The 1,153,433-nt window shown below is 44.8% G+C and overlaps 4 protein-coding genes and 1 long non-coding RNA gene across 15 annotated transcripts; 2 read left to right on the top strand and 3 right to left on the bottom strand.

The window, feature by feature from the left end:
• Nucleotides 1-65,560: 65,560 nt before the first annotated feature.
• Nucleotides 65,561-83,284, bottom strand: TM2D3 (TM2 domain containing 3). Its single transcript, XM_073652945.1, has 6 exons — nt 83,159-83,284; nt 79,629-79,721; nt 68,608-68,765; nt 68,216-68,396; nt 67,326-67,401; nt 65,561-65,934 (listed from the first exon to the last, which is right to left on the bottom strand). The coding sequence occupies exons 1-6, from the start codon at nt 83,235-83,237 to the stop codon at nt 65,769-65,771; spliced, it is 753 nt and encodes a 250-aa protein (XP_073509046.1). The 5' UTR covers nt 83,238-83,284; the 3' UTR covers nt 65,561-65,768.
• A 211-nt stretch (nt 83,285-83,495) lies between these two features.
• Nucleotides 83,496-171,727, top strand: LOC141167286 (uncharacterized). Its single transcript, XM_073654715.1, is given in 25 exon segments — nt 83,496-83,532; nt 88,365-89,024; nt 89,115-90,400; nt 92,310-93,521; nt 96,450-96,989; nt 98,550-99,327; nt 123,788-123,867; nt 124,764-124,899; nt 124,935-125,110; nt 126,401-126,451; nt 128,642-129,058; nt 131,940-132,401; nt 135,036-135,086; nt 137,621-137,878; nt 141,117-141,614; nt 143,971-144,101; nt 144,103-144,472; nt 145,926-146,037; nt 146,727-146,791; nt 149,160-149,271; nt 149,693-149,757; nt 151,895-152,167; nt 153,998-154,123; nt 156,665-156,992; nt 171,531-171,727. Coding segments are annotated over 25 exon segments (8,421 nt in total).
• A 5,313-nt stretch (nt 171,728-177,040) lies between these two features.
• Nucleotides 177,041-238,811, bottom strand: LOC141166347 (threonine--tRNA ligase 1, cytoplasmic-like). Its single transcript, XM_073652944.1, has 23 exons — nt 238,153-238,811; nt 224,352-224,435; nt 222,392-222,562; nt 222,122-222,298; nt 221,560-221,644; nt 220,392-220,438; nt 210,077-210,267; nt 201,460-201,583; nt 199,961-200,082; nt 199,664-199,781; nt 197,825-197,889; nt 196,444-196,522; nt 195,666-195,812; nt 195,205-195,303; nt 192,490-192,656; nt 189,798-189,960; nt 189,527-189,664; nt 189,345-189,422; nt 189,118-189,218; nt 188,746-188,850; nt 187,185-187,257; nt 185,003-185,117; nt 177,041-179,488 (listed from the first exon to the last, which is right to left on the bottom strand). The coding sequence occupies exons 1-23, from the start codon at nt 238,711-238,713 to the stop codon at nt 179,340-179,342; spliced, it is 3,159 nt and encodes a 1,052-aa protein (XP_073509045.1). The 5' UTR covers nt 238,714-238,811; the 3' UTR covers nt 177,041-179,339.
• A 202,191-nt stretch (nt 238,812-441,002) lies between these two features.
• TJP1 (tight junction protein 1) lies at nt 441,003-927,081 on the top strand. Of its 11 annotated transcripts, none has more exons than XM_073652936.1 (30): nt 441,003-441,156; nt 516,569-516,701; nt 832,533-832,589; nt 871,456-871,580; nt 880,127-880,229; nt 880,576-880,855; nt 882,349-882,452; nt 885,199-885,367; nt 887,604-887,748; nt 890,452-890,594; nt 893,017-893,122; nt 893,253-893,403; nt 893,766-893,874; nt 899,086-899,305; nt 899,838-900,022; nt 900,974-901,069; nt 902,392-902,474; nt 905,662-905,872; nt 907,110-907,210; nt 907,662-908,006; nt 909,749-909,997; nt 910,527-911,381; nt 912,706-912,800; nt 913,450-913,674; nt 917,568-917,618; nt 918,543-918,694; nt 918,866-919,334; nt 919,791-920,008; nt 920,118-920,201; nt 925,355-927,081. In XM_073652936.1, exons 1-30 carry the CDS (start codon nt 441,062-441,064, stop codon nt 925,447-925,449), a joined length of 5,454 nt encoding a protein of 1,817 aa, XP_073509037.1. In that variant the 5' UTR covers nt 441,003-441,061; the 3' UTR covers nt 925,450-927,081. The 11 variants fall into 11 exon arrangements, with proteins under 11 accessions (XP_073509037.1, XP_073509034.1, XP_073509033.1 ...); XM_073652933.1 differs by having other exon boundaries at nt 920,118-920,222; XM_073652932.1 differs by having other exon boundaries at nt 920,118-920,261.
• LOC141166345 (uncharacterized) lies at nt 761,279-798,546 on the bottom strand. Its single transcript, XR_012251283.1, has 3 exons — nt 798,460-798,546; nt 784,000-784,219; nt 761,279-761,553 (listed from the first exon to the last, which is right to left on the bottom strand). It is a non-coding gene; the product is annotated as an uncharacterized lncRNA (long non-coding RNA).
• Nucleotides 927,082-1,153,433: the final 226,352 nt, after the last annotated feature.

Below are 1,153,433 nucleotides of genomic sequence, written 5' to 3'. Positions count from 1 at the left end.
ACCCTGACGGCCAGCCCCCCTCTCCCAATACTGGTGCCTGTCCGCTGGTGGGTCGAGCGAGCCCCCCTGTGGTGGAGGCAGCTCTAAGCTTTTTAATTTAAATTGTCTCTCTAATTTGAATGAATACACTTTAAATCCATTTACAAGGATCTATTGGAGGGCAAGTCTCATGCCAGCAGCCGCGGTAATTCCAGCTCCAGTAGCGTCCACTAAAGCTGCTGCAGTTAAAAAGCTTTTATAAGGATCGAGCTCGGCTGTCCACCGCAAGGCATCCTACTGCCAGTCCCAGCCCCTATGCCTTGGGGTGCCTCCTGATGCTCTTCACTAAGTATCCCATGGTCCCGAAGCATTTCCTTTGAAAAAATTAAGTGTCTAAACTACAGGTGGTGTAGCTTGCTTAACAGCCGGGATAATCCGCTGACTAGCAGACACTGCTACTAGGCACAAAGTATTTCCTGGGCTAGATGCAGTTAAAAATTTGTAATTAGATACTCTCGTTGGATGCTGAGAAAGCATTCCATAGAGTCTCCTGGCACGCCATATATGATTCTCTTAAAAAGCTTGGGGTAGGGGTCTAGGGGACCCTTTTATAGCCAAAATCACGGCCCTGTATCGCAATACGTCACCTAGGCTGAAGATAAATGGAACTGTAGCACCCTGAGGGCTCGGTTGCTACAGACGTATTGCACCTCACCCAGAGGTGTGATATCTCACTCTCAGGTAAGGATGGAGTGTGGATCAGGACCCGACACCTGCATGCATTACACCACATTGCCGTGGGGCAGGGCGACCAATATGCCCCTGAGATGGGCACGACAGTCCCTGTCCCTGGCTGGAGTGGGGGGAGGGAACACTGAGGAAGGGGAACCCTGTAGTGCAGGAGCAGGGAGGAAGCAGTTCCTGGGTGCATTGAGAAGGGAGTATAAAAGGTGGGCACCATCTTAGTTCAGTACAGAGAAGTCTGAGCAGAAGTGGCAGGGAGCAGGGGCTCTGCATGAGCTCTGCTCCGGAGGCGGGCCTAGTAACAGAGGCCCAGGCCTGGAAGAGGGAGAAGGAAGGAAGAGGAGCGGAGAAGGCTCCAGGAACGAGGAATGAAGGGATCCCAGGGGTGCGGACGGGCGAGTCGCCACCGCACGCCCGAATCCACCTGCGTGGAGGGGTCAGGCCAAAGGGGGAGACCGGTCCCCGAACTAGTGGAGGCAGGAAACGACCCTCAGCTAGAAACCGGAGGCTCTGACATTTTATGTGGCGCAGCCCCTCGCTACACCCGCTAGGAAGGCACCACATAGGGTCAGGGAAACTGGCGCCAAGTTTACCAAGAGGAGGCCCGAGGCAGCCGGACAGAAGTGTTGGTAAGAAAGGCCAGACAAAGGACACACAAAGGGGGTCCTGTGAAGTGCTCCAAAGTTATCTGGGAGTTGTCTGAGCCCCTCACCTGGTGAGCACAGTACGACTTGGGCAGCCGTTACCTGCAGACGTGGTCTGGATAATAAGAACTGTGAGTAAAGGCCCTGGACTGCATCACTGACTCCGTGTCGTTACTGCTGCTGCCCTGCACCATCACCCCCATCCTCCGCATACACTGCCCTGAGGCTATACTCCTCCCGTGGGGAGTTATGCTACGCTCTGCTGCACCCACAACACCAGCCTCAGCGGTCTGCCCTGTAGCGGCGGTTCACTCTGACCGCAATCCACGGGTGGCGTAGTCGGACATTTAAACATCAAAACCACATAAATAGTTCCGCCACTGGTTTGACCGCCCTGAGCCACGGAACCGGGTCGCCGCCACGAAGACTACAACCACCAGCATCCACCAAAAAGGGTCCGGCTCCGGGTGTCCCAAGGCCCAGGGGGTGCGTCAGAACATTTTCATCACCTTTCACAATCACCAATGGGACAAGGCAGGGATGTCCTCTGTCCCCTCTCTTATACATCCTAGTGACGGAGCACCTGCTCTCATCAATTCGCCATAACCCCAATATTAGGTGGATTGAGGTGGGAGGCACCGAGTACAAGTGCTCTCTATTTGCTGATGATGTCCTAGTATATATCACTCAATCACATATATCCATCCCTGCTGTTATGGCTGAAATAGATCACTTTGTTACATGGTAAAATTTTAAAATCAATGCAGCGAAGTCTGAGGCCCTCGATGTCTCCCTCCCCAAATCCATATAGGATTCCATCCAGTCCAACTTTCCCTTTGCCTGGCCCTCACAGGGTATCAAATACTTAGGAATTCCTATTCATAGAGACCTCTCCCATCTATGTTATCTTAATTTTGGGCCCTTTATTGAACAACTCCATACAGACCACGGTTGGCAAGTTAGAACTGTAAGATTCACTACGTGAACCACTGGTGTTTTGTGGAAAAGCACATGTACACTGCGTTCCAAATTATTATGCAAAAAGTGTTTAGGAGTGATAAGGGAAGAATTTGTTTGTTTGTCAGTTAAACTCATTGATGGTGATGTGTGTCAGGGCTCTTTATATCACTGTAAGCAATTGCAGACACCTGTGCTAATTAGTTTGGCAGGTGTGTCCAATGAAAGGCAAGACTACTTAAGAAGGCTCTCTCACATTATTAAGCAGCCTACATTTTCTGCCAAAATGGGAAAGAAAAAGGATGTGTCGGCTGCTGAGAAGCAACAAATTGTGGAGTGTTTAGGTCAAGGCATGACTACAATCAACATTGTGCGATGATCAGGATGAAGTGTCTTGGCAATCAAGAAGTATGTAGCTGATTCACAGTACACACGTGTGCGTGCTGATAAGGGCAAATTGAGGACTCTTTCCTACAGGCAATTACGTCAGCTTAAAAGAGCAGCGGCAAGAAAGCCTTGTCATAGCAGCAGACAAGTTTTTGAAGCTGCTGGTGCCTCCAACGTCCCCCGAACAACAAGATGCAGGGTCCTTCAGAGGTTTGCAGCTGTGCATACGCCATCCTGTCGACCTCCTCTATCCACTTCACACAAGCAGAAACGGCTCCAGTGGGCCAAACATTACATGAAGACTGATTTCAAAACTGTTTTGTTCACGGATGAGTGCCGTGCAGCGCTCGATGGTCCAGATGGATGGAGTGGAGGATGGCTGGTTGATGGACACCCCACGCAAACACGGCTACAGCGCCAACAAGGAAGAGGTGGAGTAATGTTTTGGGCTGGAATCATGGGGAGAGAGATTGTCGGCCCCTTTAGGATCCCTGAAGGCGCTAAAGATGAACTCCATAATGTATGTGGATTTTCTCAAACAGCACTTCCTGCCATGGTTCAAGAAGGAGAACCGTGTATTTCACAGCAAGATCATTTTTCTGCATGATAATGCACCATCTCATGCTGCACATAAAACATCTGCATCTCTGGCTGATATGGGCATAAAAGGGGACAAACTTATGGTGTGACCCCCATGCTCCCCTGACCTCTACCCCATTCAGAACCTTTGGAGCATCATTAAAAGGAGTGTCTATGATGGCGGGAGGCAGTTCACATCTAAGCAACAGCTCTGGGAGGGTATTCTGTCCTCATGCAAAACAATTGAAGCAGAAACCATCCAAAACCTGACAAATTCAATGGACGAGAGAGTTCAGAAGCTCCTTTCGAACAAGGGGTCCTATGTGAAAATGTAACATCACCTACAATAAAGTTTTGAGTTGAAAACTGTTTGATTTCAGTTTCTAACAACCTGCTAATGCTTATAATTTCAAAAATGACCATTTTTTTGGTCTTTATTAAAATGAAAAGGTTGATCGAAAAGTTTGGGGGATCTAAGAGTGTGGCAACCCAGTAGTCATGATTACTTCGAATTCTGACAATATGAGAGTCATGCTGCAGGTAGTGCAGCAAGAAGGCACTTATGTGTCTTGCGCATCTCGGAGCCCCAAAATTATTTTCCGGGCTAGATGCAGCTAAAAATTATTTTTAATTTTAAATCTGGTGGAGCTTATTATAGATGGCCTAATAGGATCAGTGCTGCACACTGCTACAAAGCCCAAATTATTTTCCAGTCAAGATACAGATAAACATGCTTAGTAATTTGAAAGCTTAAAACGGTTGGTAGGGTGATTTTAACCAATCATCAAGCTTTTACTCTCCCCAGGATGACACAGGGGTAGAAAAGTCGTTTCGGATCCATGATTTGTTCATCTTTATGAACGTGAGTCTGTCTACATTATCAGTGGAGAGCCGCGTGCGCTTATCTGTCAGCACACCACCAGCAGCGCTGAACACACGTTCAGACAGAACGCTGGCTGCGGGGCATGACAAGATCTCCAAGGCGTAAGTGGCTAGCTCCGGCCATTTATCCAGATTGGAAGCCCAAAAAGAGCAAGGGTCCAGTGACACAGTCGTGGCTTCAATGTTTACTTGGAGATACTCCTGTACCATCGTCTCTAGGCGTTGACTATGTGTCAGACTTCTTGTCTCCTGTGGCCTTGCAAAGGATGGGCTAAAAAAGTGGTGAAATGATTCCGCAAAATTGATGTTACCAGCAGATACTGTGGTTCTGTTACGGTTTGAGTGCTGAACACTTGACGGTCCCACGGTTGGCAAGTTGGAACTGTGAGATTCACTACGTGCACCACTGGTATTTTGTGGAAAAGCACATGTAAGATTCTGCAACAGTCTCTGCTGATACTCCTGCATGCGTGCATCCCTTTCTATGGCAGGAATAATTTCTGCAAATTTACTTTTGTACCGGGGATCTAACAGTGTGGCAACCCAGTAGTCAGGATTATTTCTAATTCTCACAATTCGAGGGTCATGTTGCAGGTAGTGCAGCAAGAAGGCACTCATGTGTGTTGCGCATCCAGGAGCACCAAGTCCCTGTTGTGTTGGTGGCGAGGTAACAATCATGCTTCCTTCCTCTGTCCTCTCCCCCCAACCTCGCACAACAGAAATGTGATCAAGGTCTCCCTCATCTGATGAGTCTTCCATCAGTTCGTCCTCCACTTCTTCCTGGGCTCCTGCACCTTCCTCACTAGTTTGGCTGCTACCATGCGCCCTGGTAAAACCATCTCCCCCACCCTCACATGCCTGCCGCCTTGGTGCTGCCGACCGTCTGGACCTTGCAGATGTTAGCCCTTCCGCATACAACTCCTCCTCCTCTACTTCCTCCACCTCCTCTTGTGCCACCACCTGACTCCGAATTCTGTTTAACATGTGCTCCAGCATGTAAATCACCGGAATAGTCATGCTGATAATGGCATCGTCAGCACTAAACATCTTCGTCGCCATTTCAAAACTGTGCAGAAGGGTGCATAGGTCCCTGATCTGAGACCACTCCTCCAGCGTGATTTGCCCCACCTCTGAATCTCGTTGGCCCAGGCTATACGTCAGAACGTATTGCACCAGGGCTTGTCGGTGCTGCCACAGTCGCTGCAACATGTGCAGAGTTGAATTCCACCAGGTAGGCACATCGCATTTTAGCCGGTGAAGTGGCAGGCCCAACGACTTCTGTAGAGATGTAAGTCGCTGAGCTGCGGGATGCGAACGGCAGAAGTGAGCACACAGCGACCGTGCCCTCTGCAGAAGGCCATCTAGTCTGGGATAGTGGGCTAAAAATTGCTGGACAACCAGGTTCAACACGTGAGCCATACAAGGCACGTGTGTGACATTGCCCCGGCGAAGGGCCGCACCCAGGTTTGCAGCATTGTCGCACACGGCCTTCCCTGGTTTCAGGTCCAGTGGAGACAACCATTCATGAAATTGGTTCTCCAGAGCTGACCACAACTCCTCAGCTGTGTGACTCACATTTCCCAGACATTTCAAAGTAAAAACCGCCTGATGACGTTGAGCCCTACTGCCAGCATAGTAAGGAGGTGTGCAGGATCCCTTCTGCGCAGTTAGAAAGCTTGTGGCATGACCAAACAGGCTTTGGGTGCAGGTGGAAGACCGAGAGGAGGTTGAGGAGGCAGAAGCAGTGGAGGAACTTTGACATAAAGAGGATTGACGCACAACTCGTGGGGACGGCAAGACTTGGACAGCAGCCCCTTGTCCTGCTGTCACCATAGTTACCCAGTGCCCAGTCAGCGACATGTAACGCCCCTGTCCATGCCTACTCGTCCAAGTGTCTGTGGTGAAATGCACCCTGTCACACACAGAGTTTCTCAAAGAAGCGGTGATGTTGTGTGCGACATGCTGGTGGAGCGCAGGCACACCTTTCTTTGAGAAGTAGTGCCGACTGGGCATCTGGTACTGGGGCACTGCGACGGAGATAAGGTCTCGAAAATCCTCTGTGTCCACCAGGCGGAAAGGCAGCATTTCTGTAGCCAAGAGCTTGCAGATGGTGAAATTCAACCTCTTAGCTTTCTCATGGCTAGGAGGAAATTGTCTTTTACTTGTCCACATCTGAGGGACCGAGGGCTGGCTATTGTGCTTAGACGGGGTTGATAAGGGTGTCCCCGGCAAACTGCCGGTCTGTGAGGAAGATGCAGGCGGACATGTTAGGTTGCCTTGATCCAAAGGTGGTGCTATCGATGTCGGACAGCGCTCAACACCAGCTGGTGTTACCACCTCCAAAGAAAATGATGACCTGCCAATCACGCTGGCTGTTGCGGGTAAAGAGGTGGCAGGTCTGCGCCCCAAAACAGGTGTGACTGCTGTCCCCCCAGTCACAGAGGATGAAGAGGCCGCGGATGCACAAGATATGGCAGACGGTGGTTGGCCCGGCCGGCTAGGCCGCATTGTAGCACACTGAGCTTCCCACTGCAACTTATGCTTCATGTCCATGTGCCGGTTCATGCATGAAGTACTCAAACTATGTATTTTTTGGCCTCTACTTAGCTTTTGCTGACAAATGTTACAGATAACACGAGTTGGGTCATCTTTATCGATCTGAAAAAATGCCCAGGCTATGCAAGGCTTAGCACCCATGCGACCTGAAGAGCCACCACGACTTGTGGTGAGAGGCAGAGTTGTGTTTGAGGATGCAGTTGTTGACGTGCTTCCAGTACTACGTCTCTGTCCAGGAAGGCGCAACCTGACCTCGTCGTCACTAGCATCTTCCTCCACCTCCTCTGCTGACCTCATCTCTTGGCTGACTGTGGGTTGACAGTAAGTGGGATCTCCAACCTCATCATCATCACCCTGTGTGTTATCACACCCGTCGTCCTCAGAGCCAACCTGTTCCTGCCCTGACAAAAAACTAAAGTTGTCGCTCCAATCAGGTATTTGAGTCTTATCATCGTCTTCCTCATTGTCTCCACCAACAGGAGTTACAGTTTGGGAATGAGGGTCTACATTATGGTCAGAACCTTCTGCGTCTGGTCCTGGATCCGACTCATAAAGATTCTGGGCATCAGTGCAGATCATTTCCTCGTCTGGATTCACAGAAGCGCTGGAGTCGACCTCTGATTCCCAGGCTATAGTATGAGTAAACAGCTCTGCAGACTCAACCATCTGTTCTACCTCATACTCAGACGGGCAGCTGGAGATTTGGGAGCTGTGAGGAAGCAAGTGCGATTTGGGTGACACCTTTGAGGACTGGAGTATTTGTGATGTTGAAGTTGATGTGGAGGAGAGCCCACTTAAAGGAGCACTTGATATCCGTTGAAGCACCTGCTGTTTTTGTGCCTCATCTGGAATTTGTAGCGATTGGCGTGGCCGTAAGAAAGGGATCTTATCACATTGTCCGCTAAAAGAAGTAGACATTTTAGTTTGGCTGGAAGATGGTCTTTCTTCTGCAGATGTTACTGTTGCTTTAACACCTACCCCACGGACACAACCTTTTTTCCCCTTCCCAACACGCCTATTCCCCTTTCCACCAGCAGCAGGCCTTTTTCCACTCATTTTGGTGGTTAACTAATTCACAACTCTGGAGTTGTTTGCACAAAAAAACAATGGATGGTAACCGAGCAGAGCTGAGTGGCCAAACTGTGGTATTAGGCCAAAACTATTGGCTGGGTTAGATGCAGAAAAAAATTATATTCAATTTGCAACCTGATGGAGGTCAGTATAGATGGACTAATACAACAAGTCCCACACACAGCTAGAAGCCCAATATTTTTTCAGAGGTAGATGCAGAAAAAAATATATTCAGTTTGCAACCTGATGGAGGTCAGTATAGATGGACTAATACAACAAGTCCCACACACAGCTAGAAGCCCAATATTTTTTCAGAGGTAGATGCAGAAAAAAATATATTCAGTTTGCAACCTGATGGAGGTCAGTATAGATGGACTAATACAACAAGTCCCACACACAGCTAGAAGCCCAATATTTTTTCAGAGGTAGATGCAGAAAAAAATATATTCAGTTTGCAACCTGATGGAGGTCAGTATAGATGGACTAATACAACAAGTCCCACACACAGCTAGAAGCCCAAATATTTTTTCAGAGGTACTGTAGATGCAGATAAAAATTATTTTGAATTTGCAACCTGATGGAGGTCAGTATAGATGGACTAATAGAGAAAGTCCGACACACTGTTAGAAGGCCAAATATTTTTTCAGAGCTAGATGCAGAAAAAAATTATATTCAGTTTGCAACCTGATGGAGGTCTGTATAGATGGATTAATAGAACAAGACCCACACACAGCTAGAAGCCCAATATTTTTTCAGAGGTAGATGCAGAAAAAAATATATTCAGTTTGCAACCTGATGGAGGTCAGTATAGATGGACTAATACAACAAGTCCCACACACAGATAGAAGCCCAAATATTTTTTTCAGAGGTACTGTAGATGCAGATAAAAATTATTTTGAATTTGCAACCTGATGGAGGTCAGTATAGATGGACTAATAGAGAAAGTCCGACACACTGCTAGAAGGCCAAATATTTTTTCAGAGGTACTGTAGATGCAGATAAAAATTATTTTTAATTTGCAACCTGATGGAGGTCAGTATAGATGGACTAATAGAGAAAGTCCGACACACTACTAGAAGGCCAAATATTTTTTCAGAGCTAGATGCAGAAAAAAATTATATTCAGTTTGCAACCTGATGGAGGTCAGTATAGATGGACTAATACAACAAGTCCCACACACAGCTAGAAGCCCAATATTTTTTCAGAGGTAGATGCAGAAAAAAATATATTCAGTTTGCAACCTGATGGAGGTCAGTATAGATGGACTAATACAACAAGTCCCACACACAGCTAGAAGCCCAATATTTTTTCAGAGGTAGATGCAGAAAAAAATATATTCAGTTTGCAACCTGATGGAGGTCAGTATAGATGGACTAATACAACAAGTCCCACACACAGCTAGAAGCCCAATATTTTTTCAGAGGTAGATGCAGAAAAAAATATATTCAGTTTGCAACCTGATGGAGGTCAGTATAGATGGACTAATACAACAAGTCCCACACACAGCTAGAAGCCCAAATATTTTTTCAGAGGTACTGTAGATGCAGATAAAAATTATTTTGAATTTGCAACCTGATGGAGGTCAGTATAGATGGACTAATAGAGAAAGTCCGACACACTGTTCGAAGGCCAAATATTTTTTCAGAGCTAGATGCAGAAAAAAATTATATTCAGTTTGCAACCTGATGGAGGTCTGTATAGATGGATTAATAGAACAAGACCCACACACAGCTAGAAGCCCAATATTTTTTCAGAGGTAGATGCAGAAAAAAATATATTCAGTTTGCAACTTGATGGAGGTCAGTATAGATGGACTAATACAACAAGTCCCACACACAGCTAGAAGCCCAAATATTTTTTTCAGAGGTACTGTAGATGCAGATAAAAATTATTTTGAATTTGCAACCTGATGGAGGTCAGTATAGATGGACTAATAGAGAAAGTCCGACACACTGCTAGAAGGCCAAATATTTTTTCAGAGGTACTGTAGATGCAGATAAAAATTATTTTTAATTTGCAACCTGATGGAGGTCAGTATAGATGGACTAATAGAGAAAGTCCGACACACTACTAGAAGGCCAAATATTTTTTCAGAGCTAGATGCAGAAAAAAATTATATTCAGTTTGCAACCTGATGGAGGTCAGTATAGATGGACTAATACAACAAGTCCCACACACAGCTAGAAGCCCAATATTTTTTCAGAGGTAGATGCAGAAAAAAATATATTCAGTTTGCAACCTGATGGAGATCAGTATAGATGGACTAATACAACAAGTCCCACACACAGCTAGAAGCCCAATATTTTTTCAGAGGTAGATGCAGAAAAAAATATATTCAGTTTGCAACCTGATGGAGGTCAGTATAGATGGATTAATAGAACAAGACCCACACACAGCTAGAAGCCCAAATATTTTTTCAGAGGTACCGTAGATGCAGATAAAAATTATTTTGAATTTGCAACCTGATGGAGGTCAGTATAGATGGACTAATAGAGAAAGTCCGACACACTGCTAGAAGGCCAAATATTTTTTCAGAGCTAGATGCAGAAAAAAATTATATTCAGTTTGCAACCTGATGGAGGTCTGTATAGATGGACTAATACAACAAGTCCCACACACAGCTAGAAGCCCAAATATTTTTTCAGAGGTACTGTAGATGCAGATAAAAATTATTTTGAATTTGCAACCTGATGGAGGTCAGTATAGATGGACTAATAGAGAAAGTCCGACACACTGCTAGAAGGCCAAATATTTTTTCAGAGGTACTGTAGATGCAGATAAAAATTATTTTTAATTTGCAACCTGATGGAGGTCAGTATAGATGGACTAATAGAGAAAGTCCGACACACTACTAGAAGGCCAAATATTTTTTCAGAGCTAGATGCAGAAAAAAATTATATTCAGTTTGCAACCTGATGGAGGTCAGTATAGATGGACTAATACAACAAGTCCCACACACAGCTAGAAGCCCAATATTTTTTCAGAGGTAGATGCAGAAAAAAATATATTCAGTTTGCAACCTGATGGAGGTCAGTATAGATGGACTAATACAACAAGTCCCACACACAGCTAGAAGCCCAAATATTTTTTCAGAGGTACTGTAGATGCAGATAAAAATTATTTTGAATTTGCAACCTGATGGAGGTCAGTATAGATGGACTAATAGAGAAAGTCCGACACACTGCTAGAAGGCCAAATATTTTTTCAGAGCTAGATGCAGAAAAAAATTAGATTCAGTTTGCAACCTGATGGAGGTCAGTATAGATGGACTAATAGAATGATGCTATGCCCAAAAGATTTTACTTCACTAGGTGCAGTAAAAAAATTGGTATTCTATACACAGGTGGTATATCTTGCAACACAGATAGGCTACTCCACTGACTAACACACTCTGCAATAGGCCAAAAAGGATTAGCTTTGCTAGATTCAGCCAAATGCTGTGAAAAAACTTGCACAGCACTGGCACAGACCTGCCTGGCAAAAACTGATAGGAACTGATGTAACCTAGTCCTGAAAAGGACTCCAATTACAATTAGTCTTTACTCCCACAACCTATCTATTTAAGAGCACAGACCTGCCTGATAAAAGTCGTAGGAAATGCTGTAACCTAGTCCTTAAAAGGACTGCAATCACAACTATTCCCTACTCCCAAGCTATCTGTATATTTGTGCGAAAATTGGCTTGAAATTAACAAGGTATAGCGCACACAGCAACAGCGGTGCCGTCTAACACGCAGCTGCAGCAGTGAGAAAATGGTGGCGACGGGGAAAATGGCTTGGTCTTATAGGGCAAGGACATGTGACATACACTGCCAATCACACATGCCCTTGCTTGTGTGAAAAAAAGCACTTCGCTCCGTGTGTGCGCTGCTGATAGGCTGACAGATTGCACCTCCCCACTGTAAATGCGGGAAAGAGAAAAAAAAATGGAGATCTTCATTGTTCCTGCAGAGATCCATCCCCTGCCCCCCCACCCCGCTGTACACTCAAACTGCGTATTAACATTAATTTTCATCATTACTGAGAAAAAATCCAGTTATGATTTTGGTGCACGAACAGTTATCGAACATAACCTCGAACAGCCGAATTTTTCTCAAATTGTTCGTGTTCGCCGAACGGCTCGAACACCGCCCAAAACAGCTCGAATTTGAGATTGGCGAACAGTTCGAGTAGAACAACCCTCATCTCTAGAGAAGACTTCATGAGAGCAAATTTAGAGGGTTCACCACAAGGGGAAAACCATTAATGAGCCTTAAAAATAGAAAGGCCACATTAGACTTTGCAAAAAAATATAAACAAGCCATTCCAGCTCTGGAAAATCATTCTTTGGACAGATGAAATTAAGATAAAACTGTGTCAGAATGATGGGAAGAAGAAAGTAAGGAGAAGGCTTGTAACAGCTCATGATCACCAGCACACCACATCCTCTGTATAACATGGTGGAGTCAGTGTGATGGCACGAGCATGCATGGCTCCTAATGGCACTGGGTCCCTAGTGTTTATTGATGATGTGACTGAAGACAGAAGCAGCCAGATGGATTCTGAAGTGCAGCAAAGTTGATTGGACAGAGCTTCACAGATGGACAGTGACCCAAAACATACTGCAAAAGCAACGCAGGAGAATTTTAAGGTAAAAAAGTGGACTATCCTGCAATGGCTGAGTCAATCACCAGATCTCAATCCCATCGAGCAGCATTTCACATGCATAAGACAAAACTTAAAGCAGAAAGAGCCACAAATAAGAAAAAACTGAAGTCTGCTGCAGTAAAGGCCTGGCAAAGCATCACAAAGGAGGAAACCTAGTGTTTGGTGATGTCCATGGCTTCCAGACTTCCAGCAATCATTGCCTGCAAAGGATTCTCCACAAAGTATTAAAAAATGAACGTTTTATAGTAAAGTTAATTTGTCCAATTACTTTTAAGCCCCTGAATGAGGAGGCTTTGTAGGAAAATGGTTGCAATTCCAAAACGTTTTATAGGATATTTTTGTTCAAGCCCCTTAATTAAACCTGAAAGTCTACACTTCAATTGCATCTCAGTTGTTTCATTTTCAATAAAAAATAGTGTCATGTAGAGCCCAAATCACAAAGATTCGGTCACTGTTCAAATGTTTCTGGAGCTAACTGTATATGCACTTTATTTGCTGACTGAGTATATTCAGCACCTGTATTGTGCTCCAATCCTGGGTGATATGTGTGGACCTCCTGACTTTTCTAGAAGTAAAATCATCAGTAGGGGGACAATCGGCAGAGCCCCACACACATCAGAATGTCGGTTGATCTCGTCAGGTTCGGACGACATTAATGTGTACAGTATAATGGCTAATAGCCTTTACAGAGGAATCTGGCGTTATTGGTCAGTCTTTTTTTCCTTTTTGTGGGGTGGGGGTTTAGGCAGGGATTTAGGGGGACTAGATTTTTCCATTAACAGAATTAATATGATCATTTTAAAATAAGGCATTTTATCCCTGAAAATGGCTTGCTAGGAGTCACATAGGAGGAGTTGCTTTAGTGATAATTGCAGTGTCCATACCACAAATACTTCCCCTCCAACCTAACTGATGTCTTTGAGGCCTGAGTACGTAATCTCCCGCCTGCGGCATCGGCTTCGGGGGCCGCTGGAACAAGTCTGAGATGACGTCAGTTAAGCTGGAGTAGCTATTGATTACATGTTAGCATGTCTATTAATGTTTTACATTTGTTTTAAATTGCAGATGAATGTAAAGACAACAAGCAAAATGCCATGTGCCTGTAAGTAAGATACTGTCCCAAAACAAAAGAAACATTTCTGGTGAGTCCCAAATTGAATAAAATCCGCAGTTTATTTCAAATAATTTAAAAGATCATACAAGCTGGGAATACATCTCCTACGCGTTTCTGGCAAAAAGCCCTTATTCGCTGAGATACAGATTCCTTATGATACATGGTATAAAAACAAATGGTAACCAACCGTTGATCAATGAACACATATGTTAACAATCAATCACATATGAGGATAATTTGCATAGTCACAAGACTAAATCCCAAGGAACCACTCAAATCGCTATAATTTAATATAAATAAAGAGTATCATTCCTATAGTTCATACCGTTAGGGTATTTTGTATCAAGTTTAATGATCCAAAATAATTCTCTTACCAGGAGTTTCTTCCTCCTATCCCCTCCTCTAATAGAAAGATCCACTTTTTCTAACCCATAAAATGAAAAATTATTTAATTCCCCTTTATGTCTCTCTACAAAATGTTTACATACTCCTGAATAGGATGCATTTTTATTTTTGATGTTAGTAACATGTTCTGCCATCCTTTTCTGTAATTTACGTATTGTGCAGCCAATGTATTTCATTTTACATTCTTTGCAGAAAATGCAATACACGACATAGTTTGTATTACAATTAATAAATCTTTTAATATCATTGGCTGCATACATTTTTTGAGTTTGCAGTGTGTACTGACACATTGTGCATTTAGAACATGCACATTTAAAAAAATCTTTGCAACCAGGTTTCTTTATCGCTTTTTTGTGGCACATATAGACTTGGGGAAAGAGTAGCACCTATTGATCTCCCTTTTCTCGGCACACATACTAATCCATTTTTCACAATTTTGTTTAAGTCCCGATCTTGAAATAATATAGGGACATATCTGTTTATAATGTTTTTTACTTCCGGAAATTTGCAACTATATGGGGTACTAAAAATAATTTTATTTTCCATATTATTAGGTTTAGTTGTTATTGGTTTTTGGTTGTTGTTAATACCATCACTCCTATTAGTTAAATGAGTATTTCTTATAAGAACTTTTTTAATTGCTGAATCAATTTGTTTTTTCTTATATCCCCTTTCCATCAATCTAGCTGTCGCTACCTCTGCTTGTGACGCGCCCCCTGGGCCATGTTGTTAGGGATACCCGGAGCCGGATCAGATGGGGGTTGTAGTCTCCGAGTGGCTGTGACCCGGTCCGTGCCCAGGGTGTCAAACTCAGTGTGCGGCAGTCCTTATAGATGTTATTAGTGTCGACTACGCCACCCGTTGATTTGCGGTCAAAAGGCCGCCGCTGCAAGATGGTCCGCTGAGGCTGGTGGTGTGTGTGCAGCTGCGGTAGTATAACCCCCAACGGGAGGGGTATAGCCTCAGGGGGTCAGATGTAGAGGATGGTGGTTGTGAAGGTGCAGGATGAATCAGCAAGAAGACTCAGAGTCGGGCTGTGCAGTTCAGGGGTTTTTACTTACGGGTGTTCTTATGGTCACTCTGGCCTGAAGCGACCACCCGAGCCGTGCTGCGTCCACCAGGTCCTGGACTCGGCTAACCCCCAGGCAGTTCTGGAGCGTGGTCCTGAGCTCCTGTCTGACTTTCCCTCTCTTCTGGCCGTTCTCACCAGGGATCCACCTATGTCCGGCTCCCTCGGGTCTCTTGGTGGGTACACCTCCTCTGGGTTCCCTGACCCTATACTTGGTCTGCCTTCCTGGTGGATTTGGTGAGGGTCGTGGCAGATCCTGCCCACGACCTCCGGTCTCTGGCTAAGGTGTGCTTTTCTCTCTGCCAGCTTGGGATCCGGTACCCTAGGTGCCAACTCTTCACCCTCTGATCTAATTTTGGGTTCTTGGAGTTCCCTCTTGTTTTCTCTGGGTCCTTCAGACTCCTCTCTCTCTCTTGGCCTTGGAGCTGGGCCCAGCCGGAACCACAACTTCCTGTCAGCCCTTCTGGCTGAGCTTCTCTGCTCTGCTCCTCAGGTTACACTCTGACAGACTGACTCACTCTACAAAGACCCTGTCCTAAGATGGTGCCCACCTTATATACTCCCTCTATGTGTGAGCTCAGGTGACCAGCACCCAATGAGCTCCTAGCTTTACCCAGGCTGCTCCCCCTATCTGCCCCTACACTACTGGGATGTTCCACCCCCCTCCCACTCCAGCCAGGAACAGACACTGTCGTACCTGCACATTTCTCTAGTGGGAGTACCATCGGTCTGTTCCCCGGAAATGGGATGTGTGTAGTGCATGCAGCTAACTGAGCTCAGTTCCACACTCCATCCTTACCCGGGAGTGGAATACCACACCTCTGGCTTGAGGCGTAATACCCCTGTAGCAGCCGAGTCCTCAGGGTGCTACATTCCCCCCTGGTAAATCACAGCACGTCCTCGGGCTGTAAGAGAACAAAAACATCCACAAACATACAATTTTTTTTATAAACATCATAAACATATAAAACAATATATATATATTATAAAACTTTTCATATAAAACTCTTCATTGGAAACATTCTTGTTCCTCCGGCCACGGTGCAACTTGTGACCGGGTAAAGTGCGACAGTCTCTTTTGGAAGAAAACAGTTTCCTATAAAACCGGTAGGGGGCGCTTTAGGAAGCGCAACTATATACAAGGGAAATATGGCCGCTCTCAGTCCTCGGCCAGGTATTAGGGAGGATTGACCGCTCTCAGTCCTCGGTCAGTGGGAATAGGGACACACGGGTTTCAGTTCAATTTGCTGGTCCCAACGGGGACTATATTTTAACTAGCAGCAGTAACAGTTCTTATACCCTGACGGGTAACTATGTACAGTCTCTCTCTACCGTACTTCAACGACGGCGTCCTCCTGCTCCTTCTTTAGATTCTTCAGACCCGTCCGGGTCCTCTTGCTCCTCCTCACACCGCAGCTCCTCCTCCGTCAGGCGATGCACATGGAGGGCGTAGGGTCCTTTGGCACACTTGTGCCGGGTGAAGGTGACCTCGTCCCCTACGTACAGGTCACGACCTCTGTGTCCCTCCGGCAGATGGCTTTCTACGTCTCTGCGGGTCACAAAGACGTCGCCGGGGGTATGATGGTCTCTAATGAAGCCCCACCCATGCTGCATGTTGAATTTTATCACAGTCCCGGTGGCACGGGGACCATGAGCTGCACGGGGTTTCCTCCTGGTCCGGCTCTTCTGCTCCGCGCTCCTTATCTGCATTTGCTGTTCCCGGACCCGCCTCTCTCTCCGCTCCTTCTCGAAGACCTCGAGCTGCTGCCGGCAGCATTCTGCACGCTCCGCTGCGGCCGCCCGAGTCTCCTGAGTGAACCCCATGAGGTCTTCTCCGGTGGGGTCCCACTCGAACTGGATCTCCTCCAGTGGGGGCGAGGTCCTCCTTACGGGCTTCGGAGCCGGAATCAGGGGCTTGCACATGGGCCTTGCTCTCTGGAGTTCCAGCTGAATGTACTCCTGGGGCCATATGAAGGGCTGCCCATCCGGGCACGTATGCTGGGCAAATAGATTTTCACCCAGGTGCGGCACTCTAGATGTTGAGGGCACGTTGATGGTAGCGGCGCCCGGGTTAACCAGGCCTTGCGACCAGGCCTGGGGCACCTTAAAGGCAAAGGGCACCGTAAGAACGGCGGCGCCCTGGGTTATTCGGCCCTGCGACCAGGCCGGTGGCTCCGCGGAGGTAGGGGGCGCTGTTGGAATAGCGGCGCCCGGGGGTACTAGGCCTTGCGACCAGGCCGGTGGTATTTCCTGCTTTGCCGCGCTCAGGGTCGAAGCGCGTGACGTCACAGGGGTCGCGGCCGCGGCTTCCGGTTGAGGCCTAGTCTGCGGCGGTGACGATGCAGCGACGGGCACGGCAGGGGGAATTTCGGGCTCTGCGACGGGGAGCTGGGGCAGGCACGCGGTTTCCCGGCTCGGGGTAGAGACGTCCCCTTTACCTGCCTCCGTCCGTTCAGCTCCCTTCTCGGCGCCGTCTCCTGCCTTCATTCCTCCTGCGCCATCCTCAGAGGCGGTCTGTCTCCTCGTCTCGGGTGGCGTGCTCCGCTGACGGGTGCCGGTCTGCTGGGCCATCTCTCGGCTCCACTCCGCCAACGTCTCCCGCTGCACCCGGGCCATCCTCCGTGCGAGGCCCTCCAGCGCGGTCTGTGCACACTCCCGGTCTCGGGGGAGCTGTGCTAGGATCTCCAGCAGGCCTTCTGGAGTGGCGACCTGCAACAGGCTCCTGACCACTGGGTCGGTGCTGCCTGACTCTCCCTCCATCTCCGGGTAGGCTCTCTCTGGACTCTCTTCCAGACGTCTTGTCTCCGGGTGCGCTCTCTCCAGACTGCTCCAGGCGACACCCATCTTCGTTCTCTTGTTCCGTCTCCGCCCACATCGAGGGTGGTCCCGGGGCAACTTTGTGATTGTCAGTTCCAGGGGCAGTTCTCTTACGCTGATGGACACTTCCAGCATCACAGTCTCTGTTGGTGGGCGCGGTTTCCGCTTTTGGCGCCATTCTTCGACCTGGCCCACGATGGGAGGTGACCTCTTGCCACCCTCTGGCACGCCCATAATGGCGTCTGCTCTTCCAAGGCGGGAAATCTTCTGGAAATGGCGGGAAAAAGCTGCAGATGGCGGGCAACCGGCGGGAAACGATCCGTGATGGCGTCCCATGGCGGGGACCCTCTGGAACCGGCGGGAGACTTCTTTTTGAGGTAAATGTGGACTTTCTTCAGGCACGCAGTACCCGGTGGTTGCGGGCACGTAATCCTGCCGACTACGCCAAAGTTGATGCGCCCCCTGGGCCATGTTGTTAGGGATACCCGGAGCCGGATCAGATGGGGGTTGTAGTCTCCGAGTGGCTGTGACCCGGTCCGTGCCCAGGGTGTCAAACTCAGTGTGCGGCAGTCCTTATAGATGTTATCAGTGTCGACTACGCCACCCGTTGATTTGCGGTCAAAAGGCCGCCGCTGCAAGATGGTCCGCTGAGGCTGGTGGTGTGTGTGCAGCTGCGGTAGTATAACCCCCAACGGGAGGGGTATAGCCTCAGGGGGTCAGATGTAGAGGATGGTGGTTGTGAAGGTGCAGGATGAATCAGCAAGAAGACTCAGAGTCGGGCTGTGCAGTTCAGGGGTTTTTACTTACGGGTGTTCTTATGGTCACTCTGGCCTGAAGCGACCACCCGAGCCGTGCTGCGTCCACCAGGTCCTGGACTCGGCTAACCCCCAGGCAGTTCTGGAGCGTGGTCCTGAGCTCCTGTCTGACTTTCCCTCTCTTCTGGCCGTTCTCACCAGGGATCCACCTATGTCCGGCTCCCTCGGGTCTCTTGGTGGGTACACCTCCTCTGGGTTCCCTGACCCTATACTTGGTCTGCCTTCCTGGTGGATTTGGTGAGGGTCGTGGCAGATCCTGCCCACGACCTCCGGTCTCTGGCTAAGGTGTGCTTTTCTCTCTGCCAGCTTGGGATCCGGTACCCTAGGTGCCAACTCTTCACCCTCTGATCTAATTTTGGGTTCTTGGAGTTCCCTCTTGTTTTCTCTGGGTCCTTCAGACTCCTCTCTCTCTCTTGGCCTTGGAGCTGGGCCCAGCCGGAACCACAACTCCCTGTCAGCCCTTCTGGCTGAGCTTCTCTGCTCTGCTCCTCAGGTTACACTCTGACAGACTGACTCACTCTACAAAGACCCTGTCCTAAGATGGTGCCCACCTTATATACTCCCTCTATGTGTGAGCTCAGGTGACCAGCACCCAATGAGCTCCTAGCTTTACCCAGGCTGCTCCCCCTATCTGCCCCTACACTACTGGGATGTTCCACCCCCCTCCCACTCCAGCCAGGGACAGACACTGTCGTACCTGCACATTTCTCTAGTGGGAGTACCATCGGTCTGTTCCCCGGAAATGGGATGTGTGTAGTGCATGCAGCTAACTGAGCTCAGTTCCACACTCCATCCTTACCCGGGAGTGGAATACCACACCTCTGGCTTGAGGCGTAATACCCCTGTAGCAGCCGAGTCCTCAGGGTGCTACACTTGTTCATTAAATAGTGTAATATCAGAGCTGTTTCTTTAGATTCCATTTAATTCACCATAGGGGATTGAATTCACAGTATGTGCGGGATGGCAGCCTTCTGCTCTAAGTGCAGTGTTCCCACTAATAGGTTTTCTATAGTTATAGCGATATATAACCCTTTGTTGTTTTACATCCCCCATGAGAAACAAGTTAAAAAAAATGATTTTATCCTCCGGTTCAGTATAAGTAAATTTTAAATTAACATCATTGGTATTGATATAATATAAAAAATATGGGATTTTTCCCACTTCCCCTGCCCATATTACTAAAACATTGTCCAAATATCTAACATACAATACAATGTCATTTTTTAAATGATTTTTATCTGTGAAAATAATGTTTTCTTCCCAGCATGATACAAAAAGTACGGCTAAAGATGGAGAGGAACATGAGACCATTGGGCAACCTTTAATTTGGAAATAATATTCTTCATTGAACATAAAAAAATTATCCTCAAGGAGATATTCAGTGCTCCGGATAATAATTTCCTTTGTTTCGTCCGTATACCCACTATATTTTTGTAGGTGATGGAACACAGCAGTTAATGCTAAATTATGCGGAATAGATGAAAATAAATTTACTACATCACATGACAGAAATTTAGATTTTTCAGACCATTTTACATTTTTCATATAATCAGTTACTGATGACGTATCCTTTAGGTAACCCGGTGTTCTGGGAATTAATGGCTGTAGATGAAAATCTACCCATCGACTTAAACGTTCATTCAGAGAAGAGATACTCGATATAATGGGGCGTAAGGGTGTAGGAAATTCTAATTTGTGGGTTTTTGGAAGCCCATGAAAAATTGGTGTTATAGGGTTATCAGATATAATATTACAACTTATTTTTTTAGTAAACACCCCATTTTCTCTCCATCTTCAACCGGTTTGCTTAGGATTTTTCTGCATGGTTCTGTAGGATTGCTGTAAGTGTTTTGTGTACAGAGTTCTTCTACTGGATTGATGAAGCTGCACGTTTCTGAGCCATTGCTGTCTGTTAGGGAATTGGATGTTCAGCACTTATTCACATCTCCTCCATTATATAAGTGAAGCTTCACAAAGAGTTAACACGGCCGTGGAGTTAAGGTGCACTTCTACTTATGTAAAGGAATTCCGGTTGTGATATTATTTTTGGGCTTTGTCTCCCGAGTGCAGAACATAATTCCCTGCTCTGCGACTGGTACTGGTTATGACAGCAGGTCTCCAGTGTCCCCCTGCGTGCGGTGCACTGGACCCCCAATCTGGTCTGACACTACAGACTGCTGGGGGCTAAACGGCCGTCTCACTCCATCCCAGTTCTCCCTAAATACCATCGGCTCAGCCAAGCATATGCTGCTCTCAAAGGGGCAAGGGAAATAGGCTACTTATAAAAACCTCTGACGGTAACTTATCTAAGGCCACGTTCAGTATTTGATCAGTATTTTACATCAGTATTTATAAGCCAAAGCCAGGATTGGAACAATCAGAGGAAAAGTATAATAGAAACACGTCACCACTTCTGTATTTATCACCCACTCCTGGTTTTGACTTACAAATACTGATGTAAAATACTGACCAAATACTGAACGTGTGAACGTGGCCTATAAGGGATGTTGTCACCATCTTCATGTATGGCTTATCCACGGGATATAAACTGACACACCCGACAAATGAATTCTTCATATAGAAACATTTTTATTAAATAAAGTGGAAAAATGCAGTCCAGGAAGGATATATACAAAAAGTAGATAACTTTCTGTGCATATTGCTAGCTTAAACGGACATTGCTGTAGATCCCAGGAGAAACTGGTACATGCTGAGACACTGCAAGGAGGAACAGGACGCCGGCACACCTGTGCATGGGATATTCCACATGTGTGATAGATGCGTTTCCCACCATCTTAGGAATGGGGCCTGCTTGCATGGTCTTTGGGACTTCAGCATATTGCCTTCAGTGCTGGAGACCGGCCCTCCAGCATCAGCTTTTTGAGTGAGGCTCAGTAGCTTGTCTGTGTATATACAATACTTTACAAAAGTTTTAGGTGTGGAAAAAAAATGTTGCCAAGTGAGAATGCTTCCAAAAATAAAAGTGTTAATAGTTTTCATTTTCTTTGCTGATAAAAATAAAATGAATGAATAAAACGAAAATCTAAATCAGATCAATATTTGGTGTGACCAGCTCCAAACTTGCAAGGACCCTCTACCAAGCTTTACTTTGCCTGCAGACACTCATCATTGTGCTCCAGCCTTTTGGTGACAAACTGTCTTCTGTAACAGCCAAATATTTCACATTTTGACTTATCAGTCCAGAGCACCTGCTGACATTTTTCTGCACCCTAATTCCTATATTTTCATACATAGTTGAGTCACTTGGTCTTCTTTCCATGTGGAAGGTATGGCTTTTTGGACACAGTTTTTCCATGAACTGCATTTTTGGCCAGTCCTCTCTGAACAGATGGTGGGTGTAGCTGGGTCCCACTACTTGCTGCTATATCTGAGCTGATGGCAGTGATGAACATCCTTTGATTTTGAAGGGAAGTAATCATGATGTGTCTTTCATCTGCTGCAACTGAAACAGACGAAACTGTCTGCCACAACCTCACCTTTTCTAGAACAGTTTGGCTGTTCCTCACCCAGTTTTAAGTCTCCTGCACAGAAATTTCTTTCAGTAATTGGCTGCTTCGACCTACATATGAAACAATGATCATTATCACCTGTTTGGTATAATTGGTTTTTCATTCACCTTACAAAATCTCTGACTTTGTCTTCAAAACAACAAATTCTTCTAGTTACAGTTGAACAAAGGGTGGTATTTTTATCCATTTATTATGTATTTTAGTCTGGTTTTATAATTAATTAGTAAATTATTCTTTTCATGTAAACAGCTTCAATTCCAATTAGAAAATACAAGATGAGCGTGAAAACACTGTCACCTTATTTATTGAGCCCATTTTACACACCAGAAGATCCCATGTCCGAATGTAAGGGGCCAGACGATACATGGATAACCGTATCTGGGTGAGCTATGTTGTATTTTTTTTCCTCCCATTTTATAGGACTATGCAATAAATGAGTGTGAGATATGTTTGGTGATGCTAGCCATACCATCCATTGTCCATCACTACAAGTTCCAATACACTATAGTAATGAAGTTGATAGATACATCAGGAGTATAATCTGTATGGGTATGCCAAGCACATTCCTGTGCGAGAAGGTAAACTGCAGGCGAATGTCAGAGAAACGTATTAACCCCTTCACGACCTTGGATGTAATAGTATATTGAAGGTTGTGTCCCTCCCTCCGGCACTGAGCCCGCATCTTTCCCTGCACATGACAGCTGATTTGATCAGGTGACATGTGCCTCTAACAGCTGAGGGTGGACTCGCGATCTACCTGCAGCTGTTAACATGTTAAATGCTGCTGTCAATCACTGAGAAGCAGAAGCAAGTCTTAACACACACCCATCGCCACCCCTGTCACATGATCGCGGGGCGCAGATGGGTTGTCATTACAGCCGGGGGGTCTGCAGAAGATGATGATTTATGCAACACATAGCAGGCTTCAGCCCTGCTATGTGTAGCACAAGTGATTGGTTGATCACAGCTTCAAGTCTCCTAAGCGGACAATTGAAGCAAGTAAAAAGTAAACAAAAAATGATCTTAATAATATTAAAAAAAATAAATAAATAAATATAAACGTTGAAATCACCCCCCCCTTTTGTCCCATTTAAAATAAAAAAAACAACACATTTATTATCACTGCATTTAAACATGTCCACTCTATCAAAATATAAGATAAATTACCGTATATACTCGAGTATAAACCGACCCGAGTATAAGCCGAGGTACCTAATTTTACCACAAAAAACTGGGAAAACGTATTGACTCGAGTATAAGCCGAGGGTGGGAAAAGCAGCAGCTACTGGTAAATGTCCCCATCCTGGTACGCATTGCTCCCTCATCCCCAATCCTGTTATGTATGGCCCCCTCACCCCAATCCTGGTATGCATGGCCCCCTCATGCCCAATCCTGGCATGTATGTCCCCATCATCCCCAATCCTGGTATGTATGGCCCCCTCATCCCAATCCCATCACTGCACGCATAAAAAAATAAACACTTATTCTCACCTTCCTTCCTCACCTCTGCTCCAGCGCTGCGTCCTGTTCTGCTGCAGCAGCTTATGTCGGCATCTGAGCAGCGCATGACGTCACTGCCATGCGCTCTCAGATGCTGATGTGAGCTGCCAGCATATTCACTCCTCTCCACGCCGGGACTATGGGCGTGGAGAAGAGTGAATATACATTCTCTTTAGTAGCGGGCACTGTGAGCAGGAGCCGCGACTCAACGCTTCTCTGTGCCCGCTACTAAAGAGAATGAATATTCATTCTTCTCTACGCCCATGTGAGTGGAGAAGAGGAAATATTCATTTCCCTTTAGCAGCGGGCACACGTGGTAGCTGCAGCAGCCGGCTACTGCGTGTGCCCCGCTCCTCCGCAGCCGCAACCCCTTTAACCCCCCCCACTATCCACCAACGGAATTTCTTTATAATTGAGTATATACCCTAGTATAAGCCGAGCGGTGCTTTTTCAGCACAAAAAATGTGCTGAAAAACTCGACTTATACTCGAGTATATACGGTAATCCGATCGAGAAAAATATAAAAACGCCAGAATTATGTTTTTTTTCGGTTGTTGCAACATTGCAATAAAATGCAATAACAATCGATCAAAAGATCATCTCTACACCAAAATGGTAATAAATACATCAGCTCGGCATGCAACAAATAAGCCCTCACCCATCCCTAGATCCTGAAACATGGAGACGCTATGGGTCTCAGAAAATGGCGCTATTTTTTTTTTCTCACAAATTTTGGACTTTTTTTCACCACTTAAATAAAAAAGAACTTAGTGGCAGGTCAGTTTTAGCATTCAGTGAAAAATGGTATTTAAAAACAAAAGAAAAAAAAAGCAATTTTGGAATTGCACTTTTTTTGCAATTTCACCGCACTTGGAATTTTTTCTCCGTTTTACAGTACTATATATGGTGAAATCAATGGTGTCGTTCAAAGTACAACTTGTACTGCAAAAAAAAAAGCCCTCACATGGCCATATTGACGGAAAAATAAAAATGAGTTATGTCTCTGGGAAGAAGGGGAGCAAAAAACAAAAATGCAAAAACAAGCAAGAGTTAAAGAAAAAAATGCTTTAAAAAAAGGGTTGGATGATTTCCTCAGTACACATAAGATTGTGGGTTATAGATAATTTATAATTTAGTGACAAAAAAATCTGTAATTGGCGGAGAAAGGTTGAACTTGATGGACCCAGGTCTTTTTTCAGCCTATGTAACTATGTAGTCAGATGGCAGCCGGTCTGTTATCTACCTCCAGGTGTTAGGATAGTCTTTATACATGTAATAGCATTATGATCAATGCCTTAAGCACATTACAAGGCAGGAGCGAATTGTCGGCACTCCGTGTGTTGGGGAGAAAACATGGGACTTCTGTGGTTCTATATTACGAATATGTACAAACTGTATCATGACTGTTATAGGAACGGAAGTCATCGTATATTAACATGGCCGTCTGCAGAAGGCCTGAATGGTTATCTTGTCTTTTCTTTTATTACATCTTCTGCTTATACCATTAATTTTTAGATTTTGTAAATACTCTGCCAGCCGCCTCCTAAAAATATTTGGCAACATAGGAAAATTAATCAAACATGTGGTAAGTATGATTTTCCTGTCTTCTTCGAGTCTATTTCCTGAAGATCACCTTCAATGGGGCAAAGAAAATGAAAAAAATGAAACAATACATTATTATAACTAAATTGACGACTATTCCAATTATTTATCAATTCATTTGTAATGTATTTTTTCATTTATTGATTTCCCTTCTTTCCTAGGGGAAACTTTTTTAAGGGAAATGTGTTTTGCTTACTATGGCTTAGACTGGTGAGAACTTTCCCAGCACATATTTTGCAGCTTATTGCCATATAAGGTTTTTTTAATTTAATATATGGAGAACACTGGGCGGTAATCTGTGTGATTTCCTGGGCCTTAGGCCGCACTCAGACGGCCCTTGTGCTGCCAAAGTTAATGAGCCATATTAGGACTTGACTTAAACAATAGGTAATTTTGTAAAAAGAAAACCCCGAAAACATTTAAACTGTTATTAAATATATATCACTTTATAAATATTTGTTTTCCTATATGATAGATGCTAAACCATGAAAATATAATGCACCTAAAATGCAGCACAAAGGAGGAAGCTGAAAAAGCCCAAAGGCAAAATGGCAATATATTTTGCCCATTTCTCAAGCTTCGAGTAGAGTCCAGTAATGAGGTATCTGTTCTTCTCCTACTAGTTTTCACACACAGATACTAATGTATATAAAACAGGTGCAGCAATGGAGGGTCGAGATGGATGGAAAATAAGTAGGTCAAAAGGGACACTGCTTAGCCACACCAAGGGTGCACCGAGCACCTGTGCTTGGTTTGAACAGTTATTTTATCCTGACAAACTCCGTTTTAACTTCAGAAGACAGATGCAGTACCAGACATGGCGACATATAGACTTGCTGGGTAAGTTACTGCAGTGAATAGGCCCTGTGCTCCAGCAATATATGATGTCCTTTTGTCTTGCTGTTGCCCCCCAATTTAAGGATTTTGTAAAACCGCAGAAAACCCTTTTTAAGTCTTTATTAATCTGTAGGGTTACTGTGAAGCAACCTTGGTAACTGCAGAAAGGTTTTGACATGAGAGCTGTGAATGCCATGTTGAATATAACTCCAATTCCATAAGTCACTAGATCTAAGGGGTCTTTCCTATGTCAGCCTTTTGTGGCCGAGATGAGAATAGTTCTGTCTAGGCTCCAGCCACTGGAAGTGTAGCTACGTAGACGGCCAAAAACAGCTGAGCTACAGGTTCTTCTTGAACTCATTTTCACATATAGATACTGATCTCCTATATAAAACAAGTGAAGCACTGGACGGAGATAGGTGGGAATGTGCACTGAACTGCTCGGTGACGCCAAGGGTGCTCCGAATGCCTGTGCTTGGTTTGAACAGTAACTATTTATTTCTACATTTGTAGTCTTTCTGTAGCTCTACTTCCAGTGATCGGAGACAGAATGCAGCTATTTTATCTCGACCATAAAAGGCTGAGATAGGAATAACCTTCTAATGAAGGGATGTTGGTCTGTAATGTGTATCATCATTGTATTTATTGCTGATCTTCTTTACAGTCTGGACTTTAGATTAACCTATTGCGATCTTGCTTTCAGAGTATAATGCCTGAAGAAGAGCCTGTGTTGTTACAAGATCCAACAGAAAAGGACCACGATCGTATATTAAGCGTGCGCCCAACTCGACCAGGAAGAGTCATCTTAAAAGCGCTTCGGGCCGCTACTAGGCCATACCAGGTATCTTTCCCACTGAGCAGGCTCTTCATCTTTGATGGTTGCTGTCCACTATTTCCACCCATTGACCAGACCAGCCAACTTTGCATAGCGTTAGCAGTCAGGACCACCACAGTGTTTCCTGCCTCAGAGCAGTTAGACTTAGTATTTCTCTCCTCTGCAGCACACAGCTTACCAATACATTGAGTAAGTAGAGGACGCTTGTATCCCATTATAATGGAATCATAGAAAAGTATTATCTGAATCAAGTCCAGCGGTCGGCGCTCATAGCAAGTGAGCAACTCTGCTACACACAGGCAATCTTCTCATTGCCTGTGCGTAGTACAGGAGATCTGACAAGTGCTGCTTGTAGTCTCCCATGGAGACTATTGAAGCATGCAATAAGTATAAAAAAAAAAGGTTTTTAAAAATATAAAAAAATATAAAAGTTTAAATCATCCCCCTTTCGACCCATTCAAAATAAAACAGTAAAAAAAAAAAACTACACAAACACATATTTGGTATTGCCACATTCGGAATCGCCCGATCTATCAATATAAAAAAATTTAATCCGATCGCTAAATGGCGTAACGAGAAAAAAATTCTAAATGCTAGAATTACGTTTTTTTTGGTCGCCACAATATTGAAATAAAATGCAATAACGGGTGATCAAAACATCAGATCTATACCAAAATGGTATCAATAAAAATGTCAGCTCAGCACACAAAAAATAAGCCCTCACCGGGCTCCAGATCACGAAAAATGGAGACACTACGGGTCTCAGAAAATGGCACCACTTTTTTTTTTTTTTAAGCAAACTCTGGATTTTTTTTTCACCACTTAAAGAAAAGAGAACCTATACATGTTTGGTATCTATGAACTCGTAATGACCTGGAGAATGTTAATGGCAGGTCAGTTTTAGCATTCAGTGAACGTGGTTAAAAAAACAACTGTGGAATTGCACTTTTTTGCAATTTAACCGCACTTTGAATTTTTTCCCCATTTTCCAGTACACGATATGGTAAAACCAGTGATGTCGTTCTAAAGTACAGCATGTCCTGCAAAAAATAAGCCCTCACACGGCCATATTGACCAAAAAAAAAAAAAGTTATGGCTCTGGGAAGAAGGGGAGCAAAAAATGAAAACGCAAAAACAGAAAATGTTCCGGTCATGAAGGGGTTAAAGATCATAATATTGGGAAAAGAAGTCAACTTTTTTTTTTTAGAAAGAACATACAGTATAACAAAAACCTGACTTAAAGAATGGGTCATTTTCTGATAGAAATATGAATTTTGGTTTTGAGTAATATTTTTCTCAATGTTTGATTGTTCTTGCTGTATTGAAATTAAATTAGGCTCTGCTGCTCATCCAGTCACTGATCACATCACTTCCGTATCCTCAATAGCATTTATGTGGGGTTTTTTTTGGTGGGGAGGGGGTATGGTATGGAATATCAGAATGTCTACAAAAAGTATTTTGAGATCAGTAGAGCTCTGCAGTTAAATGCTCGCTCCAGTTCTGCTTTTGCTTTATCTATGAAATGTTAAAAAGGCCAGGTGTAAAACATCTGTACCAAATAATACTGGAATGAATTATAAAAATGCTTAAAAAAGAAAATCTGCTAAAACAGAAACCTTTTTTTCTTGCAGGACATAGAAAACATCAAGTACCCAGCATCTGAACCATACAAGTGGCTAAGAAGATCTGTGAGAAGTGGTATAAAGCGGCAGTAACACCAACACTCAAAAAGGTTTAAGAAACAATTCTTTATCTTTGTATTTTCCATTAATAAATAAATAGTCAACTTCACATATAATGTTAAAAAAGTGCCTCACACTGTGAGGGACATAGGAATAGACAATACTTGACGCATAGCATCTTTATAAAGACTCTGGTGGTTACTTTAATGCAATGGTGATAACAATAAGAGTGTATAGCTGGTCTCAATGCCTGGCAAATAATATATAGCAACATTGTAAAGGGTGTAATTTCCACCAGATAAAGTTAGCAGATGTAGAGCAGGTCTAATATTCCTCCACCCCAGCGCGCGTTTTGTATCACTTCCTCAGGGGGCATTTCAGGGAGGGGGCGCAGGTACATTAGATAGATAGAGATAACCATTGATGGCATCGATTGTGAACATGTGATTAGACTGGAAGTAGGGCTAACTGCCATAAGAGCATATGTGGTGTATGTGGCGCATGAAGCCCCAAGACCGCCCCCAACATGTGACTTCCGATTTCTGGCCAGTGAACCACAAACAGGCAGCATTGTCAGGGTAACTGCCTGTACACATGCTTAATCCTCAGTATGGGGCAAATGAACAAAAAACATGTATCATCACCAGTGATAAAAAGCAGATCCACTGGATAAATATACTGCCACATAAGGTCAATGTCTATAGGAAAACATTTCAATAAGGGGATCGTTATCACTACTGCAAGGATCAAAGTTGGGGTATATTATGGAGAAAATCTGCACTAGCCACAATGTAAATGCATAAGAATTTGTCATCTCATAATTTGTCATACAGCATAAAATAAAGAATAAAAAGTAAAAAAATAAACCTCCTACATTAAAACATATTTCTTCACTAAGGTGTTAAAATAATAATATTGGTAATAATATAATATTTATCGATCACAGATAATATTTCTAATATGCAAAAATGCCTGGAATACCCAACCCAAAGGACGTCTATTATTTCAAACAATGACAATTATTCTATGTGATAAGACAAATATGTGTCTCATAGTGCAAAGGGCAAAAAAATTGCTATTATCTTAGACATTAATCATAATTAGTGATACTGTGAATAATTATTATTATTATTAAATATTTATATAGCGCCATTAGGTTCCATGGCGCTTTACAAGTGTAGGGGCAGACAAGGACACGAACATGAAACATCAAACGAGGCGCACTGGTACAGTAGGGCAGGGGGTCCTGTCCATGAGGGCTCACAGTCTATAGGGGGTGGGTGGGGAGACAGGAGGAAGGGGAGAGGAGAGGGTGAGATGGTGTAGCGGATGGGTCTCAGTGTGGGCTGTAGGCCTAAAGGAAGACGTGGGTCTTTAGGTTTTTCTTGAAGGTTCCCAGGGTAGGGGAGTGTCGGATGTGATGGGGGAGAGAGTTCAAGAGTATGGCGGATGCACGAGAGAAGTCTTGTAGGCGGTTGTGGGAGGAGGAAATGAGAGGGGAGAAGAGGAGAAGTTCTTGAGAGGAGCGAAGATCGGGGGGACATATCTGGAAACCAGGTCGGAGATGTAGGGAGGGGACAGGTTATGTATGGCCTTGTATGTTAGGGTTAGGGTTTTGAACCGTGATCTCAGGGCAATGGGGAGCCAGTGAAGGGCTTGGCAGAGGGGGGAGGCGGGGTGAAACGGGGAAATAGGTGGATGAGTCCGGCAGCGGAATTGAGGATGGTGCGGAGAGGTGCGAGGGAGGAAGCGGGGAGGCCAGTGAGCAGGGGGTTGCAGTAGTCGAGACGGGAGATGATGAGGGCCTGGATAAGCGTTTTTGCTGAGTCCTGGTCAAGGAACGAGCGGATTCGGGCAATGTTCCTCAGTTGGAGTCGGCAGGCGGTGGCGAGGGCTTCGATGTGGGGCTTGAAGGAGAGGGAGGAGTCGAGGATTACCCCGAGGCACTTGGCGTGGGAGACGGGTGAGAGGGTGCAGTCGTTGATTGTGATGGATAAGTTGTGGAGCTGGGGAGAGCGGTTGGGGGGGAAGACAATTATCTCGGTGTTGTCCATGTTGAGTTTGAGGAATCGGGCGGAGAAGAAGGATGAGATGGCGGATAGGCATTGGGGAATTTTGGATAGTAGGGCAGAAATGTCGGGGCCAGACAGATAGAGCTGGGTGTCGTCAGCGTAGAGGTGGTATTGGAGGCCGTGGGATTCGATGAGTTTTCCCAGGCCGAGGGTGTATGCGGAGAAGAGTAGTGGTCCCAGGACTGAGCCTTGGGGAACTCCAACAGAGAGGGGGTGGGGTGAGGATGAGGTGTGGGAGTGGGTGACTCTCAAAGTCTGGTCCGTTAGGTAGGAGGAGATCCATGAGAGGGCTAGGTCAGTGATGCCAAGGGATTCTAGGATGTGGAGTAGGAGGGGGTGGTCGACTGTGTCGAAGGCGGCGGAGAGGTCGAGAAGAAGGAGGACGGAGTAGTGTCGCTTGCTCTTGGCGGTCAGTAGGTCGTTGGTGACTTTAGTTAGGGCTGTTTCGGTGGAGTGGTGGGGTCGGAAACCGGATTGAAGGCGGTCGAGGAGGGAGGAGGAGGAGAGTTGGGAGGACAGCTCAGCATGAACATGCTGTTCAAGTAATTTTGAGGCAAAAGGGAGGAGAGATATCGGGCGGTAGTTGGAGACTATTGCAGGGTCAAGGGAGGGTTTTTTGAGGATGGGTGTGATTGTGGCATGCTTGAAGGATGATGGGAAAGTGCCAGAATTAAGTGATAGGTTGAAAAGATGGGTTAGGCGGGGATGAGGTCAGTGGTGAGGTTAGGGATGAGGTGGGAGGGGAGGGGGTCGAGGGCACAGGTGGTGAGGTGTGAGTGAGCTAGCAGAGAGGAGAGGAGGTCGTCTGTCATGGGGAGAAACTACATTTGGGTGAGGGGGGTTGGGCGGTGGGGGTGGGGGGCCGAGCGGCTTGTAGATCGAAGCTTTGTCTGACTTTGTCAATCTTGTCCTTGAAGAAGGTGGCGAAGTCGTCGGCTGAGATGAGGGGCGAGGGGGGGTGCAGGGGGACGGAGTAGAGCGTTGAAGGTACTGAAAAGTTGCTTGGGGTTGCGGGATAGGGCGGTTATTAGGGAAGAGAAGTGGTCTTGTTTTGCATTCGTGAGAGCAGTCTTGAAGGTGGTGAGGGACTGTTTGAACAGGGTGAGGTGTTCAGCGGAGTGGGATTTCTTCCATTTCCGCTCAGCCACTCTAGATGTCTGCCGAAGTTTTTTCGTGAGGGGCGTTAGCCAGGGTTGTCTGTGTTCACGGGTTGTGATGTGTGAGAGCGTGGCAGCTTGGTCGAGGGCTGTGGTGAGGGTGGTGTTGTTGAGGGTGGCGGCGGCGTCGTCCTGAGAAGAAGCTAGGCCGGAGAGAGGGAGGAGGGAGGAGGAGAGTGAGTGGAAATCGATGAGTTTGAGGTTTCTAGGGGGTGGGAGAGTGTGCGGGGAGGGGCGATCAGAGAGGGGGGGGAGAGGGAGGAGAAGGTCAGTAGGTTGTGGTCAGATAGGGGGGAGAGGTGAGTTTTCGAGGTCAGCGAGGGAACAGAGGCGGGTGAAGACAAGGTCCAGTGTGTCATAAGTAAAAAGATATAAATATCTACGATATGGCTGGACAGAATATCAGGCCCTATTAGGTCCAGCATAAGTAAGAATAATGAAGGTATTCAAGCTATGAAGTCCAAAAAGAGAACCCCACAGATACGCAAAAAAACAAGGTATATCTCACCAAATGCCCATATAGCAATATAGACGGTGATTATACCTATATCTGTGTATACCCATAGACAAAACCAGCCATTATTAAATGGTAAATAAGTATACAATCAAATAGAGCTATGAGGGGCCTTCTATTATCATCCAGGCACTCAATCCTCATAAAACATGGAAACATCTCACCCGGGGTCTTTTTATATATATCTGCTCCCCCTTTACATTCCAGGTGATGAGTTAATCCATGGAACATCCCAAGCCGAGGTATACCTCACCAAATACCCATATAGCAATATATACGGTGATCATACCTATATCTGCATATACCCATAGACATAACAAGCCATTATTAAATGGTAGGTATGTATACAGAAATAGAACTATGAGGAGCCTTTTATTACCATCCAGGCATTTAAATCCTCATAGAACATGGAAACATCTCACCCGGGGTCTTTTTATGTCTGCTCCCCCTTTACATTATAGGTGATCAGTTTGTCCACGGAACATCCCGACGCGTTTCAATTCTTCATCAGGGGTATATAGTTCCTCTTCATTAAGGGTATATCATTCCTCATTCCTGCATTGGTTCCTTAATCATATCCTAATGCCTCAAGTGGGTACACATTATGCCCTGCTTTATATGCGTGCGTTAAGCCGCGCTCCTTCATAATTACCGCGCTGACCGTGACGTGTTTCCGGTCCCAGAATACCACACTGCCGGAAGTAAACATCACGCGTTACCATGGGCATGGAACGCACTTCCGGTCCCAGAATACCCCGTTACCGGAAGTCAACGTCACGCGTTCCCATGGATATGGAACGCAAGCGTGCTGCTAGGAAACACGCATCACCTTACCAATACGTGGTGCCGCCTCACGCCATGCTGGAACCCACAGGTTCCTCCCCCATGCGATCCAGCAATCATATTAAGTGGGATAAAGGATTTTCAACAGCGGGAAAAGGCCACCCTCCGTTGTCCACATCTCTATCAAAACAAATACCCCAAATAATAATAATGTGTAAGAAGGCTCTATCTGTTAGTCACCAGAAAAACTGCCTAATTGTCTAAGTAAACACGTACAGTTCTCTCCATAAATTTATACAAATAGATCATGGATTAAAAAGGTTTTTATCCAGATAGAAAAGACCATATAAGTGCAATGCTTCGGTATGTTACATGGGGGTTCCCGTGGGACAAATAGTTACAAAGAATAATATATTAATCAATCACCAAAGCCACAGCGGACCTCTCAAGAGAAACAGAAGAAAAAGGGGGGAGGCCCTAATGAAACAACTATAGTGATAACTAGTCTGCTTACCCTACCTACGTGGAGGTTGGCACCCTACAAATCCTGCGCAAATGGCGCCCCCACTCTACGGTGGCTTTCCCTATCTATTTAACCCTATTCTGTCCCTATTCTGGAAGGAATGGGGCAAAGGAAAGAATCTCATTCATACCAAGTGGGGTAGTGGTGCCCAGGGTAAAGATCCAACGAGTTTCCTTTTGTAAAATGCGTAAATCCCAGTTTCCTCCTCTTATCGAAGGTGTCACCTTTTCAATGCCCATAAATTTAATGACATTGGCATCCCCCTGGTGCATAGTGTTTACATGATTCGCTATTGGGGTATCTTTCTTGTTTTTTATATCACGTAAGTGTTCTAAAATCCTTTTCTTAAACTCCCTTCGTGTCTTCCCAATATATTCCAATTTGCATATACAAGTCGCTTTGTATATCACTCCCTTCGATCGACAATTTATGAGTTCCCTAATCTTGAACTCCCTCCCCTTGACAAAGCTCCTGAAAGTATTACCCTGGGTCATGGCAGAACATGCCTTGCAGTTATTACACCGATAGCAGCCAGAAACCCCTCGATCCAACCATGTGGGACTACGCTCAGACATAAAATGACTATGGATGAGACGATCCCTAAGGGACCTCCCTCTACGATAGGTAATTTGTGGTTGTGAGGCCAACTTATCTCCAACGTCCTCATCCATACGAAGGATACCCCAATGTTTCTTAAAAATCTGTTTGACCTGTTGAGATTTATTACAGAATCGTGTTATGAATCTAATTGTAGACTCTTCTTGATGTTTGGCTTTTGGAACCAATAGCTCACTTCTCTCTCTCACCAAAGACTCTCTATAGGCCTGATTCAGAACCTTTTTAGGGTATCCTCTATCTAGAAATCTGTTTCTCAAGTCCCAAGCTTGTCTTTCATAGTCATTAACATCAGAGCAATTCCTCCTGAGCCTTAAAAATTGACCCTTTGGGATACCTCTCTTGAGTGGGACTGGATGATTGCTTTCCCATCTCAGGAGGGTATTAGTTGCTGTTGGTTTTCTATAGGTTTCTGTCCTTAATTCGCCATTAGCCTCTCTGTGAACCAAAACATCTAAAAAGGCCAATTTTGTTCTAGTCACTTCCGATGTAAATAGTAGACCAATCGGGTTGTCATTAAGTCTTGCGACGAATTCACGGAAACTATCCGGTGTTCCGTTCCATATCACAAAAACATCGTCAATAAATCGCAGCCACATGACAACCCCGTTGGCTAGGTCACACTCATTAAAAACCATGGTTTCTTCCCACCAGCCCAGGAGCAAATTAGCATAAGAGGGAGCACATGGGCTCCCCATTGCTGTGCCCCTGAGCTGGTGGAAATATTCCCCATCGAACGTGAAGACGTTGTTATTGAGACAAAATTCAAGGAGTTTCAAGGTGAACTCATTATGTATAGTGAATTGTCTACCCCTTGATCTTAGGTAGTAGTCAACGGCTCTTAAACCAAATTCATGGGGGATCGAGGAGTATAAGGCTTCTACATCCACACTCCCCAAAATCATGTCTTGCTCCAATACAACACCCTCGAGTTTCCTCAAGAGGTCCGCTGTGTCACGCACATACGAATTTAAAGCTATCACAAATGGTCTCAGAATTTTATCAATATATGTGCCTGCCTTATGTGTGAGGCTGTTAATTCCAGACACAATGGGTCTTGCTTTTAGTGGTTCCAGACCTTTATGGACTTTAGGAAGACCATAAAAAGTCGCTGTGATCGGGTAGGCTGGGACCAAATAGTCCTTTTCATTTTTATCAATCACTTTGTTAATGAAACCTTCCTGTACCAACTCCCTGAGTTTGTTATGTAAATCCTTAGTTGGGTTATGTGATAGTCTCCGATAACCCTCCTTCTGTTCGAGTAACCCCAAACACATTGCACGATAATGGTCAGTATCCATGATGACTAAATTCCCGCCTTTGTCAGACGGTTTTATTACAATATTTTTGTCCCCTTCCAATCTCAGCAAACATTCCATTTCCCCCTTAGATAGATTATGGCTTCGATCGTTTCTACCGTATTCAAGGTCAACCAAGTCTTTTGTCACTAGATTTAAAAATACGTCTATAGAGCAAATGTCACCAGATGATGGTGGTATCTTCTGACTCCTATTCTTTAAGGCCGTAAATGGGCCTTTTCCATCAATATTGGGGTTTAAATCTCCCAGGTGGTACAGAAGTCTAACGTCCTCCAGTAGATCTTCTTCAATCCCCAGTCCCACTCAAGAGAGGTATCCCAAAGGGTCAATTTTTAAGGCTCAGGAGGAATTGCTCTGATGTTAATGACTATGAAAGACAAGCTTGGGACTTGAGAAACAGATTTCTAGATAGAGGATACCCTAAAAAGGTTCTGAATCAGGCCTATAGAGAGTCTTTGGTGAGAGAGAGAAGTGAGCTATTGGTTCCAAAAGCCAAACATCAAGAAGAGTCTACAATTAGATTCATAACACGATTCTGTAATAAATCTCAACAGGTCAAACAGATTTTTAAGAAACATTGGGGTATCCTTCGTATGGATGAGGACGTTGGAGATAAGTTGGCCTCACAACCACAAATTACCTATCGTAGAGGGAGGTCCCTTAGGGATCGTCTCGTCCATAGTCATTTTATGTCTGAGCGTAGTCCCACATGGTTGGATCGAGGGGTTTCTGGCTGCTATCGGTGTAATAACTGCAAGGCATGTTCTGCCATGACCCAGGGTAATACTTTCAGGAGCTTTGTCAAGGGGAGGGAGTTCAAGATTAGGGAACTCATAAATTGTCGATCGAAGGGAGTGATATACAAAGCGACTTGTATATGCAAATTGGAATATATTGGGAAGACACGAAGGGAGTTTAAGAAAAGGATTTTAGAACACTTACGTGATATAAAAAACAAGAAAGATACCCCAATAGCGAATCATGTAAACACTATGCACCAGGGGGATGCCAATGTCATTAAATTTATGGGCATTGAAAAGGTGACACCTTCGATAAGAGGAGGAAACTGGGATTTACGCATTTTACAAAAGGAAACTCGTTGGATCTTTACCCTGGGCACCACTACCCCACTTGGTATGAATGAGATTCTTTCCTTTGCCCCATTCCTTCCAGAATAGGGACAGAATAGGGTTAAATAGATAGGGAAAGCCACCGTAGAGTGGGGGCGCCATTTGCGCAGGATTTGTAGGGTGCCAACCTCCACGTAGGTAGGGTAAGCAGACTAGTTATCACTATAGTTGTTTCATTAGGGCCTCCCCCCTTTTTCTTCTGTTTCTCTTGAGAGGTCCGCTGTGGCTTTGGTGATTGATTAATATATTATTCTTTGTAACTATTTGTCCCACGGGAACCCCCATGTAACATACCGAAGCATTGCACTTATATGGTCTTTTCTATCTGGATAAAAACCTTTTTAATCCATGATCTATTTGTATAAATTTATGGAGAGAACTGTACGTGTTTACTTAGACAATTAGGCAGTTTTTCTGGTGACTAACAGATAGAGCCTTCTTACACATTATTATTATTTGGGGTATTTGTTTTGATAGAGATGTGGACAACGGAGGGTGGCCTTTTCCCGCTGTTGAAAATCCTTTATCCCACTTAATATGATTGCTGGATCGCATGGGGGAGGAACCTGTGGGTTCCAGCATGGCGTGAGGCGGCACCACGTATTGGTAAGGTGATGCGTGTTAACTAGCAGCACGCTTGCGTTCCATATCCATGGGAACGCGTGACGTTGACTTCCGGTAACGGGGTATTCTGGGACCGGAAGTGCGTTCCATGCCCATGGTAACGCGTGATGTTTACTTCCGGCAGTGTGGTATTCTGGGACCGGAAACACGTCACGGTCAGCGCGGTAATTATGAAGGAGCGCGGCTTAACGCACGCATATAAAGCAGGGCATAATGTGTACCCACTTGAGGCATTAGGATATGATTAAGGAACCAATGCAGGAATGAGGAATGATATACCCTTAATGAAGAGGAACTATATACCCCTGATGAAGAATTAAAACGCGTCAGGATGTTCCGTGGACAAACTGATCACCTATAATGTAAAGGGGGAGCAGACATAAAAAGACCCCGGGTGAGATGTTTCCATGTTCTATGAGGATTTAAATGCCTGGATGGTAATAGAAGGCTCCTCATAGTTCTATTTCTGTATACATACCTACCATTTAATAATGGCTTGTTATGTCTATGGGTATATGCAGATATAGGTATGATCACCGTATATATTGCTATATGGGTATTTGGTGAGGTATACCTCGGCTTGGTATGTTCCATGGATTAACTCATCACCTGGAATGTAAAGGGGGAGCAGATATATATAAAAAGACCCCGGGTGAGATGTTTCCATGTTTTATGAGGATTGAGTGCCTGGATGATAATAGAAGGCCCCTCATAGCTCTATTTGATTGTATACTTATTTACCATTTAATAATGGCTGGTTTTGTCTATGGGTATACACAGATATAGGTATAATCACCGTCTATATTGCTATATGGGCATTTGGTGAGATATACCTTGTTTTTTTGCGTATCTGTGGGGTTCTCTTTTTGGACTTCATAGCTTGAATACCTTCATTATTCTTACTTATGCTGGACCTAATAGGACCTGATATTCTGTCCAGCCATATCGTAGATATTTATATCTTTTTACTTATGATACACCATATGGGCATCATGTTATAAATTTCTTTTTAGACTTATCATTAATAAAAGTTATATTTTATGTACTTATTTGCTATATCTAGTTGATATCTTCATAATAAGTCTTTTGGTCTCTGCTGGAGTATATAAGGTCCAGTGTGTGACCATCGGTGTGTGTGGCGGATGAGGTCTATTGGGAGAGACCGAGGGAGGAGGATAGGAATAGGAGTCTAGAGGCGGCGGTGCAGGGGGTGTCAACAGGGATATTGAAGTCACCCATGTTGATGGTGGGGATGTCAGAGGAGAGGAGGTGGAGGAGCCAGGTTGTGAAGTAGTCAAAGAAAGAGGAGGGGGATCCTGGGGGACGGTAGATAACTGCCAGTTGTAGGTTGCAAGGGGAGAAGATGCGCACGGAATGTGCCTCGAAGGAGGCGAGGGTGTAGGAGGGGGGCGGCGTAATCGGGATGAAGGAGCACGTGTTGGCCAGGATTAGGCCGACGCCTCCACCGCGGGTGTTGTTGGGGCGTTGGGTGTGGGAAAATGTAAGTCAACCGTAGGAGAGGGCGGCCGGGGAGGTTGTGTCAGAGGGGGTGAGCCAGGTTTCCGTGATGCCGAGGAAGGAGAGTTTTTTGGAGATGAACAGGTCGTGGATGTATGGAAGTTTATTGCAGACCGAGTGGGCGTTCCAGAGGGCGCCCGGAAGGGAGACTGGGGAAGCAGGGGCGGGAGGGATGGGTCTGAGGTTGTTGAGGTTACGGGGGTTGGTTGTATGTCGTTGGAGTGGGGGGGGGTGTGATGGGGTGGGCCAGGATTAGGGGAGATGTCACCCGCAATTAGGAGGAGCAGGTAGAGGGTGAGAAGGTGGGGCAGGAGAGCTTGCTTGGCGGGCGTGTTTGTTTGGAGATGGAGGGTTGAAAGTGGAGGAACAGTTCAGAGGAGAGGGTGAGGTGAGTAGGTAGGATGGAGGGAGAGATGAGCATTTCATTACTGGGAGGAGTGATGAGTGGGGTGGGGGTAGTAGGAAGTGGAGAAGGATGGGAGTGAGGGTGAGAAGAAGCGGGAACATTGCAGGGGTGAGTAGTGGGCGAGAGGTGACAGGGGTAGGAGGCAGCCCGGGAGCGATGTAGGTGGGGTGAGTCCTAGTGGGGGACAGGTGGCCACATGTGAGGTGCTGCTGGGGGATAGGATGCGATCAGGGATGGGGAGCAGTTCGGGGGAGAGGTACAAACAGCCGGGGTAGAGATGAAGGTGAAGTAGCCGGGGGGAGATGCAGCAGCCGTGGACGAGGTGATGGAGCCTAGATGAGAGGGTGCGGCAGGGGATAGGATGATACGGCAGGGATGGGGTGATGCGGCAGGGATGGGATGAAGCAGCCGGAGATGAGGTGATGCAGCAGCGATGAGATGAAACATCCGGAGATGAGGTGATGCAGTAGGGGTGAGATGGTGCAGTCAGAGATGATGTGATGTGATGTAGCCGGGGTGAGGTGATGCAGCCGAGATGAGAGGAGGCAGCGGAGGATGAAGTGAAGCAGCCAATGATGGGAAGATGCAGCCGAGGATGGGAAGATGCGGCCGAGGATGGAAAGATGCAACCAAGGATGGGATGATGCAGCCGAGGTTGGGATGATGCAGCCGAGGGAGGGATGATGCGGCCGAGGATGAGATGAGGTGGCCGAGGATGGGATGAGGCAGCCGAGGATGGGATGATGCAGCCGAGGATGGGATGATGCAGCCGAGGATGGGATGATGCAGCCGAGGATGGGATGATGCAGCCGAGGATGGGATGGTGCAGCCGAGGATGAGATGATGCAGCCGAGGATCGGATGATGCAGCCGAGGATGGGATGATGCAGCCGAGGATCGGATGATGCAGCCGAGGATGGGATGGTGCATGTGGTGCAGCCAAGGATAGGATGATGCAGCCGGGAGCAGGATGATGCAGCCAGGGGCTCAGAAGTGGCTGGCAGGGTCAGGGGCAGGTAGCAGGGTGGGAGGCAGGATGAGAGGCGGCCAGGAGGGTCAGAGGCGGCCAGCAGGGTCAGAGGTGGCCAGCAGGGTCAGAGGCGGCCAGCAGGGTCAGAGGCAGCCAGAGGGGGTTCGTTGCGGACGGGGGGCCGGGTGCGGTGGGGAGTCAGGTGCGGTCGGGTCCTGTGAAGCTGAGGGCCCAGTTCATTCAGGGGTACGTTGCCCATAAGGGCCTGAACCTGCAGATGGGCCAGGTGTAGCTGAGGGCCCAGCGCGGTCGGGGGGCACAGTGCGGTCAGGGCCAGCGCAAGCAGGTGCAGCCAGGGGCCAGGTGTAGCTGGGGCCCAATATAGTCTGGGGTACGGTGCAGTCAGGGCCGGCATAGACAGGTGCGGCCAGATGTGGCTGAGGGCCCGGTGCGGCCTGGGGTACAGACCAGACGGTCTTGGCTGCGGCGTGGGCAGCTGTGGGGCACCGGGTCGGGGCGGGCCAGTATGGGGGTCCGCTGCACAGTCGATAGGCTGGGAGCTGCAGTGGGGCAGTGGGCTCCACGCTAGGCCGGGGCCGATAGAGGCACCGAAGGCGGCGCCGCCAGTTGCCGCACAGCCCACGGCCCCGCACCGCTGTGGGAGGTCCCGAGGGCAGCGCTGGCCGCTCCACTTGGTCCTCAGCTGGGTATGCTGCGGTGGACCCCGTGGGAGCACCGATTGCCCTCCACGGCCCACAGCTCTGTAGCACCGCGGGGGGCCAGGAACAGGTACGGGAGCCCAGGAGGGGGCAGGCCAGGCCGCGGTCGGGCGTGCAGCAATGTCGGGATGTGGAGGACGGTGACGGCGGCACCGCACTTACTGGTGGTCCAGGCGGTGAAGAGCCACACGGACGTCCAGGGCTGCAGCAGTGAGGATGAGCGCCGCAGCCTTTGTGGGACCGTGCCAAGAGCGCTGGAGGCACCTGGGTGCGGGCGGTGTTGGGGACGCAGGCCCAGGTGAGGAGCCGCAGGGCACGGCCGCTGGCTACACACAAGCAGGCCGGCCAGAGGATCTGGTAGGTGGCCCAGATGTTCGGAGGGTGCCCGGGGGTGGTGTAGGTGAGGATGGTAGTGTGTAGGGAGGACGGGCGAGCTTGGATGCGGTGGATGGTGTCCAAGTGCCTGGAGCCTCCCTACGTGCGACCATCACCCCCGGCGGCCCTAAGAACTGAGAATAGACACCAACGCCATTATTCATAAAATTGGAATATGGCTTTATCGAAAGTGAGAAGAGAACATAAGTGCATAAACAATGAAGACATCGGACCCAAGTGATAAAAGTGTTATGGCAACCAATCATACGTGGTAGACATATATAGTGCCATACCATACATATCAAAATGCATGACTGGTAAAATAGTGATATGCAAAACACTCATCAATGGGGACCAGAAAAAGAGAATATGTGTACAAGGGTGTGTGATTGCTTATCAAAGTGAGAGCATTATCCCACCAGTGAAAGTGGTTATACGGTATTGTTATCACACCCGTGAGTTTACATGAGGACATTTGAAATATTAATCCGAGCTCTTCTCTTAGTCATATACACAAGCATCCTCAGCTCAAGATTTTTCAGAGCTAATTTAGCCTAAGTATATAGTCCTAAAGGAGATGTTACCGCCAATATAAATAGATATTATAACACCCCATCTATATTATATTATATTACATTAAGACCCGTATGTAAATGGCATCATAATTGATCCCCAGGACATTCGATGGCAGTAGTAAATAAAGTCCCGGCAGACTGTTGTTGTAATCAGACATATCAAAATAATATGTCTTTTCTTTTGTGTGTAGATATCACAAAAGCATCCTCCGCCAGTCAGAGTTCACCAATCACCAGGTAAGTCCATTACCGGCCAAATGTCACATATATCAACTACACAAAGAAAAGCTAGATAAGTGAAGTGAGATAAGAAAAATTAAACATGATGGAAAACAATCCCCCCCAGATACTGAAACAATTTAAAAAAATGCACTGAATCCAAAATTTTCATGAAGCCCACTAGGTACAACTGTATTTAATCTAGAGATCCATTTGCTCTCTACTAGTGCAAGCATTTTGCAATTCCCTCCCCGGGACCCATAGATACAAGATCAATACCTTCTATTTAAAGAATGCTGGAGTTGCTCTGATGATGTTGATTACAGCACCACTCCAGGGTTTGTTTTATTGCACCGCTGGAGTGCTGCTTTACATATAATTCCCCCCACCCCCTATCTCATTCTCACCTGCCACCGCCTTCATCCTTTTTCACTGTCGCTCCGGTTGGTATCCGGCGAAAAGTGACCTACTGACAGCTCCAGTGTTTCATGGAGCGGCGCAGAGGTCATTTTCAATGCAAGTCTATGAGGGCCTCATTCTGGCCTCGTTCTGGCCCTCATAGACTTGCATTCAGCTCTTGTGATGTAGCTTCTGACTTTTGGACAGTCAGAAGCTGCGCTCACAAGATGGCGCTGCGGAAGCAAAGTGGTGCCGAAATATAGGGAAGACGCCGGAGGGTGAGTGTATGACCGGGGGCAGGAGGCTTACATTGAAAGCACCTCTCCAGCACTTAAAAAAAGCAAACAGCTGGAGTGGTGCCTTAAAGTGTCTTGTTGGGTTTGAAGTTCTGTCACATCCTCATCTGTTTTCTTCTTTTCAATATCCCTCTCGTGTTCTCTGGCTCGAATTCTTAATCTCTTCATGGTTAGTCCTATGTAGATATTTTTGCACGGACACTCCACATAATATATCGCTCCTCTGATGCACAGCTCAGATGATATCTCATAGGACAGGTCTTTGCTCCATTGGAATTTTTTAAATCCTATCAGATATCACATTACTTGTTCATCAAAAGGAGTGATATACAGTATTATTCCGAGTGTCGGTGCAAAAAATCAGACTAACCCCGAGGGAATTCAGAATTCAACCCAGAGAACACGTGAGGGATATTTAAAAGGGGAAACCAGCGTAGGATGTGACACCTTAAAACCCAACAAGACACTTTAATCATCATCAGAGTAACTCCAGCCTTCTTAAAATAAAAGGTATTGATCTTGTATCTGTGGGTCCCAGGGGATTTAAAAAAAAGGCTTGCACAAGTAGAGAGCAACTGGATCTCTAGATTAAATACAGTTGTACCTAATGGGCTTCATGAAAATTTTGGCTTCAGTGCATTTTTGTAAATTATGTCTTGGTATCTGGGGTTGGGGAATTTTTTCTATCATGTTTAATTTTTCCTGTTGAACTTTAATTTCACTTACCTATCTTTTCTCTCTTTACTTGATATTTGTGACATTTGGCCGGTAATGGACTTACCTGATGGTTGGTGAACTCTGGAGTGATGGATGCGCCCCGGATTGGGAGGTCTGTCCTTCCTGGTGTCCGACTGGCGGAGGATGCTTTTGTGATATCTACGCACAAAAGAAAAGACGTATTATTTTGATATGTCTGATTACAACAGTCTGCCAGGACTTTATTTACTACTGCCATCGAATGTCCTGGGGATCAATTATGATGCCATTTACATATGGGTCTTAATGTAATATAATATAGATGGGGTGTTATAATATCTATTTATATTGGCGGTAACATCTTCTTTAGGACTATATACTTAGGCTAACCAGCTCTGAAATATCTTGAGCTGAGGATGCTTGTGTATATGAGTAAGAGAAGAGCTCGGATTAATATTACAAATGTCCTCATGTAAACTCACGGGTGTGATAACAATACCGTATAACCACTTTCACTGGTGGGATAATGCTCTCACTTTGATAAGCAATCACCCACCCTTGTACACATATTCTCTTTTTCTGGTCCCCATTAATGAGTCTTTTGCATATCACTATTTTACAAGTCATGCATTTTGATATGTATGGTATGGCACTATATATGTCTACCACGTATGATTGGTTGCCATAACACTTTTATCACTTGGGTCCGATGTCTTCATTGTTTATGCTCTTATGTTCTCTTCTCACTTTCGATAAAGCCATATTGCTGTTTTATGAATAATGGCGTTGGTGTCTATTCTCTTATTTGCACCTTATTCACAGTATCACTAATTATGATTAATGTCTAAGGTAATAGCACATTTTTTTGCCCTTTGCACTATGAGACACATCTTTGTCTTATCACATAGAATAATTGTCATTGTTTGAAATAATAGACGTCCTTTGGGTTGGGTATTCCAGGCATTTTTGCATATTAGAAATATTATATGTGATCTATAAATATTATATTATTACCAATATTATTATTTTAACACCTTAGTGAAGAAATATGTTTTAATGTAGGAGGTTTATGTTTTTACTTTTTATTCTTTATTTTATGTTGTATGACAAATTATGAGATGACAAATTCTTGGGCGTTTACATTGTGGCTAGTGCAGATTTTCTCCATAATATACCCCAACTTTGATCCTTGCAGTAGTGATAACGATCCCCTTATTGAAATGTTGCCTTTCAGGCACCTATAGACATTGATCTTACGTGGCAGTATATTTATCTAGTGGATCTGCTTTTCATCACTGCTGATGATAGATGTTTTTTGTTCATTTGCCCCATACTGAGGATTAAGCACCTGTATAATAATGAATTTTCTACATTCCATTTTGTTTCTATAAATACAATCAATATAGCGCAATCCAATCGCGCTCACTTTGGTAGTGCACATGCGCCTTCATTATACCCCCCTAGACTCTTGCCGTTCTCAGCAATAGTACCAGCTGACACGCACCGTCATCTGTGCAGGGAGTTACCCTGACAATGCTGCCTGTTTGCGGTTCACTGGAAGTCACCTATTGGGGCGGTCTTGGGGCCTCATGCGCCACATACACCACATGTGCTCTTACGTCATTTAGCCCTACTTCCAGTCAAATCACATGTCCACATCCGACGCCATCATTGGCTATCCCTATCTATTTAATGTACCAGAGTCCCCCACCTTGACACGCCACCCAAGAAAGTGAGATGAAACGCGTGTCGGGGTGGAGGGACATTGGACCTTCTCTGCATCTGCTAACTTTACCTGGAAGGTAATGACACACTTTACAATGTTAGTAAAATCATAAACGGCACTCAAGTATGGTCTGATGAGATGCCGGAGTAGGGGTCTAATCTGGGTATATGGTAGCAGTAAAACTTGGCAATCAGTAGACAAAAGAAGTGAATTTATTTACAATAGGTCAGTTTGAAGAAACAGGTTATAACGTTTCAGTCCTACATGGACCTTTATCAGATAAATGCTGTGGTGTCATAATGGGATGTGAGCATGTGATCTTTACAAATGCCAGTTGAGAACACACGGACTGGGTCAGCTGAACAGGTACAAGGTGTCTGCGCTGCAATAATGTCACTAAATTACCATTAGGAAGGTGCTTCCACTATAGCATTTATCTGATGAAGGTCCATGTAGCACCGAAACGTCATCATAAGCTGTTTCTTCGGACTGATCTATTGTAAATAAATAAACATCCTTTGGTGCGCTGCCTGCTGAGTGACGAGTTTTACTGCTACCCTTTACAATATAGCTGTATATTCTTTGACCGACATTGAGACCAGCTATACACTCCTATTATTATCATCATTACATTAAGGTAACCATTACATTAAGGGTCTTTATGATGCATACTAGCACTAAAAACACCCAAGTATTGTCCTATGCTGAGAGTAGGAGGTCTATTCCTATGTCCCTCACAGACCCTCTAATTATTATCAGCATTACATTAAGGTAACCACCAGGGTCTTTATGATGCATAACAACATTAAAAACACCCAAGTATTGTCCTATGGTGAGAGCAGCAGGTCTATTCCTATGTCCCTCACAGTGTGAGGCACCTTTCTAACCTTATATGTAGAGTTGTCTATTTATTTATTAATGAAAAATACAAAGATAAAGAATTGCTTCTTGAACCTTATCTGAGTGTTAGCCTGGTCACATTGATTTCCTGTTTCCTATACGGTGACAATAAAAATATACAATAAATATTTACAAAAACATATCATGATGATTTATATAGTATTAAGCTGCCAAACTATTGAATAACCTTTTAACTTATTTATATTTTAACCAATTCTTACATGAACTTTGTACAACAAAGAACCAAAGTCAGTTTTCAACAAACGAAGCGGTACACGACTGTCCCTTTATTATTTATTTATTTATTTTACTCACTTATATAGCGCCATTAATTCCACAGAGCTTTACAGACATTATGCGCACTGTCCCCACTGGGGCTCACAATCTAAATTCCCTATCAGTATGTCTTTGGAGTGTGGGAGGAAACCCACGCAAACACGGGGAGAACATACAAACTCCTTGTTAGGAAATCTATTGCAGACAAATCGGGTGAAGCCATTACAAGCATACCAAGGAATATTCCCTCTTGCAGCAGACATCTCAGAGATAAGTGCCTGGGACATTTTGTCAAATCATTATTGCTAAAAGATATGTTCTGTTGTCAGCCTTATTTACTAAAACTGACTGTATTTACTCAATGGATATTTCCAGATGATGTGTATGGAAATAATGTAATTGTGTAATCTACCTGTACATAAAATCAAGGCTGAGGTCACCACCTCAGCCAGCATGGAGACCCACACACCGGCAAGCTATGGGGCCCGTGAGTCAGGGGGGAGCCCGGTGCACTAGGCTCCCACCCCCCCCATGCTTTACACTGTTTGCCTTACTTACCTCTCCCCATTCCCCACAGCTCCGGTGTCTTCCGCGTCTTCTGACTCTGATTTCTCAAGGCAGAGGGCGCAATGACATCACTATAGTACGCCCTCTGTGCCGAGCAGTGCAGAGAGACAGAAGATGCTGAGGAGTCCGGAGATGTGGCCAGGGAGGAGAGGTAAGTATTTTATTTTATTTTTTTATGTATGGAGCATTATATGGGTCCCAGTATTCTGTGCGGAGCAATATATGGAGTCCATTATTCTGTACAGAGCATTATATGGGGTCCATTATTCTGTATGGAGCATTATATGGGGTCCATTTTTCTGTATGGAGCATTATATGGGGTCCATTATTCTATATGGAGCAATATATGGGGCTCATTATACTGTATGGAGGACTATACTGTCCAGTATAAAAATTAAGACTTTTGAATCCCCCCCAGGGCACGCACTGTGCGCTGTGAGGACTCGCCAGTTTCTGAGATATTGTAGAATGTACAATAGCTATCACTCATGTAATGTAAGAAGTACGTGAAATCTTTGGATTGTACTGTACCTATATTTCTCTGCCATATCGTGCATCATGAATCGCGGTACGTGTGTAAGGAGCCCACTAAGAGACTTTTGCCTGAGGCCCACGAAAACTTCGAGCCGGCCCTGCATATCAGTAATGCTACATTAGCAACATCTAATATATATAATCGTCTTATCCCGTCTGTCTGTCCAGGAAATCCCGCATCGCTGATTGGTCCGGCCGCGGCCAATCAGCGACGCGGGATTTCAGAAAAGGATGTCGGCCGTTAGCGGCTCATCTGCCGCATGGAGGTCAGCGGCGATGCAGACGGGAGATGACCGGCGCCAGCCGGTCATCTCCCGACTGCTCGCAGCAGAACTACCCCGACCAGCGGCGCCGCTGACCTCCATTCGGTCGGGATACTTCTGATGCGAGCAGCCGGTCATCTCCCGGCTGCTCGCAGCAGAAGTACCCGCACAGGCAGCGCCACTCCCCGGTCCTCACTAATACGATTCGCTGATTGGCGCCAACTTTAAACACCGCTCTGCTGATTGGTCGCGACCGCCAGCCGCGACCAATCAGTGATTTTAGCACCAAATATAAACATGCTCTCCACTCCTCACTAACAGGGTTCGCTGATTGGTTGCGGCCGCCAGCCGCGACCAATCAGCGATATTGGCACCAAATTTAAACACCGCTCTGCTGATTGGTCACGACAGCCGGCCGCGACCAATCAGCGATTTTGGCGCAGCAGAAGTACCCCGACCGGTGGCGGCGCTGACCTCCATGAGGCTACCGTCGGGAGATCAGCGGCTAGGGCCGCTGATCTCCCGAAGACAAGTGTGAAAGGAGGACCGGGGAGCGGCGCCGCCGGTCGGGATACTTCTGCTGCGAGCAGCCGCTCATCTCCCGACTGCTCGCAGCGGAAGTACTCGCACGGGCAGCGCCGCTCCCCGGTCCTCACTAATACGGTTTGCCGGCCGCGACCAATCAGCGATATTGGCACCAAATTTAAACACCGCTTTACTGATTGGTCGCGGTCACCAGCTGCGACCAATCAGCGATTTTGGCGCCAAATTTAAACACCGCTCTGCTGATTGTGCCCGGTCGGCCGCATACATATTCTAGAATACCCGATGCGTTAGAATCAGGCCACCATCTAGTACATCCCATAAGGGCTGATTTAGACAGGCTAGTAAGATCATTTTGGTGGGAGAGATGCTTTTAAAGCACACCTGTCAGCAGGACTGTGCTCAGTAAACTACATACACTGTCAGATGGGTGACATTACATTGATTAACATGATACCTTTGTTGATTAAATCCGTCCTGTGGTTCTTGTGTAATCTTTACTTTCAGTTTGGAAATAATGATATGCTCGTGCTTCGGGGTGGCCTGTGGGGGGACACTCTCTGGAACTCTGATTACTTATTCATATGTATGCTCTTATGACAGCTCACTGATCGTTCACTGACCTGCCTCCTATTTTTCCTAGCCCCGCACTGCTAGATGCATTATGTAAAATAGGAGGCAGGCCAGTGAAGGCATAGTGAACTGTCATAAGAGCATACACATGTATATGTAAGCAGAGCACCAGATAGAGCGCTGCCCCAAAGCATGAGAATATCATTATCTCCAAACTGAAAGTAAAGATTACACAAGAACCACAGGGCGGATTTCATCAACCAAGGTATCATTTTAATCAGTGTAATGTCGCCCACCTGACAGTGTATGTAGTTTACTGAACACAATCCTGCTGACAAGTGCGCTTTAAGCTTACTCAAAGGGATCTTTCGGCTTTAGGCCACAAGTCTGCAGTCACTCTGACTGCAGACTTGTGAATCCTCACAATGCATGCTGTGAGGATTCTCCTGTGTCGGAAGTGGAGGGCGCAAGTATATGATTTGAACACGTGCTCACATGCTGACTAGATGCTGCTGAAGGGAAGAAATACACTAGTGACGAGTATACCCAAAATAAATGTCCCAATTTTTATTCATTAAAAAGACAACACATACAAAGCCATAAAATCATTTAAAATCAAAGATAAAACGCATCATGGTTATCCACTATAATAAAGTAAAAAGATGGGGCAAATGCTGATACACAATAAACAGTCATGCAGACCAACATATAGTATATATAAAAGTATGACTGCACAGCCAGCTATAAATATATAGATACAACATATTGTGACATGCAGAAGTAGTGCTATTTCTTCAAAAGCATCCAACAACTATAAGGGTTAACACAGTCACAGGAGACAGGGAGTGGTTAGTAGAGCCCCAGGGGGATTGTGGGGGAGTTGTTTACTGTTCTGGCTGGAGCCTAGAGAAAGGTGGCATGTTATCTGTATCTGACAGAAGGCAACTGAACAGGATTCAGATCAGGAAAGTAAACACAGGTCAGATAAACTCCCTGAACTAGCAGTGCAGAGTATTATCGAGCAGGAAGATAAGGACTTTTTCCATGCAGGATAAAGAATGCTGTGTACTAGTGAAGGAAAAGCCTGCTGTTTATGCATAGAAGTGTGCTGCCAAGAGATCTAATCTATGCTGAATTATGCTACTGAAGAGACTGACATTACTGTGCTTGCTTTATGAGACTGTACTGTAATGAAGATTGTTGCTGTAATATCCCTGAATTGCACTGGCCGTGCTTCAGATTAAATTCCACTGTGAAACTGTTAAAAAGACTCTTGTCAGATGTGTCTGGTCAGCAACTGACTCTATCGTGTGCCTGAGGGAAGCTGCAGCCTATTTTTGCCCTGAGTAACGGTTCCCCCAGGATTCCAACGAATTCATGGAACCCGTCTCGCCCTATCGATGTGCATGTAACAATATGCTGAAATGTCTATAATATAGAAATAGGGCAAAAGCATGAAACTACTCACCAAAGTATGAAACTCTAACAACCTCCCAAGCCAAAAATAAAGACCTACACATGTGCGGGAACTGAGTGTGTAGTAGTCATTACAGATCCCAGAAACAGGCATGTAGAAGTGGAAAACCTTACTAAAGCAGGCATGAGGATGACATTCCCATGTAAAAGTCCCACAATGCCAATGAAAAAGGTTAAACATGGTAAGAGAATAGCAAAAGAAGGGAGACTAGTAGTGAAATGTGAGAAACAGCGTTCAACGCGTATCGCTGTGTGTCACAGCTTCATCAGGGGACGTGAGTGGACTCAACAGGCAATAAATAGATAACCACAATGTCAAAAATTAGGTTTATCACTCCCAAAATCAAATATTTAACACAATACTAAAAGACATCCAGTCATGGGTAAAAAGGAGTATAGACAGAAAACATTTAAAAACATCATGTTTTATTACATCCAAAATTAATAACAAGTTTAAAATAAACAGGAGAATGCTTATAGCTGATCAGGGACTCATTACACGAGCCTGTATATTCCACCAAATGCTGATCATGGACACATCTATTATGCTGACAGAAAAAGATAATGAACATCCCAGGGGCAGACCTACCGCCCGTGCAGCCCGTTCATTGAACGGGGTACCCCGAGGGAGAGGGGGCCCCTCCAGCCTCCAGCAGGGCCGCCATCAGGGCATGACTGTCCTGACTCCAGTATAGGGCCCGACCGGTCGGGGCCCCCTCGGAGCCCCGTTGGGGCCCCCCTCTTGTGCGTCTCCTCATGGGGCCCCCGCAGAGCCGGTGTCAGCACCCGGGCAAATGCCGGGGCGCTGAGCAGGCGGGGGAGGGGCCTCACCGTCGGGCACCTATGGGACCCGTGAGCAGAGGAGAGCGCTGTCAGCGCCCGCTCCCCCCCCGCTTGCTCAGGGCCCCGGCACCCGGCACAATACTTACCCTTCCCCGTGCCTCCGCAGCAGCTCCTGCATCCTCCGCGGCTGCTGCACTGTGACGTCTCAGGTCAGAGGGCGCAGTGACGTCTTTACGCCGCGCTCTCTCCTGAGCCATAACAACGCAGAGCGGGATGAGGCCGGCGATGCTGAGAAGTCCGGAGCAGCGGCAGCAGGTGAGACGTGAGGTGAGTATTGGATTTTTTTTTTTATTGTATGGAGGCCTGTGGGAGTATAAGGGAGGGGGTTGAGGTGTGGGTGCGTGACATCCTGCATGGGGCATTATAAGGGGGGGTGACATCCTGCATGGGGCATTATAAGGGGTGGGGAGTGACATCCTGCATGGGGCATTATAAGGGGGGATGACATCCTGCATGGGGCATTATAAGGGGTGGGGGTGTGTGTGACATCCTGCATGGGGCATTATAAGGGGTGGGGTGTGTGACATCCTGCATGGGGCATTATGGGGGGGGTGACATCCTGTATGGGGCATTATAAGGTGGGGGGGTGACATCCTGCATGGGGAATTATAAGGGGGGAGTGACATCCTGCATGGGGCATTATAAGGGAGGGGGGGTGACATCCTGCATGGGGCATTATAAGGGGGGGTGACATCCTGCATGGGGCATTATAAGGGAGGGGGGTGTGACATCCTGCATGGGGCATTATAAGGGGGGGTGACATCCTGCATAGGGCATTATAAGGGAGGGGGGGTGTGACATCCTGCATGGGGCATTATAAGGGAGGGGGGTGTGTGTGACATCCTGCATGGGGCATTATAAGGGAGGAGTGTGTGTGTGACATCCTGCATGGGACATTATAAGGGAGGGGGGTGTGTGTGGCAACCTGCATGGGGCATTATAAGGAGGGGGGGTGACATCCTGCATGGGGTATTATAAGGGAGGTGGGTGTGTGACATCCTGTATGGGGCATTAAAAGGGAGGGGTGTGTGTGTGACATCCTGCATGGGGCATTATAAGGGAGGGGGGGTGACATCCCGCATGGGGCATTATAAGGGAGGGGGGGTGACATCCTGAATGGGGCATTATAAGGAAGGGGTGTATGTGTCATCCTGCATGGGCCATTATAAGGGGGGGTGACATCCTATATGGGGGGGAACAGCCTGCATGGGGCATTATGTGGGGGGATCAGCCTGCGTGGGGCATTATGTGGGGGGAACAGCCTGTGTGGGGCATTATGTGTGGGGAACAGCCTTCATGGAGCGTTATATGGAGGCCAGTATTCTCTATAGAGCATTATATGGGGGCCAGTATCCTGCATGGAGCGTTATATGGGGGCCAGTATCCTGCATGGAGCGTTATATGGGGGTCAGTATTCTGTATGGAGCGTTATATGAGGGCCAGTATTCTGTATGGAGCATTTTATGGGGGCCAGTATTCTGTATGGAGCATTATATGGGAGCCAGTATTCTGTATGGAGCGTTATATGGGGGCCAGTATTCTGTATGGAGCGTTATATGGGGGCCAGTATTCTGTATGGAGCATTTTATGGGGGCCAGTATTCTGTATGGAGCATTATATGGGGGCCAGTATTCTGTATGGAGCGTTATATGGGGGCCAGTATTCTGTATGGAGCGTTATATGGGGGCCAGTATTCTGTATGGAGCATTTTATGGGGGCCAGTATTCTGTATGGAGCATTATATGGGAGCCAGTATTCAGTATGGAGCGTTATATTGGGGCCAGTATTCTGTATGGAGCGTTATATGAGGGCCAGTATTCTGTATGGAGCATTTTATGGGGGCCAGTATTCTGTATGGAGCATTATATGGGGGCCAGTATTCTGTATGGAGCGGTATATGGGGGCCAGTATTCTGTATGGAGCGTTATATGGGGGCCAGTATTCTGTATGGAGCATTATATGGGGGGCCAGTATCCTGGATGGAGCGTTATATGGGGGCCAGTATCCTGTATGGAGCGTTATATGGGGACCAGTATCCTGTATGGAGCATTTTATGGGGGCCAGTATTCTGTATGGAGCATTTTATGGGGGCCGTTCTCCGTATGGAGCATTTTATGGGGGCCAGTATACTGTGTGGAGCGATTCGCTGGTTTCTGAGCTATTGTGGAATTTACAAAAGATATCACTATGTAAGAAGTGAAATCTTTGCATTGTACTATATATATATTTCTCTGCGGTATCTGTGCATCATGAATCATGGTATGTGTTAAAGGGGCCCACTGATACTCTTTCGCCCGGTAGCAGGGCAGCGCTGCCGCGGCAGCGCCTTCATGATTCCCCTGACTTCCGGTCATGTGACGGCGCCGTCACATGGCCGGAAGTCAGGAGAACCTGGTGGCAGCGACGTGGACGAGTGCCAGGATTCTGCAGGGATCGCATGGGGGTAAGTATAACAAGTTTTATTTTTTTTAATACAATTAATTAACTAGCAGTGGGGGGGAATCAGAGAATCATGGGGGGATGAGAGATGCACGGGGGGGTGAGATGCACATGGGGTGATGACAGATGCATGGGGGGGATGAGAGATGCACGGGGGGGATGAGATGCACGGGGGGGATGAGATGCATGGGTGGGAAGAGATGCACGGGGTGATGAGATGCACGGGGGAGGGGATGAGAGCTGCACATGGGGGGGTGAGAGCTGCACATGGGGGATGAGAGCTGCACATGGGGGGGATGAGAGCTGCACATGGGGGGGATGACAGCTGCACCTGGGGGGAATGAGAGATGCACGGGGGGGATGAGATGCACATGGGGGGATGAGAGATGCACATGGGGGTGTGAGAGATGCACATGGGGGGGTTATGTTTACTTAACTTTGTTGCCCTATGACGGGCAGGGGGGGGGCCCAAAAATTTCTTGCACAGGGGCCCACTACAGTCTGTGTCCGCCCCTGACACTGTATATATGGAGACTATGTGGAGCTCACACTGTATATATGTAGGTTATGTGGGGTACTTATACTGTATATAGGAGCCTATGTGGATGGCTTATACTGTATATAAGAGGCTATGTGAGGACTCATATTGTATATAAAGAGGCTATGTGAGGGCTCATACTGCATATAGGGGGCTATGTCGGGGCTCACACTGTATATATAGAGCCTATGTGGGGCTCATGCTATATATAGGAGGCTATGTGGGGCCTCATACTGAATGTAGGAGTGTAGGAGGCTATATGAGGGCTCCTACTGAATGTAGGAGGCTATGTGGGGGTTCATACTGTGTGTAGGAGCCTAAGTGGGGGCTTATACTGTGTATAGGAGACTATGTGGGGCTCATGCTGTATATAGAAGGCTACATGGGTCTCACACTATATGTAGGGAGTATGTGTATGTGTGGGCTCCCGCTATATATATGGAGGCTATGTGGTGCTCATGGTGTATATGGGAAGCTATGTGGGGCTCATTCTGTAAATACGAGGCTCTATGGGGCTCACACACTATATAGAAGGCTATGTGGGGCTCACATTGTATTTATGGAGGCTATGTCGGGGCTCATATTGTATATGGGAGGCTATGTGGGGGCTCATACTGAATGTAGGAGGCTATGTGGGTGTTAGAAGCCTTTCTCTGTCAGTTCGCTTGGTCCTTCTGGGACCTCTAGTATCTTTTTGTCAGTTTGTCTTTTTGTGTTCTGCAACAATTTCTCTGTTTAGGAGATGTCCCATTTTTGTCCCAGTCCTTAGTTCTTTTAGGGACCCCTCACCTTATGCTATAGGTCTTCGTTCAGACTAGCCGAGGACTAAGGCGGGTCTGTTCGCTAGGAACAGGCAGCCCGCTATATCGTAGGCATTCAGCTTAGTCTTACTGTAGGGACAGCTTTCCCATATCTTTCCTTAGTACTTGTTGCAGATCAGTATGGTTTCCGTCCAGGTTTGGCTCAACACTTGCAAGGATTGTCTCTGGAGGTGGCCAAGCTACAGCAACACGTGAGTAGCTGTTCTGGAGCGCATTTTGTGGACCCCAAGGTAGGACTGCCTGATGTTTTTTATGGTAAACAGCAAGATTTTTTTTTCCTTTAAAAATGCTTGTTTGTTATGTTTTCGTTTGAGACCAAGGTCCTCTGGGAATGAATCACAGCGCATTGGTTTTATTATGTCACTTTTGCACAATGAACCACAGGGGTGGGCTTTTTTCTCTCCAACCTAATGATTCATGCTTAAGGTCGGTAGAAGAATTTTTTTCTGCTATGGGGCTATTATATGACGATCCTGATAGAATCTCATCTGCTGAGGCAGAACTCAGGCGTTTGAATCAGGGGTCAGGTGATGTTGAAAATTATTGCACACACTTCAGAAGATGGGCTTCAGAAGTCAGATGGAATGATCCTGCTTTGAAATGTCTATTTCTTGCTGGTCTGAGTGAAAGGGTTAAGGATCTACTAATTGCATTCCCTGCACCTGAGATTCTGCACGATGCCATGCAATTAGCTGTTCGTGTGGACAGGAGGCTGAGGTTCAGGCTGAATGAGGTAAAGACTCCTGTTATGTCAGGTCCTAGTCACCAGAAAATCTTCTCAGATGGCGGAGAACCGATGGAGGTTGGGGCGATGTCACTCCGCTTTCAGGAAAGAGACCGGAGGTTCGCTGAGGGATTGTGTCTTTATTGTGGTAAAGCTGACCATTTGATTAAGTATTGTGAGCTTCGTTTAAGTAAAGTAAAAAAAAGGTCAGGTACGCCCGTATTGCTTGTTTACGCTCTGCAGGAGTATTTCTTTCTGGGAGTACTACTTTGCAGGAAGATTTGATTGAATTTCAGGTATTTGTGGATTGTGGTTCAACACTTAATGTGATTGATAAAGGGTTTTTGGAAAAACTTAACTTGAAATCCGAACCTTTGTCATCACCTATTTCTGTGATTGCAATTGATAACACTCCCTTGAAATGTATTACTCACAAGGTTGCTGCATTTCCCCTCACTATCTCACTATCAATGGAGTTCACCAAGAAATTTTGGACTTGGTTGTATTGGATAATTTACCCTCTCCGGTCGTTCTAGGTTTGCCTTGGTTAAAACTGCACAATCCTTTACTGGACAGGTCTACTAATGTGATTAAGTCTTGGAGTCCGAAGTGCTATGATAAATGTTGTAATGGTCACATTGCGGCTGTGGAAAAAGGGGAATTACCGGTACCTATTCAAGATTTTTGGAGGGTTTTTTCGGAGGAGGAGTTGCAAGTTTTACCTCCTCATAGGGATTATCATTGCGCCATTGAGTTTGTTCCGGGAGCTACTCTTCCCTTATTTAATCTGACTATCTCTGAAAGAAAGGCCTTGGAGGAATACATCCAGACTAGCCTGGCTGCTGGTCACATTAGACCTTCCAAGTCGCCTGTGGCTGTTGGATTTTTCTTTGTTAAAAAAAAGGACAGGGGTTTACGACTATGTCTGGATTTTCGTGAAATTAATAAGATTACCGTATGCAATTCCTACCCATTGCCGTTAATTCCTGACTTGTTTAACCAGTTAGTGGGGGCCAAGTGGTTCTCTATCTCTAAAATTGATCTCCGGGGGTCATACAATTTGTTACGAGTGAAGGAGGGTGATGAACGGAAAACTGCTTTTAACACTCCGGTAGGTCATTTTGAGAATCTGGTGATGCCTTTTGGTCTTACCAATGCACCTGCATTTTTTCAGAACCTTATTAATGACATCCTGAGACCTTTGATTGGTACGATTGTGGTTGTGTATTTTGATAACATTTTGATTTATTCACCAGATCTGGAGTCCCATAGGCAGAGTGTACGTGAAGTTTTGCAGTTATTGAGTGATAATTCACTCTTTGCTAAGCTGGAGAAATGTGAGTTCACTGTGCAGAAAATTAGTTTTTTGGGCTACATTGTCTCCAACGAGGGCTTTGAGATGGACCCTGTGAAGGTTCAGGCTGTGCAGGAATGGCCTAGGCCTATTGGTTTGAAATCTATACAGAGATTTTTGGATTTTGCCAATTATTACAGGAATTTCATTAAGAATTTTTCTGTAATTGTTAAGCCTCTAACCGATCTCACCATGAAAGGTGCGAAAACGGTCCAGTGGACTACTGAGGCCATTGAAGCGTTTAAGTGTCTCAAAGATAGGTTCAGTTCTGCCCCTATCCTTATGCAGCCTGATGAGACCAAGCCTTTTTTGGTCGAGTTCGATGCTTCATCGGTGGGGGTTGGAGCAGTTTTGTCTCAGGATAACAGGGATGGAGTACATCCTTGTGCCTTCTTTTCGAAAAAAATTTCAGAAACCGAACTGAATTATGATGTTGGAAATCGGGAGTTGCTGGTTATTAAACTCGCGTATGAACATTGGCTTAATTTTTTGGAAGGCGCTAGATTTCCTATTCAGGTTTTCACAGATCATAAGAATTTGATCTATTTGGATGCTGCCAAGCGCTTGAATACCCGTCAAGCTAGGTGGGCATTTTTTTTTTCTCGGCTTCATTTTTCTGTTACCTATATTCCTGGTACTAAGAATGTTAAAGCCGATGCTTTATCTCGCAGTTTCTCTCCTACGGTCGGTGCCGAGGAAGAGGAGAGAATTTTACAGAAAGGAGTTGTGGTGGCGGCATTGGACTCCGTTTTGGAGGATGGGATTCTGAAAGCTCAAGATGATGCCCCATCTAACACTCCCCATGGGAGGTTGGTCGTGCCTAGAACCTTTAGGAGAGATTTGTTTGTGGAGTGTCATGAGTCTCGGTTGGCAGGTCATCCAGGAATTTCTGAGACTAAGAGACTTATCAGTCGCAGTTTTTGGTGGCCTGGATGGCAGAAAGAAGTCATCAAGTGGGTGCGTCAATGTACTGTGTGTGCTAGGTCAAAGGCTTCACATACTCCTTCTGCGGGGTTGCTTTGCCCTCTGGAGGTTCCTAGTGCGCCTTGGACGCATCTCACAATGGATTTTTATTACTGATCTTCCTGTGTCCGAGGGTTTTACTGTCATCTGGGTGGTTGTGGACCATTTTAGTAAGATGTGTCATTTGGTTCCATTCATTAAGTTGCCCTGCGCCAAGACACTCGCTAAGGCGTTTGTTAAGGAGATTGTCAAGCTTCATGGCGTTCCCACGGATATTGTTTCTGATAGAGGACCTCAGTTTGTGGCTCGCTTTTTGTGACAGGTTGGGAGTCGATTTGTCATTTTCATCTGGGTATCATCCTGAGTCTAATGGACAGACTGAAAGAAAGAACTAGGATGTAGAACAGTTTTTACGTTGCTTTGTGGCGGACAATCAAGAGGTGTGGTCTGAGTTTCTTCCTCTCGCAGAATTTGCTCTTAACAATCATACATCCTCTTCTGCTGGGTGTTCTCCTTTTTTTTGTTGTACAGGGAGATATCCGTCTTTTGGTTTGTTCTCCAAATTGGGGTCGGCGGTGCCGGAGCAGAATTTTTCCGGTGATTTGGAGAGAGTTTGGACTAATGTACGTTGCAACCTTCAAGAGGCTAACAAGAAGTCCAAGAAGTATTTTGACAGGAAACGTAAGGAGGTTTTGTTTACTGTAGGTGACATGGTTTGGTTGTCCTCAAAGAACCGGCGGTTGAGGATTCCCTCAAAAAAACTGGGTCCTAAGTTTGTGGGTTCATTTAAAGTGCTTCAGGTTGTTAACCCGTCTGCTGTTAGGTTGGATGTCCCTACTTCCTGGAAGATTAATCCTGTGTTTCATGTTTCCTTGTTGAAAAAGGCTGATGTATCAGATAGGGATGCCACTGTCACAGTTCCTCCTGTGGTGGAAGACAGCGAATATGAAATTTCTCGTATCTTGAATTCTAGATGGCATAGAGGGAGATTACAGTATCTTGTCTCCAGGAAGGGTTTCGGTCCCAAAGACAACTCCTGGGTAAGGACGGATGATGTCTCTGCTCCTAGGCTTGTGAAAGCTTTCCACAAGAGGTTTCCGGATAAGCCTAGGCCTGGAGGATCCTCATAAAAGAGGGGGTACTGTTAGAACCCTCCTGTTTGTTTTTTCCATCTTGCGTTTCGCGGTCACGTGACAATCTGCCTTTATATTCCAGCTCCGCCCTTTTGGCTGTGCTGGACTTCAGTGTTTGACTGTTTCACTAGCCATGTGCATCTGTGCCTATCTCTGTCAGTTAGCTTGGTCCTTCTGGGACCTCTAGTACCTTTTTGTTAGTTTGTCTTTTTGTGTTCTGCAACAACTTCTCTGTTTAGGAGGTGTCCCATTTTTGTCCCAGACCTTAGTTCTTTTAGGGACCCCTCCCCTTATGCTATAGGTTTCAATCAGACTAGCTGAGGACTAAGGCGGGTCTGTTCGCTAGGAACAGGCAACCCGCTATATCGTAGGGATTCAGCTTGGTCTTACTGTAGAGACAGCTTTCCCCTATCTTTCCTTAGTACTTATTGCAGATCATAACAGTGGGGGCTTATACTGTATATAGGAGGCTATGTGAGGGCTCATACTTTATATAGGGTGCTATGCTGGGGCTCATATTGTATATAGGATGCAATGAGGGCTCATACTATATATTGGGGGCTGTGTGTGAGCTCTTACGGTATAGATGTATGCAGTAGCCCTCTTCTCCTTCTGATACAATATGACCACAGGTAATATTTATCCATTGTGATGTTTATCCATTATAGCATTGTTCTACTGCATGTCAATTCATATAGCAATACTGGGGTGAAGGGTTTGTTTATCCATTTAGAACGCTATTAGATAGATTACTGTATTATCATAATATATATGTTACAAGTCATTTGGTTCAGGCATGTTTTTCTGGCCTAGATTAGCCAAGAGTTAAATGTATGTCTGTTATAACATTGCCAATACATATGACCCACATTATATTACATAACTCTACGTGCCCCACCATATGAACTGTCTATAGGGTTACAGTTTGTGTTTTCTGTATTCTGCCTGCATAATATGCTGATTATATGGACAACTGGCAACAAATTGTCCTTTTTATCGATTTTGGTGTTTTGTATCTTAAATAAAATTATTCTATATTAAAATATTGTGGATCATATGCTCCTTCATAGTCTCTATAGGCTTACATGTATCTTTTTGAAAGGATCTTTTTTCTTTATTTTTTTGAGGAAAAATACACTGCTCAAAAAAATAAAGGGAACACTCAAATAACACATCTTAGATCTGAATGAATGAAATATTCTCATTGAATACTTTGTTCTGTGCAAAGTTGAATGTGCTGACAATAAAATCACACAAAAATCATCAATGGAAATCAAATTTATTAACCAATGGAGGCCTGGATTTGGAGTCACCCCCAAAATTAGTGGAAAAACACACTACAGGCTGATCCAACTTTGCTGTAATGTCCTTAAAACAAGTCAAAATGAGGCTCAGTATTGTGTGTGGCCTCCACGTGCCTGTATGACCTCCCTACAACGCCTGGGCATGCTCCTGATGAGGTTGAAGATGGTCTCCTGTGGGATCTCCTCCCAGACCTGGACTAAAGCATCCGCCAACTCCTGGACAGTCTGTGGTGCAACGTGATGTGGGTGGATGGCGCCAGACATGATGTCCCAGATGTGCTCAATCGGATTCAGGTTTGGGGAACGTGCGGGCCAGTCCATAGCTTCAATGCCTTCATCTTGCAGGAACTGCTGACACACTCCAGCCACATGAGGTCTGGCATTGTCCTGCATTAGGAGGAACCCAGGGCCAACCGCACCAGCATATGGTCTCACAAGGGGTCTGAGGATCTCATCTCGGTACCTAATGGCAGTCAGGCTACCTCTGGCGAGCACATGGAGGGCTGTGCGGCCCTCCAAAGAAATGCCACCCCACACCATTACTGACCCACTGCCAAACTGGTCATGCTGAAGGATGTTGCAGGCAGCAGATCGCTCTCCACTGCGTCTCCAGACTCTGTCATGCCTGTCACATGTGCTCAGTGTGAACCTGCTTTCATCCGTGAAGAGCTCATGGCGCCAATGGCGATTTTGCCAATCCTGGTTTTCTGTGGCAAATGCCAAGCGTCCTGCACGGTGTTGGGCTGTGAGCACAAACCCCATCTGTGGACGTCGGGTCCTCATACGACCCTCACAGAGTCGGTTTCTAACCGTTTGTGCAGACACATGCACATTTGTGGCCTGCTGGAGGTCATTTTGCAGGGTTCTGGCAGTGCTCCTCCTGTTCCTTCTTGCACAAAGGCGGAGGTAGCGGTCCTGCTGCTGGGTTGTTGCCCTCCTACGACCCCCTCCACATCTCCTGGTGTACCGGCCTGTCTCCTGGTAGCACCTCCAGCCTCTGGACATTACGCTGACAGACACAGCAAACCTTCTTGCCACAGCTCGCATTGATGTGCCATCTTGGATGAGCTGCACTACCTGAGCAACTTCTGTGGGTTGTAGAATCCGTCTCATGCTACCACGAGTGTGAAAGCACAACCAACATTCAAAAGTGACCAAAACATCAGCCAGAAAGCATTGGTACTGAGATGTGGTCTGTGGCCCCCACCTGCAGAACCACTCCTTTATTGAGTGTGTCTTGATAATTGCCAATAATTTCCATCTATTGTCTATTCTATTTGCACAACAGCATGTGAAATTGATTGTCAATCAGTGTTGCTTCCTAAGTAGACAGCTTGGTGTTCCCTTTATTTTTTTGAGCATTGTACATATAGTGTACAACAAGTGAAAGAATGCCTGCACTACCTACCTTGCATGCGCGCATTATATTATATATATATATATATATACACATATACACACACACACATATATATATATATATATATATATATACACACATATATATATATATATATATATATATATATATACGCAGTACAGACCAAAAGTTTGGACACACCTCATTTAAAAATTTTTCTGTATTTTCATGACTATGAAAATTGTACATTCACACTGAAGGCATCAAAACTATGTGGAATTATATACTTAACAAAAAAGTGTGAAACAACTGAAAATATGTCTTATATTCTACAGTCATGGCCAAAAGTATTGAGAATGAGACAAATAGTAATTTTTCCAAAGTTTACTGCTTCATTTTTTGTAATGGCAATTTGCATATACTCCTGAATGTCAAAGAGTGATCAGCTTAACAGCAATTACTGTACTTGCAAAGTCAATATTTGCCCAGAAAATGAACTTTAACCCCCAAAACACATTTCAACATCATTGCAGTCTTGCCTTAAAAGGAGCAGCTAACATCGTTTTAGTGATTGATCCATTAACACAGGTGTGGGTGTTGATGAGGACAGGGCTGGCGATCAATCAGTCATGATTAAGTAAGAATGACATCAATGGACACTTTAAAAGGAGGCTGGTTCTTGGTATCATTGTTTCTCTTCAGTTAACCATGGTTATCTCTAAAGAAACACGTGCAGCCATCATTGCACTGCACAAAAATGGCCTAACAGGGAAGAGTATCGCAGCTACAAAGATTGCACCTCTGTCAACAATCTATCGCATCATCAAGAACTTCAAAGAGAGAGCTTCCATTGTTGTCAAAAAGGCTCCAGGGCGCCCAAGAAAGACCAGCAAGCGCCAGGACCGTATCTTAAAACTGTTTCAGCTGCGGGATCGGACTACCAGCGGTGCCGAGCTTGCTCAGGAATGGCAGCAGGCTGGTGTGAGTGCTTCTGCACGCACTGTGAGGCGGAGACTCTTTGAGCAAGGGCTGGTTTCAAGGAGGGCAGCAAAGAAGCCACTTCTCTCCAGAAAAAACATCAGGGACCGACTGATATTCTGCAAAAGGTACAGGGAGTGGACTGCTGAGGACTGGGGCAAAGTCATTTTCTCTGATGAATCCCCTTTTCGATTGTTTGGGACATCTGGAAAACAGCTTATTCGGAGAAGAGGTGAGCGCTACCACCAGTCTTGTCTCATGCCAACTGTAAAGCATCCTGAAACCATTCATGTGTGGGGTTGCTTCTCAGCCAAGGGAATCGGCTCACTCACAGTCTTGCCTAAAAACACAGCCATGAATAAAGAATGGTACCAGAATGTCCTCCAAGAGCAACTTCTCCCAACCGTCCAAGAGCAGTTTGGCGCCCAACAATGCCTTTTCCAGCATGATGGAGCACCTTGCCATAAAGCAAAGGTGATAACTAAATGGCTCATGGAACAAAACAGAGATTTTGGGTCCATGGCCTGGAAACTCCCCAGATCTTAATCCCATTGAGAACTTGTGGTCAATCATCAAGAGACGGGTGGACAAACAAAAACCAACAAATTCTGGCAAAATGCAAGCATTGATTATGCAAGAATGGACTGCTATCAGTCAGGATTTGGTCCAAAAGTTGATTGAGAGCATGCCAGGGAGAATTACAGAGGTCTTGAAGAAGAAGGGGCTACACTGCAAATATTGACTTGCTGCATTAACTCATTCTGTCAATATAACCTATTGGTACTCATAATATGATTGCAATTATATTTCTGTATGTGATATAAACATCAGACAAACACTAATAAAAACCAGAGGCCAGCAGATCATGTGAAAATACAATTTTGGTGTCATTCTCAAAACTTTTGGCCATGACTGTAGGTTCTTCAAAGTAGCCACCTTTTGCTTTGATGACTGCTTTGCATACTCTAGGCATTCTCTTGATGAGCTTCAAGTGGTAGTCACCGGAAATGGTTTTCACTTCACAGCCTCTCAGCTGCATAGCAGAAGTGTCTGGGTCTCCTAGGATCCAGCGTTGTTATAACTTCTTATTAGGGTGCAGTCAGACGAGCATATAAAACGGACCAAGATCAGAACGCCATAATCAGACTGGCTAGAGCAGGATATCTGCATAAAAATACATGAAGGCACTTTTTTCCGATATCAGTCTGATTTACACTGAGTACTGACTGACCGACCCCTATGTGTTACACAGCACTTGTTCAGCATTGTGTATACAATGATGTTCTTTGCCTTCTCTATGGGTAGTCTGGCTGTGTCTGAGAGCAGGCTCCTCGCTGCCGCAGCTGCACATTTGGATATGGCTATTCTACTATGCAACGATGTTTTAGAATGTCACTTGTAAGTACAGCACAAACAACCTGAAAGTTAAACACTTTTCATGTCAGGGGGAAACAGAAGTGGTTAAAAATATTCTCCATTTTAGAAAATGTACTGGTTATATTGTACTGGTTACTGCTTATTACTAGGAATCTCTAAGGTTATGTTCATACATTATGTTTTTTTCAAGCAAATTTATGTAAAATAAAAGCTGATATTACAGTACCAGCCAAAGAAATGAATTTTCAGAAATCTAATGCACATAACACACAGGTTTTTTTTTCCTGACTAAACTGAAAAACTGCTGAGTTTTTCCAAACTGCAGCATGTAACACTTCTTTCAGCATTTGTTCACACATAAAAAAGCAAAGATGCAGGTTTCAGGTTGTGCTGTGTTTTTAGTATTAAAAAAGCAGGTATAGCAATATGCAAAACATTTATTTTTGTGATTTTCCCAAGTTTAAACCACAATGTCTTTGTATTGTCACCTGAGGGCAGTTATAATAATAGTAAAGTTTAATTAAATTTGTGTAATTAATGTGTAAAGTAAACAATTGAACAATGCTTGAGCAACTCAATGGCTGACCAAAGTGTGAAAGTAAACAGTGTCCTACAAACTCAATGCACTGTCAATGTATTAAGTAAACTATTCCTGACCAATCCACCTCCTGGCACTGCTACATTTGTAATGTGTATTTTTCATGAACATATGTGGCCTGTGTTCATGCGGCTATGGAGGAAGCAAAGATGAACTTTGGAATCCTTAAAAACGCAGCAAAACCTGCTTTTTGCAAGCATCTTTTTTACTGCCAAAAGAGCAGGTTTTGCCTGCAGGAAAAAACGCAACATGTGAACATAGCCTAAGTGTTACGCTGCAACTGTCCACTTAGGGCATCAGAGAGTGTATAGCTTGAGGAAACCAAACTATCAGAAGCAAACCAGAAGGCAGGGAAGCTTCTGAAATAAGAACACGAGACAAACCCTTTAAGATGTTTAACATAGTGCTCATACACTAGAAATAGGGTACAAATGCAGTGTTTGGGGCCTCACTTTGTTTCCCCTTGCACGCTTAAACAACCTAGGGGTTAGTACGGCTGTCCCCTTTACCTGAACAAGAGAAATACAGCTCACCCCCTACTGGTGGAAACAGGCATCAGACTTCTTGTATGAGGGCAGAGCCCCAAACATTGTAAAGAAAAAAATTCCCATGTATACAGAAAACGTCCCAAATCATACATGCAGGTGTTTTCTCAGAAAGAACACTATGATGGTTTGTATATTACAGTATAGCAGAATTACACCATGCAAAAAAAACACCTTTTTTTCATAGAAAATAAAACAATGAAACTATACAATAAAGATTACAGTGAGGGATAAAATTGTTTGAGAAAGCCAACCTTAGGAAAAGGCAGATTTAGTACAGATACTGTACATTACAGAAAATATACAAACAGAACAAGCAGAAGCTCAAAAGTTCTGAAAAGCCAAGGCTTGTTCTCCTGGTGTCAGAGCTCCATTAGATATATAGTGACCCATCGGCTGGTCCTACATATCCCACACAGATTAAAAACACATCAATCAGTGTCCAAATTCCAAGTCCTCCAAAACTGAAGAGCTTTCCGAGTCCTTCTCTCCACTGGCCCAAGTAAAACCGGTCAGCCCCAAAGCCTCCGAGAGTGATGCTGGAAGGAGAGAACAAAGATATTACACCCCAGACACTAAGGATTCAAAATGTCAATATTCATCTAATAGAAATTGTATAAAGAATGCTGACGGATGCAGAGTTTCTCATATGCCTTGCATTGCGGTGTCTGGCGAGGAACCAGGGTCAATTTGACAGGGAACCTGCTGCATGACCATGTCAGTGCAAGCAGAAAGAAGCATCTCTCAAGTAACTGCTATAAGAACATTTTATGAATTAATCAGAGCTCGATACCTCTATCAGTCCCATAGACATGGGAGTGGAAGGTTGCATGCCTGACCACAGTCAATTCAAAGGGGATAGGGGCATTATAGTAATTGGTGATGGGTCCAATGATCATACATTTTTCACCCGCCCTTTGGCCAACCCCAGCTCTGTGACAGCACCTCTGTATTAATGCAAGATGTAGCGCACCCTTGTCTGCAGTATGGGAGCACAGTATGCTAGCATAGAAGGAAAATAGTGCACTGCAGCCGTCACTCTTATATTGGTACTGCACCAGGGTCTACTATCAGCCAACAAGCATAATACGCTTGACAGGTCACTATTCCATGCCAGTGGACAGAAGCCCTATGAACCACTATCTACCTGCCGGCACCTCCCTCTCCTCTTGATTAGCCAGTCTGATGCGATGTCATCGTTGTGGTGTGACTTATGCACTATGATGTGCAAGGCCAGATAATCAAAAGAGGAGCTGAGGATGCTCAAAAGGTATAAGGTGGTTACCAGGGCTCCTGTACTAAAGCTATGGAACAGTAACCTGGCTGCTGGACCAGGGTCCTACAAATCGATTCGCTCATCTCTAACAGCTGCTGCATTTGTGGTCCACAACACTAAATATTGTTACCAAAAATGGCCCCAGAGGAAATGACTCAAACTTTCACTTTGGAAAAGAAGCTCCTTCGTTCCCTTGCAATCCCACACTTTAGTATAAAATTGATGGAGATGACCCAGAATCTGTGTACTAAAAGAGTTCACAGTATGTTTATGTCCATTCCATTTTACAGACACTGGTCCTCATATGGGGGCATCATATTACAGCAGGTTTATTAACAACTTGGAAATCAGAAGAACAAATCTTTGGTCTCATAGAAAAAGGTTAGGACTGAAATGGGAAAATCTCTCATTAGGAGCATGTGAGGAATTGAATATGCGAGGAAGACAAAACGCCTGGCTAGAATGGGCTTGGGAACAGTGATCCAGAACTCGAGGAGCAGTACACCTTGTCCTGGTCTATGCTCTTGCCTTCGTTTCGTCGCTTCCCTTATATGTACCTATGAGCTGACACACTAAGTTCCTGTCTAAAGCGTATGGCTTACTAGTTTCTTGCTCTACACCTTGATAAAATGAATGTACGGTAGCAAGCCTTACCTGAGAGTCAGGGCAGTGGACCACTTGTAGCCTCCCGTCCAATTACAGTACAGCATCTTGAGAAACACACGGTTACCTGCAGGTTACAGAGTTCCCAATTATTAGAGAATTGTCAAAATACTAAAAAAATATGTTACATAATCTCTTCCATAAAGTCTCTACATATCTTATTTAGCTGGTTCTCAGAAATTCTGCTTTCCAACACAAGAAATGCACTAATTCAATTATAGCGCCCACATAGGCAGATGCTCTCATGTTCAGGCCCTGTCATTACTATAATGTAATTTATGATATTTCCGTCTGAATCTAATATCCTGCTATCTATAGCAGATACAAAGGCTATGTTTAGGTCTCAGATTGACACATCAAGCCCATCGGCTCCCTGCGATCGCATTGCAGAATCTAATGGGGTGACAGAGGAACTCAGCTTTAAGGAGCTAACAAAGTAACTGCAGACACCAACATTGCTCACTCCCTGTGGTTGTGTCTGTGCTAACGGCAGGGAATAAACAGAGGGAGCCACGAGAGAATGTTCTCGGGTGGGAGATGAGTATTGTGAAAAGGCAGTACATTGACAGAAGCAGTTATTCTTTTGGCAACATTCACCAAATATAGGCACTACGAGGAAGCCGAACCCTGCCATTGGTAGCGTGTTTAAGCTGTATATTAGAGTAAACTGTATGCCGCCACAAATGAAGATAACTCAGATTAGATCAGGGCAAGGAACATAAAGTCACAATCAGCACTGTAAAACTTGTGCCTATTACTGATAGACTAGGCTGACAATAGGAGCAGGTCATGTTGGTTGCCGAGTACCTATCTCAGCACAGCAGCTTCTGACAGAAGTAACAGACATAGCTAGGACAATGCATCTCATTGCAGACACGTACCTAAGCAGTGGACGTGGTCCCTTACAGTACACGTGGCATTAAACCGCTGCCGAGGACAGGATACAGTCATGCAAATACTAGAATTGGATTTGCTACACTCATACTCCGATGGAGGGAGCTGCCAGCAAAACTGACAAGTCATGTTCAAGGTGAAGTTTTCTTGTCGTTGATGATTGTCATCCTGCATATAAAAGAAAAAAATGAGATTGCTTTATTTCTATTTATTGAGAAAACTCCTCAATATCACAGCCATCTTTAGTAGATAAAGATGCAGGCTCAGTTTCCGAGCCCACATCAAAGGAATGGAGCTGGTATATGACGTAACTATACGTGATAAGTGGAGAAGGGGTCATATATAACAATGAGAGTGCAGATTCAGGCCATTCACTTACCACACACATCACCTGAGGCTTGGCCTTACAGTCATAAGTGACAGGTTTGCCATAGATACAAGAGTGATTTGTGTTACAGGTCATACAGTCAGCTGGGAGTTTGCTGCAGAGCCCATTGCTGGGACATTTGGATAAGTAGTCAGGTGTGGCTGTGGTTTCTGAAATAAAATAACATTTCTTAAAATTATTTACAATGTAACAATAACTAATGCGTATCATCTGAATAAAACTTGTGAGGCACAAGTGAATTATTTAGGCCCCTTTAGGTCCAATTAGCCAGTATTGATTTGCTCTACCCTAAAGAGAATCTGATGCCAAAATTGACCCCATTGGATATGTGGAAGCGTTCCAGAGTTATATTAAATTATACTTGCATTTCCCTACACTCCATGGCTGTGTGCCCACGATGCGTTTTTTAAGCGGCAAAAACACTGCAGAAACGCTTGAAAAAAGGATGGTAGAAGGCCTGCCATGTTCCCCAATGATAATCCGCATGTGCTGTGCACATGCTGTGGAAATTTCTGCTGCGGATTATCATTACGGAAAAAAACGCAGCACTACCAATTATTTCGTGGAAGTGCTGCGTTTTCGCCGCCATTGACTTGCATTAGAACGCATGGATTACGCATCACTTCATCTGTAGATGCGCATTCCATGCGTTTCAATGTGTGGATGGTACCCCGGTGTGGAGGACAGGAGACTCTCCTCCGGACCCGGGTACCACAGAACCTGTAAAGATAAGAATAAAATAAAAAATAAATATTATACTTACCTTCTGGCGGCCCCCGATCCGCTCCTCCTCGCATGCCGGCTGTTCGTGATGTACCGAAGGACCTGCGCTGACGTCATAGTCATGTGACGGGTCACGCAACGCTGACGTCGGCAGGTCCTTCAGTGTACCGCTGCCGGGACGGTGAAGCAAGACAGAATGGGCCATCAGAGGCTAAGTATAGATTTATTTTTTTATTTTTTGACATTCTCTCGGGTCACACTATATAAATCCATGCTGTTTGCATGGATTTATATAGTGTGACCAAGTTGACAAGCACTTTCCAAGTGATGCTAAAATCGCTTGGAAAGCGCTTGTCAACCCGCATGCGGAAATGCAAGTGAAGAACGCTTCACATCCGCATGTCCCTGGCAGGAAAACGCATGTACAATCCGCATGTACAATCCGCATGGGTATTTTTTCTGCCAGGGAGATGCAGAAACGCTCAGGAAAAAATCCGGAGCATTTCTGCATCGTGGGCACATAGCCTATAACCTGCGGCCCACAGTGTTCAGTGTGACAGGTCCCTTTAAACAGAAATTTCTAAGTACACAGACACATGAGGATAGAAAACCATGTTGACCTGTTTCTGGGGATTACAGTGGGGGAAAAAAAGTATTTATTCAGCCACCAATTGTTCAAGTTCTCCCACTTAAAAAGATGAGAGAGGCCAGTAATTGACATCATAGGTAGACCTCAATTATGAGAGACAAAATGTGATTTTCAGGATTTGTTTTCTAATAGTCTGATTTGGAAAGAAATATTTTTCAAATTTTGGTGGAAAAGAAGTATTTGGTCAATTACAAACAAGCAAGATTTCTGGCTCTCACAGACCTGTAACTTCTTCTTTAAGAGACTCCTCTGCCCGCCACTCATTAGCTGTAGTACTGGCACCTGTTTGAACTTGTTATCAGTATATACACGACACCTGTCCGCAACCTCAAACAGTCACACTCCACTATGGTGAAGACCAAAGAGCTGTTGAAGGACACCAGAAACAATTGTAGCCCTGCATCGGGCTGGGAAGACTGAATCTGCAATAAGCAAGCAGCTTGGTGTGAAGAAATCAACTGTGGGAGCAATAATTAGAAAATGTAAGACATACAAGACCACTGATAATCTCCTTCGATCTGGGGCTCCACACAAGATCTCACCCCGTGGGGTCAAAATGATCTCAAGAACGGTGAGCAAAAATCCTAGAACCACACGGAGGGACCTAGTGAATGACCTGCAGAGAGCTGGGACCAACGTTACACAGGCTACCATAAGTAACACACTACGCCGCAAGGGACTCCGACGTGCCCCCCTGCTTAAAGAAGTTGTTCACTACTTTAGTTCTCCCCCCCACCACCCCAATTTATACCCCCGGGGCCCCTAAGATTTATTGTAAATACCTTCTGTTGCTGATAATGGCTGTAAGCGGTGCTATCGGTGGCCGCTCACAGGCATCACGTGACCCCCTGCTGACGTCACAACAAGTGAGGCGTGACTCAGCGCTGGGGTCCCCGCGGTGGCTGTTGGGTTGTGGGCGGGGTTACCCCCCGCGTCTGTCTGTAAACAAAACAAATGACAAACTACGAACAAACACTAATAATTAACAACTAATATTGCAACAAACTCGTAGAGACTACATTATAAGATGCAATGTAATATACCAGTCTCCTTCCCTAGATATAAAAGACATATTAATACTGTGAGATCGCAGTGCAGCCAAGACAGCATGGTGAGAAAAAGATCCTACTGGAAGAATGAGACGAGCCCCTGCATGATTATATGATCAGAACATGATACGTCTTCAACGCACCATAGTCACTCGATTGGATGACAGAAGGAGGAGGCGTACAAGAGGTGGTACCCACTCACGCTGGTTTAGCCGCCAGATGCGGCCGGCAACCCTGCCGATAAGTTTATTACAAAACTATTGTACTATCATACCAAAACAGATCATAGACTGTGAGCCCCTGATGATCATGACAGTCTCATACAAGAATGATAGAAAGTACTAAGGACTATTAGAGATGATTAGCCAGGCTACCTCAATATAAAACTCCTAGATCAGGAGAAACAAGCACCGCACCTGTATATGGCAGCCGGACTATAAAGCCGTTCTGAAGATAATAGCACAGGACATATTCATTTTACTATTACTAATGCCATTATCAGACTGCAGACTCACAATGAGGTGAAATGAGATGGCAGAACTTCTAATAGCCAGAGGCTAAACTGAAAAGGGAGTTATAAATATAAACAAAAAGATACCCCTTTGAATTTTGACTAATCCCTGGCCTCCCAACAATACAATATATATTAATGGGAAGCCGGTGAGATAAATTAAAATCATACACAATAGTCCTATGTTTAGGATAATTTTAGGAAATTTGTCACTTAAAAAATCTTTTTTAAAAATATTGAATATAAGTTATTTTTTATATTTTATTCCAATTGGATTTGACTGTGAAATACTGAGAAAGAATTCTGAGTTGTATCTAAAAAACACCATACCTACTGTGAAGCATGAGGGTGGCAACAACATGCTTTGGGGCTGTTTCTCTGCCAAGGGACCAGGACGACTGATCCGTGTACATGAAAGAATGAATGGGGCCTTGTATCGTGAGATTTTGAGTGTAAACTTCCTTCCATCAGCAAGGGCATTGAAGATGAAACGTGGCTGGGTCTTTCAGCGTGACAATGATCCCAAGCACAGTGCCAGGGCAACAAAGGAGTGGCTTCTTAAGAAGCATTTCAAGGTCCCGGAGTGGCCTAGCCAGTCTCCAGATCTAAACCCTATAGAAAACCTTTGGAGGGAGTTGAAAGTCCGTGTTGCCCAGCGACAGCCCCAAAACCTCACTGCTCTAGAGGAGATCTGCATGGAGGAATGGGCCAACATACGAGCAACAGTGTGTGCCAACCTTGTGAAGATTTACAGAAAACGTTTGACCTCTGTCATTGCCAACAAAGGATATATAACAAAGTATTGAGATGTACTTTTGTAATTGACCAAATACTTATTTTTCACCAAATTTTGAAAAAAGTATTTAGTCAGCCACCAATTTTGCAAGTTCTCCCACTTAAAAAGATGAGAGAGGCCTGTAATTGACATCATAGGTAGACCTCAATTATGAGACAAAATGAGAAAACAAATCCTGAAAATCACATTGTCTGATTTGGAAAATATTTTTTTTCCCCACTGTATATGTGGAGCCCTTTATTGCCTGATGACCATATACGCTTTTTGATCAGGTACAAGGAATACTTGATATATTACTACAATAGGCCCCAGAGGAGATCACATGCACAGTAAATGGCAAGCCTTTTTCTTGGACATTAGCCTTCAGTTTGGTTGTTAAATGAATCACGATATAAAAAAATTTTGCTGTAGAGAATGACTGATAGGTGAAGAGGATTGTTTGCATGGTCTTGCATCTCAAAGTTAAAACTGTTTTTGGTGCATGTAACAAACTACTATGTCCAGGAACTGTCCCAGTTGTCATGCTCTCTAACTTAAGCTCTTTTTCAGTGGTTGGGTCCTTTTCATCAGCATTCTGCCAGCACTATAGCTGCTGGAATTTGCCTTCCCTCACTTTCCAATGTCATGTAAACGCTGCAGCTAATCAGCAGCTGCTGATCAGTTAAAGCCTTCAGTGACCGAGTGAGTCAAAGTATTCCTTAGGCCGGTTTCACACATCCGCATATTTCCGGTACTGAAAAAAACAGTACCGGAGAAATCTGTGTCAGTGTACACCTGTGTGGCACACATGTGGCAACCATGTGTCGCATCAGGAACACATGTACCGGTGCCTGGGAATCAGTGGCACAGTGAGCTCTGTTCCCAAGCACTGGGTGCTGAACGCTGCTCTCATCATTGTCCCCTACTTGTGCTGCAATCAGCATCAGCAGGGGACAATGTTGAGAGTAGTAATGTCTGCTCCCTCTGTCTCCAAGTGTAAAAATAAGAATAAAGTAAGAAAATCCATATACTCATCTGTCCTAAGTGTTCCCTGCTGTAATCCACCTGACCGCTCACGCCGAGAATGACTCACTCCAGCGAGCGGCCCCAGAGCTCCGCTCAGTGAGCGGTGTCCTGTCACTCACTGAGCTCAGCGCAGCTTCGGGGCTCGCTCGCAGCAGCGTGTCATTCTTCCCGGCTCCATGAGCGATCGCATGGATTACTTAAGGATAGGTGAGTATAAGGATTTTTTTATTTTATTCTTATTTTTACAGTTGAAGACAGCAAGAGCAGACTAATACTCTCATCATTATCCCCTGCTGATTGCAGCGCCGGCAGGGAACGATCATGAGGGCAGCGTTCAGGGAACGATCATGAGGGCAGCGTTCAGGGAACGATCATGAGGGCAGCGTTCAGGGAACGATCATGAGGGCAGCGTTCAGGGAACGATCATGAGGGCAGCGTTCAGGGAACGATCATGAGGGCAGCGTTCAGGGAACGATCATGAGGGCAGCGTTCAGGGAACGATCATGAGGGCAGCGTTCAGGGAACGATCATGAGGGCAGCGTTCAGGGAACGATCATGAGGGCAGCGTTCAGCACCCGATACTTGGGAACAGCGCTAACTGTACACTGATTCCCAGGCGCTGGTACGTGTCACATGGATAACACGTGGATGTCATCAGTGTGGGATGACACTTTGACCACTTACTCTCCTTAAACTATGTTTCTGTTAGCTCTCACTTTTTCCTCTATAGTCCTCCACTTTCTAATAACCCCTCAAATCCCTACACCAAGTAAGAAACTCATCATCTCTCCCTCTATCCTCCCCATTCATCTCACCTCCTCCTCCAAATTATTCCTCAACATTCAATCCTGGATCTCCAAACACAGACAGCCACCTCATGCTCTCTCTTGCTCCCACCTGCTAACACTTTCTCTGCTCCTCCTCACTGCTGGAGATATCTCTCCAAATCCTGGTCCTCCTCGCCATATCCCCACAGTTACTTCTACCTCCTATCCACGACCTTCCTCAAACTGTCGCAACCCTTCTAACCTCATACCCATCCAACTAATACCCACCTCCTCAGCTATACTAACAGGAGCTCTATGGAACGCTCGCTCTGTCTGCAACAAACTTTCCTTCATCCACGATCTTTTCATTACAAACAAACTCTCCTTCCTCGCCATCACCGAAACCTGGCTCACCCCCTCTGACACAGCCTCCCCAGCTGCCCTTTCATATGGCGGATTCCACCTTTCCCACACCCCCCGCCCCAATGGCAAACATGGTGGAGGCGTAGGTTTCCTCCTATCAGAACTCTGCGCTTTCACCAAAATCCCACTGCCACCCTCCGTTACACTCCCCTCTTTTGAGGTGCACTGTGTGCGCATCTATTCCCCCTCCAACCTCCAACTGGCCGTCGTTTACCGACCCCCAGGGCAAGCCACCACCTTCTTAGACCATTTCACTACCTGGCTGCTTCACTTCCTTTCCACTGACATCCCCACTATCATAATGGGTGACTTCAACATCCCCATTGACACTCCCCACTCGTCTGTCTCTAAGCTCCTATCCCTCACTTCCTCCTTTGGACTCACTCAATGGTCTTCCACACCCACCCACAAAGATGGCCACACACTGGACCTCATCTTCACCCGCCTCTGTTCCCTATCTAACCTCTCTAACTCACCCCTCCCTCTCTCTGACCATAACCTCCTCACATTCTCTACCCTCTCCTCTCCGGGTGCACAATCCCCACTCCACAAACTCACACACCCTCGCAGAAATCTCAAACACCTTGACCTACACTCTCTCTCTGAATCCCTCCTTCCTCTCACAGACATAAATTCCTTGCACGATGCAGACGTTGCTGCTGCTTCATATAACACCACAATAGCTGCAGCTCTAGACCTCGCCCCTCTCACACACACCACACCTCGCACATTCAACAGGCAACCCTGGCACACTAAACTTACCAAAGAACTGCGCCGGGCCTCCAGGGTTGCGGAGCGGAGATGGAAAAGGTCTCACTCCATCGAGCACTTCATCGCATTCAAGCAATCCCTCACTAATTTCAAGTCCGCACTCACTACAGCAAAACAAACCTACTTCTCATCTCTCATATCCTCCCTATCTCACAACCCTAAACAGCTATTTAACACTTTCAACTCTCTCCTTCGTCCCCCAGCACCTCCTCCCTCTTCTCTCATCTCAGCCGACGACTTTGCCTCATTCTTCAAACAGAAGATTGACACCATCAGACAAAACTTTGGCCTAAAGTCCACACAACCCCTCCTCATATCTACTCAACCCTCCTCCTCCAAACCCCTCTTCTCCACCGTTACAGAAGGTCAAGTCTCCTCTTTACTCCCCAAATCACACCTCACCACCTGCGAACTTGACCCAATCCCATCCCACCTCATCACTAACCTCACCTCAGTCTTCATCCCAACCCTAACCCACCTCTTCAATCTATCACTAACAACCGGAGTCTTCCCCTCATGTTTCAAACATGCCGCAATCACACCCATCCTCAAAAAGCCCTCCCTTGACCCTTCCTCTCTGACCAGCTACCGCCCCATATCACTCCTCCCCTTTGCCTCAAAACTTCTAGAACAACATGTCCACCTTGAACTGTCCTCCCACCTCTCCTCCTGCTCCCTCTTCGACCGTCTACAATCTGGCTTCCGACCGCATCACTCGACTGAAACTGCCCTGACCAAAGTCACCAACGACCTACTAAATGCCAAATCCAAGCGACACTACTCCATCCTCCTCCTTCTGGACCTGTCATCTGCCTTTGACACAGTGGACCATTCCCTCATCTCTTGGCATCACGGACTTGGCTCTATCTTGGATCTCCTCATACTTAACAGACAGGACATTCAGCGTCTCCCACTCACGCACCACCTCCTCATCTCGCCCCCTATCTGTCGGTGTCCCCCAAGGTTCAGTTCTAGGACCTCTGCTCTTCTCCATCTACACCTTCGGCCTGGGACAGCTCATAGAGTCTCACGGCTTTCAGTATCACCTCTATGCTGACGACACACAGATCTACCTCTCTGGACCCGATATCTCCTCCCTACTAACCAGAATCCCACAATGTCTGTCCGCCATCTCATCCTTCTTCTCCGACAGGTTTCTAAAACTCAACATGGATAAAACAGAGTTCATCATCTTTCCACCCTCTCATTCACATCCCCCATCCGACCTATCCATCAACGTCAATGGCTGTTCACTCTCCCCAGTCCCACAAGCTCGCTGCCTTGGGGTAACCCTGGACTCTGATCTCTCCTTCAAGCCACATATTCAAGCCCTTTCCACCTCCTGCCGACTCCAACTCAAAAACATCTCCCGGATCCGTGCATTCCTCAGCAAAGACTCTGCAAAAACACTAGTGCATGCCCTCATCATATCCCGCCTCGACTACTGCAACCTCCTGCTCCGTGGCATCCCTTCCAACACTCTTGCACCTCTCCAATCTATCCTAAACTCTGCTGCTCGACTAATCCACCTGTCCCCCCGCTATTCCCCGGCCTCTCCTCTCTGTCAATCCCTTCACTGGCTCCCTATTGCCCAGAGAATTCAGTTCAAAACTCTAACCATGGCATACAAAGCCATCCACAACCTGTCTCCCCCATACATCTGTGACCTAGTCTCCCGGTACTTACCTGCACGCAACCTCCGATCCTCACAAGATCTCCTGCTCTACTCCCCTCTTATCTCCTCCTCCCACAATCGTATACAAGATTTCTCCCGTGCTTCCCCCCTACTCTGGAACTCTCTAACCCAACATATCAGACTCTCGCCGACCGTGGAAACCTTCAAAAGGAACCTGAAGACCCACCTCTTCCGACAAGCCTACAACCTGCAGTAAACACCACTGCACGACCAGCTCTACCCTCACCTACTGTATCCTCACCCATCCCTTGTAGACTGTGAGCCCTCGCGGGCAGGGTCCTCGCTCCTCCTGTACCAGTCGCTGACTTGTTTTGTTAAGATTATGTAAATGCTTTTGTTATGTATATCCCTATCACATGTAAAGCGCCATGGAATAAATGGCGCTATAATAATAAATAATAATAATAATAATAATGTTTTGTGGCTCATGCAGTGGGTAAAAATGGACACGTCAGCACGTTTTGCCCATGTACACACGGTCTGTGAAAACACACTGACATGTGCATAGACCCATTCATGTGAATGAGTCTACGTGTGTCAGTGTCTCCAGTACGTGTGGAAACGGTCACCACACAAACCAGACACACTAACATGTAAAAGAGGCCTTAGTCTAAAAAAAACAAAACACACAACCAATTCACATCCAGAAAATCAGATGCTGTAACAAAATACAGAATAGACTAGTGCATGCAGCATTTTTCTTTCATTTGAACATTCAGTCAGTGTAAAGAAAAGAATCGGGGCCAAACATTTAGATCAAGAAGGGGTTGTCCTAGTAGTGGACAACCCCATTAAAGTAAGCCCTAAGAATCACATCAGAAAATGCATCATTTTATTATTGAGCCATGTTGCAATTCCTGATATGGCACCTGGTCTGTGGTAGCACTGTTTTCTACAAAAAAGTGAAAAGAGCAATTGGCATTTTATGCATCAGTCAGAGTTCTAACTTTCAGACCCCACAAATCAGACACTCACAGCATATACTGAATTACAGGTACTTCTCACAAAATTAGAATATAAAAAAAAAAGGATTTCAGTTCTTCAAAAGAAAAGTGAAACTCGTATTATATAGAGTCATTACAAACAGAGTGATCTATTTCAAGTGTTTATTTCTGTTAATGTTGATGATTATGGCTTACAGCCAATGAAAACACAAAAGTCATTATCTCAGTAAAGTAGAATAATTAACAAAAAACACTTGCAAAGGCTTCCTAAGAATTTAAAAAGGTCCTTTAGTCTGTTTCAGTAGGCTCCACAATCATAAGGAAGACTGCTGACTTGACAAATGTCCAGAAGGCAGTCATTGACACACTCCACAAGGAGGGTAAGACACAAAAGGTTATTACTAAAGAAGCTGGCTGCTAACAGCATGCTGTATCCAAGCATATTAATGGAAAGTTGAGTGGAAGGAAAAAGTGTGGTAGAAAAAGGGACAACTGGGATAACTGCAGCCTTGAAAGGATTGTTATGAAAAGGCCATTCAAAAATTTGGGGGAGATTCACAAGGAGTGGACTGCTGCTGGAGTCATTGCTTCAAGAACCATCACACACAGACGTATCCAGGACATGGGCTACAAGTGTCGCATTCCTTGTGTCAAGCCACTCATGACCAATAGACAACGCCAGAAGCATCTTACGTGGGCCAAGGAGAAAAAACGATCTGGACGGTTGCTCAGTGGTCCAAGGTGATATTTTCAGATGAAAGTAAATTTTGCATTTCATTTGGAAATCAAGGTCCCAGAGTCTGGAGGAAGAGTGGAGAGGCACACAATCCAAGCTACTTGAGGTCTAGTGTGAAGTTTCCACAACCAGTGATGGATTGGGGAGCCATGTCATCTGCTGGTGTAGATCCACTGTGTTTTATCAAGACCAAATTCAGCGCAGTCGTCTACCAGGAAATTTTAGAGCACTTCATGCTTCCCTCTGCCGACAAGCTTTTTGGAGATGGAAATTTCATTCTCCAGCAGGACTTGGCACCTGTCCACACTGCCAAAAGTACCAATACCTGGTTTAAAAACAACAGTATCACTGTGCTTGATTGGCCAGCAAACTCGCCTGACCTTAACCCCATAGAGGATCTATGGGGTATTGTCAAGAGGAAGATGAGAGACACCAGACCCAACAATGCAGACGAGCTGAAGGCTGCTATCAAAGCAACCTGGGCTTCCATAACACGTCAGCAGTGCCACAAGCTGATCGCCTCCATGCCACGCTGCATTGATGCAGTAATTGATGCAAAAGGAGCCCCGACCAAGTATTGAGTGCATTTACTGAACATACATTTCAGTAGGCCAACATTTCGGATTTTAAAAACATTTTTCAAGCTGTTGTTATAAAGTATTCTAATTTACTGAGATAGTGACTTTTGTGTCTTCATTGGCTGTAAGCCATAATCATCAACATTAACAGAAATAAACACATGAAATAGATCACTCTGCTTGTAATGACTCTATATAATATATGAGTTTCACTTTTTGCATTGAAGAACTGAAATAAAATTAACTTTTTGATGATATTCTAATTTTTTGAGAAGCACCTGTAGATAGCCCACTGAAGGGTTTCCTTGCTTGTTTTATTTTTAATAGATAAAAATTAAACAGCATCAAAACTGAAAATAATTACCAACTACTTTGATGCTTGGGATCATAGTGGAAGATGGAAGTTGGTCTTTTACAACTTGTGCTGCTGCTTTAAATTGCTCAAAACTCATAGAACCTGGGGAAAGAATGACAGATGATTATTAATATACAAAAGAGAATAAAATACGATCACTAACAGACAGTATGGAAAGATTTAAGGCATCAAACCCAGTCCCCAAAGCTCAAAGGGAATTTGTCACAAGGTTTTAGCCATCTAACCTGAGAGTAGCATGATGTAAAGACAGTTTTATCAGCAGTAGATTATCATAAGACAACTAGTAAACCTGTTGCCATGTACCAGGAGTACTCCAGATTCATGAGCTCTATATAACCCCACTCCCACCACTGATTCGCAGCTTTCTGCCTATGCGCAGTGTACATAGACAGCTGTAAATCAGTGGTGTGGACAGGGTTATATAGCACTCAGCATTCAGTGATTTATCAAAATGACAGCAAGCAGCCAAAGTGTTACCTAGTAATCAGGGTCTCTGCACCTACATCATGCTTCTCTTAGATGGGGTAGCGAATACCTGGTGACAGATTCCCTTTAAAGGGCAACTTAATATTTAATATTTTTATGCACTTTAATTGCCTGTAGATCAGTGGGGTTCCAAATACTGAGGACCCCACACATTGCTCAAATACAGCTGAGAAGTGAGCAACTTCGGAGGTAGAAGTACACAGCCTATGACTTCCCACTGAATTCACTCTGCCGTGCGCTCCTGCCACCTGAGCTGCTCACTTCTCAGCCATCTTCTGAGCAATAGGTGAGGGTCTCAGGAGCTTGAACCTCCACTGAACAGCAGGCAAGTAAAGTGTGTAAAAAAACTATACAATAACTGTTACGCGTTTAGTAATAATTTAGTAGTAAATACACCCATTAGCCATAATACTAAAGCTTAATTGTGCAGCTCCGTCTCTAGCTGCCAAAAAACTGCTGACTCCTAAAGGAATATTCTCTAAATGTGTCCTGTTCCTACCCCATGCTGTATCTCGCAGTGGCAGAAATTTAATGGAAAGCCATGTACTTGTATGGTCTTGCATAGTACGGCTCAGGAGCTGAGCCTGCGCCGTTCACAGTAAGAGCCAGCTGTAATATATAGCTTGCCTTTCCATGCAACTGCTGGGACTTGTGATAGCTCCAATCCGGGGAATTTTACTGCTTAGATGCCGTGATTACTATTGACCGTGGCATCTAAGTGGTTAGACAGATGAGGGGGCTCTGCAGCCCCATCAGCCACTCACATCTGTTCAGGTGCTGGGTGTGGATGGGCTGGTGCTTCGATAGTATCCTGACAGCAGGTATAACTCACTGCACTACATAAGGCATAGAGTGCAATATGTAAGTGAAGAAATGATCGTACATACAAGTGCTGGAACTAAGGCTATGATCACAGTTTTATTTTTCTTTGAATTTTGGCAAATGTCCTGTGCTGAAATCCAGCATAAAACCTCACCCCAATCCCAAATAAACCAACTTGCATTATGAATCGCATCAGGTTGATACAGACAAAAACAACCCTACTAAAAAGGGCTAATCAGCAAATAAACAAGGCGCAGTGTACACTGTAAATCTACAGCATAGATCCAGGATTTATACTCTGTACCAGTCTAGCCATCATAATTCAGGTTACAGTAGCACAGATACTTGCATATGCCCATTTCATTAGCCTCATATATCACACACCTTGACGGATGTCTTTATCATCGATCATCTTGTGACATTCACCTTAACAGTTAGTGGTCTTATAGGCTTTTAAATTGTGTCCTTGTTTTACTTAGATGCATGCATTTTTGGCTGCAAAGCATTTTTTTGCAATAGGGACTCATTAGAAATGTGGAACCACTTGGCTTCTATAGCCTCTATGTGGCACTGTATAAAGCAGATAACATTGATCTGTCATTTTGACAGCACGGTCTGTGCCCCACACATCTTTGCCTAAAAAAAAATCTCCTAAGACAATTTCTGACTACATCAAAAGGTGAATTTTCAAATAGTCATTAATAAGCTTAGAAAACAAGGGGTACAGGCCCTGCCATCAGTACGAACTGTCAGATTCAGTGTTAACGCCTTACATGTACGGAGCACGTCAGGTGTGGAAGAATTGAGCGGGCTCAGGAGCTGAGACCAAAGAATACCCAAATGATGCTGACTGTGAAAGCAGCATTTCTGGCATGTAGTCTGAGGGTACGCACCCCTCGATGCCCCATCCCACCTCGCAACATGATCATGGGGTGCATATGGCAGCCAGGAGCCTTCCGAAGCCCTGTGCCTGACATGACTATGCTCCTGTGAAGCCCAGCTCCAGGAGGCCATACATTGGACAAGTGATCAGATGATCGCAGGTTCAATCTCCCTGAGGGGGATTTAGAAAAAAAAAAAGTGACAAATATAAAAAAAAGTTGTTAAAATTGTAATGATCCTTTGTTTCAATAAATAAAAATATATAACAAAAAATAAACAATTAGTATTGCTACGTCTGTAAAAGTGTAATCTATCACAATGTAAAAATATTTAAAGTGAGTACAAAAAAAAAATCTGAAGGCTAAAACTTCCGGTTTAAAAATGTAATAAAAGGTGATCAAAACATTGTGTGCGCTCCAAAATAGTATGACTAAAAACAGAGCCCTCACACGGCTAAATAAACAAGAGATTTTTTTTTCTTTTTTCTTTTAGAAATCAAATTTGGGAATTTTTCTTAACCCAAAACAAAAAAAACAACAACACTACATAAGTTTGGTTTTTCTGGAATTGTAATGGCAAGGAGAATCATGATGCCTGTTCTTTTTTTATTTATCACAAAAAGAAAGCCACAAAATCAAAACCCCCAAAATAAACTGTAAAATGGCCTTTTTTCCTTTTGCCCACCACAATTTTACCAGATTTATAATTTTCTTTCTGCAAAAAGGCTGTTATATGGTTATGTAGGTGGAAAGATAGCAATATGGATCTTGCAAAAAGTGTGAAAAAAAATGGCTGTGGCAGGAAGGGGTTAACCCATTGTGCAGCCAGCCATGTACTGTGATACATAGAGGCTGTAAAAGACAAACACAAAAATGTTAAAGACACATGTATACTGCAAAAACACACTGCAGCCAAAAAACATGTATTTAAGTAAAAAAAAAAACACCACAATAACCCTTTAAAGGGCAGGTCCACTAATTGGGTGACTACCTCCAATCCTGATGACAGTTTAGCAATACCAGATCAGCAGTGTGGGCCATCAATATGTAGTGGAGCTCCCCTCAATGTTATGGCTGCTCTGCCACATATGCAAATGAGGCACAGTAATGGGTGCGGTCACTACCCCTCTCCATGTTACAGCCTCAGGCACGTCACTCCCCATCTTTTATGTCAGCATCATCTTCCTTTACTCTGCACCAGTGACAGAGACCAACAGTGCTGACATCACACCGGTCTCACAGGGGTTATTATATCAGTGTGAGTGTGTGAACGATCACCACAGCAGCAGTCACACAAGACACCAGGGACATGTCAGCCCTACCACTCACCACGACCGGAGAACACATAGAGCTGCGACAGGAACAAGACTACACGGACCAGCCGCTTCAGTGGTGACAACGCCGCCATGTTTCTCTGTGCAGCACAACCTCCTCTGCACTGCGCAGGCGCCGCAAAGTGCAGACGTTCTACCCTGCGTTCCAAGTCTCACTGTCAGAGCTAGCTACGCCCACACATCCTAGTACGCGTTGTGATTGGTCGATTCGGCCTCATCCATAGCGGCAACTCTAGTCTCTGCCACCACTACAGCGCATGTGTCATTGCATTGGGGTGGGATCTCATCGTCTGCAGCAGCAGGGCAGATCATAGGATAATATATGTCTACATATGGTTCTATTCATTTCCGTGGTGTCTGTGAATATTGGTAACTATGGCAGGAGAGTGGCACCCAGCATTTCATATTAGATGATATACAGATCTGACATAAAGGGAGAGTCAATTAAAAACAAGAGATCCTTGCTGATCGTTGTGTAGCTGACTGACACTTTGGGACTGGTGCAGGTATCACAGGAGACACTGGGGCTGGTGCAGGCATCACAGGAGACACAGGGGCTGGTGCAGGTATCACAGGAGACACTGGGGCTGGTGCAGGCATCACAGGAGACACGGGCTGGTGCAGGCATCACAGGAGACACTGGGGCTGGTGCAGGCATCACAGGAGACACTGGGGCTGGTGCAGGCATCACAGGAGACACTGGGGCTGGTGCAGGCATCACAGGAGACACTGAGGCTGGTGCAAGTATCACAGGAGACACTGGGGCTGGTGCAGGAGACACAGGGGCTGGTGCAGGCATCACAGGAGACACTGGGGTTGGTGCAGGCATCACAGGAGACACTGGGGATGGTGCAGGCATCACAGGAGACACAGGGGCTGGTGCAGGCATCACAGGAGACACTGGGGCTGGTGCAGGCATCACAGGAGGCACGGGCTGGTGCAGGTATCACAGGAGACACTGGGGCTGGTGCAGGTATCACAGGAGGCACCGGGGCTCGTGCAGGTATCACAGGAGACACTGGGGCTGGTGCAGGCATCACAGGAGACACTGGGGCTGGTGCAGGTATCACAGGAGACACTGGGGCTGGTGCAGGTATCACAGGAGACACGGGCTGGTGCAGGTATCACAGAAGACACTGAGGCTGGTGCAGGTATCACAGGAGGCACCGGGGCTGGTGCAGGTATCACAGGAGACACTGGGGCTGGTGCAGGCATCACAGGAGACACTGGGGCTGGTGCAGGTATCACAGGAGACACAGGGGCTGGTGCAGGCATCACAGGAGACACCGGGGCTGGTGCAGGCATCACAGGAGACACTGGGGCTGGTGCAGGCATCACAGGAGACACTGGGGCTGGTGCAGGCATCACAGGAGACACTGGGGCTGGTGCAGGCATCACAGGAGACACTGGGGCTGGTGCAGGCATCACAGGAGACACCGGGGCTGGTGCAGGCATCACAGGAGACACCGGGGCTGGTGCAGGCATCACAGGAGACACCGGGGCTGGTGCAGGTATCACAGGAGACATCGGGGCTGGTGCAGGTATCACAGGAGACACCGGGGCTGGTGCAGGTATCACAGGAGACACCGGGGCTGGTGCAGGTATCACAGGAGACACCGGGGCTGGTGCAGGCATCACAGGAGACACTGGGGCTGGTGCAGGCATCACAGGAGACACAGGGGCTGGTGCAGGTATCACAGGAGACACAGGGGCTGGTGCAGGTATCACAGGAGGCACCGGGGCTGGTGCAGGCATCACAGGAGACACAGGGGCTGGTGCAGGTATCACAGGAGGCACCGGGGCTGGTGCAGGCATCACAGGAGACACTGGGGCTGGTGCAGGTATCACAGGAGACACTGGGGCTGGTGCAGGCATCACAGGAGACACAGGGGCTGGTGCAGGCATCACAGGAGACACAGGGGCTGGTGCAGGTATCACAAGAGACACAGGGGCTGGTGCAGGTATCACAGGAGGCACCGGGGCTGGTGCAGGCATCACAGGAGGCACCGGGGCTGGTGCAGGCATCACAGGAGACACTGGGGCTGGTGCAGGCATCACAGGAGACACTGGGGCTGGTGCAGGTATCACAGGAGACACTGGGGCTGGTGCAGGCATCACAGGAGACACTGGAGCTGGTGCAGGCATCACAGGAGACACAGGGGCTGGTGCAGGCATCACAGGAGGCACCGGGGCTGGTGCAGGCATCACAGGAGACACTGGGGCTGGTGCAGGTATCACAGGAGACACTGGGGCTGGTGCAGGCATCACAGGAGACACTGGGGCTGGTGCAGGCATCACAGGAGACACTGGGGCTGGTGCAGGCATCACAGGAGACACTGGGGCTGGTGCAGGCATCACAGGAGACACTGGGGCTGGTGCAGGCATCACAGGAGACACTGGGGCTGGTGCAGGCATCACAGGAGACACAGGGGCTGGTGCAGGCATCACAGGAGGCACCGGGGCTGCTGCAGGCATCACAGGAGACACCGGGGCTGGTGCAGGTATCACAGGAGACACCGGGGCTGGTGCAGGTATCACAGGAGGCACCGGGGCTGGTGCAGGCATCACAGGAGGCACCGGGGCTGGTGCAGGCATCACAGGAGACACCGGGGCTGGTGCAGGCATCACAGGAGACACAGGGGCTGGTGCAGGTATCACAGGAGACACTGGGGCTGGTGCAGGCATCACAGGAGACACAGGGGCTGGTGCAGGTATCACAGGAGGCACCGGGGCTGGTGCAGGCATCACAGGAGACACAGGGGCTGGTGCAGGTATCACAGGAGGCACCGGGGCTGGTGCAGGCATCACAGGAGACACCGGGGCTGGTGCAGGTATCACAGGAGACACCGGGGCTGGTGCAGGTATCACAGGAGACACTGGGGCTGGTGCAGGCATCACAGGAGACACAGGGGCTGGTGCAGGTATCACAGGAGACACTGGGGCTGGTGCAGGCATCACAGGAGACACAGGGGCTGGTGCAGGTATCACAGGAGACACCGGGGCTGGTGCAGGCATCACAGGAGACACAGGGGCTGGTGCAGGTATCACAGGAGACACTGGGGCTGGTGCAGGCATCACAGGAGACACAGGGGCTGGTGCAGGTATCACAGGAGGCACCGGGGCTGGTGCAGGCATCACAGGAGACACAGGGGCTGGTGCAGGCATCACAGGAGGCACCGGGGCTGGTGCAGGCATCACAGGAGGCACCGGGGCTGGTGCAGGCATCACAGGAGACACCGGGGCTGGTGCAGGTATCACAGGAGACACTGGGGCTGGTGCAGGCATCACAGGAGACACAGGGGCTGGTGCAGGTATCACAGGAGACACTGGGGCTGGTGCAGGCATCACAGGAGACACAGCGGCTGGTGCAGGTATCACAGGAGGCACCGGGGCTGGTGCAGGCATCACAGGAGACATCGGGGCTGGTGCAGGCATCACAGGAGACACTGGGGCTGGTGCAGGCATCACAGGAGACACTGGGGCTGGTGCAGGTATCACAGGAGACACTGGGGCTGGTGCAGGCATCACAGGAGACACTGGAGCTGGTGCAGGCATCACAGGAGACACAGGGGCTGGTGCAGGTATCACAGGAGGCACCGGGGCTGGTGCAGGCATCACAGGAGACACCGGGGCTGGTGCAGGTATCACAGGAGACACTGGGGCTGGTGCAGGCATCACAGGAGACACTGCGGCTGGTGCAGGCATCACAGGAGACACTGGGGCTGGTGCAGGCATCACAGGAGACACTGGGGCTGGTGCAGGTATCACAGGAGACACTGGGGCTGGTGCAGGCATCACAGGAGACACTGGGGCTGGTGCAGGCATCACAGGAGACACAGGGGCTGGTGCAGGTATCACAGGAGGCACCGGGGCTGGTGCAGGCATCACAGGAGACACCGGGGCTGGTGCAGGTATCACAGGAGACACCGGGGCTGGTGCAGGTATCACAGGAGGCACCGGGGCTGGTGCAGGCATCACAGGAGACACTGGGGCTGGTGCAGGCATCACAGGAGACACTGGGGCTGGTGCAGGCATCACAGGAGACACAGGGGCTGGTGCAGGCATCACAGGAGACACTGGGGCTGGTGCAGGCATCACAGGAGACACAGGGGCTGGTGCAGGTATCACAGGAGGCACTGGGGCTGGTGCAGGCATCACAGGAGACACTGGGGCTGGTGCAGGCATCACAGGAGACACTGGAGCTGGTGCAGGCATCACAGGAGACACAGGGGCTGGTGCAGGTATCACAGGAGGCACCGGGGCTGGTGCAGGCATCACAGGAGACACTGGGGCTGGTGCAGGTATCACAGGAGACACTGGGGCTGGTGCAGGTATCACAGGAGACACTGGGGCTGGTGCAGGCATCACAGGAGACACTGGGGCTGGTGCAGGCATCACAGGAGACACAGGGGCTGGTGCAGGTATCACAGGAGACACTGGGGCTGGTGCAGGCATCACAGGAGACACTGGGGCTGGTGCAGGCATCACAGGAGACACAGGGGCTGGTGCAGGCATCACAGGAGGCACCGGGGCTGCTGCAGGCATCACAGGAGACACTGGAGCTGGTGCAGGCATCACAGGAGACACAGGGGCTGGTGCAGGTATCACAGGAGACACTGGGGCTGGTGCAGGCATCACAGGAGACACTGGGGCTGGTGCAGGCATCACAGGAGACACTGGGGCTGGTGCAGGCATCACAGGAGACACTGGGGCTGGTGCAGGTATCACAGGAGACACTGGGGCTGGTGCAGGCATCACAGGAGACACTGGGGCTGGTGCAGGCATCACAGGAGACACAGGGGCTGGTGCAGGTATCACAGGAGGCACCGGGGCTGCTGCAGGCATCACAGGAGACACCGGGGCTGGTGCAGGTATCACAGGAGACACCGGGGCTGGTGCAGGTATCACAGGAGACACCGGGGCTGGTGCAGGCATCACAGGAGACACCGGGGCTGGTGCAGGTATCACAGGAGACACCGGGGCTGGTGCAGGTATCACAGGAGACACTGGGGCTGGTGCAGGTATCACAGGAGACACTGGGGCTGGTGCAGGCATCACAGGAGACACTGGGGCTGGTGCAGGCATCACAGGAGACACTGGGGCTGGTGCAGGCATCACAGGAGACACTGGGGCTGGTGCAGGCATCACAGGAGACACTGGGGCTGGTGCAGGCATCACAGAAGACACTGGGGCTGGTGCAGGCATCACAGGAGACACAGGGGCTGGTGCAGGTATCACAGGAGGCACCGGGGCTGCTGCAGGCATCACAGGAGACACTGGGGCTGGTGCAGGTATCACAGGAGACACTGGGGCTGGTGCAGGTATCACAGGAGGCACCGGGGCTGGTGCAGGCATCACAGGAGACACTGGGGCTGGTGCAGGCATCACAGGAGACACAGGGGCTGGTGCAGGTATCACAGGAGACACTGGGGCTGGTGCAGGCATCACAGGAGACACAGGGGCTGGTGCAGGTATCACAGGAGGCACCGGGGCTGGTGCAGGCATCACAGGAGACACCGGGGCTGGTGCAGGCATCACAGGAGACACTGGGGCTGGTGCAGGCATCACAGGAGACACTGGGGCTGGTGCAGGTATCACAGGAGACACTGGGGCTGGTGCAGGCATCACAGGAGACACTGGAGCTGGTGCAGGCATCACAGGAGACACAGGGGCTGGTGCAGGTATCACAGGAGGCACCGGGGCTGGTGCAGGCATCACAGGAGACACTGGGGCTGGTGCAGGTATCACAGGAGACACTGGGGCTGGTGCAGGTATCACAGGAGACACTGGGGCTGGTGCAGGCATCACAGGAGACACTGGGGCTGGTGCAGGCATCACAGGAGACACTGGGGCTGGTGCAGGTATCACAGGAGACACTGGGGCTGGTGCAGGCATCACAGGAGACACCGGGGCTGGTGCAGGCATCACAGGAGACACCGGGGCTGGTGCAGGTATCACAGGAGGCACCGGGGCTGCTGCAGGCATCACAGGAGACACTGGGGCTGGTGCAGGTATCACAGGAGACACTGGGGCTGGTGCAGGTATCACAGGAGACACTGGGGCTGGTGCAGGCATCACAGGAGACACTGGAGCTGGTGCAGGCATCACAGGAGACACTGGAGCTGGTGCAGGCATCACAGGAGACACAGGGGCTGGTGCAGGTATCACAGGAGGCACCGGGGCTGGTGCAGGCATCACAGGAGACACTGGGGCTGGTGCAGGTATCACAGGAGATACTGGGGCTGGTGCAGGTATCACAGGAGACACTGGGGCTGGTGCAGGCATCACAGGAGACACTGGGGCTGGTGCAGGCATCACAGGAGACACTGGGGCTGGTGCAGGTATCACAGGAGACACTGGGGCTGGTGCAGGCATCACAGGAGACACTGGGGCTGGTGCAGGCATCACAGGAGACACAGGGGCTGGTGCAGGTATCACAGGAGGCACCGGGGCTGCTGCAGGCATCACAGGAGACACTGGGGCTGGTGCAGGTATCACAGGAGACACTGGGGCTGGTGCATGTATCACAGGAGACACCGGGGCTGGTGCAGGTATCACAGGAGACACCGGGGCTGGTGCAGGTATCACAGGAGACACCGGGGCTGGTGCAGGTATCACAGGAGACACAAGGGCTGGTGCAGGTATCACAGGAGGCACCGGGGCTGGTGCAGGCATCACAGAAGACACCGGGGCTGGTGCAGGTATCACAGGAGACACTGGGGCTGGTGCAGGCATCACAGGAGACACTGGGGCTGGTGCAGGTATCACAGGAGACACTGGGGCTGGTGCAGGTATCACAGGAGACACTGGGGCTGGTGCAGGTATCACAGGAGACACTGGGGCTGGTGCAGGCATCACAGGAGACACCGGGGCTGGTGCAGGCATCACAGGAGACACTGGGGCTGGTGCAGGTATCACAGGAGACACTGGGGCTGGTGCAGGCATCACAGGAGACACTGAGGCTGGTGCAGGTATCACAGGAGACACTGGGGCTGGTGCAGGTATCACAGGAGATACTGGGGCTGGTGCAGGTATCACAGGAGACACTGGGGCTGGTGCAGGCATCACAGGAGACACTGGGGCTGGTGCAGGCATCACAGGAGACACTGGGGCTGGTGCAGGTATCACAGGAGACACTGGGGCTGGTGCAGGCATCACAGGAGACACTGGGGCTGGTGCAGGCATCACAGGAGACACAGGGGCTGGTGCAGGTATCACAGGAGGCACCGGGGCTGCTGCAGGCATCACAGGAGACACTGGGGCTGGTGCAGGTATCACAGGAGACACTGGGGCTGGTGCATGTATCACAGGAGACACTGGGGCTGGTGCAGGTATCACAGGAGACACCGGGGCTGGTGCAGGTATCACAGGAGACACCGGGGCTGGTGCAGGTATCACAGGAGACACAAGGGCTGGTGCAGGTATCACAGGAGGCACCGGGGCTGGTGCAGGCATCACAGAAGACACCGGGGCTGGTGCAGGTATCACAGGAGACACTGGGGCTGGTGCAGGCATCACAGGAGACACTGGGGCTGGTGCAGGTATCACAGGAGACACTGGGGCTGGTGCAGGTATCACAGGAGACACTGGGGCTGGTGCAGGTATCACAGGAGACACTGGGGCTGGTGCAGGCATCACAGGAGACACCGGGGCTGGTGCAGGTATCACAGGAGACACTGGGGCTGGTGCAGGCATCACAGGAGACACTGGGGCTGGTGCAGGTATCACAGGAGACACCGGGGCTGGTGCAGGCATCACAGGAGACACTGGGGCTGGTGCAGGTATCACAGGAGACACTGGGGCTGGTGCAGGTATCACAGGAGACACTGGGGCTGGTGCAGGTATCACAGGAGACACTGGGGCTGGTGCAGGTATCACAGGAGACACTGGGGCTGGTGCAGGGATCACAGGAGACACTGGGGCTGGTGCAGGCATCACAGGAGACACTGCGGCTGGTGCAGGCATCACAGGAGACACTGGGGCTGGTGCAGGCATCACAGGAGACACTGGGGCTGGTGCAGGTATCACAGGAGACACTGGGGCTGGTGCAGGCATCACAGGAGACACTGGGGCTGGTGCAGGCATCACAGGAGACACAGGGGCTGGTGCAGGCATCACAGGAGACACAGGGGCTGGTGCAGGTATCACAGGAGGCACCGGGGCTGGTGCAGGCATCACAGGAGACACCGGGGCTGGTGCAGGTATCACAGGAGACACTGGGGCTGGTGCAGGTATCACAGGAGGCACCGGGGCTGGTGCAGGCATCACAGGAGACACTGGGGCTGGTGCAGGTATCACAGGAGACACTGGGGCTGGTGCAGGCATCACAGGAGACACAGGGGCTGGTGCAGGCATCACAGGAGACACTGGGGCTGGTGCAGGCATCTGGTGCAGGTATCACAGGAGACACTGGGGCTGGTGCAGGCATCACAGGAGACACTGGAGCTGGTGCAGGCATCACAGGAGACACAGGGGCTGGTGCAGGTATCACAGGAGGCACCGGGGCTGGTGCAGGCATCACAGGAGACACTGGGGCTGGTGCAGGTATCACAGGAGACACTGGGGCTGGTGCAGGTATCACAGGAGACACTGGGGCTGGTGCAGGCATCACAGGAGACACTGGGGCTGGTGCAGGCATCACAGGAGACACAGGGGCTGGTGCAGGTATCACAGGAGACACTGGGGCTGGTGCAGGCATCACAGGAGACACTGGGGCTGGTGCAGGTATCACAGGAGACACTGGGGCTGGTGCAGGTATCACAGGAGACACTGGGGCTGGTGCAGGCATCACAGGAGACACTGGGGCTGGTGCAGGCATCACAGGAGACACTGGGGCTGGTGCAGGTATCACAGGAGACACTGGGGCTGGTGCAGGCATCACAGGAGACACTGGGGCTGGTGCAGGCATCACAGGAGACACAGGGGCTGGTGCAGGTATCACAGGAGGCACCGGGGCTGCTGCAGGCATCACAGGAGACACCGGGGCTGGTGCAGGTATCACAGGAGACACCGGGGCTGGTGCAGGTATCACAGGAGACACCGGGGCTGGTGCAGGCATCACAGGAGACACCGGGGCTGGTGCAGGTATCACAGGAGACACCGGGGCTCGTGCAGGTATCACAGGAGACACTGGGGCTGGTGCAGGTATCACAGGAGACACTGGGGCTGGTGCAGGCATCACAGGAGACACTGGGGCTGGTGCAGGCATCACAGGAGACACTGGGGCTGGTGCAGGCATCACAGGAGACACTGGGGCTGGTGCAGGCATCACAGGAGACACTGGGGCTGGTGCAGGTATCACAGGAGACACTGGGGCTGGTGCAGGCATCACAGGAGACACTGGGGCTGGTGCAGGCATCACAGGAGACACAGGGGCTGGTGCAGGTATCACAGGAGGCACCGGGGCTGCTGCAGGCATCACAGGAGACACCGGGGCTGGTGAAGGTATCACAGGAGACACCGGGGCTGGTGCAGGTATCACAGGAGACACCGGGGCTGGTGCAGGCATCACAGGAGACACCGGGGCTGGTGCAGGTATCACAGGAGACACCGGGGCTCGTGCAGGTATCACAGGAGACACTGGGGCTGGTGCAGGTATCACAGGAGACACTGGGGCTGGTGCAGGCATCACAGGAGACACTGGGGCTGGTGCAGGCATCACAGGAGACACTGGGGCTGGTGCAGGCATCACAGGAGACACTGGGGCTGGTGCAGGCATCACAGGAGACACTGGGGCTGGTGCAGGCATCACAGGAGACACAGGGGCTGGTGCAGGTATCACAGGAGGCACAGGGGCTGCTGCAGGTATCACAGGAGGCACAGGGGCTGCTGCAGGCATCACAGGAGACACCGGGGCTGGTGCAGGTATCACAGGAGACACCGGGGCTGGTGCAGGTATCACAGGAGGCACCGGGGCTGGTGCAGGCATCACAGGAGACACTGGGGCTGGTGCAGGTATCACAGGAGACACTGGGGCTGGTGCAGGCATCACAGGAGACACAGGGGCTGGTGCAGGTATCACAGGATACACTGGGGCTGGTGCAGGCATCACAGGAGACACAGGGGCTGGTGCAGGTATCACAGGAGGCACCGGGGCTGGTGCAGGCATCACAGGAGACACCGGGGCTGGTGCAGGTATCACAGGAGACACTGGGGCTGGTGCAGGCATCACAGGAGACACTGGGGCTGGTGCAGGTATCACAGGAGACACTGGGGCTGGTGCAGGCATCACAGGAGACACTGGAGCTGGTGCAGGCATCACAGGAGACACAGGGGCTGGTGCAGGTATCACAGGAGGCACCGGGGCTGGTGCAGGCATCACAGGAGACACTGGGGCTGGTGCAGGTATCACAGGAGACACTGGGGCTGGTGCAGGTATCACAGGAGACACTGGGGCTGGTGCAGGCATCACAGGAGACACTGGGGCTGGTGCAGGCATCACAGGAGACACTGGGGCTGGTGCAGGTATCACAGGAGACACTGGGGCTGGTGCAGGCATCACAGGAGACACTGGGGCTGGTGCAGGCATCACAGGAGACACAGGGGCTGGTGCAGGTATCACAGGAGGCACCGGGGCTGCTGCAGGCATCACAGGAGACACTGGGGCTGGTGCAGGTATCACAGGAGACACTGGGGCTGGTGCAGGTATCACAGGAGACACTGGGGCTGGTGCAGGCATCACAGGAGACACCGGGGCTGGTGCAGGTATCACAGGAGACACCGGGGCTGGTGCAGGTATCACAGGAGACACTGGGGCTGGTGCAGGTATCACAGGAGACACTGGGGCTGGTGCAGGCATCACAGGAGACACTGGGGCTGGTGCAGGCATCACAGGAGACACTAGGGCTGGTGCAGGCATCACAGGAGACACTGGGGCTGGTGCAGGCATCACAGGAGACACTGGGGCTGGTGCAGGCATCACAGGAGACACTGGGGCTGGTGCAGGCATCACAGGAGACACAGGGGCTGGTGCAGGTATCACAGGAGGCACCGGGGCTGCTGCAGGCATCACAGGAGACACTGGGGCTGGTGCAGGTATCACAGGAGACACTGGGGCTGGTGCAGGTATCACAGGAGGCACCGGGGCTGGTGCAGGCATCACAGGAGACACTGGGGCTGGTGCAGGTATCACAGGAGACACTGGGGCTGGTGCAGGCATCACAGGAGACACAGGGGCTGGTGCAGGTATCACAGGAGACACTGGGGCTGGTGCAGGCATCACAGGAGACACAGGGGCTGGTGCAGGTATCACAGGAGGCACCGGGGCTTGTGCAGGCATCACAGGAGACACCGGGGCTGGTGCAGGTATCACAGGAGACACTGGGGCTGGTGCAGGCATCACAGGAGACACTGGGGCTGGTGCAGGTATCACAGGAGACACTGGGGCTGGTGCAGGCATCACAGGAGACACTGGAGCTGGTGCAGGCATCACAGGAGACACAGGGGCTTGTGCAGGTATCACAGGAGGCACCGCGGCTGGTGCAGGCATCACAGGAGACACTGGGGCTGGTGCAGGTATCACAGGAGACACTGGGGCTGGTGCAGGTATCACAGGAGACACTGGGGCTGGTGCAGGCATCACAGGAGACACTGGGGCTGGTGCAGGCATCACAGGAGACACTGGGGCTGGTGCAGGTATCACAGGAGACACTGGGGCTGGTGCAGGCATCACAGGAGACACTGGGGCTGGTGCAGGCATCACAGGAGACACAGGGGCTGGTGCAGGTATCACAGGATTCACCGGGGCTGCTGCAGGCATCACAGGAGACACTGGGGCTGGTGCAGGTATCACAGGAGACACTGGGGCTGGTGCAGGTATCACAGGAGACACTGGGGCTGGTGCAGGCATCACAGGAGACACTGGAGCTGGTGCAGGCATCACAGGAGACACTGGAGCTGGTGCAGGCATCACAGGAGACACAGGGGCTGGTGCAGGTATCACAGGAGGCACCGGGGCTGGTGCAGGCATCACAGGAGACACTGGGGCTGGTGCAGGTATCACAGGAGATACTGGGGCTGGTGCAGGTATCACAGGAGACACTGGGGCTGGTGCAGGCATCACAGGAGACACTGGGGCTGGTGCAGGCATCACAGGAGACACTGGGGCTGGTGCAGGTATCACAGGAGACACTGGGGCTGGTGCAGGCATCACAGGAGACACTGGGGCTGGTGCAGGCATCACAGGAGACACAGGGGCTGGTGCAGGTATCACAGGAGGCACCGGGGCTGCTGCAGGCATCACAGGAGACACTGGGGCTGGTGCAGGTATCACAGGAGACACTGGGGCTGGTGCATGTATCACAGGAGACACTGGGGCTGGTGCAGGTATCACAGGAGACACCGGGGCTGGTGCAGGTATCACAGGAGACACCGGGGCTGGTGCAGGTATCACAGGAGACACAAGGGCTGGTGCAGGTATCACAGGAGGCACCGGGGCTGGTGCAGGCATCACAGAAGACACCGGGGCTGGTGCAGGTATCACAGGAGACACTGGGGCTGGTGCAGGCATCACAGTAGACACTGGGGCTGGTGCAGGTATCACAGGAGACACTGGGGCTGGTGCAGGCATCACAGGAGACACTGGAGCTGGTGCAGGCATCACAGGAGACACAGGGGCTGGTGCAGGTATCACAGGAGGCACCGGGGCTGGTGCAGGCATCACAGGAGACACTGGGGCTGGTGCAGGTATCACAGGAGACACTGGGGCTGGTGCAGGTATCACAGGAGACACTGGGGCTGGTGCAGGCATCACAGGAGACACTGGGGCTGGTGCAGGTATCACAGGAGACACTGGGGCTGGTGCAGGCATCACAGGAGACACTGGGGCTGGTGCAGGCATCACAGGAGACACAGGGGCTGGTGCAGGTATCACAGGAGGCACCGGGGCTGCTGCAGGCATCACAGGAGACACTGGGGCTGGTGCAGGTATTACAGGAGACACTGGGGCTGGTGCAGGTATCACAGGAGACACTGGGGCTGGTGCAGGCATCACAGGAGACACTGGAGCTGGTGCAGACATCACAGGAGACACAGGGGCTGGTGCAGGTATCACAGGAGGCACCGGGGCTGGTGCAGGCATCACAGGAGACACTGGGGCTGGTGCAGGTATCACAGGAGACACTGGGGCTGGTGCAGGTATCACAGGAGACACTGGGGCTGGTGCAGGCATCACAGGAGACACTGGGGCTGGTGCAGGCATCACAGGAGACACTGGGGCTGGTGCAGGTATCACAGGAGACACTGGGGCTGGTGCAGGCATCACAGGAGACACTGGGGCTGGTGCAGGCATCACAGGAGACACAGGGGCTGGTGCAGGTATCACAGGAGGCACTGGGGCTGCTGCAGGCATCACAGGAGACACTGGGGCTGGTGCAGGTATCACAGGAGACACTGGGGCTGGTGCAGGTATCACAGGAGACACTGGGGCTGGTGCAGGCATCACAGGAGACACCGGGGCTGGTGCAGGTATCACAGGAGACACCGGGGCTCGTGCAGGTATCACAGGAGACACTGGGGCTGGTGCAGGTATCACAGGAGACACTGGGGCTGGTGCAGGCATCACAGGAGACACTGGGGCTGGTGCAGGCATCACAGGAGACACTGGGGCTGGTGCAGGCATCACAGGAGACACTGGGGCTGGTGCAGGCATCACAGGAGACACTGGGGCTGGTGCAGGCATCACAGGAGACACAGGGGCTGGTGCAGGTATCACAGGAGGCACAGGGGCTGCTGCAGGTATCACAGGAGGCACAGGGGCTGCTGCAGGCATCACAGGAGACACCGGGGCTGGTGCAGGTATCACAGGAGACACCGGGGCTGGTGCAGGTATCACAGGAGGCACCGGGGCTGGTGCAGGCATCACAGGAGACACTGGGGCTGGTGCAGGTATCACAGGAGACACTGGGGCTGGTGCAGGCATCACAGGAGACACAGGGGCTGGTGCAGGTATCACAGGAGACACTGGGGCTGGTGCAGGCATCACAGGAGACACAGGGGCTGGTGCAGGTATCACAGGAGGCACCGGGGCTGGTGCAGGCATCACAGGAGACACCGGGGCTGGTGCAGGTATCACAGGAGACACTGGGGCTGGTGCAGGCATCACAGGAGACACTGGGGCTGGTGCAGGTATCACAGGAGACACTGGGGCTGGTGCAGGCATCACAGGAGACACTGGAGCTGGTGCAGGCATCACAGGAGACACAGGGGCTGGTGCAGGTATCACAGGAGGCACCGGGGCTGGTGCAGGCATCACAGGAGACACTGGGGCTGGTGCAGGTATCACAGGAGACACTGGGGCTGGTGCAGGTATCACAGGAGACACTGGGGCTGGTGCAGGCATCACAGGAGACACTGGGGCTGGTGCAGGCATCACAGGAGACACTGGGGCTGGTGCAGGTATCACAGGAGACACTGGGGCTGGTGCAGGCATCACAGGAGACACTGGGGCTGGTGCAGGCATCACAGGAGACACAGGGGCTGGTGCAGGTATCACAGGAGGCACCGGGGCTGCTGCAGGCATCACAGGAGACACTGGGGCTGGTGCAGGTATCACAGGAGACACTGGGGCTGGTGCAGGTATCACAGGAGACACTGGGGCTGGTGCAGGCATCACAGGAGACACCGGGGCTGGTGCAGGTATCACAGGAGACACCGGGGCTGGTGCAGGTATCACAGGAGACACTGGGGCTGGTGCAGGTATCACAGGAGACACTGGGGCTGGTGCAGGCATCACAGGAGACACTGGGGCTGGTGCAGGCATCACAGGAGACACTAGGGCTGGTGCAGGCATCACAGGAGACACTGGGGCTGGTGCAGGCATCACAGGAGACACTGGGGCTGGTGCAGGCATCACAGGAGACACTGGGGCTGGTGCAGGCATCACAGGAGACACAGGGGCTGGTGCAGGTATCACAGGAGGCACCGGGGCTGCTGCAGGCATCACAGGAGACACTGGGGCTGGTGCAGGTATCACAGGAGACACTGGGGCTGGTGCAGGTATCACAGGAGGCACCGGGGCTGGTGCAGGCATCACAGGAGACACTGGGGCTGGTGCAGGTATCACAGGAGACACAGGGGCTGGTGCAGGTATCACAGGAGACACTGGGGCTGGTGCAGGCATCACAGGAGACACAGGGGCTGGTGCAGGTATCACAGGAGGCACCGGGGCTTGTGCAGGCATCACAGGAGACACCGGGGCTGGTGCAGGTATCACAGGAGACACTGGGGCTGGTGCAGGCATCACAGGAGACACTGGGGCTGGTGCAGGTATCACAGGAGACACTGGGGCTGGTGCAGGCATCACAGGAGACACTGGAGCTGGTGCAGGCATCACAGGAGACACAGGGGCTTGTGCAGGTATCACAGGAGGCACCGCGGCTGGTGCAGGCATCACAGGAGACACTGGGGCTGGTGCAGGTATCACAGGAGACACTGGGGCTGGTGCAGGTATCACAGGAGACACTGGGGCTGGTGCAGGCATCACAGGAGACACTGGGGCTGGTGCAGGCATCACAGGAGACACTGGGGCTGGTGCAGGTATCACAGGAGACACTGGGGCTGGTGCAGGCATCACAGGAGACACTGGGGCTGGTGCAGGCATCACAGGAGACACAGGGGCTGGTGCAGGTATCACAGGATTCACCGGGGCTGCTGCAGGCATCACAGGAGACACTGGGGCTGGTGCAGGTATCACAGGAGACACTGGGGCTGGTGCAGGTATCACAGGAGACACTGGGGCTGGTGCAGGCATCACAGGAGACACTGGAGCTGGTGCAGGCATCACAGGAGACACTGGAGCTGGTGCAGGCATCACAGGAGACACAGGGGCTGGTGCAGGTATCACAGGAGGCACCGGGGCTGGTGCAGGCATCACAGGAGACACTGGGGCTGGTGCAGGTATCACAGGAGATACTGGGGCTGGTGCAGGTATCACAGGAGACACTGGGGCTGGTGCAGGCATCACAGGAGACACTGGGGCTGGTGCAGGCATCACAGGAGACACTGGGGCTGGTGCAGGTATCACAGGAGACACTGGGGCTGGTGCAGGCATCACAGGAGACACTGGGGCTGGTGCAGGCATCACAGGAGACACAGGGGCTGGTGCAGGTATCACAGGAGGCACCGGGGCTGCTGCAGGCATCACAGGAGACACTGGGGCTGGTGCAGGTATCACAGGAGACACTGGGGCTGGTGCATGTATCACAGGAGACACTGGGGCTGGTGCAGGTATCACAGGAGACACCGGGGCTGGTGCAGGTATCACAGGAGACACCGGGGCTGGTGCAGGTATCACAGGAGACACAAGGGCTGGTGCAGGTATCACAGGAGGCACCGGGGCTGGTGCAGGCATCACAGAAGACACCGGGGCTGGTGCAGGTATCACAGGAGACACTGGGGCTGGTGCAGGCATCACAGTAGACACTGGGGCTGGTGCAGGTATCACAGGAGACACTGGGGCTGGTGCAGGCATCACAGGAGACACTGGAGCTGGTGCAGGCATCACAGGAGACACAGGGGCTGGTGCAGGTATCACAGGAGGCACCGGGGCTGGTGCAGGCATCACAGGAGACACTGGGGCTGGTGCAGGTATCACAGGAGACACTGGGGCTGGTGCAGGTATCACAGGAGACACTGGGGCTGGTGCAGGCATCACAGGAGACACTGGGGCTGGTGCAGGTATCACAGGAGACACTGGGGCTGGTGCAGGCATCACAGGAGACACTGGGGCTGGTGCAGGCATCACAGGAGACACAGGGGCTGGTGCAGGTATCACAGGAGGCACCGGGGCTGCTGCAGGCATCACAGGAGACACTGGGGCTGGTGCAGGTATCACAGGAGACACTGGGGCTGGTGCAGGTATCACAGGAGACACTGGGGCTGGTGCAGGCATCACAGGAGACACTGGAGCTGGTGCAGACATCACAGGAGACACAGGGGCTGGTGCAGGTATCACAGGAGGCACCGGGGCTGGTGCAGGCATCACAGGAGACACTGGGGCTGGTGCAGGTATCACAGGAGACACTGAGGCTGGTGCAGGTATCACAGGAGACACTGGGGCTGGTGCAGGCATCACAGGAGACACTGGGGCTGGTGCAGGCATCACAGGAGACACTGGGGCTGGTGCAGGTATCACAGGAGACACTGGGGCTGGTGCAGGCATCACAGGAGACACTGGGGCTGGTGCAGGCATCACAGGAGACACAGGGGCTGGTGCAGGTATCACAGGAGGCACTGGGGCTGCTGCAGGCATCACAGGAGACACTGGGGCTGGTGCAGGTATCACAGGAGACACTGGGGCTGGTGCAGGTATCACAGGAGACACTGGGGCTGGTGCAGGTATCACAGGAGACACCGGGGCTGGTGCAGGCATCACAGGAGACACCGGGGCTGGTGCAGGTATCACAGGAGACACCGGGGCTGGTGCAGGTATCACAGGAGACACTGGGGCTGGTGCAGGTATCACAGGAGACACTGGGGCTGGTGCAGGTATCACAGGAGACACTGGGGCTGGTGCAGGCATCACAGGAGACACCGGGGCTGGTGCAGGTATCACAGGAGACACTGGGGCTGGTGCAGGCATCACAGGAGACACTGGGGCTGGTGCAGGTATCACAGGAGACACCGAGGCTGGTGCAGGCATCACAGGAGACACCGGGGCTGGTGCAGGTATCACAGGAGGCACTGGGGCTGGTGCAGGTATCACAGGAGACACCGGGGCTGGTGCAGGTATCACAGGAGACACTGGGGCTGGTGCACGCATCACAGGAGACACCGGGGCTGGTGCAGGTATCACAGGAGACACTGGGGCTGGTGCAGGCATCACAGGAGACACTGGGGCTGGTGCAGGTATCACAGGAGACACTGGGGCTGGTGCAGGCATCACAGGAGACACCGGGGCTGGTGCAGGTATCACAGGAGACACTGGGGCTGGTGCAGGTATCACAGGAGACACCGGGGCTGGTGCAGGTATCACAGGAGACACAGGGGCTGGTGCAGGTATCACAGGAGACACCGGGGCTGGTGCAGGTATCACAGGAGACACCGGGGCTGGTGCAGGTATCACAGGAGACACAGGGGCTGGTGCAGGTATCACAGGAGACACCGGGGCTGGTGCAGGCATCACAGGAGACACAGGGCCTGGTGCAGGTATCACAGGAGACACCGGGGCTGGTGCAGGTATCACAGGAGACACCGGGGCTGGTGTTGGTATCACAGGAGACACCGGGGCTGGTGCAGGTATGACAGGAGACACCGGGGCTGGTGCAGGTATCACTGGAGACACCGGGGCTGGTGCAGGTATCAGAGGAGATACTGGGGCTGGTGCAGGTATCACAGGAGATACTGGGGCTGGTGCAGGCATCACAGGAGACACTGGGGCTGGTGCAGGTATCACCGGAGACACTGGGGCTGATGGCATCACAGGGGCTGGTGCAGGTGTCACAGGAGACACCGGGGCTGGTGCAGGCATCACAGGAGACACTGGGGCTGGTACATGTATCACAGGAGACACCGGGGCTGGTGATGGTATCACAGGAGACACCGGGGCTGGTGCAGGTTTCACAGGAGACACCGGGGCTGGTGCAGGTATCACAGGAGACACCGGGGCTGGTGCAGGTATCACAGGAGACACCGTGGCTGGTGCATGTATCACAGGAGACACCGGGGCTGGTGCAGGTATCACAGGAGACACGAGGGCTGGTGCAGGTATCACATGAGACACGGGTGCTGGTGCAGGTATCACAGGAGACACCGGGGCTGGTGCAGGTATCACAGGAGACATCGGGGCTGGTGCAGGTATCACAGGAGACACGGGCTGGTGCAGGCATCACAGGAGACACAGGGGCTGGTGCAGGTATCACAGGAGACACAGGGGCTGGTGCAGGTATCACAGGAGACACAGGGGCTGGTGCAGGTATCACAGGAGACACCGGGGCTGGTGCAGGTATCACAGGGGCTGGTGCTGGTATCACAGGAGCTGGTGCAGGTATCACAGGAGACACAGGGGCTGGTGCAGGTATCACAGGAGACACCGGGGCTGGTGCAGGTATCACAGGAGATACTGGGGCTGGTGCAGGTATCACAGGAGACACCGGGGCTGGTGCAGGTATCACAGGAGACACCGGGGCTGGTGCAGGTATCACAGGAGACACCGGGGCTGGTGCAGGCATCACAGGAAAAACTGGGGCTGGCGCAGGTATCACAGGAGACACTGGGGCTGGTGTAGGCATCACAGGAGACACAGGGGCTGGTGCAGGTATCACAGGAGACACCGGGGCTGGTGCAGGCATCACAGGAGACACTGGGGCTGGTGCAGGTATTACAGGAGACACTGGAGCTGGTGCAGGCATCACAGGTCTCCAACTGACTTTTCTCACTCCAACTGACTTTTCTAACCCCCGCCTCCGGGCTCCAATTTAAAGGGGAAGCTCCCCTGAAACCGGGTTAGAGCTCTGGTCTGGAGCCAGAAAAAGTGTTGGATGCTGGTGTTGCCTGAGAAGGGGACCCCTCCTTGCTTCCAGGCACGGCATCACCCCCTGTAAGGGAGGCAATGCCAATGTGGCAACCGGACTCCTGGGGTGCCACATTCCCTCCTAGTTAAATTCAGTACTCCCGGACTGAGGACACCTTTAGAGTTAAACAATTAACAACAATAACGATTTTTATTACAAAAAATTTACTAAGTCTCAAAAAGGCAAAAATTACAGAACAACAAAAAATCAAACAAAAATTGGGAGCAGTCATTCCTGCACTTATTCTTTATGCCGCTATCCGGGAATTGTCTTTTTCCGGGTACCTGAAGGTTGGTTGGTGGCAACCACCTTAACCCACTTCGTGTATCGTTCCTGGGCGTGGCTTCAGGGCACTCTGTCGGTGGGCCTGGTTTTCGGCCACGCCTGCGGTTTATTTTCAAGGCTAACAATTTACTTTACTCAATATTGTTCTGACCACATCTAGTCCTGTGGTCCATTTGTCCATAAATATAATAACTATATACACTCACGATTGCTTAAAAGTTCTTACAGGAAGTCTCTGTAGGCTCTCATGCTTAACGGTTGCAATTATATACTATACACTATTATCTTATTACACCTTAGTCCCTATAACGGGCAGGGAGCTGACCTCTGGTACTACAGGTTGATCTACGCAGTACAGTTATTGCTAATGACCTACCCGGGTCTCTAGTGTCTACCGCTGGTGTGGTGGATGCACTATTCACTACGCTACTTGTGACCTACGTAGTACTGGTATACCAGATTGCCTTCTGAGAAATCCTAAACTCACCATGGGACTGACAAATTCACCGCTAGCAGGGGGTAGATTCACTCGTTCCACTGTGGTTGTGGCATCTGTTGCTGGGGCCGTCTGGTCTCTCAGCTGTTCTAGAGTCTCTGCGGCTTCTGGTAAGGCTACTTGGGGAAAGGTCAGAACAGGTACCACGATTGCTTGGTTCACCTGCGTCCAAGACCGGGGAAATTCTCCAAGGATGGTTTGGACCGTCGCTTCTACCTTTTCTGTGTGCTGGAGGCTGTTTTGGTTTTCCTCTTGGTGTCTCAATTGATCAGGGCATATCTTTAGGTGGTCTCTTGAGACTGCCGCCGAAGTCTCTGCTCCATCTTTACTGATGAGGCATACCTTGGTGTTGTCAAAATTTGAAGGTAAGATGGTGTATGGCTCAACCTCCCACTGATCGACTAATTTGTGAACTCGTCTCTTCCTTTTGAGTACCTGTTCTCCAGATGACAAGGAAACTGCAGGTGCGTGCTGATTATAAGTTCTTTCCTGCCTCTGTCTCGCCTGGGACAAACTTCTCTCCACACATTCTTGCACGTTGCGGTATTATTGCTGCCGCTCCATATACCAGTCTGCATCTGGTGATGTCGTCTCAGGTGTTAAAACTCCCATGTCTAAGTCAATGGGTAACTCGCCAGGTCTTGCCCTCATCAGGTAGGCGGGTGTAGAGTTGGTGGAGTTCACCGGGATGTGGTTATATAGGTCTACCAAATCTGGTAACTTCTCTGGCCACAGGCTTCGCTCTACAAGGGGCAGCGTCTTCTATTACTACCTGGTTCATTTTCTCGCATAACCTGTTGGTCTGGGGATGATAAAGCGTCGTCCTTATTTTCTTGCAGCCGTACAAGTTACAGAATTCCTGAAACACTTCTGCTTCAAAGGCTGTGCCTTGGTCAGTAAGCACTCGTTCAGGGTAACCGTGTGGGCGACAAAAGTGTTGTTGAAATGCATTGGCTGCCATCTTAGCCGTCTGATCCTTCACTGGCACTATTACCAGGAACCGGGAGTAGTGGTCTACTATGGTGAGAGCGTAGACATAGTCTGACCGGCTTGGGGCTAGCTTCACGTGGTCCAAAGCTACCAGTTCAAGTGGTTGTTTGGTGACTATTGGCTGCAGGGGAGCCCTCTGGCTATCACGGTCTTTCCGTCTCAGGTTGCATGGACCACATTCTTGACACCATCTCTCGATTGCTTTCCTCATGCCAACCCTGTAGAATCGCTCACGTAGCAGGACTTCCAACTTCTTCCACCCGAAATGTCCTGCTCCATCGTGGTACGCCTCTAAGACCATTGGCGCATCCCGCTTTGGGACTACCACCTGCCAGACCAGTTTGTGTGTACGGGAGTTGAGGCTTCTCCGACACAGCTTTCCCTCGTAGATGAACAGCTTGATGTTCTCCTTCCACAACTGTTGGGTCTCCTGTGGAGCATCTGGACCAGGGTGCGAGTCAGCTTGTGTCAGCAACTCCTTTACTAGGTGGACAGCCGGGTCGCTATCCTGCGTCTCTGCCCATTCATGGTGGGGCAATGGGTTAAACGTGGCCTCTCTGTTGGCGGAGCGCTTGTCCCACACACAGTGGGAGCACTGGGTCACCCCATGACGATGGAAAGCCGTTAACTCTATCTCCTCCAGCTCTTCCGGGTCTTCTCCCCCATCTGGCAAGTCGGGCATCCTGGACAGCGCATCAGCATTAGCGTTTTTATGCCTGCCCGATACATGATGGTAAACTCATAGTTGGACAGCTGGGCTATCAATCGCTGCTCCAGCGCACCTAGCTTCGCCTTTTCAAGGTGGGTCAGCAGATTATTGTCTGTGAAAATGGTAAACTTCACTGAAGCCAGGTAGTGTTTGAAGCACTCCGTTACAGCCCAGACTATGGCTAGAAACTCCAACTTAAAGGAACTATAGTTGTTGGGGTTCCTTTCCGTGGGACAGAGCTTCCTGCTGGCATAGGCAATCATTCTCTCTCTGCCTTGCTGTACCTGGGACAGCACTGCTCCCAATCCCACGTTGCTGGCATCTGTATAGAGTATAAAGGGTTGGCCATAGTCGGGGTACGCCAGGACTTCGTCTCTCGTAAGAGCTACCGTCAGCCGAGTGAAGGATTCTTCTTCTTTTTTACCCCACTTGAACGGAGGATTTGGGTTCTTGGCCTTCTTGGACTGGCTCACTAAGAGGTCCTGCATTGGTGCCGCTATCTTGGTGAAACCCTTGATGAATCTCCTGTAGTAGCCTACCAGCCCGAGGAACTGCCGTACTTCCTTGATAGTGGAGGGTCTTGGCCAGTCCTTGATCACGGTGACTTTTTCAGGGTCTGGTCCTACACCTTCGGCGCTTACCACATGGCCTAGCTACTGCACCTTGGGCTTCAACATGTGGCACTTGGACGGCTTTACTTTCAGGCCAAAACCGGATAAGGCCTCGAACACCTCGGCCTGGTGCTCCAGGTGGTCTTCGTACGTCTTTGAGTAGACGATTACATCGTCCAGGTGCAACAGAATGGTTTCGAAGTTTTTGTGTCATAGGCAACACTCCATTAACTGCTGAAATGTTCCCGGGGCGTTGTAGAGCCCAAATGGCATGCAGTTGAACTCGCAGAGGCCCATTGGTGTCGTAAACGCAGTCTTCTCTCTGTCCGCCTCTGCCACGGGAACCTGCCAATACCCACTGGTGAGATCTAAAGTGGAGAAATAATTAGCGGATCTCAGTACAGCTAATGATTCCTCAATTCTGGGTAATGGGTAGGCGTCCTTATGTGTAATGCGGTTAATCAGCCTATAATCAACGCACATCCTCATTGTATCATCTTTCTTTCTAACGAGGACTAATGGAGCTGCCCAGGGGCTACAACTATCTCTAATCACCCCAGCCTCCTTCATCTCCCGTAACATTCCCTTGGCACATTGATAGTGAGTTGGGGGTAGAGGCCGATGCCTCTCTTTAATGGGTGGATGATCTCCTGTGGGGATATGATGTTGGACCCCTTTTACCTGCCCAAAGTCTAGTGGCTGTTTGCTAAAGACTCGCTCATATTCTTGGACCACCCAGTACACCCCATGCTTTTGGTGCGAAGGGGTGGAGTCAGTGCCTACTTGTAGCTTCTGACATCAATCCTCCATCTGCCCCTTGGAGCCATTGTCCTCCGCCTGTTCGGACGGAGGCAAGGGTTCCACTGTCTTTATTGCGTTGTTACTGACAGTGAACAGCTTAGCAAGGGTGGCATACCGGGGAAAACGGACCTCTTTTCCCCCACAATTCAGGATGCGTATCGGTACTCTCCCCTTGCGGACATCGACTACCTCCCTGGGCGTCAAGATGGTGAGCCTACTATCAGAGTACATGGGTTCTACCAGGGCCTGATAATCTTGACCCCTGAGACCTATTGCTGCCTGACACCATATTAACATTTCACTCCTAGGGAGTATTGCAATGGGGAATGGATCACTCACTCTGACACTGCCGACTTCTCCACCAGACAGCTCTACCTGTTGTCTCTGCATCAGGGCTTTGATCTTGCTGCTGACTAGAACTGGCAGTTTCTGCGACCTGTTGCAACAAAACAATCATTTCCCCAAGACAATTCCCTATCACATTGGTGCCTAAGGTTATCATAGGATGGCTTTCTCGACGATCAATATCTACAATAATCAACCCTTGTGATGCCAATTCTACTTGGCCAACCTTTATGGTCACCTCTTTATACCCCACCTGAGGCAAGGGCTGACCATTGCTGGCAAAGATGTTAAAGTGTTCATCTGGACTGCGGGTAATGTCTGAATCAGCCCAGTACCGTTTAAAAAGGATATATGGCATCGTTGTCACCTGGGAACCGGTGTCCAGTAACACGTTCACCGGGATGCCATCAAGCACGACAGGCAGGACCGGTCGTCCTCCCACGTACTTGTCTCGCCAGCTTTGTGGGCCTGGTCATCTTACTCCTGGGGGTCGACCCTCTGCCCCAGGGGTTGCTCGTTTAAATCGCAGAATCTTGCAATGTGCCCCGCCTTTTGACAGCAGCGGCAGATGGGTTGTCCGTTCTGGTCATAGCGTTCGCTGTCTCTCCCTCTGGTCAGTGGAATTCTTCTCTGCCGTTGCCACGGGACATCATCTGGACTGGAAGCCAGCTGGATCCTTTCCTTTGGAGACACTTGCATGGCCTGCACGGTTTTGGTTAGTGTAGCCACACATTTGGTCAGCTCTTGGACCTTAAGGCGTAGGTCTGCAGAGGGGTCATTATCTAGGGTCTGCGCGGCAGCCTCCATAGGTGCCAGGGAAAAGGACGCCGCCTACTGGTGGTATGTGATAGCTGGGCGCAGGAGGGGTGCAGTGCCACTTGGGGTTGATTCTCGCAGCACCCGGATGGCCCAGTCTTTAAATTGCACAAAGTCTAGATCAGGATTTTGCAGAGCCATAATGCGCTGCTGTGTCCGGTGAGCGTTAGACAGGAGCCCCATAATAAACTGTTTGGTTAGCAATCTGTCCTCAGAGCGCCTCCTGCAGGTTTAGAGCATAGTCTCGTACACTGTCCTGCACCCTTTGCTTACACCCATTTTAATCTCCGCTGCTGTGCGGGTGTCAAAGGTATCCTTCAACCTGGCCAGAATTTGCTTAACAGTTCTTTTGTCCCAGCCCGGCCAAGACTTCACCTCCCTCTGGGCTGCACCGATTAGCTGGCCTATAAGGATGCTGACTTTTTGCTTCTCAGACAGGGGGTACACTTCGAACAAACTATGCAGTCTCTCCTCAAATTCGCTCAGGGTGTGCGACTCCCCTGAGTACTGAGGCAAAGACGCCGCCCCTGGGATATACAGCATGGAAAGGCTAGGTCCTGGGTTTCTGCTGGCGTACCAGTCTGCTGCTCTGCAGGCAAGAGGGATCGCTTACCCGGCGGTTCCGGATCGGGGCCTCCTGCTTCCCCCCGGCTGACGTCAAATGATGCGATTATACAGTTCAACAAAGTCTATGGCACACAGAACCCGGTTATACTGGGCTACGACAATCCTGTTCGTTACGCCAAAAATGACGCGCCCTATAGGACCGTGGGGTACTCGCCACCGGGTCAGTCGGTTCCTTGGGATTGTGACGGGTTCGGAGCCCTAGGCGGTCAATAAAAAGGACAATTTATTTAGGGGAAAAGTTTTGTGATGTCACTAGTGGTATATGGCTATAGATGGCCACCGCTGCTGAAAGAGAACACTGGGGCCATTGGTGACGCAGCTGGGATGGATTTGCTCCCCATTGGTAGAGCGGGGCCCCAGGGCTACCAGTACGGTTTATGTAGGGGATTGTGGATGTTGGGGTGCAGGACTAAGGGTGCAGATAATGACCAGACGACACAAGAATGACGGTTTCCTCTACCTTTACTTGATGTTTGATGGTGCAGACCGGGGCACTGGTAACAGAAGGTAATGGAGGTCCAGGCAGCCTAGAAGCAATTTGGGATCCACCTCGCCAGGTGGGGTTGTAGGCCTTCCTTCTGCGCTGTCCTCTTTGGCCCTGCTGCCTAAAACTATGCTGCGGCCCTCTTTCCTGAGTGATCATTAAATCCTAGCCCGTATGGCAGGCAGCTCGAGCCTTTTACAGGCGTCGCTCCTTCGTGGCGGTTCCGGGCTCTAGTATGCTGCTGAGCCGCCGGGTGTTTGGTGGGGCCAGGAGACCTGCAGTCTCCTGCCCTCTGGATTTAGCTGCCGGGACTTCAGTACCGGAGCAACAACGGACTCCGGTGTCCAGTTTCTGGCGCTTTTCTCTGGGGTGAGCTTGGTCACAGCTCCCCTCCCCAAGTTCTCCCTTGTCTTTCTCTCGCTCTCCTCCGTCTCCAACTGACTTTTCCCACTCCAACTGACTTTTCTAACCTCTGCCTCCGGGCCCCAATTTAAAGGGGAAGCTCCCCTAAAACCAGGTTAGAGCTCCCCCTTCTGGTCTGGAGCCAGGAAAAGTGTTGGATGCTGGTGTTACCTGTTAAGGTGACCCCTCCCTCCTTGCTTCCAGGCATGGCATCACCCCCTGAGAGCGAGGCAATGCCAATGTGGCAACCGGACTCCTGGGATGCCACATCGGCATCACAGGAGAAACTGGGGCTGGTGCAGGCATCACAGGAGACACTGGGGCTGGTGCAGGCATCACAGGAGACACTGGGGCTGGTGCAGGCATCACAGGAGACATTGAGGCTGGTGCAGGCATCACAGGAGACACCGGCGCTGGTGCAGGTATCACAGGAGACACCGGGACTGGTGCAGGTATCACAGGAGATTTCGGGACTGGTGCAGGTATCACAGGAGACTCTGGGGCTGCTGTAGGCATCACAGGAGACACGGGCTGGTGCAGGTATCACAGGAGACACTGGGGCTTCTGTATGCATCACAGGAGACTCTGGGGCTGGTGCAGGTTTCACAGGAGATTCTGGGGATGGTGCAGGTTTTACAGGAGACACTGGGGATGGTGCAGGTTTTACAGGAGACACTGGGGCTGGTGCAGGCATCACAGGAGACACGGGCTGGTGCAGGTATCACAGGAGACACTGATGCTGGTGCCGGTATCACAGGAGACACTGGGGCTGGTGGAGGTATAACAGGAGACACTGGGGCTGGTGCAGGTATCACAGGAGACGCTGGGGCTGCTGTAGGCATCACAGGAGACTCTGGGGCTGGTGCAGGTTTCACAGGAGACTCTGGGGATGGTGCAGGTATCACAGGAGACACTGGGGCTGGTGCAGGCATCACAGGAGACACGGGCTGGTGCAGGTATCACAGGAGACACTGAGGCTGGTGCAGGTATCACAGGAGACACTGGGGCTGGTGGAGGTATCACAGGAGACACTGCGGCTGGTGGAGGTATCACAGGAGATGCTGGGACTGCAGTAGGCATCACTGGAGACTCTGGGGCTGGTGCAGGTGTAGCACCCTGAGGACTCGGCTGCTACAGGGGTATTGCACCTCAAACCAGAGGTGTGGTATTCCACTCCCGGGTAAGGATGGAGTGTGGGACTGAGCTCAGCTAGCTGCATGCACTACACTCATCCCATTTCCGGGGGACAGATCAACGGTACTCCCACCAGATAGATGTGCAGGTACGACAGCGTCTGTCCCTGGCTGGAGTGGGAGGGGGGGAGGAACCTCCCAGTAGTGTAGGGGCAGATAGGGGAGGGACTCTGGGCATAGAGGTAGAAGCCCATTGGGTGCTAGTCACCTGGGCTCACACATAGAGGGAGTATATATGGTGGGCACCATCTAGAGACAGGGAGAGTCAGAGGGAGAGTTCAGCCAGGAGGGCTGACAGGGAGCTGTGGCTCCGGCTGGGCCCAGCTCCAGGGCCAGGCCTGTAGTGGAGAGGAGGAGGAAGAAAGGCCCAGAGACGCAGGACAAGAGGGAACCCTGAGATCCCACAAGTTAACGGGTGAAGGGTTGGCAGATCAGGGTACCGGATCCCAAACTGGTGGAGGCTAATGATCCTCAGGCAGGAACCGGAGGTCGTGGTCAAGTTTTGGCACGACCCTCACCACATCCACCAGGAAGGCACACCACGAATAGGGTCAGGAAAGCCAGAGAAGGTTTTACCACCAAGAGGCCCGAGGGAGCCGGACAAAGGTGGATCCCTGGTGGGAACGGCCAGAAGGAAGGAAGAGAGGGGAGCTCAGGACCACGCTCTGGACTGCCTGGGAGTTGGCTGAGTCCCACACCTGGTGGACGCAGCACGGCTCGGGTGGTCACTCAAGGCCGGAGTGACCAGAGCAACACCTGTGAGTAAAAACCCTGAAACTGCATCGCATGTCTCTGAGCTTCCTTGCTGCACCATCACAACCACCATCTTCCACATCTGCTGCCCTGAGGCCATACCCCTCCCGTTGGGGGTTATACCATCCTTGCTGCACAATCCTACCACCGGCCTCAGCGGTCTGCTCTGCAGCGGCGGCCTCCTAGCCGCAATCAACGGGTGGCGTAGTCGACACTTAAACAACATCTACAAAGACTGCCACACACGTAGTTTGACCACCCTGGGCACGGACCAGGTCACCGCCACAAGGACTACTACCCCTATCCAGATCCGGCTCCGGGTGTCCCTTGAACATGGCCCAGGGGGCGCGTCAACTTTGGCGTAGTCGGCAGGATTACATGCCCGCAACCACCGGGTACTGCGTGCCTGAAGAAAAGTTCATATTTACCGTAAGAAGAAGTCTCCCGCCGGTTCCGGAGGGTCCCCGCCATCGGACGCCATCTCGGGTCGTTTCCCGCCGTTTGCCCGCCATCTGCAGCCTTTTCCCGCCATCCACGGAGTTTCCCGCCATTAGGAGACGATTCCCGCCATCTGAGACGATTTCCCGCCCTGGCAGAGCGGACGCCATTATGGGCGTGCCAGAGGGTGGCAAGAGACCACCTCCCATCGTGGGCCTGGTCCCAGAAGAGCGCCAAAAGCGGAGACCGCCCCCACCAGCAGAGACTGCAATGATAGAGATGTCCATCAGAGCGAGGGGTCTGCCCCTGGAACTGACAATCACCAAGTGGCCCCGGGACCACCCTCAGGATGGGCAGATACAGAACAAAACCAAGAAGATGGGTGCAGCCTGGAGGAGTCTGGAGAGATCGCACCCGGAGATGGAGGGAGAGTCAGGCAGCACCGACCCTCTGGTCAGGAGCCTGTTGCAGGCCGCCACCCCAGAAGGCCTGGTGGAGATCCTGGCACAGCTCCCCAAAGATCGGGAGCATGCACAGACCGCGCTGGAGAGCTTGGCCCGGAAGATGGCCCGAGTGCAGCAAGAAGTGCTGACAGAGTGGAGCAGAGAAATGGCCCTGCAGGCTGGAACCCGCCAGCAAAGGACGCCACCCGGGACGAGGAGTCTGTCTGCCTCTGAGGATGGTGCAGGAGGGACGAAGGCCGGAGACGACGCCGTGGAAGGAGCTGAAGAGATGGAAGCAGGTAAAGGGGACGTCACCACCCCAAGCCTAGTAGCCGTAAGCCTGCCCCAGCTCCCCGTCGCAGAGCCCGAAATCCCACCGACCGTGCCCGTTGCTGCACCGCCACCGCTCCGAACTAGGCCTCAAGCGGCAGGAGCCGCGGCCACGCCCCCTGTGACGTCACGCACCTTAACCCTGAGCGCGGCCAAGCAGGAAACGCCACCGACCTGGTCGCAAGGCCGAGTGCCCCCGGGCGCCGCCGTCTCCACAGTGCCCTTCACCTTTAAAGTGCCACCGGCCTGGTCGCAAGGCCTGGTGAATCCGGGCGCCGCTACCACCACCGCGCCCTCGACCTCCACAGTGCTGCCCCTAGGCGAAGACCTATTTGCGCAACATACTTGCCCGGATGGGCAGCCCTATGAGTGGCCACCGGAATACCTCAATCCCCGATTCCGGAAGGAATGGCCCCTGTGTGAGCCCCTGATCCCGGCACCCGCCAAGATCACCCCACTCCCGTTGGAGGAGGCGCAGTTCGCATGGGACCCCACCAGTGAAAACCTCATGGGGTTCACCCAAGAGACCCGGGCGGCCGCAGCCCAGCGTGCGGAGTGCTGCCGACAACAACTGGAGGTCTTCAACAAAGAACGGCGAGAGAGGCGGATCCGCGAGGAGCGGCTGCAGGTCCAGAGCGCGGAGCAGAAAAGCCGGACCCGGAGAAACCCCTGTGCAGCCCACGGTCCCCGCGCCACCGGGACTGTAATCAAGTTCCAACTGGAGCACGGTTGGGGCTTTATCAGGGATCACAAAACCCCCGGCGACGTCTTTGTTACCCGCAGGGATGTCGAGTCCTATCTGCCAGAGGGACACCGGGGACGTGACCTTTACCTGGGTGACGAGGTCACCTTCACCCGGCATCAGTGTGCAAAAGGACCATACGCCCTTCATGTGCACCGGCTGACGGAGGAAGAGCTGCGGTATGAGGAGGAACAAGAGGACCCGGACGGGTCTGAAGACTATCCTCAGGAGGAGACAAGGAGAAGACACCGCTACTGAAGGGAAGTAGCATAAACAAAAGAGCTGTATATAGTTACCCGTTGGGGTATGAGAACTGTTACAAGAACTGTTATGTGAATTGCTGCTAAGTGAAGTGTGGTCCCCGTTGGGACTAGCGTGAACTGTTACCTGTGTGCCCCTATCCCTAACCAGGCTGAGGACTGTGAGCAGCCATTCCTATCCCTAACCAGGCTGAGGACTGTGAGCAGCCATTCCTATCCCTGACCAGGCTGAGGACTGTGAGCAGCCATCCCTTATCCCCACTGGCCGAGGACTGAGAGCGGCCATACCCTGTAAATAGTTGCGCTTCCTAAGGCGCCCCCTACCGGTTTTATAGGAGAACTGCTGTTTTCTTCCAGTGACTGTTGCACTTTACCCGGTCACAAGTTGCACCGTGGCCGGAAGAACAAGAACGATTTATATAAAAGAGTTTTATATTGAAAGTTTATACTGCTAAAATGTTAATATAAGAAATTACCTGTAACGTTATATTTTCTGATAATGTTTTTTATAATGTTTTATATGTTAGTGTATGTTTTAAAAAAAGTTTGTATGTTTTGGTATGTTTTACTTTTTTTTTACAGCCCGAGGACGTGCTGTGATTTACCAGGGGGGAATGTAGCACCCTGAGGACTCGGCTGCTACAGGGGTATTGCACCTCAAACCAGAGGTGTGGTATTCCACTCCCGGGTAAGGATGGAGTGTGGGACTGAGCTCAGCTAGCTGCATGCACTACACTCATCCCATTTCCGGGGGACAGATCAACGGTACTCCCACCAGAAGATAGATGTGCAGGTACGACAGCGTCTGTCCCTGGCTGGAGTGGGAGGGGGGGAGGAACATCCCAGTAGTGTAGGGGCAGATAGGGGAGGGACTCTGGGCATAGAGGTAGGAGCCCATTGGGTGCTAGTCACCTGGGCTCACACATAGAGGGAGTATATATGGTGGGCACCATCTAGAGACAGGGAGAGTCAGAGGGAGAGTTCAGCCAGGAGGGCTGACAGGGAGCTGTGGCTCCGGCTGGGCCCAGCTCCAGGGCCAGGCCTGTAGTGGAGAGGAGGAGGAAGAAAGGCCCAGAGACGCAGGACAAGAGGGAACCCTGAGATCCCACAAGTTAACGGGTGAAGGGTTGGCAGATCAGGGTACCGGATCCCAAACTGGTGGAGGCTAATGATCCTCAGCCAGGAACCGGAGGTCGTGGTCAAGTTTTGGCACGACCCTCACCACATCCACCAGGAAGGAACACCACGAATAGGGTCAGGAAAGCCAGAGAAGGTTTTACCACCAAGAGGCCCGAGGGAGCCGGACAAAGGTGGATCCCTGGTGGGAACGGCCAGAAGGAAGGAAGAGAGGGGAGCTCAGGACCACGCTCTGGACTGCCTGGGAGTTGGCCGAGTCCCACACCTGGTGGACGCAGCACGGCTCGGGTGGTCACTCAAGGCCGGAGTGACCAGAGCAACACCTGTGAGTAAAAACCCTGAAACTGCATCGCATGTCTCTGAGCTTCCTTGCTGCACCATCACAACCACCATCTTCCACATCTGCTGCCCTGAGGCCATACCCCTCCCGTTGGAGGTTATACCATCTTTGCTGCACAATCCTACCACCGGCCTCAGCGGTCTGCTCTGCAGCGGCGGCCTCCTAGCCGCAATCAACGGGTGGCGTAGTCGACACTTAAACAACATCTACAAAGACTGCCACACACGTAGTTTGACCACCCTGGGCACGGACCGGGTCACCGCCACAAGGACTACTACCCCTATCCAGATCCGGCTTCGGGTGTCCCTTGAACATGGCCCAGGGGGCGCGTCACAGGTTTCACAGGAGACTCTGGGGATGGTGCAGGTATCACAGGAGACGCTGGGGCTGGTGCAGGCATCACAGGAGACACGGGCTGGTGCAGGTATCACAGGAGACATAGGCTGGTGCAGGCATCACAGGAGACACGGGCTGGTGCAGGTATCAACAGGAGACGCTGGGGCTGCTGTAGGCATCACAGGAGACTCTGGGGCTGGTGCAGGTTTCACAGGAGACTCTGGGGATGGTGCAGGTATCACAGGAGACACTGGGGCTGGTACAGGCATCACAGGAGACACGGGCTGGTGCAGGTATCACAGGAGATACTGAGGCTGGTGCAGGTATCACAGGAGACACGGGCTGGTGGAGGTATCACAGGAGATCCTGGGGCTGGTGCAGGTATCACAGGAGACGCTGGGGCTGCTGTAGACATCACAGGAGACTCTAGGGCTGGTGCAGGTTTCACAGGAGACTCTGGGGATGGTGCAGGTATCACAGGAGACACTGGGGCTGGTGCAGGCATCACAGGAGACACGGGCTGGTGCAGGTATCACAGGAGACACTGGGGCTGGTGCAGGTATCACAGGAGACACTGGTGCTGGTGCAGGCATCACAGGAGACACTGGGGCTGGTGCAGGCATCACAGGAGACACTGGGGTTGGTACAGGCATCACAGGAGACACGGGCTGGTGCAGGCATCACAGGAGACACTGGGGCTGGTGCAGGCATCACAGGAGACACTGGGGCTGGTGCAGGCATCACAGGAGACACTGGGGCTGGTGCAGGCATCACAGGAGACACTGGGGCTGGTGCAGGCATCACAGGAGACACTGGGGCTGGTGCAGGCATCACAGGAGACACTGGGGCTGGTGCAGGCATCACAGGAGACACTGGGGCTGGTGCAGGCATCACAGGAGACACTGGGGCTGGTGCAGGTATCACAGGAGACACTGGGGCTGGTGCAGGCATCACAGGAGACCCTGGAGCTGGTGCAGGCATCACAGGAGACACCGGGGCTGGTGCAGGCATCACAGGAGACACCGGTGCTGGTGCAGGTATCACTGGAGACACCGGGGCTGGTGCAGGTATAACAGGAGACACCGGGGCTGGTGCAGAAATCACAGGAGACACCGGGACTGGTGCAGGTATCACAGGAGACTCCGGGACTGGTGCAGGTAGCACAGGAGATTCTGGGGCTGGTGCAGGCATCACAGGACACACTGGAGCTGGTGCAGGCATCACAGGAGACACTGTGGCTGGTGCAGGCATCACAGGAGACACTGTGGCTGGTGCAGGCATCACAGGAGACCCTGGAGCTGGTGCAGGCATCACAGGAGACACTGGGGCTGGTGCAGGCATCACAGGAGACACGGGCTGGTGCAGGTATCACAGGAGACACTGAGGCTGGTGCAGGTATCACAGGAGACACTGGGGCTGGTGCAGGCATCACAGGAGACACGGGCTGGTGCAGGTATCACAGGAGATGCTGGGGCTGCTGTAGGCATCACAGGAGACTCTGGGGCTGGTGCAGGTTTCAGAGGAGACTCTGGGGATGGTGCAGGTATCACAGGAGACACTGGGGCTGGTATAGGCATCACAGGAGACACGGCTGGTGCAGGTATCACAGAAGACACTGAGGCTGGTGCAGGTATCACTGGAGACACTGGAGCTGGTGGAGGTATAACAGGAGACACTGGGGCTGGTGCAGGTATCACAGGAGATGCTGGGGCTGCTGTAGGCATCACAGGAGACTCCGGGGCTGGTGCAGGTTTCACAGGAGACTCTGGGGATGGTGCAGGTATCACAGGAGACACTGGGGCTGGTGAAGCCATCACAGGAGACACGGGCTGGTGCAGGTATCACAGGAGACACTGAGGCTGGTGCAGGTATCACAGGAGACTCCGGGACTGGTGCAGGTAGCACAGGAGATTCTGGGGCTGGTGCAGGCATCACAGGACACACTGGGGCTGGTGCAGGCATCACAGGAGACACTGTGGCTGGTGCAGGCATCACAGGAGACACGGGCTGGTGCAGGTATCACAGGAGACACTGAGGCTGGTGCAGGTATCACAGGAGACACTGCGGCTGGTGCAGGCATCACAGGAGACACGGGCTGGTGCAGGTATCACAGGAGATGCTGGGGCTTCTGTAGGCATCACAGGAGACTCTGGGGCTGGTGCAGGTTTCAGAGGAGACTCTGGGGATGGTGCAGGTATCACAGGAGACACTGGGGCTGGTACAGGCATCACAGGAGACACGGGCTGGTGCAGGTATCACAGAAGACACTGAGGCTGGTGCAGGTATCACTGGAGACACTGGGGCTGGTGGAGGTATAACAGGAGACACTGGGGCTGGTGCAGGTATCACAGGAGATGCTGGGGCTGCTGTAGGCATCACAGGAGACTCCGGGGCTGGTGCAGGTTTCACAGGAACTCTGGGGATGGTGCAGGTATCACAGGAGTCACTGGGGCTGGTGAAGCCATCACAGGAGACACGGGCTGGTGCAGGTATCACAGGAGACACTGTGGCTGGTGCAGGCATCACAGGAGACACTGGGGCTGGTGCAGGCATCACAGGAGACACTGTGGCTGGTGCAGGCATCACAGGAGACCCTGGAGCTGGTGCAGGCATCACAGGAGACACTGGGGCTGTTGCAGGCATCACAGGAGACACGGGCTGGTGCAGGTATCACAGGAGACACTGAGGCTGGTGCAGGAATCACAGGAGACACTGGGACTGGTGCAGGTATCACAGGAGATGCTGGGGCTGCTGTAGGCATCACAGGAGACTCTGGGGCTGGTGCAGGTTTCAGAGGAGACTCTGGGGATGGTGCAGGTATCACAGGAGACACTGGGGCTGGTATAGGCATCACAGGAGACACGGCTGGTGCAGGTATCACAGAAGACACTGACCCTGGTGCAGGTATCACTGGAGACACTGGAGCTGGTGGAGGTATAACAGGAGACACTGGGGCTGGTGCAGGTATCACAGGAGATGCTGGGGCTGCTGTAGGCATCACAGGAGACTCCGGGGCTGGTGCAGGTTTCACAGGAGACTCTGGGGATGGTGCAGGTATCACAGGAGACACTGGGGCTGGTGAAGCCATCACAGGAGACACGGGCTGGTGCAGGTATCACAGGAGACACTGAGGCTGGTGCAGGTATCACAGGAGACTCCGGGACTGGTGCAGGTAGCACAGGAGATTCTGGGGCTGGTGCAGGCATCACAGGACACACTGGGGCTGGTGCAGGCATCACAGGAGACACTGTGGCTGGTGCAGGCATCACAGGAGACACTGTGGCTGGTGCAGGCATCACAGGAGACCCTGGAGCTGGTGCAGGCATCACAGGAGACACTGGGGCTGGTGCAGGTATCACAGGAGATGCTGGGGCTGCTGTAGGCATCACAGGAGACTCCGGGGCTGGTGCAGGTTTCACAGGAGACTCTGGGGATGGTGCAGGTATCACAGGAGACACTGGGGCTGGTGAAGCCATCACAGGAGACACGGGCTGGTGCAGGTATCACAGGAGACACTGAGGCTGGTGCAGGTATCACAGGAGACTCCGGGACTGGTGCAGGTAGCACAGGAGATTCTGGGGCTGGTGCAGGCATCACAGGACACACTGGGGCTGGTGCAGGCATCACAGGAGACACTGTGGCTGGTGCAGGCATCACAGGAGACACTGTGGCTGGTGTAGGCATCACAGGAGACCCTGGAGCTGGTGCAGGCATCACAGGAGACACTGGGGCTGGTGCAGGCATCACAGGAGACACGGGCTGGTGCAGGTATCACAGGAGACACTGAGGCTGGTGCAGGTATCACAGGAGACACTGGGGCTGGTGCAGGCATCACAGGAGACACGGGCTGGTGCAGGTATCACAGGAGATGCTGGGGCTTCTGTAGGCATCACAGGAGACTCTGAGGCTGGTGCAGGTTTCAGAGGAGACTCTGGGGATGGTGCAGGTATCACAGGAGACACTGGGGCTGGTACAGGCATCACAGGAGACACGGGCTGGTGCAGGTATCACAGAAGACACTGAGGCTGGTGCAGGTATCACTGGAGACACTGGGGCTGGTGGAGGTATAACAGGAGACACGGGGGCTGGTGCAGGTATCACAGGAGATGCTGGGGCTGCTGTAGGCATCACAGGAGACTCCGGGGCTGGTGCAGGTTTCACAGGAGACTCTGGGGATGGTGCAGGTATCACAGGAGTCACTGGGGCTGGTGAAGCCATCACAGGAGACACGGGCTGGTGCAGGTATCACAGGAGACACTGTGGCTGGTGCAGGCATCACAGGAGACACTGGGGCTGGTGCAGGCATCACAGGAGACACTGTGGCTGGTGCAGGCATCACAGGAGACCCTGGAGCTGGTGCAGGCATCACAGGAGACACTGGGGCTGTTGCAGGCATCACAGGAGACACGGGCTGGTGCAGGTATCACAGGAGACACTGAGGCTGGTGCAGGAATCACAGGAGACACTGGGGCTGGTACAGGCATCACAGGAGACACGGGCTGGTGCAGGTATCACAGAAGACACTGAGGCTGGTGCAGGTATCACTGGAGACACTGGGGCTGGTGGAGGTATAACAGGAGACACTGGGGCTGGTGCAGGTATCACAGGAGATGCTGGGGCTGCTGTAGGCATCACAGGAGACTCCGGGGCTGGTGCAGGTTTCACAGGAACTCTGGGGATGGTGCAGGTATCACAGGAGTCACTGGGGCTGGTGAAGCCATCACAGGAGACACGGGCTGGTGCAGGTATCACAGGAGACACTGTGGCTGGTGCAGGCATCACAGGAGACACTGGGGCTGGTGCAGGCATCACAGGAGACACTGTGGCTGGTGCAGGCATCACAGGAGACCCTGGAGCTGGTGCAGGCATCACAGGAGACACTGGGGCTGTTGCAGGCATCACAGGAGACACGGGCTGGTGCAGGTATCACAGGAGACACTGAGGCTGGTGCAGGAATCACAGGAGACACTGGGACTGGTGCAGGTATCACAGGAGATGCTGGGGCTGCTGTAGGCATCACAGGAGACTCTGGGGCTGGTGCAGGTTTCAGAGGAGACTCTGGGGATGGTGCAGGTATCACAGGAGACACTGGGGCTGGTATAGGCATCACAGGAGACACGGCTGGTGCAGGTATCACAGAAGACACTGACCCTGGTGCAGGTATCACTGGAGACACTGGAGCTGGTGGAGGTATAACAGGAGACACTGGGGCTGGTGCAGGTATCACAGGAGATGCTGGGGCTGCTGTAGGCATCACAGGAGACTCCGGGGCTGGTGCAGGTTTCACAGGAGACTCTGGGGATGGTGCAGGTATCACAGGAGACACTGGGGCTGGTGAAGCCATCACAGGAGACACGGGCTGGTGCAGGTATCACAGGAGACACTGAGGCTGGTGCAGGTATCACAGGAGACTCCGGGACTGGTGCAGGTAGCACAGGAGATTCTGGGGCTGGTGCAGGCATCACAGGATACACTGGGGCTGGTGCAGGCATCACAGGAGACACTGTGGCTGGTGCAGGCATCACAGCAGACACTGTGGCTGGTGCAGGCATCACAGGAGACCCTGGAGCTGGTGCAGGCATCACAGGAGACACTGGGGCTGGTGCAGGTATCACAGGAGATGCTGGGGCTGCTGTAGGCATCACAGGAGACTCCGGGGCTGGTGCAGGTTTCACAGGAGACTCTGGGGATGGTGCAGGTATCACAGGAGACACTGGGGCTGGTGAAGCCATCACAGGAGACACGGGCTGGTGCAGGTATCACAGGAGACACTGAGGCTGGTGCAGGTATCACAGGAGACTCCGGGACTGGTGCAGGTAGCACAGGAGATTCTGGGGCTGGTGCAGGCATCACAGGACACACTGGGGCTGGTGCAGGCATCACAGGAGACACTGTGGCTGGTGCAGGCATCACAGGAGACACTGTGGCTGGTGCAGGCATCACAGGAGACCCTGGAGCTGGTGCAGGCATCACAGGAGACACTGGGGCTGGTGCAGGCATCACAGGAGACACGGGCTGGTGCAGGTATCACAGGAGACACTGAGGCTGGTGCAGGTATCACAGGAGACACTGGGGCTGGTGCAGGCATCACAGGAGACACGGGCTGGTGCAGGTATCACAGGAGATGCTTGGGCTTCTGTAGGCATCACAGGAGACTCTGGGGCTGGTGCAGGTTTCAGAGGAGACTCTGGGGATGGTGCAGGTATCACAGGAGACACTGGGGCTGGTACAGGCATCACAGGAGACACGGGCTGGTGCAGGTATCACAGAAGACACTGAGGCTGGTGCAGGTATCACTGGAGACACTGGGGCTGGTGGAGGTATAACAGGAGACACTGGGGCTGGTGCAGGTATCACAGGAGATGCTGGGGCTGCTGTAGGCATCACAGGAGACTCCGGGGCTGGTGCAGGTTTCACAGGAGACTCTGGGGATGGTGCAGGTATCACAGGAGTCACTGGGGCTGGTGAAGCCATCACAGGAGACACGGGCTGGTGCAGGTATCACAGGAGACACTGTGGCTGGTGCAGGCATCACAGGAGACACTGGGGCTGGTGCAGGCATCACAGGAGACACTGTGGCTGGTGCAGGCATCACAGGAGACCCTGGAGCTGGTGCAGGCATCACAGGAGACACTGGGGCTGTTGCAGGCATCACAGGAGACACGGGCTGGTGCAGGTATCACAGGAGACACTGAGGCTGGTGCAGGAATCACAGGAGACACTGGGACTGGTGCAGGCATCACAGGAGGCACGGGCTGGTGCAGGTATCACAGGAGACGCTGGGGCTGGTGTAGGCATCACAGGAGACTCCGGGGCTGGTGCAGGTTTCACAGGAGACTCTGGGGATGGTGCAGGTGTCACAGGAGACACTGGGGCTGGTGAAGCCATCACAGGAGACACGGGCTGGTGCAGATATCACAGGAGACACTGAGGCTGGTGCAGGTATCATAGGAGACACTGTGGCTGGTGCAGGCATCACAGGAGACACTGTGGCTGCTGCAGGTTTCAGAGGAGACTCTGGGGATGGTGCAGGTATCACAGGAGACACTGGGGCTGGTACAGGCATCACAGGAGACACGGGCTGGTGCAGGTATCACAGAAGACACTGAGGCTGGTGCAGGTATCACTGGAGACACTGGGGCTGGTGGAGGTATAACAGGAGACACTGGGGCTGGTGCCGGTATCACAGGAGATGCTGGGGCTGCTGTAGGCATCACAGGAGACTCCGGGGCTTGTGCAGGTTTCACAGGAGACTCTGGGGATGGTGCAGGAGTCACAGTAGACACTGGGGCTGGTGAAGCCATCACAGGAGACACGGGCTGGTGCAGGTATCACAGGAGACACTGAGGCTGGTGCAGGTATCACAGGAGACACTGTGGCTGGTGCAGGCATCACAGGAGACACTGTGGCTGGTGCAGGTATCACAGGAGACACTGTGGCTGGTGCAGGCATCACAGGAGACACTGGGGCTGGTGCAGGCATCACAGGAGACACTGGGGCTGGTGCAGGCATCACAGGAGACACTGGGGCTGGTGCAGGCATCACAGGAGACACTGGGGCTGGTGCAGGCATCACAGGAGACACTGGGGCTGGTGTAGGCATCACAGGAGACACTGGGGCTGGTGCAGGCATCACAGGAGACACTGGGGCTGGTGCAGGCATCACAGGAGACACTGGGGCTGGTGCAGGCATCACAGGAGACACTGGGGCTGGTGCAGGCATCACAGGAGACCCTGGAGCTGGTGCAGGCATCACAGAAGACACTGGGGCTGGTGCAGGCATCATAGGAGACACCGGGACTGGTGCAGGTATCACTGGAGACACCGGGGCTGGTGCAGGTATCACAGGAGACACCGGGGCTGGTGCAGGTATCACAGGAGACACCGGGACTGGTGCAGGTATCACAGGAGACTCCGAGACTGGTGCAGGTATTACAGGAGACTCTTGGGCTGCTGCAGGTATCACAGGACACACTGGGGCTGGTGCAGGCATCACAGGAGACCCTGTGGCTGGTGCAGGCATCACAGGAGACGCTGGGGCTGGTGCAGGCATCACAGGAGACACTGGGGCTGGTGCAGGCATCACAGGAGACACGGGCTGGTGCAGGTATCACAGGAGACACGGGCTGGTGCAGGTATCACAGGAGACACTGGGGTTGGTGCAGGCATCACAGGAGACACGGGCTGGTGCAGGTATCACAGGAGATGCTGGGGCTGCTGTAGGCATCACAGGAGTCTCTGGGGCTGGTGCAGGTTTCACAGGAGACACTGGGGCTGGTACAGGCATCACAGGTGGCACGGGCTGGTGCAGGTATCACAGGAGACACAGAGGCTGGTGCAGGTATAATAGGAGACACTGGGGCTGGTGCAGGTATCACAGGAGACACTGGGGCTGTTGGAGGTATAACAGGAGACTCTGGGGCTGCTGTAGGCATCACAGAAGACTCCGGGGCTGGTGCAGGTTTCACAGGAGACTCTGGGGATGGTGCAGGTATCACAGGAGACACTGGGGCTGGTGAAGCCATCACAGGAGACACGGGCTGGTGCAGGTATCACAGGAGGCACTGAGGCTGGTGCAGGTATCACAGGAGACACTGGGGCTGGTGGAGGTATAACAGGAGACACTGGGGCTGGTGCAGGTATCACAGGAGATGCTGGGGCTGCTGTAGGCATCACAGGAGACTCTGGGGCTGGTTTCATAGGAGACTCTGGGGATGGTGCAGGTATCACAGGAGACACTGGGGCTGGTGCAGGCATCACAGGAGATACAGGCTGGAGCAGGTATCACAGGAGCCACTGAGGCTGGTGCAGGTATCACAAGAGACACTGGGGCTGGTGGAGATATCACAGGAGACGCTGGGACTGCTGTAGGCATCACAGGAGACTCTGGGGCTGGTGTATGTTTCACAGGAGACTCTGAGGATGGTGCAGGTATCACAGGAGACACTGGGGCTGGTGCAGGCATCACAGGAGACACGGGCTGGTGCAGGTATCACAGGAGACACAGGCTGGTGCAGGCATCACAAGAGACACGGGCTGGTGCAGGTATCACAGGAGACGCTGGGGCTGCTGTAGGCATCACAGGAGACTCTGGGGCTGGTGCAGGTTTCACAGGAGACTCTGGGGATGGTGCAGGTATCACAGGAGACACTGGGGCTGGTACAGGCATCACAGGAGGCACGGGCTGGTGCAGGTATCACAGGAGACACAGAGGCTGGTGCAGGTATCACAGGAGACACTGGGGCTGGTGCAGGTATCACAGGAGACACCGGGGCTGGTGCAGGTATAACAGGAGACTCTGGGGCTGCTGTAGGCATCACAGGAGACTCTGGGGCTGGTGTAGGTTTCACAGGAGACTCTGGGGATGGTGCAGGTATCACAGGAGACACTGGGGCTGGTGCAGGCATTACAGGAGACACGGGCTGGTGCAGGTATCACAGGAGACACAGGCTGGTGCAGGTATCACAGGAGACACTGGAGCTGGTGCAGGCATCACAGGAGACACGGGCTGGTGCAGGTATCACAGGAGACACTGGGGCTGGTGCAGGCATCACAGGAGACACTGGGGCTGGTGCAGGCATCACAGGAGACACTGGGGCTGGTGCAGGCATCACAGGAGACACTGGGACTGGTGCAGGCATCACAGGAGACACTGAGGTTGGTGCAGGCATCACAGGAGACAATGGGGCTGGTGCAGGAATCACAGGAGACACTGGGGCTGTGCAGGCATCAGAGGAGACACTGGGGCTGGTGCAGGCATCACAGGAGACACTGGGGCTGGTGCAGGCATCACAGGAGACCCTGGAGCTGGTGCAGGCATCACAGGAGACACCGGGGCTGGTGCAGGCATCACAGGAGACACCGGTATTGGTGCAGGTATCACTGGAGACACCGGGGCTGGTGCAGGTATAACAGGAGACACCGGGGCTGGTGCAGAAATCACAGGAGACACCGGGACTGGTGCAGGTATCACAGGAGACTCCGGGACTGGTGCAGGTAGCACAGGAGATTCTGGGGCTGGTGCAGGCATCAAAGGGCACACTGGGGCTGGTGCAGGCATCACAGGAGACACTGTGGCTGGTGCAGGCATCACAGGAGACCCTGGAGCTGGTGCAGGCATCACAGGAGTCACTGGGGCTGGTGCAGGCATCACAGGAGACACGGGCTGGTGCAGGTATCACAGGAGACACTGAGGCTGGTGCAGGTATCACAGGAGACACTGGGGCTGGTGCAGGCATCACAGGAGACACTGTGGCTGGTGCAGGCATCACAGGAGACCCTGGAGCTGGTGCAGGCATCACAGGAGTCACTGGGGCTGGTGCAGGCATCACAGGAGACACGGGCTGGTGCAGGTATCACAGGAGACACTGAGGCTGGTGCAGGTATCACAGGAGACACTGGGACTGGTGCAGGCATCACAGGAGACACGGGCTGGTGCAGGTATCACAGGAGACGCTGGGGCTGGTGTAGGCATCACAGGAGACTCCGGGGCTGGTGCAGGTTTCACAGGAGACTCTGGGGATGGTGCAGGAGTCACAGGAGACACTGGGGCTGGTGAAGCCATCACAGGAGACACGGGCTGGTGCAGATATCACAGGAGACACTGAGGCTGGTGCAGGTATCATAGGAGACACTGTGGCTGGTGCAGGCATCACAGGAGACACTGTGGCTGGTGCAGGTTTCAGAGGAGACTCTGGGGATGGTGCAGGTATCACAGGAGACACTGGGGCTGGTACAGGCATCACAGGAGACACGGGCTGGTGCAGGTATCACAGAAGAAACTGAGGCTGGTGCAGGTATCACTGGAGACACTGGGGCTGGTGGAGGTATAACAGGAGACACTGGGGCTGGTGCAGGTATCACAGGAGATGCTGGGGCTGCTGTAGGCATCAGAGGAGACTCCGGGGCTGGTGAAGGTTTCACAGGAGACTCTGGGGATGGTGCAGGAGTCACAGGAGACACTGGGGCTGGTGAAGCCATCACAGGAGACACGGGCTGGTGCAGGTATCACAGGAGACACTGAGGCTGGTGCAGGTATCACAGGAGACACTGTGGCTGGTGCAGGCATCACAGGAGACACTGTGGCTGGTGCAGGTATCACAGGAGACACTGTGGCTGGTGCAGGCATCACAGGAGACACTGGGGCTGGTGCAGGCATCACAGGAGACACTGGGGCTGGTGCAGGCATCACAGGAGACACTGGGGCTGGTGCAGGCATCACAGGAGACACTGGGGCTGGTGCAGGCATCACAGGAGACACTGGTGCTGGTGCAGGCATCACAGGAGACACTGGGGCTGGTGCAGGCATCACAGGAGACACTGGGGCTGGTGCAGGCATCACAGGAGACACTGGGGCTGGTGCAGGCATCACAGGAGACACTGGGGCTGGTGCAGGCATCACAGGAGACCCTGGAGCTGGTGCAGGCATCACAGAAGACACTGGGGCTGGTGCAGGCATGATAGGAGACACCGGGACTGGTGCAGGTATCACTGGAGACACCGGGGCTGGTGCAGGTATCACAGGAGACACCGGGGCTGGTGCAGGTTTCACAGGAGACACCGGGACTGGTGCAGGTATCACAGGAGACTCCGAGACTGGTGCAGGTATTACAGGAGACTCTGGGGCTGCTGCAGGTATCACAGAACACACTGGGGCTGGTGCAGGCATCACAGGAGACACTGTGGCTGGTGAAGGCATCACAGGAGACGCTGGGGCTGGTGCAGGCATCACAGGAGACCCTGGAGCTGGTGCAGGCATCACAGGAGACACTGGGGCTGGTGCAGGCATCACAGGAGACATGGGCTGGTGCAGGTATCACAGGAGACACGGGCTGGTGCAGGTATCACAGGAGACACTGAGGCTGGTGCAGATATCACAGGAGACACTGGGGCTGGTGCAGGCATCACAGGAGACACGGGCTGGTGCAGGTATCACAGGAGACGCTGGGGCTGCTGTAGGCATCACAGGAGTCTCTGGGGCTGGTGCAGGTTTCACAGGAGACTCTGGGGATGGTGCAGGTATCACAGGAGACACTGGGGCTGGTACAGGCATCACAGGAGGCACGGGCTGGTGCAGGTATCACAGGAGACACAGAGGCTGGTGCAGGTATCACAGGAGACACTGGGGCTGGTGCAGGTATCACAGGAGACACTGGGGCTGTTGGAGGTATAACAGGAGACTCTGGGGCTGGTGCAGGTTTCACAGGAGACTCTGTGGATGGTGCAGGTATCACAGGAGACACTGGGGCTGCTGAAGCCATCACAGGAGACACGGGCTGGTGCAGGTATCACAGGAGGCACTGAGGCTGGTGCAGGTATCACAGGAGGCACTGAGGCTGGTGCAGGTATCACAGGAGACACTGGGGCTGGTGGAGGTATAACAGGAGACACTGGGGCTGGTGCAGGTATCACAGGAGATGCTGGAGCTGCTGTAGGCATCACAGGAGACTCTGGGGCTGGTTTCACAGGAGACTCTGGGGATGGTGCAGGTATCACAGGAGACACTGGAGCTGGTGCAGGCATCACAGGAGACACAGGCTGGAGCAGGTATCACAGGAGCCACTGAGGCTGGTGCAGGTATCACAAGAGACACTGAGGCTGGTGGAGATATCACAGGAGATGCTGGGACTGCTGTAGGCATCACAGGAGACTCTGGGGCTGGTGTATGTTTCACAGGAGACTCTGGGGATGGTGCAGGTATCACAGGAGACACTGGGGCTGGTGCAGGCATCACAGGAGACACGGGCTGGTGCACGTATCACAGGAGACACAGGCTGGTGCAGGCATCACAAGAGACACGGGCTGGTGCAGGTATCACAGGAGACGCTGGGGCTGCTGTAGGCATCACAGGAGACTCTGGGGCTGGTGCAGGTTTCACAGGAGAATCTGGGGATGGTGCAGGTATCACAGGAGACACTGGGGCTGGTACAGGCATCACAGGAGGCACGGGCTGGTGCAGGTATCACAGGAGACACTGGGGCTGGTGCAGGTATCACAGGAGACACCGGGCTGGTGGAGGTATAACAGGAGACTCTGGGGCTGCTGTAGGCATCACAGGAGACTCTGGGGCTGGTGTAGGTTTCACAGGAGATTCTGGGGATGGTGCAGGTATCACAGGAGACACTGGGGCTGCTGCAGGCATTACAGGATACACGGGCTGGTGCAGGTATCACAGGAGACACTGAGGCTGGTGCAGGTATCACAGTAGACACTGGAGCTGGTGCAGGCATCACAGGAGACACGGGCTGGTGCAGGTATCACAGGAGACACTGGCGCTGGTGCAGGCATCACAGGAGACACTGGGGCTGGTGCAGGCATCACAGGAGACACTGGGGCTGGTGCAGGCATCACAGGAGACACGGGCTGGTGCAGGCATCACAGGAGACACTGGGGCTGGTGCAGGCATCACAGGAGACACTGGGGCTGGTGCAGGCATCACAGGAGACACTGGGGCTGGTGCAGGCATCACAGGAGACACTGGGGCTGGTGCAGGCATCACAGGAGACACTGGGGCTGGTGCAGGTATCACAGGAGACACTGGGGCTGGTGCAGGCATCACAGGAGACATTGGGGCTGGTGCAGGCATCACAGGAGACACTGGGGCTGGTGCAGGCATCACAGGAGACACTGGGGCTGGTGCAGGCATCACAGGAGACCCTGGAGCTGGTGCAGGCATCACAGGAGACACCGGGGCTGGTGCAGGCATCACAGGAGACACCGGTGCTGGTGCAGGTATCACTGGAGACACCGGGGCTGGTGCAGGTATAACAGGAGACACCGGGACTGGTGCAGGTATCACAGGAGACTCCGGGACTGGTGCAGGTAGCACAGGAGATTCTGGGGCTGGTGCAGTCATCACAGGACACACTGGGGCTGGTGCAGGCATCACAGGAGATACTGTGGCTGGTGCAGGCATCACAAGAGACACTGTGGCTGGTGCAGGCATCACAGGAGACCCTGGAGCTGGTGCAGGCATCACAGGAGACACTGGGGCTGGTGCAGGCATCACAGGAGACACGGGCTGGTGAAGGTATCACAGGAGACACTGAGGCTGGTGCAGGTATCACAGGAGACACTGGGGCTGGTACAGTTATCACAGGAGGCACGGGCTGGTGCAGGTATCACAGGAGACACTGGGGCTGGTGCAGGCATCACAGGAGACACCGGGGCTGGTGGAGGTATAACAGGAGACTCTGGGGCTGCTGTAGGCATCACAGGAGACTCTGGGGCTGGTGTAGGTTTCACAGGAGACTCTGGGGATTGTGCAGGTATCACAGGAGACACTGGGGCTGCTGCAGGCATTACAGGAGACACGGGCTGGTGCAGGTATCACAGGAGACACTGAGGCTGGTGCAGGTATCACAGGAGACACGGGCTGGTGCAGGCATCACAGGAGACCCTGGAGCTGGTGCAGGCATCACAGGAGACACTGGGGCTGGTGCAGGCATCACAGGAGACACGGGCTGGTGCAGGTATCACAGGAGACACTGAGGCTGGTGCAGGTATCACAGGAGACACTGGGGCTGGTGCAGGCATCACAGGAGACACGGGCTGGTGCAGGTATCACAGGAGATGCTGGGGCTGGTGCAGGCATCACAGGAGACTCTGGGGCTGGTGCAGGTTTCAGAGGAGACTCTGGGGATGGTGCAGGTATCACAGGAGACACTGGGGCTGGTATAGGCATCACAGGAGACACGGCTGGTGCAGGTATCACAGAAGAAACTGAGGCTGGTGCAGGTATCACTGGAGACACTGGAGCTGGTGGAGGTATAACAGGAGACACTGGGGCTGGTGCAGGTATCACAGGAGATGCTGGGGCTGCTGTAGGCATCACAGGAGACTCCGGGGCTGGTGCAGGTTTCACAGGAGACTCTGGGGATGGTGCAGGTATCACAGGAGACACTGGGGCTGGTGAAGCCATCACAGGAGACACGGGCTGGTGCAGGTATCACAGGAGACACTGAGGCTGGTGCAGGTATCACAGGAGACTCCGGGACTGGTGCAGGTAGCACAGGAGATTCTGGGGCTGGTGCAGGCATCACAGGACACACTGGGGCTGGTGCAGGCATCACAGGAGACACTGTGGCTGGTGCAGGCATCACAGGAGACACTGTGGCTGGTGCAGGCATCACAGGAGACCCTGGAGCTGGAGCAGGCATCACAGGAGACACTGGGGCTGGTGCAGGCATCACAGGAGACACGGGCTGGTGCAGGTATCACAGGAGACACTGAGGCTGGTGCAGGTATCACAGGAGACACTGGGGCTGGTGCAGGCATCACAGGAGACACGGGCTGGTGCAGGTATCACAGGAGATGCTGGGGCTTCTGTAGGCATCACAGGAGACTCTGGGGCTGGTGCAGGTTTCAGAGGAGACTCTGGGGATGGTGCAGGTATCACAGGAGACACTGGGGCTGGTACAGGCATCACAGGAGACACGGGCTGGTGCAGGTATCACAGAAGACACTGAGGCTGATGCAGGTATCACTGGAGACACTGGGGCTGGTGGAGGTATAACAGGAGACACTGGGGCTGGTGCAGGTATCACAGGAGATGCTGGGGCTGCTGTAGGCATCACAGGAGACTCCAGGGCTGGTGCAGGTTTCACAGGAGACTCTGGGGATGGTGCAGGTATCACAGGAGTCACTGGGGCTGGTGAAGCCATCACAGGAGACACGGGCTGGTGCAGGTATCACAGGAGACACTGTGGCTGGTGCAGGCATCACAGGAGACACTGGGGCTGGTGCAGGCATCACAGGAGACACTGTGGCTGGTGCAGGCATCACAGGAGACCCTGGAGCTGGTGCAGGCATCACAGGAGACACTGGGGCTGGTGCAGGCATCACAGGAGACACGGGCTGGTGCAGGTATCACAGGAGACACTGAGGCTGGTGCAGGTATCACAGGAGACACTGGGACTGGTGCAGGCATCACAGGAGACACGGGCTGGTGCAGGTATCACAGGAGACGCTGGGGCTGGTGTAGGCATCACAGGAGACTCCGGGGCTGGTGCAGGTTTCACAGGAGACTCTGGGGATGGTGCAGGTGTCACAGGAGACACTGGGGCTGGTGAAGCCATCACAGGAGACACGGGCTGGTGCAGATATCACAGGAGACACTGAGGCTGGTGCAGGTATCATAGGAGACACTGTGGCTGGTGCAGGCATCACAGGAGACACTGTGGCTGGTGCAGGTTTCAGAGGAGACTCTGGGGATGGTGCAGGTATCACAGGAGACACTGGGGCTGGTACAGGCATCACAGGAGACACGGGCTGGTGCAGGTATCACAGAAGACACTGAGGCTGGTGCAGGTATCACTGGAGACACTGGGGCTGGTGGAGGTATAACAGGAGACACTGGGGCTGGTGCAGGTATCACAGGAGATGCTGGGGCTGCTGTAGGCATCACAGGAGACTCCGGGGCTGGTGCAGGTTTCACAGGAGACTCTGGGGATGGTGCAGGAGTCACAGGAGACACTGGGGCTGGTGAAGCCATCACAGGAGACACGGGCTGGTGCAGGTATCACAGGAGACACTGAGGCTGGTGCAGGTATCACAGGAGACACTGTGGCTGGTGCAGGCATCACAGGAGACACTGTGGATGGTGCAGGTATCACAGGAGACACTGTGGCTGGTGCAGGCATCACAGGAGACACTGGGGCTGGTGCAGGCATCACAGGAGACACTGGGACTGGTGCAGGCATCACAGGAGACACTGGGGCTGGTGCAGGCATCACAGGAGACACTGGGGCTGGTGCAGGCATCACAGGAGACACTGGCGCTGGTGCAGGCATCACAGGAGACACTGGGGCTGGTGCAGGCATCACAGGAGACACTGGGGCTGGTGCAGGCATCACAGGAGACACTAGGGCTGGTGCAGGCATCACAGGAGACACTGGGGCTGGTGCAGGCATCACAGGAGACCCTGGAGCTGGTGCAGGCATCACAGAAGACACTGGGGCTGGTGCAGGCATCATAGGAGACACCGGGACTGGTGCAGGTATCACTGGAGACACCGGGGCTGGTGCAGGTATCACAGGAGACACCGGGGCTGGTGCAGGTTTCACAGGAGACACCGGGACTGGTGCAGGTATCACAGGAGACTCCGAGACTGGTGCAGGTATTACAGGAGACTCTGGGGCTGCTGCAGGTATCACAGAACACACTGGGGCTGGTGCAGGCATCACAGGAGACACTGTGGCTGGTGAAGGCATTACAGGAGACGCTGGGGCTGGTGCAGGCATCACAGGAGACCCTGGAGCTGGTGCAGGCATCACAGGAGACACTGGGGCTGGTGCAGGCATCACAGGAGACACGGGCTGGTGCAGGTATCACAGGAGACACGGGCTGGTGCAGGTATCACAGGAGACACTGAGGCTGGTGCAGGTATCACAGGAGACACTGGGGCTGGTGCAGGCATCACAGGAGACACGGGCTGGTGCAGGTATCACAGGAGACGCTGGGGCTGCTGTAGGCATCACAGGAGTCTCTGGGGCTGGTGCAGGTTTCACAGGAGACTCTGGGGATGGTGCAGGTATCACAGGAGACACTGGGGCTGGTACAGGCATCACAGGAGGCACGGGCTGGTGCAGGTATCACAGGAGACACAGAGGCTGGTGCAGGTATCACAGGAGACACTGGGGCTGGTGCAGGTATCACAGGAGACACTGGGGCTGTTGGAGGTATAACAGGAGACTCTGGGGCTGGTGCAGGTTTCACAGGAGACTCTGTGGATGGTGCAGGTATCACAGGAGACACTGGGGCTGGTGAAGCCATCACAGGAGACACGGGCTGGTGCAGGTATCACAGGAGGCACTGAGGCTGGTGCAGGTATCACAGGAGGCACTGAGGCTGGTGCAGGTATAACAGGAGACACTGGGGCTGGTGGAGGTATAACAGGAGACACTGGGGCTGGTGCAGGTATCACAGGAGATGCTGGGGCTGCTGTAGGCATCACAGGAGACTCTGGGGCTGGTTTCACAGGAGACTATGGGGATGGTGCAGGTATCAGAGGAGACACTGGGGCTGGTGCAGGCATCACAGGAGACACAGTCTGGAGCAGGTATCACAGGAGCCACTGAGGCTGGTGCAGGTATCACAAGAGACACTGAGGCTGGTGGAGATATCACAGGAGACGCTGGGACTGCTGTAGGCATCACAGGAGACTCTGGGGCTGGTGTATGTTTCACAGGAGACTCTGGGGATGGTGCAGGTATCACAGGAGACACTGGGGCTGGTGCAGGCATCACAGGAGACACGGGCTGGTGCACGTATCACAGGAGACACAGGCTGGTGCAGGCATCACAAGAGACACGGGCTGGTGCAGGTATCACAGGAGACACTGGGGCTGCTGTAGGCATCACAGGAGACTCTGAGGCTGGTGCAGGTTTCACAGGAGAATCTGGGGATGGTGCAGGTATCACAGGAGACACTGGGGCTGGTACAGGCATCACAGGAGGCACGGGCTGGTGCAGGTATCACAGGAGACACTGGGGCTGGTGCAGGTATCACAGGAGACACCGGGGCTGGTGGAGGTATAACAGGAGACTCTGGGGCTGCTGTAGGCATCACAGGAGACTCTGGGGCTGGTGTAGGTTTCACAGGAGACTCTGGGCATGGTGCAGGTATCACAGGAGACACTGGGGCTGCTGCAGGCATTACAGGAGACACGGGCTGGTGCAGGTATCACAGGAGACACTGAGGCTGGTGCAGGTATCACAGGAGACACTGGAGCTGGTGCAGGCATCACAGGAGACACGGGCTGGTGCAGGTATCACAGGAGACACTGGCGCTGGTGCAGGCATCACAGGAGACACTGGGGCTGGTGCAGGCATCACAGGAGACACGGGCTGGTGCAGGTATCACAGGAGACACTGGGGCTGGTGCAGGTATCACAGGAGACACTGGTGCTGGTGCAGGCATCACAGGAGACACTGGGGCTGGTGCAGGCATCACAGGAGACACGGGCTGGTGCAGGTATCACAGGAGACACTGAGGCTGGTGCAGGTATCACAGGAGACACTGGGACTGGTGCAGGCATCACAGGAGACACGGGCTGGTGCAGGTATCACAGGAGACGCTGGGGCTGGTGTAGGCATCACAGGAGACTCCGGGGCTGGTGCAGGTTTCACAGGAGACTCTGGGGATGGTGCAGGTGTCACAGGAGACACTGGGGCTGGTGAAGCCATCACAGGAGACACGGGCTGGTGCAGATATCACAGGAGACACTGAGGCTGGTGCAGGTATCATAGGAGACACTGTGGCTGGTGCAGGCATCACAGGAGACACTGTGGCTGGTGCAGGTTTCAGAGGAGACTCTGGGGATGGTGCAGGTATCACAGGAGACACTGGGGCTGGTACAGGCATCACAGGAGACACGGGCTGGTGCAGGTATCACAGAAGACACTGAGGCTGGTGCAGGTATCACTGGAGACACTGGGGCTGGTGGAGGTATAACAGGAGACACTGGGGCTGGTGCAGGTATCACAGGAGATGCTGGGGCTGCTGTAGGCATCACAGGAGACTCCGGGGCTGGTGCAGGTTTCACAGGAGACTCTGGGGATGGTGCAGGAGTCACAGGAGACACTGGGGCTGGTGAAGCCATCACAGGAGACACGGGCTGGTGCAGGTATCACAGGAGACACTGAGGCTGGTGCAGGTATCACAGGAGACACTGTGGCTGGTGCAGGCATCACAGGAGACACTGTGGATGGTGCAGGTATCACAGGAGACACTGTGGCTGGTGCAGGCATCACAGGAGACACTGGGGCTGGTGCAGGCATCACAGGAGACACTGGGGCTGGTGCAGGCATCACAGGAGACACTGGGGCTGGTGCAGGCATCACAGGAGACACTGGGGCTGGTGCAGGCATCACAGGAGACACTGGCGCTGGTGCAGGCATCACAGGAGACACTGGGGCTGGTGCAGGCATCACAGGAGACACTGGGGCTGGTGCAGGCATCACAGGAGACACTAGGGCTGGTGCAGGCATCACAGGAGACACTGGGGCTGGTGCAGGCATCACAGGAGACCCTGGAGCTGGTGCAGGCATCACAGAAGACACTGGGGCTGGTGCAGGCATCATAGGAGACACCGGGACTGGTGCAGGTATCACTGGAGACACCGGGGCTGGTGCAGGTATCACAGGAGACACCGGGGCTGGTGCAGGTTTCACAGGAGACACCGGGACTGGTGCAGGTATCACAGGAGACTCCGAGACTGGTGCAGGTATTACAGGAGACTCTGGGGCTGCTGCAGGTATCACAGAACACACTGGGGCTGGTGCAGGCATCACAGGAGACACTGTGGCTGGTGAAGGCATTACAGGAGACGCTGGGGCTGGTGCAGGCATCACAGGAGACCCTGGAGCTGGTGCAGGCATCACAGGAGACACTGGGGCTGGTGCAGGCATCACAGGAGACACGGGCTGGTGCAGGTATCACAGGAGACACGGGCTGGTGCAGGTATCACAGGAGACACTGAGGCTGGTGCAGGTATCACAGGAGACACTGGGGCTGGTGCAGGCATCACAGGAGACACGGGCTGGTGCAGGTATCACAGGAGACGCTGGGGCTGCTGTAGGCATCACAGGAGTCTCTGGGGCTGGTGCAGGTTTCACAGGAGACTCTGGGGATGGTGCAGGTATCACAGGAGACACTGGGGCTGGTACAGGCATCACAGGAGGCACGGGCTGGTGCAGGTATCACAGGAGACACAGAGGCTGGTGCAGGTATCACAGGAGACACTGGGGCTGGTGCAGGTATCACAGGAGACACTGGGGCTGTTGGAGGTATAACAGGAGACTCTGGGGCTGGTGCAGGTTTCACAGGAGACTCTGTGGATGGTGCAGGTATCACAGGAGACACTGGGGCTGGTGAAGCCATCACAGGAGACACGGGCTGGTGCAGGTATCACAGGAGGCACTGAGGCTGGTGCAGGTATCACAGGAGGCACTGAGGCTGGTGCAGGTATCACAGGAGACACTGGGGCTGGTGGAGGTATAACAGGAGACACTGGGGCTGGTGCAGGTATCACAGGAGATGCTGGGGCTGCTGTAGGCATCACAGGAGACTCTGGGGCTGGTTTCACAGGAGACTATGGGGATGGTGCAGGTATCAGAGGAGACACTGGGGCTGGTGCAGGCATCACAGGAGACACAGTCTGGAGCAGGTATCACAGGAGCCACTGAGGCTGGTGCAGGTATCACAAGAGACACTGAGGCTGGTGGAGATATCACAGGAGACGCTGGGACTGCTGTAGGCATCACAGGAGACTCTGGGGCTGGTGTATGTTTCACAGGAGACTCTGGGGATGGTGCAGGTATCACAGGAGACACTGGGGCTGGTGCAGGCATCACAGGAGACACGGGCTGGTGCACGTATCACAGGAGACACAGGCTGGTGCAGGCATCACAAGAGACACGGGCTGGTGCAGGTATCACAGGAGACGCTGGGGCTGCTGTAGGCATCACAGGAGACTCTGAGGCTGGTGCAGGTTTCACAGGAGAATCTGGGGATGGTGCAGGTATCACAGGAGACACTGGGGCTGGTACAGGCATCACAGGAGGCACGGGCTGGTGCAGGTATCACAGGAGACACTGGGGCTGGTGCAGGTATCACAGGAGACACCGGGGCTGGTGGAGGTATAACAGGAGACTCTGGGGCTGCTGTAGGCATCACAGGAGACTCTGGGGCTGGTGTAGGTTTCACAGGAGACTCTGGGCATGGTGCAGGTATCACAGGAGACACTGGGGCTGCTGCAGGCATTACAGGAGACACGGGCTGGTGCAGGTATCACAGGAGACACTGAGGCTGGTGCAGGTATCACAGGAGACACTGGAGCTGGTGCAGGCATCACAGGAGACACGGGCTGGTGCAGGTATCACAGGAGACACTGGCGCTGGTGCAGGCATCACAGGAGACACTGGGGCTGGTGCAGGCATCACAGGAGACACGGGCTGGTGCAGGTATCACAGGAGACACTGGGGCTGGTGCAGGTATCACAGGAGACACTGGTGCTGGTGCAGGCATCACAGGAGACACTGGGGCTGGTGCAGGCATCACAGGAGACACTGGGGTTGGTGCAGGCATCACAGGAGACACGGGCTGGTGCAGGCATCACAGGAGACACTGGGGCTGGTGCAGGCATCACAGGAGACACTGGGGCTGGTGCAGGCATCACAGGAGACACTGGGGCTGGTGCAGGCATCACAGGAGACACTGGGGCTGGTGCAGGCATCACAGGAGACACTGGGGCTGGTGCAGGCATCACAGGAGACACTGGGGCTGGTGCAGGCATCACAGGAGACATTGGGGCTGGTGCAGGCATCACAGGAGACACTGGGGCTGGTGCAGGCATCACAGGAGACACTGGGGCTGGTGCAGGCATCACAGGAGACACTGGGGCTGGTGCAGGCATCACAGGAGACGCTGGAGCTGGTGCAGGCATCACAGGAGACACCGGGGCTGGTGCAGGCATCACAGGAGACACCGGTGCTGGTGCAGGTATCACTGGAGACACCGGGGCTGGTGCAGGTATAACAGGAGACACCGGGGCTGGTGCAGAAATCACAGGAGACACCGGGACTGGTGCAGAAATCACAGGAGACACCGGGACTGGTGCAGGTATCACAGGAGACTCCGGGACTGGTGCAGGTAGCACAGGAGATTCTGGGGCTGGTGCAGGCATCACAGGAGACACGGGCTGGTGCAGGTATCACAGGAGACACTGAGGCTGGTGCAGGTATCACAGGAGACACTGGGACTGGTGCAGGCATCACAGGAGACACGGGCTGGTGCAGGTATCACAGGAGACGCTGGGGCTGGTGTAGGCATCACAGGAGACTCCGGGGCTGGTGCAGGTTTCACAGGAGACTCTGGGGATGGTGCAGGTGTCACAGGAGACACTGGGGCTGGTGAAGCCATCACAGGAGACACGGGCTGGTGCAGATATCACAGGAGACACTGAGGCTGGTGCAGGTATCATAGGAGACACTGTGGCTGGTGCAGGCATCACAGGAGACACTGTGGCTGGTGCAGGTTTCAGAGGAGACTCTGGGGATGGTGCAGGTATCACAGGAGACACTGGGGCTGGTACAGGCATCACAGGAGACACGGGCTGGTGCAGGTATCACAGAAGACACTGAGGCTGGTGCAGGTATCACTGGAGACACTGGGGCTGGTGGAGGTATAACAGGAGACACTGGGGCTGGTGCAGGTATCACAGGAGATGCTGGGGCTGCTGTAGGCATCACAGGAGACTCCGGGGCTGGTGCAGGTTTCACAGGAGACTCTGGGGATGGTGCAGGAGTCACAGGAGACACTGGGGCTGGTGAAGCCATCACAGGAGACACGGGCTGGTGCAGGTATCACAGGAGACACTGAGGCTGGTGCAGGTATCACAGGAGACACTGTGGCTGGTGCAGGCATCACAGGAGACACTGTGGATGGTGCAGGTATCACAGGAGACACTGTGGCTGGTGCAGGCATCACAGGAGACACTGGGGCTGGTGCAGGCATCACAGGAGACACTGGGGCTGGTGCAGGCATCACAGGAGACACTGGGGCTGGTGCAGGCATCACAGGAGACACTGGGGCTGGTGCAGGCATCACAGGAGACACTGGCGCTGGTGCAGGCATCACAGGAGACACTGGGGCTGGTGCAGGCATCACAGGAGACACTGGGGCTGGTGCAGGCATCACAGGAGACACTAGGGCTGGTGCAGGCATCACAGGAGACACTGGGGCTGGTGCAGGCATCACAGGAGACCCTGGAGCTGGTGCAGGCATCACAGAAGACACTGGGGCTGGTGCAGGCATCATAGGAGACACCGGGACTGGTGCAGGTATCACTGGAGACACCGGGGCTGGTGCAGGTATCACAGGAGACACCGGGGCTGGTGCAGGTTTCACAGGAGACACCGGGACTGGTGCAGGTATCACAGGAGACTCCGAGACTGGTGCAGGTATTACAGGAGACTCTGGGGCTGCTGCAGGTATCACAGAACACACTGGGGCTGGTGCAGGCATCACAGGAGACACTGTGGCTGGTGAAGGCATTACAGGAGACGCTGGGGCTGGTGCAGGCATCACAGGAGACCCTGGAGCTGGTGCAGGCATCACAGGAGACACTGGGGCTGGTGCAGGCATCACAGGAGACACGGGCTGGTGCAGGTATCACAGGAGACACGGGCTGGTGCAGGTATCACAGGAGACACTGAGGCTGGTGCAGGTATCACAGGAGACACTGGGGCTGGTGCAGGCATCACAGGAGACACGGGCTGGTGCAGGTATCACAGGAGACGCTGGGGCTGCTGTAGGCATCACAGGAGTCTCTGGGGCTGGTGCAGGTTTCACAGGAGACTCTGGGGATGGTGCAGGTATCACAGGAGACACTGGGGCTGGTACAGGCATCACAGGAGGCACGGGCTGGTGCAGGTATCACAGGAGACACAGAGGCTGGTGCAGGTATCACAGGAGACACTGGGGCTGGTGCAGGTATCACAGGAGACACTGGGGCTGTTGGAGGTATAACAGGAGACTCTGGGGCTGGTGCAGGTTTCACAGGAGACTCTGTGGATGGTGCAGGTATCACAGGAGACACTGGGGCTGGTGAAGCCATCACAGGAGACACGGGCTGGTGCAGGTATCACAGGAGGCACTGAGGCTGGTGCAGGTATCACAGGAGGCACTGAGGCTGGTGCAGGTATCACAGGAGACACTGGGGCTGGTGGAGGTATAACAGGAGACACTGGGGCTGGTGCAGGTATCACAGGAGATGCTGGGGCTGCTGTAGGCATCACAGGAGACTCTGGGGCTGGTTTCACAGGAGACTATGGGGATGGTGCAGGTATCAGAGGAGACACTGGGGCTGGTGCAGGCATCACAGGAGACACAGTCTGGAGCAGGTATCACAGGAGCCACTGAGGCTGGTGCAGGTATCACAAGAGACACTGAGGCTGGTGGAGATATCACAGGAGACGCTGGGACTGCTGTAGGCATCACAGGAGACTCTGGGGCTGGTGTATGTTTCACAGGAGACTCTGGGGATGGTGCAGGTATCACAGGAGACACTGGGGCTGGTGCAGGCATCACAGGAGACACGGGCTGGTGCACGTATCACAGGAGACACAGGCTGGTGCAGGCATCACAAGAGACACGGGCTGGTGCAGGTATCACAGGAGACGCTGGGGCTGCTGTAGGCATCACAGGAGACTCTGAGGCTGGTGCAGGTTTCACAGGAGAATCTGGGGATGGTGCAGGTATCACAGGAGACACTGGGGCTGGTACAGGCATCACAGGAGGCACGGGCTGGTGCAGGTATCACAGGAGACACTGGGGCTGGTGCAGGTATCACAGGAGACACCGGGGCTGGTGGAGGTATAACAGGAGACTCTGGGGCTGCTGTAGGCATCACAGGAGACTCTGGGGCTGGTGTAGGTTTCACAGGAGACTCTGGGCATGGTGCAGGTATCACAGGAGACACTGGGGCTGCTGCAGGCATTACAGGAGACACGGGCTGGTGCAGGTATCGCAGGAGACACTGAGGCTGGTGCAGGTATCACAGGAGACACTGGAGCTGGTGCAGGCATCACAGGAGACACGGGCTGGTGCAGGTATCACAGGAGACACTGGCGCTGGTGCAGGCATCACAGGAGACACTGGGGCTGGTGCAGGCATCACAGGAGACACGGGCTGGTGCAGGTATCACAGGAGACACTGGGGCTGGTGCAGGTATCACAGGAGACACTGGTGCTGGTGCAGGCATCACAGGAGACACTGGGGCTGGTGCAGGCATCACAGGAGACACTGGGGTTGGTGCAGGCATCACAGGAGACACGGGCTGGTGCAGGCATCACAGGAGACACTGGGGCTGGTGCAGGCATCACAGGAGACACTGGGGCTGGTGCAGGCATCACAGGAGACACTGGGGCTGGTGCAGGCATCACAGGAGACACTGGGGCTGGTGCAGGCATCACAGGAGACACTGGGGCTGGTGCAGGCATCACAGGAGACACTGGGGCTGGTGCAGGCATCACAGGAGACATTGGGGCTGGTGCAGGCATCACAGGAGACACTGGGGCTGGTGCAGGCATCACAGGAGACACTGGGGCTGGTGCAGGCATCACAGGAGACACTGGGGCTGGTGCAGGCATCACAGGAGACGCTGGAGCTGGTGCAGGCATCACAGGAGACACCGGGGCTGGTGCAGGCATCACAGGAGACACCGGTGCTGGTGCAGGTATCACTGGAGACACCGGGGCTGGTGCAGGTATAACAGGAGACACCGGGGCTGGTGCAGAAATCACAGGAGACACCGGGACTGGTGCAGAAATCACAGGAGACACCGGGACTGGTGCAGGTATCACAGGAGACTCCGGGACTGGTGCAGGTAGCACAGGAGATTCTGGGGCTGGTGCAGACATCACAGGACACACTGGGGCTGGTGCAGGCATCACAGGAGACACTGTGGCTGGTGCAGGCATCACAGGAGACAATGTGGCTGGTGCAGGCATCACAGGAGACCCTGGAGCTGGCGCAGGCATCACAGGAGACACTGGGGCTGGTGCAGGCATCACAGGAGACACGGGCTGGTGCAGGTATCACAGGAGACACTGAGGCTGGTGCAGGTATCACAGGAGACACTGGGGCTGGTGCAGGCATCACAGGAGACACGGGCTGGTGCAGGTATCACAGGAGATGCTGGGGCTGCTGTAGGCATCACAGGAGACTCTGGGGCTGGTGCAGGTTTCAGAGGAGACTCTGGGGATGGTGCAGGTATCACAGGAGACACTGGGGCTGGTATAGGCATCACAGGAGACACGGCTGGTGCAGGTATCACAGAAGACACTGAGGCTGGTGCAGGTATCACTGGAGACACTGGAGCTGGTGGAGGTATAACAGGAGACACTGGGGCTGGTGCAGGTATCACAGGAGATGCTGGGGCTGCTGTAGGCATCACAGGAGACTCCGGGGCTGGTGCAGGTTTCACAGGAGACTCTGGGGATGGTGCAGGTATCACAGGAGACACTGGGGCTGGTGAAGCCATCACAGGAGACACGGGCTGGTGCAGGTATCACAGGAGACACTGAGGCTGGTGCAGGTATCACAGGAGACTCCGGGACTGGTGCAGGTAGCACAGGAGATTCTGGGGCTGGTGCAGGCATCACAGGACACACTGGGGCTGGTGCAGGCATCACAGGAGACACTGTGGCTGGTGCAGGCATCACAGGAGACACTGTGGCTGGTGCAGGCATCACAGGAGACCCTGGAGCTGGTGCAGGCATCACAGGAGACACTGGGGCTGGTGCAGGCATCACAGGAGACACGGGCTGGTGCAGGTATCACAGGAGACACTGAGGCTGGTGCAGGTATCACAGGAGACACTGGGGCTGGTGCAGGCATCACAGGAGACACGGGCTGGTGCAGGTATCACAGGAGATGCTGGGGCTTCTGTAGGCATCACAGGAGACTCTGGGGCTGGTGCAGGTTTCAGAGGAGACTCTGGGGATGGTGCAGGTATCACAGGAGACACTGGGGCTGGTACAGGCATCACAGGAGACATGGGCTGGTGCAGGTATCACAGAAGACACTGAGGCTGGTGCAGGTATCACTGGAGACACTGGGGCTGGTGGAGGTATAACAGGAGACACTGGGGCTGGTGCAGGTATCACAGGAGATGCTGGGGCTGCTGTAGGCATCAAAGGAGACTCCGGGGCTGGTGCAGGTTTCACAGGAGACTCTGGGGATGGTGCAGGTATCACAGGAGTCACTGGGGCTGGTGAAGCCATCACAGGAGACACGGGCTGGTGCAGGTATCACAGGAGACACTGTGGCTGGTGCAGGCATCACAGGAGACACTGGGACTGGTGCAGGCATCACAGGAGACACTGTGGCTGGTGCAGGCATCACAGGAGACCCTGGAGCTGGTGCAGGCATCACAGGAGACACTGGGGCTGTTGCAGGCATCACAGGAGACACGGGCTGGTGCAGGTATCACAGGAGACACTGAGGCTGGTGCAGGAATCACAGGAGACACTGGGACTGGTGCAGGTATCACAGGAGATGCTGGGGCTGCTGTAGGCATCACAGGAGACTCTGGGGCTGGTGCAGGTTTCAGAGGAGACTCTGGGGATGGTGCAGGTATCACAGGAGACACTGGGGCTGGTATAGGCATCACAGGAGACACGGCTGGTGCAGGTATCACAAGAGACACGGGCTGGTGCAGGTATCACAGGAGACGCTGGGGCTGCTGTAGGCATGACAGGAGACTCTGAGGCTGGTGCAGGTTTCACAGGAGAATCTGGGGATGGTGCAGGTATCACAGGAGACACTGGGGCTGGTACAGGCATCACAGGAGGCACGGGCTGGTGCAGGTATCACAGGAGACACTGGGGCTGGTGCAGGTATCACAGGAGACACCGGGGCTGGTGGAGGTATAACAGGAGACTCTGGGGCTGCTGTAGGCATCACAGGAGACTCTGGGGCTGGTGTAGGTTTCACAGGAGACTCTGGGGATGGTGCAGGTATCACAGGAGACACTGGGGCTGCTGCAGGCATTACAGGAGACACGGGCTGGTGCAGGTATCACAGGAGACACTGAGGCTGGTGCAGGTATCACTGGAGACACTGGAGCTGGTGCAGGCATCACAGGAGACACGGGCTGGTGCAGGTATCACAGGAGACACTGGCGCTGGTGCAGGCATCACAGGAGACACTGGGGCTGGTGCAGGCATCACAGGAGACACGGGCTGGTGCAGGTATCACAGGAGACACTGGGGCTGGTGCAGGTATCACAGGAGACACTGGTGCTGGTGCAGGCATCACAGGAGACACTGGGGCTGGTGCAGGCATCACAGGAGACACTGGGGTTGGTGCAGGCATCACAGGAGACACGGGCTGGTGCAGGCATCACAGGAGACACTGGGGCTGGTGCAGGCATCACAGGAGACACTGGGGCTGGTGCAGGCATCACAGGAGACACTGGGGCTGGTGCAGGCATCACAGGAGACACTGGGGCTGGTGCAGGCATCACAGGAGACACTGGGGCTGGTGCAGGCATCACAGGAGACACTGGGGCTGGTGCAGGCATCACAGGAGACATTGGAGCTGGTGCAGGCATCACAGGAGACACTGGGGCTGGTGCAGGCATCACAGGAGACACTGGGGCTGGTGCAGGCATCACAGGAGACACTGGGGCTGGTGCAGGCATCACAGGAGACGCTGGAGCTGGTGCAGGCATCACAGGAGACACCGGGGCTGGTGCAGGCATCACAGGAGACACCGGTGCTGGTGCAGGTATCACTGGAGACACCGGGGCTGGTGCAGGTATAACAGGAGACACCGGGGCTGGTGCAGAAATCACATGAGACACCGGGACTGGTGCAGGTATCACAGGAGACTCCGGGACTGGTGCAGGTAGCACAGGAGATTCTGGGGCTGGTGCAGGCATCACAGGACGCACTGGGGCTGGTGCAGGCATCACAGGAGACACTGTGGCTGGTGCAGGCATCACAGGAGACACTGTGGCTGGTGCAGGCATCACAGGAGACCCTGGAGCTGGTGCAGGCACCACAGGAGACACTGGGGCTGGTGCAGGCATCACAGGAGACACGGGCTGGTGCAGGTATCACAGGAGACACTGAGGCTGGTGCAGGTATCACAGGAGACACTGGGGCTGGTGCAGGCATCACAGGAGACACGGGCTGGTGCAGGTATCACAGGAGATGCTGGGGCTGCTGTAGGCATCACAGGAGACTCTGGGGCTGGTGCAGGTTTCAGAGGAGACTCTGGGAATGGTGCAGGTATCACAGGAGACACTGGGGCTGGTATAGGCATCACAGGAGACACGGCTGGTGCAGGTATCACAGAAGACACTGAGGCTGGTGCAGGTATCACAGGAGACACTGGAGCTGGTGGAGGTATAACAGGAGACACTGGGGCTGGTGCAGGTATCACAGGAGATGCTGGGGCTGCTGTAGGCATCACAGGAGACTCCGGGGCTGGTGCAGGTTTCACAGGAGACTCTGGGGATGGTGCAGGTATCACAGGAGACACTGGGGCTGGTGAAGCCATCACAGGAGACACGGGCTGGTGCAGGTATCACAGGAGACACTGAGGCTGGTGCAGGTATCACAGGAGACTCCGGGACTGGTGCAGGTAGCACAGGAGATTCTGGGGCTGGTGCAGGCATCACAGGACACACTGGGGCTGGTGCAGGCATCACAGGAGACACTGTGGCTGGTGCAGGCATCACAGGAGACACTGTGGCTGGTGCAGGCATCACAGGAGACCCTGGAGCTGGTGCAGGCATCACAGGAGACACTGGGGCTGGTGCAGGCATCACAGGAGACACGGGCTGGTGCAGGTATCACAGGAGACACTGAGGCTGGTGCAGGTATCACAGGAGACACTGGGGCTGGTGCAGGCATCACAGGAGACACGGGCTGGTGCAGGTACCACAGGAGATGCTGGGGCTTCTGTAGGCATCACAGGAGACTCTGGGGCTGGTGCAGGTTTCAGAGGAGACTCTGGGGATGGTGCAGGTATCACAGGAGACACTGGGGCTGGTACAGGCATCACAGGAGACACGGGCTGGTGCAGGTATCACAGAAGACACTGAGGCTGGTGCAGGTATCACTGGAGACACTGGGGCTGGTGGAGGTATAACAGGAGACACTGGGGCTGGTGCAGGTATCACAGGAGATGCTGGGGCTGCTGTAGGCATCAAAGGAGACTCCGGGGCTGGTGCAGGTTTCACAGGAGACTCTGGGGATGGTGCAGGTATCACAGGAGTCACTGGGGCTGGTGAAGCCATCACAGGAGACACGGGCTGGTGCCGGTATCACAGGAGACACTGTGGCTGGTGCAGGCATCACAGGAGACACTGGGACTGGTGCAGGCATCACAGGAGACACTGTGGCTGGTGCAGGCATCACAGGAGACCCTGGAGCTGGTGCAGGCATCACAGGAGACACTGGGGCTGTTGCAGGCATCACAGGAGACACGGGCTGGTGCAGGTATCACAGGAGACACTGAGGCTGGTGCAGGAATCACAGGAGACACTGGGACTGGTGCAGGTATCACAGGAGATGCTGGGGCTGCTGTAGGCATCACAGGAGACTCTGGGGCTGGTGCAGGTTTCAGAGGAGACTCTGGGGATGGTGCAGGTATCACAGGAGACACTGGGGCTGGTATAGGCATCACAGGAGACACGGCTGGTGCAGGTATCACAGAAGACACTGACCCTGGTGCAGGTATCACTGGAGACACTGGAGCTGGTGGAGGTATAACAGGAGACACTGGGGCTGGTGCAGGTATCACAGGAGATGCTGGGGCTGCTGTAGGCATCACAGGAGACTCCGGGGCTGGTGCAGGTTTCACAGGAGACTCTGGGGATGGTGCAGGTATCACAGGAGACACTGGGGCTGGTGAAGCCATCACAGGAGACACGGGCTGGTGCAGGTATCACAGGAGACACTGAGGCTGGTGCAGGTATCACAGGAGACTCCGGGACTGGTGCAGGTAGCACAGGAGATTCTGGGGCTGGTGCAGGCATCACAGGACACACTGGGGCTGGTGCAGGCATCACAGGAGACACTGTGGCTGGTGCAGGCATCACAGGAGACACTGTGGCTGGTGCAGGCATCACAGGAGACCCTGGAGCTGGTGCAGGCATCACAGGAGACAGTGGGGCTGGTGCAGGCATCACAGGAGACACGGGCTGGTGCAGGTATCACAGGAGACACTGAGGCTGGTGCAGGTATCACAGGAGACACTGGGGCTGGTGCAGGCATCACAGGAGACACGGGCTGGTGCAGGTATCACAGGAGATGCTGGGGCTTCTGTAGGCATCACAGGAGACTCTGGGGCTGGTGCAGGTTTCAGAGGAGACTCTGGGGATGGTGCAGATATCACAGGAGACACTGGGGCTGGTACAGGCATCACAGGAGACACGGGCTGGTGCAGGTATCACAGAAGACACTGAGGCTGGTGCAGGTATCACTGGAGACACTGGGGCTGGTGGAGGTATAACAGGAGACACTGGGGCTGGTGCAGGTATCACAGGAGATGCTGGGGCTGCTGTAGGCATCACAGGAGACTCCGGGGCTGGTGCAGGTTTCACAGGAGACTCTGGGGATGGTGCAGGTATCACAGGAGTCACTGGGGCTGGTGAAGCCATCACAGGAGACACGGGCTGGTGCAGGTATCACAGGAGACACTGTGGCTGGTGCAGGCATCACAGGAGACACTGGGGCTGGTGCAGGCATCACAGGAGACACTGTGGCTGGTGCAGGCATCACAGGAGACCCTGGAGCTGGTGCAGGCATCACAGGAGACACTGGGGCTGTTGCAGGCATCACAGGAGACACGGGCTGGTGCAGGTATCACAGGAGACACTGAGGCTGGTGCAGGAATCACAGGAGACACTGGGACTGGTGCAGGCATCACAGGAGGCACGGGCTGGTGCAGGTATCACAGGAGACGCTGGGGCTGGTGTAGGCATCACAGGAGACTCCGGGGCTGGTGCAGGTATCACTGGAGACACCGGGGCTGGTGCAGGTATAACAGGAGACACCGGGGCTGGTGCAGAAATCACATGAGACACCGGGACTGGTGCAGGTATCACAGGAGACTCCGGGACTGGTGCAGGTAGCACAGGAGATTCTGGGGCTGGTGCAGGCATCACAGGACGCACTGGGGCTGGTGCAGGCATCACAGGAGACACTGTGGCTGGTGCAGGCATCACAGGAGACACTGTGGCTGGTGCAGGCATCACAGGAGACCCTGGAGCTGGTGCAGGCACCACAGGAGACACTGGGGCTGGTGCAGGCATCACAGGAGACACGGGCTGGTGCAGGTATCACAGGAGACACTGAGGCTGGTGCAGGTATCACAGGAGACACTGGGGCTGGTGCAGGCATCACAGGAGACACGGGCTGGTGCAGGTATCACAGGAGATGCTGGGGCTGCTGTAGGCATCACAGGAGACTCTGGGGCTGGTGCAGGTTTCAGAGGAGACTCTGGGAATGGTGCAGGTATCACAGGAGACACTGGGGCTGGTATAGGCATCACAGGAGACACGGCTGGTGCAGGTATCACAGAAGACACTGAGGCTGGTGCAGGTATCACAGGAGACACTGGAGCTGGTGGAGGTATAACAGGAGACACTGGGGCTGGTGCAGGTATCACAGGAGATGCTGGGGCTGCTGTAGGCATCACAGGAGACTCCGGGGCTGGTGCAGGTTTCACAGGAGACTCTGGGGATGGTGCAGGTATCACAGGAGACACTGGGGCTGGTGAAGCCATCACAGGAGACACGGGCTGGTGCAGGTATCACAGGAGACACTGAGGCTGGTGCAGGTATCACAGGAGACTCCGGGACTGGTGCAGGTAGCACAGGAGATTCTGGGGCTGGTGCAGGCATCACAGGACACACTGGGGCTGGTGCAGGCATCACAGGAGACACTGTGGCTGGTGCAGGCATCACAGGAGACACTGTGGCTGGTGCAGGCATCACAGGAGACCCTGGAGCTGGTGCAGGCATCACAGGAGACACTGGGGCTGGTGCAGGCATCACAGGAGACACGGGCTGGTGCAGGTATCACAGGAGACACTGAGGCTGGTGCAGGTATCACAGGAGACACTGGGGCTGGTGCAGGCATCACAGGAGACACGGGCTGGTGCAGGTATCACAGGAGATGCTGGGGCTTCTGTAGGCATCACAGGAGACTCTGGGGCTGGTGCAGGTTTCAGAGGAGACTCTGGGGATGGTGCAGGTATCACAGGAGACACTGGGGCTGGTACAGGCATCACAGGAGACACGGGCTGGTGCAGGTATCACAGAAGACACTGAGGCTGGTGCAGGTATCACTGGAGACACTGGGGCTGGTGGAGGTATAACAGGAGACACTGGGGCTGGTGCAGGTATCACAGGAGATGCTGGGGCTGCTGTAGGCATCAAAGGAGACTCCGGGGCTGGTGCAGGTTTCACAGGAGACTCTGGGGATGGTGCAGGTATCACAGGAGTCACTGGGGCTGGTGAAGCCATCACAGGAGACACGGGCTGGTGCCGGTATCACAGGAGACACTGTGGCTGGTGCAGGCATCACAGGAGACACTGGGACTGGTGCAGGCATCACAGGAGACACTGTGGCTGGTGCAGGCATCACAGGAGACCCTGGAGCTGGTGCAGGCATCACAGGAGACACTGGGGCTGTTGCAGGCATCACAGGAGACACGGGCTGGTGCAGGTATCACAGGAGACACTGAGGCTGGTGCAGGAATCACAGGAGACACTGGGACTGGTGCAGGTATCACAGGAGATGCTGGGGCTGCTGTAGGCATCACAGGAGACTCTGGGGCTGGTGCAGGTTTCAGAGGAGACTCTGGGGATGGTGCAGGTATCACAGGAGACACTGGGGCTGGTATAGGCATCACAGGAGACACGGCTGGTGCAGGTATCACAGAAGACACTGACCCTGGTGCAGGTATCACTGGAGACACTGGAGCTGGTGGAGGTATAACAGGAGACACTGGGGCTGGTGCAGGTATCACAGGAGATGCTGGGGCTGCTGTAGGCATCACAGGAGACTCCGGGGCTGGTGCAGGTTTCACAGGAGACTCTGGGGATGGTGCAGGTATCACAGGAGACACTGGGGCTGGTGAAGCCATCACAGGAGACACGGGCTGGTGCAGGTATCACAGGAGACACTGAGGCTGGTGCAGGTATCACAGGAGACTCCGGGACTGGTGCAGGTAGCACAGGAGATTCTGGGGCTGGTGCAGGCATCACAGGACACACTGGGGCTGGTGCAGGCATCACAGGAGACACTGTGGCTGGTGCAGGCATCACAGGAGACACTGTGGCTGGTGCAGGCATCACAGGAGACCCTGGAGCTGGTGCAGGCATCACAGGAGACAGTGGGGCTGGTGCAGGCATCACAGGAGACACGGGCTGGTGCAGGTATCACAGGAGACACTGAGGCTGGTGCAGGTATCACAGGAGACACTGGGGCTGGTGCAGGCATCACAGGAGACACGGGCTGGTGCAGGTATCACAGGAGATGCTGGGGCTTCTGTAGGCATCACAGGAGACTCTGGGGCTGGTGCAGGTTTCAGAGGAGACTCTGGGGATGGTGCAGATATCACAGGAGACACTGGGGCTGGTACAGGCATCACAGGAGACACGGGCTGGTGCAGGTATCACAGAAGACACTGAGGCTGGTGCAGGTATCACTGGAGACACTGGGGCTGGTGGAGGTATAACAGGAGACACTGGGGCTGGTGCAGGTATCACAGGAGATGCTGGGGCTGCTGTAGGCATCACAGGAGACTCCGGGGCTGGTGCAGGTTTCACAGGAGACTCTGGGGATGGTGCAGGTATCACAGGAGTCACTGGGGCTGGTGAAGCCATCACAGGAGACACGGGCTGGTGCAGGTATCACAGGAGACACTGTGGCTGGTGCAGGCATCACAGGAGACACTGGGGCTGGTGCAGGCATCACAGGAGACACTGTGGCTGGTGCAGGCATCACAGGAGACCCTGGAGCTGGTGCAGGCATCACAGGAGACACTGGGGCTGTTGCAGGCATCACAGGAGACACGGGCTGGTGCAGGTATCACAGGAGACACTGAGGCTGGTGCAGGAATCACAGGAGACACTGGGACTGGTGCAGGCATCACAGGAGGCACGGGCTGGTGCAGGTATCACAGGAGACGCTGGGGCTGGTGTAGGCATCACAGGAGACTCCGGGGCTGGTGCAGGTTTCACAGGAGACTCTGGGGATGGTGCAGGTGTCACAAGAGACACTGGGGCTGGTGAAGCCATCACAGGAGACACGGGCTGGTGCAGATATCACAGGAGACACTGAGGCTGGTGCAGGTATCATAGGAGACACTGTGGCTGGTGCAGGCATCACAGGAGACACTGTGGCTGGTGCAGGTTTCAGAGGAGACTCTGGGGATGGTGCAGGTATCACAGGAGACACTGGGGCTGGTACAGGCATCACAGGAGACACGGGCTGGTGCAGGTATCACAGAAGACACTGAGGCTGGTGCAGGTATCACTGGAGACACTGGGGCTGGTGGAGGTATAACAGGATACACTGGGGCTGGTGCAGGTATCACAGGAGATGCTGGGGCTGCTGTAGGCATCACAGGAGACTCCGGGGCTTGTGCAGGTTTCACAGGAGACTCTGGGGATGGTGCAGGAGTCACAGTAGACACTGGGGCTGGTGAAGCCATCACAGGAGACACGGGCTGGTGCAGGTATCACAGGAGACACTGAGGCTGGTGCAGGTATGACAGGAGACACTGTGGCTGGTGCAGGCATCACAGGAGACACTGTGGCTGGTGCAGGTATCACAGGAGACACTGTGGCTGGTGCAGGTATCACAGGAGACACTGTGGCTGGTGCAGGCATCACAGGAGACACTGGGGCTGGTGCAAGCATCACAGGAGACACTGGGGCTGGTGCAGGCATCACAGGAGACACTGGGGCTGGTGCAGGCATCACAGGAGACACTGGGGCTGGTGCAGGCATCACAGGAGACACTGGGGCTGGTGTAGGCATCACAGGAGACACTGGGGCTGGTGCAGGCATCACAGGAGACACTGGGGCTGGTGCAGGCATCACAGGAGACACTGGGGCTGGTGCAGGCATCACAGGAGACACTGGGGCTGGTGCAGGCATCACAGGAGACCCTGGAGCTGGTGCAGGCATCACAGAAGACACTGGGGCTGGTGCAGGCATCATAGGAGACACCGGGACTGGTGCAGGTATCACTGGAGACACCGGGGCTGGTGCAGGTATCACAGGAGACACCGGGGCTGGTGCAGGCATCACAGGAGACACCGGGACTGGTGCAGGTATCACAGGAGACTCCGAGACTGGTGCAGGTATTACAGGAGACTCTTGGGCTGCTGCAGGTATCACAGGACACACTGGGGCTGGTGCAGGCATTACAGGAGACACTGTGGCTGGTGCAGGCATCACAGGAGATGCTGGCGCTGGTGCAAGCATCACAGGAGACACTGGGGCTGGTGCAGGCATCACAGGAGACACGGGCTGGTGCAGGTATCACAGGAGACACGGGCTGGTGCAGGTATCACAGGAGACACTGGGGCTGGTGCAGGCATCACAGGAGACACGGGCTGGTGCAGGTATCACAGGAGACGCTGGGGCTGCTGTAGGCATCACAGGAGTCTCTGGGGCTGGTGCAGGTTTCACAGGAGACACTGGGGCTGGTACAGGCATCACAGGAGGCACGGGCTGGTGCAGGTATCACAGGAGACACAGAGGCTGGTGCAGGTATCATAGGAGACACTGGGGCTGGTGCAGGTATCACAGGAGACACTGGGGCTGTTGGAGGTATAACAGGAGACTCTGGGGCTGCTGTAGGCATCACAGAAGACTCCGGGGCTGGTGCAGGTTTCACAGGAGACTCTGGGGATGGTGCAGGTATCACAGGAGACACTGGGGCTGGTGAAGCCATCACAGGAGACACGGGCTGGTGCAGGTATCACAGGAGGCACTGAGGCTGGTGCAGGTATCACAGGAGACACTGGGGCTGGTGGAGGTATAACAGGAGACACTGGGGCTGGTGCAGGTATCACAGGAGATGCTGGGGCTGCTGTAGGCATCACAGGAGACTCTGGGGCTGGTTTCACAGGAGACTCTGGGGATGGTGCAGGTATCACAGGAGACACTGGGGCTGGTGCAGGCATCACACGAGATACAGGCTGGAGCAGGTATCACAGGAGCCACTGAGGCTGGTGCAGGTATCACAAGAGACACTGGGGCTGGTGGAGTTATCACAGGAGACGATGGGACTGCTGTAGGCATCACAGGAGACTCTGGGGCTGGTGTATGTTTCACAGGAGACTCTGAGGATGGTGCAGGTATCACAGGAGACACTGGGGCTGGTGCAGGCATCACAGGAGACACGGGCTGGTGCAGGTATCACAGGAAACACAGGCTGGTGCAGGCATCACAAGAGACATGGGCTGGTGCAGGTATCACAGGAGACGCTGGGGCTGCTGTAGGCATCACAGGAGACTCTGGGGCTGGTGCAGGTTTCACAGGAGACTCTGGGGATGGTGCAGGTATCACAGGAGACACTGGGGCTGGTACAGGCATCACAGGAGGCACGGGCTGGTGCAGGTATCACAGGAGACACAGAGGCTGGTGCAGGTATCACAGGAGACACTGGGGCTGGTGCAGGTATCACAGGAGACACCGGGGCTGGTGCAGGTATAACAGGAGACTCTGGGGCTGCTGTAGGCATCACAGGAGACTCTGGGGCTGGTGTAGGTTTCACAGGAGACTCTGGGGATGGTGCAGGTATCACAGGAGACACTGGGGCTGGTGCAGGCATTACAGGAGACACGGGCTGGTGCAGGTATCACAGGAGACACAGGCTGGTGCAGGTATCACAGGAGACACTGGAGCTGGTGCAGGCATCACAGGAGACACGGGCTGGTGCAGGTATCACAGGAGACACTGGGGCTGGTGCAGGCATCACAGGAGACACTGGGGCTGGTGCAGGCATCACAGGAGACACTGGGGCTGGTGCAGGCATCACAGGAGACACTGGGACTGGTGCAGGCATCACAGGAGACACTGGGGTTGGTGCAGGCATCACAGGAGACACTGGGGCTGGTGCAGGCATCACAGGAGACACTGGGGCTGTGCAGGCATCAGAGGAGACACTGGGGCTGGTGCAGGCATCACAGGAGACACTGGGGCTGGTGCAGGCATCACAGGAGACCCTGGAGCTGGTGCAGGCATCACAGGAGACACCGGGGCAGGTGCAGGCATCACAGGAGACACCGGTGTTGGTGCAGGTATCACTGGAGACACCGGGGCTGGTGCAGGTATAACAGGAGACACCGGGGCTGGTGCAGAAATCACAGGAGACACCGGGACTGGTGCAGGTATCACAGGAGACTCCGGGACTGGTGCAGGTAGCACAGGAGATTCTGGGGCTGGTGCAGGCATCAAAGGACACACTGGGGCTGGTGCAGGCATCACAGGAGACACTGTGGCTGGTGCAGGCATCACAGGAGACCCTGGAGCTGGTGCAGGCATCACAGGAGTCACTGGGGCTGGTGCAGGCATCACAGGAGACACGGGCTGGTGCAGGTATCACAGGAGACACTGAGGCTGGTGCAGGTATCACAGGAGACACTGGGGCTGGTGCAGGCATCACAGGAGACACGGGCTGGTGCAGGTATCACAGGAGATGCTGGGGCTGCTGTAGGCATCACAGGAGACTCTGGGGCTGGTGCAGGTTGCAGAGGAGACTCTGGGGATGGTGCAGGTATCACAGGAGACACTGGGGCTGGTATAGGCATCACAGGAGACACGGCTGGTGCAGGTATCACAGAAGACACTGAGGCTGGTGCAGGTATCACTGGAGACACTGGGACTGGTGGAGGTATAACAGGAGACACTGTGGCTGGTGCAGGTATCACAGGAGATGCTGGGGCTGCTGTAGGCATCACAGGAGACTCCGGGGCTGGTGCAGGTTTCACAGGAGACTCTGGGGATGGTGCAGGTATCACAGGAGACACTGGGGCTGGTGAAGCCATCACAGGAGACACGGGCTGGTGCAGGTATCACAGGAGACACTGAGGCTGGTGCAGGTATCACAGGAGACTCCGGGACTGGTGCAGGTAGCACAGGAGATTCTGGGGCTGGTGCAGGCATCACAGGACACACTGCGGCTGGTGCAGGCATCACAGGAGACACTGTGGCTGGTGCAGGCATCACAGGAGACACTGTGGCTGGTGCAGGCATCACAGGAGACCCTGGAGCTGGTGCAGGCATCACAGGAGACACTGGGGCTGGTGCAGGCATCACAGGAGACACGGGCTGGTGCAGGTATCACAGGAGACACTGAGGCTGGTGCAGGTATCACAGGAGACACTGGGGCTGGTGCAGGCATCACAGGAGACACGGGCTGGTGCAGGTATCACAGGAGATGCTGGGGCTGCTGTAGGCATCACAGGAGACTCTGGGGCTGGTGCAGGTTTCAGAGGAGACTCTGGGGATGGTGCAGGTATCACAGGAGACACTGGGGCTGGTACAGGCATCACAGGAGACACGGGCTGGTGCAGGTATCACAGAAGACACTGAGGCTGGTGCAGGTATCACTGGAGACACTGGGGCTGGTGGAGGTATAACAGGAGACACTGGGGCTGGTGCAGGTATCACAGGAGATGCTGGGGCTGCTGTAGGCATCACAGGAGACTCCGGGGCTGGTGCAGGTTTCACAGGAGACTCTGGGGATGGTGCAGGTATCACAGGAGACACTGGGGCTGGTGAAGCCATCACAGGAGGCACGGGCTGGTGCAGGTATCACAGGAGACACTGTGGCTGGTGCAGGCATCACAGGAGACACTGGGGCTGGTGCAGGCATCACAGGAGACACTGTGGCTGGTGCAGGCATCACAGGAGACCCTGGAGCTGGTGCAGGCATCACAGGAGACACTGGATCTGTTGCAGGCATCACAGGAGACACGGGCTGGTGCAGGTATCACAGGAGACACTGAGGCTGGTGCAGGTATCACAGGAGACACTGGGACTGGTGCAGGCATCACAGGAGACACGGGCTGGTGCAGGTATCACAGGAGACGCTGGGGCTGGTGTAGGCATCACAGGAGACTCCGGGGCTGGTGCAGGTTTCACAGGAGACTCTGGGGATGGTGCAGGAGTCACAGGAGACACTGGGGCTGGTGAAGCCATCACAGGAGACACGGGCTGGTGCAGGTATCACAGGAGACACTGAGGCTGGTGCAGGTATCACAGGAGACACTGTGGCTGGTGCAGGCATCACAGGAGACACTGTGGCTGGTGCAGGTTTCAGAGGAGACTCTGGGGATGGTGCAGGTATCACAGGAGACACTGGGGCTGGTACAGGCATCACAGGAGACACGGGCTGGTGCAGGTATCACAGAAGACACTGAGGCTGGTGCAGGTATCACTGGAAACACTGGGGCTGGTGGAGGTATAACAGGAGACACTGGGGCTGGTGCAGGTATCACAGGAGATGCTGGGGCTGCTGTAGGCATCACAGGAGACTCTGGGGCTGGTGCAGGTTTCACAGGAGACTCTGGGGATGGTGCAGGAGTCACAGGAGACACTGGGGCTGGTGAAGCCATCACAGGAGACACGGGCTGGTGCAGGTATCACAGGAGACACTGAGGCTGGTGCAGGTATCACAGGAGACACTGTGGCTGGTGCAGGCATCACAGGAGACACTGTGGCTGGTGCAGGTATCACAGGATACACTGTGGCTGGTGCAGGCATCACAGGAGACACTGGGGCTGGTGCAGGCATCACAGAAGACACTGGGGCTGGTGCAGGCATCACAGGAGACACTGGGGCTGGTGCAGGCATCACAGGAGACACTGGGGCTGGTGCAGGCATCACGGGAGACACTGGGGCTGGTGCAGGCATCACAGGAGACACTGGGGCTGGTGCAGGCATCACAGGAGACACTGGGGCTGGTGCAGGCATCACAGGAGACACTGGGGCTGGTGCAGGCATCACAGGAGACACTGGGGCTGGTGCAGGCATCACAGGAGACCCTGGAGCTGGTGCAGGCATCACAGAAGACACTGGGGCTGGTGCAGGCATCATAGGAGACACCGGGACTGGTGCAGGTATCACTGGAGACACCGGGGCTGGTGCAGGTATCACAGGAGACACCGGGGCTGGTGCAGGTTTCACAGGAGACACCGGGACTGGTGCAGGTATCACAGGAGACTCCGAGACTGGTGCAGGTATTACAGGAGACTCTGGGGCTGGTGCAGGCATCACAGGAGACACTGGGGCTGGTGCAGGCATCACAGGAGACACAGGCTGGTGCAGGTATCACAGGAGACACGGGCTGGTGCAGGTATCACAGGAGACACCGAGGCTGGTGCAGGTATCACAGGAGACACTGGGGCTGGTGCAGGCATCACAGGAGACACGGGCTGGTGCAGGTATCACAGGAGACGCTGGGGCTGCTGTAGGCATCACAGGAGTCTCTGGGGCTGGTTCAGGTTTCACAGGAGACTCTGGGGATGGTGCAGGTATCACAGGAGACACTGGGGCTGGTACAGGCATCACAGGAGGCACGGGCTGGTGCAGGTATCACAGGAGACACAGAGGCTGGTGCAGGTATCACAGGAGACACTGGGGCTGGTGCAGGTATCACAGGAGACACTGGGGCTGTTGGAGGTATAACAGGAGACTCTGGGGCTGGTGCAGGTTTCACAGGAGACTCTGTGGATTGTGCAGGTATCACAGGAGACACTGGGGCTGGTGAAGCCATCACAGGAGACACGGGCTGGTGCAGGTATCACAGGAGGCACTGAGGCTGGTGCAGGTATCACAGGAGGCACTGAGGCTGGTGCAGGTATCACAGGAGACACTGGGGCTGGTACAGGCATCACAGGAGACACGGGCTGGTGCAGGTATCACAGAAGACACTGAGGCTGGTGCAGGTATCACTGGAGACACTGGGGCTGGTGGAGGTATAACAGGAGACACTGGGGCTGGTGCAGGTATCACAGGAGATGCTGGGGCTGCTGTAGGCATCAAAGGAGACTCCGGGGCTGGTGCAGGTTTCACAGGAGACTCTGGGGATGGTGCAGGTATCACAGGAGTCACTGGGGCTGGTGAAGCCATCACAGGAGACACGGGCTGGTGCCGGTATCACAGGAGACACTGTGGCTGGTGCAGGCATCACAGGAGACACTGGGACTGGTGCAGGCATCACAGGAGACACTGTGGCTGGTGCAGGCATCACAGGAGACCCTGGAGCTGGTGCAGGCATCACAGGAGACACTGGGGCTGTTGCAGGCATCACAGGAGACACGGGCTGGTGCAGGTATCACAGGAGACACTGAGGCTGGTGCAGGAATCACAGGAGACACTGGGACTGGTGCAGGTATCACAGGAGATGCTGGGGCTGCTGTAGGCATCACAGGAGACTCTGGGGCTGGTGCAGGTTTCAGAGGAGACTCTGGGGATGGTGCAGGTATCACAGGAGACACTGGGGCTGGTATAGGCATCACAGGAGACACGGCTGGTGCAGGTATCACAGAAGACACTGACCCTGGTGCAGGTATCACTGGAGACACTGGAGCTGGTGGAGGTATAACAGGAGACACTGGGGCTGGTGCAGGTATCACAGGAGATGCTGGGGCTGCTGTAGGCATCACAGGAGACTCCGGGGCTGGTGCAGGTTTCACAGGAGACTCTGGGGATGGTGCAGGTATCACAGGAGACACTGGGGCTGGTGAAGCCATCACAGGAGACACGGGCTGGTGCAGGTATCACAGGAGACACTGAGGCTGGTGCAGGTATCACAGGAGACTCCGGGACTGGTGCAGGTAGCACAGGAGATTCTGGGGCTGGTGCAGGCATCACAGGACACACTGGGGCTGGTGCAGGCATCACAGGAGACACTGTGGCTGGTGCAGGCATCACAGGAGACACTGTGGCTGGTGCAGGCATCACAGGAGACCCTGGAGCTGGTGCAGGCATCACAGGAGACAGTGGGGCTGGTGCAGGCATCACAGGAGACACGGGCTGGTGCAGGTATCACAGGAGACACTGAGGCTGGTGCAGGTATCACAGGAGACACTGGGGCTGGTGCAGGCATCACAGGAGACACGGGCTGGTGCAGGTATCACAGGAGATGCTGGGGCTTCTGTAGGCATCACAGGAGACTCTGGGGCTGGTGCAGGTTTCAGAGGAGACTCTGGGGATGGTGCAGATATCACAGGAGACACTGGGGCTGGTACAGGCATCACAGGAGACACGGGCTGGTGCAGGTATCACAGAAGACACTGAGGCTGGTGCAGGTATCACTGGAGACACTGGGGCTGGTGGAGGTATAACAGGAGACACTGGGGCTGGTGCAGGTATCACAGGAGATGCTGGGGCTGCTGTAGGCATCACAGGAGACTCCGGGGCTGGTGCAGGTTTCACAGGAGACTCTGGGGATGGTGCAGGTATCACAGGAGTCACTGGGGCTGGTGAAGCCATCACAGGAGACACGGGCTGGTGCAGGTATCACAGGAGACACTGTGGCTGGTGCAGGCATCACAGGAGACACTGGGGCTGGTGCAGGCATCACAGGAGACACTGTGGCTGGTGCAGGCATCACAGGAGACCCTGGAGCTGGTGCAGGCATCACAGGAGACACTGGGGCTGTTGCAGGCATCACAGGAGACACGGGCTGGTGCAGGTATCACAGGAGACACTGAGGCTGGTGCAGGAATCACAGGAGACACTGGGACTGGTGCAGGCATCACAGGAGGCACGGGCTGGTGCAGGTATCACAGGAGACGCTGGGGCTGGTGTAGGCATCACAGGAGACTCCGGGGCTGGTGCAGGTTTCACAGGAGACTCTGGGGATGGTGCAGGTGTCACAAGAGACACTGGGGCTGGTGAAGCCATCACAGGAGACACGGGCTGGTGCAGATATCACAGGAGACACTGAGGCTGGTGCAGGTATCATAGGAGACACTGTGGCTGGTGCAGGCATCACAGGAGACACTGTGGCTGGTGCAGGTTTCAGAGGAGACTCTGGGGATGGTGCAGGTATCACAGGAGACACTGGGGCTGGTACAGGCATCACAGGAGACACGGGCTGGTGCAGGTATCACAGAAGACACTGAGGCTGGTGCAGGTATCACTGGAGACACTGGGGCTGGTGGAGGTATAACAGGATACACTGGGGCTGGTGCAGGTATCACAGGAGATGCTGGGGCTGCTGTAGGCATCACAGGAGACTCCGGGGCTTGTGCAGGTTTCACAGGAGACTCTGGGGATGGTGCAGGAGTCACAGTAGACACTGGGGCTGGTGAAGCCATCACAGGAGACACGGGCTGGTGCAGGTATCACAGGAGACACTGAGGCTGGTGCAGGTATGACAGGAGACACTGTGGCTGGTGCAGGCATCACAGGAGACACTGTGGCTGGTGCAGGTATCACAGGAGACACTGTGGCTGGTGCAGGTATCACAGGAGACACTGTGGCTGGTGCAGGCATCACAGGAGACACTGGGGCTGGTGCAAGCATCACAGGAGACACTGGGGCTGGTGCAGGCATCACAGGAGACACTGGGGCTGGTGCAGGCATCACAGGAGACACTGGGGCTGGTGCAGGCATCACAGGAGACACTGGGGCTGGTGTAGGCATCACAGGAGACACTGGGGCTGGTGCAGGCATCACAGGAGACACTGGGGCTGGTGCAGGCATCACAGGAGACACTGGGGCTGGTGCAGGCATCACAGGAGACACTGGGGCTGGTGCAGGCATCACAGGAGACCCTGGAGCTGGTGCAGGCATCACAGAAGACACTGGGGCTGGTGCAGGCATCATAGGAGACACCGGGACTGGTGCAGGTATCACTGGAGACACCGGGGCTGGTGCAGGTATCACAGGAGACACCGGGGCTGGTGCAGGCATCACAGGAGACACCGGGACTGGTGCAGGTATCACAGGAGACTCCGAGACTGGTGCAGGTATTACAGGAGACTCTTGGGCTGCTGCAGGTATCACAGGACACACTGGGGCTGGTGCAGGCATTACAGGAGACACTGTGGCTGGTGCAGGCATCACAGGAGATGCTGGCGCTGGTGCAAGCATCACAGGAGACACTGGGGCTGGTGCAGGCATCACAGGAGACACGGGCTGGTGCAGGTATCACAGGAGACACGGGCTGGTGCAGGTATCACAGGAGACACTGGGGCTGGTGCAGGCATCACAGGAGACACGGGCTGGTGCAGGTATCACAGGAGACGCTGGGGCTGCTGTAGGCATCACAGGAGTCTCTGGGGCTGGTGCAGGTTTCACAGGAGACACTGGGGCTGGTACAGGCATCACAGGAGGCACGGGCTGGTGCAGGTATCACAGGAGACACAGAGGCTGGTGCAGGTATCATAGGAGACACTGGGGCTGGTGCAGGTATCACAGGAGACACTGGGGCTGTTGGAGGTATAACAGGAGACTCTGGGGCTGCTGTAGGCATCACAGAAGACTCCGGGGCTGGTGCAGGTTTCACAGGAGACTCTGGGGATGGTGCAGGTATCACAGGAGACACTGGGGCTGGTGAAGCCATCACAGGAGACACGGGCTGGTGCAGGTATCACAGGAGGCACTGAGGCTGGTGCAGGTATCACAGGAGACACTGGGGCTGGTGGAGGTATAACAGGAGACACTGGGGCTGGTGCAGGTATCACAGGAGATGCTGGGGCTGCTGTAGGCATCACAGGAGACTCTGGGGCTGGTTTCACAGGAGACTCTGGGGATGGTGCAGGTATCACAGGAGACACTGGGGCTGGTGCAGGCATCACACGAGATACAGGCTGGAGCAGGTATCACAGGAGCCACTGAGGCTGGTGCAGGTATCACAAGAGACACTGGGGCTGGTGGAGTTATCACAGGAGACGATGGGACTGCTGTAGGCATCACAGGAGACTCTGGGGCTGGTGTATGTTTCACAGGAGACTCTGAGGATGGTGCAGGTATCACAGGAGACACTGGGGCTGGTGCAGGCATCACAGGAGACACGGGCTGGTGCAGGTATCACAGGAAACACAGGCTGGTGCAGGCATCACAAGAGACATGGGCTGGTGCAGGTATCACAGGAGACGCTGGGGCTGCTGTAGGCATCACAGGAGACTCTGGGGCTGGTGCAGGTTTCACAGGAGACTCTGGGGATGGTGCAGGTATCACAGGAGACACTGGGGCTGGTACAGGCATCACAGGAGGCACGGGCTGGTGCAGGTATCACAGGAGACACAGAGGCTGGTGCAGGTATCACAGGAGACACTGGGGCTGGTGCAGGTATCACAGGAGACACCGGGGCTGGTGCAGGTATAACAGGAGACTCTGGGGCTGCTGTAGGCATCACAGGAGACTCTGGGGCTGGTGTAGGTTTCACAGGAGACTCTGGGGATGGTGCAGGTATCACAGGAGACACTGGGGCTGGTGCAGGCATTACAGGAGACACGGGCTGGTGCAGGTATCACAGGAGACACAGGCTGGTGCAGGTATCACAGGAGACACTGGAGCTGGTGCAGGCATCACAGGAGACACGGGCTGGTGCAGGTATCACAGGAGACACTGGGGCTGGTGCAGGCATCACAGGAGACACTGGGGCTGGTGCAGGCATCACAGGAGACACTGGGGCTGGTGCAGGCATCACAGGAGACACTGGGACTGGTGCAGGCATCACAGGAGACACTGGGGTTGGTGCAGGCATCACAGGAGACACTGGGGCTGGTGCAGGCATCACAGGAGACACTGGGGCTGTGCAGGCATCAGAGGAGACACTGGGGCTGGTGCAGGCATCACAGGAGACACTGGGGCTGGTGCAGGCATCACAGGAGACCCTGGAGCTGGTGCAGGCATCACAGGAGACACCGGGGCAGGTGCAGGCATCACAGGAGACACCGGTGTTGGTGCAGGTATCACTGGAGACACCGGGGCTGGTGCAGGTATAACAGGAGACACCGGGGCTGGTGCAGAAATCACAGGAGACACCGGGACTGGTGCAGGTATCACAGGAGACTCCGGGACTGGTGCAGGTAGCACAGGAGATTCTGGGGCTGGTGCAGGCATCAAAGGACACACTGGGGCTGGTGCAGGCATCACAGGAGACACTGTGGCTGGTGCAGGCATCACAGGAGACCCTGGAGCTGGTGCAGGCATCACAGGAGTCACTGGGGCTGGTGCAGGCATCACAGGAGACACGGGCTGGTGCAGGTATCACAGGAGACACTGAGGCTGGTGCAGGTATCACAGGAGACACTGGGGCTGGTGCAGGCATCACAGGAGACACGGGCTGGTGCAGGTATCACAGGAGATGCTGGGGCTGCTGTAGGCATCACAGGAGACTCTGGGGCTGGTGCAGGTTGCAGAGGAGACTCTGGGGATGGTGCAGGTATCACAGGAGACACTGGGGCTGGTATAGGCATCACAGGAGACACGGCTGGTGCAGGTATCACAGAAGACACTGAGGCTGGTGCAGGTATCACTGGAGACACTGGGACTGGTGGAGGTATAACAGGAGACACTGTGGCTGGTGCAGGTATCACAGGAGATGCTGGGGCTGCTGTAGGCATCACAGGAGACTCCGGGGCTGGTGCAGGTTTCACAGGAGACTCTGGGGATGGTGCAGGTATCACAGGAGACACTGGGGCTGGTGAAGCCATCACAGGAGACACGGGCTGGTGCAGGTATCACAGGAGACACTGAGGCTGGTGCAGGTATCACAGGAGACTCCGGGACTGGTGCAGGTAGCACAGGAGATTCTGGGGCTGGTGCAGGCATCACAGGACACACTGCGGCTGGTGCAGGCATCACAGGAGACACTGTGGCTGGTGCAGGCATCACAGGAGACACTGTGGCTGGTGCAGGCATCACAGGAGACCCTGGAGCTGGTGCAGGCATCACAGGAGACACTGGGGCTGGTGCAGGCATCACAGGAGACACGGGCTGGTGCAGGTATCACAGGAGACACTGAGGCTGGTGCAGGTATCACAGGAGACACTGGGGCTGGTGCAGGCATCACAGGAGACACGGGCTGGTGCAGGTATCACAGGAGATGCTGGGGCTGCTGTAGGCATCACAGGAGACTCTGGGGCTGGTGCAGGTTTCAGAGGAGACTCTGGGGATGGTGCAGGTATCACAGGAGACACTGGGGCTGGTACAGGCATCACAGGAGACACGGGCTGGTGCAGGTATCACAGAAGACACTGAGGCTGGTGCAGGTATCACTGGAGACACTGGGGCTGGTGGAGGTATAACAGGAGACACTGGGGCTGGTGCAGGTATCACAGGAGATGCTGGGGCTGCTGTAGGCATCACAGGAGACTCCGGGGCTGGTGCAGGTTTCACAGGAGACTCTGGGGATGGTGCAGGTATCACAGGAGACACTGGGGCTGGTGAAGCCATCACAGGAGGCACGGGCTGGTGCAGGTATCACAGGAGACACTGTGGCTGGTGCAGGCATCACAGGAGACACTGGGGCTGGTGCAGGCATCACAGGAGACACTGTGGCTGGTGCAGGCATCACAGGAGACCCTGGAGCTGGTGCAGGCATCACAGGAGACACTGGATCTGTTGCAGGCATCACAGGAGACACGGGCTGGTGCAGGTATCACAGGAGACACTGAGGCTGGTGCAGGTATCACAGGAGACACTGGGACTGGTGCAGGCATCACAGGAGACACGGGCTGGTGCAGGTATCACAGGAGACGCTGGGGCTGGTGTAGGCATCACAGGAGACTCCGGGGCTGGTGCAGGTTTCACAGGAGACTCTGGGGATGGTGCAGGAGTCACAGGAGACACTGGGGCTGGTGAAGCCATCACAGGAGACACGGGCTGGTGCAGGTATCACAGGAGACACTGAGGCTGGTGCAGGTATCACAGGAGACACTGTGGCTGGTGCAGGCATCACAGGAGACACTGTGGCTGGTGCAGGTTTCAGAGGAGACTCTGGGGATGGTGCAGGTATCACAGGAGACACTGGGGCTGGTACAGGCATCACAGGAGACACGGGCTGGTGCAGGTATCACAGAAGACACTGAGGCTGGTGCAGGTATCACTGGAAACACTGGGGCTGGTGGAGGTATAACAGGAGACACTGGGGCTGGTGCAGGTATCACAGGAGATGCTGGGGCTGCTGTAGGCATCACAGGAGACTCTGGGGCTGGTGCAGGTTTCACAGGAGACTCTGGGGATGGTGCAGGAGTCACAGGAGACACTGGGGCTGGTGAAGCCATCACAGGAGACACGGGCTGGTGCAGGTATCACAGGAGACACTGAGGCTGGTGCAGGTATCACAGGAGACACTGTGGCTGGTGCAGGCATCACAGGAGACACTGTGGCTGGTGCAGGTATCACAGGATACACTGTGGCTGGTGCAGGCATCACAGGAGACACTGGGGCTGGTGCAGGCATCACAGAAGACACTGGGGCTGGTGCAGGCATCACAGGAGACACTGGGGCTGGTGCAGGCATCACAGGAGACACTGGGGCTGGTGCAGGCATCACGGGAGACACTGGGGCTGGTGCAGGCATCACAGGAGACACTGGGGCTGGTGCAGGCATCACAGGAGACACTGGGGCTGGTGCAGGCATCACAGGAGACACTGGGGCTGGTGCAGGCATCACAGGAGACACTGGGGCTGGTGCAGGCATCACAGGAGACCCTGGAGCTGGTGCAGGCATCACAGAAGACACTGGGGCTGGTGCAGGCATCATAGGAGACACCGGGACTGGTGCAGGTATCACTGGAGACACCGGGGCTGGTGCAGGTATCACAGGAGACACCGGGGCTGGTGCAGGTTTCACAGGAGACACCGGGACTGGTGCAGGTATCACAGGAGACTCCGAGACTGGTGCAGGTATTACAGGAGACTCTGGGGCTGGTGCAGGCATCACAGGAGACACTGGGGCTGGTGCAGGCATCACAGGAGACACAGGCTGGTGCAGGTATCACAGGAGACACGGGCTGGTGCAGGTATCACAGGAGACACCGAGGCTGGTGCAGGTATCACAGGAGACACTGGGGCTGGTGCAGGCATCACAGGAGACACGGGCTGGTGCAGGTATCACAGGAGACGCTGGGGCTGCTGTAGGCATCACAGGAGTCTCTGGGGCTGGTTCAGGTTTCACAGGAGACTCTGGGGATGGTGCAGGTATCACAGGAGACACTGGGGCTGGTACAGGCATCACAGGAGGCACGGGCTGGTGCAGGTATCACAGGAGACACAGAGGCTGGTGCAGGTATCACAGGAGACACTGGGGCTGGTGCAGGTATCACAGGAGACACTGGGGCTGTTGGAGGTATAACAGGAGACTCTGGGGCTGGTGCAGGTTTCACAGGAGACTCTGTGGATTGTGCAGGTATCACAGGAGACACTGGGGCTGGTGAAGCCATCACAGGAGACACGGGCTGGTGCAGGTATCACAGGAGGCACTGAGGCTGGTGCAGGTATCACAGGAGGCACTGAGGCTGGTGCAGGTATCACAGGAGACACTGGGGCTGGTGGAGGTATAACAGGAGACACTGGGGCTGGTGCAGGTATCACAGGAGATGCTGGGGCTGCTGTAGGCATCACAGGAGACTCTGGGGCTGGTTTCACAGGAGACTCTGGGGATGGTGCAGGTATCACAGGAGACACTGGGGCTGGTGCAGGCATCACAGGAGACACAGGCTGGAGCAGGTATCACAGGAGCCACTGAGGCTGGTGCAGGTATCACAAGAGACACTGAGGCTGGTGGAGATATCACAGGAGACGCTGGGACTGCTGTAGGCATCACAGGAGACTCTGGGGCTGGTGTATGTTTCACAGGAGACTCTGGGGATGGTGCAGGTATCACAGGAGACACTGGGGCTGGTGCAGGCATCACAGGAGACACGGGCTGGTGCACGTATCACAGGAGACACAGGCTGGTGCAGGCATCACAAGAGACACGGGCTGGTGCAGGTATCACAGGAGACGCTGGGGCTGCTGTAGGCATCACAGGAGACTCTGGAGCTGGTGCAGGTTTCACAGGAGAATCTGGGGATGGTGCAGGTATCACAGGAGACACTGGGGCTGGTACAGGCATCACAGGAGGCACGGGCTGGTGCAGGTATCGCAGGAGACACTGGGGCTGGTGCAGGTATCACAGGAGACACCGGGGCTGGTGGAGGTATAACAGGAGACTCTGGGGCTGCTGTAGGCATCACAGGAGACTCTGGGGCTGGTGTAGGTTTCACAGGAGACTCTGGGGATGGTGCAGGTATCACAGGAGACACTGGGGCTGCTGCAGGCATTACAGGAGACACGGGCTGGTGCAGGTATCACAGGAGACACTGAGGCTGGTGCAGGTATCACAGGAGACACTGGAGCTGGTGCAGGCATCACAGGAGACACGGGCTGGTGCAGGTATCACAGGAGACACTGGCGCTGGTGCAGGCATCACAGGAGACACTGGGGCTGGTGCAGGCATCACAGGAGACACTGGGACTGGTGCAGGCATCACAGGAGACACTGGGGCTGGTGCAGGCATCACAGGAGACACTGGGGCTGGTGCAGGCATCACAGGAGACACTGGGGCTGGTGCAGGCATCACAGGAGACACTGGGGCTGGTGCAGGCATCACAGTAGACACTGGGGCTGGTGCAGGCATCACAGGAGACCCTGGAGCTGGTGCAGGCATCACAGGAGACACTGGGGCTGGTGCAGGCATCACAGGAGACACCGGTGCTGGTGCAGGTATCACTGGAGACACCGGGGCTGGTGCAGGTATCAATGGAGACACCGGGGCTGGTGCAGGTATCACAGGAGACACCAGGGCTGGTGCAGGTATCTCAGGAGACACCGGGACTGGTGCTGGTATCACAGGAGACTCCGGGACTGGTGCAGGTATCACAGAAGACACTGGGGCTGGTGCAGGCATCACAGGAGACACGGGCTGGTGCAGGTATCACAGGAGACGCTGGGGCTGCTGTAGGCATCTCAGGAGACTCTGGGGCTGGTGCAGGTTTCACAGGAGACTCTGGGGATGGTGCAGGTATCACAGGAGACACTGGGGCTGGTACAGGCATCACAGGAGGCACGGGCTGGTGCAGGTATCACAGGAGACACTGGGGCTGGTATCACAGGAGACACTGGGGCTGTTGGAGGTATAACAGGAGCCTCTGGGGCTGGTGCAGGCATCACAGGAGACACTGGGGCTGGTGCAGGCATCACAGGAGACACTGGGGCTGGTGCAGGCATCACAGGAGACACTGGGGCTGGTGCAGGCATCACAGGAGACCCTGGAGCTGGTGCAGGCATCACAGGAGACACTGGGTTGGTGCAGGCATCACAGGAGACACCGGTGCTGGTGCAGGTATCACTGGAGACACCGGGGCTGGTGCAGGTATCAATGGAGACACCGGGGCTGGTGCAGGTATCACAGGAGACACCAGGGCTGGTGCAGGTATCTCAGGAGACACCGGGACTGGTGCTGTTATCACAGGAGACTCCGGGACTGGTGCAGGTATCACAGGAGACACTGGGGCTGGTGCAGGCATCACAGGAGACACGGGCTGGTGCAGGTATCACAGGAGACGCTGGGGCTGCTGTAGGCATCTCAGGAGACTCTGGGGCTGGTGCAGGTTTCACAGGAGACTCTGGGGATGGTGCAGGTATCACAGGAGACACTGGGGCTGGTACAGGCATCACAGGAGGCACGGGGTGGTGCAGGTATCACAGGAGACACTGAGGCTGGTGCAGGTATCACAGGAGACACTGGGGCTGGTGGAGGTACAACAGGAGACACTGGGGCTTGTGCAGGTATCACAGGAGACGCTGGGGCTGCTGTAGGCATCACAGGAGACTCCGGGGCTGGTGCAAGTTCCACAGGAGACTCTGGGGATGGTGCAGGTATCACAGGAGACACTGGGGTTGGTGCAGGCATCACAGGAGACACGGGCTGGTGCAGGTATCACAGGAGACACTGAGGCTGGTGCAGGTTTCACAGGAGACACTGGGGCTGGTGGAGGTATAACAGGAGACACTGGGGCTGGTGCAGGTATCACAGGAGACGCTGGGGCTGCTGTAGGCATCACTGGAGACTCTGGGGCTGGTGCAGGTTTCACAGGAGCCACTGGGGATGGTGCAGGTATCACAGGAGACACTGGGGCTGGTGCAGGCATCACAGGAGACATGGGCTGGTGCAGGTATCACAGGAGACACTAAGGCTGGTGCAGGTATCACAGGAGACACTAAGGCTGGTGCAGGTATCACAGGAGACACTGGGGCTGGTGGAGGTATCACAGGAGATGCTGGGACTGCTGTAGGCATCACAGGATACTCTGGGGCTGGTGCAGGTTTCACAGGAGACTCTGGGGATGGTGCAGGTATCATAGGAGACACTGGGGCTGGTGCAGGCATCACAGGAGACACGGGCTGGTGCAGGTATCACAGGAGACACAGGCTGGTGCAGGCATCACAGGAGACGCTGGGGCTGCTGTAGGCATCACAGGAGACTCTGGGGCTGGTGCAGGTTTCACAGGAGACTCTGGGGATGGTGCAGGTATCACAGGAGACTCTGGGGCTGGTGCAGGTTTCACAGGAGACACTGGGGCTGGTGCAGGCAACACAGGAGACACTGGGGCTGTTGCAGGCATCACAGGAGACACTGGGGCTGGTGCAGGTATCACAGGAGACACTGGGGCTGGTGCAGGCATCACAGGAGACACAGGGGCTGGTGCAGGCATCACAGGAGACACTGGGACTGGTGTACGCATCAGAGGAGACACGGAGTCTTAGGACGTAATCCTTCATTGTATGCGCCGCAGTGTCTAGTAGTGAACACTGCATATTGGCAGTGCAAGAGGAAATTAAAGGGCCGACAGAACAGGGCTGTCAGCCCGAGCCCTGCAGCAGAGGCGTATCTAGATTTTTTTCCAACACCAGGGACAAGAAATCAGTTTGCCCCCCTCCCATGCAGTTTGAGTAGTCATATGACCGCTCATTCATATGCGATTTGCGCACTTAGTCACATGCTGTTCCTAATTCTGTCAATGGAAAACTACAGCTCCTGCTTCATTGAGAGAAGCAGGAAGAAAAGCTAGTTCTCACGTGACCGTAAGAAAATTGCAAATGAGTGGAGTGGCCATGTGTTAACTGCTGAAACCAGCAAGTAGAGCTGAATCCTGACAGTGAGTATATTACACGCTGTTAGGATTGGGCATGCTACAGTGCTTAATTTTATAATTAAAGGACTTGTCCAGGATTCTCGGTTTGTGATGAAAGTCTGCAGTCACTTCAGGTGACTGCAGGCTTCTGAATTATTACAGCGCGTGCACTGCACACTTTTAGAATTCTCCTGTGCGGAGACAAGAGTGGAGGGTCATGTGAGCGCAATTATGCAATTTGCATAGTTCCGGTCACAGACCGTATGGATGTAAATTGCATACCTGTGGTTTTGTGACCTCCCATTCTCATTGCCGGGACCAGAGGATCCTTACAGCGTGCAGTGCGCACGCTTTGGAATTCAGAAGTCTGCAGTCATATAGAGTGAGTGCAGACTTCTGAACTTAGACAACCTGTTTAATGCTTCTAACATAAAAAAAAACATAGCAACCATTAATTTGTCAGATAGCACAACACTTTATTAATATAGTCATGTATCACTTAATCTGATAAGTTATGGATTTGTACATGAGTGCAGGATTAGAACCAATAAGAGCACCAGAATACATCACTAGAACCACCAGCAGTACAGAAATACATCACAAGAACCAGCAGCAGTACACAAATACAAAACCAGAACCACCATCACCAGTACAGAAACATCACCAGAAACATAATCAGTACAGAAATACATCATCAGAACCACCAGCAGTACAAAAAAATATCAGTAGAACTCGTCATGGGAATACCGCGACAGAGAGGGGCCAGAAGATTGCAGCGTCTAGTCACACAAAATCCTGCACTGCTTCACCATCCTATTAAAGAGTGCAGGTTTTCATTTTCTGTCATTGCAGTTGATCTTCTGGAGCTCTCCATCCTGAATTGCCTCAGCTGTTTTGTTGTTGGCCACTCCCCTCTACTATATCTGCTGGTCACTGGCACTTGAGAATTACCAGTGATGGTTCTTACTTCCTGGTTAGGTGTTGGAGGAGAAATTCAGTGTTTTGAGTAGGTGGTTGGAGAGTTGTTCAGGAAATTTTTGCATGGAGCTGATTTGCATGTTTATCCTTATCTCCTATTTGGTTTCTCCAATCTATCCCTCCCATATGTTCCACTCTGTTGTTTTTTGAGTATATTTGTATGATTGTAGTTTTCTTTCATCCCTGTTTACCCTCGTCTGTCTGGTTAGTGTAATCCTATACACTTCCGCCTCACACCTCCCTGGGTATGGGAGGGAACAGATTATGTTTAAGATAGGAACATAGCAAGGTACGTGACCCCGGCGTCTCCACCTTCAGGGGTAATCCGAGACAGGGATAGGCTAGTTCGAGGGATCACATAGGTATCACTTTTGCCATGTGACATAATCTCCGATCATGTTGGAAAATGCATTGTTCATCACTAAATTGCTACGCGGACGTTAGGAGAAGTTGCTCTTGGAGGATGTTTAGATTCCATTCTTTATTCATGGCAGTGTTCTTAGGCAAAATTGTGAGTGAGCACTCCTTTGTATGAAAAGCAACCCCACATATGAACCCCACATAGTCTCAGGATGTTTTTCTGACACAGGACTCATGGTAGTGCTCACCTTTTCTTCTCTGGACAATCATTCTTCCTGATGTTCCAAACAATCTGAAGGGTGCCTGATCAGAGAAAATAGCTTTACACAATCCTCTGTCAGTCTGTCCTTGAGGTTTTTCTTTGAGAAAGTGGCTTTGTTGTTGCCCTTCTTTGACAACTCTAGAATTATTTGCTACCATGAGTCCTGTGTCATGCCAACAATAAAGCACGATGAAACTATTCATGTGTGGGGTTGCTTTACATCCATGGAGTGAGCACACTCAAAATTTTGGCTAAGGATTTGGCCCAAAAGCTGATATCCACCATGCCAGGGAGACTTGCAGACACTTTGAAAAACAAAGGACAACACAGTAAATATTGAGTCTTTGCAAAAACTTGATGTATTTATCAACAAAAGATTAAAAACTTATGAAATGTTTATAATTATACGTCAGTAACCTTGGATACATTTGATAAAAAAAAGACATACTGAAGCTGCATACTTTGTGAAAAATCAAAATGTCAGTCTTGAAACTTTTGGCCACGACTGTACTATGTATAGAAATTTCTCATATCAACTTGAGGTACATGGAGAGGCCTACTACAACCATGTACACCACAGGACGTAATGCCGTTGTGTGCAGTAGGCCTGAATTTGGCATTCTATCACACTTTTCTTTTCAAATGAGTCATGGTGTACTGGTGTACTGTACACAACACATTTTATGGTGGTTGAATATATATTTGAAAACCTCTTCCAAAAACTGACCCTTGATGAACTGAGGAGAAAAATGGCACCTTCTGTGCTGATCTGTACTTGTATGGTACATTATTTCCTAAAGTAGGATCATATATGAAGTGGGTTTTTTTTCCTGTGCCTTTTGCCTCATATGCTATAAAGAATATAATTGATAGTTATTGCATTGATGTCCACCGTGGCTATTATTTATAATCAGCCACAAAGTGTTGCAGTTTTCCATGATGTTGAGTTACTTCAGAAAACTGTATACAAGCATACCTAGAGGAATTGATGTTTTGAAGTCAGTCCGATCACACGAAATATTGATTTGACTTATATTTCTCTTTTGTTCACTTTGCATTTTATTAATTGTTAAAGGTAAATTAGTAATGCTTCAATTTTTGAAAGCATTCTTACTTTGAAGCATTTTTCCACCCCTTTCCAAAACTTTTGCACAGTACTTATACAACCCCTGGCAAAAATTATGGAATCACCGGGCTCAGAGGATGTTGATTCAGTTGTTTAATGTTGTTGAAAAAAAGCAGATCACAGACATGGCACAAAACTAAAGTCATTTCAAATGGCAACTTTAGGGCTTTAAGAAACACTAAAAGAAATCAAGATTAAAAATGTGGTATTCAGTAAGGGTAATTTTTTTCAGACCAAGCAGAGGGAAAAAATTATGGACTCATGAAAAACAAACACACAAAAGAACACTCCAATACATCACTAGTATTTTGTTGCACCACCCCTCTTGCTTTAATAACAGCTTGCAGTCTCTGAGGCATGGACTTAATGAGTGACAAACAGTACTCTTCATCAATCTCTGATTGCTGTTGCCAGATCAGCTTGCAGGTTGGAGCCTTATCATGTACCATTTTCTTCAACTTCCACCAAAGATTTTCAATTGGATGGAGATCCGGACTATTTGCAGGCCATTACATTGACCTTATGTGTCTTCTTTCAAGGAATGTTTTCAAAGTTTTTGCTCTATGGCAGGATGCATTATCATCTTGAAAAATGATGTCATCATCCCCAAATATCCTTTCAATTGATGGGACAAGAAAACTGTCCAAAATATCAATGTAAACTTGGCCATTTATTGAAGATGTAATGACAACCATCTCCCCAGTGCCTTTACCTGACAAGCAGCCCCATATCATCAATGACTGTGGAAATTTGCATGTTCTCTTCATGCAGTCATCTTTATAAATCTCATTGGAACGGCACCAAACAAAAGTTCCAGTATCATCACCTTGCCCAATGCAGATTCGCGATTCATCACTGAATATGACTTTCATCCAGTCATCCACAGTCCACGATTGCTTTTCCTTAGCCCATTGTAACCTTGTTTTTTTCTGTTTAGGTGTTAATCATGGCTTATGTTTAGCTTTTCTGTATGTAAATCCCATTTCCTTTAGGCGGTTTCTTACAGTTCGGTCACAGACATTGACTCCAGTTTCCTCCCATTCGTTCCTCGTGTTTTGTTGCGCATTTCCTGTTTTGGAGACATATTGCTTTAAGTTTCCGGTCTTGACGCTTTGATGTCTTCCTTGGTCTACCAGTATGTTTGCCTTTAACAACCTTCTCATGTTGTTTGTATTTGGTCCAGATTTTAGACACAACTGACTGAACCAACATCTTTTGCAACATTGCGTGATGATTTACCTTCTTTTAAGAGTTTGATAATCCTCTCCTTTGTTTCAATTGACATCTTTCGTGTTGGAGCCATGATTCATGTCAGTCCATTTGGTACAACAGCTCTCCAAGGTGTGATCACTCCTTTTTAGATGAAGACTAACGAGCAGATCTAATTTGATGCAGGTGTTAGTTTTGGAAATGAAAATTTACAGGGTTATTACATAATTTTTTTCCTCAGAATTGAGTGATTCCATAATTTTTTCCCTTTGCTTGGTCTGAAAAAAATTATCCTTACTGAGTACCACATTTTTAATCTTGATTTCTTTTAGTGTTTCTTAAAGCCCTTAAGTTGCCATTTGAAATGACTTTAGTTTTGTGCCATGTCTGTGATCTGCTGTTTTTCAACAACATTAAACAACTGAATGAACATCCTCTGAGCCCAGTGATTCCATAATTTTTGCCAGGGGTTGTTATATAAAATGTGTACAGAGATCACATGGTCTTGTCAGATTCAAAGATTAGCACTTCGTGATCCATCCTGTAATGCAAGTGACATCACTTACCAGGCATAAGGCATCAAACAGGTTCTACACAGACCATCAGAAGGCATTTGCATGATGTGAAGACCTGAGATTGTGGGTTTTAATAATCACTTCGGCAGGTTAACGATGTAACAATATATTTTATTCCTTACATCCATGGTAATACAGCAATCCAGGTAAATGTACAAAATACAATTGTCTCAATCCACAAGATCCCCTCCCCGGGGCGGTAGTTCCTCTGCCTTTGCACCAAGTGATACTCACTGTCCCCCAACCTTTGGTTAGCCCACAGATTTTGTATCTCCAGCCAGTATAGTGTGTAGTCACAGTCCACAATCCTCCATATGACAGATAAAACGATAGAAGCACAGGTATCCAGTATCAACAGTGCCTTAAGAAAGTTCATCAAATCCAGACGACAGATCCCACAACTGTAGCACATTTATCCAGCCCAGTTGGCAGCCGATCTCTACTTCATAAGCCATCGATCCATTCATGGTCCAGGTCCTCAGACTGGATCCTATCCCTTCGACGACATACCACCAACTCTCCACTAAACCCCCTCAATGGGCAAAATTGCTCTCATATCTTCCCTCACCCCGCAAGGCTAAGTGTGCATTATTGGAGGTATTTTTCTCAGGTCGAACCCATGACCTAGTTCGGCATGTGAGACTCCCTGTGGTGACGGCTCCGCTGGATCTACTTTCAACACTCACACAATGGGCATAGTCACTGTTTGAACAATGGTTAGAGGCTCCTGAGATACTAATGAGATTACTGGAATGCTGGACACTTTACAAGTGAAATTATGGACGAGCAAGCAGAACAATAAAACACAGCAAGAAATCACTAATAAAACACAAGATCGATGAAAATTGGTGCTCCGTGCTGGAAGTCTTTAGTAAATGGGCAGTTCCTCACATATGACATTGGGGGCTATGGGCCAGCTGTCCTGCTACACGTGTTCCATTGACCCTACACCACTGATCTCAAAAGTTATCATGGTGTAGAGAAAAACAGCAATGGATTCTATAATGGAGGCCTATCCTCTTTAACCTTAAGCCCTGCTTTTGTCTTGGATGTGATGATAACCAGAGACTGGTCTGGTGACCACGAGAGCAATGTCATGAAAAGTCTTTCACACGGGAACATAAAAGTGGCCCAGGAACAATTTTTTAAACAAAAATGCAAGGCCACGTTTCTCCTGCTATTATGAACTGCCTGCGTGGCCTAAACATGCTAAACAATGAACGGAAGCATCTTCGGAGTAGGTCTCACATTGAGCACATCTGGGACATCATTAGTCAGCAATTTGCAAAAGTAGCTGCCAGCAGCAGATCTTGATGATTTGCATGCTCAAGTGCATTCAGCGTTGCAGGATATGCCTGACAACCATTAATAGCCTCATTGATAGCAGCCAAGGTGTGTAAATTTGTGTATTTCTGTACATAGCACACACTAGATACTGAATAAACCGAGAGATTTTGAAAATGTTGCTTCTATTGTTTCATCATTTGCAGGTCTATAGATCCTGTGATTTCCATAATTCCACAACGTTTTCTTCTTGGAATTGCAATTTCAATGTTGAGGAGTGTATTTACACAGATGTGGGATTCATTCAGGTCTTCCCAGTTTGGCCAAACCAGATTAAATCACAGCCGGTTTACCAAAACATGAAGATTTGGCCCTATCTGGTCCTCTTTTATATTGAGTGAGGAGACAGCAACGTTTCTGAATGCCATCTCCTCACTGAATAGAGGGAATGACAGACGGACAGCATACCGCAGGCGAAAAGCAGAGTATGGAGTCATCAGAGCAACGGTTCAGACATGTGATGTTTCCTGCAGAGTGATACCTACTTACAGTGGGGAAAATAAGTGTTTGATACACTGCCGATTTTGTACGTTTTCCCACCGACAAAGAATGGAGAGGTCTGTAATTTTTATCATAGGTACACAGTGAGAGACAGAATCTAAAAATAAAAACCAGAAAATTACATTGCATGATTTTTAATTAATTAAATAGCATTTTATTGCATGTAATAAGTATTTGATTAACAAGTAAGAATTCTGGCTCTCACACACCTGTCAGTTTTTCTTTAAGAAGCCTCCTACACTGCACTCATTACCTGTATTAATTGCACCTGTTTGAACTTGTTACCTGTATAAAAGACACCTGTCCACACACTCAATCACACTCCAACCTCTCCATCATAGCTAAGGACACCGGGGACAAAATTGTAGACCAGCACAAACCTGGAATGGGCTACAGGACAATAGGCAAGCATCTTGGTGAGAAGGAAACTGTTGACACAATTAGAATGGAAGAAACACAAGATGACTGTCAATCTTCCTTGATCTGGGGCTTCTGCATTAAAGGGCCCCATACACAAATAGCTGATCATTCATCCTGTAGCTATCTTTCCCAACTTTATTAAAGAGTCACAACCACTGGCACCGACTTATCACACCAAGACCAAAAGAATCAGCAGTATGATTGAACATTACAAATCCTTATCGCTGGCAAAGACTGCCAAAATTGGCGGGTTCAGATGACGTTCATCATCTAATGTGTATGGTGCTTTAATGGATCAGTGACAGTTGTTGGGCTCTATCAATTCTTTCCTCAATCCATGTAAATACTTTTATGCCCAAAAATGACAAGTATTGTTGGAGTGATACTTTTATTGGCAAACCAGAAAAATAAAAAATACGCAAGCTTTCAGAGCGCAGAGGCTCCCTCTTCAGGCAATATTACAAATGCATTAATAAGACAAAAAGGCACAACATTTAAGAGATTTTACAGCAAGACATTTGTTCATGAGGTGTAAGGAGTGATGCCTCCTAATAAGTCAAAGAGATCAAATGTAGGGTTTTTAGTTGCAAGTGGCAAGTCTGTGGGAATGTTTAATCATCTGGGGACCATCTGGTGGAGATGTGAATTGAATCCATGTAGTGAGTCATAAAGCCAGGAGTTAGATTGAGTCCTGTTGTCAAGGAATTGAACATTCTTATCAATTTGAATTCCCAAATTTTTCCTCTGTCGTCCTTGAAATTACCTTTACACAGACCAATGTTATAAAATTCTGTGACGCACCAATGCATTCAAGATGCTCACTACACACCAAAATTAATTCCTTGAAGAGTATAGTTTCCAAAATAGGGTCAGTTTTCAGAAAAAAAACAAAACAGTGGCATGAGATTTCTATAAATCCCATCCACTTTGCAAGAACTGTAGAACGCTGCATTTTTGACACAGCTAAAATACATCGTAGGCACAGAGCCTAAAGGGGTAGAAGACTGCTGGAAGCCACCAGACAGTCATGATGATATCAGTGGAGACAGTCTAGTAATATCCAAAGGATATAGGCACAGCTAACGTGTACGTTCCTGCAAATGAGATGCCTCAGTGCTAGCATCTGAGAAAAGCCATTATAAGACAACCTAACACTAAACCAATAAAAACTGCTCAGTTAAGTACTGAAATGTCCCATAGGATGCAGGAGTTAGGCAGCACAAAACAGGGAAACCCAATATACATTTCAGACTATGGAAGCGTTAGGTTGCAAATTTGCAAGATTTAATAGTCTTTGCCAATTTGTTACAAAAGGTAGAAATCTGTATTTAACCCCTTAATGACCAGCAAATTTTTATTCTTTGCTTCAGCTTTTGAGCAGCCATACCTTTTTTAAATTCATGTTTTTGTTTTATGTGGGACAAATTGTATAATCTTTTTGTGCGGTTTGGGGTAAATACAAAGTACTGTGTAAATTATATAGCACCGGGGCAGAGCAAAGTACTGCAGTGAGCATGAGCCGGGAATAGTCAAAGAGCCCTGGCGCATGCGCACTACAGTACTTTATTCTACCCTCACCAGGACAGAGAAGTACGCCTGCGCAGGAGCACGATGTCAGGGACCCTGTGTGGATGACGTAGGTACGCTCATCCACACGAAGCAAGAAGGACGACCGCATCACAAAAAGAAAGACGAGCGACACCCCTCGGACCGGATCACCCTGCAGGTGAGTATAATGAAAGCTGTTTTTCTTGTTTTGAAGGCCGGATCAGGGGCTTATATACAACATAATAGAATGCTGTACATCAGGGCTGAAAGGTGGTGGCCGTATCTCATATCGGTGAAACCTGGTGACAGGTTCCTTTTAATAGGTGTAGTTTGTTGTATATGTGGGAAAAAAAAATCAGATTACTACTTTTTTCATGGAGGAAACTATATATGTTTAATTACCCTTAAACAATTTCTTGCAGATATTTTAAATAATTAAATTGGTTTTTCCATACATAATTCGATTGCCAAAAATCTGTGAAACATACTGAAAAAAAAAAAAAAAGTACAATACAGAAAATAAATAAATAACTGAGGCATCAATAAGACCCCAGTTACAGGGGAAAACAGACCCTACTGTGCACCACACCACTAGCAGAGCTGATCTACGCTCAGCAGCTCTGTCAGGCAGAGACCCAGCAATCAGGTGATCGCCAAGTCCTATAAGAGTATAAGCGCTGCCAATGCTTCTGTACATTACATAGCGCTCACCGAGTGCAATGCAGCTGGTGAAATAGAAAACAGAAGCGGTAATAAACTGCTTCGATCACATCCTCCGGGTCCCTGGCTATATCTGACAGATGGGACAAGACCTGTTCCGAGATTGCGGGAGTTTTAACCGTGCACCATAAATTTACAATAGCACTGGGTATTGGCCAGAACAAAGCACCGTAACTTTAGGCTTGATTAAGCCTGCACAAGCAAATAGGCGATTATGGCTCCGTACTATGAGGTTAAGGGACTTTGTCTTATCTTTATTGCCGATCATTCTCACAACAGAAGTAATTGACACATTACCCCTATTCAGACTTAATAATTTAATAAAGGTTTTCTCTTTATTTGCATTTTGTTTTTTCACAGTGGCCACAATATCTTCCATTTTTAAAGATAGTAGATCTTTCTTCAGAATTCTTCTTCTGCATTTTTACTGTGCACCTTTTTTAATCTGGTAAGCTTTTCTACAGCGGAGGCTATAGACACTTCTCCGTGCACCTTGTTGTCTCGAGTCCGCACATTAACCGCGTTGTTCGCCTTCTCCTTCTCGCCAACCACTAGATGAACAGAGTTTACATGTTAACCATATATCCGTTCATTCACGGACTAATGTAGATTCATATGACAAGCTTTAAAAATCAAGAACAAAGACAGTTTCATTGCAACAACCTACACGTTTTGTTAAAAAAACAAAAAAACATTTTACAGGAGATGATCCCCAAAGTACCATTGTCATAGCATTTTGTTTTTATCTTTACATAAAATGTCCTACTAGAATTAAACTTTCATAGAGAACAAAAGTAACGGCTTTTGTTTAGAATTTTAGGTAAGAAAAAAAAAAAAAACACAGTAAGAAAATGTATATGTATTTCTTATATACTGCATGTGTTACACGCACGCCACTAGGTTCAGATAGGGGCGAGACAGGTTACATGAATTCTTTGGAATCCTGGGGGAACCGTTACTCAGGGCGACCATAGACCATGTGCTGCAACTTCTCTCAGGCACACAGGGGTATTGACCCTCAGGCACAGACATGTACGTTGTTTCACTTGCTGAAAAGACACACTTGACAAGAGTCCTCAAACGGTAGAACAGTAGCATTTAATAAGAAGCCGCACAGCCAGTGCAAGTTAAGTCTTATGAGCAACAGGCTCCAGTGACAAACAGTACAGTTTCCTTAGCAGCACAGCAGTTCAGTGTCTTCCCAGTAGTACAGGACAGCACAGTTTTAATGCAATGGCACATTAATGTACACAGCATTCTTTACAGCACAGTGAGATGGAGGAGGGGGGGAGGGTTTGCTGAGGGAGATGATCCCTGTGACACCATTTCTTCTAGTCCTTATCTTTCTGCCTGACAATACTCTGCACTGCTAGTTCAGGAACACTACCTGACCTGTGCTTAGCTTCACTCCTGACTTGAATCCTTTTCACTTGCAGGGGCGCTTCTGTGATATACAGATCATGCACACACCACCTTTCTCTTGGCTCCAGCCAGACAGTAAACAGCTTCCCCAAAATCCCCCTCCCTGGGGCTCTGCTAAAACACTCCCTGTCTCTTGTGATTGTGTTAACCCCTCTAGTTGCTGGATGCTTTTAAAGCACCTCTCTGGAGGGACTAGAATACCCAGAGAGGTTGTCAAAATTAGGCCTATTTACGTTGGAAAAGAGAAGGCTTAGGGGAGACCTCATAAACATGTATAAATACATCAGGGGGCAGTACAGAGATCTCTCCCATGACCTGTTTATACCAAGGATGGTGACAAAGACGAGGGGGCACACTATGCGTCTGGAGGAAAGGAGGTTCCTGCACCAGCATAGAAGGGGATTCTTTACGGTCAGAGCCGTGAGACTCTGGAACTCTCTGGGAGAGGAAGTGGTGATGTCCAACTCACTTAATGAGTTCAAGAGGCCTGGACGCCTTTCTTGAGAACAATAAAATTACATCTTATGCTTAGTGATAGTTAATTAATCCAGGGATTTAACCCCTTAACAAAATTTGACGTACTAATACGCTTCTGTGCCCTGGGACTTAAGAGCCAGACCCGTATTAGTAAATCATGGCGATCGCGCGCGCACACAGGCTGTGCGGGCGCAATCGCCGCCGGGTGTCAGCTGATTGTCACAGCTGACACCCGATACTATGTGCAGGGAGCGGTCCTGCACCGCTCCCAGCACATTAACCCCCGCGATGCTGCGATCGAAGTCGATCGCAGCATTGCGGGGGCAAGGGGAGGTGATCGCAGATACTCACCTCCTCTTCCGGCTTCCAGCGCTGTCTGCAAAGGCTTCCCGGGTGTTGCCCTGACGACCCGATGTCGTCATGACAACATCCGGGTCAGCAGACAGCAGGAAGATTGTTTGGACATGCGCAGTGCATCTCCAAACAATCTTCTCCCTTTCCAGCGCTGACAGCCTGCATGGCACAGGGATGGTGCTGCATTCCTGTGCCATGCAGGCGATCAGAATAAAAAAAGTGAAAGTCCCACAGTGGGACAAAGTAAAAAAGTATATAAACTTTCAGAAAGTGGAAAAAAAAAAAAAAAAAAATAATAATCCACCAAAAATAAAACTATAATGTACCCATCAATAAATATTATTATAAAAAAAACAATAAAAGTACACATATTTGGCATCGCCGCGTCCGGAACAACCTGATCTATAAAACTGTCCCACTAGTTAACCCCTTCAGTGAACACGGTAAAAAAAAAAAAAAAACGCAGCAAAAAACAATGCTTTATCACCATACCGCCAAACAAAAAATGGATTAACACACGATCAAAAAGACAAATCTAAATAAAAATGGTACCGCTGAAAACGTCATCTCGTCCCGCAAAAAACAAGCTGCCATACAGCTCCATCAGCCGAAAAATAAAAAAGTTATAGCTCTCAGAATAAAGCTATGCTAAAAAATAATTTTTTCTATAAAATTGCTTTTATTATGTAAAAGTGCAAAACATAGAAAAACGATATAAATGTGGTACCGCTGTAAACGTACTGACCCGAAGAATAAAGCTGCCTTATCAATTTTACCACACGCGGAACAGAATAAAAAAAAAAAAAAAAAAAAACAATTCCTGAATTGTTGGTTTTTGTTTATTCTGCCTCCCAAAAATCGGAATAGAAAGCGATCAAAAAATGGCACCAATAACAACGTCAACTCATCCCGCAAAGCACGAGCCGTCACATGACTGTCTGCCAAAATCTGGAAAAATTATAGCTCTCAAAATATGGCGATGCAAAAACTAGATTTTACAAAAAATGCGTCTTTTAGTGTGTGACAGCTGTCAGTCATAAAAACCCCATATGATTCTGGTATTGCTGTAATCGCACCGACCCGAAGAATAAAGTAGTCTAATCACTTATACCGCACGAGGAACGGCGTCAAAAATAAACTCTTGGGTTAGGATTGGGCTAGGGTTAGGGTTGTGCTACCGTTAGGGCTGGGGTTGGGGTTAGGATTGTGATGGGGTTGGGATTTTTTTTCAAAAGTAAGAAAAAAAGATGACGATATGGCGACTAGTGTGGAGCGCAAGTGCTCGCTACTTGAGTTTGCATCGGGTGCTCTGGTATGCATAGAGTATCGTGGTTATTTGAGTGACATGCTCGAGTCTCTGCCCCATATGCTTCGCGGCCAAAAAAACTTAGCAGGGATTGCCTGCCATGCACGAGCGATACCCGCATGTTTTTTTTTGGGTGTCTAATAACCGTGAAACATGCGGAGCAGATACTCGAGCATGTCACTCGAGCACACGCTGTACATGGTGCATACCTGAGTACCCGATGCAAACTCAAGTAGCGAGCACTTGCGCTCAAGACTAATGACAACTTATTCAATATGATGACCTAATGTAAACAAATTCTGTGTCGTACCTCTGGGTTCAAAATGTTCACTATACACCTTAATAAAATCCTTGAGGGGTAGTTTCCAAAATGGGGTCACCTGTGGGGGAGCTCCACTGTTTAGGCACATCACGGGCTCTCCAAACGCGACATGGTGTCCGCTAACAAATTGAATGGAAAATCGGCTCAAATTGTTAGCGGACGCCATGTTGCCTTTGGAGAGCCCCTGCATGCCCAAACATTGGAGCTCCCCCACAAGTGACCCCATTTTGAAAACTAGACCCCCCAAGGCACCTATCTAGATGCATAGTGAGCACTTGGAACCCCCAGGTGCTTCACAAATTGATTCATAAGAATGAAAAAGTGTTTTTTTTTTTCACTTTTTAATTTTTTTTAATCAATTTGTGAAGCACCTGGGGGTTCCAAGTGCTCACTATGCATCTAGATAGGTGCCTTGGGGAGTCTAGTTTCCAAAATGGGGTCACTTGTGGGGGAGCTCCAATGTTTGGGCACACAGGGGCTCTCCAAACGCAACATGGTGTCCGCTAACAATTTGAGCCGATTTTCCATTCAATTTGTTAGCGGATACCATGTTGCATTTGGAGAGTCCCTGTGTGCCCAAACAGTGGAACTCCCCCACAAGTGACCCCATTTGGGAAACTAGACCCCCCAAGGCACCCATCTAGATGCATAGTGAGCACTTGGAACCCCCAGGTGCTTCACAAATTGATTCATAAAAATGAAAAAGTGTTTTTTTTTTCACTTTTTAATTTTTTTGAATCAATTTGTGAAGCACCTGGAGGTTCCAAGTGCTCACTATGCATCTAGATAGGTGCCTTGGGGAGTCTAGTTTCCAAAATAGGGTCACTTGTGGGGGAGCTCCAATGTTTGGGCACACAGGGGCTCTCCAAACACAACATGGCGTCCGCTAATTATTCAAGCAAATTTTACAATCAAAAAGCCAAATGGCGCTCCTTCCCTTCAGAGTCCTGCCGTGCGCCCAAACAGTGTTTTTTCCCCACATATTGGGTATCTGCGTGCCCAGGGGAAATTGCACAACAAATTTTGGGGTCCATTTTTTCTTGTTACCCCTGTGAAAATAAAAAAAATTGGGTCTAAAGTAACATTTTTGTGAAAAAAGTTAAATGTTCATTTTTTTCTTCCACATTCAAAAAATTCCTGTTAAGCACCTGAAGGGTTAATAAAGTTCTTGAATGTGGTTTTGAGCACCTAGAGGGGTGCAGTTTTTAGAATGGTGTCACTTTTGGGTATTTTCTGTCATAAAGACCTCTCAAAGTGACTTCAAATGTGATGTGGTCCCTAAAAAAATGGTTTTGTAAATTTTGTTGGAGAAATGAGAAATCGCTGGTCAACTTTTAACCCTTATAGCTCCCTAAGAAAAAAAAATTTTGGTTCCAAAATTGTGGTGATGTAAAGTAGACATGTGGGAAATGTTATTTATTAACTCTTTTGTGTGACATATCTCTCTGATTTAAGGGCATAAAAATTAAAATTTTGAAAATTGCAAAATTTTCACCAAATTTCCGTTTTTTTCACAAATAAACGCAAGTGATATCAAAGAAATTTTACCACAATCATGAAGTACAATATGTCACAAAAAAACAATCTCAGAATCAGGGGGATCCGTTGAAGCGTTCCAGAGTAATTACCTCATAAAGTGACAGTGGTCAGAATTGTAAAAATTGGCCTGGTCATTAACGTGCAAACCACCCTAGGGGCTTAAAGGGGTTAATCTGACTGCCAGATTGGAGTCGGGAAGTGAATTTTTCCTCAATGATGTAAATTGGCCTATACCGCATGGTTTTTTTTTGCCTTCCCCTGGATCAACGCTGCGGAATAGCTGCAGTGCACAAGAAATAGGCTGAACTGGATGGACGCTTGTCTTTTTTCAGCCTTATAAACTATGTAACTATGTAACAGCGCTACTTCTGCAAGTCACACATGTTTTGATACCAATACAGAGTTACGTTGCCTTGTTAAAAAAAGAAATAAATAGCTTTATTCTGTACCTCCAGCGCTGCTTCTCTGCCGATTATCTGGACATTGTTTACACGGCTTCTGGGTTCAAGTCACATCTACAGCACGGGACTGCTGCAGTAAATCATGGTGCACAGTGGTCTCATGCTGTCGGTCATGCTGTTACAGGCCTACTTCGCTTTACCACGTAATGCATACAGTCTAGCAAAATGAATGATCTGAACTTACCAAATATAAAATTGTACTGAGCCAGTTGTGCATTTCTTATCTTCTTATTCAATGTGCAACTATTATCTAAGTCCACATCCGCCATAAAACCAACATCGAAAAATCCTTTGCACACCTGGAATTACAGTCAATAGTAATAGTTAATATTACTGGGCACTAATGATCATTATCAATCAATATCAATCAATATCAATCAATATCATCTGACCATCGGTGCTAGAGAAGGATATATCAAATACATTTTGCTACATATTTTCTATTAAAACAAAGGAGGACAATCGTTATAGACTTTAGAAGACACTTGGATTTTTTTATTTTTTTTTCGAGCGTCATAGCATGACAACACATTCATACATATAAAGACATGTTCTATATTGGCTCTCTGGGTTTGTCCAGCCATGTATTTTCCCACCTTGATGTAATCATATGTAAAAAACGTGAGATGTTTCAGTATACTTTTATCACAATGCCAAAATACAGTATGCCGGCACTGACGAGCTTTGCTGTGTGGTCCTGAGAGCTGATGTCCAAAGAGTCTGCAACTAACTAAATGTTTTTTCCCCTGTGTCTAAAATACTCTTCTTTGTAAATAATTCTATGAAATTATATATTTGAAGAAGTAAATTGTTGGTAATTTCTTATGACACATCAGATGTGATTAATAGCTACTGGGAAACTTCATTGATTATTTTTGTACATTTTCTGACTTGACAGACAGATTTCTATTGCTCGAAAGGATCAACATAAATACAATCATTATGGCTAGATACACCAATTATCAGCCAAATTATCTGGAAATAATTTCCAATTTTAAGATATTAGGTTATTTTTCGGTAACTAAACCGAAAAAAAATTAACTGGATTATAAGTTGGTATGCATGCAAAATAGGAACATGTTCACACTGGCCACCAAACAGACAAAATCCAAGACAAACAAAATAATGGGTTTTATTTTTCAGTAACTGTAAAACTGCAATCAGCATCCAAGACAAAATTATAGAAGGGATTACTGGGAAAAGCCATGTTTAGAGCCAAGTCACTATATGATAGCAGCTTCACCTACGAACATTTAACAACTGCCCAACTAATAAATGTTAGGTCACTGGAGATCTGATCTGTACTGATTGGTAGATCAAGAGACCCAGTTCGACTTCCCAATAATGTGTCTGCAGTGGGGAGATTGTGTTGACAATGTGTAATAACACTGCTATGATGGGTAGGCAACCAGGCAAGCACCACTGTAGGTTAGGCCGGTTTGAAACGCCCGTATATTCGAGTCCTGTTTGGCCGAGTGTGTCACACATGTGGCAACAGTGTGCCGCATCAGGATCACACGGATCGGCGCCTGGGAATCAGCGCTATAGTTAACTCTGTTCCCAAGTGCTAAACACTGCCCTCATTATGGCTCCCTGCCGGCGCTGTGATCAGCACCAGCAGGGACACTGATGAGGGTAGTAGTGTCTGCTCCCGCAGTGTCCACCTGTATAAAAAGAAGGATAAAATAAAAAAATCCATATACTCACCTATTCTAAGTGTCCCTTGCTGTAATCCATGAGACCAATCAGCAGAGGAGCCGAAGAGAATGAAATGCTGCAGCGAATGGCCCAGGAGCGGAGTCCTGTCACTCACTGAGCGCAGCTCCGGAACCGTTTGCTGCAGCGCTTCATTCTCTCCAGCAGACACTACTACCCTCATCACTGTCCCTGCTGGTGCTGATCGCAGTGCCGGTAGGGAATCATGATGAGGGCAGCATTCAGCAGCGGCACTTGGGAACAGCGCTAACTGTACACTGATTCCCAGGCGCCAGTACGTTTCGCATGGATGGCATTTGTGTGCGGTACTTGTTTACATGGACCCATTGACTCAAATGGGTCCGTGTGATTTGTGCTGTTGTCCAAAAACGGACATATCTCTCTGTGTGGAGCACATGGACACACGGTCTGTGAAAACACTGAGACGAGCACAGACCCATTCATTTGAATGGGTCTACATCTGTCAGTGTCTCCGGTACAAGTGGAAACTGTCACCACACATACTGGAGATACTGATGTGTGAAAGAGCCCTTAGTCTGTACGGTAGTTATTGTTGGTTTTGTGTATAGGACTTCTTTGCGAGTTTGTTGCCTGCTAGATATACATCTGATTTCAGAATATTTATATTCATAGCTTGTTCATATACATACCTGATGGGCATAGTCTTCACAACTTGGTCCAACAGGGACTACCATGACTTGTCGTGGTGAAAGCCAAAATGGCCTAGTGCAAAAAGAACAAATCATTACTTTGCTTCATACATTTACAGGAATTGTCATGATTTTAGTTTGGAAGCCACTTGGATGGTTGTAAGTCAACTATAGAAGTCATACTCAATTTACCAATCCTCCGACACGTCTCAATCACCTGCCGGGCCCTGTATTTCCCACTTCAGCAACGACAACGCAACAAACAATATAGGGTTGCTACAGCTAGTCACTAGCCACCAGAATAGCAAGTGTTTGGTTGCAGTGGTCATATGCTAGTATCGGGACTCCATCACTGGAGAAGAAAATACAGAGACCAGGAGGCACCAGAGCTCAGGTGCATGGGGAAAAAAATACAGGCAGTTTTATTGCAGTTCAAGAAATTAACATGCAGGTTTTTTTAATTGTGATTTTTCGTATTGCAAAAAAGAAAAGTGTCTGTGCCCAAGGCCTTTATGTAGCGGAGTGGTTTTGCAAAAGGAATACAAATCCATCAAAGCTCCTGACAAGTCTCTGTGCTCACCTTCACCCACCCCTCGCTGGATTGTAAGGGCTTGGGCAGACGGCCGTAATAATCGGACGAGTGCTATACGTTGTTTTGATGGATAGCACTTAACCCCATGTTATTCTATGGGGCTGTGCACATGTCCAATTTTTTCCTCAGACACTGTTAGAGGAAGAAAAAAAAAAAAAAAAAAAAAAAAAAAAAAAAATCGCAATATACCACAGTTTGATCCGATATTCGGATCACACATGACCGTACAAGTCCACGCGTTTGAAAATCAAACTGCACTCAGACAACATCTGCGTGCAGTCTGATTTCTGCAGCCTCACAGAATGGAGAAGATGGAGACATTTTTTTTTACATCTTCTCCTCATATGAGAGAATTGGAGCACACTATGATCACACTTGCAAGATTTGCATGTGAGAGAATCTAAGGTCATCTGCACCTACCCTTAGGCATCATCCAGTCATCAGTGATTTATCTTATGAATCCAGCATTGAGCAGGGAGTTGGACCAGATGACCCCGGAGGTCCCTTCCAACTCTACCTTTCTATGTATGCAAAAAATAGTCTGAGTTTTATCAGAGATTTTGATCTGATTTTCATCAGTGCTTGTCAATGTCTTTTTTTTCCACGGTAAAATATTGCATTCGCGACCTTGATCCATGACTCCGATCAAAAATCTCACAAGTCTCCATGATTTTGTGTGGACAACTCATTGCGCAAAAATAGAGGAAATGTGAACAGCCTCATAGAACAGGTATCTATTATAGCCCATCAGTGAAAATCACAGGTAAAACTAGTATGTGAGTAACTGATGTCTGAATGCACCCTTAAGGCAACATTTAGCAAAACCACATTGACAGTATCTGTATCCAGACAGAGAAGAGCCAAAAAATTGGTAACATTATATAAATGAAAAAATAAAAATTAAACTTGTAGTACACTAATACACCAGGTTTTTATTTATATTCTCAGAGAAATTTAAAGATATCATACCACTTTCCTCCATAATTTTCACAAAGAATTGCTATCATCCGTTCCACGGATCCTAAGATGGCACGGTGAATGATGACAGGTCTGATCTTGTCATCTCCATCTTTGCTGCAGCAGAAAAAGAACAAAATCAAAACACAGAAACTCAGATCCATCCAGTGAATTTGTAAGGCTCTGTTCACATCTGTGTGTGGGAGTCTCCAGCTCAGATTCTGAGACCATGTCCTGTGTCTGTCTTCAGGCAGATTGCCAAACTCATCATTTTCACAGTTTTAATCCTATGACCGAGCTTATTGGAGGTAAAGAACAGATGTGAACATGTAGGTTTATAGCACAAATGTAAATAGTATACCAGAATAAAAAAAATACTTTTACCTTACATATGTTAAATTAAACCGTGTTGGGAGTTGGAAATCGAGCTGTATAGTTGCACACTGGTGGTATCTTCCAATGGCATCTCTGATGTTAATATCAATCTGCAATATAAGATTCAATGTAGGATTAAATTGTCCATGTGATTTAAAAGGTTGCCACAAATTAAGGAAGAAATATATTATACTGGTAAGAAACTCTACAGCAGAAATGGCCGACTCGATACTTGCCTTTGGGCCATAGAAAGCACCATCTCCTGGGTTCAATTTCCAGGGTTGTCCAAAGTTATTGAGACTGTTCTCCAGTTGCTGGAAATGGGAGAAAAAAATATATATAAAGAGAATTTCATATGGATTACCTTTCATGAACAATAAATGTGAATACCGGTAGTGACGATAACAATTAGAAATACCTTTTCAGCCTGATTCCACATCTCAATTTCTCCGAGGTAGTTGTCAGGTCTGGTTGAAAGGTGGAGTTGGAAAGTAAATCCAAACACCTCATATACCGACTGCAGGAACTGTAGGCATCCCTTCATCTCTTCTTCTATCTAGGAAGTCAGGTATTAATACTAGTATGACTGTCACTTCATTCAGGGCATGTTTGAGCGGAGCACATATTTCTATTTTCTTGATATGATACATACTTTTAATATGTGCATTACAGTCTGATCTCATTCTTACCTGTTCCATTGTGCAAAAAATGTGTGCATCATCTTGCTGAAAGCGCCTAACTCTGGTCAGGCCACTTAATGCCCCAGATAGCTCATTACGATGTAAAACACCAAAGTCTGCAAAGCGCAAAGGCAATTCTCTCCATGAGCGAGGACGATGCCCAAACATGAGACTGCAAGAGGAAACATCAATGACGAACCACAGGCAAAATACTACAAAAACGTATTATCTAGATATAGGTTTCCAGCCGAGAAGTTTATGTATCTATTTCTGCTACTTATATAACTCCAACAGATACTGTTGATGTGTGCTAGGGTTGTATAATGGGGCTGAAGAGCTTGGCCCACTCCATACATGGCGGGTGTCGGCAGTATTACACAGCTGATGCCCTCAAGTAACTGCTGTTCTGAGCTAACTCTGATCACAGAGGTTTTTATCTCTTAAGTGGGGAACATGCACACGACGAATTTCAGGTGGATATGCCCCATAACCCGCCTCAATAAACGTAAAAATGAGAGAACAGATGTATTGCAAAGTAGAAATAACTTGATGTTGTAGCAGAGCCAGGTAGGACTGTGATAAATCCTACCACTTCAGATATTGATTAGATGCACCTAACTAGATTTTTCCTAGAACCAGGGCCTGTGTTCACTAAGTGTGTCAGTCTGCTGGATGGAGCAGAGTCGAGTGTGCTGCTGATGAGTGACCAGCGAAAATGTGAGCTGTAACAGAGAGACATGCCGGGGTCTCTCTGGGTGCACACTGCATGGGTCAGCTGGGAAGGCTGAGCAGTCTGTGTGCTGGGGCTGCAGGGAACTGTGTGGAGGTTGAAAACCTGTTCAGTGTGAACTATGCTTGAGGTTGAATACTTCTATTTGGCACTGGAGCTCAGGCTTTAGGAAATATAGAGATTGGTGGGATCGGGCATTTTTTGTGTGTAAACTTTGCTCCAAGAGAAAGGACTGTAATCTGCTCGGGTGAGCCCGCACCGATATATATGTGCCTGCTAAATTAACTTATTTGCTGTGATACCTTTGTGCCGAGAAGCAATAAAACTGCACAATTGGACACAACCACATTTCCTGAGTGAACGATACCTAATGCCTACCTGAGAGGGAAACTCTACACTGTGTATATGTTCAGTCTTTCCAATCTTATCTGCTTCAGATTTTGACCGAAAACACGCCAAAAAAGATGCTTCAGAAAAAAATCACTACTACTTCCTGTAGCAAAACTCATTGGTGTCTAAAAGACATTGTGTGCACTTACTTTAGGTACTGCAGTTGCTATTGAGTCTGGCAACTAAAGGTGTTAAATGGGGGAGCACTTCATCACCCCAATGCCTCCCATGATGGGGTCGCTGGGTGCCAATAGGTTGTCATGGCATTCAGGCTCTGCCTACTTTGTACTCCTATTAAGTGCTCACTGCTACTCACATGACTGAATAAAAAATGAATAGTTACTGTTACTCTCAGGTGGGGCATGAAAGAAATAAAAGCGAATAAATGAAAAATGGCTACATCTTCAAAGGGATCAACACAAACATGCCAGTTGAACAGAAAGCCAGGTCATTATTTTAAGTGCAGTTTTGTGCCATTTTTTGTGGGGGGTTTTTCTACGCAGATTTGTCCGAAAAGTAAAGTGAATGAGAATCCTGAAGCCTCATGTACACGTTGCTTATTTTTCCTTGCAGATTTGGTGCAGATTTAAATCTGCAGCATGTCAATTCTTTTAGCGTTTTTTTGCTGCCGATTTCGCTTATACTAATGAGCGGGAAAAAATCAGCAACAAAAACGTATGTAAAAAAAAAGGAGGAAAATATACGCCTGTTTTTCCTGCCAAGAGATGCAGAAATGGTACAGAAATTTCTCCTACAAATACTTAATGTGTGAACAGAACCTTAGAGGAAACCAGAGTACCAAGCGTAAACCCACACAAACACAACTTTTAATGAATAGAGGCTTCTGCTATTATTCCTCTTTTCATCACTATATAATGTTTGCATGACTTCTAAACGATGTAAAGAACAATTACCAACAGAGTTTAATGGGACCTCCAATACATGTGGCTTCCGCCTATTTATAAATCTGAGGTATCTTACTCCAGCGGGCTTTTTGCTCTTAACAGCTGTGTAAAATGGCAGTACTGATAAATTCCCCTCATACAGCCCAATTCAAAGATTTTACGCTAGTATTCAAATGTAAAAAGCTTTGAAAAGTCGCACAATTTTGGCGCAATTTGAGGCTGCGCTAAAAATGATGCAACATTTGCTGTTCTCGAGCTATTTTCACCCAGCTCTGACAAAGTGGGTGAAGGTACGGTGGGACTGGGGTGTGGTGATCGCTGTTCGTCAAAGTCATGATGAGCGGTGAGTTTGCTACACCTCAAAATGACTCTAGCTAGGACTCAAGTAAGATTTGTGGCGCGATGCACACAGAGGTGTTCGGCACTTGTCAGATTGCTCTTCTTCATGAATCAGGAGAGTGACTCCAGACCATCACATCAAGACCGGTGTGAACAACGTCAGTCTTGATGTATCGGGTCCATAGTGGTTACAGTATATGTGTTGTGTACATTTTTCTGTATCTTGTTCACTTCACATGTAGATATACATGTATGCTACACACAAATAGTCAAATACTATGTGATCTAAACAGACAACAGAACTTTGATACTGTATTCACAGGAAAATTAAACTCACCAATGTCCAGGACAGTTCATAGGTTTCAGTGCAAACATTTCTTTTTCAACCTCAAAGGAGAACATGTTCTCACTGTAATGCTGCCAGTGACCAGACGCTTCCCATAACTTGCTATTGTAGATGTTAGGTGTTGCTACTTCTGTAAAATGTCTCAGCTGGTACTCCTCCTGTAACAGCAGTACATTGTAGCCATTAATAGACATGCACTGTACCCATAAACTTTCTGTAAGTGTGTCCTAAGCTTTCATGTCCGTAAGAATTCTATGCTATGATCTTTACTAAGGGATGAAGAAACTAAGTGAACATTTCACTAGTACTTCACTTAAAGCACTCTAGCCTTTTTCTATTTCAGCGCTGGAGTGCTGTTACTAATAGTCTCTGCACCTAACCTTCTACTTACCTGCCATCTTCAGCCCTTTCCGGCATCCCCCCGGCCACACACCACCATTTTGTGACTGCAACTTCTGCCTGACCAGAAGTCAGAGGTAATGGTCACAAGCTCTCAGCTGAGGTCACTTCTCAATGCAAGTCTATGAGAGCCAGAACAAGGTTCTCATAGACTTGCATTGAGAAGTGACCTCAGGCCGCCCAGCAAACACTGGAGCGATCCAGCAGGTTACAACCTGCTGGTGACTGATGAAGATGGAAACAGGTAAGTATAAGAGGAAACAAGTAAGTATAAGACTAAGTGCATGGATCTTACATTAGTAACACCACTCCAACACGGCTGTGAAGACCTGGGGTCTTCCATGGGCGTAACACTACTCAGACAACACAAGGTGATGGTAAAACAGCGTGGCAATACTTTACTGAACCACAAAGCGGACAATAAACATATAGAACAGACCCAGCTAATACCCAAGATGGTACAATATTACACAGTCTCACCCTTAAGCAGGCCCACCTGGGATAGAACAGCTGAGACTTTGGAGACTTCCAGGGCTGACTACCTCAACAAGTGGCCCCCCGCTTCTGGTGGGCTCCCACGGAGAGAAGGTCGCGGCAAGCTTAGGAAGCTAGCAGTCCATCAAGGTACAAGGCCAGGAGAACAGAGGGTTCCAACCTGGCCTCTCCGAGAGATTCCATGTAGCCAGATAACCGGCAGGTCCCAATCTGGCTTCTCCGAATGTCTCCGTGGGATGCAGGCGACCGGTGGGTCCCTCCTGGCAACCCAAACAACATATCAATGGGGCCAGGTGACTTATTTGTCCCAACCCTGGTCTCCCCAAAATGTATCCATGTCTCTCTGATGGTTAATGGAGCAGACCCGAATCTTTCCAGTCAGGGCCATACCCTTAGCCTAGAATCATATAGAATCAAATCTATGTCTCTTTGGGTAATGCCATCTACTGTCCTGAAGGAGGTCTCTCATTCTCCTTGTAAAGTCTTTCTGATGCTCCTTGATTCTGCTTCCCAAGTCTGACAGCTACAAAAACTCATGTCCCTTCTGCTTCTCTGGGCACAGCCCCCTGAATGGCGGAACTCCTCTCACCACCCCCCACCCCCCCGCCAAAGAAAACAACAACTAAGTTTGCAACAGTGGAGGTATCCTTTTCAGGTCGACCACATCACCTGTGTCTACATGTCAGACTCCCTGTCGTGAAAGCTTTGCCCCATCTTCTTTCAACACTTACACGATATTTGAACAATGGTTAGAGACTCCTGAGATACTAATGAGATTAGTGGAATGCTGGACACTTTACAAGCTAAATTAGTGTACATAAACTGATGAGAAAGCAGAACATTAATAAAACACAGCCAGCAATCTCTAATAAAACACAATACTGTATTTCTCTTGGATTAACAAATCTAATTGTCTGGCTTATTAAGATTTTGAAGTTGTATCGTCACAACGCCCATAAAAAAAAAGCTGGAGTGCTGCTTTAAATGGATTGCAGTTATGTCACATACGTGGTTGGTGCATTAAAAGCCAAAGTAACCTCTTGACATGCAGTACACACCAACATACCCATGCACCACTAAAAAAAAAAAAAAAAAAAGTTTTAGGCATGGTAAGACAGGATTCTGCAAGCACCCAAAATGTATTGCTAATTATGATTGACTGCACTGTCATATCTCGGGGTAGACATATTGAATGTATACATGTATGCCAGTGTTCTATCTTACTGCATATCAGCATCAACGCCGAGCCTAACGACTGGCTGCAGTGGTCACATGCCATGCAGTAATAATGTCACTGCTGCAGTCTGACAAAGACTAGTAGAAGCAGTAAAGAGGCATTGCATTTTTACATGGAGCAAACAGATAGTGCTCAAATCTTTGTGGGGAATTGCTGCAAGTTTTAGTACTTAGTGAAAACACTAGACTTAACATTCCATTCATAGCATATTTTTGCTAGTCTGCACCATATCAATAAGCACAGACCCCCTGCCTCCTAATCACAATGGTCAACAGGGTGCTGCCTGCTTTGGCTTGACTGTATATATTTTCACATCTATTAATTCTGCTGATGCCAGTGCCACACACAAAAGGAGGAAGCACCATTACAACAGGTGGGGTCTTGGTTCTTGTACAGCCATCAGTGACATCTTTGCACATTTATCAGATATACAAAAGGTGTGCATATCCTTTAATCACCATGCTAAGTGACAGAGGAGACGGAGATGTGTCTTCATCTTTAACCACATTACACATTTTATGCTTTTTTTGGTTACAGAAAATATAACTTAAAATAACTCCAAACGCTGCTCTAACCTTGATAAAGTCAATCAGCGTGTTATAGATATAAGCCCCCCGGGGTAAAAAGAAGCAGCTCCCTGGGCTCAGCTCATGGAAAAAGAACAGCTCTTGGTCCTGAAAGCAAAGGAAAATGCACCATTAGAAGATGGTAACATTTAATAAGCAAAGGTCATTTTATGAACACATTATGTAATTCTGCATATTTCTGCCTGTATTACTATGTATAAAAAAAATTGTATTGTACATGTAAGCTGATCCTCACATAGCCCCCTCATAATCAGGAGACACTTGTGTAATAGATGAAAACTAGGAAATTGCTCACAATGTGTACTTATGCTTTATATTTGTGGGTTTTGTTTGCAGCAAACCTGATCTATTTTACTATATGTATTTATCTACAAACCAATACATAAAACATGCTACAACTACCATGTCCTTTCACGGAGTTTCCACTTCTTAATAAGAGAAATACACACCTTTCCAATCTTTCTATGATCTCTGTTCTTAGCTTCTTCCTGGAATTTCTCCCACTCCTTCATTAGCTTATTATCAGGAAAGGAAATCCCATATATCCTCTGCAATGTTTCCATGTCAGCTTTCCCTTCCCAATACGTAGAAGAATTCTACAAGATTATAGTAAGATGGTAATGAAAAACTATCACATAATATAGAATAAGATATTTAGATTTGAGTCTGCAGTTATCAATCAACCAGATATGGGCAGAAGTACTTAAATGTATAGACAAAGGAGAGGTCCCTGTGGAGTTAAAGGGGTTTTCCAGTGCCGTCCACATCGGAAGTGAGCAGAGCTGATGACGTCACGACTTGCAAACCAGCAGAGATAAATGTATGATCAGCAGGTGGCAGGTGTTGTGCACATGTCCTATCCTTTAGCATAAGACATGTGCATGATACCTGCCGATCTTGCACGTCTTGGCAGGCGAGCAGGTTTGTTACGTCATTAGCACTGAAGTGAGCTCCAGATAACCACCTTAATGGCTATGTACACATTCACACAGCTGGGTTTTCTGTTGCTTCTGCCATAGATCAGAAAGCACATTATTCCTGTGTGTGTTGTCTCACAGCAGGCGGGGGTGAAAGCCTTTACATAAATTATAAACTAATCAGTCAGGTGAATGATATTAGCAGTAACACTACAAGCAGCAGAAAGGAGAGAGAAAAATATAATTGTAAAAAAAATATATATAATCTGCACATATGATGCAAAAACCTATATCAAGCCTCATGATGTACCTTGTATATTTTCATGGCTTTAATCTTCCCTGTGTGCCGCACATGGGGTCCTCTACACAGGTCAATGAGAGGACCACACCTAGGTGAGAACAGAGGGAATTAGGGATTGCCTAGTGAGAGACAACAGTAACGTACAGCAAACTATTGTGGATGAGATGACAAAGTTTAATAGAAAGATTATTTTCTTGTAAAAAGACAAAAAAACTAAAAAGGAGCTTCTTCCCGCCCGCTGCCCTGGATTGACAGGTCTCTTTCTATACTTGCATGTAGGCATACACCTGTCAATCCAGGTCAGCGGACGGGAAGAAGCTGCCGGGGACCCGCTGTCTGATTTATCTTCAACGCAGCTCAGTCATCAGCATCTATTAAAAGTATGTTAGTCTCTGAAATGATGCAGTATTTCAGAGAAACATACATTGCTGTGATCATACAGCCAGTGCCTGATACATGCTGCCCATGGATTGCGTAGCATGTAAGAGCTGACAGGTTCCCTATAGGGCAGGTACAGATGACCATATGTTCTTCATCTGAGAAAAACAGTCCAATTAAGCCAATTACACTCAGATCACAGTGGGATCTGTTTTTCTTGGATATGGAGAATGAAAAAAAAAAAAATGACAGTTTCTTCATTCAGTCTGTCCATGAAAATCAGACCATAGTCTGACGTCATCCGAGTGCGGTCCGGTGTCTTGCACGGACCCATAGTCATGAATGGGCAAGTGCCATCTGATTACCGGAGGTGCATGCTGCCATTTTTTTAAAGGGAAAAGAAAAAAATAAATAAATACTGGAAGTGCACTGCCTCATTGAATAACATTGGTCCGAGAGCAAGCCGATGTTTTCACAAATCGCACACGGACTGAAACTACGGTTGTCTGTGCGAGCCCTTAAACATAAATGTTAAGAATGCAGAAGCGGCTCTCTGATTCGTGATGCAGGCTGCATGAATCAGTTGACAGGTTCACTTTAAATTTGGAGGAAAGCAGTAATTTTTTGTATTTACTGAAAATAAAAACCTAGACACCCATAGGGGATGCAATAAATCAATGTAAAAGAGGAATTTCTGACTTTATTCAATGAAACTATGATGCAAAAAGCTTATAGGAAAGAAATCAAACATCTTCTGGCATCTGAGATTCTAAAATGAATCATCTCCATATATTTCATACATCCTTCATATCTGCTAATAATCACATCCACACATATTGGCACTGGCTATTCCAGCCTTGTGTGATCTGAACATCATCTGCCTTATACATGGCTGTCCCTACAGCACTATTAGCTTGCTCTTCTGTGAATAGTGGGAATACAACCAGTGTCTATATAAAGCTACTGGGAGCTGTAAGGTCTGTGGCTCCAGTAACAATGCGCTTTCACCTACCTGTATACTGTAGTGGTCGGCGTATCGACTTTTTCATTTAAGATTCGGCACTTAAATTTGTTGTACTAAACAAGAGAAAAAAAAAAAAGTTAAATATGACAATCAACAATGAAATGATAATAATTAGTACCAGCAAAAACTGGGGATAGGTGGGGTTTACATTCAACCAGATTCCATTTATCGTATTTAGAAGTTTTGTTGTTTTTTTGTTTTTTTTTAAATGATCCATTTGCTTTGGGCGATTCTGTCTGCAAATATTTTTAAAATAGAGATCTACAGTACAACAAGAGAACTTGGTGCATTAGAAGCCATATATCATTGCATTTGTGCTCACAATTTTTCAACATTTTCTACCTACTCTAAACCTATTAATGTTTTATGCCATTTAACAAAATATTTTTACGGCTCTTAAAAAATGTTGTGAAGAGAGCACGTAGTTAACCATTTGTGGTGAAGTACAACATATTTAGGAATTCATTGCTACAGGAACGTTGAAAAAAAAAGATGCATATTCTAGCGAAGTCGCTGAAACGTTATTATCATTATATACCACGAGATTGAATGCACTTATAATCACTTTACTTACTGCTAGACCCTGATGACTCAAAGCAGTGACAGATTGTTGATGAAGCACGTAGGGCTGACTCTCTAAGATGCCGATATCTGCTATGGATCTTAGTATGATTGGTGTCCACTACGATTAGTGGTCACTGAGGGAGAGTCCATTGGGACTAAAAGGATCACTCTAAGTCCATTGTGACCAATAAAATCAGTGACCTTATAGGGTGCTAAGATCTGATGACATCACTTGGTACCCACATCAACAAGTGGCTACTATTAATATCTAAGTAGTGATGTGAAGTATTGATCCCTCAATAGACAATTAGAATCAGCAAAAAATCTATTTGCTGTCACAGATTAACAGCAACAATAAGGGTGGTTAGTTTATATATTTATCTTGCCCTTTGAGAGAAAATATGTATATAATTTGGCGTTGGTTTGTGTCTGTGGTTTTAATATAAATAAATATTAAAAGTTATATTTTATGTATTACCCCAATTGGATTTGACAGTGAATAAAGTAACTAATTATTGGAGATGCTTCCATATCAATATACTGTGAAAATTAAGTATAAATCACTGTGTACTTACAATTGCTCATTTTGCTTTTCTACCCAGTTAATTATTCTCTCCATGTAGAAACAGGAAGTCTCATTTCCACACATAAAACATTCCCCTCTTCACCTCCTGCCCCAGCTGTTTCCCCTCCTTCCCCCTGCCAATAACTGTTGCAGTGACAAATGACTTATACAGGGAAAATTGACCTCCTGTTTCTACCTAGAGGTTAGAAGGATTCAGCTAGTCTGTTTTTAATCACCTGAAGTCATAGACCTAATGGAAAAGAGAAGAATTAGCTGGGCAGAAAAGCAAAATGAGCAATTGTAAGCACACAGTACAATATAATATGATGACTGAAATATATTAAGAGGATAAAAACTTTGATGGGAGGAGTGCTTCTTTAATGAATCTGTGCGGTATGAATGCATATTATAGCACTCTATAGCAATCTATAAGCCCATAGTATTTTTCAGTGTACTCCCAGTTTCATAAGAATGTCTTTTCTCACAAATTAATCCAAGTGGGAAAAGATACATATATAATAATAATTATGCTCTTATTACAGGATTGTACAAAATAAAAATATTGTGGCAAATGGATTGCCCATGTCCCTGCAAAACAGACCCATAGGGACTCCATATGCCATTATACAAGTAAATGCAGTACACTGGCAATTACAAATTATGCTGTGCGCCATCCATACGTCTCCAGTCCACTTTACCTTAAACATTTCCAGGAGCAGCTCTTTACTGACTTCCAGCCTTTCAAAAGGCTGCTTCTCCTTAATGATGCTTTTACACATATTCTCCAAGACAGGAAACTCATTGCTAGACACCCCTCTACTCACAAACATATACAGGGTTAATCGCGATTAAAATGACTTTTTTTAGCAAATCTTTATAAGGTAATATGTGGCATAGTTACTGATATTTTTTTTACATAAGTTACAGTAATGTGCTCTCTATACCAGTAAGTCAAAATTTCCCATATATTGTACAATTGTAGAGAAATTAGTTACCTTTCTTCTAAGTACATATCATAATAGAAGCCATTTTCGATAGGCGGACCGTAGCACAAGCAGCCTCCATAGTAGTTCTCCATGGTCTCCCCTAGAATATGGGCACTAGAGTGCCAGTAAACCTGCAGGTTTGCAAGAAACATGTAGTTAGAAAAGCTTCCAATAACTAGGAGAGCTGACACGCTCTGAGCTCACAAGCCGCTGAAGCCTTTCTGGATTTTGCAGAGGATTTTCATGGGAGAAGCCAAAGAGCCCCCTATTCCATCCATCACTAATGTTCCATTCACTAGCATTGTACTGCACTCCTGGGGGCAATTGGGGGGCTTTAATTCTACATTGAATAACTAAAAACAAATTATGTAAAAGGCAAACTTAGCCCCAAAAAACATTTTTTGCACAATCATGGGTCACAGGCCAATGAGTAAATAGCAGGAGAATCTGTGCCGCTGTTGAAAACAATAAGGTTATAGAAAAGGGGTGCACAACCTGTACCCCGGGGACCATAAGCATCCAGCAATGCCATTCTGTGTGGCCCCCCAACCATCAGGTCACATACACAATTGCCTGTTTGGCAGCTTCAATGTAGTTCCCATATAAAAGAAGAGGGGTGGTACTTGGCCATCTTTGTCTCCTCCATAAATATTTGGAGAATGGCATCCCTTGACCTTTGTTTGGCCAGGAAAGTGTATAAGCTCTACAGGTGGGCATCAATGCACATATTCCTCTCCACTGTAGTTTATGGCAGCTGAGTTTACAATGCAGAGCCACGTGCACTTACCTTCTCTCTGGAACGCTAACTAGGTGAACAGGAACCCCAATTCTTCCCAAATGCACAGGTTTCACTGGCTTTTATCCATTAGGCATTTAAGGCATTCACTTTTACTATGCCAGAAATGTCTCAGATGGTAATACCCCTATAAGTTTTATTACAGCCCTTGAGAATGATTCAATAGGACAATATGGCCAAAAAATTGTACATGCCTGTTCCAGAGTATAGTCCATTTGCAATAACACAAACTTGCAATAATTTAAAGGGAACCTATCACCAAGTTTTTCCCATATTTCCTACGGCCACCACCTTTCAGTGCCACCTGACATTTTAAAATGCTGTATATATGAAACTAATTCGCCCTGCAAGGCAAAAAATGGACGCCTGCACAGGAGCACAATGCTGTATACTGTGTGGATGACGTAGGATGCGTCATCCACACGAAACAGAAGTAGGACGGCAAGAAGAGAGGAGGCACCAAATGAAAGACCAGTGATGCCCATCGGAACGGATCGCCCCGCAGGCAAGTATAATAAAATGTGTTTTTTTTTTTTCGCTTTGCAGTGTGAATTGGAGTAACATATACTGCATTTTAGAATGCAGTCACATGGGGCTGAAAAGTAGTGGCCGTAGGTTATATGGGAAAAACCTGATGACAGGTTCCCTTTAACAATGTCTTTTTTTTTTATTTATTTATTTTAACACTACTGTATATTGATCTGCAACTTACAGCTTGAGCCTCTTCTCTGTCAAATGTCATCAATTCTAAAGTGCAGTCTCCTTCTAGCGGTCGATCGAGATCCCAGAGCTCAGCATTTACCTTGGCTATAACAGTATTGTCTGCCAATCCACGACTGAAAGACAAGAAGATTTCACTGGTGTGCTACTGTCAGGGTAAAAGAGAATATATATATTTGTAACTTTTATATTTTTGTAACTTTTATACGCTTTTTTGCTAATGTACTAACCACCATTTTGTGTCATATAACAATAAGCTTTCCTTGCTACGTAATTACTCAAATCGAAACTTAAACTAAGACATTTCCAGTGTTGCCAAGACATTTCAGAGAAACGAAACAAGATTATAAGCTGACGGCTGCAATATCTGCCCAGAGACTGAGATAAGGAGATGTGGACCAATCAGGAGTGGCCAGACACTGGACTTTCATTGTTTAACCCGCCCCGGACAACCCCTTTTCCCTCCCATTATGTAGTGTATTTAGATTTGTGTATGTAAAAATAAACGCAGAACAATGCTGAGGAGGTTGACTGTAGTAGTCTTCTGAGCATGCTCTGAGCTTGAACCAGCTTGTTGTCTGACTCATTCTTTGAATGGTTGACCCATGCTCATAGTTTGAATTTGGAGTGACTGGAGGACGAGTGGAATGTCATCACGACCCCCACAAATGGCGCTCAACGTGCGGCGTGGCTAGCGGTACGCCGCCCTCCCGGACCCATATTGCTGACTTCCCTGGTGGTGACCGCGGTGGCTGAATTTGAGGCCTGATCAACCTCCATCGAACACGGTAAGTTGAGATGTATTTTATATGTCTCACTTGCCTGTGTGTCAGCCGCAGCAGTTCCTGTTGGGATTGTCAGGTTGGATCTGGGTGGGTGACCGGTCGAGTGGTGAGACCTTGGGCGTCCCGCACCACGTCCTGAACCAGCAAGTGTTAAAACGAGTGACGTCGCATGCCTGCGCGTGCTCGTGTGCACACCACCTCCTCCTCCCCCGGTCACTGTACTTTTCTTAGATAGCTGCCTCCCGTAACTGATAGTCAAGGTTACAAAGCATTCCTGAATTGTAGTGTAAGGGAGAAAGAATCTGTGACGAATTGAGGTGTGCTCTTCGTCTAACACAGAGACTGCTGTTAAGTCAAGGTTAGGAAACAGTGTATCGAGGTGTCTCTACACTGTCGGGTGGTACCGTGGTAGGAAAGCAGATAGATTGAGGTGTCTCTCTATCTAAACAGTGTATCGAGGTGTCTCTACACTGTCGGGTGGTACCGTGGTAGGAAAGGAGATAGATCGAGGCGTCTCTCTATCTCATCAGTGTATCGAGGTGTCTCTACACTGACGGGTGGTGACCTGTAGTCAGGGTGCCGTGGTGAGTCGCACTGTAAAGTCGCCATTCAAGGCTAGGAAAGGAGTTAGATTGAGGTGTCTCTCTATCTCAACAGTGTATCGAGGTGTCTCTACACTGAGGAGTGGCGACCTGTCGGCTGCACCAGTGATCTGAGTCGCGACAGATCATTGCATTCTATAAGAAAATGTTGTGTATATTCAAATTTGAAAGATTTCGTAAGTTGCGGAATGCTGCTGTAGGAGTTAAGCCAATTAGTGGAGTTACAGGAAGGCAAGAAGGCAAGAAGAATGTTAGGAATTTGTAGAATATGATAAGCTTATGAATGTGTTACACAGAAGTTGGGAAAGTTGGGTGAGGATTTCTGCAAGCACATTTTAGAGTAGATGATGCAGGGGGGGGACAGAGAATGCCGAGCCTTTGTTCGGATACATGAAAGCTACAGAATGTGATTTGTTATGTGACCCTAAATTGGCCGTAACCCCGTTGATGCCTGTCACTACACCGAGCCTTCAGCCACCGCCCTATAATGGTGCCAACAACAAATCACCGGAGGGGTGGACGTGTCGGGTGTGTGGAGAGCAAAACCCACTCTGGGCGGGCCGCCCATGGCACGATGCCCAGCCTGCCCCCAAGAACAATCCCACCCCCACTCCCCCCTCCTCCCTCCAACGGCCATCTTACTACACCTTTTCCTGCCTCCAAGAATAATCCCACTTCCATTTTAACTCCTCCCTCCCACGGCCATCTTGCTACACCTCTTACTTGTTGTGGGAGGCCCGGAAAGCCCCAATCCAGCCTATATCCACTACTAGATCCGTCCGGTGCATATTACCAGCCACCAGCACAGGTGGAAAAGCCCGTAGTCCCAGAGCACCCATCTGAAACTAATGTGATACCCTCTGCTCCAGTCCACGATGCTGAGACGCTTCCCCTGTTTCCTATGGGAGTCACCCACAACCCTGGGGATATCCTCCTCAACCCCCCCCAGAATTTCAGGCCAGACTGCTCTCCCTCCGCCAACATACTGTTACTCAAGACGATACGGAGCCAGATGAGGGATGGGCTCAAGATACTCCAGCCCCCCCCCCTTTACCCCATACGTTTCCTATGGCATCCTCCGCCCCACATTCATTGCCCATACTCCGGCCCTTGCTCCAAGCAACTGCTGAAAGAGCACCACCCCCCCAGCCCCTCAGAAGTCTGGGACCCCTGCCGCTCCCGGAACCTAGTAGACCCATCAGGACACCCTGTCACTCTGTCAATAGGCTATGGTGACATCCTTACATATCGGGTGGGGGCCATAGCCAACCCTGCAAACACCTGTATGAGCCATGTTGGAGGATTGGTTCGTAAAATTGCCCTTGCTGCTGGTTCTACTCTGGCTGCAGAATGCCAGGCTCACTTAGCCGAAAATGGAGAGCTTTCAAAAGGCCATGGTTTCCACAAAAGCAGGATCCCTTAGTACGTATGAATCCGGCCTAGAATACATGAAACAGTTAAAAGCCTGGGCTCAGGATCGCTTGTCAGATCAAGCTGGGTCTGTACAAGATGTTCAACAAGACCCTGATGAATCTGTGGAAAGATATGCTGCAAGACTCAGCATGCATTTTGAGGATCTTGGATACAGTCCTCACGTCAAGATGCAGGCCGCCCTGTTGGTTCAGGCCCTAGTAGATGGCCTACAAGACGCTCTCAGAGATGAAGTCCTGAGAGTACGGCCCGAGATTCGTTCTTCTTCTTTCAACGACGCGGTGGATATCGTTAAAGCTTTCCAAAAAGCCATGCTAAAAATGGAAAAGGATACTAAGCCAAGGAAGAAAGCCGCTCCTGCCATGCTATATCAAGCTCAAGAAAGCTACCCACCCCCTGGCAACCAACATGGAATCAAGTGGGTAATGGTTAAAGGCACAGGTGATGATACTCCTCCCACATATAGAAAACAAGACAGAAGAGATGACAAGGGATCATCTAGAAACAGGAGACAATCTCGTGATTCTGAAGGACGAATGTTGTGTTGGGAGTGTGGTAGCCTTGACCACATCCTCAGAGACTGTCACTTTACAGGTGGACACTGGGGCGGCCACATCTGTCATTTCCTCTGCACAGCTCCCTCCTTCTGTATCCCTATCACCGGATACCCTCACCTGTGTTGGGGTGGAAGGCCAACATATTTCCTCTCCACCCACAGTCCCTGTGTCTGCAGGACCGTTCACCGGAGTACTCACAAGATTCTTGGTCTCTGAAACTTGTCCTGTCAATCTGTTGGGAACCGATCTCTTAGAGCGAATGAAGGCAACAATTACCTTCGGAAACCATGGTATGGAGCTTCTTTTGCGGGACCCTCATTCCGAACAAGGGACTGAAGACCACTGTGTTTTTAAAGCCTTCCCTCTCATGATGATAACCATACAACCTCACAGTTCCCTCACTCTCTGTGGTCCAGTGGGCCAGAGGACGTCGGCCTCCTGCAGGTTCCCCCGGTCCGAGTACACCTCAAGCCTGGACACAGGTATCCACGGTTGCCACAATACCCCCTCAAGGCTGCACAAGAACAAAGCTTGGGTACCCAAATCGTTTCCCTCCTGGAATCAGGAGTCCTTGTCAGATGTGTATCTCCATGCAATACACCCCTCTTTCCTGTAAAAAAGAAAACCGTTCCGGGAGAGTCTCCAAGATACCAGTTGGTTCAGGATCTCAGAGCCGTCAATGCAGCTACCATTTTAGAAACTCCAGTGGTACCCAACCCAAACACCCTTTTGTCTCAGGTGCCTCCAACGGCCACCTTGTTTACGGTGTTAGATCTGGCCAACGCCTTCTTCAGTATACCCTTACATGAAGATTCGTGGTTTCTTTCTGCCTTCACCTTTCAAGGAGCACAGCTTATATGGACCAGGACTCCGCAAAGAGCCCAGAACTCTCCTAACCAATTCACTCATTCTATGAAGTCTATTCTGGAGCCATGGGTTCAAGAGAACCCTCAGGTCACCCTTCTACGGTATGTGGATGATCTTTTACTCTGTGGCACTGAAGAAAATTTGCCAGAGATGTCAGAATCCCTTCTCTGGTTTCTTCACTCAGCTAACTGTAAAGTCTCGAAAGGCGAAGTCCAATGGTGTCTGCCCAAGGTCATTTTCCTCGGACATTGTATATCACAAGGTGCTAGACATCTGACTGAAGAAAGAAAGCAAGCGATCATGGATATCACCTTCCCAACCACCTATTCCGCTATGCAGACTTTCCTTGGCCTCATCACTTACTGCAGGCAATGGATCCCTGATGCCTCAAAGCTCATGCAACCTCTGTACGACTGTCTCAAGAATGAAGGCTCAGTTTGGCTTCATGCTGAAGATCCACGTGTTTCTCATCAACACAGACTATGTTTTGACCGCCTTAAACAGGCTGTTGTCTCTGCCCCGGCCTTGGGCTTACTAGACTATACTCAGCCATTTCATCTTTTTGCCTCGGAATCGGAAGGTCATGCCTCTGGAGTTCTAGCACAACGCTATGATCATAAGTATCGGCCTTTAGGCTACTACTCAGCCCGCCTGGACCCTGTCGCCCGAACTGCCCCCATGTGCCTTAAGGCGGTCCACGCTGCTCACATCCTCCTTGACAAGTCAGCTGATATCGTCCTTGGACATGATCTAGTTATACAGGCCGGTCATGATCTCTCAGCTGTTCTGCAACAAACATTTCCGAAACATCTCACCAACCAAAGACACCTGCGTCTGCAGTGTTCCCTATTGTTGCCCTCCAATATAACATTTACCAGATGTCTGACTATCAATCCTGCCACTTTGCTTCCACCTTCTAGGGGGGAAGGTGAAGAGGGTGAAGGTCCATTGGTGGAACCTCATGATTGTATAAAAATTTTGCAGGAAGAGACTTCTGCTCCAGAGAATATGGTGGCACATCCGCTCGCAGACCCTCAAGGGAAGTTCCACACGGGATATGCTGTCACAACAGACCTAACAGTCCTCAAGGCTGAAGCTCTACCACCATACATGTCTGCACAAGAAGCTGAACTTGTGGCTTTCACAGAGGCCTGCCACCTGGCAGCAGGAACAAAGGCGAATATATATATATATATACCGATTCCAGGTATGGACATGGAATTTGCAACGATTTTGGACTTTTGTGGAAGTCTAGAGGATTCATCACAGCTGCAGGTACACCAGTGAAACATGCCTCATGGATTAAGGCCCTAATGAAGGCCCTGGAACTACCCATTCAGGTTGCTGTTATGAAGGTCAAGGCTCATGGAAGACTAGAATCCAGAGAAGCCAGGGGCAACCACCTAGCTGACCAAGCAGCCAAGACTGCAGCAGTGGAGAATGTGTCATCAAAGTGGCAGGAAAAGGAAGAAGAGATAGGAGAAACCCTGCAAACCGTAGCTGTGGCGCTCACTAGAGCAAGAGCCAAAGAACAGCCGGCGGAAGACCATACAAGTCCAGCGGAGACACGAGTGGAATCCAGGGGGGTCAGGATGCCTAAAGAAAAATTGTGTGAGGAACAAAGGAAGACCCCCCACTGAAGAAGTCAAGCAATGGAAAGCGGCAGGAGCCGTGCTGGCAGGTCGCAAAGATTCAAAGGTCAACTCGACTCTTTACCAAGTGGATGGGAAGCCTTGCTTGCCTAGACGCATGTACTCAGCTGTGGCAGCATGGGCTCACGGGCCTACACACAGAGGAAAGAATCAAGCCTTGGCATGTATCAAGAAACTGTATTTTGCACCCGGAATCTCTTCCACTGTGACTGCGTACTCAAAATCCTGCTCTGTCTGCGCTACCTGCAACCCAACGTGTATGGCACGGGTCCCTCTCCAACACCTGGCTAAACCAGACTACCCTTGGCAGAGAATACAAGTCGACCATATCCAAATGCCTAAAGCAAGAAAATAGGAGTACGTTTTGGTAGCCGTGGATATGTTCTCAGCCTGGCCCGAGGCCTACCCGGTCGTCAACATGACTGCTAAAGTCACAGCCAGGAAACTGATCACCGAAATTGCCTGCAGATTTGGAGTTCCCCAAGTCATAGAATCGGATCAAGGACCAGCTTTCACAGCAAATATCTACGAAGAACTCTGGAACATGTTGGGAACAGATTTGGGCCTCCACACTCCATACCATCCTGCCAGTTCAGGCAAAGTGGAGAGAATGAATTCCACCCTCAAGACCCAGCTCTTGAAAATGACCTAAGATCATCCCCTCCCCTGGCCCGACCTACTCCCCATAGTATTGTATTATATCACACACACTCCTCAGGCCAAACATGGGCTGACTCCCTATAAAATTTTGTTTGGGACCCCACCCAAGATAGAAGAGATTAGGCCCCAAGAGTTGTCTGAAACACATGATAGAGTGGTAAAATTTGTGATTGTTTTGTCTAGAGAATTGACTAACACCCGCTCTCCAGTATCTGCTTCTCTCCCAGAATCTACAGGTGATGCAGTACATGATTTCACCCCAGGCGATCTAGTGTATGTGAAGAAGTTTGTCCGGAAAGACTGCCTCCAGCCGCGGTTCGAGGGACCGTACACTGTGCTTCTCACCACCCCGACGGCTCTGAAGCTTGAGGGCAAGAGCACCTGGATTCACGGCTCCCACTGCAAGAGAGACAGAACGAGTCTATAAAAGATGACTACCTTCTTCTATATCCTTTCCATATGCTTACTGTCTGTCCCAGGGTGGACAGCTACCACACAGGGGTAGATAGCTCCTTTTTCTCAAGTTGGTTGGGAGGGCTCAAGGGATTCTTCCAACAAGTTTGTCTAGTAATGGGAGGTCTACTAGTATTGGGCCTGGTGGTCCTGTGCTGCACAGTCCCCTTATATAGAGAAATATACTCCTTTGAACAAGCCTGACCAGCCCCCCCATGACAAAGTCCAATTGAGAGATTCAGTTTAGGATCAGTTGGGAGAACTCCATGTGTCACCCAGGATAGGGCTCAATTGTCTGGGGGCGTCCCATAAGGGGGCAGCTTCTAAGATGATTGGGTGAAGAAATCCACCTCCCCTCTCCCCACACATGGACAGTCTCAAAGGACCCGAAGCAAAGGAAAGCTTAGTGTTTAGGGGGGAATGTCAGGGTAAAAGAGAATATATATATTTGTAACTTTTATATTTTTGTAACTTTTATACGCTTTTTTGCTAATGTACTAACCACCATTTTGTGTCATATAACAATAAGCTTTCCTTGCTACGTAATTACTCAAATCGAAACTTAAACTAAGACATTTCCAGTGTTGCCAAGACATTTCAGAGAAACGAAACAAGATTATAAGCTGACGGCTGCAATATCTGCCCAGAGACTGAGATAAGGAGATGTGGACCAATCAGGAGTGGCCAGACACTGGACTTTCATTGTTTAACCCGCCCCGGACAACCCCTTTTCCCTCCCATTATGTAGTGTATTTAGATTTGTGTATGTAAAAATAAACGCAGAACAATGCTGAGGAGGTTGACTGTAGTAGTCTTCTGAGCATGCTCTGAGCTTGAACCAGCTTGTTGTCTGACTCATTCTTTGAATGGTTGACCCATGCTCATAGTTTGAATTTGGAGTGACTGGAGGACGAGTGGAATGTCATCACGACCCCCACACTACTATACAGCTACTAAACTGTATGTAATGCGCATTTACCAAGTGAACGAACTGAAGGACTTCATTATATACCATGATAATGGTTGTATAAGCAGAGTACAAATTGTGAACATCTTTACTTTCATTGCCGCCAAATAAATTTTTTACCTTAGGTAGAGAGCTTGTAAAAAATTCTGTGTCTTGTGCACTGCTCAACTATAAACAGCTCAAAATGGCCCTGTCACTAGATTTTTCAATCTAAACAGCATACATTTTTATACAGATGTCTTTACACCTAAAGAGGCTGGTGTACTTACTTTGAAAAGTCATGTCAGAATGGCTGTATAATCAGGCTTTTAAAATGACCAGTTTAGGAGTCCAGGTAAAGAGTGAGAGAGCTGATGAATCCAAGCTTATTCAGACTTCGCCCACCCAGCCTGACTAGCTGCTGCAGCTTGTACTGAGCATTGGGAGATTTGAGCAGAAGGTGGAAATTGAGCTAAATATTTATAAAAGATTATACAGCCACTCTAAAATGGATTTGTTTATTTATTTTTTTACAATAAGTACACCAGCCTTATCAGGTGTATAAGATCACTTTAGTATTGTATGCAATTCATACTGTGAAATCTGTTACATATCTACTTAAAAAATAATAATTAAAAAAATAAATAAATGGTTACCTTATTTCAGAAGCTACTTCAAATGGGGTTGTTCTCCAGGACTGTCCATCAATGGTCTTTCCATCAGGCAAAATGATTTTAATAGGCTTGCTTTGTTTTGCAGCTCGGTCTGCGATTAAAGCATCATGTTCCCTTTTCAAAATTTCATAGATTTCAAGACGATCCTTGATAAATTCCGGGGATGGAATAGGCTGTACACAAAAGTCATAAATCAGCAGGACACACACATATATATATATATATATATATATATATATATATAAAAATAAAGAATATATATATAGTACAATTTACTAAGTGCACAGAAGATGAAATTTTGTGATTGACGAAAATGTAAGTGAACTTAAGACTTCAAAGAAAGTACAAGCAAAGAAACAGCATTCTGCTCAAATATTCAAGCGGTAAGTTGGAATTATTTCAATTAATGAAGTGGTTTAGGGAATTCAGTAGTCTAATGCTGGATTTGTAATACCCCAACTGTTTGTGCGCAGGCTGCTTGATAATCAGTTTTGATCTTCATATGAAGAAAAGAAACAAAAAATAAAATCAGCCGAACAAAAGAACATATGAAAATATATATTTATTATAAACTTAATTTTAATGGGTCTTTTTCGGATAACAAACTCCCTTTACTTAAGATTTGGGAAAAGAAATTCCTAAAAGGGAAAACCACTTTATACAGAAACAATGATTAGAATTTCTGAACCCATAAATCACAAACCCAAAAGATTAAATTTTAGGTCAGTAGCATGAAATATGAACACAATTAAATATAATTATATATATGTATATATTAATGAAGGCTCTGTTCAAATCTGGTGCAATACTCTGCCAGATTTGTCAGACTACAGTAACCTGGCTGTTGGGTGAAGTCCAGGTTTCCTTGTAAAGACAGACTGAATTTCCAATGGAGAATACAGACAGAGGTTCTGACACAGGTGTGAACAGAGCCTTCACTACAGCACATCAATGCAAATACCATGCACATGCAGTCGGCCACTGACAAACTCACTGGTATGCAATGATCATATCCCTCAGTCACTGCTCCAAAATAAAAAGGTGAGCAACAAATTAAGGCAATGAGGTTTATAATACGGAGCATTAAGATGAACAGTGTGAACTACGCCATATTGTTTTGTGGATTGCCCAGTTATGATGCTGTAGATTATATTCTATCCTCATCTTCTACTAATCTTTTATATGAATTTGAAAACAATGGGTGTACCCTAGAGCAACATTATTAATTGATCAGAAGATATGAACCTATAATGTTACATGTAAGGTTGGTATTTTAGCAAGCAAAAACTATCAGTTATCATATATGGCCAGCTATAGTTACCCAGAACTGGATGGTAGAGTATGGCTATACACTGACAGCTGTTGGATGAACAATAGTTATATTTTTGGACTCGGTCACACACATGAATGCTTGGTAATAAGACGGTATTAGCCACCCCTGGTGATTTATCTCCCAGAGAACAAAAGGATTGGGCATGTTACAATCCAACTGCCTGATCCTCATTCTTCCCCGACAAATGTAATCAGGGAAGAGTCAAGAAGCGCCCCTGAAAAGTATTAGATGGCTGAATCCTTCAATCATGTTTCAGAGTTAGACATTAGCAAATCTCTGACCATTTGCCTTAATTTTTTTGTGCCGGACATCAAAAAAAAAAAAAAAAACTCCAAACACGTATACTGCATATAGATGATGATCTCAGTCTGTAGTGAAATGCAGGTGTGCAAGAAGAATGTAGTTAATGTAATTCTGACTACAATTTATGAAAAGCTGCCATATAACATGCATCTCGTAACATAGATATATAGGCATAACACTATGCAAAAAGAAGGAAATCAGGGACACAAAAATTGTTTCTAAATGTTTGTGTGTGGAAAAGCTGCACAAAGTCCAGAAAACACTAAAAAGGCAACAGACAAAAAATACATGACATCTTTAAAAGGTTTCCAGATGTTCATCAGGAGTATACATTATTGGTGTAGATTCTATACTAGCCACATTGTGTTTAGTTGCATGCATTAATAAATAAAATAAAATTTAAAAAAATAAATCCACTCAGCAGCATGAACAAAAACACTAAGGCCAGGACTAAAATAAAGAAAATTGCAAAAAAAAGTAAAGATCCCCTAATGTAATACTGTAGAAAGGAAGGAGGATGCGTCTTCTCATCCAACGCTACATCATCAAGTTCAAAAGGCAATTAGTACAGTCTTTGTATTGTACTAGTGTATTCTGCGATTTTTGGCACTTAGACCATTGGTCTGTGTGGAAAATCAGCCAAGTGCTATAATGGGTGCATGTGCTCTCCGTGTACGGTTGGTGGGGCACACGGACAGCACACGTCCATATAATAAGCTCGCCCTTTTGGAACTAGTCAGGATGAAACTTCATGGCTCCCGGACCAATGACATCTTGTGACTAGTGTTGAGCATTCCGATACTGAAATATCGGGTATCGGCCGATATTCACTGTATCGGAATTCCGATACTTAATTCCGATACTTTTATAATATCGAATACCGGAATCGGAAGTTCCCATAATGCCTGCGCTCTGCAGTGTCTCTGAAGGATGACAAGCTGGATGGCAGCGCTCAGCTGCGATCCAGCTTGTCATCAGAATGCCATCCCAGCGTGGGAGAATTCTCCTGATTGTTTAAAAGCCGGCGCGCGGTAAAAAGCCGCCGGCTTTTAAACAATCACGCAGCCCCATACTGCTTCCCCGCAGCCTCCCACCCCGATCCTCCGCTCCCCTCGCCACCTCCCATCCCGATCGTAAATTAGGACCGGGCGGGGAGCGCAGCACCAAGGAGCGAAGGACCCGGGCGGGGAAGCCGGCAGTGAAAAGACTTCACCGCCGGCTTTCCCGTTCTGTGCTGCGCTTTCCCGCCGGTTATTTCAAATGAACAGCTGAGGTATCAGGTGATGCCGATCAGCTGTTCATTTGAAGTAGCCGCGGTGCCCTCAGAGGGTTCATGTGAGTTCATGCTTCACTGCATGAACTCACATCAACTTTCCCACGGCCGCACAGGTCAGCCTCACCTCCCGGACCCGTCATGATTAGTGTGTGCGGGGTGTGTGTGCGGGTGTGTGTGTGTGCGGGTGTGTGTGCGGGGTGTGTGTGTGCGGGTGTGTGTGTGTGTGCGGGGTGTGTGTGTGTGTGCGGGGTGTGTGTGTGCGGGGTGTGTGTGCGGGTGTGTGTGCGGGGTGTGTGTGTGCGGGTGTGTGTGTGCGGGCAGACATAGGCCGATGTGACACTACTACTCCCATCGGCCTATGTCTGTCCCCCGTCCACTCCTGCCAGCAGGATCAGCTCGATGGGAGCAGTAGTTCCCATCAGCCTGATCCTGCTATTTAAATTGCCCTACTGTGTCCCCAATAAATGTTAAATACATGTCATTGGTGGCCAGTGGTTACCTAAAAGAAATTAGTTCATACATTACCTGTCCCCGCCGATCGCCACCTAAAATAAAGTAAAAAATAAAAAACTACACCTATACTCACCAAGACACCTAATTCCCCGAAGCCATCGATCTCCTGTAATAAAATATAAAATAATAAACCACAACCTTATCCTTACCCCTCCGTAGTAGTCCACGAGTGTCCCACGAAGATCTCCAGTTCAGAGCAGCCACATAGAATGTGACCGCTCTGAACCGCTGCCGCCGCTAGAATGACGGGGCCGTAAGGGTTCACCAGAGTTCAGGCAGCGCTGCTCCGGTTAGCTCCTTTACGGCACTGCTGTATCGTGAGAAATTCCCACGGTACAGCACTGCCGTAAAGGAGGTCTCCGGAGCTGCGCTGCCTGAATGCACTCCGGTGACCTCAGTCAGTGGCTCCCGCTGCCGGGAGCGGACGTGTTCCCGGCAGCGTGAGCTTACAGCAGCCATGCACAGCTGTCACCATCTCCAGATGTGACAGCTGTGCATGGGAGATCAGCGCAGGAACGTGGACAGGTAACTATTTTTTTTTTAGTAAACTAAGAATTAAATAAAATGGTGTTTTATTTCAAATAAATTATTTTTTTCTGGGTGTAGTGTGTTTTTTCTTTTTAACACTTTGTAGGTTAGTAATGGGGGTGTCATATAGACGGCCATCATTACTAACCTGGGCTTCATGGCAGCTGGCGCTGACATGAACCCCACCACTATTACCCCCTGCCACCGCACCAGGGCAGCGTGGAAGAGCGAGGCTAAGTGCCAGAATTGGCGCATCCTATGGATGCGCCATTTCTGGGGCGGCTGACGGCTGGTGTTTCTAGCCTGGGAGGGGGCCAATATTCATGGCACCCTTCCTGAGCTATTAATATCAGCCCCCAGCTGTCTGCCTAGCCTTTGCTAGCTATTAAAATAGAGGGGACCCCACGTCATTTTTTTTTGGGGGGTCCCCCATTTTAATAGCTAGTAAAGGCTAGGTATTCAGCTGGGGGCTGATATTAGTAGCCTGGGAAGCTCCGTGGGTTTTACCCCCTTCCCAGGCTTCAAACATCTGCCCCAGCCGTCTGCTTAACCTCCGCTAGAGACTAAAATTATGGGGGATCCCACGCCATTTTTTTTTTAAATAAATCCTTTATTTTAACACTAAATGACATTTGAGGACTTAATAAAGATGCAGTCCCTAAATTATTATTTATTTTTTAATAAATTTTTCCCAAAACTTTTGACGTGGGCTTCGCCATATTTTTGTATGCCAGCCAGGTACAGCATCCAGCTTCTATGAACGCGCCATTTTCCGGGGCGGCCGCGGACTGCAATTTTCAGCGGGGGGGGGGAGGGCAAAAAGCTTGGGCCTCCCTGCGCTGCAGATTCCATCCCCCAGCTGCCTAGTTGTACCTGGCTGGACACAAAAATAGGGAGAAGCTCCACGTTTTTTTTTTTTTAATTATTTCATGAAATTCATGGAATAATTAAGAAAAAAAGGGCTTCCCTATATTGTTGTGTCCGGCTAGGTACAAATAGGCAGCTGGTGGTTGGGGGCAGCCCGTTCCTGCCTGCTGTACCTGGCTGGACACAAATATAGTGTGAAGCCCCACGTCAATTTTTTTTTAATTATTTCAGGAAATTCATGAAATAATTAAAAAAAAATTATGTGGGGCTTCGCCCTATAATTGTGTCCAGCCAGGTACAGCAGGCAGGAACGGGCTGCCCCCAACCACCAGCTGCCTATTTGTACCTAGCCGGACACAACAATATAGGGAAGCCCTTTTTTTCTGAATTATTCCATGAATTTCATGAAATAATTAAAAAAAAAAATGTGTGGCGCTTCGCCCTATTTTTGTGTCCAGCCAGGTACAACTAGGCAGCTGGGGGCTGGAATCTGCAGCGCAGGGAGACCCAAGCTTTCTGGGTCCCACCCGCTGCAAATTGCAGTCCGCAGCCGCCCCGGAAAATGGCGCGTTCATAGAAGCGCCATCTTCTGGCGCTGTACCCAACTCATCCAGGGCCCTGGTGCGGTGGCTCACTGGGTAATAAAGGGGTTAAGGCCAGCTTGGCATTATCAGCTGGCCCTAAGCCCGAAATTCATGGGGTCACGCCAATATTAGACATGACCGCCATGAATTTCTAGTAAAGTATTTAAAAAAAACACAAACACCCAGAAAAAAGTCCTTTAATTGAAATAAAGACACAATTCTTTATTGTTCTAAATTAAACCATACTTACCGCCACACCCATTCCAGCTGAAGCCAACGATCTCCTGCAATAAAAGTAAAATAATAAAGCAACCTCATCCTTACCTTTCCATGGTTCCCAGGACAGCTTCAGCTCTGCTACATCGAGATGACAGGCTGGACCGCAGCAGAACGCTGCCATCCAGCCTGTCATCCCGCGGACACTGAGAAGCGCAGGCATGCTTGCGCTCCTCAGTGTCTTTCTGTGACGTCATCCAGATGAGCCGAGGTCATGTCCAATGAACTCAGCTCACCTCATGCACGTCACTGACAGCGTGGGAAAATTCTCCTGCACTCAGCGCTTCAGCGTGAGAATTCTCCCACGCTGTCAGTGACGTGCATGAGGTGCGCCGAGTTCATGGGACATGACCTCACCTCATGCACGTCACTGACAGCGTGGGAAAATTCTCACGCTGAAGCGCTGAGTGCAGGAGAATTCTCCCACGCTGTCAGTGACGTACATGAGGTGAGCCGAGTTCATTGTCGGCTCATCTGGATGCCGTCACAGCCAGACACTGAGGAGTGGAAGTATGCCTGCGCTTCTCAGTGTCTGCGGGATGACAGGCTGGATGGCAGCGTTCTGCTGCGGTCCAGCCTGTCATCTCGATGTAGCAGAGCTGGAGCCGTCGTGGGAGCCATGGAAAGGTAAGGATGAGGTTGCTTTATTATTTTTCTTTTATTGCAGGAGATCGTTGGCTTCAGCTGGAATGGGCGTGATGGTAAGTATGGTTTAATTTAGAACAATAAAGAATTGTGTGTTTATTTCAATTAAAGGACTTTTTTCTGGGTGTTTGTGTTTTTTTTAAATACTTTACTAGAAATTCATGGTGGTCATGTCTAATATTGGCGTGACCCCATGAATTTCGGGCTTAGGGCCAGCTGATAATGCCAAGCTGGCCTTAACCCCTTTATTACCCAGTGAGCCACCGCATCAGGGCCCTGGATGAGTTGGGTACAGCGCCAGAAGATGGCGCTTCTATGAACGCGCCATTTTCCGGGGCGGCTGCGGACTGCAATTTGCAGCGGGTGGGGCCCAGAAAGCTTGGGCCTCCCTGCGCTGCAGATTCCAGCCCCCAGCTGCCTAGTTGTACCTGGCTGGACACAAAAATAGGGCGAAGCTCCACGTTTTTTTTTTTTTAAATTCATGAAATTCATGGAATAATTCAGAAAAAAAGGGCTTCCCTATATTGTTGTGTCCGGCTAGGTACAAATAGGCTGCTGGTGGTTGGGGGCAGCCCGTTCCTGCCTGCTGTACCTGACTGGACACAAATATAGGGCGAAGCCCCACATCAATTTTTTTAAATTATTTCATGAATTTCCTGAAATGATTTAAAAAAAATTGACGTGGGGCTTCGCACTATATTTGTGTCCAGCCAGGTACAGCAGGCAGGAACGGGCTGCCCCCAACCACCAGCTGCCTATTTGTACCTGGTTGGACACAACAATATAGGGAAGCCCTTTTTTTCTTAATTATTTCATGAATTTCATGAAATAATTAAAAAAAAAAAATACGTGAAGCTTCTCCCTATTTTTGTGTCCAGCCAGGTACAACTAGGCAGCTGGGGGATGGAATCTGCAGCGCAGGGAGGCCCAAGCTTTCTGCCCCCCCCCCTCCCCCCGCTGAAAATTGCAGTGCGCAGCCACCCCGGAAAATGGCGCGTTCATAGAAGCTGGATGCTGTACCTGGCTGGCATACAAAAATATGGCGAAGCCCACGTCAAAAGTTTTGGGAAAAATTAATTAAAAAATAAATAATAATTTAGGGACTGCATCTTTATTAACTCCTCAAATGTCATTTAGTGTTAAAATAAAGGACTTATTTTAAAAAAAATTGACGTGGGGCTTCGCACTATATTTGTGTCCAGCCAGGTACAGCAGGCAGGAACGGGCTGCCCCCAACCACCAGCTGCCTATTTGTACCTGGTTGGACACAACAATATAGGGAAGCCCTTTTTTTCTTAATTATTCCATGAATTTCATGAAATAATTTTAAAAAAAAATGCGTGGGGCTTCGCCCTATTTTTGTGCCCAGCCAGATACAACTAGGCAGCTGGGGGCTGGAATCCGCAGCGCAGGGAGACCCAAGCTTTCTGGGCCACCCCCGCTGCAAATTGCAGTCCGCAGCCGCCCCAGAAAATGGCGCGTTCATAGAAGCGCCATCTTCTGGCGCTGTACCCAACTCATCCAGGGCCCTGGTGCGGTGGCTCACTGGGTAATAAAGGGGTTAAGGCCAGCTTGGCATTATCAGCTGGCCCTAAGCCCAAAATTCATGGGGTCACGCCAATATTAGACATGACCACCATGAATTTCTAGTAAAGTATTTAAAAAAACACAACACCCAGAAAAAAGTCCTTTAATTGAAATAAACACACAATTCTTTATTGTTCTAAATTAAACCATACTTACCACCACGCCCATTCCAGCTGAAGCCAACGATCTCCTGCAATAAAAGTAAAATAATAAAGCAACCTCATCCTTACCTTTCCATGGCTCCCACGACAGCTTCAGCTCTGCTACATCGAGATGACAGGCTGGACCGCAGCAGAACGCTGCCATCCATCCTGTCATCCCGCAGACACTGAGAAGCGCAGGCATACTTCCACTCCTCAGTGTCTGGCTGTGACGGCATCCAGATGAGCCGAGGTCATGTCCAATGAACTCCGCTCACTTCATGTACGTCACTGACAGCGTGGGAAAATTCTCCTGCACTCAGCACTTCAGCGTGAGAATTTTCCCACGCTGTCAGTGACGTGCATGAGGTGAGCTGAGTTCATTGGACATGACCTCACCTCATGTATGTCACTGACAGCGTGGGAGAATTCTCACGCTGAAGCGCTGAGTGCAGGAGAATTTTCCCACGCTGTCAGTGACGTGCATGAGGTGAGCTGAGTTCATTGGACATGAACTCGGCTCATCTGGATGACGTCACAGAGAGACACTGAGGAGCGCAAGCATGCCTGCGCTTCTCAGTGTCTGCGGGATGACAGGCTGGATGGCAGCTTTCTGCTGCGGTCCAGCCTGTCATCTCGATGTAGCAGAGCTGGAGCTGTCCTGGGAACCATCGAAAGGTAAGGATGAGGTTGCTTTATTATTTTTCTTTTATTGCAGGAGATCGTTGGCTTCAGCTGGAATGGGCGTGATGGTAAGTATGGTTTAATTTAGAACAATAAAGAATTGTGTCTTTATTTCAATTAAAGGACTTTACTCTGGGTGTTTGTGTTTTCTTTTAACTTTGACTATGGGGTTAGTAATGGGGGTGTCTTATAGACGCCTCTCCATTACTAACCTGGGCTTGATGTCAGCTGGCATTATAAGCTGACATCAACCCCAACCCTATTACCCCCTGCCACCGCACCAGGGCAGCGTGGAAGAGCGAGGCTAAGTGCCAGAATTGGCGCATCCTATGGATGCGCCATTTCTGGGGCGGCTGACGGCTGGTGTTTCTAGCCTGGGAGGGGGCCAATATTCATGGCACCCTTCCTGGGCTATTAATATCAGCCCCCAGCTGTCTGCCTAGCCTGTGCTAGCTATTAAATTAGGGGGGACCCCACGTCATTTTTTTGGGGGGGTCCCCCATTTTAATAGCTAGTAAAGGCTAGGTATTCAGCTGGGGGCTGATATTAGTAGCCTGGGAAGCTCCGTGGGTATTACCCCCTTCCCAGGCTTCAAACATTTGCCCCAGCTGTCTGCTTAACCTCCGCTAGAGCCTAAAATTAAGGGGAACCCCACGCCAATTTTTTTTTAAATAAATCCTTTATTTTAACACTAAATGACAAGTACAGTAATCAACACTGTCACTGTACTTCATATATATGTGACTGACATGTTTCTATCTATCTAATCTATGTGTGATTCTCTATTCCTTCTATTCTAAATTGTCGGGTACAGATGCTGAATTGCCGGCCGGCTTTCTTAAAGAGACGGTGCATGAAAACACTATTATTTTTTTAAATAAATCCTTTACACTAAATGACAAGTTCTGTAAGCAACACTGTCACTGTACTTCTTATATATGTGACTGACATGTTTCTATCTATCTAATCTATGTGTGAAGCTCTATTCTGTCTGTTATAAATTGTCGGGTACAGATGCTGAATTGCCGGCCGGCTTTTTTAAAGAGACGGTGCACGAAAACACTAATATTTTTTTTAATAAATCCTTTACACTAAATGACAAGTACAGTAAGCAACACTGTCACTGTACTTCATATATATGTGACTGACATGTTTCTATCTATCTAATCTATGTGTGAAGCTCTATTCTTTCTGTTGTAAATTGTCGGGTACCGGTGAATGCCGCTGATGAATTGCCGGCTTTTCATGTCATTCTACATTATTCTTAGTTGTTTTACTTCATGTAGAATTAACCTACAAGGAAAGAAAGGGTTTATTTTCATTCCGATATTTGTGTCCCATTGACTTGCATTGGTTTCCGGTATCGGAATCGGCGATATCCGATACTTTTTGGGTATCGGCCCGATCCAATCCGATACGATATTTCCTGATATCGGAAGGTATCGCTCAACACTACTTGTGACATGTTTCTTCAACACATTGGCTAATTTATTATAATATAGTTCTCCTGTAGACGGCAAAGATGATTGAGTACAGAAAAATTGTTATCAGAATTACTCACTTCCACTTTCCCTTTTTTCCGTTCAGTTGGATTCTTGATCAAGGAACCTGAGCAAAAAAGAAACATTTTTGGTAAAGATATGAATGCGTTGCTAGGATCTTCTCCAAACTATACAATTAAAGGCATTAGCTCATAAAGGGTTTCACTCATTGAATAAAAACATGAAGGTCCCTGAAAGCAAGCAGAGATCTCATAAATAGCAACTAATTCTTACTATATAGTGGAAACAGACAATCCCTTAGCAGGCTAATACTATAGTAGATTATTAATCATTTTAGATATATTCTATGCAAAAGTTTTTAATAGATCCTGCTAGTAACATTGTGTTTTACAGAGGCATCTACTTCTGGCCCTTAGCTCCAGCGGGACAGCAACCATTTTTGTCCCCCTTTTTTTATGTCACTAGACCGCTGAGACCTATGACTGGCTGCAGCAGACAAGTGACTGGAAGAGCGCCTCTAATGACGAACCATTCAGGTCACTCAACTGCTGCAGACAATCATGGGCCTCTGCCATCTGGCGACGTAACAGTTATTTTCCTGGTTAACTATGGGAACAGGCAGCACAGGAGCCGGGGCGGGTGGTGGGGGGTTGGTTAGGCCTCATTCAGACATCTGTTTATTTTTCTCTTATGCTAAGTGAACAAAAGAAAATAAATTTTTTGGATCAGATTTTTATTACGGTCAATTTTTTTCCACCAATGTTTCATCAGTCTTTTTTTTGTATGCAAGAAAAACTGATAGCAAACAGTCAGAGAGAAGCACACGTCAGTCAGGCGACTCATGGATGGCATCAGTCAGCTGTCAAAGTTTTTCACGGACCCCCCCATACACTTGAATGTGCTAACCAACCAAAAATCGTTCAATCGGTCCACAAAATAACAGAGCAGGTGAGGGTGCATTATTTTATTTTTTTACCCATCCTTTGCTTCTGTCATTTTTTTTTTTTAAATTGGTCAAACCCTATTATGTCTATAGGCGACAGGAATATCAGAGTTTTTTTTTTAATGTGGCTACAGAAATGGAATAACTGTGGATAAAAAGGTACCCGAAAACTCTGGAACAACTTATCTGATGAAGAACACAGATCAGGTCTGATCAGTGTTTTCCAGAGGCAGTTATTAACAGAAGGAATCTTCATTACTAGTAATAGCAGTCTTGTGACTTACCCCCCGAGTGGGACTTTCTTTTTGTCTGTTCTTTGGGGTTGCCTTGTAATCCTCTCTTCAGTAATAGTAAATAGGGGTCAGGGGACTAGAAGGGATGAAAATATTGTTTTTGTAATTCAGCTCATATCTTTTAACAGCACAGTGATACAACAGTAATACTATATCCTACAGAAAGAAAGAAAGAAAAAATGGATGTGTAAAAGCATTTGGTGTGCACTATGATGTCTTCTGAGGGATATGAATTTAAAAAAAACAAAAACTATGTGAATGAGCCTAAAAATCCTGAGCAGTGCCTACTGAAGATTTCCAGCAACTTTGGATGAATGGTTGTAGTTATGGTTATAGTTATGTTATGACTAGTACAGGTGTGGTTGAAACTCGTCAGTATGCTGTAATTTTTACTACTACAGATCACATAAAAATTCATATCAAGCTTTTCTCATTGGCAGTTATGCGTGTAGCATCATGCTGGTCTCATTTCTGCATTGACATATGGCTTTACTGAATGATAAATGGAGTAGAGATTTGTTATGTACAGCAGATGACATGACCGCGTACTTACTGGGTCCTGGAATAAGACCGTCCATGAGGCGTCAGATGACTTGAACCTGCTTTCCTCACATAGTTCCAGCCATGTGGGTAAATTTTGGTCACTGACTGATTCATTGTGGCTGCTTGCCTCCCTTATTTTCTCCAGTCTTTTCAATATAATGGTTGAAGCCGGTTCCTTTAGGTCTTCCTGAGATCCCAACAGTGGAATCAAACAATAAATGAAGCAGCAAAGCAAACAAAAAGAAACGTCACACTTAAACACGTTCTTACCATCTCATACCTCTAGTGGGAAGATGACTTTCCAAGGTCTTTGCATAGTGTCCAGATATTCCCTTCGGTGAATGAGCTGAAAGGAGTTGGGTTGTCCACTTTTTGCACTTGATGAAGACTTTGGTGCTGTATAGTGATGCCAGTCTGATCCTCCTTCATGGCCATTTATCATTCTTTCCGGCTACATAGTCATGGTGCAAAAGATTAAAAATGGTTGCGAAGCAATCTCCATTATCTAGATTTTTTTTTTTTTTTTTTTACCTACTATGAATTTGCTCATGGAAGGAATTTTACAAATGTGAACGCTGGTAAAATAATATAGCAATTACTAATTAATAGTTTCTGAGCGTTTTACAAGCTGACTCAAATAAGAAGCCACAACTGCACAGCTAGCACCAGATGCACGCCTAAAATATCACACATGAGGCAGTTCAGGCCACTGGTTTATGGTCAACTGAATCAAAGGCAAAATGACTTTATTGTTCTATGAGGCTAAGTGCAGACCGCGCTAGTTGCTAAAGTTGGCCACAGTGTGGATCAGTCCACCGTAGGGACCCATTGCAAAAATACGATACAGTATCAGCAAAGTGGATGACGATAATCTTATCCAAAGTGAGGGAGAAAAAAAAATAATAAGTGTGGAAATTGCAAAATGTTGCAGATTTAAATATGTAAATTCTTTTATTGCAGACTATAGAGTTCAATGGGTGACGCAAAATCTGCAACAATCCCACCATAATTTGCAATAGAGTTTAAATAAAAAAATGTAAAAAAAAAAAAATGCTCACCTTCCCTGGTAACTGCTGCCTCTCCTCTGCCGGTCTCTGTAGGTAACATGGTGCTCAATTATAACATCCTGCCAGTCACAGGATGCAGCGGGCACATGAGATTAGAAGTCATCAAAGGGTGCTGGGCTGCAGAGTGGCATAGCACCAGGTAACATAACAGGGTTAGTGGCTAGTGTTTTTTTTTTATTTTAATATGCTTGAGCTGCCATCCATGGCTATAACTATAACAATACTCTCTCGATTTACGAACGGATACCAGACATCTATGCCTAGTATGAATAGGTGATTGATGCCAAAATATTCAACAATTTCTGGCATTCGGCTCAAAGGCATTTTCACAATAGATCTTCAGGAGCGCAGCACTCGCCGGTCTCCTGACAGATGGGGATGAAGGGAGTGTAAGAGAGGGCTCCTGATGTACTCAGCCGTTGTCCTGAACTGCGCACTCTCCGATAATGTAAGAGGCAGATTTGCATCTGCAATGTCAGAGAGGCGGGGGGCAAAGAAGATGCTCGGGTCCAGCAATACAGCCAGCATCGAAGAAATGCTTACAGATCCTGCCCTCCTTGACTAGGAAACCAGCCTCCTCTGACACTGCAGCAGAAGCCGGTAACCTCGGAAAAAAGCATTAAAAAATTAAACTTTTAAAGGTTTTTTTCCCCTTTATTTGAAAACAAAGGCTTTTTAAGAAGAAATAAATAAAGTTTTCTTTTGGAGTGATTTCTCTAATAATAATATTTTTTTTTTTTTTTATAGGTGAGGGTTGGAGATTTCATCAAGCCAAATGCTTCTTAAAAAGAACATCCACTGTACGGACTAACTGATCAGTAGGTGTTCAGCTCGCCTGGAGAACTCCTGTTAGCAGCTGTAGAAAAGTTTTATCTGCCCATGTATTTTATGGTATTACTCGGTGTCCAAAGGCTGACTGTGTAACACAAGGACGTGCCAGATCCATGGCTCACTCATAACCCATGGTATCAACTCCTGTCCATATAAGATGACCACATTAAAGTGAGTCAGCATTGAATTTAGAACTTAATAAATGAAAGTGAACAGGGAGATTAACTAATTTTTTAACATGTTAAAAGGAAATTAAATCCCAAGCAATACGGCACGACATGCTGAAGTTCTCACACACATGCCAGCTATACCCGAGGGAAAATGCCGTGAGAAGATACCCACCTGCAGCTTCTGCTCAGCACTTTCCTTGCTGGCCTTCTTTTCCTTCTTTTTGCTCTGAGAAACTGCTTGTTGCATCACATGTTCCTATAATAGAAGGCAGAATTTAGTACATTAATGACCTTTGCTCATGGATGAGCATTTACAGCTGTTCATGAAGAGGGAAAGTGTTCAATAGGATTAGTGATGAGCGGACACGTGGAAATTTGTGTTTTGGTATTCGATCAAACTTTAGTCCAAAGTTACCAGGACGGTACCCGAACCCCATTGAAATCAATGGCGACCCGAACTTTGGAGCTGGAAAATCTCTCTCTCTTCCAGAAGTCTGTGTTTAGCACCCCTAGTGTCCAGTACTAACCCTGAAGTTTACAGCTCGGGTTCGCTCATCCCCAAGTAGGACGTAGCCATTTATCAGCATTCTGGAGAATGTGATTAAAGCCACACCAAAATCTGGGACAAAGTCTACGCATTTTACATATAGATTTTGATGCGGCTTTGGTTGGATATTTCCCCCCCTACATGTAAATGATACAAAGGCAGCGTATCTGAAAACCTACAACATTCCCCAAATCTGTTGTTTGTACGTGGGGTTCATTATGACCCCATTCACTTACATTACACTTTACGTCTCCGTATGAGCGGTCATGGTCATGAATATTAGGCTGCAACAAACACTTAGAAGCTGTCTTAGGGCAGAGAAAGACTGCCGTATTACTTGTGCGAGGATCGCATAGCACTTAGACTGGCTGGCACCTCTCCTGACCTGAACATGACAGCGTGATGTATTTTTATGCAGCGGTCATGCTCAGGTCAGGAGAGCAGACAGCCATTGCGAGGTTTACGATGTGATCCTCGCACAAAAAATAAGGCCGTCTGTCTCCGCCCATAGTGTAAAACACAAATCTAAGAATCCTAAAATTTATACTGTTAAAAATAAAATGTCATCCCTTTAAAAGGTAGTAAATTAAAATTGTGTTAGCACATGGTCCAGAGTTGTTAGTTGTGCTCACTTTATAGTGTTGTGATGGCACAACCATATTCCCTCTGATTATGGGAAATTTGTGAAAAGATTGTTGGGCTGATCTTACCTCCTTCTTCTACACCCAAGGGTCAATAAGACGGAGTAAGGAACAGTGGATATTAAAAAAAAAAAAAAAAAAAAGAACTCAACGGCCAGGGATCATTGATTATCATTACAATAGCCAATAAAATAACGGTAGATAACCTCTGTGGTGTTTTTTTTACTTACTCAGGTCTTATGGACCCTTGGGCGTAGAAGAAGCAGGTCAGATCAGCTCAACAATCTTTTCCAGTATCGATTCTTTCATAGGGTTATCAATACATTTTTCTGCACTATTAGGTCTTGTAAAGAATGTGAATTATTTAGATATGCTGAGAATTTTCAGTTCCATCACATTGAACACTCTACTAAGGTTGTGGGTTAGAGTTACTGAAATCTCATCCACGTGCTGCGGAGAAAATCTGCAGTGTATATTGACCGATGCATCACAATTTACTGACCACAGGTTCCACCTTTTGCACATTTGAAAAAGCGCAGTAAAATTTCAAGCAGATTTTGCAACTGTGTGATGTACCCCTACTATAAGTCCTTTAATATACTTTGTATTCCATCTGCAGACGGGGCTGAAAAGTTGTAGGTGTCTAATGCATTTGGGTAAATAAAACCACTGTTCACACAGAATTTATGGAGAGCTGCTTCTACCTCTTTACTTCAGTCAATTATTTTTGGGACTCGAGTCTACCTTATTCGGAGCTTGCAACCACCTGCAAAAGGTACTTCTAGTACTGCTTTATCTACTTGAATTATATGCCATCTAGATACTAGATCAGTGGTCCCCAACCTTTCTTACCTTGAGAGCCACATTCAGCTCTGAGAGATGGTCGTGAGCCACATACAGTGACCCCTATCCCCACTGTAGTGACACCCAGAGCCCCCATTATTGGTTTAATGACAGCCAAAGCTTCCAAAAAGGACCTTTTGACCCCCTCTCTTTATAGACATTATACTTACACCCGGGGTTTTGTACTGAACACATCAAGGGTGTAATAGAAAGCTAACAAATCAGGATGCAACCGTCCTTAAAACTGACCGGTGCATGGTGGTGGTGTAGTTCATTCATACTTCAACGGAGCACTGCTAGACTTTCATAGCCTCCTTCTACCAATCACAACAAAGGATTCAGCGTGTTAAAATACCAACGTATCCAATATACACATCGGGTTGACATGTGGTGTAATGTTTATATGCAGTAGACTTAAAATTAAAAATACTAAAAGTTTAATTTATTTTACTCACTTATACAACACCATCATATTCCACAGCACTTTACAGTCATCATCATCACTGTCCCCATCGGGGCTTACAATCTACATCCCCTATCAGTATGTCTTTGTAATGTAAGAGGAAACTGGAGATCCCGGAGGAAACCCACGCAAACACAGTTGTTTCGGATGCTTGAAAAGCAAAAAAAAAAAAAAAAAACATGTCCGGCATACATGCAAGCTATCCATAGATAGACAGGAGGGACAAATCCACTTCACATAGGTAGAGTTATGCCACGTTCACACGTTCAGTATTTGTAAGCTAAAACCAGGAGTGGGTGATAAATACAGAAGTGGCGACGTGTTTCTATTATACTTTTCCTCTGATTGTTCCACTCCTGGTTTTGGCTTACAAATACTGATGTAAAATACTGACCAAATACTGAATGTGTGATTGTGGCCTTAGTGAAAAATTAGCTCAGCAGCTGAAGTCTATGAACCCATGTTCAGCTAACCTTCTGTACACGAGGAGTGCAGCGCTCGGTTGAGAACTTCTGCTTCTTTTTTTCAGTGACCACGGGGTCACCAAGCATCTTGTACCACAGCACGGTGGCTCAGTGTTTAGCATTGCAGCCTTGCAGTGCTGGAGTTCTGAGTTCAAACCCCACCAAGGACAACATCTGCAAGGAGTTTGTATGTTCTCCCCGTGTTTGTGTGGGTTTCCTCCGGGTTCTCCGGTTTAAGCCAAAATACAAAATACATGCTGAAAGTGAATGTAGATTGTGAGCCCCAATAGGGACAGCGTCTGGAAGGATTTTTTGTAATGTGCAGTTCCTCTTTAACCATGTTTTACAAGGCTGAAGGCTGTGTACAGTGCAATGTAGATTCAGAGCAGAACATCCATATTCAGCTACTGAGCAATGTAACACGCAAGAGACGTATCGGCAATAACTTTCTTTTATTCATGCCAAAAGCAGTTTTTACTTTATTATATAGCATTTCTCACCACATTTTTCCTAAAAGTTTAATATTTGGTGAACAGAGCTTACTATTATTCCTCATGTTATACATTAGCAAACTGTATGAAGGAAAATCCCCAAATTTCCCAGAATTTACAAGCAAAATCCATAAGATAATGGAATTAATGGGAACCCCCCGCCCATGCCCAGTAAACAAATAAGTACAAAGAATCTGTACTCAGAAAGAATGGAGCCTATGAATGGCAATATCTCATGTGACAGCGAGGTGTCCGCCATCTGTGTGCTCAGGCTTTCATTTAGTGGTCGGTGTATTAGTATATCCCTTTGGCACAGTAAGCATGCCACCCTGCATTGATGTAGACACATCGCACACTGCCCCCTAAGGACCAAAGCTACAGATAGTACTGTATTCCCATTAATAATGTATGCCAAAGTAGTAAAGTGTTCCAGTTTTCACCAGTAATGCAGCAGGCACAGATAGTACTGCCCCTCCAAGTGTTATAACGATATCTGCAGACTCCTCACGGTTTCCCATGTTTCCTTGTAATCACAAAGGTAGATAGTACTGCATTCCTGCACTTTACTAATGGGTAAAACATGAATTAAGTATGCACAGATAGTACTGCATTCCTGCACTTTACTAATGGGTAAAACATGAATTAAGTATGCACAGATAGTACTGCGTTCTTGTTTCTCGCAGTAATGTAATAGGCACTAATAATACCCATCTAAAAGTTCCTGTTTGGTCTGCGGTGTCTGGGGACTCGACTCTGCAAAAAGTTACTGACAGAAGTCAGAAAGAGAAAATTATGACAGCAAGACTCCATTTTACATTACCATAAGTAAGAGCAGAAGATTACATATCTAACAACTGGCAGAATTGGAAGGGGAGTCCGATTTCTTCAAGATTCCCATCAATAGTGACTAGAAGCTACATCTGTTATTTATTCCATTACTGTACAATAAGACGTACATTTTGTAGGAACAGCTATAATAAGCTTGTATGCTGGAGCACAAATATGGCAGAATATTGGCAGCAGAAAGGGCATTAATCATTGGGCGCCATTCAAAATGTAATCTTATCCCTGGTGAGTACTGCCAGGCAGTCGCTGGTACACTTAGCACACGGCTGCATTATCCATAATGCGGAGGAAATAGTCATCAGAAACTGCTCATTTATAGGCAGTGATCCTCCTTCCTAGACTGAGACCAGCAGGCCTGCACCAGGGTCAGTCTGCCATGGCAGCCATGTGTGCTGCGCTCCGTGAGCCAAGAAACCCGAAGCCTCAAAAGCAGCAGGAGAAACTGGCTCCTTTGTTGTCCAACACATTTCCAGCCATGGTTCCTGTCTAATCCATATGTAGACTGTTCCTTGAAGCATGGCATGTGCACATACTATGACCAATCTCATTTTAATAGTATATTCATTTGTATGCTATAGCAAATTAAAAAAACATGCATATTTTTATGTGACAGAATAGTGGCAATTAATGCTGCACAATTTAGCACTCTGTGAGAGGTTGAGGGGCAATACAGTAAGGCCATGTGCACACGTTAAGTGTCTGGTCAGTTTTTTTCTTCAGTATTTGTAAGCTAAAATCAGGAGAGGAACAATCAGAGGAAAAGTATAATAGAAACACGTCACCACTTCTGTATTTATCACCCACTCCTGGTTTAGGCTTAAAAATACTGATGTGAAATACTCAAAACATTCAACGTATGAACGTGGCTTTATACACACACACAGTAGATACAGTTCTCCAAATACATCACATTGTGCAGTCTAGGCACTCCACCACTAGGTATAAGTGAAATGGCATAAAGAAATCTGTCCGCTTGATCGCTACAATTTACAGTGAGCACGGAAAGTATTCAGACTCCTTTAAATTTTTCACTCTTTGTTTCATTGCAGCCATTTGTTAAATTCTAAAAAGTTCAGTTGTTCTTGTGTAATCTTTAGCTTCAGTTTGGAGATAATGATATGCACGTGGTTCGGGGCAGCCTGTGGGGGGCGCTCTATCGGGTGCTCTGCTTACATATTCATCTGTATGCTCTTATGACAGCTCACTGACCTGCCTCCTATTTTACATAATGCATCTAGTAGTGGGGGGGCTAGGTAAAATAGGAGGCAGGTCAGTGAAGGCACAGAAAGCTGTCATAAGAGCATACAGATGAACATGTAAGCAAAGCACCAGATAGAGCCCCCCCACAGGCATATCATAATCTCCAAACTGAAGCTAAAGATTACACAAGAACCACTGGATGGATTTCATCAACCAAGGTATCATATTAATCAGTGTAATGTCACCCTCCTGACAGTGTATATGGTTTACTGAGCACAATCCTGCTGACAGGTACGCTTTAACTCTGTCCTAGGACATGACCTCTTTAAATGCGAAGTATCAAGCTTCAGTCTGACTTGCTTTGTATGCAGGATGGATATTATACTCTACCCAAAATTAAAGGGTATATCCCATAATGTTGCAGCCAACCATGTCTCCCACCAGAAGTTTGACGGTATGTTAGCACAGTTCAGGTAAATCCAATTTCTAATTTCCTTTTGTTGAATTATGAGCTGATCCTCACATTTTGGCTGCGGATGTGCAGTTTCTACCCCAGCGTTAGCCCCCATCACTTGTGCTTTGCTTTACTGCGTGTAATCTGTGGTAATAAAATAGCAGGCACTTATTTCTGTGGCAGAAGTCTTTCCACCACAAATCCTTGGGAAGCAGAGTGTATTGGACGTCAGCACCGGAGAATTGTCAATTTTGAATCCAAACTCCTGATTCTTTTGTCCTTTCGGTAGACAAGCTGCCACCATGAATGGCTGATAGAGGTTACTCCACTCACCCCATAGTGAGCCAATTGTTCATATGTATGGGGGAGTCGAGAGAGACCGCTGTCAAACAAGCATTCTGGCGACAGCCATCTACAATGATGTGAAGGCACCTCAAAAGTGTGAGTGGCATAATGGGCACATTTGCAGGAGAGTCTTCAGGTGTTGTACAGTTGTAACCAGATCACCCATCTTCCTGGTCGCATACACCAATTTTAAACCTTTAGTAGGAAATTGGCTACATTAATGAAGACACCCTCTAAAAATTTAAAAAAAAAGAGAGGGTAACCATGCCACGAGAGAGATACCCTGGGAAGCTGCTAAGATCAAGCAAACACTTCCTCACATTTTTTATTTGCTATTTCACAAAGGTTTCCGGCATGCCTAACATTTGGAGGTTTTTTTTATGCCCTTCCATTTCAAAGTTACTGTATGCCCCCCGATATTAAAGGAGCAAATTTTCCTTTCTACCACAGAACGTCTGTCATAAGGGAGAAAAATTAAAACTCCCACACAGAGGCTCTCAACCCACTTGGTTGAAGGCAATATGTTCATCTTTATTACTAGAGGGCATAACTTTGGAACAGAGGGGCACAAAAAAAGGTAAGAAAAACTGATCAGCGGCAACTGGAGGAAGTGCCGGGGTTAAATAAAAAAACTCAGAGAAAGGTCTTCCTCTGATCCTGTGTAATAATGAAATTCTATGTACTAACTTGATATCGTCTTGTGCAATTATCAGCATGAGGACAACCCTTACTGTTTAAGAGTCAAGATATCAAGGAAAGTATAGTAATAATTGCAGAGAATTAAGAAGACAATGTAATAAAGTATCCCTGCTTAGGTGACCTTACAATCTGCACACTTAAAGGGGTAGAAAGATGACAAAGTGGTGAGGAAATGTGCACAATAACAACATTGGGGTGAAGAACATCTCATTTCATGTGATGAAGGACAGTTTTTGTATGGAGCATTTGTTTAGAGAAGACAGAGTTCTGGCGGATAAGAGGGAAATTCCAGAGAATAGATGCAGCATGAGAGAAATCCTGAGGGCAAGTATGTGGAGAAGTGATCAGAGAGGAAGACAGAAGATCATGTGCTGGAAGGAGCCTCCATAGGTGAGATAACCTAAAGATTTGGGAAGAGATGTAAAAGTGTGTCGCAAGATGAGGGGTCTTTTTATGCTAACACCAGAATATTCAATGTAAAAGATGCAGCTGAAGAAAACTAAGAAGATGGAAAGGAAGGGAAAGTCATGCCACAGAACTAGCAGATTGGAGCAGTGTAACCTGGGAACAATGAGGCAGTAGTCGAAATGAGGAGAACTGAGGAGAACATGCACTAGTAGTTTTATTAAAGGGAACCTATCACCAGATTTTCCTCAAACTAAAAGCCATACCATTAAACCCTATTGCACAGCAGTCCAGCAACGTGTGTTTAACCCCCAGTTTCCCCTCAGATCAAAGAAAATACCTTTTATAATTCTCTTGCACTGTATGATAATCGTCACAGTCCGATGAGCATCGCTGGTCTGCGCTTGACGACTCCTCTCTCCACGCAAAAACCGGCCTTCCCTCTGATGGATGTGGGTGATGTCTCCTAATCATCCACCTAATGCTGCAAATCTTGAGCCTGTGTAATTGAAGCACAGACCTGCTTTGCCCTGAGGGAGCTGATGACCCGTAGGTGAAGCTGGCGAATGTGCATTACAAGTCTTTGCTCTGCCCTCAAAGCAGCAAGGCTAGTTACTGCGGGAAGAGGAGGCACTGAGCGCAGACCAGCAATGCCCATCGGACAGGACGGCAGCGATTAGCATAAAGTGCAGGAGCTTTATAAAGGGCATTTTCTTTAATCTGCGGGGAAAAGGGAGGCTTATATACATGTGGCTGAACTTCTAAGAGGGCGTAAATGTTAGTTTATCTGGGGAAAACCTGGTGACTATTTCCCTTTAAGCCATGCAGGAGAGAGTAGATGCAAGCGAGATCCATGTTACTATAACCAGGATGTCAGGACAGGAGCAAAAAAAAAAAAAAACTTCTAGAAGCTAAGAGATAAACGGGCAGATTTGTTTCAGAAATTAGCGGTTAAAGGGAAGAGATCACCAGAAAATTACCTATTGTTTAAATCAGGATTTAGTGATAGTTTAGTTTTTTCATATCTTGATCTTTATTAAAAAATAAAAAAAAAAATAATACTCTTGCATTTTTCACACTGGCCACTGGGGCCATTTGTAATCTCATACATAAAGTCCTTTCAGGAAGAGTTTACAGGAGTTGTCTTATCATCAGAGGCAGGATTACACTGACAGGTAACACCTCCATACACATCTGGTAACACAGGATCCACCAATCACAATAGCCAATGGCACCTACTTCCTCCTCTCTTCACAAAGACCTTTGTACATGCTCATTAGGTGCTTTAGTAAAAAAGATAGGGTCTAAGTCTGCTCATTGTGGCTAATGTTTATGTAGACTTCCTTAAAGGGATTGTCTACTACTTGGACAACCCCTTCTGAATCTCCATTTCCCCAAATACAATAATAACACCTATATTCACCTCCAATGCCGGCGCCATTTCAGTAGTCTCAGGTGACATTATGTAATCCCAGCGGCCATTTCACTCTCCCATCCAAATCAGACATCCAGAGGAAGCGAGAGAGCAGCCACAGCTCTAACTTCCTCCAGATGTCAGTTATGTCCAAAGGAGGGAAGAGTGAAGTGGCCGCAGGCATCGTGTGACATGTCACGCAAGGTCCAGGAGAACCGGTGCCAACACCGCTGCAACGGCGCCAGTATTGGACGCGAGTATAAGTGCTATTTTACTTGGGAGAAACATAGGGATTGAGAAGAGGTTTTCCGAGTAGTTGACAACCCCTTTAAACAAGAAGTTAAGAGTTTAAAAAAGCCTCAGTGGTTAGTGTGAAAATTGCAAAATTCTAATTTTTTAATACAGATTGTGATATACAGTCATGGCCCGAAAGTGTTGGCACCCCTGAAGTTGTTCCAGAAAATGAAGTATTTCTCCCAGAAAATTATTGCAATTACACATTTTGTTATACATGTTTATTTCCTCTATGTGTATAGGAACAAAATAAAAAAAAGAATAAAAAAAAAACAACACACACACCACACAAAAAAAGGGCAAATTGGACATAATTTCACACACAACCCCAAAAATGGGCTGGACAAAATTGTCAGCACCCTCAACAATCAATCACTTCCTATAATGAGCAACAAGCTTCTTACACCTCTGAATTGGAATTTTGGACCACTCTTCTTTTGCAAGCTGCTCCAGGTCTCTCATATTTGAAGGATGCCTTATCCCAACAGCAATTTTAAGATCTCTCCACAGGTGTTCAATGGGATTTAGATCCAGACTCATTGCTGGCCACTTCAGAACTCTCCAGCGCTTTGTTTCCACCCATTTATGGGGGCTTCTTGGAGTATGTTTGGGGTCATTGTACCTATGATGCAAACCCAGCTTTCTGACACTAGGCTCTACATTGCGTCCCAAAAGGATTTGGTAGTCTTCAGATTGCATGATGCCTTGCACACAGTCAAGGCACCCAGTGCCAGAGGCAGCAAAATAACCCCAAAACATCTTTGAATCTCCACCATATTTGACTGTATGTACTGTGTTCTTTTCTTTGTAGGCCTCATTCTATTTTCGGTAAACAGTAGAATGATGTGCTTTACCAGAAAGTTGCATTTTGGTCTCATATGTCCAGAGCAAGTTCTCTCAGAAGGATTTTGGCTTGGTCACTTACATTTTAGCAAACTGCAGTCTAGCTTTTTTTTTTCTATGTCTGTGTTTCAGCAGCGGGGTCCTCCTGGGTCTCATTTCATTCAAATATTGACGGACAGTTTGCGCTGACACTGATGCACCCTCCGCTTGCAGGACAGCTTGATTTTTTTTTGTAACTGCATTGGGGCTGCTTATCCACCATCTGGACTATCCTGCATAGGTTGTAAACTTCTTGATTATGTTGCTTACCGTGGACAAAAGAGCATCAAGATCTCTTGATATGGACTTATAACCTTGAGATTGTTGATACTTTTCAACAATTTTGGTTCTCAAGTCCTCAGACAGTTGTCTTCTCTTTCTGCTTAGTGTGGCACACACAGACACACAATGCAAAGGTTAAGTCAACTTCTCCCCTTTTTATCTGGTTTCATGTGTGATTTTCATATTGCCCACAACTGTTATTCATCACAGGTGAGTTTGAACGAGCATCACATGCTTAAAACTAAGTTGTTTGCCAACAATTTTGTCCACCCCTTTTTTGGGGTGTTATGTGAAATGATATCCAATCTGCCTTTTTTTCTCTGTTTTTTTCTGTTGTTCCAATACACACAAAGGAAATAAGCATGTGTAACTGCAATAATTTTCTGTTAGAAATATTTACATTTCTGGAACAATTTCAAGGGTGCCAACACCTTCGGACATGAGTGTGTTATATATATATATATATATATATATATATATATATATATATATATATATATATATATATATATATATATATATATATATATATATATATATATATATATATATATATATATATATATTACACACACTGCAAAAAAAAAAAAGAATGTAAATTATATTTAACACAAAAGCGTGATTTAATTATTAAGTCACTTCATGTTGATAGCTTCCCTTTAAAGTGTCCAAATAATGGTTCTACCACTATTCCTCCTGACACCCCAAACTCATGCACACTCGGCCAAGCGCACGTCTTTTTAATAGGCAAAGTGAAGTAAGCTGCTGCCCTACCCCAGTGGTGACTACAAACTGTATATTCCGCGGAAACAAAAATATTGGGAATGGTCATTCAATGTGCTTCTTTTCCTAGACATTATCAGTCAAGAAACAGTCTGTAGGTCCCCATACACATCAGATAGTGGGCCTGTCCTGCCAAAATGGTCAGGGTCATCTGACAATAACCTAATGTGTATGGGGGCTTGTATAGATCCTTGCTGCATTGAAAGGGGTTGTGAACTAGTTAGCACCTGCCTTACTCTTCTGCTCTCCAGACTAAAACTTGAAAAAGGAAACTTTTTTCCCTCAATACATTGAGCATATACCAGTCATATGATCCCTGCTATCAGCTTTTCCTGGGCTGTCTGTGGCGTCTTAGTGATGTCCTGCTCCGGTAGCTGTGCTGTATTCCGCTGACATGGGACTAGTCTGTGGCTTGTGAATACAACATGCCCTACACTGCAGGATTTGCAGCCACATTGTGAGAATGGAATTATACATCATTCACTACAGTGTGCCATCTGGCTGCCACCATACATTGTACATACAACAGCCCAAAAACTGTCCAGCACCTCCGAACAGAATAAGGCAAGTGTGAACAGGTGCAAGCTGTCATGACAGCACAATATACAAAGAAAAGACTACAGCGGCCTCTGTAAGCGCTAAGATGTATAAAAGCACTGAATATATGAAATATTAACTGCATTACTGCTATATAGAATATACTTATAAAAATGAAGGTACTTTTTTAAAGTGAAAGGTTCCCTTTAAATTAGTAGGCTTATAGGCCAGGAAAGGCAGGTTTGATAAGTATTAGGTTTAGGGTCCCATCAAAGAAAGCTCACCTTGCGGTGGCTGCTGAGCTCACAAGAATTGGCCAATTTAGATGCTAAGTGCCTTCATTTTTATAAATACAGGTGCTTCTCACTAAATTAGAATATCATCAAGAAGTTCATTTATTTCAGTTCTTCAATATAAAAAGTGAAACTCATTATATAGAGTCATTACAGAGTGATCTATTTCAAGTGTTTCTTTCTGTTAATGTTGATGATTATGGCTTACAGCCAGTGAAACCACAAAAGTCATTATCTCAATAAATTAGAATAAATTAACAAAAAACACCTGCAAAGGCTTCCTAAGCGTTTAAAAAGGTCCCTTAGTCTGTTTCAGTAGGCTCCACAATCATGGGGAAGACTGCTGACTTGACAGATGTTCAGAAGGCAGTCATTGACATACTCCACAAGATCACAGAGTTCCAATTTTAATTTGGAAATCAAGGTTCCAGAGTCTGAAGGAAGAGTGGAGAGGCACACAATCCAAGCTGCTTCAGGTCTTGTGTGAAGTTTCCACAATCAGTGATGGTTTGGGGAGCTATGTCATCTGCTGGTGTAGGTCCACTGTGTTTTATCAAGACCAAATTCAGCGCAACCATCTACCAGGAAATTTTAGAGCACTTCGTGCTTCCCTCTGCCGACAAGCTTTTTGGAGATGGAAATATCATTCTCCAGCAGGACTTGGCACCTGTCCACACTGCCAAAAGTACCAATACCTGGTTTAAAAACAACAGTATCACTGTGCTTGATTGGCCAGAAAACTCGCCTGACCTTAACCCCATAGAGAATCTATGGGGTATTGTCATGAGATGAGAGACACCAGACCCAACAATGCAGACGAGCTGAAGGCTGCTATCAAAGCCACCTGGGCTTCCATAACACCTCAGCAGTGCCACAGGCTGATCGCCTCCATGCCACGCCGCATTGATGCAGTAATTGATGCAAAAGGAGCCCCGACCAAGTATTGAGTGCATTACTGAACATACATTTCAGTAGGCCAACATTTCGGATTTTAAAAACATTTTTCAAGCTGTTATAAAGTATTCTAATTTACTGAGATAATGACTTTTGTGTTTTCATTGGCTGTAAGCTATAATCATCAATATTAACAGAAATAAACACTTGAAATAGATCAGTTTGTAATGACTATATAATATGAGTTTCACTTTTTTTTTTTATTGAAGAACTGAAATAAATTAATTTTGATGGTATTCTAATTTAGTGAGATGAACCTGTATCTATAATATAATCAGGGATGTGTCCGTCTGTCCGAAGCCTCTATAGACTGACCAGGCGCAATGCGCCTGTATAGCCTGGCCGCAGACAGAACGAAACATCCACATCCCAAACAGGGATGAGGAGTGTGGCACCAGAGATTGCAGTATGCGTAGGCACTAAGAGCGATATCTGGCACCACTTTAATGAAGACATATTTGCAGAGTGTCTTCAACAAAATGGCGCCGGACAGCGAATGCTCGTACTCCGGCGCCATTTTGTTGAGTAAGCTCTGCCCATTTGTCTTCAATAAAATGGCACCAAATATCACGCTAGGCACAAGTGCTGATTCCGGCGCCATTTTAGCAAAATAACGCAAGCAACAAGCTGCAGGAGAGCGATAGAAAGGGGAGTAAGAGTGTGGGGGTTTTTTTTTGGTTTTTTTAAGGGATAGGAGAGCCTCTGCCAGGGAAAGGGGGACCAGGGAGAGGGGAGCCTATACCAGGATAGAGGACTTTATATCAGGATAGGCGAGCATATACCAATAAAAATGCTTGCCACCTGGGCGTAGAACGGGTTCAATAGCTAGTACTCTATATAGCAGTAATGCAGTCCATATTTCATATATTCTATGTTTGCACATCTTAGCACTTACACAGGCGGCTGTATTCTCTTGGTTGTATATTATACATAGGTATTGCTGAAAATATTGCCTGGGCACCATCTCCGTGACACTGATATCAGCCCCCGTTCTCATATGCTGCCCATTTACTGGGTGACACTGCCTGCATTATATGCCAGTACTGAATGGCAGCATTGTATGTCAGGGTTAGTGCTAGGTAGGAAGCATGGGAACGCTATGCCCTCACACACAGAGCAGGCAGCCATGGCCTCACCTGCTCGCCCTCCGTCCTCGGCGGCCTGGCCCGGCTCTCCTGCAGCCGCCCCTGCTCGGCCTCCGTCCTCGGCGGCCTGGCCCGGCTCTCCTGCAGCCGCCCCTGCTCGGCCTCCGTCCTCGGCGGCCTGGCCCGGCTCTCCTGCAGCCGCCCCTGCTCGGCCTCCGTCCTCGGCGGCCTGGCCCGGCTCTCCTGCAGCCGCCCCTGCTCGGCCTCCGTCCTCGGCGGCCTGGCCCGGCTCTCCTGCAGCCGCCCCTGCTCGGCCTCCGTCCTCGGCGGCCTGGCCCGGCTCTCCTGCAGCCGCCCCTGCTCGGCCTCCGTCCTCGGCGGCCTGGCCCGGCTCTCCTGCAGCCGCCCCTGCTCGGCCTCCAGGCTGCGCTGCAGATGGGATATGCGGTACTTGAGCTTCTCGTTCTCGGCTCTCAGCTGCTCCAGCTCCGGGCCCGGCTTCTCCTGCACGGTGCCCTGCGTGCCCAGGTCCACGAGGCGGCCGATCTCATCGCTCAGCCGCCGGATCTCCTTCTCCTGTATTGTCAGGCGATCTGCAATCTGGGCAGCCATGATCCTTCCCTTGTGGACGGAGAGCGATAGGGACAGCTGTAGGCCTGACACTGACTGCAGGAAGCGACGCTCTGCAGCGACTGGCGCGATGCTCTGCCGTGCTAGTCCGTAATGTGCTGTAAATGGTTAATAATGTGCACTGCCACAATGCATTCAGCAGCACCACAGTGCTACACAATGGCTGCCATCCTGCAGAGGGGCATTTATAATGAGCGCAGCACAGCTACATTTTGCGGTGGGTTTCTAGGACTCATTTTTTTTCTGGTGGCACCAAACCTGCACCATTGTATGACTAGTTATATCACACAAAGTAATTAATAACATTTCCCACATGTTTACTTCACATCAGCAGCAATTTTTAAACATTTTTTTGTTAGGAAGTTATAAGGGTTAAAAAATTTTGTAACTAAATTTTACAATGCCATTTTTTTTTAGGGATCACATCAGGCTTGAAGTGACTTTGAGGGGTCTATATGACAGAATATCCCCAAAAGTGACACCATTCTAAAAACTGCACCCCTCATGGTGCTCAAAACCACATTCAAGAAGTTTATTAACCCTTCAGGTGCTACACAGGAATTAATCCAATGTGGAAGGAAAAAAAATGAAAATTTAACTTTTTACTATCAAAATATTGATTTGGCCCCAAATTTAGCATTTTCAAAAGGGTAACCTGAGTACGCCGATACTACATATGTGGGGAAAGCTACTGTTTGGGCGCACGGCAGGGCTCAGAAGGGAAGGAGCACCCTTTAACTTTTGGAAAGCAAAATTGGCTAGAATAGATAGTGGATGCCAAGTCGCGTTTGGAGAGCCCCTGATGTGCCTAAACAGTGGAAACCCCCCACAAGTGACCCCATTTTGGAAACTAGACCCCTCAAGGAACTTATCTAAATGTGTGGTGAGCACCCTGAACCCCAGGTGCTTCACATAATTTTATAACGTAGAGCCGTGAAAATAAAAAAATCACATTATTCCCACAAAAATGTTGCTTAAGCCCCAAATTATTCATTTTCATAAGGATAACAGGAGAAAATGGACTATACAATTTGTTTGGGCGCACGGCAAGGCTCGAAAGGGAAGGAGCACCATTTGAATTCTGGGGCGCAATTTTGGCCGAAACAGACTGCGGACACCAAGTCACATTTGAAGAGCACATGACATGCCAAAACAGCAGAAACTCCCATAATTTACCCTATTTTGGAAACTACACCTCTTGAGGAATTCATCTTGGGGTGTAGTGAGCATTTTTAACCCTCAAGCGATTCACAGAATTGTATAACATTGGGCTGAGGCAATAAAATGTTACTTTGGCCCCAAGTTTTCAATTTACAAAAGGGATAATGGGAGAAAATGGACCATGAAATATGTTGCGCAATTTCTCCTGAGTGCGCCAATTCCTCATATGTGGTTGAAAACTACTTTTGAGGCTCAGTGCAGAGCTCAGAAGGGAAGGAGTGCCATATTGGAGTTCCGATTTTGCTGAAATGGTTTGAGGGTGCCATGTCACATTGGTAGAGCCCCTGAGGTGCCAGAGCACAGCAGAACCCCCCCATCCATGACCTGACCCTATTTTACAAGCTACACCTCTTAATTCAATAAATTCTTATAAGGATGCAGTCAGCATATTGACACCAGAGGTGTGTCACAGAATTTTATACCATTGGATAGTGAAGAAAAAATAATTAATTTTTTTCCACAAAAATTTTATTTTAGACCCAGATTTTACATTGTCACACAGGGAAATGGGTAAAAATGGCACCAAAATTTGTCACACGATTCCTGCTAAACCCCATATGTGTCTGCACAGTACTGCTTAGCCTCACCGCTATTTAACTTTTGTAGAACAAATTAGAATAGTTTGCAGACTCCATATACAAAGCCCCTAAGTTCCAGAAGAACAAAATCACCCCTCAAGTGACCCCATTTTGGAAATTACACTCCACTGGGATTTTATCTACAGATGTAGTGACGATTTTGACTCAATGTGTGTTTTCGAGAAACAAGCAGCAGTGGACATTGCTGAGTAAAATGGCAAATCTGCCATTGTAGTTCCCGTACGTAGTAGTGCCCAGTACACTGTGCCCACCTTGTGCTTCTGGATAAATGCAACTGTAAATTAGCCAGGCTCTCATCGCTACAGAATTGCCAAACATGTGGATGCTAAATATGGTTTAGGCACACTGTGGGGCTCAGAACGGAGGGGGGCATTTGGGAGTTAAGAATTTGCTGGATTTCTTTTGGGGTACGAGGAGCCATAACGCTTTTCCAGAGCCTTTGTGCTACCAGTAACGTGGCAGGCCCATATATTTCCGTTAGCACATTACTGACCTGAGTGGGGACTTGCTTTTTTTATGGATTGAGTTGAAGCTTTTGTTGGGAACATTTTACATCACATTTGGAATCACATTTATCCTGCACTGTACGCTGAGCACTTACTTTGGGGTTTCCATCTAAATCTCCAAGTGACAGGATTCAGATGAAACCTCCGAGGGATTCACTCTCTATAATGAACTTGAAGAGGAAGCCAGGGTTGTCCTAGTAGTGGAAAACCCCTTTAATTTGGTCACCGCTAGTGACGAGCGAACGTGCTCGAATAAGGGATTAACCGAGCATGCTGGGGTGCTAACTGAGTATCTTCAGCGTGCTCGAAAAATAGGTTTGAGTCACTGCAGCTGCATGTCTCGCAGCTGTTCAACAGCCGCAACACATGCATGGATTGACCAACAAACAGGCAATCCATGCATGTATTGCAGTGATAAATGCAGGTGCGGAGACTCTAACCTATTTTTCGAGCATGCCGAAGATAATCTGTTAGCACCCGAGCATGCCCGTATAAACCCTTATCCGAGCATGTTCGCTCATCACTAGTCACCACTCACCACCCATCACTGCAGCCGGAATATTCTCATGGTACTCTCTCGGTACTGATGTCATCGCTCGACACACCATACGGATGTAGCAGACTTGAGGATCGTCATGGGACCTCCATATTTTGGAATTACGGCAGACAGGTGAGTATATCTTTGATTCCTATAGGAATAAGTGGCTAAAAGAGGGTCGCAGAGTGTTTTTTTCAATTAAAGGACTTTTCTCAGGGTGTCTTTATTTTACTTTTTACTACGGGGTTAGTAATGGGGGTGTCTGATAGACACCTCCTAATTACTTACCCCTGGGCTTGATGTCAGCGGACATAAAACAGATGACATCAACCACAAAACTATTCCCCCCCTTGTCAACGCACCAGGGCAAGTGGGAAGAACCAAGGCTAAGAGTCAGAATTGGTTCATCTAATGGATGCACTTTTTCTGGGTCGGCAGAGGGCTGGTGTTATCAGTGTGGGAGTTGGCCAATATCCATGGTCCTTTCCCAGCCTATCAATATCAGCCCGCCGCTGTCTGTTTAGCCTTTGCTGGTTACTAAAAATAGGGGGGACCCTACATCATTTTCTTTTTGGATCCCCCCCTTTTTAATAACCAGTAAAGGCTATGCAGACAACTGTGGGCTGATATTAACCCCTTTCTGATGTCGGGCGTAATAATACGTATCTGCACCCTGGGCCTATTGGACCAGATACCTATTATTACACCTTGGCGATTTTCACAGCTGACACCCTGTACTATGTGCCAGGAGCGGTGCCGCACCACTCCTGGCACATTAACCCCCGAAATGCTGCGATCAAAGTCGATCTCAGCATTCCAGGGGCAAGGGGAGGTAAGCACGCGCCTCTTACCTTGTTTCTGGGGTCCCGCTCTGTGTCTGCTGAGTTCTGTTCGTTGCTATGATGACCCGATGTCGTCATGATGACATCCGGATCACCAGGCAGCAGGAATTTACTTTGATCATGTGCAGTGCGCAATCAAAGTAACTTGTGCTTGTGCAGCGCTGACAGGCTGCATAGCATAGAGATGCTGCTGCATCTCTATTCTGTGCAAGCTATCAGCCTGCAAAAAGTGAAAGTCCCATAGTGGGACAAAATGTAAAAGTAAAAAACAGTGTCAGAAAGTGAAGAAAACTAAAAAAATAAAAAATAAAATATTTTTTAAAAAATGAAAAAATAATCAAAAAAAAATAAAAAACAGTACCCGTAAATAAATATTATTATGGAAAAAAAAAACACAAACCAATAAAAGTACACATATTTGATATCGCCGTGTCCAGAACGACCTGACCCATAAAACTGTCCCACTAGTTAACCCCTTTAGTGAACACGGTAAAAAACTAAAAATAAAAAACAATGCTTTATCATCATACAGTCAAACAAAAAATGGAATAAAACGCAATCAAAAAGACAAATGAAAATGGTACCACTGATAATGTCATCTTGTTCCGCAAAAAAAGAAGCCGCCATACGGCTCCATCAGCCGAAAAATAAAAGTTATTGCTCTCAGAATAAAGCGATACAAAAAAAAATCCTTTTTTTCTATAAAATAGTTTTTATTGTGTAAAAGTGCCAAAGCTTCAAAAAAACTATACAAATGTGGTACCACTGTAAACATACTGAACTGAAGCATAAAGCTGCCTTATCAATTTTACCACACGCGGAACGGCGTAAAAAAAAACAAAAAGAACAAATCCTGAATTAGGTTGTTTTTGTTTATTGTGCCTCCCAAAAATAGGAATAGAAAGTGATCAAACAATGTCATGTGCCCGAAAATGGTACCTATAAAAACGTCAACTCGTCCCGCAAAAAACAAGCCATCACATGACTCTGTCGGCCGAAATATGGAAAAATAATTGCAAAAACTAGTCTTTGCAAAAAAAAGTGTCTTTTAGTGTGTGACAACTGCCAAACATAAAAACCCGATATGAATATGGTATTGTGGTAATCGCACCGACCCGAAGAATAAAGTCGTCTAATCACTTATACCGCATGAGGAGCGGCGTAAAAAATAAACTCTAGGGTTAGGGTCGTGCTAGGGCTAGGATTGTGCTAGGGTTACGGTTGTGCTAGGGTTAGGATTGGTTTAGTGTTGTGCTAGGGTTAGGGTTGTGTTAGGGCTGAGCTAGGGTTAGGGTTGGGGTAGTATTAGAGTTGGGGTTAAGATTTTTCAAAAGTAAAGAAAAAAAATGATGACAATACGGTGACTAGTGTTGAGTGCAAGTGCTTGCTACTTGAGTTTGCATCAGGTGCTCGGGTATGCACCAAGTATCGTGTTCTCCTGAATCAGAACTTGCTGTTCTCCTGAATCAGCCCTTATCTGTCCTCTCCCTCACCCAATTACCGCTGGTCACAGGTGTCGGCTGGTGAGAGAACTACTCTCTTCAGCATACAACCGATCTTGCTGATAGCATCGAGATCATGCGAGGCTGATGAGAGTGTTCATCAGCCGGCGCCTGTGCAATAAATAAACAATAATAAAAATAAAATGGCATGGGTTTTCCTTCTATTTTTGATAACCAGCGCAGGCAAAACCAACAGCTGCTGTTAGCGTTATCTTAGCAAGTTAATGTAACAGAGTCTATCCCCCAGCCTGTACATACTGTAATCAGGCCTACATTAGCATTTTCTGTCCTGCATCTGGTGGGGCATGTGTGTCTTTGTTCCTTTCTGTAGGGGGCCTCCCTAATGCACAACCCTTCAGACCAGCTGGAGACTGGGCTTCTAGAAGCTTCTTCATCCTTTGAGCTACCTGCAGTAAATGTTTAAGGGGCTTGGGTGTGAGTATCTCTGCCCAACCAGGGGGCTGATCCCAAGAGAGTGAGAACAATAAGCAGGGTCAGACTGGGGTGCCTAGGGCCCACAAGGGGAATTGACTCTAGGGGCCCATACTACAGCTACCATAAATGGTTTTATTACTTGTTAATTTTTTGGCCTCTCTCACTAAAATGTGTGCCTTTTAGCAAACTATACAGTATGGAAAAGAACTGTAATGTGCACTGCACTATATCAAAGTGTTTTTTGTTGAAATGGAAGAAACACAAGATGACTGTCAATCTTTCTCAGTCTGGGGCTCTATGCAAGATCTCCCCTCATGGGGTAAGAATGATTCTGATAAAGGTCAGGAATAAGCCAAGAACTACACAGGAGGACCTGGTCAATGACCTGAAGGGAGCTTGTGGCACCCCAGGGGTCTGGTTACCACAGTAATAGAAATATTACGTCTGGGAGCAAGTGGGGGGTTTCCTGGTCAGGAGCCTTTAAGCATGCAACACCTCCTGCCCAGACCTGGGAGGGGAGGAATCTGCCCTTATAAACTGGGTCTAGGGCGGGGTTAGGACAGAACAAGCAGACACAGGGAAAGAAACAGCAGGAGCTCTGTAGGAGCAGGAGCTGAGACCAGGGGCTGGAACTGAGCAGAGCTCGCCCTGGCAAAAGAATCTAAATACCGGAGTCCGAGGCTGCAAGGATCTTCAAATCCAGCAGCAGAACCCAGCCGGCAGGGGATTCCAGGTCCTCTGGCCATAGAAGCCCGGAGGCTCAGTCACAAGCAAGGGACCAGCACCGCCATCGAGGAGCGGAGGCTAACAGAAGGCCCCAAGTCACCAGCCATACGGGTGAGCACTACACGGTACACTCAGGGACGTGGGCTACTACCACTCACAGCAAGGTAGCCAGGAAGAGTGCAGATAGACGGGGAGGCCTACAACTCCACCTGGCCAGGGAAACTCCTGCTTGCTCGCAGACTGACCAGGCCCCTTATGCTAGCCAGTACTCCCGGGAGGTTCTGCCTTAATATCATCAGTAAAGACCCTGAACTGCACTGCAAAGACTCTGAGTCGTTCCTGCTTTCTCACCGCATACCGCACTACTAGTACTGGGACGCCCGTGCACCATCACTCCCATCATCCACATTCCCTGCCCTGAGGCCATACTCTTCCCGTGGGGAGTTATCCCATCTTTAGCTGCGCACACCACACCAGCCTCAGCGGACTGCCTCGCAGCGGCGGTACACCCTGACCGCAATCCACGGGTGGCGTAGTCGGACATTAAACCACAAAAACCCTATAAAGACTGCCACTGGTTTGACCACCCTGAGCCACGGGACCGGGTCGCCGCCACGGAGACTACAACCCCCAGAGACCCGGCTCCGGGTATCCCACACACGTGTACACTCGGCCCAGGGGGCGCGTCAAGCTGGGACCACAATCTCAAACATTAGCATTAGTAACAACTTACGCCATCACAGATTAAAATGCTCCATACCAGCATATGTCCAGGCCCATTTGAAGTTTGCCAATGACCATCTGGATGATCCAGAGGATGCATGGGAGAAGGTTGTGTGATCAGATGAGACCAAAATAGAACTTTTTGGTTTCAGCTCCACTCACTGTGTTTGGAGGAAGAAGAAGGATGAGTACAACCCCAAGAACACTGTCCCAACCGTGAAGCATGGTGGGAGAAACATCATTCTTTGGGAGTGCTTTTCCACAAAGGAGACTGGGCGACTGCACCATATTGAAGGGAGGATGGATGGGGTCATGTATCGCGAGATTTTGGCCAACAACCTCCTTCCCTCAGTAAGAGCATTGAAAATGGGTCATGGCTGGGTCTTCCAGCATGACAAAGACCCGAAACGCACAGCCAGGGCAACTGAGGAGTGGCTCCAAAAGAAACATTTCAAGGTCCCGGAGTGGCATAGCCAGTCTCCTGACCTGAACCCAATAGAAAATCTTTAGAGGGAGCTGAAGCCAATGTTGCCCAGCGACAGCCCCGAAACCTGAAAGTTGTGGAGAAGATCTGTATGGAGGAGAGGGCCAAAATCCCTGCTGCAGTGTGAGCAAACTTGGTCAGGAACGACAGGAAATTACCTCTGTAATTGCAAACAAAGGTTTCTGGACCAAATATTAAGTTCTTTTTTTCTACTGTATCAAATACTTATTCCATGCAATAAAATTCAAATTAGTTATGTAAAATCATACAATGTGATTTTCTGGATTTTTTTAGATTCTGTCAATCACAGGTGAAGTGTACCTACAATAAAAATTACAGACCTCTCCATTCTTTGTAGGTGGGAAAATTTGCAAAATTGGCAGTGGATAAAATACTTATTTTCCCCACTGTATAATGCCGGATGCATTATATACAATGTTATGAATCAGAGTGAAATCCTTCAAGTGTACTGGACGTCTCTTTAGGCTATGGCCCCACTATCAGTATTTGGTCAGTATTTTTCCTCAGTATTTGTAAGCCAAAACCAGGTGAGGAACAATCAGAGAAAAAGTATAATAGAAACAAGTCACCAATTCTGCATTTTTGACTCACTCCTGGTTTTGGCTTACAAATGCTGAGGAAAAATACTGACCAAATACTGATAGTGGGGCCATAGCCTTATTAAAGGGATTCTATCAGCACATAATGACTGTTCAAACCAAATACAGGCACTTGTTGCGTCATGCCAGTCATTTATATACACCTTCCCACCTGCTGGTTTCCACCTATCTCCATCCTTCTCTGGCTCTATTAAGTAAGAGCTGTCAATCAAATTAGAGGGGGGAGGGGATTGAGGGTAAACAAGCAGGTGGGAAGGTGTATATAAATCATTGGTCACGCCGTGAACCACTCAGCGGTGGGACTTCAGAATAGTCATTTGTACTGACTTAAATGGTAACTTGTCACTTTGATCAACACTATCTGCAGATATAGGGTTAATCTGCAGGTAAATAGGGTTTAAAGCCTGGTTAGCCAGCTTATTGGAAAAGTGAGTGAGAAAGGAAAAGTGAGAGGTATTGATGCTATCCACATTGGTGTTAAAAAACTCCTCGCTCAGTGTGAGACTAGGTGGATTCCAACTTTGAATACTATGAGTCCTACAGGATTAAATGAATCCTTGAGTTTTAATTCCTTTTTGTAGCTATATGACTACCACACTGCCCTCCATTTTTAATAGCTGATTTTTATTTCTATTTTAACTGTTTTTTTCTTGTGTTTGTAGTTCGCTGACTAGTAGTGTCCCTACTTGGACCTCCTTTTCATTCCTTCCCTTCAAAATGTCATGCATCTTGGATCAAGAAGTGAAACACTGTAACATCCCTGGCGGCGTGCTGGCATGGCTTACCACCTCCCACCATGCAAGACCGCCATCTTACCTATCAATCCAGGCTGCACACTTTGCTCCAGTACCTGCTGTGTCTCTTGTCTGATTGCTTAGGGCGGCGGCGCAGTTACTGCCTGATTCTTATAGTTACTGTGTGCCCACGCCTAATACCTCCCCAGCCTATTGCTATGAGTCACTGGATACTTAAACTCCCTCCTCCCTGTAGGGGGTGCCTGAGCAACACTTTCATTCAGTGTGTTCCTTGCAACTGAGTTGCCAGGTCCTGTCCTGTATCTTGTCTGTTCCGCTCCTGGGGGCTGTATACCCAGGCCTGTTACCTGTATCTGTGACTTCTAATCTGTCTCCGCCACCCTGGGGGCTGAGTTCCCAGGCTTGTTCCTGTATCTTGTTCCTGGTTCAGTTCCTGTCTGAACTGTGTCCTAGCCCGTTACCTGTTTGTCTCTATGTCCGAACCGTCCCTTTTCCTGCAGTGTCTGAACCTGCACCTAACTCCAACTCGTTGTCTCTGAACTTCTGTTTGTGAGTTTTGTGTACACTCGCTACTTCATTGTAAGTACCTTGTGTGTATCTGGTTCTGCTTGTTCACCGCACCTGCGGTTTTGCTCTGCTCTGCTTGTTCACCGCACCTGCGGTTTCGCTCTGCTCTGCTTGTTCACCGCACCTGCGGTTTTGCTCTGCTCTGCTTGTTCTCCGCACCTGCGGTTTTGCTCTGCTCTGCTTGTCCACCGCCCCTGCGGTTTTGCTCCACTCTGCTTGTCCACCGCACCGGCGGTTTCGCTATGCTCCGCTCTGCTTGTTCACGCACCGGTAGTTTCGCTCTGCTCTGCTTGTTCACCGCAACTGCGGTTTCGCTCTGCTCTGCTTGTTCACCGCACCTGCGGTTTCGCTTTGCTCTGCTTGTTTACCGCACCTACGGTTTCGCTCTGCTCTGGTAGTTCACCGCATCTGCGGTTTCTCTCTGCCCTGCTTGTTCACTGCACCTGCGGGTTTTTCTCTGCTCTGCTTGTTTACTGCACCTGCGGTGCCCACCTGTCTGCATACCAGCCATGCTTGCCAATACCCACCTGTCTATATGCCAGTCTAACCTGCCTGTTCCTGCATTCCCCGGTGTGGGTCAACAGCTGTGACCGGGTTCTGTCCTGGAGTAGCACCTGGTCCCTCTGCTCGGTTCCTCCCTGGTTCACGGAGTCGACTGAGCCGCCGTGTGACCTTGGTCGGACCGGGTTAATACTTAGTCACGCCCCTCCAGGCACTTCTCGGTTCATGTTCCAGTGGGATCACTAACCACGCTCATGCCAGTCAGTCCGGGCGCGAGCTTAACAAACACCACAGATTACTTATATTATTATTGCTTGAATTATCTTAAAGATGTGTCTAATAACCTACCATTTTTGGTGTATCCATTATTGTATTATCTGACTTTCATGTTATATTCTATACATTTGTGTGCACATAATTCTCTGTATTTCTTTTATGTCTCTCCCTGGGATCGATGTGTGCATGGGCGCATCGCCTTCCTGTGTCCCCGGGCATCCCACGGCGTCTCTATGTTGTTCTCCAGCCTTTGCTGCACTCCCTGACATGCGCAGTAGCAGCTTGACGGTCGGGCGGTGCTTTGGGTGACGCGGGTGGCGTGGCGCACATGCGGCGCCCCCCCGATCCCATTAGTGGAGGCGGGTCACGTGATCACAATCTAGTGACCGTCACTGTGGATACTTAAAGGTCCTGGAAGGTACCACTGTTACCAACCCCCCTTAAGAAAGTTAATGACTTAAAATAGCAAAACGTGCGATGGTCACTTTATTATTTTTCTGGTAACAGACTTAGCTGACTTTAGAAATGGCTAAAGAGTCTGGTTCCTTAAACTGTACTATAATCATGTGATGTAAATTTGTAGATCATTTTTACTTTGCGGACCACTGTGTCATTTCACCCTGGAACCTCACCTATGCCCAGCAGCATGTGACCTTATACTTGGATATAGTGAACTCACCAGTGTTTGTTATCTGTCTGTCTTTTTTGCACAAACTCCTTTATATTTACTAATTAAGTTTTGTATCGAATAAAATGTATCCCTTTATTTTAAAACTTCAAGTAGTTCTCCATTCTATAAATACACAAACATATACTGATTCACATAAACATACACAAATATTAAGGGGGCGTGGCCTGCTTGCAGCTTCTAGTAGCAGCCCCCTGATGATAATGGCTCCTTCACAGGGCTACTAGCAGGGAGTAGGCCACGCCCCTGACATGCCCCCTCTCCTCAGGCTGGCTGTTCCTTACAGGGGGGAGCAGCACCTAGTGTATGATGTAATGACCCAGACGGGAGGGGGGAGCAGTGAATGAGCAGATTCTGTCACACGGAATTACAAGGGTTAAAAAAGATCATATAAATGCACTGACCATCTCATTTTTATAGTGTATGAGTGCAGAGACACTACAAATTTTTTTATCTCCCCGGAGTACCCCTTTAATGTTTAAGGGGGTGGGGTGGGAGTATTTATGCCCAACCAGGGGGCTGATCCCAAGAGAGGGAGAACGATAAGCTACATGTTTGTTTGTTTTTAAGTTAATGCTGTGTCGAGTGAAGGGAGAGGATCTGCTGCTGCGGCCAGTATATGGACTATTGGAGATTGAGGATCAGTTGCCACATGGCATCATAATGTCTTGCCCACTCTGCTTGAGGAACTAGTCTAAGGCTATGTGCCCACGATGCAGAAATGCTCTGGATTTTTTCCTGAGCGTTTCTGCATCTCCCTGGCAGAAAAACCGCATGCAGATTGTACATGCGGATTGTACATGCGTTTTTCCTGCCAGGGACATGCGGATGTGAAGCGTTCTTCACATGCATTTCCGCATGCGGTTTGTCAAGCGCTTTCCAAGCGATTTTAGCATCACTTGGAAAGTGCTTGACAACTTGGTCACACTATATAAATTCGTGCAACCGGCATGGATTTATATAGTGTGACCGAAAGAATGGTAAAAAAATAAATCTATACTTACCTTCTGATGGCTCCCGGAGTCTTGCTTCTCTCCGTCCTGGCTTGCCAGCAGCTCGCGGTACACTCCACTGAAGGACCTGCCGTCACATGACTATGACATCAGCGCAGGTCCTTCAGTCCAACGCAAGTTGCCGGCAAGTGAGGACAAGGAGACCGGGGGCCATCAGAAGGTAAATATAATATTTACTAGATGGTGGCCCGATTCTAACGCATCAGGTATTCTAGAATATGTATGCGGCCGACCGGGCGTGACTAATCAGCGAAGCAGTGTTTAAATGGGTTGTGCATTACTTTAAATTAAGCCCCCAATGTATCCCCCTAGGGCCGCTGATCTCCCGACGGCAAGTGTGAAGGGAGGATTGGGGAGCGGCGCCGCCTAAGCTGCTGGTCGGGGTACTTCTGCTGCGAGCTAGCGCCGGTCATCTCCCGGCTGCATCGCCGCTGACCTACGTGCGGCAGATGAGCCTCTAACGGCCGCCATTTTGTTCTGAAATCCCGTGTCGCTGATTGGCCGCGGCCGGACCAATCAGCGACGCGGGATTTCCTGGACGGACAGACAGACGGGATAAGCCGATTAAATAGTAGATTTTTTACTTTATTCTTTTTCTTACAGGTTCTATGGTACCCGGGTCCAGAGGAGAGTCTCCTGTCCTCCACACCCGGGTACCATCCGCACATTGGAACGCTTGGATTCCGCATGTACAGATGCAGTGATGCAGAATCCATGCGTTCCAATGCAAGTCAATGGCGGCGAAAACACAGCACTTCCGCTAAATAAATGGTAGTGCTGCGTATTTTTCCGCAATGATAATCCACAGCAGAAATTTATGCATCATGGGCACACAGCATAAAGCCTATTCTTGTATTTTCCTTTGGTTACTGGGTGGTGCCCCTGGATTTGCCCTTTTGCAAGGCCACCTTGCAGAACCTAAGGAACCATATCTACATTTGGTGTTATATTCTCCCAGTCCCACAAAGGTTATTGCATTGTTCACCGGCCTGCTGTCCCTGCCTGCTCTGTCATGCACCCCATCACAGTTATCAAAAATAAAGTAGTCCCCACGCCATTTTTTTTTAAATTTATTTGAATAAATAATGTAAAAAATGGCATGGGGTCCTCCCCATTTTTGACAACCAGCCAAGCTGAAGCAGACAGCTAGGGGCTGTTATTCTCATACCAGGAATTGGCCATGGATATTGGCCCTCCCCAGCCTAAAAACTGCAGCCCGCATTTTCCCCAGAAAAGGAGCATCTATTGGATGCATCAATTCTGGCGCTTTGCCTGGCTTCTCCCACTTGCTCTGATGTGGTGGCAATTGGGTTAATATTTGTGCGGTTGATGTCAGCTTTATATTGTCAGCTGACATCAAGCCCATAGGTTAGTAATGGAGAGGAGTTAATAAGATTCCCCCATTACTAACTCCAAAGTCAAATGTAATAAAAACACAGCCAGAGTAAAGTCCTTTAATTGAAATAAAAACACAGACTCTGCTATTTGAAAGAAACACTCCCCACCTTCTTTCACCTATTTATTAATGTAAAATTAAAAATAATAAAACACCATATTCCTCACCTGTCTAACGACAATCCATTTGTCCCACAATGAGTCCAGCTCTGCTTCATCTGGATTTCATGGTTGATCGGTATAGGGGAAAGGGTCAGGGACAGCATGAGCCTGTGTGTTTTGAAATGCAAGGACTGAATTTAAGTCCCGGTCCATCCCTGCATACAATGTACGCCTTAAAACTGAAACAAAAAATAAAATGGCGGAATTGTTCTTTTTTTCCCTATTTCATTCCACTTGGGGAAAAAAAATAATTTTTCAATATAATGTATGGTAAATTTAATTGGAACATTCAAAACTACAATTCTTTCTGCAAAACAAAAAAAGCCATCTTATGGCTATATTGAAGGAAAAATAGAAAAAAGTTATGGCTCTTGAAAGAAAGAAGTGATTAAAAAAACACAGAAACAAAAATGAAAAATTCCCCGAGATTGAAGAGGTAAAGGTAAAGCTCAGCCGATTAAGAAGTCTGACGTGCCCAACAGGTTGTCAATAATGTTCTCCAGACTAGTTCTGCCTTCATCTATGCCTTCCATTTGCTTTGTGATTTGCCTGCTAAGTTCTCTGTGCTACTAAGTACAGTAATATCGGAATCACATCCTGTTGGTCAGCACATAGCTAGATTTGCTCTACAGGTCAGCTGACGGTCAACATAAGAATGCAAAAGAAAAAGGTCAAGTGACATAAAGCTATTATCTTCTTCCCCTACACACTGCTGCCATCAATGTGACCAGATGGTATGTGGTGTTAAGGAAAAACTACAGATGTTTCCTAGACCTGACATCTGTCACTTAGGAGAAATAACATATAGACTATCCCTGTTGATGGATTACTAATGGCAGAATAATTCTTGTAGGATTGTAATAATCTCTATTGTTAATCCTGTTTCATTAAGTAGAAGCATTTCAGGGCTTTATAGCACCAGGAAAACAAGTTTCATGAGATTTCCAATTACTGAAAGGCTGGTAATGCCCTGTGGTCAATACCGTGACAACCTCTAGAAATGGTGCCTATGTTTATCCATATGTACCGTACGCGTCATGTGTTAAAGCTAGTATTAATGCTAAAGAAAGAAATGTATTTTCCATTATAGAAATTAATGGGTATAGGTTCTCATTGATGTTTTTCTATTTTCCTATTCAAATTGATTTTCTATTATATTGGAAGAAAGCATAAAACACACAGATATATAATGGTTTTCAGTTATAATGATGCATTGTTTTGTCATTTACACCATGTCACCAGGTTGACCGCTAATAACCTTTTGCGGCTTTTTATCGCTCCCATCGATTCTTCTGTTCTATTATCTGGAGGCTGTGGTATGTACTTCTGATAAATCCTTCACATTATGGTTTAGTACATTTTTTTTGACTGGGACTTTGGCAAATATCAACAATTCTTCTGAACAAGCTGTCATATTAATTTCTTGAGGTTACACCCTTTAGGATAAATAATAATGCAAGCAAAGAAGGGTTAAAAGAGCTCACTGATTCTGTGTGTGCAAAAAAACGAGGCTCTCCGACTACCGCGTATCATTCAAGAACAATGGAAAAAAAGAAAACCTACACTAGATCCTTATGCAAATAGAAATGTATATTCACATATTGGAAATGCTTCAAGCGATAAAGCACTAGTCATAGAAAGTTGGTACATTCACCATATGTTCAAGAATGTCCCAACATCAATATATTTTCCATAGGAATCAAGAGCAAACAAATAGCGTTGCCAGCTTGGTAGTTAACATGGTCACACGCACTCCTGCCACGATTTGGGGGGACCATTACCATTCTCAAGCATGTGTATGGTAATGCCTTTTATACATAAAGAACCAAGTTCTTACAATACAGAACTAACCACTTATATTAGCTTCAAAAAAACAATATATTACAGAAATGCAAAATAAAAAAATACATATTAACTACAATATAAGGGGTAATGTTTCTCCTTGTGTAGAGTGACAAGCCAAGCCTGACATGTCAGAGTGAGGAGACTTATATGCCATGCATGCTCCTCTGGGAAATTAAGTATGCAAATTGACTCTTCAGAAATGAAGAGGACAAGAACTCTAGTGCCACCTATTGGAAGTAGCAATCCTACAAGTCAATATTGACCCTTTAATGAGCATTGCCATATAATTTAGGATAAAAGCCAAACCATAATCTCAATTTGCAGACACAGTATTTCAGGGTGTTGCCCCTCCTCAGTGCAAAGTATGAGAACTGATTTGGCTAGGTGAAAGTCTTAAGACTGGGATCTAAGGGGTAATGTTTCTCCTTGTTGAAAGTGACAAGCCAGGCCTTGCATTTTTGTGAGGCAAAACATTTCACTGCCTGTTTATAAACACAATGTTTTACCTCAAAGAAAGAATCAGTTGCAATCCCCTGCTGTCCTGTCTGTATACTCTTTTGCTCCCCCTCATCCCCAGGAGCTGTGGTATGATCAGACCATGTTCCTGTACGATCAGACACAGTCATTACACAGTACACAGCAGGGGCACATTTATAAGATTATCTCAGCACAGGAACATTTTATTTAAACACATCCAATTGTGAAACTTATTATTCAAAGATATATTGATTAAAATGTTGATTAAAATCAACTTTGTTTGTGGGAAAACCCCTTTAACTTCAGTAGAACAAACAGCGGAAATGGGAAAGAGGGGGGTAGGAGAGAGGCAGTAGTAGGAGAGAGGGGGGTCTTTCCTGCCCAGCACTTCTATATCCCCTCTTTGACCCTTCCTCATTTTCCTTACCCAATGATATTAACCCCTTAACAACATTAGACGTACTAATACGCGTCTGTGCCCTGGGACTTAAGACCCAGACCCGTATTAGTACGTCATCGCGATCGCGCGCGCACACAAGCTGTGCGGGCGCGATCGCCGCCGGGTGTCAGCTGATTGTCACAGCTGACACCCGGTACTATGTGCAGGGAGCAGTCCCGCACCGCTCCCAGCACATTAACCCCCGCAATGCTGCGATCGAAGTCGATCGCAGCATTGCGGTGGCAAGGGGAGGTGATCGCAGATACTCACCTCCTCTTCCGGCCTCCAGCGCTGTCTGCCGTGGCTTCCAGGATGTTGGCATGACGACCCGATGTCGTCATGACAACATCCGGGTCACCAGACAGCAGGAAGATTTTTTGGACATGCGCAGTGCATCTCCAAACTATCTTCTCCCTGCCCAGCGCTGACAGCCTGCACGGCACAGGGATGGTGCTCCATTCCTATGCCATGCAGGCGATCAGAATAAAAAAAGTGAAAGTCTCAGAGTGGGACAGAGTAAAAAAGTGTAAAAACTGTCAGAAAGTGAAAAAAAAAAAAAAAAATTGTAAAAATATTTAAAAAAAAACTAAAAAAAATAATCCACCAAAAATAAAAATATAATGTAACCATCAATAAATATTATTATAAAAAAAAAAAAAAAAAACAATAAAAGTACACATATTTGGTATCGCCGCGTCCAGAACAACCTGACCTATAAAACTGTCCAACTAGTTAACCCCTTCAGTGAACACGGTAAAAAAAAAAAAAAAAAACTAAGCAAAAACAATGCTTTATCATCATACCGCCAAACAAAGAATGGAATAACACGCGATCAAAAAGACGAATATAAATAAAAATGGTACCGCTGAAAACGTCATCTCGTCCCGCAAAAAACAAGCCACCATACAGCTCCATCAGCCGAAAAATAAAAAAGTTATAGCTCTCAGAATAAAGCTATGCTAAAAAATAATTTTTTTCTATTAAATAGCTTTTATTATGTAAAAGTGCAAAACATAGAAAAACTATATAAATGTGGTACCGCTGTAAACGTACTGACCCAAAGAATAAAGCTGCCTTATCAATTTTACCGCACGCAGAGCAGAATAAAAATAAAACAAAAAAAACAATTCCTGAATTGTTGGTTTTTGTTTATTCTGCCTCCCAAAAATCAGAATAGAAAGCGATCAAAAAATGTCACGTGCCTGAAAATGGCACCAATAACAACGTCAACTCATCCCGCAAAAAACAAGCCGTCACATGACTGTCTGCCAAAATCTGGAAAAATTATAGCTCTCAAAATATGGTGATGCAAAAACTAGATTTTACAAAAAATGCGTCTTTTAGTGTGTGACAGCTGTCAGTCATAAAAACCCCATATGATTCTGGTATCACTGTAATCGCACCGACCCGAAGAATAAAGTCGTCTAATCACTTATACCGCACGAGGAATGGCGTAAAAAATAAACTCTCGGGTTAGGGTTGGGCTAGGGTTAGGGCTAGGGTTAGGGCTGGGTTTGGGGTTAGGATTATGATGGGGTTGGGATTTTTTTCAAAAGTAAGAAAAAAAGATGACGATATGGCGACTAGTGTTGAGCGCAAGTGCTCGCTACTTGAGTTTGCATCGGGTGACATGCTCAATTTGTTAGCGGACACCATGTCGCGTTTGGAGAGCCCCTGTGTGTCTAAACATTGGAGATCCCCCACAAGTGACCCCATTTTGGAAACTAGACCCCCCAAGGCACCTATATAGATGCATTGTGAGCACTTGGAACTCCCAGGTGCTTCACAAATTGATTCGTAAAAATGAAAAAGTGAAAAAAAAAACTTTTTCATTTTTACGAATCAATTTGTGAAGCACCTGGGGGTTCCAAGTGCTCACTATGCATCTAGATAGGTGCCTTGGGGGGTCTAGTTTCCAAAATGGGGTCACTTGAGGGGGAGCTCCAATGTTTAGACACACAGGGGCTCTCCAAACGCAACATGGCGTCCGCTAACAATTTGAGCCGATTTTCCATTCAATTTGTTAGCGGACACCATGTTGCATTTGGAGAGTCCCTGTGTGCCTAAACATTGGAGCTCCCCCACAAGTGACCCCATTTTGGAAACTAGATTAAAAAAGTCAATAAAGACTAAGTAACTGTTAGTTATACAATATAGTCCTCCATACAGTATTATGGGCACCACATAGTCCTCCATACAGTGTTATGGGCACCACATAGTCCTCCATACAGTGTTATGGGCCCCATATATTGCTCCATACAGAATAATGACTACACATAGTCCTTAATACAGTATTATGAACCCCATATATAGAGGATACTGGCCCCCATATAACGCTCCATAGAGGATACTGGCCCCCATATAACGCTCCATAAAGGATACTGGCCCCCATATAATGCTCCATACAGAATACTGGCCCCCACATAATGCCCCATGCAGGATGTCATCCCTCCCCCCCCATATAATGCCCCATGCAGGATGTCATCATCCCCTCCATATAATGCCCCATGCAGGATGTCATCACCCCCCCATATAATGCCCCATGCAGGATGTCACCCCCCATATAATGCCCCATGCAGGATGTCATCACCTCCTTAATGCCCAATGCAGGATGTCATCACCCCCCCATATAATGCCCCATGCAGGATGTCACCTCTCCCCCCCATATAATGCCCCATGCGGGATGTCACCTCTCCCCCATATAATGACCCATGCAGGATGTCACCTCTCCCCCCAATATAATGCCCCATGCAGGATGTCACCCCCCCCCCCATATAATGCCCCATGCAGGATGTCACCTCTCCCCTCCATATAATGCCCCATGCAGGATGTCACCTCTCCCCCCCATATAATGTCCCATGCAGGATTTCACCACTGGCCCCCATATAATGCCCCATGCAGGATATCACCTCTGTACCCCATATAATGCCCCATACAGGATGTCATCCCTCCCCCTCCATATAATGCCCCATGCAGGATGTCACCCCCCCATATAATGCCCCATGCAGGATGACATCACCCCCCCACATAATGCCCCATGCAGGATGTCATCACCCCCCACATATAATGCCCCATGCAGGATGTCACCTCTCCCCCCATATAATGCCCCATGCAGGATGTCATCACCCTCCCCCCATATAATGCCCCATGCAGGATGTCATCACCCCCCATATAATGGCCCATGCAGGATGTCACCCCCCATATAATGCCACATGCAGGATATCATCACCCCCCCATATAATGCCCCATGCAGGATGTCACCTCCCCACCCATATAATGTCCTATGCAGGATGTCATCACCCCCCCCCCATATAATGCCCCATGCCTCCATACATATATTAAAAAAAATCAAATACTCACCTCACTTCCTCTCACCTGCTGCCGCTGCTCAGCTCTGGGCTCCAGCGTCGCTGGCGTCTTCCCGCTCTGCGCTGTGACGGCTCAGGAGAGAGTGCAGTGTAAAGACGTCATTGTGCCCTCTGACCTGAGACGTAACAGTGCAGCAGCCGCAGAAGAGACAGGACCTGCTGTATTGTGCTGCCGGCTGCCGGAGCCCTGAGCAAGCGGGGGTGGTGGGCGCAAGCGCTGGCACCGGCACCGCACCGCTCACGGGTCCCATAGCACGCCGGGGTGCCCGACGGTGAGTGAGCCCCCCCGCCTGCTCAGGGTCCCGGCACTTGCCCTGGTGTGTCGGGTGCTGACGCCGACCCTGGTTTTGGCCGTAAAGCCACCCAGTCACTTAAGACAGTATCAATAAAAGTAGTCCTTCAAGTTACAATTGCCTAAATCTAATTTTTCTATAACGTACAATGGTTGATTGCAATTTGATTTCAAATTTTACATACTATGCCACTGGCTGTTCGTCAGCATGGGAAAATCAAGTAAAGAATTAACAAAGCAAATAAAGGAAACAGTATCAGGATGCAGTAAATCCCCTTTATAAAGATGGAGGCGACACAGGTGCAAAATACTGATCAGACAACCACTCACAACCTACCTATTCATGGACAGAGTGATTGCTTTGTATTAAAATTGCACACAAAAAAGGCTTGTATAGGGCACAAGTCACACACATGTATTGCACAGTGTCTGACTTACAGCCTATTAGTGACACCCATACTATTAGGTTAGGCGGGCTGCCCAGCACTATAAAAGTGCACCCCATGAGGACAGACATCCTAGTTTACAAGGCCAACATTGATGTGCTTGGCTGCACCCTGCAAAAAAGTATAATGTGCAAAATATATATATATAATATATATGAGGTATTGGTGGATATTTTGGCCAAAATATGCAAATTCTTAATTGCCATTTTACTGATAAAACCCCTGTATTTCTGACGTGCAAGCACTGATGGGCTGTTTTGTGTAACCGCTACAGTACAGAACACTACATGGTCTGTACTTCTGTTCTTGCTTCTCCTTACCTTTACTTTTTTGGAACACTATGGACCCAATTCATCAAGACTGGCGTTTTGTATGCTAGTCTCGATGGAGAGTGGTCTGGAGTAAGATGAACCAAATTCATTATGAGGTGTGTGACTCACAAGAAATGTACTCCAAATGCTATACACAGCAAGAAATGTGCTAGTTCTTTCGTAATTTAGGCTATGTGCCCACGATGTAGAAATGCTCCGGATTTTTCCTGAGCGTTTGTGCATCTCCCTGGCAGAAAAAAAACGCATGCGGATTGTACATGCGTTTTTTCTGCCAGGGACCAGCGGATGTGAAGCGTTCTTCACATGCATTTCCACATGCGGGTTGACAAGCTCTTTCCAAGCGATTTTAGCATCACTTGGAAAGTGCTTGTCAACTTGGTCACACTATATAAATCCATGCAAACGGCATGGATTTATATACAGTAGTGTGACCCGAGAGAATGTAAAAAAATAAAAAATAAATCTATACTTACCTTCCGATGGCCCCAGGAGTCTTGCTTCGCTCGGTGCTGACTGCCGGCAGATCGCGGTACACTGAAGGACCTGCTGACGTCAGCGTCGCGTGACCCATCACATGACTATGACGTCAGCGCAGGTCCTCCAGTCCATCGCAATTTGCCGGCAAGGGAGGAGGAGCGCACCGCGGGCCATCGGAAGGTAAGTATAACATTTATTTTTTATTTTATTTTATTTTTTTTACAGGTTCTATGGTACCCGGGTCTGGAGGAGAGTCTCCTGTCCTCTAGACCTGGGTACCATCCGCACATTGGAACGCATGGAATGCGCATCTACATATGCAGTGATGCGTACGTAATCCATGCGTTTCAATGCAAGTCAATGGCGGCGAAAACGCAGCCCTTCCGCAAAATAATTGGTAGTGCTGCGTTTTTTTCCGAAATGATAATCCGCAGCGGAAATTTCCGCAGCATGTGCACAGCACATGCGGATTATCATTGGCCTTCTACCATGCATTTTTTAAGCGTTTCTGCAGCATTTTTGCCGCTGCGGAAACGCTTAAAAAGCGCATCGTGGGCACACAGCCTTAATCCACTTTTGTAGCACGAATTTTGATGAATTTGCAGGACTTGCTCAGCCATGCCCCCTCCCGCCCAAGCATCGCTCACTTTTCAAAACTATGTCGGAGTTGGCCAGCACCGGCATAAAAACACCAAGAATTGCACTAAAATTTTGCGAAATTTCAAGCAGTTTTACACTATTATAAACAGTTTAATGAACCGACCTCTATGTTTTTTGTACTATGTTATTGATTATGGGAGACTTAAAAGTGATGACCCCTTTGAAAAATTATCACTAAAAAAAATAATTCTGCAGTTACTCAACTTCTTGGGGTCCAGTGCTGCTCTTCATCAGTACTCCAATGATTGTGTCAATGTCAAGTCAACTGCCCTGCAGCCAATCACTGAGCTCAGCAGCCCAGCCAATGAAAGAGGCACTGAGCTCAGTGATTGGCTGTAGAATTGTCGATATGATGTCATGGATGCAGCCTGTGCACAATCACCAAAGCAGGGTCAATAAGCAGCGCTGGACCCCAAGAGGTTTAGTAACAGACCAGTTTGCTTTTTTTGTTTTACCTCCTTGAGCCTCTGGAGTAATAATCTATGAAAGGGAGCAACTCCTTTAATATACAGTATTATCAAAATATAGGAATGTAGTATACAATATACAAAACTTCCAGAAAACTTTTTTTATTTAAATGTATGATTGATACTAACATTTTTAGGTCTAAAGTTTATGTTTGCAAGCTATGCCCATTGGCTTTAGTGTTTTGAGGACCTTTCACCAAATTTTTTCATATTGGACTGGACACAAGATGTAATAGTGGCTGCAGAGCGGAATAAAACATTTTCTTTTTTTTTTATTTCACCTCTACATTGCAGAGATATTTGAAATATTTTGCATCTAATGAGTTAACTTTAGTTCCTCCAGTGATAACACCCACTTCAACTTAACTAAAGTTAACTCATTAGGTGCCAAATACTTTGATGGCTAATATCTGCAACAGAAAGGCAAAATTAAAAAAAAAAAAGTTTAATTCTACTTTAGAGCCACTATTACATCTTGTGCCTAGTTCAACAGGAAAAATTTGGTGAAAGGTCCTAAAATACCATTTTTTTTAATAGAATGTAAAAAAAATCTTGTGGTCTCCATCATGATTTTTTTTTTAATCTATTCATTAATTGTTTATAAAGCATATAAAAGAGTTTTGCCTTAGGGTTCAGAAGACGATAGCATTTGTAAGGAACTTATTAGTGTCAAGTAATCCTCTTAAGTAACTGCACGCAGTAAACCTGTGTGCCGCCTGGCCTGGAGAAGGCCTTCCCCGTAGCAGAAGAATTACATTAATTACTGGAGCAGAATGCAGTTACGTTCCTTCTCCTTACATTATGTGCATACTACATCATGAGGATCACTGTCTGGAACATGCAGCATTGGAATTCCACATCTTCCGGTGTAAACTCAAGATGCTGGGTAGGTCTGCTAAGTCTTGGTTTTACAACAGTGCATGCCTGGTAAAAAGAGAGGATGAAGATGGGAAGAAATGGCCTTCAGTCATTCTGAATAATCACAGAGAGAAGATACTTGTGGAGTTGGATGTGAATAAAGTTCTGTCCTATCTAGTCTGTGAAAAAGTTTTCTCTTTGGATGAGTACAGAGACGTTCTTTCTTATGAAAACAGTAAGAAAAGAGCTGAAGTTTTCCTCGATAAACTTGCTGTCAAAGGTCCTTGTGCATTTTGTGCATTTTGTTCCATTTTGGAGGAGATTTCACCTCATTTGCTGTCAGGTTTAATTCGAGATTGTCAAGGTAAGACTACAAATGCACCAACAAATATTCATATTGCACTATGTATTTACCTAGCTACTAGTTCAATTTCAACGTCACATGGAGCAGCTTGTATTATTATATTATTATTTGTTATTTCTAAGCAGCCCCTAATCTAATAGGTTATTTCTGTGCCATTCACTGCTGAGGCAGGTGTATGTAGACCTGACATCATCGCTGCCGCTCACCTCCCCATGCAGCACCAGTAAAACCTTTTAAATACTTTACAAACAGGTAATAATATTTTTTCCTATCGCTTACATACTGATAACATATGTCACAGTGCTGCAGAGAGATATTGTCACTATTCACTAGAGATGAGCGGTGTTTGACTCGAACTGTTCGCCAATCTCAAATTCGAGCTGTTTTGGGCGGTGTTCGAGTCGTTCGACGAACATGAACGATTTGCAAAAAATTCGGCTGTTCGAGGTTATGTTCGATATCTGTTCATGCACCAAAAGCGTAACTGGATTTTTTCACAGTAATACTGTTATTAGTGATGAGCGAGCATGCTCGCCACTGCTTGGTACTCGCCCAAGCATCTCAGTACTCGAGATGCTCGGGCGGGAGCTCGGGTCCCTGTCCTGCATATTTGGCTCTATTTAGAGCACCAATCATGCAGGGATTGTCTGCCACTCACTGTAATGTCACAGCCATGATGGTTGTGGCATTACAGTGATTGCCCAAATCGATGGGAACAGTGCTCACAGTGAAACATGAAAAGCCGGCAATTCAGCAGCGCATACACCGGTACCCGACAATTTAGAACAGAAAGAATAGAGCATCACACATAGATTAGATAGATAGAAACATATCAGTCACATATATATGAAGTACAGTGACAGTGTTGCTTACTGTACTTGTCATTTAGTGTTAAAATAAAGGATTTATTTAAAAAAAAATTGGCGTGGGGTTCCCCGTAATTTTAGTCTCTAGCGGAGGTTAAGCAGACAGCTGGGGCAGATGTTTGAAGCCTGGGAAGGGGGTAATACCCACGGAGCTTCCCAGGCTACTAATATCAGCCCCCAGCTGAATACTTAGGCTTTACTATTAAAATGGGGGACCCCAAAAAAAAATGACGTGGGGTCCCCCCTATTTTAATAGCTAGCAAAGGCTAGGCAGACAGCTGGGGGCTGATATTAATAGCCCAGGAAGGGTGCCATGAATATTGGCCCCCTCCCAGGCTAGAAACACCAGCCGTCAGCAGCCCCAGAAATGGCGCATCTATAGGATGCGCCAATTCTGGCACTTAGCCTCGCTCTTCCCACTGCCCTGTAGTGGTGGCAGTGGGGTAATAGGCCTGGAGTTGATATCAGCTTATAATGCCAGCTGACATCAAGCCCAGGTTAGTAATGGAGAGGCGTCTATAAGACACCTCCATTACTAACCCCATAGTCAAAGTTAAAAAAAACACAAACGCCCAGAATAAAGTCATTTAATTGAAATAAAGACACATTCTTTTAATGTTCTAAATTAAACCATACTTACCGTCACACCCATTCCAGCTGAAGCCAATGTCTTTTGCAATAAAAGTAAAATAATAAACCAACCTCATCCTTACCTTTCCATGGTTCCCAGGACGGCTTCAGCTCTGCTACATTGACATGACAGGCTGGACCGCAGCAGAACGCTGCCATCCAGCTTGCCATGCCGCAGACACTGAGAAGCGCAGGCATGCTTGCGCTCCTCAGTGTCTGGCTGTGACGGCATCCAGATGAGCCGAGTTCATGTCCAATGAACTCAGCTCACCTCATGCACGTCACTGACAGCGTGAGAGAATTCTCCTGCGCATGCGGTGCCGGAAAATGACGTCACCGCTTGAGCAGGAGAATTTTCCCACGCTTGGACGGCATTGAGATGGCAGGCTGGACGGTAGCAGAACGCTGCCATCCAGCATGCCATCCTTCAGAAACACTGCGGAGCGCAGGCAATATCTTTGAAGGATGACTATGACTGTGGGGTTAGTAATGGGGGTGTCTTATAGACGCCTCTCCATTACTAACCTGGGCTTGATGTCAGCTGGCATTATAAGCTGACATCAACCCCAGCCCTATTACCCCACTGCCACCGCTACAGGGCAGTGGGAAGAGCGAGGCTAAGGGCCAGAATTGGCGCATCCTATGGATACGCCATTTCTGGGGCGGCTGACGGCTGGTGTTTCTAGCCTGGGAGGGGGCCAATATTCATGGCACCCTTCCTGGGCTATTAATATCAGCCCCCAGCTGTCAACCTAGCCTTTGCTAGCTATTAAAATAAGGGGGACCCCACGTCATTTTTTTGGGGGTCCCCCATTTTAATTTCTAGTAAAGGCTAGGTATTCAGCTGGGGGCTGATATTAGTAGCCTGGGAAGCTCCGTGGGTATTATCCCCTTACCAGGCTTCAAACATCTGCCTCTGCCGTCCGCTTAACCTCCGCTAGAGATTAAAATTACGGGGAACCCAACGCCAATTTTTTTTTTTAATAAATCCTTTATTTTAACACTAAATGACAAGAACAGTAACCAACACTGTCACTGTACTTATTATATATGTGACTGACATGTTTCTATCTATCTAATCTATGTTTGATGCTCTATTCTTTCTGTTCTAAATTGTCGGGTACCGATGTATGCCGCTGCTGAATTGCCGGCTGTTTTTTTTTAAAGAGACGGGTGCATGAAAACACTAATGCTCTATTCTATTCTATTCTGAGCAGTTCGTCAGCTTTTGGACACCTTTGAAGGTGTTTTATATGTGTTTTCTACAGTATGTGTTTCTATGTGTTTTTGTTTGCCTGCCATTGGTTTTAACGGTGTTCGACGCTGTTCGACCGTGTTAGACGAACCGTTCGACGAACATGCTGGTGTTCGACGAACAGAACCGAACCCGAACACTAGGGGGGTGGCTCAACACTACTATTCACATTCATTTCTGTCCCAATCAGGGCTAATATTCTAGTTTACCTATCTCAGACATACACCTAATAGGGTCAATTTTATAAGAAGCCAATTAAATATACAGAAATATCAGACACTGCGGACAATATATTATTCGGCAATCATAACAAAGGCCAATAGAGTCATATTATAGTCCTTAGAGTCTTAAAGATGTTGCTCTGTAAGGGGTTATTCTCATCTTTTATCTTCAGGAGCCAACTGTTTCTCTGTCGTCTCGGCTTCCTGCTGGCCAGGGACCGTGCGCTCTTGAAGATTGACCATGTGAACCAGCGGCATAGTTAAGCTGCTGCTTCTGTTCCAAACTATGCTCTCTCCAATGCTGCTCGCAGAGGGAGGTTTGCATCTGCAGAATCGGAGGAACACCGTAAGAGCAATGAAGCTCTATGGACCCAGCAATCTGACCAGTTTCAGACCAGTGCTTTCAAGCCTTTGCTTCTTGCCTAAAAGACTGACCACCTCTCATAGACTGCAAATGTGGCCGGTAAACTAGGCAATGAGCAGAAAAATATAGAGGTGAATTGCAAAATTTCTTGTTTTTACAAGCACTTTGTAATTTTACCCATTTATGAAAATGAAATAACCATTTTTACGTGACTAATCTCTAACCATAAGGTATCATAGAGAGGTACTGTATACCCTATTTTAAATTTATATCTATAAGCCATAGCAGAAAGCCGCTAGTAAACAGCTCACACTCTGGCTGGAAACTGGTCATTCATGTGAATTGCATCCATGTCATAGTGCAAAAACTTCTGTTGGAGAAATGTATGGCTGCCTGAATTGTTCCCTGGGAAAACAAGCTGTTTGGATGTAGAAGGTTGGACTTTACTTATTTTTGCAGGTAACATTAATTACAAGACACAGCAGGTTTTTGGTTCATCTGGTGCCACAGGTCAATGGCCATGTACCAGAGCAAACCACCTGGCAGTTAAGGGAGGGTGCTGCTGGGTGGGAAATACAGGTGAGGCTAAGATGCTAGAAGTGCATCATCATGCCCCGATGCATTTTCAGCCACAACTTCAAAACATGATTTCTTGCTCCTTGAGCAGTATTTTAGGGTCATAAAGACATCAATTGGCTTTTTTTTTTAAAGAGCTACACAATCATACTAATAGTTGGGGGGAAGAAGTAAAAGTTTTAGAGAGGTTCCCTTTAATGAGTCAAGTAAAATGCTGCAGTTATGTACATTAGAAGACAGGTGGCGATGTCGTCTTTAAGTTTCTACAGTGTTCTTCTATTTATATATCTGAGAAAATGTAAAGAAATTCTGTCATTAAAAGGGGCTGTGTGATCTAATTACAGGAATAAAATTTCAGAGTGCTTGTAAAAACAAAGAAAATCCTCTCCTTTCTCATAAAAAGAATGATTTTCAATTCTGTAGTGTACTGCTCATTGCCAATGTTGATGACTTCCTAGGCAAGGAGAAATTGTGCTTGTAAGCTGTTTAATATATCAGTCATGGTCGAAAGTGTTGGAACCCTTGAAATTGCTCCAGAAAATGAAGTATTTCTCCCAGAAAATTATTGCAATTACACGTTTTGTTATACACATGTTTATTTCCTTTGTGTGTATTGGAACAATACAAAATAAAATAGAAAAAAAGCCAAAGTGGACATAATTTCACACTAAACCCCAAAATGGGCCAGATAAAATTGTTGGCATCCTCAACTTAATATTTGGTTGCTGTAACGGGTCTGGGAGGCGGAACCTCTGAGCTACTATACAAGGGGGCGGTCCTTGTAAGGGAGCGGGTGGCGACCAGGGAAGACGGGCTGGAAGTCTCAGCAGGTGAACGGGACAGTCTCTGAGAGAACGGGACAGTCTCTGAGTGAACGGGCTGGAGGTCACGGCAAGTGACCGGGGCAGTCTCTAGGTATAGGGTTGGTACGACCTGTGGCGGCTGAAGATAGACGTGAGCTCCCAGGTGAGCAGGCGAGAGTCTCTGGATGAACGGGTGGTCACAGCATGTGACGGCGGAGCCTCCAGGAAGACCAGCGGACAGGCGACAGATGAGCGCTCCCAGGTGAGCGGGCAGAAGTCTCTGGACAGGCGGGTGGTCACAGCACGTGACGGCAGAGCCTCCGGGTAGGCAAGCAGACAGGTAGCAGATGAGCGCACCCAGGTGAGCGGGCAGGAGTCACTGGACAGGCAGGTGGTCACAGCACGTGACGGCGGAGCCTCCAGGTAGGCTAGCAGGCAGGTAGCAGATGTGCGCTCCCAGGTGAGCGGGCAAGCTGGTCCATAGACAGACTGACAGGAGTTGGAAGGCAGACCGTCGGACCTCAGGCAAGCAGGCAGGTAGCTGATGTGCGCTCCCAGGTGAGCGGGCAGGCTGGTCCTTAGACAGACTGACAGGATTAGTAAGGCAGACCGTCGGACCTCAGACTAGCAGGCAGGTAGCAAGTAATCAGGCAGGAATCTGGCAGGTAACTGGCAGGTAACTGGCAACGGTATTTCTCTACCAGGGACTGTGAGATAAGATTCCCGGCTGCTCCAGAGTCAAGTTGGGCTAGTTCGAAATAACGGTTCTCCCTGTAGACGATTGAAACTGACAACAGCAGGGATGGAGAGGATTTATTCTTGTCTAGGTGGACCTCTCTGAGCGAACCTAGACACAGGCGTTTCCCGACCTCTCCGGGCAGGCACGGATCCGGTGCTCCTTACTGCCACAGTAGAAGCAGGTCCCCTCGGCACGGCGTAAGTCCTGACGGGTCTTGACCATCTTGGTCTGGTCGACCTGCATAGGCTCAGGAGAGTGTACCTGGTAAGAGACAGAAGGAGTGACGGGTTTCTGAAAAGTAGGAGCTAGACGTGGTAATCTCCTCTCACGGGTGACCTCTCTGGCACGCTCCTGGAACCGTAGGTCAATCCGGGTGGCAAGAGTTATTAAATCATCGAGAGTGGTAGGAATGTCCCGACCGGCAAGCTCATCTTTAATACGGCCGGACAGACCCTCCCAGAAGACGGAAACCAGAGCGTCGTTATCCCAAGCCAGCTCCGAGGCAAGGGTACGGAACCGTATGGCATATTGGCCCACGGTGAGACTTTCCTGACGGAGGCGTAGCAGAGATGATGCGGATGAGGTCTTCCGTCCGGGTTCGTCGAAGACTTTCCGGAAAGCCGTGAGAAAAGCAGGCAAGTTGGATACCAGGGGGTCTCCTCTCTCCCATAGAGGATTTAGCCAGGCCAGGGCCTCCCCGGTGAGATGGGACATGATGAATGCAATTTTGGCCCGGTCGGAGTTAAACTGGTGAGATAATAGTTCAAAGTGCATGGTGCACTGATTTATGAAGCCCCGAGCCTGGGCGGAGTCGCCTCCGAAGCGAGGAGGTGCAGAAAGCCGAGGTCCGGGGTAAGATACCATGGCATTAGTGGGCAGTGGAGCTGCCGGATTGCGAGACATGGCACTGGCGGAGGTTGCTGGTGGAGCAGTCAGAGTGTCCAGGCGAGTATTGACATTCCGCAGGTGACCCAGAATGGACTCCTGTTGGGACCTTTGACGGGACAGTTCATGACACAGGTCCGAGAGCGAGGGAGCTTGGGTGCCACCGGGTTCCATGGCCCGAGCAAACTGTAACGGGTCTGGGAGGCGGAACCTCTGAGCTACTATACAAGGGGGCAGTCCTTGTAAGGGAGCGGGTGGCGACCAGGGAAGACGGGCTGGAAGTCTCAGCAGGTGAACGGGACAGTCTCTGAGAGAACGGGACAGTCTCTGAGTGAACGGGCTGGAGGTCACGGCAAGTGACCGGGGCAGTCTCTAGGTATAGGGTTGGTACGACCTGTGGCGGCTGAAGATAGACGTGAGCTCCCAGGTGAGCAGGCGAGAGTCTCTGGATGAACGGGTGGTCACAGCATGTGACGGCGGAGCCTCCAGGAAGACCAGCGGATAGGCGACAGATGAGCGCTCCCAGGTGAGCGGGCAGAAGTCTCTGGACAGGCGGGTGGTCACAGCACGTGACGGCAGAGCCTCCGGGTAGGCAAGCAGACAGGTAGCAGATGAGCGTTCCCAGGTGAGCGGGCAGGAGTCACTGGACAGGCAGGTGGTCACAGCACGTGACGGCGGAGCCTCCAGGTAGGCTAGCAGGCAGGTAGCAGATGTGCGCTCCCAGGTGAGCGGGCAAGCTGGTCCATAGACAGACTGACAGGAGTTGGAAGGCAGACCGTCGGACCTCAGGCAAGCAGGCAGGTAGCTGATGTGCGCTCCCAGGTGAGCGGGCAGGCTGGTCCTTAGACAGACTGACAGGATTAGTAAGGCAGACCGTCGGACCTCAGACTAGCAGGCAGGTAGCAAGTAATCAGGCAGGAATCTGGCAGGTAACTGGCAGGTAACTGGCAACGGGACCTGAGGGCTGAAGCACAGGTGAGACACAGGTGCAAACAACATTGCTCGGGCACCTCCATTTTGGAGGAGGTGACTTATATATGGTAAAGTCCTCCGGCCATTGGCCGGGGACTCCTTAGGACGGCGCGCGCGGCCCCTTTAAGAGGGAGGGAGAGCGCGCGCGCCCTAAGCACAGTGGCCGGGAAGGAGCGCGCGCTGCCAGCAGAGCGGGAGAGGGACGCCGGGCACGGAGCAGAGCGGTGAGGGGAACAGCGTCCCTGCCTAGCAGAGGGCAGGGACGCCGGCACTACAGTTGCACACCCTTTGGAATAAATAACTGCAATCAATCGCTTCTTATAACCATTAACAAGCTGTTTACACCTCTCAACTGGAATTTTGGACCACTCTTCTTTTGCAAACTGCTACAGCTCTCTCATATTTGAAGGATGCCTTCTCCTAGCAGTAATTTTAAGATTTCTCCAAAGGTGTTCAATTGGATTTAGATCTGAACTCATTGCTGGCCACTTCAGAACTCTCCAGCGCTTTGTTTCCATCCATTTTTGGGTGCTTCTTGAAGTACATTTGAGGTCATTGTCCTGCTGGGAGACCCATGACCTAGGACGCAAACCCAACTTTCTGACACTGAGCACTACGTTGCGACCCAAAATCCTTTGGTAATCTTCAGATTTCACGATGCCTTGCACACAGTAAAGGCACCCAGTGCCAAAGGAAGCAAGACAACCCCAAACCATCTTTGAGCCTCCACCATATTTGATTGTAGGTACTGTGTTCTTTCTTTGTAGGCCTCATTTAATTTTCGGTAAACAGTAGAATGATGTGCTTTACCAAAAAGCTCTATCTTGGTCTTGTCTGTCCACAGGATGCTTTCCTAGAAGGATTTTGGTTTACTCGCATACATTTTGGCAAATTGAAGTCTACCTTTTTTATGTCCCTGTGTCAGCAGTGGGGTCCTCCTGGGTCTCCTGCCATAGAGTTTAATTTTGATGGAAAGTTTGCACTGACACCGATGCACCCTGAGCCTGCTGGACAGCTTGAATTTTTTGGGGAACTTGATTGGGGCTGCTTATCCACCATCCGGCCTATCCTGTGTTGCAACCTTTCATAAATTTTTCTCCACCTCCAGGGAGATTAGCTATAGTGCCATGGGTTGTAAACGTCTTGACTTTGTCGTGCCCCGTGGACAAAGGAACAACAAGATCTCTGGAGATGAACTTGTAACCTTGAGATTGTTGATATTTTTCAATAATTTTGGTTCTCAAGTCCTCAGACAGTCCTCTTCTCTTTCTGTTCTCCATGCTTCTGTGGCACACACATACACACAATGCAAAGATTGAGTCAATTTCTCCCCATTTTATCTGGTTTTAGGTGTGATTTTCATATTGCCCATACTTGGGGTGCTGGGGTGTGCACGCGTCTTCTTGTGCAAAGTGGCTTCGGAGAGAAGTGGCAGTTATTTCAGAGGCCATGACTAACATTCGTCTTCTTCTTCTCTTCCCACAGGTATATGCTCTGCATAATTCCCCTGCTCCTATGTATGCTGTCTGCTAATGCTCTGCTGACCCGTCTCTCTGGTATATGCTCTGCATAATTCCCCTGCTCCTATGTATGCTGTCTGCTAATGCTCTGCTGACCCGTCTCTCTGGTATATGCTCTGCATAATTCCCCTGCTTCATCTGTCCCACTCCAATCAATATTCACATATGTTTCTTCTTTCCCCACTATATACCTTATCTGATTTTTTGAGGTGTTAAACTGCAGAGACTTGTGTCCTGGCTCTGTCTTTGATCACCCAGCCATCTCCTGTTCAAATGACCAGCTGTTAATTTATCCACAAGCCGTTCCCACAATGCCCTACACCTGATATAGTTTAATGTGGCCTATATATTTAGACTCTCTGTAAGGGGTGCACGCGTGCTGGGGTGTGCACGCGTCTTCTTGTGCAAAGTGGCTTCGGAGAGAAGTGGCAGTTATTTCAGAGGCAGTTAGTCAGGGCAGGAGTCAGGTAACAAACACTTTGACCACTTACTCTCTTTTAACTATGTTTCTGTTAGCTCTCACTTTTTCCTCTATAGTCCTCCACTTTCTAATAACCCCTCAAATCCCTACACCAAGTAAGAAACTCATCATCTCTCCCTCTATCCTCCCCATTCATCTCACCTCCTCCTCCAAATTATTCCTCAACATTCAATCCTGGATCTCCAAACACAGACAGCCACCTCATGCTCTCTCTTGCTCCCACCTGCTAACACTTTCTCTGCTCCTCCTCGCTGCTGGAGATATCTCTCCAAATCCTGGTCCTCCTCGCCATATCCTCACAGCTACTTCTACCTCCTATCCACGACCTTCCTCAAACTGTCGCAACCCTTCTAACCTCATACCCATCCAACTAATACCCACCTCCTCAGCTATACTAACAGGAGCTCTATGGAACGCTCGCTCTGTCTGCAACAAACTTTCCTTCATCCACGATCTTTTCATTACAAACAAACTCTCCTTCCTCGCCATCACTGAAACCTGGCTCACCCCCTCTGACACAGCCTCCCCAGCTGCCCTTTCATATGGCGGATTCCACCTTTCCCACACCCCCCGCCCCAATGGCAAACATGGTGGAGGCGTAGGTTTCCTCCTATCGGAACTCTGCGCTTTCACCAAAATCCCACTGCCACCCTCCGTTACACTCCCCTCTTTTGAGGTGCACTGTGTGCGCATCTATTCCCCCTCCAACCTCCAACTGGCCGTCGTTTACCGACCCCCAGGGCAAGCCACCACCTTCTTAGACCATTTCACTACCTGGCTGCTTCACTTCCTTTCCACTGACATCCCCACTATCATAATGGGTGACTTCAACATCCCCATTGACACTCCCCACTCGTCTGTCTCTAAGCTCCTATCCCTCACCTCCTCCTTTGGACTCACTCAATGGTCTTCCACACCCACCCACAAAGATGGCCACACACTGGACCTCATCTTCACCCGCCTCTGTTCCCTATCTAACCTCTCTAACTCACCACTCCCTCTCTCTGACCATAACCTCCTCACATTCTCTACCCTCCCCTCTCCGGGTGCACAATCCCCACTCCACAAACTCACACACCCTCGCAGAAATCTCAAACACCTTGACCTACACTCTCTCTCTGAATCCCTCCTTCCTCTCACAGACATAAATTCCTTGCACGATGCAGACGTTGCTGCTGCTTCATATAACACCACAATAGCTGCAGCTCTAGACTCGATCGCCCCTCTCACACACACCACACCTCGCACATTCAACAGGCAACCCTGGCACACTAAACTTACCAAAGAACTGCGCCGGGCCTCCAGGGTTGCGGAGCGGAGATGGAAAAGGTCTCACTCCATCGAGCACTTCATCGCATTCAAGCAATCCCTCACTAATTTCAAGTCCGCACTCACTACAGCAAAACAAACCTACTTCTCATCTCTCATATCCTCCCTATCTCACAACCCTAAACAGCTATTTAACACTTTCAACTCTCTCCTTCTTCCCCAGCACCTCCTCCCTCTTCTCTCATCTCAGCCGACGACTTTGCCTCATTCTTCAAACAGAAGATTGACACCATCAGACAAAACTTTGGCCTAAAGTCCACACAACCCCTCCTCATATCTACTCAACCCTCCTCCTCCAAACCCCACTTCTCCACCATTACAGAAGGTCAAGTCTCCTCTTTACTCTCCAAATCACACCTCACCACCTGCGAACTTGACCCAATCCCATCCCACCTCATCACTAACCTCACCTCAGTCTTCATCCCAACCCTAACCCACCTCTTCAATCTATCACTAACAACCGGAGTCTTCCCCTCATGTTTCAAACATGCCGCAATCACACCCATCCTCAAAAAGCCCTCCCTTGACCCTTCCTCTCTGACCAGCTACCGCCCCATATCACTTCTCCCCTTTGCCTCAAAACTTCTAGAACAACATGTCCACCTTGAACTGTCCTCCCACCTCTCCTCCTGCTCCCTCTTCGACCGTCTACAATCTGGCTTCCGACCGCATCACTCGACTGAAACTGCCCTGACCAAAGTCACCAACGACCTACTAAATGCCAAATCCAAGCGACACTACTCCATCCTCCTCCTTCTGGACCTGTCATCTGCCTTTGACACAGTGGACCATTCCCTCTTACTCCAGATTCTCTCATCTCTTGGCATCACGGACTTGGCTCTATCTTGGATCTCCTCATACTTAACAGACAGGACATTCAGCGTCTCCCACTCACGCACCACCTCCTCATCTCGCCCCCTATCTGTCGGTGTCCCCCAAGGTTCAGTTCTAGGACCCCTGCTCTTCTCCATCTACACCTTCGGCCTGGGACAGCTCATAGAGTCTCACGGCTTTCAGTATCACCTCTATGCTGACGACACACAGATCTACCTCTCTGGACCCGATATCTCCTCCCTACTAACCAGAATCCCACAATGTCTGTCCGCCATCTCATCCTTCTTCTCCGACAGGTTTCTAAAACTTAACATGGATAAAACAGAGTTCATCATCTTTCCACCCTCTCATTCACATCCCCCATCCGACCTATCCATCAACGTCAATGGCTGTTCACTCTCCCCAGTCCCACAAGCTCGCTGCCTTGGGGTAACCCTGGACTCTGATCTCTCCTTCAAGCCACATATTCAAGCCCTTTCCACCTCCTGCCAACTCCAACTCAAAAACATCTCCCGGATCCGTGCATTCCTCAGCAAAGACTCTGCAAAAACACTAGTGCATGCCCTCATCATATCCCGCCTCGACTACTGCAACCTCCTGCTCCGTGGCATCCCTTCCAACACTCTTGCACCTCTCCAATCTATCCTAAACTCTGCTGCTCGACTAATCCACCTGTCCCCCCGCTATTCCCCGGCCTCTCCTCTCTGTCAATCCCTTCACTGGCTCCCTATTGCCCAGAGAATTCAGTTCAAAACTCTAACCCTGGCATACAAAGCCATCCATAACCTGTCTCCTCCATACATCTGTGACCTAGTCTCCCGGTAATTACCTGCACGCAACCTCCGATCCTCACAAGATCTCCTGCTCTACTCCCCTCTTATCTCCTCCTCCCACACTCGTATACAAGATTTCTCCCGTGCTTCCCCCCTACTCTGGAACTCTCTACCCCAACATATCAGACTCTCGCCGACCGTGGAAACCTTCAAAAGGAACCTGAAGACCCACCTCTTCCGACAAGCCTACAACCTGCAGTAAACACCACTGCACGACCAGCTCTACCCTCACCTACTGTATCCTCACCCATCCCTCGTAGACTGTGAGCCCTCGCGGGCAGGGTCCTCGCTCCTCCTGTACCAGTCGCTGACTCGTTTTGTTAAGATTATGTAAATGCTTTTGTTATGTATATCCCTATCACATGTAAAGCGCCATGGAATAAATGGCGCTATAATAATAAATAATAATAATAAATAATAATAATAATAATAATACTTGGTACTTGCCACAGGTGAGTTTGAACGAGCATCACATGCTTGAAACAAAGTTGTTTACCCACAATTTTGGAAAGTTGCCAACAATTGTGTCGGGCCGTTTTTTGGGGTTTAGTGTGAGATTATGTCCAATTTGCCTTTTTATCTTTTTTGTGTTTTTCCAATACACATTAAGGAAATAAACATGTGTATAACAAAACGTGTAATTGCAATAATTTTTGGGAAGAAATACTTCATTTTTGGAACAATTTCAAAACACTTTCAGCTATGACTGTAGATTGCAAACACGTCTCTGAAGCAGGTCGGATCTCTGGAGCCAGTCAGCTTAAGGCTGTGTGCCCACGATGCGTTTTTTAAGCGTTTCCGGAGCGGCAATTCCGCTGCAGAAATGCTTAAAAACCACTTGGTAGAAGGTCTCCCATGTTCCCCAATGATAATCCGCATGTGCTGTGCACATGCTGCGGAAATTTCCGCTGCGGATAATCATTGCGGAAAAAAACGCAGCACTACCAATTATTTTGTGGAAGCGCTGCGTTTTCGCCGCCATTGACTTGCATTGGAATGCATGGATTCCGTATCACTGCATCTGCAGATGCGGAATCCAAGCGTTTCAATGTGCGGATGGTACCCGGGTCTGGAGAGGAGGAGACTCTCCTCCGAACCCTGGTACCATAGACCCTGTAAAAAAAAGAATAAAATAAAAAATAAACATTATACTTACCTTCTGATTGCCCCCGGAGTCCTTGTCTCTGCTTGCCGACAGATCGCGGTGGACTCAAGGACCTGCCATGACGTCGTTTAGTCATGTGATGGGTCACGCGACCCCTAACGTCGGCAGGTCCTTTCAGTATACCGCGAGCTGCCAGCAAGCAGACACAAGCACACCGCGGGCCATCAGAAGGTAAGTATATATTTATTTTTTATTTCATACCATTCTTTACTGTCACACTATATAAATTCATGCCGTTTGCATGGATTTATATAGTGTGACCAAGTTGTCAAGCACTTTCCAAGTGATGCTAAGATCGCCTGGAAAGCGCTTGTCAACCCGCATGTGGAAATGCATGTGAAGAACGCTTCACATCCGCTTGTCCCTGGCAGGAAAACGCATGTACAATCCGCATGTACAATCCGCATGTACAATCCGCATGTGTTTTTTCTGCCAGGGAGATGCAGAAACGCTCAGGAAAAATCCGTAGCATTTCTGCATCGCGGGCACATAGCCTAAGTGTCCATGCAATCTTCCAGTGCTGCAATGACAAAGTTGCCTTTCTTTGCTGCATTGTAGAGCAGGCAATTTGTGTCAACCAATATTACTATATCCGCTGTATTGGGGCTAGATAGACATTTAATGAAACATCTATGTATAGCAGCAGTAAGAAGTGGACATACTACATGTGCAACCAGATCAGCTGCACACGGTTCCAAAGAAGAGGGAGCCTCATCTTCCTCGGTATTTTAACCTAGAACCTTTAGCATGGCAAGCAGGAGCATTTGCAGTGAATCACAGGCATCACTGCTAAGTAGAGGAGAATTTTCTCTGCCTAAAGATTTAAATGGTATTCTTCTTCATTGCAGGTATAATGTTCAACCCCAATTCTGAAAAAGTTGTGACGCTGTGTATCATGAATGCGATGATTTGGAAATCTCTTATAGTCATATTTTATTCACAACAGAATATAGAACACATATCAGAAGTTGAAAGTTAGACATGTTTCCATTTCATTTAAAAAAAATAACCCATTTAACAATTGATAGAAATGAGTGGATCTTTTGAAATTCGATTTCATCAACTTTGCCATATTTTCCCTCCAAATTTGTTACTTGGCAAATAAATTTGCAAAAATCTTAATACTGGAAAGCTTGTAATTGCTCAAAAACTACATGTGGGGCTATAGCTTACACTGTATAGGAGAGAGAGAAGACCCTTCTGACCATAAGAGCTTACCCTTTACAGGAGAAAGAAAGAGAGGACCCTGCTGACCAAATGAGCTTACACACTACAGGAGTAAGAGACTTACCCAGTGACTCTGGAGATGGAAAATGATACTGCTGTACAAACTGTGCTCCATTGGTAACTTGTGATCTGTGGTGGCCCAGGTACTGACTACCACTGCACTAGGTACAGTATAATAGTCCATAAGATGTCATAGCTGCAGGGCATTATGGGGAGGCCCACACTGCAATGCAAAAGTACTTTAACCTGCTCTCTGAAGCTTCAACAATGTGGTAAATGGTGCCAGTCAAGTTTTTTTGTGACCGCAAATTGAATCTCAAAATGTTCTAATTCGTGTGAAACTGCAAATTTCAGGAAATTTGACTAGAACTTAATCCTCCGAGGATAGATCTGCTCATCTCTAGAAATTGATAGTTCAGAACATTGGATATTAACCTAAATTTTGTATATTTAAAAAAAAATTACAGTTATAAAAATAATGATGGCAGTAACACAACTCAAAACAGTTGGGGCAGGGCCATGTCTACCATTGTGTAGCACCGCCTCTTCTTTTTACAGCAGTCTGTAAAAAGCAGAGCCAGGGGAGCTGTTACAGCCACCGTGCTGTATTCTCAGAGCGGTGACTGAATCCGCGCCGGTGCCGCCCCCTTGACTGAAGCCAAATGCTGCCAGGGAGAATAAAGTTAATTTTCTCCCCGCAGCGTTCAGCTAAGTGCAGGCACCGGACACGTTAGTAACCTGCAAATTAACACCATATCTATAGGTTAATAGCATTTTTGCTGGTGACAGGCATTCTTTAAATATTATACTCTTGTTTCAGTAATTAATTTGTAAACCTGCCTGAAAAAGGAGTCTCTGTGCTCTGAAAGCTTGCAAATATATTTTTTCTGGTTAGCCAATGAAGGTATCATTCCAGGAATACTTTTCTCATTTTTGGGCATAAAAGTATTTACATCGATTTTTCTGGCTGACATGGTAACTCAGTATCATTTTTTTATTGTACATCATAAATTTTGCTAATAAACCTATTTTGAAATGAGGGTTGAATGATTTTGATTGCAAGTGTATGTACATAGAAGCATGGCTATACAGTGGCATGTAAAAGTTTGGGCACCCCTGGTCAAAATTATTGTTATTGTGAACAGTTAAGCAAGTTGAAGATTAAATGATCTCTAAAAGGCCTAAAGTTAAAGATATCACATTTCCTTTGTATTTTAGGCAAAAAATATATATATTGTCATTTGTTACATTTTAAATTTCAAAATTTCAGTGAGAGCTACTCATAGGATTGCTAGAGAGACAAATCAGAACCCCCGCTTGACTACAAAAGACCTTCAGAAAGATTTAGCAGACGCTGGAGTTGTGGTACATTGTTCTACTGTTCAGAGACACCTGCAAAAATATGGCCTTCATGGAAGAGTCATCAGAATAAAAACTCTCCTGCGTCTTCACAATAAAATTCAGCATCAGAAGTTTGCAAAAGGACATCTAAACAAGTCTAATGCATTTTGGAAACAAGTCCTGTAAACTGATGAGGTTAAAATATAACTTTTTGGTCACACTGATTAAAGGTATGTGTGGAGAAAATAAGGGCATAGAATTTCAGGAAAAGAACATCTTGCCAACCATTAACCATGTGGGTGAATCAATCATGCTTTGGGGTTGTTTTGCAGTAAATGGCATGGGGAATATTTCAAGGGTAGAGGAAAGAATGGATTCAAAGAAATTTTAACAAATTCTTGATGCAGAAATAACACAATTTGTAAAAAAGCTGAAGTTGAAAAGTTGATCGCTTCTACAAATGGATAATGATCCTAAACACACATCAAAATCCACAATAGACTATCTCAAAAGGCACAAGCTGAAGGTTTTACAATGGCCCTCACAGTCCCCTGATCTGAACATCATTGAAGCGGGAGGGGTGAGCACTAAGTCAGCCCCACTACCAACTAAAGTACACACAGGGAAAACAAACACGGAAGTACACTTAGCTCCAAGATGACACCGGAGAAAGCACGGCAACAATCCACGAAAGAACTCCAGGGTAATTCTAGCCGTCTACTAGAATCCCAAGCCTGAAGAGATATACACGTTATCACTAGTGATGAGCGAGCATGCTCGCCACTGCTCGGTACTCGCCCGAGCATCTCAGTACTCGAGATGCTCGGAGCTCACCGAGTACTTGCGCGATGCTCGGGCGGGAGCTCGGGTCCCCGGCCTGCATGTTTGGCGCTATTTAGAGCACCAATCATGCAGGGATTGTCTGCCACTCACTGTAATGTCACAGCCATGGTGGTTGTGGCATTACACTGATTGCACTAAATGACAAGTACAGTAATCAACACTATCACTGTACTTATTATATATGTGACTGACATGTTTCTATCTATCTAATCTATGTGTGATGCTCTATTCTTTGTGTTCTAAATTGTCGGGTACCGGTGTATGCCGCTGTTGAATTGCCGGCCGGCTTTTTTAAAGAGACGAGTGCATGAAAATCGGAGGGCACTTGTGTGTTCCAAGTGCCCTACTATGTTTTTCATGCACCCTCCTATATACCCTGCCTGCCTGTCTGCCTATATATTCTGCCTGCCTGACGTTTAATTGAGCACTGTTCCCATCGATTTGGGCAATTTTTGACCTTCTGCAGACCGCCGGGGGGGACCACCAGAAAAATGCTCGAGTTTCCCATAGACTTACATTGGGCTCGTTGCTCGGGTCGAGTACCCGAGTGTTCCAATGTGCTCGACCCGAACTTCGTGCACCCGAGCATTTTAGTGCTCGCTCATCACTAGTTATCACCAACAACTCTCTGAGCAATCTGAATATATTTAAGGACACAGCAAGGAAATGCTGAATAACAGCAGAAAAGTGAGGATAGATCAGGGTCCTAAAGGGAAACAGAGGAATCATAAAAGAATCAGGGAGATGTTTGTAAGGCCAAACGCAGCCACCGTCTACAGCTGGACACCGTATGACTGTCTGTCAACCTTGACACGCCCCAGGAATTTCACAGAACTGGAAGAATTTTCCAAGAAATAATGGATGAAAATCCCTCAAACAAGAATTGAAAGACTCTTAGCTGGCTACAAAAAGCGTTTACAAGCTGTGATACTTGCAGAAGGGGGTGCTACTAGGTACTAACCGGGTGCCCAAACTTACGCATCGGACCATTTTCCTTTTTGTAATTTTTAAAATGTAAAAGATGAAAAAAATATATATATATATGTATATATATACTGTATATATGTATATATGTATATATATATATATATATATATATATATATATATATATATATATTGCCTAAAATACAAAGTAAATGTGCCATCTTTATCTTTAGGCCTTTTAGAGATCATTTCATCTTCAAATTGATTAACTGTTCACAATAACAGTAATTTTGACCAGGGGTGTCCAAACTTTTAAATGCCACTGTACATATACTACATTTTCTTAGCATTTTTTATGCAAACACATTTTCTGGTGAAGTAAATACATTGGATATTGAATATTTATCAAGTATTTATACATTATTTTTTTGTTTAGTCTCTGTGCACATGGCAGTATTACTGATTAATGGAGACATACATTTTGTGCTAAGAGTGGCATCTTGTCCTGATCTCTCAGGACAGGATTCAATCTAATCCTCGGCACTAAATATATACCTCCAGCAATACAGCTGTGTGCAGGGAGCCTAAGACCATTTGCACATGGATTTGAGAATGTATAATAGGAAGTTTTGTACCTCTTTCATATTTTAGAACTTCTCTTGATTTTGATTTACAAATACTAATACAACATCAAAAGCAATGACAGGTGCACATTTACAATTTTTCAACTATCATAGAATGTAATTAGAAATAGTTACATCACACCACAATCATCTAGTGTAAAGCCAGCTTTAGATTGTAAGCCCCAGTCCCATTCAGTCCTGGTTGTAATCAGTCCAATTCTGAATAGTAAACCAAAGCTGATGGGAGAAACTGAGCTAATGTATATAGGAGAAACTGAACTAATGTCTCCTAAAGGTAATATGCTGCCTTTTCATGTTTATAGGTTATTAGTATTTTTACAGATGACTAATGAAAACTTTCTGTTTCTGAAACAGTTAGACTAAATGACGTCCTCATTAGTCTCCATAGATACTAACAAAGTAGTAATGAAGACATTTTTATATCTTGAAACCTGAGTTTAGTAACCATAGAAATTCCAAGTAAGTTGAAAGATGTGGGCAGTAAACATAATATGAAAGTACAATCCTGTATATGAGAAATAAGACATGAATATAATGTGAATATGATAGGATCTATAAAATGCACTATATAGTTTTATGTAAGAAATATGTTACTGCTGTTATGTATACAGTAACACGTACTAGGTTTTTATGGCAGAATTATTTTTTAATTGAGTAGTTTAAAGCTATAGACATATTGAATTTATTGAACATACTTATATGGTCAGACCAAGCATTTCTTTACCAAACCCATAAAATGTCCTTTCCCTTTCTAATAACTACTCTGAAGCTAGACATGCAGGTCAATTGAGGAATATGCTTGGCAGCTGACATCGACTTTCTTTGACACAATCTGCTTTGCTGGATGTTTGTAGGGTGTAGTTGGTGGAAATTCTTGGAAAGTATGTAATGAAGAACAACAGCCAAGGTCCCAAATGAAGATATAAAATAATCAATAATTTGTCATTTTAAGCATGCAATTCTTATGCAGACCAAGGACCTTTACAAACCAACCATGGAATCAGTAGTGCATGGCCAGCTTTACCCCTTCCTTGAGCCTAGCATGGGGTTAAATTCTTCATCCCATAATAATCAGTCAGAACTGTTCTGGCAGAGATTACTTAACTTTTCTGCTCATGCAATGATTGCAACAACTCAATTATAGCATTACATTATTGAGCAGCTAAAATATCCATGGAACCCTGTCTCCTGGAAATGGGAACAACACGTATCCAACTAATCATGAATGTCTGTGAGATGTTCCCTCAAGTATGACTTGGTTACAAGCCTCTTAAATTCTAAATCTGTTTAAAGTATCTAATTATTTGATGCTGTATGAGGCTTTTTAATTTAGATTAGTTGATTTAAATGAACTATTTATCTAATTACTGTGCATGAATTTTTCATTTTTTATGTGGTGACTTGATTTGCTGATAAGATTTCATACATTTTATGAATTGCATTAAAGTGTTACAAGAAAAAATAAATACATATAAAAATAGGCAATAAAGTCAGTAAGTAACCATATGAAAAAGGTAGTGACACGTCTGACCGGTGATATGTCAAGGACTATAGTTGTATGCTGATGCAGAAGTTACTCTTGAATTATTCTTGGACTTGGAATACGAGGTCACTTGGCGAGACATGACAACATCATGTATGTCACATCTCTTTCAGTGCCTTTTCTGTTCTTTACATTCTTTATTGGTATACTCTGAGGCTTTCGAATAAAAATAACATTCAGATCAAGCACTTCACTTTGTTTAATCACATCTCTCGCTTGGCTATTCATATTCAATCTGACATTAATTTACCCTGGTGTCACAATGATTTCATAAAAGGTTTTTTTATATACAGCTTGAGCAGCTGAACACAAAGCAATCAGTACCATGTACTATCTTTAGAGCTCGCATCACATCAAAGAGCTCAAACCCTTTAGATGCTTTACAGATTATACAGATCAAACCTCTTGTTCACCAGATCAGATGCACAAAGGTCTACCTGACTTCTTGGCTGAAGAGAAGATGAGGCCTGCCTCTGAGCTACCGGAGCGTGAGCAGAACCAGAACAATGACCTGGACTGGAACTCTTTTGGGGAAGACGAGATGCAAGAATCATTTGAGGAGTACAGGTATTAATACATTTTTCATATTTCAAAAACTGTTACACCATTTTCTGTATGTGAACATAGGGTGTGCTGGTGCTGGCTTGTGTACATGATTCTGTATTATTGATGGAGTTATCTTACATATGCAATCTAAAAAATTCAGTAAAACCCATATATTTCAACAAACTTAAAGAGGCCAGCTGAAGCAAAAACTTCTGGGACCTAAGTCATTATATATCATTAGTAGACGGGCACTTTACGTTCCCCCATTCATCCAGGTGGCCCACTAGCATTGAATTCAGCAGATTCTCAATTGAGACTTTAAGAAGTTTATTAATATCTATGAGCAATGTAGTACAATTGTTATACCTAATAACTTATATTATTAGGTAGAACCAACATTTTTGAAGATGTTTAAACGTTTTGGTATCAAAAATCTAAAAAAAATCAAATCATTTTTTGCCCTATGAAAGTTTTGAAGATATTGCTCAATGAATGAAATTGTTCCATATTGATCTATGAGTGGGCAGCATCTCCAATCTGTGTTGCATGAAGGAAGAGCAGGCAGGTCATTTCATTTGTCATTTTTTATGAACAGAGGTTAGGGCTAAAGTATTGCTCTTATTAGACAATGTTTATTTTCATTAATGTTCCTTTTATTTTGCAATTTTTTTGTACATCTGCACATATTATGTGATATGTCCACCTACTAAGCAGTTTGTATAAGGTTCTCAAGCAGGTTTTAATAAATCCAAAAAAAGATAAACATTTTTTTCCAGCCTGAACTCAATTTTTTTAGCATGGGAATTTAGAATAAATTATTATATGAAATTAATAAAATGGTTGACAGTCACAAATGTTTGAAATCATTATTAATTTATGTCCTAGAATCTATAGGGCAAATCTAAGAAATGTTCTCCCAATCCAATCAGTGTTACAATATTTGATACTCTATTAGTAAAGAATCATTCACTAGCCAATATCTGCAAAGATGAAAATTATGTGAAAAATAGTTTTTACTGATGTAAATATTGTTTAGATGAGTTTTCACATATTTTTTTCACTCATACAATATCTGATTGAAAGCTATGACTGTATGTGGTTACAACTCATACAACCCACGGTGCAAAGGGTATAAATATAGTTGGGAGAGAGCCACACCAGTACTGTGATAAAATCACATGTAAATATATGTATTTTGACATTAGGCCATTTGATATACAGTTTCGACTTTCTATTTTTTCCCCACTCTAAATGTATCCTACTTGCCACATGTCTATGTACTACTACCTAATTAAATAAAGTTAAAAATATAATTCTCTGAAGGCAAATACCTATTGATGTGTGAAAATATGGGTCATGGGTTTAGGCCAAAAAGTCTCTATTTTCACCTTAAAAGTCTTTTAATAGTTTACACTATACAATTGTAATAATGATCTTTAAAAGGTAGAAATGTTTATAAACCGTCAGTATATACAAGTAATAAATCCCGTTCGGAATGAAGTGTGTAGTACCTAAGACCGGGGTGATTTCCCAGTGCGGCTGACCTGTGAGGACGCGGAGCCACTTGGTTATCGGATGGCAGTATAGGTCGCTCAGCACTTTTTTATGCTGTGGCAAACGGGATTATTGTCCAGTTATATAAACTGTAAACAAATATTCAATTCATTTTTCACCTTCAATTGGGACACACAAAATATTTCATCCCTCCTTTGAGGATTACAAAAAGTCTCGATGATTAACTATGCTCTCATGGCAAAGTCATTAAACAGCAGTTATTCTCACTACAAAGTCAATATCTAGATGCTGGCAGTTAGAAAATTCTGCTATGTACTTCCCTTCAGGATGATGATAAATGAAGCTGACTAACCTCTCATGAAATGTTTGGCTTCATCCCTCATAGGCGCATGAAAGGTCTGGAGCATCATGTAAACTCCTCTAATCACAAATTAGCAACACTTTCCCTTCTCTTTGGTCTCAGTTCTGTCACTGTTACACTTAGCGCAGATTATATGCTCTATCTTTACTTCTTAAATCTCTAATTCTGTTTCAAACTCTAAAGAACACAAATGTAATTAGATAGAAACATTGGCAGATCAAGACACAGTAGTAGATGTTGTGCTCAGTCCTTGGCATTGTGTAACAATGTCTCCTATCATAGTATTACGTATTATATACATTATTATATTCAAGTTCTCTGTTTCATTAATCTCGTAAAAAAAATTAAAGATGTTATTCCCATCTCCACAGATATGATAGTGCTTGTAAAATAAGCACTTTTGCAATTTTCTGTGTTCTTAAAATTTGCCTCCTTTGCTTAGATATTAACAATTTTATTTTCTTTGGTTACAGTTGGTTGCCTAGGAGACCGACCACTGCCACAGTCTAGCTCGTAAGCACTGCATTGAAACTGACCGGAATTGGAGCCAATAATGCACTCAAGCGATCCTGGTCAGCTTCAAAGCAGCGCATGGAAGCTCAAAAGAAAAGAGCTTGTAAGCACTGCATATGTTTGACCAGCAGTGATAGTCAGTCTCCTAAGCAATAAGCTATAAACAAATAAAAGCAAAATTCTGAAGAATATCTGCAGATTTTAATAAACATTACCCCTTTAATGAAAAATCATGTACATGTATGTAATTGTGGGGGTGCCTGTGTGTGGAGAGTGTTCATTACATAGCCAGCATTGATGTGTAAAGTACCCAGGGCAGTAGCTATAGGCAAGCTGCTGCTCCATAACGCCTTGGCACCCCACAAATAAATCGTGTCCCAGTCCATATGTGTTCTGCTGTGAAGTTTGCTTTGCATTCACTTGTAGGCTAGAGACCTCCGCTGCATCCAATTCCTTGGTTCCAGGATCAGCAGCATACACATCAGGGGACACCCGGTTCATTTTAACAAGTTCAACTTTACTGAACAGTTCAAGCACATCAGTCTTTAACACGCAGTATATCGGGCACAGCACCCTCCATTTGTTGTTCCATGAACACAGCAGATTTCAAACATTTGCTTATGTTCAGCTCGGACTGTCCCTACTTTAACAACTCGTGTTAGCCATAGGGACTCCCCGTCCGGCACCACAGTATTCCTGAGATCAGCAACGTTTCCCTCACATGGTTCCCCGTCTGGCTTCCTCTGTGTGAAAGGGATTAAGGCACACTCTCCAGTGCCTAATTTGGTCCATAGTCTCCGAACAATACAGGAAGGTCCACAGGAAATTTGGTACAACCTCATGCTGCCAGAACGACTTGTCCTCCACGTGCCTCCAGCCCACTGCAGCTTCAACTAGAACTTGACACGAACCTCACAGTTACTCTAACTGACTAAAACAGGAAATGCATCCCCTTTTTACTTGTCCTTGTCCCCAGCCCATCCTGGACTGGTCCAAAATATTTAACTATATCTTATACTATTCCTATCACTTACACACTAATGGGCCTACAACTGCCAATCTGCCCTAATGTGCCTAAGTACTAACCTATATTCTATACTCTCACTACTCCTGAGTGTACCAGTTACCTTAGGCGTTACCTTGCAGTACCCACACAGCAGCATCAGTACTATGACAATGTGCATTAATTACATTATACTCTACATATTTTAAATTTCACAATAAAACGCAATAAAACCGCATGTCAATATTCACACTACGCAGTTTGTTGTCTTCAGGTGCAGGAACACAAAATTCTAAGTTACACCCTTACACATATCTAACAGCAGTGGCCAGAGCTGAGCTTCAATCATTGCTGTTAACCATTTAGATGCCATTGTCAATCTCTGACAGTGGCATTTAAATGTCGCAATTGCCTGTGCAATCTGGGAAAATGGCAACACAAACCAAATATATTCATTCTTTTTAACAAAGTTTTGATTATTTTTTCACTACTTAAAAAAATTAAGTTTGGTATTGCCGTAATTGAATTGACCAGGAGAATTATACTTCTACATAAATTTTACAGAACAATGAATGCCTTAAAGAAAAAAACCCCAAAACAATTGCAGAATTGATTTTTTTCGACTCAACAGCACTTGGAATTTTTTCCCCTTTTTCAGTACATAATTTGGTAAAATTAATGGTATCATTCAAATCTGCAACTTATCCTGCAATAAAACAAGCCCTGATATGGCTAAGTTGATGGGAAAAAAATGTTATAGCCCTTGGAAGACAGTGAGGAAAAAATGAAAGCGCAAAAATAAAAAATTGCCCAATCTTTAAGAAATTAAACTAAAGTATATTCAGTAGCCTAAACAGAATAATACCATATCTGATGGGTAATTACGGATAAAACATGAAAAGATACAGTACTTACATGCAAAAACTATTAGTAAAAAGAATATCTAAGTGTTATGTACAGTAGATTGGAGAAACAGTGCCGTTAAGTGCAGCGTCTATGATAGAGAGTGAGATTGTTGATAGATACATGGCAAGAATTGAGAAACTGGTATGAGGGACTGTGTGAAACAACACACTGTTGGTGTGGTACCTGTACAGGAGTACAGGGACATGTGCAAAAATAATACACAAATTGTTCTGTGTTTCATTACTTTTCTTTATTGTACAGTTGCTACACAGCTGTCTTCACTCCAGGGCCAAGCTCTCGTCTATTTCCCTATGGATACCGCCCTTTGCTGTGCTCTACATTGGGTTTCATAACTTGCTCAGTGTACCTCATTGACATCATCCTCCCTACCCTTTTAAGATTGACTTAGACACTTATGTGGTGTTCGAGTATTCAGTCAGTGTTATGCCCATTTGCGATTTGTCGTGGAGTTTTGCCACTATCCAGTTCCTTCAGCTGCAGCTCGGTGGTTTCTTCTGTGTCCTGCTCCATTTGTTTGCTTGCTGTCCAGCATAGCTTACTGTTGTGCCATCGCTCTTGGACCGTGAGTTCACCCTTACCTGCGGCTTACTGGATCCATCTCATAAGGTGAGCCCTAAAATAAGTGTTTTAGAATTGTCATTTCTATGACTGTTGAAACCAATAAACAAAGGTAGATGTACTAAAACTGTCTAATGTTTAGTGTAATATTAGATTAGACAGTATTAAAATGTGCCAAATTTACCTTAATGGCTCATGCTGCATAAATGTGTCACATCTTTTGGCTGTATAGTCTAAGTATATACCACTAATTAGTTGTCTCATTTTGTATTGAATTATACTAAAATTTTGGTGCAGTGTCACATCTAAAGACATGCCCTCTTTTATATGAATTCACACCCAGTTATCTGTAAGACACACTCCCTCTCATGTCATCACTATTTTATTTACTACCCTGGACTACCAGGAATGTCATGACTATTTTATATACTTCCCTGGACTACTAGGCATGTCATGAGTATTTTATATACTTCCCTGGACTACTAGGCATGTCATGAGTATTTTATATACTTCCCTGGACTACTAGGCATGCCATGAGTATTTTATATACTTCCCTGGACTACTAGGCATGCCATGAGTATTTTATTTACTACCCTGGACTACTAGGCATGTCATGACTATTTTATATACTTCCCTGGACTACTAGGCATGCCATGAGTATTTTATATACTTCCCTGGACTACTAGGCATGTCATGAGTATTTTATATACTTCCCTGGACTACTAGGCATGCCATGAGTATTTTATATACTTCCCTGGACTACTAGGCATGTCATGAGTATTTTATATACTTCCCTGGACTACTAGGCATGCCATGAGTATTTTATTTACTACCCTGGACTACCAGGAATGTCATGACTATTTTATATACTTCCCTGGACTACTAGGCATGCCATGAGTATTTTATATACTTCCCTGGACTACTAGGCATGTCATGAGTATTTTATATACTTCCCTGGACTACTAGGCATGTGATGAGTATTTTATATACTTTCCTGGACTACTAGGCATGCCATGAGTATTTTATATACTTCCCTGGACTACTAGGCATGTCATGAGTATTTTATATACTTCCCTGGACTACTAGGCATGTCATGAGTATTTTATATACTTCCCTGGACTACTAGGCATGTCATGAGTATTTTATATACTTCCCTGGACTACTAGGCATGTGATGAGTATTTTATATACTTCCCTGGACTACTAGGCATGTGATGAGTATTTTATATACTTTCCTGGACTACTAGGCATGCCATGAGTATTTTATATACTTCCCTGGACTACTAGGCATGTCATGAGTATTTTATATACTTCCCTGGACTACTAGGCATGTGATGAGTATTTTATATACTTCCCTGGACTACTAGGCATGTCATGAGTATTTTATATACTTCCCTGGACTACTAGGCATGTGATGAGTATTTTATATACTTCCCTGGACTACTAGGCATGTCATGAGTATTTTATATACTTCCCTGGACTACTAGGCATGTCATGACAATGTTATTTACTAAAAGGGTTGATGTGAAAAATATGAATAAAGTTTATTTAATTACACACAGGCAATCCACTGTATGTATAGTGTCGTTTCGGCTAGTCGTTTGGCCTTCATCAGTACAGATTGCGACAGAGTGTGATAAATGGTACGAAGGAGATTCAATGCTTGCAGCACTAAAGGGATAAGCACCACAGTGCTACGCCCATAGCACAGATTTTGTTGCAATCTGTTCTGATGAAAGTCAAATGACTGTCTGAAACATCACTGTACAGTATATACAGTGAGTTGCCTGTGTGTATTTAAATATACTTTATTCATGTTTTTCACATCAACCCTTGGAGTGCCAAGTCTATGACTTTTATTATATTTGTAGTGGAATCCTACTTGAGCACCCACCTATTTTATTTACTACCCTGGACTACTAGGCATGCCATGACTATTTTATTTACTACCCTGGACTACTAGGCATGCAATGACTATTTTATTTACTACCCTGGAGGACTACACTACCAAGAATGTCATGATCATTTTATTTACAAACCTGGACTACTTTGAATGTTGTAGCTTGGATTTGAGTAAAACATATTACTCTGTTTATGTATGAGTATATGTCATTTGCTGGTACGCTGGTGGAAGGGGTCCATCCATTGTTTATGCGCCATGGAAAAAGGGTAGATTAATTTCCTCTGGTAGACCCAAGGAACTACTCGAACACTGTGCCATGAACTAGTGATTGTCTACTGCATGTTATTAGGCTACCCTTTGTGGGTTTATCCCTCAGGTAATATCTACCTTCTATGCCAGCACTTTTTGGATATTGATATTTTGGTAGAAGTAATTAGTAATCAGTGGATTTGTTCTATAATTTTTCTAAATAATTTAATTTTTGCAGATACTTATGTTCCTATTTAAATAGATTTTCTTATAGTCAACCAGACACATCAAAGAAGAATGTGAGTCTGTTTTGACACAGAAAACCAATGTTTTCAGTCCATTATTACTGAATGTTTTGAACAAGCCTTTGAGCATTTCACCAGGCACTGAACAAGTTAATGTTCCCAATGTAAGAGGCTTGTCAAGAAATCACACTTTCTTTCCTGGAAACACATTTGCTTTTTGAAGAACAGGTTATCAACAAATTACATTAGGGACCTGCGAGAAGTACATGAAGAGAGATACGAAAGGTTGGACGTTCTCATATATTTTTTAGGCTCGTACAGTGGGAATTCGCAGAAACCAATCTGTTTGAAGTCAGAAAAGCTGCTTGTAAAATGAAGCCCATAGTAGTTCTCTGTTGTGTCCAATAAATGATATCACCTGTTCCGCACACTGCATGTCTTCAAGGTATAAATCCCTACAAAAAGACAAAATTGAGTTACTAAAGTCTTTTTTGAAGTGTGTTCTTTTTCTTTCTTATTGTTAGTGTTAAGCTATAAGTGGAGGGAATCAATGAATTTTCCACACTTCTAGCCGAGACTGCTGGAAGACAATTTTTAAAGTAGAATTTCTACATCTATCCACAGCTTGATATTAAGCTTCAGTGCTGGTGAATTCTGCAGAATTGTATGTGGTTGTTAACATTACTTCCTTTTGCAATATCAAAGTAGAATGCTGAAAATTACTATCGAGTTGGTTTTCCATGATTGGAATAATATAAAATATTACTAGTTTTCCTGTCTCTAACCGAGTACCACACACCCTGCTTTCCATCACTTTTGATAAAAAAATTGGAGGTGTTTTAGTAATTTCACAATAGGATAACAGCTGTAGCAAAGCCTAATTTGTCACCTAACTTTTTGGTGCAACATTGTTTGCGCATTAAGATAATTCCATTGCAGGGTGGTAATTTCTCCCCTTACTCTCCCCAGTTATATGATGACTGTTCTGTCTGCTGTGTCCCCACTGTTGTACCCAATGTATTCTGTGTATATGCTGTGTATGTGGTGGGGTATCCAAACTTTGCTAGTGTTGGTGCAAAAATACTTTAGGGCTGATTCACTAAGGCCACGTGCACACGTTGAGTATTTGGTGAGTTTTTTAATCTAAGTATTTGTAAGCCAAAACCAGGATTCGAACAAAGTATAATAGAAACACGTCACCACTTCTGCATTTCTCACCCACTCCAGGTTTTGGCTTACAAATACTTAGATAAAAAAACTCACCAAATACTCAACATGTGAATGTGTCCTAAGACTCGCATTGTACACAACAGTCTAAGACCACATGCACACATTGAGTATTTGGTGACTTTTTACCTCTGTATTTGTAAGCCAAAACCATGAGTGGATGAAAAATGCTGAAGCGGTGACGTGTTTATATTATACTTTTCCTCTGATTGTTCCACTCCTGATTTTGCCTTACAAATACTGAGGGAAAAAAATCACCAAATACTCAACGTGTGCACATGGCCTAAAGCGACATTATCACAATGAGCTTTTGGTAAGTTTTTGATGTTGCAGACTTTCTGCACCATTCCAGCACCCATTAAGTAAAACAGGTTACTTGCATTTTTTCTAAAATACTGAGCGTAAAACACTCACCACAAACACCTTGAAACGTAGCCTAAAGAAGGGGCGTTGTGGATTAAGATGTACTTAATTCATTAACAGTCGCACATCTATTAACGAATTAGGCACATCTTAGAACTGATATATGCCTCCGTCAGAGATGTACTCAAGTCAGGGACTGAAGTACATTTATGGCTTAAGTTACACCACTAATGAGGCATAACTTTTCATGAATTAGATGGGTAGATGTAGCCACGCCCCATCCTGCTCACGCTCCTCCCATTATTTGGTGACTACTGTGAAAATGCCAAAATTTACTAACTTTTTGTTCAACTTTCAAGTTGTGCAACTTACAAGTTGTGCAAAATGTTTGTAACTTAACATGTTTTACAACAGAATTCTGGCATAAGCCTCTTAATGGCTCAGCCTCATAGTCTCCAGCCATCAATTCAAGTCCACACAGGATCCTATATATACTTTGGGCCAATGAGATCATCATTACGAGTGCGGAGCAATACCGTGTAGTGCTAGTGGTATCTGCTAAAAGTGTGCTGTTCAGCCATCATGAGATAAGATGGTGGCTGAAGGCAGAGACATTTTGAGTCTGTGTGTTGTCCTGAAAGCACACATCATAGTATAAGTTTGAGGGGGTGAAGGTAGAATCATTGTAGGTTGGTAGGAAGACCACTCCAAAAGACTCCTCAAAAAACTCCATGTGCACTTACTCTAATTTTCTCTTGTAAACCTAAGATAAAACAAAGCATCAGGCAAGTTGGATTTCAACATGTGCAAAACTTTGTAGACCTGCTTCAGGCTTTTTGTATTCTCAGATCATTCTTATTGGCCAAACAGCTCACTATTTTGTGCCATCTTGGCTAATAAGAGAATGAACCTGTTTCTGTAATGTGCCGCCATTCTATAGGGCAACATATTCAGGGGACAGATCTACTTTAAAGCCATGTTCACACGGCAGTATTTTGGTCAGTATTTCACATCAGTATTTGTAAGCCAAAACCAGGAGTGGGTGGAAAATACAGAAGTGGTGACATTTTTCTGTTATACTTTTCCTCTGATTGTTCCTCTCCAGGGGGTCGCTTACAAATACTGATGTGAAATACTGAGCAACATTCTGCTGTGTGAATGTACAGTGACATGTAAAAGTTTGGGCACCCTGATCAAATTTACTGTTCTTGTGAACACTTAAGCAAGTTGCGAATGAAATTATCTCTAAAAATCTTAAAGTTAAAGATGACACCATTCCTTTATATTTTAGGCAAAAAATATATATATGTTGTAATTTTTTTTTTTCATTTTAAAAATGATAAAAAGGAAAACTGGCAGATGCAAACGTTTGGGCACCATTGGAGATTTGTGTGCTCAGATAACTTTGACCACGGTTTCAGTCCTTAATTAGCCTGTTAGGGTTATGGCTTGTTCATTATCTTCATGTCAAAACACAGCAGCCATGGGTTCTTCTAAGCAGCTGCCTAGCACTCTGAAAATGAAAATGATGGAGGCCCACAAAGCAGGAGAAGGCTATAAGAAGATAGCACAGGGTTTTCAAGTTGCCCTTTCCTCAATTTGAAATGTAATTAAGAAATGGCAGTTACCAGGAACAGTAGAGTGTCTTTCTGAAAGGTTGAAAGATGCCTTGGCAGTATATGAAACCCCTCGGAGGCTACTATGTCGTTGGCCATACGTCTTGATAGACGTCTTCGGGATAGATGGGTGAGACCACCTTCTCCGGGGCCTTCTTGTCAAGGTTATGTACCTCTGCTGGGGGAGCGGTCTGTTGGTGAACCAGTACTGGGGGAGGTGGAGGAACCCATGCAGTTAGGGGTGTCTTTACATCATACATTTCCCTGGAGATTCGCAAGAAAAAGATGTATGTATGTTTTTTTGGTGGGAAAAAGGGACATTTTATTGGGACCTGTCCTTACATTCCAAAACAAAAGTAGACTCGATTAACTAGAGAGCAAAACGGAGAAAATCTCTGTGTTTGTTGACAGTGGAGCCGGAGTCAGCATGATTGATGCTGAGTTTGTGAAAACTCATGGTCTTGCTTGCTGTACTTTAGCTAAGCCTATTTCCATCTTTGCCATCGACTGGGCGCCACTTGCACAGAAAGCATTTACTCAGATTGTACATAATGTAAAACTGAGGGTGGAGTCGGTTCATTGTGAAATAATCCCTTGCTATGTCCTGGACAGTCTTCCCACCGCAATTGTTTTGGGTCTTCCCTGGCTGGTGAAGCATAATCCGTTTGTAGATTAGCAATTGGCAAACCGGGGAGATTATTGAATGGGGACATTACTGCCATGAGAACTGTCTAGATATTTCCCTTGCTACAGTATCTACGGAAATATTACCTGCCCACCTGTCTGGTTTTGAGGATGTTTTTTCTGAGAGGGGGTGTCTGGATTTACCTCCTCATCATGCATATGACTGTCCTCATAGGCGGATTATAATGAGGGCAATCTGGGCTACCGCCCGGGGCCCGAGGCTCCGAGGGGGCCCCATGAATTGCCCCCATTATAATTCGCAATCCCATGTATTTTTTTGGTCACCGCCACGGGCCAGCGGCCGCAGGCAACTTGAATTATGCTGAGCCCACCCTGCCGCATGACGTTAGGCAGAGCGGATCAAGCATACACAGCGCCGGCGGGCGCGTCAATTTAAAAGTAAGGTGCCCGCTCACGCCGTGCAGCCATTCCTAGCCGGCCGCCTCGGCCGTATGTTGTCATGATCGCGCACCGACGCTGGGCCCGCCCTGCCTCATGATGTCAGGCAGAGCAGGAATAGCCCGGCCTCCAGGATGTGTGAGCCAGGAGCGGGGGGTGTGCAGGGGGAAACCCGCCAGAGGCTGGCGCCGTACAGTTCCCTGAGAGGTAGGTGTGCACTGTGGTGTCAGCATGCTGCGGCTTGTAGTGCGCTCTGTCTTACACCTTCACTTGCTTTTACTTTTGGTGTCACGTGATCTGAGGTGTCTGGATCTCTGCTTGTGGGAAGATAATGGAAGCAGTCATTAATTGCACCTGAGCGCAGGTGGTGTCTATGCACTGAGAGCCGCAGAGGTCTCACACAATGGATGCAGCTGACACTGACAGGGGGGTACTTTATTATCTCTGCTTAATAAGAAAAAGTGACATTTTTGCAAGAATCTCACAATACGATTTTTTTTCCTTTCCTATTTTCGGTGCCGATTTCTTTGTTATTTGCAATGAAAATGCAAAACTATTCCCACCTGTGTGCTGTGCCAAGAAGTGTTGTCATAGGATCTCTACAGTGTATTGTATGGCCCGTGTGTGTATCTATCAGATCCGGCCTCCCCGGAGCAGCAGAGCGCACACGCAGCCGCCTTGCACTGCCGGCGCCAGGAGATGGGGGAAACGATCAGGCATGCTGGGGAGCAACATGTCCGAGTGATGGCTGTGTGTGGTCACTAAGGCTGGAGCTACACAGGGATGTGTAAGGTGCAGGCATGACTCCAATCTCTTGCATCGCACTGTGAGCCCACTGATCCGTTTCATGGTCACAATTTTATTTATTTTATTTGCATGTTTTTAAAACACAAACAAATTTCAAACAAACAATTATTGTGCTACAAAATTAAAGGGATCCTGTCATCAGAAATAACGCTATTAACCTGCATATATAATGGTTATATGGCAGGCTAACAGCGTTATTATGCTGCCCTGCAGCTGAATGCAGAGGGGAGAAAATTAACTGTATTCTCCTCACCAGTATTCGGTTTCAGTCATGGGGGCGGGACTGTGTCGGTTCGGTCACCACTCTGAGTATACAGAGCGTCCCCTGTAACTGCGCCCCCGGCCCACTGACATTGGCTCTACATTGAGACCGGCTGTCAGTCAGGGCTGGGGTTACATCGGCCGCTCTGTATTCTCAAAGCAATGACTGAACCGGTGCCGGGCCAGACCCCATGAGTGAAACTGAATGCTCCCCCATCCCAGTGTATGCTCCCCCATACCGGTGTATGCTCCCCCATCCTGGCCCACCATCCTGATACATGCTCCCTCATTTTGCCTGTTCTGCTGTTCCTCCAGTGAGGCTGTAGGAGTGTGGCGCCAAAATTGGCGCCTGAGCGTAGCGTGATCTCCGGCACCATTTTGTTGAAGACAAATTTGCACACAGTGTCTTCAGCAAAATGGCGCCAGAGATCAAGGTATGTGTCCTAATGGTGCCAGAGATGGCAGTATGCGGTTAGCGCTTAGGCATACCGCGATCTTCGGCATCACAATCCTTTATCCTCGTCCTCACCTGTAATGGCTGATGTGTTCTTCTGTCTCTGGCCAGTCTGCGCAGGCACATTGTGTGCATAATCTATGGAGACGGACACATCTCTGATTATATTATAGATATCAGTCATGTATTCTCATATAGACTGTACAGGGCCATACCTAGGGGAAGAGGAGGGGCATGTGACCTGGGTGCAACCATCAGGGGGGTGCCTTTGGGCCACCTCATGCTGTGGTCAGAGGTGTCTCCCAGGCAGCTGCATTTTGCCGCCCCCAGAGTGGGATTCGACCATTCTCTGAACTGGCTGTGGAACCGACAGTCGATCAGAGAAGGGAGCTATGTGCGGACTCATATTGTATATAGGAAGCTATGTATGGGCTCATATTGTATATATGGAGGCTATGTGGGTGCTCATATTGTGTATATATGGAGGCTATGTGGGTGCTCATATTGTGTATATATGGAGGCTATGTGTAGGCTCATATTGTATATATGGAGGCTATGTGGGGGCTCATATTGTATATATGGAGGCTATGTGGAGGCTCATATTGTACATATGGAGGCTATGTGGGTGCTCATATTGTGTATGTATGGAGGCTATGTGGGTGCTCATATTGTATATATGGAGGCTATGTGGGGGCTCATATTGTATATATGGAGGCTATGTGGAGGCTCATATTGTATATATGAAGGCTATGTACGAGCTCATATTGTATATAAGGAGCTATGTACAGGCTCATATTGTATATAAGGAGCTATGTACGGGCTCATATTGTATATAGGGGGCTATGTGCGGGCTCATATCGTATATAAGGAGCTATGTGCGGGCTCATACTGTATATAGGAGGCTATGTGGGGGCTCATACTTTATGTAGGTGGCAGTGTGTAGGCTCATACTGTATCTAGGGGCTATGTGGGTCTCATACTGTATCTAGGGAACTATGTGGGGGCTCATACTGTATATAGGAGGCTATTTGTGGGCTCATTCTGTTTATAAGGAGCTATGTGGGGCTCATACTGTATATAGGAGGCTATTTGGGGCTCATACTGTATATAGGGAGCTTTATGGGGCTTATAATGTGCATAGGGAGTTATATGGGGACTCATACTGTATATAGGGGGATGTCAGCATACTTAATTCTGCTCAATATTAAGTCATACAATTAATATAATTTTTTTATTATTTTGTTAATATTAATATTGAGCAAAATTAATTTCAGCCTATTGGTTCGGTCTCCACAACAGTCATGGTCTCTCATGTGGCCCGTCGGGAACATTAATCTCCCACACCTGCTCTATTATATATAGTGCTATGTTATGTAGAGGGTTGTACGTAATGGAAAAAAATTTCCATCATTTTCCGTCTAGAGATGTGATCAGAGCATCTGTGTGTTACTCACATGACCTGTCACATGATCAATAAAAGAGGATCATGTGACATGTCAAGTGATACATCGGGTACCTGGAGGGGGGCCCATGTCTTCTAAACTGCCTGGGGCCCTGACTACTCTTAATCCACCCCTGACTGTCCTATTAACCTGATCCCCAAAGCTAAACTACCGAAGTCCAGACAGTACAATCTTTCTGGCCCTGAGAGACAAGCCATTAAGGAATTCATTGCGGAAAGTCTGGAGAAGGGACACATTAGGCCTTCATCTTCGTCTGTGGTGGCAGGGTTCTTCTTTGTGAAGAAAAAAGATGGCGGTCTACGTCCCTGTTTAGATTTCCGGGAATTAAATCAAATTACCATCTGAGATCCATATCCTCTTCCTGTGATTCCTGATTTGTTCAGCCAGGTTGTAGGCGCTAAGGTATTCTCCAAGTTGGGTTTAAGGGGAGCCTACAATCTGGTTAGAATCAGAGAAGGGGACGAATGGAAAACAGCATTTAATACCCAGGGCATTTTGAGAGTCTGGTTACGCCTTTCGATTTGACCAATGCACCTGCGGTAATCCAGCATTTCATAAATGATATTTTCCATCATTTGGTGCGCAGGTTTGTGGTGGTCTATTTGGATGATATTTTGGTTTACTCACCTGATTTTGAGACACATCGAGGGCATGTTAAACAGGGGCTCCAGATATTAAGGGATAACAAACTTTATGCCAAACTAGAAAAATGTGTTTTCGCTGTTTAGGAGGTCCAGTTTTTGGGGTACTTATTGTCAGCTTCAGGTTTTCGGATGAAGGTGTTGGAGGCTCATGGGGACTCTCCTGCCTCCTGTCCTTCAGCAAGGTTTTTTGTACCATCTAATCTGCGCCGCAAAGTAATTAAGGAAAATCATAACTCTGTGCTTGCTGGTCATCGAGGTGGTTAGGCAACCGCGAACCTCCTCTCTCGTCGTTTTTGGTGGCTGGGGTTGCATCGGGATGTGATTGAACTCGTATCTGCTGTAGCATTTGTGCATGTTCTAAGGTTTCACATACCCCATCCGTCTGATACTCTTCTTCTGCTACCTATCCCTACTAGGCCATGGACACACTTGTCCATGGATTTTATTACTGACCTACCGGTTTATGCAGGCAAAACTGTGGTTTTGGTGGTTGTAGATAGGTTCACTAAAAAGGTTCACTTTATCACATTACCTGCACTTCCAAATGCCAAGACACTTGCTCAGGTGTTCATAAATGAGATCGAGAAGCTTCACGGGGTTCCCTCCGATATGGTGTCAGATTGGAGGACCCTGTTTGTTTCCAAGTTCTGGAAGGCATTCTGTTCTCGACTGGGGGTGCAGCTGTCCTTTTCCTCTGCCTTCACCCTCAGTCGAATGGACAGACCGAGCACGTCAATCAGAATTTGGAGACCTACCTCAGGTGTTTCGTCTCCAAAAATCATGAGGATTGGGCATCTTACTTACCCCTGGCAGAATTTGCCATTAATAATCATCGTCAAGAATCCACGGGCAGGTCACCGTTCTTTGGTGCATACAGTTACCCTCCATAGTTTGGTACCTTTAGTGGGGGAGGAGCTTCGGGAGTTCCTGAAGAGGAACTTTTTGCTTCGTTGCTTTCCTCGGTGTGGCGGTGGTTCTGCGTAAATTAAAGATCATGGGAGACAGGTATAAATGCATGGCTGACAGAAAAAACTTATCAGGTCTGGACCTGAATGTGAATGACTTTGTGTGGTTGTCTACCAGTAATATAGGGTTTAAAGTTCCTTCTTGGAAGCTGGGACCTAGATTTATTGGTTCCTATAAAATAACCACCATCATTAACCCAGCAGCATTTCATCTTGAGCTTCCTCATGCCCCTAAGGTCCACAATGTTTTCCATAGGTCCTTACTCAAGAAGTATGTGGAACATCTTGAGCCCTCACCTCTACCGCCACCCCCAGTAGTAGTTGATGGTAATCTGGAGTTTCAGATTTCGAGAATTGTAGATTCATGTCTCCAACGTCATTCTCTGCAATGCTTGGTGCTCTGAAAGGGTTATGGTCCAGAGGAGAGGATGTGGGTTTCAGCATCAGAGGTGAACGCTCCCAGGTTGGTTCGTTCATTTCACACCTCTTATCCCGAGAAACCTGGTCCTGAGTGTCCGGAGGCCACTAGTAGAGGGGGATACTGTCATAGGTGTGACAGATGTGACAGACAGTCGCCCTGCAGTTGGTTACAGAAGATCTCTTCGTTTGGCATTACAAACACCTTCTTAGCTGTTTCACTCTAGAATCCAGCGGCTACCTCCCTTCTGCTAATTGACACCCTGGCCTGGGTGTTTAAATAGTTTCACTTTGTAGCAGGAAGGGGCCGTTGACACTCACATGTTTCCTTGTGAATGCTTGGAGCTCTCAGACTGCTATCTTCCTCTGTGGTGCTAGGAGGACGCTTGGAGTTATCTCTCTGAAGTTGGCTAAAGCTAAGCTACTTTCCTCAGTGTCTGTCTCCCTTGTTGTCTTTAGCCGTCAGTGGGGATTGACTAGTGCTCATCCCCCCTTCCCTATGCAGGGCCAAGCGCTAGGCAAATACAGGGTTTTGGTTCGCGTGCGGCGATTGGTGAGGAACCAATACAGGGACATTATTGGAGACAGGGTGATATCAGATCAGCCTAGGAGGTCTCCACTTTCCCCTTTCTCTAGAGTATGAGCTCCCTTTCCCCCTTCCCTTTGTGTTGCATTTTGTTTTTCATACACCTTGCAGGACATAGAGGTCAAGATAAGGTCTGGAAGACGAAGCTAAATTTTAGTGAGAGCTGCTCATAGGATTGCTAGAGGCAAATCAGAACCCCGCTTGACAGCAAAATACCTTCAGAAATATTTAGCAGACTCTGGAGTTGTGGTACATTGTTCTACTGTTCAGAGACACCTGCACAAATATGGCCTTCATGAAAGAGTCATCAGAAGAAAACCTCTCCTGCATTTTTACCATAAAATTCAGCATCAGAAGTATGCAAAAAAAACATCTAAACAAGTCTAATGCATTTTGAAAACAAGTCCTGTGGACTGATGAGGTTAAAATAGAAATATTTGGCTACAATGATCAAAGGTATGTGTGGAGAAAAAAAGGCACAGAATTTCAGGAAAAGAACATCTCTTGCACTGATGAGGGCCAACAGTCTGAAACACCGTGTCTGCAAATTGAGATTCTGATTTGGCTTTTATCCTAAGTCATATTGCACGACTTGTTAAAGGGTTGATTGTGACTTGTAGGTTTGCTGCTTCCAATAGGTGGTGCTATAGAGTTCAAGTCCTCTTTATCTCTGAAGAGGCAATTTGCATATGAAATTTCAACAAATTCTTGATGCAAACATAACATCAGCTATAAAAAAGCTGAAGTTAAAGAGGATGGCTTCTACAAATGGATAATGATCCTAAACACATGTCAAAATCCACAATAGACCACCTCAAAAGGCGCAAGCTAAAGATTTAACAATTGCCATCACAGTCCCCTGATCTGAACATCATTGAAAATATGTGGCTAGACTTCAAAATAGCAGTGCATGCAAGACGACCAAGGAATCTCACAGAACTGGATGAATTTTCCAAGGAAGAATGGATGAAATTCCTTCAAACGAGAATTGAAAGACTATTGGCTGGCTACAAAAATCATTTACAAGCTGTGATACTTTCAAAAGGGGGTATATTGGGTAATAGCCATGCATGGTGCCCAAACTTTTGAATTGGCCCATTTTCCTTTTTTTAATTTTTAAAATGTAATTTGTTTATTTTTTTTGCCTCAAATACAAAGGAAATGTGTCATCTTTAACTGTAGACATCATTTCATCTTCAACTTGCTTAACTGTTCACAATAACAGTAATTCGACCAGGAGTGTCAAAACTTTTACATGCCACAGTAGCCTAACAATGATAATTTGATAATAAGTGGACAAAAAAGTTTCAATCCGCCATCGGAAAAAAAGTTTTATTTCCATCACAATTAAAATTCTGAATAAAAGAATTAGAAACACATATGACCGCCTTATCTGTTTTGAATTCTTATGAGTCCTTAAAGGGGATTTCCCATGAATGAAAGTTCATTTTAATCAATAGATTACTATTATTTATTTATGTAGCACCATTGATTCGATGGTGCTGTACATAAGAAGGTGTTACATACAAAATACAGATATCACTTACAGTAAATGACTAACAATGCCAGACTGGTACAGAGGGAAGAGAACCCTGCCCTTGCGGGCTTACAATCTACAGGATGGGGAGGGAGACAGTAGGTTGGGGGGTTGCAGCAGCTCTGGTGGTGGTGATGCGGCAGCGTGGTCATTGCAGGTTGTAAGATTTCTTGAAGAGATGGGTTTTCAGGTTCTGTCTGAAGGATCCGAATGTGGCGGATAACCGGACGTGTTGAGGCACAGGATTCCAGAAGATGGGGGATATTTGAGAGATGTCTTGGAGGCGATTGGGTGAGGAACGAATAAGTGTGGAGGAGAGGAGGTGGTCGTGGGAGGACTGGAGATTACATGAGGGAGTATATTGGGAGATTAGTTCTGAGATGTACAGAGGAGAAACGTTATGGATGGCTTTGTAGGTCAGTGTTAGTAGTTTGAACTGGATACTCTGGGCAATTGGGAGCCAGTGAAGAGATTTGCAAAGGAGGGTAGCAGAGGAGTAGCGAGGAGAGAGATGAACTAGGTGGGCAGCAGAGTTAAAAACAGACTGGAGAGGTGCGAGAGTGTTAGCAGGTAGCCCACAGAGGAGGATATTGCAGTAGTCGAGGTGGGAGATAATGAGGGCATGAACAACCAGTTTAGTAGATTGAGGATTGAGGAAAGGACGGATTCTGGAAATATTTTTGAGCTGGAAGTGACAGGAGGTGGTGAGGACTTGGATGTGTAGTTTGAAGGACAGAGCAGAGTCGAGGGTTACACCGAGGCAGCGGATTTCTGGTACAGGGGAAAGAGTGATGCCATTTATTGAGATAGATAGATCAGATGGGGAAGATATACGAGATGGAGGAAAAAAGATAAGTTCAGATTTGTCCACATTGAGTTTGAGGAAGCGAGAGGAGAAGAAGGAGGATATGTCTGATAGATACGATGGGATTCTGGACCCCAGAGAGGTCTGGGCCAGAGAGGTAGATCTGAGTGTCATCGGCACACAGGTGGTACTGGAAATCATGGGACTTTATGAGCTGTCCCAGGCCAAGTGTATAGATGGAGGGGTCCTAGGACGGAGCCTTGAGGAACTCCAACAGAGAGAGGGCGGGATGAGGAGGTAGTATGGGAGTGGGAGACGCTAAATGTGCGGTTAGAAAGGTATGAGGAGATCCAGGATAGGGCAAAGTCTTTGTCATCAAAGGAAGAGAATATCTGTAGTAGGAGGCAGTGGTCAACTGTGTCAAAGGCAGAGGACTGGTTTAGAAGGAGGAGTATGGAGAATTGTCTGTTAGCTTTGGCTGTAAGTAAGTCATTAGTGATTTTGGTCAGGGTAGTTTCGGTGGAATGGTAGGGACGGAAGCCAGATTGTTGGTTGTCGAAGAGAGAGTTAGATGAGAGGAGAGTTCAGCGTGAACATGTTGCTCAAGGAGTTTGGAGGCGATTGGGAGCAGCAATATGGGCCGAGAGCTGGGCAAAGCAATTGGGTCGAGGGATGGCTTTTTGAGGATGGGGGTGATTGTGGCATGTTTGAAAGCAGAGGGTAAGGTACCAGAAGTTAGTGATAGGTTGTAGATATGGGTTAGGGATGGGATGAGAGTGGTGTGATTTGAAGAGGACACATATGTCTGCCTGTTTTTAAACAATATTTTACGTCAAAGAAAGAATCAGCTGCGATCCTCTGCGGAAATGTCTATATACTCTCTTTTGCTTCCTCCACTGGCCAGGAGATGTGGTTTGAACAGACCATGTTCCTGCATGGTTGGACGCGGCCATTACACAGTACACAGCAGGGGAACATTTATAAGATTATCTCAGCACAGGAACATTTTATTTAAATACATTCATCTACTGATTAAAAATAACTTTTATTCGTGGGAAAATCCCCTTTAACCCCATAGCGCTCAATGACGGACACTGCACAGCATGGGCGAATGTAAGTTACCGCTCCTTGCCGTGCAGTGTCCGTCATAGCTTCGAACTGGCACAGCGTGTAAACACCCTGTGCCAGTTCAGTGCCGACAGCTGTCTGTGACAGCTGAGCGGCACGAGAAGGGGTGCAGGGACCCATGCCGTCGGTCCCTGCAACCAGATCGCTGCGATCGGTCAGATTTGTTTGTTATGTCGCCCAAAGATCGCAGTAAGGCTCGGCGCACATGTAACCCGCGCTCTGCGCTGAGCTCTTACATCGAGGTTTCCATGTAAATCTCTGAAATACGTGATTCAGACGGAAACCCATGACGGAAGAGTCTCTGTAATGAGACAGATGGAGACACTGTGGACGCCGTAGGACCTATGATCCTGCGGTGTCCATCTTTTCAGGCGTAAATAAAAGCACGGTCCGCCATAGTTTTGTGCACCTCTGAAAAGAAGGATAACGCTGAACAGAGGCCAGACGGAGTCCAGAGTAACTCTGCTGTCTCATCTCATTATAGTGAATGGATCCCTCAGGAGTTTCATCTGAATCACGTCATTCGGAGATTTAGATGGAAACCCCAAAGTAAGTTCTCAGCGTAGAGCGCCGGATAAATGTGATCTAAAATGTTATGTAAAATGTTCCCAATAAAAGCTTCACATAAAAGCCCCCACTCAGGTCTGTCATGTGTTAATGGAAATATAGGGGGCTTCCACGTTACGGGTAGTACAAAGGCTCTGGAAAAGCAACATGGCTCCTCGCCCCCCAAAAGAAATTCAGCAAATTCTGCGCTCTCAAATTCACAATCCCCCCTCCCTTCTGAGCACCGCAGTGTGTCTAATCCACATTTAGTGTCCACATGTTTGGCAGAGGTATAATTTCCAAAATGGGGTCACTTGAGGGGAGATTCTGCTCTTCTAGCACTTAGGGGCTCTGTATATGGGGTACGCAAACTATTCTAGGAAAATCTGTGCTCCAGGAGGCAAATAGCGCTCCATCCCTCCCGAGTGTCGTGGTATGGCTAAGCAGTACTGTACAGCCACATATGAGATATTGCCACATTCAGCAGAAACTATGGGACAAGTTTTGGTGCCATTTTTATCCATTATCCAGTGTGAAAGTGTCAAATCTGGGGCTAAAACAAAATGTTTGCGGTAAAAATGTAATTATTTTTTGCTCATTGCCCAATGGAATCAATGCACCCCTAGATAAATTCATTGAGAGGTGTAGTTTGTAAAATGGGGTCACTTATGGGGGGGTTCTGCTGTTCTGGCACCTCCGGGGCTCTCCCAATGGGTCATGGCACCCTCAAACCATAACAGTAAAATCTGTACTATAATATGGCGCTCTTTCCATTCTGACCTTTACACTGTGCCTCAAAAGTAGTTGCCAATTACATGTAGGGTATTGGCGTGCTCAGGAGAAATTGCACAACAAAGTGAGAGGTCAATTTTCTCCTGTTACCCTTGTGAAAATTTTTGTGATTTTTTTTTTTTTAATTTTCACGGCTCTACGTTATAAACTTCTGAGAAGCACCTGGGGGTTCAAAGTGCTCACCACACATCTAGATAAGTTCATTGGGGGGTCTAGTTTCCAAAATGGGGTCACTTGTGGGGGGTTTCTGCTGTTTAGGCACATCAGGGGCTCCCCAAACACGACATGGCGTCCGCTAATTATTCAAGCAAAGTTTGAATTCAAAAAATCAAATGGCGCTCCCCTTCCGAACCCTGCCGTGCGCCCAAACAGTGAATTTCTGCCACATATAGGGTATCAGCGTGCTCAGGAGAAATTGCACAACAACTTTTGGCGTCCATTTTCTCCTGTTACCCTTGTGAAAATAAAAAATTGGGGGCTAAAAGAACATTTTTATGATTTTTTTTTTTCACGTCTCTGTTATAAACTTCTTTGAAACACATTGGGGTTCAAAGTGCTCATCACACATCTAGATAAGTTCATTGAGGGGTCTAGTTTCCAAAATGGGGTCACTTGTGGGGGGTTTCCACTGTTTAGGCACATCAGGGGCTCTCCAAACGCAACATGGCGTTTGCTGATTATTCCAGCAAATTTTGAATTCAAAAAGTCAAATGGCGCTCCTTCACTTCCAAACCCTGCCGTGCGCCCAAACAGTAGTTTTCTGTCACATATTTGGTATCAGCGTGTTCAGGAGAAATTGCACAATACATTTTGGGGTCCATTTATATCTGTTATCCTTGTGAAAATAAAAAAAAATTGGTCTAAATTTAATATTTTGTGAAAAAAAGTTAAATGTTAATTTTTTTCTTCCTCATTGCTTCAGTTCCTGTGAAGCACCTGAAGGGTTAATAAACTTCTTGAATGTAGTTTTGAGGGGTGCAGTTTTTAGAATGGTGTCTATATGACAGAAAATACCCAAAAGTGACACCTCAAAGTGACTTCAAATGTGATGTGGTCCCTAAAAAAAATGGTTTTGTAAATTTTGTTGGAAAAATGAGAAATCGCTGGTCAACTTTTAACCCTTATAGCTTCCTAACAAAAAAAAATGTTGGTTCCAAAATTGTGCTGATGTAAAGTAGATATGTGGGAAATGTTATTTATTAATTATTTTGTGTGACATATCTCTCTGATTTCAGGGCATAACAATTCAAAGTTTGAAATTTGCAAAATTTTAAAAATTTTCGCCAAATTTCTGTTTATTTTACAAATAAACGCAAGTCATATCAAATAAATTTTACCACTACCATGAAGTACAATATGTCACGAAAAAACGATCTAAAAATCAGGGGATCCATTGAAGCATTCCAGAGGTTTTACCGCATAAAGTGCCCGTGATCAGAATTGAAAAAATTGGCCCGGTCATTAACGTACAAAGTGGCTCGGTCCTTAAGGGGTTAAAGAGTAACCGTCATTTTTGTTTTAATTTTATAAATCAACAGTGCATATGAAAGTAAGAAACTTTGTAATACAGTACAGTAAAGTTTGGACACACCTTCTCATTTAAAGATTGTTTTGTATTTTCATGACTATGAAAATTGTACATTCACACTGAAGGCATCAAAACTATGAATTAACACATGTAGAATTATATACTTAAAAAACTGTGAAACAACTGAAAATATGTCTTATATTCTAGGTTCTTCAAAGTAGCCACCTTTTGCTTTGATGACTGCTTTGCACACTCTTGGCATTCTCTTGATGAGCTTCAAGTGTTAGTCACCGGAAATGGTTTTCACTTCACAGGTGTGCCCTGTCAGGTTTAATAAGTGGGATTTCTTGCCTTATAAATGGGGTTGGGACCATCAGTTGTGCTGTGCAGAAGTCTGGTGGATACACAGCTGATAGTCCTACTGAATAGACTGTTAGAATTTGTATTATGGCAAGAAAAAAGCAGCTAAGTAAAGAAAAACGAGTGGCCATCATTACTTTAAGAAATGAAGGCCAGTCAGTCTGAAAAATTGGGAAAACTTTGAAAGTGTCCTTAATTGCAATTGCAAAAACCATCAAGCACTCCAAAGAAACTGGCTCACATGAGGACCGCCCCAGGAAAGGAAGACCAAGAGTCACCTCTGCTTCTGAGGATAAGTTTATCCGAGTCACCAGCCTCAGAAATCGCAGGTTAACAGCAGCTCAGATTAGAAACCAGGTCAATGCCACACAGAGTTTTAGCAGCAGACACATCTCTTCAACAACTGTTAATAGGAGACTTTGTGCAGCAGGCCTTCATGATAAAATAGCTGCTAGGAAACCACTGCTAAGGACAGACAACAAGCAGAAGAGACTTGTTTGGGCTAAAGAACACAAGGAATGGACATTAGACCAGTGGAAATCTGTGCTTTGGTCTGATGAGTCCAAATTTGAGATCTTTGATTGCAACCACCGTGTCTTTGTGCGACGCAGAACAGGTGAATTGATGGACTCTACATGCCTGGTTCCCACCGTGAAGCATGGAGGAGGAGGTGTGATGGTGTGGGGGTGCTTTGCTGGTGACATTGTTGGGGATTTATTCAAAATTGAAGGCATACTGAACCAGCATGGCTACCATAGCATCTTGCAGCGGCATGCTATTCCATCCGGTTTGCATTTAGTTGGACCATCATTTATTTTTCAACAGGACAATGACCCCAAACACACCTCCAGGCTGTGTAAGGGCTATTTGACCAAGAAGGAGAGTGATGGGGTGCTCCGCCAGATGACCTGGCCTCCACAGTCACCAGACCTGAACCCAATCGAGATGGTTTGGGGTGAGCTGGACCGCAGAGTGAAGGCAAAAGGGCCAACAAGTGCTAAGCATCTCTGGAAACTCCTTCAAGATTGTTGGAAGACCATTTCCGGTGACTACCACTTGAAGCTCATCAAGAGAATGCCAAGAGTGTGCAAAGCAGTCATCAAAGCAAAAGGTTGCTACTTTGAAGAACCTAGAGTATAAGACATATTTTCAGTTGTTTCACACTTTTTTGTTAAGTATATAATTCCACATGTGTTAATTCATAGTTTTGATGCCTTCAGTGTGAATGTATAATTTTCATAGTCATGAAAATATAGAAAAATCTTTAAATGAGAAGGTGTGTCCAAACTTTTGGTCTGTACTGTATATCTATCGGGGAAATTTGCTTCTTTCTCCTCCTGGACTGATTATTCATTCTCTAAATTCTCAATTTACAGGTAAAATCTGCATTCAGTGAAGACAGATTTTCCCATAACTGAGATGGGAGACTGTAATTGCTGCTGATGAAATTCTAATGAGAGGGAATAGGAATGATGGGCTAGAGACAGAGTTCCTCCATCCTTCTCCCCCACCCTTCTACATAGGAAATGGCAGTTTGATAAGATTCTATCTCAATAAAATCTGTCTTCACTGAATACTGATTTTACTCATGAATTTAAAATGTTTAATATGAATGATCAGCTCAGGAGCATAAATAAGTAGATTTATCTAAGATATATATTACAAAGTTTCTTATTTTCATATGTACTATTGATTTATGAAATAAAAATTAAAATAACAGTTACTCTCTAATCGTGACTAAGGACTCACATAACAGTTCAAAATGTGGGAGCTGGTCATTCTTTTAAACAGCATACAGCATTTTCAATAAAATATATATTTTTTTTTCAATGGGTGCCGGATTGCAGCTTTTTTGTCCACTTTTTATTATTTTCTCACGGAGACCTTCTCGGAGCATTGTTGGATGGATGATACCTTGTATTTCTCTTTGTTACAATGAGCTGAAAATTTACTTGTTTATGGATAATTTGGCAAGGCCTGGGGTAGATTTTTCATAGGAAGAATTCTTAGAAATGCTGAAATCCTAGTGTGCTAAAAATCTATGTGTGGAAAAAATATTGCTTTACAGGATACGTACAGTAAAACCAAATGTATACACACCGAGGGCTGAGGAGAAGATAACATGTCTGACAATTACAGAGGTCGGATAAACATTGTGTCCAGATTTTCCTGCAGGTTATGTCAGGAAAGCTAAATTATTACTTTGCAAAGAATGAAATATGACTCAACCAAATCTCAGCTCCAGGCTTTAAATTGATGGGAGAATCTTACAGTACATTTAGATTGATGGAAGTTGTGAGCAACAGCCGCGATAATCCCCATAATAATCAGAAAGTTGCTGTGAGAATGTCATCCTGGTATCAGAGCCTTTGTGGCGTGATGTCCTGCTGCCATCTGTGAATAGATGGATGGGTCTCCGTGGAACAAAGCTTTAGTTGTATCTGAATATTGTCTGGTTCTTCAACTATTTTAAAGTTTTACTTGTAGTTAGACATACAGCCACAATGGGCGGATGTATTCATTGTGCTATCAGCACAGCTTTGTGAAATTTGTCCAGTTGATGTAAGTCACACGTTCAAAAAGTTATGCTAATTTGAAATAATTTTGGTGCAGCCATCGTTGAATACTTCTCTCTGATGCATCTTTTTCATGTTGCAATTTTTTTCATTACTATTGGATATGTCACTTGCGCCCCAGTAGGTTTTCTCATTGTGGCGGTCCGTCTTGCTATGGGCTGTACGGAATGGGATCACTGGCTGAAGAAAAATGACATGTTATCAGTGACTCACACTTCTAGAGTGATAGGTAAATGGGCTTAATAAGCAGATCTAATGGCTGCAACATCACTACCACATTGCATCTCACAAGTCCATAAGCCACTCCATCAAATGTGACTTTCTAGTCGGAGCAAAGTATACAAATTCTAATTTAGGAAAATAACATTTTGTCTTTATTTTGAAGATGATCTATAACCAGATCTACCTATACAATCTGTATACATCATAAAATAGATTACTCAGCCTTGATGAACATGGTGTACTTACTTTGCAAGTCCATCTTAGAATGACTTTCTGAGCTCATAATTTTATGATTCCAGCTATTCGCTGCTTATAAGTCCAAGTTTATTCTGACTGCACATTCTATCTCCTCTCCCTGTCCTCCTTCTGCTCCTGCAATCTTGTGCATGCTCAGTAGAAGCTGCAGTCTATAGCACTACAGTATGAAAAGCCACCAGTCTTCCAGCAGCACTACTAGTTTCTAACACCATCTGCTGCATGAACCATGTTCACCAGGAGTAACTCTGCAGTGTGTACATTATACAGTGGGTACAGAAAGTATTCAGACCCCTTTAAATTTTTCACTCTTTGTTTTATTGCAGCCATTTGGTAAATTCTAAAAAGTTCATTTTTTTCTCATTAAAGTACACTATGCACCCCATCTTAATTGAAAAAAAAACAGAAATGTAGAAATTTTTTGCAAATTTATTAAAAAAGAAAAACTAAAATATCACATGGTCATAAGTATTCAGACTCTTTGCTCAGCATTGAGTAGAAGCACCCTTTTGAGCTAGTACAGCCATGAGTCTTCCTGGGAATGATGCCACAAGTTTTTCACACCTGGATTTGGGGATCCTTTGCCATTCTTCCTTGCAGATCATCTCCAGTTCCGTCAGGTTGGATGGTGAACGTTGGTGGACAGCCATTTTCAGGTCTCTCCTGAGATGCTCAATTGGGTTTAGGTCATGGCTCTGGCTGGGCCAGTCAAGAAGGGTCACAGAGTTGTTCTGAAGCCACTCCTTTGCTATTTTAGCTGTGTGCTTAGGGTCATTGTCTTGTTGGAAGGTAAACCCTGGGCCAAGTCTGAGGTCCAGAGCACTCTGGAAGAGGTTTTCATCCAGGATATCTGTGTACTTGGCCATATTCATGGTTCCTTCAATTGCAACCGGTCATCCTGTCCCTGCAGCTGAAAAACACTCCCATAGCATGATGCTACCATTCTTGGAATTGTATTAGGCAGGTGATGAGCAGTGCCTGGTTTTCTCCACACATACCGCTTAGAATTATCACCAAAAAGTTCTATCTTCGTCTCATCAGACCAGAGAATCTTATTTCTCATAGTCTGGGAGTCCTTCATGTGTTTTTGAGCAAACTCTATGCGGGCTTTCATATGTCTTGCACTGAGGAGAGGCTTCCGTTGGGCCACTCTGCCATAAAGGTCCGACTGGCCTTCTCCCTTTAGCCCTTCTGCTCCACGGGAGGTTTCTGGCCTCCCTGAGCTCGCCATCTCCCTAGTGCATCTCTGGAGCTCAGCCACAGTGATCTTGGGGTTCTTCTTTACCTCTCTCACCAAGGCTCTTCTCCCACGATTGCTCAGTTTGGCTGGACGGCAAGGTCTAGGAAGACTTCAGATGGTCCCAAACTTCTTCCATTTAAGGATTATGGAGGCCACTGTGCTCTAAGGAACCTTGAGTAATGCAGAATTTTTTTTGTAAACTGGGGCAGATCTTTGCCTTGCCACAATTCTGTCTCTGAGCTCCTTGGGCAGTTCCTTTGAGCTCATGATTCTCATTTGGTCCGAAATGCACTGTGAGCTGTGAGGTCTTATATAGACAGGTGTGTGCCTTTCCAAATCAAGTCCTATCAGTTTAATTAAACACAGCTGGACTCCAATGAAGGAGTAGAACCATCTCAAGGAGGATCACAAGGAAATGGACAGCATGTGACTTAAATATGAGTGTCTGAGCAAAGAGTCTGAATACTTATGACCATTTGATATTTCAGTTTTTCTTTTTTAATATATTTGCAAAAATTTCTACATTTCTGTGTTTTTTTTCAGTCAAGATGGGGTGCAGAGTGTACTTTAATGAGAAAAAATGAACTTTTTAGAAATTACCAAATGGCTGCAATGAAACAAAGTGTGAAAAATTTAAAGGGGTCTGAATACTTTCCGTACCCACTGTATCTGTACTAAAACATGGTAGATCTGCCCAGACTTCAGGAAGGTCTTGACAATCATAATGCTAGGGGATGGTAGGGAGGAGATAAAACAGAATCTTTTTGAAGCATAACCTATTTTACCATCCCCTTAACATAATTTACATATTTGCTGGGAAAACATGAATTTAATATTTTTAGAGGGCAGACAAGTGTTTTAGAAACTTGACACTATGATTGTAACAGATCTGCTTTAATCTCTTCACAACCTTTGATGTACTTGTACGTCAAAGGTTGTGTCCCTGCCTTTGATGCAGGCTCACACGCTGATCCCACATCTTTCCCCGCACATGATTGCTGATTAAATTAGTCGTTATGTGCCTTTAACAGCCACGGGCAGAACAGAGCTCCTCCCACTGTTAACTTGTTAAATCCTGCTATCAATCTCTGACAGCGGCATTTAACATGCGCTGGCTAGGGGGGCGCGTCATTCCACCCGTTCATCAGCATTACCATGTCGTGATCCCGGGATGCCGATGGGTTGCCATGATAGCCAGGGATCTGCTGATGACCCCTGTGCCTGCCATTACGACACTCCTGTGAACATTGACCCGTGGCTGGCGTTCATAGGATATCATGATTTAAAATATACACTGATGCACTGGCAAGTATAGCACAAGTGATCAGAAGATCGCAGCTTTAATATTAAATAGAGTAAAAAGTGAAAAAAAGTTTTACAAAATATGAAAAATATAAAAAATCACAAAAGTTCAAATCACCCCCCTTTTGCCCCATTAAAATTTAAACAATTAAAACACATTAAAATACACATATTTCATATCTCTGTGTTCATAAAAGTCTAATCTATTAAAATATAAAATAAATTAATGAGATTGGTAAGCAGCGAACAAGAAAAAAATCAAAACGCCATAATTGCATTTTTTTGGCTGCCGCAACATTGCAATAACATGCAATAAGAGGCAATCAAAACATTGTATCTAACCAAAAATGGCATCAGTAAAAAAGTCTGCTCAGGGCGCAAAACAAAGCCCTCACACAGCCCCATATCCTGAAAATGAAAACGTTGCGGGTCTCTGAGAATGAGGACACAAGCAAAATTTATTTTCTTACAAATTTCCGATTTTTTTTCACCACTTAAATGAAAAAAATATACATATTTGGTATCTGCGTAATTGTACTGACCTGGAGAATCATATTTCCAAGTTAGTTTTACCGTATAGTAAACATGGTAAATAAAATAAACAAAAATAATTGTGGAATTGCACTATTTTTTTGCAATTTCAACGCATTTTTTTCCCAATTCCAGTGCATCACGTGATAAAATTAATGATATCATTCAAAAGTACAACTCTTCCCACAAAAAAACAAGCCCTCATAAGGCTATATTGACAGAAAAGATAAAAAAGTTCTGGCTCTTTGAAGAAGGGGGGGGGGGAAATTGCAAGGTCGTGAAGGGGTTAAAGAGAACTTTTCACCAATTTTAGCATGTTAACTGGCCACACCATGATATAATGGCTACAGAACTTCATAGGGCAATGTCTTTATATTTAATGTTTTATCTTTGTTGTGGAGATATTGCCTTGTAAAGTTTAGATTAGAATTTTCGCTTACAACAAGGGGGTAGAGATTCCTCTTTTGGAGCACTGACTTTTTCACCTGCATGATGTTGACCATAATCATCAGCAGGAGGCATCATACAGAAAAAACACACACCCCCAGAGAATGTCAGACCCAGCTTTGAGACATTTAATGACACACAGTCCTGCACTCCTCACTGATCTCACTGTTGGCTTCTATTGCAGCAGGGGAGGGTAGTAGAGCAGAGCTGTGTGTCATTACAAATACCTCCTACATATGCAGCTCTCATATCAGGGCACTGTTACCTCTCCTCTACTTTTCCTCTACCCACACTGACAGTACCATGAGATGAGAGCTTCAGATGCAGAGGTGTTTGTATTGACACTCGGCTGTGCTCTAGTCCACTTTCTTGCTTGTAATTACAGTAGATTCTTGTAGTAAGATCAGTGAGGATAGCACTGTGTCATTACATGTGTCATATAGAGATAGCCAGGTCGGATATTCTCTGGGGGCATGTTTTTTGATGTCATGTAGGAGAAAAAGTCAATGCCTGCAGAAAAGAATCTCTGCTAAAAATACCTTGGTCTTAGTAAAAATTGGAATCTAAATGTTACAAACCAATATCTCTGCAAACAAGATGAGAAACTAAACAATAATAAATAATAAAAAAAGTTGCTTTATTCAGCTCTGCAGCCACTATTACATGATGTGACCAGTTTAACCCCTTAGTGACCACCAATGCTACTTAAAACTTACTTAAGATACAAGGGAATAGCATACTTTGATGGGTGAAAGCTGTACACTATAGCTGACCCCCTGCTGCATCAGTCATGTTCGGTGTTGGCACCGATCATGACCGTTTAAACCCTTAGATGCTTCTGTCAATAGTGACTACGGCATCTAGATGGTTAACAGAGTGTTGGGGCCCTTTGACCCCATTGGCACACTGAAATCATGATTTTGTGGTCCTGATGGGTGCCATGGCAATTCACGGCCAAATAATATCCTTAGGTTCTGCTGGCTATAGTGACCTATTCAGAAGTTAGCAACATTTAGGTGGTAAAATAACATTTTTCTTCCATCATGCCATTTTGCATTAATTCTTAAAAAGCACATGAAGAGTTAATAAACTATATGTTGCAGGGTGCTGTTTTTAAAATGGTATCACTTTGTTTTTTTTTTCCAATATATAAGTCCCCAAAGTCACTTCAAAACTGAACAGGTCCCTAAAAAAAAATAAACTTGTACATTTTCTTGAAAAAATATAAAATTACTGCTACAATTTTAAAGCTTCCAACATCCTAACAAAATAAAAGAACATTTTACAGATGGTTCTGATGTAAGGCCGACGTGAGGGAGAGGTTATTTATTAACTATTTTGTGTGGTATGACTATCTGGATTTGAAAATTGCAAATTTTTAGAATTTTTTGTCAAATATCTGATATTTTTATAAATAAATGCAAAACATAGCGACTAGTGATAAGCGAGCATGCTCATTACTCGAGATTTGCGAGCATGCTTGGGTGTTTTCCGAGTATCTTCAGCGTGCTCGGGTGTTATGTTTTAGTCATTTGCGACTGTAAAATTTTCATTGCACAAATCAATTAAACTGTCATATTTCATAAATGTCTGCACTGATATTTATGGGGTAAATTGAACTAATTTGTCTAAACCGTGATGCAATGGTAAAAACGTATGTCACACAGCTAAAACACTATTCTGGCTTAAAAAGTATAAAAAAAAATAAATAAATATAATCCAGTGACTATTTTCCTATCATACAAATTCAAAGCCTTCTGTCACATAGCTACATTAATGTTCTTGCTTTTCATTATTTTTGGAACCTGTCCCCAAAATATTTAATGACCAGTATCACCTGCTTCTTTCTATCATAGGCCATTGTCCATTGTGGGAGGTTTTATGCCTACGACATAAACAGCATGTTCACAACAAAGTATGTGAGGGCCAAATTTCTAATACTTCTGCATCATTTGTATACATTTTTGCAATCTGCTCCAACTTCTATTGCAATTCTCTAAAACACGCACAAATTGGAAAAATGCTGCAAAGAAGATGCTTTAAAAAAATATAAGTGTTAATAGCTTATTTTTATCAATAAACCCAATGTAAATTGAATGATAAAAAGAGAAACCAAATCGATATTTGGTATGGCCAATGCCTTCAAAACAGCACAATTTTTCTAGTTGCACTTGCACAATGTCAGGGATTTTGTAGCATTCTACACAAGTGAATGAGTAGCCAATTATACCAAGCTGTGAATGTATGTATGCATGTATGACAGTGTATATTATCCCAAGCTTGTTTATAATAAATAAAACTATGCTTGCACTTATGTCTTTATACCAGAAGATGGCAGTGTTTGCAAAAAATCCAAAAATGATGGTCGCACACTAGGTATATATCCACAGTGTATATATTTACAATGTATGAATGTTTACTGTGTAACTTAAACTGTTATGCTGTGTATGTATACTGTGTGTAAGTGAAAGCTCTGTCATGCAAAGAAGAAGCCAAATATCAACATAATCCAGAAATGTCTTCTCTGGGTCATTTATAATGGACTGAAGCAAAATAGAAAACTGTTCTGTGGTCAGATGAATGAAAATGCAAAATTATTTATGGAAGCCACAGACGCTGTCCAAGAGGAGAGGGACCGTCCAGTTATCAGCTGCATGGGCAGCTTACACATCTCTAAAAGCACCATCAAAGCTGAGAATTATATAGAGATTTTAGAACAGCATACGCTCCCACCCAGACAATGTCTATTTCAGGGCAGGATTTGTATATTTCAGCAAGACAATACTAAACCACACACTGCATCCATCACGACTACATGGCTTCTCAGAAGAGCTTGGGTTATGAATTGGCCGCCTGTAGTCCAGACCTTTCACCAACAGAAAACATTTGGCACATTATGAAACGAAAAATCCGGCAAAGACCCCGGACCCACCACCGGCACTGAGAACGGATGATCACTGGGAGTGCCGTGTGTCAGATCACCACTAATCTGATATTGATGACCTTTCCTTTGATGACCTATAAGAGTAGTGGAGCAACCCTTTAAATAATTTGAATGATTCAGCCTATGGAGATTTATGTTGAGTCAGTTGAGCCGCAGGAGTGTACTGTGGCCATAATAGGTGTTCTAAGGGATAAAGGTTCTCCTTGTGTAGAGTGCCAAATGGACGCAGGGAAACTTATAGGCCATGCAGTGCTCCCCTGGGAATTGAAATATGGAAGCAGCTGCTTCACAGAGGAAAAGGATAGGATCCCTAGTGCCATAATGGCATGCTAATAACTATAAGGCCATGGCCCCACTATCAGTATTTGGTCAGTATTCGGTCAGTATTTTTTCTCAGGAGTGGAAGCCAAAACCAGGAGTGGGTGATAAATGCAGAATTGGTGACTTGTTTCTATTATACCTTTCCTCTGATTGTTCCTCACCTGGTTTTGGCTCCCACTCTTGAGCAAAAATACTGACCGAATACTGATAGTGGGGCCGTGGCCTCATACGCATGCTAAAATGCAGCCATATTATGGTCATATGAAAGCAACCTAAATTAGCAGAGACAGAGCTAACAAACATTTGTAACTATTATTATGCTACATGCATATCATATAAGTTTCTTCACCAATACAAATGATAAGTAGCTGAAATATAGATATGTTTTAAAGTTATTTTTTCACAGTTCATATAGCACAGTGTTGTGTGTTTTTTGATGCAGATTTTGTGCTTGATTTTTAACTTTTTATAACTATAGACAGGAGTGAATCTAAAATAGAGGAAAAGTTTAGACTAAACACTGATACTACATTTTCCATTTACCTCTTGTTTAGAAGAAATACAAACCCATCAAAAATTGATAAAAATACAATGTGTGAATCTATTCTAATTTGTATAATATGATATATTCTGCACCCCTCTTACCTCTACTCAAAAAATAAAACAATAAAGAATACAAATTTTCAACTCCTGATAAAAATGGTGCATTTAAACCATGAAGAAATGCAGGGATATCATTTAAGCTCTTGGGCCCTAATGCAAACTCTAAAACAGAGTTTTGGAAAATTTTTACAATAACTCGTGTTACTTATTGCACTGGTTTACCAATGTGAAACAGAGGTTCTATGGAAATAAAGCTTTGTATTATATCAGAATTACCTGTATGGTCACTGCGCATGTGCGGGGGCCGCTCGTCACTGTGCACGCTCAGGAGCCACTCGTCACTGTGCACGCCCAGGAGCCACTCGTCACTGCGCACGCCCAGGAGCCGCTCGTCACTGCGCACGCCCAGGAGCCGCTCGTCACTGCGGACGCCTGGGAGCCAATCGTCACTGTGCAAGCGCGGCGACACTTGGCTTTACAATACACATTGCGCAAGCGTGGGTGACAGCATACAGAGCACAAGCGCGGGACCACAACAAGCCTATTCATGTGACGGCAAACCGGCGACAATTCAAATTGAGTGGGTGGGGACAAACCGGACTGAATAAAGAAAGGAACACCCCTATGACTAAACGAGCAAGATACAAGTATATAAAGTGATTTTCACAAAAAATTATAGCGCCGATTTTAATGTAAAAAGCATGTTAGTGATGCACATTGCATCACTAACAACAACCTGGGGGCAATTTACATGCTCAAACTGACATGACAGGTTCCCTTTAAGTGTAGACAAAAATATTAAGAAAAATAAGCAGACTGTCTACTATTGGGTTTGTCAGGATTGCATCATTTTTATTCTAATTATTGCTTTCTTGGGTGGGTTCACTCAATCAGACATGAATAATATACTTTCATTTACTTTGAAACATCAAGTAGTTGAATGGACATGGGAATAACTAACACTTTTATGGGTATTGGTAGTAGTAGACCAATGAAAACTGTAGTGAGATTACATTATGACAATATTACCATTCAAAGTATTAATTATACAAAGATGATAGAAAGGATCAGTCACCAGCATCTGTTGATGGTTTTTAGGTAGCAACAGCAAATGTTAATCCATTGCATAAAGTAGACTGAAAAGGAACATAAAGTAAGTCAAAATAGCCATGCCCCATGTGCATACTTTAAGAGGACCTGTTAAAAGGTCAAAAGTGACCAGCTTCTGCTGTTATTTTATACTGCTGTTCCCCTGAATATTCTGTTTTCTGTTTCTTTTAAATCTGTCATATGGTCTCAGATATATGGGCCTTTTTATTTAGTGCTATTTTCATGGACTTTCCAAGGAGGTGTGGCTTACAGGATTCTCTGGGGCGTGTCATTAGGCTGCTCTACAAGCCACGCCCACATGGTAAAGATCATAAAAATTTGCACTAAATAAAGAAGCTCACATCTCTGGAACTGTATGGCGGATTTAAAAAGAACTAAAACTGGAATACTCAGGAGACCCGCGAGAATAAATTAAGAGCAAAAGCTGGCCACTTTTGTCCTGGTAACACAACACAGTATATTCCTTGATTCAATGATCCCACCCCATTCTAGCCTCCCTGAAAGCTGCTACTTCTACACTTTGGTATAACACATGCTCATATGACTCAAATACGAGAGGCTTTGCAGATCTTTTGGGGGGAATTTTAAGGAAGCAGGAGATAGAATTTCCCTTTCCATTTTCCAGTCCTGTGCTCTTAGATCTTTGTTGCATGTTAGCCTCGGATAGCGTGCAATGTCAGTCTTACGTATAAAGTAATAATGTAGACTCAGTAACGTTGGTAGCGCCTGACAGTTCAAACGAAACACACTGTCATTCAACCTGACATGTTCCTACACTACGTGTGCATGTACGCAGCAGAAGATCAGTGTGAAACCCTTCCTGAACTAGGCCTGTGATTGCATTTACTGTTCTGTGTATTTAAATCCAGATTTAATCCTCTTTACAGTCTAGTAATGCTATTTCCAATGACAACATCTTAACGGTAAATGCTTTAATTGAAGGAGATGGTGCGCAAGGTAATCGGTTTGGTGTCCAGCGCCTACCATATTGCTGCCTTGTTGTGGATCTATAAAAACATCATTTAATCATTCTGATCAGATGATTCTCTTATGTTCACTGCATATTATTAAATATATTATTTAAAATATTTGCAAATGATCGTAATCAGCCAGGACCAGGGTTACAGACACTCACAATTAATATAGATGCAAGTTCTAGACTTGGCATCCACATTTAATTCATACAGGGTGGGCCATTTATATGGATACACCTAAATTAAATAGGAACGGTTGGTGATATCAACTTCCTGTTTGTGACACATTAGTATATGTGAGGGGGAAAACTTTTCCAGATGGGTGGTGACCATGGCTGCTATTTTGAAGTCGGCCATTTTGGATCCAACTTTATTTTTTGCAATGGGAAGAGGGTCATGTGACACATCAAACTTATTGAGAATTTCATAAGAAAAACAATGGTGTGATTGCTTTTAACATAACTTTATTCTTTCATGAGTTTTTTACAAGTTTATGACCACTTATAAAATGTGTTCAAAGTGCTGACCATTGTGTTGGATTGTCAATGCAACCCTCTTCTCCCACTCTTGACACACTGATAGGAACACTGCATAAGAAATACTAGCACAGGCTTCGAGTATCCGTTGTTTCAGATGCAGCACATCTTGTATCTTGATGGTATGGTGTTGTATATGGGGTACAAAGATAGTGGGGCCATTCTTCATCAATGGAAACCTCAATGCCACTGGATATCTGAAATTGCTACATGATGATGTGTTGCCCTCTTTATGCACTGAAGATGGCACGTTCCCTGAGTTTTTCCAACAAGATGGTGCACCACTGTTACGCTCACGCCCGGACTGTTTGGCGTCAGCGTGGTTAGTGGACCCACTGGGCCACGAACCGAGGAGTGCCTGGAGGGGTGTGACTAGGGACCTCGCCAGATCCGACCACGGACGCACGGCGGCTTAATCAACTCCGTGGTCTGAGGAGGGACATGGGAGGTGTCCCAGGTGCTACTCCAGGTCAGACCCCAGTCACAGCTGTTGACCTACACCAGGGAATGCAGGAACGGGCAGGTTTGGCTGGTATGCAGACAGGCAGGTACTGGCAGGCACGGCTGGTATGCAGACAGGCGGGTACTGGCAGGCACAGCTAGTATGCAGACAAGCCGGTACTGGCAGGCAGGTAAACAGGCTGGATAGGGACCAGTACAGACTGGGATACAGGAACAGAGCCGCAGGTGCGGAGGGGAAGCGGAGCAGGACAGAGCAGAGCAGAACCGTAGGTGCGGAGGGCAAGCGGAGCAGGGCAGAGCAGAGCCGCAGGTGCGGAGGGCAAGTAGTGCAGGACAGAGCAGAGCCGCAGGTGCAGAAAGGAAGCAGAGTAGGGCAGAGCAGAGCCGCAGGTGCGGAGGGCAAGCGGAGCAGGGCAGAGCCGCAGGTGCGGAGGGCAAGCGGAGGAGGGCAGAGCAGAGCCGCAGGTGTGGAGGGCAAGCGGAGCAGGGCAGAGCAGACCTGCAGGTGCGGAGGGCAAGCGGAGCAGGGCAGAGCCACAGGTGCGGAGTTCAAGTGGAGCAGGGCAGCGCAGAGCCGCAGGTGCGGAAAGTAAGCGGAGCAGGGCAGAGCAGAGCTGCAGGTGCGAAGGGCAAGCGGAGCAGGGAAGAGCCGCAGGTGCGGAGGGCAAGCGGAGGAGGACAGAGCAGAGCCGCAGGTGTGGAGGGCAAGCGGAGCGGGGCAGAGCAGATCTGCAGGTGCGGAGGGCAAGCGGAGCAGGGCAGAGCCACAGGTGCGGAGTTCAAGTGGAGCAGGGCAGCGCAGAGCCGCAGGTGCGGAAAGGAAGCCGAGCAGGGCAGAGCAGAGCCGCAGGTGTGGAGGGCAAGCGGAGCAGGGCAGAACAGAACAGCGGGTGCGGAGGGCAAGTGGAGCATGGCAGAGCCGCAGTTGCGGAGGGCAAGCGGAGCAGGGCAGAGCAGAGCCGCAGGTGCGGAGGGGAAGCGGAGCAGGGCAGAGCAGTGCCGCAGGAGCGGACAGACAGGACAGGGCTCTGTTCACATGGAACAGACGGGGACCGGGAACCACAGGAAGATAGACAGAACACATGAGGTAGATACGGAGGCAGGGAAACGGGACAAGCAGAACCAGATACACACAAAGTACTTGCTATGAAGTAGCGAGTGGACACAAAACTCACAAACAGAAGTACAGAGACAACAAGTAGGAGTTAGGTACTGGTTCAGACACTGCAGGAAAAGGGAAGGATCGGACATAGAGATAAACAGGTAAAGGGCTAGGACACAGTTCAGACAGGAACTGACACAGATACGAGATACAGGAACGAGCCTGGGCATTCAGCCCCCAGGGTGGCGGAAATAGACTACAAGTCACAGATACAGGTAATGGGCCTGGGTACTCAGCCCCCAGGGTGGCAGAAACAGGCAAGATTCAGGAAAGGACCTGGCAACTCACAGATGCACAAAACACACTGTAAGAAAGTGATGCTCAGGCACCTCCCACTGGGTGGAGGAGGTTTAAGTATCCAGTGACTCACAGCAATAGGCTGGGGACGCATTAGGACTGCGCACACTGTAACTTTAAGAATTAGGAAGCTCCAGCGCCGCCGCACTAAAAGAGCAGACAAGAGACAAACACACAGCAAATAAAGGAGCATAGTGTGCAGCCTGGACTGGTAGGTAAGTTGGCGGTCTTGCATGGTGGGAGATGGTAAGTCATGCCAGCACGCTACCAGGGATGTTACAACCACCACATTATGGGTGTCAGGTCCGAGCATTCCTACATGAACAGTTTCCTGGAAAGTGGATTGGTCGTCGTAGGCCAGTTGAATGGCCATCAAGGTCTCCCGATCTGACCCCCTTAGACTTTTATCCTTGGGGTCATCTGAAGGCAATTGTCTATGCTGTGAAGATACAAGATGTGCAGCATCTGAAACAACGGATACTGGAAGCTTGTGCTAGCATTTCTTCTGCGGTGTTGCTATCAGTGTGTCAAGAGTGGGAGAAGAGGGTTGCATTGACAATCCAACACAATGGGCAGCACTTTGAACACATTTAATAAGTGGTCATAAACTTGTAAAAAATTCATGAAAGAATAAAGTTATGTTAAAACCAAGCACACCATTGTTTTTCTTATGAAATTCTCAATAAGTTTGATGTGTCACATGACCCTCTTCCTATTGAAAAAAATAAAGTTGGATCCAAAAAGTGTATCCATATAAATGGCCCACCCTGTACATTTATGGCATCTTAAGCAGCTATGTTATCAGTGTTGGATGGGAATGCCACTTTAATGTTTTGAAGGACCACCTTTATACTAGTCACCTCTACTGTTCAGGAGGAAAAATGGGGACATTATCTCTCTTTTCTTTTTGAGTTTTTTTTGTATCCCTTTAGTGTTGGTTACCTTCTTAATTATCAGAAATATTTTAGTTATGCTATTATGTAAATTTGTATCAGAAAATATTGTGCGATAAAAGATAATTAAAAATAAAGATGAACTCTTAGAAAAACAAAGTTCTCAGTTTATTTTTAACTAAATATTAACAATTGTAGTTGCAATTCTACAGCATGTGTACTTTATCAATGTATGAATTCAACAGGAATCCATTTATTATCTATAGTGTTTTATATATTGTAAGGTGGCTAATGGTCTTGTAATAGATGGGAGGCATGTATCGCAGAGATGGCTGGTCTCTGGGATGTAACCCGTGTATTTTCTTTAGTGCACGCATGCACCAAGAGGGTTAATTGATGCACCTGGGAGCCGGGGTACGAGTTGGTAGGAGAGATGGGCGGATCCAGCAACCCACATACCTCACCTCTGGGTGTGGTTAACAGCCTATAAAATGGAGGCTGTTTGTTTGGCACATGGTCTGTGTGCTTGGAGGGAGTGTATATTTTGCCTCCAGACCAAGCCAGGACACTGGACGCTACACCAGCCTGTGTGACCACAGCGCTGGCCATCCAGAGACTTTGCTATAAGGACTGTTATCTTTGTTTTGCCTGCACTAAAGGCTGTTTTGTTTGCATTTTCCTTTTGAATGGTTTATGAAGCCAATAAACCACTATGGACATTTAAAGGAATATGCCTCCTGTTTGCCTCACATCGCACCTGAGTGAGTACCATCCCTACAATTGGTGTTAGACGTGCGGGCAGCGTTCCCAGCAGAGACATGTGATCTGCTGGAGGTGCCACGGCCCAGGCCATATAGCCGCCCATTGTCCCCTGACCCCCGAGCAGATGGAGTGCAGCATAGGACGCCGTTGTTCCTATTATGCGTATCCAGTCGTGTCCACCCAGCGAGGTGCCACAAGCATGTCCTGTGAAAGTGAACGGGTGGCGGGTAACAGCACTGCTAGACCCTTCTGAGGGCCACTCTTCCCCTCCAACTGATCCCGGGGAAAAAAGTTGGCGTACGGTGCATTCATGGTGATGCTAAGGACTATCCGATGGCTAGAGTGGACATTGAAACAGCCCACGGTGCCGAGTCCCACGAGGTCAGCGTCGTTCAGGACTTGTTGCACCCTATCATTATAGGCCGGGACTTTTGTTTATTTTGGGATCTGTGGGGGAAGGGTTCATGGTTCACTGGTGCTGTTGAGAAGCCAGGTAACCCTGAAGAGGTATCACCACACCCAGAATCAGACGGGTTTCCATTTTGTGTTTTTGTGGTGGATGAGGAGGTAGTGTCCCCTGAACCTGACATTCCAGAGTTAGGTCGAGGAAACATGGTGGTCAGCAGCACTTAGTGCAAGGGACGCACTTTCATAATCCTCAAGGAAGCCACTCGAGGAAATATCAGCATACAAAAGTGAAAGACAGCGTCCATGCCAGGGTGTTCAATTGCAAAAGAGGTGTTTATTTCGCCATCCCAAAACACACAACGTTTTGACCCTGTGTGGGTCTTTGTCAAGTATAGGTGAGAATACAAGGGGCCATCCTTATGTAGTGTGGTTCACAATACCTCACCAATCATTGCAAAGGTTCAACCCCCACATCATTAATGATTAGTTAATTAGGATATAGTACAAAAAACATAGATCCATACATTAACACAGAGGTTATTTTAAATACGACATCCATAAAATATAATCTTACTCAAAAACAAATCTATTAGACCATTATCTACATATGTATTGTATCTCAGTTCACCTATCAGGCTTGGCATTGCGATATCTAAGCAACCACCCACCAATCACTTCATATGGGGTCATAAATATGGTGGTTCTCCAGACCAATCACCATAGGTGTATGGATAGGCAACAAAGGAGTATGTCCACAAGCATCTGCATGAACTCTAATCGGATCACACCAGAAGGACCTGCCACATCACAGGAAAGCGATCACATGACCGCACCCATGTGACCTGTGATCCCATCATATTTGCACAAACAGCGTACATTATTGGTCTAAATGCACATTTTATTGCTAGAATAACCCCATTATGTATGTATACCTCTCCTAACCCCCACATTATATATTTCCTGTCTAGTGGTTGAAGGTGCCAAGCCCCATGGCTTTAGACAGACGGGGGAGGTATGTAAGGTAGCTAATGGTCTTGTGGGAGGTATGTATCCCAGAGATGGCTGGTCTCTGGGATGTAACCCTGTGTATTTTCTCGAGTGCACACATGCACTAAGAGGGTTAATTGGTGCAGCTGGGAGCCGGGGTACGGGTTGCTAGGAGAGATGGGCGGGTCCAGCAACCCACATACCTCACTTCTGGGTATGGTTAACAGTCTATAAAATGGAGGCTGTTTGTTTGGCACATTGTCTGTGTGCTTGGAGGGAGTGTATGTTTTGCCTCCAGACCAAGCCAGGCCACTGGACACTACACCAGCCTGTGTGACCACAGCGCTGGCCATCCATAGACTTTGCTATAATGATTGGTATCTTTGTTTTTGCTGGCACTAAAGGCTGTTGTGTTTGCATTTTCCTTTTGAAAGGTTTCTGAAGACAATAAACCACTATGGACATTTAAAGGAACATGCCTCCTGTTTGCCTCAAACTGAACCTGAGTGAGTACCATCCCTACAGTGTATATATATATATATATATATATATATATATATATATATATATATATAGTATATACATACAGAATATACAGTACAGACCAAAAGTTTGGACACACCTTCTCATTTAAAGATTTTCCTGTATTTTCATGACTATGAAAATTCTACATTCACACTGAAGACATCAAAACTATGAATTAACACTTGTGGAATTATTATAAAATGTAGACTCTACATGCCTGGTTCCCACCGTGAAGCATGGAGGAGGAGGTGTGATGGTGTGGGGGTGCTTTGCTGGTGACACTGTTGGGGATTTATTAAAATTTGAAGGCATACTGAACCAGCATGGCTACCACAGCATCTTGCAGCGGCATGCTATTCCATCCGGTTTGCGTTTAGTTGGACCATCATTTATTTTTCAGCAGGACAATCACCCCAAACACACCTCCAGGATGTGTAAGGGCTATTTGACCAAGAAGGAGAGTGATGGGGTGCTATGCCAGATGACCTGGCCTCCACAGTCACCAGACCTGAACCCAATCGAGATGGTTTGGGGTGAGCTGGACCGCAGAGTGAAGGCAAAAGGGCCAACAAGTGCTAAGCATCTCTGGGAACTCCTTCAAGATTGTTGGAAGACCATTTCTCGTGACTACCTCTTGAAGCTCATCAAGAGAATGCCAAGAGTGTGCAAAGCAGTCATCAAAGCAAAAGGTGGCTACTTAGAAGAACCTAGAATATAAGACATATTTTCAGTTGTTTCACACTTTTTTGTTAAGTATATAATTCCACGTGTGTTAATTCATAGTTTTGATGCCTTCAGTGTGAATGTACAATTTTCATAGTCATGAAAATACAGAAAAATCTTTAAATGAGAAGGTGTGTCCAAACTTTTGGTCTATACTGTATATATATATATATATATTTAAAATAAAAATAAATATATATATATATAATGAATTCTTGTTGTATGTTCCAAACAACTGAACCAATCTGCAGCAAATTTGCCACAAAGTTAAATCAGGAGCTTCCAAAGCTTTGACTCTCCAGGACCTACCATTCTCTACATTTAAAAAAAAAAATGGAATAGAAAAGCAAATATTCATTTACATCTGCTTGGGACACCATCATAATGATGTAAAGCTTCTGCTCGTAACAACTCATCTGTGTTGGCTTCATATTAGTAGGAATACGAAGGTACGAATAACAAACAGTTAAACCAAATAGACCCGTGCAAAGCCGGTTAATTCTACTAAAATACATATATATATATAGAGAGAGAGATAGAGAGATATATAGATATATATAGATAGATAGATAGATATAGATATATGTAGATAGATAGATATACATATACATATATATATACAGTATATATATACTGTGATATATGTGAGGGGAGATATGTTTCACTGTGGCTACTAGCTTTAGTGAACTAAACCTACAAATTTCCTCCAGCATGTTATGTGTTGGGAGTTAAACCACCATTTTAAAAGGGAGTGCTTTTTTGTGAATGATATTGGGAAAGGCGGGAGGTCATTCACCATATCTCCACCTCTAGGTGTGGCTGGGCAAGTTAAATGCTCAGTCACTGTTTTTTTTCTCTGTTGTGAGTTTGGAGAGGTAAGTTTCCAGACTGTGTGGAACTTCAGCTCAGGAGGAGCTGAAGTGTGTTGCAACTGAAGCGGGCAAACCCCGCATGGATAAGGACTGTGCTATTGTTTATATTTTGTTTTACCATTATGCCAGCAAGGCCGTGTTTTAGTTTGTGGAACCTGCAGTGCTTTATGCCGTTTAAATAAACCTGCAGATGAAAACCGTTCCTGTGTTTACTTCTGGAAGCATTCGAGTGAGTCGTTTAACCACAATGCACGTATATATGACGCTGTTTGACGCTGCCTTTTTATGCTTGAACAGCATCATAGTGGGATGAAAGTACATGCCCACAGATCTGAACAAAATGAAACGCCCAATTGCGCTGTATCTCCACAACGGAGTGGAGAAAATACCTAATACATTTTTGCCTACATTTCTGCTACTGTATACAGGTATGTACATACTATAAAGTCAAAATTTATGAAAGATACTCTTTATGTACTAAGGTGAATGACCAGGAAAGGTCAGAATATCCGATTTACCTTTTCCATCACAAGAGCTCACAACTTTGCTTGATGGTTCCTGCACATACTCTGATGAGTTTTTAAAAATATCTGGGTCTTAACAATGCCTTCCAGATGGGGTCATTTGGATGTGCAAAACGTATGCTTGAGCCAGGATACAAGCCAACAATAAAGATCCAGGGCCACATATTTTAAATATATTAGTAGCAAACAATGTTTTTAACCACACACACAAATAACAAACAGTTAACCAAAATACACCAGTGTGAATGCGGGTAATTCTGCTCGTAGCTTATATTAATTATCTCTTCACGGTCTGTTAATTATACTATGCTTTATTTTAGAGATTTCATACTTGCATAACTCAGTAATATAATTATAAACAACATAATTAAAACATAGGCTCCCCAGCAATAATGCGGAATAAGCATATTCCACGTAATGTATGCCGCGGATGACAGGAAAAGTGCAGTGTTTGCTCTTGACATTTATTTGGTTTATTGTGCATAATTGAAGGAAATAATTGTTTTGCTCCAAATAAAAACAGCTCTAAGATAAAACCCAAAGTGATTGTTTTTCTTCCTTGATATCGCAGCCAGGACAGCATGCTGTGTCTCAGGAAGCTTTGCACATATAAGAATTAATAGAAGTCTGCTCAGAGACAGAGGTTTAACAGGAAGATCACCAAGAGACAACGCACTAAATTAAAAAAGGCCAAGTTCTAAGAGGTTGTCAAAGTCTTATCTCTGAAAGTCACCTGTGTCTGCCAGAGATTGGGAAAACAAGCTTTAAATTGAGAGACTTGGGTATCTCTTAATCTTAAACTGTCAAATTAGGATCAAAGTTTTTAAAAAGTTCCCAGAGACTTGAAAGTAAATACCATAATTTCTTCCCCTTTTGCAGGTTTTTTTTAGCTTTAATTCAGCATTTTAGACAGTAGCTGGATAAGAAACTCAACAGTTATATGGTACACAGGGCTGGCATTAGGGCACCCCCTTCGAGGCCCCAGCCTTTACAGCAGAAACTGTATTGATAATATATAGCAGTTCTACATTATCAGGGCAGTTTCCAATGTTGATAGTGCATAGGAACCTTTGGTGAAAGTGCATCGGGACTCCATGGGGAGTCTAGAAGAACTTAATAGGTGGAGACAGACTGATAAGTCGTCAATAGTGTGTGTAAATGTATGTGTGTATGTATGTACTCTATGTATACATGTGTGTGCTGTGTATGCATGTGTGTGTATGTGCTTTATGTATGTATGTGTCTGTACATATGTGCTCTGTGCATACATGTGTCTGCATACAGTACAGACCAAAAGTTTGGACACACCTTCTCATTTAAAGATTTTTCTGTATTTTCATGACTATGAAAATTGTACATTCACACTGAAGGCATCAAAACTATGAATTAACACACGTGGAATTATATACTTAACAAAAAAGTGTGAAACAACTGAAAATATGTCTTATATTCTAGGTTCTTCAAAGTAGCCACCTTTTGCTTTGATGACTGCTTTGCACATTCTTGGCATTCTCTTGATGAGCTTCAAGAGGTAGTCATCAGAAATGGTCTTCCAACAATCTTGAAGGAGTTCCCGGAGATGCTTAGCATTTGTTGGCCCTTTTGCCTTCACTCTGCGGTCCAGCTCACCCTATACCATCTCGATTGGGTTCAGGTCTGGTGATTGTGGAGGCCAGGTATTCTGGCGTAGCACCCCATCACTTTCCTTCTTGGTCAAATAGCCCTTACACAGCCTGGAGGTGTGTTTGGGGTCATTGTCCTGTTGAAAAATAAATGATGGTCCAACTAAACGCAAACCGGATGGAATAGCATGCCGCTGCAAGATGCTGTGGTAGCCATGCTGGTTCAGTATGCCTTCAATTTTGAATAAATCCCCAACAGTGTCACCAGCAAAGCACCCCCACACCATCACACCTCCTCCTCCATGCTTCACCGTGGGAACCAGGCATGTAGAGTCCATCCGTTCACCTTTTCTGCGTCGCACAAAGACACGGTGGTTGGAACCAAAGATCTCAAATTTGGACTCATCAGATTTCCACTGGTCTAATGTCCATTCCTTGTGTTCTTTAGCCCAAACAAGTCTCTTCTGCTTGTTGCCTGTCCTTAGCAGTGGTTTCCTAGCAGCTATTTTACCATGAAGGCCTGCTGCACAAAGTCTCCTCTTAACAGTTGTTGTAGAGATGTGTCTGCTGCAAGAACTCTGTGTGGCATTGACCTGGTCTCTAATCTGAGCTGCTGTTAACCTGCGATTTCTGAGGCTGGTGACTCGGATAAACTTATCCTCAGAAGCAGAGGTGACTCTTGGTCTTCCTTTCCCTGGGGCGGTCCTCATGTGAGCCAGTTTCTTTGTAGCGTTTGATGGTTTTTGCAACTGCACTTGGGGACACTTTCAAAGTTTGCCCAATTTTTCAGACTGACTGACCTTCATTTCTTAAAGTAATGATGGCCACTCATTTTTCTTTACTTAGCTGCATTTTTCTTGCCATAATACAAATTCTAACAGTCTATTCAGTAGGACTATCAGCTGTGTATCCACCTGACTTCTGCACAACACAACTGATGGTCCCAACCCCATTTATAATCCAATAAATCCCACTTATTAAACCTGACTGGGCACACCTGTGAAGTGAAAACCATTTCAGGTGACTAACTCTTCAAGCTCATCAAGAGAATGCCAAGAGTGTGCAAAGCAGTCATCAAAGAAAAAGGTGGCTACTTTGAAGAACCTAGAATATAAGACATATTTTCAGTTGTTTCACACTTTTTTGTTAAGTATATAATTCCACATGTGTTAATTCATAGTTTTGATGCCTTCAGTGTGAATGTACAATTTTCAAAGTCATGAAAATACAGAAAAATCTTTATATGAGAAGGTGTGTCCAAACTTTTGGTCTGTACTGTATATGTGCTCAGTGTATAAATACAGCTGATTGAAAAAAATTCGGACTATAAGACGCACCGGACCATAAGACGCACCTAGGTTTTAGAGGAGGAAAATAGAAAAAAAAAGTTAAGCAAAAAATGTGGTCATGATGCCCTGTTAAGGGGGAGGGGGTCTGCTGCTGACACTGTTATAGGGGTAATGTCCCTAATTCTGTTAACATCCCCCATTCTGGTATATATGGCCCCTTCCTTCCTGTTATACGTGGCCCTCATCCCCATCCTGATATGCATGGCACCCCAATCCCCCATCCTGGTATGCATGGCCCCCTCAACCTTCATCCCAGTATGTATAGCCCCCTTCATCCCAGTATGTATGGCCCCCTTCATCCCTGTATGTATAGCCCCCCTCATCCTGGTATGTATGGCCCCCTTCATCCCTTTTTGTATGGCCCCCCTCATGCCTCATCCCTTTATGTATGGCCCCCCTCATGCCTCATCCCTGTATGTATGGCCTCCTTCATCCTTGTATGCATGGCCCCCTCATCCTGGTATGCATGGCCCCCTTCATCCCTGTATGTATGGCCCCCTCATCCTGATATGCTTGGCACCCCCTGATCACCATCACGCTGCACAGAAAAAATAAATACTCATACTCACCTCCTCTCTCCTCCAGCGCTGTGTCACACTCTGTGCCGGAATAGTCACTGCTCCCCACGCCTGGACTTCGTGTGTGGGGATCAGTGACCATTCATTCTCCTTAATAGCATGCACACTTTAGCCGCAGCGTGGCTCCTGCTGCACTCAGCTGTCAGTGTGCCTGCTATTAAAGGCCATGAATATTCACCACACCCATGGGAGTGGTGAATATTCATGGCCTTTAATAGCGGGCACGCTGACAGCCGAGCGCAGCCGGAGCCGCGCTGCGGCTACAGCGTGTGCACTATTGGGGAGAACGAATGGTCACTGCTCCCCACGCACGCAGTCCCGGCTTGGGGAGCAGTGACTATTCCGGCACAGAGTGTGACAGTGCTGGAGGAGAGCGGAGGTGAGTATGAAAGTTTATTTTTTTCTGTGCAGCGTGAGGAGGATCAGGGGGTGCCAAGCATACCTGGATGAGGGGGCCATACACCCAATGATGAAGGGGGCCATGCATACCAAGATGAGGGGGCCATGCATACCGGGATGAGGGGTGCCATACATATAGGGTGCCATACTTACCAGGAGCCGCGCTGCAGGCACTGTGTGCCGGTTATTAAGGAAAATTAATATTCACTGCAGTGAATATTGATTTTCTTTAGTAGCAGGCACAGTGTAGGCTGCAGCAGGCGGCTGCTACCTCCTGTGTACCGCTACTCCGCCACTGTCCCTTCAACAACATAACCCACCACCAACAGCCATAGTATTTTATGTATGTCGGACTATAAGACGCACCCTCCACTTTCCTCCAAAATTTTGGAGGAAAAAAGTGCGTCTTATAGTCCGAAAAATACGGTAGTTACATGTATTTATATAGTTACATAGGTTGAATAAAGACCTAGGTCCATCAAATTCAACCTTCCTCCACCAATTGTACAAATGTCACCAATTTTCTATGTTAATATATTTCTAAAGGTGCTATTGACATGAAATTTTCACCAGATGTCAGTAACAACCCATCCAATCCAAATAGGCAAATATATGAAATTATAGATATCCATAAATTAAATTAGGTGTAATATCGTGAAATGACACAGGGAAAGCATATTGAACACATGAAGAAAGAAATGTGCAAAAAGCCATGGAAAGTCATGACACCACCTGAAACCTATCAGTAATTAGAAAGCAATCCTGCCACTTAGTGAAAAATAATATCATCTAGTTCATCTGATGGCTTATAAAAAGGTGTCTCATTACCAAGATGCCACACAAGAAATATCTCATGATGGGTAAAACCAGTTAGCTGTCTTAAGATATTCGCAACCTAATTGTTGCAAAACATACTGATAGCATTACTTATAGAAGAATTTCTAAACTACTGAAAGCTCCAGTGAGCACTGTTGGGGCCATAATCTGTGTACCACCGGCATCCCTGTGTGATTCCCATCCTCCTTTCCCCCGGCAGGGACGTGAACTCACTCACCGTCCTGGCCCTCAGGCCACACTTCCTTCAGCTGCTGCAGTTTCCCAGGGTCTGCACATGTCTGGCAGATCCCCGAGCACTGCGCTTAGAGCATGTGCCCTGGTCTCTTGCGGAGGCAGCGCACACTATCCTAAAGTGTCCACAGCCTATAGATGGGAGACACTTGCTATTTAAGGCTCCTCCACCTGTTGAGAGGTGCCTGAGCAATGTGTTCTATCTGCTTGTTTTCACACTTGCTAGTTGTCAAGTCCCCTGTCTGTTCTTGTGTACCTGCATGTACCAGCCTGTACCTGCCTGTCCCTTTCTATATACCAGCCATACCTGCTTACACCTGCCATGCCTTTCTATATACCAGCCATACCTGCCCGCACCTGCTTTGCCTTTCTGTATACCAGCCGTGCCTGCCAGCACCAGCTGTGCCTTCCTGTAAACCAGCCGTAACTTCCCGTATCTGCCATGCCTTACTGTATACTAGCTGCGCCTGACCGCACCAACCGTGTCTATCTGTATACCAGCCAAGTCGGCCAGTATCTGTCGAGTGCCTGTCTGTGCCTGCTGTGTCATCCATTCTAGGTCCTTCCAGCTTCCTACCCCTATGGGGGTCAGCTGCCGTGTGTCTGAGGTCTGTCCAGGAGTAGCACCTGGCGTCAATCTGGAGTCAAGTCTATCCACACCACCAGGGGTCTAGCAAAGAGTCAGGTGTTCGCCTAGTGACACCCCTTCAGGCTCTCCTCTGGTTCCATTACCATGTGCGTTACAATCTGGAAGTGGAAAGAACTTAATTTAACAATAAACCAGCCATGACCAGGTACTCCCTGGAAGATTTCAGACAGAGGAGTGAAAAGAATTGTCAGGAGAGTTGTCCAAGGGCCAAGGACCACCTGTGGAGAGCCACAGAAAGACATGGAATCAGCAGGTACAATTGTTTCAAAGAAATCTCCATGGCCTGTATGCACTCTCACCAAGCAAGACTCCAAAAAGCATGTTCAAGAGCATTTAAAGTTTGCTCAATAACATTTAGACAAGCCTGTGAAATACTAGTAGAATATAGTATGTTCAGATGAGACTAAAATTGAACTCTTTGGATGCCATAATACACACCATGTTTGGAGGCTAAAAGGCTCTGCATATCACCCCAAAAACACCATACCAACAGTGAAGGTTGGAGGTGGGAACATCATGATGTGGGGCTGTTTTTTAGCATACGGTACTGGCAAACTTCATGTGTTTGAAGGAAGGATGAATGGACAAATGTACAGAGACATTCTTGATAAAAATCTGCTGCCATCTACCAGGACGATGAAGATGAAATGGGGAAGGACATTTCAGCAAGACAATGATCCCAAACACACAGTCATGGAAACTCTCAAGTGGTTTCAGAGAAAGAAAATAAAACTGCTAGAATGGCCCAGTCAATCACCTGATCTGAATGCAATAGAAAATTTATGGAATGAAGTAAAGCTCAGAGTTCATAGAAGAAGCCCGCGGAACCTTCAGGATTTGAAGAGTGTTTGTGTGGTAGAATGGGCTGAAATCACACCTGAGCAATGCATGCGACTAGTTTCTCCATACCGGAGTGATCTTGAAGCTGTTATCACCAACAAACGCTTTGGTACGAAGTATTACATAAATTTCCGTAAGCGTGTTCAATACTTTTTCCCTGTGTCACTTTTCATTATTACACATAATTTAATTTATAGACATCTTTGGTTTGATTTCTTTGGCTGTGTGGATTGGATGGGTTGTCACAGCTGGTGAGAATTTCATGTCAACAGCACATTTAAAGATATATTTACTTAGAAAATTGGAGACGAGTAAAGTTCAAGTAGAGTTCAATTCCACTCGAATTCGCTCATCTCTAGTGTGAATGCATGTGCTCTGTGTAAACGTGTATGTCTGTGTGTAAGCGTGTGTAAAATGTTATGGCTATCAAAATGCAATTATGAAAAAATTAAATATCTGCATCCTTAATGGGATTGTCTAACACTTTTTTATCTTAAAAATGGACCCATGGTGGTAGAAGATAAAAAAAACATATACTTATATCTTGAGCTCCCGCTGTTACTCAGTATTGCAGCTGATACTCGTTGCTGATCTCTTAACTTACTCATCTAGCCAAAGATTTCACATGACATCATCATTCTCTCTTGGCTCAGTGATCAAGGTTAGTGAGTAAAGCTGATTTTGTTATTGTTAAACGGGGCTATTAAATGGACAATTAAATTCTAAATGTCACCAACCCCTTTAAAAAAAAAACCCCGAAACTGTATCCCTAATGGGTGAAGATAGTTTCTGATCTCATATTTTGAGTTACACTCATATTGAGTTTACCCTCCATTCTGATCACATTTTTTTAAAGGTTTTCAAATTTTAAGGAGGCTACAACTGATTCTGAGGAGGAAGAAATAAAGTTTGTTGTAGAGTTGAGCAAAAAACTTTGCAGGACCTTGGATCAGTGGTCACATCCGTACTTCATGGTCGCTGGGCTACAGCCCTGTGAACCCTCTTCTTCCTGCCAGCATTCCCGATGTCTTTTCTGATTAGTAGGCATCATTACATCGTGTAGGGTTTACTAATCAGAAGAGGCGCTGGGGATGCTGGAATTTTGTAGGAGGTTTCCAGTGCTCTGATTTGACAACCATTATTGATGTAGCCCCTGGTCCAGAAACTTGCTACTCTTTTTGCTTAACTCTATTCACTTAATTTATTCATGAATTTCAAGGAGGAATACCAGAAGAAGTACACAAGTCAGTATTTTTTTTTTTAAAAAAAAAGCTGTTCCAGATCATGAAGAATACAAGGATTCACTAAAACAGATATGTCCAAAGTGCTGAAAAGTCCTCTATAAACATACTAAGTTGGTTTGCCAAAAACACCCAAAAGAGTAGATGCAACAATGTTTCTTAGATGTAGGCATACCGGCATTGTTTTTTGAAACAGAAGATGCTTCAGTAAATCGTCAGCGGTGTTTACCATGAAATGTCTTTGATGAAGTCTTTTCTGAAGTCTTTTGCAGTGCGTTTGTTTGTTTTTTAAATTCCATATATAACATAATGGCGGCTTCCAAGCCCCCAGAAGAATGCACCGGTCACTTCTTTTAGCCGCTTCTTGCCTTTTAAAGCCTGAAGCGGATACAACATGAAAGAAAACCTATCATAAGCTACCTTTTCTTAACCTACCTTTGCCGTTATTATCCTTGACTATATACACTGCTCAAAAAAATAAAGGGAACACTCAAATAACACATCCTAGATCTGAATGAATGAAATATTCTCATTGAATACTTTGTTCTGTACAAAGTTGAATGTGATGACAACAAAATCACACAAAAAACATCAATGGAAATCAAATTTATTAACCAATGGAGGCCTGGATTTGGAGTCATCCCCAAAATTAAAGTGGAAAAACACACTACAGGCTGATCCAACTTTGATGTAATGTCCTTAAAACAAGTCAAAATGAGGCTCAATATTGTGTGTGGCCTCCACGTGCCTGTATGACCTCCCTACAATGACTGGCCATGCTCCTGATGAGGTTGCGGATGGTCTCCTGTAGGATCTCCTCCCAGACCTGGACTAAAGCATCCGCCAACTCCTGGACAGTCTGTGGTGCAACGTGACGTTAGTGGATGGAACTAGACATGATGTCCCAGATGTGCTCAATCGGATTCAGGTCTGGGGAACGGGCGGGCCAGACCATAGCGTCAATGCTTTCATCTTGCAGGAACTGCTAACACACTACAGCCACATGCGGTCTGGAATTGTCCTGCATTAGCAGGAACCCAGGGCCAACCGCACCAGCATATGGTCTCACAAGGGGTCTGAGGATCTCATCTCGGTACGTAATGGCAGTCAGGCTACCTCTGGTGAGCACATGGAGGGCTGTGCGGCCCTCCAAAGAAATGCCACCCCACACCATTACTGATCCACTGCCAAACCGGTCATGCTGAAGGATGTTGCAGGCAGCAGATAGCTCTCCACGGCGTCTCCAGACTCTGTCACGTCTGTCATATGTGCTCAGTGTGAACCTGCTTTCATCTGTGAAGAGCACAGGGCGCCAGTGGCAACTTTGTCAATCCTGGTGTTCTGTGGCAAATGCCAAGTGTCCTGCACAGTGTTGGGCTGTGAGCACAACCCCCATCTGTGGACGTCGGGCCCTCATACTACCCTCATGGAGTCGGTTTCTAACCGTTTGTGCAGACACATGCACATTTGTGGCCTGCTGGAGGTCATTTTGCAGGGCTCTGGCAGTGCTCCTCCTATTCCTCCTTGCACAAATGGTGGAGGTAGCGGTCCTGCTGCTGGGTTGTTGCCCTCCTTTGGCCCCAATGCTACAATGTTTCTTAGATGTAGGCATACCGGCATTGTTTTTTGAAACAGAAGACGCTTCAGTAAATTGTCAGCGGTGTTTACCATGAAATGTCTTTGATGAAGTCTTTTCTGAAGTCTTTTGCAGTGGGTTTGTTTGTTTTTTAAATTCCATATATAACATAATGGCGGCTTCCAAGCCGCCAGAAGAATGCACCGGTCACTTCTTTTAGCCGCTTCTTGCCATTTAAAGCCTGAAGCGGATAAAAGAAGTGACAAAAGACGGAACATATGCACAGCAAGTCGTTTTGACTTTGCTGTGAATATGTTCATTCTTTTAAGTATTTATTTTATTAGCGCGTTTTCAGTCAGATTCCAGGCAGAATCTGCTTGAAAAAGACGTGGTATGCACATTCTCTCATTGATGTATTCCCCCATAAAAATATTACACATACGTGCATTGGGATTGCCAATGTATATCTAGAAACTGTGTCTCCCATAAATGTAAGCACATTACAATTTGCTCTGCTATAAATAAGCAGATGTGGGTTTCAGCAGTCATAACAAATAACCTCACTGTATCCAGAGATAACCTCACATATGCTCCCGGCATTTCAAGGAACACATAATGTATGCACAAGCCACTAGCATAAATTAATCTTTACCGTTTTCTGACTTGGGGAGAGACGTGTAACAGACATTCTCCTCAATATGCGGATTATTACAGTTCAGTGAATGAAGCCAAAATCTCAGCAAATCACGGATTTCAGGGTATCCGTGATAATCTTTAAATATATATATATATATATATATATATATATATATATATATATATAGTCAAAAAAGGATAATAAGGGCAAAGGTAGGTTAAGAAAAAGGTAGTGGTTAATAGATTTTCTTTCATGTATAACTTAAAGCAGGAGTCTCACATAAATATGTTTTCTGATAGATCTAGGACAGCAAATCCCTTCTGGACATCCATCTCCAAAATTATACTGTTATATAAAAAAGAAAGAAACAGTTGTTGGTTTTCTACTGTAACTGTTGAATCATGGGACTGCTGACTCAGAGACTGCATATGTTCTGGAGATGTGCTACAGCCAGGCGTCGGGGCATTTCATTGTTCTGTCTGGCTGTATGCTACTTAAAGTCGAGCATACATATTATTGGAAACAATGTATAGCAGTGAGATGTATTCAATCTGACTTGTATCCGCTCACTAACTATGGCGGCAGTTAGTAAACAAAGCAATAAAATGTTCACTGCGGAGGAAAATAATCCTGCAAAGAGCATATTCAATGAGCTAGAAAATTGCTCCTTCTTTTAAGACTTTGTTGTGTTATGGTTTAGAGATGTCGTTTTGCTGACCCAAGACTGCGTTCTTAGAACAGGAGGCAAAAGTATTGTAATTTCAAGTCAAAAATTCAACTGAAAATAGAACAACTGTAACAAATCCATGAACTCAACGCGACCTTCCACCGTCAGACTTGACTCTATCCACTCTGCTTAACAGGGCCAGCAGCTACCTGGCATTTACCGTACATCTTCTATGCAGGGATCCTTCCGTCACTGCAGGGAACCCTTAGATTCAGAGAAGTTTCTAACCATTGGAGCGAACTGAGGGATTAAACCTAACAAGTTGGGTCATATCAGGGACAATTACAATAAAAAGAGAAGACAAATCCAAATGTGTAAACATGGGTCCAGGAGCTGAATGAAAGTAAGTCTAGATTCACACATATTTGGTGTGTATCTTACATGCAGATTTCTAAACTGAAATACACGGAATGTCTGCATCTAAAATCCGTACATATTTCTCCACTTATTCAAGCATTTTTCTGGGCATTTCTTGTTGCACAAACACACTGTGACAAAGTCACTGGTAAAGTGATAGAGGGAAGATATGTTTCACAGAGGCTATTAGCTTCCGTGAATTGAAATCATAAAGTTTGCTCCAGCATGTTATTTGCTGAGAGGGTTAAACCTCAATAGTAACAGGGAGTGTTTTTTTGTGAATGGCCATTGTGAAGGGTGGGAGAGCAGTCACCATATCTGCACCTCAGGGTGTGGTCTGAGGGGGTTTAAATATTCAGCCTGCAGAGGCATTCAGGGTTCAGTAGGTCTGGAGAGAGGAACTACAGACATGCTTTTGTGGAGCTAGCCTGAACCACGTGGATTTGCTGAACACTGAGCAGGCGGATCCCTGCTGCCACAAAGACTGTGCTTTTGTGTTACCATTTTGTTTTGGTTTTCCAGTTTTGCCCAGCGGGCTGTATTTTCTTTTATGGACTCAGTGTTGGTTTATGCTACATTTTAATAAACCAACCAGAAGTTTTAAAGAGACAGCGTACCTGTGTCTATTTCTGTGTGCAGCTGAGTGAGCGATCTACCACAACACCTAGATTGCAACAAAACAATTCAAGGCCCGTGGTTTAAACTGCATATTTAGGGTCCTTCTTTAAGTTAAAAGGTAAATAATGCAACAATAAGGTGAAACTTCTACACAGAAATTTACATACTACATATTTAAAGAACGCAACAAAACACATTATATTATAGGGTTGTGCAGAGATACAAGCTGAATACAGGGCAGAGTGAGAAAACAACACGACACTGTCCACTCTGCGCATGCTCAAATTGTACGGTGAAGACAGGAAAAGCTTGCAAGGAGAATTTCAAGTTGACTTACTGCGCATGCTTGACCATCAAATGAAGAACTACTAGGGATACTGTCCAGAAGCAACAAAATGTAACTAGGCAGTAAGGATGGCGTCATTTGGAGGTGTTGTTACATTAAGATATTTTAATACCTTCTGCTACCCTTTCAGGACTTTTAGCAGCATTTTATTGCAGCTTACAATACTAGTATTTTCTAACTCAAGTGAGAAAGAAGGACTGTTCATGATACAGCCCACTGCTACAGCCTTTCCATTCAGTCTGTTTAGTACATTCAGGCATTCCAAACTATGTATATGTGCATGTAGCTCTTTCAAAGACAAATCCATCAATACCTTTACATGATCAGTCCATTCTTCCATCATTGAGAAATCAGAGTTTGAATTGATATGCAAATAAGGCTGAAGTGATTTTGTCGCTTTGAAGCCTTTGTCACTCCAGCTCTATTGCCCGCCCAGCACTGCCTTATCCTGTTCCTTAGCTATGTGACTTCAAACAAAGGAGTTGTCGGTCAAGTTGGCATTGGGTGGGGAATGGAGCTGAGAAGAGCAGAGGCTTGGGAAAAGCTAACACAGGCTGAAAGCACTTTAACCTCATATGCATATCGATTCAAACTCTGATTTCTCAGTATGGGGGTGATGAAATCCTGCCGACAGATTCCCTTTAAAGAAACAGAAATTCTTTTGTCAATAGTGCCCAAAGATATTGTCCCTTGCATGTCAGAAGAGCTGCATGCTAGCATCACTATCTTTATAAAGTTTTGTAGATTGTTGTAGTTTTACAATAGCTGGAGAGCCAGAGGTTGGAGTCTTGCAGACCACTAATAGTTAAAGTTAACCCATAAACGCATGGACTTTTTTATTTTTATTTGAATGGTCCTCAGTGATGGGGTGTAATGCCGTTGGTGCATCAAGAATCCAGCTGTAATCTATGGGACAACCTGGTAGCACCTGCTTCTTTTCCTTGAAATACGATCATTAATGAAACAAAACATTACAAAATACCTTTTGAATAGACTGTCCTCATATTGCACAGACGTATATGCACTTTAAGAGCAAGAGAAAATTGCTCTTTCAGACAGAGCCAGACAGAGCTTCAGGTCATGGCAGTGGAACAACTGAAAGCAGGCTGCTTTGGTTTTGTGATTGTTTAACAAGCAATCACTTGATTTTGTGTGAGGACAGGCGTTTCAGGGAATAATATGTAAAACCCATACAAGGCTTTACTTACACAAAAATACACAAATACTGCATGTGTTTAGAGGCTACAGACACCCTGCATGGAAAAAAACCAATGTACATATGTTAGTGCTTTCCTTTTGTTAATAAAATTGCATTATGTTTCAGTCGGCAATCTTTATTTCTCCATTTATTTTTAGACACCCTTATGTCCTTTGCAGACATTGCAGTGAGTTGCAAGTTGTATTGCAGCTAAAGGAAAAGCAATTGTATTTAAAGCATTTGACATAGTGAGTTAAAGAGCTTGCGAGTGATTTATTCCTGTTTGATTTAGCTTGAGTGTGACTTGTGATTTAGTATCCTGGGATTCAGGGAGTTTACAAGACAGTCACTTGTACTAATTCACTGTTTGTATTTACTAGTTTATATTCTGGTGTTTTTGTAATCCCCATTAGGAAAATGTGCTCCATTATTGACAATGCCATCCAGTGTACATCTTGTCACATGTGTGAAATCCTTGAACAGTCGCTGAGGGTGCATACTGCTGTGCGAGATGTGTGGACTTTGTACATTTGGAAGTCCAGGTTCTGGATCTAAATGAACAGCTTGCACTGAGATCCACAGGTAATATGTAAAGGCGTTCCCTGCTCGCTAAGCAGGTGCTCGCTGAGATAGATGTGGTGGAGAATCATAGTATCGAGCGGCAGGACAGAGAGGCAGTTAGCTGGGTGACAATTAGAAGGCGGGGTAGAGGGAAGAGAATCAGGGTGGCTAATCCTGATCTGAAACAGAAAAAAACACAGAGGCGCTCTATGTGTGAATCAGCTGGGAGGTGCAGAAACCTCAGCGGGGTGGAAATTGCTCACTTGGGATAGTTTTTCTAACCATGCACAACACTGGATCAAATTTGGACTGGAAGCATCCCAGAATCCTACACCGACCGACTGTCGCAATTGAAAGGCAAGGAACCAAAGGATAATTCAAGAAGGAAGAAGAAATGCATTTTCTCAGGGGGCGTGCTACAGAGGATGACAAACCAGATGGTAAGATTTTTCTTATTATTTTCTAATGGATCGTCCCAGAAACACGTTGTCTTGTTACTATTAGAAAATAATAAAAAATCTTACCATCTGGCTCGTCTTCCTCTGTGGCAGCGCCTAGAGAAACCGCATTTCTCTTGTGGGAGTGTCTGTCATCAGTAATATAAACTGGAAGTGAGGTCTGTGTGTACCAAGATACTGTTTATTTCTACCATTTTAGCCTTCATTTATTTCCTCTTTACATGCTTTCCTCTTGATCTACAACCCGTTTTCTCTTCCCTCCCCAAGACTGTAGATACTTTTTCCCATCCCCATGCTGTGGAGATCTGTGTACAACCCCATCATCTGCTCTATTGCTATTTCTAACACTGAGAGCAGGGGTTGTGACAAATTTCTAACATTTTTGCAGAGCACTTAGCTACACAAATGACTTACAGGCAGCAAATTAACAATACCTGTTCGAAGTTGTACATAGCCTTAAAGCATACCATGAGTTACTAGTTTAGAGAATTAATAGGAAACTAGTCATGCTGGGTACGATAGTTCATTTATGACTACTTACTGAAGCAGGGGATTTAGAAAACTCTCCTGCATGGGATATGCAACCTCAGCGCAGTCGAATATATATTAAACAATAGTAATTTTTTACATAAAAAAATATTTTCTTAATAAATACTGTTGTATGCAAAAGAGCAAAATGATTTGGTATGAACACAAAAAGAATGTTATGTAACACAGAACAAAGCAAGATTCCCCATCGGCATTATATATGCAGAGAATGTACTGGAGAAAATGGTTTACCAGACATCACTCTCACTCTAATCCTCAGTACATTTATTTATCACCTCTGAAGACAGCCTCTATTTCGATGAATATGTTTAACACTGTTTAAAGAAGTCACAATTTCTTACTTTTTAATCAATTTAGCCTTTGGAGTTTTCTGAAGAAACACCCTCCTGTGAAATCCTAAATACTTAAAGGGTTGTTTACTGCTGAACTGCATTGTTAAAGGGGTTTTCCCAGACTATTACTATGTGTATAGAGCAGGCAGAGGCGCTGTTAACCAATAAATGCTGCTGTAAGTCTCTGACAGCGTCATTTAAGTGGTGAGAGCATGGTAGCGCATCAAGTGATTGAGAGATACAGATGGGCTGCCATGTCAGTCAACGGCTTGTTGATAGCACCAATGACTGCCATCTTATTACTCCTGTGAAGCTTATCCTTTGACTGGGCTTCACAGGAGAACTTATTATTTTCTTTATGCTGCAGTACTGAAATATTGCAATATATAAAACAAGAAATCAAGCTATTGCAGATCCCCTGATGGGGACTGAACAATACAGTGAAAATGAACAAGAACACAGAGTATAGGAGCGGATCTGCTGCACCCAGCAGAGGCCGCAACACATTGAATTGAGCTGCGTAGTGTATCTCTATTTAAAGGGGTTCTCCCAGATATGTAATAAAATAAATAATTCACATTTTACTAAACATTTTTCTAAATATCTTTACTTAGCAAAAAGGTAGGCTTTATCTAATGCAGTCTGTCAGGATTTTAAAGATGCCAAATAGAGAAAGGAGAAATGGGTTTTCTGCGCTGTTTGTGAGGATCCAAATGAAGATACCAAGAGACAGATAACATATTAATGCGGTTAATTTTCAACGCGTTTCGAAGTCATCCAACTTTTTCATCAGGAAAAAAACATAATAATCTTTCCTGATGAAGAAGTCAGATGACTTTGAAATGAGCTGAAAGTAAACCGTATTAACACGTTATCTGTCTTGTAGTATCTTCGTTTCGATCCTCACCAACAGCACAGAAAACCCATTTCTCCATTTGACACTATATCAGTTATCCATGCTGTGGGACTGCAGCAGTTGGTCTTTCATGCTGGAAGACCCAGCCACGACCCATCTTCAATGCTCTTACTGAGGGACGGAGGTTGTTGGCCAAAATCTCATGACCCCATCCATCCTCCCTTCAATATAGTGCAGTCATCCTGTCCCCTTTGCAGAAAAGCACCCCCAAAGTATGATGTTTCTCCCACCATGTTTAACGGTTGGGATGGTGTTCTTGGAGTTGTACTCATCCTTCTTCTTCCTCCAAATAGGTTTGGATTTCTTTTTCTCTTAATAATAAAGACCTTCATTTAAAAACTGTAATTTGTGTTTACTTGTGTTATCTTTGTCTAATATTTAAATTTGTTTTGTGATCTGAAACAAGTACACAATTGTATATAAGGGAGATATATATCACATATTATTACACGAAACTACTTATTTCATAATCGCAATTCAGTCCAAAAGGTTCTAGTGACTGTAATCTGTGAATCTAGAACATCTCACTTTTTTTAGGAGTTGAATTCGGTTTCCCCGTCTCCTTGGTTGATATACTTGTTCTAGTAACTGAAATCGCAATTTTGAGTTGTTATGTTTGCATTTATCAAAATGAAACAGCACTGTTAATAGTGCATTTTTTTGTCGAATAATATATGTGTTTAGACAATCTTACTTTCATTTTCAATGTGAACTCCCCCACGTAAATAAAACCGCAAGGACATTTGGGAATATAAACAACAAAATTACAGTCACAAGTATAAAAATTGGAATTTTGTAGGATGATGAAAATATTCTCCTGTAATGACACTTGAACTGTGTACACAATTTAAGCAAGGGAATGTACCCATTTTTGGGATTCTCAAAAATCTCTGGACTGTCTTTTTATTACTGCCTATATCTGCACATATTATGGTAATTTGTCCCTGATGTTCTCTGGTCTACCATAAGATATCAATGGGGATAATTGAAATTTGATGATACTGGGATAGGATCGAGTACGCGTGTTCCAGTGTTTCCTTAAAATATTTTGAATCAGATGTGACCATGGATGATATTTATTAACAAATACCATTCTTCTCTCATTACGTATTTCGGTGAAATTAATTTTACCCCTGTCCTGTTCTAATTTCTCTGGATACCCCCGGTTTTTAAATTTCATCTAACCTGAAATCTAATTTTTCTGCATCTGTCAATATGAACCCTTTGGTATTGTGAGTGGGGTAGAAATCTCTTTAAATGTAAAAGGATGGTTACTCGAATAATGTAGTACATTTTTTCTATCAGTGGATTTTCTGAACAAAGCCGTGATGAGGGTATTATCACTGTTTTTTAATACTATTGTGTCCCAAAAAAATTTTTTCTTCAGTACTATAATTGACAATAAATTTAAATTTTGTCCAAACTGAGTTGATATGTTGTACAAAATAATGTATAGTCTGAATGTCACACCTCCATATGCTAAAACTATCCTCTATAAAATGGTGCCAAAAGATACAATGGTTTTGAAATAGTGGATTACTGCATATGAATTCCTTCTCAAACCATGCCATGTACGTATTAGCGTATGGAGGTGCGACATTCGAGCTCATCACGGTACCACTGTTTATAGATTTCTTGAAACATGAAATAATTTTCATTTTACACTAATGCTAACAACTCTAGAAAAAAAGTATTTTTGTAATTTTGTGTAGTCTTTAGTATTTAATAGTCATTCCATGGCTCTTATGTCTTTAGAATGTTCCATAGATGTGTAAAGATTACACTTGTCTAGCATGACTAGCAAACTGTCTGAAACCATTGTAATATATTTTATCTCATTTAAGAAAATGAGATTTGTCAAATTAAAATGAGGGGGCTGATTTAATTAAGGGAGTAAACACCTTTTCAAGGAGAATAGACGGAGACGATAATATGGAATCCATTGAAGCCACTATGGGTCTACCTAGAGGGTTTTGGAATGTCTTGTGCACCTTTGTTAAGACATAACATACAGGTGTGATAAAGTGTTTGTCAAAAAAAGTATTCGTTTTGGTATCAAGAAGGTTAATTTGTGCGATATAGACAACTGGGGATAATTTTTTAATTTTTCATATATTTCTCTTTTTGATAGTTGAGAGTTAATTTTTTACACAGTCAACTTTATCCATAACAACCAAAAAGTTAAATTTTTAAAATTAAGGATTTATCTTTTAAAATAGGATTCAAAGCTGATCTTTCTTTATTTTGTAAATTGTTATCTGCGAAAAACTCCCCCCACCCTTTTCATTTTTTGTAAAGTGTCTCTAATATCCCTATCAACTAAATTCACATAAGTTTCTGTGGGATCATATATTTTAGGTGGAATACACAAACATTTTGTCTTTAAACCCAATTCAGACTCAAAGTTTGATCGGTGTTAACTGTGGTAAGATGTTTGCAAATTGACATCAAATCCAAAATAATCAAAGCCAGTAGTCGGGTAAAAAAAAGTCCTTTAGAAATACGTTCATTTGGTCTGAATTCAATATTTTAGATGATAAATTAAGGACTAACGATTCATTGATATCGGAGATCTATTGGAGCTTTGGCTTTTCCAATGATGACATCCCGCTCACCAGGTGTTTCCCTTGGATTTCTGCATCTCCTTCCTAAAAATAGGAGATCTTGGGAAAGCATCAAATTTGCTCCCAGAACCAGAAGACTAGGATCCTGTGCAAGGTATACTGCGATATGTGGATGGTTTGGCAGTTCTTCGGGAATCTTGCCATCGATATACTTTATTCTTTAAATAATCCTCAGTGCACCGGATAAATTTCAGTCTTTTTTTTTTAATGTCTTTCTTGAGTTCATTTATTTCTGATTTACCCTGCACCACTTCATGTACTCCTCACAACTTACATATACCACCCTGATGCACTCTACACAACTTACATATGCCACCACATTATAAATTCACATGCTAGTAAAATACACCCCTAAATCATTTGCAAACTGGGGTCACTTGTGGGGGGTTTCCACTGTTTAGGCACATCAGGGGCTCTCTAAACATGACATAACGTCCACAGACCATTCCAGCAAAGTCTGGGCTCCAAAACGTCACTTCTTCATTTCGGAGCTCGGCAGTGTGTCCAAACAGTAGTTTCCCACCACATATGGGAAATTAGCGTACTCAGGAGAAAATTCACAAATTTTGGGGTCCATTTTCTCCTGCTACCCTTGTGAAATTGAAAAACTTTGGGGCTAAAGCAACATTTTTTTGTGGGCAAAAAATCTAATTTTTTCATTTTCACGGTTCAACGTTGTAAAATTCTGCAAAGCACCTGTGGGTGCAATTATTAACTATATTGATCAATATACAGTATATTAAAAAGATGAGAAAAGTAGATTGAAAATGCAAGATAATAAATGAAGATGGAGTAAATTAATAGTATATTGCCAAAGACCAATAGATAAGTAAATCTGAGAATTCATTTAAGAAAAAAAGAAAGAATTAAAATTGGACCGAAATGGGTAATATACAGACCTGCCTGCATGATGAGGCTTTTTTGATGCCCGTCAATCACACCAACATGAGACTATAGAAGCAGCAACTGTCCGATCGCCTCTGCTACATAGAGGTGATCAGCAGATCACCTCTATGTAGCAGAAATGCTCCTGTGCTATGAGCGCCGACCACTAGGTGGCGCTCATAGCAATCTTTACATGACAACCACTGGGGTCTGCTGCAGACCCAGGGTTGTCATGCCCACACATCGGTGACCCGCGATCACGTGACAGGGTCACCGATGGGCAGGGTAAGTGACGCGCTTCTGGCGCAGCGCTGTTAAATGCCGCTGTCAGAGGTTGACAGCGGCATTTAACATGTTAACAGCCGTGGGTGGATCGCGATTCCACCCCCGGCTGTTGCGGGCACATGTAAGCTGTAATAATCAGCTGACATGTGCTCTGTTCAGTGTGGGCTCACCGCCGGAGCCCGCGCTGAACAGGGGGTGACAGCCTGGTGCGTAGTAATACGCCACAGGCTGTAAAGGAGTTTAAAAAAAATTTGGCACTGGCATCCCCCAACTCAGGGGCCCTATAGTGGCTGCAGGGTCCAGGTACTTCAATGGGACAGGCCATTGCTGTTAATGCTGCAAAAAACAAGCTCTCATAAGGTTACACTGACCGAAAAATAAAAATGGTTTAGCTTTTAGAGTTTAATTGGAAAAAAGTCAGGCTCTGAAATTGCAATATATGTGCTGTCGTGTTTTCAGGGGAGAGAGCGGAGAAAATGAAAATATCCTTACAGCATAAACCAGTCTATACATCACTGTTCGTATTCTGACTGTGATTTGCAGATACATAAAACACGTATAAGTCTGTGGAAAAAGACTTACTGCACCGTAATATGAACTCATAGGTATCCTGTGTGCCATCGAACAGGATCAGCATATACAGTTATATGAAAAAGTTTGGGCACCTCACCAGAAAAGTGACATTAATATTTAGTAGATCCTCCTTTTGCAAAAATAACAGCCTCTAGTCGCTTCCTGTAGCTTTTAATGATTTCCTGGATCCTGGATGAAGGTATTTTTGACCATTCCTCTTTACAAAACAATTCCAGTTCAGTTAAGTTTGATGGTTGCCGAGCATGGACAGCCCTCTTCAAATGATCCCACAGATGTTCAATGATATTCAGGTCTGGGGACTGGGATGGCCATTCCAGAACATTGTAATTGTTCCTCTGCATGAATACCTTATGTAGATTTGGAGCGGTGTTTAGGATCATTGTCTTGCTGAAAGATCCATCCCCTGCGTAACTTCAACTTTATCACTGATTCTTGAACATTATTGTCAAGAATCTGCTGATACTGAGTGGAATCCATGCGTCCCTCAACTTTAACAAGATTCCCGGTGCCGGCATTGGCCACACAGCCTCAAAGTATGATGGAACCTCCACCAAATTTTACTGTGGGTAGCAAGTGTTTTTCTTGGAATGCTGTGTTTTTTTGCCGCCATGCATAACGCCTTTTTGTATGACCAAACAACTCAATCTTGGTTTCATCAGTCCACAGGACCTTCTACCAAAAAGAAATTGGCTTCTCCAAATGTGCTTTTGCATACCTCAGCCGACTCTGTTTGTGGCGTGCTTGCAGAAACGGCTTCTTTCGCATCACTCTCCCATACAGCTTCTCCTTGTGTAAAGTGCGTTGTATAGTTGACCGATGCACAGTGACACCATCTGCAGCAAGTTGATGCTGCAGCTCTCTGGAGGTGGTCTGAGGATTGTCCTTGACTGATCTCACCATTCTTCTTCTCTGCCTTTCTGATGTTTTTCTTGGCCTGCCGCTTCTGGCCTTAACAAGAACTGTCCCTGTGTTCTTCCATTTCCTTACTATGTTCCTCACAGTGGAAACTGACAGGTTAAATCTCTGAGACAGCTTTTTGTATCCTTCCCCTGAACAACTATGTTGAATAATCTTTGTTTTCAGATCATTTGACAGTTGTTTTGAGGACCCCATGATGCCACTCTTCAGAGGAGATTCAAACAGGAGAACAACTTGCAAGTGGCCACTTTAAGTAGCTTTTCTGATGATTGCATACACCTGGCTATAAAGTTCAAAGCTCAATGAGGTTACAAAACCAAAAAAAGTGCTTTAGTAAGTCAGTAAAAAGTAGGTAGGAGTATTTAAAACAAGAAAATGATAAGGGTGCCCATACTTATGCACCTGTCAAATTTTGTTTGAATGCAGATTGCACATTTTCTGTTAGTACAGAAACTTTACTGTGTCCAACAGTTATTACATATATCAAACTGAAATAGCTGTTGCAAAAACACCAATTTTTATAAAAAATTAAGCTTAAGATTAATAGGGGTGCCCAAACTTTTTCATATAACTGTACAGGGTTGATGCAGAGAAATAGTTCTGCTTAGCACATTGTGCACAATAGTTTCTTTACTGCTATGTAGTATATAACTGATTTAATTAATGTGCTAAAGGAAAAAAAACAGATTTTGTATTATATGTGAAAGCTTTTTATAACTGTTAACTATGTTTATTAATATACAATAATTCCTGGAATTAATTTACTTTATTAAGTCTTCTACTCAGTTACTCTTTTGTAGCCGGAGGCCACCTAAGGAGGCAAAGGCTTCTGGCACACAATATATACAGCATGACTCATAGCTATAAGATGAATAGTTGTGTAATGCAGCATTAAATGTCACTGAGTGGGTGCAACCTTGATTAGTGGAAGGGACCAAACCACCTCCAACCTTGTATTTAGGAATGTGCTACACCTGAGAAAATCTACAGTGCCATTGTAAAAGCTATGTGCTGTAAGAAAACAGTTAAAAGGAAAGTTTTTTCTAACCAATTAAAGGAAATCTGCCAGCAGGTTTTTGCTATTTAATCTGAGGGCAACACGGGGAAGGGGCTGAGACACTGATTTCAGCGATGTGTCACTTATTAAGCTGCGTGTTGCTCTTTTAATACAATGAGTGTTTTATCAGCAGGAGATTATCACTGCCCCGACAACATCCTGGTCTAACCATGTTACTGTCAATATGCAATGTACACAGAAAGCTGCTAATCAGGGGTGTGGCGGGGTGAGCTTTCTGAGCCTTGCTACATCTAAAAACTCTGCTTGTGTCACAACTGCTGCACCCAGTAAACTAAGTGATACATCGCTGGAATTAGGGTCTCTTTTCCTATATTATGCTGCTCTCAGATGAGGTAGCAAAAACCTGCCGACAGATTCCCTTTAAATCAGATAATGAATTTTTTTTTTCATCTGTTTTCATTTTTCAACTGTAGATTTATTTACTTATTTTTTTGTACATGATTATGAAGGGAAGCCATTTTGTCTAACCTGCTGTTTACAACATTTAGAAATATGCTTCGCAGAACCAACCATAGGAAACAATTGATGTTCTTTGGAGTACAGAAGTCATTGTGCGGAGAGGTGAAGGGAGTGAGCTGTGACCTCTATCAATTCAAATTTTTTTGCTGCCTGAGGTAAAAAGTAAAATGGCCACTACCCCAAAAAAAATCATTAGTAAGAAATCCACATGAAATAAAATCTCATATTGTCCTTCTATAGCATAAATATATAGCATGAAATCCAACACACAAATACATACCGACAGTGAATAAATGCACGCGTAAAAATATTCCAGTAGTTAATAAACTCCATAGATAATTATTGTGAGGAGGACTATATTCATGGTAGCCGGGCAGCTATTAATAGGGCTTCCATGGACAGGTTTAGTGCTAGCCACTCAGTCTACCAAGTCCCAGGGGTTGTCTTGGCTTTAACCTTTTCAGAGATTTAGGCTGAACCCAATCTTTAATGGCTTGGACCTTATGGTGATCCATAGAGACACTTTTTGCAGATATGGTATACCCTAAAATGTTTACTTCTTGAACGTGAAACACATATTTATCAAGTTTTTAAAATAAGGAATTGTCTCTGAATCTTTGAAGAATATGTAGGATGTGTAACTCCTAATTAGGCAGAAAAAAAACAATATATTATCAAGACATACAAGCGTATATTGACCACTTATAGATCAGAACATGTCATTAACAACATTTTAAAAAACATTGGAGGAGTTACTTAGCCCATAAAGGCATTAGCAGACACTCAGTGACCACCCTCTGGGGTGATAAATGCTGTCTTCCCCTCATCCCTTCCATAATAGGGATCAAGTTATATGCCCCCTGATATCCAGTTTGGTGAACTACTGGGTCTCCAACAGTTACTGTAATTATAGAGATCAGTGATGAGCGGCAGAGGATACTGATTCTTTACTGTAATTTTCCTAAGCTTCTGGTAGTCAATAAATAGTCTTAAAGAATCATCTTGTTATCAGCAAAATCAAAAGTTGTTCCAACTGTTGACATGGAAAGTCTGATGTATCTCCTTTGCAGACTGTTTACTATATAATCTTTCATGGCCTGGTGTTCTGGGCCCCAAAGACAATGTCCCTGATTTATCAAGACTAGCTTTTTTAACGCCAGTTTTGGTGACTTGGTGGTGTGGTGTGTGAGGCTTGATTCATTGAGAGGTGTATGACTCAATAAATTAGTCCTCAAGGCCCACCAACAGGCCATTTTTTCAGGATTTCCTTAGTGTTGCTCAGGTGATTATTAGATCACCTGCACAGGCAATAATTCCATCACCTGTGCAATACTAAGGAAATCCTAATAATATGACATGTTGGTGGGCCTTGAGGACTGGAGTTGGGGAACATTGGTTTAAGGAACGCCATCGCTTGTCATAAAGCTGACAAGGGAGGGAGTCGCCACACCTTGCCAAACCCCCGTCTCACCCCTGGCCTAAAAAACTTTTCTCTGAGCTTGGTGAAAAAGTTAAAAGCCTCACATTGCACAAAAATTTTGTGACTTTTCAAAACTTTTTATGCCAGTTTTCTTTTGTACGAGCATTTATGAATTGGAACTTAAGTACACTGCTCAAAAAAATAAAGGGAACACTTAAACAACAGAATATAACTCCAAGTAAATCAAACTTCTGTGAAATGAAACTGTCCACTTAGGAAGCAACACTGATTGACAATCAATTTCACATGCTGTTGTGCAAATGGAATAGACAATAGATGGAAATGATTGGCAATTATTAAGACACCCTCAATAAAGGAGTGGTTCTGCAGGTGGGGACCACAGACCACATCTCAATACCAATGCTTTCTGACTGATGTTTTGGTCACTTTTGAATGTTGGTTGTGCTTTCACACTCGTGGTAGCATGAGACGGACTCTACAACTTACAGAAGTTGCTCAGATAGTGCAGCTCATCCAGGATGGCAAATCAATGCGAGCGGTGGCAAGAAGGTTTGCTGTGTCTGTCAGCGTAGTGTCCAGAGGCTGGAGGTGCTACCAGGAGACAGGCCAGTATGTGTCACCCTGACCTGGATGCCACAAGTGTAATTAAAGCTGTGTCTGAGAGCAAGGGGGAGGTTCTCTAGTCAGGGGAACATTAGCATGCAATGCCTCCTGTCTCAGGCCAGTAGGGGGAGCTGGCTGCCCCTATAAAAGCTGGTACTGAGGGCAGGGTTAGAGAGAACTGGATTGCCTGTCTTAGCACTGAGACGTGTCCCAGAGTGGAGCAGGGACAGAAAGTTGTGTTGCACCTAAGAGGCAGTGTGGCAGGAGGAGAGCCACAAGCCAGAGACAAGAGGCAAAGAGAGCCTGTCTTGGCAGAGAAAAGACTTAAGTTTACCAGACTTTGGTGTCTGAGGCTGGAAGGATTCCACATCCCCCAGCAGAGAACCAGTCCGCAAGGGACTGTATATTCCTTGGCCTAAGAAGCCTGGAGGCCCTGCCACAACCGAAGGGACCAGTAAAGCCGTACAAGGCTGGGAGCAGAAAGGAACCCACGTCGCAGGCCATACAGGCGAGAAAACACGGAAAGCTCGGAAACGTGGGCTGTTACCATATCAGGAGGAGATAGCCAGAAGGAGCGCAGAAAGCACGGTAGGCCTACACCCTCACCCTGACCAGGGCCAATTTCCCCGTTGCTCTCAGACATCTAGGTCCCCTCCTAGCCGGGACTGTTTGTGGGTCAGTTTACCTGTTCTAGTAAAGACCCTGGACTGCAACCTGTTGTCTGTGTGCTCCTTGCTCCTCCAGCACTACCAGCACTGGGACTCTCACTACCATCACTCCCACCATCCACTATACTGCCCTGGGGCCGCACTCCTCCCGTGGGGAGTCACACTACCCTAGCTGCACACCTCATCAGCCCCAGCGGTCTGCATGCAGCGGCGGTTCCTAATAACCGCAATCCACGGGTGGCGTAGTCGGACATAATTAATAACACATAACGGACTACCACTGGCCTGACCACCCTGAGCCACGGAACCGGGTTGCCACTACTGCTCCCATCGTTCCCCCTATTGCCCGGATCCGAGTACCCCACGGCCCAGGGGGCCAGTCAAGTACACCAGGAGACGTGGAAGGGGCCGTAGGAGGGCAACAACCCAGCAGCAGGACCGCTACCTTCGCCTTTGTGCAAGGAGAAACAGGAGGAGCAATGCCAGAGCCCTGCAAAATGACCTCCAGCAGGCCACAAATGTGCATGTGTCTGCACAAACGATTAGAAACCAACTCCATGAGGGTGGTATGAGGGCCCGACGTCCACAGACGGGGGTTATGCTCACAGCCCAACACCGTGCAGGATGCTTGGCATTTTCCACAGAACACCAGGATTGGCAAATTTGCCACTGGAGCCCTGTGCTCTTCACAGATGAAAGCAGGTTCACACTGAGCACATGTGACACATGGAGACGCCATGTAGAGCGATCTGCTGCCTGCAACATCCTTCAGCATGACCGGTTTGGCAGTGGGTCAGTAATGGTGTGGGGTGACATTTCTTTGGAGGGCCGCAAAGCCCTCCATGTGCTCGCCAGGGGTAGCCTGACTGCCATTAGGTACCGAGATGAGATCCTCAGACCATTTGTGAGACCATATGCTGGTGCGGTTGGCCCTGGGTTTCTCCTAATGCAGGACAATTTCAGACCTCATGTGGCTGGAATGTATCAGCAGTTCCTGCCAGATGAAGGCATTGAAGCTATGGACAGGCCCGCCCATTCCCAAGACCTGAATCTGATTGAGCACATCTGGGACATCATGTCTCGCTCCATCCACCAATGTGACGTTGCACCACAGACTGTTCAGGATTTCGCGGATGCTTTAGTCCAGGTCTGGGAGGAGATTCCACAGGAGACCATCCGCAACCTCATCAGGAGCATGCCCAGGCGTTGTAGGGAGGTCATACAGGCACGTGGAGGCCACACACAATACTGAGCCTCATTTTGACTTGTTTTAAGGACATTACATCAAAGTTGGATCAGCCTGTAGTGTAACATAGTAACATAGTAACATAGTTTTTAAGGTTGAAGGAAGACTAAGTCCATCTAGTTCAACCCATAGCCTAACATGTTGATCCAGAGGAAGGCAAAAAAAAACCATGTGGCAAAATCTAAGCTCCACATTGGGGAAAAAAATTCCTTCCCGACTCCATACGACAATCAGACTAGTTCCCTGGATCAACGCCCTATCAAGGAATCAAGTATTTATAACCTGTAATATTATACTTTTCAAGAAAGGCATCCATGCCCTTCTTAAATTTTAACAGTGAATCACTCATTACAACATCATGCGGCAGAGAGTTCCATAGTCTCACTGCTCTTACAGTAAAGAATCCCCGTCTGTGATTATGATTAAACCTTCTTTCCTCCAGACGTAGAAGATGCCCCCTTGTCCCCGTCTCAGGCCTCAGAGTAAAAAGATCAGTAGAAAGGTCTTTGTACTGTCCCCTCATATACTTGTACATAGTAATAAGATCACCCCTAAGCCTTCTTTTTTCCACAGTAAATAACCCCAAGTGTAATAACCCGTCTTGGTATTGCAGACCCCCCAGTCCTCTAATAACCTTGGTCGCTCTTCTCTGCACCCGCTCTAGTTCAGCTGTGTCTTTCTTATACACCGGAGACCAGAACTGTACACAGTATTCTAAGTGTGGTCGCACTAATGACTTGTATAGAGGTAAAATTCTGTTCTCCTCATGAGCATCTATGCCTCTTTTAATGCATCCCATTATTTAATTTGCCTTTGTAGCAGCAGCCTGACACTGGCCACTAAACGTGAGCTTGTCGTCCACCAATACACCCAGGTCTTTTTCAGTTACAGTTTTGCCCAGTGTTTTACAATTAAGCATATAATTATACATTTTATTTCCTCTGCCCAAGTGCATTACCTTACATTTATCCCCACTAAAGCTCATTTGCCATTTATCAGCCCAAGCTTCTAGTTTACATAGATCCTCCTGTAATATAAAATTGTCCTCCTCTGTATTGATTACCCTGCAGAGTTTAGTGTCATCTGCAAATATTGAAATATTACTCTGTATGCCCCCTACAAGGTCATTAATAAATATGTTAAAAAGAAGCGGGCCCAATACTGACCCCTGTGGTACCCCACTGTTAACTGAGACCCAGTCTGAGTGTTTTCCATTAATAACCACCCTTTGTTTCCTATCACTGAGCCAATTCTTAACCCACATACATATATTTTCCCCTATCCCCATTGTTCTCATTTTATGTATCAACCTTTTGTGTGGAACCGTATCAAAGCTTTTTCAAAGTCCATATACACAACATCCACTGCATTTCCTTGGTCCAGTCCAGAACTTGCCTCCTCATAAAAACTGATCAGATTAGTTTGACAGGAACGGTCCCTCGTAAACCCATGTTGATATTGGGTCATGAGGCTATTCTTCTTCAGATATTCTATTATAGCATCTCTTAGGAAACCCTCCAGGATTTTACCCACAGTAGAGGTTAAGCTTACTGGCCTATAATTTCCAAGTTCCGTTTTTGTCCCCTTTTTGAATATTGGCACCACATTTGCTATACGCCAGTCATGTGGTACAGACCCTGTTATTATGGAATCTTTAAAGATTAAAAATAATGGTCTATCTATGATATTACTTAATTCCTGCAGTACTCGCGGGTGTTTTGCCACTTTAATTTTGGGGGTGACTCCAAATCCAGGCCCCCATTGGTTAATAAATTTGATTTCCATTGATGATTTTTGTGTGATTTTGTTGTCAGCACATTCAACTTTGTACAGAACAAAGTATTCAATGAGAATATTTCATTCATTCAGATCTAGGATGTGTTATTTGAGTGTTCCCTTTATTTTTTTGAGCAGTGCATTTTATCCTTGGGGAGACAGGAGTTAGGTACCAGATTAATGGGACAATTATACAGTACAGACCAAAAGTTTGGACACACCTTCTCATTTAAAGATTTTTCTGTATTTTCATGACTATGAAAATTGTACATTCACACTGAAGGCATCAAAACTATGAATTTACACATGTGGAATTATATGCTTAACAAAAAAGTGTGAAACAACTGAAAATATGTCTTATATTCTAGGTTCTTCAAAGTAGTCACCTTTTGCTTTGATGACTGCTTTGCACAATCTTGGCATTCTCTTGATGAGTTTCAAGAGATAGTCACCGGAAATGGTTTTCACTTCACAGGTGTGCCCTGTCAGGTTTAATAAGTGGGATTTCTTGCCTTATAAATGGGGTTGGGACCATCAGTTGTGTTGTGCAGAAGTCAGGTGGATACACAGCTGATAGTCCTACTGAAAAGACTGTTAGAATTTGTATTATGGCAAGAAAAAAGCAGCTAAGTAACGAAAAACGAGTGGCCATCATTACTTTAAGAAAAATGAAGGTCAGTCAGTCCGAAAAATTGGGAAAACTTTGAATGTGTCCCCAAATGCAGTTGCAAAAACCATCGAGCGTTACAAAGAAACTGGCTCACATGAGGACCGCCCCAGGAAAGAAAGACCAAGAGTCACCTCTGCTTCTGAGGATAAGTTTATCCAAGTCACCAGCCTCAGAAATCGCAGGTTAACAGCAGCTCAGATTAGAGACCAGGTCAATGCCACACACAGTTCTAGAAGCAGACACATCTCTACAACAACTGTTAAGAGGAGACTTTGTTCAGCAGGCCTTCATGGTTAAATAGCTGCTAGGAAACCACTGCTAAGGACAGGCAACAAGCAGAAGAGACTTGTTTGGACTAAAGAACACAAGGAATGGACATTAGACCAGTGTAAATCTGTGCTTTGGTCTGATGAGTCCAAATTTGAGATCTTTGGTTCCAACCACCGTGTCTTTGTGCGACTCAGAAAAGGTGAACGGATGGACTCTACATGCCTGGTTCCCATCGTGAAGCATGGAGGAGGAGGTGTGATGGTGTGGGGGTGCTTTGCTGTGACACTGTTGGGGATTTATTCAAAATTGAAGGCATACTGAACTAGCATGGCTACCACAGCATCTTGCAGCGGCATGCTATTCCATCCGGTTTGCGTTTAGTTGGACCATCATTTATTTTTCAACAGGACAATGACCCCAAACACACCTCCAGGCTGTGTAAGGGCTATTTGACCAAGAGGGAGAGTGATGGGGGGCTACGCCAGATGACCTGTCCTCCACAGTCACCAGACCTGAACCCAATCGAGATGGTTTGGGGTGAGCTGGACCGCAGAGTGAAGGCAAAAGGGCCAACAAGTACTAAGCATCTCTGGGAACTCCTTCAAGATTGTTGGAAGACCATTTCCGATGACTACCTCTTGAAGCTCATCAAGAGAATGCCAAGAATGTGCAAAGCAGTCATCAAAGCAAAAGTTACAGTAGCTACTTTGAAGAGCCTAGAATATAAGACATATTTTCAGTTGTTTCACACTTTTTTGTTAAGTATATAATTCCACATGTGTTAATTCATAGTTTTGATGCCTTCAGTGTGAATGTACAATTTTCATAGTCATGAAAATGCAGAAAAATCTATAAATGAGAAGGTGTGTCCAAACTTTGGGTCTGTACTATACATTCTATGTGGTGGTAATTTTTCAGCTTCTGACACAGAAAAAAAACATCAGCAACATTTTCAAATATTTCAGGTACTGTAAACCAATGGGTAAGGTTTAGCCGAGTTCACAAATAAAGACATACATTTCTTCTGACACTCAGGATTCCAGCCTAAAATATCACTCGGGGTTATGTTTATGTAACCAAGGCATGCCCAATACCACAGCCACAGATAGATTTTCAAGAGCAAAAAACTAAATGGATTAACTACATAGGGTACAAACAAGCAGGGACACCTCCTTAGTGAACCCTGAATGAATAGTATATTATAGGGCAGTGACTTTCATAAGAAAACATTAACCAAGCTCTTTAGGCACTTTGGCATCAACAACATTTGCAGCGCAACTGCAATCACAAAAGGCTTCAAGCCACACAGATTTTTCTGGCAAGATAAACAAGCAGGGAGCAATACATTTTCAGAATCGTAAGAAAATACCTGTACCTGTTAGGAGTCTGAAGTATAGGCAACAACTTTTCCTAAAAGTAAAAAACTGTTGGTAGCCCAGGTTCGGAAAGTGTTGCTGGTCTTGAACCAACTGGATCAAGCTCAGCTTTTGATCAACTGTTGTTTGCAGTTGATTCCAAGTTTTGGGCTAGTTATTCGGTCATTAAGGCACTGTTCATGCTAGCCTTGCAACTCTTAATAGGGCTTCCACGCACAATCTTAGTGCTGACCACTCAGTCTACCAGATCCTGGGGTTGCCTTTGTCTTCATCTTTTAACAGGGATGTTGACTTGTACAAGGGCCTATGGGTTTTGACCATGGAGTAGGCTGGTGTCCGATGGAGGAAGCTGGTGGGAAGAAAGGTAGTCATATACTCATGACTACAAAACACGAAACCGCTAAGCTCAGTAATTGGCTTCAGCAGTCACATGCGCTGTACATGTAATGTCACCCTGTAGCCTGTCAACAAAAGCAGGAAAGGCGTCTTGGAGCAGGGAAGGGTGGGTAAGAGCTGAATATAATATTTTAACTTTAACAAGCATTAAAAAAATGATTTCGTGAAAACCCTTGAAAATATATACAATTGTTGAATATGTAATGATATGTATATGTACATAGCACATATACATTTATACATATATTATATACAGTACAGACCAAAAGTTTGGACACACCTTCTCATTTAAAGATTTTTCTGTATTTTCATGACTATGAAAATTGTACATTCACACTGAAGGCATCAAAACTATGAATTAACACATGTGGAGTTATATACTTAGAAAAAAAGTGTGAAACAACTGAAAATATGTCTTATATTCTAGGTTCTTCAAAGTAGCCACCTTTTGCTTTGATGACTGCTTTGCACACTCTTGGCATTCTCTTGATGAGCTTCAAGAGGTAGTCACCAGAAATGGTCCAACAATGTTGAAGGAGTTCCCAGAGATGCTTAGCACTTGTTGGCCCTTTTGCCTTCACTCTGCGGTCCAGCTCACCCCAAACCATCTCGATTGGGTTCAGGTCTGGTGACTGTGGAGGCCATGTCATCTGGTGTAGCACCCCATCACTCTCCCTCTTGGTCAAATAGCCCTTACACAGCCTGGAGGTGTGTTTGGGGTCATTGTCCTGTTGAAAAATAAATGATGGTCCACCTAAACGCAAACCGGATGGAATAGCATGCCGCTGCAAGATGCTGTGGTAGCCATGCTGGTTCAGTATGCCTTCAATTTTGAATAAATCCCCAACAGTGTCACCAGCAAAGCACCCCCACACCATCACACCTCCTCCTCCATGCTTCACGATGGGAACCAGGCATGTAGAGTCCATCCGTTCACCTTTTCTGCGTCGCACAAAGACACGGTGGTTGGATCCAAAGATCTCAAATTTGGACTCATCAGACCAAAGCACAGATTTACACTGGTCTAATGTCCATTCCTTGTGTTCTTTAGCAGGGACACCTGCTAAAGCCCAAACAAGTCTCTTCTGCTTGTTGCCTGTCCTTAGCAGTGGTTTCCTAGCAGCTATTTTACCATGAAGGCCTGCTGCATAAAGTCTCCCCTTAACAGTTGTTGTAGAGATGTGTCTGCTGCTACAACTCTGTGTGGCATTGACCTGGTCTCTAATCTGAGCTGCTGTTAACCTGCGATTTCTGAGGCTGGTGACTCGGATAAACTTATCCTCAGAAGCAGAGGTGACTCTTGGTCTTCCTTTCCTGGGGCGGTCCTCATGTGAGCCAGTTTCTTTGCAGCGCTTGATGTTTTTTGCAACTGCACTTGGGGACACTTTCAAAGTTTTCCCAATTTTTCGCACTGACTGACCTTCATTTCTTAAAGTAATGATGGCCATTCGTTTTTCTTTACTTAGCTGCTTTTTTCTTGCCATAATACAAATTCTAACAGTCTATTCATTAGGACTATCAACTGTGTATCCAACAGACTTCTGCACAACACAACTGATGGTCCCAACCATATTTATAAGGCAAGAAATCCCACTTATTAAACCTGACAGGGCACACCTGTGAAGTGAAAACCATTTCCGGTGACTACCTCTTGAAGCTCATCAAGAGAATGCCAAGAGTGTGCAAAGCAGTCATCAAAGCAAAAGGTGGCTACTTTGAAGAACCTAGAATATAAGACATATTTTCAGTTGTTTCACACTTTTTTGTTAAGCATATAATTCCACATGTGTTAATTCATAGTTTTGATGCCTTCAGTGTGAATGTACAATTTTCATAGTCATGAAAATACAGAAAAATCTTTAAATGAGAAGGTGTGTCCAAACTTTTGGTCTGTACTGTACATGTGCACATTACACACATACTATACAATAAATGCTACTTACATAAACATCATATAAACACACATATATACAGTGAAGATCAAAAGGGTAACAATGTTTTGTACTTTTGACTTTCAAGCTCCATATATCACCATCCACTACTCTTTGATCGTGAGACTAGCATCATTTTATAGATAATCATATTGGCTTTCTCATGCATAAATTTGACTTGCAACTACAGGTGCATCTCACTAAATTAGAATATCATGAAAAAGTTAATTTATTTCAGTTCTTCAATACAAAAAGTGAAACTCATATATTATATAGAGTCATTACAAACAGAGTGATCTATTTCAAGTGTTTCTTTCTGTTAATGTTGATGATTATGGCTTACAGCCAATAAAAACACAAAAGTCATTATCTCAGTAAATTAGAATACTTTATAACAACAGCTTGAAAAATGTTTTTAAAATCCGAAATGTTGGCCTACTGAAATGTATGTTCAGTAAATGCACTCAATACTTGGTCGGGGCTCTTTTTGCATCAATTACTGCATCAATGAGGTGTGGCATGGAGGCGATCAGCCTGTGGCACTGCTGAGGTGTTATGGAAGCCCAGGTTGCTTTGATAGCAGCCTTCCGCTCGTCTGCATTGTTGGGTCTGGTGTCTCTCATCTTCCTCTTGACAATACCCCATAGATTCTCTATGGGGTTAAGGTCAGGCGGTTAAGGTCAGCAGATGACATGGCTCCCCAAACCATCACTGATTGTGGAAACTTCACACTAGACCTCAAGCAGTTGGATTGTGTGCCTCTCCACTCTTCCTCCAGACTCTGGGACCTTGATTTCCAAATGAACTGCAAAATTTACTTTGCATTTACTTAGTGTCAATGACTGCCTTCTGGACATCTGTCAAGTCAGCAGTCTTCCCCATGATTGTGGAGCCTACTGAAACAGACTAAGGGACCTTTTAAACACGTAGGAAGCCTTTGCAGGTGTTTTTTGTTAATTATTCTTATTTACTGAGTTAATGACTTTTGTGTTTTCATTGGCTGTAAGCCATAATCATCAACATTAACAGAAATAAATACTTGAAATAGATCACTATTTGTAATGACTCTATATAATATGAGTTTAATTTTTATTATTTTGTTAGTATTTTGTAAATCAACCATTGGCTTTCAACACTGCCTGAATCCTTCTGAACATGCTCTTGATCAGATTCAAGCATGCCTCGACCGAAATTTGAACATGTCTTCTACATGTTCCCAGAGTTGGTGCATACTAGTCCATTCACTTGGGTATATATATAGATTTTCTTCAACTCTACCCACAAGTGTTCAATTGGGTTGAGGTGTGGGGACTGTGGGGGACAATCCAGCACCTCTACTTCATTGTCATTGAACCATTTCTTCGCCAATCTCGACGTATGCTTTGGGTCATTTTCCTGCTGGAACACTATGTTATCCTTTTCATACCCATAGTACTCGAGTGTACGAAGTACTTCATCTTGTAGGATACTCACATATGCGTTGCATGGTCCTTGCATGGATGTCTGTGATCTCACCATTACGAAGCAAACGAGCCACCTCCACTGCCGTGTTTGTCACACCAGAACTAGTAGACCTTGTGATGAGCCGACTTGTTGACTCCAATATTTTGCCTGGACGTCCACCTCTTGGTTTTTGAATGGATGCACTGACTTCATTTCATATTCTACCAACTCTCAAGGCACTCACATTATGCAGTTTGGCAATTTTCTTGGCCAAGATACAGCTATTGTGAGCTGGATGATGCTGTTTCTTCTTCTGTCTTGTTTTTTTATCACCCAGGTTTCGCATCTGTGTTACCACAGAAAAGACCAAACTATTTACAAGCCATGTCTTTGTCACCAGTGAAATGTTCCTCGATTTGAAGACCTTGTCCAATGACTTCATTGTTGACTTGCCCATAGCTATTCTCCTAATGACTTCCGGTGTTATCACTGCATCTTGAGTTATCATCGATCCGAGTAGGTTGAAGTCCTTTACAACTTCCAGTTCGTCACCATCCATCTCAAATGTGTCTTGGTCGTACCTGGCAGTAGTCAGTATCTTCTTTGTATTGAATAGTAGTCCCATGTTCGAGATTTTCATCTTTACACTCTGTAATACATCCTTTATACAATCTATGCTTGTTATGTTATGTGTACGATTCGATTTTTTCGTAAACACCCATAGACTCGAATGGGTGAATCTCATCCAAGACTCAGAAGAAAATAGTGCGTGCTACGACTTTTTTCTCAATGACAGTCTGTCCGATTGAAACATTGTTCATTTGAACAGCACTATTGAATAACATGGGTCAGTGTACTATCCGACCAAAAATCCGACAGCACATGTTTAACTTATACGCTCCTCTGCATGAGCCCTTATGCTGACAAGTAATCTATTAGACCCCTTCCTGTCAAAATCCATGCTGAGGCTAAGGTTGCCTTTACCAGCAGCATCTGAGGGGTTGATCAGCTCATAGTTCATATCATCGTAGTTATCTCCAATGCCAGCTGTTAGAATGGGATGTATAATACCACCAACTCGCCCTGCGGATGGCTCAAGCTGAGAATATATACAGCAGATGTTCGAATAGAGTTAATTTATCCCATCCTAAGGTTTTACATTATACTCTAAGGCCTCATTTAGACGTTCGTTTTTCATGTATGTGTTCTAGCCATGGTTTCTGCAGATGGAATAGATAGAACACATTATAGTCTATGTGGCTGCCACACTGACCAAACACTGATGAAACTCAGACCCAAGCACTGGACCCTCTTATCTAAAGCTTACCCAGTGATCCCTGCCTTTACAACCCCAGCACTTATGTGCACAAAAGCGCACCGAACTTCAAAGATAAAATCATCAGGGCAGACGTAGGGAGCTCACGGACAACCGCCACACAACGCCTACTTAGTGTTAGAACCCTCCTGTTTGTTTTTTTCCTATTTTGTGGTCACGTGACCTGCTGCCTATTTATTCCAGCTCCACCTTTCTGGCTTTGCTGGACTTCAGTGTTACTTTGACTCTTAATCTAGCCAGGTGCTTTGTACCTATCTCTATAGTTTGCTTGGTCCTTGGACCTCTAAGTATTTTTGTCTGTTTGTCTTTTTGCTCCGCTACAACTTCTGCTAGGAGGTGTCCAATTTTGTCCCAGTCCTTAGTACTTTTAGGGACCCCTCCTTTATATCTATAGGTCTGCGCTCAGACTAGCTGAAGACAAAGGCGGGTCTGTTCACAAGGAACAGGTTGCCCGCTGCATCATAGGGTATCAGCTTAGTCCTATTGTAGGGACAGTTTTCCTATCTTTCCTTAGTTCTTGTAGCAGATCATAACACTTAGCTCTCGCCACCACGGCACCTTTCCATGCCTGAGCTGCACAGCGTGTTCTAATATCATTAATTCAGACACCATCACACACCAAAGAACAGTAAAGAGTTACCCCATCAAGGGATTCTTCACTTGTGACTCCAGTTTCATGATTTACGTGGTCAAATGTCCATGTGGTCGCCTCTATTTGGACGATACCATACAACACATAAGGGACCGCATAGCGAGCCACAAATCAACTATCCACTGCGGCAAAAACTGGCTTCCATTACCAGACCATTTCACCAAGGCCAAACATACTGTGGCTCAACTCCGTTTTCAAGTGATAGAACATGTGGCGAGACCCAGACGGGGGGGGGGGGGTGTCACATTCAACTATTCAAACAGCGCGAGTCATATTGGATATACACCCTACAGACCCTTTCCCCCAAAGGATTAAATAGAGAAATAGATTGGAGCCATTAACCCACTAACCTATCCTTTTTCTCCAACAGACTCACTGAATCCACTTGTCTCCATAGGTGAGTTTCCTCCCCACCCCCTTGCCCCAGACAATATACTACTCCACAACATATGTACAGTACTAATCCCACTATCAATCCCTCACCCTCAACTACCATGTTGATACAATGATCCACATTAACTTTAACTTCTCCTTCCTAATTCCCCTTGCTGCCACATGCTCTCCGGAACTCCCTGATTGCTGTTCACAACAGTGGTGCCCCGGCTTGCTTTCTCTATCTGTTCCCCTGACAACCCCTAATTTACCATACATGGCAAACCGCAATGCACGCATGTGCTGCCTGAGGACCGCTCTGTTTATCATCTCCTTGACAATCTCCTAAACCCTTCATCCAATTTTAATGTGGATACCCTCAAATGAAAGCTGAAAGTCTGAACTTCAACTGCATCTGAATTGTTTTGTTTAAAATTCATTGTGGTAATGTCTACAACCAAAATTAGAAAAATGTTGTCTCTGTCCAAATATATATGGACCTAACTGTATGTACTAGCTATTGAGCCCGTTCTACGCCCGGGTGGCAAGCATTTTTATTGGTATATGGTCTCCCATGCTGGTATGTGCTGCCCCCATCCTGGTATTTGTACTGCCCCCATCCTGGTATTTGTGCTCCCCAATCCTGTTCCCCCATCCTGTTATGTGCTGCCCTCATCCCTATCCTGGTATGCATGGCACCCCTCACCCCCAATCCTGGTACGCATGGCACCCCTCACCCTCAATCCTGGTACGCATGGCACCCCCACCCTCAATCCTGGTACGCATGTCACCCCTCACCCTCAATCCTGGTATGCATGGCACCTCTCACCACTAATCCTGGTATGCATGGCACCCCTCATCTCTATCCTGGTATGCATGGGCCCCTCATCCCCAATCCTGGTATGCATGGTACCCCTCATCCCCAATCCTCGTATTCATGGCACCCCCCATCCCCTATCCTGGTATGCATGGCACTCCTCATCCCCCAATCCTGGTATGCATGGTACCCCTCATCCCCCAATCCTGGTATGCATGGTACCCCTCATCCCCCAATGCTGGTAAGCATGGTACCCCTCATCCCCCAATCCTGGTATGTATGGTACCCCTCATCCCCCAATCCTGGTATGCATGGTACCCCTCATCCCCCAATCCTGGTATGCATGGCCCCCCTCATCCCTCAATCCTGGTATGCATGGTCCCCTCAGCCCCTCAATCCTGGTATGTGTGGCCCCCTCATCCCTCAATCCTGGTATGTATGGTACCCCTCATCCCCCAATCCTGGTATGTGTGGCCCCCTCATCCCCCAATCTTGGTATGTGTGGCCCCCTCATCCACTAATCCTGGTATGTGTGGCCCCCTCACCTCCGAATCCTGGTATGCATGGTACGCCTCTGCACACATACAAAAAAAATAAACACTTATACTCACCTTTCTTCCATGTGCTCCAGCGCTGCTGTGTCCTGCTCTGCCGGAGGGGGAGTGCGGCGCCATTTTGCTGAAGACACACTGCAAATGTGTCTTCAGTAAAATGGCCGTGGATAGCGCTATGCACATGCGCCGATTCCGACGCCTTCACTCTGCCCCCGGTCTCTGGCCAGAAGAGAGGCGCCGCGGCAACGCTCCTCCAGGTCAAGTAAGTATGTATGTATGGTGCCGGAGATCGCGGTATGCGTTCAGTGTCTATGCATACCGTGATCTCCGGCACCATACACACTCCTCTTACCTGTAACGGCTTCTTCTGTCTGGAGCCAGACTGCGCGTCGCACATACCCAGTCTATAGAGGCTCCAGATAGATGGACGCTAGGCAGGTTATATTATAGATATATGTGGTTATGTTTTTTATCCCACATACCCACTATTTTTCTCGACTCTCTCTCTCCCTTTTCCAACTCACCCTTCTCCCCTTCTCTCCCCTTTTCCCTCACCCTACTAATATTTCCCCCCCCTACCCTTTGTTTTCCTTGTCATGACTCCATAATCACCTGGAATTGTATATATTACATGTAAAAAAATTGCGTTTGTTCTTATTCTACCTCTCTTTTACAGTAGCGACCTAATGAATAAGGCCCAGTTAAAGGCCGAAACGTCTACTGTCGCCTTCACCTTTTTGATTTGGTTTATTGCCTGTTAACCCCTTTACAGCCTGTGCCGTATTAGTATGTACAGACTGTAATCCCCCGGTTCAGTGAGGGCTCCGGCTGTGAGCCCGCACATGTCAGCTGATTATTACAGCTGACATGTGCCCGCAACAGCCGCGGGTGGAATCGCGATCCACCCGCGGCTGTTAACATGTTAAATGCCGCTGTCAATCTCGTCCTAAGCCCCGCCCATCGGCGACCCCGACACTTAAGATATTTTCCCAGGATTAGTATTTGGGGAGTTTTTGATGTTTTAGAAAAAAAAGTTTGGGTCCAGCTCCTGGATAAAATTCAAATGCTTTATTTAAACAATCTAAAATAGCATGGCACTAGGCATGAGTAAAGGCAAGATAAGAGAAAGCGTCGCGTTTAAACCACAATGCGGTCTTAGTCTGAGCCAGTCTCTCCACAAACACAGGTTAAATATACAAATGAACCAATAATGAACAGTTAAAAATATCACAAAATAAAAAAGCAACAGGTCTTCAAGAACATTCCCTAATTCCCCAATATATAGCAAAAATTATCCAGATCAAAAAACATGTATATAACAAGAAACCGCGCTAAGGAGAAAATATGACTAATATGCACTCAGTAATAAAACATAATTTCATTGCGTTTGTTTAATCCTGCAGGAGATCTAGTCGCCAATTTATAGATCCAAAATGCTTCACGAGTGAGGAGGCATCTCCTCATGTCTTCTACACGAAAGGGTTGATTGACCCTCTCAATACCAAAAGCCAGAAAAAAAGAAGCGGTACGTTGATGACATACAATAAAATGTTTAGCTGCCGATGAGACATTGCCCTAAGTATTTTTAGTGTTAGAAATATCATACAAATGTTCAGATACACGAACCTTAAATTTTTGGGAAGTACATCTTATGTAAGTCTTTAGACATGTTATACATCGTATTGCAGAGATGACATTTTGAGAATTGGAATTAATAAAATGTTTGATATTGAAAACATTAGAATCACAATTGGTTTTAGTGTTGATCGCATATGTAAAGATTTGACACTGTTTCCTGCCACACCTAAAAAACACCTTTTCAATTTAACCATGTAACTTGGGGCTTAGTGGATAAACATACACTGTGTTCCAAATTATTATGCAAATAATATTTTCTCAGATTTTCCTAAATTACCTATATGAGTTGCAGTCATTGTAATTTTCCAGTCAAATAACTATTAGAGTACAACTGAAAGGTTTTTGTACAAACTGCCTATGATAACAGTATATTTTTTAAAAAATAAAAAATTCAAACTGCACTCAAAATGCATGTTCCAAATTATTATGCACAGCAGAGTTTTCAACCTTTTCATTTTAATAAAGAACAAAAAAATGGTCATTTTTTAAATTATAAGCATTAGCAGGTTATTACAAACTGAAATCAAACAGTTTTCAACTCAAAACTTTATTCTAGATGATGTTACATTTGCACATAGGACCCCTTGTTTGAAAGGAGCTTCTGAACTCTCTCGTCCATTGAATTTGTCAGGTTTTGGATGGTTTCTGCTTCAATTGTTTTGCATGAGGACAGAATACCCTCCCAGAGCTATTGCTTAGATGTGAACTGCCTCCCGCCATCATAGACACTACTTTTGATGATGCTCCAGAGGTTCTCAATGGGGTTGAGGTCAGGGGACCATGGGTGCCACGCCATAAGTTTGTCCCCTTTTATGCCCATAGCAGCCAGAGATGCAGATGTGTTATGTGCAGCATGAGACGGGGCATTATCATGCATGAAAATGATCTTGCTGCGGAATGCACGGTTCTTCTTCTTGAACCATGGAAGGAAGTGCTGTTTGAGAAACTCAACATACATTATTGAGTTCATCTTTACCCCTTCAGGGATCCTAAAAGGGCCGACAATCTCTCTCCCCATGATTCCAGCCTAAAACATTACTCCACCTCCTCCTTGTTAGCGCTGTAGCCGTGTTTGCATGGGGTGTCCATCAACCAGCCATCCTCCACGCCATCCATTGGGGCATCGAGATCATTTCATGCATGATAATGCCCCGTCTCATGCTGCACATAACACATCTGCATCTCTGGCTGCTATGGGCATAAAAGGGGACAAACTTATGGTGTGGCACCCATGCTCCCCGGACCTCAACCCCATTGAGAACCTCTGGAGCATCATCAAAAGGAGTGTCTATGATGGCGGGAGGCAGTTCACATCTAAGCAACAGCTCTGGGAGGATATTCTGTCCTCATGCAAAACAATTAAAGCAGAAACCATCCAAAACCTGACAAATTCAATGGACGCGAGAGTTCAGAAGCTCCTTTCGAACAAGAGGTCCTATGTGCAAATGTAACATCACCTAGAATAAAGTTTTGAGTTGAAAACTGTTTGATTTCAGTTTGTAATAACCTGCTAATGCTTATAATTTCAAAAATGACCATTTTTTTGTTCTTTATTAAAATGAAAAGGTTGAAAACTCTGCTGTGCATAATAATTTGGAACATGCATTTTGAGTGCAGTTTGAGCTTTTTATTTTTTTTAAAATATTCTGTTATCATAGGCAGTTTGTACAAAAACCTTTCAATTGTACTCTAATAGTTATTTGACTGGAAAATTACAATGACTGCAATTCATATAGGTAATTTGGGAAAATCTGAGAAAATATTATTTGCATAATAATTTGTAACACAATGTAGCCTTGGAGGCAACATATTGCTGAATGTCAATGCTCGTCTGGCTATAAAATTGTATCCAGATTCTAACATCATACCTAGGATGTGATCTTCATTAAGAATAGGTAGGATTTTTTTAATTATACTTTTGATGTTATTAAATTGTGGGCTATATTGTAAAGAACTAAAAGGTTTATCAAAAAATGCCCACTGTTTATTTGAATTTTTATGTTTTTTATCCCATTATTAAATCCTCTCATTTTTCATGATGGACTATCATGGAAGTTCTACTTAACATTCATCCAGCATTCCATCTCTTGCATAACTTATTACCCGAACGGATAAATTCTTCATGTAATTGATCTGTATTGCTGTAGCTCCTTTTAATCCTCATAAACTCACCAACAGGAATTGACCTGATGGGGTGTTTTGGATTGCTGCTATTTGCAGGCAGAATTGTGTTCCCTGTCAAGGGTTTCATGTATGTTGAAGTACAGATCATGCTGCCATGTTCACCTGACAATTTGAGATCCAAAAATGAAATTTGAGAGGAATGAAAATAATGAGTGAATTTTATAAATGTGTTAGGCTGTGTGCCCACGATGTGTTTTTTAAGCGTTTCCGCAGCGGCAAAAACGCTGCAGAAACGCTTAAAAAACGCATGGTAGAAGGCCTGCCATGTCCCCCAATGATAATCCGCATGTGCTGTGCACATGCTGCGGAAATTTCCGCTGCGGATTATCATTGTGGAAAAAAACGCAGCACTACCAATTATTTTGCGGAAGTGCTGCATTTTTGCGGCCATTGACTTGCATTAGAACGCATGAATTACGCATCACTGTATATGTAGATGCGCATTCCATGCATTCTAATGTGCGGATGGTACCCGGGTGTAGAGGAGAGGAGACTCTTATCCAGACCCAGGTACCATAGAACCTGTAAAAAAAAGAATAAAATAAAAAATATATGTTCTATTTACCTTCTGACTGCCCCCGCTGCGCTTGTCCTCCCATGCCGGCAGATCGCGGTGGACTGAAGGACCTGCGCTGACGTCATAGTCATGTGACGGGTCACGAGACGCTGACGTCGGCAGGTCCTTCAGTGTACGCGACTGCCGGCAGCCGGGACAGTGAAGCAAGACTGCGGGGCCATCGGAAGGTAAGTATTCATTTATTTTTTTATTTTACACTGTGTGCAGAATTATTAGACAAGTTGTATTTTAGAGGATTATTTTTATTATTGATCAAAATCTATGTTCTCAATCAACCCAAAATACTCATAAATATCCAAGCTTAATATTTTTGGAAGTTGCAATGGGTTTTTTTTAGATTTGGCTATCTTAGGAGGATATCTGTTTGTGCAGGTAACTATTACTGTGCAGAATTATTAGGCAACTTAATAAAAACCAAATATAATCCTATCTCACTTGTTTATTTTCACCAGGTAAACCAATATCAGTGCACAAAATTTAGAAATAAACATTTCTGACATGCAAAAACAAAAACCAAAACAATTAGTGATCAATATAGCCACCTTTCTTTATGATGACACTCAACAGCCTTCCATCCACAGATTCTGTCAGTTGCTTGATCTGTTTTCGATCAACACTGCGTGCAGCAGCCACCACAGCCTCCCAGACACTGTTCCGAGAGGTGTACTGTTTTCCTTCCCTGTAGATCTCACATTTTATGATGGACCACAGGTTCTCTATGGGGTTCAGATCAGGTGAACAAGGGGGCCATGCCATTATTTTTTCTTCTTTTACACCTTTACTGGCCAGCCACGCTGTGGAGTAGTTGGATGCATGTGATGGAGCATTGTCCTGCATGAAAATCATGTTTTTCTTGAACGATACCAACTTCTTCCTGTACCCCTGCTTGAAGAAGTTGTCTTCCAGAAACTGGCAGTAGGTCTGGGAGTTGAGCTTCACTTCATCCTCAACACGAAAAGGTCCCACAAGTTCATCTTTGATGATACCAACCCATACCAGTACCCCACCTCCACCTTGCTGGCGTTTGAGTCGGAGTGGAGCTCTCTGCCCTTTATTGATCCAGACTCTGGCCCATCCATCTGGCCCATCAAGAGTCACTCTCATTTCATCAGTCCATAAAACCTTTGAAAAATCAGTCTTAAGATACTTCTTGGCCCATTCTTGATGTTTTATTTTATGTTTCTTGTTCAAAGGTGGTCGTTTTTCAGCCTTCCTTACCTTGGCCATGTCCCTGAGTATCGCACACCTTGTGCTTTTTGATACTCCAGTAACGTTGTAGCTCCGAAATATGGCAAAACTGGTGGCGAATGGCATCTTGGCAGCTTCACGCTTGATTTTCCTCAATTCATGGGCAGTTTTTTGCACCTTTTTTTGGCCAACACGCTTCTTGCGACCCCGTTGGCTATTTGCCATGAATCGCTTGATTGTTCGGTGATCACGCTTCAAAAGTTTGGAAATTTCAAGACTGCTGCATCCCTCTGCAAGACATCTCACAATTTTGGACTTTTCAGAGCCCGTCAAATCTCTCTTCTGACCCATTTTGCCAATGGAAAGGAAGTTGGCTAATAATTAAGCACACATTATATAGAGTGTTGATGTCATTAGTCAATACCCCTCCTCATTATAGAGATGCACATCACCAGATTTACTTAATTGGTAGTTGGCTCTCAAGCCTATGCAGCTTGGAGTAGGACAACATGTATAAAAAGTATCAAAGTGATCAAAATACGCATTTGCCTAATAATTCTGCACGCGGTGTAAGCATTCTTTTACGGTCACACTATATAAATCCATGGTGTTTGCATGGATTTATATAGTGTGACCAAGTTGACAAGCACTTTCCAAGTGATGCTAAAATCTCTTGGAAAGCGCTTGACAACCCGCATGCGGAAATGATTATGAAGAACACTTCACTTCCGCATGTCACTGGCAGGAAAACGCATGTACAATCCGCATGCGTTTTTTTCTGCCAGGGAGATGCAGAAACGCTCAGGAAAAAATCCTGAACATTTCTGCATCGTGAGCACATAGCCTTAGTGTTGACATAATCCATAAATTTCAGTATGGTAGATACATTGACTGTCCATATAAACAACATATCATTGATGTATCTGCCATACCAATGAATGAAATGAGCAAAAGGATTAGATGTGGTAAAAATACAATTACTTTCCCAAAATGCCATGACCAAATTGGCCAAAGAAGATGAATATCTCGCACCCATGGGAACTCCCTACATTGGAAAAAAAATTGGCGATCAAAAGAGAAAAAATTGTGGGTCATCAAAAAATGTGTCACCTGTAAAATATACTGTGGTAAATCAACAGAGTAACGAGCATAATTTTTAAGGTGAAATTCCAAGGCTCGCATGGCAGCATCATGTGGTATGGATATATATAGTGATATTACATCACAGCATGTAGAATTTGTTGACCAAGATTTATTAGAGAAATGTTCCAGTATGTCCCTGAGATCTCTGATATAACCTGGAATACTCTGGACCATCGGCTGTAACAGTGAGTCCAGCCACTCACATAGATGCTCATTAATGGATCCAATTCCAGAGACATTGGGTATCAAGGGGGGTGGGTATGTTACTTTTTCGATGGAGTTTTTGATGTTGCAGATTTTATGCAGCTCAGCATTTCTGCACCTATTTGATAAATTATGATACTTGCTTTTTTTTTCATTATTTTTTACATGCATTTTTATTGTGTTTTTGATGTTGCAGTTTTAGCTCTTTTTGGTATGTCATGCATTGAATAGAGCTGCTTTTCTTTTCATACGTCCCGGTATTTGGCTTTGACAAAACTCTATTCATACAGTCATGTGTGGTTTACATGTGTTTTACTGCAGAAGAAGCGCATTAAAAACACATTTTTTTTCCTGTTGATTTTCCGCATCTAATTCAATTGTATGGGGAAAATACAAACATAAAACTCTGCGTTCCCGATAGAGAAATTGACATGTTGAAGATTTCAAACATGCACCACAGGTCAGTTTCTGCAGCATAAAAAATGCACAGTGGGCATGAGATCTCTATAAATCCCATCCACTGAGCTAGAACTATAAGTCACTGCATTATTTGTGCAGTAAAAATATGCATTGTCAAAAATTCACCAAAAACTTCTTGTGGGAACTTAACCTAAGGGTTCATTCACACTAGCGTATATCATCCGATGATTCTCTCATGCGCGAGAATCGGATGCTGTATGCAAATGACCCTCGGCTCAAACTCTGCTGTGAGTGTGATCCGAGTATCAATTACTGTGATCCGATTCTCTCGCATGTGAGAATCTGATCACAGGCAAGGCGAAGATGAAGAACATAATTTCTCCATCTTCTCCATTGTGTAAGTCGGCGTATATCGTACTGCACTCGGATGGCAGTCTGATGGTTTGCATACACCCATGGACTTAAATGGGTGAGTGCCGTCTGATATACACTGCCAATAGGCAGCATGCAGCGATTTTTTTTTCTCATGCAGAGCCGGCATGAGAAAAAAAACCCTAGTCCGCACTGCTCCATAGTATAACATTTGAGCGAGTGCATCTGATGTTTCATCGGATAGAACTCGTCCGAGTTATACGCTGGCTACTTGCCAGTGTGAGCGAACCCTTAGGGTGTTGGGGTCATTATGAACTAGTATGCATTAGCGCAGGTACAGATGAGCGTATTTTCCAGCTGAGAGGAATCCGACAAAACATTGGAGCTCACTTGGACCAATGTTAGTCTACGGTGCTGTGCATATGCCTGATTTTTTTCTCGGACGCGGACTATCAGAGGAAAAAAATGCTGCATGCCCAATTTAGATCCAATATTCAGATCACACTCGGCCATGCAAGTGCAGTCTGATTTTTGAGCACTGACAGAGTGAAGAAGATGGATACATTTTTCTCCCCATCTTCTCCTTGTCCTTGAGAATTGGAGTACACTGTGATCAAACTCTGATAAGAGTTTGATCAGAGTAACATTTGCATGATCGATCCGATTTTCTTGGATGAGAAAATCTGCGGCCTTCTGCACCTGCCCTCACTATGAATTAGTGGCAACTGAATTTTTTTTTATCAAAAAACATAGGTTTGGAGAAGGGCAGAGGCTGAGGTTGGGAGGTGCACTTTAATCAGCAAGACAGCGAGGTGTGAACTTTTAACAGGTGCTCAGAGAACAGGTACAGAGACAGTCAGAGTGCTTAAGATATATGCACAATTCCCTATATGCTTTATAGGATCTAAAACTGTATGGAGATCTTACCTTTTGCACCTGATTGATGAATTTCAGCATCATGCCACTGTAGCAAAGTATTTTTGTGCCAATGTAATGCTGCCTGCCCCCAGAGTAGTGGGCAGCAATTAGTTGCACGATTGTTGGGAGTTGCAAATGGAAGTTTGGGAAGCAGTTTCAGATGCACTGAGTCATCTCAGCCTTCTGTTTGGCGTCTATATAATATATTGACATATAAGCAACTGAGAAAACAATGAATAAGATGTGTTCGCCAATGGGGGAAATGAAGGATACGCTTGATCAATGGTGGTATTCTATTTCTATATTTATTTATTTGTATCCTGTGTTTTCTCTCCCCGTTACATTTATTTGTAATCTTGTAATCTTGCCTGTGGTGATAATTGAAAGATTACTCGAAAGGGATCTCTACAGGACATGAAGTGTCAGTCTATTATAAGGCTCAGAGGCCAGACTGAAAAACTGCACAAATTACACGGTTTCTTTTTTTAAATATGGATGGTAAAGTGGAAAATTACAAAAAAAAAATTTGCAACAATTTACAAAGAATTATGAAAACAATGGGTAATTCTCTAAAGACACATTACCTTTATTAATGATGTGAAAATTGGAAAGGATGTGTAGGAATATAATAAAGATAAGGATTTGTGGCAAGATTATATGAATAAGGATAATGCAGACAATTTTCATGAAGAGGTCAGGGCTATATTCTTTGAAGGGAAAAGTGAATATAGAGTGTTTAATAAATCAATGAACTCGACTGAATGTATCAGCGGTTTTCAGCGCTTGCTGTGGAAACCCTTTGTGCTTAGTGTACTGAAAAATACAGTGGGGGTTAGCAACCAAAGAAACATGAAGGGCAATATCTAAAAACTGGTATTTCTAGTACAATGTTTAAACCAGGAATATTGAACTGTGCTGCTTCTGCGGAGGAATATAGTAGTGTGTATAAGGAATATGTCATACACAGGAGACCTCCTGTGGAAACTATTTGCTTTGTACCTTTTTATTTCTTAAAGAAAAATGTCTTTAAAGAATGTGTCCCACAAAGCAAAGTGCTAATTACATTATTCTTAAATGAAAAGGGTTAATATATATATATATATATATATATATATATATATATATATATATATATATATATACATACAGTACAGACCAAAAGTTTGGACACACCTTCTCATTTAAAGATTTTTCTGTATTTTCATGACTATGAAAATTGTACATTCACACTGAAGGCATCAAAACTATGAATCAACACATGTGGAATTATATACTTAACAAAAAAGCGTGAAACAACTGAAAATATGTCTTATATTTTAGGTTCTTCAAAGTAGCCACCTTTTGCTTTGATGACTGCTTTGCACACTCTTGGCATTCTCTTGATGAGCTTCAAGAGGTAGTCACCGGAAATGGTCTTCCAACAATCTTGAAGGAGTTCCCAGAGATGCTTAGCACTTGTTGGACCTTTTGCCTTCACTTTGCAGTCCAGCTCACCCCAAACCATCTCGATTGGGTTCAGGTCCGGTGACTGTGGAGGACAGGTCATCTGGCGTAGCACCCCATCACTCTCCTTCTTGGTCAAATAGCCCTTACGCAGCCTGGAGGTGTGTTTGGGGTCATTGTCCTGTTGAAAAATAAATGATGGTCCAACTAAACGCAAACTGGATGGAATAGCATGCCGCTGCAAGATGCTGTGGTAGCCATGCTGGTTCAGTATGCCTTCAATTTTGAATAAATCCCCAACAGTGTCACCAGAAAAGCACCCCCACACCATCACACCTCCTCCTCCATGCTTCACGGTGGGAACCAGGCATGTGGAGTCCACCCGTTCACCTTTTCTGCGTCGCACAAAGACACGGTGGTTGGAACCAAAGATCTCAAATTTGGACTCATCAGACCAAAGCACAGATTTCCACTGGTCTAATGTCCATTCCTTGTGTTCTTTAGCCCAAACAAGTCTCTTCTGCTTGTTGCCTGTCCTTAGCAGTGGTTTCCTAGCAGCTATTTTACCATGAAGGCCTGCTGCACAAAGTCTCCTCTTAACAGTTGTTGAAGAGATGTGTCTGCTGCTAGAACTCTGTGTGGCATTGACCTGGTCTCTAATCTGAGCTGCTGTTAACCTGCGATTTCTGAAGCTGGTGACTCGGATAAACTTATCCTCAGAAGCAGAGGTGACTCTTGGTCTTCCTTTCCTGGGGTGGTCCTTATGTGAGCCAGTTTCTTTGTAGCGCTTGATGGTTTTTGCAACTCCACTTGGGGACACTTTCAAAGTTTGCTCAATTTTTCGGACTGACTGACCTTCATTTATTAAAGTAATGATGACCACTCATTTTTCTTTACTTAGCTGCTTTTTTCTTGCCATAATACAAATTCTAACAGTCTATTCAGTAGGACTATCAGCTGTGTATCAAACAGACTTCTGCACAACACAACTGATGGTCCCAACCCCATTTATAAGGCAAGAAATCCCACTTGATAAACCTGACAGGGCACACCTGTGAAGTTAAAACCATTTCCGGTGACTACCTCTTGAAGCTCATCAAGAGAATGCCAAGAGTGTGCAAAGCAGTCATCAAAGCAAAAGGTGGCTACTTTGAAGAACCTAGAATATAAGACATATTTTCAGTTGTTTCACACTTTTTTGTTAAGTATATAATTCCACATGTGTTAATTCATAGTTTTGATGCCTTCAGTGTGAATGTACAATTTTCAAAGTCATGAAAATACAGAAAAATCTTTAAATGAGAAGGGGTGTCCAAACTTTTGTTCTGTACTGTATATATATAGATCATAGTGAACATGGATGTGCAGATAGAAACAGACTTATTTCACATCTGGAGTGACACTCAATTTATGCTGCAGATTTTCTCCATAGCATGTGGATATTTTTTTTTTATTTCTTCCATAACACTGCTAGTGTAATACTTTGCTAATACTTCATTTTTGCACATACCCTAAGACTTTGAAAACAGCAGGTAATTGCATAAACAAAATGTTGCAAAAAGTGAAAAAAACATTAAAATGCTTGCAAAAATTGGCATTAAATAAAAGTGTTTTAGTATGCTAAAAAAACTCTTGCTTATATGTGACCATCTCTTTAAAGGGGATCTGCCACCACTTAATCTGAGAGCAGCCTAATTTAGAGACAGAGACTCTAATTCCAGCGGTGTCACTTTATGGGCAGCTCACTGTTTTGATAAAATCACTGGTTTATCAGCAGGAGGTTATAACCAGAGGACTAGTAAACCTGCTGCCGGGTAGTCCTCCACAGTCATGAGCTCGGCATAACTCAACTCCCACCACTGATGTGCAGCTTTCTGCCTATGCAGTGTACACAGAACTCTGCCAATCAGTGGTGTGGGTGGTGTTATACAGAGCTCAGCATTTAGAGAACTGGTAGATCTGCAAAGCAAAGAAAAACTGATTTTATCAACTGGAACAACTGCATTTTGGCATGATTCACACAAGGTGTAGCGATCCCGAAATTAGGGTCTTCTTTTCTTAGTATATCTGTCATCCATTTTTGTCACATGCAAAACAAATAAATGATGTAGGTTTTCCAGGTTTCTTCTAGCAGCCACTTAGCAAAAACAAGGCAGCACATAGATGCCATAATTATCGTGTCATTTTTTTCACTGACCCATTTATTTGAAAAGACGACTTCTGTTCCCAAAGCAGACCAGAGTAGGACATGTCTGTTTTTTTTAATATCTCCAATCAGTCAGCAAAAAAAATTAACATGTGAATAAACTCTAAGACGTTTCTTAATAAATCAGGAGTGTCTGAAAAGCAGCATGTGCCTCACTACTAATCTTATTCCAATTCGGGACTGGAGTAAGAATTCTGGTATAAGGTACACTACAGCTTGTCATGAATTAGGCGAGTTCTGGCATCATGCCTCCATCGCACCTTAGTGTTGCCCATTTTGAGCTGCTCAAAAATGAAAATGCCAAAAGTCGCAAAATTTTGCACATCACTGCTTTGTGCAAAAACGTTGTGAGTTTACAAAGTGATTTACACCAGAATTCTGGCATAATCACTCTGATGAATCAGGGCCATAGAATATAGTGTATTAATGTGCTATCAGTGAAAAACAGCACACATGCGAGAAAAATAAATATGTGAATAAGACCTAAAAAAGACAAAGTCTTGCACAGAGTCACATATGTTTCTTCCACTTTGTTTTAGAAATGTTTGTTTTATGTTATGAAGTATTCCTTCTAGAGGAACACAAATCTGTAAGACAATATCCATAGGAAGATGACAACTTGTTCTCTGTCAGATGCATATTAAATCTAGCAGAAAAAAAAACCTCTCTATAACTCTATATAAAGGTAAAGGTATGTAAAAGTATAAAAGTTCCTAAAGAAGTCTGAGACATAACTCTGATTAGGTGAAGATCAGTCCTTCCTTTTTATGTCTTTCTTCAGCAATGGTTTCTTTCTTGGCCTTCGCCCATAAAGCTCTGCTTGGTTTAGTGTGCCGTGTATGGTACTTGTTGAAACCTGTTCCAGGTTGGCCTTCAGGTCTTTGGACGTTTGACGTGGTATTTTTTCCACCATTCGCGCCAACCTTTGAAGACATCTCTTGTCAATTTTCCTCTTTCCTCCACGTCCAGAGAGGTTTTTCATGGTTCCATGCTTGGCAAACTTCTTAATAACATTGCACACTGTTGAAACTGGGATACCAAGGTCTTTGGAGATGGCCTTATACCCTTTGGAAGTCTTGTGTTTGCTAATAATAGAAGTTCTGATGTCCTCAGACAGCAAATTTGTCTTCATCATTGTGACAAAGGAACAGGGTCAACCGTGTGGCTTTTAAAAACAGTGAAGTCATCATTCATTGGCTAATTCATGTCACATGGACACCGCCAATTAATCACAGGAGAATCTCTTTTGTGATTTACCATAGGCAAGTCAAAATGTTTTTCCATACTAAATTAATGTAAAGGGTGCAAATACCAGTGTCACAGCAACCTTCAGGATTTTCGATTTTTCCCTGCCATTGTTTTTGGTTTTTAATTATTATTTATCATTTGCTCTTTTGTATTTAACACGAGTGCTCTACTCAAAAAAAACTGTTTCATTTGATTCATTTTTTTCAGGAGATATTCCACATTATGTACTTAAACTTCATGGGTGCCAATAACGATGAGCATGACTGTAGATACAGGAACCGAACAGAGCTTATTACATTGATACGGGAGCAGAATTGAGTTTACTACATCAATACAGGAACAAAACTGAGCTTACTACATAGATATAGGAAAAGCACCAAGTTTAGTGCATACATACAACAACAGAACAGACCCTACTACATAGATACGGGAACAGAATAGAGATTACTACATATGAGAACAGAATGGAGCTTGGTACATAGATATGGGAACAGAATGGAGCTTACTCCATAGATATGGGAACAGAACGGAGCTTATTACATAGTTACAGGATTAGAAACAAGCTTCCTTCAAAGATACAGGAACATAACCAATCTTACTACATAGATACGGGAACAGAATCAAGCTTACTTCAAAGATCTGGGAACAGAGCCAAATTTACTACATAAATTCCAGAGCAGAACCCAGTTTACTGCATCAATATGGGAACAGAACTGAGCTTACTACATAGATGCGAGAACAGTCTTAGGAAATTCCATTCTTTTTTTAAACCTGTAATCGTATTACAGATATTAGAATATACTGCAATATCATAGTATTGCAGTACATAGTGAAATAGATATTTTCCCAGGAGCCCCAATCTCAGGCTGGGCTTCATGGAAGGAACAACATGGCAGCAATGGGGGCCTGCTATGGCAACCAATCAGCAACCCGGGAACCTGTCATGGGTGTGGGTTGGTGAGCTCATGCACCGGCCATTGTGCTATTTAAATACCACTGTCAGTGATTAACAGTGGCATTTAAATAGTTAAACAGCAGGAACTGAGGCAAGCTCTAATTGCTGCTGTTACAGCGGCTCACAGCCAGCATCTGCAGGGTATAGGTGGACTCAGCTCCTGAACCCACTCCATGCATACCCTGTCTGTGAAGTATAGTTACACCATTGTGCACTAAATGGGTACATTTCACTTGTCTGTTCCTAAAACTGGAAAGACAAATAGGATTTCCTAACAAAGATGTGAAAAACCCGTTACAGATTTATTAACCCCTTTAGAGCCCAGCAATTTTTTTGTTTTGCGCTTTTGTTTTTTCCACCCCTTATTTCAAGAGCCAGAACTTTTTTATTTTTGTGTGTGTGCATGTCTGTGTATTGTATGTGAACAGGTATGCGTATTTGTGCTTGTCTGTGTACTGTATATGTACGTGTGTGTGCATTCCTGTGTATTGTATGTGTGCAGGTCTGCGTGTGTGTATCTCTGTGTATGAGTGCATTTTGTATACTGTATGTGTGCATATGTGTATGTGTAAGTGTGCAGGTTTGTCTATTGTATGTGCACACGTCTGCTTGTGTGTGCACATGTCTGTGTGCCGTGTGTGTGCATGTTTGCGTAAATGAGCATATCTGTTTATTGCATGTCTGCATGTGTGTGCATGTCTGTGTGTTTGCATGTCAATTTATTGTATGTGTACAGGTCTGCGTGTGTGTGCATGTCTCCGTGTGCATGTCTGCGTTCATGTCTGTGTATTGTATGTGCGTATGTATGTGAATGTCTGCGCATTGTATGTGTGCATGTCTGTGTCTTGTGTGTGTGCATGTTTGTATCGTATGTACATGTCTGAATGTGTGCATGTCTGGATACTACATATGTGTATCTTGAATAGTCTGTATGTTTGTAAGATGAGTGTATGTAATAGTGTATTGTGGTGTGTAACAACATTCATATGTTTGGGGCGCATTTACTCAATCTATAAGGGCTCCTTCACATCTGTGTTGGTGAATTCCATTTGTCTTTCCAAGTTTAGGAACAGACAAATGAAATTAATCCCTGTCATGATGCTGTTGTCTGATAACCCAGCATAAGGGGCTCCTACCCTGTCCCTAACGCTAGGGGTGCCCTTGCTACCCTAATCCCCAGGTTACTTCTGGTGAACGTGATGGTGAAAATGCTGGGGCCACGTACCTTGCTGTACTCCTGAATCAGCCCTTATCTGTCCCCTCAACCCCCAGGGAAGTGGGGAGGAATAGTGTATGTAAATACACAAACCAGACAAACAAGTAAAGGACGTACAGGGATAAATGAAAACACCAAACATACAAAATATGCACTCACGGACAACAGAGGGAAACACCAAAGGGATTAGGAGGGTAAACAAAAATAGAAGAGGAAGGTACTATGCACACAGCCAATACACCAAACAACAGTCACAGAACAACTCTTCTTAAATGCCTCTACCGAACATCGAATCCTCCACTCCTCACCAGGCAATACAAGACATAACACTGCCAATCCAGATTGCCAGAGCAGAGACTATATGGGAGAGGGGAGTGGCTGATACTGCACAGCTAAGAACTTCCAAGAAGGAAGCTACAGAGACTCAAGGCTGAACAGTTTAACTCCTGCACTGCTGAAATAAACCATAACCATTTAATAAGAGGGAGAAGTACTTCTATTCAATGCAGGAGTAAGTTAACTCAGATGCTGCGGTCTTCTGGCTCCTCTGTCATGGTAAACCCGTGACAATCCCTTTGCACATCTTGATATAACTATGTCACCATAGGTATGTGTCTGTAAGAATCGGGTTCAGAAGCTGAGCCCTCTCCATATTGGGCAGATGTTGGTTGTGATACATACTTGTAGCTGGTTTCTGCCTATAAGTGCAGTGATCAGAGCTCGCCTTGATTGCTGCTGTTTTAAGTATTTAAATGCCCTTGTCAATCACTAACAGTGACATTTAGATGGCCGGTACATGCACTCACCTGCTCCCTTCAGTCCCACTGTGATGTAGTTTTGTGTTGCTGATGGGTTGGCATGTGTTGCAGCCATGTTGGTTGTTCTATGAAGCTCCTTGGAAAATGTCACAATCAAAGTTCTGTGTCATTGTTACAGCATTACTGCAACGGCACCTTGCACTGACCCTATGGCAGGATGCAAGTTGTAGCAAGGAAAATAAAACGTGATGCTTTTTTTTCCAGTAAGCCGGCTAACCAGGCTTTAAATGCTATTTACCTGCAGATTAGCCGTATATCTGCAGATACTTGCCGATTCTTGAGGTGACAGGTTCCGTTTAAAGAGGTGTCCAGTACACTTGTAGGATTAACATTGTGTAATGTACTATTAGGACTCGGCTGTTTGCACACTCTCTGTGCTCATCACATTACCGATCCATATGCAATTTGCATAATTTTCATAGAGACCATCACATGACATCCTGCTTTCTTTTCTGCTTCTTTCATTGTTTCAGTTGACAAAAGCAGAAGAGAAAGAGGTTGGCATGTGATTGTAAGTAGGCAAACTGTATATGGAGTGGTAATATGAAGAGTGCAGAGAGTATGTGAACAGTCGTATCCTAAAACTAAATCAGAATATATTTTTTGAGGGTGAAAAAAAAAGTTTTCAAAAGGTTTTTTTTTTTTTAAAAATGGTGTTGAAAAGGGCCTTTGCTATATAACTTTTGCTTAGTGTTCCGTTTTTGTCACAACACTACTTTCTGTTTGATAAATTAGGCAAAACTATGAGAATAATTTGCAATTTCCAATCCACAGACTTTTTATTCTGTTATAATGTTCTGTTCCCACATCTCTGTAGTAAGCTTGTTTTTGCTCGTGTATCTATGTAAGTTCAATTCTTATACTGTATCTATGTAGTAAGCTCGGTTCTGTACCAATACATATGTACTAAGCTTGGTTCTGTTGCCATATCTATGTAGTAATCTTGGTTCTGGTACATATCTATGCAGTAAGCTTGGTTTTGTTCCCGTCTCCATGTAGTAACCTTGGCTCTGTTCTTGTATCTATGTACTAAGCTCGGTTCTGTTCCCGTCTCTATGTACTAAGCTTGGATCCGTTCAAGTTAATATGTAGTAAGCTCGGTTCTGTATCTATGTAATAAGCTCAGTTCTTTTCCCATATGTATGTAGTAAGCTCCATTCTGTTCCCAGATCTATTTACAAGCCATCGTTAATTTTAAAGCTTGTTACCTCTGCTGCATTAATGCAGCAGCCAGAGATAAGCAGGCTAAAGTTGAGCCACCTCAACTCGAGGGCCATTGCTTTGTTATTGCCCCCGAGGCCAAAATTTGCCAGCCAGCCCCTGATACAATGGCTGATGGCGGAGGAACATGTGATCAGACCTGTCCATCATGCCCAAAGGGAGAGTATAGTCTATAATTGCAGATTTAGCATGCTGTAAGACTTTTATGTGGACCCCTAGAAAAAACTCTCATAAATGCCCACATTGAAATGCATTACCACTGTATTCTGATATCTATCCTAAACATGAGAACTTCAAGCTAAACGGGTCTTCTAGAAAAATTTGTCACAAGACTCCTATTACATATCATTTATAGTACAGACCTGGTTAAATTTCCAACCTATCATTATCCTATAGGTACAGTACATCCTTGGCCACATGCATGAGCCTTTACCATGGAGCTTTAATAATGAGCTCCAGCTTTTTTTGGTGAATTTATACAAACCATTTGATCCTATTCACTGAACACACTAATCTGAAAGTAAAAATATAATTATTTTAGATAGATGATATTCACAATTCATACATTTATAACCGATCAGCTATTATTTTAATTTCAATAGAAATAAAATGTCACTTTCAATTTTTTGACTACTGTACATCAATCCCTGTGAATTGTGCTCCCACAAGGCTGCTGCAGGCATTAGGGAACAAGCATCAATCAATTAAGTGGGTAGGCAAATAATATTAATTTGTTACCGTGCTCTTAGTAACCATGAGGGTGCTGCTAATGTGCTCCTGATAGCTCGGTGTATGTGAACACAATTAAAATGTCATTAAAATTGCTCAGGGCAAAGTTCTTCAGTCCGGAATGCCAACATATAGGATGTAAAGTTTAATAACATAAACCCTGTGGGAATAAAAATGGACTCCAAGACCACTGCTGTGGAATGTATGGTCATTGCATTAGTGCCCATATATAATGAAGGACATTTAAGACAGCAGAGGTTTTGGGAGACTTATAAGTCTTTATTCTAGTATTACTTTATGATGAGAGCACATATATCCATCACACTTTACAGTATGCACTGGGGGAATATTTATTCATTCTGGTGTGGTGTGTAAGCTGTATGGCAGTATTTTTTACTTTGTGGCGTGATATTAACATTCATCAATGCAGTAAATTCTTTCTTGATGAATGTGGTGCAGGCTACAAACACATGCCATTGTTTTCTATCCAATCTGGCATTGTTTTACAACACTTTGCTAATAAGACTTTCACTCAACCTAATGGACCTAGTCATAACTGTCAAAAACGGTACAATGGTTTCTGAAAAAAATCAGTCAGCTCAAAAACCAGATCTCTCAATGGATCAATGACAGAATGCTCAAATTTTGGCATCCTCTCTAGGGAATGAAAATGCATGCATGGCCTGGAGGCACAGGCTAGTCTGCAACATGGCATCAAGATTGTCCCAATGGAGTTTAGATCCCCACCTCTAGTATCCCAATGTGGCACCCCAGGGGTCTGGTTTCCAGAGTAACAGCAATGTTATGTCTGAGAGCAGGTGGGAGGTCTCTTGGTCAGGGATCCTGTGCATGCCACACCTCCTGCCCAGTCCTGGGAGGGGAAGAACTTCCCCTATATAAACCTAGGGCTGAGGCAGGGTTAGTGAGTAGAGAAGAAGTAGAGACAGAGAAGCAGATATAGGAAAAGAACATCAGGAGCTCTGTGGGAGCAGTGCTACAAGGAGTCAGGGGCTGGCAGCTGCAGAGCTCGCCCTGACTGAGAAGTTATCACCGGACCCGGAGTCCAAGGCTGTGGGGACTAACTCCTATCCAACAGCAGAAACCGACCGGCAGGGGACTGCAGGTCCTCTGGCCCAGAAACCCGAAGGCACGGTCACACGTGTGGGACCAGCACCGCCGTCGTGGAGCGGAAGCTACTAGAAGGCCCCGAGTCACCGGCCATACGGGTGAGCACCACACGGTACACTCAGGGACGTGGGCTACTTATACCCGCCTCTAGCAAGGTAGCCAGAAGAGTATCGTTAGTTTGGGAGGCCTACAACTCCGCCTGGCCAGGGGAGATCCCATCTGCTCAAAGACTGACCAGGCCCCAATCGCTAGCCAGTACTCCGGGAGGGTCTATCTTTGTCACCAGTAAAGACCCTGAACTACACCGTACCGTCTCCGAGTGGTTCCTGCTACCCCCATCATCCACGTCGGCTGCCCTGAGGCCATACCCCTCCCGTTGGGGGTTATACTATCACGCTGCACAATCCTACCACCGGCCTCAGCGGTCTGCCCTGCAGCAGCAGCTCCTTAGCTGTACTCAACGGGTGGCATAGTCGTCCAACATCTACCGCTAATACAGCGCCACTTAGTCTGACTCCCTGGGCACGGACCGGATCACCGCCACGAGACTACAACCCTCAAAAGATCCGGCTCCGGGTAAGCTCCCGCGTGCGCAACGCAGCGCGACACAGGCCCAGGGGCGCGTCAACTTTTGGCGTAGTCGGCAGGATTTCGAGCCCGCAACCACCGGGTACTGCGTGCCTGAAAAAGACTGTTCAAACTTACCTGTGGTGAAGATTCCCGCCATCCGGCGCCATCTTCCGCTTCCTTCCCGCCATCGGTGGAGTTTTCCCGCCATCTTCAGCCTTCTTCCCGCCATACGTGGAGTTTTCCCGCCATTGGACGCCATCTTGAGGACGCCGCGCGGGAAGAAGAGGGGCGTGGACTCCGAAAGCGCGCGAGAACTGAAGCCCCGCCTCACGTCCGGACGTTGCGTAAGGTCCTGGAAGGAGCCCAGCAGACGCCGACGTCACAGGAGCGCGACGGAAGGTCCTCAACCCTGACGATCCACTGCGGAGCCGCGGCCTACGGAAGAGGATCATCGCAAGGTAGGCCACGGTCCACTAGGGGGGAGAAGGATGCCGGATACGGAGGAGAGCTTCACCGCTTCAACCCCCGCCAGCGCCACCGCTGTTGCGGTCATGCCTTTCACCATGCCCTATATCCCGGGGGCAGCCTGGCTACCCCAGTACTCAGGGGAGTCACATACCCTGCATGACTTTAGAGAAAAGCTGGATAGCCTCTTCCAGGTGTACCCCCTCACAGAGGAGCAAAAAGTGAGCATCCTGGTGGCCCAATTAACCGGGGCAGCCCAAAGGGAGGTAAAGTCCTGGCCACCTGGGGGGAGGACTGTCGCAGGGATACTAACCCGGCTGAGGGACACCTTTGATACCCGCACCTCAGCCGAGATCAAGCTTAGATTCTACGGGTGCAAACAGCGGGCACATGAGAGTATAAGGGACTATGCCATGAACCTACAAGAGGCCCTGAGAGCCATTAAGCAGACCGACCCTGACGGCGTGGGAGACGAGGACAGGCTGTTGACTGAACAATTTATAGAGGGTTTATATTGCAATGCCCACCGAACCGAGTTGCGGGCAATGGCCTTACAGGACCCTCATCTGGGATTTGCACAGTTCAAGGACAGAGCCATCCGGGTGCTTCGAGAACCGGCACCAGGTGGCGTTGTGACCCCCAGACGCCCCACTACCACTTACCACCAGGAGGCGGCGCCCTTGTCGGCAGGGCCTGTGGGAGCTGATGCGCAGGCTTTGAACAATGACCCGGCTCCAGACCTGCACCATCAGGTCCAAGAGCTAGCTAAAAGCGTTGCTGCACTAACCCGAACTGTGCAGTCTTTACAGGTTTCCACTCCAGGGAAGATCTAGCTGGCATCCGGACCGGAGGACATCCCGTGGCGTCGACCAAGGAGGACCCCACCGGCCAGAGGAAGACCCAGCGACCGATACAACGAGGACGGACGACCCATCTGCCGCCGCTGCAATCAACCCGGACATATGGCAAGGTACTGTCCTTTAAACTGGCATAACCTGGGGTAGAGGGCCAACCCCCAGGAAAAAGATCACCAGGCCCATCGAACTGGCGCGACAAATATGTGGGAGGACGTCCAGTCTTACCCGTGGTACTGGATGGCATTCCTATGAGTGCCCTACTGGACACCGGGTCACAGGTCACCACCATCCCGTACGTGCTCTTCAAGCAGTACTGGAATGACTCGGATATCACCCGCTACCCTGACGACGACTTGAGTATCATCGCCAGCAATGGTCAGCCCGTGCCACAGATTGGATTTAAAGAGGTGACCATTAAAATCGGTAGAGTCGAACTGGCAGCACAGGGACTGATCATTGTAGACATTGACAAACACGAGAGTCACCCAAAGATAACTCTAGGAACTAATGTAATTGAAAATTGTCTTGCAGAGGTGATTTTCCTTTTACAGCAGGTTGCCAAGAACGCCAGCTCTGGCCAGCAGCGAGTGCTCCAGAAAGAGATCCGGGCACTGATGCGACGGCAACAGCTAGAACTCTCCGGTGGTGAGATTGGTAGCGTGCGAATGTGTGACCCTTTCCCTATTGCCATGCCCCCGAAAAGTGAAATGATGATTTGGTGCCGGGCAGCTATTGGTCTGAGAGGTAGAGATTACCAGGCAATGGTAGAACCAGTTTACTCAGACAGTAGGCCCACCATTTTGACAGCACAGGGGGTGGTCAATGTACGCCATGGGAGGGTGCCCGTTCGCATAATAAATATCGGGAAGAGGGAAGTGTACCTGCCCCGGTATGCCACGCTAGCCAAATTGTATACCATCAATCAAGATTCCATACAGTCCGTAGAACCCTTGCCTCCATCTTCCCCGGAGGAAGGTAACGGCTCTCAGAAAACAATGGAGGACTGGTGTCAGCAACTACATTTGGGTACTGACTCCACTCCCTCACACCAGAAACAGGGAGTCTATCGGGTGGTTCAAGAGTACGAGAGAGTGTTTAGTAAACACCCGTTAGACTTCGGGCGAGTCAAGGGGGTAGAACACCGCATCCCCACGGGAGACCATCCTCCCATAAAAGAGAGGTATCGACCCGTACCCCCTGCACACTACCAACACGCCAAGGGGATGCTTAGAGACATGAAGGAGGCTGGGGTGATCAGGGATAGCTGTAGCCCCTGGGCAGCTCCACTAGTCTTAGTCAAAAAGAAAGACAACACCATGAGGATGTGTGTAGATTACCGGAAAATCAACCGTATCACACATAAGGATGCGTACCCCTTACCAAGGATAGAGGAGTCTTTGGCTGCTTTAAGATCTGCTAACTTCTTCTCTACCTTGGATCTCACTAGTGGGTACTGGCAGGTTCCTGTAGCAGAGGCGGACCGGGAGAAGACCGCATTCACCACCCCGATGGGACTTAGCGAGTTTACCTGCATGCCGTTCGGACTCTGCAATGCACCAGGAACCTTCCAACGATTAATGGAGTGCTGTCTGGGCCACAGAAACTTCGAGACGGTCCTGTTGTACCTGGACGATGTCATCGTATATTCCAAGACGTATGAGGACCACCTGAAACACCTGGCGGAAGTGTTCGAAGCTCTGGCAAGCTACGGCCTAAAGGTGAAACCCTCCAAGTGTCACCTCCTGAAACCAAAGGTGCAGTACCTGGGACACGTGGTGAGCGCTGATGGAGTGGCTCCCGACCCTGATAAGATCACCGCAATTAAGGAATGGCCAAGTCCCTCCAGTGTAAAGGAAGTGCGGCAGTTCCTCGGGTTGGTAGGCTATTACCGCAGATTCATCCCCGGTTTCACCAAAAAGGCAGCTCCTATGCAGGACCTCCTGATAGGCCAGTCCCGGAAGGCCAAGAACCAGAAGCCACCCTTCAGATGGGAGAAGTTAGAAGAAGAGTCCTTCCGCCAGCTGAAGATGGCCCTCACGGGGGATGAAATCCTGGCGTACCCTGATTACAGCCAGCCCTTTATCCTCTACACCGACGCAAGTAACATCGGGCTAGGAGCCGTACTGTCCCAGATCCAGCAGGGGAAAGAACGAGTAATCGCTTACGCCAGCCGAAAACTGCGACCCACCGAAAGAAACCCTGAGAATTACAGCTCATTTAAGCTAGAGTTCCTGGCAGTGGTGTGGGCAGTCACCGAATGCTTTAAGCACTACCTCGCTTCTTCCCGGTTCACCGTGTACATGGATAACAACCCGTTGACACACCTGGACACGGCAAGACTCGGTGCCCTAGAGCAGAGATGGATGGCCCGTCTGTCCAACTACGAGTTCACAATCAAATACCGGGCAGGACGCTCCAATACCAACGCGGACGCCCTGTCCAGGATGCCAAACCTACCGGACGTAGGAGAAGATCCAGAGGGACTGGAAGAAGTCGAACTAATCTGGCAAGTAGTGGTGCCATGGAGAGACGCAGCCATGGTGATGGAAGCATACCACGACGGGGCTGGACACTTCGGATGGAAGAAGCTGGAGTTCCTGCTGCGTGGGCGGTTCCACTGGGTAGGCATGAGGGGAACCATCGAGAGGTGGTGCAGAGACTGTGGCCCGTGCAACCTAAGAAGGAAGGACCGTGCCAGCCAGAAGACTCCCCTGCAGTCCATCGTCACCCGGCAGCCGTTGGAACTGGTAGCCTTGGATCATGTAAAACTGACCCCAAGCAGAAGTGGCTACGTCTACGCGTTAACCATTGTGGATCATTACTCCCGGTTCTTGGTTGTCGTCCCCGTTAAGGACTTAACGGCTCAAACAGCAGCTAGAGCCTTCCAGCAGCACTTCTGCCGTCCACACGGGTACCCGGACCAGTGCTGACGGACCAGGGACCTGCCTTTGAAGCGGAGGTCTTCCAGGAATTCTGCAATCTGTATGGCTGCCGGAAGATAAGGACGACACCCTATCATCCGCAAACTAATGGACTTTGTGAGAAAATGAACCAGGTGGTAATGGATCTCCTGAAAACGTTGCCCCTGGAAGAACGCAGTCTGTGGCCTGAGAAGCTGCCCGATCTGGTGGACCTATACAACCACATCCCGGTCGGTTCCACCAACTGTACCCCGGCTTACCTAATGAGGGCGAGACCTGGTAAGTTACCTGTTGACCTGGAAATGGGAGTCCTGACACCCGAGGACACTTCACCAGAAGCAGACTGGGACACAGAGAGGCAGCAGCAGTACTGGAAAGTACAGGAGAGCGTGGAGCGAAGTCTCTGTCAGGCTAGGGAAAGACAAGAGAAAACTTACAACCAGTATGCTCCCGCTGTTCCCCTGGTACCCGGAGAGCAGGTCTTGAAGAGGAAAAGACGGCTCCACAAGTTGGACGACCAGTGGGAGAAGGACCCGTACACCGTACTGCCCTCAAGCCACGAGAACCCGAAAGTCTGTACCATCAGTAAAGACGGAGGGGAGACCATAGCCATTGTATCCCGGGATCACCTGAAGAAGAGTCCTGAACAGCTACGGAACCCTGAAGAGGAACAAGAAGACCATCGACCCGTAGAGGAAAGGGAAGATATGGTTAGTACTGTGCTTGGAGACTTCCCTCGGTCCTGGACTCAAGTCAATGGTGCAGTTGTGGTACCCGTCCTCACGTTCCTCCAACCAGCATCCCAAGTGCCTACGGAGCAACAGGTAGAGCTGGAAGAGCAGCCGGTCCAGGAGGCAGAAGACTCCACACAAGCAGAACAGGAGGATCAACCCTCTGCTTATAGTGAGCCTGCCGTACCCCTAGTGAGCAAAAGAGCCGGTAGACAGCTGCCCAGTTTACCCTTGACAGCTCCTACACCCTGTAGTTCAGGGCTAGACAGTCAGCTCCGTAGGTCTACTAGGGCCACTAGAGGCCAGTTACCCGCACGTTGGAGGATTTGAAGTGTATAAATTGTTTTATTCGTGGTTACCTGTTTTTCTTGTTGCTTGTGTATAATTATGTGTTTCTAGTTATTTATAGGAGTCCTTGGTGGATTTACCGGGAATCCTTGTACATGGTTGGAGCGTAACCCAGGAATGGACTAAAGACTGTTAAGGACTCGGGGCAGGACAGACCCCTACCTGGTTACGTCTCCCTGTTTTGGTGAAATGGACACCTTTGTTTTCTTCAAAGACTGCACCCGGTTGCGGACACGCCGTAACCATCTTTATGTGTTTTTCTTATTGTATTATTATTGTTTATACCTTGTTATGTTTTTCTAAAAATATGTTTAGTCCCGGAGTACTAAATTTCACTAGGGGGGAATGTGGCACCCCAGGGGTCTGGTTTCCAGAGTAACAGCAATGTTATGTCTGAGAGCAGGTGGGAGGTCTCTTGGTCAGGGATCCTGTGCATGCCACACCTCCTGCCCAGTCCTGGGAGGGGAAGAACTTCCCCTATATAAACCTAGAGCTGAGGCAGGGTTAGTGAGTAGAGAAGAAGTAGAGACAGAGAAGCAGATATAGGAAAAGAACATCAGGAGCTCTGTGGGAGCAGTGCTACAAGGAGTCAGGGGCTGGCAGCTGCAGAGCTCGCCCTGACTGAGAAGTTATCACCGGACCCGGAGTCCGAGGCTGTGGGGACTAACTCCTATCCAAGAGCAGAAACCGACCGGCAGGGGACTGCAGGTCCTCTGGCCCAGAAACCCGAAGGCACGGTCACACGTGTGGGACCAGCACCGCCGTCGTGGAGCGGAAGCTACTAGAAGGCCCCGAGTCACCGGCCATACGGGTGAGCACCAGACGGTACACTCAGGGACGTGGGCTACTTATACCCGCCTCTAGCAAGGTAGCCAGAAGAGTATCGTTAGTTTGGGAGGCCTACAACTCCGCCTGGCCAGTGGAGATCCCATCTGCTCAAAGACTGACCAGGCCCCAATCGCTAGCCAGTACTCCGGGAGGGTCTATCTTTGTCACCAGTAAAGACCCTGAACTACACCGTACCGTCTCCGAGTGGTTCCTGCTACCCCCATCATCCACGTCGGCTGCCCTGAGGCCATACCCCTCCCGTTGGGGGTTATACTATCACGCTGCACAATCCTACCACCGGCCTCAGTGGTCTGCCCTGCAGCAGCAGCTCCTTAGCTGTACTCAACGGGTGGCGTAGTCGTCCAACATCTACCGCTAATACAGCGCCACTTAGTCTGACTCCCTGGGCACGGACCGGATCACCGCCACGAGACTACAACCCTCAAAAGATCCGGCTCCGGGTAAGCTCCCGCGTGCGCAACGCAGCGCGACACAGGCCCAGGGGCGCGTCACCAACATGACTAGACAAGCCTTATATGTTAGTGCTGACTCTTTCTCTACTTATACATACAAAAAGAAGTCCGCCAAACAGTGTGTAGAGTTTACTAATAGATGTTCATGCAAAGACCCCACCTAGGAAAGGAGTGCAGTGGTCCCTTGAACATTGATGAACTCTTCTCTACACAGTTCCACTTCCTATGAGTATAGGCCAAGATAAAAGTCTCTTCCTAAGACTATTATCATCCAATGATGCTTGATGTGGATGGTGGTCTTATTCATAATAATAATAATAATAATAATTAATCTTTATTTATATAGCGCCAACATATTCCGCAGCGCTTTACAAATCAGAGGTTCATATACAAAAGTCATAAGTAACATAGCTAAAGATAATACAATAATTAAAGCAAAAATAATGACGACCCTGCTGGTAAGAGCTTACAGTCTATAATGAGGTGGGGGTGACACAAAGTACAGGGACTTATTTACAATGATGGTCCAGCCATCTTGAGGGGATGAGGGGTAGATAAAGGCTGCATGAGCTCGTCACCAGCCAGTATCTGTAGTGCTTTTGGGTGCGGTGGAGTTTGGAGGAGACTTATGATTGGAGAAATAATGAATGGTCTATGAAAAAATAAAAAGGAGTTTGATTAGGGAATGTGATAGGCTGCCCTAAACAGGTGTGTTTTTAGGGAGCGCCTAACACTGTGTAAATTGTGGTTCATCCTAATTTCTTGGGGTAGAGCATTCCATAAACTAGGTGCAGCTCGGGAGAAGTCTTGGAGCCGGGAGTGGGAGGTACAGATTATTCATCATGTTATAAAGCAAAACAGGAGTCATCCAACTAGGGGTTTACTACAATTGATGTTTCAGATTTCATGGAGGCCATTTTTCACTAGAAGAGCCTGTTATGATTCCTTGACCCAACCTCATGGGAGGCTGACAAAGTTCTTGGCACAATCTATTTTTGTGATCCTCCTTGACTTGACATTCATGCAATGACCATAGTAACATAGTTTTTTTTTTTTTAATATAAATAGTATAATATAAGTTATTTAATATGCTACATCCTTGACTATTCTCTTTCTGTTAAAACTAATCATTTTGCATTAATTTCAACTTTTTTTTTTACTTCTTTTTTCATAACAACCAATACATCTCAGGATAGAGCATTTTCCCTTCTGCATCGAAATTGCTTTTACCACTGGAGTGCTACCAGTTTGCATTTTTTGCTAGTGCTATATCATTAACCCATGGCTGGACATAATACACTGCTCAAAAAAATAAATGGAACAATCAAATAACACATACTAGATCTGAATGAATGAAATATTCTCATTTAATACTTTGTTCTGTACAAAGTTGAATGTGCTGACAAAAAAATCACACAAAAATCATCAATGGAAATCAAATTTATTAACCAATGGAGGCCTGGATTTCGAGTCACCCTCAAAATTAAAGTGGTAAAACACACTACAGGCTGATCCAACTTTGATGCAATGTCCGTAAAACAAGTCAAAATGAGGCTCAGTATTGTGTGTGGCCTCCACGTGTCTGTATGACCTCCCTACAACGCCTGGGCATGCTCCTGATGAGGTTGCGTATGGTCTCCTGTGGGATCTCCTCCCAGACCTGGACTAAAGCATCCGCCAACTCCTGGACAGTCTGTGGTGGATGAAGAGAGACATGATGTCCCAGATGTGCTCAATCGGATTCAGGTCTGGGGAACAGGCGGGCCAGACCATAGCTTCAATGCCTTCATCTTGCAGTCACTGCTGACACACTCCAGCCACATGAGGTCTGGCATTGTCTTGCATTAGGAGGAACCCAGGGCCAACCGCACCAGCATATGGTCTCACAAGGGGTCTGAGGATCTCATCTCGGTACCTAATGGCAGTCAGGCTACCTCTGGCGAGCACATGGGAGGGCTGTGCGGCTTTCCAAAGAAATGCCACCCCACACCATTACTGACCCACTGCCATACCAGTCATGCTTAAGGATGTTGCAGGCAGCAGATCGCTCTACACTGCGTCTCCAGACTCTGTCACGTCTGTCACATGTGCTCAGTGTGAACCTGCTTTCATCTGTGAAGAGCACAGGGTGCCAGTGTCGACTTTGCCAATCCTGGTGTTCTGTGGCAAATGCCAAGCGTCCTGCACGGTGTTGGGCTATGAGCACAACCCACATCTGTGGACGTCGGGCCCTCATACCACCCTCATGGAGTCGGTTTCTAACCGTTTGTGCAGATACATGCACATTTGTGGCCTGCTGGAGGTCATTTTGCAGGGCTCTGGCAGTGCTCCTCCTGTTCCTCCTTGCACAAAGGCGGAGGTAGCGGTCCTGCTGCTGGGTTGTTGCCCTCATACGGCCCCCTCCACGTCTCCTGGTGTACTGGCCTGTCTCCTGGTAGCGCCTCCAGCCTCTGGACACTACGCTGACAGACACAGCAAATCTTCTTGCCACAGCTCGCATTGATGTGCCATCCTGGATGAGCTGCACTACCTGAGCAACTTCTTTGGGTTGTAGAGTCAGTCTCATGCTACCACGAGTGTGAAAGCACAACCAACATTCAAAAGTGACCAAAACATCAGCCAGAAAACATTGGTACTGAGATGTGGTCTGTGGTCCCCACCTGCAGAACCACTCCTTTATTGAGGGTGTCTTGATAATTGCCAATAATTTCCATCTATTGTCTATTCTATTTGCTGTTGTCCTTTATGTTTCAAATCTTTTATTTTAAAACAGTGACAATATACTGTAGGTGTTTCCTATTTGGTATAAATGGATCTTCTCAATAAATTTAAATGTTTTGTTTTGTACTAGCTTTTTGTACTCACTTATATAGCACCATTAATTTACACAGAGCTTTACAGACATTATCATCACTGTACCCATTGGGGCTTACAATCTAGATTCCTGAGTTGTCCTGGGTTCAAATCCCACAAGGACAACATCTGCAAGGATGATGTATGTTCTCCCCTTGTTTTCATGGGTTTCCTCTGGGTTCTCCGGTTTCTCTCCCACAAAGACACAGAGGAAACCCATGAAAACAAGGGGAGAACATACATAATCCTTTCAGATGTTGTCCTTGGTGGGATTTGAACCCAGGACCCCAGCACTACAAGGCTGCAATGCTAAACACTGAGCCACCATGATGCCCATGTAATTCTTTATATATACTATTTTATTTTCTCATATATTTTGTAGCATAAATGTGAAAAAAATGAAAATAAGAATAATAAAAATCATAAGAAGACTTTATTGCACTATAGCAACTAAAAACCAAACAACACTTTAGACTATGTGATAGACAAGTACCTTTGACATGCAGGCACACAATTGTAGACTATAAAACTCAACCGGCCAGACCTGTATGGATATATGTGTAAAGAAAAAAATATATCCCACAATATATTCTGGTTGTAATCACAGATGTTTACTCAAGTCATGAATTGTGCAACCGAGATCTGTGCTGTGTAGTATGACATTAAATTATCAGACACAGAATCCTTGTAATGAATTACTATCTCAATTCATTAACCTTTTCTGTTTATTCTAATTATAATTTAAACCCATCATTACATAAACCTTTTAACAAAAACAATGCAAGTCTTGGATGTGTATAATTTATCACAGTAAATGAAGAACATTGAGAGTGGCAGGTGGAAATTTACAATGGATTAGTTAGAGCATATAATATGGAAATACTTAGTGACCAAATTATTTACATGGTTTATTATATATTCAAAAAGCTATTTACTGGCCATAAAAAGTTTAGCATTGTTGTAAAATTAAACAAATATGTGTTAAAATTTTGCCTGTTCATTACTTAGTAAAATGTGTTATTTCCTATATTGATGAGTTACATAAATCCTCTGTGCTTTACCAATAGACTGCTTATCCATGGAGTCACTTACTAAAAAAATCCCCTCAAACTCTTAAAGTTTATTGAATCTTTTAGTATAGAATAGTGCATGCCATATTAATATTAAGTAAAAGTAACCCATGGAACATATTGACACGTTAACCCTATTATAGACAAATCAAGAGTATATAGTGACCTAGTAAAGCATGTCAAGCTAAAGGGACTAAAAGGGGACAACACATCATAAATACATAGGCACACAAAATGAAGGAACGATGAGAGATAGTCCAGAATATTATCCAAAAGTTAGAATATTTTCTTAAAGAATAAAATACATATACAGGGCAGGGGGAATGGGACATTTATCCACATGTGAGGACAACTGTGAAAAAACAGGGGCGTGCAGTACCGGAGCAGTAATAATAGTGTACAGTACAGACCAAAAGTTTGGACACACCTTCTTATTTAAAGATTTTTCTGTATTTTCATGTCTTTGAAAATTGTACATTCACACTGAAGACATCAAAACTGTGAATTAACACATGTGGAATTATATACTTAACAAAAAAGTGTGAAACAACTGAAAATATGTCTTATATTCTAGGTTCTTCAAGTAGCCACCTTTTGCTTTGATGACTGTTTTGCACACTTTTGGTCTGTACTGTACATTCATGAATAATTGGAAATGTCATACAGTATATACTAATGCAATAGGTATAAAGAAAATGTCATATCATATAAACAATCATGCTATTAACCCTTTCGCAACCCTGGGATTTTCCATTTTTGCATTTTCGTTTTTTGCTCCCCTTGTTCCCAGAGCCATAGCGTTTTTATTTTTTGGTCAATATGGCCGTGTGAGGGCTTATTTTTTGCGGGATGAGTTGTACTTTTGAACGACATTACTGGTTTTACCATATCGTGTACGGGAAAACGGGAAAAAAATTTCAAGTGCGGTGAAATTGCAAAAAAAGTGCAATACCACAGATGTTTTTTGACAATTTTTTTTACCACGTTCTCTGAATGCTACAACTGACCTGCCATTATTATTCTCCAGGTCATTACGAGTTCGTAGACACCAAACACATAAAGGTTCTTTTTTATTTAAGTGGTGAAAAAAAATTCCACAGTTTGCTAAAAAAAAAAATGGCACCATTTTCCAAGACCCGTAGCGTCTCCAATTTTCGTGATCTGGGGCCGGGTGAGGGCTTACTTTTTGCGCGCCGAGCTGAAGTTTTTATTGATACCATTTTGGAGTAGATTTGATGTTTTGATCGCCCGTTATTGCATTTTATTGCAATTTTGCGGCGACCAAAAAACGTAATTCTGGCGTTAAGAATTTTTTTTCTCGTTAAGCCGTTTACCGATCGGATTCTTTTTTTATATTGATTGGGTGATTCTGAATGCGGCGATACCAAATATGTGTATGTGTTTTTTTATTTTTATTTTATTTTGAATGGGGCGAAAGGGGGGTGATTTAAACTTTTATATTTTTTATATTTTTGAAATATTTTTAAAACCATTTTTTTTTTCACTTTTTGCTTGCTTCTATAGTCTCCATAGGAGACTAGAAGCAGCACTTGTCTGATCGCCTCTGCTACATACAGGGGCCGAGTAGATCCCCTGTATGCAGCAGGAATGCTCCTGTGCTATGAGCGCCGACCACTAGGTGGCGCTCATAACGATCAGCTCATGACAACCACTGGAGTCTGCTGCAGACCCAGGGTTGTCAAGACCACCCATCGGTGACCCGCGATCACGTGACGGGGTCACCGATGGGCGGGGTAAGTGATGCGCTTCCGGCGCGGTGATGCTAAATGCCGCTGTCAGAGATTGACAGCGGCATTTAACATGTTAACAGCCGCGAGTGGATCGCGATTCCACCCGCGGCTGTTGCGGGCACATGTCAGCTGTAATAATCAGCTGACATGTGCCCGGTTCAGTGCGGGCTCAGCGCCGGAGCCCTCACTGAATCGGGGTTACAGCCTGGTGCCTACTAATACGTCCCAGACTGTAAAGGGGTTAAAGCAGCATGTAAATCCAAGAATGCATATGTAGCCATATATCATATTGTAATTGTGCTGTTAAGCCCAGCCAAAGCCATGATGAATTACCTCCCCGACGCGCGTTTCAGACCAGCCTTCATCACGGGCAGACGCGTGGACTGTGGGAGCTCCTGCATTTGATGTTAAAGGTAATTCATCATGGCTTTGGCTGGGCGTAACAGCACAGCTACAATATGATATATGGCTACATATGGATTTACTTACTGCTTTAATAGCAGGATTGTTTATATGATATGACATTTTCTTTATACCTATTGGATTAGTACATATGACATATCCAATTAATTCTGTATGTATACTACTATTACTGCTCCAGTACTGCGCGCCCGTTTGTTCACAGTTGTCCTCACACGTGGATACATGTCTCATTCCCCCTGCCCTGTATATGTATTTTATTATCTAATAAAATTTTCTAACTTTTGGATAATATTTTGGACTATTTTTCTTCTTTCCTTCATTTTGTATGACATAATAATATTAAGTAGGAGGTATACAGCTGTACAGTAGGTGGCATGCTCTGTACATGTCTTGATTGGTGCCTCTTGAGTCAGTAATGACAAAGCCATGGTCAGAAAAGCCATGGTGACTGTTTTGCTTACACAACACCACTGTTCTTCTTTGCTTGTGATGTGCAACTCCATCCACAGGGTCAGGAACCCATAGGGTGAGTAATATCACTATGCCAGAACCTTAGGATATGTGCCCACGATGCAGAAATGAAGCAGAAAATTTCTGCAGCATTTCTGCATCTCCCTGGCAGAAAAAACGCATGCAGATTGTGAATGCGTTTTTCCTGCAGAATACATGCGGATCCACATGCGGATTCACATGCGTTTCCGCATGCAGATTGACAAGCGCTTTCCAGGCGATAGCATCACTTGGAAAGTGCTTGACAACTAGGTCACACTGTATAAATCCATGCAAACGGCATGGATTTATACAGTGTGAACCGTAAAAATAAAATAAAATAAAGCTATACTCACTCCTGATGCCCCGGCGTGGCTGCAGCGCTCGTTCCTGTCTGGTTTCCGGCTGCCAGCATATCGCGAGACAGAGCGGTGAAGGGCCTGCGGTCACATGACTGTGACGTCACCGAAGGTCCTTCAGCGATGCCGGCATGCAGAGAAGCCTTCGGAAAGGTGAGTATAAACTTTATTTATTATTTTATTCCTTTTTTACAGGTAGAATGGTACCCAGGTCTGGATGAGAGTCTTCTCTCCTCCAGACTTGGGTACCATCCGCACATTGAAACGCATATAGAATCCGCTTGTCAAATGTACAGACGCGCATTCTATGCGTCTCAATGCAAGTCAATGGCGGCCATTCCGCTGCGCTTCCGCAAAATTAAATGACATGCTGCGGATTTTTGTACGCAGCATAAACGCTGCGGAAAAATCCGCAGCATGTGCATAGAACATGCGGAATCCCCTTGGGGACCATGGGGTGCGGATTACCTCGCGTTTCACAAGCGTTTACGCTGCGGAAATTCCGCAGCATAAACGCTTGAAAAACGCTACGTGGGCACGCAGCCTTAAAAGGAATTTACTAGGACGTTCCCTGATTGTATTTCTCTGGACTTTCAATGATTGAGCTGGCTTACCTGACTTTAATTGACTTTGGATTTTGCATGTACAAACCCCAGCCCGACCTTCTGCTGATATTGAATTTCAACCTGATGTCACTTGCAGTTACTGACCTGAATCTGCTCTTATTATCCAGGGCAGCCTCCTGCACTACTTAAGTCACTTATATAACAGTTCAGATGGAAGACATAACTCCTGAAACTGCAGCAATGACTGCATCAAAGTTGTCTCACGGAAACAACCTAAATGGTGAGGAAAGACAAGTTATTAGCAAAGGATGGGGCAGTTGAGGTAGTAGGCAGGAAGAAGGAAGGACCATTTTCCTAAAAAGCAAAAAGCATGGAACAAATATAAAAAAGTCAAAAGTGTCCATGCAAAAAGTGAGCAACTATAGCGTAACATAGTTATCCTGACGGAATCTAGGGTTGTCTCTACTTGTGAGCCACACAATAGAAACCTAGCCTGAGCTGGCAGAAAAGAGATGTGGCTCATGTGAAAAGTGCACAGCTGTCCAACCAGTCAGATTGCCAGGTACTGGAATAACTAGTGCACTACTGACAGTAGTTGTGCATTTCTTTCTCAACAGAGGTCGATACGTTTTATTTCTCTTCTGGAAGATTGGTTTGTCCAATGCTAATTCCTTATGGTAAAATTCCATTTTCTCACAGTCAAGAAAACTATTCTTGCATGAAAGAAACAGTCAGTGCCTTTGAAAGAATTAAAATTATTCTTTGGCATCATATGTCCATGCAGGCTGGACAAAATCAAGTTATACTCACAATCTTTGGGGGTTTCAGCTCTCTGGTAGCCGCATAGATACACACAGGCACAGGGTTTTTATATCAAAACAGAATAAAGCTTATTGTCCTTCATACACTTTACAGCTCCAAAATGAAAACAGCCTTTGTCCAGAACAGATGTACAGTGGTGGCCAAAAGTATTGGCACCCCTGCAATTCTGTCAGATAAAACTCAGTTTCTTCCTGAAAATGATTGCAATCACAAATTCTTTGGTATTATTATCTTCATTTAATTTGCTTGCAAGGAAAAAACACAAAAGAGAATGAAGCAAAAATCAAATCATTGATCATTTCACACAAAACTCCAAAAATGGGCCAGACAAAAGTATTGGCACCCTCAGCCTAATACTTGGTTGCACAACCTTTAGCCAAAATAACTGCGAACAACCGCTTCCGGTAACCATCAATGAGTTTCTTACAATGCTCTGCTGGAATTGTAGACCATTCTTCTTTGGCAAACTGCTCCAGGTCCCTGATATTTCAAGGGTGCCTTCTCCAAACTGCCATTTTGAGATCTCTCCACAGGTGTTCTATGAGATTCAGGTCTGGACTCATTGCTGGCCACCTTAGAAGTCTCCAGTGCTTTCTCTCAAACCATTTTATAGTGCTTTTGGAAGTGTGTTTTGGGTCATTGCCCTGCTGGAAGACCCATGACCTCTGAGGGAGACCCAGCTTTCTCACACTGGGCCCTACATTATGCTGCAAAATTTGTTGGTAGTCTTCAGACTCCATAATGCCATGCACACGGTCAAGCAGTCCAGTGCCAGAGGCAGTAAAGCAACCCCAAAACATTAGGGAACCTCCGCCATGTTTGACTGTAGGGGCCGTGTTCTTTTCTTTGAATGCCTCTTTTTTTTTCCTGTACACTCTATGTTGATGCTTTTTCCAAAAAAGCTCTACTTTTGTCTCATCTGATCAGAGAACATTCTTCCAAAACGTTTTAGGCTTTCTCAGGTAAGTTTTGGCAAACTCCAGCCTGGCTTTTTTATGTCTCGGGGTAAGAAGTGGGGTCTTCTTGGGTATCCTACCATTCATTCAGACGCCGACGGATAGTACGGCTTGACACTGTTGCAGGGCAGCTTGAACTTGTTTGGATGTTAGTCGAGGTTCTTTATCCACCATCCGCACAATCTTGCGTTGAAATAGTCAATTTTTCTTTTCTGTCCACATCTAGGGAGGTTAGCCACAGTGCCATGGGCTTTAAACTTCTTGATGACACTGCGCACGGAAGACACAGGAACATTCAGGTCTTTGGAGATGGACTTGTAGCCTTGAGATTGCTCATGCTTCCTCACAATTTGGTTTCTCAAGTCCTCAGACAGTTCTTTGGTCTTCTTTCTTTTCTCCATGCTCAATGTGGTACACACAAGGACACAGGACAGAGGTTGAGTCAACTTTAATCCATGTTAACTGGCTGCAAGTGTGATTTAGTTATTGCCAACACCTGTTAGGTGCCACAGGTAAGTTACAGGTGCTGTTAATTACACGAATTAGAGAAGCATCACATGATTTTTCAAACAGTGCCAATACTTTTGTCCACCCCCTTTTTTAGGTTTGGTGTGGAATTATATCCAATTTGGCTTTAGGACAATTCTTTTTGTGTTTTTTCATTGAAGACAAATTAAATGAAGATAATAATACCAAAGAATTTGTGATTGCAATCATTTTCAGGAAGAAACTGAGTATTATCTGACAGAATTGCAGGGGTGCCAATCCTTTTGGCCACCACTGTATAACAAAATAGTCCTTTTTTTAGCACAAACAAATATCAAAACAGTCCTTTTTTCAGTACAAATTAATATCAAAACAGCCCTTTCTCTGGGTAAGGCAAAGTAAATCAAACGGTCTCACCAACTTGGTATTACAGGAACCTCTCAGGCTGCAGTACAGACTATCCGATAGCTCTGTCTTTCTCCAGCCTCAGCCCACCGCTACCTGAGCTATACCAGGTGCATTATTTTAGGCAAGTAAGACCCAGATTGGAGTATGGAAGCGACCTTTCCCACCCAGGCTCTTTTGATCGCTCCTATATCCCAGAACCAAAATCCAGTCAAAAATAAAACCATCTCAGTAACACATACGTGCCATCCAGAACCTTACCTCCCGCTTTCTTATACCACTTATAAACTCAAATTTCTTCCTTCTTTATCCATTTACAACCAGCGCTGAGTTGGTTAATTACTCAGTTGTAGTTTTCTACTGTACATTTGTAACTTTGACAAAAACATTTTTTAAACTAGAATTGCAGTTTTCTGGTACTTTAAGAGACTCTACATAACACCACTGCCTGCGTACCTGCTTGGCGTCCCATCCCCCACCATTTAGGGACACCGATGTACTCACCACACCAGGCCGTGCAGTGAGTTCCTGGTCCTCTGCTTGCTGTGCATGTTTCCTGGCTGCATGCTTAGGGTGGGTGCGCGTGCACTTTCTGATTCTTAACCCCTTAACAACCTTGGGTTTTTCTGTTTTTGCGTTTTCATTTTTTGCTCCCCTTCTTCCCAGAGCCATAGCCTTTTTATTTTTTGGTCAATTTGGCCATGTGAGGGCTTTTTTTTTTGCGGGACGAGTTGTACCTTTAAATGCCATGACTGGTTTTATCATATGATGGAGTGGAAAACTGGAAAAAAATTCCAAGTGCGGTGAAATTGCAAAAAAAATGCAATTCCACGGTTGTTGGTTTTTTTTTTACCACGTTCACTGAATGCTAAAACTAACCTGCAATTATGATTCTCCAGGTCGTTACGAGTTTGTAGACGCCAAACATGTATAGGTTCTTTTTTATTTAAGTGGTGAAAAAAATGAGCTGACGTTTTTATTGATACCATTTTGGGCAGATGTGATGTTTTGATCTCCCGTTATTGCATTTTATTGCAATGTTGCGACAACCAAAAAAAACGTAATTCTGGCGTTTAGAATTTTTTACTTGTTACGCCATTTACCGATCGGATTAATTATTTTTTTTATTTTGATAGATCGGGCAATTCTTAATGCGGCAATACCGAATATGTGTATTTTTTTTTAATTATTTTATTTTGAATGGGGTGAAAGGGGGGTGATTTAAACGTTTATACATTTTTTTATATTTTTAGGCTAAGTGCCCACGATGCAGAAATGCTGCAGATTTTTTCCGCATTTCCCTGGCAGGAAAAATGCATGCGGATTTTGCATGCGTTTTTCCTGCCAGGTAGAAGCGTTTGTCAAGCGTTTTTGCATGCATCTCTGCATGCGGGTTATCAAGCGATTTTAGCATCACTTGGAAAGTGCTTGAAAACTTGGTCACACTATATAAATCCATGCAACCGGCATGGATTTATATAGTGTGACCAAGTTAATAGTTAAAAAAAAGAATAAAAATGGTAAAAAATAATAAAAAAAACCATTATACTCACCTTCCGATGTCCCCCGATCTTTTCTCCGGTGTGTCCGGTTTCTTGTACGGCTCGCGGTGGTGTAAAAGGACCTTTCATGACGTCATTTAGTCATGTGACAAGTCACGCCACTGCTGACGTCAGCAGTCGCTTGACCTGCCACATGACTAAATGACGTCATGCAAGGTCCTTTTACACCATAGCGAGCTGCCGGGAAGCCAGGACGCATCATACAGGAGACCGGGGGACATCGGAAGGTGAGTATAATGTATATATTTTATTTTAATTCTTTTTTTTTACAGGTACTATGGTACCTGGGTCTGGAGGAGAGTCTCCTCTTCTCCAGACCCGGGTACCATCCGCACATTGACTCGCTCAATATCCGCATGTGCACATGTAGTCATGAGGATATTAAGCCATTCAATGCAAGTCAATGGCGGCAATTACGCGGCAAAATGAATGTTAAGACCCGGACCTTCAGGAGGGGAATGCATGGCATTATTATGCATTGTTTTCCTCTCCTGAAAGGGTTAATGTGGCTGGAGTGGTTTCCCGCCATGCTGGGGATTGGTTCAGGTAGCCAGCCTATCAGTGAGGTGTCGCAGGGGGAAGACTACTTCTTCCCTATGCAACAGCTGCTGATAGGGTCCTAATATTTATTAAACATTGGTGGTGCAGGGTATTAAAGATGGCAGCGCCTGAGGAGAGTGTCAGTCCTCAGACGCTGCTCATCTAGTGCTTCTGCCCCGCCACCCTCCCTACATATATGTTTATATTCGTCACGGCCTTGGAGTTAGTCGATCAGGAGACTGAATGGACACCAGGTTGGTAAGGTAAACGGGCTTGAGCTTATGGCTAAGCTGCGGTGTTATAAGAGTTTTATTAAAGTTATGGTTTTTAAGTATAAGAATTTTTAATAAAGGCCGTGGCCATAAATTCTTCCAACCAAATCTGCGTATGTCATGTTTATTGAGTGTGGTAAATAATAGGTTTTTTGAAAGTAGGCTAATATGCAGTATAATGCCATGAACATGCTGTGTATTTTTCCGCAATGATAATCCGCAGCGGAAATTTCCACAGCATGTGCACAGCACATGCGGATTATCATTGGGGACCATTTGGCACATATTACCAAGCAGTTTTTAAGCGTTTCGCTGTGGAAATTCTGCAGCAAAAATGGTTGAAAAACGCATAGTGGGCACGCAGACTTAAAAACATTATTTTTACACTTTCTGCTTGCTTCTATAGTCTCCATAGGAGACTAGAAGCAGCAGTTTTCTGATTGCTTCTACTGCATACAGGTGATGAGCAGATCACCTATATACAGTAGAAATGCTCATGTGCTGAGCGCCGACCACTAGGTGGCGATCATAGCAAGCGAGACATGACAACCACAGGGCTCTGCTGCAGACCCCGGGTTGTCATGCTGACCCATCGGTGATCAGCGATCACGTGACGGGGCGGGGCTAATTCCGCACTTCTGGCATGGCGCTGTTAGATGCACTGTCAGAGATTGACAGCGGCATTTAACAGCCGCGGGTGAATCGCGATTCCACCCGCAGCTGTTGCGGGCACATTTTAGCTGTAAGAAACAGCTGACATGTGCCCTGTTCAGTGTGGGCTCAGCGCCGGAGCTCTCACTGAACCGGAGGTGATAGCCTAGGGCATACTAATACTCCCTAGGCTTTAAAGGAGTTAAAGAAACAGAGCTCGCATTCCTAATGTGTCCCCAGCCTATTTCTGGAAGGCACTTGGTACTTATGGCCCCTCCACTTGTTGGGAGGTGACTGAGTAACATTCTCTTTCAGTGTGTTTGTGCAACTACTGAGTTGCCAGGTCCTTTACTGTTTCTGTCCCTGTTTCCCTGGGTTTGTATGCCCAGGCCTGAACCCTGAATCTGTACGTGTGTCTGATCTAGTCTGAGTCCGCCACCCTGGGGGCTGTATTTCCATGCTTGAATCCTGAACCTGTGTCTGTTATTTGTCTGAATTAGGACCTATTCCTAAACCTCTTTATATCTGTGTCTGGATCTTTCCCTAACCTCCTGTGACTGTCCCAGCACCTATCTCTAAAACCTGCAGTGTCTGAACTATTACCTATCTCAAAACCTGCAGTGTCTGAACCAATAGATATCTCTAATCTGTTATCTCTGTCCAAAATTAGTGAGTTATGTGTACACTTGCTATTAGTGATGAGCGAGAATACTCGTTTAACCCTTTAACCGACCATGCTTGGGTGCTTTCCGAGTATCTTTGACGTGCTTGTATATTATGTTCGAGTCCCTGCGTCTGCATGATTTATGGCTGTTAGGCAGCCTCAACACATGTGAGGATTCCTAACAGGCAATCCCTGCATCTGTTGAGGCTGCCCAACGGCCATAAATCATGCAGACGCAGGGACTCGAACATAATATACGATCACGTTGAAGATACTCGGTAAGCACCTGAGCATGCTCGGTTAAAGGGTTGAATGAGCATGCTCGCTCATCACTACTTGCTACTTCATAGTAAGTACCCTGTGTGAATTTGGCTCTGTCTGTCCCGTGCCCCTGTCCTTGTATTGGTCTTGTGTGACCTTGTTCCAGTCTGTCCTGTCTGTACCTATCCTTGTATGTGTCCTGTATGAACCTGACAGTCTGTTCTATGTGAACCTGCTCCTGTCTCTCCTGTGGGAACCTGCAGTTCCCTATCTATCCGCCATTGCAGTTCCGTACCTGTCCGCATATGCGTTTCCGTACTTGTCTGCATTTGCGGTTCCGTACCTGTCGCACCTGCGGTTCCCAGCCTGTCCGCACCTGCAGACTGAAACCTCTCATGCCAGTAACTTAGTTCTCCAGAAGTGTTCCTATCCATTCAGTCTGGACTGGGTCCTACTGTTTCCTGTATTCCAATTGTACCTGCCTGTGACCCAGCTGTTCCTGAAGCTGTTCCTGTCTGTCCAGTCTGAACTGGACCCTACCCATGTCTATATATCAGCCGTGTCCGCCAGTACCTGCTTGTATATCAGCCATGCCCACCAGCAGTCTGAGCGCCAGCGTAACACTCTGCATACCAAAAGATTAATTGAAAGCATAACCATTTGAAAACCATTTTACAAAAAAATAAAATATACATTTTAATTACTGTACAGTGGGGAAAAAAATTATTTAGTCAGCCGCCAATTGTGCAAGTTCTCCCACTTAAAAATATGAGAGAGGCCTGTAATTGACATCATAGTTAGACCTCAACTATGAGAGACAAAATGAGAAAACAAATCCTAAAAATCACATTGTCTGATTTGGAAAGAATTTTTTTTTCAAATTTTGGTGGAAAATAAGTATTTGGTCAATTACAAACAAGCAAGATTTCTGGCTCTCACAGATCTGTAACTTCTTCTCTAAGAGGCTCCTCTGTCCTCCACTCATTACCTGTAGTACTGGCACCTGTTTGAACTTGTTATCAGTATAAAACACACCTGCCTGCAACCTCAAACAGTCACACTCCAAACTCTACTATGGTGAAGACCAAAGAGCTGTCGAAGGACACCAGAAACAAATTGTAGCCCTGCACCAGGCTGGGAAGACTGAATCTGCAATAGGCAAGCAGATTGGTGTGAATAAATCAACTATGGGAGCAATAATTAGAAAATGGAAGACCACCGATAATCTCCCTCGATATGGGGCTCCACACAGGATCTCACCCCATGGGGTCAAAATGATCTTGAGAACGGTGAGCAAAAATCCCAGAACCCCACGGGGGGACCTAGTGAATGACCGGCAGAGAGCTGGGACCAACATTACACAGGCTACCATCCGTAACACACTACGAAGCCAGGGACTCAGAACCTGCAGTGCCAGACGTGTCCCCCTGCTTAAGCCATTACATGTCCGGTCCCATCTGAAGTTTGCTAGAGAGCATTTGGATGATCCAGAAGAGTACTGGGAGAATGTCATATGGTCAGATGAAATCAAAGTAGAACTGTTTGGTAGAAACACAACACAACTCGGCGTGTTTGAAGGAGAAAGAATGCTGAGTGCATCCAAAAAACACCATACCTACTGTGAAGCATGGGGGTGGCAACATCATGCTTTGGGGCTGTTTCTCTGCCAAGGGACCATGACGACTGATCCGAAAGAATGAATGGGGCCATGTATCGTGAGATTTTGAGTGCAAACTTCCTTCCATCAGCAAGGGCATTGAAGATGAAACGTGGCTGGGTCTTTCAGCATGACAATGATCGCATGCACACCACCAGGGCAACGAAGAAGTGGCTTCATAAGAAGCATTTCAAGGTCCTGGAGTGGCCTAGCCAGTCTCCAGATCTAAACCCTATAGAAAACCTTTGGCGGTGTTGCCCAGTGACAGCTCCAAAACATCACTGCTCTAGAGGAGATCTGCATGGAGGAATGGGCCAACATACCTGCAAGTGTGTGCCAACCTTGTGAAGACTTACAGAAAACGTTTGACCTCTGTCATTGCCAACAAAGGATATATAACAAAGTATTGAGATGAACTTTTGTAATTGACTAAACACTTATTTTCCACCAAAATGTGAAAAAAAATTCTTTCCAAATCAGACAATGTGATTTTCAGGATTTGTTTTCTCATTTTGTATCTCATAGTTGAGGTCTACCTATGATGTTAATTACAGGCCTCTCTCGTCTTTTTAAGTGGGAGAACTTGCACAATTGGTAGCTGACTAAATACTTTTTTTCTCCCACTGTATATGCCCTTAGTGAAACTCTCCCTAATTTTTTCTCTCTATTTAAATGTAATATTTTTTTTTTTTTTGTGTTAAGATTTAAAAACAACAGATATTACAGATGGCGGAATGTGGACACAAAGATGTCACTACTTCAGCCATTTTTACTACATGTGTCAAAACTCTTTTTTTTGTTTTTCATTAAAGTGCTGAGTTTAGAGCAAAACATTCAGTTATTTCAGGCTTTAGGCATTGTCCAGATTTTTCTGGGTCAAATAGAAGAAATTGTAAAATTTTCACTTGAAAATCTAAAAATTATGCTACCTGTTCCTTGTTTTAAATAAATACTATGAACATTAACTTGAATCAGTTAAATTGCGATCTTTTGTATAATGGGCCCTAGTTAGGTAGCTTGTTATATCTTTCTATGCCGGACCCTTATCTTTCACTGAACCTACTGTAAATAAAGCATAGGGCTGTAGAGATCCATACTCTCCCATATCTTTATTATAGTCTGTGTTTGGACTTCGCCTGATATTTTAAGGTTTCAGAATTTATAGTGACATCATGGTTGATGCTATCCCAAGTAGGGCTGTAGTGGTGACCTCACAAGTAATGACAACCCCATAAATTGAATATTGAGATTCATACCTGTCAGACAGCCACAGTGGAATCACCTACCTCGTGGCTCTCAATCAAAGGGTTCTGCAAATGAGCCGGGAATAGATGTAACGTCTGCAGTTTTTGTTGAAAATAAAAAACTAACCTTTTTGTTCCAAACAAAATACCAAATATCTAATCTAATCACATTGTTTATTGCATATAGTGCCGAGCATGCAATGTTTGCTATATAGGTTACACTACAAGAAAACTTAAGAAAAGAATAGCCAAACATTTCCAATATCAACGGCACCAATCATGGCTGCTCAGGAGCAGCAAAACACTTCATTGTCACACATAAGGGAGATTTGTCCAATTTTTCCTTTATGGAATAGAAAGAGTTACCAGCCCGACGAGGGGTGGGAAGTGGCAGAAGCGACTAGCGTTACATGAGGCTTTTTGGATTTTAACATTAGATACCAAATACTCTCACTGCATGAACTATAAAAAGATCTGTTTTATATTTATTAGGTGTAGCCTTTGTTTAGTTTTGTATGTAATTTTCTTGTATGTCAATCACGGTAATGGTATTTGCTGAAATATTTGTATGGTAATCGTGGTATTTGCCTTTGCCAAAAAGGTTTCTCCTTTGGACGAACACAGCTGGTATTTTCATAATGTCATTAATTTGCTTAGTTGGGATTGATTCCCTATCCACATATATATCCATTCATTTGCCTCAATGTAATATCCTATGATTAAGGGTGTCTTAATATGACAGAAACGCGTCAGGCTCTGAGCAGTGGCGTACCGCCAATGGTGGCCGACCACGCGACCGCTGCGGTCCGGCGGCTGTGCTGACAGTGCTGTATGCCTTTAATTAAATGTAAGCGACGCCCGCCGGCCGCCGTATACCTTCCTCTAATCTTCTTCCTTTCTGGTTCCTGGTCTGCCGCCGGCTGAATGCTCTGGCTGGATTTGCATAAGAACGTCACGCCTCCTGGCTGACCTAGCTTTCCAGCCAGAGAGCAGCAGTGTGCAGGGCCCGGGCCGGAAGCAGGAACTCAGCACATGAGGGTGTGCACATCCATTCTGTGTGGACGGAGAGAGAGAGAGAGAGACGGTGAGCAGGGACGGCAGTGTGTATTTTTTTTTTTAATGTGTCCCCTCACTGTGCTGGCGCTGCACTTTGCTGACTCCTGAGGGTGGAGGGATTGTGGGTGCTCTGTGGAGGATGCTGCGGGCTTGTGGGTGCTCTGGGGGGATGCTGCGGGCTTGTGGGTGCTCTGGGGGGGATGCTGTGGGCTTGTGGGAGCTCTGTGTGGGGCCCAGGAGGCATGAGGCATTACATGGGGTCCAGCCTGCGTATGGCATTACATGGGGCATTACAAGGGGACCAGGCAGTATTCTCTAAGGTGCATTATATGGGATCCAGTATTTTGTATGGAGCATTATATGGGGCTCAAAATACTGTATGGAGGACTATGTGGTGTCCATAATATTGTATGGAGGACTTAGTGGTGCCATAACACTGTATGGAGGACTATATTGTCCGGTCTGCACTGTGCGCTGTGAGGATTCACCGGTTTCTGAGCTATTGTAGAATTTACAATAGATATCACTCATGACATGTAAGAAGTCAGTGACATTTTTGGCATTGTACTATATCTATAATTTCTCTGCGGTATCTGTGCATCATGAATTGTTGGATGTGTTAAAGGGGCCACTGAGACTCTTTCGCCCGGGGCCCATGAAAACCTGGAGGAGGGAGCATCATGTGACACTCCCTCTCCCATCATTCCTCCTCTGCGTCTGACGCAGCAGCATGATGACGTGCCACGCTCTGTCAGACAGTGGAGCTGGCAGCTGCTGAGGTGATGACAGAGACGCGCTGCAGAGACTGAAGCAGCGGGGAACGAGGAGCGGTAAGTATATATTTATTTTTAAATCAGTGTGTACTGATAATACTGGAGGACTGGGGCTGCATTTTACCCTATGGGGGGCTGCATTATACTGCGTACAGGACCATGGGGTAATGCATTATACTGTGTGGAGGACCATGGCGAGTGTCTTCTACTGTGTGGCGGACCATGGCGGAGTGTCTTCTACTGTGTGGAGGACCATGGCGGAGTGTCTTCTACTGTGTGGAGGACCACGGGGGAGTGCATTGTACTGTGTGGAGGACCACGGGGGAGTGCATTGTACTGTGTGGAGGACCACGGGGGAGTGCATTGTACTGTGTGGAGGACCACGGGGGAGTGCATTGTACTGTGTGGAGGACCACGGGGGAGTGCATTGTACTGTGTGGAGGACCACGGGGGAGTGCACTGTACCGTGTGGAGGACCACGGGGGAGTGCATTGTACTGTGTGGAGTGTGGGGCAGTTGGGAGATCATACTGTGTTGTGGTCACCATACTTTACCCTGGGAGTTGAGGTGGGGTACAGTAGGGACATTATACTGCGCATGTGGAGGAATTCACCATGTTTGGGGGACACTTTTGTTGGTATCACACTTTATGGGCAATGAAAAAGGGATCTAGGACTTCAGCAGGAGGAAAATTACTATGTAAAGGCTGGAAGGTTGTGAGATCTGCTCTTCTGTGACCCCAACAATTATTTACATTTTTAAATTATTTTTTTTTTTTTTTGGGGGGGGGGGGGGGGCAATTAGAACTTCTGCTATGGGGCCCCATGATTCCTATGTACGCCCCTGGCTCTGAGATTTATGTTTTTAACCGTTTTTTAACAAATCTAATAAAAAACTATTTTTATACCTGGATGGTCGTGCTGGAAATTACCCTTTCACCTTCTTCTAGTTCTCTGGTATACGAGTCCCAGTTCCGGGGGAAATTTATCCTTCCGTTAGCAGCTCCTACTACCTCTCTACACCCGTCGATCAAATGATCACTGGGTCCGGAGAAGGAAGCGCTGTCAGCACCTACCATATACTGTGTACAGAATGCTTGATCAGTATTGTGTAAACAATGATCGGGAAAGCAGAAAAGGTAGTAAACCACCTCTGCCTTCTCTATGGGGAATTTGGCTGTGTCAGACAACCGGTACCCAGTTCCCACAGCCATATTATTTTGTGCAGCTGCAGTACTATGCAATGACATTTACAATTTCACTGCAGAGAATAATGCGGACCACCTGGATGTTTATAGTCTACAAGTGGTCCTGAATTAGTTAAAGGGTGTAATAATAATAATAATAATGCTAGCAAATACTTCCAACTAGAAATGTAATATAGTTTTTCTGATTCGCTATGTCTCTTTCCTCATGTGCAGGGCATTGCAGGACCTTAGGTATCCATGGTTACGACCACTAACAACTAGCTAACTGTCATTACATCAGTGGTCGTAACCATGGATACCTAAGGTCCTGCAATGCCTGCACATGAGGAAAGAGACATAGCGAATCAGAAGAACTATACTATATTTCTAATTGAGGTATTTGCTAATATTATTAATATTAAACCTACTACATGTTAGGATAGGATCTTAGAGATGGGAATACCCCTTTAAAAAGTTCCATAGTGGGTATTGATTCCTATGACCTGTGCTGCTAGGTAATATGTCTAGATATTACATGCTTATTATTATACCGACTAGTATTCTTTTTATTTCCTTTAAGATCATCCACCTAGTATATCTAGTGTTTGTCAGTAGAAGTTTAATATGCAAATTGCCTCTTCAGGGAGAAAGAGGACTTGAACTCTATAGCGCCACCTATTGGAAGTAGCAATCCTACAAGTCACAATCAACCCTTTAATGAGTCGTGCAATATGACTTAAGATAAAAGCCAAATCAGAATCTCAATTTGCAGACACGGTGTTTTGGGCTTTTGTAGATTGTGAGCCCTCGCGGGCAGGGTCCTCTCTCCTCCTGTACCAGTCGCGGATTTGTTTTTGTTCAAATTTTTATACTTGCTGTTTGCTATGTATACCCCTTTTAAACATGTAAAGCACCATGGACTTAATGGCGCTATAATAATAAATAATAATAATAATCGGCCCTCGTCAGTGCAAAGTATGAGAACTGATTTGGCTAGGTAGTAGAAGTGGCACCGATTTTTAGTGGCTGGCCTGCACAATAGTAGGAATTACATTGATACCTGTGTACAACAAGATCAGAGAGTGTGACTGAATAGCTCAGCTCCTGACTATCAGTACTATACACATTAGGAGCACATTCTAGAAGGGACTAAAAGAAATCCATAGGGGCAACATAACAAGCATGTAACAGCAAAATCTAGACACAAGAATATTACAATGACTTAAATTTTATGTAAACTAATCATTATTTGTGAGATGAATTTAATAAACCAATTAGGAGGAAATGGTGTGATTGACCAAAAGAACACTAGGGGGTGCTACAAGTATGTAACAGCCAAATCTGGACACAGGAGCATGAAAACGTGTTATGCTTTGTGTGAATTAATCATTATTTGTGGGATAACCCCATTAACAAAATTTTTTGTGGAGGAGGAATATTTGGGAGTGTAGGAAAGCTGTGCTCTTTATCCTTGTATTTCACTACATATAGACACATATAACTGTGATCTTTTAGCCACGGGACAGTATTTCCCTTGTACCTTTCCATTCCAAGAATTATTCTGATCTTATAATGACGTCATGGGTATCTATGGCAACTTGACAGACAATTCAGTTGGATTTCACAAATCCATTCCAACACTGTTACCGCTTACAAGTTCCAAAAGTATCTGATTTACAAAGGTGCTTTCACATTGCGTTCAGTGGCCCCGTCGTGGGAATCGGGCGTATGCACTGACGGGCCATGTACTATAATGGTGCTGACAGAATGAACGTGAGCTCTGATGTGCATCATTTTTGGGTGTGTACACCTGCTGGAGGCGGACACTCAGATGTATTAGACTGCGTCTGGGTGTCCGCCTCCAGTAGGCGAATACACCCGAAAATGATGCACATCAGAGCTTACGTTCACTCTGTCAGCACCATTATAGTACATGGCCCCGTCAGTGCATACGCCCGAATCCCGCGACGGGGTCATTGAATGGGTTCTTAAATACAATGTGAAAGCACCCTAAGAGTTTTAGAGTATTAGCAGTCAAGGCGGATTTATAATTTGGTCCCCATGTAATAAGAAGCAGTGATATCACTGGCGAGCCCTTGCAGGATGTGCCATTAATGAGGAGAGATTGCCATCTTCTGGACAGCCTAATAGTCAAAATCAAGCGGAACAAATGGGAAAGACTTGGGATCATAAATTGCTCTTATCTGATTATTGGCCCCAAGCTAGATATAATAGCTAATTTCCAATCACTTAGATTATCACATAATCTTCCAAAAGAGGAATTATATAATGTTTTAGAATTTAAGAAATATATTAGAAACAAACTCTCTCTCCCATTATCCCTCCCTATCCCTATTTAACCCCTTTACAACCCAAGGTGGTTTGCACGTTAATGACCAGGCCAATTTTTACAATTCTGACCACTGTCACTTTATGAGGTAATTACTCTGGAACGCTTCAACGGATCCCCCTGATTCGGAGATTGTTTTTTTCGTGACATATTGTACTTCATGATAGTGGTAAAATTTCTTAGATATCACTTGCGTTTATTTGTGAAAAAAAATGGAAATTTAGCGAAAATTTTGAAAATTTTGCAATTTTCAAAATTTGAATTTTTATGCCCTTAAATCAGAGAGATATGTCACACAAAATAGTTAATAAATAACATTTCCCACATGTCTACTTTACATCAGCACAATTTTGGAACCAACATTTTTTTTTATTGGGGAGCTATAAGGGTTAAAAGTTGACCAGCGATTTCTCATTTTTCCAACAAAATTTACAAAACCATTTTTTTAGGGACCACATGTTATTTAAAGTCACTTTGAGGGGTCTTTATGACAGAAAATACCCCAAAGTGACACCATTCTAAAAACTGCACCCCTCAAGGTGCTCAAAACCACATTCAAGAACTTTATTAACCCTTCAGGTGCTTCACAGGAATTTTTGGAATGTGGAAGAAAAAAATGAACCTTTAAATTTTTTCACAAAAATGTTAATTTAGACCCTATTTTTTTTATTTTCGCAGGGGTAACAGGAAAAAATGGACCCCAAAATTTGTTGTGCAATTTCTCCTGAGTAAGCAGATACCCGATATGTGGGGGAAAAACACTGTTTGGGCACACGGCAGGGTTCGGAAGGGAAGGAGCGCCATTTGACTTTTTGAATGTAAAATTTGCTTGAATAATTAGCGGACGCCATGTTGCATTTGGGGAGCCCCTGATGTGCCTAAACAGTGGAAACCACCCACAAGTGACACCATTTTGGAAACTAGACCCCTCAGGGAACTTATCTAGATGTGTGGTGAGCACCTTGAACCCCCAGGTGCTTCACAGAAGTTTATAACATTGAGCCGTAAAAATAAAATTTTCACATTTTTCCCACAAAAATGTTTTTCAGCCCCCACTTTTGCATTTTCATAAGGGTAACAGGAGAAATTGCACTATGCAGTTTGTTGTGCAATTTCTCCTTAGTAAGCAGATACCCCATATGTGGGGGAAAACCACTGTTTGGGCGCGTGGCAGGGTTCGGAAGGGAAGGAGCGCCATTTGACTTTTTGATTGTAAAATTTGCTTGAATAATTAGCGGATGTGCCTAAACAGTGGAAACCCCCCACAAGTGACACCATTTGGGAAACTAGACCCCTCAGGGAACTTATCTAGATGTGTGGTGAGCACCTTGAACCCCCAGGTGCTTCACAGAAGTTTATAACATTGAGCCGTAAAAATAAAATTTTCACATTTTTCCCACAAAAATGTTTTTCAGCCCCCACTTTTGCATTTTCATAAGGGTAACAGGAGAAATTGCACCATGCAGTTTGTTGTGCAATTTCTCCTGAGTAAGCAGATACCCCATATGTGGGGGAAAACCACTGTTTTGGCGCACGGCAGGGTTCGGAATGGAAGGAGCGCCATTTGACTTTTTGAATGTAATATTTGCTTGAATAATTAGCGGACGCCATGTTGCATTTGGGGAGCCCCTGATGTGCCTAAACAGTGGAAACCCCCCACAAGTGACACCATTTTGGAAACTAGATCCCTCAGGGAACTTATCTAGATGTGTGGTGAGCACCTTGAACCCCAAAGTCCTTTACAGAAGTTTATAACAAGGAGCCGTGAAAATAAAAAAATCTAACTTTTTCCACAAAAATGATGTTTTAGCCCTAATTTTTTTATTTTCACAAGGGTAACAGGAGAAAATGGACCCCAAAAACTTTTGTGCAATTTCTCCTGAGTACGCCAATACCCTATATGTGAGGAAAATACAGTGTTTGGGCGCACGGCAGAGTTCAGAAGGGAAGGAGCACTGTGTGACTTTTTGAACGCAAAATCGACTGGAATCGAGAGAAGACGCCATGTTGCGTTTGGAGAGCCCCTGATGTGCCTAAATAGTTGAAACCCCCCACAAGTGACCCCCATTTTGGAAACTACACCCCTCAAGGATTTTTTCAAGGGGTATAGTGAACATTTTGAACCCAGAGGTACGACACAGAATTTGATAACATTAGGTCATCATATTGAATAAGTTGTCATTAGTCTTGAGCGCAAGTGCTCGCTACTTGAGTTTGCATCGGGTACTCAGGTATGCACCATGTATCACGGGTGCTCAAGTGAAATGCTCGAGTCCCCGCCCGCATGTTTGACGGTTATTAGACACCCCCAAAAAAACATGCGGGGATCGCTTGTGCATGGCAGGCAATCCCCGCAAGTTTTTTTTGGCCGCGAAGCATTATGGGGTGGAGACTCGAGCACCAGCGATACTCAATGCATACCCGAGCACCCGATGCCAACTCAAGTAGCCATATCGTCATCTTTTTTTTTTTCTTTTTTTTTTACTTTTGAAAAAAAAACAACCCCAACCCTAACCCTACCCTAGCCCAAACCTGACCCCAACCCTAACATTAGAACAACCCTAACCCCAACCCCAAACCCAGCCATAGCGTTTATTTTTTACGCCGTTCCTAGTGCGGTGTAAGTGATTAGACGACCTTATTCTTCGGGTCGGTGCGACTACAGAGATACCAGAATGATATCGGCTTTTTATGATTGACAGCTGTCACACACTAAGAGACACATATTTTGTAAAATCTAGTTTTTGCATCGCCATATTTTGAGAGCTATAATTTTTCCATATTTTGGCCGACAGAGTCATGTGACAGCTTGTTTTATGCCGGATGAGTTGACGTTTTTATTGGTGCCATTTTCAGGCACGTGACATTTTTTTGATCGCTTTCTATTACAGCTTTTGGGAGGCAGAATAAACAAAAACCAACAATTCAGGAATTGTTTTTTTAAAAAATTTTTTTATTCTACTCCGCGTGTGCTAAAATTGATAAGGTAGCTTTATTCTTCGGGTCAGTACGTTTACAACGGTACCACATTTATATCGTTTTTCTATGTTTTGGCGCTTTTACACAATAAAAGCTATTTTATAGAAAAAATTATTTTTTGCATCGCTTTATTCTGAGAGCTATAACTTTTGTATTTTTCGGATGATGGAGCTGTATGGCGGCTTGTTTTTTGCGGGACAAGATGACGTTTTCAGCGGTACCATTTTTATTTATATTTGTCTTTTTGATTGCGTGTTATTCCATTTTTTGTTTGACGGTATGATGATAAAGCATTGTTTTTTGCTTAGTTTTTTTTTTTTTTAACCATGTTCACTGAAGGGGTTAACTAGTGTTAACTTTTATGGATCAGGTCGTTACGGACGCGGCGATACCAAATATGTGTACTTTTATTGTTTTATTTTTTTCATAATAATATTTATTGATGTGTACATTATATTTTTATTTTTGGTGGATTATTATTATTTTTTTTTTTATATTTTTACAATTTTTTTTTTTTTTTCACTTTCTGAGAGTTTTTTTTTACTTTTTTACTTTGTCCCACTGTGGGACTTTCACTTTTTTTTATTCTGATCGCCTGCATAGCATAGGGATGGAGCACCATCCCTGTGCTATGCAGGCAGTCAGCGCTGCACAGTGAGAAGACTGCTTGGTCATGCACTGCACATAACCAAACAATCTTCCTGCTGTCTGGTGACCCGGATGTTGTCATGACGACATTGGGTCGTCATGGCAACACCCGGGAAGCCGCGGCAGACAGCGCTGGAGGCCGGAAGAGGAGGTGAGTATACCGATCACCTCCCCTTAGCCACCGCAATGCTGCGATCGACTTCGATCGCAGCATTGCGGGGGTTAATGTGCCGGGAGCGGTGCGGGACTGCTCCCTACACATAGTACCGGGTGTCAGCTGTGACAATCAGCTGACACCCGGCGGCGATCGCTCCCGCACAGCCTGTGTGTGCGCGCGTGATCGCTATGACGTACTAATACGCGTCAGGCTCTTAAGTCCCAGGGCACAGACGCGTATTAGTACGTCATGGGCTTTAAAGGCGTTAACTCCGATGTATCCTTTGAGAAGTCAAATCACATGATAAAATGGGAAAAAGATTTGAACATACATTTTGTTCCAGAAAAATGGGAAAAAGCGAATGAATTGACTTATAAATCTAATATTAACGGTACTCTGCAAGAAAACTACTTTAAGATCCTGAACCGCTGGTATTTCCCTCCCGTCAGACTTAAAGTTTTTGCAGAACAATCAGACCTATGCTGGAGAAATTGTGGACAAAGAGGTAACCTCATACATATATTTTGGACATGCCCAAAAGTCATATTGCTCTGGAAAGAAATCTTTCAACTGTTGAAGGAACTCGATAATTCTTTGGAAGAAATCCCTCCACATCTTTATCTCTTATCTCTGGATGCAAATTTAATTCCTAAAGAAATTAGATATATTGCATTACATATATTTGCTACCACGAAGTCTCTCATAGCCTCAAAGTGGAAATCCATAGATCCCCCTTCTCTTCCTGAGATTATCGAAAAAATTTAAACTCATAATTCGTTTGAATTATCTCATGCCCTAAGGAATACGTTATTAAAGAGTTATTACTCCAGATGGTCCTCTTGGAACACAATTTTTCCTCCAGGTAAGAAGAGCCCGTTCATATAAACATATTTGTATTTCTTTGTCAGATTTTACATTTTTAAATTAGAATTGCTGAATAATACTTTCTACTGTTCATCCATGGTTTAACAATACTTAGATGATCTGTTGCTATGTCTTTCCTTTTATTTTTCCTTCCCCTCCCCTAATCTTCCTTCTTCTTTCTCTTCCCTTATTAACCTGATCTTATTTCTTTTCTATTATTTACTTTCCCTTTATACCTTTACTCCCCCACTTTTCCCATAACTGATTTCTTTCTTATCCCTTCCTTTCTTTCCCTCCCTCCATTACCCTTGATTTTCCACATTACAATCTTCACTCCCCTTGTGAAGTTTACATTCATATTTGGAAATGGATATGTATATGTACATATTATTATCCATTATTATCTCACCCCTTATATTGTAAAAAATCCCTAAATTAAAAGAGCTAAAAAAAAAATCAAGGGGAACCAAATTGTGGTGGAAGATTTGCAGGGGAGAGACGTTGTGTGCTGGACCTGATCAGGTGACCCAGAGGAAAGACTTCCTTGATATAAAAGCCATGCCTGCCAGATTGCAGTGGGCTTTGGACACCAAGAGAGCACAAGATGCAGATGTGCACAGAAGACGCTGCAGCCAGAGTGACAGGCCGCAGTAGAAAGCGTGTGCCATCAGGGTGCTGGCTGCTTGCAGACAAGGTCCAGACAACACCCGGTGAAACTCAGAGTCCAGACTGCGCCGGTCAAGACCAGGACCTACACCCTACACCGGTCAAGCATTGGTGACCAGATGTCGCTTATCAGGAGCCAAGGCAAAGTCCTTTCTGCCCCAGGCCCAAGAGACTTCCACCGATGGTCAAACCGAGATCTGTGAGGAGACTGTGCCAGGAGAGGCACGCCTGCGATTGCGGAGACAACGCGAGTGAGCAGGGCCGTCACTTCTAGCTATAATCTACAGTACCGGGGTCGGCTAGGATTAGAACAACAGGTTGGGAGGGGGCAGGTTGGTGTGTGGGAGACTCAACATGCTTTAATAGACTACGTCAGAGAGAGACTTGCGGCCTAGTGGGAAAACCAGGTGACCCTCGCTAGGGCCAGAGCTGCAGAAGGAACTTGAATGGTGACTCCCACGAATGGGTGCACCACCCTTGTTAAAGTGACATTAATGTTATATAGTGAAAGACTTTATTTGATATTTCAGGCTTATGGTTATTCGTTTCATTGTTTATTTGCCTAGTTACTATTGCATTTAAACAGAATTATATCGATCACTGACTGTTGTTGTCTTGTGTTGCGTTGCATCCAGACACCTGCATTACACCCACTAAGCCACCGCCTCTCTGCTGCCAGCTAATGCAGTTTGCTTTTATGATTCCACACACTATTCACTAATTAACATTTTGGAATAACATTCGTAAACAGCAAATTATTCATAAAATATAACAAAAATTCTAAAAAATAATAAATTGGGTCCTCGATGTCAGACCCTAACCTATCAGATAATATTCCCTCAGGGACTAAAATAGTTTGTGTCTTTAGGACAGGCAATGTATTTTGTTTTTCTTCTCTGCAATTTTAAAATCATAACTTTTGTTATTTTTCTGTCCACGAAGTTGTATGAAGGCATGCGTTTTTTTGAATGAGTTGCATATTTAATTGAAGAATTTTGGTTTATATATAATGTTTTGCATAACTTAGTATCATTGTTTAATGTTTTGGGAGGTAATATAAAAACAGCAATCCCCCATTGTAATTATTATTATTTTTTTAAGTAAAAAAAAAAAGAATTTGTGTTTTCACATTCCAAAACCCATAACTTTTATATTTTTCTGAAGATAGAGCTGTGTGTTGTATTTTGAGGTCTGGATTGGCGCCCTCATCCCAAATCCTGGTATGCATGGCACACCTCATCCCCAAACCTGGTATGCATGGCACCCTCATCTCCAATCCTGGTATGCATGGCACCCTCATCCCAAATCCTGGTATGTATGGTCCCCTCATCCCCAATCCTGGTATGCATGGTCCCCTCATCCCCAATCCTGGTATGCATGGCCCCCTCATCCCCAATTCTGGTATGCATGGCCCCCTCATCCCTAATCCTGGTATGCATAGCCCCCTCATCACCATTCCTGGTAAGGATGGCCCCCCATCACTGCACACGCAAAAAAAATAAACACTTCTACTCACCTTCCGTCCAAATGCGCTCACAGCTGATCTCCGGGTGAGACAATCCCTCACCCTGCACTCACAGCTGATCTCCGGGTGAGACAATCCCTCACCCTGCACTCACAGCTGATCTCCAGGTGAGACAACCCCTTATCCTGCACTCACAGCTGATCTCTGGGTGAGGTCATCTGCTTCACACACTTGTAAGCACCATAGCAGAGAGATGCAGAGAGATGCAGAGAGACACTATCCCTGCTTACAAGTCTGTGAAGTAGATGATCTCACCCAGAGATCAGCTGTGAGCGTAGGGGGAGGGGGTGTCTCACCTGGAGATCAGTTGTGAGAGCAGGGGGAGGGGGTGAATCACAGCACGGAGCCTTGTGACAGAGCATACATTGTGCACGATGGGGGTGGGGAACTCTTATGACAGGAACTGCGCAAACTCAACCAGCTGATCACCCACTACCAGGACGTAATGGAAAAATGCCAAGGGGTGCCAGAGAGCAGAATTCAAAAAATAAAAGCTTGCTATCTTTTGAATGAAGCATAATTTTGAATCACTATAAATTACAAAACTATTTATTTCCACCTTTTCTGGTTGGTTAACTGTATTCTTTATGGTGGCACAACCCCTTTAAGTAGAAAAAGTTCTGACTTTTTATAACTACTTTATTTATAGTACAATGCAAATGTTTTAAGCAGGTGTGGAAAAAATGCTGAAAAGTAAGAAAGCTTTCAATAGTAGCACTGGCCATTTCTTTTTAGCAATTCTAACAAAATGAATGAAAAGAGAAATCTAAATCAAATCAATTTAGTGTGACATAATCCTGTTTATAATTCTGCAAAATCCCTGACTTTCTGCAAGTGTACCTAGAAGAATTGATGGTTTTTTAAAGGAAAAGGGTGGTCAATAGAGTTAGGAAGGGTGACTCGTGGGACTCCGGTCCATCAGCAAGTTCAATGCTCTGTGACATCTGGATGGGAGCTCTAACTTTCCAGGATCCTCTGTGCAGCTTTTGATTAGCTGGCGCGACATCATCTGAGCGTTATGTTGCAATGATGACATTGTGCCATGCCCAGCTAATCAATGGTTGTGTCTGGGACGCTGCAAGGTAAGAGGTTGACAGATCTCCCGTCCAGCGGACTCAGATTCCGATCTGGCAGTTGGGCGGAATCCCACAATTCGATCTGCCAAACTCTATTAACCACCCTTTGCCGTTAAAACAGCATAAATTCTTCTAAATACACTTGGAGTCAGGGATTTTGTAGGATTATAGTCAGGCTTATGAGTAACTAGTAACTAATTATACCAAACAGGTGATAATCAGCACTTTCATAAGTAGGTGGAAATACAGTCATTAAGAAAAAAAGAAACAGCTGTGAAGAAGGCTTAAAATTGAGTGAGGAACAGCTAAACCCTGCAAGGTGAAGTTGTGGAAGACAGTTTCATATCACAGGTCATACATCATGGCAAGACTGATGTTACGGATCCGGGTGGTGGAACCTCTGTGCTGCGGTGCAAGGAGGGACCAGAGGGGCGTAACTAGGTATCAACTCAGACTGACCAAGGTCACACGGTGGCTCAATCGACTCCATGAACCAGGGAAGGACCGAGCAGAGGGACCAGGTGCTACTCTGGACCAGTCCTTGTATGAGAGCACGTGACTCCCACGGGTCAGAAGGCAGGGACTGCCCTTTACAGCAGATGAGCACGGCAGGCAGGCCGACGGGTGATCCGGGAAGACGGACTGGCAGACACCACGGCTAACTGGCAGGAGCCTCCAGGTAGGCTGGCTGGTAGGCACGGCAGGTAACTGGTACGTTCTCCGGGTAGGCAGGCGAGCCTGGCCCATAGACAGACTGGCGGGTTTGGACCGTAGGCAGACCGTCAAGCTGGAGAGTGTACTTGGCTGGCGGAGACAGGTGGTCAGGCTGGCGGACTGGACTGGTAGTCAGGCTGGTGGACTGGACCGGTAGTCAGGCTGGCGGACTGGACTGGTAGTCAGGCTGGCGGACGGGACAGGTAGTCAGGCTGGCGGACTGGATGTCAGGCTGGCAGACTGGACTGGTAGTCAGGCTGGCGGACAGGACTGGTAGTCAGGCTGGCGGACGGGACTGGTAGTCAGACTAGCAGCGGGACCTGAGGGCTGAAGCAGAGTTAGAACACAGAGCTACAACCTTGCACGGGCACCTCCATTTTGGAGGAGGTGCCTTTTATATGAGAGGTCCTCCGGCCATTGGCCGGGGACTCCTTAGGACGGCGCGCGGCCCCTTTAAGAGGGAGGGAGCGCGCACGCCCTAAGCACGGTGCTTGGGGAGCTGCGAGCGCCAGCAGCAGCAGGAGGGCCGGAAGACGCCGGGCCAGGAGGGCGGCAGTAAGGGGGACGGCGTCTCTGCCTGTCAGGGGGCAGAGACGCCAATGCTACATTACCCCCCCCCTTTACGCCCCCTCTTTTTCACGCCTGAAATTTTTTTTAAGAAGAAGCGGGGCGTGGATGTTCTCCTTGGGTTCCCAAGTTCTCTCCTCTGGGCCAAACCCCTTCCAATCAACCAGAAAAAAGGTTTTTCCTCTTACCCTCTTGTTGGCCAGAATGTTCTCTACCTCATAGATGTCCTCAGCGGAGACCGGAGCTGGGGAGGTACCGGGATCGTTGGAAAAAGGATTAAGGACAACCGGTTTGAGGAGAGATACGTGGAAGGAGTTGGGAATCCGTAAGGTGGCCGGGAGTTTTAACTTGTAGGCCACTGGATTGATTTGCTTGAGGGCTTCAAATGGACAGATGAACCGTGGACCCAACTTATAGGAGGGTATTTTGAGACGAACATGTTTGGAGGAGAGCCAAACCTTGTCTCCCGGAAGGAATTGAGGCGGATCCAGACGTCTCTTATCAGCATGTCTCTTCATCCGGTCGGAGGATTGAAGAAGTGCGGATCTAGTGTCCTCCCAAATGGTGGAAAATTCGCTGACCAGAGACTCCGCGGCAGGATTGTCCACTGAAGGGGAGATGGGAAACGGAATCTGGGGATGTTGACCGTAAACCACAAAGAACGGGGACTTGGAAGAAGATTCGCTCTCATGGTTATTATAGGAGAACTCGGCCCATGGTAGGAGCTCTACCCAATCGGTATGGTGAGCGTTGACGAAGTGCCGGAGGAAGCTGGTAAGGATCTGGTTGATACGTTCCACTTGGCCATTGGACTGAGGATGATAAGCAGAGGAGAAATCCAGGGGGACATCCAACAGCTTACACGTAGCTCTCCAGAAGCGCAAAGTGAACAGGACCCCTCGATCAGACACATTGTGGAGGGGTAGGCCGTGGAGACGAAAGATGTGATGGATGAAGTCCTTAGCCAGCACAGATGCAGACGGGAGACCAGGCAGAGGGATAAAGTGGGCCATTTTAGAAAAGCGGTCAGCGACCACCCAAATGACAGTACAACCGGCAGAAACAGGGAGATCAGTAATAAAGTCCATAGCAATGTGTTACCACGGGGCAGCAGGTACGGGAAGAGGCAGGAGACGGCCGGCTCGAAGATGTCTGGGAACCTTGTTGCGGGCACAGGATGAACAGGCCGTGACGAAGTCTACAACATCCTTGTGCAGAGAAGGCCACCAGTAATGCCGGGTAATGAGCAGGAAGGTCTTCCTCTGGCCAGCATGGCCGGCTAGTTTAGATGAATGACCCCAGTGAAGAACCTTCTTACGATCCGGAACCGCTACAAATGTCTTACCGGGTGGGAGACGAGACAGGTCCAAGGGAGTCACATTCATCACTTTGGAGGGATTGATGACATGCATAGGCTCCTCCTCTTGATCGGAAGACAGGAAGGATCGGGACAAAGCATCAGCTTTAACGTTCTTGTCCGCAGGGCGGTAATGTAGGGTAAAGTTGAAACGGGCGAAGAACAAAGACCACTGGGCCTGACGCGGATTGAGTCTTTGGGCATTTTGTAGATATGCCAGGTTTTTGTGGTCAGTGTAGATGACCACCGGGTGCAGAGCCCCCTCAAGCAGGTAACACCACTCCTCCAGCGCCAATTTGATGGCTAGCAGTTCTCGGTCTCCTATGGAATAGTTGCGCTCGGACGAGGAGAAGAGCTTGGAGAAGAAGCCGCAGGTTACCATTCTCCCGGACGGAGATTTCTGGGTGAGCACTGCTCCGGCTCCGGAAGAGGAAGCATCAACTACCAGAAAGAACTGTTTGTTGCAATCCGGATGGTGCAGCACTGGGGCAGAAGAGAAGGCTTGTTTTAAGGAGAGGAAGGCCTCCTCCGCTTCAGACGTCCATTCCTTAGGATTAGCACCCTTACAGGTGAGCGCAGAGATGGGTGCAGTCCGGGAAGAGAAATGCAGGATGAAGAGGAGGTAATAGTTAGCGAAGCCCAGGAATCGCTGAATCGCCTTCAACTCCTCAAGTCGGGGCCACTTTAAGACTGCAGAGACCTTCTTGGGGTCCATCCGTAGATCAGTCTTAGAGATAATATAGCCCAGGAACGGAAGAGAGGTCTGCTCGAAGAGGCATTTCTCAAATTTTGCTTATAGGTGATTCTGCCTGAGCCTAAGCAGGACCTGACGAACATCCTTCCGGTGTGTGGGTAGATCCGGAGAGAAGACCAAGATGTCGTCCAGGTACACCACCACGCATGAATATAAGAGGTCACGGAAGATGTCATTAGCTAGTTCTTGAAAGACGGCTGGAGCATTACAGAGGCCGAAGGGCATCAACTGGTATTCATAGTGGCCGTCCCGGGTATTGAATGCCATCTTCCACTCATCTCCTTGGCGGATCTGGACCAAGTTATACGCCCCACGAAGATTGAGCTTGGTAAAGATCTTCGCGCCTTTAAGGCGGTCGAACAGCTCTGAGATGAGTGGCAGGTGGTATTTATTTTTTTATTTTTGATAGTAATCTGGTTAAGTCCCCTATAATCGATACAGGACCGTAGTGAACCGTCTTTCTTTTTTACGAAGAAGAATCCAGCTCCAGCCGGGGAGGTAGATTTCTGGATGAATCCCCTAGCCAGATTTTCTTCGATGTACTCCGACATGGCCCGGGTTTCGGCCAGCGACAAGGGGTATATACGCCCACGGGGTGGAGTGGCACCTGGTACCAGGTCGATAGGGCAATCATATGGCCTATGAGGTGGCAGTGTCTCTGCTTCCTTCTTGTCGAAGACATCTGCATAGGACCAGTAAGGTGCCGGTAGACCAGGTAAATTAGCCGAAGTAGACGGAGGTCGAGCCGGGCGAACCGGAACCAGGCAGGTTTCATGGCAATCCTGCCCCCAACGGAGCACCTCACCGGATCGCCAATTCAGAACGGGTTCATGTCGCTGTAGCCAGGGTAGACCTAGCAAAAGGGAGTGAGAGAGTCCGGATAGCACATGGAAGGAGATCCTCTCCGAGTGCAGCATTCCCACCTGAAGGGTTACAGGCTCTGTGACGAGCAAGATGGTCACCGGAAGGAGCCTTCCATCCACGGAAGCGACTGCCAATGGTTCAGACAGAGGTTTGGTGGGAATCTGATACTTCTCTACAAGGGACTGAGAAATGAGATTCCCAGCGGCTCCGGAATCCAGGTGGACGGTTTCAAAGAAGCGGTTCTCTCCACAGGAAATAGAAACGGATAGAGTCAAGAACGGAAAGGATTTATTCTTGCCTAGGATGACCTCTCCGAGTGGTCCTAGACACTGGAGTTTCCCAGCTTCTCCGGGCAGGAACGGATCAGATGCTCCTTACTACCACAGTAGAAACAGCTCTCCTCGGCACGGCGTGTTTCTTGGCGAGACTTGACCATCTTGGTCTGGTCGATCTGCATGGGTTCGGGCGAGCATGCCTGGGGAGTTGCTGGTTGGGAGGCAGGTTTCTGGAAAACAGGAGCAAGACGAGGAAATCTTCTCTCCCGGGTAGTCTCCTTAGCTCGTTCCAGGAAACGGATGTCAATCCGGGTAGCTAGTGACACCAGGTCATCCAGGGTGGTAGGAATGTCCCGGCAAGCTAGCTCGTCCTTGATCCGTCCGGAGAGACCCTCCCAGAAGGTGGACACCAGGGCCTCATTGTTCCAGGCAAGCTCAGAAGCGAGGGTACGGAACTGTATGGCATACTGGCCCACGGTGAGACTCCCTTGGTAGAGACGGAGCAATGAGGAGGCAGTAGAAGTCCTTCGTCCGGGCTCATCGAAGACCTTCCGGAAGGCAGTGAGGAAAGCTGGAAGATCGGACACATGGGATCCCCTCTCTCCCATAGAGGGTTTAGCCATGCCAATGCCTCCCCGGTGAGGTGAGACATGATGAACGCCACCTTGGCCCGGTCGGAGGGAAACTGATGTGCCAGTAGTTCAAACTGCAGCGTGCAGTTCAGAAAACCCCGATATAAGACGGGGTCACCCCCAAAACGAGGAGGCGCAGAAAGCCGGGGTCCTGAGCTGGATGCCGTGGCACTGGTAGGCAGAGGCGCCGCCGGAGCGAGTGTCGCTCGGCTCGAGGCGGACACAGGTGGGACAGACAGCGTGTCCAGGCAAGAGTTGACACACCGCAGGTAGGTCAGGATGGGTTCCTGTTGGGATATCTGACGAGAAACCTCCTGGTACAGGTCAGCAAACGAAGGAGCCTGGGGGCCACCGGGTTCCATGGCCCGTGCAAACTGTTACGGGCCATGGAACCCCATTGAGAACCTCTGGAGCATCATCAAAAGGAGTGTCTATGATGGCGGGAGGCAGTTCACATCTAAGCAACAGCTCTGGGAGGATATTCTGTCCTCATGCAAAACAATTAAAGCAGAAACCATCCAAAACCTGACAAATTCAATGGACGAGAGAGTTCAGAAGCTCCTTTCGAACAAGGGGTCCTATGTGCAAATGTAACATCACTTAGAATAAAGTTTTGAGTTGAAAACTGTTTGATTTAAGTTTGTAATAACCTGCTAATGCTTATAATTTCAAAAATGACCATTTTTTTGCTCTTTATTAAAATGAAAAGGTTGAAAACTCAGCTGTGCATAATAATTTGGAACATGCATTTTGAGTGCAGTTTGAGTTTTTTATTTTTTTAAAAATATACTGTTATCATAGGCAGTTTGTACAAAAACCTTTCAATTGTACTCTAATAGTTATTTGACTGGAAAATTACAATGACTGCAATTCATATAGGTAATTTGGGAAAATCTGAGAAAATATTATTTGCATAATAATTTGGAACACAGTGTAGTTATACTGCATCAGTAAGGTCTCTCCTAGGCAAAGGTTTCAAAGCAGACTGGGGTTCCAAGATGTGCTGCTCAAGATCTTTTGAAGACGCACCAAGAAATGGACAATGTTAAGAACCAAAGCAGGGGAGGACACTGACAGCTTGGGGCCCCTGTGCAAGAAATGTGTCTGGGCCCCCCTCCCTTCCTGGCACGCCACTTATGATTAGGGCAATCTGGCAATGGGACCCCCGGAGCCTTTGGCTACGTGAAATAGGCCAGGTTGCCCTCATTACTGCCCTGCAAGCAGGGGCGTACATAGAAATTACAGGCCCCATAGCAAAAGTTTTATTTGGGCCTCCCCACATGTCTAAAAATTATTTATATTTTTTCACCGAGATGGAGATATACCGTATTTTTCGGAGTATAAGACGCACCGGACCATAAGACGCACCTAGGTTTTAGAGAAGGAAAATAGAAAAAAAAATGTAAGACAAAAATGTGGTCATGATGCCATGTTAAGGGGGAGGGGATCTGCTGCTGACACTGTTATAGGGGTAATGTCCCCCAATTCTGTTAATATTCCCCATTGTGGTATATCTGGCCCCCCTTCTTCCTGTAATATGTGGCTCTCATCCCCATTCTGATATGCATGGCACCCCAATCCACCATCCTGGTATGCATGGAAATCCAATCCCCCATCCTGGTATGCATGGCCCCCTCATCCCTCTTCCTGGTATGTAAGGCACCCTTCATCCTGTTATGTATGGCCCCCCTCACACCCATCCTGGTATGTATGGCACTCTTCATTCCCTGTGTGTATGGCCCCACTCATCCTGGTATGTATGGCACCCTTCATCCCTGTATGTATGGCCCCCCTCATGCCTCATCCCTGTACGTATGGCCCCCCTCATGCCTCATCCCTGTATGAATGGCCCCCTCATCCTTCATCCCTGTATGTATGGCCCCCCTCATCCTGGTATGTCTGGCCCCCTTCATCCCTGTATGTATGACCCCCCTCATGCCTCATCCCTGTATGTATGGCCCCCCTCATCCCAGTAAGTATGGCCCCACTCATCCTTATATGCATGGCCCCCTTCATCCCTGTATGTATGGCCCCCTCATCCTGGTATGCTTGGCACCCCCTGATCCCCGTCGCACTGCACTGAAAAAAATAAACAATCATACTCACCTCCTCTCTCCTCCAGCGGTGTTCCGCTCTGTGTCAGTATAGTCACTGCTACCCATGCCAGGACTGCATGCGTGGGGAGCAGTGACAATTTATTCTCCCTAATAGCGTGCACGCTGTAGCCGCAGCGCGGCTCCTACTGCGCTCGGTGGACAGAGTGCCCGCTACTAAAGCCCATGAATATTCACCACACCCATGGGAGTGGTGAATATTCATGGCCTTTAATAGAGAGCACACTGACAGCCGAGGGCCGCAGGAGCTGCGCTGTGGGTACAATAAACCAGACAATGTGAACTGAGGTCTAAGATGGCAGACATACAAGAAACAGAGGCATGTTCACACTAGCAAAAAAGAAGCAAGACAAAAATATATCTCATACCCTACCATAATTATATATAAATGTAAAGCAAAATTGCATAATAAATATAGGGTACTTAGTGAACTATTTTTGATCAAAAAAAGTATACAAGCCGTCCCACCAGCGGCAAGGTGACCCTAAATTGGGACGGTACCTATACTGCCTATATTAAAAACCTTACTGTATATCAAAGTTGAAGTAATGCATATAAAAGGGTAGACAAATAGGACCGGGTCCCAACTCCTGACCACCTAGGCCCGTGGTAAGCTACATATATACCAATCAGCTCAACAAAGGGCATGCCACACCCTTAAATTGCACAGAATGCAAACAAGTCAAAAAACCAGACAATGTGAACTGAGGTCTAAGATGGCAGACATACAAGAAACAGAGGCATGTTCACACTAGCAAAAAAGAAGCAAGACAAAAATATATCTCATACCCTACCATAATTATATATAAATGTAAAGCAAAATTGCATAATAAATATAGGGTACTTAGTGAACTATTTTTGATCAAAAAAAGTATACAAGCCGTCCCACCAGCGGCAAGGTGACCCTAAATTGGGACGCTATTAAGGAGAATGAGTTTTTTTTTTTTTTTGTGCAGTGTGACGGGGATCAGGGGGTGCGAAGCATACCAGGATGAGGGGACCATACATACAGGGATGAAGGGTGCCAATACATACCAGGATGAGGGGGGGCATACATACAGCGATGAAGGGTGCCATACTCACCAGGAGCCGCGCTGTGGGCACAGTGTGCCGGTTATCCCCATGGGCGTGGGGAGCAGTGAATATTCATTTTCTTTAGTAACGGGCACAGTGTAGGCTGCAGCAGGTGGCTGTTACCTCCTGTGCCCCGCTACTCCGCCACTGTCGCTTCCCCCACAGCCACAGTATTTATGTATATCGGACAATAAGACACACCCCCAACTTTCCTCCAAAAAGGTGAGTCTTATAGTCCGAGAAATACGGTATATACTGTGTGTATATATATACAGGTGCATTTCACTAAATTAGAATATCATCAAAAAGTTAATTTATTTCAGTTCTTCAATACAAAAAGTGAAACTCATATTATATAGACTCATTACAAACAGAGTGATCTATTTCAAGTGTTTATTTCTATTAATGTTTATGATTATGGCTTACAGCCAATGAAAGCACAACAGTCATTATCTCAGTAAATTAAACAAATTAACAAAAAACACCTGCAAAGGCTTTTTAAGCGTTTAAAAAGGTCCCTTAGTCTGTTTCAGTAGGCTCCACAATCATGCGGAAGACTGCTGACTTGACAGATGTACAGAAGGCAGTCATTGACACACTCCACAAGGTCCCAGAGTTCCAATTTTCATTTGGAAATCAAGGTCCCACAGTCTGGAGGAAGAGTGGGGAGGTACACAATCCAAGCTGCTTGAGGTCTAGTGTGAAGTTTCCACAAACAGTGATGGTTTGGGGAGCCATGTCATCTGCTGGTGTAGGTCCACTGTGTTTTATCAAGACCAAAGTCAGCGCAGCCGTCTACCAGGAAATTTTAGAGCACTTCATGCTTCCCTCTGCCGACAAGCTTTTTAGAGATGGAAATTTAATTCTCCAGCAGGACTTGGCACCTGTCCACACTGACAAAAGTACCAATACCTGGTTTAAAAACAACAGTATCACTGTGCTTGATTGGCCAGCAAACTCGCCTGGCCTTAGCCTTATAGAGAATCTATGGAGTATTGTCAAGAGGAAGATGAGAGACACCAGACCCAACAATGCAGATGAGCTGAAGGCTGCTATCAAATCAACCTGGGCTTCCATAACACGTCAGCAGTGCCACAGGTTGATCGCCTCCATGCCACGCCGCATTGATGCAGTAATTGATGCAAAAGGAGCCCCGACCAAGTATTGAGTGCATTTACTGAACATACATTTCAGTAGGCCAACATTTCGGATTTTAAAAACATTTTCAAGCTGTTGTTATAAAGTATTCTAATTTACTGAGATAATGACTTTTGTGTTTTCATTGGCTATAAGCCATAATCATCAACATTAACAGAAATAAACATTAGAAATAGATCACTCTGTTTGTAATGACTCTATATAATATATGAGTTTCATTTTTTGTATTGAAGAACTGAAATAAATTAATTTTTGATGATATTCTAATTTAGTGAGATGCACCAGTATATATTACTAGCTATTGAGCCCGTTCTACACTCGGGTGGCGAGCATTTTTATTGGTATATGGTCTCCCATGCTGGTATGTGCTGCCCCCATCCTGGTATTTGTGCTGCCCCCATCCTGGTATTTGTGCTCCCCAATCCTGTGCTGCCCTCATCCCTATCCTGGTATGCATGGAACCCCTCACCCTCAATCCTGGTACTCATGGCACCCCTCACCTTCAATCCTGGTATGCATGGTACCCCTCATCCCTATCCTGGTATACATGGTACCCCTCATCCCTATCCTGGTATACATGGTACCCCTCATCCGAATCCTTAGTTGCATGGCCCCCACAGATCCCTATCCTGGTATGCATGGTACCCCTCATCCCCCAATCCTGGTATGCATGGTACCCCTCATCCCCCAATCCTGGTATGCATTGTACCCCTCATCCCCCAATCCTGGTATGCATGGTACCCCTCATCCCCCAATCCTGGTATGCATGGTACCCCTCACCCCTGGTATGCATGGTACCCCTCAATCCTGATATGCATGGCACCCCTCTTCCCGCCAATCCTGGTATGCATGGCACCCCTCATTCCCAATCCTGGTATGCATGGCACCCCACCATCCCCAATCCTGGTATGCATGGCATCCCCCATCCCCAATCCTGGTATGCATGGAACCCCTCATTTCAAATCTGGTATACATGACACCCCTCATCCCAATCCTCGTATGCATGGCACCCCATCTCTCATCCTGGTATGCATGGCACCCCTCATCCCAAATTTGATATACATGGCACCCCTCATCCCAATCCTGGTATATATGGCACCCCTCAACCCCAATCCTGTAAATGTGTCTTCAGTAAAGTGGTGCCGGATAGCGCTATGCGCATTCGCCGATTCCGACGCCTTCACTCTGCCCCCGCTCTCCAGCCAGAAGAGAGGCGCCGCGGCAACGCTCCTCCTGGTCAGGTAAGTATGTAAGTATGGCGCCGGAGATCGTGGTATGCGTTCAGTGTCTATGTATACCGCGATCTCCGGCGCCATACACTCCTCTTCCCTGTAACGGCTCCATGCGTTCTTCTGTCTGGAGCCAGACTGCGCATCGCGCATGCGCAGTCTATAGAGTCTTCAGATAGAGGGACACTTGGACGATTATATTATAGACTAGATGGTGGCCCGATTCTAACGCATCGGGTATTCTAGAATATGTATGCGGCCGACCGGGCGCAATCAGCAGAGCGGTATTTAAATTTGGCGCCAATAATGGTGATTGGTCACGGCCACGACCAATCAGCAGAGCGGTGTTTAAATGTGGCGCCAATAATGCTGATTATTCGTGACCGGTAACCGCGACCAATCAGCATAGCGGTGTTTAAATTTGGCGGCAATATTGCTGATTGGTCGCGGCCGGCCACCGCGACCAATCAGCGAAGCGGTGTTTAAATTTGGCGCCAATATCGCTGATTGGTCACGGCCGGTGGTTGCGACTAATCAGCAGAGTGAGGTTTCAATTTGGCGCCAATACTGCTGATTGGTCGCGGCCGGCGACCGTGACCAATCAGCACAGTGGTGTTTAAATGTGTCTGCAAGATCGGTGATTGGTCGCGGCGAGAGATCGCAGTGTGGGTTGCTGCCTGCCTGCAAGGGCCTCTCTCCACCTTCGGGACCCGGTGCAGTTGCACCCGCTGCATCGGCGGTATGTCCGCCCCTGGACCAGAGACACAGTGGTCAGCCAAGATACTTTAGTGCTGCCGATGAAGGACATATCATGGTTACTCCCTTACGATATTGGTTCCAGCAGTGTCATCAGCTAAGAGCTGGCAGCAACCAGTGGGACCCAATTCATCTACTTTTCGGAGAAGTCTGGCCAGAAGTGGTCTTCATGGTAGAATTGCAGCCAAAAAGCCATACTTTTGTCATGGAAGCTAGGCCAAGTGACTCAACTATGTATGAAAACGAGGAAGAAGGAAGGAATCCGGCACAACCATCCAACGTTAAAATCCAGTAACATTCATAAACTGGATTTTAACGTTTAATGGTTGTACCGGATGCCTACCTTCCTCCTCCTCTTCATGGCTGTGCCTCACCAGCAGAAGCGACACCCTCCACGTGTATCTCCATCCTGCAGTAATCATTGATTACTTCACAGCGTGGTGAGCTCCATCCATTTTCCCCTTTTTTTTTTATCTATGTATGAAAACATAGGAACTGGGTGCAGAAAAATATCAGCAGGTGCTCTGGACTGATGAGTCAAAATTTGAAATATCTGACAGTAACAGAAAGCGTTTGTTCACTGAAGAGCTGGAGAGTGATAAAATAATGAGTATCTGCAGGCAACAGTGAAGCATGGTGGAGGTTCCTTGCAAGTTTGGGGTTGCATTTCAGCAAATAGACTTGGTGATTTGCTCAGGATGAATGCTACAAAACAATGGAAATACTTATACATAATAAAATATCATCAGGAAGGTGTCTTATTGGCTCCAAATTTATTCTGTAGCAGAACTACAACCTCAAACATAGAGCCAATGTCATTAAGGACTATCTTCTGCGTAAAGAGAAACAAGAAGTCCTGGAAGTGAGGATACAACACCCACAGTGATGTTGAGTCTTGATCTCAACATCATTGAGTCTGTCTGGTATTACATGAAGAGACAGAAGGATTTGCACAAGCCTACATCCATAAAAGATCTGTGGTTAGTTCTCCATGATGTTTGGAACAACCTACCTGTCAAGTTTCTTAAAAAACTGTGTGCACTTGTACCCAGAAGAATTGATGCTGTTTTGAAGGCCAAGGGCTGTCACACCAAATCTTGATTTAGTTTAGATTTCTTTTTTGCTCATTCACTTTGCATTCTATTAATTGCTAAAAGTATACTATTTACACTTCTGAGAAAAAGTTCTGACACACAAATTTTAGTATTCTATTTGAGGTCTTTTAAATCTTTTAGTCAGATGTTTCTATTGTGTACTAAATGACAATGTTAAGCAATTCAAAAGTGTTTATAATTGCATTCATTTATCCAAAGACTCAGTATTTACAGTAATAACCATACTTTTTCAAGACTTCTGCAGATCTCCCTTCCATGCTTAATATCAGCTTCTCGGCTAAATTCTGCCTCATGAGAACTCATTATTATTGCCTATTCAATGCCGGGAATGTATCACAATTGCTGTGTCTTTGTTTTTGAGGACTGACCACAAGTTCTCAATGGAATTGAGAACTAGGAAATTTCCTGACCATGGACCCAAAATTTCAATGTTTTGTTCACCAAGCCACCTAGTTATCACTTTTGCCTTGTGATATGGTGCTCCATCATGCTGGTAAAAGCATTGTTCATTACCAAATATCTCCTGGATCATTGGGAGAAGTTGCTCTTTTTTCCTTCCTTGATGAATATTACATTGGTCCTGCTAAGGAATTCTGTTGCGTTGTAGCATAATGTACGGTAGCCGGAGTTCTTTTCTCTTCCTTCCAGATACAGTAACAGCTCGGTGTTAAATTGATTTGGTTGTCCAGCCAGTAGGATGGCCATTTCTCCAAAATGTTCCAAGAGCTGTTTTTCAATATGACGCCAAGGTGCACATTGTTCGTGCTACTCTGAGCAGCCTGCATGGGCTAAACGTATTACCATGCCGGCAGCGTCTCTGGACGTGTCTCCGATCGAGCACGTATGGGACTTCATTGGCTGGGGATTGCAAAAGGAGCTGCCAGCAGTGGATCTTCATGATTTACATGACCGAGTGCATTCAGCGTGGCAGGATATTCCTCAGGCAACCATTAGTAGTCTCTCAAAACTGAATAAATGGAGATGGCTTGACTATTTAGTTTCTATGTCTATCAATCCATCCTGTCATTCCCATAATTCCATGACTTACTTCTTGGTGCTGCATTTTCATTGTTGAAGTGTGTGTACACTATCTGCCTCACTACAGACACAGAGGTCAGGCACTTCTCACTACTAATAACAGATCCATGTCTAAGATTTAATCCCATCATGTTCTGGCCTCCTTCTTCATCCCCACTTCTCCAGGACACTCAATTCTTTACCTTCCTATTGCTCCACTGCATTCACCTCAGCTGGTGCAGCTCTTCTCACATTGTCAGTCTAGCCGCTGCCTCTGCTCTCAGCTGATGTCTGTCCTCCTTTTCCTATAGCTGCTGCCTCTGCTCTCGGCTGATGTCTGTCCTCCTTTTCCTATAGCTGCTGCCTCTGCTCTCGGCTGATGTCTGTCCTCCTTTTCCTATAGCTGCTGGCCCTGCTCTCGGCTGATGTCTGTCCTCCTTTTCCTATAGCCGCTGCCTCTGCTCTCAGCTGATGTCTGTCCTCCTTTTCCTATAGCCGCTTCCTCTGCTCTCAGCTGATGTCTGTCCTCCTTTTCCTATAGCTGCTGCCTCTGCTCTCGGCTGATGTCTGTCCTCCTTTTCCTATAGCTGCTGGCCCTGCTCTCGGCTGATGTCTGTCCTCCTTTTCCTATAGCCGCTGCCTCTGCTCTCAGCTGATGTCTGTCCTCCTTTTCCTATAGCCGCTGCCTCTGCTCTCAGCTGATGTCTGTCCTCCTTTTCCTATAGCTGCTGCCTCTGCTCTCAGCTGATGTCTGTCCTCCTTTTCCTATAGCCGCTGCTTCTGCTCTTGGCTAATGTCTGTCCTCCTTTTCCTATAGCTGCTGCCTCTGCTCTTGGCTGATGTCTGTCCTCCTTTTCCTATAGCTGCTGCCTCTGCTCTCAGCTGATGTCTGTCCTTTTCCTATAGCTGCTGCCTCTGCTCTCAGCTGATGTCTGTCCTCCTTTTCCTATAGCCGCTGCCTCTGCTCTCAGCTGATGTCTGTCCTTTTCCTATAGCTGCTGCCTCTGCTCTTGGCTGATGTCTGTCCTCCTTTTCCTATAGCTGCTGCCTCTGCTCTCAGCTGATGTCTGTCCTTTTCCTATAGCTGCTGCCTCTGCTCTCAGCTGATGTCTGTCCTCCTTTTCCTATAGCTGCTGGCCCTGCTCTCGGCTGATGTCTGTCCTCCTTTCCCTGCAGTCGCTGCCTCTGCTCTCGACTGATGTCTGTCTTCCTTTTCCTATAGCCGCTTCCTCTGCTCTCAGCTGATGTCTGTCCTCCTTTTCCTATTGCTGCTGCCTCTGCTCTCGGCTGATGTCTGTCCTCCTTTTCCTATAGCTGCTGGCCCTGCTCTCGGCTGATGTCTGTCCTCCTTTCCCTGCAGCCGCTGCCTCTGCTCTTGGCTGATGTCTGTCTTCCTTTTCCTATAGCCGCTTCCTCTGCTCTCAGCTGATGTCTGTCCTCCTTTTCCTATAGCTGCTGCCTCTGCTCTCGGCTGATGTCTGTCTTCCTTTTCCTATAGCCGCTTCCTCTGCTCTTGGCTGATGTCTGTCCTCCTTTTCCTATAGCTGCTGCCTCTGCTCTCAGCTGATGTCCGTCTTCCTTTCCCTATAGCCGCTTCCTCTGCTCTCGGCTCATGTCTGTGCTCCTTTTCCTATAGTCGCTACCTCTGTCTCGGCTGATGTCTCTCCTCACTCTATAGCTGATCTCTTTTCTCTGCCCCCTGTAGCTATTGTCTCTGCTCTCAGCTGATGTCTCTGCTATCAGGTGATGTCTCTCCTCTTCCCTCTGAAGCTGCTGTGCTGCTCTCAACTGATGTTTGCTTTGAGCTGCTGTCTCTCCTATTTCCCCTGTAGCTGCTGTCTCTGCTCTGAGCTGGTCTCTGCTCTCAGCTGATGTCTCTCCTGTGCGCCCTGTAGCTGCTGTCTCTGCCCTGTATCTGCTGTCTCTACTCTGAGCTGCAGTCTCTGCCCCTGCAGCTGCTGTCTCTGCTCAGCCTCTGTACTTGCTGTCTCTACTCTGAACTGCTCTCTCTGCCCCTGTAGCTGCTGTCTCTGCTCTGAGCTGCTGTCTCTGCCCCTGTAGCTACTGTCTCTGCCCCTGTAGCTACTGTCTCTGCACTGAGCTGCTGTCTCTGCCACTGTAGCTGCTGTCTCTGCCCCTGTAGTTGCTGTCTCAGCCCCTGTAGCTGCTGTCATCTGCCTCTGTAGCTGCTGTCATCTGCCCCTGTAGCTGCTATCTTTGCTTTGCCCCTGTAGCTGGGTCTCTGCTCTGAGCTGCTGTCTCTGCTCTGCCCCTGTAGCTGCTGTCATCTGCCCCTGTAGCTGCTGTCTCTGCCCTGAGCTGCTGTCTCTGCTCTGCCCTTGCAGCTGGGTCTCTGCCCCTGTAGCTGCTGTCTCTGCTCTGCCCCTGTAGCTGCTGTCTCTGCCCCTGTAGCTGCTGTCATTTGCCCCTGTAGCTGCTGTCATCTGCCCCTGTAGCTGCTATCTCTGCTCTGCCCCTGTAGTTGGGTCTCTGCCCCTGTAGCTGCTGTCTCTGCCCCTGTAGCTGCTGTCTCTGCTCTCAGCTGCTATCTCTGCTCTGCCCCTGTAGCTGAGTATCTGCTCTGCCCCTGTAGCTGCTGTCTTTGCCCCTGTAGCTGGGTCTCTGCTCTGAGCTGCTATCTCTGCTCTGCCCCTGTAGCTGGGTCTGTGCTCTGCCCCTGTAGCTGCTGTCTTTGCCCCTGTAGCTGGGTCTCTGCTCTGAGCCGCTGTCTCTGCTCTGCCCCTGTAGCTGCTGTCTCTGCCCCTGTAGCTGGGTCTCTGCCCCTGTAGCTGCTGTCTCTGCTCTGCCCCTGTAGCTGCTGTCTCTGATCTGAGCTGCTGTCTCTGCTCTGCCCCTGTAGCTGCTGTCTCTGCCCCTGTAGCCGCTGTCCTCTTTGCCCCTGTAGCTGCTGTCTCTGCTCTCAGCTGCTATCTCTGCTCTGCCCCTGTAGCTGAGTCTCTGCTCTGCCCCTGTAGCTGGGTCTCTGCTCTGAGCTACTATCTCTGCTCTGCCCCTGTAGCTGGATCTCGGCTCTGCCCCTGTAGCTGCTGTCTTTGCCCCTGTAGCTGGGTCTCTGCTCCCAGCTGTTGTCTCTGCCCCTGTACCTACTGTCTCTGCCCCTGTAGCTGGGTCTCTGCCCCTGTAGCTGCTGTCTCTGATCTGAGCTGCTGTCTCTGATCTGAGCGGCTGTCTCAGCTCCAGTAGCTGGGTCTCTGCTCTGCCCCTGTAGCTGCTGTCTCTGCCCCTGTAGCTGGGTCTCTGCTCTGCCCCTGTAGCTGCTGTCTCTGCCCCTGTAGCTGGGTCTTTGCTCTGCCCCTGTAGCTGCTGTCTCTGCCCCTGTAGCTGGGTCTCTGCTCTGCCCCTGTAGCTGCTGTCTCTGCCCCTGTAGCTGGGTCTCTGCTCAGAGCTGCTGTCTCTGCCCCTGTAGCTGCTGTCTCTGCCCCTGTAGCTGCTGTCTCTGCCCCTGTAGCTGGGTCTCAGCTCTGAGCTGCTGTCTCTGCTCCTGTAGCTGGGTCTCTGCTCTCAGCTGCTGTCTCTGCTCCTGTAGCTGGGTCTCTGCTCTGAGCTGCTGTCTCTGCCCCTGTAGCTGCTGTCTTTGCCCCTGTAGCTGCTGTCTCTGCCCCTGTAGCTGCTGTCGTTGCCCCTGTAGCTGGGTCTCTGCTCCTGTAGCTGGGTCTCTGCTCTGAGCTGCTGTCTCTGCTCCTGTAGCTGGGTCTCTGCTCTCAGCTGCTGTCTCTCCTCCTGTAGCTGGGTCTCTGCTCTGAGCTGCTGTCTCTGCTCCTGTAGCTGGGTCTCTGCTCTGAGCTGCTGTCTCTCCTCCTGTAGCTGGGTCTCTGCTCTGAGCTGCTGTCTCTGCTCCTGTAGCTGGGTCTCTGCTCTCAGCTGCTGTCTCTGCTCCTGTAGCTGGGTCTCTGCTCTCAGCTGCTGTCTCTGCTCCTGTAGCTGGGTCTCTGCTCTCAGCTGCTGTCTCTGCCCTGCTCGGCAGCCCTGGTCACGTGGGGTGCTGCCATCCAGCCCGTGCCGCTGTCTCTGCTGGATCTTTGGGTGGTATCATCTAATTGCTTAATCTGCTTCTCGCCCGCAGCCGCCCTGCCCCCTCCCGTGCTCTCTGCCGCGATGCCAGGGAGAGGGGACCAGGATGCGCCGCTAATTTGGACGTGATCACTGCGAGGTGTTTGCAGCCACAACCTGATTAGACCTAAACCAACAGCGGGATTAATGGGACGCTATTCTAGGTGCTAATAGGATTGCTGGGCTCCAGTGACAGAGCAGAGGAGGGAGGGAGGCAGAGACTGAGCAGAGGGAAGAAGGATGGCGCTGCCACCTCGAGCTGTCAATGTTATCTCTATGTGCCGCTCACAAATGGTGCTCTGCTGACAAGACACGCCGAGGACACAGCCCGGGAGAGGGAGGGCGACAGCGGGTCACAGGGCAGGACGGCAGATGCCCGGGAAGCCCAATTTCATGATCGCATGCAGAGGTGTGAGGGGGGGCATCGGAGGGGCGATACAAGGGGGGAGGCAAAATGAAATACCAGAAATACCTGACTGTGCTGCAGATGGCGATCGGAGTGACTCCATCCAACAGGGGCAACATCCTACCTATTAAGAGGAAGCTGTGGTGAGTACCGACCTGTCATGGCTGTGGTGACGGTGCATGCTCCTTTACCGGGCGACATGTGTGCTCAGCGTGCTGCAATGTGGGCTGCTCGGTACCGCACACCCGGCAGACATATGGCGGGGCCAGTGATTGGCGCACAGATGGGCACGGTACCTATCTATGGCTGCCGTGTCTGCATGGCCGGTGCATTGTCCCCAGCATGTATAACAGAGGCTGCTGAGGGAGCCCGGCAATGCTGCGCCTGCTGCGGAGTCTGTGCGCCATGCCGGCTGGGCAGACACCGAATATGGGTGCTGTGTCGTTATATACGGAGAATGGGTGCTGTGTCGTGATATACGGCGATTGGGTGCTGTGACATAAGGTGTGGTGATACACTGTATACACGGCGTGTGGTGATACACTGTATATACGGCGTGTGGTGATACACTGTATACACGGCGTGTGGTGATACACTGTATATACGGCGTGTGGTGATACACTGTATACACGGCGTGTGGTGATACACTGTATACACTGCGTGTGGTGATACACTGTATATACGGCGTGTGGTGATACACTGTATATACGGCGTGTGGTGATACACTGTATACACGGCGTGTGGTGATACACTGTATACACGGCGTGTGGTGATACACTGTATATACGGCGTGTGGTGATACACTGTATACACGGCGTGTGGTGATACACTGTATATACGGCGTGTGGTGATACACTGTATATACGGCGTGTGGTGATACACTGTATACACGGCGTGTGGTGATACACTGTATATACGGCGTGTGGTGATACACTGTATATACGGCGTGTGGTGATACACTGTATACACGGCGTGTGGTGATACACTGTATATACGGCGTGTGGTGATACACTGTATACACGGCGTGTGGTGATACACTGTATACACGGCGTGTGGTGATACACTGTATACACGGCGTGTGGTGAAACACTGTATACACGGCGTGTGGTGATACACTGTATACACGGCGTGTGGTGATACACTGTATATACGGCGTGTGGTGATACACTGTATACACGGCGTGTGGTGATACACTGTATACACGGCGTGTGGTGATACACTGTATACACGGCGTGTGGTGATACACTGTATACACGGCGTGTGGTGATACACTGTATACACGGCGTGTGGTGATACACTGTATACACGGCGTGTGGTGATACACTGTATACACGGCGTGTGGTGAAACACTGTATACACGGCGTGTGGTGATACACTGTATACACTGCGTGTGGTGATACACTGTATACACGGCGTGTGGTGAAACACTGTATACACGGCGTGTGGTGATACACTGTATACACGGCGTGTGGTGATACACTGTATACACTGCGTGTGGTGATACACTGTATACACGGCGTGTGGTGATACACTGTATACACGGCGTGTGGTGATACACTGTATACACTGCGTGTGGTGATACACTGTATACACGGCGTGTGGTGATACACTGTATACACGGCGTGTGGTGATACACTGTATACACGGCGTGTGGTGAAACACTGTATACACGGCGTGTGGTGATACACTGTATACACGGCGTGTGGTGATACACTGTATACACGGCGTGTGGTGATACACTGTATACACGGCGTGTGGTGATACACTGTATACACGGCGTGTGGTGAAACACTGTATACACGGCGTGTGGTGATACACTGTATACACGGCGTGTGGTGAAACACTGTATACACGGCGTGTGGTGATACACTGTATACACTGCGTGTGGTGATACACTGTATACACGGCGTGTGGTGAAACACTGTATACACGGCGTGTGGTGATACACTGTATACACGGCGTGTGGTGATACACTGTATACACTGCGTGTGGTGATACACTGTATACACGGCGTGTGGTGATACACTGTATACACGGCGTGTGGTGATACACTGTATACACGGCGTGTGGTGATACACTGTATACACTGCGTGTGGTGATACACTGTATACACGGCGTGTGGTGAAACACTGTATACACGGCGTGTGGTGATACACTGTATACACGGCGTGTGGTGATACACTGTATACACGGCGTGTGGTGAAACACTGTATATACGGCGTGTGGTGATACACTGTATACACGGCGTGTGGTGATACACTGTATATACGGCGTGTGGTGATACACTGTATACACGGCGTGTGGTGATACACTGTATACACGGCGTGTGGTGATACACTGTATACACGGCGTGTGGTGATACACTGTATACACCGCGTGTGGTGAAACACTGTATATACGGCGTGTGGTGATACACTGTATACACGGCGTGTGGTGATACACTGTATATACGGCGTGTGGTGATACACTGTATACACGGCGTGTGGTGATACACTGTATACACGGCGTGTGGTGATACACTGTATACACGGCGTGTGGTGAAACACTGTATATACGGCGTGTGGTGATACACTGTATACACGGCGTGTGGTGATACACTGTATACACGGCGTGTGGTGATACCCTGTATACACGGCGTGTGGTGATACACTGTATACACGGCGTGTGGTGATACACTGTATACACGGCGTGTGGTGATACACTGTATATACGGCGTGTGGTGATACACTGTATACACGGCGTGTGGTGATACACTGTATATACGGCGTGTGGTGATACACTGTATACACGGCGTGTGGTGATACACTGTATACACGGCGTGTGGTGATACACTGTATATACGGCGTGTGGTGATACACTGTATACACGGCGTGTGGTGATACACTGTATATACGGCGTGTGGTGATACACTGTATACACGGCGTGTGGTGATACACTGTATATATGGCGTGTGGTGATACACTGTATATACGGCGTGTGGTGATACACTGTATACACGGCGTGTGGTGATACACTGTATATACGGCGTGTGGTGATACACTGTATACACGGCGTGTGGCGATACACTGTATATACGGTGTGTGGTGATACACTGTATATATGGTGTGGTGATACACTGTATATATGGTGTGGTGATATACTGTATATACGGTGTGTGATGATATACTCTATGTATGGTGTGTAGTGACACACTGTATATATGGTGTGTAGTGATACACTGTATATATGGTGTGTGGTGATATACTGTATATATGGTGTGTGGTGATACACTGTATATACGGTGTGTGGTGATATACTGTATACAACGGGTGAAATAAGTATTGAACTATTTAGTATATATATTTCTAAAGGTGCTATTGACATGAGATTCTCATCAGATGTCGGTAACAACTCATCCAAACCACACAGGCAAAGAAATCAAAGAAATGACGCAGGGAAAAAGTATTGAACACGTTTACTGAAATTTAATTAATTACTTCGTACAACAGCCTTTGTTGGTGATGACAGCTTCAAGACAGCTTCTATATGGAAAAACTAGTCGCATGCATTGCTCAGGTGTGATTTTGGCCCATTCTTCCACACAAACACTCTTCAAGTCCTGAAGGTCCGGTGGGCTCCTTCTTTGAACTCTGAGCTTTAGTTCCTTCCATAAATTGTCTATTGGATTCAGGTCCGGTGATTGGCTGGGCTATTCTAGCAGCTTTATTCTCTGTTCTGAAACCAATTGAGAGTTTCCTTGACTGTGTGTTTGGGATCATTGTCTTGCTGAAATGTCCACCCTTGTTTTATCTTCATCATTTTGGTAGATGGCAGCAGATTTATATCAAGAAAGTCTCTGTACATTTGTCCATTCATCTTTCCTTCAATCACATGAAGTTTGCCAGTACCGTATGCTGAAAAACAGCCTCACATCATGACGTTCCCACCTCCAAACTTCATTGTTGGTGTGGTGTTTTGGGGGTGATCTGCAGTGCCTATTGGCCTCCAAACATGTTGTGTATTATGGCATCAAAAGAGTTCAATTTTGGTCTCATCTGACCAGACTATATTCTCCCAGTATTACACAGGCTTGTCTAAATGTTGTTGAGCACATTTTAAACATGCTTGAACATGGTTTTTGTTCAGCAATGGAGTCTTGCGTGGTGAGCGTGCATACAGGCCATGGAGGTTGAGTGCATTACTAAGGCTGAGGTCACACGAGCGTATAAAAAATCGGTACCATTCTCATCCAGAAAGTGGTACGTTTTTCACTCGGCAGGTATTAATCTTTTACAGCATCATGTACTGTTTCCCATCTTCCAGAATTGTAATGTATCCATAAAAATTGGATGCCGCACTGATGGTCTGTATGGTATCCGTTTTTTTTGTCGCGCTCAACAAGAGAAATCACAGCATATTGCGATTTTTTTCACAGACAGATTCTGTCAGTGAAAAAAAATCGGTTATCAGCACTACCTTATTAAATAACATGGGTCAGTGTGCTAGCCAATAAAAATTAAGATAGCACTCATCTGAGTTATACTCTTGTGTGAGCAAGCCCTTATAGTTTTTTCTTGAAATGATTGTATCTGCTGATTCCAGGTCTTTCTGTAGTTCTCCACGGGTGGTCCTTAGCTCTTAGACAATTCATCTGATAATCCTTTTGACTGTCTGAAATCTTGCAGAGGGAGAACCTGGTCGTGGCTGGTTTATGGTGAATGTTCTTTCCTCTTCCAGGTTATAGCCCCAACAGTGCTCACTGGAACCTTCAGTAGTTTAGAAATTCTTCTGTAACCAATGCCCTCAGTATGTTTTGCAACAATAAGGTTGCAAAGTTCTTGAGACAGCTCACTGGTTTTACCCATTATGAGATGTTTTTTAGTGTGGCACCTTGTTACTGAGACACCGTTTTATAGGCCATCAGTTGAACCATCTAATATATTTTTCTCTTAAGTGTCAGGATTGCTTTTAATTACTGATAGATTTCACCTTGTGTCATGACTTTCCATGGCTTTTTGCACCTCTCTTTCTTCATATGTTCAATACTTTTTCCCTGTGTCATTTCAGTGGGCACTTCTGGCAATTCATTTGCCAGTGGATGCCTATCCATGATGCCTCTGCAGAGACGTGACTTATTTGCGCATGCACAATACACCCACTGTCATCATCTGGCAGTATAAGACTACTTATGATATCTGTGCTGGAATGCTAATTACCAGTAATTAAGTATCTTATGCCATACTATTTATGTGAGGATTACCTCCTTATTCTCTATGTCTTTCCCCTGATGAATCTGCCATGAGCAGCGATATGCATGGGGTTTGTCTCCACTGACATCCTTATTTCTATTGCTCTTCAAGTCTTTTGGATTCCATATTATGGGTTTGATTTTCTCTAGACTACTTAGTTAAGCTTATTGATCATTGGTTGTCTGGTGAATATTCTGCCATGCTGAATGCACTTGGGCACACAAATCATCAAGATCCATTGCTGGCAGCTCCCTTTCCAATTGCCAATTAATAACATCCCAGATGTGCTCGATGGGAGACTAGTCCAGAGAAACTGTAGGCCATCGTGACATATTTAGGCCACGCAAGCTGCTCAGAGTAGCACGAGCATCAAGCCACCTGGTGTGTTCGTGTTGAAAAACAGCTCATGAGACACTTTTTAGAAATGGCTGTGCCACTGGTTCCTAGACCAATTAAATGTAACGCCGAGCCATTATTGAATGATGGAATGAAGACTGGAGGGTTCAACTACCGTACATTATGCTGCCCCCAAACATAATCCAAGGAGAAAGACCAGGGTGACATTCCAATGTGAAGGCCTCTTCATTGTGTTGCCATCATGGTTCTTTCAGGTTCAAAGAATGATGCACAGTGATCCATTCTGTACTACAAGTGATATTAGACATCACATACCAAGCCTAAGGTGTCAAACAGTGTCTATACAAACCATCAGAGGGCATTTGCATGAAATTGGGCTACAAGCCAGACATCCAGCTACAGATGTTCCTTTGACCTCACACCACCACTCTCAAAGGGTATCATGATGCAAAGCAAGACGGCAATGTAGGCTGGAATGGAGGTCTATCCTCTTTAGTCAATGAGTTTGGAGACCATGTGGGCAATGCCATGAAGGACAGATTTTGGTTTTCACAAAGTTTACTTTTATGGATCAATACATCAAGCTCATGCAAAGACTCAATATTTACAGTCCTTTGCAGTCCAGTCTCTGTACTTCCTGCAGAATGTAAGTCTGTCCGTGGTGTTTTTATGGGATAGAAGTGGCTTCTTTGCTGCACTTCTTGATACCAGGCTAGTCTCCAAAAGTCTTTGCCTCACCATGCGTGTAGATGCACTGACACTTATTTGCTGCCACTCCTGAGCAAGCTCTGCACTGATGTTACACCGATCCCGTAGCAGCATCCTTTTTAGTAGACGGTTCTGGAACTTAATGGACTTTATTGGGTGCTTTGAAATCTTCTTCAAAGCAATTGAACCTCCCTCCTTGAAGTTCTTGATGATCCAATAAATAGTTGTCACGCAAGAAGTGGGAAAGACTTAGTGCAACACAAAGGTAAGGGGGAAAGGGAGCCCAGACTCTAGGGAAAGGGGGAAGTGGAGACCTCCTAGGTTGATCTAGCGTCACCCTGTCTCCCCTAACGTCCCTGTATTGGCTCCTAACTAGTGTTGAGCGAGTATGTTCTGTTAACCCTTTCGGCGAGTATGCTCGGGCCGAGCTCCGAATATTTACAGCTGCTCGGTGATATGTTTGAATCGCTCCCGTGTGCATGATTTGCAACTGTTTGACAGCTTTATTACATGTGAGGAATGTCTATTTCTTTCACATTCCTCACATGTAATAAAGCTGTCAAACAGTTGCAAATCATACACACGGGAGCGATTCAACCATATCACCGAGCAGCTGTAAATACTCGGAGCTCGCCCGAGCATACTCGGAACAGAACATACTCGCTCAACACTACTCCTAACCAATCGTCGAACGCATACCTCGCCCTGTCTTTCCCTGGCGTATGGCTAAGGCTAGGGAATGGAGGAGATGAGCATTAATTGATCTCCACTAAACACTATAGACAACAGGGGTAGACAAACAGGGGGAAATTGCTTAGCTTTAGACGAACTCCAGACAATTGCGTACACGGCCTCAAGCTCCAGAGAGGACGAAGTACTGCACTTGCTAAAGCTTTCACAAGTAGTAATTAATATCGCCGGCACCTCCCTCTGAAAAACAGATATTTATACACCCAGACAGGGTGTTAATTAGCCAGAGGGAGGTAGCCGCTGGGTCCTAGAGACTACCTCTAAGAAGATGTCTGTAATGCCAAATGTAGAGATCTCCTGCAACCAACTGCAGGGCGACTGTCTGTCACCTCTGACACACCCGTGACAATAGTTGATTTAGGGGCAATCTTACAAGCATAATGATTGCAATTTTTTCCAATTCATCTGATCACTTTTCATAACACTCTAGAGTTATGGCAAATTGCCACTATAAAAACTGAAGCACCAAACTTTATGAAAACAACATTTTTGCTGAGCTGCATTTACACTGAAAGATTATCATGAGCATTCTGAATAATTTCTCAGTGTAAACAGGCTTCCAATCACCCAATGAATTAACAAAACACTCTTTCATTTGGTGAAATTATATTTTGCGCAGTGCAAAAGATCATTGTTCTCAGCGGTACATATTCCTCTATAAACAGGACTTTTTTCTACCAACAACAATGGCAAAATATGTGCACTTCACTGTTTACTACAGAATGCTCAGTGCGAATTGTCTTCTGTCGTCTGCCTGTGTGGCTATTAAACAACTAACGATCGATAAAGGTTTAACAATCGGCAATCGTTAGTGTCACTATGTAAATGGACCCTTAGTCTCAGATCTTTCAGACGAGTTTATACTGTAGTAATGTATGCTGTGTGTATGGTGGTGTACAACAGTAATGTATGCTGTGTGTGTGTGGTGGTGTACTATAGTAATATCTGCTTGTGTGGGGTAGTGTATTGTTGTAGTATATGTTGTGTCTGGTGTCCTGTAGTAATGTATGCTGTGTGTGGTGTATTGTACTTATATATGCTGTGTGTGGTGGTGTACTGTATAGTGTGTGGTGCTACACAGTAGTAATGTACACTGTGCATGGTGGTGTGCTGTAGTAATGTATGCTGTGTGTGTGCTGTACTGTAGTAGTGTATGTTGTGTGGTGTACTGTAGTAATATATGCTGTGTGCTGTAATGTATCCTGTGTGGTGGTTTAATGTATGCTATGTATTGTGTTGCAGTTTAGTAATGTGTGGTGGTGTACTATAGTATTGTATGCAGTGTGGTGGTGTGATGTAGTAGTATATGCTGTTTGGTAATGTAGTGTACCTTAGTAGTGTATGCTGTGTGGTGGTGTACTATAGTAATGTATGCCGTGTTTGGTGTACTGTAGTAGTAATGTATGCTGTGTGTGATGTATTGTAGTAGTAATGTATGGTGGTGTACTGTAGTAATGTATGTTGTGTTGGTGTACTGTAGTAGTGTATGCTGTGTGGTGTACTTTAGTAGTGTATTCTGTGTGGTGTACTTTTATAGTGTACTCTGTGTGGTGTACTGTAGTACTGTATGCTGTGTGTAGTGGTGTACCGTAGTAATGTATACCTCGTGTAGTGGTGTACCCTAGTAATGTATGCTGTGTGTAGTGGTGTATCCTAGTAATGTATGCTGTGTGTGTTGGTGTACTGTAGGATTGCTTGCTGTATGTGGTGTGCTCTAGTAATGTATGCTGTGTGTGGTGTATACTGTAGTAATATATGCTGTGTGCTGTACTGTAGTTATGTATAATGTAGTAGCGTATGCTGTGTGTGGTGTACTGTAGTATATGCTGTGTGTAGTGTATTGTAGTAGTGTATGTTGTGTGGTGTACTGTAGTAGTGTATGCTGTGTGGTGTACGGTATACTGTGTGCTGTACTGTAGTAGTAATGTATGCTGTGTGTGGTGTACTGTAGTAATGTATGCTGTGGTGTACTGTAGTAATGTATGCTGTGTGGTGTACTGTAGTAGTAATGTATGCTGTGTGTGGTGTACTGTAGTAATGTATGCTATGTGGTGTACTGTAGTAGTGTATGCTGTGTGTGGTGTACTGTAGTAATGTATGCTGTGTGGTGTACTGTAGTAATGTATGCTGTGTGGTGTACTGTAGTAGTGTATGCTGTGTGTGCTGTACTGTAGTAGTGTATGCTGTATGTGGTGTACTGTAGTAATGTATGCTGTGTGGTGTACTGTAGTAATGTATACTGTGTGGTGTACTGTATAGTGATGTATGCTGTGTGTGGTGTTGTACTGTATAGTGATGTATGCTGTGTGTGGTGTTGTACTGTATAGTGATGTATGTTGTGTGTGGTGGTGTACTGTATAGTAATGTATGCCGTGTGTGGTGTTGTACTGTATAGTAATATATGTTGTGTGTGGTGTTGTACTGTATAGTGATGTATGCTGTGTGTGGTGTTGTACGGTATAGTGATGTATGCTGTGTGTTGTGTTGTACTGTATAGTGATGTATGCTGTGTGTGGTGTTGTACTGTATAGTGATGTATGCTGTGTGTGGTGTTGTACGGTATAGTTATGTATGCTGTGTGTTGTGTTGTACTGTATAGTAATGTATGCTGTGTGTGGTGTTGTACTGTATAGTAATGTATGCTGTGTGTGGTGTTGTACGGTATAGTGATGTATGCTGTGTGTGGTGTTGTACGGTATAGTGATGTATGCTGTGTGTGGTGTTGTACTGTATAGTGATGTATGCTGTGTGTGGTGTTGTACTGTATAGTAATGTATGTTGTGTGTGGTGTTGTACTGTATAGTAATGTATGCTGTGTGTGGTGTTGTACTGTATAGTAATATATGCTGTGTGTGGTGTTGTACTGTATAGTGATGTATGCTGTGTGTGGTGTTGTACTGTATAGTGATGTTTGCTGTGTGTGGTGTTGTACGGTATAGTGATGTATGCTGTGTGTGGTGTTGTACTGTATAGTAATGTATGCTGTGTGTGTTGGTGTACTGTAGGATTGCTTGCTGTATGTGGTGTGCTCTAGTAATGTATGCTGTGTGTGGTGTATACTGTAGTAATATATGCTGTGTGCTGTACTGTAGTTATGTATAATGTAGTAGCGTATGCTGTGTGTGGTGTACTGTAGTATATGCTGTGTGTAGTGTATTGTAGTAATGTATGTTGTGTGGTGTACTGTAGTAGTGTATGCTGTGTGGTGTACGGTATACTGTGTGCTGTACTGTAGTAGTAATGTATGCTGTGTGTGGTGTACTGTAGTAATGTATGCTGTGGTGTACTGTAGTAAAGTATGCTGTGTGGTGTACTGTAGTAGTAATGTATGCTGTGTGGTGTACTGTAGTAATGTATGCTATGTGGTGTACTGTAGTAGTGTATGCTGTGTGTACTGTACTGTAGTAGTGTATGCTGTATGTGGTGTACTGTAGTAATGTATGCTGTGTGGTGTACTGTAGTAGTGTATGCTGTGTGGTGTACTGTAGTAGTGTATGCTGTATGTGGTGTACTGTAGTAATGTATGCTGTGTGGTGTACTGTAGTAATGTATACTGTGTGGTGTACTGTATAGTGATGTATGCTGTGTGTGGTGTTGTACTGTATAGTGATGTATGCCGTGTGTGGTGTTGTACTGTATAGTAATATATGTTGTGTGTGGTGTTGTACTGTATAGTGATGTATGCTGTGTGTGGTGTTGTACGGTATAGTGATGTATGCTGTGTGTTGTGTTGTACTGTATAGTGATGTATGCTGTGTGTGGTGTTGTACTGTATAGTGATGTATGCTGTGTGTGGTGTACTATAGTAATGTATGCTGTGTGTGGTGTTGTACTGTATAGTAATGTATGCTGTGTGTGGTGTTGTACGGTATAGTGATGTATGCTGTGTGTGGTGTTGTACGGTATAGTGATGTATGCTGTGTGTGGTATTGTACTGTATAGTGATGTATGCTGTGTGTGGTGTTGTACTGTATAGTAATGTATGTTGTGTGTGGTGTTGTACTGTATAGTAATGTATGCTGTGTGTGTTGGTGTACTGTAGGATTGCTTGCTGTATGTGGTGTGCTCTAGTAATGTATGCTGTGTGTGGTGTATACTGTAGTAATATATGCTGTGTGCTGTACTGTAGTTATGTATAATGTAGTAGCGTATGCTGTGTGTGGTGTACTGTAGTATATGCTGTGTGTAGTGTATTGTAGTAATGTATGTTGTGTGGTGTACTGTAGTAGTGTATGCTGTGTGGTGTACGGTATACTGTGTGCTGTACTGTAGTAGTAATGTATGCTGTGTGTGGTGTACTGTAGTAATGTATGCTGTGGTGTACTGTAGTAAAGTATGCTGTGTGGTGTACTGTAGTAATGTATGCTGTGGTGTACTGTAGTAAAGTATGCTGTGTGGTGTACTGTAGTAGTAATGTATGCTGTGTGGTGTACTGTAGTAATGTATGCTATGTGGTGTACTGTAGTAGTGTATGCTGTGTGTACTGTACTGTAGTAGTGTATGCTGTATGTGGTGTACTGTAGTAATGTATGCTGTGTGCTGTACTGTAGTAGTGTATGCTGTGTGTGGTGTACTGTAGTAATGTATGCTGTGTGGTGTACTGTAGTAATGTATGCTGTGTGGTGTACTGTAGTAGTGTATGCTGTGTGTGCTGTACTGTAGTAGTGTATGCTGTATGTGGTGTACTGTAGTAATGTATGCTGTGTGGTGTACTGTAGTAATGTATACTGTGTGGTGTACTGTATAGTGATGTATGCTGTGTGTGGTGTTGTACTGTATAGTGATGTATGCTGTGTGTGGTGTTGTACTGTATAGTGATGTATGTTGTGTGTGGTGGTGTACTGTATAGTAATGTATGCCGTGTGTGGTGTTGTACTGTATAGTAATATATGTTGTGTGTGGTGTTGTACTGTATAGTGATGTATGCTGTGTGTGGTGTTGTACGGTATAGTGATGTATGCTGTGTGTTGTGTTGTACTGTATAGTGATGTATGCTGTGTGTGGTGTTGTACTGTATAGTGATGTATGCTGTGTGTGGTGTTGTACGGTATAGTGATGTATGCTGTGTGTTGTGTTGTACTGTATAGTAATGTATGCTGTGTGTGGTGTTGTACTGTATAGTAATGTATGCTGTGTGTGGTGTTGTACGGTATAGTTATGTATGCTGTGTGTGGTGTTGTACGGTATAGTGATGTATGCTGTGTGTGGTGTTGTACTGTATAGTAATGTATACTGTGTGGTGTACTGTATAGTGATGTATGCTGTGTGTGGTGTTGTACTGTACAGTGATGTATGCCGTGTGTGGTGTTGTACTGTATAGTAATATATGTTGTGTGTGGTGTTGTACTGTATAGTGATGTATGCTGTGTGGTGTACTGTATAGTGATGTATGCTGTGTGTGGTGTTGTACTGTATAGTGATGTATGCCGTGTGTGGTGTTGTACTGTATAGTAATATATGTTGTGTGTGGTGTTGTACTGTATAGTGATGTATGCTGTGTGTGGTGTTGTACGGTATAGTGATATATGCTGTGTGTTGTGTTGTACTGTATAGTGATGTATGCTGTGTGTGGTGTTGTACTGTATAGTGATGTATGCTGTGTGTGGTGTACTATAGTAATGTATGCTGTGTGTGGTGTTGTACTGTATAGTAATGTATGCTGTGTGTGGTGTTGTACGGTATAGTGATGTATGCTGTGTGTGGTGTTGTACGGTATAGTGATGTATGCTGTGTGTGGTATTGTACTGTATAGTGATGTATGCTGTGTGTGGTGTTGTACTGTATAGTAATGTATGCTGTGTGTGGTGTTGTACTGTATAGTAATATATGCTGTGTGTGGTGTTGTACTGTATAGTGATGTATGCTGTGTGTGGTGTTGTACGGTATAGTGATGTATGCTGTGTGTGGTGTTGTACTGTATAGTAATGTATGCTGTGTGTGGTGTACTATAGTAATGTGTGCGGTGTTGTAATGTATGCTGTGTGTGGTGTTGTACTGTATAGTGATGTATGCTGTGTGTGGTGTTGTACTGTATAGTGATGTATGCTGTGTGTTGTGTTGTACTGTATAGTAATGTATATTGTGTGTGGTGTTGTACTGTATAGTAATGTATGCTGTGTGTGGTGTTGTACTGTATAGTAATGTATGCTCTGAGTGGTGTTGTACTGTATAGTGATGTATGCTGTGTGTGGTGTTGTACGGTATAGTGATGTATGCTGTGTGTGGTGTTGTACGGTATAGTGATGTATGCTGTGTGTGGTGTTGTACTGTATAGTAATGTATGCTGTGTGTGGTGTTGTACTGTATAGTGATGTATGCTGTGTGTGGTGTTGTACTGTATAGTGATGTATGCTGTGTGTGGTGTTGTACTGTATAGTGATGTATGCTGTGTGTGGTGTACTGTATAGTAATGTATGCTGTGTGTGGTGTTGTACTGTATAGTAATGTATGCTGTGTGTGATGTTGTACTGTATAGTTATGTATGCTGTGTGTGGTGTTGTACTGTATAGTAATGTATGTTGTGTGTGGTGTTGTACTGTATAGTAATGTATGCTGTGTGTGGTGTTGTACTGTATAGTAATATATGCTGTGTGTGGTGTTGTACTGTATAGTGATGTATGCTGTGTATGGTGTTGTACTGTATAGTAATGTATGCTGTGTGTGGTGTTGTACTGTATAGTGATGTATGCTGTGTGTGGTGTTGTACTGTATAGTGATGTATGCTGTGTGCGGTGTTGTACTGTATAGTAATGTATGCTGTGTGTGGTGTTGTAAGGTTTAGTGATGTATGCTGTGTGTGGTGTTGTACTGTATAGTGATGTATGCTGTGTGTGGTGTTGTACGGTATAGTGATGTTTGCTGTGTGTGGTGTTGTACTGTATAGTGATGTATGCTGTGTGTGGTGTTGTACTGTATAGTGATGTATGCTGTGTGTGGTGTTGTACGGTATAGTGATGTTTGCTGTGTGTGGTGTTGTACTGTATAGTGATGTATGCTGTGTGTGGTGTTGTACTGTATAGTGATGTATGCTGTGTGTGGTGTTGTACAGTATAGTGATGTTTGCTGTGTGTGGTGTTGTACTGTATAGTGATGTATGCTGTGTGTGGTGTACTATAGTAATGTATGTTGTGTGTGGTGTTGTACTGTATAGTAATGTATGCTGTGTGTGGTGTTGTACGGTATAGTGATGTTTGCTGTGTGTGGTGTTGTACTGTATAGTAATGTATGCTGTGTGTGGTGTTGTACGGTATAGTGGTGTTTGCTGTGTGTGGTGTTGTACGGTATAGTAATGTTTGCTGTGTGTGGTGTTGTACTGTATAGTGATGTATGCTGTGTGTGGTGTTGTACTGTATAGTGATGTATGCTGTGTGTGGTGTTGTACTGTATAGTAATGTATGCTGTGTGTGGTGTTGTACTGTATAGTAATGTTTGCTGTGTGTGGTGTTGTACTGTATAGTAATGTATGCTGTGTGTGGTGGTGTACTGTATAGTGATGTATGCTGTGTGTGGTGTTGTACTGTATAGTGATGTATGCTGTGTGTGGTGTTGTACTGTATAGTGATGTATGCTGTGTGTGGTGTTGTACTGTATAGTAATGTATGCTGTGTGTGGTGTTGTACGGTATAGTAATGTTTGCTGTGTGTGGTGTTGTACTGTATAGTGATGTATGCTGTGTGTGGTGTTGTACTGTATAGTGATGTATGCTGTGTGTGGTGTTGTACTGTATAGTAATGTATGCTGTGTGTGGTGTTGTACTGTATAGTGATGTATGCTGTGTGTGGTGTTGTACTGTATAGTGATGTATGCTGTGTGTGGTGTTGTACAGTATAGTGATGTTTGCTGTGTGTGGTGTTGTACTGTATAGTGATGTATGCTGTGTGTGGTGTACTATAGTAATGTATGTTGTGTGTGGTGTTGTACTGTATAGTAATGTATGCTGTGTGTGGTGTTGTACGGTATAGTGATGTTTGCTGTGTGTGGTGTTGTACTGTATAGTAATGTATACTGTGTGTGGTGTTGTACGGTATAGTGATGTTTGCTGTGTGTGGTGTTGTACGGTATAGTAATGTTTGCTGTGTGTGGTGTTGTACGGTATAGTGATGTATGCTGTGTGTGGTGTTGTACTGTATAGTGATGTATGCTGTGTGTTGTGTACTGTAGTAATGTATGCTGTGTGTGGTGTTGTACTGTATAGTAATGTATGCTGTGTGTGGTGTTGTACTGTATAGTAATGTATGCTGTGTGTGGTGTTGTACTGTATAGTGATGTATGCTGTGTGTGGTGTTGTACTGTATAGTGATGTATGCTGTGTGTGGTGTACTATAGTAATGTATGCTGTGTTGTACTGTATAGTAATGTATGCTGTGTGTGGTGTTGTACGGTATAGTAATGTATGCTGTGTGTGGTGTTGTACGGTATAGTGATGTATGCTGTGTGTGGTGTTGTACGGTATAGTGATGTATGCTGTGTGTGGTGTTGTACTGTATAGTGATGTATGCTGTGTGTGGTGTACTATAGTAATGTATGTTGTGTGTGGTGTTGTACTGTATAGTAATGTATGCTGTGTGTGGTGTTGTACTGTATAGTAATGTATGCTGTGTGTGGTGTTGTACTGTATAGTGATGTATGCTGTGTGTGGTGTTGTACTGTATAGTGATGTATGCTGTGTGTGGTGTACTATAGTAATGTATGCTGTGTTGTACTGTATAGTAATGTATGCTGTGTGTGGTGTTGTACGGTATAGTGATGTATGCTGTGTGTGGTGTTGTACGGTATAGTGATGTATGCTGTGTGTGGTGTTGTACTGTATAGTGATGTATGCTGTGTGTGGTGTACTATAGTAATGTATGTTGTGTGTGGTGTTGTACTGTATAGTAATGTATGCTGTGTGTGGTGTTGTACGGTATAGTGATGTATGCTGTGTGTGGTGTTGTACTGTATAGTAATGTATGCTGTGTGTGGTGTTGTACTGTATAGTAATGTATGCTGTGTGTGGTGTTGTACGGTATAGTGATGTATGCTGTGTGTGGTGTTGTACTGTATAGTAATGTATGCTGTGTGTGGTGTTGTACGGTATAGTGATGTATGCTGTGTGTGGTGTTGTACTGTATAGTAATGTATGCTGTGTGTGGTGTTGTACTGTATAGTGATGTATGCTGTGTGTGGTGTTGTACTGTATAGTGATGTATGCTGTGTGTGGTGTTGTACTGTATAGTGATGTATGCTGTGTGTGGTGTTGTACTGTATAGTGATGTATGCTGTGTGTGGTGTTGTACTGTATAGTAATGTATGCTGTGTGTGGTGTTGTACTGTATAGTGATGTATGCTGTGTGTGGTGTTGTACGGTATAGTGATGTATGCTGTGTGTGGTGTTGTACTGTATAGTGATGTATGCTGTGTGTGGTGTACTATAGTAATGTATGTTGTGTGTGGTGTTGTACTGTATAGTAATGTATGCTGTGTGTGGTGTACTATAGTAATGTATGCTGTGTTGTACTGTATAGTAATGTTTGCTGTGTGTGGTGGTGTACTGTATAGTAATGTATGCTGTGTGTGGTGTTGTACGGTATAGTAATGTATGCTGTGTGTGGTGTTGTACGGTATAGTGATGTATGCTGTGTGTGGTGGTGTACTGTATAGTGATGTATGCTGTGTGTGGTGTTATACTGTATAGTGATGTATGCTGTGTGTGGTGTTGTCCTGTATAGTGATGTATGCTGTGTGTGGTGTTGTACGGTATAGTGATGTATGCTGTGTGTGGTGTTGTACTGTATAGTGATGTATGCTGTGTGTGGTGTTGTACTGTATAGTGATGTATGCTGTGTGTGGTGTTGTACTGTATAGTAATGTATGCTGTGTGTGGTGTTGTACTGTATAGTAATGTATGCTGTGTGTGGTGTTGTACTGTATAGTGATGTATGCTGTGTGTGGTGTTGTACTGTATAGTGATGTATGCTGTGTGTGGTGTTGTACTGTATAGTGATGTATGCTGTGTGTGGTGTTGTACTGTATAGTAATGTATGCTGTGTGTGGTGTTGTACTGTATAGTAATGTATGCTGTGTGTGGTGTTGTACTGTATAGTAATGTATGCTGTGTGTGGTGTTCTACTGTATAGTAATGTATGCTGTGTGTGGTGTTCTACTGTATAGTGATGTATGCTGTGTGTGGTGTTGTACTGTATAGTGATGTATGCTGTGTGTGGTGTTGTACTGTATAGTGATATATGCTGTGTGTGGTGTTGTACGGTATAGTGATGTATGCTGTGTGTGGTGTTGTACTGTATAGTAATGTATGCTGTGTGTGGTGTTGTACTGTATAGTGATGTATGCTGTGTGTGGTGTACTGTATAGTGATGTATGCTGTGTGTGGTGTTGTACTGTATAGTGATGTATGCTGTGTGTGGTGTTGTACTGTATAGTAATGTATGCTGTGTGTGGTGTTGTACTGTATAGTAATGTATGCTGTGTGTGGTGTTGTACTGTATAGTAATGTATGCTGTGTGTGGTGTTGTACTGTATAGTGATGTATGCTGTGTGTGGTGTTGTACTGTATAGTGATGTATGCTGTGTGTGGTGTACTATAGTAATGTATGCTGTGTTGTACTGTATAGTAATGTATGCTGTGTGTGGTGTTGTACGGTATAGTGATGTATGCTGTGTGTGGTGTTGTACGGTATAGTGATGTATGCTGTGTGTGGTGTTGTACTGTATAGTGATGTATGCTGTGTGTGGTGTACTATAGTAATGTATGTTGTGTATGGTGTTGTACTGTATAGTAATGTATGCTGTGTGTGGTGTTGTACGGTATAGTGATGTATGCTGTGTGTGGTGTTGTACGGTATAGTGATGTTTGCTGTGTGTGGTGTTGTACTGTATAGTAATGTATGCTGTGTGTGGTGTTGTACGGTATAGTGATGTTTGCTGTGTGTGGTGTTGTACGGTATAGTAATGTTTGCTGTGTGTGGTGTTGTACTGTATAGTGATGTATGCTGTGTGTGGTGTTGTACTGTATAGTAATGTATGTTGTGTGTGGTGTTGTACTGTATAGTGATGTATGCTGTGTGTGGTGTTATACTGTATAGTGATGTATGCTGTGTGTAGTGTTGTCCTGTATAGTGATGTATGCTGTGTGTGGTGTTGTACTGTATAGTGATGTATGCTGTGTGTGGTGTTGTACTGTATAGTGATGTATGCTGTGTGTGGTGTTGTACTGTATAGTGATGTATGCTGTGCGTGGTGTTGTACTGTATAGTAATGTATGCTGTGTGTGGTGTTGTACTGTATAGTAATGTATGCTGTGTGTGGTGTTGTACTGTATAGTGATGTATGCTGTGTGTGGTGTTGTACTGTATAGTGATGTATGCTGTGTGTGGTGTTGTACTGTATAGTAATGTATGCTGTGTGTGGTGTTGTACTGTATAGTAATGTATGCTGTGTGTGGTGTTGTACTGTATAGTGATGTATGCTGTGTGTGGTGTTCTACTGTATAGTAATGTATGCTGTGTGTGGTGTTGTACTGTATAGTGATGTATGCTGTGTGTGGTGTTGTACGGTATAGTGATGTATGCTGTGTGTGGTGTACTGTATAGTGATGTATGCTGTGTGTGGTGTTGTACGGTATAGTGATGTATGCTGTGTGTGGTGTTGTACTGTATAGTGATGTATGCTGTGTGTCGTGTACTATAGTAATGTATGCTGTGTGTGGTGTTGTACTGTATAGTAATGTATGCTGTGTGTGGTGTTGTACTGTATAGTGATGTATGCTGTGTGTGGTGTTGTACTGTATAGTGATGTATGCTGTGTGTGGTGTACTATAGTAATGTATGCTGTGTTGTACTGTATAGTAATGTATGCTGTGTGTGGTGTTGTACGGTATAGTGATGTATGCTGTGTGTGGTGTTGTACGGTATAGTGATGTATGCTGTGTGTGGTGTTGTACTGTATAGTGATGTATGCTGTGTGTGGTGTTGTACTGTATAGTGATGTATGCTGTGTGTGGTGGTGTACTGTATAGTAATGTATGCTGTGTGTGGTGTTGTACTGTATAGTGATATATGCTGTGTGTGGTGTTGTACTGTATAGTGATGTATGCTGTGTGTGGTGTTGTACTGTATAGTGATATATGCTGTGTGTGGTGTTGTACTGTATAGTGATGTATGCTGTGTGTGGTGTTGTACTGTATAGTGATGTATGCTGTGTGTGGTGTTGTACTGTATAGTGATATATGCTGTGTGTGGTGTTGTACTGTATAGTGATGTATGCTGTGTGTGGTGTTGTACTGTATAGTGATGTATGCTGTGTGTGGTGTTGTACTGTATAGTGATGTATGCTGTGTGTGGTGTTGTACGGTATAGTGATGTATGCTGTGTGTGGTGTTGTACTGTATAGTGATGTATGCTGTGTGTGGTGTTGTACTGTATAGTGATATATGCTGTGTGTGGTGTTGTACTGTATAGTGATGTATGCTGTGTGTGGTGTTGTACTGTATAGTGATGTATGTTGTGTGTGGTGTTGTACGGTATAGTGATGTATGCTGTGTGTAGTGTTGTACTGTATAGTAATGTATGCTGTGTGTGGTGTTGTACTGTATAGTGATGTATGCTGTGTGTGGTGTTGTACTGTATAGTGATGTATGCTGTGTGTGGTGTTGTACTGTATAGTGATGTATGCTCTGTGTGGTGTTGTACTGTATAGTGATGTATGCTGTGTGTGGTGTTGTACGGTATAGTGATGTATGCTGTGTGTGGTGTTGTACTGTATAGTAATGTATGCTGTCTGTGGTGTACTGTATAGTGATGTATGCTGTGTGTGGTGGTGTACTGTATAGTAATGTATGCTGTGTGTGGTGTTGTACTGTATAGTAATGTATGCTGTGTGTGGTGTTGTACGGTATAGTGATGTATGCTGTGTGTGGTGTTGTACGGTATAGTAATGTATGCTGTGTGTGGTGTTGTACTGTATAGTAATGTATTCTGTGTGTGGTGTTGTACTGTATAGTGATGTATGCTGTGTGTGGTGGTGTACTGTATAGTGATGTATGCTGTGTGTGGTGTTGTACTGTATAGTGATGTATGCTGTGTGTGGTGTTGTACTGTATAGTGATGTATGCTGTGTGTGGTGTTGTACGGTATAGTGATGTATGCTATGTGTGGTGGTGTACTGTATAGTGATGTATGCTGTGTGTGGTGGTGTACTGTATAGTGATGTATGCTGTGTGTGATGTTGTACTGTATAGTGATGTATGCTGTGTGTGGTGGTGTACTGTATAGTGATGTATGCTGTGTGTGGTGTTGTACTGTATAGTGATGTATGCTGTGTGTGGTGTACTGTATAGTGATGTATGCTGTGTGTGGTGTTGTACTGTATAGTAATGTATGCTGTGTGTGGTGTTGTACTGTATAGTAATGTATGTTGTGTGTGGTGTTGTACTGTATAGTGATGTATGCTGTGTGTGGTGTTGTACTGTATAGTGATGTATGCTGTGTGTGGTGTTGTACTGTATAGTGATGTATGCTGTGTGTGGTGTTGTACTGTATAGTGATGTATGCTGTGTGTGGTGTTGTACGGTATAGTGATGTATGCTGTGTGTGGTGTTGTACTGTATAGTGATGTATGCTGTGTGTGGTGTTGTACGGTATAGTGATGTATGCTGTGTGTGGTGTTGTACGGTATAGTGATGTATGCTGTGTGTGGTGTTGTACTGTATAGTAATGTATGCTGTGAGTGGTGTTGTACTGTATAGTGATGTATGCTGTGTGTGGTGTTGTACGGTATAGTGATGTATGCTGTGTGTGGTGTTGTACTGTATAGTAATGTATGCTGTGTGTGGTTTTGTACTGTATAGTAATGTATGCTGTGTGTGGTGTTGTACTGTATAGTAATGTATGCTGTGTGTGGTGTTGTACTGTATAGTGATGTATGCTGTGTGTGGTGTTGTACTGTATAGTAATGTATGCTGTGTGTGGTGTTGTACGGTATAGTGATGTATGCTGTGTGTGGTGTTGTACTGTATAGTAATGTATGCTGTGTGTGGTGTTGTACTGTATAGTGATGTATGCTGTGCGTGGTGTTGTACGGTATAGTGATGTATGCTGTGTGTGGTGTTGTACTGTATAGTAATGTATGCTGTGTGTGGTGTTGTACTGTATAGTAATGTATGCTGTGTGTGGTGTTGTACTGTATAGTAATGTATGCTGTGTGTGGTGTTGTACTGTATAGTAATGTATGCTGTGTGTGGTGTACTGTATAGTAATGTATGCTGTGTGTGGTGGTGTACTGTATAGTGATGTATGCTGTGTGTGGTGTTGTACTGTATAGTAATGTATGCTGTGTGTGGTGTTGTACTGTATAGTAATGTATGCTGTGTGTGGTGTTGTACGGTATAGTGATGTATGCTGTGTGTGGTGTTGTACTGTATAGTAATGTATGCTGTGTGTGGTGTACTGTATAGTAATGTATGCTGTGTGTGGTGGTGTACTGTATAGTGATGTATGCTGTGTGTGGTGTTGTACTGTATAGTAATGTATGCTCTGTGTGGTGTTGTACTGTATAGTGATGTATGCTGTGTGTGGTGTTGTACTGTATAGTAATGTATGCTGTGTGTGTTGTACTGTATAGTGATGTATGCTGTGTGTGGTGTTGTACGGTATAGTGATGTATGCTGTGTGTGGTGTTGTACGGTATAGTGATGTATGCTGTGTGTGGTGTTGTACTGTATAGTGATGTATGCTGTGTGTGGTGTTGTCCTGTATAGTGATGTATGCTGTGTGTGGTGGTGTACTGTATAGTGATGTATGCTGTGTGTGGTGTTGTACTGTATAGTAATGTATGCTGTGTGTGGTGTTGTACTGTATAGTAATGTATGCTGTGTGTGGTGTTGTACTGTATAGTAATGTATGCTGTGTGTGGTGTTGTACTGTATAGTGATGTATGCTGTGAGTGGTGTTGTACTGTATAGTGTTGTTTGCTGTGTGTGGTGTTGTACTGTATAGTGATGTATGCTGTGTGTGGTGTTGTACTGTATAGTGATGTATGCTGTGTGTGGTGTTGTACTGTATAGTAATGTATATTGTGTGTGGTGGTGTACTATATAGTAATGTATGCTGTGTGTGGTGTTGTACTGTATCGTGATGTATGCTGTGTGTGGTGTTGTACTGTATAGTGATGTATGCTGTGTGTGGTGTTGTACTGTATAGTGATGTATGCTGTGTGTGGTGGTGTACTGTATAGTGATGTATGCTGTGTGTGGTGGTGTACTGTATAGTAATGTATGCTGTGTGTGGTGTTGTACGGTATAGTGATGTATGCTGTGTGTGGTGTTGTACTGTATAGTGATATATGCTGTGTGTGGTGTTGTACTGTATAGTGATGTATGCTGTGTGTGGTGTTGTACTGTATAGTGATGTATGCTGTGTGTGGTGGTGTACTGTATAGTAATGTATGCTGTGTGTGGTGTTGTACTGTATAGTGATGTATGCTGTGTGTGGTGTTGTACTGTATAGTGATGTATGCTGTGTGTGGTGGTGTACTGTATAGTGATGTATGCTGTGTGTGGTGTTGTACGGTATAGTGATGTATGCTGTGTGTGGTGTTGTACTGTATAGTGATATATGCTGTGTGTGGTGGTGTACGGTATAGTGATGTATGCTGTGTGTGGTGTTGTACTGTATAGTGATGTATGCTGTGTGTGGTGTTGTACGGTATAGTGATGTATGCTGTGTGCGGTGTTGTACTGTATAGTGATGTATGCTGTGTGCGGTGTTGTACTGTATAGTGATGTATGTTGTGTGTGGTGTTGTACTGTATAGTAATGTATGCTGTGTGTGGTGGTGTACTGTATAGTAATGTATGCTGTGTGTGGTGGTGTACTGTATAGTAATGTATGCTGTGTGTGGTGGTGTACTGTATAGTAATGTATGCTGTGTGTGGTGTTGTACTGTATAGTAATGTATGCTGTGTGTGGTGGTGTACTGTATAGTAATGTATGCTGTGTGTGGTGGTGTACTGTATAGTAATGTATGCTGTGTGTGGTGGTGTACTGTATAGTGATGTATGCTGTGTGTGGTGTTGTACTGTATAGTAATGTATCCTGTGTGTGGTGTTGTACTGTATAGTAATGTATGCTGTGTGTGGTGTTGTACTGTATAGTGATGTATGCTGTGTGTGGTGTTGTACTGTATAGTAATGTATGCTGTGTGTGGTGTTGTACTGTATAGTAATGTATGCTGTGTGTGGTGTTGTACTGTATAGTAATGTATGCTGTGTGTGGTGTTGTACGGTATAGTGATGTATGCTGTGTGTGGTGTTGTACTGTATAGTGATGTATGCTGTGTGTGGTGATGTACGATATAGTGATGTATGCTGTGTGTGGTGTTGTACTGTATAGTGATGTATGCTTTGTGTGGTGTTGTACTGTATAGTGATGTATGCTGTGTGTGGTGTACTATAGTAATGTATGCTGTGTTGTACTGTATAGTAATGTATGCTGTGTGTGGTGTTGTACGGTATAGTGATGTATGCTGTGTGTGGTGTTGTACGGTATAGTGATGTATGCTGTGTGTGGTGTTGTACTGTATAGTGATGTATGCTGTGTGTGGTGTACTATAGTAATGTATGCTGTGTGTGGTGTTGTACTGTATAGTAAAGTATGCTGTGTGTGGTGTTGTACTGTATAGTGATGTATGCTGTGTGTGGTGTTGTACTGTATAGTGATGTATGCTGTGTGTGATGTTGTACTGTATAGTGATGTATGCTGTGTGTGGTGTTGTACGGTATAGTGATGTATGCTGTGTGTGGTGTTGTACTGTATAGTGATTTATGCTGTGTGTGGTGTTGTACGGTATAGTGATGTATGCTGTGTGTGGTGTTGTACTGTATAGTAATGTATGCTGTGTGTGGTGTTGTACTGTATAGTAATGTATGCTGTGTGTGGTGTTGTACTGTATAGTGATGTATGCTGTGTGTGGTGGTGTACTGTATAGTAATGTATGCTGTGTGTGGTGGTGTACGGTATAGTGATGTATGCTGTGTGCGGTGTTGTACTGTATAGTGATGTATGCTGTGTGCGGTGTTGTACTGTATAGTGATGTATGTTGTGTGTGGTGTTGTACTGTATAGTAATGTATGCTGTGTGTGGTGGTGTACTGTATAGTAATGTATGCTGTGTGTGGTGGTGTACTGTATAGTGATGTATGCTGTGTGTGGTGGTGTACTGTATAGTAATGTATGCTGTGTGTGGTGTTGTACTGTATAGTGATGTATGCTGTGTGTGGTGTTGTACGGTATAGTGATGTATGCTGTGTGTGGTATTGTACTGTATAGTGATGTATGCTGTGTGTGGTGTTGTACGGTATAGTGATGTATGCTGTGTGTGGTGTTGTACTGTATAGTAATGTATGCTGTGTGTGGTGTTGTACTGTATAGTAATGTATGCTGTGTGTGGTGTTGTACTGTATAGTGATGTATGCTGTGTGTGGTGTTGTACGGTATAGTGATGTATGCTGTGTGTGGTGTTGTACGGTATAGTGATGTATGCTGTGTGTGGTGGTGTACTGTATAGTGATGTATGCTGTGTGTGGTGTTGTACTGTATAGTAATGTATGCTGTGTGTGGTGTTGTACTGTATAGTGATGTATGCTGTGTGTGGTGTTGTACGGTATAGTGATGTATGCTGTGTGTGGTGTTGTACGGTATAGTGATGTATGCTGTGTGTGGTGGTGTACTGTATAGTGATGTATGCTGTGTGTGGTGTTGTACTGTATAGTAATGTATGCTGTGTGTGGTGTTGTACTGTATAGTAATGTATGCTGTGTGTGGTGTTGTACTGTATAGTGATGTATGCTGTGTGTGGTGTTGTACTGTATAGTGATGTATGCTGTGTGTGGTGTTGTACTGTATAGTAATGTATGCTGTGTGTGGTGTTGTACTGTATAGTGATGTATGCTGTGTGTGGTGTTGTACTGTATAGTGATGTATGCTGTGTGTGGTGTTGTACTGTATAGTAATGTATGCTGTGTGTGGTGTTGTACTGTATAGTGATGTATGCTGTGTGTGGTGTTGTACTGTATAGTAATGTATGCTGTGTGTGGTGTTGTACTGTATAGTGATGTATGCTGTGTGTGGTGTTGTACTGTATAGTGATGTATGCTGTGTGTGGTGTTGTACTGTATAGTGATGTATGCTGTGAGTGGTGTTGTACTGTATCGTGATGTATGCTGTGTGTGGTGTTGTACTGTATAGTGATGTATGCTGTGTGTGGTGTTGTACTATATAGTGATGTATGCTGTGTGTGGTGTTGTACTGTATAGTAATGTATGCTGTGTGTGGTGTTGTACTGTATAGTGATGTATGCTGTGTGTGGTGTTGTACTGTATAGTGATGTATGCTGTGTGTGGTGTACTATAGTAATGTATGCTGTGTGTGGTGTTGTACTGTATAGTAATGTATGCTGTGTGTGGTGTTGTACTGTATAGTGATGTATGCTGTGTGTGGTGTTGTACTGTATAGTGATGTATGCTGTGTGTGGTGTACTATAGTAATGTATGCTGTGTTGTACTGTATAGTAATGTATGCTGTGTGTGGTGTTGTACGGTATAGTGATGTATGCTGTGTGTGGTGTTGTACGGTATAGTGATGTATGCTGTGTGTGGTGTTGTACTGTATAGTGATGTATGCTGTGTGTGGTGTTGTACTGTATAGTGATGTATGCTGTGTGTGGTGTTGTACTGTATAGTGATGTATGCTGTGTGTGGTGTTGTACGGTATAGTGATGTATGCTGTGTGTGGTGTTGTACTGTATAGTGATGTATGCTGTGTGTGGTGTTGTACGGTATAGTGATGTATGCTGTGTGTGGTGTTGTACTGTATAGTAATGTATGCTGTGTGTGGTGTTGTACTGTATAGTAATGTATGCTGTGTGTGGTGTTGTACTGTATAGTAATGTATGCTGTGTGTGGTGGTGTACGGTATAGTGATGTATGCTGTGTGCGGTGTTGTACTGTATAGTGATGTATGCTGTGTGCGGTGTTGTACTGTATAGTGATGTATGTTGTGTGTGGTGTTGTACTGTATAGTAATGTATGCTGTGTGTGGTGGTGTACTGTATAGTAATGTATGCTGTGTGTGGTGGTGTACTGTATAGTAATGTATGCTGTGTGTGGTGGTGTACTGTATAGTGATGTATGCTGTGTGTGGTGGTGTACTGTATAGTAATGTATGCTGTGTGTGGTGTTGTACTGTATAGTGATGTATGCTGTGTGTGGTGTTGTACGGTATAGTGATGTATGCTGTGTGTGGTGTTGTACTGTATAGTGATGTATGCTGTGTGTGGTGTTGTACTGTATAGTGATGTATGCTGTGTGTGGTGTTGTACGGTATAGTGATGTATGCTGTGTGTGGTGTTGTACGGTATAGTGATGTATGCTGTGTGTGGTGGTGTACTGTATAGTGATGTATGCTGTGTGTGGTGTTGTACTGTATAGTAATGTATGCTGTGTGTGGTGTTGTACTGTATAGTAATGTATGCTGTGTGTGGTGTTGTACTGTATAGTGATGTATGCTGTGTGTGGTGTTGTACTGTATAGTGATGTATGCTGTGTGTGGTGGTGTACTGTATAGTGATATATGCTGTGTGTGGTGGTGTACTGTATAGTAATGTATGCTGTGTGTGGTGTTGTACTGTATAGTAATGTATGCTGTGTGTGGTGTTGTACTGTATAGTGATGTATGCTGTGTGTGGTGGTGTACTGTATAGTGATATATGCTGTGTGTGGTGTTGTACTGTATAGTAATGTATGCTGTGTGTGGTGTTGTACTGTATAGTAATGTATGCTGTGTGTGGTGTTGTACTGTATAGTGATGTATGCTGTGTGTGGTGTTGTACTGTATAGTGATGTATGCTGTGTGTGGTGTTGTACTGTATAGTAATGTATGCTGTGTGTGGTGTTGTACTGTATAGTGATGTATGCTGTGTGTGGTGTTGTACTGTATAGTGATGTATGCTGTGTGTGGTGTTGTACTGTATAGTAATGTATGCTGTGTGTGGTGTTGTACTGTATAGTAATGTATGCTGTGTGTGGTGTTGTACTGTATAGTGATGTATGCTGTGTGTGGTGTTGTACTGTATAGTGATGTATGCTGTGTGTGGTGTTGTACTGTATCGTGATGTATGCTGTGAGTGGTGTTGTACTGTATCGTGATGGATGCTGTGTGTGGTGTTGTACTGTATAGTGATGTATGCTGTGTGTGGTGTTGTACTATATAGTGATGTATGCTGTGTGTGGTGTTGTACTGTATAGTAATGTATGCTGTGTGTGGTGTTGTACTGTATAGTGATGTATGCTGTGTGTGGTGTTGTACGGTATAGTGATGTATGCTGTGAGTGGTGTTGTACTGTATAGTGATGTATGCTGTGTGTGGTGTTGTACGGTATAGTGATGTATGCTGTGTGTGGTGTTGTACTGTATAGTGATGTATGCTGTGTGTGGTGTTGTACTGTATAGTGATGTATGCTGTGTGTGGTGTTGTACTGTATAGTGATGTATGCTGTGTGTGGTGTTGTACTGTATAGTAATGTATGCTGTGTGTGGTGTTGTACTGTATAGTGTTGTATGCTGTGTGTGGTGTTGTACTGTATAGTAATGTATGCTGTGTGTGGTGTTGTACTGTATAGTGATGTATGCTGTGTGTGGTGTTGTACTGTATAGTGATGTATGCTGTGTGTGGTGTTGTACTGTATAGTAATGTATGCTGTGTGTGGTGTTGTACTGTATAGTGATGTATGCTGTGTGTGGTGTTGTACTGTATAGTGATGTATGCTGTGTGTGGTGTTGTACTGTATAGTGATGTATGCTGTGAGTGGTGTTGTACTGTATCGTGATGTATGCTGTGTGTGGTGTTGTACTGTATAGTGATGTATGCTGTGTGTGGTGTTGTACTATATAGTGATGTATGCTGTGTGTGGTGTTGTACTGTATAGTAATGTATGCTGTGTGTGGTGTTGTACTGTATAGTGATGTATGCTGTGTGTGGTGTTGTACTGTATAGTGATGTATGCTGTGTGTGGTGTACTATAGTAATGTATGCTGTGTGTGGTGTTGTACTGTATAGTAATGTATGCTGTGTGTGGTGTTGTACTGTATAGTGATGTATGCTGTGTGTGGTGTTGTACTGTATAGTGATGTATGCTGTGTGTGGTGTACTATAGTAATGTATGCTGTGTTGTACTGTATAGTAATGTATGCTGTGTGTGGTGTTGTACGGTATAGTGATGTATGCTGTGTGTGGTGTTGTACGGTATAGTGATGTATGCTGTGTGTGGTGTTGTACTGTATAGTGATGTATGCTGTGTGTGGTGTTGTACTGTATAGTGATGTATGCTGTGTGTGGTGTTGTACTGTATAGTGATGTATGCTGTGTGTGGTGTTGTACGGTATAGTGATGTATGCTGTGTGTGGTGTTGTACTGTATAGTGATGTATGCTGTGTGTGGTGTTGTACGGTATAGTGATGTATGCTGTGTGTGGTGTTGTACTGTATAGTAATGTATGCTGTGTGTGGTGTTGTACTGTATAGTAATGTATGCTGTGTGTGGTGTTGTACTGTATAGTAATGTATGCTGTGTGTGGTGGTGTACGGTATAGTGATGTATGCTGTGTGCGGTGTTGTACTGTATAGTGATGTATGCTGTGTGCGGTGTTGTACTGTATAGTGATGTATGTTGTGTGTGGTGTTGTACTGTATAGTAATGTATGCTGTGTGTGGTGGTGTACTGTATAGTAATGTATGCTGTGTGTGGTGGTGTACTGTATAGTAATGTATGCTGTGTGTGGTGGTGTACTGTATAGTGATGTATGCTGTGTGTGGTGGTGTACTGTATAGTAATGTATGCTGTGTGTGGTGTTGTACTGTATAGTGATGTATGCTGTGTGTGGTGTTGTACGGTATAGTGATGTATGCTGTGTGTGGTGTTGTACTGTATAGTGATGTATGCTGTGTGTGGTGTTGTACTGTATAGTGATGTATGCTGTGTGTGGTGTTGTACGGTATAGTGATGTATGCTGTGTGTGGTGTTGTACGGTATAGTGATGTATGCTGTGTGTGGTGGTGTACTGTATAGTGATGTATGCTGTGTGTGGTGTTGTACTGTATAGTAATGTATGCTGTGTGTGGTGTTGTACTGTATAGTAATGTATGCTGTGTGTGGTGTTGTACTGTATAGTGATGTATGCTGTGTGTGGTGTTGTACTGTATAGTGATGTATGCTGTGTGTGGTGGTGTACTGTATAGTGATATATGCTGTGTGTGGTGGTGTACTGTATAGTAATGTATGCTGTGTGTGGTGTTGTACTGTATAGTAATGTATGCTGTGTGTGGTGTTGTACTGTATAGTGATGTATGCTGTGTGTGGTGGTGTACTGTATAGTGATATATGCTGTGTGTGGTGTTGTACTGTATAGTAATGTATGCTGTGTGTGGTGTTGTACTGTATAGTAATGTATGCTGTGTGTGGTGTTGTACTGTATAGTGATGTATGCTGTGTGTGGTGTTGTACTGTATAGTGATGTATGCTGTGTGTGGTGTTGTACTGTATAGTAATGTATGCTGTGTGTGGTGTTGTACTGTATAGTGATGTATGCTGTGTGTGGTGTTGTACTGTATAGTGATGTATGCTGTGTGTGGTGTTGTACTGTATAGTAATGTATGCTGTGTGTGGTGTTGTACTGTATAGTAATGTATGCTGTGTGTGGTGTTGTACTGTATAGTGATGTATGCTGTGTGTGGTGTTGTACTGTATAGTGATGTATGCTGTGTGTGGTGTTGTACTGTATAGTGATGTATGCTGTGAGTGGTGTTGTACTGTATCGTGATGGATGCTGTGTGTGGTGTTGTACTGTATAGTGATGTATGCTGTGTGTGGTGTTGTACTATATAGTGATGTATGCTGTGTGTGGTGTTGTACTGTATAGTAATGTATGCTGTGTGTGGTGTTGTACTGTATAGTGATGTATGCTGTGTGTGGTGTTGTACGGTATAGTGATGTATGCTGTGAGTGGTGTTGTACTGTATAGTGATGTATGCTGTGTGTGGTGTTGTACGGTATAGTGATGTATGCTGTGTGTGGTGTTGTACTGTATAGTGATGTATGCTGTGTGTGGTGTTGTACTGTATAGTGATGTATGCTGTGTGTGGTGTTGTACTGTATAGTGATGTATGCTGTGTGTGGTGTTGTACTGTATAGTAATGTATGCTGTGTGTGGTGTTGTACTGTATAGTGTTGTATGCTGTGTGTGGTGTTGTACTGTATAGTAATGTATGCTGTGTGTGGTGTTGTACTGTATAGTGATGTATGCTGTGTGTGGTGTTGTACTGTATAGTAATGTATGCTGTGTGTGGTGTTGTACGGTATAGTGATGTATGCTGTGTGTGGTGTTGTACGGTATAGTGATGTATGCTGTGTGTGGTGTTGTACGGTATAGTGATGTATGCTGTGTGTGGTGTTGTACTGTATAGTAATGTATGCTGTGTGTGGTGGTGTACTGTATAGTAATGTATGCTGTGTGTGGTGTTGTACTGTATAGTGATGTATGCTGTGTGTGGTGTTGTACTGTATAGTAATGTATGCTGTGTGTGGTGTTGTCCTGTATAGTGATGTATGCTGTGTGTGGTGTTGTACTGTATAGTGATGTATGCTGTGTGTGGTGTTGTACTGTATAGTGATGTATGCTGTGTGTGGTGTTGTACTGTATAGTAATGTATGCTGTGTGTGGTGTTGTACTGTATAGTAATGTATGCTGTGTGTCGTGTACTGTATAGTGATGTATGCTGTGTGTGGTGTTGTACTGTATAGTGATGTATGCTGTGTGTGGTGTTGTACTGTATAGTAATGTATGCTGTGTGTGGTGTTGTACTGTATAGTAATGTATGCTGTGTGTGGTGTTGTACTGTATAGTGATGTATGCTGTGTGTGGTGTTGTACTGTATAGTGATGTATGCTGTGTGTGGTGTTGTACTGTATAGTAATGTATGCTGTGTGTGGTGTTGTACTGTATAGTAATGTATGCTGTGTGTGGTGTTGTACTGTATAGTGATGTATGCTTTGTGTCGTGTACTGTATAGTGATGTATGCTGTGTGTGGTGTTGTACTGTATAGTGATGTATGCTTTGTGTCGTGTACTGTATAGTGATGTATGCTGTGTGTGGTGTTGTACTGTATAGTGATGTATGCTGTGTGTGGTGTTGTACTGTATAGTAATGTATGCTGTGTGTGGTGTTGTACTGTATAGTGATGTATGCTGTGTGTGGTGTTGTACTGTATAGTAATGTATGCTGTGTGTGGTGTTGTACTGTATAGTAATGTATGCTGTGTGTCGTGTACTGTATAGTGATGTATGCTGTGCGTGGTGTTGTACTGTATAGTGATGTATGCTGTGCGTGGTGTTGTACTGTATAGTGATGTATGTTGTGTGTGGTGTTGTACTGTATAGTGATGTATGCTGTGTGTCGTGTACTGTATAGTGATGTATGCTGTGCGTGGTGTTGTACTGTATAGTAATGTATGCTGTGTGTGGTGTTGTCCTGTATAGTGATGTATGCTGTGTGTGGTGTTGTCCTGTATAGTGATGTATGCTGTGTGTGGTGTTGTACTGTATAGTGATGTATGCTGTGTGTGGTGTTGTACTGTATAGTAATGTATGCTGTGTGTCGTGTACTGTATAGTGATGTATGCTGTGCGTGGTGTTGTACTGTATAGTGATGTATGCTGTGCGTGGTGTTGTACTGTATAGTGATGTATGTTGTGTGTGGTGTTGTACTGTATAGTGATGTATGCTGTGTGTCGTGTACTGTATAGTGATGTATGCTGTGCGTGGTGTTGTACTGTATAGTAATGTATGCTGTGTGTGGTGTTGTCCTGTATAGTGATGTATGCTGTGTGTGGTGTTGTCCTGTATAGTGATGTATGCTGTGTGTGGTGTTGTACTGTATAGTGATGTATGCTGTGTGTGGTGTTGTACTGTATAGTAATGTATGCTGTGTGTCGTGTACTGTATAGTAATGTATGCTGTGTGTGGTGTACTGTATAGTGATGTATGCTGTGCGTGGTGTTGTACTGTATAGTGATGTATGCTGTATGTGGTGTTGTACTGTATAGTGATGTATGCTGTGTGTGGTGTTGTACTGTATAGTGATGTATGCTGTGTGTGGTGGTGTACTGTATAGTAATGTATGCTGTGTGTGGTGTTGTACTGTATAGTAATGTATGCTGTGTGTGGTGTTGTACTGTATAGTGATGTATGCTGTGTGTGGTGTTGTACTGTATAGTGATGTATGCTGTGTGTGGTGGTGTACTGTATAGTAATGTATGCTGTGTGTGGTGGTGTACTGTATAGTAATGTATGCTGTGTGTGGTGTGGTACTGTATAGTGATGTATGCTGTGTGTGGTGTTGTACTGTATAGTGATGTATGCTGTGTGTGGTGGTGTACTGTATAGTAATGTATGCTGTGTGTGGTGTTGTACTGTATAGTAATGTATGCTGTGTGTGGTGTTGTACTGTATAGTGATGTATGCTGTGTGTGGTGTTGTACGGTATAGTGATGTATGCTGTGTGTGGTGTTGTACTGTATAGTGATGTATGCTGTGTGTCGTGTACTGTATAGTGATGTATGCTGTGCGTGGTGTTGTACTGTATAGTAATGTATGCTGTGTGTGGTGTTGTACTGTATAGTGATGTATGCTGTGTGTGGTGTTGTACTGTATAGTGATGTATGCTGTGTGTGGTGTTGTCCTGTATAGTGATGTATGCTGTGTGTGGTGTTGTACTGTATAGTGATGTATGCTGTGTGTGGTGTTGTACTGTATAGTGATGTATGCTGTGTGTGGTGTTGTACTGTATAGTGATGTATGCTGTGTGTGGTGTTGTACTGTATAGTAATGTATGCTGTGTGTGGTGTACTGTATAGTGATGTATGCTGTGTGTGGTGTTGTACTGTATAGTGATGTATGCTGTGTGTTGTGTTGTACTGTATAGTAATGTATGCTGTGTGTGGTGTTGTACTGTATAGTGATGTATGCTGTGTGTCGTGTACTGTATAGTAATGTATGCTGTGCGTGGTGTTGTACTGTATAGTGATGTATGCTGTGTGTGGTGTTGTACTGTATAGTAATGTATGCTGTGTGTGGTGTTGTACTGTATAGTGATGTATGCTGTGTGTGGTGTTGTACTGTATAGTAATGTATGCTGTGTGTGGTGTTGTACTGTATAGTGATGTATGCTGTGTGTGGTGTTGTACTGTATAGTGATGTATGCTGTGTGTGGTGTTGTACTGTATAGTAATGTATGCTGTGTGTGGTGTTGTACTGTATAGTAATGTATGCTGTGTGTGGTGTTGTACTGTATAGTGATGTATGCTGTGTGTGGTGTTGTACTGTATAGTAATGTATGCTGTGTGTGGTGTTGTACTGTATAGTGATGTATGCTGTGTGTGGTGTTGTACTGTATAGTAATGTATATTGTGTGTGGTGTTGTACTGTATAGTAATGTATGCTGTGTGTGGTGTTGTACTGTATAGTAATGTATGCTGTGTGTGGTGTTGTACTGTATAGTAATGTATGCTGTGTGTGGTGTTGTACGGTATAGTAATGTTTGCTGTGTGTGGTGTTGTACTGTATAGTGATGTATGCTGTGTGTGGTGTTGTACTGTATAGTGATGTATGCTGTGTGTGGTGGTGTACTGTATAGTAATGTATGCTGTGTGTGGTGTTGTACTGTATAGTAATGTATGCTGTGTGTGGTGTTGTACTGTATAGTGATGTATGCTGTGTGTGGTGTTGTACTGTATAGTAATGTATGCTGTGTGTGGTGTTGTACTGTATAGTGATGTATGCTGTGTGTGGTGTTGTACTGTATAGTAATGTATATTGTGTGTGGTGTTGTACTGTATAGTAATGTATGCTGTGTGTGGTGTTGTACTGTATAGTAATGTATGCTGTGTGTGGTGTTGTACTGTATAGTAATGTATGCTGTGTGTGGTGTTGTACGGTATAGTAATGTTTGCTGTGTGTGGTGTTGTACTGTATAGTGATGTATGCTGTGTGTGGTGTTGTACTGTATAGTGATGTATGCTGTGTGTGGTGGTGTACTGTATAGTAATGTATGCTGTGTGTGGTGTTGTACTGTATAGTAATGTATGCTGTGTGTGGTGTTGTACTGTATAGTGATGTATGCTGTGTGTGGTGTTGTACTGTATAGTGATGTATGCTGTGTGTGGTGGTGTACTGTATAGTAATGTATGCTGTGTGTGGTGGTGTACTGTATAGTAATGTATGCTGTGTGTGGTGTGGTACTGTATAGTGATGTATGCTGTGTGTGGTGTTGTACTGTATAGTGATGTATGCTGTGTGTGGTGGTGTACTGTATAGTAATGTATGCTGTGTGTGGTGTTGTACTGTATAGTAATGTATGCTGTGTGTGGTGTTGTACTGTATAGTGATGTATGCTGTGTGTGGTGTTGTACGGTATAGTGATGTATGCTGTGTGTGGTGTTGTACTGTATAGTGATGTATGCTGTGTGTCGTGTACTGTATAGTGATGTATGCTGTGCGTGGTGTTGTACTGTATAGTAATGTATGCTGTGTGTGGTGTTGTACTGTATAGTGATGTATGCTGTGTGTGGTGTTGTACTGTATAGTGATGTATGCTGTGTGTGGTGTTGTCCTGTATAGTGATGTATGCTGTGTGTGGTGTTGTACTGTATAGTGATGTATGCTGTGTGTGGTGTTGTACTGTATAGTGATGTATGCTGTGTGTGGTGTTGTACTGTATAGTGATGTATGCTGTGTGTGGTGTTGTACTGTATAGTAATGTATGCTGTGTGTGGTGTACTGTATAGTGATGTATGCTGTGTGTGGTGTTGTACTGTATAGTGATGTATGCTGTGTGTTGTGTTGTACTGTATAGTAATGTATGCTGTGTGTGGTGTTGTACTGTATAGTGATGTATGCTGTGTGTCGTGTACTGTATAGTAATGTATGCTGTGCGTGGTGTTGTACTGTATAGTGATGTATGCTGTGTGTGGTGTTGTACTGTATAGTAATGTATGCTGTGTGTGGTGTTGTACTGTATAGTGATGTATGCTGTGTGTGGTGTTGTACTGTATAGTAATGTATGCTGTGTGTGGTGTTGTACTGTATAGTGATGTATGCTGTGTGTGGTGTTGTACTGTATAGTGATGTATGCTGTGTGTGGTGTTGTACTGTATAGTAATGTATGCTGTGTGTGGTGTTGTACTGTATAGTAATGTATGCTGTGTGTGGTGTTGTACTGTATAGTGATGTATGCTGTGTGTGGTGTTGTACTGTATAGTAATGTATGCTGTGTGTGGTGTTGTACTGTATAGTGATGTATGCTGTGTGTGGTGTTGTACTGTATAGTAATGTATATTGTGTGTGGTGTTGTACTGTATAGTAATGTATGCTGTGTGTGGTGTTGTACTGTATAGTAATGTATGCTGTGTGTGGTGTTGTACTGTATAGTAATGTATGCTGTGTGTGGTGTTGTACGGTATAGTAATGTTTGCTGTGTGTGGTGTTGTACTGTATAGTGATGTATGCTGTGTGTGGTGTTGTACTGTATAGTGATGTATGCTGTGTGTGGTGTTGTACTGTATAGTAATGTATGCTGTGTGTGGTGTTGTACTGTATAGTGATGTATGCTGTGTGTCGTGTACTGTAGTATTGCACAGTTAGGTCCAGAAATATTTGGACCGTGACACAAGTTTTGGCATATTAACTATTATTTTGAATATGAACATTTTTAAGATACAGTTATATAATCAAAATGGGCTTAAAGTGCAGACTCTCAGCTTTTAATTTGAGCGTATTCACATCCTATTTGGAGTAAGGGTTTAGGAATGAAAGCTCTTTAATATGTAGCTGCCTCTTTTTAAAGGGACCAAAAGTAATTTGACAATTATCTCAAAAGCTCTGCAATGGTCTGCATGGGCTATTCTCTCATTAATTCATAATCAATTAAAGGGGTTGTCCAGTACTATTGATAATGCCCCAATGTATTTTTATGGTGAAAAGAAGTGTCTTTGTAAATACCCCCTTTAAGCAGTGTAGGGATTCAAGCTTTCTGGTAGCAGTTTGGGTACACAACGGCACTTAATTCTGGTGTAAAGAAGTCTTAGATTTATTTATTTGTCATAAACCATTAACAGAGTTCACATGAAAGCAAAATAGCCTTTCCTGGAATAACAACAAAGGAAGAAAACAGTCCCTTCTCTGGGTAAGCAAAAGCTACATAACGGTCTCACCCAAACAGCAGTCCAGGCACTGCTTCTCTCAGTCCAGTCAGCAATAATGAAGCCTCTGCAGTTCCCACAGGTTAGACACATCTGAGCCACTTCAGCTGTCTTTTGGTTGACCTGCAAAACCCAGACTGGAGATTCCTACAAACCTGGATCAGTTACACCAGTTTTGTCAGGAGGAATGGGCCCAAATTCCGACCAACTATTGTGAGAAGCTTGTGGTACAATATCCCAAACGTTTGACCCAAGTCATTCAGTTTAAAGGCAATGATACCAAATACTAATGAAATGTATGTAAACTTTTGACTATGCAGTAAGTAATAAAAATGCCTTAAAACATTCTCTCTCTCTCATTATTCTGACATTTGACAAATATTAAAGATTGTGGTAATCCTAATTGACCTAAAACGGGAAAGGTTTCGGAAAGATCTGAGGTTGTGGGTTGTAAGTAATCACCTAGGCAGGTTAACGATGCAACAATATTTTATTGATCACAGCCATGGTAATAAAGCAATTCCAGGTAAATGGTCAAAATACAGTTCTCTCAGTCCTCAAATTCCCAATCTGGGTTCAGTAGTTCCACTGGCTTTGTATAAGGCCATAATCACTGTCTCCCAACTTTTGGTTGGCCCACAGATTTCGTATCTTCAGCCAGTATAGTCTGTAGCCACAGTCCATGATCCTCTAGACGGCAGATAAAACGATGAAAGCACAGGTATCCAGTAGCAGCAGTCCTTTTAAGAAAGTGTAAGTCCAAACGACATAATCCATAATGGTAACATGTTGATCCATTCATCCTTCCAAGTCCACGGTCTCCATCCTCTTCCTTCAATCCTCCCACACAACTCTCTACAACATGTCTCCACTTTCTTCCACTGGGATCAGTCCCCTCCCAGGTCAGAAGTGATCACACCCTCCCCCTTCAACATTTACTGTTTGCTAAAACAATGAAGAATATTCTAGAAGCCTTCATCTGAGACTGCATGTAAGACCCCCTGTGGTGACGGCTCCACTGTGTCTCAATCCACACTCACCTAATGAGACCATTGGCTGTTGAAACAATTGACTCCTGAGATAAAGATGAGATTAGTGGAATGCTGGACATTTTACAAGTGAATCTTACATACTGACAAGTAAGCTGAACTATATAAAACATAACAAGTAAATCACTAATAATACACAATAATAATATTGACAAAAATGGTGGTCCGTTGCTGGAAAAGTATCAGTCTTTAGTAAGTGGGCAGCTCCTCACAGGTTTATTCTGATTTCATGTCAGATATAGAGAAAAACATGCATATGTGTCTTTTTATATAGTGTATGTAAACTTCTGGTTTCAACTGTATATGCTCTGTGTATGCAGTATATCTCTGTATGTATGTGATCTGTGCATGTATGTGATCTGTGCATGTATGTCATATGTGCATGTATGTGATCTGTGTATGCATCTGATTTGTGTGTGCATGTAATCTGTGCATGTATATATGTGTAGGTGCTCCATGTACGCATGTGTCTGTATGTAGGTGTTCCATGTATGCATCTATCTGTATGTATGTGCTCTGTATACATGTATATATGTATGTGCTCCGTGTATGCATACATCTGTATGTATGTGCTCCATGTAAGCATGTGTCTGTATGTACAGTACAGACCAAAAGTTTGGACACACCTTCTCATATAAAGATTTTTCTGTATTTTCATGACTATGAAAATTGTACATTCACACTGAAGGCATCAAAACTATGAATTAACACATCTTTAATTATATACTTAACAAAAAAGTGTGAAACAACTGAAAATATGTCTTATATTCTAGATTCTTCAAAGTAGCCACCTTTTGCTTTGATGACTGCTTTGCACACTCTTGGCATTCTCTTGATGAGCTTCAAGAGGTAGTCACCGGAAATGGTTTTCACTTCACAGGTGTGCCCTGTCAGGTTTAATAAGTGGGATTTCTTGCCTTATAAATGGGGTTGGGACCATCAGTTGTGTTGTGCAGAAGTCTGGTGGAAACACAGCTGATAGTCCTACTGAATAGACTGTTAGAATTTGTATTATCGCACGAAAAAAGCAGCTAAGTAAAGAAAAACGATTGGCCATCATTACTTTAAGAAATGAAGGTCAGTCAGTGCGAAAAATTGGGAAAACTTTGAAAGTGTCCCTAAGTGCAGTTGCAAAAAACATCAAGCGCTACAAAGAAACTGGCTCACGAGGACCGCCCCAGGAAAGGAAGACCAAGTGTCACCTCTGCTTCTGAGGATAAGTTTATCCGAGTTACCAGCCTCAGAAATCGCAGGTTAACAGCAGCTCAGATTAGAGACCAGATCAATGACACACAGAGTTCAAGCAGCAGACACATCTCTTCAACAACTGTTAAGAGGAGACTTTGTGCAGCAGGCCTTCATGGTAAAATAGCTGCTAGCAAACCACTGCTAAGGACAGGCAACAAGCAGAAGAGACTTGTTTGGGCTAAAGAACACAAGGAATGGACATTAGACCAGTGGAAATCTGTGCTTTGGTTTGATGAGTCCAAATTTGAGATCTTTGGTTCCAACTACCGTGTCTTTGTGCGACGCAGAAAAGGTGAACGGATGGACTCTACATGCTTGGTTCCCACCATGAAGCATGGAGGAGGAGGTGTGATGGTGTGGGGGTGCTTTGCTGGTGACACTGTTGGGGATTTATTCAAAATTGAAGGCATATTGAACCAGCATGGCTACCACAGCATCTTGCAGCGGCATACTATTCCATCCGGTTTGCGTTTAGTTGGACCATCATTTATTTTTCAACAGGACAATGACCCCAAACACACCTCCAGGCTGTGTAAGGGCTATTTGACCAAGAAGGATGGGGTGCTACGCCAGATGACCTGGCCTCCACAGTCACCAGACCTGAACAGAATTGAGATGGTTTGGGGTGAGCTGGACCGCAGAGTGAAGGCAAAAGGGCCAACAAGTGCTAAGCATCTCTGGGAACTCCTTCAAGATTGTTGGAAGACCATTTCCGGTGATTACCCCTTGAAGCTCATCAAGAGAATGCCAAGAGTGTGCAAAGTTGTCATCAAAGCAAAAGGTGGCTACTTTGAAGAACCTAGAATATAAGACATATTTTCAGTTGTTTCACACTTTTTTTGTTAAGTATATAATTTCACATGTGTTAATTCATAGTCTTTAAATGAGAAGGTGTGTCTAAACTTTTGGTCTGTACTGTATGTGCTTCATGTTTACTGTATCTGTATGTACTGTAGATTAGCCGTGTTTTTATGTGTCTATATGTAGGTGCTCCATGTATGCATGTATCTATATGTAGGTGCTTCCTGTACGCATGTGTCTGTATGTAGATGTTCCATGTATCCATCAATCTGTATGTATGTGCTCTGTATATATGTATATATATATATTTATTTATTTTACTCACTTATATAGTGCCATTAATTCCACAGACATTATTGGCACTGTCCCCATTGGGGCTCACAATCTAGATTCCCTATCTGTATGTCTTTGTAATATGTATATATGTATGTGCTCCATGTATGCATGTGTCTGTATGTATGTGCTCCATGAATGCATGTGTATGTATGTAGATGCTCCGTGTATGCATGTATCTGTATGTATGTTTTCTGCTTACATGTATGTGTATGTAAGTGCTTCATATATGCATGTGTCTGTATGTAGGTGTTCCGTAAATGCATCCATTTGTGTGTATGTGCTCCATGTATGCATGCCTTTGTATGTATGTGCTCCGGTTATGCATGTGTCTATGTATGTGCTGCTCTGGTTATCCATGTGTCTGTATGTATGTGCTCCGTGTATGCATGTGTGGTGGGCTACTGGGTAGGCGCCAGGTGTTGCAGAAGGGCCAGCTGAGGTATGTAGTCTCACTGGCAGCAGATAATTATGTCACAGTAGCTGAAGTGGGTCGCTGGACCCCTCAACACTTCCCTTGTGTCCACAACAATTTTAAAGGCGGGAAGTAGCACTTGTGGATGGTATACGACCCCCCGGGGCACTCCTGTAGCAGTGGTGTCTGGGTGCGGGTTTTGGAGTGCCCGTGATGTTTGTGCAATCTCAAACAGCCAGACACGCAGGTGAACTTGTAAACATAACAATTTTATGATGGAGGTAACGGGGTACAGTCTCTCTTAAAGGCAAAGTTCACAGTATATGGTGCATATAAAAGAAATGGTTCTCTCCTCATCAGACAAGCGAGGTTATGGCCTCTCAGGGTGGCTGGATCAGAGTTCTCTTCACTTGCTAGTAGAGGAAATGTTTATGCGCAGTCCAAGAAATATTACACTGATGGAGGGACCTTCACAGATTGGCTCTCCGTGGAAACACACTAAATTGTTGATGTACTCACAATTTTTATCCCACTGTTCCCTCTCACAGGGGGTAGGTTAAAACAAAGTCGGTGGCGTGGCAGCCACCTGGATCTGGTCCTGGCTAGAAGCAAAACAGGATAAACAGCGTGCAGGACAGTCCATGCGGAGCATTACTCTCCTGACTGGAAGACACTTCAATCTTTTTGTGAAGGAGATTATGTGAGGAAAAATGTCCCCCCAGCGTTGACTGGCATGGAAACTCTTCTCTGAGAAAATAGTGTCTGTCTCCTATAGTTTCCTTAGGCAGCAGGAACCGCCCACAACTGGTGATGTACTGTAGTAATGTATGCTGTGTGGTGTACTGTAGTAGTGTATGCTGTGTGGTGTACTGTAGTAATGTATGCTGTGTGTGGTGTATACTGTAGTAATATATGCTGTGTGCTGTACTGTAGTTATGTATAATGTAGTAGTGTATGCTGTGTGTGGTGTACTGTAGTATATGCTGTGTGTGGTGTACTGTAGTAATGTATGCTGTGTGGTGTACTGTAGTAATGTATGCTGTGTTGTACTGTATAGTAATGTATGCTGTGTGTGGTGTTGTACTGTAGTAATGTATGCTGTGTTGTACTGTATAGTGATGTATGCTGTGTGTGGTGTTGTACTGTATAGTGATGTATGCTGTGTGTGGTGTTGTACGGTATAGTAATGTATGCTGTGTGTGGTGTTGTACTGTATAGTGATGTATGCTGTGTGTGGTGTACTGTAGTAATGTATGCTGTGTGTGCTGTACTGTAGTAGTGTATGCTGTGTGTGGTGTACTGTAGTAATGTATGCTGTGTGTGGTGTACTGTAGTAATGTATGCTGTGTGGTGTACTGTAGTTGTGTATGCTGTGTGTGGTGTACTGTAGTATATGCTGTGTGTGGTGTACTGTAGTAATGTATGCTGTGTGTGCTGTACTGTAGTAGTGTATGCTGTGTGTGGTGTACTGTAGTATATGCTGTGTGTGGTGTACTGTAGTAATGTATGCTGTGTGTGCTGTACTGTAGTAGTATATGCTGTGTGTGGTATACTGTAGTAATGTATGCTGTGTGTGCTGTACTGTAGTAGTGTATGCTGTGTGTGGTGTACTGTAGTAATGTATGCTGTGTGTGGTGTACTGTAGTAATGTATGCTGTGTGGTGTACTGTAGTTGTGTATGCTGTGTGTGGTGTACTGTAGTATATGCTGTGTGTGGTGTACTGTAGTAATGTATGCTGTGTGTGGTGTACTGTAGTATATGCTGTGTGTGGTGTATTGTAATAGTATATGTTGTGTGGTATACTGTAGTAGTGTATGCTGTGTGTGGTGTATTGTAGTAGTGTATGCTGTGTGTGGTGTACTGTAGTAATGTATGCTGTGTGGTGTACTGTAGTTGTGTATGCTGTGTGTGGTGTACTGTAGTATATGCTGTGTGTGGTGTACTGTAGTAATGTATGCTGTGTGTGGTGTACTGTAGTATATGCTGTGTGTGGTGTATTGTAATAGTATATGTTGTGTGGTATACTGTAGTAGTGTATGCTGTGTGTGGTGTATTGTAGTAGTGTATGCTGTGTGGTGTATTGTAGTAGTGTATGCTGTGTGTAGTGTATTGTAATAGTATATGTTGTGTGGTATACTGTAGTAATGTATGCTGTGTGGTGTATTGTAGTAGTGTATGCTGTGTGGTGTATTGTAGTAGTGTATGCTGTGTGTAGTGTATTGTAATAGTATATGTTGTGTGGTATACTGTAGTAGTGTATGCTGTGTGTGGTGTACTGTAGCAGTGTATGCTGTGTGTGGTGTACTGTAGTAGTGTATGCTGTGTGTGGTGTACTGTAGTAGTGTATGTTGTGTGGTGTACTGTAGTAGTGTATGCTGTGTGGTGTACTGTAGTAGTGTATGCTGTGTGTGGTGTACTGTAGTAGTGTATGCTGTGTGTGGTGTTCTGTAGTAGTGTATGTTGCGTGATGTACTGTAGTAGTGTATGCTGTGTGGTGTATTGTAGTAGTGTATGCTGTGTGTAGTGTATTGTAATAGTATATGTTGTGTGGTATACTGTAGTAGTGTATGCTGTGTGTGGTGTACTGTAGTAGTGTATGCTGTGTGTGGTGTACTGTAGTAGTGTATGTTGTGTGGTGTACTGTAGTAGTGTATGCTGTGTGGTGTACTGTAGTAGTGTATGCTGTGTGTGGTGTACTGTAGTAGTGTATGTTGTGTGGTGTACTGTAGTAGTGTATGCTGTGTGGTGTACTTACATAGTTACATAGTTACATAGTTTATAAGGCCGAAAAAAGACAAGCGTCCATCCAGTTCAGCCTATTTCTTGTGCACTGCAGCTATTCTGCAGCGTTGATCCAGGGGAAGGCAACAAAAAACCATGCGGTATAGGCCAATTTACATCATTGAGGAAAAATTCACTTCCCGACACCAATCTGGCAGTCAGATTAAATCCCTGGATTAATTAACTAAGCATAAGATGTAATTTTTTTGTTCTCAAGAAAGGCGTCCAGGCCTCTCTTGAACTCATTAAGTGAGTTGGACATCACCACTTCCTCTCCCAGAGAGTTCCAGAGTCTCACGGCTCTGACCGTAAAGAATCCCCTTCTATGCTGGTGCAGGAACCTCCTTTCCTCCAGACGCATAGTGTGCCCCCTCGTTTTTGTCACCATCCTTGGTATAAACAGGTCATGGGAGAGATCTCTGTACTGCCCCCTGATGTATTTATACATGTTTATGAGGTCTCCCCTAAGCCTTCTCTTTTCCAACGTAAATAGGCCTAATTTTGACAACCTCTCTGGGTATTCTAGGCCCTCCATTCCCTTTATTACCTTAGTCGCCCTCCTTTGTACCCCCTCTAGCTCCAATATGTCTTTCCTGAGCACCGGAGCCCAGAACTGTGCACAATATTCTAAGTGCGGCCTTACCAGCGCTTTATACAGAGGAAGAACAATGTTCTCATCATATGCCCCTATTCCTCTTCTGATGCATGCCATGACTCTATTTGCCTTCGCAGCTGCTGCCTGACACTGGGCACTCCAATTTAATTTGCTATTAACCAAGACGCCCAGGTCCTTCTCCATGTCAGATTTCCCCAACGGTTTCCCATTTACTATGTATGGGTGACTGCTGTTTTTCTTTCCCATGTGCATGACCTTACATTTATCGGCATTGAACCCCATTTGCCATTTTTTGGCCCAACTCCCCAATTTATCTAAATCCTCCTGTAGCTGTGCCCTATCCTCATCTGTATTAACTACTTTACAAAGTTTAGTATCATCTGCAAATATTGCTATTTTACTATGCAACCCTTCCACTAGATCATTAATAAATATATTAAATAATATAGGGCCCAAGACAGACCCTTGAGGCACCCCACTAGTAACCCTGACACACCCTGAGCTTACTCCATTGATAACCACCCTCTGCTTTCTATCACTCAGCCAGCTATTTACCCACTTGCACACATTATCCCCCAGACCAAGCATTCTCATTTTATAAACCAACCTTTTGTGTGGCACGGTATCAAACGCTTTGGAGAAGTCAAGGTATACAACATCCACTGACTCTCCCCGGTCCAGCTGTGAGCTCACCTCCTCGTAGAAGGCGATCAGGTTTGTTTGGCAGGAGCGATCCCTCATGAATCCATGTTGATATGGAGTTAGACAGTTATTATCATTAAGATATTCTACAATAGCATCTCTAAGAAATCCTTCAAACAATTTACCCACAACAGACGTTAAGCTGACTGGTCTATAGTTCCCAGGGTCACTTTTAGACCCCTTTTTGAATATTGGTACCACATTTGCTTGGCGCCAGTCTAGTGGGACAGTCCCTGTCCATAAAGAGTGCTTGAATATAAGATACAGCGGTCTGTCTATCACATTACTTAATTCTTTTAGTACCCGGGGGTGTATGCCATCTGGGCCTGGTGACTTGTCTATTTTGATATTATTTAGGTGTTTCTGAACTTCCTCCTGGGTTAGGTGGGTGATATTTAGCGGAGGGTTTACTTTATCACTCTGCATTTCCTCCGATAAATTGTTTTCTTTTGTGAAAACAGTGGAGAAGAAGCTATTGAGTAGGTTTGCTTTACCCTCATCGCCCTCTATGATTTTACCCAGGTTATTTTTCAATGGGCCAACTCCATCAGTTTTAATCCTTTTACTGTTTATATAGTTAAAGAACAGTTTGGGATTCGTTTTACTTTCCTTGGCAATTAGTCTCTCTGTCTCCTCTTTTGCTTTTCTTATTTGTTTCTTACAGATTTTGTTTTTTTCCCTATAAGATATTAGCGCTTCCTCGCTGCCTTCTTGTTTAAGTTTACCGAAAGCTCTTTTTTTGTTTTTCATTGCCCTCTTGACTTCCTTATTTAGCCACATTGGCTTCCTCCTATTCCTCGCCCTTTTATTCCCATAAGGTATGTACCTTCTACAGTGACTATGTAAGACTGTTTTGAAAATTTCCCATTTTCTATCCGTGCTCCTATTACTAAAGATACTATCCCAGTCTATAAGGTGAAGGGCATCTCTTAGCTGATCAAACTTTGCCCTCCTGAAGTTCAGTGTTTTTGTGACTCCCTTGCTGTGCCCCCTACTGAAGCACATGTGGAATTGTATAATGTTGTGGTCACTATTTCCCAGGTGCCCCCCGACCTGAACCTCAGTTATTCTGTCTGGCCTGTTAGTTAATATTAAGTCTAAAAGGGCCGTCCCTCTAGTTGGTTCCTGCACAAGTTGTGACAAATAATTGTCTTTGATAATTGACAGAAACCTGTTTCCTTTCTGAGATCTACAGCTTTCAGTTTCCCAGTCTATATCGGGGTAGTTGAAGTCCCCCATAATAATCACCTCGTCATTTTTTGCTACTTCGTCTATTTGTCTCATTAATAGACTTTCCGTGGCTTCTGCTATATTTGGTGGTTTATAACAGACTCCTATGATAATTTTATTATTGTTTTTTGCCCCATGTATCTCCACCCATAAGGACTCGACCTCCTCATTTCCCTCCCATACATCCTCCCGTATTGTAGGCTTTAGACACGTCTTTACATATAGACAGACTCCACCCCCTTTCCGACTTCTTCGATCCCTTCTAAACAGACTGTAACCATGTAAGTTAACTGCCCAGTCATAGCTTTCATCTAACCATGTCTCGGTTATTCCCACTATGTCATAGTTACCTGTAGATATTTCTGCTTCCAGTTCATCCATCTTGTTTGTCAGGCTCCTGGCATTTGCTAGAATGCAGTTTACACGATTTTGTTTTGTTCCAATCTTCTCCCTGTGGATTGTATTAGAAATTTTCTTACCTCCCTTCCAAGTATCTTGTCTTGGACCTTCTTTGTCGCACTTCATATCTTTCATTAGTATGTTCTCTGGTTGCATGTTCGTGTCCGGCATTTTTCTTCCCATCCCCTCTTCTTCTAGTTTAACGCCCTCCTGATGAGTGTTGCGAGTCTCCTGGCGAATGTGTGTTTCCCGGGTTTGTTGAGGTGTAGTCCGTCTCTGGCAAGGAGTCCGTCATAGAGGTAATTCACACCGTGGTCCAGGACTGTAGTACTACTGTAGTAGTGTATGCTGTGTGTGGTGTACTGTAGTAGTGTATGCTGTGTGGTGTACTGTAGTAGTGTATGCTGTGTGTGGTGTATTGTAGTAGTGTATGCTGTGTGTGGTGTATTGTAGTAGTGTATGCTGTGTGGTGTACTGTAGTAGTGTATGCTGTGTGTGGTGTACTGTAGTAGTGTATGCTGTGTGGTGTACTGTAGTAGTGTATGCTGTGTGTGGTGTATTGTAGTAGTGTATGTTGTGTGGTATAATGTAGCAGTGTATGCTGTGTGTGGTGTATTGTAGTAGTGTATGCTGTGTGTGGTGTACTGTAGTAGTGTATGCTGTGTGGTGTACTGTAGTAGTGTATGCTGTGTGTGGTGTATTGTAGTAGTGTATGCTGTGTGTGGTATACTGTAGTAGTGTATGCTGTGTGGTGTACTGTAGTAGTGTATGCTGTGTGTGGTGTAGTGTATGCTGTGTGTGGTGTATTGTAGTAGTGTATGTTGTGTGGTATAATGTAGTAGTGTATGCTGTGTGTGGTGTATTGTAGTAGTTTATGTTGTGTGGTATAATGTAGTAGTGTATGCTGTGTGTGGTGTATTGTAGTAGTGTATGTTGTGTGGTATAATGTAGTAGTGTATGCTGTGTGTGGTGTACTGTAGTAGTGTATGCTGTGTGTGGTGTATTGTAGTAGTGTATGCTGTGTGGTGTACTGTAGTAGTGTATGCTGTGTGTGGTGTATTGTAATAGTATATTTTGTGTGGTATACTGTAGTAATGTATGCTGTGTGGTGTATTGTAGTAGTGTATGCTGTGTGGTGTATTGTAGTAGTGTATGCTGTGTGTAGTTTATTGTAATAGTATATGTTGTGTGGTATACTGTAGTAATGTATGCTGTGTGGTGTATTGTAGTAGTGTATGCTGTGTGTAGTGTATTGTAATAGTATATGTTGTGTGGTATACTGTAGTAGTGTATGCTGTGTGTGGTGTACTGTAGCAGTGTATGCTGTGTGTGGTGTACTGTAGTAGTGTATGCTGTGTGTGGTGTACTGTAGTAGTGTATGTTGTGTGGTGTACTGTAGTAGTGTATGCTGTGTGGTGTACTGTAGTAGTGTATGCTGTGTGTGGTGTACTGTAGTAGTGTATGCTGTGTGTGGTGTTCTGTATTAGTGTATGTTGTGTGATGTACTGTAGTAGTGTATGCTGTGTGGTGTATTGTAGTAGTGTATGCTGTGTGTAGTGTATTGTAATAGTATATGTTGTGTGGTATACTGTAGTAGTGTATGCTGTGTGTGGTGTACTGTAGTAGTGTATGCTGTGTGTGGTGTACTGTAGTAGTGTATGTTGTGTGGTGTACTGTAGTAGTGTATGCTGTGTGGTGTACTGTAGTAGTGTATGCTGTGTGTGGTGTACTGTAGTAGTGTATGTTGTGTGGTGTACTGTAGTAGTGTATGCTGTGTGGTGTACTGTAGTAGTGTATGCTGTGTGTGGTGTATTGTAGTAGTGTATGCTGTGTGGTGTACTGTAGTAGTGTATGCTGTGTGTGGTGTATTGTAGTAGTGTATGCTGTGTGTGGTGTACTGTACTAGTGTATGTTGTGTGGTGTACTGTAATAGTGTATGCTGTGTGTGGTGTATTGTAGTAGTGTATGCTGTGTGGTGTATTGTAGTAGTGTATGCTGTGTGTGGTGTACTGTACTAGTGTATGTTGTGTGGTGTACTGTAATAGTGTATGCTGTGTGTGGTGTATTGTAGTAGTGTATGCTGTTTGTGGTGTACTGTAGTAGTGTATGCTGTGTGGTGTACTGTAGTAGTGTATGCTGTGTGGTGTACTGTAGTAGTGTATGCTGTGTGTGGTGTATTGTAGTAGTGTATGCTGTGTGTGGTGTACTGTAGTAGTGTATGCTGTGTGTGGTGTATTGTAGTAGTGTATGCTGTTTGTGGTATACTGTAGTAATGTATGTTGTGTGGTATACTGTAGTAGTGTATGCTGTGTGGTGTACTGTAGTAGTGTATGCTGTGTGTGGTGTACTGTAGTAGTGTATGCTGTGTGGTGTACTGTAGTAGTGTATGCTGTGTGTGGTGTATTGTAGTAGTGTATGTTGTGTGGTATAATGTAGCAGTGTATGCTGTGTGTGGTGTATTGTAGTAGTGTATGCTGTGTGTGGTGTACTGTAGTAGTGTATGCTGTGTGGTGTACTGTAGTAGTGTATGCTGTGTGTGGTGTATTGTAGTAGTGTATGCTGTGTGTGGTGTACTGTAGTAGTGTATGCTGTGTGGTGTACTGTAGTAGTGTATGCTGTGTGTGGTGTATTGTAGTAGTGTATGTTGTGTGGTATAATGTAGTAGTGTATGCTGTGTGTGGTGTATTGTAGTAGTGTATGTTGTGTGGTATAATGTAGTAGTGTATGCTGTGTGTGGTGTATTGTAGTAGTGTATGTTGTGTGGTATAATGTAGTAGTGTATGCTGTGTGTGGTGTACTGTAGTAGTGTATGCTGTGTGTGGTGTATTGTAGTAGTGTATGCTGTGTGGTGTACTGTAGTAGTGTATGCTGTGTGTGGTGTATTGTAATAGAATATTTTGTGTGGTATAATGTAGTAGTGTATGTTGTGTGGTATAATGTAGCAGTGTATGCTGTGTGTGGTGTATTGTAGTAGCGTATGTTGTGTGGTGTATACTAGAGTGAGTATTGTGTGGTGGTTAATGAATTAATACTGTTTATAGTGTGTAATGTAGTGATATATGTTTTGCATGTGTAGAAAGAGTGTATGCTGTAGTGTACTGCAGTGATTTATGCTGTGTGTGGTGTATTGTAGTAATGTATGCTGTGTGTGGTGTACTGTAGTAGTGTATGCTGTGTGTGGTGTACTGTAGTAGTGTATGCTGTGTGTGGTGTATTGTAGTAATGTATGCTGTGTGTGGTGTACTGTAGTAATGTATGCTGTGTGTGGTGTACTGTAGTAGTGTATGCTGTGTGTGGTGTATTGTAGTAGTGTATGTTGTGTGGTGTACTGTAATAGTATATTTTGTGTGGTATAATGTAGCAGTGTATGCTGTGTGTGGTGTACTGTAGTAGTGTATGCTGTGTGTGGTGTACTGTAGTAGTGTATGTTGTGTGGTGTACTGTAATAGTATATTTTGTGTGGTATAATGTAGTAGTGTATTCTGTGTGTGGTGTACTGTAGTAGTGTATGCTGTGTGGTGTACTGTAGTAATGTATGCTGTGTGTGGTGTATTGTAGTAGTGTATGCTGTGTGGTGTATTGTAGTAGTGTATGCTGTGTGGTGTACTGTAGTAGTGTATGCTGTGTGTGGTGTATTGTAGTAGTGTATGCTGTGTGGTGTACTGTAGTAATGTATGCTGTGTGTGGTGTATTGTAGTAGTGTATGCTGTGTGGTGTACTGTAGTAATGTATGCTGTGTGTGGTGTATTGTAGTAGTGTATGCTGTGTGGTGTACTGTAGTAGTGTATGCTGTGTGTGGTGTATTGTAGTAGTGTATGCTGTGTGGTGTACTGTAGTAATGTATGCTGTGTGTGCTGTACTGTAGTAATGTATACTGTGTGTGGTGTATTGTAGTAGTGTATGCTGTGTGGTGTACTGTAGTAGTGTATGCTGTGTGTGGTGTACTGTAGTAATGTATGCTGTGTGTGGTGTATTGTAGTAGTGTATGCTGTGTGGTGTACTGTAGTAGTGTATGCTGTGTGTGGTGTACTGTAGTAGTGTATGCTGTATGTGGTGTATTGTAGTAGTGTATGCTGTGTGGTGTATTGTAGTAATGTATGCTGTGTGTGCTGTACTGTAGTAGTGTATGCTGTGTGTGGTGTATTGTAGTAGTGTATGCTGTGTGGTGTATTGTAGTAGTGTATGCTGTGTGTGGTGTACTGTAGTAATGTATGCTGTGTGGTGTATTGTAGTAGTGTATGCTGTGTGTGGTGTACTGTAGTAGTGTATGCTGTGTGTGGTGTACTGTAGTAGTGTATGCTGTATGTGGTGTATTGTAGTAGTGTATGCTGTGTGGTGTATTGTAGTAATGTATGCTGTGTGTGCTGTACTGTAGTAGTGTATGCTGTGTGTGGTGTATTGTAGTAGTGTATGCTGTGTGGTGTATTGTAGTAGTGTATGCTGTGTGTGGTGTACTGTAGTAATGTATGCTGTGTGGTGTATTGTAGTAGTGTATGCTGTGTGTGGTGTATTGTAGTAGTGTATGCTGTGTGGTGTATTGTAGTAGTGTATGCTGTGTGGTGTACTGTAGTAATGTATGCTGTGTGTGGTGTATTGTAGTAGTGTATGCTGTGTGTGGTGTACTGTAGTAATGTATGCTGTGTGTGGTGTATTGTAGTAGTGTATGCTGTGTGGTGTATTGTAGTAGTGTATGCTGTGTGTGGTGTATTGTAGTAGTGTATGCTGTGTGGTGTATTGTAGTAGTGTATGCTGTGTGTGGTGTACTGTAGTAATGTATGCTGTGTGTGCTGTACTGTAGTAGTGTATGCTGTGTGTGGTGTATTGTAGTAGTGTATGCTGTGTGGTGTATTGTAGTAGTGTATGCTGTGTGTGGTGTACTGTAGTAGTGTATGCTGTGTGGTGTACTGTAGTAATGTATGCTGTGTGTGGTGTATTGTAGTAGTGTATGCTGTGTGTGGTGTACTGTAGTAATGTATGCTGTGTGTGGTGTATTGTAGTAGTGTATGCTGTGTGGTGTATTGTAGTAGTGTATGCTGTGTGTGGTGTATTGTAATAGTATATTTTGTGTGGTATAATGTAGTAGTGTATGCTGTGTGTGGTGTACTGTAGTAGTGTATGCTGTGTGTGGTGTATTGTAATAGTATATTTTGTGTGGTGTATTGTAGTAGTGTATGTTGTGTGGTATAATGTAGCAGTGTATGCTGTGTGTGGTGTACTGTAGTAGTGTATGTTGTGTGGTGTATACTAAAGTGAGTATTGTGTGGTGGTTAATGAATTAATACTGTGTATAGTGTGTAATGTAGTGATATATGTTTTGCATGTGTAGAAAGAGTGTATGCTGTAGTGTACTGCAGTGATTTTATGTTGTGTGTGGTTACACTGTAACCTGACATGTGGCAATAATGTGCACTATTGGTGGCGGTATATAGTAGTGATGCATTTTATGTGTGATGGTATACAGTAGTGTGTTGTTATATACTATAGCTATGTTTTCTGTGATTGCATAGGATAGCATTGTATGCCATTATACTGGTGCTATGCCTGTACAGATCATAAATCCACCCCCCCAGCACATGGCGTCCTGTATTGTTTGTGTGGTGGGATGGTATCCTTGATTAATATACTGTATATGTGTAGGTGGTGATACATTGTCCTAGTCTGTGTATTGTGACTGATGTGTGTTGATGGAATATCCCGCTGTATGTTCCTTGTGCATGTACAGCCCGGCATACGCATGTGTGTGACATCAGAGGTGTGTGGCTGTGACTACATTGCTAGGCTCGTTCTGCAGCACAATATACAGCTAGTACCTACTAATACATAATGTAATCATCTTTTCCCTGCAGAATGAGGAGACACCTTCCTGTTGTCTGTATTAGTTTAGTGCTGCACCGTCGGCTTTGTTGCAGGCGGCCTTCTCTCTCCTAAAGCCTGTGCAGAGCAGCAAATGAAAACCAATGTCATATAAGCCTGAGCTGCTAATCTGTGGCCTTCAGCCAATTATGTGTATTACTTAACTATATAAACAGCATAAGCTTCAGTAACTGAGGAGCAACATGGGGGAAGCTGTGGCAGCCGGCTCAGGTATAAAGCACGAGCCTGACAGCGGGCAAGGGTGCACTGGGCCGCACACGGGACAGGACAGCAGGCAATGTGTTATTATTATGCTGATTGTTGTGCCTGCAATGCAGAGAAAACCTCTAGGGAATAAATGTGCACACCGCCAATCTGGGATCACGTAGTAAGTGAGCAGAATACAGTATATTTATCACATCCTCGCCCTCTGGATGTATTTAAGTAGGAAAAGATTTTTTATATTCATAGGACATTTTGTATCTTTCTATTTAATTGTGTTCAGTGCAGAAAATGTAGCAGAGAAACTATACATCCATCACTGCACGAGGGCAGAAATACACGATTGGAAAATAGTGAAAAATTAAGACGTGCTGTAATAATGTAATAGGTCTGAAACACATTAAAGCACGTATGTTAACCATTTTTTGCAGGGGACATGTGTGTGTCTGGCATTATAACGCAGATAGAATATCAGGGTATATTCACACATGCATTTCTGCTGCAGAAAGCCACAGCAAAATCTGTAGCCCTAAATTCGGCTGCAGATATTATTGAGAAAAATGTGGTAAAGCCGAACATTGCAAATCTGCAGCACTGTCACTTTACATTATTACGACAATATTTTTCACAGCGTGTACATGAAGTCCTTTATACACAATGTTGGCACAGTAAGACAGACGGGTAATCTGCTGTGTCAGCGAAGAATAGGAGCGTGCCCTCAGAGGCAGAGCCTAGATCTTAGTAAGGTTGTGAAGTCCGCATCAATATTCTAGGTGCCAACTTCTCCCTGTGCTGTTAGTTAGCAGACTAAGGCCTTATTCACACATCTGTGTTTAAACATGGACGTGAAAAAATGGTACCTGTGTCATCAGTGTCTGGTCATTGTGTCAGTTTTTACCATCAGTGTCTGGTCCGTGTGTCTGTTTTTACCATCAGTGTCTGGTCCGTGTGTCTGTTTTTACCATCTGTGTTTGGTCCGTGTGTCTGTTTTTACCATCAGTGTCTGGTCCGTCTGTATGTTTTTACCATCAGTGTTTGGTCCGTGTGTCTGTTTTTACCATCAGTGTCCGGTCCCTGTGTCTGTTTTTACCATCAGTGTCTGGTCCGTGTGTCTATTTTTACCATCAGTGTCTGGTCCGTGTGTCTGTTTTTACCATCAGTGTTTGGTCCGTGTATCTGAATGACAAAGCTTCTTCTATCCTTTGCAATGCTAATTACATAGAACACACACATGGCACATGGATGTCACCCGTGTGCTGTACGCATGTTTCACAGACCCACAGACTTGTATTGGCACTTTTAATCCAAAAAAAAAAGGAAATATCTCCATGAGTTTTGCACGGACACATGGTCTGTAATAAAACATGGACCTGTGAATAGCACCATATATCATAATGGGTACAAGTTCTATATGTGATAAAAAAGGGATTGAACACGTACGTGACACACAGATTGTGTGAATGAGGCCTATGTAGGTAGTGCGTTCATATGTTTTTTTCTTGCTTAGATTTCGGCTCCTACAAGCCTCCTACCCATTGTTCGAAATGGGAACTTCCCCACGCACAAAACCCTAATGTAGACACAACCCTAGGGATTGTGCACACCACCTCGCGATGGCTATAGTAAACACTCCATAGAAGTCTGTGGCGTCCTGCTTGTACCTGGGTAGGCCCCTTACTTACTAAGCCATAGTGAGCTTTTTGGTATCTGATAAATTTGGAATGTGACAGAATCTGTATAATTATACCTGTGAGGCCGGATCCATGTTCGTGGTCGAGTACAGACTGCATGGACCGGCCGCAGGTCTCATGAATGATATCAACAGCCTCGTAAACATATAACCGTGCAATGAGGTCCGTGAATCACGACACATAGACTGCGAAACACGGATGTGTGAACCCTGCCGCAGCAATATTTTAGTGGCAGCAAGACTTTTGTAATAAAATTTTACTCCAGTGCCTGCCTCCCCTGCAAGTGCATTGGTGGCTCAGAAGTATATTCCGGTTTCTGTACTGAGCACTCTGCACCCCTCCCCCCTCTGCGCTTGATTGATGGTGCCCGTGGGCTTCTGGTTGAATGTTTCAGACATCAATCAAACGCAGATAAGGAGGGTTGGGGAGATAGCAGTGTTTTTCAGAGCTACAGTGGGTACGGAAAATATTTAGACCCCTTTAAATTTTTCACTCTTTTGTTTCTTTGCAGCCATTTGGTAAATTCTAAAAAGTTTATTTTTTTTTCTCATTAAAGTACACTCTGCACCCCATCTTGACTGAAAAAAAAGAGAAATGTAGAAATTTTTGCAAATTTATGAAAAAAGAAAAACTGAAATATCACATGGTCATAAGTATTCAGACCCTTTGCTTACACTCTCATATTTAAGTCACATGATGTCCATTTCCTTGTGATCCTCCTTGAGATGGTTCTACTCCTTCATAGGAGTCCAGCTGTGTTTAATTAAACTGATAGTACTTGATTTGGAAAGGCACACACCTGTCTATATAAGACCTCACAGCTCACAGTGCATGTCAGACCAGATGAGAATCATGGGCTCAAAGGACCTGCCCAAGGAGCTCAGAGGCTGAATTGTGGCAAGGCAAAGATCTCGCCAAGGTTACAAAAGAATTTCTGCATTACTCAAGGTTCCTAGGAGCACAGTGGCCTCCATAATCCTTAAATGGAAGAAGTTTGGGACCACCAGAAGTCTTCCTAGACCTGGCCGTCCAGCCAAACTGAGCAATCGTGGGAGAAGAGCCTTGGTGAGAGAGGTAAAGAAAAACCACAAGATCACTGTGGCTGAGCTCCAGAGATGGAGTAGGGAGATGGGAGAAAGTTCCAGAAAGTCAACAATCACTGCAGCCCTCCACCAGTCGGGCCTGTATGACAGAGTTGCCCAACGGGAGCCTCTCCTCAGTGCAAGACATATGAAAGCCCGCAGACAGTTTGCTCAAAGACACATGAAGGACTCCCAGACTATGAGAAATAAGATTCACTGGTCTGATGAGACGAAGATAGAACTTTTTAGTGATAATTTTAAGCGGTATGTGTGGAGAAAACCAAGCACTGGTCATCACCTGCCCAATGCAATCCCAACAGTGAAACATGGTGGTGGCAGCATCATGCTATGGGGGTGTTTTTCAGCTGTAGGGACAGGACGACTGGTTGCAATTGAAGGAAACATAAATGCGGCCAAGTACAGAGATATCCTGGATGAAAATCTCTTCCAGAGTGCTCTGGACCTCAGACTTGGCGGAAGGTTCACCTTCCATCAAGACAATGACCCTAAGCACACAGCTAAAATAACAAAGGAGTGGCTTCAGAACAACTCTGTGACCCTTCTTGACTGGCCCAGCCAGAGCCCTGACGTAAACCCAATTGAGCATCTCTGGAGAAACCTGAAAATGGCTGTCCACCAACATTCACCATCCAAACTGACGGAACTGGAGAGGACCTGCAAGGAAGAATGGGAGGGGATCCCCAAATCCAGGTGTGAAAAACTTCCCAAGAAGATTCGTGGCGGTACTTGCTCAAAAGGGTGCTTCTACTCAATACTGAGCAAAGGGTCTGAATACTTATGACCATGTGATATTTCAGTTTTTCTTTTTTAATAAATTTGCAAAAATTTCTACATTTCTGATTTTTTTCAGTCAAGATGAGGTGCAGAGTGGACTTTAATGATAAAAAAATGAACTTTTTATAATTTACCAAATGGCTGCAATGAAACAAAGAGTGAAAAATTGAAAGGGGTCTGAATACTTTCCGTACCCACTGTACGGTCTGTTCCAGTGCAGTTGTGGGAGTGGCAGGCTTTAGAGTAAATCTTTATTATATTTATCATTTATTTATTTTTTTATTTTATTTTTAGAGCAGCATTGATCCCATGGTGCTGTATATGAGATGGGATTAAATGCAGCATAAAAATATAAATTACAGTGAACAAACTAACAATGACAGACTGGTAAAGAGGGGAACGGGTCCTTCCCTTCCGGTATTAGTCTACAGGATAACGGGGGGAAGGAGACTATAGGTTGGGGGATGTTGCAGCAGCTTCGGTGGAGGTGAGATTAAAAAATCTTGCTGTTACTTACAGGTATATTTATGCAGATCTCCAGTTCTCCAGTCTATTGTTGTCAGCAGTTTTGCAGAGTGGAAACTGCTGACAGGTTCCCTTTAATATTGAACTGCACCATATGATGATATGAGATGCGCCATATGATGGTAAATGCTACAGAGCAGTATGGACTTTGTGTGCTGTTTATAGGCTTACCGCATATTGCTACAACACAGCCATATGGAGTCTCCTATATAACACCACAGCGGGTTAAATTTTGGTACCAAAGGCAAAATAAAAAGTATAAAATTAGTTTACTCTGTATAAGTCACTTTTTATTATACAATATTTAAGCTTTTTTTTATATAAGAAGGAGAATGCTGAAACAACCTAAGGATATGTGCACAGTTTATTTTATAGATGGGTACACTCCATAACACGCCAGAAAAAGCAGTCAGCATTAAAAAGAATGAATATATGCACTGCAATGTTAAATGACTTGCTGTGCACATGATCAGTCTTTTTGACCGTCTTTTAACCGCTTCACATTTATAAAGTTGTGAAATGGTTAAAAAAGTGACCGTTCCATTCTTCAGGAGGCCTCCCCTCACCAGTTATACTGTACATGCAAGTCACTAAAGAAAAGTCGCAAGACAAAATTGTCGCTAAAAACGACCGAGAACAAAAGGACAGAAACTCGGAGGAAGAGGACAGGCGCTCTAGTGCTTCATGTTGGAAGTAGCAATCCTAAAAGTCTATATCGACCTTTTAAAGGGTCTTAATGACTTACTATAAGAAACCAAACTAGAAGCTCCATTTGCAGACACAAGTTTTGAGGTTATCCACGTGCACAGCAGGAGAATTGGTTCGCTGGGAGAAGGGCCTTTGAAAGGAGCTTTAACGGGTAAAATTTCTCCTTGTGGACAGTCCCAGAGGGAGACTTGTAGGCCAATATGAGACTATCACTATGAACTACCAAACAAGTTGCAAATTATAAATATAGCAGAGTAGAGGTGCTAAAACATAATGTTTAATGTTTCAAAATGATAAAAATCCATAGGCTAATAAAGTGGACAACGCATACAAACACTGGTAAAGCCGCTTGCTCGACTGTATGCGGAGGTAGACATGGAACACTGTCTCTTTAAATTTCGGGTTGATTTAGTAAACATCATAAATCAACTTGGAGCCAATAAAGTAAACACGGCCCATTCGGCATAACGGCAAAACAAAATACAAAGATGCAACACAGTCCGTATATCAGCTGGGGTCCGGCCACTCAGGGTTAGGCACACATGGTTCAGCACAACACATGCAAGCTCCTCTCTGGAGCAGGTTTCTCCAGACACTGAACACACCTGAGTGTAAAGGCTGGCTATTTAAAGCCCAGGCCACTCCCTGGAGTGGAGATATAGTGGATGGCCTTCCGCCCTGCACTCAGCCATCCACCTATAAAAGATGCCCTTGTAAATCTGGCCAATTAACCCTCTCTGCACCTAATATGCAGGATAAACTTTCATGTTTCACATCACTGAAGTTAATAGCCTCAGTGAAACATATGTCCCCTCCGACACTTGTCACAAAACATATAACCTCATATAGCAAATCTCATGTCATATAAATAAGTCCTTATATCCATTGAAGTATTCTGCAACAAAGTGACATTAAGAATATACTGTATATGAAAAACATTATGGAACAATCTCACCGTGATTCTTAGTCGGGTCCCAATAATATGAATCCAGGTATATGATCTCTTACATAGGAAGGAATGACGGCGGGAGGGGGGGTCAATCATAGGAGAGCCACACATATCAGACATACATATGCCACACAGTACTCCTGACGCGTTTCATCTATGTACTCTTCAGAGGAGATGAAACCGAACAGAGGGAAGAGAGGAATGTCAGCCGTTATGGCCGAATCAGAAACCACAACCGCTAGCGATAGTCTAGGATCACACTGGTTCCTTGGATGTTGAATTTATGCAATGTTACTTCACTTTCAATGAACACATGTTCATAAGTATACTATAACTGTATTGTGTAGCCCTTTGGAGTACATTAAAGTTTCAGATGTGTCCAGCTTTACTTTTTCTTCATTTTGGTGAAAGGGATAGTCCAGTCAAAAGATACTGATCTTCAAAGGGATTGTCCACTTTCAGGAAAGTGGATCCCAAACTGTGTAAAATACATTAAAGAACAAACTCAGTAGGTATTCACACCCCCTTCGTCCAGTGCCGGTTTCCTGCCATTGCACCAGTCCCGGTGTTTTGACTATAGCATGCGTCACCGCTCTAAAGAGTCAATGACCACAGTGCTTGTGCACAGAGGTGGACTGCAAGCGACACTGAGCTCATTGACGTTCTAGAGCGATGACGTACGTTGATGATCTGACACCTCTGCTATAGCTAGCTAGTCACTGAGCTTAGCAGCTCGTGCACTGAGCTCAGCGACTTGGAACGGAGCAATGGTGGGGCACCAACGCTGGACCCAGAGACGGTGAGTACCTGCTGAATCTGGTATTTTATGTATTTAAAGTTTTTAAGTTTAGGGTAATTTTACCCTGAAAGTTGACAACCCCTTTAACATAAGATCAGTGGTTGATCCAACAACTTGCACTCCCACCAATAAGCTTCAGTGGTGGCCAGATGTAAACACATTGAAGGTCCAGTTCTTTTAAATGCAAATTGCAGTTCTTTTTTAAAACCCTGTTCACATCACACCAGTAAGACACCTAACATAAACACTAAGAGTGTCCATAGGCTTACATTACCAAGACTGAGGCCAAAAAAGTAAATGTCTGTATGCATTAAAATATATATGGAATGATGTATGCTATTTCCATCCTGTGGAGTTTGCTTAAAAAAACACATACTGTACGGCAAGCGTTATTTTAACATGGACATGTATAGGTGTTGGATGTCACTATTGTGTCCAGCACAGCCTCCGTGTAACGTGTACAATAAATGCACTGAAAAAATGATATAAAGTAAACTTACCATGACAATTTCCTGTGGCAGGGAGCTCCATACTAACATCATGGCTCCCATCACTGAGCACTGATGCCAGTAGGATGGCACGTGACCGCTGAGGCCACTGATCAGTTGCCGTGGTCATCTGCCATCCACCTGCAAACAAAAATGGGAGCTCTGCCCCAGGGCTGGAACAAGATCTGCGGCGGAAAAAGGTGCAGTATAGTTTTATTGTGTTTCACAACATTTGAGGTTGTTTGTAAAAAAAAAAAAAATAGACACGTTTGATAGCCACAAAACTTGTTTATATGAAACACAAAGGATCTTAAAGAAGTTGTTCACTACTTTTTGATTGATGTCCTATCCATAGGATAGGGCATGAATGCATGATTGGCCAGGGTCCCGGCACCCCCGCCGACCAGCTGTTATCGGTGCTGGCGGGAGCGGCCGCCTTCCGGAAGTGCTTACCTGCGAAGCTTGGCTGTCCATCTGATAGTGGCTGCCGCGGGGTACTACACATCCGCCTCCCATTGAATTGAATAGGAGGAGGATGTACAGTACCCCGCGGCGACCACTACAGATGGACGGCCAAGCTCCGCAGGTAAGCGTTTCCGGCCGCCGGCACCGATATCAGCTGATCTGTGGGAGTGCCAGGTGCAGGACCCCGACCAATCATACATTGATACCCTATCCTATGGATGGGGCATCATTCAAAAAGTAGTGGACGACTCCTTTAAGGGTATGTTCACACTGGGAGTTTTTGGTGCAATTTTTGGTGTGTTTTTTTATGCAAATTTGCAGCAGCGTTTCACAGTACCAGCAAAGTCTATGAAATTTCAGAAATTCCATGCACACTTCATGTTTTTTTTTCCTGACTGATTTGCGAAAGTGCTGCGTTTTTGCAGAATAGAGCATGTCACTTCTTTCAGCGTTTTTTCAGCGTTTCTTACCCATTGAAAGCTATGGGTAGTAAAAATACGCTGAAAAAACGCTGCAAAATGCAGGTATCAGGTTTTGCTGTGTTTTTAGTGAAAAAAAAGTAAGTACAGCAGTATGTGAAACCTATTTATTTTTGTGATTTTACCAAGTTTACCATCTTGTCTTGGTCACCTAAGATGGCAGTTAGGATTAGTACAGTTTAATTAAATTAGCGATGCGTACAAATTAAACATTGGATGACTGTGGTAGGAGATTGAACGTATTGTTCAATCTCACACATTGGTCAGCCAATGTTTAGTTTTTGACGCATATCTTCATTTAATTAAACTTTAATAATCTTAACAATCCAAACTGTGGCTGACCAAGGTGTGAAATTGAACAATGCCTGAGCAACTCAATGGCCTACCAAAGTGTAAAAAATAAAAAGTGTCCTACAAACTCAATGCACTGCCATTGGTGACCTGTGTTCATGCTTCTGTGATGGAAGCAAAGCTAAACTTTGGGATCCTGAAAAATGCACAAAAAAACACTGCAAAAAAACCGCCCTGTGTGAAAAAACTCTAAAGTATAACCATTGTTCCCCTCAAAGCCCCCATAAATCAATAGTACATGTGAAAACTTTTGTAATATAGCTAACCAGAGAAACCTGCTTCTTTCTATTGCTGGACTGGCCATTCTCAAAAATCTCAATTCTCGGGTAAAATCTATATTCAGAGAAGACAGACTTTCCCAATAATACAGTAGAAGATGACAGTTGGTGCTCACAATATTCTATGCAGAAATGTAACTCTCATTTAAGGAGAATTTGCTGCAGAATATCTGTGTCTGCCTCTTTCTTATCTTCCTCCATAGAATATAATTTTCACCAACTGTCATCTCTTATCTCACTAATGTGAAAAAAAATCTGTTTTCACTGAATAGAGATTTTACCCATTGAATTGAAAGTGAAAGATCAACCCAGAAGAAAAAAGCAGATTTCTTTGATAAGTTGCTTATTTTCATGAGTTATATTGATTTATTAATTTCAAATTAAACTGGCAGTTGCCCTTTAAACCTACAGTGGAGTGTAAAAGTTTGGGCACCCCTGGTCAAACTTACTGTTATTGTGAACAGTTAAGCAAGTTGAAGATGAAATGATCTCTAAAGGGGCTAAAGTTTAAGATGACACATTTCCTTTGTAATTTAGGCAAAAAATATATATATATTGGGCCGATACGAAAGTTTGGGCACCCTGCATGGTTAGTACCTAGTAGCACTCCCTTTTGAAAGTATCACAGCTTGTAAACGCTTTTTGTAGCCAGACAAGAGTGTTTAAATCCTCATTTGAGGGATTTTTATTCATTGTTCCTTGGAAAATTCTTCCAGTTCTGTGAGATTCCTGGGTCGTCTTGCATGCACTGCTGGCAACAGATTTTCAATGATGCTCAGATCAGGGGACTGTGAGGGCCATTGTAAAACCTTCAGCTTGCGCCTTTTGATGTAGCCTATTGTGGATTTTGACATGTGTTTAGGATCATTATCCATTTTTAGAAGCCATCCTCTTTTCAACTTCAGCTTTTTTACACATGGTGTTATTTTTGCATCACCCGTGAAATGTTCCCAGTGCCATTGGCTGCAACACAACCCCAAAGCATTATAGATCCACCCCCATGCTTAATCGTTGGTGAGATGCTCTTTTCGTGAAATTCTGTACCCTTTTTTCTCCACGCATATTTTGATCATTGTGGCGGAAGAGTTCTATTTTAACCTCATCGGTCCACAGGACTTGTTTCCAAAATGTAGCAGGTTTGTTTAGCTGTTTTTTTGCATACTTCTGATGCTGAATTGTATGGTGTGAATGCAGGAGAGGTTTTCTTCTGATTACTCTTCCATGAAGGCCATATTTCTGCTGGTGTCTCTGAGCAGTAGAACAATGTACTACAACTCCAGAGTCTGCTAATTTTTTCTGAACGTCTTTTGCAATCAAGTGGGGGTTTGGATTTGCCTCTCTAGCAATCCTGCGAGCAGCTCTCACTGAAATTTTGCTTCGTCTTCCAGACCTTATTTTGACCTCCACTGTTCCTGTGGCATTTCTTTGGAGGGTCGCACAGCCCTCCATGTGCTCGCCAGAGGTAGCCTGACTGCCATTAGGTACCGAGATGAGATCCTCAGACCCCTTGTGAGACCATATGCTGGTGCGGTTGGCCCTGGTTTCCTCCTAATGCAGGACAATGCCAGACCTCATGTGGCTGGAGTGTGTCAGCAGTTCCTGCAAGATGAAGGTATTGAAGCTATGGACTGGCCCGCCCGTTCCCCAGATCTGAATCCGATTGAGCACATCTGGGACATCATGTCTCGCTCCATCCACCAACGTCACGTTGCACCACAGACTGTCCAGGAGTTGGCGGATGTTTTAGTCCAGGTCTGGGAGGAAATCCCACAGGAGACCATCCACAGCCTCATCAGGAGCATGCCCAGGCGTTGTAGGGAGGTCATACAGGCACGTGGAGGCCACACACAATACTGAGCCTCGTTTCTTTTTGTTTTAAGGACATTACATCAAAGTTGGATCAGCCTGTAGTGTGTTTTTGCACTTTAATTTTGGGGTGACTCCAAATCCAGGCCTCCATTGGTTAATAAATTTGATTGCCATTGATGATTTTTATGTGATTTTGTTGTCAGCACATTCAACTTTGTACAGAACAAAGTATTCAATGAGAATATTTCATTCATTCAGATCTATGATGTGTTATCTGAGTGTTCCCTTTATTTTTTTGAGCAGTGTATATATGTATATATATATATATATAATCTTTTTTTTCCCTAAAATACAAAGGAAATGTGTAATCTTTAACTTTAGGCCTTTTAGGGATCATTTCATCTTCAACTTGCTCACAATAACAGACCAAGGGTGTCCAGACTATTTTCCATCCGAGGGCGATCTGATAAAACATCGGATCGTTCTCAAGCCAATTGTATTCTACAAGGCCGTGCATATGTCCGATTTTTTTCCTTGGAACGAGCTGATCCGAGGAACAAATCACAGCATTTGACCAATATTCGGATTGCACTCAACCATACAAGTCAAATCTTAAGTGAATGAGATTTCTGAAATCTCGTGGACATGCTGCTTATGTTTTCTTTGCCAATTTGAACCATCAAAACGTATTTTTTTTAAATCTTCAACATGTCAATTTTTTCTGCGTTTTGGTAACATTTTTTTGAATGGGAAAAAAATTGCAGATAAAAACACATACAAAAATGCAGCGTTTTTGATGCAGAAAAATCTGGAAATACTCAACATATGTACATAGCCATACACTTCTGGAATATCTAAGCTCTTCATGCTTTCTAGTATGAATGGTACCATTGAAGTCGCCTCCTTGTATTGGACAGGAATTTTTGAATGTCCCTAGGTACAGGATGCAGATTGCTACATCAGCGTGCCTCCTATACCTCTAGGAATGGCTGACAGCACAGTTCTGGTTACGGAACATAATATCCCAGGAAGAACATAAACACTTCTCCTTTTAGTCTACTTCTATCAAACTAACGTAATTAACATTTGACAGTTTGCAGATATAAATATACAGGCTCTTGAGAGGCGATGTATATTGAGCTCTTTTTTTCTGCAAGATGTACTTTATTTTCGACCGAGTGAGGCCAGTTTGTTATTGATTCTGTGTCCATCATCAGCTTCCAATTCCTGAGACAAACTCCACACTGTTCTACAGCAGATTTCACAAAAGAACCTTCTGTAGACTTACTGTGGGATATTGTGTCATTTGTGTCTGCTGTGAGCTTATAAAGAGGAAATCTGCCTGTACATTTACCCTTCAACATGCTCCTCTACTAAATAATGGCGTAACGTGAAGCATGTGGGCCCCAATGCAAAATCTCCAATAAGAGCCCCAACTAACACACGTCTTTAAAATTAATAGTCTTTTCATATTTGGCGCAGGGACCTTTTGGGCTCCAATCGTCTGCAGGGCCCGGGTTCGATTGCAACTGACGCGCCCCCTGGGCCGTGTGTGTGGGGATACCTGGAACCGGACCCTTTGTGGATGCTGGGGATTGTAGTCCTTGCGTGGCGGGGACCCGGGCCCGTGGCTCAGGGTGGTCAACCCAAATGGCGGTCTATTTGTGTGGTTTTATGATATTTAAATGTCCGACTACGCCACCCGTGGATTGCGGTCAGAGTGTACCGCTGCTGCAGGGCAGACCGCTGAGGCTGGTATTGGGAATGCAGCAGAGAATAGTATAACTCCCCACGGGAGGAGTATAGCCTCAGGGCAGTAAGTAGGGATGTTGGTGGTGATGGTGCGCGGGAGCAGCAGTAACCACACGGAGTCTGTCATGTAACTCAGGGGCTTTACTGTTGGTGGTATTAAGGGACCCGTCCGGAATACAGGTTAGAAATGGAGGCCTGGTCAGTCTGAGAGCAACTGGGAAATTCCGCTGGTCAGGGGGAGTTTGTAGGCCTACCGTGCTGACTTCACTCTTTCTTGGCTATCCCGCTGTAGTGTAGTGGTAGCCCACGTCCCTGAGTGTACCGTGTTGTTCTCACCCATATGACTGGCGACTCGAGCCTTCCGTGCTTCTCACCCCTCCAGGGCAGTAGTGGTCCCTCTCGTGTGGCTGAGCTTCCGGGCTTCCTTGGGCCAGAGGACTTGAAGTCCCCTGCGTGGTGGTTCTCTGCTGCTGGGCTTATAACCCTCACAGCCTCGGACTCCAGTGTCCGGCTTTTCAAGTCTCTCGTCAGGATGAGCTCTTCTAGCTCCCCTCCTGGCCTCGTGTTCCTCCTCTGCCTACAGGGACTCCTCAGCCTGCTGCTGACCTGTCCCTGTCTCTGGAACTAGACTCTGGCTTGTCTCTCACTGGTCTCACTAACCCCGTCCCAGATCCAGTTTATAAAGGGCAGGTTTCTCCCCTCCCTGGACTGAGGCAGGAGGTGCTGCATGCTAATTGTCCCCAACCAGGGAACCTCCCACCTGCTCTCAGACATGACATTGCTGCCACTGTGGCGACCAGACCTGGGGTGCCACACAACCCCTGCCCTTATTATAGTTACGCCCCGGCTCTTTCACACGTCAATATCTCTGTTACGAGTGGTGACAGTTTCCACACGTACCGGAGACACTGACACGTGCAGACCCATTCAAATGAATGGGTCTTTGCACACCTCAGTGTGTTTGCAGAGTAGCCGGAGAGAATGAGCCGCTCCAGAGCTGCACTCAGTGAGTGACAGGACACTGCTCCTGAGCTGCAACTCTGGAGCGGCTCATTCTCCCCGGCTCCACTGCAGCAGCGATCGCATGGATTACAGCGGGGGACACCTAAGAGAGGTGAGTACATGGATTTTATTATTTTATTCTTATTTTTACAGGTGGTGACACCAGGGAGCAAACTACCACTACCCTCATCACTGTCCATGCCAGTGCTGATCACAGCGCCGGCAGGGAACCATGATGAGGGCAGTGTTCAGCACCCGGCGCTTGGGAACAGCATAACCCGTAGCGCTGATTCCCAGGCGCCCGTCCGTGTGATCCTGATGCGGCACACAGGTGGCACACGGATACAACACGTAAAACACACGGACACACAGGACACGGATATCTCTTTTTCCGGTACCGGAAATATCTGTACGTGTGAAACCGGCCTAACTCTGGATAACATTCAGTTTCACCAATTTTTCAGCAGGTTAGTCTACTCTATTTTAGAAAACCTTTCATTGGATTTTTAAATTTAAACTTATTACCTGCTCCAATTGTTGTGTTCCATTGATTTTGAAGCAGTTTTTCTTTTTTTCTCTTCAACTAACTGGACGTGTACCATAGAGCTTCTATGTGGGCATTTGTTTCTTGTCCTCTGATGCTGGTCAATCAATTCATTGCTGTGCCCACGGAGATGTTCTGTGGTATATGCCAAATCTGCATCCTTTGCCTAAATGTATAATAGATATAGTGTAGCCTGAAATGTTGTCTAACCTGAATATTTGGGGAATTTGCCCTCCTTTATCATGGTTCCAGCTGTTGCGCCACTGAAATTCGCTTTGTGCAGCTGATACATCGCGGCTATCGTGACAGACCGGTGACAAAAAAATCTGACTTTGTTGGATTTCTGGTGACTTGCTTGGCGTGGTTGTTTAGGTGTCGCAATGTGACCCCGTTAGCTTCTGTAGCGCTGCGATGTGGAAGCGGCACCGAGCCAACTTCTGTCGTGTGACTGTGGTCGTTGCCAAAGTCACTGTGTAGCCCTAGTTTTATAATGTCAAACCCCTTTCAATGGTAAAAAATGTGTATTTAGTAAACCCCCCCAAAATGTAAATAAGATAAAACAAAAAAACATCCAAACTGGTAAATTCCTTCTGGTTGTATTGGAGGTGGTAGAGGCAATAGGAAGAACTCGCTGTATAGTTACCCAGTATGCTCTACCTTTATTATATCGTTGGTCTCTGGGCTTTTTTGAATGTTTTTTGTTTGTTTTTGTCCTTCCTAATTATAGCCATTGCAGGTCACCGGACCCTGGGCGTCCGTGTTTGCTTTGTGGTCATCTCTTGGCCTCTGGCACATCTAGAGGCTTCTAGGGTGTCATCACTGGTTACTCACAGTAGCGCGGTAATTTCCCAGTTCTACTTTAATAGTTTCAGTACTCGGTAGACTGCACAGATTTATATCTTATAACTACTAAGGCTTCCTCTTGGCAGTGTGCTGCAGTTGTTGCTTTAAACTTTTATGTTCAGTACAAAATCTTATAATTTAAAGAGTGATTTTAAAGTTAGTGCAAATAATGAACAGGAATCAAATGCAAGTGGGAATAAGACTAACACGACTTTGATGAAATACCGACAACCAGTAATAATTACCGGATGAATATTTCCCACTGAGGTTATTAGAATATGATAAAAAGTAAGTCTTATTATTCCTTCAATTAAGCCTATATCTCACGCTGCTGATGAATACTTCTCAGCTGTATGTATTTTTCTAACCCGATTCATTTCTATTTGTATATACTGGTTCACTCAGCAGTGCTATTGAGTGAATTAATAAAATGTGCACTTTAGGTGAACCTGTCAGCTGATAAATACTGCCCAATCCGTGGGAAGCACGTATCAGGCCCTGGCTGAGACTCCGCTGTAGACTAGTCGGACAGAAAAGTCCCCGGCATCTTCCCCCTGTCCGCTACCCTCGATTGACAAGTCTCTGTCTACATATGCGTAAAGGAAGAGACCGGTCATTTCAGGGCAGCGGGTGGAGAGAAGCTGCCGGGGACCTGCCTGTCCAACTAGTCCGCAGCGCGGTCTCAGTCCCTCGTGGGTTTTTTTACCATATAAAAAAAAGTATATTTTTCTCTGAAACACTACAGTATTTCAGAGTTGCAAATACCTGGCTGAGATCATACAGCCAGTGGCTGATATATGCTGTCCACGGATTGAGCAGCATGTATCAGCTTTCAAGCTCTCTTTAACCCCTTAACAACCGCCGATACGCATTAAAGCGGCGGTCGTTAAGGGTCGTTATTACCTCATTGCCATTTTAAAATGGTTAATAAGAGAATAGCGCCGCCCCTCTACCGAAATTCCAGTGGGTGATAGCTGTACATGACAGCTGTTACCATGCGGTATTGGCCCCGAACACTTTTGTTACCGATTGTTGCCGATTAACCCCTTAAGTACTGCTGTCAGTGGCAGTATCCAAGTGGTTAAAAGACCCCCTTTAACAGGATCCTAATCGTGGGTGCCAATCATTGCCATGGTACCCTGAGGTCATCTGATAACCCCAGGGTACAGTGGCCTGTTATAAGCCAGGTCTCACAGGCACAGGCACTGCAGTGCAGCGTTTTTTGTATTGCATTTCCACTATGGAAACACATTAAAAACATATGTGATCTGCACATGATTGCAGTAAAGTTTTTTCAAAGCCAAAAACCAGGAAGTTTCAAAAACAAAGCAGCTTTATTTAAAACATTACATACAAAAAAGAGGTAAAAAATGCAGCTGCCAACACCCTATACAAAAAACACAAGTAAGCTAATTTACCTGATAGGTGCAGAAATGCTGCAGAAAATCAAGATAACGCGACAATAGTCAGAATTCAGTCCAAGCATGTTCCAAAAATATGTTTCTCATGAAACTCTCTTCATATGATTTATGATTGACATGAGTGGAGACTGCAGAGATTAATCTTTTCTTTTCTTGATTAATTTATTTTGCCTTTATACTGTGAACAATCAAAAGGAGAAAGTACGTGAAACATGGGGGGAGTCTTGGAGGAGACATTGCATGAAATGTTATGTAAAGAAAGGGTTTACATTGACGAAAGGTTACCAACTTAAGGGTCAGAGAGTCAGTTCCTCAGACAGTTATTCAGCACAAGGCGATTAGCTTATCGGTCACAGTCTTGGCAGTTACACACAGCATTGAGGCACAGAGCTTGATGGTTACACAGCAGCAGGGAAAGTCTTTTAGCACAGTTCACAGTGTAAGGGTATATTCACACGTGGCGTTTTTGCTGCTTATTTTACACAGCGTATTTGGTGTACAAAATACACAGCGTTTTACAGTCCCAGCATAATCAATAGGATTTCTGAAATCTCATGCACACTGTGTTTCTTTTCTGTGCTCATTTTGAGTCCTGCTGCATTTTTGCCAAGATGCAGCATGTCAATTCTTTCAGCTTTTTTGCGGTGCATTTCACCTATTAAAATTAATGGGCGAAAAACACAAGTAAAAACTCTGCAAAAATGCAACAAAAACAGGATTATTATACACAGGGTTTTTCCTGCCACCACTCTGGTTTTTGGTGCAGAAAAAAATGATGCAAAAACCACATGTGAACATACCCTACCTCAAAACACGTGGTTGCAGGGCTTAGAAGGCTGGCTCAGTCACTGTCTGTCTTCTCGCTCTAAAACCAGGGCATCTAAGCTTGTACCACCAACAATAAATGGCAACAACAAACACTATAGACTGGGAGTGGTCTTCAGTATCAAGGGTCACTTTTATTCCTATAGCACTCATTCATTCAGACAGGCCCAGCAGTCCAACAGTAACAGCAGTCCAGAGCATGTCCATCCGAAATTGTTTTTTTGGATTCTAGGGTCAGTGTACTTGGATTTGGCTTTAGGCAGTTCATATCCACATGCTTAACGTAACCCTGTATTACATGGCGTAACTTTGAGTATCACAAAACAAGTTTGAGGCCACCAGATACTTCACTGGTGGTCCATCGATCAGCGATACATTGTGTAGGGTAGAGATGGTCCAGTGCTCTGACAGTCTAGGTTGAAGCACCCCAAACAAGAAACAGGAAAATAGAGTCTTCAGTCTGGTTTTGAAGAAAATTTGGAAAGACTAGAAACTCTTTAAGTAATTCACCAGTGTATTATATGGACATGATTTACAGGTTGATAGTCAGTATTAGCGTTGTATGCATGCAGTGTACAATATCAATATTTCAGTATGACTTGAGTAATCTATTTCACCGATGACATGTTGGGGCATGTCTTCATACACACTGACAGTCCTAATAATGAGAAAGTCATTGTTTTGCTTTGTTTTCCAATTCATTACAACATTAATTTGCAAACAAAAAAAATCATGTGTCATTGTTCTCATTAAGTACTGTCAGGCCCTTCTGCTTTCAATAGACATTACCGTGTCAAATAAATCTGCTTACACTAAATGGTACTGTACTCTGCCGATGGATGGACGTGTGCTAAGCTTTTGATGTGTTATGCTTAACCTCTTTTCTTCTTCTCATGAGAACTTCTGGACATGTTTAACACTAGATCTACTAAATAGGCCCAGTTTGCACACAGATATTTCTGTTATTAGCGAGGGTTCATACCTATAGTAAACTACAAACCACCTGCAAGGTGATGATAGACGGGTATTTGGATATTATTAGTATTTGTGAGAGACAACCGGAAAGAAATAACTGGACTTAAGCTGGTGGAAGTAAATTTTTCACAGGGCCCATGATAGTGCAAGTGTTGTATTAGGACAGGGGCCCCCACCCTGTGGCTCGCGGGCCCGTGATGTGTGGCTTGTGGCTGTCGGCCTTCTTGGTGCATTAGCACCAGGTGTAGCAAAGAGCTATTAAGAACAGATCTCTAGATGGTGACTTCTGTGTGAAGCCCTCACAGAAGAACAAATCTGAATGGGGGTAAGATAGGAAACCCTGGAACTTCGTTGGTGTGACTTCAGTGGAAAAGTTTAGGCTGTCACTATACCGGTAATAGGGGCCCTAGGTGTCACTACTGTAAGTAGGGCAGGAGCTAGATGTGGCTTACGACCCTCTTTCATAGCTGAATGTGGCTCTCAAGGTCAGAAAGGTTGGGGATCTCTGTGTTAGGAGAAAACTGAGGCCTTGATATCACTAGTATTATGTAGACAAGGATATAAAGTATAAACCAAGGTGTCAAGGAACGCAAGAGATGATCTAACCACCAAAAGTAGCAGTAAACTTTGTGCATAAGGGCCATCATAAACAACAGATATCTATCGGCGGATGAATGCTTTGGCCAATCATTTGACCGACAACTTGAAATGGGCAAGTCAGCCATAAGATACTTGGGAATATTATTACCGAGTGACATAAAACTGACGTATTCTCTTAACTTTCCTAAGCTACTTAAATCAGTACTGGAGAGCTGCTCGAGACGGACGAGGAGTGCCTTTACATGGTTTGGTAGAAGCACAATCTTTAAGATGAATACTCTCCCTCAAATCCTATTTATCATTCAAGCTCTTCCCTCGTCCTTCTTTAGGAGTCTCACTACAGTCCAAACTAAATTCATATGGTCTGGCAAACCTGCACGTATCAGTAGAGCCATACTACCTGATTTCAGATCTTAATATATTGCCGCTAACCTTTCTAGAGTTCTGGGTTGGTGTAGGAATGGCTCTGGAAAAGCCTGGGTTGGGATTGAACAAAGCTTCACAAACATTCTTCTAATCACCACTCCCTAGTTAGACCTTTCTACGGTATCTACACTTAAACTCATCCCACAATTGGGGCCACTCTTGCTTGCTGTAATAATCCCTCTGTTCATTTATCAATCCTATCACAATCTTCCTCTATGTACCCCATCTTGGGTAATCCGATTTTCCCTCCGGAAATAGAGGATGAAGTTTTTCGCTCCTGCTTAAAAAAGTGGCCATTTTAGAGTGACATATTTCGGAGATGGAAACTTATGGTCTTCAAAAGAACACCTTCAGGCCCTATTGAATCCCTCACCCTTAGGACCCTGGAGAATTGATCAACTTTCTCACTTTCTTCACTCACTCCCATCTAGAGCCTTTTATAAAAACGACTTTCAAAGCACAGTGTTCGAACACTGGTCTCTTTAGACATACTTGGTCTTTCTCATATTCTCTTCTGATTGACCCCCCGGATCATTCTAAAACCCAATTTCAGACCTAATGGGAGCGGGATCTGGGTCACACCTTAACGAAGGATCAGTCTTCACACTAACACATAAATCATCCATCAGCTCTCGATTGCAGGAGACCTTTTATAAACTACTATCCAGATGGTATCGAGTCCCAACTCACCTACACTCTATATTTTATTATTATTATTAATAATTTATATAGCGCCATTGATTCCATGGCGCTGTACATAAGAAGGGGTTACATACCAAATACAGTTATCACTTACAGTAAACAAACTAACAATGATAGAACGGTACGGAGGGAAGAGGACCCTGCCCTTGCGGGCTTACATTCTACAGGAAAGGGGCGGAGACAGTAGGTTGAGGGGTTGCAGTAGTTCCGGTGTTGTTGGTTGAGGTGGCAGCAAGCAAGGTCATGGCAGGCTGTAAGCTTGTTTGAAGAGATGGGTTTTCAGGTTCCGTCTGAAGGATCCAGGTATGGTGGATAATCGGACGTGTTGAGGCACAGAATTCCATAGGACGGGGGATATTCGGGAGAAATCTTGGAGGCGATTGCGTGAGGAACGAATAAGTGTGGAGAAGAGAAGGAGGTCTTGGCAGGACCGGAAGTTACGTGAAGGAATATATCGGGAGATTAGTTCAGAGATGTACGGAGGAGAGAGGTTATGGATGGCTTTGTAGGTCAGTGTTAGTAGTTTGAACTGGATACACTGGGGGAATGGGAGCCAATGAAGTAATTTGCAAAGGGGGGTAGCAGAGGAGTAGCGAGGCGAGAGATGAACGAGTCGTGCAGCAGAGTTGAGGATGGACTGGAGGGGTGCGAGAGTGTTAGCAGGTAGGCCACAGAGGAGGATGTTGCAATAGTTGAGGCGGGAGATGATGAGGGCATGCACAAGCAGTTTAGTAGATTGAGGGTTGAGGAAAGGACGGATTCTGGAAATATTTTTGAGCTGGAGGCGACAGGAGGTGGCGAGAGCTTGGATGTGGGGTTTGAAGGACAGGGCGGAATCAAGGGTTACTCTGAGGCAGCGGATTGTCAGTACAGGGGAAAGAGTAATGTCATTTATTGTGATAGAAAGATCAGGTGGGAAAGATATGCGAGATGGGGGAAAGATAATGAGTTCAGTTTTGTCCACATTGAGCTTGAGGTAGCGGGAGGAGAAGAAGGATGATATGGCTGCTAGACATGCTGGGATTCTGGACAGCAGAGAGGTGACATCTGGGCCAGAGAGGTAGATCTGGGTGTCATCAGCGTACAGATGGTACTGGAAGCCATGGGATTTTATGAGCTGTCCCAGGCCAAGGGTATATACAGTTATATGAAAAAGTTTGGGCACCCCTATTAATCTTAAGCTTAATGTTTTATAAAAATTGGTGTTTTTGCAACAGCTATTTCAGTTTGATATATGTAATAACTGTTGGACACAGTAATGTTTCTGTCTTGAAATGAGGTTTATTGTACTAACAGAAAATGTGCAATCTGCATTCAAACAAAATTTGACAGGTACATAAGTATGGGCACCTCACCAGAAAAGTGACATTAATATTTAGTAGATCCTCCTTTTGCAAAAATAACAGCCTCTAGTCGCTTCCTGTAGCTTTTAATGAGTTCCTGGATCCTGGATGAAGGTATTTTTGACCATTCCTCTTTACAAAACAATTCCAGTTCAGTTAAGTTTGATGGTCGCCGAGCATGGACAGCCCTCTTCAAATGATCCCACAGATGTTCAATGATATTTAGGTCTGGGGACTGGGATGGCCATTCCAGAACATTGTAATTGTTCCTCTGCATGAATGCCTGAGTAGATTTGGAGCGGTGTTTTGGATCATTGTCTTGCTGAAAGATCCATCCCCTGCGTAACTTCAACTTTATCACTGATTCTTGAACATTATTGTCAAGAATCTGCTGATACTGAGTGGAATCCATGCGTCCCTCAACTTTAACAAGATTCCCAGTGCCGGCATTGGCCACACAGCCCCAAAGCATGATGGAACCTCCACCAAATTTTACTGTGGGTAGCAAGTGTTTTTCTTGGAATGCTGTGTTTTTTTTGCCGCCATGCATAGCGCCTTTTTGTATGACCAAACAACTCAATCTTGGTTTCATCAGTCCACAGGACCTTCTTCCAAAAAGAAATTGGCTTCTCCAAATGTGCTTTTGCATACCTCAGCCGACTCTGTTTGTGGTGTGCTTGCAGAAACGGCTTCTTTCGCATCACTCTCCCATACCGCTTCTCCTTGTGCAAAGTGCGTTGTATAGTTAACCGATGCACAGTGACACCATCTGCAGCAAGTTGATGCTGCAGCTCTCTGGAGGTGGTCTGAGGATTGTCCTTGACTGATCTCACCATTCTTCTTCTCTGCCTTTCTGATGTTTTTCTTGGCCTGCCACTTCTGGCCTTAACAAGAACTGTCCCTGTGTTCTTCCAATTCCTTACTATGTTCCTCACAGTGGAAACTGACAGGTTAAATCTCTGAGACAGCTTCTTGTATCCTTCCCCTGAACAACTATGTTGAATAATCTTTGTTTTCAGATCATTTGACAGTTGTTTTGAGGAGCCCATGATGCCACTCTTCAGAGGAGATTCAAACAGGAGAACAACTTGCAAGTGGCCACTTTAAGTAGCTTTTCTCATGATTGCATACACCTGTCTATGAAGTTCAAAGCTCAATGAGGTTACAAAACCAAAAAAAAGTGCTTTAGTAACTCAGTAAAAAGTAGGTAGGAGTATTTAAAACAAGAAAATGATAAGGGTGCCCATACTTATGCACCTGTCAAATTTTCTTTGAATGCAGATTGCACATTTTCTGTTAGTACAATAAACCTCATTTCAAGGCAGAAACATTACTGTGTCCAACAGTTATTACATATATCAAACTGAAATAGCTGTTGCAAAAACACCAATTTTAAGAAAACATTAAGCTTACGATTAATAGGGGTGCCCAAACTTTTTCATATAACTGTATTTCTCTATATTTCCAGATGTCAATCCCATGTGTTGGAGATGCAGGAAAGAAGAGGGTGACTTATTACATATTTTTTGGTCTTGTAAACTTCTTTCCCCTTTCTGGGAAAAAGTACAAACTAGTGATTTGTAAATTCACAGAACCTATCTCAGACCTTGATCCAGCTCTCATCTTCCTCCATTACAGGGATATCCCTGAAAAAACCTACAAAAACTTGATACTGAGACACTTAATTGCCTCTGCTAGAGTGTGCATCCCTCTGTTATGGAAAAAAAGATACCACTCCGACAATCTCGTTGTGGTTTTTCAAAATAAATTATATTATGCTAATGGAGGAGTTTACCTCCACGATTAACAACTCCTATGACAAATTCTACAATACATGGTTCTACTGGCTGGCGTTTAGATCCTCTGCTGAATACCTCAACCTTATAGGGGAAAGCTAAGTCTGCATTCTAGGAGTCTTTCCGTTATTGCCCTTGCCCTCTTTCCTATACTTGCTTCCACCCTCCTCCCCCATCCCTCTTTCTTTGTGTGAGTCTGTGTTTATGGTTTAGTTTCTTCTTCTTTTTCTCTTTTTCTTTCTCATCCAGCTTGTTATTCTACGGGATTACGCAATAACTCTAGGTTTAAGTTTGAGTTACTTGAACCAATGTGCAACTTGTCACTATACAGTTATATGAAAAAGTTTGGGCACCCCTATTCATCTTAAGCTTAATGTTTTATAAAAATTGGTGTTTTTGCAACAGCTATTTCAGTTTGATATATGTAATAACTGTTGGACACAGTAATGTTTCTGCCTTGAAATTAGGTTTATTGTACTAACAGAAAATGTGCAATCTGCATTCAAACAAAATTTGGGGTGCCCAAACTTTTTCATATAACTGTACCTTGGATTGTGAGTACTTTTTTAAATATTATGAAGCTACTGTTTATTGTTATTTCTATGCGGTCATGTTTGACCTGTTAATTTCAGCACAATTAGTGCCTTATGTTTGTATTTGTATTTCTCATTGAAACATAATAAAGATAAATATATAAAAAAAATAGATGAAGAGTCCAAAAAGGGACGGCCATGCCCCTATATGTAAAAAGTACAAGGAACTAGAGCAAAAATTGAGAAATACTCTTTCTGTTGTCTTCTCAAGGCCTGGAATAATGCCAAAAAGGTTTTTGATACCCTAGTGTATGCCTCCTCAGTGCTAAAAATGAACAGGAATGCTGTCAATATCATTTGAAACAATGAATGTTATATTGCAGGGTCACCCCATCGTCGGAGAACCCCAATGCAGCCACTTCCAGTACTAGTCAAGGAAAGCCATCTCTACGGAGAATAAAGGGACGAATCCACAGAAGCAAAAGCCTGGATAGTGTGGACCTCTGTGAGTTCAATGTAAGTGTTCAGAATATTTCTTTTCTTATTGTTAGACTTTCTGTGTTTTGGAGATAAGGCGGCTCTTGTGCTTTTTCTTTCTCACTGTCACTATTTCCCAATGAAAATAGAAAAGTAACCAACCTAAACAAATCTATACAGGACATTGGTCCATTGCTTACTGATTCATCTATCTATTTATCTATCTACTACTTGACCCATTACCAACAGAGAACTCATAATATAGAGAGCTGCTTTTTTAATTTTGGAAACTTTTATTTGGGAGACAGCAAATTTCTGCTTTCCAGATGGCAGTGAGTAAAGCTGGCTCTTCAGTCACGGAAATGATTTGCAGATAAACACATTTCCTCCTGATCTATAGGTTATTGTTACAAACCATCTTAAAATGCTGTGCCATTTTATTTTATTTAGTGCCAATATGAACTAGCCACCAGCTATATAAACTATTTTGTTGCTCTTTAAACCTAAGATTAACTTTTCAGTAACTGCCCCCCACCCCCAACCCAAAAAAAGATTCATACACTTTGCAGGCATTGGAGGAGTATCACGTTAAGATCTTTATGAAGTGTCTCGCGGATAATGTCTTGCGTTGATGTGGGCGCCATTTGATGCCATTCATTGATTTTAGAAACTATGTACTAGTTAAAGCTTTGCATTTTTAGATGTGTCAGCAAGGCAATGTAACCTAGTCTGCTGCCTTTCAAGGTGGTTTTCCAGGGCTTTCATTAAAGGAAGCTTACGTATCTAGCAAATAAAAATAGGGCATATTTAAAGGGTGTCTATCAGCACAAAATGACTATTCAAACCGAGTACAGGCGCTTGGTGCACCATGGCGTGGCCAGGCCAAACATCTAAGTGCGCCTTCCCACCTACTTGTTTTCCATTTATCTCTGCCCTTCTTTGACTCTAGCTGTCAATCAAAGAAGAGGGGAGGTGGAGATAGATAGAAAGTGTGAAGGTGGAGAAAGGGGGTGGGTGAAAAGGTGCACTTAAATGTTTGGCCACGCCATGGTGCACCAAGCGCCTGTCCTTGGTTTGAATAGTCATGTGCTGACCGACTTCCTTTAAACCCTTTAAAGAGTAATTCTATTGAGTACCAAAATCGCACTGCAAGATCAGAACTGCAAGGTGGTAGTGATTTTTGTAATCAGGGGTAATTGAAAGGCATCTTTGATCTGCACTAGTAATCAGGACTGAAATTTCCCCTACATTCTTGCAATGCTATATTCAGACATGCTAAAGCACAGTTGGAGTGGAAATAGTCTTTATTAAACCTTGATTTAGCATTTTATTTTTAGATATTTGTATTGTTAAGAGGATCTGATAAATGGAAGAAAAGCAATATCCTTTGCACAGAGACCGGTAACATGTTATGCTGGTGTTATACAGTTAGGTCCATATGTATTTGGACAGAGACAACATTTTTCTAATTTTGGTTCTAGACATTACCACAATGAATTTTAAACAAAACAATTCAGATGCAGTTGAAGTTCAGACTTTCAGCTTTCATTTGAGGGTACCCACATTAAAATTGGATGAAGGGTTTAGGAGTTTCAGCTCCTTAACATGTGCCACCCTGTTTTAAAGGGACCAAAAGTAATTGGACAGATTAAATAATTGTAAATAAAATGTTCATTTCTAGTACTTGGTTGAAAACCCTTTGTTGGCAATGACTGCCTGAAGTCTTGAACTCATGGACATCACCAGACGCTCTGTTTCCTCCTTTTTGATGCTCTGCCAGGCCTTCACTGCGGTGGTTTTCAGTTGCTGTTTGTTTGTGGGCCTTTAACAAGTGAAATGCATGCTCAATTGGGTTGAGATCAGGTGACTAACTTGGCCATTCAAGAATATTCCACTTCTTTGCTTTAATAAACTCCTGGGTTGCTTTGGCTTTATGTTGTGGGTCATTGTGCATCTGTAGTATGAAATGACGACCAATCAGTTTCGCTGCATTTGGCTGGATCTGAGCACACAGTATGGCTCTGAATACATCAGAATTCATTCGGCTGCTTCTGTCCTGTGTCACATTATCAATAAACACTAGTGACCCAGTGCCACTGGCAGCCATACATGCCCAAGCCATCACACTGCCTCCGCTGTGTTTTACAGATGATGTGGTATGCTATGGATCATGAGCTGTACCACGCCTTCGCCATACTTTTCTCTTTCCATCATTCTGGTAGAGGTTGATCTTGGTTTCATCTGTCCAAAGAATGTTCTTCCAGAACTGTGCTGGCTTTTTTAGATGTTTTTTTAGCAAAGTCCAGTCTAGCCTTTTTATTCTTGATACTTATGAGTGGCTTGCACCGTGCAGTGAACCCTCTGTATTTACTTTCATGCAGTCTTCTCTTTATGGTAGATTTGGATATTGATATGCCTACCTCCTGGAGACTTTGTTCACTTGGTTGGCTGTTGTGAAGGGGTTTCTCTTCACCATGGAGATTATTCTGCGATCATCCACCACTGTTGTCTTCCGTGGGCGCCCAGGTCTTTTTGCATTGATGAGTTCACCAGTGCTTTCTTTCTTTCTTTCTCAGGATGTACCAAACTGTAGATTTTGCCACTCCTAATATTGTAGCAATTTCTCGGATGTTTTTTTTCTGTTTTTGCAGCTTAAGGATGGCTTGTTTAACCTGCATGGATAGCTCCTTTGACCGCATGTTTACTTCACAGCAAAACCTTCCAAATGCAAGCACCACACCTCAAATCAACTCCAGGCCTTTTATCTGCTTAATTGAGAATGAGATAACGAAGGGATTGCCCACACCTGTCCATGAAATAGCCTTGGAGTCAATTGTCCAATTACTTTTGGTCCCTTTAAAAACAGGGTGGCACATGTTAAGGAGCTGAAACTCCTAAACCCTTCATCCAATTTTAATGTGGATACCCTCAAATGAAAGCTGAAAGTCTGAACTTCAACTGCATCTGAATTGTTTTGTTTAAAATTCATTGTGGTAATGTCTAGAACCAAAATTAGAAAAATGTTGTCTCTGTCCAAATATATATGGACCTAACTGTACTTGATCATAACCATTATACTCTCCAATGCACTTATTAGATTGAGCACTGCAAAGCAACAATACTGACCACTAATGACCTATCTTGCTCTTTATCAAAAGCAAAAATGCAACAAAATTTCACAGCAAAATGCAGCAAAATGTCACTGTCCCTATTGGGGCTCACATTCCAAATTCCCTATGAGCATGTTTTTGTTGTTTGGGAGAAAACCAGAGTACCATGGGAGATCCCACAGAAGCACATAGAGAACATACAAACTCCATGCAGATGATGGTCAGATTTGAGGCCAGGATCCCAGTGCTGTAAAGCAACTATGCTAACCACTGAGCCTCTACCCTGCTCTTTATCAAAAGCAAAAATGCAACAGTAGTTAAATAGTTAAAAAAAAAATATTCAAGGATATTACATTGCAAAATAGAATATTATTAGCAGTGTTGTCGGTACAATTGTGCATTTTCTTTTTTCCTCTTTACACCACAGTCATCTGTCCTGACAAAGGGACAAAGCTGTCACAATTATGCCTATCGGTGTGCCTGTAGTCAGTGAATGACAGTTCTGCCATACAATCTAGAGCAGAGTCGTACTGAGCTGTTGGTGTGGTGATTGACAGCTCAGCCATCTAATCAGGGCCAGGGCGTGCCGGAGCTTCCTCCATGTCCCTCCTGTTCAGAGTAATTACCTGGCTATTTAGCTGGCTCTCTGCATTAAGTTTCAGCCAGTTGTAGCCTTGCTGAAGTGGTGTGTGTTTGCTCTGTGCTCCTAGTCTTGTATTCTAATCTTTGACCTTCTGTTTGTCTAGCCCTTTTGTCATGATCCGCTACCTTCTTGTAATTCTGAACTCAGACTGTTCCTGACTTCGCCTTTGTCTTACCCCTCTGTCTGTGATGTACCATCTTGGCTTTTGACCTCGGACCGTTTGATTTCCCAGCCTCACGGCTTGTCCAGTAGTAGTGATTAGCATCACAAAAGCAATCTTTAGAGCAGATTACCATCGATCAGTTGCATTTTCCTGAATGTAACACTATGTTTAAATAGAATGGCTATAAAACAAAAGAACAAGGGTTCTGGCCTGGAATCATGTCTTATTTGGGATTTTTCAGAAATACTGTGCACTATTTTTTCAAGGAGATAGATACCCGTGGGGGTAATTTTTTTGTAAACATACATCTTTCAACTAAAAAGCATTTTATCAATACACTTTCATAAATGATTTTGAACTGTTTGGATTTTACAGCCTCTATATGTTACAGTACTTACTGTAGAATGAGTTAACAGTGAATCCATCAGTAAGCCTGTTGTAGCGGCAAGGTCTGAAACCCTTAGGTTATGTGCAGACGGTATCAGTGGTATTTCTCCTGAAGCGTCTTCTTTGTTATCTTTTTGTCGTTTTTTCAGCATCTTTGCCAGCAGAGTCTTTTTTTTTAAATTTTATATATAAAATAGTGTCAGCTTCCAGACGTAAACTGCCTGAAGTATGGACATCTCATTTCTTTTAATCCCTTCTCGGCTTTCGAAGCTTGAAGCAATTGAATGATGTTACAAAAGATGGAACATATGAAAAGACAGATAAGGGCTGCAAACTGCACAATCAGAATGAGCTCACTGACGGGTCCACTGTTATCTCATTCTCCAGTCTGCTACGTACAACTATATCTTGTTTCAAATTTTTTAATGAAAACCTTTAGGTAAAAATAATTTTTAGATAAAAAACATACTTTTAAGTAAAACAAAAATGTCCATAGCCTTTAAGACTATTAGACGATTGGAATAAAATTTGGGCCTTCTGTGGGGTCATATCGCAAGGTTCTGGTGAGTAATGGGGGTCTGTAGTAACAGAAGTGGTGGTCTGAGGGTTAAAATGTGTTTAATTTACCATGAGGTTTTGTGAGTGATGTCACTTTGTATGGTTAGATTCATACATCGTTCACATACATTGATAAGGTTCAGGGTTCATTTTTTCGATTTCCGATTTTTACATACGTATTTGATGTACAGGAAGAGGAACGTAAGACTCCGATGAAGGTCATCACATTTGACAGCTGACACTATAGAAAGCTCCAGCTCAAGATCTCATTTACCACCCATAGCTTTACATTACAGAATAAATAATATCTTAGACATATGGCTAAAGGCTGCGGGAAATGCAAACATATGCTGTACATAATCTGGATTATTTTGAGTATCATCCAATGATTAATTACATTGAACTCTTTCGGGTTGATGCTGCAATGTGGTCTCCATGATTTCTGTAGCTCGGGCCAATGTGTTTGAGTAACTGTATCGTCCTTTGCTGATTTCTTAGCTTTTCCGTGCCAGGAATGCTTTTGAGAATGATTGGCGAGATGCGCTCCATCTTGTTGTGTTTTCTGCCCAGGTACTTATGCGTGTGTCAGCTAATTAGCAAATGGATGGCAAAAACTTGTCGAAACGGTATTGAAGGTTCACTTCTTGCCAATCTTGTGAATTATTTGGTACATGGATAAGAGATCTATATATCAAAATAATACTGTAATTAATTAGTTTAAGGATAGGATGGCTGTTAAAGTGATATTTCCCAATATAAAAGTAAGTAATACTAATTCTTTATAGTGTCAACTGCAAAATAAAAATTCACGCAAACCGCCATTGTAAAATATTCACTAAAACAATGTGACGAGGGAGTCCTGATTGCCAGAATGAAGGTTATGTTACATGCCTTCAGAATATGCTCAAAGGAGTAAAAGGAGTCTAAGAGGAGGAGTCTACTGTACAAAGGTCCACCATCCCGGAGCCATAGGAGAGATCTTGGAGATTTTTATAACTATCAATAATAATAATTTTTATATAGCATCAACCTATTCTGCAGTTCTTTACAATTTAGAGGGGACATGTACAAACAAAATAAGACATTGCAGAATAATTCATCAATTAACAAGATGAGTGAGGACCCTGCTGCCATTCTTAGAATTAATGGACAAATGGGGGGGGGCACCAAAGGTAAGAATTATTTGTATTGTACAGTACAGTTAACTTTTATGAAAAATAAGGGAATTGATGTGAAACTGCATGTATATGGACAAATATGAAATGCTAACTGAGTGCATGGAGAGTACGGGAAACTGATGCAAGAAGGGACCAGATACTATGAAGAAAAGGGAAGAATTTGGAAAAAGTTAAGTTAGCAAAAGTGGTGTTGTAAGTCTGGGGTAGTGCATTCCAGGGAAGTGGTGCAGCACGAGAGAAGTGTTGTAGATGGGAACAGGAGGTTTGGATTATGGTCCCTGTTTCTTTCTGGTAGCACACTGACACATTACGTTCTACAGGTGCATATCACTAAATTAGAATATCATCAAAAAGTTAATTTATTTCAGTTCTTCAATACAAAAAGTGAAACTCATATATCATATAGAGTCATTACAAACAGAGTGATCTATTTCAAGTGTTTATTTCTGTTAATGTTGATGATTATCGCTTACAGCCAAAGAAAACTCAAAAGTCATTATCTCAGTAAATTAAAATAATTAACAAAAAACACCTGCAAAGGCTTCATAAGCATTTAAAAAGGTCCCTTAGTCTGTTTCAGTAGGCTCCACAATCATGGGGAAGACTGCTGACTTGACAGATGTCCAGAAGGCAGTCATTGACACACTCCACAAGATCACAGAGTTCCAATTTTCATTTGGAAATCAAGGTCCCAGAGTCTGGAGGAAGAGTGGAGAGGCACACAATCCAAGCTGCTTGAGGTCTAGTGTGAAGTTTCCACAATCAGTGATGGTTTGGGGAGCCATGTCATCTGTTGGTGTAGATCCACTGTGTTTTATCAAGATCAAAGTCAGCGCAACCGTCTGCCAGGACATTTTAGAGCACTTCGTGCTTCCCTCTGCCGACAAGCTTTTTGGAGATGGAAATGTCATTCTCTAGCAGGACTTGGCACCTGTCCACACTGCCAAAAGTACCAATACCTGGTTTAAAAACAACAGTATCACTGTGCTTGATTGGCCAGCAAACTCACCTGACCTTGTCAAAAGGAAGATGAGAGACACCAGACCCAACAATGTAGATGAGCTGAAAGCTGCTATCAAAGCAACCTGGGCTTCCATAACACCTCAGCAGTGCCACAGGCTGATCGCCTCCATGCCACGCCGCATTGATGCAGTAATTGATGCAAAAGGAGCCCCGACCAAGTATTGAGTGCATTTACTGAGCACACATTTCAGTAGGCAAACATTTCAGATTTTAAAAACATTTTTCAAGCTGTTGTTATAAAGTATTCTAATTTACTGAGATAATGACTTTTGTGTCTTCATTGGCTGTAAGCCATAATCATCAACATTAATAGAAATAAACACATGAAATAGATTACTCTGCTTATAATGACTCTATATAATATATGAGTTTCACTTTTTGTATTGAAGAACTGAAATAAATTAACGTTTTGATGATATTCGAATTTAGTGAGATGCACCTGTATGAGGCTACTTGAATATATAGTATAGTTTTTTGCTGACTGATGGTCTGCATAACAGAAATATGAACACATGGACTAAAAAACGGATGAAAATTGGTCTGTTCTTTGTATACTAGAAAAAAAACTAACGTGTGCTTTCTGCCAATTTATTAAGCTACTTTCACACAGCGGTATTTTGAGCTGTATTATTGCATCTGTATTAATCAGCCAAAGAGCATGCAAATACTGATGCAAAATACTGCCCAATATCCTACCCTGTGGGCTAAGATCTAATAGATAAACATTGAATCTACGTAGGGTAGACAATAAAAACTGGTATGTCTTACCTACTGTATTTATAAGCCATATTTTGTATGTGATTAAAAGAAATAAGTTCTGCAGGATTTGACTTCCTCTACTTCAGGTTTGCCTTGTAATAATTTTCTTTTTTTTAAATTCAGATATGCTTTATCTTCTTGCACTACCTGTTTTATGCAGAAAAATGCAAATCTACCACATCTAAATCATGCTTCGGTTGTAAAAAAATGTTGCACTGTCTCACAATGAACGTTCTGGTGCAGCTTTAGACTGCTGCAAACTACAGAAAACAAACATTTTTTTTTATTCAGTTAGAGGCGAGGTTGATTGATTTTCTTTAACAGCAATACAGAAGATGACATAGCTAGTGTGCAAACACAAATATATACTCCATTTATGCAAGACCAAATTTTCTATTAGGCAATAAAGCCTATGGCTGTGAGTGGCCCCGTCGGGAAGAATACTATCTAAGGGCTCTTTCACACGTCCAGATATTTCCGGTCCTGGAAAAAACAGTACTGGAGATATCCGAGTCCGTGTTGCATACGTGTGGCAAACACCCGTGTGCTGCATCAGAATCACACATACCAGCGCCTGGGAATCAGCGGTACAGTCAGTGCTGTTCCCAAGCGCCGGGTGCTGCCGGCAACTCTCATCATTGTCCCTTGCTTACGCTGCGGTCAGCGCGAGCAAAGCACAATGTTGAGAGTAGTATTCTGCTCCCACTGTCTCCAAGTGTAAAAATAAGAATCAAATAAAAAAATCATTATACTTACCTGTCCGAAGATGAAATAAGTGTCCCACGCTGTAATTCATCCGACCACACACACTGAGGAGAATGACTCACTGCAGCGAGCGGGCCCCTGAACTACGCTGAGCTCACTAAGCAGTGTCCTGTCACTCAGTGATCTCAGTGTCAGGGGTCCGCTCACTGCATAGAGTCATTCTCCTCAGCGATCACACTAAGGCAAAAATGCCAGTCAGATTCTATACACAGCAGCAGGTATCCACAAATTATTCCTATATTCATCTAATATATACTTACCTTGTAATGTCTTCACATCCTGTTCCATCCAGATGTGTCTGGATCCCAGAATTCCAAGCGGTGGAAGTTTGTCGACTGCCATATTGGGACACCCAAGTGATGGGTGTCTCAATATGTGAACCGCTGGTGGTACCAGCCTCTTGTGCGGTACCACCAGCAGAACACCGTCGTGAACACGCCGCACATGCCGCCGCCGGGATCAGCGGAATGATTCACTGACTGCCGCCATCTTTGTACAGGAGGAGCGCATGCGCAGTTTTAATGTGACCACCGCTATCTGCCTGCACAAAGATGGCGGCGGTCTGGGGTGAGTGCACATAGGAAAGAGAGGACACACAGGGGGGAGACAGCTCAAACGAGAGAACACATGAGGGAAGAAGACAGCACAGGGGTGGAGAGAGAGAGAGCAGACAAGGGGGAGAGTACATGGGGTACACAGGTCAAAGAAGAGATCACATGAGGGAAGAAGACAGCAGATGGGGGAGAGAGAAAGCACACAGGGGGGAGAGAGACAGAGCACAGGGGGGAGACAGCTCAAATGGGACAGCACATGAGGGGAGAACTGAGCACAGGAAAGAGAGACAGCAGACAAGGGGGATAGCACATGGGGTAGACAGGTCAAAGAAGAGACCACAGACGGGAGAAGTCAGCACATGGGGGAAAGAGAGAGTGGATAGGTGGGTGAGCATATGGGGAGGGGGGTAGATTCTCAACGCTGCAAAGCCTGCCCCCATCGTGACATTACCGCCCTCCCGATGCGATAGCAAGGGGCCTCCATCTAGTGTGTGGCATAAGTGACATATTAACTTTATTCTTTTTTTAACGTTCTTTTATTTTTTTAGGTCATGAGTGTATATGAGGACTTGTTATGTGTGAGATGAGCTATAATTTTAAAAGGTATGATTTCTGGGCTTATGACTTTCTGATTGCTTCTTATTCAGTTTTTTCAAGACAAAGTTAAAAAAAATAGCAATTCTGTTTTTTTTCTTAAGGATAGTCCATCAATACAATTGTAGTGGAAAAGCCCTGAAGTCAGAGGAACTAGGATATAAAACCTGGCTTGGGATTATGCAGATGTTTAATGATACTAAAATACGTAACGACAGGCACTGACAACACTGCGCATTACATTCTATGGGCAAGGTTGGTAACACTGCAGAAAAGATAAGAAAAGATGTTCCTGTTACCAGAGATTGAGATCAATGCAGGAGCCGGAAGCTTCATGCAGCAGATAGCAGTGGGCTGCCACATATAGCATCTGGCCTCAGAAAGCTTATCCCATGGACTGGAGGAGAGCATGAGGGAGGAGGGACTACTACTTCTACTACTTCTGTAGTATTTCTGCTCTATGCTATGTCATTTTAGGGTACATATAACATAGCATCTAACTTTTATACATTTTTTGGCAATTATGTCATTATTCATGTGTTTTATTTTGTATCATACCCCATGAAATATACAGAATGCTTTAACTTCAAGTCATTGTAATTATGGGGATATCAAATTTCTATAGTGGTTATTTTTTAATAATTTATTTTTTGATTACATGTGTATCCTTCTTATAACTTACGTAATTAAGTGTTTTTTCACTTTTATTTTTCCCACTAGGGGCATTTTCTCACACTTTTACATACTCTGCATGAAACTTCTACGCATTCTGTGCACATTACTGTCTATTAGTTAATACTCACCCCAACCTATAAGGCCATGTAATCCCATATTAAGAATTCCAGGGAATTTTAGGAGAGAAAAAATAAATTCATACTCGGACGGATCTGTCAGTTGGTACCTGACAAACCCTGCGGAATATATCACGACCTGTCGGGTTTCCGTCATTTTACTAGAAGAAAAAATGTAGCATGTTGCTCCAAATGGACTCCGAAATTCAGGCGCCAACCGATCCTAAAATCACATGTGTATGTGGAGAGAAGCAAAGATTATCCTGTGCATATAATTTTTAAGCCCCAACGTACATACATGCTGAATATATTTCATTATTTCAGATTCTAGAAATCTAGAAATGATTTGCAACATTTTATGTATGGAGCATAAAATAAGTATACTGTGTGTAATTCTCTGTAAGTGTGAGGCACTCGCTTGGGTCTTTCTTGCACGCTTACATGCTAGTCCTAAATTCTTGTGAATTTAGAAGATATCCAGTATATTCTGCTCCATCTTCCCAGCAAGTTTTCCCCTTTGTAACTCCTTTTCGGCCTGTCCTCAGATTGTATCTTCGCACTGACGCTATGCTGCATTCTTCCATCATTTTGATGCAGTGACATCTAGCCGAGTGATATCAGTGACTTGTCAAGGTTAGACGTGTCAGAAATACTGAGATCTGCTTTTCTCCTAATAGAAATGATACATACACATGGAGGATATTAAATAAAAAATGAATCATATACAGGGAACCATCTGATGGGGCCACCGAGAATTATAGTCCACAAGTATGCAGAGTACACAAGGCATAAAGGCTGGGTACAGATCAAACGCTATGAGTAAAGACACAAAACAATAACTCACATCAAACACCCGTCCTTCATCAGGTTTATAATATTGTGATTTGCATACAGTATTGTAATATTCGATAGCCAATTCCCGGAATCAGGACCATACACCTCACTGCAGCTGTCATGTGAACGATATGGCACATCATTGCTGTCACCTAGTTAATAAAGATTAACAGGAAAATACAGAGCTGTCAGCCTGGCAGCGGCAGGGACTCTGGAGTTGTACAGGAGCTGTGAAGAATATTCAAGATATAATCCCATGTCAATCATTGTGCCCTGTTTGGCGGGGCATTATAGAGGTCTACAATGTACAGCTGTAATTCGACACTTCTGCAGCTAAAGAAGAAGGGAGGGGGCTGAGGTACAGTGAGTGACAAAACCCCATCTTCTGCTGTGGAGTTGCCACAGGAAGACCTCCTGTGGACCCCAGCCCTGCGGCATGTCCTTTGTGTCAGACAAGTATAATTCAATACCGAGTTAATAATACGATACATCCTAGTGATACACCAAATAGATTTTTGGAATCACACAATCAGGAAGAATGTCACCATTGCTTCCAGCACAGTCTAGAGCGTAGGGATGGGGAGATACACGACACAGCCTTTCGGAAACCCCTAGGGCCACTGTGTTTGGTCTCCCCGCATAGCAGGAGCCCGGTTGGATCCGATGACACCAAACCGGCTCCTTAGGGCCGTCCATTAAGGAAGTATAGCCCATTGTAGTTTTTTAGAGTTTTTAGCTGAGAGAGACCAGAGGTGGAGATTTAGGTCCAGCCAGGGGGCAGGAGGGGGAGTGACCCAGAGGGGTTAAGAGCTCCAGCAGCCCTAGCTCAGTGTCTTTTTCCCTGGGAGGTTGCGACGACACATTGTGTGGGAGAAGTCCTGCAATAAAGGGGACCACAAGCCTCTCATGTGGCAGCCCCTCCACCGCAAGCCAGGCCTTCCATCTGACTGGTAACTGACTCTCAATAACTGTTTATATCTTTTATACCACTACTATTGTGTTTGCATCTCTGACCATTATGTATGTATAACCCTTATGTACAATACAGACCAAAAGTTTGGACACACCTTCTAATTTAAAGATTTTTCTGTATTTTCATGGCTTTGAAAATTGTACATTCACACTGAAGGCATCAAAACTATGAATTAACACATGTGGAATTATATACTTAACAAAAAAGTGTTGGGTATTTATTCAAAATTGAAGGCATACTGAACCAGCATGGCTACCACAGCATCTTGCAGCGGCATGCTGTTGCATCCGGTTTGCGTTTAGTTGGACCATCATTTATTTTTCAACAGGACAATGACCCCAAACACACCTCCAGGCTGTGTAAGGACTATTTGACCAAGAAGGAAAGTGATGGGGTGCTACGCCAGATGAACTGGCCTCCACAGTCACCAGACCTGAACCCAATCGAGATGGTTTGGGGTGAGCTGGACCGCAGAGTGAAGGCAAAAGGGCCAACAAGTGCTAAGCATCTCTGGGAACTCCTTTAAGATTGTTGGAAGACCATTTCCGGTGACTGCCTCTTGAAGCTCATCAAGAGAATGCCAAGAGTGTGCAAAGCAGTCATCAAAGCAAAAGGTGACTACTTTGAAGAACCTAGAATATAAGACATATTTTCAGTTGTTTCACATTTTTTTGTTAAGTTTATAATTCCACATGTGTTAATTCATAGTTGTGATGCCTTCAGTGTGAATGTCCAATTTTCAAAGTCATGAAAATACAGAAAAATCTTTAAATGAGAAGGTGTGTCCAAACTTTTGGTCTGTACTGTATATAATGTACTGTCTAGTGTGCCCTTAAGGCAATTAACTATATAATTTAACCTTGGACTGCACTTTTATCTCCATCCACGAACTCTCACATCCGTTGTTCGGTCCAACGAACATGCTACTGGGGCTGGTTCCTGACCAGATATAATCCCCCGGCCCGAGCAGGAAATATATTTAATAGGAACTATTGGCAGCTCTACCAGGCCGACAAGGTTCTACTTCACTGGGGCTAGTGAAGGGACCTCTCAGCCTGTCAGGAGTGTGAGTGAGTGTTGTGCCGCGTCGGTGACTGAATGGGTCACTTCTTCTCACTCCCGGTGTCTTCCTGTACCCGTGTGGACAGGGGGTGTCTGTGTAGAACCGCACCAATCTGACTTTACGTGTCCCTGAGGGGGTGTGGAATGTCACGTTGGTGCAAAGGGCAGATCCGTATCACTTGTTCCGTCTGACGTAACTGTGACTTCAGGCGGGTGGCGAGGTGTGGATCCGTCACAAGTGGTGGCAGCGGTGGGATTCTGTGGCATCCCTCTGGTGCAATTCATCACAAGTGATGGCAGCGGTGGGATTCTGCGGGATCTCTCTGGTGCCATTCTTCACAGCAGCGGACCGACAGATGGCTTGCAATGTATTTTTCACATGCACTGAAGTTGTAAATGATAAAAAATGCACATTTCACAACTGATGACCAGGACACTTCCAAGTTACTTCTACTGTCCCAAGAAAGACTTTTATCATTATCTCCTTCATTCCCATAGTCAATGTGTGAACATGCTACTCCATTCAAACCTGACCTTAGAGAGTAGGAATGGGGGCTCGAGATCGAGATTAGTGATCCGTGGTGGGACTGGTGATATACAAATCGGTATTGGTAGGACCCCTAGGGATCAGATATTTTTCATCTATCCTTTGGTGGGACTGGGCAGTTAAACAGAAAGTTTTGCGAGTTGAACACTGCAAGAGTTGCATTGTGTAATTAACGATATCTGCTTCTATTACCTTTTATATTTATTTGGGATGGCAGTAAATGTATTAATAAGCCATAACAGATAGCAGTGTCACCCCTGATCACTGGTCCATTCCAGGACCCGAAGAATATGTCTTCTGTTACCAGTTATTATAGTTTATAACCGAGCCGTGTTTTGACCTTTTTAAAGCTCTAGTTAGGGAAAACGCAAAATAAATATAATGCACCCGATTCATCAAGATTGGCGTCTCATACACCAGTCTAGATTAAGTGTATGCCACAGTAAGAGGCGCCAAATTCATTAAAAGGTGAGTGCCTCTTAATAAATTTGACGTATCCTGCTACTGTCATATGCCATTATCAGAAATTATACTATAGGCAGGGACTAGAGTACATTTCACTGTAATTTAGCCATACTCGAGGCTTAGCAGTGTAAATTATCATTAATTAGTCAGGTCATGTCCTGTCAAGCCCCAGCTACACCCATTTTTCTAAAAATTAGTTGGGAGTGGCGTAAAAATTACAAATGTCGCAACATTTTTACACAACTTTGAGCTGCTCAAAAACTTTGTGACATTTTAAGATGTTTTATGGCAGTATTATGGAGAAAACACCGTGATCAATCGGGGTCAATATATATGCATTTTTTATTCTCTGTACCCATTTACACAAGCAGGGTTGTTGCCAATCCATTTCATGTAAAGACAGTGAGGTCCATCCAGGTCGGAAGCATAAAAAGGTGGTTTGATTTAGTAAAGAATACATGAATCACACAATAAATACAAATCTTTGATGCGACTCATTAGAAATCATTCATTGCAGAGAAGTAAAATTAGGACACTTTGCACTCAGGATTCAATCACAGCAACGGCAGAGATTCATTTACATGGAACAGCGGTGGTCTTATCAGTCACACGCAGCTTCCCACCTGATGGGGTCTGTGGCATGAACAGGGTGTATTTTCCAATGATTTAATAACATCCCTTTAATCTTCAGCTGAAAGTTGCACTACACAATATGGTGTGCAATCTCCGAGAGGGAAAATCACATATACGGTGCATCTGGGCTATCTTTACACTGTCAATCTAAACTGTGAAAAGAAGAGAATAGTTTCTGCCAGATGATCCTGTGAATTTAAAGATTTTTCCTGCGACTGATGCTTAGCTTTGACAGGAAAGCGTGGATTAGAAGCAAATAAATATGCTTTCACGGAAATGGTAGGTTCTTTGCCATAGCTCGACTTATATTAAGTCCAGATTATGGAATTCAAAGATTAAAAGCAGTGTCATAAAAAACACACAATGCTTTTATTATAGGCCGCTTAGCTTGAGTTGCAGTTTTCTTCACAATTTCTGGACAGTTTGATGTGATGGAAGATATATGGTCTGAGCAATGAAATTCTTTGTACTATACCAGAACCTGCAATTATGTATTTCTTTAGTAGTATCTTCTGCCAAGTGCCGGTATTTGTGGTCTGTATTTTGTAGAAGTCCCTTCTCATTCATGTAAGCCTAAAATATGAAGGGTCTGCAAGTGCCAGGATGCAGGTAAGGATCGGAACCTGACGATTCAGACGTCAGTTTTTCACCTATGCGTTCAGTTTGTATTTTTCAAGGATAGAACTCTTACCTATTATATTCTATGAGGCTGTTCACATATCCGTGTATTTTTGAGATGGTCTGTACAAAATCATAGAGACATGTCTGATTTTGATCTGAGTTAAAGGGGTTTTCCCACGAACAAAAGTTAATTTTAATCAATAGATCTTGGAATAATAATAACTTCCTCAATTCGATGTGTTTAAATTAAATGTTCCTGTGCTGAGATAATCTTATAAATGTTCCTCTGTATAATGGCTGTGTCTGACCCTGTACGTAACACGATCTGATTATACCACATCTCCTGGGCAGGGGAGGAAGAAAAAGTGTATACAGACATTTCAGCAGGGGATCACAGCTGATTCTTTCTTTGAAGTAAAACACCACTTTACAGCCTGGGACGTATTAGTACTCACCAGGCTGTCACCCCCTGTTCAGCGCGGGCTCCGCCGGTGAGCCCACACTGAACCGGGCACATGTCAGCTGATTATTACAGCTGACATGAGCCGCCAACAGCCGCGGGTGGAATCGCGATCCACCCGCGGCTGTTAACATGTTAAATGCCGCTGTCAATCTCTGACAGCGGCATTTAACATCGCCGCGCCGGAAGCGCGTCACTTACCCCGCCCATCAGTGACCCCGTCACGTGATCGCGGGTCACTGATGGGTGGGCATGACAACCCTGGGTCTGCAGCAGACCCCAGTGGTTGCCATGTGCTGACCGCTATGAGCGCGACCTAGTGGTCGGCACTCATAGCACAGGAGCATTTCTGCTACATAGATCTGTTCATCACCTCTGTGTAGCAGAGGTGTTCAGACAAGTGCTGCTTCTAGTCTCCTATGGAGACTATAGAAGCATACAAAAAGTGAAAAAAAATGTTTTTAAAAATATAAAAAAAAAAAAAATAAATATAAAAGTTTAAATCACCCCCCTTTCGCCCCATTCAAAGTAACATAATAAAAAAAAAAAACACATGCACATATTTGGTATCGCCGCGTTCAGAATCGCCCGATCTATCAACATAAAAAAGATTTAATCCGATCTGTAAACGGCATAATGAGAAAAAAATTATAAACGCCAGAATTAAGTTTTTTGGTCGCCGCAACATTGCAATAAAATGCAATAACAGGCGATCAAAACATCAGATCTACCCCAAAATAGTATTAATAAAAACTTCAGCTCAGCACGCAAAAAATAAGCCCTCACACGGCCCCAGATCACGAAAAATGGAGACGCTACGGGTCTTGAAAAATGGCACCTTTTTTATTTATTTTTTTTTTTAGCAGACTTTGGAATTTTTTTTCACCACTTAAATAAAAAAGAACCTGTACATGTTTGCTATCTATGAACTCGTAATGACCTGGAGAATAATAATGGCAGGTCAGTTTTAGCATTCAATGAACGTGGTAAAAAAAAAAAAAAAACATCTGTGGTATTGCACTTTTTTTGCAATTTCACCGCATTTGGATTTTTTTTCCTGTTTTCCCGTACACGATATGGTAAAACCAGTAATGTCGTTCAAAAGTACAACTCAACCTGCAAAAAATAAGCCCTCACATGGCCAATTGTGGAAATTATTATTATTCCAAGATCTATTGATTAAAATAAACTTTCGTTTGTGGGAAAACCCCTTTAAGGTTCAAATTCACCAATGCAAGTCTATGGGTCTGTGAAAAAATTGGCACTCAGATGCCATCCTTGTACTGTCCGTTTTTCACTAACTGATGCTTTAGAAAGCTCCATCATTTTTTTCCCATGCAAGAAAAACTGACACTAACCAATCTCTTATCAAACTCTGCTAAAAAAAACACTGATGAAATTTGGATTGTTTTTTGCATACAAGAAAAATCACTGAATTTTGAATGAGCCCTTACCGTATATATGTCCTGCTAGACTGCTGGGCTGTTCTTTCTAAAAGTTAAAGGGGTTGACTCACCATGAGAACCACTTCTATAAATAAAGGCTAGGAATTCACTTTTGGATTCTGAAACCTAGCAAAAATCTGTTATAGTCAGGGACAGTTGTAACCAGCCATACTTGTAAATGAATGGCATATAGAAATGATCAAAATGTTTTATGGAAGTAAATTCCAACTTCTGGTCCCATCCTCTGTTGCAACCGGACTTCATTTCCGCAACCAGCATCTGACGCGCCCCCTGGGCCGTGGGGTACTCTGTAGACGGGCCGGTCGATGCTGAGGGATGTCACAGTGGCGGTGACCCGGTCCGTGACCCAGGGCGGTCAATAAAAGGGGAATAAAGAAAAGGGAATATAGTTTTTATATAATGTTCATGACGCCACCTGTGGTATGCGGCTATCTGGAGCCGCCGCTGCTGTGCAGATCCTCTGGAGCTGTTGGTGACGCAGCAGAGTTGGTACAGCTCTCCACAGGCAGAGCTAAGCTCCAGGGCGGTGCAGTGATGGTTAGATGAGGTAGATGTTGCTGTGCAGTGTGGTGCAGGTGATGGCGCAGATAATAACTCTAGGACACAGTGGGGTTCAGTCTTCAAGGTTTACTCACGGTTTTTTAGACTCCAAGTTACCAGCGCCAGGGTAACTTCCCACTCCGTCCTGTGTTTACCAAGGGAGGGGTTCATCAAACTCCCAGGTGGTTCAGGAATACATAACGGGACCCCATTTTGTGTGCCTTCCTCGGTCGTCTTCCTGCGCTGGCTCTCACCCTCCTGCCCTGTGCCTCACAACCAGTGTCCCAAGCCGGTAACCTCGGATCTTGGCGGGCAACTTGTAGTCCCCTGAATCCTGTGTGGCTACCTTTTTAGCGATGTAGTTGCGGTTGTGAGCAGCTGCACCCTGAAAGTACAGAAGCCTCCGGTTTCTAGCTGAGCCTTGTAGTTCTCCACTAGTTTGGGGCCGGTCCCCTTTGCGGCCTGATCCCTCCACATTCCTGCAGATTCGGGCACACTGGTGGCTTCCGCACTCGCTGTGTCCCTGGGATCCCTTCACTCCTGGAGCCTTCTTCTGCTCCCTTCCTCTTCAGCCAGCCCTCCTGGGCCTCTCTGTCTAGGCCCGCTTCCCTGAGCAGAGCTCCTACAGAGCTCCTGCTCCACTACTTCTCCTCTCTGACTTTTCTGACCACTCCCAAGATGGCTCCCCTTTTTATACTCCTGCTGAAGTTCTCCCCTGTACTTCTTCCTCCACCCACACCCACTACATGGTTCCACCATCCAGTTAGGGACCAGGGACTGTGCTCTCCCTTAGGAGCAATCTCGCCCTTCCCTCTGAAATGGGTGCAATGAATGCAAGTGTGTGGGTCCCGGGTAGTACTCCATCCTTACCTGAGAGTGAGATACCACACCTCTGGATGAGATGCAGTACCTCTGTGGCGACTGAACCCGCAGGGGCGCCACACATCCTAGGCCTAGCATCTTCTGGGCTCCTCTGTCATTTCCCAGGCCCTATGACTATAGATGAGAGAGCCAAAACTGTAAAGTTGGGGTTCGTAAAGGACACCTAGTATCCAGTGTTGAACTCCTAACACAGTTCGGGAGTCCAGGGAGGAGAGAGAGAAGAGAGAGAGATTTTCCAGCTCCAAAGTTCGGGTCCTCATTGATTTCAAAGGTGTTCTGGGTTCAGGTTCAAGTTCATGTACAGTTCTGGCAGCCGAATCAAACTTTGAACTAAAGTTCAGTTGGGTACCAGAACCTGAACTTCCACGGGTCAGCTCATCACTACCCATGACGTCATGACCCCATGCTTGGTATGCAACAAATGTTTTTGCTTACATCTAATGGCAATCCATGTGAATGGGCACCTTAAGATACCTGTAGGTCTAAAAAAGGTCCCATTGATTATCCCCATGGGTCTTCCTTCTTTATGAATTGTGGACAGTAGATGAACACATAATGTAATCATTACACAAAGCATATGTATCTGCAAAAATAAATAAATTTATATATATAGATAGATATACATAGGTGTGCATATATAGTAGGCATCAGTGTTTCCCTGAGGTCCCGTCAATTACCTTTTCTTAGGGTTGGCAGTGGCTGTTGGTCGGTTTCAGACCACCGTGCAATAGGAGTACATGTAAGTCCATGAGCGCTGTAATTATCTGTTACTATGGTAACACGTATAATCGCACTAATAACATCAGATGTAAGAACAACTACTGATAAAATGTCAGATCTGTCAGAATAACCAGCAGTCTAAATAATTTGCAGCATTTTTCTGCTGTACATAACTACAGACCATGACATTTTATTGTCCCTGGAGGTCTACTTTTAGCTAAGTATAGAGTGAAAAATAAACTGATCGGAGATTCTCATAGAAATGTTACATTTGTAGAAGAAAGAAACAAAATACAATCCCAAATATTCACTATTGCTTGCATCAGACAAATCCGTGTGCCTGTTCTGCTACTGAGGTGTCTCCAACTATTATATCTGGGTAATTAATAAAACCGTCACATCGTGATCACACCTAATACTGCTACCGCTGGTTCAGTCTATAACATGGTAAAATGTAAAGGTTTTATCAGGAGGTCATTTCCTGCCAGCCTAGTGTGTATAGACATGAGAGATGTGTGTAGATATTAGATGGTTCTTGTGCTAGGTTCACACTTGCGCTCATTTGAGGGTATGAGGTTTTTTTCTCCTTTGAGCTGGGAAACTGATTTACAAGATTAAAGGGGTTTCCATACTAATGATACTAGCAAATATATGCTGCCAGGCACAAAAAGAGCTAACACATTGGAACATACGTTGTGTTAACATTCTGCCTCTGCAAGCAGCCCCGGCATGTACAGGAGGGCAGGGTGCTGTCTGCTGGGTGCTGTCCTCAGGGTGCTGTCCGCTGGGTGCTGTCCTCAGGGTGCTGTCCGCTCAGGGTTCTGTCTTCAGGGTGCTGTCTTCAGGGTGCTGTCCGCTGGGTTCTGTCTTCAGGGTGCTGTCCGCTGGGTGCTGTCCTCAGGGTGCTGTCCGCTCAGGGTTCTGTCTTCAGGGTGCTGTCCGCTGGGTGCTGTCCTCAGGGTGCTGTCCGCTGGGTGCTGTCTGCTGGGTGCTGTCCTCAGGGTGCTGTCCGCTCAGGGTTCTGTCTTCAGGGTGCTGTTCACTGGGTGCTGTCCGCTGGGTGCTGTCCTCAGGGTGCTGTCCGCTGGGTGCTGTCCTCAGGGTGCTGTCCGCTCAGGGTTCTGTCTTCAGGGTGCTGTCCGCTGGGTGCTGTCCTCAGGGTGCTGTCCGCTCAGGGTTCTGTCTTCAGGGTGCTGTCCGCTGGGTGCTGTCCTCAGGGTGCTGTCCGCTGGGTGCTGTCCGCTGGGTGCTGTCTGCTGGGTGCTGTCCTCAGGGTGCTGTCCGCTCAGGGTTCTGTCTTCAGGGTGCTGTCCGCTGGGTGCTGTCCGCTGGGTGCTGTCCCCAGGGTGCTGTCCGCTGGGTGCTGTCCTCAGGGTGCTGTCCTCAGGGTGCTGTCCGCTGGGTGCAGTCCTCAGGGTGCTGTCCTCAGGGTGCTGTCCGCTCAGGGTTCTGTCTTCAGGGTGCTGTCCGCTGGGTGCTCTCCTCAGGGTGCTGTCCGCCGCACTGACGGGCCTCGTTCTCTCTATTCTATTGAGGCCAGATCATGCATATATTACATTAGTATGGATCTCCTTTCCCTGCTTTCCCAAACGTTTTCTGTATGTTGTGAAAAATAACAGCCCCAAAAAAAACATTTCTGACAAAAAAACAAAAGTGGAAACTTTTTTAGCAAAGCTGTACTATAGGACTCATAAATACCTTTGCAGGGGCCACTCTGTTGAAATCGTTCCCACGATGAGCTTTTGGTGCTTTTTTGCTGTTGCAGAATTTATGCACCTATTTAAATTAGGTTACTTGCGTTATTTCATTGCATGTTTGTGTTTTTTTACCATGTGTTTTTGATGCTGCGTTTTTTGTTTCTTGTTGGTGTGTCAATAAAGCTGCTTTGTTTTTGATACTTCCTGTTTTTTTGCTTTGATAAAACTTTATTGACATACGTAGGTGCGGATTACATACATGCTTTCTTTTTCTGCGGATTTTCCACATCTAATGTAAATCTATTGGGAAAATCCGCATGGAAAACTCAGAGTACCCACAAGAGAATTTCACATGATGCAGATTTGAAAAACGCACCGCAAGTGAGTTTACGCAGCGTTAAAAAGAAGCACAGTGGGGAGATCTCTATAAATCCCATCCACTTTGCTAGAACTGTAGGACACTGCGTTTTTGACAATGTAAAAATACACAGAGTAAAAAATGCACCAAAAACTCAAAGTGGGAAAGTAGCCTTAGTAAGAAAAGATAACAAAATTCTAAAACTTCCATGCACCACTGCCACTAGTCACCTGGCCAGTGCTGCAGTCAAGGCTAGTAACTGTGTTCTTCCACTCTACCCTGCCTGGATTGGCATCCAGCCCAGCATGAAATCAGCATTAGCTGTGCTAAGCGGTATGTCAGTCACAGAGAGGGCTAGGACTTGCAAAAGCTCCCAGATGACTAGAGAGTAGCACATGGCGGCTGTATAACTTCAATATCCTCTTCCTACTAAAACTACTGCTTTCAGCAGGGGGATCTCTGCATGGAATTTAGGAGCCCTATAGTATCCTGTCAGTGGATTAAAAGGAACCTCTCACCTCCAAAAATGCTATTTGCCTAAGATATAATGGTAATCTGCAGCTAAATAGTGTGTATACCATGCCTCACAAGGTCACAGCACAGTAAGGGCGCTGTAATCCCTCCCCTGCACACTGATTGACAGGTTACTCCGCAGCGTTGTGTGTGGAAAGTGACTATCAGTCAGTGTCCCGGGGAATGATAACAACCCCACACCGTATAGTGAGCACTATACCACCCCCAATGACTGGAAGCGAGCAGCTGCAGGGAAAAGCAAACTTCATTTTCTCCTTGTAGCTGCACTTGAAGTAAACCAGTCAGACATTAAACACTATTTACCCGCAGATTACTTTTATATCTACAGGTAAAAAGTGATTCTGAAGATGACAAGTTTATTTTAATAACCAGTTTTTTCAGAGAGGTTTCATTTAAAGCTGTTTTAAAATAAGAATTTTGGCAACGATTTGACCACCAGATAAATATATGGGATAAATCAATGTATTCACAACATATACCATAATTATAAGTTAAAAAAAAATCAAATAAATTAATCTGTGTGTGTATATATGTATACATATATATATATATATATATATATACTGTTCATACGGTATAGGGCTTATCAGATAAAATCACAACGCTGGTTTGAACCTAGCCTTACATGTGCTCTATAAATGACGTTTCTGATGATTCTGTATATGAATGTTCCTGAGTGTGCATTAATATTGGCTCTCCTGCATTCGTTGCACTATATGAATGATACTTTGTGCAGTAGTGTTTCCTTTAGTCATTAATTCTGATGTTTTCTTCTACTTCTCTGTTTTCTCATTGACTGTTTGTTTTAAATGCATTTTCCGACAAGGATATACTACATTGTGAATCCGCACACCTGATGGGAGACTTGGAAGCTCAGCAGGTGCGTAAGTACTTACATTTGTCAGTAGGTGCAGGCGTCTGAGGACAGGTGCCTCTTTTTATGCTTGGCATACAGCATGTTCTGATGTATAGTAATGGTAGTCATGGGAGTTTGTGTATCATGAGAGGTTATTCAGGGGTTGCAAAATCCATCAGATAACATTTCTATGCACCATCCTATTGCTGATGATCTGCTCGCTTTTCATTATGCACTGTATGTAATGTTATTCCAGAACACAGCACAGAAAAAACATGGCTGCCGGTTGACTTCAGTAGCATAATATGCTGAAAGGGACTGTCATCACAGAATGACTGTTCAAACCAAGTACAGGCGCCCGGTGCATCACGGCCTGGCCAATCATTTAAGTGAACCTTGCTATCTACTTGTTTTCCATCTATCTCTGCCCTTCTCTGGCTCTATAAAGCCAGAGCTGTCAATCAAAGTAGAGGGGAGTGTGGAGATAGAGGAAAAGCAAGCAGGTGGGCAGGTGCTCTTAAATGTTTGACCACGCCATGAAGCACTGAGTGATTGTACTTGGTTTGAACAGTCATTCTGTGCTGACTGTGTCCATTTAAAAAAGGCCTGTGACTTGCTCAAAAAAAAATTGATTTAAATATCTTGAAAAAATTCCTGAGTTCCCCAGATTTGGATTATGCAACTTGTTTCTGTTTTGTACTGTAAAATTCCATTACAAAGATATTCACATGTGTTGCTTTAGGAGCGCAGTATGTGAAATTTCTGCTTGCAGTCCAACTAGGCTCTTCTTCAGAGTCTTCTCTGGAGACGTGCACTTTCAGCCCTCCTAGATGATGCAAATTACAGCTTGGCAGCCTGATCTAGCAACCTCAGATGCTGCCAAACTGAGATTCGCAGGGAGGGGTGAAAGTGCACGCTCCCAGGGAAGACTGATGAAATGCCCAGTTGAACTACAAGCAGAGATTTCACATATTGCGCTCTAAAAACTACAAATGTAAGTATATCGGCAAAGGAGTGATGCAGCGAAAAACGGAAAAGAGCGGCAGAATCAGAGATTTTTACAAGGTATTTTATTCAATATCTTTTCTTGAACAAATGACAGGCCCAATGTAGAGGGCAACAGCTATTTGTCATAAATATGTAATTTATTTACCTGGTGTAAATACAGATGTTCTCACAAACCTGGCATTCACTTACATGTGTATAAATCTAGTTTTGTTAGATAAAGAGGTGTGGTCTTCAATAAGGCTACTTAAAAAAATGTTGAGGACCACACTCACTTGTCTACATAGATTAGATTTATATAAAGTGAAGAGGGTGCCATGTCTCAGGAATGGAGCGATACAGGGGCAAAAGAAAAACAATGCAAGATTCAGCAGAACAACTGCATTTACACCTGGTAAAACCATACATGTGTATGTCGAGTCACAGGTCCTTTGCTGTATCACTATAGTACACTTGCCTTGATCTCCACTTTTTATGAGTGTGATTGTAATTTTGTAATATTTATACTTGCCGTAATCCTCAAGATGATTCAGTCTATTTTCAAAATTTATAAAAAAAATCTTACATATGTTGTAAAACCTGGCATACGGGGAATGTTTTATTGGAAAAAAAAAGTTGTTGTCGCTGCAACATTTTTCAAGAGGATCTGTCAATTCTTCTGACTTAACTGCTTCAGTAAATACTTCCGTTCTCCATACTATACCAGTTCTGCTTGATCTATTCATAGAATTCTTATATTATGCTGTTACTTAGTAATTCCTCCTGGAAATATACAAAAAAAGGGCAGGAGCAGGCAAATATAATTTCGGACCAGGTGCGATTGACGCGCCCCCTGGGCCTGTGTTATGCAGGGAATACCCGGAGCCGGATCACTGGGGGTTGTAGTCTCCGTGGCGGTGACCCGGTCCGTGCCCAGGGTGGTCAATTCAGTGGCAGTCTTAGTGTAATAACAAGTGTCCGACTACGCCACCCGTGGATTGCGGTCAATGGGGACCGTCGCTGCAAGGCAGACCGCTGAGGCCGGTGTTATGTGTGCAGCTAAGAATGGGATGACTCCCCATGGGAGGAGTACAGCCTCAGGGCAGTTAGCGTGGATGATGGGAGTGATGGTGGAGATAGTCCCAATACCAATAGTGCCGGAGGAGCAAGAAGTCACAGACAATGTGTTACAATCCAATGTCCTTTACTCACAGTTTGTATTCTCCAGGTCACTCTCGCGAAGCAGTGACCACCCAAGCCGTGCTGCGTCCACCAGGCAAGGAGCTCGGTCAACTCCCAGGTCTTTCTGGAGTATGTCTCAAAGCTCCCTTCCGTCCTTTCTCTGGCTCGTGCCCCACCAGTGACCAAGCTTATGTCCAGCTCCCGCGGGCCTTCTCTTGGGAGGGCTACGTGCCCACGTCCCTGACCCTATATGGTATGCCTTCCTAGCAAGGTGTAACGAAGGGTCGCACCAAGGGCTGGTCACGACCTCCGGTTCTTGGCTGAAGATGATTCGCTCCCACCAATTTGGGATCCGGTACCCTGTTCTGCCAACCCGTCACCCGCAATCTCCTGGGTCCTTAGGGTTCTCTCTTCCTTCTCGTTCCTGAGCCTTTCTGTTTCACTTGTTACTTCTGTTCTGGTCTTGTTCCCTTTTCCTTTCCACTGTTCCTTCTCCTCTCTCTCTCTCTCTCTCTCTGGCCCCGGCCTCTGTGCTAGGCCTGCCCAGGGAGCAGAGCCCATGCAGCAGCCCTGCTCCCTGCCTTCTCCACTTCTCCTCACAGACTGAACTTCTTCTTCTTTTTCTTTCAGTGTTGGCTGGGCCTCACAGGCTAGGCCCGCCTCCGGAGAAGAGCTCCACAGAGGCCCTGCTCTGTTACTTCCTCTCTCAGACTGAACACTGATCTAAGATGGTGCCCACCTTTTATACCTCCCTCTGACCATGAGCCCAGGTGACTAGCAACCAATGGGCTCCTTCCTATGCTCAGGACCCAACCCCTATCTGCCCCTACAGCACTGGGTATTCCACCCCCCTCCCCACTCCAGCCAGGGACAGATGCTGTCGTACCTGCACTTCTGTCTAGTGGGAGCACCGTTGAGCTGTCCCTCGGAAATGGGGTGTGTGTGCTGTATGCAGCCTACTGAGCCTTGATCCATACTCCATCCTTACCCGGGAGTGGGATATCACACCTCTGGATGAGGTGCAATACCTCTGTAGCGACCAAGTCCTCGGGGCGCTACACGATCCTACAAAACATCGGATCATACCCGGAACCAATGTTAGTCTATGGGACCGTGCACATGTTGAGTTATTTCCTCGGACAGTGTCTTTCCGAGAAAAAAAAATCACTGCATTCCCAGTTTGATCTGATATATGGATCGCACTTGGCCTCTTTATGTAAAATAACACCGATAAGTCATGTAGCAGTAGTGCATTGTTAGCCCAGGCCTATTTTAGTACTAGGCAATTGTATGTGTAAGTAATGTGTGTGTGTACCTTACACCCATCACGTCATGCAGAACTATTTATGGAGATTGGGATATGTGAAGACCTATTCTCCAATTCTCGCTCATGTTAAGGTTCGTTTACACGATCAGATAATCATTTAAATGATCAACAATGCTTTCGTAACTCACGACCAGCGAATGACCAGACAAGTGCTTATACAGGAAGAGAATTGTGGACTAAATGGTGGTATGGCTATCGTTACATCCTGACATTGAACATGGTGCACTATGATCACAGACGGGTAACCCGAGTTGTAGTAGTGTTCAATGTTGAAATCACATCATAGTACATTAAGTATTGTACAAACATTTTCATTGATTCTATACAAAGAAAATGTCATTGAATTAGCGAAGCCAAAAAATTTCCAATAATCATCAATATCTACTTGTTCCAATGCTCCAATTGTTCCTGAATTATTTATTTCCTTGAAACAAGATCAACCTTATTTCGGACTTCAATTTCCACTCCTCCTTTTTGTCAGTCAAATTGTTGAACGAGCGAACAATCTGCATTTACGTTACACAATTTTTGGAAGTTGAAAGAGAATTTTTTCGCTCGTCTGAGCTATTTCATTCATGATGAACGAGCGTTTTTGTACAAATCGTTCAGTTAGAATCGGAAGGATTATCGGCCAGCGTAAATGAAGCTTTAGTCTTATTGTTTCTCCGAATAGCTGAATTTATGAATTCATGCTACTACAGTATGTCTCTTTTGTTAGGCATCTATTAAATGTCTGTGCTGTGAGCAGTTAGGTGCAGTTTGCCACAGTCCCACTAAAAAGAACTTGTGGATGATACTTAAAGGGGTTGTCCACCTTTGGGGAAATTTGGATTTGAGGCTAAAAATATTTTTTTGCTATTGGGTTTTATTAAAAAATTTGCACCCTTTTGCTTTCTATAGCCTCTGTGTTGCACTGTCTATTACTGGCTGGGGAATGGTTAACTGAGAATGTGTCAATAAGCTTGTTTTTTATCTGTATGATTTATAACTGCAGAAGACTTCCAGGGAACAAAAGAACCTGTAAAAACCAAACTATGTAACATTTTATTGAAATACAATGGTATAAGGGATTTGTAGCCCAAAATATATGCATTTAAATACATCAAAAGAAAAGTGGTGGCAATCCCTTTAATTTAAAGACCCTTTTCAATGATTGGCTTTACTTAGCAGTTTTGAGTGTTTTACTGTTACTGATGATTGGTGATGGAGCTGGTGACTTACAGGGCGCTCCTCTTCGGGCACAGACTGCATTGTTTTCACAGGGTCTACCTTTTAGAGAATATTTCCCCTATACTCCAGTATGGAGGGGGAGGTTTTACTGCAGACAGATAAGCTGACTGGTTATAGTTATCTATAAACATACTGTATATACAGTGTATTTAAATAGTCTACACACCCCTGTTAAAATGCCAGGTTCTTGACATGTAAAAAATCATATCAAGAAGAATCATTTCAGAACTTTTTCACTTTTAATGTCACCCATAATCTGTACAATTCCATTAAGAAACAAACTGAAATTATGTGAGTGGAGAAATAAAAACAACAAAACTAACTTGTGGTTGCATAAGTGTGAACACCTTCTTATAATTGGGGATGTGATTGTGTTTAAAATTAGCCAATTCCATTTAAACTCATGTTAAATAGTAGCCAGACACAGCTGCCAGTATTTAAAGTGATTCTGAGTAACCTCATATAAAGTTTAGCTCTTCTAGGAGGACTCCCCTGACATTTTCTTAGTTGTATTTTACAGCAAAAGCCATAAATAGTTTACTACACAGCAAAGGGATCTCATTGTTGAAAGTTATCAGTCAGGAGAACGGTACAAAAATGTCACTTCTTGATGACCATCTTCACAATGTTAAATTAATTAGATTCAAACCATTTTGAGGAGAAAAACCATAGCTAACATATATCCTCAAAAAACACCAAGATGTACAGTACAGACCAAAAGTCTGGACACACCTTCTCATTTAAAGATTTTTCTGTATTTTCATAACTATGGAAATTGTACATTCACACTGAAGGCATCAAAACTATGAATTAACACATGTGGAATTATATACTTAACAAAAAAGTGTGAAACAACTGAAAATATGTCTTATATTCTAGGTTCTTCAAAGTAGCCACCTTTTGCTTTGATGACTGCTTTGCACACTCTTGACATTCTCTTGATGAGCTTCAAGAGGCAGTCACCGGAAATGGTCTTCCAACAATCTTGAAGGAGTTCCCAGAGATGCTTAGCACTTGTTGGCCCTTTTGCCTTCACTCTGCGGTCCAGCTCACCCCAAACCATCTCGATTGGGTTCAGGTCTGGTGACTATGGAGGCCAGGTCATAGCACCCCATCACTCTCCTTCTTGGTCAAATAGCCTGCAGGTGTGTTTGGGGTCATTGTCCTATTGAAAAATAAATGATGGTCTAACTAAACGCAAACCGAATGGAATAGCATGCCGCTGCAAGGTGCTGTGGTAGCCATGCTGGTTCAGTATGCCTTCAATTTTGAATAAATCCCCAACAGTGTCACCAGCAAAGCACCCCCACACCATCACACCTCCTCCTCCATGCTTCACGGTGGGAACCAGGCATGTAGAGTCCATCCGTTCACCTTTTCTGCGTCGCACAAAGACACGGTGGTTGGAACCAAAGATCTCAAATTTGGACTCATCAGACCAAAGCACAGATTTCCACACTCCTTGTGTTCTTTAGCCCAAACAATTCTCTTCTGCTTGTTGCCTGTCCTTAGCAGTGGCTTCCTAGCAGCTATTTTACCATGAAGGCCTGCTGCACAAAGTCTCCTCTACAACAGTTGTTGTAGAGATGTGTCTGCTGCTAGAACTCTGTGTGGCATTGACCTGGTCTCTAATCTGAGCTGCTGTTAACCTTTGATTTCTGAAGCTGGTGACTCGGATAAACTTATCCTCAGAAGCAGAGGTGACTCTTGGTCTTCCTTTCCTGGGGCAGTCCTCATGTGAGCCAGTTTCTTTGTAACGCTTGATGGTTTTTGCAACTGCACTTGGGGACCCTTTCAAAGTTTTCCCAATTTTTCGCACTGACTGACCTTCATTTCTTAAAGTAATGATGGCCACACGTTTTTCTTTACTTAGCTGCTTTTTTCTTGCCATAATACAAATTCTAGCAGTCTATTCAGTAGGACTATCAGCTGTGTATCCACCAGACTTCTGCACAGCACAACTGATGGTCCCAACCCCATTTATAAGGCAAGAAATCCCACTTATTAAACCTGACAGGGCACACTTGTGAAGTGAAAACCATTTCTAGTGACTACCTCTTGAAGCTCATCAAGAGAATGCCAAGAGTGTGCAAAGCAGTCATCAAAGCAAAAGGTGGTTACTTTGAAGAACCTAGAATATAAGATATATTTTCAGTTGTTTCACACTTTTTTGTTAAGTATATAATTCTACATGTGTTAATTCATAGTTTTGATGCCTTCAGAGTGAATGTAGAATTTTCAAAGTCATGAAAATACAGAAAAATCTTTAAATGAGAAGGTGTGTCCAAACTTTTGGTCTGTACTGTATAGGGTAGTGTGTGGTAGCTAGGTTGTCCCTGAGTGTTACTGGATTTGTTCACACTTAGGTTATTTGTTGTGTCCGCTTTTCAATATTATCAATAATAAAATGTTGTTGTTTTATGAGGCTATATGTTAGCTATGACCGTCTTCACAATGTTCCATGATTGCCAAGAAGTGACTTAAACTGGACATCCCTCAAAAATTGATGAAACAAATAAAAGAAAATTGGCCTGGGAGGCTGCCAAGAGGTCTACAGCAACATTAACCCAATTCTGACGTGGGGCATAATAATACGTACCTGCGCCCTGAGCCTTTTTGACCAGGTACAGATTATTACGCCCTGTGATCGCGCCCGCACAGAGGCTGATTCTAACAGCTGACACCTGATAGTATGTGCCAGGAGAGGTCCCGCACCGCTCCCGTTACATTAACCCCCGAAATGCTGCGATTGAAGTCGATTGCAGCATTTCCGGGGAAGGCAGAGGTAAGAGCACCCCTCTTACCTTTTATCAGAGACCCCGTGCTGTGAGCTGGTTTAGTGTTGTGCTAGGGTTAGTGTTGTGCTAGGGTTAGGATTGTGCTAGGGTTAGGGTTGCGCTAGGGGTAGGGTTGGGTTAGGTTTGTGTTAGGGTTGTGTTAGGGTTGTATTAGGGTTGGTGTTAGGGTTGTGTTGAGGTTGGGATTTTTTCAAAAGCAAAGAAAAAAAAATGACGATATGGCAGCTAGTGTTGAGTGCAACTGCTCGCTACTTGAGTTTGCATCAGGTGCTCGGGTGTGCACCCAGTATCGTGGGTTCTCGAGTGACATGCTCGAGTCTCCGCCCCATGTGTTTCGCGGCTGTTATACAGCCAAAAATACCTCGCAGGGATTGCCTGCCATGCACGAGCGATGTCTGCATGTTTTTTTGGGGTGTCTAACAACCGTGAAACATGTGGGGCAGGGACTCGAGCATGTCACTCGAGCACCCGCTATACATGATGTATACCTGAGTACCCGATGCAAACTTAAGTAGCCAGCACTTGCGCTCAAGATTAATGACAACTGATTCAATATATGACCTAATGTTATCAAATTGTGTCGTACCTCTGGGTTCAAAATGTTCACTATACCCCTTGATAAAATCCTTGAGGGATCTAATTTCCAAAATGGGGACACTTGTGGAGGGTTTCCACTGTTTAGGTGCATCAGATGCTCTCCAAACGCGACATGGCATCTGCTTTTGATTCCAGCCAATTTTGCGTTCAAAAAGTGCAAAAACTGTATCTAAAGCATTCTGTGTGATCAAAAACCAACTAGCATTTCCCTAGAAAATTAAAGAGTAAATTAAACAACAAGTATTTGAGACATGCTCCTTGAGAAATAAGGAAAGTATGTTTGCCTGTTTGATAGGTTTCTATGAAGGAATGCTTGGAAAACAAGATGTCCACAAAGCTTTATGGCCATTTCTTGTTACGGTTTTAAAGCATTTAAATTTCACCTATGTTTAATGTGTTGTCATTAATTCACCGTTTAAGATCAAGTTCTCAGCAATATATTATTTTTTTTTCTTTATAGATATATTGTCATCTTCATTATAGTAGGTTCTCATTAGATCTCATTTTATAATATCCTAGATCTGATTAGTAATAGGATATGTGTTATCAGCTTGAAATAGGCTACATGAACAAGCAATTTGTTTGGTTACTATAGCAATCTTGTGTTACTAAGAGACTAAATGGGGAATATTTTTGCTTGTCATGTCAAAGAAACATTTATTTCTCATATCTGACAATGTGCACTATTACAGAATTGGAGTCTGCCAGTAGGCTAATTTCACAGAAGTCAGTTTGGTATTATTTTTATGTACGGTGTTTATTTTAGTGAAAGTCTGAAGTGAATGCTAAAACTGAAAAATATTAGTGAAAAACTGTTTTTTTTTCATTTGCTGATATGAATATAGTATAAAACACTGCACCAAAATGTTCATTAATAGACTTGGTCTTATACACTTTATAGACTTTCACATTTCACAATGCTGTAAAGCAGCTGTTTGTGGAAGCCAGTAGGTCTAATAGGGCTTCTACAGACAGGTGTTGCTCGAGCCACTCCTCTTAGCAGGCCCCGGGGGAACTCTGGCCTTCACACTTATGCAGGGCCCCCTGGGTTACGTCTACAGAGTGGCTGCTGGCTGGTGGAGCGAGCTGGCAGAGGAGGGTTAATTACAATGCAGAGGTTAAAACCAGTAGGACAGTGTCAGAGTCAGAATATTAAGGCAATCGCAGAGTTACATGGTCCAAGGTCAGTCGCTATCTAGAGGCAACAGGATATTTGAGTTGCAGGGTTTCACCAACAGCAGACCAGGTTACGTATAAAACTGTAATTTGCAATTTTCAGCAAACTACTGGGGGTCTAAATAGGTAAATAGGCTCTGGCCCCACCCAAGGTCCCCAGTGGAGAGCTAATTACATCTCATCCTCTCTCTGCAGAAAAATACAGGTTCATTTGCTGGAGGGACCACAAGTCACAGTTATGCTAAAGTTGAACTGAATTATGCTTGTCTCACTCAGCACCATCCACAAGTGTGGCGCCGTCTAGTGACAAAGGCAAAGGAAGTAGGGGCGTGTTCAGACACTGATATAACAAATAAACTGCATATATCATTAAATAAACTTCTTAGTCCTGATGAGGCTGGTGTTCTCAATATGATAATCCATGTCAGAATGACTCGATAATCATGATGAGCATTTTATCTATCTTTAGTTGGACTTGTTCATTTTAATATCTGCCACGTAAACTTGCAAACAGGATTATACAGCTATTCTAATATTATTTTTCAAAGTAAATACACCAGCCACATAAGGACTAAGACATCTATTTAACAATGTTTAATAATATATATAGATATTATTCTAATTTCATTTTAGTAGACCATAAAAACTCCTTGCTATGTATGAAAACTGCACAGCAATGTAATAAAGCAGGCTATAACTTTTGCAGCGTCAATGTCATTACAAAGCAGAAATTTTCAGGAACAGAGAAAACCATTGCTTCAATTTAAGTACATAAATAATAAATTCAATAGCAGATACTGGCAGCAGAAGTTCCCATGAAAGAACATTATATGGCCCATTTTGTCCTCTTGAACAGTCACAGTAATTGAACCATGACAGTTACTAGATCAGTGTCTAATAATAGACTACTATGGCAGCAGCCTCGCTTACTGGCTTGACATCCATGCAACTGCAGAGGTTGCACATATGGTTTTTGTGGCCTTGAATGGTGATGGAAAATAGGCTATATGTGATGATATTTAGCTTAAAGGAAGTCTGTCAACCCAAAAACACAATATAAACTGAGCACATATTATATATTATTATATTGGGGACTTAGCCTCTTGTGTTGTGCAAACAATGCTTGTTATCCCCTTATGCTTATTAGGGTGCTCAGTGCACCCTTTTAGTGGCTGATCAGCTCAAGTGCACTGTTGCAGCCCTTGAATTTGGATACCCCTACCTCCCTCTTTGGTCATAGACAGTGCTGCTGTGATGCTGAGTCACTTCTCACGGACAAGCTGTGAGTCATGATAGTCAAGGAGTCCAAGGTCAAAAGCCATGAGGTTACATCATAAACAGAGAGAAGAGACAAAGGCGTAGTCAGGTAACGGTCCGAGGTCAAAATACTAGGAGGATAGCGGATCAGAGCAAAGGGATTAAACAGACGGATGGTCAGAACGAGGTCCAAGGTCAGGCAACGAAATATCAACAAACAGAACACAATGTGCAGAGAGACAAACCACAGAGAGATGAATGTACATCTGGCAGAGGTCTGGGACTAAGAGCCCAGCTAAGTAGCTTGGGAATCACCTGGGACAATGTACACCTGGAGACAGCCAGCACCCCCCAGTCTCTGATTGGACGGCCGAGCTGTCAATCAAAATACTGACAACTCAGCACGCCTCTGCACCAGACTGGACACTGAGCTGTCAATCAAAGTACTGACAGCTTCAACAGCCCCTGTACCAGATTGGACGGCTGAGCCATCAGTAACTGCATCCCAGACACACTGAGGTGTGAAATCGTGACATCTGCATTGCCCTGAGCCAGCACTGTATTAGGAGAAAGCTGGTGCCTGCCCTCGCTCACTGTCAAAGTTGCCAGATTAGTGGAGCTTGTGTCGTCTCTGCTGCAGCTGTAGGAGAGAGCTGTCTAGTGGGCTTTCTACAAAGACAGTGTTTCCTCTAGACACAGCAGCACTGTCCACCACCAGAAAGGGAGCTAGGGTTATCCAGATTCAGGCCTTCAGAATGGTGCACTGAATCTGCCTGGCCACGCCAAGATTGTACCAGGCACCCTAATTAACATAAGGGAATAAAAAGGTTTTTTCACAATGGAGGTACAAATTTACACAGGAAAGTTATGATTTTTATTGGGGCTAAGTTCCCATATATGACTTTTTTTTGTTTAAATAGTGTTTTAGGAATGGCAGACTCCCTTAAAAAATATAATATATAAAATATAGATATCAAATATTTTACATCTCGACTCAATAGTTGTGTACTTCTAGGGTATTGCAGGTCTGCTCCCTTTCACGTAAATGGGGTTAAGCTGCAGTACTCAAAAATGGCAGTACATAGTGTACAGAGCTGTAGTATTTTGGCTCTGTGCACTGTGTATTGATAACATATCCTAAGGATTAACCATCAAATAGTGGACAAACCCTTTAGTTTTGTGGTTGTGAAAACATATCTCTGATGAAGGGTCACTAACTCACTACACAGTTATTATCATGCACTATTGTTGTTTCATATATTTAGGCTGGTTGTGTATTATTTAAACATATATAATTGTAACTATGAGGATTGAAGAATTTATGGTAACAGTGTGACTAGTCTTTCATGTCAGTCAATATGGTTTAGTCTTGTTCTGATATGGAGTAAGAGGAGGGAATTGATGACTTACAAAGGGTTATGTTGTTTAATACATTGTTTAACTAGGTTTAAAATGACCACCTCAAATTGTTTCCACTGTATAAGTGCTCTAATATATGGAAAATGAGGCACAGTACTTGGCTTTATTCTCATGTCAGTTACTTTCATGTTTATTAGCTTCTTTCTTGTAAACCCGTCACTTAGTTTTCCTTATGGAATAAGAGTAATTACTTGTCAATTGTGACTGAACTTACCTTGGATGAGGTATCCGAGAAACACAGTTTGGGAAGAGTATTTGTTTGAATACTTTTCTAAGCAAGTTAGAAAGACATTAAAATATAGCATAGACTGGTGGAAGGAGATGTGAATGTGTTTGGAGACATATTGGAAGAATCTTTGCCACTTTTAAAAATAAAAGCAAAATGTGAGAAATTCAAGACTGAAGAAATCTCACTTTTTAGTCGGATATTTTGAAGAAGTGTGGGAACATCTTACTTTCTCAAAGTATTTCCTATTTGGAAAAGTTTATGGGTAGATTAGATTAATGTCAGGTACTGCTTGTCTTCGAAATGAAGATCAAGAGGAGCATGTAAAGCAGCGCTGTCCTAGTGTTTATATGAAGAGAGCCAAGTACATGCAATATCCACCAGAATGTCACTTGAAGGCCTGGAAGAGAAGATTTTTAGTATCTGACCATTTTCCATTAAGTTACTTTCTCTTTCTATTTCAACATAAAACTACCCATCACTGAAAACTGCTCCGAAAATGATAATAAATGAAGGTTATCTCATGTCAGCACACTCATTGATCTTGTTCACAACATTAATAAAGTGAAAAAGTACTAGATCAATATAATACTGCTGTAATGGGTATCTACCAACATTGATTCAATTAGTTGTGTCTCTGCACAGTGATGGAGATAGCCAATGAGAGTAATCTCTGCCAGAAAGAGTTGACCACACAGAGAAACCAATGCTTATTTACAGACTAGGTGACATAGGTATTGTCCTTATAAGAGTTTGTATGATCCTTAGGCTTGAAACTAAAGGCATATTCAGTAGATGACAGTAAGCCAGCACACTGATTTCTGTGGCATTGACAGACCGTCTAATATTTATGAGGACCCCCGACACTCCTCTGACAGATGATGTGGAACAGGATGCCATGAGAGGTGGTGAGTTCTCCTTCAATGGAAGTCTTCACACAGAGGCTGGACAGATATCTGTCTGAGATGGTTTAGTGATTCCTGCATTGAGCAGGGGGTTGGACATGATGACCCCGGAAGTCCCTTCCAACTCTAACATTCTATGATTCTATGATGTTTGGGGAGATAAGAATTGGGCAGTTTGAATGCAACCCCTCCAACCCTTTTGTTGTTATAGGAAATAAGGGTTAGGGTTGGGGTTTCTGGCAGCGGCTTTCTTCCTGCTGCCCATTGACCAAGCCAAGCAGTCAGGTATATGTTGGAAGTCAAGGGAAATATTTGAACTACCACTTGGCTGATCATTAATGTATGACTGCCCTGAAGGCACCAAAGAGCAAGAACAATAGCACTAGTTAATTTTGGATAGATTTGCATAGAGAGGTAAATATTTCTCCATTTGCCCATTGATAATATGAAGCAAAAATGAACTATTTCTATATTGTAGCTATTTTAAGATGCTTAGACACAAAAAGCATAGAGAAAAAAAGAAGCAATAAAGCTTATGTCCTAGTACAATCATAGCCATAGACTTTTTATGAGAATTTAGTTTATGCTTTCACCAGTTAGTATTATATTCCCGTTTAAATCTTCATTCTAATATCCGCTAATGGAACCAAGGGTTTTGGTTGAATGAGAAACCAAATGGGAATTCACATTATTGATACACAATATGTATAATCCAAGCAGAGAAGAAAGAAATGATGATAATACTTGTGGAAGATTTCTTGGGAGTTTGTTACAGTGATTTGTAATTGATAGCTCTGTTTAGTTTTTAGAAATCACTTTTAATTTAATGCAGAGATTGCCTTCTTATTGCTATAAAGATAATTGATTTTGATGAGATTTAATGTTAGTGGAAAGCTAATCCTCTTGAGAATGTTATAAAAATGTCAGGATGTTGCCATGAAAGCTATCCAAGTCTTCAAGGGAGATGTTTCAACATATTACTGCAAACTGTACCTGCTCCTAAAACCAACAATGAAGCACTTGTCCGCTGAATAGGATGCGATCCTAGGGGGCACGTCAAGCTTGTTGAATCTATCAGTTTAGGTTCCAATATGAACAGATACATGTTAGATAACTAACTAGCCAGCACAAAACATAGAAGCAAAATCTATTGGATTAAATATTGTGAGTAAACTTCAAATCGCCATAGCCGCCATATTTGGAGTAATTATCCCTGAAAACTGCTATGCATATTCATTAAAGAGGGAAGAAAAATGAACATAATATGACAAGGAATTTTGACTATTCACAGATGCTCCCTTTTGGCTTATATTGGGCCTGTATGCATCGTCATACTATTTTATTCTATGCACGGGTACAGTAAAAAAACGCACACTGCAAGGTATCAATTTTTTATATAATGTGAGTCAATAGCCAATACATGTATGTCTGATGTGCCTGAAAATTGAAATATAAACCCAGTTTAAGAGAATGATCACATACGGTAGATTTGGTTAAGAAATTTTTACAACTGAAAATCATCTTTAAATAACTGAAAGTGGTTTTTCCTGCAGCACATGGCTGGATTTCTACTAAAACGAAAAGCTCTTGTGTATGAACACGGTAACATATCACACATTCATCAACATTGACATTCCAAGAGTAAGAAAGAAAAGTCGTGTAATTCTGGAAATCACAGGACCCATAGACATGTTAATGATATGTAAATGATGAAAAAAATGGGAACAACATTTTTAAAATGCCTCAATTTATTTAGTATTGAGCATGAGCACCATGCGCAGGATTACATCGCTTATATACCTTGCTATCAATGAGGTTATTAATGGTTGTCCGAGGAATGTTCTCCCACGCTGAATGCACTTGGTCATCAATATCTGCTGCTGGCAGCTTCCTTTGCAATTGCCAAACAATGATGTCTCAAATGTGCTCGATGGGAGACAAATCCGGATACGCTGCAAGCTGTGGTAGCACGTTTAGGCCATACAGACTGTTCATAGGTTGCACGAGCAACATGCCGTCTTTCATTTTCGTGTTGAAGAACAGCTTCTGGGACACTTTGGGCAAATGGCCAACCACTTTTTCCATAACTAAATCAGTGTTACGCCAAGCGTCTTAGGTTGGGAATCTATGGCTAAATTGTTGTTCGTGTTTTCTGTAATGGTTATAAAAGTTGAAAGATAGCTGTGTATGCTTCTGCAACCATGTTTTTTGCTCCAATGCTATAAAATAAAACAAATGCAGTATCTATGTGTCTCTATGGTTACAGACTGCAAACAACCATTGTGAGTAGTCAGAATCATCTGCAGACGTGTGTGACTCCGATCCATCTGCCCTTCCTTCTACTGGGTTAGCAAGAAGAAGAGGAGGCAGATGGAAGACAGTTACAAATGGCTGCACACTACAAACATTTGTTTGCAGTTTGTAATCATGAAGATAAATGTCTGCCTAGAAGCAGTATGCTCTAGATGGCCGGTGCATCAGAGAAATGCAAACAATTGGTTGGGAAAGGGCAGGCATACTTTTAATTCGTTTTTCCAACCTTTCTACCTTTTCAGCTGCAAATTTACAGCTCAAGCACAGGGTGAAATGTTTATTTTTTAAATGATATACTCGCTGAATTTTATCCTATATAACAGATATTTTAAAACATCATTTAACTATAATCACGATTTTCTATACTCAACCCATGTGCTAATGCCTTTCCAACTGAGAAGTCATGAGGATGGTTGAGAGAGAAAAAAATAATAATTTGTACCCTTGATAAATTACAGCCTCTATGCTGTGTGACTTCAGGCAAATGAGTTATTAGTCAAGCAGGAGGAGGCAGCACCGGGCGGGGAATAGAGCTGGAGTGACAGAAGCTTAAGATCTACAATAGCTCGGTAGCCTTACTTGCATGTAAATTCAAATGCTGCTGTCTCAGCAACGGAGGAATGGACTGGCCATGTGAAGGTATTTCTGGACTTGTCTTTGTAAGAGTTACATGCGCATATAAATAGTTTGGGGTGAAATCCTGCTAACAGATTCCATTTAATTACATTGGCTGTATGTTTATGGTTGTTGCTCTGTTGCAGAATAAATAATAAATTTGGAGCCAATCAGATGCCTCCCAGATGGTATTGCATGATGGATAAGTATATGCCTGTATTTTTCAACATTGAGGACACCATTATTGTTGGCCAAATCCCCAACTCCATTTCGTGCAATATAGCCCCACACTTGCAAGGATCCTCCACCATACCTCACTTTTGCCTGCCGACACTCATTATTGTACCCTCTCTAGCCCAATGGCAAACAAGCTGCCTACTTTTACAACCAAATATTTCAAATTTTGTCTCATTAGTGTTATTTTTCTGCACCCCATTTACCATGTTTTTGTGCATAGTTATGTTGCTTGCCCTTGTTTCAATGTCAAAGTTATGGCTTTTGGCAGCAATTTTTCCATGAAGATCACTTATGGCCAAGTTTCTCTCAACAATAGATGGGAATTACTTGATCCCACTGGTTGCTACCAGTTGCTGAATTGATGACACTGCTGGACATCTCCACAATTGACCCCATTTTGGAAGCTACACTCTTCAAGGAATTCATCTGGGATGTAGTGACCATTGTGGACCCACAGATTCTTCACAAATGTTTATTATATCGGGAGGCAAAAATGACAAAATTAAATTTTTCCACTAAAATGTTGCTTTAGTCCCATATTTTTGATTTCCCCAAGTGGTAATGGGAGAAAATTGCCCACACAATTTGTAAAGCCATTTTTCCTGACTGCAGCAATACCTAATATGTGTCAGAAACTACTGTTTGGTCCCACGGCAGTACTCAGAAGGGAAAAAACACTATTTGGCTTTTGGCAGAAATAGTTTGCGGATGATACTTGCAGAGTCTTGAGTTGCCAATACCAAAGAAAACCTCCACAGTGACCCCATGTCAGAAAGTAGACCCCTGAGGGAATTCATTTAGGGGTGTAATGAGCAGTTTTACATGACTAGTGTTTCACCAACTTCTTCACCATTGGGCTGTGTGAAAATAAAAAATAACATTTGTATCAATAATAAGTAGATTTAGATCAAAATGTTTCATTTTTACCAATCACTAATAAGAAAAAAGTACCCTGTAAATGATTACACTATTTCTCCCAAGTACAGCAATACCTTTCAAATACCATGTTTATGGTCATACACTACAGTTTGGGCTCAGAAGAGAAGGAGCCCCATTTGCCTTTTGTGGCACAAATTTTGCTGAAATATTTACTGGGCACTGTCTGTAGAGCCCCTAAGATGCCATAACAACTGAAATCCCTAGAAAGTGACCCCATTTTGCAAATAACACTAAGGAAATTCATCTATGGGAGTAGTGATTGTTGATCCCATTGGCATTTTCCAGAAATTAGTGAGCAGTGTAGAGTAAAAAGTGCAAATATGGTATTTTAATGCCCAATATATAGTGCACAGCTTGTGTTTATGGAGACACGAACCCCATAAATTATTAAATGGGCTGTTCCGCACTGAACAAATGATGACATATCTCAATATGAGAATAGTGGCGGTCCAACAACACCCATCAATCAGCTGAAAACTGCAGTACATTCACTTCAATGGGAAATAAAGCAGTCACTAAGCAATGCAGGGCTGTTGTAACCCACCAGTACATCACTTCGTTGCTGATCTCTGGACGTGCTGGGTGTGGGAACTGCACCAATCTGATGCTGGCAGCAGTGTCTGAGGGTATGTGCACACTGTCCTGATTTGCTGCGGTTTTGACTCTGCGTTTTTATGCAGCATCAAAACCGCAGCGGCCAGATGTTACAGCATAGTGGATGGGATCATTATGTAGCGTTTTTGTGTGCGTTTCCGCTGCAGAAGCACTATTGAAACACACATGCGGTTTTTACACATGGGAATTTTCCTCATCTCATGCAAGTCTATGGGGAAAATCCGCATGTGTCCCCGCAAGACAAATTGACATGCTGCAGTCTGGAAAGACGCGCCTCATGTCCTTGTCCGCGGGTGATCCGCAGGTCCACAAAAACACATTGTGGGCATGGGATTTCTAGAAATCCCATCCATTATGCTATAACATCTGGCCGCTGCGGTTTTGAGGCTGCATAAAAACGCAGCGTCAAAACCGCAGCAAATCCAGACCGTGTGCACATATCCTTAGGGATTAAATGGCCACTAGCACTGATCACAGCCATTTAAGCAGGATGTCAGCTGTATTTTACAGCTGACACCTGCTAATGAAGCCAGCTCTGCTTGTGAGCCATCTTTATCATTGTGCTATACATGTATACCGATGTCAGGAAGAGGTTAATCTACCCCAGTGATGCAAATAAGCAATTTCTGTCGTGTATTAGAGAGCAATGATATAGTAGGTGAGTTCATACAATGATTAGCTGCAGTTATAAACAGCCCTTCCTTGCACTTACTATGTATTCCTATGGGTTCTGTGTGCAGAATATTCAGTGTATCCTATGAGATGCAACTTCACACTGCTCCCCCTGCCTCCTGCTTGTAAGAGATGAGAGGGAGAAACCTATAACAAACAGGAGGCAGAACAGACCGACTGCATAACATTCACTGAGACTCTTCAAGTCATAGTGAGCAGTTCTATGTCACTGATAAAGTATAAAAAAACGTTTTTAAAAATAGAATAAATACCATAAAAGTTTGATCTATCAAAATATAAAATGATTTAACACACACGGTAAGTGCTATAATGCAAAAAAAATTTAATACCATTATTGTCAAAATTTCATATGAACAAAATGGTACATAAAACTCACAGCTCGCCACGCAAAAAAAAACAAACTCTCATAAAGCTCCATCAACTGAAAAATGAATACTTGACTGAAACAGCGCTGGGGTGGGAGGTAAAGATAAATTGTTTTGAATTTCAATGGGGACATTTAAGAAGAGGTTGTCTAAGTAGTGGACAACCCCTTTACAAATAGTGAGTTATACACAAAGTTTAAAAGAAAGTACTCCTTTATTTTGCAATTAATATAGGAGACAGTAGGACTTCCATAATAGGCCTACAACTTCATTTGCAAGGTTGTGCACCCAGTTGAGAATCACTGGTTTAAATTTACCTTTTAATATGGGATCTGTATGAAATTGAATCTATCACATACTCCTCTCCTATGCTTCTCTTTTAAAATGTTGTATATGATGGACCAAAATCTTTCCGGGGGCTATGTAGATCAGGCTAGAATGTCTTGGGTCACTTGAAGCACTATATAAAATAAAGCAAAGGAAAGTCCAGGCAATTTATTTATATGTAATCTCCCCTGTTTATTTCCTAAGCAGTGGAAAAAGTAACTTAGTTATTTTTTAAAAAAATATAACAAAATGCCAAACTTAAATACTAGAGGATTTTCAGGGACAACGTTGAGGAGTATATATATATTAATGGTTATCTGAGAAATGTTCTGCCACTTTGAATACACTTGAGCATGCAAATCATCAAAATCCGCTGCTGGCAGATCTCTTTCCAATTCGCAACCAATGACGTCCCAGATGTGCTCAATTAGAGACAAGTCCCAAGATGCTGCAGACCATGGTAGTACGTTTAGGCCACAGTAGTACGTTTAGACTGCACACAGTAGCAGCAGCGACATGTGGCTTGGCGTTGTCGCTCCTGGGACACTTTGGAGAAATGACTGTACGACTAGATCCACAACCAAATCAATGTAGTTCCGAGCTGTTAGTGTACCTGGAATGAAGACTAAAAGGGTCTGTACATTATGCCTCCATATACTATAATCCTGGGAGTAGGACCAGTGAGATTGGAGACTAAGGCTGTGTGCCCACGATGCGTTTTTTAAGCGTTTCCGCAGCAGCAATTCCGCTGCAGAAACGCTTAAAAAACGCTTGGTAGAAGGCCTGCCATGTTCCCCAATGATAATCCGCATGTGCACATGCTGCGGAAATTTCCGCTGCGGATTATCATTGCGGAAAAAAAAGCAGCACTACCAATTATTTTGCGGAAGTGCTGCATTTTCACCACCATTGACTTGCATTGGAACGCATGGAATCCGCATCACTGTATATGTAGATGCTCATTCCATGCGTTTCAATGTGCGGATGGTACCCGGGTCTGGAGAAGAGGAGACTCTCCTCCGGACCCAGGTACCATAGAACCTGTAAAAAAAAAGAATAAAATAAATATTATACTTACCTTCTGATGGCCCGCGGTGTGCTTGTCTGTGCTTGCCGGCAGATCGCGGTGGACTCAAGAACCTGTGCTGACGTCATTTAGTCATGTGACGGGTCACGCGACGCTGACGTCGGCAGGTCCTTCAGTGTACCGCGAGCTGCCGGCAAGCCAGGATGCATCGGATAAAGACACCAGGGGCCATCAGAAGGTAAGTATAGATTTATTTTTTAACATTCTTTCAGTCACACTATATAAATCCATGACGTTTGCATGAATTTATATAGTGTGACCAAGTTGTCAAGCACTTTCCAAGTGATGCTAAAATCACTTGGAAAGCGCTTGACAACCCGCATGCGGGAATGCATGTGAAGAACGCTTCACATCCGCTTGTCCCTGGCAGGAAAAACGCATGTACAATCCTCATGAGTTTTTTTCTGCCAGGGAGATGCAGAAACTCTCAGGAAAAAATCCGGAGCATTTCTGCATCGTGGGCGCATAGCCTAATAGAGCAATGCAGGGAGGAATGGAGGTCTATCCTCTTCAGCGATGAGTGCCATTTTTGTCTTAGACGCATTGATAGCCAGAGATTGGTCTGAAGACCATGTGGGTGACTCTGTGAAGAGGCCTCCACGAGATAACATTTCAACAGTCCTAATCCAAGGATTATGGTGTGCGTGACATAATGTACGGTAGCCAGAACCCCTAGTTTTAATTCTAGGTACACTAACAGTTTGGCATTACATTGATTTGGTTGTCCAGCCAGTGGTATGGCCATTTCTCCAAAGTGTTCCATGAGCCGTTTTTCAACACAACTCATGCTGTGAGCTGCCTGCAAGGACGAAACGTGCTACTACAGTTTGTAGTGTCTCCAGACTTGTCTTCCATATAGCACATCTGGGACATCATTAGTCAGCGATTAAAGTTGCAGTTCTTAAAGATTTGCGCGCCCAAGTGCATTCAGCATGGCAGAACATTCCTCAGACAACCACTTATAACATCATTGATAGCAGCCAATGAGTGTAAATGTGTGTATTTCTGAGAAATGTGCTCATACTCGATACTGAATAGATGTAGATGTTTTGAAAATTTTGTTTTCATTTTTTCATAATTTGCATATCATTAATATGTCTATCAATCTTGTGATTTGTATAACTCCATGACTTTTCCTTCTTGGTGGTGCAGTTTAAATGTATATATACAGCGGGTGAAATAAGTATTGAAAACGTCACCAATTTTTTAAGTAAATATATTTCTAAAGGTGCTATTGACATGAAATTCTGTCCAGATGTCGGTAACCACTCATCCAAGCCACACAGGCAAAGATATCAAACCATAGATGTCCATAAATTTAGTTATGTGTAATAATGAGAAATAACACAGGTAATTGAACACATGAAAATAGAGAGGTGCAAAAAGCCATGGAAATTCATGACACCAGCTGAAATCTATCAGTAATTAGAAAGCCATCCTGCCACTTAGTGAAGAATAATATCAACTGGTTCAATTGATGGCCTATAGAAAGGTGTCTCACTACCAAGGTGTCACGCAAGAAACAATTCATGATGGGTAAAACCAGTGAGCTGTTTCAAGACCTTCGCAGCCTTATTGTTGCAAAACATAGTGATGGCATTGGTTACAGAAGAATTTCTAAACTACTGAAGGTTCCAGTGAGCACTGTTGAGGCCATATTTCAGAAGTTAAAAGAACATTATTTCACCATAAATCTTCCACAACCAGGTGCTCCCCACAATATTTCAGACAAAGGAGTTAAAAGAATTATCAGAAGAGTTGTCAAAGAACCAAGGACCACCTGTGGAGAAATACAGAAAGACCTGGAATCAACAGGTACAGTTGTTTCAAAGAAAACTATAACCTTGCAAGACTCCATTGTTGAACAAAGAATATGTTCAAGCGCGTTTAAAGTTTTCTCAACAACATTTAGTCAAGCCTGTGAAATACTAGGAGAATATAGTCTGGTCAGATTAGACTAATAGACTATAATTTAACTTTTTGGATGCCATAATACACACCGTGTTTGGAAGCCAAAAGGCACTGCATATCATCCCAAAAACACCATACCAACAGTGAAGTTTGGAGGTGTGAACATCATGGTGTGGGGTTATTTTTCTGCAGACAGCACTGGCAAACTTCATATAATAAGGATGAATATACAAATGTATATGTATTCTTGATAAAAATCTGCTGCCATCTACCAGGATGATGAAGATGAAATGAAGGTGGACATTTCAGCATGACAATGATCACAAACACACTGCCAATGAAACTCTCAACTGGTTTCAGAGAAAGAAAATTAAGTTGCTAGAATGGCCCAGCCAATCACCTGACCTGAATGCAATAAAAAATGTATGGAAGGAACTAAAGCTCAGAGTTCATAGAAGGAGCCCACGGAATCTTCAGGATTTGAACAGTTTCTGTGTGGAAGAATAGACCAAAATCACACCTGAGCAATGCATGCGACTAGTTTCTCTATAAAGGAGGCGTGTTGAAGCTGTCATCACCAACAAAGGCTTTTGTACGAAATAGTAAATACATTTCAGTAAGCATGTTCAATACTTTTTCCCTGTGTCTTTTCTCATTATTACACATAACTTACCGTATTTTGCGGATTATAAGATGCACTTTTTCCCCCCAAATTTGGGAGGAAAAAGGGTGTGCGTCTTGTAATGCGAACGCATTATGGGCCCCGGTGGTGGTGGGGCGATGCTGCGGGCCCCGGTGGTGGCGGGGCGATGCTGCGGCCCTGTCCTCAGAAGCCGGCGGTGAACGGAGGAAAGGTTCCCTATCCCTTACATAGCACTGTGCTTCGGCAAAATGGCCACTGGAGCATGGGCAGATCGGGATCTCGGGAGGCGATTGAGATTTGCGAATGCCACCAACCTCCGCTCACCGCCGACTTCTGAGGACGGGGCCCACAGCATCGCCCGTCTCCTGCCTCCGCCGCCAATCTCCGGTATGTGTGACCCCCGCTCCATCACCACTGCCCCCCAGGTGAAAAGGATTATAAGGTGCACCATTTTATTTAAAAAAACAACAACATTTTTTCCTATTTTGCACCCCAAGGTGCGTCTTATAATCCAGTGCATTTTATAATCCGCAAAATACTGTAATTTATAGACAACTATCGCTACTTCACCCGGAAAAATTGCTGTAACTTCTAAAAGAGACGATCTATCGTACTGAAATTTGGAGTGTACATTCATGAGAAACTGTTGTTTTAAAGAAGGTGTTGAAAATATCCACCGTTCGCATCCTAGTACGCCTGCACGCACTGTTCCATATTGTTGAATGTATTCCGCAGGACGTCTGGGGTCATAGCCTGAATTTCTCACTGTATCTTGTCTCAGAGTGCCTGTAATGGCTTGTTACTGTACTCCCAACCCTTCAAATGACCCTAAAGGAAAAAATCTGGCAATAACGACTTCTTTTCTCTTGATCGGGCCCTTTCAATTACTGAACGACAGTGACTCTGTATGGGTGAACACGCCCTTTCTTGGCCACTCGTTGACATGTGGAACGATTTACATGGAGATGCCAGAAGTCGCTGTTTCACATCTTGAATTGTTTCCTCAGACATTTTCGGATGTCCTCCATCATGCCTATTCAGTAATGTGCCTGTACGTTCCAGGTTTATTACCAGTGGCAGAATACACTATTTGGACAGCAAATTTCGACCTACAAACTTCTTTAGAAACTCACTTTGGCACCAAATTAAGGACACAATTTTCCAATAAGTTTTCACAATAAAAACACGCTCCTCCAAACTGTGTCTGTACATTGTTAAATGAAGAAGGAATTTGGCAGGGGTGAAATACAAGCTCCACACACAAACTACTGGTGCACAGAAAGGTGTCTAGAAAGTCTGTCTCATAGTGGAGACGACCAGCGGGGCGACGAGTTGGCGAGACCACTTGGAGCGAGGATGTGTCTTGTCGCTGTTGCTATGCTAAGGTTCATTGCACTCTCACTTCTCATGAAGCAAGGTATGTACAGTCCAAATTTCAGTACGATCGACCGTCTCTTTTAGAAGTCACATACATTTTTCTGGGTAAAGTAGCGAGTGAATCGCCCTGCATATGTATATTTATTTATATATATATGTTACTGTAAAAGTCAGAAGGCCGGTAAAACCTAGGATTTACCGGTCAATCTGGACATTTACCGAGGCCGTCGGTAAAAGCTCAAAATGAAAAGTAAAATTGGACTTTTTCCTGTGAAGTCTTGGTAAATGTTAACATTTACCGTCGAGCGTGGTAAAAGTCAGAAATATCAGGTGTGAAGATGGAACATCTGACTTGAACCAAGCGCAGTTGGTAAATGTGCACATTTCCACGGCTTCTTGGTAAATGTAAGTGAGAAGGGTGTAATAAAAAGTGTAAGCCACCGCGGGAAAGGTGTCTGATTAGGCAGATACGGCGAGGAAATGGAGGACACAGTGTTCAAAGTTTTTATAAATGTAATAAGAGTAAATGGGGAAAATATGGTAATAACAATGAACAAAATCTGCTACCCTGTAAGGTATCTGCTACCCTGTAACGTATGTACGTTCTATATATACAGATGTCAATCCTGACTATCCTTAACGTATGTACGTTCTATATATACAGATGTCAATCCTGACTATCCTTAACGTATGTACGTTCTATATATACAGATGTCAATCCTGACTATCCTATGATTATTGTTCCGATCATACAAAAAGTGCCCACTTCCCGCTAACATACAACCACTAACCCCACACTAAAATATGCAAAAGAGAACGTCCTATGAATCTTAGGGTATCAGTGTTCCGCAGCACCCTCTCACAAAAAGTTACAAGAAGTACACACGCTGCCGGTGTAGTAGTGTATAAATTGTCCTGTACTTAGCTTCCTGTAGAGCGCAGAGTCCAAAGTCTTTCCAAGGGCCCCTTGCAAGGTGGACGCTAACACTGCTCACACGATTTACCGTTGCCGCGCCAATGTGGTAGAACCAGAAGATATGCAGATAAGCTCTGAGCCGGAGTTGCTGGGTGCCATGAACGGTCTGTTCCACCCGAGCACCGTAGTCTCTGATCAGGGGAATCGGAAGACAGCGCATTCCGAGAAAAGGCTGGAAGGAAACAGCGCAACAGCCCTGTCTGGGCTCAGTCTAGTCAGCACAGCACCAGTCCTCTCACTCTCCCTAAAATATCTTCTGCCTCAAGTCCTAGTTTCCTGGGGTTCTCTTCTTAGATTGCTGCCCAATCACTGCCTGAAGAAAATCACTAACTCATCAATGGCAGTGTTAGACCAGTAGATGGTGCTGTTGTACAGTCTTTCACACAATGCTGAGTAACCCTATTACAAAAGAACATGGGATTATTGCCAAGCAGTGAAGGGTAAATGGGCGTACTTCCTGTTTGTGTCCTCATGCTGGACGACTGCCTGAGTGTTTTGCAAGCTGCACATACTGCTCAAAGCTGCATAGCCGACTGCCTGTCAAAGCTGCACAGGCACTAGCTGATTGTCAGATCATGAGTGAGGAAATGAAAGATCGTTTTTCGGAGCTCTTGAATGAAGTGGTGGAGAAAAAGCGAGATAATAATTTTTATCTCACGGACGATAAATACGAGAATATATTGAAAGAAGTGAAGGAGGCTAAGGTGGCGGTACCTAAACAGAGTATTCACTACAGGCATTTGAAGAGGTACGACATCATGACCGTCGGAAGTGATGAAAAGTTAATTGCACCAATCTCGTGTGAAAAAGACAACGTGTTGCATTACGTTTGGTGTGCAGAACTCTTTAGTGTCATTCATAATGCGCACATCAGTACCGGCCACGGAGGGCGGACCAGGATCCTAAAGGAGGTGAACCGTAAGTTCAAAAATGTCACAACGGAGTCAATAGTTATTTATCTGCGACTCTGCCAGCCATGCCGGAAAAAACAGAAGATTACCGAAAAAGGCCTTGTTGTGAAACCCATCCTACACAGTGAAATGAATTCTCGTGCTCAAGTCGATCTCATTGACATGCAATCCAATTGTGATAATGATTTCAAGTTCATATTCGTCTATCAAGACCACGTCACTAAATTTGTTCTTCTACGTGCTTTATGCACTAAAAGAGCAGAAGAGGTTGCGTACCACCTCCTTGACATTTTTTCCACTTTTGGTGCCCCGTGTATTCTGCATTCTGATAATGGGAGGGAATTTTGTAACAAGGTCATACAGAGTTTGTGCGCGATGTGGCCTGATATGAAAATAGTGCATGGTAAACCAAGACACAGCCAGTCCCAAGGCTCCGTGGAAAGAGCAAATCAAGACATTGAAAACATGTTGTCAACGTGGATGAAAACAAATAAGACACCCAAGTGGTCTGAGGGCCTTCGCTTTGTACAAGCAATGAAAAATAGAGCATACCATGAGGGAATAAAATGCGCGCCCTATGAAGCTATGTTCGGAGTACCAATGCAGATGGGTCTAGCTACCTCCAAAATTCCTAGTGATGGGATCAGAAATCTCTCTTCAGAAGAAGATCTTGAAAAAATGTTTGTTGGTTTGCAAGAGGAACCTAGTGATCCGACATCACCAACAGAAGCCGAAGGGTCAGATGAATCTAACTTTCATCACACGTCAGCACCGACAGCAGCAGACGCTTCGGATGAATCCAACTGTCATCAGCTGTTCACAACGGAAGGAGAAGCTTTGGACTTATCCAACTGTCCACACACCTTAACAGCATATGAAACTCCACCAATTTTGCCATCCAAGAATAATGAAGACCTAAAAGAAAAAAGTGTCGAGTCAAAGCCTTCTAAGAAAGATGGAGAACTTCATGACGATCAGCAACCTGACGTTTTGATTTCGCATACAATCAATAGAAGAATTGGTACGGTCAGAAGAGTTCGAAAAGCTGCAACAGAAGGACTTGAAACACAGGCCAAGAAAATGTTGAAATGTTCCAGTCAAAAATTACCCGAACCTAACATTGGACAGAACATCAGAATCAGAATTCCAGACGTCGACCGTTCAAAAATGGACCCTAAGTCGATCATTGCGATTATTATAAAAAAAGATGACTTCTACCAAGTGGGGACTACCGCTGGGATCCTAAATGCAGTAGGAACTCCCTGCCCACTATTGTCATCCCACCCTCTGGCCGGACCCCCTTCTCCGCCACTTAAAGATCACTACTTACCGGAGGCTACCAGAGGCTTCCCAGGTCTCGTCGGCCGGCCGCATCCTCCTTCTTCCAGGTCACATGACTGCATACGTCACCACGAAAGTGACAGGTGCATAAGTCATGTGACACGAGTTGTGTCACATGACTTACGCATGCGTCACTTGCGTGGTGACGTATGCAGTCATGTGACCTGGAAGGAGAACGCGGACGACGAGTCCTGGGAAACCTCCGGTAAGTAGCAATTTAGCTTTATACCTGTCTGCCCTGCACACTCGCACCATCCATGCCTTCCGATGATGCATGAAACATGCATTATCGGAAGGCACGGATATATCCGACAGATATCGGGATTATCCGTATCCGTACAGCCCGTTATCCGCTCGGATAACGGGTCTGGACGGATCTATCCGCTTATCCCTAGTCACAATTACAGAATTACATAGTTTTGAAGTTACATTATTCTTGTATTTGCGTTAATTTGACATTTTTGAGAAGTATTTTCCTACATAAATGTTTCCTATTTGAATTCAGAATTACATAGTTTTGAAGTTGCGTTATTCTTGTATTTGCGGTAATTTGTCATTTTTGAGAAGTATTTTCCTACATAAATGTTTTATATTTCCTATTTCCTATTTTGCATGCCAAGAGTGTGCAAAGCAGTCATCAAAGCAAAAGGTGGCTACTTTGAAGAACCTATAATATAAGACATATTTTCAGTTGTTTCACACTTTTTGTTAAGTATATAATTCCACATGTGTTAATTCATAGTTTTGATGCCTTCAGTGTGAATTTACAATTTTCAAAGTCATGAAAATACAGAAAAATCTTTAAATGAGAAGGTGTGTCCAAACTTTTGGTCTGTACTGTATATACATATACACACCGTATTTTGCGTATTATAAAATGCACCCCAAATTTTGGGGTGGAAAATAGGAAAAATAATTTTTAAATAAAATGGTGGTGCGTTTTATAATCCGTTTTAACGGTAGCTTACCTGAGAGAGGTGGCGGGGGAGCGGGGTCACAAGAGCCAGGGTAGCTGCTTTAGGAGGTCAGCGGCAGGAGTGGGGAAATGCTGTGGGCCCTGTCCTTTCAGAAGGGTCGCTGATTCGGGAGGTCGGCAGCGACAGAAGGAGTGGGACGATGCTGATGGCCCTATCCTCAAAGAAGATGTCAGCGCCAGTGAGCAGAGGCCTCCCGAGATCTCAATCTCCGCATGTGCCACCTATGGCGGACATTTTCCCGAAGCCCACCGCTGGGATATGTACTGAAGAGGGGACCTTTGCTCAATAGCGCCGATGTCTTCTGAGAGGACTGGGCCCCTCTCCTCCCAGATAAAATACCGTAGTTTTCGATTATAAGACGCACCCCCTTTTTCCTCCCAAATTTTGGGGAAAAAGTACATCTTATAATCAGAAAAATACGGTATATAAATAGTGACATGACATAATTATGTGAGCACAGTATTCCTGGCTCAAGGCATCTGATGCTAATAAATGGATGCAATGTCAACAGTACATTGAGTTGGGGCAGATTTGCAAATAGAAGTTGATGGGCAGGTAAAAAAACACAAAAAACTTTAATATATGAAAAGGTGCAATTTTAGTAGGAAATAATTTATCACATCATTGTACATTAGTGAGAAAATATAGATATTTACGCTGCAGTGGTGAATTAGTATTTTGCCATCTATTTGTATTGTATTTTCTTTTATCTGCATAAGTGAGTTTTGTCCCCTAGAGGGCAGCAGTACAATTTAAGTGACATAAAAAAGATATCTATTTTTTTATTTTGAGTCCTCTTCATTATCTGAAGTAGAAGGTATCTGCTACCACCGTTTAGACACAAATTAAAATATGGGAAGCTCCTCACGTATTATTCTCTTATGTGGAATACTGTAATATAATATCATAGATCATGTGCAAGCGAAATACATAAGCCTAAACATTTATAACAACCACTATATGAATGCAGGACACTGAAAATCTATACCTAAATAAATAAAAAATAATGATTTAAAATGGTAGTCCTATCTGGAATAACAAAATGTGGCATGATAGCTTTTGTTTCCACCATTGAGACCTGAGTCTGTCTTGAGAACAGATACCTTATTGCACGCTGTTTTGGATGGTGACCTGGCTGTGCATCCCCAGCTCTCTCCATTTTTTCTATAGAGCTCCAATGTGCATCCTGCATATATTGGACTTTATGGCATATCCTGTCAGTGAAACTTTAAAGGGAACTTGTCATGTAAAATAACATTATTAACCTGCAGATATGGGGTTATTCTGCAAGTTAATAGCGATCTGACACTGTGCAGCTCCTGCACTGAGAGCCCCACTGCCGGGAGGACAAGAGCGTCATTCCTCCCGGCAGGCTCGCTCTTTCAGTCATAGGGGTGGCGCCGGCATGGTTTCAGTGACCGCTCTGTGCATAGTGAGCAGCGGCTGTAATTGCGCCTCCGGCACTGACTGACAGCAGCTCAGCATTAGGGTTAAATAATTTAATATTTTTACAGATTGAACTTTCATGAATGAAGCAATGTCAAATATGTTTTTCAACTTTAAATCGGGAAAAGAAGGATGAATCAAATCTTTATGTTTTTTATTTTGTCATATTTTTAAAAAACTTCTTTTTATTTTATGTTTTAGTCCCCATGAGGGGACTTGTTATTTATACTGCAGTCTGGGCTTCATAGGAGTACTAAGCTGGGAGCAATAGGGGCCTTCAGCAGACCACCACTACCGAGGCTACCAATCTACACTGTATCATGGGGGGAGATGTCGATGGGCGTCCGAATGGACATCCCATCATGCTCGTACCGCTTAAAATGCTGCTGACAGAGATTTACAGTGGCATTTAAGGGTATAGCAGCAGCGATTGGAACTAACTCCAGTCGCTGCTTTTAGAAGCAGGTGCTGGCTGTAAAACACAGCTGTGACCTGCTGTCACGGGTGTGTCAGAGGTGACAGACAGTCGCCCTGCAGTTGGTTGCAGGAGATCTCTACGTTTGGCATTACAGACATCTTCTTAGAGGCTGCCTGTCTCTAGGACCCAGTGGCTACCTCCCTCTGGCTAATTAGCTCCCTCGCCTGGAGTATAAATACCTGGTGTGTCTGAGAGGGAGGTGCCGGCGATATTCATTACTACTTATGAGGCTTTAGCAAGAGCAGTACTTCTTACCCTCTGGAGCTTGAGGCCGTGTGCGCATTTGTTTGGAGTTGTCTAAAGCTAAGCAATCCCCCCCTGTTTGTCTACCCTTGTTGTCTATAAAGTTTAGTGGAGATTGACTAGTGGTCATCTCCTTCCTTCCCTAGCCTTAGCCATACGCCAGGTGAAGTCAGGGCGAGGCACGCGTGCGGCGATTGGTGAAGAGCAATATAGGGACGGTTGTTGAGACAGGGTGACACTAGACCAGACTTCCCTAGTGTCTGGGCTCCCTTTCCATCTTCCCTCTGTCTTTCCCACACCTTACGTGACACCTGCCCTGTGTGGAGTGTTCTCATCTCCTGATGATAATAGTATATAATGGGACGGGAAGGTAGTAAAAAGCTATTAAAAAAAGATGATTTGCCAAGTTTTTGCTTAGGTGGGGTTTTCTTAGTGCCAGGGTTAACTGACACATACAGATTAGGATCTGTTGTTTTCGTTTTTTCTTTAGCTTTTATGCATTTTACTGGTTTTCTATATGAATGCTGCTTGTTTTTTTTTTCTCCGTTTTCCATCAAACGTTCAATCCCATGGTATCTAAATATATAAGGAGTGTAGTCTAGAAACTGTTGGTAACTTTAACCAATACATATGTTAACAATTTGAAGACCAACAGGCATTAATACAGTTGAGACGGACAAGTGCGTGATGACAGGAATTGCATTGTGATTGATGTGCGAGAAGCTGACATCGCCATTACAAAGTATAATGCATTTGCCTTCACAGGATGAGGCTGTTTTACTTTTTCTTAGTAGCTTTTTCCTTCTGAATTTCTGGAAGATGTTTTCAGTGGTAACATTATGAGACTTCAGGGTCACTTGTCGCTTGCAGAAGCAGAAACATTCGGACATCCCATCATACATTCACACACATAGCTGAGGAGACAAGGCGTTTGTTATTCTTTTTGACAGCCAGTAAGTGAATGACCTATTACCCTCAGAACAACCACATACGGGACGGAGCACCCTATGGGGTGGAATGTGCATCAATATATTCACATAACATCACGATAGAAATCACTTAGTCATTATTTATTTACCATATCAAAGTAGTAAAGAGATTATATATTTAGGTAGAATTATAGCCAAATATATTAAATATGTGGTCAAATATGGTACATGTACCACATAATCTCCCCTGAGACCTGCTGTACAGCTGCACGGTAATTTTTACAAATTCTTATTTTTTAATCCCCTTTTCATATTAAAAAAAAGTCCTCCTTAATACATGTATCATGCAAATCTGTGCCCTTCCTGTTATTTCACATTCTGTACACTTACAAGCAAGGTCACTGAAAAGGGAAGTCACCGCATCTTGTTTATTTCACAGCCCTGAACAGAAGGGATAACCATTATTCTACATGTAATGCTATAAAATGTTAACATCAAAGAGTTCACTGGTCATACATTGCATTCTACCAATCATTTTTTTTTTATAATTTTATATTATTTTTATTGTAAACTTTCATGATTTTACAAAAATACCGACAAAGACAATCTCCCACCACCCCCATCCAAAGAAAAGAATCCCTTTATATAGAACATAATATACATATAGCAGAAAAAAAAGGTTGTGTAATATATACAGCAATAAAACAATTGATAAATATGTAGCAAATCCACAACACCCCCTGTTTTTCTTATCCAGAATACATAAAATGTTTAATAAACCCCAATGGGAGAAAAAGGACTGCTATATACTACCTTACATTTTCCTCCCCCTGAGTTGGAAGTTAAAGGGTTGGTTTGGTACCTATAAAGTCCTTATGAATACATATCTTTAAGCCCTAACCACTTTTGTAATTAGCTTTATTATCATATACCCTGCACTTCTTCTTATCCTGCTGTTTCCTATATGTTTTTTACATTACTTCCTGTGCCTTTTCGTTTGAGAGGACGTCACAGGAGGCTGGAGCTGCACTCACTTCTCTGCTGCGTCTATCATTACCTCCTGAAACAGGACGTCATCAGGGGTCGGCGCTGCAGTCATTTACCACAGCGACATCCTGGTTCACTAGAGGTAATCGAGAATAACCACATCTTGTTACCGGTGTAACAAGTTACTTCATAACATTTCTTCCCTCCTATATAATCCACGATCAACTGTGAGTATTATTGAAAGTGGAAGCATTTACGAACCACAGCAACTCAACCACAAAAGTGGCAGACCATATAAATTTACAGAGCTCGATCACCGATTACTGATGCACATACTGCATCAAACTGCAGTATGGCATTAGCATCAGCTTAAAAACTCTGCTAGATAAAGAAATATCCAGATCACCGTTCAGTATATCACTGGTTTGTTTCGAAGTCCGGAAACACTGTGTCAAAGCATGAAGGTAATTCATAGAAGAAGAGGATCCAGCTCACGAATAGTGAACAATCTTTATTTACAAAAGTGCATAGTGGAGGATTAAAACAGGATTTTCATGGTGAAGGTTATGTAGTAGTGGTGGAGGTGATAGTCTGCCCCTGATACTAAAAAAGGGCTTAAAAGTATGTTTCTGAAGTTAGAACCCTCTGGGGCTGCAGTTTGGCCTAGGTAGGGTTAACTGTAACAGCCGGCCCAGTAGAGGGAGGGGGAACTGAGTGCTAGTGTCAATCGCAGGACGTGAGCCCATCATTAGTTGTGCAGTACAGCAGAAACCAGCAGGCTTTGTAGGGGCTGCTAGGGTAGACATGTACCTAGCATCCCGGACAGTGGATCGCCAGAGAATCCCTCCACAAGAGTCCCCTTAGCCGGCCTGGGAACCTCGAGCTAGTCATCGGGGCCTGGGGTCACATTCTGTCTGCGACGTTGCAGAAGAAGTCAGGTCTCAAGCTCTCAGAGGCGGAGTGTAATGGGATCCAGATATACTGTTATTGGTGAGAAAGAATCTCTAGGGCTAGAGAAGAAAGCAACAGAGATGCTTCACCTAGATCGGGAACCAGGGCTGAAGTTGTATCCGGTACCTGTGAGAAAGATGACAACCCGTTGGGCCTTATCCTTTATACCTGCCTGTAAATACTGCCAGTTACCAAGTAAAGTTCTGGTTATTTTTATGAACCCTGTGTCCTCTGAATTGATTGCTGCCCTGGTTCCAGAAGAAGGATTCCTGGAGTCAGAAGAGGTCTGCAGACCAGAAATAAGTAGAAGACACCACATACACCGTAGCACACCAGGACGAGGACACACTTTGTCTGTAGGGTGCCAGAGCGAGCAGGGGCTACAGTTCGCCCATAACTACCTTGCTTGGGCAAATTACAGTTACTTTAAAGGAGACAGCATCAAGACGTTTTGGGTGACCTAGGACCCTTATTCATGATCAAGTCCATGAATTCACTTTTGTGAATAAAGATTGTTCACTGTTCGTGAGCTGGATCTTCTTCTTTGGATAAAAACTCTGCGCCTGGAGCTTCATGACATGGGTTTCTATGACCAAGCAGCTGTATGCAATTCTGACATCACCAAACACAATGTGGGTGCAGTGGCATACAGCACGACACCATTGGACTTTGGTCTAGTGGCAATGTGTTCTGTGGAGTGATGAATCATGGTCCTCTATGCGACCGTCCAATGGATGAGTCTGGAATTGTCTAAATGCCAGGAGAATGTTACCTGAATTGTGCCAACTGTGAAGTTCGTGGAGGATGGAGAATGCTATGTGGTTCTTTCTTAGTGGTTAGCCTAGTGCCCTTAGTTTCAGTGAGGAGAAATCTTAATTCTTTAGCGTGCAAAGATATTTTGGACAAATACATGCTTCCAACTTGTTTGGGGAAGACCAATAAGCAAAGTCCATAAAGGGATGATTAGGTGAATTTTGAATAGAAGAACTTGACCTCTAATCTATCAAACAGCTTTGGACCTGATTTCGCAATCTCCATTTTAGTTAATTCCAATCATCTAACATCAGTGTTTATCTCACAAATGCATTTCTGAATGAATGTGCAAAAAATTCCCACAAAAACCCTTCAGAATTTTGTAGAAAGCCTAGAAATCCCAGAAAAAGTATTGGCTGTTTTAGTTGCAAAGAAGTGACCAACTCTATACCAATGCCTATGGGTTTCAAATGGGATGTTATAAAAGCTCCTGTACATGAAAATATAGGCGATACAATACTTTTGTCCCTATAATTTATTTGCCTGGAAGCCATCAAGGATGGGAACCAGTAACTTCTTGCTATTAGGGTTTTCTGAGATCCCAGGGTTTGAAATTCTATCCCGCACATATTATTTTTGAAACAGATAAAGTTTATTATGAAATTACAGAATGGAGTACATACTACAGTAAAATAAACAAGTCAATTGGATATATAATGTACAGCCAGGAGGTACCGATCTACAAAGAAGAGGATAATGAGAATATTCCGGTCTGTTAAAGAAAATACAGTAGTTTTATGCTGTGAATTCATACATTAAGCAAGCCTAGGTACAAACAAATCTATCAATAAAATAAGAAAAATCAACTACTTCTACAGTATGTCTGTTTACACCAAGGGTGAGGGAAACAAATAATGGGGCTGACGCAACTTAAGGACTTTCAAAGCAAAAAGAAGCTTGCCCCCAACCCTCCTCACACACTATTCTCCAATCTTTGCCCCTAGCAATAGGGATCAATTCACCGCCCCAAAAACAGGTCACTATGACCATATTTTCATGGCATATGTAATTGACATGGTATAAAAATGTATTAGCTTAAAAACCTTTTTAAGGATGTGAAAAGTGCAATGTTACACAAGCGAAAACAGGCAAGCTATGGAGTCATTTGTCACTATTCTTTATTACCCTCAAGTATTTAGTGCCCTGTAGGAAGTAGTAATACACACATAGGATTAAAATTACTTCCATTTATCTTGTTGTCACGAACGCCATCCACTCACTGCACCCGTGATTTGGATGCGACTGTCAGGGGGGACTGTGCTTCTCACACACACTTGTCCATACGATTATTGCATTATCCTGACAATGAGCTTAATGCGTCCCATAGCCAGCTCCCACATCCACACCACACTTCTTGCTGCCATCTGTTGCCGTTTTGTTAGGCCAGCGGGTGACACACTAGTACACATGCATACTCAACTTTCCCAAACACCTGACAGGTACACTTATTGCACTCTGACATACACAGAGTAACACAACCAAGCTATACTTTCCGTCTTTGAGGTGGTGGGTACAGTTAGAGCAGCAAGGAACAAGCTTATTACATGTTAGATTTAATATAAAAAAAAAGTACAGTGCTTACAAAAATGCCAAAAAGATGAAATAATAAAAAGACAGAAAGGGCAGAAACAGAAAGGGGCAGTTAAAAAATCTACTATTCACATTGTCTTTACTGGATCTGACAATTAGTTTTTCTGAATGAGATATAAAGGGTTTTACCATTACCCCTCACTCTTCCTCCTCAACTGGTGAGCGGAGGATGGCTAATTGTATGCAAGGAAAGATGGTGCAAGACATAATTCTAATTTCTGTCATATTTTCCCGCAGGAACCTTCTAGTGGAATAATATAACCACTATATTTCCAAGCATACTTTCACCATCCTAGACTAACCAAACACAACTATAGTCCAGTCTGCCTTATCTTTACCTTTGATGTAGCACCTATTTGCTAGCGAGGAAGTGCGCAGTAAAAGTTTTCTCTTACAGAAACTGTCAGCTATTTGACAATTAACGTATCTAGATAAAGTGCAAAATGCTTTAGTGATTTTCGTATTTGAATTTATCTGACCCATAACACTTGTATATTACTTCACTTTTGATTAAATAATGGCTCATGTGTCAATGCTTTTGTGCCTTTTTTGGTGCAGTAATGGTGCATAATTAATTTAAAAAAAAAAACGGTGATAGAACAAAAGAATTGCAATTCAATTGAGATCTAAATATCTACAGTCGTGGCCATACATTCTGAGACTGACACAAATTTTGGTTTTCACACAGTTTGCTGCTTCAGCGTGTTATATAATCTGAGCCTAGTCTTATACTTACCACTCGCTCTCTTCAGCTGTTCCCAGCGCCACTCCAGTCCCGCGTCACCATCTTGACCGCAACTTCTAACTGATCAGAGGTAACAGTCATGAGCTCCCAATGTCTATGACAGCTTCTTTCTGGCTCCCTTAGACTTACATTGAGGTATGACTTCCGTTTCGCCCAGCAAACACTGGAGTGATCCGGCAGGTCACAAACTGCTGGAGGTCGGCCGGAGCGATGCTGATAAAGATAAAGATGGCGGCTGGTAAGTATGAGACCTGGGGCAGGGAACTTAGATTACTAGCACCACTGCAATAAAATAAAAAATGCTTTAGTGGTGCGTTACGTGTGTTTATCAAATAGTCTTTTTTTAAGAGTTTCAAATTATTCATGAATCACATTTTATAGGTCAGAATGGTGGCCATGTGCGGCACTCTCTATTCAACTCTACAGAGGTTTTGACAGCAAACACGCTTTGCTGTATTCAGAAAGCCACATAATGAAATAGTGGGAAAGGGGGCTCCCAATTTAGGAGAACACAGGATGAGCAGTAAATGTCTGTGATGAGACCACAACTTTGAATAGTGAAGCTGTAATTTGTATCAGGAAAGTTTGTAAGCTTTCCAGGCATTTTTTTTTCTACATTAAATTGAATGATGTTTCCGCTGCAGAACACACATAACAACTGTGTGCAATGAATAAAACACAACAAGATCCCAAAAATAAAACAGATGTCTGAAATGTTTTAGGTAGAGGAGCACTTTGCGGCACACAGCTATGTCATTGCAGTGCTGACAAGGGACAGCTGCAAGTAACAAGCTCAGCACAACCGATGCGCTCAAAGTGCTGACCGGGCACTAATAGTCCAGATCCCAGGTGAGGCCTCCACTGACTGCCACATTAGCCATCAGCAAAACAGCTGTGTGAGATGAGTGTCTTGTATGGCCGCCCATGCATGCACATGGACACCTAATGACGACCAGTCACAGCAAAGCTGGTTGCAGACAAACATTTTTAGAACTGAAGGACAAACCCAACTCCATCATGTATGATATATAATAAATGAAATTTATTATAAATTATTTATAATAGGAGCAAAAAGTAAGGTACTTAGAAATTTCTTATTTTAAACTTTTAGTACCATGTAAGGCCACATCTCCGCTAATAAAAAGTTCTTATCATAGACTTGTGAGATATGATCACTAGTGATGAGCGAGTATGTCCTGGTAACCCTTTCGGCGAGCATGCTCGGGTGCTCGCCGAGTATCTTCAGCGTGTTCGGGTGTTATGTTTTAGACACTACGTGTGCATGATTTGCGACCGTTTGACAGCTTTAATACATATGTATTATGTTTGACAGCTTTAAACAGGCATTCCTCACATATTCCTCACATGTATTAAAGCTGTCAAACAGTCACAAATCATGAGCACGGAGTGACTCAAACATAACACCCGAGCACGCCGAAGATACTCGGAAAACACCCGAGCATGCACGTAAATCTTGAGTAACGAGCATGCTCGCTCATCACTAATGATCACTTCTTAGGTTGCCCATCTTATGCTGTTTGAGACCTCACCCACCTGATTGTCACATTGACATCAGCTTTATATGTTGCCTTATTATCTATATTTTTATCCATACGATGGGAATAGCCCTGAGTAGTGCCCACCTTATTCCCTGTTATATTCTGATATATTCCTTTTTTTTCTTACCATGTTTAGATGTTATAAGGATAGATGGTGCTATCCATTGGCACACCTTTTCAGTACTCCTTAAAATAGTTGATAACTGATTATCTAATTACAGGGAAAAAGTGGTAGAAGATGGGGTAAATAATGCTAATTAGAATTTAGTTATACTTCCGATTCCTGTGATCACGAGTTGAACTCATTCTGCTGTTCTTTGCTGCTAAGAACCAGAAGAATCAGTGAACTTGTTATTATAGGGTACAATGCATCTTTGTAATAAACTGTGAAACTGATTACAGATGGAGACAAAGGCCTTTTCAGAAAACAGTGATGTAATTTATGTTGAGGTCCTATCTAATGATTTGGCACAATGTACATTTTCTGTTTGTAAAGGCTACTGTGAATTTTAGAGAGGATTAATAATCCACATTAAAAGTTAACAGTTCTGGTTTTCTGTGCGGTCAAATTAGTAAAACTTGTGGAAATGTATACATTTTATAGAAAAATATTGAAATTTGAGAGTCCTCAGTGGTTGATACCTTTAATGGCTAACTGGAAAGGTAGTAACAAATAGTAAGCTTTAGAGACTACTCAGGCCTCTTCATCAGGCATACAGAGAAGTCTCTAAAGTTTGTTATTTGTTACCATCTTTCCAGTTAACCATTTAAAGGTATCAACCACTGAGGACTCTCAAATTGTAATATTTTTCTATCTACTGGCTAACACGGTACAAAGATATATTTTTCTTGATTTTTTCTCCTCCTGCGACGTCAGTCGCACAATCAAGCGTGGTTTTCTGGGAGTTCCATACCTAAAGCATTCAGTTCTGATGAAGGTCTGTATCAGGACTGAAAACATTTAACTTATTTTCAAAGCGTGCCAAGTTTTTCTGCTCTATATATTTTTCCTGTATCATACATTTTATAGGGGATTATTGCCCCTAAGGTCACTCCACAGTTCATAGACTATAGAACTAGCAATGGGGAAGACTTATTAAAATTGTTGTCGAGCCTCAGAATAGTCTTCAGTCATTTTATGTGACTGCAGACTGCAATACACACACAGTCAAAATTCCCCTGCCTCCTTCATGTGGGTGGACAGTCACCTGAATGTGCTTTGCATACTTGTGGTCACGTGCCAACTAGTCTCACCCAGCTTTTCTTAATAGAAGAGAATTGAGAGAAGCGCTAGAGTCTAGTTGGCACATGACCACAAGTATACAAATCGCATGCATGCTGTCACAAGACAACCTGCACAGGGACTACAGGGAAATCTTTACAGTGTGCGCAATGCACACTTTTACAATTGGGTGACTGCAGACTTTTCATCTGAGGCTGGACAAATCTTTTAATGTATTGATATTTTTTCTTGATGAATCTGGTGCATGCAGCACTGGAGGAGAAACTGATGCTCCTACAGTTGACTTGTACTAAAGAATCTCCCCCATTGTCTCCCTGTTGAGGCATTTCATTAAACACGATGACATGATACTAATCCATCAGACACAAAGTCACTTTATTATTATCAAGCTCTTAGTAAGGTTGAAGTTGTCAGTGTTGTGTAATATCTATGTAATCACATGGTAAGATTATCACCACGTGGTGCAGGTTGTCACACCAAGCTCTGGTCATTGGTATAATACAAGTAATAAGTCTAATACACTTTTCACCCTGAATGAGATGGCTGAAGTAAATTAATGAATTCATCACAACTCATTTTTATGCTGCTAAACTGGGACGATGAGAAGTTCCTTCTCGGACAAGGCTGTATTGGAGGAGACTGAAGATCTAATAGACATTCACAGGATGTCCAAAACAGAATGACTGCTCAGCTGCACATCCTGTGCTTCCCCTAATAGAGGACAACAACGCAGGCAGAATGTTAATGGTTTTGTGCCAAATAACAGGGGATGATGTGATTTTATAACTGACTTTCTAGACACAGGAAATAAAGAAACACTGATCATAATCAAATTATTAACGTCTTGTTGTTATGAGAATGTCTCATGAGGACAGACTAGATTAGGACAAATGTATTGATGTTAAACTAGTGCGTGAAATTGCACCTACTTACTGACCACCCAGAGTGCCAGTCAAGGCACCAGAAAGAATAAATGCCCACATCTGAGAAACAGAACAAGTCCTGTAACTTAAAGGGGTATTCCCATCTCCAAGATCCTATCCCAATATGTAGTAGGTGTAATCATAATAATAATAATATTAGCAAATACCTCCAATTAGAAATGTAGTATAGTTTTTCTGATTCGCTATGCCTCTTTCCTCATGTGCAGGCATTGCAGGACCTTAGGTATCCATGGTTACGTCCACTAATATAGTGACAGTTAGTTAGCTAACTGCTAGTGGTCATAACCATGGATATCTAAGGTCCTGCAATGCCTGCACATGAGAGAGAAATAGCGAATCAGAAAAACTGTACTACATTTCAAATTGAAGATATTTGCTAATATTATTATTATTGCGCCTACTACATATTGGGATAGGATCTTGGAGATGGGAATACCCCTTTAATTGTCAGGGTGGCAAGTAGGTGCGTATGTGACCACTTGGCTCTGTAAACTGCCAGGGAAGGCTCACAAAAGGAAGGCCCTTGTGCCAACAGTGTTTTGGAAGTAAGTGCATTGTTATTACGTGCACTTTCATCTTACAGAGGTGGGAATACAAGATTGTCTTCTCTGGTGTCTGGTTTTTCTACTCTGATTTGCAAATGTTTGCGGAAACCTCTCTACATTCTGTTGAAGACCAGTCATCTTCAGTATATACAAGAGAGTAAAGTGAAGACAAAAATCTCCAAGCCATTTTAAGACACTATACAAGCACAAGGGCTCTTATCAGCATAGCATGCGCAGGAAATTGTAAGATGCGATCATTGTGGTTGCATAGCTGAAGCAGGGTACAGTGGCATGTAAAGTCGTCAGACAAGTAGACAAAGTCACATTAGGCTGCTTTAGGCCGGTGTCACAGGACAGCATTTTCTTTCATCTGAGAGAATTCGGCTGATTATGCTAATCACACTCTGAGCAAACTGAGCAGAGTGTGATCATAGTGTGACCCCATTTTTTCATATGAGGAAGATTGAAAAAAATATCTCTATCTTCTCCATTTTCTCAGTTCTTGAAAATTGGACTGCATTCAGATGACATCCGAGTACATTCCAATTTTTCCCAAGGACTTATTGACTCGCACGGCTGAGTGCAATCCGAATATCGAATGTAAATCGAGCATACTGTGATATTTTTCCTTGGACAGATGCTGGAAAAAATCAGACATGTCCACAGCCCCATAGAATAACATTGGTCCGAGTGTGATTCAATGAGTAGTCAGATTGCAGTTGAGCTGGAAATATTCATGAGCTTTAAAGGGAAGCTATCATCAGAAAATGACCAATTGTTTAGGCTTTTGTGTTAGATGTATTAAAAAATGGCAATTTTTTTTAATATCACAATCTTCATTGAAATAAATAAATACAAATTTGTAATCTTGCAGTTTTTACACTGGCCACTGGGACTTTATTTAGGCTGACATTTACTGTCCTTTCAGGAACAGTTTTCAGCAGGTTCTTTATCATCAGGGACAGGATTGCAGTGACAGGCAACACCTCCATACACAGCTGATTACACAGGATCCGCCTTTCACAATAGGTAATGTCTCTTCTGACCCTGTCCTCTCTCCCTTCACAGTGACCTTTGCACAGTCTCAATAAATAAGATAAGGTCAGTATCTGACCATTCTGGCTATGTACATGTGTTGTTTCCTGAAACAATAGGAAGTTAGAGTCTAAAATGGTTTCATTGGCCAGTGTGAAAATTGTAAGTTTTTTTTTTCATTTCATACAAATTGTGATATCTAAAAAAAAAATTGCTATTTTTAAAACATTTTAACACATTTAATTCATTTTCTGATGATCGCTTCCCTTTAAAGTTAGGAGAGTCCAATGAGTAACTACGATTGCCATTTTCAGAGTACAATGAAAGATCCACAGAGAATATACTTTGGTCATCCATGTATATGACAACAAGGCAAACATTACAGCTGTGGAAAAAAAGTATAATATGGCTTCCATTCAATTAAAAAAAAGTGCATTAGCGTATGGGTGATTATTGTTGATTCTTACCGAATAGCTACCTTGTCAGAAATAATATTAGTAATATTATATTACAGGTTATCTGTAGTTGATTTCTAGATCAGGAGATCTAAGAATTTACAGTATTCTGCTATATTGGGGTTGTGAAGGAATCTCATATGTGCTGGACATTGCTCTACATGGGCTTTTTGATAGCTTTCTGCACAATCAGCATTGTAGGAGGTTGAACTTGATGGCCTTCTTTTTTCATTCTTACACAAAGATAAAAAAAAATATTTGTAGACAACAGGGAAGACAGATTGTTTCTTCTCTCTGCTGTACTATAGTGTTACAATGAGGTATCTATGTGCTTTAATGGCGAGAATTGCCTTCCCTATGAGATCATGTTCTGACACATGGATTGTCTATTCATTATTATTGCTGAGTAGGTGAGACTTATTCTACACATCACATATACTGGTCTCCAGAGTCTGATACTCATCATTCCACAAGGTTGATGGCTGAAAGTGTAGCGATGACCTACGCGCATTTCAAGGTCTTTGCCTCCTCAATGTCATCACATATTGCATATTATCCTACGAGGTCAGTCATTCTGAGGGCAGACACAAAGATTTAGATTGAATGGCAACTAAGTAAATATAATAGGGAAAAAAGTGCCACTGTGAATCATTAGTATTTGTAGACTGTGAAATCTCAGGAGGACATCTAATCTAATTGTCTATATGATTTATTTATAAAGCACCAGCACTTCTCCAAGAGCGAGCTACAGCTATAAGCGCCTTCCTAGATCATCGACGTGGGTGGATGCAGACCGACCTGCCTGTATATTGGGAATGATACAAACTATTTCCACAATAAAATAATTGCTCTGATCCTTACAGATATCTTGCAAGACAAGACATGGCCCTTAAACAACTGGTAGAAAAGAAAAACCTGGCACTCTTGATTAATAGTGAGTCATTTGTAATTATATTTATAATCCAACATGCGGCTACTATAATGAACAGTACGTAAGGCAGTCAGTCGGGTTGTAGGATTGAGTAGTGTGTGGACGCTATGGTACTGTAACGCTCAGTATGGCACTTCAATTTCAAGAGGAAAGTGACAATTTCGTCCATCCCGATATCGTATAGTCTGAGTATAAAAGGTCCATTTATAGACAGTAAAAGGTCCATTTATAGAAAGAAATGTTACAGTAACAGCATCTTGGATTGTAAATAAAGTTACGCATCACTTAGCATCATTTAAGAGTGTGGGCTTTTTCCTTTCTCTTAGCCTAAGGAGTGAGATCGTAACCGCCGAGCACCACCACTAATATAAGTGCTATGTTTTCTCTCGTTCCGTATTTGGTCAGTATTTCTAAGCCAAAACTAGGAGTGTGTTAAAAATGCAGAAGTGGTGACTAGTGATGAGCGAGCATGCTCGTTCCTCAAGATTTACCAGCATGCTCGTGTGTTTCCCAAGTATCTTAAGTGTGCTCGGGTGTTATGTTTTAGTCGCACTGTGTGCATGATTTGTGACTGTTTGACAGCTTTAATACATGTGAGGAATGTCTGTTTTTTAGGCATTCCTCACATGTATTAAAGCTGTCAAACAGTCGCAAATCATGAGCACTGAGTGACGAAAACATAACACCCGAGCATGCTGAAGATATTCGGCGAGCACCCGAGCATGCTTGCCGAAAGGGGTAACAGAACATACTCGCTCATCTTTAGTGGTGATGTGTTTCTACTATACTTTTCCTCTGATTGTTCCACTCCTGGTTTTGGCTTACAAATACTGATGTAAATTACTGACCAAATACTCAACATGTGCATTTGGCCTAAAAGGGTTGTCTAATGAAAACTAGTTATCAATATATATATTAATCATCCTTGTTACAAGGTGGAAGCAGCAGGTTGGAAATCCCAACTGCCACTCCATTCCTTATCTATGGGGCTGCAGGGAGTAAAGCCAAGTACAGCACTTAGCATCCCCATAGGGAATGAATAGAGCAGTGGTTGAGCATGCACACTGCCGTTCCATTGTAACAGGAGGAAAAGTTCAAACTTTTACATGAAGAGACTGAAGGATTTGCGCAAGCCTATATCCACAGAAGATCTGTGGTTAGTTCTTCAAGATGTTTGGAACAACCTTTCTGCCAAGTTCCTTCAAAATCTATATGCAAGTGTAGATAGAAGAATTGATGCTCTTTCAAAGGCAAAAAAATGGTCACACTAAATATTGAATTAATTTAGATTTATATGTCCTTAAAGGGTTTGTCTAGGTTTGGCACATAAGTCTGCAGTCACTCTATGTGACTGCAGACTTATAAACCTTCACAGCGCACACAATGCTGTCAGAATTCTCTGGTACCGGCATCAGGAGTGGGCGGTCATGTGACTGCAAGTATGCGATATGCATGCTTCCAGCCACATTCTGACTAGACGTGTGCAGCCTCGCTCAATACACTTGCATTGATCAGGGGCACGTCTAGTCGCAATATGACCGGGAATAAGCATATCACATACTTGCCTTCACATGACTGCCAGCTCCCAGCACCAAAGTATCCTGACAGCACGCGCTGTGCACGCTTTAAGGATTCACAAGTCTGCAGTCACATAGAGTGACTGCAAACTTTCGTGTTAAACCTGGACAACGCCTTTAAACATCCTGGCTATTGGTATTGTAGTACTTATATTCATCATGTTTTATCAAAACAAGACAGACTGATGTGAATATACATATATATATGTTTTCAGTTACAACACTAAAAAAGATAAAGCGTACGAGGGCCTGTCTGCTGGATGAAATAAGGCACGCTGAGGGTTTATGTATGGCACAGATCCACACGTGGTCAAAATTGTTGGTACCCCTCGTTTAATGAAAGAAATCTGACAAAAGTAATAATAAATTAAAAATCTATGAAAATGAACAAATGAAAGTCAGACATTGCTTTTGTACCCTGCTTCCACAGAATTAAAAAAAAATTAAACTCATGAAATAGGCCTGGTCAGAAATGATGGTACTCTTAACTTAATATTTTGTTGAACAACCTTTTGAGGCAATCACTGCAATCAAACGATTCCTGTAACTGTTAATGAGACTTCTGCACCTCTCGACAGGTATTTTGGCCCACTCCTCATGAGCAAACTGCTCCAGTAGTCTCGTGTTTGAAGGTTGCCTTTTCCAGACGGCATGTTTTAGCTCTTTCCAAAGATGCTCAATAGGATTTAGGTAAGCGCTCGTAGAAGGCCACTTCAGTATAGTCCAATGTTTTCCTCTTAGCCATTCTTGGGTGTTTTTAGCTGTGTGTTTTGGGTCATTATCCTGTTGCAAGACCCATGACCTGCGACTGAGACCAAGCTTTCTGTCACTGGGCAGCATATTTCTCTCTAGAATCCCTTGATAGTCTTGAGATTTCATTGTACCCTGCACGGATTCAAGACGCCCTGTGCCAGATGCAGCAAAGCTGCCCCAGAACATAACAGAGCCTCCACCATGTTTCACAGTAGGGAAGGTGTTCTTTTCTTGATATGCTTCATTTTTCCATCTGTGAACATAGAGTTGATGTACCTTGCCAAAAACTTCCATTTTTGTCTCATCTGTCCATAGGACATTCTCCCAGAAGCTTTGTGGCTTGTCAACATGTAGTTTGGCAAATTCCAGTCTGGCTTTTTTATGATTTTTTTTCAACAATGGTGTTCTCCTTGGTCGTCTCCCATGAAGTCCACTTTGGATCAAACAACGACGGATGGTGCAATCTGACACTGATGTTCCTTGAGCTTGAAGTTCACCTTCAATCTCTTTAGAAGTTATCCTACGCTCTTTTGTTACCATTCGTATTATTCGTCTCTTTGATTTGTCATCAATTTTCCTCCTGTGGGCACATCAGGGAGGTTGGCTACAGTCCCATGGATCTTAAATTTCTGAATAATATGTGCAACTGTAGTCACTGGAACATCAAGCTGCTTGTAAATGGTCTTATAACCTTTAACTTTAACATGCTTATCTATAATTTTCTTTCTAATCTCCTGAGACAACTCTTTCCTTTGCTTCCTCTGGTCCATATTGAGTGTGGTACACCCCATGTCACCAAACCGCACAGTGAGTATCTGTAGCCCTATATACAGGCCCACTGACTGATTACAAGATTGTAGACACCTGTGATGCTAATTAGTGGACACAACTTGATTTAACATGTCCCTTTTGTCACATTATTTTCAGGGGTAACATCATTTCTGTCCAGGCCTATTTCATGAGTTTAATTTTTTTTTAAATTCTGTGGAAGCAGGGTTGAAAAGCAATGTCTGACTTTCTTATGTTTATTTTCATAGATTTTTTATTTTATTATTACTTTTGTCAGATTCAAGTTATTTCTGTGACCATTGTGGGTTTTTCTTTCAGTAAATGAGGGGTACCAACAATTTTGACCACGTGTGTATACTCTCCTCCTAAATTGAGGTGATCGTAGTCTGTGATTATGATGGCTGGGATGCAGCTTTCTCCTATTTCCAATTTATTCATTGCACAATGTACTACAGCACTTAACCATATAATGATGTAAGCAAACAAGTTATTGAATGCAGATTGTGTACATTATGGGCAAAAATGCAATATTAAGCATTTGTCCACATTTAGTTACTCCTAACAAGTGTTTTTTATCCCTAGATTTTGGAGAATAGCCTGTGTTCTTTCTGATTGAATACCCAGTCTGTTTAAAAAATACTACAATGATAACATAGTATCAAGCTGATACATTCTTGTGCCTTCAGAAGATAACACCATTTGGCAGCTATGTTCCTGACAAAACTGGACAAGAGAAGCGATCTTTGCAGAAGAGTACACTGCAGAGAGGGAGAGAACAGGCCAGATTTCTGTATTTGCTAAGGTTCATACTTCTAACAATACATAGGAATGTCCGAGAAATTATGGAGGGTACACATTGTAGGCCACACGGTCCAGCCCATTTCTGAATGCACCACTGAACATGCCGCCTGTATAGTCAGACATAATCTGTTCTAACTGCTGGTAAATTCCACACATAGTTTAGTAACAGCGTGGCATAACACTGCTACAAATTATACTTCTGTAGTCAAGGTTAGGAATGTGAAAATACTATGATGTATGCAATAAACTGCTGAATAGTCAAATACACAGAAAACGGGAAACAATAAGCATGAGAAAAACAGGATGCAACATTTATTGGATTAGATGTCTACAGAGTGATTTGTGCCTGCCTTGTAGTTATAGAAAATCATAGTAATTATGGCAAGAATGTATGTGATGATTATGTGTTCATACAATCCATTCTAGGTAAGATCCAAAAAATCTGAATACCTGCTTCTGTACCGTCACATGGGGAAAACATTCTGCTATGTTTGTATATAACCCACTCCCGCAGATGGTCTTCTACATATAAGGCCTCCTTCTCACGTCCTGATATTTCCAGTACTGGAAAAAACAGTATCGGAGATATCCATGTCCGTGTGCAACATACGTGTGGCATCCGTGTGCCGCATCAGTATGATACGTTCTGGTGTGTTCATATATAACTTACTCCCGCAGATGGTCTTCTACATATAAGACCTCCTTCACACTTCCTGATATTTCCAGTACTGGAAAAAACAGTACCGGAGATATCCGTGTCCGTGTGCAGCATACGTGTGGCATCCGTGTGCTGCATCAGTATGATACGTTCTGGTGTGTTCATATATAACTTACTCCCGCAGATGGTCTTCTACATATAAGACCTCCTTCACACTTCCTGATATTTCCAGTACTGGAAAAAACAGTACCGGAGATATCCGTGTCCGTGTGCAACATACGTGTGGCATCCGTGTGCCGCATCAGTATGATACGTTCTTGTATGTTCATACATCACCAACTCCCGCAGATGGTCTTCTACATATAAGGACTCCTTCACACATCCTGATATTTCCAGTACTGGAAAAAACAGTACCGGAGATATCCATGTCCGTGTGCAACATACGTGTGGCATCCGTGTGCCGCATCAGTATGATACGTTCTGGTGTGTTCATATATAACTTACTCCCGCAGATGGTCTTCTACATATAAGACCTCCTTCACACTTCCTGATATTTCCAGTACTGGAAAAAACAGTACCGGAGATATCCGTGTCCGTGTGCAGCATACGTGTGGCATCCGTGTGCTGCATCAGTATGATACGTTCTGGTGTGTTCATATATAACTTACTCCCGCAGATGGTCTTCTACATATAAGACCTCCTTCACACTTCCTGATATTTCCAGTACTGGAAAAAACAGTACCGGAGATATCCGTGTCCATGTGCAACATACGTGTGGCATCCGTGTGCCGCATCAGTATGATACGTTCTTGTATGTTCATACATCACCAACTCCCGCAGATGGTCTTCTACATATAAGGACTCCTTCACACATCCTGATATTTCCAGTACTGGAAAAAACAGTACCGGAGATGTCCGTGTGCAACATACATGTGGCATCTGTGTGCCGCATCAGTATGACACGTACCAGCACCTGGAAAAAGCTGTGCATTTAGCACTCTTCCCAGGCGCTGGGTGCTGAATTCTACTGGCATCATTGTCGACTGGTCTCCCTGCGATCAGGACGTCCAAGTGACAATGATGGGAATTGTATTCAGCACCCGCTGTGTACATCGTGTACTAAATATTTTTTTTTTTTTTAAAATGGCATGTGCTTCCGCGTAATTTTCATATCCAACAGAGGGAAAGCCGACCTCTGGGGGCTAATGTTAATAATCTGGGAAAAAGGCCAATATACCGAAAGGTTCCCAGGCTATTAATAACAGCTCACAGCTGTTTGGTTAACCTTTACTGGTTAGTTTACAGGGACCCCAGAAAAAAAATGACGTAAAGTCCCCCTATATGTACTAACCAGCAAAGGGACCAGGGATATTGGCCCCCCTCCCAGGCTAAAAACATCAACCCTCAGCCGCCCCAGAAATGCCGCATCAATAAGATGCATCAAATCTGGCGCTTAGTCTTGTCCTTCCCACTTGCCCTGGTGCGGTGGCAAGTGAGGTAAAAGGGTTGGGTTTGATATCAGCTGTTTTATGGCCGCTGACATCAAGCCCAGGGATTAGTAATGGAAAGACGTCTATAAGAGGCCTAACTAAGAGCTGTTATTAATAGCCTCGGAACCTTTCAGGATATTGGCCCCTTTTCCAGATTATTAACATCAGCCCCCAGCGGTCGGCTTTCCCCCTGCTGTTTATGAAAATTACGCGGGAGCCCACACCATTTGTCAGCGTCTTTTGCACGCGGACACACGGTCATTTGAATGCGCCTACGTGTGTCAGTGTCTCCACACATACTGGAGGCACTGACTTGTGAAGGAGGCCTAAGATTGCTGTTTCGCTATTAATCTGCCTCCAAAACAATGACTGTTCTGAGCATCCAGATCTGTGGTTAGTTAATCAAGATGTTTGGAACAACCTCCTTGACGATTTCATGGAAAAACTATGTACCTGAAAGAATCGACTATTTTGAAAGCAAAGGGTTCGGCACACCAAATATTGATTTGATTTCGATTTCTCTTTCGTTCATTCACTTTGTATTTTGTTAATTGCTGAAAATAAACTATTAACATTTCTAGTTTTAAAAACATTCTTATTTTGCAGCATTTTTCCACACCTTTTATTCAATGCATTGTATATAATATGTTTTGAAATGTAGCCACACACAATATCATAATATCAAATTAATTACAATTTATTGATAATGCATTCAGTTTCTCAGTTTATTATTTGGAGCTATTTATTCTAGTTAATGCACATGAGTTAGTTGGAAGATATCCCATGGCTTCCATAGTTAAGAGCGGTCACACAACTGATTGTGAAATTAATAGCCTTGTGGTTATCTCCCTATAGCCCAGGCACAGACATAATAGTGCAGACACTTAAAGCCAATTTCACCACTCCAGGATCCATTATAGACAGACAACAATATGATTATTTTAGTGTCCCACTAAGAACTTTTATGGTTCGTCCTAGAATAGTGACAGAATGCAACAGACTACACACATCCATACACAAGACTACCGGATCTGTACACCTGCTGACAGGACAGTGTTGCATTTTTCAATACTTGTAAGAGGATACGTGTCTGTTTTTCCAAGGATATTTCTTTAGAATTCCTTTAACATTTCCTGGTTGAAATTTTTTTTTTTTTGTAATTACGAAGTGTTAAATAAACATTTTAGTTAGATGTGAAGTCTGTCATCCAAAGTCTCTTCATATTTCCATTACTAGTCTCCGTACCTTTTGAAATTTGGGTACGTTTTATTAAAAGACAACAATTATCTGAGAAACATACATGTTCAGCATTTGTAGTATATCTTTAGTGAGCAATCTGTTCTGAAAATCTGCAGCAAGGTAAAATACAATTAATGTAAATGATTTCTAAAATCCAATTGATATGCAAGGAGCTTTAGGATAAATACACACACCTATTCCTTATGGTGATCTAAAGCCGATTCAGTTGAACAATGAGATATCAGTTTCTTAATATAGAATAATTAGGGTTCTAAAAACTTCTCCCAACAATAATTAATTTGTACATGCGTCCAGACAGATGAGCTATTGGTGAGCAGGCTCTGCAACCACCATATTCCTGTGCTGGCTCAGGGACAGATACATCTGACCTCCAGTGTAGTGACATAGCTTATAACAGTAGATACGGTATAACTTGTGGGTATGACTTAGGGCAGTGATACTTATTGCTGGAGGGAACCTCTGAAAATGTTTTCTCTCCAAGGGCAGTGCCTAATGTCATTCTTGTCCTGTGTCCTCCTGTAATTTAGTATCTCTGAGCAGGCTAAGAACAGTTTGCCTTCCCTGTTTTAAACAGGTCTTGTCTTTGCTGTGAAATCCTTGATTAAAGGGAATCTGTCACCCCCTGGGACTTTTCATACCTGTAATATGGGCATACAGGTGATAGAAATGTGAATCTATCCTTACCTGTATGCCTCATATTAGCGGTCTGGTTGTTGCGTAATAGCAGAAATAATTTAATAAAAAAAGCTAAGCTTCGCGTCCCCCGGATGCCAAGAAATGCCCGCCTACTAGCCCTATTTCCATACTCACCCCACTTCCCCGGCACAGGTCCCTGTGAGGTGCAGTTCCCGGCCGGATCCCGCACCTGCGCTGTTTCCTCTGTACGGATGGCGCTCTTCTCCCTGCTGTCAATGTAGTGTTGTGCAGCAGGAACCACACTGACATTTGGTTTTGGGTGGATTTACATTATTGCATTTACTTTTTAAAGTTAAAGACTGTTAAAGAAACTTATTTAAAGTGTAACATTGTGATGCTTTATGACCCGGAATACCCTCTCAGTGTGGATAGCAGAGACCGTGGTTGAATGTAGTGGGAAGCCTCCCAAACACAATAGACTAACGTCAACCATTCCCGTCGATATTGACGTATTCAGCTGGCACCCTAATGTTTATGGGGGCCCCAGACAGCTGATTGATGGGAAAGTTAGAGATCCTACATGACCGATTTTGGACAGCTGATCCTCTTGTTCTCCCAGAGATAAGCAGATAAACCGCTATTGTGTTCATATAGAACACAGGACCATTTGGCCAACCGAGCGCTCCTGTGTATGGGACAGCTGGCTGAGATGGCTGTCGACCGAACGATCAACCAAACCATACTTCAACTGACAGCCATCTAATGTGTATGGCGAGCTTAAAGGGAATCTGTCACCAGGTTTTTGCTATGTAATCTGAAGACAGCATGTTGTAGAGGTTAAAAACACATTTCAGCAATGCATCTCTTATAAAGCTTTGTGGTTTTGCATACTTGCAATAAATGTTTTAGCACCAGGAACTTATTGTTATGTTCTGCTACCAGAGCTAAGGAAAGAGAGGAGATCTGTCCCTACGATAGAACTCAGCTTAATCCCTACGATGTAACAGGGGACCTGATCCTGTGATCAGACCTGCTAAAGTCCTAAGCTAGTCTGTACGGAGACCTATAGATGTGGGGAAGGAATCCCTACAAGTACTAAGGACTGGGAGGAAAATGGGACACCTCCTAACAGAAATAGTAGCAGACAGACGAAGAAACAAAATATATAGAACATAGAGGTCCGTAGACCAAGCAAACTAACAGAGTTAGATACAGAGCACAGGCTAGCTAGAAAGTAGTTATACAATGAAGTCCAGCAAAGCCAGAAGGGCGGAGCAGGATTAAATAGGCCAACAAGGTCATGTGACCAGCAAAGGAAAAAAACTAAGAGCAAGGTTCTAACAGTACCCCCCCTTCTAAGAGGATCCTCCGGATCCCCTAGGACCAGGCTTATCAGGAAATCTCCTGTGAAACGCTCTGATAAGTCTGGACGCGGAAACATCATCCGACCTCACCCAAGAGTTATTCTCGGGTCCGAAACCTTTCCAGGCCACAAGATACTGCAAACTACCTCTATACCGTCTAGAGTTAGGGATGCGAGAAATTTCATATTCCCCGTCCTCCACCACCGGAGGAACAGAGGCAGAGGCGTCACAATCCGATACAACAGCTTTTTTCAACAGAGAGACATGAAATACCGGATTAATTCTCCAGGAGGTAGGAACCTCCAACCTAACAGCAGATTGGTTGACAACCTGAAGCACCTTAAAGGGCCCTACAAACTTGGGACCCAATTTCTTAGAAGGAATCCTCAACCGCAGATTCCTAGAGGACAACCAAACCATGTCTCCAACAGCGAACAAAACCTCCTGTCGTTTCCTATCAAAGTAGTCTTTAGATTTTCTGTTGGCCTCCTGAAGATTACCACGCACATCCGTCCAAACTCTCTCCAAATCACCGGAAAAATTCTCCTCCTCAGGCACGGCTCAGAAACTCAGACCACCCCTCTTGATTGTCTGCCACAAAACAACGCAAGAACTGCTCAACATCCTGGTTTTTCCTTTCTGTCTGGCCATTAGATTCAGGATGATATCCGGACGAGAACGACAAATGAACTCCCAACCTGTCACAAAAGGCACGCCAAAAACGAGCCACGAACTGAGGTCCCCTATCAGAAACAATGTCAGTAGGAACGCCATGAAGTCTGACAATTTCCTTGACAAAGGCCTTAGCGAGAGTTTTAGCGCAGGGCAGTTTGACGAAGGGAACCAAGTGACACATCTTGCTAAAACGGTCCACGACCACCCAGATGACAGTAAAACCCTCAGAGGGGGGGAAGGTCAGTTATAAAGTCCATAGCCAAATGTGTCCAAGGAGCACTGGGAACCTCCAAAGGACAAAGCAACCCCGCAGCAGGAGTATGTGAGGACTTAGATCTAGCACATATAGTACATTGACGCACCCACTTAATGACTTCCTTCTGCCATCCAGGCCACCAAAAACTGCGACCCACCAGTCTCTTGGTCTCAGAGATTCCGGGATGACCTGCCAACCGAGATTCGTGATACTCAACAAACAAATCTCTCCTAAAGGTCCCAGGCACAAACAACCTCCCATGAGGAGTGTTAGATGGGGCATTCTCCTGTGCTTTAAGAATCTCATCTTCCAAAACGGAGTCCAAAGCAGCTATCACAACACCTTCTTGTAAAATGTTCTCCTCTTTCTCAACACCGACTATGGGAGAAAAACTGCGAGACAAGGCATCCGCCTTAACATTCTTAGTACCAGGGATGTAAGTAACGGAGAAATTAAACCGCGAAAAAAACAGTGCCCACCTAGCCTGACGGGCATTCAGGCACTTGGCAGCATCAAGATATATCAGATTTTTATGATCCGTAAGAACCTGAACGGGAAATTCCGCACCTTCCAAGAAGTGGCGCCAGTGTTCAAATGCGAGTTTAATAGCCAATAATTCCCGATTACCAATATCGTAATTCAGTTCAGTCTCCGAAAATTTTTTTGAAAAAAAGGCACAGGGATGTAACCCATCCCCGTTATCCTGAGACAATACTGCGCCAACCCCCACAGAGGAAGCATCAACCTCAACCAAAAACGGCTTAGTCACATCAGGCTGCATAAGGATGGGAGCAGAGGTGAACCTCTCCTTGAGATACACAAAAGCTTCAATGGCCTCAGAAGACCACTGAACCGCATCAGCACCTTTCCTGGTGAGATCGGTCAGAGGTTTGACAATACTAGAAAAATTTTTTATGAATTTTCTGTAATAATTGGCGAAACCTAAAAACCTCTGTATCGATTTCAAACCAATAGGCCTAGGCCATTCCTGTACAGCTTGAACTTTAACCGGGTCCATCTCAAAACCTTCGCTGGAGATAATGTAGCCCAAAAAACTAATTCTCTGTACAGCGAACTCACATTTCTCCAGCTTAGCAAAAAGCGAATTGTCCATTAATAACTGTAATACCTCACGTACGCTCCGCCAATGAGACTCCAGATCCGGCGAATAAATCAAAATGTCATCCAAATACACAACCACATTTTTGCCGATCAAAGGTCTAAGGATGTCATTAATAAGATTCTGAAAAAATGCAGGAGCATTAGTAAGACCAAAGGGCATAACCAGATTCTCAAAATGACCCACAGGAGTGTTAAAAGCAGTCTTCCATTCGTCACCCTCCTTCATGCGCAACAGATTGTATGCCCCCTTAAGGTCAATTTTAGAGAACCACTTGGCCCCCATTAACTGGTTAAACAGATCAGGAATCAATGGCAGTGGGTAAGGACTGCGTACAGTAATTTTGTTAATCTCACGAAAATCCAGACAAGGACGTAAACCGCCGTCCTTTTTTTTTACAAAAAAATATCCAACCGCCACAGGAGACTTAGAGGGCCTAATGTGACCGGCGGCCAAACTTGTCTGTATGTATTCCTCCAAAGCCTTCCTCTCAGGAATAGTAAGGTTAAATAAACGACTTTTAGGAAGAGTCGCTCCAGGGACAAATTAAATAGAACAATCATAGTCTCTATGGGGAGGCAAAACCTGCGATTCCTTCTCAGAAAAAACTCTCCAAAAATCCTGAATAGGAACAGGCAATTCTCCCCTATCCAAAGCTGCAATACGCCCGTTACAACACTTGTCATAACATTTATGGCTCCAGGATTTAATTTCACTGGTAGACCAATCCAGTACAGGATTGTGAAATTTTAACCAGGGCAATCCCAATATTACTGGAGAAGGCAAGTTATTCAAAACTACCAAATCCAATTTCTCATGGTGAACACCATTAATAGTGAGAGGAAATTCACAGACCTTGAGAGTAATATTCTTCAAAGGGGAACCATCCACAGAAACCACAGCAATGGGGGATGATAAAGGTTCGGGTTTTAAATTGAGTCTTTCCAAGAATCCCCCATCAATTACATTCAGAGTAGACCCACAATCAACAAACACCCGAAATTCCATTAATTTTTCCTGAGCAATTGTGGAAGCAGCTAAAAATACACCCTTGGAATTTAAACAGGCAATACGGGCATGACTGACCATTTTTTTTTCTTTCTTCATACGAAGTTCACAGCCTTTAATCAAATGACCAGATTTTCCGCAATAGAAACACAAGCCTTCAGAAAATCTACGGTCTTTTTCTTGAGAGCGAGGTGCCACCGATCCAATCTCCATCGGTTCACCACTGTTAGTACACACATTCTCATAACCAGAAACTGACATAGCAGAGGATTTGCTCTCATTAACCCTTGCACGCAGTCTCCTATCCACCCGTATAGCTAATTGCATAGCCTGTTGCAAATCTTCAGGTGTAGGATAAGCAATTAGCAGGTCTTTAACCCTTTCATTGAGCCCAGCAAGAAATAGACTTTTCAGAGCAGAATCGTTCCACCCTGTTTGAGTAGACCAACGACGGAAATGAGTACAATATTTTTCCACATTACCTGATCCCTGTCTCAAACGCCTCAACTCAGTCTCAGCTGATGAGACATGGTCAGGATCATCGTACAACAGTCCCAAAGCAGAAAAAAAACTATCCACTGATCTGAAGCATGTATCACTAGGTTGCAAAGAAAAGGCCCACTCCTGAGGCTCTTTGCGCAAAAGTGACATTATGAACCCTATGCACTGGGATTCATCCCCAGAGGACTTGGGTCTCAAACGAAAATACAATAAGCAAGCATTTTTAAATGAAAAAAATTCTCGGTGTTCACCAAAAAATAAATCCGGCAAACATACCTTAGGCTCCAAGAAATGTGCTCCAGGACAGTTACTCACGTGCTGACGGAGCTCGGCCACCTCCAGAGAGAGTCCCTGCAGGCGATGAGCCAAATCCTGAACCGACACCATGATGGAACAGAAAAATCTTTCCTTAGAGAATTTGCAGGCTGGACTTACTGTTATGTTCTGCTACCAGAGCTAAGGAAAGAGAGGAGATCTGTCCCTACGATAGAACTCAGCTTAATCCCTACGATGTAACAGGGGACCTGATCCTGCGATCAGACCTGCTAAAGTCCTAAGCTAGTCTGTACGGAGACCTATAGATGTGGGGAAGGAATCCCTACAAGTACTAAGGACTGGGAGGAAAATGGGACACCTCCTAACAGAAATAGTAGCAGACAGACGAACAAACAAAATATATAGAACACTGAGGTCCGTAGACCAAGCAAACTAACAGAGTTAGATACAGAGCACAGGCTAGCTAGAAAGTAGTTATACAATGAAGTCCAGCAAAGCCAGAAGGGCGGAGCAGGATTAAATAGGCCAACAAGGTCATGTGACCAGCAAAGGAAAAAACCTAAGAGCAAGGTTCTAACACTTATCATTGCTGGACACAGCAGAGCATGCCTCCTGGTCCAACTCCGCCCCCTCCTGTGATAAGCAACTCACTGTCCATAGACATTGAATATACAGAGCCTGGTGTGAGTGGGATTAGCTTTCTCAGCTCTGCTTCATGCTAAATCTGAAAGCTCTGATTGGGTCAGAACGGCTGCACCCAGTAACCTAAGTGATACATCATTTGAATCAGGGTCTCTTTGCCTACATCATGCTGCTCTTACATGAGGTAGGAAAAACCTGCTGACAGACTCCCTTGAAGTCTAAAATGTGTAAAAATGAAGGTTTGGCTCTCATCCTCTGAGCTTTCAGATTTTTTTGTATATGTAATTACTGAAATATCACGTTCAGGTCATTATTGACCCAGCTTTCCATAGTGAATGTGGGAAACATGTTTCCATGCTCCAGCGGTTTTGCCTTGATTAAACTTCTAATGTACAAATCCCACTCTGAGCTAAGAACAATAAGGCCGATCATGTGCAAATATTTGTCAAGTTCCAGGGAGTGGTGAATTACTGTAGTGCAGCACACCATTCTAGTGTTCATATGCCAGCTGGCAAAAACACGGGTAAACATTTGTGATATTTAATGGAAGGACTTGTACTGATTGGAAATTAAAGTGCATGTGTTTCTGCTCATAGCCCTTCAGTAAGAGTTGACAGCCCAATATGCTAACAGAAATATGAGAAGAAAACATGGATCTAATTGTATACACTTGGAGAATAATACAGAAGTAGATCTAGTCAAGTCCATTATGGATGACATATTCAGGATCTGGGTTATATACAGCCATGTGCAGTATGGGGCAGCACAGTGGTTAGTACTGCAGCTTTGCAACGCTGGGGTCCTGGGTTCAAATCCCAGCAAGGACGACAACTGCAAGGAGTCTGTATGTTCTCCCCGTGTTTGCGTGGGTTTCCTCCTGGTTTTCCGTTTTCCTCCCACACTCTAAAGACATACTGATAGAGAATGTAGATTGTGATCCCCAATGGGGACAGTGATGATAATGTACAGTGAAGGAAATAATTATTTGATCCCTTGCTGTTTTTGTAAGTTTGCTCACTGACAAAAACATGAACACTCTCGAATTTTAAGGGTAGGTTAATTTTAAGATTGAGAGATAGAATATCCCAAAAAAATTTAGGAAATCCCATTGTATAAATTAGATAAATTTATTAGCATTTTGCAGTGAGAAATAAGTATTTGATTCCTCTGGCAAACAACACTTAAAACTTGGTGGCAAAACCCTTGTTGGCAAGCACAGCAGTCAGACATTTTTTATAGTTGATGATGAGGGTTGCGCACATGTCAGGAGGAATTTTGGTCCACTCATTTTTGCAGATCATCTCTAAATCATTCAGATTTTGAGGCTGTCGCTTGGCAACTCGGAGTTTCAACTCCCTCCATAAGTTTTCTATGGGATTAAGGTCTGGAGACTGGCTAGGCCACTCCATGACCTTAATGTGCTTCTTTTTGAGCCAAACCTTTGTTGCCTTGGCTGTATGTTTTGGGTCATTGTCTTGCTGGAAGACCCAGCCACGACCCATTTTTAATGTCCTGGCGGAGGAAAGGAAGTTGTCACTCAGGATTTTACGGTGCATGGCTCCATCTATTCTCCCATTGATGCGGTGAAGTAGTCCTGTGCCCTTAGCAGAGAAACACCCCAAAAACATAATGTTTCCACCTCCATGCTTGACAGTGGGGACGGTGTTCTTTGGGTCATAGGCAGCATTTCTCTTCCTCCAAATATGGCGAGTTGAGTTAATGCCAAAGAGCTCAATTTTTGTCTCATCTGACCACAGCACCTTCTCCCAATAACTCACAGAATCATCCAGGTGTTCATTGGAAAACTTCAGACGGGCTCGCACATGTGCCTTCTTGAGCACGGGGACCTTGTGGGCACTGCAGGATTTTAAACCTTTAAGGCGTAATGTGTTACCAATGGTTTTCTTGGTGGTTGTGATCCCAGCTGCCTTGTGATCATTAACAAGTTCCCCCCGTGTAGTTTTAGGTTGATCTCTCACCTTCCTCATGATCAAGGATACCCCACGAGGTGAGATTTTGCATGGTGCCCCAGATCGATGTCAATTGACAGTCGACTTATGGTTTTGTAGCCCATTTCAGCTTTGTGCAGGTCTATGATCTTGTCCCTGACATCCTTACAAAGCTCTTTGGTCTTGCCCATGTTGTAGAGGTTAACGTCTGACTGATTGAGTCTGTGGACAGGAGTCTTTTATACATGTGACTATGTAACACAGCGATCTTTAATGCAGATAACGAGTTGATTAGGAGCATTTAACTGGTCTGTAGGGACCAGAACTCATAATGGTTTCTTGGGGATCAAATACTTATTTCTCACTGCAAAATGCAAATAAATGTATCTAATTTATACCATGTGATTTTCTAGATTTTTTTTGGATATTCTATCTCTCAATGTTAAAATTAACCTACCCATAAAATTATAGACTGTTCATGTCTTTGTCAGTGGGCAAACTTACAAAAACAGCAAGGGATCAAATAAATATTTCCTTCACTGTATGTAAAGTGCTGCCGAATATGATAGCCCTATGTAAGCAATGCATAATAAATAATAATGCCTATAAGGCCACATTTACACGTTCAGTATTAGATCAGTATTTTAAGCAAAAACCAGGAGTGGGTGAAAAATGCAGAAGTAGTACACATGTTACATAGGTTGAAAAAAAGACCTAGGTCCATCCAGTTCAACCTTCCTCCCCCAATTGTACATTTTGTCACTAATTTAACTGTAACACACAATGCTATGTGTACTGGGGAAATCACCCATCCCTTTTTTGAAAGCTGTCGTAGTGTAGGCCATTACTACCTCTTGTGGTTGGGCATTCCACAGTCTGACAGCAAAGAACCTTTTCCTGTTTAGCTGCCGGAATCGCCTTTCTTCCACCCATAATGAGTGACCCCTGTTCCTTAGTATGGTCTTTGGAAGGAATAAGTCAAGTTCCAGTCCTTTATACTGAACACACATATATTTATACATGAAAATGAGATCTCCTCTGAGGTGTTGCATATTTAATTTCTCAGAGAAGCATCCAAGGCTTAAAAGTCTCCCCACATTGGCATGCCAGGCTTGGCATACCCCTTGGATCACGGTCAGACTCTTCTCACCCAGCCAAACTAGATCTCACACTTTGCCCTGATAAGGGGAAGCACCCTAAAACACATTGTTTGCAAATTGAGATTCTGATTTGGCTTCTATCTTAAGTCATGTGGCAAGGCTCCTTAAAGGGTCAATATTGACTTTTAGGATCGCTGTTTCCAATAGGTGGCACTAGAGTTCTAGTCCTCTTCCTCTCTGAAGAGGCAGTTTACACCAATATTATAATGGCATAGTGGCAAGTGAAAATAGAGTCCTTTTAGGCTGTGTGCCCACTATGCGTTTTTTAAGCATTTCCGCAGCGGCAATTCTGCCGCAGAAACGCTTAAAAAACGCTTGGTAGAAGGCCTGCCATGTTCCCCAATGATAATCCGCATGTGCACATGCTGTGGAAATTTCCACTGCGGATTATCATTGCGGAAAAAAGCGCAGCACTACCAATTAATTTGCGTAAGCGCAGCGTTTTCGCCAAAATTTACTTACATTGAATCGCTTAATATCCGCATGACTACATGTGCACATGCGGATATTAAGCGATTCAATATGTGGATGGTACCTGGGTCTAGAGAAGAGGAGACTCTCATCAAGACCCGGGTACCATAGTACCTGTAAAAAAAAATGCCATGACATCATTTAGTCATGTGACAGGTCACGCGACCACTGACATTGGCGGTCGCGTGACCTGTCACATGACTAAATGACATCATGGCAGGTCCTTTTAGACCACCGCGAGCCGCCCAACACACTGAACGCAGCGGAGGAGACCGGGGGCCATCGGAAGGTGAGTATAATATTTATTTTTTATCTTTTACCATTCTTTTACTATAACTTGGTCACACTATATAAATCCATGCCGTTTGCATAGTGTGACCAAGTTGACAAGCACTTTCCAAGTGATGCTAAAATCGCTTGGAAAGCTGTTGACAACCCGCATGCGAAAATGCAAGTGAAGAACACTTCACATCCGCATGTCCCTGGCAGGAAAAACGCATGTACAATCCGCATGTACAATCTGCATGCATTTCTTCTGCCAGGGAGATGCAGAAACGCTCATGAAAAATCCGGAGCATTTCTGCATTGTGGGCACATAGCCTTACATCACATTTATGGAACATCAGAAGTATCCATTTTGTGTACTATTTCTTTTTTGTTGAATAGATTAAAAAAAAACATGCCTTAGCTGAATAACCAACATTTGGTCTCAAAGGGACATTTATTTTTTCTTAAATTTGTGAATGTAAAAGACATAGCAAGAACATGAATTATAGTATGGAAGAGCAGCATTCTTAAAGTTAATTAAAAAGTCTGATTGAGACCAAGAAACTTCTTTTATTGTGCACTGAATTTGAAAAAAGCAGTACAGATTTGGGGGAGAAAGCAAGCTCTTCCAATAAAGCCTACAAATCAAAACTTCCTGAAAGCATTGTGAGTTACTGTGTTATCCAGATTGATGAGACTGGATAAGGCCCCCAGCATTTGGAAGAAGACAGTGAACCGTGGAATGAAGCTTCAGATATCTGTCCTTGTGTATCTCAAGGCTATTTCTATTTCTGCATTGGGTTGTCATTGGATTATATTGTATTGGACTATACATGTCAATGACAATATTTGCAAAATTCTATATATTTTTATTTAGAAAATTATAGAAAGAAGAATTAATAATATTGTTAAAACACCCTTGATTGCAATGACATGCATTGGTGTATAGCCAAATGTAATCATTTAGAGTTAGGGGTAAAGCAATAAAATCTAGTCAGGTGCTGATAGGAGGGTCAGGATTTGGGGCAGCAGCATGACTCGATGAACCCTTCCTGCCTGGTATCAACAGTTCAGGCTGGTGAAGGTGGAATAATGGAGCAGGGGGATATAGTCTTGGCATACCGCGGGTTCTCTGATACCTGAGGGTGGATGATTGGAGAGTGGGGCTAACCTAAACATTGTGACTGATCAAGTCCATCCCTTCATGGTAACTATTTAGCCTATGGCAGGATGGCTTTTTTAGCAGGACAATTACCAAGGTTGTATAGTCATTAAATAGTTCCAGGAACATGACAGCAAATTGCCCTTGTTTCACTAGGCTTCACAGTCCCCAGATTTACATACACATTAGAGTGTTGGCAAATCCCACCAAAATTATCAGGTTTAGACAATTTTAACTGCTTGTGGACCACCCAACAACTTAATCCGTCGGGCCAGTTAACATAACTCTGCAATAACATTTTAGAACATCTTTGCAGAGTCAGCAGTTGCACAAAATAGTGAAGCTGCAAGAGTGTGTAGCCGAGTGTCAGAGATGGCCAGACTCCCCATAGAGAAGGCAGAGATGGTTTATTACCATCTCTGTCTGTATATGTCCCAGCGATAATATGATTGCTTTATGTTAGGATGGATCAAGAACTGCTGGGTGTTAGCAGACCCATATCAGCTCAGCTGTGGACTTTGGAAGCTGAATATGCCCTGTAACTGGGGCTAATATGCCTGCCCAGTTACTGGGAAATCAGCAGTAAGAAAATTGTATTTAGAAGATGAAATGCTCCACAGATGTATTTTATGATGTCATGTAAGATACAATGTGTGAAATAAATTAAATAAACATATATAAAAAAAGAAAGACACCTCGAGTTCAAATTACTGTTTCTAGCACTGCCCCCCTTGATAAAAAAACAGGTATCTCATTACATAAAAATAATTGCTATTTTGTAGTCCATTGTGGTTGTAGAAAAATGAAAACATTTTAAAAATAGACATATATTTCTTTTTTATGTACATTTTGATATCAGCAAAAGAAAAAGAATATAAAATAACAATTATAGTCCCCACATATCACGAATAAAAAAGGCAAAAATGTTTTCAATTTTCAAAAGAGAATATTTTTTAGAGCTTTTGAAACCACATGTATGAAAATAACAAATGTGCTTGGGGAAAATGGCCTGGTGTTGAGCTGGTTAATCTAATATGTATGAGAGGCTTTTAGTCACTTTTAAGTGATACATATTCTCCGTCAGATTATTTGTGAAGAATAATATGTCTTCTGGCTGGGGAAGAAATAGAATAATAGACTGTGAGCCCTCGCGGGCAGGATCCTCTCTCCTCCTGTACTAGTCAGTGACTTGTTTTTTGTTCAAACTATTGTACTTGTTGTCTGCTATGTATACCCCTTTTTCACATGTAAAGCGCTATAATAATAATAATAATAATAATGGATACTATTGCTGATTTTAAGGTTATAGATGCTGAACATGCTGTAACATTGGAATTTTGGTAGCTGGAGATTTATTTATTTTCCTTCTCTAAGAGAATGCAATAGAAACCTACAGTACTCCTTCAAGATTGTTGGAAGACCATTTCCGCTGACTACCTCTTGAAGCTCATCAAGAGAATGCCAAGAGTGTGCAAAGCAGTCATCAAAGCAAAAGGTGACTACTTTGAAGAACCTAGAATATAAGACATATTTTCAGTTGTTTCACACTTTTTTGTTAAGTATATAATTCCACATGTGTTAATTCATAGTTTTGATGCCTTCAGTGTGAATGTACAATTTTCATAGTCATGAAAATACAGAAAAATCTTTAAATGAGAAGGTGTGTCCAAACTTTTGGTCTGTACTGTATGTTAGTGCAGGGTCACATGACCGTTGATTCTCTCATCCGAGAGTATCGGCTTGATTATGCTAATAACATTCCGATGAAACTCTGATCCGAGTTTGCTCATAGTGTCAGCATAGTGTGATCCGATTCTCTCAAATGAGAAAACCATAGAACACTGTGTGGAACAGATGGAGAACAAATTTCTCCATCTTTTACATTTTGTGAGAGCACGGAAATCGTACTGCACTCAGATGTTATACGAGTGCAGTCCAATGTTTTCCACGCACCCATAGACTTAAATTGGTGAGTGACATCCGATATCAGAGTCAAATCTCAGCATGCTGTAATTTTTTTCACTGAGAGGTACTGTCTTAAAAATATCAGTCATCAGCACTACGCCATTGAATAACACTGGTCCGAGTGCTATTCAATAAAAAAATTGGATAGCGCTTGTCCAGTGTATACGGCTGTGTGAGCGAGCCCTTGGATGCCGTCTCTGGTCCTGGTCTATGCAACCTTTGTTCATTGGTTTGGAATGGCATTTGGTGATGTAACACACAGTTATTCAGGAAATTGCAGTCTGCTCGCTGTATCCTTGCATTATAACATGCTTGCTGGGTAAGTAATTTTCAATCAAGAAGCTAATGTGTGGAGTAATGAGGCGATGCACCTGCTCGCTCACATAAGATGTTCAGGGTCACCACAGTTGGGAAGAAATTTTTCAGAAATAACATTTAAAGTTTATGCCCCCATTACAGATTCATAAGAAATTATAATATATAATATTTGTTATATTATTTAATATGAATCAGTATTATGCCCAGCCACAAATTACTTTTAATAAATATGAATATACAGTACTGTGCAAAAATTTTAGACAGGTGTGGAAAAAAGTACTAAAAATAGAAGTGTTAGTTTATTTCTATCAATTAACAAAATATAAAGTAAATGATCAAAAGAGAAATACAAATCAATATACGGTAACATTTGATGTGACCGCCCTTTGCCTTCAAAACATCATAAATTCTTCCCGGTACACGTGCACACAGTTTTAGAATGAACTCAGCAGGGAAGTTGTTCCAAACATCTTGGAAAAGCAACCATAGATCTTCTGTGGATGTAGGCTTACGTAAATCTTTCTGTCTCTTCATAAAATCACAGACCGTCCTTATAATGTTAAGATCTGGGAGAACATGATATCATCTCTTCCAGGACTCTTTGTTCTTCATGTTGAAGATAACCGATAACATTGGCTGTGTGTTTGAGGTTGTTGTCCTAGTGCAGAATACATTTTGGAGCCAATCAGATGCCTCACTGATGTTATTGCATGATGTATAAGTATCTGCCTGAAAGGATTAATTTGCTTGTTTTTTACCAACATTTGTCAATTTTGACCATTTATCAACATGAGACAATCCCTTTAATTTGTAAGTACATGGAATCGTAACCATTTTAGATGTCCCATTTTTCGTAATCGTGCTTACCTCCAAAACAACTCAGTATGTATTTATTTATGTATTATGAAAACAGAGATTACCAATAGCTCTCCTCTATAGACAGAGAAAGAATTGATGGTTTATTGATGAAAAATATCAATGTGTGATAATAGCAATAGGAAATAAATACAAATAGAACAGAGATGGTGTTGTGCGATTGTTTTGATGAAAATCAAACAAAAAGAAACAAAATACAAACACTTGGAGTGCTAACAAAGCTGATGGCCATTGGAAATGACCACTGCTAATGACTTGTACACCTGCCCTTTGTAATGCTCCGGTTACTCATTCATATAGCACCATGATATTTCGTATCTCTTTACAGGCATCATCACTGTCCCCATTGGGACTCAAAAGCAAAATTCTTTACCAGTATGTCTTGGGAGTGTGGGATCTATAGAACTATTAGTAATTTTTTGCAGCCAATCTGCGTTGGATCAATTCATCCTATGAGGATTTTTTCAACCATCCAGTCCCTTATTTCTTTGCTGCAGATTCTTGCTTTCAGGCTGCTTGAACACATTTTTAAGGAAGTGTACTTAGTTGTATTCATCATTCACTGTCATACTTCTTCATAGACATCCAAGTGCAGTCTGATTTTTTACACGCACCCATAGACTTGTATGACTGCGCATGATCCGATTTGCAGATCCACTCGCAGCATGCTGCAATTGTTCTCTCATGCCGAATCCACATGGAAAAAATGGAAAAAAAAAAACAGATCGCAACCGCCCCAGACTATAACACTGGGCCGAGTGCTGTCCGATAAACATCACATAGCACTCAGCTGGGTTATATGCCAGTGTGAGCGAGCCCTTAGAAGGAGATTACTGGGGAATCAAATGGAGCGTATAGCTTCTATCTTCACTTCTCTAATTACTATGAATTTTATTTTTGTTAAATGAATTAGAAAAAGCGCAGAAGGAAAGCTAATATACAATATGCACTTGTCCAGAAGCTTTTATTATTTGACCAATTTTTATGAATCGTTGATCAGTAACTCTGTGATTTGGAAACAGCATTCTCTAATAATAATACGTGTTACATCCGAATAATGTCCCAGTAAAATATAATTGTAGTATTCAAAAAGTTCCTCATAAAATGATGATCTCCAAAATAACACATAACAAAGCCGAGTTAGCTGCTTTGTAATTGTAGATTTTAGTCTTATTAAAAAAACTGTCTCAAGCACAGGTCACCTAAATTATCACAAGAGCGGCTGAATCATATGAGCAAGTTTTCTGCAATCAACTGCCTGAACTACAAAGAAGGGCTCAATTTGTTTCAGATGAGTGGCAGTGCGGTATTTGGTTGCAGCTCAGAGATAGTTAACATTTTCAGTGCCAATGGAATTATGAAAAATATCTAGGAGAATAAGGCTGTGTGCCCACGATGAGCTTTTGGTGAGTTTCCGATGCTGCGTATTTTTGCTGCATTAAACATGCAGCGTCTTACAATTCCAGCAAAGTGGATGGGATTTATAGAGATCTTATGCCCTCTGTTCTTCTTTTTAACTCAGCATAAACTGACCTGCACTATGTGTTTCAAATCTGCAACATGACAATTTATCTTGCGGGTACGCTGAGTTTTATGTACGCATTTTCCCCAGGTCCATCCAGTTCAACCTTCCTCCCCCAATTGTACATTTTGTCACTAATTTAACTGTAACACACAATGCTATGTGTACTGGGGAAATCACCCATCCCTTTTTTGAAAGCTGTCGTAGTGTAGGCCATTACTACCTCTTGTGGTTGGGCATTCCACAGTCTGACAGCAAAGAACCTTTTCCTGTTTAGCTGCCGGAATCGCCTTTCTTCCACCCATAATGAGTGACCCCTGTTCCTTAGTATGGTCTTTGGAAGGAATAAGTCAAGTTCCAGTCCTTTATACTGAACACACATATATTTATACATGAAAATGAGATCTCCTCTGAGGTGTTGCATATTTAATTTCTCAGAGAAGCATCCAAGGCTTAAAAGTCTCCCCACATTGGCATGCCAGGCTTGGCATACCCCTTGGATCACGGTCAGACTCTTCTCACCCAGCCAAACTAGATCTCACACTTTGCCCTGATAAGGGGAAGCACCCTAAAACACATTGTTTGCAAATTGAGATTCTGATTTGGCTTCTATCTTAAGTCATGTGGCAAGGCTCCTTAAAGGGTCAATATTGACTTTTAGGATCGCTGTTTCCAATAGGTGGCACTAGAGTTCTAGTCCTCTTCCTCTCTGAAGAGGCAGTTTACACCAATATTATAATGGCATAGTGGCAAGTGAAAATAGAGTCCTTTTAGGCTGTGTGCCCACTATGCGTTTTTTAAGCATTTCCGCAGCGGCAATTCCGCCGCAGAAACGCTTAAAAAACGCTTGGTAGAAGGCCTGCCATGTTCCCCAATGATAATCCGCATGTGCACATGCTGTGGAAATTTCCACTGCGGATTATCATTGCGGAAAAAAGCGCAGCACTACCAATTAATTTGCGTAAGCGCAGCGTTTTCGCCAAAATTTACTTACATTGAATCGCTTAATATCCGCATGACTACATGTGCACATGCGGATATTAAGCGATTCAATATGTGGATGGTACCTGGGTCTAGAGAAGAGGAGACTCTCATCAAGACCCGGGTACCATAGTACCTGTAAAAAAAAATGCCATGACATCATTTAGTCATGTGACAGGTCACGCGACCACTGACATTGGCGGTCGCGTGACCTGTCACATGACTAAATGACATCATGGCAGGTCCTTTTAGACCACCGCGAGCCGCCCAACACACTGAACGCAGCGGAGGAGACCGGGGGCCATCGGAAGGTGAGTATAATATTTATTTTTTATCTTTTACCATTCTTTTACTATAACTTGGTCACACTATATAAATCCATGCCGTTTGCATAGTGTGACCAAGTTGACAAGCACTTTCCAAGTGATGCTAAAATCGCTTGGAAAGCTGTTGACAACCCGCATGCGAAAATGCAAGTGAAGAACACTTCACATCCGCATGTCCCTGGCAGGAAAAACGCATGTACAATCCGCATGTACAATCTGCATGCATTTCTTCTGCCAGGGAGATGCAGAAACGCTCATGAAAAATCCGGAGCATTTCTGCATTGTGGGCACATAGCCTTACATCACATTTATGGAACATCAGAAGTATCCATTTTGTGTACTATTTCTTTTTTGTTGAATAGATTAAAAAAAAACATGCCTTAGCTGAATAACCAACATTTGGTCTCAAAGGGACATTTATTTTTTCTTAAATTTGTGAATGTAAAAGACATAGCAAGAACATGAATTATAGTATGGAAGAGCAGCATTCTTAAAGTTAATTAAAAAGTCTGATTGAGACCAAGAAACTTCTTTTATTGTGCACTGAATTTGAAAAAAGCAGTACAGATTTGGGGGAGAAAGCAAGCTCTTCCAATAAAGCCTACAAATCAAAACTTCCTGAAAGCATTGTGAGTTACTGTGTTATCCAGATTGATGAGACTGGATAAGGCCCCCAGCATTTGGAAGAAGACAGTGAACCGTGGAATGAAGCTTCAGATATCTGTCCTTGTGTATCTCAAGGCTATTTCTATTTCTGCATTGGGTTGTCATTGGATTATATTGTATTGGACTATACATGTCAATGACAATATTTGCAAAATTCTATATATTTTTATTTAGAAAATTATAGAAAGAAGAATTAATAATATTGTTAAAACACCCTTGATTGCAATGACATGCATTGGTGTATAGCCAAATGTAATCATTTAGAGTTAGGGGTAAAGCAATAAAATCTAGTCAGGTGCTGATAGGAGGGTCAGGATTTGGGGCAGCAGCATGACTCGATGAACCCTTCCTGCCTGGTATCAACAGTTCAGGCTGGTGAAGGTGGAATAATGGAGCAGGGGGATATAGTCTTGGCATACCGCGGGTTCTCTGATACCTGAGGGTGGATGATTGGAGAGTGGGGCTAACCTAAACATTGTGACTGATCAAGTCCATCCCTTCATGGTAACTATTTAGCCTATGGCAGGATGGCTTTTTTAGCAGGACAATTACCAAGGTTGTATAGTCATTAAATAGTTCCAGGAACATGACAGCAAATTGCCCTTGTTTCACTAGGCTTCACAGTCCCCAGATTTACATACACATTAGAGTGTTGGCAAATCCCACCAAAATTATCAGGTTTAGACAATTTTAACTGCTTGTGGACCACCCAACAACTTAATCCGTCGGGCCAGTTAACATAACTCTGCAATAACATTTTAGAACATCTTTGCAGAGTCAGCAGTTGCACAAAATAGTGAAGCTGCAAGAGTGTGTAGCCGAGTGTCAGAGATGGCCAGACTCCCCATAGAGAAGGCAGAGATGGTTTATTACCATCTCTGTCTGTATATGTCCCAGCGATAATATGATTGCTTTATGTTAGGATGGATCAAGAACTGCTGGGTGTTAGCAGACCCATATCAGCTCAGCTGTGGACTTTGGAAGCTGAATATGCCCTGTAACTGGGGCTAATATGCCTGCCCAGTTACTGGGAAATCAGCAGTAAGAAAATTGTATTTAGAAGATGAAATGCTCCACAGATGTATTTTATGATGTCATGTAAGATACAATGTGTGAAATAAATTAAATAAACATATATAAAAAAAGAAAGACACCTCGAGTTCAAATTACTGTTTCTAGCACTGCCCCCCTTGATAAAAAAACAGGTATCTCATTACATAAAAATAATTGCTATTTTGTAGTCCATTGTGGTTGTAGAAAAATGAAAACATTTTAAAAATAGACATATATTTCTTTTTTATGTACATTTTGATATCAGCAAAAGAAAAAGAATATAAAATAACAATTATAGTCCCCACATATCACGAATAAAAAAGGCAAAAATGTTTTCAATTTTCAAAAGAGAATATTTTTTAGAGCTTTTGAAACCACATGTATGAAAATAACAAATGTGCTTGGGGAAAATGGCCTGGTGTTGAGCTGGTTAATCTAATATGTATGAGAGGCTTTTAGTCACTTTTAAGTGATACATATTCTCCGTCAGATTATTTGTGAAGAATAATATGTCTTCTGGCTGGGGAAGAAATAGAATAATAGACTGTGAGCCCTCGCGGGCAGGATCCTCTCTCCTCCTGTACTAGTCAGTGACTTGTTTTTTGTTCAAACTATTGTACTTGTTGTCTGCTATGTATACCCCTTTTTCACATGTAAAGCGCTATAATAATAATAATAATAATAATAATGGATACTATTGCTGATTTTAAGGTTATAGATGCTGAACATGCTGTAACATTGGAATTTTGGTAGCTGGAGATTTATTTATTTTCCTTCTCTAAGAGAATGCAATAGAAACCTACAGTACTCCTTCAAGATTGTTGGAAGACCATTTCCGCTGACTACCTCTTGAAGCTCATCAAGAGAATGCCAAGAGTGTGCAAAGCAGTCATCAAAGCAAAAGGTGACTACTTTGAAGAACCTAGAATATAAGACATATTTTCAGTTGTTTCACACTTTTTTGTTAAGTATATAATTCCACATGTGTTAATTCATAGTTTTGATGCCTTCAGTGTGAATGTACAATTTTCATAGTGATGAAAATACAGAAAAATCTTTAAATGAGAAGGTGTGTCCAAACTTTTGGTCTGTACTGTATGTTAGTGCAGGGTCACATGACCGTTGATTCTCTCATCCGAGAGTATCGGCTTGATTATGCTAATAACATTCCGATGAAACTCTGATCCGAGTTTGCTCATAGTGTCAGCATAGTGTGATCCGATTCTCTCAAATGAGAAAACCATAGAACACTGTGTGGAACAGATGGAGAACAAATTTCTCCATCTTTTACATTTTGTGAGAGCACGGAAATCGTACTGCACTCAGATGTTATACGAGTGCAGTCCAATGTTTTCCACGCACCCATAGACTTAAATTGGTGAGTGACATCCGATATCAGAGTCAAATCTCAGCATGCTGTAATTTTTTTCACTGAGAGGTACTGTCTTAAAAATATCAGTCATCAGCACTACGCCATTGAATAACACTGGTCCGAGTGCTATTCAATAAAAAAATTGGATAGCGCTTGTCCAGTGTATACGGCTGTGTGAGCGAGCCCTTGGATGCCGTCTCTGGTCCTGGTCTATGCAACCTTTGTTCATTGGTTTGGAATGGCATTTGGTGATGTAACACACAGTTATTCAGGAAATTGCAGTCTGCTCGCTGTATCCTTGCATTATAACATGCTTGCTGGGTAAGTAATTTTCAATCAAGAAGCTAATGTGTGGAGTAATGAGGCGATGCACCTGCTCGCTCACATAAGATGTTCAGGGTCACCACAGTTGGGAAGAAATTTTTCAGAAATAACATTTAAAGTTTATGCCCCCATTACAGATTCATAAGAAATTATAATATATAATATTTGTTATATTATTTAATATGAATCAGTATTATGCCCAGCCACAAATTACTTTTAATAAATATGAATATACAGTACTGTGCAAAAATTTTAGACAGGTGTGGAAAAAAGTACTAAAAATAGAAGTGTTAGTTTATTTCTATCAATTAACAAAATATAAAGTAAATGATCAAAAGAGAAATACAAATCAATATACGGTAACATTTGATGTGACCGCCCTTTGCCTTCAAAACATCATAAATTCTTCCCGGTACACGTGCACACAGTTTTAGAATGAACTCAGCAGGGAAGTTGTTCCAAACATCTTGGAAAAGCAACCATAGATCTTCTGTGGATGTAGGCTTACGTAAATCTTTCTGTCTCTTCATAAAATCACAGACCGTCCTTATAATGTTAAGATCTGGGAGAACATGATATCATCTCTTCCAGGACTCTTTGTTCTTCATGTTGAAGATAACCGATAACATTGGCTGTGTGTTTGAGGTTGTTGTCCTAGTGCAGAATACATTTTGGAGCCAATCAGATGCCTCACTGATGTTATTGCATGATGTATAAGTATCTGCCTGAAAGGATTAATTTGCTTGTTTTTTACCAACATTTGTCAATTTTGACCATTTATCAACATGAGACAATCCCTTTAATTTGTAAGTACATGGAATCGTAACCATTTTAGATGTCCCATTTTTCGTAATCGTGCTTACCTCCAAAACAACTCAGTATGTATTTATTTATGTATTATGAAAACAGAGATTACCAATAGCTCTCCTCTATAGACAGAGAAAGAATTGATGGTTTATTGATGAAAAATATCAATGTGTGATAATAGCAATAGGAAATAAATACAAATAGAACAGAGATGGTGTTGTGCGATTGTTTTGATGAAAATCAAACAAAAAGAAACAAAATACAAACACTTGGAGTGCTAACAAAGCTGATGGCCATTGGAAATGACCACTGCTAATGACTTGTACACCTGCCCTTTGTAATGCTCCGGTTACTCATTCATATAGCACCATGATATTTCGTATCTCTTTACAGGCATCATCACTGTCCCCATTGGGACTCAAAAGCAAAATTCTTTACCAGTATGTCTTGGGAGTGTGGGATCTATAGAACTATTAGTAATTTTTTGCAGCCAATCTGCGTTGGATCAATTCATCCTATGAGGATTTTTTCAACCATCCAGTCCCTTATTTCTTTGCTGCAGATTCTTGCTTTCAGGCTGCTTGAACACATTTTTAAGGAAGTGTACTTAGTTGTATTCATCATTCACTGTCATACTTCTTCATAGACATCCAAGTGCAGTCTGATTTTTTACACGCACCCATAGACTTGTATGACTGCGCATGATCCGATTTGCAGATCCACTCGCAGCATGCTGCAATTGTTCTCTCATGCCGAATCCACATGGAAAAAATGGAAAAAAAAAAACAGATCGCAACCGCCCCAGACTATAACACTGGGCCGAGTGCTGTCCGATAAACATCACATAGCACTCAGCTGGGTTATATGCCAGTGTGAGCGAGCCCTTAGAAGGAGATTACTGGGGAATCAAATGGAGCGTATAGCTTCTATCTTCACTTCTCTAATTACTATGAATTTTATTTTTGTTAAATGAATTAGAAAAAGCGCAGAAGGAAAGCTAATATACAATATGCACTTGTCCAGAAGCTTTTATTATTTGACCAATTTTTATGAATCGTTGATCAGTAACTCTGTGATTTGGAAACAGCATTCTCTAATAATAATACGTGTTACATCCGAATAATGTCCCAGTAAAATATAATTGTAGTATTCAAAAAGTTCCTCATAAAATGATGATCTCCAAAATAACACATAACAAAGCCGAGTTAGCTGCTTTGTAATTGTAGATTTTAGTCTTATTAAAAAAACTGTCTCAAGCACAGGTCACCTAAATTATCACAAGAGCGGCTGAATCATATGAGCAAGTTTTCTGCAATCAACTGCCTGAACTACAAAGAAGGGCTCAATTTGTTTCAGATGAGTGGCAGTGCGGTATTTGGTTGCAGCTCAGAGATAGTTAACATTTTCAGTGCCAATGGAATTATGAAAAATATCTAGGAGAATAAGGCTGTGTGCCCACGATGAGCTTTTGGTGAGTTTCCGATGCTGCGTATTTTTGCTGCATTAAACATGCAGCGTCTTACAATTCCAGCAAAGTGGATGGGATTTATAGAGATCTTATGCCCTCTGTTCTTCTTTTTAACTCAGCATAAACTGACCTGCACTATGTGTTTCAAATCTGCAACATGACAATTTATCTTGCGGGTACGCTGAGTTTTATGTACGCATTTTCCCCATAGACTTACATTAGGTGCAGAAATTCCACAGGTAAAAAACGCACGTGTGTTTTAAGTACATTTCCGTGGCGGAAATGCATAAAAAAAACGCATATAATCCGCACATGACTATATCAATAAAGTTTTGTCAAAAACGAAAACCTAAAGATGTCAATTAGACATATAGTAAGGTTTTACTACTAGAGGTTAGGACCGTCCCGAGTAGGGTCACCATGACGTGGTGGGATGGCTTTTATGTTTTTTTTTTAATAAAAATTATGTTAACCAAGTACCCCATGTTATTTTTATGCACTGTTGCTATTTATTTATTCACTGCAGGGTATTTGCTTCCTATGTTTTTATCTTAGGTTTGAAAGTTTTGTCAAAGCCAAATACCAGGAAGTATCAAAAACAAAGCAGCTTTATTTATAACATTACACACCAACAAGAGACAAAAACCGCAGCTTTAAAAACGCATGTAAAAAAACGCACACAAAAACGTAATGATAAAATGCAAGTCACCTAATTTACATAATTAGTGCAGAAATTCTGCAACACCAGACACTCACCAAAAGATCATTGTGGGAACGCAGCCTAAAGCAGATGCTCATTTTTCAGACTCATTTATTATCATGAGACTGGAAACAGGATTGCTGAGGATATTGTGGAGGTTTTTCTAGGTACTCTGCTTTTCTCCCAGTATCCAAAATTCATCCTTTGGCTACCTTCACACACTGTTCTTTGATCATTTTAGCTTGTGAATATACTATTTGTTTTAATTGTGTTTAAATTACCTTTTTTTGTGTCTATACAGCCTAATAGACTTCTTATGAAATCATCCTTAGGCCTCATTCAGACTTTTGTTTTTTTTGCATACAAGCTCTATGCGTGTTTTTCATGAATAGCACCAGTACCTGTGATAGTCTGTGAGGCAATTCACGTGCCCGATTTTTTCATTGGAACAAGTGGTCCATGCAAAATCACGGAGCCATGTCTAAAAATGATCAGAGGGTAGGATCAAAATCAGCAATGCAAGTCTATAGGTCTGTGAAAAAATTGGACAGCCTTTGGATGCCATCCTTTGTGCTCTCCGTTTTTCACTGACTGATAGGAGAAAGTGGAGAAACTTTTTTTTGTCATCAGTGAAAAAAACTAATGAAAATCTGACGAAACTCCGAGAACACTGATGAAACTCGTACAGTTTTTCTCGTACATCACTGATGTCTGAGGCTACGTTCCTATGATGAGCTTTTGGTGTTACAGATTTTCTGCACCATTTCTGCACCCATTAAGTAAAATAGGTTACTTGCATTTTTTAAAAAATAAGCAGCATAAAAAGCTCATCAAATACTCATTGTGGGAACATAACCTAAATGAAGCCATAGGGCTCATAAAGGCGTCCATGATTTTTCATCCGTGTTTTTGATCTAATTTTCAACAATGTTTGGTCAGTGTTTAATCGGTGATGAAAAAATTAAATATACAAATTATAAAGCTTCTATGTTACATTGCAGTGGTAATCTTTAACAGCAGAAGGACTGCGCACGGATGCCATATGTGTGATGTCCGTGATTTTCATAGACCCATAGACTTGTAGGGATAGTTTTGATGCGGTACTCCGATCAAAATCAGACATGTCACCTTGATTTTTTTTTTTTGCGGACACAGTCCACAAAAATTACAGACATGTCAATAGCACCACAGCCTATAATGGGTACATGTTTTATCTGAGAAATTCACTGATAGAACACATTGTGATGTACGGACGTCTGAATGAGGCGTTATGCCGGGCAACTACTAGTTATTTTATGGGGTAATGAATTACAATGACAATTCTAATTCATTAGTAGATTAGGTTATTTGATATGCGTGTACAAAATAATCTATTTATGCCAAATTAAGATTGTCATTTTAATTCATTACCCTATAAAATAACTATTTTAATGTAGTACAATAAAATCTAAGTTTTATTGACCTGCTAGAGAGGGGTCATTTCTAGTGGGTGTCTGCCCCTTTAGGCCTTTTTGGATTAGCCAAAATACCTGTCACGTAGTGACTATGGATGGTGGACGCCTAGCTGATCCCTCAAACTAGAGGTGCCATAGTCTATCCCTGTCCCTCGGATTATCTCGGAAGGTGGAGGCGCCGGGGTCACGTACCTTGCTATTCTCCTTTCTTAAACCTTATCTGTTCCCTCCCCCATCCAGGGAGGTTTGAGACTGAAGTGTATAGGCTTACACTAGCCAGGCAGACAAGGGTAGACAGACAGGGATGAAAGAAAACTAATATCATACAAATATATTCATAAAACAACAGAGTGGAACACAGGCGTGGGTAAAGTAGGAGAAACCAAATAGGAGAGCATGAGGATAAACATGCAAGCCAACTGCAAGCAGAAATCTCCTGAACAACTCTCCAAACACTGATTTTCTCCTCCAACACCTAACCAGGAAGTAAGAACTATCACTGGCAATTCCCAAGTGCCAGTGGCAAGCATATATACCAGATTGGAGTGCCCAACACAGAACAGCTGAGCCAACTCAGGATGGAGAGCTTCAGGAGATCAACTGAACTGATTAACCCTTGCAATGACAGAGCAAGGAAAACGTGCACTATTTAATTGCATGGTGAAGCAGTTGTAATCAGTGCAGGATTTCATGTGACCAGACGCTGTGATCTTCTGGCCCCTCTCTGTCGTGGTATCCCCGTGACAATACCCTTCCCAGGTCATTTATCTCCATTTGTTTTTTTAAAAACTACAATAAATCATGGCATGAGCTCACCAGCTCAATAGCATACCTGTGCCCAGCTTGTGGAGGAGTTAGAGGGTAGTAGGCGCTTTGCATGCTGAGATGTATGGGAGAGCACAAGGGGAACTCGCGCTGATGTAGGGAGAAGAGAAGGGAACAACCAGCTCAGGTGAAAGCTGGTCTGGAAGTGCGCCATAGCTAGGGAGCGTGATACTACAGGGCGTGTTGTAAACAGCCTTATAGTAACCAAGGAGCATGCCGGACCAGAAATGCAGGATTTGTATTATTAGCTGTGCATGCGCTGTCTACGGTGGGCCAGCTCTAGTAGACATTTGGTATTTATTTTGTGGGCTAAATATAATTACACTAGGAGCCAGATATGGCCCGCGGGCCTGAGTTTGACATGTATGGGTTAAAGGAACTGGAAAACAAAAAGAAAAATTGGTGCTGGAACACTCACATAATGAACTCCAATGGTGCCTGAGAGACCTCATTATCTGTAAGGGTGCAGTTAGGTTTTCATCATGATGCATTATTTTGAATGACATTTTTGGCAGAAGCTGCAAATAGGCCTTCGAGATATGAACGAATCAATAATCCAAATAATTCATAACTTTTTGTTCATACTTTGATTTAGTAAAACAGTACTATAAAAATGTCTTTTAAACTCCAGTCATTATTACAATAGACTTAATACAATAAAATAGGTGGTAGGGTATGTTCACACTGAGTCTTTTAACTGAGTTTTTGGAGCGGAAACTGAACAGGAACGCTACAAAATTCTCCTCTAAAAATTTGGAGTTTCTACTCAGTTTCTGCTCCAAAAACTCAGCAAAAAGACTCAGTGTGAATCCACCTTTAGGGTATGTGCAGAGTGTCCTTTTCAGGAGGATTCCAGGCGCTCAGTAAAATGCAATGATAAAAGCTTAAAATTCACTACATATTTACAACAATAATATTAATAAAAACTGCTTAGAAAAACGTGTGTGTATTTGTTTGCGTGTATGTGTGTGAATGTGTTAGGAAGGCCTTAGTGCTTCATCATTGTGGGTGAGGTTTGAAGTTTCTACATGTTTTTGACTGATCCAAAAAATGTTGCGTAAATGTGCTCCAGGTTCCCCCAGGAGTGATTTTATGCACTTCTGATTTTTTTCCCATACATTATGTAACTTTTTTGGTGAACTTCAAGCTAAAAAGCCGCAAAAAAAGATTAAAGACAAAAATAAAGATCGTTTTTGTTTTTGCACAAAATTCATGAACCATGTGTGCCATTTGAAGAAACCTCATGATGTATTGTTTTTCCTTTTGGTCTGGTAGTATTCATTGATGTTTCATGCATCAAATTCTTCAAAATGGTGCACTTGATTCCTGAATATGTCGTAAAATCTAAAATGCTCTTTTTGTCCTTAACCTTTTTTGTGATTTATTTAGTGCTAAAAGTCTCTTATTCCGCTAAAATGTCACAAAATTTGTGCAGAATATGACAGACGTCCATAAATTACTCCAGAGGGTAAGGTAGTACATTTGCATAAAAATTTAGCGAGTTTTTAAAGTAGCAATTGATGAATCAGTTAAAAACAAGGTGTAAATGAAATAAGGAATCGGCCCCAATTTTTGCCAATAATTTTTTAGTTCTAATTTCACTGGAAATCCAGATTTTTTTACTTTACATTTGTATTTTTTATGGGTACAAGCTAACCCTGTTCCGCTAACCCACTTTTCCTTGACCGACCTGCGTTGTACCTGGAATTTCATGCCATTTTAGAAGATTAGATCATGTTTAACCGGGCATCAGGGGTTGAAAATTTGCTCTTATAAAAAGCTAATGGAGGGATCTTCTCTGCTATCAGTATAAAGAAAAAAAAAGAGCACAACTTGCAAAGCTGTAATTTTGTAAGTAAATACTTTTCATTATGCGCCATTTTTCAGAAATGTTATGTGAACCATAATTTCATGCAGCTAATGGTCCTTATCACTTCAGGAATTATATATTTTGGGTATCATAAGCTTCTGGAGTATTTTTAGAATGTGGCTATTGTGTATTAGGCAGATTTATAAGTAGAGATGAGTCACATGGATTATCACACATTTTCTGGAAGAAGGGCTTTACTCGGTGATTGATGGCAGTATCCATCACTGCTGAGACCTGATTTAGTCATGGACAATGTATGCTCTCATTCAGAGACGGCAGCTGGGTCAGGATTTGTCATTGGTCTCTGCATTAAATTCATAATCAAATTACAGTCCTTTTCTAAGTACTGGGTTGATCACGGGAAAACATTTATAGAAAAAAAGGTGAGTCTTGAGGACAAAGGTCGGAATTAATTCTAATATATTAAAAAAAAATCTTTAAAAATCATAAAGGGTATACTATGGGGCAGTGCAGATCTGCTATTTTTTTCTAGTGCCGATTCAGCATGACAAAAATCACAGCATGCTGCGTGTGGCTCCGGTATTCGGATCATGTGCACCCATACAAGTCTATGGGTGCGCTTGAAACATCGGACTGCATTCCGACATCCACAGACTCACACAATGGAAAAGATGGAGAAATCAAGTTCTCCATCTTCTCCACACCTGTGCTCCAATTCTCACATGCAAGAGAATCGGATAACACTAACATGACACTCAGATCAAACTCTGACAGAGTTTGAGCTAAGTGTCTGTGACTCGCCCCCTGAGCCGTGGGGCACTCGGATCCGGGCCATAGGGGAACGATGGGAGTAGTAGTGGCAACCCGGTTCCGTGGCTCAGGGTGGTCAGGCCAGTGGTAGTCTGTTATGTGCTGTTGGTTTTGTACGACTACGCCACCCGTGGATTTGCGGTCATCAGGAACCGCCGCTGCAGGGCAGACCGCTGGGGCTGATGATATATGCAGCTGGGATGGTGTGACTCCCCACGGGAAGAGTGCGGCCCCAGGGCAGTATAGTGGATGGTGGGAGTGATGGTAGTGAGAGTCCCGGTGCTGATAGTGCTGGAGGAGCAAGGAGCACACAGACAACAAGTTGCAGTCCAGGGTCTTTACTGAAACAGGTAAACTGACCCATAAACAGTCCTGGCTAGGAGGGGGCCTGGATGTCTGAGAGCAATTGGGAGATTGGCCCTGGTCAGGGTGAGGGTGTAGGCCTACCGTGCTTTCTGCGCTCCTTCTGGCTATCTCCTCGTTATAGGGTAACAGCCCACGTTGCCGAGCTTTCCGTGCATTCTCACCTGTATGGCCTGCGACGTGGGTTCCTTTCTGCTCCCAGCCTTGTACGGCTTTACTGGTCCCTTCGGTTGTGGCAGGGCCTCCAGGCTTCTTAGGCCAAGGAATATACAGTCCCTTGCGGACTGGTTATCTGCTGGGGGATGTGGAATCCTTCCAGCCTCAGACACCAAAGTCTGGTAAATTAAGTCCTCTTTCTGCCAAGACAGGCTCTCTTCGCCTCTTGTCTCTGGCTTGTGGCTCTCCTCCTGCCACACTTCCTCTTAGGTGCAGTGCAACTGTCTGTCCCTGCTCTGCTCTGGGACAAGTCTCAGTGCTGAGACAGGCCATCAAGTTCTCTCTAACCCTGCCCCCAGTACCAGCTTTTATAGGGGCAGCCAGCTCCCCCTACTGGCCTGAGACAGGAGGCATTGCATGCTAATGTTCCCCTGACTAGAGAACCTCCCCCTTGCTCTCAGACACAGCTTTAATTACACTTGTGGCATCCAGGCCAGGGTGACACATTCCCCCCTAGTGAAATTTAGTACTCCGGGACTAAACAATAAACAAAGACAATATGCATACCATAAAACATTAGTATACAAGTGACGCACATATTGAGTTCTTAAGGTCACAGTGTGGTCTGTGACCGGGTGTCCATATCACCAATACAACGGGGAGCCTTAACCAGGTGGGGGTCTGTCCAACCCCAAGTCCTTTACAGTCTTAGTTCATTCCTTGGTTAGGCTCCGAACGCAGTCCATACCAGGTCCCGGTTATAAAAAGTCCATAACCTTTGAGTCCTTACGGTAGCTGCAAGAAACTGAAACACAGAATTACCAAACATGCATGTAACTTGGCAAACATTTCAACATTTGGCAACAGGGTTATTTACAATTTTAGTACACTCTATATTCTCCAGCGAGCGGGTATCTGCCTTTTGTGCTCCTGGTTGACCTACGTAGCCCACTGTCTGGTGGTGGACCAACCTGGCTTTCCCCACTAGCATTAGGGGTACAGCTACCAGCTGGGTGTACAGGTAGGGCAGGCAGCTGTCTGCGGGTCCTTTGGCTTACCGCAGGCATGGCAGGCTCACTGTCAGCAGAGGGTTGACTCTCCTGGGCTGCTGGTACAGGCTCTTCTGCCTCTGGAACCGCTTGCTCCTCTTCACCTTCCGGCTCTGGTGTTGGTTGTTGCTGTGCCGGTTGCAGGAAATGCAGGACAGGTACCACTATGGCATCATTTATGCGAGTCCAGGACTGAGGGAACTCTCCGAGAACGGTGCTGATCATTTCTTCCTTGTCCTCTGCGGGTTCAAGGTCACTCTGATCCTCTTCTGCACTACGGAGTTGCTCGGGGCATCTTTTGAGGTGGTCTCTGGAGACGGTGCTAGTGGTTTCTCCTCCGTCCTTGGTGATCACGCACACCTTCGGGTTGTCGTGATCAGACTGCAGTACGGTGTAGGGTTCCCTTTCCCACTGGTCGTCCAACTTATGTAGCCTTCTTTTTCGCTTTAGGACTTGCTCACCAGGTTCTAGGGGACCAGCAGGGGCGTGTTGATTGAAGAGTTTTTCTTGCCTCTCTCTCACCTGGGCCAGGCTCTTCTCCACACTCTCCTGTACCTTCTTGTACTGCAGTTGCCTTTCCGTATCCCAGTCCGCATCCGGGGAGGTGTCCTCAGGTATTAGGACTCCCATCTCCAGGTCTACGGGCAGCTTACCTGGTCTAGCTCGCATCAGGTAAGCCGGGGTGCAGTTTGTAGCATTCACCGGGATATTGTTGTATAGGTCTATTAGGTCCGGCAAATTTTCTGGCCACAGGCTGCGTTCCTCCAGGGGCAACGTCTTCAGCAGATCAATGATTATATTGTTCATCTTCTCACACATCCCGTTGGTTTGGGGGTGGTAAGGCGTTGTACGAATCTTCTTACAGCCATAGAGGTTGCAGAACTCCTGGAAGATTTCAGCCTCGAACGCTGGACCCTGGTCTGTCAGGACCTGTTCCGGATACCCGTGTGGATGGCAGAAATATTGCTGGAAGGCTCTGGCCGCTGTTTGGGCTGTCAAGTCTTTTACCGGGACCACCACGAGAAAACGGGAATAGTGGTCCACGATTGTCAGGGCGTAGATGTACCCTGACCGGCTTGGAGCCAACTTGACGTGGTCTAGAGCTACCAGCTCAAGAGGCTGCGTGGTGACAATGGGCCTCAAGGGTGTCTTCTGGCTGGTGCGGTCCTTCCTCCTTAGGTGACAAGGGTCACAGTCTCTGCACCACTTTTCTACAGCTCCTCTCATGCTGACCCAAAAGAACCTTCCTCTTAGCAGGAACTCCAGTTTCTTCCAACCGAAGTGTCCCGCTCTGTCATGGTAAGCCCCCAGGACCATAGCTGCATCCCGCCTTGGGACCACGACTTGCCAGGTCAGCTCGTGCGTCCGGTGGTTAACAATCCTTCTGCACAACTTGCCTTCGTAGAGGAACAGCTTGCTCTTCTCCTTCCATAGCTGCTTGGCTTCCTCTGGGGCATCTGGATCTAGGCGGGCGTCTTCCCGGGTCAGCAGATCTTTCACCAGGCGGACTGCAGGGTCACTATCTTGGGTCTCGGCCCAGCTGTGGTGAGGTAGGGGATTGATCATCACAGTTGTTAGATCCTCCTCCTTCACGCGGTGAGAGTGTTGAGCGGCTCCATACCGGTGAAACGCGGGGAGTTCTACCTCCTCCAGCTCTTCTGGGTCTTCGTCACCCTCAGGTAAGTGAGGCATTCTTGATAGGGCGTCCGAGTTGGCATTGGTTTTGCCTGCCCGGTACTTGATCACGAAGTCATAGTTGGAGAGACGGGCCATCCACCGCTGTTCCAGGGCACCCAGTCTTGCATTGTCCAGGTGTGTCAACGGGTTGTTGTCCGTGTACACGGTGAACTTTGCGGAGGCCAGGTAATGCTTGAAGCGTTCCGTCACGGCCCACACCACCGCCAAGAATTCTAACTTGAAGGAGCTGTAATTCTCCGGGTTCCTCTCGGTGGGCCTCAGCTTCCGACTGGCGTATGCGATCACCCGTTCTCTGCCCTGTTGGTTTTGGGACAGTACGGCTCCCAGTCCCACATTACTGGCGTCTGTGTGGAGAATGAAAGGCTGGCCGTAATCAGGGTAGGCCAGGATCTCATCCCCCGTGAGGGCCATCTTTAGCTGGCGGAAGGACTCCTCTTCCGGTTTATCCCACTTGAAGGGTGGCTTTTGACTTCGGGACTTAGACTGTCCGATCAGGAGGTCCTGCATAGGAGCTGCCATCTTAGTGAACCCGGGGATGAACCTTCGGTAGTAGCCTACCAACCCGAGAAACTGTCTCACCTCTTTGATGTTCGAGGGGCTTGGCCAGCTCTTGATTGCCGTGACCTTGTCAGGGTCGGGGGCCACTCCTTCCGCGCTTACCACGTGCCCTAGGTACTGGACCTTTGGTTTCAGCAGGTGACACTTCGATGGTTTTACCTTCAGGCCATAGCCTGCCAGGGCTTCGAACACCTCGGCCAGGTGCTTTAGGTGGTCCTCATAGGTCTTCGAACAGACGATTACGTCGTCCAGGTAAAGGAGGACCGTCTCGAAGTTTCGGTGCCCTAGACAGCATTCCATCAGCCGCTGGAAGGTCCCTGGTGCGTTGCAGAGCCCGAAAGGCATACAGTTGAACTCGCTCAGTCCCATCGGGGTGGTGAAGGCGGTCTTCTCCTTGTCAGCCTCTGCCACAGGAACCTGCCAGTACCCGCTAGTAAGGTCCAAAGTAGAAAAGAAGTTAGCTGATTTTAGTGCGGCTAAAGACTCCTCTATTCTAGGCAGCGGATATGCGTCTTTGTGGGTGATACGGTTGATTTGTCTGTAGTCCACGCACATTCTCATGGTGCCGTCTTTCTTTTTCACCAGAACCAAGGGGGCTGCCCAGGGGCTACAGCTATCTCGAATGACCCCAGCTTCTTTCATTTCTCTTAGCATGCCCTTTGCGTTCTGATAATGTGCAGGGTGTACTGGCCTGTGTCTCTCTTTTATTGGTGGGTGGCTCCCTGTGGGGATGTGGTGTTCTATCCCCTTTACTCTGCCGAAGTCTAGCGGGTGCTTACTAAAGACTCTCTCGTACTCCTGTACCACCCGGTAGACTCCTTGTTTTTGGTGCATGGGAGTGGAGTCAGCACCCACATGGAGTTTCTGGCACCAGTCCTCCTTTTGTTTCTGGGAGCCATTACCCTCCGCCTGTGGAGATGGAGGCAAGGGTTCCACGGCCCTGATAGCTTTGTGTTCGACAACAAACAGTTTGGCGAGTGTAGCGTACCTGGGTAAGTGTACTTCCCTCTCCCCAATGTTGAGGATGCGGACGGGCACCCTCCCATGACGGACATCAACCACCCCCCGGGCTGTCAAAATGGTGGGCCTGCTGTCTGAGTACACGGGTTCTACCATGGCTTAGTAGTCTCTACCTCTCAACCCGATTGCAGTCCGACACCAGATCATCATTTCACTTTTGGGAGGCATGGAAATGGGGAATGGGTCACTCAGTCTTACGCTACCGATCTCACCACCAGACAGTTCTACCTGCTGCCGTCTCATCAGGGCTTTTATCTCCTTGTTGAGGACTCTCTGTTGGCTGGAACTAGCATTCACCGCCACCTGTTGTAAGATTACAATTACCTCTGAAAGACAATTTTCAATCACGTTAGTACCCACAGTTATTTTAGGGTGACTTTCACGATGGTCAATGTCCACAATAATCACTCCCTGTGCCGGTAGTTCAACTTTACCAATCTTAATGGTCATCTCCTTGAACCCCATCTGCGGCACGGGTAAGCCATTACTGGCTATGATGCTCAAGTTACTGTCTGGATACCGTGTGATATCAGCATCAGTCCAATACTGCTTAAAAAGTACATAAGGGATTGTGGTTACTTGCGACCCAGTATCCAGCAAGGCGCTCATGGGGATACCGTCCAGCACCACGGGTAAAACCGGGCGCCCCCCAACGTACTTATCACGCCAATTATAAGGGCCTGGTGGTCTTATGCCTTGGGTCGGCCCTCTGCCCCAGGTTGGACCCGTTTAAATTACAGTACCTGGAAATGTGTCCGGGCTGGTTGCATCGACGGCAAATGGGCTGTCCATCCTCTGCGTAGCGGTCTGTGGGCCTCCCTCGGAACGACGGGATCCTCCTCTGTCGACGCCACGGGACATCCTCCGGACTTGAAGCCAGCTCGATGGGTCTTGACGGGTCCACTTGCAACGCCTGGACGGTTCTGGTCAACGCCGCGACGCTCCTGGTCAGCTCCTGGACGTGGTGGTGCAGGTCTTTCGACGGGGCTTGGTTCAGGGCCTGTGCATCAGCCCCCACGGGGTCCATGGAGAAGGGCGCCGCCTCCTGGTGGTAGGTGAGAGCAGGGCGCCGGGGGTTTATGGCGCCACTGGTTGCAGATTCACGGAGCACCCTTATGGCCCTGTCCTTAAATTGGGCAAAGGTCAGGTCGGGGTTCTGAAAGAACATGAGGCGCAGTTGGGCCCTGTGGGCGCTAGACAGCAGACCTTCTATGAATTGTTCTGTTAGCAGCTTATCCGTTTCCTGCACACTGGCAGGGTCAGTTTGTTGAATAGCCCTCAAGGCTTCCTGCAGATTTAGGGCATAGTCTCTGATGCTGTCCTGTGCCCACTGCTTACATCCATAGAACCTCATTTTAATCTCAGCAGAGGTACGTGTGTCAAAGGTACCCCGCAGCCGGGCCAGAATACCCTTCACAGTCCTTTTCTCCTCAGTGGGCCATGATTTTACCTCCCTTTGGGCTGCGCCAGTTAACTGCCCTGTTAGTATGCTGACCTTCTGTTCCTCTGTCAGGGGGTAAACGTGGAACAAACTGTATAGCCTTTCCTTGAAGTCAGTTAGGGCATGGGGCTCCCCTGAGTATTTAGGCAGCCAGGCCGCTCCAGGGATGTAGGGCAGGGAAAAGGGCATCACCGCTGCTGCAGCTGCGTTGGTGGTAGTGGGCGCCTCTGTGTCCGACATCTTCCTCCCCCCTAGTTAAATGTGGCCTACCTTCCGACGATCCTCTTCTGTAGGCCGCGGCTCCGCTGCTGCTGCTATGGACGAGGACCTGGCGTCGCGTCCTGATGACGTCAGCGTCGCTCTCTCTCCCTTCCAGGACCTTGCGCAGCGTCGGTGCGTGGGGCGGAGCTTCGGATCTCGCGTGGTTTTGACGTCCACGCCCCTCTTCTTCCCGCGCGGCGTCCTGAAGATGGCATCCGATGGCGGGAAACAGCTGCGGATAGCGGGAAGACGACAGAAGATGGCGGGAAATGGTCCAAGATGGCGTCTGATGGCGGGAATCGGCTCCAGATGGCGGGAAACGACTCCGGACGGCGGGAAACGACTCCGGACGGCGGGAAACTTCGCCACAGGTAAGTTACAAAAGTCTTTTTCAGGCACGCAGTACCCGGTGGTTGCGGGCACGAAATTCTGCCGACTACGCCAAAGCTGACTCGCCCCCTGAGCCGTGGGGCACTCGGATCCGGGCCATAGGGGAACGATGGGAGTAGTAGTGGCAACCCGGTTCCGTGGCTCAGGGTGGTCAGGCCAGTGGTAGTCCGTTATGTGCTGTTGGTTTTGTACGACTACGCCACCCGTGGATTTGCGGTCATCAGGAACCGCCGCTGCAGGGCAGACTGCTGGGGCTGATGATATATGCAGCTGGGATGGTGTGACTCCCCACGGGAAGAGTGCGGCCCCAGGGCAGTGTAGTGGATGGTGGGAGTGATGGTAGTGAGAGTCCCGGTGCTGATAGTGCTGGAGGAGCAAGGAGCACACAGACAACAAGTTGCAGTCCAGGGTCTTTACTGAAACAGGTAAACTGACCCATAAACAGTCCCGGCTAGGAGGGGACCTGGATGTCTGAGAGCAATTGGGAGATTGGCCCTGGTCAGGGTGAGGGTGTAGGCCTACCGTGCTTTCTGCGCTCCTTCTGGCTATCTCCTCGTTATAGGGTAATAGCCCACGTTTCCGAGCTTTCCGTGTATTCTCGCCTGTATGGCCTGCGACGTGGGTTCCTTTCTGCTCCCAGCCTTGTACGGCTTTACTGGTCCCTTCGGTTGTGGCAGGGCCTCCAGGCTTCTTAGGCCAAGGAATATACAGTCCCTTGCGGACTGGTTATCTGCTGGGGGATGTGGAATCCTTCCAGTCTCAGACACCAAAGTCTGGTAAATTAAGTCCTCTTTCTGCCAAGACAGGCTCTCTTCGCCTCTTGTCTCTGGCTTGTGGCTCTCCTCCTGCCACACTTCCTCTTAGGTGCAGTGCAACTGTCTGTCCCTGCTCTGCTCTGGGACAAGTCTCAGTGCTGAGACAGGCCATCAAGTTCTCTCTAACCCTGCCCCCAGTACCAGCTTTTATAGGGGCAGCCAGCTCCCCCTACTGGCCTGAGACAGGAGGCATTGCATGCTAATGTTCCCCTGACTAGAGAACCTCCCCCTTGCTCTCAGACACAGCTTTAATTACACTTGTGGCATCCAGGCCAGGGTGACACATCTGTTCAGTAGTATAATCGGCCCCATTTTCATGCATGAGAGACTTTACGGCTGTGTGGCCCAGGCCTTAGAGGTTTCACTTTCCCGAAATTGGAAAAACCCTTTAATAAAAAAAAATGTATAGGCCAGATTTGTGCCCAGATTGAAGTGTTACATGAGACTAGATGTTAAAATAGGATTCTGCTTCACTTACTATTAAACATAAAGATGTTAGAAGCTATCTTAGAGCAATATTAATTGAATAAATGGATATATGAAATACATGGACACATACCAATATAACATACAGCTCTACTAAAGAAAGATTGACAGTCTTACACAGTGTCAGAGGTAAGAGTAGGGATTATTGTGACAATACAGGGTTACAAAGGCCATAAAAGATCACTTAATCATGATCTTATGTCAGATAATACACCTATTATTACCCTATTATTAGTGAAGCTGCGTGGAGGCAGCTTATTGTACAACACTGAACAAGTTGATGGATTCATTCACTACATCATAAAACTGAAGCTCATAGACATATAAATTTGAATGAAAGCTTTGTTGATCTGATTGCATGTAATTAGTTCTTGGGCTATGACTTCAGAATCCATTAGACTGGGATCACATGTGACCATTATCAGTTGAGCATTTTACTAGCGCCCATTTCCTGAAAAGTTGGTCTTGTTGTGCAATCGATCATAGTCTGCCAAATGTATCTGATTGCCAATTTTGTCTGGTACTTTATATCAATCATTCATGCTTTAAAACCTAAAATCATAGTTTTGTTAGATGAGACTCATGACATTAACCCCTTTACAACCCAAGGTGGTTTGCACGTTAATGACCAGGCCAATTTTTACAATTCTGACCACTGTCACTTTATGAGGTAATTACTCTGGAATGCTTCAACGGATCCCCCTGATTCTGAGATTGTTTTTTCGTGACATATTGTACTTCATTATTGTGGTAAAACTTCTTCGATATCACTTGCATTTATTTGTGAAAAAAACGGAAATTTGGCGAAAATTTAGAAAATTTTGCAATTTTCAAAATTTGAATTTTTATGCCCTTAAATCAGAGAGATATGTCACACAAAATAGTTAATAAATAACATTTCCCATATGTCTACTTTACATCAGCACAATTTTGGAACCAAATTTTTTATTTATTGGGGAGCTATAAGGGTTAAAAGTTGACCAGCGATTTCTAATTTTTCCAAAAAAATTTACAAAACCATTTTTTTAGGAACCACATCATATTTAAAGTCACTTTGAGGGGTCTTTATGACAGAAAATACCCAAAAGTAACACCATTCTAAAAACTGTACCCCTCAAGGTGCTCAAAACCACATTCAAGAACTTTATTAACCTTTCAGGTGCTTCACAGGAATTTTTGGAATGTGGAAGAAAAAAATGAACATTTAACTTTTTTCACAAAAATGTTACTTTAGACCCAATTTTTTTTATTTTCGCAGGGGTAACAGGAAAAAATGGATCCCAAAATTTGTTGTGCAATTTCTCCTGAGTAAGCAGATACCCCATATGTGGGGGAAAACAACTGTTTGGGCGCACGGCAGGGTTTGGAAGGGAAGGAGCGCCATTTGACTTTTTGAATGTAAAATTTGCTTGAATAATTAGCGGACGCCATGTTGCGTTTGGAGAGCCCCTGATGTGCCTAAACAGTGGAAACCCCCCACAAGTGACACCATTTTGGAAACTAGACCCCTCAGGGAACTTATCTAGATGTGTGGTGAGCACCTTGAACCCCCAGGTGCTTCACAGAAGTTTATAACATTGAGCCGTAAAAATAAAATGTTCACATTTTCCCACAAAAATGTTTTTCAGCCCCCACTTTTGCATTTTCATAAGGGTAACAGAAGAAATTGCACCATACAGTTTGTTGTTCAATTTCTCCTGAGTAAGCAGATACTCCATATGTGGGGGAAAACCACTGTTTGGGCGCGCGGCAGGGTTCGGAAGGGAAGGAGTGCCATTTGACTTTTTGAATGTAAAATTTGCTTGAATAATTAGCGGATGTGCCCCTGATGTGCCTAAACAGTGGAAACCCCCCACAAGTGACACCATTTTGGAAACTAGACCCCTCAGGGAACTTATCTAGATGTGTGGTGAGCACCCTGAACCCCCAAGTCCTTTACAGAAGTTTATAACATGGAGCCGTGAAAATAAAAAAATCAAACTTTTTCCACAACAATGATGTTTTAGCCCCAATTTTTTTATTTTCACAACGAGAGGAGAAAATGGACCCCAAAAACTTTTGTGCAATTTCTCCTGAGTATGCCAATACCCCATATGTGGGGAAAATACAGTGTTTGGGCACACGGCAGAGTTCAGAAGGGAAGGAGCACTGTGTGACTTTTTGAACGCAAAATTGGCTGGAATCGAGAGCGGATGTCATGTCGCGTTTGAAGAGCCCCTGATGTGCCTAAATAGTTGAAACCCCCCCCACAAGTGACTCCATTTTGGAAACTACACCCCTCAAGGATTTTATCAAGGGGTATAGTGAACATTTTGAACCCAGAGGTACGACACAGAATTTGATGACATTAGGTCATCATATTGAATAAGTTGTCATTAGTCTTGAGCGCAAATGCTGGCTACTTGAGTTTGCATCGGGTACTCAGGTATGCACCATGTATCACGGGTGCTCAAGTGAAATGCTCGGGTCCCCGCCCGCATGTTTCACGGTTAGTAGACACCCCAAAAAAAACATGCGGGGATCGCTCGAGCATGGCAGGCAATCCCTGCGAGGTTTTTTTGGCCACGAAGCATATGGGGCGGAGACTCGAGCACCCGCAATACTCAATGCATACCCGAGCACCCAATGCAAACTCAAGTAGCGAGCACTTGCGTTCAACACTAGTTGGCATATCGTCATTTTTTTTTTTTTTTAGAAAAAAAAAACATCCCTAACCCCAACCCTAACCCTACCCTAGCCCAACCCTGACCCCAACCCTAACATTAGCACAACCCTAACCCCAACCCCAGCGCTAGCGTTTATTTTTTACGCCGTTCCTCGTGCGGTATAAATCATTAGACGACCTTATTCTTCGGGTCGGTGCGACTACAGAGATACCAGAATGATATCGGGTTTTTATGATTGACAGCTGTCACACACTAAAAGACACATATTTTGTAAAATCTAGTTTTTACATCGCCATATTTTGAGAGCTATAATTTTTCCATATTTTGGCCGACAGTGTCATTTGATGGCTTGTTTTTTGCAGGACAAGTTGACGTCTTTATTGGTGCCATTTTCAGGCACGTGACATTTTTTGATCGCTTTCTATTCCAGCTTTTGGGAGGCAGAATAAACAAAAAACAACAATTCAGGAATTGTTTTTTTAAAAAAATTTTTTTATTCTACTCCGCGTGTGGTAAAATTGATAAGGTAGCTTTATTCTTCGGGTCAGTACGTTTACAGCGGTACCACATTTATATCATTTTTCTATGTTTTGGCGCTTTTACACAATAAAAGCCATTTTATAGAAAAAATAATTTTTTTGCATCGCTTTATTCTGAGAGCTATAACTTTTTGATTTTTTGGATGATGGAGCTGTATGGCGGCTTGTTTTTTGCGGGACAAGATGACGTTTTCACCGGTTCTATTTTTATTTATATTCGTCTTTTTTATCGCGTGTTATTCCATTTTTTGTTTGGCGGAATGATGATAAAGCATTGTTTTTTGCTTCGTTTTTTATTTTATTTTTTTACCATGTTCACTGAAGGGGTTAACTAGTGGGACAGTTTTATAGGTCGGGTCATTCCCGACGCGGCGATACCAAATATGTGTACTTTTATTGTTTTTTTTGTCATAATATTTATTGATGGGTACATTATATTTTTATTTTTGGTGGATTATTTTTTGTATTTTTTTTTAAATATTTTTACAATTTTTTTTATTTATTTTTTTCACTTTCTGAGAGGTTTTACACTTTTTTACTTTGTCCCACTCTGGGACTTTCACTTTTTTTATTCTGATCGCCTGCATAGCATAGGGATGGAGCACCATCTCTGTGATATGCAGGCAGTCAGTGCTGCACAGCGAGACGATTGTTTGCTCATGCACTGCGCATGAGCAAACAATCTTCCTGCTGTCTGGTGACCCGGATGTTGTCATGACGACATCGGGTCGTCATGGCAACACCCGGGAAGCCGCGGCAGACAGTGCTGGAGGCCGGAAGAGGAGGTGAGTATTGCGGTCGCCTCCCCTTAGCCACCGCAATGCTGCGATCGACTTCGATCGCAGCATTGTGGGGGTTAATGTGCCGGGAGCGGTGCGGGACCGCTCCTTGCACATAGTACCGGGTGTCAGCTGTGACAATCAGCTGACACCCAGCAGCGATCGCGCCCGCACAGCCTGTGTGCGCGCGCGATCGCCATGACGTACTAATACGGGTCAGGCTCTTAAGTCCCAGGGCACAGACGCATATTAATACGTCATGGGCTGTAAAGGAGTTAAACGGGAACCTGTCATGTTGAAAATGGTCTTCTGATCTGCAGACAGAATTTATAGCGAAGGAGGAGATTAAGAGATTTATATACATTTTTGCGGGAAAGGATTCAGTATAACTTTCATTTATCCCTGGTGATTGCATACATTTATGTCCAGTGGGAGGTCCTATTCACTGATTGACAGTCTTCCCTGTACGACTGCATCCAGAGATAGCTGTCAATCACCGAGAAGGACGCCCACTAGATTCATATGTATGCAAACACAAGGGATTTCAAGGAATAAAATACTAGATATAAAGCTTGGCTTCTCCGTCTCTATACAATGGATTCCATGGATAGGACTGCATGTACAACGCGGCAGGATCCCTTTAAGAATGAACTGAAAAGTTATCAAGACCTCTTGATGATTTTTGTGACTTCTTACTCTCCACATGAGAGGGAATGTGCGTACCCAGCCTTGTATACAATGTTGGGGGTAGAACTACCTGATTGTTTTTGGAGACTTCCCAGCTGTTTGACCCCTGTTTGGCATGTCTGATTGACGTAAAATATATGGGAAATCCTCAATCTGGAATACTGGGGTTATCTAGTAGAAGTTAGTGTTTGTTTTTTCCTTTTTTACCTTTAGGTTTGTCTGTGAAGCTGTCACCATTACATAGTACTGGCTAAATAATGGCTGGACAAGTTTATTGTGGTTAAGGCAACAATGTGTATTTGCTTGTTTTCCAGCTCTCTGACGGCATCACTTCCCGTTTGGCGACTCTTTGTGTGGCGCTCTCTGCTCAGTGTTTGGTTTGTGACCTTGCTTCTACTGTCTGTCTGATCATGGTTACCTGATCTCTTGGTTCAGAGCTTTGTCTAGTCAGCGTAGGGTGCATCCGCTGAGCCATCAGATCTTTATGTCCTATACTAATGAACACAACACATATGATATGGTCACTTGCTGCTTCGAGAAAGCGCTTTGCATTTCCCATAGTTAGTCTTTAATGAATTCTGCTAATTGGTTTATTTTTCTCAGCTTTCTTGCTGTTTATTTATTTATAGACTATAAAACTTCTTTTTTTGCATATTTAAGCTGAAGATTTGATGATCCGAGCTGAGGGTTCTCATGGTTTGCCATCTGAGAATGCTGCTCCTTTATGACAAAAGCTGCCTGTCCAAAGATTTGGCTCATAGTATTTGTAGTGCCGGCGTCCCTGCCCTCTGCTAGGCAGGGACGCTGTTCCCCTCACCGCTCTGCTCCGTGCCCGGCGTCCCTCTCCCGCTCTGCTGGCAGCGCGCGCTCCTTCCCGGCCACTGTGCTTAGGGCGCGCGCGCGCGCCCTCCCTCCCTCTTAGAGGGGCCGCGCGCGCCGTCCTAAGGAGTCCCCGGCCAATGGCCGGAGGACTTTACCATATATAAGGCACCTCCTCCAAAATGGAGGTGCCCGAGCAATGTTGTTGCACCGTTCTACTCTGCTTCAGCCCTCAGGTCCCGTTGCCAGTTACCTGCCAGATTCCTGCCAGCTTGCTGTCCTAATCCTGCCTGATTTCCTGTTACCTGCCTGCCTGCCTGAGGTCCGACGGTCTGCCTTACAACTCCGGTCAGTCTGTCTAAGGACCAACTTGCCCGCTCACCTGGGAGCGCACATCAGCTACCTGCCTGCTTGCCTGAGGTCCGACGGTCTGCCTTACAACTCCGGTCAGTCTGTCTATGGACCAGCTTGCCCGCTCACCTGGGAGCACTTCTCCGCTACCTGCCTGCTTGCCTGCCCGGAGGCTCCGCTGTCACGTGCTGTGACCACCAGCTATTCCAGACTCTTGCCCGCTCACCTGGGAGCGCTTCTCCACTACCTGCCTGCTTGCCTGCCCGGGGGTTCCGCTGTCACGTGCTGGGACCACCAGCTATTCCAGAGACTCTTGCCCGCTCACCTGGGAGCGCTTCTCCGCTACCTGCCTGCTTGCCTACCTGGAGGCTCCGCCGTCACGTGCTGTGACCACCTGCTATTCCAGAGACTCTCGCCTTGCTCACCTGGGAGCACACATCCTCCATCTGCCTTGCTAGCCTACCTGGAGGTTCAGCCATCACAGGTCGTACCTACCCTTTACCTAGAGACTGCCCCGGTCACTTGCCGTGACCTCCAGCCCGTTCTTCCAGAGACTGCCCCGGTCACTTGCCGTGACCTCCAGCCCGTTCTTCCAGAGACTGCCCTGATCACTTGCCGTGACCTCCTGCCCGTACACCCAGAGACTGTCCCGGTCACCTGCTGTGACTGCCTGCCTGGTCGCCACCCGCTCCCTTACAAGGACCGCTCCCTTGTATAGTAGCCCAGAGGTTCCGCCTCCCAGACCCGTTACAGTATTCTTCTCCACCACTCATTTCGCACCATTCATTGCCCACTCCCAGCCTGGATAATAGTTGCATGTCACTGTGGCTTGCATTGATGGAGTGTAGGTAGCTCCTGACCTTCTAACCTTGAGCTTAGACTAGGGTTACCATCGGTGGAAAGCTCCAGCACATCACAGTTCAGGTGAGTCTCTGGTGTAGGTTATAATGTAATGCATGTGTACCTTCACTCTAAATTCTTCTATTTCATATACATACTTTTTACATAGTAACATAGTTTTTAGGTTGAAGGAAGACTAAGTCCATCTAGTTCAACCCATAGCCTAACATGTTGATCCAGAGGAAGGAACACTAAGCTCCACATTGGGGAAAAAAATTCCTTCCTGACTCCACATACGGCAATCAGACTAGTTCCCTGGATCAACGCCCTATCAAGGAATCTGGTACATATAACCTGTAATATTATACTTTTCAAGAAAGGCATCCATGCCCTTCTTAAATTTTAGTAGTGAATCACTCATTACAACATCATGCGGCAGAGAGTTCCATAGTCTCACTGCTCTTACAGTAAAGAATCCGCGTCTGTGATTATGATTAAACCTTCTTTCCTCCAGATGTAGAAGATGCCCCCTTGTCCCCGTCTCAGGCCTCAGAGTAAAAAGATCAGTAGAAAGGTCTTTGTACTGTCCCCTCATATACTTGTACATAGTAATAAGATCACCCCTAAGCCTTCGTTTTTCCACAGTAAATAACCCCAAGTGTAATAACCTGTCTTGGTATTGCAGACCCCCCAGTCCTCTAATAACCTTGGTCGCTCTTCTCTGCACCCGCTCTAGTTCAGCTATGTCTTTCTTATACACCGGAGACCAGAATTGTACACAGTATTCTAAGTGTGGTCGCACTAGTGACTTGTATAGAGGTAAAATTATCTTCTCCTCATTAGCATCTATGCCTCTTTTAATGCATCCCATTATTCTATTTGCCTTTGCAGCAGCTGCCTGACACAGGCCACCAAACGTGACCTTGTCGTCCACCAATACACCCAGGTCTTTTTCAGTGAAAGTTTTGCCCAGTGATTTACAATTAAGCATATAATTATACATTTGCCCAAGTGCATTACCTTACATTTATCCCCATTAAAGCTCATTTGCCATTTATTAGCCCAAGCTTCTAGTTTACATAGATCCTCCTGTAATATAAAATTGTCCTCCTCTGTATTGATTATCCTGCAGAGTATAGTATCATCTGCAAATATTGAAATACTACTCTGTATGCCCCCTACAAGGTCATTAATAAATATGTTAAAAAGAAGCGGCCCAATACTGACCCCTGTGGTACCCCACTGTTAACTGTGACCCAGTCTGAGTGTGTTCCATTAATAACCACCCTTTGTTTCCTATCACTGAGCCAAGTCTTATCCCACATACATATATTTTCCCCTATCCCCATTGTTCTCATTTTATGTATCAACCTTTTGTGTAGAATCGTATGAAAAGTTTTTGAAAAGTCCATATACACAACATCCACTGCATTTCCTTGGTCCAGTCCGGAACTTACATCTTCATAAAAGCTGATCAGATTAGTTTGACAGGAATGGTCCCTCGTAAACCCATGTTGATATTGGGTCATGAGGTTATTCTTCTTCAGATACTCTAGTATGGCATCTCTTAGGAAACCCTCCAGGATTTTACCCACAGTAGAGGTTAAGCTTACTGGCCTATAATTTCCAAGTTCGGTTTTGTCCCCTTTTTGAATATTGGCACCACATTTGCTATATGCCGGTCCTGTGGTACAGACCCTGTTATTATGGAACCTTTAAAGATTAAAAATAATGGTCTATCAATGAGGTTACTTAATTCCTGCAGTACTCGCGGGTGTATCCCATCCGGGCCCGGGGATTTGTCAACTTTAGTGACTTTTAGACACCGCCGTACTTCCTGCTGGGTTAAGCAAGTGACATTTAATGGAGAATTTTTGCTATCACTGATCATGTTTTCTGTCATGCGATTTTCTTGTGTAAATACGGTTGAAAAAAAGTGATTTAGCATATTGGCTTTTTCCTCATCCACCATTTCACCCAGACTATTTTTAAAGGTGGCCAACGCTATATTTTTTTAGTTTCTTACTATTTATGTAGTTAAAGAATATTTTGGGGTTATTTTTACTTTCTCTGGCAATGATTCTCTCTTCCTCAATCTTTGCTGCCTTGATTTGGTTTTTACAAAATTTATTTAATTTTCTGTATTTATTTAATGCCTCATCACTACCTACTTGCTTTAGTTATCTAAATGCTTTTTTTTGTCACTTATTGCGCTCCTTACAGCTCTATTTAGCCATAGTGGTTTCCTCCTATTTCTAGCATGTTTATTCCCATAGGGTATATATTGTGCACAGGTCCTATTCAGGATGCTAATAAATGTCTCCTATTTGCTTTGTGTAGTTTTATGTATCAGGATATCGTCCCAGTTTATTGCACTAAGATCATCTCTCAACCATTGGAAAATTTCCTTCCTGAAGTTTAGTGTCCTTGTAACCCCTCTACTACACATCTTATTAAAGGATAAATGAAAGCTTATTATTTTGTGATCACTATTACCCAAGTGACCCCCAACTCGTATATTTGATATGCTTTCTGGCCTGCTGGTTAATATTAGGTCTAGCAGTGCCCCCCTTCTTGTTGGGTCCTGAACCAGTTGTGAAAGGTAATTGTCTCTCATAGTTGTCAAAAGCCTATTAGGCTGTGTGCCCACGATGCATTTTTTAAGCGTTTCCGCAGCGGCAATAAACATACTCACCTTCTGATTGCCCCTGGTCTCCTTAGCAATGCGTCCTGGCTCCCTGGCGGCTCGCGATGGTCTAAAGGGACCTTCCTTGACGTCATTTAGTTATGTGACGGGTCACGCGACCGCTGACGTCAATGAAGGTCCTTTTAGACCATCGCGAGCCACCCAACACACCGGACGCACCGAACAAGGAGACGGGGGTCCATCAGAAGGTGAGTATAATGTTTATTTTTTATTTTCTTTACCATTCTTTTACTATTAACTTGGTCACACTATATAAATCCATGCCGGTTGCATGGATTTATATAGTGTGACCAAGTTGTCAAGCACTTTTCCAAGTGATGCTAAAATCGCTTGGAAAGCGCTTGACAACCCGCATGCAGAAATGCATGTGAAGAACGCTTCACTTCCGCATGTCCCTGGCAGGAAAACACATGTACAATCCGCATGCGTTTTTTCTGCCAGGGAGATGCAGAAACGCTCAGAAAAAATCCGGAGCATTTCTGTATCGTGGGCAATTAACCTTACCTTTGCTGGAACAACAGGTTTCTGTTCCCCAATGTATTTCAGGGTAGTTGAAGTCCCCCATTATAATGACTTCTCCTTGAGTCTCTGCTTCATCTATTTGCTTTATGAGGATATTCTCCGCTGCTTCCATTATTTTTGGAGACTTATAACAAACCCCGATCAGTCATTTATTATTTTTCCCCCTCCCCTTATCTCCACCCACAGGGGCTCTACATTTTCATTAAATAGTCTGGGATTCTATAATTGTAGCTGGAATAGTAAAGGATTTTCTAATATTTCTATTTTAAAAAAATATGGCTTTCATGCAGTGATTCACAGACCTATAAAGTTTTTCTGGGCTTGATGCCTTGAGATTACACAGTCAAGTCTCAGAATTAGAAAGCATTAATATTGCATTTGGTGACGATAAACCTGGGGACGGAGGAATTTTATAATCTTCACCCAAAAAACACTACATCTGGAGGTATGAACTTTACATAGGGAATCCCCATGTCCCTGTCGTAATCTCCAACAGAAACCGCTGACTGCTTGCAGGTATTTCCAAAGCCAGGTACCAGAATGAACAAAATAGAGTACTTCTTATCTGAGTTCATGCAACATGGTAAATCAGCGATCCAAACATGATAATATCCAAAGGCAGAATTAGGAGACATTCCGGGTCATATACAAAGTAGCAAACAACAAATATGTTCTCAAGGATCCAAAGAACATTGCTGCTCAGCCAACGTGTAGCAGATATAGGCAGGTTAAATCAGACAACTGACTGGCAGACTTAGGCTGGTCCATTTGGGCTGGAATATGTGATTCTAGCATCAAGATGTAATAGATCATGCACCACTATGGAAAGGGTGATGGCAGCAGTGAGTCAAGGAGACGTATATCAGTTGTACAGATATGCGCAATGGTCGGCTTAAATACAGCAAATTCTATAAAATATATTCAATTAAATGCAATTCAAAGAGTTAACATCTTTTTCATTTTTATTTAAAAAAACAATTGTAGTAAAAACAATGTGAGTATGTCAGTGTCTAAAAGACATCGTGTGAACAACCCTTACATTTCTCCATTCAAAATTATGAGCACCAACATTCAGCTCCTATTTCATTGATGAAAAAAATCCGTATTCACTGAAGACAGATTTTACCCATGAATTGAGAATTTTGAGAATGAATGATCAATCCAGGAGGAAAAAGAAACTGATTTATCTGCTAAGATATGTTACAAAGTTCCTTTTTTTACCTGTACTATTGATTTATGGAGAAAAAAAAATTAAAATGACTCTTTATGTAAATGTAAAAGACTCAAACCTTAACCATGGTGGCATGGAATAGACCCAACCAACTTAATAAAAAAACTTTGTTTTTGCAGTTTTCTGATAATAAAAATAGTAGTGGTATTTCTATGTGCACAGGCAATTAATTTGCCAATATATTTTTAAAGTACAGAAAAAATTGATATATATGAGGATACTCCATAGACCTACTGATAGGGAATTTAGATTGTGAGCCCCAATGGGGACAGTGATGATAATGTCTGTAAATTGCTGTGGAATTAATGGCGCTATATAAGTGAGTAAAATAAATAAATAAATATACAGAACAAGCTCTATGCAGATGGTGGCGTATTCAGAAACAGCTACTTTGTTGCTGTAGATTCTTGTGAAGTTTTCCCGACGTATTCTCATACCGTGGTAACACACTTGCTTAATAAAAGTTGATGTGCGTCTTAGCTGGTGAGATCCTGAAATATCGCTTCTGTCACATAGTGAGAATATGGAGATGAGGGACCAGTGATTGTTGTGTCACTCTATTTCGAAGGCAAGGGGACACATTGCTTCTGTTCATCTAGACCAAAAACACTGTCACAGCGGTGGCGACAGTGATATTAATGACGAGCTGTATCACCACATTGTGCTGAAAAAATTGAGGCCCTCAAGATTTCCTTGTGTTTATGAAATGTTAATATTTGTTATGTGTATATATATATATATATATATATATATATATATATATATATATATTCATGTTCCTAAAGTAGTTGAAGTACACCAACTATGTTATTCAGAATTTTTTGTAATCTCCTTGATAGTTTTGAAAAATGTAGACTGAAAAGGGTATGAAACACTTTGGGAGCAAATTACTGGTCTACATACTGTATATGCTATGCTTCACATTTGATAAATTTAACACCAAAAATGTATTTTTTTATATGTCACTTTGGATAAATCTTCGTCCTTGTCTCATAATGTCATATTTTTCATGGTTGTAATTCACATCTTATGCTTATGCACATTTATGTAAGCCTTTGCTTTAACCATGTACACTCCCTGACAGAAGTTATGTCGCTTATCCATGTTATGTAAATAAAAGTTTATTACCTGACGTTAAATTCATCCATTGGTTTTATAAATTACTCTTTTGGAAGCTGAAACCCTCCCAAATTTGGTTTAGGTAAAGAAAATAAATTGGCATCAATGCTGAAATATTGATCATTTAATGAACACAGAATGGTCAGATTTTGGCAAGACAAAAGTTTTGTCACCTGGTCATATAATGCACCCAGTCCTAGTTTACATCCTCACCAGTGCTCATTAAATGATTGGTTAATTATTGGGTGTGTATAAAAAGAAACCCAGCACCCCAGACCTTCACTTGAACTGCAACTTGAGCTCTGACAACAAGTCAAACATCCACCCTGCGACCAAAGCCTTCATTATCAAGAGGCTGAAGACCAGATCCACTGCAGAGGTGGCTGGCACCTTTAATGTGTCTCAGCGTCAAGTACAAAGAATTAAAAAAAGATTTGAAGAGAGTGGAGATGTGTTTGATAAGCCCAGGTCTGGCAGACCCCGCAAAACAACTGCTCAGGAGGAACGTTTGTTGGTTAGAAAATCCAAAGCAAGCCCCTCTTCCACTGCAGCAGAGTTCCAACAGACCTGATCACCTCAAGTCCCTGTGTCAACTAGAACAGTTTGTAGGATTCTGTCTCGAAATGGCCTCCATGGTCGAATCAGTGCCCAGAAGCCAGCACTAAACAAAAGGCAAATAGAAAACAGTGTGGCATTTGCAAAGTCCCATAGCCTGCTAAACAGATGGACGCTGGAAAAGTGGCAGAAGGTGGATTTCTCTGATGAATCTTCAGTAGAATTACACCACAGCCGCCGCAAATACTGCAGGAGACCTACTGGAGCCCGAAAGGATCCAAAATACCAGAAAACAGTTACATTTGGTGGTGGAAAGATCATGGTCTGGGGTTACATTCAGTATGGGGTGTGCGAAACATTTGCAAGGTGGAAGGCAATATCAATAGCCTAAAATATCAAGAAGTATTAGCTACCTCTTACATTCCAAATCATAAAAGGGGTCAAATTCTGCAGCAGGATGGTGCTCCATCTCATACATCCATCTCTACAACAAAGTTCCTACAGGCAAAAAAGATCAAGGTGCTCAAGGACTGGCCAGCCCAGTCACCAGACATGAACATCATTCAGCATGTTTGGGGTAGGATGAAAGAGGAAGCTTGGAAGACAAAACCAAAGAATCTAGGTGAACTCTGGGAGGCATGTAAGACTGCATTCTTTTGCTATTCCTGATTACTTCATTAATAAATTGTATGAATCATTGTTGAACCGCATGGATGCAGTCCTTCAAGCTCATGGAAGTCACACAAAATATTAAATATGATTCTAATAGCACCACAACTCCATTCACCAATGTTATGCCACATATATTTGTATTTTAAGATAATTATTTGTTTGAATATCACATTACTTTCTGTGGGCGACAAAACTTTTGTCTTGCCAAAATCGGACCATTCTGTGTTCAGTAAATGATCAATATTTCAGCATTGATGCCAATTTATTTTCTTAACCTAAACCAAATTTGGGAGGGTTTCAGCTGAATGATGAATTTAACATCAGGTTATAAGCTTTCACTTACATAACATGGATAAGCGACATAACTTCTGTCAGGGAGTGTACATGTGCGACATGATCACACCATGTTCAATCTTCACATTCAGCGTGGGTTCACACGTCAGGGTTGCCAACCTGCTGTCATATTTTTTCTGGACAACTAGACCAAAGATCATGGATGGCCAAAACTTTTTACCAACATACACCAACCCCCTTTTTAGAGACCACACACCCCCTTAAGGCTATGTGCCCACGATGCAGATTTGATGGAGAGCGTTTTTGCCTTTCTCTGGCAGAAAAAAACGCATGCAGATTTACATGTGTTTTTTCTGCCAGAGAGAAGCGTTTCTCCAGCGTTTTTACATGCGTTTTCGCATGCGTTTTTTCAAGCACTTTTCCAAGCGATTTTGAGCATCACTTGGAAAAGTGCTTGACAAGTTAGTCACACAATATAAATCCATGCAACCTGCATGGATTTATAATGTGTGAACAACTTAGATGCTTTTAATGCAGCATCTATAGTAAAAAAAAAAAAAAGAATTAAAACGTTAAAAATAAAAAAAATCCTGTATATTCACCTCTCCGGCGGCCCCCGGTCTGCTCTCCGGTCTCCTCCAGTCTGCTCCCGGCGGCGTCCTCTCTCGTCGGCGCCCCGCAGTGTACTGTCAGGACCTGCGGTGACGTCATTTAGTCAGCTGATGGTCACGCGACCATCACCTGACCGCCGACGTCAGCGTTCGCGTGACCATCAGGTGACTAAATGACGTCACTGCAGGTCCTGACAGTACTCTGCGGGATGCAAAGCAGAGAGGACGTGGCGGGGAGCAGACTGGAGGAGACCGGAGAGGTGAATATACAGGTTTTGTTTATTTTTAACTTTTTTATTTCTTTTTTTAACCGCGTGGTAGCCGGGATGTAGAGGAGTTGTAGTCTCCTCTTCATCCCGGGTACCACACGCACCGCGATTACACTGCAAATTCGCGGCCATTGAATTTAATTGAAACGCAGCAAATCCACATATACCTGCGGGTTTACTGCGTTTCAATGTTCCTCAATGGCCGCGAATTTGCAGCGTAATTGCAGTAGAAATGGTCATGCTGCGTTTTGCAACGCAATGCGAATTCGGCGCACAAATTAGCCCTTCAGATATTGGTAGACAGCTATTAAGTCTCCTCTCAGTCTTTTCTTTTGCAAGCTAAACATTCCCAAATCTTCTAACCGTTCCTCATTGGACATTGTTTAAGACCAGTCACCATTTTGGTCAAATTACACTTACCATTCTAAAACTGGGGCTTTGTACATAAGATTCCATGTGCTCCCCTGCTAGCTATCCTGCAAAATTGTGTTTGGAGCCGTACATCTGTCGATAGCATTGGTTGTGCTGGTATAGAATCGTCTGCCCATCTGTTACCCAATGGCATGGTGTAGCATCGGCGTCTCTGCCCCGTACTAGGCAGAGACGCCGTCCCTCTCACCTCCCCGCTCCAGGCGCGGCGTCCTCCAGCGCTTCTCTCCCCGCTGCTTCCGGCACGCGCTCCTTCCCCGGCACGCGCTCCTTCCCCGGCAGTGTGCTTAGGGCGCGCGCGCGCGCGCTCCCCCTCTCTTAAAGGGACCGCGCGCGCCGTCCTTAGGAGTCCCCGGCCAATTGCCGGAGGACCTCCCATATATATGGCACCTCCTCCAAAATGGAGGTGCCCGAGCAATGTTGTTGCATAGCCTTCACTCTGCTTCAGCCCTCAGGTCCCGTTACCAATTACCTGCCAGTCACCTGCCAGATTCCTGCTTGTTACCTGCCAGTCACCTGCCAGATTCCTGCTTGTTACCTGCCAGTCACCTGCCAGATTCCTGCTTGATACCTGCCTGATATCCGCTTACCTGCTTGCAAGCCTGCGGTCCGACGGTCTGCCTTCCGACACCTGTCAGTCTGTCTATGGACCAGCCTGCCCGCTCACCTGGGAGCGCTCACCTACTACCTGTCTGCTAGCCTACCTGGAGGCTCCGCCGTCACGTGCTGTGACCACCTGCCTGTCCAGAGACTCTTGCCCGCTCACCTGGGAGCGCTCACCTGCTACCTGCCTGCTATCCTACCTGGAGGCTCCGCCGTCACGTGCTGTGACCACCTGCCTGTCCAGAGACTCTTGCCCGCTCACCTGGGAGCGCTCACCTGCTACCTGCCTGCTAGCCTACCTGGAGGCTCCGCCGTCACGTGCTGTGACCACCTGCCTGTCCAGAGACTCTTGCCCGCTCACCTGGGAGCGTCCACCTGCTACCTGCCTGCTAGCCTACCTGGAGGCTCTGCCGTCACTTGCCGTGACCACTCGCCTGTCTAGAGACTGTCCCCGTCACTTGCCGTGACCTCCTGCCCTTCTACCCAGAGACTGTCCCCGTCACTAGCCGTGACTACCTGCCCGCCTTCCCTGGGAGCCACCCGCTTCCTTACAAGGACTGCCCCCTTGTATAGTTGCTCAGAGGTTCCACCTCCCAGACCCGTTACAGTTTGCTCGGGCCATGGAACCCGGTGGTCCCCAGATCTCCGATCTGCACCAGGAAGTCTTACGTCAGAAAACTCAGCAGGAGGTGGTACTGTCCTATCTACGGTCCGTTAACTCTCGTCTAGGCGCATTGTGTGACTCGTCTTTGTCTACCTCTGGTCCAGCCGTGCCCATTCCTGCGGTACCGCAATCCAGTCCCTTCATGGTACCCGACTATGGACCTCAGCTTCTGGCACCTCCACGCTTTTCCGGCGAACCTACTTTAGCTCGGGGTTTCATAAACCAGCGCACCCTGCACTTTGAGCTATTGGCATACCAGTTCATCTCCGACCGGGCCAAGGTGGCCTTCATCATGTCTCATCTCACTGGGGAGGCACTGGCATGGCTAAATCCCCTGTGGGAGAGAGGGGATCCCCTGGTGCCCGACCTGCCGTCTTTCCTCGCTGCTTTCCGGAAAGTCTTCGATGAACCTGGACGGAAAACCTCTTCTGCCTCCTCTCTGCTACGTCTCCGCCAAGGGAGTCTCACCGTGGGCCAATATGCCATACGGTTCCGCACCCTCGCTTCTGAGCTTACCTGGGAAAATGAGGCTCTGGTGTCCGTCTTCTGGGAGGGTCTTTCCGGTCGGATTAAGGATGAGTTAGCTGGTCGGGACATTCCTACCTCTCTGGATGACCTGGTGTCACTAGCTACCCGGATTGGCATCCGGTTCCAAGAACGTGCCAAAGAGACTGCCTGGGAGAAAGACTTTTCTTGCTCTGCTCCTACTTCCCTGAGACCTGCCTCTCAACCAGTCACTCTGCGGGCGCCCTCGCCTGAACCTATGCAGATCGACCAGACCAAGATGGTCAGATCTCGCCAAGAATCTCGCCGAGCCGAGGGAAGCTGTTTCTATTGTTGCAGTATGGAGCACTTCATCCGTTCCTGCCCGGAAAAGCCGGGAAACGCCAGTGTCTAGGACCGCTCGGAGAGGTCGTCCTAGACAAAAGTAAGCCCTCTCCGTCTCTGACTTTACCGGTCTCTATTGCTTGGGGAGAAAACCGTTACTTTGAACTCGCCCACCTGGATTCTGGAGCTGCTGGAAACCTCATCTCCCAGTCTCTGGTAGAGAGATACCGTATTCACACCAAGGCCCTGGCTGAACCATTGTCAGTCGCCTCCGTGGATTGAAGACTTCTCTCGGAGACCATCCTGCTCGTCACTGAACCCATAACCCTGCAGGTGGGAATGCTGCACTCTGAGGAAATCTCATTCCATGTGCTGTCCGGACTTTCTCACTCCCTGTTGCTAGGTCTACCTTGGCTCCAGACACACGAACCCGTATTGAACTGGCGATGCGGTGAAGTACTCCGATGGGGTCCAGACTGCCATAGGACCTGCCGGGTTCCGGTCCGCCCAGCTCGCCCTCCGCCTACTCCAGCTAATTTACCAGGTCTTCCGGCTCCTTACTGGCCCTATGCGGACATCTTCGGTAAGAAGGAAGCAGAGACGTTGCCACCCCATAGGCCATATGACTGCCCGATCGACCTGGTACCTGGCACCACTCCTCCCCGTGGGCGTATCTACCCGTTGTCTGCAGCCGAGACCCAGTCCATGTCTGAGTACATTGAAGAGAATCTGGCTAGGGGATTTATCCGAAAATCTACCTCCCCGGCTGGAGCCGGATTCTTCTTTGTCAAAAAGAAAGACGGCTCGCTACGTCCCTGTATTGACTACAGAGGACTCAATCTCATCACAGTAAAAACAAATACCCCCTGCCGCTCATCTCCGAATTGTTTGACCGTCTCAAGGGCGCCAGGATCTTCTCCAAGCTGGATCTACGAGGAGCATATAACCTGGTCCGTATCCGTCAAGGAGACGAGTGGAAGACGGCATTCAATACCGGGACGGTCACTATGAGTACCTTGTGATGCCCTTCGGTCTCTGTAATGCTCCCGCTGTCTTTCAAGAACTAGTCAACGACATCTTCCGTGACCTCCTGTACTCCTGCGTAGTGGTATACCTGGACGATATCTTGGTCTTCTCTCCGGATCTCCCCACACACCGAAGGGATGTTCGTCAGGTCCTGCTTAGGCTTCGGCAGAACCACCTCTATGCCAAATACGAGAAGTGCCTCTTCGACCAGACGTCCCTACCGTTCTTGGGCTATGTCATCTCCCAGACAGGTCTGCTAATGGATCCCGAGAAGCTCTCTTCCGTTCTAAAATGGCCTCGTCCTGAAGGTTTGAAGGCGATACAGCGATTCCTGGGCTTCGCTAATTACTATCGTCTTTTCATCCCACACTTCTCGTCTCGGACTGCTCCCATATCTGCACTCACCCGTAAGGGGGCTAATCCCAGGACATGGTCGCCTGAAGCAGAGGAGGCCTTCCTTTCCTTAAAGAAAGCCTTCACCTCTGCTCCCGTCCTGCACCGTCTGGACTGTAATAAACAATTCTACCTGGAGGTTGATGCCTCCTCCTCCGGAGCCGGAGCGGTACTCACCCAAAAATCTTCTACCGGGAGAATGGTAACCTGCGGCTTCTTCTCCAAAATCTTCTCCTCGTCTGAGCGCAACTACTCCATAGGAGACCGTGAATTGCTAGCCATCAAATTGGCACTGGGGGAGTGGCGCTATCTGCTTGAAGGGGCTCTCTACCCGGTAATTATCTACACGGATCACAAAAACCTGGCATATCTCCAAAATGCCCAGAGACTCAATCCTCGCCAGGCCCGGTGGTCGTTGTTTTTTGCCCGCTTCGACTTCATTCTTCATTTCCGTCCGGCGGACAAGAACGTCAAAGCTGATGCCTTGTCCCGGTCCTTCCTGTACTCCGATCAAGAGGAGGAGCCTACGCACATCATCGACTCCTCCAAGGTGATGAATGTGGCCCCCTTGGATCTGACTCGTCTCCCACCCGGTAAGACGTTTGTAGCTGCACCAGATCGGGAGAGGGTTCTTCGCTGGGGACATTCTTCTAAACTAGCTGGCCATGCTGGCCAAAAGAAGACCTTCCAACTCATTACCCGGCATTACTGGTGGCCTACCCTGCGTAAGGACGTGGTAGACTTCGTCGCGGCCTGCTCATCCTGTGCCCGTAACAAAGTTCCCAGACATCTTCCAGCCGGCCATCTCCTGCCCCTTCCCGTACCTGCTGCTCCTTGGCAGCACATTGCTATGGACTTTATCACCGATCTTCCTATTTCTGCCGGTTGTACAGTCATTTGGGTTGTCGCTGACCGCTTTTCTAAGATGGCCCACTTCATTCCCCTGCCTGGTCTCGCATCTGCACCCGAGCTGGCTAAAGACTTTATCCGCCACATCTTCCGTCTCCATGGCCTGCCCCTCCACATCGTGTCGGATCGTGGGGTTCAGTTCACCTCACGCTTCTGGAGAGCCACATGTAAGCTGCTTGACATCACCCTGGACTTCTCCTCCGCTTACCACCCACAGTCCAATGGTCAAGTGGAGCGGATCAATCAGATCCTGACCAGTTACCTCCGGCACTTCGTTAATGCACACCATTCGGACTGGGTGGATCTCCTACCATGGGCCGAGTTCTCTTACAATAACCATGAGAGCGAATCCTCTTCCAAATCCCCGTTCTTTATAGTCGGTGGCCAACATCCCCGGATTCCACTTCCTGTCTCCGTTTCTGTGGACAACTCTGCTGCGGAGTCTCTTGTCAGCGAATTTTCTACTATTTGGGAGAGTACCAGGTCCGCTCTTCTTCTGTCCTCTGAGCGGATGAAGAGATATGCTGATAAGAGACGTCTGGATCCGCCTCAATTCCGTCCGGGAGACAAGGTTTGGCTCTCGTCCAAACATGTGCGGCTCAAAGTACCCTCCTTCAAGTTGGGCCCTCGATTCATCGGTCCCTTCGAAGTCCTCAGGCAAATTAACCCTGTGGCCTACAAATTAACACTCCCGGCCACCCTACGGATTCCCAACTCCTTCCACGTATCTCTCCTCAAACCCATTGTCTTTAACTCTTTTTCCAATAATCCAGGTGCCCCTCCTGCTCCGGTTTCCGCTGATGACGTCTTTGAGGTAGAGAGTATTCTGGCCTCCAAGAGGGTAAGAGGAAAAACCTTTTTTCTGGTGGATTGGAAGGGGTTTGGTCCTGAGGAGAGAACTTGGGAACCCAGGGAGAACATCAACGCCCCGCTTCTCCTTGAAAAATTTCTTTCTGGCCAAAAAAAGAGGCGGCCTAAAGGGGGGGGTACTGTAGCATCGGCGTCTCTGCCCCGTACTAGGCAGAGACGCCGTCCCTCTCACCTCCCTGCTCCAGGCGCGGCGTCCTCCAGCGCTTCTCTCCCCGTTGCTTCCGGCACGCGCTCCTTTCCCGGCAGTGTGCTTAGGGCGCGCGCGCGCGTGCTCCCCCTCTCTTAAAGGGACCGCGCGCGCCGTCCTAAAGAGTCCCTGGCCAATTGCCGGAGGGCCTCCCATATATAAGGCACCTCCTCCAAAATGGAGGTGCCCGAGCAATGTTGTTGCATAGCCTTCACTCTGCTTCAGCCCTCAGGTCCCGTTACCATTTACCTGCCAGTCACCTGCCAGATTCCTGCTTGTTACCTGCCAGTCACCTGCCAGATTCCTGCTTGTTACCTGCCAGTCACCTGCCAGATTCCTGCTTGATACCTGCCTGATATCCGCTTACCTGCTTGCAAGCCTGCGGTCCGACGGTCTGCCTTCCGACACCTGCCAGCCTGCCCGCTCACCTGGGAGCGCTCACCTACTACCTGTCTGCTAGCCTACCTGGAGGCTCCGCCGTCACGTGCTGTGACCACCTGCCTGTCCAGAGACTCTTGCCCGCTCACCTGGGAGCGCTTACCTGCTACCTGCCTGCTATCCTACCTGGAGGCTCCGCCGTCACGTGCTGTGACCACCTGCCTGTCCAGAGACTCTTGCCCGCTCACCTGGGAGCGCTCACCTGCTACCTGCCTGCTAGCCTAACTGGAGGCTCCGCCGTCACGTGCTGTGACCACCTGCCTGTCCAGAGACTCTTGCCCGCTCACCTGGGAGCGTCCACCTGCTACCTGCCTGCTAGCCTACCTGGAGGCTCTGCCGTCACTTGCCGTGACCACCCGCCTGTCTAGAGACTGTCCCCGTCACTTGCCATGACCTCCTGCCCTTCTACCCAGAGACTGTCCCCGTCACTAGCCGTGACTACCTGCCCGCCTTCCCTGGGAGCCACCCGCTTCCTTACAAGCACTGCCCCCTTGTATAGTTGCTCAGAGGTTCCACCTCCCAGACCCGTTACACATGGCTGGCACACATAACATTCAGCTTGCAGGGTCCCTAGATAGGTTAAGTCTACATTGCAAGATATCCTATAAAATACACAAAACCACCCTGTGATTAGAGCTGAAGGTGGTCAGCACCATGCAATTGTCTGCTTTCGGCCTACTGCTACTGCAGATGGGATGGCACCCAGTGTTGCATAAATTGGATGCTAACCTCTTGTATCTCAAGTGAGTGCTCCCTACTCAGCTGGTTCCCAATTTCTATGCTCATCTTGTCTACCATGCCACTCTCTCCTCTCATATAGGACACTGGACAGGACTGGATACACACACGTTAACGCTCACTCAATTACAGACGATGCTAGAGGCAGTGCCAATACGGCACACATCATTTATTGGCATTGCTACTGTGCTGCTGATGCTAGGGCTGGGCTGAGACTAAAAGAGACTCAGAAAGTCTTAACGGAGTGTAGAAGGAGCGGCATGTCAGCCCATGCTTAGCAGGTAGTGGCCTGAAGTGGAGGCTCTTCCTCTTCATTCTTTCTGTTTGGACTGTTCATGCCTGAGTTTTTAGAATATGCAAGGTACAAATTATACAAAAATTTATAAGATTCATGAGCTGTGCTTTTTTCTGCTGGATATTATGGTCGCCAGAAAATGGCACCTGGTTTTCGCAGACTGCCTGTAAAATTACAGACAGTTGGCAACCCAGGCTCATTTGCACACTGGATGTATGAATAGAGTCTCTATAGATCTGACAAATGCCAATAAAGAATCAAACATAGCTCATTTTATTCTATTTGAACTGAGAATCCATCATGTGCGTGAGATGGATTACAACAGCTGGACCCTACAATTAAGGCTTGAAGTATTGATCTGTTAGGGCACAGTTATGACTAGTTCTTTAAGTTATAGTATCATTCCAGGAAAACATATACTTTACAGTGTACACCTTGGCATTCCTTTAATTGTGACAGACCACATGACCACTTTGGGGCCCATTAGTCAAGGATGCCCGTTGCTGTTCATTTCCAGATCCCCACCCTTCCCCACGATAAGTGTCACAATTTAAAAAGTATTTGCATCCTCAGGATGAAGTTGCCATTGAATACAATGGTGGCACAGGGAGCAATTCATCTGTGTATCTGACTTTTAGCACAGCAGGTGCAGTGGCATCACTAAATCGCACCTGCTGCCTGGAGCCTCAGTCCACACACTGCACAGAGCGGAGCAGTGCATCAAGGAACAGGGATAGGGGATTCGTTTTATTTATTTTATTAGTACTTGAAGGGAGCTATGGAGGCCATAATACTGTGTGCGAGCAATCATATGTGTGGGGAGCTGTGGGAAAATCATATTGAGAGGGCATCATACTGCATGTGGTGAGCTGAGAGGCATAATACTGTGTGGGGGAGATGTGTAGGCATCTCACTGTGGGGGCCATCATACTATATGTGGGCTGGTTGTGGGGACCATCATACTGTCTGAGGGAGTATCATACTTGGTGGGGGCATCATTCTGTCAGTGGAGGCCGTCATACTGTGTGGTTGGGCTGTGTGGGCATCATACTGTGTGTGGGGCCATGATACTCTTCATACGGTGTGGGGGAGCAATACACTCTTTGTGGAGGAGTGCTGTATGGGGCCTTAATACTTTATGGGAGAGGTCACTGTGGTGGGCACCATACTCTGTGGGGGGACTGTAGGGACATCATACTGTGTTGGGGTATTGTGCGGCCAAATAATGTGTGGGAACTTTGGGGACATTATACTGTATGGAGTGTACCGTGGGGGGCATCTTACTGTGTTGGGGGTCACTTGGGTATCATAATGTGTGTTGAGGGTATTGCGGCAACATCATACTCTGCTGGGGCCCCTGTGGGGTCTTCATATTGTGCATTTTAAGTATTGTGGGGGAATTTACTATGGGGATATCATACTGTCTGTTGGTCATTTTTATAGGTATCATACTCTATGGAGGCCATGAATGGGGTTTATTAATGAGTGAGAATACTAAATACATGTCCCCCTGTCTTTACAAGTTGGGAGGTATGGCCTTCTGTGACTGCGCCTATGTACTCTGACCCCAACCTACTCTGCCAAACATTTTGTTTTTGAGGGGAGGAAGGGGCCTAATTAGAACTTTTATTATGGGGACACATGATTTCTATGTATGTATGCCCCTGACTGTACATCCACATTAGTAGACAGTTTGTTAGGGATCCCATAATCAAGCCACCGATTGGGCATGTGCAGGTTACTGTGAATGTCTCATGCATAGCAGACTCGTAGGTATGAGTCCGGTGCATTCATGATGAGGGAGATCCTCTGATGACCCGAGTGGTGATTGATAGTCTTATGTTCCTGGACATATCTAAGTATATACCTGCCTTTTGCAGCTGATATCGTCTATGTTGGATCACAGCTTCTTTATAAATGCTGGCCTTTTTTTGTCCTGTATGTCGCCTGTTGTAAGAAACCTGGTCAGCAGAAATTAGAATGCTGAGCAAACAAACTGCTAAATAAGCAGAGCAAATAAAAGGAGCAACATTGTGCTAGCGAGTGGGGAGGTTGCATGAGGACAGCGTTATGATTACAGAGGAGATTTCTATAGGAACTGAATAAAGAAGAGTTGTGGCATCCTCCGGCTTTGATTTCACTGGGAGTCATGTAGAGAAGTGCTGTGTTATACTGTCGCAATGTTTGTGTTACAAAGCATGCACAGGCTCCGCTCCAGCTCTGACCTGTCCTACATGTGATCCACTGTACAGTATAAAATCCCGTCATCAGAGATTGAGAAATATGCCACACCTCTTATAGAAAGCCATGCCCTCATCACGCCATGCCCTCATCATGCCCTGCCCCCTCATTGTGTCTCAGGTGTCTTATTCTGAATTCACATATTTTCTTTTACTATCTTTAGTTTGTCGTATTTTGCCATTGCATTTGTTACATGACACAGTATCAACATGTTAGCTGTGGAGGAATATTGAAATTTCCATTCTCACAATGGGGAAATTTACTAATACAGGTACACGGTGTTGGCAGTACATCAGTATCTCCCCAATGACCCGGTGTTGTTTGCTGACACTTTCCGAAATAGAAAACTGTCAGGAATTCTACAACTGTGAAACGCGCCTGCTTTTTCCAACACATTAGTATCTGACACATCAACAAAAAAGAGCGACAGCAGGCCACCGTGACTTACTGACAGTACTAACCACGCTGCTTTATATTCATTTATATGAAGAGGCACATGGGTCAATATATGGTTACACACTTGCTCCAATCTATGACCCTACAGTGTACATCCAGAGATAGGCAAAACTCATGATTAGGCAGATTTAATTGACCCATATTAAAGGATAAAGATTTATTCACTAGTCCAGATATGAAAATCTGAATAAATGCCTGGATTAACGGTCCATCTTCTGAAATCTTGTAGCTATAATTTGTGGTATTACAATGAAGAAAAGCAGCCAGAAGTCTTAGGAACTTATTCAATGAATCAACCATCACAAGATGGCAAAGAGTTGGTAAATCACTGCCATGATGATGACAAAAACTCCTTTCCTCCAGGTGTAGAGGATGCCCCCTTGGCATGGTTTCAAGCCTAGGTATAAAAAGGTGCCAGAACTGTAGAAAAAAAGGACCGCACATTCAAAAATCATACATTGATCTAAAGCTGCTAGACAAAAATATATAAAACTGAACATGAGGTCCTTAGTCTAACTGATCAGACGTATGAAGCCCACAACCACGTCATAGTGAACCTCTCAATGGGTCCTAACTTTTATAGCCTTAATAGTGTGGCGCTCTGTGCCAACCACCGCAGCTTCAGCAGTGCGCCATGCTGCAAGTCTTCATGACTCCAGGCCACACCACCCCACAATCACAAAAGCACAGCAACAATGGCCGCCATACAACACCAACACCAAGCAAAAGGAGCTCCAAAACTCACCTACCATGTTCTCAGACTGTGCGCACAGGGCAACAATAGGTGGGACCCCTCTTACAGTCTCCTGCTAATTAAAAACGCCTGTGCCAAATGGGAGGAGTGCTGGTCCAAGTAAAACAAAAAGAAGAAGGGACAGTAATGCAATATGTCAGAACTGTAGAAAAAAGACATGGACCGCACGCCCAAAAATCATACATTTGGCATATACAGTTGGCATATACTTCACCCAACCAATAACCATGAGTGGAGAAAAAGTTTTTTTGTTATCATTCATATTCTCTGAAACAAGGCCAAGAAAGGAAAGATTCTGCCGGGGTATGTAAACTTTTGAGCACAACTGTATGTCCAGCCTATATACTTGAGATGCACTTGAATACTCTTACCTTATTCATAGACTTTTATAGCCTGGGTGGATGTCAGTGACCTTCTGGTATATGTCAGGCCTCACAGATGTCTGGTTTCCATCCGAATATGCTACTTCACCTACACTGGAATGTGTTGTTGCCTATGCCTTCCAAAAACAAAGGGAGTAAGTGTCGTATAGTGCCTTATATCCAGGCATTAAAAATACGTTGTTGATCTCTGAGAGATTTCTTTGTATATGCTTTCATAAAGTGCTGATTAGTGTAGCAAACTATTCTGTTTTACTCCTCTAATATCCCGATGTAAGCCATGCAAATACTGCACATCTGTCCTGTGGAAACAAAGGAAGATGTACTTTTTTGGTAGATTGCTGGTTGGTGTTATGTTCTGCTACCAAAGCTAAGGAAAGAGAGGAGATCTGTCCCTACTATGAGACTCAGCTGAATCCCTACGATGTAACAGGGAACCTGATCCTGCGATCAGACCTGCTAAAGTCCTAATCTAGTCTGTACGAAGACCTATAGATGTGGGGAGGGAATCCCTACAAGTACTAAGGACTGGGAGGAATATGGGACACCTCCTAACAGAAATAGTAGCAGACAGACGAACAAACAAAATAGATAGAACATAGAGGTCCGTAGACCAAGCAAACTAACAGAGTTAGATACAGAGCACAGGCTAGCTAGAAAGTAGATATACAATGAAGTCCAGCAAAGCCAGAAGGGCGGAGCAGGACTAAATAGGCCAACAAGGTCATGTGACCAGCAAAGGAAAAAAAACCTAACAGCAAGGTTCTAACAGTACCCCCCCTTCTAAGAGGATCCTCCGGATCCCCTAGGACCAGGCTTATCAGGAAATCTCCTGTGAAACGCTCTGATAAGTCTGGACGCGGAAACATCATCTGACCTCACCCAAGAGTTATCCTCGGGTCCGAAACCCTTCCAGGCCACAAGATACTGCAAACTACCTCTATACCGTCTAGAGTCAAGGATGCGAGAAATTTCATATTCCCAGTCCTCCACCACTGGAGGAACAGAGGCAGAGGCGTCACCATCCGACACAACAGCTTTTTTTAACAGAGAGACATGAAAGACCGGATTAATTCTCCAGGAGGTAGGAACCTCCAACCTAACAGCAGATTGGTTGACAACCTGAAGCACCTTAAAGGGCCCTACAAACTTGGGACCCAATTTCTTAGAAGGAATCCTCAACCGCAGATTCCTAGAGGACAACCAAACCATGTCACCAACAGCGAACAAAACCTCCTGTCGTTTCCTATCAAAGTAGTCTTTAGATTTTCTGTTGGCCTCCTGAAGATTACCACGCACATCCGTCCAAACTCTTTCCAAATCACCGGAAAAATTCTCCTCCTCAGGCACGGCAGATCCCAACTTGGAGAACGACCCAAACGATGGATGTCTCCCAGAACAACAAAAAAAAGGCGAACAACCAGCAGAAGAAGATGTATGATTGTTCAGAGCAAATTCGGCAAGTGGCAGAAACTCAGACCACCCCTCTTGATTGTCTGCCACAAAACAACGCAAGAACTGCTCAACATCCTGGTTTTTCCTTTCTGTCTGGCCATTAGATTCAGGATGATATCCGGACGAAAACGACAAATGAATTCCCAACCTGTCACAAAAGGCACGCCAAAAACGAGCCACGAACTGAGGACCCCTATCAGAAACAATGTCAGTAGGAACGCCATGAAGTCTGACAATTTCCTTGACAAAGGCCTTAGCGAGAGTTTTAGCGCAGGGCAGTTTGACGAAGGGAACCAAGTGACACATCTTGCTAAAACGGTCCACGACCACCCAGATGACAGTAAAACCCTCAGAGGGGGGAAGGTCAGTTATAAAGTCCATAGCCAAATGTGTCCAAGGAGCACTGGGGACCTCCAAAGGACAAAGCAACCCCGCAGCAGGAGTATGTGAGGACTTAGATCTAGCACATATAGTACATTGGCGCACCCACTTAATGACTTCCTTCTGCCATCCAGGCCACCAAAAACTGCGACCCACCAGTCTCTTGGTCTCAGAGATTCCGGGATGACCTGCCAACCGAGATTCGTGACACTCAACAAACAAATCTCTCCTAAAGGTCTCAGGCACAAACAACCTCCCATGAGGAGTGTTAGATGGGGCATTCTCCTGAGCTTTAAGAATCTCATCTTCCAAAACGGAGTCTAAAGCAGCTATCACAACACCTTCTTGTAAAATGTTTTCCTCTTTCTCAGCACCGACTATGGGAGAAAAACTGCGAGACAAGGCATCCGCCTTAACATTCTTAGTACCAGGGATGTAAGTAACGGAGAAATTAAACCGCGAGAAAAACAGTGCCCACCTAGCCTGACGGGCATTCAGGCGCTTGGCAGCATCAAGATATATCAGATTTTTATGATCCGTAAGAACCTGAACGGGAAATTCCGCACCTTCCAAGAAGTGGCGCCAGTGTTCAAATGCGAGTTTAATAGCCAATAATTCCCGATTACCAATATCGTAATTCAATTCAGTCTCCGAAAATTTTTTTGAAAAAAAGGCACAGGGATGTAATCCATCCCCGTTATCCTGAGACAATACTGCGCCAACCCCCACAGAGGAAGCATCAACCTCAACCAAAAACGGCCTAGTAACATCAGGCTGCATAAGGATGGGAGCAGAGGTGAACCTCTCCTTGAGATACACAAAAGCTTCAATGGCCTCAGAAGACCACTGAACCGCATCAGCACCTTTCCTGGTGAGATCAGTCAGAGGTTTGACAATACTAGAAAAAATTTTTATGAACTTTCTATAGTAATTGGCGAAACCCAAAAACCTCTGTATCGATTTCAAACCAATAGGCCTAGGCCATTCCTGCACAGCCTGAACCTTAACCGGATCCATCTCAAAACCTTTGCTGGAGATAATGTAGCCCAAAAAACTAATTCTCTGTACAGCGAACTCACATTTCTCCAGCTTAGCAAAAAGCGAATTGTCCATTAATAACTGTAATACCTCACGCACGCTCCGCCAATGAGACTCCAGATCTGGCGAATAAATCAAAATGTCATCCAAATACACAACCACATTTTTACCGATCAAAGGTCTAAGGATGTCATTAATCAGATTCTGAAAAAATGCAGGAGCATTAGTAAGACCAAAAGGCATAACCAGATTCTCAAAATGACCCACAGGAGTGTTAAAAGCAATCTTCCATTCATCACCCTCCTTCATGCGCAACAGATTGTATGCCCCCTTAAGGTCAATTTTAGAGAACCACTTGGCCCCCAATAACTGGTTAAACAGATCAGGAATCAATGGCAGTGGGTAAGGATTGCGTACCGTAATTTTGTTAATCTCACGAAAATCCAGACAAGGACGTAAACCGCCGTCCTTTTTTTTTACAAAAAAAAATCCAACCGCCACAGGAGACTTAGAGGGCCTAATGTGACCGGCGGCCAAGCTTGTCTGTATGTATTCCTCCAAAGCCTTCCTCTCAGGAATAGTAAGGTTAAATAAACGACTCTTAGGAAGAGTCGCTCCAGGGACAAATTCAATAGAACAATCATAGTCTCTATGGGGAGGCAAAACCTGCGATTCCTTCTCAGAAAAAACTCTCCAAAAATCCTGAATAGGAACAGGCAATTCTCCCCTATCCAAAGCTGCAATACGCCCGTTACAACACTTGTCATAACATTTATGGCTCCAGGATTTAATTTCACTGGTAGACCAATCCAGTACAGGATTGTGAAATTTTAACCAGGGCAAACCCAATATTACTGGAGAAGGCAAGTTATTCAACACTACCAAATCCAATTTCTCATGGTGAACACCATTAATAGTGAGAGGAAATTCACTGACCTTGAGAGTAATATTCTTCAAAGGAGAGCCATCCACAGAAACCACAGCAATGGGGGATGACAAAGGTTCAGGTTTTAAATTGAGTTTTTCCACGAATCCCCCATCAATTACATTCAGTGTAGACCCGCAATCAACAAACACCCGAAATTCCATTAATTTTTCCTGAGCAATCGTGGAAGCAGCTAAAAATATACCCTTGGAATTTAAACAGGCAATACGGGCGTGACTGACCATTTTTTTTTCTTTCTTCATACGAAGCTCACAGCCTTTAATCAAATGACCAGATTTTCCGCAATAGAAACACAAGCCCTGCGAAAAACGACGGTCTTTTTCTTGAGAGCGAGGTGCCACCGATCCAATCTCCATCGGTTCACCACTGTTAGTACACACATTATCATAACCAGAAACTGACATAGCAGAGGATTTGCTCTCATTAACCCTAGCACGCAGTCTTCTATCCACCCGTATAGCTAATTGCATAGCCTGTTGCAAATCTTCAGGTGTAGGATAAGCAATTAGCAGGTCTTTAACCCTTTCACTGAGCCCAGCAAGAAATAGACTTTTCAGAGCAGAATCGTTCCACCCTGTTTGAGTGGACCAACGACGAAAATGTGTACAATATTTTTCCACATTACCCGATCCTTGTTTTAGACGTCTCAACTCAGTCTCAGCTGATGCGACACGGTCAGGATCATCATATAATAGTCCCAAAGCAGAAAAAAAACTATCCACTGATCTGAAGCATGAATCACTAGGTTGCAAAGAAAAGGCCCACTCCTGAGGCTCTTTGCGCAAAAGTGACATTATGAACCCTACGCGCTGGGATTCATCCCCAGAGGACTTAGGTCTCAAACGAAAATACAATAAGCAAGCATTTTTAAATGAAAAAAATTCTCGGTGCTCACCAAAAAACAAATCCGGCAAACATACCTTAGGCTCCAAGAAATGTGCTCCAGGACAGTTACTCACGTGCTGACGGAGCTCGGCCACCTCCAGAGAGAGTCCCTGCAGGCGATGAGCCAAATCCTGAACCGACACCATGATGGAACAGAAAAATCTTTCCTTAGAGAATTTGCTGGCTGGACTTACTGTTATGTTCTGCTACCAAAGCTAAGGAAAGAGAGGAGATCTGTCCCTACTATGAGACTCAGCTGAATCCCTACGATGTAACAGGGAACCTGATCCTGCGATCAGACCTGCTAAAGTCCTAATCTAGTCTGTACGAAGACCTATAGATGTGGGGAGGGAATCCCTACAAGTACTAAGGACTGGGAGGAATATGGGACACCTCCTAACAGAAATAGTAGCAGACAGACGAACAAACAAAATAGATAGAACATAGAGGTCCGTAGACCAAGCAAACTAACAGAGTTAGATACAGAGCACAGGCTAGCTAGAAAGTAGATATACAATGAAGTCCAGCAAAGCCAGAAGGGCGGAGCAGGACTAAATAGGCCAACAAGGTCATGTGACCAGCAAAGGAAAAAAAACCTAACAGCAAGGTTCTAACAGTTGGTAGGTATGTTCCACTGAGGTTGCTGCTCTTTATGTTATGGAGCATGCGCACTGAGTAACATTTAGTGGGGTTTCCCATGAACAAAAGTTAATTTTAATCAATAGATCTTGGAATAATAATAACTTCCACAATTGGATGTGCTTAAATAAAATGTTCCTGTGCTGAGATAATCTTATAAATGTGCTCCCGCTGTGTACTGTGTAATGGCTGTGTCTGACTGTGCAGGAACATGGTCTGATCATACCACATCTCCTGGGACGGGGAGGAAGCAAAAGAGTATACAGACATCCCCAAAATACTGGCAAAAAATATGCCATTGGCTCAAAATGTCAAAAACACCTGCCCGGCTCCTGCACTTAGCATACAGAGCTGTGGCTGTAACGGCCGGTCCTGACTGATACTCCCTCTGCATTGCAGGGGACAGGGGCACGTCTGTCGCTCTGTATTCTCAGATCGGTGACTGAACCCGCGCCGGCGCCGCCCTGTGACTGAGACCGGAACGCTGCCTGGGAGAATAAAGTTCATTGTCTCCACGCAGCGCTCGGCAACATGCAGGCGCCAGGCAGGTTAGTAACGCTACTAATCTGCAGATTAACCCGATATCTGCAGGTTAATAGCGTTTTTTCTGGTGACAAGTTCCCTTTAATTTGCTAGCCTGTTATTTAGGTGCGCTATAGGGTCCAGGCTTTAGGAGTGACTGTAGCGACAGGGGGAGATGGTCACTCTCGGTTTACATTCCAGGTTTTAGACCTATTGAGTTGTGGCTCCAGGTGGAGCTCTCGAGATGACTACAAAGGGGAACGTGGCTTGTATGAAGGAGGGAGAGTAAAAGCTGTGCCTTCAGAAGCTGGAAAACTGTGTTCTGCTGAAAAGAAAAAAACCTTCTGCCTCACAAGGACAGGATCGTGGTGACCTCTCAAGCGATGAGATTCCCCATGTTATTCTGCCCGTGAGTCAGAACTTGATTTATGTGACCCAGGCCTAAGAAAAGGACTTGTAGTGTTTGTTTCTTGCCGAAGAAAAGCTTTATTTCTCTTGGACTTTATATGCTGCTGGAGAAGCAAGTTTATGGTTTAGCTTCCATAAATTGTTCTGTTGATTCTGAACCTACCATTTATTGCTAACCATTAACATATAGTGGAGGATGCGGCATCTGGTGCTAGGTTCAACAGAAAAACATCCGACTCCTAAAAGTTTGTATCCTGCTTATTGCCTGAATGATGCCTGTTATGACACTACAAGGAAACTCACAAGACATGGATGAGCTGCCCAAACTGATGATGCAGGCTACTCTGCAACGGCAGAAGGCTCATAGAGAGGCCAACTTGCAGCAGGCCATTGCTTCATAGCAGGAAAACAATCGTCTGCTGGAATAAGAAGTATCTGTGCTAAGAGAGTCTATGCTTTCTTCTATTTCCTGAGAAAATAGTGGAAAGGGCTCCTGGGTCTTTACGAGTGAGGAAGGCTGCGTAACATGCTTTGCAAAAAATGACTCCAGATGATGACATTGAGGCCTACCTCATAGCGTTTGAAAGACTGTCTGGAAAAGAGAACCTTCCAGTTGGTGACTTTACTGAGTTTCTAGTTCCTTATTTTACTGGGGAACCACTAAAGCATTTTTTTGATTTGGCATCAGAAGATGCAAAAGAATATGTTGTGTTTAAAGCTGTGAAAATGGCTTCTTTGGTGGAGGGGGTCACCCTGGCTGTGTGCACTAACAGAATCTATGACTTGTGGTTTTAAAAAAGAAAGCTGTTGCGGTTCCAGATGTTTGACTTCTTGCACCTGGTGCGAAAATGGCTCCAGGCAGTGTGGACAGATTAGTACTTTACCATTACATGAGAGGACTTCCTCAGGATACACTTTGTTGACTTGCTCAGGAAGACCCCAAGACACTGGATCATCTAGTTTCCCTTATGGAGCATTATACCACTACTGAGGAATATCTTGGCCCTTTGCAAAAAAAGCACAGCAGGTTTCTGATGTACCCTTATCTCCTATGGTTCTGCAAAAGGACAGCATATCAAAGTCAATTCTCTGATTCCATTTTCCCCATCCTAAGGATGAAATGCCATTGTCTAGGTCTTCAACCAAGGAATACATTGATGTTCACTGTTGAAGGTGGGGCACATTGCTGCCCAGTGTTCTCACAAAGTGGAGCCAATGGAGTGTGGTGCTACCTGACAATGCTGAATGTTTTACTATTCCACTTGTAGTGCGGTTCACCTGCAGGAGGAGAGTCCTCAAGAATTTGGTACACCTCATTAGCCTTCTACTGGTATCCATTCCACATGTCTTGGTAACCCCTAAGATGTGGATTGGGGTGACATGTGTTCATGGAGACTCCAGGAACTATCCCATTGCCAAGGTTGCCATAGAGATTGGCTGTGGAGCTCTGGCACTTGGAGTGGTAAAAAACTTTGTTGCAAAAGTCAATTATTGGAAGTGTGTGAAGACACGGGGTCTTCCGTTGGTGTAACACTACTCAGAGAACACAGGGTGCAGGTAAAACAGTGTGGCAATACTTTATTGAACCACAAAGCGGACAATAAACAGGTAGAACAGTCCCAGCAAATACCCAAGATGGTACAACATTACACAGACTCACCCTTCCGCTCTGCCTGCCTTGGAGAGAACAGCTGCGACTTTGGGACTTCCAGGGCCAACTACCTCAACCAGTTGTCCCCCCGCTTCCGGCAGGCTCTCACAGAGAGAATGTAGTGGCAAACTTAGGAAGCTAGCAGTCCATCGGGGTACAAGGCCAGGAGACTTGAGGGTCCCACCTTGGCCGCTCCAAACAACATATCCATGGGGCCAGGTGACTTCATCGTCCCAACCTCATCTCGCCAAATGTATCCATGGGCTCTTTGATGGTCAGTGGAGCAGATCTGTATCTTTCCAGTCAGGGCTATATACCCTTAGGCTAGAATCATGTAGAATCCAAATCTGTGTCTCTATGGTTAAAGCCATCCTTCCAAGCTGACGGTGTGAAGAGAGTCTGATCTTTGCTTCTCCTTGTAAAATCTCTTTTCAATCTCTGTTTCAAGTCTCTCCTGCTACAGAAGCACATGTCCTTTTTAAGTACACATCCACAGGTTGGGAAGAAAAGGCAGCCTCATGTCTCATTGTTTGAGCATTTAATGAATTTGCTTAGTTTGTCCTCCTGTCTTGTGAGTCAATAAGCCACAGGGTCCACAAAGGTTAATCAACATAATTAGCAAACATTCATTGTTCCACAGACCAATAGACCTCAACACAAAGATAATAGTGTATTTCTCCCTGATTAGCAAATGTAAACGTCTGGCTGATAAAGATTTTAAGCTGTATTGTCACAAAGTGACTTTACTTTATTTTGGGAACTGTGGTCTCAAACATATAACATTGTTGACAGTGACAATGCATGCCATCTGATTTTCATCCCTGTTCCCTTAAAGGGGTATTCCCATCTCCAAGATGCTATCCCAATATGTAGTATGTGTAATAATAATATTAGCAAATACCTCCAATTAGAAATGTAGTATAGTTTCTTCTCATTCGCTACGTTGCTTTCCCCATGTGCAGTGCAATGTAGTAACTTAGATATCCATGGTTACGACAATTAACAGCTATCTAACTAACTGTTACTATATGAGTGGTCGTAACCCTGAATACCTAAGTCACTGCATTGCCCTGCACATGGGGAAAGCAGCATAGCGAATCAGAAGAACTATACTAATTTCTAATTGGACGTATTTGCTAATATTATTATTGTTACACCTACTACATATTGAGGAGGTAGGATCTTGAAGATGGGAATACCCCTTTAAGTAACAATGTACAATCCAATGCTTTAAGAGCCACCACAGAGGCACAATATAATTTTCCCTTGCTGTTTTAGCAGAAGAGGAGGGTTAGCCAGGGACCCCTGAGCAGAATATTGCTGACCTGAAAGTATCCCGGGATAATTTTGTAACTGCTCAGCTCTGAGATTTCACCCTGATTTGGTGCATTTGTAAGTGTGGTGACTGATGCTCTGCAAGATCCTAATGCTGATATACAATTTCCACACTTTGCTCTCAATAATGATTTACTATATCGGGTTATCGAGATACGATAGGCAGTTGTTGAAAAATTGCTGGTACCAATGCCATATAGACATACGTTGCATGATCTAGCTCTTAGACACACGTGTTAGGTGGTGTTTTGGGTACAGAAAAAACTCAAGCACCTATTCTAAAGGTTTTATTCTCTAGGCGTTTACAAAGAGATCGAAAATTATTGCAAGTCCTGCCCAATTTAGTTAAATGCTCCCACATCTAATTTTTGGAGCTTTTTTGTTCCCTTGCCAAGAAATGAGATTTAATTTAAACAGCCATGGATTTAGTGGTCCCATTAGTGAAGTCTGCACCATCAATACATTATAGTAGTGCTTGATCATGCAGCAAAAAATCCCGACATTATGCTGCTGAAAAATACCTCCTCCAAGTGTATTGCCCAGAAGTTATTTCATATAGTTTCTAGAACTAGCCCAATGAAGGAATTACCAACCAATCAAAATTACAACCAATAAGCTCACCTTTCATGTGTAAAGTTGTGAAAGAATTGTAAAATGTTCAAAGTGAAACAGCGGAGACCCTCTGTTGATCATCCACAAACAGATGGCCTTGTAGAGAGGGTTCATAAAACCTTAAAAAGAGGAAACCTTAAAAATTTAGAGAAGTGGTAGTAAAGAGGGCCAGGACTGGGATTTGTCTGTTGTCATACTTATTGTTGATCCATGGTCCACTAGGTTTTCCCAATTTGAATTACAGTATGGGAAACAACCCAGGGGTTGCTGGATATTACTAAAGAGACAAGGGAGAGTGAAAGTACACCCCATAGAAGGTAATCGAGCATAATACACAGATGCAGGACAAATTAATTAGTGTCATGCCATTTGTGAAGAACCACACATCAAGCACAAGAAACTCAGAGCTGAATTTACAACAAAGCAGCTCAATTAAGACAAATTCCACCCAAGTGATCATGCATAGGTACTGGTGCCTACAGTTGAAAGCAAATTTTTACCCAAGTGGCAAGGTCCATTTGAAATAGTTGAATGAAGAGGTCAGCAAAGTAAATTATAAAATACATCAGCCTGGAAAAAGAAAACAAATGCAACTGTGCTATATAAATTCCATTAAGATCTGGCGAGAGAGTCGTTAGTTGCCATCCCTGGAATCCCATTCCGATATTGGGAAACTTACTATTGGTTAAACCCTATCCAAGTCCCAAAACAGCATTCTAGAGTGTTCTTACAGTACAAGTGATATTTCTCTTACCTCCCGGGTGTTACTGATTTTATTCAGCATAGCATAATAACTGAAACCAATGTCAAAATAAATGTTAAGCCGTACAGAATTCTTGAAGAGTGGAGACAAGCTGTCTATGAGGAGGTGAAAAGAATGCTAGCTCTAAGAGTTTTTAAGGAGTCTAAAAGTGGGTGGTCCAGCCCTATAGTGTTAATGCCAAAACCAAATAAGACTTGATGGTTCTGTAATGACTTCTGCAAACTGAATGAAGTCTCCAAATGTGATTCCTACTCTAGGATTAGGATGGGTAAATTGATTGAGAGGTTGGGGCCAGCTAGATACGTTACTCCCTTGGACCTCACAAAAAGGTATTGGCAAAATATCACTTTTGGAGGAGGCAAAAGAGAAGACTGTCTTCTCCACTCCAGATGGCCTCCTCCAGTATAGTAGAATGCTATTTTGGTTACAGGGTGCCCCAGCTATGTTTCAAAGGAAATAGACAGAATTTTGAAGCCTCACAAGAGGTATACTGCTGCTTACTTGGACAACAGTGTACTCTTCAGTATTGGCTGGAAGAATCATTTGTATAACGTCCAGACTGTTCTAGTCTCTGTGGAAAGCTGGTTTTATTTCTAATCCTAAGAAGTGTGCCGTTAGGTGAGAGGAGGAACGATATTTATGATATATTATAGGTAGAGACATTAAAAAGCCCCAAATAAAGTGGAAGCTGTTGAGAGTTATCCACAGCCTACAAGAAACAAGTGAAGGCATTTTTGGGAATTGTTGGGTACTACTACAGGTTTGTGCCAAGCTTTGTCTCTATTGCCCAATCACTGACTGATCTCAATAAAAGGATAAAGATCAGTTATTATACAGTGGTTTACTGAGGGGAAAAATGCTTTTCTAGGGCATAAAAAAATCATATATAATTAGCCAATGTTGATAGCATCACATTTTTCTAAAAGTTAGTTTTCCAGGAAGACACTTCCGATGTTGGTTTAGGGATAGTTATGTCTCAAGAGGTGGATGGGGAAGAGCAACATGTTATATACAAGTAGAAAATTAACTTTTTGTGAAAATTATTCTATTGTGAAAAGGAAATGTTTGACCATTATCGTAGGTACACTTCAACTGTGAGAGAAAGAATCTTAAAAAAAAAAAATCTAGAAAATCACATAGTATGATTTTTACATAATTAATTTGCATTTATTGCATAAAATATGTATTTGATACAACAGAAAACAGAACTTAATATTTGGTACAGAAACCTTTGTTTGCAATTCCAGAGGTCAGACGTTTCCTGTAGTTCTTGACCAAGTTTACACTCACTGCAGCAGGAATTTTGGCCCACTCCTCCATACAGATCTTTTCTAGATCTTTCAGGTTTCGGGGCTGTCACTGGGCAACATTGAGTTTCAGATACCTCCAAAGATTTTCTCTTGGGTTCAGTTCTGGAGACAGGCTAGGCCACTCCAGGACCTTAAAATTCTTCTTATGGAGCTATTCCTTAGTTGCCCTCCTTGTGTGTTTCTGGTCATTGTCATGCTGGAAGACCCAGCCACGACCCATCTCCAATGCTCTTACTGAAGGAAGTAGGTTGTTGGCCAAAATCTTGTGATACATGACCCCATCCATCCTCCCATTAATATGGTGCTTTCCCCTTGGCAGAAAATCACCCCCAAAGTATGATGTTTCCCCCACCATGCTTCACGGTTGGGGCGGTGTTCTTGGGGTTGTACTCATCCTTCTTCTTCCTCCAAACACGGCTAGTGGATTTGATACCAAAAAGTTCTATTCCGGTCTCATCTGACCACATGACCTTCTCCCATGCGTCCTCTGGATCATCCAGATGGTCATTGGCAACTCTTCAAATGGGGGTGGACATGTGCTGGCATGAGCAGGGGGACTTGTGTGCCCTGCAGGATTTTAATCCATGACGGCGTAGTGTGCTACTAACTGTAATGTTTGAGACTATGGTCCTAGCTCTCTTCAGGTCATTGACCAGGTCCTCGCGTGTAGTTCTGGGCTGATTCCTGACCTTTCTCAGAATAATCCTTAACCCACAAGGCAAGATCTTGCATGGAGCCCCAGACTGAGGAAGATTGACAGTCATCTTGTGTTTCTTCCATTTTCTAATAATTGTGCCAACACTTGTTTCCTTCTCACAAAGCTGCTTGCCTATTGTCCGGTAGCCCATCCCAGCCTTGTGCAAGTCTACAATTTTGTCCTCGGTGTCCTTAGTCAGCTCTTTGGTCTTGGGCATGGTGGAGAGGTTGGAGTGTGATTGAGTGTGTGGACAGGTGTCTTTTATACAGGTAACGAGTTCAAACAGGTGCAATTAATATAGACAGGTGCAGTAGGAGGGCTTCTTAAAGAAAAACTAATAGGTATGTGAGAGACAGAATTCTTCCTAGTTGGTAGGTGATCAAATATTTATTTCATGCAATAAAGTGCAATTTATTTATTTAAAAATCATACAATGTGATTTTCAGTTTTTTTATTTTTAGATTTTGTCTCTTGCAGTTGAAGTGTGCCTACAATAAAAATTACAGACCTCTCCATTCTTTGTAGGTGGGAAAACTTGCAAAATCAGCAGTGTATCAAATACTTATTTTCCCCACTGTACCATTGAGGTTGCTGCTTTTAGTGTTATGAATCCCAGAAGCATTTGCATACTGAGTAACTGTTATGTTGCCAAGTCTGTTATTTTGGTGGATTCTAGGGTCCAGGATTTAGGAGTGACTATACAGACTGGGTGGGATGGTCGCTCCCGTACTACACTCCAGGTTTTACACCTTCTGAGTTATGGCCCCAGGTGAGTCTCTACAGGTGATATAAAAGGCGGAATTTGCTGTGAAAGAGAGAGAAGAATTTCGGTATGCCTACAGAAGCTGGAAAGCTGTCTTCTACTAAAAAGAAAAAAAACGTCTGCTTGACAATGATGGGCTTGTGGTGACCTCTCAAAGGTGAACTTCCCCATGATATAAAGCTTTTGTGTCAAAACTGGATTACGTGAGTGGTGCCTAAGAACAAGACTTTTTATTTCTTGCTAAAAAAAAGCATTACTTCTGTTGGACTTTCTATGTTGCTCAACGAGCAAGTTTATATTTTATCTTCAATAAACTTTTCTGCTGATACTGAACCTGCATTTTTGCCTACCTACCATATACACTGGCCGTACCGTCCAAACATGATATGATCGGACCTTCACTAACATAAGTTTCCTGTTACAGTTGGTTACATTTCATCCAATTGGCAGTATTTTCAGGTAATGAAATGGATTCGGCTAAATTTCATTAAAATAAGATAATAAATATCTCCATTTACTCTTCTGCTTCCTACAAACCATTTGCAGCACTTGAGGATGATCCATTGAGCTGTAACCCAGAACAGGAGCCTGCACAGCTGCTGCTGGTACAATAACTTGTCAATGAGAGTTTTCCCAGTGAGTGCACCTGTTCGTGCATTGACATGCAGCAGCCATTTGTTTTGTCTTTTACAATGTTCATGAAGCTAACGGCTAAATATAACTGTCCAGAGACTCAGAATTAACCATAAAATGTCTTCTCCTCTCTGGCAAGGGGCAGTATACAAACTGGTACACTACAGTTCAAAAGTTTGGGGTCATTTAGAAATTTCATTATTTTTGAAAGAAAAGCACATTTTTTTTCAATGAACCTAACATTAAATGAATCAGAAATACACTCTATACATTGTTAATGTGATAAATGACTATTCTAGCTGCAAACGTCTTGTTTTTATTGCAATATCTACATAGGTGTATAGAGGCCCATTTCCAACAACCACCACTCCAGTGTTTTAATGGTACATTGTGTTTGCTAACTGTGTAAGAAGGCTAATGGATGTTTAGAAAATCCTGGAAAACCCTTGCACAAGTATGTTAGCCCAGCTGAAAACGGTTGGCTGATTTGACAAGCTATAAAATTGACCTTTCTTTGAGCTAGTTGAGAATCTGGAGCATTACATTTGTTTGTTCTATGAAACTCTCAAAATGGCCAGAAAAAGAGAACTTTCATGTGAAACTCGACAGTCTATTCTTGTTCTTAGAAATTAAGGCTATCCATGTGAGAAATTGCCAAGAAACTAAACATTTCCTAGAATGGTGTGTACTACTCCCTTCAGAGGAGAGCACAAACAGGCTCTAACCAGAGTAGAAAGAGAAGTGGAAGGCCCCGCTGCACAACTGAGCAACAAGATGAGTACATTAGAGTCTCTAGTTTGAGAAATCGACGCCTCACAGCTCCTCAACTGGCAGCTTCATTAAATAGTACACGCAAAACGCCAGTGTCAACGTCTACAGTGAAGAGGCGACTCTGGGATGCTGGCCTTCAGGGCAAAGTGGCAAAGAAAAAGCCATATCTGAGACTGGCTAATAAAAGGAAAAGATTAATATGGGCAAAAGAACACAGACATTGGACAGAGGAAGATTGGAAAAAAGTTTTATGGACAGATGAATCAAAGTTTGAGGTGTTTGGATCACACAGAAGAACATTTGTGAGACGCAGAACAACTGAAAATATGCTGGAAGAGTGCCTGATGCCATCTGTCAAGCATGGTGGAGGTAATGTGATGATCTGGGGTTGCTTTGGTGCTGGTAAAGTGGAAGATTTGTACAAGGTAAATGGGATTTTGAATAAGGAAGGCTATCACTCCATTTTGCAACGCCATGCCATACCCTGTGGACAGCGCTTGTTTGGAGCCAATTTCATCCTACAACAGGACAATGACCCAAAACACACCTCCAAATTATGCATGAACTATTTAGGGAAGAAGCAGGCAGCTGGTATTCTATCTGTAATGGAATAGCCAGCGCAGTCACCAGATCTCAACCCCATTGAGCTGTTGTGAGAGCAGCTTGACCGTATGGTACGCAAAAAGTGCCCATCAAGCCAATCCAACTTGTGGGAGGGGCTTCAGGAGGCATGGGGTGAAATTTCTCAAGATTGCCTCAGCAAATTAACAGCTAGAATGCCAAAGGTCTGCAATGCTGTAATTGCTGGAAAGGGAGCATTCTTTGACGAAAGCAAAGTTTGAAGGAGAAAATTATTCTTTCTAATAAAAATCATTATTTCTAACCTTGTCAATGTCTGGACTATATTTTCTATTCATTTTGCAACTCATTTGATAAATAAAAGTATGAGTTTTCATGGAAAAACAAAATTGTCTGGGTGACCCCAAACTTTTGAGCGGTAGTATATATGTTTAAATCTCCATTCTTTACTGTATATTGTATAAAATTAGTGGCTGTCATTGTTCACTTCCAGCAAAAGACCCCACTGATTCACTTCTATCATCACAGTACAGTCCGAAGAATTTTCATTATGCAATTGTAAGGCCACAGATGTCTTCCAAGCCGTCAATGTGTAAAACCTCAATCACTGGCTCCGTGCTGTAAATCTGTTAAATATTTTGGTTGTGTAATCCATTAGAATATTGCCCTGTTCTAATATTACTCACTGGTTGGTTAATTGCGATAGGCAGTCATGGGTGTTGCAGTTCCTTCTTATAATCATTGTAGCCTAATGACACCTTTTAGGGCCATTCTTCATCATGACCCTTTCATTAATGATCTGCTATAGGCTGGAATCGGATGTGCAGTTTTTCCCTCTTGTAATCTGAGGAAGTGTCAGAACTAGCCTTGAAATATATTGCTGTTGTGTGTTGTTTTTTTTAAACTTCATCAAAACGATTTTTCTTGCTCTTTAATTCCTGGACCTGCTGATAATATCTTGAGTATTTGGCACCAGACCCACAGTGGTCTTGACTTTTCACTTTTTTCAATATACTAATTCCGCAACTGGGTGGGTAATTGGCTGCAAAAGCTTTCCAGTATGGCCACATTGACCCAGGACAATGGAATAAAGTAAAAACTGATTTTATTTCACTTTTGTATTTGACAATCACAAAAACTTCATGTCTGATTACAGGTTATGTTCACGTGGTTGACTGTGCTTTGCTGCCTGCTTCAAATAGGTGGATACCGCAGAAAATGATGTTCGACAGAGTCCAATTTGACTCCATTTGAATCATTAAAGTCAATAGCCTGTCAGTTTCAGATGTAAGCCACTGACAGTAACCTAAACTTAATGTGAACATAGCCTTAATGTGAACATAGCCTTAGGCTAAAGGTGAGTTTAAACTGTGCGATTATTGTGAACCCTCATTCCTAGCCACACTGCTTTCCCAATAAATGTGAAGTCCGTTCACCCGATGGATGAGAAAAACACTCGTTTGTCTGGGAAAATGATCTTTTGGCTTATGTAACAGATCATCGTTCTCGGCAGCACATCGTCCTGTGTAAACAGGACCGATGCTGTCAAGAACAATGGAAGCTTATGTGCACTGAGTGATTTATTACTGATCATTCTGTGTGAATCTGAAGTTCGGTCTGCCTTTGTAAATAGAATAAAAGACATCCAATCGGCAAACATATTGTAGATTGGCAGTCATGTAACGCTGCCAGTCGGCTGGTGAAAAGCCGGCCTAAGGTCAGACAAGCAATAAACCTTGCGGACCATTCATGTCTGCTAATTCCAGATGTGACTTGCTCTGTGTGATCCTGCACATAGCGGACAGGGGCAGGAGCTGCCTACTATCTACTAACCTGGTCTGTATATTGGGTGAAACTAGCGCATGCCTCTAATCTCTCCACGTGAACCTGACGCAAACACAGATCGTAAAAACTGATTTGAATTTATAAAAAAAAAGTGTATAAAAAGTGATATCATTTTTCAATAAACAAAGAATAAAGTTTATTTTCTGAAACTGGAAAACGATATAATCAACTCTTCCCAGCATATCTCATGACGCAGCAGAATAATTAAATTCATCACACCCATTCATTATCCCGGTTGTTATCACGTGACTCTTCCCAGAGGGGTTAATGGTGATGTTCATGGATAAGATTAACAGGAGAAGGTGGAGTTACAAAGTAAACATCTGCAAGAGGAAGGAGAGGCTGTTTATTCTCATAGAAACCGGGATGACTAATATTGTGCAAGCATTGGTGTCCTCCACCCCATCCCTCACCACAGCAGCCTCTCACCGGAGCCTCTGCTCATCGGCATACAGATAATGCAGTCTGTATTCCTCATCAGCCGGAAGTGGGTGGCCGGGTGCTGATTCAGATGTCCGTGCTCTCGTTCCATAGGCCGACGCTTACATTGATAATAATGTGCCAGTTGTGAATGCCTGTATGAGTAATACTGTTATTATATAGAATCTAGTACATGCCATAAACTTGTCATTGTTTAACACAAGTTATTTGCTCCATTTTTCTAGAAGTTCGTATAAAAGGATAAAAGGTGGGTTACTAGTAGAGATGAGCGGATCAGACAGATTAGAATTTGGGAAATCACACTCATTTATCACATCGAAGTTACTCTCGCCAGACCCCAGAACATAATAAACGTAGGATGTAAAAAAAATAACTTCGCCGCTCACCTGTCATAACACTACTACATGTGCCCCTTGGGGTCTACGTACGTCATAACGTTGTGACTTCACGACGAGCGCCACAATGGCACAGCGCACAGGGACGTCGGAGGTGTAGTCAGACAGAAGCCGCACCCCTTAGTGAAGCAGGCCGGAAAAGATGTGTGCGACGGGGGAAGCCAAAAGAAGAGGCGCAGAGGACTGGACTGAGGGCCCTAAGGGAAGTGGGACAGGTGAGTGGTGAAATAATTATTAATTAATTTAATTTTTAATCTTTTGCTGGCCCTCTACATTTTAATAAAATGGCAGACATTTGGTCGTTATTTTGATGAATTAGTGCTACGCTAATTGTGAAAAAAATCCGTATTCTGGAGAATAAGATTTTTTTTTAAATATTCGAGTCTAAAGTCTAAAGTTAAAGGGCTACTGCACAACTTTATAGGGGTTGTCCGAACATTTAATATTGATAACTAGTGATGAGCGAGCGTGTATTGTTAACCCTTTTGGCGAGCACGCTCGGGTGCTCGCCATCTATGTTAGTGTCGCTTTTAGACAGCTGTGACACATGCAGGGATTGCCTAACAGATGTGACACATGCAGCCGCGGCGACACTAACATAGATGCTGAGCACGTCGCAAATACTCGGCAAGCACCCGGGCGTGCTTGTCAAAAGGATTAACAATACACTCTCGCTCATCACTATTGATGACCAATCCTTAGTATAAGTCGTCAATATTATATTGGTGGGGGTCCGATTCGCAGTGTTCCCGCTGAGCAGCTGTTATTAGCTCTGAAAATGGCTAGATATAAGTATGAATGACGCTGAATGCCACTGCTTTATTTAGTGTGTAGGGGCCACTGCTGAAAAATTGCAAATAAGCTCCTAGTTTAGAGCTGATCTGTGGGGGTGCCAGGTTTCAGACCTTAACCTATCTGATATTGATTACCTATACTTTGGATAGGCTATCAATTTTATACATCTGGTTAAACCCTTTAAGGTGGCGATACATACCAAATTGTTGTCCTTCAAATTCTCCTGACCTGCCCCTACACATGCATGCTTGGTTAAGCTTGCATGCATTCTGTATAGGGAGAGGAGACACCACTGTTTGATCCTTCTCTCCCCTGAAATTAGCAGTTTCAGGCAACTTTAACATATATGGAAGTCTTAATACTTCTTAATACTTCTTTGAGGCCCCAATTCAATAAATATTATACAGAGGAATACAGATTTCTCCTCTGTCAAACATATAAGGCCTATTGCTGCCATTTTTTGACCATTAGGTGTTGATGGCGTACTATTAGGCTCTTAGTACAGGATAATGTAAGGCTGGATTCACATGTCAATTATTTACTTGTCCGCAAAAAAACAGACCAATTTTCATCAGTTTGTTGGATCCAACTTTCAACCATTTTTGGTAGGTGTTTGCTTTTACCATTTGTGCATCAGCCATTTTTATACTATATAGTATGCATCATGGATGGAAGTTTCCCCAACTTCTCTTTGCAACCAGTGAAAAAGCGATGGAGGTTGCTGAAGCTCCTTCTAACAACCACTGACAGCTCACTGATGTAACGTGGATGGTAGCCATGTGCTGTGCTTTTTTTTTCATATTTCTTTATTTTTTTACCAAATTGCATATCAAAATAGGGCATGTCTACATTTGTTTTATTTGGCCCATCTGTCTACAAAAAAAAATACACCTGAATAGCGCCATAGAATATAGTTTGTAAGTGTGCTGACAGCATACGTTCAGCCAAAATAGATGTGTAAGTGAGCCCTAGGTCTAGCCTAGCCTAGCCCTGTTTTGTCGAGAGTATTATCCTGTTTTAGTTGTTTTTTTGAGACAGAGAAATGTTACTTTTTCACGTTATGGTGGTCTTTAACAAGAAGTTGTCCTGTTTCACAATTTCACATTGTTATCTATTTTTGAGTCCTGGAGAGGAATGAATTATAAAGCAGAAGTCCCTGTGAAAATTGTATATGTAAAAGTCACAGGCCCCGATTCATAAAAGCAATTTTGCCCGAATTCTGGTGTAAATTGCTTTGAAAAGTTGGAAAATTTTTGTGCAACTTGGAGTTGCACAAAAATTTAGCCTTGCGACTTCTGGTGTTTTCATGACAGTTTTTCCCAGCTGTGTCAAAATGGGCAGCGGTGGTGCTGGATGAGGGCGTGATGCCACAACTTGTCTAATTAATGATGAGCTGTAGCATTCCTCACACCAGAAATCTTACTCTAGTCAGTGACTGTAGTAAGATTTGCTGCATGGCGCATGCGTCTGTTAATGAGTCAAGAGTGTCCAACTCAAACATGCCCCCTCATCCCCATAGTGAGTGAGGGCTCTTTCATACAAGTGTATTTTTGATTCCTATGCAATCCGTGCCCATACAGCTAGCACACACAGACCAATGCAAGTCAATGGAGCAGTTCTGATCTGATGATCTGCATGTAAAAAACAGCAGCATGCACTTCTCTGATCATGGTTTGTTTGTCTTTTTCAGACAGACTTGCCTATTAAACGGAATTGGTGCCTAAAAAAATCGATATGGCACCTGTTTTCAATGCATTCATTGCAATTAAAAACATAGGGAACTGCATTTGGCCATTTATTTTTTTGTCATTTTTGATGTATAAAACAGATGCTATACCGATGTCATACAGATGATATATGGAACAATGTAGTGATGAAAAATCGTCACTTTCTCTTAAAGTAAATTGGACAATTTTTCCTATTCTCGTCTTAACTCAGCCTTTCTTAGATTCCCAGGCCGATACATTCTATTTGCAGGACTGGAAAATATGATGGCAATCGATAAACAGAAGGGAATAAAAAAGAAAACAAGGGTCAGTTTAAGTTATAATTAAGTTATAAAAGCCATTAATTCCAGTGGTGCTGGGGCATAGATATGATGCAGCCATATGGTTTTGTCACTTGAAAGCGCAGCTTGGTGTCACTAGGACAGAACTCTACCACCACTATATTCTTTATGCCACGGCCCCAGTATCAGTATTTGGTCAGTATTCCATCAGTATTTTTTCTCAGGAGTGGGAGCCAAAACCAGGAGTGGGTGATAAATGCAGAATTGGTGACTTGTTTCTATTATACCTTTTCTCTGATTGTTCCTCACCTGGTTTTGGCTCCCACTCCTGAGAAAAAATACTGACCGAATACTGATAGTGGGGCCGTGGCCTTATACTGGCGCTGGAGTACAATTGACTTTATATTGGTAACTATTTAAGATATTTTATGAAAATAACTCTTTTACATCTCCTAGAAGAGACTTTTTACTGCCTTCTTTACATCTGGGTATAAAGGGAAAATATAAAATCCCATCATAACATAGAGCAAAAAATGAACTGCTGTCAAAGTTCTTAAGCTGATAGCATTTATTAGAGTATTTATATATTAATAGTTGTTTCCTCCTTTATTTATAAGCCTTATCCTAGAACCTGGCCAAAGAAAGACCTAACTGATCATCTGTTGAAAGCTTCTCTTTGGCAAACCCATAGCATAAATCCCCATCCCAGGGCCTGAGTCTGTCTGCAGACTTCTGTGTCAGCAGAATGATGTAATCCTTCATTTGTCTTCCTTATGATCTCAAACCTGTAGTTCCAGCAGACTACCAGCACAATCCATTGCTCACCGCCTGCTGCAGGGTTCATTGCTCAATGCACAGGAGATTTATGGATAAGGGACATGCCTTTAGACGACATGTACATGTATAGATCAAAACACAATGCAGGGAACGTTATGCAGCCTTCTGACCGAATAATGGCATGGGATATATGACAGCACACTTTCCCAACATCCTGCCGTATTATGCTGAATAGAAATCTTGTGATTACAAGAAGGCTTATGAATCATATCTGGCTGTGCCCGAGCCTTCCCTTAGATGACAATTGTCTATTGTAAATCCTCTAATATATGCATGGTACTACGCTAAATCCAAAAGATTTCAAAATTATTCCCAACAACAACTGCGGAAGGCAGGGCTGTGGGTTTGGAGTCCTGGAGTTGAGAAAGTTTTGGGTGGAGTTGGGGTTGTTAGAAATATATTGACTCCAACTGGTTTCAAAATTCAAATATATTAATTAAATGCGCAGCTTGTTGTATATTTTAGTCACAGGCAATTAGGAATATTTAGAAATGAACCATAATATATACAGTATCATGATATCAGTTTTCTACACTAAATGCTATTACTAATTATTACATATGAGCCATTAAAGGGGTGCTCTTAAACTATAATCCTCAGTGCATGGTAGGATACTGAAATGGGACGTCATCAGGGTGCAGAGACTGCGATCACTGCCATAGCTTCTGTCCCCTCTGAAACGAAGTGTCATCATTGAAGTCCGTTTCAGGAGATGGGCTAGTCCCTGCTCTACTGAGCATGCATCAGTTGTCAATTCCGACATATGTTCAGTCCAAGTTCTCTTCTTACTGTGCAGTATTCTCAAAGCACAGTGACAGTGCGCTCCCTCACCAGCTAATGAGAAGTAATGAGCTGGCAACAGAGCGCACTGCCAGTATGCATTGTAAGGAGAGAATGCGGAGTGCAGAGGCCCGCCCCCTAAATTGACGTCTGTTTTGGGGGGTGGGTCTGTTCTCTGCTCTTCCACCCATACTTTGTCAGGAAGATGTTGGGCACTGGCCAGATGATGTGGCAATAAGTCATATGATGGAGACATAGATGTGTCTTAGCAGATAAGAAGTATACTTAGTTAGTAATTAACACCAGGTTCAATACCAAAACTGCAAAGTAATGAGCTGGGAAATATATTCAGAAAATAAAAATACTATAGTGGTAAATGCAAAGGTATGGTAATGTCATTTGGCTGGCTGTGGATCATTACCAGATAAGTTGGAATTATTCTATTTTTGGAACCTGGGTGAAATAAATTATTAGAGAAAAAAGGTAGAAAAATGTAGGTATATGTTTATAAGGCCATATGTTGTTATACGAGTGACAACATGATTCTAAACTGGGTAAGGAAGCTGAATACTGCCTCTGCATACTGGCTGAGCTGGTAGTAGGTGGCACAGTGTCTGCCCCGTCTGCTGATCTCTAGTATATCAGCAATGCAAAGCCAGGTTCTCACTCAGTTTTGCTGATTCACTAAGAGATTGCAGATAGACAGGACTGCTCTGACAGTGGCCAAAAACCCACCCAGTGAATTCCACCTACTGTATATAAAGCCCCCTAGACCCCTGGTTGTGTGGCTCTGTAATGAGAACCACATGCTTTACTTTTTATTGGCAAACTGCTTATTTCAAATGACTTTATGTAGAAATATTCTGTATTATTCAGTCCACATGATATTATTAGCACATTTTTGCTCATGTATGTGGCATGCCATGATACACACAATGTCAGGAGCATCAGAAAGCTCTCCAATGCGGACAGATGGCGTCCTACCACTGCTGCAGCCGCAACCTAATGGCCCTTGGAATGAGCTCTTGTCCTTAGATTGCTGCAGTGTTATTTTATCAGCCCTTGTTAAGTGATGGCGCGGTGTCATTGAGGTGAAATGCTAAATATAGAAAGACTTTCTAGTAAAACATCATATGCATTAATTATTCAAGGGAAAAGTCCTAGGAAATGATGTAGGCTGGAAAAGTTTACTCGGAGCTCATGGCTGCCAAAAATGCTAATTTGTTTGTGCGTGAGCCTGAGCAGAGATGACAGCTATGGCTGGTGAGTAGGTAGGTTCCCACACACATTCTTTCTGTGGATTGTGTGGGGGTCACTTCAATAAGGAATGTAATAATGTTTTCCTTTCTGGGATGAAGCATCTACTTTGTGTTATGATTTTGCCTGGCATCTTCATAAGAGCTGTATTTACTACGGACAGTGTGACGATTGCTGACTCCTAATTCGAGATTTACCGTGTTTAGCCCTCGCTATGTATATACAGCCAGATAATGCAGAAAGTGCAGGAGTAGGAAAATGTATTGGACGGCATTAGCTAAAGGATAAAGATGTAAACCAATTACTAGATGGCATGCTATGGGATGGCAGGATTGGATTTTATTACTGAAAACTGGTGAGTCTGAGGAAATTATGTTACTTAGCCGTGAGGAAATATTCTGACATTTCATAAAAATATATACTTTTATGGGAATATTGGAAAATTTACACTGGCTTGAACTGATTTAGCAATGTGCACATCCAATCAGCTGAACTGAAGTTAGTCAGTCTACAGTACCTATCTATCTATCCATCTATCTATCTCATATCTATCTACCTATCTATCCATCTATCTATCTATGGTATCTATCTATTATCTATCTATGGTGTCTAGCTATCTATCCATTGTGACAAAGTCACTGGCAGAGTGTCAGAAGGGAGATATGTTTCACTGAGGCTATTAGCTTCAGTGATGTGAAACTGGAAGTCTTCATCTTCATGGTATGTGCTGAGAGGGTTAATCAGGCATATTTAAATGCACCAGTTTTTTGTGAATGACCATTGTGAAGGGTGGGAGGCCATTCACCATATCTCCACCCCAGGGTGTGGTCTGAAAGGTTTAAATACTTGGCCAGCTGAGGCATTCAGAGTTCAGTGTCTCCAGAGGGGAGCTTGTGTTTGTTTGTCCCTGAACCATGTAGAGTTGCTGAACTCTCAGCAGGCGGATCCCTGCTACTACAAAGACAGTGTTCTTTGTGTTACCATTTTGCGTTGTTTTCCTGTTTTGCCCAGCGGGCTGTGTTTATTTTCATGGACTAAATGTTGGTTTATGCCACACTATAATAAACCAACAAAAGATTTAAAGAGACAGCACACCTGTGTCTACCTTCGTGTGCAGCTGAGCGAGCGATCTACCACACCATATATCTATCTATCCATATATCATCTATCTATTATCTATCTACGGTGTCTATCTATCTATCCATATATCTATCTATCATATATCTACGGTATCTATCCATCATCTATTTATTATCTATCTCTCTATCTATCTATCTATCTATCTATCTATCATCTAGTATATCTACAGTATTTATCTATCTATCGATCTATCTATCTGTCTGTCTATCTATCTATAAATTAATTTCCACAGATAACGCAGTATCAAAATAGTAATGCAATATGACCACAAAATGAATACTTTCAGGACATGCCTTTAATTACTCTTTGCACTTTTCTTGAACTTTCTTTTTCCTTATCCAGTGCTACAGTGTAACAGCTGACAAGTGAAATTCCCAGGGCTAAAGCACTAAAACAAGACATATGCAAAGCAATTTTTAGCTCAGACAATATTAAGTGGAACATATCATATGGTAATCTTAGCATGAATGTGGCCCAGACACAAATACTGGCATCTCACCCAGAATAAAACTGTTACATCTGTTAGCAAACTTTGGGAATATGTTGGAAAGAAATGCCATTTCAGAGAGATTTCTTACTGACTGACAGACCACTGTCATTTTACGCAGTCAGATAGATGGCCCCTAACTAGCGCTGATTGACATTATATCAAATTATTGTTGCAATTACAGGGAAGGTTTTGTATGAGCAATCATTCATACAATCATGTTTTTACCTCTTATCTCCTTTAATTTACATTTTATCAGCCCCATATCCCTGGTTAGTAAGAGTGTGCTGCCAACAAGCAATGATTTGTTTTATGTCTACATAATACATACTATTAAAGAGGTTGGCCACTACCTTTTTATTAATGGCCTATCAGCCGATCAGCTTTTACCGGCGGTAGCTGTAAGTCCTCGGATGTTGCCAGAACACCGCTGCTCCGTCAAAACTAGAGCGGCTGCGGCCGGGTACAGCAGATCCTCCCATAGTCATTCGGACCCGCAGTACACTATAGAACTCACAGAGCTGCTGTGTTCTGGCCGCATCCGAGAACTTCCTGCCACGCTGGTGGGAGCTGATTGGCAGCAGTGTTGGGTTTGTCACTTCCACCCATCAGATATCGATGACCTATCCTCAGAATAGGCCATCAATAAAAAGTAGTGGCCAACACCTTTAAGGACTAATGATAGCTGGGCATATTACCACTCAAAATGTTCATAAAATGATCATCCAGACAATCATTGCTAACTGTAAAATGCCATTAACACAACAAACATGCTCACATTGCAAAATTGGGGGCAGTTTAGTTCCTTTCTGCCTTCCATGTAATCATGCCAGGCCATTAACCTGTCTTCTGTATAGGTGAATACATGTTATGCTCATTACTATTATAACATCAATCATTCAATGCTTTATTAATGCAGGGGGTGGTGAAAACCCCCTTGGTTATCAGGATGTAGAGTAATAAGGCCACGAATACCAATGACAGTGTAAGGCTGTGTGCCCATGAAGCGTTTTTTAAGCGTTTCCGCAGCGGCAAAAACGCTGCAGAAACGCTTAAAAAACGCATGGTATAAGGCCTGCTATGTCCCCCAATTGCGGAAAATCATTGCGGAAAAAAACGCAGCACTACCAATTATTTTGCGGAAGTGCTGCGTTTTCGCCGCCGTTGACTTGCATAAGCTCTCATGGATTCCGTATCACTGTATATGTAGATGCGCATTCCATGCTTTCTAATGTGCAGATGGTACCCAGGTCTAGAGGAGAGGAGACTCTCCTCCGGACCCGGGTACCATAGAAAGCTGTAAAAGAAAAGAATAAAATAAAAAATAAAGATTATATTTACCTTCTGACGGCCCCCGCTGCACTCGTCCTTTCATGCCGGCAAATCGCGATGGACTGAAGGACCTGCGCTGACGTCATAGTCATGTGACGGGTCACGCGACGCTGACGTCGGCAGGTCCTTCAGTGTACCGCTGCTGGCAAGGGAGAACGGAGGGAAGCAAGACACCGGGGGGTCATCAGAAGATAAGTATATATTTATTTTTTTATTTTTTACCATTCTTTACGGTCACACTATATAAATCCATGCCGGTTGCATGGATTTATATAGTGTGACTAAGTTGACAAGCACTTTCCAAGTGATGCTAAGATCGCTTGGAAAGCGCTTGTCAACCCGCATGCGGAAATGCATGTGAAGAACGCTTCACATCCGCATGTCCCTGGCAGGAAAACGCATGTACAATCCGCATGTACAATCCGCATGTACAATCCGCATGTACAATCCGCATGTACAATCCGCATGCGTTTTTTCTGCCAGGGAGATGCAGAAACGCTCAGGAAAAAATCCTGAGCATTTCTGCATCGTGGGCACATAGCCTTACTGATTTTTCAGTTGTTGATACATTTGTTGGTATTTGATTATTTTGGATACTGACCTCACTCATTGCTTTGCATGCATTGCAATTATCCACTGGTTTATTTTCTTCTTCTGCCTCAAAAACATATCCATTATCTCCTAATGGCCACTCGCTAATCTAAAAATACAGACGCGTGAGAAAACTGTATTTGAATCCTTCCTTGACTATAAAGGCTGATCAGATGAGCTTATAGTGTGACAACAAGCCCTTCATCGAAGCGCAGCACATGAATGCCTATGATCTTGTGTATCTGTGTATAAGTGGCCGGTGAATATGTTGAGTTGCCACCTTTAACTGGTGGAATTGGAAGTGCTGTTGACGTACTGTATCTAAAGTATTCAAGAGAAGCACATGGAAGATTGTAAAACATATATTAACCCCTTCACCACCTTGCGATTTTCCTTTTTTGTGCTTTTTAGTTTTTTGCCCCCCTTCTTCCCAGAGCCATAACTTTTTTATTTGTCATATAGCCATGTGAGGGCTTGTATTTTGCGAGACGAGTTGTACTTTTGAATTACACCATTGATTTTACCATTTCGTGTTCTGGAAAACAGGAAAATAATTCCAAGTGCGGTGAAATTGCAAAAAAAGTGCAATTCCACAATTGTTTTTTGTTTTGTTTTTATTTACCATGTTCACTAAATGCTAAAACTATCCTGCCAATACGGTTCTCCAGGTCAGAACGAGTGCACAGATACCAAACATGTATAGATTCTTTTTTATTTAAGTGGTGAAAAAAAATCCTGTCATTGTAAATCTCCTATGAACGGGCAGGCCCCCCACTGCCATGCCAACCCATCAGCGCCCCGCAATCACGCGTGTTAAATGTCGCACTCAGACATTGACAGCGGCATTTAACTTGATAACAGCCGCGGGTGGATCTCGGATCCACCTGCGGGTGTTAGAGGCACATGACAGCTGATCAAATCAGCTGATATGTGTAGGGAAACATGCGGACTCAGCGCTGGAACCCGCATCAAAGAAAGGAACACAACCTTGGACATATCTATACATCCAAGGTGGTGAAGGGGTTAATATTATGAAGAAGTTAAGGCTATGTTCACACTGCCATTGTACATTGTGTTTGTCTGTTTCGATTTAGAGGAACAGACTAATGAAACTAATGTCAAAAACTGATCCATCGCATAACTGATACAAAAAGAAAGCTGAGGAACTATCCAGGTTCCGTTATGTGTTTCTGGAATGGAAGAAAAATTGCATCAGATAGAACTATTCTTTCCAAAAACTGAAACATAACAAACCCAGATTGATGCCAGAATTATTAGTTGGTCCGACGTGACATCATCCGTGACTCACTCCACAATGATGACGTTGTATGGAGCCTTCAAATCAGAAGAGATGCTTTAAATGCCGTCAGGTAGCAGACAGTTCGAGGGCTTCAGTCAGGTGGCCACTGACTATTGACATAGCTGCTGGACCAGGGTCTTACAAATCAAGTTTGCTCATCTCTAGTATAAATACATATTATGATAGTTTACTATTTTGTTCAAGCGCAGTGATTTTGAGATATTTTACAAGATAGAATGGGGTGGTGGCTATTCATGAGCCAGGACCCCTTCTCATTAGAGGCTTTGTACACCGCATTCCAAGTTTTGAGGCAAATTGGATATAAATTTATTAAAGATGTAATTTTTTGTTTTTCCAATAAACTCATGGATGGTATTGTCTCTCACGGCTCTTTGGATCACTGAAATCAATCTCAAACACCTGAGATAATTAGTTTGCCAGGTAAGCCCAATTAAAGGAAAACTACTTTAGAAGGATGTTCCACATTATTAATCAGGCCACAGGATTCAAGAAATATGGGAAAGAAAAAGGATCTCTCTGCTACCGAAAAGTGTCAAATAGTGCAGTGCCTTGGACAAGGTATGAAAATATAAGATATTTCATGAAAACTTAAGCGTGATCTTGTACTGTGAAGAGATTAGTGGCTGATACAGAGCACAGATCAGTTTGTACAGATAAAGGCATAATGAGAAAGGTTTCTGCCAGACAAATTCATCTGATTAACAGCTTCAAAAATACCAATATAAAGCAACAAACAGGTATTTGAAAATGCTGGTGCCTCTGGGGTCCCGAGAACCTCAAGGTGTAGGATACTCCAAAGGCTTGCAGTCGTGAATTAATCTACCATTCGGCCACCTCTAAACAGTGCTCACAAGCAGAAATGGTTTTAGTGGGCCCAGACATACATGAACACTAATTTTAAAACAGTCTTGTTTACTAATGCGTGCCGTGCAACCATGGATGGTATAGATGGATGGAGTAGTGGATGGTTGTTGGATGTCCCAACAAGGCTGCTACGTCAGCAAGGAGGTGGCAGTGTCATGCTTTGGGCCGGAATCATGGGGAGAGACCTGGTACGGCCTTTAGGGTCACTGAAGGTGTGAAAATTACCTCGGCAAAGTGTATAGAGTTTCTAACTGACCACTTTCATCCATGGTACAAAAAGAAGGACCGTGCCATCCGTAGCAAAATAATCTTCATGCGTGACAATGTACCATCTTATGTTGCAAAGAATACCTTCGAGTCATTGGCTATTATAGGCATAAAAGGAGAGAAACTCCTGGTGTGGCCACAATCCTCCCCTGACCTCAACCCTATTGAGAACCTTTGGAGTATCCTCAAGTAAAAGATCTATGAGGGTAGGAGGCAGTTCACATCAAAACAGCAGCTCTGGAAGGCTATTCTGACATCCAGCAAAGAAATTCAAGTTCTTTGCATTGGACACAATGTTATTTGTAGATCACACATTTGTCATTTTAAGACATCTAAAGAACTTGGATCTACCTGAAATAATTACCTGTCCACATCCAGAATTATCCTGAAGGTAAAACATATGTATATCAAAATACAGTTAACACTTTAGTAAATTAAAGTGATCTGATCATTGACTATATATCTACAGCCACAAATGGAATTTATCACTACACCTCCAAATCTATTGCCTCCTATCATATATCATTTTGCAAGTAAGTAATTCAGGTCCCATATAAGATCACCTTCTCACCCCGTGTTCCTTTACGAGCTTTATCCATATACCGACCTGACGGCTAGTTATTGATTCCTGGTGGAAAGTAGAAGGTTTTATGCCTCAAGGTCAGTCTAATAAATCTATAGGAGTGGGATAGATCCATTTATTGAACCTTTGCGGAAATGATTCATGACATATTGTTTTCCATAGATTTTTAAACAACCTTTTTCCATGTTTCCTATGGACTTGAAGAATCGGAGTACCAAAATTGCCTGATTCCCATGGTTGTGTGTAAATTGTCTATTATGAAGGTGAATTTATAGCAAAGTTTAGAAGGTGAAGTGTGTGCGTTGAACTCCAGGACCTGTGCGCTTTAATATCCCCAGGTTCTGGTGTGTAGTAAATCACAAAACATCTTTATGAAATTACCTGAATTATTTTGAGACTTCACTTTTCCAGCTGACGGAGAACTCACAGCTCAGCAAAGCGCATGATGCCAGTATTACTGCGAGTTAGTTAACTGGAAAAGGTGGAGGCGATATTAATCAAAAATGGATTTACTGGAAGTGAGTTAAGCCTGGAATGTACTTGCAGTGGAGCAGATTTATGTTTTGCCTGGTTCACAACTGTTCTCTGTGGTTATTATTTATCATGAATTTCGAAAATTATTTATGGAATTAATTATTATTTATGGCATAAATAACCATGGCTGGTGCTAGAAATATAGGCAGAATTTAAATGACCATTTATTAGTTTACAACCATGAAACGAGGAGAAGCTGAGTCGTAAATGAAGGCGCAGATTTCTATGAGCAGTCAACAAATAAGAATGAATATGTGTGTATTTCTAGATATATATTTCCCATTACCAATATTTATATATATAGCACCCTGCAAATGCATTTACACCATTCATTTTGTTTTCCATAACCCTAAAGCACAAATACTTGTACATAATCTGGAGCCAGTTTCATAGGAATCAGTCCACAGTAAAACCCCTGAAATGGAATGGTGAACATAGAAAATATACAAAAAATTAAAAATTATATATATATTATAAGAAAAATGATCCCTGCAATTCCCCCCTTAATCTTCTTTCCTTTTATTTCTTTTTGCCTCACGTTGCAATTTGATGGAAAATCAGAAGAAAATTAACACTAGTAATCACCGCAGGTTTTCTACAGGACTGTTAGCTTCATGAACTTGCAGAAACCCTCATGAAATGTGGGATTTCGTCTTTTGTTTACTTTATTATAATTTCTAGTTTTAGTGTTTTTTTAAATGGTACATCTATTAGACAATTATGCTCTGAACCTTATGAACTGATTGGAACGAAAGGTGCTGAGGATGCGGTCACATGCTAGAACTTGGCCAATCAAGCTGAGAGGCACAATAGTTTGCTTACATTAGGTATATGAATAGCAGTAGCTGAGATGTTAACTTTAGAGGTTGTAAGAGACAGTCTAATTAAAAGGAGGTTTCCTTAGTGACAGGTTCCCTTTTTAAGGAGTTTTCTGGGCACAGACAATCCCTGTAATGAATCTCCAATTTTCTTTTTCTTTCCGGCTCCCCTTCAGCCCTCTGCTGCCATTCCTTTAGTCTATTACTGTTTACATCCTGAACTTCCTGCTAATTCTCCCACTTTGCCTCTAGACTACTTTTCCCAAGAGGCAGAACTGTATCTGTCCCACAGCTCACACACTATGCTCACTACACCTATAAAGCACCATCCTGAGACTTCTATACAGTCTAAAGATGGATCATTGCACACACAGTTTCTCCTTCCTAGCATTCCTCCTACTATGTACTATCTAGAGATTCTCCTGCAGTTAGTAATGCTAAAGTTTTTGATACCAGCCCCACACAGGCTCAGTATACTGTAGGGTTATTGAGTTGTATAATATATTCAGTTATTGTTATGTACTCTAGCATTCTGGGATGCCCAGCTCCATTCCCTCTGGCCAAAGTTGGACAATTAGTTGTCCTTTGTGGAGCCTGCGCTGTTATAGCTGCTGGCTGAGTCCTGCCCATCTGCATGCAGAGCTGTGCTTGACTGACAGCCTCCATTCCTCAGGAGCGGTGTCCTGTCACTCACTGAGCGCAGCTCCGGAGCGGCTCATTCTCCCCAGCTTCTCTGCAGCAGCGGTCGCATGGATGACAGCGGGGGACACCTAGGAGAGGTGAGTATAAGGATTTTATAATTTTATTCTTAATTTTACAGGTGGGGACTCTGAGAGTACACTACTACTTCCCTCATCATGGTCCCTGCTGGTGCTGATCACAGCGCCGACAGGCAACCATGATGAGGGCAGCGTTCAGCATCGGCGCTTGGGAACAGCGCTAACTGTAGCTCTGATTCCCAGGCGCCCGTCCGTGTGATCCAGATGCGGCACACGTGCTGCACAGGGATGCCACACGTAAAACTCACATGGGCACACAGGGCATGGATATCTCCGGTACCGTTTTTTCCGGTACCGGAAATATCCGGACTTGTGAAATCAGCCTTAGACTTACAAATGCACTCCCCAAGTCGCTGCAAGAGGCAAAAGGATGGCACCAGGTGGGGTGACTATACATGAGAAATTTATACTCACTTTTCAGTCGCGGGCTAGAGGGTCGCTTTAACCCCTTACGACCTTGGGATTTTCCGTTTTTGCATGTTCGTTTTTTGCTCCCCTTCTTCCCAGAGGCATAACTTTTTTATATTTCCGTCAATATGGCCGTATGAGGGCTTGTTTTTGCGGGACGAGTTGTACTTTTGAACCACACCATTGATTTTACCATATAGTGTACTGGAAAACAGGAAAAAAATTCCAAGTGCAATGAAATTACAAAAAAAGTGCAATTTCACAATTTTTTAATTTTTTTTTTAAATGTTCACTATATGCTAAAACTGACCTGCAATTATTATTCTCCAGGTCATTTTGAGTTCGCAGATACCAAAAATGTTTAGGTTATTTTTTACTTATGTGGTGAAAAAAAATTCATAAGTTTGTAAAAAAAAAAAAAATGGTGCCATTTTTCGGGTTCTGGGTCTGGGTGAGGGCTATTTTCTTGCATGCCAAGCTGACGTTTTTGATACCATTTTGGCTTAGATACGATGTTTTGATCGCCTGTTATTGCATTTTATTGCAGTGTTGCAGTGACCAAAAAAACGTAATTCTGGCTTTTATTTTTTCTTGTTACGCCACTAACAGAACAAATTAATTCTTTTTAGATTTTGATAGATCTGGTGTTTTGAACGCAGTGATACCAAACGTATATTTTATTTTTTATTGTTTCATTTTGAATGGGGCAAAAGGGGGGTGATTTGAACTTGTATACTTTTTACTTTTTTTTTTTTAATATTTTTAAAAACATTTTTTTTTCTTCTTTTTACTGGCTTTAATAGTCTCCATGGCTTCAGCCCTGCTATGTGTAGCAAAAATCACCATCTGCTATGAACGCCGGCCATGGGCCATCTGACCCCCAGTTGTCATGCTAAGACATCGGCGCCCCGCGATCATGTGACCGGCCCATTTTCCTTTTTGTAATTTTTAAAATGTAAAAAATGACAATATTTTTTTTTTCCTCTAAAATACAAAGGAAATGTGTCATCTTTAACTTTAGGCGTTTTAGAGATCATTTCATCTTCAACTTGCCAAACTGTTCACAACAACAGTAATTTTGACCAGGGGTGGCCAAACTTTCTCATACCACTGTTTATTATAACTTATTATACTAGAAATGCCCCTTTAAATTACATTTCTCCATGAATAAAAGTATTGCAATTTTTGCATTTGACTCTCTCAACTACAATTATATATTCTGTACAGTATCTAAAATGATAGATAATTTCAAAAATATGATTCTAACTTTGTAAATGACAAATTACTTGTATTATTTAGAAAAAAGATTTGAGAGTCCTCAGTGGTTGATACTACTACACAGACTCTTCATCAGTCATAGAATAACACAAAATCTGAAGAGTCACATGCAATAGATAAGACAAGTGACGTGAAGCAGAATTATGGAAGGGTGAGAAACAGTTGTCGCTGTAAATATTGGAACAGTTCATAGATAAGGAGTGTGAAAGTTTTATTGTCCTGTGATTGAGGTATGGTCCATGGTTGTGATGCCCCCAAATGGTCTGAGGAGCACATTCCTTAGTTGATATAGAAAGACAAATCTATGCGACATATTCATTCCTGCACTGAGTGTGTCAAAGGTTGTCATAAATTTGTGCTCCCAGATTTTTCTGTCTCTCTGAAATTTGAAATTACCTTTTAATATCAGTAATTTCATGTCCATGATGCTGTAATTAGGGATACAAAAATGCTTGGCTACAGGTAGATCTATTCTTTTTTCTTTTATTGGGTAGTGATGAGAATTCATCCTTGTTCTACATTTTTGCCCTGTCTCCACTACATACAGACCCCCAGCTGGACATTTTATACATATAATTAAGTACACCACATTAGATGTGATGCAGCTGAAAGTACCTGGGATCTTGTAGTCCTGATGTGAGTTGGGTATCTTTATCTTGTCTGTGGTCATTATAAATGGACAGGTTTTACACTTTTTCTGGTTGAAGGGAAAGGATCCTGTAGCTGTTGGACAGGGAGCTTCTGACAATGCTTTCTTTTTAGATTTGGGGACTGCCTAAAACAGAAGTGGGGGGGTCTGGAAATATGGATTGTAATCGGGCATCTTTTTGTAGTAAGGGTTGTAGTTTCCGTGCAGCTCTTCTTAGCACCTCCAGATTTGGATTGTAGGTAGGTGACTACTAGAGGCACCCGGTTGCTTTCTTGTTTAGTTTTGTAATGTAGGAGATGATTCCTTGATATTCTGGTGGCTCTTGTAATCTGGTTCTCAATTGTTCTGATTCAAAAAGGTCTTTCTGAGGCCACCAAGGTGTTTGTCTCAGACTCTAGCCATAGGGTTGGGACATATCCGATTGTACCTGATTGCTTGGCTGTAGATAGAGTTTTTTATGTGTTTTGGATGAACACTTTCCCATTTAAGGTATGTTGGACGGTCAATTGGTTTCTGCTAAAGGACGTCTCTATTTCATTGTTTTGATGGTATCTAAAAAGTTAATTTCTGTACAGGAGTAGTGGAGTGTTAGGTTGATCGTGGGATGAAATTGATTAAAGTTTTGATGGAACGTCTTTAGCCGTAGCTCAGACTCCGTCCAGATGATTAAAATATCGTCAATGAAACGATAGTAGACCTGATGGGACATGAGGACAGAAAGTCACTTTCAAGCTTGGCCATTCCTGATTATTATTCCTGATCAATTCCTAGTATTATTTATACGTTTGTGTTGCACCATTGTTGTCTTCTGTCTCTGACTGTAGCAAGCAAATCTTTAAATGTGCAGTAGTGTTGAAGCGAACAGAAAAGACCAAGCGTACAATAAAAGTATTTTTTTTTAATATGCTGGGAATTTCCCCTGTGCGCCAGCCACATCAGTGAGCTCCTGAGATGGGTTCACGCGAAGAGTCAGCGACCTGCGGTTTCTGAGTATTGTCTATAATCATCTTACTTACACATAAAAGAGAGGATATCCCACTGGTGCGCAGCACAACAACAAGTTCATGTTCCTTTTTGGCTCGACTTTGCAGCGTTCCTTGCTTACTGGCTTTAAAGATTTGTTTTAACTTTAAACACACTCCTCTTTTTTAACCTCTGTGGTATGCAATCTCTGTGCTCCAGTCTCACAAGGATGTGAGGGATGAGGCAGACATATTGCACTCACTTAGCCCAGAAACAGCAAGCGTGATGAAAGCGAAAAGAGACCCGCTTCCCCGTCCTGCTGCTTCTCTATCAGCAGTGAAGCCTGTTCGTGTAAGTACTCGTTTTTTCATTATATTTCACATGTCTACTACCACTGTAGACTTCTGATCCATATATTAAATGGCCCTTTTCTACTATGTGTCTGACACTTGTCAGCCTCTTACTGTATTTTCTTAGAAATTCTTACCTTTGCTAAAAATACCTTAGTAATTGCAAAACTATTAACAAGGTCACATAGATATACAGGGAATCTCAGCAAAACTGTCCAAGGAGAACGTATACATGCATAGACCTTTAAGAACATACAATGTGACCTTATAACTACAGTAATAACCTGAAGAGCAAGAATGGCAGGAAGGCAAGGATGAATTTCCATGATATATTTGTGTACAGTAAGTAAGTACAGGTACACGTGGAGATAATGGAAGGAGATAAACACGTTTAGTACATGTGACCTCGCCATGAGTCCCAAATGCATGCATCTTACGACAGTATTGATGCATTGAGGAAGCAGTTAGGCGATGTTCACACGCTGCATTTTTTTATGCAACTAAGAAGCTGCATTTTACAGTACCCGCAAAAGCTATGAGATTTCAGAAATCTCATGCATGCGCTTGTTTTTTTTTCCCCCCAGACTTAATTTGAGCATTGCAGTGATGTTGAAATCTGCAGCATGTGATTTTTCAGCGTTTTTGCAGCGTTTTTTTTTTTTTTTCACCCATAGAAAGCAATGAGAAAATGCAAAAACTACAGCAAACGGGTTTTGCTGTGCTTTTTCAGCACTTTTGGTGAATAAAACTAACTTAATTAAATATTTACTGTAGACAATTCACACATGTAATGTCACCAAAAAATGCTGCTAAAAACGCAGCAAAAACACACCAAATAATGCCGCAAAACGCAACAAAATGGTTTTGAACTCATTTTTACTGCCAAGAGAATAGGTTTTGGCTGCAGAAAAAAAGCTGCAAAAACGCTGCGTGTGAAAATAGCCTTACAGTAATGACATAGTGACATAGATGATAAGTGAGAACAACAAAGACATACTGATAGGAAATGAAAGAGGTTGTCCACTACTTTTATATTGATGGCCTATCCTCAGGATAGGTCATCAATGTCTGATTGGCCGGGGTCCGACACTCAGCACCCACCCCGATCAGCCGATACCGATGTCAGCAGCTGCCGGCCGGAAGTGCTTACTTGCAGAGCTGGCCATCTACCTGTAGTGGCCAGGGCTTGGTACTGCACCTATTGATTTTGAATAGGAGGCAGATGTGTAGTACCCTGCGGTGGCCACTACAAGTAGACGGCCAGCTCCGCAATTAAGTACTTCCGACCACCACCAATAACAACTGATCGGCGGGGATGCCGGCTGTCGGACCCCGGCCGATCAGCCATTAAAGACCTGTCCTAAGGATAGGCCATCAACGTAAAAGTAGTGGGCAACCTCTTTAAGTATGTGAGCCCCAATAGGGACAGTGATGACAAGGTCTGTATAGCGCTGTGAAGTATGATGGAGCTATATAAGCTAGCATATTAAATAAGTACAGCAGACATCAGGTAAATTCCAGCACTTGTCATTTCTCTACTGTTTTGTAAGTGTAGTTTGAAGAATCCAAAATTATTATTTTTTTGTTACCATAAAAACAAGGATTAACATTTGTTTTTGGAATAAAATGAATAGAGACATGCTGTGGTCTACCATTTTTGTTAAGGAGCCCTACAGGGTTACTCCACCTGCTGTTGTATAACATGTATTCTGTAATAACTCTAAACTGAGAAAAAATCGCCAGTTACACTGCTCCAGATTCTGGGATTTAGTATTGTTCTGGGATTATTTTCTTTCTGTATAATTCTCCTTGAAATTGGCTTTGATGAGGATGGGTTCACACTGGGTAACTAAAGGAGAACTACTATTTGCTTTCTATACAATATTAAGTATTACACAAAAAAAAAGACAAAAAGAAAAAACGTTGCCTCGCTGATGACATCTACTGTGAAGCAAGTGCTTGGGCTTTAGCACTTTTACTCACTTGAATGCTACTTTGTAATGTGATTAAACAATAACCACATGTGAATTGCTGAATATTATTAGTCACGGTGAACTTCAAAAGAGGCTCCTGATCACATTGAGGTATCCCCTTGACAAAGCATATGGCGAAACGAGCCAGGGTGCGGCCATCATTTAGAGGTTGTATAATTATTCACATTTTATTATCTGCTATGTACTTTTATTAATGTGGTACTGGAATGTTGAAAGTTTATATCTATGTAAAGCGTGTGCTCTATAAATTACTTTATGGCAGATTTTTATGTATGTAAACCTTTTTGTGACTGTGCTTCTTAATTTCTGACTGCATGTGTGTGATGTACTTCTTTGAATTACTTATATAATTATATCATTTTTTTAGATGTTTCTTCTAAAAAAATTATTTTCAATCTTATCTAGTGTAGTACATTATAGGTGCTACGCAACATAGTCAAGCAAACATCATGGCCCGTGTTCATCATTTTATACTCACTCTTAAGAAAGAGTGTGCTAAAGTAAGATGCACCAAATTCATTAAGAGGTGTGCACCTTCTTATTAATTTGGCACATCTTTCGGCTGCCATGAACCACTACAAGAACATTGGCTATGCCCACTCACGACTAAACTCTGCCCACTTAAAAAAAATTGGCAGAGCTGACTAGTTCTGGCCTTACAGAGACAAAAGTCGCAAAATTTTGAGTTGAGCAAACACTTGTAACATTTTAAGAAACGTTATGCCAAAATAATGCTACATAATATAATATTAATATATATATATATATATATATATATCTATCTAATCTCATATATAGATAATATAATAATTAGCCTCGATCCTGGCCATTTACTTTTCTGCATGTCTATGAAGTAGCTGTCTCCTTCCATCTATATGTTCCGATAAATTGCTCTTGTTTGAGGAATGGAAAGCCTCTGTAGAAGTCTTTTTTTGCTTGGTCTTGTATGTATTGGAAATATAATAAAAGAAAAAACTTGATTGATAGGTTCCCTTTAAATGTCAGTCAGATTTAAAACATCTGGTACTTATGCTTTAAGTTGGTTTTACAGTAGCCAGACTATCACTCTTTTGGGAGGCCAATACCTTTTATTTTTATATTTTGCATTAAAAAACTATTAATAGGCAATAATATGTTCTGTTCTAGGGATATGATAAATCTGCCATATTCACATCCATTGATAGTGGAATATTGGTGAATTCGTTCCTCAACCTCCTTACCTTCATCATTGTATGAACTTTGCCTTAATGTCACATGCAATAACATTGTAGCCATCTTGATGTCATCAGACTGTCTCCATGAAGTGTGATATATGACCATGACTGATGCTAATTAGCTACCATGCATGTGATGACTTTGTATGCTGGAACAGACTCAAACACTTTCCATATCATGCAGCGGAACCAATGCTTTTAAAGTGACCCATGCAGGCGTTACACTAAATCTATGTTTGCTTTAGTATTGCAATTAAAGGGGATTTATAATCAGATTGAGAATACAAACTGCATACATCATTAAATATATTTTTTAGAAGTGATGTGGCTGGTGTACTTACTGTGAAAATACACGTCATAATAGCTGTGTTTTTTTAAATTATCACACCTGATATTAAAATGAGTAGTTTATGAGCCTCGCTATAGTTACACTATAATGCTTATTTCAATATCAAAATTATATAGCCATTTTGACACGCCCCCAGAAGAAACAACGGTGAAACGCGCGTCAGGGTGTAGGGATGCAGCTCCAGTTCGTATTTACCCACGTAACCAGTACATTCAATCCTTAGGTAATATATCTACTTTTATTCCTATAATTAAACTGTAATAGCTGTATCTGGCTTGGTCCATGCTTTTTTCTGGTTCTGGATGCATTTTGTGAGTGTACTTTGTTTATATGGGCATTTTTACTACACACATTGTTAATAAAGATAGGCATTTGTGGTAATGATAAGTGGCGGTTTTTACCCCAGTATTTTTGCCATGTGCAACCTTCTCAATACCATGCTGTCTTTTTGAGTATGTAATCTTATTTAATCCATTGATTTGGGAAGTATTTTTACATGTGCATGAATTCTAACCATACACATTCAGCATATATATGACAATCTGGAGCTGAGTTCCCTCTGGGCTACAGGCACCCTTTTATAAATGATTCTGTATTTATTATTGAAATAAACTAATAAAGTAAATATTTTTATGAATATATTTTTGCGTAAAAACACTTCTTGATTTTTTCTTGATCTCAAATTTCCAATATCGTAGAGGTCAGTATGTTTTACTTTCCATATCATGCAGCGGAACCAATGCAGTTAAAGCGCCCCATGCAGACGTTACACTAAATCTATGTTTGCTTTGGTATTGCTATTAAAGGAGATTTATCATCAGATTGAGAATACAAACTGCATACATCATTAAGTATACTTTTAGAGTTGATGTGCCTGGTGTACTTACTGTGAAAAATACATGTCTGAATAGCTGTTTTTTTTTAAGTTATCCCACCTGATATTAAAATGAGTATTTTATAAGCCCTGCTAGAGATACACTATAATGCTTATCTCAATATCAGAATTATATAGACTTCTTGACAAGGGTTTACAAATTAAGTACACCATTGTCATCAGATTTAAAAGATCTATTTATCATTGTATGCATTTTATATTGTGAAATCTGATACCATGTCTGCTTAGATATTGAAGGTGTACTTGTACCATTGCAGTATATTTTGTAATGCTATTGCTCTGTCCTCCACTTAGCCAGATGATGTTTGTAATGAAATCGGCAATAATGTTTCCTATATGGGATCATACAAAACCTGACAGGAGGTCCGTAAGGGTCTTGTTAAAATCTCTTGGTACAGAATTATGGTTTACATGGATGAGGACATTCTCTGTCCTTTTTGGTTTTAGGTTACATTGATTATTTTAGAATGTCTGTATGACTTAATTTGTAAAGTGCCTGAGGATATGTTGTGTGTCCATATAAAGCATATGATTAAAATCCATTAAACAAAAAAATCTTATTCTGCTTTTTACATATTTTGCTTTTTACACTGATAATACGAGCCGTAAGATAATATTTTCGGTTTTCTGCAACTTACTGGACAGTTTTGCTGTTTATACTGGGACAGACAAAGCAGAGCCATCTCATATTTAGAGAGGAGGTGATATAATAAAGGTTCTGAAATACTGCAGGAGGATTATTACATAAGACAAAATAACGAGAGCTGATATCACAATGGTCTTTGCAGGGAATCATAGCAAAAAACTGTATTTTACAGTACCATAAATAATATTATTATTATTATTATTATTATTAAGTTTGTTTATTTACAATTTCAAGCAACTGTAATGGGAAACCTTGCTTCCTCCCAACCTAAAGAGGGGGAATTAGTCCTACTGGTAATTGTATTTCCAGGAGTCCATCATGAGAGCACCATCAGGAGGTAGCTCTGCTTATCCTTGATAGGGACAGGAGCACACGAGAGGTTAAATAGTCCCCCACCACCACCCACCAGTGATCTTTTCAATTACCACACCAGGATGGATGCAAAGTTATTTATTGAACTTCATTCTACCTACATTTATCTTATATAGCAGAAATTAATCCAAGGGAGGGAATATAAGGAGTGCTGTCATGATGGACTCCTGGAAATACAATTACCAGTAGGACTAATTCCCCCTTTCCGGGACGTCCCTCCTGACAACCATCCAGGGCAGGATAACTGCTTGGAGAACTTTCCTCCCAAAGGCCGTCTGTTGGTTTGACAGAATGTCCTGCTTATAATGCCTACAGAAAGTGTTCAGACTTGACCATGTTGCTCTGCAGATCTGGTCCACAGAGGCCTCTGCTCATTCGGCCTATGAAGTAGAGATTTCTCTTGTTGAATGGGCCCTGATGTTCTCTGGAGGAGTTTTTCCCTCTGAAGAGTAGGCTATACTGATTGCAGATTTTATCCACCTTGCCAGTGTAGATTTTTAAGTCTTTTTTCCTCTGTTCCTACCCCTGAATTGAATGAAGAGGTCAGAATCTATTTGCAAATCCTTCGTAGCGATCGTGTACTGTAGAACCGTTCTTCTTACATTCAGGGAGTGAAATGAACGCTCCTGGTGATTTTTAGGATCCTGGCAGAAGGAGGGCAAAACGATCTCCTGATTCATATGACAGCTTGTCACTACTTTGGGCTCCCCAACCTTTGCAGCTTGCGTTGGTAGTGACCTTCACGTATGGGGACAGAATCCATGGTTTTCCTGTCTAGATTCATTGGAGAGGTCCACCAACTCAGGGATTCCTTCAGTTCTGTCGATAATCTTATTTTCTTGTCAAGATTGCCTGGCTGTCCGTCCCAGGAAGATAAAATTGCCTGTTGCAAGTCCCTTATGTGAAATTGGCGCCACAGAACGCTTTATATACAAGATGTCATTAGACCTAGAACTTTCATTGCCTCTCTGAGGGATATTCGTGCCTTCTTCTAACAGGACTGAATTTTTGCTCTGATCTCCACCTGTCTCTGTTATGGGAGAAAAAGGTGAACTTAGTCCTAAATCCAAAAGGACTCTAAGAAAGATCTTCCTTTTCTCAGGCCTGAGGTCTGATTTTTTCCAATTTATAATCCATCCCAGGCTCTCTAACAATAATTTGGTTGTAGCTAGGTCTACCTTCAGCTATGAAAGCTCATAACAAAACGTTCTGATGCTGACAGATATTAGGAGATGACCACAGATACTTTTGTCGCTTTCAATTATAATCATTGGAAGTGTTAAAATTTAAAAATCCCCCTGAAGATAGCTAGACATGGTCAGACATGTTGGCAGTGTGAAACCACTGATTGATCTTCTTTTTGAATACTTTCTTATAAAAATATATATTTTTAAAAGATCAAACAGGCCTAGTATGTTATATTTACACAGGTGGGAGTTGGTAGTACAACTAGCTCACACATCAGTTTATCTTAGGCTATGACTGTCCATTTAATTAAAGCCATATTTTTGTAGAGAGAGGAAATCTATGGGGATATGAGGCAGTCTGACACCAGACAGTTTAAGTTATGCCTCACTCGGATGTCCGTGATTTTTCATACATGCAACAAAATTGTGCAAATTTCCTCAGTGTTTTGGATCTGAGTTTCATCAGTGTTTGGTCCATGTGTGAGTGTTTACCATCAGTGTTTGGTCCATGTGTCAGTGTTTACCATCAGTGTTTGGTCCGTGTGTCTGTTTTTACCATCAGTGTTTGGTCCATGTGTCAGTTTTTACCATCAGTGTTTGGTCCATGTGTCAGTTTTTACCATCAGTGTTTGGTCCATGTGTCAGTTTTTACCATCAGTGTTTGGTCCATGTGTCAGTTTTTACCATCAGTGTATGGTCAGTGTGTCAGTTTTTACCATCAGTGTATGGTCAGTGTGTCAGTTTTTACCATCCGTGTTTGGTCCGTGTGTCTTTTTTTACCATCTGTGTATGGTCAGCGTGCACAGTTTTTACCATCAATGTTTGATCCATGTTTGCGTGTTTACCATCAATGTTTGGTCCCTGTGTATGTTTTTACCATCAGTGTTTGGTCCGTGTGTAAGTTTTTACCATCAGTGTTTGGTCCATGTGTCAGTTTTTACCCCCAGTATTTGGTCCATGTGTCAGTTTTTACCCCCAGTGTTTGGTCTATGTGTCAGTTTTTACCATCAGTGTATGGTCAGTGTGTCAATTTTCACACCCAGTGTTTGGTCCATGTGTCAGTTTTTGCCCCCAGTCTTTGGTCCATGTGTCAGTTTTTATCCCCAGTGTTTGGTCCATGTGTCAGTTTTTACCCCCAGTGTTTGGTCCATGTGTCAGTTTTTACCCCCAGTGTTTGGGCCTTGTGTCTTTTTTTACCATCAGTGTATGGTAAGTGTGTCAGTTTTTACCATCAGTGTATGGTCAGTGTGTCAGTTTTTACCATCAGTGTCTTGTCCAACCCATAGGCCTGTATGGGTAACGCTGATAAAAAAAGAGTCCACTTTTTTCAGACGCACGTATAAATGAATGAGATTTTTATATGTGGTTTGTCCCTTTGATATCACTTACATTTACTTTGTACTTTAGCAATGTGATTCCATGAGTCAAGCTGTTTTCCAAAGACAAATTACCAGCAATCAATATCTTCAATCATTGACATAAAGATACACATATCCAGCTTAATTGTTGGCCTGTGGGCTACATGCTGTCCCATGGAGAAATTAATCATTGCCAATTAGTGAAGGGAAGATGGAAAGGGAATCAATGAGAGAGTACAATGCAATCATGAGGTATGAGCTGGAGGTACTGTAGGCGCCAGAGCTAGGAACCTTACTTTCCTAAAGCCGCTAGATAACTTTTACATTAAGTTGTCTTAGAGTAAAACACATGGCATTTTGGATCCATTTTCGCATTTTTTAGGGTTTTTGTTTTTTTATACACATGACATGAAAATATCTAAACAAAATACTACACCTGGATATAGTGTAAAGCTCTGTTCGCATGTGCACTTCTCATCCATTTGTAAAGGATTCAGTGTTCTAATGTTCTGTGCATTTGTAATACTGAGTAATGGATCTGCTAGGAAATTACATAATGGATGACCTCCTGGTATGATCCGTTTCAATGTTAAAAAAAAAAACAGGCCCAATTTCTATCCATTTTTTTGAGTGGACAAAAAATTTGTGCAAACTAAGTTTTTCCAATCCAGCTAATAAATGGACAGCAGACGGAAAGGCGCAAATGGAAGACATTTTATGAAACTTCTGTTCCAAATTAAATGAATGGGTCCTGTTCTGGAATATTTTATTTCTGTTTGTATGATCCCAAAATGGATCCAAAAACAAATACTAGACATGTGAACAGAGCCTTATGCAAGAAGCTGTAAACAATACTGTTTTCTCACCAAGCAGATCTGGCACGTCCATGTGTTAAATGGCCACCATGTCATGCCATGTTTCCCTTGCACTAAAGTGCATGCCCAGACCCAGCTCTCCCGGGTCACAATGGCCTTCTGCCGGGAGTTAGAGACACCATGAAGCAATCAGCAAACTTCTATGATCATTTTTTTCTTTAAGGCCCTGTTCCCACGTGCGCAGAAAACACGTACGTGAAAAAATGGTACCAGTGTCATCAGTGTTTTCTATCAGTGTTTTCCATCAGTGTGCCATCAGTGTTTTCCATCAGTGTTTTCTATCAGTGTGCCATCAATGTTTTCTATCAGTGTTTTCCATCAGTGAGCCATCAGTGTATCATCAGTGTTTTCTATCAGTGTGCCATCAGTGTACCATCAGTGTTTTCCATCAGTTTTTTCCATCAGTGTAGCCATCAGTGTTTTCCATCAGTGTTTTCCATCAGTGTTTTCCATCAGTGTGGCCATCAATGTTTTTCCGGTATGGATAAAGGAAGAATTAAATGACAAAGCTTCTCCTATCCTTTACAATGTTAAACACATACAGCACACATGTGGCACACGGGTGCCAACCCTGTGCTTTATGTGTTTTTCACGGACACATAGATTTGTATTGCCCCTTGTCATCTGTGCCACCGGAGATAAATATGTCTCCATGTGGTTTGTACACGGTCCATGAAAAGCGTGTACATGAGAGCAGTCCCATAGGTTATAATGGGTACGTGTGGTATCCGTGAAAAAAACAGATGTCATATGTACCGAAAACAAGGACGTGTTAAGGCGGCCTAAGACAGGGCTGTCCTTATGACCAACCCCTTCAGTATTCTCTCCGGTTCTCTTTCTCATGCTGTGTCAGTATGCACTATGGTTTGATGAAAGGTGGATTATATGCAAGGGAATCTGTCACTTGTGTTATTCTTAGCTTTGATCTGCTTTGTTGATCAATTGTATTTATTTGTGTAGTTTTTATTGTTGGTGCAGAAATATCATATACAGTACAGACCAAAAGTTTGGACACACCTCATTTAAAGATTTTTCTGTATTTTCATGACTATGAAAATTGTACATTCACACTGAAGGCATCAAAACTATGAATTAACACATGTGGAATTATATACTTAACAAAAAAGTGTGAAACAACTGAAAATATGTCTTATATTCTAGGTTCTTCAAAGTAGCCACCTTTTGCTTTGATGACTGCTTTGCACACTCTTGGCACTCTCTTGATGAGCTTCAAGAGGTAGTCACCGGAAATGGTCTTCCAACAATCTTGAAGGAGTTCCCAGAGATGCTAAGCACTTGTTGGCCCTTTTGCCTTTACTCTGCGGTCCAGCTCACCCCAAACCATCTCGATTGGGTTCAGGTCTGGTGACTGTGGAGGCCAGTTCATCTGGCATAGCACCTCATCACTCTCCTTCTTGGTCAAATAGCCCTTACACAGCCTGGAGGTGTGTTTGGGGTCATTGTCCTGCTGAAAAATAAATGATGGTCCAACTAAACACAAGACGGATGGAATAGCATTCCGCTGCAAGATGTTGTGGTAGCTATGCCGGTTCAGTATGCCTTCAATTTTGAATAAATCCCAAACAGTGTCACCAGCAAAGTACCCCCACACCATCACACCTCCTCCTCCATGCTTCACGGTGGGAACCAGGCATGTAGAGTCCACCCGTTCACCTTTTCTGCGTTGCACAAAGACACGGTGGTTGAAACCAAAGATCTCAAATTTGGACTCATCAGACCAAAGCACAGATTTCCACTGGTCTAATGTCCATTCCTTGTGTTCTTTATCCCAAACAAGTCTCTTCTGCTTGTTGCCTGTCCTTAGCAGTGGTTTCCTAGCAGCTATTTTACCATGAAGGCCGACTGCACAAAGTCTCCTCTTAACAGTTGTTGAAGAGATGTGTCTGCTGCTAGAACTCTGTGTGGCATTGACCTGGTCTCTAATCTGAGCTGCTGTTAACCTGCGATTTCTGAGGCTGGTGACTCGGATAAACTTATCCTCAGAAGCAGAGGTGACTCTTGGTCTTCCTTTCCTGGGGCGGTCCTCATGTGAGCCAGTTTCTTTGTAGCGCTTGATGGTTTTTGCAACTGCACTTGGGGACACTTTCAAAGTTTGCCCAATTTTTCACACTGACTGACCATCATTTCTTAAAGTAAGGATGGCCACTCGTTTTTCTTTATTTGGCTGCTTTTTTCTTGACATAATACAAATTCTAACAGTCTATTCAGTAGGACTATCAGCTGTGTATCCACCTGACTTCTGCACAACACAACTGATGGTCCCAACCCCATTTATAAGGCAAGAAATCCCACTTATTAAACCTGACAGGGCACACCTGTGAAGTGAAAACCATTTCCGGTGACTACCACTTGAAGCTCATCAAGAGAATGCCAAGAGTGTGCAAAGCAGTCATCAAAGCAAAAGGTGGCTACTTTGAAGATCCTAGAATATAAGACATATCTTCAGTTGTTTCACACTTTTTTGTTAAGTATATAATTCCACATGTGTTAATTCATAGTTTTGATGCGTTCAGTGTGAATGTACAATTTTCATAGTCATGAAAATACAGAAAAATCTTTAAATGAGAAGGTGTGTCCAAACTTTTGGTCTGTACTGTATATATAAGAAAACGTGTGTTTAATAGAGAATGATTCTATAAATATCAGAAATAGATAACAAACGTGTTTAATAGAGAATGATTCTATTTCTATAGTTCTGCTTAGTTCCGTATAGTTGGTATTTGTAGGCTTGTTTCATCAGCCATAGAGAAAGTGATTTGCCCTCATCTAGATTCTAAATATGTCCAACATCTCATTTGTTCAGTTGTTGAAGCACAGTAGAATTTTCAGAAACGAGTTTGCCCTGTAGCATGAAAGCAGAATCGGCCATGGCTTCCCCGGAAGGGTTGCCGTGGCCTGTCACATTCAGTGTGTACTGAGGCATGCCTCCATCCTGAACATCTCTCTCATTCTCATTCCCAACCAGCTTTTCTTAGGTTTCCTCGGTCCCATAGCTTATTATCTTGCTGCGCTTGATGTTGGTGGTTGGAATAAGAAATCTTAGTAAAAATAGGGGTCATTTAAAACTTGTTAGTGATTTGAACTCTGTGCAGCCATCTGATATGAGGATGTTATGTAACAATGGTTGGTTTACATATGTGAGCGAACAGAGCTAGACAGACTTATGAATGATCGTAGCATAGAGGAATATGTTTTGTGATCATACAACCATGCAAGCAGAAATGTCTAGAACGGGCCACCGCACAGCTGCCGTCCACACAAGCACTAGATCAACTAAAGGACAGCTGAATCCTGAAATACACCACATAAAAAGCACAGTTGCATAAATCTCTTCTCAGTTTCTAACAAAAACCTTAACTACCCCAGACCACCAGGGTGAGCACTATTAAACGTTACACCACCACAGACCACCGGGGATAAAATGTCCTAATTGCTAAGTCACCCTAGAGCACCTAGAATTTGTATCCATGTCCCATATGCTGTCCTAAGAATTTTAACTAATAAATGGTCATTGTCATTTCAGCAAACTTTGTACAAATCAATAATAAAAGCTAATATAAGAAACATTGTAATATTTGTTATCACACAGTTGGGGGTCATTCAGACATCCGATTTTTGCATACAAATGGATTTTCACGGATAGCACTCGTACCTGTAATAGTCTATGGGGCCAGTCAAATGTCTGTGATTTTTTGCGAACTAGAGGTTCACGGAAAATCGTGGACACATGTCCAATTTTAATCCAACGGTCAGATCAAAATCGTCAATGTAAATCATTGTGTCTGTGAAAAAATCGGACTGTCAGAAAGGAAAAGGTGGAGAAATTGGAGGCAAAGAATTTTTATTTTAAATTTCAACACGTACGATAAAATCTGATGACACCCGGATCACACTCTGATCAAAGTCTGATCAGAATAATCATTAGGTCTCATTCAGGCTTCAGTGATTTTTCTCATACTCAAAAAACAGTCCAGGTTTCATTGGTGTTGCTGATCAGAGTGTGATCAGAGTCTAGTCAGTGTGTCAGTTCTTGCCATCAGTCTGGTCAGAGTTTCATCAGTTTTTCACTGATGAAAAAAAAAAGTAATGGAGGTTTCTCCATCTTCTCCTATCACACATTTTGTGAAAAAATGGACATCACACATCTGAGTGCTTCCAATTCTTTTTTTAGAGGACACATAGACTTACATTGGTGAGTTTGATACGACACTCGGATAAATATCAGACAAGTCTGTGCTTTTGTGTGGACCACTCAGTCAGGGAAAAAAAATCGGACATGTGAACAACCCCATAAACCATCATAGGTACTAGTGCTATGTATGAAAAACTCAGATAGCACTTGTACGAGAAAAACTGATGTCTGAATGACCCTTAAAGTAAATTTTTTCTTGAACTGAGTATATAGAAAACCATATTATAGTACCACAATTAAAAAAATACCACTAATATAATATGATATTTCTAAGAAACTTGGTTTTAAATGCACAATGTGAATGGGATTTCATAACAAGAATCACAAGAAAGTTTTGTGAATAAACGTCTTCTTTCATCTGTTTATCGAGTTCATCTGAGTAAAAAGACTACTACACCAAACATGCAAAAATGTCCCATTAATTCCCAGAATCTGAATAAAGAAGTCCTTAGGAATTCAGATATGGTAATGAAAGTTGTATATTTGCTTCTTCCAAGGAGTCACAGTTTTTTTCCTATTTGATAAATTGGCTCTCAGGTTCTTAAAGACAGCTATGAATAATAAGCAAACAGCCTCCTATTCAAGTGACCTTGTGAGAGTGACCTTGAAAATAGTCACTACCGGGTTTTCTGGAAGAAAGCTTAGATCTGTTTATCTTTAAATACAGAAAAATATATGCCTATAATACGAGATCTGGTTATATAGGCCTAGAAACTCAGCTCTGATTGGTTGTGATAAAGTAAGGCACTAAAAGGTTACATGGAAGAGTATTGTGAACGAGTTTTCCTAGGATTGCTTGTTTCATGATTCTTTTGCAGTGTAAACAGGCTGCCAATCATCCAATGAATGAGCAAAAAGCTTACTTAAAAATCATCGTTCTCGGCAGCACACTGTCCTGGACACGTGCTGCCGAGAACAATGAGCACACAGACTAATGTCCTGCTATGTGGCTGTGCACATGCCTGAGTTTATTCTGATATTCGGATTGCATTCGGCCATGCAAGTCAATAAGTCTGTGGAAACCATCGGACTGCACTGAGTGACATCTAAGTTCAATCCTATTTCATGGACTGACACAATGGAGAAGATGGACACATTTTTTTCTCCATCTTCTCGTCCGAGAGAACCTGTCACACTATGATCAGAGTTTTATCAGCGTGTGATTTGCATAATTCACCCGATTTTTTTCAGACGAGACCACATTTCTGATTGCAGTCGGCCTTACAAGTCAATGAGTCCGTGGAAATTATCAGACTGCCCCGAGATGACATCTGAGTGCAGTCTTATTTCACGGGCTGACACAATGGAGAAGATGGACACATTTTTTTCTCCATCTTCTTATCCAAAAGAATCGGATTACACTCTGATTAAACTCTGATCTCATCCGATTTTCTCGGATGAGAAAACATACGGTCATCTGCACCTAACCTTAGGCTGCATTCACATGTTGCTTTTTACTGCCTTGATTGCAGTAGAAATGCAACATTTTTGCTGAAATTTTTGAAAATCACTGCAAAATGATACTGCATATGCAATTATTCCTCATTAGTAAATAATTTTGAAATTTTGGTGGTACTGTATATTTACAAGAGAAGGCCAGCACTGACATCTTGATAATATATTACTTCACATTATGAAGCATAGCTTATTCCCTGGTACAAAAATCGGTGCAACAGATAGATGATAGCTGGGGATCACATCTTTCCCATTATTGTTTGGCATTTCTCCAAAATATTCGCCACTAGAAACTCCGGGAGCTAAAAGTGTTAACTTGGCAGAAAAACTACCTGGATCACTTTAATGCAGGGTGTTAGCTCACTGTATATATTGTGCCATTTGACAGCCTCAGCTCACCCTTCAATATATTTAATATAATAATCTGTCATAAAAGCAGCCGTCTACTTACTTTCAGTTAATATAAATCATTTTGGCCCCTAAGTGCCAGGGTCCTACATGCTACTAGTCAGTGGCTATGCATCTCATCACATTGACCATGATAAATAGAGGAATGAATCGCAGGAAACCGAAATCTGAGAAAGAACTGATATGGAAGACATAAGATTTATCAATGATTTCACCTTAAAGGGAAGTTATCAGAAAATGACTTATTGTTTATCTCAGGTTTTTGTGTTACATGTATTTAAAAAAAAAAGCAATTATTTTCTTCATATCACAAAAAAAAATCTAATCTTGCAATTTTCACACTGGCTATGTGGAAGAGTTTGCAGGAATTTTCTTATCATCAGACGTAGGATTACAATGACAGGTAACACCTCCATACACAGCTGGTAACACAGGATCCACCAATCACAATGGGGGATGACCCTGCTCCCCCTTCACAATGACATTTTTAATTAGACGTTTCAATACAAAAGACTGGTCAGACCCCGACTCTTTGTAACTAATGTACATGTGTGGAGATCAGCGAACCCGATCTTAAAAGTTTGGGGTTCGTACCGGATAGTTAGTATCTGGTGCTAATTGCCGAACACGGACTTCTGCCGGAAGTTCATTGCAAAGTCCGGAGTTCTAGGGGAAGTCCGTTGCAGAGAGAGAGAGAGAGAATTTTACAGCTCAAAACTTGGGGTCCCCATAGTTTTCAATGGGGTTTGGGTTCTGGTTCAAGTTCAGGTGCAGTTCTTGTTCCCGAACCAAACTTTGGTCAAAAGTCTATCGATCCTTGAAAATCATGGAGAGCACAGAGATGGCATCAGTGTGCAGTCCGTGTTGTGAGAGTACATGTGTATGGAGGAGATATCGTGAGATCCATATTTTAGACCTGGGAGATTCAGTACATTTGTCTGATCAGCCCGTCTCTACAGGAATCTGCACATTTAGTAATATGTTCCTTTAAACCCATGCTGGGTGTTCCATCTGGAGGTGTTACAGTAAATTGTGGAAGGTTATTACTTTTCTTTTTCCTGTACTGTTCAATACAGGCCTTTGGTCTCTGAGGCCATTTTCTGACCTGCCTCATAACAATATTTAGGGAACAGTAGTTGACGTACAATCAAAGCTGGAGAATAAGGATGCAGCAGCTACCTGTTCCGGATCGATAGGCATACTGCTTATTATTGTTGTTCATGACGCCTTGTGTTCCTTACATTTAAGGAAGAAAGTGGGTCCTTAAAACAATAAATATTCGGCATTTCTGAGCTTAAATCGATAGTGAATACGAGCTTACATTCTTCTCAGACAAGTAGTTGGTTCTGTTCTTTCATATGGGACAGAAAATCCCTGCAGCTGCAGTTTTTTTTCACTTCCCTTGCTTTGTTTTATGCTCAGGAAATTATGCACCGTTAAAACAATCCTTTATCCTGCCGCAGCATAATTTCAATGCTCAGGTTCCTCAGAGAAGAACGCCCGTTGGGACCAGAGAAACAAAAATGTTTATAGAACAGGAAAAGATCTGTTAGGATTTATAATAATGAAAAGTCCTGAAGAAGTCCATTTAACCATTCGGTGCCCTATTGGCCAAGCAAATCTTCAATAAGTATCTCCCAACCATTGGAATTGATGTGTGGCTTTGGCTTGAATAGGTAGTGTTCTGTGTTTAAAGGGGCTGTGTCTCACAAATACAATTTGTTTTAAATAGAAGTTTGTACATTGAGCAGTGGATCTACACAGGTCCACCTTCTTTAACCCATGGCAATCAGTTATTAGGCGTAATATGATGAACAGGCAAGGGATTGCCTCTAAGAGATGAGCCCATTTAAAGGGACTCTGTCAGCTGGGTAATTTGCTTAAAGAGGTTGTTCCATACTTTATCATTGATGACCTATCCTATCTGATTGGTTGGGGTTCGACACCCACCACCCCCACCGATCAGCTGTTCTCGGTGTCGGAGGCGGCCTGCCGGAAATGCTCAGAGCTGTCAATCAAAGAAGGGAGGGTGAAGACTGAGGGAAAACAAGGTGGGAAGGTGCATTTAAAAGATTGACTTTGCCAAGAACCCCAAGCGTAGGTACCTACCGTGTTTTTCGGACCATAAGATGCACCCCAAATTTTGGGGTGGAATCTAGGAAAAAAATATTTTATAGTCTGAATAGGTACGGTATCTTACCTGGGGGGCGGTGGAGTGAGGGTCACAGGAGGCAGGGTCCTTCATGAAGCCATGGCTCCAGCAGCGAGGCGTTGTCATGGTGGTGGAGCGGGATCGCAGGGCCCTCCGTTCCCTCCCTCAGGAACCTGGCTGGGGGCCTGGCTGGGGGACTGGGACCTGGCTGGGGGTCCGGTGCCTGACTGGGGGCCTGGGACCTGGCTGAGGCCTGGTGCCTGGCTGCGGGCCTAGCTGAGGGCCGGTGTCTGGCGGTCGGGACTGGGGTCGGTGTCTGGCTGCGTGCCGGGGCCTGCCTGGGGCCAGGGCCGGTGTCTGGCTGCGTGCCGGGGCCTGCCTGGGGGCCGGTGTCTGGCTGCATGCTTGGGCCTGCCTGGGGGCTGGGACCGGGCCAGTGTCTAGTTGCAGGCCGGGGTCGGAGAGCGGCGTGGCCAAGCTGCGTGCGCGGCTTTCCGGTATGCGGCCACCTTCCTGAAGCTGTGATCATGAAAATGGCCGCCGGAGCTACAAGTCTGCACATTCGTCGGCTCGGGCAGCCATTTTCCTGTAGATCACAGCTTCAGTAAGATGGCTGCGCACAACGAAAACCTGTGCTGCTCACCGGCCCCTAGTCAGACACCGGCCCACAGCATCTCACCTCCTCCTCCTCTGCTGGGGAGGGGGCTGCGCCGGGTTCCTGAAGGAGGGAGGGAACGGAGGGCCCTGCGATCCCGCTACACCACCACCACAACTATCAGGTACTGATCAGGAACTATCTACGTTCGGAGCATAAGACGCACTCCCCATTTTCCTCCCAAAATTTTGGGCGGGAAAATGTGCGTCTTTTGGTCCGAAAAATACGGTAGTTTGAGCAGTCATCCTGTGCTGACAAAGTCCCTTTAATTCCCTTCCTGTAGCTTCACAGAGGATTGATGGCTTACATGTACTTGATATATAGAATCAGTTATCCAATATGATTTGATATTATATATGCACACGGTTTACTTTGTAGCCATGCAAAGTATATACACAATACAGCTAAAAGTTTGTAAAATTTTGTAAACTTTCCTCCTGAAAGTCCGCATGTATTACAGATAGGTGCATATAATCAAACTCTCAGTTATTGTCACGGGTGTGTCAGAGGTGACAGACAGTCGTCCTACGGTGGTTTGCAGGAGATCTCCACGTTTGGCAATGCAGACAGCTGCCTAGATAGGAGGCTGTCTTTAGGACCCAGCGACTGCCTCCCTCTGGCCTGGGTGTATATATAACTGATCTCTCCAGGTGGGCGTCGCGGGTTATACTCATTTCTACTTGGAACTTGGCTGAAGCAGCATCACGTCCTCTCTGGAGTCTTGAGGCCATGTGCCCTGTTGGAGTTTCTTCTAAATGTAAGTTGAAATTCCCCTGTGTTGTCTTCCCCTTTTGTCTTTAGCGTGCTAGCGGAGGTTGACTAGTGCTCATCTCCTTCCACTCCCAGCTATAGCCTTACGCCAGGGATAGTAAGGTGAAGCACGTGATCGGCGACATCTGCGGAGGCTCTATAGGGACGTTAGGGGGAGACAGGGTGACGCTAGTCCAGATAAGGAGGTCACCTCTTCCCCCTTTCCCTAGTGTCTGGGCTCCCTTTCCCCTCTGTGTTGCACTCTCACCTGGCATGACATTTATGCAGTCTGCGAAGTGCAGAGTCACCTTAAATGTGGCATGGTTGTAGGGTGCCACCCCTGCCACAAGTCCATTTATGAACTTTCTGATCTGTTATGTCTTCTCTGGTCAACTGTAGGTGTTCTTAATGTAGTGGAGGTGGCACGGAGCAACCACGGCTAGCCGTGAGCTGGTAGATCATGCAAACTCAGAGAGCAGGGCTGACAAGTAATGAAGCTTGTGTTGTATAACAACCCTTATCCTTTCTAGTAATAATTTTTGACAAGTTCTAAATAACTTCTGGGTTTCTGTTGTCAAATAGCTGCACACAAGCCTAAGATCACCATCCATTCCCAAGTGTGTAAGGTGCACCATGGAGTCTGTAGCAACAGAGTTGTGTTCTCTTGCTCTTGACGAATGAATAACATTTTACTGTTTGGAAGTGCAACTGACGAGTCTGGGTGGGCAGATGCCCAGAGAACATTGTAAATTACAGAAGGGATATTATTGTTATAGGACTGTTTCTCATGGGTTGGCCAAGGCTCTTTATGTCCAGCGAATGATCTTGTTAACCCCTTCACGACCTATGACGTATAGGTACGTCATAGGTCGTGTCCCTGTATTTGATGCGGGCTCTGGCGCTGAGCCCGCATTTTTGGTCAGCTGTCATGTGCCCCTAACAGCCCTAGCAGCTGTTAACATATTAAATACCGCTGTCAATCTCCTACAGCAGCATTTAACTCTCGCAAACCGGATGCGCGTCACAAACCTCGGCCATTGGCGCCCCTGTCACATGATCGCAGGGTGCCGATGGGTTTGCATGACAGACATGCTTGTCACTGCAGATCTCCTATGAAAGCCAGCCCATATTGACAGAAAAGTAAAAAAATTATGGCCCTGGGAAGAAGGAGAGCAAAAACCGAAAACGCAAAATCCCAAGGTCTTGAAGGGGTTAATGTTATTGCGAACAAAAGCATTTTAGACAAATGTATTCTACAAACTTCGTGGCAATAGTTTGTAGTTGCGCCTTCCCTTTTTCAGCTTGACTGTTCTTCTGTTCACATAGATGTCCATGCAGACATGGTTGAGAAGGTTGGTGTGGGGGAACTCAAGTAACCTGCAAAGAGCCCTGACCTCAACCACATTGAATGGGAAGAACTGGAATACAGATTGTGAGTTAGGCCTTCTCCTCAAACATCGGTGTCTGACTTCACAAATACTCTTTTGGATGAATAGGCAAAAATTCCTACCGACACTTCCCATCAAAGCATTTCCAGAAAAGCAGAGGCTGTTATAGGTGCAAAAGTCAGCCCAACACAATATTAAAGCTTGTGGTTTTGGAATGAGATGTGCTCCAAACTTATATAGGTGGGATGGTCCTATGTACACATACTGTGGGCCATATAGACTGAATAGAATAGCATCTACAGATAGGTACAGATATAGGTCTCTGAAGTCATGGTCCCTGAGCGTTCATGGACTAATCACCACAGTCCTTCTATCCAAATATATATAATCCTTAAGAGACCCATTAAAGTGCACCTGTAAACTTTTTTCACATGTCTATTTTTGATAAATACAGATGTAGCCATTTTTAAAATGACGAACATATCACAATGCAGAAAGATATCCTGGCACAGAAGAGTGTAATGTGACACCACATACAAATTCTATGGCTTTTGTTGTGTTAAGAGTTAACTTTCTGCACTGTGACAACTTTCTTGTGTGTTAGTTTAATAACGCATACATCTATACTTGTTCTATTTTTTAATAAAATAACCATTCTAGGGCATAATTTTGAGACTACATGGTTTGCTCTGTTATTTTGCATGGACATATATAAGTAAGTTTACAAATGGATGTTAACATTTACCTTGAGAAAATGCTATGTCTCTGTACAGTCTATCAGTGTCAGCATTGATTGCATAGTGTTAGCATGTAAAGGACAGACTTCTTTGACAAGGGGAACTGTATAACCATTGTAATTGAAAATTCCAGAATTATATTTTTGGAGGAATTTTCTAAAATAGACATGTCAGGAGAGCTGACAGGTCCTCCTTAATGAGGTTGTCCACTACTATTAACAATTCCCCCATCGATTTAAATTGTTGAAACAAGTGTTTTTGTAAATACTTTGCTCGTTCTTTATTGCTTGTGAGCGGCGCTATCTCTGACCGCTCACAGGCATCACGTGACCCCCGGCTGTAGACGGCTGACATCCACTGATGTCAGATCAAGTTCTGACTGCAGCTGGGGGTGACCCAGTGACGCGCTCCCCCCTGATTGATGGGCTGTGGAGGGGGTTTCACCGCACGTCACAGCTCAGCATCCACCGCGCGCTTTCCCTCTCTGCTTTCGTTGGAAAATGTGCTCACCTTTCTTCCCTGTGCTCCAGCGCTGCTGCGTCCTGTTCTGTCGGAGGCCGGGGGAGGAGTGCGGCGCTGGAGCACCGCGCTGTCCGGCGCCATTTTGCTGAAGACACACTGCAAATGTGTCTTCAGTAAAATGGCGACGGACAGCGCTATGCGCATGCGCCGATCCGACGCCTCACTCCTGCCCCGGTCTCCACCGAAGAGAGGCGCCGCGGCAACGCTCCTCCCAGTCAGTGTCTACGCATACCGCTATCTCCGGCATCATACACACTCCTCTTAAATGTAACGGCTGAATGCAGTCTTCTGTCTGGAGCCAGACTGCGCGTCACGCATGCGCAGTCTATAGAGGCTTCAGACAGAGACACGCATCCCCCGTTATATTATAGGTGCCCATCACCTTTAAAATCATGTAAATGATTTATTTACCTTTCTTGCTTTATTCATGTCCCGCACTGCATGCAAACTGTGTGGTCCAGTCCGATGGGCAAATCCAGATCACGCTCTGCGCCACCCAGTCCCATCAAACACCGCCTCTTCTATCTGGATGTAAATGGATGGCGTCTTCCACACCTTTCCCTTTAAATTACACCCATGGTACATAGCAGGAATACTTCTTCACTCTTCTTGTATAGGTAGCAGAAAGCGGTTCTTTCATTCTGAAGAATTTCCAAGGCAATAGCTGTTTGTTTATGTAGATGATTACACTGACCCCATGGAAGATATTAGAGTAACCAGTCCATCAGACACTCTTAATTCTGCTTTCCACTTACTGTATTTAGACAGGACACACCATTAAAGAAGACCTGTTAGTTCTCCTAAATTGTCAGTTTTAATTAATATCTCTGTTCTTCTAAAAATAACAATTCGGGAGCATCTTTAATTCTAAGTCGTGCTGTTCCTGTTCTACTCTTGGAAATGGATGAATAAATTAATAACTTGTTACCATTCTCCTGTCTAAGGGCAGTGTCCTTATACAGTCTGATACTGTCAGCTTTGATTGGAGCGTGTTAGCTCGTGTAGGGACACTTATTATTCAATATATTTACTTTTTTAGGATGAGTATTCATCCCCCCACCCCCATGTCCAGTGCTGGACCTCCACCGCTGCTCTGGTTTCTGTGTAGCGTTCATGTCGACATCTCACATCACCACTGCAGCCAGTCATGGATTTCTGTGGCTCCTGCCGACATAGATAATCACAAGCTGCTAAGCTCACTGATTGGCTGCAGTGGTGATGCGTTCTATCAATGTGTTGTCACTGCTGCAGCCAAAATACAGAGACTGGGGCAGCAGTGTAGAGCCATCTGGCTTTGTTATTGTACATGACTACAAGTTTTGGGGTCCACTTTGCTGAAAGTGTAAAACTTTTAAAAATGATCTCTCTTTTTTTTTTGCACACTATTTCTGACCTCTATTTAATGCTTACTGTATTAATAAATCATATTTCTATTCCTAGTTGTTTACCGTAGTTGCAGATAAAGTTTTAAAATCCCTTGGTTCTCTAGTATTTTATTAAAATGCACAATTATTAATGTGTTCTTATTGATTACACGAGACCTGATTTTTCTCTTCTAAGACATGTTGCAGTAAAATTAGCAGTTAAAATGGTCAAATTTTGTATTTTAAACCTTAAACAATGATATATAATTCAGTTTATCAGTAATACGCTCACATCTGGGATTTGTAAATCCCAGCAGCCATTGAAGTGATATGTTAGCTACAAAGAAGGAGATTGATCTTGTCTAAATAAGGAAAAGCTGGCTCTTTCAGGGGTAGGTCCTAGAGCACACAGTGGATGAACAATGAGCCATTGTGCACAGAACTAATAGTTTATTTGTAGAATTACTTTGTCTGACAGGGAGACAGCTTAACTCTGGAGAAACAAAGCTTTGGTTGTAATATAGAACAATTTTGACCCTTTTTCCATAAATATATTTATGAAATATCTATCTATCTAATATTCTAAATATTATAGTATAGTTGTTCTTGTGGCTGTGTGCATTTTTATACAGGTTAAGGTTTAATAGTTACATTTGCATTCAAAAACTAACTCTACTCATTGAAGTACCTTTTCAGAATAAACTGTCCTGGCTTCCTGGCTTTGTACATAAGGAATAGCAGTATTTATCACCATTATATCTCTTGCATCTTACACTTTCACCAGTTTTCCCTGATGCCGTTTCTGTCTCTTTGCAATTGACTCTGAGCTGGTTGGAAGAAATTAGCTGGTATGATGTTTCCTGTACAGAGACTACACAGAGAGATGGATTTCTGCAATTAATCCTTTTTTAGCAAAAAGACCTAAGCAGCAGCAGAGCTGAGTAAGTTATATAGCAGTACTGAGCTTTGCAGATGAGAATCCAGCTCTGATTCAGAATGATTTTTGTGTCTCCCTCTGTCATAAATGTAATGGTTAAAAAGAACTAATCTCTTAAACCATCTCTTGAGAGAGGACATGTCACCCTCATATTGAGCATATAAGCCTGGCTTCATTTTAAGTTGTAAATGAAATAAGATCTAACACTCCATTTTGACCCCTTAGCTTTACGCCCCCCCGCTGTGAGCAGGTAATTGAAGTAGGTTACCTGATGGAGAGCAGACATGAAGTGTAAACCCAGAAGAAGCTACAGGCTGTGTAAATAAGTATTGGTTTCTTCAAATTCCCGTGTTAAAAGAACTACAAGGAGACGAGATGGTGCCGGATACCAGATATGAATATTGGTTTTTTTGTGACAAGTGTAAGTCCTTTAATTATGGGAAACATATTTTTGGCAACGTGACACAGTGGCAAACACAACACATTTGCTTGCATTGCTGTGTGATCTGCGCATCAGCCCAGAATTAATATTGGCCAGATGGATAAAGTTGTATATGCCATGTCTCATACTTTTAGAATCTGAAATCATGATAGGAAATATGGCATTAATATCTAAGATCTCAAAATTTTTGGTACATGAGCAGCTTCTCATTTACTGGCCCCCATCTGAGGTCACAAGGGGAGTGACTCGTACCTGGTTTCTGACTTTCATTGTTTTCTGACTTTCCGGGTACTGAGCCATTGTTCAGTACCCGGAGATACAGCTCGCTGTAAAGACTGCACCATTTCCTAATCGGGGTGCTCCCCTTCGAAAGATCTGTGCCATTCCTTTGACAACAGGTCTAGCTATTTTCTTTTATTTATCCCTTTATTTTTATGTGACTGTATATACTGTATTGTTTTGTCCCCTTTGTAACATCTTTTTTATATTTTTATAAACTGTGCCTAATTGTTGGATTAAATAAATAAAATGTAATAGCTTTGTCCTTCTTGCTCTATAAACCGCACCCCTGAAGCCTAGTGAGGCCCCACGTTACCAGTAACAAATGTCTGTAATAAACGATTGGTGGTGACAGCTAGTTTTTCTTTGGTTATTGTGGAGATTGGCAGTGCCCGTACCAAAGTATATATACCTACCAATTGTTTGGAATCAGAAGTGTATGTACTATATGTGTACTGGTAAGCGCCCAATAACCTCCCTAGTAGTGAAAGCAATCATGGCCTCGTCCATCAATCGTCATTGTGTGATTGTCCTGACAATTGGAGGCAGCGGAGTGCTTATTACTGACACCCGCTCTCTGTTTTCTCACTCCACACCTTAGGCTTTGTGCACACGAAGCGATTTTAATGCGTTTTTGTGGCATATTTTCACTGCGAAAATGCATTAAAATCCCTTGTAATAGGTCTGCCATTTACTGCAATGCAAATCCGCATGTGCTGTGCACATCATGTGGAAATTTCCGCTGCAAATTCGTATTGCGGTAAAACCCGCAGCAAGACCAATTCTAGTGCAATTTCGCTGCGAAATCGCCGCCATTGACTTGCATTGGATCACATAAGATCCGCATGACTACATGTAGTCAAGCGTATCTTATGCGATTAATGCGCGGATGGTACCTGGGTCTGGAGAAGAGGAGACTCTACTCCAGATCCGGGTACCATAGTACCTGTAAGTAAAAAAAGAATTAAAATAAAAAATAACCTTATACTCACCTTCCGATGGCCCCCGCTCTGCTCCCGGCGTCGCTGCTGGCTCCGTGGCGGGTACCGGTAATGTAAAAGGACCGTTGGCGGTCGTGTGACCTGTCACATGACCGCTGACGTCATGGAAGGTCCTTTTACATTACCGGTACCCGCCACGGAGCCAGCAGTGACGCCGGGAGCAGAGCGGGGGCCATCGGAAGGTGAGTATAAGGTTATTTTTTATTTTTTACGTTCTAATTCTTTTTTTGTTTAACATTATGTTGGTTACACAATATAAACCTATGCCGGCTGCATGGATTTATATAGTGTGACCAACTTTCAAGCACTTTTCCAAGTGATGCTAATATCGCTTAGAAAAGCGCTTGACAAAATCATGCGAAATCGCATGCTAAAAACGCTTGACAAACGCTTGTCCCTGGCAGAGAAAACGCATGTTAAATGCGCATGTAAAATCCGCATGCGTTTTCTCTGCCAGGGAGATGCAGAAACGCTCAGGAAAAATCCGGAGCATTTCTGCATGGTGGGCACGTAGCCTTACTCCTTCTCCTCACCCTACCCTCTCCATAGTGTATAATGGAAGGTGTAGCCTGACACCTCACTGTGCTGGCTGTCCTCTGTTCTTTAGCAAGATGGAGTTAAGCTGTTTATTCAAAGTAGATGGAGAGTTCAGAAGGTGGGGGAAGGAGAAGAACTGGGTGGAGAACAACGCAGATTTCTCTGATAAGATATGTTACAAAGTTTCTTATAGTTGCCTCTACTATAGATTTATGCAGTTCACTTTTAATTTTGCAGAGGCAATAAAATAAATGTTGACAACAACGTCATCTGTTGTAATATATAGCAAACGCTCTGTGGAGTCCACTCACTGTGGATGATTTACTTATCCTCCATGAATAATCACAGTATGAAGTAAATATTGTTATTTGCTTCACTGAATGCAGTAATTAAATGTAAAAAGTGGAAATATTCTGAACATTTCAGGTATAATAATGCATATGTTTCTTCAAACTGGACAACATGAAAGGTGCATTCTCTGCATGAACTGTGCCCAGTCATCACTGACTTTACCCGCTGTGCACAATGGTTGAATCAAATGGAGCAGAAACCTCTGGCATCACTTCACAAAGTAACAACATATGTAATCCAGTGTTTCAGCTCGCCAGACACTGCTGTAAATATCAATAATTAATGATAATTCCACAAAAAGAAACCCTTTATTCTGCATAAAATGTAAAACACCATGTTCTACTACATTACATCCACATCTCTCCTTGTAAAGCTAAAGTAGACATGTCCTGATTGAGAGCGGGCTGTATGGAATGAATAGGTTGCCTTATATTATAAGCTGGTTTCAATGCAAACCAGGGAAAAATATATCCAAAATATAAAATGTCACTTCTGTATAAGAAGTGTTTTGACGTCTTTTATGGCAGTTTTTACCTCTGGAGTCACAGCTTGATCAATATATTTTTAATCCCTAGTAAGAGGCACCGTTTCAGGGATATATAATGTACAAAGGCATGAAATAATAGTTACTCCTAACTTCACACAGTGAGCACATTTGTTAAAACAAGCTGAATACGTTCCATGTAGCGCACTACTTGTTATTAGAAACCGTGCCTGGGACCAAAATTATTTGCTTAAATAATCACTTTTCTCTGCTTCCAACCGTGTTCATAGTAAGGGAATTCGCCTCTTATATTTTCCAAAAACATTCTATAGAGAAGAAAGAAAATGTAGGGAGGTAAAGTTACAACACTTATAGGAATCCATAAAGGTATAAACAGAAAGTTGCAGAAATAGTCGTGATTTACATCTGCTGGGATGGCTACGTGCTTGGGATGCAGCAGGCCTTTTGCTTTTAGCTCTCGTACTTCGGATCCCATGTTCTGCTGACTGCACCCACCCTTTCCTGTGTAGCACAGTAATGTGGAACAGAAATCAGACTGGTGGAAATAGCTGATGTGGATGGATCCCCCACCCTGCAGACACAGGGCACTAACACTCCCATGTACAGAAGTGAGAAGTAGAAAGCACAGTGCGGAGCCTGGCCATGTGGGTCATCTTCTCATGTGGATGTCACTGCCAGGAACAAGAAGGAAAATGAGCTTGCTCCATTACTAGGCTTTAATGAAAATGACATACTCTGTAATATAGTTACTATAACTGGAGCTGTAAAAATTCATTATTTTTATGCTTATCTCCGATAGCAGAGACTGTTGCAGAAAAATAGCTTCCTATAATCATCCTGTGTACTTGTGGGTGAATAAGAGATCTGTGATGTTATAACCAGTCAGCATGAAATTAAATCTCAAGGGAATCGACATTAAAGAAGATGTCCATTACTTTTTATTATCCCCCCAATGTATTCCCTTAAGGGTTTTTGTAATTACCTTGCATTGCAAGTGAGGTGTGACATCAGTGACGCGGTCCCCGCGGTGGATGCTGGGCTGTGGGTCTCCCCTCGCGTCACACCATGCTCTTTCCCAATGAATGAGGAGAAGGAGAGCGCGCGGTGGATGCAGAGTGTGACGCACGGGGTTACCCCGCCCACAGCCCAGCATCCACCGTGGAACGCAGAAGTAAGTCACCCCCGGCTGTATCCGGAATCATGATGTGACATCAGCGGATGTCAGAGCAGGCTGCAACCGGGGGTGACGTGATGCCTGTGATCGGCCAGTGATAGCGCCACTCACAGGCAGTAACTGCAACGCAAGGTATTTACAAAAACCCTTATGGGCCCCGGGGGAATACATTAGGGGGATAATAAAAAGTAGTGGACAACCCCTTTAAAACCACTATGCCAGATACAAAAAGACATTAAGTCATTAAGGAGTCGATGATATAGTTGATATTCCTGTGGGTCAAACAAGCAATAGATGCTGTCCAGGCTGGTTACCATACAGTTACTGCTATCCCTTTAACTCATCATTGGCTATACATTATCATCAGAGTGAAGGCTATCTAATGCCTTCAGCCAAGGATGGAAGACAGGTGACTTAAATTGAAAAAATGGACCATAGAAAGATAGACGTCACCTGTCTAATCCAGTAGTTATGACAGGTAAAACAATTCATTTCACTTATAATGGATCGGTCAAGCCTCTTTTCCAATGCTTTATGTTAGGATATTGAAAGCACATTTATTTCTATTCTATTATTTATTGTTTTATCGAGTACCCTGAAAGGCAGATTTGTTTGTTGTCTAGGCTGTTTATCTCTTATTTATTCTGTCCCGTATGTTTCATTGCATTACCAAAGAACTCTGCAGGCTGCTGCCTCTAACTGCAAGGAATGAATTCTACACCTTAGTGCTGAGCATTGGCTATATTTATTTTTATTTATTTTATTTATTTACTCACTTATATAGCACCATTAATTCCACAGCACAATATATACATTATCATTAGTGATGAGCGAACGTACTCGCCACTGCTCGATACTCGATCGCGCATTGGGGTGCTGGGGCACGCTCATTACTCGATCGGCTGTTAGAAAGGCAATAAACATGCGGAGATTGCCTGCCATATATGATAATGCCGTAGCCATGTTGGTTACTGCCATTACTGTGATTGGCCAGCTGCACGGCATCATCGGGTTTTACAGAAGACCCGGTGACGCGATGCTCGGCACACTCTCTCCTGGAAGCAGTTCAGGGAGAGTTGATTTAGGAGGGATAGATTCGATTAGAGCAGGCATATAAGCAGTGTTTAATTGCTATTGCAGTACTTATATACTGCTGCTGCACCATTAAATCAAAAGTCCTTTTCAGGGCTGCATACTGTCCTTTCTCTAATAAAACCACTGTTACCTGCATTCAATGTAGGGATAGCTGGTGGAGAAGGGATAGTTTTGGATTACAGGCATATAGGCAGGGTTTATTGCCTTACAGTCCTTCTATAGGTATACTGCAAATGCAACCTAAAAACAAAAGTCCTTTCCAGGGCTACATATTTTCTTTTCCCTGTTAATACTGGAAAGTTTGCAGGCATATATTATATAAATAATTTAAAAAGCTCAAGGCGTGCGGTAAGGGACTGGGAAGTGCATGTGCTGCTGATGGTGCACACAGAGGCCCAGGTGAAACTCTGCCTGCTGCGGGAGCATAGCAAACACGCTCATCCACGAGACCCAGATTCATGTCTCACTTTGCAGGGGGGCATGGGACACCCCTCTTGAAGCCAGAACAGTGTGAACAGGTTGTCGGTTCGATGGCAGATAATGCTTCCAGTATGTTTCCAAGAACCACCCTGTCTTCCACACGGTCCAGTCTCAATAGCCAAGAGTCTGGACCACATAATCCTCACCCTGATTCTCGTTCCTCCCACTATGGCGAGTCCCAGGAGACAAGTGATCCCACACTTGGACACTTCGAGGAGCTCTTTACATTTCCATTTATTGATTCTTGCCTCTCGCCCTGCAAGTTTCAAGAGGGATTGGAGTAATACTCTGACAACGTTGTTCCCAGCGGCAACCTGTGAGTCAGAGATCATAGAATCATAGAATGATAGAGTTGGAAGGGACCTCCAGGGTCATCTGGTCCAACCCCCTGCTCAATGCAGGATTCACTAAACCATCTCAGACAGATCTGTCCAGTCTCTGAAGACTTCCATTGAAGGAGAACTCACCACCTCTCGTGGCCGTCTGTTCCACTCATTGATCACCCACACTGTCAAAATGTTTTTTGTAATATCTAATCTGTATCTTCTTGCTTTGAGTTTCATTCCATTGCTTCTTGTTGCATGTGCATATGATAATAAGGATGATCCCTCTATAGCGTGACAGCCCTTCAGATATTTGTAGACAGCTAATAAGTCTCCTCTTAGCCTTCTTTTTTGCAAGCTAAACATTCCCAGATCCTTTAACCGTTCCTCGTAGGATATAGTTTGTAGTCCGCTCACCATCCTGGTAGCTCTTCTCTCAATTTGCTCCAGTTTTTCAATGTCCTTTTTAAAATGTGGTGCCCAGAACTGGACACAGTATTCCAGATGAGGTCTGACCAAGGAGGAATAGGGGAGGATGCGTCCAGGAGTCTTCCCCATGCTGTTCCCATTCCATTGAGCGCTGATTCCAGCAATTTTCCTGCCCCCCCCCCCTGCCCTTCTGTTAGGGTGTACTGAAAAAATGCTTGAGTTTCCCATTTACTTCCATTATACACGTTACTCGAGTCGTTGTCTGACCATCCGACCTGCTCGATTCTAGCACTCGAGCGTTTTAGTGCTCGATCATCACTATTTATCATCAATGTCCCCACTATCTAGATTCCCTAGTATTTCTTTGGAGTGTGGGAGGAAACCAGAGAACCCGGGAGAAACCCACGCAAACACGGGGAGAACATACAAACTCCTTGAAGATGTTGTCCTTGGTGGGATTTTAACCCAGGACCCCAGCGCTGCAAGGCTGCAGTGCTAACCACTGAGCCTGTTTATTCATTCTTACAGAGGACCTGTCACTGGGTCATAAGTGGTCAGTTTTTGCTCGTTTTATACCCACTGCTCCTTTGAGTACTACTTTTTTTTTAATAATAAATCCACTATATGGTTTTTAGACATGTTGACTTTGACTCAAGATTCTTTGAGGGTGTATCGTCAGGAAACTCTGCATTATTATTTTGTGTGGAATGCCTTCTTGGATAAGACTAGACAAATTAGCGCTAAATGTAAAGTTCTATATATTCTGGATTTAAAAAACAAACAACAAAAACATAATTATCAGGGAAACAGCAGAAACAAAATATGAGGAAAAAGTGGCCATTTATAGCCTGGTGACAGGTCCTCTCTAAAATACAGCTGCATCACAGCAGTTCGGGTAGGATTGAAGGGCGCGTATATTATATATTGTAGACCTAATATAAGTGTCTCAGTAAAGTGAATTTGTAGAGTTTCTGTTCCTTCCTTCCTATTTCACATGCTGTGATCCTATTCATAGCCAAAAAGCCAAATAAGCCACAGGAAGTTGTCTGCTGGCGCTGGGTATTGTGGTTTTCTGCTTCCTGCACTATACCCAGTGATACGAAACTGGTTCACCACAAGCTGCGGAACTGATTTTCTGTTAAAGGCTACAGATTAAAGGTAGATAAAGAAGAACAATTTGGATTGATGAGATTCATAGATCTCTGGACATTTCTAGTTTCTGTGTGGTCCTATGTTGTTTTATTTATACAAGAAGGTCTCTCCCTTAGTCATTGATCTTGGGAAGATGTGTAATCCACTTACAATCACTGAAAGTGTTCTTCATACTGTAATTATCTGTCTTCTAGAGCGATTTTATACCATTAGTGTTCTGGAATGCTGTGGAAATATAGTTTGGTTAGGTGGATTACGTAATATATCTTTCCCGCCGGTCTGTTTCGTTCACAACATCGGAGAAGATAAGGATTATATACACAGGCCTCGTATGTGGACACGTTATATGTATACAGAAAGCTAAACCGAAAGAAATGAACTGGAGTCAAGGTGGTATACAGGCAAAATAGAAGCATGTTCAGACTGGCCGAAAATCAGACAAACAGCAAAATAAATAAATTCCCTGCTGTAAATAAATAAGTAAAAGCAATAGTGCATATAAATAACATTGAGTACTTAGTAAACACCGATTTTGATTGAAAAAAAGAAGCCATCCCACCAACGTCAAGGTGTACCCAAGATCGGGATGGTCCTAACCTCTAACCTCACTATTGCTTTTACTTTTGGTGACTAAATGGGCATGTGTTTCTCAATGGGGATTGAGGATTGCCACTGTCAAGAACATCTTGCAGCTTGAATGCATTGAGAACCAATGATTGGCCATATTGAAATTCAATATGCCCAATTTTACTTACTTCTGAAATCTCCCGAGGGAGAGTAAAAACGCACAATATTAGTTGGTCAACCAATCCTGCCAAAATGTGTGGGTTCAGCAAAATTCACCCAATATATATGGAAACCTTAAAACTATTGCTCGAGTGATTAGAAGATCAGAACAAGGTTTGCAGATGGTGCCTTTGAGGAGAATTGCTCAATTGCGTCACACTAAACTGTGGCTCTTCATAGAAAAAAGATAGAAGGCAATTTAAATACAATCGATGCGGCAGCTTTAATCATTGAGGAATGTCACGTAACCGTCCACGGCAGCGGCCTTTGCTAAACTTAATGAGACATTAAATGGATTTAACTGCTCAGCTCCAAATGCTTGAACTGCTTGGTATACCAATTGTGTTCTTTCCAGTCTGTCACTGCAATAAAATGTTAGGATTGCCATGGTTATTAAATGTCATCTGTAAGTACAACATAAATGGCAGCTTCGGGCTACAGGTACACAATTATATAATGAAGTCATGTGAAAGTGATGCTTTAAAGGGAATCTGTCACCAGGTTTTTACCACCCCATCTGAGAGCAGCATGATGTAGAGACATTTATACCAGTGATGTGTCACTCACTGAGCTGCTCATTTTGATAAAATCACTGTTTTCTCTGCTGCAGATCTACCAATTCTAAGAATACTGAGCCCTGTATAACCCCGCCCACACCACTGATTGGCAGCTGTCTGAGTACACTGTGCATAGGCAGAAAGCTGCCAATCAGTGGTGGAGGCAGGGTCATATAAAGCTCATGAATATGGAGGACTACACTTCAGCAGGTTTTAGTCCACCACTGGTGATAATCTCCTGCTGACAAAACAGTCATTTTATCAAAACTACAGTAAGCAGCCCAGTAAGTGACTTATCGCTGGAGACAGGGTCCCGGTCTCTAAATCATGCTGCTTTTAGATTATATGGCAGAAACCTTATGACTGATTCCCTTTAAGGAAAAACTGGTGGCCAATCCAGTGAGAAATGCTGCTGCATGCAGTTATTTCTATGGTTTTTTAAATACAAGAATCATTTAAAAAACAACTGTGATAACTGAACGGACAGTGTGGTTATATTGTATCTGACCAAAATCACAAGACTGTACAATGTTAAGTCTTTGAGCCTCCTCACTAATCTGCATACCATTGCTTGTCTGATGTAGTATCTGAGTTTAGTGGGCTTCCTGGAATAATGACCTGGTTGAACCCAATATAGCTTCTCCACTTTAGATTTGGTATGTAACTAGAAATCTCTGCAACGCATTTATTAGGGACCCTTTATACAGACTGACTGTTGGCACTACACTAAACTATTGCCAATTAGTAAACCTTTACAGATCGGCGGTCGCTGATGGCCTGTTTACACAGGAAGACCACGGTAAATGATGCACATCAAATGATCTTTAATACATCTTTTAGTGCACCTAGGCTGCCATTGTCCTCGTCAGCGCCGGTCCTGTTTACACAGAATGTTGGACCGCCAAGAACTACGATCTTTTGTGAAAAGCAAAAGGCCCGCAGCCTGTTTACACTGAAAGATTATTGTGAAACGGGCTTTCTTAAGAATGTTCATTAACAGTAATCATTCAGTGTGAATGCAGCTTTAGAATCACTATCCTGACATCTTATATTCGAGATCTGACCTCATTTCTGAACATATTGCTTAGAATCCCACTCTGGCAAACGCTGATCTGGTCATTTAGTCTCTTTTAAATTCAGGACAAGCCTCAGCTAGCTCATGCACTACAAATCTTCTCAAGTTGATGTGTACATTAACTAATGGAGAAACTTCATTTGTTAAAGTTTGAGGATTTACATAGCGGTCCCTGCTATAGGAGAACCACGTGCCAAGAAATGTTATTTTCACGGGCTAGCAGCCAAAACCTTCTAGGGTTATAGAAAAGCGTTTCTTACCTTGAAATCAATATTGGCTTCATAGAATCATAGAATCATAGAATCATAGAATGGTAGAGTTGGAAGGGACCTCCTGGGTCATCTGGTCCAACCCCCTGCTCAAAGCAGGATTCACTAGATCATCTCAGACAGATGTCTGTCCAGCCTCTGTTTGAAGACGTCCATTGAAGGGGAACTCACCACCTCTCGTGGCAGCCTGTTCCACTCATTAATCACCCTAACTGTCAAAAAGTTTTTTCTAATATCTAATCTGTGTCTCCTCCCATTTAGTTTCATCCCATTGCTTCTAGTCTTTCCTTGTGCAAATGAGAATAAAGATGATCCTTCTACAATGTGACAGCCCTTGACATATTTGTAGACAGCTATTAAGTCTCCTCTCAGTCTTCTTTTTTGCAAGCTAAACATTCCCAAATCCTGCAACCGTTCCTCATAGGACATGGTTTGCAGACCAGTCACCATTCTGGTCGCTCTTCTCTGAACTTGCTCCAGTTTGTCTATGTCTTTTTTAAAATGTGGTGCCCAAAACTGTACACAGTATTCCAGATGAGGTCTGACCAAAGAGGAGTAAAGACCGATAATAACTTCACGTGATCTAGACTGTATGCTTCTGTTAATACATCCCAGAATTGTATTTGCCTTTTTTGCTGCTGCATCACACTGTTGACTCATGTTCAGTCTATGATCTATTAGTATACCTAAGTCTTTTTCACATGTACTGTTGCTTAGCTCTATTCCTCCCATTCTGTATATGCTTTTTTCATTTTTATTGCCCAGATGTAGTACTTTGCATTTTTCCCTGTTAAAAACCATTCTGTTGGTTGCTGCCCACTGCTCCAGTTTATTTAGGTCTTTTTGAATCCTCTCTCTCTCTTCTCTAGTATTAGCTATCCCTCCTAGCTTTGTGTCATCAGCAAATTTAATCAGTTTACCCTCAATTCCTTCATCTAAATCATTGATAAAGATGTTGAACAATACAGGTCCCAGGACGGAGCCCTGTGGTACCCCACTTGAGACATTCATCCAGCTGGATGTGAAGCCATTTACAACCACCCTTTGAGTCCGATCACTAAGCCAGTTATGAATCCACCTAACAGTTGCCTGGTCCATTGCATACTTGGTCATTTTTTCAATAAGGATGATGTGAGATACTTTGTCAAATGCTTTGCTGAAGTCAAGATATACTATATCTACAGCATTTCCCTGATCCACCCAGTCAGTGATTCTGTCATAGAAGGAAATTAAGTTAGTCTGACATGACTTGTTAGTTACAAACCCATGCTGACTCTGGTTAATCACTTCATTCTTATCCATGTACTTACATACATGTTGTTTAATAATTTGTTCAAAGATCTTTCCTGGTATAGAAGTCAGACTCACCGGCCTATAGTTCCCTGGGTCCACCTTCTTCCCCTTTTTGAAGATAGGAACAACATTTGCTCTTCTCCAGTCTTCTGGGACTTCTCCTGTTCTCCAAGAATTTTCAAAGATTATGGAGAGTGGTTCTAAAATTTCTTCTACAATCTCCTTCAGTACTCTGGGGTGTAATTCATCTGGACCTGGAGACTTGAACTCATTTATGTTAGCTAAATATTCCCTCACAATCTTTCTGTTTACTGATAACTTGGATTCCTCTATTCCTTTAAAAGGACAGTGAAGATCAGTTGATGTTACATTTTCTTTCTGAGAGAAAACAGATGCAAAATAGGAATTAAAAAGTTCGGCCTTCTCAACATCCTCTCTTACCATTTCTCCATTTTCATCCTGTAAAAATCCTATAGCATCTTTGACTTTTCTTTTACTTTTGACATACCCCCAAAATCCTTTTTTATTGCTTTTGACATCTCTTGCAAGCCTTAATTCATTGTCAGCTTTAGCTAACCTGATACGTGCCCTACAGGATCTGCAGACTGCATTATAATCTTCTTTAGATATGCCTCCCTCTTTCCATTTAATAAACATTTCTTTCTTTCTTTTTAGCATGTGTTTAAGTTCTGTGTTCATCCATCCTGGTTTCCTTAAATGCTTCCCATTCTTCCTACTTTTCGGGATTGTTAACGATTGTGCTTTGAGAATCTCATTTTTAAAAATTTCCCATCCTTCATGGACATTTTTGTCCTTAAGGACATCCAGCCATTGGATCCCTCCTATTCTCTTTCTGAGTCTCTTAAAATCTGCCTTTCTAAAATCTAACCTTGAAGTTTGAGTCTTCACATGTCTTCCTCCTCTAGTTATCCAAAATTCTATAATAGCATGATCGCTGCCTCCTAGGGTCCCAGCCACCTTTACCTCCTCAACCATTTCCTCCCTGTTTATAAGAATTAGATCCAAAGTAGCAGATCCCCTTGTTTTCTCCCCTACCTTTTGGAAGATAAAGTTGTCAGCAAGAGAGGATAAGAATTTGCTTGACCTGTTAGTTTTACTTGAGAGAGATTCCCAACAAATGTCTGGATAGTTGAAATCTCCCATGACCACTACGTCATATTTTTTGGAGAACTTGGTCATTTGATACATAAAGAGTTCATCCATATCTTCAGCTTGCCCAGGTGGCCTGTAGTAAATGCCTACAATGGTGTCCTTTCCGTTGTTCTCTCCTTGTATTCTTACCCAAACAGTTTCCACAGAACTCCCAGTCTCTGAAGCTTCAATCTCTGTGCAGATATACGCTTTTCTAACATACAATACAACACCTCCTCCTCGTTTATCAAGTCTGTTTCTTGCAAATAAGTTGTATCCTTTTAGCCTTTTATTCCAATCATGTGTATCGTCCCACCAAGTTTCAGTGATTCCAATGACATCATATTCCTTTTCCTGCATTAGTAGTTCCAATTCTCCTTGTTTGTTGCCCATGCTTTGTGCATTTGTATAAAAACATTTTAGTTTGTGATTGGTTTCTCTTCCTCCCATATTTTTATTATTTAGATTTTTTTGTCTTTGTTCTTCTTTTCCACTTCCAGTAGCAGAGATCTCAATAGTATTTGTCAGCTGTATGGCTTTTTCTGGCCTTTTGCTTCCCTTCCCACATTGTTCTAGTTTAAAGCTCTTCTGATGAGTGTAGCAAGGCGACTTCCAAATACATGTTTTCCAGTCTTCGTAAGGTGCACCCCATCTCTAGCAAGTAGTCCATCGTATAGGTAATTCATTCCGTGATCCAGAAATCCAAATCCTTGTTGACGGCACCATCGACGTAGCCAGTTGTTCACCTGTAGAATCTTATTCCACCTCATTGTTCCATGGCCATCCACTGGGAGGATGGATGAGAAGACCACCTGCGCTCCCAATTCTTTCACTTTCTTGCCTAAGTCTTCAAAGTCACTGCAGATGGTTTCCAGGTCCTTTCTTGCGGTGTCATTTGTCCCCACATGTATTAGCAGGAATGGGTAGTGATCTGTAGGTCTGAAGAGTCTTGATATCCTGTCAGACACATCTTTAATTTTTGCTCCTGGAAGACAGCACATTTCTCTTGAGGTTATGTCTGGTCTGCAGATAGCGGCCTCTGTTCCTCTTAACAGGGAATCCCCCATGACCACCACTCTCCGTTTTTTCTTCACAACATTCTTCTTTCTCCATCCAGGAGGATTCTGAGGGCTTACAAGGTTATTCATTGCTGGCAAAGTCTTATCTTGCTGTATTTCTTCATGGTTCTCCTGTGTGAGAGCCTGGTACTGGTTCCTGAGCAGTATGGGTGCTGACTGCCTCTCGATCCTCCTGCTTCTGTGGGTCACATGCTTCCATTCCTCTGTTTCGTCAGGTGCAGTTCGAATTTCTTCTCTTTCTGAATCATGAAGAGATAATTCTGCTCTGTCTAAGAACTCTTCACCTTCCTTAATGATTTTCAAGGTAGTTAACCTCTCTTCTAGATTTCGCAACTTTTCCTCCAACAGGGACACAAGCTTGCATTTCTGGCATGTGAAGTCTGGCTTTTCCACTGGCAAGTCTGTGAACATGTAGCAGGATATGCAGCTCACCAAATGGCTCCTGGACTCTTCCATGTTCTTATTGTTAATGTTCTTATTGTTAATTGTTAATGTTCTGAAAACAGTGAAAAAAGCTTAAAAAAAAAGCTTCAAAGTTTACCGATGTCCTCTTTTCAGCTCCAACAGCCAAAATCCAGTGTTCTTTGAGCTCGCGGAGACTCTTCACTTACCCCAAAATGCAGTGGGAATATGCAAATTATCTCCTCAGGACTCCTCCCCTTCTACATATACAGTTATACAATAGGAGACTATTTTGGGAAAGGGCAAATATTATCGAGATGCCCATAACAGCTAATAATCTCAAGCTCTGGACAGTAATAACCAGACTAGCGTTGGTTGCTGCCGGTAGAAGAATTGGGTGTTGATTGGTCTTACTTCTAATACTTTTTATATATAACCGCCATAAATGTTATGAGTTCATGATGAACGTGTAGAAAATACTCAGGCATGTTGGTGTAGGTCATAGTATGGCTGCATATGTAGAATACATGAATCACTTAAAAATCAGATTGGGGGAGGGTAGTTATCAAAATTAGTGCACCAAATCAGAAGGCAGGATTAGAATTGAGCTACTGGACCCTCCCTATTAATTTTTCCATTTCTTTATATGATCAAATTGGTTGTTGAACGACAGTAGCTTTAAAGCTACAGATTATGATAGTACGTACATTTAAATATTAATATCAGTTGAGTTTGCAAAAAAAAAAACATAGTAATTCTGAAAATTGAGCAAGCTTTTAGAAAATAAAAGGCGTAGAAAGAGAAATTAGCCTTAAAGTGCATGCAGTGATGAGATTGTTAGAATTCTGTGTGAGCGCAGAGAAGAAATGAAACATTTGAATATTAATACAATATAGTGAGTTATGGCCGTAAAGAATTAAATGGATTTCCTTGAGAGTTCATTTATTTCAGGAATATACCAACCACAAAACTAGTAGGTCTGAGGTCCCTTGATGTATGAGAATGTGCTGTAAATGTGATGTGGAATTTTGTAGGCAATCCATAACTTTTCGACTGATGTTAATATAGAGCAGATTACAACTGAATTCTGTATCATATGCTGCAACTGGTGAGACAGTGAAGAAGGAAGTAATATAAATTCCTGGTGCATACAGGAGTATATGTGCATTTGACATGCCAATTCTTTACGCAGCTGCGCTTTCCCGCTGCGTAAAATTACACAGTGTCTGAACGGCAAAGTGAATTTCCCATTCACTTTGCTGGCAGACACAAAGCACATTGCGTATTTTCAAAAAGCGTGCGCGAAAATACGCAATGTGTGAACGCAGCCTAAGACTGTTGGAAAGGTACATGTACAGAACATAAAATATGAGTCTAGTATAAGGACAAGTGGTCAGTGAGAAAATTGCAAGATTTGTTGTTTTTTTTAAAATAGAAAGTAATATGAAAAATTGAAAATAGAAATACATTCACTGTCTCATTGTTGTTCCCTCTTCCACGACGATGGTTAAGGCCCCCATACACATTACACTAACGTTGGCTGAGCCCGCCAATATTCTTCAAACAGAGGAAGTCTTCAAACAGAGACTGGACAGACACCTGTCTGAGATGGTTTAGTGAATCCTGCATTCAGGGGGTTGGACAAGATGGCCCTGGAGGTCCTTTCCAGCTCTAACATACTATGATTTTATATTAACTGGTTCAGAGGACAGTCTGTGTGTATGAGGACCCTGAACAGATGATGTTGGGGGAGATAAGGATCTGGCATGTCTGATTTTGGACTGTCCATCCTTTTGTTCTCTAAGAGATAAGCTGCTGACAGAGATGTCTGGCAGCAGCTCTCTTATGGAGGACACAGGAGCTCTTGGCAGTGTGAGGACTTTTGTATATGGGACCATCTTTCTAATTTGTATGAGAGGCTTAAATTCTTATCATCTGCAGGTGTCACCCAATTTAGTTAATGTTTGCTTAGAATCATAGATGAGTGGATCGCTTCGCGGAACCATGGTCAAGATCAGTGTCCTCAAGCCATGAACAGGAGCTACGTTGATTTACTTACCCTTAAAGATCCCAGGCTTGGCTTATAATTAGATTTAATGATGAGTATTGACAATAAATTAATTGAAAAATTGGTGCATTAATGTGCTGGAAAAAAATGGAAGGAAAGCTGCAACCTGTTGACGATCCTGCTCTAGAGGATAGAGACAAACAAGTATTAATTAATCTCTACTAATAATCTGTCATATGTGTAAACAGTAAAAAAAAAAAATTAAACAGTGTATGTGCTCCAGGTGGAATCATGTCATGTCCGTGGTCTCATATCAATAGCTGGCTATATCAATTAGGATAGAAAATCTTGAAATGGAAATTAAAAACAGATATCACAACCCATAAAACAGGCTTGTGTTTACAGCATGTGATAAGAGATAAGTAAAGCAATGTGTATTGTTCCAGTACAACTGTACAGCATTCACAATGAGTTCATTTACAAGTTTACATTTAGGGCCCCGTCACACTAAGCGATGCAGCAGCGATCCCGACAACGATACGACCTGTCAGGGATCGTTGCTGCGTCGCTATGTGGTCGCTGGTGAGCTGTCAAACAGGCAGGCTCACCAGCGATCAGGGGAGCAGCGATATCGTGGAAAGAATCGTTCCACGATGTCCTGCTCCCGTTACCAGCCTGCTGCAAGCAGGAGCAGGCTGGTAACTATGGTAAACATCGGGTTACTAAGTGCGCGTATGCCCCTAGTAACCCGCTGTTTACCATGGATACCACTCTGCTACGGTGCGCGGGAGCCTCCGCGCACCGTAGCAGAGTGGTATCCATGGTAAACAGCGGGTTACTAAGTGCGCGCGTGCCCCTAGTAACCCGATGTTTACCATAGTTACCAGCCAGATCGTTGGTCCCGCTGGTCACACACAGCGATGTGTGCTGGCCAGCGGGAGGCCAACGACCAAAAAATGGTCCAGGACACTTTGCAACGATCAGCGACCTCACAGCAGGGGCCTGATCATTGCAAAGTGTCACACACAGCGACATCGCTGGTGAGGTCGCTGGTGAGTCACCAAAACCGTGACTCAGCAGCGATATCGCTAGCGATATCGCTATGTGAGACGGGGGCTTTATACTGTATAACTGTGATTTATGGTTAACAGTAGTGGAATTATACATCTATAGATTTTTAAAATGTGCAATGTTTTACAAATATACTAAAATATATACAAGAAAACCCATAAAAAATACAGTTAAAATACATGTCCCCCGTTTTCCTTTTGTGTAGAGTCTTTAATTATTTTACTCTGCAACTTGTAAAGTAAACATAGACATAACAATAATCATCAACAATCAGACAATCATTGCAATAAGTCTACTGAAGTTACTGGGATTCACCAGTGGAAATTTGTTTTATTAGCTGAAACTTGAAAAGAGATAGATATTTTTAATAGAAAAAAAAAACATTTTCAAATACCATATTAGACAACTCTGAAGCTGGCCATATATAGTGGTGTGAAAAAGTGTTTGCCCCCTTCCTGATTTCTTATTCTTTTGTATGTTTGACTTAAATGTTTAAGATCACAAAACAAATTTAAATATTAGACAACGATAACACAAGTAAACACCAAATGCAGTTTTTAAATGAAGGTCTTTAGTATTAAAGGAAAAAGAAATCCGAACCTACAGGGCCCTGTGTGAAAAAGTGATTGCCCCCCCCCCCCCTTAGAACATAAATTAACACAGCCCTGATTTCTGACATACCTGTTCTCAATCAAGACAAAGTGAAATAGACCAAAAAAATCCTCAAAAGCTAGACATCATGCTGCAATTCATGTCCAGCCGACAATCGTTCATTACAGTTTAAATTGACCTTTTTTTATCAACTTTTATATATCTGTCAGGAGCACTTTAACAGGGATGACAGAGGTGATCTCCATTCCAGTGCACCCACATATTTGCCAGTAAAGATTAGCAAGAAAGACTGCCTCTCACTGTGGAGATCCCAGTATGTTTATTAATTTCAGTGGAAACTGTATATAGGCAGTTCTGACTCCTAGTTACTAATCAAAGATATTAAAGAAAAATAACAAATATTCACCTCATTGCTGACCTCTCCAGTCACCCCTGTGGTTGTTGCCCGCTGTCTGGTACTCTTCGTTTCATTGTCTTGCATCACATCTCTGGCCTCTTCACTTACAGCCGCTTACAGACCTCAGAGGTCACTGTATGTTGTAAGGATGCGGTGTCTTGACTTCAAGACATGCACTGCGACCTTGTGTCGTGCATTGACTGGATGCGCCCGGAAGTTCTAGCCTATAGTGAGGAGGCTGGAGACGCAGCATGCGACAGTGGAAAGAAGACGATTGGATGACGAGCAACAATGCAGCCGGAGAGGTGAGTGATGAGTTCAGCAATGCTAAAAAAAAAACCTAAAATAAACAAACTAATACTAACCCCTCTGGCCGCCTCGCTGCTCGCTGCCTGGCCTTCTTCTCACCTTCACACGCCATATTTCTGGACTTACGACTGCATCCAGGTCTCAGTGGTCACTGTGCGTTATAAGGTCAAGGCGCATGTCTTGACATCATGAGGTCGCAATCTTACAACACACAGTCACCTCCAAGACTTAGACGTGGCCCGAATTTATGGCCTATAGTGAAGAGACCAAAGATGCAGCCCGCTATGGTGGAAAGAAGAGGACCGGAGAGTGAGCAGTGAGCACTGGGGTGGCCGGAGCGGTCAGCAATGAGGTATTAGGTTTTTATTTTGTTGGACCAGTTACAATTTGTATACAAATTTGGGTTGTGAACAAACCTACAGAGCCTATCAAGGTCGTAACCCAGGGACTGCCTGTAATACCTTATTTCCCTAAATGGTGGTGCTGTAATGAAATTGAACAATTTATCAGGGAACTTTTTGAACAAAATACAGATCCAATGTGGAAAATGAGTGCTGTAGTTAAATTTACTGAAAAAAGTGACGGAAAATTCTATTTCTACAATAATTTTAAATATCGGATATGATATTATCCGTTTAACACCTGGGACGGTAATTTGTGGGGTCTTCTCGGAAAGCTCTTTAGATAAGTCACTTTTGTTTCTGAGTGATTTGTATCTATTTACATCAACAAAAATGTTACTTTCTTTTCTTATATTGGACTCTTTGAAACGTAAGTAAAGATTGATTTTATCCCATTTTAATGCCTGTGATCTCTGTATGGGCACAGATTTACAGCACAATATGTCTGATGTACCATTGCTGGTAAAAGAGATGGTGATCACTCCCATTCATAAAATCCTCCATATGATTTGTGCTGTAGATGGCAGATATGGAGAGAGAAATTTGATGAGCTTGCACTCTGGTTGTGATGAAAAGAGGTACCTTTTTCTTCTCTTGTTTTCTTGTTTTCCTGCTGATGTGAAGAATACACTAATACTTCATTGTTTTTCCAAGTATTCCCATCGGCGAACACTCCTTTATGTATGGCACATTTTTAAAAGCCTCTCCCAAAAGAAGCATTCAGTGTTATCAATGTGATGTTTTCATTAAAAGACATTTAGTTTCAGAAATATTTCCCTCTGGCCAACACCTTCATACTGAAAATGAGATTACTGAAATCAATAACTACTAGTATTTTTATAAACACAAGTAGAATATTTCATGTCTTATTCATGAAGCTTCTATGCCAGAAAACCTTTTTTTTTATGATGGCATCTCCCTTAGTATGCTGTTCTGGTAACCCAATGAGGCACAAGAAGCTCTTGTTCTGTATTGATTTGGCTCCATAGTACTTATATATATTAATTTGAGGCTTAGTATAGTAATATATAACTTACAAGCCCTTCAAAAGCTAATGTGGGCTGGAACCCCATTATTAAAGGGGTTGTCCACTAAATGGACAACCCCTTCTCAATCAGCATGCTTGCCCTAGTAAAAAAAACAACACTTATACTCAACTCTAGTGTTGGCATCTTTCCAGTGGTGTCGGCACTCTCTCTCTCAAGGCTCGCGTCACATTGCTATGTCTAGCGAGCTTTGTGCCCTATCAGCGCTGGCTTCACTCTCCCTGGCTTAGGACATATCAGTCATCAAGAGGAGGTGGGCAGCCAGTCGCAGCTCTGACTTCCTCTCAATGTCTGATTCGCCCGGAGGCGAGGAGAGTGAAGCCAGCGCTGAAAGGGTGCGGAGCTCGCTTGACATAGCAATGTGACGCGAGCCCCCAGAGGCTGCAACGGCGCCGACATCGGAGGTTAGTATAAGTGTTGTTCTTTTACTTGCGACAAACATGCTAATTGACAAGGGGTGGTCCGAGTAGTAGACAACCCCTTTAAACAGCGTATAAATACCAAGTTGTGTTTCACATAAACAAACTACCAGCATTCCAGCGTTATAGCGCAATAATTAAAATGTACTGTTCTTCACCTGCTTACCCTGCTGGTGGGAATTATACAATTAATCTTTGTTGTTAATTCTGCGCTGAGATTACTACAAATGGAAGCTAATGGTAAAACAAGAGCTCAACATTATGTGAAAGGTCAATTGATCACGAATGAAGCTATGTCTAATGGAGCAAGGATGCATTCTTTCAACATGCCAACAAGATCATCAGCAGCTACAGATTGGTGGCGGTGGTGACACTGACATTATTAGACTAAGCTGTCACTAACAAAAATTCATAACATGATGAGCAAGAAAAAGACTTTGGCGCCATCGTGTAGTACCTGGGTTCTGAAGCTGAGGTACATGTGCCACAAGAGGGACTAGCTGCGTACCTCAAGGTGCGGCGGTGCTTTGAATAAGCGGCAGGATGTATAATCTTGGCATTGGAGGTACTTTAATATGATGTGTTTGAGTAGTAAGATACTTGGCATAGGAACATTAAGAAGCTCTATTCCAGTATATTACAAGTCGTATAAAGGAATATTAAAAGACATCAGAAGTAACTTCTCAGTATGTTTGTCCTTTCGCTTTTTCCAAGAAATATGGACATTTTAAAGTTGTATTAAAAGGGTTGTCTCTAACCCCTTCTTAAAAGCTAAATAGCCCCATATACTTACCTCTCGGAACAGCACAGTTCCTGAGATATCCACTCTGTGTGTCCTGGTGGTCATGTGACTGTTTCAGCCAATTAGGACTTCTGCTCTGATGGAATACTGAAAGGCTACAGATGATCAGTAGATGCAGATTGGCTGCAGCGATCTTGACATAATGTCACATGATCGCTGGAAGACACAACGCTGATATCATAGGAACGGTGTTGGTCCAGAAAGCAAATATGTGTTTTTTTTTAATTTTATGATAGATAATTTAGCTACTAAGTAGGGGTTGTCCAGTAGTGATCAACCACTTTAAATTGGTAGGTATCTCCTGATCTGTAGAGATCCATACATAGAATAGAACATTTTATAAATAGCCATCCTATGTTGTCCTGATGGCAGGTTAGTGTATACTTCCTGCGATTAGTGTGGTGGTACTTTTTTCTTCCATTCTTTTGGGGTTTTCCTGTCATTTGCTTACTGGTCCATATTTTGTTTCTATTCATATCCATTTTCATTGAAATTGTTCCATGTACAGAAAGAAAAAGAACAGGATGCAGTGCCCTAATGTCTCCTTTAAGCCCGACAAGCCAACCTGCAGTTTTAGAGTTACTTGTATCATATTCATTTCCATTATACTGCTGGCTCACGTAAAGCTATCACTTCTGAGTCTCCAATAAATTTGTTAGCTGTATCCATTTGGTCTTTTTTATTGCAAAGTATAAGGAAAGTGAGTGAGCAGCAGAATTGCTAATTGGAAAAGATTTAGCTCCTGAGCTCACTCCATCACTGTGTTAATCAGGGCCAAGAAGATGACACCTTTGCCTCATGCTACTGTATTGCTAATGTAAACTTCATCTTTTTAATGAACGGCAGTGTGTCAATAAAAGCGGAGAATAGTTTCAGAATCTGTATTTTTAATGCGCAGCTGTGTATTAAATCAGCCATCCAAAAAACAGCTGAGTTGTAGAATGAAAGCTATACAATACTTTATGTTCCCTGATTAAAACAACACTTTCATCTCTGGAGACCTGTCCACCCCGATCATGTCTGCTTGTGCTGTAAACTGTTGACCTGCAATATTTGTGCATGCTACTGTTATGGAGCTCTGCTCAGATGTCACAAATACGTTCTCTTCCAAAGATTGTTCAGTGTTTTACCTTGGCTTATAGGAACTTGTTTCCCTATTTCACTACAACCAGAGAACAGCAGAGAAAAAAGGCTCCCTTACACTTTAGCTTAAAGTCGACCAGGCTCAACAGTTTTGTCCAACCATCTAATGTATATGGTATCCTCCAAGCCCCCCTAATTCCCCAACAGATGATGTCAGGGGAGATCAGGATCAGACATTCCCTCAGGAGATAAGCTCCAGCCTGAGGGGGTTGTAAGCAGCAACTTTTTCCTCTCCTCCCTTTAAAAAAACATTAATGAAATCTGACAGTTATCGAAAGTGTATGGGCATCTTAGTAAACAACCGCACACACTTTGACAAGTGACACATCCCTGAATTCTGTGTTTCAGCCTCTATCTCTTGTGGTCTTCAGATTACATAGCAAAACCTGCTGACAGATCACCTTAAGGCTGTGTGCCCACGATGCGTTTTTTAAGCGTTTCCGCAGCGGCAAAAACGCTGCCGAAACGCCTAAAAGATGCATGGTAGAAGGCCTGCCATGTTCCCCAATGATAATCCGCATGTGCTGTGCACATGCTGCGGAAATTTCCGCTGCGGATTATCATTGTGGGAAAAAATGCAGCACTACCAATTATATTGCGGAAGCGCTGCGTTTTTGCCGCCATTGACTTTCATTGGAACGCATGTCATGCGCATCACTGCATCTGTACATGCGGAATCCATGCGTTCCTATGTGCGGATGGTACCCGGGTGTGGAGGGCAGGAGACTCTCCTCCGGGCCCGGGTACCATAGAACCTGTAAAAAAAAAAATATATATTATATTTACCTTCTGATGGCCCCCGGTCTCCTTGTCTTCACTTGCCGGCAACTCGCGGTAGACTGAAGGACCTGTGCTGACGTCATAGTCATGTGACGGCAGGTCCTTCAGTGGAGTGTACCGCGAGCTGCCGGCAGCCAGGACGGAGCAAAGCAAGACTGCGGGGGCCATCAGAAGGTAAGTATAGATTTATTTTTAATTTTTTAACATTCTTTCGGTCACACTATATAAATCCATTTCGTTTGCATGAATTTATATAGTGTGACCAAGTTGTCAAGCACTTTCCAAGTGATGCTAAAATCGCTTGGAAAGCGTTTGACAACCCGCATGCGGAAATGCAAGTGAAGAACGCTTCACATCCGCATGTCCCTGGCAGGAAAAATGCATGTACAATCCGCATGTACAATCCTCATGTACAATCCGCATGTACAATCCGCATGCGTTTTTTCAGCCAGGGAGATGCAGAAACGCTCAGGAAAAAATCCGGAGCATTTCTGCATCGTGGGCACATAGCCTTAAGCTTTAACATTTCCTACATAACATGTATTTGAGCAACTATACCACTGCAGTTCTCATTTAATAGAAATACTAACAGTTCTGCTTTACAAATTATATGTACCATTCTGATGACCTGAATTCACAAAAAGGAATCTGTCAGCAGGAATTCACCCCCCCACCCAAAAATATATACCCTTGTAGCTTTTGCAAATCCCCCTCTACTTCAATTCACTCATTCCACGTTGCCTCCAGTGATTGGATACCCTCAGAATAGAAGGAGACTTCATGCTGTTGCAAGAACCCTGTTACAGCCTTTTTGACTGCATTATCATTAGGAAATTGTTGCCCCCACAGTAACTTCTGGTGGCTATGAAATAGTTAGCAATCACTGGGAGACAGATCTGGACTGTAGGGTGGATAGAGCTGCATGTCGTACCTTTAACTAGCCAGTCCATTCCTCTGTTATTAAGAAATTGCTGTATGAATCGATATGCAAATGAGGCTGAAGTGCTTTTATCCTGTGGAAGCACTTCCCAAGCCTCTTCTCTCTCCAGCTCTATTCCCCGTCCAGCGCTGCAATCTGATGTTTGGCTGACAGTTCCTTTGCTTGAAGTCACACAGCAAAGAAGCTGTCAGTCAAGTAGAAGGTGGAAGAAATAGAGCTGGTAAGAGCAGAGGCTTGGTAAGTGCTTCCACATGTGGAAAGCACTTCAGCCTCATTTTCATACTGATTCAAACAGCGATTTCTCAGTAACGGAGGAACAATCTGACTAGCTAAGGCTATGGATGAACTTATCTTTCCAAGAGCTACATGCACATATAAAGAGTTTGGGGGTGGAATCCTCCTGACAGATTCCCTTTAACATCTCTTTTAGCACATATTGAGCTTGTTCTCCTAGTGATACATTTGTCATAAGTGTCATTTGTAGTAAAGTTATCTTATGAATTAGAAGTTTTAGTTATAGAAAAATCACAAAATATTTCAGCGATTGGCAAAACAGTGTTGTGCTGTGAAGATCCAGACACATGGGACGCCACGCCATATGGACTGATAACATTTTGTACATATTTACAGAACAGCCCAGTTTGTGATCAATATACACAGTACATATGGTTCTAATTAATTCCAGACACTTCAAGAATAAGACCTGTGACCCATAGACCTTGAGATCTAGGCGACTGAGTGGTTTACAAATGCGATTACTATGTGCTCAATGTACGTTATATTCATTTTTAACAGATATGCAGTAAAAGGTTTCCTTGTAATTAGATTTCCTTTCTCTGGAGATCTAATGAATTATACCAGGTCGGGTCAAAATAAATAATGACATCTCTAAAACTGCACTTTGGCAGCAGATGCACGTCGTAAGGTTATAGAGGTGCAAACATGTTGTGGCCATTCCATCTATCATCTGTGGTTACAATTTTCTTTTTGATCTCCCTACGTTTATATTCTTCATTAATGAATAATAGCAATTCTACGTGTGTTCTGAAAGCAGTCTTTACTTTTTTTGGGTGGACTGAGAGGCCCAATTGGGCTAAATGAACTGAATTTTTTTCAATTATTTAATACTAATGTAATAATTTAGTGCTAATAAATGAAACATCTCATTGCTTGTGTAATTGGTTCTATTGAGGTTTTTTAATGTCTTTTAATACCACAATCACTATATCAATTAGACTCATAGTAGCTTTTAATATTAGAACTTGCAACTACATTGTACTAAATTGCAGGGAAGAGTCTTAGGCTATGTGCCCACGATGCAGAAATGCTGCATATTTTTTCCGCTTCTCCCTGGCAGGAAAAACGCATGCGGATTTTACATGCGTTTTTCCTGCCAGGTAGAAGCGTTTGTCAAGTGTTTTTGTATGCATTTCTGCATGCGGGTTATGAAGCGCTTTTCCAAGCGATTTAAGCATCACTTGGAAAAGTGCTTGACAACTTGGTCACACTATATAAATCCATGCAACCGGCATGGATTTCTATAGTGTGACCAAGTAATAGTTTAAAAAAAAGAATAAAAATGGTAAAAAATAAAGATTATACTTACCTTCCGATGGCCCCCGGTATTTTCTCCGCTCCCTCCGGTCTGTTGTATGGGTCGCGGTGGTGTGAAAGGACCTGCGATGGCGTCATTGAGTCATGTGACATGTCAAGCGACCGCCGACGTCAGCTGTCACATGACTAAATGACGTCATGGCAGGTCCTCACACCACCGCGGGGGCCATTGGAAGGTAAGTATAATCTTTATTTTTTACTTTAAATTCTTTTTTTAACAGGTTCTACGGTACCCGTGTCTGGAGGAGAGTCTCCTCTTCTCCCAGACCCGGGTACCATCCGCACATAGAATCGCATAATATCCGTGTGTGCAAATGTGCTGACACTGATAATATGCGTTTCAATGCAAGTCAATGGCGTTAATTACGCTGCGTGTCCGCAAAATTAATGGACATGCTGTGTATTTTTCTGCAATGATAATCCACAGCGGAAATTTCCGCAGCATGTGCACAGCACATGCGGATTATCATTGGGGACCATGGGGCAAGAAATTAACAAGCGTTAAGCGTTTTCGCTGCGGAAATTCCGCGGCAAAAACGCTTGAAAAACGCATAGTGGACACACAGCCTTACATTACATAGTACTAGGAGATAATGCACAGGATATAGAAAGGAAGGCTTGAGTTTGTGCTTAGCTGTATTATTAAATAGAAATGTTCTTCCTGAATATTACTATTACGTATATCTAGTTCTGGCTTCTGGCCCCGGTACATGTTTTTTTTATCTTGCATAAGTTTTAAGTATGTTTTTTAAACAAAGAATCCTTCCGAAAACTGTAAATACTGCATGTAGGTTTGAGCCATTGAAAAGGAAGACCGATGACTTTCCTTATCATTTTTCTTAAAGTTTCCTGGGAGGAATTTTAAGTGTTTTTCTTTGCACACCACCACTTTACATTCCTGGAGTAGCTTAGGAGGAGGGCACCTGTCAGTGGGTGCGTGGGGGAGTTTCACACAGCTCCAGCTACGACTTACAAATGCATTGGGTGACGTCAAGAAAGTTCTTCATTCTTGAGGCTGCAACAAGGGAGGATCATTCCTGTGCTAATGAAAATTCAGCGCTTAATAAGTGGCGAACTGATGAAGAACATTTCACAGCATCTGTATCTTTAGATGATCTGAAGTCATTTCTTGTGAACTAGTTTCAGAAGTTAAGAGCAGCTAAGTATTCTACAAGATATGAAATACAAAATGCAATTTAGTTAAGCATTTTGGAGATACAAAAAAATGTTTTGAGAGATTCATTTAAGTCAGGTCTTTGATTTTTTTTGTGGCTCATTCATCGCATACTACACTTATCATGCACTGTGTGCAAACTTCATCATTTATATTAATTAGAAGTCTCATATAAAGCCTAAGGCATCAAACAGGGTCTACACAAACCAACAGAAGCAGAGATGAGCGAACCCAAACTTAAAAGTTTTGGGTTCGTACCGGACAGTTAGTGTCCGGTGCTAAACGCTGAACATGGACTTCTCCCGGGACTTCCGGGGGAAGTCCATTGCAGAGAGAGAGTGAGTTCAGGTCTCCATTGTTATCAATGGGGTTCGGGTTCTGGTTCAAGTTCGGGTACAATTCTGGTAGTCGAACCAAACGTTGGAATAAAGTTCGGGTTGTGTACCAGAACCTGGACTTCCACGGGTTTGCTCATCCCTAACATCTGCAAGGAGTTTGTATGTTCTCCCCGTGTTTGTGTGGGTTTCCTCCGGGTTCTCTGGTTTCCTCCCACATTCCAAAGACATACTGATAGGGAATGCAGATTGTGAGCCCCAATGGGGACAGTGACGATAATGTCTGTAAATTGTCTGAATTGTAAAGCGCTGCGGAATATGTTGGTGCTATATAAATAAAAAAGATTATTATTATCCCTAATCAGAAGGCATTTGAACTACATTGGGCTACAAGCCAGATGTCCAGCTACAGATGTTCCATTGACCTCACACTACCGCTCTTAATAGCTATCATGGTACAGAGCAAGACGACAATGGCGGCTGGAATGGAGATCCATCCTCTTCTGCGATGAGTCCCATTTTTTCCTTGGATGTGATGATAGCTGGGTTGGTCTGGAGACCACGTTTTGTAACGCTTTTAGATACCATCATGAGAGAAAGTGCATTTATTTCTGTACATGGCACTCATACTTGAATAAATCAAGATGTTTTAAAAATGTAATTTACATTTTTTAATTATTTGCATATAATTAACATGTGCAGTGATCCTGTGATTTCCATAATTCTACAACTCTGTTTTTGGTGTTGCAATTTCAGTGTTTAGATCAGGGCTGTGGAGTCGGAGAGTCGGCGTCCATTTTGATGGAGTCGGAGTTGGAGTTGGTATAAAATGGACCGACTCCTAAAATATATAACAAATTGGTACAGTAGTACAATGCAGGATGTGCTGTAAATGTTTTCATGAGAATTTGGGAAAGTTATGAAATGTCCTATAAATGTCTGTTCCATTCCTGATCTAAGGACCTCTGCTTTTAGCTGAGATGAATCTGTGCTGCACTTTATGTACAAGCTCAGTAGAGAGGCCGGGCTGTGGAGTCGGAGTCGTGGAGTCAGAGTTGGAAATCAGGAAAATTGAGGAGTCAGAGTCAGAGTTGGAGTCGGTGGCTTGGCTTACCAACTCCACAGCCCTGGTTTAGATGTAATTTTTTTTATGATTATTAATTTTCCAATATCTTACATATATTGATCACCATCAATTTGACAAGTTTAGTGCTGGGATACCCACCATTGCTTATAGTGAGGGGCTTGAAATCTCACTTACCGCCTGGAGAGTAGGACAGACATACACGGTCATTGTCCATAGAGAGAAACGAGAGTATTGAAAAGTTGAAAAAGTAAGTTCAGCTGTTTCTATCAGTCCAAAGATTTCGAGCCTGGGGAAAACCTTTGTAAACCTTCCAGTGTTTAGGTGTTTTTAGTATTGGACATTTTGCAAGTTTGCTGCCTGCCCTGTAGTTACAATTGTCATCATTTTTGCTGTAAGCCACAAATCAGGTAAAAAAATTAGTTTATTGCACAGTAGTGATTAAATATTATAATTCAGGAAATTTGGGCAAAAGAGATAAAGTGAAAAAGCTATGTTTGTTCATACACATTTTTTTGTCATTGAAATCTTGCTTGTGAATTTTCCACATTGCTTATTTTCCTCCTGAAAACTCTTTTGACACAGTGATGCTTGTTTTGTGACACACAAATGTGCCATGAAAATCTTGTTAGCCAGTGATATAGGCCGCATATCAATAATGAATGAGCAGATGCTATTTGAAGGGTGGACATTGTTGCTGTTCATAGACTCAGTTTCAATTGTATATTGTAATCCAGTGCTGTACAAGTATTGCAAGAATATATGTCTGGGAGGCTCTGTGCTTTTAGGGCAGATGAGGTACAAAATGGGATTCACTGTAGTATGTAAAGGCTGTGAGGACCCCTTTTGAAACTTAGCAAATTAGGATTGGTGTTTCTGCTTAATCGGCACTTAAAGGGATTGTCCGGTCCAAACCGATAAGTCTGTGACTGTAGACTTATGAATCCCCCCAGCGCACGCACTGTGCGCTGCTGGTATTCACCGGTTTCTGACCCGGGACCGGAGGGTATGTATGAGGTATACATACTCCCGGCCAGTGGGCGTGGCCTCGCTGCAAACACTCGTATAGAGCTAGGCCGCGCCCTGTCTAATGACGTGGCCGACCAGTAGGCGTGGCCATCTAGGGGGCGTGGCCTCGCTCCATACAAGTGTATGGAATGAGGCCACGTGGGAGTATGTATAACACATACATATCCTCCAGTCTCGAGTCTGAAACCAGCGAATCCCACAGTGCACAGTGTGCGCACTGGGGGGATTCATAAGTCTGAAGCCACACAGAGTGGCCGCAGACTTATCGGTTTTGACCGGACAACCCCTTTAATAACAGTTGTGTGTTGGAATGTCTATCACTTTAGAGGCTCAGTGCACACCATAGATTTAACGGGATTTTCCCAGTGCTAGGATATGCCATCACTTACTGATAATGGGGGTCTGACTTGTCAGACCACCACATCCCTAGAATGAAGGATAAGTAACCAAGGGCTGTCATACACATTAGATTATAGTTGGTCAGATATACCAATTTGGGTAGCACTGGCAAACCATTTTATGTGTATGGAGGTATTGATATTAATGGGAGGTGGATATGCAATACCCAGATGTGGCCGCTATACTGTAGACAGAGCTGTGAAGCTCCGCAACTGAGCTGTTTTGGCAGCTGCCGGCACTGGGAACAGCTGATTGGCAGGGGGCAGGATGTCACTCCCCCACCGATCAGACATTGATGACCTATCCTAAGGATGGGTCATCAATGTAAAAAGTCCCAGACAACCCCTGTAAGTGCTGTGGTTTCCATACTTGGTTTTCCTTGTATAGCAACACCCCCAGCCACCCACTATGCAATGAATTGAAACACAACTCCATATCTGAACACATAGCTATGTTAATGTTTTTTTTGTTAATAAAGTGTATTCATTATATAATTAGATATTCTGTGACTTAGCGTGCAATGAATTTATTGTCCATTTTATTCCTACAAGACAGTCATGGTTGAACTTAACACAGCAGTGCTTTCAACTGTACATCAGTTTCCTGACCCATAACGTGGAGAACAAATACTTGCAGTAGTTCTTTATTGTATTCTTCATTGCTACCAGCTTGAGCAACTCCTCAGAATGAGCATGTAAGTGTGCAGCCCCAAGACAGATCCTGAATTTCATTTCACGCTTTGTCAAACAAAAGATTCCGTCTTCACTTATGCACAAAAATAGAAAAGGGATCGAGGCAGATGGGAGACAAACATAGCAGCGAAAAAGTGGTAATACATTCACTTGATCAAATCAATTATATAGATGGAAGACATATTCATGTGCTTAAAAAAGTTATGAAATGGAATACATTACACGTTTGGCTGAATCTAGGAACATGCAACAAACCACTTTTAAATATAATACAATATGATATAATACAGTCCACAATACTCCTGCTTAATCAAGCTCAATTATTTAATGGGAACCTGACAGCAGATTCATGCTAATTATAATAATCTTTATATAGCACCAACATATTTCGCAGCGCTTTACATACATTGTCATGACTGTCCCCATTGGGGCTCACAATCTAGATTCCCTATCAATATGTCTTTGGAGTGTGGGAGGAAACCGGAGAACCAGGAGGAAACCCACGCAAACATGGGGAGAACATACAAACTCCTTGCAGATGTTGTCCTTGCTGGGATTTGAACCCAGGACCCCAGCGCTGCAAAGTTGCAGTGCTAACCACTGAGCTACTGTGCTACCAGAACCGCTGACTGGCTGAGTAACTGCAGCCGTATATCTTTTGCTCTGAAATATTGCTGGGTCCAAATCCTGCCAAGGACAAAATATGCCAGGAGTTTCTGTGTTCTCCCCGTGTTTGCATAGATTTCCTCTAGGTTCTCCGGTTTCCTTCCACATTCCAAAGGCGCTAGGGAATAGTCACAGCATGGTGGCTCAGTGGTTAGCACCACTGCTTTGCAGCACCGAGCTTCTGGGCACAAAGCCCACCAAGGACAACATCTGCAAGGAGTTTGAATGGGTTTCCTACCATACTCTAAAGACATACTGATTTGGAATTCAGATTGTGAGCCCCAATGGGGACAGTCATAATAATGTTTGTAAAACGGTGTGTAATATAATAGTGCTATATATGTGAGTAGACTCATAAATAAAATAAATAAGCTTTGAAACAGTGGCCGAGGACTATTTAATTCGATTGACTAGTCCAAATTCCCGGGAGCTTCTCCCACTCTGCTCCCCTTGACTGACAGGTCATCTCTATGTGTGTGTATAGGGAGAGACCTGTCGGATAAGGCGGAGAGAAGCTGCATGGGACTGCCTTGGACTAGTTATCTAAGATGCCCGGTCCTGGGCCGGCTTTTAGAGCGTTTCAGAGTGAAAATTACCGAGCTGCAATAACGCAGCCGGTCTCTGATTCATGCTGCCGCTGGTTCAAGAAATTATGCCAGGACAATGGAAGTATTGCTGCGCTTACTGGAATTATGACAGTCCGCAATTGGATATAATTTGCTGGTTTATTGTCAACGTGTTTCAGAGTCACACCGACTCCTTCTTCAGGACACCCATACATAAGAGCCTGGTTCTGGTAGCATGAAGCTACCGTCAGATTCACCTTTATATATTAGAATAGAGTAATCGTTGATTTCCCAGGACCTGGTTAATGTAGTTTGTTGGAATTAAGTCTATGGAGGTTGCCGGACCATCTCTATGCCATCTGCTACCCAAGCAAGCAATGATCGGAGAAAGTAGATATTTAGCTGTTTGTGTCTCTATCGGAAATGCCACAGGTTTTGCAAATCAACCAGTTTTCTCAAAAACCTATATTGCTATGTATACTATTTGCAGGAATATCCATTTATAGCTGAAATATATTGATAAACTAAAGTGACATTTGTCCCAAAGGTATATAGAATTTAATATAGAACAATTGCATTCTTCTTACCTTGCCTGAAGGAAATAAGCAGCAGCATTAAAATAGCCAAAGTTTCCCTCAGCTGGAGATAAACAGTAAAGTAAATAAATGTGCGCCATGATCCCAGCGGTAATTTGTGTTCCTGTTGCTATGAATACAATTCAGCTGAGTCTTCATGGCATTGTACACGTAGAGATGTGGGAGAAGTTGCTGGAAGAAAAACGCTGCAGTCGTCAGACCATTGTGTGCCCGAGCGAGTGTCCTGACTCCTGCCGCCATGGGGCATGTGGGATTCTTGGTACAGAGAAAAGTCATCTCTACTTCTATGGTACATACAAGCCTAGGCTTACTATGACAATAATCAGTATCATGGTTGATTTGGGTCACGCTGGCACCCTGGCATCTAGTTACCCTACTGTTTTGGTAATCATTATGACATTTTATTGATGTGCCTTTGGATATATTTACAGGAGACTTTTGAAAACGTGCAGTCAAAATCGCATCAAGATGGTTTTACCATGAATTGTCAGTCTTACTGTAACACCTTTTTATGTGAAACACCCTTTTTTATATGTTTCATACGTAAAAAAAAAACCATATGGCTGAGAGCTGCAACGCAAAACCCTGACATTTTGTGGTATAATGTCTGGTCTTGATGCCGTTTTTAATGCGGTTTTGATGGAATGGTCAGAAAGTCTGATGGAAATGTGTGTCCAGACTGGGGACTGGCCCACAAGTAAACAGGTGAATCCCCCGGTGGGCCCCTGTGCAGGAGTGGGTTCCCATGCTTTTACATTACATTTATATACTTAAAGGGAATCTGTCAGCAAGTTTTTGCTATGCAATCTGAGGACACCATGAGATATGGGTTAAAACACAGAATTCAACGATGTGTCGCATGTCCAGCTGTGTGGTGTTGTTTACTTATACTGAAGGTTTTATCACCTTGTGATTATCATTGTCCAGACAACAGAAGCACCTGCCTCCTGGTCTGACTCCGCCCCCTTGTGATAAGCAGCTCACTGTTTATAATTATATACACAGAGAGTCTGGTGAGGGCGGGGTTAGCTTTCTCAGCTCTGCTGCATTGCTAAATCTAAAAACTCTGTCAGAACGGCTGCACCCAGTAAAGTAAGTGATGCATTGTTGGATTCAGCTTCTCTTTGGCTACATCATGCTGGTCTCAGATGGAATAGAAAATCCTGCTGACATATTCCCTTTAATGCGACATGTACAGATCACAAAAGCAGCATCTCGTCATTCATTTAACAAACCACCCAGTGTATTATTATTATTATATAGAAGCATATGTAAATTTGTGAAGAAGTGGCAGATAATACTGCATGTAGCTGAACACTGACCCCCAGTATCATTGTAACTAGTAGGCCGTTGACTTCTCAGTCTAACACGGTAAATATCCCCTATCAATTCAACCAGTTTTAACTGATGCCATGGTTATTTGGGCTTGTTATCTGTCCTCTGTGCCAATGATGCCATCACTAGTACACTGACGTGTTTTATGACAATGCAGTTAAGACATCTGGACGTTCTGTTACAGTACACAAAATGCATTGCTCCAGGAAATCTGTGCCAGTTCCTCTGAGAAATTTTCATGTGTGTTTAGTAGAAGGCTTTTTATAATTAAGGAAGAACATCCAGTTTAAATTAGGTGAGTATTTAATTCCTTCTCCTGTCACTGCACTGGTTCTGTATTAACCTTTCATTTCTTTGCAAATCATTCCCAAGAGGGCGCCCATCTTAGCTGCTTCTTTATCCACACAGCCATCATTAGATGCAATGATTATACATTTATTGTGTAGGTTGTTCTGTCGTGATTTGCGATCACTGCTTTCTGAGCCATCTAATGACCACACCAATTCTCTTTCCTAGAGCTCTAATGCCAACAATTGAAAAACTGGGGATGTTTTCTTTTTTCTTGAGCTTCTTCGCTATCAATATTTAGCAAAGAGATGTGCTATTGCCTGTGTACAGATTTCTGCTTTTAGTTATCCTTCTGGTCTCGAGTCTCAAGACTTTGAATCTCATCTTTGCTTTTGGACCAGCTGTGGCTTCAGATGCAACACTATTTGGTTGGTATTTCAGTAGCTTGTTTAGATTGAATGCGGATAAGGTCCAATTCAGAAGACCGTAATGTGGGCGCATTTGGTCATCCATATTAAAGCTCTCCATATACATGTTGACAATATCGATGGCTTTGGCCGAAACAGCATATGGTGGCATCAGCCAACTGATTGACGAGGGAGATATCGATCAAGCATGCTCATTTTGGACTGCCCATTATTTGGTTCTCCCAAAGATAAGCCGCCGGCAGAGATGTCTGTCGGAGGCTTTCTCATAGAGAGCACAGGAGCACTTGGTCAAATGAGCGCTCCTGTGTATGGAAGAGCTGGCCGGAATAGCTGTTGGACGAACAAGGGCCATAGCATCATTCGATTGACAGCCATCTAATATGTATGAGGGCCTTAAGACCACAAGTTCTAGCCTGATTGTGGGTCTGCCCACCTGAACTAACAACATTGTAGATTCCTATAATACTGTTCGTCTAGGTCATAAAACTGTTAGTTGGGCCAGGGCACTTATTTTATGGCCTAATACTGATTGAGGGTATCGGGGGAGTAATTATCCAGCATTGGCATCTAAATTCCAATTCTGACCGGCTGGTTTAGGCTTGTATCTAGTTTACCCCTGTTCACTAATGCCTCATTTATGCTCTACATTCAGCTATTCCAACAAAATCAAAGTATTATGACCATTGTCAAAGCAATAAAAACAAGTTTTGGAGGAAAAGCAACCATCAGCACAATTGGTGTGGGCCTGTCACTAACATAATAGAATTACTTATCTTTTGAGCTTCAGTAAAGAATCAGCACTAAGAAGACACATAGATAATAGGCACTGTCCTCTGCCAATAGAAAGCTGGCACTGGCCTCAAGTATTTTTTAACAGTTAATATCAAAATATTTGTGACTGTCTCTGTTACCAATATGATTCTCACAAATATTAGCTAACAAATATCAACAGACATGGTAAATAAAATATATTCTAATTAAAGGTATCAATCATGATGAGGCCTGTATAGCTGCAAATTAGATTATATGGTGGCAGTTGTCTGATTTTAATATTAGGCTGTAATGATAGTGAAATGTGGGTGTAAAGCCTGTAGACACATTTACAAAACAAGAGAAATACTTTCTTAGCCATGACATTGTCCGGTGTGGATCTTCTTTAAAAAGGTTTATAAGCCAACGACAGACTCCTGCTATAAAAATGGAGGCTATTCATGATAGCAGTACACACAGTTGTCAAATTATGGACAGCTGATAGTAATTTTTTGTGCCTAAAGTAGGCATGAATAGAATTGCATTATTGTGTGGATGATAAGAGTGCTGAGTGTCAGCAATGAAATATGAGGACATATTCATTCTATCAACCATGAATGCATTAGATGTGAAATGAGACGTCAGTGCATGTATATGCTGAACTAGAGCTAGCTGCGGGGAGGACTGTTCTCAGAGACAGTTCACTTCTAGGATTCACTCTGCTTTGATTGCATTCACTGTAATAAGATCAAAGAGATAAGCCAACCTATATTCCCAACTGTTAGGCATTACAGCACCTGCAGTCTACTAGACTGTGTGGGGGCCCTGGAGTCCAGGACCTCGGTGATTACCGCCTGTTTGATCACTGCAGAGCTGTACATCTGCTTTGTGTAGCCCAGATATGTGAAGAGTAAGGTACGAGCAACATGGGACTAGGAAGGAAGAGAGAGTCTGTTATATGACCTAATACCTATGCTATGTGTTCTGTGTGATCTCCAAATATTAAACTATTGTTCTCGTGTTTAGCACAAGTTGTTCTTTGACCACTTTGAATTTATTTTTGTCAATTGCACTTGGTTAGATTTTTTTGGCCCTACCTGATGATTCACCCATAAGTAATGAGCTTTTCTGATGATCAGAAACATTCATTATTGTTGAAAACAGATTTAAATCTTGTAAATTGCAGATCAATTTAGTTGATGCTCATCACCATAACCACCTTCATGTTGCTGGCAGTGGATGGATGCAGATGGCACGCATATCTACCCACTGTCCTGCTGGTGAGACATCTGGCTACCTGTGCCTGGCTTCAGAGGTATTGTGCAGAACTAGAAGGGTCTGCTTCTGTCCATGGGCTGGGTCTGGTTTTGCAGCTCATCTCCAGGCGGATTAATTAGACTGAGCTGCAATAACAGACCCTTCTTTTCTAACGTTGGACAACCCTTTTAAATTTAAGACCGATGTCCGACAGGCGGTTGCTGTTATTTGTTTGACTATTAGGGAGGTTAAGTCCAAAAGATCTAATAATTGATCAACAAACCAAACTATAACAGCAAACTGGTAAAATGACTAATTTTATTAAACATGAAAATACATATAAGTATAACACATACATCAATAAAAGGCACCTCCAGCTGTGAGGGACTCTAGGCTACACACAACCGTGAGGTTTACAAAGGCATAATAGCATGCTGCTGGCAGTAACAAATAACGTGTCATCAAGTCTCCGTGTGCTACAGCCTATACGCTAGTGCTAATCAGGCAAGTGGATGAGTGATAATATAGAAGTAGAATACCATCGTGATATACCGTTGGTGTAGATGTCAATGTGGAGCCAGGTCCCTCTCCCCTACGCACGTTTCTTCGTTAGACTTCCTCAGGGGGCGTCAGCAGCATGCTATTATGCCTTTGTAAACCTCACAGTTGTGTGTAGCCTAGAGTTCCTAACAGCTGGAGGTGTCTTTTATTGATGTATGTTTTATGTCTATATGTATTTTCATGGTTAATAAAATTAGTAATTTTACCAGTTTGCTGTTATAGTTTGGTTTGTTGATCAATTATTAGATCTTTTGAACTTAACCTCCCTGATATGCATGTTTATATTTAAATCAGCAACTTTAGACTAGAGTTTCTAGAACAATGGAGTTTTTCTGATTATAATTGTTTGACTATTGCAGTATGGTAAAGAGAGTTAGTAACTTCTGATTATCAGCCTTGAAGTACTGACTAATAATAAACAGGGCAAAATTCCAGCTCTACGGTCTGCAGAAGAATTTATTTAATAGAAAATCCAAGGGTGAAAATTCAAACATCAAATGTCATGTACAAAAATGCAAAAAAACAATGTAGATCTACGTGTTTTAGATGAGAACTATCCTTAATCATGATTAATCATGAGCTGGAATTTTGCCTTGTTTGCTACAGTGGTGGCCAAAAGTATTGGCACCCCTGCAATTCTGTCAGATAATACTCAGTTTCTTCCTGAAAATGATTGCAATCACAAATTCTTTGGTATTATTATCTTCATTTAATTTGCTTGCAAGGAAAAAACACAAAAGAGAATGAAGCAAAAATCAAATCATTGATCATTTCACACCACAAAACTCCAAAAATGGGCCAGACAAAAGTATTGGCACCCTCAGCCTAATACTTGGTTGCACAACCTTTAGCCAAAATAACTGCGAACAACCGCTTCCGGTAACCATCAATAAGTTTCTTACAATGCTGTGCTGGAATTGTAGACCATTCTTCTTTGGCAAACTGCTCCAGGTCCCTGATATTTGAAGGGTGCCTTCTCCAAACTGCCATTTTGAGATCTCTCCACAGGTGTTCTATGGGATTCAGGTCTGGACTCATTGCTGGCCTCCTTAGAAGTCTCCAGTGCTTTCTCTCAAACCATTTTATAGTGCTTTTGGAAGTGTGTTTTGGGTCATTGTCCTGCTGGAAGACCCATGACCTCTGAGGGAGACCCAGCTTTCTCACACTGGGCCCTACATTTTGCTGCAAAATTTGTTGGTAGTCTTCAGACTTCATAATGCCATGCACACGGTCAAGCAGTCCAGTGCCAGAGGCAGCAAAGCAACCTCAAAACATCAGTGAACCTCCGCCATGTTTGACTGTAGGGACCGTGTTCTCTTCTTTGAATGCCTCTTTTTTTTCCCTGTACACTCTATGTTGATGCTTTTTCCCCAAAAAGCTCTACTTTTGTCTCATCTGACCAGAGAACATTCTTCCAAAACGTTTTAGGCTTTCTCAGCTAAGTTTTGGCAAACTCCAGCCTGGCTTTTTTATGTCTCGGGGTAAGTGGGGTTTTCCTGGGTATCCTACCATACAGTCCCTTTTCATTCAGACGCCAACGGATAGTACGGGTTGACACTGTTGTACCCTCGGACTGCAGGGCAGCTTGAACTTGTTTGGATGTTAGTCGAGGGTCTTTATCCACCATCCGCACAATCTTGCGTTGAAATCTCTCGTCAATGTTTCTTTTCCGTCCACATCTAGGGAGGTTAGCCACAGTGCCATGGGCTTTAAACTTCTTGATGACACTGCGCACGGAAGACACAGGAACATTCAGGTCTTTGGAGATGGACTTGTAGCCTTGAGATTGCTCATGCTTCCTCACAATTTGGTTTCTCAAGTCCTCAGACAGTTCTTTGGTCTTCTTTCTTTTCTCCATGCTCAATGTGGTACACACAAGGACACAGGACAGAGGTTGAGTCAACTTTAATCCATGTTAACTGGCTGCAAGTGTGATTTAGTTATTGCCAACACCTGTTAGGTGCCACAGGTAAGTTACAGGTGCTGTTAATTACACGAATTAGAGAAGCATCACATGATTTTTCAAACAGTGCCAATACTTTTGTCCACCCCCTTTTTTAGGTTTGGTGTGGAATTATATCCAATTTGGCTTTAGGACTATTCTTTTTGTGTTTTTTCATTGAAGACAAATTAAATGAAGATAATAATACCAAAGAATTTGTGATTGCAATCATTTTCAGGAAGAAACTGAGTATTATCTGACAGAATTGCAGGGGTGCCAATACTTTTGGCCACCACTGTACGTCTGAATGGCACATTTCCCTGCTCTGGAATGTTGGAGTATTTCTTGAGAGTTAGCTGGACTCTTTCTATATATAAACTGACTAATATACTGTAAATATTGGTAGTAGAGGACTATTTCTGAAAACAGAGGTTCTCTCTAAGGCCTGGTTCAGACCGCCGTATTTCAGTGTCTGTACAAGGACCACAATGCTCACACTAACCGAGGATCTTCCGAAAGCCTCAGAAACACATATACGGCTGTAAGTTCAGATTGGGAGACCTGCAGTCGCTCCAGATATTGCAGTCTATATATGAACCTTGAAATATATCTGAGCCCAGCCCTCACAAATAGAAGGTATCACCTAAAACAAACTTTTAGTTAGTATACATGGAACGAACATGTGATCAGTTGGAAAAGCTTCAATTGTTCATGCAGCAATGTTTTCCTAATAGATCAATGTGTCTTGAAGAGTGCCCTTGTCACTGATCTACATTAGCTTGTCTTTATCAGTACTTCTTTTTCTTATGCAGTAGTATTACATTCATTATCCTGAATTGAATAGGATAAATATGTATGCATTGTGTCTATCAACACAATATCATTGCTGTAAGCAGGTGTAGGGGTTACGCTCTCAGGGAGCCGCTTAGATACACGTGGCACAGGGTGTAGTTTATTGTCCATCATGAACTTTACAGCTCCAAAATGAAAACAGCCTTCCTTCAGTATCAATGGATAACATAAACAGTCCAAAATGTAGCAGTCTCACCAGCCTTGGTATTCCCAGCAGCAGCTCACACTTGTGTTAAACGCGTTCACCAAAGACACACCTCTTTGGCTCCAGCACACCTCTCATTGCAGAGCAGACTAACCAGCAGCTCTGCCTTTCTCCAGTCTCACACTCCATACTGCTGCTGAGCTATCCCAGCTGCTGTTAATAGGTCTGTAAACCCCGGCCTGGATCATAGGATCGACTCTTCCCAGCCAGGTTCTTTTGGTTGCTCCTCCATGTACACCTGTTATCAGAGCTTTATTGCAAAAGTTTTTTAGATATATTTTCTTTTATTATTTTTTTTTAGGTAGTTTCATCATTAAAAGTTTTTTTTTTTTTTTAGGAATTTACATCAGTATATACTTGGTTTATACTTTATAGTTCACTGAATCTCAGATGTGCTGGTCCACCTTGTGTATAGAAAAATCTTACATTATCTGCTTAAGTCACTTTCAATAGCCAAAACAGGAAAAAGAGTGGGAAGAAAATCAATAAACCTCATCTCATTGATGGTGAGATTGAAGATAGGACAGAGCAGAAGTCAGGAAATAACAAGTTACGGGTCTCTGATTTTAAGCTATGGGTCAGTGACTCGGAGAAGCTGGCGTGCTGCTGCTCTATACATAGGTCACTTATTTTCTTACCACTACATGCTGTGTCTTTAGGGATGGTTTAAGCCTTTTTACATTACCTGTTTTATTATTACTAATTTATGACATTTACTTTGCCTTGGGTATACTTATATGCTCCTTTTTCCTATCTTATTAAGTACACATCTGGGGATTGCAGGCATCTTATTGCATGTGTCTAGGGGTAAGGGTGTCTGGGTCAGGGCACTTATCAGGGCGCACCCCTCATTGGAGCTTATACACTCGTTTTAATTGTTTTTCTATGTTTAGTCCTATATATGCTGTTTTGAATAAAGCTCATTTCTTTTGTATTTATTTGGTAATTTGTGTAGTTTATTACTTTTACCAGTGCCCTTTTCATACACCCTCTTTCTCTTGTATGGCTTTGTATACATTACAGGTGTGTGACACTTTACCTGTATTTGCATTTCAGCTATTCATATTTAGTTTGTTGCATATTGATAGTAATATGATCAGGCCATCTGTATAGATTGCACACAGTGCTAGTGAATTGGCACTACCCATAGAACATTTATTATTATTCTTACTGGAGACTGCTTACATAAACCTTCCAAGGAAGTCACGCTCTACTTTTGGAACCATTTTACAACAAGAGTTTTTTAAAAAAAAAAAATAAAATAAAATTTGCTATGTGCCCCTCTGCCACGATTAAAAAGCATATAGTTAAATTTCATAATTTAAACCTTTTGGGACCAAGCTATCCAAAGCGAATATCCATTTGGACTCCACTAACATCTAAACTTGGATTCTATGGAGTGAAAACACCAAGATTAATTTGTACTGGATTGATAGGAAAAGAACATAGAGAAGAGCGTGGAGGCATTGTTAGAGAATCGGCATGTATAGTTACCATTGGAACTGGGTCAATGGTGTACTGATAATAATGTGGCTGCAGACAGTAGTAGCAGGAAGATGTCTGAAGGGTAAAAAGCTATACATTCTTGTCAGATGGCGTCCAATGCTGCAAAACTGATAGGACTATAATCATTACTCACCTGGTGAATTGGCCACTGCTTTTGTGAAGTTCCCCACTGAAAAAGGAAGTTAGGAGATTGGCTGGGGGACCGGTAGGTGAGTGTAACTTTTATTTTCAGACCACTATGGGCCATTATTTAAATATAATATATGTAAGTGTTAAAAAAAACAACCAACTCAAAAAAGCTCCATTGAAAATGGCATGTAAAACGAAGCAAAATGCTGTGTTTAATTTTAGCCTCAAGTCCCATGTGCAGGGTGTGATGATCGTACGACAATGACAAAATGCTTATTTGGCAACTGATTGCACTTTTTATGTTGGAATAAAAATGATGAATTATTGTCGGATGGCAGCTCATCCCTTTATGTAGATAGGGAATGTGCTGCCAACAGTGATGTAAAGTGTGCGGCAAGAAGAGGCGGTGTACGAACCCCCCTCCTAGTAAAATTATATAAGATTGTATAGAAAGTCGGTTAGTGTCACCTAAGACGCCCGTAGGCCCAAAGAAGCATTGTTCGGCCGACAGCCATCTAATGTGTATGGCCAGTCGTAGTAACCAGTAAGATAAGTGAGTTAGTAGCTCTCCGTGTTCTGGAGTTACAATGCACAATGCCTGTAATATAGAGTTGTACTCAGAAGAGTAATTGCTCTAAGTTGGAGACGCTAAATGATACTTTTTAATTGCTAAGGAAAATCAAATAAATGATGTTTCAAAGCACATTTAACTACTGAAATAGTAAGAAAGCTCTGATAGATTACAAGAATGTTGGGTGAAAATAGTTTCGGTGTGATGTTACTCGTTGCAGGGTGATGAGGTCCATGGTATGATCCTCTCTGGATTGTTGTTGCTATCAGGGGGGAGGGGTGAGAATGGTCTGGGATCTCTGCTCTTTTACCTCCTCCTGACATGAGTTTCAGAGGGACAGGAAGGGAGGGGTCCATCCTGCTGGGAAGAATCAGCTAAGGAATTTGGGTTAATGAAGCTATTTTTAAAGTCCTCAACACCAGGACCATTATTACACATGGAGCTTGTCCACACATTTACACCAGCACCTGCTTCTAAAGCTGGACTTCACTTTTGCTAGTGTTTTTTTCATTTGTGGCCATTTTTACAGCTTTTTATTCCATTGTAGAGATAGATGCGATGCTCACGTCATTTCATACATCTAAAGCTAAACATGAATGGTTGTAGTGCACGGATCAGCTGTTTAACTTCTAATGGTGCAATACAAGAGGAAATGTTACTTTAAAATGTACAATATCCTTTTAAAAAAGCTATAAGCTTAGAATATTAAAAAAGCTAAAATAAATCGACTATAAAAATGTTTTATTCAGTTGATCACAGTATATAATAAATGCTGAGCTGAAGAAAATGACTGCACTCCTAAATGCTTAATATGCAAACCTGAACTTCTGCCGCAGCAAAATGGCAATTCAGGCCAATGCCAACACTTGGCACAATATTTTCTATTCTAGATTCTGCCCACACTATTCAAATCAAGTCATTTTACTATTACTTATAGTAGTGTAAGAAAGTTTGTGGCTACAGCTCACCCCATCCAGTATGTGTGGGGCTGAATCTGGTTCCTGGGCGATCCACTGTGCAGGGATAAAGCTGGTCAGGTGTCAAGCAACTTTGTTCAAAGTGATGATAACGTTTTTTTCAACCCAGCGAAGCGAATTAAAAGCAAAAAATCTTTATTGTGACGTCATTAAAATAGTAGCATGGGCATGCTGCTATTTTAATGAAGTCACAATTAATTTTTTGCTTTTAATTCGCTTTGCTGGGTTGAAAAAACGTTATCACTATAGAAGCTTGTTCACACAACACCATTTGTGATCTGAGTGCGATCAGTGAAACAACAGAATGCACTTGGGCCAATGTCATTCAATGGGGCAGTGTAGATAAATGATTTTCTTCACTAGTTCCATGCACTAGTTTCTTCCCTAAATTGGATGAGACTCACCCATCCAAGTCTATGAGTGTGTAAAAAAAATCATATGCCATACTGAGACACAGTATAGTATCCAATTTTTTGGATACATTGCAATTCTGTAGCATAGGAAACTGTAAATGGTCTTGTAAATGATTAATAGCTGCTGCAAAAACAGATTGTATATGGATAACAAGTGAGATTAAAATCATCCCACTTTTCTGCATGAAAATCTGACCCAATTTTTTACATGCTCATGTGAACTGAACCTAGTAAGAAGAACTATGTTACACAGTGGCTGCTGTCACTATTATATGTGTTCCTGAGTGAGGAAAATGCAGTCACAGAACACACAAAGAACAAATTGTGCTCTATGCTTTGCACCACATTTTGGTATTGGCAGTGCTTTGAACGCAGTATACTTTATGTTGTGTCCAAACCGCTGCACGCAGGTGAGTCCGCATGTGTTCCTTCAACCATGCGGATTCACCGCATCCTATACATTACAGTGATATAATCTGTCTTGGCGAGGCTAGCGAGTTCACAGGAGAAATTGACATGCTGCAGTCTGGAAAGACACGCCACATGTCCGTGTCCGCGGGTGATCCACAGGAGCACAGGAACGCATAGTGGGCATGGGATTTCTTGAAATCCAATCCACTATGCTGTAACATGTGGTCGCTGCAGATTGGCTTGGCAAAGGGGTGTGGACTTTGGGAAAGTGTGCAGCTGTAATGGGCACGGCCAAAATTGTGACTCTGTCCTCTAATTTTGTGAACGAAAACAAGACAGCTAACTCATGATATAAGTTTAACTCTTACCGATATTGATGGGTTTGGCTGACATTCTAATGTGTATGGGACAATTTATTGTCAGGGAAAATATCGATCCAGCATATCCGATTTCAGACTGATGATCGTATTATTTCCGTGGAGATAAGCCACAATCAGACATGCTTGGAGATGTCTTTCTCATAGAAAACACAGGAGCACTTGGCCGAACAATGCTCCGGTGTATGGGAGAGCCAGCTGAACTATCGGCTGAGCCATTTTTCGGATGACAAGCACACAATATGTAAGGCATTGGACTAGATACCAAATTTACCAGTGTGATAAACTGATATATTTGTTGCAATTTAAGTTTGTCTACTTTTGTCCTCTTTAAAATCTGGACAGTTTTATATATCAGCCTCATTGTGTATGCACATTTTTCAACATTTTACTATGGAAAAAGTAGTCTAATGCTGTTTGTGAAACCAATCTTTGGGATTCATACAGGGGACACACAGTTGTGGGTCGATTAATGAAGACTGGCGTTTCGTATGCCAGTCTTGATCCAGGGTGTGCTGCAGTTGGCACATCATTCATCAGCTGCTGTGAGACAGCTTCACAGATGTACTCAAGTCACAGACTGCAGTATATTTCTGCTGTAATTTAAATGCTCGACCACCCAACCTTCTGCTAAGATCCGCCCGCTTTTCAAAAATTTTTGTGATATTTCAAACAGTTTTACAGCAGGATCTGATCCTCTCATAGTATATACCAGAAGCTTGCTTTGGTAAAGTTACTGATCTCACAGCGCAGATTAGAAAACCTCATCCTCAGCACTATTGGCCCAATTCATCAAAACCGGCAGGAACAACGCCAGTCTGGATGAGGGGGCGTTTTGCACTCAGATGCTCCGGATTTATTATCGTGCGCTTCACCACAAATCTTACTCTAGTTAGAGACTGGAGTAATATTTCTGGTGTAAGATATGCCACAACTCGTCATGAATTAGATGAGGTGTTGTCACGGTTGTGTCATGGTTGACAGACAGTCATATAGTGTCCGGCTGTAGAAGGTCACTGCGTTTGGCCTTACAAACATCTCCCTGATCCTTTTATGTTTCCTCTCCCTTTAGGACCCAGCGGTATCTTCATTCCTCACCTTTTTGCCGTTAATCAGCTCTTCCTTAATTACACTCAGATCCTCAGAGAGTTGCTGGTGATAGCTTATTTTACCTATTCAGGCTTGGGATTCTAGTAGTCGGCTAGAATTACCTTGGAGTTCCTTCGTGGATTGCTGCCATGCTTTCCTCGGTGTCATCTTGGAGCTAAATGTATTCCTGTTTGTTTCCCCTGTGTGTACTTTAGTTGGTAGTGGGGCTGACTTAGTGCTCACCCCTTCCGCTCTCTACCTAGGGCCTAGCCTTAGGGTCAGCTAGGGCCAGGTTTCCTGCTTGGCGACAGTTGCAGAACCTATTTAGGATCTATAGGGAAGTCAGAGTTTGTTGTTTAGATCTGTTTAGGGATCTTCACTCTCCCTAGTTGTAGGGCTCCCTCCCCTTTTCCTGTTATATGTTGGGTTCTCTCCATACCTAGCGTGACAGGTGTGGCATCACGCCCCAGCTCTGCCTATTTTGGCGGAACGAGGTGAAACTGGTGTGAAAACACCAAATGTTGCAAAATATTTGTGAAACTCCGCTTTACGCAAAAAAATTACGACTATTCTGGGGTAATTGCTTTGATGAATTGGGTTTATATATTTCCTGCCTCCTATATTAGCCTTTAAATGGTTTACATTGCTTTTATTTTTCATATAAGGCACATAGTATGCAATACTTGAATACAATGCAAAACTATTAGGAATCCAGAATCATAGAATGTTAGAGTTGGAAGGGACCTCCAGGGTCATCGTGTCCAGCCCCCTGCTCAATGCAGGATTCAGTAAACCATCTCAGACAGATGTCTGTCCAGCCTCTGAAGGCTTCCATTGAAGGAGAACTCACCACCTCTTGTGGCTGCCTGTTCCAGAAAGGACTGTACAAGTTACCCTGATTAGAATAAGGATGAAACCTATGAACATTGCATGTTGTGGAGATTTCCTGGTGTAGCTCTGATGTATATCATTATATAGGTAAATCGCTGTGGATTCTGCCGCATACCTTGATGAAGCCCTGAGGGACACTTTTTTTTGGCAATCAAGGGTGAAAAGAACAATATGGATAGGCTTGATGTGTACACTGGGAGCTTTTCCTGGTATGATAAAACAAACAACTTTGCAATTTACCTCCCAAGAGAGGAATTTTTAATTCCATAGTATACCAGCCACTCTGTGTCTCAGAATGCCCAGTTACCTAGGTAAAGAGTTTTTGCCAATAGCAGGCTATATCTTTACAGCCTGCTTGCACCACTCTGAAGCTGGCTAGATCGCTCCATCCGACCAGCCTAAGTGCCCCTGTGCTTTCTCCATGCTGCAGGGATGTAGCTGGCACTGATCTGAACTGTCAATCTTCAAGAGGACACAGCCCCCTGCGCAACATGAAGCCGGAGCTGGAAGCGGTGCTGTCCTGAAGAAAACTATGCGAGATAACCTCTTTAGCTGATGATGAACATTAGGTAACTTAGTTGAAGTTTTCACTCCACAGTATAGAAGACATTGGAGAATTGGCTGCTAAAAGTCCAATATGGTTGGTCCTTTTTTTCCATAGAGATAATAGGGTAGGATCTACCAGCAAAGAGACGTATTAGATTCTTGGCAGATCCAGCAACTTCTTATATACGAACAAGATCCCAACATTACAAAGCAGCAAAGCCAACTGCTGAGCTGCACATATTAAAAGGTAAAATCTACTGTGCAACGAAAATATGAAATGTATCTAATGTACTCGGTAATTAGTATCTGAAGTGTCATTGGCAATCATTGCTGAAGATTAATAAATACGCTAATTTCTAGTACTATTTTGATGCATGGGTGGAAGCAGTTGCTACTTGTGTTACCTGAAATACAGGTGTGTATGGGTGGACTACAACCGGCTTCTTCCGAGCTGTGAGTAACTCTCTCATTACCTGGAGGTTGGGGTGGAGTGAGTCTTATAGGTTTGTGTGTTCAGTTGCTGACATTACTTGTACATTGTGCCAGACAGAGTCTCCTCCTTACAGGATTTCTGCATTGCAGTGTACGCTGGTGTGGAGTCTACACACTAACTCTTACTGGATAGTTTGCTGTTCCTGTACAGAGTGAAACTCTGCAGTTTCGATGTGAGGCCACGTACTGGTATGTACACCTAGTAAACTTTGAGCGATAAGAGCGGACACTCCTTGCTTTATGCCTTCGGTTTACACAACTTGGACAGATCGCAGTCGGTGCTTAAATGTCAGTGTGTATTAATACAAATCTACGAAAGTGAATCAAACATCTGTGTTGTTGTCAAGTCGTGTTAATATTTTGCTCATAACTGTAGAGAAGACACGTTGTTGTTGTTATTGTTGTCTTGTTTAATACAAAAATAGCTGTGTCTCTATTGTTTGATGGTTCTGGGTGCTCTAATGCCAGGAATCACTTCTTTCCCAAATTTAAGATACCCTCAGGAGACAGATCCTGGGTAAGAATGTAAGAAATGTGTGTCTAGGCAATGGTTAATGTCATTGGCATGCAGAGATTCAAATATAGACTGGTGATAAGGGATTGGCGCCTGATAAATTCCACTGAAAAACCACATTCGTCTTTTGCATTGATATTGTAGGCTTTTGTTTTGTTTAGATTCCTAGGGTCAGTTTAAAGTATGCCTGAAAATAATATTTTTCTCATACAGAAATATTTTTTAAAGGAAGAAATATATATTCTAAAACATTGTATATTAGATATTGATAGAAATATGATAATACAATTTCCAATAATTTATTCCTCAAATTCCATTATTAATGGGGTTGTCCGACCTCTGGGGACAATATATATGTTTTTTTACTCAAATGCATGCATTTGGGTCCAAAAATAAGTGTTGTAATGGAATTTCTTTAAAAATGTTGCACCATTTGGCTTTTACAGGCAGATGCCTCCCCTCTATTTTGCTGGTGGTTCGTGGTAGACACATGTTTTCTGTAAAGGACACTGTCATCCTGGCCATAAGTCCAATTTTGTCCAGAATCCAGGCATAGTGATGTCAGGTTGTTCTCACTGGGAGTATTTGTCTTTTTCTGAGGATGACAAAAACTCAATGTTGTTAAAAGGATCAAATCCAGGTCCCTAAAAATGGGGAGGAACAGCAAAAGCAGACAAATCAAGCTGAAAGCACTAATTATCATGAGAGAATAACGAGCTATTATGGCAATCATTGTACCGTGCTGAAAGCAACAGGTAGGAAAACCACAGAGATGTCATCCCCAATATAGATGGACAGAGAACAAATCACCACCTGGGATTATTTTAAATTAAATGGGCATTATAAGTATGAGGCATGTAATGACTGACAGTCGGCTCTCCTCATCTATGTGTCTCACACTGGTAACTCCCCCTTTTATTTATAATAATCTCTGGAGGCAGATTCTCAGAGAGCAATATATATTCTAAAACATTGTATATTAGATATTGATAGAAATATGATAATACAATTTCCAATAATTTATTCCTCAAATTCCATTATTAATGGGGTTGTCCGACCTCTGGGGACAATATATATGTGTTTTTACTCAAATGCATGCATTTGGGTCCAAAAATAAGTGTTGTAATGGAATTTCTTTAAAAATGTTGCACCATTTGGCTTTTACAGGCTATTTCCTAGCACATTCAACATTGATGTGGTCTGTGGTCATAAATCAGCTGAGAGAAACTTAAAAAAAGACAGATATAAGAGTTAGAAACTCTGCTGTTGAATCACCAGAATGAGCTCACTAACAGATTCTTAGTTCACCCATTCTTTAGCCAGCAATAGACAGTGAAAAACAGAGGATATAGAAGGCAAATGGTGCTGAATTTTTATGACATCAAATTGCATTTTAAATGATTTTAAGCCAAAATTCCAAGTATTTAAGGAAGAAAATAAATTGTGCCCAAAAGTAGACAACCCATAAAGCAGAAGTAAATCATGGAAACTTGAAATACAGATTTTTTTTTTTAAATAGCATTTACCATTACTACAGCTCCTTAAATTCATTACATTATTAAGGCTGAGTAAGGCTGAGTTCACACGATGCGTATTTCATGCGTTTCCGCGGCGTTTTTGCAGTTGCGTAAACGCCGCGGAAACGCATGAAAAATGCATGGTAGAAGGGAAGCAATGTTCCCCAATTGAAATCCGCATGTGCTGTGCCCATGATGCGGATTTTTCCGCAGCGTAAACGCTGCGCTCAAAAATCCGCACCATGTCATTTAATTTTGCGGAAACGCGGCGTTTTCGCCGCCATTGACTTGCATTAGAATGCGCCAATTCCGCAAGACTGCATCTGTACTTGCGTTATTGGCGCGTTCTAATGTGCGGATGGTACCCGAGTGAGGAGGAGAGGAGAGTCTCATCCACACCCAGGTACCATTAAAAAAGCTGTAAAAACAAGAATAAAATAAAAAATATATATATACTTACCATCTGTCGGCCCGCGCAGCGCTCCTGCTTGCTTCCCGGCACTTGCAGTGAGTTGTAGGACCTGCGGTGACGTCAGAGTCATGTGACGGGTCACGTGACGCTGACGTCGGCAGGTCTTTCAATTCAAAGTTGCCGGCAGCCGGGAGAACAGACTGAGCAGGACAGCGCGGGCCATCGGAGGTAAGTATATACACTCTCTCGGGTCACACTATATAAATCCATGCTGTTTGCATGGATTTATATAGTGTGACCTAGTTGTCAAGCACTTTCCAGGTGATGCTAAAATCGCCTGGAAAGCGCTTGTCAATCTGCATGCGGAAACGCATGTGAATCTGCATGTGGATCCGCATGTATTCTGCAGGAAAAACGCATGCACAATCTGCATGCGTTTTTTCTGCCAGGGAGATGCAGAAATTTTCTGCTTCATTTCTGCATCGTGTGCACATAGCCTTAGCTTTAAAATATGCATTTACTGTCAGGCAATTGGCAAAGTATAAACATGTATAACATTCATATCGATTGTATTACTTTATACTAGACTCCTAGTTTAATTGACTCAAAAGCATGGACATGTGCTGTAGTGCTTGGTCCAACTATGTATTTCACATCCAAGTTAATTTTTCAGTGCTTGCTTGTATTAGACCTGCATGGTGATTCAATTCTGCCTGATCAGTTTTGGGGTGTACGTGTGTTTATGCTATGTATCCTGTGACAGCGCTAAAGCAGTGTTCCCCAACCAGCGTTTTTTAAAATATTGGGATTTCTTGGAAACAAGGATCACCAAAAAGAAAAGCATCAGTAAGGCCTGTTATCAAAGATGCTTGGCAAAGCAGTTAACAAATCCCAGACAGGTCTAAGATGGTACACATGCAAGAAATAGGAGCATGTTCACACTAGCAAAAAGAAGCAAAACCTACAAAAGACAAAAAATATATATCTCATACCCTACCATCATAATATATAAATGTAAAGTAAAGTTGCATATTAAATATAGGGTACTTAGTGAACTATTTTTGATCAAAAAAAGTATACAAGCCGTCCCACCAGCGACAAGGTGACCCTAAATTGGGACGGTACCTACACTGTCTATATTAAAAACCTTACTGTATATCAAAGTTGAAGTAATGCATACAAAAGGGTAGACAAATAGGACCGGGTCCCAACTCCAGACCACCTAGGCCCGTGGTAAGCTACATATATACTAATCAGCTCAACAAAGAATGTTTTACCTGCTTGAGCACCAAGCATCTTTAAAGAGGTTGTCCACTACTTTTACATTGATGGCTTATCCATAGGATCAATGTCTGATCGGCCGGGGTCCAACACCGGGCACCCCCTCTGATCAGCTGTTTTCCGTGTTGGCAGCCACAAATGTTCAATTGCAGAGCTGTCTGTCTGCTGGTAGTGGCTGCCGCAGGGTACTACACATCTGCCTTCTATTGATTTGAATGAGGTGGATGTGGAGTACCAGGCCTCGGTCATTACTAGAAGATGGAACAGCTCCGCAAGCGAGTTCTTCCGGCCGGCGGCCACAGATACCGATAGCGGCTGATCGGTGGGGGGGCCTGGTGTCAGACCCTGTCCGATCAGGCCTTGATGACCTATCCTAAGGATAGGTCATCAATGAAAAAGTAGTGGACAACCTCTTTAATGTACAAATAAAAGTAGGGGTTCTCAGAGAGCGACAAAAAACTTTTGGAGTTCCTCTATAGTAATAAGATTGAAAATCACTGTACTGGAGCATCAAGGCGTGAATAATAACACTACTTCCTTCTTCCGATGACAGAGGGTGCGACATTAGCCTCTGCTAATATCAATTTGTCTCGCTTCATTGCTTCTTTTTTACAGTTGCAGGTAGAGAGAGACTCTTTGCTGTTGCCTACCATCTTGTTCACATATCTCTACCGCTTGGGACCAGTTCCCTCTACCTTTGAAAAATAATGCTTTCTTATACAATTTTCAAACTGACTGGCTTGCCTGACAGGACTTCATACTTGCTGACAGTCCTGCAAGTCTCAGACATCGCCAAAGTGAACAGTCCGCCAACATCCACGGAATATTCTTTACTGGTCCCCAAAACACGGACTATAGTGACCAATAGGGGATATTGCGTTGATTCTGGAGAACTGCAGATTTTTCTATATATTTCTGCAAAATGGACTTTATAGGGAATTTTTTTTGCTAATTTGATTTAAAAAGAAAGGGTATTACTAAATGTTTTCATGTAGTTTATGGCCGAAACTGGGTTTACCTCAAATCCCCCACAATTGGGAATTGTAAGTATGGGAATATTTTCCTGACAAGTGTGACTCTAACTCCCAGCAGATGGGAATTACAGATACTAAATATAGGTCCATTGTTTCTGTTCAGCAGGTTTATAGAGATGTAATCCTGTCTGATATATGAGGACAAGCCCTTAAAGGGAATGTGTCACCCCCCTGGGTGATATCAGACCTCTACTATGGCCATACAGGTGATAGAAATGTAAATCTATACTTACCTGTATGGCCCATAGCGGAAGTCTGATTGCAGAGAAATCTGGTTTTATAAAGTCTGTTTTCCAGAGGCTTGGCGTCCGGTAAGAAATTCCCCTAAATCGCCGCCTCTGTGCTAAATTACCATATCCCCCCCCCCCCTCCCCTGCACAGGGCCTTGCCTCCTGTGCATGTGCAAAGCGCCGCTCCCATGGAGTGCACTTTGTTTCCCTCCGGCCCCGTTTGGCTACGTACTGCCAGCAGGGCAGAAGTCTCAGTGACTCATCGTCGCTTGCGCAATACAAGGCTGTGGCGCAGTACGCAGCCAAACGGGCCCAGAGGGAAACAAAGCACGCTGCATGGGAGCGGTGCTTTGCGCATGCGCAGGAGGGGGGGGGATATGGTAATTTAGCGCGGAGGCGGTGATTTAGGGGAATAGTAAGCAGACAGGAGGGGATTTCTTCCCGTTCCTCGGACGCCAAGCCTCTGGAAAACTTTATAAAACCAGATTTCTCTGTAATCAGACCTCTGCTATGGGCCATACTGGTAAGTATAGATTTACTTTCCTATCATCTGTATGTGACGCACCCCTGGGCCTTCGTCGCGCGGCATCGCGCGCACGGGAGCTTACCCGGAGCCGGATCTGTTGAGGGTTGTAGTCTCGTGGCGGTGACCCGGTCCGTGCCCAGGGAGTCAAACTGAGCGGCGATGTATTAGCGGTAGATGTTGGACGACTACGCCACCCGTTGAATGCAGCGAAGGAGCTGCCGCTGCAGGGCAGACCGCTGAGGCCAGTGGTAGGATTGTGCAGCGTGATAGTATCACCCCCAACGGGAGGGGTATGGCCTCAGGGCAGCCGACGTGGATGATGGGGGTAGCAGGAATCACTCAGAGACGATGCGGTGTAATTCAGGGTCTTTACTGGTGATAAAGATAGACCCTCCCGGAGTACTGGCTAGCGATCGGGGCCTGGTCAGTCCTTGAGCAGATGGGATCTCCCCTGGCCAGGCGGAGTTGTAGGCCTCCCAAACTGACTGTACTCTTCTGGCTACCTTGCTAGAGGCGGGTATAAGTAGCCCACGTCCCTGAGTGTACCGTGTGGTGCTCACCCGTATGGCCGGTGACTCGGGGCCTTCTAGTGGCGTCCGCTCCACGACGGCGGTGCTGGTCCCACGCGTGTGACCGTGCCTTCGGGTTTCTTGGCCAGAGGACCTGAAATCCCCTGCCGGGCGGTTTCTGCTGCTGGGTAAAGATTAGTCCCCACAGCCTCGGACTCCGGGTCCGGTGATAGCTTCTCAGTCAGGGCGAGCTCTGCAGCTGCCAGCCCCTGACTCCTTATAGCACTGCTCCCACAGAGCTCCTGATGTTCTTTTCCTAGATCTGCTTCTCTTCTCTGTCTCTACTTCTTCTCTACTCTTTAACCCTGCCTCAGCCCTAGGTTTATATAGGGGAAGTTCTTCCCCTCCCAGGACTGGGCAGGAGGTGTGGCAAGCACAGGATCCCTGACCAAGAGACCTCCCACCTGCTCTCAGACATAACATTGCTGTTACTGTGGAAACCAGACCCCTGGGGTGCCACATTCCCCCCTAGTGAAATTTAGTACTCCGGGACTAAACATATTTTTAGAAAAACATAACAAGGTATAACCAATAATAATACAATAAGAAAAACACATAAAGATGGTTACGGCGTGTCCGCAACCGGGTGCAGTCTTTGAAGAAAACAAAGGTGTCCATTTCACCAAAACAGGGAGACGTAACCAGGTAGGGGTCTGTCCTGCCCCGAGTCCTTAACAGTCTTTTAGTCCATTCCTGGGTTACGCTCCAACCAATTGTACAAGGATTCCCGGTAAATCCACCAAGGACTCCTAAAAATAACTAGAAACACATAATTATTCACAAGTAACAGACAGGTGACCACAAATAAAACAATTTAAACACTTCAAATCCTCCAACGTGCGGGTAACTGGCCTCTAGTGGCCCTAGTGGACCTACGGAGTTGACTGTCTGGCCCTGAACTACAGGGTGTAGGAGCTGTCAAGGGTAAACTGGGCAGCTGTCTACGGGCTCCTTGGCTCACTAGGGGTACGGCAGGCTCACTATGAGCAGAGGGTTGATCCTCCTGTTCTGCTTGTGTGGAGTCTGCTGCCTTCTGGACCGGCTGCTCTTCCAGCTCTACCTGTTGCTCCGTAGGCACTTGGGATGCTGGTTGGAGGAACGTGAGGACGGGTACCACAACTGCACCATTGACTTGAGTCCAGGATCGAGGGAAGTCTCCGAGCACAGTACTAACCATATCTTCCCTTTCCTCTACGGGTCGAGGGTCTTCTTGCTCTCCTTCTGGGTTCCGTAGCTGTTCGGGACACTTCTTCAGGTGATCCCGGGATACAATGGCTGTGGTTTCCCCTCCGTCTTTACTGATGGTACAAACCTTTGGGTTGTCGTGGCTTGAGGGCAGTACGGTGTACGGGTCCTTCTCCCACTGGTCGTCCAACTTGTGGAGCCGTCTCTTCCTCTTCAAGACCTGCTCTCCGGGTACCAGGGGAACAGCGGGAGCATACTGGTTGTAATTTTTCTCTTGTCTTTCCCTAGCGAGACAGAGACTTCGTTCCACGCTCTCCTGTACCTTCCGGTACTGCTGCTGCCTCTCTGTGTCCCAGTCTGCTTCCGGTGAAGTGTCCTCGGGTGTCAGGACTCCCATCTCCAGGTCAACAGGTAGCTTACCAGGCCTTGCCCTCATTAGGTAAGCCGGGGTACAGTTGGTGGAACCTACAGGGATGTAGTTATATAGGTCCACCAGGTCGGGCAGCTTCTCAGGCCACAGACTGCGTTCTTCCAGGGGCAACGTTTTCAGAAGATCCATTACCACCTGGTTCATTTTCTCACAAAGTCCATTAGTTTGCGGATGATAGGGTGTCGTCCTTATCTTCCGGCAGCCATACAGATTGCAGAATTCCTGGAAGACCTCCGCTTCAAAGGAAGGTCCCTGGTCCGTCAGCACTTGGTCCGGGTACCCGTGTGGACGGCAGAAGTGCTGCTGGAAGGCTCTAGCTGCTGTTTGAGCTGTTAAGTCCTTAACGGGGACGACAACCAAGAACCGGGAGTAATGATCCACAATGGTCAACGCGTAGACGTAGCCACTTCTGCTTGGGGTCAGTTTTACATGATCCAAGGCTACCAGTTCCAACGGCTGCTTGGTGACAATGGACTTCTGGCTGGCACGGTCCTTCCTTCTTAGGTTGCACGGGCCACAGTCTCTGCACCACCTCTCGATGGTTCCCCTCATGCCTACCCAGTGGAACCGCCCGCGCAGCAGGAACTCCAGCTTCTTCCATCCGAAGTGTCCAGCCCCGTCGTGGTATGCCTCCATCACCATGGCTGCGTCTCTTCGTGGCACCACTACTTGCCAGATTAGTTCATGCGTCCGGGAGTTAACCATTCTGCGGCACAACTTCCCCTTGTAAAGGAACAGTCGACTCTTCTCAGCCCACAGTTGTTTGGCTTCCTCCGGAGCGTCTGGGTCAAGGCGGGCATCTGGCTGAGTGAGCATCTCCTTCACCAGTCGGACGGCAGGGTCACTGTCTTGCGTTTCCTCCCAGTTGTAGTGAGGCAAGGGGTTAAACGTAGCGGCTTGCTTACTCCTTACCCGATGGGAATACTGGATAGTCCCATGACGGTGGAACGCGGGGAGTTCGACTTCTTCCAATCCCTCTGGATCTTCTCCTACGTCCGGTAGGTTTGGCATCCTGGACAGGGCGTCCGCGTTGGTATTGGAGCGTCCTGCCCGGTATTTGATTGTGAACTCGTAGTTGGACAGACAGGCCATCCATCTCTGCTCTAGGGCACCGAGTCTTGCCGTGTCCAGGTGTGTCAACGGGTTGTTATCCGTGTACACGGTGAACCGGGAAGAAGCGAGGTAGTGCTTAAAGCGTTCGGTGACTGCCCACACCACTGCCAGGAACTCTAGCTTAAATGAGCTGTAATTCTCAGGGTTTCTTTCGGTGGGTCGCAGTTTTCGACTGGCGTAAGCGATTACTCGTTCTTTCCCCTGCTGGATCTGGGACAGTACGGCTCCTAGCCCGATGTTACTTGCGTCGGTGTAGAGGATAAAGGGCTGGCTGTACTCAGGGTACGCCAGGATTTCATCCCCCGTGAGGGCCATCTTCAGCTGGCGGAAGGACTCTTCTTCTAACTTCTCCCATTTGAAGGGCGGCTTCTGGTTCTTGGCCTTCCGGGACTGGCCTATCAGGAGGTCCTGCATAGGAGCTGCCTTTTTGGTGAAACCGGGGATGAATCTGCGGTAATAGCCTACCAACCCGAGGAACTGCCGCACTTCCTTTACACTGGAGGGACTTGGCCATTCCTTAATTGCGGTGATCTTATCAGGGTCGGGAGCCACTCTGTCAGCGCTCACCACGTGTCCCAGGTACTGCACCTTTGGTTTTAGGAGGTGACACTTGGAGGGTTTTACCTTTAGGCCGTAGTTTGCCAGAGCTTCGAACACTTCCGCCAGGTGTTTCAGGTGGTCCTCATAAGTCTTGGAATATACGATGACATCGTCCAGGTACAACAGGACCGTCTCGAAGTTTCTGTGGCCCAGACAGCACTCCATTAATCGTTGAAAGGTTCCTGGTGCGTTACAGAGTCCGAACGGCATGCAGGTAAACTCGCTAAGTCCCATCGGGGTGGTGAATGCGGTCTTCTCCCGGTCCGCCTCTGCTACAGGAACCTGCCAGTACCCGCTAGTGAGATCCAAGGTAGAGAAGAAGTTAGCAGATCTTAAAGCAGCCAAAGACTCCTCTATCCTTGGTAAGGGGTACGCATCCTTGTGTGTGATACGGTTGATTTTCCGGTAATCTACACACATCCTCATGGTGTTGTCTTTCTTTTTGACTAAGACTAGTGGAGCTGCCCAGGGGCTACAGCTATCCCTGATCACCCCAGCCTCCTTCATGTCCCTAAGCATCCCCTTGGCGTGTTGGTAGTGTGCAGGGGGTACGGGTCGATACCTCTCTTTTATGGGAAGATGGTCTCCCGTGGGGATGTGGTGTTCTACCCCCTTGACTCGCCCGAAGTCTAACGGGTGTTTACCAAACACTCTCTCGTACTCTTGAACCACCCGATAGACTCCCTGTCTCTGGTGTGAGGGAGTGGAGTCAGTACCCAAATGTAGTTGCTGACACCAGTCCTCCATTGTTTCCTTAGAGCCGTTACTTTCCTCAGGGGAAGATGGAGGCAAGGGTTCTACGGACTGTATGGAATTTTGATTGATGGTATACAATTTGGCTAGCGTGGCATACCGGGGCAGGTACACTTCCCTCTTCCCGATATTTATTATGCGAACGGGCACCCTCCCATGGCGTACATTGACCACCCCCCGTGCTGTCAAAATGGTGGGCCTACTGTCTGAGTAAACTGGTTCTACCATTGCCTGGTAATCTCTACCTCTCAGACCAATAGCTGCCCGGCACCAAATCATCATTTCACTTTTTGGGGGCATGGCAATAGGAAAAGGGTCACACATTCTTACGCTACCAATCTCACCACCGGAGAGTTCTATCTGTTGCCGTCGCATCAGTGCCCGGATCTCTTTCTGGAGCACTCGCTGCTGGCCGGAGCTGGCGTTCTTGGCAACCTGCTGTAAAAGGAAAATCACCTCTGCAAGACAATTTTCAATTACATTAGTTCCTAGAGTTATCTTTGGGTGACTCTCGCGCTTGTCAATGTCTACAATGATCAGTCCCTGTGCCGCCAATTCGACTCTACCGATTTTAATGGTCACCTCTTTAAATCCAATCTGTGGCACGGGCTGACCATTGCTGGCGATGATACTCAAGTCGTCGTCAGGGTAGCGGGTGATATCCGAGTCATTCCAGGACTGCTTGAAGAGCACGTACGGGATAGTGGTAACCTGTGACCCAGTGTCCAGTAGGGCACTCATGGGGATGCCATCCAGTACCACGGGCAAGACTGGACGTCCTCCCACATATTTGTCGCGCCAGTTCGATGGGCCTGATGATCTTTTTCCTGGGGTTTGGCCCTCTACCCCAGGTTGTGCCAGTTTAAAGGACAGTACCTTGCCATATGTCCGGGTTGATTGCAGCGGCGGCAGATGGGTTGTCCGTTCTCGTTGTATCGGTCGCTGGGTCTTCCTCTGGCCGGTGGGGTCCTCCTTGGTCGACGCCACGGGATGTCCTCCGGTCCGGATGCCAGCTGGATCTTCCCTGGAGTGGAAACCTGTAAAGACTGCACAGTTCGGGTTAGCGCGGCAACGCTTTTAGCTAGCTCTTGGACCTGATGGTGCAGGTCTGGAGCCGGGTCATTGTTCAAAGCCTGCGCATCAGCTCCCACAGGCCCTGCCGACAAGGGTGCCGCCTCCTGGTGGTAAGTGGTAGTGGGGCGTCTGTGGGTCACAACGCCACCTGGTGCCGGTTCTCGGAGCACCCGGATGGCTCTGTCCTTGAACTGTGCAAATCCCAGATGAGGGTCCTGTAAGGCCATTGCCCGCAACTGGGTTCGGTGGGCATTGCAATATAAACCCTCTATAAATTGTTCAGTCAACAGCCTGTCCTCGTCTCCCACGCCGTCAGGGTCGGTCTGCTTAATGGCTCTCAGGGCCTCTTGTAGGTTCAGGGCATAGTCCCTTATACTCTCGTGTGCTCGCTGCTTGCACCCGTAGAATCCAAGCTTGATCTCGGCTGAGGTGCGGGTATCAAAGGTGTCCCTCAGCCGGGTTAGTATCCCTGCAACAGTCCTTCCCCCAGGTGGCCAGGACTTTACCTCCCTTTGGGCTGCCCCGGTTAATTGGGCCACCAGGATGCTCACTTTTTGCTCTTCTGTGAGGGGATACACCTGGAAGAGGCTATCCAGCTTTTCTCTAAAGTCATGCAGGGTATGTGACTCCCCTGAGTACTGGGGTAGCCAGGCCGCTCCCGGGATATAGGGCATGGTGAAAGGCATGACTGCAGCAGCGGTGGCGCTGGCGGGGGTTGAGGCAGTGAAGCTCTCCTCCGTATCCGACATCTTCCTCCCCCCTAGTGGACCGTGGCCTACCTTGCGATGATCCTCTTCCGTAGGCCGCGGCTCCGCAGTGGATCGTCAGGGTTGAGGACCTTCCGTCGCGCTCCTGTGACGTCGGCGTCTGCTGGGCTCCTTCCAGGACCTTACGCAACGTCCGGACGTGAGGCGGGGCTTCAGTTCTCGCGCGCTTTCGGAGTTCACGCCCCTCTTCTTCCCGTGCGGCGTCTTCAAGATGGCGTCCAACGGCGGGAAAACTCCACAGATGGCGGGAAGAAGGCAGAAGATGGCGCCGGATGGCGGGAAAACTTCGCGGATGGCGGGAAGACAGAAGATGGCGCCGGATGGCGGGAAACTTCACCACTGGTAAGTTTGAACACTCTTTTTCAGGCACGCAGTACCCGGTGGTTGCGGGCACGAGATCCTGCCGACTACGCCAAAAGTTGACGCACCCCTGGGCCTTCGTCGCGCGGCATCGCGCGCACGGGAGCTTACCCGGAGCCGGATCTGTTGAGGGTTGTAGTCTCGTGGCGGTGACCCGGTCCGTGCCCAGGGAGTCAAACTGAGCGGCGATGTATTAGCGGTAGATGTTGGACGACTACGCCACCCGTTGAATGCAGCGAAGGAGCTGCCGCTGCAGGGCAGACCGCTGAGGCCGGTGGTAGGATTGTGCAGCGTGATAGTATCACCCCCAACGGGAGGGGTATGGCCTCAGGGCAGCCGACGTGGATGATGGGGGTAGCAGGAATCACTCAGAGACGATGCGGTGTAATTCAGGGTCTTTACTGGTGATAAAGATAGACCCTCCCGGAGTACTGGCTAGCGATCGGGGCCTGGTCAGTCCTTGAGCAGATGGGATCTCCCCTGGCCAGGCGGAGTTGTAGGCCTCCCAAACTGACTGTACTCTTCTGGCTACCTTGCTAGAGGCGGGTATAAGTAGCCCACGTCCCTGAATGTACCGTGTGGTGCTCACCCGTATGGCCGGTGACTCGGGGCCTTCTAGTGGCGTCCGCTCCACGACGGCGGTGCTGGTCCCACGCGTGTGACCGTGCCTTCGGGTTTCTTGGCCAGAGGACCTGAAATCCCCTGCCGGGCGGTTTCTGCTGCTGGGTAAAGATTAGTCCCCACAGCCTCGGACTCCGGGTCCGGTGATAGCTTCTCAGTCAGGGCGAGCTCTGCAGCTGCCAGCCCCTGACTCCTTATAGCACTGCTCCCACAGAGCTCCTGATGTTCTTTTCCTAGATCTGCTTCTCTTCTCTGTCTCTACTTCTTCTCTACTCTCTAACCCTGCCTCAGCCCTAGGTTTATATAGGGGAAGTTCTTCCCCTCCCAGGACTGGGCAGGAGGTGTGGCATGCACAGGATCCCTGACCAAGAGACCTCCCACCTGCTCTCAGACATAACATTGCTGTTACTGTGGAAACCAGACCCCTGGGGTGCCACATATGCCCATAGTAGAGGTCTGATATCGCCCAGTGAGGGTGACACATTCCCTTTAATGGTTCTGTTATTTGGAACATAAACTTATTTATCAAGTGTTACTTTTTTGTATTGTACAACAAACTGTTTGGGAAATAACAGTCCTGCTGTTGTAGGAGTAGAGGGTATTTCTTTACTCCAGCACTTCACATATATAGATCTTTAGCCTGTCTGGTTCTAGTTGTATTTTCCCATGTTAATCAGTAATGCCCAAATGTTAATATCAGGCCGGTTGCCCCAGCATTGGTAGTGGAGCATTTTTGCCCAGACGGCTATAAATAAGTCTGATGCCCTCGCTCTATCAGTGTGCTTCACACTATCCAGAAAATCAATATTGAGTTTTAGCATAAAGTTGTTTTTTTCTTAATATGCGGATGTCCATGAGATGTTCAGGAACACTATAGGTGCTCTGTAAGCAGGCCTCTGAATCAGTGCTCAGTACAGTCACTGTTGTGTAGTTATGACTGTACTGAGCATTATGAGAAATTATTGTACGTGATGAATGTTTTGTAGTTGACTAAGATTGATCACTATTGCAAATTTATGGCTTAGGTTGAAATGATTGCTTTATTATAGTTTGTATTATAGAATTATGCTCTATTATATGAGTACTGTTCATTTTCGATTTAAGACTTTGACATTGTATGGTACTTAAACGTATTTAGTCATTTCCTGTCAAGTGTCACTCAGCATAGGTGTAGCACTACACATAATAGGGCCAAATCTGTAGTAATTAGGCCGCGTTACTCCTAAGACTTGTCATCACAAGTGCAGTTTACGTAATATTCTTGGTATTCTGACACAGGCTTTGGTTTCATTCGCTAGGACTCTTGTTACTGTAGGAATTGTAATTATTATTTATATGAGTGGATGACTCCTATTCTGCATGTGTAACCTCATTTTTTTGCAATATTTTAATTAAGCAATGGTGTGTAATGGTCCTTTTATACGTGGAAGATAATTGGTAAAAAAAAAATAGAGCGCTGGAGGACGAATATAGTGAGGCACTAAGATTTGAAACAGATACATTTAGAAGTATTCATATACATTTTGATCACTTTTTTCTTTTCTGTGAACATTTACTGCAGTCTTGTCTGCTAATAAATAGAAGATGCCTGGTTAGAAGAGAGGATTTCATGCCAACAATCAATAAAAGATCAATCAACACTAAGAAAGCAACAGAGAGGCAGGCTTTCAGTTCAGGGCAGTCAAGCCAATGAACACTGACAGGCACAATGCATATTCAGAAGTGAGGGGAAAATATTAAGTTCCAGTTTCTACAGTGCTGGCAGGATGCTTGGGAAAAGTTACCCCCCACCTCAAAAAGATTGGAGGGAAAGTTGCATACCATGGAAATCAGGACAGTTCTTACTGATTATTCAGAATAAGGGGTACATGTACTAACAATTGGCCAGTTGTAATTATAGTGAAAGAAAACATTTACATGTTAAAGAAGGAATAGATTTGCTTTATCCCAGATTTTAAGTGTCACAAGACCAATAATGGGGTAGCAGGGCAGCATGACATTCTCCATGTGCACATCCAGATCAATGCCAGTTATAATAGTACTAGATGGTGGCCCGATTCTAACGCATTGGGTATTCTAGAATATGTATGCGGCTGACCGGGCACAATTAGCAGAGCGGCGTTTAAATTTGGCGCCAAAATCGCTGATTGGTCGCGGCCGGCAACCGCGACCAATCAGCAAAGCGGTGTTTAAATTTGGCGGCAATATCGGTGATTGGTCGCGGGCGGCGGCCGCGACCAATCAACGAACCGTGTTGGTGAGGACTGGAGAGAGTGTTTAAATTTAGCGCCAAAATTGCTGATTAGTCGCGACCGCGACCAATCAGCAAAGCGGTGTTTAAATTTGGCGCCAATAATGTTGATTGGTCGCGGCCTGCAAACGCCACCAATCAGCAGAGCGGGGTTTAAATTTGGTGCCAATACTGCTGATTGGTCGTGCATCTCTGTCCCGCAGATGAGCCGCTAATGGCCGCCATCTTTTTTCAGAAATCCCGCGGCGCTGATTGGCCGCTGCCGGACCAATGAGCGACGCGGGATTTCCAAGACAGACAGACAGACAGACGGGATAAGACGATTATATATATATAGATTAGGAAATAATCTGTGTATTACTAACCAAATTCTATTAAAATCAGGTATTACATAATAAATATTTGTGTATGATATTCTTAGTCCAGTCTTAGGCTGTGTGCCCACGATGCGTTTTTTAAGCGTTTCCGCAGCGGCAATTCCACTGCAGAAACGCTTAAAAACGCTTGGTAGAAGGCCTGCCATGTTCCCCAATGATAATCCGCATGTGCTGTGCACATGCTGGGGAAATTTCCGCTGCAGATTATCATTGCGGAAAAAAACGCAGCACTACCAATTATTTTGCGGCAGCGCTGCGTTTTCGCCGCCATGGACTTGCATTGAATCCGCATCACAGCATCTGTACATGTGGAATCCATGCGTTTCAATGTGAGGATGGTACCCGGGTCTGGAGAAGAGGAGACTCTCCTCCGGACCCAGGTACCATAGAACCTGTAAAAAAAAAAGTATAAAATAAAAAATAAACATTATATTTACCTTCTGATGGCCCGCGGTGTCCTTGTCTGTGCTTGCCGGCAGCTCGCGGTGGACTGAAGGACCTGCGCTGACGTAATTTAGTCATGTGACGGGTCACGCAACGCTGACGGTAGGTCCTTCAGTCCACCACGATCTGCCGGCTGCCAGGATGCATCGGAGAAAGACAGCGCGGGCCATCAGAAGGTAAGTATAGATTTATTTTTTAACATTCTTTCGGTCACACTATATAAATCCATGCCGTTTGCATGGATTTATATAGTGTGACCAAGTTGACAAGCACTTTCCAAGTGATGCTAAAATCGCTTGGAAAGCGCTTGTCAACCCGCATGCGGAAATGCATGTGAAGAACGCATCACATCCGCATGTCCCTGGCAGGAAAAACGCATGTACAATCCGCATGTACAATCCGCATGCGTTTTTTCTGCCAGGGGAGATGCGGAAACGTTCAGGAAAAAATCCGGAGCATTTCTGCATCGTGGGCACATAGCCTCAATGAAATTGCTTACATCTACCTACAGTTGGGGTTTTTTCTTACCTGGAGAATGAATATTAAAGGCGTCTGAATGTTTATTTTTGTGCACAGTGTTTGTCTAGTAAATGCTGTCATACTTTGAACCACATCCATTTTACATAGCAACTAATGGCTCACTGCCCTTACTTGAAGACGCTGTATTCACTTCTCATTATTCTGCATAATTTAAGAGCATCTCTTAATTTATCATCTTTTGAACTTTAATAAATGAAATCATTGCATTATTTGGATGTTTCAGGGTTAAATATTACGTATGTGTTTTTCTGTGAACATTTTCTTATCCTGCCTGTTGTGATCCAGATTTAGTTGGTGTCTACTCTGTTGTGCAAACAACAAAGCTGCTATCATTAGCTTTGGCCTGAGTTTTGCCCCTTACAATTACATGCTAGATATTTGTACATACTGGTAATTTATATTAGTTACTGTAATCGTTTGTTGTATTAAGCTGAGGTCACAAAATTGCTTCATCTGAAAATGCACTGAATTGCAGCAGTCGTGTGATAGCTGCGGTTTGGATGCAATAGACTTCAAATACACAGCAAAACCCAAGTGGAAAAATTGCACATGTAAGACTGCTTGTGCCGAGTGACAAACTACGGTTGGATATTTTTCCACCAAATCTCTACATTATCTAGTGCTTTATACAGCCCCAATTCCCCAAAAAAAGTTTTGATGCTGTGTAAAATGTAAAAAAAAAACAAAAAACAAGAATGCAATGATTTGGAAATCTATTCTAGCCATATTTTATTCACAACAGACCACAGATCAGAAGGTGAAAGTTAGACAATTTCCATCTCCTTTTAAAAAATTAACTCATTTAGAAATTGATAGCAGCAACACATCTCAAAAAGTTGACTCCTTTTTACAACAATCTGTAAAAGTGTAGGAAAGAGACAAATTGCTAGGGCTCTGGGAGAAGAATGTCGCCCCATTGTTGTCTGATATAAGGTTTTAGCTACTCAGTCTTTGGTCGTCTTTGCTGACTACAACAGATTTTGGAGATGTATTTTGGAGATGTATTTTCGTTATCAATCGATCCCACTCTTTCACTATTGTCAAACAACTATGATGAAGTTTTATTTTATATATATTTTATTGGTCGGCACACTGGTATACAAATGTTAGTGCTTAGCAGTAGGAATTATATCCAACAGAATATAGTGAATTAATCCCAGCACTATGATTGCATTTAGAATTCATTAATCCACAACAGAATAAGTGCAAAATATATCAGAATACTCAAAATAATTTTTAATTCCTCCCGGACCTTGTTCACATTAGTATTCTGAATAGAAAGGCAATAGCAAAGTAAGTAATGGGGCATCGGCACCAGAAATTTCACCTTATGTTATGTGTTCTATTGTGAATAAAGTATGTAAAATATGGCTATACTGTATGACATCTTGGGGTTGTATCAACTAATCCCACGTTGTCCCTGTTGCCAAACAACTACGATGAGGTTTTATTTATTGTCATGACAGTGTGTAACAGTAAATTGCTGGCCACATCAATTACAACACTCTGGGCTTCATTCATGGCGTAAAAAGCTTTAAAAAAAATCACTGTTTTGGCGCTACTTGAATCTGCTGTAAAATTTTACGATTTTTGGTGTTGTCACGCTATTTTCGCCAAGCTCCCGACAAAGTGGGTATGATGAGGGCGTGGTGACTGTCGCTCACCAAATTTATAATGAGTGACGTTGTTCACTACGTAACCAATTTTACTCCAGCATGGACTGGAATAAGATTTGTGGCTATGTGCACACTGAGGCGCATGGTTCACGTTATACACAGGAGGCATGACCTCGAAGCCCACCCTGCCTCCTCATCAAGACCAATGTGATGATCGCCAGTCTTGATGAATTGAAGCCAATGTGCACATGCTGCAGAACAAAATGTTGCCTTGCTGCATAACAGTATGGAAGAAGGTAAAAAAAATTGGTAATTCATTTTTTTTTCCTACATTTTCAGCGAGTTTAATTGGATTACTAGGGGTCAACAAACTCCCTTAAACTTTTTGTGCTGTCCTTCGAGGACACAGGCACTGTAAATACAGGATATTGGCACATAGGCAGGAAACCATTAGAAAGATGGGAATTGTTTCTGTAGACTAGAGAAAGCTCTTGAGTAAAAAGCTTCTCCATAAGACGTCCACATTGTTAAAGCTACTAGCCCTGTTGCATTGAGTGCTTCACAGCTGAAATATAGGGAACTGTCAGATCATAAAAGTCAGAGCGCTTTATGTGCTGCTTTTAATCAGCAAAGATTAAAACACTACTGAGCTGTTTACAGAGCTGAACATTTTGCGCCACCGTCTTTTCATCTTGTAACTGACTACTTCAGGCTGAGCTGTTTGCATTCATATTTTTAGGGATTATAATAAAGCCTGGGAAGCATCTGCTACAGGTGGAATTACTGTTCTACTGTCAGTAACAAGAATGACTTTGTATCTGGTGTTAATGATTGCAGGTAACATTACAGTGAAACCACTGGCGGACACAGACAGAAAAGGGCCCCTGTGCAAGAACAATATATGGGCTCTTTGCAGCCCAAAAGATCCTAAAAATACGAAACTGCACCCGCTTTGGAGGTAGAAATGGGCCCCCTTACCTGTGGGCCCCTGTGCAGCCACACAGATTGCACGAATGATATGTCCGCCCCTGAGTGAAACGACACGTGAGGCTCGATTCACACCACGAAGGCAAAATCATAATGTACCTGCAATTTATGTAACACTGGTGGGTGTGGACCCACTGAGTCACGGGCCGAGCTTACCCTGGAGGGGCATGACTAAATATCTACTGGGTCTTCACTCGGGCCTCTGATAGCGAGGATAGGCAGGGCTGTCAGTAGACACCAGGTTCCACTCCAGGACAGTCCCCGGGACTGCAGCAGCTGAGGCGCGAGTATGAGGTACTTGAGGGTGAGACAGAAGCATAGTCAGACAGTCCAAGGTCAGTGAAGGCAGTGCGAGTTCACAATACAAAGCCGGAGTAAGGGATGGAGAAGTCAAACAGAGCAGGTAAACAGGCCAGGTCGATAATGGAAGACAGAAAACAGAGATATGCATAAACAGGTGCTAGCAAGCTAGTAGCCAAAGTTCGGACATATAGGGCTGGAAGGAGCTGTCTAATATAGACCCTGTTGACAAAGGATAGGCCTGGGAGCCTAATCTCTGCAGGACACTGCAGGGTTAAATTCCTGCAGAGACTGGCCACGCCCCTAAAGCCAAATGGAAACAACAAGCAGATGAGGCAGTGTTGAGGTGTGCTGCAAGAGGCAAACCCAGTGAGACAGCCTGACAGGAGGAGAAGCCGAGCGTGGTTAGTAGGGGGCAGTGCTGAGGAGGCATACGAATTACCACTGTAAGACTTTACCTTTCCTTACAATACTAGTTCATTTACGTTCCTCCATATCTTTCATCATGCTGAAAAGTGTTTGAAGAGAACCTGTCATCACATTCCCACTCACCCTCCCAAACCAAATACATGTCCATGTAGCTTATTGAAGTATGAATACATGATACTTTTGTTTCCCTAAAGCATGCTCTATCATAAAAAATTGTGATGCTAGTCACTACTTACAGATAAGCCATGAGGCTGGGTAGTCAAGAGCTCCGAGTCAGATACCAAGAGGGCTCGCCATAAGCAAAAGGGGTAAGGCAAAGGCGTAGTCAGGTTACAGTCCGAGGTCAGAATTCCAGGAAGGTAGTAGATCAAGAGAAAGGGCTAGGCAAACGGATGGTCAGAAGCAAGGTCCAAGGTCAGGCAGCAAAAGATCAGAGACTGAACACTAAAGAACAAGGCAAATATGCACCACCGAGCTAAGGCTACAAGTGGCAGTAATCAGAGGCAGACAGTCAGCTAAATAAGCAGGGAATCACTCAGAACAGGAGACACCTGTAGGAAACCCAGCACTCCCCGGCCTTGATTGTGTGACTGGACTGTCACTCACAACACTGACAGCTCAGCACATCTCAGCCCCAGATTGGATGGCTGAGCCATCTAGCACAATACTGACAGCTCAGCACACCCCTGTCCTAGATTGGTCAGCTGAGCTGCCACTCATTGCACTGAGTGGAGGAAATGTGACAGTAATCAGCTTTTGAAGCAGTATGCAAGTAAAGCTGTAAGTGCATTGGGGCATAAAAATGCACTTTCATTGCCTTTGCCTCCCTCTGTATTTTCTGCCTTGCGTTGCCCTCCTCTAGATGGCTGGCACTTAGGTAGCGCTGATTCATCATCACTGTTCCTGAAAACTTCAGCATGCTCTCATCCACTTTGTTATTGCACCTGTAAAGTTTTTTTCTGGGTAGGGGCATATGGGAAAATACTGTGTGATAACAAATCAGATCATAGCATGGCCCCCTGAGGGCATGATGGGAGTCGTAGTTTTGTAACTACTAGCAAGCCAAGCCAGAGATTGGTGAACACCTACATGTGGGAAAATTGTTGCAGAAAGTTTGATGACTTTTCCACACATCTGAATGGGATTTGTAACATGGCTGTGGAGTTGGTAAGCCAAACCTCCGACTCCTCAATTTCCATGACACCGACTCCACGACTCCGACTCCCTCATACATGGCCCATGTTTAAGTGATAAATTTACTGTAGCACAGATTCATCTCAGCTAAAAGTCTAGACCCTTAGATCAGGAATAGGACAGACATTTATAGGACATTTCATAACTTTCCCAAATTCTTATGAAAAAATATTCTCCACAAACTGCTTTGAACTACTGTACATAATTTATTATATATTTTAGGAGTCGGTCCAAAATGGGCTCCGACTCCACAGCCCTGATTTGTAAAAAGAGACAAATCTGCCATGTGTAACATATACCTTATTTATTTTTTTAAATGTCTTCATGTTAGTCTTGTACATTAATCCATCATTTATGCTGGGAGCAGAAGCTGCTTTTAAAGGACATCTGTCATTCGATTGATGCTGCCCAAATCATGTGCAGCATGAATTCTAGCCAGGCTGCACAATTGCAGCCAGGTATGTTTTTATCTGAATGACTCTGCCCTTTCACAGAAAACATAGTTTAAAGATCCATCGTGGCCGGCTTCTTCCCACACAGCTCCAGATAATTCATGTGTACATAAGGAAAGATCTGTCAGTCAACTAGAGAGGTGGTGGAGAAGGCAGTCGGGCGATACCAGACTATACTTGTCTAGTCCTATGGTCCCTGCCTGGCACTTCAAACTTTGTTTACTCTAAAATGCCAGACGGTTACAGAGATTAATGCTGTCCATGTTTTGGGATGCATGAATCGACTGACAGGCTCCCTCTATAGCGTGTTAATGTTTTTATAATTTCATGCAACTTTTATGCAGTTTTAGTGCATTTTTCCACTCAGCTTTTTGGCAGTGTACAGAAAAATGCTGTCTGTGTTTAGTAAGAAGTCAGATGAGTCTCTTTGTAAATCAGTGTTACAATTGGTGTACTGTGACTATTGCACACAGCTGAGCGGTCATCTGACATAATAAAAATCATGTAGTGCGCTTTTGATATATTTCTATTCAGCTCTACGACACACCCAAGTTTAAACAAAGAATAAATATGGAAAAAAAAAGATTCTAGACATCTTTGGTGGTCAAGGGAAGTGCAGGTGTTACTATTTGGTACCCTGGTGGTCTGGGACAATGTCCATTTCTTGGTGGTCTAGACCTCTGTTGTAGCAAAAAAACACTAATGAGAACAGAGCCATAGCTGGTCTAAAGCAGGGATGTGAAACGCAAACACACAGAGGGCCAAAATGAAAAAACTTGGACAAAGTCACGGGCCAACCAGTATACCGTATAATGGGCCCCACATAGTCCTCCATACAGAATAATGGGCCCCACATAGTCCTCCATACAGAATAATGGGCCCCACATAGTCCTCCATACAGAATAATGGGCCCCACATAGTCCTCCATAAAGTATAATGGGCCCCACATAGTCCTCCATAAAGTTTAATGGGCCTCACATAGTCCTCCATACAGAATAATGGGCCCCACATAGTCCTCCATACAGAATAATGGGCCTCACATAGTTCTCCATACAGTATAATGGGTCCCACATAGTCCTCCATACAGAATAATGGGCCCCACATAGTCCTCCATACAGTATAATGGGCCGCACATAGTCCTCCATACAGTATAATGGCCCCAAACGGTCCTCCATACATTATAATGGCCCCACACAGTCCTCCATACAGAATAATGGCCCCACATAGTCCTCCATACAGAATAATGGGTCCCACATAGGGGTGGTGGTTCTGGTGTCGAGGACCAAATAAAAACACCCTGCGGGTCAGATTTTGACACGTGTAGTCCAGAGGTATTTTTACCACTTTTTATTTCACGCTATTTCTAATCAATCTGACAGGCTGTATTTGCATGCCCACCTTCCACCCATTTTTAAAAGGGTGAGAGCAGCATAAAACTGCAGTATCACATGCAAATATAGTATGCAACAATTTTTGTGGCCGTTTGCTACAAATAAAAACTACTGAAAATATCTTGATTTATTCCCTTTTATACTTTAGTGTTTATTGAAGCTGAGGTCATGTGGAAAAGTAATGCCTAGAAGAGGTCAAGTGAATTTTCGATTGAATGTAATGTGAGGATTGCATATATACTCCATGTATGGAAAGCTATCCAAAGCTTGTCTACACCCTCAGTGTACTCTCAATGACGGCTTCATAACTAAGACATCTAGCAAGGCACGTCAAGTATTTCTACAGCATGCATCATTGTTGTAAATTTGGCACAGTCTCTGCCTAAGTGATGTAGGCTTATCCTATATAACTGTAGGACTGTAATAATAAATCTATCACTGTGTAATATTCCCCAAATCACCATCAAGATATATGGGAACTTGGTCCAGGTATTTTATGATGTAACAGTAAAAGGGAATCTGTCAGCATGATTTCACCTCCTAAACTATATTCACATATAGATCTTTCAAAGACAAGTAGAGCAATACCTTTACATGGCCGGTCCTCTCCTCCGCTATTGAGAAATCAGAGTTTCAATGGATATGCAAATGAGGCTACAGAGTTATAGTAGATCTGAAGCCTGTGTCACTCCAGCTCTATTCCCAGCCCAGCACTGCCTTCTCCTGCTTGAATGACAGCCTCTAAGCTGTGTGACTTCAAACACGGCACTTTTCATAGTGTTTTTCTTTATTTTTGGCGCGTTCCTTGCTAAAATAAAAAAAACAACAAGAAAAAAACAAAACACAAATGTAGATTTCATGCGAGTTTAAGTCAGACGTTGGTTCAAAAGTTATGGAAACATGAATAAAGGATGTTCCTAGATTTGGCTAAAAAAAACCCCTCCAAAAACTGCATGTGTAGAAAAAATGTTGCACACGTTTTAAAGAGAACCTGTCAGCAGGATAATCAACCCCTAACTAAAGGCACGAGTGTTAAGCCCCTTTAACTCTTATTACATTCATACCCTGCTTGCAGTACTTTTGAGAAATAGATCTTTTGACGTTTTAATCACAAGTGCAGCCGGGCGGGCGCTGCGCTCCCAGCTTTCTCTCCCTCCCTTTCCCTGCTCACCTGTGATGTTTGATTCACAGCACACTTCTTTCAGTGACCTGTGTCCCCCTGCCCGAGATATTGTGCAGGCGCGGTTATTGCCAGGGTTTGTCTCAGAAGGGGCGGCGCATGCGCTGGAAGCTTCTGATGACCTCGTAAGAGTCCATTCATAGCACTTATCGTCATTAGGAGCTTACTGCTCAGCCACTTGTGAATAAACAATGACAGGGACAGGTCACTGAGAGAGAAGTGCCCCGTCAATCAAAGGCGGGAGGCCGGTTGTGGATGGGGTAAAAGGAGAGAAGCAGGAGAGCTGGAAATGCAGCGCAGTGCCCGCCCCGCTGCAATAGTGATCAACACTTCAAAGATGGATTTCTAAAAATTTCCCAATGAAATACTACAAGCAGGCTATTAATGGAATTAGCATACACGGGCTTTACAGTCATGCATTTCAGTTAGGGGCGAATATCCTGCTGACAGGTCCACGCAATAATTTGTTAATTTGTACAAAAAAACGTTGAACATGAAGAAATTATGCAAAAAGAACCACACAATGTTCTCTGCACACTGGCACCTCTGCCCCTCACACCGCTCCCTGCACACTGGCACCTCTGCCCCTCACATCGCTCCCTGCACACTGGCACCTCTGCCCCTCACACCGCTCCCTGCACCTCTGCCCCTCACACCGCTCCCTGCACCTCTGCCCCTCACACCGCTCCCTGCACCTCTACCCCTCACACCGCTCCCTGCACCTCTACCCCTCACACCGCTCCCTGCACCTCTACCCCTCACACCGCTCCCTGCACCTCTGCCCCTCACACCGCTCCCTGCACACTGGCACCTCTGCCCCTCACACCGCTCCCTGCACACTGGCACCTCTACCCATCACACCGCTCCCTGAACCTCTGCCCATCACACTGCTCTCTGCACCTCTGCCCCTCACACCGCTCCCTGCACCTCTGCCCCTCACACCGCTCCCTGAACACTGGCACCTCTACCCATCACACCGCTCCCTGCACCCTGGCACCTCTGCCCCTCACACCGCTCCCTGCACACTGGCACCTCTGCCCCTCACACTGCTCCCTGCACACTGGCACCTCTGCCCCTCACACGGCTCCCTGCACACTGGCACCTCTGCCCCTCACACCGCTCCCTGCACACTGGCACCTCTGCCCCTCACAAGGCTCCCTGCACCTCTGCCCCTCACGCGGCTCCCTGCACATAGGCACCTCTGCACCTCACGCCGCTCCCTGCACACTGGCACCTCTGCACCTCACGCCGCTCCCTGCACACTGCCTCCTCTGCCCCTCACGCCGCTCCCTGCACACTGCCTCCTCTGCCCCTCACGCCGCTCCCTGCACACTGCCTCCTCTGCCCCTCACGCCGCTCCCTGCACACTGCCACCTCTGCCCCTCACGCCGCTCCCTGCACACTGCCACCTCTGCCCCTCACGCCGCTCCCTGCACACTGCCACCTCTGCCCCTCACGCTGCTTCCTGCACACTGGCACCTCAGCCCCTCACACAGGTCCCTGCACACTGGCACCTCTGCCCCTCACACAGGTCCCTGCACACTGGCACCTCTGCCCCTCACACAGGTCCCTGCACACTTGCACCTCTGCCCCTCACACAGGTCCCTGCACACTGGCACCTCTGCCCCTCACACAGGTCCCTGAACACTGACACCTCAGCCCCTCACACCGCTCCCTGCACACTGGCACCTCTGCCCCTCACACAGCTCCCTGCACACTGGCACCTCTGCCCCCACACAGGTCCCTGCACACTGGCACCTCTGCCCCTCACACAGGTCCCTGCACACTGGCACCTCTGCCCCTCACACAGGTCCCTGCACACTGGCACCTCTGCCCCTCACACAGCTCCCTGCACACTGGCACCTCTGCCCCTCACACAGCTCCCTGCACACTGGCACCTCTGCCCCTCACACAGCTCCCTGCACACTGGCACCTCTGCCCCTCACACCGCTCCCTGCACACTGGCACCTCTGCCCCTCACACCGCTCCCTGCACACTGGCACCTCTGCCCCTCACACCGCTCCCTGCACACTGGCACCTCTGCCCCTCACACCGCTCCCTGCACACTGGCACCTCTGCCCCTCACACCGCTCCCTGCACACTGGCACCTCTGCCCCTCACACCGCTCCCTGCACACTGGCACCTCTGCCCCTCACACCGCTCCCTGCACACTGGCACCTCTGCTCCTCACACCGCTCCCTGCACACTGGCACCTCTGCTCCTCACACCGCTCCCTGCACACTGGCACCTCTGCTCCTCACACCGCTCCCTGCACACTGGCACCTCTGCCCCTCACACCGCTCCCTGCACACTGGAACCTCTGCCCCTCACACCGCTCTCTGCCCCTCACACAGCTCCCTGCACACTGGCACCTCTGCCCCTCACACAGCTCCCTGCCCCCTCTGCCTCTCACACCACTCTCTGCCCCCTCTGCCTCTCACACCGCTATCTGAACTCACACAGCTCCCTGCACACTGGCACCTCTGCCCCTCACACCGCTCCCTGCACACTGGCACCTCTGCCCCTCACACAGCTCCCTGCACACTGGCACCTCTGCCCCTCACACCGCTCCCTGCACACTGGCACCTCTGCCCCTCACACCGCTCCCTGCACACTGGCACCTCTGCCCCTCACACAGCTCCCTGCACACTGGCACCTCTGCCCCTCACACCGCTCCCTGCACACAGGTCCCTGCACACTGGCACCTCTGCCCCTCACACAGGTCCCTGCACACTGGCACCTCTGCCCCTCACACAGGTCCCTGCACACTGGCACCTCTGCCCCTCACACAGGTCCCTGCACACTGGCACCTCTGCCCCTCACACCGCTCCCTGCACACTGGCACCTCTGCCCCTCACACCGCTCCCTGCACACTGGCACCTCTGCCCCTCACACAGCTCCCTGCACACTGGCACCTCTGCCCCTCACACCGCTCCCTGCACACTGGCACCTCTGCCCCTCACACCGCTCCCTGCACACTGGCACCTCTGCCCCTCACACCGCTCCCTGCACACTGGCACCTCTGCCCCTCACACCGCTCCCTGCACACTGGCACCTCTGCCCCTCACACCGCTCCCTGCACACTGGCACCTCTGCCCCTCACACCGCTCCCTGCACACTGGCACCTCTGCCCCTCACACCGCTCCCTGCACACTGGCACCTCTGCCCCTCACACCGCTCCCTGCACACTGGCACCTCTGCTCCTCACACCGCTCCCTGCACACTGGCACCTCTGCTCCTCACACCGCTCCCTGCACACTGGCACCTCTGCTCCTCACACCGCTCCCTGCACACTGGCACCTCTGCCCCTCACACCGCTCCCTGCACACTGGAACCTCTGCCCCTCACACCGCTCTCTGCCCCTCACACAGCTCCCTGCACACTGGCACCTCTGCCCCTCACACAGCTCCCTGCCCCCTCTGCCTCTCACACCACTCTCTGCCCCCTCTGCCTCTCACACCGCTATCTGAACTCACACAGCTCCCTGCACACTGGCACCTCTGCCCCTCACACCGCTCCCTGCACACTGGCACCTCTGCCCCTCACACAGCTCCCTGCACACTGGCACCTCTGCCCCTCACACCGCTCCCTGCACACTGGCACCTCTGCCCCTCACACAGCTCCCTGCACACTGGCACCTCTGCCCCTCACACCGCTCCCTGCACACAGGTCCCTGCACACTGGCACCTCTGCCCCTCACACAGGTCCCTGCACACTGGCACCTCTGCCCCTCACACAGGTCCCTGCACACTGGCACCTCTGCCCCTCACACAGGTCCCTGCACACTGGCACCTCTGCCCCTCACACCGCTCCCTGCACACTGGCACCTCTGCCCCTCACACCGCTCCCTGCAGACTGGCACCTCTGCCCCTCACACTGCTCCCTGCACACTGGCACCTCTGCCCCTCACACTGCTCCCTGCACCTCTGCCTCTCACACAGGTCCCTGCACACTGGCACCTCTGCCCCTCACACCGCTCCCTGCACACTGGCACCTCTGCCCCTCACACAGGTCCCTGCACACTGGCACCTCTGCCCCTCACACAGGTCCCTGCACACTGGCACCTCTGCCCCTCACACAGGTCCCTGCACACTGGCACCTCTGCCCCTCACACAGGTCCCTGAACACTGACACCTCTGCCCCTCACACCGCTCCCTGCACACTGGCACCTCAGCCCCTCACACAGGTCCCTGCACACTGGCACCTCTGCCCCTCACACTGCTCCCTGCACACTGGCACCTCTGCCCCTCACACTGCTCCCTGCACACTGGCACCTCTGCCTCTCACACAGGTCCCTGCACACTGGCACCTCTGCCCCTCACACAGGTCCCTGCACACTGGCACCTCTGCCCCTCACACAGGTCCCTGCACACTGGCGCCTCTGCCCCTCACACAGGTCCCTGCACACTGGCACCTCTGCCCCTCACACAGCTCCCTGTACACTGGCACCTCTGCCCCTCACACCGCTCCCTGCACACTGGCACCTCTGCCCCTCAAACCGCTCCCCTCACACAGGTCCCTGCACACTGGCACCTCTGCCCCTCACACAGGTCCCTGCACACTGGCACCTCTGCCCCTCACACCGCTCCCTGCACACTGGCACCTCTGCCCCTCACACCGCTCCCTGTAGATTGGCACCTCTGCCCCTCACACTGCTCCCTGCACACTGGCACCTCTGCCCCTCACACTGCTCCCTGCACCTCTGCCTCTCACACAGGTCCCTGCACACTGGCACCTCTGCCCCTCACACCGCTCCCTGCACACTGGCACCTCTGCCCCTCACACAGGTCCCTGCACACTGGCACCTCTGCCCCTCACACAGGTCCCTGCACACTGGCACCTCTGCCCCTCACACAGGTCCCTGCACACTGGCACCTCTGCCCCTCACACAGGTCCCTGAACACTGACACCTCTGCCCCTCACACAGGTCCCCTCACACTGACACCTCTGCCCCTCACACCGCTCCCTGCACACTGGCACCTCAGCCCCTCACACAGGTCCCTGCACACTGGCACCTCTGCCCCTACACTGCTCCCTGCACACTGGCACCTCTGCCCCTCACACTGCTCCCTGCACACTGGCACCTCTGCCTCTCACACAGGTCCCTGCACACTGGCACCTCTGCCCCTCACACAGGTCCCTGCACACTGGCACCTCTGCCCCTCACACAGGTCCCTGCACACTGGCACCTCTGCCCCTCACATAGGTCCCTGCACACTGGCACCTCTGCCCCTCACACCGCTCCCTGCACACTGGCACCTCTGCCCCTCACACAGCTCCCTGTACACTGGCACCTCTGCCCCTCACACCGCTCCCTGCACACTGGCACCTCTGCCCCTCAAACCGCTCCCTGCACACTGGCACCTCTGCCCCTCACACAGTTCCCTGCCCCCTCTGCCTCTCACACCGCTCTCTGCCCCTCACACAGCTTCCTGCACACTGGCACCTCTGCCCCTCACACAGCTCCCTGCCCCCTCTGCCTCTCACACCGCAGTCTGCCCCTCACATAGCTCCCTGCACACTGGCACCTCTGCCCCTCACACCGCTCCCTGCACACTGGCACCTCTGTCCCTCACACAGCTCCCTGCACACTGGCACCTCTGCCCCTCACACCGCTCCCTGCACACAGGTCCCTGCACACTGGCACCTCTGCCCCTCACACAGGTCCCTGCACACTGGCACCTCTGCCCCTCACACAGGTCCCTGCACACTGGCACCTCTGCCCCTCACACAGGTCCCTGCACACTGGCACCTCTGCCCCTCACACCGCTCCCTGCACACTGGCACCTCAGCTCCTCACACCGCTCCCTGCAGATTGGCACCTCTGCCCCTCACACTCCTCCCTGCACACTGGCACCTCTGCCCCTCACACTGCTCCCTGCACCTCTGCCTCTCACACAGGTCCCTGCACACTGGCACCTCTGCCCCTCACACCGCTCCCTGCACACTGGCACCTCTGCCCCTCACACAGGTCCCTGCACACTGGCACCTCTGCCCCTCACACAGGTCCCTGCACACTGGCACCTCTGCCCCTCACACAGGTCCCTGCACACTGGCACCTCTGCCCCTCACACAGGTCCCTGAACACTGACACCTCTGCCCCTCACACAGGTCCCTGAACACTGACACCTCTGCCCCTCACACCGCTCCCTGCACACTGGCACCTCAGCCCCTCACACAGGTCCCTGCACACTGGCACCTCAGCCCCTCACACTGCTCCCTGCACACTGGCACCTCTGCCCCTCACACTGCTCCCTGCACACTGGCACCTCTGCCTCTCACACAGGTCCCTGCACACTGGCACCTCTGCCCCTCACACAGGTCCCTGCACACTGGCACCTCTGCCCCTCACACAGGTCCCTGCACACTGGCACCTCTGCCCCTCACACAGGTCCCTGCACACTGACACCTCTGCCCCTCACACCGCTCCCTGCACACTGGCACCTCTGCCCCTCACACAGCTCCCTGTACACTGGCAACTCTGCCCCTCACACCGCTCCCTGCACACTGGCACCTCTGCCCCTCAAACCGCTCCCTGCACACTGGCACCTCTGCCCCTCACACAGGTCCCTGCACACTGGCACCTCTGCCCCTCACACAGGTCCCTGCACACTGGCACCTCTGCCCCTCACACCGCTCCCTGCACACTGGCACCTCTGCCCCTCACACCGCTCCCTGCACACTGGCACCTCTGCCCCTCACACTGCTCCCTGCACCTCTGCCTCTCACACAGGTCCCTGCACACTGGCACTTCTGCCCCTCACACCGCTCCCTGCACACTGGCACCTCTGCCCCTCACACAGGTCCCTGCACACTGGCACCTCTGCCCCTCACACAGGTCCCTGCACACTGGCACCTCTGCCCCTCACACAGGTCCCTGCACACTGGCACCTCTGCCCCTCACACAGGTCCCTGAACACTGACACCTCTGCCCCTCACACAGGTCCCTGAACACTGACACCTCTGCCCCTCACACCGCTCCCTGCACACTGGCACCTCAGCCCCTCACACTGCTCCCTGCACACTGGCACCTCTGCCCCTCACACTGCTCCCTGCACACTGGCACCTCTGCCCCTCACACTGCTCCCTGCACACTGGCACCTCTGCCCCTCACACTGCTCCCTGCACACTGGCACCTCTGCCTCTCACACAGGTCCCTGCACACTGGCACCTCTGCCCCTCACACAGGTCCCTGCACACTGGCACCTCTGCCCCTCACACAGGTCCCTGCACACTGGCACCTCTGCCCCTCACACAGGTCCCTGCACACTGACACCTCTGCCCCTCACACCGCTCCCTGCACACTGGCACCTCTGCCCCTCACACAGCTCCCTGTACACTGGCACCTCTGCCCCTCACACCGCTCCTTGCACACTGGCACCTCTGCCCCTCAAACCGCTCCCTGCACACTGGCACCTCTGCCCCTCACACAGTTCCCTGCCCCCTCTGCCTCTCACACCGCTCTCTGCCCCTCACACAGCTTCCTGCACACTGGCACCTCTGCCCCTCACACAGCTCCCTGCCCCCTCTGCCTCTCACACCGCTCTCTGCCCCCTCTGCCTCTCACACCGCAGTCTGCCCCTCACATAGCTCCCTGCACACTGGCACCTCTGCCCCTCACACCGCTCCCTGCACACTGGCACCTCTGCCCCTCACACCGCTCCCTGTACACTGGCACCTCTGCTCCTCACACCGCTCCCTGCACACTGGCACCTCTGCCCCTCACACCGCTCCCTGCACACTGGCACCTCTGCCCCTCACACAGCTCCCTTCCCCCTCTGCCTCTCATACCGCTCTCTGCACACTGGCACCTCTGCCCCTCACACAGGTCCCTGTACACTGGCACCTCTGCCCCTCGGCACCGCTCCCTGTACACTGGCACCTCTGCCCCTCACACAGCTCCCTGCACACTGGCACCTCTGCCCCTCACACAGCTCCCTGCACACTGGCACCTCTGCCCCTCACACTGCTCCCTGCACACTGGCACCTCTGCCCCTCGGCACCGCTCCCTGCACACTGGCACCTCTGCCCCTCACGCCTGTCCCTGCACACTGGCACCTCTGCCCCTCACACTGCTCCCTGCACACTGGCACATCTGCCCCTCACACCGCTCCCTGCACACTGGCACCTCTGCCCCTCACACCGCTCCCTGCACACTGGCACCTCTGCTCCTCACACCGCTCCCTGCACACTGGCACCTCTGCCCCTCACACAGCTCCCTGCCCCCTCTGCCTCTCACACCGCTCTCTGCCCCTCACACAGCTCCCTGCACACTGGCACCTCTGCCCCTCACACAGCTCCCTGTACACTGGCACCTCTGCCCCTCACACCACTCCCTGCACACTGGCACCTCTGCCCCCTCTGCCTCTCACACGGCTCTCTGCACACTGGCACCTCTGCCCCTCACACAGGTCCCTGTACACTGGCACCTCTGCCCCTCGGCACCGCTCCCTGCACACTGGCACCTCTGCCCCTCACACAGCTCCCTGCACACTGGCACCTCTGCCCCTCACGCCTCTCCCTGCACACTGGCACCTCTGCCCCTCACACCGCTCCCTGCACACTGGCACCTCTGCCCCTCACACCGCTCCCTGCACACTGGCACCTCTGCCCCTCACACTGCTCCCTGCACACTGGCACATCTGCCCCTCACGCCTCTCCCTGCACACTGGCACCTCTGCCCCTCACACCGTTCCCTGCACACTGGCACCTCTGCCCCTCACACAGGTCCCTGCACACTGGCACCTCTGCCCCTCACACCGCTCCCTGCACACTGGCACCTCTGCCCCTCACTGCACACTTGCACCTCTGCCCCTCACACAGCTCCCTGCACACTGGCACCTCTGCCCCTCACACAGCTCCCTGCACACTGGCACCTCAGCCCCTCACGCCTCTCCCTGCACAGTGGCACCTCTGCCCCTCATGCCTCTCCCTGCACACTGGCACCTCTGCCCCTCACGCCGCTCCCTGCACACTGGCACCTCTGCCCCTCACGCCGCTCCCTGCACACTGGCACCTCTGCCCCTCACACAGCTCCCTGCACACTGGCACCTCTGCCCCTCACGCCTCTCCCTGCACACTTGCACCTCTGCCCCTCACGCCTCTCCCTGTACACTGGCACCTCTGCCCCTCACACTGCTCCCTGCACACTGGCACCTCTGCCCCTCGGCACCGCTCCCTCACTGCACACTGGCACCTTAGCCCCTCAAGCCTCTCCCTGCACAGTGGCACCTCTGCCCCTCACACCGCTCCCTGTACACTGGCACCTCTGCCCCTCACACCGCTCCCTGCACACTGGCACCTCTGCCCCTCGGTCCCTCACGCCTCTCCCTGCACACTGGCACCTCTGCCCCTCACACTGCTCCCTGTACACTGGCACCTCTGCCCCTCTCCCTGCACACTGGCACCTCTGCCCCTCACACCGCTCCCTGCACACTGGCACCTCTGCCCCTCACACCGCTCCCTGCACACTGGCACCTCTGCCCCTCACACTGCTCCCTGCACACTGGCACATCTGCCCCTCACGCCTCTCCCTGCACACTGGCACCTCTGCCCCTCACACCGTTCCCTGCACACTGGCACCTCTGCCCCTCACACAGGTCCCTGCACACTGGCACCTCTGCCCCTCACACCGCTCCCTGCACACTGGCACCTCTGCCCCTCACTGCACACTTGCACCTCTGCCCCTCACACAGCTCCCTGCACACTGGCACCTCTGCCCCTCACACAGCTCCCTGCACACTGGCACCTCAGCCCCTCACGCCTCTCCCTGCACAGTGGCACCTCTGCCCCTCATGCCTCTCCCTGCACACTGGCACCTCTGCCCCTCACGCCGCTCCCTGCACACTGGCACCTCTGCCCCTCACGCCTCTCCCTGCACACTGGCACCTCTGCCCCTCACACAGCTCCCTGCACACTGGCACCTCTGCCCCTCACGCCTCTCCCTGCACACTTGCACCTCTGCCCCTCACGCCTCTCCCTGTACACTGGCACCTCTGCCCCTCACACTGCTCCCTGCACACTGGCACCTCTGCCCCTCGGCACCGCTCCCTCACTGCACACTGGCACCTTAGCCCCTCACGCCTCTCCCTGCACAGTGGCACCTCTGCCCCTCACACCGCTCCCTGTACACTGGCACCTCTGCCCCTCACACTGCTCCCTGCACACTGGCACCTCTGCCCCTCGGTCCCTCACGCCTCTCCCTGCACACTGGCACCTCTGCCCCTCACACTGCTCCCTGTACACTGGCACCTCTGCCCCTCGGCACCGCTCCCTGCACACTGGCACCTCTGCCCCTCACACTGCTCCCTGCACACTGGCACCTCTGCCCCTCGGCACCGCTCCCTGCACACTGGCACCTCGGTCCCTCACGCCTCTCCCTGCACAGTGGCACCTCTGCCCCTCACACCGCTCCCTGTACACTGGCACCTCTGCCCCTCACACTGCTCCCTGCACACTGGCACCTCTGCCCCTCGGCACCGCTCCCTGCACACTGGCACCTCGGTCCCTCACGCCTCTCCCTGCACACTGGCACCTCTGCCCCTCACACTGCTCCCTGTACACTGGCACCTCTGCCCCTCGGCACCGCTCCCTGCACACTGGCACCTCGGTCCCTCACGCCTTTCCCTGCACACTGGCACCTCTGCCCCTCACACCGCTCCCTGCACACTGGCACCTCTGCCCCTCACACCGTTCCCTGCACACTGGCACCTCTGCCCCTCACACAGGTCCCTGCACACTGGCACCTCTGCCCCTCACACCGCTCCCTGCACACTGGCACCTCTGCCCCTCACTGCACACTTGCACCTCTGCCCCTCACACAGCTCCCTGCACACTGGCACCTCTGCCCCTCACACAGCTCCCTGCACACTGGCACCTCAGCCCCTCACGCCTCTCCCTGCACAGTGGCACCTCTGCCCCTCATGCCTCTCCCTGCACACTGGCACCTCTGCCCCTCACTGCACACTGGCACCTCTGCCCCTCACGCCTCTCCCTGCACACTGGCACCTCTGCCCCTCACACAGCTCCCTGCACACTGGCACCTCTGCCCCTCACGCCTCTCCCTGCACACTTGCACCTCTGCCCCTCACGCCTCTCCCTGTACACTGGCACCTCTGCCCCTCACACTGCTCCCTGCACACTGGCACCTCTGCCCCTCGGCACCGCTCCCTCACTGCACACTGGCACCTTAGCCCCTCACGCCTCTCCCTGCACAGTGGCACCTCTGCCCCTCACACCGCTCCCTGTACACTGGCACCTCTGCCCCTCACACTGCTCCCTGCACACTGGCACCTCTGCCCCTCGGTCCCTCACGCCTCTCCCTGCACACTGGCACCTCTGCCCCTCACACTGCTCCCTGTACACTGGCACCTCTGCCCCTCGGCACCGCTCCCTGCACACTGGCACCTCTGCCCCTCACACTGCTCCCTGCACACTGGCACCTCTGCCCCTCGGCACCGCTCCCTGCACACTGGCACCTCGGTCCCTCACGCCTCTCCCTGCACAGTGGCACCTCTGCCCCTCACACCGCTCCCTGTACACTGGCACCTCTGCCCCTCACACTGCTCCCTGCACACTGGCACCTCTGCCCCTCGGCACCGCTCCCTGCACACTGGCACCTCGGTCCCTCACGCCTCTCCCTGCACACTGGCACCTCTGCCCCTCACACTGCTCCCTGTACACTGGCACCTCTGCCCCTCGGCACCGCTCCCTGCACACTGGCACCTCGGTCCCTCACGCCTTTCCCTGCACACTGGCACCTCTGCCCCTCACACCGCTCCCTGCACACTGGCACCTCTGCCCCTCGGCACCGCTCCCTGCACACTGGCACCTCTGCCCCTCACACTGCTCCCTGTACACTGGCACCTCTGCCCCTCGGCACCGCTCCCTGCACACTGGCACCTCTGCCCCTCACACTGCTCCCTGCACACTGGCACCTCGGTCCCTCACTGCACACTGGCACCTCAGCCCCTCACGCCTCTCCCTGCACAGTGGCACCTCTGCCCCTCACACTGCTCCCTGCACACTGGCACTTCTGCCCCTCGGCACCGTTCCCTGCACACTGGCACCTCTGCCCCTCACACCGCTCCCTGCACACTGGCACCTCTGCCCCTCACTGCACACTTGCACCTCTGCCCCTCACACAGCTCCCTGCACACTGGCACCTCTGCCCCTCACACAGCTCCCTGCACACTGGCACCTCAGCCCCTCACGCCTCTCCCTGCACAGTGGCACCTCTGCCCCTCATGCCTCTCCCTGCACACTGGCACCTCTGCCCCTCACGCCGCTCCCTGCACACTGGCACCTCTGCCCCTCACGCCGCTCCCTGCACACTGGCACCTCTGCCCCTCACGCCTCTCCCTGCACACTTGCGCCTCTGCCCCTCACGCCTCTCCCTGTACACTGGCACCTCTGCCCCTCACACTGCTCCCTGCACACTGGCACCTCTGCCCCTCGGCACCGCTCCCTCACGCCTCTCCCTGCACAGTGGCACCTCTGCCCCTCACACCGCTCCCTGTACACTGGCACCTCTGCCCCTCACACCGCTCCCTGCACACTGGCACCTCTGCCCCTCGGTCCCTCACGCCTCTCCCTGCACACTGGCACCTCTGCCCCTCACACTGCTCCCTGTACACTGGCACCTCTGCCCCTCGGTCCCTCACGCCTCTCCCTGCACACTGGCACCTCTGCCCCTCACACTGCTCCCTGTACACTGGCACCTCTGCCCCTCTCCCTGCACACTGGCACCTCTGCCCCTCACACTGCTCCCTGCACACTGGCACCTCTGCCCCTCACGCCTCTCCCTGCACACTGGCACCTCTGCCCCTCACACCGCTCCCTGCACACTGGCACCTCTGCCCCTCACACTGCTCCCTGCACACTGGCACATCTGCCCCTCACGCCTCTCCCTGCACACTGGCACCTCTGCCCCTCACACCGTTCCCTGCACACTGGCACCTCTGCCCCTCACACAGGTCCCTGCACACTGGCACCTCTGCCCCTCACACCGCTCCCTGCACACTGGCACCTCTGCCCCTCACACAGCTCCCTGCACACTGGCACCTCTGCCCCTCACACAGCTCCCTGCACACTGGCACCTCAGCCCCTCACGCCTCTCCCTGCACAGTGGCACCTCTGCCCCTCATGCCTCTCCCTGCACACTGGCACCTCTGCCCCTCACGCCGCTCCCTGCACACTGGCACCTCTGCCCCTCACGCCTCTCCCTGCACACTGGCACCTCTGCCCCTCACACAGCTCCCTGCACACTGGCACCTCTGCCCCTCACGCCTCTTCCTGCACACTTGCACCTCTGCCCCTCACGCCTCTCCCTGTACACTGGCACCTCTGCCCCTCACACTGCTCCCTGCACACTGGCACCTCTGCCCCTCGGCACCGCTCCCTCACTGCACACTGGCACCTTAGCCCCTCACGCCTCTCCCTGCACAGTGGCACCTCTGCCCCTCACACCGCTCCCTGTACACTGGCACCTCTGCCCCTCACACTGCTCCCTGCACACTGGCACCTCTGCCCCTCGGTCCCTCACGCCTCTCCCTGCACACTGGCACCTCTGCCCCTCACACTGCTCCCTGTACACTGGCACCTCTGCCCCTCGGCACCGCTCCCTGCACACTGGCACCTCTGCCCCTCACACTGCTCCCTGCACACTGGCACCTCTGCCCCTCGGCACCGCTCCCTGCACACTGGCACCTCGGTCCCTCACGCCTCTCCCTGCACAGTGGCACCTCTGCCCCTCACACTGCTCCCTGCACACTGGCACCTCTGCCCCTCGGCACCGTTCCCTGCACACTGGCACCTCTGCCCCTCACACTGCTCCCTGTACACTGGCACCTCTGCCCCTCTGCTCTCACCCTTCTCCCCGGTAGGAGGGGACGTGCGCCCTCAGCCCCTGTTTCCCGCCCTGATCCGTCCCACGTGCAGGAGAAGGGGAGGTCTGTGCGGGAGGAGGAGGTTTGCGGCTGCAGTTCACTAAGGGTAGAGCTGCAGCTTCATCCGTCTCCCGGCCGTTCCCAGGGTTCTCGGTGAGGTGGACATAGAGCGGCTTGTGGCGGAGCACTGGCGGTAATACGGACGGGTCACAAGCGGAACAGTACCGGAGCCGGCCGCGGGGAGGTATGCATCTCTCAGCCCGGTCCCAGTGTCTAGACACAGCGCAGTGGTAACAGGGCACGGAGGACATACTGCTCCCGGCTGAGGTAAGCGCAGAAACTTCCCATGGACTTTGTAGTGGAGTGGGCTGGGTGCCAAGGGTTAATAGCTGTCCCTGGCGTTGTAGGACCCGCGGTGACAGCCACGTCTTGGTGCCGGCCCCTCCTGCTGCCGGCCTGCCCTGTGTTGCCGGCCTCCATACTGGTCGGGATGCTTCCAGTAGAGGTGTGGTCTGTTGTTCTCTGTTATCATCCACCTCTGCCTCACTATAGTGTTTTCTGTGTGTATCTGATATCTAGAGCCAGGGGCCCCCACTATACAGGAGCAGTGATGTCACACAGGGGCCCCCACTATACAGGAGCAGTGATGTCACACAGGAGCCCCCACTATACAGGAGCAGTGATGTCACACAGGGGCCCCCACTGTATAGGAGCAGTGATGTCACACAGGGGCCCCCACTATACAGGAGCAGTTTTGTCACACAGGGGCCCCCACTATACAGGAGCAGTGATGTCACACAGGGGCCCCCACTATACAGGAGCAGTTTTGTCACACAGGGGCCCCCACTATACAGGAGCAGTGATGTCACACAGGGGCCCCCACTATATAGGAGCAGTGATGTCACACAGGGGCCCCCGCTATTTGCAGGAGCAGTGATGTCACACAGGGGCCCCCGCTATCTGCAGGAGCAGTGATGTCACACAGGGGCCCCCGCTATCTGCAGGAGCAGTGATGTCACACAGGGGCCCCCGCTATCTGCAGGAGCAGTGATGTCACACAGGGGCCCCCGCTATCTGCAGGAGCAGTGATGTCACACAGGGGCCCCCGCTATCTGCTGGAGCAGTGATGTCACACAGGGGCCCCGCTATCTGCAGGAGCAGTGATGTTACACATGGCTGACATGCGGATGGGGTGTAGATGATGTGTAAACAAGGTAGAAGTAAAGGTGGTTTCTGGCTGGATGACCCCATGGTGGAATCTTGGGCCACATGTGAGGGTCGTGGCACTCTCTGAGGGCTGGGGTTAGGTCATTTGTGTGGACCCCTCATCACAGCGATGTCAGGGTGTCTTCTATCATGGTGGTAGTGAAGGGGCTTCTGGCTACAGGTGCCCCCCACAGCTGGGTAACGTGTTTATACATCACATTGTTATTATTGGGATTCATTTGTTGTTGTTGTTGTTGTTATTCTTGTGACATTTCTGGATTTAATTTCTAATTTTGTAACTGATATGTGGTGCTTCTGAGGCTTAGGTCAGCGGACAGTGAGGGTCTGGTGTAGTCTCTGCCCGAGCTGTGCTCATCTGGCTGGAATGTGGCTGACGATACACAGATGCAACAGAGCTACACCCGCTCTATGCTGGCAGCACATGGCACAGCCAACGTACCAGTCTGGAAATCGCTCTTATATCTGTTATCATGTGTCACTGAGGCATGTGACTGTCCTTATGTCATTGATGGCTTAGATCACAATGGGTTTGTGGTAACCAGGGTTCATTCGACGACAGAGGGTTAATATGACGAGTAATAATAATGCTATCATGTCTTTCTGCTTCGTGTAAGGGCACAGAGAGCCATGTTAATGATGTCCATACCAACTTTTTTTTTTTTTTTTTCTCCCTCACTAACTTGAAGGAAAACATGTTTGGTTGCTATGGTAACACCTTTTACGCCATTTTTTTATACAATGTCCGCTGTGTCATGTGGTGCTGATAAAGTCTGATGATGTGAGGGTACAGAAATGACATTTAAGGAATTTAGGCTTGTACACAGAAATGCCCAGGGATTCTAACTTGGTCAAAACTAGAAACCTCATGTATAAGTGTATTTAGGAAAATAAAATGGGCGTATGCCTTATATTTTATTACTGTTTCAGAGGCAAAATTACTTTTCAGTTGTAGTAGCCAAAGTTTAGCTTTCATTTTCTAACCTGCAATCAACACTTAGTTATACAGGCCCCGGTGGTGCTCATGTGTGCTTAACCTAAGGCTGGCTTACCTGTCCGACATTCACAGTCCAAGTGCAAACTGGTCATGGATCTCCTGACCCGAACTCCACAGCCTCCTATACATCTATGAAATCCTTCAGTTTGGATCAGGAGACCCGTGGTCGGTCTGTGGACTGCGGACTTGAGGCCGGTTTTGGATGGTTGCATTACCACCAGTGCATGGATGGTTATGTGTGCACTGCACCTGGTATAGTAAGGAAGGCTATATTAACCTTTGTCAGCCCTTTATGGTTGTTATTGCTTTAGTGCACATGCAACTACTATCGACTTAGATGGAGCCCCCAAATCACCCCATTATTAGTCATTGACCACTCAGCTATAGGTGCTGTTCGGACTTGTCATCCTCAGGATTTAGCACCCTTAGGCTGTGTGCCCACGATCCGGGGCCGCTGCAGGTTTGACACTGCGGACTTAAGCAACGCCAAACCCGCAACGGCCAGATGTTAAACAGCATAGGGGATGGGATTTGTAGAAAACCCATGTCCACTATGCGTCTGTGGCTCACCCGCGGAAACTGACATGCGGCGTCTTTCCAAACCGCAGCATGGCAATTTTTCCGGCGGGTCCGCATGCTGGCTTTCCCCATAGACCTAACCTCTATGAGGAAAGTCCACATGTGGAAAAAAAAAAATGGCGCCGCTTATTTACATAGATGAGCGGAAGCTTCTGGTGGCTCTTCTGCAGTGTCTGGGCCACAGGCCTGGACGCATCGTGGACACAAAACCCTTAATTAGCCACAAATTTAATGCAGCCTGGCTCAGTTGTGCTGGGCTCTAATTTAAGGAATGAAACTGAAAGGAAGAAGATGCAGATTAGAAAAAAATTTTTTGACAGGGAGGGTGATTAATGAGTGGAACCAGCTGCCACCAGAGGTGGTGAGTTCTCCTCCAATGTAAGTCTTCAAACACAGGTTGGACAGACATCTGTCTGAGATGGTTTAGTGAATCCTACATTGATCAGGGGGTTGGACACTATGACCCTGGAGGTCCCTTCCAACTCTAACATTCTGTGAGAAAGAGGCTAAAGTGGCCTGTTTTTGTTCATGTTTTATGCCCATTGCTTCCCTGAGTCTGTCTTTTTTTTTGTTTTTCAGTCTGCCATGCAGTTCCAGAAATAGGGACCTTTTTGTTTAGTGCTAATCTTTATGGTCTTTTCAAAGGGGGCGGAGTTCTTTGGGGGCGTGTCTGTATACTGCTTTGATTATTTAACTTATGTGCCATGCCCTCTTGTAAAGATAATAAAAATTTGTTCTAAATAAAAAAAAAAAAAAGGTCCTTGTAATCATATGGCGGATTAAAAAACCCAAAACAAACTGTTCTCTTGGGAGTAGCAGGAATATAGGAAGAGCAATAACTGGCCACTTAAACTGGTTCCAGATTCTCCTTAAAGCCGATATTAATTTGTATCATCAGTTATTAGATATCAGTCTGCACAAGGGATGAGGACCAGTTGATGACAGTGTTGATGTCACAGTGGTCTAACAATCAGAAAGTGTTTTCTTTTTGGTCGGTGGTTGCTATGGTGATGTTCTATTACCCAGTGCATAGATCAAGCTGAAAATAGAAACATTGTGTTATATTTGTTAATTGCTGTCAAAATTACCAATATGTGAGAAGGCGCTTCTCCTGGTAAAAGTTCAGCAGAGAATTCTGCTTCGTGGCTGTGAATATAAGAGATTTTGTATCTGTGTAGCTTTATGTTAATAATATTATGGTCAAGTATATTTATGTGAGGGAAAACAATATATTGCATATAGGAGAGTTTGGCGCTAATATGAGCAGGTAAAAAAGCAATAGGGCATGCTACGATCGCTTGTAGTAACCTTGGTGTTTCCCAAGTGCTGAAGAAGCTGTGGCTGCTGCTCATTGTAGTGTAATCTTATAGCTTTCCACCTGTCAGCCTGTAACTGATGCTCCACCGACTTGTGCTCTGTGAATGGAGGTTTACCTTTCTAGCCTTGTTGTCCCATGTATGTTTACAAATGGTACCGTCCTAGCCTTTATGTGGATAATGCATAAAAAATAATATAAAAGAACCTCCTGGTTGAATTTACCTTGCTGCAGGCTGCATTGGCTGACAGTCGAATGCAATGATTTCCAACCTGTGGTTCTGGAGTCACGTGTGGCTTGCAGTGGTCGGCCAGCTTGGTGCATTAGCACAAGGTCTAGCAAACAGCTATGAAGAGCAGGTCTCCAGATGGTGGCCTTAGAGAGTAGCCCTCACAGAAGATCAGATCTGGATGTGGAAAGAAGATGGTACTGCCAGTTAGGGGGTCGCCTGATGTAATACTGTAGTGGGAGTGTTTGATCCAAGAATACTGAATGGAGTGGTAAGGTGGGAACACCTGGATGTAAGTATGCTGCCTATAAGGCTGAACGACACTAGGTCTTGTGATTTCTGGGGGAATGCTTTGGTTTGTAGTTATACAGGTAATGCGAGAGGCTCTGTGTGTCACTACTTGAGGAGGGTAGGAGAATTGGATGTTAGTTACCGGACGGTTCTAGATGTGGCTCACAACCTTCTGTCAGAGTGGCGTGTGGCTCTTAGGCCATGGACCCACTATCAGTATTTGGTCAGTATTTTTTCTCAGGAGTGGGTGATAAATGCAGAATTGGTGACTTGTTTCTATTATACCTTTTCTCTGATTATTCCTCACCTGGTTTTGGCTCCCACGCCTGAGAAAAAATACTGATCGAATACTGACCAAATACTGATAGTGGGGCCAAGGCCTTAGGCTAGGAAAGGTTGGGGATCACTGATCAGATGTCTATGGAGGACCTCCTGACTCTCCTTGAACAGTTGATATCTGGAGAAAGATGGTATCGGCCTTTTAAATCTTTGTAGCTGATCCAATTGTTCAGAGCGGAGATAAGCCGCCACCAGAAGAGTCTGGCAGTGCCTCTTCAGGAGAAAACAGGAACCCTAAAGGCCCCGTCACACATAACAAAATCGCTAGCGAGATCGTTAGTGCGTCACGGTTTTGGGATCGCTGGAGAGTCGTTCCGTGATCGCTGGGGAGCTGTCAAACATGCAGAACTTATCAACGATTTCGGCCGCCCCAGCGATCTAACTAACTATCTCGGCGGTCGTTGGGATGCTTTCACACAGCAGCTATTTCAACGATCCACACCTTGATGGGGACTGTACTGTGTCACAAAGGCGTGCATAAAATCACTTTTCCACGCCCCCTCATCTCCGATTGGTGGACGCTACTGCGTTCTGATTGGGCGTTCTTGGTTTAACATCGCTACTGCGTCTCTGGTCAGATGGGATCGCTACTGCGTCTCTGGTCAGACGGGAACGCTACTGCGTCTCTGGTCAGACGGGAACGCTACTGCGTCTCTGGTCAGACGGGAACGCTACTGCGTCTCTGGTCAGACGGGAACGCTACTGCGTCTCTGGTCAGACGGGAACGCTACTGCGTCTCTGGTCAGACGGGAACGCTACTGCGTCTCTGGTCAGACGGGAACGCTACTGCGTCTCTGGTCAGACGGGAACGCTACTGCGTCTCTGGTCAGACGGGAACGCTACTGCGTCTCTGGTCAGACGGGAACGCTACTGCGTCTCTGGTCAGACGGGAACGCTACTGCGTCTCTGGTCAGACGGGAACGCTACTGCGTCTCTGGTCAGACGGGAACGCTACTGCGTCTCTGGTCAGACGGGAACGCTACTGCGTCTCTGGTCAGACGGGAACGCTACTGCGTCTCTGGTCAGACGGGAACGCTACTGCGTCTCTGGTCAGACGGGAACACTGGTGTGTGCATTGTTCCTGTACAGATGTATGGATGTCCATATATTTATATGAATGTATATATACAGATGTAAATGGCCATTTATGTGTATGCATAACTGTATGTTTGAGAGTATGTATGTGTATATATAGTTATCTGTATACGTATGTGTATATGAGTGTGTGCGTGTGTGTGTATATATTTATGTACTTAAAAATATGTAGGAGTACATGGATGAATCTGTTTACATACGAGTACACGAATGTATATGTGTGTGTGTGTGTATATATATATATATATATATATATATATATATATATAATATATGGACTGCTTACTGCCGTGACTACTGCTACTACTGAAAGAATGAGAAACAAAGCTTTTGCATAGTAGAACACACAGTTTATTAGACACATCAGTACAGAAATGTCAGTGGTGTAGAAACATGAGTAGTTGCCCACTATAGGTTCTGATGCTGCCAAGGAACAGCACCAGAACCGTTAAAATACTGGCAGTAGTTGTCGCGGCAGGTCTTCGCATCATGGGTGTTTCTGCCATGTCCCACTGGTTGAAGGCCTGCAATTGCAGGAACGTTTGCACGCCATTCACAGAGCTCCACTTCCCCATTGGCTGGGTCCACAGAGTCCACGAAGCCAGGTGGACAGTACGTAATTGCATCACGTCGACAAAGAAAGTTGTGAAGCGTGCAACAGGCCAAAACAACAGAGTCTATTGATTTAAGCTTCATGTTAATTGGCGTGTGAAAAACTCTGAAGCGGTTGGCCAGGACAGCATGTCAGAAAACGCGCTGCGTGGGTGTGTGTGCATGAGACCCCTAAAATATCTGCCAATGCAAAAGCATATATATACAGACAGAAGCCAAGCCCTCCCTCCCTGAAAAGCAATGATAGCAGATAATTGGTAGATGTCCTATAAATGAATTAAAAATGGAAACTCATTTGAGACCCCAAACAATACCTACCTCACTAAAGATGTCAGATTTCTTCAAAGTGGAGTCACAGCCCGAGAACGCTGGTGGGATCCGAAAAAACAAGGACGCAGTAGCGACCACCAATCGGGGACGAGGGGCGCAGAAATGTCCAATTTATGCACGCCTACGTGTCTCAGTTCTGAATCGCTAACGAGGTCGTTGATAAGGTGTCAAATACAGCGATGCACACTGCCCAGCGGGAGCGCAACGACCCAGGAATGGTCCAGGAGGCTTTTTAACGATCAGCGATCTCACAGCAGGGGCCTGATCGTTGCTACCTGTCAGACATAACGAGATCACTAGCGAGATCGCTATTGCGTCACGAAAACCATGACGCATCAACGATCTCGCTAGCGATCTCGTTATGTGTGACGGGGCCTTTAGCTGAGCATCTGTGTGTATGAGGGTGTCGAGAGAAATGGCTCTCAGCAAATTTGGTTATTTCTCCCGATCCCCAGATCTTAGGAATGCTCAGCTAAGCGTTCCTGTGTCTTCTCTGAGAGTCACTGCCAGACTCTCTCTGCTCCAAACAGGCCAGATCCTTCTCTCCCCGACGTCATCTGTTGTAGGAAAATCAAAAGGCCCAATTTTAACAAAGTGATCATTTAAGTTCTATGGTGCCCTTTAGAGACATTAGTTATGTAAAGGCTGCTTCAGGCGTCCGTGCAAATCAGTGAGAGCACAGAGCACAATGCACAGACTGGTCATAGCTCTGCTACCCGATTGTCAGAGCCTTATAGAGCAATATGAAGCTGTGACACTTGGGTCGGGAGACCTGCGTCCAGTCTGTGCATTGCGGTCCATGCATGGTCCGATTTGCATGGATGTCTGAGGCAGCATTAATACTGATGTTGTCAAGCATCACAATATTGATGGGGTGTCCTTAAAGGGCTTGATCACTACTGTACAGCCCCATCAAAACTGCTTAAATGTCCCATATAAAATAGAAAAGGACATATACTCCCCTCCCAGACCAGCGCCATTACAGTGATGTTGGCTCTGCGATTCCTGGTGGTCTTGCAATATTGGCTTCAACAGTTGTAACATAGAAGACAATCCCTTTAATATGATGCAATTAATATCGGATCAGTCAGAGTATGACTCTTGGCACCCCCAGCAGATGAGTTGTTTGGAGGGCTGCAGCGCTGTTGTAAAAGCTGCAATCTCTTCACTGTTTATGTTGCACCTTCTGCCTGATAACATGTATTTAGTAGCCGCTGTGCCGGTATTGTGGTGTTGTCCTTCTCACTTCAATGGTACAATGCTGCAATACTCCTCTGACACTAAGTGGTTGACATGCAGGTGAATGGAGCAATGTAGACATCGTGTGACACTGTGGCTCCTTTGATGTATATAGTGATATATATGCATGTGTTCTGTTCTGATTTTTTTCAATGATATTTAATATTTTTTATTAGTTTTTATAATAAAAAGTGATTAGCTCTTTGTGATAGGTTCCCTAAAAATTGGCCAAGAGACACATTTAATAAATTAAATGTGTACTAAAAAGAAATCATAAAACTGCAAAATTTGCAGATCTGTTGGTGTGAAATTTGACACCCTGGAGTCCTACCATCCAAATTGACGTTTTTATTTTTTTAGGATATGTCTGCACTTTTGTCACGGTGTATGTTGTATTGTAACCAGGGCATATGCCATAAATGAGGGCTTCTCTTGCGAGCTACTCAGCTGGAGGTAACAATCCACTGGTTGGGGACCATGGCTCTGTATAATAAAGTGCATCATGGAAGTCTATATGGTGAAGTGACTACTAGCCCTTAATATGGATCTTTGGGTACTATTCTGGCACTCAGGTCTGTGTACTTAGCATTCATGTGTTTTGATGTTATTGATGTAAGCAATACAGTTTGTGCAGAGCTATGCTATTGTGCATGCCAGAATTAAGCCTCCATCAGGTTCATATATCCACACATTAATATAGATGCTCACATACATATAGTAGTAGTAGTAGTGTGTGCATTCTTCTTGGGGGGAGGAGGCTTAAGAAAAGCACTTGTTTTACTCCTATAAAAAAAGGAAGCGTTGGACATGATTTTTATGCATTATAAAATGTTTGGGTTACTACAAAAATACCACAAAGCTAAGAAAAAAATGTAATCCCAGCCTTGGCACTGCATTGCAGAGTTCACTCCTTTTTTATACTGCAAGTATTTGCAATACATGAGATTTGCTGCAACATAAGTTCAATTAAACAATCACATTTGATTTCCTATACTCATCAAGTAATCTTAAAATCTCCTTTTTGCTGCGTCTTTGTTACCTACCTTCAGCTTTATGGGATTAAAATGTAAGATTTAGAGGCTGCTGCTACTTCCAATTTCATTAAGCAAAATGCTGTTTTTTTCCCCTTCTAATAATTAAAGTAGTCGCCATGTTATACTTTTAGCAAGTGCGTCCTTTATGTTGTGTATTAGTATGTAAGACTGTGGTTTATTTAGAGGTTACTGTGGGGGGCCCACCACTGCTGCGGCCCTCCTGTAATCTATGGCAGCCCTGCTCTGGTTGCTGTGAACTACTGACTGTTTTAATTTGCATTTGTTTTTTATGTAAAAATCATGGAATATACAGAAGCGTCTCAATTTAAAAAGTTAACTTCTTCTGTAATGACTTTTGTAAGTTGAAATAAAAATGAATAGAAAAGGAATACAGATAAATCAAGTTTTTACATATAAAAATCAGAAGTAATTGCACACAGTATACTGTATAACGGCTCATTAAGATGTCAGTGAGTTTTCTCATATCTAAAAAAAAATAAAATAAAAATAATACCGAATTTCATCAGTGTTTTGGATCTGATTTTTATCAAAGTTTGATCAGTGTCCATTTTACACTCAGTTTCATTAGTTATTCTCATATTTAAGAAAAAAATAGGGAAAGCTTGAGAAATCACCAATCAAATAGTCTGTGAGAAACAGATAGGACACGGATGCTATCCGTGTCCTATCTGTTTCTTTTTTTTTTCTTCACGGACCCATAGATTTGCATTGGTGAGTGCGATCAACCATTCAGATTAAAATTGGACATGTCTCTTTGATTTTGTGTGGCCCACTTAAATGGACATGTGAACAGCCATATAGACTATATAAATGGTATGAGTTGTATCCATGAAAAGGAACGTCTAAATGAGCCCTAAGGGAATAAAATAGAACCAACCTGAGTGTCCAAAGTAGCAGTTCATCCTGGCATAAGACATCTGAACGGCATAGGGTAAATGTACTACTTTACAAGAGAGAGGCTTTGTATAGAATGGTATGGTATCAGTTTTTCTGTATTATTCACTTAAATACAAAACTGAAGGGCTCAATATAACAATTTGAGAGTCCTCAGGGGTTGCAGCCTTTTAATGGCTAACTGAAAATATAATAAATAGCAGCTTTGCAGACTACTCAGGTCAACCACTGAGGACACTCAAATTTTAGTATTTTGCGATCTACTGGCTAACACTGTACAACAATATATTTTTCAAGACTACATATAGAAATTCACCTAAAGGGACCTTTGTGCTCTGTGTCCTCTACAATGTTTGTCTGGTCAGCTTCTGTGCAGAACCATGAATGCTACAAGGCAAATAGACTTACACTGTCCAGTATTGTGTTGTTTCCTACATTACTAAGAAGTGGGAGGATTGTTTCCATTCGGACACATTTTCTTTTTTCTAGTTTTTATTTCCCTCTTGTGTTAGCCCCACAGACCTGCAGTTTTGTAGTAAGTTATCAGTTTCCGTGGTCTCTATGGTTTTTGGATGGATGTGTGCTGTTTTTAGCTTGGTGTCATTGCTGGCATGAAGACCTTATCTGCTGCAGGAATGTGGGGGGTGACCTTCATTGCTAGAACAAGTAGAAAGTTGAGGGGATAAGACAGCTTGTCACTTCTGAAACTTGTGTTGCACTTCCAATAGTGCTTGAAGAAATGTAGTATTATTTATATAGCTTCTCTGGTGTGACCATCTCCGAATATAACACTGTCAGGGATTGTTTAAAAAAAAAGTTACATTTTCGGTAGTTTTTTATTTATACAAATCAAGTGTAATTGCTGTATAATGAGACGTTATTTTTCCTCATTGATGTTAGTCTATGGGAAAAGTCCACTCGCGGATCTGCAAGAGAAGTTGACATTCTGCTGGTCTGAAAGATGCTCCACGTATCCGTGTCCACTGGTGATCCGCAGGTGCACGGAGACGCACAGTGGATATGGGATTTCTAGAAATCCATCCACTATGCTGTAACATCTGGACGCTGCGGGTTTGATGCTGCATAAACACGCAGCGGCTCCTGACCATGGGCACATACCCTTATAGTTGTAGTCATTTTGGGAGTTTATGGTATACTGTGTAGCTACTGCATTTAATTATTATTACATTGTTTACTTTTGCAAACAATCGTGACCATTGCCAATGATCAATATAAGTGTTGTATTATTGATGGAAATTGATCACTCATTTATATAACTGACATATCGGTAGTCCTCCCCCATCTTTTCTCTAGCACTGTATTAGTGCGGACATTGAAACGTGTGCAAACTCATTCGCAATATGATTCTAATACATTGTATTAGCCTAACTTCTCAGATCGTAGTAATAGATTATCTTTGATTAGACATAATGTCTTGTTTAGAGAAACATTAACATCAGTTTTTCATCTCCTGGAATTAAACACTAATGGTCCTGATGCAATAAAAGGAAGCGTGCGTTTTAGAAAGGCGCAAAGAACAATGCTGTATTACAGAATTGTATTATTATCTCCATACTATGAATGGTCTTTATTTACATTCTGCCGTGTTGTGTTTTCCTGGTTTCTGCTTTATATGAATACATACCTTTCAATCTTGCGTACGGGCTTCTTCAGACGAGAGTTTTTCCCATCCGTATGTGTAAGTTTAAGCAGATCAGTAAAACATTCTTTAGACGTGGCATGCAAACGCCAATCACATTTTGTCATGCGGTCGTTGTTCCATAATCGTGCGACATTTTCAAAATCACAGCATGCCCTATAATAATGGCGTATTTCAGAACTTTAAACCTTTTATATTTTACATCCATATTTCAGTACATACTCTACTGTGTGTAAGATGACACAAGCGCACCAACTTGGAAGGAGGGTACCAAGGGCCAAAGACAGCGATGGTCCTCATTCAAACGTATTGGTGTAGCTCTAATGGGAGGAGGTTTGGGAGGATCTGACGTGTAGAGAGGGAAACCAAACTTCCCTCTTAAAATAACTGTTTACAATGTGCAGATGGGTAATAATTATCCATTAAAGCTGAGAATATTAGATGGATATTCTCGATTGAAGCTGGGGCTGATCACTGATGGCCCGGGTTCTCTAACTTACAAACATCAGTTGTTGTTGAAGAAACCACATTTAGCCTGGTGAACTGTAGCATTACTTGCCAGTTTTACAAATAGATGGTGGTCCATGTAATGCTCCCTGTGCTAGCTGACAGTGGCTGCTTTACATCCATGTGCCTTAGTATTACATATAGATGGGGATTTTCATGAGACCAACCCTTCAGCTATACCTCAATTTCCTCACTATCTAAGAATGCCATGAGTAAATTTTTAGAGGACACTGGCCTTTATTTCTTTAATTTGTAATTTTTGTTTAGTCTCTTATTCCGTATAATATAAAAACATATACCTAGCATACCTGGTAATGCAGTATTGCCATGTACTTGTAGTAGCACCTTAGTAAAGAATCTGCACTGTCAAGGGGAAAAAAAACTAATGCGACCTGCATTTTATATTTAGCTATAATAAAAATAATGTGAGCAAGCACATGCAGCTGAGGAATGGATTACCGAGAGGAAATAATTTATTTGGGATCTGTTAAATGTGTTACGTAACATACTTAATGCTCCTGAATGCCCTTGCACTCTGCTGCATTCATTAGGAAAGACCTACTTCCATGTTGGTGTCTTGTCTAGCACAGAAACAACAAGCAGAAGTGTCTGAACATTAGAAAAGGCTGTAGCCTTTCTCCAGATCTATATCGTATATGTGTACTTTCTAATTGTAAATAAAATCTAATTACCGTATTTTTCGGACTATAAGACGCACCTAGGTTTTAGAGGAGGAAAATAGGAAAAAAAATATTTAAGCAAAAAATGTGGTCATGATGCCCTGTTATAGAGGAGGGAGTCTGCTGCTGACACTGGTATTCGGGTAATGTCCTCCATCCTGGTATGTATGGCCCCTCCTTCCTGGTATATGTGGCCCCCATCCCATCTTGGTATACGTGGCCCTCATTCCCATCCTGGAATGCATGGCACCCCTTGATCCCCCCCCCCCCCATCAAGGTATGCATGGCACCCCTTGAGCTCCCATCCTAGTATGCATGGCACCCCTTGAGCCCCCACCCTGGTATGCTTGGCACCTCTTGAGCCCCCACTTTGGTATGCTTGGCACCCTTTGAGCCCCCATCCTGGTATGCATGGCACCCCTTGAGCCCCCATCCTGGTATGCATGGCACCCCTTGGACGCTGGTCATCTGGACGCTGCATAAGACTGTGTGCCCACTATGCGTGTTTTAAGGCTATGTGCCCACGATGCAGAAATGAAGCAGAAAATTTCTGCAGCATTTCTGCATCTCCCTGGCAGAAAAAAACGCATGCAGATTGTGCATGCGTTTTTCCTGCAGAATACATGCGGATCCACATGCGGGTTCACATGCGTTTCCGCATGCAGATTGACAAGCACTTTCCAGGCGATAGCATCACTTGGAAAGTGCTTGACAACTAGGTCACACTGTATAAATCCATGCAAACAGCATGGATTTATACAGTGTGAACCGTAAAAATTAAAACAAATAAAGTTATACTCACCCCCGAGGCCCCGGCGTGGCTGCAGCGCTGCTTCCTGGCTGGTTCCCGGCTGCCGGCATATCGCGAGACAGAGCGGTGAAGGGCCTGCGGTCACATGACTGTGACGTCACCGAAGGTCCTTCAGCGCTGCTGGCATTCAGAGAGAAGACGCCGGACAGGTGAGTATAAACTTTATTTGTTATTTTATTCTTTTTTTACAGGTACAATGGTACCCAGGTCTGGATGAGAGTCTCCTCTCCTCCAGAACTGGGTACCATCCGCACATAGAGACGCATAGAAGCCGCTTGTAAAAATGTACAGTCGCGGTTTCTGTGCGTCTCAATGCAAGTCAATGGCGGGAGTTCCGCTGCACTTCTGCAAAATTAAATGACATGCTGCGGATTTTTGTACGCAGCATAAACGCTGCGGAAAAATCCGCTGCATGTGCATAGAACATGCGGAATCCCCTTGGGGACCATGGGGTGCGGATTACCTAGCGTTTTACAAGCGTTTCCGCTGCGGAAATTCCGCAGCATAAACGCTTGAAAAACGCTACGTGGGCACACAGCCTAAGCGTTTCCGCAGCGGCAATTCCACCACAGAAACTCTTAAAAAACGCTTGGTAGAAGGCCTGCCATGTTCCCCAATGATAATCCGCATGTGCTGTGCACATGCTGCGGAAATTTCCGCTGCGGATTATCATTGCGGAAAAATCTGCAGCACTACCAATTATTTTGCATAAGCGCGATGTTTTTGCTGCCATTCACTTGCATTGACTCGCTTAATATCCGCATGACTACATGTGCACATGCGGATATTAAGCGATTCAATGTGCGGATGGTACCCGGGTCTGGAGAAGAGGAGACTCTCATCCAAACCCGGGTACCATAGTACCTGTAAAAAAAAAACAAAAAAAACATTATACTCGCCTCCTTTAGTGGTGCGTCCTGGCTCTCCGGCTGCTATATTTTTTATATAGTGTGACCAAGTTAGTTAAAAAAAAGAATAAAAATTGTAAAAAATAATAAAAAAAAAACACATTATACTCACCTTCCGATGGCATCCGGTCTCCCCGGTAGCTCGCGGTGGTGTAAAAGGACCTTCCAGGACGTCATTTAGTCATGTGACACTTTAAGGATTTTTTTTTTTACTCAAAGCGTATCATTACTTAGTTTTCCCCCGTTTTTATAGAATTTAAAAAAATGCATGTTACAAATATAACTACAATCATATCCAAAAGTTTTGAGACTGACAAAAATGTTGTTGAATCATTGGGAGAAATTGCACCTGACAGATGTCTAGATCCATTTTTTTTTTCATGGCAGTATATTTTAGGTACAGTTGTAAGTGAGCTCACTCCCTTGGATGAAAAGCCTCCACACATGAATGGTCTCGGGATCCTTTACTTCTGGCATGACACAAGACTCATGGTAGTGATCACCGTTGCATCTCTCTAAACCTCATCCAAGAGCAACTTTTCCCAACAATCCAGGTGCAATTTCATGACAACGCCTTTTTCGGCGTGATGACCAGGAAACTCCCCTAGGTCTTAATCCCATTGAGAACCTGTGATCAAGCCTCAAAAAGTGGGTGAACAAACAAAAACACAGAATTTGTGAACACCAAGCACTAATTAAGTAAACATGGGCTGCCATCGGTCAGGATTTGGCTCAGGAGCCGATATCCAGCTTCTCATTGACTGAAGCCTATACGTGACGCAACAAGTCACGTCACTCTTCAGGAATAATGGTGCTGCTGCAGGACGTTGGTATGTGCATTTTTTTTTTTTTTATTGAAATCCTGAAATGAATAAATTGAGGAGGTTCAGTAGCGGACGACGTTTTTTTTTAAATTTCTAAACCTAAACATATCATGGGATGTATGGCACAAGATGTTAAAGGGAACCTGTCAGCTGATACATGCTGCCCGTGGTTTGGGCAATATGTATCAGCCACTTGCTGTACGATCAAAGCCATGCATATTTGTCTCTGAAATGATGCGTAGTTTCAGAGAGAAAAACATATTTAATAGCTGGCAAGGACCGAGCTGCGCTATTGACTAGGGGAGAAGCCGCCTGGGACCCGCCTGTATAACTAGTGCACAGTGCGGCTCGGTCCTCGGCAGTTGTTAATCTCATGGCTGAGATCGTACAGCAAGTGGCTGACACATGCTGTCCATGGTTTGGTGGTATGTATCATCGGACAGGTTCCCTTTAAAGAAGCAAGAAAAATATATGTAGAATTCCACAGGATGTCATTCTGGTTTTAAAAAGTATGCTAGTGCATATGTGTCTCCTGCTTGACGGCTATAATGAAACCCTGTATTGGATGCCTTCCCTCTTCCATCCATTACTCATAGGGTCCCATGTCAAAACAAATCTATTTGTTAACCATGTTTTTGCTTAATATTGTATCATAACAAATTATGACAATTAAAAAGAAATTAAGGGTCACATCTGTAGCATAAAATTTGTCGCAGAAATGACTTGATTGTGCAGTGACTATCTGCATTAAAGGGGTTGTTCCATGAACAAAACACATTTTAATTAATAGATCTTTGAATAATAATTTCCACAATTGGATGTGTTTATCTCAGAACAGGAACTTTTTTTTAAAATCTGATATATGTGTCCCTGCTGTGTACTGTGTAATGCTGAGTCCAGTTCTTGGTGGGCACATATACCAGTCCTGTGAGCTCATCAGTCAGCGACATATAAGCTCACTCGCTGCTGGAGTCCTTACCTCACTGATTTAATTTCAGACAAGCTCAGAGGCCTGGAGACGTGGCAGAAATAATCACTCCTGTGTTACTTGCCCAAGACAGAGAAATGTGTTACTTACCTCAGAAAGAAGCAACTTCAAGCCCCTGCTGTGTCCTCTGTATACTCGCTTATGTGCCAACTGTGAACTGGAGCAGCTCTGTACAGCCGTCACACAGCCATTACACAGTAGGAGCATATTTAGAAGATTATCCCAGCACAGGAACATTTTTTTTCTAACCCATTCAATTGTGGAACTTATTACAAGAATTGTTGAAACCACACAAAATCTAAATTTGGGGAAAAAAATAAAGACTTTAATATAAAATTCCACAGTTCACCATGAAATCTATGCCTGTTTTTTATTTTTATTTTGAAGCGTGTATGGTGTTTTGTACAGCTCCAGTCATGTGAACTGTACTGTGTGTTGGTGTAGGATCTGCAACAAAATGTGAGCAACGCCTGCATTTCTAGTTTAAGAACACAGCCTTTAGTATTGGGGTGCAGTCTTTCACACACAAGCAGTGCTGTGGAATCGGAGTCAGCGTCCATTTTGGTGGAGTCGGTGTAAAATGGACTGACTCCAACTCCTAAAATATATAATAAATTGGGTTCAATGCAGTTTGTGGGGAATATTTTTTCATAAGAATTTGGGAAAGTTATGAAATGTCCTATTCCTGATCTAAGGGTCTAGACCAGGGGTCCTCAAACTTTTTAAACAGGGGGCCAGTTCACGGTCCCTCAGACCATTGGAGGGCTGGAATATAGTTTTTTAAAAAAAAACTATGAACATATTCCTATGCACACTGCACATATCTTATTTTGTAGTAAAAAAAAAAACAATACAGGAACAAATACAATATTTAAAATGAAGAACAAGTAAAGTTAAATCAACCGGTATTTCAATAGGTAGGTAACTGTACTCAATAGGCAGGTAAATGTCCCCAATAGGCAGGTAAATATCCCCAATAGGCAGCATAGGTCCTCAATGGGCAGGTAAATGTTCCCAATAGGCAGGCTGTTCCACCCCTTATAATGCCTCATGCTGGATGCCACCCCCCATATAATGCCCCATGCATTATGTCACCCCCCCCATATAATGCCCCATGCAGCATGTCACCCCCCCCATATAATGCCCCATGCAGCATGTCACCCCCCCCCATATAATGCCACATGCAGGATGTCACCCCCCCATATAATGACCTATGCCTCCATACATTAAAAAAAAAGAAAATCCAATACTCACCTCACTTCTCACCTGCTGCCGCTGCTCTACTCTGGTCTGGACTCCAGCGTCGCGGCGTCGTCGTCCCGCTCTGCGCTGCCTGTGACGGCACTTGGGAGGGCGCGGTGTAAAGATGTCACCGCACCCTCTGACCTGAGACGTCACAGGAAGCGAAGAGCAGGAAGACAGCGGATCTGCAGAGGCACGAGGAGAGGTAAGTATCCGCTTGCCGGGTCCCTGAGCAAGCGGGGGAGAAGGGCGGGCACTGACACCGCTCTCCTCTCCTCCGCCCATAGCCCGGCAGGCTGGATAAAAGTCCTCCGCGGGCCGCATGTGGCCCGCGGGCCGTAGTTTGAGGACCCCTGGTCTAGACTTTTTAGCTGAGATGAATCTGTGTTACAGTAAATGTATCACTTTAACATGAGCCATGTATGAGGGAGTCGGAGTCGTGGAGTCGGTGTCATGGAAATCGAGGAGTCGGAGGTTTGGTTACCGACTCCACAGCCCTGCATACAAGTGCCATCCATGTTTTTTCAGAGACAGAACTCGTACTCATTATAGTCTATGGGGCTGTTTACATGTCGGTGTTTTTTTTCTGGACAGAGTTGTCAGCACCAAAAAATGGAGACATGCAAGTTTATGGATCCATAAAAAGATGTCATCTATATTCAAACTGTGTGTTTTCTGATTTTTATGTTTTTTGATTGAAGCTTGAAAAACTTCTCTTGCGTCAAAAAAACCACCCAAAAACAACAAACTGATTAAACTCTTGATGGTAAAAACTAATACACTGACCAAACACCGATGGAAATTTTTTATTTTAATGACAAAAAAATATGACTGGTGTCCTAGCGAGGCCTTAGGTACAGCTATAATGACACATTTACATTAGTTACACTGTGCCAGAGCTTGTTGCTGTGACGCTACTGATGAGTCTGCGCATGGTAATTCTGCTGACATTGGTAGGTTTTCATGAGAAGAACATTTAGGTCTTGTCATTTTAATTATGACTTTGAATAATACACTTATTGGGCTGTGTGGTGAACACGTCTAGATGCACTGAAGAGCTGGTTAATGTAATCTTGTGTTCGATTCTCCAGGGTCCTTGTCCTTGTCCGTACAATGGGCCATTTCACTCTCGCGCTGCTTGTGAATACATCTTTTCTTGTCACTCTGTTTTGTTCAGTGGTGTGCAGATGAACTATAAGGCATGCTGCCAAACAGAATTTCAGGTGGGAAAACAAGCAGATGAATATTACACAGACTTTGTTAATGGAATTAATGGCTGGGGTGGGAACCGCTGGCTATCACCTCACAGCGCAGCACACAGACTATGTGTGTGGATATGGCCACTTAAATATTGATATCATTATATCAGGTCTAATATTCCAGGATTTTACCCAGAACAGTTTGGCTGACAGTGCTTTGAGGTGAGAGCTTCAATCATTCTATTCCAGATCACTAAGGGCCCATTAATACACTAGTTTTTCACATACTAGTTATAGCCATGATTTTCACGGAAAGCGCTTGTACCTATAGTCTATGAGGCTGTTCATGTGTCTCTGGATTTTTGGAGACCGAGTGGACGGCACAAAATCACAGAGACATGTCCACTTTTGATCTGAGTCTCCGATCAGTCTCACCAATGCAAGTTTATAGGTCCGTGAAAACATCGGACAGCACTCTGATGCCATTATGTTCTGTTTTGTTTTTCACAGACTGATAAGAAAAGTTTGAGAAAGCTCCATCAGTTTTTGATGAAATTCTGATGGTAAAAATTGACCAAACTCTGATTAAAAACACTGGTGTAACTTTTTTTTGCATTATAGAAAAATCACTGATGTCTGACTGAGGCGGTGTCAGTCTTCAGTCACATAGCTAGAATTCTCTTACCCGTGCAGATGAGGGCAGTTCTAGTTCCTGAGGTGTGGATTTAGTCCAGCCCCTTTACATCTTAGGTGGTCTGCATGAATTTCATATGACTCCGAGGCGACAGCAGGGACACTCCTGGCTCCACATGTGAAGCATCACTAGATTCGAAGCAAGACACCTTACAGTGAATATAAATACTAAGAAGGCCCTTGATAAGAAGCTGGACAGCAGGAAAGAAAAGTATATACAAGGAGATATTACAAATGTCAGGAAGATTTACAGACTAAAGCTGTCTGGGCGGCCCTGACGTTTTAAGCAAATTTGTTAAAACTGATAAATATGGTTGAAAAACACCATACAAATAGAAATGCTTTTTGTATAGGTAACATATTCTATTAACTATTCGTAAATAACTCCCAGAAAAACACGTATTAGAGAAGGGGTGCACAGCCTTTTTTGCTACGTTGTACCACTTCCTAGGGCCGCACTCAGATATGACCGTTTATGTCCTAAATATCTGATCAGGATTCCTTTTTTGGGGGGAGGGTGGGAGCTTTAACTTATTGGGGAAAAAATGGAGGTATCCTGCTCATTTGATTCTCTGGGAAAAGGGATCATGATGGACACTCAAGTACAGTGATCTCCATTGTAATATATGAGTTACATAAACAGCCAAGCAATTCGCATCCATCATAAACCACAATGGAGAATACCATGTGTATGAACAAGTGTTTTTTCCTTTCCTTACAGTACAGAACAGAGACAAGTGCCAGATGGCTAGTGGATGTTGTGCACCCGTTTTTAGACCTTGTGTGGATCATCAGTTAAGAGCACATGCAGAAACATAATAAAAAGTTGTTAAATGATTGTATTTGAGATCACTCGTTAGTATTATTTCCAGCTTTTGCTTGGCTCCTGTAGTGTTTATAATTATTGTTGACATTGTAAAGACCCTTATCCCTCTGAACGGTTCCGTGTGATATTCCTGATAAACAGCATCAAGTTCATGTGTACTTCAGAACTGCTCTGTGGGCATCATCTCTCCTCTAACATCCTATGTCTAGTTTTGATGCATCTCTTCGGCCTCTGGATAGCACTGAATGTATATGCTTTTAGACTTGACACTTTGCCTCGGTCAGTTGCTCTCCTTTGCTAGCGGCCATGTCAGCTTTAATCAAGTTTGCTTTGATGTCTGTATTGAGCTTGGACTGCAAAAGTAACAAGTTGTTTACTGAAATTATGCTAAAAACACATTGCAAATGTGACCTGTCCAATTCCTGGCATATCGGCTGCTGTGCAGTGTGAAGTTATCCATATACTATTTATAATCTGACTGTACTTCTGATTATCCCTGTATTATTATTATTATTATTATTTATTATTATAGCGCCATTTATTCCATGGCGCTTTACATGTGATAGGGATATACATAACAAAAGCATTTACATAATCTTAACAAAACGAGTCAGCGACTGGTACAGGAGGAGCGAGGACCCTGCCCGCGAGGGCTCACAGTCTACGAGGGATGGGTGAGGATACAGTAGGTGAGGGTAGAGCTGGTCGTGCAGTGGTGTTTACTGCAGGTTGTAGGCTTGTCGGAAGAGGTGGGTCTTCAGGTTCCTTTTGAAGGTTTCCACGGTCGGCGAGAGTCTGATATGTTGGGGTAGAGAGTTCCAGAGTAGGGGGGAAGCACGGGAGAAATCTTGTATACGAGTGTGGGAGGAGGAGATAAGAGGAGAGTAGAGCAGGAGATCTTGTGAGGATCGGAGGTTGCGTGCAGGTAAGTACCGGGAGACTAGGTCACAGATGTATGGGGGAGACAGGTTGTGGATGGCTTTGTATGCCATGGTTAGAGTTTTGAACTGAATTCTCTGGGCAATAGGGAGCCAGTGAAGGGATTGACAGAGAGGAGAGGCCGGGGAATAGCGGGGGGACAGGTGGATTAGTCGAGCAGCAGAGTTTAGGATAGATTGGAGAGGTGCAAGAGTGTTGGAAGGGATGCCACGGAGCAGGAGGTTGCAGTAGTCGAGGCGGGATATGATGAGGGCATGCACTAGTGTTTTTGCAGAGTCTTTGCTGAGGAATGCACGGATCCGGGAGATGTTTTTGAGTTGGAGTCGGCAGGAGGTGGAAAGGGCTTGAATATGTGGTTTGAAGGAGAGATCAGAGTCCAGGGTTACCCCAAGGCAGCGAGCTTGTGGGACTGGGGAGAGTGAACAGCCATTGATGTTGATGGATAGGTCAGATGGGGGATGTGAATGAGAGGGTGGAAAGATGATGAACTCTGTTTTATCCATGTTGAGTTTTAGAAACCTGTCGGAGAAGAAGGATGAGATGGCGGACAGACATTGTGGGATTCTGGTTAGTAGGGAGGAGATATCGGGTCCAGAGAGGTAGATCTGTGTGTCGTCAGCATAGAGGTGATACTGAAAGCCGTGAGACTCTATGAGCTGTCCCAGGCCGAAGGTGTAGATGGAGAAGAGCAGGGGTCCTAGAACTGAACCTTGGGGGACACCGACAGATAGGGGGCGAGATGAGGAGGTGGTGCGTGAGTGGGAGACGCTGAATGTCCTGTCTGTTAAGTATGAGGAGATCCAAGATAGAGCCAAGTCCATGATGCCAAGAGATGAGAGAATCTGGAGTAAGAGGGAATGGTCCACTGTGTCAAAGGCAGATGACAGGTCCAGAAGGAGGAGGATGGAGTAGTGTCGCTTGGATTTGGCATTTAGTAGGTCGTTTGTGACTTTGGTCAGGGCAGTTTCAGTCGAGTGATGCGGTCGGAAGCCAGATTGTAGACGGTCGAAGAGGGAGCAGGAGGAGAGGTGGGAGGACAGTTCAAGGTGGACATGTTGTTCTAGAAGTTTTGAGGCAAAGGGGAGAAGTGATATGGGGCGGTAGCTGGTCAGAGAGGAAGGGTCAAGGGAGGGCTTTTTGAGGATGGGTGTGATTGCGGCATGTTTGAAACATGAGGGGAAGACTCCGGTTGTTAGTGATAGATTGAAGAGGTGGGTTAGGGTTGGGATGAAGACTGAGGTGAGGTTAGTGATGAGGTGGGATGGGATTGGGTCAAGTTCGCAGGTGGTGAGGTGTGATTTGGAGAATAAAGAGGAGACTTGACCTTCTGTAATGGTGGAGAAGTGGGGTTTGGAGGAGGATGGTTGAGTAGATATGAGGAGGGGTTGTGTGGACTTTAGGCCAAAGTTTTGTCTGATGGTGTCAATCTTCTGTTTGAAGAATGAGGCAAAGTCGTCGGCTGAGATGAGAGAAGAGGGAGGAGGTGCTGGGGGACGAAGGAGAGAGTTGAAAGTGTTAAATAGCTGTTTAGGGTTGTGAGATAGGGAGGATATGAGAGATGAGAAGTAGGTTTGTTTTGCTGTAGTGAGTGCGGACTTGAAATTAGTGAGGGATTGCTTGAATGCCATGAAGTGCTCGATGGAGTGAGACCTTTTCCATCTCCGCTCCGCAACCCTGGAGGCCCGGCGCAGTTCTTTGGTAAGTTTAGTGTGCCAGGGTTGCCTGTTGAATGTGCGAGGTGTGGTGTGTGTGAGAGGGGCGATCGAGTCTAAAGCTGCAGCTATTGTGGTGTTATATGAAGCAGCAGCAACGTCTGCATCGTGCAAGGAATTTATGTCTGTGAGAGGAAGGAGGGATTCAGAGAGAGAGTGTAGGTCAAGGTGTTTGAGATTTCTGCGAGGGTGTGTGAGTTTGTGGAGTGGGGATTGTGCACCCGGAGAGGAGAGGGTAGAGAATGTGAGGAGGTTATGGTCAGAGAGAGGGAGTGGTGAGTTAGAGAGGTTAGATAGGGAACAGAGGCGGGTGAAGATGAGGTCCAGTGTGTGGCCATCTTTGTGGGTGGGTGTGGAAGACCATTGAGTGAGTCCAAAGGAGGAGGTGAGGGATAGGAGCTTAGAGACAGACGAGTGGGGAGTGTCAATGGGGATGTTGAAGTCACCCATTATGATAGTGGGGATGTCAGTGGAAAGGAAGTGAAGCAGCCAGGTAGTGAAATGGTCTAAGAAGGTGGTGGCTTGCCCTGGGGGTCGGTAAACGACGGCCAGTTGGAGGTTGGAGGGGGAATAGATGCGCACACAGTGCACCTCAAAAGAGGGGAGTGTAACGGAGGGTGGCAGTGGGATTTTGGTGAAAGCGCAGAGTTCCGATAGGAGGAAACCTACGCCTCCACCATGTTTGCCATTGGGGCGGGGGGTGTGGGAAAGGTGGAATCCGCCATATGAAAGGGCAGCTGGGGAGGCTGTGTCAGAGGGGGTGAGCCAGGTTTCAGTGATGGCGAGGAAGGAGAGTTTGTTTGTAATGAAAAGATCGTGGATGAAGGAAAGTTTGTTGCAGACAGAGCGAGCGTTCCATAGAGCTCCTGTTAGTATAGCTGAGGAGGTGGGTATTAGTTGGATGGGTATGAGGTTAGAAGGGTTGCGACAGTTTGAGGAAGGTCGTGGATAGGAGGTAGAAGTGACTGTGGGGATATGGCGAGGAGGACCAGGATTTGGAGAGATATCTCCAGCAGTGAGGATGTTGTTTCAATATATTATAAAACAGACCTCATAATCACAGTATCACATTTGAGGCCCCATACCATATATGTAAAAATGGGACCTGCATAAGTATGCTTAGGACTCTCCTACTCTGAAATTCTAACAGAAAATTGCATTTCTGTGAACAAGTTCTGAATAAAAATGATTATATACAGCTTGTAATTGGACGAGTTACTCCATTTCTTCTTGTTTGAATCATTTATAATATAGTTGCATGAGCGCCAAGTCCTTTCTGTAAAATTATTTTTCTATTGCACCTGGCCATGGATTTTATGGACTGAACACACAGTTGTATATCACTTGGTGTACCTCATATTATGTATAATGAAGTACTTGTACATATATAGTCAGATCTTAAAAGAATCCCAGCTTTGTCATCTGGCTTTTTCACTTGCTTTAAAGTGTACCCATGATGCCATTCACATTAATTATTTCTTGGAAGACTGATGACTCACGTGAAGAATCTGTGGGAGATGGAATGGCTGGGAGATTACAACATTCCAGTGATGGCTCATCTGTCTGTCACTGACCTGTGTGATTGGCCCCACATTCTAGACTTTTATATGGATGAAAACATTTCTCCACATAAATACAGTTAATGTTGTTTAATGACTGTAAAAATTGATGTTAACCTACTAGAGATTTAGTATGAAAAACAAAGGATGTAGTTATTCTCACGCAGCCTATGATCAGAAATCTTTACCGATGAAACAACTTTCATTTCATCAGTTTTTATTCATTCTCAATTTTGTCACCCTAAAATAGTGTCAAAATTTAAGAAGGCTGTAGTGTTTGTGCTAATAACCCCCTTCTTTTATATTTCCCATTCCTTTATTATATACTTTAAGCATTTGTTAAATTAAAAACTGCATGAAATATCGACTTTAGATAAAAAACAAACAAAAAAAAAACAAGTTTGTGTAAAGGATACATGGCAACTTTGATAAAATACAACATGAGATTACAGTGTTTAAAATCCTAATTTTAGTTGCATGCAATTTTGTCATCATAAACCAAAATGTAATTCACGTGTGACCTCAAAATGGTCACATGACAGGAAGCCTGGTTCAGACTAGTGTATTTGTATGGTGGTGTATGAACGACAATGCCTGGACTGATTAGTCCATCTGGTCATCGTGATCCATGTATGGACCATGAAGTACATCTGTCTGAACCCGGCCAGGGTGTATAGAAATTGCACATACTTATTTGTTTTTTTTTCCCATCGTGAAACTTGCCTGAAATGTAATTTTGTATAATCAAAGTTTCTGTGTAGCACTACCCTTTTATGAGATTTACAAAAATGCCATTTGCTCATTGGTTTTTGAAAGTACACTGTAAGGGTGTGTGCACACTGCATCTTCTAGGCTTTGAAAATCTCAGCGAGATTTTCAAGCGGAGGACTCTTTGGGAAAAACTGTTGGTTTTCCTGAAGCGTCTTTTTTGACATCTTTGTGGTCGCTTTGCACTTGTATGTATGAAATAGTAAGTGTCGCCTGAAGAATTATCAGGTCACTTTTTAACCACTTTGCATCTTTACAAACATGAAGAGGTTAAGAGAAACTTAACCTGAATATATTAACTGCAAGTCGTTTTTACATTGCAGTGCATATGTTCATTCTTTTTCACAGTTATGAGCCTTTTTTTTTATTCGGATTACAGAGTGTACCCACCCAAAAAAAAAAAAAATGACTGCCAAAGCTTTTCTACTGAGATCACACCAAGGCCGTATGCCAAGCTCCAGGGTTTCCTATCTTACCTCCATCCAGATCTGTTCTTCTGTGAGGGCTACACACAAGTCACCATCTAGAGATCTGTTCTTAATAGCTGTTTGCTACACCTGGTGCTAATGCACCAAGAAGGCCGACAGCCACAAGCCACACATCACGGGCCCGCGAGCCACATGTGGCTCTCGAGCTATAGGTTGGGGACTCCTGCTTTGTAACATGCAGCATTCTGCATTTTCTACAATCTGTGACTGTTTTTTACATAAATCTGATGATTGTTGCCATGTGTATATCCTGACTCCTTCCCTCACCTTTCTTCTTTTCCATTTTTCTGCTTGGCCACTAAAATCTCCTTTCTATAAGTGTAGGTTGCCATAGGTTACTACATGGTGTTTATGCATTGATCGCATGGACTAGGGCCTGGATGGGTTGATCCCTTATGTCGGTGGGTGGGCCTCTGTTGTGGTCACATGACTGCAGCTCTGGTGACGCCCTGTGATGTGGCCTGGGTGTGTGCACACCGCCCATTCATGCACACCACGCTGGTGTGTAATCAGGGAGGGGGTGGTCATGTGACTGCGCTCGTGTGACACCCAGTGCGACACCCAGTGCTGGAGAGGTGTGCAGGCTTGGCAGGATGGGACTTAATGGATATAAGGGTTGGTGTTTCCCCTGACAACGCAATGCTTACATACTATTGGTTGGTAGTACTTAACCCTTGTATTTTAAATGAGTGGGTTTGGCTTCTGTGGTGATTAATGCATGTGTGTCAGCCACACTATATAAACCTGCTCTATGTGTTTCTGTGTATACTTGATAAAGACCTATCACAGGTCAAAACGTTGTATGATGGCAGAATAAACTTCAACTTTTGACCTGCATCTCCTGGGCCTGGACGCTGTTTGTTTGCCTCCATGCTGGTTTTTACACACTGACTTCACTGGTTGTTCCAAAGGCATTTTTTTTGTGGTTATGTACTGCAAAATGCTTTGAGAGATTTACTGGGGATCTTCATATAAAGAAAAGGTGGATGCCAGCGATTCCTCTCTTGTAGAACACTAGCGTTGCAATTGATCTGCTTACACCAGTGGTTTATGAAGGCCATAAAACAGTTGGACCTTGCTTCATAGTGTATACTTTATATGGCTGACAAAGATTTTTTTTGTTTTTATTTTTTTTAATTTGCCTTTTAACTTTCCATATAGGTTCTATGACATATGTTTATGTCCAAATTGCTTATTGATTAGGCAAAAAAGGTTGTATTGCTTTTGGATCTGTACTGCATGTAGAATAAAAATACGAAGCAGCCAGTAGTACAGTGAAAAGCCCCCCACACATGCCCACTCCCTGTGAAAACAGTTCAGGGGTCAGGCTTACTGCTATAAACTGCTGTAGTAACAATGCAGGTTTTTTCAGGGCATCAGAGTCCAATTCTGAGCTGATGTATCACATTAAATGAATGATGTCTATTGATGGTGTCAGTACAGTCAGGTCTGTTGGATCTTACTTTGTCTGTAAAAGCAGGTCTACACTAAAGATTAGTGTAACCTTGGAAGGTTATTATGCAGTGGTTCATATAAACGTACAAATACAATAGCCATATACACTATCCTCCAGATCTGGTACTGATGAGACCTGCATCCTGATACCTCCACTTGCACTATGACAGCACTTGCTAATAAAACTCATCCAGCTTGTGTTTTGACCTTGATGTGTTGGCCTACTTTCATTAATGTGGATTAACAAACATTGTAGGAGAGATTTTTAGCCATAGATGTCTATTAGGAATTAATCCTGATGTCCGTCAGATTTTCAGACGTTTATGAGCTTGTTAACTGTGTGCATCATTAGGATGTGTACACACATGGAAGAAATGCCACGATTTGTGGTGCAGGTTTGGCACCACTTACCAGTTCAGTGCATGTGCATGTGGATGAGGGTTTCAAAACCCCATTCACAAATATTGGAAAAACCCGGTAGAAATACTAGCATACTGCGGGCTTTGAAACGGGCATAACACTTCTGTTGCAGATTTGTGCTCTTTGCATAAGGTGAATTTAGCTGCAAAAGCCACAATAAATCTGCGTGCAGTTTAAAGATTTTGACGGCAGAATCTGCAGTAAATAATCTGATTTCGTTCACACCTTGCAGATTTTGCACATAATCTATGAATTCCACATCATCAATTCTTCAGATCATCATGTAGTACTTGCGAGTCAAATTATATACATGTAAATTGGACACCTGTAAACATGCTCATTGGATCGTGTACATTATGCATCGTCTTCACATTCAGCAATCAGTAAATATATTGTGATCAGTTTTGTTCTGTACTGGGTGTTGTATATTTCAGCATATTTCTCACTAGGAGCTGGAAAGTTATCACCCCCAGTGATCACACCACTGCTGCTCCGGTTCATGGGTAACTCTGGTATGTTGATGTATGTCAGTCCATACTGGATATCGCTTTTCAGTTGTCCTGCATTTCCTTTTTAATTCCATTTCAATGCTTTTCTACCATTTAGTAAGGAAACATGTTACAATGCATGTAGTGGCATACTAAAATTAAAGAGAATCTGTCAGTAGGACCAACCCTCCTAAGCCGCCTAAATGGCCATGTGGGTCATAGGAAGCTGAATAAAATGATACCTTGATATCTGTAATCCAGTGTTTTATTTCAGAGAAATCAAAGTTTTTCTTATATATAAATGAGCTGTTCCAGGCTATGGGCCAGACACTGATCTGCATGAGAATCTGCATACAGAGATTATTTTAAATTATAGGGGGAGTTACCAGTGTGATGTGTAATGGCCGCTCTCTGCTCTCCTGGTCTCGCTGCAGAGCTGTGTGTGATTATACCTGACACATCTGTGTGTGATTATACCTGACACATCTGTGTGTGATTATACCTGACACATCTACAGGTTCCTCTCAGCTTCCATCTCACAGGCAGCCAGGGCTGCAATACAGCAGAGTTATGAGAGCTGCAGCTGCTAACTTGTTTGTTCAGTTCTACTGTTCTGTGTTAGTTACATGTCTCACACTGGTAACCAGGGCTGTGGAGTCGGTCTGTATAAAATGAACTGACTCCACCTCCTAAAATATATAATAAATTGGGTACAGTAGTACAATGCAGGATGTGCTGTAAATGTTTTCATAAGAATTTGGGACAGTTATGAAATGTCCTATAAATGTCTGTTCTGTTCCTGATCTAAGGGTCTCTGCTTTTAGTTGAGATGAATCTGCTGCACGTAATGTACATGCTCAGTAGTGAGGCTGTGCTGTGGTGTCGGAGTCGGGGAAATTGAGGAGTCTGAGTTGGTGGTTTGGCTTACAGACTCCACAGCCCTGCTGGTAACATCCCCTTTCATTTATAATAAGCTCCGGAGGCAGATTATCAGGGAGATCAGTGTCCGGCCCATAGCCTGGAACAGCTCATTTACATATAAGAAAAACATGGATATCTGTGGAATAAAACATCAGATAGCAGATATCAAGGTATCATTAAATTAAGTTTCCTATAACCTGCATGCCCATATAGACTGCCTAGGAGAGTTCATCCTACTGACAGATCCCCCCCCCCCCCTTTAACTGTTTCCAACTTTTATCTTCATGAACCTCAGTTTTCTGACAAAATAATTACTGGACAAATTCATTAGAGCTGTGAAAGACCCCCCTATTCAGGACTTAAAGGGGTTGTCCACTGCTCAGACTACCCCTTCTCAATCCTCATTTTTCCCTTTTGTGAAATAATAACACTTATACTCGCCTCTTGCTCCAACACTATTCCAGAGGTGTTGGCACTGGCTCTCCCGGGGATCGCATGACATAACAGTGCGGCCAATCAGCTCTGGCTTCACTTTCCTCGCTTTCGGATAAATCGCATACATCTGGAGGAAGCGAGAGAGCAGCACCTCTCACTAATACGCTTGTCAACTGTGACCTGTGTTTGGTAGGGTTACTGTCTGAATGATTGGCCTTGGCATTCTTGCCTGTTCCATATCAATTATATCTCTGTATTATTCGCAGACTACTACCCTTGTGTTTTTCATTAATGCAGTTATACAGCAAATTACTTTATGTAGTTTTTGTCTAAGGTTTTATGGCTTTCCCTCACTATCTCTATTGTTAAGCTGTGACATCCTCTGTCTATCTTGTTGCTACATTCCCCAACTGGGCTTTTATACAGGCTATGATTGGCTCTTCTATACCATGTGATGTGATAGCTGAAAGGACTGTGAAGCTTCTCTGGCTGATCCTACTCAATTTGTAAAATGGCAGCGGACTGTTTGGTGATTTGTGCGAAGCAAATAGTTCAAATACGTCAATTCCTGCTAATATCCAAAAATCCTACACGTATTTGTCATCAAAACGATTTGCTCATGTCTAGTCCTGACAGATGAATAGTCAGTGGAGATGTATGCATCTGTATATACAAATATATTGCCATTAAAAAGCTATATACCACATTATTTTTTTGTTTACAGTTGTACTGAGATGTGTGGTTGATTTATATTTATACAGTTAGGGCTTGATGTATCCTCCAATTATATGCACACCATTTTTGTGAACTTTTTCCTATCGAAGCCCATGTGCATGACGGCATATACATTGATGTAATTTAGTCACTGGTTCACAGGTCTAACTTTTGTTGGAAAAGTGACAGCGCCATCCTTCTTAATTAAAGAATCAAAATTGCTATCCTCATAATATATTGCAGCAATCATATTATATAGAGCTGTGCAAATTCCTCCAGGGGGAGGAGCAGAGCAGCTGGGTCAAGAGGCAGGAAGAGGGGGTGGAGCTGGGCTGCCAGCACTTTGCAGGGAGTAGAATTGTGGTTCTAATGATGACTCGTGCAGGGAAAATGAACTTCCTGCTTCTACATAGAGGTTAGAAGGATTCAGCTAGTCAGTTTTAATCACCTGATGTCATAGACCTAATGGAAAAGAGAAGAATTAACTGGGTAGAAGGGCAAAATTAGCAATTGTAAGTGCACAGTGCTATATAATATGATGATTGCAATATATTGCAAAAAAAACTTTGATGGGAGGAGTGCTTCAGGTGATGTGTTAAATATACTTTAAAGAGGACTGTCAGCCTTCCTGGCAGTGCTGGTATAGTAGAAACTTGGGCCCCAATTTATCAAGATTGGCGTTGTTCTGCCAGTCTTGATGAGGAGGTGCCCTGGAGTCAGACACTCCTGATTCATTAAGAGGTGCTTGCCTTTTAATGAATCCAGTGCATCTGACAAGTGAGATGCACCTCTGGGGAAGGAATGTCGCCAGTCATCATGTATTTTATGAGTGGGGTTTGCCACGTCCCCATCCTGGTGCCCCCCACTTTGTCAGAGCCTAGAAAGCTGCAGTGTGTCATTCCTGGGGTATTCTTCATCATGGATAGTATGAGAAAATCCACAGCTGAGCATCACCAGTTTCCTCCTCAATAGTGTGTCATTAATAGGAAAGCCCTCTAAGAAGTTGTTTAATAATTACGATATATGGATGTCCTCATGAGCCAGAGCTGGCCTGTCTGGTCTGTGTTATAGTAGAGTTTATTTGAAGAGATAATTTAACAGTTGGTTCAATGGAGATTTAGGAGCTGGTTACAATAATGAAGTAGATTTCATGGCGTGACAAACCTTTTTAAATTTTAAGGAGTTTCGTTTTTTTTTTTAAATAACAGCCAACTGTGGCTGTTTAACTCCATAGTAACAATTATGGCACCTATGTGTAAAAAAACACAGGCAGGGTACTACCTGGCTGTCCTGTTAGAGTACCTTCTATTTATTTCTTTACTTAACATGCAAAAATGTATTGGAAAACACAAACGTTCCCTAGGGGGACAAGAAGAAATCCTTAAAAGGGCTATAAAGGTTTAAAAGTTATCCCCTATCCACAGGATGAGAGAGAACCCTCAGATAACTGAGGGTCAGACCACTGTGGCCCTCAGCAATCCTGAGGCCAAGAGCTCTCAAGAGCCCCATGTGAATGAAGTGGTTGTCGATCATGTACACCACTGCTCCATTCATTCTAATGGAATTGTCAGAGATCAGCGGAGTGCAGCGCTTGGCTATCTCTAGCTCTCCCATTAAGAGAGAATAGTGGTAAAGCATGTTTGACCAGGAAGAGCTCTGGTTCTCAGCATCGCTGGGGGCCACGCTGCTCAGACACCCAGGGATCGGAAAGTTATCCCCTATCCCATGGATAGGGCACAACTTTAAACTTCAGAACACCCCTTTTAAGGTTGGTTTCATGTGATAGATTATCACTTTATTATTGCTTGCCGTCCGACGCTTGGAACTGATACTCAAAATGGTTTGTGTCAAATTTCTTATGTTTTTCTGTTTTTAGTATTTCACCTACCAAATTCATTGTAAAGCAAACCATTCAAGTCATGATCTACCTGAGGTAAATGGCAGCTTGGTCACCAGTAACTTCCTATTCTACATGTCTTCTACCTCTGCTGTTTGTCGAGGATGATTTCTTCTTGATGTGATAAAACACATACTTTAACATGTAATATTTATGTGGTTTGGTTCTTCTGATGTCTACCAGCCTTGTCAGTCAAATATTTTCCTGACATTTTTCCTTCATTAAAGGAAAATAACATGGGGAAATTGGCTGTGTCAGCAAAAAAAAAATCATGGAGTTATATGGGTGTTTTTTGACTCGTAACGCAGATCACAAATGGACATAAGTTCATGGGTCTGTGAGAATCACGGCAGCACGTGGATGCTGTTTACAATTTTTCACATTGCAATGAGTAAGAGAATCTTCATAATCTTTAGAAAAGATGTTTTGCATCCGGAAAAAAAATCAGATACACTGATGGTATAAATGGACACACTGTGAAAATCTGTTTGAGTAATACAGGAGGGTGGAGTGCCTCCAGTCACCCCTTCCAGCAGGGGGCGGTGGCTGTACGCACACCCGGCATGCTGACTGTCCACTGATGCACTGCCCAGCCGGCTGTCAGTCAGTGCTGCCGCGTTTACAGCTCACTGTGCAGTGACTGTAGCCGTACTGACACACCTGTATGACTGACAGCCGGGGCTCCCAGGAGAAGTATCGTTAACTCTCTCCCGGGTGCCGCACGTCTAGTATGGCGGCTGGGCACCTTCATTACGCTATGAACTTGCAGATTAACCCTATATCTGCAGGTTAGTAACATTTTCCGACCTGATATGTTTAATGTTGAGTTTGTCAAGTGAAGGTTATCCAATAGCCTAAAAACCACTACAACTGTTGTAAACTAAAGAGCACTGCTCACCCCTGACCCCGCTGATCCAGGGCTGATGTCCAGGCCGTCCTGTCTTTTACAAGGGTTTTACAAGGGTTCAGGTACTGTAGTGATGTCACTGCGATGATGACATACAGCATGTGCTGTGACATCACTTATTGGCTGCTGCAGGGGCAGAGATACCATTGGTGCAACCTGTGAGGCTTGTGACTGAGGAGGCCAGCAGACAGCCATGGCGGGGCAGTGGTATTCGTCAGACAGCGGACCTCTCCGTGTCAGGACTGTGCTCAGCAGAGCGGCTGTGGGCGGGTGGCTAGAGCAGATAAGCTGGCTTTGCGTTCCACGTAAGGACGTAGCGCTGGTGTGAACGTGCTGACGTATGACGGCGGGCGGGGTTATAAGCAGCTCCGCCCCCTTTCCAAGTGGCTAGTGATCCCACCTAGTGTACGGGAGAGCAGCAGGAGCAGTTCTAGAGTTGGGGCTGCACGTCCCCGTCCTCCCGGGCTCGGGTGAGTGCTGTGCTGAGGCCGCCCCCTCCGCTGCGCTGTGTGACAACTTCTCCCTGGTGTTACTGCGGGGAGGACCCGAGCAGTTACTCGGCCTGTCAGCTCCTCCCCAGGAGACGCCCCGAGCTGAGAGCTCTGCTCCCGGTGTGTGATCCGTTAGTGGCGGCACTGTGTACAGGCCGGTGCGCTGCTGCCTGTAGAGCCAGCTGACTGCAGACTACAGCTCCCAGGATGCCTTGCGTGCCATGCTGTGCTGGGAGTTGTAGTGTACTCCTCTGTGCGCCTGTTACTTGTTGATGTGTGCTGGTCGGTGTACATTACTCACCTGTCCCCTCTTCTCCTCCACAGAACACTGTAATGGAAGAGACTGCGATATGGGAGCAGCAGACAGTCACACTCCACAGGGTAAGTCGGACAGCTATGGGTTAACTCCGCTCTGCGTAACTCAGGATACTGACTGCCACTGGGAACAATAGACAAAAGCCAGATGTCAGGAAGCCAAAGAGAAGGAAATAGGTTTTGTCATTTTCCTTTTGTCCAAATCCCTTGTAAACTGTGTCATTGTCAGCTGGAGTGTGAGATCTGTGGCTGGCATTGGTGCCCTGCACTGGAAGGTCCGGCCGCTGCCAGTGTGGTAGTGCCCGCTGTGTTTATTATAGATATTCATGGCGCACTTTCCTGCACACTTGTGGTGCTGTCAGCTCTCTGCTGTGATCCGGGCAGTGTGGAGGACGTGTATATACAGCTGTGCCCAAGCGCAGCACCGCACGCCAGGTGTAGAAGTGACGGCTCCTGGCCAGAGCACGGTCTCAGGGTTTACCTGTGAGATGGTGTAAGACTGCTCACTGCTCTGGTGACAGAGGCAGCTTCTCTGCAGCTGTGGCAGTCTCCGAATTTGTGCCCAGTTCTTGTACTTTGTACACCGTGGTGGTAAGAAGGTAACTACGAGCAGTGTAATGTCACTCCTGGTGCACAGGACCTCCGTGGTGGGTACGGAGCTGCGTGACATTGGGTGTTTTTTAATGATGGGGTCCATTGCCTGTAATGCTTCTCGATCTAAGTTTTCTCAATACATTCTATGTATAAGCGTGGTTACAGATCATTACTGTTTTACTATGTTTTATTTTAGCCTTTTATATTTGGAGGGGTTGTCCAATGTTTGGATAACTCCTTCCTAAATGCCCTAGTCCCCTGAGTAAAATGCGAAAAGCTAACACTCACCTCCCTCACTGGCATCGTTCTAACTGTCAGTAGTGCGGTCTCCTGGCACAGTGTTACGTCAGTGCTGCAGCCAATCACTGAGCGCTGAACAGCAGCAGCTCCATCCGAGCAGATGTGTGCACTGATCGAGCTGCAGCTATTTACTGACCGCTTATTTGACGTAACAATGTTCTGCATGTGGCATTTAGAAAAGGGTTGTCCAAGTAGTGGACAACCCCCTTTACAGAAGAAATGTCAGCACACATGGAGAGATCTTAGTAATTTTTTTCATACTTCAACAATTTTAGGCTCTGTTGACATGCCATCTGTTTGCTCTATATACATGTATATATCTTTTTTTTTAGACTAAATCCCTTACAAGTAGGAAAAAAAATGTGGCAGAATGGAAACCATGCTTTAGGAAAAGTTTTCCATAGACTTGTAGGTTAAAGGAGAAAAAAAAAATCAGCTTTGCTATCTGATTATTTTTTTTTTCTCTGGAAAAAAGTTAGATGAAATACTTTTTATGATTCAGTGAATAAGCTGAAAGCAGCTAGTAGGGAGGCAAACACATTTTTATGACAAACATTCCCATTTTAATGAATGAGTCCTGTACTGGAGCACTTTATTTCTGTTTTTCCAGAACAGAACCAGAACCAGAACCAACTACCGGTCTTGTGAACAGAGCCTTATTTGGAAACCCGTGTTAGAAAAATTGTAATTGCGTCTCCGTGGGCAGCTCCAGTTTTTAATCTTGCATTACTTATTTTCTTATTGATCTAGAAGCCTTAGCTCTATAACAGGTCTGTAGACAATAATGTTGCAATGGAAGTTTGGTTCTGTAATAGCTGCAGTACGCTCCAGAACAATGGATTACAGAGTTGTAAAATAAGTCTTTGGGTGCGTTCTGATGAGCGTGTTATATGGACATGTGTTGTCTGAGTACAAATTGGACCGACCAGTGTAATTCAGTAGGACAGTTCTCATGAGTTTCTCCATAGACCCAGTGTCCCTGTGAAGAAAAAAATCACAGCTTGCACTATTATTTTCCTTTATATTGGATGAGACTCTGCTATTCAAGCGCGTGAGTGCGCAAAAACATTGGATCCAATACAAATCATCCACGTTGCATCCAATTTTACAGCTATATTGCCATTATTAGTCTAGGAAACTGTATTTGATAATGTACAGTACATCTTAAAATGTTTATGTATAAACACTTATGTCACACAGGTGTAAAATCCTGGCAAACAGATGGTAATACAGATGAAAATCGGATGATTTTTCATGCGCTCATTTCACCTCGGCATTGGGGTCCATTCAGACACACTTTTTTTGTTTATTTTGAAAACTGACCACACATGGATCCAATGAGAACTTATGTGCTAGTGAACATGGTGATCAGTGCCTGATTACAAAGGCAGACCAAGGTAAACGATGCGCCCTGTGTGATCTGTAATAAATCGCTCAGTGTGCATAGGCCGCCATTGTCCTGTGAGAGTACTGTTTGCCCTGGATGATGCATCATTGGGAACGATGATTGTTTCTGCTGCACAAAAGATTTTCACCCAATGAACGAGTGTTTTGCGCGCTCATTGGGTGATCGCCAGCCTGTTTACATGGCAAGATAATTGTGAATTGAGTATTTTTAACAACGCTCATTCATGCTTATATTGCAGTGTAAGTGCCCTTTAATATGCTGGCCTGATAATAATATCTTAGAAAGTTGCTTGCATTAACCAATCACAGCTCAGCCTTACAGCATGAAGCGCCTGCACTAAATTCAGTTATGCATTTCACACTGGATATCCCATATGTATGCAATATCTGGGAGGGAAAAAAGTCAGATAGAGATAGAATGAATACTGGAATTTTAAAAAATCTGCTTGCCCTCAAATGTCTTTATTTTATTTATTTTTTCTCAGCCTGTGAATGGATTTTTGTAAAACTCCATTCATTTGCACTGTAAAATCCTCCAAGCAGCGTGCTGCGTGTAAACACGTCCTAATAGAGTTTACGATCCATCCAGGTTCTATTGCACAGCTGGTCTTGTGTGCATGCCGCAAAGCAGTCAGTGCTTCTGTGACAAAACAATGGCTCTTTGATGGCAGAAGACTACAATTTGCTTTGACTCATCTAATAAACACGTGAAAGCCTTTTAGTAAGCTTTAATCCGACCTTTTGTTTCTAAATCAGTTGCTTAAACTTTTTGATTTTGTGTGTGAAAGATCATAGGTGCCATAGGCACACAGTGAGAAATTTGCGAACACTGAAAATACAAATGCAGAGCTGGGGTACACAGTATGTTGGAGTAAAACACAACCTGGCATAAACATTATAGTGAGTCAAATCTACACAAGCCTCTCATTTATGCCACTTTATTGGCAAAAATTTTTTTTCCCCTTCTCCCATGACAGCACCACCTGAGAGAGGGTATCCGCCCACCAAGGACAGGAACCTACTGAATAAAAAGGCGGTACCTCTCCTCCGCATCAGTTTTTGGTTCCTGTCCCTGATGGGAGCCTCACCAGGTGGTACCTCACGTACCTGGATTATGGACGGTGCGGCCTGGAGGCCGTGGAAGCAGCAGATGGTCCCTGTTCCCAGCCCGTCTGGCTGCTGCCCGGGTCTGCGTGTGGGGAGGAGGTGCTGTTTTCCTTCGGATGCCTCCCCGCGTGCGCCGGGGCCTGCGCCTCGCAAAGATGAACTGAGCGCGCCGGCCGGCAGGTCTTCCGGGCTGCGCACGTGGGGGTCGCGTCGCACCCTCTGACGGAGCGCGCCGGAAGTCCGGGCTGCGCACGCGCGGGGTGCTGACGCGCCCTATCACGGAGTGCGCCGGAAACCGGGTCTGCGCATGCGCGGGTGGGAAGCTGTCATCCCGCTGCAAGCGCGCCGGGTGCCGCTGGGCTGCGCACGCGCAGAGGCAGGTGGATCTGCGGGTAGCGCGCCAGCTGGCTAAAATTAAAAAAAAAAAAAAAAAAAAAAAAAAGGGAAAAGAGAGATGAGCACGCTGCCGGAAGGGGAGGAGCCTAAAGGAGGTGGAGCCTTACTGCTTTTAAGGATGGGGAGCAATCAGGATGGCGGTGTCTGCATCCCCGCCATGATGAATGAGGAACCGCAGTCACCTGGGCAGCAGCTGTCACCGCCACAGGAAGTACAGCAGCAGCCACAGCCATCAAAGCAGCGCAAGCAGCTCAAACAAATGGAACGGGAATCTTCCCATCGACAAAGTCACAGCAGTGAGGGGCGTACGAGTTCCGGCAAGACTGGTCAGAAAAGACTTCGTCAGTCCACCTCCGCCAGATGGGAGCCCTCATGTGAACGGCAACCACCGCCTCCGGTACCCTAGTCTGAACGGCAGTGTGGTGAGTGATCTTCGTGAAAGTCTCACCTTGAATAATGTGCTCTTCTCTCTCTCTCTCTCTCTTTTTCCTCCTTCTTCTCCTTTTATTTCTTGGGGCAGGAGGCGAAGAAGTGTAGTGCTAAAAATAAAAACAGGGAGTGTGCTTTATGCAAAATCGGTCTTCCCACCTCCTATGCCAAAAACCTACGCTCTCGGCACTACATATAAAAGGGGAAGAGAACATAAAGGCCGATTTCTTGAGTCGTCACATCTTGAAACAAGGAGAGTGGGAGTTGAATCCAGCCGTTTTTCAGCAGATTGTGGATCGGTGGGGACAGCCCCAGATAGATCTGTTTGCAAACAGACACAATCGGAAGACCGAAACCTTTTGCTCCCTGAATCCAAAAGAGGGGGCGTTTGCGGTGGACGCGCTGCAGATTCAGTGGGATTTCACTCTAGCTTATGCCTTTCCCCCTTTAGTACTGATCCCTACTATCCTGAGGAAGATCCGAGAGGAACGGGCGAGGGTTATATTGATCGCCCCGTTCTGGCCCAAGAGACCATGGTTCACTTGGATGAAGAGAATGTCCCAAGCAGATCCATGGGTTCTTCCGGACATCCCGGATCTCCTCAGGCAGGGCCCAGTCTGTCATCCCCAAAGAGTGGGCCTGCATTTGACGGCTTGGATTTTGAGAGGTCGCTATTGACGCAAAGGGGGTTTTCTCCAGATCTTGTTACTACCCTTCTAGCAAGTAGAAAGCCGATAACAACTAGAATCTATGGTAGAACCTGGGCTAAGTTCTTGTCTACCTCGGGTCAGTCTGCCAAAGGGAGGGTTCCTATTGAGGCCATACTAGAATTCCTCCAGAAGGGGTTAAACATGGGACTAGCCACCAGTACTCTTAAGGTACAGGTATCTGCTCTGGGGGCACTGTATAATTATGACTTGGCAGCAAATAGATGGATCATTAGATTTATTAAAGCCTGTCATAGATCCAGACCTATTCCTGTTCCAAGAATGCCTCCTTGGGACCTTAATTTAGTTCTGGAAGCATTAACCAAACCTCCCTTCGAGCCCTTAGAGAAGGTTTCAGAAAAAATCTTAACTTTAAAGACTGCGCTATTGGTGGCCCTGACATCAGCTCGTAGAGTCAGTGACTTACACGCACTATCCATTAACCATCCATTCACTCAAGTATGTATGGATAGAGTAATCTTAAGACCAGACCCGGCCTATCTTCCAAAGGTAGCCTCCAAGTTCCATAGGACTCAAGTAATCACTCTCCCTTCCTTCTATCTTAATCCTAGGGATTCTGAGGAATATAAGCTTCACACCTTAGATGTTAGGAGGGTGTTAGTCCAGTATTTGGAAGTGACAAAAGCCTGGAGAAAGAGTGACGCTTTATTTATATCCTTTCAGTGGGCTAGGAAAGGACTTAAGGTTACAAGGGGGACCATAGCTAGATGGGTCAGGGATACTATTACCTTAGCCTACTCTTCTAGCAATCTGCCGGTTCCTGAGAACCTGAAGGCCCATTCCACCAGAGCGGTAGCTGCTTCCTGGGCTGAGAAGGCGGATGTGCCCATCGACATTATATGTAAGGCGGCAACTTGGTCATCCCCTGCTACATTTTACAAACATTACCGTCTTGACCTTTCCTCTTCTACTGATCTGTCCTTTGGTAGAAGGGTGTTGCAAGCGGTGATCCCTCCCTCTGGTATTTAATCTCTATAAATCTCTCAGGTGGTGCTGTCATGGGAGAAGGGGAAAAGATCCTAGTTATTTACCGGTAACGGGATTTTACAGAGCCCATGACAGCACCCTATTAATTCCCTCCCCTTTATCACTGTGGTGTGCACTTTTTTAAAGGTGTTTAGTACATATGTTGAGGTGGTGGTTATGTATTAACCTGTCTTCGGAGGCCCTCTCATGCTCTGAAACAAAAAACTGATGCGGAGGAGAGGTACCGCCTTTTTATTCAGTAGGTTCCTGTCCTTGGTGGGCGGATACCCTCTCTCAGGTGGTGCTGTCATGGGCTCTGTAAAATCCCGTTACCGGTAAGTAACTAGGATCTTTTTGGGCCATAGAGGACCTGCTTCTTTAGTGATGCACAGACCACTTTTTTAGAAAAGTGATAAGGGGAAATTTTAAAATATTTGCAGACTATAGAGCATAGAATGTGAATTTTTTTTTCCAAGGCGGTGGAGTCTGTATTAAATGGATCAACGCCTAAAATATAAAATAAATTGGGTTCAGTGCAGGATGTGCTGTGAATGTTTTCATAAGAATTTGGGAAAGTTATGAAATGTCCTATAAATGTCTATTCTGTTCCTGATATATACAGTCATGGCCGAAAGTGTTGGCCCCCTTGAAATTGTTCCAGAAAGTAAAGTATTTCTCCCAGAAAAATTATTACACTTGCACATGTTTTGTTATACACATGTTTATTTCCTCTGTGTGTATTGGAACAACACAAAAAAAACAAAAGGAAGGTGAATTGGCTTAATTTCACACACAACCCCAAAAATGAGCCGGCAAAATTGTTGGCACTCTGAACTTAATATTTGGTTGCACATCCTTTTGGAATAACTATCACTTCCTATAACCATGAACAAGCTTCTTGCACATCTCAACTGGAATTTTGGACCACTCTTCTTTTGCAAACTGCTCCAGGTTTCTCATCTTTGAAGGATACCTTCTCCCAACAGCAATTTTAAGATCTCTCCCCAGGTGATTTAGATCCGGACTTATTGCTGGCCACTTCAGAACTGTACAGCGCTGTTTCCATCCATTTCTGCGTGCTTCTTGAAGTATTTTTGGGGTCATTGTCCTGCTGGAAGACCCATGACCTAGGTCGCAAACCCAGTTTTCTGAAACTGGGCGCTACGTTGCGACCCAAAATCGTTTTGATAGTCTTCTGATTTTATGATGCCTTGCACATCTTCAAGACACTCAGTGCCATAGGAAGCAAAACAACTCTAAAACATCTTTGAATCTCCACCATATTTGACTGTAGGTACTGTGTTCTTTTCTTTGTAAGCCTCATTCCGTAAATAGTAGAATGATGCTTTACCAAAAAAATCTGTCTTTGGTCTCACCTGGCCACAAGATGCTTTCCCAGAAAGATTTTGGCTTACTCATGTACATTTTGGCAAACTTCAGTCTAGCTTTTTCATGTCTATGTCAGCAGTGGGGTCCTCCTGGGTCTCCTGCCATAGCATTTCATTCAAATGTCATTTGAATAGTTCGCACTGACACTGATGCATCCTGAGCCTGCAGGACAGCTTGAATTTCTTTGGAATTTGATTGGGGCTGCTTATCCGCCATTTGGACTATCCTATGAAATATATATAATCTATCACCATCGATCAGTTGAACATGGAGTCAGTTGCATATGTCTTGCGTATACATTTGAGTTTCTTGCCGGACACCAGGAGTGCACGCCATAGATGCAGTGTAAAAAGAAGCTTACTGTTGATCAGTATTCTGGAGAGAAAGAAACCTGATTGTTTGTTGATAACGGCACCACCATTTATATGTCCTCGTTTAGGAATGTGCTAACAACAAAATGTCCTTATTGCCCATAATAACTTATCTCACCACACCTTTTAATTTTGTGAAATGACAGATGCATTGCATGTGGTTGAAGTGGCCCATTTTTCTTTTAGACTGATTTTTTTTGTGAATTTGCTAATTTTTCATGATGCTGTTGGGATTTTGTACAACACAATTGTGTTAGGTCAAATTATCAGAAATTGATGGAACAGTGGACTTTGGTACATGCAAGAGCGGGGCCAGGACCATAGAGCAGGGCGCTCCAGAAGACCAAACACAGGAACTGAAGTATAGCCAGTCCTGGAATTACTGCAGCGTAATGTGAACAACTCCAGAGGAGAGTTCCCTATGCTTATAGCAGGCAAATGGTCAATCGGCAAGCAAATTGATATCCGGTGCCTGTCAGCAGAGCCGCGTTGCAATGTGAACTAGTCCAGAGATGAGTTGTGCTTACGGTAGTTGATGGAATGACAACCTCAGGAGCACATGGAAACTGAATACAACCTTACTCAGTCACTCAAGGAAGGTTCACAAGAGCATATACAAAACACAATTATTTAGACTTTCATCCATAAAAGTCTGACAATTTTTTTTTCTCACTTGTCATCTGTATACAATCTGTTTTTGTTTTTTTGTTTTTACTGCAGCTGTTATTAATCTTTTACAATGCCATTTACATTTTCCAAGTCACAGAATGGCAATGTATTCGTAAAAAACTGCTGTACTTTGTCTTTATATGGCATCTTATTTTTTTTTTTCGTGCTCTTGCATGGTCGAGTCTCATCTGATTTACATAAGAAAAAATAATGCATGCTACAATTTCTTTTTTTTTTTTCACACAATTTGAAGAAACTGCATGTTTATTCGTTCTCCCATGACAGCACCACGAGAGAGAGGATCCGCCCATCAAGGATAGGAAACCTACAGGTTAAAAAGGGCGGCACCTCTCTCTCGCCTCAGTTTAGGTTTCCTGTCCATGATTGGAGACCTCGCAGGCTTACCTGCAGAAGATGGTCTCTTGCCCAATGTCAGCTGGGCAGGCGGCGGTGAGCCCACCTGGGGGGAGGGGAACCACGTGGGAACAATTAACTCCCTCCTGGGTTCGGAAAAAAAAAAAAAAAAACAACCCACACATGGTACCTGGTATGGCCAGTATAAAAGAGTCCTGGCAACATACAGAGGTGCTTCCCAGCCCATTGTTACCTTGGTAGACATGGGAGATTCACAGGAGCAGCTTTCACCTCAGCAAGAACAACTGCTGCAGGAGCAGCCCTCTGGGGAGCCCTCACAACTGGTGGTGCAACGTCATTCCCGGTCTGGGTCTAGTCGTTCAGCTAAGAAGTTCACCACTAAGAGCAGAAAAAATAGTCTGGTTCAGCGTGATTCCTCGCCGGATATGATGTATTCTTCTGCTTCTACGGTACCAGATATTCTGTGGGGTAAGTGGAATCTTCGTGGAAGTTCTACTAATAGTTTCCTCCTCCTTTTTTCTTTCTATAAACTCGTCTTTCAGAGCAAGAAATGTTCAGCTAAAACGAAACATAAAGAATGTGCCTTATGCAGCAATCCGCTCTCAGATGCATATAATAAGAAATTGTGCCAGCTGTGTATTAACAAAGTAATGGCGGAGGAAACCCTGGGGTTTTCCCTGGGCCTAAAGACTTTAATTAGAGAGGAAATAGGCAAGGCTTTGCAAGGCTCAGAATCTACTCATATTTCTCGGGAACCTCAGCCGGGTTCAGACTCTGACATATCTGACATTCCTCCTCCGCTCTCTCTTCTTCTGATAGTGAATCGGATAGACAGTGTTTTCCTCTGCAGGAGGTTGATGCCTTGGTAAAAGCTGTCCGGTCTACGATGGGCATTGTAGACATGAGGGCAGAAAAATCTGTGGAGGACGTAATGTTTGGTGGATTAGGTCAGAGAAAGCAAAAAGGTTTTCCCATGAATACAAGAGTTAAAGACCTCATTGATAGAGAGTGGAAAAAACCCGACAGGAAGGGCAGTGTTCCTCCATCTTTCAAGAGGAGGTACCCATTTGAGGATGCCATATGTTCCGCTTGGTCAAAAGCACCAAAGCTGGACGTTGCTGTCGCTAAAGCGGCAAAAAAGATTTCCCTCCCGTTTGATGACATGGGAGCATTAAAAGACCCCCTGGACAGACGAGCCGATACCTTCTTAAAAGGTGCATGGGAGACAGCTGCAGTAGCAGCCACCTGCACATCTAGAGCCCTGATGGTTTGGCTGGAACAGTTAAACAGTCAGCTAAGGGATGGTGTCTCTAGGAAGGAGATTATTTCTTCCCTTCCACTGGTTCAGGGTGCAGCGGCCTTTCTTGCTGATGCGTCTGCGGACTTAGTCAGGTTGGCAGCAAAGTCATCAGCTCTGTCAAATGCGGCTCGACGAGCGCTATGGATTAAATGCTGGCCTGGGGATGTACAGACAAAGTCCAGGCTGTGTACAATCCCTTGCGAAGGGGAATATCTCTTTGGCCAGACTATGGACTAATTATTGGAGAAGGCCGGAGATCCTAAGAAGGGTTTTCCATCAGTACCTCTACCCTCCTTTTAAGAGATCGTTTCGGAAAAGAAAATTCATCCGAAGAAGATTCTTCAGGGAACCGGACAAGTCCGAAGAAAGAGGTTGAAAAGGTAGAGGCCTTCTCTTTGTGCATTCCCTGGCTTCTGCTCATTTTTTGGAGATGAACCAATCAGCCCAGGTGGGAGGGAGATTGTCATTATTTTTCCCAGCTTGGGAACAGATTTCTCATAGTAATTGGATTTTGAGCCTGATTAAATATGGTCTAAAATTTCAATTTCAAGCTTTTCCTCACAAGAGATTCATGATTGTTCCCTCTAGTTCCTCCCCAGAACGCCAGACTGCCCTCGTATCGGAAATTCAAGTCTTAATAAGGAAAAACGTCCTGATTTGAGGTTCCGTATTCAGAAAAGGGTCTCGGATTCTACTCTCCGCTCTTCTTGGTCCCAAAACCGGATGGGAGTTTCAGGACAATTATAAATCTAAAATCTTTAAATAGCTTCCTTAAAGTAGACACTTTCAAAATGGAATCCTTGAAAACAGTAATAAAGTTGCTTTTTTCCCACTGTTATATGGTAGTTCTCGATCTCAAGGATGCGTATTACCATATTCCCATTCATAGTTACTATTAGAAATACCTGAGGCTGGCCATTGAAATTGAGGGGGTGGTTAAACACTTTCAGTACACTGCACTTCCCTTTGGGTTAGCAATAGCCCCGCGAATTTTCACCAAATTAATGGCAGAGGTTATGGCCCATATAGGAGAAAGAGACATTCTAATAATCCCTTACCTAGATGATCTCCTGATAGTGGGAAACTCTTTTGTTCAATGTGAGGCCCACCTTCGGGTGACCATGTCTGTCTTGGAGGGCTTGGGGTGGTTTCTAAATTTGGAAAAATCTAGATTAACTCCACTCAAAGCTCAGCAGTATCTGGGGGTCATGTTAGATTCTGAAAAACAGTTGTTGTTTATCTGAAGAAAAAATTACAAGAATCCAGGGTTTGGTAAGACAGTGTATGGATAAACCCTCTGTCACTCCGTAAAGCCATGTCGCTATTAGGGACCTTAACCTCGAGTTTTTCCGCAGTTCGTTGGTCACAATTTCATTCAAGGGCTCTTCAGTGGGATGTATTGTATAACAACTTAGTCCTAGAGGGACATTTAGACCGTGAGTTTACCCTGTGTCCTCGGGCCATACATTCCCTTCATTGGTGGTTACGACACGATAATCTTTCTAGGGGGGTCCCCTGGGAGTGTAAGCCGACGGCAGTCTTAACTACAGATGCGAGTGCTGCAGGTTGGGGAGCTCACTTCAGTGGGAACTTAGTTCAGGGGACCTGGTCAAGGAGTGAGATACAGTTGTCATCAAATGTTAAGGAGCTTTTGGCTCTGGTTTATGCGTTCAACAAGTTCCTTATATATTTACAGGGCCAGCATGTCCGTATACTCTCGGACAATCAAGTCTCGGTAGCTTATATAAATCACCAAGGGGGAACCCGCTCAAGAGACTTAATGAGGGTAGCGGACAGACTTCTTCAGAAGGCAGAAGATCATTGTCTCTCCCTTTCGGCTATTCATCTAAAAGGGAAAGAAAACGTCACAGCGGATTTCCTAAGCCGTACTTCCATAAAAGAGGGAGAATGGTCCTTGAATCCTCAAATCTTCTCCAGAATTGTGGCAATGTGGGGTCTTCCGACAGTGGACTTATTTGCGACAAAATCCAACCGGAAGGTGACAACATTCTGTTCCCTAGACCCCAGAGAAGAACCCCTGACAGTGGACGCCTTTATGGTTCCCTGGAAATTCCCTCTGGCATATGCATTTCCTCCCATGATCCTGCTTCCAGCAGTTATAAGGAAGATCAGGGCAGACAAGGCCAGAGTAATACTCATATGCCCCTTTTGGCCCAAAAGACCGTGGTTCCCTTGTCTCCGAAAAATGTCCATATCAGATCCCTGGATCCTTCCGGAAATTCTGGACCTTCTCACTCAGGGTCCGGTTTCCCATCCTCCAGCCTCGAGTCTCCATTTGACGGCGTGGAATTTGAGAGGGTGCTGTTAACCAACAAGGGATTCCCCGCAAATGTAGCAAATACTCTTGTCTAGCAGAAAACCCGTTACCACCCGCATTTATGCTAGGACCTGGAGGAAGTTTTTATCATTTACTGAATTTAAACCAGAGGAGGGGCCCCCTGTTGGGAAAATACTAGAGTTTCTGCAGCGAGGCTTAGAATTGGGGCTTACCACTAGTACCTTTAAAAGTACAGGTGTCTGCTTTGGAAGCTTTGTTTTCTTCCGATATTGCAGCTAATTATTGGATAGCACGATTTATGAAAGCTTCCTTTTAGGTGTAGACCCATTATCAAAGCAAAATCCTCTCCCTGGGATTTGAATTTGGTCCTAGAGGCCTTAACTAATCCTCCCTTTGAGCCCCTAGATTTAGCCTCCCCAAAAATTATTCTCCTAAAAACAGCCCTATTAGTGGCCCTGACTTCAGCCAGAAGAGTGAGTGACATACAGGCTCTTTCCATATGTCCGCCATTTACTCAGATTCTGGATGATAGGATTGTATTAAAACCTGACCCAGCCTTTCTTCCAAAAGTAGTCACTCGGTTCCATAGAACTCAGGAGGTAGTTCTCCCAACCTTTTGCTTTCCCCCCAAAAATCAAAAAGAGGAGAGGCTACACACTTTAGATGTGAGGAGGTGCGTACTCAAATACCTACAGATTTCACGCAGTTTTAGGAAGGATAATTCCCTATTTATATGCCATCAGGGGGCTAGAAAGGGTTGTAAGGCCTCAAAGTCTACGATTGCAAGATGGATTAGAGAGGCTATATCCCTCGCCTACTCCTCAGAGAATAAGGAGGTTCCGGAGGGGTTGAGAGCTCATTCCACCAGAGCGATAGCAACCTCCTGGGCGGAGAAAACGAGGCTTTCCATCGAAGAGATATGTAAGGCTGCCACTTGGTCTTCTCCTTCTACCTTTTATAGGCATTATAGATTGGACCTGGGCGTCTCTGCTGATCTCACTTTGGGAGAAGGGTGCTTCAAGCGGTGATCCCTCCCTAATTTCCTTTCGTCTCTAATTCTCTCGTGGTGCTGTCATGGGAGAACGAATAAAGCCTTAGTTACTTACCGGTAACGGGATTTTTCGGAGCCCATGACAGCACCCATATATTCCCTCCCTTCACTGGTGTTTTGCACTCCCGTAGAGTTGACTTTCCTTTGTTTTGTGTACCTTTGGGAGAAGTTGGTGAAAGTAATGTACTTAATGTAATGATGTGTTTATTGTAACTAACCTTGGCGGTCCTCTCATGCTCTGTTAACTAAACTGAGGCGAGCGAGAGGTGCCGTCCTTTTTAACCTGTAGGTTTCCTGTCCTTGATGGGCAGATCCTCTCTCTCGTGGTGCTGTCATGGGCTCCGAAAAATCCCGTTACCGGTAAGTAACTAAGGCTTTTTTTCACTGACCGCACTCGGACAGAAAATACGGTCATGTTAACAAGCCCACAAATGAAGTGTCTTAAGTGGGCCTTAAAAGGCTTTGGTTGATGTCGCTTAAGTTCACCAGGCAACTTGTGAAACCTGACGTGGAGCACGGCACAGGGCAGTGTCCATAGTGTAAGAGCCTGGAGCCGTGACCATGCTGTCATCTCTGTGGACCCAGCACATGCTGCTCTATTGGGCGGCCTCACAAGTGATGACTGCACTGTCAGGATGTCGTAGGTCCGCTGAAGCCTGTAATTGGTTGCAGCAGTCAGGTGACTGAAACTGCTCCAACTTACGGAAACAGGAGCTATGTAAATGTGCCTCAATTTGTTGTTTTATACCAGAACTTGTCCTAAAAATAATAAAGAAGTTGAATGCTAGACCACATCTTCAAAAAGAACCGAACAGCTGATACCGGTACAGGCAGCATGTATAAGAAGCTGGCTGCTTGATTTCATCCATGCATGTTTGACTCAGAAACACTTCAGCGTTTAAGAGAAAAACCTACTGTAAGAATCGCTGAGAACCGAGCCGCACAGGAAACTAGTTGTTTGAGTCACATACATGGCTGAAATCATATAGCCAGTGCCTGATGCATGCTGCCCCTCTATCGGAGGACATCTGTCAGCTGCAACGTTCCCTTTAATATATAAACTGAGTGCTGCTATTCTGTTACAGGGGTCTGACAGCACTGTTTGGCAGGGTAAGAACGCTCCCCCAGCTGTTCAAACCCGCTTTCAATATATTCAGTTATTCCTTGGAGGAATAGCTGGGGAACGTCACAACGTAGAGTTCTAGAAAAGATGCTCCAAAATCTTTACATTCTGGTAAATGCCATTCTATTCTGAAACCGATATATTGGGAAAGGTGACTATATTTTGATTCTATTATGTTATTTAAAAAAAGCATGCACAGTGACATTCATACTGTAGTGGGAGAATGTGAGGGCTTATTAGTGTATCTAATGTGTGATATTATATCGAATGAATATTAATAGCCTTCATGTTGAATATGTTCTTTATTAGTATGTAATAAGTAGATATAATAGCGCAGAACTTCTTCCTGTGCGCCATAATGAACAGTTCTCACATCGTCTCTTTATTTATAGTGCAGCATCTTGTGAATAATTCAGTAGGATATTTTTGAATTATTTTTCCTAGACAAACATGACTTCATTACACATCAGTACATCATCTGTTGTGTAGTAAGTATTCCTGCCTTCTTCCGTGTATTTATCCATAACTGCCTTAAAGACCCAGGCGGACCAAGTATAAAGTTGTAAAATGTCTTTTTTTTTTTTTTTTTTTTTAACCAGCAAATATACACTGATAGGCATAACCTTAAACCCACTGGACCATGCTGCACCATACTGTAAACTGTATTGCCGGGACTTTCTCAATGGGTGTAAAACAACTAATATGCAACTTACTACTGAAATCTGCAGGTATATATGAGTCCGTAGGCAGAATCTGCTGTTTTGCTGTAGCGAGGAGTGGATTCAAGAGCTGTATTTGCATTCACTTATGCTTTCTCTACCTCATGGATCCACTTCTGGTTTTAACAAAACAAATGGCACCAAAAACTGTTATGCTGGGTTAGAGGAACAGAAAAATGAAACTCCTGAAAGAATCTGAGCCGTGATGACCGACAGTCTGCACAAGAAGAACCCCAGTAACTATAATGTGGGCTGTTTTGGTTTCTGTGGTTGTCATTTTAAGAGAAAAAGTAGTACATTATGATGGAACTAGCAATTAAGTTTCCGCCGATACAAGTGCAATCTTGGGCTTTATGACCTTGCACGGATCTAATTGGTTTAGCTCTTTGTTTGTGAGTGGTTAAAAAACATTGTTTGCTACTGATATGAAGCCAACTTATCGGGAATTAAGCGCAAAAACATGACCTCTCTAGTGGTGTCCTGAAGAGCTTTAAATTAATATTTTCTTTTGTAGCCCTTGTTTTTTTTTGCGATATATGAAGAGAATGGTACATCCTGGAGAGCTGTACATCCTGGAGAGCTTAAAGGGGTATTCCCATCTCCAAGATCCTATCCCAATATGTAGTAGCTGTAATAATAATATTAGCAAATCCCTTCAATTAAAAGTGTAGTATAGTTTTTCTAATTCACGATGTCTCTTTCCTCATGTGCAGGCATTGCAGGATCTTGGGTATCCATGGTTGCGACCACTGATATAGTGACAGTTAGCTTGTTGCTAGTGGTCGGAACCATGGGTACCTAACGTCCTGCAATGCCTGCACATGAGGAAAGAGCCAGTGTCGTTTTTCTGATTTGACTAGATCTTTCTAATTGGAGGTATTAGCTAATGTTATTATTACACATATACTACATATTGGGATATGATCTTGGAGATGGGAATACCCCTTTAAATCTATTGTAAAATCTGCCTGATTTACCTATGTGGTAGATTTGGAACATATTTGTCCAGTCGTTTGGCCATATATTAATACTTTTATGTTCCATATTATGCAGAATCTCAAACAGTTAATAATTGGTCTGCACTCAAAATAAAATGGAGGTGCTGGAGGAGTAGTTTGTAGTCCCCGGTATATAGGAAGGAATATCCACCGCTCTCTGAGTCGATGTATTCAAGATGCATGAACCAGTTGAAACAGATTAGCAACAAAATGAAGACGACGTTTCAAACCGTCCCAGGTCTTTATCACAAAGTTGTAGTATATCTGAATAACTGAAATGTAGCAGATGAAGACATGAGCTTGTTATAGAAGGATAACTCAGAAGGGTCCATCCTTCTGGGGAATAGTAGAGAGTAATGCAGGCACTCTGCAATGGCACGGGATGTGTCTGCGTTACCTCTGCTATTCCCCATATGGATGGACCCTTCTGAGTTATCCTTTTATAACAAGCTCATGCCTTCATATGCTGCATTTCAATGATTCAGATATACTGTGACTTTGTGATAAAGACCCGCGACTGGTCGAAACATTGTCTTCAATTTGTCGCCAATCTTTTTCAACTGGTTCATGCCTTTTTGATGTGTACCAATCGATACAGCATCTTGAATAGACTCTGAGAGTGCGGTGGATATCTTGAACAGTCAGGGCCTAGAGGGCTGAAACATAGTCTAAATGAAGTCCCTGATTTATCTCTGTGCCACATTGTGAGCAGATTGGTCCAGTCGTGTGGCTGTGCATAAAGAACAGAAACTTATAAAAGGTGAGAACATATGAATGCATGAATCTTTGTAATGAATCCTAGTACTATCTTTTTTACCTTCTGGCCCCCTTTTTAGATCTCCTTTCACTATATCCAGTTTCTGGGTACTCAATGTTGAAGAAAATGTTTGACTTCTTTATAATGATCTTGCATCAGTTTTTAAATAAAATATTTCAGCCCCATATAACAGATTTATTTTGTTTGTGTCCTTTGGATTATATTTGCGCGTTGTTGTTTAAACACCACCTTCAGACAACACTAGTGGAGCTCTTCTAGTGGAGTATGTCCCAGGGCTGTGGATTCGGAATCGGTATAAAATGGACCGAATTCAACTCTTAAAATATATAATAAATTGGGTACAGTAGTTCAATGCAGTTTGTGGGGAATATTTTTTCATAAGAATTTAGGAAAGTTCTGAAACATCCTATTCCTGATCTCCCTCTCCCTCTCCCTCTCCAAAAGTTTGGACACCCATTCCCATTTAAAGATTTTTCTGTATTTTCATGACTATGAAAATTGTACATTCACACTGAAGGCATCAAAACTATGAATTAACACATGCGGAATTATATACTTAACAAAAAAGTGTGAAACAACTGAAAATATGTCTTATATTCTAGGTTCTTCAAAGTAGCCACCTTTTGCTTTGATGACTGCTTTGCACACTCTTGGCATTCTCTTGATGAGCTTCAAGAGGTAGTCACCGGAAATGGTCTTCCAACAATCTTGAAGGAGTTCCCAGAGATGCTTAGCACTTGTTGGCCCTTTTGCCTTCACTCTGCGGTCCAGCTCGCCCCAAACCATCTCGATTGGGTTCAGGTCTGGTGACTGTGGAGGCCAGGTCATCTGGCGTAGCACCCCATCACTCTCCTTCTTGGTCAAATAGCCCTTACACAGCCTGGAGGTGTGTTTGGGGTCACTGTCCTGTTGAAAAATAAATGATGGTCCAACTAAACGCAAACCGGATGGAATAGCATGCCGCTGCAAGATGCTGTGGTAGCCATGCTGGTTCAGTATGCCTTCAATTTTGAATAAATCCCCCACAGTGTCACCAGCAAAGCACCATCACACCTCCTCCTCCATGCTTCACGGTGGGAACCAGGCATGTAGAGTCCATCCGTTCACCTTTTGTACGTCGCACAAAGACACGGTGGTTGGAACCAAAGATCCCATATTTGGACTCATCAGACCAAAGCACAGATTTCCACTGGTCTAATGTCCATTCCTTGTGTTCTTTAGCCCAAACAAGTCTCTTCTGCTTGTTGCCTGTCCTTGGCAGTGGTTTCCTAGCAGCTATTTTACCATGAAGGCCTGCTGCACAAAGTTTCCTCTTAACAGTTGTTGTAGAGATGTGTCTGCTGCTAGAACTCTGTGTGGCATTGACCTGGTCTCTAATCTGAGCTGCTGTTAACCTGCGATTTCTGAGGCTGGTGACTCGGATAAACTTATCCTCAGAAGCAGAGGTGACTCTTGGTCTTCCTTTCCTGGGGCGGTCCTCATGTGAGCCAGTTTCTTTGTAGCGCTTGATGGTTTTTGCAACTGCTCTTGGGGACACTTTCAAAGTTTTCCCATTTTTTTCGCACTGACTGACCTTCATTTCTTAAAGTAATGATGGCCACCCGTTTTTCTTTACATGGCTGCTTTTTTCTTGCCATAATACAAATTCTAACAGTCTATTCAGTAGGACTATCAGCTGTGTATCCACCAGACTTTTGCACTACACAAATGATGGTCCCAACCCCATTTATAAGGCAAGAAATCCCACTTATTAAACCTGACAAGGCACACCTGTGAAGTGAAAACCATATCCGGTGACTACCTCTTGAAGCTCATCAAGAGAATGCCAAGAGTGTGCAAAGCAGTCATCAAAGCAAAAGGTGGCTACTTTGAAGAACCTAGAATATAAGACATATTTTCAGTTGTTTCACACTTTTTTGTTAAGTATATAATTCCACATGTGTTAATTCATAGTTTTGATGCCTTCAGTGTGAATGTACAATTTTCATAGTCATGAAAATACAGAAAAATCTTTAAATGAGAAGGGGTGTCCAAATTTTGGTCTGTACTAATATTATATATATATATATATATATATATAATATATATAATATATATATTTATATTTATTTATTAGTGTGTGTGTGTGTGTTTTATGTTTTTTTTTTTCTCCCCCTATTCTTGTAATTTTTTAAAGGAAAATAGGCCGATACAAAAGTTTGGGCACCCTTGGAGATTTGTGTGCTCATATAACTGTAAATTCTTATTGGCCTATTTCTTATGGAAATGGCTAATAACTTACCAGGAGAGTGTAGAGCCTATTTTAATGCAAGTTATCAAAGTTGATTTACAGAGCGAAGGTCCTTCACGTTACTCCACACTGCCATATACAAGTCTTGAACACCGTTCAGATGTTCCGTTGAGGAATAGATAAACTGAATTAATGCCTATAATGAATCAGTTGCATAATTGATGCAAGGGGACCTCATTGATTGTGTGGTGCCAAACGTCTGGGCTACCTTACGTTTCTGTGGTTAGAGTTGAAGAAAAAGAGCGTCATGCAGAACTTTTTCTGCTGTTCTCAAAATGGAAATCTACACTGTGTTCCAAATTATTATGCAAATAATATTTTCTCAGATTTTCCCAAATTACCTATATGAATTGCAATCATTTTAATTTTCCAGTCAAATAACTATTTTAGAGTACAATTGAAATGTTTTTGTACAAACTGCCTATGATAACAGTATATTTTTTAAAAAATAAAAAACTCAACTGCACTCAAAATGCATGTTCCAAATTATTATGCACAGCAGAGTTTTCAACCTTTTCATTTTAATAAAGAACAAAAAATGGTCATTTTTTAAATTATAAGCATTAGCAGGTTATTACAAACTGAAATCAAACAGTTTTCAACTCAAAACTTTATTCTAGGTGATGTTACATTTGCACATAGGACCGCTTGTTCGAAAGGAGCTTCTGAACTCTCTTCCATTGAATTTGTCAGGTTTTGGATGGTTTCTGCTTCAATTGTTTTGCATGAGGACAGAATACCCTCCCAGAGCTGTTGCTTAGATGTGAATTGCCTCCCGCCATCATAGACACTCCTTTTGATGATGCTCCAGAGGTTCTCAATGGGGTTGAGGTCAGGGGAGCATGGGTGCCACACCATAAGTTTGTCCCCTTTTATGCCCATAGCAGCCAGAGATGCAGATGTGTTATGTGCAGCATGAGACTGGGCATTATCATGCATGAAATGATCTCGATGGTCCAGATGGATGGAGTGGAGGATGGCTGGTTGATGGACACCCCATGCAAACACGGCTATGGCGCTTAGAAGGAGGAGGTGGAGTAATGTTTTGGGCTGGAATCATGGGGAGAGAGATTGTCGGCCCTTTTAGGATCCCTGAAGGGGTAAAGATGAACTCCATAATGTATGTTGAGTTTCTCAAACAGCACTTCCTTCCATGGTTCAAGAAGAAGAACCGTGCATTCCGTAGCAAGATCATTTCATGCATGATAATGCCCCGTCTCATGCTGCACATAACACATCTGCATCTCTGGCTGCTATGGGCATAAAAGGGGACAAACTTATGGTGTGGCACCCATGCTCCTCTGACCTCAACCCTATTGAGAACCTCTGGAGCATCATCAAAAGGAGTGTCTATGATGGCGGGAGGCAGTTCACATCTAAGCAACAGCTCTGAGAGGGTATTCTGTCCTCATGCAAAACAATTGAAGCAGAAACCATCCAAAACCTGACAAATTCAATGGACGAGAGAGTTCAGAAGCTCCTTTCGAACAAGGGGTCCTATGTGCAAATGTAACATCACCTAGAATAAAGTTTTGAGTTGAAAACTGTTTGATTTCAGTTTGTAATAACCTGCTAATGCTTATAATTTAAAAATGACCATTTTTTTGTTCTTTATTAAAATGAAAAGGTTGAAAACTCTGCTGTGCATAATAATTTGGAACATGCATTTTGAGTGCAGTTTGAGTGTTTTATTTTTTTAAAAATATACTGTTATCATAGGCAGTTAGTACAAAAACCTTTCAATTGTACTCTAATAGTTATTTGACTGGAAAATTACAATGACTGCAATTCATATAGGTAATTTTGGAAAATCTGAGAAAATATTATTTGCATAATAATTTGGAACACAGTGTAGTGTCAGGCTGTGTGCACTCATTGCGAATTTTCAGTGCAGATTTGTCTCAAAACCTGAAGCAAAGTGAATGAGAATCCTGACGTCTCATCCACTCGTTGCTTATTTGTGACTTGCAGATTTATATCTGCAGCATGTGAATTCCTGCTGCTTTTGCTGCAGATTTCACCTATACTAATGAGTGGTGAAAAATTTGCACCAAAAACATATGTTAAAAAACTCACATTTTTCCTGCTAAGCGATGCATATATTTCTGCCCCAAATACTTAAAGGGGTTGTTCACTACTAGGACAACTTCTTCTTGATCTAAATGGTTGGCCCAATAAAATAAAAAAGCCTATACTCTCCTTCTGTGTCGGCACTGTTCCAGTGGTGCTGGCACTCGCGCCTGGGGCTGTGATGCTGTGGAAAACACGTGGTGCCCGGCGCCCAAACTTCGCTTGCGTCACTGTTCCCATGGAGAGCAAGTCCGGGCTGCAGCTCATCTCCGACTTCCTCTTCATGTTCAGTTCTTGAAGGCTCGGACAGTGACGCCAGCTCTGACTGAACTTCAGGCTCACGTGTCAAAACAGCCGCATGGGAGTCCTGGGAGCTTGAGTGCAGACACAACTGGAACAGTGCCGGCACAAGAGGGGAGTGTAAGCTTTTTTTATTTTATCGGGGCTGAACATTTAGATTAAGACGGGGTTATCCTAGTAGTAGACAGGACAGCACGGTGGCTCAGTGGTTAGCACTGCAGCTTTGCAGCACTGGGTTCAAATCCCACCAAGAACAACATCTGCAAGGAGTTTGTATGTTTCCCCCGGGTTCTCCGGTTTCCTCCCACACTACAAAGACATACTGATAGGAAATGTAGACTGTGAGCCCCAATGAGGACAGTGCCCATAATGTCTGTAAATTGTCTGAATTGTAAAGCGCTGCAGAATATGTTGGTGCTATATAAATAAAAAGATTATTTTACTACAACCCCTTTAAGGTGTGCACATACACTAACCCAGATAGATCCAATGATACTAAAAAAGTTCCCTCTGCTTCCAGTACTGCAGCTGGTCATTAACCCCTTGGAGCATTTTGATGTTAGTGAGCATTGCTCAGTTTTTTACTTTTTCAATTTTCTTTTACCAGAAGCTTAAAATGGCATAGATTCTGGAGAGGGGTTTTATTCTTAAACATGACTGCTTTCTTCCAAAAATTGTACCACATTAACAGATCAGCTGTAGTGTTATAGATGGGGTCCGCCATAATACCACACACATCCTAACAACCCTGGAACATGTTTATCAATCCTGTCAAATTCTTACATGGTGTAAACTTAGATTTGCACATGTTAAGACTGTCCAATCTAGTTGCATAACTTCTATTATTGGGTTTACTTTGCACCAGCAAATGTTGAAAAATTTGGGGCCGTAATGTAATCTCATAGCATGAACCGACAGTAGCCAATGAGAAGGAATCTTAAGAGATCTAAATCAACCCCAATTCCAAAAAGTAGTTGGGATGCTGTGTAAAATATAAAGAAAGCAAGAATGTGATGATTTAGAAATCTTATGCTCACATTTTATTATCAACAGAACATAAAACATCAGGTGATGAAAGTTAGACATTTTCCATTTAATTTGAATAAATGAACTTTTAGAAATTGATGGTAGCAACACATGGGAAAAAAAAAAAAAAAGTTGGGACAGGGCCATGTGTGCCATAGTGTACGATTTTCTTTTTACAACAATCTGTAAACGTCTGGGAGTGAGGAGAGGAATGCTGTTCCATTCTTGTCCAATGTAGGAATCTCGCTGCTCCTGTCCGGGGTCTTTGCCGAATTTCTCGTTTCATAATGTGCTAAGTGTTTTCTATTGGTGAAGAGTCTGGACTACAGGCGGCCGGCCCGTTCATCACCCGAACTCTTCTCCTGCAAAGCCATGTTGTCATGATGGATGCAGTGTCTGGTTTAGTATTGTCTTTCTGAAATGTACAAATCTTGCCCTGAAGTAGACATTGTCTGGGTGGGAGCATATGTCGTTCTAAAATCTCTACATAATGCTCAGCATTGATGGTGCCTTTAGAGATGTGTAAGCTGCCCATGCTATATAGGCAATAATGAAGCCCAATACCATCAGAGATGTGCGCTGATAAGAAGCTGAATGGTCCACCATCTCTCTGCGTCCGTGCTCTCCACAAGAATTTTGTATTTTGATTCATCTGAACACGGAAGAGTTTTCTATTTTGCCTCAGACCATATTAAATTAACTTTGGCCCACAGAAAATGACAGCATTTGTGGATTGTGTGGCTATATGGCTTTTTCTTTGCATGATGGAGCTTTCACTTGCATTTGTGGATGGCATCAGAAACTTTGTACACAATGATCCTGGAAGTATTCCTGAGCCCATGCAGGAATCTGCACGATAGAACCATGCCTTGTTTTATACATTTCCACCTGAGGACCTAGAGATCATAGAATCACGAGCTTCCAGTATTGACTATTGACCTTGTCCCTTGTGCACATGGATTTCTCCAGAATCTCTGAATATTCCATCTAGATGGTGTACATCATTTCATCAAAAGATGAAAAGTTTTTGCCGTTTTACATTGAGGAATATTTTTCTGAAATTCCGCAGTTTTTCAGATTAGTGAACTTCTGACCATCTTTGTCTGAGAGACTCTGCCTCTCTGACAAGCTATTTTTTTACACTGTCATGTGACTTATTTTAAATTTGACCCTCCAGCTGTTTTTCATCCCTACCATTTACTTCCCCATCATATTGTAAACCTTGTCCGAACTTTTTTGAGACTTGTTGCTGCCATCAATTTCTAAATCAGGTAATTTTTTTCAAATGAGATGGTAAATTGTTTAACCTTCATCTTCTGTTCTGTTTTCTATGTTCTGTTGTGAATAAAAAGTGTCTATAAGAGATTTCCAAGTCATTGCATTCTTGTTTTCTTTACGTTTTACACAACAGCCCAACTTTTTTGGCCTGGTTACTTGAATCCTAGAATTTATTTTTTTTTCCAGATTTTTTGGGAGAAGTTATATTTTATTACTCTTAATTTCATTTCTTAAAAACTCAAATAACCCATCCACTAACTGTTGGAAATGATATAAAATAAAAACAAATGTTACTTGCCTAATAAGTCTCCTACTTCTGCAGCTTTGTTACGCTGGTGGTCCCCGTTATTTATTGTATATTTTCTTAGAGCGATGAAGTGTGTCCTAGATCAACGTGACTGTTGTCTGTAGCCAATCACGGGGCTCATTGGTAATACTACTGGCACATTTACTTCTCCAGGAAAATAAACAAGCATCGGTACTGGGGACTGTTCTTTTTTTTTTTTTTTACTTTGTAACTTTTCCTGCAGCTAGCTTAATTTCTTTATCCCTCAGACAACCCCTTTATTAACTACAATTATAGTCCGCTGTAAGTGCATCTGTATGACCTCCTCCTCTTTAGTATAAATGTTAATATACACTTAAGTGAGTCACTGTAATTTCCTCTAAAATACACAATCGGGCATAATTTACTGTCTAGACATTACCATACCCCTTTATTACATGCTGCTATAAATGTGTGTTGTATACAGTGAGCAGATTATAAGCTTTGGATGGGGGGGGGGGTTGCTTTTTAGCCCCTTACTTTTTGATTTATGATATGTCAGCTATACGGATTATGCTGTATACTACACAATTCATATATGTTCCCCCATGTAAGGACAGGACGAGCATGAGGCTTGTATAGTGATATCCACACTACAGTGATCCGGCCAGGAGTTCTTTCACTGAATCCTAGTTCTACGTTTTTTAAAGAGGTTGCCCCTTTCTATAAACGTTTGACTAAGCTCTGTTCCGATTTAAGAAAAACAAACTAAGATTTACTTACCACCCCCACCACCTCCTTCTGCACGAGCAGCTGTGCTTGGTGATTGGCTGCAGCGCTGTCTGTGACGTCCCCACTGCAGGCTTGTATGTGATGGGTGGCAGCAGGGGTCAGTGGTAATCTTCAACTGTGTTTCAGAATGTGAAGAATTAGCAGGGATTCCCTCACAACAATTTTAGTAGCTCTATAGTTCACTAACTTAGAACCTTCTTAAAGGGGTATTCTAAAGTTTGACAGTTCTCTTCTCCATGGGAGAGGGGATGACTTCTTGATTACTGTGGGTGCAACCGCTGAGACCCGTCACTGGTCCTGAGACCTGGGGCCCTTAAGAGTCCTGTGTGAATGGAGCGGTGGTCGATCATGCACAATACCGCTGTATTAATTCTTATATGAGTGCCGAAGACCAGTTGGCGGCAGGGCTTGGTTATTTCTGGCGGTTCCATGAGAAATGAATTGAGCAGCAAATGCTCCGTTCACACGTGGCTATTTAAAGACCTGGTTCTTGGGATTGGTGTGGTCTCAACTGTTGGACCCTGGGCAATCGGGAAGTTATCACTAATTCTTTGAGTATGGGACAACTTCCAAACTTGAGAATACCCCTTTTAACTATTAGTTCATTTTTTTTTTTCTCACACTGAAAATTGAGGCCCGGCTTTGTTCACCTCCTACATCCAGTGTCCCTGAGGTCAGGGGGATTCTGTTCTATAGTATTGTAGTGCATTGGAAATGTGATTGTTCAAAGCAGCTTTTAGAGTGTGTCACTGAAATGCACTTTGCAGGTAATTGTTCTGTGGCCATAGCACTATATTGACTACACATCACACTGCATTATTCTGACCATCAAAGAACACTGGATATCTGAAGAAATCATGCAACTGGAAATAAAATATACCATCTTTTTGAAGCTCCGGTGCGGACCTTTGCTTTTCCATGGTTACATGCAACAAACAAAGCCAATGTGTATTCTGATCCTTTAGATCAGGGGTCCACAACCTGTGGCTCGCGGTGGTCTGCCAGCATGGTGCGTTGGCACCAGGTTTAGTAAACCGCTATCAATAGAAGGTGTTCAGATGGTGACTTTTGTGAGCAGCCCTGCACAGAGGAGCAGATCTGAATGCAATATAGGATGATGCTGCCAGTTAGAGGGGTGTTTGAAGCTGCTTTTGATAGTAAGGGGAATGTATTTGATGCAAAGAGGGTAAAGTGGGAGTCCCTGAATGTACAGTAAGTATGATGCCTATAAGGGAGGGTATGTGCAAGGTTTCATTGTGATTTCTGTGGGGAAGCTTTGGCTGTCATCATACTGGGACTCTGGAGCTCTTGGTGTCACTATGGTGTAGGTGGGAGGGAGGTCCCTTCTAAATTTGGCTCTCGAGGGGAAAAAAGTTGGGGACCACTGCTTTAGATCATAACCTAACCCAGTGACCAGCTGTTAATGCTGCCGGCGTGCCCATTTTTTCACAGTAACAATGCTGCAAAGCAAGAGTACTATTAGGGTATGTGAATACGGTCAGGAGCCGCCTGTGACCCCGACACTGTGGCATAGCCACGCGGCTTCCGCTCATTATTAGTGTTGAGCGATTATGTTCCGTTAACCCTTTCGCCGAGTATGCTCGGGCGAGCACCGAGTAGTTACAGCTGCTCTGTGTTATGTTTGAATCACTCCCGTGTGCATGATTTGCGACTGTTTGACAGCTTTATTGCATTCCTCACATGTAATAAAGCTGTCAAACAGTCGAAAATCATGCACACAGGAGTGATTCAAACATAACACCGAGCAGCTGTAACTACTCGGTGCTCGCCCGAGCATACTCGGCGAAAGGGTTAACAGAACATACTCGCTCATCACTACTCATTATGCAAATGAGCGGCACCATTTTTTTTTTTTTCACATGCGGACTGTCCTCATAGAGGTTAAAGTCTATGGGGGAAAGTCCACATGCGGATCCACAAGAGAAATTGACATGCTGCGGGTCTGAAAGACGTGCCGCATGTCTGTGTCCGCGGGTGATCCGCAGGTGCCCAGATACGTATAGTGGATATGGGATTTCTAGAAATCCATCCACTATGCTGTAACATCTAGCCACTGCGGGTTTGTCATCGCATAACGCGCAGCGGCTCCTGACCGTGTGCACATACCCTTACACAGCACCCGCTGAAGTTGAGAAATAAGCAAAACTAACTTTTTTTTTTTTTTTTTTTTTTTGCTCCCTTGCACTATTGACAAATTTTCAGGGTTGTTGATTCGGTAAGCCAAACCACCGACTACAACTCCACAGCCCTGCCTCACTACTGAGCTTGTACATAAAGTGCAGCACAGATTCATCTCCACTAAAAGCCAAGATCCTTAGATCAGGAACAGAACAGACATTCAGGCTATGTGCCCACGTTGCGGACCTGAAGCATATTTTTTACGCTTCTCTCTGGCGGGAAAATCGCATGCGGATATTACATGCGGTTTTCCCGCCAGGTAGAAGCGTTTGTGAGGCATCTTTGCATGCATTTCCGCATGCGGGTTATCAAGCACTTCTCCAAGCATCACTTGGAAAAGTGCTTGACAACTTGTTCAGAATGGTAAAAAATAAAAAAATAAACTTTATACTCACCTTCTGATGCATTCTCTGCCCCGTCCGGAGGCTTGAGCGGCTCACGCTGTTGTGTGCAGGACCTGCGGTGACGTCATTGAGTCATGTGGTGGGTCACATGACTCAATGACGTGGCAGGTCCTTCAGACAACAGCGCGACGGAGGGAAAACATCAGAAGATAAGTATAAACTTTATTTTGTTCTTTTTTTTACAGGTTCTTTGGTACCCAGGTCTGGATGAGAGTCTCCTCTCCTCCAGACTTGGGTACCATCCGCACATTGATTCCGCAGCGCTTCCGCAAAATTAATGAACATGCTGCGGATTTTTGACCGCAACATATACGCTGCGGAAAAATCCGCAGCATGGGCATTGACATTGCGGAATGCCATTGGGGACCATGGGGTGCGGATATACATGCGTTTTTCAAGCGTTTACGCTGCGGAAATTCCGCAGCATATACGCTTGAAAAACGCTACGTGGGCACACAGCCTCATAGGACATTTCATAACTTTCCCAAATTCTCATGAAAACATTTAGGCTGTGTTCACACGATGCGTATTTCATGCGTTTCCGCGGCGTTTTTGCAGTTGCGTAAACGCCGCGGAAACGCATGAAAAACGCATGGTAGAAGGGAAGCAATGTTCCCCAATGGAAATCCGCATGTGCTGTGCCCATGATGCGGATTTTTCCGCAGCGTTAACGCTGCGGTCAAAAATCCGCAGCATGTCAATTAATTTTGCGGAAACGCGGCGATTTCGCCGCCATTGACTTGCATTAGAACGCGCCAATTCCGCAAGACTGCATCTGTACTTGCGTAATTGGCGCGTTCTAATGTGCGGATGGTACCCGGGTGTGGAGGAGAGGAGAGTCTCCTCCACACCCAGGTACCATTAAAAAAGCTGTAAAAAAAGAATAAAATAAAAAATAAATGTATTCTTACCATCTGTCGGCCCGCGCAGCGCTCCCGCTTGGTTCCCGGCACTTGCAGTGAGTTGTAGGACCTGCGGTGACGTCAGAGTCATGTGACGGGTCACGTGACGCTGACGTCGGCAGGTCTTTCAATTCAAAGTTGCCGGCGAGGGAGAACAGATTGAGCAGGACAGCGCGGGCCATCAGAGGTAAGTATATACACTCTCTCGGTTCACACTGTATAAATCCATGCTGTTTGCATGGATTTATATAGTGTGACCTAGTTGTCAAGCACTTTCCAGGTGATGCTAACATCGCCTGGAAAGCGCTTGTCAATCTGCATGCGGAAACGCATGTGAATCTGCATGTGGATCCGCATGTATTCTGCAGGAAAAACGCATGCACAATCTGCATGCGTTTTTTCTGCCAGGGAGATGCAGAAATGATGCAGAAATTTTCTGCTTCATTTCTGCATCGTGTGCACATACCCTTACAGTACATCCTGAATTGTACTATTGTACCCAATTTATTATATATTTTACTAGTTGGTCCATTTTATACCCCTGGAGAGGGATTTCTAAAAGGAAACTTAACCTATTAAATTTATGTCACTATAATACAACATTTGAAATATCCATTTGATTTTGATTTTTGTGTGGGTGGTGGGAGGGGAACTGTTACTCCTTGTTGTGTAAGGGTGTCTACATTCTCCTCTATGAATGAGGTTTGAGCCTACTATGTGACTACTGTGGAAGTTTGGGAGGCTGCCGTGAAACAAGAAGTGCCCACACACTGTGCTTGGTATTTGTGCACATGAGAAATACAAGCAAAAGGCAAGATTAAAGTAAATTATTATGCTTCATGGCTCCAAGCAACCATAAATAGAATTTGGCGCCAAAATTCTTACACTTGCTGTCCAAAGGGGCCTAACTATCCTATTTTTTTATTACTATTATTGGAAGCCTGTGCAGCACATAGACAGCACATTTCTGACCCCATCTGTGTGATTATTGCATTTGAAGAGTTAAATGTGTGAGAAATAAATGCTGAACATGGATGTGGGAGATGATACATTTATTTTATTTTGAAATTAGTCATTTTTATTTGTGCAAATACATTGACTCAACGTTATTTGGAAGAAGAGAACTGGTGTCAGCATGAAAAGGTCAGGGAGGTGACCATTCTCTATCCCCAATAAGCATATTGTTTTTCCAAGCAATAAAGTCTAGTTAAAAAATGTAATTTATACAGCTTTTTAATTATGGATCCCATCTCTCTAAAGCAGGGGTCAGAAACCTTTTTGGCCGAGAGCCATGAACGCCACATATCTTTAAAATGTAATTCCGTGAGAGCCATACAATATGTTTAAAACTAAATACAAGTAAATGTGTGCATTTTATGCGAGACCAACACTTTTAAAGTACAATAAGTCTCTGAATTCTTTTTAATAATGTTGTTATGCTGTTGCTAATGACGAATAAAGTACTTCTTACCATTAATGTGACTTCTGGTGCTGCATGGCTTGCTTGGCTGATGGCTTTGTAGTCTGGTTGATACGTGGTGAGGTTGAGCTTCATGCAGGCGTTGAGACTTCCATCTGTTAAATGTGATCGTAGGTTGGTCTTAATGTTCTTTGCATGTGAGAGAGACTGTTCACATGCATACGTAGAGCCAAACATTCAGTAAAGCAATACTCACGCTGCAGTGTGTGGTATGTGATGGGAAGCGCGTTTCAAGTCTTGACAATCAGCTGGTTGGAGTTTTTTCATTTCTCGCCACTTGTGTTTGCTCGCCAACTCTGCTTGCTGTCGTGCAAGTCTTTCCAAATATTCATTCAGTGACTTGAACTTATTCACCCACATGTCCGAGGCCTTTAGGTCAGCAGCTTGTAGCTCAAAATCTCTGACGGGGGACACCCAGGATGTAACTCAGGTCGGCGCTGTCCACTGCACACTCGTGTGGATGGGTGATGAATTTAAAAAGATGAGTTCGCTCACAAAATTCTCCAAAGCTCACTTTGAATAACTGCAGAGATTAGATGTGAAGCCCGCTAGCTGCTGAAGATCAAGATGTTGAGCAGGGTCACTTGCTGTGCATGAATCTTTAAACTCTTGAGTTTTTCAAAGTGTAGTAAACGACCTGTTTCAATTTCGGCGATGAAGAGTTCTACAGTAGCTTGTTTCAAATGCAAACTCTACTTGTTGGAGGGATATCTTGTTGGACTGTATTTCCAACGCCTTGTATTTTCACATTGAGCTGGTTCAGATGTCCAGTCATGTCCACAAGATGGTAGAACTTCAGGAGCCACTCAGTGTTGGCTAACTCAGGATGCTCGACGTTTTTCATTTCAAGAAAAGTCCAGATTTCGCTCAGACCAGCTGTGAAACTGCTGAGCACCTTCCCTCTTGACAACCAACGCACATTGCTGTGCAGAAGCAGACCAGGATAATTATTCCCAACTTCATCCAGCAGTGTTTTAAACTGGCGATCATTTAAAGTTCGGGCAACCATAAAGTTGACAACCTAAATGACCAGCGACATCACCTCACCAACCTGCTCGCCACACATCTGAGCGCAAAGCGCCTCCTGAGGTAGGATGCAGTGATAACTTAGGATAGGTCTCTTTTCATGTTCACGAAGAAGCGCTACGAATCCTCTGTTTCTCCGCACCATGCACGGAGCACCATCAGTACACACCGAAATAAGTTTATCCATTGGTAGATTTTTTTTCTTTAGCGAGCTCAATGAAAGACTTGAATAAATCCTCTCTTGTTGTCCCTTTCATAGGCAAAACGGCTAGACTTTCCTCATGTACTATGTCACAGACAGCATACCTTGCAATCACGCTGAACTGGGATAAATGGCTTACGTCTGAGTCATCCAAAGCGATAGAAAAGTACTGCATTTATGTCCTTCAATTGTGTTGCCTCAATTTGATTTGCCATCATGATGGTACCATCGTGAACCGTTCTTGCCGACAGAGGCATGTCTTTTATTCGTTTGATTATCTTGTCTTTTAACCGAAAAGTCATCAAAAAGTTCATTGGCACCATCAAGCATGAATGTTTTGGCATACTCTCATCTGTGAATGGCTTTCCGTTTCTCACAATTGCTAAAGCACCAGCAAAGCTAGCTGAATTCCAGTCACCTTGTTGGGTCCAAACACGGAGTTGCTGCTGACTAGCTTGCACTCTGCACAGTAGCTCTTGACATGCTTACTTCCTGCTGTCCCCCGCAGGATATTTCGATGCAAATGTAGTATGGCGTGTGTCGAAGTTCCGCTTTATATTTGGCTGTTTCATCGATGCAATTTTATCATTGCAAATTAGACACACTGCAAAACCTGCTCTCTCCACAAAGGCCAATTCCTTTGTCCATTCAAGCTGAAAAGTACGATGCTCCTTATCTTTTTTTTCTTTTAGCCACCTTCTTCGATAAAAGGGTTTCTGGAATTAGCTAGCTGACTACTTGATTAAAAGGAGGGAAGTTTACTTCCATAAGCTGAAGGTGTCCCTGGCTGATTCCATGTGGGGAACAGAGATGGCTCTTTGCTCTTAAGGGGAAGGGCAAACTGTACCCCCGCAGTACTGTGTATACAGGTAACTGGCGTCCCCCTAATTGACTGGTTACCAGAAACGTAGGTGGTATGAAGTAAAGAGCATTACCTGTATTCAGGTGCTCTCTGACTGATACGGCTGCTGATTCTCGCCAGTGGAAACGCACGTTTGACCAACAGTGTCTTCTTATACCGTCCACCCTCTTTACTCGCACATCCTCGTCAAAGCATACGGCGAAACGAATGTCAGATGAGCAGTGGCGCCCTGGGGTCAGTATTCATATTGTCTGTTACATTCTATATGCTCACCTGTTATAACTTGTTACTGGTCATAGGTTGTGGTGGACATGGTGTACACTAATGGTGGCTTATCATGATGGATTCACTGTTTGAGCACAATGCACTTTATTAATGTGATCCACTTATATGCTCTTGTATAATGGTGCACCATGCCCCATATCATCATTTAGGACCTATCATATGATTTGTATACAGTTGAGAATTTTTCTGTACTGACTGTTATTGAATACTATACTTATATATACCCCGGGTGCCATTTTGTATTGGGCACTTTTTCCCTTTTGTCTTAAATTTGTATTATCTTTAATCCTATGAAAAAAAATTTTGTTTTTTTTTCATTATATTTTTGTGTGTCATGTCTTTGGTGTATTTGTCGCTGGACACACAACGGTAACATATTTGATTTGATTCATTTTAATGGTTTCACATATGTCTTTCATTGAAGACCTGTGTTCATGCTTCTGTGGTGGAAGCAAAGCTTAACTTTAGGATCCTGAACAATGAACCAAAAAACGCACCAAAACCTGCGTTTTTGTCGCAGCTTCTTTCCTGCCAAGAGATCAGGTTTTGCTGCAGAAAACAAAACGCTGAAAAAACGCAATGTGTGAACATAGCCTTAAACAACACAATTTAACTCCAAGTCAATCACACTTCTGTGACCTCAACCTGTCCAGTTATGAAGGATCACTGATTGTGAATCAATTTCTTCTGTTGTTGTGCAAATGGAACAGACAACAGGTAGAAATGATAGGCAATTAGTAAGACATCCCCTGTAAAGGAGTGGTTTTGCACGTGGTGACCACAGACCAGTTCTCTGTTCTCATCCTTTTTGGCTGCTCTTTTGGTCACTTTTTCATTTTGCCATTGCTCTCATCCCTAGAGGTTACAGTAGCATGAGGCGGTGTCCCAACCCACAGAAGTTGCTTAACCACTTCGCGCCAGAGCCTGTTTTTGCCTTCGTGACCGGGCCAATTTTTTCAATTCTGACCATTGTCACTTTATGAAGTAATTACTCTGGAAAGCTTCAACGGATCCCCCTGATTCTGAGATTGTTTTTTCGTGACATATTGTACTTCATGATAGTGGTAAAATTTCTTCGATATCACTTGCGTTTATTTGTGAAAAAATCGGAAATTTGGCGAAAATTTAGAAAATTTTGCAATTTTCAAACTTTGAATTTTCATGCCCTTAAATCAGAGAGATATGTCACACAAAATAGTTAATAAATAACATTTCCCACATGTCTACTTCACATCAGCACAATTTTGGAACCAAAATTTTTTTTTGTTAGGAAGCTATAAGGGTTAAAAGTTTATCAGCGATTTCTCATTTTTCCAGCAAAATTTACAAAAACATTTTTTTAGGGACCACATCTTATTTGAAGTGACTTTGAGGGGCCTTTATGACAGAAAATATCCAAAAGTGATACCATTCTAAAAACTGCACCCCTCAAGGTGCTCAAAACCACATTCAAGAAGTTTATTAACCCTTCAGGTGTTTCACGGGAAGTTTTGGAATGTGGAAGAAAACAATGAACATTTTAACTTTTTTTCACACAAATGTTACTTTAGACCCAATTTTTTTATTTTCACAAGGGTAACAGGAAAAAATAGAATACACAATTTGTAGTGCAATTTCTCATTAGCGCGCTGATACCCCATATGTGAGGGAAAACCACTGTTTGGGCGCACTGCAGGGTTCGGAAGGGAAGGAGTGCCATTATTAGACTTTTTGAATGTATACTTTGTTTGAATAATTAGCAGATGCCATGTTGTGCTTGGAGAGCTCCTGATGTGCCTAAACAGTGGAAACCCCCCACAAGTGCCACCATTTTGGAAACTAGACCCCTTAGGGAGCTTATCTAGATGTGTGGTGAGCACCTTGCACCCCCAGGTTTTTGACAGAAGTTTATAATATTGAGCCGTAAAAATAAAATTTTCACATTTTTCCCACAAAAAATGTTTTTCATTCCCTAATTTTGCATTATCATAAGGGTAACAGGAGAAATTGCACCATGAAATTTGTTGTACAATTTCTCCTGAGTACGCCGATACCCCATATGTGGGGGAAAACCACTGCTTTGGTGTACGGCAGGGTTCGGAAGAGAAAGGAGCGCTATGTTGGCTGGGATAGGTTGCAGACACAATGTCACATTTGAAGAGTCGTTGACATGCCAAAACAGCAGAAACCCCCACAAGTGACCCCATTTTGTAAACTACACCTCTCAAGGAATTCATCTAGGGAAGTAGTGAGTATTTTTTAATTTTTAGATTTATACCATTAGGCAGTGAAGAAAACAGTAGTTTTTTTTACCACAAAAAAAAAATGTTTTACCCTCAGATTTTACATTTTCACAAAGGGCAATGGGTAAAAATGGTGCCGAAATGTGTCACACAATTTCTTCTAAAAGTGGCAATACCCCATATGTGGCTGTATCGTACCGCTTAGCCATACGGGGAGATCTGGGAGGGACGGAGCGCTATTTGACAATTGGAGAACAAATTATTGTAAAATAGACATTTGGATTTGGGAGCACAAAATTTTCTGAATTTCTTTGGGGGGGGGGGGGGCAAGGGCCATTTCGCTTTTCCAGAGCCTTTCTGCTACCAGTAACCTGGAAGTCCATTATATTTTTAACAGATGACGGACCTGCGTGGGGACTAGCTTTTTTGAGGACAGAGTTGAAGCTTTTATTGGGAACATTTTACATAACATTTATCCGGCGCTCTAGGCTGAGCACCTACATCAGGGTTTCCATCTAAATTTCCAAGTGATGTAATTCAGATGAAACCCCTGCAGGATCCATTCACTATAATGAGGCAGCAGAGTTACTCTGGACTCCGTCTGGCCTCTGTTTAGCGATGTCCTTTTTTTCAGAAGTGCTCAAAACTGTGGCCAACCGCACTTTTATGCACGCCTAAAACAAATGACACCGTGGGATCACAGGCCAGACGGCATCCACAGTGGCCTATATCTGCCTCATTACAGGGAGTCTTCCGTCATGGGCTCCGTCTGAATCACGTATTTCAGAGATTTACACGGAAACTCTGGTGTAAGTGCTCAGCGCAGAGCGCAGGATAAATGTGAGCAGAGCCTTACTGCGATCTTTGGGAGACATAATAAACAAATCAGTAGCAGGTGAAGAATTGATTTTATTTATTTTTTACGCCGTTCCTCGTGCGGTATAAGTGATGAGATTACTTTATTCTTCGGGTCGGTGCGATTACAGAGATACCAGATTTATATCAGGTTTTTATGACTGACAGCTGTCACACACGAAGACGCTTTTTTTTTGCAAAATCTACTTTTTGCATCGCCATATTTTGAGAGCTATACTTTTTCCATATTTCGGCCGACAGTCATGTGACGGCTTGTTCTTTGCGAGATGAGTTGACATTTTTATTGGTACCATTTTTGGGTACGTGACATTTTTTGATCGCTTTCTATTCTGTTTTTGGGAGGTAAAATTAACAAAAACCAACAATTCAGGAATTGTTTTTTGAGTTTTTTTTTTTTATGCAGTTCTGCGTGTGGTAAAAGTGATAAAGCAGCGTTATTCTTCGGGTCAGTACGTTTAGAGCGATACTACTCTTGCTGTATATTTTATGTTTTGGCGCTTTCACACAATAAAACCATTTTATAGAAAAAAATATTTTTTTTGCATCGCTTTATTCTGAGAGCTATAACTTTTTTTTTATTTTCTGGGCTTTTTTTTTGCAGAACAAGATGACGTTTTCAGCGGTACCATTTTTATTCCATTTTGCTTTTTGATCGCATATTTTCCACTTTTTGTTTGGCAATATGATGAAAAAGCATAGTTTTTTATTTTTATTACGGTGTGCACAGGAGTTAATTAGTGTGACAGTTTTATAGATTGGGTTGTTTCGGACGCGGCGATACCAAATGTGTGTACTCTTTGTTTTTGCATAAAGATACGGATTTATTGGTTTAATATTTTATTTATTTTCATTTTGTGATTTTTATTTATTTTTTTTTTTACAGTTTGAAAACATTTTTTAGACTTTTTTTTTTTTTTTTTTTACACTTTTACTTAGTCCCTGTATGGGACATTAATTGTTATTTTTCTGATCACTGTTCTCATGCAATGTAATAGACATGTATTACATTGCATGAGAACTTTGCTGACAGTTTCACACTGTCTGTCTCCTGCTGGACTCCGCTGCAGCCTGAGCTCAGCAGGACACCATATATGGCAGATCTGGAGGCTGTCATGTGACCTCCAGCTGCCATAACAATGGCATGTCCTGGAAGGCATCAGGGGGCCGTCGGAGAGGTAAGTGGACGACCCCCTCTCCACTCACTATAGATTGCGGCATATAGATGATAGCAAAGGGATAACATCATTGGGACCTGATCCAATCAGGTCCCGATGATGTCCCCTGTCAGAGCTGTCGCTCTGAACCTCAATCGCAGCACTTGCAGGACCCTGGGGGTCCTGAGGGCTGCGGGACCACTGACCGTTCATAAACGTCTGCTTTGCACAGAGCCCAGGCAGCGCCGACGTTTATGTACAGTGGGCGGTCGGGAAGCGGTTAAATAGTGCAGCTCATCCAGGATGGCACATGAATTTCAGCTGTGGCAAGAAAGGTAGCTGTGTCTGTCTGCCCAATGTCCAGAGCATCGAACAGATGCTGTACCAGGAGCCAGGCTAGTACACCAGGAGACGTCGAGAGAACCGTAGGAGGGCAACAACCCAGCATCAGGACTGCTACATCCTCATTTGTGCAAGTAGGAGCAGTGCCAGAGTCCTGCAAAACGGAATCCAGCAGGCCACTAGCATCCACGTGTTTGCTGTCAGAAACCGACTCCATGGGGGTGGTATGAGGGCCTGATGTCAAAAGTGGGTGTTATACTTACAGCAAAATATTGTGCAGGGTGATTGTCATTTGCCAGAGAACACCACGATTGGCAGATTCCCCATTGGCGCCCCGTGCTCTTCACGGATGAGAGCAGGTTCACACTGGGCACATGTGGCCGAGTCTGGAGACTCCTTGGAAAATGTTCTGCTGCCTGCAACATCCTCCAGCATGACCAGTTTTTCAGAGGGTCAGTAATGGTGTGGGGAGGCATTTTCTTTTGAGGGCCGCACAGCCCTTCATGTGCGAGCCAGAGGTAGCCAGACTGCCATTAAGTACCGGGATGAGATCCTTGGACCCATTGTGAGACCAATATGCAAGTGCAGCCGGCCCCTAGGTTCTTTCTGATGCATGACAATGCCAGACCCCATGTGGCTTACGTGTGTCAGCAGTTCCTGCGTGATGAAGGCATTGATGCTTTGGAATGGCATGCCTGTTCCCAGACCTGAATCCAAATGAGAACATCTGGGACATCATGTCTTGTTCCATCCACCAACGCACCACAGACTGTCCTGGAGTTGGCGGATGCTTTAATCCAGGTCTGGGAGGAGATCCCTCAGGAGAACATCCACCGCCTCATCAGGAGCATGCCCAGGCGTTGTAGGGAGATCATACAGGCATGTGGCGGACACACACACTACTGAGCATCATTTCCTTGTCTTGAGGCATTTCCACTGAAGTTGGATCAGCCTGTAATTTGATTTTTCAGATTTTTCACTTTGATATTGAGTATCATTCCAAATCTAGACCTCCATGGGATATTAATTTTGATTTACATTGATCATTTTTCTTTTATTGTTCTCAGCGCATTCCACTATGTAATGAATAAAGATTTGCAACTGGAATATTTCATTCAGTGATATCTAAGATGTGGTATTTTAGTGTTCCTTTTGTTTTTTTTTGAGCAGTGTACTTATAGGACATATGGACAAGTCATCTTTGTGAAGCATACCCTTGTGAATACATAAGCCTCCTGCTGAACCTGCCAATAAAAAAAGTCTACATAGTACACCAGCATTTTATGTAAATGTTAGACATGCAGGCCCTTCATGAACTGTTCTAAGTTTTGTCATTGTTCTGTCATTCTAGGTGAAATCTCCTAATCTGAATGACTTCTAGCACTGATCTTATACACAATTGTCTCTTATACTTTCTGCAGTTTTGAAAGTCACTTGTCATTGATAGGGGCTGTATCTAAACATCAGATAAACTACCGGTATGTGGCTAAAGTTTGTATGATATCAGAGATCCGAGGCACCCAACCTTTGATCTGTATAATTATATCTCCAATCATGACATACTAAAAGAAAAAAGGGGGAAAAAAAACTTTCTACCAAAATCTACAGCATAATGTCCTTATGTGAATAAAGTATTCGGGTGTGTTCCAATGAGGGTATATACAGCAGGTTTCTCATTATAATAATAATAATAATGAAATTGCTTCTTGCAAATCTGCAGCGTTTTACAATAGGAGCATTGTGGATGTGAGTTCCTGAAATCTCTCTGCAGAAAAGAGAACTCTGCAGCGTAAAACCGGTGCTGCTAATCTGAAATTATAGTTTGTCAATTTATGCCGCAGATTTTCCATTTTGCAATGCTTAGGATGAAATGTGTGAAAAGGTCTGCATATCCTTCTTTTTCTTGCTTTATATGCTATATTGTAAATGAGCTCAATCTGTAAATCTTCTTTTCCTAGGCTCCAGGATTTGGATTTGGGATCGCAATATCTGGAGGCAGAGATAACCCCCATTTTCAGAGTGGAGAAACGTCAATTGTCATCTCTGATGTTCTCAAAGGAGGGCCTGCAGAAGGCTTGCTGCAGTAAGTGTCTCCTCTGATATTCCATTTGCCAAGATGTCCATAGTAGATCATCCATACGTTAGCTAGTTTATTTATTGAAAAGCTTCCATTACTTTCTCTATACACATTCACTAACTGATTAGCATAATGAATTGCTAGCAGGTCACCAGCACCCCCCAATTGTATGCGCTTCACTATGTGCGTTTCTTATACACAGCTCTTGATGAATATTCGTTCTCTCTTCTGTGTAGGCTGCAGTTTTTTCCAGTAGTGTTTCTCCCTATTCGTCAATCCTTTATTTGACAAGCCCAGAGCACAGTTGATAAATGGTCTGTGTTGCCAACTGTAAAGAGGTCTTTTCTGTAATGAAATGGCCCTGCATAATTGAGCTTTGTAATGAAATAGTCATTGATCTGTTAATGTGCTGTATGTATTTCGGAACACATCCCAGCATTGCTCTCATGACCCTCTGTGCGTTTATATTGAATATTATGGTTCATCCTTTATTGCATTTACCCCTTCCCAACCAGGCAATATCCATTTTTTCCTCCCTTTCTTCCAAGAACCAGAATTTTATTTTTCCATCGACATAGTAGACTTATATTATAAGAGTGTGTTTTTTTGGTTTTTTTTTTTGCTGGATGAGTTGTAGTTTCCGATGGCACCATTTATTTGACCATTCGATGTACTGGAAAATGGGAAAATTCAAAGTGTGTGGTAAAATTTGAAAAGGACCAAAAAAAAATTGTAATTGCCCTATTGTGTGTTGTGTTTGTTTGTGTGTTTTTTTATTTTTTTTTATTTCTATAATTCTTTTGGAGGAGGGGTTTGTACGATTCATTCAGTGATTAAAAATGGATTGTGAACATGATTCTCCAGGTCCGTATGATTACAGCGTTACCAAACTTGTATAGTTTATTTAATAGTTGGGTGGGGGGGGAGGGTGAATTTCATTTGTCACAACTTAAAAGACCCATAATGTTTTTCTTTCTTTGATCAATGGAGCTGTGTGAGGGTGTGAGTTTTGTATGGCACGTTTTTTTTTTCTTTAGAAATGCCATTTTGGGGTAGATGCAACTTTTTAGTCTGTTACATTTTTTGTGGCATTGCGGCGACCATTAAAAAGAAATATATGCAATTCTGACTATTCAGTTTTTCTTTTCCTCATCACAGTGTTTACCAATTGGGTTACATTTTATATTTTGACCAGACAATTATGCCCTTTTATGACATGGCGTGTGTCTCCCTTTGGCGCAGGCTCCGGTGGTGAGCCCGCACGTTTCCGGGGACATGACAGCTGATCTGTACAGCTGTCATGTGCCCCTAACAGCTGCGGGTGGAATCATGATCCACTGGCGGCTGTAACCATAGCAGAAGGATGTCGCTAGTCCTGCCTATCGGCGCCTGTGTCACAAGACCGTGGGTCGCCGATGGGTTGGCATGACAACCGGGGTCTGCAGAAGACACCGGTGGTTGTCATTGCCAGGATGCTAGCAGTGCCGCCCAGCTATCGGCACTCATAGCAAGTGAGCATTTCTGCTACACACAGGCGATCTAATGAGCGCAGCTTTTAGTCTCCCATAAAGACTATTGAAGCATGTAAAGAGTGTAAAAATATTAAAATACAAGTTTAAATCATCCCCCTTTCCCCCCTTTCGCCTCATTCAAAATAAAACAAAAATCCAATATACACATATTTGGTATCGCCACATTCATAATCGCCCTATCTATCAATATGAAAAAAAGAATTAATCCGATCAGTAAACAGCATAACGAGAAAAAAAATCAAAATGCCGGAGTTACGTTTTTTGGTCACTGCAGTATTGTAATAACAGGTGATCAAAGCATCGTATCTATCAAAAAAAGGTATATAAAAAAAAAAGTCACCTCGGCGCGCAAAAAATAAGCCCTCACCTGACCCCAGATCCCAAAAAATGGAGATGCTACGGGTCTCGGAAAATGGTGACTTTTTTTTTTACAAACTGGATTTTTTTTCACCACTTAAATAAAAAAGAACTGATACATGCTTGGTATCTGCGAACTCCTAATGACCTGAAGAATAATAATGGCAGGTCAGTTTTAGCATTTAGTGAACGTGGTAAAAAAAATAAACCCAAAGAACAACTGTGGAATTGCACTTTTTTTGCAATTTCACCGCACTTGGAATTATTTTCCTGCACGCTATATGGTAAAACCAATGGTGTCGTTCAAAAGTACAACTTGTCCCACAAAAAATAAGCCCTCACATGGCCGTATTGACGGCAAAATAAAAAGTTATGGCTCTGGGAAGAAGGGAAGCGGGGGAGCTTTTCTCCATCTTCTCAATTCTGTCAGTCCTTTTAAAATCTAACCGAATTGTCATCTGAAGGTTGTCCATTTATTTAGTGGGCAGCACGGTGGCTCAGTGATTAGCACTGCAGCCTTGCAGTGCTGGGGTCCTGAGTTCAAATACCACCAAGGAAAACATCTGCAAGGAGTTTGTATGTTCTCCCCGTGTTTGTGTGGGTTTCCTCCGGGCTCTCCGGTTTCCTCCCACCCTCCAAAGACCTACTGATAGGGAATGTAGATTGTGAGCCCCCATGGGGACAGTGCCCATAATGTCTGTAAATTGTCTGAATTGTAAAGCGCTGCGGAATATGTTGGCGCTATATAAATAAAAAGATTATTATTTACATTGTGCATGCTGCGGGTTTTGTTTTTTATTCTGCCACAGACAGCCTCAGTCTAAGAAAAAAAAATTGGGCATGTGCAAAACCCCATAAAGAAACATTGGTCTGAGTGTGATCAGATATTTTGTTGGATCACACTCGTACCGAAAATACGGTCATTTGCAGAAGTACCTAGTCTGATACCGGGGAAAGAAAAAGACTGCTTCTTGAGGGATAGCGACCAGTGATGAGCGAGCATGCTCGTCACTTGAGATTTGCGAGCATGCTCTGGTGCTCACCCAGTATTTTTGGTGTGCTTGAATGTTATGTTTAAGTCCGTTTGTGTATGATTTGCAACTGTTTGACAGCTTTAATACATTTGTTAGGCATTACTCACATGTATTAAAGCTGTCAAACAGTTGCAAATTATGTGCACACAGTGACTCAAACAGTAACATTCGAGCACGCCGCAAATACTCAGCAAACACCCAAGCATGCTCGCCGAAAGGGTTAACAGAACACCCTCGCTCATCACTAATGGCGACCCAACAATGGTACAGAATTGTAGGTTATATGGTAATAACTTTTATGGTGCACTATAGATCAGTATCCAGGCAAAGTGATTAAATAAATCTATCTTCATTATATACACTGGCCGATTTATTACAATCTCTTGGAAAGATGTAATTTGTAACAATTAGCCCAAGTAAATTGTCTCTTTGGGATGTATACAGAATGCCTAAAGTTCCTGCTGTGATAAGAGCCCACGGTCTCATTAACATCTGTGCCAGTGCTCTACCTCACTATGTCGCTTGGAGCTGTCCTCTGTTATGACTTTGTGTACCTAGCCCCATCCGTTATCTCCAGTTTCTTCCCTTGTACAGTTTATTTCTAACACATTGTTTTCTGTAGCTTGTAACATGACCTTGTTCTTATCTGTATGCAGTACAGTTAAAGGGGTTGTCTTGTGAAAACTACCCTTTACTACGGTATATGAATGTCACAGAAGGGGGGTACTTTGGTAAAGACCAATGCTCTTCCTCTGACAGCCAAAGTCCGCTATATGTCGGCGATACTTACTGCATTTGTCGTTTAGCCATGAGTTGCCGATATCACTTGTGTATGCACTTTCATAGTGATCTAGGGAAAGTATATAATATATAAAATCTCTTTAAGACTCCTGGGTGTGTGGTAGAGCATATATCACAATCCGTACTTTAAAGACATTATACTTTAAAGACCTTATACTTTAAGGCTGTGTGCCCACAATGTGTTTTTTAAGTGTTTCCGCAGCGGCAAAAATGTTGCAGAAACGCTTAAAAAACGCATGGTAGAAGGCCTGCCATGTCCCCCAATGATAATCCGCATGTGCTGTGCACATGCTGCGGAAATTTCCGCTGCGGATTATCATTGTGGAAAAAAACGCAGCACTACCAATTATTTTGCGGAAGTGCTACGTTTTCGCCGCCGTTGACTTGCATTACAACGCGCCAATTCCGCAAGACTGCATCTGTACTTGGGTAATTGCCGCGTTCTATTGTGCGGATGGTACCCGGGTGTGGAGGACAGGAGACTCTCCTCCACACCCAGGTACCCTAAAAGCTGTAAAAAAAATAAAAAATAAAGATTATATTCACCTTCCGACGGCCCCCGGACTCCTTCCCTGTGCTTGCCTACAGATCGCGCAGGACTGAAGGACCTGCGGTGACGTCAAGGTCATGTGACGGCAGGTCCTTCAGTACAGCGTACCGCGATCTGCCGGCAGCCAGCACAGGAGTGCAGCAAGACTGCAGGGGCCATCAGAAGGTAAGTGTAGGTTTATTTTTTGAAACTCTCTCGGGTCATACTATATAAATCCATGACGTTTGCATGAATTTATATAGTGTGACCGAGTTGTCAAGCACTTTCCAAGTGATGCTAAAATCGCTTGGAAAGCGCTTGACACTCGCATGCGGAAATGCAAGTGAAGAACGCTTCACATCCGCATGTCCCTGGCAGGAAAAACGCATGTACAATCCGCATGTACAATCCGCATGCGTTTTTTTCTGCCAGGGGAGATGCAGAAACGCTCAGGAAAAATTCCTGAGAATTTCTGCATCGTGAACATAGCCTAAAGGGGTTTTCCCACGAACAGAAGTTAATTTTAATCAATAGATCTTGGAATAATAATAACTTCCACAATTGGATGGGTTTAAATAAAATATTCCTGTGCTGAGAATCTAATAAAATGTTCCCCTGTGTGATGACTGCGTCTGACCGTGCAGGAACATGGTCTGATCGTACCGCATCTCCTGGGCAGGTGAGGGAGCAAGACTGTACAAACATTACAGCAGGGGATCACAGCCGATTTCTTTTTGTGAGGTAAAACATTTCACTGCCTGTTTTAAACAATGTTTTACGTCAAAAAAAGAATCCGCTGTGATCCCATGATGTAATGTCTGTATACTCTTTTGCTTCCTCCCCTGCCCAGGAGATGTGGTATGATCAGACCATGTTCCTGTATGGTCAGACACAGCCATTACACAGTATACAGCAGGGGCACATTTATAGATTATCTCAGCACAGGAACATTTTATTTAAATACATCCAATTGTGGAACTTATTATTATTCCAAGATCTATTGATTTTAAAATTAACTTTTTTCATGGGAAAACCCCTTTAATGTTGTACTGTATGACTTGCGTGGACCAGATAGCTTGCAAAGACTTTGTCAGGCTGGCACTGATATTCATGGATTCATCATTAGACTCTGGGTGTTGACACACCGTTGGCCTGTATGATGCCCAAATGAAGATATCTGATGGCATTTACACACATGCTGCCATATATGCTTTGCTGCCTTCTCAGAATAATAACTCCTATGACCAGACATACCATAGGTGTTAATAAGGTGCGGAGGTCTGCTTTTGTGCTGGTGCCCCTTCTGGGAAGGTTTACACAAGATTTAAAGGGGTTTTCCCATAAACAAAGTACATTTTTAATGAATAGATCTTGGAACAAAAATAAGTTCCACATTTGGATTTTTTTTTTTTTTAAATGTTCCTGTGCTGAGAGAATCTTATAAATGTGCCTCTGCTGTGTACTGTGTAATGTCTGTGTCTCATCATACAGAGACCTGGTCTGATCATACCACATCTCCTGGGCAGGGGAGGAAGCAAAAGAGAGAATACAGACGGGGCAGCATGGGATTGTTGGTGATTCTTTTAGTGAAGCAAAACATTTCTTTGCCTGTTTTTAAACCATGTTTTACCTAAAAGAATGTGTTCCCATGCTTTAATGTCTGTATCCTCTCTCTTGCTTCTTTCCCCCGGCCAGGAGATGTGGTATGAGGTACGTGATATTCACAATGCTGGCAACATGCCGACTAGACCTGCGAGGCCTCACTCGTTTCACTTGTATTGAGCGCTACGCTGTGACGATTCAAGTCTGCAGTCACATAGAGTAAAAACCTGGGAGTCTGAACTGAAACGTAAATTGATGTGCATGCAAAATGTAAATGCATGTTCACACAAGGCCACTAGACAGAGAAAAACCAAAAACAAGCAAAATACCCAAATAACTGGAAGTAAATGGATAAATCGCACAGTGCAAAAATAATGATAAATAATAAAGGGTATTTAGTTAACATAGTTTTGATCAAAATAATGTAAAAGCCATCCCACCACGTCACAGTAACCCTTATGGGGCAGTCCTAACTCTAAGGACTGTCCCATAAGGGTTACCGTGACGTGGTGGGATGGCTTTTACATTATTTTGATCAAAATTATGTTAACTAAATACCCTTTATTATTTATCATTATTTTTGCACTGTGCGATTTATCCATTTACTTCCAGTTATTTGGGTACTTTTGCTTGTTTTTGGTTTTTCTCAGTCACCTAGAGTAAGTGCAGACTTTTGTGGAAAAACCTGGACAATACCCTTTAATTGGTCTCTCCAACCTCAAAGCCGGAATATGAGCATACATATCTGCCCTTCTGTGAGGGCTACTCACTAAGGCCACCATCTGGAGACCTGCTCTTCATAGCTGTTTGCTAGACCTGGTACTAAGGCAGACAGCTGAGAGCCACACATCATAAGCCCATGAGCCACAGGTTGATGATACCTGGTAAAAGCAATAGATGATGTACAATCCATATTCTTTTTAGATCAAGCAGATATTTCTGCATTACTTTTCTTTAGGTGTAAATTTCTTATAAATATCTTACCGATGTGATAATTTCAGAAGACTGGTTTGATGCGTTTCTGACTAGTCGGCCCCATGTAGTATGACTAAATATCAGCCTGTGGTGTGTAGGCTGCCGCTGTGTGGTCACTGCCTCTATACCGCATGGAGAGAACCCTTCCTCTAAGCCTTCTGCAGGGAAGATGTTAGAGCAGGGTTCCCTTTGTGGTGAAAAGTAAAATGTTGGAAACCTGTAAGAAAAGGCTCAGAAGGAAAAGTGTTATTGTGTAATTGATGCATATTCACTTCACACCTTGTTTTATTTTAACTGCATTAGCACAAGTAGCTGAAATGTATGAACTCTGCATTAACACCTCTGAGGCAGAGTAGAGGCAATGCAGAACCTGCTGTAGTCTTTCTATTCAGTCTTTCTCAGCATGTATGGCTGACTGATCAACTGAGCCCCATTCTTTCAGATCTCCGGATTTTACCTTTATATGTGTTATGTGCTTTTCTGCTGTTTACATTCTTGCACGCTAGTATAATAATGAATTGCTTAATTTTATATACCCAATACTGACTTTTAGCTTAAAAAAAAAAATTAAAAAATTGCTTATTTTATTCCAGCCCAGAAGTGTTCGCTCTTGCACATCTTACTGGTAGCCATCTTCTCCATCTGATATCTAAGAGACTGACATCTGAACTGGGTATATTTCTAGTTGGCAGTGCCGGTATTCACTGGTGCATTAAATAAAAGTCCCTAAACCAGACTGGATGTTAGATGTAGATCCTTTTAAAGGTGGTATGGCAGGTAAAAAAGAAAGTCTGCTCAACCCAAGCACATCACCTTATAGAAATTTGGACGTTTACTGTCCAAATCCATTTCTGCATTTGCCAAATATGCTAGAGGTAGGTGCACAGTGCACCCTGGATGTGGCCACGCGGTCACCTTCCCAAGTACTGGTTTCCCTTCTGTTTTATTTTTCAGCCTCCCACTTAGAATCTCATACTGGCTTTCTACTTTTCGCTTATGGGGTGGTATGGGCAGATCACAACTGTGTGATTCCTGGGTACATCACTATGGGACATGTAGCTAACCGAGCTGCTGGATGCAAACAGTGGAGATGATTTACTAAGCTAAAACCGGCAAGATTCTGGTGTAATTTAAGATGGGGGGGGGGGGGGGGGTTGCCACACTCCTTATTTTTTTATGTAGCATAAGATATTATTTTTTACAATCTCGACAAGGTGGATGTGGCTTGTCAGATAATGGTGTGTGGCCTTATCGTGTTCCTGTGCGGGGGTGCATTATATGTCTGTCTAGGCTGACTTTTAGTAAATCGGCCCCAGTGAGTCTTGCAGTTAGATGCCGGGAATGATTTCATGTGTCTGCTGGCTTTTTCTTTCCCTGACGGCACAGTGATTGGGAGGTATGTCCTTCTGAGAAGCATAAATATTTTAATGTACAGCCAGCAACAAAGCTTGCTGTACAACATGATGGCAGAGAAGTGTACAGAACATCCGAGTAGGGGCTGTGACTGAATAGAAGATCTTCCATGTTATATATTGCAGAAAAATGGTCCATGGCATTCCGTAATCATAAAATGACCTCTAAATTGTTATATCATGAATATAATTGGTATAATGGATCCTTGGAGGCATCCAACACTGTTTGCTAGAAATATATGTATGATTTATTTTTTTCTGCAGGATTCTGGGGAACAAACATCAATACTAATTGTATTCCTCTTTACAGGGAGAATGACCGGGTTGCAATGGTCAATGGGGTCTCCATGGATAATGTTGAGCACGCTTTTGCCGTTCAGCAGTTAAGAAAGAGTGGTAAAAATGCCAAAATTGTAAGTCCACTTAATGTATAACATCTTGGTTAATGTATTAAATTCATGAAGGCTTCTTAGCGGCATTGTGTAGCGACATCTAGAAGTGCCTACATTTTCTTTTGGAACCACTCTGCTGTGTATTGATTGGCGTTTTATTGCTGTAGTTGTGTTGAACTCTGCACAGATTAATATGCAGAGAAGTCAGTGATATATTTCTAGCTTGGCACTCGCTCTGGCAAGAAGGTACATCATACGTTCTGCTAAATATTTTCTGTTTTTCAGTTTGCAGCTAATGGGTTTTGCATTGTATATTTTCTACTAAATTTGTTCACTACTTTTGCTCTTCCTCCATTAACTTATATAGACTATACGGCGGAAGAAAAAAGTACAGCTTCCAGTGGCTCGTTCTGATCCAGATCCTGTATCTGAGAATGAGGAGGACAGCTATGAGGATGATGTGCCTGACCAGAGAAATGCCCCCAGTGGCGCTGCTGCCAGCAGGAGGAGTGAGAAGAGCTGGGTGAGAGACAGAAGTGCCAGCCGGGAAAGAAGTTTGTCGCCCAAATCCGACAGAAGATCCATCGCTTCCAGTCAACCTCCAAAACCTACCAAAGTGACCTTGGTGAAATCCAGAAAAAATGAAGGTATGAAAATGCAGTAGTGCTTTCTAGATTCATTACATCTGTTGGTGCTTTTTTGCTTTTCTCATGTAAATTCACGTTGTGCTGCATTAAAATACCACTCCAGTGCCTTTTTTTTATTTATTTTATTTTTTATTTTACCACTTGAGTGGTATCACTAATGTAAGATTCCTGTCTGTAGTAATATACTCACCATCCGCTGTCGTCTTCTGTTCTCGGCGCCGCTCCTGTCATCTTCTGCTAGTTGTGACCTACCGAATCGCTCTACTGTCTGCCTGGCCATCTGGAGGACACTTCTCAGTGTAAGTCTATGAGAGCCAGAATGAGCTTCTCTTAGACTTGGGCCACGGCCCCACTATCCGTATTTGGTCAGTATTCAATCAGTATTTTTTCTCAGGAGTGGGAGCCAAATCCAGGAGTGGGTGATAAATACAGAATTGGTGACTTGTTTCTATTATACCTTTTCTCTGATTGTTCCTCACCTGGTTTTGGCCCCCGCTCCTGAGAAAAAATACTGACCAAATACTGATAGTGGGGCCATGGACTTACACAGAGAGCTTGTGACCATTACCTCTGACTTCTGGTCAGTCAGGAGCAGCAGCTACAAGATGGCGGTTGGGGACCAGAGCGGCATCGGAAAGAGCAGAAGGGGATTGTTGATGAGACCATTACTGGGTTCAGGGAACATAAATTAGTGATGCCACCAAGTGCTGAAATTTAAAAAAAAAAAAAAAAAAAAAAAAAAAAATAATGCTGGAGTGATGATTTAAATAGAAGAATGTACTATATGGTTTAAAAAAATTTTTTTTTTCTTTTTTTATCCATGTCTGACTGTAGAAATGACATCCACAAAACAGTTTGGAAGGATATTTATATTAAAGGGAATCGCTCTCCATATTTTTGTTTTGTTATGAAAGCATCATGATTTAGGGGCAGAGACCCTGATTCCAACCATGTGACTTAATTTGCTTTTGCTGTAGTTTAGATAAAATCACGGTTTTCTCTACTGTAGATCTTCCAGTTCTCTTAATGCAGTGCTTTGTGTACCCCCAAACACCACTGATTGGCAGCTGTGTATACTGTACATAGGCAGAAAGCTGTCAGTCAGTGGTGGGGGTGTGGTTGAACTGCATGGAAGCATGTTTTAGTCCTCTAGTGATCTCCTGCTGATAAAACAATGATTTTTTTTTTCTCTTCAAAACTAGAGCAGGTGGCCCAGTAAGTGATACATCACTGGAATCAGGGTTTCATTCTCTACATTATACTGCTCTGACTAGGTGGCAAAAACCTGATGACAGATTCCCTTTCAAAGTATTCTGTATTGGCCAGACATACAAACATGCAGATTGACATCTTGTGCAAAATGAAAGAAAATCAATACAAAACATTATATGTAAATTGAATTTTGTTGCTCTCTGCTATTTAACTGATACTTGGTATTTTTTCATCTGCTGATGTGCTCATTGTAATTGCAACCTCCTGTAATTGTCTTCCAGAATATGGTCTGAGATTAGCCAGCCACATTTTTGTAAAAGAAATCTCTCAAGATAGCCTGGCAGCGAGAGATGGAAATATTCAGGAAGGTGACGTTGTGCTTAAGGTACTTTTCATCACTAGCAAGTTTTCAAATATTTAGTTTATGTCCTTGTTGTATTTGATTAATATTTAAATGTTGAGTTCACATTTGTGAAGATCCCTCTTCTTTGGTACCTATAAGGCATATTTTATATTTTGTTACATATATGATCAAATCCAGTGAGATGCTTTTTACAGCCACATGTTCTGGAAGGCTATGGGCACCTGTGACATGGGGGGAAAAAGATTTTTACATGTTATTCTATAATTAATAGAATTACACAAAGTATCAGTCTTCATCCAGTCTTTCATTTTCACATCACCTGAAACACAGATTGCAACCTCCAAGTTTCAGAGTCTTCTCTTATGGGAGTGCCTCTCTCAGTAATGTAGGCTGGATGCGTGTATCCAGAGTGCTGCGCTCTTCACTTGCTTTCGTGTATCAGTTCAGCTCTAACACTGTACTTCTTTTCTCTCCATGTGCATTCCTTTTTGTCTGTAGCCTGCTTTCTCTGCTCTGCATAAAACTTTAGATACTTTCCCCTCTCTCCACTAGATCAGTATATATCCCTCTTCCTCCTGCTGTTTCCAACACTGAGAGAAGGGACAGGAGAGCAGAGACAGCACTGTCAGGGGCACTGATTGATTGCTAGATAAGGACCTACAGACACTGCAGCAAGGAAATGATAGAATCAATAATAATAATGTGTTTTTATTAATGAAGACTAATTAGACCATTGCTTAACTTTACATTTAGGAAGCAAATTAACAATACAAACTAATTGTGCAATGTTGTACATAGCCTTTAAAGCCTGTTTTTTTCTTTTTATGCATTTTCGTTTTTGTTTCTTACCGTGGTTTGTCTTTGTTACCCCATCTTCCTGGCAGCAGTGGCCATTTGGCATATCTCCTTCAGGGTTGTTGACATCGGTGTTCTTTCTGAACATTTTTTCACTCTTTACATTTTAGCCATGTCCAGTCATTGAGTATTAGAATATAATATATAAGCTGACTACACCTCGCAGTCTCTCACATATATGGCTGAATTCATACAGCGAGTGTCTTATACACTCGTCCCGTGGATGGGGCAGCATGTATCCGCTGTCAGTTTCCCTTTAACTTGCTGTAGCCCAAATAGCAGTGTTATTTCAGTGATCTGCTTTTTCTTTATATTGATTTCACAGTTTTGCGTCTTATCTTGATGGTAAGAAAACGTTAATAGCTGAGTTTCTATTTGGATATTCATATATAAGAAGATAGTGCTGTCTAAAATAATGCAGGGATTTCATCTGCTAAATTGCAAATCCCCCTTTTTTTTGCTTGTATTGTGCTTTTGGATTATTGGCAATCTTTGCTTCACAGATGTGCCTGTCTTCTCCTCCCAGCAGTGACACTTCATCAACAGTTCATGGGGTTGGTGATCAATAACACTAGCTGAGCGGACATTTCTCTATTGCTGGAACCTGGAGTCCTCTTACTCATGGATGAAGAATGTGGACATAAAACTGCTGAGGTGGGACTTCGGTGTCCTGCCTTCATCAGTGGCTAAGATTTGTGGTGCTGCATATCGCTCTACAGTATAGAACAATTTGATTTCTTATCTATTCTGTAGTGTTTTGGCTGATGGCTTGCAGACTATTTTGGGAGTATGCGATGTTGCATATTATGTCCCAAAATGCAGTCATGTTGACACGATGTCCAATTTTTGGCTCATGGATTGATAAAATGGTAATCCATTGAGCGTGGTGGCTTCCTTAAGGTGCTGTTTGATGGCGGCCTAATCCCTTCTGCTTATTGAGGACAGCTTGGCATTAGGCCAACAGCTATCTAAGTCGTGTAGACACTTTTTTTATTCTTTGCCTTTGAGACACTTTTTCCTTTGTAAATCTCATACACGTTTTAGTGGCCTGAACTATGAGACCATAATATAATTTCTCATCACATTTCTCTTAAAAGTGTACCCTTCCGTATTCATAAGAAATGTAATGTTATAGGGGTGGTCAGGCTCAATGGATGCCGTGCTCTCAAAGTGACATTGGCGCCGCGCCACACCCCAAGCAATGGCGGAACACACACTGGTGGAACTGTGGATGGCGGTTTTTTTCCTTTATGTACCAAACTGTGCCTGGGGATGAAGATTAACAGAAAGGGTAGCAAAACCTTTTAAAAGCATTTATCCAATTTGAACAAATTATTAATTTCAAGAGTGGGAAAGAAAGTAAATGTGCTTAAAAATGAAAAACTATAAAACAATCAGTACTCTTCTTCAATCCCCTGTGGCTCCCACGTGCAAGCCTTGACGGTCACCTGTTTTTCACTGCCTGAGTGGTAATGCCAGTAAGTATGCCATATGACCACCGATGCCATCTATTAGAACAGTTGCGATTTTTTTTTTTTCTTTTTTTTTTTTTTATTTATCTTTAATAAAATAGCCTTTTTTAATTCTCTGACAACCCCTTTTTAGATTAAAACATTGCATATTGTTGATGGGGGGTCTTAATGTGTGCTGCATTCGTATCACAAGTGAAGGCTCTTTGCGATGCTTCAGTACAACTCTGAATAAAGCAATTTAAGCTAATAGAGTTGAGAAATAATGTTCTGAAAGGCCGTCTGCAGCGGATGCCAGCAAGTCAGACAGCAGTCGTGCTTTGCTTGCAGGATTTTTACAGACCAAATAACTCTTTGTTAACTTGGAATATGTCACTCAATTATTTGAAAATAATTTACGCTAGGCATGAATGAACAGTAATCCCTCAATTGTTGTTTTGCAGATTAATGGCACTGTCACCGAAAACATGTCTTTGTCTGATGCAAAAACTTTGATAGAAAGGTCAAAGGGTAAATTAAAAATGGTTGTTCAAAGGGATGAGCGAGCAACTCTACTGAATGTTCCAGATCTAGATGACAGCCTTCATTCTGCAAATGCTTCAGAGAGAGACGGTATGGTGAAAAACTGCTACTAATGCACTACTTGTTCTTTGTGTTTCTAACCTCTTGCAGTACATTGGTAGCTATAAGGATTCTTCACACATAATTGTAGGTCTCCATATTTAAGCTCTGGCTCAGACCATGGCATTGGCATTCTTTTGTGTCAACATTGCTTCCACTTGTATTGGTGGTCCAGCAAGCACATTATGGGGGTCTCAGATTTGGTCCTTGGGACAGTATAAGGGATGAAATTGTATTTGATGTCGTTTATTTCTGGTTTGTAGTGGAGAAGTAGCCTCACAAATGCAGTCCCTTTATATTGTCGGAAAACTGCGGAGTACGTATGTGTAGTCGCAGTATCTCCAGCTCGCTATATGAGGAAGCTGATGATTCCCTTTGCAGCATCCTCTGTGTATATGGGGATGTACAAAGCATAGAGGAGGCCAAGCCATGTGCGAGACACTATGACTGTAATGTAATTAGATACTAAAGCAGTGTGGGCATAGAGGGCTGTGTAGCATACCATTTCAGCTTTTTTTTATAGAATATATATATATTGCCCCCTCTGATGGCTATTTACTAACGTATGTATAATATGAGCATAAAAATAATTACACCACTATCTTCTGCCTTTTCCAGCTCCCTCTCATGTAACCTCCGCTCTTTCTTGCAGGTTCATACAGCTGACTGTTACTACTTTTCGCCACTGGGTCGGCCACTTTTTCTTGTTAATGCAGCAGCAGCATCTCTGTCCATACATTGGCTGCTGGTGGAGGAACATGTGACTGGACCTGTCCATCAGCTCCTATAGAAAACCTCACATGAGAAAGCAGCCAATGGAGGAGCTAATGGACAGGTCTGGTCACATGCTCCTCCAGCAGCCGTATAATGCACAGAAGTGTTGGTCAGTTTGTGCGGAAAGCTACATTGGCAAAATTAAGTGGCCGACTTCTTTAAAGGGTTTGTCCACTACTTGGACAAAACACTTCTCAATTTCTATGTTTGCCCCCAGTAAAATAATAACGTTTATACTCACCTCTGGTGCCGGCGCCATTCTAGCGGTGTCATCAGTGGCCGCATGGATCCAGGAGAGCCAATCAGCGCTGGCTTTTCTCCCCGTCTTCGGACGTACCACATACATTTGGAGGAAGTGAGTGATAATGGCTTTCACTTCCTCCAGATGTATGTGATTTGTCCAAAAGCGTGGAGAGTGAAGCCAGCGCAAATTTGCCACAAGGATCCCCAGTAGAGCCAGTGCAGCATTTAGCAGGTTTGACAGTGGCATTTACAAGGTTAACAATCGCCGACGGCACTTTGCACCATGCGCAGTTGTTAGATGTGGGTTCTGGCTGTAACACACGGTCATTGCCTGCCAAGTATGGGGTGGGCTCAACCCGCGAGCCCGCTCGATACACCCGCTTCTGACGTGCATTGTACAATTCTCTAATTGTACACATGTTGGTGATGGTACTATAATAAACACTTAGGGCCCAATTCATCAAGACCAGCCTTGAGGGGGTGTGCTGGAGTCAGGCGCTACTGATTCATGAAGAGGTGCACAACTCTTTGTGAATCTGGAACCTCTGACAAGTACCCTGACTGGAGTGAGATTTCTGGCTTAAGGAATGTCAGGTCGCACCCCGTCCCGCCCCAGCTCTGCCCATTTTGGTAGAGTTTGGAGAAACTGGCATGAAAACGTCGGTCTCAAAATTTAGGCTCCAAGTTGCACCAAAATTTTACAGCTTTTCGGACAGAATTCTGGCATGACGGCCTTGATGAGTTGAGTGATTTATGTCTTTGCACAACGGGAGAAAGGAATCACACAGCCGCTGGTTGCCCAGTCTACACTAGATCATGTGCTGTCTACTACCATGCCGATGGTACCTGCTGGTCCAGCAAACCCCCCTCCGCCGCTGCTTGCTTTTTTGACAAGCTGCAGTGATGACATCACTATTACAGCACACATGATTGCTGCAGAGAGTTGATGGGCTTAGCAGCTGTATTCATCGGCATTACTGCGGAGTCCAGTGATTGGTCACATCCGCTGTAGTTGTGATGTCACTTCTGCAGTCTGTCAATGAAGATACCAGTTCTGGTCACACTTATGAATATGTTTGATTTCAACGATCAGATTTCAAATGATGATCTTTCTAAATACATTGTTTTGTAGTATTTGGACAATGTTCAAAGAATTTGAAGTAAATTTTGCTCCTTTTTAATTTAAAAAGAATCTTGTTTTGTTGAACAGACATTTCAGAAATTCAGTCGCTGACATCAGATCATTCCAACCGTTCACATGACCGACCGCGCCGTAGCCGTTCACGGTCTCCTGATCAGAGATCGGAGCCTTCAGACCATTCCAGACATTCTCCACAACAGCACAGCAACAGCAGGTGATGGTTTCACTACTTTATCTCCAATTCTTGTTTCATAGAGGGGAGTGACTTTTAATATGCACACTTTTTTCACCCTTCACTAGCAAAGGATAATAATACAAAAGTGAATTTTGTAGATAATGGAGGGTTGATTTCATTCCCATTGTGAGGTGAGTGGCAGGTATTGGGACATTACCACCACCAGTCATCTCCCAAAGCAAAAGAGAGCAACCCTTTTTAAACCCGCTGGTTTATGATGAGGACTGTAGTTGGTAATATACTTTATGCAGTGTTAGCCGCAGATCTTGGTTTACTGTTGCGCATTTACAGGTTGCTAATAAATGAATACAATCTGCTCAGTTTGCTAGTTAGACTTGTTTTGTGTGGTCAGATCTGCTTGCTTTTATTCTCTTCCCATATTTTCTTTGTAAGTGGATTTTTGGTCTTCAGGGGTTGTTCACTTGCCAGCTTATTGTATCTTTCTGTGCTACACCCATGGATAAAAACATGCCTGCTTTATCTTTCCAAACAGGCCTGTTCCCTGTTTACTCCGACTGACTAAAAATTGTTGTTATCTTTTCTGGAACACGTTTCCTGTAATTATAGTTAATAAAGGACAACATGGTTACAAGCTGTCTTTCCAGAATTATGGCATTGCAAACCTGCTATTATGTCTGACTGCTTGTGCGGTTGGGACAAACACTGTGAGGTAGTTGATGGGCAGTTCTGCCGCGGAAAAGGTTAAATGAATGGTTAGTAAGGTGTAAATGCAAAATATAAGATTTATTGTGGACTTATTGCGCTACTTCTGTTGAACTACTATATAAATATTAAATATGTAGAGCTATGGTTTGTTTTTGTTTTCTTAGGCTAGGTTAGCTTCCAATTGCTTCTTAAGCAGACAGCTACTCTATCTCTGCCATCTGATCCAGTGTGTGCCTAGAGTCCTTTTCTGGGTGGAAAATCATTTGTGATATAGTTTGCTCAAAGTGGTTGAGATTTCACTAGATTTCATACATACACGAAGTAAATAAAAAAAAAAAGTATAGAATACATAAAGAAATGGACTCTGTGTTGGTTTTACGGAGTTACTAAACTTTAATTATCCTCCAGGTATTATAGAGTTATGGATTTTTCTAATCTACTTTAATCCCTTATTTTGCTTCCTTCTGTCCCAAACAGTATTTTGCATTGCTTGTCGCTCCCCAGTTCGGGGTTCTTTTAGAAGCTCCTTTCAACTGCTGCTCAGCAAGATCCATACTCTGTATTCAGACAGTCCGGGTGTGGGACTTTCTGAGCAACTGATGAAAACCCATTTCAAGAGGGGCATGAACTAGTCATAGAAACCGCATGGCGGCATGGTCTTTGGGAGAGAAGGAAGAAACTAAAGTGATGAAAGTATATTGCAAATAAATTTGCAGTGTTTTTAAATGATTTAGATAAAACTGTTAAATCCACAGTATTTCAATTTATGCTGCAGATTTTCACTGCTAGCCCCCACCTTCTGCAAAGTAGAGGATGAAATCCACTACAGTCTGCAGCAAATACACATTTAACGCTTGGATTTTGACCACACTTTCTGGGCAAAATTCACGGTATATTTTATATCCTTAATTGTCTTGTCAAGGGGATTGTTAACACCTAGTTGTTAACTTATTCATCCACTTCTAGGAGAACAGGTGTAACTGAACTGGTATGGATTTTGGGGAATGGAGATATTTACTATAGACATGCCAAGGGAGATGACAGGTTTTCCTCAGCTTAGTAACTTTGGGTAGCTCCACTGTTCTGACACTGAAATCCTAGTGTGGTTATATCTTCATAAACTGTTGTTCTTAGAGAAAAAAAAAATGTTTCTGCTACGTACTGTTCAAGGATCTTACTCTGATTCTGTTCAGTTGACTGCAACTGAGATCAGGCCCCTTTTATGTTCCTGATCAGTTAACCAATTTTAGGACCACTATAAAGTAGGTATTTCATTGCCTTTCTAAAAAAAAAAAAAAGTTATATATAATGTATTTGAATTAAAGAGGTTGTCTGCTATTAGGAAAACCCCTTACCAATCTGAATGTTTGCCCCCGTTAAAATAAACACCTATATTCACCTCCCGTACCGGCAACGTTCCTCGCGTTCCCATGACTCGCGTGAGGTTGTTGCGTGACAGGAGTCCTCCGCCCACACAGCGCCAGCATCACTGTCCCCGCCTTCAGATGTATAAGTAATCGAAGTGAGTGGCCAGCTGTAGATCTATCTACACCAAAATGTGATGCTAGCGGTGATTAGGCGCAGGACCCACGTGCTGTAACAACCGCATGTGAGCCCCAGGAACGCGAGTGCCAACACCGCTGGAACGGTGCTGGCATGGAAGGTGAATGCAGGGGTTTATTTTAATGGATGCAGACCTTCAGATTGAGAAGGGATTGTCCTGGTGATGGACAATCCCTTTAACTAACTATATCCAGCAGATCTTTTTTTCAGTACAGCTTGTTTTTTTTATAGATATTAATGAAAGTTGAGTAACTGTAGCCATGCAGTTCTGGGTGAAAATCATGTCAGAACAACATCTCCAAGACGTTTGTGTGGGTTTCCTCCCACACTCCAAGCATCATACTGATAAGGAATCTGGATTGTGAGCCCCAATGGGGGCAGTGATGTCTGTATATCGCTGTGGAATTAATATAAGCAAGTAATATATGTGATTAATTTATCTTCTTTACATAGCACGCGGAGTAGGGAGGATGAAAGAGTGTCCAAGCCCAGTGTTTTATCTACGCCTGTGAAGAATATAAATAGTGCAACCCTCCCCAAAACCACAGAAGAACCTTTGCAGGACAGAGCCGAGAAGCAGACTCCTCCTCTTCCAGGTGGCTGTTATACATTTAATTCTTCATTTTTTACTTTTGTTTGGTTACTGCCTGAATGATGCCTGTGGTTGAAAAAGTACAAAAAAAAGAATGGAGCACATGGGGACCTTTTTTTTTATGAGAGATGTTTAAACCTTCACGACTTGACATATATGTACTCAAGTCGTATCCCTGCCTCTGATGCGGGCTCACACGCTGAGCCCGCATCTTTCACCGCATTTGATCGCTGATTTTAGTTTACGGCTATCATATGCCTTTTAACAGCTGCAGGTGTTACATCTCTGACAGCAGCCTTTAACACGCATGAAAAAAAATACAAAAGTTTAAATCACCCCTCTTTTTTTATCATTAAAAATAGACATTTGGTATTGCTGCGTTCGTAAAAGTCAGATCTATCAAAATATAAAGTAAATTAATCCGATTGGTAAATGGTGTAACGAAAAAAAAAAATCAAAACGCAAAAATTACCTTTTTTGGCCGCTGCAACATTGCAATAAATTACAATAATAGGCGATCAAAACATTGTATCTACCCCAACATGGTATTGGTAAAAACATCAGCTTAGGGCGCAAGCAATAAGCCCTCACACAGCCCCAGATCCCGAAAAATGAAAATGTTACAAGTCTTGGAAAATGCAGACACAAGCAACTTTTTTTTTCGCTTTGAAATTTCCCAATTTTTTTTCACCACATAAACAAAACAAAAAAAAAAACTATACATGTTTGGTATCTGGGTACTCATATTAACCTGAAGAATCATATTGCCAGGTCAGTTTACCATATAGTGCACATGGTAAGTAAAAAAAAAACAAAAAAATATCAAACGAAAAACAATTGTGGATTGCATTTTTTTTTGTTTCAATTTCAATGCACTTGGAATTTTTTTCCCCTCTTTCCAGTGCATCACGTGATAAAATTAATGGTGTAATTCAAAAGGACAAAATAAGCCCTCATATGATTATGTGGATCGAAAAATAGAGAGTTAATCGCCCAGGGATGAAGGGATTAATGAGTTTCTTTGCTCTGGGAAGCATTACATATTGCTATTAAGGACTTCGTCATAACTAAGGCTGATTTCATAGCACATTGATGGCCACTACCAGAGGGTCATAAGTGGAACGTGCCTTTTTTTTGTGTTTTTTTTTTTTTCATATTCCAATGGATTTTCTCTCACCAGCGATGCCTCCTGCCCTGAAGTTTATCTAACAAACCCATTCTAAGTTTAGCTGTATTTAATAACCTATACAGACTGTTTGTAAATTATTCTGTACGAGTAAATAAATTCAATATTTTACTTCCATGTAGGAAGGAAAGGGAAGGGTGGGACAAGTGAAACGGAAAAGCAATTTATTCTTCGCCACATACCTAGTGCCTAGCAAATATCTACTAATGCTGTGCATGGTGAACCAACTTCAGTTCTCCAGCACCTATACGGACGCTCATTTCATGTAGTTGGGATATCATGGAATGGAAGTGATCCCTGACCATAAAAAAAAACATCAAGCATTGTGTCTATCAGCTGTTGGCATGTCATGTCGGATTTATTAAATGGTGCTGCCAAAATGTGGGCTCATGGCTTAATTTATTGGTATCTTCTTTTACTCTACTACAGTGAGGACCCCTGTATGGTAGACTGAAGCGGGTTCGGCTGACACTAGTCTATGTGTATGGTGGCTAACTGACCCTCATGACAAATTATGTTGATGGGGGGGCAATCTGGGTTTCTGAACTTCAGTGGCCAATCTTTTTGTTCTCCCTGGAGATGAGGATCTGCCACGTGATTCTGGCAGCTGCTCTTACATAGTAGAGAGGAGCGCTCTGCCGAGCCGAGTGGTCCTACGAGGTACTGGGAACCAGGGCTGTTGGCTGAACGAACGTTTGGCTTACAGCTATCTAATTTGTTTAAGGACCTTTAATGTATACATCAACTGTATGGGCCAAATGTATTGTGAAGTCAGTGTAAGGTTGTTAAAGGATTCCTCTATGGCATATCTTTGGGATGTGCTATCACTTCATGATCTGTGGGGTCCGACCTCTTAAAACCCCACTGATTCTGAGAATGAAGGGACCACAACTTTGATTCAGCCACAGCACTCTGCAGTCGTCCACATCGTGGATTGGTGCAGAGTTGTCTGTTACTTAATGTTTCTCCATACAAGCCTTATGTTGATGTGGAAAATCACTGTGTGCTTGCACATTGACTAACATTGGTCAGTGTGCTCTCTGTTTAGTCCAGTGTGCAAATTGCATGAATATCCAGTTGTCTGAAGGCTATGTAGATGTAGGCGTTTGCCACTGAAGACTTGCTGTCCTTTATCTGTGTGCTACCAATGATATTTAGATCTTCAGTATTCTGCTTTACTTACTTGCCCCTCTTTGTAAATGAAAAAATACGTACTTATATTTTTTGTGGTTTTCTTCAGAGCCGAAGCCAGTATATGCTCAGTCAGGCCAGCCTGATGTAGATTTGCCTGTTAGCCCATCTGATGGGCCTTTCCCGAACTCCACACATGAAGATGGCATGCTAAGGTAACTTTGCTGTTATGTACCATTTTATTAATCTAAATACTGTCCAACCTCATTAACCAAATCTGGTTATTAGAAGTCCTAAATAATAAACTTTTATTTCATGGATTATATGTTTTTTTAATCTTTTCAGACCTAGCATGAAACTAGTAAAATTCAGGAAAGGAGACAGTGTAGGACTACGTCTTGCTGGTGGAAATGATGTTGGCATTTTCGTGGCGGGTGTTTTGGAGGATAGCCCTGCGGCAAAAGAAGGATTGGAAGAAGGTGATCAGATTCTGAGAGTAAGTTGCATATAGTTAATAATTTTATAATTGAGATTTATGAAAATTGGTGCAAGGGAAAAGGGGAAAATGAATGCAGCAACATAATTGGACTGCTCAAAGGACCTCTGCGAAATGAGCGGCAATCAACGGCACTAGAAAAATAAAGTAATCAAATGGTGAGCGAAAAAATGTAATAAATGCCTATACATTATTGCATGCACATTTTGCTCTAGAGTTAAGCTTGTTCGAGAGGATTTCTTCTTTCTGTATGTTATGAATATTTATTATAAAATTATTATATTTTTTTTACTTTTACTGATTAGGATTTTATTTTTAAAGATCTGTGCTAACGTCCAAATCCATATATATATTTTTTTAAGGTAAACAATGTGGATTTCACGAACATCATCAGGGAGGAGGCTGTCCTTTTTCTTCTTGATTTGCCCAAAGGAGAAGAGGTCACAATTCTGGCACAGAAAAAGAAAGATGGTCCGTGCTTTTAGTATCATACGTTTCCATATAATCAACAAATTACCTGCATTGTACTACCACTCACCGTATATATGTCTTTGTCAATTATGCAGTGTATTAAGGTAATGGGTGCACATGAAATTATAGATAGGACTTTGGGAGGCTGTAGAGTTGCTTCAGGCTGTCTATGCATGTTAGATGTATGGTGGATTCTTCCTTTTTCTCCTTCAGTAATAAATATCATGGAAAGATAGAATCAAGCATGACATTTCCAAATTTCCAGATTTTTTGTACAAGAGGGTGACCTGTTGTTGCAGAGGTACTGTCTGTCTTCATATGTCTTAGGCAATATTCACACTTTCAGTATTTGATCTGTATTTTACATCACTATTTGTTAGCCAAAACCAGAAATGGGTGAAAAATGCTGAAGTCCTGCACGCATTTCTATTATACGTTTTATTATTCCAGTCCTGATTTTGGCTTATAAATACTGATGTAAAATACTTAATATGTCCTAAAGTATATTTGCACCAGGCTGAATTTTCATTGTTCGTCTGGTTATGTACCGTATATTCCGGCGTATAAGACGACTTTTGAAGACTGAAAAATCTTCTGTCTAGTCTGGGGTCGTCTTATACGCCGGTAATGCTTTTGAACTTTCGGAAATTGACATGCGGGGATACTCTGGGGGTGTTAATAAGCTGCCGTGGCCGTATCCCTGCCATGTCGGAGTTAATATAAGGTGGAGGGAGTTAAAATACGGCGGCGGTAGGTCCAGACAGTCAGCGCTTCTGTGCTGAAACTGACACATCGCTGCGTATTCCCAGCTCCGGACACAGCGCAGGGCTTCTGTGCCGAAAGCTTTCACTTGTCACAGAAACGCTGCGCTGTGTCCGGAGCTGGGAAGTTCGCATCGCTTCTGTGACAATATATGAAAAGCCGGCAATTCAGCAGCGGCATAAGCCGGCACCCGACAATTTAGAATAGAAAGAATAGAGCATCACACATAGATTAGATAGATAGAAACATGTCAGTCACATATATATGAAGTACAGTGACAGTGTTGCTTACTGTACTTGTCATTTAGTGTAAAGGATTTATTAAAACAAATATTAGTGTTTTCATGCACCGTCTCTTTAAAAAAGCCGGCCGGCAATTCAGCATCTGTACCCGACAATTTAGAACAGAAAGAATAGAGAATCACACATAGATTAGATAGATAGAAACATGTCAGTCACATATATATGAAGTACAGTGATAGTGCTGGTTACTGTACTTGTCATCTAGTGTTAAAATAACGGATTTATTAAAAAAAAAATTGGCGTGGGGTTCCCCTTAATTTTAGTCTCTAGCGGAGGTTAAGCAGACAGCTGGGGCAAATGTTTGAATCCTGGGAAGGGGGTAATACCCACGGAGCTTCCCAGGCTACTAATATCAGCTCCCAGCTGAATACCTAGCCTTTACTAGCTATTAAAATGGGAGACCCCCCCCAAAAAAATTACGTGGGGTCCCCCCTATTTTAATAGCTAGCAAAGGCTAGGCAGACAGCTGGAGGCTGATATTAATAGCCCAGGAAGGGTGCCATGAATATTGGCCCCCTCCCAGGCTAGAAACACCAGCCGTCAGCCGCCCCAGAAATGGCGCATCCATAGGATGCGCCAAATCTGGCACTTAGCCTCGCTCTTCCCACTGCCCTGTAGCGGTGGCAGTGGGGTAATAGGGCTGGGGTTGATGTCAGCTTATAATGCCAGCTGACATCAAGCCCAGGTTAGTAATGGAGAGGCGTCTATAAGACACCCCCATTACTAACCCCATAGTCAAAGTTAAAAAAAACACAAACACCCAGAATAAAGTCCTTTAATTGAAATAAACACACAATTCTTTATTGTTCTAAATTAAACCATACTTACCGTCACGCCCATTCCAGCTGAAGCCAACGATCTCCTGCAATAAAAGAAAAATAATAAAGCAACCTCATCCTTACCTTTCCATGGTTCCCAGGACAGCTCCAGCTCTGCTACATCGAGATGACAGGCTGGACTGCAGCAGAACACTGCCATCCAGCCTGTCATCCCGCAGACACTGAGAAGCGCAGGCATGCTTGCGCTGCTCAGCGTCTCGCTGTGACGGCATCCAGATGAGCCGACAATGAGCTCAGCTCACCTCCTGGACGTCCGTCACTGACAGCGTGGGAAACTTCTACTGCGCATGCGGGGAGCAGGAGAATTTTCCCACGCTGTCAGTGACGTGCATGAGGTGAGCCGAGTTCATTGGACATGATCTCGGCTCATCTGGATGCCGTCACAGTCAGACACTGAGGAGCACAAGCAAGCCTGCGCTTCTCAGTGTCTGCCGCATGGCAAGCTGAACGGCAGCGTTCTGCTGCGGTGCAGCCTGTCATGTAAATGTAGCAGAGCTGGACCGGTCCTGGGAACCATGGAAAGGTAAGGATGAGGTTGCTTTATTATTTTACTTTTATTGCAGGAGATCGTTGGCTTCAGCTGGAATGGGTGTGACGGTAAGTATGGTTTAATTTAGAACAATAAAGAATTGTGTGTTTATTTCAATTAAAGGACTTTTTTCTGGCTGTTGTGTTTTTTTTACATACTTTACTAGAAATTCATGGTGGTCATGTCTAATATTGGCGTGACCCCATGAATTTCGGGCTTAGGGCCAGGTGATAATGCCAAGCTGGCCCTAACCCCTTTATTACCCAGTGAGCCACCGCACCAGGGCCCTGGATGAGTTGGGTACAGCGCCAGAAGATGGCGCTTCTATGAACGCGCCATTTTCCGGGGTGGCTGCGGACTGCAATTTGCAGCGGGGGGGGGCCCAGAAAGCTTGGGCCTCCCTGCGCTGCAGATTCCAGCCCCCAGCTGCCTAGTTGTACCTGGCTGGACACAAAAATAGGGCGAAGCTCCACGTATTTTTTTTTTAAATTATTTCATGAAATAATTTAAAAAAAAAAAGGGCTTCCCTATATTGTTGTGTCCGGCCAGGTACAAATAGGCAGCTGGTGGTTGGGGGCAGCCCGTTCCTGCCTGCTGTACCTGGCTGGACACAAAAATATGGCGAAGCCCCACGTCAACATTTTTGGGAAAAATTAATTACAAAATTAATAATTTATTAACCCCTCAATTGTCATTTAGTGTTAATATAAAGGATTTTTTAAAAAGAAAATTGGCGTGGGATCCACCATCATTATAGTCTCTAGCGGAGGTTAAGCAGACGGCTGGGGCAGATGTTTGAAGTCTGGGAAGAGGGTAATACCCACGGAGCTTCCCAGGCTACTAATATCAGCCCCCAGCTGAATACCTAGCCTTTACTAGCTATTAGAATGGGGGACCCCCCCAAAAAATGACATGGGGTCCCCCCTATTTTAATATGTTTATGAGTGACAGTTTTCCTGCTATATACCTGCATGTCATAAGAATTTAAATTAAAAAAGGACCATGTTAAATTCAAATCTGTTTTTTTTAAATTTTTACCGGTGTTTGGTATGCGTTGGAAAAGGGGTAGTCTTATACGGTGAATATATCCTAAACTCTATATTTTAACAGGAAAGTAGGGGGGTCGTCTTATACACCAGGTCGTCTTATACGCCGGAATATACGGTATATGCATGTATATATATTAGTGTTTTCACCTAGAACTCGCTAGTATTACCTAGTCGGCTATCTTCAAATGAGTGTGGCATGGTTAACTCCTTCACGACCAATTACGTACATGTACGTTCTCACACGCTGAGTCCGCACTTGATGGCTGATTTAAGTGCCTCTAATAGCTGCGCCCCGCAGCTTTTAACCAGTTAAATGCTGCTGTCAATCACTGACAGTGGCATTTAACACACGCAGACAGTAAGCACATCATTGATCCTGCCCATCAGCACACCTGTCACATGATCGCCGGGCGCCGATGGATTGTCATGACAGCCGGGAGTCTGCTGAAGACCCTTGTGCCTGTTGTCATGATCCCCATGTGAACGCCGGCCAGTGGCCGGCATTCATAGGAGATCGTGTTTGCAGCTTCAAGGGGACTATTTAAATTAAGTTAAAATTTTTTTTATTAAAAACACACAAGTTCAAATCACCCCCCCACCCTTTTTTGATCCATTAAAAATAATATCTCACTAATATTTAATATTGCCGAGTTCAGAAATGTCAGATCTATCAAAATATAAAATAACTTAACCTGATCGGTGAACGGTGGAACAAACGGGAAAAAAATTCACATCTCCAGAATTTATTTATTTTTTTGGTCGCCACAACATTGCAATAAAATGCTTTTACAGGAGATCAAAACATCGTATCTAATCCAATATGCTATCTGTAAAAATGACAGCTCAGGGTGCAAAACATTTGCAATCAACCAGCCCCAGATCCCAGAAAATGAGAACGTTATGGGTCTCTGAAAACGGCGACAAAAATAACTAATTTTTGTATTTTTTACAAATTTCAGATTTTTTTTTTTTACCACTTATGTATTTAAAAAAAAAAAAAAACTGTACATGTTTGCTATCTGTGTACTCATACTGACCTGGGGAATCGTATTGCTCAGGCCACTTTTACCATATATTGAACATGGTAAATAAAAAACAAACAAACAAACAAAAAAAAAACATTGTGGAATTGCGTGTTTTTTTTTTTTGCAATTTCACCGCACTTGGAATTTCTTTCCCGTTTTCTAGTACATTATGTAGTGGAATGAATGGTGGTGTTCAAAAGTAAAACTCATCCTGCAAAAATGGGGCTGGAACAATAAAATAGTTATGACTCTTGAAAGAAGGAGAAGGGAAAGCATTGCCAGGGGTGAAGGGGTTAATGGAGCATGGATGAGTGAGGAGGGGCATAGCTTAAAGACCACAATGTGTACTAAAATTGTGGCATAAACTAAACAATCCAAAAGATGGTATACTGTTGGACTATTTTTTATTTTTTTTTTAGACTGTATAGTCTAATTGTGTATAGGGGCCACGATATGAATTGCCACCATTAAAGAGGCTTTATGATTTGAACACATCATACCCTGATAGGTCTAACAGTAGAATTTTTCCCTGATAATAAAACCACTTCAGTCAGCTTTTAAGGTCAGGAAACTGGATGGCTAGGCCTGCTTTACCCCCCTTCCCACATGAGGTGCTCTGCTTGTTATGAACAGTGATTTTGTGCTGACAGACCCCCGGTAAGCACAGTGTTTATATATGTTTTTTTTTTTCTCTGTCTCTTACAGTTTACCGGCGCATTGTTGAATCTGACGTTGGAGATTCCTTTTATATTCGTACCCATTTTGAATATGAGAAGGAATCCCCATACGGCCTAAGTTTCAACAAAGGAGAGGTGTTTCGAGTTGTGGATACCCTTTACAATGGGAAACTAGGATCATGGCTTGCAATTCGAATAGGTAGAAATCATAAGGAAGTGGAAAGAGGAATTATCCCAAATAAGAACAGGTAACACAAGTGGACACGCAACCCTCCGATTAGGGACAAATAGTGCTACCGTTCTTGCATAATATTCTTTTTTCATTCCTTGCTAGTTACATTATACGCTATTATGGTGTTTTTAATTTATACCATTTATTTACTTTTAGCCATTAATTTTATATTTTATAAAACTTGGTTAATTGGTTCTCTTGCATGCCTTGTGTTAAATGATGATCTGCTTTCTTTTTGGTCTAGAATAGAGGTTCTCTAGCTCATGGACCACTCTTAGAAGGGACAGCTAGTGTCTTAATTTAATTAATTACAGATATTATTTAACCCAATTTTTCAAGTGACGCTTCATGAGTTCAACTCCTTTTTTTTATAAAGTAGCCAATATTCTCTATCAACTTGTAATAATAGCATCCAGCCAAACATTTTCCCTTTAGCAAACACAGCATACACATATTTTACCAGTTCTTTAGTTCAGGTGATAGTTTTTCTTCGTTTTTTTCAGATTTCTTTTGTATATGCTGATATATTATCTTACAACTTCTCTTAGAGCTGAGCAGCTTGCGAGTGTGCAGTACACCCTCCCTAAAACAGCTGGAGGTGATCGTGCAGACTTTTGGCGCTTCCGGGGTCTTCGAAGTTCCAAGCGAAATCTCAGGAAAAGCAGGGAGGACCTCTCTGCTCAACCTGTTCAGACAAAGTTTCCGGCGTATGAAAGAGTGGTCTTGCGAGAAGGTATTTTTGCCCTTTTTTCTACATATGGTGAGATGAATCATTAAGTGGTAATAGTATACACTGACTTAATAGTGCTGTCTACTTGTTAAGAGTCAGACACTAGTTTTTCATGGAAAGAACATATACCCATTATAGTCTATTTACCAGTCATACTTCGAAAGTGTGTGTCTCATAAAGGAAGCCCTTAAAACAAGTCATGTCCGTATTTTTTTTATTCTTATCCATGGATCAGACTAGCCCCCCACAAATTAATGGGTCTGTGAAGATAAACAAGCGACACAAGAAAGCCTTCTGAGTGCTATCTGTTTCTGTTTTTTATTGTTTAATATGTAGGAAAAGCTTAGATTTTTTTTTTATTATGTACGAGAAAAACTGCGGTTGCATTGATTGTGTAATATCAGACACATGGACTGAAAATTAGATTAACCACACAGATAAATGGTAGTACCTTTTTTATTTTTTTTTATTTTTTCTCTCGTATGCAATAAAAATGAGGATCTTTGGATGATGCAGGTTCAAGAGCTATGCCCATGTCCTCTACAGTGAGTGTCCGCTGTAACATATCGCCACAATAAGGAGGCCACTCCAATCCTAGGTGGTGGTTGAGGGTCCAACACCGTCCTCCAGGTCTGCCGTGTACTACAGAATATTAAGCCCTGCAGGACATGATGGGCATAATATACTGCAATGTAGGAGGAAGTCTTCTATTATGTAAGCAAACTGTTGCAGGGTCATGTTACTTGAGACTCCAAATAGGAGACAGTGTTTTTAGAAAATAGAATTCCAAGTTAGGAATAAAACAAACTTTTTTCCTTTACATAATACTTTTATTTAAAAAAACACTACACACAATTAAAAGTGATGCATCCTTAATGAGTTGGATATTGAAAAATCACACCTTAGTTCTGAATTGCTCTCCTTTGGCCTATTTTCACAATACATGTCTTACAGCTGGATTTCTCAGGCCTGTTGTTATCTTTGGTCCCATTGCTGATGTTGCACGAGAGAAGTTGGCAAGAGAGGAACCAGATATCTACGAGGTGGCAAGTAAGTCTCCACCACTTATAGGCAGTTATCAACATAACTATAGAAAGTTTACCTCTGAATTGTGGATGGATAGCCCCAGCGGTGAATGATTTGTCAAAAATAGTGTGATATTTTTACTTTATTACATAAAAATGATGCTCAGAATATAACAAAATAGTGAAATTAATACATTGTTTATTTCATTTCAAATCAAATAATGATTTGAACAATAAATTATTAAAAATATGCCGAATTGACATTGATAGAAGTTCCCACCAACACAGGTAATCATTATCGTGTGTTGGAGTAAAAATTTTTTAGTTCCAACAGATTGATGGATGTTCTGGATACAAGTACTGTGTCTCTTCCATTGGTTTGAGTCTTATGAAGTGAATCTTCATGGAATTTCTCTCACACCCGATCTGACATTGGCCATGGCAACCACGCAATGCCCAATGAGTGTAGTGTACATGTCCTTTTTAATTAATGTCCAATTAAGTGGGAGAACATCAGTGGGAGATTCACTTAAAATTATTTTTAATCCATGGATAAATCACATTGATCACTGCAGATACTAAGCCATATATTCCCCAAGCATCAATGTCCCAATAATGAAATATATCACTAGTTCACTTTGGTTTTGGGCTTACTAGTGGCATGGTTTCCATTCAAGGTCCATTATCAATTGATAAAGCAGAAGGATTTTTTTTTTTATGTAATGATCTCCTAAGCTGCAACTCAGTAGGTACACTGTTTTATAGGGGGTTTCAGAATTTTAAAGTTTTCCCAACTAAAGAGAACACAAAATTGTTGCAAACTGACCATAACTCTCCTAATAAACACACTGTTGCTGTGGTCCTCCACTCTCGTCTTTACTTATTGTGCTTCAGGGGTCACATGCCATATACTCACATGATCGCTGCAGTCAATTAGTAGTCTTATCAGTGATGCTGTCATTTACTGTACCAGATCAAAAAGCGAGTGATTGCCTCCAGTGGTCACGTGGATATGCTTCATGTGATGTCTGAAGCATTTTCATCACAGAGCTGCAGGGAGCACCACTCGTCCTGCAGTGGGGAATATATCTGTGTTGCTATAAGAAATCTTCAGTGTTCCATCACACATTGATACATTTTAGTGGGGTTTTTTTGTTTGTTTTTTAAATTGATCCTTGTGTTTTTTGTCAATGGATCCTGCTTTGTGCAAAATTCCTGACCCAAAACATAGACTTTGTAAAGAGCCATCTGTCTTCTAGATATTAGACTATACAGAAATTGCGATGAATGGCCTTTTGTCAAGGTATTTAAACTAAGGGCTTCTTTAATGAACACATTTCTCTTTAGGAAGCGAACCAAGAGATGCGGGAACTGACCAGAGGAGCTCTGGGATCATTCGTCTTCATACAATCAAGCAGATTATTGACAGGGTGAGTGATTAATACTGTAAGATCTTTTGGAAAATTGGCTGTGCTGGTCATCTTTTAGATATATAGCAGACAGCTTGACTAGCATCCATGCAAGATTGATGCATGCTGATTAGGTGTGTTAACTAATGTCATAGAAACTGGATCAATGGATTGTTCTGCAGTTTCCACGTGAAAGTTCACGTGAACTGAACATTTTCCTTTAAGAATGTTAAAACCACTGTAAAGTGAGATGAAAACCATTGATTATCTACTTCTCCATCTGCTGACTAGTGAACTATGTTGGATGGCAGGTGAGCAGTTCTTGAAGCATAAAAGTGGAAAAAAGTGTAAGGCTCTAAGCCCCCACATACTCTAGATCAGGGGTCTCAAACTCAGCTGGGTATATGGGCCGCACACGGAAAAACATTTAATTTGGGGGGCCGCATTATTTGCAGGACAAAGTGACATTTTTAGTGATACCATTTTTTTTCCTATGCACCTTTTGAACTGGTCCCTATCCTGGTCCCCCCCCATACTGCTCACAGGTCACCCACCCAATACTGCGCACAGGCTACCCACCCAATACTGTGCACAGGTCACCCTCCCAATACTGTGCACAGGTCACCCTCCCAATACTGTGCACAGGTCACCCTCCCAATACTGTGCACAGGTCACCCTCCCAATACTGTGCACAGGTCACCCTCCCAATACTGTGCACAGGTCACCCTCCCAATACTGTGCACAGGTCACCCTCCCAATACTGTGCACAGGTCACCCTCCCAATACTGTGCACAGGTCACCCTCCCAATACTGTGCACAGGTCACCCTCCCAATACTGTGCACAGGTCACCCTCCCAATACTGTGCACAGGTCACCCTCCCAATACTGTGCACAGGTCACCCTCCCAATACTGTGCACAGGTCACCCTCCCAATACTGTGCACAGGTCACCCTCCCAATACTGTGCACAGGTCACCCTCCCAATACTGTGCACAGGTCACCCTCCCAATACTGTGCACAGGTCACCCTCCCAATACTGTGCACAGGTCACCCTCCCAATACTGTGCACAGGTCACCCTCCCAATACTGTGCACAGGTCACCCTCCCCATACTGTGCACAGGTCACCCTCCCCATACTGTGCACAGGTCACCCTCCCCATACTGTGCACAGGTCACCCTCCCCATACTGTGCACAGGTCACCCTCCCCATACTGTGCACAGGTCACCCTCCCCATACTGTGCACAGGTCACCCTCCCCATACTGTGCACAGGTCCCCCTGTCCTGTATTTCACATAGGCATGACAGAAAAAAAAAAAAAAAAGATTCTTCTCACCTGTCCTCCGTTCCCTCGGCGTCTTTTCTGCACCTGTAGCCCGCAGGCACCATAGACCCCTTGATGATCGCGGCCCGGGAGCCGCCGACATCAGCGCTGTAATGCAGTGTATTGCCGCGCAGAGACCGGCTCTCTGCACAGCAATACCAATGCCAGCCGCTGGCCTATCAGAGGCCAGCAGCTGACATCTGCGTGCGCAGCTGCGTATGACGTCACTGACATGCGCTGGGACGCACATGTCAGCGGCTGGCATTGGTATTGCTGTGCAGAGAGCCGGTCTCTGCGCGGCAATACACTGCACTACAGCGCTGATGTCGGCGGCTCCTGGACCGGGCCGCGATCAAGGGGTCTATGGTGCCTGCGGGCCGCATGAAGCAGCCGGAGGGGCACGCGGGCCGCATGTTTGAGACCCCTTCTCTAGATGATGAGAAGACAAAGTCAGTGTCTCCCCCTAATGGCACATCTTTTGTTTCCAGTGAGCAGTACTCAGTACCTATCAAAAGTGGTAAAGTAAGGACAACCTGAGAAATCAGCAACAGGGTGGTGTGCCCCCAAGCTCATTGGTGCGAGTTGGCAGTGAAAACTATCCAAAATAGATTAAACCTCACTCATGGTTACCCATAGTCAAAATGTGTTACTAGTGTTATTCCAATAATCCCTTAGCGATTCCTGCCATACATGTATGGCAGCCCTTCACTTTAACTATATGAAGCTTGTTCAGGTGCTGTGCTTGGTGCGTTATATTGTTGGCACCCGAGACTAGACTAGACGAGATCAGATCCAGCCCTAATCATATCTCAAGTGACAGCAGCATTTAAAAGGCCTCCAAGATGGCCTGTATCAGTTCGGAGCCCATCAACCTCCCATGCAATGAGATCCCGGTGTACCAATAGGTTACCATGGCAGCCGGGGACCTTCTAAAAGCATTGATGTTTGATATATAAAAAATAAAATTATACATGTATCAGACATGCATATATTATTATACACACACACACACACATACAGACATTTTCGCTAAATGTAAAAAACTGGCAAATTACGCATGAAACCAAACATGTTAAACTGGTAAAATTAAAAATATTCATCCCATACAGTCAATGCTGAAACTGAAATAAAAAATCAAATTGCAAGAATTTAAATTTTTGGTCACTGCATCATCCACTGCAGTTTCAAGTCAGTGACATTGTTTAAAAACTATTTCGCTGGACTTTTTTCTCCATACATTACATGGTTCAGTGAATCGTTTTATTTAGCCCTAAAACAAAAAGCTAGGGAATAAAATAGCGTAGAGTTTTATTCGGTGGTAACAATTGATAGGTGTAGAGTACTTGCTCAACCGATGGAGTTGTGGGTACACAACACTTTCAGAGCAAAAATACCAGCTGCTGCGAACTCACAGGTCACAAAAAACAGGAGAATTGCTGTTGTGGAAATAGAAGTTTTTCAGCGCCGCTGGTGACGTTCCACAGCAGGACAGGCCACACAAGATGAAGAGAATTGCCTTTTTAATATCTACGCGTTTCGAACTTATCCGACTCCTTCCTCAGCCTACACTCGCAGTAAAAACAGTTTATACTGTGGGTTGTGTTCTGAGGAAGAAGTTGGATAACTTTGAAACACGTAGATATTAAAACCGCAATTCTCTTCATCTTGTGTGGCCTGTCCTGCTGTGAAACTTCACCAGCAGCGCTGAAAAAACACTTATATTTCCACAACAACAGTTCAGCCCTAAAAACATTCCTGTAATCTCAAACCGGAGTATAACATGGTTGTCTGCCTGCATTTATACTTGTTCTTTCGCATTTCTTACTTTGCTTGTGTGAATATCTGCTCAAGGATTTCTCATTGTATCCACTTGTATTGTTTGTTTAGGATAAACATGCACTTCTTGATGTGACTCCCAATGCTGTAGACCGCCTGAACTATGCACAGTGGTATCCAATAGTAGTGTTCCTTAACCCTGACTCCAAACAGGGTGTAAAAACTATGCGAACGAGGTTGTGCCCTGAATCTCGCAAAAGTGCCAGAAAACTTTTTGAACGTTCTCATAAACTACGCAAAAATAATCACCATCTATTTACAAGTAAGCGAAAATAAGTTATTATAGGCGATAGATGATAAAATATGTGATTAGAATGTCCTCTGTCATGTTTCTTGCCATTGTTTGCTCTTGATCAGCCATTTGTAGCTATTTGGACACCTGGAAATGATTTGTTTCAAGTGACCATAAGCTAATCATGCTTCACTGTTATGGGCTACATTCACACCTCTTCTTTACAGCCATGTGCAGTCCATTTTTAAAGTAAGCATTCACACCTTTATTCTTTAACTGGTCTGTGTTTCCTATTCTCATCATTTTGTGGATCATACTGCCATTCACATCTATGGGGATTGAAAAAAAAAAGTATATGTGTGTGTATATATGTATGTATTATATATTTTTATGTATTATAATAAAAAAAACACTGATCCAAGATGGTTGACGTGAGATAAAAATGGTGGATGTAAAACAAAAAAAGGATGTGTGAATGTTGCCTTGGGCTGTGTGCACAATTTGCATTTTTGTCTCTTATTTTCTGCCCAGTTTTGTCACAAAACCTGAAGTTTCCTGATGCCAGCAAAGTGAGTGAGATTCCTGAAGTCTCATGCACACGTTGCTTATTTTTTCCTTGCAGATGTGGAGCACATGTAAATCTGCAGTGTATCAATTATTTCCAGTGTTTTTGCTGCAGATTTAACCTATACTAAAGAGTAGGGGAAAATCTGCACCAAAAACACTTGTATTTTATGCTGCATTATTTCTGCACCAAATACTTAATGTGTGCACAGACCCTTAGTCTGCAGGATTTTTTGAATTTTGGTAACTTTTGTATCAATCCTATTGGTATCCTACTGCGGATAGAGCAGTAGTGTCTCATACTGGCTGATCTCTGCTGAGACACACAAAGAAGCCGCCTTTTTTGTAACGCTCATTTTTTTTGTGAATTGTTTTCATTTGTTTTTAGTATGTCATTGTCCGTTCTTTAAATCTCTTCTTGTTTGTTCTCCACTGCTCACATGTTTGATTATTGTGACAATCCTGCACCTCTTCCTAGCATCACTCATAGGTGATATAATCATGGCCATGTCTGGCTCTCCTCCCTCTGTGATTCTAGTATTAAACCAACTCTTTGTCCATTACAACCCTCCTCGTCCAGCTCTTGCTGTCCCAGTTGTACTTCTGTTTTCTCCATATCCTGCTCAGTGTCCATTCCCTGTAGATTATCATTGTCTGTTTTTTTTTGTATGACCTGTAAGTAAACTGATCTATTTTTTTCCAGCGACCATTAATTTAAATTCTATGAACGATGGTTGGTACGGAGGATTGAAAGAAGCTGTTCAGCAACAACAGAACCAGCTGGTTTGGGTCTCCGAAGGCAAAGTAAGACTTATTCCACTTCTTTAGTACATTAGTGCATGAGTTTGTGGCAGTGTTTTCAGCATACTCACTAGAATGCAGTGCCTGGACTTCACAGAAGCTGCAAATGTATGAATCTGCTCAAATTGCCTTTGATTTAGATGTCACGCACATACAACTGATACATGGTAGTAGTGTGTATAAAGCCAGCATTCCTTTCCCTATTTGTGTGTTAAAATACATTAGCTTCCTAATTCAGCGATGTCCCTCAAAACACATGTGAGAGTAAGTAAAAGATAACTTTCTGCATTTGGCAGTATTTAGTATACAGAATTTACATTAGCAGACAAATTCTAAAGAATTTTAATAAAGAAACGCTTGAATGTTTACTCTGAGTAAAAAATCCTGGACTTCTCCAGCGAAATTCCTGAGCTCGAATTACTAACCTGGTCTAACTTGGCTTCATTCGGTGCAGGCAGAAGGTGGCACAGATGATGATCTTGATTTGCATGACGACCGTCTATCCTACTTGTCAGCACCAGGTAGTGAATACTCAATGTATAGCACTGATAGCAGGCACACCTCAGATTATGAAGATACTGACACAGAAGGAGGGGCTTACACTGACCAGGACCTGGATGAGACCCTCAATGATGAGGCTGGAACACCACCAGAGTCTGCCATTACACGCTCATCTGAACCTGTACGTGATGATACATCAGGGATACATCATCAGGAAAACCAAGCTTACCCATCCTATCCACCACAGCCCATTGTCAGAACAGATTCTCCAGGATATAAAAATGTACCTTCACAACAGGTAAGTCTCGCTGAACACTTTATGCATGCCAACTTGTTTTCTTTGTGTTTTTTTTTTTCTTCTCTTTCTGATCTACTAGATATTTTTCTTAATTTGTTTTATTTTTGTGGTTTCTTTTTATGAAGTTCACTAGGAGTGCCCAGTCAGTAGAAACCCCTCTAGACTGTCAGTCATAGCCTCAGTTTTTAACAGTTGATGCCATAATATCTTATATAAGAAGTATGTTGACACTAGGATGTTTAATAATGCTAGATACAACTCGGCCATCTAGTTGGCACCGGCTTGTGGAAATCAAAGCATTAACATATCCATAATCAGGAATACAAGTTTACATGTTTCTATGCCATGTGTATAATGGGATTTATTCAGCATGGGCAGCATGCTATAGAGCAGGAGAAGCTGAGCAGTTTGATATGTAATATATAGTTTGGCAAGAAAATATTTCGTCCAGCTTGTAGTTTGCTTCATTATTGTATGAGGGTGCATACAAAGACCGCTGTCGGTAAAACTCATAGGCACTGATAATAAATCTATAAATTCCCAGTTCTACTGAAACTTGGTTTTTGCTCACTCTTCTCAGCTCCTCAGGTTCAATAGTGTTTAAAAATGCACAAGTAACCTTGTGACAAGCCAGGATATTAATGTCATCAATAGCATTGTTTCTACTTAGCCAGACATTTTCAGATCTTTGCATTCATGTTCTTTATCTTCTGTAAATGCTTTTGATGACCTGGTTGTTATTAACATCATTAGTTTTGTTTTGGTAATTATCAAAATGAAGTTTAAATAAGATAATTGATTAGTAGGTCTCTTTTTAGCTGATTGTCTGGTCAAAACCAATAAGTCTGCAGTCACTCTGTGTGACTGCAGACTTATGAATATCCCCAGCATACGCGCTGCGGGGTTTCGCCGGTTTCTGACTCTGGACTGGAGGGTATGTATGAATTATATATACCCCCCCGCCAGTGGGCGCGGCCTCGCTCCATATACTTGTATAGAGTCGAGGCGGCGCCCTGTCTAGTGACGTGGACGGCCAATGGGCGTGTCTGACTAGAGGGCGCAGCCTCGCTCCATACAAGTGTAAGGCGAGCGAGACCACGCCCACTTGCCGGGAGTATGTATAACGCATACATACCCTCCATTATGGTCTCAGAAACCAGCTTATTCCCACAGTGCGTGTACTGGGGGGATTCATAAGTCTGCCGTCACACAGAGTGACTGCAGACTTATCGGTTTTGACTGGACAACCCCTTTAATAGGGTTACCTGTATGTAAGCCTCGTGGGCACCAGTTAGCCTGCATACTGCATGGAAAGTCCTGTGCATTGCCCGTGTAATATTGTAGAGCACTAGATCCAGTGGAAGATGCGGTCACACAGACAATGTATCGACTCCACGTGCTTGAGGCACAGTGTTAGTATGGTCCCTAATTCATAACTCTTGTAAGTGACACTACTTTCTACAAACAGGTTTATAGATCTGTTGTCCTCAAAGGGTCCGCAGAATACCGACCACTTGTGATGGCAGAGCAGCTCTTGCTGTCTGCATGTTGAGTTGTTGTCCACTGTCCATAGACAGATGATATAATTGTTCCTATATTGAGCTGATGGCACCCATGACTGGAAGCGTAGGAGTGAAGCCTAGCAAAATCACTACTTTAGGATTGTGATTTATTTTTATTTTTGCATTCTGTAGTTTTGTTTTGCTTTTGAAAGTGAACCAATTATTTTACACACTCCACAGAAAGCAGACGCCTTACCTGCTGCCCCTTATCTTTCTCTGCCGTCTGATACAAACACTACAAGTTCAACTGCTGCTGTAAATCCCAATGTAAACCTAAGTAATGTCAGATTGGAGGAACCCAACCCTGCCCCCTACAGCTCTTACCAAGCACAAGCTGGCCCAATGCGATCACCTAACACTGAGGCAGCTCACACTATGCTAAGAGACCAAGAGCCTTCATCTTTACCTGTCCACATAGATCCTGCAAAGGTACCTGTACTACATTGTTGCACCAGTCTGTTCTACTTTCTGCCATACTTGCATCCAAGATTCTTTCTTTAACACTTTCCTCCTAAGCCTTGACTTACTGAAGGTACTGTACAAGCATTTCTGTGCTGACCCAGTACTTGCAGTCATAAAGGTGGATAATAAATTAGATTGGAGATTAGAAGCAGTTCACTAGGCTGCATCTAAATCACTGGAATTTAATACGCTTGCATTTTCCCCTTGCATGGCTTTCTAGTATTGCATGCCCTTCCTTTTCATTTCCTTAACATGTTCTGATTTTTGGACATGACTTGTGTATAAGATTAGGCTCATGATACTGTTCACATCTAACACTTTAGTAGCTGGAACATGTTTCTTATCGTTTTAATTCACCAGCACTGCATCATCCTTTTTCACGAGGCTTGAGAACACTGCATGAAAGCTGCCATCTTGTGGCTGTAGAATGAAATTGAATATTTTTTTTTATTCCAACCATATTTATGTATATATTATTTTCTTTTTATTTCTACAGGTGTACAGAAAAGAGCCATATTCTATGGAAGAGAACCCCAGACATAATTACTTGATAAAACAACAAGTAATTGGCCATCAGAGACCAGAGAAAGACACCAATCCGAATTTTGATGCCCTGCCATCCTATGCAGAAAAAGCAATGAACAGAGAATATGATCCGTCTTACAGATACGACCCTACTTCAGATTATGTGGATCAATTCTCCCACAGTTATGACCCACGAATACATAGCGATGATCATGTGCCTACATATGACGAGCAGTGGGGTTATTACGATGAAAAGCAGTCCTCATATCCACAAAAGCATAGGGACTTTAGTGTTAGGCAGCATTCAGAAGAAAGTCTTGAGCGCAGCTATTTTCCACAGCAACCTCGTTTTGAGGAGCCACCTCCTGTTGCCTATGACAATCGACCTCGTCCTTCTAAAAATTTTAAAGGACCCCAAATTCATTATGAAGATCCCCCTTCAGCGGAATTCGATATGCCTGTCCGTTACAAGCCAGAGCCTCAAAGCTTTCCTTCTGTGCCCGCTTCTCGACCTGCTGAAACGAAACCATATTTTGATCAGCATCCAAGGGGTTATGAACATAGTCCTTCCCAGGGATTTAATACGAAGCAAGGACAATATGATATTTCTCCTAGAGTAGAAAACATGCCACCTCCAGCACAGTTAAAGTCAGACCCTCTGCCGAACAGTAACAAACCTTTACCTCCACCAGCTGCTGTGAGTGAGGATGAGGATGACCCGGCCATGAAACCCCAGTCAGTCCTTACCAGAGTTAAGATGTTTGAGAATAAAAGAGCCATTCAAGGGGATAAAACAAAGGACTTGAATGATATATCAGCTTTAAAGGTACTGTCACATCTTTATTTCTGGCACGTTTTAGTTTGGGTTTAATAGATCTTTATTTCTTGAACTTGCAGTGCACCTATCTCCAATTTTGGGGGTTTCATTTATATTTGGCTCCTTACATGCCACATTAAATGTTTGTAAAAACATCAAGGATTTCTAGCATTTTTCATAGCTTTTCTTGGTAGTTTGCTAGAAAAAAAACATATTCATGCTGCCTTTTGGAAAAAACAAACAAAACACCTCACTGCCCCTTCCAAAAAGCAAAGTAAAACAATTTGGGGAAATGTATAAAGTCATTTGCACACTTTTTAGTTACATAGTTACTCACCTTTTTGGCCAGTCTGTGTGCCACAAATTAAGTGAACTGTAGTAAAGCCGTCCATACATATTAGATAGTTGTTGCCCACCTCCCCCATACATATGAACATGTTCTTTGAGCGAGCCGCTGGCACTATCATCTGACGGTGGTCTGTCTTCCCCGAGTGGTAAAGGAACATTCCAACATAACCTGTCAGGGAAGAGTTTAGAGGCCCCCATGCACATTAGACTGTTGGCTGATCCAGATGATATCTGCAGGTTCAGCCAATTTTAATCTGTGTATGGTGCCCTTAAATCTGTTGAGCTATTTTGGGCCACAACCCCACACTGCTTACCCTGCTCACTTGTAGGAGTGTCGGGTCCAGCATAAACCTAGGAAAAAGTTGTAAAATTTACTCCAGAAAGCTGGCGTAAACCGCTTAATGAATTTAGGCGAGTTAAATATTTTACTTTTCTAGTGACTTTGTGACATTTGTCATTAATGTTCCATTATTGATTCTTGAAACTTGGTGCCATTTCCCCTTTTTATTATGTACATTATGTAAAGGGTAGCAGTGTTACTTGCCTATTCTGACTACCCGAATCCTAGTGACTACTGTGTGAACTGAACTGTTGTCTCTCTATGCAAGTCGCTGAGAACCTGGATATGGGTCTCATTGGTTTGCAGAGGCTAACTTCAGCAGTTGCTGTAGGATCTGGGTAATCATAATCTGCATCATGTGATATAATGTGAGATGGGTCACAGAATGTTTTTAGGAATTTGGAAAAAAAATTAGTCTCCTACATACATTCTACATTCCCTTCTATATAGTTACATGCAGCCATTGCTTTTATTATGCTGTTTGTATTGATCTGAATATTTTATTACAATTTCAGTAAGAACATAAAGCACACCACATGATTATTTTCTGCACGGATAGTTGGTAGTTCTCTGCATTTGTCTCCTCTTTTATTCCCAGGATTACATAGAACGAGGATTGTGATTTAATTATTTTTTTTTTTAAAGGCCCCTGAGGTTGCCCCCAAACCGATAACTGTTCCGGTAACTGCATCTAAAGCCGCCCCACTGCCTCATTACGATCCAGAAAAACCAACCTATAGGTACGATGGTGTGGGTGTATTTTCTTTTTTTTTTCTTTTACTTTTTGTGGTGTTTTAGTCTAGTTTTTCAGTGATTCAGCATTTGTAGGGACCACATTCCAAGCTTAAAATTAAGCAGTAGCATCTGATTTTAGGCAAAATTTGGAGCTAGAATTACTACGGTTATTCTGTATTGGTGACCATGCTGTCTACAAATGTCTTTAGGACAAAGCATCGCCACTGGGAAGCATCAGCATACTCACAGGGGTGAATCAGAGGTGTATTTGTTAGATTACAAAAAGTGGTTTTGCAAGTACTGTTAGGCTTTATTTGACCTCCCTTTGCTTTCTTTACTTGTGTTGTTGTTTCCCTTGTGACTTACAAGATATCTGGAAAGCTCGTTTAGCAGGTAACTTCATGTATAGTGGTAGCAAACATTAGCTAACATTGGTATTTTGTTTAGGTGGTTGTTTGAATGTATCCAGATGCCCGTCCTGCAATGCTGGTTATTTGCATAGCCATGCTTGGCATGTTAAGAGCCTGACAAGCAAAAATCATTGCAATTTTGGAAATGTATATTTTATTCTCTTTTTCTAAGCGATAAGATGTATTCTTTTTGAATATGTATGGTAAGCGGTTTCTTGCAAAATGTTTTACTGCTTCTCTTAAGAGTACCTGAACCGCAAAAACCTCAAATGAAGCCACTGGAGGATATTGTACGTTCTAATAACTATGATCCCGAGGAAGATGAAGAGTACTACCGGAAGCAGTTGTCTTACTTTGACCGTCGAAGCTTTGATAAACCCACTCCGTCTCTGTCTGCAAACATCCTCCCTGAGCCTGCTAAACCTGGACAATCTCAGAGCCAACTTAGCTTTAACAGCTACCCCTCCAAGTACGTTTTGACATGCTGCACTTGTCTCTCTGTGACCTCTTCATTGCACCTACATCCTGACCCTTTGCAGTGAAAGACATAGCACTTCATGTGTGAAAGCTGTTCTTGTGACTCCGTCCTGACTTAATGTGTGCTGGGAAGTTGGGGCTTTCTATCAGTTCTTGTGATGTCACATGAGTTTGTAATGAAATCGTACACTGCAGGTGTATAGATACCACACACTACCTTACATTAGGCACCAGATATCCGATACCAATTGGCTAATCAATAGTATATATCCAGATCTGATTCCAATTGGCTAATTTATAATATGTATTAACTGGACAACTACTTCTTATGCCAAGTTTTAGGTTGCTATATCTTAAATGAACATGACTGCAAAAAGAAATAGTGTCCATATATAATCTGTAGTAGTCTCTATATCCTACATTATACACTGCCGTGTATGTTCAAGTGTCCTGCTAGACTAACTCTAACTATTATTGCTTAACTGCGGGGGAAATGGCTTTAACTGTGAACCTGTAACCAAAAATACCACTTTCATATACCGGATGTGGCTTCTTTTACAGGCTGGTTTTTACATTTTCTTTAATGGCTGTGTATTTCATTTACTCGTATAGCAGGTTAGATTTAACACCTCATTCTCATGGCTATTGACTTCATATTTCTAAAGGCCGAATCGAAAGGAACATTTGGACTTTGGCTAATAAGATAAACTACATAAATTTGCACTCTCTGACATGCATCTTAATAGCATGGCGTGTACTTCCATTTAAACAACCTTTTAAAGGACGTTTCTTCGGTTTCAGGGACTGTCAGGCTGCTTAGTATACATTTTCACATTTAACCTTGGTGGATTAAATATTGAGTACAGACGCTTGTGGTGTGCCTAAGATTGTCTGTAATACACTTACTAAAGCCTTATGTTATTGATCTACGAGGCATTCTGATGCATACGTATTTGTAGTTATCAACCACTTCTTCCCATGTTATTTCAGTAACCACTGAGCATAGTAGCAGGGAGGCTTGATTCATCATCATTGAATGTGGATTTGGCCTTTATATCCTGGAGATCCCAAATCCAGTGTTGTCTCAAAGTTCATTTTTTATTTTTTTTTTCTCTCTAAAAGATCTGCCAACCCAACTTTGTCCTCTTTTGTGACATTGTATCTTACTGTATTCCGTGCCCTAGAAGTTTTGGAAGCAGAAGTGACTTGTTTGTTACTTTCGCTTTAATGATATAACGTGGCACAAATGGCCTTCCACATTAATATTCCGCCTTAACAGTATGGAATAGCGTCAGGTACTTGTATATGTCTGCACTTTGTCGATGGTGATTTGGAGCCATTGTCCCTGTGTTGACTCTAAAGTTGGCCATACCTCTCAGTTAGCTGTTGGCCGTACACTTGTTCAGCTGACAGCTATTCCTTATAACTCCACCATATACATGTACGCTTTGTCAGTGGAAGACAAAACCCCAATCTGCCTCTTGCAGCACGATGATATTTAAAGCTGCATCAAAGTATTGGACATATTAAAAGTCCAACTTCCCCAATTCTTCTTTGCCCCTAAGGACCACCATCGTACGAAACTGGTGATCCCACCAAACATGTTAGCACATCCTACCAAAATCCTTTTCTAAATAATGTATAGGGCTAGCCAAAACCTGACATATGTCAGAAGAAAAGGTGCGGTCATGTCTTATGTGGAGTGTCCTTATATCTGGCTATACAGTTTTGTTTTGTTTTCCTGCTCTTGCACAGCAGTGACTTGCCGGAGTGAAACTGATGCAAGAATGAATCCCATAGTTTGCTCCAGTTCCTCTTTGTGAAGCAGATGTGCATGATCACTAATGAGGCTACTCTAACTGGCATGTGGATGTGGGGGCAGCTGCTCCATAAGTTTTAGAAGACTTGAGTTTGCAATGGGAGTTCTGTCAATTTTGACCACCAGAATAGTGCAGTTTCAATGCTCTTCTGGCCACCGAAATGATGTAGCAGAATATGTGGCCTATGTGCACAGAGCCTTAGTTCTTTATTGCCAGTGTCACCATGTCCAGTGTTATGACTAGGCAGACAATGTAAGGATTTTTCCAGTGACAGTGCCACATGACCAAATTTGCTCTTGCGAGACATTGTCACTCACTACTTCCTAGTCTAACATTGGACCATGGGATACTGGTGGTGGCAGACAGCGAATTTTAATGGTGTTTTTTTTTTTGTTTTCTGCAGGTTTTTGGACCCTAACTGTCTCAATTGATAGTTTAGATAACATGATTATTTTACAATTATTAGCAGCAATTTTATAGATGATTATATTTATTATTGAAGGGGTTATCTGGGACTTCAGTTTTTTTTCCTTTGGGACTTACAGGCAGGTAGTTGCTAACTATTTGCCTGTTCTGTCTGCTGGCTCAGGTGGTGACTCTCCTGCTTCATTTCACCTCACGTCAACAGAGCAGCACCTTCTCTTCCGGTTTGCTCTATTGACCGAGTGTTACTGCCGACATCCTGCTGATTGGCAGCCGGCCTGCAGTGACACCGTATTGACAGGGCCAAGCGGAAGAGGAGAAGCTGCTCTGTCAATGTGGCTTCACCCGAAGCAGCAGGATCACTGGCAGGAGCAGTTTATGACCGCTCTCAGCTGACAGAGATGGTGGCAAGGTAGAGTAGTCAACTCAACCACCTCCCTGTAAGTTCATAGCCCAGTAGGGAAAATAAGAAGTCCTGAATAACCCCTTTTAAATCTCTATATTATTTTAGATAACTTTTTTTATTAGTTCAGTTGATTCAGTTTAGGTTTCAGGAAAATCTAAAAGTTGAAAAACATTATATTAATCTATTATTATTCTTTTATTATAATTCTATTACCTACAGCGCCACATGATAATTAGTTCTGGCATCATCATATTTTAATATTAAAGGGATTTTCTTTCCTTCTGGATCCTGATAGCATACAAACCACACAGTGTCAGGATTCTCTGGTACTGGTACCAGGACCAGACAGTCATATGACCTCAAGTATGCGATTTGCTTTCTTCCAGCCACATTCCAACTAAACTTGCTTGGCTTTGCTCAAATCACTTGCATTGAGTGAGACAGAGTACGTCTAGTCAGAATGTGGCTGCAAGTATGCAAATCCCAGACTTGTGGACACTGGACATCCCGCGCTTACTGCCAGTACCAAGGAATCCTGACCGAGTCACAGAATGCACGCTGCCAGGATTACATAGTCTGCATTCACATAGTGACTGCAGATTTTTAGCAGAAGACCGGATAACCTCTCTTAACCCCCTACTTTATAGTGAGACTTGATGAATGGTGCATTGTCACAAAGTTGGTCACATGGTACTAGAAAGACAACGTGAAAGGCAATTTGTGACTGCTACCCTGTGTGAATTCCACAAAGCCAATGTGTAGATGGCTGCCGTGTGCTGATTTTGTCTTTTTGATAATGTAATTACTGGTCTTGTTGCTCATAGCATCTAATTACAGCTCTGCTTTTATTTTCTAGAACCGGCTAAAACAAAAGTAGAATGCTGCTAGCTATGGTCGAGAAGACCAGTCTTTGACCGTTTTTAATGCAGCCCAATCTTTCATTTAGCGGACTGTGTAACTAATACTGCTGTCACTTTCCTGTTCTGTTTTATCTGCCATTGTTGCTAACTTGCTCGGTGTCTGTTTTTCTGTCTTCTGCAATACCTGCTATTTCTTTGCTGCTGAATATTTCATAGACTTACCTGTTTTAGAATAGGAGATTGTCAGTCTACAGTAGATATAGATTATCTGTAAGTATGTCTCCATAACAAAAATCTTGCAAGAGATGATTTGCTTTAAAGTTAGAATGACCCTTTTCTTTCATTCTTCTGTCATATCTGCTTTGCCATCGCATAGATTTCTTGGCTCTTACACTAGCTATGACTACTTGAAAAGGAACATCAAGTGGTAAGATTGGCATTAACATAAGGCTGTGTTTCTGGTGTCATTCCTCCTCTATTTACCACAGCATTATGTGCACCCACAAAAGCAAAATTTTATATTTTTGGAAGGGGAAGGTGTAGTAAAATTGCTGCTGAAATTAAAGTTATTGTGGGAGAGATGTAATAAGACTTTAACCAGTTGTTTGCTAAAACTCGTGCACATAAAGTTTGGTATTCTTACTTGAGATGCTTTTGAGATCTAGTTGGCATTTGTTTGTATGTTCAGTTTGCAGAAAATGCACCTTTATGATATGTATGAAGAACAAACAACCCCAGAATGATTCTGTCTGTTAAGAAGAGACTTCAGTGGCTTTCAAGTCTCCATGACTGATTTCCTGCTTGCTCTCTTTCTGCATTTTGATGTTGCAGTAAAAAGGCTTGCAGATTAGATCTATCATTCATTTGGAATGAATAACATACAAGTCATCCGCCTTTAATGTCGTCCAGTTTGTGCTGTTGCATTAACATCTCAATTCTGTGTTCTCGAGTCTATGGCGTAGAGGTTGCTGTCAGTGTTTCTGAGTGAATGTCTACTGTCCAGAAACCCGCCATACGTGAAAGTCCTTGATTTGTGATGAAAACAAATCCTGAACTTATGAACTGAAGATATAGGCAGTCGGAACTTGTATTCCATGTCAGAATAGGTTCTAAAACATACCTTATTAAAGGGTGCATACCTTGATGTTGATCCCAGACACATTGCACTCACTGAAATCTTTCATACCACTTTTTATAGATTCCCACTTGATGTCTACATGTTCAGTTCTGAAGTATGTAAGTAGGGCAAGAGAACGCACTATGTGTACAGTGATTGGAAGATTGAAAGCTTTTTTTTTTGTCTGTTTTAGTAGTTCTCTGATACTTATTGACTTTTGCTCAACCTTAACAGGGGAAAACCTAGTGAAGTGGATCTTCCTGACAGGCCGATTAGTGAGAAAAGATATGATCCAGTTCCACAGGTTACTTCCATGTCCCAGTATAACCCCTCTTCAACAGTGCTTGTAAACCATACAGCACACACAAAACATACCCATTCAGAAGGTAGGTGGTGTTTGTATGTCTTTTCCTTATCCAAATTTGAGGCTTTTCTGTTTTCTGCTGCCCACATTGCTGTTGTTTTAACCAGTTGCGTAGACTAATAGTGTACCTGCTGTAATTCCTTTTACATTTTTTAAATTGGCATTCATTTCTTTTTTTATTATTTCATTGCAGTCAGCTCTGTTTCAGTGGAAGTACCAAATCCCCCGCTGCCCAAACCAGAACCACCGCCACCCCAGACTAAGCCAACACTCTTCAGACCGGCCAATCGAGAGGATACTGTGCAGTCAAACTTCTTTCCTCAGAAAAGCTTCCCTGACAAAAGCCCGGTTAACGGCACAGAACAGCCTGTGAAAACCATCACCCCATCGTATAACCGCTTTACACCCAAACCTTATACGAGCTCTGCCAGACCCTTTGAGCGCAAGTTTGAGAGCCCCAAGTTCAACCACAATCTCCTGCCAAATGAAGCACAAGCGAAGCCTGAGCTACCTGCCAAACCTCAGAACTCTCCTCAACCAATTTTGAAATCGACTAATGCGACCATGTCTCCAGAGCTTGATGTTACTTCCAAGCAAATGGACAGTAAATCTAAATATCAACCAAATAATGTCAATGCAGTGCCTAAAGCAATCCCAGTCAGGTATAGTTACTTCCTGATAAAATGTAAGCACTATTGTACCTTTCATCCCACTAGTAGAGAAAGATATCAATCTGATTAGTTTTGTGCAAGAATATTAGTGCAAACATGTGCTGAAAGTCTGATAGCTGGTGCAATCCACCTATGTAGCTGATCAGACGGTATAGTGACCTGTAAAACTTGTGAGCACTTGTATAAACAGCCCATTGACATGGATTTTGGGGATTTGTTTGCAGCCTAATGTCTATGGAGCTGGCAGACTTCACTGCCATGACGGAAAATCTGATGGATAGGAGTTATCTGATGATTAAATGTCATTTTAATCTTTGTTATAGAATGTGGTATACAATGTGTAGTTTGCAGATTGAATGTCCTATTTCTCATAGATATATTTGATATAACTCCTGAACGAGATTTATTTATCCCCCCCCCCCCCCATTAATTTTTTATGTTTTACAGTCCCTCTGCTCTGGAAGAAGATGATGATGACGATTCCCACACAGTTGTAGCAACTGCTAGAGGTGTTTTCAATAGCAACGGTGGAGTGTTAAGTTCCATAGAGACTGGAGTCAGCATCATCATACCTCAAGGAGCCATTCCTGACGGCATTGAACAGGAAATCTATTTCAAGGTCTGCAGGGACAACAGCATCCTGCCACCCCTAGATAAAGAAAAAGGTTAGAAACAAAAGTGAAGTGACTGCTTGTTTAAAAAAAGAAAAAAAAAAAATTTTTTTTGAGGCACCTCATTTAACTTAATTTACTTTTTGTTTGTTTATTTTTGCAGGAGAAACCCTGCTTAGTCCGTTGGTTATGTGTGGGCCCCATGGATTAAAATTCTTGAAGCCGGTGGAGCTACGCTTGCCACACTGTGCGTCTATGACTCCTGATGGTTGGTCTTTTGCTCTAAAATCATCCGACACCTCGTCGGGTATGCTTTTTTCCATCTGTCCTACTGGGTCGTTTGGTCACTATTGCTCACAAAGCATGATTCTCACAATCAAAAATACTTTTAGTTTAATTCATACATTTGCATTTCGTGTTCCTTCTCACTTTCTGCTTTTCACACATGTATGGCTTTTTACAATGTACAAAGTTTTAGAAAGAGAACAAAAATGTAAGTTTTCATCTACCAAATATTTAAAGCAGATCTTTCACGTCTCTGCATGCACCATAGATAAAGCGGGAAAAGTTTAGTTTGTATGATTTCAACTCCGGTAATGTTGTTAATGACTATATGCAATGAAAGAAATTGCTGCTTAGTCTGGCCAGCACATCAGCTGAACATTTGTATTTTCGATTAGGGGAGTGGAGTAAGCCACCACCATATATCTTTGGCAGATGAGAACAAAAGGATCAGGCATTTTAATTCAAAGTACCAGGGAGCCCCCTCTGGTAAACTTTGGAAAGTAGTGGAAAACCCATTTAATATCTGGTTGTCTGTTCAACAAATTTGGGTTTTTCAGATGCCCAGAGAATGCAAACTACTAGTATTGGCGTCAATGCAAATCAATTTTCACGTCCCATTCCATTAACCATGACAGTGGTCTATGGCTGCTGCACAGGAGAGGGAACATAGTCTCTTATTTACAGCATTCGCATTCGGTTACCAGCAGGTAAATGTCAGTGCTCCTGTGCAGCAGCCGCACACCACTGTGGTGATCAATGGGATGGGACGTGTGCACCTGGGATGCATGGTGCCTGCTGTATAATATGGTGGAGGGATACGGATATGGGCTGCTGTTCAAGGTTTAGCCTATTCTTAGTGAAACCATGCACACAGCATCCGATCTTTGTGATTGGCTGATCAATCAACAAATTGTGTGTCCTGCGGCAGCCAAGCACTGATCAGTGACACAAATTACTGATCAACATCCATGCTTGCTGTTTTCCAGAACTTCTATTTTTTTGTCCCTGTCCATTTCCCCCCCACCCAACCTTTGCACCACCTCCGTGAGTGCATCCAGCAGCCGCCTAGTGTTAATCAGCGCTAAACCTCCCCATCCCTTTGCACTGTTGCACAACTCAGTGTGTGTGTGTGTCCGGTAGCTGCCGAGCCGCTGATCAGATGTACACCACTGATTTCCACCTGTGCTCTTTTTTGGCAAGGACTTTTTTTTTTTTGGTCTTTTATCCCCTTTCTGCACCACAGCATACGCACTACAGCCGTCGAGCGCTGGTCAGTGACGAACATGACAGACTGATCTCCGGCTGTGTGTGTGTTTTGTTTTGTTTTTTTGTGTGAAAAAGTAAATCAACTAGATTAGGGACAGTAAAAATATACTGTAGTAATCATCTACTACAGTATTTTTTTATTGAATTGAGTTAGTAAAGAGTAAAAATATACCGTAGTAATTGTCATCTACTACAATATTTTTTACTGATTTGAGTTTGTGCCCGCTCAGAAAAAAAGAATTATCCGTGCATCCTACAGCCGTAGAGCGTTGATCACTGACTTTGGTTGTTGCTTTTTTTTTTTTTATTTGAAAAAATAATAAAAAATTTGATTAGGGATAGTAAAAATATACCTAAATCGTCGACTACTACAGCATTTTTTACTGAATTTAGTTAGGGTTCGTGTCATCGTGGAAGCAAATCACATCCATGTGTGCTTCCTACAGCCGTCGAGTGCTGATCGCTCACGCATATCAGTGAGCGGCCTCCAGTTGTTGTTTTTTTTTTTTTGCGTGAAACAAGAATTCAAAAAAATGTAATTAGGGACAGTAAAAATATACCGTAATAATCGCTGACTACTACAGTATTTTTTACTGAATTGAGTCAGATTTAGTGTCAGTTGTGGGCGCTCAGTAATTTTTTACTTGTGTCCTTTTAGTAAGTTTGTTTTTTATTTTACCAAATTTTTATATTTTTCTTTTCTTTTTCTCTTCTAACTAAAACAAAAAGTATATATATATATATATATATATATATATATATATATATATATATATATATATATATATATATATATATATATATATATATATATATATATATATATATATATATATGTGTGTGTGTGTGTATAGACAGACACAAAATTTGGTACACAAACACCACATATGTGAAAAAATGTTGTCTTGCTCGTCCCAAACCCGTTATTCAGCGGAGGAGGCATACACTTTCATTGCCACTGACACTGACAGTGATGGAGAGCATCCCACCTTCTTTTATTTTATTTTTCCGACTCCTCTTCTAGTGATACCAAACCGCCATGTAGACTCCCCAGGACAGAAAATGAACCAGCACCCACCATTACTGACCCCGTATGGACCTCACTTCCCGAAAATTATGAGCCACAGATTCCTGATTTTTTTGTGGCGCAATCCGGAATCCAATTCGACACCTCCAGCCTCACAGAAATTGCTTTTTTCAACGTTTTTTTTTCTCTGAGGATGTTGTAAATCTCATGGTCACTCCTTCCCTTCCAAGCCCTGCCTTGCACCCAAGTAGAGGTTTTCCTCCACATATGGGGTATCTGGCCTATTCAGGAGAAATTGCACAACAGATTTTGGAGTTCATTTTCTCCTGTTAACCTTGTGGAAATAAAAAAAATTAATTGGGCGCTAAAAGATCATTTTTGTGGAAAAAATTTTATTTACTTTTTTTCACAATTCCACGTTATAATTTTCTGTCAAGCACTTGGGAGTTCAAGGTGCTCACCACACATTTAGTTAAATTCCTTGGGGGAACTAGTTTCCAAAATGGGGTCACTTGTTCCTAAACAGTGGAAATCCCCCACATCAGGGGTTCTCCAAACGCGACATGGCGTCCACTAATTATTCCAACAAATTTTGCATTCAAAAAGTCAAATGGCGCTCCTTCCCTTCCCTTTCATGCTCCCAAACAGTGGTTTTCCCCCACATAAGGGGTAGCGGCCTGCTCAGGAGAAATTGTACAGTAAATTTTGAGGTCCATTTTTTCCTGTTACCCTTGTGAAAATAAAATTGGGGTCAAAAATAAAATTTTATTGAAAATTAATGTGTTCCTGTGACACACCTGAAGGGTTAATAAACTTCTTGAATGTGATTCTGAGCACCTTGAGGGGTGCAGTTTTTAGAATGGTGTCACTTTGAGGGGTCTATATGACAGAAAATACCCAAAAGTGACTTCAAATGTGATGTAGTTCCTAAGAAAAAATAAAATTTGTTTGTTAATTTTGTTGGAAAAATGAGAAATCGCTGGTCAACTTTTTTAACCCTTATAACTTAAAAAAAAAAATAGTTTCCAAAATTGTGCTGATGTAAAGTAGACATGTGGGAAATGTTATTTATTTTATGTAACATAACTCTCAATTAAGAGCATAAGAATTCAAAGTTTGAAAATTGCAAAATTTTAGCCAAATTTCAAATTTTTTTTTTTCCACAACTAACAATTTTTTGATATGACTTGAGTTTATCACTATAATGGAGTACAATATGTCACGAAAAAAGTCTCAGAACCTGGGGGGATCTGTTGAAGTGTTCCAGAGTTATTGGCTCCTAAAGTGACGCTGGTCAGAATTGTATAATTTGGCCAGGTCATGAAGGTGAAAACAGGCTCAGGGGTGAAGGGGTTAAGGGAAAGTGCAAACAGAAAATGACATTGTTTAAGGTTTTTGTGATATAATTTTTTAAGATTATGTTATGAGAAAAAAATATTAATCTTTAAATTTTCACACTAGCCACTGGGGACCTTTTTAGACAAACTAAAATGCAAGTGCTCATTACGCGAGTTTACTTAGGGTGCTCTGGTATGCACTAAGTATCGCTGGTGCTCGAGTGACTTGTTTGAGTTCCCTTGGCCACGTGTTTCGCGGCTGTTAGACAGCCACAAAACATGCGGGGATTGCCTGACGACCTCAGGCAACCCCTGCATGTTTTGTGGCTGTCTAATATCTCACTCAAGCACCCGTGATACTCTGTACAAACTTGTGTAATAAGCACTTGCTAAAATAGATAGTAGTGATGTGAGAGCAAGTCCACAGGTACATTGGCAGCAATGAACAAACTCCAGACTCTATATTTTGTATTGAAGCATCTAATGAGTGTGTGCAAAGGTTATTGTGAAGGGAGGGGGAGCAGGGTCAGCTGTGACAACTTGTGATTGGTGGATCCTGTGTTATCAGCTGTGTATGGGAGGTGTTACTGGTCATTGTAATCCTGACTGTGATAAGGAGCCTGCGGAAAACACTTCCTGAAAGGAAAGCCATCTTGGACTCATACCGGCCCCAGTGACCAATGTGACTATGGCAGGTTTTTCTAATTTTTGTTTTTTAATTTATCGTGATATGGGGAAAAAAATCTAAACTTTTTCCAATCCTTTCCCTTCAAGAATATTGACGAGGCAGTGTGCATGCGTCCTCACAATTACGAGGTTACATACTGGCCAGTAGATCACTGGAATATTGGGGCATTTGAAAAAGCAAATGGCTGGCCCAATGGGCTTAAGTGCTACACTGGATTGCAGGGTTTGTTCTGCTAATCATGCACTTCACAATGGGAATTCTCTTAGGAGTTTTCTGTCGGGAGCAGGATGATGGCAGAATTGTGCCCATACAGCTCATTTCCTGAAAGCATTGTGTACTGAAACTTTACTCTACATTGCATTTCCACATTTTTCCACATAGTTGTTGTTTTAATGCTGAAACAAATTACACTAAAAGAAAAGTTTTCAAAGGTTAATTAACGGTTTCTTTTCCCAGTAAGCTAAACATTGCTGTATTTTTAAGATTTGCAGTGTCCGCTTACTACAGTCATTCATTCTCTGACCTGTGGAGGGCAGTGTTGGGTTTATGCTAGAAACTTTTTTTTTTTATTTTTTTATATTGCTTTCATGTTTAATTATCTTAAGATCTATGTTCTTAGTCTGCATTAAGGTACACACAAAAATGAATGTAAAGAGCCGTACATGTGTAAAAACAAATCACTAAGCTACCTGTGTGGCTCTTTTTAATTTTTTTTTAGCTTTGTTGGTATGTTAAAAATGCTGTTAAGTTTTCATAATTAACTAACATTGCTCTGTATCTCCCCTATACATCTACAGGTGACCCCAAACATTGGCAGAACAAATCTCTTCCTGGTGACCCTAACTATCTTGTCGGAGCAAATTGCGTATCTGTATTGATAGATCACTTCTAAGATGAGAAATAATGTGAAATCTACTATGGACCTATTTATCTTTACGCCTCCTATTGAGTATTATTTCACCTTTTAAATTACAATGGGACTCAATAGTGCTAGGAAATTTGCCTGAACTTGCATTTTTTTGGGAGTAGACTTTAAAGCCATGGTCAAATTTTCGGCCTCAGATTTGGCATGTGAAGGTAGGCCACTGTCTCACCTTTCATGTCTTATAACAAAACGCCTTTTACTCGCATTAATTTGTCTCCAAAGGACCAATGCTGATAACACTAAAAAAAAAAGTCATTTTCCAGAATTATACGATCGCCCGAAGACACTAATGAATACTACTTGTTTTGTTTTTCCAGTTTAAACACATAAACTAGCACTTCTATATACAGTATATATTTTTTTTATCTTGTCATGATCGACAAATGTTTGCACCAGAACGGACTGCTTTGTTTAGGGAAGGAAGATCCATCTCTTCATAACCTTGCTGTTGAGATCGACCACCCACACTAATGTAAGGTATTTTCCAGCTGCTCACAGGTTTGAATGTTAGTACTTAATGAAAAAGTTAGGCACATAAAGTGACTTGTGACTTCCAATATAAGAATCTAATTGATGGTCTCTATTCCCCTTTAAATTAAAAAAAAGATCAAACAGACGTGTAGATCAATCACGGCGTAGGGTTTAGTGTAATTGACAGTGGTTCTGGTGCTTCAGTGGACCTGTAAATTAACCATTTACTACACATATTTAACCAGCAGGGATGCCTTACCCTCATGTTACGGTCTTTTTTTTTTTTTCCTAGTTCTCTGTACTACGAAGTTCATATGGCTTTTTTTTGCGCTTATTTAGAATAATGTATAATGAAGAAAGATAGAAGAAAATATGAATTATTGTGAATTTTTGTACAAGCTGAGCTAGTGGGGTTAAATTTACTCCTGTCAACTCAGAAAATATTGAAGGAAGTTGTGTTTCTGCTATGCATTTAAAAAAAAATCTCAAAGATGTTACAATGCCTGTATATAAAATGCGTGCATACCACTTTTGTTTTTGTTTTTTTTCCTTTGTGTTTTTTTTTGTTTTTCTTTTCCTTTTTATTTTCTGTTTATGTTTGTAAATTTAACTTTTTTAAGCTTTACTTTTTGTATAAAAAAAAGAAAAGAAAACCTGAACGTTTCTTAAGGATACCTTTGTACTCATACCTTTTTTGAGCCTTGAACTTTGTAACATCTGCAGCAATAAAGCGCATTTCTACAGTACTCACCACAAGAACATTTTGAAGCGAAATGCACAAAAATTGCTATCTTTATAAATGCTGAGCATAAATCCTCAGAATTCTCTAGTTTGATTCTTATCTTTAAAGTATCCCTGCTGCAATTTGTGAAAAGGATGCTGTATAATGTGCCCTAAAATGTATTTTTTTACTAATAGACAATTTATTATGGCACATTCGCACGGTTTCAGTAGAAGATACAGCACTGCATTCTCCTAATCAATTATTAGTCTTCACGTGTGGCTGATTTCATTTTTTTTTTTTAAATTTTATTTCTTTCCTTTGCAGTTATTAAAATTACACATTTCTAAATATACAAAATAAAACTGGTTTTAAAATAAATAAAATTAAAACCTTTAAAGTGTGAATTTGTTTGTAAAAAGAAATGTGTGAGCATTGATTTTAAGACATTGTATTGTGTATTTGTTAATCTAAAACTTGCAGCAACTTTTTATTAACATGTCTAACCACCTTGTTTTACAGCAGCAAAACGTAGCTTGTCGCATGCACTTCAAAGGGGATGAGCTGCAATATAATTTACTTATGCCAATATTGATGTTGCCTTACAAAGTTTATACATTTTCTGTTCATTTGTTTGAGCTTAGTTACAATATGCAAATTGTCTCTTCAGAGAGGAAGGGACTAGAGCTCTAGTGCCGTCTATTGAAAGTAGCAATCCTACAAGTCACTATTGACCCTTTTACGAGCCTTGCCATATGACTTAATATCGACCCTTTAACGAGCAAAATACTAAGTCATATGGCAAGGCTCGTAAAAGGGTCAATAGTGACTTGTAGGATTGCTACTTCCACTAGATGCTCATTAGAGTTCTAGTCCTCTAAATATGCAAATTGTCTCTTCAGTGACTTAATTTCAGAGGAGCATGCTAGGTGTTTGTCTCCTCATACTGACATGCCAGTTCTGGCTTGTCATTCCCCAGAAGGAGAAACCTTACACCCTTAGATCCCAGCCTTTTTACAAGAGTGACAACAAGGGCCGCCATACTTGCTTAATTAGCATGTCACTTTTGTAATTGCCATTGATAACTAATAACCGTTTCACATATTCTCAGAAGCTAAAGTGATAATCAATATAACTGCACTTCCTTTTATCAGTTTTAATTGAATACTAAATTGCTGATGTGTATCCAAATGAGAAAAGCACACATTCTGATTTCCTACTTTTATTAAGAACAGTTACATTGTTGACAAGTTAAAATAAGAGTTCTTGAATATTTGTCGGTCATAATGGATTCACATTGTTTATTAACCTGAGAATGTGTTTTTGTTTTTTCTTAAAGGAGTTATTTAAAGCTAAGTGAATTCATACTAGATGTCAAACTAATTAAATAATCTAATATACTTCAATTCAAAATTTCTTACCCTTCCCTCTCTATGCACTGGGGATTCTCAAATGAATCATCATGAACAGAGGGCTGTGGCTGCTGTCAATCCCATTGCCTTTTTTTCTGCCTTTAACCGAACTCATCAGGAGCGGCACTATGGTCACTTATCACAGGTATTGTCACCTAATAATTTCAATAATGGAGAAGGAAAAGTGACTACCTTCTCACGCTGCCCTGCCTCTTCAGTCCACACTGGTTCTGTCCCTATTTCATCGCTTACTGAAACAAGACGTTAACAGGATGAAGTGATGGAAGCAGGTTGAGTGACTTTTTTTTAAATAGCATGTTTTAAAAGTTCTCCTATTTTTCAATAAATCTGCAATTTTACTAGAAACTGGATCAACTGTTTTTTTGGTCGTATTCACATCTGGTCCGGTGGATCCTGTGCTTCTACGCGCCTAGAGCTTGGGTAAGCTGTTTTTTTCTTTTTTTTTCTATCACTCGCATCCTACTTCTATTATTGCACTCCAGGTTTCAGTGGAAGAAGCTGTGGGCTGAGGTGATAGAAGCTGCAGTGCTGTGTTCACTTCTCCTTACCTCTCACCATGATTGATTCCAGAGGTCATTAGGAAATGGCTGTGAAAGAAGCTGTGATGTGTGACCCCAGCACCACCTCTCTGATGACATCCTTTGTCAAGAGGAGGGTTGATTAAAGCTGCAGGGAGGTGACATCCTGATGATGTATTGTTTGGCATCTCCCAATCCCCTCCCTCCCACCAAAGAAACCTCATTGAAAGTAATGTACAAAATAAAACCTACTAGGATTAGCTGTATAGGAGGAACGATAGGGAATTTTCAAATAAAGCACATATTATAAAATAGGACTAAAAAATATTTATATCGGGCCATTTTATGTATCAGGCAACCCCTTTAAAGTCTTAGTTCAAACCACATTTTTGCATCCTATTTAAAGGGAATCTATCACCCCTTTGGAGTGATCAGACCTCTAATATGGGCATAGTCATATTAGAGGTCTGATAACTCCAAAGGGGTGACAGATTCCCTTTAAAGTTTTTTTTGTTTGTTTTTTTTTTTCAAATCTACTTTTCCTCCAGTTACAGTCTATACTGATTTATTCATTCTTAGTTCACTGCTACAATTTATCTTGAGTGAAGAAAGGCAGATGGACACACTGCACATGTGCACATGAAGCCTTTGGAGAGTGGAGATGTAGATACACACAGATGCTTCTACTAGTTAAGTGTTGTTCTGTCTACTGTTGCACGCTACTGCTGGGTTCACAAGTACACTGCGCAATTCTGCTGTGTAATGTTTTCTGTGTTTGTGGAGGTGTGCTACAGAGAGGTGAGCAGGATGTCCTCTTGTGACTGCTATGTATGGGACATCTTGTAGCAGCTAGTCTCCGCCCTCTTCCACTGTGTTAGACGACTGACCATTAAAAATGGAATCTGCTAATGGGGAATCTGATCCTATATGCTGGTTACAACTTTTCATAATAGCCAAGACTAATGTTATGTCAATTGTGCTCAAATAACATTTCTGAATAAGCCATCTGAAATTACAAGTACATTTTAGGATTGATCTATGGAAAAGGCAGACAAATTGGCTCTAATATCTTTTTTTAATAAATCTTAAACCAGGTACAGATATTTTTTTTTATTTCTGTATTTTCTTTTAACAGATAAAGCTTATAATAATAATAATTTTTATTTTTATAGCGCCAACATATTCCGCAGCACTTTACAAATTTTAGGGGGGACTTATACAACAATACAGAATTAACATAACTCATATCGAAAGGAGTGAGGGCCCTGCTCGCGAGCTTACAGTCTGAGAAAATGGGGGAGACACAAAAGGTAAAATGAACATATATTGTATAATGCAGCCTTGATATACTATATAGGATAAATAATACATGGACTGGTCGCCTGCCAGTATGTGTGCAGTCCTGACCGAGGCGATTATGTGCATGGTTAGTATGAACCTGAAATTGAAGAAGATTTTAATATGAGGGAAAGCTGGGACTGACAACTGGGATGGACAGATAGTGTGTGGAGGCGATACGCCAGTCTAAAGAAATGGGTGTTTAGGGTCCGCTTGAAACTGTGGGTATGAGGAATTAATCGAACTGTCCTGGGTAATGCATTCCAAAGAATTGGCGCAGCACCCGAGAAATCTTTGAGACGGGAGTGGGAAGTTCAGATTATGGAGGATTTAAGTTTTAAGTCACTGGCAGAACAGAGGGCACGTGTAGGGTGGTAGACTGAGACAAGGGAGGAGATGTAGGGGGGTACTGAAGCATGGAGCGCTTTGTGGGTAAGCATAATAAGTTTAAATTGAACTCTATTGGATGGGTAACCAATGCAATGACTGGCACAGGGAAGAGGCATCGGTGTAGCGGTTGGCGAGGAATATGATCCTGGCTGCTGCGTTAAGGACGGATTGGAGAGGGGAGAGTTTAGTAAGAGGGAGCCCGATAAGTAGAGAGTTGCAGTAATCCAGACGAGAATGAATAAGAGCGACAGTGTGTTTTTGCCGAGTCAAAGGTGAGAAAAGTCCTGATTCTTGAGATGTTTTAGAGGTGTAGATGACATGAACGAGCGAATGATTTGTTATGAGGAGTGAAGGAAAGATCTGAGTCAAAAATTACCCCAAGACAGCGGGCTTATTGCTGGGGAGTAATGGTTGAGCCACAAACGGAAATGGCAATATCGGGCACAGGTAGGTTAGTGGAGGGAGGAAATACGAGTAGTTCAGTTTTTGACAGATTCAGTTTTAGACAGAGGGAGGACATAATGTTAGACACAGCGGAAAGACAATCACTGGTCTTTTGTAATAATGCAGGGGTGATGTCCGGAGCAGAGGTGTATTAATTGGGTGTCATCAGCATAGAGATGGTACTGAAAACCAAATCTGCTGATTGTCCAATGGGAGCGGTGTATAAGGAGAAAAGAAGGTGGCCTAGGACTGATCCTTGAGGAACCCCTACAGTAAGGGGGAGGAGAGAGGAGGAGGAGCCGGCGAAAGACACTGAGAAGGAGCGTTCAGAGAGATAGGAGGAGAACCAGGAGAGAACAGTGTCCTTGAGGCCCACGGTGGGGAGCATAGAGAGAAGGAGCTGGTGATCCACAGTGTCGAATGCTGCAGAGAGATCCAGGAGAATCAGCAGGGAATAGTGACCATTAGATTTAGCTGTTAGTAGATCATTAGAGACTTTAGTGAGGGCAGTTTCAGTAGAATGTAAAGAACGGAAACCAGATTGTAAAGGGTCAAGAAGAGAGTTGTCTGAGAGATAGCGGATTAGACGGGAATGGACCAGGCGTTCCAAGAGTTTAGAGATAAAGGGAAGATTGGAAACAGGTCTGTAGTTGGCCGTGCAGTTCTGGTCAAGGGATGTTTTTTTAAGTAATGGATGTATGCTGGCGTGTTTAAAAGAAGAGGGAAAGATACCAGATGAGAGGGAGAGGTTGAAAATTTTAGTTAGATGAGTGGTGACAGCCGGAGCAAGGGACTGGAGGAAATGTGAGGGAACAGGGTCACTGGTGTAGGTGGTAGGGCGAGAAGATGCAAGGAGTCTGATCACTTCATCTTCTGTGACTGGTTCGAAATCAGAAAGTGAGCAAGATACAATGTGGCGGGGGGGAGCATGCAAAACGTTTGGGGATTGGGAGAAAATTTCCTGACGGATATGGTCAATTTTTTCTTTGAAATAATTGGCCAGATCGTCTGCGCTGAGGTCGGTGATCGGGGCCTGTGCTGTTTGAGGAGAGAATGAAACGTGTCAGTCTTTTAGGATTATTGGAAAGTGAGATTATGAGGTTATTAAAGTAGGTTTGTTTGGAGAGGTGAAGCGCAGAGTTATGTTTTCAGCATAAATTTATAATGGAGGAAATCTTCGGGCAGATTAGATTTTCTCCACAGCCTTTCAGCGCACCAGGAACACCGCTGGAGAAGACGTGTTTGAGGCGTGTGCCAGGGTTGTCGCCGTCTATGCTGAATTGTTCTTTGTGTAGGAGGTGCGGCTTCATCCAGGGCGCATAGCATTATTTCGTTATAATGCTTCAATGCAGCGTCTGGACATGAGAGGGAGGAGATTGGGGCCAATGATGATTGCAACTTTTTCATAAATTTCTGGGTGTTAATGGACCGTATATGTTAACTTTTATATTCAAAACTCAAAAATTGCAATAGCGCTATCTGTTTCCCAGAGGATACAAAGCTGCATATAACATTTCACTTGCTGCATAAAATGCTATACAAAATTCAAATAAAGATTAAATGTGCTAAATATTCTCTTTAGGCCCGACGCTAAATGAATAAATATAGTTAAAATATAATAAATAATTATCCTCTGATACAGATAATCATGCAAAAAATAAAAAATAATATGCCTACCTGTGCATAGATGTGAATTGAGTCGTTCCTAGATCTGTTAGAATGTAGAGACGATTCACTGAATGAGGATTAGCTGAGCGGGGAATAACCAGTCATACCTCGATCCGTGGCGCTTTCGGTGTCTCCAGTGCTGCGGCCGGCTGCACTGATTTGAAACACTCCAATAAAAGACTGCTGCTTTCAGCAAAAAAAAAAAATAGTCTGTTCTATCCTACGCGTTTCAAAGGCAGACTCTACCTTAAGCTCATTTAACCTTTTATTTTAACTTTTATATTCAGTTTGAAATGTACAAATTCATGCTCTTTTAATGGCCCATACATATCAGTTTCTTAATGCTAGAAGCCATGAAAACTCACAAATTTAAAATTATGTATAGGCAAGTTGTGTGCTTACAAGATTATTCATTTTACTTTATTATTTTGATTTTGGTATTAATGTAGATTCATTTATAAATGGAAATTGCAGCAATTATCTCATTCTCTCTCTGCTTTGTCTTTGCTATCCTAGAATTGGTTACACCAGTGAATGAGGGTTTTGGTAGAAATTATTTAGTTTTAATAGTAGTAATAAAAAATTGTACTCAAACCCTAAATTGTTTTGGGCTCAGTTGATTTTAAATATAATCTTTCAATGTTTCTATGGGTTATTTCAAAATGTGAGTAAATGCTTGACACCTTACATCATCCTAGTAGTTTTCCAACAGACACAAGGGGGGAAAAATACACGAAAGGTCCTAACAAAATTTGTGCTGTAATTTTAAAATCCATTTATTAGAATATAGATTTACAGTTTTTTTAATCTCTTTATTAAAATTGAATTTCACAAATTAAATTGGCTCATAGAATTAGTGTCACAGAAGGAAAAGAACACATTTTATGGAACTAAAACTCATTTCAAGCAGATGTATGAGCATTTTTGTCTCCACTAAAAGCAAACCACTAATTAATTTGCAGAATATAGGGTGTTTCTTCATAATTGTGAGGCAAAGATTAAGATTTGTACTGTCTGTAAGCCATAAATTATAAGCTTTCTAATAAACCTCTGTAGGTAAGGGAAAACTTGTTAGTAAAGATGACATATTTTCTGGGCATATGATTTAGATGATCTGTCCTAAGGGTTAGGTCATTAATATCAGATCAGTGGGGGGGTCCGACGCCTGGCACCAACACCAATCAAGTTGTTGAGAACTGCAGATCAGCTGATATTATCTTAAATGTGAGCTGATTGCAGTTCTCAGCAGCCCCACTAAACATTGTCAGGAGCTGTGCTATTCCGTTCTGATCAATGGTTACATCTGGCTGGAGGTAATAAGAGCTGATCAGCTTGTTTGCTAAGGATATTTTATCAATATGCCTGGAAAACCCCTTTTATAGTTTACTTGTCAAAGGGTAACTATACAGTTCCTTTTCAGAATAATCCTTTCGTATATACATGAAGAATAACACCATTTCTTACCATTATATAACTGGTATAGCACCATAGAACTACCTATTGCATCTGTTATTACTCATCATACTGATCATGCATAACTGGTTCATGAGTTTTTTTTCCTTGCTATTCGTTTTCTTTTTATTGACCATTACATCAAGTTTTTGCAAAGATTCGATGTTTACAGTGTTGTCCCTTGTTTTGCAAGACTTCTGCAATGCTCCCTGGCATGCTTGATATCTGGGCCAAACCCTGATGACAACTAGTGATGAGCGAGCACTAAAATACTCGGGTGCTTGTTGCTCGGGTTGAGCAAATTGTAATGCTCGGGTACTCGACCCTAGCAACGAGCCCAATGTAAGTCTCTGGGAAACTTAAACATTTTTCCGGGGCGGCCCCCACCGGAGGGCTGCAGGCGCCCTAAAAATTGCCCAAGTCGATGGGAACCGTGCTCAAATGACTTGGGAACAGCATGGGGAAGACCCCTGGAAGCATCTGACTCCCAGGTCACTGCTGTGAACAATGTTGTCAGAGTATTATGTCACTTTAACGGACTCTCAATAAAACATACAAAAACTAAACCAAAAATGGATTTTCCTGGAAAAAATGTTAAGGACTTGTATATAAGGCAAAATAAAAAAAAAAAAAATGATCCTGCACACCTTGGTCTATGTTCACACACAGCGTTTTTTTTTTGCACTTTTGCATTGCTTTCAATGGTGAAAAATACATTTACCAGTAAATGTAATTTTAACATTTTTCTACCTTATCTGGCCATGTGGTGTGTGAGACATGATCAGACACATCCAATTTCATTTATGAAGGAGGGACTATGAAAGTCACAAAGCCTATATTTATATGGCCATCAGTTGGCCCTTTCTATTAAAGGGCCAGCAGTCGTTTCACTATTGTTAGAGGGCCATCAGCTGGCTATGCTTTGTTGTTCTCATTAAGGAGCCGGTCTCCTATAGTGTTATAGCATATGCAGTGACAGCAAGGGCTGCCCAAAATTTTGAAAAACCCCAATACCACTTTGAAGAAACATATGGGGCCTGATCATATTTTTTATTAATTTCCCATTATTAAGGAGCGGGTCTCATACAGTTATTGCATATGCTGTGACTGCAACAGTTGCCTAAATTTAGGAAAAACCCCAATACCAATTTCAAGACAGAGGGCTTCAGTAACAAAATGTTCCCATTATAAAGGATCGGGTCTCCTATACTTGTAATACCCTTGTACTAAGTGCATGGGCTGAAAAACATTTACCCCTGGCGGGTATACATGAACATATTGTATAACAAATATTTCCTATGGGCATCATAAACACCCTTAAAAAAAAATGTGGCTGTTGCATCACGGTCACCCTGGTGAAATGGTGGAGGAGAAGGAGCAGGACAACAGCAAATAGACAAAATCAGGAAGTGTATACTTATGTCTGGGTGTGAAGAGGTGCATGGGAATAGACCTCCCAAAAGGCATTGGATTTGAGTTTGTTACGCTGCTATCATTCGGTGGTGTTGAGAAGTCTGGCTCAATCCAGCCCTTGTTCATTTTTATAAGAGTCAGCTTGTCAGCATTTTCAGTTGACAGGCAGATGCGCCTATCAGTTATAATTCCCCTGGTGGCACTAGAAACCCACTCTGACAAAACGCTAGCGGCAGGCCCAACACCTCCAAGGCGTAGAGCCAGTTCATGTCACGTGTCCAGCTTGGATACCCAATAATAAGGCACAGAGAAATCACGGAGGATGTTGGTACGGTCAGCAAGGTATTCCTTCAGCATCTTAGTAAATCTTATCCCTCCTTGTGAGAGTACAGGGCCTGTGCGATGAGAGGGTCTGAGAAAACTCTCCCAGAACTTTGACAGTGTTCCGTTCCCCTGCCTATGCTGGATCGTATGTGTCTTGTCTGTACTCCTTGGTTGTCCAAGGAACTGTGACCTCTTCCGCTAGCATTTTCAGATGGGAATTTTTTTAATAATTCTGCAACAATGGCCTTCTGGTACTGCACCATTTTAGTAGACCTGTCATCTGCAGGAATGAGAGATAGAAAGTTCTTCTTGTAGCGTGGGTCTAGAAGTGTCACCAACCAGTAATGACTAACCCAAAATTTGGAGAACGCGAGGGTCATGGGAAAGGCAGCGTAACATAAACTCTGTCACGTGTGCCAGACTGCTAACAGGCAAGACTTGCGTGTCCTCACCAAGAGGATGACTGACAATGTCTCATCCCCCTCCCTCTCCTCAGGCCATCCACGCTGGACAGACGGTATGACAGTTGTGTGGGTAGTACCGTCTATAGCACAGGAAACTAGCTCCTGTTCTTCCTCCTCTTCCTCATTGTCACCCAATCCATTTTGGGATGAGATGAGGCTGGGCTGTGTGTAATCGCCCTGTATGGTTCCTTGCTCCATCTCATCGTGCTCCGCCTGCAATGCCTCTTTAATTGTGAGCAGCGATCGTTTCAGAGAACGAGATGGTGACGCTAATTATGGCGCCATCGCCGCTCACCATCTTGGTGGAGTCCTCAATGTTTTGGAGGACGGCACAGATGTCTGTTATCCATGTCCACTCGAGCGCTTATGTGCGAAGGCTGATCTGAATACCAACGGATGCTTTGAAGCTGGTACTCAACAACTGCCCTGTGCTGCTCACAAATCCTTCCCAACATGGGCGATGTCCCCACGCATTGGAACCCAACGTTGCATATCAGTCGGTGAGCATGCTGAAGCATGGCAAGAGCGGCGGAAGCTGTAGCTGACTTTCTAAAATGGGCACACGCAGTGTACTTTGACAAGCATATATGGGTAGGTTTTGCGAAACCGCTGAACCACTAGGTTGAGCCCATTGTCCAGCCATGGTACGTGTCTGAGCTTGCTTCAGAGCTCCCACCAGGTTCTGGCCATTGTCACACACGACCATGCCTGGCTGTAGATTCAGCGGTGACAGCCACAGATCTGCCTGCTCTTTTAGAGCTGTCAGCAACTCCTCAGCGGTTTGTCACCTGAACATATTAGCTTCAGCATAGCCTGTTGCCGCTTGGCCAAGGCAGTGCTTCCAGCTTCCGATTGATGTGGGCATTTTGGAGGTGGAGGCTTAAGAGGAGGAGGAGGTGCAGGAGCTGTTGAATGTGGGGGCAACCCTGATAGACCCAGGGCCTGCAATCCTTGGCGTCGGGAGGACGTGTTCTGTCCCAAGGTCTGACTGTGTCCTGGCTTCCACTATATTAACCCAGTGTGCCATCAGCGAGATGTATCTTCCCTGCCCACAAGCACTTGTCCACATGTCCGTGGTTAGGTGGACCTTTCCAGTAACTGCGTTGTTGAGGGCCTTGCTGATGTTCTTGGACACGTGCTTGTGTAATGCAGGGACGGCACACCGGGAGAGAGAGTGGCAGCTGGGGACCGAGGGACGGCCTCCACCATCAGGTTGTTGAAAGCTGCCTCCACGAGCCTAAAAGGCAACATTTTGAACGCAAGCATTCGCAAAATGTGAGTTTAGAAGTGTGGCCTGTGGGGCGTTAGCTGCGTATTTGCTCTTGGGTTCCATGGACTGGGGTAGGGACAACTGCACGATGTGCTGGAACGTGGTTGCTGATGGTGGTAGTTGCAAGAGTGCAATGATGTGCAGGGCGGGAGGCATCTTCGCATGTACCATGGACGGGATTGGCGTGCACGCACACCAGCGGAAGAAGCCGTGGTGTCACCCGCAGACACTGTTTCTAGACCTTGGCGTTTGGCCCACCTAGTCGGGTGCTTTGCTGTCATGTACCTGAGTAATGCTGGTGGTGGTTAGGCTGCTAGTTTTGCTACCCCTGCTGATGTTGGCCTGGCAGATGTTGCAAAGGGTCTTTTTGGGGTTATCTGCAGAATCTTTAAAATACATCCAGACTCTTGAAGACCTAACAGTTGTACTGGCAACTTCCGTCATGTTGGTGTTCCGGGGAACGGTTGCCCGCCTTGTCTGTGGCCACCACACTGCTTGTCCCTGCCAGTTGTGGTGCTACACCTCCCTCCCCCTGTGTGCTGCTGTTCTTGCTCTGCATGTCAGCTTGCCAGGTTGGGTCAGTGACTTCATCGACCACCACCGTCGCCTTCGCGTCACTGACTGCTCAAATATTTGGGCATCGTTACATGCGATCTCTTGCCCCGCTTGAAGCTGGCCAAGTGAGAGGCCAGAATCTATAAATTGAAAAGTGAACAGCTCTTTAGAGTGTCCAAGTGTGGGATCAGTTGCCTCGGGGTACTCGGCATGGTAGAAGAAAGGAGGATCGGGGTGACGAAATATTACGGTCCAGACTCACGGCTACTGAGACTTGACCGTGTGGCAGACAAGGTGGTGGTGGCAAAGTGACTGGAAGCATTTGCTATCCAATCAACATCTTTTTGACACTGTTCTGCGTTCAATAGTGGTGTGTTGCGGTCCCCTAGTAATTGGGACAGGAAGGTCGGGCGACAAGATGTGGGTGCTTGTTGTGACACAATTTCACCTGGCCCACGGCCTCGGCCTCTGCATGCACAATCACATCCACTCCTCCGTCCCTTGGCACGCGCCTTGCCCATTTTAAATGAAGGATAATATTTTGCACGGTCCCTACACTGTATAGTGTTCACAAATTTCTCTGCCTGCCTAATTCCTGCTATCACCACTGTATATGTGCAGCTGGATTAGTCCTCAGAAGGAATGTTAGTTCAGATGGATATGTATCCTGGTGTGGAATAACTATACCTAACTTACACCACCAATTCTGTCCCTCGCACAGCAGCACCCTACTCTACCTGTCCGAAGGTTAGACTATGACGAGAATAGCGTCACCAGGTCTTATACAGACCCGATGACGCTATGAGGCCAGCCAATCACTGTAATGCCACAACCAAGATGGCTACGACATTACAGTGAATGGCAGACAATCCCTGCATGTTCATTGGCTCTCTAATAGCGCCAAACATGCAGGGCTGGGACCCGAGCTCCCGCCGGAGCATCCCGGAAATACCGGGCATCTCGAGCAGTGAGATGCTCTGGTGAGTACCGAGCAGTGACGAGCACGCTTGCTCATAACTGATGACAACCCATTCTTGTCTAATCGGTACTTAAAGTTTATCACAATTTTCCGTGTTTTGTCCACCTGCTTTTTGATGGTCGACCACAGGTTGTCATTGGGATTGAGACCTGGGGATTCTCCTGGCCTTGGACCCAAGATTTCAATGTTTTGTTCACCGAGCCAATTGGTTGTCACTTTTGCCTTGTGACATCGTGTTCCATCATGCTGATAAAAGCATTGTTAATTCCCAAATTACTCCTCGACTATTGGGTGAAGTTGCTTTTGGAGGATTTGTAGATAGCATTCTTTATTCATGGCAGTGTTTTTGGGCAAAATCATGAGTGAAATCATGAATAATCGTGGGATGCTCTACACTTGGCATGACACAGGTTATATAGTTGTGCTCCCCTTTTCTTCCCAGACAATCCTTTTTCCAGATGTCCAAAAAACAAGGACACACTGACATTCTTCAGGAAGTACAAGGATTAGATTGCAGAGGATTTGAGTAAAGTTCTTTTCCCTTCAAACTGTTTGGACGAATGACCAAAGAAGAAAGTGTGAGCACTGTCCTGTGACAGTGAGCCCTGTGTAATGAGAACAGTAAAGAATCCTAAGACCACTTGTGCGGGGTTTCTTTTCATCTAAGTGAGTGAGCTCACTCACAGTTTGGTCTTTTGTCATGAATAGATATTTAGGGTCTATGGCCAGGAAACTTACACTTGTAATAATGATTACTCTGCTCACATCTGTAAAGACCAGTGAGCAGCATAGCTCCATCTAGCAAAATCTGTGTTGCCAGTGGGGGGTGCGTTTTTATAGTCCGAATGTACAGTTGTTGCTGTGGATGGGGCGAGAGTGGCAGTGGTGGAGGAGCGGGGCACGAGAGGCAGGAGCCATCGGCTGCAGCTCTTGCGTGTGCCTGCTGTTAAAAGAAAATGAATACTCACTACTCATGGGCGTGGGGAGCACTGAATATTTATTCTCAATAGCGCGCACAGTGTCCGCCCAGTCGCTGGCTTCCTGCAGCGGCTTGGCGGTCACGTGTGCCCGTTATTAAAAAGCATGAATATTACACCCGACTCCCATGGGGTGAAGGAGTGAATATTCATTCTCTTTAGTAGCGGGCACATGCGATTGCCCAGCAGCTGCAGCGCGCTATTAAGGAGAATGAATAGTCACTGCTCCCCACGTCTATAGTCCCAACGTGGGGAGCAAGGACTATTCTGGCAGGAGATCAAAGCGTCTGAGGGCACATGGCAGTGATGTCATGCGCATCTCACACGCTGAGCTCGGCTGCTGGCAGAAAAACAGGACAGCGCTGGAGCAGAGGGAAGGAAGGTGAGTAGAATCCTTTTTTCTCCAATAACTTCCACGACCGCACCAAAGGAGGATGTCACCCCACCCGAATAGGGACAGGAAACACAAAGAGGTCAAATAGCTCCTCCCTCATCCTCCCTCCAGTATTTTTTCCTGTCCCTATTTGGATGAAGAGGTCATCCAGGGTGCTCTGTGCCGGCGGCAGACTCCTAACATACCTTTTAAGCCGGGCAGCTGGGACCAAGCGGTATTCTCCCCATATGCTGCTCCCGTCTCCTCCGGGACTCGGGACCCCCATCCCCACAGAGTTTGCGCCTGCGGGTAAGGTCCGGTGGGTGTCGGGATGGAGGCCTCCTCGAGCTCTCCAGCCCAGCTCCTCCCCCCCTCTTAGGCGTCCTCCAGCGATCTCCATAGCGAGAGAGACGCGCTCCAGATCCCGGAAGTGACGCGGACCTTTGGATGATGTTACTTCCAGTCTGCGTTCCACCCTGGAACGCAGAGACCTAGAAACAGCCAAAAAGTGACTGGGGATGCCGAAACAGGGTCCCTTAGGTTACTTCTGGTCCGTTTAGGGCACAGAGTAAAAAAAAAACAAAAAAAAAAAACCTGCAGGTGATTTCAGGTGTTCCTGCTTCACAATTGGACCAAGGGGGAGGAGCTTTCCCACCCCCCTCCCCCCCAGAGAAAGAGGGAGAGTGCGGAGTCTAGTCGCCTATATAAGAGCCCTGGACAGAAGACTTCTTAAGGTAGGACCTAATCCGTTTTTGTATTTTATACACTGGATGGTCAAGAATCTATCTTCTCCATGTCTGCGGAGCCCAGCGCGATTGCAGTCGCAGTAAGTCTGGCACTGGGCGTCTACAAGTGCAGGTTAGAATTGATACATTAATTACCCTTCTCCCTCTTTTTTAGGGGGACAAGGATCCTGCACCAGGAAATAAGTCTAGCTGGAAGTGTGCTATATGTGCAAATAAAGCTATCTTCTTCAAAAAAAAATATGCCAAACATATACGGCGAAAAGTATTAGGGAAGAGCAGCCGCCCCTCATAGATGAAATCAAGGGGATAGTCCGTCAAGAGGTTCAATCTTCATTGGCCTCCTTTTCCCGATCCACTTCTGATTCACCTCCAAAGGCTAAGAGGAAAATTTCCCTGGAAGAAGAGAGACTCGGACTCCCAGGATGAGATATTCCTTCCAGAAGACCTCATAGAGGAAGGTGAACTTAGCCCAGCAGAAGAAGATCTGGAAAATAAGAAATATTGTTTCTCAGCGGAATTTATGGAAAACCTCACAGCGGTAAGAAGAACGATGGAAGTGTAAGAAGAGAGGCCCACTAGAACGGTCTAAGAAGAGATGTTCGGTGGTCTCTGTTCAAAGAAAAAGATGGTGCTCCCAATACATAAGAACATTCAGGACCTAATCCTGGACGAATGGGAAAATCCTGAAAGACGACTGAATACACAAACAGAATTGAAAGACAGGTTTCCGGTAGATGAAGAAACCTCAAAATGTTGGACCGAGATACCGAAGGTCGATATTCAGGTGGCAAGAGTCGCTAAAAAGACAATATTGCCATTCGAGGATTCGTCGCAACTGAAGGATCCTCTGGACCGCAAGATGGACAGCCTTCTCAGGAAATCCTGGGAAACATCAGGAGCCCTTCTGAACACTAACGTAGTCTCCACGTGTGTTGCACGATTCATGTCGAGATGGCTCAACCAACTTGAAGAGCATCTAGCTATCGGCACATCCAGAGAAGAGCTACTAGCTTCCCTACCTTTACTGCAAAAGGCCACCGACTTTCTGGCAGATGCTTCAGCGGCATCTGTGAGCGTAACCGTCAGAGCAGCAGTCCTATCAAATTCCAAAAGGCGAGCACTATGGCTGAAATTGTGAACCGGTGATGTGGCCTCCAAAATAAAACTCTGTTCCATTCCCTTCAGGGGAGAATATATGTTTGGCCAGGCCCTTGACGACCTCCTGGAGAAGGCGGCTGATAAAAAGAAATCCTTGCTAGAACCCAGACTCTACAAAAAGACCCCCTTTCGTCCCCCTCGGGAGCAGAATCCTCAGTACAAGGGGAAAGGGAAGTCTGATCGATGGAGCTACCCCAAAGTGGGGAAAGATGGGAATATTTTTTTCTCAAAAGGACAGCGACAACAAAAGCGGTGACGCAAGAGCAGTAGGGGGAGGAATCACGAAATACCTTCCCCAATGGCAGAAAATTTGCTCCAGTCAATGGATCTTGAAAGCAATTCATGAAGGCGTGAAGATCGAATTCTCCTCATATCCACCAAGGAAAGTAAGAATAACTCGTCTAACCTACCCGAGATTAAAAACCGCCCTGATGTCCGGCCTAAGAAACCTGCTATCCTTGGGGGCTATTTCACCGGTCCCAAAAACAGAAAGACACACCGGCCACTATTCACGCCTGTAAAAACAAACAAACGGCACTTACAGAATAATAATAAATCTGAAACCCTTAAATGAATACATCATTTACCGAAGATTCAAAATGGAGTCCATCAAATCAGCAGTTCCCTTGATAGGACAAGAATATGTGATGGCAACCATCGACTTACAGGACGCATACTACCAAGTCCCCATACATCCATCATACCGAAAATTTCTAAGATTCACGGTGGTTCAAGAGGATCAGACGTTACATTTCCAATTCAACGTATTGCCATTCGGAATATCCTCAGCTCCAAGAATATTTACCAAAATTATGTCAGAGGTAGTGGCTTCTATCAGGAAGGAGAAAATCTGCATCATTCCCTACCTCGACGAGTTCTTACTAGTAGGTCCCTCGGTGGCATCACTCCAGGAAGATCTGCAAAGGACAATCCAGATCCTGACCACCCTAGGGTGGTTGATAAATCAGCAAAAATCAAACCTGGTCCCTGCCACAGAAAAAACATTCCTATGTGTTCTATTAGACTCCGCCAGACAAACCTCCTTCCTACCAAGGGACAAGCAGATACTTTTGAGATCCAAGATAACGAATCTGAAGACCCAAAACAAGGTGTCCCTAAGATTTGAATAAAGAGAAAATTTCAACTCACCCCTGAGATGTAATCCCAGTCCGGCATGGAGCACGGAGTCCTCGCTGCTCAAGTTGTCTGCACACTTTTTTATTGTTTTGGGGTGTGTTGTTGTATATTGGATTTTTTTTTTACATTTTTTTTTATCCGGATTTTCATCATGGATAACAGTACTACCAATTCCAGGCAGGAGCGGGCTGCTAAACTATTTTGTACCAATAGTGCCATTATAACTGAAACTGGCACAGGATTACAGAATTTGATTTGTGTCCTGGAGAAACTGTCTTTGAGGGAGACTCGTATTTGGTTGGACCATACTACCCTGGAGAACTATCTGCAAAAAACAACAACCTGATCCCGCGTGGATTACGAATTAAAAAAATCCCAGCTACAATTTATTCTAATGAATTTGTACAGGAATGGAGTACGATTCTACCAGAGTGTTCCACTAAATTAATCCAGCTTATTGTTCGATATGAGGACATTGAATTTAAAAAAAAAAAAAAAAAAATTCAAAGTGACATTTTATACAGAAGGATGTAATAAAAAATGTGGTTTCTGTTGAAAGGTTTGAATCTTTGAGTAAGGAAATTAAGGGCAAAATTGCTGATCTTGAAAATCAGATCATTTCCTACAAAAAAAAAAAGAAAACTAGATCATGACATCGACTATGAGAAGGATCAAGTATATGAATGGGGCAGATGGGAGAAGTTGCCTCATACTCCCAAGTCCATTTTGAAGAATCATAAAAACAGAAACAAGAACAAAAATAGAAATCGCAAACCGTCTTCAGTTACTTTCTCCTCACCTGAGACTGTTACTTCTGATGTGTTAGCAGATGAATCTAATTGTGAGACTCCGACTATTAGTCCACAATTCAGCTACTTCAAAAATCCGCGGCCGACAAAAAACGCGGTAGAAGAAAGGGACGCAAACACCATACTACCATCAGACAGGTTACTATGGAGTCAGAGCAAACGACAATGAATGTTGTATAAATCTGTCATCTCATCAACTGTCAACTTCTGAGCATAGTCTTCTCTCTAGGGAAATGAACTTTGCTCCTTTTGATCATAGACTGGATATTTTCAATACTGTTAAGGATATAAACAAATTCATTCGGGATTTAACCATCAAAAAACACTTTTGGTCAGAAGAGCCTGAGGTTATAAGCCCTTCCTTAATCATTACCAATGATTTTAAGAATCTTGATTTTTGTGAACAGGCTTTATTTCCTCTAAAAGAATTAAACCCCTCTCAGAATGCCTCTCTGACCAATAGAGTGACTGATTTTCTTACAAAGAAGCCCGAATTTTATCCAGTTCAAAGTAGAACATTTGCAATGTATAGATACCAGGATATTGTTACCAGAGATCTAAAGAATCTCTGTAAAACATCTATTCAGAAGAAAAGACCTAATTTTACTAAAGATGAAAGTACTGCATTGAAAAACCTAATGAAAAATAAAAATCTGGTTATAAGAATGTCCTATAAGGGCGGCTCTGTAATGGTCATGAATGACATTGATTATGTGGCTGCTATAGAGTCGCACTTACAGGACAATAAAACTTATTTACCATTTGCTAGTGACCCTACTTTATTTTTTGCATAAAAAAATAAAGTAATTGATGAAGGTTTTTCTTTGGGTATACTGACAAAAAAAGAAACTGAATTCCTTGATGTAACATCACTCATTATTCCTATCATCCATGCGCTGCCTAAAACACATAAACCATTATCACCTATTTCTATAAGACCAATAGTGTCAGGAATAGGCTCATTAAACAAGCATTTGGGCGCATGGCTAGATAGTGCCTTACAATCATTGGTACAAAGAATACCGGGTTTTTTACAGGATTCTCGTGATGTCTTGCATATGTTTCAAGATTTCAAATGGTCCCACAGATACACCTGGGTTTCTTGTGATGTTTCTTCTCTTTACACCAGCATTCCCCAACACATAGCTATTATGGCTGTCCAATACCACCTGCACAGGCACAGTTCTTACACACCTGAACTTAAAGAGTATATAGAAAATGGGCTCTCATTTCTACTCTGCCATAATTATTTTATGCTTAATGGAAAGTTCTTTTTGCAAATTAGCAGAGTGGCGATGGGAGCCAAATTCTCACCATCCATAGCCAATTTGACTATGGCATGGTGGGAAGAGTGTTTTATGTATACTATCCATAATCCATTCTCATCTTCAATAAAACTATATGCTAGGTATATAGATGATATGATCATTGTCTGGGAGGGGGCGGTATCAGAGATCCCAAATGTCATCTCTTACCTTAATGACAACCAGTTTAACTTGTATTTCACACATAGTCATCATGCTGAAAAAATGGTATTCCTCGATTTGGAACTTATTGGTGTCAATAATTGCACAATTGTAACTAAAACCTACAGAAAACCTTCAGCAGATAATACAATTTTGGATGCTCGTCCATGCCACCCTTTTCATGTTACCAAAGCTGTTCCTGTGGGTGACTTTATTAGAGCTAAGCGGAATTGCAGCTCCAGTGCCAGCTTTGACATAGAATCCAGGATTATCAGACAGCACCTTTCTGATCGACACTATCCCAATTGGAGCTTAAACCGGGCACAACAAATTGCAAACACTAGGAATAGGACGGACTTAATAAAACTAGGATGAAATCAGATAAAAAAAACAGCTTGCCTGTTTTGGTTCTTAATCATAGTCCGTATTTTAGGTCCATTTCCCAGATAGTGTGACGCAATCTACACATTTTGCAAGATGATCCCATCATTACAAACATCTTAAAAGACGGAGTGAGAATAGTGCCAAGGAAAGCAAAAACGCTAGGAAATGTATTATCACCTAGTTTGCATGTTAACCATCACAAAAAACCCACATCTCAAACATGGTTTTCATTAAAGGGTTATTTTGAGTGTGGACAAACTCCGTGCAAAACCTGCACAGTGGCGTTTAAAACCAATCATTTTTACAATTACGATCAGAGTGAAAAATTCTGTATAAAAAGATTCTTAGGCTATGTGCCCACGATGCAGAAATGAAGCAGAAAATTTCTGCAGCATTTCTGCATCTCCCTGGCAGAAAAAACGCATGCAGATTGTGCATGCGTTTTTCCTGCAGAATACATGTGGAATACATGCGTATCCACATGCGTTTCCGCATGCAGATTGACAAGCGCTTTCCAGGCGATGGCATCACTTGGAAAGTGCTTGACAACTAGGTCACACTATATAAATCCATGGAAACGGCATGAATTTATATAGTGTGACCGTAAAAATAAAAAAATAAAGCTATACTCACCCCCGATGCCCCGGCGTGTGCTGCAGCGCTGCTTCCTGGCTGCCGGCATATCGCGAGACAGAGCGGTGAAGGGCCTGCGGTCACATGACTGTGACGTCACCGAAGGTCCTTCAGCGCTGCCGGCATGCAGAGAAGCCTTCGGAAAGGGGAGTATAAACTTTATTTTTTATTTTATTCTTTTTTTACAGGTACAATGGTACCCAGGTCTGGATGAGAGTCTCCTCTCCTCCAGAACTGGGTACCATCTGCACATAGAGACGCATAAAATCCGCTTGTACAAATGTACAGATGCGGATTCTATGCGTCTCAATGCAAGTCAATGGCGGCCATTCCTTTGCGCTTCCGCAAAATTAATGAACATGCTGCGGATTTTTGTACGCAGCATAAACGCTGCGGAAAAATCTGCAGCAAGTGCATAGAACATGCGGAATCCCCTTGGGGACCATGGGGTGCGGATTACCTAGTGTTTCACAAGCGTTTACGCTGCGGAAATTCCGCAGCATAAACGCTTGAAAAACGCTACGTGGGCACGCAGCCTAAAACTGCAATAGTGATCATGTAGTTTATGTTGCGGAATGCACAATCTGTAACCTCAAATATGTTGGTTCAACTATCTGTAAGCTCAAATTTAGAATCAGGGAGCACCTTTATGACATTGAAGAGCCCTCAGATAGGAACATCTCTAATATCTCCAAAACATTTTGTGGAATGTCATAATCGCAGTAAAATTGGTCTGCGTGTATACGAGAGAGAACAAATACCGAAACATGTTAGAGGCGGTAGTCATACTGATGCGGTCCGCAACAAAGAAGCTTTCTGGATATTTTCTCTGAGCACATATGCTCCATCAGGGCTTAATCTCAGACGAGAAATTGTTACATTATTAAAATCATAATATTGAGCCCTGAAAGGAAAGAGAGAAAGGAGAAAAAGGAGAATTTTTTATTTATTTTATTCTTTATTTTTTTTTTTCTTTGTCCATACACTCCATTAGGGCTTATTCTCAGATGAGAAATTGTTATACTATCACAAGCATAATACTGAGTCCAAAAGGAAAGAGATGAAATTTTTTTTTATCCTTTAATATATATATATATTTTTTTTATTCATTTTTCTCTTAACACATATGCTCCATCAGGACTTAGTATAACATAATTTCTCATCTGAGATTATCAAAAGCGTAATACTGAGTCCAAGAGGAAAAAGAAAAAGGATAAAACGAATTTTATATATATATATATATATATATATATATATATATATATATATATATATATATAATATATTTTAATTTTTTTTTAGTTTAATGCAGTTAATGTTTATTGAAAATGTATTCATGCACATATTTGTCTGCAGGTTGTTTTTTTGTTTTCTTTCCTCCCCTTTTTTCTCTTTTTCTTTTGGGATATTTTCTGCTCTAACTTGTACAAGTTTTCTCTAGGACTTTCTCATATGTATACATGTATACACACAGAGTTGTTCATATGTATTGCATTTCATTCAGTTTTTCCAGGGTACATTTTTTGTTTTGTTTCCACCTTTTTCTTTTCATATATTCAGTCTAGTCTTCTCTGTGATTGATTGTTTTCATGTTTTTTTTTTGTATCCATGATTATTTGTTAGTATACTTAAGTCCAGTTCAGAATATTCTTTTTCATAGCCAATGTTCAAGAGTTTTTCATTCGAAATGCGTATGCCATTTTTTTTTTTTTTTTTTTTTTTTTACACACTACCCCATACTATATGCTTTGTCGTCTGAGACGACCATTTTTTGTCTTTTCTACAAATTTTTGAAAGGATTTGCCAATAAAGATTGTTTAATTTTAATTAATTGCCCAGTGTTTTGAGCTGGATCCATCTTTACTTCCTCATTGTCCCTAAGATTTGCCATGCCAGCCCTCGGCTCCATGACAGCCTGCATCCAATCCGTAGCCTGGGCTCAAGCTCACACCAGGGTACTGCAAACCTATATTCTCGTACAGTGGGACGAAACCCCAGACTCCCTAAACAGGAAGATCATGATCCCTCATTATGTGAAGATATCCCTGTCATGGTGGCTCAGTCAAAGAAACCTAAGAACAGGGGTTCTATGGACTCTGTTTCCTCTGCTAAGTCGCGGTAGACGCCAGCAAGAAGGAGTGAGGAGCTGTCGTCGTCCAAACCCCCTTCCAAGGGGTCTGGACAGAAGAGACCAGCAGACAATCCTCCAACTTACGCGAATTAAAGGCAGTGGAGGAGGCACTCAAAATATCAGCTCCAATCATTGCGGGCACACATGTAAAAGTCTATTCAGACAACATGACTACTGTAGCTCACCTGTTCCATCAAGGGAGTACAAGGTACGAGAATTTAAAAAGTATCTCAGCAAGAATATTCTTCTGGGCAGAAAGACATTTTCGTTCCTTATCAGGTCTGCACATAAAAGGCTCTGACAACATACAGACTGATTTTCTGAGCAGAAGGAATATCCATCCAGGGGAATGGGAACTGAACTCAGACATTTTCCACATGCTGTCTTGATGATGGGGTCATCCGGAGGTGGACCTCTTTGCAAGACGCCAAGATACCACGGCAGAAAAATACTTCTCCCTAGATCCAGATGATGTATGCCTGGGGATAGATGCATTCGCTCACCCGTGGCGTTTCCATCTAGCTTATGCTTTTCCCCCAATTCCGTTGCTACCCAAGACCTTACAGAAAGTAAGGACCAAGGAGGTCAAGATAATCTTGATAGCCCCACTTTGGCCCAAAAGGAGCTGATTCTGTGCACTAAACAGCCTAAGCATAAAAGGACCCCTCATTCTGTCAACAATCAAAAACCTTCTCCATCAGGCTCCAATACTCCATCCAGATCCAGAAAACCTCCATCTAGTGGCCTGGCTTCTGAGTTCACAATCCTGAAAGCCAAAGGACTATCTTTCCAAATAATTCATACCCTACAAAGAAGTAGGAAACAAATAACAAACTCCATATACAGCAAAATATGGAAGACCTTCCTAACATGGTATAAACCAAATATGCCAGATCTTTGGCATCTTGACGTGACCCAGACCTTGGATTTCCTACAAGAGGAGCTGGAAAAAGGCCTTAGACCCAGCACCCTCAAGGTACAGATCGCAGCTCTAAGTGCCTATTTCGACCAGAGCCTAGCCTAACATCGATGGGTAAAAATGTTCATGACAGCAGCTACTCGTCTGCGTCCCAGAATAATCAACCACATTCCCTCCTGGGATTTTAATATCATCCTAAAAGGTCTGACACTACCACCGTTTGAATCTTTGGCCTCAATAGAGCTGGATAAATTAGCCTGGAAAACAACTTTCTTAGTAGCAATTACCACGGCCAGGAGAGTGGGAGAAATCCAGGCCTTCTCAGTGAATGACCCGTATTAGAGAATTCTGGACGATAAGATCATTCTACAACTGGACCCATCTTTCTAACGAAAAGTAGTCTCAGACTTTCATAGATCACAGGAGATAATCTTACCCTCCTTCTGTCAGAACCCAAAAAATAGAAGAGAAGAAGAATTCCATTCTTTGGACGTAAGGCGGGTCGTTCTTCACTACCTCCAAAAAACAGAGGCCTGGAGGAAGGATCAGAACCTCTTTATTCAGCCATTTGGTCAGAACAGAGGAAAGAAAGTCTCAAAAGGTACCATCGCTACTTGGATCAAGAAAGAAATTGTGGAATCATATCAGATCCAAAATCTCTCACCGCCAGAGAAGCTGGAAGCACGCTGTACTAGAACCATGTCCGTCTCCTGGGCAGAGAAGGCTAACGCTTCCCTCGAGCAGATATGCAGAGCAGCTACATGGTCCTCGGTCCATACCTTCACCAAGCATTACAAACTTAATTTAATGTCCATTAAAGACTTGGCCTTTGGGCGGAAAGTACTTCAGGCCATTGTCCCTTCCTAAACATGAGTCTTTGGTACTCCTCCTTTGGTGCTGTCATGGGGGTTATTGGAGAAAATAGAATTAGACTTACCGGTAATTCTGTTTCTAATGACCCTCCACGACAGCACTGGTAATTCCCTCCCTGGCTTGGTTAGCCAAATAATCATTTAATTTGAATAAGAATAAATATAATTTTGAAGCATCCATACTTGTGGAGGGAGGATGAGGGAGGGGCTATTTGACCTCTCTGTGTTTCCTGTCCCTATTAGGGTGGGGTGACATGCTCCTTTTGGTGCTGTTGTGGAGGGTTATTAGAAACCGAATTACCGGTAAGTCTAATTCTATTTTTGTGTGTGTGTGTGTGTGTGTGTGTATGGGGGTGCCATGCATACCAGGATGGGAATGGGGGCCATATATACCAGAATGAGGGATTTTGATACAGAATTGGGGGACATTACCCCTAGAACAGTCTCAGCAGCAGATCCCCCTCCGCCATAACAGTGCATCATAACCAGAATTTTTGCTTTCATTTTTTTTTCTCTTTTCCTCCGCTAAAGCCTAGGTGCGTCTAATAGTCCGAAAAATACGGTACACTATTCATTTTACCAAATAATGTACTGAAACAAATATTTTATTTCCTGTGAAAAATGTGCATTTCTGCCATTATTTTTTCAGATTTCAGTGTGCTTTAAAAATGACATGACAATCCTAGTGACCATCACTTGTCGTTTTATTCTTACCTTGCTGTGTGGCTGCTCTTCCATTGGCCACAAAAGTATACTGGAAGAAAATAAAATGTTGGTGTGTTCATGCCAGTTTAGCCCAGCCCTAGCAAAATCAGCGATACAGTGGTGTGACGCCACAGCTTGTCTAACTTATGAAGGACTGTGCCGTTGCTTATGCCACAAATCTTATTTCATTCCCTGACTTGAGTAAGACTTGTGGTGAGGCCCATTCCACTTTTCTTGCTCTCCAGATTCATTAAGAGGCATGAACTTCTTAATGAATCTGGATCCTTTGACTCCGATGCCACCTCATCAAGACCGGTGTGAACAATGCCAGTCTTGCACACAATTGCCTTGCCACTACAAGGCAGTATATGTTTATGTGCCATGTCTCTGGTTTCCATGACAACATCGGTTCTTCTCTTAATTCTACATAAAAGAACCTGTCGGGAGGTTTATGCTGTCTGAAACATTGGCAGGATGAAATGGAGCCAGCCTGTATTCCATAAACAACTCTGAAATGCAGTGTGTTAAAAAATAGTCTGGAATAAGGAGAAGAGTTTAACCCCTTAACAACTATCGTCCTACATGTATGGTGCTCGTCAGCAGAGAATGAATGGAGAGGGCTCAGGAGCAGCAGATGATGGCTGTATCATTCAGCCATCATCTGCCTCTAACAGATCGGAATCTTAAAGGGGTTTTCTCATGAACAAAAGTTGATTTTAATCAATAGATCTTGAAATAATAATAACTTCCACAATTGGATGTATTTAAATAAAATGTCCCTGTGCTGAGATAATCTTATAAATGTTCCTCTATGTAATGGCCGTGTCTGACCCTGTACGTAACACGGTCTGATCATACCACATCTCATGGGCAGTGAAGGAAGCAAAAAAGTATTCAGATATTGCAGCTGATTCTTTTGAAGTAAAGAAATTTTTAAAAACAGGCAGTGAAATGTTTTACCTCACAAAAAGAATCCGCTGTAATCCTGTGCTGTAATGTCTGTATACTTTCTCTTCCTTCCTCCCCTGCCCAGGAGATGTGGAATGATCAGACCATGTTCGTACATGGTCAGACACAGCCATTACACAGTACACACCATGGGTACAATTATAAGATTATCTCAGCACAGGAACATTTTATTTAAACACATCCAGTTGTGGAACTTATTATTATTCCAGGATTTATTGATTTAACATGAACTTTCGTGCGTGGGAAAACCCCTTTAACTCTGTTAAAAAAAAAAGCAATTCTGCATTATTATTTTTATTTCAGCGTTTTACATCATTTGGACTTTTTCTTATTTTCCAGTATATTGTATGTTAATATAAATTGTATCACAGGAACAGTGGTGTGAAAAAGTGTTTGCCCCCTTCCTGATTTCTTATTCTTTTGCATGTTTGTCACACTTTAAATGTTTCAGATCACAAAACAAATGTAAATATTAGACAAAGATAACACAAGTAAACAGAAAATGCAGTTTTTAAATGAAGGTCTTTATTATTAAGGGAAAAAGAAATCCAATCCTACAGGGCCCGGTGTGAAAAAGTGATTGCCCCTTCCCCCATTTAAAAGATAAATTAACTGTGGTTTATCACATCTTTGGTAAGCTGAGTTCAATTTCCCTACCCACACACAGGCCAAATTACTGCCACACCTGTTCTCAATCAAGAAATCACTAAAATAGGACCTGCCTAACAAAATGAAGTAGACCAAAAGATCTCAAAAGGTAGACATCATGCTGCGATCCAAAGAAATTCGGGAACAAATGAGAAACATAAATGGCGAAAACATGGAACAGTGATGAACCTTCCCCGGAGTGGCCAGCCAACCAAAATTACACCAAGAGCGCAGCGACGATTCATCCAAGAGGTCACAAAAGACCTTTCAACGACATCCAAAGAACTGCAGGCCTCACTTGCCTCAGTTAAGTTCTTGTGTAAAAAAGGAGAGAACAGGGTGCAATGGGTGACTCAGTAATGCAATTTGTAGAGGGGTGTGGGAATGGTTACTAACCTTATGGAGTTGGTAACACTGGTGACACTGTTGGGGATTTATTCAAAATTGAAGGCATACTGAACCAGCATGGCTACCACAGCATCTTACAGCGGCATGCAATTCCATCCGGTTTGCGTTTAGTTGAACCATCATTTATTTTTCAACAGAACAATGACCCCAAACACACATCCATGCTGTGTAAGGGCTATTTGACCAAGAAGGAGAGTGATGGGGTGCTATGCCAGATGACCTGACCTCCACAGTCACCAGACCTGAACAGAATCGAGATGGTTTGGGGTGAGCTGGACTGCAGAGTGAAGGCAAAAGGGCCAACAAGTACTAAACATCTCTGGGAACTCCTTCAAGATTGTTGGAAGACCATTTCCGGTGACTACCTCCTGAAGCTCATCAAGAGAATGCCAAGAGTGTGCAAAGCAGTCATCAAAGCAAAAGGTGGCTACTTTGAAGAACCTAGAATATAAGACATATCTTCAGTTGTTTCACAGTTTTTTAAGTATATAATTCCACATGTGTTAATTCATAGTTTTGATGCCTTCAGTGTGAATGTACAATTTTCATAGTCATGAAAATGCAGAAAAATCTTTAAATGAGAAGGTGTCCAAACGTTTGGTCTGTACTGTATATAACCTGTAATATTATACTTTTCAAGAAAGGCATCCATGCCCTTCTTAAATTTTAGTAATGAATCACTCATTACAACATCATGCTGCAGAGCGTTCCATAGTCTCACTGCTCTTACAGTAAAGAATCCGCGTCTGTGATTATGATTAAACCTTCTTTCCTCCAGACGTAGAAGATGCCCCCTTGTCTCAGGCCTCAGAGTAAAAAGATCAGTAGAAAGGTCTTTGTACTGTCCCCTCATATACTTGTACATAGTAATAAGATCACCCCTCAGTCTTCGTTTTTCCAAAGTAAATAACCCCAAGTGTAATAACCTGTCTTGGTATTGCAGACCCCCCAGTCCTCTAATAACCTTGGTCGCACTTCTCTGCACCCGCTCTAGTTCAGCTGTGTCTTTCTTATACACTGGAGACCAGAACTGTACACAGTATTCTAAGTGTGGTCGCACTAGTGACTTGTGTAGAGGTAAAATTATGTTCTCCTCATGAGCATCTATGCCTCTTTTAATGCATCCCATTATTTTATTTGCCTTTGCAGCAGCTGCCTTACACTGGCCACCAAACGTGAGCTTGTCGTCCACCAATACACCCAGGTCTTTTTCAGTGACAGTTTTGCTCAGTGTTTTACATTTAAGCATATAATTAGACATTTTCTTTCCTCTGCCCAAGTGCATTATCTTACATTTATCCCCATTAAAGCTCATTTGCCATTTATTAGCCCAAGCTTCTAGTTTACAATATAAAATTGTCCTCCTCTGTGTAACGGGTCTGGGAGGTGGAACCTCTGAGCTACTATACAAAGGGGCAGTCCTTGTAAGGAAGCGGGTGGCTCCCAGGGAAGGTGGGCAGGTAGTCACGGCAAGTGACAGGAACAGTCTCTGGGTAGAAGGGCAGGAGGTCACGGCAAGTGACGGGAACAGTCTCTTGACAGGCGGGTGGTCACGGCAAGTGACAGCAGGGTAAGAGTCTCTAGACAGGCAGGTGGTCACGGCAAGTGACAGCAAGGTAAGAGTCTCTAGACAGGCAGGTGGTCACTGCAAGTGACGGCAGAGCCTCCAGGTAGGCTAGCAGGCGGGTAGCAGATGAGCGCTCCCAGGTGAGTGGGTAAGAGTCTCTCGGCTGGCTGGCAGGTGGTCTCAGGCAGGTATCAGGCAGGTACTTCCTGATCCGCCGGCGGATTGGTCCATAGACAGACTGGCGGATGCAGGTAGACAGACTGTCGGACTGCAGGAATGCAAGCAGGTAGACAGAGCTGGAAAGCAGACTGGCAACGGAACCTGAGGGCTGAAGCAGAGGTGAAAGGCTTTGCAACAACTTTGCTCGGGCACCTCCATTTTGGAGGAGGTGCCTTATATATGGGAGCTCCATCGGCAATTGGCCGGGGACTCCTTAGGACGGCGCGCACGGCCCCTTTAAGAGAGAGGGAGCACGCGCGCCCTAAGCACAGTGCCCGGGAAGCGGCGAGTGCTGACAGCAGCGCGGGAAGAGGACACCGAGGACGGAGCAGGGAGGTGAGAGGAACTGCGTCTCTGCCTAGCAGGGGGCAGGGACGCCGACGCTACACTCTGTATTGATTACCCTGGAGAGTTTAGTGTCATCTGCAAATATTGAAATATTACTCTGTATGCCCCCTTCAAGGTCATTAATAAATATGTTAAAAAGAAGCGGGCCCAATACTGACCCCTGTGGTACCCCACTGTTAACTGAGACCCAGTCTGAGTGTTTTCCATTAATAACCACCCTTTGTTTCCTATCACTGAGTCAGTTCTTATCCCACATACATATATTTTCCCCTATCCCCATTGTTCTCATTTTATGTATCAACCTTTTGTGTGGAACCGTATCAAAAGCTTTTGAAAATTCCATATACACAACATCCACTGCATTTCCTTGGTCCAGTCCAGAACTTGCCTCCTCATAAAAGCTGATCAGATTAGTTTGACAAGAACGGTCCTTCGTAAACCCATGTTGATATTGGATCATGAGGTTATTCTTCTTCAGATACTTTAGCATAGCATCTCTTAGGAAACCCTCCAGGATTTTACCCACAGTAGAGGTTAAGCTTACTGGCCTATAATTTCCAAGTTCGGTTTTCGTCCCCTTTTTGAATATTGGCACCACATTTGCTATACGCCAGTCCTGTGGTACAGACCCTGTTATTATGGAATCTTTAAAGATTAAAAATAATGGTCTATCTATGACGTTACTTAATTCCTGCAGTACTCGCGGGTGTATCCCATCCGGGCCCGGGGATTTGGTAACTTTAGTGATTTTTAGACCCCTCCGTACTTTCTGCTGGGTTAAGCAAGTGACATTTAATGGAGAATTTTTGTCATCACTAATCATGTTTTCTGTCATGCGATTTTCTTGTGTAAATACGGTTGAAAAAAAATCATTTAGCATATTGGCTTTTTCCTCATTCTCATCCACCATTTCACCCAAAGTGTGATGGTGTGTGTGTGTATTTATTTATGAATACACACTCCTTTTGTAAATGTGTCCCTTTATTATATTTTTTATTTCATGAAAATGACCTTTTTCGAATTGGCATGCAACATGCACCCATGATACCATCTAAAACACTAGCATTCATATTTTATGATCATTTAAAGAAAGACTGTATATGCTTGTGTGGGTTATTGGGCTTGAAAACTCCTGCAGACAACTAATTGTTTGCTTCTGTTCTAAATGCAGGCAATGCTTTAAAGTACAGAACACATTGCCTAGCAACCAATGGTAAGTCACTCTAGATTAGTTTTAACTGCTGGTCTTCAAGACAGCCTACTAATGACACTTTGAATTGCTCTTGGAACATCTTAATACTATTTCAGCTGTAATTTTAGATGTATTCCGTTATCTAAAACATACTAAATAAAGGCTTAAGACAAATTGCAGTACTGTGCAAGAGTTAGGTAGATGCGAAAAAAATGATGCAAAATAAGAATACTTTCAAAACTCAAACCTTTAATAGTGTTTTTTTATCAATTAAGAAAAATACAGTGAATGAAGAAAAGAGAAATCTAAATCAAATGTTTGCTATGACCATCCTTTGCCTTTAAAGCAACGTCAATTCTTCTGTGAATATTGGCTTGGACAAATCTTTCTCTCTCTTCAAATAATATCAGACAGACTCATTGAGAGCGTTAATTGTAAAGTGCTGCGGTATATGTTGGCGCTATATAACTAAAATTATTATTATAGGGCTCTCTCATTTCCATGATTCCTTGTTGTTCTTAAAGGGGGACTTCTAGAAATGTCAATAAGATAAAGTACATTTTCAAATTTTACTAAATATCTTTATTTAGAAAAGGTAATCTAATCTTTAGTTAGTGCACTATCAAGATTTTAAATATGTCAGCTCCCAGAAGTTTCCCAGCCATCCCAGCTGTGAGGTTGTAGTACAGGCTATGTAAAGGCGTCTGTTCAAGACAGACATTGGGTAAGGGCAGTGTCCTGTCCGGTATCGTGAACGCTTATTCCTCTGTTCACCGATCTGACAGGACAAGCGGAGGAGCGAGTGTGGACTAAAGCAGAAGATAAATGTTGAATCTCAGTCAGCTAGAAAGGTTATCTCCTGCTGTAGTTTACACTCGCTCCTCCACTTGTCCTGTCCCATTTGGTGAACAGAGGCATGCACATTCACGATACCTGTCAGGACGATCCCCTCACTCGATGTCTGACTTGACCAGACGGCTTTACAGAGCCCATGCTACAAACTCACAGCTGGGACAGCTGGTAAACTACTGGGAGCTGACTAAAGATTAAAATTTTACTAAATACCTTTATTTAGCAAAAAGGTAAATATTTAAATGTACTTTACTTTTAAGTATATATTTTTATCACATTTCTCAGAGTACCCCCTTAAAGACATTGGCTGTATGTTTTGGGTCATTGTCTTGCTGCAGAATAAATTTGGAGCCAGACTGTTAACTTTTAATTTATCCATAAGGAAAAACACCGATGACGCACGTTCTATATTTTTGTGTACTTTAAAAATACTGTCACAGCTTTATCTCTCCTTCACACAACCAACTTTTCCCTCTATTTTATCACATAAAGGGTTTGTACAGATGGCCCTAGATTCTCTCATTTGAGAGAATCAGGCCCATTATATAAATGACACTGACCAGAGATTGATCAGTGTCAGCAAAGTGTGATCTGATTTTCTCGGATGAGAGAATTAGAGCATACTGGGAAGAGAAGATGGAGAACAAACTTTCTCCATTGTGTCAATGCTCAGAAATGGACTTCATTCAGATGTCATCTGAGTGCAGGCCGATAATTTTCACGCACTCAGTGAAGGCGGGGAAAAAAAATCGCTTTATGCCCGAGTTTGATCCGATATTCAAAGACTGTCCAAGGAAAAAATTGGACACGTGCACAACCCCATAGACTAACATTGGTCTGGTTGTAAGCCAATATTTTGTCAGACACATTCGGACCGATAATGAGGTCGTTTGCACCTGCCCAAAAAAGCCTCTCTAATAGCCTTAGCTCTGCATTTATCCAACCCAGACTCTATAGTCACTCCTATATTCTGGACGATAAAATCCATCTAGATAATAAACTTGGCAACTAAATGTACTTCATACCAATAAGAGCAACAACTTCACTAGCACTTTCCATTCAGCAATCTACCTGCCGTCTGCTTCACTGTGTAATCCTTGCATTATTCTTTTGTTTTGGCTTGCATAACGTAAGGGAGCACGGTCTGATACCAACCAAAGCATTCTGCCCATTAGGTAGTACCTAAGAGCCCGTTTAATAACCAGACATTCCACTTCCACATTAGAATAATTCCTTTCACAATAGGTAAGTTTTCTACTCTCTTATATAACTGGGAGCTCTTCCGCATTAATTTCTTGGATTAAGGGGGCTACTATCTTCACCAAATTAGAGCTACATGAAACTTTAAACCTAATTGACATTAAAGAGGGCATTGAATAAAAGATTGCTTTAAACACCAGTGATGGTTAGTATGAATATTTTTGGGGGGTTTAGGAAACATCAGCTGTGTTCTAGCACTAAGTTAAGAAATCTTCTGTGACATCCTGTACTATTATCTTTTAATAAATCTGGATGACATCCTAATCTTCACCAGAGACTTTGAATCACAACATCTTCATGTTCACTTCATTCTGAAGAGACTGCAACAAAACAATTTTATGCCAAGCTGGAAAAAAAATGTATTTTTGAGCTGCTGTTCCTCGGTTACACCATTCTCTTCAGGAGGTCTGCATATATGGATCCATTGGCTTTAAAACCCTCCAAAGGTTCCTAAGCATACTATTAACCTTCACTCAGACGGGCGCTAAGTTTTGATCTGGTTAGATTCTGCTGTTCAAGCTTTAAAACAACTTAAATCTTATTTTACCACTGCTCCAGTTCTGCACTATTCTTGTTTTCAAAGTCTGTTCTTGAAGTGGATGCCTCTGCCATTAGTTTAGAAATAGTTCTATCACAAAATTCTTCTCAATGTTTAAGTTTTCCCTGCGATTGCTTCTCCAAGAAACTTTCTCCAGCAGAGCAGGATTATTTCTTTCATGTTTGAGAACTCCTGGTAGCTATCTGTAGGAATGGTGAGTTCTACTTGAAGAAGCCAAGTTCCCAGTGATTATATTCAGTCAGCTAAAAATCTGAATCCCCATCAAGCTTGATGATCCTTCTCATGAATTTATGTCGTGCTCACCTACCATTCAGGCAGGAAAAAATGCAGGGTTAATCCCCTTTCCAAGTCCCTTGCCCATAAGTTGTCTCTGAAGACACTCACATGTAATTGAATCTAAACATATTCTTCCTTCTACTTTTATTGGTTATCTACCCAAGGGAAGAGTCAGATGGCCGTACAATTTGGACGAGGATCACAATGCAATGCTTGGACTGGCTGTCAAGTCTCCTGACCTGAGCATGACAGTTGCATAGAAATACACGCCGTCACGCTTGGGTCAGGAGAGCCAACGGCCAGTCTGAGCATTGCTTTTGTGGCACCCCAGGGGTCTGGTCTCCACAATAATAGCAATATTATGTCTGAGAGCAGGTGGGAGGTCTCTTGGTCAGGGATCTTATGCATGCCACACCTCCTGCCCAGTCCTAGGAGGGGAAGAACTTCCCCTATATAAACCTGGGGCTGAGGCAGGGTTAGGAGAGAGAGAGAACAAGAGTAGAGAAGAGAAGCAGCATAGGAAGAAACAACAGGAGCTCTGTGGGAGCAGTGCTACAAGGAGTCAGGGGCTGGCAGCTGCAGAGCTCGCCCTGACTGAGAAGTTATCACCGGACCCGGAGTCCGAGGCTGTGGGGACTAATCCTTACCCAGCAGCAGAAACCGACCGGCAGGGGATTGCAGGTCCTCTGGCCCAGAAACCCGAAGGCACGGTCACACGCGTGGGACCAGCACCGCCATCGTGGAGCGGAAGCCATTAGAAGGCCCCGAGTCACCGGCCATACGGGTGAGCACCACACGGTACACTCAGGGACGTGGGCTACTTTTACCCGCCTCTAGCAAGGTAGCCAGTAGAGTACAGTTAGCTGGGAAGGCCTACAACTCCGCCTGGCCAGGGGAGATCCCATCTGCTCAAGGACTGACCAGGCCCCGATCGCTAGCAAGTACTCCGGGAGGGTCTATCTTTGTCACCAGTAAAGACCCTGAACTACACGCATCGTCTCTGAGTGGTTCCTGCTACCCCCATCATCCACGTCGGCTGCCCTGAGGCCATACCCCTCCCGTTGGGGGTTATTCCATCCCCGCTGCACCATCCTTCCACCGGCCTCAGCGGTCTGCCCTGCAGCGGCAGCTCCAAAGCTGCATTCAACGGGTGGCGTAGTCATCCAACATCTACTGCTAATAGACTCGCCACTTAGTTTGACTCCCTGGGCACGGACCGGGTCACCGCCACGAGACTACTACCCCCATCTGATCCGGCTCCGGGTAAGCCTCCGTGCACGCGATGCCGCACGACACAGAAGGCCCAGGGGCGCGTCAACTTTTGGCGTAGTCGTCAGGATTTCGTGCCCGCAACCACCGGGTACTGCGTGCCTGAAAAAGACTGTTCAAACTTACCAGTGGTGAAGTTTCCCGCCATCCGGCGCCATCTTTTGCCTTCTTCCCGCCATCCGCGAAGTTTTCCCGCCGTTGGACGCCATCTTGAAGATGCCGCGCGGGAAGAAGAGGGGCGTGGACTCCGAAGGCGCGCGAGAACTGAAGCCCCGCCTCACGTCCGGACGTTGCGTAAGGTCCTGGAAGGAGCCCAGCAGACGCCGACGTCACAGGAGCGCGACGGAAGGTCCTCGACCCTGACGATCCACTGCGGAGCCGCGGCCTACGGAAGAGGATCATCGCAAGGTAGGCCACGGTCCACTGGGGGGGAGGAAGATGTCGGATACGGAGGAGAGCTTCACTGCTTCAACCCCCGCCAGCGCCATCGCTGCTGCAGTCATGCCTTTCACCATGCCCTATATCCCGGGAGCAGCCTGGCTACCCCAATACTCAGGGGAGTCACATACCCTGAATGACTTTAGAGAAAAGCTGGATAGCCTCTTCCAGGTGTACCCCCTCACAGAAGAGCAAAAAGTGAGCATCCTGGTGGCCCAACTAACTGGGGCAGCCCAAAGGGAGGTAAAGTCCTGGCCACCTGGGAGGAGGACTGTCGCAGGGATACTAACCCGGCTGAGGGACACCTTTGATACCCGCACCTCAGCCGAGATTAAGCTTAAATTCTATGGGTGCAAGCAGCGAGCACATGAGCGTATAAGGGACTATGCACTAAACCTACAAGAGGCCCTGAGAGCCATTAAGCAGACCGACCCCGACAGCGTGGGAAACGAGGACAGGCTGTTGACCGAACAATTTATAGAGGGACTATATTGCAATGTCCACCGAACCCAGTTGCGGGCCATAGCCTTACAGGATCCTCATCTGGACTTTGCACAGTTCAAGGACAGAGCCATCCGGGTGCTCCGAGAACCGGCACCGGGTGGCGTTGTGACCCACAGGCGCCCAGCTATCACTTACCACCAGGAGGCAGCGCCCTTGTCGACAGGGCCTGTGGGGGCTGATGCGCAGGCTTTGAACAATGACCCGGCTCCAGACCTGCACCATCAGGTCCAAGAGCTAGCTAAAAGCGTTGCTGCGCTAACCCGAACTGTGCAGTCTTTACAGGTTTCCACTCCAGGGAAGATCCAGCTGGCATCCGGACCGGAGGACATCCCGTGGCGCCGACCAAGGAGGACCCCACCGGCCAGAGGAAGACCCAGCGACCGATACAACGAGGACGGACAACCCATCTGCCGCCGCTGCAATCAACCCGGACATATGGCAAGGTACTGTCCTTTAAACTGGCACAACCTGGGGTAGAGGGCCAACCCCCAGGAAAAAGATCACCAGGCCCATCAAACTGGCGCGACAGATATGTGGGAGGACGTCCAGTCTTGCCTGTGGTACTGGATGGCATTCCTATGAGTGCCCTACTTGACACCGGGTCACAGGTCACCACCATCCCGTACGTGCTCTTCAAGCAGTACTGGAATGACTCGGATATAACCCGCTACCCTGACGACGACTTGAGTATCATCGCCAGCAATGGTCAACCCGTGCCGCAGATCGGATTTAAAGAGATGACCATTAAAATCGGTAGAGTCGAACTGGCAGCACAGGGACTGATCATTGTAGACATTGACAAGCGTGAGAGTCACCCAAAGATAACTCTAGGAACTAATGTGATTGAAAATTGTCTTGCAGAGGTGATTTTCATTTTACAGCAGGTTGCCAAGAACGCCAGCTCCGGCCAGCAGCGAGTGCTCCAGAAAGAGATCCGGGCACTGATGCGACGGCAACAGGTGGAACTCTCCGGCGGTGAGATTGGTAGTGTAAGAATGTGTGACCCTTTCCCTATTGCCATACCCCCGAAAAGTGAAATGATGATTTGGTGCCGGGCAGCTATTGGTCTGAGAGGTAGAGATTACCAGGCCATGGTAGAGCCAGTCTACTCAGACAGTAGGCCCACCATTTTGACAGCCCGGGGGGTAGTTGATGTAGGCCATGGGAGGGTGCCCGTTCGCATAATAAATATCGGGAAGAGGGAAGTGTACCTACCCCGGTATGCCACGCTAGCCAAATTATACACCATCAACCAAAATTCTATACAGTCTGTGGAACCCTTGCCTCCATCTCACCCGGAGGAAGGTAACGGCTCTAAGAAAATAATGGAGGATTGGTGTCAGCAACTACATTTGGGTACTGACTCCACTCCCTCCCATCAGAAACAGGGAGTCTATCGGGTGGTTCAAGAGTACGAGAGAGTGTTTAGTAAACACCCGTTAGACTTCGGGCGAGTCAAGGGGGTGGAACACCACATCCCCACGGGAGACCATCCTCCCATAAAAGAGAGGTATCGACCCGTACCCCCTGCGCACTACCAACACGCCAAGGGGATGCTTAGAGACATGAAGGAGGCTGGGGTAATCAAGGATAGCTGTAGCCCCTGGGCAGCCCCACTAGTCTTAGTCAAAAAGAAAGACAACACCATGAGAATGTGTGTAGATTACCGGAAAATCAACCGAATCACACACAAGGATGCGTACCCCTTACCAAGGATAGAGGAGTCTTTGGCTGCTTTAAAATCTGCTAACTTCTTCTCTACCTTGGATCTCACTAGCGGGTACTGGCAGGTTCCTGTAGCAGAGGCGGACCGGGAGAAGACCGCATTCACCACCCCGATGGGACTTAGCGAGTTTACTTGTATGCCGTTCGGACTCTGCAATGCACCAGGAACCTTCCAACGATTAATGGAGTGCTGTCTGGGACACAGAAACTTCGAGACGGTCCTGCTGTACCTGGACGATGTCATCGTATACTCCAAGACGTATGAGGACCACCTGAAACACCTGGCGGAAGTGTTCGAAGCCCTGGCAAGTTATGGCCTGAAGGTGAAACCCTCTAAGTGTCACCTCCTGAAGCCAAAGGTGCAGTACCTGGGACACGTGGTGAGTGCTGACGGAGTGGCTCCCGACCCTGATAAGATCACCGCAATTAAGGAATGGCCAAGCCCCTCCAGCGTAAAGGAAGTGAGGCAGTTCCTCGGGTTGGTAGGCTACTACCGAAGGTTTATTCCCGGTTTCACCAGAAAGGCAGCTCCTATGCAGGACCTCCTGATAGGCCAGTCCAGGAAGGCCAAGAACCAGAAGCCACCCTTCAGATGGGAGAAGCTGGAAGAAGAGTCCTTCCGCCAGCTGAAGATGGCCCTCACGGGGGATGAAATCCTGGCATACCCTGATTATAGCCAGCCCTTTATCCTCTACACCGACGCCAGTAACATCGGGCTAGGAGCCGTCATGTCCCAGATTCAGCAGGGGAAAGAACGGGTAATTGCTTACGCCAGCCGAAAACTGCGACCCACCGAAAGAAACCCTGAGAATTACAGCTCATTTAAGCTAGAGTTCCTGGCAGTGGTGTGGGCAGTCACTGAACGCTTTAAGCACTACCTCGCTTCTTCCCGGTTCACCGTGTACACGGATAACAACCCGTTGACACACCTGGACACAGCAAGACTCGGTGCCCTAGAGCAGAGATGGATGGCCCGTTTGTCCAACTATGAGTTTACAATCAAATACCGGGCAGGACGCTCCAATACCAATGCGGACGCCCTGTCCAGGATGCCAAATCTACCGGACGTAGGGGAAGACTCAGAGGGACTGGAAGAAGTTGAACTCCCCGCATTCCACCGTCATGGGACTATCCAGTATTCCCACCGTGTAAGGAGTAAATCCGCTACGTTCAACCCTTTACCTCATTACAACTGGGCGGAGACGCAAGACAGTGACCCTGCCGTCCGACTGGTAAAGGAGATGCTGACTCGGCCAGATGCACGCCTTGACCCAGACGCTCCGGAGGAAGCCAAGCAACTGTGGGCTGAGAAGAGTCGACTGTTCCTTTATAAGGGGAAGTTGTGCCGCAGAATGGTTAACTCCCGGACGCATGAATTAATCTGGCAAGTAGTGGTGCCAAGAAGAGACGCAGCTATGGTGATGGAGGCATACCACGACGGAGCTGGGCACTTCAGATGGAAGAAGCTGGAGTTCCTGCTGCGCGGGCGGTTCCATTGGGTGGGCTTGAGAGGAACCATCGAGAGGTGGTGCAGAGACTGTGGCCCGTGCAACCTAAGAAGGAAGGACCGTGCCAGCCAGAAGACTCCCCTGCAGTCCATCGTCACCCGGCAGCCGTTGGAACTGGTAGCCTTGGATCATGTAAAACTGACCCCAAGCAGAAGTGGCTACGTCTACGCACTAACCATCGTGGATCACTACTCCCGGTTCTTGGTTGTCGTCCCCGTCAAGGACTTAACAGCTCGAACAGCAGCTAGAGCCTTCCAGCAGCATTTCTGCCGTCCACACGGGTACCCGGACCAAGTGTTGACTGATCAGGGACCTGCCTTTGAAGCGGAGGTCTTCCAAGAATTCTGCACTCTGTATGGCTGCCGGAAGATAAGGACGACACCCTATCATCCGCAAACTAATGGACTTTGTGAGAAAATGAACCAGGTGGTGATAGATCTTCTAAAAACATTGCCCCTGGAAGAACGCAGTCTGTGGCCCGAGAGGTTGCCCGACCTAGTGGACCTATACAACCACATCCCGGTAGGTTCCACTAACTGTACCCCGGCTTACCTGATGAGGGCAAGACCTGGTAAGCTACCTGTTGACCTGGAGATGGGAGTCCTGACACCCGAGGACACTTCACCAGAAGCAGACTGGGACACAGAGAGGCAGCAGCAGTACCGGAAAGTACAGGAGAGCGTGGAGCGTAGTCTCTGTCAAGCTAGGGAAAGACAAGAGAAAACTTACAACCAGTATGCTCCCGCTGTTCCCCTGGTGCCCAGAGAGCAGGTCTTGAAGAGGAAAAGACGGCTCCATAAGTTGGACGACCAGTGGGAGAAGGACCCGTACACCGTACTGCCCTCAAGCCACGACAACCCGAAGGTCTGTACCATCAGCAAAGACGGAGGGGAAACCACAACCATTGTATCCCGGGATCACCTGAAGAAGTGTCCCGAACAGCTACGGAACCCTGAAGAGGAACAAGAAGACCCTCGAACCGTAGAGGAAGGGAAAGATATGGTTAGTACTGTGCTCGGAGACTTCCCTCGGTCCTGGACTCAAGTCAATGGTGCAGTTGTGGTACCCGTCCTCACGTTCCTCCAACCAGAATCCCAAGTACTTACAGAGCAACCGGTAGAGCTGGAAGAACAGCCGGTCCAGGAGGCAGAAGACTCCACACAAGCAGACCAGGAGGATCAACCCTCTGCTTATAGTGAGCCTGCCATACCCCTAGTGAGCCAAAGGGTCCGTAGACGGCTGCCCAGTTTACCCTTGACAGCTCCTATACCCTGTAGCTCAGGACCAGTCAACCAGCTTCGTAGGTCCACTAGGGTCACTAGAGGCCAGCTGCCCGTACGGTGGAGGATCTAAGTGTTTAAGTTATTTTATTAATGTTTATCTGTTTATTGTTGCTTGTGTATAATTTTGTGTTTCTAGTTATTTACAGGAGTCTTTGGTGGATTTACCGGGAATCCTTTGTGTATAGTTGGAGCGTAACCCAGGATGGACTAAAGACTGTTAAGGACTCGGGGCAGGACAGACCCCTACCTGGTTACGTCTCCCTGTTTTGGTGAAATGGACACCTTTGTTTTCTTCAAAGACTGCACCCGGTTGCGGACACACCGTGACCATCTTTATGTGTTTCCTTATTGTATTTTATTGTTGTTGTTATACCCTGTTATGTTTTTGTAAAATATGTTTAGTCCCGGAGTACTAAATTTCACTAGGGGGGAATGTGGCACCCCAGGGGTCTGGTCTCCACAATAATAGCAATATTATGTCTGAGAGCAGGTGGGAGGTCTCTTGGTCAGGGATCTTATGCATGCCACACCTCCTGCCCAGTCCTGGGAGGGGAAGAACTTCCCCTATATAAACCTGGGGCTGAGGCAGGGTTAGGAGAGAGAGAGAACAAGAGTAGAGAAGAGAAGCCGCATAGGAAGAAACAACAGGAGCTCTGTGGGAGCAGTGCTACAAGGAGTCAGGGGCTGGCAGCTGCAGAGCTCGCCCTGACTGAGAAGTTATCACCGGACCCGGAGTCCGAGGCTGTGGGGACTAATCCTTACCCAGCAGCAGAAACCGACCGGCAGGGGATTGCAGGACCTCTGGCCCAGAAACCCGAAGGCACGGTCACACGCGTGGGACCAGCACCGCCATCGTGGAGCGGAAGCCATTAGAAGGCCCCGAGTCACCGGCCATACGGGTGAGCACCACACGGTACACTCAGGGACGTGGGCTACTTTTACCCGCCTCTAGCAAGGTAGCCAGAAGAGTACAGTTAGCTGGGAAGGCCTACAACTCCGCCTGGCCAGGGGAGATCCCATCTGCTCAAGGACTGACCAGGCCCCGATCGCTAGCAAGTACTCCGGGAGGGTCTATCTTTGTCACCAGTAAAGACCCTGAACTACACGCATCGTCTCTGAGTGGTTCCTGCTACCCCCATCATCCTGAGGCCATACCCCTCCCGTTGGGGGTTATACTATCCCCGCTGCACCATCCTTCCACCGGCCTCAGCGGTCTGCCCTGCAGCGGCAGCTCCAAAGCTGCATTCAACGGGTGGCGTAGTCATCCAACATCTACTGCTAATAGACTCGCCACTTAGTTTGACTCCCTGGGCACGGACCGGGTCACCGCCACGAGACTACTACCCCCATCTGATCCGGCTCCGGGTAAGCCCCCGTGCACGCGATGCCGCACGACACAGAAGGCCCAGGGGCGCGTCACTTTGCTATCCTTGTCCGAGTTATACGGATGGCTCACTCTTCTCTAAAGGATATTCTCTTATCTCTAAATTACTTTGATGGAAGGTTTTAAATTTGGTCCATTCTTCTCCAGGAGTTAAATGAACTGCGGAACTCCTTTTCCTTTTATATTAGTGGCCTAATTGGAAAGATGTCAAGGAGTTTGTGGAACTCTGTCCTCAGTGTATGTAGTTCAAATTTCCATGTAAAGCACCTTAGTCCTCTTCTCCCTACCTATTCCATAAGGACCTTGGGCTGAGATTCCCATGAACTTTGTTGCAAATCTTGTTGAGGCACAAGATTTCACTGCTACTTGGGTCATTGTGGACTGTTTCTATTAAAAAAATGTCTAGCCCAAGTGTTTTTCAATAGTATTTTCGGTTCCACTGGCTTCCATTTTATATACTGTCTGACCGTGGATTGTAATCTTTCAGGTTATAGAGGGCGCTCTGAAAGAATCAAAAAATGTGATTTTTTTTTTTTCAGTTTGCCTATTAGTTTTGTGGTCACAGACTTCTCCTTTGCCTATCAGGCTATAGAACAATTCATTTTCTGTGTCTTCTGGAAAATTTCCCGTTGTGCTGTCAGGGTATAATCAAGGGCCTTGACTTCCTCTGCCAATTGCATGAAAAAGTCAACTTCCTGCTATGAATAGTGTCTTAGAACATTCTTGAAATCCGGACTGAGTGTTACGTGGGTCTGTTAGTGGTCACCTAGCAGATCTAAAAATGGCTACCAGGGACAGATTTGGCACAAATTACTTTAACAGATCCCAATGGTTGCCCTAGCCTGCACTCTAACCCACTGTAAGGGGATTTGGACTTCAACAGGCGCCTTTTGAGTTGGGGCATAGAGTCAGGTTCTGGCCGGTGGGGCAGGATGGCAGAATGGCCTGGTAGCTGTTAGAACCCTCCTGTTTGTTTTTTTCCATCATGTGTTTTGCGGTCACGTGACCATCTGCCTTTATATTCCAGCTCTGCCTTTTTGGCTGTGCTGGACTTCAGTGTTGTTTGACTGTTTTGCTAGCCAGGTGTTTCTGTGCCTATCTCTCAGTTCGCTTGGTCCTTTTGGACCTCTAGTACCATTTGTCAGTTTATCTTTTGTTTCTGCAGCAGCTTTCTCTGTTCAGGAGGTGTCCCTTTTTTGTTCCAGTCCTTAGTTCTTTTAGGGACCCCTTCCCTTTACTCTATAGGTCTTCATTCAGACTAGCTTAGGACTAAGGTGGGTCTGCTCGCTTGGAACAGGCAGCCCGCTACATCGTAGGGATTCAGCTTAGTCTTACTGTAGGGAAATCTTTCCCCTTCTTTCCTTAGTTCTTGTTGCATATCATAACAGTAAGTCCAGCCCAAAAAAATAAAAAATTAAGGAAATATTAATATGGGGATCAGTATGGCTTCCATCCAGGATTTGGCTCAACGCTTGCAGGGGTTGACTCTGAAGCTGGCCGAGCTCCAGCAACACGTGAGTAGCTGTTCCGGAGCGCATTTTGTGGAACCCAAGGTAGGACTGCCGGATGTTTTTTTATTGTAAACAGCAAGATTTTTTTTCCTTTAAAAATGCTTGTTTGTTATATTTTCGCTTTGAGACCAAGGTCCTCTGGGAATGAATCACAGTGCATTGGTTTTATTATGTCACTTTTGCACAATGAACTACAAGGGTGGGCCTTTTCTCTTAAACCTAATGATCCATGTTTGAGGTCAGTAAAAGAGTTTTTTTTCTGCTATAGGTCTATTATATGACGATCCTGATCGAATCTCATCTGCTGAGACAGAACTCAGGTGTTTGAATCAGGGGTCAGATGATGCTGAAATTTATTGCACACACTTTAGAAGATGGGTTTCTGAAGTCAGATGGAATGATCCTGTTCTGAAATGTCTATTTCTTGCTGGTCTGAGTGAAAGGGTTAAGGATTTGCTAATTGCATTCCCTGCACCTGAGACTCTGCAGGATGCCCTGCAATTAGCTGTTTGTGTGGATAGGAGGCTGAGATCTAGGCAGAATGAGGTAAGGACTCCTGTAATGCCAGGTCCTTGTCCCCAGAAAATCTGCTCAGATGGCGGAGAAGGTTGGGGCGATGTCACTCCACCCTCAGGAAACAGACCGGAGGTTCGCCGAGGGATTGTGTCTTTATTGTGGTAAAGCTGACCATTTGATTAAGTATTGTGAGCTTCATTTAAGTAAAGAAAAAGAAAAGGTCAGGTACGCCCGTATAGCTTGTTTACGCTTTGCAGGAGTATTTCTTTCAGGGAGTACTACTTTGCAGGAAAATTTCATTGAATTTCAGGTATTTGTGGATTGTGGTTCAACACTTAATGTGATAGATAAAGGGTTTTTGGAAAAACTTAAATTGAAATCCAAACCTTTGTCATCACCTATTTCTGTGATTGCAATTGATAGCACTCCCTTGAAATGTATTACTCACAAGGTTGCTGCATATCCCCTCACTATCAATGGTCTTCACCAAGAAATTTTGGACTTGGTTGTATTAGATAATTTACCCTCTCCGGTCGTTCTAGGATTGCCTTGGTTAAAACTGCACAATCCTTTGCTGGACCGGTCTACTAATATGACTAAGTCTTGGAGTCCGAAATACTATGATAAATATTGTAATGGTCGCATTGTGACTGTGGGAAAAGGGGAATTACCTGTACCTATTCAAGAATTTTGGAGGGTTTTTTCGGAGGAGGAGTCACAAGTTTTACCTCCTCATAGGGATTATCATTGCGCCATTGAGTTTGTTCCGGGAGCTACTCTTCCCAAGAGTCGCTTGCTTAATCTAACTATCCCTGAAAGAAAGGCCTTGGAGGAGTACATACAGACTGGCCTGGCTGCTGGTCACATTAGACCTTCTAAGTCGCCTGTGGCAGTTGGATTTATTTTGTTAAAAAAAGGACGGGGGTTTGCGTCCGTGTCTGGATTTTCGTGAAATTAATAAGATTACCATACGCAATTCCTACCCATTGCCGTTAATTCCTGACTTGTTTAACCAGTCAGTGGGGGCCAAGTGGTTCTCTAAGATTGATCTCCGGGGGGCATACAATTTGTTACGAGTGAAGGAGGGTGATGAATGGAAAACTGCTTTTAACACTCCGGTAGGTCATTTTGAGAATCTGGTGATGCCTTTCGGTCTTACCAATGCACCTGCATTTTTTCAGAACCTTATTAATGACATCTTGAGACCTTTGATTGGTAAGAATGTGGTGGTGTATTTGAATTACATTTTGATTTATTTGCCAAATCTGGAGTCCCATTGGTAGAGTGTACGTGAAGTTTTCCAGTTATTGAGTGATAATTCACTCTTTGCTAAGCTGGAGAAATGTGAGTTCGCTGTGCAGAAAATTAGTTTTTTGGGCTACATGGTCTCCAGCGAGGGCTTTGAGATGGACCCGGTGAAGGTTCAGGCTGTGCAGGAATGGCCTAGGCCTATTGGTTTGAAATCTATACAGAGATTTTTGGGTTTTGCCAATTATTACAGGAAATTCATTCAGAATTTTTCTGTAATTGTTAAACCTCTAACCGATCTCACCAGGAAAGGTGTGAATACGGTCCAATGGACTACTGAGTAGTGTTGAGCCACCCCCATAGTGTTCGGGTTCGGTTTGGTTCGTCGAACACCGGGATGTTCGTGGAACTGTTCGTCGAACACCGTTAAAACCAATGGCAGGCAAACAAAAACACATCGAAACACATAGAAAACACCTTCAAAGGTGTCCAAAAGCTGACAAACTGCTCAGAAGACACTCTCTTTAAAAAAGCCGGCCGGCAATTCAGCAGCGGCATACACCGGTACCCGACAATTTAGACAAGAAGGAATAGAGCACACATAGATTAGATAGATAGAAACATGTCAGTCACATATATAGTCACATATATAAGAAGTACAGTGACCGTGTTGGTTACTGTACTTGACATTTAGTGTTAAAGGATTTATTAAAAAAAATATTAGTGTTTTCATGCACCGTCTCTTTAAAAAAGCCGGCCAGCAATTCAGCAGCGGTACCCGACAATTTATAACAGAAAGAATAGAGCATCACACATAGATTAGATAGATAGAAACATGTCAGTCACATTTATAAGAAGTACAGTGATAGCGTTGATTACTGTACTTGTCACTTAGTGTTAAAATAAAGGATTTATTAAAAAAAAAAATTGGCATGGGGTTCCCCTTAATTTTAGTCTCTAGCGGAAGTTAAGCAGACGGCTGGGGCAGATGTTTGACGCCTGGGAAGGGGGTAATACCCACGGAGCTTCCCAGGCTACTAATATCAGCCCCCAGCTGAATACCTAGCCTTTACTAGCTATTAAAATGGGGGACCCCCAAAAAAATGACGTGGGGTCCCCCCTATTTTAATAGCTAGCAAAGGCTAGGCAGACAGCTGGGGGCTGATATTAATAGCACAGGAAGGGTGCCATGAGTATTGGCCCCCTCCAAGGCTAGAAACACCAGCCGTCAGCCGCCCCAGAAATGGCGCATCCATAGGATGCGCCAATTCTGGCACTTAGCCTCGCTCTTCCCACTGCCCTGTAGCGATGGCAGTGGGGTAATAGGGTTGGGGTTGATGTCAGCTTATAATGCCAGCTGACATCAAGCCCAGGTTAGTAATGTAGAGGCGTCTATAAGACACCCCCATTACTAACCCCATAGTCAAAGTTACAAAAAAAACACAAACACCCAGAATAAAGTCCTTTAATTGAAATAAACACACAATTGTTTATTGTTCTAAATTAAACCATACTTACCATCACGCCCATTCCAGCTGAAGCCAACGATCTCCTGCAATAAAATAAAAATAATAAAGCAACATCATCCTTACCTTTCCATAGTTCCCACGACAGCTTCAGCTCTGCTACATTCACATGACAGGCATGACCGCAGCAGAACCCTGCCATCCAGCTTGCCATGCCGCACACACTGAGAAGTGCAGGCATGCTTGCGCTCCTCAGTGTCTTGCTGTGACGGCATAAAGATGAGCAGAGGTCATGTCCAATGAACTCAGCTCACCTCACCTCATGCACGTCACTGACAGCGTGGGAAAATTCTCCTGCACTCACCGCATGCACAGGAGAATTTTCCCACGCTGTCAGTGACGTGCATGAGGTGAGCTGAGTTCATTGGACATGATGAACTCAGCTCATCTTTATGCCGTCACAGCCAGACACTGCAGAGCGCAAGCATGCCTGCGCTTCTCAGTGTCTGCCGCATGGCAAGCTGGATGGCAGCGTTCTGCTGCGGTACAGCCTGTCATGTGAATGTAGCAGAGCTGAAGCTGTCGTGGGAACCATGAAAAGGTAAGGATGATGTTGCTTTATTATTTTACTTTTATTGCAGGAGATCGTTGGCTTCAGCTGGAATGGGCGTGACGGTAAGTATGGTTTAATTTAGAACAATAAAGAATTGTGTGTTTATTTCAATTAAAGGACTTTATTCTGGGTGTTTGTGTTTTTTTTGTAACTTTGACTATGGGGTTAGTAATGGGGGTGTCTTATAGACGCCTCTCCATTACTAACCTGGGCTTGATGTCAGCTGGCATTATAAGCTGACATCAACCCCAGCCCTATTACCCCACTGCCACCGCTACAGGGCAGTGGGAAGAGCGAGGCTAAGTGCCAGAATTGGCGCATCCTATAGATGCGCCATTTCTGGGGCGGCTGACGGCTGGTGTTTCTAGCCTGGGAGGGGGCCAATATTCATGACACCCTTCCTGGGCTATTAATATCAGCCCCCAGCTGTCTGCCTAGCCTTTGCTAGCTATTAAAATAGGGGGGACCCCACGTCATTTTTTTGGGGGTCCCCCATTTTAATAGCTTTTAAAGGCTAGGTATTCAGCAGGGGGCTGATATTAGTAGCCTTGGAAGCTCCGTGGGTATTACCCCCTTCCCAGGCTTCAAACATATGCCCCAGCCATCTGCTTAACCTCCACTAGAGACTAAAATTACGGGGAACCCCACGCCAATTATTTTTTTAATAAATCCTTTATTGTAACACTAAATGACAAGTACAGTAATCAACACTATCACTGTACTTCTTATATATGTGACTGACATGTTTCTATCTATCTAATCTACACTGTGTTCCAAATTATTATGCAATTAATATTTTCTCAGATTTTCCCAAATTACCTATATGAATTGCAGTCATTGTAATTTTCCAGTCAAATAACTATTAGAGTACAATTGAAAGGTTTTTGTACAAACTGCAATAAAAAACTCAAACTGCACTCAAAATGCATGTTCCAAATTATTATGCACAGCAGAGTTTTCAACCTTTTCATTTTAATAAAGAACAAAAAAATGGTCATTTTTGAAATTGTAAGCATTAGCAGGTTATTACAAACTGAAATCAAACAGTTTTCAACTCAAAACTTTATTCTAGGTGATGTTACATTTGCACATAGGACCCTTTGTTCGAAAGGAGCTTCTGAACTCTCTCGTCCATTGACTTTGTCAGGTTTTGGATGGTTTCTGCTTTAATTGTTCTGCATGAGGACAGAATACCCTCCCAGAGCTGTTGCTTAGATGTGAACTGCCTCCCGCTATCATTGACACTCCTTTTGATGACGCTCCAGAGGTTCTCAATGGGGTTGAGGTCAGGGGAGCATGGGTGCCACACCATTAGTTTGTCCCCTTTTATGCCCATAGCAGCCAGAGATGCAGATGTGTTATGTGCAGCATGAGACGGGGCATTATCATGCATGAAATGATCTCCATTGGCCAGATAGATGGAGTGGAGGATGGCTGGTTGATGGACACCCAATGCAAACACGGCTACGGCGCTTAGGAGGAGGTGGAGTAATGTTTTGGGCTGGAATCATGGGGAGAGAGATTGTCGGCCCTTTTAGGATCCCTGAAGGGGTTAAGATGAACTCCATAATGTATGTTGAGTTTCTCAAACAGCACTTCCTTCCATGGTTCAAGAAGAAGAACCGTGCATTCCGCAGCAAGATCATTTTCATGCATGATAATGCCCCCTCTCATGCTGCACATAACACATCTGCATCTCTGGCTGCTATGGGCATAAAAGGGGACAAACTTATGGTGTGGCACCCATGCTCCCCTGACCTCAATCCCATTGAGAACCTCTGGAGCATCATCAAAAGGAGTGTCAATGATAGCGGGAGGCAGTTCACATCTAAGCAACAGCTCTGGGAGGGTATTCTGTCCTCATGCAAAACAATTGAAGCAGAAACCATCCAAAACCTGACAAATTCAATGGACGAGAAAGTTCAGAAGCTCCTTTCGAACAAGCGGTCCTATGTGCAAATGTAACATCACCTAGAATAAAGTTTTGAGTTGAAAACTGTTTGATTTCAGTTTGTAATAACCTGCTAATGCTTATAATTTAAAAAATGAACATTTTTTGTTCTTTATTGAAATGAAAAGGTTGAAAACTCTGCTGTGCATAATAATTTGGAACATGCATTTTGAGTGCAGTTTGAGTTTTTTATTTTTTTAAAAAATATACTGTTATCATAGGCAGTTTGTGCAAAAACCTTTCAATTGTACTCTAATAGTTATTTGACTATAAAATTACAATGTCTGCAATTCATATAGGTAATTTGGGAAAACCTGAGAAAATATTATTTGCATAATAATTTGGAACACAGTGTATGTGTGAGGCTCTATTCTTTCTGTTATAAATTGTCGGGTACTGATGCTGAATTGCCGGCCGGCTTTTTTAAAGAGACGGTGCATGAAAACACTAATATTTTTTTTAATAAATCCTTTAACACTAAATGACAAGTACAGTAACCAACACTGTCACTGTACTTCTTACATAGAAACATGCCAGTCACATATATATCTAATCTATGTGTGATACTCTATTCTTTCGGTTCTAAATTGTCGGGTACCGGTGTATGCAGCTGCTGAATTGCCGGCTTTTCATGTTTAACTGTGAGCACTGTTCCCATCGATTTGGGCAACCACTGTAACTACCATGGCTGTGGCATTACAGTGAGTGGCTGACAATCCCTGCATGATTGGTGCTCTAAATAGCGCCAGACATGCAGGACACGCTTTTGGTGCACGAACAGTTATCGAACATAACCTCAAACAGCCGAATTTTTTGCAAATCGTTCGCGTTCGTCGAACGACTCGAACACCGCCCAAAACAGCTCGAATTTGAGATTGGCGAACAGTTCTAGTCGAACACCGCTCATTTCTACTACTGAGGCCATTGAAGCGTTTAAGTATCTCAAAGAGAGGTTCAGTTCAGCCCCTATCCTTATGCAGCCTGATGAGACCAAGCCTTTTTTGGTCGAGGTCGATGCTTCATCGGTGGGGGTCGGAGCAGTTTTGTCTCAGGAGAACAGGGATGGAGTACATCCTTGTGCCTTCTTTTTGAAAAATTTTTCGGAAACCGAATTGAAATATGATGTTGGAAATCAGGAGTTGCTGGCTATTAAACTCGCGTTTGAACATTGGCGTCATTTTTTAGAAGGCGCTAGATTTCCTATTCAGGTTTTCACAGATCATAAGAATTTGATCTATCTGGATGCTGCCAAGCGCTTGAATGCCCGTCAAGCTAGGTGGGCTCTTTTTTTTTTCTCTGTCTCATTTTTCTGTTACCTATATCCCTGGTACTAAGAATGTTAAAGCTGATGCTTTATCTCGCAGCTTCTCTCCTACGGTCGGTGCCGAGGAGGAGGAGAACATTTTACAGTAAGGAGTTGTGGTGGCGGCATTGGACTCCGTTTTAGAGAATGGAATTCTAAAAGCTCAAGATGATGCTCCATCTAACACTCCCCATGGGAGGTTGTTCGTGCCTAGAACCTTTAGGAGAGACTTGTTTGTGGAGTGTCATGAGTCTCGGTTGGCAGGTCATCCAGGAATTTCTGAGACTAAGAGACTTATCAGTCACAGTTTTTGGTGGCCTGGATGGCAGAAAGAAGTCAAGTGGGTGCGTCAATGTACGGTGTGTGCTAGGTCAAAGGCTTCACATACTCCTGCTGCAGTGTTGCTTTGCCCTCTGGAGGTTCCTAGTGCACCTTGGACGCATCTCACAATGGATTTTATTACTGATCTGCCCGTGTCCGAGGGTTTTACGGTCATCTGGGTGGTCGTGGACCGTTTTAGTAAGATGTGTCATTTGGTTCCATTCATTAAGTTGCCCTGCGCCAAGACACTTGCTAAGGCGTTTGTTAAGGAGATTGTCAAGCTTCATGGCGTTCCCACGGATATTGTTTCTCATAGAGGTTCTCAGTTTGTAGCTCGCTTTTGGCGTGCTTTTTGTGACAGGTTGGGAGTCCATTTGTCATTTTCGTCTGAGTATCATCCTGAGTCTAATGGACAGACTGAAAGAACTAGGATGTAGAACATTTTTTGCGTTGTTTTGTGGCGGACAATCAAGAGGTATGGTCTGAGTTTCTGCCTCTTGTAGAATTTGCTCTTAACAATCATACATTCTCCTCAGACATCCATCTTTTGGTTCGTTCTCTAAATTGGGGTCGGCGGTGCCAGAGGAGGAGAATTTTTCCGGTGATTTGGAGAGAGTTTGGACTAATGTACAGACCAAAAGTTTGGACACACCTTCTCATTTAAAGATTTTTCTGTATTTTCATGACTATGAAAATTGTACATTCACGCTGAAGGCATCAAAACTATGAATTAACACATGTGGAATTATATATTTAACAAAAAAGTGTGAAACAACTGAAAATATGTCTTATATTCTAGGCTCTTCAAAGTAATCACCTTTTGCTTTGATGACTGCTTTGCACACTCTTGGCATTCTCTTGATGAGCTTCAAGAGACAGAGTGTGGTGTGTTGGGGCACAGAATTCCAGAGGATGGGGGATATTCAGGAGAAGTCTTGGAGGCGATTGGGTGAGGAACGAATAAGTGTAGAGGAGAGAAGGAGGTCTTGGGAGGAAAGGGGCTTACGTGAGGGAAAATATCGGGAGATTAGTTCAGAGATGTACGGAGAAGAAAGGTTATGGATGGCTTTGTAGGTCAGTGTTAGTAGTTTGAATTGGATACGCTGGGCAAATGGGAGCCTGTGAAGGGATTTGCAGAGGGGGGATGCAGAGGAGTAACGAGGAGAGAGATGAATTAGTCAGGGTTAAGAATGGACTGGAAAGGTGTGAGAGTGTTAGCAGATAGGCCACAGAGGAGGATGTTGCAGTAGTCCAGGCGGGGAGATGATGAGGGCATGCACGAGAATTTTAGTAGATTGAAGGTTGAGGAAAATACGGATTTTGGAAACGTTTTTTGAACTGGAGGCGACAGGAGGTCGAAAGAGCTTGGATGTGCGGTTTGAAGGACAGGGCAGAGTCATGGGTTACTCCAAGCAGCAGATGTCCGGTACAGGGGAAAGCGTGATGTCGTTTATTGTGATAGATAGATCAGGTAGGGAAAATACGCGAGATGGAGGAAAGATGATGAGTTCAGTTTTGTCCACATTAAGTTTGAGGAAGCGAGAGGAGAAGGAGGATATGGCTAATAGACACTCTGGACAGCAGAGAGGGGATGTCTGTGCCAGAGACGTAGAAATGAGTGTCGTCAGTGTATAGGTGATACTGGAAGCCATGTGAATTTATGAGTTGTCCCAGGCCAAGGGTATAGATGAAGAAGAGTAGGGGTCCTAGGACAGAGCCTTGAGGGACTCCAACAGAGAGAGGGAGGGATGAGGAGGTAGTGTGGGAGTGGGAGACGCTAAATGTGCGGTTGGAAAGGTATGAGGAGATCCAGGAAAGGTCAAGGTCTTTGACGCCAAAGGAAGAGTGGATCTGTAGTAGAAGGCAGTGGTCAACTGTGTCAAAGGCAGAGGACAGGTCTAGAAGGAGGAATATAGAGAATTGTCTCTTAGCTTTGGCTCTAAGTAGGTCATTAGTAATTTTGGTCAGGGCAGTTTCAGTGTAATGATGGGGACGGAAACCAGATTGTAGGTTGTCGAAGAGCAAGTTAGATGAGAGATGGGAAGAAAGTTTAGCGTGAACATGTTGCTCAACCAGTTTGGAAGCAAATGGGAGCAGCGATATGGGGCGATAGCTTGACATAGCGGTCGAGTCAAGGGATAACTTTTTGAGGATAGGCGTGATTGTGGCATGTTTGAAAGCAGAAGGGAAGATACCAGAGGTTAGTGATAGATCGATTTAATTTCATATTGACCCATAAATTTGGGATCTAGCTTACTAGAGGGAACCTTAAAGTGGCATTTTCACATTGTCTTTTGAACAGCTTGGAGTCATGCAGTATCCTTCCAGTCTGCTTTTGTTTAAATTTGTTGCAGGGCGGGCAGGCCTCATTGAGTTATGGCTCTGGTGAACAGCAGAACAGTAGTGTTTTTAGAATTTTAAAGCTTCACACAAGTCTTGCTATGACACATTCAGGTTCTAATACCTTGAGAAAGGCGGCGGTCCGGCGCAGAAACGCGTTGGTATTAATAAAAACAGTCTTGGAATCCCAAGCCTTTTCATTCCCGCAGCGCAGCCCTCCTAAACATGCCAGCTTCCAATTTTTGACATTCAGCTACCAGTGGCTTTTTCTGGAGTCTACACTACTATCACTATATTTACATACAGAGATAACAGAGAATGTGAACAGTCACACAGCTCTGGACAAGACAGCCAGAGCAGAGATTAGCAGACCTGCTCTGAAAGCTGTGGGCTAGTGATTTCTAACTACATTTGTTCAGAAGATGAGAGGGTGAGAAGTGAGCAGCTAACTAATGTATAGAAATCATTGGGCTGAAGAGAGCTGATGGGATTTTAATGATTAACCTGTCTCCTGGAATGTAACTGTTACGCACACGCCCGGGCAGACTGGCGTGAGCGTGATTAGTGATCCCACTGGACCATGAACCGAGGAGTGCCTGGAGTGGCGTAACTAAGTATCAACTCGGTCTGACCAAGGTCACACGGCGGCTCAGTCGACTCCGTGAACTAGGGAGGAACTGAGCAGAGGGACCAGGTGCTACTCCAGGTCAGACCCCGGTCACAGTTGTTGACCCACACCGGGGAACGCAGGAACAGGCAGGTTAGGCTGGCATACAGACAGGTGGGTACTGGCTGGTATGAAGACAGGTGGGTATTGGCAGGCACAGCTGATATGCATACAGGTGGGGACTGGCAGGCATGGCTGGTATGAAGACAGGTGGGTATTGGCAGGCACAGCTGATATGCAGACTGGTGGGGACTGGCAGGCACGGCTGGTATGCAGACAGGTGGGCACTGGCAGGCACGGCTGGTATGCAGACAGGCGGGCACTGGCAGGTAGGAACGCAGGCAGGATAGGGACCAGTACAGACTGGGACACAGGAACGGAGCCGCAGGTGCGGTGGACAGCAGAGCAAAACTGCAGATGCGGTGAACAAGCGGAGCAGAGCAAAACCGCCAATGCGGTGAACAAGCAGAGCAGAACCGCCGGAGCGGTGAACAAACAGAGCGGAGCAAAACCGCAGGTGCGGTGAACAAGCAGAGCGGAGCAAAACCGCAGGTGCGGTGTACGAGCAGAGCAGAACCGCAGGTGCGATGAACAAGCAGAGCAAAGCAAAACCGCAGGTGCGGTGAACAAGCAGAGCGGAGCAAAACCGCAGGTGCGGTGTACAAGCAGAGCAGAACCGCAGGTGCGGTGAACAAGCAGAGCAGAGCGGAACCGCAGGTGCGGTAAACAAGCAGAGCAGAACCGCCGGAGCGGTGAACAAACAGAGCGGAGCGGAACAGAAGGTGCAGGCAGACAGGACAGGGCTCTGTTCACATGGAACAGACTGGAAAATACAGGAAGATGGTTAAAACAAAGGAGGTAGATACGGAGGCAGTGAAAGGGGACAGCAGAAACCGATACACACAAGGTACGTACAATGAAGTAGCGAGTGGACACAAAACTCACAAACAAAAGTACAGAGACTACGAGTTGGAGTTAGGTGCAGGTTCAGACACTGCAGGAAAAGGGAAGGTACAGACATAGAGACAAACCGGTAACAGGCTAGGACACTGTTCAGACAGGAACTGAACAGGGAACAAGATACAGGAACGAGCCTGGGAACTCAGCCCCCAGGGTGGCGGAAACAGACTAGAAGTCAGAGATACAGGTAGCTGCCCTAGGTACTCAGACTAGTCAGGACAGGACCTGGCAACTCACAGTTGCACAGAACACACTGTAAGAAAGTGTTGCTCAGGCCCCTCCTACTGGGTGGAGGGGGTTTAAGTATCCAGTGACTCACAGCAATAGGCTGGGGACGCATTAGGACTGCGCACACTGTAGCTTTAAGAATCAGGAAGCAACAGCGCCGACGCCCTAAGCCAGCAGACAAGAGACATACAAACAGCAGGTACTGGAGCAAAGTGTGCAGCCTGGCCTGATAGGTAAGATTGCGGTCTTGCATGGTGGGAGATGGTAAGCCATGCAAGCACGCCGCCAGGGATGTTACAGTAACTACTGCATACTCTGTCAGGGTCTAGAGGCCAATCTCTATGGAAACCAGCTGTACACTATAAAAGATAAAAGCTGTTACTGCAAGAAGACAGCAGATATAAAAAGCAAGTTAATTGCAGACTTGCTTATTTTCATGCTGTCTAACTACAGTATTAAACAATTTAAGAACTTGAGAAAACCCCTTTTAGTTTAATATTTCTGGTGGATAACCAAACCTTGTCTCCAACCCCAAAGCAAAGTCCATCTAAGCATCTTCTATTTGCAGTAAAGGTCTGTCTACCCTGTCCCTCTTCAGGTTTTCTCTGATCTCATATCATTAGTTTGTCTATGCATTTTCTCACCTCACGGGTGTGCAATTTTGAAGTTGAAAAGGAACCAAAGTAAGGGTGATATCCAAGATTGTAGAAGAACAGGGAGGTAGAATTGATTCTTGATACTGATTGTTTAGAAAAATTCCACTAAAAAATGAAAAGTACAGTTCTAGATTGATTTTTGTCACAAAATGCCCTACAGAATTTGGAAATAAACTTAGTTCAACTTTTTGATATTGTACAAATATTTTGTGGAATCCCATGTACAATGTGTTTAATAAAAACTTTATGGTTTGAGAGTTAGGCAAATGACAAAATGACACTGTTTGCTAAACCTGTCCACAACTACCCAAATAACAATCTGGGAGGTGGGTCCAAGGAATTTTTAGAATACATAAGGGCTGGATGAGTCTGGCAGGACAAGTATAAGGTGTTTTGATTTGTGCACAAATTTCACAAGCGAGCACATATTCCCACCAGTCTCAATCTATAATTGGCTACCAAAAATACTTGACCACAAGTTGAAGAGTATTATTTATTTCAGGGTCACCTGCGAGAACTGAGCTATGGGATTCCTGTATAACTCTCAGATAGCACTGTTGGGGAACAAACAATTTTTGGATGGAAATATTATTAGAAGCTAATTCTTGGGATCTACAGACCACCTCTACAAGATCAAGGGAAACAGAAGACAAAACTATACCTTAAGAAAGAATAGGAATTGGTTCAGAGATGGACAGACACATCGGTTGAGTGTGTTGGCATTTTTATACCCTTCTAGTCAGCTCTAACCTTCACAACAAAATCAAATCTAGGAATGAAAAGAGTCTACCTAGCTTGCTTAGAATTCTTTTTGTTGATTTTAAGTAGGTCAGATTTTCGTGGGGTTCGTGATAACGGTGACTTTGTTTGGCACCTTTGAGGAAGTGATGCCATTCCTCAAAGACCTATTTAATTGCCAACAATTCATGAAAGCTGATGTCATAATTTCCCTTGGCAGATGATCACTTTTCTGAAAAGAAGGCACAAGGACAGAGTTGAGTGATAGGGTCCTTGCGATAGCACAGCTCCAAGTCCAACGTCCGCGGCATTGATCTCCTTGAGAAAAAGAGACACTAGATCCGATTCACCCAATTCTAGGTCAGAAAAAAACGTTCTTTTAATTCAGGTGAAAGCATGGATTGATTCAGGCTTCCTATTAACCCCTTCTGGCTCACTCTTAGTCAAGATAGTCAGTGGTTTGACAATCTTGGAAACATATTTAATAAATTTGCGACAGTAATTTGCAAACTCAAGAAAACCATGCAAGGTTTTCAGGGACTTGTGTTGGACACAGTCCTTAATAGCTTGTACCTTAGAGGGGTCCATTCAGAAACCTTTAGTGAACATAACACATTATTTTACTCATTTATATAGCGCCATTAATTCCACAGCGCTTTACAGGCATTATTGGCACTGTCCGCATTGGGGCTCACAATCTACACTGTGTGCAGAATTATTAGGCAAATGAGTATTTTGATCACATGATACTTTTTATACATGTTGTCCTACTCCAAGCTGCATAGGCTTGAGAGCCAACTACCAATTAAGTAAATCTGGTGATGTGCATCTCTGTAATCAGGAGGGGTGTTGACTAATGACATCAACACCCTATATAAGATGTGCTTAATTATTAGGGAACTTCCTTTCCTTTGGCAAAATGGGTCAGAAGAGAGATTTGACGGGCTCTGAAAAGTCCAAAATTGTGAGAGGGATGCAGCAGTCTTGAAATTTCCAAACTTTTGAAGCGAGATCACCGAACAATCAAGCTTTTCATGGCAAATAGCCAACAGGGTCGCAAGAAGCGTGTTGGCCAAAAAAGGTGGAAAATAACTGCCCATGAATTGAGGAAAATCAAGCGTGAAGCTGTCAAGATACCATTTGCCACCAGTTTAGCCATATTTCAGAGCTGGAACGTTACTGGAGTATCAAAAAGCACAAGGTGTGCGATACTCGGGGACATGGCCAAGGTAAGGAAGGCTGAAAAACTACCAATTTTGAACAAGAAACATGAGATAAAACATCAAGAATGGGCCAATACATATATTAAGACTGATGAAATGAGAGTGACTCTTGATGGGCCAGATGGATGGGCCAGAGGCTGGATCAGTAAAGGGCAGAGAGCTCCACTCCGACTCAGACACCAGCAAGGTGGAGGTGGGGTACTGGTATGGGCTGGTATCATCAAAGATGAACTTGTGGGACCTTTTCGGGTTGAGGATGGAGTGAAGCTCAACTCCCAGACCTACTGCCAGTTTCTGGAAGACAATTTCTTCAAGCAGTGGTAGAGGAAGAAGTCGGTATCGTTGAAAAAAAACATGATTTTCATGCAGGACAATGCTCCATCACATGCATCCAACTACTCCACAGCGTGGCTGGACAGTAAAGGTCTAAAAGAAGAAAAAATAATGACATGGCCCTTGCTCACCTGATCTGAACCCCATAGAGAACCTGTGGTCCATCATAAAATGTGAGATCTACAGGGAGGGAAAATAGTACACCTCTCGGAACAGTGTCTGGGAGGCTGTGGTGGCTGCTGTACGCAATGTTGATTGAAAACAGATCAAGCAACTGACAGAATCTATGGATGGAAGGCTGTTGAGTATCATCATAAAGAAAGGTGGCTATATTGATCACTAATTGTTTTTGTTTTTGCATGTCAGAAATGTTTATTTCTAAATTTTGTGCACCGATATTGGTTTACCTGGTGAAAATAAACAAGTGAGATGGGATTATATTTGGTTTCTATTAAGTTGCCTAATAATTTTGCACAGTAATAGTTACCTGCAGAAACCGATATCCTCCTAAGATAGCCAAATCTAAAAAAAACCCACTCCAATTTCCAAAAATATTAAGCTTGGATATTTCGGAGTCTTTTGGGTTGATTGAGAACATAGTTGTTGATCAATAGTAAAAATAATCCTCTAAAATACAACTTGCCTAATAATTCTGAACACAGTGTATATTCCCTGTCAGTATGTCTTTGGAGTGTGGGAGGAAACCGAAGTATCCGGAGGAAACCCATGCATTCATGGGGAGAACATACAAACTCCTTGCAGATGTTGTCCTTGGTGGAATTTGAACACAGGACCCCAGCCCTGCAAGGCAGCAGTGCTAACCACTGAGCCACTGATATTTTCCCTTGATAAAGCACGAGATTTAACTCGAAACGCACGTCTGGATTTATTGGATTTATTCTTCCTCTTGGTACCTCCTTGTCCCTCCTCCTTGGTAAGATATGGATTAACACGCTGATTTACCCTTTTCAAGTCACTTGACTATGTGTATATGTTTACAATCTGATTGTACAGCATTTGTTTTCCTCTCTGTCTCAATATATGTGTGCTTTGTTGCTTAACTTTGACTTTTGACTAAAAAGATATGATACGCTGTTAACTCTTTAGAGTTAATAAGCACCTTAACACTAATTTATATATACACACATATATATATATATATATATATAATATATATATAATAAATATATATATATATATACACTCTGTTCCAAATTATTATGCAAATAATATCTCAGATTTTCCCAAATTACCTATATGAATTGCAGTCATTGTAATTTTCCAGTCTAATAACTATTAGAGTACAATTGAAAGGTTTTTGTACAAACTGCCTATGATAACAGTATATTTTTAAAAAAATAAAACACTCAAACTGCACTCAAAATGCATGTTCCAAATTATTATGCACAGCAGAGTTTTCAACCTTTTCATTTTAATAAAGAACAAAAAAATGGTCATTTTTGAAATTATAAGCATTAGCAGGTTATTAGAAACTGAAATCAAACCGTTTTCAACTCAAAACTTTATTCTAGGTGATGTAACATTTGCACATAGGACCCCTTGCTCGAAAGGAGCTTCTGAACTCTCTCATTCATTGAATTTGTCAGGTTTTGGATGGTTTCTGCTTCAATTGTTTTGCATGAGGACAGAATACCCTCCCAGAGCTGTTGCTTAGATGTGAACTGCCTCCCGCCATCATAGACACTCCTTTTGATGATGCTCCAGAGGTTCTCAATGGGGTTGTGGTCAGGGGAGCATGGGTGCCACACCGTAAGTTTGTGCCCTTTTATGCCCACAGCAGCCAGAGATGCAGATGTGTTATGTGCAGCATGAGACGGGGCATTATCATGCATGAAATGATGTTGATGGTCCAGATGGATGGAGTGGAGGATGGCTGGTTGATGGACACCCCATGCAAACACGGCTACGGCGCCAACAAGGAGGAGGTGGAGTAATGTTTTGGGCTTGGATCATGGGGAGAGAGATTGTCGGCCCTTTTAGGATCCCTGAAGGGGTAAAGATGAACTCCATAATGTATGTTGAGTTTCTCAAACAGCACTTCCTGCCATAGTTCAAGAAGAAGAACCGTGCATTCCGCAGCAAGATCATTTTCATGCATGGGGTCGAACAAGGGGTCCTATGTGCAAATGTAACATCACCTAGAATAAAGTTTTGAGTTGAAAACTGTTTGATTTCAGTTTGTAATAACCTGCTAATGCTTATAATTTCAAAAATGACCATTTTTTTGTTCTTTATTGAAATGAAAAGGTTTAAAACTCTGCTGTGCATAATAATTTGGAACATGCATTTTGAGTGCAGTTTGAGTTTTTTATTTTTTTAAAAATATACTGTTATCATAGGCAGTTCGTACAAAAGCCTTTCAATTGTACTCTAATAGTTATTTGACTGGAAAATTACAATGACTGCAATTCATATAGGTAATTTGGGAAAATCTGAGAAAATATTATTTGCATAATAATTTGGAACACAGTGTATATACACACATATATACACACACACACACACACACACACACACACATACACATATATATATATATATATATATATATATATATATATATATATATATATATATATATATATTATTATTATACACACACACACAGGTCTTATATCCTCTCATTTCTTGTCCGTTTTTTATCCATTTTTATCCATTTCTGTGATTGTTTTGACCATCACCTTTGTTCAATAAAAATGATTGCACTATTTTCTATATATCTTTGACTCCAGTTTTCTCCTTTTTTGTACATGTGCTGCCCCGCAGGAAATTTACTTCCTGTGACAGAAAAACTCATTTTTCATGCTTGGCAAACAAGTAATTGTTTCTGGGTCTGTGGAGTACTGTAGGTAGATGTTAGATGTGAGACTTCATTTCAGGCTAATAAACCAAGATGTCATCCAAATAGACTGCCACATACCATTGATACCCTTCTGTTAAAGAAATAAAAACCCACAATGGTCACTGAAATAACTTGAAATTGACAATGTCAATAGTAATTTTAAATTTAAATTTGCTGAATGAAGTACTGAATTAATGAATATCAGTCTTTGCTTTTGAATTATGGTTCAATAGAGAAATAAAAAAAAAATAATGAAAATAACCTGGACACAAATTATGGTATCCCTAGAAAAGATTGAAAATAATTTGACCATAGGGACATGTTAAAGTGAAGTGTGTCCATCACAGGTGTCTACAAACATGTAATCAGTCAGTCTGCATATTTGAAGGCTGAAGAAGTAGTCACTGTGTTTGGTATCGTGTACCACACTGAACATGGACCAAAGAAAACTATGAAGAGAGTAGTCTCATGAGATTAGAAAGAAAATGATAGTCAAACTTGTTAAAGACCATCTCCAAACAGCTTGATGTTCCTGTTTTTTTTATTTTTTTTTTATTGAATATCATCTTTATTATCATGCATTTGTCAAAAAGGATAAGTGTACTGTATACACAAATTCAACATCATTTTTACATCACATAAGAGTACGAAGCACCACACTGTACATCAAATGCCTATGCTACACAAACACGCAAGCTGAAGTAGAAAAACAAGTCAAACAATAAAGGACGATGAACCGTGATAGGAAAAGAGTAATGGGGAAGAAGGGATAGGGAGGAGGAAATCACAGGCCTGAAGCTTTATTGAAAGAGAGGGGGAGGAAAAGGTTGAAGATGAAATGATCTCTCAAAGGCCTAAAGCTAAAGATGACACATTTCCTTAGTATTTTAGGCAAAAAAAAATATACATTGTCATGTTTTACATTTTGAAAATTACAATAAGGAAAATAGGCCACTGCAAAAGGTTGGGCACCCTTGAAGATTTCTGTGCTCAATAAACTTTGACCAAGGTTTCAGACATTAATTAGCCTGTTAGGGTTATGGCTTATTCACTGTCATCGCTAGGAAAGGCCATGTGATGCAAATTTTCCAGCTTTCTAAAAACCCAGCCTTCTCTAACTTTGTGCCAAAAAACAGCAGCCGTGGGTTCTTCTAAGCAGCTACCTAGCACTCTGAATATGAAAAAGGTGGAGGCATACAATGCAGGAGAAGGCTATAAAAAGGTAGCAAAGCGGTTTCAAGTTGCCCTTTCCTCAGTTAGAAATGTAATTAAGAAATGACAGTTAAAAGAAACAGTGGAGGTCAAGATAAGGTCTGGAAGACAAAGCAAAATTTCAGTGAGAGCTGCTCGTAGGATTGCTAGAGAGGCAAATCAGAACCCCTGCTTGACTGCAAAATACCTTCAGAAATATTTAGCAGACTCTGGAGTTGAGGTACATTGTTCTACTGTTCAGAGACACCTGCACAAATATGGCCTTCATGAAAGCGTCATCAGAAGAAAACCTCTCCTGCGTACTCACCATAAAATTCTGCGTCAGAAGTATGTAAAAGAACATCTAAACAAGCCTGATGCATTTTGGAAACAAATCCTGTGGACCAATGCAGTTAAAATATAACTCTTTGGGCACAAAGATCAAAGGTATGTGTAGAGAAAAAAGTTCACATAATTTCAGGAAAAGAACATCTTGCCAACCATTAAGCATGTGGGTGGATCAATCGTGCTTTAGGGTTGTGTTTCAGCCAATGACATGGGGAACATTTCACGGGTAGAGGGCAGAATGGTTTCAACAAAATCTCATCAAGTTCTTGATGCAAACATAACACCATCTATAAAAAAGCTGAAGTTGAAAAGAGGATGGTTTCTACAAATGGATAATGATTATGATCGCCAAGCATCACACTGCTCAACATGCTCGGCGAGTTGTCCGGATTGCTCGGGCGGGAGCTCGGTCCCCACCCTGCATGTTTGGCGCTCTTTAGAGAGCCAATGAACATGCAGGGATTGCTTGCCACGCACTGTAGTGCCGTAGCCATGTTGGTTGTGGCACAAAAAATTTAAATAGTTCAGGTAAAGCGCTGTTCAGTCTTAGACAGGTTCTCAGATATTGACATAGATTTGTTTTGCTACTCAGGGCAAGAATGTACACTATTGCTATGATGCCACTCAATCACAGGGTTATGTTCACATAACCAAGGCATGCACAAGACCACAACTGTAGATAGGTTTTCAAGGACAAAAAAAAAAAAGACATATTCAAACTGTGAGGCATAAATAAAGAGGGACACCTCCTTAGTAACAAATTTCATCACACCTTGGGTAAGAGATGTACCATCAATAGCAGTGACTTTCATTGGAAAATATAATTTTAGAAAGAATAAGCCAAGATCCCTTTGCATCCACAAAATTTGCTGCAAAATGACAATGCTTGTTTCTCATGCTGGTTGTCTTAGGTCTGCATTTAATGTCCAGATTCTCCCACACGCTAGCTCTCAGAACCAGAAGACTGTTGGCAGTGCCTGAAATACAAGCCACAGCTTTCCCTAAAGGAAAAAAAATCCTACATACACCTGAAAAGCCATCAGGTAGGTTAACCCAGAGTTAAAAAAAAAAAAAAAAAAAAAAAAAAAAAGGCAAGGAACGTGTAGAATTGGCTTGAGCCTGAGTTGTTTCATAATGCTGAAACCACGCTGCAAGATTATGTACTAACAGAGCCAGGTCTTGCATTTAATCCACCACCACTTGGAAGGGTATCCATAATAGTCGACTGGCAGCTCTAAAAACGGCAACCACAGAGAATCCTCACAGAGCGCGATGCATGCAATGTGAAGATTCACAAGTCTGCAGTCACACAGAGTGACTGCAGACTTGTAGTTTTAAACCCCTTTAATGTGATTTATGTATTATCCCCTTCGCAACCTATAACATATACAGTTCTGCTCATAGTTATTGGCACCCCTTCATTTTTTTCATAGATTGGTACCTTTCCATTTATTTCTGATGATATTGTACAAAGTTATATCCTCAGGATTTTTTAATTAGTGGTCCAAAGTAATGCAACAATAAAACATTGTTTTTCAACTTCCATGTTGCAATTTCAAAGAAGAAACAGAATAAACAGCATGTGCAGCAATAATGGCACTCCTAATTAATACTTGGTTGCACACCCTTTGGCATTGATGATAACTTCCAAACGTTTCTTGTAGCCATCTATAAGCTTCTTGCACGTCTCAGCTGGAATGTCTCCCACTCTTCCTTTGCAGTTTGTTCAAGCTCTTGAAGGTTTGCAGGGTACTTTTTCCCAATGGCAGATTTCAGCTCGCCCAAAAGATTTTCTATGGGATTGAGGTCAGGATTCATTGCTGGCCATTTTAAAACAGTCCATTTTTTCTTTTTCAGCCATTCCTGTGTACTTTTGGATGTGTGTTTTGGGTCATTGCCTTGCTGTAAGACCCATGATCTTTGACTCAAAACAAGTTTTCTTACACTCGGTAGGACAGTTCGCTCTAACATCTAAAATCTCTTGATAATTCTCTGATTTCATGATTCATGTGATACAGTCAAGACCTTCAGTACCAGATGCAGCAAAGCAACCCCACAGCATTATGGATCCTCCACCATGCTTAACTGTTGGTAAGGTGTTCTTTTCCTTATAAGCTTCATTGCGCCGTCTGTGAACAAACTGTTGCTTTGCATTGCCAAAAAGCTCTATTTTTATTCCATCTGTCCACAGAACATTTTCCCAGAAGGATTATGGTTTGTCAAGGATCTCTTTGGCAAAGATCAGTCATTCCTTTTTATGTCTTTTCTTCAGCAATGGTTTCTTCTTTGACCTTCACCCATAAAGCTCTGCTTGGCTTAGTGTGTGGTGTAAGGTACTGGATCAAACCATGAACAAGCCCATTATGAAGCCCAAATGGGATTCCCTCATTTCAGTGATAATTTGCAAGCCCCAACCCCCAAGAAATGACACCAACTTTGGTTGCCTTAATAAATTGAGACCCCTAATTTCCCTCCTAAAGCATTTATTTTTAATTCCAATACCCTGAGCAAAATGTTGCAGTTAACAAGTCCCTTCTGTGCTTCAAGGGCTGCCTTTCCTTCCGCCAATTCATTCCCTCCAAGCGCATCAAATATGTTGTCAAATTATACACTGCTCAAAAAAATAAAGGGAACACGTAAACAACAGAATATAACTCCAAGTACATCAAACTTCTATGAAATCAAACTGTCCACTTAGGAAGCAACACTGATTGACAATTAATTTCACATGCTGTTGTGCAAATGGAATAGGCAATAGATGGAAATTATTGGCAATTATCAAGACACACTCAATAAAGGAGTGGTTCTGCTGGTGGGGACCACATCCAAGTACCAATGCTTTCTGGCTGATGTTTTGGTCACTTTTGAATGTTGGTTGTGCTTTCACACTCGTGGTAGCATGAGACGGACTCTACAACCCACAGAAGTTGCTCAGGTAGTGCAGCTCATCCAGGATGGCACATCAATGCGAGCTGTGGCAAGAAGGTTTGCTGTGTCTGTCAGCATAGTGTCCAGAGGCTGGAGGCACTACCAGGAGACGTGGAGGGGGCCGTAGGATGGCAACAACCCAGCAGCAGGACTGCTACCTCCTTCTTTGTGCAAGGAGGAACTGGAGGAGCACTGCCAGAGCCCTGCAAAATGACCTCCAGCAGGCCACAAATGTGCATGTGTCTGCACAAATGGTTAGAAACCGACTCCATGAGGGAGGCATGAGGGCCCAACGTCCACAGATGGGGGTTGTGCTCACAGCCCAACACTGTGCAGGATGCTTGGCATTTGCCACAGAACACCAGGATTGGCAAAGTCGTCACTGGCGCCCTGTGCTCTTCACAGATGAAAGCAGGTTCACACTGAGCACATGTGACAGACGTGACAGTCTGGAGAAGTCATGGAGAGCGATCTGCTGCCTGCAGCATCCTTCAGCATGACCAGTTTTGCAGTGGGTCAGTAGTGGTGTGGGGTGGCATTTCTTTGGAGGGCCCTTCATGTGCTCACCATAGGTAGCCTTCAAGAAAGAAGGAATTGTGCGGTGTTAGTGAAGCACTAGAACAACTAGACAGGGGATTAGGTTATAACACACAAACCTTTTATTGTTTAGTACGTTCTCTAACGCCACAATGCGTTTTGATAGCAGAAGCTACCTTCCTCAGGTAGATGGAATGCGTCGTGGCGTTAGAGAGCGTACTAAACAATAAAAGGATTGTGTGTTATAACCTAATCCCCTGTCTAGTTGTTCTAGCGCTTCACTAACACCGCACAATTCCTTCTTTCTTCATTGCTAATCTCCCCTGTGGAGAGCGGTGGAAGCTGCTCTGTTTACAACTAGCCTACTACAGGACCTGCCGTGATGTCATTGTGGAACGCCCACTTCGGTCACATGGTCCTGGTCATGTGACCGCTGAAGCAGACAGAAACTCCCTACAGCAGTTCCTACTAAGCTGTGGTCATCATACAGACTCCCACCTGGAAGCATTTTCTCTTGTTGTGCGGGGCTCCTTTGCACAACAGGACCAGGTGAGTGGTCACAACATCCTCCCCCTTCATTCCCCCCCAAACCTCAGGCTCTTCACCATTCCCGCTCCAACTGCTTTTGCTTTCCACCATAGGTAGCCTGACTGCCATTAGGTACCGAGATGAGATCCTCAGACCCCTTGTGAGACCATATGCTGGTGCGGTTGGCCCTGGGTTCCTCCTAATGCAGGACAATGCCAGACCTCATGTGGCTGGAGTGTGTCAGCAGTTCCTGCAAGATGAAGGCATTAAAGCTATGGACTGGCCCGCCCGTTCCCCAGACCTGAATCCAATTGAGCACATCTGGGACATCATGTCTCGCTCCATTCACCAATGTCACGTTGCACCACTGACTGTCCAGGAGTTAGCGGATGCTTTAGTCCAACTCTGGGAGGAGATCCCACAGGAGACCATCCGCAACCTCATCAGGAGCATGCCCAGGCATTGTAGGGAGGTCATACAGGCACGTGGAGGCCACGCACAATACTGAGCCTCATTTTGACTTGTTTTAAGGACATTACATCAAAGTTGGATCAGCCTGTAGTGTGTTTTTCCAATTTTGGGGGTGACTCCAAATCCAGGCCTCCATTGGTTAATAAATTTGATTTCCATTGATGATTTTTGTGTGATTTTGTTGTCAGCACATTCAACTTTGTACAGAACAAAGTATTCAATGAGAATATTTCATTCATTCAGATCTAGGATGTGTTATTTGAGTGTTCCCTTTATTTTTTTGAGCAGTGTACAATACATGCAAGATCACAACAGGTTACACTTCCACCTTTCTAATGTACGAAGGTAGGAACCACCAAAAACCACACCAAACTGCTCCCAGACAATGGCCATCCTGGGTAAAATTGTCTGGGAACTAATGCCAGTTGCGCATCAAGACTACCATGTTTATACTGACAACTATTACCTGATTATCCCCCAATATAAATCCTTCCATGTTGCAAATACAGGGGCCTTTGAGACAGTCAGAAAAAAACTAGTAGGTTTTTCATCACAGTTGGTGTCCCGACGTTTAGAGAAGGGAGCATCATTATCATTTGCAAGTAACCAACTTCGTGAAGTGGAATGACCGAAAAGACATCTACATGCTGACCACGCTGCATGCGGACACCACTGTGATGGTCAGGGACAAACAGAAACTGGTCTGTTTAACAAATTATAATACATTTATGGGAGGTGTTGACCTGTCAGACCAGGCGCTTTAACCATATCTGGTGAAGGGAAAGACCAGGGCCTGGTATAAAAAGGTAGCAATCTATCTCATCCAGATTGTACTCTTCAATAACTTTGTCGTTTACAAGAAGTCTCAAGGAGTACTCACTTTTCTCCAGTTCCAGGAGAAAATTGACAAGTGTCTCTTATTTGACTCAATGGCACAGGAGGCAGTCTTCGAGTCTGAGGATGTCTGGAGACTTTCAGAAGGCCATTTTCTTCACCTCATCCCTGCCACTCCCACCCAAAACTGTCCTCAAAAAAAGATGCCGTGTCTGTAGGAAGAAATTTAGAAGGAGCAATTCTGGGTATTTTTGCCCCATGTGCCCATCACAACCAGGCCTTGTGTTGGCACCTATTTTGAAACCTACTGAACATTTTCCCATTATTAATTAAATTAACAGGTACGACTCCAAATTGTGTGGTAGAGTTTTTTTTTCAAATCATTTCTATTTTTATATTTTCTGTTTAATGGGCCCTAGTAGAAAGTAATTTTATGGGACAAGTAATAAAAAGAATATTTTTATCAGTAAAACACATTTTACCCCTTTTCACAAGTAATTTCAGGCCATGATCATCACATACCAAACTATTATTCAGACAAATTCTTGTCCACATACCCATATCTGTGTACTCCAGAATGTGGACCCCACAAATGTTCTTGAAAAGTGAGGTTATCTGACAATTCCAGGACTTGATCACTTACATACCAAACTATTATTCAGAAAAATTCTTGTCCACATGCCCACATCTGTATAATCCAAAATGTGGACCCCACAAATGTTCTTAAAAATTCAGGTCATCTGACAACTAGTTCCAGGACTTGATTCCTCACATAAACATTTTTTGACCATTTATCTTAGTTTGACTGTTTTTGACTGTTTTGCTACATAAAACGTTTCTTTCCATTTGTATTACTTATATATTATTTATGTTGGGAATGATCATTTTATTAGAGGATCTCTAATAATGAGGCTGTTCTTATGTATTTATACACTATGGGCTTCAGAGTGTGGTTGTTGCCGAACCTCCTATACCAGACAATACTTTTAGAATTCTGTAAGGGATGGGTTATTTTGTGCACATAGCGGTTCCAACCTTGACGGGCAGGAGCCTTTTATGGTGTACCACATCGCTTGGCACATTCGTCCCTTAGTGTATATAGGGATTGATGGGACTAAACAGATGTTGAACAACCTGTCTCTTTGAAAGATAATCCTGTCATTCTAGTCCTGCTGATGCTCTTTCATCTTCGGAACACACTCAGGTTTGCCAAATAGTTGGCTGCATTTTTCTCCCTATTGTGTACATTTTGCCTTTTACTCCAGTACAGTTTATTTTTCCTGCTACAATATACGCAATTGCAGGACAACTGTTTAGTTAGAAAGACCCAGTTTTATAATCAGTAAATTTATTTTTAGGGACATGTCTCCCTTTCTGAGTATTAGTTCCTGGAAGGATTTTCTTGTTTGGTAGCTCATTGTCCCTGTAAGCTTTGAATGGGTCTTGGAATTCCATCAGTTTTACCCTGAAGACCAAATGGTGCGCCATCTATTATAGGCACAGTTGTGTGTCCAGTACTGACATTGGTGCTATGTTAGATATATTTCTAAACGCTGAAAAGCTAGTGCAATAAAATTTGAGGTGTGTTTCTCAGAACGTGCAAAAAAGGTTCATAAAAGTGACAGTGAAAACATGCAAATTGTAATTTTTCTAACTTGCGTTGCATCAGCTGCATAAAAATAGTGGTATTAAACTACTCACTAAGTCCCTAGATCAGGGGTCTCAAACTCGGCTGGGTATATGGGCCGCACATGGAAAAAATTTGAATTTGGGGGGCCGCATTCTTTGTTCAATGTGACATTTTTAGTGATACCATTTTTTTTTGTATACACCTTTTGAACATTTTTTCCGTGTTTATTTTTTTATAGCTTGGGTCGTTATGGATGTGGCGATAATAAACGTGCACTTTTTTGTGTTTACTTTAGTTTACATATAAAACAGCATTTTTAGTGCCCAATATTTTTTCAGGCTTTATTTTTATTTTTTTGATTTTTACAATTTTGTTTCCCCCAATTGGCCACATACAGTAATATTGTCTTACAATTAGCATCATATAGTAATAATGGCAAACATCTTGTAGTAATGTTCCCCATCCAAGTCCCCATCTTGTACTAATGTGCCCCATCCAGGTCCCCATCCTGTGGCTATGTGCCTCATCCAGGTCCCCATCTTGTGGCTATGTGCCCCATCCAGGTCCCCATCTTGTGGCTATGTGCCCCATCCAGGTCCCCATCTTGTGGCTATGTGCCCCATCCAGGTCCCCATCCTGTGGCTATGTGCCCCATCCAGGTCCCCATCCTGTGGCTATGTGCCCCATCCAGGTCCCCATCCTGTGGCTATGTGCCCCATCCAGGTCCCCATCCTGTGGCTATGTGCCCCATCCAGGTCCCCATCCTGTGGCTATGTGCCCCATCCAGGTCCCCATCCTGTGGCTATGTGCCCCATCCAGGTCCCCATCTTGTGGCTATGTGCCCCATCCAGGTCCCCATCTTGTGGCTATGTGCCCCATCCAGGTCCCCTCTTGATGCTATGTGCCCCATCCAGGTCCCCATGTTGTGGCTATGTGCCCCATCCAGGTCCCCATGTTGTGGCTATGTGCCCCATCCAGGTCCCCTCTTGTGGCTATGTGCCCCCTGTGCTGTTCTTCACACACATAAAAAAAAAAAAAAAAAAAAAAAGATGATTCTCACCTGTCCTCCGTTCCCTCGGCGGCCTTCCTGCAGATGTGGCCCGCAGGCACCACAGAGTCAGACCCCTTGACGATCCCGACCTGGTCCAGGAGGAGCCGCCGACAGCAGCGCTGCATTGCCGCACAGAGACCGTCTCCCAGCACAGCATTTTCAATGTCAGCCGCCGGCCAATCAGAGGCCAGCAGCTGACATCTGCATATGGCAATGACGTCATACTCGCTGCGCCGACACGCAGATATCAGCTGCTGGCCTCTGATTGGCCGGCGGCTGGCATTGGAAATGCAGTGCTGGGAAACAGTCTCTGTGCGGCAATGCAGCGCTGCTGTCGGCGGCTCCTCATGGACCAGGTCGGGATCGTCAAGGGGTCTGTGCCTGCGGGCCGCATAAAGCAGCCTCAGGGGCCGCATGCGGCCCGCGGGCCGCGTGTTTGAGACCCCTGCCCTAGATAAATACATTAGAGGGTATGATTTACAAAAAAAAGACATTTATGGGGGTTTTCTGTTGTTCTAGAGCAACATGGGCTCTTGCAGATATGACAATCTATTCTAAATAGAGCCAGATTTGTGCTCATTCCCTTCCGAGCCCTGTTGTTTCTTCAAACAGAACTTTTTAACTAGATGTGGGAAATCGCCGCACTCATAAGAAAATGGGTAACAAACTCTGGGGTCCATTTTTCACATTTGGGGCTAAAGCAACATTTTTGTGAAAAAAAAATAAAAATTTCAATATGACGACCAGATGTTATCAAATTCTGTGTAGAACCTGTGGGTTCAAAATGCTCCCTATTCCACTGGATAAAATCCTTGAGGGGTGTAGTTTCCACAATGGAGTCACTTGTGGAGGGTTTCTGCCGTTTAAGCACCTTAGGGGCCCTGCAAATGTGACATGGTGCCCACAATTTATTTCAGTCAAATTTGTGCTCCAAATTTCAAATGGTGCTCCTTCCCCTCTGAGCGCTTCCATTTGTCCAAATAGAGGTTTCTGACCACATGTCGGGTAGAAGAACCTGGGTAACAAATTATAGGGTTTATTTTCCCATGCTGTCTCTTGTAAAAGTGAAAAAAATTGGGGGTAAAGAAACATTTTAAAGGAAAAACGACATTTTTTTTCATTCCACTTTGCATTAATTCCTGTGTAGCACCTGAGGGGTAGAGAATATTCCTGACAGCAGTTTTGAAGTATTTGAGGGGTGGTAACACTTTGGGGGATTTTCGAATATACAGGCCCCCTAAAATCCATTTAAATCTAAATCGGTCCCTAAAGAAACAGGGTTTGTAAATTTCTTGAAAAAATGAGAAGTTGCTGCTAAACTTTCAACCCTTCTAACATCCGAACAAAATAAAATGATACTTGAAAAATTATGGAGCTATAAAGTAGACATATATGGAAATGTTATTAATTAATTGCTTTATGCAGCATGACTTAACTGGTTTAGCGATATAAAAATTATAAGTTTGAAAATTGCAAATTTTTTCAAAATGTTCACCAAAATTCTAATATTGTTACAAATAAAGATAACAAATATCAACCTAAATTTACCACTAATATAATAAAGTACAATGTGTCATGATAAAACCATTTTCAGAATCACTGAGATACATTGAAGCATTCCAGAGTTATTACTACATAAAATGACAGGGGTGGCCTCCCTTCCTAGAGCTGGACAACACATTTAAAAAGCTTCCCTTGGCTGGTGTTCCTAGTTTGGGACCGGGGCCTCAGTCAGCCTTTATTCACACAGAGGTCAACTTTGACACATTGTAAGGTTTTTAATATTATACAGAGAAGGTTCTATCCCGAACAGGTTCACCTCGTCGCTGGTGGGATAGCTTTCATACTATTTTTGATCAAAAACAGTGTTACTAAGAACCCTATTTTATTTAAATGCACTTGCTTTTATTTATTTACAGCAGGGTTTATTTTCATTTTGCTTCTTGTAGGTTTTTCTGATTCATGGCCATTGTGAAACATGCATTTATGTGCTGCATGTATACCAACGTAAACCAAGCTCAAATTTTGTGTTTTTTTCTTTATAAAATGACAGGGGTCAGATTTAAAAAATTTGGTTTGGTCATTAAGGTCAACATTTGCTCATTTACTAAGGGGTTATATTCACACCTTTCAGGATGTTTTCTTTTCATCTCCTTTTTTTATGGATTTGTCTACATCAAAATGGCAGGAGTTCTCCTCTTCTACTTATAAAGTAATTGTAAGAACTCACCACTTTAGACAAGCTTGAAGGGGCTGATTACTTTAATTTTAAGTAAACACAAGATACTGTGGCACTAATATATGTGTTACAGGTTCTAGTGTTTCTATTAGTACAGTCTTCCTCACAGGCTGCTCAGCTCTCCTATTCTGAAAACATCTGCCCCTCCATCTACATCCCCCATTTGAAAAAAGCCTTTACATGGGAATGCTGTTTTTCAATTGGAGGAGGCTGATGGACAACAGCCATTTTGTAAATAGTAGAGCTGTGCAGTCTGTAAGGAAGGCAGCCAGGTCCAGACTAGCCATCTGGCAAATGCCAAATGGACCTGTTCACCAGTAGGCCACATAGCCAGCCACATATTTATCTGCTACGTCCTCAGATACGCTGATAATAGCTGTAGCGAAGCAGAGAGCTCAGCTCCCTGTTCTGCTACTTACTCAGGCCGACCTCAGGTGGTTCCCAGCCTGCAAGAGGCTGGCACCACACTGGTGATATCGAGCAGTACGTAGATTGTGCCAGCCTGGAGACTGTAGTGAGGAAAAGGAAACCATGCTTAGCGAGGGAGCGGGCTGATGTATTAATTTTGTGTTATTATTTGCTGGGCCCAAGGGCCAACATTATTAGCACTATAAAATGGCACAATTGTGGGCATTATAATAAGGAACCATAATAGGAGGGAATTATAATGAGACACAATAGGGGGTATTACTATTATTATTATAAGGAGGCATACTTGGGCTGTATAACTATAAGGAGGCATGGGGGGAAGGGAGAGCACTATTACTGTGTAGCTGCACAGAGGAAGCATGGTTACTGTCTGGGACACAAAATGAGCATACTATTACTGTGCAGTGTACAGAGAGGGTGTTATTACTTTCTAGGACACAGGTATAGCATTATATGGTTTGTGTTGAAGTGGAATGTGAGTTGTGTGCTAAAAAATGCTAAAAGCCAAAGTGGTTGAACTCATGACATCAGGTGCAGCTGTACTGGTTCCACCATAATTCATTACAGCTATCACATCACATGGCCCAGCAAAGTAAATCAAGGGGGACTATCACAAGGGCTATAAAAGTTGAGGGCAGGAAAAGCAGCGACCATTTCAGGATTTTACAGCCCAGGAATAGGAAGTCAGTGTGCCCAGCTCATAATTACAGATAGGGATTAGGGATAGAAAGGTCTAAATCTGATTGTGGCGTACAACTGCAACATTTAAAAACATTGAAAATGGGAGGGATAGTCTCTGTTTGTGAATAATAATACAAACATTCAAGTGATAGGGAGGTACTAGACCTGCAGAGTCAGTGTGACTGAATTGATAGATCCATGATATTTTGCAGAATACCTTAATAACATATTTTTTTGTATTCTTAACGCACTTCAAACAAGGACAGCAGTATAACTCCCCTCAGTCCTAAGTTTCCTACTGAAGAAAAGTACTGAAATCAAGGCTTATGTGTCAGAAAAAGTGTGCCTCTTGTCTTGTGAGACGGATATGCCATAAGTGATTTTTTTTTTGCATTTAATTCCCTTTTTTTGTAAAAGTTTTTTTTGTTAATTTTTACTGCATCGTTGAGATTTTTTGTGTGTTTTTAATTGTAACTACCTCATAAAGTGTGCGTGTTTACAAAAAAAATATAGATTTTTTTTGCACACTTCCTTGTTTTAATAGTCCAATATTATTCCTATGCAAATACAATGGCCTGTTGCAGGTACTGGCTTTTGGATGTGAACCTACTTAGCTTTTCGTGTCCTTTCCTTCCTATTAAAGGCACAGGGGGTGAGAGGTGTTTTTTTTTTTTTAAAGAGGTTGTCCACTACTTGATGGCTTATCCTTAGGATAGGTCATCAATGTCTGATTGGTGGGGGTCCAACACATGGCACCCTCGCCAATCAACTGTTATTGGTGTCGGCGGAGGCTGACATCGGCCGGGAGTACTTATCTGCGGAGCTGGCCGTCTACTTGTAGTGGCTGGGGCTTGGTGCTGGACATCCGCCTCCTATTCAAATTAATAGGAGGTGAATGTGTACCTGGCCCCGGCCACTACAAATAGACGGCCAGTTCCGCAAGTAAGTACATCCAGCCGACTGCAGCTGCCGCCGACAACAATAACAGCTGATCAGCAGGGGTGCCAGGTGTCAGACCCCGGCCGATCAGACACTGATGACCTACCCTAAGGACAGGCCATCAATGTAAAAGTCAACATCTTTTATTCTTAAAAGAAGGATATATTTTAAGTTTTGAATACCTGTTTTAATAACTGTACACCACATGACAATATCACATGCTCCTTTCTGTGCGTAAACCTATGTGCAACTTGTTAGCATTGTAGCATTTTAGAAGTTGAGTACATATTTTTGTCAAGGGAAGGATAATTTTAAACCTAAACAACACAAAAAAATAAAATATAAAAAAAGTTAAAGTTTTGCAACTTTCTTCCAACAGACAGCGGATATCTGTCTCTGGATTCTCCGATCTTACTCAACTGATATGACCCAATCACCCCATCACCAACAGCCATAATGCATAGCGTTAATTCCGCACACCATCCTCATTCATTTCATTCCTGCAAGGTTAAGTTCTGCTAATCAGTTTTACCGCTTGACAGCATTGGGGACAAAAGCCATGCAGTGGACGAGTTGCTGCTGTTCATAATGTAGAAACTCTCACACTGACTGACTGGCTGGCACTGGCTGGTTCTACATGAATTGTAGCCTGGATCAATCTGGCTGCCTTATGGATGGGCAAAGTAACTCTCCCTCCCAGCATAGCACACATCTTGAATTCAATTGGGCAACATTTCTTTAAGAAATATACTCCTTGAGGGGGGTGGTGGCTATGGCCATGATAGTGTCTGCTCATGCTAATTCTGCTTACATAGCAAAGTATGCCCTCCTGGCTCTGCAGTAACGTTATGGTCTGCTAGAGCGCCACCTGATTTGTGATATTGCAAACCGCTGGACTTCAATGCTGCATATGTTGGAGCAGCATAAAGTGGTGATGAACTATATCATGCAGCAGCAAAACTGAAGCGTGGGGCTACTTTGGGATCCACCATTGGTAGCTGATGAGGAAAGTGTATCCCTTACTGAAGCTTTTTGAAGAGGCTACAAAATTTGTCAGCAGGGAAAATTATAGAATCAACAATGTCATTCCCTCATATTTGTTCTGGAAAAACACCAGAATGAAAAAGGGATGGAGAAATAAGAGCAATGTATACATGTTCATTGCTATTCTTGTCTATCGGGGACCCTCAAGGTCCAATGTTACATACTGCATCATGAAGGGAGGAAGGGGAACAGCAGTGGGTGAGTGAGGAGGGGGACATCTGTGCCTTCCATTCTACCTAAGACTAACATCCCTCATAATCCGAACCTCGCACCTCCGTCTCCAAGACTTCTCTCGTGCTGCACCAGTTCTCTGGAATGCACTACCCCAGATGATCTGACTGATGCCTAGCCCCCATGGCTTCAAGCGTGCTTTAAAAACCCATCTCTTTAAACAAGCCTACCACCTCAACTACTCAGTAAACTAACTTTCCCCTGTCCCTGCCTTCTAAATATTTTTCAGAATTTGCACCCTACTAGCCATCTGTCTCCACACCCTCCATGCACACAATAACTGCACTCGATACTTGAGTATTGCACTTAAACATACTGGCTGATGACCGGATCATGCAACTTTATATGAAAATCCCTATTTATCATAATTGCCAGACCTGAAATAACAATCACCTATTGTGTCCACCTATTGTGTCCTCCCATTTCCTTGTAGAATGTAAGCTTGCGAGCAGGGACCTCATTCCTAATGTAACTGTTTAAACTGTCTTAAATTGTATTGAATTTATTGTCTGTACACGTCCCCGCTTAATTGTAAAGTGCTGTGGAATATGTTGGTGCTATATAAATAAAAATTATTATTATTATTATAACATTGAATTGTCACTCTTAGGGACAAGGCTCACAGAGTGAAAATGACGATCATGCCAGCCTTGACAACCATCCTTCACAGCAGGGTGATGAATCAGTACCAATGGGGCCCTAATGTATATTGATAACATCAGGCAAAGATATGAATGGTTTAACCATGATTTTAGATCCGAGCTATAAAAGCAGCACAGTAAAAGTTTTTCTGAAAGGAATCCAAATTGCCGCATGACCAGGATAAGCTGCGTTACCTACTTAGTGAAGCTTTTGCCGAGCCAACTGTTCGGCTGACCAGTAGACTCATTTATACTCTCCCCAGAGACAGTGCTCTCCTACCTATGACAGCATTAGGGCTACAGCAAACTGCCAAGGCAACAGCTACAGTATTTTTAACATGATAGGTAAGATGTTTTATCTGTCATTGTGTGAACCTGACACACTTCAACAAATAAAAGATTCAGTCATATCTAGACTGTGGTCTTCCTCCGGCAGATACAGTGAAGAAATGACCTGGAGGCGCTTCCGTATCAAGAGGATTCCCAGTTCAAAACCACAATGGGATTCAATTCACCTCTGCTTGTGTCCAGGGATTAGCCACAGAGTGTAAAAATATTTTTTCATTATAAAAACACAATCAATAAAGATTGCTTTAAAATGGACACACAACACGTTTTTGCTACAAGAGCTTTTATCAGGTGCATGTAGAACCATACAATATTCATTCAAAACCAATGAAGGGTGGAGTTTCCTCCACACATTGAGACCACTTTGATTAACAAAATCAGCTGATACTACCTTTCAAGAGGTGCACACATGCATGTGCATATACCCTATTTTAAGAAATGTAGTGTACACTACAAAAATGGTATAATATACACAGACATATATTTGTCTAAGAGAGAATAATAAAATTGTATAAATCCCACACGGAAAAATAGTTTTTACATTCAAAAACTAAAAAAGAGGATTTATTAATTATATGTTCTCATCGATGTACATATTCTGAAGCCTTCTTTATAATGAATTCCACTGTAATGGGAATAATTATTTGGGCTTAAATGAAAAAGTGTCCCTCTCTATAGTTACTTTAGACACTTCTGCATATGTATTCCCAAAGGGCACAATTCATTCTGTCACAATTCACTCCATATTCAGCATGGATCTGCGGAGTGATTCTAGAGGTATATACTCAGGTTTTACAATCGCAGAAGATACAATGAATACATTGATCTAGATTTAGACTAATACATGCATAACTACAACATATGAAATGAATGTTGAAAATTAGATGTTCATAAACAAATATTACCCAGTTACCAAACTTATTTATTTCACCCCAATTCCACTTCTACAAGATTGTATCTCGCGCCTTAGGTTAAAGTGTATTTATTCTGGACTTTTTACTTAAATCTCCCTCTCTCTTTGTATGGTCCATTCTTAAGAGATTGTCCATCTGTAGTATGAAACGACGACCAATCAGTTTGGCTGCATTTGGCTGGATCTGAGCACACAGTATGGCTCTGAATACATCAGAATTCATTCGGCTGCTTCTGTCCTGTGTCACATCATCAATAAACACTAGTGACCCAGTGCCACTGGCAGCCATGCATGCTCGTGCCATCACACTGACTCCACCGTGTTTTACAGATGATGTGGTATGCTTTGGATCATGAGCTGTACCACGCCTTCGCCATACTTTTCTCTTTCCATCATTCTGGTAGAGGTTGATCTTGGTTTCATCTGTCCAAAGAATGTTCTTCCAGAACTGTGCTGGCTTTTTTAGATTTTTTTTTAGCAAAGTCCAGTCTAGCCTTTTTTCTTCTTGATGCTTATGAGTGGCTTGCACCATGCAGTGAACCCTCTGTATTTACTTTCATGCAGTCTTCTCTTTATGGTAGATTTGAATATTGATACGCCTACCTCCTGGAGAGTGTTGTTCACTTGGTTGGCTGTTGTGAAGGGGTTTCTCTTCACCATGGAGATTATTCTGCGATCATCCACCACTGTTGTCTTCCGTGGGCGCCCAAGTCTTTTTGCATTGATGAGTTCACCAGTGCTTTCTTTCTTTCTCAGGATGTACCAAACTGTAGATTTTGCCACTCCTAATATTGTAGCAATTTCTCGGATGGGTTTTTTCTGTTTTTGCAGCTTAAGGATGGCTTGTTTCACCTGCATGGAGAGCTCCTTTGACCGCATGTTTACTTCACAGCAAAACCTTCCAAATGCAAGCATCATACCTCAAATCAACTCCAGGCCTTTTATCTGCTTAATTGAGAATGACATAACGAAGGGATTGCCCACACCTGTCCATGAAATAGCCTTGGAGTCAATTGTCCAATTACTTGTGGTAATGTCTAGAACCAAAATTAGAAAAATGTTGTTTCTGTCCAAATATATATGGACCTAACTGTACATGGTTATTATAATGGTGAGGGGTTTGTTCTATAATCCAGATACACTAAGCCCTGAAACCATGGACTTCAGTTTGCTATGGGAGCACTGTCATTTCCTGCCTCAAGTGTAATGCAAGTGAGGTTATTCAGCGAAGCCACTGAGTATGTCAAACCCAGGGAAACCAGGTTATCCACCAAAACTGTGAAAAACCTAACATTTGTCAAAATTTATTGGGCATAGATCACTGCTGAATTTCATTCACCTACAGCTGATGCTAATGATTAGATTGGTCATACCATCTACCTGCCTGTCTGTCGTCTTCTACATTGTTTGTCTGCCATCAGTGCTAATAGCACATTCCCAACCACGTATCTAATTTCTGTTCATCGTGTTATCTATACTGTTCTGCTGTTGACTTTACTGGCTCTACACTGCCAGACATCTTGCCTACCCTGTCATATTTTTCTACTTTGTGCAGCTGCCACTGCACAGCCAATCAAGCCACATATCTCCTGGCTTCCCACTATATATTATAGTGCTATACTGTACTGCTGCTGCTATGGCTGCAGAAGTACAGTATAGCACTATAACTGCTCTGGTTCTAACTGACTCTACACTGACACACATCTCCTTACCTGCCCAGTCATATTTTTCTACCTTGTGGCTTTAGCCACGCCAGCCACCCATCTCCTGGTTGCCCACTGTGATTTTTACAGCTGCTACAGTTCCTGGCCCAACACTGCTAGATATCTTATAACCTACTACCTCATAATTTTCTACTTTGTGACTTTTTCTGCTAGACTTGCCCACACATTTCCTGTACTTGTCTCGTGTGCTGTATATCTATACTGTATTGTTGCAGGAAGCGGTACACTTCAAACATGAAATGGCTCCCAAAATTAGGGATACATTTTTACTCGCTTGTTGGCAAGTCATTGCTGCTTCCTTTTGAAAATGCTTAACATGTCTGTGTTCTCTAAATATAGGGATAGCTTTTGGGCAGCTTGATAAAAAGCAGTTCTTTTTGTTTAGTCATTTTGAGAATAGCAATCATGTTGCGAATCCCAAAAAAGAATAGATTTTTTTCACACCTGGTTTAGAATCCATTGATTTCAAACAACACAACTGTTTTGCTCCCAAAATAAAGGGATAAATGTTGGAAGCCTTGTGAAACAGCTATTACTTTTCAATTTAGAAAAGAACAAAGCTCTTGATACTCCCCAAACAGGGATAATTTTTTCATTACCTCTTGTGAAAGCAACAAAACTTCTTTTGTTTACACCACCTGTATTTCAACACCAGCAAAACAGGTATCTGCTCCCAAAAAGTGATAATTTTTAGACCCTTTTTTTTGCAATTTAAGTATTTAAAGAAGTTTGTTACTGCAATGTTGGTAAATGGGTTGTTGCTTACCATTGATTATCATTTGTTTTCCTCTAGCCAATTATTCTTAGGTCACTTGAACATTACTAAGGCTATGTTTGCATTAAAGAGCTCAAAAGGGGTTCAATACAGTCCTAGGATACCTCAGTGTTATACATCTCTTTTCGAAGCAACTAGAGACTTTTCATTATTGATATTTAATGCAAATCTATTTTTTTTGAGAAAATTAGTTGAAGCTTGCGAATTTAAATTTCAAAAGATTTGCTATTACCTAGAAAGTACCACATTTCCGTGTATCCAACACCTTTATTAATATAAAGTGGTCGACCCCTTTGACCCACCATAACCATCTCTCCATTTCTACCATTCACACAATTTCTGTTTCTGCAACACTTTGTCTCATTTTATCTAGATTATAAAGCAGAGATTGCCATACATATTCATTTCATTAATAAAAAAATATTTTTTCAAAATTTTAAACTTTGTTTGAAACACGTACAGTACAGACCAAAAGTTTGGACACACCTTCTCATTTAAAGATTTTTCTGTATTTTCATGACTTTGAAAATTGTACATTCACACTGAAGGCATCAAAACTATGAATTAACACATGTGGAATTATATACTTAACAAGAAAGTGTGAAACAACTGAAAATATGTCTTATATTCTAGGTTCTTCAAAGTAGCCACCTTTCGCTTTGATGACTGCTTTGCACACTCTTGGCATTCTCTTGATGAGCTTCAAGAGGTAGTCACCGGAAATGGTTTTCACTTCACAGGTGTGCCCTGTCAGGTTTAATAAGTGGGATTTCTTGCCTTATAAATGGGGTTGGGACAATAAGTTGTGTTGTGCAAAAGTCTGGTGAATACACAGCTGATAGTCTTACTGAATAGACTGTTAGAATTTGTATTATGGCAAGAAAAAGCAGCTAAGTAAAGAAACACGAGTGGCCATCATTACTTTAAGAAATGAAGGTCAGTCAGTCCGAAAAATTGGGCAAACTTTGAAAGCATCCCCAAGTGCAGTTGCAAAAACCATCAAGCGCTACAAAGAAACTGGCTCACATGAGGACCGCCCCAGGAAAGGAAGACCAAGAGTCACCTCTGCTTCTGAGGATAAGTTTATCCGAGTCACCAGCCTCAGAAATCGCAGGTTAACAGCAGCTCAGATTAGAGACCAGGTCAATGCCACACAGAGTTCTAGCAGCAGACACATCTCTTCAACAACTGTTAAGAGGAGACTTTGTGCAGCAGGCCTCCATGGTAAAATAGCTGCTAGGAAACCACTGCTAAGAACAGGCAACAAGCAGAAGAGACTTGTTTGGGCTAAAGAACACAAGGAATGGACATTAGACCAGTGGAAATCTGTGCTTTGGTCTGATGAGTCCAAATTTGAGATCTTTGGTTCCATCCACCGTGTCTTTGTGCGATGCAGAAAAGGTGAACGGATGGACTTTACATGCCTGGTTCCCACCGTGAAGCATGGAGGAGGAGGTGTGATGGTGTGGGGGTGCTTTGCTGGTGACACTGTTGGGGATTTATTCAAAATTGAAGGCATACTGAACCAGCATGGCTACCACAGCATCTTGCAGCGGCATGCTATTCCATCCGGTTTGCGTTTAGTTGGACCATCATTTATTTTTAAACAGGACAATGACCCCAAGCAGACTTCCAGGCTGTGTAAGGGCTATTTGACCAAGAAGGAGAGTGATGGGGTGCTATGCCAGATGACCTGCCTCCACAGTCACCAGACCTGAACCCAATCGAGATGGTTTGGGGTGAGCTGGACCGCAGAGTGAAGGCAAAAGGGCCAAAAAGTGCTAAGCATCTCTGGGAACTCCTTCAAGATTGTTGGAAGACCATTTCCGGTGACTACCTCTTGAAGCTCATCAAGAGAATGCCAAGAGTGTGCAAAGCAGTCATCAAAGCAAAAGGTGGCTACTTTGAAGAACCTAGAATATAAGACATATTTTCAGTTGTTTCACACTTTTTTGTTAAGTATATAATTCCACATGTGTTAATTCATAGTTTTGATGCCTTCAGTGTGAATGTACAATTTTCATAGTCATGAAAATACCGAAAAATCTTTAAATGAGAAGGCGTGTCCAAACTTTTGGTCTGTACTGTATGTGGCAAAGAAAGCACCGCACCACTATATGTACTCTTTACCCTGAACCTACACAAGATGATAACATATAAATCTGGGGGAAACCATATAACGCAAAAAGGTACACATTTGCAAATGGAAGCACCAAACTACTTTGGGTTAGAGTTTCTCATTTGCTTCTTCAGATTCAATAATAATAGTTTTTTTTATTAATATAGCACCAACATATTCCACAGCGCTTTACAATCCAGACAATTTACAGACATTATGGGCATTGTCCCCCTCACAATCTACATTCCCTATCAGTATGTCTTTGGAGTGTGGGAGGAAACCAGAGAACCCGGAGGAAACCCACACAAACATGGGGAGAACATCCAAACTCCTTGCAGATGTTGTCCTTGGTGGGATATGAACCCAGGACCCCAGCACTGCAAAGCTGCAGTGCTAACCACTTAGCCACCGTGCTGCCCGTATGTTTTTAATAAAGTTTTTTTTCCAGCAAGCATAAAACTATTTTACTCTTATAATTTATTTCTTTTCATTTTTCTAGTAATTAGCTTTCGATCCCAAATGCTACATTTGTAATTTAAGCCTTATTTGGCTAGTTTATCTCTCTATAAAAAAGACAATAATAGCACCAAGCAGATTAATTTACAGAAAATGTAGATTTGGCCTTTTTCTTCATTAAAACATTCAAATATAAACCAAATGAATGGCCGAAACTTCAAAAGAAATGAGACAGCTTTTAGCAATAAAAATCAGATTTTTCTATAAAAGATTAAATAAATCTGATACACTGGAGAAAGTGTATATATAGCATATTGAAATAACACCAGAAATAGGTGCATACATGCCAATTGTACCGCTATCATAATAATTTATATTCGAACCGGAATAATAGCAAAGACAAGGAAATGTGTTTTATACCCTTGGCAATGCTCGAAATAGCTAAAGTTAATAAGTTAATGAGCAGGGAAAATGTCATTTTGAACATTTCTCATTTCTTTAAAACTTCCCTTTAAATATAAATATGGTCTCTCCTATATCTTAGTGGCTGTCCTCTTAAGAACAATGCACTTTACAATTCTGTTGGATTTCAGAATTGGGTTTGGGATATAGAGATTGAAAGATTAATTTAAGCATAACTTCTAAAGTTCATAGATTCTAGTAAAATATGCAGGTTTAAAATTTGGCCTTTATATAACAGTATATCTTGTTTCTTTTAGAGAATTAAGCTGATATCATAGATACATTGAATTGTGTACCACAGGAAATTTTTGTGTGTTTACCCTAACCTATGCCCATATTTTCCTGGCGATATCCGTATAGCCTTACAATGTCAAAACTATCCTGCTTTTAATGTCCAAAGCTAGAGAATAATTTCTCTGAATTTTTTGTTATTCTCTGATCACATAGTCTACACACTAGTGCTATGTAACACCTTCATAGTGGCTCATCTACAGCATATTATTAATGTTAAAATAAAATTGCCCATATTGCTGTGTCACAAAAATTAAATCCAGTCATAGAACAGTACCTATAAAAATACACCAGCAAACAGTCCATGTGCAAATGTGACATCTATAGTGGTATTATAATATACAGACATAGCCGAAAGTGTTGGCACCCTTGAAATTATTCCAGAAAATAAAGTATTTCTCTCAGAAAATGATTGCAATTACACATGTTTTGTTATACACATGTTTATTTACTTTGTGTGTATTGGAACAACACAAAAAAAACAGATAAAAAGGAAAATAATTTCACAAAAAACTCCCAAAAATGGAAAAGACAAATTGTTGGCACCCTCAACTTAATATGTGGTTGCACACTTTTTGCAATCAATCACTTCCTATAACCATCAACAAGCTTCTTACACCTCTCAACTGGAATTTTGGACCACTCTTCTTTTGTAAACTGCTCCAGGTCTCTCATATTTGAAGGGTGCCTTCTCACAACAGCAATTTTAAGATTTCTCCACAGGTGTTTAATGGGATTTAGAGCCAGACTCAATGCTGGCCACGTCAGAACTCTCCAGCTCTTTGTTTCTATCCATTTCTGGGTGCTTCTTGAAGTATATTTGGAGTCATTGTCCTGCTGGAAGACCCATGACCTAGGACGTAAACCCAGCTTTTTGGCACTGGGTACTACATTGCGACCCAAAACCCATTGGTAATCTTTAGATTTCATTATGCCTTGCACACAGTCAAGGCACCCAGTGCCAGAAGCAGCAAAACAACCCCAAAACATCTTTGAATCTCCACCATATTTGACTGTATGTACTGTGTTCTTTTTTTTGTAGGCCTCATTCCGTTTTCAGCAAACAATAGAATGATATGCTTTACCAAAAAGCTCTATCTTGGTCTCATCTGTCTACAATATGCTTTGCCTGAAGAATTTTGTCTTACTCACATACATTTTTGCAAACTGTAGTCTAGTTTTTATGTCTCTATGTCAGCAATGGGGTCCTCTTGGGTCTCCTGCCATAGCGTTTCATTTCATTCAAATGTTGACGGATAGTTCGCACTGACACTGATGCATCCTGAGCCTGAAGGACAGCTTGAATTTCTTTGGAATTTGATTGGGGCTGCTTATCCACCATTTGGACTATTCTGTGTAGCACCCTTTCATCTATTTTTCTCTGCCGTCAACGCCCAGAGAGATTAGCTACAGTGCCATGGGTTGTAAACTTCTTGATTTATGTTGCGCGCCCTGGACAAAAGGAACATCAAGATCTCTTGAGATGGACTTGTAACCTTGAGACTGTTGATATTGTTCAACAATTTTGGTTCTCAAGTCCGCAGTCTCAAGTCTCTTCTCCTGTTTCTGTACTTCTGTTAGAACTCTCCTGTTAGGTTTTTTCTAGTTTGCTGGTCACATGACCTTTTTTGCCTATTTAATCCGGCTCCGCCCTCCTGGCCTTGCTGGACTTCATTGTAATTTCTACTCTTAGGTTAGCCTGGTGCTTAGTTTCCTTTCTCAGTCAGTTTAGCTTGGTCTTCGGACCTTTATGTTCTATGTTGTGTGTTTGTCTTTTACTGCTACAATTTCTGCTAGGAGGTGCCCAACTTTATCCCAGTCCCTAGTTCTTGTAGGGATCCCTCCCTTGCATCTATAGGTCTTCGTACAGACTAGCCGAGGACTTTAGCGGGTCTGATCGCAGGATCAGGTTCCCCGTTACATCGCAGGGATCTAGCTTAGTTCTATTGTAGGGACAGATCTCCTTTCTTTCCTTAGTGCTTGTAGCAGATCATAACAGTAAGTTCAGCCAAAAAATATCTCTAAGGAAAGACTTCCAGTTTCCATCATGGTGTCGGTTCAGGATTTGGCTCAACGCCTGCAGGGACTCTCTCTGGAGGTGGCCGAGCTCCAACAACACGTGAGTAGCTGTTCTGGAGCACATTTTGTGGAGCCAAAGGTACGTTTGCCTGATTTATTCTTTGGTGATCAACAGGAATTTTTTTCCTTTAAAAATGCTTGTTTATTGTATTTTCGTTTGAGACCCAGATCCTCTGGTGATGAATCACAGCGCATAGGGTTCATAATGTCATTTTTGCGCAAAGAACCTCAGGGATGGGCCTTTTCTCTCCAACCTAGTGATCCATGCTTTAGATCAGTGGATAGTTTTTTTTTCTGCTTTGGGTTTGTTGTATGATGATCCTGATCGTGCCTCATCAGCTGAGACTGAATTAAGACATTTGAAGCAGGGATCAGGTAATGTGGAAAAATATTGTTCTCACTTCCGTTGGTGGTCTGCCCAGGTGGGGTGGAACGATTCAGCTTTGAAAAGTTTGTTTCTTGCGGGGCTAGGTGAAAGGGTTAAGGATTTGCTGATTGCTTATCCCACACCTGGAAACTTGAAGGAGGCAATGCAATTAGCTATACGGGTGGACAGGAGACTGCGTGCAAGGGTTAATGAAAGTAAATCCTCTGCCATGTCAGCTCCGAGTCTTGAGAGGGTCTGTACTGACATTGGAGAGCCGATGGAGATTGGGGCGATGGCACCCCGCTCTCAGGAAAAAGACCGCAGATCTTCTGAAGGTTTGTGCTTTTATTGCAGGAAATCTGACCATTTTATTAAGAACTGTGTGCTTCGTATGAACAAAGAAAAAAAAAAGGTCAGTTACGCCCGTATTGCCTGTTTAAATTCTAAGGGGGTATTTCTTTCTGCTACTACTGCTGCTCAGGAAGAATTAATTGAATTTCGGATATTTGTGGATTGTGGTTCTACTCTGAATGTGATTGATGGGGGATTCTTGGAAAAACTTAAATTAAAACCCAAACCTTTGTCATCCCCTATTGCTGTGGTTTCTGTCGATGGCTCCCCCTTGAAGAGTGTTACTCACAAGGTCTGTGAATTTCCCCTCACTATTAATGGTATTCACCAAGAAAATTTGGATTTGGTGGTATTAAATAATTTGCCTTCACCAGTAATTTTGGGGTTACCCTGGTTAAAATTGCACAATCCTGTACTGGATTGGTCTACCAATGAAATTAAGTCCTGGAGTCCTAAGTGTTATGACAAGTGTTGTAACGGACGTATTGCTGCGGTGGAAAAAGGGGAATTACCTGTACCTATTCAGGATTTTTGGAGAGTTTTTTCTGAGGAGGAGTCACAAATATTGCCTCCCCATAGAGACTATGATTGTACCATTGAATTTGTCGCTGGAGCGACTCTTCCTAAAATTCGTTTATTTAATCTTACTATTCCTGAGAGAAAGGCTTTGGAGGAATACATACAGACAAGCTTGGCCGCCGGTCACATTAGGCCTTCCAAGTCTCCTGTGGCTGTTGGATCTTTTTTTGTTAAAAAAAAGGACGGCGGTTTACGTCCTTGTCTGGATTTTCGTGAGATTAATAAAATTACTGTACGCAATCCTTACCCACTGCCATTGATTCCTGATTTGTTTAACCAGTTAGTGGGGGCCAAGTGGTTCTCTAAAATTGATCTCCGGGGGGCATACAATTTGTTGCGCATGAAGGAGGGTGATGAATGGAAGACTGCTTTTAACACTCCTGTGGGTCATTTTGAGAACCTGGTTATGCCTTTTGGTCTTACCAATGCTCCAGCATTTTTTCAGAATCTTATTAATGACATCCTTAGACCTTTGATCGGCAAAAATGTGGTTGTGTATTTGGATGACATTTTGATTTATTCGCCTGATCTGGAGTCTCATTGGCGGAGCGTACGTGAGGTATTACAGTTATTAATTGACAATTCGCTTTTTGCTAAGCTGGAGAAATATGAGTTTGCTGTACAGAGAATTAGTTTTTTGGGCTGCATTATCTCCAGCGAGGGCTTTGAGATGGACCCTGTGAAGGTTCAGGCGGTTCAGGAATGGCCTAGGCCTATTGGTTTGAAATCGATACAGAGGTTTTTGGGTTTCGCCAATTATTACAGAAAATTCATTAAAAATTTTTCTATTATTGTCAAACCACTGACCGATCTCACCAGGAAAGGTGCTAATGCGGTTCAGTGGACTACTGAGGCCATTGAAGCTTTTGTGTTTCTAAAGGAGAGGTTCAGCTCTGCTCCCATCCTTATACAGCCTGATGTGACTAAGCCGTTTTTGGTTGAGGTTGATGCTTCTTCGGTGGGGGTCGGTGCGGTGTTGTCTCAGAAAAACAAGGATGGAGTACATCCCTGTGCTTTTTTTTCAAAAAAATTTTCTGAGACTGAACTTAATTACGATATTGGTAATTGGGAATTGCTGGCTATTAAACTCGCATTTGAACACTGGCGTCATTTCTTGAAAGGTGCTGAATTTCCCATTCAGGTTTCCACTGATCATAAAAATCTGATCTATCTTGATGCTGCCAAGTACTTGAATGCCCATCAGGCTAGGTGGGCACTTTTTTTCTCGCGGTTTAATTTTTCCGTTGCTTACATCCCGGGTACCAAGAATGTTAAAGCTGATGCTTTGTCTCGCAGCTTTTCTCCCATGGTCGGTGCTGAGGAGGAGGGGAGCATTTTACAAGAAGGTGTTGTGATTGCTGCATTGGACTCCGTTTTGGAAGATGAGATTCTTAAAGCACAGGAGAATGCCCCATCTAACACTCCCCATGGGAGGTTGTTTGTGCCTAGGACCTTTTGGAGAGATTTGTTTGTTGAGTGTCATGAGTCTCGGTTGGCAGGTCATCCAGGAATTTCTGAGACCAAGAGACTTGTGGGTCGCAGTTTTTGGTGGCCTGGATGGCAGAAGGAAGTCATTAAGTGGGTGCGTCAATGTACGGTGTGTGCTAGATCTAAGTCTTCACATACTCCTGCAGCGGGGTTGCTTTGCCCTCTGGAGGTTCCTAGTGCACCTTGGACACATCTGGCTATGGACTTTATTACTGACCTTCCCCCCCTCTGAGGGTTTCACAGTCATCTGGGTGGTCGTGGACTGTTTTAGCAAGATGTGTCACTTGGTTCCTTTCATCAAACTGCCCTGCGCTAAGACACTCGCTAAGGCCTTTGTCAAGGAAATTGTCAGACTACATGGCGTTCCTACTGACATTGTTTCGGATAGGGGACATCAGTTCGTGGTTCGTTTTTGGCGTGCTTTTTGTGACAGGTTGGGAGTTCATTTGTCGTTTTCATCCGGATATCATCCTGAGTCTAATGGCCAGACAGAAAGGAAGAATCAGGATGTTGAGCAGTTCTTGCGCTGCTTTGTGGCAGACAATCAGGAGGGGTGGTCTGAGTTTCTGCCACTTGCTGAGTTTGCTCTTAACAACCATGCATCCTCTTCTGCTGGTTGTTCGCCTTTTTTTTGTTGTTCTGGGAGACATCCTTCTTTTGGGTCATTCTCCAAATTGGTATCGGCTGTGCCTGAGGAGGAGAGTTTTTCCGGTGACTTGGAGAGAGTTTGGATGGATGTGCGTGGTAATCTTCAGGAGGCTAACAAAAAATCTAAGAGGTACTTTGATAGGAAACGGCAAGAGGTTTTGTTTGCTATTGGTGACTTGGTTTGGTTGTCCTCTAAGAATCTGCGGCTGAGGATTCCTTCTAAAAAATTGGGTCCCAAGTTTGTAGGGCCCTTTAAGGTGCTTCAGGTAGTTAACCAATCTGCTGTTAGGTTGGAGGTTCCTACCTCCTGGAAGATTAATCCGGTGTTTCATGTGTCTCTGTTGAAAAGAGCTTGTGTGTCGGATGGAGATGTCTCTGCCAGTGTTCCTCCGGTGGTGGAGGACGGGGAAGACGAAATTTCCCGCATCCTAAATTCCAGACGGTATAGAGGGAGTTTGCAGTATCTCGTCGCTTGGAAAGGTTTCGGACCCGAGGATAACTCATGGGTGAGGGCGGATGATGTTTCTGCTTCCAGACTTGTCAGAGCGTTTCACAAGAGGTTTCCTGATAAGCCCGGCTCTAGGGGATCCGGAGGATCCACTTAGAAGAGGGGGTACTGTTAGAACTCTCCTGTTAGGTTTTTTCTAGTTTGCTGGTCACATGACCTTTTTTGCCTATTTAATCCGGCTCCGCCCTCCTGGCCTTGCTGGACTTCATTGTAATTTCTACTCTTAGGTTAGCCTGGTGCTTAGTTTCCTTTCTCAGTCAGTTTAGCTTGGTCTTCGGACCTTTATGTTCTATGTTGTGTGTTTGTCTTTTACTGCTACAATTTCTGCTAGGAGGTGCCCAACTTTATCCCAGTCCCTAGTTCTTGTAGGGATCCCTCCCTTGCATCTATAGGTCTTCGTACAGACTAGCCGAGGACTTTAGCGGGTCTGATCGCAGGATCAGGTTCCCCGTTACATCGTAGGGATCTAGCTTAGTTCTATTGTAGGGACAGATCTCCTTTCTTTCCTTAGTGCTTGTAGCAGATCATAACAACTTCATGTTTAGTGTGGCACACACAGACACACATTGCAAAGATTGAGTCAACTTCTCCCCCTTTATCTGGTTTGAGGTGTGATTTTCATATTGCCCACAGCTGTTACTTGCCACAGGTGAGTTTGAACAAGCATCACATGCTAGAAACAAAGTTATTTACCCACAATTTTGGAAAGGTGCCAACAATTTTGTCCTGCCCATTTTTGGGGTTTTGTGTGAAATTCTGTCAAATTTGCCTTTTTTTCCCTTTGTTTTTTTTGTGTTGCTCCAATACACACAAAGGAAAACAAAACATGTGTAATTGCAATAAATTTCTGGGAGAAATACTTCATTTTCTGGAACAATTTCAAGGGTGCCAACACTTTCGTCCACGACTGTACATCTCTATTTCATTTATTAAATGCTGTCTACTGCAGCTACTTTGTAATCTCTTCAGTATACCTATGCGTGTTTCCTGTACCAATCTCTGCAAATACAGGTGGGCAAACAGGATTCTAGTTACTACTGTACATTCTGTGCCTATAGGCATATTAGAAAAAACCATTCAGTATGCTATAACTGAAAGTTTATGGTAACTCTTATGAATCATATTAACAGGTAATTAATCAGTATACAAGCGAGAAAGTAACCTCTAACCAAACCTAAATACTTATGTTTTAATTGCTATTTTTCTTGGCTATTTGCAGCATAGTCCATTACCAATATCCTATTCTGTGTTAGAGTTGAACCATAGCAAAAACTATTAAATCAACCTTTTTCCCTTTAAGCACACCCACTGCGTTTTCCAGATAGTCCAAGAAACACAGACAACTTGATGGATACAATGAAAATGGAACAATTTATGATATTTGTAATTGTACATTGTAATAAAGGCTGGCTGGGTTCATTAGGCCCATGCTAAAGGAAAAGGAATAGTTGGCCTTTGAACCTGTGGGATTCAAATCCTGTATTACTTTCACCTGATCCTTGAGATTGTGGTGGCCAAGTTAAATGTTCATTAAACAATGGCTCTGGGTCTGGTATTGTAATTGTTGAGGTAGGTGCATTTTTTTTATCTTTCATATATATTGGCTCCTAACTTACATTTTTTTTTATTACAAGCAAATAAAGATCTCAGAATCTGAAATAATAACTTGCTGCACTAACATGACAAGGAATTAAAGGGAACCTGTCATCAGGTTTTTCCAATATAAACTAAGGTCACTTCCTTTAATGACTTTTTACAGCAGTCTAGCAACCTGTATATAAGTTCTCCACCCCCTCTCCATATCCCCAAAAAAGCCCTTTTATAATCCCCCATACACTGCGGTCCTGTCTGATGGTCTTGCTCAGCGCCTCACCTATCAAGCAATGACCGTCCTCCTGCCTGCTTCATGTGGAAGATGTGGCCTATGTCCTCTATACACAATCTCGCTCCTACACAGGCATACTTCTCTCTGCCCTGTAAAGTCCTGTAATGGGCATGAGACGGGAGAGATCAAAGAGCGCTGATGATCTGGAAATAAAGCCATCACATACACATTGCAATACTTTGCTCTGCCTTCAGCAGGGCAGTGCAAAGAGCGCTTGCGTATGAGTGAGATTGGAAGTGCTGTGTATGATGTAGGACGCGTCATCCACATGAACCTGGGCAGGAGGACGGCAACTGCGGCAATAGGGAAGACGCCGAGCAGGAACAGCAACGCCCATCGGGCTGGACCGTGCCGTATGAGGGGATTATAAAAAGTATTTTTTGGTATATGCAGAGAGAGTTGGGAACTTATACAGGATGCTATGCTCTTGTAAATGAGGGATTAAATGTGGTAACCTTAGTTTAAATTGGGAACGCATAGTGACAGTTTCCCTTTAAAGAAGAAAGTTTACCTTTAGACCTGCCCACTTGTATTCTTTAAAGAGTACCTGAAATAGCACATTGAGAGAAAAATAATAAAGGGGGGCATATTCTTTTATCTCATCGTTCTTTTTATTTTAAGATTTTATTTTTATTCTATTTTTAAAGCAAACATTTCTGTTTATTTGTTTCATGCTTAGCCCTATACTAACTTTCCAGCAGGCTATAATGATATAACAAAGCCCAACTTAGTGTGAATTCTCATGCTGCAGATTTTCCTGCAACTGTCCATATTATTTGAAAAACCCCATTCAATTTAATGAACCAATTTTCAGTTGCAGAATTATCTGCAAAAAAGTCTGCAGCCTGTGTATTCAGCCTACCCTAAAGGTTCCTCCAGACATCTGTGATCATCGGTCCAATCTCAGATCACAACACACCGACTGGCCGTTCATCTCCCAACCCTGAGTGTGACTGCGTCATATATTTCTATGAGGCTGTCACGCCTGAGGTCGGGAGATGCGCGGCCAGTCCACTTATTGTGATCTGAGATTGGACCAATGAAGGAGCCTTTAGGCTGGATTCAGACCAATTTATGCAAAATCGTCCAATTTCCATCCAAAAAAAGGGGATGATTTTCTATTCTTTTTGTCATATGTATGCTATCATTATGTCCATTTTTTAAGTCTGTATGACATCTATTTTATACCTCAGCAATTTAAAATATCATAACAGGCCAAATACTACTTCCTATGTTAATTACGTCAATACATTCATAACAATAATGGATGGCATACTGGTGGAAACCCATAGGTAATTTTTTTTTGTGCACCCATAAACTTGGGTGAGTCTGATCCGAAATGTAGTACCAGTCAAAAGTTTGGACACATCTGTTCATGCAATTGTCTTATTGGAATTTGAACATAGTTGATTTAGACTGAAGGCAGAAAAAAACAAAGAAGGAATATGTATGGAAACAAGTAGTAAAGAACACGTGTGAATAAACTATATGTTAAACCTCAGATTCCTCAAAGTATACTCCTTTACTCTAATGACAGCTTTATACCCCCTTGGCATTCTTTCTACCACCATCAACAGGTGGTAGAATGGCTGGAATGGCTCTCTAACAGTCTCTTATAGGTGCTGAGCACTTTGCTTTGCCTTCACTCTGCGGCCCAACTCACCCTAAAATATCTCAGTTGTGTTGAGGTTGGGTGCAGGGCCGGTTTTAGACAAAGTGGGGCCCTAAATGCTCACACATTGCACCATCACACTTAAACATTTTGGTTGTATTTATATGCCCTGATTACAGGCCATTAAATGAGCGTGATCGACAATAGTGAAGTTGTTCGGCTCTTGTTTCCCGGCCTCTTTACATCGGCTGAGGAAGAATGATGGGCTCAGAACGATCACTAATAGATCAATCTGTCACCATACAGCATCATGTTATCAGCAGCACATCTGCAGTTTTCACAGGGCGATGTGCTGCCGAAAACAAGGATTTTTGTCCCAGCATAAACAATCCAATCACCTGATGAATGAGCAGCATTTTGCTCGTTCGCTGGGCGATTGCCGACATGTTCACACCTATGAGCTGTCATCTGTGCAGCCGGGATTTATAAATATGGAAGCTATACACACACTGTGTGTCACATACTGCCCCTGCGTGTCTACACCTGACCATCTACATATACTATTTACATATATACAAGTTAGAATAATGCAATAAAATATATAAACATACACGGCACACACACGTACATATATGTACATAGCACACACATGTTGCACAACAAACAACTGCATATACACACACCTCACATAACACACACCTCACACAACACGCACCGCACACCCCTCAAATAACACGCACCACACAAACCCCTCACATAATACGCACCGCGCACACCTCACATAACACACACTGCTTTATGCTGGAGGGAATGATCTTCCACACTATGAGCTGCAGCTTCTCCTGATGGCAGCAGCCCTATCCTAGCAAACACCTCCTGCCTCTCATCTGTTGTGAGTTGACAGGAGCCAGAGCTTGCCTTGGCTAAGAGTTTTGGTGGGCAGCCCTCTCTTGGCAGGTTTGTTGTGGTACCATGTTCTTTCCATTTGATGATAATGGATTAGATGGTGCTCCTGGGGATATTTTGTTTTTTATAACCCAGCCCTTACTTTTACTTCTCAACAACTTTGTCCCTGACTTGTTTGGAGATTTCTTTGGTCTTCATGGGGTTGTTTGGTTAGTGGTGCCTTTTGCTTAATGGTGTTGCAGCCTCTGTGGCCTTTCAGAAAAGGTGTTTATGTACTGACAGACCATGTGACACTTAGATTGCACACAGGTGGACTTCCTTTCACTAAGCATGTGACTTATGAAGGTAATTGCTTGCACTAAAATTTTTTAGCGACTTAATCGCCAAAGGGGTGGATACATTTGCACATGCCAATGTTTAGTTATTTGATCCCATAAATTTAATTTATGCCTATATTTTTCTCACTTCACTTCACCTACTTAGACCATTTAGTGCTGATACTTCACACCCAAATCGGATTACAAAAATATTTAAGCACAGGTAAAAAACCAAGGAGGGTGAATACTTTTGCAAGCCACTATATATAGCTGAAATATGTTTCTTTGTAATTAAGAGGAAGCTGTACATGAAACTGGTAATGAATAGTGAACTGCACTGGGAAGGCATGTACCATGTGCTAGATCAATTATGTAATCTATGAAAGTGATATATTTATAATTCACATACCTTACAAAATGGCACAGTTCTAAGAAGTTGTAACATCCCTGCATGCCTCCACTCCTCCCTCCCGGTAGGGACGCCGACTCACTCACTCACCGCTCTGGCCGCCCTGTCATGTCCCCTGCCCCAGCTCCCATGATTCAGCCGCAGTGCCAGGCTGCTCCCCTAGTGGCGCGCTTATGTCACGTACATTCTTGGTCTCTTAAAGAGACAGTGCACTTAATCCTATCTGTCCACAGCCAATAGCTGGGAGACACTTAGTACTTGAGGCGCCTCCACTTGTAGGTTGGTGACTGAGCAACAATTTTAGTTTGTAAATCTTCAAGCCTCTAGCTTGTAATCAGGTTCCTGTACCAGTCCAGTTAAATCTATATCAGTATCAGTTCTGCTTTTCTCTCCCAGTCTTGTCTGAGTTAATACTTGAACCTGAAACAATTTTGGCGGTACCAGAACCCAAAACCGCTCTGGCTGTACCTGAACTTAAAACTGCTCCAGTGGTACGTGAACCTGAAACCGTTCTGGTGGTACCTGAACCTGAAACTGATCCACCGGTATCTGAACCTAAAGCCGCATCTGTGGATCCTGAATCCAGAAACAGATCCAGCGGTACCTGTGCCTGAAACCCACGCTGCCAGTACCAATTCCAGTATCTGTCCCATATGAACCAGTGACTACATCTGTACCATTTGTATCCGGTTCTACCTTGGACTCTCTGTCCGTTGCTGCTGTCCTGACTCTTTGAGTCAGCTGACATGGTAGCGGGATCTTTCCTGGAGTAGCACCTGGCGTTCCCCTAGGTTCAAGTCTAACCCCACCATCAGGGGCTCTCTTATAAGCTCAGGTGATCGCTTAGTCCCGCCCCTTCAGGCTCTCCCCGGTATGTGGCACAGTGGGTCTACGATCCAAAAGCGTGACAGAAGTCACATGAGAAAAATGTCTTTACCAACAGTGCACATGAAGGTTATTAGCAGCCAAACATCTCTTCTCATGAATCAAATTATTAGTAACCAAACATATCTTCTCATCAATCAAAGATTCCAATAGTTTCTTTTTGGGAAGAGACTTCTTAATAGTGGACACTTCTCCAGTGTCTCAGAATATTGTAGTAGAGGTGTATAAAGCTATGTCCTGATGTTTGAATTCCGCTACATTGTTTTGGGACTCACATTATAAGATTCATTTACTATCATACCACTTGATTAACTTCTGCAAGAAAATATTCGTGTTTAAACATTTATGTCAGCAAAAGAGACAGTGTGGAACTATCTACGGTATGTATAGCCCTATCATTCCAATGGCATGGCCATTTGGCATGCTGAAGTTCCAGTACAGTGCAAAAGTTTTAGGCAGGTATGGAAAATATGCTGCAAAATAAGAATTCTTTAAAAAATGTAAATATTAATAGTTTATTTTTACTATTTAACAATATGCAGAGTTAAGGAGCAAAAGAGAAATGTAAATCAAAACCAGTATTTGGTGTGACCAACTTTGCTGTTGCACAAAGTTTTTGACAATTTTTTAAAGAACTCGTTAGGGAGGGTGTTCCAACAATCTTTGGGAACTAACCATAGATCTTCTGTGGATGTTGCTTGGATAAATCCTTTTGTCTTTTCATGTAATCCCTCACTGACTGAACGATGTTTAGATGAGGGTTCTGTAAGAGCCATATCATAAATTCCAGAACTCCTTTTTTCATTTATCTTTTATTTATTTTATGATATAGGACCATTAATTCAACAGCGCTTTACAGAGATCAACATCACTGTCCCCAATGGGGCTCACTATCTAAATTCCCTGTCAGTATGTCTTTGGAGTGTGGGAGGAAACTGGAGCACTCGGAGATGTTGTCCTTGATAGGATTTGATCCCAGGACCCCAGGACTGCAAGGCTACAGTACTAATCACTGAGCTACTGTGGCGCCCAGGGGATGGGGACTACTCGGCGCCCGGGCCTTGATGTCTGGTCTTGGGGGATGTCGCGGTGGTCGGCTCCCGGGCCCGTACCCTGGGGTCTCTCTTAATAAAAGGGGGAAAGAAATGTCAAAGTTCGTGACGCCACCTGTGGTGTCTGGTGAGGGTCACCAGCGCTGCGGCAGTCCGCTGAGGCCGGAGTCATGGCAGCTTAGATGGTATCGCTCCCCACAGGTGGAGCAGGGCCTCATGGCAGCGTAGGAGGGGGGATGCAGGACAGAGGGGACCCAGCCGGGTCAGAGCAAGAATGGGAGCACACAAGAAAGTCACTTCTGTACCTTTACTGGAATTAATTCAGGGACACCCCGGAGCACTGTAGGGTGAGGGGTGCACATCTGGATTCTCCCCAGTGAGCAGGTGTACGGCCTCCTGTTTCTTGCCTCTCTGTAGTAAGTTTCAGACCTGCCTGGAGCTAGGCCTAACTTGGGTTCAGTCCTGCACCGGCTGACCTTGTGATAGGGCCTTCTTTTGGAGAGCACTCTCCCAGCTTGCGGGGCCTGCGTGACTCCTGGCTCTGTTACGTATCAGCTCTTGGGTGATCCTGGGACCTGAAGTCTTCCAGGGGTCTCCGGTTGTCTCTACAGGGGGATATACAGCCCTGTAGAAGTGGACCCGGTGTCCGGTAGATGCTTTCTGGGGTGAGCTGGTAAAGCTCCTCTGCCCCCAATGCTATTCACTCCTCTAGCCTTTGGCCTACTCGGGCACTCACTAGGCTATACACACTGGCAGTTAGCTGGCTGCCTCTTCTGCTGCTCTCTGAGCGTCGGCAACGCTCCTGGCTCACTAACCTGAGCTGCTTGAGTCTAGACTAGCAGGAGCCTCGTGCTCTGCTGCTGAACCTTTAGCTGTGTTCTCTAGACTGCAAACTGAAACTAGACTGAGCTCCACTGCAGACTGACCTGTTTCTGTGTCTCACTCTGCAGGAACTGGCTCTGTTTCCTAAGCAGAGGATCTGTGGCACTGATGCGCAGCAGGGCGTCACATTCCCCCCTAGTTAAACTCAGCACTCTGGGGCTGAAGCATATTTTGTAAACAATAATAAACAGTAACAATCTTCCCTTTATGGGAGGTTAGGACACTTTGAATGTTGCATAACCAAAACATGAATAAATATATATATATACATTGCAAAAGCAGTAGGCAGTGAGCAACCAGAAAGTCCAAGTCTCTTCCGGAGTGATTGCTCAAAGGGGCAGTCCAGGGAGTGCAAATATGTACAAAGAAAGTCTTTGGGCTGCACATAGTCCTCAGCCACAGAGTTCTTAGATACCCATAGGGTAATGGAGAACAAATAAGCAAAGTGTCCATATCACTTGAATTGTCCATTCAGGAAAAAGACATAAATTAGATGCATATTTAAAGGCAATGCACAGTATAATATACAATATACAATACACCATAATACCCCAGGGGTAACTATCTACATTTGTCAGAGTTTTAACTATTCACTATACCTGACAGGGAGTTGACCTCTCGTGCTACGTGTTGATCTGCGTAGTGCGGTGGTCTGTGAGGTATCAGTGTCTGTATTATCAGCTACCCTGTCTGCTCTTCGTGTGGGTAAGTTGTAAAATTGCCTTAACCTCTCTATGGGACTGGCAAGTGTACCATTGGCTGGGCCTTCTTGCTCTACTCCTGCCGGGAATCCTTCGTCCAGGGATTCTTCTTGAGCTGGCTCTTCTGCGGCACTAGGCTCTTCTGCAGCACTTACAGGTTCAACTTGTCTGGCTGTTGGAAGAAGTGGAGTACTGGGATTATGACTGCTCCTCCAATTTGAGGCCAATCTGACGGGAAATCTCCTAAGTCAGTATGGATTACTGCTTCTTCAGGTTCCTCCTGGATAATGAGAGGCACTTCTTCTTGGGGTTTTAGCAGATCTGGACACAACTTCAGGTGGTCCCTAGATACTGTTGCAGTTGTTCTTCCTCCATCTTTGCTGATCAAACACGTCTTCCTGTTATCAAACCTTGAATTCAGCACAGTGTAGGGTTCTCTCTCCCACTGGTCATCAAGTTTGTGGTTTCTCCTCTTTCTTTTTAGCATTACTTCACCAGGTGTGAAGGGTTCTGCTGGTGCACTCCTGTTGTATTGTGCTTCCTGTTTATCCCTCACCCGAGTGAGACTGTCTTCGACACAGGCTTGTACTCTTCTGTACTGCTCCTGTCTGGTCGTATCCCAATCTTCAGTGGTCACGTCTGCTTTTGGTTCTACAACACCAAGCTCCAGGTCCATAGGCAACTTTCCTGGTCTTGCTCGCATGAGATAGGCTGGAGTGCAATTGGTGGAACTCACAGGTATGTGATTGTACAGATCTACCAGGTCAGGTAGTAGGTCTGGCCACTGATTTCTCTCCTCAAGTGGTAAGGTCTTCAGCAGGTCGATGACAATGTTGTTCATCTTTTCACAGAGACCATTGGTTTGTGGGTGGTATGGTGTAGTTCTTATCTTCTTACACCCATACAAATGGCAGAACTCCTTAAACAACTCTGCCTCGAAGGCTGGGCCTTGGTCTGTCAGCACCTGTTCAGGGTATCCATGGGGTCTGGAGAAGTACGCTTGGAACGTCTTTGCTGCTGTCTTTGCCGTCAGGTCTTTGACGGGGGCGACCACCAGGAAACGTGAGTAGTGATCCACCATGGTCAGGGCATAGGAGTGTCCTGACCTGCTGGGTGACAACTTGACATGGTCCAGGGCCACGATCTCCAGGGGTCGAGTCGTCTTGATGAGTTGCAGGGGTGCCTTCTGGCTGCTGTAGTCTTTTCTTCTGAGGCTACAGGGTCCACAGTCTCTGCACCACCTCTCAATGGACCTGCGCATTCCCACCCAGTAGAATCGACACTTCAGCAGGGTTTCTATCTTTTTCCAACCAAAGTGCCCCGCCTGATCGTGGTAGGCCTCCAACACCATCTGGATGTCCGTCTTGGGAACCACTATCTGCCATACCATCTCGTGGGTTTTTGGATTGACGTACCTCCGGCACAGCTTCTCACGGTAGATAAACAGCCGGCTTCTCTCATTCCACAGCTGCTTTGCTTGGAGAGACGCATCCTTCTCCAGGGAGGAACCTTCTTGGGTTATCAGCTCCTTGATACGGCTGACAACCGGGTCGCTGTCCTGGGTCTCCTTCCAGCTTTGGTGAGGCAAAGGGTTTAACGTCTTACCACGCTGCCTCCTGGAGGCTCATTGCTCGTGGATCATCCCATTCCGGTGAAAGGCAGGTAGCTCAATCTCTTCCAGGTCATCCACTTCTTCTTCTGTGTCTCACTGGTGAGGCATCCTGGACAGGGCATCGGCGTTGGCGTTCTTGCGGCCCGCCCGGTACTTAATAGTGAATTGGTAGTTTGACAGCCGAGCCATCCATCGCTGTTCGATGGCTCCTAGCTTGGCTGTTTCAAGATGAATCAAGGAGTTATTGTCAGTGTAGGCAGTGAACTTGCTGGAGGCCAGGTAGTGCTTGAACCTTTCAGTGATGGCCCAGACCAGAGCCAGGAACTCCAACTTGAAGCTGCTATAGTTCTCTGGGTTCCTTTCAGTCGGGCGGAGCTTCCTGCTTGCATAGGCGATCACTTTCTCTAGGCCATTCTGCTTCTGACTTAGGACAGCTCCCAGTCCTTCATTGCTGGCATCAGTATACAGCAGGAATGGTTGGCTGTAGTCAGGGTAGGCTAGGATCTCATCGCCTGTCAGGATCTCCTTCATCTTCTTGAATGATTCAGCCTGCTCTTTACCCCAGTGGAATGGGGGGTTTCTGCCTTTGGCGACTGTCCTACCAGAAGGTCTTGCAGAGGCGCTGCTTTCTTGGTGTAATCTTTTACAAACCTCTGGTAGTATCCTATCAGTCCCAGGAACTGACGCACCTCCTTGAGGTTCTTCGGCTCCGGCCATTTCTGGATGGCAGTGACCTTCTCTGGGTCTGGTGCTACCCCTTCTGGACTGACAATGTGCCCCAGGTACTGTACCTTTTTCTTGAGCAGGTGGCACTTTGAGGGCTTCAACTTCATCCCATACCGGGACAGTGACTCAAATACCTCCACCAGGTGCTTCAAGTGGTCCTCATACGTCTTGGAGTACATTATCACGTCATCCAGGTATAGTAACACAGTCTTGAAGTTGCGGTGTCCCAGGCAGCACTCCATCAATCTCTGGAACATTCCAGGGGCGTTGCAGAGTCCAAATGGCATACTGTTGAACTCACAGAGTCCCATCGGGGTGGTGAAGGCCGTCTTCTCCCGATCCTCCTCAGTCACAGCTACTTGCCAGTACCCACTAGTGAGGTCAAGGGTGGAAAAGTAATTTGCAGACTTTAAGGCAGCCAGGGATTCCTCAATACGTGGTAAAGGGTATGCATCTTTATGTGTAATGCGATTTACTTGTCTGTAATCTACACACATTCTCATGCTTCCATCCTTTTTCCTGACTAAAACTAGGGGAGCTGCCCAGGGACTGCAACTATCCCTTACTACCCCTGCCTTCTTCATGTCGTGCAACATCTTCTTGGCTTTCTGGTAGTGTGCTGGAGGTATAGGCCTGTACCGTTCCTTGATGGGGTGATGGTTGCCTGTGGGGATGTGATGTTGTACCCCCTTAATCCTCCCAAAGTCAAGTGGGTGTTTGCTGAATACCTGCGCGTATTCCTGAACCACCCGGTGTACACCCTGCTTCTGATGGGCAGGAGTGGTGTCTGTCCCAACATGGAGCTGTTGACACCAATCCTCCACCTGGGTTGCCGGGTCATTATCCTCCACTTCGTCTGGTGAGGTTAAGGACTCCGCCGTGTGTATGGAGTTGTTATTTACTGTGTACAATTTGGCAACAGTGGCGTAGCGTGGAGCAAAAACACCACTTCCTCCAAACAGTTATCAACAATGTTAGTGCCTAGTATCATATTCTGTCCTGAGTCATCAGAGACAGTCTCTGCTACAATAAGTCCCTGGTCCTTCAGCTCCACTCTCCCCACCTTTACCGTCACATCCTTAACCCCGACTAGGTTAAGAGGGAGGCCGTTAGAGGCATAAACCGAAAAATCTGGGTTTGGGGTTTGGAGACTGTCCGTGGACCAGTACCTCTTGTAAAGGACATCAGGCATAATTGTTACCTGAGATCCAGTGTCCAGCAGGGCAGGTATCGCAATGCCGTCAATGATTATGGACAGGAAAGATCTTCCTCCCACGTACCTGCTGTGCCAGTCTGAGGGGCCTGCTGAGTCTATTCCTGGGTGTTGGCCCTCGGACCCAGTGTTTGCTCATTTAAAGGACCCTTGTTCACTGTGTGGCCTGCCTTCTGGCAGCGGTGGCAGACAAACTCTCGTTGAGGATGGCGCTGGTTGTTGGTCCTTTCACGGAGTGGCATTGTCCTCCTCCGGGGCGGCGTTGTCCTCCTCCGGGGCGGCGTTGTCCTCCTCCGGGGCGGCGATGTCCTCCTCCTTCTTCTCATCCAGGGGACATCCTCAGGGCAGTCGGCTAGCAGGATCTTTCCCTCCGTCTCTGGCTCCGTCCGTAGCTCCAGGGCACTCATTACAGTGGCCAGGTTTTTGGTCAGCTGGCGCACTTCTGAGCGCAGACAGTCCAGCTCAGTAGGGGGCGCTGCTTGCACTTTGGCTTCAGCAGCCAGCGGGGAAAAGGTGGGTGCTGCTGGCGTTGGAGTGGCCTCACCCTGGTAACGTTGGATTGCAGTATCTGCTGTCTCCAGGGGTTTCAGTCCCCTTATAGCCATGTCCTTAAGGGTGTCAAAGGTAGCATCTGGATGATCCAAGGACCACCAACGCACAGTCCTGCTCTCCGCTTGGGACCTCAGCCCCCGGACAAATTGTTCTTTTAGCATTTTACTTTCATCAGTTATGCTGGTTGGACTAACCTGTTTTAGAGCTCGCAGGGCCCTTTGTAAACGGCAGGCATAGTCCTGAACGCTGTCCTCCGGTTTCTGAGAGCATTGGTAGAACCTCATCCGGAGGTCTGCCTCAGTGCGGTCCTCAAAGGCAGTCTGTAACTTTTTGAAAATTGCGGACACTGACTCCTGGTCTTCGGCCGACCAAGTCTCTACTTCTCTCTCTGCAGCACCAGTCAATTGTCCCACTACTACTGCAGCTCTTTGTTTGCCCGTCATAGAATACCTGTCCAGTATGCTGCATATTTTGCGCTTGAATCCAGACAGGGTGTCTGGCTTGCCGCTGTACTGGGGGAGCCACTTTACTCCAGGCATGTATGGTAAAGTCAATGGTACAATGGGGGCTACAGGACCTGGCGATGGAGCGGTTATTCCGTCCTGCGCGGCGGCGGTCGCGGATGCATCATCGAGGCTGTCAGCTTGGGCTGCGGCGTAGGGCTGTTGATGCAACATCTAGGCGCCCCCCTAGCGAACCGGGGCCTACCTTCTTTCTGTAGGCCGCAGCTCCGCAGGTGACGGACTCTTTGTAGGACCTTGCGTCGCTTGCGTTCCACGTCAGAGCATGCGTTGGGGCCTCTGCCAGGACCTGACGCTGCGTCAGTGCGTGGGGCATGCCCTGGGTTTCGCTCGGTTACGCCCTTCTTCTTTCCATGAAGCAACAGGAAAAATTGCGGATAATAGCGGGAAACCTCCGAAATGGCGGGAAATCTTCACCACAGTAAGTTTTACAGTCTTTTAAGGCACACAGTACCCGGTGGCAACGGGCACAACTCCTTCTGTTGCCACGGGCACGTAATCCTGTTCGTGACACCAGTTAGAGAGATGTGGTGCCCAGGGGATGGGGACTACTCGGCGCCTGGGCCTTGATGCCTGGTCTTGGGGGATGTCGCGGTGGTCGGCTCCTGGGCCCGTACCCTCTCTTAAAAAAGGGGGAAAGAAATGTCAAAGTTCGTGACGCCACCTGTGGTGTCTGGTGAGGGTCACCAGCGCTGCGGCAGTCCGCTGAGGCCGGTGTCGTGGCAGCTTAGATGGTATCGCTCCCCACAGGTGGAGCAGGGCCTCAGGCAGCGTAGGAGGGGGGATGCGGGACAGAGGGGACCCAGCCGGTTCAGAGCAAGAATGGGAGCACACAAGAAAGCCACTTCTGTACCTTTACTGGAATTAGTTCAGGGACACCCCGGAGCACTGTAGGGTGAGGGGTGCACGTCCTGATTCTCCCCAGTGAGCGGATGTACGGCCTCCTGTTTCTTGCCTCTCTGTAGTAAGTTTCTGACCTGCCTGGAGCTAGACCTAACTTGGTTTCTGTCCTGCACCGGCTGACCTTGTGGTAGGGCCTTCTTTTGGAGAGCACTCTCCCAGCTTGCGGGGCCTGCGTGACTCCTGGCTCTGTTACGTATCAGCTCTTGGGTGATCCTGGGACCTGAAGTCTTCCAGGGGTCTCCGGTTGTCTCTACAGGGGGATATACAGCCCTGTAGAAGCGGACCCGGTGTCCGGTAGATGCTTTCTGGGGTGAGCTGGTAAAGCTCCTCTGCCCCCAATGCTATTCACTCCTCTAGCCTTTGGCCTACTCGGGCCCTCACTTGGCTATACACACTGGCAGTTAGCTGGCTGCCTCTTCTGCTGCTCTCTGAGCGTCGGCAACGCTCCTGGCTCGCTAACCTGAGCTGCTTGAGTCTAGACTAGCAGGAGCCTCGTGCTCTGCTGCTGAACCTTTAGCTGTGTTCTCTAGACTGCAAACTGAAACTAGACTGAGCTCCACTGCAGACTGACCTGTTTCTGTGTCTCACTCTGCAGGAACTGGCTCTGTTTCCTAAGCAGACTTTGTTCCTCTCTGCCTGTCAGCAGGAACTGAACTGAAACTGAAAACTGAACTGCCTAACTCCACCCTCCATATTTATATCCCTATCCGGGCTCTCTCTGGTGGTCTGAGGTAGGGTGGAGGTGTGTGTATGCTGTGAGCAGCCTCTTGTGGAGAAATCCTTTAATGCACCCCCCTAGGATCTGTGGCACTGATGCGCAGCAGGGCGTGACACTACCATGCTGCCCACGTGCTTGTTCTTCTTTATGCTGAAGATAGCTCTTAGTGATATTGGCTGTATGTTTGGGAATGTTTTCATGCTCCAGAAGTCTGGCCAGAAGTGGTCTTTACGGAAGAATTTTGGTAAAAACCATACCTTTGACATTGAAACAAGGCCAAGTGACTCAACTATGCATGAAAACATAGGAATTGGAGTGCAGAAAATGACAGCAGGTTATATAGGCTGACGAGTCAAAATGAAAAATATTTGGCAGTACCAGTAAGCAGTTTGTCATCAAAGGGCTGTAGAACGGTGCAATCACAGTGAAACATGGTGGATGTTCCTTGAAAGTTTGGGGATGCATTTCAGCAAATGCAGTTGGAAATTTGGTCAAGATTCATGGTGTCCTCTATGCAGCATGTGTGGATACATTTTCAGCATATGTTCATCACCTGCCTAAAACTTTTGCACGATACTGTGTATTCTCACAAAAATCATATTTTGGCTACTTTCCTATGATGAGCATTTAGTGCATTTCTGATGTTGTAGAATTTCTGCACCTATTGTTTAAATTAGGTTACTTGCATTTTTCATTGCATTTGTGTGTGCATTTTTTTAACATGCATTTTTATCATGTTTTTGTCTCTGTTTGGTGTGCCACGCTGAAAATAAAACTTCTTTGTTTTTGATACTTACTGTTTTTTTGCTTTGACAAAACTTTATTGATATACTGAGGTGCGGATTACATGCGTTTTTGTTGCATTTCTGCAGTACAAATCTATGGAGAAATTCCGCACAGAAATTGACATGCTGCAGATTTGAAAAACACACCGCAGATGAGTCTGCGCAGCATTAAAAAGATGCACAGTAGGCTTGAGATCTCTATAAATCCCATCCACTTTGCTACAACTGTAAGACGCTGCGTTTTTGATGCAGAAAAAAACATGAAGCGTCAAAAATGCATCAAAAGCTCATCGTGCAAATGTAGCCTAATTCTTCAGAGAAAACTTTATGTGCCTCTATGTAAAACTTATGTTTCTCACAGGTATGTCATTGTCTCTAAGGTGTTGAGTTACAGATTCCCAATATAACTGTGTCTATGAAGCTTTAAAATGCTAAATACTTCTGTAGACAGAAGTTATGAAAAAAACATATTTTCACACCATAGATATTAATATAGATACATTGGCACTGGTTAGTTTCTTGGAAATATCAAGATAGAATATTTAAATGAAATAAGTTCTATTTGTTCATACATATTATTATATTCCTTTCACGATAATGACATTTTCTGTCTGCAATAGCCTGCAACAAAGTATTTAAATTGTACAATTTCAAGTTCCATGTACATGTATAAGAATGACATTTATCAATTTATTGAATGCATTGTCTGGAAAATACATTTATGCTACCATTCAGAAATTGTAGAACTATTGCTTGACTTGCCCGTTTGAGAGTTATTGTGCATGCGTTCCTAGTTTTCATTATCTCAAGCCTTTGAAATGAAAAATGATTTCATTCATATATTTAACAGGAAATGATGGAGTTGATAGGAAACATGTACAATTATGTGTGTATGATAACATTCACATCATTGGGCATATTCCATTTACAAGTAATTTATTTGCAATAGCTGCAATGTACAAACTAAAGGCCCACAAAGAATAAAAGAGATGGAGTAAGCACAAAGAACATATGCAGTTGCAATAACTAAATTATATTGTCTAATTAATTTACAAAAATGACAAGAATGTCAGGAAAATACTGTAAAAACCCATCATTTTTTCCCTAATTTTGGGGGGGGAACATCACAGAAATTCTAGGTATAAAGCATGTGCTTTAGGATTATAACAGGATCTATAAACAATTTGCATGCTTTACTGTTAGGGTAACCAGAATTTGAGCAAAATTAGTTATACATATAGTCGCGATCAGCTCAAAAAGTCTACCTTGGATAAACTTGACACTGGTGATACCATCTAGCAGGTCCCAAAAGAACCTTAGACTTCATACTTTAACCCCTATGCTGGGGTCTGGATGTTTCCCACTTGTCTCGGCTTTAAAGCCAAGCCTAGCTCCTTTCTCACATTCCCAAATCCCTTGATATTAGTCCATGCCACCTAACACTGGAAACCTGGCAAATATCTCTGAAATATTCGGCCAAGGCCTATTAAGGCTGGCTTAGGCGGCCATGAATTGATTGAGTATTCAGGAAGTATAGCCTCATGTTCCGCTTGACTCTGCTTTAATCAGGTGGTTAAATATCTTCTTTGTAACTCCTGTCTGTTTTCTTTCAACCATCTATTACTTCCTAGTTCAGTCCACGAAATCCTGTTGCCATGTTCTCTCTCAATTCTGCTGTGTCAAGCAACAAGTTACAAACTTGTCTCTGCTAATCAGCTCTGCTGAGTCAACCTACAAGTCACAAACTTGTTTCTGCAATCAAGGTAACCATTTAACAATTACTTTCTGCTATACTGGTGCTATAGCGTACAATTCTGTTGCTCCTGTGGTTAACTGCATCTCTGATTAAAGTTAACAGGTTGCTTTGAGAATCGACATCACTAGGTGAGCCCTTAACACTGGACTTATTGAGGACCCGGGGTTGCATCCACCGAGTAAATGTTGGCCAGAGGAACATCCCTGAGACAAGAATGGTCAATCAAAGCTGGGTCAGTTTCAGGAAGGATATAGCCAGGAACCCAATCAGAGAGAAAAACTGCAGTTAAAGGAATAGCTGGGGGTCAGGTATCAGGAGGTCAATCAATAAAAAGAGTCAGTTGAGGAAGGATTACAGAGACAGACGTAGTCAAGGTACAAGCTGTGTCAAGATCAGGTTAAACACAATAGGTAACAGTATTGGAGTTCAGGAAAAAATGCAAGTACAATAATTGACAACTCAGTAGTATGCTGGGCATTTAAGTAGAGTGTGGTGCTGACCAAAGCAGGGAGCTCATTCTCTTGCTGAGCTTCTAGACAGCACACGTACACACACACACACACACACACACACACACACTGCCTTACTGGGCAGGACCTCAAGTCCCAGTGACACGAGTAACCCTGGCTGGACAATGCCTGTGTTACTCAGTGATATAGTCCTTGATATCTCCTCATTCACCAGCTCCACTTGCAAGGTAAATATGGTTGTGCAGCAGATGCATACATTGCTAGAGCAGATCCAGATCTCATAAGCTAAAAAAAGAACCAAAACAAGGATACCCAATATTGGAGAAAAAACAAGACACTCTAATGGATTATTGATACTGATATCAATTATTAATTTCAAACTCAGACAACTGAAGAAGATGTTCCATCCAGTCAAATTGATGATCAGAGACATAACACAGAGATATTGCTCGAGCGTCATATTAACACATTCAACCTCACAATTGGTCAATGCAGAAGAAAAAAACAACTCTGTATTGACCTTATTACTGAATGCCCTCCAGAATTTGGTAATGAATTCAGTGCTCAGATCAGAAACAATATTTTCATGTAGATGTATTTATTTATTTTACTCACTTATACAGCACCATTAGTCCACAGCGCTTTACAGACATTATCAGCACTGTCTCCATTGGGGCTCATAATCTACATTCCCTATCAGTATGTCTTTGGAGTGCGGGAGGAAACTGGAGAACCCGGAGGAAACCCACGCAAACACGGGGAGAACATACAAACTCCTTGCAGATGCTGTCCTTGGTGGGATTTGAATCCAGGACCCCAGCACTGCAAGGCTGCAGTGCTAACCACTGAGTCACCATGCTGCCCAATATGTACAGTATATTATTCTTCAAATAACCTGCATAAAGTTTTGGAATTAGGCAATCTAAATAAAGAAACCAGGTGACCCCGTTCAATAAACTTATCTATGACTACCCAAATATCTTTTCACTTCAGAGAATGGGCATATCAGTAATGAAGTCCTTGGAGAGACCAGCCTAACCAAGGAACTGCGAAGGGCCTCCAGGGTTGCTGAGCGTAGATGGAAAAGGTCCCACTCCAATGAGCACTTCATCGCATTCAAACAGTCCCTCACTGCCTTCAAATCCACACTCACTACAGCAAAACATACTTCTCATCTCTCATATCCTCCCTGTCTCACAACCCCAAACAACTATTCAACCCCTTCAATTCTGTCCTCCGCCCTCCTAGCGCCTCCTCCCTCTCCTCTCATCTCAGCCGAAGACTTTGCCTCATTCTTCAAGCAGAAGATTGACACAATAAGACAAATATTTTGCCTAAAGTCCCCCCAGCCCCTCCTCACACCTACTCAATCCTCCTCCTCCATAACTAGCTTCTCCACCATTTTGGAAGATCAACTTTCCTCCATCTCATGCCACGCCGCATTGATGCAGTAATTGATGCAAAGGGAGCCTCGACCAAGTATTGAGTGCATTTACTGAACATACATTTCAGTAGGTCAACATTTCAGATTTTAAAAACATTTTTCAAGCTGTTGTTATAAAGTATTCTAATTTACTGAGATAATGACTTTTGTGTTTTCATTGGCTGCAATCCATAATCATCAACATTAACAGAAATAAACACTTGAAATAGATCACTCTCTTTGTAATGACTATACATAATATATGAATTTCACTTTTTGGATTGAAGAACTGAAATAAATTAACTCTTTGATATTCTAATTTTGTGAGACGCACCTGTATATACACTGCTCAACAAAATAAAGGGAACACTTAAACAACAGCATAGAACTCCAAGTAAATCAAACTTCTGTGAAATCAAACTGTCCACTTAGGAAGCAACACTGATTGACAATCAATCTCACATGCTGTTGTGCAAATGGAATAGACAATAGATGGAAATTATTGGCAATTATCAAGACCCACTCAATAAAGGAGTGGTTCTGCAGGTGGGGACCACAGACCACATCTCAGTACCAATGCTTTATGGCTGATGTTTTGGTCACTTTTGAATGTTGGTTGTGCTTTCACACTTGTGGTAGCATGAGACGGACTCAACAACCCACAGAAGTTGCTCAGGTAGTGCAGCTCATCCAGGATGGCACATCAATGTGAGCTGTGGCAAGAAAGTTTGCTGTGTCTGTCAGCATAGTGTCCAGAGGCTGGAGGCGCTACCAGGAGACAGGCCAGTACACCAGGAGACGTGGAGGGGGCCGTAGGAGGGCAACAACCCAGCAGCAGGACCTCTACCTCCGCCTTTGTGCAAGGAGGAACAGGAGGAGCAATGCCAGAGTCCTGCAAAATTACCTCCAGCAGGCCACAAATGTGCATGTGTCTGCACAAACGGTTAGAAACCGACTCCATGAGGGTGGTATGAGGGCCCGACGTCCACAGATGGGGGTTGTGCTCACAGCCCAACACCATGCAGGACTCTTGGCATTTGCCACAGAACACCAGGATTGGCAAAGTCGCTACTAGTGCTCTTTGCTCTTCACAGATGAAAGCAGGTTTACACTGAGCACATGTGACAGAGTCTGGAGATGCCGTGGAGAGCGATCTGCTGCCTGCAACATCCTTCAGCATGACCGGTTTGGCAGTGGGTCAGTAATGGTGTGGGGTGGCATTTCTTTGGAGGGCCGCACAGCCCTCCATGTGCTCGCCAGAGGTAGCCTGACTGCCATTAGGTACCGAGATGAGATCCTCAGACCCCTTGTGAGACCATATGCTGGTGCGGTTGGCCCTGGGTTTCTCCGAATGCAGGACAATGCCAGACCTCATGTGGCTGGAGTGTGTCAGCAGTTCCTGCAAGATGAAGGCATTGAAGCTATAGACTGGCCCGCCCAGCCAGAAAGCAATGGTACTGAGATGTGGTCTGTGGTCCCCACCTGCAGAATCACTCCTTTATTGAGTGTGTCTTGATAATTGCCAATAATTTCCATGTATTGTCTATTCCATTTGCACAACAGCATGTGAAATTGATTGTCAATCAGTGTTGCTTCCTAAGTGGACAGTTTGATTTTACAAAGTTTGATTTACTTGAAGTTGTATTCTGTTGTTTAAGTGTTCCCTTTATTTTTTTGAGCAGTGTATCTATACTTACATCTCTCTATATATATATATACAGTGCCTACAAGTAGTATTCAACCCCCTGCAGATTTAGCTGGTTTGATAAGATGCAAATAAGTTAGAGCCTTCAAACTGCAAACGAGAGTAGGTTTTATGAACAGAAGCATAAATCTTACAAACCAAAAAGTTATGTTGCTCAGTTGAATTTTATTAAATTTTAAACATAAAAGTGTGGGTCAATTATTATTCAACCCCTATGTTTAATATTTTGTGGAATAACCCTTGCTTGCAATTACAGCTAAAAACCGTCTTTTATAAGACCTGATCAGGCCGGCACAGGTCTGTGGAGTTATCTTGGCCCACTCCTCCATGCAGATCTTCTCCAAGTTATCTAGGTTCTTTGGGTGTCTCATGTAGACTTTATTCTTGAGCTCCTTCCACAAGTTTTCAATTGGGTTAAGGTCAGGAGACTGACTAGGCCACTCCAACACCTTGACTTTTTCCCTCTTGAACCAGGCCTTGGTTTTCTTGGCTGTATGCTTTGGGTCGTTGTCTTGTTGGAAGATGAAATTACGACCCATCTTAAGATCCTTGATGGAGGAGCGGAGGTTCTTGGCCAAAATCTCCAGGTAGGCCGTGCTATCCATCTTCCCATGGATGCGGACCAGATGGCCAGGCCCCTTGGCAGAGAAACAGCCCCACAGCATGATGCTGCCACCACCATGCTTGACTGTAGGGATGGTATTCTTGGGGTCGTATGCAGTGCCATCCAGTCTCCAAACGTCACGTGTGTGGTTGGCACCAAAGATCTCGATCTTGGTCTCATCAGACCATAGAACCTTGAACCTGTCTGTCTCAGAGTCCTCCAAGTGATCATGAGCAAACTGTAGACGAGCCTTGACATGACGCTTTGAAAGTAAAGGTACCTTACGGGCTCGTCTGGAACGGAGACCATTGCGGTGGAGTACGTTACTTATGGTATAGACTGAAACCAATGTCCCCACTGCCATGAGATCTTCCCGGAGCTCCTTCCTTGTTGTCCTTGGGTTAGCCTTGACTCTTCGGACAAGCCTGGCCTCGGCACGGGAGGACACTTTCAAAGGCTGTCCAGGCCGTGGAAGGCTAACAGTAGTTCCATAAGCCTTCCACTTACGGATGATGCTCCCAACAGTGGAGACAGGTAGGCCCAACTCCTTGGAAAGGGTTTTGTACCCCTTGCCAGCCTTGTGACCCTCCACGATCTTGTCTCTGATGGCCTTGGAATGCTCCTTTGTCTTTCCCATGTTGACCATGTCTGAGTGCTGTTCACAAGTTTGGGGAGGGTCTTAAATAGTCAGAAAAGGCTGGCAAAAGAGATCTTTAATCCACACATGTGAAGCTCATTATTCTTGGTGCCTGAACTACTTCTTAATACTTTAGGGGGACCAAACAGAATTCTTGTGGTTTGAGGGGTTGAATAATAAATGACACTCTGAATTAACTTTTAACGTTTTAAAAAAAAAAACAAAAAAAAAAAACAAAAACAAAATTTGCTGCAGTGCATTCCCCACTTCCAGGCTGATCTACAGTACAAATGTCACAATGCCAAGTTAATTCCGCATGTGTCAACCAGCTAAATCTGCAGGGGGTTGAATACTACTTGTAGGCACTGTATGTATATATATATATATATATATATATATATATATATATATATATATATATATATATATATCAGATGAGGCAATGCTAGCGATGTTGATAGTTGTGCCCATCAGGCAGGCATGGTGGCAGCCTGTACCCTGTGACCCCTGCAGGCCAGTACTCTGCACAGGTCACTAAAAAGGTCGGTACTTGCTGTTAGGTGTCACAATGGAGCCAGTCATGTCAGGGATTGCTAGTTATGCAATTCCCTAGTACAGAGGGAATGTGACAGGAGGGGGCACAGAGATGAAGGCAGGCGGCAGCAGAGGAGGAGGTGGTGATCCGCTTGACATATCTTGGGCTGGTTCCAGCCAGATCGCAGCGCCACTCCATCGCTATCTGCCCACTGCTGAGAGGCTCGGGCCCAGCTCAGCACCCAGAGCGGAAGCCATGGCCTGCGCCTCTCCGTGCAGCCTCCCTCTTTCCTTCCCTCCCTCCCCTGCTTGTTGTTGCGGAGTCGGAAATAAGACTCATCTGCCGGAGAAGAAGAAGCCGCAGCAGCGGTGCCGGAGAGCAGAGGTGGCTGCCTCTCAGGCAGTGGTGGTGATGAGCAGCAGCGTCTTTCGGCCTCGAACAGACGGTCTCGTCACTTCCCTTCCTCCCAACCCCCACGGGGGACACAAAAGGGCAGAGCACAGGCAGCGGCTGGGGCGAATGAAGGAGAGGGAGAAGGGTTTATGAATGAGATGTCACTAAGGGAGGAGAATTCTGGGTGGCTCGTAACACTCCCCTCTCGCTGTTGCTTTTACGTCCAACAGCTGGTATATAAAAACATGCGTGTATTCAAATGCAACGTTGTGTCAAAATTTCAAAGCAATCGGAAAAGAACTTTCAGAGATTTAAGATTTTGAACAAACGAACATTTACATTTTTATTTATATAGATAAATATTTGTCTTTTTTAGCTACAGTATGCATTGTATTGGATAAATGCCTTCTATCACACTGCACTTGTGGATCAATAGCAGTGCCATTACAGTTTACCTTGTGGTTTTTAAAAGTATACTTTGTATAAAAGAATGCCGAAAAAGGTAGAGTTTGTCCAACAGCTATCTAAACTATATGATTTACGGAAGAAACTAGTGCATGCTGCAATTTTTTTCACATGCAATTCGGACAGTGAAAAGAAATCTTTTATCTGCACTGCCTCATTGAATAAAATTGGTCTTCGTGCTGTCTGTTTTTTTTCACGGACAGTACTTGGAATGAAAATACAGTTGTGTGAACAAGTCTAAATAGAGATTTAACATGAGTCTGAGAAGTGATTGTTGCAAATTCAGCTTATCCTGGAAAACAACATCATACATTTGGAGAGACTGGTTGATCTAGCTGATTTGTCCTATCTGACCATTACTTTATCCAATGGGGCTGTGCACATGTCCGATTTTTTCCTTGGACAGAGCTGGTCCGGGGAAAAAAATTCGCAGCATGCCTGAGTTTGATACAATATTTGGATTGCACTCAGTCGTACAAATCAATGAGTCCATGGAAAACATCGGACTGCACTCGGATGACATCTGAGTGTAGTCTGATTTCCATAGACTGACATAATAAAGAAGATGGAAAAATCATCTGAGAGAATCGGAGCACATTATGCACACACTCTGATCAAACTCTGATAAGATTTTTTGATATGGAAGCAAACTTAAAGGGGTGGTCCCACAAACAAAGTACATTTTAATTAATAGATCTTAGAATAAATTTTTTAAATAATATATGTTGTTATATATGAACAGTAAAAAGCATATGGTCCAATGGCCTAATTTAAATATGTAATAACAAAGGATAAAAAACTTGAATAATACAGATAATAAAGTATGATGTAAACAAAAGTGCCACCAAGCACTGCATGATACCCCCACAGTGAATTCCTCCACAGTACTCTCCACACACACAGTATGATGACCCTACTGTATATCCCCTCCCTCAATCCCCCACAAAGAATGGTGACCCCATCACAGTATGATTCTCCAACTGTAATCTCCACACAGCCCTCCATACAGTTTAATGCCACAAAAAGTGCTCAATACAGTATAATGGGCCCCACATAGTCCACCATACAGAATAATGGCCCTGCATAGTGCTCCATACAGTATACTGGCCCCACATAGTCCACCATACAGAATAATGGCCCCACATAGTGCTCCATACAGTATAATGGGCCCCACATATTGCTCCATACAGTATAATGGCCCTGCATAGTGCTCCATACAGTATAATGGCCCTGCATAGTACTCCATACAGTATAATGGCCCTGTATAGTTCTCCATACAGTATAATGGGCCTGCATAGTGCTCCATACAGCATACTGGCCCCACATAGTACTCCATACAGTATAATGGCCCTGCATAGTCCTTCATACAGTGTACTGACCCCACATAGTGCTCATTACAGTATAATGGCCCTGCATAGTGCTCCATACAGTATAATGGCCCCACATGGTGCTCCATACAGTATAATGGCCCTGCATAGTGCTCCATACAGTATACTGGGCACCACATAGTGCTCCATACAGTATAATGGCCCTGCATAGTGCTCCATACAGTATACTGGCCCCACATAGTGCTCCATACAGTATAATGGCCCAGCATAGTCCTCCATACAGTATACTGGCCCTGCATAGTGCTCGATACAGTATATTGGGCCACCTCATAGTGCTCCATACAGTATAATGGGCCCCACATAGTCCACCATACAGAATAATGGCCCCACATAGTCCTCCATACAGAATAATGGGCCCCACATAGTGCTCCATACAGTATAATGGCCCTGCATAGTCCTCCATACAGTATTCTGGCCCCACATAGTGCTCCATACAGTATGATAGCCCCACATAGTGCTCCATACAGTATACTGGCCCCAAATAGAGCTCATTACAGTATAATGGCCCTGCATAGTGCTCCATACAGTATACTGGGCACCACATAGTGCTCCATACAGTATAATGGCCCCACATAGTGCTCCATACAGTATAATGGCCCTGCATAGTTCTCCATACAGTATAATAGGCCCCACATTACAAAAAAAACTCACCTATGCCCGTTCCCCCTCTGCTCTGGGCTGTTCATGGTGTCTTCAGATCCTCTGCACAACTCAGGAGAGTGGGCGCATTGTACTGACGTCATTGCGCCCACTGCGTTGAGACGTCAAACGCAGAGGGGGCATGAAGGGACAGGGAGAGTCAGGTGATGCTCCCTTCTCCTTCATTGCTTTTAACTGGCCGATATAGTTGAAAGTGTGATGCCAGAGTTTGACATCTGTGCTTTAGGATGAGAGAATATACGGCTGTGTGACCCTAGCTGAATGCTAAGATAGCAGTTAATAAAGTACCCACATACTAACATGATGCTGCTTTCTCCCACTACATATATATATATATATATATATACTGTGTATATAATATATATATATATATATATATATATATATGACGCACCCCTGGGCCTGTGTCGCACAGCGTTGCGCACGCGGGAGCTTACCCGGAGCCGGATCTGTTGAGGGTTGTAGTCTCGTGGCGGTGACCCGGTCCGTGCCCAGGGAGTCAGACTAAGTGGCGCTGTATTAGCGGTAGATGTTGTACGACTACGCCACCCGTTGAATGCAGCGAAGGAGCTGCCGCTGCAGGGCAGACCGCTGAGGCCGGTGGTAGGATTGTGCAGCGTGATAGTATCACCCCCAACGGGAGGGGTATGGCCTCAGGGCAGCCGACGTGGATGATGGGGGTAGCAGGAACCACTCGGAGACGGTACGGTGTAGTTCAGGGTCTTTACTGGTGACAAAGATAGACCCTCCCGGAGTACTGGCTAGCGATTGGGGCCTGGTCAGTCCTTGAGCAGATGGGATCTCCCCTGGCCAGGCGGAGTTGTAGGCCTCCCAAACTAACTGTACTCTTCTGGCTACCTTGCTAGAGGCGGGTATAAGTAGCCCACATCCCTGAGTGTACCGTGTGGTGCTCACCCGTCTGGCCGGTGACTCGGGGCCTTCTAGTAGCTTCCGCTCCACGACGGCGGTGCTGGTCCCACGCGTGTGACCGTGCCTTCGGGTTTCTTGGCCAGAGGACCTGAAATCCCCTGCCGGTCGGTTTCTGCTGCTGGATAGGAGTTAGTCCCTACAGCCTCGGACTCCGGGTCTGGTGATAGCTTCTCAGTCAGGGCGAGCTCTGCAGCTGCCAGGCCCTGACTCCTTGTAGCACTGCTCCCACAGAGCTCCTGTTGTTTCTTCCTATGCTGCTTCTCTTCTCTGTCTCTACTTCTTCTCTACTCACTAACCCTGCCTCAGCCCTAGGTTTATATAGGGGAAGTTCTTCCCCTCCCAGGACTGGGCAGGAGGTGTGGCATGCACAGGATCCCTGACCAAGAGACCTCCCACCTGCTCTCAGACATAACATTGCTGTTACTGTGGAAACCAGACCCCTGGGGTGCCACATTCCCCCCTAGTGAAATTTAGTACTCCGGGACTAAACATATTTTTAGAAAAACATAACAAGGTATAAACAATAATAATACAATAAGAAAAACACATAAAGATGGTTACGGCGTGTCCGCAACCGGGTGCAGTTTTGAAGAAAAGCAAGGTGTCCATTTCACCAAAACAGGGAGATGTAACCAGGTAGGGGTCTGTCCTGCCCCGAGTCCTTAACAGTCTTTTAGTCCATCCTGGGTTACGCTCCACTAACTGTACAAAGGATTCCCGGTAAATCCACCAAGGACTCCTATAAATTACTAGAAACACATTATTTACAGGATATGGCCGCTCTCAGTCCTCGGCCAGTGGGGATAAGGATTGGCTGCTCACAGTCCTCAGCCTGGTAAGGGATAGGGGATGGCTGCTCACAGTCCTCAGCCTGGTAAGGGATAGGGACACACGGGGAACAATTCACTAATCCCAACGGGGACCATATTTTAATTAGCAGCAGTCCTTGTACCCTAACGGGTAACTATGTACAGCTCTTTATTCACGCTACTTCCCTTCAGTAGCTATGTCCTCTTTGTGCTCCCTCCTGAGGGTAGTCCTCAGACCCGTCCGGGTCCTCTTGGCTTTCCTCGTATTGGTAGTACTGCAGCTCCTCCTCGGTTAGCTGGGTTAGTATCTCTGCGACAGTCCTCCTCCCAGGTGGCCAGGACTTTACCCCCCTTTGGGCTGCCCCGGTTAATTGGGCCACCAGGATGCTCACTTTTTGCTCCTCTGTGAGGGGGTACACCTGGAAGAGGCTATCCAGCTTTTCTCTAAAGTCATGCAGGGTATGTGACTCCCCTGAGTACTGGGGTAGCCAGGCTGCCCCCGGGATATAGGGCATGGTGAAAGGCATGACCGCAACAGCGGTGGCACTGGCGGGGGTTGAAGCGGTGAAGCTCTCCTCCGTATCCGGCATCCTTCTCCCCCCTAGTGGACCGTGGCCTACCTTGCGATGATCCTCTTCCGTAGGCCGCGGCTCCGCAGTGGATCGTCAGGGTTGAGGACCTTCCGTCGCGCTCCTGTGACGTCGGCGTCTGCTGGGCTCCTTCCAGGACCTTACGCAACGTCCGGACGTTAGGCGGGGCTTCAGTTCTCGCGCGCTTTCGGAGTCCACGCCCCTCTTCTTCCCGCGCGGCGTCCTCAAGATGGCGTCCAATGGCGGGAAAACTCCACGTATGGCGGGAAGAAGGCCGAAGATGGCGCCGGATGGCGGGAAAACTCCACCGATGGCGGGAAGGAAGCGGAAGATGGCGCCGGATGGCGGGAATCTTCACCACTGGTAAGTTTGAACAGTCTTTTTCAGGCACGCAGTACCCGGTGGTTGCGGGCACGAGATCCTGCCGACTACGCCAAAAGTTGACGCACCCCTGGGCCTGTGTCGCGCAGCGTTGCGCACGCGGGAGCTTACCCGGAGCCGGATCTGTTGAGGGTTGTAGTCTCGTGGCGGTGACCCGGTCCGTGCCCAGGGAGTCAGACTAAGTGGCGCTGTATTAGCGGTAGATGTTGTACGACTACGCCACCCGTTGAATGCAGCGAAGGAGCTGCCGCTGCAGGGCAGACCGCTGAGGCCGGTGGTAGGATTGTGCAGCGTGATAGTATCACCCCCAACGGGAGGGGTATGGCCTCAGGGCAGCCGACGTGGATGATGGGGGAGCAGGAACCACTCGGAGACGGTACGGTGTAGTTCAGGGTCTTTACTGGTGACAAAGATAGACCCTCCCGGAGTACTGGCTAGCGATTGGGGCCTGGTCAGTCCTTGAGCAGATGGGATCTCCCCTGGCCAGGTGGAGTTGTAGGCCTCCCAAACTAACTGTACTCTTCTGGCTACCTTGCTAGAGGCGGGTATAAGTAGCCCACATCCCTGAGTGTACCGTGTGGTACTCACCCGTATGGCCGGTGACTCGGGGCCTTCTAGTAGCTTCCGCTCCACGACGGCGGTGCTGGTCCCACGCGTGTGACCGTGCCTTCGGGTTTCTTGGCCAGAGGACCTGAAATCCCCTGCCGGTCGGTTTCTGCTGCTGGATAGGAGTTAGTCCCCACAGCCTCGGACTCCGGGTCCGGTGATAGCTTCTCAGTCAGGGCGAGCTCTGCAGCTGCCAGCCCCTGACTCCTTGTAGCACTGCTCCCACAGAGCTCCTGTTGTTTCTTCCTATGCTGCTTCTCTTCTCTGTCTCTACTTCTTCTCTACTCACTAACTCTGCCTCAGCCCTAGGTTTATATAGGGGAAGTTCTTCCCCTCCCAGGACTGGGCAGGAGGTGTGGCATGCACAGGATCCCTGACCAAGAGACCTCCCACCTGCTCTCAGAAATAACATTGCTGTTACTGTGGAAACCAGACCCCTGGGGTGCCACATTCCCCCCTAGTGAAATTTAGTACTCCGGGACTAAACATATTTTTAGAAAAACATAACAAGGTATAAACAATAATAATACAATAAGAAAAACACATAAAGATGGTTACGGCGTGTCCGCAACCGGTGCAGTTTTGAAGAAAAGCAAGGTGTCCATTTCACCAAAACAGGGAGATGTAACCAGGTAGGGGTCTGTCCTGCCCCGAGTCCTTAACAGTCTTTTAGTCCATCCTGGGTTACGCTCCACTAACTGTACAAAGGATTCCCGGTAAATCCACCAAGGACTCCTATAAATTACTAGAAACACATAATTATTTACAGGATATGGCCGCTCTCAGTCCTCGGCCAGTGGGGATAAGGATTGGCTGCTCACAGTCCTCAGCCTGGTAAGGGATAGGGGATGGCTGCTCACAGTCCTCAGCCTGGTAAGGGATAGGGACACACGGGGAACAATTCACTAATCCCAACGGGGACCATATTTTAATTAGCAGCAGTCCTTGTACCCTAACGGGTAACTATGTACAGCTCTTTATTCACGCTACTTCCCTTCAGTAGCTATGTCCTCTTTGTGCTCCCTCCTGAGGGTAGTCCTCAGACCCGTCCGGGTCCTCTTGGCTTTCCTCGTATTGGTAGTACTGCAGCTCCTCCTCGGTTAGCTGGGTTAGTATCTCTGCGACAGTCCTCCTCCCAGGTGGCCAGGACTTTACCCCCCTTTGGGCTGCCCCGGTTAATTGGGCCACCAGGATGCTCACTTTTTGCTTCTCTGTGAGGGGGTACACCTGGAAGAGGCTATCCAGCTTTTCTCTAAAGTCATGCAGGGTATGTGACTCCCCTGAGTACTGGGGTAGCCAGGCTGCCCCCGGGATATAGGGCATGGTGAAAGGCATGACCGCAACAGCGGTGGCGCTGGCGGGGGTTGAAGCGGTGAAGCTCTCCTCCGTATCCGGCATCCTTCTCCCCCCTAGTGGACCGTGGCCTACCTTGCGATGATCCTCTTCCGTAGGCCGCGGCTCCGCAGTGGATCGTCAGGGTTGAGGACCTTCCGTCGCGCTCCTGTGACGTCGGCGTCTGCTGGGCTCCTTCCAGGACCTTACGCAACGTCCGGACGTGAGGCGGGGCTTCAGTTCTCGCGCGCTTTCGGAGTCCACGCCCCTCTTCTTCCCGCGCGGCGTCCTCAAGATGGCGTCCAATGGCGGGAAAACTCCACGTATGGCGGGAAGAAGGCCGAAGATGGCGCCGGATGGCGGGAAAACTCCACCGATGGCGGGAAGGAAGCGGAAGATGGCGCCGGATGGCGGGAATCTTCACCACTGGTAAGTTTGAACAGTCTTTTTCAGGCACGCAGTACCCGGTGGTTGCGGGCACGAGATCCTGCCGACTACGCCAAAAGTTGACGCACCCCTGGGCCTGTGTCGCGCAGCGTTGCGCACGCGGGAGCTTACCCGGAGCCGGATCTGTTGAGGGTTGTAGTCTCGTGGCGGTGACCCGGTCCGTGCCCAGGGAGTCAGACTAAGTGGCGCTGTATTAGCGGTAGATGTTGTACGACTACGCCACCCGTTGAATGCAGCGAAGGAGCTGCCGCTGCAGGGCAGACCGCTGAGGCCGGTGGTAGGATTGTGCAGCGTGATAGTATCACCCCCAACGGGAGGGGTATGGCCTCAGGGCAGCCGACGTGGATGATGGGGGTAGCAGGAACCACTCGGAGACGGTACGGTGTAGTTCAGGGTCTTTACTGGTGACAAAGATAGACCCTCCCGGAGTACTGGCTAGCGATTGGGGCCTGGTCAGTCCTTGAGCAGATGGGATCTCCCCTGGCCAGGCGGAGTTGTAGGCCTCCCAAACTAACTGTACTCTTCTGGCTACCTTGCTAGAGGCGGGTATGAGTAGCCCACGTCCCTGAGTGTACCGTGTGGTGCTCACCCGTCTGGCCGGTGACTCGGGGCCTTCTAGTAGCTTCCGCTCCACGACGGCGGTGCTGGTCCCACGCGTGTGACCGTGCCTTCGGGTTTCTTGGCCAGAGGACCTGAAATCCCCTGCCGGTCGGTTTCTGCTGCTGGATAGGAGTTAGTCCCCACAGCCTCGGACTCCGGGTCCGGTGATAGCTTCTCAGTCAGGGCGAGCTCTGCAGCTGCCAGCCCCTGACTCCTTGTAGCACTGCTCCCACAGAGCTCCTGTTGTTTCTTCCTATGCTGCTTCTCTTCTCTGTCTCTACTTCTTCTCTACTCACTAACCCTGCCTCAGCCCTAGGTTTATATAGGGGAAGTTCTTCCCCTCCCAGGACTGGGCAGGAGGTGTGGCATGCACAGGATCCCTGACCAAGAGACCTCCCACCTGCTCTCAGACATAACATTGCTGTTACTGTGGAAACCAGATCCCTGGGGTGCCACATTTATATATATATATACATATATATATAAATATCTTAGACAACAGAGAAGCTACAGGTAAACCAGAAACTTATAGGCTCTTTATATGGCATAAAACGACCCCAAAAGTTTGCACCTCTTTACAGGGATGAAACATGGTGCAGCCCTTGTACAACACTGGTTAGCAAATGTCCTGCTGTAATTAGCAACAGTGACTATTATTAACCACTTGGCGTCATGGCTATTTTACACTTAAGTTTTCTTTTCTATCTCTCTTTTTTCCAAGAGGCATAACTTTTTTCATCATGTGAAGTGCTGGAAAATGGGAAAAATATTCCAAGTGCAGAAAAATTGCAAAAAAGCACAATTCAACCATTTTTTTTTATTTACAGTGGTGGCCAAAAGTATTGGAACCCCTGCAATTCTATCAGATAATACTCAGTTTCTTCCTGAAAATGATTGCAATCACAAATTCTTTGGTATTATTATCTTCATTTAATTTGTCTTCAATGAAAAAACACAAAAAGAATTGTCCTAAAGCCAAATTGGATATAATTCCACACCAAACCTAAAAAAAAGGGGGTGGACAAAAGTATTGGCACCTTTTGAAAAATCATGTGATGCTTCTCTAATTCGTGTAATTAACAGCACCTGTAACTTACCTGTGGCACTTAACAGGTGTTGGCAATAACTAAATCACACTTGCAGCCAGTTAACATGGATTAAAGTTGACTCAACCTCTGTCCTGTGTCCTTGTGTGTACCACATTGAGCATGGAGAAAAGAAAGAAGACCAAAGAACTGTCTGAGGACTTGAGAAACCAAATTGTGAGGAAGCATGAGCAATCTCAAGGCTACAAGTCCATCTCCAAAGACCTGAATGTAAAAAAGCCAGGCTGGAGTTTGCCAAAACTTACCTGAGAAAGCCTAAAATGCTTTGGAAGAATGTACTCTGGTCAGAAGAGACAAAAGTATCAACATAGAGTGTACCGGAAAAAAAAAGAGGAATTCAAAGAAAAGAACACGGTCTCTACAGTCAAACATCCAAATAGGGCCCAGTGGATATTTACATTCAGGATTTATTAATTAGAATATAAAATAGCAATGTACAACGCGTTTCTACTCATTACAGAGTCTTCATCAGGTACAATTTCGTAGTCATGCTTATGGAAAGTCTCTTCATTATATAAAGCACTGATCAGGTTCATAAGGGTCATGGACCGCCCAGTTAATTAATCATGTTAATTGAGTTGGTTTATGCATGTGATTAGTTAATCATGCAATCTAAGGTTGTCTCTACTAGAGTAAAATCAAATAAAAATACAACAACAACTACAATAAAAATACAACAACAACAACAAAAAAAAACAAAAAACACACAAAATACTTTCTTAAATGATTAAGAAGAAATAAAAACCTGTTTTTTGTTAAAATGTTTAAAAGAATGTTTTTCTCCCCTGCATGTAGATCCAGTAACACTATCGCTCACTATTGACAGATTGTATTTAAGAGGAAAATCAGATTCATAATAATATTTCTCTATTTAATGACTAATAAATATATGTTTATTGTTAATATATTCAAGGTCCTCTTTGGAAGCGCCGCGATATACAAACCGGAATCTATCGAACTGATCTACTGAGCAAACAGGATCTTCCAACATGAGGACCTGATCCTTCCGGTAGAGCGTGCTGCAAGCCACAAGAGTCCACCACTACTAAACGTTAAACCTACAGTCAAACATGGCGGAGGTTCCCTGATGTTTTGGGGTTACTTTCCTGCCTCCGGCACTGGACTGCTTGACCGTGTGCATGGCATTATGAAGTCTGAAGACTACCAACAAATTTTGCAGCATAATGTAGGGCCCAGTGTGAGAAAGCTGGGTCTCCCTCAGAGGTCATGGGTCTTCCAGCAGGACAATGACCCAAAACACACTTCCAAAAGCACTATAAAATGGTTTGAGAGAAAGCACTGGAGACTTCTAAGGTGGCCAGCAATGAGTCCAGACCTGAATCCCATAAAACACCTGTGGAGAGATCTCAAAATGGCAGTTTGGAGAAGGCACCCTTCAAATATCAGGGACATGGAGCAGTTTGCCAAAGAAGAATGGTCTACAATTCCAGCAGAGCATTGTAAGAAACTCGTTGATGGTTACCGGAAGCGGTTGTTCGCAGTTATTTTGGGTAAAGGTTGTGCAACCAAGTATTAGGCTTTGGGTGCCAATACTTTTGTCTGGCCCATTTTTGGAGTTTTGTGTGAAATGATCAATGATTTGATTTTTGCTTCATTCTCTTTTGTGTATTTTCCTTGCAAGAAAATTAAATGAAGATAATAAGACCAAAGAATTTGTGATTGCAATCATTTTCAGGAAGAAACTGAGTATTATCTGACAGAATTGCAGGGGTGTCAATACTTTTGCCCACCACTGTATTTATATATGTTAAAAATTGCTTGTCAGTATGATTCTCCAGATCAGTACAATCACAGGGGTGCCAAACATGCATAGTTTATTTTATTTTTTTTATAAAAGGTCAAAAATTTTTTGGAAATTTGTACAAAACAAATTTTTGTATCATCATATGCCGAGATGTGTAAGGTTTTCAATTTATGGTCAATGGAGCTATGTAACGGCTTATTTTTTGCACCCTGAGTAGAGATGAGCGTTGTTCTACTCGAACTGTTCGCCAATCTCAAATTCGAGCTGTTTTGGGCGGTGTTCGAGCCGTTCGGCGAACACGAACAATTTGATAAAAATTCGGCTGTTCGAGGTTATGTTCGATAACTGTTCGTGCACCAAAATCATAACTGGATTTTTTCTCAGTAATGATGAAAATTAATGTTAATACGCAGTTTGAGTGTACAGCGGGGTGGGGGGAGGGGCAGGGGATGGATCTCTGCAGGAACAATGAAGATCTCCATTTTTTTTTCTCTTTCCCGCATTTGCAGTGGGGAGGTGCAATCTGTCAGCCTATCAGCAGCGCACACACGGAGCGAAGTGCTTTTTTTCACACAAGCAAGGGCATGTGTCATTGGCAGTGTATGTCACATGTCCTTGCCCTATAAGACCAAGCCATTTTCCCCGTCGCCACCATTTTCTCACTGCTGCAGCTGCGTGTTAGACGGCACCGCTGTTGCTGTGTGCGCTATACCTTGTTAATTTCAAGCCAATTTTCGCACAAATATACAGATAGCTTGGGAGTAGGGAATAGTTGTGATTGCAGTCCTTTTAAGGACTAGGTTACAGCATTTCCTACGACTTTTATCAGGGAGGTCTGTGCTCTTAAATAGATAGGTTGTGGGAGTAAAGACTAATTGTAATTGGAGTCCTTTTCAGGACTAGGTTACATCAGTTCCTATCAGTTTTTGCCAGGCAGGTCTGTGCCATTGCTGTGCAAGTTTTTTTTCACAGCATTTGGCTGAATCTAGCAAAGCTAATCCTTTTTGGCCTATTGCAGAGTGTGTTAGTCAGTGGAGTAGCCTATCTGTGTTGCAAGATATACCACCTGTGTATAGAATACCAATTTTTTTACTGCACCTAGTGAAGTAAAATCTTTTGGGCATAGCATCATTCTATTAGTCCATCTATACTGACCTCCATCAGGTTGCAAATTAAAACTAATTTTTATCTGCATCTACAGTACCTCTGAAAAAATATTTGGGCTTCTAGCTGTGTGTGGGACTTGTTGTAATAGTCCATCTATACTGACCTCCATCAGGTTGCAAACTGAATATATTTTTTTCTGCATCTACCTCTGAAAAAATATTTGGCCTTCTAGTAGTGTGTCGGACTTTCTCTATTAGACCATCTATACTGACCTCCATCAGGTTGCAAATTAAAAATAATTTTTATCTGCATCTACAGTACCTCTGAAAAAATATTTGGGCTTCTAGCTGTGTGCGGGACTTGTTGTATTAGTCTATCTATACTGACCTCCATCAGGTTGCAAACTGAATATATTTTTTTCTGCATCTACCTCTGAAAAAATATTTGGCCTTCTAGTAGTGTGTCGGACTTTCTCTATTAGTCCATCTATACTGACCTCCATCAGGTTGCAAATTAAAACTAATTTTTATCTGCATCTACAGTACCTCTGAAAAAATATTTGGGCTTCTAGCAGTGTGTGGGACTTGTTGTATTAGTCCATCTATACTGACCTCCATCAGGTTGCAAACTGAATATATTTTTTTCTGCATCTACCTCTGAAAAAATATTGGGCTTCTAGCTGTGTGTGGGTCTTGTTCTATTAATCCATCTATACTGACCTCCATCAGGTTGCAAACTGAATATATTTTTTTCTGCATCTACCTCTGAAAAAATATTTGGCCTTCTAGTAGTGTGTCGGACTTTCTCTATTAGTCCATCTATACTGACCTCCATCAGGTTGCAAATTAAAACTAATTTTTATCTGCATCTACAGTACCTCTGAAAAAATATTTGGGCTTCTAGCAGTGTGTGGGACTTGTTCTATTTGTCCATCTATACTGACCTCCATCAGGTTGCAAACTGAATATATTTTTTTCTGCATCTACCTCTGAAAAAATATTGGGCTTCTAGCTGTGTGTGGGTCTTGTTCTATTAATCCATCTATACTGACCTCCATCAGGTTGCAAACTGAATATATTTTTTTTTGCATCTACCTCTGAAAAAATATTTGGCCTTCTAGTAGTGTGTCGGACTTTCTCTATTAGTCCATCTATACTGACCTCCATCAGGTTGCAAATTAAAACTAATTTTTATCTGCATCTACAGTACCTCTGAAAAAATATTTGGGCTTCTAGCAGTGTGTGGGACTTGTTCTATTAGTCCATCTATACTGACCTCCATCAGGTTGCAAACTGAATATATTTTTTTCTGCATCTACCTCTGAAAAAATATTGGGCTTCTAGCTGTGTGTGGGTCTTGTTCTATTAATCCATCTATACTGACCTCCATCAGGTTGCAAACTGAATATATTTTTTTCTGCATCTACCTCTGAAAAAATATTTGGCCTTCTAGTAGTGTGTCGGACTTTCTCTATTAGTCCATCTATACTGACCTCCATCAGGTTGCAAATTAAAACTAATTTTTATCTGCATCTACAGTACCTCTGAAAAAATATTTGGGCTTCTAGCAGTGTGTGGGACTTGTTCTATTTGTCCATCTATACTGACCTCCATCAGGTTGCAAACTGAATATATTTTTTTCTGCATCTACCTCTGAAAAAATATTGGGCTTCTAGCTGTGTGTGGGTCTTGTTCTATTAATCCATCTATACTGACCTCCATCAGGTTGCAAACTGAATATATTTTTTTTTGCATCTACCTCTGAAAAAATATTTGGCCTTCTAGTAGTGTGTCGGACTTTCTCTATTAGTCCATCTATACTGACCTCCATCAGGTTGCAAATTAAAACTAATTTTTATCTGCATCTACAGTACCTCTGAAAAAATATTTGGGCTTCTAGCAGTGTGTGGGACTTGTTCTATTAGTCCATCTATACTGACCTCCATCAGGTTGCAAACTGAATATATTTTTTTCTGCATCTACCTCTGAAAAAATATTGGGCTTCTAGCTGTGTGTGGGTCTTGTTCTATTAATCCATCTATACTGACCTCCATCAGGTTGCAAACTGAATATATTTTTTTCTGCATCTACCTCTGAAAAAATATTTGGCCTTCTAGTAGTGTGTCGGACTTTCTCTATTAGTCCATCTATACTGACCTCCATCAGGTTGCAAATTAAAACTAATTTTTATCTGCATCTACAGTACCTCTGAAAAAATATTTGGGCTTCTAGCAGTGTGTGGGACTTGTTCTATTAGTCCATCTATACTGACCTCCATCAGGTTGCAAACTGAATATATTTTTTTCTGCATCTACCTCTGAAAAAATATTGGGCTTCTAGCTGTGTGTGGGTCTTGTTCTATTAATCCATCTATACTGACCTCCATCAGGTTGCAAACTGAATATATTTTTTTCTGCATCTACCTCTGAAAAAATATTTGGCCTTCTAGTAGTGTGTCGGACTTTCTCTATTAGTCCATCTATACTGACCTCCATCAGGTTGCAAATTAAAACTAATTTTTATCTGCATCTACAGTACCTCTGAAAAAATATTTGGGCTTCTAGCAGTGTGTGGGACTTGTTCTATTTGTCCATCTATACTGACCTCCATCAGGTTGCAAACTGAATATATTTTTTTCTGCATCTACCTCTGAAAAAATATTGGGCTTCTAGCTGTGTGTGGGTCTTGTTCTATTAATCCATCTATACTGACCTCCATCAGGTTGCAAACTGAATATATTTTTTTTTGCATCTACCTCTGAAAAAATATTTGGCCTTCTAGTAGTGTGTCGGACTTTCTCTATTAGTCCATCTATACTGACCTCCATCAGGTTGCAAATTAAAACTAATTTTTATCTGCATCTACAGTACCTCTGAAAAAATATTTGGGCTTCTAGCAGTGTGTGGGACTTGTTCTATTAGTCCATCTATACTGACCTCCATCAGGTTGCAAACTGAATATATTTTTTTCTGCATCTACCTCTGAAAAAATATTGGGCTTCTAGCTGTGTGTGGGTCTTGTTCTATTAATCCATCTATACTGACCTCCATCAGGTTGCAAACTGAATATATTTTTTTCTGCATCTACCTCTGAAAAAATATTTGGCCTTCTAGTAGTGTGTCGGACTTTCTCTATTAGTCCATCTATACTGACCTCCATCAGGTTGCAAATTAAAACTAATTTTTATCTGCATCTACAGTACCTCTGAAAAAATATTTGGGCTTCTAGCAGTGTGTGGGACTTGTTCTATTAGTCCATCTATACTGACCTCCATCAGGTTGCAAACTGAATATATTTTTTTCTGCATCTACCTCTGAAAAAATATTGGGCTTCTAGCTGTGTGTGGGTCTTGTTCTATTAATCCATCTATACTGACCTCCATCAGGTTGCAAACTGAATATATTTTTTTCTGCATCTACCTCTGAAAAAATATTTGGCCTTCTAGCAGTGTGTCGGACTTTCTCTATTAGTCCATCTATACTGACCTCCATCAGGTTGCAAACTGAATATAATTTTTTTCTGCATCTAGCTCTGAAAAAATATTTGGCCTTCTAGTAGTGTGTCGGACTTTCTCTATTAGTCCATCTATACTGACCTCCATCAGGTTGCAAATTAAAACTAATTTTTATCTGCATCTACAGTACCTCTGAAAAAATATTTGGGCTTCTAGCAGTGTGTGGGACTTGTTCTATTAGTCCATCTATACTGACCTCCATCAGGTTGCAAACTGAATATATTTTTTTCTGCATCTACCTCTGAAAAAATATTGGGCTTCTAGCTGTGTGTGGGTCTTGTTCTATTAATGCATCTATACTGACCTCCATCAGGTTGCAAACTGAATATAATTTTTTTCTGCATCTAGCTCTGAAAAAATATTTGGCCTTCTAGTAGTGTGTCGGACTTTCTCTATTAGTCCATCTATACTGACCTCCATCAGGTTGCAAATTAAAACTAATTTTTATCTGCATCTACAGTACCTCTGAAAAAATATTTGGGCTTCTAGCTGTGTGTGGGACTTGTTGTATTAGTCCATCTATACTGACCTCCATCAGGTTGCAAACTGAATATATTTTTTTCTGCATCTACCTCTGAAAAAATATTTGGCCTTCTAGTAGTGTGTCGGACTTTCTCTATTAGTCCATCTATACTGACCTCCATCAGGTTGCAAATTAAAAATAATTTTTATCTGCATCTACAGTACCTCTGAAAAAATATTTGGGCTTCTAGCTGTGTGTTGGACTTGTTGTATTAGTCCATCTATACTGACCTCCATCAGGTTGCAAACTGAATATATTTTTTTCTGCATCTACCTCTGAAAAAATATTTGGCCTTCTAGTAGTGTGTCGGACTTTCTCTATTAGTCCATCTATACTGACCTCCATCAGGTTGCAAATTAAAAATAATTTTTATCTGCATCTACAGTACCTCTGAAAAAATATTTGGGCTTCTAGCTGTGTGCGGGACTTGTTGTATTAGTCCATCTATACTGACCTCCATCAGGTTGCAAACTGAATATATTTTTTTCTGCATCTACCTCTGAAAAAATATTTGGCCTTCTAGTAGTGTGTCGGACTTTCTCTATTAGTCCATCTATACTGACCTCCATCAGGTTGCAAATTCAAAATAATTTTTTTCTGCATCTAACCCAGCCAATAGTTTTGGCCTAATACCACAGTTTGGCCACTCAGCTCTGCTCGGTTACCATCCATTGTTTTTTTGTGCAAACAACTCCAGAGTTGTGAATTAGTTAACCACCAAAATGAGTGGAAAAAGGCCTGCTGCTGGTGGAAAGGGGAATAGGCGTGTTGGGAAGGGGAAAAAAGGTTGTGTCCGTGGGGTAGGTGTTAAAGCAACAGTAACATCTGCAGAAGAAAGACCATCTTCCAGCCAAACTAAAATGTCTACTTCTTTTAGCGGACAATGTGATAAGATCCCTTTCTTACGGCCACGCCAATCGCTACAAATTCCAGATGAGGCACAAAAACAGCAGGTGCTTCAACGGATATCAAGTGCTCCTTTAAGTGGGCTCTCCTCCACATCAACTTCAACATCACAAATACTCCAGTCCTCAAAGGTGTCACCCAAATCGCACTTGCTTCCTCACAGCTCCCAAATCTCCAGCTGCCCGTCTGAGTATGAGGTAGAACAGATGGTTGAGTCTGCAGAGCTGTTTACTCATACTATAGCCTGGGAATCAGAGGTCGACTCCAGCGCTTCTGTGAATCCAGACGAGGAAATGATCTGCACTGATGCCCAGAATCTTTATGAGTCGGATCCAGGACCAGACGCAGAAGGTTCTGACCATAATGTAGACCCTCATTCCCAAACTGTAACTCCTGTTGGTGGAGACAATGAGGAAGACGATGATAAGACTCAAATACCTGATTGGAGCGACAACTTTAGTTTTTTGTCAGGGCAGGAACAGGTTGGCTCTGAGGACGACGGGTGTGATAACGCACAGGGTGATGATGATGAGGTCGGAGATCCCACTTACTGTCAACCCACAGTCAGCCAAGAGATGAGGTCAGCAGAGGAGGTGGAGGAAGATGCTAGTGACGACGAGGTCAGGTTGCGCCTTCCTGGACAGAGACGTAGTACTGGAAGCACGTCAACAACTGCATCCTCAAACACAACTCTGCCTCTCACCACAAGTCGTGGTGGCTCTTCAGGTCGCATGGGTGCTAAGCCTTGCATAGCCTGGGCATTTTTTCAGATCGATAAAGATGACCCAACTCGTGTTATCTGTAACATTTGTCAGCAAAAGCTAAGTAGAGGCCAAAAAATACATAGTTTGAGTACTTCATGCATGAACCGGCACATGGACATGAAGCATAAGTTGCAGTGGGAAGCTCAGTGTGCTACAATGCGGCCTAGCCGACCGGGCCAACCACCGTCTGCCATATCTTGTGCATCCGCGGCCTCTTCATCCTCTGTGACTGGGGGGACAGCAGTCACACCTGTTTTGGGGCGCAGACCTGCCACCTCTTTACCCGCAACAGCCAGCGTGATTGGCAGGTCATCATTTTCTTTGGAGGTGGTAACACCAGCTGGTGTTGAGCGCTGTCCGACATCGATAGCACCACTTTTGGATGAAGGCAACCTAACATGTCCGCCTGCATCTTCCTCACAGACCGGCAGTTTGCCGGGGATACCCTTATCAACCCCGTCTAAGCACAATAGCCAGCCCTCGGTCCCTCAGATGTGGACAAGTAAAAGACCATTTCCTCCTAGCCATGAGAAAGCTAAGAGGTTGAATTTCACCATCTGCAAGCTCTTGGCTACAGAAATGCTGCCTTTCCGCCTGGTGGACACAGAGGATTTTCGAGACCTTATGTCCGTCGCAGTGCCCCAGTACCAGATGCCCAGTCGGCACTACTTCTCAAAGAAAGGTGTGCCTGCGCTCCACCAGCATGTCGCACACAACATCACAGCTTCTTTGAGAAACTCTGTGTGTGACAGGGTGCATTTCACCACAGACACTTGGACGAGTAGGCATGGACAGGGGCGTTACATGTCGCTGACTGGGCACTGGGTAACTATGGTGACAGCAGGACAAGGGGCTGCTGTCCAAGTCTTGCCGTCCCCACGAGTTGTGCGTCAATCCTCTTTATGTCAAAGTTCCTCCACTGCTTCTGCCTCCTCAACCTCCTCTCGGTCTTCCACCTGCACCCAAAGCCTGTCTGGTCATGCCACAAGCTTTCTAACTGCGCAGAAGGGATCCTGCACACCTCCTTACTATGCTGGCAGTAGGGCTCAACGTCATCAGGCGGTTTTTACATAGAAATGTCTGGGAAATGTGAGTCACACAGCTGAGGAGTTGTGGTCAGCTCTGGAGAACCAATTTCATGAATGGTTGTCTCCACTGGACCTGAAACCAGGGAAGGCCGTGTGCGACAATGCTGCAAACCTGGGTGCGGCCCTTCGCCGGGGCAATGTCACACACGTGCCTTGTATGGCTCACGTGTTGAACCTGGTTGTCCAGCAATTTTTAGCCCACTATCCCAGACTAGATGGCCTTCTGCAGAGGGCACGGTCGCTGTGTGCTCACTTCCGCCGTTCGCATCCCGCAGCTCAGCGACTTACATCTCTACAGAAGTCGTTGGGCCTGCCACTTTACCGGCTAAAATGCGATGTGCCTACCCGGTGGAATTCAACTCTGCACATGTTGCAGCGACTGTGGCAGCACCGACAAGCCCTGGTGCAATACGTTCTGACGTATAGCCTGGGCCAACGAGATTCAGAGGTGGGGCAAATCACGCTGGAGGAGTGGTCTCAGATCAGGGACATATGCACCCTTCTGCACAGTTTTGAAATGGCGACGAAGATGTTTAGTGCTGACGATGCCATTATCAGCATGACTATTCCGGTGATTTACATGCTGGAGCACATGTTAAACAGAATTCGGAGTCAGGTGGTGGCACAAGAGGAGGTGGAGGAAGTAGAGGAGGAGGAGTTGTATGCGGAAGGGCTAACCTCTGCAAGGTCCAGAAGGTCGGCAGCACCAAGGCGGCAGGCATGTGAGGGTGGGGGAGATGGTTTTACCAGGGCGCATGGTAGCAGCCAAACTAGTGAGGAAGGTGCAGGAGCCCAGGAAGAAGTGGAGGACGAACTGATGGAAGACTCATCAGATGAGGGAGACCTTGATCACATTTCTGTTGTGCGAGGTTGGGGGGAGAGGACAGAGGAAGGAAGCATGATTGTTACCTCGCCACCAACACAACAGGGACTTGGTGCTCCTGGATGCGCAACACACATGAGTGCCTTCTTGCTGCACTACCTGCAACATGACCCTCGAATTGTGAGAATTAGAAATAATCCTGACTACTGGGTTGCCACACTGTTAGATCCCCGGTACAAAAGTAAATTTGCAGAAATTATTCCTGCCATAGAAAGGGATGCACGCATGCAGGAGTATCAGCAGAGACTGTTGCAGAATCTTACATGTGCTTTTCCACAAAATACCAGTGGTGCACGTAGTGAATCTCACAGTTCCAACTTGCCAACCGTGGGACCGTCAAGTGTTCAGCACTCAAACCGTAACAGAACCACAGTATCTGCTGGTAACATCAATTTTGCGGAATCATTTCACCACTTTTTTAGCCCATCCTTTGCAAGGCCACAGGAGACAAGAAGTCTGACACATAGTCAACGCCTAGAGACGATGGTACAGGAGTATCTCCAAGTAAACATTGAAGCCACGACTGTGTCACTGGACCCTTGCTCTTTTTGGGCTTCCAATCTGGATAAATGGCCGGAGCTAGCCACTTACGCCTTGGAGATCTTGTCATGCCCCGCAGCCAGCGTTCTGTCTGAACGTGTGTTCAGCGCTGCTGGTGGTGTGCTGACAGATAAGCGCACGCGGCTCTCCACTGATAATGTAGACAGACTCACGTTCATAAAGATGAACAAATCATGGATCCGAAACGACTTTTCTACCCCTGTGTCATCCTGGGGAGAGTAAAAGCTTGATGATTGGTTAAAATCACCCTACCAAACGTTTTAAGCTTTCAAATTACTAATCATGTTTATCTGTATCTTGACTGGAAAATAATTTGGGCTTTGTAGCAGTGTGCAGCACTGATCCTATTAGGCCATCTATAATAAGCTCCACCAGATTTAAAATTAAAAATAATTTTTAGCTGCATCTAGCCCGGAAAATAATTTTGGGGCTCCGAGATGCGCAAGACACATAAGTGCCTTCTTGCTGCACTACCTGCAGCATGACCCTCATATTGTCAGAATTCGAAGTAATCATGACTACTGGGTTGCCACACTCTTAGATCCCCCAAACTTTTCGATCAACCTTTTCATTTTAATAAAGACCAAAAAAATGGTCATTTTTGAAATTATAAGCATTAGCAGGTTGTTAGAAACTGAAATCAAACAGTTTTCAACTCAAAACTTTATTCTAGGTGATGTTACATTTTCACATAGGACCCCTTGTTCGAAAGGAGCTTCTGAACTCTCTCGTCCATTGAATTTGTCAGGTTTTGGATGGTTTCTGCTTCAATTGTTTTGCATGAGGACAGAATACCCTCCCAGAGCTGTTGCTTAGATGTGAACTGCCTCCCGCCATCATAGACACTCCTTTTAATGATGCTCCAAAGGTTCTGAATGGGGTAGAGGTCAGGGGAGCATGGGGGTCACACCATAAGTTTGTCCCCTTTTATGCCCATATCAGCCAGAGATGCAGATGTTTTATGTGCAGCATGAGATGGTGCATTATCATGCAAAAAAATGATCTTGCTGTGAAATACACGGTTCTTCTTCTTGAACCATGGCAGGAAGTGCTGTTTGAGAAAATCCACATACATTATGGAGTTCATCTTTAGCGCCTTCAGGGATCCTAAAGGGGCCGACAATCTCTCTCCCCATGATTCCAGCCCAAAACATTACTCCACCTCCTCCTTGTTGGCGCTGTAGCCGTGTTTGCGTGGGGTGTCCATCAACCAGCCATCCTCCACTCCATCCATCTGGACCATCGAGCGCTGCACGGCACTCATCCGTGAACAAAACAGTTTTGAAATCAGTCTTCATGTAATGTTTGGCCCACTGGAGCCGTTTCTGCTTGTGTGAAGTGGATAGAGGAGGTCGACAGGATGGCGTATGCACAGCTGCAAACCTCTGAAGGACCCTGCATCTTGTTGTTCGGGGGACGTTGGAGGCACAAGCAGCTTCAAAAACTTGTCTGCTGCTATGACAAGGCTTTTTTGCCGCTGCTCTTTCAACCTGACGTAATTCCCTGTAGGAAAGAGTCCTCAATTTGCCCTTATCAGCACGCACACGTGTGTACTGTGAATCAGCTACATACTTCTTGATTGCCAAGACACTTCATCCTGATCATCGCACAATGTTGATTGTAGTCATGCCTTGACCTAAACACTCCACAATTTGTTGCTTCTCAGCAGCCGACACATCCTTTTTCTTTCCCATTTTGGCAGAAAATGTAGGCTGCTTAATAATGTGAGAGAGCCTTCTTAAGTAGTCTTGCCTTTCATTGGACACACCTGCCAAACTAATTAGCACAGGTGTCTGCAATTGCTTACAGTGATATAAAGAGCCCTGACACACATCACCATCAATGAGTTTAACTGACAAACAAACAAATTCTTCCCTTATCACTCCTAAACACTTTTTGCATAATAATTTGGAACGCGGTGTACATGTGCTTTTCCACAAAACACCAGCGGTTCACGTAGTGAATCTTACAGTTCTAACTTGCCAACCGTGGTCTGTATGGAATTGTTCAATAAAGGGCCCAAAATTAAGATAACATAGATGGGAGAGGTCTCTATGAATAGGAATTCCTAAGTATTTGATACCCTGTGAGGGCCAGGCAAAGGGAAAGTTGGACTGGATGGAATCCTATATGGATTTGGGGAGGGAGACATCGAGGGCCTCAGACTTCGCTGCATTGATTTTAAAATTTTACCATGTAACAAAGTGATCTATTTCAGCCATAACAGCATGGATGGATATATGTGATTGAGTGATATATACTAGGACATCATCAGCAAATAGAGAGCACTTGTACTCGGTGCCTCCCACCTCAATCCACCTAATATTGGGGTTATGGCGAATTGATGAGAGCAGGTGCTCCGTCACTAGGATGTATAAGAGAGGGGACAGAGGACATCCCTGCCTTGTCCCATTGGTGATTGTGAAAGGTGATGAAAATGTTCTGACGCACCCCCTGGGCCTTGGGACACCCGGAGCCGGACCCTTTTTGGTGGATGCTGGTGGTTGTAGTCTTCGTGGCGGCGACCCGGTTCCGTGGCTCAGGGCGGTCAAACCAGTGGCGGAACTATTTATGTGGTTTTGATGTTTAAATGTCCGACTACGCCACCCGTGGATTGCGGTCAGAGTGAACCGCCGCTACAGGGCAGACCGCTGAGGCTGGTGTTGTGGGTGCAGCAGAGCGTAGCATAACTCCCCACGGGAGGAGTATAGCCTCAGGGCAGTGTATGCGGAGGATGGGGGTGATGGTGCAGGGCAGCAGCAGTAACGACACGGAGTCAGTGATGCAGTCCAGGGCCTTTACTCACAGTTCTTATTATCCAGACCACGTCTGCAGGTAACGGCTGCCCACGTCGTACTGTGCTCACCAGGTGAGGGGCTCAGACAACTCCCAGATAACTTTGGAGCACTTCACAGGACCCCCTTTGTGTGTCCTTTGTCTGGCCTTTCTTACCAACACTTCTGTCCGGCTGCCTCGGGCCTCCTCTTGGTAAACTTGGCGCCAGTTTCCCTGACCCTATGTGGTGCCTTCCTAGCGGGTGTAGCGAGGGGCTGCGCCACATAAAATGTCAGAGCCTCCGGTTTCTAGCTGAGGGTCGTTTCCTGCCTCCACTAGTTCGGGGACCGGTCTCCCCCTTTGGCCTGACCCCTCCACGCAGGTGGATTCGGGCGTGCGGTGGCGACTCGCCCGTCTGCACCCCTGGGATCTCTTCATTCCTCGTTCCTGGAGCCTTCTCCGCTCCTCTTCCTTCCTTCTCCCTCTTCCAGGCCTGGGCCTCTGTTACTAGGCCCGCCTCCGGAGCAGAGCTCATGCAGAGCCCCTGCTCCCTGCCACTTCTGCTCAGACTTCTCTGCACTGAACTAAGATGGTGCCCACCTTTTATACTCCCTTCTCAATGCACCCAGGAACTGCTTCCTCCCTGCTCCTGCACTACAGGGTTCCCCTTCCTCAGTGTTCCCTCCCCCCACTCCAGCCAGGGACAGGGACTGTCGTGCCCATCTCAGGGGCATATTGGTCGCCCTGCCCCACGGCAATGTGGTGTAATGCATGCAGGTGTCGGGTCCTGATCCACACTCCATCCTTACCTGAGAGTGAGATATCACACCTCTGGGTGAGGTGCAATACGTCTGTAGCAACCGAGCCCTCAGGGTGCTACAGTTCCATTTATCTTCAGCCTAGGTGACGTATTGCGATACAGGGCCGTGATTTTGGCTATAAAAGGGTCCCCTAGACCCCTACCCCAAGCTTTTTAAGAGAATCATATATGGCGTGCCAGGAGACTCTATGGAATGCTTTCTCAGCATCCAACGAGAGTATCTAATTACAAATTTTTAACTGCATCTAGCCCAGGAAATACTTTGTGCCTAGTAGCAGTGTCTGCTAGTCAGCGGATTATCCCGGCTGTTAAGCAAGCTACACCACCTGTAGTTTAGACACTTAATTTTTTCAAAGGAAATGCTTCGGGACCATGGGATACTCAGTGAAGAGCATCAGGAGGCACCCCAAGGCATAGGGGCTGGGACTGGCAGTAGGATGCCTTGCGGTGGACAGCCGAGCTCGATCCTTATAAAAGCTTTTTAACTGCAGCAGCTTTAGTGGACGCTACTGGAGCTGGAATTACGCGGCTGCTGGCATGAGACTTACCCTCCAATAGATCCTTGTAAATGGATTTAAAGTGTATTCATTCAAATTAGAGAGACAATTTAAATTAAAAAGCTTAGAGCTGCCTCCACCACAGGGGGGCTCGCTCGACCCACCAGCGGACAGGCACCAGTATTGGGAGAGGGGGGCTGGCCATCAGGGTTCACCGCGGCTCTGGCACAAACCCGGCGACACGGAGGTGGCACGGGCAGGAGCGGACTGGCCGTGTCGGCTTCTCACTTTTTGGATTTTAGAAGGGCATGACATGCCTATATCTGTGTCTCCCCCTCCTTTTACTCCTCCACCTCTTTTATTTTCGCATGACTATATGTACTTGTCACTTTTCCATGTGTTAGTTGTGTCTTCTGAGCAGTTTGTCAGCTTTTGGACACCTTTGAAGGTGTTTTCTATGTGTTTCTATGTGTTTTTGTTTGCCTGCCATTGGTTTTAACGGTGTTCGAGGGTGTTCGACGAACAGTTCGACGAACAGTTCGGCGAACACACGGGTGTTCGACGAACCGAACCGAACTCGAACACTACGGGGGTGGCTCAACACTAACCCTGAGTCAACGTTTTTATTGACACCACTTTGAAATAGCTAAAAAACACAATTCTGGGGTTTCGATTTTTTTTGTCATTACAGCGTTAATAGGGTTACAGAGCATATTGCTTTTTGATCACTTTTTATCTAATTTTTTTGTGATGCTGGATAATCAAAACCCAGCATTTCTGGTATTGTTTCTCATACTTTTTTTCTACTACATTTTTCATGCTTTAGCAAGTGAAAATAACTTTTTAACAATTTTTTTTTTCATTTTTGCATTAAGTTTTCAGAGTCATAACTCTTTCATTTTTCATTTATATAGCTCTAGGAGGGTTCATTTTTTGCATAATGAGCCATAACTTTTATTGGTACCATTTTTTAATACACTCAACTTTTTTATCACTTTATATTTTATTTTTTTGTGAGGTAGGATGAACAAAAACAGCACTTCTGGCATTGTTTTTTCTAATTTCTTGGGGGGCATTCAATCACTGTGTTGGATAAATAATGATATAGTGTTATAGTACGCTTTGTTATGGACTACCAAATATGTGTTGCTTTTAAAGGATGCTTATTTAGGTAGCGTATCAGACGCTGCTTTTGGAAGCATCTGAGAGAAAGAAGTGCACTGTGTGCACAGTTATTAGGTAAGTGAGTGTTTTGACCACACCATAATTTTTATGTATACTTTCCAAATCCAAGCCGTATAAACTTATTGGATGAAGCAAATCAGATGATGTATATTTATGTAATGAGCGAGGATGTGGCCTAAGGATATCAACACCCAGGGCTGTAACGACCGCGGTTGCAAAGGGCGTGACTGCAATCAGGCCCATGAGGGTCAGGGACCCACCGAAGCTCAAATAAACTTGAACTGGATGTGCGTCCTCGGACACACATTTAGCTATAGTGTATTCGGCATTCAATCAGAGGCCAGCAGCTGTCATTGCTGTGCATGTGACTGGGGGGTGCATGGCAGTGATGTCATGGACTCCCGTCACTTGCATGCTGAAGTCAGCTGCCTGCTTCAGAAGAGGACACCGCACAGTGGGGGAGCGGAGGGAAGATAAGTATATTTCTTTATTTTTTCCTATGCATTAAAGAACAGCTGCAAAACAGGGGACATACTAGGATGGGATATATATGTATACCAGGATGGGGCCCAGGATAAGGGACATGTATACCAGGATGGGGAATATATATACCAGTATGGGGCCCAGGATAAGGCCCCCTTCACACATACTGGTGTTTCCCATACTGGAAAAAACAGTACTAGTTAGATCCATGGTCCATGTGTGCTATTCGTTTGACATTCGTGTGTCCGTGTGCTGTTCGTATCCGTGTGTCCGTGTGCTGTCAGTGTCACATGTATGGAATGAAATCCAGCATAGAAATTACAGAGTGTTATGTATTAAAGATGCGCTGCAATAAGTTAGGAAATACGATGGTTCAGAGTCAGCGCTGCCAAGTTTGGTCCTGATGAAGAGGTTTGAAAACCTTGAAAAGCATTGACATAATAAAACGCACTCATGCCTCACTTTCATGTGTGATTGTATCTTTGAATCTTGGGCAGCGCGGACTGTCATAACCCTATTGTGAATAAAACATGGAAAGCTTGTGAAAAAATGTTGGGCGCCAGAAGTATTATAAAATAACGGTTTCTTTTATTTTTCTACATGTTTAAAAGTGTAATCCACTTCTTCAGGAAATAAAAAAACATATGAATATATGTTTTACCATTTGATGCATAAAGGATGGTCAAAGATCGAGCTAGATAGTGATGAGGAACATACAATGGGGAAAATAAGTATTTGATACACTGCCAATTTTGCAAGTTTTCCCACCTACAAAGAATGGAGAGGTCTGTAATTTTTATCATAGGAACACTTTAACTGTGAGAGACAGAATCTAAAAATAAAAAACAGAAAATCACATTGTATGATTTTTACATAATTAAATTTCATTTTATTGAATGAAATATAGTAAGTATTTGATCACCTACCAACCAGCAAGAATTCTGGCTCTCACAGACCTGTTAGTTGTTCTTTAAGAAGCCCTCTTACTCTGGACTCATTACCTGTATTAATTGCACCTATTTAAACTCGTTACCTGTATAAAAGACACCTGTCCACACAATCAATCACACTTCAACCCCTCCACCATGGTCAAGACCAAAGAGCTGTCTAAGGACACCATGAACAAAATTGTAGACCTGCACAAGGCTGGGATGGGCTACAGATCAATATGCAAGCAGCTTGGTGAGAAGGCAATAACCGTTGGCACAATTATTAGGAGATGGAAGAAACACAAGATGACTGATAATCTTCCTTGGTCTGGGGCTAAATGCAAGTTCTTGCCTCGTGGGGTAAGGATGATTCTAAGAAAGGTGAGGAATCAGCCCAGAACAACACGGGAGGACCTGGTCAATGACTTGAAGAGAGCTGGGACCACAGTCTCAAACATTACAGTTATACGCCATTATGGATTAAAATCCTGCAGGGCAGGCAAGGTCTCCATGCTCACGCTAGCACATGTCCAGGCCCGTTTGAAGTTTGTGAATGACCATCTGAATGATCCAGAGGAGGCTTGGGAGAAGGTCATGTGGTCAGATGAGACCAAAATAGCACTTTTTGGTATCAACTCCACTTGCCGTGGTTGGAGGAACAAGAAGGATTAGTACAACCCCAAGAACACCGTCCCAACTGTGAAGCATGGTGGGGGAAACATCATACTTAGGGGGTACTTTTCTGCAAAGGGGACAGGCAGGAGGATGCACTATATTAAAGGGGGGATGGATGGGGTCATATATTGTGAGATTTTGGCCAACAACCTCCTTCCCTCAGTAAGAGCATTGAAGATGGATCGCAGCTGGGTCTTCCAACATGACAAAACTGAAACACACAGCCAGGGCAACTAAGGAATGGCTCTGTAACAAGGTCCTGGAGTGACCTAGCCAATCTTAAGACCTGAACTCAATAGAATTTTTTTTTGGGGGAGCTGAAACTCAATGTTGCCCAGCAACAGCCCCAAAACCTGAAAGATTTGGAGAAGATCTGTATGGAGGAGTGGGCCAAAGTCCCTGCTGCAGTGTGTGGAAACTTGGATAAGAACTACAGGAAACGATCTCTGTAATTGCAAACAAAGGTTTCTGTACCAAATATTAAGTTCTGTCTTTCTCTTGCATTAAATCCTTATTTCATGCAATAAAATGCAAATTAATTATGTAAAAATCATACAATGTGATTTTCTGGATTTTTTTAAGATTCTGTCTCTCACAGTTGAAGTGTACTTACAATAAAAATTACTGATCTCTCCATTTTTTGTAGGTGGGAAAACTTGCGAAATTGGCAGTGTATCAAATACTTATTTTCCCCATTGTAGATGATAGATAGATGATAAAGACAGAGAGAGATAGCCATCAAGATATTTAATAAGCTCTGTGCAGCTTATTGGCAGCTTTCTAGAAATCAAAGTAAAAAAAACATGGCGTAGGGTCCCCCCTATTTTAATAACCAGCTAAGGGAAAGCAGACAGATGGGAGCTGGTATTGTTAGTCTGGAAATGGGCTAATATCCATGGAGCTTCACAGCTTATTAATATCAATTCACATCTGTCTGCTTAGCCTTTTCTGGTTATTAAAAATGGAGAAGACCCTAAAAAAATTACTTGGGGTCCCCCCTATTTTAATAACCAGCTAAGAGAAAGCAGACAGCTGCAGGATGATGTTAATAGTGTGGGAAAGGTCATGGATATTGGTCATGGGTTGAAAATGGCGCTACAAATAATGTGGTTTTATTAGAATTATTTCATATTGTGGTAGCAATAGTTATTTGGGAGGTAATTTTGCAAACAAAGGTATTCTTATTAAATCTGACAAAAAGAAAGTAGTATTTGGGGTAAACTGTTTGTAAAGTTAATGTTGGTTAGTTGTGAAATTGCTTAGGCATCTGGTGTTAGTGTGCTTAAAATGGAATATCTGGTTGAAAGCAGTACAGGGGGAACACAAATGCAAGTTAACTGCTGATTCACTTTCTCATTTTCAGTTAAGAAATTTCTTCAATCTCATGCAAGACGCCCAGCAAATAGGAGAGGATTGTCTGGAATATCTATGGGGACTAATTTGGTCGTAATCATGGAGCTTTTACAGTGATCTGTGGCTGTTTCAACCTGGAAAGATTACTTAGTGGCTTGGGAGCTTTGGTGCAAATTTGGAGTACTAAGAAGTTAGAAGTGGGCAAAAGTTCAGAGCCGGCAGCTTTAATGTTTGCTTTGTCAATATTTGAGAAAGGGGTAGCATATTCTACAGTGGCAAAAAATTTGTCCGGGACTTGGTCAACAACCTCTAAATGGTTATTTTTTAGTTAAACATGGTTCTAAAAGGGTATAAGAAGGAGCACTGAATTTGTGACGGCAGATGCCCTATCTCTCCTGATATGTTAAAAAACTTGTGTGCAGTTGCTTTTACATGCAGTTATGATAATTCTGATGCTTTATTATTTTCCACAGCGGCAGCATGAATGTTTTTTGGGGCATTGCATATAGGGGAGCTCTTGCCGAGAGGCAGAACAGGTGCAGAAGGTTTAACATTTGAGCAGATTACACTTACAACGTATTCAGTGATACTGTTCATAGCTAAATCCAAGACAGATCAGGCTGGGAAAAGTAGCTATTTAAAGCTATTGTGTCTAACAGAAGAGTATATCTGTCCAGTTTGTTTAGTCAGGAACTATATGAACTTACGCCCTGCAAACTAAGGGAAACTTTAGTTGCACTGGTCTGGTAAGCCTCTGAAGCAGTTCCAATTCAGGAGAATTTTGAATAAATGCCTAGCCAAGCTAAGCTTAGATGATAAGTATTTTTCCACTCATTCTTTCAGGATTGGATTGGCACAGCAACAGAGGCTGCCAGCCTAGGTCTAAGCGAAACACTAATGAAGAAACTGGGGACATGGGACTCAAAGTGTTATAAATTGTATATTAGAAAATAAATGGAACTACTATATGTTTGTAGTTTTCATAGATGTCACAGTGTGCATCCTGGGACACTCCTTCATTCACTGGGCAGAATGGAAAGCGCAGCAGTGGTGTTATGGGTAGAGATGAGCGTTGTTCTACTCGAACTGTTCGCCAATCTCAAATTCGAGCTGTTTTGGGCGGTGTTCGAGCCGTTCGGCGAACACGAACAATTTGAGAAAAATTCGGCTGTTCGAGGTTATGTTCGATAACTGTTCGTGCACCAAAATCATAACTGGATTTTTTCTCAGTAATGATGAAAATTAATGTTAATACGCAGTTTGAGTGTACAGCGGGGTGGGGGGAGGGGCAGGGGATGGATCTCTGCAGGAACAATGAAGATCTCCATTTTTTTTTCTCTTTCCCGCATTTACAGTGGGGAGGTGCAATCTGTCAGCCTATCAGCAGCGCACACACGGAGCGAAGTGCTTTTTTTCACACAAGCAAGGGCATGTGTCATTGGCAGTGTATGTCACATGTCCTTGCCCTATAAGACCAAGCCATTTTCCCCGTTGCCACCATTTTCTCACTGCTGCAGCTGCGCGTTAGACGGCACCGCTGTTGCTGTGTGCGCTATACCTTGTTAATTTCAAGCCAATTTTCGCACAAATCTACAGATAGCTTGGGAGTAGGGAATAGTTGTGATTGCAGTCCATTTAAGGACTAGGTTACAGCATTTCCTACGACTTTTATCAGGCAGGTCTGTGCTCTTAAATAGATAGATTGTGGGAGTAAAGACTAATTGTAATTGGAGTCCTTTTCAGGACTAGGTTACATCAGTTCCTATCAGTTTTTGCCAGGCAGGTCTGTGCCAGTGCTGTGCAAGTTTTTTTCACAGCATTTGGCTGAATCTAGCAAAGCTAATACTTTTTGGCCTATTGCAGAGTGTGTTAGTCAGTGGAGTAGCCTATCTGTGTTGCAAGATATACCACCTGTGTATAGAATACCAATTTTTTTACTGCACCTAGTGAAGTAAAATCTTTTGGGCATAGCATCATTCTATTAGTCCATCTATACTGACCTCCATCAGGTTGCAAATTGAATATAATTTTTTTCTGCATCTAGCTCTGAAAAAATATTGGGCTTCTAGCTGTGTGTGGGACTTGTATTAGTCCATCTATACTGACCTCCATCAGGTTGCAAACTGAATATATTTTTTTCTGCATCTACCTCTGAAAAAATATTGGGCTTCTAGCTGTGTGTGGGACTTGTTCTATTAATCCATCTATACAGACCTCCATCAGGTTGCAAACTGAATATATTTTTTTCTGCATCTACCTCTGAAAAAATATTGGGCTTCTAGCTGTGTGTGGGACTTGTTGTATTAGTCCATCTATACTGACCTCCATCAGGTTGCAAACTGAATATATTTTTTTCTGCATCTACCTCTGAAAAAATATTGGGCTTCTAGCTGTGTGTGGGACTTGTTCTATTAATCCATCTATACAGACCTCCATCAGGTAGCAAACTGAATATATTTTTTTCTGCATCTACCTCTGAAAAAATATTGGGCTTCTAGCTGTGTGTGGGACTTGTTGTATTAGTCCATCTATACTGACCTCCATCAGGTTGCAAACTGAATATATTTTTTTCTGCATCTACCTCTGAAAAAATATTGGGCTTCTAGCTGTGTGTGGGACTTGTTCTATTAATCCATCTATACAGACCTCCATCAGGTTGCAAACTGAATATATTTTTTTCTGCATCTACCTCTGAAAAAATATGTGGCCTTCTAGCTGTGTGTGGGACTTTCTCTATTAGTCCATCTATACTGACCTCCATCAGGTTGCAAACTGAATATAATTTTTTTCTGCATCTAGCTCTGAAAAAATATTTGGCCTTCTAGCAGTGTGTGGGACTTTCTCTATTAGTCCATCTATACTGACCTCCATCAGGTTGCAAATTAAAAATAATTTTTATCTGCATCTACAGTACCTCTGAAAAAATATTTGGGCTTCTAGCTGTGTGTGGGACTTGTTCTATTAGTCCATCTATACTGACCTCCATCAGGTTGCAAATTGAATATAATTTTTATCTGCATCTAGCTCTGAAAAAATATTTGGCCTTCTAGCAGTGTGTGGGACTTTCTCTATTAGTCCATCTATACTGACCTCCATCAGGTTGCAAATTAAAAATAATTTTTATCTGCATCTACAGTACCTCTGAAAAAATATTTGGGCTTCTAGCTGTGTGTGGGACTTTCTCTATTAGTCCATCTATACTGACCTCCATCAGGTTGCAAATTGAATATAATTTTTATCTGCATCTAGCTCTGAAAAAATATTTGGCCTTCTAGCAGTGTGTGGGACTTTCTCTATTAGTCCATATATACTGACCTCCATCAGGTTGCAAATTAAAAATAATTTTTATCTGCATCTACCTCTGAAAAAATATTTGGGCTTCTATCTGTGTGTGGGACTTGTTCTATTACTCCATCTATACTGACCTCCATCAGGTTGCAAACTGAATATATTTTTTTCTGCATCTACCTCTGAAAAAATATTGGGCTTCTAGCTGTGTGTGGGACTTGTTGTATTAGTCCATCTATACTGACCTCCATCAGGTTGCAAATTAAAAATAATTTTTATCTGCATCTATATTACCTCTGAAAAAATATTTGGGCTTCTAGCTGTGTGTGGGACTTGTTCTATTAGTCCATCTATACTGACCTCCATCAGGTTGCAAATTGAATATAATTTTTATCTGCATCTAGCTCTGAAAAAATATTTGGCCTTCTAGCAGTGTGTGGGACTTTCTCTATTAGTCCATCTATACTGACCTCCATCAGGTTGCAAATTAAAAATAATTTTTATCTGCATCTAGCTCTGAAAAAATATTTGGCCTTCTAGCAGTGTGTGGGACTTTCTCTATTAGTCCATCTATACTGACCTCCATCAGGTTGCAAATTAAAAATAATTTTTATCTGCATCTACCTCTGAAAAAATATTTGGGCTTCTAGCTGTGTGTGGGACTTGTTCTATTAATCCATCTATACAGACCTCCATCAGGTTGCAAACTGAATATAATTTTTTTCTGCATCTAGCTCTGAAAAAATATTTGGCCTTCTAGCAGTGTGTGGGACTTTCTCTATTAGTTCATCTATACTGACCTCCATCAGGTTGCAAATTCAAAATAATTTTTTGTCTGCATCTAGCTCTGAAAAATTATTTGGCCTTCTAGCAGTGTGTGGGACTTTCTCTATTAGTCCATCTATACTGACCTCCATCAGGTTGCAAACTGAATATATTTTTTTTCTGCATCTACCTCTGAAAAAATATTGGGCTTGTAGCTGTGTGTGGGACTTGTTCTATTAATCCATCTATACAGACCTCCATCAGGTTGCAAACTGAATATATTTTTTTTCTGCATCTACCTCTGAAAAAATATTTGGGCTTCTAGCTGTGTGTGGGACTTGTTCTATTAGTCCATCTATACTGACCTCCATCAGGTTGCAAATTGAATATAATTTTTTTCTGCATCTAACCCAGCCAATAGTTTTGGCCTAATACCACAGTTTGGCCACTCAGCTCTGCTCGGTTCCCATCCATTGTTTTTTTGTGCAAACAACTCCAGAGTTGTGAATTAGTTAACCACCAAAATGAGTGGAAAAAGGCCTGCTGCTGGTGGAAAGGGGAATAGGCGTGTTGGGAAGGGGAAAAAAGGTTGTGTCCGTGGGGTAGGTGTTAAAGCAACAGTAACATCTGCAGAAGAAAGACCATCTTCCAGCCAAACTAAAATGTCTACTTCTTTTAGCGGACAATGTGATAAGATCCCTTTCTTACGGCCACGCCAATCGCTACAAATTCCAGATGAGGCACAAAAACAGCAGATGCTTCAACGGATATCAAGTGCTCCTTTAAGTGGGCTCTCCTCCACATCAACTTCAACATCACAAATACTCCAGTCCTCAAAGGTGTCACCCCAATCGCACTTGCTTCCTCACAGCTCCCAAATCTCCAGCTGCCCGTCTGAGTATGAGGTAGAACAGATGGTTGAGTCTGCAGAGCTGTTTACTCATACTATAGCCTGGGAATCAGAGGTCGACTCCAGCGCTTCTGTGAATCCAGACGAGGAAATGATCTGCACTGATGCCCAGAATCTTTATGAGTCGGATCCAGGACCAGACGCAGAAGGTTCTGACCATAATGTAGACCCTCATTCCCAAACTGTAACTCCTGTTGGTGGAGACAATGAGGAAGACGATGATAAGACTCAAATACCTGATTGGAGCGACAACTTTAGTTTTTTGTCAGGGCAGGAACAGGTTGGCTCTGAGGACGACGGGTGTGATAACGCACAGGGTGATGATGATGAGGTTGGAGATCCCACTTACTGTCAACCCACAGTCAGCCAAGAGATGAGGTCAGCAGAGGAGGTGGAGGAAGATGCTAGTGACGACGAGGTCAGGTTGCGCCTTCCTGGACAGAGACGTAGTACTGGAAGCACGTCAACAACTGCATCCTCAAACACAACTCTGCCTCTCACCACAAGTCGTGGTGGCTCTTCAGGTCGCATGGGTGCTAAGCCTTGCATAGCCTGGGCATTTTTTCAGATCGATAAAGATGACCCAACTCGTGTTATCTGTAACATTTGTCAGCAAAAGCTAAGTAGAGGCCAAAAAATACATAGTTTGAGTACTTCATGCATGAACCGGCACATGGACATGAAGCATAAGTTGCAGTGGGAAGCTCAGTGTGCTACAATGCGGCCTAGCCGGCCGGGCCAACCACCGTCTGCCATATCTTGTGCATCCGCGGCCTCTTCATCCTCTGTGACTGGGGGGACAGCAGTCACACCTGTTTTGGGGCGCAGACCTGCCACCTCTTTACCCGCAACAGCCAGCGTGATTGGCAGGTCATCATTTTCTTTGGAGGTGGTAACACCAGCTGGTGTTGAGCGCTGTCCGACATCGATAGCACCACCTTTGGATCAAGGCAACCTAACATGTCCGCCTGCATCTTCCTCACAGACCGGCAGTTTGCCGGGGACACCCTTATCAACCCCGTCTAAGCACAATAGCCAGCCCTCGGTCCCTCAGATGTGGACAAGTAAAAGACCATTTCCTCCTAGCCATGAGAAAGCTAAGAGGTTGAATTTCACCATCTGCAAGCTCTTGGCTACAGAAATGCTGCCTTTCCGCCTGGTGGACACTGAGGATTTTCGAGACCTTATGTCCGTCGCAGTGCCCCAGTACCAGATGCCCAGTCGCACTACTTCTCAAAGAACGGTGTGCCTGCGCTCCACCAGCATGTCGCACACAACATCACCGCTTCTTTGAGAAACTCTGTGTGTGACAGGGTGCATTTCACCACAGACACTTGGACGAGTAGGCATGGACAGGGGCGTTACATGTCGCTGACTGGGCACTGGGTAACTATGGTGACAGCAGGACAAGGGGCTGCTGTCCAAGTCTTGCCGTCCCCACGAGTTGTGCGTCAATCCTCTTTATGTCAAAGTTCCTCCACTGCTTCTGCCTCCTCAACCTCCTCTCGGTCTTCCACCTGCACCCAAAGCCTGTCTGGTCATGCCACAAGCTTTCTAACTGCGCAGAAGGGATCCTGCACACCTCCTTACTATGCTGGCAGTAGGGCTCAACGTCATCAGGCGGTTTTTACATTGAAATGTCTGGGAAATGTGAGTCACACAGCTGAGGAGTTGTGGTCAGCTCTGGAGAACCAATTTCATGAATGGTTGTCTCCACTGGACCTGAAACCAGGGAAGACCGTGTGCGACAATGCTGCAAACCTGGGTGCGGCCCTTCGCCGGGGCAATGTCACACACGTGCCTTGTATGGCTCACGTGTTGAACCTGGTTATCCAGCAATTTTTAGCCCACTATCCCAGACTAGATGGCCTTCTGCAGAGGGCACGGTCGCTGTGTGCTCACTTCCGCCGTTCGCATCCCGCAGCTCAGCGACTTACATCTCTACAGAAGTCGTTGGGCCTGCCACTTCACCGGCTAAAATGCGATGTGCCTACCTGGTGGAATTCAACTCTGCACATGTTGCAGCGACTGTGGCAGCACCGACAAGCCCTGGTGCAATACGTTCTGACGTATAGCCTGGGCCAACGAGATCCAGAGGTGGGGCAAATCACGCTGGAGGAGTGGTCTCAGATCAGGGACCTATGCACCCTTCTGCACAGTTTTGAAATGGCGACGAAAATGTTTAGTGCTGACGATGCCATTATCAGCATGACTATTCCGGTGATTTACATGCTGGAGCACATGTTAAACAGAATTCGGAGTCAGGTGGTGGCACAAGAGGAGGTGGAGGAAGTAGAGGAGGAGGAGTTGTATGTGGAAGGGCTAACATCTGCAAGGTCCAGACGGTCGGCAGCACCAAGGCGACAGTCATGTGAGGGTGGGGGAGATGGTTTTACCAGGGCGCATGGTAGCAGCCAAACTAGTGAGGAAGGTGCAGGAGCCCAGGAAGAAGTGGAGGACGAACTGATGGAAGACTCATCAGATGAGGGAGACCTTGATCACATTTCTGTTGTGCGAGGTTGGGGGGAGAGGACAGAGGAAGGAAGCATGATTGCTACCTCGCCACCAACACAACAGGGACTTGGTGCTCCTGGATGCGCAACACACATGAGTGCCTTCTTGCTGCACTACCTGCAACATGACCCTCGAATTGTGAGAATTAGAAATAATCCTGACTACTGGGTTGCCACACTGTTAGATCCCCGGTACAAAAGTAAATTTGCAGAAATTATTCCTGCCATAGAAAGGGATGCACGCATGCAGGAGTATCAGCAGAGACTGTTGCAGAATCTTACATGTGCTTTTCCACAAAATACCAGTGGTGCACTTAGTGAATCTCACAGTTCCAACTTGCCAACCGTGGGACCGTCAAGTGTTCAGCACTCAAACTGTAACAGAACCACAGTATCTGCTGGTAACATCAATTTTGCGGAATCATTTCACCACTTTTTTAGCCCATCCTTTGCAAGGCCACAGGAGACAAGAAGTCTGACACATAGTCAACGCCTAGAGACGATGGTACAGGAGTATCTCCAAGTAAACATTGAAGCCATGACTGTGTCACTGGACCCTTGCTCTTTTTGGGCTTCCAATCTGGATAAATGGCCGGAGCTAGCCACTTACGCCTTGGAGATCTTGTCATGCCCCGCAGCCAGCGTTCTGTCTGAACGTGTGTTCAGCGCTGCTGGTGGTGTGCTGACAGATAAGCGCACGCGGCTCTCCACTGATAATGTAGACAGACTCACGTTCATAAAGATGAACAAATCATGGATCCGAAACGACTTTTCTACCCCTGTGTCATCCTGGGGAGAGTAAAAGCTTGATGATTGGTTAAAATCACCCTACCAACCGTTTTAATCTTTCAAATTACTAATCATGTTTATCTGTATCTTGGCTGGAAAATAATTTGGGCTTTGTAGCAGTGTGCAGCACTGATTCTATTAGGCCATCTATAATAAGCTCCACCAGATTTAAAATTACTAATCATGTTTATCTGTATCTTGACTGGAAAATAATTTGGGCTTTGTAGCAGTGTGCAGCACTGATCATATTAGGCCATCTATGCTAAAGCTTCACCAGATTTAAAATTAATAATAATTTTTAGCTGCGTCTAGCCCGGAAAATAATTTTGGGGCTCCGAGATGCGCAAGACACATAAGTGCCTTCTTGCTGCACTACCTGCAGCATGACCCTCATATTGTCAGAATTCGAAGTAATCATGACTACTGGGTTGCCATACTCTTAGATCCCCCAAACTTTTCGATCAACCTTTTCATTTTAATAAAGACCAAAAAAATGGTCATTTTTGAAATTATAAGCATTAGCAGGTTGTTAGAAACTGAAATCAAACAGTTTTCAACTCAAAACTTTATTCTAGGTGATGTTACATTTTCACATAGGACCCCTTGTTCGAAAGGAGCTTCTGAACTCTCTCGTCCATTGAATTTGTCAGGTTTTGGATGGTTTCTGCTTCAATTGTTTTGCATGAGGACAGAATACCCTCCCAGAGCTGTTGCTTAGATGTGAACTGCCTCCCGCCATCATAGACACTCCTTTTAATGATGCTCCAAAGGTTCTGAATGGGGTAGAGGTCAGGGGAGCATGGGGGTCACACCATAAGTTTGTCCCCTTTTATGCCCATATCAGCCAGAGATGCAGATGTTTTATGTGCAGCATGAGATGGTGCATTATCATGCAAAAAAATGATCTTGCTGTGAAATACACGGTTCTTCTTCTTGAACCATGGCAGGAAGTGCTGTTTGAGAAAATCCACATACATTATGGAGTTCATCTTTAGCGCCTTCAGGGATCCTAAAGGGGCCGACAATCTCTCTCCCCATGATTCCAGCCCAAAACATTACTCCACCTCCTCCTTGTTGGCGCTGTAGCCGTGTTTGCGTGGGGTGTCCATCAACCAGCCATCCTCCACTCCATCCATCTGGACCATCGAGCGCTGCACGGCACTCATCCGTGAACAAAACAGTTTTGAAATCAGTCTTCATGTAATGTTTGGCCCACTGGAGCCGTTTCTGCTTGTGTGAAGTGGATAGAGGAGGTCGACAGGATGGCGTATGCACAGCTGCAAACCTCTGAAGGACCCTGCATCTTGTTGTTCGGGGGACGTTGGAGGCACCAGCAGCTTCAAAAACTTGTCTGCTGCTATGACAAGGCTTTTTTGCCGCTGCTCTTTCAACCTGACGTAATTGCCTGTAGGAAAGAGTCCTCAATTTGCCCTTATCAGCACGCACACGTGTGTACTGTGAATCAGCTACATACTTCTTGATTGCCAAGACACTTCATCCTGATCATCGCACAATGTTGAATGTAGTCATGCCTTGCCCTAAACACTCCACAATTTGTTGCTTCTCAGCAGCCGACACATCCTTTTTCTTTCCCATTTTGGCAGAAAATGTAGGCTGCTTAATAATGTGAGACAGCCTTCTTAAGTAGTCTTGCCTTTCATTGGACACACCTGTCAAACTAATTAGCACAGGTGTCTGCAATTGCTTACAGTGATATAAAGAGCCCTGACACACATCACCATCAATGAGTTTAACTGACAAACAAACAAATTCTTCCCTTATCACTCCTAAACACTTTTTGCATAATAATTTGGAACACAGTGTACATGTGCTTTTCCACAAAACACCAGTGGTTCACGTAGTGAATCTTACAGTTCTAACTTGCCAACCGTGGTCTGTATGGAGTTGTTCAATAAAGGGCCCAAAATTAAGATAACATAGATGGGAGAGGTCTCTATGAATAGGAATTCCTAAGTATTTGATACCCTGTGAGGGCCAGGCAAAGGGAAAGTTGGACTGGATGGAATCCTATATGGATTTGGGGAGGGAGACATCGAGGGCCTCAGACTTCGCTGCATTGATTTTAAAATTTGACCATGTAACAAAGTGATCTATTTCAGCCATAACAGCATGGATGGATATATGTGATTGAGTGATATATACTAGGACATCATCAGCAAATAGAGAGCACTTGTACTCGGTGCCTCCCACCTCAATCCACCTAATATTGGGGTTATGGCGAATTGATGAGAGCAGGTGCTCCGTCACTAGGATGTATAAGAGAGGGGACAGAGAACATCCCTGCCTTGTCCCATTGGTGATTGTGAAAGGTGATGAAAATGTTCTGACGCGCCCCCTGGGCCTTGGGACACCCGGAGCCGGACCCTTTTTGGTGGATGCTGGTGGTTGTAGTCTCCGTGGCGGCGACCCAGTTCCGTGACTCAGGGCGGTCAAACCAGTGGCGGAACTATTTATGTGGTTTTGATGTTTAAATGTCCGACTACGCCACCCGTGGATTGCGGTCAGAGTGAACCGCCGCTCCAGGGCAGACCGCTGAGGCTGGTGTTGTGGGTGCAGCAGAGCGTAGCATAACTCCCCACGGGAGGAGTATAGCCTCAGGGCAGTGTATGCGGAGGATGGGGGTGATGGTGCAGGGCAGCAGCAGTAACGACACGGAGTCAGTGATGCAGTCCAGGGCCTTTACTCACAGTTCTTATTATCCAGACCACGTCTGCAGGTAACGGCTGCCCACGTCGTACTGTGCTCACCAGGTGAGGGGCTCAGACAACTCCCAGATAACTTTGGAGCGCTTCACAGGACCCCCTTTGTGTGTCCTTTGTCTGGCCTTTCTTACCAACCCTTCTGTCCGGCTGCCTCGGGCCTCCTCTTGGTAAACTTGGCGCCAGTTTCCCTGACCCTATGTGGTGCCTTCCTAGCGGGTGTAGCGAGGGGCTGCGCCACATAAAATGTCACAGCCTCCTGTTTCTAGCTGAGGGTCGTTTCCTGCCTCCACTAGTTTCGGGGACCGGTCTCCCCCTTTGGCCTGACCCCTCCACGCAGGTGGATTCGGGCGTGCGGTGGCGACTCGCCCGTCCGCACCCCTGGGATCCCTTCGTTCCTCGTTCCTGGAGCCTTCTCCGCTCCTCTTCCTTCCTTCTCCCTCTTCCAGGCCTGGGCCTCTGTTACTAGGCCCGCCTCCGGAGCAGAGCTCATGCAGAGCCCCTGCTCCCTGCCACTTCTGCTCAGACTTCTCTGCACTGAACTAAGATGGTGCCCACCTTTTATACTCCCTTCTCAATGCACCCAGGAACTGCTTCCTCCCTGCTCCTGCACTACAGGGTTCCCCTTCCTCAGTGTTCCCTCCCCCCACTCCAGCCAGGGACAGGGACTGTCGTGCCCATCTCAGGGGCATATTGGTCGCCCTGCCCCACGGCAATGTGGTGTAATGCATGCAGGTGTCGGGTCCTGATCCACACTACATCCTTACCAGAGAGTGAGATATCACACCTCTGGGTGAGGTGCAATACCTCTGTAGCAACCGAGCCCTCAGGGTGCTACAGTTCCATTTATCTTCAGCCTAGGTGACGTATTGCGATACAGGGCCGTGATTTTGGCTATAAAAGGGTCCCCTAGACCCCTACCCCAAGCTTTTTAAGAGAATCATATATGGCGTGCCAGGAGACTCTATGGAATGCTTTCTCAGCATCCAACGAGAGTATCTAATTACAAATTTTTAACTGCATCTAGCCCAGGAAATACTTTGTGCCTAGTAGCAGTGTCTGCTAGTCAGCGGATTATCCCGGCTGTTAAGCAAGCTACACCACCTGTAGTTTGGACACTTAATTTTTTCAAAGGAAATGCTTCGGGACCACGGGATACTCAGTGAAGAGCATCAGGAGGCACCCCAAGGCATAGGGGCTGGGACTGGCAGTAGGATGCCTTGCGGTGGACAGCCGAGCTCGATCCTTATAAAAGCTTTTTAACTGCAGCAGCTTTAGTGGACGCTACTGGAGCTGGAATTACGCGGCTGCTGGCATGAGACTTGCCCTCCAATAGATCCTTGTAAATGGATTTAAAGTGTATTCATTCAAATTAGAGAGACAATTTAAATTAAAAAGCTTAGAGCTGCCTCCACCACAGGGGGGCTCACTCGACCCACCAGCGGACAGGCACCAGTATTGGGAGAGGGGGGCTGGCCGTCAGGGTTCACCGCGGCTCTGGCACAAACCCGGCGACGCGGAGGTGGCACGGGCAGGTGCGGACTGAACGTGTCGGCTTCTCACTTTTTGGATTTTAGAAGGGCATGACATGCCTATATCTGTGTCTCCCCCTCCTTTTACTCCTCCACCTCTTTTCTTTTCGCATGACTATTTGTACTTGTCACTTTTCCATGTGTTAGTTGTGTCTTCTGAGCAGTTTGTCAGCTTTTGGACACCTTTGAAGGTGTTTTCTATGTGTTTCTATGTGTTTTTGTTTGCCTGCCATTGGTTTTAACGGTGTTCGAAGGTGTTCGACGAACAGTTCGACGAACAGTTCGGCGAACACACGGGTGTTCGACGAACCGAACTCGAACACTACGGGGGTGGCTCAACACTAGTTATGGGTCAAACCTGTCATTTTCTCCTGATAAAGTAAGAATCTTTTGGTTCGGTGTTGGAGGACAGAGTTGGGTCAGCCTAATGGAACAAGTGACTCTAATGTGTGATAGAGCTCCAGCCCCGGATGTCATCATTAGGCACCTGGGAGGAAATTACATTGGGAAGTTGGGTACAATTGAATTATTATTTCAAATGAAAAATATTTTTTTAGAGCTAAGGAAAGTGTTTCATGATCTTAAAATATTTTTTTCTGACAAGTGTTCAGATTGCTCTGGACAAAGTCATTGGATTTAAAGTTTTGCGAGAGAATGCGGAAGAGGTTGAAAAGGTCAATGAGTATGTTCATGCTAATGATTGGTGTTTTTTTTTTCGGCACAGTGACTTGGAACGTGGTTTGCCAGGCCTGTTTCGAAATGACATATTTAATTTGAATTTGCAAGCAATGGTGGAAATGGCCCTTGGGGGGGCGGGGCAAGGCTTTCCTAATGAATTAGGCAAGATGGCCGATTGGGTTAGTCGTTCAGGGAACTGAATGTTTAAGGTGCCCCAGCGAGGTAGTCGTGGGCGAGCTGTAGTCCCCACTCGCTATGGCACCCTACAGACAATACGTGTCCTCCCTCTGAAGTGTGGCTGTGTATGTGGTGCTCTTCACTTACTTCAAGCCATCCGATCGCGGCTGTCTCCAGGCATTTCTCTTCTAGGACCAGGGCAGCAATAAATTCAGAGGACACGAGGTTCTTAACCAGAACTTGAACTTTACTTGGGGAAGAGGAAAATTTACAGTATTTACTGGCAGATATAATGGATAAGGCCCGACAGGCTATCATCTCTCTCACAGGCACTGGCAACATCTTCAGCCCTGGTTCCCTCTTTAAGTGAAGCATCTCTGTAACTCTATCTCTAGTCCACGAGACTCTTCTGTAACATTAACAGTGACCTGGATCAAATATCTCCCCCACGTCCTAGCCTGGAGTCCTATTTATCTTCTTCTGCTTCCTGCAGACTAGAAGTGCCTCGGGTCCTCACTACCTCTGATGAGTTTCTCCGACCAGCTAACAGGACTCTTGCTCTTGCGTGAGGAGACTTGCACAGTAGTGATCCCACTGTCTGAGGGTGTAGAGCTCAAGTCTACCCTAGCAGCCACTATAGTCAGGCTGCCCGCACGATTCCCCGTACTGTCTCTTAATGGCCTCTGGACACTAAAACCGAGGCTTTTTGCCAATGTGCCCACCCTCTGTGAGCTGTCATCACACAGCATTAACTCATCACTGCCTGTGACCCTGCTAGCAGACTCAACCTGACATCTGCACCCAGGACAGTGGCATCTTGTGGCTGTTTATAGGTACTGCAGCCCACAATGAATTATGCCAGGAACAAGCTCTATATCACTCAAGGCTTGATCCGGGTACTAAGTTCCCCCTCTACTCTACTGACTGGACCACTAAAGCTAACCCCTTAGCTTGGTCTACCAACAGTTCAGAGAGGTCTGACTTTAGGAACACTTCCTTTAACTATCTCAGTACCAAGGGAAGGCTACGCCCTTCCCCACTATTACAAATGGACAACAGGTATTGTAAAACGTACCATGACCATGGCCAAAATTTTCCACCAAGTGAATGTTTCCGTGTAATTATTATTTATCGGTAGTTGGTTAGAAGTTTATTTAATATGTAGTGTAATGCCATTAAAAACAGACTCCACAGATAGAAGGCTTATGGCTATTATTGAACAGAAGGGTGGCTATATTTGTCATTGGTATTTTTTTGTAAATGTCAGAAATTTATTTTTGTGCATTTTGAGAAGTTTTGTTATTATTGTGTGTGTAACAGGTAAAAAAACAACTGAGATGGGAAAATTTACATTTGTCATTTAGTTGCATAATAATTTTGCACAGTAATAGTTGCCCAATAATTCTGCACACGTAGATATTCTCCTAAGAAAGACAAAACCTCACTTTTACTCTCTTAAATATTCAGGTTTCAGGTTTATTAACCTTTTGGATTGACCCACAGCACTGTAATTGTTCAATAAAATTCATCATCAAAAATACAAATTGCCTAATAGTTGTGTGCACAGTGTAAATCGCAAACACAGAGGCTATTGTTAGACCTTTGGTTGTCATAGTTTCTAACGGCATCCCTGGATCGCTTTATGCAGGTGCTAATTAGTTGACTAATGAAGTGCCTCTCTCTCTCAAACTCCTCTTTTGTCACTACCACTATTGTCACTGGAATATGAAGGGATAAACCACCAAGGCCGCTCACAGGCATCACATGACCCCCGGCTGATGTCACGTCAAGTGAGGCGTGACATCAGTGACATGGTCCCCGCGGTGGATGCTGGGCTGTGGGCGGGGTTGCGCCGTGTGTCGCACCCAGGATCCACCGCACGCTTTCCCAATGAATGAGGTGAGGGAAAGTGCGCGGTGGATGCTGGGTGTGACGCGCGGGGTAACCCCACCCACAGCCCGGCATCCACCGTGGAACGCAGAAGTGAGTCACCCCCAGCTGCAGCTGGAATTTGACGTGACATCAGCGGATGTCAGAGCTGGGGGTCACGTGATGCCTGTGAGTGGTCAGCGATAGCGCCGCTCACAGGCAGAAACAGCAGCACAAGGTATTTACAAAGACACTTCTTTTCACCATAAAAATACATCGGGGCATTATCAATAGTACTGGACAACCCCTTTAATCACATTAACATGCTTTTAAGATAGTATTTGTTTTTAATCACTCAACCCATTTTAGAAAAGTAGCAGCTTAAAGTGAGACCATGTATAACTGCTTACGGTATGTTTGGTACAAGGTGAGAGTATAAAAATTCATATTTTATTGTGACACCAGATTTGGCTGTGTTTTCCAGAGTCAAATTTCTAGAGATCGGTGTAAGTCTTAGATTTCTATACTTGGCACAGCATTCTCTCTTTTCCTTTTCATATATTACTGTTGCCAATATTAAGGTAAGGCTTAGAGGAGTTTCTGAATTTATATTGGTCTTTGTGGAGTTATGACTTTTTCTTTCACTTTGTGACCCCATCTTATTTTATGTCTTTTAAACACATGAACTTGTCATTAGGAATTACTTTACTATTCATCTTGGGCACGTTTGAAGCCACATCTACTACACTCTCTGATGTAAATCACATATGCAATCCTGAATGCTAAAAGTAATAGCTGTAAATGAGGGAAGTTTGCAATGATAAATAAAATGAGGGCTGAAAATCGTTTTCTCTATTATTTTAATTAAGTGGATTCTATTATCAAAATCCATTAAATGTCATGCTTATAGACTCAGGCCTAGCATTGAATGCAAGAACTAAGTGATTCATTACATCATGACTAGTGATGAGCAAGCATGCTCGCTACTGCGAGCATCTCACTAATCGACATGCTCGGCGCTCGCTGAGTATTTCCGGGGTTGCTCGGCGGGAGCTCGGGTCCCCTCCCTGCATGTTTGGTGCTCTTTAGAGCGCCAATCAACATGCAGGGATTGCCTGCCACTCACTGTAATGCCGTAGCCATGTTGGTTGTGGCATTACAGTGATTGGCTGGCTGCATAGCGTCATCGGGTCTATATCAGACCTGGCGCCGCCATGTTCGTCACAGTCACTCCGGAATTAGGCAGTGTAGGGAGAGGTGCTGCTGTGTCAGGGAGAGATTTGCTTGTGTATTAGATAGTGTAGGGAGAAAAACCATACATTACACATATCCATCTTAACAAACAGTCCTTTTGAGGACTAACTAATCCATCTGCAGAGATATCAGGCAGGCAGGGTATATAGCAGACTGTAGTGCATATAGCACAAGAGGCTCCATTCCAATTCTGCCTTCTGCTGCTGCTAGATATTTCTATACAAAGGCCCAGGTCTCAGGGGTCAGGAATACTTTTCTTTGGATCTTAATCCTCATTATTTACTTAAAAAGCAATCCAGAGAACACCGTTTTTCTGCGCCATTTGCTTGTTGGCACTGCAGAATACAGACAGGTCCTTTCCATATTTCAGCGATAGAAATCCAGCTATTTAAAACTGTGTTTTCTCCGTCACATGGATCACATATACATTGTCAGAAAATACTGCCATTTCTGGCCTCCATTAAAAATTTCTCTCAGTGTGTCAGTGAAGCAATTCACACCAGTTTGCTGTTCAAACTACTTACCTACAGGCCAGGTATTCAAAACTCTGTTTTCTCCGTCACACGGATCACATATACGTTGTCAGAAAATACTGCCATTTGTGGCCTCCATTAAAAATTTCTTTCAGTGTCAGTGAAGCAATTCACAGAAGTTTGCTGTTCAAACTACTTACCTACAGGCCAGGTATTTAAAACTCTGTTTTCTCCGTCACATGGATCACATATAAGTTCACTCCAAACTCAGTCATTTGTAGTGACCGTGGAAGATACTGTCCTCCATTTAAAATGGGCAAGGCACGTGGCAAGGGACGGTGAACTGGACGTGATGGTAATGGTGCATGCAGAGGCCGAGGACAAGGCCGTGGGCAAGCTGAAATTGTGCCACAACAAACACCCACATCTTCTCGCCTGACCTTCCTGTCCCAATTTCTAGGAGACTGAAGCACACCACTATTGAACCCAGAGCAGTGTCAAAAGGTTGTTGGTTGGATAGCAGATAATGCTTCCAGTCACTTAGCCACCACCACCACCCTGTCTTCTACATGCTCAAGTCTCAGTAGCCGTGAGTCTTGACCGCATATTCCTCACCCTGATCCTCCTTCCTCCCACCATGCCGAGTGCCCAGAGGCAACTGATCCCACACTTGAACACTCTGAAGAGCTGTTCACTTTTCCATTTATAGATTCGGGACTCTTGCCCGGTCCACTTGAAGCAGGGCAAGAGGAGATCGGCCAAATATTTGAGCAGCCACGGTCACAAGAAGGCTACGGTGGGAAAGTGTTACAAGAGGTGGTCGATGATGAGACACAATTGCCAGAAAGTCAGGAGGAGGACCAGGGTGCGGAAGTGGAAGACAAGGTGGTGGATGATATAGTAACTGACCCAACCAGGCAGGAGGACATGCAGAGCGAGGACAGCAGCACACAGGGGGAGGGAGGCAGAGCACCCCAACAGGCAGGAAGAAGAAGTGTGGTGGCCGCAGACAGAAGGTAGGCAACCATTCCCCGTAACACCAACATGAAGAAAGTTGTCAGTACAACTGTTAGGTCTTCCCGAGTCTGGTTGTTTTTTAAAGACTCTGCTGATAACCCCAGAAAGGCCATTTGCACCACCTGCCAGGCCAGCATCAGCAGGGGTGGCAAAATGACCAGCCTGACCACCACCAGCTTGATCATGCACAGGGCAGCAAAGCACCCGACTTTGTGGGCCGAACCCCAGGGTCCAGGAACAGTGTCTGCAGGTGGCACCATTGCTTCTTCCGCTGTTGTGCATGCAAGCCAATCCCCTGTCCATGGTGCATGCGAAGATGCCTCCTGCCCTGCACCTGTCATTGCACACTCTCAAGTAGCAGCATCAGGAAGCACGTCCATGTCCTTGTCCCAGCGCAGCGTTCAGTTGTCCATACCTCAGTCCTTGGAACGCAAGCGCAAATATGCAGCCAATGCCCCACAGGCCACACTACTAAATTATCACATTTCACGACTGCTTGCGCTCGAAATGTTGCCTTTTAGGCTCGTGGAGATGGAAGCATTCCACAACCTGATGGTGGCGGCCGTCCCTCGGTACTCGGTCCCCAGCCGCCACTATTTCTCCCGGTGTGCCGTCCCAACATTACACAAGCACGTGTCCCAAAACATTAGCCGTGCCCTCAACAACGCAGTTACCGGGAAAGTCCACCTAACCACGGACACGTGGACAAGTGCTTGTGGGCAGGGACGGTAAATCTCGCTGATGGCACACTGGCTTAACACAGTGGAAGCCGGGATCCAGTCCGACCTTGGGACAGAACACGTCATTCCGACGCCAAGGATTGCGGGCCCTAGGTCAATCAGGGTTGCCCCCATGGTCTACAGCTCCTGCACCTCATCCTCCTTAGCCTCCTCCTCCTCTTCAGCCTCCATCTCCAGAATGACCACATCAGTCACAAGCTGGAAGCACTGCAGCACTGCCTTGGCCAAGCGGCAACAGGCTGTGCTGAAGCTAATATGCTTAGGTGACAAACCGCACAATGCTGAAGAGTTCTGGAAAGCTCTGAAAGAGTAGGCAGATCTGTGGCTCACACCGCTGAACCTACAGCCAGGCATGGTCGTGTGTGACAATGGCCGGAACCTGGTGGCGGCTCTGAGGCGAGGCAAGCTCACACACGTACCATGCCTGGCCCATGTGCTTAACCTTGTGGTTCAGCGGTTTCTCAAATCCTAACCGGAGCTGCCGTATCTGCTTGTTAAAGTACGCCGCCTCTGTGCCCATTTTAGAAAGTCAGCTACAGCTTCCGCCACCCTTGCCGTGTTTCTGCAGCATTTGCAGCTTCCGGCTCACAGACTGGTGTGTGATGTCTCCACGCATTGGAACTCTACACTGCAGATGTTGGGAAGGATTTGTGAGCAGAAGAGGGCAGTTATTGAGTACAAGCTTCAACAAGGCCGTCGGTATTCAGTTCAGACTCCACACATAAGACCTCAGGAGTTGACATGGATGTCAGACATATGTACCATCCTCCAAAACTTTGAGGACTCCACCAAGATGGTGAGCGGCGATGACGCCATAATTAGCATCACCATCCCGCTTCTCTGTCTTCTGAAATGCTCTCTGCTCACAATCAAAGAGGATGCATTGCAGGCGGAGCACGATGAGATGGAGCAAGGAACCATACAGGGTGATTACACACAGCCAAGCCTCATCTCATCCCAACGTGGATTGGGTGACAATGAGGAAGAGGAGGAGGAGGAGGAAGGACAGGAGCTAGTTTCATGCACTATAGACTGTACTACTTGCACAGCTGTCATACCGTCTGTTCAGCGTGGATGGCCAGAGGACAGAGAGGAGGAGGAGGAGCAGGAGAGCATGGTCAGTCATCCTCTTGGTGAGGACACGGAAGTCTTGCCTGTTAGTAGTCTGGCACGCATGGCTGAGTTTATGTTACGCTGCCTTTCCCATGACCCTCGCGTTCTCAAAATTTTGGGTGACAGTCATTACTGGTTGGTGACACTTCTAGACCCACGGTACAAGGAGAACTTTATATCTCTTATTCCTGAGGCGGAAAGGTCTACAAAAATGGGGCTGAACTAGAAGGCCCTTGTTGCAGAACTATTAAAGAAATTCCCATCTTAAAACACTGGCAGCAGAGGGCACACTTCGTTGGACAACCAAGGAGTACAGGCGAGAGAGACACAACTCCAATCCAGCAGAGGCAGGGGAACACTGTCAAAGTTCTGGGAGAGTTTTCTCAGACCCTCCCATCGCACAGGCCCTGAGGCGCCCTGCAGTCACTGGATACGCAATAACAGTATAGGAGACCCACTTGTTAATAATGGGAACAACAAAGCATATGGCTTTGGCTGATGGCTCTCTAACAATACCGAGGGCCGACTGCTGGCCTTTTAAGAATAGTAAGGGCCGTCTGATGGCCCTATAAAAATAGGCTTTATGACTTTCAAAGTCCCTCCATCATAAATAAAACAGGATGTGTCTGATGATGTGTCACACACCACATTGCCAGATAAGGTTGTAAAATGTTAAAATTACATTTCCCGGTGAATGCATTTGTCTTAAAAAATAACATAAAAAAACCAAAACAATAGGATCTTTCTTTAGTATAAAAAACAGCGTCACCAATTTAACCTCAATGTAATCACATTGTTCAGTTCATGCACCTCCTCCTCCATCTCCGAAATGACCACATCAGTCACAAGCTGACAGCACTGCAGCACTGCCTTGGCCAAGCGGCAACAGGCTGTGCTGAAGATAACATGCTTAATGCTTAATTGACAAACCTCCCAGCGCTGCAAAGTTGTTGAAAGCTGTAACACAGCAGCCTGATCTGTGTCTCTCACCGCTGAACATACAGCCAGGCATGGTCGTGTGTGACAATGGGTGGAACCTGGTGACGGAGAAATGACACCCAGAGTAGATACGGTTTCCCTCTATGCCAGTCCTTTCACTGAGCTAAATACAACTCTCATCAAAAAAAGCTGTGGACTGGCTCCATACCGTCCCTGGCCACATTCACCTGTCCACGTGTTTGTGGGTAGTCGGTCCTTCCCAGTAAGTGCACTGGGGAGGGCAGGGGTAATGTTGTGGGACCCGTGCTTGTGGAAGGCGGAGACGACACTGGGAGAAACAGTGGCGGCTGGGGACCGAGTATGGACACCCTGCCGCTGCCGGCATGAGGTTGTGAAGAGCTTCTGCCTCCACGAGCCTAAACGGCCATATTTCAAGTGCAAGCAGCTGCCCAGAAATCTGGCAGTTTAGTGTTACAGCCTGTGGGTGGGTGGATGGCTGGCTGCATACTTGCGCTTGTATTCCAAGTAACAGAAAACGAAGCAGATGGTGGCCTCTATCATCATCATGGCCTCACCTCGGCACTAAGAACTCTCCTGAAGGAGAAGCCAGGGCCCACCGGAGGAGTCTCCCGTACTCTGGTGGGCCCGTCCAACCCTGCCGAGAAGCCGCCCTGGCTAAGAAATGTGTGGGGGAAGGTTCCCGGACACACTATGGCTGCTTTTTTAATGTGGATCGGACATGCTTATGCATGCTATTTCTTAAACCGCATTGCAGATCATGCCATTGTCCAACTCCGTATTCATGAAATTAAATGCGCAAAGAAAGATGTTTGTGTGTCAAAGCACCACCGACAAGTGCGAGTTGATGTTGGACGGGCTGCCATTGCTTCTGCAACAAGCTGCATTAGAGTACTTCCTGGGAGAAATGACACCCAGGGTAGATACGGTTTCCCTCTATGCCAGTCCTTTCACTGAGCTAAATACAACTCTCAGCAAAAAAAGCTGTGGACTGGCTCTGTACCGTCCGTGGCCACATTCACCTGTCCATGTGTTTGTGGTTAGGCGGTCCTTCCCAGTAAGGGCACTGGGGTGGGCACGGGTAATGTTGTGGGACCCGTGCTTGTGGAAGGCGGAGACGATACCGAGAGAAATAGTGGCGGCTGGGGACCAAGTATGGACACCCGGCCACCGCCGGCATGAGGTTATGAAAAGCTTCCGCCTCCACAAGCCTAAAAGGCCACATTTCAAGTGAAAGCAGCTTTAGAGGACTTCCTGGGAGAAATGTCAGCTGGGTAGATATTGTTTCCCAAGTCCTTTCACTAAGCTAAAGAATATGGCTGTGGTGAAATACAACTCAGCAAAAAAGGCTGTGGACTGGCTCCATGCCGTCTCTGGCCACATTCACCTGTCCACGTGTTTGTGGTTAGGCGGTCCTTCCCAGTAAGTACACTGGGGAGGGCATGGGTAATGTTGTGGGACCCGTGCTTGTGGAAGGCAGAAACGACACTGGGAGAAACAGTGGCGGCTGGGGACTGAGTAATGGACACTCAGCTGCCGCTGGCATGAGGTTATGAAAAGCTTCTGCTTCCACGAGCCTAAAAGGCCACATTTCAAGTGCAAGCAGCTGTCAAAAATTGGCAGTATAGTATTGCAGCCTGTTGGTGGGTGGCTGGCTGGCTGCATACTTGCGCTTGCATTCCAACTGAACGCTGCACTGGGACAAGGACGTGGACGGTGATTGTTGCAAGTCTGCAACGACAGGTGCATGGCGAGAGGCATCTTCGCATGCGCCAAGGATCACTTATGATGAGCACACTTTTAGGCTGTGACCTGGGAGTCAGAAATGCTTCCAGAGGTCTTCCCCATGCTGTTCCCATGTCTTTTCAGCACTGTATGCATGTGTCTGATGATGTGTCACACACCACATGGCCAGATAAGGTTGTAAAATGTTAAAATAACATTTCCCATTGAATGCATTTGTCACGGTTGAAAGCAATGCAAAAGTGAAAAAATGCATCAAAAACGTTACGTGTGAACATAGCCCAAGGTGTGGAGGAGTATTTTTGTTTTGGTTAATTATTTTGCCTTATATACAAGTCATTACCCTGGAAAGGATGTTCCTTAATATATTTCCCAGGAAAATCCATTTTGTTTTTGTTTTTGTATGTTTTATTGTGAGTCCGTAAAAGTGGCGTAATACCTCTGACAACGTTGTTGACAGCAGTGACCTGGGAGTCAGAAATGCTTCCAGGGGTCTTCCCCATGCTGTTTCCATGTCATCTGAGCTCTGTTCCCATCGATTTGGGCAATTTTTAGGCCCTCTGCAGACCGCCGGGGGGAGCCGCCTGAAAAATGCTCGAGTTTCCCATAGACTTACATTGGGCTCGTTGCTTGGGTCGAGCACCCGAGTATTCCAATTTTCTCGACCCGAGCAACGAGTACCCGAGCAATTTAGTGCTCGCTCATCACTAATCATGACATCATTCATAAAATGGTATTAACCCTTATTTAACCTATTTAAATTATAAATCTCTTAAATTTGGAACACTGGAGCCGTTTCACCATTTCTGGGGTATTTTAATAAATGAAAAGATAATAAATAAATTAAAAGAATACCAGCCAAAGTAAAAAAAAAAAGGGCTGAACTTAACAGTAGGGTGTGATTTCACAATTTCGTATAGGAATTACTCATTATTTTCAGCTGTTTACAGTAATATTACATGATACAGGGGATAAATAGCGATATTCATCCCTGGCATGCTGTATTTTAAATGTTAAACCCAAGGCTAGTCACCTAAACTAACATAGCTTAATGCAGGTGCTTACCTAGAAATCATGGGGCCCCATAGCAGAAGCTCTAATTGGGCCCCCCCCCCAAAAAAAAAATATTTGTCTGTGTCACAGAAAAGCAGATCTCACAACTTTCCAACCTTTACACAGTAATTTTCCTCATGCTGAAGTCCTAGATCCCTCTTTCATTGCCCCATAAAGTATGTTGCCAATAAAAGTGCCCCCCAAGCACAGTATGATACCCACATGGTGCATTCCTTCACATTAGCCTTCACATGCACAGTATAATGACCCTATTGTACCCCACTTCAACTCCCAAGGCAAAGTATGGTGACCCTAACACAGTATGATCCCCCAACTGTGACCCCCACACAGCTCTCCATACACTATAATGGGCCTACATAAAGTATAATGGCCGCATTAGCCCTCCAAACAGTATGATGGACCCCACACAGTCCTCCAAAAACTATGATGGACCCCACAGAAACCTTCACACCGTATAATTGCTTTCATACAGTATAATAGTATAATGGCCCCCACATAGCCCTCAAAATATTATTATGACCCCACATAGCCTTCCATATAGTATAATACGCCACCAATAAGCCTCCATATAGTATAATGCGCCCCCATAATCCTCCATATAGTATAATGAACTTCCCATGGTCCTCCATAGAATATATTGCACTCCCCATAGTCCTCCATACAGTATATTACACATCCCATAGGGTAAAATGCAGCCTGCATATAGTATAATGCATACCACAGTCCTGCAGTATTATGGGCACCACATACTCACTGATTTTTAAAATAGCGTATATTTTAAATAAGCCGACCCGAGTATAAGCCGAGGCCCCTAATTTTACCACAGAAAACTGGGAAAACATATTGACTCGAGCATAAGCCTAGGTTGGGAAATGCAGCAGCTACTGGTAAATTTCCCAATCCTGGTACGTATGGCAAACTCATCCCCCAATCCTAGTACGTATGGCACCCCTCATCCCCCAATCCTGGTACGTGTGGCACCCCTCATCCTCCAATCCTGGTACGTGTGGCACCCCTCATCCTCCAATCCTTGTACGTGTGGCACCCCTCATCCCCCAATCCTGGTACGTGTGGCACCCCTCATCCCAGAATCCGGGTATGTGTGGCCTCCTCAATCCCCCAATCCTGGTACGTGTGGCCTCCTCATTCTCGAATCCTGGTACGTGTGGCCTCCTCAATCCCCCAATCCTGGTATGTGTGGCCTCCTCAATCCCCCAATCCTGGTACGTGTGGCCTCCTCAATCCCCCAATCCTGGTACGTGTGGCCTCCTCAATCCCCCAATCCTGGTACGTGTGGCCTCCTCAATCCCCCAATCCTGGTACGTGTGGCCTCCTCAATCCCCCAATCCTGGTATGTGTGGCCTCCTCAATCCCCCAATCCTGGTATGAATGGCCCCCTCATCCCCCAATCACTGCACACACAAAAAAAATAAACACATGCTCACCTTCCTTCCTCATCTCTCCTCCAGCGTTGCTGTGTCCTGTCTGCTGCAGCTCATGTTGGCAACTGAGCAGCGCGCACTCTCAGGCGCCAAGGTGAGCTGCTGCTGCTACCGGCACATTCACTCTTCTCCACGCCGGGACTATGGGCGTGGAGAAGCGTGAATATGCATTCTGTTTAGTAGCGGGCACTGACAGCAGGAGCCGCGGCTCAGCACTCCTCCGTGTCCACTGCTAAAGAGAATGAATATTCCCTCTTCTCCATGCCCATGGGAGTGGAGAAGAGGGAATATTTATGTCCCTTTAGCAGCGGGCACACGTGGTAGCTGGAGCAGCCGGCTACCACGTGTGCCCAGCTCCTCTGCCGCCACAACCTCACTCCCTCCACCACTCTCCACCAATACTCACCTATACAACTCGTCCCCGGTGCTGCTCACGGGCCCCCCGCGGTCACGGGCCCCATAACAATGGCGTGGCCTGCCGCCATTGGTGGTACGCCACTGGCTTAATGCTGCATTCAGACATGGATGGTGCGAGATACAGGGATATTCTTGAGAAAAACATCTTTCAGTCTGTCAGTGATTTGAGACTGAGACGGAGGTTCATCTTCCAACAAGACAATGACCCAGAGCATACTGCTAAAGCAAGACTCAAGTGGTTTAAGGGGAAACGTGTAAATGTTTTGGAGTGACCTAGTCAAAGCCCAGACCTTAATCCAATTGAGAATCAGTGATCAGACTTGAAGAGACCCTAATTCCAGCGATATGTCACTTAGTTTACTGGGTGCAGCAGTTGTGACACAATCAGAGTTTTTAGATGTAGCTTGTTGCAGAGCTTAGAAAGCTAACCCTGCCCACACCACAGCTTTCTATGTACATTATCTGTGTTGTAGATTGTAAGCTCTTACGAGCAGGGTCGGCTTTATTTTTGCTGTAATTATTGTATTATCTTTAGCTATGTTACTTATGACTGTTGTATATGAACCTGTGAATTGTTAAGCGCTGCGGAATATGTTGGCGCTATATAAATAAAGATTATTATTATTATTATTATCTATTGGCAGTGAGCTGCTTATTACAGGAGGGGGCGTGGTTCGACATCTTGGCAGAAGTTAGCTAATCTGGGCACTGATAATGTCCTGGTGATAAAACCTTCTTTGTAAGTAAACATCAGCAGACGGCCTATTAAGTGACACATCACTGTATTCAGTGTTTTAACCTCTGCTATCCTCAGATTACATAGCAAAAAGCTGCTGACAGATTCCCTTTAAAACATAACTAGCGCTGGTCCTAAATGAAACCTGGCAATCCAATTGGCACAAGAAAATAAATGCTTTCACTCTTGATTTAGAGAGGGAATATAGTAACTATGTCTCTTTTTGTCAATTTGAGAAATAGAATTTATAAGGTAAACTCATAATAGGATAACTCTCATGGCAGGTATCTCAGGCTCCATTTATCACTAAAAGAAACAATAGATCTTTAAAAAAATAAATAAGAAGAATTCTTGTATTTCCTGACAGTAACCCACTGCTAAGGTCTCTGAAAATGAGTGGCATTCAAACGTCTTGTGGAATATTAAAAAAGAAACAACAAAAAAAACAATAAGGCAATCTCTTTCACAAAAAATGATAAAGTAATTGCAAAAATGAAGATGATATCAATAAAGTAGAAACATCTAGAAAACTGCAATAGGCAGATCTCTCAGTACAGTTACTTATTGACAGCAACCTCAATCTAATAAAACCAGGAAACTGAACGAGAGAGATTGATGCACGGTGAATATTCCCACTTTCCCACTCTAATACTTATTGGACTGAGTTTTAATTTTAGGAGGCTTTTCTCTGATGTTAGTAAACTCATGTCCTTTAGCCACTGGAGATTGGGGTGAGTTAGGAGAAGGGTACTAAAAAATATAGTGATATATTCATTATGCAGAACATTTTTATCTTTTTAAAATGGAAAACAATTTTTCATGCAGCCACAATCGACCGCAAGCTCTGGCAGCCGAAATGTATAATAAAATATCTGACTAAAATGAAGCAGTAGTCAGAAAGTAATTCAAAGATCAACAATGTTTTTTTTTTCTCCTGTGCATGGAGTTTATTGGGTATCGACTGTAATGTACAAGAGGAAGAAAATGTGATTGTAGCTGCTAAGAAATACAGCAATAAGTGAGCGTTTGTCCCGCATGCTAAAGAAGGTCTTTCATGGTCTCATGTAAAATTAGGCCTTGTACTATGGAAAAGGAAGGTTAAGCAATGAATAAAGCCTAATTATTGCAAATGTAAAGCTCTTGGAAGTCTCTGCCAGGGACTAAGCAATGTGGTTAATGAGCCCAGAGACAGTAATATATGAGGGGTTCCCATGCAATGTAACACAGTACATTTAGTCAATCTAAATATAGAATACAGTCTTCAATCTGTTGTTAAAGAAAGTTACAATTGATGTTAAATCAATGTAATTGGAATTTCAGTCCCCCATGCCTCTCATAAACGTTGACTGTGATAAAATGTACAATGAGTGTCTATCTCCCCTTGCATAACAGACTGCACTCCAATGAATCCAGGGAAGGCACAGGAGTACAACATACAGTTTATAATGCTGGTGGATTTTTAAATGCCCTTTCCTCTCTCAAGTCTTACAAAATGCTTAAGTCTTCAATATTTGGTACAGATTAGAAATATATTATTGCAGACAGGGTTAACCTTTATGTTTTTTTTTCTTTTTTTAACGGATTTTGGCTCAATCTCGAACCATGGCGACTTGATGTAGGAAGATCGATTTTGTGCAAGCCTAGATAGGTCCACCGTTATCTTGATAGTATCAAGCAATCGGGTTGCTTGTCTTCCTCTTTGCCTTGTTCTTTCTATTCTTCCACCCATGATATTGTTCTCCAGTGATTGGACACATCATACTAAGAGAGCAAAGTAGGCAAGTCGTAGGTTGGTGATCCTTGCTTCAAGTGATATGTCCGGCTTGATTTATTCCAAAATTGATTTATTTGTTCTTCTTGCCATCCATGATATTGATAACATACAGTACAGACCAAAAGTTTGGACACACCTTCTCATTTAAAGATTTTTCTGTATTTTCCTGACTATGAAAATTGCACATTCACACTGAAGGCATCAAAACTATGAATTAACACATGTGGAATTATATACTTAACAAAAAAGTGTGAAACAACTGAAAATATGTCTTATATTCTAGGTTCTTCAAAGTAGCCACCTTTTGCTTTGATGACTGCTTTGCACACTCTTGGCATTCTCTTGATGAGCTTCAAGAGGTAGTCACCGGAAATGGTCTTCCAACAATCTTGAAGGAGTTCCCAGAGATGCTTAACACTTGTTGGCCCTTTTGCCTTCACTCTGCGGTCCACCTCACCCCACACCATCTCGATTGGGTTCAGGTCTGGTGACTGTGGAGGCCAGGTCATCTGGCGTAGCACCCCATCACTCTCCTTCTTCGTCAAATAGCCCTTACACAGCCTGGAGGTGTGTTTGGGGTCATTGTCCTGTTCAAAAATAAATGATGGTCCAACTAAACGCAAACCGGATGGAATAGCATGCCGCTGCAAGATGCTGTGGTAGCCATGCTGGTTCAGTATGCCTTCAATTTTGAATAAATCCCCAACAGTGTCACCAGCAAAGCACCCCCACACCATCACACCTCCTCCTCCATGCTTCACGATGGGAACCAGGCATGTAGAGTCCATCCGTTCACCTTTTCTGCGTCGCACAAAGACACGGTGGTTGGAACCAAAGATCTCAAATTTAGACTCATCAGACCAAAGCACAGATTTCCACTGTATTTGTATCCATTCCTTGTGTTCTTTAGCCCAAACAAGTCTCTTCTGCTTGTTGCCTGTCCTTATCAGTGGTTTCCTAGCAGCTATTTTACCATGAAGGCCTGCTGCACAAAGTTTCCTCTTAACAGTTGTTGTAGAGATGTGTCTGCTGCTAGAACTCTGTGTGGCATTGACCTGGTCTCTAATCTGAGCTGCTGTTAACCTGAGATTTCTAAGGCTGGTGACTCAGATAAACTTATCCTCAGAAGCAAAGGTGACTCTTGGTCTTCCTTTCCTGGGGCGGTCCTCATGTGAGCCAGTTTCTTTGTAGCGCTTGATGGTTTTTGCAACTGCACTTGGGGACACTTTCAAAGTTTACCCAATTTTTCGCACTGACTGACCTTCATTTCTTAAAGTAATGATGGCCACTCGTTTTTCTTTACTTAGCTGCTTTTTTCTTGCCATAATACAAATTCTAACAGTCTATTCAGTTGGACTATCAGCTGTGTATCCCCCAGACTTCTGCACAACACAACTGATGGTCCGAACCCCATTTATAAGGCAAGAAATCCCACTTACTAAACCTGACAGGGCACACCTGTGAAGTGAAAACCATTTCTGGTGACTACCTCTTGAAGCTCATCAAGAGAATGCCAAGAGTGTGCAAAGCAGTCATCAAAGCAAAAGGTGGCTACTTTGAAGAACCTAGAATATAAGACATATTTTCAGTTGTTTCACACTTTTATGTTAAGTATATAATTCCACATGTGTTAATTCATAGTTGTGATGCCTTCAGTGTGAATTTACAATTTTCATAGTCATGAAAATACAGAAAAAGCTTTAAATGAGAAGGTGTGTCCAAACTTTTGGTCTGTACTGTACTTCTCCAGTAGGGTGACAATGTGTTCAACAGAAAATTTTTTTTTTTTGTTATATTCAAAGTCTCACCCCCTATAATTGTTACACATAATGATCTGTAATATCCTTTAATAAATCGTTTATTTTGGTTGTGTTTAAAAGGTGGCTCAATGTCCCCAATGTCAGGCCTTGGGCACTTTATAGCTGTTAAAATAAGATTTGGGTAGTTTTAATATAGAGCAGCAATAAGGGCCCCATCGATCCTTGAAACTCTCTCCAATTTGCTTATTTGTAATTTGTAAAGAATATTTAATATTAGTTTATATTTCCTGTTTGAAAGTAAACTTGCCAGATTGCAGACAACATTCAGTATTATTCACTGTTTTTCGCAAGTCTCATCTCTAAATATTTACGCAGCAGCCTACGCCACTCCCAGCGTCTTCTACTGTCTAATTACATTTTTGAAAAATCTCAGAACAACATAGACCCCTAAAAATAAACTTTTATTAATATTCTAAAAGCATAGAGACTCAAAACAAAACACATAGCATATGCCAATAGTAAATTGCAAAAATAGCATGAGGGCAAAAAAGCACCTATACATATATTTGGTAGCGAGGACTCAGTAGTCCTTAATAGTCATACTACCCTACTGCTGAAAAAAGGCACCGAACTATATGGCACCCCCGCTAAGTATCTAAACCTCTACTGCTATAATACACAAACTTAACAATAGTTCAGAATAAAGTGCAAAAAAAGTGCTTAGAAAAGTATTGGGTTCTAAAGTTAAGAAATGTCAACCATTGGTGAAAAAAATGCAAATGAGACATGGGTATAATGACAGGGAATAATTCTTACACATAAGTGGGGCATCATAGGGGCTAATCTTACCTTAGAATGCCCTACCCTTTTCCTGCCTTGTTGTGGAGGTTGGCACCCTAAAGTTAAACGGTATGGCGCCCTGCATCAACGTCGGCAACCGTAAGTGCCCTAATGTTCACCGTGAGTCAGATTAGACATAAGAATGATAAGGGAAAGGCATATGCATCAGATATTCCAAAGATGATTAAGATAGTCAAAAAAATAGACATAAAAAATAAGAAAATATTGGCCCCACAAAAATAGATCACTCAGCATGTCAAATATGTAAAATCATCGGACAATGAACATATGCAAAAGCATATTCTGCTCTACTATCTGGCAAGTTAGAGACATATAAAGGGTGGCCCAAAAGTAGGTGGGCAGAAAGTGTAATAAGGTTATGAAGGGGGAGATTTATCAAATATGGTGTAGAGTGAAACTGGCTCAGTTCCCCTTAGCAACCAATCAAATTCCACTTTTCATTCCTCACAAAGTTTATAGTCGAAAACCAAAAAGTGTCAGTGATTTGAAAAATTACATAAGAGATGCATTTCATGAAATTAACACCCAAAGAGACTTGTGCAAAAAAGTTTGTCGAAGCGTAAGAGGCGACTTCAAAGCTGTGCAAATTGTAATGGAAAACAGTTTGAGCTCCTGCGTTGATAAAATTTAAGGGCTTTTGTATTATTGTTCAGAGTAAAATTTAATTGTCAATGTTATGCTTGTGTTAGTAAATATAATTTTATATATAAATCAAAATAAATGTTATTATTTTCTGGCCACCTACTTTTGGACCACCCTGTATAGGCAGTGAGTGATTAAATAATCAAAACTTGACATCAACAATTGGTCCTATAATGAAAACCACAGTTATGCTTGCTGAATAGACTTAACCCTTAACATTCTGATTATCCTAGGTCAGCACCTTAAGTCACATTAATTAGCATGTCTCAGTAATAAACATACAAAGATATGTCCCCCTAAATGGACATTGGATACAATATAAAAATTTACACTTAGCATTTAAGTTGTCCCAACGCATACTGTTGTCTGAAATTCACTTACTTTAATTTATAATAGTAATTTGCAAGTGTTGATGAGCGATATTAGGGTGATTTACAGCAACTAGGGTAAAGTGAAGTTTATGTCATTCGACATGACCAGTAGTCACACTGGTACAAAGGCTGGTTTGTGCGTCCTCTTGCAACAGAAACTGCAGAAAGAACTACGGAGTTTGCCTTGTAGGCACCACATTCACAAGCTAATTATTGCAAGCGTGTTTGATAAATTGTGGTCGGCTTCAACAGGTCCGAATGTAAAGTTGTTCAAGAGATTTTCGGCTGCTTGGAATCAACTGGATAAAGACAAGTTTTCGGCTGGAATGGAAGATGACACAGTTTCAACTGAACTAGGTCCACTGAAAGAGGTGAATGTTGCACCAACCAGCTTTTACAATGCCATCCAAGAGATGATGACAAGGAATTGTTAACAGTGGCACTCCTGTTCCTTGGTTCGCCGGCAAACCCAGACATACACATCAACACTCCAGGTGCCTACCATCAGGCCCGATGGATGGCCAAAGTGATATACGCTCTGAAGACCTTCATGTTTCTTCACCAATTTCGTTTAACTTTGACAGAGTTATAAAATCTCCATCAATTTTGCACTTTTACTGTCCTCTGTCAGATTACAGCCACATTGCTGCGAAATGACTTGACATTACTGCCAGAACTCGTAGCATACAAAGGAATCAACGTGCCTGTTGCTGAGGCAGCAATAAAAACTTTCAACAGATACCTGTGGTACCTCAGTGAGATTATGGTGGGTCTGGCTTTTTTTGACAGTGAGGTTCCAACCGCAGAAAAGGTTGAGATGGTACTGGCTCTGCAGAAGGCAATGATGTCTGCTCAACTCGTCTGCAGCTTGCCGAAGACCTTGTGTCACACAAGAAGCTTCATCACTTCATGTCGTCCAACATAAAAAAACTGTTTGTTGCGCTGGAAATATACCAAGATTTTCTTCATCAAGATCCTTGCCTGTGGCACACCAATGTAAATTACATCGATGCATCCTCAAAAGTCGACTGATTGAAAATCGTGAATGATGCTGCCGAACGCTCCATTGCACTCATGAGTACATTCAAGACATTTACTTACAAATAATTGTTAGTTTTGTGATGATTGAGCCACCAGTAAACAATGTTGCAGTGTTACGAAACTTTGTGTATGTTACAATAACACCAAAGGGGATTATTTCCAGGGGTGAGACATAAAAATTTACACAAAATTATTTAGACTGTCACCCTATTCTCCAGCACCACATTTTAAAGGTGTCGAATATTCTTCTGTCTCGTTTGTTATCTTCCAAGTTTCGCATCCATATGTTACCACAGAAAAAAACATACCATCTACGAGCCATGTCTTCGTCGCCAGTGAAATGTTCCTTGCCTTGTAGACCTTGTCCAGTGACTTCATTGTTGATTTACCCATAGCTATTCTCCTATTGACTTCCAGTGTCGTCGCTGCATCTTGAATGATCATCGATCCGAGTAGGTGGAAGCCTTTACAACTTCCAGTTTCTTGTCATCCATCTCAAATGTGTCCTGGTTGTACCTGGAGGTAGTCAATATCTTTGTCTTCTTTGTTGTGAGTAGCAGTCCATGTTCGTGCTTTCCAACATGACACTCCATAATAAGTCCTTCATTCCATCTACGCTTGTTGCTATCAATGTTGTATCGTCTGCGTATTTAAGATTGTTGATGATTCGTTCAGTAGCTTTGATTACTGTGTGATGTGTTTTCTACACGTTTGTGATATATCCATTTAAAATAATGAGAATGTGTACTAATTCTACTAATGGCCAGCAGGTGGCACATTAAAACAATGTAACCTCATACACCAGCTTTCTATTATCTCAGGAAATGCACTGAGCATTCACAGCAATAAGAAAATAAATAGTTCACTTATTTACTGGGCAGACAGTAAGCATTACATTGGTTACTGAAAAGGAACATATTTTGCACCTATATTCAATTTTACTAAAATGATCGCCTCACCTCTAAAAGACACTCGGGTTGTGTATTATCATTTGTGTATTATTAAATATTGCCTTCGCTCTTTCTCGCTGGGATTTATTATGTGGAAACATATTCATAGTTCTATACATTATGGATACATTGGTCTGTTGTGTGTGTAGGTGACTGCTACAAACCTGTCTTCTAACAAGCAATTAGACTGCATTTGCTGCTGCTTGATTTATAAATTATACGGCTGCCGTCCCAGTAAATCTCTCTGGTCATTTAATTAAAACTGAAATATGAATACGAGAGGCGTGCGGGACAGGAAAAGAGGACTGAAATATTAGCTGTAATTATGGATCGTTATGAAAAGAACTATCTGCAGCTCAAAACAATATAATTGTATGTACCAGGATTATTTGATAATGCACCTACAATATAAAGAAATCGGACAACAATCGGAAGGTGAAATATCAGACCCATTTCTTGTGAAGCAGTAATAATTACAACAAAAATATAATGTTGTAAACTTTCTTGTAAAGGTAAAGCTATGGATGCCAGAAGTTTGTATTATCTCACAGTCGTATTGTCCTCGTTTTGTCTGTGCAGTACATTATTGTAGGGAAGAAACCTTTTATATTTATACATGTTTAAAACATTAAAAACCCCAATAAAAGCAAAACAGCAAAAGACATGCTAAATCGATCCAAAATTAAACTTGTTACAGGCACAATCTGTTCTTGACCACCTACAGTACACCCAGGGCTGCCATCAGGAATTTCAGGGCCCCATACTGGCAACATTTGCGGGCCCCTTTGAGATTCTGCCCAGGCTCCACCCCAGCTCCGCCTCCATTCCTCGAACCTTCCACAGTCCCACCACCCACTCTTGGAAAAACTCCACTTCTGCACCACATCCTCACCAATCACACATTATCAGTTCCCATCGAACACCACATCACATACATAGCCATCATCTTTTGTTTTGGCCAAAAGATTTTTTAAGTCACCACCATGACAAGGTAGACTCTTTTGGCTTTGCCCTACTCTACTCTAACCTATTAAACATTTCTTTAAATATCCAACACTCTTTTTAGGTATATTTTTATTTATTTTTCTTTAAGAGAATGTGTCGAATATATTTTTTAAAATGACCAATAATACCACATACAAGGAACAAATACCACCAAACCATAGCCGGACCACATATTACCACCACATAGTGACCAAATAATACCACATACAAGGAACAAATACCACCACACAATGGCCGGACCACATATCACCACCACATAGTGACCGAATAATACCACATAAAAGGAACAAATACTGCCACACCATTGCCGGACCACATATTACCACCATATAGTGACCGAATAATACCACACACAAGGAACAAATACCGCCACCACATGGCCAGACCACATATTATCACCACATAGTGACCAAATACTACAATATTGATCATTAATAAAAAAAACACAATACTAATATTACCATAAGTGTCATTATGCACAGGAGTTCCGTATATAGTGTATAGTGTACAGGTAATACAGGGATCACTGATGACATTATACACAAGAGTTCTATATATGGTGTATAGTGTACAGGTAATACAGTGATCACCAGTGACATTATACACAGGAGCTCTGTTATTCATTATCATTTGCTGTACCCAACCCCCAATTCATCATTATTTGCTGTCTCCACCCCCACCCTCAAGTCATCATTAGATTGATTATTTGCTGTCCCCCACCCCCAACCCTCAATTGATCATTTGCTGTCCCCATCCCCAATTCATCATTATTTGCTCTCCTCACCCCCCACTCTGAATTCATCATTTGCTGTCCCCCACCCCCAATTATTATTTGCTCTCCAAGCCCCCTTACCCTCAAGTCATCATTTGCTGTCCCCCATTCCCCACCCTTAAGTCATCATTTGCTGTCCCCCACCCCACATCCCCAATTCATCATTATTTGCGCTTCCCTTCCTCAATACATCATCATTCACTATCCCTTGTCCCACACCCTCAATTCATCATCACCTGCTCCCCCCCAAGCCCATTTAATTAATTTCATTATAAAATTTTTTTTTTTCATACTTACCTCTCATGATCCCCTGCAGGCACAGCTCCACTTCTAGGGTCCTCCTGGAGAGTGGCCGGTGCGTACGTAATGACGTCATTGCGTATGTGCCGTCACCAGCACGTCACAGAAGAGGCAGAGGGACTTCCTTGGAGCTGCATGGCTTTTCCGTGGAGTGCCAAGGAAGGCTCGTTGCACTGAGATGTGCTCTGCCGACGGTGGCGTGCCAGCGCACTCTATGTTGTTATACCATGGGGCCCGGTGAGCAGAAGCACAAAATGGGGGACCAGGACTGGATCAAGGCCCCCCTCTTCTGCTCACTGGGCCCCACACAACAGTAAGGGCAGTAATGCACTGAGAGCTGATACATGCTGCCCAATCCAAGGCAGCATGTAAGAGGCATGGGCTGCATGATTTCAGCCATGCATGTTTGAAAAACAGTTTAAAAGCTGCTGGGGACCAAGTCACATGGGAGACAAGTTAGACTGCTGGATCCCCAGTGGCTTCTCCCTGCCAGCTCCCCTTGAGTGATAGGTTTCGCCCCAGTGTGGCAAGATCAGGAGGCTCAATACAAGACAAGGTGGGCACATGCAGAAGTTCTGCGCAACTACTAGCTGATGAGGTCTACATTCCTTTGTGTGCTACAGGGGCTGGAAATGGCTGCAAAAGTGAAGGATAAAGTGTGACAGCAAACTCTGCAGTCTTCAGGAGAAGTCATCATAGCTGTTTGGGCCAAAATGAGAAGACAGGAAATAGGAACATTTAAAGTCAGAAAAGTCTTCATCTCTGTACTACTGTATTTAACAAGGGTTCCTGTGAAGAACTGGTATCTACCATTATATGGTCATTGTGGTATAGTATGAAATTCCTTAGCACAGTCCCTAGTCGCATAACTGTGACTACATTTTCACGATCACCCCTACAAATACAATGCTATCTGGATAGCCACGGTAATGCTGCTAGCTCTGTCTATGCTCTCTCAGACCCTAAAGCCCTATCACTTTTTGGGGGGTTGGTAGGGAATCAATAAAACAATGGTTAGAACCTAGAGATCAAAATCTGGCTTCAGTGAAAACCTGGATAGAATGAAATGCAGAAAAAACTAAGAGTGATCAAAGAAAAGAATATATTCACCTTTAAATACCTATTTCCTGAAACATCTCAAAGATGCCATTGGTTTAGAACTGCAAATCCCTGTAAATGAAATCTGTCATTCATGGTTATTTGTCTATTTAATTTATTTTAGTGATCACTTGGGCTCACAGAGCTCAACTACAAGTGACACCTTCCAAGGTTCAGTTACATGTCAGAAGTCAGATGTGAGGGTGAGTAATTTGTCTCCAATTTACGAGGGTCAGTCAATAAGTAATGCCTCCTATTTTTTTCTCCTTTTAATTGGCAAGAAATTCAAATGCAATTACATAGGTTGAAAACCACAACATTAACGATTAATTTGTCACTTTTCAATATAATCTCCATCCATTTCCACAGTCTTGGTCCACCGTTTAACAAGGGCATGTATTCCAGCATGGTAAAAAGCATTCTTGGGACCCACCGTGCACAAACTTTTCTGTATCCCAGTTGTCCAATAATTTTCTTCACACTGCCTTTACTGAGGCAGATAATGCCACACAATTCATCTGCAGTCACCCGGCGGTCACCACGAATGATGTCATCGACTCGCTGAATGTTGCTTGGAGGCACTGCGGTTACTGGCCTGCCACTCCGCATTTTGTCAGCCAATGGTGCTGGCCCTTCAGCTCTGTTACAGCGACGAACCCATCGTCTGACAGTACTGACATCCACTGTTGCATCACCGTACACATTTTTCAGTCTCTCATGAATTCGAATGGGCATTTCACCTTCTGCATGCAAGAATTCAATCACAGAACGTTGTCTAATACGAACATCGATGTCAGCCATTTTGCAAACGGATACAGTCCTGTCACCTGTTGGTGCAGGAAGTTGCAATTGCTGTGGATTGGAGAAGAAGGTTTGAGGAATTGTGCCAAATTCGAATATTTAACATAACTACCTTATTTAAGGAGAAAAAAAATAGGAGGCATTACTTATTGACTGACCCTCGTATATTATTATTATTTTTCACATCTGAGAATATCCTAATGTAACACCCCTTTAAGCTGCCTCCGTGAGCAGGGTGTCCGGTAGTTCTCACCTCAATATGGCGCAGTGCCTCCACCCGAATCTTGCTGGGAGCTGTAGTGGGATGCAGGAGGGTCTTCCTCTTCTGCCAGGGGTCGACTCGGGAAACCTTTGTCCACACTCCGTACACACTCACAAAAGATGAGGTTGAAACAATTAGCAGGTTTATTTACAGGGGAATAAATGGTGTTAAATTCAGAGGGCATAATAAGTAACAGCAGAACAAATAATATCACACAATCTATTATACAGACTCAAAATGTGCTTTGCAATAGTTCAGAATGTTAATAATGACACTTCCCCTTTAAGTGGCAGCAGGCATACTCCTAACTAATAACACCCAATAATGACTGCAGCAATGCCAGTAACACAGTCCAACGATGGGGCCCAGTTGCCGCGGTCGTTGGTGCGCTTTTCAGAAGACTTTTGATGCAAGTAATGAAATAGGAATAAAATTCCCTCAGCAACAGTTCTCTTATTAACTCCTCAGCAGTGGAACCACAAGTCCCATAATGGCTACTCACTCCTTGATGTAGCAGGTCTGGGGTAACACAGGGATCCAGCTTGGGGCTGCCAGGTCCGGATGCCTTGACCACAAGGGATGGACTGTTCATTCGTCCCCTTAGTTAGGCTAGGCGGTGATGGATATCTCCTGGTAAGCTGGCTGGTGTGCAGATGTAGTTTGGCTGCAGGATCATCTTCTCCCCTCACACACTGATTGGCTGGATGATTAGCACTCACTCTGTGCCTCTGTCCCCTGCTCTCCAGGATCAAACTTCTCACATGTCTGTAATGGAGGATTGCATACTTTTTTCTCCTTGCTGCTAGCTCCACCCTTGTTCTCTAACCTGCTCAGCCAATCAGTCTCTTCCTCTGCTGCTCCTCCTCCCCTATGATGCAGAGAGCAGTAATGCAATTTCTACTGGGAGTTGTAGACCAGGGAAGTGCAGCAAGAGATTCCTTAATGTCTGCTGCTGTGAATGTCTGTGTAATTCCAGCAGCTCCAGTCTCTGTACACATGGGTCTCACTGCAGGTGTTACACTAATATGGATTTACAGTAAAGTTCTGCAAAGAAATAATGCTTTAAAAATAGAAGTGTTAATAGTTTATTTTTATGAATTAACAAAATACAAAGTGAATGAGCATAAGAAAAATTGAAATCAAATCAATATTTGGTGTCACCATCCTTTGCTTTCAAAACAGCATCAATGCTGGCATGCAGATTTTGAAGGAACTCAGCAAGGAGGTTGCTCCTAATCCTGAAAAACGTAACTGCAGATCTGTGGATGTAGGCTTGTGTATATCCTTCTGTCTGTTCATGTAATCCCAGGCAGACTCGATGATGTTGAAATCAGGACACTGAGGGAGCCATATCATCACCTCCAGGACTCTTTCTTCTTCTTTATGCTGAATATTTATCTTATTGAGATTGGCTGTATATTTGAGGTCATTATATTTCTGTAGAATAAATTAGGAGCCAATCAGACACATTTCTATACAGCATTTCTTTACTGCATGATGGATAAGTATACGCCTGTATTTTTCAGCATAGAGGACACCATTAATCCTGACCAAATTCCCAACCATAGTTTCTGAAATACAGCCCCAAACTTGCAAGGAACCTCCACCATGCTTCATTTCTGCCTGCAGATGCTCATTATTGTACTTGTCTCCAGAACTCTGGTAAGCAAACTACCTTCTGTTACAGCCAAATATTTGAAAATGTGACTCCTAAGTCCAAAGCACCTGGTGCCATTTTTCTGCACCCCTCTTGTTTTGTTGTATAGTTTAATTACTTGACCTTGTTTCCATATGAAAGGTATGGCTTTTTGGCTGCAATTTTTCCATAAAGACCACTTCTGATTAGATTTCTCTGAATAATAGATGGGTGTAGCTGGGTCCCACTAATTGTTGCCATTTCTTAGCTTATGCAGAAAGTAATGGAAGAAAGACGTTAGAGTGACTGCGCTGCTGCAGGAGAATAAGAAACCAGTGGTTGTGAAGTAGTTTTATTATGCATTTCAGGTTCAAAATGAGCCTTTTTTTCAAATATAAACGACACATAAAAAACATGTCACTCTAACGCCTATCCTCCATCTTATTTCATTGTGCATGTTATGCAGATGAAGAGGATATTCAGTCTGCTGTTGGACTGCAGCGACTGATTCATTTAAAAAGCACATATTGCAGTTGTGACAATCACAACTCTGTCAGATGAGCAATATTTCACCTCCACTCCCCATCTTGCATACCATACTACCCTATGGCCACTTATCTCTCCTGTTCTTTTATTTCTGAGCTGATGGCACTGATGAACATCTTCCAACTTTGAAGGACATTAAGCATGATGTATCATTCATATGCTGCACTAAGTTACCTTCCTGACCACTATGGTCCTCAACGTTGTCCATTTCTTGGTACTCCTTCAAAAGAGCTTGAACGCACATGTTGAAAACCTATAGAAGAGACTTAGCTAATGCAGTATAATTACCTTCTGTCTTGTTGCTGTGCTCTTGGTGTATGGCCTATGTTGTGTCATAAAACTGTATTCCATACCTCACCTGTATTCTATACCTCACCTTTGTAGCAGAGTTTTGCTGTTCCTCTTTCAGTTTTAAGCATCATACACAGCTATTTTAAAGCATTTTTACTTTGTAGCATTTTTTCCACACCTGCCTAAAACATTCTCACAGTAATGTACAATATTATGATATTTGACTGATATTTTTGGAGGCTCAAATATAGACAATATTAGAGATGATCAGATTGTTGCGTGGAGGATCGACTTTGAGTTATATTTCCTCAAATTTGCTGTTCCCTGCGAATTCAAACACTTTGATAAGATTCGTGAGGATGTAATAAAAAATGCCCAACGCCATTTCACATACTGCTGAAGACTCAGAGCGTGGGCTAATGGTATTAGGTGAGGCCATGCAGGCGTCTGCCTAATGCATAGCAGCTATCAGATTACATGGTCTAACCCAGGCAATCAGGTGGGGAAGGGGGTGCTAAAACAGCCTGTATAAAAGATGAAGGCTGGCCAAACCGAGCAATTTAAGGCTTTTTTAGAGCGGGGATGGATAGGAGGTCAGAGCGCACAGCTCATTCCACCTATGGATAGAAAAAGGCCTAATATGATTGTGGTGTACTACTGTAATGCTCAAGCACACTGAAAATGGGAATGGTAGTCTTAGTCTGTGAAAAATAATCCAAAGATTCAAGTGATATGTAGTTCGGTGCTCTTCCTGCATATTCACTCTGAAAAAATTGATATGTGATATACTTCAGTAAAACTTCAGCCTTTTTTATTCTCCAAACATTGCAAACAAGAAGGGCAGGTTAACACCCTTCTGTCCTAATTTTGCTACTAAATAAAAATTCTGAAACCAATGCTTGTGGGGCACTGAAAGTGTACTTCTTTGCTTGTAAGATGAGCAAGGCATAATTTTTTTTCAAAGCTAAAAGAAAAATCATCATAATCCAGAAATTTAAACTCAACTGTCTATCTCACAATGTGTGTGTGTTGCAGCAGCACCATCCACTACCCGCTCACTGCTCATTGGCTGTCAGTATCTGCCCCAGCATCATCACTCCAGAACTGAAAAAGACAGAGCAGTGTCCTCATCTAGGGAAAGCAGCACAATCACTGCACTCCACACCACTGGGGTGTCCACATCACCTCTGACATAGGAGTACTGTGAAGTGAAAAGTCTATAGTGATGTGTGTGTGCAAGAATGTGTGTGTGTGTGTGTGTGTGTGTGTGTGTGTGTGTGTGTGTGTGTGTGTATCTACATATGTACAGTACAGACCAAAAGTTTGAACACACCTTCTCGTTTAAAGATTTTTCTGTATTTTCAGGACTTTGAAAATTGTACATTCACACTGAAGGCATCAAAACTATGAATTAACACATGTGGAATTATATACTTAACAAAAAGGTGTGAAACAACTGAAAATATGTCTTATATTCTAGGTTCTTCAAAGTAGCCACCTTTTGTTTTGATGACTGCTTTGCACACTCTTGGCATTCTCTTGATGAGCTTCAAGAGGTAGTCACCAGAAATGGTTTTCACTTCACAGGAGAGCCCTGTCAGGTTTAATAAGTGGGATTTCTTGCCTTATAAATGGGGTTGGGACCATCTGTTGTGTTGTGCAGAAGTCTGGTGGATACACAGCTGATAGTCCTACTGAATAGACTGTTAGAATTTGTATTATGGCAAGAAAAAAGCAGCTAAGTAAAGAAAAATGAGTGGCCATCATTACTTTAAGAAATGAAGGTCAGTCAGTCCGAAAAATTGGGCAAACTTTGAAAGTGTCCCCAAGTACAGTCGCAAAAACCATCAAGCGCTACAAAGAAACTGGCTCACATGAGGCCCACCCCAGGAAAGGAAGACGAAGAGTCACCTCTGCTTCTGAGGATAAGCACATGCCACATAGAGTCAATGCCACAGAAGAGACTTGTTTGGGCTAAAGAACACAAGGAATGGACATTAGACCAGTGGAAATCTGTGCTTTGGTCTGATGAGTCCAAATTTGAGATCTTTGGTTCCAACCACCATGTCTTTGTGCGACGCAGAAAAGGTGAACGGATGGACTCTACATGCCTGGTTCCCACCGTGAAGCATGGAGGAGGAGGTGTGATGGTGTGGGGGTGCTTTGCTGGTGACACTGTTGGGGATTTATTCAAAATTGAAGGCATACTGAAGAAGCATGGCTACCACAGCATCTTGCAGCGGCATGCTATTCCATCCGGTTTGCGTTTAGTTGGACCATCATTTATTTTTCAACAGGACAATGACTCCAAACACACCTCCAGGCTGTGTAAGGGCTATTTGACCAAGAAAGAGAGTGATGGGGTGCTATGCCAGATGACCTGGCCTCCACAGTCACCAGACCTGAACCCAATCGAGATGGTTTGGGGTGAGCTGGACTGCAGAGTGAAGGCAAAAGGGCCAACAAGTGCTAAGCATCTCTGGGAACTCCTTCAAGATTGTTGGAAGACCATTTCCGGTGACTACCTCTTGAAGCTCATCAAGAGAATGCCAAGAGTGTGCAAAGCAGTTGTGGAGCCCCTGCGGGTTCAGTCACCACAGAGGTACTGCATCTCACCCAGAGGTGTGGTATCTCACTCTCAGGTAAGGATAGAGTGCTGCCCGGGACCCTAACACCTGCATCCAACACTACACTACTCCAGACCAGCTGGAGGGGCAAGATGTGTCGCGCTTCCTGCTGAGCCCTGACCCTGGTTGGAGTGGGGGGAACCAAAGTAGGGGGAACCATGTAGTGGGTGTGGGTGGAGGACGTAGATCAGGGGAGCACTTGTTAGAAGTGATATAAAAGAGGGAACCATCTTGGAAAGACAGGTCAGTTCAGTCAGATCAGTCTGAGAGGAGAAGTAGAGGGAGCAGGAGCTCTGTAGGAGCTCTGCTCAGGAGGAGCAGGGCCTAGCCAGAGAGGCCCAAGACTGAAGAGAGAGAGAGAGAAGAGCAGGAGGAAGGCTTCAGGAGCGAAGAAGGGATCCGAGGGGTACGGGCAGTGCTGGAGGCCACCCGTATGCCCGAATCTTCCAGGCGGTGGAGGGATCGAGCTGCAGAGGGGACCGGCCAGTGAGAATTACAAAGTTCAACTGGAAACCGGAGGCTTCTGTACGTTCAGGGTGCAGTTGCCACATCCGCACTCAAGTCGCCAAAAAGGTAACCACATAGGATCCAGGGAACTCCAGGTTGCCCAGAAAGATCCGAGGATACCGGCTTGGGACATTGTTTGGTGAGGCGCAGGGCAAGAAGAGTGAGAGCCAGCGCAGGAAGATGGCTGAGAAGGGCATATAGAACGGGGTCCTGTCAGGCACTGTTGAAACACCTGGGAGTTTGCTGAACCGCGACGTGGAAGGCTGTAATCCGGACAGTGCAACCTGAGGAACTTAACAACTGTGAGTAAACTCTGAGGACTGCAACCCACTGTCTCTGTGAAATTATTGCTGCGCCATCACCCCCTGCACTACACAGCAACATCTTTAACATCTACACTGCCCTGGAGCTAAGCTCTGCTTGTGGAGAGCTGAACCAACTCTGCTGCACTAACATCGGCTCCAGAGGTTCTGCACTGCAGTGGCGGCTCCATATAGCCGCATAAAACAGGTGGCGTCACGAACTGTATATAAGAACTATAAATCCCCTGTAAATATTCCCCTTTTGATTGACCGCCCAGGGTCACGGACAGGGTCACCGCCACTGTGACATCTCCCCTAGCAACGACCGGCCCGTCACCGTGTACCCAGGGGGCGCGTCACAGTCATCAAAGCAAAAGGTGGCTACTTTGAAGAACCTAGAATATAAGACATATTTTCAGTTGTTTCACACTTTTTTTGTTAAGTATATAATTCCACATGTGTTAATTCATAGTTTTGATACCTTCAGTGTGAATGTCCAATTTTCATAATCATGAAAATACAGAAAAATCTTTAAATGAGAAGGTGTGTCCAAACTTTTGGTCTGTACTGTACCTCATAATACACTTCAGCTGCTGCAGAATCTCGTAATATACACAGCAGCCACGGTAGAACATCATAATACAGACCTCAGCTGCTGCAGAACCTCATAATATACCACAGCTGCAGTAGAACTTCATAATACACACCTCAGCAGCTGCAGAACCTCATAATACACCATGGCTGCTTCAGAACCTCATAATACACCCCGTCTTCTGCAAAACCTCATAATACACCTCCTCTGCTGCAGAACCTAAAAATACACACCTCAGCTGCCGCAGAACCTCATAATACCTCAGAACCTCACCTCAGAACCTCATAATACACCTCAGCTGTTGCAGAATCACGTAATACACCTCGGCTGCTGCAGAACCTCATAATACACCTCGTCTGCTGCAAAACCTCATAATACACACCTCGGCAGCTTAAGAACCTCATAATACACCTCAGCTGCTGTAGAACCTCATAGTACATCTCGGCTCCTGCAGAACCTTAGTCTATAGTGATGTGTGTGTTCATGAGTGTAAGTATATGTTTGTGTATGTATATCTTCATATATACCTCATAATACGTCATAATACACTTCAGCTGCTGCAGAACCTCATAATGCACACCTCAGCTGCTCCAGATTCTCATAATAGACACTTCAGCTGCTGCAGAACCTCACAATATATCTTAGGCCTCCTTCACATGTACACATGAAAGTGTGGCCCTGTCCATTTTTACCATCTGTGTGTACATGTGTGCCATCCGTGTGACCCATACAGGAATAAAATGCATTCAAGAAATTACAGATTTTTATATGTTAAAGGGAACCGGTCACCAGAAAAAATGCTATTAACCTGCAGATATGGGGTTAATCTGCGGGTTAATAGTGTTATTAACCTGCCCGGTGCTCGCACTTAGCCAATCGCTGCATGGAGAAAATTAACTTTATTTCCCCTGCAGAGTCCTGGTTTCAGTCACGGGGGTGGCGTCGGTTCAGTCATGGCTCTGAGAATACAGAGTGGAGTCTGTAACCACACCCCCGGCATGACACTCACTCTGCATTGGGGCCGGCTGTCAGTCAGTGCCAGGGGCGCGTTTATAGCCTCCATTCTGTATACTCAGATCGGTGACTGACCCCGCACCTGCTCCGCCCCATTACTGAAACCGGAAAGTTGCCGGGGGAATAAATTCATTTTCTCCCTGCAGCATTCGGCTAAGTGCTGTCGCCAGGCAGCATAATAACGATGTTAACCTGCAGATTAACTGCATATCTGCAGGTTAATAGCGTTATTTCTGGCGATAGGTTCCTTTAAAAAGATGTGCAAAGATAATAATACATAAATAGATAATAGATATCCGGCAGATATATAACTTCACAACCACACAAGATATTATAAAATTGCACCCTTTAATGCCTCACATGTGGAGCTTATTGTCCAGCTTTGTATTAACCAAATAAATAAATAAGTAGAATAAAATGGCGTGAGGTCCTCCTATTTCTAATAACCAGCCAAGGTAAAGCAGACAGCTGTGAGCTGATATTATCTGGCTGGGAAGGTCCTCGGTTATTGGACCTTTCCCAGGCTAAAAATACCAGCACACAGCCGCCCCAGAATTGGCACATCACATGAGATGTGTCATCTCAGCCCCTTTACCTGGCTCTTACCGGTTGCCCTGGCAATCAGGGTAATATTTTTGAGGGGTTGATGTCAGCTGTGTAATGTCAGCTGGCATCAAGCCCTGAGGTTAGTAATGGAGAGGCGTCTTTCAGACACACCCATTACTAACCCCGTAATAAAAAGGAAAAACACATACAAAATACTTCATTTAAATAAACACTTCCCCACACTTTCGCTTGTTCACTACTTTATTTAAAGAAGAAAAAAATCCCACTCAGGTCAGATGTAGTCCACCTAATCTGACGTAGTCTAGCGAATCCGCCAAAAAAAGTCTATGGAGCCTCATTCCGACACTCCACAGACTGTGCCAACAGCCACTTCAGGCAACTCTACAGTAGATAGATAGATAATAGATAGATGGATAAATAGATATATAATATATAGATAGATAATAGATAGATACATAAAGAGATGGGTGGATAGATAATAGATAAATGGATTGATAGATAATAGATAAATAGATAGATCATTAGATAATAGATAGATGGACCTATAGATAGATAATAGATAGATGGATAGATAGATAAATGGATAGATAGATAGATAGATATGGGCTAGATAGATGATAGATAGTTAATAGATAGGTGGATAAATAGATAGATAGATATGGGATATATAGATAGAGAGATAGATAGATAGATAATAGATGGATATATGTAGATAGATAATAGATAGACAGATGGATATATAGATATATGGATAGATAGATAATAGATAGATAGATAAATAGATGGATGGATAGATAGGTAGATAAATAGATAGAGGGGTAGACAAATGGATGGATAAATAGATAAATAGATAGATAATAGATAGATAGATGAATGGATTGAAAATAAATAGATCGATAGATAGAGGGATGATGGATGAATAGATAATATATAGATAATAGATGGATGATGAATAGATAATGGATGGATGAATAGATAATAGATAGATAGATACATTCATAATAGATGATAGATAATAGATGGATGGATAAAGAGATGGATTGATGAATAGATAATGGATGGATAAATAGATAATAGATAGATACATAATAGATAGATGATAGATAGATGATATATGGATAGATACATAATAGATAGATAATAGATGGATGGATAGATGGATGGATAGATACATAATAGATAGATAGATAGATACATAATAGATGATAGATAGATATGGATACTGTGGTAGATTGACGTGCTCGGCTCTCACAGAGGTAGATGTGACACCCCAGGGGTCTGGTTGCCACAGTGATAGAGATATTATGTCTGAGAGCAGGTGGGAGGTCCTTTGGTCAGGGATCCTGTGCATGCCACACCTCCTGCCCAGTCTTGGGAGGGGAAGAACTTCCCCTATATAAACCCGGGGCTGAAGCAGGGTTAGCAGTCAAGGAGAGTAGAGACAAGAAACAGCAGAAGCAATACTACTACGAGTCAGGGGCTGGCAGCTGCAGAGCTCGCCCTGACTGAGAAGCTTTCTTACCGGACCCGGCGTCCGAGGCTGTGGGGACTAACTCTTACCCAGCAGCAGAAGCCGACCGGCAGGGGATTTCAGGTCCTCAGGCCCAGAAACCCGAAGGCACGGTCACACGCGTGGGACCAGCACCGCCATCGTGGAGCGGAAGCCATTAGAAGGCCCCGAGTCACCGGCCATACGGGTGAGCACCACACGGTACACTCAGGGACGTGGGCTACTTATATCCGTTTCTAGCAAGGTAGCCAGAAGAGTACAGTCAGTTTGGGAGGCCTACAACTCCGCCTGGCCAGGGGAGATCCCATCTGCTCAAGGACTGACCAGGCCCCGTTCACTAGCAAGTACTCCGGGAGGGTCTATCGTTGTTACCAGTAAAGACCCTGAATTACACCGCACCGTCTCTGAGTGGTTCCTGCTACCCCCATCATCCACATCTGCTGCCCTGAGGCCATACCCCTCCCGTTGGGGGTTATACCATCTACGCTGCACCATCCATCCACCGGCCTCAGCGGACTGTCCTGCAGCGGCAGCTCCATAGCTGCATTCAACGGGTGGCGTAGTCATCCTGCATCTACCGCTGTTACATCGCCGCTCAGTTTGACTCCCTGGGCACGGACCGGGTCACCGCCATGGGACTACAACCCTCAAGAGATCCGGCTCCGGGTAAGCTCCCGCGTGCGCAACGCAGCGCGACACAGGCCCAGGGGCGCGTCAACTTTGGCGTAGTCGGCAGGATTTCGTGCCCGCAACCACCGGGTACTGCGTGCCTGAAAAAGAGACTTTTCAAACTTACCTGTGGTGAAGATTCCCGCCATCCGGCGCCATCTTCAGCCTTCTTCCCGCCATCGGTGAAGTTTCCCGCCATCCGGCGCCATCTTCTGCCTTCTTCCCGCCATCCGTGGAGTTTTCCCGCCATTGGACGCCATCTTGAGGACGCCGCGTGGGAAGAAGAGGGGCGTGGACTCCGAAAGCGCGCGAGAACTGAAGCCCCGCCTCACGTCCGGACGTTGCGTAAGGTCCTGGAAGGAGCCCAGCAGACGCCGACGTCACAGGAGCGCGACGGAAGGTCCTCAACCCTGATGATCCACTGCGGAGCCGCGGCCTACGGAACAGGATCATCGCAAGGTAGGCCACGGTCCACTAGGGGGGAGGAAGATGTCAGATACGGAGGAGAGCTTCACTGCCTCAACCCCCGCCAGCGCTACCGCTGCTGCAGTTATGCCCTTCACCATGCCCTATATCCCGGGAGCAGCTTGGCTACCCCAGTACTCAGGGGAGTCACATACCCTGCATGACTTTAGAGAAAAGCTGGATAGCCTCTTCCAGGTGTACCCCCTCACAGAAGAGCAAAAAGTGAGCATCCTGGTGGCCCAACTAACCGGGGCAGCCAAAAGGGAAGTAAAATCCTGGCCACCTGGGAGGAAGACTGTCGCAGGGATACTAACCCGGCTGAAGGACACCTTTGATACCCGCACCTCAGCCGAGATTAAGCTTAGATTCTACGGGTGCAAGCAGCGAGCGCATGAGAGTATAAGGGACTATGCACTAAACCTACAAGAGGCCCTGAGGGCCATTAAGCAGACCGACCCTGATGGAGTGGGAAACGAGGACAGGCTGTTGACCGAACAGTTTATAGAGGGACTGTATTGTAATACCCACCGAACCCAGTTGCGGGCAATGGCCTTACAGGATCCCCATCTGGGCTTTGCACAGTTCAAGGACAGAGCCATCCGGGTGCTCCGAGAACCGGCACCGGGTGGCGTTGTGACCCACAAGCTATCACTTACCACCAGGAGGCGGCGCCCTTGTCGGCAGGGCCTGTGGGAGCTGATGCGCAGGCTTTGGACAATGACCCGGCTCCAGACCTACACCATCAGGTCCAAGAGCTAGTTAAGAGCGTTGCTGCGCTAACCCGAACTGTGCAGTCTTTACAGGCTTCCACCCCAGGGAAGATCCAGCTGGCATCCGGACCGGAGGACATCCCGTGGCGTCGACCAAGGAGGACCCCACCGGCCAGAGGAAGACCCAGTGACCGATACAGCGAGGACGGACGACCCATCTGCCGCCGCTGCAATCAACCTGGACATATGGCAAGGTACTGTTCTTTAAACGGGCACAACCTGGGGTAGAGGGCCAACCCCCAGGAAAAAGATCACCAGGCCCATCGAACTGGCGCGACAGATATGTGGGAGGACGTCCAGTCTTGCCTGTGGTACTGGATGGCATTCCCATGAGTGCCCTACTGGACACCGGGTCACAGGTCACCACCATCCCGTACGTGCTCTTTAAGCAGTACTGGAATGACTCGGATATTACCCGCTACCCTGACGACGACTTGAGTATCATCGCCAGCAATGGCCAGCCCGTGCCACAGATCGGATTTAAAGAGGTGACCATCAAAATCGGTAGAGTCGAACTGGCAGCACAGGGACTGATCATTGTAGATATTGACAAACATGAGAGTCACCCAAAAATAACTCTAGGAACTAATGTAATTGAAAATTGTCTTGCAGAGGTGATTTTCCTTTTACAGCAGGTTGCCAAGAACGCCAGCTCCGGCGAGCAGCGGGTGCTCCAGAAAGAGATCCGGGCACTGATGCGACGGCAACAGGTGGAACTCTCCGGCGGTGAGATTGGTAGCGTAAGAATGTGTGACCCTTTTCCTATTGCCATGCCCCCAAAAAGTGAAATGATGATTTGGTGCCGGGCAGCTATTGGTCTGAGAGGTAGAGATTACCAGGCAATGGTAGAACCAGTTTACTCGGACAGTAGGCCCACCATTTTGACAGCACGGGGGGTGGTTGATGTACGCCATGGGAGGGTGCCCGTTCGCATAATAAATATCGGGGAGAGGGAAGTGTACCTGCCCCGGTATGCCACGCTAGCCAAATTATATACCATTAACCAAAATTCTATACAATCTGTGGAACCCTTGCCTCCATCTCACCCGGAGGAAGGTAACGGCTCTAAGAAAAACATGGAGGACTGGTGTCAGCAACTACATCTGGGTACTGACTCCACTCCCGCACACCAGAAACAAGGAGTCTATCGGGTGGTTCAGGAGTACGAGAGAGTGTTCAGTAAACACCCGTTAGACTTCGGGCGAGTCAAGGGGGTAGAACACCACATCCCCACGGGAGACCATCCTCCTATAAAAGAGAGGTATCGACCCGTACCCCCTGCCCACTACCAACACGCCAAGGGGATGCTTAGAGACATGAAGGAGGCTGGGGTGATCAGGGATAGCTGTAGCCCCTGGGCAGCTCCACTAGTCTTAGTCCGAAAGAAAGACAACACCATGAGGATGTGTGTAGATTACCGGAAAATCAATCGTATCACACACAAGGATGCGTACCCCTTACCAAGGATAGAGGAGTCATTGGCTGCTTTAAGATCTGCTAACTTCTTCTCTACCTTGGATCTCACTAGCGGGTACTGGCAGGTTCCTGTAGCAGAGGCGGACCGGGAGAAGACCGCATTCACCACCCCGATGGGACTTAGCGAGTTCACCTGCATGCCGTTCGGACTCTGCAACGCACCGGGAACCTTCCAACGACTAATGGAGTGTTGTCTGGGCCACAGAAACTTCGAGACGGTCCTGTTGTACCTGGACGATGTCATCGTATATTCCAAGACGTATGAGGACCACCTGAAACACCTGGCGGAAGTGTTCGAAGCTCTGGCAAGTTACGGCCTAAAGGTGAAACCCTCCAAGTGTCACCTCCTGAAACCAAAGGTGCAGTACCTGGGACACGTGGTGAGCGCTGACGGAGTGGCTCCCGACCCTGATAAGATCACCGCAATTAAGGAATGGCCAAGCCCCTCCAGCGTAAAAGAAGTGCGGCAGTTCCTCGGGTTGGTAGGCTACTACCGAAGGTTTATTCCCGGTTTCACCAAAAAGGCAGCACCTATGCAGGACCTCCTGATAGGCCAGTCCCGGAAGGCCAAGAACCAGAAGCCGCCCTTCAAATGGGAGGAGCTGGAAGAAGAGTCCTTCCGCCAGCTGAAGATGGCCCTCACGGGGGACGAAATCCTGGCGTACCCGGATTATAGCCAGCCCTTTATCCTCTACACCGACGCCAGTAACATCGGGCTAGGAGCCGTACTGTCCCAGATCCAGCAGGGGAAGGAACGAGTAATCGCCTACGCCAGCCGAAAACTGCGACCCACCGAAAGGAACCCCGAGAATTACAGCTCATTTAAGTTAGAGTTCCTGGCCGTAGTATGGGCAGTCACCGAGCGCTTTAAGCATTACCTCGCTTCTTCCCGGTTCACCGTGTACACGGATAACAACCCGTTGACACACCTGGACACGGCAAGACTCGGTGCCCTAGAGCAGAGGTGGATGGCCCGTCTGTCCAACTACGAGTTCACAATCAAATACCGGGCAGGACGCTCCAATACCAACGCGGACGCCCTGTCCAGGATGCCCAACCTGCCGGACGGAGGAGAAGATCCGGAGGGACTGGAAGAAGTTGAACTCCCTGCGTTCCACCGTCATGGGACTATCCAGTATTCCCACCGGGTAAGGAGTAAGCAGGCTGCTACGTTGAACCCCTTACCCCACTACAACTGGGCGGAAACGCAAGACAGCGACCCTGCCGTCCGACTGGTGAAGGAGATGCTGACTCGGCCGGAGGCTCGCCTTGAACCAGACGCTCCGGAGGAAGCCAAACAACTATGGGCAGAGAAGAGTCGACTGTTCCTTTACAAAGGGAAGTTGTGCCGCAGAATGGTTAACTCCCGGACGCATGAATTACTCTGGCAAGTAGTGGTGCCACGAAGAGACGCAGCCATGGTGATGGAGGCATACCACGACGGAGCTGGACACTTCGGGTGGAAGAAGCTGGAGTTCCTGCTGCGCGAGCGGTTCCACTGGGTAGGCATGAGGGGAACCATCGAGAAGTGGTGCAGAGACTGTGGCCCGTGCAACCTGAGAAGGAAGGACCGTGCCAGCCAGAAGACTCCCCTGCAGTCCATCGTCACCCGGCAACCGTTGGAACTGGTAGCCTTGGATCATGTAAAACTGACCCCAAGCAGAAGTGGCTACGTCTACGCGTTAACCATCGTGGATCATTACTCCCGGTTTCTGGTTGTCGTCCCCGTCAAGGACTTAACGGCTCAAACAGCAGCTAGAGCCTTCCAGCAGCACTTTTGCCGTCCACACGGGTACCCGGACCAAGTGCTGACGGACCAGGGACCTGCCTTTGAAGCGGAGGTCTTCCAGGAATTCTGCAATCTGTATGGCTGCCGGAAGATAAGGACGACACCCTACCATCCGCAAACTAATGGACTTTGTGAGAAAATGAACCAGGTGGTAATGGATCTTCTAAAAACGTGGCCCCTGGAAGAACGCAGTCTGTGGCCTGAGAAGTTGCCCGATCTGGTGGACCTATACAACCACATCCCGGTAGGTTCCACCAACTGTACCCCGGCTTACCTAATGAGGGCAAGACCTGGTAAGTTACCTGTTGACCTGGAAATGGGAGTCCTGACACCCGAGGACACTTCACCAGAAACAGACTGGGACACAGAGAGGCAGCAGCAGTACCGGAGAGTACAGGAGAGCGTGGAGCGAAGTCTCTGTCAGGCTAGGGAAAGACAAGAGAAAACTTACAACCAGTATGCTCCCGCTGTTCCCCTGGTACCCGGAGAGCAGGTCTTGAAGAGGAAGAGACGGCTCCACAAGTTGGATGACCAGTGGGAGAAGGACCCGTACACCGTACTGCCCTCAAGCCACGAGAACCCGAAGGTTTGTACCATCAGTAAAGACGGAGGGGAAACCACAGCCATTGTATCCCGGGACCACCTGAAGAAGTGTCCCGAACAACTGAGGAACCCTGAAGAGGAACAAGAAGACCATCGACCCGTAGAGGAAAGGGAAGATATGGTTAGTACTGTGCTCGGGGACTTCCCTCGGTCTTGGACTCAAGTCAATGGTGCAGTTGTGGTACCCGTACTCACCTTCCTCCAACCAGCATCCCAAGCACCTACGGAGCAACAGGTAGAGCTGGAAGAGCAGCCGGTCCAGAAGGCAGAAGACTCCACACAAGCAGAACAGGAGGATCAACCCTCTGCTTATAGTGAGCCTGCCGTACCCCTAGTGAGACAAAGAGCCGGTAGACAGCTGCCCAGTTTACCCTTGACAGCTCCTACACCCTGTAGTTCAGGGCCAGACAGTCAGCTCCGTAGGTCCACTAGGGCCACTAGAGGCCAGTTACCCGCACGCTGGAGGATTTGAAGTGTATAAATTGTTTTATTTATGTTTATCTGTGTATTGTTGCTTGTGTATAATTTTGTGTTTCCAGTTATTTTTAGGAATCCTTGGTGGATTTACCGGGAATCCTTGTACATAGTTGGAGCGTAACCCAGGATGGACTAGAGACTGTTAAGGACTCGGGGTAGGACAGACCCCTACCTGGTTACGTCTCCCTGTTTTGGTGAAATGGACACCTTGCTTTCTTCAAAGACTGCACCCGGTTACGGACATGCCGTGACCACCTTTATGTGTTTCTTTATTGTATTGTTATTGTTATATCTTGTTATGTTTTTCTAAAATATGTTTAGTCCCGGAGTACTAAATTTCACTAGGGGGGAATGTGACACCCCAGGGGTCTGGTTGCCACAGTGATAGAGATATTATGTCTGAGAGCAGGTGGGAGGTCCTTTGGTCAGGGATCCTGTGCATGCCACACCTCCTGCCCAGTCTTGGGAGGGGAAGAACTTCCCCTATATAAACCCGGGGCTGAAGCAGGGTTAGCAGTCAAGGAGAGTAGAGACAAGAAACAGCAGAAGCAATACTACTACGAGTCAGGGGCTGGCAGCTGCAGAGCTCGCCCTGACTGAGAAGCTTTCTTACCGGACCCGGCATCCGAGGCTGTGGGGACTAACTCTTACCCAGCAGCAGAAGCCGACCGGCAGGGGATTTCAGGTCCTCAGGCCCAGAAACCCGAAGGCACGGTCACACGCGTGGGACCAGCACCGCCATCGTGGAGCGGAAGCCATTAGAAGGCCCCGAGTCACCGGCCATACGGGTGAGCACCACACGGTACACTCAGGGACGTGGGCTACTTATATCCGCTTCTAGCAAGGTAGCCAGAAGAGTACAGTCAGTTTGGGAGGCCTACAACTCCGCCTGGCCAGGGGAGATCCCATCTGCTCAAGGACTGACCAGGCCCCGTTCACTAGCAAGTACTCCGGGAGGGTCTATCGTTGTTACCAGTAAAGACCCTGAATTACACCGCACCGTCTCTGAGTGGTTCCTGCTACCCCCATCATCCACATCTGCTGCCCTGAGGCCATACCCCTCCCGTTGGGGGTTATACCATCTACGCTGCACCATCCATCCACCGGCCTCAGCGGACTGTCCTGCAGCGGCAGCTCCATAGCTGCATTCAACGGGTGGCGTAGTCGTCCTGCATCTACCGCTGTTACATCGCCGCTCAGTTTGACTCCCTGGGCACGGACCGGGTCACCGCCACGGGACTACAACCCTCAAGAGATCCGGCTCCGGGTAAGCTCCCGCGTGCGCAACGCAGCGCGACACAGGCCCAGGGGCACGTCATAGACAAGGGAACACATCTTGGGTAAACCTCCTGCTGGTTTATTAGGATGCAAAACCTACAAAAGACAAAAAATATATCTCATACCCTACCATCATTATATATAAATGTAAAGCAAAGTTGCATATGAAATATAGGGTACTTAGTGAACTATTTTTGATCAAAAAAAGTATACAAGCCGTCCCACCAGCGACAAGGTGACCCTAAATTGGGACGGTCCTACAGTGTCTATATTAAAAACCTTACTGTATATCAAAGTTGAAGTAATGCATATAAAAGGGTAGAAAAATAGAACCGAGCCCCAATATCAGACCACCTAAGCCCGTGGTAAGCTACATATATACTAACCAGCTCAACAAGGGGGATGCCACACCCCTAATTTGCACAGAATACAAACAAGACAAAAAAACAAGCAATGTGAACTGAGGTCTAAGATGGTACACATGCAAGAAATAGGAGCATGTTCACACTAGCAAAAAGATGTAAAACCTACAAAAGACAAAAAATATATCTCATACCCTACCATCATTATATATAAATGTAAAGCAAAGTTGCATATGAAATATAGGGTACTTAGTGAACTATTTTTGATCAAAAAAAGTATACAAGCCGTCCCACCAGCGACAAGGTGACCCTAAATTGGGACGGTCCTACAGTGTCTATATTAAAAACCTTACTGTATATCAAAGTTGAAGTAATGCATTTAAAAGGGTAGAAAAATAGAACCGGGCCCCAATATCAGACCACCTAAGCCCGTGGTAAGCTACATATATACTAACCAGCTCAACAAGGGGGATGCCACACCCCTAATTTGCACAGAATACAAACAAGACAAAAAACCAAGCAATGTGAACTGAGGTCTAAGATGGTACACATGCAAGAAATAGGAGCATGTTCACACTAGCAAAAAGATGCAAAACCTACAAAAGACAAAAAATATATCTCATACCCTACCATCATTATATATAAATGTAAAGCAAAGTTGCATAATAAATATAGGGTACTTAGTGAACTATTTTTGATCAAAAAAAGTATACAAGCCGTCCCACCAGCGACAAGGTGACCCTAAATTGGGACAGTCCTACACTGTCTATATTAAAAACCTTACTGTATATCAAAGTTGAAGTAATGCATATAAAAGGGTAGACAAATAGAACCGGGTCCCAATATCAGACCACCTAAGCCCGTGGTAAGCTACATACAGTGCCTACAAGTAGTATTCAACCCCCTGCAGATTTAGCTGGTTGACACATGCGGAATTAACTTGGCATTGTGACATTTGTACTGTAGATCAGCCTGGAAGTGGGAAATGCACTGCAGCAAATTTTTTTTTTTTTTTTTAAAACGTTAAAAGTTAATTCAGAGTGTCATTTATTATTCAACCCCTCAAACCACAAGAATTCTGTTTGGTCCCCCAAAAGTATTAAGAAGTAGTTCAGGCACCAAGAATAATGAGCTTCACATGTGTGGATTAAAGATCTCTTTTGCCAGCCTTTTCTGACTATTTAAGACCCTCCCCAAACTTGTGAACAGCACTCAGACATGGTCAACATGGGAAAGACAAAGGAGCATTCCAAGGCCATCAGAGACAAGATCGTGGAGGGTCACAAGGCTGGCAAGGGGTACAAAACCCTTTCCAAGGAGTTGGGCCTACCTGTCTCCACTGTTGGGAGCATCATCCGTAAGTGGAAGGCTTATGGAACTACTGTTAGCCTTCCACGGCCAGGACAGCCTTTGAAAGTGTCCTCCCGTGCCGAGGCCAGGCTTGTCCGAAGAGTCAAGGCTAACCCAAGGACAACAAGGAAGGAGCTCCGGGAAGATCTCATGGCAGTGGGGACATTGGTTTCAGTCAATACCATAAGTAACGTACTCCACCGCAATGGTCTCCGTTCCAGACGAGCCCGTAAGGTACCTTTACTTTCAAAGCGTCATGTCAAGGCTCGTCTATAGTTTGTTCATGATCACTTGGAGTACTCTGAGACAGACTGGTTCAAGGTTCTATGGTCTGATGAGACCAAGATCGAGATCTTTGGTGCCAACCACACACGTGACGTTTGGAGACTGGATGGCACTGCATGCGACCCCAAGAATACCATCCCTACAGTCAAGCATGGTGGTGGCAACATCATGCTGTGGGGCTGTTTCTCTGCCAAGGGGCCTGGCCATCTGGTCCGCATCCATGGGAAGATGGATAGCACGGCCTACCTGGAGATTTTGGCCAAGAACCTCCGCTCCTCCATCAAGGATCTTAAGATGGGTCGTAATTTCATCTTCCAACAAGACAACGACCCAAAGCACACAGCCAAGAAAACCAAGGCCTGGTTCAAGAGGGAAAAAGTCAAGGTGTTGGAGTGGCCTAGTCAGTCTCCTGACCTTAACCCAATTGAAAACTTGTGGAAGGAGCTCAAGAATAAAGTCCACATGAGACACCCAAAGAACCTAGATAACTTGGAGAAGATCTGCATGGAGGAGTGGGCCAAGATAACTCCACAGACCTGTGCCGGCCTGATCAGGTCTTATAAAAGACGATTATTAGCTGTAATTGCAAACAAGGGTTATTCCACAAAATATTAAACATAGGGGTTGTATAATAATTGACCCACACTTTTATGTTTAAAATTTAATAAAATTCAACTGAGCAACATAACTTTTTGGTTTGTAAGATTTATGCTTCTGTTCATAAAACCTACTCTCGTTTGCAGTTTGAAGGCTCTAACTTATTTGCATCTTATCAAACCAGCTAAATCTGCAGGGGGTTGAATATTACTTGTAGGCACTGTATATACTAACCAGCTCAACAAGGGGGATGCCACACCCCTAATTTGCACAGAATGCAAACAAGACAAAAAACCAAGCAATGTGAACTGAGGTCTAAGATGGTACACATGCAAGAAATAGGAGCATGTTCACACTAGCAAAAAGATGCAAAACCTACAAAAGACATAAAATATATCTCATACCCTGCCATCATTATATATAAATGTAAAGCAAAGTTGCATATGAAATATAGGGTACTTAGTGAACTATTTTTGATCAAAAAAAGTATACAAGCCGTCCCACCAGCGACAAGGTGACCCTAAATTGGGACGGTCCTACACTGTCTATATTAAAAACCTTACTGTATATCAAAGTTGAAGTAATGCATATAAAAGGGTAGACAAATAGAACCCGGGTCCCAATATCAGACCACCTAAGCCCGTGGTAAGCTACATATATACTAACCAGCTCAACAAGGGGGATGCCACACCCCTAATTTGCACAGAATGCAAACAAGACAAAAAAACAAGCAATGTGAACTGAGGTCTAAGATGGTACACATGCAAGAAATAGGAGCATGTTCACACTAGCAAAAAGATGCAAAACCTACAAAAGACAAAAAATATATCTCATACCCTACCATCATTATATATAAATGTAAAGCAAAGTTGCATATGAAATATAGGGTACTTAGTGAACTATTTTTGATCAAAAAAAGTATACAAGCCGTCCCACCAGCGACAAGGTGACCGTAAATTGGGACGGTCCTACACTGTCTATATTAAAAACCTTACTGTATTTCAAAGTTGAAGTAATGCATATAAAAGGGTAGACAAATAGAACCGGGTCCCAATATCAGACCACCTAAGCCCGTGGTAAGCTACATATATACTAACCAGCTCAACTGGTTGCATTCTGTGCAAATTAGGGGTGTGGCATCCCCCTTGTTGAGCTGATTAGTATATATGTAGCTTACCACGGGCTTAGGTGGTCTGATATTGGGACCCGGTTCTATTTGTCTACCCTTTTATATGCATTACTTCAACTTTGATATACAGTAAGGTTTTTAATATAGACAGTGTAGGACCGTCCCAATTTAGGGTCACCTTGTCGCTGGTGGGACGGCTTGTATACTTTTTTTGATCAAAAATAGTTCACTAAGTACCCTATATTTCATATGCAACTTTGCTTTACATTTATATATAATGATGGTAGGGTATGAGATATATTTTTTGTCTTTTGTAGGTTTTGCATCTTTTTGCTAGTGTGAACATGCTCCTATTTCTTGCATGTGTACCATCTTAGACCTCAGTTCACATTGCTTTGTTTATTAGGATGCAGAATTAACCACTGCAGGGTTCCAGAAAATAAACACGGCCTTTCTGACATGACGAGAAACAAAACAAAAATAATGTATAGTACAGTTCATAAGTGAGCAGGGTTTCGCATATCCCCCCCTCTGCCCAAAGCCGGGGGTTTTGGCACTTTCAGACACCAAAGAGACAATTTTAGAGAGGGCATCTGCATTACCGTGTAACTTCCTGGGTCTATGCTCCACGTGAAAACTAAAGTCCTGGAGACCTAAGAACCACCTAGTCACCCGGGCATTTTTACCCTTCTTTTCCCTTAACCCTCTCAGAGGGGCATGGTCTGACACTAGTTTAAACTTAGTTTAAACTTATGACCTATTAGGTACTCCTTCAGCTTATCTACAGCCCATTTTATGGCTAAGCATTCTTTCTCAACAATAGCGAAGTTTTTCTCTCAGGAACAGGATGGGATGTTCCTCCCCATTTATCTCTTGAGACAGCCCTGTTCTAGGCCAACCTCTGAAGCATCTGTCTGGATCACGAATTCTTTACTAAAGTCCGAAGCAACCAGAACCAATTGCTTACATAGTGCCAGATTCAGCTCTTGGAACGCCGTCTCCGTTTCAGCCGTCCATTTGGCCATCGTTGATTTGGTGCCTGCCCCCGGCTCTTGAGCAACCCCATTCCAGACAGTAACATTGTCAACACCCAAGGTCAGGTCCCGAACTTAAGCAGTCCCAAAGTTCTCTCCGGACACTTCTGACTCAGGGAGGTCGGCCTCGTCGGTCACCGTCTCGTCCTCTTCCCTGGCAAGGACACACAGGTCAGATAGGTGTAATAGGAACAACGTTTGCCTAGCTGCAGTCCATGGGTTCAAGAGACATATGACACTGGGCGGCTACGTGTCCAGGATTGTGACAATGCCGTTAGACCATGTCCTTAACAACAGTCTTTGCAGGACCCTCAGCGTAATTGGGACGCTCCCTGTTTGTGACTCTAGATCCACTATATGGTGAGCCTGCCCCCCTTTGGGTATTCCAGTATGGGGAAGTGACTATGTCCGGTTTCCTGAGGGATTTCTCGACCACTTGGTACCTCTCTACTAGGCCAATGAGGTCGTCCATGTTCCGAGGGTCGCCCTGGGCAACCCAGGTCAGCACTGGCATGGGAAGGGAGCTGATGAATCTGTCAATCACTACACGCTCGACCATCTGGGCAGGAGTGGAAGCCTTTGGCTGCAACCACTTATGGGCTAGATGTAGCAAGTCAAACATCTGTGAGCGAGGGGGTTTATCTCCAGCATACACCCAGTGGTGGACTTTTTGGGCTCTCACTGACATAGCTAATTCCTGGCGTGCCAAGATTTCAGTCTTTAGCTTGGTGTACTCCTTGGCATTCTGTAGTGCCAAGTCATAGTATGATTTTTGTGGTTCGCCCGTCAAATATGGTGCCAGCACCTACGTGCACTGCTCTGCTGGAAGTTTCTCATGATCAGCCACCCTCTCGAAAACAGTGAGAAAGACCTCCACATACATAGTCTAGAGACTTCCTTCTCCAAACAACACCACAGAGAATAAAAAAACAGTAGGTGAACATTTAACTCCTCCAGCCACACCCTTGAGGTTGAGATAGGGTGAGCAGGCATCCCGCCCATCTCACACCTACTCACAAAAAAACCATCCCAAGATGGCTGATTAACCTCTTCAGCACCTAAAATGCTGGAGACAAGCTCTCCCCTCACATACATCGCCAGTGACCCTGTCACAATAGATAGATAGATGGATAGATACACAGACACACACACAGCACATTTCACTCATCTACAAAGAAGCCTTCTCTTTCATGGGGTTGCAGGAGAGCACTGGGTGTTTGGCACCTAGTCACATGAGCCTGTCATGTGACCCAAAGGACCTGGCAGGAACTTCAGACTTTCCTGAATTGAACAATGGAGAAAGCTTTCAGTGTAATTCTCCACCATTCAATTCAGCAGTCTGTCTCTGGTAACAGCTGATTGGACTGCTTCGTCATTCCATGAGTGCAATTTTTTTTTCACAAAATTATCATTTTTTCCCCAAATTGTTAATAATTTTTTGGGACAAGGGATTTGGTCTATTACCAGGGTAATATGTGTTTCCTACTTTTGTACAGCAGATGCCTTCCAACCACATGTCTGACCAGTAGGGTACTATCCACTCCCTGCAGAGTCAACACTCCTGTGTGTATACCAGTACTATAGTTATGATGGACCAGATGTTTTATTTGAATGTGCACCATCCTGAAGCACATCAGCAAACCTGCGCTGTGTTCTTTCTCCAGTAGATTCCATGAGCTCTGATTTCATGGATTTCTGGCTCAGCAGAATTGACAGTTGAAAGTGGAAAGTTGTGAGATAGTCTGCTATGGGCATACTTTCATGTCCAGCCTTCAGTGTACTGTCAGAAAGGAGATTCAGGTGCAGCTGGAGGCTTTGTCACACCCAAGCGGACAAGGTTATCCTCCACCAGCTTGGAAAACCTTACTTGTCAAAATGAACCAGGCATTGATCAGTGCTGACTTTCATGCACCTATAGCTGCTCCAATGATTATATCGGACGTACCTGCCTGCTTGACTGTCTGTTCTACTGCCTCCAGTGCCATTGCCTCATACTCAGCTGGACATGTACTCCCTGTTTATCGTGTCATCTATACTGTAGTACTTCTTTCTGTTGTCGAGGCTGCCGTTACTGGCCCTCCGCTGTCACAGATTTCCTTGACTGCCCTGTCCGAGCTCTCTACCATGTGGCTTCTGCTGCTGCCACTATCACTGTACAGTAACGCCAGACACACATCTCCAAGCTACCCATTGTGTTTTATAGTGCTATACAGTACAGCTGCTGTTGGGGCTGCCATTGCTGACCCTACACAACTTGCCTGCCCCTTCCTAATTCTCAACCTTGCGGCTTCTGTCACTGCAACTGTACAGCCATGCCAGTCACACATCTCCTGGATGCTCATTATGTTTTAGTGTTAGTCATGACAATGGGTATTGGCAAGTCATACGTTATGTTATCTCAGTCCTATAATGCCCCCCTCCCCTTTTACTACCCAAAATAATTTGGCTGACACCAGGGTGGATTAAACTGCCACAGCAGCCTTGAGCTTCTCCCTAAGTTAGAATATCATCAAAAAGTTAATTTATTTCAGTTCTTCAATACAAAAAGTGAAACTCATATTATATAGAGTTATTACAAACAGAGTGATCTATTTCAAGTGTTTATTTCTGTTAATGTTGATGATTATGGCTTACAGCCAATGAAAACACAAAAGTCACCTGCAAAGGCTTCCTAAGCGTTTAGAAAAGTCTCTTAGTCTGTTTCAGTAGGCTCCACAATCATGGGGAAGACTGCTGATTTGACAGATGTCCAGAAGGCAGTCATTGACACACTCCACAAGGTCCCAGAATTCCAATTTTCATTTGGAAATCAGGGTCCCAGAGTCTGGAGGAAGAGTGGAGAGGCACACAATCCAAGCTGCTTGAGGTTTAGTGTGAAGTTTCCACAATCAGTGATAGTTTGGCGAGCCATGTCATCTGCTGGTGTAGATCCACTGTGTTTTATCAAGACCAAAGTCAGCACAGCTGTCTACGAATAAAGTTTAGAGCAGTTTATGCTTCCATCTGCCAACAAGCTATTTGGAGATCGAAATTTCATTCTCCAGCAGGACTTGGCACCTGTCCACACTGCCAAAAGTACCAATAACTGGTTTTAAAACAACAGTATCACTCTGCGTGATTGGCCAGCAAACCCACCTCACCTTAACCCCCTTATCCCCATGGGCAGCACAGTGGCTCAGTGGTTAGCACTGCAGCCTTGCAGCGCTGGGGTCCTGAGTTCAAATCCAACCAAGGACAACAAGGAGTTTGTATGTTCTCCCCGTGTTTGCATGGGTTTCCTCCAGGTTATCTGGCTTCCTCCCACACTCCAAAGACATACTGATAGGGAATTTAGATTGTAAGCCCCAAAAGGGACAGTGTGCATAATGTCTGTAAAGCACTGTGGAATTAATGGAGCTATATAAGTGAGTAAAATAAATACATAAATAAATAGAGAATCTATGAGTTATTGCCAAGAGGAAGATGAGAGACACTAGACCCAACAATGCAGACGAGCTGAAGGCTGCTATCAAAGCAACCTGGGCTTCCATAACACCTCAGCAGTGCCACAGGCAGATCGCCTCCATGCCACGCCACATTGATGCTGTAATTGATGCAAAAGGAGCCCCGACCAAGTATTGAGTGCATTACTGAACATACATTTCAGTAGGCCAACATTTCAGATTTTAAAAACATTTTTCAAGTTGTTGTTATAAAGTATTCTAATTTACTGAGATAATGACTTTTGTGCTTTCATTGGTTGTATGCCATAATCATCAACATTAACAGAAATAAACACTTGAATTAGATCACTCTGTTTTGTAATGACTCTATATAATATATGAGTTTCACTTTTTGTATTGAAGAACTGAAATAAATTAACTTTTTGATGATATTCTAATTTAGTGAGATGCACCTGTATATATATAACCACAACTGCTCAAGGTTGACTTTTTACCTCTAGCCATTTTATCACCAGCTCAGAGACACCTGGTAAACAACTTGGCTTTCCTGACCATAGCCCACTAATGCGGGCCCTTCCAGCCTTAACACGAGAGTTCCACTACCCGACACCACTTAATTGCATCCACTTGGGGGGTCCAGAACCTTATGTGTCCCCTCACCATTCTGCCACCAACCACAACCGCCAACTTCGAGGACCTTCCCCCTTCTGCCATTCACATAAATGTTTTACAACCCTCAAACATTTATGCCCCTCCACAATTTTAACCCAAGCTTAATGCCCTCCTGAATGACTAGACACCACATATCTAGTCCTACAGCATTAAGATGCACCCTGTCCTGCCTCCAAAATTCCCCCTTGCCCGATTCCAATTCCATGTGTTGCACAGCGACTGCCCTGTTCCTTGCCATAAACTGACCCACCGCTCTATTAAGTATTATTGTTGCTTTGTTGATCCTCTTGACAGATCTCACTCCCCACCAGACCTTTCTCGCAACAATGTCCGACCAAACAGTGATCACTTTAGAAAACATTGCCCACAACCTTAAGAGATCAAATTTTATGTTGGCGCTTGGAGGGAAAGGGGAGAGGGTAATTAGAAGCTCACCACGTCGGTTGATCCAAATAGATTATCCATATTGACTGGCTCCGGTGAGTGCCATATGCGCTGATGATTGCAGCCGTAATATAAGAAGAAAAAAGGGATTTTATAGGCACATCCAACCAGGAATATAAAATCCAATCCCTTTGTTACGGATCCGGGTGGTGGAACCTCTGTGCTGAGATGCAAGGAGGGACCAGAGCGGCATAACTAAGTGCCAACTCGGACCAACCCTGGCCACACGGCATCTTAGTCGACTCTGTGAACCAAGGAGGGACCGGGCAGGTGAACCAGGTGCCACTCTAGGACCGACCTTGTGTGAGAGCAAGCGACTCCCACGGGTCAGGTGGCTGAGGCCGACAGGTACAGCGGATGAGCACGGCAGGTAGCCTGACGGGTGATCCGGGTAGGCAAGCAGGCCGGCACGGCAGGTAGCCAGACAGGTGATCCGGGTAGGCAAGCAGGCGGGCACAGCAGGTAACCTAACAGGTGATCCGGGTAGGCAAACCGGCGGGCATGGCAGGTAAACAGACTGGCGGGCACGGCTGATAGACAGGTAAGCGGGCATGGCTGTTAGACAGGCTGGCGGGCACGGCTAACAGACAGGCAGGCGGGCACGGCTGATAGACAGACTGGCGGGCACTGGAACCTGAGGGCTGAAGAGAGTGTTAGCACACAAACAAGAACCTTGCACAGGCACCTCCATTTTGGAGGAGGTGCTTTAAATAGGAGTGGTCCTCCGGCCATTGGCCTGGGACTCTTTAGGACGGCGCGCGTGGCCCCTTTAAGAGGGAGGGAGCACGTGCGCGCCCTAAGCACAGTGCCCGGGAAGCTGCGCGCGGTGCGTGCAACAGCAGCAGGGGAGCTGGAGGACGCCGGACAGGGGAACGGTGAGGGGAACGGCGTCTCTGGAGAAGCGGTCATCTTGGAGAAGCGGTCGGCGACCATCCAAATGACAGTACAACCGGCCGATACAGGAAGATCCGTGATGAAATCCATTGCAATATGTTGCCACGGAGCGGAAGGCACGGGAAGAGGAAGGAGACGACCGGCTGGAAGGTGCCTAGGTATCTTGTTATGGACACAAGAGGAACAATCCGCCACAAAATCCGCAACATCCTTGTGCAGGGTGGGCCATCAATAATGCCGGGCGCATGCCTGCGCTTCTTAGTGTCTGCGGGATGACAGGCTGGATGGCAGCTTTCTGCTGCGGTCCAGCCTGTCATCTCGATGTAGCTGAGCTGAAGCTGTCGTGGGAACCATGGAAAGGTAAGGATGATGTTGCTTTATTATTTTTCTTTTATTGCAGGAGATCGTTGGCTTCAGCTGGAATGGGTGTGATGGCAAGTATGGTTTAATTTAGAACAATAAAGAATTGTGTGTTTATTTCAATTAAAGGACTTTATTCTGGGTGTTTGTGTTTTTTTTTGTAACTTTAACTATGGGGTTAGTAATGGGGGTGTCTTATAGACGTCTCTCCATTACTAACCTGGGCTTGATGTCAGCTGGCATTATAAGCTGACATCAACCCCAGCCCTATTACCCCACTGCCACCGCTACAGGGCAGTGGGAAGAGCGAGGCTAAGTGCCAGAATTGGCGCATCCTATGGATGCGCCATTTCTGGGGCGGCTGACGGTTGGTGTTTCTAGCCTGGGAGGGGGCCAATATTCATGGCACCCTTCCTGGGCTATTAATGTCAGCCCCCAGCTGTCTGCCTAGCCTTTGCTAGCTATTAAAATAGGGGGGACCCCACATCATTTTTTTGGGGGGGTCCCCCATTTTAATAGCTACTAAAGGCTAGGTATTCAGCGGGGGGCTGATATTAGTAGTCTGGGAAGCTCCATGGGCATTACCCCCTTCCCAGGCTTCAAACATCTGCCCCAGCCGTCTGCTTAACCTCCGCTAGAGCCTAAAATTACGGGGAACCCCACGCCAATTTTTTTTTTAATAAATCCTTTATTTTAACACTAAATGACAAGTACAGTAACCAACACTATCACTGTACTTTTTATATATGTGACTGACATGCTTCTATCTATCTAATCTATGTGTGATGCTCTATCTTTCTGTTCTAAATTGTCGGGTACAGATGCTGAATTGCCGGCCGGCTTTTTTAAAGAGACGGTGCATGAAAACACTAATATTTTTTTTAATAAATCCTTTACACTAAATGACAAGTACAGTAAGCAACACTGTCACTGTACTTATTATATATGTGACTGACATGTTTCTATCTATCTAATCTATGTGTGAAGCTCTATTCTTTCTGTTCTAAATTGTCGGGTACCTCTGCTGAATTGCCGGCCGGCTTTTTCAAAGAGACGGTGCATGAAAACACTAATATTTTTTTTAATAAATCCTTTACACTAAATGACAAGTACAGTAACCAACACTGTCACTGTGCTTCTTATATGAGTGACTGACATGTTTCTATCTATCTAATCTATGTGTGATGCTCTATTCCTTCTGGTCTAAATTGTCGGGTACCGGTGTCTGCAGCTGCTGAATTGCCGGCCGGCTTTTTTAAAGAGAGTGTCTTCTGAGCAGTTTGTCAGCTTTTGGACACCTTTGAAGGTGTTTTCTATGTGTTTCTATGTGTTTTTGTTTGCCTGCCATTGCTTTTAACGGTGTTCGACGGTGTTCTAAGGTGTTCGACGAACAGTTCGAAGAACAGTTCCTCGAACATCCCGGTGTTCGACGAACCGAACCGAACCCGAGCACTACGGGGGTGGCTCAACACTACTCGGGATCCATCCGCAGTCCGGGCTCAGAGATGATATACCCCAGAAACGGCAGGGAGGTCTGCTCAAAGAGGCATTTCTCAAACTTAGCATACAGGCGATTCTTCCGGAGCCTCAGCAGGACCTGACGAACATCCCTCCGGTGAGAGGGCAGATCAGGGGAGAAAACCAAGATATCATCCAGGTACACCACCACGCAGGAATACAGGAGATCTCGAAAGACGGCTGGAGCATTACAGAGACCGAAGGGCATCACGCGGTACTCGTAGTGACCATTCCGAGTGTTGAATGCCTTCTTCCACTCGTCTCCCTGGCGTATCCAGACCAGATTGTACGCCCCATGCAGGTCGAGCTTAGTGAAGATCTTTGTGCCTTTTAGGCGGTCAAACAACTCCGAGATGAGAGGCAGGGGGTACTTATTCTTGATGGTAATCTGGTTTAGGCCCCTATAGTCGATACAAGGACGAAGAGAGCCGTCTTTCTTTTTGACAAAGAAGAAACCTGCTCCAGCCGGAGAGGTGGATTTCTGGATAAATCCCCTAGCAAGATTTTCTTCAATATATTCAGACATGACCCGGGTCTCGGCCAGCGACAAGGGGTAGATTCGCCCGCGAGGAGGTGAAGCACCAGCTATTAGGTCAATGGGGCAATCATACGGCCTATGAGGTGGTAGTGTCTCTGCCTCCTTTTTATCAAAGACGTCCGCATAGGACCAGTAGGGTGCTGGCAGGCCAGGTAGGTTAGCCGGAGTAGACGGGGGTCGAGCAGGATGAACCGGTACCAGACTGGTCTTATGGCATTCCTGATCCCAACGGAGCACCTCACCCGAGCTCCAATTCAGGATGGGCTCATGTCTCTGTAAACAAGGCAGGCCAAGCAAGAGGTGATGAGAGAGACTGGACAGTACATAAAAAGGAGAGCAGCATTCCGGACAGCATTCCCACCCGAAGAGTTACCGGCTCAGTGACCAACAAGATGGTTTCAGGGAGAAGCTTTCCATCCACAGAGGAAACCGCTAAAGTATAAGACGTATGGTAGGAATCTGAAAACACTCCACAACGGCCTGTTGGATGAGATTCCCAGCGGCTCTGGAATCCAGATGGGCAGTCTTGAAGAAGCGGGTCTCACCACTGGTAACGGAAACGGACAGAGTCAAGGGCGGAGAGGAAGATCTCTTACCTAGGACGACCTCTCTGAGCGGTCCTAGACACTGCAGTTTCCTGGTCACACCGGGCAAGAGCGGATCTGATGCTCTATATTGCCACAATAGAAGCAACTCCCCTCGGCACGATGGGTCTCCTGGCAAGACTTGACCATCTTAACTTGATCAATTTGCATAGACTCTGGAGAAGACACCCGGGGGAGTGCAGGTTGCGTGACTGGACTTTGGAGGACGGGAGCGAGGCACAGAGGTTTCCTCTCACGGGTCATCTCCTTAGCGCGTTCCAGAAAACGGATGTCAATCCGGGTAGCTAATGACACCAGGTTGTCCAGAGAGGGAGGTATGTCACGACCGGCTAGCTCATCCTTGATCCATCCGGAAAGGCCCTCCCCAACGGTGGACACCAGGGCCTCATTGTTCCAGGCAAGTTCAGATGCGAGGGTTCAGAAACGCACAGCATACTGGCCCATAGAGAGACTCCCTTTGCGCAGTCGGAGAAGTGAGGAGGCAGTAGAAGATTTTCGTCCTAGCTCATCGAATACCTTCCGGAAAGCCACAAGGAAAGCCTGGAGATCAGATACCAGAGGATCCCCTCTCTCCTACAGAGGGTTAAGCCACGCCAACGCCTCTCCAGTGAGGTGAGACATGATGAATGCCACCTTGGCCCGGTCAGAGGTGAACTGGTGTGCCAGGAGTTCAAAGTGCAGTGTGCACTGATTTATGAAGCCTCGACATAGGACAGGGTCACCACCAAAACATGGAGGTGCAGAAAGCCTGGGTCCAAAGCTGGGTGCCACAGCGCCACTGAGTTGAAGTGCCGCCGGAGCGGGTGCCGCTCGGTTACAGGCGGACACAGTTGGGGTGGACAGCGCGTCCAAGCGGGAGTTGACTGTCCGCAGATAGGACAGGATAGTATCCTGTTGGGATCTCTGGCAAGAGACCTCTTGGTACAGGTCTGAGAGCAAAGGAGCCTGGGAGCCACCGGGTTCCATGGCTTGTTCAAACTGTTACGGATCCGAGTGGTGGCACCTCTGTGCTGAGATGCAAGGAGGGACCAGAGCGGCGTAACTAAGTGCCAACTCAGACCAACCCTGGCCACACGGCGGCTTAGTCGACTCCGTGAACCAGGGAGGGACCGGGCAGGTGAACCAGGTGCCACTCTGGGACCGACCTTGTGTGAGAGCAGGCGACTCCCACGGGTCAGGTGGCTGAGGCTGACAGGTACAGCAGATGAGCACAGCAGATAGCCTGACGGGTGGTCTGGGTAGGCAAGCAGACGGGCACGGCAGGTAGCCAGACAGATGAGCCGGCTAGGCAAGCAGGCGGGCACAGCAGGTAACCTGACAGGTGATCCGGGTAGGCAAGCCGGCAGGCATGGCAGGTAGACAGGCAGCCGGGCACGGCTGATAGACAGGCTGGTGGGCACAGCTGATAGACAGACTGGCGGGCACTGGAACCTGAGGGTTGAGGAGAGTGTTAGCACACAAACAACAACCTTGCACAGGCACCTCCATTTTGGAGGAGATGCTTTAAATAGGAGCGGTCCTCCGGCCATTGGCCAGGGACTCTTTAGGATGGCACCCGCGGCCCCCGGGAAGCTGAGCGTGGTGCACGCAACAGCAGCAGGGGAGCTGGAGGATGCTGGACCGAGACCGCGGCGGTGAGGGGAACGGCGTCTCTGCCCGTCAGGAGGCAGAGACGCTACACTTTTATTAATGATTATTATAAAATCATGTTTAAAAACGTAGAAACCTGACGTGCTTCTGGTGCATACAAGCACCCAGAGTCATAGGATACCAAGCAAATAAAAAAACAACATATATATGAGAAGAGCTGCTATGAGCTCATTAGATCAATAATTATAATCAGGTGAGATCAGCTGCAAACACCCAAAAGTCAATCAAAATTACATGGATCTGATATGTTACAAACAGCTTTGCAAAAAATACAAAATTATATAATCTTAAAGCTGAAAACGGAGGAAAGAAGAGGAAAGAACAGCCGAAACACATGATAGCATAACTTATCAATATGATAGGAAATATAAAACAAATCAATTCTAAAATTCATGCCGCCAGGTAATTTGGTGTTTAATTTCAATATCCAAAATGCTTCACGAAAGGCCACCTGTTTCTGCCAATTACCCCCTCTTACTGGACAATCAACCTTCTCTATTCCAAAGAAGGAAAGTTGGGAAACATCACTTTTGTGTACTGTGCAGAAATGTTTTGCTGCTCCCGAATATCCTGAATTATTTTTTTTAATATTAGAAATGTGCCCGGCTATTCTGTTCAACTTTCTAGTGGTATAAACTATGTAATATAGGTTACACACATCACACTGTATACAGTACACAACATGTGTTGACTCACAATTGATAAAGGAATTAATATTAAATCGAGTCTCATGTGATAATCCGAAGGTCTGTTTCCTATGCCTCGCAAAGATGCAAGTGCCACAGCGTTTTTTAGAGCATTTAAAGAAACTGGAAAAGACAACCATGTCCTTGCGTCTTTGCATCTAGTACTAAACATGGTGATAACATATTACCAAGAGACCTGCCTCTCCTGGCAAGGCATCTGCACCCCCATTTAATGATGTTGCAGAGTGTGTCATCCTGGTTAACAATTGGTAAGTATTTAAGAATGATGTTTTTTATTATATCAAATTGTCAGCTATACGCCGTTGAAAGATCCTAGTTACTTACCGGTAACGGGATTTTACAGAGCCCATGACAGCACCACCTGAGAGAGGGTATCCGCCCACCAAGGACAGGAACCTACTGAATAAAAAGGCGGTACCTCTCCTCCGCATCAGTTTTTGTTTCAGAGCATGAGAGGGCCTCCGAAGACAGGTTAATACATAACCACCACCTCAACATATGTACTAAACACCTTAAAAAAGTGCACACCACAGTGATAAAGGGGAGGGAATTAATAGGGTGCTGTCATGGGCTCTGTAAAATCCCGTTACCAGTAAGTAACTAGGATCTTTTCCCCTTCTCCCATGACAGCACCACCTGAGAGATTTATAGAGATCAAATACCAGAGGGAGGGATCACCGCTTGCAACACCCTTCTACCAAAGGACAGATCAGTAGAAGAGGAAAGGTCAAGACGGTAATGTTTGTAAAATGTAGCAGGGGATGACCAAGTTGCCGCCTTACATATAATGTCGATGGGCACATCCGCCTTCTCAGGCCAGGAAGCAGCTACTGCTCTGGTGGAATGGGCCTTCAGGTTCTCAGGAACCGGCAGATTGCTAGAAGAGTAGGCTAAGGTAATAGTATCCCTGACCCATCTAGCTATGGTCCCCCTTGTAACCTTAAGTCCTTTCCTAGCCCCCTGAAAGGATATAAATAAAGCGTCACTCTTTCTCCAGGCTTTTGTCACTTCCAAATACTGGACTAACACCCTCTTAACATCTAAGGTGTGAAGCTTATGTTCCTCAGAATCCCTAGGATTAGGATAGAAGGAAGGGAGAGTGATTACTTGCGTCCTATGGAACTTGGAGGCTACCTTTGGAAGATAGGCCGGGTCTGGTCTTAAGATTACTCTATCCATACATACTTGAGTGAATGGATGGTTAACGGATAGTGCGTGTAAGTCACTGACTCTACGAGCTGATGTCAGGGCCACCAATAGCGCAGTCTTTAAAGTTAAGATTTTTTCTGAAACCTTCTCTAAGGGCTCGAAGGGAGGTTTGGTTAATGCTTCCAGAACTAAATTAAGGTCCCAAGGAGGCATTCTTGGAACAGGAATAGGTCTGGATCTATGACAGGCTTTAATAAATCTAATGATCCATCTATTTGCTGCCAAGTCATAATTATACAGTGCCCCCAGAGCCGATACCTGTACTTTAAGAGTACTGGTGGCTAGTCCCATGTTTAACCCCTTCTGGAGGAATTCTAGTATGGCCTCAATAGGAATCCTCCCTTTGGCAGACTGACCCAAGGTAGACAAGAACTTAGCCCAGGTTCTACCATAGATTCTAGTTGTTATCGGCTTTCTACTTGCTAGAAGGGTAGTAACAAGATCCGGAGAAAACCCCCTTTGCGTCAATAGCGACCTCTCAAAATCCAAGCCGTCAAATGCAGGCCCGCTCTTTGGGGATGACAGACTGGACCCTGCCTGAGGAGATCCGGGATGTCCGGAAGAACCCATGGATCTGCTTGGGACATTCTCTTCATCCAAGTGAACCATGGTCTCTTGGGCCAGAACGGGGCGATCAATATAACCCTCGCCCGTTCCTCTCAGATCTTCCTCAGGATAGTAGGGATCAGTACTAAAGGGGGAAAGGCATAAGCTAGAGTGAAATTCCACTGAATCTGCAGCGCGTCCACCGCAAACGCCCCCTCTTTTGGATTCAGGGAGCAAAAGGTTTCGGTCTTCCGATTGTGTCTGTTTGCAAACAGATCTATCTGGGGCTGTCCCCACCGATCCACAATCTGCTGAAAAACGGCTGGATTCAACTCCCACTCTCCTTGTTTCAAGATGTGCCGACTCAAGAAATCGGCCTTTATGTTCTCTTCCCCTTTTATATGCAGTGCCGAGAGCGTAACCAGCCGACTCTCGGCAAACCTGAAGATCTGATCCGCTATTAACATCAGAGGGAGAGACCTGGTACCCCCCTGATGATTGATGTAGGCGACTGTTGATTTGTTGTCTGACATTATCCTGACGTGAGGACCCTGAAGAACAGAACTGAATTCTTTTAGCGCGTTTCTGGCTGCCAACAGCTCTTTCATGTTGGAAGAGAGACTTGTCTCGCTGTCCGACCAGAGGCCTTGTACAGAACGATCCCTTAGGTGAGCTCCCCAACCTTCCGCACTTGCGTCTGTTGTAATTGTATCCGACACCTGGAAGGTCCAAGGAACCCCCAAAGATAGGTTGACCGGAGATGTCCACCAGTCCAGGGAGTTGATCACAACATCTGGAAGAGATATTTTCCCATTCAGGCGACCTTTGAGCCGCCTGTCCGCTGCCAGAATCTCCTGTTGAAGACATCTGGAATGGTGCTGGGCCCACTGAACCGCCGGGATGCAAGACGTCATTGTAACAGAGACATTGCACTCCTCAGGGTCATGGTCGGATTGCTGACAACCTGAGATGTTAAGGATCTGATCTTCAGTTTCTTTTCCTCTGGCAGAAGACAGGTTTGGTTTACTGAGTCCAGAATGAGACCCAGGAAAGACTGAACCCTCTTTGGTTCCAGCCTTGACTTCTCCAGATTTAACAGCCAACCTAGGCGTCTTAGACTGGCCATGACGTCCGCCAGGGCTAGAGCACAGAGTTGACTTGATCTGCCCACTACTAAGAAGTCGTCCAGATAAGGGATGACCAAAATATCTCTTTCCCTCAAGTGCGCTGTGACCTCCAGAATGATTTTTGTGAAGACTCTCGGCGCCATGGAAATGCCAAAGGGAAGAGCTGCGAACTGAAAATGCCTTACGTGCCTGCCGAATTGTACAGCTACTCTTAGAAACTGTTGATGATCTGGCAAAATCGGGACGTGGTAGTAGGCGTCCTTCAGATCGAGGACGCACATAAAACAGTCCGGAAATAACATCTTTATGGCCGATTTTATTGTTTCCATCTTGAAAGGCCTGTAGATTAAATGGTCGTTCAGTCTCTTTAAGTTCGCAATGGTCCTGAAGGAGCCGTCCGGCTTCTTTATTAGGAAGAGAGTCGAATAGAATCCTCTTCCTTGCTCGGGTGCAGGTGTTTCCACCAGAACTCCTTTCATGAGCAGAGAGAGAACTTCCTGCTGTAAGGCTATCTGTTCCGCTAAACCTCTGGGGGCTGATATTTTGACAGTGTTCTTGGGCCTGCTTTTGAACTCTAATGTGAGCCCCCTCCTGATTATCCCTAAGATCCAAGAATTGGATGAAATTTCCTTCCAGGCAGGCAGGAAGTGGGACAATCTTCCTCCCACCTGGGGGGAACTGTCACTTAGGGGCTTTCTTATTCTCGGAGGAGGGACCCCCAAACATGAAGCCTCTGCTATACGGCTTTCGGTCTTTCCAGCTACCTTGGTCTCTGGGAGCTTTACTGCGGCTGTATTTTCTCTTCCGAAAGGAACTGTTAAATCGGGAACCAGACACCGTGGGAAATCCATGTTTTTTGTCTGCGGCTTTATCTAGGATGTCATCTAGACCTTTGCCGAACAAGAAGTCCCCCTCACAAGGGATTGAGCACAGTTTAGACTTTGACTGCACATCTCCTGGCCAGCTCTTGAGCCATAGTGCCCTACGGGCTGCATTAGAGAGGTTTGCAGACCGGGCAGCCAGCCTAACTGAATCTGCCGATGCATCTGCCAGGAATGCAGCCGCTCCCTGCACAAGAGGAAGGTCTGATAGAATTTTCTCCCTGGACACATTCCCCCTGATCTGGTCTTCCAATTGTTGAAGCCAGATCATCATAGATCTAGCAGTGCAGGTCGCTGCTACTGCCGGTTTAAGGGCCCCTGCTGACGACTCCCAGGTTTGCTTAAGGAAGGACTCCGCTTTTTTATCCAGCGGGTCTTTTAAGGCTCCTAAATCCTCAAAGGGCAGAGTGGATTTTTTTGAAGATTTTGAAATGGCCACGTCAATCTTAGGGGTTTTGTCCCATTTAGCCGCATCCTCATCCTCAAAGGGGTACCTCCGCTTGGAGGATGACGGCAACTGACCCTTCCTCTCCGGTTTCTTCCATTCCCTTTCTATCAGAGATTTAATCCTGTCATTGACCGGGAATGAGCGTCTCCTCCTTTGGTCTAAGCCCCCGAACATAACATCCTGGACTGTTCTGGGCACTTTGGTATCGGTAATACCCATAGTCCCTCTGACGGCTTTAACTAGTCTCTCAGTATTATCAACCGAAAAACAAGGTCTGCCCCCCCCATCATCATCCGAAGACGATGAGGAGTGATTAGAGGAGGAAGGCAGTTCTCTCGTAAAACGGGACTCCACTGATTCCTCTGATTCTGAAGAAACTAGTTTCCGCTTCTTCTTTTTGAGTGAGGTTAAGCCTCTTAAAGACTCTCTGACCTCTGTCTGGATTAGATCCTTTAATTCTAAAGAAAATCTGGGGGACTCCTCTGCAATGGTTTTCTGAATACAGTCCGAGCATAGGTTTTTGGCATAGGAGGTGGGAAGACCGATTTTGCATAAAGCACACTCCCTGTTTTTACTTTTAGCACTACACTTCTTCGCCTCCTGCCCCAAGAAATAAAAGGAGAAGAAGGAGGAAAAGAGAGAGAGAGAGAGAGAGAAGAGCACATTATTCAAGGTGAGACTTTCACGAAGATCACTCACCACACTGCCGTTCAGACTAGGGTACCGGAGGCGGTGGTTGCCGTTCACATGAGGGCTCCCATCTGGCGGAGGTGGACTGACGAAGTCTTTTCTGACCAGTCTTGCCGGAACTCGTACGCCCCTCACTGCTGTGACTTTGTCGATGGGAAGATTCCCGTTCCATTTGTTTGAGCCGCTTGCGCTGCTTTGATGGCTGTGGCTGCTGCTGTACTTCCTGTGGCGGTGACAGCGGTTCCTCATTCATCATGGCGGGGATGCAGACACCGCCATCCTGATTGCTCCCCATCCTTAAAAGCAGTAGGGCGCCACCTCCTTTAGGCTCCTCCCCTTCCGGCAGCGTGCTCATCTCAAATCTCTTTTTTTTTTTTTTAAATTTTAGCCAGCTGGCGCACTACCCGCAGATCCACCTGCCTCTGCGCGTGCGCAGCCCAGCGGCACCCGGCGCGCTTGCAGCGGGATGACAGCTTCCCACCCGCGCATGCGCAGACCCGGTTTCCGGCGCACTCCGTGATAGGGCGAATCAGCACCCCGCGCGTGCGCAGCCCGGACTTCCGGCGCGCTCCGTCACAGGGTGCGACGCGACCCCCACGTGCGCAGCCCGGAAGACCTGCAGGCCCCGGCGCACGCGGGGAGGAATCCAAAAAAAAACAGCACCTCCTCCCCACACGCAGACCCGGGCAGCAGCCAGACGGGCTGGGAACAGGGACCATCTGCTGCTTCCACGGCCTCCAGGCCGCACCGTCCATAATCCAGGTACGTGAGGTACCACCTGGTGAGGCTCCCATCAGGGACAGGAACCAAAAACTGATGCGGAGGAGAGGTACCGCCTTTTTATTCAGTAGGTTCCTGTCCTTGGTGGGCGGATACCCTCTCTCAGGTGGTGCTGTCATGGGAGAAGGGGAAAAAGGTAATAATGGATGAACCAGGCACTGTGGAACTGTTCTTGGTGGATTTATACAATAATTTTACTTGTTGAAATGTTCTCTGGACTAGAGATGAGCGTTGTTCTACTCGAACTGTTCGCCAATCTCAAATTCGAGCTGTTTTGGGCGGTGTTCGAGCCGGTCGGCGAACACGAACAATTTGAGAAAAATTCGGCTGTTCGAGGTTATGTTCGATAACTGTTCGTGCACCAAAATCATAACTGGATTTTTTCTCAGTAATGATGAAAATTAATGTTAATACGCAGTTTGAGTGTACAGCGGGGCGGGGGGAGGGGCAGGGGATGGATCTCTGCAGGAACAATGAAGATCTCCATTTTTTTTTCTCTTTCCCGCATTTGCAGTGGGGAGGTGCAATCTGTCAGCCTATCAGCAGCGCACACACGGAGCGAAGTGCTTTTTTTCACACAAGCAAGGGCATGTGTGATTGGCAGTGTATGTCACATGTCCTTGCCCTATAAGACCAAGCCATTTTCCCCGTCGCCACCATTTTCTCACTGCTGCAGCTGCGTGTTAGACGGCACCGCTGTTGCTGTGTGCGCTATACCTTGTTAATTTCAAGCCAATTTTCGCACAAATATACAGATAGCTTGGGAGTAGGGAATAGTTGTGATTGCAGTCCTTTTAAGGACTAGGTTACAGCATTTCCTACGACTTTTATCAGGCAGGTCTGTGCTCTTAAATAGATAGATTGTGGGAGTAAAGACTAATTGTAATTGGAGTCCTTTTCAGGACTAGGTTACATCAGTTCCTATCAGTTTTTGCCAGGCAGGTCTGTGCCAGTGCTGTGCAAGTTTTTTTCACAGCATTTGGCTGAATCTAGCAAAGCTAATCCTTTTTGGCCTATTGCAGAGTGTGTTAGTCAGTGGAGTAGCCTATCTGTGTTGCAAGATATACCACCTGTGTATAGAATACCAATTTTTTTACTGCACCTAGTGAAGTAAAATCTTTTGGGCATAGCATCATTCTATTAGTCCATCTATACTGACCTCCATCAGGTTGCAAACTGAATATAATTTTTTTCTGCATCTAGCTCTGAAAAAATATTTGGGCTTCTAGCAGTGTGTGGGACTTGGTCTATTAGTCCATCTATACTGACCTCCATCAGGTTGCAAATTAAAAATATTTTTTATCTTCATTTAGCTCTGAAAAAATATTTGGGCTTCTAGCAGTGTGTGGGACTTGTTCTATTAGTCCTTCTATACTGACCTCCAGCAGGTTGCAAATTGAATATAATTTTTTTCTGCATCTAGCTCTGAAAAAATATTTGGGCTTCTAGTGGTGTGTGGGACTTGGTCTATTAGTCCATCTATACTGACCTCCATCAGGTTGCAAATTAAAAATAATTTTTTTCTGCATCTAGCTCTGAAAAAATATTTGGGCTTCTAGCAGTGTGTGGGACTTGGTCTATTAGTCCATCTATACTGACCTCCATCAGGTTGCAAATTAAAAATAATTTTTTTCTTCATTTATCTCTGAAAAAATATTTGGGCTTCTAGCAGCGTGTGGGACTTGTTCTATTAGTCCATCTATACTGACCTCCATCAGGTTGCAAATTAAAAATAATTTTTTTCTGCATCTAGCTCTGAAAAAATATTTGGGCTTCTAGCAGTGTGTGGGACTTGGTCTATTAGTCCATCTATACTGACCTCCATCAGGTTGCAAATTAAAAATAATTTTTTTCTGCATCTAGCTCTGAAAAAATATTTGGGCTTCTAGCAGTGTGTGGGACTTGGTCTATTAGTCCATCTATACTGACCTCCATCAGGTTGCAAATTGAATAAAAAAATTTTCTGCATCTAGCTCTGAAAAAATATTTGGGCTTCTAGCGGTGTGTGGGACTTGGTCTATTAGTCCATCTATACTGACCTCCATCAGGTTGCAAATTAAAAATAATTTTTTTCTGCATCTAGCTCTGAAAAAATATTTGGGCTTCTAGCAGTGTGTGGGACTTGGTCTATTAGTCCATCTATACTGACCTCCATCAGGTTGCAAATTAAAAATAATTTTTTTCTTCATTTAGCTCTGAAAAAATATTTGGGCTTCTAGCAGTGTGTGGGACTTGTTCTATTAGTCCTTCTATACTGACCTCCAGCAGGTTGCAAATTGAATATAATTTTTTTCTGCATCTAGCTCTGAAAAAATATTTGGGCTTCTAGCGGTGTGTGGGACTTGGTCTATTAGTCCATCTATACTGACCTCCATCAGGTTGCAAATTAAAAATAATTTTTTTCTGCATCTAGCTCTGAAAAAATATTTGGGCTTCTAGCAGTGTGTGGGACTTGGTCTATTAGTCCATCTATACTGACCTCCATCAGGTTGCAAATTAAAAATAATTTTTTTCTTCATTTATCTCTGAAAAAATATTTGGGCTTCTAGCAGCGTGTGGGACTTGTTCTATTAGTCCATCTATACTGACCTCCATCAGGTTGCAAATTAAAAATAATTTTTTTCTGCATCTAGCTCTGAAAAAATATTTGGGCTTCTAGCAGTGTGTGGGACTTGGTCTATTAGTCCATCTATACTGACCTCCATCAGGTTGCAAATTAAAAATAATTTTTTTCTGCATCTAGCTCTGAAAAAATATTTGGGCTTCTAGCAGTGTGTGGGACTTGGTCTATTAGTCCATCTATGCTGACCTCCATCAGGTTGCAAATTGAATAAAAAAATTTTCTGCATCTAGCTCTGAAAAAATATTTGGGCTTCTAGCGGTGTGTGGGACTTGGTCTATTAGTCCATCTATACTGACCTCCATCAGGTTGCAAATTAAAAATAATTTTTTTCTGCATCTAGCTCTGAAAAAATATTTGGGCTTCTAGCAGTGTGTGGGACTTGGTCTATTAGTCCATCTATACTGACCTCCATCAGGTTGCAAATTAAAAATAATTTTTTTCTTCATTTAGCTCTGAAAAAATATTTGGGCTTCTAGCAGTGTGTGGGACTTGTTCTATTAGTCCTTCTATACTGACGTCCAGCAGGTTGCAAATTGAATATAATTTTTTTCTGCATCTAGCTCTGAAAAAATATTTGGGCTTCTAGCGGTGTGTGGGACTTGGTCTATTAGTCCATCTATACTGACCTCCATCAGGTTGCAAATTAAAAATAATTTTTTTCTGCATCTAGCTCTGAAAAAATATTTGGGCTTCTAGCGGTGTGTGGGACTTGGTCTATTAGTCCATCTATACTGACCTCCATCAGGTTGCAAATTAAAAATATTTTTTTTCTGCATCTAACCCAGCCAATAGTTTTGGCCTAATACCACAGTTTGGCCACTCAGCTCTGCTCGGTTACCATCCATTGTTTTTTTGTGCAAACAACTCCAGAGTTGTGAATTAGTTAACCACCAAAATGAGTGGAAAAAGGCCTGCTGCTGGTGGAAAGGGGAATAGGCGTGTTGGGAAGGGGAAAAAAGGTTGTGTCCGTGGGGTAGGTGCAGAAGAAAGACCATCTTCCAGCCAAACTAAAATGTCTACTTCTTTTAGCGGACAATGTGATAAGATCCCTTTCTTACGGCCACGCCAATCGCTACAAATTCCAGATGAGGCACAATAACAGCAGGTGCTTCAACGGATATCAAGTGCTCCTTTAAGTGGGCTCTCCTCCACATCAACTTCAACATCACAAATACTCCAGTCCTCAAAGGTGTCACCCAAATCGCACTTGCTTCCTCACAGCTCCCAAATCTCCAGCTGCCCGTCTGAGTATGAGGTAGAACAGATGGTTGAGTCTGCAGAGCTGTTTACTCATACTATAGCCTGGGAATCAGAGGTCGACTCCAGCGCTTCTGTGAATCCAGACGAGGAAATGATCTGCACTGATGCCCAGAATCTTTATGAGTCGGATCCAGGACCAGACGCAGAAGGTTCTGACCATAATGTAGACCCTCATTCCCAAACTGTAACTCCTGTTGGTGGAGACAATGAGGAAGACGATGATAAGACTCAAATACCTGATTGGAGCGACAACTTTAGTTTTTTGTCAGGGCAGGAACAGGTTGGCTCTGAGGACGACGGGTGTGATAACGCACAGGGTGATGATGATGAGGTCGGAGATCCCACTTACTGTCAACCCACAGTCAGCCAAGAGATGAGGTCAGCAGAGGAGGTGGAGGAAGATGCTAGTGACGACGAGGTCAGGTTGCGCCTTCCTGGACAGAGACGTAGTACTGGAAGCACGTCAACAACTGCATCCTCAAACACAACTCTGCCTCTCACCACAAGTCGTGGTGGCTCTTCAGGTCGCATGGGTGCTAAGCCTTGCATAGCCTGGGCATTTTTTCAGATCGATAAAGATGACCCAACTCGTGTTATCTGTAACATTTGTCAGCAAAAGCTAAGTAGAGGCCAAAAAATACATAGTTTGAGTACTTCATGCATGAACCGGCACATGGACATGAAGCATAAGTTGCAGTGGGAAGCTCAGTGTGCTACAATGCGGTCTAGCCGGCCGGGCCAACCACCGTCTGCCATATCTTGTGCATCCGCGGCCTCTTCATCCTCTGTGACTGGGGGGACAGCAGTCACACCTGTTTTGGGGCGCAGACCTGCCACCTCTTTACCCGCAACAGCCAGCGTGATTGGCAGGTCATCATTTTCTTTGGAGGTGGTAACACCAGCTGGTCTTGAGCGCTGTCCGACATCGATAGCACCACCTTTGGATCAAGGCAACCTAACATGTCCGCCTGCATCTTCCTCACAGACCGGCAGTTTGCCGGGGACACCCTTATCAACCCCGTCTAAGCACAATAGCCAGCCCTCGGTCCCTCAGATGTGGACAAGTAAAAGACCATTTCCTCCTAGCCATGAGAAAGCTAAGAGGTTGAATTTCACCATCTGCAAGCTCTTGGCTACAGAAATGCTGCCTTTCCGCCTGGTGGACACAGAGGATTTTCGAGACCTTATGTCCGTCGCAGTGCCCCAGTACCAGATGCCCAGTCGGCACTACTTCTCAAAGAAAGGTGTGCCTGCGCTCCACCAGCATGTCGCACACAACATCACCGCTTCTTTGAGAAACTCTGTGTGTGACAGGGTGCATTTCACCACAGACACTTGGACGAGTAGGCATGGACAGGGGCGTTACATGTCGCTGACTGGGCACTGGGTAACTATGGTGACAGCAGGACAAGGGGCTGCTGTCCAAGTCTTGCCGTCCCCACGAGTTGTGCGTCAATCCTCTTTATGTCATTTTTCCTCCACTGCTTCTGCCTCCTCAACCTCCTCTCGGTCTTCCACCTGCACCCAAAGCCTGTCTGGTCATGCCACAAGCTTTCTAACTGCGCAGAAGGGATCCTGCACACCTCCTTACTATGCTGGCAGTAGGGCTCAACGTAATCAGGCGGTTTTTACATTGAAATGTCTGGGAAATGTGAGTCACACAGCTGAGGAGTTGTGGTCAGCTCTGGAGAACCAATTTCATGAATGGTTGTCTCCACTGGACCTGAAACCAGGGAAGGCCGTGTGCGACAATGCTGCAAACCTGGGTGCGGCCCTTCGCCGGGGCAATGTCACACACGTGCCTTGTATGGCTCACGTGTTGAACCTGGTTGTCCAGCAATTTTTAGCCCACTATCCCAGACTAGATGGCCTTCTGCAGAGGGCACGGTCGCTGTGTGCTCACTTCCGCCGTTCGCATCCCGCAGCTCAGCGACTTACATCTCTACAGAAGTCGTTGGGCCTGCCACTTCACCGGCTAAAATGCGATGTGCCTACCCGGTGGAATTCAACTCTGCACATGTTGCAGCGACTGTGGCAGCACCGACAAGCCCTGGTGCAATACGTTCTGACGTATAGCCTGGGCCAACGAGATTCAGAGGTGGGGCAAATCACGCTGGAGGAGTGGTCTCAGATCAGGGACCTATGCACCCTTCTGCACAGTTTTGAAATGGCGACGAAGATGTTTAGTGCTGACGATGCCATTATCAGCATGACTATTCCGGTGATTTACATGCTGGAGCACATGTTAAACAGAATTCGGAGTCAGGTGGTGGCACAAGAGGAGGTGGAGGAAGTAGAGGAGGAGGAGTTGTATGCGGAAGGGCTAACATCTGCAAGGTCCAGACGGTCGGCAGCACCAGGGCGGCAGGCATGTGAGGGTGGGGGAGATGATTTTACCAGGGCGCATGGTAGCAGCCAAACTAGTGAGGAAGGTGCAGGAGCCCAGGAAGAAGTGGAGGACGAACTGATGGAAGACTCATCAGATGAGGGAGACCTTGATCACATTTCTGTTGTGCGAGGTTGGGTGGAGAGGACAGAGGAAGGAAGCATGATTGTTACCTCGCCACCAACACAACAGGGACTTGGTGCTCCTGGATGCGCAACACACATGAGTGCCTTCTTGCTGCACTACCTGCAACATGACCCTCGAATTGTGAGAATTAGAAATAATCCTGACTACTGGGTTGCCACACTGTTAGATCCCCGGTACAAAAGTAAATTTGCAGAAATTATTCCTGCCATAGAAAGGGATGCACGCATGCAGGAGTATCAGCAGAGACTGTTGCAGAATCTTACATGTGCTTTTCCACAAAATACCAGTGGTGCACGTAGTGAATCTCACAGTTCCAACTTGCCAACCGTGGGACCGTCAAGTGTTCAGCACTCAAACCGTAACAGAACCACAGTATCTGCTGGTAACATCAATTTTGCGGAATCATTTCACCACTTTTTTAGCCCATCCTTTGCAAGGCCACAGGAGACAAGAAGTCTGACACATAGTCAACGCCTAGAGACGATGGTACAGGAGTATCTCCAAGTAAACATTGAAGCCACGACTGTGTCACTGGACCCTTGCTCTTTTTGGGCTTCCAATCTGGATAAATGGCCGGAGCTAGCCACTTACGCCTTGGAGATCTTGTCATGCCCCGCAGCCAGCGTTCTGTCTGAACGTGTGTTCAGCGCTGCTGGTGGTGTGCTGACAGATAAGCGCACGCGGCTCTCCACTGATAATGTAGACAGACTCACGTTCATAAAGATGAACAAATCATGGATCCGAAACGACTTTTCTACCCCTGTGTCATCCTGGGGAGAGTAAAAGCTTGATGATTGGTTAAAATCACCCTACCAACCGTTTTAAGCTTTCAAATTACTAATCATGTTTATCTGTATCTTGACTGGAAAATAATTTGGGCTTTGTAGCAGTGTGCAGCACTGATCCTATTAGGCCATCTATAATAAGCTTCACCAGATTTAAAATTAAAAATAATTTTTAGCTGCATCTAGCCCGGAAAATAATTTTGGGGCTCCGAGATGCGCAAGACACATAAGTGCCTTCTTGCTGCACTACCTGCAGCATGACCCTCATATTGTCAGAATTCGAAGTAATCATGACTACTGGGTTGCCACACTCTTAGATCCCCCAAACTTTTCGATCAACCTTTTCATTTTAATAAAGACCAAAAAAATGGTCATTTTTGAAATTATAAGCATTAGCAGGTTGTTAGAAACTGAAATCAAACAGTTTTCAACTCAAAACTTTATTCTAGGTGATGTTACATTTTCACATAGGACCCCTTGTTCGAAAGGAGCTTCTGAACTCTCTCGTCCATTGAATTTGTCAGGTTTTGGATGGTTTCTGCTTCAATTGTTTTGCATGAGGACAGAATACCCTCCCAGAGCTGTTGCTTAGATGTGAACTGCCTCCCGCCATCATAGACACTCCTTTTAATGATGCTCCAAAGGTTCTGAATGGGGTAGAGGTCAGGGGAGCATGGGGGTCACACCATAAGTTTGTCCCCTTTTATGCCCATATCAGCCAGAGATGCAGATGTTTTATGTGCAGCATGAGATGGTGCATTATCATGCAGAAAAATGATCTTGCTGTGAAATACACGGTTCTTCTTCTTGAACCATGGCAGGAAGTGCTGTTTGAGAAAATCCACATACATTATGGAGTTCATCTTTAGCGCCTTCAGGGATCCTAAAGGGGCCGACAATCTCTCTCCCCATGATTCCAGCCCAAAACATTACTCCACCTCCTCCTTGTTGGCGCTGTAGCCGTGTTTGCGTGGGGTGTCCATCAACCAGCCATCCTCCACTCCATTCATCTGGACCATCGAGCGCTGCACGGCACTCATCCGTGAACAAAACAGTTTTGAAATCAGTCTTCATGTAATGTTTGGCCCACTGGAGCCGTTTCTGCTTGTGTGAAGTGGATAGAGGAGGTCGACAGGATGGCGTATGCACAGCTGCAAACCTCTGAAGGACCCTGCATCTTGTTGTTCGGGGGACGTTGGAGGCACAAGCAGCTTCAAAAACTTGTCTGCTGCTATGACAAGGCTTTTTTGCCGCTGCTCTTTCAACCTGACGTAATTGCCTGTAGGAAAGAGTCCTCAATTTGCCCTTATCAGCACGCACACGTGTGTACTGTGAATCAGCTACATACTTCTTGATTGCCAAGACACTTCATCCTGATCATCGCACAATGTTGATTGTAGTCATGCCTTGACCTAAACACTCCACAATTTGTTGCTTCTCAGCAGCCGACACATCCTTTTTCTTTCCCATTTTGGCAGAAAATGTAGGCTGCTTAATAATGTGAGAGAGCCTTCTTAAGTAGTCTTGCCTTTCATTGGACACACCTGCCAAACTAATTAGCACAGGTGTCTGCAATTGCTTACAGTGATATAAAGAGCCCTGACACACATCACCATCAATGAGTTTAACTGACAAACAAACAAATTCTTCCCTTATCACTCCTAAACACTTTTTGCATAATAATTTGGAACGCGGTGTACATGTGCTTTTCCACAAAACACCAGTGGTTCACGTAGTGAATCTTACAGTTCTAACTTGCCAACCGTGGTCTGTATGGAATTGTTCAATAAAGGGCCCAAAATTAAGATAACATAGATGGGAGAGGTCTCTATGAATAGGAATTCCTAAGTATTTGATACCCTGTGAGGGCCAGGCAAAGGGAAAGTTGGACTGGATGGAATCCTATATGGATTTAGGGAGGGAGACATCGAGGGCCTCAGACTTCGCTGCATTGATTTTAAAATTTTACCATGTAACAAAGTGATCTATTTCAGCCATAACAGCAGGGATGGATATATGTGATTGAGTGATATATACTAGGACATCATCAGCAAATAGAGAGCACTTGTACTCGGTGCCTCCCACCTCAATCCACCTAATATTGGGGTTATGGCGAATTGATGAGAGCAGGTGCTCCGTCACTAGGATGTATAAGAGAGGGGACAGAGGACATCCCTGCCTTGTCCCATTGGTGATTGTGAAAGGTGATGAAAATGTTCTGACGCACCCCCTGGGCCTTGGGACACCCG

Source organism: Phyllobates terribilis, unplaced genomic scaffold, assembly GCF_046119375.1.
Source record: "Phyllobates terribilis strain yellow unplaced genomic scaffold, ASM4611937v1 Scaffold_11__3_contigs__length_659146591, whole genome shotgun sequence".
In the NCBI taxonomy this organism is placed as follows: Eukaryota; Metazoa; Chordata; class Amphibia; order Anura; family Dendrobatidae; genus Phyllobates; species Phyllobates terribilis.
This window is presented reverse-complemented; position numbering and strand designations above follow the sequence as displayed.

Coding starts and splice junctions, on each gene's coding strand:
- TM2D3 (XM_073652945.1), bottom strand. CDS start 83,237: ATGGCGGCGTTGTCACCACTGAAGCGGCTGGTCCGTGTAGTCTTGTTC. Junction 67,402..68,215: donor GGACCACGTCCACTGCTTAG/GTACGTGTCTGC, acceptor TGTAACCTGCAG/GTAACCGTGTGTTTCTCAAG. Junction 65,935..67,325: donor TCCACTGCCCTGACTCTCAG/GTAAGGCTTGCT, acceptor CTCTCCTTCCAG/CATCACTCTCGGAGGCTTTG.
- LOC141166347 (XM_073652944.1), bottom strand. CDS start 238,713: ATGGCTGCCCAGATTGCAGATCGCCTGACAATACAGGAGAAGGAGATC. Junction 224,436..238,152: donor CGAGGACGGAGGGCGAGCAG/GTGAGGCCATGG, acceptor CTTCTATTATAG/GAACATGTGATGCAACAAGC. Junction 188,851..189,117: donor TTTAATTTAACATATGTAAG/GTAAAAGTATTT, acceptor TTTCTGCTGCAG/CAAAGATGGAGATGACAAGA.
- TJP1 (XM_073652932.1), top strand. CDS start 441,062: ATGAAATACCAGAAATACCTGACTGTGCTGCAGATGGCGATCGGAGTG. Junction 832,590..871,455: donor AGACAGTCACACTCCACAGG/GTAAGTCGGACA, acceptor TTCTTTTCCTAG/GCTCCAGGATTTGGATTTGG. Junction 887,749..890,451: donor CAACAGCACAGCAACAGCAG/GTGATGGTTTCA, acceptor TTCTTTACATAG/CACGCGGAGTAGGGAGGATG.